The sequence below is a fragment of the Typopeltis vanoorti genome, chromosome 8 (assembly GCF_054136105.1).
Source record: "Typopeltis vanoorti isolate ZY-2024b chromosome 8, IOZ_Tvanoo_1.0, whole genome shotgun sequence".
NCBI classification, from domain to species: domain Eukaryota; kingdom Metazoa; phylum Arthropoda; class Arachnida; order Uropygi; family Thelyphonidae; genus Typopeltis; species Typopeltis vanoorti.
The window spans coordinates 91,367,741-92,468,104 of NC_143556.1; the positions used below are offsets into that span (position 1 = coordinate 91,367,741).

The following is a 1,100,364-nucleotide window of genomic DNA, read 5'->3' on the forward strand; positions in this document are numbered from 1 at the left end:
GTGAGAATGACCAAGTGTGGAATCTAGTGTCTCAAGCAAAAATATTAAATAGGATAGTCATTTCACGAAGTAAAGGTGAGTGGGAGACTAAACTGATGCTGCAGTTTCTATATATTAATACAGTATCAGGAAAAAGAGGGAGGAGTTTTGGGCATTAGTTAGTGCAACCTTGCCAAAAGTTATAGGCATTAGTGAGACTTAGCTAACAGCAGATGATGTACTTAGTGAATGTGAAGGTTTTAGTATTTTCAGGGAAGATTGATAAGATAGGATGGGGGAGGAGTACCGCTGATGATAGCAGATGAATTGTAGCCAAAAAGAATACGAGACAGGCTGGAGCCGTTCATCTGAAGCAATCTGGTGTGAGATTAAGGCCAGTAAGACAAAATATATAGTTGGCTGTTACTATAGGCCAGGGAATTCCACAAATGATCTGAAAGACATACAACCAAATTAGTATACTGGATTCTGAAATGAGTTGTTTTCACCTCAGTGCATATGAATAAACCAAATATAACATATATAACAAAACAAATGAAGTAAGATCATATGTTTTATGTATTCAATTTAGTATACTATTTTAGAAAGCTATGGTCATACCTCACCATACACTTTAAATGTACATGAATTTTTTTCTAAATCAATTCCAGTTATGCCATCAACTTTACGTGCTTGTTGGTCGAATGATTATTATGGGAGACTTCATCTATGGAGATGTAAAGTGGAAGGAAGAAAGATCACATGGCAAGAAGGAAATATAATTTATACACCTACTGAGAGATAGCAGGTTCCCCCCTCCGTCACATGTTGCTTAAGCAACATGTGACGGAGGGGGGGGGGGGAGAGTATTGGACATGTTCATAGTATCAGAAGAGATATCCATAACCAAGGAGGCCACATCGCTTCCAATTGGCGAAAGTGACGATGCAGTCTTAATTTGGGAGGTTGTAAAACATGAGGAATATTCTGTCAAGAAGGAGTATTTGTGGAACTACAAAGCTGGTGATTATAACATGCTTAGGCAGAAGCTGTACCGTGGCATAAAACACTGCAGGATAAAGATGTTAATGGTACATGGGATATAATTAAGGGTCATCTAGAGGAAGCAGTATTAAATTGTATTCCTAGTGGTAAGGAAGGTTAATCAGTTAAGAGTTAGATGGATGTGTAATATCATTAATATCCGGCTTGATCTCTAGTGTTGGAGAAGGGGAGCCAATTGGACTTGTGGACATTCAGGTCACCTAGGATTATGACTTCGCTGTTTTGGTAGTTGAATTGTAGGTGGTCGAGTTTCATAGAGAGGAGGATGAAGAGGTCCTTGTAGTTTTCTGAGTTAAGACTCTGGTAAATAATCAATGATGAATGTTAATAACTTGGGCAAGGAAACCTTCAACTACTGGAGGTCCAGAGCAGTCGGTTTTAAATTTGGCATTCTCTGGCAGGCAATCTTAGAAGCTACAAAGTAACAAGTGCCACCTATGTTGCTAAATGAGTCATGAAGAGTGTAATTTGGATATTGAAGTTGAACTGTGGTTGATGTAACCGTAAATTGAGTTTCTGTTATGAGAGGGGAGCTCTAGTTTAGATGTCTGTAAGTTGTGATGAACGTGGGTTATTGAAATTTATGTCATGGATGTGGAAATAATTTTTTTTTGGGGGGGGGGGATAGGAATATTGGAAAGTTTGGAATATCGTTTGTTTTGAATTGTTTGAATGAACTGGTTATTGAGGGAGATTTATTGTGTTTGCTGCATTGATGCTATTGCTTGATTGATCTTTCATTTTTCGTTTGTTATTACATGAAAGGAAAGAGTTGGTGCATGCAGTGAAGAGAGATAGACCCGCGAACATGATATTCATACAGAGAATGACTAATTCAGTTTCTTGACCTCGACATTGTCTCCAAAACACCAATACTTGCACTTCCTCACCAGGAACGACTTGCCAGATTATGCAGCAGTGGGACCATGGACCAGGCGACTGGGAAGTCTCTTGACTTGTTACTGACCGTTCGGGCCCATATACTATCTTGGGGGTGACGTGTGTAACCACACTTTTTAACTGTTTCCCCCTCGAAATGGAGGAAGTTCTGAATCTCTAAGTATGTTAGTAGATAGTACTTAGTACATGGAGAAGAGGAGGGTGACGGAGGCTAGAACCTCTATTCTAGAGGCCAAACATAACATTCGGGCCCCAATAAGTAGGGTGGTGATGTTTCACTATGTGATGAAGGTCATCTGCCACCAGTGATTTAGGCATGCATCTGCGAAAAAAAAATTCATGCAAATCACATTCCCAAGAATATTGCACACGTCTGGTCTCCTGGTTTCTGTGGTGATTCTGATAAAGTGGAGAAAGTGCAAAGGAGAGTGTCAAAAATATCAGGATTTTGGAATACAGATTATGAAGACATTGAGAATTTGTATACTGCAGACACTAGTAAACAGAAGAAAGAGGGGTGATGCGATTAAGACTTACAAACTTATGAGAGAGTTATACAGAATTTCAGTAGATAGAATTTTTCGTTTTATGGAAGGTGGGGAAAGGATGTACTTAATCAAAAATAGTCTTATAAGATGAAATATAGTAGAAAAAAAGATAATAGAATATGTAATCCAGTTTAGTTATTTGGGTTGCATGAAGCCTATGTAGCTCAGTGGAGGTGGCGTTTGCATGCCATGGCGCTTGGCCGCACGAAGGAAGACTTATTGGTTTCGAATCTATTTGACGACTAGAAGAAATTTTTCTAAGCTTTTTTCCGACTGGATCCCGAGTTAGTCGATCTCTGGCTTGGGCAAGCGGGATTTTTCTCTGCGAAACTCGGGTTTTTCGTCCCGTAAACTCAAGAAAATCGATCGTAGAACCCTCACTATTTCAGACATTAAATATATTGTGTTACGGTTAAGGACCATGAGATGTAGGCACTTGTAGAGCCTTCTCTCTTCACTGCGTGCTGCTTAATTTGTGATAGCCTTGGGATAGCTATCTCTGATTGGGTACCAGTGGAGACTGAACTGCCCACTCAGTCTCCAAAAATTAGATAGGGCTAAAAAGGGCCTCGCCTACTCCCTATACGGGAATAAAAGACGTTACTGATTTTTTTATTTATTTTTTGATATCTAAAAGACGAATATATAGATGAAAAAATAAATATAAAAATAAAAAATAAATCCACTAACTCCTTTTATTCCCTTATAGGGAGTAGGCAAGGCCTTTATACCCTATCAAGTTTTTGGAGACTGAGTGGGCAGTTCAATCTCCACCGGTAGCCAATCAGAGATAGCTGGCCCATGTCTGTCACTAATTTCAGCAGCCACTGATGAAGAGGCTGGCAAACAAGTGCTGACATCTCTTGGTATCTAACCCTAAGATAGGTTACTGTCAAAAATAATGTGGGTGCTATGGTCGATTTTCTTGAGTTTACAGGACGAAAAACCGAGTTTCCAGGAGGAAAAACCCGCTTGCCCATGCCAGAGATCGACTAACTCTGGAATCGGTCGAAGAAAGGCTTAGAAAAAGTTCCTCCAGTCGGAGACTAGACTCGAACTTAAGTCTGACTTCGAGCGACCAAGCGCAGAGGACGCAAGCGCAACTTCCACTGAGCTACACAGGCCTGAAAAATATAAATAAATTTAAGAAAATGTTTAGAACCATTAAAAGGACACTGAATAAAACTAAAAATTAAAAAAGACAATAAACCAACTTAAATTTTATAAATTAATGCCCATTGCAGAGTAAAATACAGACAGCAGTAATAAAAGATGCATAAAATTAGGCATAACAAATGAAGAGAATAGAAGTGAGTAATGTATTAACAACATGAATGGAGAGTTCATTTCTTGTAGTGTTCAGGATACCACGGTTAGCATTCGTACCTTAAGGTGAGGTATGAGTCAAATGCTATTTCGTAGCGTGGGAGGGGAAGGGACATGCAGCCAGTGGTGAGCTATGGAAATTTTAACAAATGGCTCGCATCGTCGACCAAAAAAAAAAAAAAGCCGTATTTCACACGAAAACTTTTATTAATACAGCTTGTGTACAAATTCCAATCAAAAAGTATGAGGGGAAAATCAACCTGTAAACGCTTTCATTTTTAAACAAATATTTCATGATCTAAACATGAAATATTTGCACACAATTAACTGTGTTAATTTATTATACATAAGAAAAACATTTTTTAACTATCAAAAAATAATAAGAATGAAATCTTTTATAATCTTTTATAAAACATTTGATTGGCTACTGGTTTTACCATACGATTGGCTACCAGAAGGGAGAAGGGTAAAGATAGCGCATGCGATTATTATTATTATTACGGGCAACTCCAGGGAGTCCTTAGACTCATCGAGGGAGACCCTAAACATCATGTCCACACAACTATTCAACATTCTCACAGTATCTGTCTTACCTTGCCTTGAACTCATTCACTGTCATAGCACCTACAATAGACTCTGTCACCTTATTCCTCATTTACCACTCTAAAAGTAAAGAACCCAGCTCTAACACACTCTTGCTAAGCATACGCTTGCCAGGGTTCCATATGTCCCCTAGTTCTCCCACCACCAGTCCTGATCTCAAAAATATCCCCTGAATTAAACCTATAGAAACCCTTCAGCAATGTGAATGTCTCAATCATATCTCCCCTTTTCTGCCTATCAACCAATTTCTGTAACCCACAAATCTTCAACCTGTTCTCATAAGGTTCATTCCATAGACCTGCTATCATCTTGGTCATTCGCCTCTGGATCCTCTCCACCTCCTCTCCATCAAGAAGAAACCTAGGTGACCAAATCTGGGCACAGTAGTCTGGATGAGGTCTTATCATGGCTCAGTACAGAGGAACAATAACTTGCTTGTCTCTGCTCGTCAAAGTATTTTTCAGCAACCAAGTGATTTGATGAGCTGATTTACCCACTTTTGCTATGTGTCCCCCTAAACTTCATCTTCCTATCCACCAACACTCCCAAGTCCCTGGCCTAATCAATCTCCTGGAATACAGTTCCACTAATGTGGTATACTGCTGCTAATCTTTTTACCCCAAAATACATAACTTTACATTTTGTCACATTAAATTGCCATCCATTCTCCTTAGCCCAGAACTCCAATCTATTCAAATCAGCCTGCAAGATTTTGACATCTTCTGTATTCACTATTGCCCTACCCAAATTTGCACCATCAGCGAACAAAGGAACCGTTCCTCTTAGATCCTTCCCTATATCGTTAATGAACAAATTAAACAGGAGTGGTCCAAGAACAGAACCCTGTTCTTGGACCACAAAAAAAAAAAAAATTTTTTTTGATAAAATAAAAAAGTAAACAAGATGAATAAAAGGCTCGCAAATTTGAGAAAAAATTAAACAAAGGGTTCGCGCAAGCCCCTTATCGCTCACCCCTGCACGATGCAGCTATCATCATTCCTCGAAATAGAAGCAATTTCTAACATGAAGAAGATACCTGTGCAGCCGCCCCAAACCTGGAAGACATTCGTTTATCTACGAATACTTCCCGAAAGTTTATCTGTGCTGAGGACATAACAATCGGCACCCAAGACAATACCTTCCAAGTAAATACTAAGTAAAGATATGAACTCGCTGTAGAAATACTTTGAAACCTGGGGGCTATTTTCTAACCCACAGCTAAACTGTTGTTTCAGATTACCATCTAAATAACCATGAGGTTCACTGAAATCTAAATATTAACAACACGACTTTAATCCATGAAAGTAATCCATGTTACTTTGGTGTCACATTTGATTGCAGTTTCACATATCACCAACATTTTGAAAACAATTATTGAAAGATATCTTCCAGAACAATATCTTAAGCCAGCCCATCAGCACAACTTGGGGTTGTAATGCTTCGACCTTTAGAATAGCAGCCTTGGCTGCAATCTTCGTTACAGAGTATTGCTCGCCAGTTTGCAGCCGATGTCGCTACATGACTTTCGTGAATTACAGGGTTCAACATAACAATGAGGATCATATCTGGTACCTTAAGGTTTACTCTTCTCCCATAGTTGCGTGTCGTTTCACATATACACTTCTCTGTTCTTCAAAAGAGAAACTACCATCAAAGAAATAAACAAAATTTCAGAATTAACATCAACCTTCCCATGCCTTAATATATATATATATTTTTTTTTTCATCCCTAGTTTGCTGCCTTGCCTCCAGATCTCCCCCCCCCAACTGGCTCAGGAAATACCAGATGATACTTCCCAAAAACTGATGGAGAAGCTGAAATGAACTACAAACCACAGACAGGTATCTGATCACTGATTGAAATGTCAAACCAAGAGGTTTGACATTTAAATTCCGAGGTAGATTGGGATGCAATCTTCCTCGACACACCAATGAATCCATATAGACAGATTTAGGATCGGACAAGGCTGATATCTCCACTTCTTGCACCTATGAGGAATTCCATCAGAGTACACCATTATGCACAACAGTGTACATATGCTCACATATAACTTGAATTACCAGAATACTGCACAATATCTATATTAATTGTCGCATGCTACTCTTTTACTGTAAGTGTGCCGCTTGGTATTTTTTTAAAACATGAAGAAGCCCCATGTAATTAGGGCTACAAAAATTGCATGAGTAAATATGGAACACAATAAAACAACAAATCCAATTACAAGATGAAGTATTTTTAGCAGAATGCTATTTGCAAATTATTAGTTAATATTGCAAGATAAGAAAGATGAATTAATGAGATTCGTTTAATCAATTTACTGATTAAATGAAATAAGTCAACATTAAAATATAAATATCTCAAAACAATGATCGCATTTTGAGGCAAAAATAAAAAAAATTTTTACATCAAAAATAATGGCAGAATATTAAGTTCAAGTCTAGTTGCCAACTGGAGAAACTTTAGCTAAGTCGTTCTTCGTCCGGTTCCAGAATTAGTCGATCTCTGGCACGGGCAAGCTATATTATATATCCCGGAAATTCGTCCTGTAAACTCAAGAAAATTAACCTTAGAACCCACATTATTTCAGACAATATCATATCCTGTTAGGGTTAGGTACAAGAAATAGCAGTACTTGTTTGCTTATAATTAGTGAGAGTCTTGAGCCAGCTTTCACTGATTGGCTATCAGTGGAGGCTGAACTGGCCACTCAGTCTCCAAAAGGTAGATAGGGTTAAACGGCCTCACTTACTCCCTATAATGGAATAAAAGTCGATAGCCGATTTTTTTAAAATAAAATAATAGAGAATTTGTAATTTTTCAGGTTGCACCATGCCATATCTATAATAATAAAGATATATATGGGGAAAATTGAATACATATTAGATTAAATGGACACCGAATAATAAAAAAAGTTAAATTGAGAAAAAAAACGAGGTTTAAATATTATAATTTAATAATGGTATGTTCAATATATTACATGGATTAGATATGTGGGCTGTTAAAAAGAAAACGTAAAAATTATATGCAGCAGAATTGGTATTTTTGAGAACAAAGATATACAAAATTGGATTACAGAATGAGATTTTTATAGTTTAAATGCATATACTCAGTAATATGCACATATCGCAATCATCTGGCAATAAAAAGGAAAGAGCAAAAAATTGCTCTTTATCTCTCCTGTCACACTCTTCCATCTACATAATAATACTCCCTCATAGTAAAGACCATTTGGCATGCTCATTTGTAGTGGCTCCAGTTTATTTATAATTATGGCTGAAACTAAAGTATACTTATTTCACTTTTATTTATTTAGATTCCAGTTCGAACAAAAGATCTTATTCTTAACCTTTCTTCTAACGGTTCTCGAGTTAGTCGATCTCTGGCACCACAAGTAGGGGTTTGCTCTGGGAAATTAGAGTTTTTTCATCTCATAAACTCAAGAAAATCGACCGTAGAACTCGCACTATTTCAGTCAATAATATATAGTGTTAGGATTGGGGACAATAACATGGCGGCAGTTCTCTGATACTCTGAACCGGATGCCAATTAAAATTATTGGTGCAGTTATTCTGTGGAAACTATGCTGCCCACTAATCTTCAAAATTTAGTTACGACTAAATAGCTAAACATCCCTCCCTATTCCCTTTAGAGAATAAAAAAGTTTGCAATATGTTTATTCTAATAATTAAGTCAGTATTGAAAACCGAATTTCTCTAAAATATTGAATATTTTCTTTTATAAAACTCTGAATAGACTAACTGATTAAAAGAATCTGAATATTCCATGTAGGAAAAAGCACAATTAAATATTAATAAGAAAAACTCGATTTTAATATTTTTGGGATAGGTGCAGTGATTTTATTCAGTAGACTACTTCTGCAGCTTTTGTCCCGTTTTATTTGACGGATTTTAATTCTATAGGACTTGTCGTTCAGTATGGTACTTAGTTTAACTGCCTGGGATTTTTCATGGAAACACGTTTATGACTTGCGTCAGAGCTAATGGGCTAACGTTTATTCTCAAATTCCTTTGTTTCTGTCCTTAAATGATGGAATCTATTGCAGCTATTCAGTGTCTGCGACATGAATTGTGACATATGAGTTTTGTCAAATATAATGGTAAGACAACATTGAATTTTCATGCAATCTGGATAAGGATAGGTGACTGATATATCCGCAATATTGTTCTTGATGTTATTTTTATTATTAGACAAGGAACCTCCATGGAATCTTAAGACTCATATGTTTCTTGAATAGAAAAACTATATCATTTAGTGCTTTTTTTATATTATCATTGGAAAGCAGAAGGAATGGCCTTATAACTTTACGATAAAGGAAGAAGAGTGACTTAGTTACCACTTTGCCATTTTAGACTACATACTGCACCTGCATGCAGATTTGCATAATTAGATAAAAATGGGTTGGTCTATTCTACCAATCGACCAACCTTTGCTGGCTATACGTGAAATACATCTATTCTTGTATATTCCTTTATCCAATTGTAACATAATGAAGTAATGAAAGAGAATGGCATATTTGAATTACTGAAAAGGTAAAAAATTTGGAAGAGGAGGACGAGGCTTACCTCCTTCGACGACAACGCTGTTTCCCATTGTAAATACTGACAAAAATTTATAAATTTATCGAAAATTATATATTAAAATGTTGTCTATATTATATATAAAAACTTGCCTACCATATCAATTCACACTTCACGCTTGCAAAACAGATGAAATTCAGAAAACAGCTACTCATGACAAATAACAATGTTCAATTGGATTGGTTGACACAATAACACCACTAAGTGCTATTGTCTCAGAGATCATCCTGCCTCGCCTCCTGAGCGGTTTAAAATCACAAGAACGCTAAGAATTTTTCCCGCTGCGCCATCTGTGCATCTATTAACGCGAATGCGATGCGATGTTTACGCGTCGAAAAGTGTCCTCTTCATGAAGTATTAGCATATCGTGTTTACTTTTAGGAATCACGCGAAGTCTGGGGATTTAACGGAAATAAATGCAAAAATATAATATCGGTGATATTGCTATTCGCTGGATGAGCACCACACACTTAGCACACCCTGAATATTCGCTCCTGGTTGTTATATATATATATATATATATATATATATATACTGTATATCACATTAGCTGCCCGAATATCCCATAATGTTTAGCAAAATCCCTTTTGGACGTTCATGTCGCTTTGCATTAGGGAGAGGGTCACAACCCGGACTGGTTTTTGATGCACATGTAAAGGAAATGGTCTCCAAAAACTAGATAATCTTTCAGATCACTCTAATCTAGTCAGGCCTGTTTTATACATTTTGTGGGGCCCTGTGCGAAATGGAAAAGTGGGGACCCTGAAAGTTAGTAACATTTATAGAAATTTTAAATGGAAGAATATCTTGTTAATTAATTAATTAAATCAATATGAAAAATATTGATGCATGTAAATAAACAAGTATGCTCTTTAGCATCAATTTAAGTAAAGGGAAAAAATTAGTTAAAAAATAAATGTGTTTGTATGTACATGATATATTATTTTATTATGTAAGTACACATCATATAAACAATCCAGAACAATGATTTATTTAATAATATAAATAATAATATAAAATATGAAAAAAATATCCATTTTTACTATAAAGAATGAAATATATGTATAACAACTTATAAGATTTAAAAGAAATCTTAATATATTAAATTTTATTTAACCTAATGCGCTTATCAATAAAATCATTTATAATGCTATCAAAATTCAATTTTTTTGCAATTTCATGCTCTATAGATATCATTGCCAGGGATGACAAACGTTCTTGAGACATAGAAGATCGCAAATAGGTTTTTATTAATTTTAATTTGGAAAATGACCTTTCTGCTGATGCGACCGTAACTGGATTGGTCAATAATATTTTAAATGTCGTAGTAATATTTGGATAAATATCCGACAAATTATTTGCAATTATGAATTTTAAAATATTAATGGGTGCATCTACTGGAACAATATTTCTAAAAATAATTAATTCATCGTAAAATTCAGATTTATCAATATCTGTATTTAATTTTTGATACAGCGAAATTTTAATTTATTCTCTGTTATTTTTCTTATTAATTTCATATCATAAAGAAATCCAAATGATTTTTGGTGAATTTCATACAATTCAAATATTTTTTTTTTGACAGATTGTAGAACAGTATCTAAAATTACAAAAAATAAATTTAACCTAAAATTATCTTTGTTATCATCTATGTGTGATTCCTCAGGCGTTTCATAGTCAAAAATACTTTTCTTCGACGTACTCGACTTTCTTTAAATTTAATTTCCATTTCTAATAGATTTGACAGTTCTCTAGAAATCAAAAAACAGCTATAAAATCCTGATATTCTCTGCTCTTCACAGTACTAACTCTTTATTATGCTTAGTTGCTACGTCTATGGGAAATTTTGCATTTTGTAATACTTCACTTACTAAATTAACTTTTGACAAAAGCTCATACCAAATTACAAGGCTTAGTATAAAACTCAAATGAATCTATTTGTTCATATATTGAAACTATTTCTACTTTGATAGTATTATCTGATGCACTTTTAAATAATTCTTTTAGTGCATTTAAAAATTCTGGAATATGAAAACGTACAGCTCTAACTGATTCTATTCTACATTCCCATCTCGTACCACATAACAGTTTTGGAGTTAATTGTTTAATAAATTTCTTTAATAAGTCCCAACGTGAAGTTGAGGCAGCAAATAATGTATATATTATTTGTATAGCATTGAAAAAATGTATTGCTATAATTGATGATTTTGCGACATCCTCTAAAATCAAATTTAAATTATGATAGGCGCAAGGAGTATAAAATCCCTTTTCGTTTTCATTTAAAATGTAAGCACGGACTGCCTTATATACTCCTTTCACATTCGCTCCATTATCATACCCTTGTCCTCTACAATCTGACAATTTAAGATTTAATTTATTCATAAGTGATTTCATATTTTCATATATACCTTTACAAGTAGTGTCATTAGTTGTTAAAAATGTCAAAAAGTGTTCACGAATTTCAATATCTGCTTCAAATATATATAAAATTCTAAAAATTACTGAAATTTGCTCCTGATGACTAACACCAGGAGTATAATCGAGAATTATTGAATAGTACTTTGCCTGTCGTATCATATTTACAATATTTTGTTGAATTTTGGTTCCCATATCAACAATTAATTCATTTTCATTGTGATAGACACGAATTTTGTTTCTTATCTATAAGTGGATCAAATTCTGCAATTAATTCTATGATTCCAAAAAAATACCATATGGGCTGTGTACAAAGTATCAAAATTACCTCTAAAAGCTAAATTATCAAACAAAAAAATCAGCTAACGCCTTTTATTCCCTTATAGGAAGAGGGCGAGGCCTTTATAGCCTATCTAGCTTTTGGAGACTGAGTGAGTAGTTCAATCTATCCCACCTGTAGCCAATCAGAGATAGCTGGCCCATGTCTATCACTAATTATAGGCAGCCACCGATGAAGAGGCTGGCAAACAAGTGCTGCCATCTCTTGGTACCTAACCCTACCAGGATGTGTTACTGTCTGAAATAATGTGGGTACTACATTCGATTTTCTTGAATTTCAGGGAGGAAAAACCCGCTTGCCCTTGCCAGAGATCGATTAACTCGGGAAGCGGTCGAAAATAGGCTTAGAAAAAGTTCCTCCAGTTGGCGACTAGACTTGAACCTAAGTCTCATTTCGAGGGACCAAGCGCACAGGACGCAAACGTCACTTCCACTGAGCTACAAATTATTATTATTATTATTATGGATTACTCTAAGGAGTCCTTAGACTCATCGAGGGAGGCCCTAAACATGGTTACAGGCAAATTCATCGAAAAACAGTTAATCGAAAGACAATTCACCGAATGCAATTCATCGAACAGCAATTCATCGAAAAAGCAATTCGCCGAATAAACAATTTGCCGAACGACAATTTAACGAATGGCAATTCGTCGAAAAGGCAATTCATCGAATGACCAATTCCTCGAATGACAATTCATCGAACGACAATTCGTCGAAAATGCAATTCATCGAGAAAACAATTCACCGAAAATTTTTCGATGAATTCTTTCATAATTCATCGAAAAGTCATTTTTCTTGCAAACTATTGTTTAGAAAATGTTCAGTAACAATGCGGAACGTTACTCATGATACAGACAACATATGGAAGCGGTCATTGAAACGTAATAATTATTTTCTTGCATTTTAGAGCATTTAATGTAAGTGTACACCCTGCTTCATTGTACAGTTAGCGATTTATCTGTAGGGAAGACAGGAGTACCACATGCACTTATATCCCGAATAACCTCGAAAACATGTAATTGCAGTTAATAAGGGGAGGAATAGGCTAAGAAATTCGTTCTACCAAATTTTGTCACAATAAGTCTAGTCGATTGAAATTAAAAATTTCATTAAATTTCATCCAGCCAGAGCGAAATTGCTAATATCATTTAGGAACTTCTTTACGGAAATGTCATGATAAAAGCGATCCATTACGACCTAAAACTGAACCGTGCATTCAGCTTCTTGTACTGAAAACTTCTGCTAAGTCTGCGAGTTATTGTAATACATAATTTCGACATTTTTCTGTCGCCCCGAATATAGCTGAACTGAAAACTGGAATGGTTTGACATTTTTTTGAAAAGTTTCAAATACGGAATCCAAATAAAATTTTTTCATTAATAAATGCAATAAATAAATAAATTTACTGAACGTAAGTTAGTAGGCCTAATACTGAAATGACTAGGCTTTTCCTCCTGGAAATAGGCAAATCGGACAAGAAAGACAATAAGAATCGACATTGTTCTGTAATTATTCCTTAGTAAAGCAGCATTGCTATACCAACAATCATTATATTGAGGAGGATGAGGGAAAATAGTATTAATCATTAATATTACTACTACTACTAATAATAATAATAAATTGATTCTTTGATGTAAATATTTTTCACAATATAATAATAAAATATACAGGAATTCAGAGTAAAAATATTGGAAAACTTGAAAAAATTCATTCCTGAAACTTTTTCAAGCATGTTTCACTTATTTACTCCTGTTTCTGTTATTCCTCAACGACAGGAGTGCCACATGCACTTATCTCCCGAATAACCTCGAAAGCAAGTAACTGCAGTTAATAAGGGAAGGAATAGGCTAAGAATACTAATGAGTATATGTGTGGGTATATTTCTGGGTTTTGAGGAGGTGATCGGTGAAGTTTATTAAAAAAAAAAAATAATAGGTTAAAATATTCTCTAGGAAAGGAAAATAATAAAATAGGGAATGATGAATAAAGAGTCTTAAAAAACAAACCTGTAAACCTTTTAGAAGCATACTCATCTAGTGTTATATTTAGATGAGCAGCGGTTGGAAGTCTTATTCGACTTTTGAAGGATGCCAGTGGTCGGCAGATCACAGTTAGAAAACATAGTGCTAAAGGAAATTGGAATTGGGTTGAGCTGTTTTGAATTAAGGAAGAAGCAACTGGCCTTAAATCACTGCGTGTTTTTCCTATTCGGTTCGCTTGTTTTTCGGCAAGAAAAAAAACAAAGAAAAAATTTCAGAGAGGAAAAACCTTCTATCCTCGTATGAGACAGGCTAACTCACCTTCAGGTTAAACGCCCTGATAAAGGCGCTTGACATCCTTGATAAACGTAGGATGCTGACGTCCTTTTCAGCAGTTTCATTAAATGAGCTGTAGAATTTTTCTCTTCTCGGTTTTTGCAGTTTTGTAGAAAATAAGTTTAGGATGGAGGACTTTTTTTTATACATTCAAGCCAGGTTTTTTTGTAGTCTTCCATTTTCCAGAGATGAGATGTTTCTTAAAGTTGATTTTTCTGTTTTGGAATTTTCGAGTTGGTTCGAAAAAATGGCTCAACAATGCGATCGTGCATGATCGCATTGTTGAGCCATTTTTTCCATGAGGAGAAGACTACGAGAGTGGCATACCTAAATATGCTAGAGAAATTTGTGTTTCCCAGATTGAGAATGTGTAGGGCCTCATTTTCCAGCATGATGGAGCAACTCCACATTATGGCGACTGCGCGTATCCCACTGCTTGTGGCCACCGCGCAGTTCCGATTTGATTCCGATGGATTTCTTCATTTGCGTATATTTATATTCGTGTATAAATAATTAAGTAAAAGAGTTATTTTCCCAAATGATTACTTTTTCCGATTTTTACATATGGCTATGTTCGTGTCCGAACAATTCATCGCGAGGAAAAATCAGAAAAATTCATCTCGCGAACTATTGATTGCAGAAAAAATTCGCTGAAAATGTTATTCGCTAGAAAATTGAAATGATATTGCATTGATAGTGATATGAAAAGTAAATGCAGGGAAGATAAATTTCGTAACGGCGTAAACTTTTACTAACGCATAAACTGAACAAACTTATTTGCCATCGCAATACATAAATGTCTTTTTACTGTATTCAGTGTTAAACAAAGCCACCTGTTTTCTGGCTTCTGCATTATAGCATCTGTTGAAGTGAAAGTTTCTTTAATGGTACATGGACATTTTCATTGCAGTCTTCGGACAAAACAGAAGTAGTAAAAATCTATCAATTCCTGAGTAAAAATGAATACTTCTGTGTGTTATAAGAAGTTGATTTACAACAAAATATTAGCATTTTTGAGATATCTTCTATTATTGATAAGACATAAGAGCTGCTGACAGTAAAAAATAAATAAATAAAATAAAAAAAACCTAATGTATTGAGATTAACAAATTGTTCAATGCTAGCAATGTTGAGTTCTTTCCTCATATCGTTGTTTTTAATATGATATTGCCATTGATGCCCTCTATTCACGCTCCTAATCTTTCTCTCTAATATCTGCGGTCTCTAGACTTTGATAGTTTTTTTTTCTTTCTAAACCAGCTTTCAGATCCATAATTTTTTAAAACTGGTTCGAACACTGTCATGTATACAGCTAGTTTTAGTGTTTTGAATAATTTCTCTAATTCCATGAAACTTTGTTCTTTTTCCTTCCTACCATACCAGCTTTGCTAATTCTGTTGTCTATTTCCATATTTAAAATTTTAAATTTGCCAACTTTACTAAAAATTGTGCCTAAATAGCTGAAATATGCTTCTTCTGTAAGTTCTCCATTCAGGATGCAGTTCACATTTCGTCTTTTTATTGTTGATTTTCATACTAAATTTAATACAGCATTTATTCAGTTTATTTAGGGAAGCAGACTTACTGGATTTATATGAGAGTATATTATTTATTTATATATATATATATATATATTTTTTTTTTTTCTTGTAGGATGTACATTACGATAATATCCAGTGCGTAACCACCGTAGATATGTTGAAAATATAATATCAAGGATATCATATAGAGAATGATTCAAAATTTATGCTTATTTAGAAGAATTTCTAATGCTTACGCCCCTCCCCTCCTTATTTTCTCCTGCAATTCAATTACATAACCACTCTTAATTTCTACAGGTTTGAAAAAGTTTCCAGAGAGTATTCATAATCTATTACTCCATTTTACCATTTTGACAAAAGAAATAAGAGAATAATATTGTTGTACCGTGAAGATTCTAATTCTGTAATCTTTCTTTGCCATCTTAAATCAGCTGTTCTACTGTCTGCTGAAATTATTTGAAATTTTAGAAACACTATGCTATATTTTCAATGTGTAAAACTGCTTATATGCATACCACACAAAAGAAAGTTCAGTAGAAATTTCAGAATTTTGTTTCTTTTTCTTAAAATAATCTAAATATTTTTACTTCTACTTCTGATGCTGGTTGCTATTTCTGAAGTAATCTACGTCTTAGAAATATTTGATAGTAATCCTCTTAGCTGGAGGAAAAGGGTAAAGGCTTAGATTACTCTGGGTGCTATTGAGAAAGAAAAGAGAGGACACTTAGCCAGAAGGTACACTAAAGTGCCTCAAGCTGTAGTGTGAATTAGATCAAGAATGTCGTGTTTTGTTTTCAATTGTTGATTAGTAGACATCCTAACATAGAAATAAATATAGACATTTCTTTCACAGGCTGATACAGTATTTATCCTAAAATAAGTTCTTAATTTGTAATGATCAGTTTCATTTTTATTATCGAAAAATTATAAATTATTTCTTTCAATTATCTTGAAAAAGAAGATTTGAATTGTTTTTGAAAGAAAAGGAACATATGCATAATCTTATTTTTTGTGGAGGCGGGGGGGGGGTTATAGACTTATTCAATCTGCAGATATTTCAGAGAATTTATTTTATAAATTTCGCAAGACAACTGTTATAAACGTAAATCACTTGGGGAAACATGTCCATTCATTTTAGTGTAAATAGTAGCAAATGTTTAGCTACTTCAACAATGCCATGTATCTAAACTGGAAGAAAAAAATATTTATACAAGAGTAATAACATTTATACAAGAATAATAACATCTGCTGATGTTCCAACATCAGCAGATATAAATCTGCTGATGTTAGAACTCTTATATAAATAATTTTTTTCTGACATATCTCTATTAGTTATAATGTAATCAATCTACAGATTTTTGTCCTCTTTTATTCTACCATCTTATGGGCAGCGATTTCTTCTTTGTACTATAAGAAAAAAAAAGCAGATGACACAAGAAAAATATGTAGTATTTTCTTTTTCATTGGGTGAATTTACAATGTCCTTTCTTTGTGTTTTGGAAGGAAAGTGTAAATGATTATTTTCTTACTATTTTTGCCATTATAACACATCTGATACAATTAGTATATCTGAACTAGCAGAAAATATATACATATCAATTTAAATCATAACCTTTAATTTCATTTTGTAATGACCAATTATATACAGGGGGAAACCAAGAGGATTACAATATAAAGAAAATAAAGAAAAAAATAGTGATATGATTAAAGAATTTCATTTTATTCTCTATATAAAACAGAGTCGCTCAAGCAGGTCCTTCAGGAAATCTGTGAAGTATTCTTCGAAACATGATTTTGAACAAAAATATAACATAATCTTGAACCTCCGCAGCCTGTTTTTTTTTTCAAAAATAATTCAAATATTTCAAATAATTATCGTGAATTAATTTTTTTCGAGAACAAAGAAAATGTTTTGTGGAGTAAGCAATTAGAAAAAATTAGCAAAAAAATAAAAATAAATTAAAATGAAATTAGTGTTCCAAGGTAAGGCGATATTTAAATGAAGAAACTATGCAAGAACCTTTATTTTGTCCAGGCATTAAAATTGCTTTGTACAATAAAAAGAGAAAATAAAAATAATTTCTATATTTTTAGTTTATCCAATATAACTAGGATTCAGTTACCCAGCATAGAACGAGGAACTGCATTCCTTGTTATAGACAACTGAGATGCAGCTATGAGCGTGAGATAATCCAATTAACTGTTCTCTTCGGCGGGAGGGTTTATCACACCTTCTAATAGGCATGCTGGCCGAATTGCACTTCTTATAACTTCAACAGGTAGCATTCATCGTATCCAGATTTATCTGGACGTCTATAGACGTCCTGCCCGGTTGAGGGGGGGGGGGGTAAACGAGGAGGAACTGGTACAATTAATAGATGACGTTGAACCAAATGGCGGGGAAAGTTCTGCCAAAGATTATGATTGTGATGAGTCCGTTAAAGAATTCAGTTAAAGAAATTAGCAATAGGATTAGACTTGACAAGAAAGCTATTTTATGGACTATATTGATCTCTCAATGGAGCTTTCCAGAAAATTTACGAGACAATTGGATATTTGTTTAGTTCCGTATTATGAACTTAATAAAAAATTGTAGCATAGTGGTAAGCAAGGTCTTATTACTGACAATACAACTTATATCTGAGACTTCTCAACAAAACTAACGGCTCCCAAGGGGGCCGCGCCCACAGTTTGGGAAGCGCTGGACTAAAATACTTCACATCTGTCTCAAATAATCAAAACAACCCATAACGGTCTTTCCAAAGGTCGAAGTTCTCGAGGTAGCCAGTCAGCTAAAATACCTAGGAGTAACAAGAGATGGAAAATTGAGATTGAGGGATTAGGCCGATGAGCTCTGAAAACAATATATACAGGAGCTATACTACCATTGATAATTGACGGTCAGCTTAACAGCACCATGCGACTTATAATCTGGAACCATTAAAACAACTCCTATTTATTGGCTTACAATGCTAAGCAACATAATACCACCAAATCTAAGAAGTGATGCTTGTTCACGAGAACATGACAAAGTACTCAGAAATACTGTATTGCCTATACATAATGACGTATCAGAACTATAGCTTAACAGATTGAAATCAAGAAAGCCCCCCCCCCTCTTCGTGAAGATAAACATCTGAGAATGATTAATTAAAATACTAAAAATTAATGGAAACGAGTGTGGAGCATAAATACTAATGCCCAACTCAAAATTTAGTTTGATAGTTGCTGCCTCAACATCCCTGCAGGGGCGAGCAGTAGTGTCTGGAGCCTGTGTGCAAAACTTTAGTTAGCGCCCCTATCCTCCCCTCCAATAAAAAAATCACTTTAAAAAAACGTTTTTTTTAAAAAAAAATATTTCCTCCTCTTTGGCGCCTGTGTGCATCGCACACATTGCACATATGGCCGACGTGCCCCTGTATCCAGGGTGTGGAATTGGAAAGACATGGATAACACTGAACAGGATTCGTACGCAATAGAAGATGTGCAAGCTTTCTGTACAAGTGGAGGAAAATTCCCTCACCGGAGTGTGACCGTGGACACCCGAACCAATCAATCCATCATATTTGCATTGAGTGCAGTCTTCGCGCATATTACGAGTCAAAGGAGCGACTTCCTAGAGGTGACACCGCCTTCTATAGACTGGATCAGAGAACATAATCTTAACTTATAAGTGCTTTCTCCGTCAAACGTGTAACTGCTTGTTTTACTGTAATTATTTATCATTTACACTTTTTTTTTATTTTACTTTTTACATATCTGTACCCATTTTTGTAAATGTACTTTTATAACTTTATGTAGATTGCCATACGATAAACAATAAATAACCTCCCGGTAGGGTTACTGGTGGGAAGAAAACGAAAACACCACACACACACTTAATAATCTACAGTTTATTCGACATCTGAAACAACTATCGTTCAAAGATTTGAACGGTAGGTCAGATGCCCACAGAAACTGCACTTTCTCGCGATAGTTTAGGGCTCCTGTGCAGTCAGTCGAAATTATCAATTTATTGTTTTTTCCCTTAACATTAGATATCACTCTTTCTAGACATGTAGAATGATGCTAAGCTGCAAACATAACTTTAACTAGGCAAAATAGCTGAAAATATCACAACATTTTCTGCAAAAATAGTATGGCGCCGTAAATGAATTCATTTTTCATATTTAGAAAGACATCCCAACTAATGTAATTCTGATTTTTATGTGTGGTCTCTTTGAGTTTACTTAGGTAGGGCGATATCGATGTTTATTCTTCTTTCCGTCAATTTACTATTTCATAGCGAACCCTCTCTCTCGTTTCGTTTTGGTTGCCTAAGAAATATCGATGTTTATTTTAATTTTTTAAATTTACTGAAAAAAAAAAAAAAAAAGATTGCAAGCATTTATACTTCCAGTCTATTTTTGACATCCGTGCATCATGGTACGTGAAGAAATTTCATAGTGAATGCTTTGCTTTCTCTATGTAAAAAAATGTGGCTAATATTCCTTTCTTAATTAAATTCATGCATTTCAGTAATGTAAACTTGCGTACTACAGAACTATATATATATATATATATATATATATATATATATATATATATATATATAACGTTTTTTAACTTGGGCATACTATGTATTCAAGATACCAAATAATTTTATATAAACTTGGTTTTAATCCTATTTCCAAAGTAAGCAAACGGACAAGAAAGTCAAGTTTGCGCCTGCAAGTAGTGCAAGTCCAAGACAACTATTGGTAGTGCCAGTCGAGGCAACTCTTGGTAAAGGTGGATAAAGTTCTGATCACTTTTCTTAGTGTGTGTGTGTGTGTGTGTGTGTGTGTGTAATATAATATATAACTAAATAATAACTAATAAAAAGTAATATACTAATAAAGTATACTAAGAAAAGTGACCACAGCTTTATCCACCTTTACCACGAGTTGCCTCGACTGGCACTATCAAGAGTTGCCTCGACTGGCACTATCAAGAGTTGCCTTGGACTTGCACTACTTACAGGCGCAAACTTGAATTTCTTGTCTGTTTGCTTACTTGGGAAATAGGATTAAAACCAAGTTAATATAAAATTACTTGGTATCTTGAATATATATATATATATATATATATATATATATATATATATATATATATCTTCTTTCTTAGCATAAACTTTCATTTCCTGATAACATGATCAGGAAATGACACTGTCTACCGGCAATTTATTCTTACAATTCATTTGTAAATATATAGGCTGTGTATTTTTTAATGCCTGGAAAAGAAACTTTTTTTTTTCCTGGAATCATTCATTCATTATTTGGTGCCACAAGTAAACATGTGGAGAGCAAGTAACTTTTCTTAACAATTAACTAGAATCTACACAACTCTAAATGACTGATCTTCAGGGCCGTTCCGTGGGTTTGCGCCGCCTGAGTGCAAAATTTTTGTGTCCCCCCCCTTTAAAAATTAAAAGATCCCGAAGTACAATAACACGTTTCGAATTATTTTATTATACTGCACATTAAGAGGAAATCTCTCTCTCTCTCTCTCTCTCTCTCTCTCTCTCTCTCTCTCTCTGTAAAAAATATAGTTTATGCATTAACGTGTGAATTTTTATTAGCTAATGCTGCTATTTAGAATTTATGATCAGAGATGTTGAAGCCTAGATTAATATCATGGCTTTTAAGACGTCATTAAAAGAGTTTTTTTTAAGGGGAAGGGGCGGAAAAATATGCTACTGCACGTGGCGACAAAATTTCTAGGGTTGGCCCTGTGGCCAGTCCTGGTGAATATGGTGTTTGAGGTAGATATTGAAATCCCAAGTCGTATATTGTCTGTTGGATTTCATAAGCAGGTGTATTGTCCTGCAAAAGCAACACGCCTCTGCTTAGTTTCTCGAACCGATTTTCCTTCAGTACCTCCTTCAATTCCTTCAGAGCTGCTGTAACAGTTTCACCTTTCTTGAGGTAAGGTAAGGATTACACCATCCATATCCTAAAAGACAATGGCAAGAACTTTCCCTGCTGACTGTTTGGTTCGAAACTTCTTTGGCTATGGAGAACCTTTGTGTCTCCACTCCATTGACTGTTGTTTGTTCTCTGGGTCATAGTGACGAAGCCATGTTTCATCAACGGTTAGAATATGAGCTAAAAAATTTCACGAGAATGAAATCCCTTTATGAAATGTTCTTTTAACATCTCAACTATACCCGCCTCAGTGGATATCATTCACTGCATCCAGTATGCCCCGCCAAAAAATCGCTTTCCGAACGAAGTAGGATAAATAATAGTTATAAATAGTAGGATAATAAAAAGATATATACCTCTCAAAATAATCCAAAACAAAAAAAAAAAAAAAAAAAAAAAAATTGCACACACATCTTCGCCTTCACACGCCTTATAATTCATTTTTCGGTGAACTGTATTTTCGATGAATTGTGATTTTTCGATGAATTGTTGTTTTTCGATCAATTGCGTTTCGATGAATTGTATTTTCGATTAACTGCTCATCGGTGAATTGCTTTTTCGGGGAATTGTCTTTCGATGAATTGCTTTTTCGATTAATTGTTGTTCGATAAACTGATTTTCGATGAATTGTTTATTCGGTGAATTGCTTTTTCGATGAATTGTCTTTCGGTAAACTGTTTTTCGATGAACTCTCCGGATACCCCTAAACATCATGTCCATCACAACTATTCGACATTCACACAATATCTATCATACTTTGCCTTGAACTCATTCACTGTCATAGCACCCACAACAGACTCTGGCAGCTCATTCACCACTCTAAAATAAATAAATAAAAAAACAGCTCTAACATCCTTACTAAACACACTCTTGCCCAGCGTCCATGGATGTCCCCCTAGTCCTCCCACCACCAGTCCTGTTCTCCAAAATATCTTCTGAATTAATCCTATAGAAACCCTTCAGCACCGAACCTCTACTACGAATCATCTCCATCAACGCCATCTACCGCCCACCACAACTAGTATTTTTTGTCTGTAAATTGCATGTGTTCTGAAGGGCCGATTTGTCTGTATGCAGGATGAAAAACCTGGCTACCTCTGTATGAGATCGGCTAGCTCACCTTCGATTGAAATCGTCCAGATAAAGATTCCTCCGGTCGCGACGAGAATCGAACTTAGGCCTAGTCCAATCGAAGGGCGCAATGTACTGTCGTTCTTCCAATTGCGCTACAGAGGCGCTATATACATATATTTATATACATATATTTTTCTATATAATAATATTTTTATATAATAATTACAATATTAATTTATATAATAATTAAAAAAAATTAATTATTTTTTCAATTTTTTGCGCTTTGCGGGGGCCCTGTGCCACCGCACAGTTTGCACACCCATGAATACGGCCTTGAATCTAGTGTGCTGGTGCGGATTGCAACGTGGTCCTCACATGGCATAATGGCTAAATGCAGCCACCGAGACATTTCTGTGCGACCACCAGACACATAAATTAATTATCAAATTTAATTTAATTATCAAATCAAAATTTTTTATTTATTAAATTTCGACATTTAAAAAAAAGAGAGAGAGAGAGAGATTCCACAGTATGAAACGTGATTGTTCATCCAGTTACGGGCATTTTAATAGACGCACTAGATTTATTTCAAATACCGACAAAAATTTGCCGATATTTGTCAGCTCTTCTTTTTCTAAGCTGCAGAGGTTTCCGCTTCATGGCCTTAAGCAATAAATGTGTATTTCTAAAACTGACTACATGAAAGCCGGAGTAAATATGAATGCTTTAGAAACTAATCGAACTAAGTCAGCAAAACTATAAAAAAATAAAGGATTTTACATTCATGGCCATAAGTCGCGAAAAACTAACGATAGCTACTGAGATAAATTGTTTACATAGTGAAACTATTTATTTAATTATTTTATTATATATTTATGTTACATATTAATAATTTCAGTATGGATATAAGAAAAAAATAGGAAATGAAATATTTAATTAAATAACGATTTAATTCATTTAATAAACAAAAAAGAAATGCTTATACAAAAAACAAAACATCGGAAACGCAGAGATTGAAAGAGAATATAGATCAATTAACAAGCTTATGAAGAACGAAATCAAAAAGACAAAGAAAATATGAACCTTACGACGATAGGTTGAATATTTATGGATTAGAAATTGGTTGAGAGACGGAAAATGGATGATATGATTGAAACATAGAGACTAGTTTTTTTGGCTTGGAGAGTGGTGAATTAGTGGAATATGTTGCCAGACTCTATTAGGAGTGCCATGACTGTGAATGAGTTCAAAGCAAAGTTTGATAATGTTGGATAGTGCTTGCCATGATGTTTAGGGCATCCCTTGATGAGTCTAAGGACTGCATGGAGTAGCCAATTATAATAATAATAATTTTTTTTTTAAATTATTTCTCAGAAATTACATACATTATATGAAGACAATTATGCATAACAAATACTTTCTTGTACATAGTTTTTTTTAAAATAATAACTGTTTACAACATATATTATTATAATATTCATAATGATGATTATTACAGATGTTTCTTTGCAATTTTACACTCTATATATACAATATCAATGGATATAATCACTCTATATTGCATACTTTTGTGAGTTATTACATACATTTGTTTACATATGATACTTACATTACATACATTTGTTTACATATAATACATACATTACATACTTTAGTTTACATATGATACGTACATTACATGCACTTGGTTACATATGATACATCTTGGATGAGAATTAATTTCTCTGCTTTCATCCTCGAAGCTTATATGTAAGCTTATCTGAGGATGAAACCAGTTGGTTATTATTTATTTATTATTATTTTTTTTTTGCTGTGTTGGGAAGCTACGAAATCTATGATTGAGAAATTCGAGCGCGCGCGCGCACGCACGCACACACACATATACAATAACTTGGAATGTATTGATGCGTCGCTGAACTGGAAGCCTGAACGAATATATTGTGTTTCATTAAGTTTGTATGGTATTTTGGGTGCGTGTTTCTTGTTCATATTATGTCCTTAGAGGCTCTTTTCAGGATATTGTAGTTTGTAAGGTTTCTGTATTCAAAAGGTAATTTGTTTATCATGTCTGGGATGTAGAGTTTTTGCGTGGCCTTTCCGTAGTGATTATTGTATTTATATGTGATATAATTAGTAGTCTGAGGTCTTGTTATACGGTATGTATTTCTGACTGTCCTGTAGTTAGCATCAAAATAATGTTTTAGCAAAGCTGCATAGTGACATAAATGTTTTTCTATCAGTATTTTGTGTTCTGACATTGCAATGTATATAAGGTCGTTATTTTCTCTTTGTTCCCAAAAGATTAGTTTTATCATTTTGTACTGTAACGATATTAATCTATTTAGTTTGTTGGGTGCACCAAAAGCATACGTTGTTATAGCGTATCTTAGTATATTTTGGCATAGTGCTTTGTATATTAGTGTTTTTAGGCATATGGGAACTATGTCTTTAAACCTGTAGAGTTTGCCACTTATCGTTCGGAGTTTGTTTGTGATGGTTTATGTAGCTATTCCAGTTCATATATGCATCGAAGTAAATTCCAAGGTACCGTATTGTTTCAACCTGAGTGACTGTAGTGGTTTTGCTGTTCTGTGTGTTTTTTATGTTGGAAAGTGGACGTTGGATGGTTATTATATTTGTTATCAGCTGGTCGAGTCAGTGGATTTCTGAATATCATTAATTTTGTCTTTTCTGAATTTAGGTGTATGGAGTTTTTCGTGAGCCAGTCTATGATCAGATTTATGTCATGTTGCATATTTGTTTGGGCTATGCTTGCATTATTATGGATGGATATTACTGCTGTATTGCCTGCGTATTGGAATATCTTACTTTTGAGTGGTAGCTGATTAATATTGTGTGTGTAAATGTTGAATAGAGTATAGCTCCCTGTGGTACGCCACAGGTTATTGGTAGCTCTCTACTTCGGTTTGACCCGATACGTGTGATATGTTTTCTATTTTGAAGGTAGTTTGTAAACCTCCTGTGAAGAGGCCCGTCTATTCCAACATGCCTCAGCTTTTCTAACAAGGTCTGATGTGTAAGTGTATCGAATGCTTTAGTTAGATCAATAAAGACTACCATGGTAATTTTGTTTTGGTCTAAGGAGGTATTAATTACGTCTGTAAAGTCTTTCAAGAGATTTTGTTCCCTTATTTTTCTGAAAACCATATTGTGTTTTGGGGATAATATGAAAGATTTCAGTGTATGCTGTGAGTTTCTTCAGTATGATCCGCTCCATAATTTGATTGATAACTGGTAATGTTGCTGTGGGTCTGTAATTGCTGATTAAATTCCTTTTTCCATGTTTGTATATGGGTGTGATTATGGCGGTCTTTAGCATACTTGGTATCTGTCCTGTTTTAAATATTTTATTTATTAATTTTAGTAGGATAGGACAAACTAGTTGCATGTTGCTTTATATCTTTAGGTCTGATACCATCAATTCCTGCGCCTTTGTTTGGTTTGATTTGATGCATTGCAGAGAGAAGTTCTGCTTATTTTATGGCTGGGAACCATAATGTCTGTTTTGATTGTGGTCCAAGTGGAGGGTCTCGTTTTGTGATTGGGGGAATATTTCTGTGCAGTTCTTGGATGGAGTCTGCAAAGTATTGGTTAAAGTCATTTGCTAGTTGTTGGATAGGTTTTGCGTCTTTCATGAAGCTGTTTTATGGTTTCGGAGGCGGTGGTGTTGGGAACAAAATCTAGCATCTCATTGATCAGATGCCAGGTTTGTTTCATGCTGTTTTGTGCAGAGGTTAGTTTGTCTCTGTAGTAGCTTCTTTTTGCATTTCTGATTTGTGTTGTAAGGCGATTCCTTGTTATCTTATATTCATTTTTTAAAGCTGTGTTATTTGGATATCGCTTTAATTCTTTCCATAGAGCGTCCTCTTTCTGTGGTGGTATAGATTGGAATGAAGAGATAGCATTTGGGAATAAGGAAAATTAATTTTTCGAGTTCTTGAGAGATAACTATCTCAGGCAGCACGCAAAGAAAGGCACGTGAGGATCAAGAGTTCTAGATCTCATCATTTCATTAGAGGATGTAATTGTTAGAGGTTTCACATTTTCCTCCAGTCAGTGAAAGTGATTATGAAGTAATCACCTGTGTTGGTCTAGTCATATACAGACTTTTGCGAGGAAAGGATATATGTGGAATTATAAGGCTGGTGATTATGACAAGCTTAGGAGCCAACTTCGAACTATAACATAGAACGAGGAGTTCAGCTGTAAGGAAATAAATGCTGCATGGGAACTTACAAAGAAACATATAACAGCATCAATGAACGAATGTATCCGAAAGGCCAAAAGGCTGAATAAGGTAGGTATAAAATGGAAGAATGTGAAGCTTAAGCATGAAATCAGGAAAAAGAAATTACTTTGGAGGAAGTGCAAGATGAATAATGGTAATCAGTCACATGAAGAATATAAAGAGCAAGCCAGGAGAGTGACTCGGTTAGTAAGGAAAACAAAAGTAGAGTATGGGCAGAATTGGCAAATCAAGCTAAGAAAAACCCTAGAGAATTTTTTAGATATGTGGCAAGTAGACAAGTAGAAGGAAGAATGATCATGGAAAGATGAAGTTAAGGGATGAAAGTGGTAGAATGGTAACTGCTGCAGAAGCATTGTTGAGGTATTCAGTGATCAATTTTTAAGGTTCTTTCATCCTGATCAGGGTGGAATCATGTGGAACTTAAGTTTAGAGGACATAGGAGAGGATAGTTTAATTGTGAGTGAGCAGGAGGTATTTGAGGAAATAAATAACTCTTGATGTTAATAAGGCGAGAGGATTTGATGACATATAACCACGAATTTTAAGGAATGTTCCAGGGAACTGGCAGTAGCATTGGCATGCTTTTAATAAGAGTTTTGTAACAGCACAGGTTCGAACGGAGTGGAAGGACGGTAAAATTGTTCCAATGCATAAAGACGGTTATAAGGCTGTAGCTTCAAATTATAGGCCAGTCTGCATATCTGGAGTTGTGGTGAAGGTCCTGGAGATATTGGTGAGAAGTAGGATTCAGAAATGGGTTGATAACGGTAGTATTCTCTGTGGTTATCAGCATAGGCTTGTTCAGAGATCATGTTTCACTAACTTACTTATGTACTAAACAAGGTGACAAATACCTTGGACCGGGGAGATGCATATACAGTGGTATACTTGGATTTTGCAAAAGCTTTTGATAAACTGACACATTACAAGCTCTTAAATAAATTTAAAGGGATGGGATTGGATAACAGACTTCTGTGTTGGATCAGTGACTGGCTGTCGGATAGGTATCAGAAAGTTGTATATGGGGGTGCAGTATCTCGAAAGTGAAAGGTCACCAGTGGTGTGCCGCAAGGTCAGTTTTGGGGCATTTATTGTTCAGTTTGTATGTTAATGTATTGGGTTGGGTTTAACTAGTGATATCCACCTGTTTGCGGATGATGCAAAACTGGTGAGAGCAATGCACGGTCATGCTGACGTTAATGCCTTACAAGAGGTCTTGAATAGATTATGTGAATGGGCAGGTAAGTGGAACTATCAGTTCAATGTTGCCAAGTGTAAGGTTTGAGATTTCGTAAGCAACGATGGGATGCAAAGTATACACTTGGCGGGGAAACTTTAACAGAAGTAGAAGGGATGAGAGATCTAGGCGTGATGGTGGACAAGGACCTGAAATTCAGGGGCCACATTGCATAAGTTGTGAAGACATCACATCGAATAATGGCAATGATGCAAAGAACTCTGACATGCAAAAATAGAGCGATTATGATTCCATTGTATAAGGCTTTGATCAGGCCTCATATGGATTATTGTGCACAAATGTGGTCGTCTGGTTTTATGGTGACGAAGATATGTTGGAAAGGGTACAGGGAAGATTCACAAAGGTAGTCAGTGGTGTTTGGAATATGGATTACAAGGACAGATTGAGAGAATGTAAGTTGCAGAGCCTCGTGAATAGGAGGAAGAGGGGGGGGGGATATGATTGAGACATATAAGTTGGTCAGGGTTGTTATCAGCTAGACACGGGAGAGATTTTTCCACAGAATGAAGAGAGGCGTAGAACAAGAGGCCATTTCTGGAAACTATATAAGGAGGGTGTGAGCAAAGGAGTGAGAAGCAGGTTTTTTCATGGAGGGTGGTTGGTGAGTGGAATGCATTGTCTGAGTGTGTTGTGGATATGGACACTTTGAATCAGTTTAAGACGTTGTTGGATGAGCATTGTATTCAATAGTGAGTACCTCCCACAATGAGTCTCTGACTCCATGGAGGTCAAATGTTAATAATAATAATAATAAAGTAATGGTACGGAGACTAAACACCAACGAGTCTGTAGGATATGATGAGGTAACTGTAAAAATGATATAGACTTTTACTAAATACTACCCAAGATTTCTCCTTCATATTACAAACAAATCGTTCTCAACATCATATATTCATAACAGACCAAAACAACGATATCAATATTTACCCAAACTATATTCTGCCAGTTATCTCAAAACTTCGCATTACAAAAAATATATCGATTTTTTAAAATTTCAGTAAACTTCTTCGGTAAAAAAATCAATACGGATTCCTCGAAAAACTACACTAGAGCATTCTCCTAACTCATATATATGGGAGGAGGGAGGGCTGAAAAGTTTTGCTAAACTCCTAAAAATGAAATATTAAAGAAGCTGATATAACCACAAGAAAGAACATATCTTAAAATCCTTGACCTCATGTTTAATGAAATTTTAATAATTTGTTCTTTTTTCTTTTAGGATATATAAGATGACGTCATGTACCTCAATTCCTTCATGGGAATTATCACAACTTTTCAGCACACCCTCGTAACAGCATTAACAACAGTAAAAACACAGCAGCTATTTTCATACACGTACAGAAGGCATTTGACTCTGTGGATCATGCTATACTATTAAGCGAATACCAACTCATCAAAATTAGAGTTCCTCAAGAATCAGTTGTAGGATCTACTTTTTATTTCAGATCTATGAAAACATCCTACCCTGCCTGAACATGCTTTACTTGTTAAGTTGTTTTACCTTAAACAGTGCGATGACATAGTGGTCCGTTGGGAGCAGTAGAGCATGTCGCACACTGGATGCAGTTTGTTGTACACATGAAAGGTCAGCACATTGAAAATCGTGTATGTGGTCCAGGGGACCCTGATTCTGATGAATAAAACATTATTTCCTGTGAGTTCAATCACTACATTAATTTCTATGTCTCTCGCAAGTTTTAGTTTAATTATTATTATTCTTATTAACCACTGTAATGTGCCACATATCCAGCTGGAACGAGTATTGGAAGATCTGTCGCTTACACCGTCGAAATGTTATTATTCCATTTTATCTGCCTTTAATATAATTATCCGCTTGTTTTCGGCTCCACTGAAATTTCTCCTATCAGCGACTTTTGGTACTAAATCTTTTTTTCGCAGAAATCATTCCCCCCCCCCCCATGCCTTCAAAAGTCTCAATATGAAATTTGGTCTCATTCCGTTTATTGGTTTTAGCTACAGATGCCTCCAAAGAGGGAAAGTTATTTTATGGCCACTCTGTGTATGTGTTTTTAGGCATGTGGGAACTATGTCTTTTAACCTGTAGAGTTTGCCAGTTATTGTTCGGAGTTTGTTGTGTAGTAGATAGATTATGTGGCTATTCCATTTCTTATCTGCATCAAAGTAAATTCCAAGGTATTGTATTGTTTCAACCTGAGTGATTGTAGTGGTTTTACTGTTCGGTGTGTTTTTTATGTTGGATGGTTATATATTTTTTATCAACTGGTCGAGTCAGTGGATTTTTGAATATCATTAATTTTGTCTTATCTGAGTTTAGATATATGGAGTTTTTCATGAGCTAGTCTATGAGCAGATTTATGTGATGTTGCATATTTGTTTGGGCTATGCTTGCGTTATTATGGATGGATATTATAGTTCTATCGTCTGCGTATTGGAAGATCTTTCCTTTGAGAGGCAGCTGATTAATATCGTGCGAGTAAATGTTGAATAGAATAGGGGAGAGTACAGCTCCCTGTGGCACTCCACAGGTTACTGGTAGCTCTCCACTTCGTTTTTGACCCGGTATGTGATATGCTTTCTATTTTGAAGGTAGTTTGTAAACCACCTGTGCAGAGGCCCATCTATTCCAACATGTCTCAGCTTTTCTAATAACGTTTGATGTGTGAGTGTGTATCAAATGCTTTAGTTAGATCAATAAAGACTACCATGACAATTTTGTTTTTGTCTAAGGCGGTATTAATTACTTCTGCAAAGTCTTCCAAGAGTGATGTTGTTCCTTTATTATTTTTTTTTGAAAGCCGCATGTTGTGTTTTGAGGATAATATGAAGTTCTCTGTATAGGCTGTGAGTTTCATCAGTATGATCCGCTCCATAATTTGATTGATAATTGTTAATATTGCTATGGGTCTGTAATTGCTGATTAAATTTCATTTTCCATGTTTGTATATGGGTGAGTTTATGAAAGTCTTTAGCATACTTGTTATCTGTTTTGTTTTAAATATTTTATTTATTAATTTTAGTAGGATAAAGCCTAAGTTAGTTACGTTTTGCTTGATATCCTTAGGTCTTATACCATAAATTCCTGGGCCTTTGTTTGGTTTGATTTGATGTTTTACAGAGAGAAGTTCTGTTTCTTTTATGGTTGGGAACAATAATGTCTGTTTTGATTGTGATTCTCCACTTGGACCAAGTGCCTGAAATATTGTTCATGTATTCTGGTGTAATTACATCGGGCTGATGGTTCACATTCATTTTCCGAGCTTTTTATTTGTATGGACTTTGAAGTTTGTGACTTTCTCAAGAATATCTTGCCGCCTCTGATACACAAAAATTGATAATTTTTTTCTGTTTTTCCTTTTCTTTCTCAGTACAATAGGTTCTGATTGAATGGTGTTAAATACTCAGATAGAAAGATTGGCGTATTGTCTTGCGATGCGTTTTAATCCCTTGTCAGGTTTTCTTAGTCTGCTGGCTTTTATTAGATTGTCTCTTATAGAGTTGCTTGTCAGATGAATTATGACTTGTGCGGGTCATCGCAAGCCTTGTGTTTTTGTTCTTCCTGGGAATCCGATTTGTGGTCTGAATTTCATTAAGCTGTAGGGGGGGGGGATGTCAATTGCATGGCCTAACTTTAAAACTACGTCTTTGAGATTTTCTGTGGATTTCTGGAAGACCGTTTATGCCAAGATCATCTTTATGTTAAAAGTTTGTATTGTAGTTTTAGGGAATTTAGTTCTTGACGGAGTTCGGATGTGTCTGTCATCAATTTGTTTGGTTGCCACAAGCAAATTGATGGCAGACATTGCGAATGCAGTTAGTACGTTAATGCCGATTTTAATGTATTTTAGCGTTTGTTCTTAGACTGTTGAATTATTATATTTAACAAACTGTTCATATTCGCTAATTTTTTTTATTTTTATTTGTTCGTTCTGTTTATCACAGAGTTCTTGGACAAGATCTACTAAGCTGGCTTTTATATTCTCTAAACCTTTTTTCTAGTAATAAATTTACGGAATTCAAATTATAAGACTCACTTGTATTTTTTTGTCTGTTCAGTTCATCGTCCGATTCTGCCTCCGGTGTAATCGGTTGCGCCGTGGCTGGCGGCGTTTCTTTGTTCTCTCTGCAGTATAGGCACTTCCATTCCTCTCGTTTGGCAGTGGATTTACATGTTGTTTCTGAAATTCCGGAATATGTAAAGTGCAGATTCCTGAGGCATTTCCTGCAGGTTATGATTTCCGTCGGACGATAAATCCTTCAGGCACTTGTTGCACTTCATGACTCACCTTTCTTCCTTTCAGCAACTATAAAGATGGAGACGTCCTTTGTTCGTTGGTGACCACGGTGAACTCTGTTCAATTTTCAGCACACTCAAAATTTAGATTCCACTTGGCCGATTTCGGTAAATTATATATCACTGTCTTCAGCGTGACAAGTAGAATTACTTTATGACACTTTTAAATTAAATACAGGAGTTAGAACCACTTTAAAACCATAAACAAAACGAGGGCAGCGATATCACTGTGCAGCCGTTTCTTATGCCTACATGCATGTACATGTGGGGGGGGGAAGCAGTGATTCACTATTATATATTATACTACGAAATTGGCTATACAGCGGTGGTCTGGGACCTAACGTGTCACATGCCTAGTATATGCCTCTATTTCAAGCTAGCAAGAAACGAAGGGGAGGAAAAAGAAATTTACGTTAGTAGGAGTGGGAAGAAATGTATTTATTTTATTAAATTAAAACAGATGATGTAAACAAAAAATATTATGTAGCCCATGCCATTTCTAAAGTTTGTAAAATGACTATTTATCAAATTAAATCTAACATGCATCATCATTACAACACTCACGAAGCAGAGGTTGAGAAAAAATGGCCAAATCGAAAATTTTAAAAGGATATGGCCTGTCAGTGAGACGAATGGCGATTTTTAGTCCTCTCGACAATGTAGTTCGGATATTTGAATGTGAGGTTTTTGATAGGAAAATATCCCAAACCTTTTATTGAAAGTGAAATTTTAAATCCGGTGTTTTGGCCGATTTTATAGTAGAGATCGGAAACGAAGTACTGTATTTCAAAGCAGTTCTCAGTAAGATTTAGTTGAATAACTGATTAAGGAATTGGATGTGTTTATAGACAAAATAGTGAATAGACAAATAGGAGTTCTTTTTATAGTTTATGCTTAGACGAAAGTAACGATATAGCCAGTGGCGCACTCAGGATTTAATCTTGGAGGGGCTCGGACGCTCAGGATTAACCTTGGGGGGGGGGGGGGAGTTGAGTGGAAGATTTGCGAATACACACTATGCATCGCATATGACCAAGCATCTGCAGTGATCGCTAATTCATAAGTAGTATAGAAATAGAAGACACGGCACAACATAAATAAGAAAAAATGAATTTTAATTAGGAAAAGATTTTTGGAAAATTTTCTAGTGTTTTTTCTTTTTCTTTGAGTAACGATATAGCCAGTGGCGCACTCAGGATTTAATCTTGGAGGGGCTCGGACGGTCAGGATTAACCTTGGGGGGGGGGGGGAGAGTTGAGTGGAAGATTTGCGAATACACACTATGCATCGCATATGACCTATGACTAAGCATCTGCAGTGATCGCTAATTCATAAGTAGTATAGAAATAGAAGACACGGCACAACATAAATAAAAAAAAATGAATTTTAATTAGGAAAAGATTTTTGGAAAATTTTCTAGTGTTTTTTCTTTTTCTTTGGGAGGTGCCCGGGCCCCTTGGCCCTCCCCCTCTGGGTGCGCCATTGGATATAGCAAATCCTGGTATGTGCGAGATACTTTAAAACTAAATTTGTTGATAAAGTTATTATGGCCCACTGGAATTCCATCATAAAATTTAGTGGGAAAATTTTAAAACAATATCACGTATGCTTGTTATTATTTTTAAAATACTTTTTGTGTAGCTCAGTGGAAGTGAAGTTTGCATCCTCTTTGCTGGACCGCTCGAAAATATACTTTAGTTCAAGTTTTTTTTCACCGGCTGGAGAAACTTCTAACCTTTCTTTGGCCTGTACCCCAATTAGTCAGCAGTATCTCTAGCAGTCACTTAAGTGCCCATAGCCTTCCAAGTATCAATGGGTATTCTAATTGTAATACGAGAATTAGTTGGTTATCCCTATGCCTCTAAACAGAACCGACGCTAGGGTCTTTGGCGCCCGCATGCAATTTCTATCTAAGCGCCCCTGTAACGATCCGGGCGTGTGTGGTTCTTTCACGATAATTAAATTTTAAATTATTTTAAATTTCTTAAATAAATTTTGACAGAACAGCCACACGTTGGTTCGCTAAATGCAACGAACCGGGGGGTGTTACTTGGCAGGATAATCGTTAAAAACCCGAATATTCAAAAAATTCTTAAAAGTTAATGCAAATTTTGACAAAGCCAATTCACTTTAATCATTGAATATAATGATACAGTGATTATATTCGGGCCTTCTCACCGACCCAAATCGCTAACAAAATTAAAATGAATTTTAATTAAAGTTAAAATTTATTTGAACTAAAGTTTAAAAAATTCTTTCATTTTACAAGTTAGTAAATTCTTAGTAACTTGTAAAATTTTTTAATAATTTTTATAAGTGGAACTATCTTTTAGGAAAATAAAAGAAACTCAAGATAGATGGGAAAATAAGAAAAGAATTCAGAAGTAATTAGAACATTTACTATAAGTATTCAAAAAATAACATCTTTACAGAATAACATAAATAATTAAATTACATAAATATACTTGAAATTTTTTAAATTAAAATTTCAGGGTTTTTGATTTCATATTCACAAAATTAGAAATAATGGTCTTAATATCTAATTCCGCACATATATCATTTTCAATAGCTATTAACTCCAAACTAACAAACCTTTTATGTGACATACTTGCTCTTGTAAAACTTACTCTTGTAAGAGTAGGTTTTAATTCAATTTCAACTTGGAAAAGGAACGTTCACCACTCGCTGATGCTCGAAGTCAAATTGTCCTGTCTTCTTCCGTCGTCGAACTTCCGTACCAGTTTTAAATTCTTGTTCTCCATCCACCTTTTCACTCCATCCACCTCTTTTAGAACTTCTTTAAAATGTGTATCTGATCGATACTCTTGTAAGAACATTTTCAAGTTTCCGACAGATTGTAAAGCAAGTGTAATGTTCATATTTTTGTCTTGAAGCATTTTACTCACAGGTTTATTCTGTTAAGTAAATCATGCCAAGTTATACGAGAGCAAATAAATTTGTAGTCCTTTATTTTAGCACATAATGTTTGTGCTTCATACTGAGCTTCTTTACTAAAATTTTCATTATTTAAAATTTCAAAAAGTGCATCGTAAATTTCTCCTAACTGATATCGTTGAGGGCGGATTGCATTAATTTTACTTTTCCATCGCGTTTTTGATGGCTGTTTCAATGTTAAATTTTTTACAAACTTTAAAAGGATTGCCCAATGTTTCTAAGAGAATGAAAAGAAATTGTATATTTCTTGAATAATTGCAAAGAAACTAATTGTATCTGCATTCACTTTGGCTGCATCGTTAATGATTAAATTTAGAGTATGAAGAGCATATGGCACGTAAAAAGCTCGAGGATTTTTGTTCAAAAGGAAATTTTAGAGCCTATATTTTTTCCCCGTTCATATTTGCCGCATTGTCATACCCTTGACCTCGCATGTCTTCAATGGGGATGTTCCATTTTTCCAGTTGTTCCATTATTGTTGCACATAAACCATGTCCTGTGGAATCTGATATATCTACAAAACCTAAAACGTTTTTCTTGATCTTGACAATTCCATTGTCACAGGAAACAAAGCGAATAATAATGGTCATTTGTTCTGTTTTACTTGCATCACGTGTGCAGTCTAAAATTATGGAATAATATTTAGATTTTCGAATTGATAATAAAATTGTATCCCTGATTGCGTTACTTAAAGTTTCCAATATTTCCTTTTGTCTGTCTTTACTCAAATAGTGTTCTCTATTGTTTCGATGTAGGGCCCTTTCAACATGATTTTTCCATAACGGGATCAACCTTCGCAAACAGTTCGACTAATTTTAAAAATTCGCCGTTATTCCTTTCATATAATTTATCAGATGATCCGCGAAAAGCTAAAATGTTTGGCTACCAAGGAATTTTATAATTTCAATCAAGCGTTCTAAAACACTCGTCCAATGTTTCTTTTCCATTTCATACATGCTTTGAGTCTGGCAATCAATAGTAGTTTTGATTATTAAATTTTTATCAAGTTCCTTCCATTTTAAGAAATTTTTCATGTGAGTTAAGTTTACTTAACAATTGAGTAAAGTTTTACTTAAATTTCTCCAATCTTTATAACCTTCTACAAGACTACTTGATTCAGTAGGTGCGAAACGTTTGCAACAAAAGCAAAAAAACAGAATTTAAAGTTTCGTAATAAATAAGCCATGTTCTTGGTACGAGCTCCCCGTTTTCCATTTTTCTATACGTGTCGCCAAATTTACGACCTATGTATCTCTGGGATATATTATATTTTTCTTTTGAACAGGCTCCATTTCAATTAAAACAACTCGTAATTTTTCATCAATATTTCCCCATTCACCTGGATCTTCTAAATTTACAGAGACTAACAATGTGTTAGTTTCGTGGTCAACTACAACTAAATTTCTCCTAACTGTTTTTCACTTAAATCATGCGTCTTGTTATCTTGTTCAGTTGCAATAGTACTTTCATGAAAGCTGGATGATATGCATGGTTCTTCAACTCTGATTTCTGATGTATCGAGTTGGTTACAATCTACATCAGAAAATTTTAATATTTTAACAAATTTATTAAGAGCCCCAGTTTGTTTCTTAATAACTGCTTTTATCGCAGCATGACGCTTACGATTTTGTGCACCGGATAACTTTATTTTTTTAATTTTTGATTCCATTTCTATTTTATACCCACAAGAAATTATTACACAACATGACACAGAGACGAAATAATAGTCCGCACTGCGCTGCTGTTAGTAGCATACTGAGATGCATACCATATGACTGGCTAACTAGCAACAAATGTTTTGTACGAAAATTCGTTTCTGCGCATAAAAACCGTTCACCGTTTCACTTTAGATAGACTGCAGTAGACACAACATTCTGCAGGCAAGTTTAGCCTGCTCTCGCTGCAAAATTGTAAACAGCCGGCTGATCAAAGAGGCGGCAATATACAATTTTTTTAAATTTTTATTCGGTGTATCCGGCCTTATTTATTTTAATATTCATCATTCTAAGAATTTTTTGTTTTTATGATAAAAATTTTGTTTCCTAAAAATGAACTTATTAACCATGCCCCGGCAGCGGCGCCCCCTTCGTGGCGACGGCCGCATGACCGAATGCTCTGCATGCCCGCTTCCGCCGTCCCTGCCTCTAAATGTTCTTGTCTGTAAATTGCGTGTGTGTGCTACTGGTCGGTTTACTTGTTCTGAAGAGCAAAAACTCGAGTTTCCGGGAGAAAAATCCGTCTACTTCCGTATGAGACCGGCTAACTCATCCCCAGTTGAAAAGTCACGATAAAGGTTCTTCGCGTCCTAGACGGAATTCAAATCCAGGTATTTCCAACCAAAGGGCTTTCTTTGCTGACTAAGCTACGGAGGCTCCTATTCATATTGCCGCTTATAATTAGTGGTAGTCTTGAGCCAGCTATCTCTGATTGTGCTCCAGTGGAAAGTGAACTGCGCACTGAGTCTATATAGGACTAAAGTTATATAGAATTAAAATGGTCCCGCCTACTTCCTACAAGAGCATAAAAGGCGATAGCTGTTTTTTTTTTTTTTTTTTACTCAGGTTGAGTTGCATAAAGAATCAACTACAAGTAGGCAATTTGACAATTATTGATGCAATGTTTATAATCGATAAACTTAAAAATATCTAAATAGTCTCATTCGTCAAGATGAGAGTGACCATTCTGCAATATTTCTTTCTTTAAAGAGTTTTATAAATGCGATATGTAAAAAGTTCGAAAATAAAATTACCAAATGTTTGAAATCTTTAAATACTGAACTGAATTTAACACTTCAAGAACTTCATCAAATTAAAGCATATTCTGTGCAGTCATTACTACTCTAATGAAGTCATTACTTCATTAGAGTAGTAAATGAAAATTTAAAATCTATTTCTTTCGTAACATCTCCTTTTCGGGAAATAGATATGAACAGTTTTGAATCATTACAGTACAGACTATCCACTTTTTTTTTTTTCCTTATTTGGATACTTAGCTGGGCGAATATAAAATTTTCCTGAATAGAAATTCGTAATGACAATAGTTTAAAATATTTCTCAAATATAACTACTTGACAAAATTATTTTGAACGGATTTGTAAAACAATTCAAGTGAATATAACTAATTAACTACAGTATTTCTACTTCTTTTATCAATATTCCTAACAATATTTTACAGTGAGCAAGGTTTCAATACATTGCAATTCATTAAAAATAAATATATGCAACTAACTAACAGACGAGAACTTAATGGCAGCAAGACTAGCATTGGAAGATATAACCAAAAAAATAATTTCCTTTTGAAATATTATTAAAGTAAATAAATATAGTTTATTATATTAAACTAAGAACAGGTTTGTGTTTCCTTGCAATATGCTTTGGAGTATTATGCTTAGTTGTTGTTTTGTTTACTATTTATTTAAAAAAAAAAACACACATTGGAGTATCTTTTGTTGTGTTTCCGTTTTTTTTTTTTCAAATAAATTATTGTTATTTAGATGTTTGCATATCTTTATTAGTATACATTCGTTTACCTGAAGCTTAAACTTTACTCCCACCCCACCAAAAAAATAAAATGAGAGAGAGAAAGAGAAAGCAAGAAAATTAGCTAACGCCATTTATTCCACTGTAGTAGGTGAAGATGCTGCTTTAGCCTTAACATTTGGAGTCTGAGAGAGAAGTTCAATCTCTACTGTAAGCCAATGAGAGATAGCTGGCCTAAAGCTAATTATAAACGACCTCCGATGAAGAGACGACTCACAAGTATCACCATCTCGTGTATCGTAACTATCCCACAATATGTCATTGTCAGAAATAGTGTGGGTTTTATTGTCAATTTTCTCGCGTTTCAGGGAGAGAAACCCTCTTCCCTTGCCAGAGAGGGGCTATCACGTGAACCGGTCGAAGAAGAGCTCAGAAATTTCTCTAGACGGCGACTAAAATTGAACTTTTCATACTTGGTCTAGTGCAGAGGATACAAACACCACTTCCACTGAGCTACACAGGTCTTTAAACCCCAAACCAAGTTTTTATATTATATAACCCATGTAATTAATAATAATGGTTATATAATTATTTCTTATTATTTCTTCGTATATTTCGATATACGAAAATAAAATAAATAAATAAATCATCTAACACCTTTCATCCCCCTATAGGGAAGTAAGAAAGTCAGTTTTAACCCTAAATTTTTGGAGACTACTGGCAGAGATCAATCTCTGTCAGTAGTCACTCAGAGATAGTGGACTCAGGAATAATCTTGATTATAAACGGCATCCAGTGAAGGGATGGCAAATAATGCCGCCACTTCGGGATTCCTAAGCCAACAGAATACAAAAATTTAGAAACTTAATAACACAAAATTCTACTGTGTTGGGTTAGTGACCACGAGATGGCGGCATTGGTACCACCCCATTCACTGATATAATTAACCCTCTCATGCATGAATTTTTATATTCATTTATAAAAAATTATAATGATGATACAGTACCATATAATCTTACAGTATTGCCATGATTTCATTAATTTCGCTAAATTTCTGCCCTGTATATGTTAAAAATGATGCCTTCATCTGAGAACATCATTTTTATGTACGTCATATGAGGCTCTTATGCATGAGAGGGTTAACAACGAGTAATTTATATCAACTGTGAAATTAATTGGGTGTGGCATGTAAACCATTTATTGATTGAAAGTAAATGTTACTTAGACATGTTTTGCTGATTTTATGGTTGACAGAGTCTTCAGAAAGCTATTTAAAACAATGAAAAACCCAAACGTTGCCAACAGCCGATATTTCCATAAATTTAGAAGTACTGGACTGATAGTTTAATCAGGTGTATCATTAGGCATATCCAACGCAGTCTGTCCATTGGTGTGCAAAACTGCTGGCATAAGATAAGTCGCGTAAGTTGCGTTGACTAATTAATGACTTTCAGATGTCCTTGGTTTTTATGTAGTGTGCCACGTGTGCGAATGACCTTGGAAGAATCCTAGAAGAATATGATGAACGTATATGGTGGAAGTTTGGCAATGTGCTTCCTTGGGATGTCCGGCGAATTAGCAGACACGTAACATACACTTTCTTTCGGCTCTCTTATTTTCACCATCGCGTACATGTTATTTTTTTACGGATTTTGAAACTTCTCCAAATTTTATTATTATTATTATTATCATCATCATCATCATCGAGGGAGGCCCTAATATCATGTCAAGAACAATTATTCGACATTCACACAGTATCTATTATACCTTGCCTTAAACTCATTCACGGTCGTAGCACCCACCACAGACTCTGGAAGCTTATTCCACTCATTCACCACTCTCAAAGTAAAAAACCTAGCTCTAGCACCCTTGTTAACCACATTCTTGCCCAGCTTCCATGCATGGCCCCTAGTCCTCCCACCACCAGTCATATTTTCAAAAATATCTTCTGGATCAATCTTATAGAAACCCTTCAGTAATTTGAATGTCTCAATCATATCACCCCTCCTTCGCCTATCGTCCAATATCTGCAACCCACGAATCTTCAACCTATTCTCATAAGGTTCATTCCACAGACCTATCATCTTGGTCCCTCGTCTCTGGATCCTCTCCACTTCCTCCCCATCACGAAGAAAACCTGGTGCCCATAACTGGGCACAGTAGTCCAGATGGGGTCTTATCAAGGCTCGATACAGAGGAACAACAACTTGTTTGTCTCTGCATGTTAAAGTATTTTTCAGAAGCCAAGTGATTTGATGAGCTGATTTAGTCACTTTTGCAATGTGCCCCCTAAACTTCAATTCCCTATCCACCAACACTCCCAAATCCCTGGCCTCATCAATCTCCTGGAGTATGGTTCCACCAATATGATATACTGCTGCTATTCCTTTCACCCCAAAATGCATAATCTTACACTTTGCCACATTAAATTGACATCCATTTTTCCTAGCCCAGTCCTCCAAACTATCCAAATCATCCTGTAAAATTTTAACATCCTGTGCACTCACAATTGCTCTACCGAACTTTGCATCATCACCAAACAAGTGAACACTTCCTCTCAAATCCTGTCCAATATCATTAATGAACAAATTAAACAGCAGTGGTCCAAGAACAGATCCTTGTGGCACACCACTAGTCACAGGCCATCTTGTGGACTCTACTCCTGAATAAACCACTCTCTGATATCTCTCCGTCAACCACTCTCCTATCCATCTCACAACCCTATATCCATACCCAGATGCTGCAATTTACTGATTAGAATTCCATGTGGTATCCTGTCAAAGGCCTTAGCAAGGTCGAGCAGAATCACTGTGAACCCATTACCCTTATTCAGTTCAGCTGTCACTGTGTTATAATACGTGAGCAAGTTACTGAGGATGACCTACCTTTCACAAAACCATGCTGTCCCCGATACAGTATCCCATTTTCTTCTATCCAATCTTGTATTTTCCTCTTGACTATTTTCTCCAAGACCTTGATAATGATTCCTGTTATGCTGATTGGCCAGTAATTTTCAACAGCAGCCTTGGAACCACCTTTATGCAGCAGAACTATTTTCCCCTCTTTCCACCCCCCTGGGGACTGACCCAGACCCGAGGCTCAAATTAAACAAAATGGTCAAGGGCACTGACAAATCTTTAGCCGCTTCTCGTACGACACGAGCTGGTATACCATCCAATTCCACAGATGTATTGACATTGAGGTTATGCAATAGATTACTCACCTCCACTTCATTCACCATAATTCCCGTATAATCGACTGGTTCATTCATATCTGCAATATCACCACCTGGATGATATATTCTTGCAAAGGGCTCACTCAGTAACTCAAGTATATCAACTGATTCAGTTACCTCCCTACCATCGGCATTCTTTAAAATTATTCTGCCATATACACTTTTCCTTTTACTTGCAACATATCGAAAAAACTGTTGAGGATTCTCTTTAGCCTGCATGACCAATGTTCTTTCGTAATCCTTTTTTGCTTTTCTTACCACACTCGTTACCCTTCTGGCCTGCGCTTTATACCGTTCATGTGCCTGCATGTCCCCTTTCTCCTTAAATTCCCTCCATAGTTGTTTCTTTTTTTGCAGCTCAAGCTTAATGGTGTTATTCATCCATTTAATCCCTACTTGATTTATTATTCGGACTCTACGTATACAGTCAGCAATTGCTTCATGCAAACATTTCTTAACCGCCTTCCATGCACTATCAACTTCTAGCCCTTGCAGTTGTACATCCCATGGCATTGAACCAATCAAACTCTCAAGTTTGTCATACTTTCTAGCCCGATAATTCCACATGTAACCTGTCTTAATTGTAAATTCCACACCTTTAGCCACCTCCCAAGTAAAGACCCTATGATCACTCTCACCGATTGGTGGCAATGTGGTCATATTTGTTACAGCCAAATCCTCAGATGTAATTACTAGCTCAAGCACTCTCTGACCTCTAGTATTTTCCATTATATGCTGTCGCAAATAGTTATCCCTTAATAACCGCATAAAATTCAATTCCTTCTTCCCGTGTGTCCTCTCCTCACTCCAATCAATACGACCATAGTTGAAATCTCCCATAATAATTACCCTTCTTCCACTCATTTCTTCTATTTGCTGGTGCATACTGTCTCCACCATCTTTTCCATCACCTGGTCGATAGCAGCACCCAATTGTATATTTGTTCTACTAGCCACAATCTGACACCAAATGGCCTCAAATGTGCTGTTTTCTCTATCCTGCAATTCAACTTCTATTCTCCTTGGCTGCAGCTCATCAACTATCATCAGCAATACTCCTCCCCCATATTATTCTCCCTGTCATTCCTGAACACACTATACCCATCACATTCAATCCCAGTAGCTAAGTAATCTACAGTTAGCCATGATTCACTAATGCCAATAACCTGTGGTCTGGAAGGGCCAACCATGGCCAAAAACTCTTCTTTCTTGTTCCTAATACTCCTAGCATTAGTGTATATGAATTTAATTTATATACAAGACCTCACGTAGCAAGATCGCCAAAAACACTGAATGATCTAAACATCACTCTAAATCTCACTAAGTAACCAGAAAATATCACTTAAAAACCCAGGACGAACAGCAGTGTCGCCATTCAGTGACAGGCAAACCTACCGCTGATCAGAAATTCTAAATCAGATATTCTACGGCAAGCAACTACGACAGCCCTCATGAACGCCACATCAAATGGAGCAATGCAATAGGCAATCACTTAATTTAATGCACTCATCAGAATCCCTACAATGTGAAATTATATCCTTGAAAAAACTACATTAGCAATAGTCAGATCCAAGAATAACGGATATCATTTCTGCCCAGATGGGTGAAGCAAAATTGCTTTTCATGTTCTCCTTTGTCTGTAATGAAAGAACTTTGAATGGAGTTTTTATAAGCTATATGTTCGCCCATTGAGGACAGTGAAATTAGATGTATTCGGCTGAACTTAAGATAGACTTAGGCCTTTTATACTTGTAGCTTTCCGCTTCATTATATTCCGAAGCTTCCTTGATCCATAGGTTTGGAAGGTTATTTGTCTCGGTAAAGAACTTCTCAGCTAGATCTAGGAGAAGGGAAGAGATATCAGGGATGTTGACTTTTCTATGCATCTGGAGGGTTTCTAATAAACCAAGGGGCATCTAGAATCATCATCAGGCACTTATTCTGTAATCTTTGAAGTTTCAGAATGTTTGTATTCGCGGTGTAGCTCCATGCAGGGGGATGCGTAAGTGATAACGGGTCGAATTACCATCTTGTAAATTGTTAATTTGGTTCGTGTGTCCAGTTTACTTTGTCTGTTGATCATAGGGTAGAGTTGTGATAAGACTTTGGATGTCTTCAAGGTAATGTATCTTATATATTTGCTGAATAGGAGTTTACTATCAAGAATCACTCCAAGATATTTGGAGTGATTCACAAGAATCACTCCAAAATTTAACTTCAGTCTGCCTTGGAATCTTTACTCCCAATAAATAAATGTACTCCATGCTATGGATTTTCTTTCTAGTAAACAGTATGGCTGAGCTTTTTTGGAGCTTAACTTGGATCCTCCAGTCTGCCATCCACTTTTCTAAAATGTGTATGCTGGTTTGAAGTCTTCTAGCTGCCAGTTATGGGCTCAGAGATCTTGCCATCAACGCAGTATCATCTGCATGTAATGCAGTGAAAGTTGTTCTCGGGTTCAGAGGGATATCCGCTATGTAGATTGAGAACAGGAGAGGGTCCAGGAGAGCAGGGCCGCTCCTAGGAATTTTGTCGCCCCGTGAAGTATCATATTTTGCCACCCCTTCTCCATTATTTTTCGTATGGTTTATGCCAACTTTGCAACCCCAAAAAAACTTGCCACCACGTGCAAATTCACGTGTTGCACCGTCGGTTGAGCCGGCCCTGCAGAAGAGATCCCTGAGGTATACCTGCCGAAACCCTGCGTCTGGTCGAAACCGTTTCGCCGAACCTGACCTGCATATATTTGTCTTTCAGGTAAGAGTGAATTATTTTTATTAACTTGATTGACAAGTTAAATTCTAACAGTTTGTAGAGAAGGCTTTGATGCCATATTTTGTCAAACGCATTCTCTGCACAAATGAAGAAGGCAGCTGTATTGAGTTTCCAGTTATAGCCTTTTGTAATGATTTCTACCAGCCGATGTACTTGTTGAGTTTTACTATGGGCCTTACGGAAACCAAACTGTTCGTTAGGCAAAATTCCTAACATCTGTTTCTGCTTTTAATTTTGAGAGGATCACTTTCTCTTTCACCTTTCCGAGGCAGGACAACAGGTTGATAGGTCAATAGCTTTCGGGAAGGTGAGGTTTTTTTCCCTGGATTCTTCAATGGCATGATGGTGGCTGTTTTCAATGCAGCAGGAAAATGCTGGAATCTAAACATGGCATTGGTAATGTTGAGGAGATGGACCATGGCCTTTCTTGGAAGTAGTTTTACTATTCAGATAGTTATGCCATCTGGTCCTGGAGCCTTTTTACTGTTTAGGTGAGTGATGATATTTATCATTTCTGTCGGATTTGTAGGAGTGATATGTTCAGAGTTAACAGTGTTCTATCGTAAGGTTGTAATAACATGACGGTGAATCTTGTATAAAAGGTTGATATTTAGATTTGCCTAAGTTGATATTTGGATTGCACTGAGATTCAAGGTTATCTACTAGTGCTTCAGCTTTCTCTTCATCTGTGTGAACTATCGCGTTCTTGGTTTGTATAGGGGGTGTGAGTTGCTTTTTGGTGCGGATAGCACTTAAGAATTTCCAGACGGAGTGAGATCTTAAGTATTGATGTTAGCCAATTTGGTTTCCCGTTGATGGTTTCTGTGTTTTTGAAGAGCTTCACGTACTTGTCTGTTTAGGTTGTTCAATACTGTTTTGTCCTTGTGAGAACTAGAACTAGAACTAGAACTAGAACTTTACTGTCTTTTAGGGTGAAGCATGATGCTTTTAATCCCTGCTATCTGATAAGGTTACTGTGTGTGGAGATATTTATGAGCTACCTGCTCAGCCCGAGTTGGGCAAGTTATAGGTCCTGAAAGGGAACTAAGACGGCCTTAGGTCGTCTATATTTGCATAATTCCAATTCATCATAATTTGCTGTTTGTTGAACTAATTTATTTGGATATGAGGACGATTTCGAGAATTACTTTACTGCTAGAGATTGCAGGAAAGAATAAATATAAGGAACGTTTGTCTCGATGAAGTTGAACATTTCTGATGTATAACATGGCGCATTTATTATCATCCGTAAGCATTTGTTTTGTAGTGTTTGCAATTTAAGGATATTTGAGCTTGAAATATGGCTCCAGTTGGGGGATGCATAAGTGATAATGGGGCGAATCATCAACTTGTAGAGGAGAAATTTGATTTTAATGTCCAGTGTGCTATTCGTATTGAAAAGTAGGTAGAGCTGAGCGATGACTTTTGATGCCTTTGCACGTGAGAATTTTGTATGCGGACTGAAAGGTAGTGTTCTATCAAGCACTACACCTAGATATTTGGCTTCTGTTTTTCAGGGAATTTTGATGTTAAATAAGAAGATGCCTTCTATGGGAGGCCTTCTATATTGAACTTTTTGTCAACAGCAGAGCTCTGCTTTTTTGAGTGTTTACTTATAATCTCCAAATGGTGTCTTGTGCGGATAACGAATAACATTTCTGCCAGATGGGTGAAGCAAAATTTCTTTTCATGTTCCCCTTTGTCTGTAATGAATGAACTTTGAATGCAGTGTTTGTGGGCTATATGCTCGTCCATTGAGGGCAGTGAAATTAGCTGTGTTCAGCTGAACTTAAGACAGACTTAGGCCTATGGTGCACCTTTTTGACAACTCGTATAGCAGAGAATATAAGTTCTTTTCGCTATACCCTTTGGTATTAATTTGATCTAGCTACTCACTGATGAACCCTCAATAAAGGCTGAAACCGGTCTGGGTAGTGACCTCCCACCATAATGTAATAACAGCATACATTTCCTAGGAGATGCGTTTTACATTATGGAAAATACCAAGAATAGCGATCAGAACTTCACCACCTTTGCTACGAGTTGCCCGAGTTTGTACTACGTACTTGGACTACTTGCATTAGCTCACGCTAGTAGTCGCCGATACTTTTATAGTTTATTATACAATATTCGGCATGAAACTCTGATTCCAATCTTTGAGTTTCTTATTCGGTTTTAAAAGAATGTGGGATTTAATACCCCCTTAATTTAAATAATGTTTATATCGGCGAAATGAAGCCTATTGTCTCTTTATATTTAAGCAGACTTAGGCCTTTTATATTTGTAGCTTTCCGCTTCATTATATTCAGAAGCTTCCTTGATTAACGGGTTTGGAAGGTTGCTTGTCTTGTTAAAGAACTTCTCAGCTAGATCTAGGAGAAGGGAACAGATATAAGGGATATTAACTTCTGTATGGATCTTGAAGTTTCTAATAAACCAAGGGACATCTAGAATCATTCTCAGGCACTTATTCTGTAATCTCTGAAGTTTCAGAATGTTTGTATTCGCGGTGTAGCTCCATGCGGAGGGATGCGTAAGTGATGACGGGTGGAATTACCATCTTGTAAATTGTTAATTTTGTTCGTGTGTCCAGTTGTCCAGTTTACTTTGTCTGTTGATCATAGGATAGAGCTGTGATAAGACTTTAGATGTCTTCAAGGTAATGTATCTTATATATTTGCTGAATAGGAGTTTACTATCAAGAATCACTCCAAGATCTTTAACTTCAGTCTGCCTCGGAATCTTTACTCCCAATAAATAAATGTACTCAATGCTATGGATTTTCTTTCTAGTAAACAGTATGGATGAGCTTTTCTGGTGGTTAACTTGGATCCTCCTGTCTGCCATCCACTTTTCTAAAATATGTATGCTGGTTTGAAGTCTTCTAGCTGCCAGTTTTGGGGTCAGAGTTCTTGCCATCAATGCAGTATCATCTGCATATAATGCAGTGAATGTTGTTCTCGGGTTCAGAGTCATATCCGCTGCGTAGATTGAGAACAGGAGAGGGGCCAGAAGAGATCCTTGAGGTACACCTGCCAAGACCCTGCGTCTGGTCGAAACCGTTTCGCCGAACCTGACCTGCATATATCTGTCTTTCAGGTAAGAGTGGATTATTTTTATTAACTTGATTGACAAGATAAAGTTTATTTGTTTGTAGAGAAGGCTCTGATGCCATACTTTGTCAAATGCATTCTCTGCACAAATGAAGACGGCAGCTGTATTGAGTTTCCAGTTATAGTCTTTTGTAATGATTTCTACCAGCCGATGTACTTGTGGAGTTTTACTAGGGGCCTTACGGAAGCCAAACTGTTTGTTAGGCAAAATTCCTAACTTATCTGTTTCTGCTTGGAATCTTGGGAGGATCACTTTCTCTGTCATCTTTCCGAGGCTGGAGAACAGGCTTATGGGTTTGTTGCTTTTGGGAAAGTGTGGAAACTGTGAAGAAGCAAGGAAAAGTTTTTTCCTTGTTTCTTCAGTGGCATGACGATGGCTGTTTTCCATGTAGTAGGAAATGCTGGAATTTCCTACTACATGCTGGAATCTAAAAATGGCATTTGTAATGTTGGCGAGATGGACTATGGGCTTTCTTGGAAGTAGTTTTACGAATCTCTTAGTTATGCCATCTGGTCCTAGAGCTTTTTTACTGTTTAGATGGGTTATGATATTTATCATTTCTGCAGGATTTGTAAGAGTGGTATGTTCAGAGTTAACAGTGTTCTATCGTAAGGTTGTAATAACATGATGGTGAATCTTGTATATAAGGTTGTTATTAAGATTTGTATAAGATGGATTGCACTGAGGTTCAAGGTTATCAACTAGTGCTTCAGCTTTCTCTTCATCTTTGTAAACTGTCCCTTTCTTGGTTTGTATAGAGGGTATGAGTTGCTTTTTGGTGCGGATCGGTCTTAAGACTTTCTAAACAGAATGATCTTCGGTATTGATGTTAGTCAATTTGGTTTGCCGTTGATAGTTTGTGTGTTTTTGATGAGCTTCACGTACTTGTCTGTTTAGGTTGTTCAATAGTGTTTTGTCCCGTGTGGCGCTCTGGTATTGTAGTATGTTTTTCTGGCTCTATTTTTTTGCTCTGATTAGCTCCATGATTTCCTCTGGGATACGGTTGGTTGGGTGGAAGACAGTGGATTGCCTTACTGATTCTATTGCTTTCTGAATTTGTAGGGTTAGGGTATTTACTGCTGAGTAAATCTCTTCCTTTTTACTGATGTTGGGCACTGGACCAATATGATTGAGAAGAACCTTGCATAACTTGTTCCATGGTATGAATGTGTGCGGAGGAGAGAATCGATCTGATCAACCTAGATTAAGCACTATGGGACTGTGGTCAGAAGATAATTTGCTAACTGATTGCAATTTGAATTTTTATCTTATATTTTTAAAGATGACGATGTCTAGTACATCCGAGCTACATGAAGAGCTGAAGCGGGTTGGTAGGTCCGGCCACAATAGCAGAGATGAGCATTGCAAAGTTGAGTAGTGTGTGGCCTTTGGTGTTAATTGAAGAGCTATAACAAGCTATGTATTTTGAGTTGAGATCTCCTGCTATTATTATGGGTTCATTTGGACTAAGTGTGGAGTCCAAATCTCTTGTTAGCAGAGGAATTCTCGGAGGATTATAAGCTGCATAGATCTTGAGACTGCCAGCAGGTTTACTGTTTGGGGCTTGGCCCAAAGAGGTGGAGGCACAGCCATATGTATTATGATTCAAGTAACTCTTAATATATATGGCTGTGCCTCCACCTCTTGTGCCAGTTTTGTCATTTCTGTACATAGTGTATCCACGGATGTTTGGGTTATTCGCTGGTCTTAGGTGTGTTTCACCAATGAAGATGATATCAGCACAGACGAGTCGCAAATTCTTGAAGTTACAAGACCTTTTTCATCAATCCATTTGCATTCCATGCCATTATCTTAAGAGGTTTTGTTTAAATTTTTTACTCATGGCAGATATGGCTGTTATAGTGGTTTGAATGCCTTGCAGGAATCTCTTTTTGGAAGATGGTGATGGACATGTCTTTCTTAATTCTTGTAGCATGGTGGCAAGCGAGGCTGTTAAAACTGATGTTAGGTTGGAGCTTTCTAGCTCGAGAGACGTAGGAGGCTTAGTTCTTGCAGCCTCAGCATATGTTTTGGTCATGGTTGTTTCTTCCTGTGTGGTTGAAGGTGAGGTGTTTCAGACTGTGGGACAACCTGCTTGGTTGCTTAAAACTTTGTTACGTGGAGGAGAAAGATTGACTTTTGCTGATCTTCGATTTTTGGATTGGAAAGGCATCCCTTGTAGTTGGTGGGGTGAGGTCCTCTGCAGTTTGCACAGCAGGCTGGAGTAGAGCGTGGCTTGGTGCATGTGATGGTCTGGTGTCCCTCGTCACACTTCAAGCACCTGAAGGCTGCCTTACATAATTTTTGGACATGCCTAAACCTTTGGCATCTATGACACTGCCTTGCAGATGCTATTTTCCTGAGCGGCTCAGTTGATATTTTGAGTCTGCATACTATTGTCAGTTCATAGATCTGCTTTTCTGTATTGCTGATTTCCACCAGCATCAAAGGCATTAGTCTTTTATCGGACCTGAGCATCCAGCTGACTTTAACTGGGGACAAGTCCTGTCTTGTGAGGTCAGTGATCACTTCTTCAGGAGTGATACCTTCGGCTACCCCACGAAGATCCACCTTCAGGTTATTTTTTCTGGGTTATTTGAAGGTGTGGTATGGACGATTGGTATTGTCCATAAATCAGGTCATTTTTCTGTAATCCATGACTGTAGCAGGTTGAATTTTAACTCCCCCATCAGAATTTTTGGCCCATGAGAATGTGATGTTTTGTTCCCTGAGGGCTGATGAGACAGGAATTCATTTATCCTTATCCCTTAAGGTAACTGGTGGTACCTTTTTCTTTACGTACATTGGGTGCTTCCATCCCTGTTGTTTCGTGTTCTTCGGTGTTGGTAGGGATTTTCCTCTTCTTCTTGACTGTTTGGAATACTGCATTCGTTTCGAAGGTCTTCGTTTCCATGGATGCTGTCTTGGGATGTAGCTTCTAAATTTGGGGAGTGTACAAAGTTTCATTGCGTCTGAGTAATGTGTTTGTCACTTAAATCATTCATTTTGTCTTCTGTGAGTAATGAGGGAGTGGGTGGGGGGGAATGTATCAAACTATCTAATTAACTTTCCCCAGCCAGTTGTCATTCAGCAGCTTTCCCAATCTGAGGAATTCCTTCTATACCCTCCTCAAATATGACCTCTTTCAGAGGTTTTGCCATGACAACAATAGGTGAAAAATGTATAAAGGCACAGATAGGGAAAGAATTGAGATTGCTCAGGTGTCCCGAGTAGATTACAGATAATCCTGTGGACTTTTGAGGGTCCACTAGCAAATCCCGTAGACACAAGTATCTACTAGCAACAAAATATTATAGGTAACTGCCCTAAAATAGGGAAAAGGAGTATCAAGAATCTACTTGGCTACAGATTGAGATCCTACCTCCCTATAATACCATAGATCCACCACTGGTCCTCATAGCGGGTGGGGCCTGCCAGCCATTAGATCTCTTGCATGTTTCATGCAGAGGGGAGACAGTAGGAATCAACCTGTATCAGTACCACTGCAATGTGAGATTCCTGAAAAACCTTATATGCAATCTAATCAGGATCAATCTAAAATTTGTCCGTTCTCGTCGAAGTGAAAAACCGTCTCTCTATCTTGTGAAGACCATTGACCATTGACGTTACTGACAGGATGGGTGAAGCACAAGTGCTTTTCATATTCCCTTTATCTGTAATGAGAGTTATTTGGGAATGGGAGATTTGTGAGCAATTAAGCTCGCCCTCTGAGGGCAGTAGTGTTAGCAATGATCGGTTGAGAGAAGAATAGCCTTTGGTCTTTTGTGTTTGTAGTAATCAGTCTCATTGTAATTGACAGCTTGCATGATTAGTGGGTTTGAATGTGAACTTGACTTCATGAAGAATTTTTCTGCAAGATCACGAAGAAGGGAGGAGATGTATGGAGTGCCGGTTTCTCGGTGAATTTGTGAATTTCTGATGAACCACGGTGCATCCAGGATCATCCTAAGGCATTTGTTTTGGATTCTCTGTAAGTTTGAAAAGTTTGATCTTGAAGTGTGACTCCATGCTGGTGAGGCGTAGGTGATAACCGGACGTATTACCATCCGGTAAAGAAGCAATTTATTATGTAGGTTCAATTTGCTCTGGCGGTTGATCAATGGGTAGAGCTGAGCTATGACTTTGGAAGATTTGGAGCAAATGAGATTGATGAGTTTGTTGAAAAGGAGTTTCTTATCCATCAATACCCCAAGATATTTGGTTTCTGAATGCCATGGGATCTTTTGACCAGAGAGCAGGATGTCTTCTTTGTTGCAGATCTTTCTTCTTGAAGACATCCTGGCTGAGCTTTTGAGGGGGGGTTTACTTGAATTCTCCAGTTGGTGGACCAGTTTGCTAGCTCATTGATACTTCCTTGGAGTCTTGTGATTGCTAGGTGAGGGCTGAGCGATCTAGCTAGAATAGCGGTGTCGTCGGCATGAAGAGCCGTAGTAGTTGTTTTTGGGTTGAGAAGAATATCTGCCATGTAAGTTGTGAAAAGTATTGGGGCCACAAGAGAACCTTGAGGTACTCCCGCCAGGATTTTGCGCTTTGAAGAAACAATTCCGTTGAGTTTTACTTGCATGTATCTTTCATTGATATATGAATATATGAGTTTCACTAGTTTAATTGGGATATTGTTTTCAATTAGTTTGAAGATAAGGCCTTGATGCCAGACCTTATCAAAGGCCTTGGCAACATCCAAAAATACAGCAGCAGTATGAAGGTGCCAGTTAAAGCCATGAGTGATATGTTCTGTTAGTCGGTGAATTTGTTGCACCGTGTTGTGAGCTTTGTGAAATCCAAATTGCTCATTTGGGATTATTTTCTGTTGGACCACTGCTGGTTGTAGTCTTGATAGGATGACCTTTTCTATTACTTTGCCAAGACAGGAAAGAAGACTGATGGGCCTGTAGCTTTGGGGAAGTTGTGGGTTATTACCAGGTTTTTTCAGAGGTATAATGTCCGCGATTTTCCAATCAGAGGGAAAGTATTGGAATCTTAAAATGGAATTGGTAATATTAACTAGATGAATTATGGCTTTCCGTGGGAGTAGCATTATTATTCTATTGGTAATGCCGTCCGGGCCGGGGGCCTTTTTATTCTTCAGATGGGAAATGATATTTATTATTTCTGTTGGAGATGTGGGAGTGATGGTTTCTGAATCATCCTTAGGCTGACTTAGTGCAAATCTAACTTTACGATGAACTTTGTAAATAAGATTGATATTTAAGTTTGCATAAGATGGGCTGCATTGATTTTCCAGATTGTCAATTAGGGCTTCTACTTTTTCTTCATCTGTGTGTGCAACTCCAGGATTGGTCTTTAAAAGGGGAAGTGGTTGTCTTTTGGTACGAAGAGATTTTACAAACTTCCACATGGAGTTATGTTCTGGGTTGATTTCCTTCAGTTTGGTTTCCCATTTGGAGTTCCTGTGGACCTGGAGGGCTTCTCGAACCTGTCTGTTCAAAGTGTTTAAGGTTGCTTTGTCCTGCGGAGCTCTGGTGTTGTGATATCGTTTTCTGGCGTTGTTTTTGGCTCTAATCAGGTCCATTATCTCTTCTGGGATCCAGTTAGGAGCATGAAAGACAGTGGTTTGAGTGACTGATGCTATTGCTCTATCTTGTGAGGGAAGCAAAGCAGACCATATATATTTTCCATATACAAGTAGTAAAATGGTGTATCATCATATTATTAAAACACTCTGGATCGGAGAGAGAGAGAGAGAGAGAGAGAGAGAGTTGTAAAAAGATTTTCACTTTTTTATGAAGCAAACAATACTTGATAAGATAATTTAGAAGTGAACCTGTAATTACCTCTGATCCAGAGCATTTTAGTAATATGCTAATATCAGAGAAGTTAAAGAAAAAACAAGCTGTGGCATAAATATTGTTTGAGAGAAAATGTTTTGCCTGAGATTTGCAGATGATATTTCATTCATAGCAAAAATCAGAAGAAGGCTAAAAAAGGTAATCAAAACAACAAATGAAATAATTAATAAATACCACACGAAAGAGATGAAACGAGTAAAGAATTACAAATACCTAGGGAGTACAATAAACGAGGAAGGAAGATAAAAAGAAGACATAAAGATAAGAATAAGCATAGCAAAAAAACCAATTCAATAAAATGGAAAAGGTATTAAAAGGAAACTTAAGTCTAGATCTAAGGGAAAAAAAACTTCTAAAAACTTATATATGGAGCATAGCACTTTATGGCAGCGAAACATGGACAGTGATAACAGGAGATATGAGAATATTGGAGGTATATGAAATGTTGTATTGGAAACGAATGCCAAAGATAAAATGGACAGACAAAAAATCTAATGAAGAACTGCTTAAAGAAGTCAATGAACCCAGAACACTGATAAAGACATTAATAACAAGAAGAGACAGATGGATTGGACATCTCTTAAGACCAGTAACGCACTCAGAATTTAATCTTGGTGGAGGCCCGAGTTGAGTAGACGATTTGAGAATACACACTACGCATCGCATGCGACCTATGACTGAGCAGCTGCAATAATCGCTAATTCATAAGTAGTATAGAAATCGAAGACATGACACAATATAAATAAAAAAATGAGTTTTAATTAGGAAAATTTTCTAGTGTTTTTTTTCTATTTCTTTTTTTTTGAGGGGGGGTAGGGCGCTTCCCCCTCTCCTCTGGGTGCGCTACTGCTTACGACATGAAAGTCCGAGGAGAAGAATAATAGAAGGCAAAATCAAAGGAAAAAGAGAATGAGGAAGACCAAAGAAAAGATACTTTGACCAAATAAAACAAAGCACTGGACTAAAAACATACTACGAAATAATGAGGAAAGCAAACAGAAGAAATGAATGAAAAGAAATGCTACTGAGCTACCAGTCATAAGACTTATGCAATACACGAGAGATACCATTTGACTACTTGTATATGAAAAATACATGACTTTTGCTTCAAGTTTGATAATTTCTTGTCAAATATAATTTATTTTTGAACCAAGTGAAAAAAAAAAAAACTTTCTACGATATTACTAAAAGTGTGATGTATGTTTTATCTCTTCATCTTTTATAATAATGATGGGCTTGCTGAGCTCTTTGAAGAATTATTTATTTTTATTATGAGTTGTATGAAGTGTGTATCACTGTTTGTCTTTGAAGAATTATTTATCTTTATTTAAAATAAAATAAAACTGGTGGGTAGCAAGCTTCACTATTAGCCAATCTCAGAGATCTGGACTATCAGTCATTTTAATTACCATCGGGGATGAAGAGTACATCAGACAACTGCTACCATTTCTTGGTCTCTATCCCCAGGACAATATCCACTCTCACTATCTGGACCAGACACTGATAGTGTATATAGTCTTTACGGTCTAGTTTCTTGAGTTGCGGGTACGAAACCTCAAGTTTCCCGGATATTAAAAATCTATTTGCCCCTATAAAAGATCTACTAACTCTGTAGTGGTTGAAGTAAGGCTTAGAAAAAGTTCTTGTATTCGGCAACTGGAATCAAACATAAAACTCTTTTTTTTTTCTTTTTTTCCCCTTTCTTGCCGAAGTCCTAAAGCTATGTTTTTCAAACGCTATTTCCACCGGACAGGACTACACAGGCTTTTTATTTTGATTATTAATTGGAATATTGTTGGAGTTCAAAGACAATCTACAAACACATAATAATAAAGTGAATACAGATATCATTTGTATGATTATTTTACCAATGCCCTGCATTGTTTATTTATTTTGGAAATCTTTTAAATTCATTGCTGGAGTATGAATCAAGTATCATAACTGGAGTTGAATTCCATATAACAGAGACCCGGCATGGGGATTTCACCTAGATGTGAGATGCTTATACTGACCTCTATTACACTGGCCTTGCCATTACGTAGAAAGTAAAGCGCCACATGGTTCTCCGACAAGGGTTGAGCATGCAGGAGTTTGTTATTTGTATGAAATCTGTGTATTGGTTAACTGCTTTTCAGTAATTTTGCGTACACAGTCGTACTTGTGTGTGTCCCGTCCATCGTGTAAAATATTATTTATTCTCTAGATATAAAAGAGGGAAGCTAAATTCCCATCTATCTTAGAAAACTTATGAAACTTAAGCCCGATGGAAAAAGACAAGAAATTAAGGAAGGGAAGACAAGAGGAAGACATGTAAGTATCTAAAATATGTTGACCGATCAAAAATTTGGTTTTTCTTTCCCTCTTCCCCCACAGTATGCCATAGGCAGGAGTGATTATTAAGACACTTCAGTGGAAGATTTACTTTTGAAATCATACTTGTTTGAACCTTTCTCGCTATCCCGCTACGTATTTAACAGCATGATAGGATATTCGAGTAACACTATTATTGCTCTTAACTGTTGTTCAGGAATGTATAAATATCTTTTACATATGGCAAGCGAACTGAACATCAACTCATCGATGTGTCTACAGTTGTTTGGCAGTACTGATTCCTCTTTAATAAGAGAAATCAATAATTGTATTTATTTTCGATCGAAATAATTTAGATCGAAAATTAATACCTCGTTATTAATGTTTTCATTAATAAGAAGTTCCAAAAGTGATTTATTATAAAAAAATATTATTCGATATGCAAACAATAGAAAACTTGAACATATTTCCGAATCATATGTTATTAATTAAGTTTTTAATACTTTTACTTTATGAGTTTACAACCTGACCTCGTAATTTTCCATTATAATCGCTGACACAGCGGAGCATGTTGTGTTTTTGTGTACACACAGATACGTTACATATATGTAACTTTTCACCTAATTTTGCTATTATTGCTAGGAACATAGTTGTGTGGTGTTGAAAGGTTACTTGAAGCCAGAATAGGCTGTGTAACATATGTGTGTGAAAATACTCTATAGTTGTGTCCCTCCAAAAATAAATAAATGAAAATAATAATCTGTAGCTAGTTTCAGATTTTTTTTTTTTTTTTTTTGTGCAGCTACCCTTAAGTGATACAAGGCAAATGACTGTAAACAAAAGTAGGTCTTAAACCTACTTTAACAAATTTGTTTCAGATCCATGGGTAAGGATATGTATTTTTAATCTTTACAGATATATGCAGTGTGATATTCACTTGCTCCAGTTTATTTCTTAGACTCGAGCAAAATGGTCTTCATACTAGGGAGAAGAAATATAGTTTCTTATATCTTATGTGTTGTGTATGTAAACGACTAGATGTGAATAAAGTGGTTTCATTTCTTTCTATCAATTCATTTGTTGTTAGTCTGTTATTATAACACCATGCAAGATACATGGTTGTTTGATATGTTGTGTATATACAGATCTTATGAATTCACAAGTTTATTATGATTGTTACTGCCGTTTGTTGTTTAATATTAATACTTGGACACATGAGGCCATAAGTTTGTTTTGTAAAAGTAAAATCCTTCTATCTCCGTATCAAATTGACTAACATTTTTCTCAAAAAGATCTTACACATAAGAACGTATAAGGGAGAGAACTTGGGTTTTTTTCAACTAGTTAAGGTTTCTGCTGATTGCATTCTTGATTCAAATTCCTTGAATGCTAGGGATGACTTTTTTTTTCTCTTCTCCATCCTCATCTCTGCTCTTTGATTTTCAGTATTTTTATTATATAATTTTTCTTCTGTTTACTACATTTTCAGTCTTACTTATTATTTGGATTCTACAGATCTAATATATTGAATATCAGCTTCTTACTATAACCAACTGTTTCCTAATTTCCCAGAAATATCTATTGTCTTCATAATGCATTCTCGAGGACTTCATTTGCCATTCAGTGGAAAGTGAGTCAGCTGATTTCGTTATGAAAATGGCAAGGTTTTTCAAAATTTTCTTCCCAGAAATTTTTATTTTCTGTCCCATAAAACTGAAATCTAGTTCTATTTCTAGTTCAATCCCATGAACTAGAAAATACAGACAATACTTATAGATTTAGTTGTTTAGGCGCCATAATTTCTACATACTACTAGTTCCCTGTAATCCTAGTGATCAGATCCGTGCACCTAGGATTCAGATGTTAAAGGGATTAGTAGCTTTCTCTTCTTGTCTGTTTATCATTTTATTTGTTTGGAGAATGGTGAATGGGTTATCATTAAATTAGATCAAGGAATAAAAAGAGTCATTATTCCACCTTAATCATTAACATGGGCCTCCCACATAGTTATACTAGGCATCCATGGAGATGTCTAGTTTATAATTATTTTTGGTATAATTCTTTGTGGGATATATTTTCTGATCCATTATGTTACTGCCATTTTTTAGGGTATCTTTATTAATTGGTTGTCAGAAGTTAATTAGAGAGCTAATTTGAGAGCCACCATAGCTCAGTCAGTATAGATGAAGCTCTAGGTTGGAAAGACCTGGGTTCGATTCCCATTTATGACATGAGGAACCTTTATCAGGCATTTTCAATCAAATGGTGAGTTAGCCGGTCTCATACTGGGGTAAAGGATTTTTTAATCAGCCAAGGTTGGTCGATTGGTAGAGCCTCTGCTACTAATGGCTCACATAACAAGTTAAGCAAGTTTGAGCACGGTTAATAGTTGGAAGGCGGTCAATCGTTCGATGCTGTTGGCACACTCTCCCTCTATGAGTCTTTGGACTCCCTGGAGGTGTTAAATAAATAATAATAAAAATAATAATAATAACAAAAAAATGACTGAATAGATGTGTGGGAGCATATTAGGTTATAGTAGATTAATAAATATATAAATTCTAAGTTTTGTCCAGGCCATTCTCTATGCAGGGGGAAAGAAGGTAGTCCTCATTCTTTCTTAACCACTTTGCACAATTTCTAGGGATGTCTTCCTTTTCTCATTCCTTGTATTTCTTTAGGATCTTAAGACCTATAGTAGATTGCATTGACTCCTAATTACCAGCTCACCAAGCATCTTGGCATATTATCCTTCATCAACAGATCATCTGATGTTAAAAATAAACTCTTCATTTCAAAGAGATCTTGGACTATTTGTCTTTGCTGAATGCTTTGACTCAGTCTCAACATTGTTTCCCTCTTCACAAACCTTCTCTTAGAAGAAACCTTGGTATTATTACTCTGGCAAGATTTTCCATCTGATGTAGTTCAGGTTTTTGAGTTAATTCCTTCAGGTTGCTTCACTTGCTAGAATAAGTTTAATGAGCAGGTAGAAGGTATGGCCTCTTTCTTTGTGTACTAGTTAATTATTCATCATCATCATCAAATTCCTGCCATGTACCCTCCAGGGGTTTACAGGATATGATAGTACTACATGAAAAATTTACATCATAACGAACTTCCTATCTACAATTTTCCTCCAAATCAGTCTGCTACTTGTCAAGACTCCAGTATTATCATTATCAGATCTTATATTTCTATCATCTAAGGCACATTGTACCGTATCAATCCACCTATATCTTGGTCTTCCTCTGGGTCGTTTTTCCTTCCAACCTGGCAGAGAACACTTGTTTTGCTAATCTTTCCTCACCCATTCTGTTTAAGTGACCATACCACCTGAGATTAGCTCTGCTAATGCATTCCTGGATGCCGACAATGTCAAGTTCTTTCCTAATATCTTCGTTCTTAATATGATTTTGCCATTGCTGCCATCTGTTCTCAGGACTCTCATATCTGTGGTCTCTAGTCTTTGGTCAAGTGTTTTACTTCTGACCCAGCTCTCAGATCTAGTTAATTATTTCATGGAACATTTTGAGCTTCTTTCTTCAAAACATTCAGTGCCTTCAGTTTGGTAAAGATGGGGGGGGAGGAGGAGGATAATAGTTTTTGCTGTTGATCATTTTTTGTATCTTAACTCCAACACTTTCATATCAAGATTAAAGTTCTTCATTTTAGGATGAGGGGACTGCAATTCTTGGTGTTTTCAAAATGAAACACATGCTGGTCATTATATTCCAGCTTTGTTGAAACAAAGCTTGAATATAATTCATCATCATCCCTTTCAGAAATGCACCATTATATTGTTTCTCCTTTTTCATTTTCTCAAAATGAGGTCAAGCCACTTCTGAAAACATATCTTAGGGTGCTTGATCTTAGGAAAAGTAGTCTTTTGCACTGCATGCAAAAATTTTTTGTTTCTGGTGTGTGAAAAAGACGGGCTATTTGGCTTTTCGGCATTGTTTATCAGATCCTGTGCACTTGTGGTTTAACTTACTGTGGCCATTAGGGAAGATCTACAGATTTTCATCGTGATGAGCATCAAAATTGTATTTAATGCCGTGAGTTGGAACAATCTGATATTTTGCTCTCATGCAGAACATGCTATTACTTCTAACACAACATTCTTTAATCTTTCTCCAGAGGCTTACATAAAAGCAGTTTCTTTATAGAGTGATTATACCAAGTGAGCTATGATGCATTGCTACACTATCCCATTGGATAGTGTGGCTGTTGAAGTTTATTTTTTTAACACATTGTTTAGACTTTAGTCTCCTCATCATTTCACCTTTATTTTCATTGTTTAATTTTTCTTATGTTTGCCTGTGCCCATACTTGTGTGACTAAGTGTGTATCACAAACAGTCGAAATTGTTTATTATAAACAGTTGAAAGTATTTAATGTAAATAGATATATACCACGTATTTTATTGTAAATTGCAAGTCTTGAAACCATGAAAAAAAACTAAGCATTTTTGTGTCCTTGGCAAAATGCTAATTGTGTATATATGTGTGTGTGTGTGTCCACACACACACACACATTCCCTTCCAACTAAAGGATGCTTTTTTTTAATTTTAATAATGTGAATCTCCCTCTTACAGTTGGAAATCTGTTCTATATTACTACACTGGGTGGACAGGCTAAGGGTCAGATAATCTAGAGAATCTGTTCCAGAGACCAAATATGGAACTGTAAGAGGGAGATTGTCTCATGTTTCTTCAACAGCTTAATCAGTCATTTAGGTCTGATTCTGCCATTTGGTTTCTCTGTGTGTGTCATAGGCTGCATTTGGGGAGAAGTGTTTATCCAGTTGTCTTAGGTCTTTCCTATCACATCTATCTATTGTACTTGGAGTTGTGCTGCAGGTATTTTAAGATTTATTTTTAATAGCCTGTTTGATCAACTGGTCATCTACCCGTGACCCTTAACTTCACCAAACCACTCGCTTCTCTTATCAATGACAATATTGAGTCTTTGAAACAGGTTTTGTAGTTTGTTATATCTTTGTTCATACAGTTCAGTCTTCGATTATCCCTCTGTTGTTGATCCTGTTTCACAACAGTAGGTTAATATCAAATATTAGTAACTTAAATAGTTTTTCTTTGGACAGGATGTGTTAGATGTGCAGTGCAGAATAGCAATATCACCAGTATTATATTTTTGCATTTATTTCCCATTAAAGATGCTCCTAATTGTTAATTAGGGGCATCTTTAATGTAATTGTTTCCAGACTTCGCATGATCCCTGAAAGTAAACATTATATTAATGCTTCATGAAGAGGACACTTTTTGACTGGTAAACAATGCATTACGTTAATAGCCCAGGTGGCACAGCAGGTCAAATTCTTAGTGTTCTAGGTAGTTTTAAAACTGTTTAGAAGGTGAGGCAGAGTGAGCTCTGAGACAGTAGGAAACCAATCTAATTGAACATTGTCATTTGTCATGAATTGCTGTTTTTGTTTTCTGAGTTTCATCTGTTTTGCATGTGTGAAGTGTGAACTGACTTGGTAAGCAAGTTTTTATATATAATATAGACAAGGTTTTAATATATAATTTTCAAAAAATTTACAACCTTTTTGCCCATATTTACAATGGGGAAACAGTATTGTAGTCAAAGGAGGCAAGCCTTGTCCTCCTCTTCCAAATTTTACACCTTTGAGTAATTCAAATATACCAACCAAATATAGCATTCCCCTTCATTATTGTTTTCTAATATACAGTATCTTAAAACAAACACATTGTCCCCCACTCTGCACAGATTTGTTTACAGTTAATTGATAGTATTCAAAAGTATCCTACAATTAATTGCATTAGACCAATTAAGATGAGCACTGATGTGCTATACACTCTTAAAACTTTCATACATCGACAAAAATACAATCATATGGTCAAACTGACACGAAATATGTAGCATGGGTTGCATAAGCCACAACTGCACACCCAACCAAAAACGGGCATGCGATGCCACTGATAAACATGCACACACTGCTCGGAAAGAAGTCATTAGACACCATAGTGTGAGGAATAAACAGCCATGGTGCCTACATTAATAAGATGTTGGACCTCCTTTCACTGTGATGTCTGCAACAATCTCGCAGGGCATACTTTCTGCACGTGTATGATAGTGATCAATGAGAGTTTTGGACCATTCTTTCTGGAGGCATGTAATGAGGTCTGGACTGTTGTGGGACAGACATCTCTTGATCTTACTTGACGCTCCAGTTCATCTCACAGATGGAAACCAATCAAATGGTGACAATCGTGTTGATAAATCACTCAGTTACATCATCAGACTTACGACATGGTGGATTTTCTTGCTGAAAGAGACAATGATCATTTCTGTAGAAATGCCACAAAATAGGAAACATTGCTTATCTAGAATGTTCAAATACCTTTTAGAGTTCAATGTTTATGGCACTACAGAGGTCTAAGGCTAAACTAGGAAAAAAAGTGAGACTAGCATATTGTAGTCATACCATGGAAACTCATGTTGCAAGCCTTGGTTCTGATATTTTTTTGCAGATTTGTATTCCAGTCAATACTTGGAACTCTGCATTCAATGTGTCATCTGACAAATGTTGGTTTTTACATATTATTCTTTGTAGCAGTGCTGAAAACTGATTCCTCAGTTTTCAGCAGTGCCATGGAATTTGAAAGGGAGAGCTGGTCAAGGGAGGGAGTTCTGAAGGAAGCAGTATCAACCCACATACTGACAATCAGAAGGATAAATCAGGTAGGAGTTTGAAGAATAGTGCCATTAAGCAGAAGTTACAAGCAGATGAGACCAAAAGAAATTTTTCTCTACATGCCATTTCTGGAAAGACATCTATTCCTTAGGGAATACAAACTAGTAAGCTAAAATGAAGGTTACAGACTATCAGTTATAACCTAGTCTACAGCTATTCCTTCTTTTATTTTAAGGAGGAATGATCATGGAAGGATGACTTTAAAAGTGCTGATGATAGCGAAGTAACAGAAGCAAATCAAATAATTGAATATTGAGTGATCATTTTGCAAGGGTATAATTATGGTAATACTGCACTATTAGATATGACATTGACGAGAGATCTGGCATGGTTGGCCAAGTGGTTAGCATATCTGCTCTCCATGCAACAGGTTGTGGGTTCGAATTCGAATTGTTCATAATTTATGGCTGATATGCCATCTAATCCATGGCCATGTTTACATTAAGGTTCTGCAATATACTAAGCATCTCCAATTCTTCAGTCTGTATTTTCCCATCAGTGATGATTTATGGCACAAGGAGAGCAAAGGTCATACTATGCCATATCAGAGATTATAACAGTGCACAAAGTAAGACAATCACAAACATCCATGCCCATAGTGGAATTCGAATCCCCAACCTGTTGGTTTGAGAGCAGGTACGTTAACCACCTGGCCAACCATGCCCGATCTCTTGTCAATGGCATATCTATCAGTGCAGTATCACCATAATAGCATACCCTTGCAAAATGCTCACTCAATATTCAACTATTTGGTTTGCTTCTGTTACTTCTCTATCATCAGCACTTTTAAAGTCATCCTTCCATGGTCATTCCTCCTTTTCTTTGCCACATAGCAAATAAAAGAAGGAATGGCTGTCTTTCCGGAAATGGCATATAGAGAAAGATTTCTTTTGGTCTCATTCATCTCTTTGTAACTTTTGCTTAATGGTGCTATTGTATTCATCAAACTCCTACCTGATTTATCCTTCTGACTGTGGGTATGTGGGTTGATACTGCTTCCTTCAGACACCCCCACCACCTTCCATACATTGCCATCTCTCCCTTTCAAATTTCATGGCACTGCTGAAAACGGATTCCTCTGTGTGTATAATCACTTGCTTTGTAATTCCACATGTATCCCTTTTTAATAGAAAATTCTGCATGTGTAGCATTTCTCTATAAGACTGCATGGTTGATTTCCCTAAGTGGATGCTATATAGGTAGATTGGTTACTGCTAAGTTTTCTGATGCATTAACTAGACCCAGCACTCTTGAACCTCATGTCTCCTTCATTAGATGTTGATACATTTCTTGTATAATTATTAACATCAGACCAATTAAAAAAGACTCATTGTGGGAGGTCCACACTCATGAAAAGAAATGATCTGACTATGCCTTTAACTGTCATGTACTGAAACTTTAACCTGTCATGTACATTAACAGTTTTTGAACTCATCACACTTTCAGGAAATGCATTCCACTTACCAACCACTCTCCATGCAAAGGTCTTTTTCCTCACTCCCTTGCTCACACCATACACAATTTCCAAGGATATTGTGAAAATGTTTTGATCAGTTCAGATTTGGTACAAAGAGCAGCAGTAACGATCAATATGCTTATGTATTCATATGATCAAGGCTATAAAAATCTATAAGATATTTGAAATAAATGTCATCTTGTTATGAGTAGGATAAAAATTGGCATAAAAAAGTATTACATGAAAAATAAGAATCTATGGGAAAGTTTTAAAAACGATTAATTGTGGTACTTTTAGATCAGTGTTTCTCAAACCTCAGATATCCACGTACTCCCTTATCAAAAAAAATAAATAATTAAATAAATATAGTATATTTCATTGTAAATGTCTATTTTATTTGATTTCATATGTTCACAAAAAATATGATTTATTTTTAATAGAACAAAATATGAATTGGTTCCTCTTCAATTCTCGTCTATGAAAATCCACATTTCAAGTAATCATACTTACGAAGATTTTTGATCATCTTCCTAGTTGGTTCTCTAGAGATGTCAGATGACACACCCTTATCAATTTCATTTGATCCAGATACAATATCAACATTTTCTTGTTGCTTACAGCTACTTGTATTTGCCATATTGCTCTCTTTTGTGCATTTTATAAATCCAGTCTTTAACCAATGATCCATACTTAAGAATTTGAAAGCTAAAAAAAAAATTACCTTATTTACTCGAATATAACTCACTTTTTTCCCTAAAAAATTGTGGTGCGAGATATAATCGGGAATTTTTGGAAACTAAAATTTTCAGAAAAAAACTGAAAATAGTGACTTACCAAGAAGCTACTATTCGCTATCGCTACTTTTGGCATCAAGAACAGTTTCCTTGTGTGCATCATCAAAGTCATCTACCCAAATAGCTTCATCTTCTTTCCCATTATTTCAAGCAAAAATTACCTGTAATTTACAAGACTTGAGATACTTAATGAACAATCCTTCACAAATGACTAATGAGAAATAAAAGCAGACCACTAAACAGATAGCAGTGGTAGGCCAGTAGAGATAGAGCAGCTGTGAACAAGTGCATATGATTGGTGCAATATTAACAAAAGATCACGCAAACCAAAGACAAAGGCAAGCCAATAGTTGAGTTGAAATGCTAATTCTCTTCAACTGAATTCCATAATATCTGAAACACATTCACTATATATTTCTTGATTTTAACACGTTCACGACGGGGTGGTGTCAAGCAAAACCATATGTCGCACCGGCATCCCTAGCCTATGGTTTTTCTTGAGTCTATACAGCAGTTCCTGTTGGAGGGGAGATGTGATTCATTAGTTAGTGCCATTTTTATCCCAGTTGTCTCTAATTCACTATTTGTTAAGAAATATATTACGCAGACTGCAAATGTCTCTCTACCTTATTCAGTGATACAATAAAACTACTTGTTTTTCTTGCATCTTCAGTATAGTGATGCTGTTGGGGAGGGTGTGTTGTTTACTGTAGGGAGCGAGTTACTATCGTCAGGACGTGCACGTTGTGGCAGTAGTAACTCGCAATTTCAGTAGGAGAATTCATGCATAATATATAATTTATTGAGAAATATATAAGTAAAATAATTATTTTTTTCTTAATGATTCTATGCGTTAATGATGCATAGCCAAAAATTGCCACATACCCCCTGAAGACCTTTCGCGTACCCTGGGGGGACGCGTACCACACTTGGGGAATCACTGCTTTAGATGTATCCTCCACATGCACTCGTGTTTCTTCTACTTCATTATCTCACTCGACACTGCTTACCACTAGCTTGATAGATCTGAAACTCTGCTAATCATACCATTTCTGATTCCAGTTGTTCTACTCATTTTATAAATTAAACATGAAAGGATCCAGACCAATCCTAGTATTTCCCTAGCCCTTGTTATTCTGATTAATGAAGTGCTCATAACATGCAGTAATTTCTCAGTTGTTTGTATGAATTAGTCCATCACTAAATTTTTATTCTTGTTCTTCTTCTTCTGCAGCTTATCTCACTTAAGTAGGTTTAAGTGAGAAGTTAAGAAGGAGACTCACTACAAAACAGTGAGTCTCCTTCACATCCTCCTGTCTTGGGTTGTAACCACATCCAAGTTCTTCATCCTCAAGTCCTCCTCCACCATCTCCCTCCATCTCTTTTTCGGCTGCCCGTGCTTCCTCCTCCCCTACACATCGAACTGCATGACCTTTCTTCCCACATACTCGTCCTCCCTCCTCATCACATGACCAAACCATCTCAACCTTGCCTCCTGTATCTTTGCTCCTAAGTTCATTACTTTTACCATTCCCCTTACATAGTCATTTCTCATACGATCCTTTCTAGTCACACCGCACATCCACCTAAGCATTCTCATCTCCGCTACCTCCATCCTGTTTCCATAGCATACATCATAGCTGATCTCACTACTGTCCTGTAGATTTTGCCTTTTAGATTTATTATTACTAAAGTATTACTATATTATTATTATTACTATACTAAATTTTTATTATTAACTTAATTAAATCCAACTTACTCGAATTTACATGTTTATCTAGTGGCGAGGAGGAGGTTGACATTGAATCTTTGTCCAGTGTGAAAAGTTCTAGCACTGAAGCTGCTGCTTTAGGAATGAAAGTTAGTAAGAAAGGCAAAAAGTCTAGAAAAAAAGATGACTGGTGAGTATTCTTGCAGTTCTTCATGTTATATTTTTAAATATAGCCTAAGGTGATTAAATTTTTAAAAAAACTATTTAGTTTAATGAAATTACTTTTAACAAATGAGGAAATGATTGCAATAAAATAAAAAAAAAATTCTAGCACATTTTTTGGCAGATGTGCTGACAAAATTATGTCAGCATGTTTTTTTGACATATGCTGACAATTTTGTTTTGCTTAATTTTGTGATGAAAATGGTTTATTTCACATAAAAAATTTTAAGTGATTTAAATAACTGATGTCATTAAATTTTTTCTGATTAGTGAAGCAATGATCATTTCAAATAGTTTTGCTAATAAAAATGAATTATAATGAGGAATAATTTTATCAACCTTGAATATGGGATTAGTTCAGTAGTAAATTGTATGCATGTGATCAAATAAACATAGGGTTTAACAGACTTATAATTGTATATAACACACTTTCAAATTGTTCAGATCTGAATCTTTGATTCTAAACATGGTGCAAAATCTAGCATGGTATCTATAACAAATTTTCATTTTTCAGAGTTTCTGAGCGTTGACTACTTGCCATAAAATTGATGTGTGTCAGTAGTTAGCTTATGAAATAATCAAACTTTTGCTTACATACTCTAGACCAGTCTAATTCAACCTTTCACCTTTTGGGATTGCATTTGCCACTGAAAAGACTTCACAGGCCTTCAAAATCTGACTTTTTTATATTGTGTATTAGTCAAATTATGCCCACAGCATTGGTGATGTACTTAGGACAAAACACTTGAAAATGTACTAATAAACATAAAATTCAAGCTCTGGTATTAAGACCACATATTTTTAGATATTACTATTGCATAAAATCTCCAGGTTCTTATATCTACCAAAACCTCCACATCCATGAAAAAGCCAGGTGTTAATGAGATTCATTACTTTTCTGCCAATTACATATATTTGGTTTAATCCTTTATCCGGGTGTAAGCAAACAAAGTTTGTGCCTGAAATATTTTCAAGACTGGGGCAACTCGTGGTAAAGGTGGTATAAGCTCTGATCACTTGCCTTAGTATCCCTTAATGCAGAGCACATATCCTTATGGGTATGTATAATGCTATGCATTATGGAAAGGATCACTACCCAGATCAGTTTCAACTTTTATTGAGGTCTCATCAGTGGGAGCTAGACCCAGAGGTGGTGATACTAAGGTGGAAGTAATGCAAAAGTCATATCACCATATACCAGTTGCCAAAAGGTGTCAACACCTTATTATTAAAATTCTCTGGATTAGAGATAGTTGATTGAAGTTTTTTTTCACTTGGCTATGCTACCAATACCATATTTGGTTTAATCCTTTATCCAAGTGTAAGCAAACAAAGTTTGCACCTGAAATATTTTCAGGACTGGGGCAACTCATGGTAAAGGTGGTATAAGTTCTGATCACAGTCTGGGTAGTGATCCTTTCCATAATGCATAGCATTATGCATGCCCATAAGGATATGTGCTTTGCATTATGGGATACTAAAGCAAGTGATCAGAACTTAACTACCTTTACCACGAGTTGCCCAGTCCTGAAAATATTTCGGGCGTAAACTTTGTTTGCTTACACTTGGATAAAGGATTAAGCCAAATATGTAATTGGTCGCATAGCCAAGTGAAAAAACTTCCATCGTTACTTTTCTGGTATTTGCTATGTACACTAGTGGCCAAAATTATAGAAACCTTTTGGAAAAAGTGTATTTTTGAGGTTTGATGGCTCATAGCACCACTTTTTTTTGGTATAACACCATAAAGTTATATATCACTGGAAAGATAATTTAATCAAAAATGTAATGCAACAAAGTTTGTTCAATTATCTGTATTCTAAGAAAAGTTATAGCCAAATAACCAGAAAAAAGAAGCACAACAATTGCTTAGGTTGATATGAAGTAGTTTCCTTCATTTGAATGTAGCCAATGAGCATGAGTGTTTAGAGAGCCAATCAGGTGTCTTCTTGTTTTGGCAATGAGAGAAATGGCACAAAGAGTTGTCTGGTCACCCAGCAAGCGATGTAAAATAGTACTATTAAGTGAACAAGGCTACAGTTATGAAGAAATTAGGAGAAAAATTGGTGGAAACTTAACCAAGGGTGGCATTTCTATATTTTTGAAGAGGTATAAGGAGACTCAGTCACTACAAAACCAGATTGGTAAAGGCAGGAAAAGGTGCACAACAGCAAATGATGAGAGATGAATTGAGAGACTGTGTCTACGTGACAGAAGAAAATCATCTGGGTGTATACAAGATGAAATGGCGCAATAGAATGTGAAGTTGAGAAGGACTGTTCAGCACAGACTGCAGGAATTTGGTCTAAATGCTAGAATTCCATGAAAAAAGCCATTTTTATCTCTCAAACAAAGGTTGAGAAGATTAAACTGGGCTAAAACTCATGTTAACTGGACAGCGGAACAATGGGGCAGTGTTATGTGGAGTGATGAGACCAAAATCTCCCTGTTTGGTAATGATGGCATAAAATACCCAAGGAGAAGAATCGGAGAAGATTTGCATCCTGATTGCATTACATCTACTGTGAAACACCCATTAGTGTTATGATCTGGGGTTGTATAAGATCAAAGGCGTGGGCAGAATTTGCATGATTAATGGGAATATAAATGCCCAAAAATACATAAATGAAATACTGAAGCCTTCGCACGTGATCTTTTCCAAGATAATGAAGCATTTATATTTCAACAGGATTCAGCTCCATGTCATGTTGCTGCTGTGTGCAAAAAGTGGTTTCAAGATAATCATATTTCACTGCTGGAATGTCTTGGGAATAGCCCATACCTTTAACCCAATCGAAAATCTATGGAGTTGACTAAAGAAATTTGTTAGTCAGAAGCAACCCACCAATAATACCCAATTAATAGAAGCAGTCATTCAATCTTGGTTTCACATTATAACAGCTGCAGAACTAAAAAACTTGGTTCACTCTATGGGAAGGCGTTGTAAGGCCGTAATTAACACTGAAGGTTTACCCAACTAAGTATTAACTCGCATTGTCAGAATTTTTGTATATCTCATTTTTTCTGTGTGTTTCACTTTTCTTCTTTATAACTACTGTTCTAATAAAAAATCCTTCATAAAAGTTATTGCATTACATTCTTGATTAAATTATCTTTCCATTGATATATAATTTTATGGTATTACACCAAAAAAAAAGTGGTGTTATGAGCTATCAAACCTCAAAAATACACTTTTTCCAAAAGGTTTCCACAATTTTGGCCACTAGTGTAGGCCAGATGGGAAGATTAGGGGAGATCCACAATTTAACAGTGTCCAAACACATAAGATGTTGAAAAAAGAAGATAGCATAAATCAGGTTTGGCATCCCATATTGATCATAATTGTTTTACAAGAAAGTTTAAGGAAGCCTCTGAAATTCTAAAGATCCCCAGACAATGTAACAAAAATCAAGACTTAATCCTACAGTTCTAACGCATATACAGTAATTAATGTAATGTTTTTTTATTCTGGTTACTTGTTTGTATGTGCCATTTGTGAAGTTCTGATGACATCTAATTAGGTCATAATCTTTTGTGGGTGACATTCACACAAAAAAAAAAAAAAAAAAAGAGAGAGAAATTGTTAAATAACAAATAATGATAAAAAATATATAATATTCTCATAGACAGGCTTATACGTTGGTTATGCATTTCTAAATAACTTAGGGAATTGAAACAACGTAGATCCGAATATAAATTAAATTATACTTTAATAGATATTTCCGATATTTCGGCAATATCACATTGCCATTTTCTAAAGGAACGTACAAAAAGGCAGGTGCACACAGGCAATAACAATACAGTAACTGAGAATGAAGATATGAAGCTATTGTTCTCCTAGAAGTCCTGATGGTGCCCTCTGGTGGGCTAAGTAGGCCTACTTAGCCCGCCATAGGGCACCATCAGGACTTCTAGGAGAACGATAGCTTCATATCTTCATTGCCTACTTAGCCCGCCAGAGGGCACCATCAGGACTTCTAGGAGAACGATAGCTTCATATCTTCATTGCCTACTTAGCCCGCCAGAGGGCACCATCAGGACTTCTAGGAGAACGATAGCTTCATATCTTCATTCTCAGTTACTGTATTGTTATTGCCTGTGTGCACCTGCCTTTTTGTAAGTTCCTTTAGAAAATGGCAATGTGATATTGCCGAAATATCAGAAATATCTATTAAAGTATAATTTAATTTATATTTGGATCTACGTTGTTTCAATTCCCTAAGTTATTTAGAAAAAAAAAAAAAAATATATAATAGAAATGAATTTAGACTTTTTATGTTTGATGTAGAAAATATCAAGATGTCAGAAAGCAGCTAGAGATTCATACTAATTTTAATATTATTACAATACCAAACAAAACTAATTTACAAAAGGATGTTTATTAACTGGCTAATATTTTGCTGGATTTCAAAGCAGCATCTTCAGAGCAAAACAACACATTACAGTTTTCATGTGACACCATGAGTAAGTAATGAAGATGAAACAACAGGAAATTTATTAGTCATTGCATTAAGTAAAAATACACCTACTAGTTTCACTAAATTTCACTAAATTTTCACTAAAATGGAACTGGTGGTTTCTTCTAGGTTAATACATCAAAAAGCCTTAAACACATGATCACAAAGTTGATTAAACTCTGCAAAACCATTACAATATAAATAGGTAAATTCATGCTAGACAGTAAATGTAAAATGCATTGCATGCATTAGCTCTCAGCAGTTTAGCAATAGAAGGTGATTATTGGTGAGGTTGGATTTCAAAGCAGCATCTTCAGAGCAAAACAACACATTACAGTTTTCATGTGACACCATGAGTAAGTAATGAAGATGAAACAACAGGAAATTTATTAGTCATTGCATTAAGTAAAAATACACCTACTAGTTTCACTAAAATGGAACTGGTGGTTTCTTCTGGGTTAATACATCAAAAAGCCATAAACACATGATCACAAAGTTGATTAAACTCTGCAAAACCATTACAATACAAATAGGTAAATTCATGCTAGACAGTAAATGTAAAATGCATTGCATGCATTAGCTCTCAGCAGTTTAGCAATAGAAGGTGATTATTGGTGCGGTTGAAATCTCTAATGTTAAAAAATTTAATAAGAAATTTTCATGTCACTTAATATCAATCCTTGGATTTCATTCAGTGATCCATGCAAATGGATAACTGTAGTGGATTCCTTCAGAAGTCTGGAATAAAAATTCTTCTGTATATATTCCATGGTATATATTCCATTTGACTGCATGGTTAGTCCAGATCTGTCTTTTCTTTTATGGTCAACATCTGTAGCATGTTCTTTCTTTCTAACCTCAAACCCACAGCTTGTCTGGGTTATGGATAAATCACATAAGCATGGAATTCTATATACTCTTGAGTATTTGTAGAATGGTGTGCTATCTTTAGTTTGAATTGGTTTAAAAGTAACTGTTGTTTGGATCTTTGTAAAGAGATGCTATTTTCATTGATAGACTTCCAATATATGTATTATCGTGGAAACTTTGTATTGGATATTCTGGTTATTGGGAGTGGGTAAGGTTTAAAAATAAAATTCTATCAACTGTCTTCTTGGAATAACCAAAAAATTAGAGAGAGAGAGAGAGAGAGAGAGGTGGGGGGGGGGATATGGAGTTTTTTGTCAGTTATTTTGCATAATAGAAACTGCTCTTTTCTTTTGGATGGAGATTATGTTTAATTTTTGAGAAGGATGGCAAAGGGATGAGGCATGAAGATAACTTCCCATATGTGTAGGCTTACTATGCACTTAGAGATTAACGCCACTTTCAAGCTTTTTTTTAGTGATGAGAATATCAAGGAAAAGGAGTATTTTATATTTTTCAAGCTCCAATGTAAATTTCATATTAGCTTTGTAGAAGTTCAGGTAATGATCGACTTAAGACAGTAGTGTATTTTTACTTAATGTAATGACTAATAATAAATTTCCTGTTTTATGTATGTTTTAGTCATAAAACCTTCACTATTAAAAAATGAGTAGGTGAAACATTTCAAATTATAATGAAAAAGAAAAGATCTGAAGTCCTAATTTGATGCCCTGTAATGTTGTCTAAAAGAAGTACTACAGTGAAGTAGGAGTTGATCTTAAGATAAGTCTCTCAAATTTTTGGCAGATTAATGCAGCCATACTTGTTAATATTAGGAGAATGCTTCACAGCCATTACTGATTCTAAAAAATAGTCTGACCTGTAATGACTTCTGTATAGCAAATGGATTTTTTTCCATCTAATCCTGTGTGAAGGAGTATCCAAAGCATGGTCTGTCAATCCTGATTTCCCATACTAACAGTAGATATGTGATTGCAAGGCAGATGTTAACCAAACTTCCTGTCTGTCTATAGTACATGAAGTCACAGGGAACTTCATACACTTTAGAATATGGCAGGGGATGGAGTTTGTCCTTAGGACAGCAGATCAAAGTTGTTAATTTGACATGTTTGAATGTGGTGTGATGGTTATATTTTTTCAGATGTACCCAAATATACAGGATTAGAATAGTGTGTTTGGGTGGGGGAAATAAGTTGGGATCACATACTAATATATTTTGTGGGAGCTATAGCAATTAGCCAAGAAAGTATGGCAAAAATAGTTGAGTTTTGTGGAAAGAGCTGCATCATTAGAACAAATAGCCCTGGCTCTGTGTGCAAGTGTTTTTAGAAGTCCATATTGGGCTGGATGATGTGATTGTTTATGGTTTCTGTGTATCTTTTCTGGTGTGTGTGTGTGTGTGTGAGGTGAAATTGTTTTAATGGAACTTGTACTAGGCACATTTAAATAACTCGCAGCTTACACATATAACTAAACTTCAGTATATTTCATCCAATGTTGTGTGGACACCAGCAAAGAGACAGGCAGTTGTAGATGTTTATTTTGTAGGCAGTTTAAAGGTAATTTTTATGTTGTACTTTTCTAGGTTTCTTCTTATTTTTTCTGTTAGACCTTTAATATAGGATTCATACGGCTTTGCTAATATTGTTTTTGTGTGTTATCAGGTATAAATATGTAATCAAAATTTAAAAAAAAAATATTTTACATACACACACCCAGTTAATTACAGTTACTTCTGAGAACTTAGTAGAGATAGGCATACAGCCTGTTCGGGCTAGTCTGGTTGGCCGAGTGGTTAGCATGTCTGCTCTCTAGCCAAGAGGCTGCAAGTTCGAATCCCACCATATGCAGAGATGTTTGTGATTGTCTTACTAACTGTTTACCATATGTACTGCTCTAACCTGTGTCCTGACTCAGTATGACCTTTGATGCTTTTGTCTCATAAAAACCAAAATAAAAAAATCAAACAGCCTTGTTCGATTAAGATTAGGGTGGTGTACAGTTTCACACAATTCAAGAAATAGATGATCAGATTTAAATTAATTGCAGTTTAACATCTTTGTCTGATTCCATTGAACTGTACATTTGGTATCTATGGCTGAAAAGGTCTGAACCTTCTGATGCCATAAATCTTATATAAATCTTGATGTTCTTGGATTCTGATACTCAGCAGAACAGCTAGTTTGTCCAAAGTAGCAAAGTTGACATGAACAGGATATTTGATAAACACCAAGCAAGGACATAGGTGATAATTTATCCTTAATAAGTGGTACAAAAGAAGATAAGTTTGAATATTGGAATACTGTGAGTTGGCATAATAATATAACTATAAAAACAGAGGAAAATGCACATTAAAACTTATTTATTGTAGAATTTTCGTCTAAGTGTCACAGGCATCTTTGGTACATTTTTATGATGGAAGATTTTTATTTGGTTGAGAAGTATGAGAAACATGGTTTATTCTTAGTATTATTTAATCATTAAGTAATAGATGTTTAATGAATTAAGAAAATCCTAAAATAATGCAAACCTGTTAATAATATATATATTTTAATATTTTAGGCAAGATGATGTGGCACGAGAGATAGAATCATTGTCTCTGGAAGATCAACTTGAATCTACAAAGAAATCGGTGAGTTGATAAAGTTCATTTTGTTGTAATTTTTTTAATTTACAAAAAACATCTGACTATTTAGACTTATTTCTCAGCTGCTTACTTTTGATAATGCTGAATTCAACAGTCAAGACCAAATCTCTCTTTTTAGACTGACTCTTACTCTAAATCTTTCCAAGTACAATCATATCACTTCTGTTGCATCAACAGTTTCTAAAAAAAAAACTTGGCATCCTTTTGCAGTCAAGATGGTAATTCACTGCTAAATAGTTGCTTACTTTGTATAAATCCCAAATCCAACCAACATTGGAATACTGCTTTCATGTATAGCGTGGTACACTTGAGACCTACCTAAAAATTCTTGATGCTGTTCAGAAAGGGGCATTCCAGTTGATAAATGACACTTCTCTTACACTCTCTTCAGCTACTTTTCCATAGAAGAACAGTTTATGCATCATCTTTTATATAGTTATTTCCATGGCCATTGCTCAGCATAACTAGCATCCATTATGCCTCTTATTTCTGCTAGATCTCCAGGAACAGCTGCTCAGGTATCCTTTTACAGTCGAACTGCATCTCAGTGAACCTGCTACTCTGAGTTTGCTGTCTGTTTGCTATAGGCTCTCCTTCCTTTTGTGTGTGTGGAATAAATATTTAAAAAAAAAATGCTGGCTTGAACTCAATGTTTAATTGAATAATATGGCACATAAAAATAATCGATCAATAAAAATCAATATATGTTAAATTGATTAAACACGTTTCATGAAGCTTATATTTCATCTGTTATTGATACAGCATCAGGAAAACAATATTAGAATTTTAAAAGTACATGCAAAATTACACCAAAGAAGTGGAAAAAAAATTTGATTATATGCATGAAGTCCTATGATGGATTCCCTCTCTGTTGCTCAGTGACTGCACTGCACTCTACCTATAAACCACTGGATTATGATCCCACTAATTCTCAAAAGAAACATCAGAAAAGCATCTTAAAAATATCATGTCTTGGTCCCCTGAAATAATTAAAAAAAATTCAAAACCAAAAATTTATTACCTTAGTAACCCTCTCTATCCCATAATAAATGCTACTGACTCCCTCCCCTCTTTTAATTTATTCAGACAGTTAAATCCTTAACTCCACTTACAGGTGTCCCCCCCCCCTCTCTTTTTACCAGTATCCCCTTGTACTGACACTTTAAATTTACTAAAAAAAAAAAAAAAATGCTTTCCCTTCTGATATCATTGATCTTCTTAATTTTACTTTTCATTCTGCTACTTTACTTGGAAAGATCTTCTTCTACAGCTTCTCCCACTTAAGTGGGGTCACTGTTTGTTATGAGTCTCCTCCACACCTTCCTGTCTTGGGCTGTCACCACATCCAAGTTCTTCATCTTCAAGTCCTCTTCTACCAGCTCCCTCCATCTCTTCTTTGGCCACCCACGCTTCCGCCTTCCTTGCACATCCATCTGCATGACCCTTCTTCCCACATATTCGTCCTCCCTCCTCATCACATGACCAAACCATCTCAGCTCCTCCATCTTCTTCCACTGTTGAACCTAAGTATCTAAAGTCTCTCACCTTCCTGATGACATTTCCTTCCAGCTCCAGATCTGTCTTCTGGCCACCGCCCACTGCGCAACACATATACTCTGTCTTATTTCTGCTCAGTCTCATACCTCTCTCTTCCAGTACTTTTCTCCATCTTTCCAGTTTAGTTTCTGCTTCTTCTCTTGAATCTACACACAGCAAGATGTCATCTGCATACAACATTGTCCAAGGTGCATCTTCTCTCACCTCCTCTGTTACCACCTCCATCACAATATTAAACAGAAACGGACTTAATGCTGACCCTTGATGCAAGCCAACTGTCACTTGAAAACTTTGTCTGTCCCAAACAAGTCCGAACACTTGTCTTCACATTTCTGTACATTTCCCGCACCAACCTGACATATTTCTCCGGCACCTTCTTCTCCCTCAGACACCTCCAGACTTCTTGCCTTGGCACTCTATCGTATGCTTTCTCCAGATCAATAAATACCAGATGTAGCTCCCTTTGTTTCTCTCGATATTTTTTCATCATCTGTCGTAACCCAAAGATAGCATCTGTTGTTGATCTACCAGGCATGAAGCCAAATTGTTCCTTTGCAATCTCACCTCCTCCCTCAATCTACCATCAAGAACCCTTTCTAGGATCTTCATTGTGTGGGACATCAACTTTATTCCTCTGTAATTTTTACAGTCTTGTGCATTAAGGGCTTTACTTTACTTTGTAAGATGCCGTTTATAAACAGATTGAAGGTATGGCCTCTTCCCTCTCTTTCCTTCTAACTAACTATTATGTGGAGTATTTTGAAAAACATGATTTGATGCTGCTATTCTCAAACCTTCTATCTGGCCAAGATACACTGATGATGATGTGTTCTTTATTTGGCCACATAGTTTAGACCAGTGATGGCGAACCTATGACATGCGTGTCAGCACTGACACACTTGAGGGTTTCAGGTGACACACCTTGGATATTGAAAAATATTGGTATTCTGATTAAAAAACTGCGATAAATCGTGTACGATCGCTCTCAGTTAAGGCGAAGGTAGGTTTCGGTTCATTGAAAAAATTATGTTTTATACTTAGCCTATTTCTATTTTATTTTGTAGTTAGCTTATTTCTATTTTATCTTGTCACTAGCTTATAAACAACAAGCATTTTAAGTTTACATTTTCTAATTTCTGCATAGTCATATGATATTATAAAAACTTATAAAAATTATCAATATTATATGATACAAACTTATAAAAATTATTATCAATATTATACAACCTTATAAATACGATCTTTATATATTATAAACTTAAAGTTTTCATTTGACTTCTGTGTGAAATTCGTTCATGCATGCATTCCAAGTCTCCTGACTGAGTAGTACAAGTTCTAAACATATTTAAAACCACCTTTAACAGAAAATATAATTCGCAGCATTAAATATTGAATTTATCTGAGTAAATAATGAAAAACATTTTTATAGTTGTAATAAATTCAGTAAAGTTTGTTAAATAATGCAAATAGTAACAACTTACGATGACGTCGCAACAAAACCTACTAAATAGCTGCTATTTAGTAGCATGATAGAGAGTAAAACGTAACAAGGTTGCTACAAACGTACCGGTAATAAATCTGGCAACTCTGCTGAAAGAAGTAGTGGTAGTCTTGCATGGTCTGCCACTTAAGTAATTTGAGTTGCCGGTGTATAATTCTTTTCTAGTAATTGTTAGTTCTTATTAATTATTACCGCTTAATTAGCACTGTATATAATTGTGCTCTTTTTTAATTTGTGAACCCTTTTACAATGGCAGCTAGCACTAATAAAAAAACTAAAATTATTAGAAAGGAAGTGGAAGAAATTTCCAAGATGCCTGGACTGAACAATATGGTGTTATTGATAGAGGCAATAAAGTTCTCTGTAAATTGTGTGGTGAGCTATCTGTGAGTAGAACTTGGAATGTAAGAAGACATTTCGAAACTAAGCACAAATGGCTCCTAGAAAAAACTTTTGAAGAACACAAAAAATACATATCGCAACATCTAAAACTGGCAGAATCACGATCAGGGACTTTAATTAAATTTGTTTCAGAACCTTCAAATTTAGTAGCCGCAAGTTACAGTATTTCACATACTATTGTTGAGCGTGGGGAACCACTTAGTGATGGTGATTATATTAAAGAAGCTTTCGTAAAGTGTGCACCATTTTTATTTGGGGACTTTCATAATAAGGAAGCTATTGTAAAGTGCATGAAAGAGTTACTATTAAGTAGGAATACTATTAAAGACAGAGTTATATCAATGAATGCTAGTATAGAAAATCAAATACAACAAGACTTGAGCTCATGCCATTGTTTTTCCATTTGTCTCGACAAAACTGCAGATATTTCAGCTTGATTGGCTATTATTGCAAGGTATGTTCACGGTGATTCTATGCACGTGGAATTGATTAAGTTAGAAAATTTACCTCAAAACATGACAGGTAAAGACATATGCAACTGTGTTGTTAAAGTGTCCTATGAGAAACAGATAGATTTATCGAAAATATTTTCGATTACAACTAATGGTGCGCCTAATATGGTTGGCCGTAATGTCGGTTTTATCAAACAATTTACATCCCTTGGTTTGTTTCCATTGTATTATATATCAGGAGACACTGTGCGAAATCTGGCTTAAAGGATTTGTATGATGTGATGAGAATTGTGACAAAGGTAACTAATTTTATTGTTGCCAGGGCTTTAAACAAACGAGAATTTAATTCACTTTGAAGTGAAGTTGAATCAGTGTACAATGGTCTATTAATGTACGATAATATTCAGTGGTTGAGTCGTGGCCAAGTACTTGAATGGTTTGTTGATTGTTTAAATGAAATTAAATTATATTTAAATACGAAGGGTATGGAGCACGAATTTTCTCAGTTGAACGATTCTGCTTGGCTCTGTAAGCTGATATTTTTCACAGATTTTTCATTGCACCTGAATGAACTTAATATACAATTGAGAGGTTTCGGAAAATCTGTCGATGTTATGTTTGGCACAATCAAGAGCTTTGAGAATAAACTCAAAATATTTCAACGTGATTTAGAAAGTAACAATTTTAAGTATTTCCCAAGAGTGAAAAATTTTTTTAACAAAACTTGCCCCAAAAATCGTGAACAACATATCAACCAATCTATCAAAGTTCTAAAGTCAGTAACTGAGCAGTTTTCTTCTAGATTTGAGCAATTTCGAATGTTGGAACAAACAATCCAATTCATAAAGTATCCTGATGAAAGAGAATTCATGGATCTTAAATTAGATGGCTTTGAGTGGTTGGATTTAAAAGATCTAGAAATGCAACTAGCCGACTTCCAGTGTAATCCTATCTGGAAAAGAAAGTTTATTGCTCTTAGAAGTGCATTAGAAGAACTTGAGCGGGAACGTCTGCATGATACCGTGTGTAAAAATTCAGACTGTGAAATTCTAAGCGTGTGGAATAGCCTTCCCCGAAAACTTTCATGCTCTTTCCTTAAGCTCTTCTAACAATTTTCTCTTCTACATACTCTTGTGAAACTATTTTCTGCCTTAAATAATATCAAATCGAAAGGGAGAAATAGATTGAGCAATGATTTGAGTGCTGCCTGTGTAGCATTAAAATGTACACACTATAGCCCTTCTATAAAGCAACTTTCTACCAGTACTCAGCAACAGAAAAATCATTAAATGTAATGTAAGTTTGTAATTTCACTTTATTAAATTAATTGTATAATATGAATTCATAGATTTTATATCAATGTCCTATTAAATAACTAGCCTAATATGATATGTATAAGTCACCATCTATGATTATGTAGTTAAATTTATAATGCATGTAAAGTGGCACATCAACAATGTCAATTTTTTAAAAAAAAAGATGTTTGACACACCTGGGTAAAAAGGTTTGCCATCACTGGTTTAGACACATTAGACACCTTCCTCTTCCTCCTCCGTCTCAATGGAAGCACCTCAGAATCCAATTCACTATAGAAAAAGAATTAATAACTTGCCTTTTCTAGATATGCTAATTACATGTCTTCCCAATGGCACCCTCTCTTTCCCATTTTACACTTACATAGATAACATACAGACTTTCCCATCACCTTCTTCTCAACAATATAGTGTTATCAGAAGCTTAGTTAATAGAGCCTAGAGTCTTTCTACTAAGGTTGAACTTACTACTGAATTACTCTCATTTATTCACCAGACCCTCTCATCTGATAGTTATAATGCCAAAAAATTAAAAAAATCAACAAATTAATTGTTCTTCACATCCCTCTCAACATTTTGATTATAATAATGTTATTGTTCCTTATATCTGGGGCACCTCTGAAAAAGTACAATCTCTGCACTGCATTCAAATCTCATCTGAAGCTGATTACCCTCATCTGTTCTCCCAAGGATTCTCTACCTCCTCTCTCTCTCTCTCTCTCTGTTCCATGTGTTTGCAATGTTCCTTGTTCCTGCAGTTTGTCATATTATTGTAACACTGGAAGATATGCAAACATCTAGCTAGAAGAATAGAAGAAATACATTTACTGCCATAAGCATGGTCAGCTGACCATGCTTTGGATACTTTGCACAGAATTAATTGGAAGAAAACTACTATGCTTCACCACAACAAATATAAATTTGAAAGAATTTTTAGAATCAGCAACAGATTTAAGAAAACCAACATAATCTTAATAAATATGGTTATATTAAACTTCCCATGATTTGTAAAGCTAATTATTATGCTTCCTGCTTAACAGCTAAGGCTAGCTAGCAGCACCTGCAGAGGGTGCCTACCCTCGTGGGACTTTAGGTTTAGTCTAATTTTTTCCACTTATTGATTTGTGCAATTTTGCGTTTTTTAATTTTAATATTGTATCCCTGACGATGTGTCAGTCACTGAGATGGAATATAGTATTGATTAAACATGTGTTTAATTATTTTTATGTGCTGTATTCATTTCATTAAACCTTATGGTGAGTGCACGGAAAACTTGATCTTAAATGTTCTAAATCAAGGCGTTACAGGAATGTCCTGTATTTGTTGTCCTGTTTAATATATCTTTAAATGAAATAAAACTGAATAGAAAAATCAAAGGTATTTAAACTAACTTCTAATGCAAAGTTTAGTATTCCTTTTTGTTGAAAACCAGGTGATATGGATTCTGAAAACAGTCTTCCATGAAAACAGTTCAGAATAACTTCAGAAAGTTATTCTGAACCTAAAAGAATGAGCCAGAGATTTTTGGAATGATGATTTCAACATAAACAGTGGCTTTTAAAGGTCAAGATCCATAGAATAGAAGTTAAACAATTTTGGAGCTAGTTAGTTTTTTTTTTAAATTTATTTAGAATACATGATTTGATATAAGATAAAAGAGGCATAAATATGAATGTTACAATATACCTAAAAATAACAAGTATAAATTTCTAACATGGTAGATCAAAATTTTATAATACAGATAGCCATACCAATACTACTATGTGGAAAGGAAATTTGGATACTAAAACAAAGATTAATGGCAAATATTAATAGCAGCTGAAATGGAATTTATGAGAAATACAGCAAAATAGTTATTGAAGTTACTGAACTGAGTTATTGGAAGAGGCTTTTTTTTTTTTTAAATAACTTGACAGGACTTAACTTAAATGGATTCAGAGTTAAGTTAGGCATCCAGAGAGAGAGAGAGAGAGATTTGATCACTGAGTGTGTGTCAGAACACAAAGTTAGGCACCCATGTGTGGAAGTGGTCAGGAAAATTAAAGCATGCTTTTTGCAAACAAATAGCAAAATCAAATAGAGAAGTTGGTATGAAGTTTAAAGGTGATTAAGGCCTAAGGAGATGCTCCATTTATACATAATAATGTTGGAAGTGTCAGAAATGAGAAGTTTTTGGCATTAGTGCAACCTAACCAAAAGCTATACATGTTTTAGTGAGGCTTGGTTGACAGCAGATGTACAGGAATAGAATGAAGAAATATAGTATTTTCAGGGAGGATAGAGAAGATAGCACCAGGAGGGGGGGGGGGTTCAGCTGATGATACCAGATGAATTGCAGCCAAAAAAAAGTGGGGGATAAGTGTGTAGATGGCAGTTTATTTTAGATTATCTATCTTGAGATAGACCAAAATATACAATTGGTTACTGCTGTAGGCTTGTAGGATGCAAGGAATTGTGTGGAAGATATGCTTCAGAAAATTAGTACAATGAGTGCAGGTCAAGTTATTATTATGGGGGGCTAATTACTAGAGATTACAAAAACATAGAATTTTTAGTTAAGAAGGGGGTATATGTAGACCAGGTAAAGATGACTTGCTAATAGAAGTTTTGAAAGCAGGTGGTGTACTAGTCATGACTATGGTAAGCAAAATTTATATACAACATCATGCCTAAAACAGAAGATGATATCAAAGATTTGGAACAATGCTATCCTTATTATAGTTTTTAAAAAGGGAGACAGAGAAGTTATTAACCACCCTATCACCTTCCTTTCAACAATATAGAAAATGTTTACAAAAATTATTAACAACAGAATACAAAGCAGATTAGATTTTTGCCAACCTCCAGAACAAGCAGGATTCAGAAAAAAATCACAGCACCATTGATCATATATATATGTGATAAGAGAAATGAATACCAAAAAACCCTTAGGTCTTGCATTCATAGGTTTTGACAATGAACACTAAATTGAATGCAGAAAGTAAAAAGAACGAATTAAATATAAACAAAGGGAACACCAGGAAATTGATACAGTATCCTCCTATGTTTACCTCCTGTGTTCACAGTAGAGGGTGACTGATATAGAATTCAACTTGGTTGGATAGCCCTTGGAAAACACTGAAGCACTCAAAAGAAACATCCAAATCTGCTTTAAAAGAAAAATATTCTACGGTTATATACTTCCGGTCATAATGCATGTGGAAGTGAAACATGGACTTAGACTAAACAATTGACCAACAAGTTGAGGATTACCCAAAAGAAAATGGAAAGATCATTACTTGGTATTACCATTCTAGATAGAAAGCACAATACTTGAATCAGAGCTCAGACTAGATTGAGAGACATAACAGCCTTTTAGAGATCTAAATAGTAATGGGTAGGTCATATATTGCAAGAAGTAACACTCCAATATAAATGGACATAGTTAATATCAGAATGGTATCTCAGAGATAAAGAGAGAGCTTCAAGAAGACCAAAGAGATGGTGGGAGGATGAAATTAAAGAGATGGCAGAAACTCAGTGGCATAGAAAGGTTCAAGATAGGAATGAATGGAGGACTTTGGGGGAGGCCTTTGTCCTCAGTGTACAGAAAATGACTGATGATTATGGTGATATGTGGACCTCCATAGCAAGTGATTATGACAAACTTAGTAGGTATTCACAATTTTTTCAAGTGGAAAAGAATTGGGGGAGTGAATTCGGAATTGGATTATTAAAAAAGATATTAAAGGGAATGTGTTACATTTTAGATTTGTGAATGAAAAATAATATGTGGCAAAAATCAAAACAAAATTATTTAATTTATGAAATATAAATGCTCATGTACCAACAGAAGAAAAGGATAATACAGGGAAAAAAGAATTTTTTTTTGTAAAATGGAGAGGCTGTATGATTTAGCATCGTTTAATGACAAAAAATGATTATTGGAGATTTCAATGCCAAGATTGGACTGGAAGATATGTATAAAGGAACAATTGGAAAACATAGCTTACATACATACTCTAATGATAAAGGAAAGGAACTAATGGATTTTGTTATATGTAACAATATGGTTATATTTTCTACATCTTTACCTTGTAAAGGCATCCATAAAAGGATATGGATATCCCCTGATAGTACAACAATTGATCAGTTGATCATGTGCTTATAGATAAAAGATTGGCATCAAGTATTATGGGTATAAGGTCATGTAGAAGAGCGTGCTGTAATTTAGATCAGTATCTGGTCAAAATTTAGTGTAGTGTAGAATCTCAGTGAAGAAATAAAATAAATTAAAGTGCACTAAAGTTTAACTTGCAGAAGCTTTAAGAAGATAAAGTTAAAACCAATTTCCAACACAAAATAAGAAGTAAAAAAAGAGGCTGAAAATATAAATGTAGAAAGAAGTTATAAGACATATTAAAAACATTTACTGAAAATAGATTCCAAATACTGCAGAAGAAATTCTGGGATAAAAAATAAAACAAAAGAAAAAAAAATATTGGTTTGATGAAGAATGTGTTCAAGCAATAATAAGAAATAAAGCATACATGAATTTACTACAAGATCAGTTATTATTAAAGAAGGAAAATATAAAGAACTGAGATGAGAGGCAGATAAAATGTTTCAAAGGAAAAAAAGATTAGCCTTTAATGAAATGATATGTTCAATAGAACAAGAAATGAAGAACAAGGGTGATTTTAAACAAGCTTATTATACTTGATAAGATAATCTCTAGGGCTACCATCACAGCAAGCACTCAGCAATATAGTACATTCATTCAGGAACAGCGATTTTCCAGAAATAGATAAAATTCCTGCAGAGTTGCTGAAAGCAGGAGGAAATAAGCCAGAAGATGAAATATATGAATTTATTTTAAGCATGTGGAACAAATGCCAAAAGAATGGAGTAAGAGTCTGATGTGCCAAATATATAAAAAGAACAACAAAAACAGTTTGTGGAAAGTACAGGTATTTGATATTTATCTGACAGATAAAGATCAAATATATGTACTTTCCACAAAGTACAGATAAATATCAAAAAGTGGTGTACAGTGGGTGTGAATCTGCCAGATTTAAGGTGAACAGTGGTGTACCACAGGGTTCAGTCCTTGGGCCAATCTATACATATTGTTCAATCTATACATCAGATGTGCAATTATTTGCTGATAAGATAGACAGGGCAATCAGGGATGCTACTGATGTTCAGCACAAAGTGATTTGAATAGGCTGGAAATTTGGGCAAACGAAAATGGCTATCAGTTTAATGTTAGTAAATATAAAGTTATGCACTTTGGCGGGATGAGATTTCCAGTAGCATATTATATAAGCAGGGTCATGCTACAAGAAATTGAGGAGACAAGGGATCTTGGTGTTGTTAGTGAAGAGAAATTTGAAGTTCAAGGTCACCTAACAAAATTTGCAAATACATTTCAGAGGATAATTGTGATGTTGAAGCAAACCTTGACATCTAAGGATAAGGAAGTCATTTTGCCTCTTTATAAAGCTTTGATAAGACCACACCTGGATTATTGTATACAAATTTGGTCTCCAGGATTCCAAGTGGGATAAAGAAGAGTTACAAAGGTTATATCCAGATTATGGGATTTAGATTATGAAGACATTGCAAGTATGTGGATTGCAGACTTTGGTTAACAGGAGAAAGAGGGATGATATGATAGAGGTCTATAAACTTTTGAATGGGTGTTATAGGATATTGGCTGATGAAATTTTTCATTATATGGAAGGTGGGGGGAAAACACTGGGGCATCCATGGAAGATGAGTTTATTCACAGTCAAGAAAAGGGTAAGAGCTAGGTTTTTCTCTCACAGAGCAGTGAGTGAGTGGAATAGTTTGCCTTTAGGGGTAGTGTGAGTACATCTAGTGTGAATGAATTTAAGGGAAGGTATGACAGCTGGTTTAGGTGATTTCTCTCAATGAATCATTGACTCCCTGGAGGTCACAGATAATAATAATCATAAATATAATATACAAAGTATTTACTTCTCTTTTGAAGAACAGATTAAACCCACTTAGGGACAAGGTGTGTATCATAATTGGTGTCTACCATGCAGGTTTCAAAGAAGAGAAACTACAATTGATCAGATGCATATAGTTTGACAATTATTAGAGAAATTTTGGGAATTTGATATAAATATTAATCAGATTTTTTTATTTCCAATGAGCATATAATGGCATTAGCAGACAAAAATTGAGATTATGATACTAGCTTATCTGGTATTCCAAATTAAGATAGTAGATTAACAATAGAAAACTCAAAGCACAGGTTAAAATGTTAAATCATTTAACAGATCCTTTTTTCAGTAAATCAAGATAAAAACAAGGTCTAGTTCTAATACTTGGCTCTGGGATATATTAACTGATTGTTTCCAATAGATATTAAAGACACTTGAATGAACAAATCATTGCAGATTGTAGCATATACACATGACATTAACATTAACATTATGTCAAGAATGAAACAGAAAGAAGAAGCGTATTTGGAATTGGAAAAATCAACTTGTGAGATAGGTCTAAAAATTAATCAACAGAAATAAGATCAAGTTCTGCAAATTGTTGCTAGATCATGTGTGATTAGAAAGCTTGCAACTGATAATCAGAAGTGAAGATATATATGAAGATTATGACAGAATCTTACTGAATAGGCCTGCATGCCAAACATGATCATTTGTCTTAAAGATATCAAAGACAACTGTTAGAGATTCCCAAAATTTTCCATAATATTGGTTAAAAGGTGCGTAACAATTAAGATAATGATTGAGAGTGGCAGAACCCACTTGTGATTATCAGATGACAGGCTTCAAGGTAACAAAGCAGTTAATAACAGTTTTCTCCATTAGTTTAGAAATAAATAAAGTAAGATTTTTAAGTTCAAGAATTGGAGGAAAAGTAAAAACCCAGGGAATTGTTTTGTTTTTCCATGGGTAACAGTGGAATAGATCCTCTGAATGTAAAATAAGAGGAAGCAGAGTTGGACAAAAAGATTTTGCCAATAAATTATACACTTGCTTTAATCCTTTACCCCTGTAAGTAAATAAAGTTTTTGTGCAAAATATTTTCTCAGCTAGTCTAATAGGATAATCTTATAAAGTAATCACATCTAATCTTATGTATAGAGACTATTATCATCACATCAGTTGCTTCTGTATCCCCATAAAGCAAAGCACACTTCCTTTCAGACATGTATATTGCTATATATTATGGTTGACATCAATTGCCTCTATATACAAATAGATCAGTTTTGAAGATACTTTACATGCAAAGGTTGTTTGCTTACACTTAGTAAAGGATTAAAACAAGAATATGATTTTGTCTATTATAATTTACTTTGTAACCCACCCACAGTGCAAATGTACTATAGGTTTACTGATAACCATTCGAGTGTGTGAACCACATAAACCAAGCAAAAAATCACTTATAATTATTGCCACTAATTTGGCATGAAAGCCATTTGCAGTATGCTTGGTTCTTGTACAGTTTTGGCACACACTGTAGCAAACCAAGATATAGGTAATAGATGAGAATTTGAATTGGAATGAGAATTAATATTTCCATACAATTAACAATTGTTTCACTGATGAATTCATTGTAAATATTTGGACCAGTGAATAAACTACAATAATCCAGTCAAGGAAATGAGCTATAGAAATCATGTACTTTCCATGTTGCTTTCTTATGACAGATAATGTAGATAAGTGACCGTGAATTGTTCCATGGGAACAAGAAATCAGCATGAGATTTTGGTTTGAATTGCCTAGAAGACAAAGAAGGTCCACAGTATACTTATAAGGATCACTAATGAGAATATGATCTAGTGTTTGGAGAGAGAGAGTTTAAAAGTTACCTAGTATCTTGTAGGCATATGAAAATTTTGTGAGATCATTGGTGATATCAAATGCCTCATGGCATCTCTGCTTGCTGGATCAGTGTAGTTTAAGTTTTTAACCTGAAAATCTCCATAAAAAATGACCAGTGCAATATAGATGACCTCGCCATTGCTTCTGCCTGAAGCAATGGCAAGGTCATCTGGGTCTGGCTCCCACTGAAGAGACCTCAAAGGCTGAAACTAGTCTGGGTAGTGGCCAATCCCTTAATGCATAACATTATACATATCCAGAAGGAGATGTGTTTTACATTATGGGAGATACTGGGATAGGAGTGTTGTTAGCTTGGTCCACCTTTGCTACGAGTTTCCCAGTGTTGTACTGCCTTACCCCAGTAAGGTAGTACAACACCATATTCAGTCCTGAAGATATTTTCAGGTGCAAACTTTGTTTGCTCACACTTGGATAAAGGATTAAACTAAATTTATTATAGTCTAACCAAGTGAAAAATAAACTTTCAACAGAAGAAGAAGATGTTTACCTTGAAAACAGGTGTTTGCTCTAAAGTGCAAGCATGGCTTTTTGACCCCTTCAAGCTTCCAGTAAACAAAATGGTCATGTCACACTACTCTATTTATGCCTATGTTATTTCCTCCAGTCTGATTTGAATGCTTCTAAGTTTGTGATATGGGGGATACATACATCCAGGACCATTAACTGACCCACCGGTATGATGGTATAGGCAAAGGATTTGGTTGCTGCAGATGGACTAGAAGTTTGGTATACTCCATATTGTGATTTCTAGAACTTGGTTCCATCAGCAATTAGGACATTCTGATATTCAGCTCTAGATACTGCAATCATGCAGTCTTGGCTATCTTTAAAAGGCTTTGGAATACTAGCATTAACCGATGCCTTTATATAGCTATCACAAGTTGTTTTTACTGATTGGCATGCTGGAACCTTGGGTACCTCTCAAGAAAACGAGCTTACTACTTGTAGAATATCTTGATGTTACAAATGTTGAATTTGAAATTTTTGAAGCTATTTTTGTTATAATTCCACTGTGCCTATCAGTTGCAGAGACCATCCTCAGGCTGTTTGCTTGCTTTGGAAGGGTAAAATTGGAGTTTGGAGATAGAAACCTGCCACCTTTGTATGAAATTGTAATATTTAGTCGAAAGGTTGCTGTAAAAATTCCTATAGAAGATTTGAACTGGTATCTTTTCACCTGAGGGTAATACTGGCCTGGCTGATTAATGTGCTTTCTGTCCAACAAGCTGCAGACATGGAAATTTGTTGAATGTCTTTAGATGTCAAATGAATTTCATTACCCAGTATGAGACCACTACATGGAACTTTTTCAAGAACTAGTGCAAGAATTTTGGATTTTGTAATATAAATAAAATAAAAAAATTTTAAATGTCTTAGCTAGCACACTCACATTAATATCATCATCATCATCATTTTCAAATTCCTGCCATGTACCCTTAAGGGATGTACAGGATATGACAGTACTACATGAAAAATTTATATCATTACTAACTTCCTATCTACAATTTTCCAAAAATCAGTCTGTTACTTGTCAAGACTCCAACATTATCAGATCTTATATTTCTATCGTCAAAGGCACTTTGTACCGTATCAATCCACCTATATCTTGGTCTTCCTCTGGGTCGTTTTCCTGCCAACCTGGCAGAGAACACTTGTTTTGCTAATCTTTCCTCTCCCATTCTATTTAAGTGACCACACCACCTGAGATTAGCTCTGCTAACACATTCCTGGATGATGACAATGTCAAGTTCTTTCCTAATATCATCATTTTTAATATGATATTGCCATTGCTGCCATCTGTTCACGCCTCTAATCTTTCTCAGGACTCTCATATCTGCGGTCTCTAGTCTTTGGTCAAGTGTTTTACTTCTGACACAGCTCTCAGGTCCATAAGTTAAAACTGGTTTGAACACTGTCTTGTATACAGCTAATTTAGTGTTCCGACTAATTTCTCTCTTATTCCATATGAATTTATTCAATTGACTTCCCACCATACCAGCTTTGCTGATTCTGTTGTCTATTTCTATATTTAATTTACCATCTTCAGTAAAAATCGTGCCTAAGTAGCTGAAATGTTTTACTTGTTCCACAGGTTCTCCATTCACAACACAGTTGACATTTTCAATGATTCTGCCTATTTTCATTGTCTTTGTCTTTTTATTGCTGACCTTCATACCATATCTATTACAACAGCTATTCAATTTAGTCAGAGAATCTTGCAGACTTGTAGCAGATTTATTTAGAAGTATAACATCATCCGCATAAAGCAAAGAGCTGACATTAACATCTCCAATTTTGATATCAGGTTTAATACCACTTTCCTTCATAATGTGATCCATATAGATAATGAATAACAGAGGGGATAATGTACATCCTTGTCTCACACCAGATTTAACATCAAACCATCTTCCTGTACTTCCTTCAATTCTAACTGCTGACTTACAACTCAAATAAAGACTACGTATTGCTTGATATAATGCCCCATTGACACCATATAACTGCAGCGTATTGAATAGCTTGTCTCATTTCTCTGTGAAAAGAGACAAGCTATTCAATGTCATATGCCTTTTTATATGCCTTTTCCAAATCGACAAAACTTAAATACAGATCTTTGTTATATTCCCATGCTTTCTCGACTATTTATCGTAAAGTGAAGATCTGATCCTGACAGCCTCTATTTGGCCTGAATCCAGCTTGTTCTTCACCAAGCTTTTCTTCCACAATTCTTCTCAACCTTTTCTCAAGTATACTTGCATAGATCTTGCCAGGAACACTCAATAGGAAAATACCTCTGTAATTCTCACATTCAGTTTTATTTCCCTTTTTATATATGGGTACTATGAGAGCCCTACTCCAATCATCGGGAATTCGTCCCTCTCTCCAGGCTTTCTGAACTATGCAGTGCAGCCACTGTAAGACTCTTATATCACCATACTTCAGCATTTCTGGTCGAATATCATCTACTCCTGCTGCCTTTCCACATTTCAAGCCTTTGATGGCTTTTTCTACTTCAAGTATGGACATGTATTCCTGACTGCATGCCTGGTCAGTGTTTTTTATCACTGTGCTGTCATCACTGCTTGTTTCATTTAGCAGTTTTTCAAAATAATTACTCCATACTTCAAGGATATCTTTTTCTCCTGTTTTCATTTCACCTTTATCATCTCTAATTCCTTTTACAGCACTCTTTCCTCCATTCCTAAGCTTCTTCAACAACCTCCAGAATATTTTGCTACCTTCTTGATATTTATTTTCTATATTCTTGCCAAAGTCCTCCCATGACTTTTGTTTAGCTAGTTTTACACACTGTTTAGCTTTCTTACATTTGTCTCTGTATTCTGTAAGAGTAAAAGCTGACTTATTTGCCAGGTACTTTTGATATGCTTTCTTCTTTTCCTTCACTGCTTCTTTAACTTCCTGTGTCCACCAGGGAGTTCTGATTTTTTTATCCTTGCACACAACCTCACCACATGCCTCTCTGGCAGAATCAATCAATGTTTTCTTCAGAGTTTGCCACTGAATCTCCAAGGTTTGATTCCTGTTCTCAAACTCTTTCATTTTCTTTTCAATAATCTTTCTGTATGTTAATCTACATTTCACATCTGAGAGCTGCTCAACTTTTATTTGCTTTAAAACTTTCTTACATGTCATTCTTTTCAATATGAAATTCAATTTTATCCTGCTCAAGACTAAATAGTGATCACTTCCAATTTCAAATCCTCTGTACACTCTGGTGTCCTGCACCAGGGAGAAAACATCACTATCAACAATAACGTAGTCAATGAGACTTTTCTTATTCCTAGCCTCTTCTCTCCATGTGAATTTGTGCACATTTTTATGTTGGAACATGGTGTTAGTAATAACCAGTCCATGTCCTGAGCAGAAGTCCAACAGATATTTGCCATTATTATTAGCTTTGCTCTTTTCTCCAAATTTTCCCAAAATATTTTTGTATGTCTCACAATCATTTCCTACTCTGCTATTTAGATCTCCCAACAAGGACCAACTTTTCCTTTTTCATTGTGTCAGTTGCTTTTTCTAAAGCCTCAAAAAATTCCTCCACTTCTACCTTAGTAGAACCTTCTGTAGGACCATAGGCACAAATAAGTCTCATTGTCCAGTTCCCCATTCTCATATTTGCCCACATTACTCTACTTGAGACTGACTGCCATTCAAGAAGATTAGCCTCATATTTTGTGTCGAATACTATGGCTACTCCTTCTTTTCCTTGATTTTCATTGCCTGAATATAACATTTTGTATTTATTGCTCAGAAAGCTCTCACCAGTTTTGGTCTTTTTTGTTTCAGTCACCCCTATTATGTCGATCTGGTACTTATCTAATTCCTCAGCTAGCTCCATTTCTTTGCCATTCAGGCTTCTTATGTTGATAGTACCGATCTTTACCTCTGGTGATGTTGAGTTGGGATTTGTTTTCAGATTTGTTCCAGTAGCATACTTTTCGCTTTTCGCCCTGGTTCCCTGGCGAAAACAACGGGGGCCTTGTTTAATCGGGCGACGCCCCAGCTGGCGTAAAATTTTGTCATGTTGTACCATCATTTTTTTATTTTGGTTTAACCAATAAGAATACAATTTGGTCGGCTAAATCCCAAATTGCCACCCCATCCTAGTTCGTTCAGTATCAAAGTAGATACCCAACAGGGTGCACCACGAGAAGGTGAGGATTGGACATTAGGTCAGAAGCCCTGGTCGGTTCTCCGCATTCCTTTAAAGGCTATGTGGAGGTCTCCTCTCAGTTATACAGCTTTGACCCTTAAGCACCCCTCACATTAATGTTGTACTCTATATTTCCAACCTTTCAAGTGGAAGTCATTATCATTTAAAAAACAAAAAATAATTTCGAATTGTGCTATGAAAGTGCTTTTGGGATATATTCACCATTATGCTACAGGGAGGATGTAGCTGAAATATTTTGATTTCCTGATATGTACCCTCAAGGGATGTTCAGGCCACTCTGACCGTACTAAATGTTCAAAAGCTTAGATTATCAATAATCTCCTATTAACAGCTTTCCTCCAAATTAGTTTATCACTTGTCAGCACTCCGATATTGTCATATCTAATCTTTTGTTCTTCTAAGTCACTTCTGACTGAATCATTCCACCTATACCTTGGTCTGGGCCATTTTTTTGCCATCTTTGCATCAAACACCTGTTTTGCTAATCTTTCCTCTTTCATTCTATTTAAGTGACATTATGAACTTAGATTAGCCCTGCTCACTGCAAACAATGTCTGGTTCTTTCATAATGTCTTCATTTTTAATATGATTCTGTTATTGATGCCATCTGTTCAGGCTCCAAATTTTTTTTCAGGAATTGCGTATCTGTGGTCTTTGATCAAGTTCTTTATTTCTAACTCAACTCTCGGATCCATAACTTAAAACTGGTTTGAACACTGTTCTTGTTTAGTGTTTTGGCTAATTTCTCTTTTATTGCATATAGATTTATTCAAATGGTTGTCCACCATGCCAGCTTTGCTTATTCTTTTTTTTTTCCAGATTGAACTTGCCATTTTCACTAAAAACTGTACCTATGTAAGATATGGGTAGGGAACATCCGTCATTAAATGCTTTGGTCCATTGTTGCACCTAGGAAGTTCTGTTTGTCTGTACAAGCCTTCCCAGACAACATGAGATCTCATTCCTGATAGGCTCTCTTAGGACCAGAGATATGCCTCTCAGACAAGCGGTGCAAGTTATTTTTCTACTGATTAAACACCCACGCCTTTTGAGAAACTAGTCAGCTCTGCTGTTTTCAAAATAAGCTGCCTGTTTGGCAGCTTATTGTAGCCGCCAAACAGGCAGCTACAATAAGCCCTTTATCGAACTCCAGCAGCATTCGTAAATAGTTGCCTAGATCACGTGGTGATGCATATGACCATCCCTTGTCATGTTCTCATGATTTCTCAACTACTTGTCATAAAGTAAAACTGATACCGACAACCTCTGTTTTGCCTGAGTCCAGCTGGTTGTTCTTCCACATTTTTCTGAGCTTCTCTTCATGGATGCTTGTGTAAATTTTACTGGGAACACTTAGTAGAGAAATTCTTCTCTGATACTCACATTCAGCTTTATTCTCTTTCTTATAGATGAGAACTTTGAGAGCCCTTCTTTAATCATCTGGAATTTAACCTTCTGATGAAACTCTCTGAATTCTGAGTGCAGCTATTGCAAAACTTTTATACCTCCATATTTGAGTTTCTGGTCAAATATCTACTCCAGATATCTTTTTTACATTTCAAGTTTATGACCATTTTTTTTTTTATCTCAAGTATTGATATGTACTTCTGTTTGCATTTCTCTTAAAAATTTTCTTTTACGGTTCTGTTAGTAATTGTTTCATTGATCACTCTTTCAAAGTAATTGCTCCAGACATCATATCATTGATTCCTTTTATCGTATTCTTTCCTCCATTTATAAGCTTTTTCAGTAACCTCCAGAACATTTTTCCTCCTTCCTGATATTTACCTTCTATATCCTTATTGAAGTTTTCCCATTACTTTTCCTTAACTACTTTCACACATAACCTGGCTATCTTACATTTCTGTTTTTTTTGTTCTTTTAGAGCATCTGCCAACTTATTTGCTAGGAACTTTCTGTACGCTTTTCTCTTTTCCAGAACTGCTTCTGTAACCCTTGTGTTCACCATAGCATTCTATCTACTGTACTTGCAGACATTTTCACCATATGCCTCCCTTGCTGAATCAATGTTTTCTTCAGGGTTTACCACTGAGAATCCAAGGTTTGGTTCTTATTTTCAAACATATTCTTTCTTCAATAATGTTTGTGTCGTGGAGTCTACAATTTACCTCTCAAAACCACTCAATTTCAATTCTTTTTAAAACTTTTTTATACACTGTTCTTTTCAATATATTAATTTTTATCCTACTTAAACTAAGTGATCATTTCCACTTTCAAATTCGCTTACACTCTTTTATCCTCAACCAGCATGAAGATATCATTATCAACAATAACATAGTCAAGGAGACTTTTCTTATTTCTTGTGTCTTCTCTCCACATGAACTTATGCATCTTTGTTGAAATGTGGTGTTTATGATGAGTAGTTCATATCCTCAGTAGAAATCCAGCAGATAGTTATCGTTATTATTAGCTTTGTCCTTTTCTCCAGATTTTTGCAAAACATCTCTCTCTCTCTCTCTCTCTCTCTATATATATATATATATATATATATATTAGGATAACCAAGTAATTTTATAAACTTGGTTATTTTAACTCCTAATCCCAAGTATGCAAACAATTAAGTTTGCACCTGAAACAAAGTTCAAGTCTAAAGATGGTACAAAACCAGGGCAACTCATTGTAAAGGTGGGTGAAGATCTGATCACTATTCTTAGTATTTTCCCATAATGTAAAGCACATCTCACTAGAAGGTGTATACTGCAATGCATTATGGGTAGGGTCGTTTCAACCTTTAATGGGTGGGACCTCATTAAAGGTTGAAACTGGTCTACCCAGACCAGTTTCAAACTTTTTTGAGGTCTCCTCAGTGAGTAGCTAGACCCTAAATACCAAGGTTTTAGTAATATGGAGCCTTATCACGTTTATCTATAGAAGTTGCAACAAGGTGTTTTTATTTTTAATAAAAATCTCTGGAGGAGATAGAGACGTAATAAATTTTTTAACTTGGGGATGTTGTATATTAGATAACCAAGTAATTTTATAAACTTGGTTATTTTAACTCCTAATCCCAAGTATGCAAACAATTTAAGTTTGCACCTGAAACAAAGTTCAAGTCTAAAGATGGTACAACACCAGGGCAACTCGTTGTAAAGGTGGTAAAGCTCTGATGTATACTGTTATACATTATAGGTGGGGGGGGGGGTCACTACCAGACCGGTTTCAACCTTTTTTGAGGTCTCCTCAGTGAGTAGTTAGACCCTGAAATACCAAGGTTTTCAGTAATACAGAGCCTTATCAACTTTACCTATACAAGTTGCTATAAGGTGCTTTTACTTTGAATAAGAAACTCTGGATGAGATAAAGATGTGAAAAGTTTTTTACCTTGGGGATATTATATATTAAGGATACCAAGTAATTTTATAAACTTGGTTTTTTTTATTCCTTCTCCCAAGTAAGCAAACCAGTTAAGTTTGCGCCTGAACGTAGTTCAAGTCTAAAGGAAGTGCAGCATCAGGGCAACTCATTGTAAAGGTGGGTAAAGCTCTGATCACCATTCTCAGTATTTCCCATAATGTAAAACATATCCCACTAAGAGATGTATACTGTTATACATTGTGGATGGGGGGCGAGATGTGTTTTACATTATGGGAAATACTAAAAATATTGATCAGAGTTTTACCCACCTTTACAACGAGTTGCCCTGGTGTTCTGAAGCCTGAAACAGATGCAGAAAACAATCATTGCTTCCAAAACAGAGTTCAAAAGAGCAAAAAGTATGAAACTAGCAGTCTTTCCAAATGGTAGCCAAGTCTTTTGATCGCTCGCCAAAGCAATTGGCCGTAACTTCTGTCCAACACTATTCCCACACCTATCATATCCAGATGGTTCTATTGCAGAAAAAGCCAATCTTCTGGCTTTACACTTTGCTTCCAATGTATATATAACTGACAATGTTAAATGACCCCAAACCATTCCAGATGCCCAACATACAATGTCCCCTATATCCTTTTGCCAGGAAGAGATTAGAAAAATACTCTCCAAATTAGACACAAAAAAGTCTCCTGTCCCTGATGGCATTTCTCCAATTGTCCTGAAAGTTTGTGCACCAGAACTGACTCCTATCCTATGTCACCTATATATATTCTCTTACTCCACTGGTATCTATCACACAACCTGGAAACTGGCCTATATTCAACCCATTCCCAAGAAGGGTGACAAGTCACTGCCATCCAACTACCGCCATATCTCGCTTACCTCAGTCCCGTCTAAAGTAATGAAAAAAATCATCAATTTCCTATTCTTACACTACCTTGAAGTCATCCACCCAATAAATGACTGCAAGTGTGGATTCTGTTGTTACCAATCAACAGGAGATCTGCTCATATATATGTCACCCATCTCTGGACAAATGCCATGGAGAGGTTTGGCGAATCTCAAGTGGTTGCACTTGATATCTCCAAAGCTTTTGACTAGGTCTGGCACAAAGGTACTGATGGTACTTTACTAAGCAAAGTACCATCATTTGGTATGTCTCAGGACTTCTGTTGTTGGATTGCTAGCTTTCTGTCTAGATGCACAGATGGTGGATGGCTCCATTCAACTAATGGTGGGGTTCCACAAGGTTCTGTCCTATCACCAGCCTTCTTCCTGCTATATATCAATGACCTATTTCAGTTGACCCTCAACCCAATACACAGTTTTGCAGATGAGAGCACATTGCACTCTTCCCTTTCAGTTGATAAACCTTACACTACACCACTGCCCTCAGTTCTGATCTCTGAGCCATCCTCCAATGGGGTTCAGATAACCTCATAAATTTCAGTGCTAATAAAACCCACTTCTGTCCTATTTCACATTAAAAAAAAAAAAAAAAAAAAAACATTTTTTCCCAGTATTCTTTTTGACTATACCCAAATTTCCAGACAATCTGAGATTTCTCTTCTTGGAATTACCCTGACATCAAACCTCTTGCATAAACACATCACAGTCATTGCATCCTCGGCTTCAAAAAACTAAGATTTCTCTTTCACTCAAAATGTTACTTCACTCCTGAACAGCTGTTAACATTATACAAATCACAAATCTGTCCAGCTATTGAATACTGCTCTCATATGGGGTGAGGCCCCTAAAAGCTCACTCAAAATGCTGACTCAATACAGAGGAGAGCAATTAGACTTATTAATGACTCATCTCTTACCAACTCCTCCCCACTTTCGCACAGACGCTTGGTTTCTGCCATATATATATATATATATATATATATATATATATATATTCTACAAATATTTCCATGGGAAATGCTCATCTGAAATAACATCAATAATTCCCCCACTTAGTACTAAGCTCTTTGGAACATGTGCAGCTGCTGGTCAACATCCCTTCACAGTGCACCTTGAAACAAACAGAACTTCTTTCCTTTTTCCTTCATCTTCGTAACTGCTGTATTGTGGAACAGTCTTTCCCCCTGTTGTGTTTCCCAAGGAATACAATATACAGTCTTTCAAAACAAATGTAAACAAGTTCCTCCTTTCCCAACCCCCCCTACTCACATCGCTACTAATGTACTATAGGTTGATCAACCAACCTCTCATATATGGGCATAACATAATAGGTAAGTTAATAAACACTGACTGTTAGTATTAGTAGTTGGGGGGGGGGGTTCAAGACAGTAATGTTGCTTTTTGCATTTAGTCATGTGTACATGATATTTTGAAACAGAATTTGGTGATGAATGAAGTTAATGAAATATTGTTATTTTTCATTGGCTATGATACACACACCACAAGTGTTAAATCTAGCACATTTGTCATTACTTAGGGCTTTAGTTCTCCGATCTTGTCTCATTTGCCCATAATGTATAATTCTCAGTTTCCTTGCCGATAAAGAAGCTGTTTATAATGTTATGCTTTAAATAGATTTTGATTCTCCTACATTTAAATTTATAGATTTGACTAGCATAATAAATGCTGATCTTGTATATTAGTCACTATGGCATTATCACAACAATTTAATAAATTTAGTTTAATCCTTTATCCAAGTGAAAATCTTTATCTTTATAAAAGTATTTTCAGGATTGGGGTAAAGTGGTACAACACTGGGCAGCCTCCTTGCAAAGGTGGAGCAAGCCACCAACACTACTATCTCAGTATCTCCCATGATACAAAACACATCTCCTTGCGGATATTCAAACTTTGTTTGCACACACTTGGATAAAGGATTAAACTAAATTTATTACAGTCTGACCAAGTGAAAAATAAACTTTCAACATCTTTCTCTGAATCCAGAGTAATTTAATAAAAAGGTGGCACACCGTTTGGCAGCTCCTATTGGAAGAGATGACCTTGCTAATGCTTCTGCCTGGTATCTCTGCTTGGGCCTGGCTCCCACTGAAGAGACCTCAATAAAGGTTGAAACCGGTGGGGGCTATTATGAGTTCGCTCTCTTAAGGTTTTTGCCTTAAGGGAGCAATTTGAGTCTCCGGGGAAAGTGTTTTTCTGGCATGGCCCGGCGAAAGGCTTTGTCGGTGAATGCTTTTCTTCGGAATATGAGCGGTTCTGCTTGGTGGTGGGCGGAAGGCTATCACTGAGTGGAGCCAATGCTGAGATGGATGGCCTTTCGCCCACAATTGAGTGGCCTAGGAATCGTCCGAATTTTTAGAGACGGCTTTACTTATTCATAAGGTCGAAACTAGACTGGGTAGTGGCCCTTCCCTTAATGCATAACATTATACATATCTGCAAGGAGATATGTTTTGCATTATGGGTGATACTGGGATAGGAGTGTTGGTAGCTTACTCCACCTTTGCAAGGAGTTGCCCGGTGTTGTACCACTTTACCCCAGTCCTGAAGTTAATTTCAGTTGCAAACTTTAGTTTGCACACACTTGGATAAAGGATTAAACTAAATTTATTATAGTCTGACCAAGTGAAAAATAAACTTTCAACATAACAATTTAGTATTGTTTTTTGTTTACAATATGAAAAATAGTCCTGACTTGAATGCCTGCTAAAAAAATATATATAACAAACAATTAAAGCATATCAGTGAAAGAAGAATGTAATGCCCAGTATGTTAGTTTTGAGATAGAATAAAAGCAAAACTGATATTGAGAGAGTAAACAACTGATAGAGTAAAAGAAAATCAAGTGATCCATAGTAAAACTGTGGATCACGTATCGGAAAGGTTAACGTATATGGAAAATGAGAAAATATGATTATTGTATGAAGATAATGGTAAAGTTTAGGTTCAATGGCTTATCAAAGCCAAGTAACTTGGCTTTGATAGGCCATTCAAACATTTGTTTGTAACTAATTAATCCTCTGATAAGGCAGTTAATCCTATCTGCATAGTTTACTATGGCTGTCAGTTACATGTGTGCAGTTCAACAAATTATGTAAAATCCTACTCACTGAAGACTGCCTTTCTGCACCCATTATTTTAAATATTATGTCCCAATAAATCATCATCAAATTCCTGCCATGTACCCTTAAGGGGGTGTACAGGATATGATATACTACATGGAAAAAATTACATCATTACTAACTTCCTATCTACAATTTTCCTCCAAATCAGTCTGTTACTTGTGAAGACTCCAACGTTATCAGATTTTATATTTCTATCGTCTAAGGCACTTTGTCCCGTATCAGTCCACCTATATCTTGTCTTCCTCTGGATCGTTTTGCTGCCAACCTGGCAGAGAATACTTGTTTTGCTAATCTTTCTTCACCCATTCTGTTTAAATGACCATATCACCTGAGATTAGCTCTGCTAACGCATTCCTGGATGCTGACAATGTCAAGTTCTTTCCTAATATCCTCATTTTCAATATGATATTGCCATTGATGCCATCTGTTCACGCCTATAATCTTTCTCAGGACTTTCATATCTGCGGTCTCTAGTCTTTGGTCAAGTGTTTTACTTCTTACCCAGCTCTCAGATCCATAAGTTAAAACTGGTTTGAACACTGTCTTGTATACTGCTAATTTAGTGTTCCGACTAATTTCTCTCTTATTCCATATGAATTTATTCATTTGACTTCCCACCATACCAGCTTTGCTGATTCTGTTGTCTATTTCTATATTTAATTTACCATCTTCAGTAAAAATCGTGCCTAAGTAGCTGAAATGTTTTACTTGTTCCACAGGTTCTCCATTCACAAGACAGTTGACATTGTCAATGATTCTGCCTATTTTCATTGTCTTTGTCTTTTTATTGCTGACCTTCATACCATATCTATTACAACAGTTATTCAATTTAGTCAAGGAATCTTCTTGCATACCTGTGTTATTTAGAAGTATAATATCATCTGCATAAAGCAAAGAGCTGCCATTAACATCTCCAATTTTGATATCATGTTTAATACCGCCTTCCTTCATAATGTGATCCATATAGATAATGAATAACAGAGGGGATAATGTACATTCTTGTCTCACACCAGATTTAACATTAAACGATCTTCCTGCACTTCCTTCAATTCTAACTGCTGACTTACAACTCAAATAAAGACTAAGTATTTCTTGATATAATGCCCCATTGACACCATATAACTGTAGCGTATTGAATAGTTTTTCTCTTGGCACCTTGTCATATGCCTTTTCCAAATCGACAAAACTTAAATACAGATCTTTGTTATATTCCCGTGCTTTCTCGACTATTTGTTGTAAAGTGAAGATCTGATCCTGACAGTCTCTATTTTGCCTGAATCCAGCTTGTTCTTCACCAAGCTTTTCTTCCATAATTCTTCTCAACCATTTCTCAAGTATACTTGCATTGATCTTGCCAGGAACACTCAGTAGAGAAATAACTCTGTAATTCTCACATTCAGTTTTATTTCCCTTTTTATATATGTACTATGAGAGCTCTACTCCAATCATCGGGAATTCGTCTCGCTGTCCAAGCTTTCTGAACTATGTAGTGCAGCCCCTGTAAGACTCTTATACCACCATACTTCAGCATTTCTGGTCGAATATCATCTACTCCTGCTGCCTTTCCACATTTCAAGGCTTTGGCTTTTTCTACTTCAAGTATGGATATGTATTCCTGACTGCATGCCTGGTCAGTGTTTTTCACCACTGCTTGTTTCATTTAGCAGATTTTCAAAGTAATTACTCCATACTTCAAGGATATCTTTTTCTCCCATTTTCATGTCACCTTTATCATCTCTAACTCCTTTTATAGCACTCTTTCCTCCATTCCTAAGCTTCTTCAACACCCTCCAGAATATTTTGCTACCTTCTTGATATTTATTTTCTATATTCTTGCCTAAGTCCTCCCATGACTTTTGTTTAGCTAGTTTTACATAGTGTTTAGCATTCTTGTTTGTCTCTGTATTCTCTAAGAGCACAAGCTGACTTATTTGCCAGGAACTTTTGATATGCTTTCTTCTTTTCCTTCACTGCCTGTTTAACTTCCTGTGTCCACCATGGAGTTTTAATTTTTCTATCTTTGCAGAGAACTTCACCACATGCCTCTCTAGCTGAATCAATCAGGGCTTTCTTTCAAGGCTTGCCACTGAATCTCCAAGGTTTGATTCCTGTACTCAAACTCTTTCATTTTTTCTTCATAATCTTTGTGTATTTTAGTCTACAGTTCACATCTGAGAGCTACTCAACTTTTATTTGCTTTAAAACTTTCTTACATATTATTCTTTTCAATATGAAATTCAATTTTATCCTGCTCAAGACTAAATAGTGATCGCTTCCAATTTCAAATCCTCTGTACACTCTGGTGTCCTGCACCAGGGAGAAAACATCATTATGAACAATAACATAGTCAATGAGACTTTTCTTATTCCTTGCTTCTTCTCTCCATGTGAATTTGTGCACATTTTTATGTTGGAACATGGTGTTAGTAATAACCAGTCCATGTCCTGATCAGAAATCCAACAGATATTTGCCATTATTAGCTTTGCTCTTTTCTCAAAGAAAAGAGCAAGGAAAAAACCTCCACAAATTTTTCCAAAATATGTGGAGGTTTTTTTTTATAATAAGAATAAAAAGAATAGTAAGAACTCTAAAAACGTTTTTTAGAGTTCTTAAAATTTCGTAAAATATGTTTTACATTAATTGTTGTTACTAGAATCGACTTGGGCTGTACATTCACTTTTCCATCAAACCTGGTTGAGACCCAAGGTGCTAGTGTGCTCTGGGGCCCTTAAATTGGCCCTAATTTTTTGGGGTCCCAGCTAGTGCCTTAAATGCCTGTGCATAAATATGGCCTTTGTCACAGCAGTAAAGCAGTAACCTCACTAGGATAATAGGATAATATAACCTTGCAAAGTAGTCACTCAATAACTCAACCATTATTTGCTTCTATCACCTTGTCACTTAGTTCTTATTAAAGTTATCCTTCCATAGTCATTCTTGCTCTTACTTGTCACATAATGAAAGTGCTATTTGGGATTTCCTTTGGCCTGCTCGGTTAATTTTTTCTCATAATCTGATTTTGCTTTTCTTGCCTAACACTTGTACTGTTCATGAGCTTGCTGGTCAGCTTTTTTTGCAGCTCATGCTTTATGATACTACTTATCCATCTAACTCCTACCTGATTAACCCTCCTTGCCTTAGCTATATAATTTAATATTGCTTCCTTCTATCTACCATGCACTATTAACATCCTTCCCGTGAAGTGTTTTATGTCATGGATATGGATTTAAGCTTGTCATAATCACCTGATATCCTCTCTTAACAGAATATTCCTCATGTTTTACAAAAGTCAAGATAGCATGGTCACGCTCCCCATCTTTAGCTGTTCATAGTTGGTCTCCTATAATAATTACTCAGCCTGCATTCATTGTACTGATTTGGTGATGCATGTCTTCTGATCATCCCTAGAATCCCTGGCATATATCAGTAATCAACTGTATATTTTGTCTTATTGGCCTCAATTTCACACCAGACTGCTTCAAAAGAACAGCTACCCTCTTGCCTGCCTCTATTATTTTCACTGCAATTTATCTGCTATCATTAGCAGTACCCATCCTCTCTGAAAATACTAAACCCTTCACATTCTCTTCCTGTAACTACACCACCTGCTGTTAGCCATGTCTCAATAATGCATATAGCTTTTGGTGAGGTGTTGCACTAACCAATACTGAAAGCTTCTTGTTCTTAATACTTTTGGCATTAGTATATAGAAACTATAGCCTTCCTTTAGGCCTTTAACTACCTTTACCTCCTAGATTTGACTACCTTATTCAGTATTGTTGCTTGAGAGACTAGATTTTGCATTTGTTGGTTATTCTCACACTCACTTGCATCATGAACACACACACATGAAAATCTTCATCTCCCCTAATTGCTTAAGTTTTCCTGACTTTGCACTTCAGCACTCTCGGTGAACAAAGCTCTCTAGACATCAAACACCAAAATCATTTAAGTGCAGTTCATTGGCATTATACAAATCCTTCTTTTTTTTTTGTCAAACTCAGACTATTGATCCACAAACCAAATATATCAAATAAAGGCATTAACATATTTTGACTGATACAACTATACTAGATATAACTAAAGAATACATTATCCTATATTGTGAGAGCCAAGTTTTGTTGTGCTTTAGCCATTTGATGTTGTTTCTGCTTAACATAAAGCATGGTTTCTTGAAAGCTTGTAATTCCCTAAGTGGAGCTTTTTGACTGTTTCCTAGAGAAACAGCTACTAAGCAAACTAAGCAGCATACAGGAATTTATCCTGAGGTCTTGCTGAAATGCATTGCATTTTTTTTTTTTTTTTTTTTTTGGTTTATCTTATGAACAGAATAAAAACAATTTTTACATCTTACCATCATGACCATTTAAGAATAATCATGTTTGTAGCCCAGAGAAGCAGATTTGACTTGTCTTCTCACATATAACAAAGCAAAAGTTTCCCTTTTGTATCAGATTAATGGGTTTTGGGTATTCATAAATTAACTAGTTACAGTAAGGTGTTTAATGCTGATTCATTATTAGAACATCAACTTCATTTAGTACCAGCATTCCGTCATTATAAGAATTTTGATTATAAATTTTTACTTCATTTTTTAATTTATTTTTTCCTCCTGAATAGATGAATACAATAAATCACTTTAAAAAAACGAGCTATCAGTTTCTTCATCCATTGATATACTGTATTTACTCGAATATAACTTGCCCTCACGTATATCTCTCATCCCTGATTTTACTTTATGAAAAAAGAAATTAAAAAGTTTTGTGTGTTTCGCACATGTTTTTCACACGAAAAAAAGCTTAAAACTTTACAAAATAGTGAATGTTGTTATGGCAATTTCGGATATTTTGGTATTCAGTTGAAGAGAATCAGCATTTCATCTCAACAATCATCAGCTTGCCTTTATTGTTGAGTCACATGATCTTTTGTTAATTCCGCACCAATCATATGTGAGGCCGGAAGTAGCGATAGCGAATAGTAGATTCTTGGTAAGTCATACCCATTTTCAGTCTTTAAAGCATGGTGATCTTATGATTCTGAAATGATAAAAGGACAAGCAATATGAAACTGTTTGTTTTAATTTAATTACAGAAGCATTGTTGCTGAAGATTCAAATATATTACGTGATGAAGGCGAGCAGCCAATCACATAAATAACATTGACATTTAAAATTTAAGTGCATTCATTTTATAAATAATGTGAGCAGTTATAAATTATAACGAATACTGAGAATTTAATTATAAACATCAATTTAATTTTTTCCTGAAAAACTTTAGTTTCCAAAAATCCCTGCATATATCTTGCACCACGATTTTTTAACTTTAATTTTTTGGGAAAAAAAGTGTGAGTTATACTCAAGTAAATACAGTATAGTACTTAGAAGCTGACTGTACTTATGTTTTTAAACTGCCTTTGAAAGGTCGAATGTTTTTTTTTAGATGAATGATGCAATAATTAATGTCAGAAGTGTGTGACAAATGTTAATTTTAAGTTTTTTTGTTTTTCATAAATATTCCTAATATAGTTTTTTAAACATCCTTTTGTTTTTATATAGAAAGATGATAATGATGAAACTGCAACATCAACTAAAGCTGCTTCAAAGAAAAAAGGAAAACAGCACACTTGTGATGATGCAGAAGAATTTAGTAAATCAAAACAAATAAAGAGAAGAGGGAAAAAAGGTAAATTAAGTGATGAAGATGATGATCCTGTTGAGGAAAATAGATCAAATAGAAAAGCATTTGAAAGTGATGAAGAGACTGAAGATTTTCCTAAAATATCTCGCCAAAAAAAACAGAAAGGCCGGAGGGCAAAATTCGATGTAGATGAAGATGATCAAATTGAGCCAAAGAAAATGCCCAAAGGAGTTAAAAAGAAGGGACGATATGATGAGGAAGAAGAGGAAGATCTGGAAGATGGGAAATCTTATCAGAAAAAAGGAAAGAAAGAACTAAGTGAATCCAAAGATCAAAAAAAAGAAAATGATACTGGAAAAGCTAAATACCAGTTAAATGAAGATGAAGAAATGCCAGAAAATACAAAATCAGTTAAGAAATTAAAAGGAAAACGAAGCAAAGGAGTTATTGATGAGGATAAAATAGCTGCAGTGAAAGACAAGGAAAATGATAGTAAAAGCAAAAAATCTAAGCCTATTTCTCAGTCTGGTTTTCATTTACTAGGTACTGGCAGTATGGATGTAGATATTGAAAGTGATGATGATGAGATACTGCCGGAAACTGATGAAATACCAGCAAAAAATGACAGAAAGAAACATCCTGTATTAGACTCCCTTGAAGGTACTCCAGACATTGATCATACAAAAAAGGAAGAAAAAGGAGGAAAAAAGTCAAAAAAGAAAGAAAGAAGGAAAAAGCAGGAAGAAGATGATGATGAAGTTGACAAAATGCTAGAAGAGCTAGCATTAGAAATTGAGGGAAAGAAGCCACCAGAAAAGCTGAAAGTGAAAGATGAATTAGCAGGTACACAAGAAGTAGAAGCCAGTACTGAAGAAATTTTGGAGAAAACATCAAAAAAGAAAAAAAAGAAAAAGGGTGAAGTTGAAAGTGATCAGAAAGTTGAAAATAAAGAACTGCATTTTGATGCTGCTGAAGCAGATAATGAAGAACACACAGTTAAAACAGCTGCTCAAAAGAAAAAGGAAAAAAAAGAAAGACAGAAGAAAGCTCATATTTCTGAGGTTAGATAATTGAATCTGATTCTACTTTTTTTTTTATTTAGAAAAAAAGCTAAATTATAAATTAGCTAAAAATTTAGTTGATTCAAATATGTTTTACAGCTACAAGAAAAGTAATTTATTTTTTGTATACCTCAAAAATTATATCACATGTGCACTTCTAAATGAAATGTTTTTATTCAGAAAAATGTGTCTTGTCACAGATTTTATGTAATAACTGATTTAGAGTGTAATGGATTTACTAATTTCTGATAGAAAATTGCTATTATGTTCTCTTTCTTTAACCTACCTATTTCTTCACATCCATATTTTGGTAGAGTTTTCACATCTACCAAAATATGGATGTGAAGCATAAGATAGTTGACAAACATGAATAAGAAGTGCAAGCCATGATTTGGTAGGATAATCCTTCAAACTTGACAACATCCAACTGAATTAAGTTGCATTTATAGGTATGTCTCAGAGCTGGCATACCAGAAACACATTTCTTACAGGATACAGGAGAGCTGTAATTTTGAATAGAGATACTAGTTGAAATTTATACAATATATTTTTATATTTTAGCCTGTTTTATCATATAATCACATGTTGTTAAATACAGGAAAAATGATTTTGTTCCTGATTTTATTCTTCCATACTGTAATTTTTTTACTCCGAAAAAATAGCAATCAATGGGTATGGGGAGTTGCTGTAATCATTTACTGCATGCAAATATTGTATCTGCCTAAGAAAGAAAATAACACAATAACTGCAGTTATAAATTTTAATGAAAAGCACAGATATTTAGTACTGAAATTAGCAGTACATTATCATTATGTGGAAACAAGCAATTCAAAGAATAGTAATACAAGGTAAATACAATTGGGTTATTAATTAAAAATGGTTGTCACATGCTAGAGAAATAATATATATATATGTATAATATTTTTAATATTTACATAGGATAAGAAACTTTCAAAAATATATGAAAAGGGTGAAGCCAGTGGCAGAGTTTACTTAAATGGTTGCATTAAATTTTTTAGTCATTGGCAGAAATCTTGTGATAATTTTAATCTGGTGTCCAATTCTCCAAAATCACATAAGGTGATGGATGGTTATAGAATTCCAGTCACATCTTATGGCTGCGATTTCTGAAATCTGTAACATGGATTCATTATTTTGAAGGTAGTTTTTTCAGTTTGAGGAATGTGGTTTTGTTCGAAAGCGTGGATAGTGGTTTCATTTTGCCAATATATATTTATTTTATATTCATGAAATGTTATATTCAGGCAATGACAATCAAGGAAAAGAAAGAATAGCCATAGTATTCAACACAAAACACGAGGCTCATCTTCTTGAATGGCAGGCAGTCTCAAGTAGAGTGATGTGGGCAAATATGAGAATGGGGAACTGGACAATGAGACTTATTTGTGCCTATGGTCCTATAGAAGGTTCTACTAAGGTAGAAGTGGAGGAATTTTTTGATGCTTTTTCTTTTTCATTGTGTCAGCAACTGACACAATGAAAAAGAAAAAGTTGGTCCTTGTTGGAGATCTAAATAGCAGATTAGGAAAAAGAGCAAAGCTAATAATAATGGCAAATACCTGTTGAATTTCTGCTCAGGACATGGACTGGTTATTACTAACACCATGTTCCAACATAAAATTGTGCACAAATTTTGCACATGTGAATCTTCTCTTCATGTGAATTTGTGCACAAAATTGTGCACAAATTCACATGAAGAGAAGAGGCAAGGAATAAGAAAAGTCTCATTGACTATGTTATTGTTGATAGTGATGTTTTCTCTATGGTGCAGGACACCAGAGTGTACAGAGGATTTGAAATTGGAAGCAATGACTATTTAGTCTTGAGCAGGATAAAATTGAATTTCATATTGAAAAGAATAACACGTAAGAAAGTTTTAAAGTGAATAAAAGTTGAGCAGCTCTCAGATGTGAACTGTAGACGAACATATACAAAGATTATTGAAGAAAAAATGAAAGAGTTTGAGAACAGGAACCAAACCTTGGGGATTCAGTGGCAAGCTTTGAAGAAAACCCAGATTGATTCAGCCAGAGAGGCATGTGGTGAGGTTGCCTGCAAGGATAGAAAAATCAGAACGCCATGGTGGACACAGGAAGTTAAAGAGGCAGTGGAGGAAAAGAAGAAATCATATCAAAAGTTCCTGTCAAATAAGTCAGCTTGTGCTCTTAGAGAATACAGAGACAAATGCAAGAATGCTAAACACTGTGTAAAACTAGCTAAACAGAAGTCTTGGGAGGACTTTGGCAAGAATATAGAAAATAAATATCAAGAAGGTGGCAAAATATTCTGGAGGATGTTGAAGAAGCTTAGGAATGGAGGAAAGAGTGTTGTAAAGGAGCTAGAGATGATAAAGGTGACATGAAAACGGGAGAAAAAGATATCCTTGAAGTATGGAGTAATTACTTCGAAAAATTGCTAAATGAAACAAGCAATGATAGCACAGTGGTAAAAAACACTCAACAGGCATACAGTCAGGAATATATATCCATACTTGAAGTAGAAAAAGCCATCAAAAGCTTGAAATATGGAAAGGCAGCAGGAGTAGATGATATTCGACCAGAAATGCTGAAGTATGGTGGTATAAAATCTTACAGTGGCTACACTGCATAGTTCAGAAAGCTTGGACAGAGGGACAAATTCCCAATGATTGGAGTAGCGCTCTAATTGTACCCATATATAAAAAGGGAAATAAAACTGAATGTGAGAATTACAGAGGTATTTTCCTACTGATTGTTCCTGGCAAGATTTATGCAAGTATGCTTGAGAAATGGTTGAGAAGAATTGTGTAAGAAAAGCTTGGTGAAGAACAAGCTGGATTCAGGCCAAATTGAGGCTTTCAGGATCAGATCTTTACTTTATGACAAATAGTTGAGAAAGCATGGGAATATAACAAATATCTGTAATTAAGTTTTGTCGATCTGAAAATGCATATGAAAGGTGCCAAGAGAGAGAAGCTATTCAATATGCTACAGTTATATGGTGTCAATGGGGCATTATATCAAGCAATACTTAGTATGTATTTGAGTTGTAAGTCGGCAGTTAGAATTGAAGGATGTACAGGAAGATGGTAATGTTAAATCTGGTGTGAGACATGGATGTACATTATCTATATGGATCACATTATGAAGGAAAGTGGTATTAAACATGGTATCAGAATTGGAGCTGTTAATGTCAGCTCTTTGCTTTATGCAGTCGATGTTATACTTCTGAATAAATCTGCTACAAGTTTGCAAGATTCTCTGATTAAATTGAATAACTGTTGTAATATATATGGTATTGAAGGTCAGCATTAAAAAGACAAAGAAAATGAAAATAGGTAGAAATGTTGAAAATGTCAACTGTGTTGTGAACGGGGAACCTGTGGAACAAGTAAAACATTTTAGCTACTTAGGCACGATTTTTAGTGAAGATGGTAAGTTAAATATGGAAATACAACAGAATCAACAAAGCTGGTATGGTAGGAAGTCATTTGAATAAATTTATATGGAATAAGAGAGAAATTAGTTGGAACACTAAATTAGCTGTATACAAGACAGTGTTCAAACCAGTTTTAACTTATGGATCTGAGAGCTGGTTTAGAAGTAAAACACTTGACCAAAGACTAGAGATTGCGGATATGAGAGTCCTGAGAAATATTAGAGGCGTGAACAGATGGTGTTACACCTGATATCTTGAGAATATAGAATTCTCAGCTATCATGGTGTAACATGAAGAATAAATAAAATAAATTAAAACCCCTGCATAAAAGATAATAGTTGAATTAATTAAAAGAAAGATTCTTGCATCCAATAAAATATATAAAATATAAAGGTTTTGTTAAAGTAACTAACAAAAGAAAGAATGCATTAATATTGTGATATGACTTAAATGAGAAAAGTTAAATAAATAAGACAGAAAAGGATTAGTCACAAGTGATGGTATGTGAGAGGCTAGAGATTAAGTTATTAAGTAAATTCATAGAAAACATTTGAAAGGTGATTAAGTTAGAGGCTAGCACAAAGAAAATCGCTCAGGGTCAATTCCCAGATTGAGACATCGTTACGGGCCCGCCGATCAAATGACATTTGGCAGAAAAACGCCACCCATTGGTCGGTGAAGTAAAAACAAGTAGGGGGAGGAGAAAAGAAGTTAGAAAAAGTGCTGTTAGGAGAACAGGTATAAAAGGGTTGGAAACCTCCCCCCCCCCCCACGAGGCTTTTTTGGTTTTGATTCTGTTCCAAAGGAGTCCTTCGCGAGCTCTTTCGTAGGGATTTCACGCTGATTTCCTGAATGGCGAAATTGGGGTTATATCTCCACGCCACAACACGGAAACGAAAGTGAGCGGAATTTCGGTTCCGTATTTCCAATGTGAGAAGCGAAGAATGCCATATAGTCGAGGAGAAGAAAGCACATTCTTTGTGTTTCGACTTCAGTGACAACTATGAGAAGGAGAAGTAAAGAAATTGATGTCCACGTGGCGAGTTGCACAGCCGATATATAGATGATTCAAAGTGTTCGGAGTTACGAAAAGTTAAGCCAGCGTAAGCCTAGTTCAATTCCAAAAAGAACGTAGGAGAAGCAGATTATCGTGAGGTTATATCAAGATAGTTCAATCAGAAGAAGGTAAAGGTCCATATGAAAATCCCAAGAAAGAAAGGTACTGTGAAATATATCTAATGTTAACTAAAATTTGTCTGTGATAAGTATCAGCATTCTAATATGGAACTGTTGAAGTGACCAAGGAAAATTTATACTAGGACTTCAGTATCTGACAGAATATATTTAAAGTAAGCTGGCTAGTGTTAATGTTATATGAATTATTAACTGTCCTGAGACTTTTGCATGTCTATTGTAATGTAGAGGAAAGTTAAAATGATATAGTTATGTATTTGTGCAGAAAGTGGTTTAGTTAACCTACTTAAGTTTGAATAGTTGAATAGTGAGAATTAAGTAATTGAGTGCCCTGAGAATTTTGCATGTCTATTGTAATTGTATTGGAAAGTTAAAATGTCATAGTTGTGTGTTAGTGCAGAAAAGGATTTAGTTAATCTACTTATGTTTGAATAGTGTGAATTAATCTTATTTGTCCATGTCAAGTGAATTTATGTGTTGAATTGTTATGGCGGCATGATCGTAATACTCATTATAGGATCATAGCCTAATTACTTGTAATAAGCTAATGTTAGTATGTAAGTGTTTAGTTTAGCATTAAATTGATTAATCATAAAAAATTGAATTGTACCATGTTAAGGAATTTAATAAACCTTTGTTCAATGATAAAAGAGTTGTCTGAAATTGCTGTCCAATGCACCACTTGAAAAATTACGAACCTAATCACGCGCGAAATTAATGTTAAGAAACGAGATAAAGTGTCACGACTGCAACATTGTTTCACTTTCAGAAATATTTGAGTTCTTTCTCCTTGTTTTTGTATATAATATCTTAAACTAAATATCCTAAAAGGCGCAGTATAAATACAAATATTAAGGGTACTAAGGGGAGAAATAACTTAGGTATTAGTAAATATTTTGGTGATATCTCGTGCGTAGATAATAGAAGAACATAGATAAGAGGAAATTATAAAATAGAATAAAAATCGTAAAATGAGATGCAACATAAATGGCGCAGCCGGTAGGATATAAAGTATAAGAAAGTTAATAGAATAGAATAAGAAAAATAGGTCACAACAATGGCATCAATGGCAATATCATATTAAAAATGAGGATATTAGGAAAGAACTTGACATTGTCAGCATCCAGGAATGCGTTAGCAGAGCTAATCTCAGGTTGTATGGTCACTTAAACAGAATGGACGAGGAAAGATTAGCAAAACAAGTGTTCTCTGCCAGGTTGGCAGGAAAACGACCCAGAGGAAGACCAACATTAGGTGGATTGATACGGTACAGTGTGCCTTAGACGATGGAAATATAAGATCTGATAATGATAATATTGGAGTCTTGACAAGTGATAGCCTGATTTGGAGGAAAATTGTAGATAGGAAGTTAGTAATTATGTAAATTTTTCATGTAGTACTATCATATCCTGTACACCCCTTGAGGGTACACAGGATATGATAGTAGTACATGTCAGGAATTTGATGATGATGATATTTTATTTTGATTTTTATTCTTTTTATTGCTTAAGTATTCAAGAATGGAAATGTTACAATCAAGAAAATGTTATCAATTTGATTGTTGAGCCTGAATAAGTAACATCGCGATCAGGTTGACAAGGAAATTTGTTTACCATGATTTATTTATATTGGCTTGATGTTAATGTTGCAATGTTTCTTATATAGTCTCGACAATCAGAACATTTTTGTGAATGTTGCATTCCCAAATACCTAAGCAATAAAATAAAAAAAAAATAAATAAACATATTGGTAAAACTGAAATCGCTATCCATGCTTCCGAAGAAAACCACATTCCTCAAATTGAGAAAGCTATCATACTTGACCTTTAAAATAATGAAACCATGTTATGGATTTCAGAGAATTAGAAGCTCCACCAGATTAAAATTGCTCCAAGGTTTTTGCCACTGGCTTCACCTTTTCATCTATTTTCACTTCCTTCAGTTGAGCACTCTTCATACCCCCAAAGACGATGCCAAAGTTGAAAAGGCTCATACACCATAATTAAACATTTTTATTTTATTCATTCATTCTTTCTTGGAGGTTTCATTGCCATCACATCATTTATTCTTTTCTGGTTTTAAATGCCATGTATTTTTATCTTCACTTTTAATTTTTATTTTACCGCTCAGTTTTAATTCCCTTATAATTTATTATTTTATGGGTGTTCGGTTTTATGACTCTATACTTATCAATGATGTATTATCTCAGTTATGTTTCAAATAAATTTTCCAGTTATCAGAACAAGAACATGCAGTACTACAGGTATACCCAAGATATGTGTCAGAATATGCATTATTTATGTCATATTCATAGTAGGTACGAACGATTTAACTGGCGATAAGTTCAGTATGAAAGAGGACATGAAAGGGTTGCTGGAAGAGATAAGAGTGATAAAGTGAAAATCATTAGTATTTTACCTCACTATGATAAAAATGAATTAAAAAAAAGGCTACGATGGCAAACGATTCGATGCATAGGCTATGTAGAAGGAATGGATGCGAGTTTTTGGATGTATGGAGCTGGTTTTAGGGAAGATTGGATTTGTATAAGAGGGCTGGCCTACACCTGAATGTGTTTGGTATCAGGAGTCTGGAAAAACTAATAACTGGTATGAGACCTAACACAGAGAATTCGGGGAAACTAAATCATAAAGAGAGGAATGGTATGAATGTGAGTGTAAGAGCGACAATGGTATGTAACTGTGTTAATGACGGGAATGGGCTTTGTCATGGAAATGTTAATGAGGTGAGAACGATTTCAGTTTGTGTTCGTCCGGTTCAGACCCCATCATATGTGTGCAAAGATGTCTACATGTATAAGGCATTAGAGAAGAATAGAGATCTTCAAGTAATCCAACTGTGTCAGGCAGACTACAAACAAGAGTATACAAAAGAACATGCAGGTAGATTATTATGTCTGTACACAAATGCCAGGAGTATCAGAAACAAAGGGTAGAGTATGTTGCCTTAGTCAATATTTTGCGACCTCAGATTGTAGGAATTAGTGAGACCTGGCTATCAGAATCAGACCTAACTGGTATCAAGTTAGTAGGTCTACATGGGTACAGTATTTTTAGGAAGGATAGAGTGGATAGGAGAGGAGGGGGCATGCTGCTAATGATATTGGATGACTTAAATCCAGTTAGAGTTGAGACCTATGAGTGTAGTAATACTACTAACAATATTTCATGTGGCAGTGAAGCCATCTGGTGTGAGGTGGAATCTAACAAGACAAATTACATAGTGGGATGTTGTTACAGATCTGGTGGATCGTTGCTGGTGATGAAGAAATGCATCGCCAAATAGAAAAGGTGAGCGCGAAAAGAGTAATCATAATGGGAGACTTTAATTATCCAAATATTGATTGGGTAGCAGTAGAATCTCATGAGAAGAATGAAAATGCATTTATTGAGCTCTTGTGGGACAATTTCCTCAAGCAGCATGTGACAGAAGAAACTCAAGGTGAAAGAGTGTTAGATTTGATTATAGTGTTAGAGGGCGTTTCAGTTAAAGACGTAACTATTCTGCCTCCAGTTGGTGACAGCGATCCTGCTGTACTCACTTGGGAGGTGACTAAGTTTATGAATGTTCCATTCAGAAAAGGTTACATGCTGAACTACAAAACAGGAAATTATGACCAACTGAGGAGTATACTTAGTTCACTGGAATGGGATCAGTTGCTGGACGAAAAGAATATCGACAGTGCAAGGGAAGCATTTAAACAATACTTACACGATGCGATATGAGAATGTATCCCAAGAGTTCGAAGAATAAATAGAGTAGGAGTCAAATGGATGTGTAATCTTATTAGCAAGAGATTCGGAAGAAAAGGACGGTGTGGAAAGAATACCGTTTGCATAAGGATGACGTCCGTTATGAATGTTATAAGCAGCAGGCTAGAATAATCACAACTGTTGTGTGAAAGCAAAGTCTGATTATGAAAAGAAACTGGCTCTGTGTGCTGAAGACAACCCACAAGAATTCTATCGATATGCTGCAAGTAAAAGAAAGAATGAATATGAAAGAATAACTCTTTTAAATCCAGATGGCGTGAGGGTTGCAGAAGCAGAAGAGGTTGTCAGTTAATGAGTGCCCATTTCGTTAAAAGCTATCAACCTGGTGAACGCAACATTGAGCTCACTGTTACCTCTTCACTAGATGAAGAAATGCAGGTTTGTGTGAGGCAGAGGTATTAGAGCTGTTGCACAAACTGAATAAGAATTCAGCAATAGGGACTGATGGAATATCAGCACGTGTGCTAAAAGAGTGTTCAGCTGAACTGGCCATTCCTTTGACCAGGATGTTTAATATGAGTCTCAGAACAGGGAGGATTCCTCAGAAATGGAAGGAATGTATGGTAATTTCATTGCACAAGGGTGGTGCAAAAACCAATGTACCCAACTATCGACCAGTTAGTATCTCAGGAGCAGTGGTGGTGGTGAAGATTTTGGAAAAATTGGTTAGGTCCCGCATTCAGAAATGGGTTGACATTGAATCTCTACTTTGCAATGAGCAACATGGGTTTATTAAGGGAATGTCATGTTTTAGCAACTTGCTCACATTCTATAACAATGTTACCATTGAACCAGACAAGGAGAATAGATACGCCATGATATTTTTGGATTTTGCTAAGGCTTTTGACAGAATACAGCATGGCAAACTGCTGCATAAATTGGAGAAAATGGGTTTGGGTTATACAATATTAGCATGGATAAGAGGATTGCTGACTGACAGATATCAAAAAGTGGTATACTGGGGATCTGAGTCTGCAAAGTTTAAGGTAACAAGTGATGTACCACAAGAATCAGTACTTGGTCCACTGTTATTCAATTTGTACATTAATGATATTGGCAAGGATTTGACAAGCAACATACAGTTATTTGCTGATGATGCAAAGATAGTAGGGTAATCATGAATGCTGCTGATATGCAGTCTTTGCAGAATGATTTGAATAGGCTGGAATTATGTGCATGAAAAATGGGTGTCAGTTCAATGTCAGTAAATGTGAAGTCATTCACTTCGGCATGATTAGATATCCAATGTCGTATTATATTGGTGGGATTAGGCTAGAAGAAACTGATGAGGCTAGGGATCTTGGAGTGTTAATAGATAAGAAGTTGAAGTTTAGGGGCCATGTGGCAAAGATTGCAAATACAACTCAAAAGATAATTGCAATGCTGAAACGAACATTCACATATAAAGATAAGGATGTTATTTTACCTCTTTACAAGGCCTTGATAAGACCTCACTTGGACTGTTGTGCACAGGTCTGGTTTCCATCATGATTCTGATATATTGGAGAGAGTACAAAGGAGAGTGTTAAAAATGATATCAGGATTGTGGAATACTGATTATGAAGACATTGAGAATTTGTAGACTGCAGACACTAGCAAACAGGAGAAAGAGGGGTGATATGATTGGGACTTACAAATTTCTGAAAGGGTCATACAGGATTTCAATTGATGGAATTTTTCAATTCATAGAGGGTGGGGAAAGGACGATAGGGTTCTTGGAGGCTGCCAAGAAGGGTGCGAGGGCTAGATTTTTCTCTCAGAGGGTGTTGCGTGATTGGAATGGATTGCACTTGGATGTTGTGAGTGCAAACGGTGTGAATGAATTGTAGAATAAGCATGATAGCTGGTGTGTGTAGTATGTGGCCTCCCTCGATGAGTCTCTGACTCCCTGGAGGTCTCTCTTAATAATAATAATATTTTTCTTCAATAAAATAATAGGAAAAAGTCAGTGCATTCAAAACACAGGGGTGCTCCTTAAAAAAAAATAAGCATAGCTATTTTTAATCATTTGAATTATGCTTGAGGAGCCACAAGAAAAATTTTAAGAAATATAGCATCTAATCAAAAAATAGTTTTTTAAAGTAGTATTTCTCTAGTATATGATAACCATTTTTAATTGCTAAGCCAATTATCGTATTTACCCTGTATGCTTTTTCTTTGAATTGCTTGTTTCGATATACTGACAATGTACTGTTAATTTCTACAAAATATTTGTTTTCATTCAAGTTTATTACTTCAGTTATGTTATGTTCATTGTTTGATCCTTATACCACAGATACAGTTAAAGATTATTGTATCTGCTTGGAAAAAGTAATGTCAGAATTAATTTGTTAATTTTGCCTAATTATGTATTTTTTTGCTGGCATCATTTCATTTTCGTTCTCTAACTTAGATTTTAAAAAGTTTACTGTTTGTTCTAAATTAAATTCTGTGAATCTTAGAAATCACAGTCACTTTACAGATTCCGTGATCATGAATGCTTAGTTTTCATACACATGCAATTTTTATCTATAGGGAAAAAAAAAAAATCTTTATGCATGGTAATATGTATAGGCTTGTTTGTTTCAGTTTGCTTATAAAATCTTTAAACGTGGAGCAATAACATTAGCAAAGTTGACTGCTCAGCCTCCCACAATGAGTCTTGTGACTCCATGGAGGCCTGAATCATAATAAAATTCATATAATGATCAGCATTGAAAGTAAGATGGCGGCAGCTTTGTCTTTGTACGAGTTAAATTTTGATTTTAGTTGTTTTGTGAAATGTTAGGTGTGCTACATGTATTTGCTGGATTGTGTTGATGAATTGTAGATTTTTAAGGTGGATGGCACAATTGATGGGCAGTGATATATATATATATCTGTTAATATATATTAACAGTTATATATATATATCACTTATGTTATATATATATACAGGGTGTTCGGGATAAATTTGACATATTTATAATTAATTATATTTTTCCGTAAGTTACATGTATTAACACACACTTCTCTTCATTTAAAAGTTTGGACCCTTCTTCATTCATATACAAGATGTCAGAAAGGATGGATAGCTGGAACCCACCTGAATCATGGAAGAGAATAACTTGTATCATGATGATTCGTGCCCGCCATCAAAATAAGGATATTACGACTGCTGCCCAATGCTCCCTGAATACAGTAAAAACAATCAGGCATGAACTAGAGACTTGCAATGGTGACTACGAGGATGTAGCAAGAAGAAAGATCCCTAGCAGACGATCTGATTGCGTTCGTACAGCAGAATTCCTCGCAAATCTGCAGGAACAGGTGTTGAAGAACCCTGGCATTGGAATTCGGGCTTTGTTCGTGGAGTTGCTAACTGTAGTCAAGCCCTGGATAACAAGGGTAGCCAATGGTAGGCCGTATGTATGGCAGCAGGATTCGGCCCCTTGCCACACCTCTGGGAAAAGTCAAAAATGGTTGTCTGAAAATTTCTACGACTTCACCAGTCCAAATGTTTGGCCTCCAAACTCCCCAGACCTTAACCCCATGGATTATTTTGTATGGGGCGCAGTTGAAAAAGACACCAATCGCACTTCCAGTAATACAAAAGCCCAGTTAATGGATAAAATTAAAACAGTTTTTGCGGCCCTTCCCAGGGAGACTGTAGCATCAGCTTGTTCGAGGTTCCGAAGCAGAATTGAAGCTGTGATCGATGCTAATGGTGGTTATTTTGAGTAAATCTTGTTGATAGTATTGTAATTAACTCTGCCTGTAATGTTTTTTTGTCAATTCATTAAATTTAATAGATACAAAGAAGATTTTCTTTTTCCTTACGAAACTGTCAAATTTATCCCGAACACCCTGTATATATATATATATCATAAATATATATATAACATTTATGATATATATATATAGAAATCAGTGAAATGAATGAGCAGCATATGAGTTGTAAGAAAATTATGATGGTGGTGGTGAAGATTTTGGAAAAATTGGTTAGGTCCTGCATTCAGGTGCAAGTGAGTTGCTGAAAGAATCAGTAGATAGTGACAAAAAATGATAAGCAATACAAGTAAAGTGAAAGTCAGGAATAGCACATCTAGAAATGTGAATGACAGCAGAATGTACTAAGACAGAGGAAGATGCAAAAGAAGGTGGAACACTAGAAGAATGAATGAAGGATGGTAAAGAAGCTAGCATTAAAGATATGAACACATCTGAGGATATTAGAAAAAAAATGATAAGGTTAAGGAAGGAATTGAGGCGTGTGCAGGGTGAGATGGGATATTTAGTGAAAAGATTTGATAGTTGAAGGTATAAAAAAGGTGCCAGTAGCAGGTGAGTCAAAGATGAAGGATTATAGTGGAATGGTGGAAAGTAGTGTAGTACTGTATGGGGACCGCTATGGTGAAAGCTGTGAAAATGGAGCAGATGTCAAAAGTATGAGAGGACCAACAATAGGAAGAGTGGGAGGGGGGGGGGAGATGAAATGCAGAGTAGTTGGAACAAATGATTTGTAAGGAAGTGCGGGAATTACAAATGTTGCTAGAGACAGTGAAGGTGAGAGTGTGAGAGGGAGAATTGTGTGTTGCCAAGGTATAATAGTAGAGCTATGATCATGAATGGCATGATAGATAGAATCAGTTTGTGGACGTATGGGATAAATTTGAAGATAGGGGAGGGGTGAAGAGCTGTTTGCTGCAGATAATCTACATTTCAGTGAGAGTGGTAGTTTAACGCTGGATAGATTGTTGTTGTTGTTGATCACCATATAGTTTACATTTCACTGATTAGCTAATCAGTGAAATGTAAACTATATGGCGAGACTCTGAGTGTAAGATAACTGACATTTTGTGAAATAATGGATAAAGGAAGACAAATAGGAATACAGAGATTGCCTCAGTGGGAGCAACAGAGTCAAAAGAATTGAATGATGGGGGAAGGAAAGGGAGGACAGAGGAAAGCTACTGTGCTTGTATACCAATGTAAGGAATATTCAGAATAAGGGTGCAGAATTTTTGGCCTTGATACACTTAATCAGCCTGAAAATCATTGGTGTCAGTGAGACATTAATAGAGGATAACATAATCTTGGGGATAGAATGTGATGGTTATAGCATTTTTCGAAAAGACAAAACATAAAAGATGAGGTGGGTTATTATTGAGGAGTTGTGTCATCTCAATGTGGAAGTTGAAGAAAGCAATAATGATTGTGGCTTTGGGCCATACAATTTAGTGTGAAGTTGAGATTTGCACAAATTTTAGGTATTTGGTGGGATTTGGATATAGGCCAGGGAATGCAGAGGGAGATGATTTTAAAATGTTCAGACAGATGAGACTGGTGAGTGACAGAAAGATGATAATAATGGGTGACTAACTATAGTAGCATTGACTGGAAGCAGGAAATATCAAGTGAATAAAGAGATCGAATTCTTTGAGCTACTTAGGGACAACATTTTATGCAGTATGTAGTTAAAACAACATGTGGACTCGTGTTAGTTTTAATATTTTATACAGTGATAAGAGAAGATATCAAGATGCCACCATTTGGGGGATAGCAGTCATGTTTTTGACGTAAAGCAGGTACAAGTTCGCAGATTAAGAGAGAGAGAGAGAGAGATGTGTGGAATTATAGAGTATGGGTTTTTGATAACTTAAGGAAACAGATTGTTGATGCACAGTGGCTTAATCAGTTTGAAGGGAAGAGAAATTAGCACTTCCTGGGACTTGGTCTGGAATCATTTACTTATGACAGTGTCAAATTGTATTCCTAAGGTTTGGAGGATAGTAAGTAGGAGTAAAAATGGATGAGTTATGTAGGAGCTTCTGAAAAAGAGGATGTTATGGAGGAGATACAAAGAACAGGATACCTCTCAGCAGCATGAGGAGTATAAGACTAGGAAGGTAACTAGTGTGTAATGAAAGAAAAATTGACATGAAAAGAGGTTAGCTAAAGCAAAATCCCAGAGAATTCTTCAATTATTCTAGTAGGAGAAATGGGTGAATGTGGAAGACCGATTTTAGTTGCTGGCAATAGCACACAAGTAGCATCTGTTTAAGGTATAGTGGAAATGTTACAGTATTTCATGTGGTGGTGGTGGAGGGGATTAAGGGTGATGTTGAATAGCAATAGGAAGGATGATAGATGACTGACAGTTCAAAAATGGGATATGTTTAGAATATTAAGTATCCTTGATGTTAAGAAGGCTGTTGGACCAGGTGGGGATATCACCATGTATATTATGGGAATGTTCAAAACAGATGGCAGTGCCCTTGACTTGGTTGTTCAAAAGTAGTGTCTGCAACAGCAACAGTGGCCAGAATAATGGAAAGATTTAAAAATAGTGCCACTGCATATGAAAGAATTTAAGTCAGTATATCAAACGATAGCAGTGAAGGTGTTATAGACATAATACAAACCTGGATTGATGAGAATGGAATCTTTCAAGACAGCAGTATGGGTTTGTTAAGGGGAGGTCATGCTTTAGCAACTTGATTACATTTTATAAATAATAGGACAACTGGTGTATTGAACAGAGGAAGATTCTTATATCGTGATTTATCTGGATTTTGCCAAAACATTTGAAGTACCATATGATAAACTACTATTGATATTAAGCAGAATGGGAATCAGTAGTCATTTGGTAGTTAGGTTACAGGGATGGTTGACTGGTAGGAACCAGCAAGTTGTGTATGGAAGTGCAGTGTCTCCAAAAAGGAAGGTGACAAGTGGGGTGCCCTAGGGTTCTGTTCTGGGACCACTGTTGTTTAACTTATATATTGATGATGTAGTTCACAGTGTGAAGGAAGATATTCGGTTGTTTGCTGATGATGCTAAATTAGGAAGAGCATTGTCAGAAAGTTCCAATGTGTTGTTGTTATTATAAAAGGATGTGAATAGGTTGGTGCTTTGGGCTGAAGATTGTAGCTGTCATTTCAATGTTGCTAAGTGTGTGAAGTTATGCAGTTTAGCCAGAGTGATGGAATGAGATTTACCATATTGGAGCAACTTTGCCTCAGGAGACTGGATTGGATCTGTGGATTGTGGTTCAGGGGACACACAGCAAAAGTTGTAATGGTTACCCAGAAAATTTCTACTATAATGCAAAGAATGCTGACATATAAGGAACCATAAGGAGATGATAGTTCCGCTGTATAAGGCTAATTAGGTCTTATTTGGATTTCTGTGTGTGGATCTGGTCACCTAATTATTGATGATAAGGAAATGTTGTAGAGTGTGCAGGAGCAAATAACCAAGACTGGAATATAACTAGGACCCTGGAATATTGAATATGAGGACAGATTAAAGGAATGTGGTCTTCAGGTTTGGCAGATAAGAGGAGGGGTAATATGATTGAAACGTATAAGTTTAAGAGAGGAGCCTATCAAATAGATATGGAGGAATTATTGAATAGGATAGTAGGTGATGTGAGAATAAGAGCTCATTCTTGGAAACTGCAAAAGTTGTGTAAGGAAGTAAAAAAGGATATTTTTTTGCTTGGTGGATGGATTTGTGTCGGGACGATTTTTGCTATCTTGCTGTGAACCTAACCATTTGGCAAAATGAGTGGAATTACTAGCAATTTCATTCCAGCATGTTGTTGGATGCACCACTTTTCGTGACAGTTTCTTTGATTTTAACTAATCCCTCATAGTGGATGTAGGTGAAAAGGAATGTTCTTTGTTTAGTATATTAAAAGTAATTAAAGAGAATAATATATTTTATTATTAGTTGCCATACTTGATTTACTAAAAGATGTAAAAAAACTGCAAATGTAAGGCTTGAATAAAAATACTTTCAGTATTGTAAAATAGATTATGAATAATTTACATCTGTGATATTATTTGTGTGCTCGTGTTATAAGTATCTGGAGTGGAGTGAAGAATATGTGATCCTACAAACTATAGACTTTCATATTTGTATTTATGACGGGCATAATTTAAAGGGAAAAAAAAACGTACGAATAGATGGAAATTGATTTGTTTACAAAATATAAATAGCTAACCAATAAGAAGCAGTGACTGTGTATGTTGCTAGCTCAGTAAATAACTATAGGGAGGGGTTTATCCTATGATCTTACAATGCTGATCAGGTGATTCTTGTGGGTGTAGCAGGAATACATGTGGGTTGATGCAGGAGCAAATCATCTTGTTCAGTTTATTGTGCTTATGTCTATTCTTTCTTTTTTTTTATATATTTTGCATTATTTTCTGATAATTGTTTTATTTTCTAATAAGTTTTTTTACATAATATATACTTAAATAATTTCCTTCTTAATAAGTTTAATTCTTGGAATTCACTTGTCTGCAATCTGGAGTTGTAGATAAGCACTGATCTGCATATTTGTTAGTTTATAAATTCTATTAGGTCATCAGTTAGAAAGGCAGAGTACACTGCAGACAGATTTTCTGCATCAAGTGGCAAAAGTAGCTCATCTTCTCTACTGTACTCAGGAACTGGTACTGCCACATTACTTACCAGATTCCATTCATTTGAAACTCAAAATTCAGAAACATTACTTTTTGAAAAATCTTCCTTGTCAGATGAGGAACTGCTCTGTAAATAGAATACCCGATTGAAATCATCATCTGAATTATTCACTACATCTTCGAAAATTTGAACTTCATCAGATGCAGTTTTTTTTCTTTTTGACACAGGAAACTCATCACTAGAACATTTGGTAAAAACCAACAAAGTTTGTTGGCTTTCATCAGATGCATTCTTCTTATAGAATGATTCATTTTCAGTTAGGAATAGATAGTTTTACTCCCTATGTGTATACTGTCCAAAGACTGGAAGCACCTGTCCCTATATAGTGAACATCATGCCCTCCCCAGCCACCATACCGCAGATGCAAGAAAAACCAGAAAAACATTTGGCTCTTGTATCACTGAATAAGGTACAGAGACATTTGAAGTCTGTGTAATATATTTGCCAACAAATAGTGCAGTTAGAGACAACCGGGATAAAACCATGCTGCATAGACTCAAGCAAAACCATTTGTTGTACTGCCAAACACTGTATCTAACTAAAAACAATTGTCCTAAACATTTGTCCAAATTTTCAATAACATGAAATAAGTGTTTGTTCAATTACATTTGAAATTTTGATATCATTAAGACAGGTTAGAAATGCTAACTTCAGATAAAATTCTGCTGAAAGAGTTGCAACTAACTTGCCATATAAACTTGTGCCAGTGAGCTTGCCTGCCCAATATGGAAGCGGCACACAAACAGTAATGAGAAATTCCATGGGTTTGATAAACATGTGAAACGCTTCTGGATGTGAATGTGTTAATAAGTGAAATGCATTGCCAGAGTACATAGTGAGTGCTTCAACATTGAATGTATTCAAGGGAAGGAATGATAGTTATTGTTCCTGAGTGTTCAGCCTCCCACGATGAATCATTGGACTCCATAGAGGCCTGGAAATAATATTATAATTTGTATGAATTTATAATGTTATTTGGAATGCTTTGCACTACAATCCCCCATTTCTCAGAATCACTGATTAAGAATATAAACAAACATATGAAATGAATTATATACATTGTCTAAGCTGTTTGCATAACACTAAGTAGTGCAGTGTTAATGTCATTCTTACAACTATTTTTGATGTTCACACAGAACAAAATAGCAAATAATCATTGTACTTCCATTTGTAAAGAGAAGAACATCGTGAATAAAATTTAGTACTGAAATTACCATGCTTCATGAAGAAAACACTGCAGATTTGAAAATCATACATTTACTGTTAATTAAAAATAGAAAAAAAAAATCCTTAGACCACCCATGGTACTAAATGTATTATTTGCAAATAATCTTCCATGGGTGGGAGCAACATAAAAAATATCTGACATTATGCAAATTTTTTGAAGTATCTTTATTGTAAAAGTAACTTTACTTTTTTATACAAGGGGGAATTATAGGGTACATGCTCCCAGAGTGCCAGTTTCTCTTGTGAACAGTTCAAAAATAAACTATAGTCAGAAATATCTAGTTTGAATAGTCAGCTAAATCACCCCCCAAAAAAAAAAGTTGAATGGTTGTAATTCAGCTGCAATTTTTAATTAAAAAAAATTATTTATTTCAGAAGCTATAAACATAATTGTATATGATAGTTTATAAATTTGAAATTATGTGGTCTTTGGGAAGGAGGGGTCTTGATTATGCAGAATTAAATTTAATTAAATTTTTAATTTAATTAAATTTAATTAAATTTAAAAAAAGGCAATTTTTTTAAAATTTTTATATCAGGATCAGTCATAGGGATGAAAACAAAATAATTTTTCAACATGCTGTGCTATTGCTTGATCTCTTTACTGTGCCTTCTGGGAAGGGTTCTTTTCTTTTGTTTCTCAATACTGGTGAGTAATCTTAGCTTTCCTCTTGGCAGCTACTAGGACATCAAGGTTTATTAGCTACTATTAAGATAAAGTTGATTTCAAGAATGAAAACCATTGCAATAACCTTTAGGACTTCTTTTTGAAGATGAAAAAAAAAAGTAACAACTAATATTATATCTTAAAAAATATACACGAGTTTTATATGGGGAAAATATAACAGGAAATCTATGTGTAAAAATTAGAATAACGCGAGTTTGCTGCCTTCTAAAATAACTGATGCCAGGCTGAGAAAGAAAGTAGTGGCTGGAATAATATTCCAATTTCATAAACACCCTCTTTTGCAGACACAGCAGTATTTTATTTCTTTTCTCAAAACAGTGATATGAAGTGATAGATTTCAGATATTGAAACTGTGAAAAATTTCAGACCAGAAGGAAATCAGGCAAAAGTAGTTATGATTCATTTCCTGGCGCAGAGAGTGGGGGATGTAATCGGCATAGCTCATAATAAACAAATTTTAAATTAACCTGCATGTGATGTTTTGAGATCTTTCCACTCTACATTTACCTTAGTTAGAATTGGATACTGTCATTGAACTGAGCATTCTTTAAAAAAATGTCATTTGCATTTTTAAGTTAAAAGGTGAAAGACTGATGTTTTTCTGAAATATTACTGTATATAAGTTTGTGATGTTAGTCTCAGAATCGAAAGACGTAATACAGTTCAACATTATTTGTTGTTTTCATAAAAGTGGAACAATGTATCTAAAACTAAGCATGAATGGCAATTACATAGGCATATTCAGAATTTTGCAAGGAAACAAAAATAATTCTTTTGATCACATTTATGTCAGTATATATTTGAAGAAATGTTTAGGAATATTTAGCAAACTTCTTTTCAATGCAGTATTTGAAAATGCATCAAAATATCCACAATATTTTCATTCAAATGAAAAAACTGAATAAAGAGTATTCAGTAACTACCTTAGTAAGGGTAGTAAAAGTGCAGTATAAGCTGTAGTTCTAAAAGAAATCCTAGGGGTTTTATGATATGTGGCCAGTAGAAGGAAGAATGATTATGGGAGGATGATGTTGGTCAGTTATAATGGGAGAATGATAAACACTGAGGAGGATATAGTAGAGGTGTTTAATGAGCAGTTTATTAACCTGTTCCACCCTTTTGATTGTAACATAATGCAGAATGTGAGAGCAGTGGGAATGGGTGAGAAACCAATGACAGGGAATGACATAGGAGGAATATGAGAAATTGAGTAAACTTTATGTCAACAAGGTCATTGAACTTGATGATATATCATCACATGTCTTCAGAAAATGTTCCAGCGAGTTGACAACTGCTTCAACTTACATTTTAACATAATTCTTAGATTAGGCTAGGTCCCAAAGGAATGGAAAGATGGCAAAATTGTTCTACTTTGAATTATAGACCAGTCTGTTTGTCTGGAGTTGTGGTCAAGGTGTTGGAGAAACTAGTGAGGACAAGGATTTAGAACTGGGTTGACAGCAGCAGAATTCTCTTTAATGGATGCATGGGTTTTCTGAAGGAAGATCATGGTTTAACAATCTGCTTGCTTATTATAACAAGGTGACAAATATGTTGGACAAGGGGAGTGCATCTACAATACTATGTTTAGATTTTGCAAAAACTTTCGATAGATTGCCACATGCCAAATTAGTAGTTAAATTGGAACAGATGGGGGTTGGAAGAGATTAGTGTGTCGGATTGGAGATTGCTTGTCTGATAGGTACCCGCAGATGGTGTATGGGGGTGGGAGAGTCAGTGATGTCCCCCAGGGGTATGTTATGGAGCCATTGTTGTTTAATTTGCATGTAAATGTCATTGGAAATGGCTTAAATGATCAGTTTCTTCCAGATGATGCAAAGTTAAAGAGACTTATGAGAAGTAGAGCAGATGCTAAAGCTTTGCAAGAGGACCTAAATACTGTCTATATGGACAAGTGTGTGGAGGATGTCAGTTTAATGTAGCAAAGTATAAGATCTTAATGTGGGAAACAAAGATGTGATGCAGAGTATAGGATTGGTGGGGATATTTTAGAGAAGATGAAAGATCTGGGAATGATGATGGATAGGGAATTGAAATTTCATGAAAATTGTAAGGACAACACAGTAGATTATGGGAATGATGTGGAGAACACTGACATGCATAAGTAAGGACTTTATACACATCTCCATAGACACATTCACTGCTACTTTCAACATCCACTCTCCTTATGCCATGTCTCTCTCTCTCTGTTTCACCTAAGCTCCCTCCTGTTTCCCTGTTCCTCTTTCATTGCCATTCTTTTTTTCTCTCACATTACCATTGTTTTCACTGCCAAGTGCTTCTGTCTCTTCAATACCACTCTCCTGATCTTTCACTTCATCTCTTACTTTTGATATCTTGCATGCAGCACACACTGTACTTCCATCTAATACATCTAGTACTTCCATCCCTCTAAAGCAAACCTTTAAAATATTGGAATTTCTGATACAGCAAATTCCACTTAAAAGTTTATTTGGAGTAAAATGGTCTCAAAGGTTGCACCCCCCCCCTCCTCTCATTACAGTTAATCTGTTTAATGTCTATAACAGTAAAGAATTTATGGCATAGTAGGGTAATTACAAGATGGAGAAAAACAAAACATGTTTCAATCATTGAAATTGAATGAGAGGTCATCCCTGGAAGTTGTGCGAGTGTGATCAAAGGGTTGAGGAGTAGATTTTTTTTGCATGGAGAGTGGTAAGTGAGTTGAATGCATTGCCTCTGAGTGTGGTGAGTGAGTGGAATGCATCGCCTATGAACGTGGTAAGTGCCGAGTCATTGAATACATTTAAGTTAAGGTATGATGAGCTGTGTGAGAGTGGGACTTCCTACAATAAATCTCCTAACTTCATGGAGGTCTGTTGATAATAATAAAATATTCTATTCCAATGCATTGCACTGACTTGAACAAAATATCATTAGGATTTCATGTCATATTTCCATATAGTTTTATTTTTGCACAGGCAAAATTCATTTTTATTACAAACTTGCATACAAATTTTTATTACATTCTTGCATACAAACAAACAAAATAAACTAAAGCAAACCGTTAAATATATTGGAATTTCTGATACAGCAAATTCCATGTAAAAGTATTTGGAGTAAAATGGCCTCAAAAGTTGCACCACCCACCCACCCTCATTATGATTAATCTGTTTAATGTCCATAACAATAAAGAATTTATGGCATAGGGTAATTACAAGATGGATAAAAAAAAATAACACATTATCATCATTGAAAATTCTGAAACTGGTTTTTGTATTTGATCCACTGCAGCTGTTAAGGGGAGTTTTTAATGCATTAGTAACCTGTTTTAATTCCAAATGTTAAGTTGACATGAATAATAAATGTGGATTAATAATAATAATATTATTTTTTTATGCTTTTACAATCAAGACAAGCCTTATAAACTCAAAGGGATATCATTTCTATTTGGGATATTCTGGACTCAAAAGAAACTTGAGGACTATCCATTAATATCTATGCTAGCTATATAATCTCCATAATGTTCTAAATGTGGTATTCCTTTGAGACCAGTAGCATACTGTATGGGCTAGCTGCTATTATAGGTAAATCACCATTGTTTATCAAAACTCTGTTGGATTTTAAAAATAAGATTTCTGAACTTCTGCTTCTATCTACAGATATTGTAGTAAATGTCCTATTGTGTCATTATTCACTGTCATGTCTTTGGACCAAGGACTGATCCTTGAGACACACCACTGGTTACTTTGAATTTTGCAGATTCACACCCTCCTATACACAACTTTTTGATATCTGTCAGTCAGTCCTCTAATCCATGCCCATAGTACATAATCCAATCCCATATTCTTCAATTTATGCAATAATCTTCCATGTTGTATTCGGTCAGAAGTCTTAGCAAAATCCAAAGTATCATGGTGTAAAACACAATAGCTTGGAAATGCCAAAGTGCTTTACATCGATTTTTACAGAAGTCAAGTCCCATGAGAATGTTACAAAAATAACCTTGTCTCTATATATTTTATGCTAAATATTATTGTAAATAACCCTATGGGAATTAACTGTACTTACTGCTTTAACAAAAATTTCTAGAATGTCAAAAGCAAAGGCAATGTTTTGCCACCGGAACTTTGTATAATAGCTCTATGTAAGAGCATAAGAAAGTTGTTTACGATTTAAGTGTGTGAGGAAGTTGCTTACGAGCTCTGCATACAAACACACCTTCAAAGTCAGTGTCTAAGAGATCGGCAAGTTTCAGACAAGTTTCCGCTGCCTGACAAGATAGAATTAAAGGAGTGTGCAGAGGAGAAGAAAGAACGGGTCGATCTTAGCAGAAGATCAAGGAGTCGGGCCGAATTCTTCGGAGGTTACAACCCTTCGTGCAAGGTCCCGGAGAATGTGAAATAAAAAGGGACTGAGCCGAATTCGTGGTCGGCAGTTAGAGGAAGTTATCGGAAGCGGTAATTAAAGTGATCTGGGTCGGCAGTTAGAGGCAGAAATATTGGGAGTAGGATCCAGAGGACCAGACATTACAGTGAGCCCACACCATAGGAGAAAAATGGGAATGACGAGAGAGAGAACAGCCAATTTAAATACCCTAGACAGTTCCGCTTGGATGTTTTCCTTTTGCCACCGGAGGTCAACCGAAGCCAATAGCCGCAGAGCAAACTTCAAGCGCCAGTGAATTTGTGCGTATGCTGAAACTTCTTGCCTGAGCTATTCGAGTACTGCAGATTGCAGTCAAAAAGCCCGCGAATTTCCCAACAAGATGCCGCTGAAGCAAGATATTCCAGAAGGAAGCCTAAGACCTGAGATGAAAGAAAAGGTATATGGACTATAGTGCAAGGCCTTTGATTGAACGTGCGACACAGAGCCTCTGTAAGTTTGTTCCATCCTTTGTTGTACATTTCCTTTTTAATCTAGGAGATACGTTATAGAATAACTGATAAGAATTAAGTTAATAGTAATAAGAAGTGTCCATATGAGAGTCATTTGGCATGTTAATAATTGGCATAAGATTTGTGAAATAACTTGGCCTAGTTAACTAACCTCTTTGTGAGTAAATTAGAGTTTCAATAATTTTGATTTAATAAGCAGAGAAGTAATTGAGTAATTATATTATATAGTTATTTAGTATTGACAGTGGAAGCTGTTTCTCTATGCTGAAAGTCTTAACAGATAGGTAGAGAGAGTAACCTCCCTATCGTTTAATTAATTTACTTTGATATTAATGTAAATAAATGTGTTTTATTTATATGTCTATAGAGTGCCGCCTGATCATTTAATTTACAATGCACTGTTCCTAAATAAACTCGGACTTGAGTGTGAAACAACTAAGGCATTAAAAGTGTAGTTTAAATACTTGAGAACCACGACTGTTTATGTAAACTTTAGTGAAGGAATTTATGCTAGTAAGAGAGAGATCTACTGGACGTATTAATGAGTCTTATGCCGATATAGAAATACTGATGGCTCTGTCGCAACAAATAAATTTTCCAGTGTTCATAGGCATACGACCAGTAAATATGAAAGGTGGATAAACATAGTACGCAATAGAATAAGAGAGGTTTACGAAAGCAAAAGTTCACTGCTAATTAGAATAAGGTTTTACAGTAATGCATTAAATGCATATCGTTACAATGGTATATCCATTCTTGTCTAACTCAGTGGTAACATTATTATATAATGCAAGCAAGTTGCTAAAATATGACCTTCCCCTTAGTAAACCCATGTTGTTTGTTGCAAAGTAGAGATTCTCTGTCAACCCATTTTTGAATGTGAACCTTAACCATCTTTTCCAAAATCTTCACCATGATTGGTCGATGGTTGGATACATCGGTCTTTGCTCCACCCTTGTGCGGTGGGATTACTTCTTTGGAATCTTCCTTGTTCTAAGACTCAAATTGTATAGAGAGGTCAAAGGAATGGCAGCTCATGTGAACCTTCCTTTAGCATCCATGCTGATATCCCATTAGTTCCTATTGCAGAATTTTTATTCGGTTTGTGCAACCCATCCAGCACTTCCTCCTCACACAGTGAAGAGGTGATGACAAGTTCAATTTTGCATATACCTGGTAGCTTTTAGCAAAAAATACCATCTACATTTAGTAGAGTTATTCTTTTTAATTCGTTCTTTCTTTTACTTGCAGCATAATGATAGAATTCTTTTAAGTTGTCTTTAACTTTCAGAGCCAGTTTTTGCAAATTAAAGACAACTTAGCTTTCCGTACATTCTGTTACTCTTCTGAGGTCCCAATGTATTAACCAAGGCGACAAACTTCTCCTTTGTTTCTGATACTCCTAGCATTCATGTACAGGCATAGGTTACTTGCATGCTACTTATAATTATCATAGCTGAAATCATCCTTGTGCACATGGTATTCCTTCCATATCATCCTTTTTCTTATGAATCTCTTGCTTGATAAGAGCACACATCCCTTTGACTCCTACCCTATTTATTCTTTGAACTCTTCAGACACATTCTGATATTGCATCATTTAAGTATTTTTTAAATGCTTCCTGTGCATTGTCAATATTCTTCTCATCCAGCTACTAATACCATGGTGCAGAACCTAGCATATTCCTCAGATGGTCATAATTTGCTGCTTTGTAGTTCAGCATGTAACCTTTTCTGAATGGAACATTCATGAACTTAGTCACTTCCCAAGTGAGTACATCATGATTACTGTCATCAAGCAGAGGCAGAATAGTCACGTCTTTAACTGAAACCCCCTCTGATCTTATAATCAGATCTAACACTCTTTGACCACGAGTTCCTTCTGTCACATGCTGCTTGAAGTTATCTTGCAACAGCTCGGTAAATTCAGTTTCATTCTTCTCATGCTATTTCACAGCTACCCAATTAATGTTCAGATAAGTTTCTCATTAAGATTACTATTTTCGTGCTCATCGTCTTTATTTGGTGATGTATTTCTTCATCACTAGAAACCAATGAACTATTTCTTTAACAACACCTTATTATGTATTTGAATTTGTTAGACTCCACCTCACACCAGATGGCTTCAAACTCACTGCCATGAAAAATTGTTACTAGTATTGCAGTCATAGGTCTAAACTCTAATGGATTCAAGTCATCTGATATCATTAGCAGCATGCTCCCTGCTCTCCTATCCTGTTTCCTGTTTATCCTTCCTAAAAATACTGTATCCTTTGCACTCGATACTAGTTAGTATGTCTGCTTCTGATAGCCAGGTCTCGCTAATGCTCACAATGAAGTCCCAATGTATTAACCAAGGCAACAAACTACTCCTTTGTTTCTGATACTCCTAGCATTCATGTACAGACATAAGTTACTTGCATGCTCTTTTATATATTCCCATCTGTGGTCAGCGTGACATAGTTTGACAACTTGCTGATCTATGTTCTTATCTAGTTCCTTATTTATGCAGGCATCTTTACACATGCTTGATAGGTCCAAACCGGATAAACACAGAATCATTCCTTCTTCATAATCATTTCCATAATAATAACTATTCCCATCATTAGCACAGTTAGCTAACATTGTTACTCTTGCACACAGATTCTCATGAATCCCCCCCCCATCAGAATTCAGTTTCTCAGACTCACTCCACACATTTATAAACTCACATCCATTCTGCCTACACATCAGATCATTTGCCATCATAGCCCTTCTTTGTAATTAATTTCCATCATATCTAGGTAATATACTAATAATCTTTACTTTCTCACTCTTCACTCTCGCTTCTTCCAACAACCTTTTCATATCCTCATACTGAATTTATTGCTAGTTAAGTCATTTGTACCTACCAAAATTATGATCTCTTTTGCTTTGCTTTTCTGTTTTTCAATTGCTTGTGTTATATTTTTAATTTTTGCTCTGGGAAAACTTGATGTTATAACCTTATCAATGGCATGTTTCACGGTAGTCACCATGAAAATGTTATTTAATACTAAATAAGAAGGATGTTATTTAATACTAAATAACATCCTTCTTTTTACAATCAACTTTACTTACTAGATTTTTCTTATTATGCACTAACTTATCTGATTCTATGCTTTGTTGTTTTCCATTTTACTGCTGAACTTTCTCTTGACTTTCTGTAATTCTCTCATTGTTTGTCTAATAATCTGCTTTTACCTAGCAATTCTGGAGGTTAAATTATTTTCAATATCCTCTTCAATAACATCTTTAGTGGAGTTGTTCACTATTCTTGTTAGCATCCTGTTTCTTCTGCATTTTTGGTGCCATTTTACAGTTGCATTTAATATTACAATATCACATAAAAATGTCTTAAAGACATTTTTACTTAAATACTATAAAAACACAAAAATCTACTCTAATAAATTATAAAATGCTAATTTTCTAAGGAAAAAACACAATAAAACAGATTAAAATCACCAATTTTACACAAGTGTTAAATTACATTGACCAACCCAAATATAACCTTGAATCCGTCTGCAATATAATTAACCAAACTGTCAGTCCTGTTGATTTTCTTATTTTCACAGTGAAATTCTATTGAGAGTAACTGTTCTTTAGACTGAGCTCATGTCTTTTCTCAAAATGCAATTTTTTTTTAAAACTGACACAAGGTTATGCAGTATTGCTTCATTCCACATATCTTTTCCCATACACATATTGAGCATGAATATTTTCTTACATCAAGTAATGTCGGATTGGAAAGTATAACCACAAGTTCTCTTTTACAAATGAAAACAATTTTTTTTATAATGCATTACAAATAATATGCATCAAGAAAATAGGGCATTTCTTCGTTTGTTGTACATTACAGTTTTTAGATTATCTGAGTTCTTCAGTTGTCATAATTGTTACTCCATGATGAGTATCACTATGGGATTTGAAGTGTCTCTTTTTTATGAATTCAGTTTTTTGAAGGTCTGTCCCAACTGAGTCACTAAACAATTGAAACCATTGGTGGCTGAAAGTACAAAAACAAAACTTTGAGTATGTAAAAAAAGCTTAGGTGTTGTTCATTATTCATAATTATACTAACAGTATAACCAACACCAAGAGGGAAAAAATACATTTATTAAACTCGCTAATATTTTGCTGGCTTTCTATCCAGCATCATCAGAGCACAATGATAACTGTGATAGGCACGCAGCATTAAACTAAGTAATTGGAGAAAGAATTTATATTGTAACTGATGCCTAATGTTCTTACTTGGCACCTTCTAATGGTCAGATAATTACAGAGTTAATTTAGAGAAGTCTGGTTATTAGGTCTTAAAATGATAGTCTCCCAGATCTTTGGTAAATTAATGCAAGCATCCTTGTTGAGGTTGGGAGAGCACTTCATAGCCAATGCTGATTCAAAGAATAGCCTCTCAGATCTGTAATGATTTCTACGTGATATAGATGAAGGAATATACATGCTCTGTATACTCCTTCTAATTCTATGTGAAGGAGTATAAAGAGTATGGTCTACCAATCCTGACTTGCCATACAGATAATCTTGGATGTAATTTTTGTGTTCTTCATGGTGGATGTTAACTGATCTGCCAGTCTGCCCAAAGTAGGCTAAACAGCAGGCAAAAGGAATTTTATACATTCCAGAATGTTCAAGAGGATATAGTCATTCTTTAGGAGAATGTATGAAATGTAACTGGCTGACTTAAAGGTTTGAAAGTAGTATGGTTATCATATTTGCAGAGAACTTTGGCGTTTTTTTTTCTTCTTCTAATGTGCCTTTAACATATGGGATGGGAATGGTTTTGCTGTGATCCTGCATGTAATATTTTATCTATCTATTTTGTATGGGCTGTAGCCATTGGCTAAAAAGGTATTGCAAACTGAGTTCAGGGACCTTTTTAGCCATTGGCTGAAAAGGTCCCTGAACGAGTATAAAGAGTATGATCTGCCATTTTTTTGGGAATTTTTCTGGGACTGAAAATCTGGGACCGAGCAATTTTTTCCCAAAAAGGAAAAAATTGCTCGGTCTCTGGAGCAGGGTTCCATCAATGTGTGATACTATGTTTGCCTTTGGTGCTATATGTGCAATAGATTTAAAACCTTTCAAAAGCATAATGCACATAAAAACTGTGTGGCTTGTTTCTTGAGAACAGATTACAGGTAGACATGATAAATGAAACAATTGAAAAAAAAAAAAAAAAAAAAAAAAAACATAATTGCCAAATATTTCTACTGAAAATTTCAGGGGGTCACATCAGGAAAACAGCTTACCACCCTTTTTAACAAAATGAAGTCTATTCTTCTTCTTCCTCTTCACTGGAAATTTCACTATGGAAATAGGAATATCTTACTCTCCTTTCTCCCCTTCATGTAAACTGTCCATCTACCATTAACCTACCTTCACTGGTCGTTACATACAGCAGCAGTCTGCTCACCATTTTTCTTAAAAACTTTACTGCATTAGGCTCATGGTGTATGTTCTAACCCACATGATGAAGCAAAAATTTCTTAACATCCACCATAATATGCAACTGAATGGCTTCTCACAATGGACTATACAGTATGTATATTCCAGGTAGAGAAAAAGTGCGGCTATACAATGGACTATATAATCTTAAAACAGTATGAATAGTTCAAATTCTATATATTTCAGGTATTTTCAAAATGATTTCTGGAATACTCAAGAAATACAACCTAGTGCTTTCATTTTTTTTTTTTTTTTTTTTTTTTTTTTTAATCAATTAACTCATCAGGGTATTCTTCTAAAGATAAATTATCTTTTTGCTACCTGACATCCAACTAGTTCCCTGTGATTGCTTTCTCTCCTATTTCAGACAAACTAGATGCTCTGTGGAGAAAAGATTACAACGCCAGTCTTACATCATTAATAAGAAATATGAGAAATCTGGCTTAGTACAACATCGAATTGACACTGACCACAAAGTTTTCTGGTCAAGAACATATCTGCTTCACCATTGTTGCTTCAACTTCAAATGTTTAAGGAGAGTGCTGAAGTCCTATTGCATCCTAATTTGAATCAGAATGACTGCCTCTCCATACCAAAAATCTGGAAAGTCTTTCTCATTAAACATATTTTTTAATCATTTGACTACATCATGCTCACTTCATATTGTTCTTTATACTATCACACAGCTCATTCTGTTTTTAAATAATCCATTGTTAATGTTCTACTTTGTACTTACTAGCCTGCCTGCCACTGATCACGGGTTAATTTGATCATAGGTTACAGTGCAAGTTTATTTGTATTTTAATTATTTCCTTTAATGTGTCTGTGTAATCTGTTCTCATCATTATGGCAAAACTATCTGAAACATTGCTTATCTTTTTCTTGATAACACCACTTGTTTTACAGGCAATTTTGCAATTTCTTGCCAGATTCATCTCTTTTCCATGATGATACCTCTATCCTGTGTTCTTGGGTTTGAGAGTAGTTCAACTAACATGTGATTGTTGTACTGTAAGTATGATAATACATACTATTGTATGATCATAAGATAATATGGAATATATTTTGGTCAGTAAGTCCCAGATTGCCAGCTCATTTTCATTCATTATCCATTCAGATTCTTGTTACCAGAGTAGAATTAGACACTGGATCAAAAGCCCCATATCAGTTGTCTGCATTCCTTAGAGACCGCAGAGTGGTTTCCTCCCAACTGCTTTCCTATTTACAGTCTAATATTTGATCTGTTTTGCTTCTAGCCAAACTCTTAGCTTTATTTAAATTTAAAGCTGATTTGAATGTTGTCCAGTATGTATACTAAATATAATAAATTTAGTTTAATCCTATATCCAAGTGTAAGCAAACAAAGTTTGCGCCTGAAGTATCTTCAGGACTGAGGCAACTCTTAGTAAAAGTGGACCAGGCTCTATGAGAGATACTAAGATAACTAGTGATGAGAGCTTGGTTCACTTTTACTATGAGTTGCCTCAGTCCTGAAGATATTTCAGGCACAAACTTTGTTTGCTTACATTTGGATAAAGGATTAAATTAAATTTATTATAGTCTAACCAAGTGAAAAAAAAATTTCCAACATATAATGAATATATTTAAATTTAAACCTGATTTATCTTGTTCTGCATAATTTTATATACTGACAACTTATTCTGTTCTGTTTTAATATTTAGTTTTCTGTCTTTAGTAAAAAATTAGCATTTTAATTGTTTTATATGTTCACCACTGAGAATACAGTATTCTCTATTTTTATAATTTGTCATTTTAAAGCAGATTTCATGCCATATTTATTAATGCAGCTAATTTAAGGCTAGAAGATTTAAGATTTATGAGGATAACATTCTCTGCATCAAATAAAGCAGTGCTTCCCAAATTTATGGATGTAAAGGCCCCTTAGGAAAAATTAAAATATTTCATGGCCCCCATCGGAAAAAAAATCATAATACAGACATATATTGTTATAATATTTATTATAACACTAGCAATGAAACATTAATTTAAAGCGCGAAATAAAAAGCTTGGGCGTTTTGAATGAGCGCAAGATTTTGTTTTTGTAAGCTTTTTTGTGCTTCTTATCAACACCTTTGAAATAAAACTTATATGAATAAGCATATATTTATTAATTAAGCACTGAAATACGCATGAAGCAAAATTCGTGAACCAACACCGATGTATGATTTTTTCCATTAAAATATAAAAAATAACATAAAAAATGATGATGAATAATAAAAATTAAATGCGTTTATTTTAAGATAAAAAATATCTACTTAGTCTTAATACATTTTAAAATTCTTTTCATTAATTCATGGTCCCCCTCAACAAAACTAATGGCCCCGAAGGGGGACGTGGCCCACAGTTTGGGAAGCACTAAAATAAAGAACTGAATACGTCAGATTTTGTTATCAGACTTAACACTGCTTCCTTTAACAGTGCGTGTTCCATACAGATTATAAAACAATAATGGCGGTAATGTTACTTTATTTCCTTACATTTGCTTTAATGACAAACTATCTTCCTGCACATCTTTCAGTTCAAACTGCTAGCCTACAATTTATGCCATATAATTTTGGCATTTGAAAAGTTTCTCCATTTATATCTTATAAACCTTCAAAATGTAAAGAGGGATCTTGCTAATGTTTCCATGATTTTTTCCCCCTTAAGGTAAAAATCACAATCAGTAATCTGTGTTCATGTGGTTTAATTTCAGAAATAGGCCATCTGAGAATAACTTACTAAATTATTAATTCAATATTTCATCTTTTCCACCAAGGCATGTTTATAAGAATATGCAAAAACACAGAATTCAGTTTCCCAAAATTTAGATTCAGTAGTTTTTCTTCGGTATCTATTAGTAATTTATATACAACTAGTCTGGAGCACCTAATAGGGAAATTCATTTGTAATTCGTACATTGTTTTTCTTTTATTTGATTATCTGACTAATCATTTTGAATTATTTGTAGCCAGTGTATAACTTGATACACCTCATATCTTCCACTTCCAAATGTCAGGCTTATAATGGCATTTTCTGCCTCTAATTAACAAAATTGTGTTCTTTGTTGTATTCCTCCTCGGATATCTTCTAACACTGATATCACTGGTTACTTTATTTAATAATTTTTCTGAGTAATTCCTCCAGACATATAGAATACTTTTAAGTCTATATCAACTTGGTCATCTTTTAAATCTTTGGTAGTACTTTACTATTCATTAAATTATATTCTTGTTTTATTTATCCATAAAACAAACCAAAAGTTTGTATGAGCAGTGTCTTCGCAACTAGACTGCTTACATATAGAGGCTGTTACTTCACATCAGTTTCCCCAGTATTCTTTAATGCATAGCACACTTAATCTGAATCTGTATATCACTGCATTATGGAAAGGTTCACTTTCATAATGTAATGGATTTATTTATGAGTAACAGCTACATAAAGTAAAGAACTGAGTTTAACATCATTCTTATATTATTCATGCATTTTTACTTATCTTACAGCTTTTGCATTTAATCCTCTTCTGTATATCCCATAATTCTAACTGATAACTTACAAATTAAGCAGCATAGGCTATGTAATCTTCCGTATAATGTCCCATTTTCATCACAAAATCATCATGTAGACCAACTAATGGTAATGGAGACCAAGAAGGGAATGGATAGAAAACATTGAATTAAGTGGTCTGAAATGAAATTTTAAAGAAAATTAAGATATGCATATTTTTAAGATATGTTTTAAGATATGCTTATTTAAGATATGCATTTCGGAAAACACACACCAACTCAATATCACCAGAGTTGAAGATCGGTACTATCAACATAAGAAACCCGAATGGCAAAGAAATGGAGCTAGCTAAGGAATTAGATAAGTACAAGATCGATATAATAGGGGTGACTGAAACAAAAAAACAAAAACTGGTGAGACCTTTCTGAGCAATAAATAAATAATGTTATATTCAGGCAATGATAATCAAGGAAAAGGAGTAGCAATAGTATTCAACACTAAATACGAGGATAATCTTCTTGAATGGCAAGCAGTCTCAAGTAGAGTGATTTGCGCAAATATCAGAATGGGGAATTGGACAATGAGACTTATTTGTGCCTATGGTCCCACAGAAGGCTCTACTAAGGTAGAAGTGGAAGAATTTTTTGAGGCTCTAGAGAAAGCTACGGATACAATGAAAAAGGAAAAGTTGGTCCTTGTTGGAGATCTAAATAGCAGAGTAGAAAGTGATTGTGAGACATACAAAAATATTTTGGGAAAATTCGGAGAAAAGAGCAAAGCTAATAATATTGAAAAATGCCTGATGGATTTCTGCTCAGGGCATGGACTGGTTATTACTAACACCATGTAACAACATAAATGTGCACAAATTCACATGGAGAGAAGAGGCAAGGAATAAGAAAAGTCTCGTTGACTATGTTATTGTTGATAGTGATGTTTTCTCCCTGGTGCAGGGCACCAGAGTGTAAAGAGGATTTGAAATTGGAAGCGATCACTATTTAGTCTTGCGCAGGATAAGAGAGAATTTTATATTGAAAAGAACACCGTGTAAGAAAGTTTTAAAGCGAATAAAATGTTGTTTATTATTTTAACGGTATAATAGAACACAGAAACTAAGTAAATAATTAATTTATTAACTTAATGCTGATATTTTGCTGGTGTTATAACCAGCATCTTCAGAGCACAAAAACACTGTTTGTCACAATACGCAAGACTATAACAACATGGTGTACTTAAACAAAATTGTAGCAGCAACACAAAGACTAGAGTCATGAGCCCTCTATCTGGGAGGGGGGGGGGGAGCTATCATATATTACTAGAGTCCTAGTAATATATGATAGCTAGTTTTAAAAGTGCTAGTTTTTTCTTAATATGACTGTCTCCCAGATCTTCAGTAAGCTTATACAGCCATATTTGTTGAGATTTGGAGTGTGTTTTAGGGCTTCGGTCGCCTCTAAGAACAATCTCTCTGATTTATACTGGTTTCTGTGTAGTACTTTTGTGTTTTTCCAGTTGATCCTGTGTGCAGGGGTATCCAGAGCATGGTCTGCTAGGCCTGACTTCTCATAATGATAATTCCGGACGTATCTTTTATGTTCGCTGATGCGGATGTCACAGTTCTTCCTGTTTGACAGTAGTAGGATTGATTACATGAGCAGGGTACTTGGTAGACTCCTGGATGTGATAAAGGAGGAATGCTGTCCTTGGGTGAGCGGATGAGGGTAGTTAATTTGCTACATGGTCTGAATGTAGTGCGTAGTTTATGTTTATTGAGAATTCTTGAGATCTTTTCGGATGTGCCTTTAATGTAAGGGATGGTGACTGTTTTGTTGTAATTTTCTGTGGTGGATGGTGGGAGGGATTTCTTAGGAGTGTTTAGTATTTTGTTTATTTTATGTGGATTGTAGCCGTTGGCCAAGAAGGTGTGGCGTAAGTGAGTCAGTTCAGCAGTAAGAGCCTTGTGGCTCTTACTGCTGAACTGAACTTTTTTTTTTTTTTTTCCAGATAGAGGGAACCAAAATCAGGACTCTAGTCTTTGTGTTGCTGCCACAATTTTGTTTAAGTACACCATGTTGTTATAGTCTTGCGTATTGTGACAGTGTTTTTATGCTCTGAAGATGCTGGTTATAACACCAGCGAAATATCAGCATTAAGTTAATAAATTAATTATTTACTTAGTTTCTGTGTTCTATTCTACCGTTAAAATGATAAACAACATGTTCGACGAACACATAATCCAAACGTTTAAGGATTCTTCAAAGCGAATAAAAGTTGAGCAGCGAGCTGTAGACTAACATACACAAAGATTATTGAAGACAAAATGAAAGAGTTCGAGAACAGGAACCAAACCTTGGAGATCCAGTGGCAAACCTTGAAGAAAACCGTGATTGATTCAGCCAGAAAGGCATGTGGTGAGGTTGTGTGCAAGGATAGAAATATCAGAACTCCATGGTGGACACAAGACGTAAAAGAGGCAGTGAATGAAAAGAAGAAATCATATCAAAAGTTCCTGGCAAATAAGTCAGCTTGTGCTCTTAGAGAATACAGAGACAAATGTAAGAACGCTTAACACTATAGCTAAACAAAAGTCATGGGAGGACTTTGGCAAGAACATAGAAAATAAATATCAAGAAGGTGGCAAAATATTCTGGAGGTTGTTGAAGAAGCTTAGGAATGGATGAAAGTGTGCTGTAAAAGGAGTTAGAGATGATAAAGGTGACATGAAAATGGGAGAAAAAGATATCCTTGAAGTATGAAGTAATTACTTCGAAAAATTGCTAAATGAAACAAGCGATGATAGCACAGTGGTAAAAAAAAAAACACTGAACAGGCATACAGTCAGGAATACATATCCATACTTGAAGTAGAAAACACCATCGAAGGCTTGAAATGTGGAAAGGCAGCAGGAGTAGATGATATTCGACCAGAAATGCATAACTATGGTGGTATAAAAGTCTTGCCGTGGCTGCACTGCATAGTTCAGCAGGCATGGACAGAGGGACGAATTCTTGATGACTGGAGTAGAGCTCTCATAGTATCCATATATAAAAAGAGAAATAAAACTGAATGTGAGAATTACAGAGGTATTTCCCTACTGAGTGTTCCTAGTAAGATTTATGCTGGTATACTTGAGAAACGGTTGAGAAGAATTGTGGAAGAAAAGCTTGGTGAAGAACAAGCTGGATGCAGGCCAAATTGAGGCTTTCAGGATCAGATCTTTACTTTATGACAAATAGTCGAGAAAGCATGGGAATATAACAAAGATCTGTATTTAAGTTTTGTCGATCTCAAAAAGGCATATGACAAGGTGCCAAGAAAGAAGGTATTCAATATGCTACAGTTATATGGTGCCAATGGGGCATTATATCAAGCAATACTTAGTCTGTATTTGAGTTGTAAGTCGGCAGTTAGGATTGAAGGAAGTACAGGAAGATGGTTTAATGTTATATCTGGTGTGAGACAAGAATGTACATTATCCCATCTGTTATTCATTATCTATATGGATCATATTAAGAAGGAAAGTGGTATTAAACATGATATCAAAATTGGAGATGTTAATGTCAGTTCTTTGCTTTATGCAGACGATGTTATACTTCTAAATAAATCTGCTACAAGTCTGCAAGATTCCCTGACTAAATTCTATAACTCTTGTAATAAACATGGTATGATGGTCAGCAATAAAAAGACAAAGACAATGAATAGGTAGAATCGTTGAAAATGTCAACTGTGTTGTGAATGGAGAACTTGTGGAATAAGTAAAACATTTCAGCTACTTACGCACGATTTTTAGTGAAGATGGTAAATTAAATATGGAAGTAGTCAACAGAATCAACAAAGCTGGTATGGTGGGAAGTCAATTGAATAAATTCATATGGAATAAGAGAGAAATTAGTCAGAACTCTAAATGAGCTGTATACAAGACGGTGTTCAAACCAGTTTTTTTTTGAATTTTTTAATTTCAATTTCATATGTTTTTTGCATTTTTAATTAATTTTTACAGTCTGGAAACCCACACTAGAGACCAGACATGAAACTATTCATTCCAATTCAGGCCTGCAATAAGCAAGTCCTCTGCTAACAAGCATGCACGCACGCACACGTGCACAAACACACACACACACACACTGCGTTATGAGATCTGTTTGAAAAGGCATGCAAGATTTCAACTAAAAGTGAGCCTAGAACTTAAGCACTGCAGCATAATGCTATCACAAAATAATTCTAAAATTTAAAAAAATAAATAAATATATATATATATATATCTGTGCGGTTAGCCTAGTGGTTATGCTCTTCACAACGATATGCCTGGGGAAGGAGTGTCCTAGGTTCAATTCCCGTTGGTGACATGAGGAGCTTAAGGATCTTCCTCAGCCATAGCCAAGTTAGCGGTCTTGGGCATAGACAGCAGGGTTTTTACAGGAGTAATCCTGTTTATCCTGGGGTTTTCCTCCCTCAAAGCAGGCACACCGGCCCCGTGAACACACGCTACGACAGACATGGGATCTACTGGGAATAAGGAACAACCAACCTATTCCTCGAGATTATTGGTTACGGAAGCTTACGCAGTAAAATGTGTAGGCCTGTGCGAAAGCATGACATACGATATATATATATATATATATATATATATATATATATCACTGGGGGGATCTTTCCCCCCTGGTGCCTGAGGTGCCTAACTCCCCCGAGTTCCGCATCGGTAGGCCGGTTCTCCTTGAATTCTGACGACTCAAATTTTGAAAACTCGAAAGGGGGATTCTTCCCCACCCGGTGGCTAAGGAGCTCAACCCAGTGAGTTCCGGACTCGTAGACCGGTTCTCCTTGAATTCCGATGACTCGAAACCCCCCCCCAAGTTCCGGACTGGTAGACCTGTTCTTGAATTCTGATGACTCGAATTTTGAAGACTTGACACTCAGGGTAGCCCTGAATTTCAAAACGTTTCAAATAACATGACAAAAAACATGACACAAAAACGTTACAATAAAAGTCCTATCATTTTATATTATAGAGTAGAGATATATATATATATATATATATATATATATAAAGGTGGTCTGAGAAGTTCTCGGTCTTGACCATAGATGGTTATATCACCACTTTCATAGCTTTGTTTTATTTTACGTTTTTCCTTATTTAGATCTAATATGCTTTTACCCTAATTACTCTCAAGTTCTAAACCTAAATTTTTGCCTCCAGTACACGATATAGAAAGACTATATCGTGTATTTATGTGACTATCTGTATATTTCGCCGATTTCTAGATTAATCACGTGTATCAATTATTCGGACAAAGGGTTTACCCTTTTGTTAGGGACAAAATCCTTTGTGATTACTGTCTAAGATTGTCTCCTGATCAGATACTTGCAAATTTATTTGTTACACTGCGCCAGCCAATTTAGGTTAGAAGGAATTCTTAACCAGGGAAACTCTCTTAGATAACATACAGAGGTGAAGAATCTAACACTTATTCTTAGTACCGAAATTCTCAATATCAGCTATGTTTAATATCATTTGCAATCGTGCTTTAAAACATTTATTCTACTCTGCTTAGGTTCAGATTTTATGAGTGGTAATTTGAATTCGTTCTCAGGCTAATGTCAGGTACAAAACATAAAGCACATTTATTGAGATCTTAAGGTTATACATTCATGTACTGAGTCAATAGTTATGTCATTCTAAAGTAAAGAACTAGTTGAACCAACTAAAACACATGTGGATACAATCATTAGCTCCTTCTATAAGATTAAGCATTAAACTGCACATTATACAAGTCTTAAATTTCATCCATTCAGTTCTCTTCTAAATGACGTTAGTTATTCAAATAAAATAACTGTCAGAAATCATCTATAAACTTTCTTTAACAAAATGCTCAGTGGAGTTAAGCCACTGCTATCATCGATAATCACCTAAGAGGTTTGTACTACGTTGTCCTTGCGCTCACTAACTATATAACATTTCTTCACTCTAAGTGGGAAAGGAATAACAAAATTCTGTATGTTACCAGCTCTTGGGAAGATTAACAGATCCGTCATTTAATTTGCATTTTCGTTTACATGGCCCAATCCTCCTTCCTTGAATTGGGGTCAGAACAACTCCACTTGACCTTTATCCACATGGTTAATCATAGAAGTCATCCTACTTGGCCTTACTGAATGTCTGGGGATGTGTCCATATCTGTCTGGTTCTGATGTTGCTAGTCCTCATCAGAGCTGCTGGTTCAGCTATTCCGTCCCAAAGAGATTGCTAGTAAGGCCTTGGAACTGCGGGTGCTGACATATAACATCTCAGGGTGATCCGGAATCCATCAGGAGGCGAGAGAGCGGCCCAACATCCAATCACGTAAAACATCCAGAAAAGATCAGGAGGAAAAAACCAAAAAGCCTTGAGAGAGGGAAGCAAACCCCTTTTATTCGGCACCATTGGCACCCTCTTTACTGCCACGTTCTTCCACACGGCACTCGTCTTCTTTGCCCGCGAGATGATCCGGTATACCGTGTCTCCTTGTGTAGCGTCTTCCGGGAAAACGAACTAGTGCCGCTTTCCATGTAAATGCTTATGCCTCAAGTTTTACGTTCACCTGAACAGTTTGCCCGCGAACTTTGGACTTTTGTTTACATCTTGATAAACATTTCACATAGAATACCCTTTTATAGTTAAATTTTACAAACTGGAAATCTTTACTTAGATGTGAATAAACAAGTTTTCTTTTATAATGCTACATTTAAAGGTATTTATAGCTCTATTTACAATCCTTTTGTTTGCTTAAGTACAAAGTTTCTCCTTGTTGATATGTTAGACTTGTTAAATCTTGAATGAATTAATTTTTCAATGAATTCTTCCATTCAAGATCTAACAATGGCAACACTGTTGGCAAGATTTTTTTTTTTTTTTTCTAACTTGATACATCTGTTATAAGCATATATGTGAAATTGCAAGTCATTCTATCAAGTAGTTTGTTTTATATACTTTTTGTCTGAAGCAAAAGTGTTGTTTGTATCCCTTGATATGGATAAAATTGAGTATGGTGCAGTTATAAAATTCTTTGTAAAAGAAAGTTTAACGCCGAAAGAAATTCTTTCAAAGTTCATAAGTTTATGGGCACTCTTCTCCTTCGTTTTCAACAATTAAGAAATGGGCTGCCGAGTTTAAATGCATACCAGTTTTGAAGATGATCCACGTGAAGGATGTCCAAAAAGTATAACAATACCAGAAATCATTGATGAAGTGCATGATATGGTTTGGATGACCGGTTAGACTATAGACATTTCAAAAGAACGTTTGGATGTATTTTGCATGAAGAGTTGCAAATGAAAAAGCTTTGCACAAGGTGGGTGCCACGCTTGATCACAGTAGATCAAAAACGCACTCACATGAAAAACTGAACAGTGCTTGGAACCTTTTAACAAGAATAAAACTGATTTTGTGCATCGACTTATTACTATGGATGAGCCTTGGATTCACCATTTTACCCCAGGATCCAAACAGCAGTCAAAACAGTGGACAGAAGTCGGTTGTTCAGCACCAACGAAGACAAAGTTCACGTTCTATAACACAGTGACGGCTGAACTGGATAGGGGTAATGGGTTTAAAGTGATACTATTGGATCTTGCCAAGGCCTTTGACAGGATACCACATGGAACCCTAATCAGTAAACTGGAGCTGATGGGGAGAGATAAGGGTTGTTGAGATGGATAGGAGGGTGGTTGAAGGAGAGAGTGGTTTATGCAGGAGTGGAGTCTAAAAGACGGCTTGTTACTAGTGGTGTGCCACAGGGCTCCGTTCTTGGACCACTGCTTTTAAATTTGTTCATCAATGATATAGGAAAGGATTTGAGAGGAAGTGTTCACTTGTTTGCTGATGATGCAAAGTTGGGTAGAGCAATTGTGAGTGCACAGGATGTCAAAATGTTACAGGATGATTTGGATAGTTTGGAGGACTGGGCTAGGAAAAATGGATGTCAATTTAATGTGGCAAAGTGTAAGGTTATGCACTTTGGGGTGAAAAGAATAGCAGCAGTATATTGCATTGGTGGAACCGTACTCCAGGAGATTGATGAGCCCAGGGATTTGGGAGTGTTGGTGGATAGGAAATTGAAGTTTAGGGGGGCACATTGCAAAAGTGACTAAATCAGCTCATCAAATCACTTGGCTTCTGAAAAATACTTTAACATGCAGAGACAAACAAGTTGTTGTTCCTCTGTATCGAGCCTTGATAAGACCCCATCTGGACTACTGTGCCCAGTTATGGGCACCAGGTTTTCTTCGTGATGGGGAGGAAGTGGAGAGGATCCAGAGACGAGGGACCAAGATGATAGGTCTGTGGAATGAACCTTATGAGAATAGGTTGAAGATTCGTGGGTTGCAGATATTGGACGATAGGCGAAGGAGGGGTGATATGATTGAGACATTCAAATTACTGAAGGGTTTCTACAAGATTGATCCAGAAGATATTTTTGAAAATATGACTGGTGGTGGGAGGACTAGGGGCCATGCATGGAAGCTGGGCAAGAGCGTGGTTGACAAGGGTGTTAGAGCTAGGTTTTTTACTTGGAGAGTGGTGAATGAGTGGAATAAGCTTCCAGAGTCTGTTGTGGGTGCTACGACCATGAATGAGTTCAAGGCAAGGTATGATAGATACTGTGTCAATGTCGAATAGTTGTTCTTGACATGATGTTAGAGCCTCCCTCGATGAGTCTGTCGACTGCTTGGAGTTGCCCGGAACAATAATAATAATAATAATAAAGTCAGTTCCATCAGCTGGAAAGGTTATGACATTGGTTTTTTGGGCATTTTGTTTATTAATTATCTTGAAAAAGGTAAAACAATAACCAGGTAATATTATTCCAATATTTTAACCAGGCTAGACAAAAATATTTGTGAGAAAAGACCTGGTTTGCAGAAGTAAAAAAATTATCTTTCATCAGGACAATGCACCTGCCCACAAAGGTGTTTTTTCAGTGGGAAAATTAAGGGATCTGCACTGTGAATTGTTGGAACATCCACCCTATTCCCCAGATTTGGCTCTTTCTGACTTCTATCTCTTCCCAAAACTAAAACACTTCTTCGCTGGTCAGCGTTTTTCTTCAAATAAGAGGTAATTAGAGAGGTATTTTGCAGATCTTACTGAGAACCACTACAGGGACAGGATAATAGTGCTGGAGAATAGCTGGAATAAATGTATTAGTCTTAAGGGAGATTATGTTGAAAAATAAAAATAATTTTTAAATTATAAATTCGTTTTTTCATTGTTAATACGAGAACTTTTCAGACCACTCTAGTGTGTGTGTGTGTGTGTGTGTGTGTGTGTGTGTGTACGTGGTTTGTAGTATGTTGTAGTTGCTGCTCTAGGAAAAGGACAACCAGGACTATAAATGAGTTTGTAACTGTTCCCAAATTTTATTGAAGCGGGGGAGCATATTTAGTGGAGTGCCCTCAGGACCAGTTAGTATCCTTTTTTGTATCCAGGTTATTCAAGATTCTTTTGATCTTTCTGGCATAAGACCAAGGAGGCATGCAGTGGCTGTGTGCCAGGTTTAGGACATAATTTGCCTTGATAATCTGTCTATGATTTTTATGAAAACAATGCCAAGAGGTTATCTTCATTGATTAGAGAGGAGCACAGATGGATAGAAACTATACCCAGCAACTTTTGTAAGGGAATATAAGGCAATGTTGCTGTTGGTACAAGAGGAAAGTTTTTCTTTCATCTTTGCACTGACATTTATCCCTTTCTAAGTCAGATAGCGCTGTTAATGACTGTTTTTGCAGAGTTGTGAGCTTCACTTAGGCTGCAAATGAAACTGGAATTTTTATCTTAAGGTTTTTTTGTTTTTTTTTCCCTTGACACACATCTTGAAAAACCATGGCTAGAATATTGGACAGGAATATTGAATCGAGCAGGGAATGAAGGCTCTCATTCCACTGCAATTATCCATGGATAATTTCTTGAACACAAATCTGGAGAATGGAAACAGTATTCCTCACTTGACAATTTTGTGCAAGAGGATATGAGGTTGCAATTTTGCTAAGGGGGAAGATGTTCCACTAGAGATGATATTTATGCGATTATGATCTGATTAATTAAGAAGAGAGGTCACTGCAGCAGTGTACCCTAGAAGGGGAACTGTTTAAGAAAAAATCTAGTGTTGGTGAGAAGAGAGAGAGAGATTGTTGAATATTCGGGTTGGGGAACAAACAGGTCATGCTATAAGCATGACCTGTTTGTTCATGAAGGAAGATAACTTCACTTTTAGGGTATCTGGACTGAAGGAAATCATGCTTCAATGATAAGAAGTCAGAGATGCGAATTGGCATTGGTAGAGACAGCAGATAAATTATACATAGTAAGGCAAAGAAATCCGCAGTAGTGAACAAATTAATCCAAACAAGCCGAATTTTTGTCAAGTTTTTGTTTTTTATTTTAGTTAATGGTTTTGGTTTCGGTTTATTATTTTCAGTTTTTGTTTTAGTTCACTGTTTTGGTTGAGTGCTGGGTGTTTTAACTGTCTCTATGATGTTTTTTAATAATGTGCATTTTTAAATAGTGTAAACAAGTTGACATTCATAGTGTTTTATTCATTTTCTGTAGCTATAAAATAGATACATCTCCAAGAAAGTGTTCAAAAAATATGTACTCTTTCTCAGCACACATCTATGACTCAAAGATAAATTGCCAGTGAGTGAGTGAGTGTAGTGTTGGTTTGGGCACTGTTAATGTGATTTTAAAGAGGTTTAGGTAGACAGGTACCTTTTCTCCTTTCAGAAAAGGAAAATGTGGACAAAAAAGGAAAACTACTTATTCAAGATGGTTTACTAGTTAGGAAAAGCAAACTGAATACAAGTTGTCTGCTGCAGACTTAAATAGAGACTTCGCAGCTAGTGGGATTAATGATTCTGACATGACAGTGTATCAAAGATTGTTGGAAGCAGGGAGGACTGTTCACAGACCTAAAAAAAGAAAACTGTTGATGGAGACCATTCAGGAAAAGAGGCTCCAGCGGGCAAAAATATACAAAGATTGGACTGTTGAGAAGTGGAAGAAGGTCATATTCTCAGATGAGAGCCATTTCTTTGTCCAAGGAGAGAGAGAGTACCCTATATTCACAAATCGGAGGCTGAGAAGACTTCTTCCACCCACCTTCAACAAGCAAATAAAAAAAAGAAAGATGTTCTGGGATTGTTTTATACATAACAGTTCAGGATCACTTGTGCTTGTTGATGATATGACGAAAAGTAACCAATACATAAAAAATTTGGAGAAAAGAGTGCTCCCACCAATTCAGAAAGACAAAACTCATCTTCCAACATCTATGCCACACTTCAAAAAAAAAAGTGAAAGAGTTCCTCAAAAATCACAACATCCAATTGCTTCAGCAGCCAGGTAACTCTCCTGGCATTAACCCAATAGAAAATTTGTGGGCCATAGTGAAAAAGAGATTTGGATAACTTAATACAATCCATTATAAAAGTATGGTTTCGAATTGCAGAAATAAGAAAAATGTGTTCTACTATAGTCCATGCCTTAGCGAATTAATGAACTTATTAGCAACAGAGGAGCAAATATAAATTATTAGCTAAAGTTGGAGTTCAATTTTTATACTTATTTTCTTGCAAAAGTAAAAAATTTTCTTTCAAATGTGAATGTTTGGATTAATTTGTTTGTTACTATAAAAGAGAAGTTTGAATACTTTTTCATCCACTTCTAAGGTATATCAGACTGCACATAAACACAGGCACCACTCTTATGGAGGGAATTGTATCTAGTTTAGTTTGAACAGTTAAGGCACACTGGGGGGGAAGTAATTGGGGGATTTGGTCAAAAATGAGAAATTGGGTTGGAATGCCTGTACGTGATAGTGCATATCATTTAAATTGAGTGCATGCATGAATGCTCAAGTGAATAAGGAAAGTTTTTGTAACTTTTGGAGTGTGCTTTTTTTTTGAGGGAAGTTTATCTTATATTTCATGTCTAGAGAAAATGCTGGGGAAGGAATGGAAGGAGATACTCTTAGAGAGGGTTGCTCATACAAAGAGAAGTCTGTCTCCGTGCCATAATATGTCCTCAACAACATCCCCCGCATACCACTACGCGGCTTTCCTCCATGCATAATCTGCAGAGTAGCTGGCAATAGAATTATATGCAAATTTATTGGGAATCCTGAACATTACTACAGTGTTTGGTCCCATACATTCTGGTGGGCAGACTGCTTAACTGCGGTAAAGTTTAAAAAAAAAAAATTATATGCCAGCCTGGCTGGCCGAGTGGTCAGCATATCGCTTTCCAGCCAAAAGGCTGTGGGTTCGAATCCCGCTGTGAGCATGGATGTTTGTGATTGTCTGTAGAAATACTAGTGGTCGGCGGTAGATGGTGTTGGGGTAGTTACGGTCAGTTGGTGGATTGTGAGTAGTGGAGAATTCAGTGGTAGTTGTAGAGTAGGTGCCCTCTCTTGATGAGTCTTTGGACTCCCTGGAGATGACTAATAATAATAACACACACACACACACACACACACACACACACACACACACACACAGTAAAACCTCGATTAATGGACTAATTTGGGCAATTGGGGGGGGGGGGGTGTCCATTAAATCTGAAAATCCGTTATATAATAAAGTAGATTTTCTGGCTAGTACGCGTTAAAACTGCCGCAGAAAGTCACGCCACGTGACAAAAGAACCAATAACAGTGCAATTAGTGTGATCACGTGCTAATCATTCACCGAACATGTTTTATGAGCAGTGACTCATTTATGTCAGCTAAATTACTACAGTGTTTTTCCAATATATGATGGCCTATTTGTCAAAATTTGTTAAAAATAACAGGAAATTAATAACAAAAAAGAATCTTAATTTAATTATAAGTAAATCTCGGTTAAAAGCATTTTAAAATTAACAGGGTGTTAATTTTCACATGTGACATGCAGACTGGAAATTTTGTTCTTAAATCCAAAGTCCGTAAAATCGAGGGTTTACTGTGTGTGTGTATATGTGTGTATATATATATATATATATATATATATATATATATAATAAAATAACATGTAGTCAGTTGTGTTGGACTTCCGTAGCATTCTGTACACCCTTTAAGATCATCTATCAGAAATTGATGATTTAATGCTCTGGTATTTAACCACTCCTTTATTCTACAAATAGCTGGTCAGTCTCTAGATCAGGGGTGGCCAACCTATGGTGCATGCACCAAAAGTGATGCATTGCATGATTAGTAGTGGCACACTGAACCCCAGAGAAAAATTTAAAAAAAAATTTTATACGATTTATATATATATATATATATATATATATAAACAAACACAATTAACCTACCACTGAATTCTAGAGTGCGCACTTATTATACTTGTTTGATCTTGACGCAACAGGCACCGGCAAATGCTGACATGCATCACCAGTTACTCAATCAGTTTACAGCTAACTCGTGTCATAACGTTCGATGAACTTCTGATTTGATGTGAGTGAACAACTGTGTTTTTGAACTTTATGTTTTTATTACAGTAATTTTAAATTTAAGAGACGATTTCTGTTTTCATAAAGGCTTAATATAGTTCTGTAAATTTAAAAATCAAATTTTTCAATTTGAATGCGTATGTGAAGTTCTTGTCCACTCCCCTAATTTGCTGATTACTGAAATCTGCAATTATTCTTTGTATTTTTATGTGTGTGTTTTTATGTTTTTTTAATACAATATCTTTCCTTTTTTATTTACGTATAGTAGGTTTATTTCTAAAATTTAACTGATTATCAGCAAAGCTTTCTTAATGAGGATGTTTGGGTTGTGTGTGAGATTGCCAGCTGATCGACTTTTTTATGGCAGGAAGCGATCTCGTATTTCATTGGACATAATATGTTACGAGAGAGAGAGAGAGAGAGAGAGAGAGACGAAACTCTCCATGAAAAAAAAATATATATGTGATTTTTAAACTTATAGAACTGTATTAGGCCTTCATGAAAACAGGAATCTTATTTTAAACTTGTAGAACTGTTTTTGAATGTTCATAATGTTTAAAACGATAAAATAATTTAAATAAATTATTTAATAATAAGTTTTACTTTTTGAAATATATATTTTTTACAGTCAGTTACCCATTACTTTGCAAAAGAAAATGAGCAGAAGAAAAGCAGAAGGTGATAGCAAACGCCAGTTTAATGAACTGTGGGAAAATGAGTTCTTATTTATTGAGGGGCCTTCAGGAAAACCTTGTGCATTGTTTGTGAAAGCACTCTCTCAGATAATAGAAGACATGATCTTAACAGACACTATAGAAAACATCAAACTGAATTAGAAGAAAAACTGAACAGACAAAATATATTTGTGAAACGAAGTTGTGAACGTGTGGCAATGCTGGAGGCATCTTATGAAATTGCCTTTGTGTTGGCTAAAAAACACAAGCCTTTCTCTGATGTAGAGAAAGTTGTTAAGCCCTGTCTCGAAAAATTTGCAAAATGTCTTGGTGATAAGAATGTTGAAAGAAAAGTAAACCAAATTGCTCTGTCCAAGCAAACAATTACAAGATGCATTGAAGAACTTTCCCATGTGTTACTGAGCAATTGAAAGACCATGTTCATGCTTGTTCTTTCTTTTCTTTAATATAATTGGACGAATCCGCTGACATATGTGATGTAGCCCAATTAAGCATTTTTATAAGAGGTTTTTTATAAGAGGTATTGATGGTAATTTTAACATCTTTGAAGAACCCATCGGTCTTGAGTCACTTCATGGAAAATCCAGAGGGTCAGACATATTTGACAAAGTAAAGTCATGTCTAGAAAATCAACAACTAGATTCTAGTAAGCTCATCAGTGTTTGCACTGATGGAGCACCGTCAGTGGTAGGTAGAGTTTTTGGGACTGTAACTTTACTTGAAAGGTTTTTAGGTCGTTCTCTACTAAAGTATCACTGTATTATACATGAAGAATCTCTGTGTGGAAAAACTCTAAATTTGAAACATGGTATGATACTAGTTGTGAAATGTGTGAATAAAATTAGAGCAAGAGGGTTAAACAGAAGAGAATTCAGAGAATATTGTGAACTGCTGGATATGGAATATGGTGATCTCATCCTTCATTGTGTGGTGCGCTGGCTTTCTTAAGGACAAGTTCTCAGTAAATTTTGGAAGCTGAAAGAAAGTGTTCGTAATTTTCTTGAAGAGAAGGATGAGCTGCATGAGGAAAAAGCCCTGTTGTGTGATGAGAAATGGCTATTTGATTTAGCATTTTTAGTTGATGTTACCAGCCACCTCAGTGATCTAAATTTGAAAATGCAGAGCAAGAACAAATTGTTTCCTAGATTAGTAAATGACATCAGTGCATTCAAAATGAAATTAAAACTGTTCCTCTCCAGTTAGAAAACGGGGGTTTAAGTCATTTTCCACATTTAAAAGAACATAGTGAATCTGTTGAAGATAATAGCAATTTTACAGAATATACTGAGAAACTCAGATTATTGCAAGAGTCCTTTAACAGTCGTTTTAGCAAATTTGCTGAAAAATACTGCATACTTGCATTTATAATTCCCTTTTAGTTTACTGAACAAAAAATCTTGACGATGCCTAGTAACATACAAATGGAATTTATTGATCTCAAAACCAATTCATTATTGAAAATGAAATATAATGAACTTCCATCACTCCCAGATGCTTCTGATATAATTAATTTCTGGCGATCGTTGCCCTGTGAACATTTTCCAGAACTGAGAAAAAAATTTGCTCAGAGTTATATCTGTCGTTTTGGAACTACGTACAGATGCGAACAAGCATTTTCATCAATGAAAATGATTAAGAACAAACTACGGTCGCGACTGACTGATTCAAATTTAAAAGACTGTTTGATGCTTCTGTAACTGATTTAACTCCAAAGATTACAAACTTAGCAAAAGTAAAGCAATTTCAAAATTCAGTAAAATAATTAATGTTTATCTTGTCTTTATATGAAATCCTTTTATTAAAACTGCTAAAAGTGTCTATATTACCATATATATAATAAATCATTTTATGCATAACTGTTAAATATATCCATATACAATATTTTAAAAGGCCTGAAAAGTAGTATAAGTTTGTATGGCGCATCTTAACTAAAGAATGAAAAAATTGATGCATGACCTATAAAAGGCTAGCCACCCCTGCTGTAGATAAATAAAATTTGTGTATATTAAATCAGAATTTTAGTACATGCAGCCCTCGGTCTATGCCTTTTCAATTTACGCTGATTCACAATAACGGTGGTTGCCTGCGTGTGCTTTCTTACTGTAGTGTGATTGGCTGAAAAACGATGCTAGCAGGCACTCTAGTGTTTGAGTGTTTACTGAAAAAAACATACATGTTTCTTTCAGTAAACACTCAAACATAACGTATATGTATACATATACATTATCGAATATGTATACATAACGTATTTGATACATATATGTTATGTTTAATACATAACGTATATGTATCAAACCTAGTTTTAATGTTGGATCTACCTAATTGTTCTATTTAATTTTTTTTACGTACATACGTATTTAATTGATAAAGTACGTAATTACATACCATGTCTGATAATAGAAGTGCAGAAAAATTAGCAGAACTTGGTGTTAAGAAGGCACGGAAATCAATCGCACTTGAAAAGAAGATGGAGGTGATTCGAAGAATGGAAGATGGGCAGACACATGCTGATGTCTGTAGAAGTATGAACTTACCTCCATCGACTGTTACCACAATTATGAAAAATGATACAATTATGAAAAGAATAAAACAGTCTGCTCAGCAATCTATGACAGCACTAAATGCAAAACATGTAAGTTATAACAGGGGTAAACTTCATGAAAAAATGGAAAAATTATTATCATTATTGGTGGATGACTTGAATCAGAAAAACATTGCTCTGACGCAGGCTGTTATAACTGAGAAAGCAAAAACAATTTTTGAGGATATTAAAAAGACAGATGGAGGCGAAGAAACATTTTTAGGAAGCAAAGGTTGGTTCATGATATTTAAGTCTTGAAGTAAGTGCCACAGTGTCAAATTGTGTGGTGAGGCGGCAAGTGCAGATATTGCAGCAGCGGCTGGTTTTCCTAAAGAATTTCAAGACCGTGTAGAACAAGGAAGTTATCCTCCTGATCTCATTTTTAATGTTGATGAGACTGGGCTATACTGGAAAAAATTGCCATCACTCACCTTCATTTCCTGTGAAGAACTTTCCGCTCCAGATTTTAAAGCTGCAAAAGATAGACTTATGCTTTTGTTGGGTGCAAATGTCTCCAGAACTTTGAAGCTTAAACCAGTGTTGGTGTACCATTTACAGACACCATGTGCCTCCAAGGGTCTAAAAGCCATGCTGCCAGTCTATTGGAAATGGAACAAGAAAGTTTGGGTTACACAAGACGTTTTTATAGATTGGTACACAAATTATTTTTGTCCTACCGTGCTTTGCTTCTCTTGGATAATGCCCCTGGACATCCTCAAAACCTTTCTGAAGTAAGAACACCATTGGATGTCAAGGTTGTTTACGTGTCCCCAGACACAAAATTGCTTTTGCAACCGATTGATCAGGGGATTATATCAATCTTCAAAGCCTATTACTTCCATATAACATTTATGGAAATGGTAAGAGTCTTGGACACTTCTGGAAAAACTATTAAAGACTATTGGTGGTCATTCAATATTTTGAAGGGCATTAACAACATCGAGGCAGCTTGGAACGACGTATCAGCAAAGTGTTTAAAAGGAGCATGGTGAAAACTTCTTTCAGCATTTATGCACGACTTCGAGGAATTAGTGCAAGAGGAGAATGTTATTGAAGGCTTGCACGAGAGGTGGGATTGTATGATATTACAGCTGAAGATGTGACAGAAGTCTTAGAGAGCCATGATAAACCGCTTTCCAATGAAGAATTAGCCAAACAACATCCAAAGGAGGAGAAAGAAAATGAAGAGTGTCCTCTGAGAGATATGAAAACAGCTGATTTACAGCATATCCTTGCAAGCATAGAGACATTGACTGATGAACTCTGCGAAATGGACCACGATTGGGAACGGAGCACGAATGTAAAAAGGAGCGTAATCGCATCTATTCGACCTTATACTGAATTCCTTAAAGAAAGAAAAAGAAACACTAGATACATTTTTTTTAAAAAAAAAATGCAGGTGATCTGCAGCCAGGAACTTCAACATAGAAATATGTAATATCTTTTCGAAGTTTCATATATTTTGTATATAATTTTGTTTTGTTTTGTTTATTAATAATTTTATTTTAACAAATATATGTGTGTGTATTATCAAAGCTTTAAATATAATAATGTTACACATACTTCATGTGCATATTTTTTGGCTGCTCGAAACATAATTACATACCTCCAATTAAAATTGGGTTCATTTTATGCCTATTCGGTTTACACCTGTTTTTTCAGGAACGGAACTGAGGCATAAACTGAGAGCTGCCTGTATTTGTAGCCATCTACATTGGAGACTTTGCATAATTAAAAATTAACAAAAACCAAAATGTTTTGGGATGCTGTATATACAAGCTAATTATTTATATATTTGCACCTCAAAGAAAATATTTAAAATATTTTATTTACTTTTGTGTATTTAAGGAAAGACAGAAAAGTGAACCTAAAGTAGAAGATTCTGTAGCTGAAAAAGTAGATGATAAGAAAGATGAAACCTATGAAGAAGGTAGGATATAATATACTTGATTTAATCTTTAGCAAATGTTTAGCAAAACTTAATTGATATCTTAGTTGACATCAGCATGTTCACCATTACTGCATCTTAACATGACTGATATGCATGCTTTTGCAGCAGTTTATGATAACACTTGATCCATGGCATTGCAATACTTAGTTATACATACATACATACATCTTCAAGGCCCACCTTTCCTAATTGGGTTGTTGGGGCAACAGCTGCAAGAGGAACTTCCAATGGGCACGATCCTCTGCCACCAAGCTCAGGTGTTCTGGTGGAATTCCCAAACGTGTCTACCCAAGGTTTTGGATATAATCTATCCAGTGAGTCCTTGGCCTTCCACATGGCCACCCACCCTCTGGCTTGGCAAAGAGGGCCTGTGAGGGACCCTCTTTTGTGGCATTCTGACCAGGTGCCCGTACCAACGTAACTGTGATATCTCAACACGGAGAAGCAGCGGTTGAGTATTGAGGGTTTCCTGAATTGCAGAGCTTTTGACTCTGTCCAGTCTTGTCAGCCCTTCAACCCCTCGAAGGAACCTCATTTCAGCCGCTTGGATTCGTGTCTGCATTCTTTCGGTCATTACCCAACTCTCATGACCATAGGTGAGGATGGGGACATAGACTGTATTGAAGACAGCCAGCTTTGCCTTCTGGCTTAACTCCCGCTTCAGTACTACCGAACGGCCAAGCTCCCGCAATATTGAGCTCGTTAAGCCAATTCGAGTATCTAGCTCTACGTCCCATTTTCCATCATTCGTGAATATGGACCCAAGGTATTTAAACTTCTCCACCTGCCTCATTGGGACTTCGCTTACATGTAGAGTGCACTGGGATGGTTGTCTTGAGACCACAAATGTTTCAGTTTTGGCCACACTGATCTTCATTCCAGCATCTGCACAAACAGCTACAAACCTATCCAGGGTCTGCTGGAGGTCATCTGTGGAAGAGCTAAGCAGAACTAGGTCATCTGCAAATAGCAGACATCAAATGCTACATCTTCCAATTCTGACACACACTCACCGCCTCAGCTGTGCCTGTCAATCCAGTCCATAAATATTATGAAAAGGAGGGGTGACAGAACACACCCTTGGCGGTGGCCAACGGAGACAGTGAAAGGTTCAGACTTTGTGCTGTTTACCCCGACACAAAACTCTGGGCATTCATACAGGGACTCGATGGCAGCTAATAGTTGGCCATCCACTCCATACTCCTGTACTACTCGCCAAAGCTTATCCCAAGGAACCCAGTCATATGCCTTCTCCAAGTCCACAAAACATGTGTAGACATTCTTGGCATATTCCCAAGATTTCTCAAAGACTTGTCTTAAAGTGAAGATTTGGTCAGTTGTGCTTATACCAGGACGAAAGCCACATTGTTCTTCCTGGAACTGACTCAACTATGCTCCTGCACCGTCTTTCCAAGCAGCGCATACACTTTCCCAGGCAGGCTGAGCAGAGAGATGCCACGATAATTACTGCAATCTTTCTGGTCTCCCTTCTTGAAGACTGGTATTATTATGCCTGTCTGCCATTGCTTTGGTGCTCGCCCAGATATCCAAGCAGCCTGACACACTCGAGTCAGCCAGAGAACACCGTCTCGATTTAAGGCTTTTAGCATTTTGGGCCAAATTTCATCATCACCAGCAGCCTTGCCCGATTTTATTGCTAAATGGACCTCTTCTGCTGTGAGACTAGTCATTGCCCCGATCTGCACCTCTTGGATGTCCACAACTGCTGGGCCACCCGGGTTAAGAAGGCTCTCAAAGTATTCCCTCCATCTGTGGAGGATATCCTTCTCGATTGTTAAAAGTGCACAGAGACCTTAATTGCCCTTGCTGTGCACGATTTCCTCCCTCAAAGGCGGCAGATGGTCTGCCAGAATACTTTGTTTGCATTTGCATAGGATGAGTCTAATCTTTCTCCAAAGGGTTCCCAAGCCTTCTGCTTTGCTGTCTTTACTGCCTCAGCAGCAGCTTTTCGTGCTCAGCATACCGCAAATGCATCTCAGGTGACCTGACCCTAAGCCATGTTAGGTAGGATTCCTTTTTTGCCCGGACAGTTTTTTGGACTTCTTGGTTCCACCAAGGTGTCCTTTTCTCACTGCCCGTTGCCATGCTGAGCCGCTTTCTGCCACACCATGAGAGTGCAGAGGCAGTGACAGCTGTTCTGAACAGTTTCCACTCCTCCTCAGCATCTGCAGTATGCTTGGGAATCTCTTTGAACCTGGAGGAAATGTCATCTGCAAAATTCTTCCTCTCTGCCTCATTTTCCAATGCCTCCCATTTCACGCGGTATAGCTGCTTAGGCCTACCAGTGTTGATGGTAGCATCTGGTTTCTGAAGCCGTAGAGTGTACACAACAAGGTGGTGGTCAGTTGACAGTTCTGCCCCTCTTCTCACGCGAATGTTCAACACTGAGGAAAATAGGTCTGCTAAGACTATAAAGAAGTCAATCAGAGACCTTTGTTCTAGTGTATCCCTGTACCAGGTATACTTATGGACTTTCTACTAAGGTATTCATTATGGACAAGCTGTTAGTACAGCAGAAGTCCAATAATTTCAACCCATTCACATTACGGTCAGGGGTGCCGTTCCTCCCAACCACTCCCCTCCATGTCTGGTCATCTGTTCCAACATGTGCATTGAAATCACCCATTAGCAGGACTGATTCCATGTCTGCCACCCTGTCAAAAGCAGCATCCACTTCCTCTAGGAAGGCAGAGTATTCTGACTCCAGATTAGGTGCATAGGCTTGCACCACAGCCAAATCATGGTTTTTCATCTGAAGCCTTAACACACATACCCATCCCCCAAATGGGATCCACTCAGCAACACGGTCTGACAGCTGGGGGCTTGTGGGTATCCCCACACCGGCTGAGCAGACATTGTCAGGCTCACACCAGAGTAGTAGAGCTTCCATCCCTTATTCAGGTCGACAGTTCCAGAGCCTCTCCTCTTGGTCGAAGAAAGCCCGACTAAGTCTAGCTGGTAGCGCTTGGCTTCCTCAATCAGTTCCAACTCCTTCCCTGTCAGAGAGAAGGTGTTCCAGTTGCCTGAAGCCATAGTCTGGTGCTGTTGTCGTTGCCATTTCCATCCTTTTGCAGAACCATTTCTTTGCGCTGCCCCTGAACACCTCCCCAAAGGTAGCAGGCCCATTAATGGAGTTTCCTCTAGCAGAGTGCTGAGGAGTGGTGTCTAAGGGAGACTGTAACATATTTTTTGAACGGGTCCCTCTGCCTAAAATCTGAATACTTCCCTTGGTAACCTGCACAACGGACAATGCAGTATGAACATTTTTTGATGGCCTGATCATGTTACAGTGTTTGATAATGTCCTGTTAGCACAAGACGAAATGACACTGCAAAATAGGAAAGATTCCCCTCAAATACTCTAATAGCATTCGGGGGAAGGAGCAAGAAGAGAAGAAAGAAAGAAGCAAGGGAGGAAGAGGAGGGACCAATCTATAGATAATATAACAGATGTATATTACATGAAGTAAGGCATGGTCCAGCATCAGGTACATCATGTTTGCCATGCCCGTACTCACTAAAGTGAGCCCCTGAGGAGGCATACTTATTGTAAATGAAAATTTTTGAATAATACAGAAATCTTGTCTGATAATGAAAAATATCATAAGGTTATCTACTTGCTTTCTAACCAGCAGGCTGCTGGTTCAAATCCTGCCGTGGGCATTAATGTTTGTGAATGGCTAGGTGGGAGCCAGATTTCATTTCCTGGTGTGAAACTACTACATCATTTCTTATACATAATCCAGAAACAGGGTTTCTGCATTAAATTAATCTATTCCTGACAGTGATTATATATATATTAAAAAAAAAAAAAAACGAATTACCGATGTGCTCTGCCTATTTACAAAAATATTTTGATCTGCATACTTTTGATGATTGTGTCTTATCAGTGACAGCATGGATTATGTTAGACCAGAGTATTATTGGTTTCATCTCTGTTGGCAAAAGATCCCAAACCTTGTTATTCATGTTGCCATCTTACAGGATAACATACTTGCATAAAATATACATGTCCTCTTGCTCTCTCTCACACACACATAAATGACATACAAATGTGCACAATTTTTTTATAGCTGCCATGATTGGCTAGAAAAGTTGAAAACTGTGTGTGTGTGTGTGTGTGTGTGTGTGTGTGTGAGAGAGAGAGAGAGAGAGAGATTCAAATAATACAGTGAGCTTATTTTCCCACTCAAAGATCCATCATTTTATTGAATGCATCAAAAGCATTAAATTAATCTATTCCTGACAGTGAGCAGATAGCATTTCTAACCTGTCTTTTTACAACTTCGTGGAAATCATTCAGTATCCAGTTACTGCCTTTATCATTAGAAGATTAATGTAATCTTTAGCTGGCATGTCTAGATTGAAATGACACAAGCGTATTGCTTACAATTACTGTCATCTTAGGTTTCCAATTCCGATTAGTATTACTGCAGGGGCCAGCCACCCCTCCTGTAAAAACCCTATTGGTTATGAAACAAGCACCACAGAGGCCTCGGAATTTCGGACGCCTTTGTGACTGATTATTAATCATTTTGGGACCTGGAATATACGTAGTTTGGTGAAAGAAGGAGCTCTTTTTAATGTGACGAATGTCTTACGACAGTATAAAATTGGACTTTGTGCTGTACAAGAAGCGCGTTGGCCGGGACATGGCTCGACCCACAATCAGGGGGTACACGCTATACTATAGTGGTGATGACAGAGGACGAAGAGTCCTCGGAACTGTGTTTTTACTTAGTGATAACTTTTTGTGTAATATTTTAAATTTTAAACCTGTGAACAATCGGCTGTGTACTATTAGAGTTAAGGGACGTTTTCAAAATGTGTCTATTGTGAACTGTTATGCGCCTACTGAAGAGAGCTCGGAGGAAGCTAAAGATCGTTTCTAGGAAGTGCTTGAGCGTACTTGTAATAATCTACCGTCCTATGACGTCAAGCTAGTGGTGGGAGATTTCAATGTGAAGCTGGGAGAGAGTGTGTGTGTTGTCCTTTCATGGGTAGTGAGAGCCTACATGAGGAGTGCAAGGATAACGGGGTCCGACTTGCGAGTTTTGCTGCCGCTACGGGATGCTTTGTAAAGAGCACTATGTTTGCGCATTAAGATGTCCACAAACAGACCTGGAGATCGCTGGATGGTAGAACAGCTAACCAAATAGACCATGTACTAATGTATCGACGTCACCACAGCTCCATCTTGGATGTGAGAAGTTTCCGAGGAGCAGATGGAGATAGCAACCACTATCTGGTAGTCTATGATTTCAGGCATAGAATTGAAGTTCAGAAGCCCGCGTGGCCTACCATACGATCGGCATGGGACCTGGACAAGTTGAAAGCAGCAGAAGGCAAGCGGGCTTTCCAGTTAGAGTTGCAGAATCGTTTTGGGGAGTTACAGGAGGAAGAGGATGATCCGGATGGGATGTGGGACACCATCAAAAATACGGTCGCGTTAGCTGCCTCGAGAACTGTGGGAAAGAGAAAGAGGAGGAGAAAAGCATGATTTAATAGACAGTGTGAAGAAGCTGTAGCGAAACAAAGGGAAGCATTATTGAACTACCTAGCAGATAGCAGGAGGAAAGCTGCATATCAGAGGGTGAGAAGAGTGGTGAATACTTGTCTACGCAGGGAAAAGCAGAAGTATCTTAATGAGAAAGTGGCTAGTATAGAGAGAAATAGGGTGATGAATAATGGACGGGAGATGTACCGGACGATCAAAGCCATGCGAAGTGCTCAGACACAAGCAACAACCATAAGATATGAGAGTGGAAATCTATTAACAAACTCAAGAGATGCTCTTGCTCTGAATACATGCATACGCAGGGAAAAACAGAAGTATCTTAATGAGAAAATGGCTAGTATAGAGAGAAATAGGGTGACGAATAATGGACAGGAGATGTACCAGACGATCAAAGCCATGCGAGATGCCCAGACACAAGCGACAACCATAAGAGATGAGAGTGGAAATCTAATAACAAACTCAAGACATGCTCTTGCTCGGTGGCATAGATATTTTGTGAACTTGCTGAATGCCAATGTTGGAATGTCAGTATCGGAGAATTATATTCCTTATCAAACTTCTCAGCCATTTATTGAAGAGCCGACATTTAGTGAGATTATTCGTGCTTTCCGCATGCTGAAAAATCATAAGGCTCCAGGAGTGGACCGCATACCGCCGGAGCTCCTGAAGAATGGTGGGGACATCCTGCTGGAGCAGCTGCACTGGCTCATCTTGATGATCTGGCGAGAAGAACGGCTGACTCAATGCGGCAACTATAGGGGCATCTCACTGCTGTCGACTGGCTACAAGGTGCTGTCTAACATCATGCTAATTATATTATTATTATTACTACGGACAACTCCAGGGAGTGCTTAGACTCATCACAGGAGGTCCCAAATCATATTCATCGCAACTATTCGACATTCATACAGTATCTATCATACCTTGCCTTAAACTCATTCATCCACCGCAGACTCTGGCAGCCCATTCCACTCATTTACCACTCTGAAAGTAAAGAACCCAGCTCTAACACCCTTACCACACTTTTGCCCAGTTTCCATGGATGTCCCCTAGTCCTCCCACAACCAGCCTTGTTCTCAAAAATATCTTCTGAATTAATTTTATAGAAACCCTTCAGTAATTTGAACTCCTCTGCCTATCAACCAATTTTTGCAACCCACAAATCCTCAACCTGTTCTCATAAGGTTCATTCCACAGATCTGCTATCATCTTGGTCACTCGCCTCTGGATCCTCTCAACCTCCTCCTCATCAAGAAGAAACCTAGGTGACCAAATCTGGGCACAGTAGTCGAGAATCCCAGACCCCTGTTTGGGATTCTCGACTGCTGTGCCCAGATGGGGTCTTATCAAGGCTCGATACAGAGGAACAATAACCTGCTTGTCTCTGCTTGTCAATGTATTCTTCAGCAACCAAGTGATATGATGAGCTGATTTGGCCACTTTTGCAATGTGCCCCCTAAACTTCAACTCCTTATCCACCAACACCCCTAAATCTCGTGCCTCATCAATTTCCTGGAGCACGGTTCCTCCAATGCAGTAAACTGCCTCCAATCTTTTCACCCCAAAATGCATAACCTTATAATTTGCCACATTAAATTGACATCCATTCTCCCTAGCCCAGACCTGCAATCTATCCAAATCATCCTGCAAAATTTTGACGTCATCTGCATTCACTATTGCCCTACCCAACTTCGCATCATCCGCAAACAAATGAACTGTTCCTCTCAGATCCTTTCCTATATCATTAATGAACAAATTAAACAGCAGTGGTCCAAGAACAGATCCTTGTGGCACACCACTAGTCACAGCCATCTTGTGGAATCTACTCTTGAATAAACCACTCTCTGATATCTCTCAGTCAACCACCCTCCTGTCCATCTCACAACCCTATATCCATCCCCATATGCTGCAATTTACTGATTAGAATTCCATGTGGTATCCTGTTAGAGGCCTTAGCAAGGTCCAGCAGAATCACTGTAAACCCATTACCCTTATCCAGTTCAGCCGTCACCGTGTTATAATACGTGAGCAAGTTACTGAGGCATGACCTACCTTTCACAAAACCATGCTGTCCCCGATACAGTATCCCATTTTCACCTATCCAATCTTGTATTTTCCTCTTGACTATTTTCTCCAAGACTTTGATAATGATTCCTGTTATGCTGATTGGCCAGTAATTTTCAACAGCAGCCTTGGAACCACCTTTATGCAGCAGAACTATTTTCCCCTCTTTCCACCCCCTTGGGACTGACCCAGCAACGAGGCTCAAATTAAACAAAATGGTCAAGGGCACTGACAATTCTTTATCTGCTTCACGTACGACACGAACTAGTATACCATCCAATCCCACAGATGTATTGACATTGAGGTTATGCAATAGACTAGTTACCTCTACTTCATTCATCACAATTCCAGTATAAGCTGTTGGTTCTTCCGTTCCTGCAATGTCACCACCTGGATGATATACTCTTGCAAAGTGCTCGCTCTGTAATTACACTATATCGACTGATTCGGTTACCTCCCTACCATTGGCATTCGTTAAAATCATTCTGCCATATACATTTTTTCTTTTACTTGCAACATATTGAAAAAACTGTTTGGGATTCTCGTTAGCCTGCATGGCCAATTTTCTTTCGTAATCCGCTGTTTTTTTTCTTACCACCCTTGTTACCATCTTGGCCTGAGCTTCATACTGTTCCTGCACCTGCTGGTCACCTTTCTCCTTAAATTCCTTCCACAATTGTTTCTTTTTTTGCAGCTCAAGCTTAATAGTGTTATTCATCCATTTAACCCCTACTTGATTTATTATTCGGACTCTTGGTATACAGTCAACCATTACCTCCTGTAAACACTTCTTAACCATCTCCCACACTATCAACATCCAGCCCTTGCAGTTTTACATGGCATTGCACTGAGCCAAGCACACTCCTAACCTTATCATACTTACCAGCCCAGTAATTGCACATGTACCCTGTCTTAATTGTAAATTCCACTCCTTTAGCCACCTCCCAAGTCATGACCTTATGGTCACTCTCACCAATTGGTGGCAACATGGTCATGTTCGTTACAGCCACATTCTCAGTTGCAGTTACTAGGTCAAGCACTCTCTGCCCCATGGTATTTTCCACTACATACTGTCACAGATAGTTGTCCCTTAATAACTGCATAAAATCCAATTCCTTCCTCCCATGTGCCCTGTCCTCTTTCCAGTCATTATTACCATAATTGAAATCACCCATAATAATTACCCTCCTTCCACTCATTTCTTCTATTTGCCTATGCATACTATCCCCACCATCTATTCCATCGCCTGGTCTATAGCAGCACCCAATTGTATATTTTGATCTGCTAGATTCTATCTCACACCAAACAGCCTCAAATGTGCTCTTTTCTCTATCCTGCAGTTCAACTTCTATACCCCTTGGCTGCAACTCATCAGCTATCATCAATAACACTCCTCCTCCTTTTTATTCTCCCTGTCACTCCTGAACATGCTATACCTGTCGCATTCAATCCCACTAGCTTTATCATCTTCTCTCAGCCATGTTTCACTAATACCAATAACCTGTGGCCTGGAAGTGCCAACCAAGGCCAAAAGCTCTTCCTTCTTGTTCCTAATACTCCTGGCATTAGTGTACATGAATTGCAGAAGCCCATTAGTCTCATCCCTACTTTGATGCCTTATACTAACTATCCCATTCTGATTTGTTGTCCTTCGTACTCGCTCGGGCAAATTATACTCATTCATGCACTCAACTGCCTCCCTAAAGTCTGCATATCTACTCCCCCCCCTTAATAAATCTAGTTTCCCTGATTCTGTACATCCACTTCCACATCATTCATCGACACTTTTTCAAGCCTCCCTACACCAACTCCATTCAAATGCAACCCATCCATCTTATATAAATCCTTTCGCCCATCGAACTCACTCCACACTAATGTGCCTCACACCATATGCAGAAGAGTGCCTTGGTGACTACCAGACGGGTTTCAGGAGGAATCGTTCTACAATAGACCAACTCTTCACGCTGCGCCAAGTTTTTGAAAAGTGCTGGGAATATAACCGGGAAGTTCATAATATTTTCGTAGATGTTTCTAAAGCCTATGACTCAATGATACGCCCAAAAATATGGCAGGTGTTAGAAGAGCTGGGAATTCCTCGAAAACTCTGAAAAATGGCACAGGTGTGCGTAGCTGGTTCGAGAGCAAGAGTGAAAGCAGAAAGTGAACTTTCGGACCCATTTCAAGTACAGACCAGTGTGAAACATGGTGATGGGCTTTCTTCGATTCTCTTCAATCTAGTGTTGGAAAAAGTAATTAGAAACACACAGCAAGTGGCAGGTGGAGTCAACATGGGGGATGCAAGTTAGGATTCTTGGCTACGCTGAAAACCTGAACGTTATGGCGCATCAACGGGACGACGCGGTGGCATTGGTTACTATTAAGAAGCTGCAGAAGAAGTTGGCCTGAAAATAAATGCCGAGAAGACAAAATACCTTTTTATGAGTCGCCATGCTGCTCAAGATCCAGAGGGAGCTGCACAGTTTGAGAGGGTGAAGGTATTTAGGTACTTTGGTTCTTTTGTGACTGAAGACAACAAAGTTGAGGCTGATGTCCATTGTCGGGTAAATGCTGTGAGTGTGGCCTATTATCAGGTGCGTCCCCTTTTCGCCTCGCGCTTGCTGTCTTGGACTACAAAGGTGGGGCTAAACAAAACTTTGATCAGGCTTATTCTCCTCTACAGTGCTGAAGCGTGGACTCTCACGACGAGACAAGCCGATCACCTGAGAGTATTTGAGAACAAGATGCTATGACGTATCTATGGAGTGGTCATGGCAGACGGAGTCTGGAGGAGGCGGTCCAATGCTGCCAATCACGCTTTATACAACTCGGCAGACGTCTTGATGGAGCTGCGACCCCGGCGTCTTCAGTGGCTGGTGCACCTGTACCGTATGGGCCCCAAAAGGACTGTGAGACAAGCCTGGGAAGCCTGACCCCCGATCAGGGAGTCCGCCAGGGAGACCGAGAAAGAGATGGGCAGATCAGGAGAAGGAAAACCTGCAGGCTGTTGGGTTGGAGACCAGAACGTGGCGGACAGTTGCAGAGGACTGTTCCCAGTGGCGACATGTGGTGCTTGAGGCCAAAAGTACCCCTGGGCTGATAGTGCCTGGCTAATTTAAAATGTAATGTATTACTGCATGAGTATTGTGAGGGATCTGTAGTAGAATTTTTTATCAGTTATTCGATTAACCTATGCAGTTCAGATCAATTCCAAGATTTGGTTTTCTACTTTACAGAAAAAAAAACGTTTTTAATGGTCAAAAGATTAACCTAGAAGCAATGAACTGAGAAAGCAGGATAAATTATATGTTGACAAGAATCAAACCTATTAGGTCTTTCTTCAGCTGATCTAATATTATGGCAACTATATAATTTTTCTGGCAAATTGTTATTTTATTTTTTTTCACCTGATGTTTTATAATCTAGTAATAGCACGTTTGTTTTCTTCATGTTGAAAGTTTGATGGAGTATGAAGAGTGCTGGGGATGGATGAAAAACAATTCTGCCAATATTTCATCTGTCACAGACATCTTCAGGGAGCACGCGTGCACACACACACACACAGGCAACACATTACTAAATGAAACATGTGGATATATAAAACTAGTCCTATTTAGGTGAGGTGCCCTCTGTGGGTATCTGCAGGAGGCCATGGTTGTAAATTGGGATCTTAATATTTCCCATATTTTAGGATAAATTTCTGCATCTGTATTTTTTTAAATTAGGCTGATTTCTGAAAGCAGTTGCAGATTCTAAAAACAGTCTCTTTTCTAAATTTGCTGTGATGGAGCATGATAGTTTTTTTCCGGTTGATCCTGTAGATAGCAGATGAATTTTTTTGGATGGCAGTTGATCTGTCTGTCCAAAGGGTAGATAGTTTTGGGTGGGATTTAAAAGCTGTGCAGAGGTATTTGTTTGAAGACCTTGCTATTTTTTTTAATTTGTACCCCGGATGTAGTAGATGGTAATGCCATTCCTAAAATCAAATTGTGGAGACAATTGTGGATTGTGGGGGGTTAGTTTTAAGGACCCATATTATTAAAATGGAGGATAATGGGAAAATTTGTGAATGTATCTGCCCGTGTGAGTAGGTTTCAGGTATACTGTGAAGGAGAGGTTACTATTAGGAAGGCACATTCCTGAAGTGTCTAAGGAGGATAGACTATTATTAGTTTATTACATAGGAAAAGTGGATATTAAAGATCCAACATTATTTCAAACCTGAATGTTTTTAGAAACTTATGAAAGTTTCGCAGGTCAAAGCTGTATAACTGAGAGGAGACCTCCACATAGCCTTTAAAGGAATGCAGAGAACCGACCAGGGCTTCTGACCTAATGTCCAATCCTCACCTTCTCGTGGTGCACCCTGTTGGGTATATACTTTGATACTGAACGAACGAGGATGGGCTGGCAATTTGGGACTTAGCCGACCAAATTGTATTCTTATTGGTTAAACCAAAATAAAAAATGATGGTACAACATGACAAAATTTCATGCCGGCTGGGGCGTCGCCCGGTTAAACAAGGCCCCCGTTGTTTTCGCCAGGGAACCAGGGCGAACAGCGAAAAGTCAGCTACTGGAACAAATCTGAAAACAAACCCCAACTCAACATCACCAGAGTTAAAGATCGGTACTATCAATGTAAGAAGCCTGAATGGCAAAGAAATGGAGCTAGCTGAGGAATTAGATAAGTACCAGATCGACATAATAGGGGTGACTGAAACAAAAAAGACAAAAACTGGTGAGATCTTTCTGAGCAATAAATACAAAATGTTATATTCAGGCAATGACAATCAAGGAAAAGAAGGAGTAGCCATAGTATTCAACACAAAATACGAGGCTAATCTTCTTGAATGGCAGTCAGTCTCAAGTAGAGTAATGTGGGCAAATATGAGAATGGAGAACTGGACAATGAGACTTATTTGTGCCTATGGTCCCACAGAAGGTTCTACTAAGGTAGAAGTGGAGGAATTTTTTGAGGCTTTAGAAAAAGCAACTGACACAATGAAAAAGGAAAAGTTGGTCCTTGTTGGGGATCTAAATAGTAGAGTAGGAAATGATTGTGAGACATACAAAAATATTTTGGGAAAATTTGGAGAAAAGAGCAAAGCTAATAATAATGGCAAATATCTGTTGGATTTCTGCTCAGGACATGGACTGGTTATTACTAACACCATGTTCCAACATAAAAATGTGCACAAATTCACATGGAGAGAAGAGGCTAGGAATAAGAAAAGTCTCATTGACTATGTTATTGTTGATAGTGATGTTTTCTCCTTGGTGCAGGACACCAGAGTGTACAGAGGATTTGAAATTGGAAGTGATCACTATTTAGTCTTGAGCAGGATAAAAATGAATTTCATATTGAAAAGAATAACATGTAAGAAAGTTTTAAAGCGAATAAAAGTTGAGCAGCTCTCAGATGTGAACTGTAGACTAAAATACAGAAATATTATTGAAAAGAAAATGAAAGAGTTTGAGAACAGGAATCAAACCTTGGAGATTCAGTGGCAAACTCTGAAGGAAACATTGATTGATTCTGCCAGAGAGGCATGTGGTGAGGTTGTGTGCAAGGATAAAAAAATCAGAACTCCCTGGTGGACACAGGAAGTTAAAGAGGCAGTGAAGGAAAAGAAGAAAGCATATCAAAAGTTCCTGGCACAGCTTTTACTCTTACAGAATACAGAGACAAATGTAAGAAAGCTAAACAGTGTGTAAAACTAGCTAAACAAAAGTCATGAGGACTTTGGCAAGAATATAGAAAATAAATATCAAGAAGGTGGCAAAATATTCTGGATGTTGTTGAAGAAGCTTAGGAATGAAGGAAAGAGTGCTGTAAAAGGAATTAGAGATGATAAAGGTGAAATGAAAACAGGAGAAAAAGATATCCTTGAAGTATGGAGTAATTACTTTGAAAAACTGCTAAATGAAACAAGCAGTGATGACAGCACAGTGATAAAAAACACTGACCAGGCATGCAGTCAGGAATACATATCCATACTTGAAGTAGAAAAAGCCATCAAAGGCTTGAAATGTGGAAAGGCAGCAGGAGTAGATGATATTCGACCATAAATGCTGAAGTATGGTGGTATAAGAGTCTTACAGTGGCTGCACTGCATAGTTCAGAAAGCCTGGACAGATGGACGAATTTCCGATGATTGGAGTAGAGCTCTCATAGTACCTCTATATAAAAAGGGAAATAAAACTGAATGTGAGAATTACAGAGGTATTTCCCTACTGAGTGTTCCTGGCAAGATCTATGCAAGTATACTTGAGAAACGGTTGAGAAGAATTGTGGAAGAAAAGCTTGGTGAAGAACAAGCTGGATACTGGCCAAATAGAGGCTGCCAGGATCAGATCTTCACTTAACGACAAACAGTCGAAAAAGCATGGGAATATAACAAAGATCTGTATTTAAGTTTTGTCGATTTGGAAAAGGCATATGACAAGGTGCCAAGAGAGAAGCTATTCAATACGCTGCAGTTATATGGTGTCAATGGGGCATTATATCAAGCAATACTTAGTCTTTATTTGAGTTGTGAGTCAGCAGTTAGAATTGAAGGAAGTACAGGAAGATGGTTTGATGTTAAATCTGGTGTGAGACAAGGATGTACATTATCCCCTCTGTTATTCATTATCTATATGGATCACGTTATGAAGGAATGTGGTATTAAACCTGATATCAAAATTGGAGATGTTAATGTCAGCTCTTTGCTTTATGTGGATGATGTTATACTTCTAAATAAATCCGCTACAAGTCTGCAAGATTCTCTGACTAAATTGAATAGCTGTTGTAATAGATATGGTATGAAGGTCAGCAATAAAAAGACAAAGACAATGAAAATAGGCAGAATCATTGAAAATGTCAACTGTGTTGTGAATGGAGAACCTGTGAAACAAGTAAAACATTTCAGCTACTTAGGCACAATTTTTACTGAAGATGGTAAACTAAATATAGAAATAGACAATAGAATCAGCAAAGCTGGTATCGTGGGAAGTCAATTGAATAAATTCATATGGAATAAGAAAGAAATTAGTCGGAACACTAAATTAGCTGTATACAAGACTGTGTTCAAACCAATTTTAACTTATGGATCTGAGAGCTGGGTCAGAAGTAAAACACTTGACCAAAGACTAGAGACCGCAGATACGAGAGTCCTGAGAAAGATTAGAGGCGTGAACAGATGGCATCAATGGCAATATCATATTAAAAATGAGGATATTAGGAAAGAACTTGACATTGTCAGCATCCAGGAATGCGTTAGCAGAGCTAATCTCAGATGGTATGGTCACTTAAATAGAATGGGAGAGGAAAGATTAGCAAAACAAGTGTTCTCTGCCAGGTTGGCAGGAAAACGACCCAGAGGAAGACCAAGATATAGGTGGATTGATACGGTACAAAGTGCCTTAAACGATAGAAATATAAGATCTGATAATGTTGGAGTCTTGACAAGTAACAGACTGATTTGGAGGAAAATTGTAGATAGGAAGTTAGTAATAATGTAGTTTTTTCATGTAATACTGTTATATCCTGTACACCCCTTGAGGGTACATTGCAGGAATTTGATGATGATGATGATGATGACGAAGAAAGTTTCGCAAAATTTCACCTGAGAGCTTATGAGAATACAATCCTTGGCATCGCCTTAACTTACACTACGTAAAAGAACACGACCACTGCCCGAGCGCCTGTATGTTGACTTTTTATTAGTGCATTTTTTTAAGGTTTCACTAGCCTAACTGCTGTTTCAAACTGGTTGGTTCTCTTCAAAGACCCGGAAAAACCTTAAGAGAGCAAAAAAAAAAAAAAAAAAATAGAAAGAAATCATATGCCACAGAAATGAATTTTTCATAAGTGAACTCTTGTTCATGCATAAAAGTAGGCGCTTGAACAGCAGTTGTGTTCTTTTAAGTAGTGCAAGCTAAGGCAACTCTGAGGCCCAGGATTGTCAGGTCAAGTTTTACAAAACTTTGATAAGTTTCTACAAATGTTCGGCTTAGAAATAGTTAGATCTTTAATATCAACTTTTTCTATGTAAGTTTATATTACTGAAATGAAGCTGTATGGCACTTTCTTTAGAATGTATTATTATTAGTTTCCTTCATCATCATAATCAAATTCCCGATATACACCTTCAAGGGATGTACAGGATATGAACTACATGAAAAATTTACATCATTACTAACTTCCTTTCTACAATTTTCCTCCAAATCAGTCTATTACTTGTCAAGACTCCAAATTATCAGGTTTTATATTTCTGTCTTCTAAGGCACTTTTTACTGTATTAATCTACCTATATCTTGGTCTTCCAGTGGGTCTTTTTCCTGCCAACCAGGCAGAGAACATTTTGTTTTGCTTTCTGCTTAAGTGACCATACCACCTGAGATTAGCTCTGCTAATGCATTCCTAGATGCTGACAATATCGAGTTCTTTCCTAATATCCTCGGTTTTTAATATGGTATTGCCACTGATGCCATCTGTTCATGCCTCTGATTTTTCTCAGGCCTCTCATATCTGCGGTCTCTAGTTCTTTGGTCAAGTGTTTTCTAACCTAGCTCTCAGATCCATAAGTTAAAATTGGTTTGAACATTGTCTTGTATATAGCTAATTTAGTATTTTGGCTAATTTCTCGCTTATTCCATATAAATTTATTCCGTTGACTTCCTACCATACCAGCTTTGTTGATTCTATTGTCTATTTCCATATTTAATTTACCATCTTCACTAAAAATCGTGCCTAGGCAGCTGAAATGTTTTACTTGTTCTATAAGTTCTCCATTCACAATGCAGTTGATATTTTCATTGTTTCTGCCAATTTTCATTGTCGTTGTCTTGTTATTGCTGATTTTCATACCTAATTTATTACAATAGTTATTCAATTTAGTCAAGCAATCTTGCAGACTTGTACTGGATTTATTTAAAAGTATAACATCTGCTTAAAGTAAAGAGCTGAGATTAGCATGTCTAATTTTGATATCAGATTTAATACCACTTTCCTGCATAATGTGATCCATATAGATAATGAATAACAGAAGGGATAATATACATTCTTGTCTGACACCAGATTTAACATTAAACCATCTTCCTGTACTTGAATTCTAACTGCTGAATTACTACTCAAATAAAGACTAAGTATTGCTTAATATAATGCCCCATTAACACCCTATAACTATAGCATTTTGAATCGCTTCTCTCTTGGTACCTTGTCATATGCCTTTTCCAGATCGACAAAACTTAAATACAGATCTTTGTTATATTCCCATGCTTTCTCTACTATTTGTCATAAAGTAAAGATCTGATCCTGACAGCCTCTATTTGGCCTGAATCCAGCTTGTTCTTCACCATGCTTTTCTTCTCAACCATTTCTCAAGTATACTTGCATAGATCTTGCCAGGAACAATCAGTAGAGAAATACTTCTGTAATTCTCACATTCAGTTTTATTTCCCTTTTTATATATGGGTACTATGAGAGCTCTACTCCAATCATCTGGAATTTATCCCTCTGTCCACTCCTTCTGAACTATGCATTGCATCCACTGTAAGACTTTTGTACCTTCATACTTGAGCATTTCTGGTTGAATATCATCTACTCCAGCTGCCTTTCCACATTCTTTTCCTACGCTGCCTCTTTAACTTCCTGTGTCCACCATGGAGTTCTAATTTTTCTATCCTTGCAGACAACTTCACCACATGCCTCTCTGGTTGAATCAATCAAGGCTTGCCACTGAATCTCCAACGTTTGATTCCTGTTCTCAAACTCTTTCATTTTTTTTTTTTTTCAATGAACTCTGTGTATTTTAGTCTACAGTTCACATCTGAGAGCTGCTCAACTTTTATTTGCTTTAAAACTTTCTTACATGTTATTCTTTTCAATATGAAATTCAATTTTATCCTGCTCAAGACTAAATAGTGATCGCTTCCAATTTCAAATCCTCTGTACGCTCCGGTGTCCTGCACCAGGGAGAAAACATCATTATCAACAATAACATAGTGAATGAGACTTTTCTTATTCCTTGCCTCATTCCTGGCCTTTCAATTCCACCCTCCATGTAACTGCCCCAAGTTGATATCTAAGACTTTTATAATCACCTGTGTTATAATTCCACATATGTTCCCTTTTCTTTGATACTCCTGCGTATCTATTCATTTTCCAAGTCAAAGCCACATGGTCACTCTCTCCAACTGGGAGGAGAGATGTCATCTCAGTTATTATCAGCTCTTCTGATGCTATGACCAAATCCAAAACTCTTGAACCTCTTGTTCCCTCTATTACATGTTACCTAAGACATTTGTCACTCAAGAATTCTAGAAATTCCATTCCCTTATTGCTACATGCATTTTCTTCTTCCCAGCTTATACTGCTTTAGTTAAAATCTCCCATAACAATCATTCTTCTTGCACTTCAGTAAGCAACCATCAACAATAATTGTCAACAGTAATCTAATCTAATCCTGTGGCCTCCTCTTTAAGAGGGTTGCAGCTGATGAACAGTCCGCTTCTCTGTATGATTGTTCCATGCCTCTCTTGCTTCTGTAAGATTCTTGCCCGTCCAGTCGTTGATGTTGTCTTTCCATTACAGTCGGGGTCTTTCTCTTCCTCTCCTTCCCTCCACCATCCTCTGCAATACTATTCTGGAAAGCTCTCCAGAAGAACTCCTCATCGAATGTCCTGCAAACGCTATTTTCTTCATTTGATACTAGCCATATAGTCTCTTTTTATTTTGAATCTTTTAAGAACCTCTTCATTGCTCACTCTTTCAGTCCAGCTGATACGATCCATTTTTTTCTCAAGGACCACATTCCAAATGCATTCAATTGGTCACTCATCTCCTTATTGATTGTCCAGGACTCGCATCCATACATCCCCACGCTCCAGATCATTGTCTTGAGGATTCTTACTTTTAACTGTTTGTTCAGATTTCTGTTTCCTAATATGTGATATATTTGGAAAAATGCTGCTTTTGCTTTTTTAATTCTGTTATTAATTTCATAATTAGATCTATTGTCTTCTGTTATCCAACTCTCAAAGTATTCAAAACTTCTTACATTTTCTATTCTTTGTCTGTTCAAAGTGGTTTCCATCCCATCATTTCCTTTCCTTGAAATCTTCATCACTTTTGTCTTCTGAATGTTTATTTTCATTTTATATCTCTCATTTCCAACCCTGTTCAGTCTGTTCAAAATTCTTTTCAAGCCTTCCTCAGTTTTGCTCATAAGTACCATGTCATCTACATATCTTTATTATTTATCAGAAGTCAATTTATCTTTATTCCATCCTTGAGATCTTCTAAGGCTTACCTTACCATCCATTCACTATAGACATTAAAAAAGGAGTGGGGACATTCCACACCCTTGCCTCACATCCTTTCTTATGAGGATTCATTCAGTATCCTCTCCTTCAAATCTGACCCTGGCTTCTTGAGTTTTGTATATTCTGAACAAAATTCTCATATTTTTATCTATTCCTATTTTATGCAAAATATCAAATAAAACAGAGCGATTAACGTTATCGAAAGCTATTTCATAGTCCACAAAGCATATATATAAATTTTTATTGCACTCAATCATTCTTTCCCTGAATATCCGTAGTGTTGTGATAGCTTCCTGGTTCCTCTGTTTCTCCTGAAACCAAACTGTGCTTCATTTAATTTCCTCTCTATCATTTGTTCCATTCTTTTATATATTATGTTGATTAGGACTTTTGCAACATGGCTCATCAAGCTGATATTTCTATGCTTGCTGCAATCCATCGTTCCTGTAGTCTTGGAAATAGGAATAAAAAATAGATCTTACGAAGTCGGATAGAAGTTTTATTCCTTCCTTTCCCAATGCCTTTAATAACTCTCCTTGAATGTCATCCACTCCTGGAACTTTCCTATCCTTTATTCTTTTAATGGCTGGTTCGGTTTCCCATTCCTTAATTACTGGAGCATCATCATTTTCTATCTGATCACATTCCAGATTATTTTCATCTCCATAAAGTTCTGTAACATACTTCCATCTTATCGTTTTTTTCCAACAAAATCTTTCATCTTTCAAAGCACTTCTTTTTATTAGTCTCTTCTTCCCTGAAATCAAGTTCAAGCCTTCATAGACCTTTCTCATATCCTTTGCTGTATCATTTTCCTCTATTTCCTTGCAGACCTGATTGAGCCAGTCTTCCTTTGCCTTTTTACCCAGAATTTTTACATGTTTATTGATCTCTTTATACCTGACTTGGGCTTCATTGCTGTTCTTATTCTTCCATTTTCTTCTTTTGTCCATTTTTTCTATCACCTCCTTAGTAATCTAGGGCTTTCTTCCTCTCCTCTCTTTCTCACCCAGAAGACCTTTAGCACATTCCTTGATTTTCTCTCTTAGATTAGTCCAGATTATTTCTAGGAGTCTATCAATATCAATACTGCTGATCTTATTTTCTAGTTCAGCTTGATATTTCTCTCTGATATATTTTCTTTTTAGTTCATCAATTCTTATTTTTCTAGTTGTATTTTCTTTATTTATTCGTTTTAATCTGATTTTTACTTTAATTGTGAGCAGGTTATGGTCACTATTGCAGTCTGCTCCAGGATAAGTTTTTGCATTTTTGTTATATTTCTATATCTTGAGTTAGTTAATATATAATCAATCTGATTTCTTCAACTCTCTGTCCAGGTGTTAGTCACTATCAATTTGAGTTGTCTGCAAAACTCCACGAATCTGTCTCTCCTTTCATTTCTTTCTCCCAAGGGCCCATTAGGCCATCCTCTCTTCCTTTCCCTATCTTTGCATTCATATCTCCCATTACTATCAGTATATCTGTTATTTTTCAAATGTAAACATTCCTCTATTTGTTGATAGATCTCTTTAACTTCTTCATCTGTATGATCTGTTGTTGGTAAGTATACTTGAATTATAAGGATATTTCTAGCCTTTATTTTTAAAGCAATCACTCTTTCAGATCTCTGCCAGTATCCCTCCACCATATCGGCTATCCTTTTATCCAGCATTATTCCAACACTCCTTCGATGTTCTTCTCCTCCTGAGTAAATAAATCTAAATCCATCATCTGTTCTTATATCTCCTTTCCCTTAACATCTAACCTCTGAGAGTCCAAGAACTGATATCTTCATTCTTTTCATTTCTCTGATCACATTAGTCATCTTCCCTGCTTGATACATTGAATTAACATCCCAGATGCCCATATTTGTATTTTATTTTCTTATCTTCATTTTCTTATGTTGTGTTCTTACATTAGCTCCAGAACTTCCAGGAGGCTTTGAATCCTGCAGCATCATTTAAGGTCTTATCCTCCTGGGACTCCAACATAGATCTACAAAACCCTTCTTTGGTAGCATACTGCACAAGATCAGACCCAGGGGGTCCCACCTGTTCTTGTACATAATTCATTCTTCCATTTTGACTTGTTCATCATTACTTAGAGAAAGAGAAAAAGTATGCATGGTGGTTCTCCGTTGCCTTCTATGCAGCTTGGTGAGTGGGTTGGACATTTCCTTCCAACCAGATGTAATGGTTATACCGCCATGACTCGGGTACCCCAGGGTTCACAAGTTCCCGTGTGCCCCTGGGGGAAAATGTGAATATTATTAAAAAATGTGAGCAATCAGCTCAAACATGGCTTTCTCTTAATAAATAAACTGTTCATTGCAAAGTAGATTCTTTGTTAACCCATTTTTGAATACGAGCCCTAACCAACTTTCCAAAATCTTGATCATCACTCCAGAGATATTGCTAGTTTTATACATCTGTCTTTGCATCACCCTTGTGCAATATGATTACCATGAAACATGGAAAAAGCTTATGAAATGCGTCATATTAAAAGACCTCTATAACCTAGGCCTCAGAGGACACTTTCCTGTATTTTATTAAACACTTTGTCTAGCGGAGTCTTCTAAGTCAGAGGGGGAAGTATGCTATCTTGGCAATGTCATGAAGAATGGGGTGTTCCTCAAGGTTCTGTCTTAAGTGTGACACTTTTTGTATCAAAGTTAACTCAATCATTGAACAGTTTCCTTCCATTGTAAGCAATGCTATATATGTTGATGGCTTCACAATATAACGTCACTCTCATAACATGAGGGGTAATCGAATTGAAAAATTGTCAACTGGTGCCTTTCACACTTCGTCCACTCAGTCTTTATGCTGAAGCAAATGAACCAGCTCTATCACTTACATGGAAACAGTTGTCTTAACTATGCTCTAAAAATAGTCTCTTCCAGAGCATCCTTTCTGGATTAATCTCTTTCCTCTATAGTCAGAGGCTCAATATCAAATTTGTCAGACTGCTATACATCCTTTTGTGGTGGGTGTGTCAAAGAAATTATGGAAGCTACTGACAAGAATGTTGATGATATTACCTACACCAAACATAACAGCATTCCTCCATGACAGGTTTGCACTCCATTCTGCAACCTATCACTTTGTCAACTGCAGAAATTTCATATTCCATCATCTGGCTACTTTTATCATTATTACAGGCAACTCCAAGGAATCCTTAGACTCATCGAGGGAGGCCCTAAACGGCATGTCAAGAATTATTCAGCATCCGCACAGTATCTGTCATACTTTGCTTTGAAATCATTCACAGTCATGGCACCCACAACAGACTCTGGCAGCTTATTCCACTCATTCACCACTCTCCAAGTAAAAAAAAAAAAAACCTAGTTCTAGCACCCTTGCTGACTACACTCTTGCTCAGTTTCCATGGCCCCTAGTTCTCCCACCACCACACCTGTTCTGAAAAATTTCCTCTGAATTAATCTTGTAAAAAAAAAAAAAAACCTCAGTAATTTGACTGTCTCAATTATATTACCCCTTTTCCACCTATCAACGTAACTCAAATCTTCAACCTGTTCTCGTAAGGTTCATTCCATAGACCAGCTACCATCTTGGTCATTCCCCTCTGGATCCTCTTTTCCTCCTCCCCATCACCAAGAAACCCTGGCACCCACATCTGAGTACAGTAGTCAAGATGAGGTCTTATCGAGGTTTGATAAAGAGGAACAATGACCTGCTTGTCTCTGTTCGTCAAAGTATTCTTCAGTAACCAAGTGATTTGATGAGCTGCTTTAGCCACTTTTGCTATGTGCCCCCCCCCCCCCCCCCCCAAACTTTAACTCCCTATCCACTAACACTCCCAAGTCTCTGGCTTTGTCAATTTCCTGGAGTAAGATTCCATCAATGTGGTATACTGCTGGTAATCTTTTCACCCTAAAATGCATAACCTTACACTTTTCCACATTAAATTGACATCCATTCTCCTTTGCCCAGTCTGCCAATCTATCCAAATAATCCTTCAAAATTTTGACATCATGTGTATTGAATATTGCTCTACCCAACTTTGCATCATCAGCAAATAACTGAACAATTCCTCTCAAATTCTTTGTTATATCATTAATGAACAAATTAAATAGCAGTGATCCAAGAACAGAACCCCTACAGCACACTATTAGTCACAGGCCTTCTTTTGGACTCTACTCCTGAATAAACTACTCTCTGATATCTCTCAATCAACTACCCTCCTATCCATCTCACCAACCCTATATCCATCCCCCATGTGCTGCAGTTTACTGATTAGAATTCCATGTTGTATTCTGTCAAAGGCCTTTGCAAAGTCCAGTAGTATCACTGTAAACCCAATTACCCTTATCCAATTCAGCTGTCACTTTATTATAAAACATGTGCAGGTTACTGAGGCATGATCTACCTTTCACAAAACTATGCTCCCCACCCCCATACAGTATCCCATTTCCATCTATCCATTCCTGCATTTTCCTCTTGAAGCAAATATACTTGCAAGTGTTTATTGCACACAGAAAAACTCACTCAATTTCTTGCTCATCTGTACTGATAGTTCAAGGTCTGAGACCTTGGCTGTGCTGCTGTCTGATATTACTCTCTCGAACCAGATCCCACATGATTGCAGTAATTATGTACAGCAGAGTTGCATGTCATTCAGCTTGCACTTGTGCATATAAAAGAAAACTATCAAAAGTGTGATTTATACATACGCTGAGTTCCTTACAGGGTATCTCCTCTCCTGTGTATAATCCACATCCAGTGCTTTGCATAGTTTTACGACTGCTGTACAAAATTAAGACCTTTAATTTTTATAGTGTTCAGTTGTGCTGGATTTCCAGCCACATTGGAATTAAGGGAATTGAGACTGAAGCAGCGATCATATCATACTTTTTCAACATACTGTTTGACAGTATCATATACGGAGAGAATACAGATGGTTTACAAGATTAAAATTAATTACCCAATGATAGTCAACATGGCAGGAAGCACACTGGCAGCATTGGCAGTCTAGTCAACATAGAAACAGAAGAGAGGAAGTTGTTCTTTCTAGGCTCTGTGTAAGTCAGTCATCTTACACATTCTTATATGTTGAGGGCTGATGACCCATCCACCTATGGGGGTGGGGAATCAGAAAAGTTCTGATAAACACCTAGAACAAAATGATATTAAAGCAATTGATATAACCACAAGAAAGAATATACTATTAGCAGAGTTATGAAGGTAACTTATGTTCTTTCTTGTTGTTATATCAGTTGCTTTAATATCATTTTGTTCTTGGTATTTATCAGAACTTTCCAAACTGCCCTTGTATGTGTGAAAGAATGCAACACACATCTTACCATTTTGTCATATTCTTGTGGAGTGCCATCATTTCACACAAGAGAGGAATGAAATTTTTACTTATCTGGCCAAGCCTTATACATTAAGGCAGATTTTATCAGTCAGAGAAATTAATTTTTTGTACATATTATCTATTAATTTATTCCCTTATGACTATTTATTAATACCTTATGTACTGCTATAACCTTCTGAGATTGTGCAGTGTGACCTTTGCTGTCATTGCACCAATGAACCAAAAATCAACCAACCAACCAAATAAAATTATCTGATATTGTCACTAATTTGATTGTTGTTTGTCAGCATTTTTTCTTTTAATTTGTTTTGTTGAAAGTAAGAAATTAGGAATTCTAAATTCTTTATCATCAAATTCCTGCCATGTACCCTCAAAGGGTGTTCAGGATATGATAGTACTACGTGGAAAATTTACATCAGCACTAACTTCCTATCTACAATTTTCCTCCAAATCAGGCTGTAACTTGTCAAGATTCCAATTTTGCTAATGTTTCCTAGCCCATTCTGTTTAAGTGTTCGTACCATCTTAGATTAGCTCTGCTAATGCATTCCTGGATGCTGCAATGTCAAGTTCTTTCCTAATAACCTCATTTTTAATATCATATTGCCATTGATGCCATCTGTTCATGCCTCTAATCTTTCTCAGGACTCTCATATCTGAGGTCCCTAGTCTTTGGTCAAGTGTTTTACTTCTGACCCCTCTCAGATCCATATGTTAAAACTGGTTTGAACATGGTCTTGTATGAAGCTAATTTAGTGTTCTGACTAATTTCTCTCTTATTCCATACGAATTTATTCAATTGACTTCCTACCATACCAGCTTTGTTCAACATACCTATTTGACAGTATAATATATGGAGAGAATACAGATGGTTTATTAGCTGAAATTTTTTACTTGTTCCACAAGTTCTCCATTCACAATCCAGTGTTGACATTTTCAACGATTCTGCCTATTTTCATTGTCATTGTCTTTTTATTGCTGACCTTCATACCATATTTATTACAACAGTTATCCAATTTAGTCAGGGAATCTTGTAGACTTGTAGCAGATTTATTTAGAATTATAACATCTGCATAAAGTAAAGAGCTGACATTAACATCTCCAATTTTGATATCAGGTTTAATACCACTTTCCTCCATAATATGATCCATATAGATAATGAATAAAAGAGGATAACGTACATTCTTGTCTCACACCAGGTTCATCTTCCTGTACTTCTTTCAATCCCAACTGCTGATTTACAACTCAAATAAAGACTAAGTATTGCTTGATATAACGCCCCATTGACACCATTATGACTGTAGCGGAATAACTTCTCTCTTGGCACTTTGTCATATACCTTTTATTCATTTGGTCAAATGTTTTACTTCTGACCCAGCTCTCAGATCCATACGTTAAAAGATCGACAAAACTTAAATAGAGATCTTTGTTACATTCCCATAATTTCTCGACTATCTGTCGTAAAGTGAAAATCTAATCCTGACAGCCTCTATTTGGCCTGAATCCAGCTTCTTCACCAAGCTTCTCTTCCACCATTCTTCTCAACAGTTTCAAAAGTATACTTGCATATATCTTTCCAGGAACACTCAGTAAGGAAATACCTCTGTAATTCTCACATTCAGTTTTATTTCCCTTTTTATATATGGGTACTATGAGAGCTCTACTTCAATCATCTGGAATTCATCCCTCGTCCACACCTTCTGAACTATGCAGTGCAGCCACTGTAAGACTTTTATACCACCATACTTCAGCATTTCTGGTCGAATATCATCTATTCCTACTGATTTTCCACAATTCAAGTATGATAGGTATTCATGACTGTTTGCCTGTTGAGTATTTTTTACCACTGTGCTATCACTGCTTGTTTCATTTAGCAATATTTCGATGTGATTACTCCATACTTCAAGGATATCTTTTTCTCCTGTTTTCATGTCACCTTTACCATCTCTAATTCCTTTTAGAGTACTCTTTCCTCCATTTCTGAGCTTCAACAACCTGCAGAATATTTTGCCACCTTCTTGATATTTATTTTCTATGTTCTTCCCAAAGTCCTCCCATGACTTTTGTTTAGCTGTCTTACATTTGAGGGCACAAGCTGACTTATTTGCCAGGAACGTTTGATATGCTTTCTTCTTTTCCTTCATTGCTTCTTTTACTTTTTGTGTCCACCATGGAATTCTGATTTTTCTATCCTTGCAGACAACCTCACCACATGCCTCTCTGGCTAAATCAATCAGGGTTTTCTTCAAGGTTTGCCACTGAATCTCCAAGGTTTCGTTCCTGTTTTCAAACGCTTTCATTTTTTCTTCAGTAATCTTGGTGTATTTTGTCTACAGTTCATATGAGAGCTGCTCAACTTTTATTTGTATAATAAATTTAGTTTAATCCTTTATCCAAGTGTGTGCAAACAAAGTTTGTGCCTGAAAGTATCTTCAGGACTGGGGCAAGGTGATACAACACCAGGGCAACTCATTGCAAAGGTGTAGCAAGCTACCAACTTTCACTTATTTTTTTTTTTTGTTTATTTATTTTTCACTTGGGTAGCAAGCTACCCAAGTGAAAAATAAACTTTCAACATCTTTCTCTAAATCCAGAGTAATTTATTAAAAAAGGGTGGCACACCATTTAGCAACTCCTATAGGTAGAGATGACCTACGAATGCTTCTGCCTGGTATCTCAGCTTGGGCCTGGCTCCCACTGAAGAGACCTCAATAAAGGTCGAAACTAGTCTGGGTAGTGGCCCTTCCCATAATGCATAACATTAGACATATCCTCAAGGAGATGTTTTGCATTATGGGAGATACTGTGACAGGAGTGTTGGTAGCTTGCTACACCTTTGCAACGAGTTGCCCTGGTGTTGTATCACCTTGCCCCAGTCCTGAAGATACTTTCAGGCGCAAACTTTGTTTGCACACACTTGGATAAAGGATTAAACTAAATTTATCATACTCTAACCAAGTGAAAAATAAACTTTCAACAACTTTTATTTGATTTAAAACTTACTTATATGTTGTTCTTTTGAATATAAAATTCACTTTTATCCTGCTCAAGACTAAATAGTGATCACTTCCAATTTCAAATCCTCTATATACTGTTGTTGATAGTGTTTTCTCCTTGCACCATGGAGAAAACATCACTATCAACAATAACACAGTGAATGAGACTTTTCTTATTCCTTGCATCTTCTCTCCATGTGAATTTGTGCACATTTTTATGTTGGAACATGGTGTTAGTAATAACCAGTCCATATCCTGAGCAGAAATCCAACTGGTATTTGCCATTATTATTAGTTTTGCTCTTTTCTCCAAATTTTCCCAAAATATTTTTGTATGTCTCACAATCACTTCCTAATCTGCTATTTAGATCCTCAACAAGGACCAACTTTTCCTTTTTCATTGTGTGACTACCTTTCTCTAGAGCCTCAAAAAATTCTTCAACTTCTACCTTAGTAGAACCTTCTGTGGGACCATAGGCACAAATAAGTCTCATTGTCCAGTTCCCAATTCTGATATTTGCCCACATCACTCTACTTGAGACTGCCTGCCATACAAGAAAATTAGCCTCGTATTTAGTGTTGGATACTATGGCTATTTCTTCTTTTCCTTGATTGTCATTGCCTGAATATAACTTGTATTTATTGCTCAGAAAGGTCTCGCCAGTTTTTGTCTTTTTTGTTTCAGTCACCTCTATTATATCACTCTGATCTGGTACTTATCTAATTCCTCAGCTAGCTCCATTTCTTTGCCATTCAGGCTTATGTTGATAGTACTGATCTTCAACTCTGGTGATATTGAGTTAGGGTGTGTTTTAGGGTTTGTTCCAGTAGCTGACATTTTGCTGTTCACCCTGGCTCCCTGGCGAAAACAACGGGAGCCTTGTTTAACTGGGCGACGCCCCAGCTGGCATGATATTTTGTCATGTTGTACCATCACTTTGTATTTTGGTTTAAGCCTATGAGAATACAATTTGGTAAGCTAAATCCCAAATTGCCAGCCCATCCTCGTTCGTTCAGTATCCAGGTAGATATCCAACAGGGTGCCACAAGAAGGTGAGGATTGGACATTAGATCAGAAGCCCTGGTCTGTTCTCTGCATTCCTTTAAAGGCTATGTGAAGGTTTGCTCTCAGTTATACATTTGTCCCTTAAGCACCCCCTCTAAATTCTTTACTATTGTTATCTGTTATATTGTTTTGATCATGATGACTCTCTTCATAGTTGTAGTTTTTTGTTTGTTTGTTGCTGTTTATTTTTTTAAAAACCATTGCTAGAAAACGTTAGCAGATTCATTTCAGTGATTTTACAAATATTTATTTTGTTCTTTTACACTTTTTTTTTTGTTAGATGACGATCCTGAAGGCAAGAAAAAGAAGAAAGACAAAAAGAAAAAAAAGGGAGATGATGACACAAAGAAAGAACATAAGAGACCAGGCAAGAAACAGGTAAGAAACTAGTTATGCAAACATAATAACTTGCTTTTGAACGCCTTCAGTAGACTTGGGAGTTTGGGAGTCATCCAGAGATGTAGGTTTAAATCCAAAAAGAATTCTTAAAGAGTTTGTTGAAGGGATGATTAACATTTTAAATTTAAATTGTAGTGATCACTCAGCTATCACTAGAGCAAAGTTGACTTCTAAATATTAGCACTCCTTATATTTGCTTTATTCCTTGATTTTATTTTTAAATATTGAACTTCCCCACACACATACATGAGATAGTCACACGACCTTATAACTCAACAGGGCTTGTGAGGGGGCTTGTGGTTAAGGAGGGAGAGAGAGAGAGAGAATGAAAACAGTTTTCATTTAAAGCTAGGCATCATATTTATTGGGGGGGGAAAATGTGACGACTGCTTCAAATAGCAGAGGTAGATGGGATGAAGGCAGAACAGATGTTGATTTGATATGTTTGATGTTGGATGTTGATGATAATGGTCTTTCTCTAGTTCTTACATGATCAGAGGGAAGTAGAAGATGACAGTGGCATGTTGACTGGAGGGAGTCTTTGGTCACCATAACCATTTTAATCATTAAACTAGAATCTCACCTTTTTGACCTCCTATGCTTAAGATTTCTTTGCCACATTTTGTTTCATCTACTGCGCCCCCTACCAGTCTCCTATATCTGAAAATCATAATTGACCTCTTTGATTTCTTATCTTTGAAACTTCATTTCATTTGATCCAAATTTTCAATCAGTGAAGACATCTTTCTTAGTGATTTTAATTATCCACAATTATAATTGGCTTCCTCTTGTAAATTTCACTGACCATGCTAGAAGAGAGAGAAATTTTTGCTGTAAGCAAAAATTTGGGAGTCATCCAGAGATGTAGCTGACTTAACAACAAATCATTTAACTCCCTACCAGAACACCTGACAGTCCTTTTCACTCACCTAACTCTAAATCTCTTAACTAATTCTCCTTCCAGGTACTCTCTCCAGGTGACTGCTCCTCTTGGTAATTTAGATCACAATCTCATCAAAATTTCCTCACTGGTGGAATGTCCTTCCTTCATCCATTTTCAACCTTATGTACTCTGGCTTTACAACAATGCCAAGTGGGAGGACCTACATGACTTTTACACCTCCTTTTCATGGTGAGACTACTGTTTAAATTCTTCAGATCCAGATACTTGCAATTGTGATACAGAAATGATCTACTCCTCACTGTTCAAATCCCCCCCCCCCTCCCATATCTAAACCATGCAAGAACTGTAACTATGCCAGAGTTGTCAAAGAAAAGCAAGCATCCTATCACAAGTGGCTTTAGACCAAAACACCAGCTTCCTACACAGTTGCCTACAACTTATAAAACCGTTGTTAAAAGGGAGAATTTTAACTTCAACAAGGATAAATGTAGAAAACTTGCCTCCTGTTCCCTTCCTTGCCAAAACTGTTGAGTGCAACTTTTGTCTGTCTATGCCACTTCCTCTTTCTTACCCTAATGATAGAATTATTTCATCATCTAAAGACAAGGCTGACATTTTGGTTTCATTCTTCTCTTCCAACCCCTCCATAGATGATCATGGCAAATTACCTTCTCCTTTGCCTAGAACATTGCACCTCATTCCTCCTGTTGTTTACTGGCAGAAAAACAGAAGAATCTTGAAAAACTTTAATACTACAAAGACAGCTGTACCTGATGGTATCCCATTTATTGTGCTCAAGAAATGTGCTTCTGAACATGTTTCTGGCATCCGCCTTACAGCATGGAAGCAAGCCCATATATACCCAGTTTTCAAAAAAGATGTCTACAATCAAGTTATCAGCCTATTGCTCTTGCCTCAATTTTGCCAAAGTAATGGAGAAGATTATCAAAAGTCATCTTCTTCAACACTTGAACTGTTATCTAATTAGTGACTACCAGTATGGAAACATCTGTGACTGTCTACACTTCCCAAAATAATTGCAGCAACTAATTTTTTAAAAAAAACTAAGTACATTTTTATTTTTGGTGTGAATTTTCTATGTATATATTTGCTTCAAAGTTTATTTAACTTTGGCTTTTGAAGCTGAAAGAAATGACTGGAAGTTGAGGCAATTTCCAGCAAATGAGGTGAGCTATACTTTCAGAAAATCCCTTCTGCTCACACCATGGAAAATACCAATTTTGCAATCAAAATGCTACCATAAAAAACAAGGTGGACTTGGAATCTGTGGCTTTGCTAAAAAATGACAGTCCTCCATGAAGCAATATCTCTAAGGAAGAAGAAAAAAAATCTTAAAGAACCTTAAATGAAAAATCCAAACAGTTAAAGTCATAGCTAAAGGGAATGCCACTGTTAACCTAAACATGGTATAATATATAATGAAATAAAGTATTATTATTATTAGTAATATTATTGTTCAGGGGGATATGCCAATAAATAGGAAATTCAGTTGTATAAAATTTTCATTATAAAATTCAGTTATACTAAAAATATATATCTAGCTTTTTTATATATAAAAAAAGTTAGATTACTAAAGTTATGGCTAAATTAAAGATGTTTTTATCCTCACACACCTCAAGGTGATATGAGTAGCATGAGGTCGGTCTAACAACCTAGATTAATGTACCCCATTTTGATTGCCACTAAACATCTTACTATAAGCTCGCTATATATGATAAATGAAGTGCTCAACATAACAAACATATCAGCACAACACTGTTACATAAGCTTCATTATCATTTTGAATTATTTTAAAAACCTTCAATTAGAGAGGAACAACTACTTCAGTTTGCAGTGAATATGTTATGGCATAACTTCAATCTGCTATCATATCACCTTGAGCCATGACACTTCTTAGGCAAAAATATTTGTGAGCTCTTTAAGCACTACCTGAAATATCCTGATTTAAATCAGGATATTTCAGATGAAGCAACCATCTCTTTAAGTGAAGGGTCCCATTACTGTTGCAATCCCTCTATTGATTATACATGCAAACTTGAAAAACATTTTGGAACTGATTCATTGCTGCCATTAGTAAAAAGTTTGGTTGTAGTCTGCAGATGACATACACTTTCTAAACAATATCTACCTTCAAATCAGTCTTGCTCTGAAATGGAACATGGGCTTTAGCTAATCTGGATAGTCTCATTATATAATCAGATGGTTACTTCATTCTTGTCTTTGGTCTCCCATAAACCTACATAGACAGTGCACCTAGATATGACCTTCATATCATCACTTTGGCTAGAAATTGGGAATTTTCAAAACTTTGTGGTCATTGCCCAAATGAACCTGGAATAACAGGCTCCTTAACATTGCTGAATAAAATGGATATATATATAAAAAAAAACTTACCAAATTCCTCAAAAAAGAACAAACTCCTATCCTCAGACAAGATTATGTACACACACACACACACACACACACACACACACACACACACACACACACCATATTATTAACATCATCAAATGTGATATACACACTCAAGGGGTGAACGGGATATGATAGTACTACATGAAAAAATTACATCATTACCAACCTCCTATCTACAATTTTCCTCCAAATCAGTCTATTACTTGTCAAGACTCCAACTTTATCAGATCTTATATTTCTATTGTCTAAGGCACTTTGTACCATATCAATCCACCTATACCTATATCTTGGTCTTCCTCTGAGTCATTTTCCAGCCAACCTGGCAGAGAACACTTGTTTTGCTAATCTATCCTCTCCCATTCTGTTTAAATGACCATACCACCTGAGATTAGCTCTGCTAACAAATTCCTGGATGCTGAGAGTGTCAAGTTCTTTCCTAATATTAAAATTAGAGATTAGAGGCATCAACAGATGGCATCAATGGCAATATGATATTAAAAATGAGGATATTAGGAAAGAACTTGACATTGTCAGCATCCAGGAATGCTTTAGCAGAGCTAATCTCAGGTGGTATGATCACTTAAACAGAATGGGTGAGGAAAGATTAGCAGAAGTGTTTTCCACCAGGTTGGCAGGAAAAAGACCCAGAGGAAGACAAAGAGATAGATGGATTGATACGGTAGAAAGTGCCTTAGATGATAGAAATATAAGATCTTTTAATATTGGAGTCTTGACAAGTAACAAACTGATTTGGAGGAAAATTGTAGATAAGAAGTTAGTAAGATGTAAATTTTTCATGTAGTACTATCATATCCTGTACACCCCTTGAGGGTACAAGCAGAAATTTGATGATGATGCTCTGCAAGTACAACATAAAAGTGGCTTTTCTTTCTTTACAAAAAATATTAAGATTCTACATCCACCAAAACCTCTGCATCATCCCATGAAAAAACTAGGTGTCTATCAGATTCACTGTTCTTGTGGCATCTGTTACGTAGGCCAGACGGGAAGGTCAGGTGAAATCCCTCATGGCTGAACATATAAAAGATGTCAAAAAGAAGGGAACACAAATCAGGCTTAGCATTTCACACAACTACTACTGGCCATCAAGTACTTTGGCAACAGACAAACATGTCATATGTTGACAAGAAATTTAAAGAAGCTGCAAAAATGATTAGAATCCCTACACAGTGCAATAAAACTCAGGGCCTGATTTTACATAAAGTGTGGTCTGCATTCATCAAAAAATGAACTGCCTCGGACCTCAGATATAACACACATGAGCCACAGAACATGGCAACAATTAGCATTGTTCCAACAAGCATACAGTAACGAATGTATCATTTTGTATTTGGGTTCTCAATTGATGAACAGTTGTGAAGTCAGAAAAACATCTAATGGAATATTAATTATCAATTAATCTTTGGTTGTTGTGTTAAATGTTTATACACCATTACCCCTGATTATGTAAGTCTTACAACAAATGAAACTTGTTGAGTTTTTTTTATTCTTTTATTGTTTAATGAAAATGTGGTCTCGATACCAAAAACTATCTCCAGAACTGCTTATCCACATAAACCTTCACTTACAGATTAAATACTGCTAGGCAGGTGAAACGGATGCACAGGCCCAGGACAAAGGAGCCTGAAATGGGATATCAAAACAAAAAAAAAAAAAAAACATATTTTCATTTTCAAATTTTAAATGTTGCTACCATGGTGGCTGATTTTGTAACATTTTTGGTTAAAGTGAAAGATTAAGCAATCTATTTCTATCACACACACATATATATATATATATATATATATATATATATATTTTTTTTTTTTTTTTTTTTTTTTTTTTTTCCCTTCAAAAAAAAAAAGGTGGTGGACAAGAAAAAAAATCTTACACAGGACCCATGAAAAGCTAGTTACAGCACTACTTCCAGGATCCTCTTTCCTTTCTGGGTTCTTACATTACCCCATGTCAATATAGTATTCAGGACAGACAGAATGGACTACCATGGTTAGGGAGAAAGAACATAAAACCACATTATTACTAAAGATAACTTTTAATTGCTACAAATTATTAGCTAGTTCTGTATATTACTATTGTAGTACTGCATACTTAAGGAGAGTTACAATAAAGAAGATGGGAAGGGAGGGTGGGATACATGATATCATATTCAAGAAGTTCATATGCTTGAGATTTTGGTGAAAGTTGGTCAGACTTCTTGAATATATCATGTATCCCCCCCCCCCCCCACACACACACACATTTTCTTTATTTTAACTCTCCTTAAGTATGCAATACTGCAATAATAGTAATCAGAACTAGTTAATAATTTGCAGCAAATAAAACAAATAATTCCTTTGGGTTTAATATTCCTATCCACCTGGCCTGGTTGGCTGAGTGGATAGCATATCCATTTTCCAGCCAAAAGGCTATGGGTTTGAATCCCGCTCTGAGCATGGATGTTTGTGATTGTCTGTGAAAATACCAGTGTGTGGTATTTTGGCAGTATGTGGCGTTGGTGTAGTTGCTGCCGGTTGGTGATTGAATGGTGGAGATGGAGTTGTAGAGCGGGCGCCCTCCCTCGATGAGTCCTTGGACTCCCTAGAGGTGTCAAATAATAATAATAAAATGAAAGAAGTGTTGTGATCAGTATAGGGCATTTCTGTCCACTGCCAAAGTACTTCATTTTTGTCTGTTGTATGGAAGGTTAGTCTGGAAATTTTTCTTTTCAACATCTTTGACAGATAATGACCTCTTTCATAAAATTAACATGACAGAAGCAAAATAATATTTAATCAAAGGCCATATATTGTATTCAACTGGCCTATTGCCAATGATAATGATCTCTAATTTTCAGGTCAAAATATATGACTTTTGAATAAATATTGTTCACTCCTTTCCTTGGGTTATTGTGTTAATTTTATGAAACCTTATGGAACCGGTACAGTGGTGCCTCATACTTCAAACGCTTCTAACTTCGAATGTTCCAGAGTTCAAATGCTTGAGAACGCAAGAAATTTGATTTGCAGTTTGAATTCTGTTTCTAAGTTCGAACTATAGTCCAGAGAGTCATATTGTATTAGACAGTTTTGGCATGTTCTCCCCCACTAATTTCCCTGACACTCACTTCCCCGTGCCTGCGCTCTGTGTGTGTGTGTGTGTGTCAATCCGCTGTGCGTTGTCCCTTACTTTACACAGCCTAGTTATTGCATGATACTTTTGTGTAGAGAATTTTTAACTGTTTTTGGCATTTTTTTATTGCCCATGGCATCCAAGAATGTAGATTGAACAAAACCTAAAAGATAGAAAAATTGTAAAAGAAAAAATTCTAAAAGAAAAGTTGTAGTGTTGACAATTGAGATGGAAAAAGAAATTATCAGAAACACGAAAGCAGTACACATTTGACGGATCTGGCGACGATGTTTAAAATGTCAAAGTCAATGATAAGTAGCACTCTTAAGAATAAAGAAGCAATAAAAGCAGCAAATGTGGCTATAGATGTGACAACATTGACCTTCAGGAGATCACATGTTATTGAAGAGATGGAAAAACTCCTTTTAGTGTGGATTAACGAGAAGCGATTACGTGATGACGTTATTACTGAGAGAATTATTTGTGAGAATGCCGAACATCTGCATAGTGAACTTAAGAAATGCACACCTGAGACCAGTACTGAAAATGGGGAGTTTGAAGGAAGTAGAGGCTGGTTCAGTAAATTCAAAAAACGAACTGGGATCCATAGTGTTGTCATGCACAGAGAGGCTGTGAGTGCCGATGTAGAAGAAGCTGACAAATTTGTAATAATCTTTAAGCAGTACATGGATAGTGAGGGATTTGTATCTCAACAGGTTTTTAATTGCGATGAAACGGGTCTTTTTTTGGAAAAAAATGCCGAAAAGGACCAATATCACAAAAGAAGTAAAGATGGCACTGGGATATAAACCTATTAAAGATAGAATTACTTTGTTGGCTTGTGGTAATGCTAGTGGAGACTGTAAGATAAAGTTTTTGCTCGTTTACGATTCTGAAAATCCACACGTTTTTAAAAAGAACAATGTCATAAAGAGCAAATTCGGTGTTATGTGGAGGACCAACACGAAAGCATGGGATACTAGAGAGTTTTTCACTGAGTGGATTTATTCAGAATTTGCTCCCACTGTAAAAGCTTATCTTACTGAAAAAAATCTACCATTAAAAGCTCTTCTAGTGATGGACAATGTTCTGCTCATCTCTCAAATTTAGAGGAGGATTTAGTTGGTGAATTAAGTTTCATCAAGATAAAGTTTTTGCCACCCAATACCAGCCCATGGACCAGCAAGTGATTTCAAACTTCAAAAAACTGTATATTAAGTCTATGTTTCAAAAGTGCTTTGAAATAACCAATGCCACAGAATTGACTCGTAATTGGAAAGAGCATTGCAACATTCTTCATTGCTTAAGGATCGTCGATAAGGCATGGAAAGAAGTTTCTATTAAAACAATGATTTCTGCTTGGAAAAAACTCTGGCCAGATTGTATTTCAGTCAGTGAAGTAGTAAGCTGTGAAGAAGAGTCTGTTGTAAATGAAATTGTGTCTTTGTTGAATGATGAGGATGTAGAGGAGTTAATAGATGATCATAAAACCAAACTCAGCACAGAAGAACTTCAACATCTTCACAATCAACAACAAAAAGAAGTGGAAAAAGAAATTTTTATGGAGGAGAAGGATGCTACAGGATGCATTTCCAATGCCGACCTTCAAGAATTGTTCTCTGTTTGGGTTAGAACACAAGCTATTGTGTTCTAATCCAAAATGGCACCCTAATAAGACAGTAGTGACCAGGAGTATCAACTTATTCGATGACAACGTGATGGGTTATTTTGAAAATAGTCAGCGGCAAACAACATTTGATAGATTCTTCTCTGCAGAAAAAAAAGAAAGAACGTGAATCACCATTCTCAACTCCAGCTAAGAAGCAGAAAGAAGACGCTTAACAACGGGAGCATTATTTTCGTCTTTGTGATTTTTATATTAAAAAAATATTCTTCACTGTTATTTTTATGTTGTAATAATTAAAAATAATAAAATAAATATGAGATTATTTTGTTGAAATTTTTCTTAGTTATTAACATTAAAAAACTTAAAATAGATAAAATAAAATAAAAAAATTATTGAAATTTTTTGGATATGGGAATGCTTTCCATTATTTCTTATGTAAAATCTTGATTTGGACTTCGAACGATTCATAGTTTGAACAGGTTTCTGGAACGAATTAAATACGAACTACGAGGCACTACTGTATCTCTAAAACAACAGTTAATAATAATCTCTGTTTCTCTTGAGATTGACTTGCATAGCATATGTCAGAAACAGTAATAGTTTAAGGAGGATAAGATGGTTTCAGAAAACATAAAAATCTTGAGTCGTTGCATAGAGAACATGAAGGCTACTTTTATGTCTTCTTGTCCACATTTCTTAGATATCATGCCCATCACCTGTAGGATATATGGACGGTTTACTGCTCCTTCAGTTTTCTTTATTGATAGGAAAGATTTTTTTTTTTTTTTACTTGTATGGTCTTACAGATATGCCTGTTTTGTGTATTTGAAGCCCCATAAATTCTTTGAACTCAAGGTTGTTTGGATAGAGTGATTTCTTTAAGCTGGCTGATGAGGTTTATGATCAAATTAACTTTGTGGGTGTGCTATGTTGGGTCAGCCCAACAGCTTCTCAAGAAAACTGCCAATAACCAGGAAAACAGACTACCAAACAACTCTTTCATACATCTAACATGTAACAGATGAAATATCTGTGAGCATGGTCTTTTTTTCTGGGAAATAACTCAGAATTGTGATTTGGTAGCATTAAAATTTACTACAATTGCACTAGAATTCTCACAGTACTCATCAGTACAAAGAGAAATTGAAATAAAACTGAATGCAACAATTCATGATTCTTCTACTGAATTTTCAGATTTAAGTTTTGTTATTATCATGAATGCTCCTCCAAGAAACCATCAGTTTCAATATGCATACTTGAAGACCTACTCACAACATCCAACAGTAGCATATTCCATTCACTCGTTGCATACCACAAGAAGAACTCGGACCTCTCATTCTTCCTAACAACCTTAGCCAGCTTCTGAGGATGATCCCAAGTTTTGCTTCTGCCATCCATAAGTGCAAAATCTCACTTATGTCTGCACTATAAGATCCCCAAAATAAGATCCTTGCTCTTGTGGGTTATCTTATTTTGGACAAACAGGTAGATCTGCTTTAATTTAACTAGAAGAACACAAATCTTATATTCAATACTTTGAGCCTGAACAGTCTGGAGCACTTGTGGAGCATGCTATCAACACTAGACATAGAGTTCATTGGAACAAGACGAGTCCTTCACAAAAGTCGGTTCCTCATGGAACAACTTTATAAAGAAACATGAAACTTTATTTCACTCTCCATACTTAAACAGATCTGATGGTTTACATCTTTCCTAACTTTATTTTATTTAATTGTGTGTGTATTTATTTATTTATTATCTTTTTTTTTAATAAGTTAGGAAATTTAATTACCTTTTTAGTTATCTTACATTAGCTACTTAGGTGGTGCCTTTTGGAATTGTCAGTTATTGTTCGATTAGCTTTTTACATTCACTAAAGATGCCTTTGATACTTTGGCGAAAATTATACTAATAAAATAATATTTTATGTGAGTTTATTCTGGTATTCATGATATAAATAACCACTGTTCTTCTGGCATATGCAGTGTAGGACAAACAGGATGATATGGAGATATGAGTATGTCAAATGATTTTGAAAAGAAACAATTGACCTTCCATATAAGTAAAATCAAGTACTTTGGCAGCTCACAGAAATGTCCTATATGAATCACAACATGTCAGAAAATTTAAAAATGCTCCTGAAATGTTACACACACATACACACCCTCCCACCCAGAATAATAAAAATGAAAGAATTATCATACACCCTCTGTCCAAAAAGAAACTTTTCAAAAATAGAAGAAACTAGTGGCATTACCTGTTGTATCTTTTTGTTGAAAGCGGCAGTCTTCATTAGTGTTGTGTCAACTGTTTGACATTTGTTTCATTAGAAGCCAAGTTATAGTGCCAAGAGTGACAGTGTGTTTTGACGAACAGTCGGAAAATGAGTTTCAAACAGAAAGCTGCGATTGACTTTTGTGTTAAACTTGGTAAAGGTTTTACCGGAACACATCAAATGCTTCAAAAAGCATATGGTGATGAATGCTTATCCCTTTCTCAAGTTTGTGAGTGGTTTAAGCGAGTTCAAAGTGGTCGTGAGATGCTTGAGGACGACGAAAAGCCAGGCTTTCCAAAACTGGACTGAGTAACGTAAACATCCAATCATCCATGAGATTGATTGAAGATGAATTGGGGATTCCAAAATCAACTGTGCACAACATTTTGACTGAGAGTTTGGTCCTTTGTAAATTGAATTTGCGATTTGTTCCACACAAGTTGACTGATGACCAAAAAATGTATCAAATTGAACACTGCAAGGACCTCATTAAGACCACTCGTAAGGACTCAAACTTCCTTGAAATGATCATTACTGGTGACGAAACATGGTGTTATGGATGCCCCTCTTCTGAGTGGAGACCACCAGAAGAGGGGCATCCAAAAAAAAGTTGCTTGGAGAAGTCAAAAGTAAAGACAATGGTGATTTATTTCTACAATTCCAAGGCCAAAAATAGTCTTTCCTCCTGGCCAAACATTCAATGGTAAGTTTTATCTCGAAGTTTTGAAACAATTGATAGCGAGAATTCGTCACGTATGGCATGAATATCATGACGACCGACCTTTCATCAAAGCACACTGTCACTCTTGGCACTATAACTCGACTTCTAATGAAACAAATATCATAAACAGTTGACACCACACTAATGAAGGTTGCCACTTTCGACAACAAAAAGATACAACAGGTTCCGTCACTAGTTTCTTCTATTTTCGAAAAGTTCGGTTTCTTTTTGGACAGATGGTGCATATATCAATTCTGGTCCTCATTTATAAATCTCAAGCACTTGGAGCTCCAATAGAACACATTTTGCATTTAGGCTTAAATCGCTTGAATATTATTATTATTACATATCACCTCCAGAGAGTCCAAAGACTCATCGAGGGAGGGCACCTACTCCACAACAATTGGTATATGATACCAATTGTCTATTGTTGAATTGTTTTTTTAACTGTCATTTTAATTCCAGTTAGCTTGATTGTAACATACTACTTTTTTTATAGACTTTGGTTTCTGTGCTTAAGCAGTTATGTAGATAGTTTTCGGTATTGACACCACACATTAATATAGAGTTTATTAAAAATAAATAATTAAAAAACCCGACAAGTTTCGTTTGTCATAAGACTTACTTCATCTGGGTAATGGTATATAAAAGTTTAACACAACAAAAGCTTATTGGTATTTAATTACACATATTAGATGTTTTTTTATAACTTCACAACTGTTACATATAATTGATAAACAAAATGCAAATGATAAATTCATTACCGTATGCATGTTGGAACATTGCTAGTTGATGCCACGTTCTGTGGCTCACACGTGCTATATTCGCGGTCCGAAACAGTTAAATTTTTGATGAAGGCATTCCACACTTGAGGTAAAATCAAGCCTTGAAATTTATTGCACTGTGTAGGGATCCTAAGCATTTGTGCAGCTTCTTTAAATCTTCTTGTGAAACAGTTATCAATATATGACATCTCTGTCTGTTGCGAGATGTCATATATTGATAACTGTTTCACATTCCACACAGCCACTACTTGATGGCCAGTAGTGGCTATGTGGAATGCCAAGCCTGATTTGTGCCCCCTTCTTTTTTTGACTTCTTTTTCATGTTCAGACATGCGGATCACTCCTGACCTTCCCGTCTGGCCTACGTAACAAATGCCACAAGAGCAATGAATCTCATAGATGCCTGGTTTTTTCCTGGGGTGATGTGGTAGATTTGGCAGATGTAGGAATCTTGATATTTTTTGTGAAGGTAGAAAAGCCAGTTTTATGTTGTCGTTGTGGAGCAACATAGCCAATTTCTCTGTGACATTTTTAATGTACAGCAGCGTGAATGCATTCTTGAAATCTTGTTTAAGTATTGGAGTTGCAGGAGCTGTATTAAGAATTTTTTTTGATCATCTTGGGTTCAAAACCATTAAGTGCGAGGTTCTGTGCCGGTTAGTGTAATTCTTCATTTTTCTTCATTGGTGTGCTAGATATTTTGTATGTTCTGTCTCTCAAAGTTTTAATTAAGCCTATGCCTTTGCAATGGATGGTGGTATGAAGCGACATTTAAAAAATCTTCCCATGCTGGGTTTTCTGTATACAGAGAAGGATAACCTTTTTTCCTCTTCGTTTACTTCAGTAAGGATATCAAGGAAAGGTAATTTTTTGTGCTGTTCTAGTTCAGTAGTGAATTTTGTATTTGGATGTAAATTGTTTAGATAATCTTTAAAAGCAATCAGCTCATCTACTGTTCCCGATCAAATGACGAAAATATCATCTACATAACATAGCCAAACTTTTGGTCTTTTTTGATAGGTTTTTAATGCATTCGTTTTGAAATTTTCCGTAAAAAGATTGGCTAGAGCTGGAGAAAGGGGGGGGGAATCCATGGCAAGTACTTCTTTTTGTTCCCAGTATTTGTCTTGAGAATGAAAAAAGTGTTTTCCATGCAGTGTTTGTATAGGCCTACAGTATCCTGTGGAAAAAGGTTTCCAAGTAGATCCACTGTGTCATTTCTGGGTATGTCTGTGAAGAGACTGATTATATCAAAACTTGCTGAGATGTCTAAAGGTTCTATATTTATATCCTTTACCTTTTTCATAAAATGCAAACTATTTATAAATGATTCCACTTTTCCTATGTGTGGTGTTATCATATTTGTCAGATATTTCGCTAAGTTTGAGGCCGGAGAATCTCTCCCATCTACAATCGGCCTCAACGGAATATCTCTTTTATGTATTTTTGGTGCTCCATAAATTCTTTGGACCAATGGATGTTTTGATGATAAAGATCTTTTTAATTCTTTTAGCCAATTAGGTAACTTTTTAATCAACTCATTAGTTTTATTATGTGTATGCTGCCATGTGGGATCCTTGTTTAGGGATGAATAGGTATTGAAATCCTCTAATAGGGTGTACATTTTTCTTGCATATTCTTCTGAATTCATAACTACTTTCTCTAGCTTTTGCCAACCTTTTTATGAAAAATTTTGAAGCAGATGCATTAAAAACCTATCAAAAAAAAACAAAAGTTTGGCTATGTTACGTAGATGATATTTTCGTCATTTGGTCGGAAATGGTAGATGAGCTGATTGCTTTTAAAGATAATCTAAACAATTTGCATCCAAATATGTAATTCACTATTGAACTAGAACAGCACAAAAAATTAAAAAAAAAGACCAAAAGTTTGGCTACGTTACATAGATGATATTTTCGTCATTTGGTCAATGGTAGATGAGTTGATTGCTTTTATAGATTATCTAAACAATTTACATCCAAATATGAAATTCACTATTGAACTAGAACAGCACAAAAAAAATTACCTTTCCTTGAGTCAAAAAAAATTATCTTTCTCCATATACAGAAAATCCACCACAACAGGAAGATTTTTAAATACCTCTTCATACTATCATTCATTGCAAAAAATAGGCATAATTAAAACTTTGAGGGACAGAGCATACAATATATCTAGCACACCAATGAAGAGAAATGAAGACTTACACTACTTTGCACATAACCCTGCACCGACAGATTGGCTATGTTACTCTGCTAGTACAACATAAAAGTGGCTTTTCTACCTTCACAAAAAATATCAAGATTCCTACATCTGCCAACCCCACCATATCACCCCATGAAAAAACCAGGCATCTATGAGATTCATTGCTCTTGTGGCATTTGTTATGTAGGTCAGACAGGAAGGTTGGGAGTGATCTGCATGTCTGAACATAAAAGAGAAGTCAAAAAAAAAGAAGGGAGCACAAATCAGGCTTCGCATTCCACACAGCCACTACTGGCCATCAAGTACTCTCGCAACAGACAGAGATGTCATATGTTGATAACTGTTTCACAAGAAGATTTAAAGAAGCTGCACAAATGCTTAGGATCCCTACACAATGCAATAAAAATCAAGGCTTGATTTTACATCAGGTGTGGTATGCTTTCATCAAAAATTTAATTGCCTCGGACCTCGGTATAGCACTCATGAGCCACAGAACGTGGCAACATCTAGCAATGTTCCAACACACATAGAGTAATGAATATATCATTTGTATTCTGGTTTATCAATTGTATATAACAGTTATGAAGTTATAAAAAAACATCTAATATGTGTAATTAATTATCAATAAGCTTTTGTTGTGTTAAATTTTTGTATACCATTACTCCTGATGATGTAAGTCTTATGATAAACAAAACTTTTCAGGTTTTTAATTGTTTATTTTTAATAAACTCTTTATATTAATATGTGGTCTCAATATCGAAAACTACCTACAGATACTTTTTTTTTGTCATTTAATGTAACCCTCCTGAAACAGTATACTACAACATATTCTTGTAGATAAACTTATTGGTATAAGTTTGGTATAAATATAAGTTTTGGTATAAACATTGGTATAAGTTTGAAATATAATATGGAAGATTGTTCTTGGAATTAGCCTCAGCTCTAAAAAAACTTCCCATATCTCAACAAATTTGGGTGCATGAGACTGTTCCATATTTGGGAAGCTTGCATCCTTAGAACATCAGCCCAACAGCCAAGACAACCCAATTTAGCCTGCTAGGGAGTCACCTTTAGGACTCTAGGACCAGCGTCAGTTGCCTTCTTCAGCCTCATTTGCTGGTTGTTAGTGCCTTCATGCACATATCATAGTTTTATGTTCCCAGAAGATGCCAATGTAACATTGCTGAAATATAGGAAGGTATTGATTAAAGTTTTTTAATTAATATTTTAGTATACGTTGTCATTTCCTGAAAAATTTAAAGTCAACTGCAACACTGGCCTGGTTGGCCGAGTGGTTAGCTTATCTGCTCTCCAGACAAAAGGCTGTAGGTTCGAATCCCGCTGTGGGCATGGGTGTTTGTGATTGTTTCTGAAAATCTAGTGGTGGTGGTGTACAGTAGATGCCGTTGGTGTATGATGGTAGTTATGGTTGGTGGAGACAGAGTCGAAGAGTGGGTGCCCCCCCCCCCCCTCAATGAGTCTTTGGATTCACTGTAGGTGTCGTAATAATAATGATAATATTATACAGAACTAGTATAATAGTTGAGAGTTGGCAACTAGCAAAACAATTTCCTGTTTAGTAGTTACATGGTTCTATATATTAGAATCCACATGAAAGAATCCCCTTAGATGGAAGAAGATGAAGTTAGCTCACTTTGAACCACAAAGCTTTTTCTTGGAAGCAGCTCGAGTTCTAACACTGGTAATTGCAACACAACTGATGGTGCAATTTTAAACACATTCCAGTGCATCGCCATACGTCAAACAAATATTACAGAACACAGTTTTGTCGACTAGACTACCATCTTCTGGAGAGCATCAAGCATTTTTAAGGTAGTTTTGATGCATCACCTCAAATATATAAGCAGCTGTACAGGCAGGGCCATCGCCAGATTAGATCATGTCCTGAGGCAAACAATTAAATATCACTCCTGATGGATTATAAGACAAAAATATAAGAAAATCTCCAATTGCTATTTTGTTATTACAAGAGAAGCATTAATGCAAAACGATTACATAATAATATTAATTAAATGTTTGCTCTACGGGGATATCACACAATAAAACTGTTTATAAGCGCTTCTAAATTAAAATTATAAACTATGTGCACCTCTATCGATATGCTAGACCAACCAATCTTTCTTGGGCCATTGCTGTTCACAAATAATTTTTAATCAGTTTATGCTTGGAAAAACATCTTTCTACACTTGCTACACTAACAGGAATTGTTAGTGTAGCAACGGCGCCTACTGTAATATGGCTGAACGAGTGCCCTTATTGAGTCGTGCCGTGAGGCAGGCTGCCTCTATGCTACACCCTGTCGATGGTATTGTGTACAGATATGTACTGCCTTGAACAGAAAAACTACAAGATGAGTCAGCCCAAAAAAGAGAATTTGATCATGTTCGGAGATCTGGATATTGTCAAAAGGTAAATGGAAATGAAATCTTTTGTCAGAAAAGAAAGAACTGTTTTGGTAGCAGTAAAGTTCAAGTTGCCACTAATCTCCAGTGGAAGGAGAAAGGAGATAATATAAATTTGAATTTGATTATGAAATATCTTTAGTTTGGAATGACTGTGCTAAAAGATTTATCAAATAAAGAGGAATAGCATGTTCTGTTTTTCACTAAAGACATGGAAAATGGCTGAAAGTACAGAGCCCTGGGGGTGCTCTGCCATTGGTGGGAAAATGTGAGGAGAGAAACCTGGTGATTCAATTAAAAGAACACAAGCCTATAATGCAGACCTAATCACCTCAAAATTGTCTAGAATTTTTGGCTGCAAGATCAACTCACTAATTACCTGATGGGCCTCCGAGTAGCGAAAACTGAATGTTTTTGACTCCCAATCATAATTTGTGGAATGGACCAAATATAGGCTTTTCATGACTTATTTTTCATGGTATTAACAACACGACACACTTTTTTCACAAAGATGTTTTATTAACTCACTGTTGCGTGTACAAGTGTGTTGTACTCTGATGATGCTGAGTTGAAAATCAGCGAAATATAAGCGTTAAAACATCTCTCTGAAAAATGTGTGTGGTGTTGTTAATACCATGAAAAATAAGTCATGAATAACCATCGACACCTAAGCTTATCTATTAGATTAAATATAGGCTTCTGTGCTGCAGGTGATGCTAGACAATCAGTAAAGATTAAAAAGATAACAAGATGGATGTTAATTCTAGAGCATAAGTTTTGACACTAGAATTAACATCAATCCTAAAGTGAACATTTGAATAAATCTCTGTGGTGTGCATGGAAATTTATACGGAGTTATACGTAAATTTAAAGTAAATTTTAGTAAAGTAAAAAATTAGTAGTTAAAACTAAGTGATATGCAGCAAGATACTTTGATATTAAAGCAAAAAGGTAGGATTGTACATCATTTCCATGATTATAATCTTTGTGAACTGCATTAAGAAAAATTACATGAAACCTGATGTCATAATGCTGAACATCATTTAGTTCTTTATTCTATATAAATGTTATCATATTTAAATTTCCTACTGCAAATTTCAAGAGGCTTTAGCCAAATTAAATAATTATGAGAAATAACATATGAAAATAAGGAAATTATGAAAGGGGGGGGGGGTAACATTAACCCATTCTCAGCAGTGCACACACCACCAGCACTATATTAATAATTTTGGTATAATGAGTGAATATGGTAAATCAATAAGAAGCAAAGTAATAAAACCATTAATTATACACCAGAATATGAAGGATAATATAGTAGGAAATCATGAATAAATTTATATGGAATAAGAAATTAGTCAATGTATACGTGTTAACACCAATTTAACATATGGATCTAAGAGTTGGGATAGGAAAACTGATAGACTGGAAACCAGACATGACATGAGTCGGCACATGGGTTGCAAGGGTAATGGTCAACAATTTATAGTTGTATGAAGAGATTTTGATGGATGAGAGCCCATACATAACTGATGGACTGCACTTCAAATGGATTTGGAATTAGGATTATGGAAAAAATGCACTTCAAGTTTCTTTTTCTTGTAGGACATTTTTTCCATAATCCTAAAATCAGGGAAAATAAGTTATTGAGTCGATGCTGCTGAGTAAGTATGCAAACATTCTTGAGACAAGTGAATATTAGTATAGGAATAATCTAAAAATGACAAACACAGTTTCTCAGATCTTGAATGGAGTTGTTACTAAAATGTTCAAGGATAATGGTTGGTGTACAGAGATATTGCCATTCACATATTCCTAAATGTTTCTTTCACAAGCATAAACTTCAGGAATTTCTGGCCAATTATAATCAGTATTTGCGAGACCTGGTTGATACATTATTATTTATTTAGCTTATGGCTCACACATGAAGAGTTACATTACATTAATCCTTAATTTATTGTACATATGTCTATTACTATGTCAATATATCATCATCAAATTCCTGCCATGTACCCTCAAGGGGTGTACAGGATATGATAGTACTACATGAAAAAAAAATTACATCATTACTAACTTCCTATCTACAATTTTCCTCCAAATCAGTCTGTTACTTGTCAAGACTCCAACATTATCAGATCTTATATTTCTATCGTCTAAGGCACTTTGTACCATATCAATCCACCTATATCTTGGTCTATACATATATCAATCCACCTATATCATTCTGTTTAAATGACCATACCACCTGAGATTATCTCTGCTAACACATTCCTGGATCCTGCCAATGTCATGTAATTTCCTAATATACTCATTTTTAATATGATATTGCCATTGATGCCATCTGTTCACATCTATAATCTTTCTCAGGACTGTCATATCTGCGGTCTCTAATCTTTGGTCAAGTGTTTTATTTCTGACCTAGCTCTCAGATCCATAAGTTAAAACTGGTTTGAACACTGTCTTGTATACAGCTAATTTAGTGTTCCGACTAATTTCTCTCTTATTCCATATGAATTTATTCATTTGACTTCCCACCATACCAGCTTTGCTGATTCTGTTGTCTATTTCTATATTTAATTTACCATCTTCAGTAAAAATCGTGCCTAAGTAGCTGAAATGTTTTACTTGTTCCACAGGTTCTCCATTCACAACACAGTTGACATTTTCAATGATTCTGCCTATTTTCATTGTCTTTGTCTTTTTATTGCTGGCCTTCATACCATATCTATTATAACAGCTATTCAGTTTAGTCAGAGAATCTTGCAGACTTGTAGCGGATTTATTTAGAAGTATAACATCATCAGCATAAGAGCTGACATTAACATCTCCAATTTTGATATCATGTTTAATACCACTTTCCTTCATAATGTGATCCATATAGATAATAACAGAGGGGATAATGTACATCCTTGTCTCACACCAGATTTAACATTAAACCATCTTCCTGTACTTCCTTCAATTCAAACTACTGACTTACAACTCAAATAAAGACTAAGTATTGCTTGATATAATGCCCCATTGACACCATATAACTTTTGCGTATTGAATAGCTTCTCTCTTGGCACCTTGTCATATGTCTTTTCCAAATCGACAAAACTTAAATACAGATCTTTGTTGAATTCTCATGATCTCTCGACTATTTGTCGTAAAGTGAAGATCTGATCCTGACAACTTCTATTTGGCCTGAATCCAGCTTGTTCATCAAGCTTTTCTTCCACAATTCTTCTCAACCGTTTCTCAAGTATACATGAGAAACGGTTGAGAAGGAACACTCACATTCAGTTTTATTTCCCATTTTATATATGGGTACTATGAGAGATCTACTCCAATCATCGGGAATTCGTCCCTCTGTCCAGGCTTGCTGAACTATGCAATGCATTTGTTTTCTATATTCTCTAAGAGCACAAGCTGACTTATTTGCCAGGAACTTTTGATATGCTTTCTTCTTTTCCTTCACTGCCTCTTTAACTTCCTATGTCCACCAGGGAGTTCTGATTTTTTTATCCTTGCAGACAACCTCACCACATGCCTCTCTGGCAGAATCAATGAATGTTTTCTTCAGAGTTTGCCACTGAATCTCCAAGGTTTGATTCCTGTTCTCAAACTCTTTCATTTTTTTTTTCCAATAATCGTTTTGTATTTTAGCAGTTCACATCTGAGAGCTGCTCAACTTTTATTGGCTTTAAAACTTTCTTACTTGTTATTCTTTTCAATATGAAATTCAATTTTGTCCTGCTCAAGAGTAAATAGTGATCACTTCCAATTTCAAATCCTCTGTACACTCTGGTGTCCTGCACCAGGGAGAAAACATCACTATCAACAATAACATAGTCAATGAGACCTTTCTTATTCCTAGCCTCTTCTCTCCATGTGAATTTGTGCACATTTATGTTGTTACATGGTGTTAATAATAACCAGTCCAAGTCCTGAGCAGAAATCCAGCAGGCATTTGCCATTATTATTAGCTTTGCTCTTTTCTCCAAATTTTCCCAAAATATTTTTGTATGTCTCACAATCATTTCCTATTCTGCTATTTAGATCCACAACAAGGACCAACTTTTCCTTTTTCATTGTGTCAGTTGCTTTTTCTAAAGCCTCAAAAAATTCCTCCACTTCTACCTTAGTAGAACCTTCTGTGGGACCATAGGCCCAAATAAGTCTCATTGTCCAGTTCCCCATTCTCATATTTGCCCACATTACTCTACTTGAGACTGACTGTCATTCAAGAAGATTAGCCTCGTATTTTTTGTTGAATACTATGGCTACTCCTTCTTTTTCTTGATTGTCATTGCCTGAATATAACATTTTGTATTTATTGCTCAGAAAGATCTTACCAGTTTTTGTCTTTTTTGTTTCAGTCACCCCTATTATGTCGATCTGGTACTTATCTAATTCCTCAGCTAGCTCCATTTCTTTGCCATTCAGGCTTCTTATAGTACCGATCTTTAACTCTGGTGATGTTGAGTTGGGTTTTGTTTTCAGATTTGTTCCAGTAGCTGACTTTTCACTGTTCACCCTGGTTCTCTGGCAAAAACAATGGGGGGGTGGTCTTGTTTAACCCAGCGACGTCCCAGCCGGCATGAAATTTTGTCATGTTGTACCATCATTTTTTATTTTGGTTTAACCAGTAAGAATAGAATTTGGTCGGCTAAATCCCAAATTGCCAGCCCATCCTCTTTCATTCAGTATCCAAGTAGATACCCAACAGGGTGCACCATGAGAAGGTGAGGATTGGACATTAGGTCAGAAGCTCTGGTCGGTTCTCCGCATTCCTTTAAAGACTATGTGGAGGTCTTCTCTCAGTTATACAGCTTTGACCCTTAAGCAGCCCATGTCCATATATATATTAAGGATTAATGTAATGTAACTCTTCATGTGTGAGCCATATGCTAATATGAAGGCATAATACAGTCATAAAATAGAGAATCAAGAATAGGCGACAACTGAATGTCTTGGTTGATTATCCAGTCAACTGCACTTGGTGTAGCATGGATGAAGTCTCACAGGTTTCCACTGTATGCACATAGGACACATTCTGCTGTAATATGATTAATTGTCTGGTGGGGTGATCCACAGTTGAACCTGGGTGAGGCAATCATGCCCCATTTGTAAAGGTGGTCTGCACACGTCATGTTTGGTGCGGATTTGGTTAAGGGCAGACCAATTTTCCAGGGTAGGTCAAAACCCAAAGGTATCTGTGTTGGGTCAACTAATTCATGGAAGATCCCTATTGAAGTGTTACACCAGGACTCTTTCCACTTCTCCTTCATATTGAAACTTGTCTCTGCAAGATTTTTTGCTGTTAAGATTGGAGGGTGCCTCGACTTTAGTAGCCTGTTTATTTCTAATGGTGGGATGTCTTCATGGATTGGAAGATTTTGGATTTCCATGATTTTGCTGTATTCATGTAGAAGAAAGTTGGATCTGCGAATGTGTGGAGGCAAGATGTTGCTTAGCACTGGGAGCCAGTAGGGTGGGGTTGTTTTTACAGTTCCAGAAATAAGGCGCATAGTGGTGTTAAGTTGGGCATCAACCAAATACACATGGGTGCTGTTCAGCCATATGGGTGAGCAGTATTCAGCTGTAGAGTAAATGAGGTCAAGAGCAGTTCAGCGAAACGTATATTGTTTCTTGTTTTTAGCTTGGATGCTGTGTTAATGAGATGTAGTTTAAAATATAGTATTCTATCTAGAGTGACGCCCAGATATTTCGGGAATCTGTTGTAGTGTAGCAGTTTGTGGTTGAAGTAGACCATAAGTTCTTTGTTAGCCTGGTTATTGTTCAGGTGGAAGCATGAAACTTGTTTTGCTAGGATTTGGGCATAATCTCCATTTGCTGAAGTATTCATCTAGGACTGCAAGGTCGTTTGTTAGTGTATCTTCCATTGTAGTAAAATTGGTGTGTCTGGTGGCTAGAGCAATGTCATCAGCATAGCAAAACTTCTTGGAGGCTGTATTAGGCAAATCTGCGATGTATAAGTTAAAAAGGAGGGGAGCCAGAACTGACCCTTGTGGTAGTCCATTATCCAATGTTCTTTCTTTACTTTTGTTCTCGTCCATACACACTTGGAACAGGCGGTTGCTTATCATGTTATCGATCAGTTTTGCTATTGTTTTGCATGGGACTGCACAGAGCAACTTGCAGACTGCGCAATGCCTCCAGACTGTGTCATAAGCTGCAGTAAGATCTACAAATGCTACAGCTGTTTTCCGCCATTGTTTGGTGGCCTGCCTCTATGTGTGGTGAGTGACATGACCTGATCACAGCAGCTTCGTTTATGTCTGAATCCGACCTGTTCCACTGGGACTTGTTCTGTTATCTTAGGGGCAATTCTATTAAGGATGAGCCTTTCTAGCAGTTTATAGCAGGTGCTAAGCAGGGCGATTGGTCGGTAGTTTTCTGGTTTGTTGTTGGTTTTTTCCTGGTTTTAAGATGGGGATAATTTTTGTCCTCTTAAACTCTTTTGGAAGTCTACCAGTCTAGAGGATGTCAGAGAAAAAGCAAGCCAACTACTGTTGAGCTTTTTGGCCTGTCTTCAACAGGAAATCAGGATGAATTCCATCGAAACCTGGAGCCTTGCCTGGTTTCATATCCATTACAGCAGTGTTAATATCTTCAAGAGTGAATGGGCATGAATATAGAGGGCTGATGGTCTATTATTTTTCAAATATGTAAGTTCTCTTTTTATTTGAAGAGTGTGTTGTTTGTCCTTGGTGGTATATCTTGATTTTTTGACAATATGTGATGCATATTGGTTAGGAGAAATAGCTGATTGTTCCTGGATAGTCAGTGTGCCACTACCTAGTTTTCTTAGAAGGCTCCATGCTTTTCTACTGTTTCAGTCCATTTCTTCTGTCGGTTGATGTCAAGGCTGTGAATGAGTTCATCTGCAATGTCAGGATTACCACACTCTAGATATTCTTGATACAGTTTATTACTATCATCATCCCATCCAGGGATATACTCCTTCCAGAAGCCTCTTGGTATGGTCTTCTTACCTACAGCTAAGACAGCTCCCACGATTCTCTTGTAATTACTGCTTGTTGGAGGGATCCAACGGACATATATGTCAAGACAGGCAGCAAATGTATCCCAGTTGGCTTTCTGGAAGTTCCAGTAATGACGTTGGATGGATCTGACAAGGGGTACCTGCAGACCTACCTCTAATATAATTGGTCTATGTTGGCTTTGGGGAAAGTTGGAGAGAACGCTTCTCGATGTAGGTAATGGTCGTCCATTGTTGTCTTGAGTGATGAAGCAAAGGTCGGGGTTGTACTCCCTGTTTCAAGCTGCTGACCTGAAGGATGTAAAAGATCTATCTTTCGATGCAAAAGATCTATCTTTTGCATCAAAAATTAGGTGCATGTTGTGAATTTCTGCCCATTCAGTCAAAGGCTCTCCACATTCATTGTTGGAAGCATATTTCCATAGCGTGTGGTTTCTGTTAAAGTCGCCTATATGCATCGCAGGATGGTTGTGGTCTGGTAGAACTTGTTGAGGCCATAAGAGGGCAGGGGGTTTATACACGTTGGTAATGGTTATGTTCCCTATCATAGTTGTTATCAGATGCATGGCACTGACAATGCTGGTTGTAATGAGGTGGGAATCTTCTACGGTACTACGTACATAGGTGGCAAGGCCATGTGTATGATGGTAAGTGGCTCCAACGATAATGTAACCAGGAATTCGGCCCCTGTGGTGGAGCTGATCTTCATCCTTACAGTGAGTCTCTTGAATAAGAACAACATCGACATTGTTGTTATATAAAATCTTTGAGAGGTACTCACATTTTGCTCTACATATACCCTCAATGTTAATTTGGCAAATTCGAACTACAGGTCCGATATTCCTAGTCATCTTGCCCTTAAGAGAGCTAATTCGTGTGTTTGAGTTCATGTATGCTGTAACCAGGAGATCGAGAAGATAGTCTGGTTGCCAAGTCGCTCTTGCTCTTTAGCGTTATCCAGGATGCACTCCGAGGAGGCGAGCTAGAATTGCACCCCTGGTTGATACAGAATGATATAGTCAAAGGGAAGATCATATGAGGCAGTTCATTTGAGACTATCTGGTTTGAGACAGAAGACAAGAAATCGATATACAGTTGGTTGGCCTGTGCTTTACTGGTGCAAGTATAATGTAGGTCATACTAACAGAATTTACAGCATACACAAGGTAATAAAATTCTATTGAAAATGCTACTGCTTGACACAGAAGCAGCATACATGTTAGAAGCTTTAAAGTTATAAAAAGAGTTTATAGGATTGACACTGCAGACTTTTTTCTGTACATGGCAAGAAGAAGGGGAACATGGGATTGCCAGTGGAAGCTGTGTAAGAGTTTGGTTATCAAGGGTGGTAGGACTAGAATTTTTTGCTTGTTGGGTGGTGAATGGATGGAATGGGTCGCCATAGGTGGTTGTGGGTGCTTTATCAGTGAATGAGTTTAAGAAGTATGATAGGTATTGTTACTGATGGCTAGTGTGTGAATAATGGATCTTCCACAATGGGTCTTTTGACTCCATGGAGATACCTGTATAATAATAATAATATATATATATATATAGTTTCTTTTTTGATTCTAGATTGCTGCTATTCAAGAAGCTTTATTGAAAATGAAAGAAGAAGAAGAAAAGCGAAGAATAGAAGAAGAGGAGAAACAACGAGCTGCAGAGGAAGCTGAAAAACAAAGATTAGAAAAGGTATGGTCTTAATGGAGTATAATGATTTTAGTTTTGAAAATGTCTTAATTTAGATTAGGAAGCTTGCCTTTATGTGTCTTACCACAAAGCTTGCTTGTGCTATGACATATTTCCCTGTGAGTTGGAATTGTTGGCATGGGGAGGAGGGGTTTCTTCTTTAGTTTTCAAGAGTAACTGTCCTCAGAGGTATGCATTCAGTGGGCCACAGCTCACAAGCCTTCCACAGTGGAGAATTTTACAGCATGCTAGTAATGTGACTTGGTATTTGTGCATGTAATTTCAGCTTTAACCATATAAAGGATAAAATAAAATCCTTTGTCATTTCGTATTTAGTATTATTTAAAAAAAAAAAAAAATCATGAATGTCTACTCAGCTTTATTATTATTAAGAAGAAAAGAAGGAATCCAACCCCAAAACCTAGTAATATGCTACTTTGGAATTAGTATGAGTTAGTCTAGACTGCATTTTGAGATGCCTTGAATGTAGAAAATATAGATTTCTTTCTGTGTAGAAGAATGAAATCTGCAACTATCTCCGAACCGTTTCTTATGGAACTGTTGCTTTGACCATTAGATGAAATGTAGTTATAATTCGGTTTCAAGTGAGAATTAAATTTAAGCCATTACACAGACTACATGTCTGTGTAATTGCTATAGCAGTTAGTTCATACAAACATCTATGAGAAATCCTCAAATCTTTGTATGCCTATGTTCAACACATGTTCGTGTGTTGTCAGGCTATTAATTTCTTAGTCTAGAGCAGCATTTCCCAACGTTTTTTGGATCATGCCCCACCTCAATGCCTCAAAGAGTTTGTCCCCCCCCCTCGCTGATAATGGTGAGTGTTTTGAGTATATCAGTGATGAAGTGACGAATGCAACATCACTTTCTAATTGCCTCCCTGTGGGGCATATGCCCCACGCTGAGAAACACTAGTCTAGAGGTAATAGTTTTGTCCTCTTCAGAGGTGTGCTTCCTTTCTTCCTCTAAATAGTTCTGGTTTCTTTATGCTGGTGTTTTGGGCAGTCAGATAGAAGATGACATTTCATTGGTCACAAATTCTTTCTGTTCATTACCCATGTTAGTAGTTAATCCCCAGAGTGTAATGTAGGAAAATAAAAATTAATCCAACATCCACAGGTCATAGTCAGTGATCTTCATTTATAAATATCACTTGTATTAGTACTTTATATGTAGGCTTTCTTTTTTCATCTCAACTTGTCTTTTACATGATGAATGTATAAATGATTTTATACATCAATTAAAAAATTATCTTAATTTTCTAAATTTATCTGTCATTGAGGAAAAAATAAATTTTTTATTGTGTGTGATTATTAGTTTTATGTTATATGATATACTGTGACCCTCATCTTGTTGAGGAATAATATGAAGTGTTTCACTTTTGTGTTCCTTTTTAAAAACAAATTAGCTAGTTCATTTTAAAGCATAAAAATTCATTATTATTTACATTAACCTTCCTACTGGCCAGGACATATACAGTACACACATCAGCAAAACCTGGATATGATCTGATCATTCTTCTAATTATTTCTGATGTTCATTTGGAAAAAATAGCAAGAAAATAATCATGTGCACTTCAGAAAAAACAAAAAAACATTGTAAATCACATTTCATTCAGAAATGATCACTGAATGAAAAAGAAAATACTATATATTTTTCTTATTATTATTATCTGGTATTTTCTTGTAATACAAAGAAGAAATCACTGCACATTTTAAAAATACATTTAGTGCTAATTTATATATGTGGCATCTTTGAAGTAGCTTTATTTTTATGACTATTTTACACTAAACTAGTAGTGGTCATAGCAGAAGCGTTCATGTCGCGACCCCTGGCGACTAGTTTACGTTGCGAATTCTGCTACCGTGATCTACAGTATAGCATAGTGCAATACAGTCTTCTATTGTTTTATAGTGCGACTAGTATCTTCTTTATCAGAGACACAATGACTAAAACTCAACAGCCCTTATGGGAACTAACCCTGACGATCATCTCACACAATACAGAGGGCCTCTCCTCTGTAAAAGAAGGTCTTATTGCAAAAATGTGTAAAGAACAAAAATATGATATTTTATGTCTAGGAGATGCACACAAAGGCCCTCAACAAGTCTGACCTAAAATTGCTGAAATAAAGCTCATTAAAGAAATACCACATGAAAAGTATGGAAGTGCTATCTTCACTCCAGGTTACAGGATGCCTAATCACAAACCAAAATAACATAGAAATCCTTGGAATAGATCTGGATAACATCAGTGTTTTCTCAATATATAAACCACCTAGTATAACCTTTGTTTTTGAAATGTCCCTTGAAAAGTACTTGACTCAAAGGAAATTTGCTATTATTATAGGCGACTTTAACAGTCATAGCACACACACAGTGGGGTTATAGTGAAACAAATAAGGATGGAGAGTTAGTTGAACAGTGGGCTGAAAGTAATCAAATGAATCCTATACACGATTCTAAACAGCCATCATCATTTAACAGTGGAAGATGAAAAAGAGATTATAACCCAGACCTTGGATTTGTTAGTAATAGAATAGCTAATCTGTGCACTAAACAGGTACTTGCACCAATCCCAAGTTCACAACATAGACCAATAATACTGCAAGTTTTCCCACCAGTCCGACTTAAGGAGATCCGACTTGGAAGAAGCTTTAATTTTAAAAAAGCTAACTGGAAACAGTTCTCAAGAGAATTAGACATAAACCTGATGAACATTTCACCCAGACCAGAAAATTGTGGAAAGTTCATCAAAGTTATTCGACGGTCTGCTACCAGGCACATCCCAAGAGATTGTAGAACATGTTACTTTGCAGGTTTTACAGAGCACAATGTGGAAATATATGAAAAATATTATGACCTATATGATAAAGATCCATTTACATCAGAAACAATTGATGCAGGAGAGGAACTTATAGCTGCACTATCTGAAAAAAAGAAGTCAACAATGGGCAGAGAAAATTAAAAGCTTAGATATGAAACACAGTAGCAGGAAAGCCTGACTCTTACTCAAAAAATTATCTGGTGACTCCACAACAGCAGCAACCGAAGTTAATATAAATGTAAACCAAATTGCAACTCAGCTATCTCTGAATGGTAAACCAAGTACCAAAGGAAAAATACCTAAACAATGGCATAGCTGGGTCCACCCCGGGCAGCACTGAACCTTTTTGAACTTTTGCAGTTAATTCTAAAAAAATACAATATCAAGAACTCAGTTCCAAATATTGTAATACTACTGCGTATTTTCCTCACAATTGCTGTAAATGTTGCTAGTTGTGAGAGGAGTTTTTCTAAATTAAATTTGATTAAAAATTACCTACATTACTATGAAATAGACTTGTCATCAACGATTTTGCTAACAGAAAAGCAAGAAAACTAGCATTTTAGAATGTTGAAATTAGTTTAACTTCAAAAATAAACATAGTTTTAATTTATTTTCCTCTATGTCATTTTGGCTTTTTGGTTAGTATTTTTGGTATGTATTGAGAGGGGTGGCAAAAGCTCTAGCTATGCCACTGTACCTAAAGATTATATTAAAAAAGTTAGGGATTCAGAAAATAATTTCTTCGAAGCACCATTTTCTAGTTCCTAAAGAGGAACTAGAAAATGCCCTAAAAGCCTTAAAACCAGGAAAAGCTACCAGTATAGATGATATCAGAAACGAGATACTAAGGACTCTGGGAGAAAAGGCAACAGAGTGGTTGTTAGAATTTTTCAACTTTTGTTGGAAATTTACTAAAATACCCAGCATATGGAGGCAAATGAAAGTAATACCTATCCCGAAGCCGGGTAAACCTGCTGAGGAACCAAAGAGCTACAGGCCGATAGCTCCTATGCACAACACTGAAGCTGTATGAGAAGTTAATCTTGAACAGACTAAGTCCAGAAACGCCGATTAATGGTGCTGATAAAAGAACAGGCAGAATTTAGACCAGGAAGATCATGCACTGGACAAGTATTGAGATAATAAACTTAACACAGTTTATTGAGGACGGCTTTGAAAGGGGGGTTAGCAACAGGAGTTGTATTTATAGATTTGACAGCAGCATATAACAGACTAAATCTTAGAAAGCTTATAGTCAAAATTTACAGCATGACAAACAGCTATCGGTTAGTGGAGATATTTAGGTCACTGCTGTTCAGCAGGAGATTCTTTGTTGATTTTCAAGGAAAAAAGAGCAGATGGTGTATCCAGAAAAATGGTCTACCTCAGGGAAGTGTGCTATCTCCCCTCCTCTTTAATATATATGCTAATGACCAACCTATAAAATCACGGTCAAGAATCTTCTTATAAGCAGATGACCGAGCAGTAGCTTATCAAGCAAAATCCTTTGATGACATTGAGAAGCAGCTCACACAAGAGCTAGAAACCCCTTACAGTTTATTTACTATAAGGAAAACCAACGGAAACCAAATCCCAGTAAAACCCAAATGTGTCTTTTCCATCTCAATAATAGGGAGGTGAGGAGAGAGTTGAATATAGAATGAAATGGTGTGAAATTGGTCAATTATCCAAACCCAACTTACCTAGGTGTTAAATTATAAATGACACATAGAGAAGACAGTAGCTAAAACTCAAACATGTAATAATATTCTGCGCCGATTAACATCATCTTGGTGGGGTGCAAATCCACATTTACTGCACACCTCTGCATTGCCACTCTGCTTTTCGACAGCCAAGTATGCTAGCCCTGTTTGGGGAAGATTGTCACATGTCAAAATTATTGATAAGGTTCTTAATGAAACATGTCGGTACATTACCGGCTGCCTTAGGCCTACAAAAATTGACCATCTATACTCGCTGTCTGGTATTACACCTCCTGACATCAGAAAGACTACACAGAGTAGATATGAGTGGAAACAACTAAATGATGAATGGCATCCTTTGCATGGACATCTTGCAGTACATAAGAGGCTAAGATCAGGGGAAAAGTTTTATTCACTCAGTGGAACCGTTGGTTGATTCCATGAAAGCTACAAGGTTAACAATGTGGCAAGAACAATCTCCAGAGGCTCTGAACTTAAACGAATCTCTTCCTTCCAGCTTACATTTTGACTGGCAAAGATGGAAGACATTGAATAAACTTTGTTCTGGAATGGGCAGATCAAAGCAGAATATGGCCAGATGGGGCTGACATAGACAATGACAGTTACTCATGTGGTGAACACAAACCATGGATCATCTGCAATGCTGCTTAATAGACAATAATATATGTACCCAAGAAGATTTAATTCAGTGTAATGAAACAGCTTTAAAGTATGTCGAAAGTTTATTTTTCACTTGGTTAGACTATAATAAATTTAGTTTAATCCTTTATCCAAGTGTGAGCGAACAAAGTTTGCCCCTGAAAATATCTTCAGGATTGGGGTAAGGTAGTACAACACCAGGCAACTCATAGCAAAGGTGGACCAAGCTAACATCACTCCTATCTCAGTATCTCCCATAATACAAAACACATCTCCTTGCAGATATGTATAATGTTATGCATTAAGCCACTACCAAGACTAGTTTCGACCTTTATTGAGGTCTCTTCAGTGGGAGCCAGACCCAGAAGTGGAGATACCAGGCAGAAGCAATGACGAGGTCATCTATACCTATAGGATTTGCCAAAAGGTGTGCCAGCTTTTTATTAAATTACTCTGGATTTAGAGAAAGATGTTGAAAGTTTATTTTTCACTTGGTTAGACTATAATAAATTTAGTTTATTATATGTTCCCCAAGCAATTTACATTCCTAATAATTTTCATGTATGAACAGTTTGAAAATAAATAATTTGTATTATCTGCTGGTTGAATAGGTGGGTAACTCCTCCTTCCCCCCCTCTTCAAAAAATGCTGAACACTTACATCATTTGTTTTTTATTAAAAATTCAAATCCTTCTTTCTTTCTGAAATCATTGTATTAAAAAACTTATAATTTTTTTAATAAAAAATGTGAAACTGTGATTATTATAAATTAAGAAATTTCAGTCTGTAAAAGAAATATTAGTATTTTTGTTTAGGATGTCAGCTAATCAATTGAAAATGAAACGAGACATTGCTGATGCATTTTGCTCTAATGCTTAAAACTGTTTAGTGTAACTTTTTTGGGAGGTGTTGCTTCTTTTTCAGTAGTAATGAGAATAATCTGTTTCTAGCCATTTCCTACAGCTGAGAGGATTATTATATAGTACTTCTAAGACAGCTTATTTCAGAAATGACAACCAGCAGTAGTAGAAATAGTAATAATTGGGATTTTTTTTAAAAACAAACAGAATTAATCAATATATGAAAAGGGAAATAAAACAGTTAATTACAGAGGAATTTTCTTACTCAGTGTTTCTGGTAAGAATTATACAAGTGTGCTTGAGAGAAAATGGTAAGAAAAATTGTTGCAGGGCAGCTTAGAGAACAAATTGGGTTTAGGCCAAATAAAGTTGCTAATTTCAGGTTTCTACTTTAAGACAGATAGTTGAAATCATGGAAATGCAACAGGAATCTTTATCTAAGTTTTGTAGATCTGGAAAAGCATTTGAGCAAGTGGCAAGAGAAAAGCTGTTCAAATAGGATGTTATATTGAAAGTCAGCAGTTAGAATTGAAGGAGGACATAAAGATAGTTTGATGTTAAATCAGGTGTAAGACAAGGGTGCATGTTATCTCCACTGCCATTCATCACTTGCATGGATCACATAATGAAGGAAAATGGTTTCAAACCTCTTATCAAAATTGGAGATATTAATCTTGGCTCTTTATAACTATTGTTTTTCAGGAAATTGCAATGTATACAGAATATTAATTATAATAACTTTAATATTTCTGATATTTTGAAAGTCAAATTGCTGTCATCTGGCATCACAGAACGGTGATATGTGCACATAGGCACTAACACTGGGTAAATGAAGCTGAAGAAAGACGACCAAAGTCGGGCCTAGAGTCCTAAATGGTTGCCTCTGGTGGGTTGAAATGTGGTCTTTGCTGTTGGGCTAAAGATCTAAGAGTGAGTGCTTCCCAAATTTGGTGCATTTTTTTTTTTTTTCCTGTGCACTCAAGCATTTCTCAAGGCTGAGGCAGATTCCAGTAATAGCTTCTCATGTTTGAATTTGCTGCAGTGGAGTAGAGTGCCCTTCTTTCACCATATTCTGTGGTGGGCATCCAAAACATGGTGAGCAAGACCACAGTGGTGGAACTGGATGTAGTCCATGTGTTCAGAAATTCAGATGTTGGCAGTCCTGCCTGTTTGGACATAGTAGGGACAGTTTGCAACTACAAGGGACTTGTTAAATGCTTGGCAGGTCTAGGAATGTGGCTGGTCTTTTGTAGAGTGGATAAGGGATGCCAATTTTTTATGCGGTCTGTAAGTGGTTGTTAGGTTGTATATCTTTAGGATTTGTTGTTTGTTTTTCCATTGTGCCCTGAATATATGGAATGGTGATATATTTTGTGTAATATCTGTTATGAAGTGGGGAGGGGAGTTGCAGTTAAGGGGCTTAATCTTTTTTGGATTTTGTGGCCATTGGTTAAGAAAGTGTTGAGAATGTGGTGTTAAGTCGGAGTGAAACAAAATATTAAAAATAATTACGTTTCACTCGGACTTAACATAGTTCTCACTCTCTTGGAGCAAGTAATGATTTTTTCAGAAATGAATAAGCACTTGTATAGCAATCTCAATTTAGTTTTATGTCTTTTATATTATATTGTATTGTGAAATTTGATTATGTATGGCTGCTTAGTCTCAAATACTCTGTAAGTACCTGACAATTGCTGGGAGAGAAATAATATTCAAAAATGCGAAATGGCCGACTTTAGAAACACGTAATACTGTGTACAGGCATATCCGTTAGTGAGCTCTTTGCCTCCACCACTTCACTCTGTAAGCAACGAGAGGATTTCGCGTGCAGCGCTAAGTGCCGTGTGACGTGAAGAAAGATGACGAAAGAGAAAGGAGTGGCGCGACACTTAAAAGTGCATGTAACATGGCTTTTTTAGACGTTTTCCTGCTGCTGTGTTCCTGTGCCCTTGTAGGTCCGGCTGGTGTGGAGCCTCCACGTTGTTTTCCTTTATTCAAGGAGATATCGGAAGAATGACCAGGAATCCTGCCAGTTGGAAACTAGCCCAGCAGACTATATTTGTGGAAGACTACAGAAACACCCAACTATGAAGTACAGAGGGAATCCATAGTGAACATCCTGAGAATGCGTGAAGTAAGGTAGTCGTAGAAGGCAGATATCTGACAAGATAAGGAAGTGGCCAAAGTAACATACCAGCATTTGGTAAGGTGCAAAGTTTTATATCTTCTATCTAGTGGAAATGATTAGGAAGATTTTATTTTATGTGCTACGAGAGGCTCTTAGGACAGTAAAATGATAGATTGAGAGTGAAACAAAATATTGTATGTAAAGTTTATGTGGCATATAGAATCTAGAAATTACTGCTAAAATTGAAAGAGATACAGAAAGTTGTTTCATGAATTAACCTTGAGAGAGAGATTTGCTAGAGTTCTTAATTGAGTCTATTATATATATATTGAATAGGATTGTCAGAGAAAATGAGAATAGAATTTGATTCATATTGAGAATGGAATTGATTAACTAGAGTAGCACAACGAGACTAAGTTGCTATTAAATATGTTTCTCAGATTGAGATTTATAGAAAGGATAAAGTAATTGTATATATGAGTGCTAATTCTCTACCTAGCTTTGATTGACTCAGTGTTATAACGTGTATTATATGTATCTTTCTTGAAATTAAAATGTTTTGTTTAAATATAAATGTTGTATTGCCTGAACTTAGAACCTATTGTACTTGCTCATAAAAATTTAGCGAACCTCAAAAGGCGGGAGAATAGATAATATTGGGTCATGACTGCAAGTTGGAAAAATATAGTTGATAAGAGTGAATGCTGACCGTATTCTCACTCCTTGGTCATACATGTTTAGTATAATCTAGGATTCAGGGTGGTGCAGCGAAAATAAAATAAATTTCTCTGAATTTGAATAAGGAGTTAGAGTTAAACTTAATTCAACTCAAATCTGAATTTGAGTTGAATTAAGTTTAAAGTAAAATGGTATTAAACAAGAAATAAGAAAAGAATAAATAGGAATTATTGAGAGAAAGATAGAATAGAGTGATATATACATATAAGAGTTAAGAGGGCCCAAAACATAGGAGAGTCGACACAACAGTTGTCAAGTTCAGTAGTTGTACTGATAAATTTTGTACAGTTATATAGGATTTTTATAATCCATATTGTTGGAAGGGGAATGGTGTGATTGTTAGTGAACACAAATCTATCAGTATGTGTGGGTTTACTGTAAACATAGAATGCCAGGGATCCATCATGCTGCCATGTAATCAGTGTCTAGGAAAGGAACTGTTTTCCTTTTCTAAGGTTTACTGGATCCTAGAATGTTGACTGTTTGGATATGTTAAGAAAATGTTGAGGGTATCCAGTCCATGCAGCCAAATTGAGAACATGTGGTCTACGTAACATAGCCAAACAGTGGGTTTATGTGGGACAGAGTTTAAGGCTTTCTCTTCGAAGATCTCCATGAGGTAGTTGGTCAGGGGTGAAGAACGATTACAGATTTATTTTGATAAAAAATTGTTGATAGGAAAGAATTGTTCATAGGAAGTTAATAATATAACTTTTCATGTAGAACTAGCATATCTTGTAAACATCCTCTGAGGGTACACATTAGGAATTTGATGGTATTGATGATGCTTTCAATGTTTGTTCATAATGACAAAGAAAAAATTGTTAGTTTTTTCCATAAAAGTGATACAAAAGGTAAGTGTTAGAAGCGAAAATGTAGTGAAAAATTTGTCATTAATAAAATAATAATATGCTGTCTTATCATTTATGAAATACATGATTTTTTCCTTTCATAGACTGATGCATAAAAGTAGTAGTCAACATTTATGCTTCAACACTGGTAATTATGCAAGGTAAAAATTAACCATATCATAAACAAAAGCATATTTGTTGACCAAATCTAAGATGAAACATGTGACTATGGTATATTAGGCAACCATGGTATAGTACACCCAGGCTAACATATGACTAGTGAGTCAGCACAAAATTTTCCAAGTTCTGGTAATTACTTCATTGTGGTTTATATGTAAAAATATTTTATACTTATTTATTGTGTAATAATATTTACATTCTTTATGAAGCATGATATAATGAACATGAATGATTAATCAACAGTGAAACTTGGACTCTAAATAAAGAAGCAGAGAAAAAATTAGAAGCTTTTGAAAGGGTACATGACAACTGGGTGATAGCCAGGTGGGCGACAGAAACTTGCAAATTTTTTCACGCTTAGCAAGCATACGATTTGGCAGATTTTTTTTATTTTTTTAAATATTGGTAAAATACATATAAATATGGTTAAGACTTATGAGGTATGAGTTATGTGTTATTTCCACATAATTGGAGGAAAAAAAAAAGGGGGGGGGTGCTTAAGGGTCAAAGCTGTATAACTGAACCCAACCAGGGCTTCTGACCTAATGTCCAATCCTCACCTTCTCGTGGTGCACCCTGTTGGGTATCTACTTTGATACTGAACGAACGAGCATGGGCTGGCAATTTGGGATTTAGCCGACCAAATTGTATTCTTATTGGTTAAACCAAAATAAAAAATGATGGTACAACATGACAAAATTTCATGCCGGCTGGGGCGTCGCCCGGTTAAACAAGGTCCCCGTTGTTTTCGCCAGGGAACCAGGGCGAACAGCGAAAAGTCAGCTACTGGAACAAATCTGAAAACAAACCCCAACTCAACATCACCAGAGTTAAAGATCGGTACTATCAACGTAAGAAGCCTGAATGGCAAAGAAATGGAGCTAGCTAAGGAATTAGATAAGTACCAGATCGACATAATAGGGGTGACTGAAACAAAAAAGACCAAAACTGGTGAGATCTTTCTGAGCAATAAATACAAAATGTTATATTCAGGCAATGACAATCAAGGAAAAGAAGGAGTAGCCATAGTGTTCAACACAAAATACGAGGCTAATCTTCTTGAATGGCAGTCAGTCTCAAGTAGAGTAATGTGGGCAAATATGAGAATGGGGAACTGGACAATGAGACTTATTTGTGCCTATGGTCCCACAGAAGGTTCTACTAAGGTAGAATTGGAGGAATTTTTTGATGCTTTAGAAAAAGCAACTGACACAATGAAAAAGGAAAAGTTGGTCCTTGTTGGGAGATCTAAATAGCAGAGTAGGAAATGATTGTGAGACATACAAAAATATTTTGGGAAAATTTGGAGAAAAGAGCAAAGCTAATAATAATGGCAAATGCCTGTTGGATTTCTGCTCAGGACATGGACTGGTTATTATTAACACCATGTAACAACATAAATGTGCACAAATTCACATGGAGAGAAGAGGCTAGGAATAAGAAAAGTCTCGTTGACTTTTCTTATTCGAGAAAGCATGGGAATATAACAAAGATCTGTATTTAAGTTTTGTCGATTTGGAAAAGGCATATGACGAGGTGCCAAGAGAGAAGCTATTCAATACGCTGCCGTTATGTGGTGTCAATGGGGCATTATATCAAGCAATACTTAGTCTTTATTTGAGTTGTAAGTCAGCAGTTAGAATTGAAGGAAGTACAGGAAGATGGTTTAATGTTAAATCTGGTGTGAGACAAGGATGTACATTATCCCCTCTGTTATTCATTATCTATATGGATCACATTATAAAGGAATGTGGTATTAAACCTGATATCAAAATTGGAGATGTTAATGTCAGTTCTTTGCTTTATGCGGATGATGTTATACTTCTAAATAAATCCGCTACAAGTCTGCAAGATTCCTCACTAAATTGAATAGCTGTTGTAATAGATATGATATGAAGGTCAGCAATAAAAAGACAAAGACAAAGAAAATAGGCAGAATCATTGAAAATGTCAACTGTGTTGTGAATGGAGAACCTGTGGAACAAGTAAAACATTTCAGCTACTTAGGCACGATTTTTACTGAAGATGGTAAATAAAATATAGAAATAGACAACAGAATCAGCAAATCTGGTATGGTGGGAAGTCAATTGAATAAATTCATATGGAATAAGAAAGAAATTAGTCGGAACACTAAATTAACTGTATACAAGACAGTGTTCAAACCAGTTTTAACTTATGGATCTGAGAGCTGGGTCAGAAGTAAAACACTTGACCAAAGATTAGAGACCGCAGATATGAGAGTCCTGAGAAAGATTAGAGGCGTGAACAGATGGCATCAATGGCAATATCATATTAAAAATGAGGATATTAGGAAAGAACTTGACATTGTCAGCATCCAGGAATGTGTTAGCAGAGCTAATCTCAGGTGGTATGGTCACTTAAATAGAACGGGAGAGGAAAGATTAGCAAAACAAGTGTTCTCCGCCAGGTTGGCCCCAAAACGACCCATAGGAAGACCAAGATATAGGTGGATTGATACGGTACAAAGTGCCTTAGACGATAGAAATATAAGATCTGATAACGTTGGAGTCTTGACAAGTAACAGACTGATTTGGAGGAAAATTGTTGATAGGAAGTTAGTAATGATGTAATTTTTTCATGTAGTACTGTCATATCCTGTACATCCCTTAAGGGTACATGGCAGGAATTTGATGATGAAAAAAAAAAAAAAAAAAGACTAAAAATAATATAGACCTGATGATCTAAGCTTACCTGTGTGAATTTGCCTCTGATATTCTAATTTTTGATAAATTAAAAAAATGTATTTTTTCGAAGAATTGATCATTCGAAAAGCTTACTTTCGAAGAGATGGTTAAAAATAATGGTCCAAAAATGATTTAGAAATGAAAAGGTATAATCGCACAATATTAAAATAAAGAAAAAATACAGTTTTTTAATTATTATTATTACTTGACACCTCCAGTGAATCCAAAGACTCATCGAGGAAGGGCACTTGCTTTACAACTGTCTACACCACTCAATTCACTAACTATGCCAATTGCCATCTATCGCCGACCACCACCACTAGTATATCCACATAGAATCACAAACATCCACGCCCATGATGGGATTTGAACCTGCAGCCTTTTGGCTGGAGAGCGGATGCGCTAACCACTCGGCCATCCAGTCTAGCTTGATTCATCTATCAATATTATTTTGTAATGAACTAACATATTTACTCATGTTACATGACAGCACAGTGGTAAAAAACACTGACCAGACATGCAGTCAGGAATACATATCCATGCTTCATGTAGAAAATGCCACCAAATGCCTGAAATGTGGAAAGGCAGCTGGGGTAGATGATATTCGACCAGAAATGCTCGAGAATTGAGGTATAAAAGTCTTACAGTGGCTGCGTAGTTCAGAAGGCCTGGACAGAGAGATGAATTCCAGATGATTATGAGTAGAGCTCGCATAATACCCCTATATAAAAATGGAAATAAAACTGAATGTGAGAATTGCAGAGGCATTTCATTACTGAGTGTTCTTGGTAGGATATATGCAAGTATACTTGAGAAACGGCTGAGAAAGATTGTGGAAGAGAAGCTTGGTGAAGAACAAGCTGGATTCAGATCAAATATAGGCTGTCAGGATCAAATTTTCACTTCACGACAGATAGTTGAGAAATCATGGGAATATAACAAGGATCTGTATTTGAGTTTTGTAGATCTGGAAAAGGCATACGACAAGGTGGCAAGAGAGAAGCTATTCAAAATGCTACAGTTGCATGGTGTCAATGGGGTATTATATCATGCAATACTTAGTGTTTATTTGAGTTGTAAGTCAGCAGTTAGAATTGAAGGAAGTACAGGAAGATGGTTTAATGTTAAATCTGGTATCGTACAAGGATGTTCATTATCTATATGGATCACATAATGAAGGAAAGTGTTATTAAACATGATATCGAAATTGGAGATGTTAATCTCAGTTCTTTGCTTTATGCAGATGGATGATGTTATACTTCTAAGTAAATCCACTACACGTCTGCAAGATTTTCTGATTAAATCGAATAACTGTTGTAATAGATATGGTACAGAGATCAGCATTAAAAAGACAAAGACAATGTAAATAGGCAGAAACATTGAAAAGTGAATGGAGAACCTATAGAACATGTAAAACATTTCAGCTACTTAGGCGTGAATTTTAGTGAAGATGGTAAATTTAATATGGAAATAGACAACAGAATCAACAAAGATGGTATGGTAAGAAGTCAACTGAATAAATTTATATGGAATAAGAGAGAAATTAGTCAAAACACTAAATTAGCTGTGTACAAATAGTGTTCAAACCAATTTTAACTTATGGATCTGAGAGATGGGTTAGAAATAAAGCACTTCACCAAAAACTAGAGACCACAGATATGAGAGTCCTGAGAAAGATTAGGGGCATGAACTAATGGCGTCAATGGCAATATCATATTAAAAACGAGGATATTAAGAAGGAACTTGACGTTATCAGCGTCCAGAAATGTGTTAGCAGAGCTGATCTCAGGTATGGTCACTTAAACAGAATGGGAGAGGAAAGATTAGCAAAACAAGTGTTCTTTGCCAGGTTGGCAAGAAAAAGACCCAGAGGAAGATCAAGATATAGGTGGATTGATACAGTAAAAAGTGCCTGAGAAGACAGAAATATAAGATCTGATAATATTGTAGTCTTGACAGGTAACAGACTAATTTGGAAGAAAATGGTAAATAGGAAGTTAGTAATGATGTAAATTTTTCATGTACTACTGTCATATCCTGTACACCCTTTGAGGGTATATACCAGGAATTTGATGATGATGTCATTGATGATTCTAGTTATATGCAATACCACGTAAATATTCTGTTATATTTTCCTTATCGTAATTTATAACTTTTTTCAAAATATATTTTTGATCGTAACATCTACGTTTGAGCTGATGTTCAAAACCTGTTACTGCTCTTTAACAATCAACATCATACGTTTTTGAATATTTTATAATCCATTTATAAAATTCCATAAATTTGGATGACTTGTGCTACTGCCAAAGTTCAATTGCAATTTTCGATGACAGGCTTCCGCAAAATTATGGAGCCCTGGTTCTATTATTCCTTTGACGAACTATATATGTGTTCGTAAACTATTCTAAAATTGGTTCAAATTCATTGGAAAAATGATTCTCATGTTCAGAAATAGCATAAGTTATATTGTGTTCTGGAACAAAAGCAAGTGAAGTGATCATTTTTGAATTTAAAGGGAATTGCTCATCAGAATTGTATCTGGTTAAAAGTTTTGACGAAGCTAAATGCTTACGAAGATTTTGTACGAGATGAAAAAAGTAACCATTTATGTTAACTTGCGTTAATACTATACATAAATCTTGATGAATGGCAATTTCATAATCAACATTTAAATTTTCGGGATCTAGTAATGGCCACATTTCATGTATCATATAAATAATTTTTTGCATGTTTCAAGAGTCTTATTTGGTAGTAAACAATATAAAACACTGAAAACAGCACCTACATCCTTTCTATCCAAAATAACAAAAATTTGAGCAAAAGAGGGGGGAGAAAGTAAAAATGTGCCATCCACAAATAATTCATTCTTTCTTTTGCTCCACATTTCATGACTTTTATGACCAAAATAATGTTGTCATTATGATATAAACAAAAATATTTATTAACTAGCTGGCTCATTTTTTGCATGACAAATTCAATATAACTTCTATACAATTTCGTAATTCTACACAATAAAAATAAGCTTAATTATATGCGAGTTTTTTTCATATTTTATGTTTATACCATTCTTTTAACTCGTTTTTCAAGAAACGTTATTTACCAGGTTGTAGATCAATAAAATAGCATTGCATATTTGATCTATTATGTTATCACCCAGATGTCTGGTGCCCAGTTGACCATTGCTTAGTCGCTGTCGCCCACTTGACATGCCCCTTTTGAAATGTGGACCATCAGAAGAATTGTGAAAATATCATTTTCACAATTCTTCTGATTTTCACAATGTGAAAATAGAGAAAATGAAATTGTTTTAAAGAAAGCAAAAATGAAAATCATTAAGAAAACTTAAATATTTTGGACATCTAACTATACAAAAAGCATTCAGAAATTAATTTTAGGAAGGAAACTGGACAGAAGAAAGGGAGAGATAAACACTGGAGAATGTGGTTTGGAGACATTAAGGACTGGACTGGCTTGAATTACCATAAATATTCCAGAGTGGCAAAAGAAAGGGAAAAAGTTCCACGACATGACTTTCCAACCTCCTTCTAGGGATGACACTTGAGGAAGAATGGTTAATTTGTGGAGATTAAAAATTTTGGAAGAGCGATTTGATGTAGAAAATTTTTCCACTTAGTTTCTAAGCAAATTATACTTTCCAAGAAATTATATTCTTGTTTAATCTGTTCACCCAAGTGTAAACAAACAAATTTTGCATGTGAGAAATTTTCATGACCAGGTTGTTTGTATATAGCGGTTGATGACTTCACACTATTTGCTTTAGTATCCCATAATACAAAGCACAATTCCTTTTGGACATGAAGGAATAGTCTCATGAGAGGCAGCGAGACCCAAGAAAGCACCAAGGTTGATTAATGTTACTTACTAGATGTATGAGAAATATCCTTTTATAATTTAGTTTGGTGTGATGTTGTGATACTGTTAAAATAAGTTATGAATGGTCTTCATATTTTTTGGGATAATTGCAAATTACTGTTCCAAAGCATCTTCATATATGAATGCTTATTCAGGAGAGTTCTAAAAATTTATCACATTGACTGAATCTGGAAATGCAGTGAAGAACGCAATTAATGGGAAATTATGATTTCTAATTACGTCAACTTTATTTTTTTCCTTCTTCAGTGTTTTTTCGATTTTCAACTATGGTTTTAATACATATACCGGCCACTGAATTAGAAACCTTCATGCAGATGTGCATAAACATCACTTACACATCACATATGCAAAATACTTGATCATGTGCATCACCATGTGTTCTAGGCAACTATTTAAAAATGCTGCTGGTCAGCAATTGTCAGTAGTGTCGATCACAATGGGGAAAAACAAAGGATTTTTAGGAGTTTGATAAAAAGGCTTTATTTTAGGTGCCCATCTGACTGGAGCCACAATTTTGAAAACTGTAGAGCTGACTGGTTTTTCAAAAGGTGAGATATCACGGTGTTTAATCAGTGCAAAAATAACCAAAATTTTTTCCTAAAAACTATAACTGTGGTCCTAAAACAGTCAAGAACGAGATTGTTGTCTGAGATGGCTTGTATGGACAAACAACTTTTGTGTGGCAAATGACAAGCATTTAATAAAGGCTATTTCTTACCACTATATCACTGAACTGTGTGTAGGGAAATTGAAGGGTATTGGTAGTAGCATCCCTATACGGAAACCACTGATTTCTGTGAAGAACTGGAAAGTTCATCTACTGTGGTGTCAGGAACACTGTGATTGAACACACTTGAAGACTGGAAAAAAGTCAGTCATCTGGTTTGAAGTGTCACGGTACACCTTCTGTACTGATGGTAGGCAGAGAGTCTGATGGGAGCACCATGAAGCAGTGAACCCAGCTTGCCTTGAAAAATCTTCAATCCTCTTCCATGAAATCTGAACCAGTTAAAGTATTGTCTGGTGAATGTCTGGTATGTTGTAGATGTAATCCAACACCTTGTGGAATCTATACCAAACTGCATATGTGCTGTGATTTGGGTTAAAGAAGATACAACGCAGTATTAAATAAAAGTTTCTAGTTTAGTGCTGGTATGTGTAGTATTGTAGTTTTAATATAGGATACATGTGCATGCATTCCCTTAAACAAAAGGCTTCACCTGTTGGTATTTAAAAATGTATTATGCATGACATATAAGGACAGAACAACAAAAGAGTCGATGACGAACAAATCTTTTTCTTCAAAGTGACTTACTGATTAAAAATAAACATTTGCTTTTACATAAACGTTCTTACTTGTGTAATTTTGTGGTAATGTTTGATTCTATAATGCTAGACCACCATAAGAAAGACTTATAAATTTGATTTGTCACTGACTAACTCTTTTTGAAGCCATTTTTCAACTACTTTTCAAGTTTGTTGATCCTTGATACAGGCAAATAGAGTTACCCTTAACTCGAGGCTTTAATTTTACACCTCAGGAAAATTGACTGTAGAACTTGCAGCATTTCAGACAACAGTTAGTGTCAGGATTGCTTTTTATATAAATGTTCTTGCTTCTTGTGTAGTTTTGTGGCAATATTTGATTCTAACTCCCATTGGGATGAAAACATTGCAGTTGTCTTTGATATTATCACTCCATTGTCCTCAGTCAATGGTGGCTATAAGCTCATTTGTGAAGGCGTGTATAGTAAGAACTACACATGCATACTGATTTCTGAAATTTAGAGCTCAACAAGCTGTGCATATTTCCTTTGTGGAGTAGGTACTGCAGGATTTATTCGTTTTAAAATATTTAATTATCTTTTTATTTCATTCATAATCTTTTTTATATTAACATTCTGAAAATTTTCTATTTTTATTGATTGCATATCTTTTTGTAGTTTTATTTACAGCCTGTTGCCAGGAGAGCAGATATACTTACGATTTGGCTAACCAGACCTGATTTTGACCTAATGACAAAATGGTGGCCATCATTTTGCCATTAGGTCAAAATAAATTTGAGAAGATAAAACACCTGTCATATATCTTCTGAGTTTGTGAAAAATTCAAATGTGACCCAGAAAAAAAAAGGTATAATATTTGAACAGCAGAGTAAACTCCATGCTTTAGTAAATTATTCAAATACAAACCCCATTCAATAACTGTGATTTGGTTAGGCTGTGTAATTGCACACTGTTGTGCTTTTATTTTTTATATTTGTTTTTATGCTGTTCTTTCTTAACTCAATTGGAGAACTCAGATTCTTGAGTTCCAGGCAGACTGATGACCTTGTTATTATTCTGTCTTGTACAATATTCTGCAGTTTTTTAATCTACTATTCACTTTTACCTCCTCCATGAGTTTGATAGCCCAGATTATCTAGTAGATTACCTTCTAGATGTTATTAACTCAGAAATAAAATATGTTGGGAAATATCACAAGAAACTAGAAAATGTTCAATGCTTGAAAATTTGTAAACAGAATAAGACTAAATATGACTAGCTGGTTTTGGTTATCTAGTTGAATAGTGTTTCCATTTTCTTCAGTCCATATATTGAAATTTCAGATAAAATTATGGGCATTGGTAGTTGCAAATGAATTCGTTTCCTGACACCTCTGTTTATTAATTATCCTGAACTAGCTTGAAAATGTTCCATGTTTTGTTTCTTGAGGTTTTTCTTGTTATCTGACTCTCCTGTCCATGGTATTCTCTTGTTATAGGTTTACAACTTTTGTGAGTGGGGCACATACATACACACAAAAGCTGAAACTGCTTTTCCATTTAATTACTTCATTACACAACTTAGTTTAATAACAGATAGTGCATAAGTTTACAGCCTATCATGTCTTGCAACCTTAACATAAGTACAGTTGATCCTTGATATAGCAGACTTGTAGCGTCCAGTGAAATAGTTTGCTATAGTGAATTTTCTTTAGCATTGGACCTACACTTCTTTGGTCAAGATGCTGATAGTTTCTTATAATGTAAAATGCTGTAGTGAAAGTAGGCTTTATTTTGCATTCCATCATTTGGTTTTTCTATCCATAAGTGAACCATCAATTAAGAAAAAATTTTAAATAAATAAAATAAAAGCAATGTAGTTGAACTAGTACTCATTAGTTTCAAAGATAAGCACAGGCATACAATGAATGATCAGATAAAACAACTAACAATTCCAAATATGCAGGTCATGAGTTTTTACCAAAATCCTTTACATAGCCAGTGCTTGATAATTAAGCCAAAACACTAAAAGCAGGTGTTTTTTAAGAATTAAATGAACAAAAAATTCTTGTGATTAATTATAGAAGGTGGGGGTGAGTTCTTAGTCTTTTTTTTCCCCTGAAATATCTGCTCAGCAATTCTGAAAATCCAGAAGGTAGAACTTGTATGAGATCACTCGTATGAGGAATAGGTTCTCATCTTAGAGATCACTCTTTTAGTTGCACTGTTCATATCTTTGGCAAAGAATGCTGAACTATCATAAGAAAGAGAGGAGGATTAAGAACATATCAATCATAAATTGTCTTGATCAATGTTTCCCAAAGTGTGGTATGCATACCCCAGTGGTCAGCTAGAGATATTTAGAGGATATGAGGCACTCTTTTTAAAAATTTCTCTCACTTTTTTTTTCTACTTTTATATTTTTGTTGCCATATTGTTTCAGATAAGTGCAAGGGTATTCTCTGATTAATTTTGCTTAAACTAAAAAAAGCTGAAGGAATTTTTAAACAAAATGTCTCTTGGTATGCATTGGCTGACCTTCATTAGAGCTATGTCTAGATGATGGCTATGTCTAGATGATTGTTCTAGCTGCATGGTTCAAACTATTTGCATTAGAAGTGTCAATTCAAGTAGTTTGAACCATGTGGTTGGAATGCTGAATTACCATAAGAAAGAGGAGGATTAAGAAATTATGGCATAAATTGTCTAGATCAGTGTTTTCCAAAGTGTGGGAAAAGCTTTAGGAACCATTGAAAAATATGTTTAATAGCATATTTTTCTTTCAACTCTAAGTATATTAGATTTTTATAACTAAAAATGTATTTAATAATTTTTTAAAAAAATTCCACGTTTGTAATTATAACGCAAATGTTAAAAATAAGTACTTTTATAATTATTCATGTTTGAATGAAATATAAGTTCTCCCATATTATCTTGTCTGAGAAGGAGTATGTCATTGTTAGTAAAATTTTAAAATCAGTACATGGGTACCAAAGGTTTGGGAAACACTGGTCTAGATAATCATACCTATGCTGTCAGAAATTTTCTTTTTGTCCTTAGGAAGTAACTTATCAATCTCCATACATCTTACCATAAGAATCACCCCCATAGTTCTCTTGGCATTCAGTACACAAAAATGAGTAAACTGTAACATGTCCATCTTTATTGATTGTGTGTTTCTTAAATGGTTTAACAAAATGTGTACTGATCAGGATCAGTTCAAAGCTTTAATTACATTTATATAGAGAGTTCATTTTTCAGCATCATTACCTTAATTTTTTTAAAAAAGAAAATATTGCAATCATGGAATTCAGAAACAACCAAAGAAAATGATTAACTTTTCAACATTCATCATACTATATAAAAAAAAACTTACACCAAAGGAGGGGAGGAGGAATAAAGAAAAATTAATGACAGGTTAAGAGGAGGGGGGTAGAGAAAGAGGAAAAAAAAAGGTAACTATAACACCTTGTCATCCATAATCATGACAGTGCTATGATTTAAGGCATGGATCATCTGTTGCTTAAAATTAGAAAAAAAAAAAAAAATTCTCTCTGATTAGCTACATTTATATGCATCTATTTACAATTTTTTTAAATATTTTTCTTGAAAAAACAGATTAGATTAGAACAAGAAAGAAAAGAACGCAGGAAACAAAAAGAAAAAGAGAAACGTGAACGCTTAAGAGCAGAAGGAAAGCTTTTAACAAGGACACAGAAACAAGCTAGAGCCCGTGCAGAAGCTACATTGCTTGCTTTAAGACAGCAAGGTAATAAATTAAAATTCAAGATGTCTTAGAGTAGATATATATATATATATATATATATATATGAATGAATGAATGAATGAATGAATGAATGATCATTAACTCGGTTAACATACATATTTTTTAAAAGAATTGAATGACTAGAATCAAGATTTAAGTAAAAAGGTTTTAATATTAAAACACTACTAGTTTCGGCTTGTAACAGCCTTCATCAGGTGACATTATAAAAGAAAGAAAAAACACTGAAGCTTAAATAAACTAAGAACATCATAGAGAGGCTCTATATATAATTAACATTTAAAATGTTGTGGTTGTATTTAAAGCTGTTCTTTCGTTTGTGGTATTGTTGGGAAAGTACGTGCTAGTAGCATCTCGTGAACGCCAGTACATGATTACAGCTGAATGACTATCTGGGAAGTTGTAGCTCAAGTTATTATTTAGATGAACAGGATTGAAGATGATTTCCCTAGATTCTATGATTTTTCTCTCTAGTTCATCATTGCAACGGAAAATGTTGCTAGATTTTTTCCAGCAGACTTTGGCTTTCATCATTAGGATTAGCCAAGAAAAGGATATGACTTGATAATGCACTGGCTCGTTGTCTCTTGTAAGTAATGTCCCTCATGTGTTCTTCCATATGCAATTTGACAGATTTGTCTGTCTGCCCAAAATAAGGAATATCACAATCACACAATATTTTATATACACCTGGGTATTTGAGTCGATGATGACAAGGTTTTGGGTGGCTTATTAAGAAACGGATTTTTGGAAGTGGAGTGAACAAGGTTCTGATATTGTATTTTCTTAGAACTTTTGCTAATTTGATTCTAACATGATTCCATTATGGTTTTCCTCGAACATATCAATAGCCAACATCAAAGTATTAAGTTTTCTGCCGAGCTTGAAACGGATAATTCCCTGCCTTTGCTTGATGTCAAACTGACATGCTCCTCTGTAAACTCAAAATATCGATGTATAGAAAGCCAACGCATACCAACAGATATCTGCATAGTCAGTCCCATCACTTCCCTCCTCATAAGCTTGGAATAATTTCCACCTTGGGACATAGAGTCCGTTCTCTTCTGGATGACCCAAATGAACTTCTTACAGAAATAAACCATCTCAAAATTTCTTTCAAAGTTAATGGATATTCCAAGAGAATCATAGAAAAATTCCTTCTTAATCTTCCTAGACATCACTCAGAAGAAATAAATAGATTCAAAGGCAATATTTCTATTCCTTACATAAGTACAGTTTCACATAAATTAGCAAAAGTTCTAAGAAAATACAATGTCAGAAACTTGTTCACTCCACTTCCAAAAATCCGTTTCTTAATAAGCTACCCAAAACCTTGTCATCATCAACTCAAATACCCTGGTGTATATAAAATATTGTGTGATTGTGATATTCCTTATTTTGGGCAGACAGACAAATCTGTCGAATTGCGTATGGAAGAACACATGAGGGACATTACTTACAAGAGACAGTGAGCCAGTGCATTATCAAGTCATATCCTTTTCTAGGCTAATCCTAATGATGAAAGCCAAAGTCACAAAGTCTGCTGGAAAAATCTACTAACATCTTCCGTTGCAATGATGAACCGTAGAATCTAGGGAAATCATCTTCAATCCTGTTCATCTAAATAATAACTTGAGCTACAACCTCCCAGATAGTCATTCAGCTGTAATCATGTACTGGCATTCACGAGATGCTACTAGCACGTACTTTCCAAACAATACCACAAACGAAAGAACAACTTTAAATACAACCACAATGTTTTAATGTTAATTATGTATAGAGACTCTCTATGATGTTCTTAGTTTATTTAAGCTTCAGTGTTTTAGTGGTTTTTCTTTTTTCTTTCTTTTATAATGTCATCTGATGAAGGCTGTTACAAGCCGAAACTAGTAGTGTCAATCTCTTTTAATATTAAAACCTTTTTACTTAAATCTCGGTTCTAGTCATTGATTTCTTTTAAAATATATATATATATAAAAATTTTTGCTGTAGCCATTCTTCATAACATACCACACTTAAGGTCTTTTGAAACTTTCCTAATCAAGTATAAGTTCTATAATAAATAGCCTATTTGCTTAATTAGGAAGAGTGACATGGAAGGAAAGTTTGGAGATGTTATGAATAAGAATGATTGATTACGCAAATTCATTAAGCTTTCTGCATACTTTCTTCTTTTACAGTTGAAATATTTGGGACCAATATAAATCCATGTTTTTTTAGCATCATTTATATTTAGAAAATGCTTTGCTTTTAGCTTAGCATGCTCATGATGAACTTTAGGTACTCTATATAACTCTTTCAGAGTTGTAATGTGGGCAATGATATCCTGAGATAAAAATATGAATTTGATGGGTTGAACTATGAGGTGGTGTTAGATGTCATTTATGGATATGTATCCCTTCATGTGGGGCACCTGTTTGTGGTGGTGACCTCCCATTAATACTACTAACTCTTTTTTTTGCTTTTCTTTCTATATCCTTTGCTCTACTTCTCCTGAATTTTTCACCGTCCTATTTTCCACATCACCGTCACTAGGATCCATTGTCCTGCCACTATGTTCATCATGCAGTGCAACCCATGAACATCTTGAAAGGAGTCAAGATGTTCATGGGTGCCTGACAGTCTTGTGCTACTTTCATCCTTGCTTTGGCAAGACATTTGGTGCTTGTATGGCTTGACCAAAATAATTTTCTAGTGGATCTACTACATGAGTAAGCCATGTTGAATAAAACTCAGCAATAGTTGAGGGACAGCCCATGGCTTGCTGTGGTGCTGATCTGTTGTCAGATAGCCCTAGCATTCCAGTTCTGAGTCTAATGTTTTTTGCATAAATAAAATGCAAAAAGCATACTATCTTTTCTGATTATCCATGCAGTAAGTGAACATGCAATTGTGAAAATGTCTCCCTTTTCTTTATCTAGAAGATTTTGCAGGATTTTCAAAATCACTGAAAAAAGTTTGGTTCAGTGGACATTTATGTTGAAACATCTTCCCAAAAACATTCAGAGCAACTCTTTTGTCCATCACTTGGTAGGCTGCCAATCACAGTACCCCCCCCCCCATTCAAATATTACTCGAGGAGTAAGATTTGAATGAGTTGTCCTCGATGTTCGTAATGAGATTTGCTGCATATTGCAAGTTCAAGGAGTGACAACCATAATAAGAATTCTCATATCATCATCATCAATAACCATGATGGGCTCACTGCCCGTTGGTCTCGCAGTTTCTGTACACCCATTCCACACCAGTCCTTTATGTTGTCTGTCCATTTTCTGTATGGTCTATCTCTTCTGTTTACACCATCCATAATACCAAACATGAATGTCTTTATCTTCTGGTCCTCTCTCATTCTGCAGATGTGTCCAGATAATTGCAGCTTCCTTTTATAATCTTCTACATTAGATTCTTCTTTGGTTGTATCTTCTGATAGAGCTCTTTATTTGTAATTTTCTGTACCCATCCTATTCTTAGAATCTTCCTGTAACAAGTTCTTTCAAATGGCAAAATTCTTTTTCTTGATTCCTTATTTATCACCCATGTTTCAGATCCATAATTCTCATATGTAAATAACAAATTGCACAATGACCACAGTAATTAACTTGAATGAAAGTACAGATATTTCATACTGAAAATAATAGTACATCAGTGTGTAGAAACAAGCAAGTCAAAGAACAGGAATACAAGGTACATAACAACAACTGTGCTTACATCGGCCTAACCTGAACTGGAAAAATTATCCCCCCACCCCCAAAAAGTTTGAGATTCTCATTTTATATAAACACAAAAATAGTTTTAATATTATTATTAATATATTAATTTCTAGCTTGCACGTTTTTAATTGCTGAACCAATTATTGTATGTACTTCGTATTCCAAGTTTTTGATTTGCTTGTTTCTACACTGATGACGTACTGTTATTTTCAGTATAAAATATCTGTACTTTTATTCAAGTTAATTACTGAGGTTATCATGTAATTTGTTGTTTATAGTTATACCACAGATACCTTTTAAAGTTTATTCTCATACATAGGGATGTATCCTAGCTGAATACTGACCAGGAATATCATTATATTTAACATTCCCAATATCACTGAAAGCAGAGTATCTCAATTTTTCTGCTAGAAGGATGAAAAGGAGATTCAAAAGATCATGACTGAGCAAAATATACTATATCAGAAAGGTGCTCCCTTTGATGCTTTCTTTACTAAGAATACAACAGTAAAATATGTCAAAGGGACATTGATTCATTATCAGTTTCATCATCACTGAGGGGTATAATTTACTTGCAGCTTCCATGGAGTTGACTAGCTGTTTTTATCAAGTCTTAGAAAAAGAGGTAAATGCAAGACTTTTCTGGTATTTAGAAAGCAATGAACTTCTTTCTAACACGCAGTGTGGCTTTCATAGACACCAGTCAACCTTGGACTCTTTGGTTCGTTTAGAAACATGTATAAGACACTTTCCTGAAATGAGAACATGTGGTTTCGGTGTTCTTTGACATGAAAAAATTTTGACTATTTAATCTTAATCTGAAAGGACACTTTCTGTTTATTAAAAACTTTCTCTCCAGCTTAGTCATTCAAGTTTAAGTGAGAAGCATGTTATCTTATCCATATCATCAAGAAGAGAGATTCCCCTCAAGGCTCTGTCTGAAGTGTGACACTCTCTTTACTATTAAAGTGAACTCACTTATTGAACAGCTTCCTCCTACAGTAGGCAGTTGCCTTTATGTTGACGACTTCACAATTTACTGTCACTATATATAAGGGTTATTGAAAGACATCAACAAGCAATCGATTGTGCCTCTTCCTAGAGGGAAGAGGCACAATTGATTTGGGTTCAGTTGTCAATTGTCATGGGTTCAGGCTATCTGCAGAAATAAACTGTGTACACTTCTGCTGGATGTGCACTCTTCACTCATATCCTGATTAAGAATGGGACAAACTGTTATCTCAGTTACACCCAAGGCCAAGTTCTTGGGACTCATCTTTGACAGAAAGCCAGCATTTTCTACACACATTCGTTGTCTTTGAGAAAAGTGCAAAAATAAATAAATAAATAAATAAGCATTGAATTTCCTCATACTCTGTCCTCTCCTGAATTGGGTGCTGATTAGTGTTCCTTGCTCTGCATTTATTGTGCACTTGTATGTTTGAAACTTGATTACAGATCCCAGGTTTATAGTTCTGCAAGGGAGGCATGCTCTGGTGTTCAGACCCAGTCCATCATCAAGGTATTGGATTAGCTACCAGTGCTTTTCACACATTACCTGATCAAAGCCTTTGTGTTGAATAAAATGAACATCCTCTATCACATAGATGAACATATGTCTCTTAATTGTGCCTTGAAGTAGGCTTGCATCCCATTCTGCAACTTCTCACTTTGTCATCCCATTCTGCAACTTCTCACTTTGTCATCCCATTCTGCAACTTCTCACTTTGTCAACTACTGAAGTCTCATACACCATCTGTTTACCTTCAATTGTTTAATGCGCACAGAGCAGTCCACTCTGATTTTTTGCCTATCTATACTGATGGTTCAAGATTAGATAACTGTTGGCTGCACTGCTGTGTTTCTTAGCATTACTATTTCTACTTCGATCCACTCGTTGCAGTAATTATACAGCAAAGTTGCTTGCCATCCATCTCACACTTGTGCATTAAAAAAAAAAATCTAGCAAAAGTGTGTAATTTATATAGGCTGAGTTCTTTACTGGTTATCTCCTCTCCAGAGGCTAGCTAACTCTTACACTCCTACAGAATCCATGCCAATGGATGGGATATCCAGCACAACTGCTGTATTTAAGCCAAGCTTTTGTAACACTTAATACTTGTAACCCATCTACTTCTGCTATTTCATCTATCTTCTTCCTGGCATCCAGGGAATTAATGGATCTGTCCAGAATACATGCCATAGTGAAGTAAACACTTTAACAACTGAGCTATTTCTCGTGCATCTGATACTTTCACCTTTTTTTTTGCATTCACTAAGCTTATTCTTTTATTTTATGGTAATTCTTCTTTTACTTGCCACTTAATACAGTTCTCTTGGCTTCCTTTGGTCTGTAGCCAACTGCTTTTCATAAGTCAACTTTGTCTTTTCACCATTGCCAACACTTTCCTGTCTTGTTTTTTACAGTGCTCAGGAGCCCTGTCACCACTCTTATAAGATGCACAATATTTGCTTCTTTTTTTTTTTTTTTTTGTGCTCTTGCTTTATAGTGTCAGTTAATCCATTGAACTCCCATTCCCATGCAACTAATTCTGTCAACTCTGGGGATGCAGTGAGATATAGCTTCTTTTAGGTAGTCTTTTGACTAATTCTCATACACTGTTTCGTTTACTATGCAGTTTCTCATGCAATGGCACTGTCTTAAGCTGCCCCTTTTCAGTTTATTGTAATTATAGTAATCCCCCCCCACCCCATTATCCTCAGGGGATATGTTCCAAGACACGCTGTAGATACCTGAAACTGCAGATAGTGGTGAACTAACCTATGATAAAGTTTAATTTATAAATTAGGCAGAGTAAGAGATTAACATCAATAACTAATAATAAAATAATTATAATAATATATTTGTAATAAGTTATATGAATGGAATATTAGCAATCTCAGCATATGTTTATTATTATTATTATTTATTTATTATTTTATGAAATCGAGATCGTTCACCTTTTTTCATTTAAAGGGAAGAACTTTATGGCTTCTCTTTGGCATATCCAAATTGACTACTTTCCTGCTTTGGGACTATTATTAAGTAAAATAAGGGTTACTTGAACACAAGTACTGTGATACTGCGACAGTTGATCTGATAACCAAGAACTACTCAGAATGGAGCACAATTCAAAACTTATGAATCTATTACTAAAAGAAAGAGCCATGCGGCTTAATTTCAGCGATGTAAAATTACATATGCAAAGTGGATACTAGATCCAACATTATTTCAGAGCTGAATGTTTTTATGAACTGAAAAGGTTCCGTGAGTTGACCTGAGGGCTTATGAGAATACAATCCTCATAAGCCCTGGGGTCAACTTACGGAACTTTCATAGTTTTTACAAACATTCAGCTTTGAAATAATGTTCGATGTAATATCCACTTTTCCGATGTAATTGTTTATTTATGGAATTTTCCATTTAATATTTTCGGACTGGGGTTGACCATAGAAACCACGGACAGTGAACCTGCAGATGGGGGGGGGGGACTACGGTACCTTCTTAGGCAAAGCTGTTGCATATGTTTCACCCTCCCATGGCAAAATGCATGATCTTTTTCACCAATTGTAGGCAGTGCCGTAACTAGGCAACTGCAATACACAGTTGCACTTGCTTAGATACACAGTTTCACTATCACTGAAATTTGGTATCAGAAATAATCAGCATTATACAGGGTGGCCATAAAATAACTTTTTCTCCTTGGAGGCATCTGTAGCTAAAAGCAATAAACAGAATGAGACCAAATTTTATGTTGAGACTTTTGAAAGCATGGGGAGATGATTTCCACAAAAAAAAAAAAAAAAAGATTTAGTACTAAAAGTTGCCGATTTTGGCACTGGCAGAGGCTGAAAATAAGCGGATAATTACATTAAATGCAGATAAAATGCAATAATAACATTTCGACGGTGTAAGCGACAGGCACGTTACAATGATAAGATTAATAATTAAGCTAAAACAACTTGCGAGAAAGACAGAAATTAATGTAGTTATCGAACTCACAGGAAACAATGTTTTATTCATCAGAATCGGGGTCCCCTGGACCACATACACGATTTTCAATGTGCTGACCTTTCTTGTGTACAACAAATTGCATTCAGTGTGCGACATGCTCTACAGCTGAGCACAAGAAGTCGGATTGGATGCTCATAACAGCCTTTTACGTTCTCTTTCAAGACATGCAAGTTGGGAACGCCACCAACATACACAACGGATTTCAAATACCCCACAGCCAAAAGTCACACGGAGTGATGTCTGGGGTTCAAGGCAGCAATGCCGTCGGAAAGAACTGACCGATAACCCTCTTATTACTGAAATGCTTGCGTAAAAGGCGCTGTACTGAAAGTTCAATATGTGGCCATGCTCCATCCTGCATAAAAATTATGGAGTCCAAACATTATCTTTGCTGCAATGCTGGAATAACAAAATTTTCCAGCATTCGTCGATAAATCTCTCCAGTAATGGAGCAGGTTACAGGACCTGTAGGGGTAATACACTCAAAAAAGTATGGTCCTATTATGAAATTGGCTGTGAAGCCACACCACACAATCACTTTTGGAGAATGTGGTGGCACTTGCTGGATCGTTTGGGGATGTTCAGATGCCCAAATTCTGCAATTGTGAGTGTTGACTGACCCATTCAGAGAAAAATGAGCCTCATCACCCCGCAATATTCTCCAAGGCCGGTCATTGTCGACCTCCATTTGGACAAGAAACATTAGCGCAAAGGTCATGTGCTTATCATAATCTGCAGTAGTTAGTGCTTGCACATGACTGAACTTATACGGATAGAAGTGAAGCATTTTCCATAAGATTTTCCAGACTGTTCCATAAACCATATCAAGTTTGCGAGCTATGGCATGAGCGCTTGGACTAGTACTGGTCCCTGTGTCGTTGAACACCACAGTAGCAACATCTGTTACTGTCTCTTCTTGCACTGCTTTCTGTCCTCTGCCAGGTCTACTCGTAGTGATCCAGTTTCTTCAAACTTCTTAATCATAGCTCTTAGTGCTACAGCTGACATAGGACCTGTACGCAGGTTATGAAGCTTTCTAACTTCCTGAAGGGCCGCTGCAACATTGCACTGTTTAAGGTAAAACAACTTAACAAATAAAGCATGCTGAAAAGTAGGATACATATTGAGCACAATTCGTCAGTCATTCGAATGGCTGCCTGAATGTTCGCAATCTCTTTTTAAGTGGAATTGTTGGCACTGCTGTCACGTACGCACAGTAAAATTTGCATAATCCTTTTTACCTGCGTTTACTGCAAATATTTGAATGTTTTCGGCTCTTCCAGCACCAAAATTTCCCCTGTCGGCGACTTTTGGTACTTTTTTTTTTTCAAGGAAATCATCTCCCCATTCCTTCAAAAGTCTCAATATAAAATTTGGTCTCATTCCGTTTATTGGTTTTAGCTACGATGCCTCCAAAGAGGGAAAGTTATTTTATGACTACCCTGTATTTTCATTTTCAAATTAAATTTTGCCACTGTGGGGAGTGATTCATAAATATTATAATATTCATGAACAAAATTTTTGTTTCTATCATATTTGTTTTTGTTGCAGCGCTGATTGTAGGTATGATCTTAACTCATTTATGGGCAAATCTCAGATACTATTAGATCCAACACTAGTAATATTGTGAATTAATTTCCCCTTATATTACATGCTTTCTTCCTCCTCCAGTCTGTACTCTCTCCTCCACTTGAAAATCGCCCATAATGATAGTCTTCCCTGTATTTAAAAGATGTTCCTTCAGCTTTTATTGCTCTTTAGATGATGCTGATGCATATCGGTAGGCAATCATGAATTTTTTTCTGGTAACCTTTTATCTTCCACCAAACAAGCTTATTGTACCTATTCATTCTGCTTTATTCTTCATTCTATCATCACCATTGGAAATTTCTATGTTTGGATTTGATTCCAGTTATTAGTAGTGCTTCCTATCCATTGTCAGCTCTCCTCCATGAATAAATTGAACTGATCACATTCTGTTCCTGTAACACTCTTCTTCTGTCTAATGAGACCTCCTTGCCTTTATTTTTATGCCTATGGCATTAGTATGTATATATACACATATATGACAGCTGACTACTGGACCAACAAGTTGGATCTTGAACTAAATTTCCGTCCCTAATATCGCAGTCAACACTTTTTTTTTCTTGAATAAACCCTGCCGGCATTTCCTGGAGTCACTGATAACAGATCTCTCTCTCTCTCTCTCTCTCACACACACACACACACACACACACACACACACACACACACACACACACACACACACACACAGTCATAGTTTCTACCAATTAATTTATGCATATGTCCTTGTTTATTCTAGCCACCCAGGCATCTAGAGCCTGACATTTCATATTCACTCTCTCACTAAACAGTTTCAAGCACTTGACACCAGAACCCTTCAAATACAATGCATGTTGCATGTACAGATCTTTTTCCTATCAAAATCATCCCATACATTTACATACTACAAACCATTATATCTTTCTTTTACTATTAGTATATTACATTATTATTATATCTACACAATCCTCTGACTCTTTTGCAGTTGCAACTCTCCTCATCTCAACTCACTGTTTTGCTCTTTATCACATCACTCAACTCTTTCATATCTTCTTTTTCCATACTTGATCCTTTCCAGTCATTCATTTATTCTAACCAACTTAATCTTATCATTCATTTGGTTAAGTTGCTTTTGTATTGCATCAGTCATGTCATGAATCTTTTGCACTTGGAAAATATAATCATTTGGCCAGTATACCCCAATCATGAAATCACTGTAGAGTTTTTTTTTCCCCTTCCAGCATTCATCAGGCTCAAAATTTCCAACATTGTGCTGGACTCTGCTTTCTTTCTATTTCTCATATCTCCTTTCTTATACTTTCGCCTCTTTCGCGCTGTTATTTCACCATCATCTTGTATTTGAAGATTTCCATTCTTGTTTTTTTTCTGATTAACACACGTCACTACCTACCACATCATCTGATTTGTGCTCATGTGAATTTCTACTTGCATTCAATATTCCACATTTCTCAGTGTACTAATTATAGCTTTTCTTGCAAATTCTAGCACCAATGAGACACTGGTGTTAGGAAAAAAAAAGCACACTGGTGCTTCCCCCCCCCTCCCCCCCAAATAAACTATTCACATAAATGAATAGAAGCACTTATGTGTTGGCAGTATATGACAATTCACTTAATGGCATTAATTCACAACACAGAATGTAAGAAAATAATTATTTATTTCACTTATTTGTTAATATTTCTTCTTCCTTTCTAGTAATAGGCCTAGAAACCTGTTATGGTCTCTTTCCATCTCTTCAAAGGCCCAACTTTATTCCTTCTCCCTGGTCGATATCTCGTAATCTTTCTGGGGAGTCTTCCTTCACTCATTCATTCTATAAAGACGAAGTAGTCTAAAGCAGATATTACCTTAAGTTCTTTTAAGATATCACTATCTCTTTTGAAGTCTAGTCTATTATATCCACTTTCTTTTAAGGTTACACGGTGATCAGCATTCATATTTATAGATTTAGGGACACAGAAGCACACATGTTGAAAATATTATTTTATTAATTACTAATAAAATAAAACTTGATGTTTCGACCCCTGTATCGAAGTCATCATCGTCAGAAGGATATATGCGTATAAGGAACCAAGCTACGTGCTCTAGCCCTGTATACCGGTAAACTAAATCTACATAGTTAATTAATCCTTTTTCCTAGCCTGACCTCTAGTGATTAAAAAATAAATAAAATAAAAAAGATAGAAAAAAAAAAAAAAAATTACAACTACAATAAACTGCTAAAGTCCTCATGTATTAATATTCTTCTGGATTTGTACAGTTCTGATTGTTATATGATTTCCTTCAGTTGCTGTTGAATGTTACAAACACTTCACCAGGTTGTCTTCTTGTAGTGGGATTTTTTTTGGCTAGATTAGGTTGTTATACAGGTTATAGACGGGTCCTCCACATTCTTGGAATGGTTAGGCCATCATTTTTGTTGAGATTTGGATTATGTTTGAGCATTTCACATAACTCTTTAAATTTCCTCCCAAACCGGGTTTTGGTGCGGTGTAGGGGACTTGGTATTTTTCCAATCAATTCTGTGGTATGTTTAGAGTGCGTGGTCAGAAAGGCAGGTTTTCCCAAAATGGAGGTATTTGATGTGTCGTTTGTGTTTGTCTTGTCTAATTGGGATAGTTCGCCCTATGTATGGTATGTTACATGTGCATTTTGTATACTCCTGGGTGGGCTAGGTGTGGAAGAGGATCTTGAGAAGAACTGAGTAGGTGTCTTAACTTATTCGACGGTTTAAAGGTGGTTTTAATGATGTATTTGTGTAGTTCTGTCTATTTTTCAGAAATGCCTCTAACATAAGGAATGGCAATAGCATTCCTGAAATCTTTTTTGTTCTTACTGGTATCTTTGTGGAGGACCTTGTGAATAGTTTTTTTTTTTACTGTATCCATTTTTCATAAATGTTTGGTTGATGAACTTGTATTCCTGGTTTAGAGCGTGTTCATTAGAACAAATACTTTGAGCTCTGTGTTTAAGGGTGCTTATGACACCTAGTTTATGTGTTGGGTGATGGTAAGAATTTTTGTGTATGTATTGGCCTGTGTGTATAAGTTTGCAGTAAACTGAGAAGGAGAGACAGCCAGAGGGAAGACGTGTGATAAGTGTGTCTGTGATAAATGGTGAATTGGATACATTTGTGTTGTTTGTTTAGGTGGCTAAGGAATGTATTTAGAGCTTAGCAGCCGTGAGGCCAAATGGCGAAAATATCGTCGACGTATCTGAGCCAAATTTTGGGCTTTAGAGCACGTTGCTCAAAGTCTTCCATATAAAAGTTAGCTATTTGGGGGTGGGGGGAAAAGCAATGAGCCCATGGCTGTACCTTCTTTTTGAAGGTAAAAATTGTTTTGCCACACGAAATATCCGGAGTAGAGTATGTGGGCGAAGAGGGCTGTGATGTTGTGTGGAAATATGTTCTGTAAGAGCACGATAAGTGTCATTGATTGGGACATTGGTGAAGAGGGAAGTTATGTCAAAGCTGACTAATAAATCTTGGTCGTTGAGTATAATGATTTTAATTTTATTTATGAAATGTTATGTATTTTTTATGTAGGAAGGACCTACATAAAAGATTGACTTACCAATTCCTTGAGTGTGGACACTAATTTTTTGGCTAAGTGATAATTTGGGCTGTCAGTTCCTTCAACAATCGGACGTAGTGGTGTGCCTGCTTTATGTATTTTTGGCAGGCCATAAATTCTGGGCACACGGGCATAATGAGATATTAATTTTTTTGTTGTTTCTTCGGGCCATGTGTGGATGGATTTAATTAATTCAGTTTTCATTTTTTTACGTTTTGTGGGGTTGTAGTTTACCATTTAGATAGGTGTTGTGGTCTGAATCAAATGGTTCATTTTTTCAATGTATGTTGTATGGTCTAAAAGGACAGTGGCATTACCTTTATCTGCTTTCATGATTATAATGTCTTGGTTATTTTTAAGGATTTAAGGGCCAGATTTTCGGTTTTGGTTAAGTTGCTGCTTAGTTTTTTGTTTGCAATTTAGTATACACGATGTTTCCATTTGTATTTTATCAGCTAGATTGGTGGGGAGGGATCTTAAACCCCTCTCGATATGATAAACAATATCAAGTTCAAAGGTAGTTCAAACCTTTCTTTAGCAGTGAGAGTTCACCTTGGGTAAGATTGTGGTTTGATTGGTTGATAACTAAGCTGTGGTCCGAAGGTGGTTGGTTGCTCCTAACTTCATTTGTGGGTGATTGGCTGCTCCTTGATGTCAGTTTGTGATTGGCTGGTCCTTTCGTTATGGCATCCTGATGGTCTTGTGCTTTTCTGTTGTTGTTGTAGGGCTTGAAATTTCATTATTAATTTTTCTTTGTTTTTCAGTAATAAGTGCTTGGCCGAGTCGTCTGTGATCCTGTCTAAAATCTCCCAAATTTCTGGAATAACGTAGTCGGATAGCTCTAACTTAAGTTGTAGAACTTTGGCTTAGGCGGATGCTTGGGTTTTATGTGCCTTGTGGATTTGTTCTCGTAACAAAGCTTTTTCTAACTGGGCAAAAATACAGAGCGCTTTGGCTGATTTAAACTTCTTCTTTAGTTTAATGCAGTTTGATATTACATTGCTGTCTCTACATCATTTTAAAAAGGCTAGTGGATTTGTTAACAAGGAAACACGTATCTTTAGCTTATCGTAGAGGCTGCATTACTTGTGCATCACATCTCCATGGACTATGATGATTCTTTCTTTTAAGCTTACACGGTGAACAGCATTCATATTTATAAATTTAGGGACACAAAAACACGTGTTGAAAAGATTATTTTATTAATTACTAATAAAATAAAACTTGACGTTTCGACCCCTTTATCAGGGTCATCATCATCAGAAGGACGATGATGACCTTGATACAGGGTTATCATCATCATCAGAAGGATACATACGTATAACGAACCAAGCTACATGCTCTAGCCCTGTATACCAGTAAACTAAATCTACGTAGTTAATTAATCCTTTTTCCTAGCCTGACCTCTAGTGATTAAAAAATAAATAAAATAAAAAAGATAGAAAAAATAAAATAAAAAATTACAATTCCGATAAACTGCTAAATTCCTCATGTATTAATATTCCTCTGGATTTGTACAGTTCTGATTGTTATATGATTTCCTTCAGTTGCTGTTGAATGTTACACTTCACCAGGTTGTCTTCTTGTAGTGGGATTTTTTTTTGGCTAGATTAGGTTGTTATATGGGTTGTAGATGGGTCCTCCACATTCTTGGAATGGTTAGGCCATCATTTTTGTTGAGATTTGGGTTATGTTTGAGCATTTCACATAACTCTTTAAATTTCCTCTCAAACCAGGTTTTGGTGCGGTGTAGGGACTTGGTATTTTTCCAATCAATTCTGTGGTATGTTTGGAGTGTGTGGTCAGAAACGCCGGTTTTTCCAAAATGGAGGTATTTGATATGTAAAATTCTTACCACCACCCAACACAAAAACTAGGTGTCATAAGCACCCTTAAACACAGAGCTCAAACTATTTGTTCTAATGAACAAGCACTAAACCAGCAATACAAGGTCATCAACTAAACATTTATAAAAAATGGATACAGTAAAAAAACTATTCACAAGATCCTCCACAAAGATACCATTAAGAACAAAAAAGAATTGAAATATAGTTTAGGATTGGATCTAACATTGAAATTTCGATATAAATTTTTATTATATATCATACTGCAATTATAATAGATGCAACTATATTCGTTGCATCTATATTGTAACTATAAATGTCGTATGAAAACGAAAAAATCGATACAATATTTACTCGAATATAACTCGCACTTTTTTTCCCAAAAATTAAAGCTAAAAAATCATGGTGCGAGATATATGTAGGGATTTTTAGAAACTAATGTTTTCAGAAAAAAAAACTGAAAATGTGAATGACTTACTAAGAATCTCCTCTTCATTATAGCTACTTCCAGCCTTGAGTGCAGTTTCCTTATGTGTATTGTCATCTTCTTTCCCATTATTCCAAGTAAATATTACAAGTAATTTTCAAGATTTCACCCTTCATAAATGTCTGAGAAGTGAAAGCAGAACGTAAAATAGACAACAATGGTAGGCCAATAGAGATAGAACAGCTACGAAGATGTGGATATCATTGGTGCAGTATTAACAAAAGATCCCGTTACCAAAACACAAAGTCAAGCCGACATATTTGAGCTGAAATGCTAATTCTCTTCAACCAAATTCCATATTATCTGAAACTGTCATACCAATTCACTCTATATGTCTTAGTTTTTACACGGTTACAAATTTTATTGCAGCTTTGTGTTTGAGTTAGTGGGGCACTCGCACACATCTAACTAAAAACAATACATTTTAGTTAGATACTTTGTTTGCCAGTGAAACATGTGGTTTTGCTTAAGTCTAAACAGTCTAAAGATTTTTTAGCTTTAATTTTTGGGAAAAAAAGTGCGAGTTATATTCGAGTAAATATTGTATCGATTTTTTCGTTTTCATACGACATTTATAGTTACAATATAGATGCAACGAATATAGTTGCATCTATTATAATTGCAGTATGATATATAATAAAAATTTATATCGAAATTTCAATGTTAGATCCAATCCTAAACTATATTTCAATTCTTTTTTGTTCTTAATGGTATCTTTGTGGAGGATCTTGTGAATAGTCTTAAGTCTAAACTCATTAGTTAGTGCTTTTTATACCAGTTGTCTCTAATCGCACTAAAGAAATATATTACACAGCCAGCAAATGTCTCTGTACTTTATTCAGTGGTACAATAAAATTAGTCGTTTTTCTTGCATCTGTAGTATAATGGCAGTTGGGGAATGCGTGTTGTTTATTACCGTGGGGAGCAAGTTATCGTCCCTAAGTGAAAGTGGTTAAACTTTATTTTCGCGTGCGATGTACAGTACATGCAAAACTTTTTAATTCTCTTTTCATAAAGTGAAGGACGAGTTATATTCGAGTAAATATGGTATTTCTGTTTTATTATAAAATGCAAACAGTAAGCTAAAGAAACAATGATTTGATCACGGGTTATTCTACTAGCATGACCTCTATTTATCTTTGTTTTTTATTGAGGTCTTGTAGAGAATTTTGTTAATAGTGTTTTGGCTATAACCATTTTTTAGAAAAGTATTGCTGATAACTTTAAATTCGTCATTCAGCGCATGTGCATTGAAGCAGGTCTTCAAAGCCCTGTTTTTAGAGTATTAATGACACCTAGTTTTTGTTTGGGTGGTGGTAAGAGTTTATGTGTATATATTGGTCAGTATGTGTCGGTTTCTGGTAAACAGTGAAGGAAAGGCTGCCAGAAGGAAGACGTGTGACAAATGTATCTAGAACCAGAAGTGTGTTCTGTTTTTCAATCTCAATTGTGAACCGTATGCGTGTGTGTTGTTTGTTTAGGTGGCTAAGGAAAGTGTCTAGTGTCTGGCAGCCATGGGACCAGATTGCAAAAACACCGTGAACATATCTAAGCCAGACTTTGGGTTTTAAAGGAGAGGAATTTAGAGCATGTTGCACAAAATGTTCCATATAAAAGTTAGCAATGGGGTAGGGGATAATGACGAGCCCCATGGCTGTGCCTTCTTTTTGTAGGTAGAAAGCATTTTGCCATACAAAATAACCAAAACGTAATACATGTGCAAAGAGTGGCGTGATATCTGGAGGGAATTTGTTCTGTAAAAGAAGGATTGTGTCATTGATTGGGACATTTGTAAAGAGGGCAGAGAAGTCAAAACTGACTAATAAATCATCTTTTTCTAAAATAATGTGTTTGATTATGTTTATGAAGTGTTGTATGTTTCTGATATAGGAGGGGGAAATGACCTACCAACTAATTTCTTGGCTAGGTGATAATTCGGGATATCTATACCTTCGACTATTAGCCAGAGTAGTGTGTTTTGTTTGTGTATTTTCGATAGACTGTAAATTCTCGGGGAATTCTTTGTTTTCTTATTTATTCTATTGGTTGGGTTGTAGTTAACAAGTTGGTATGTACTATTGTCCAAGACTAGCAGATTCATTTTTTCTAAATAAGTTGTTTGGTTTAGAATAACGGTGGCACTTCCTTTATCGGCTCTAGTTATTACGATGTTTGGATTTTATTTTAGTGAATTCACCACTGTTAATTCGTGTTTATTTAAGTTGCTTGTTATTGTTTTCTTATGATTTATATTTAAAATGTTGGCGGTTTCTAAATGTATTTTGTCTGCTATGTTATTTGGAATGAATCTTAAGCCTCTTTCAATATTACAAATAAAATCCAGTTTGTTCATCGATCTGGGTGCTATGGCAAAATTTAGACCTTTGCTGAGTAGCGAGAGTTCATCTTTGTTTAAGGCGTAGTTGAATAAGTTAACTACATTACTGCTACCTGCAGGCTATTGGTGATCCCTGTTGTTTCTTGCTTCTGGTTGGTTGTTAACGTTCACTGTGGAGAAATTCGAATATGTCCATTGGTTTTGTCAATCTTTTAGTCTGTGAAATTTGGATATGAGATTTTCTTTCTTAGTTTGAAGGATATGGTTGACCAAGTTATGTGTAATCTTTTCGAGGATAATCCAAATATCTGCATTCAAGTAACTTGAAAGTTCAGATTTTTCATTTTGTATCTGGTTTTGAGTAACTACCAAGTTTTTTTCTTGTAGCCTGGATCTGTTCTCTGAGTAACGCTTATTCCATGAGGTGGTATATATTCGTTACACCTTTTGTTGAGGTAAATTTTCTCTTTAATTTGATGCAATTCGGAATGATATTGCTGTCCCTAGAACGTTTTAAAAAAGCCAGTCGATTGATCAAACCAGAAACATGAATCTTCAACTTACTGTATTGATTGCATCGCTTGTGGATCGAATCTCCATGAATTATCAGAATTCTTTCTTTTAGTGTTGCATGATCCATAATTTCTAAAATTTCATTTTAGAAATTACCGACTTGAGAACTGCGTTATAAATAACTTTTAATTTTCTGACATTTCGACCTTCATATGAAGGTCATCATCTGGAGTATATAAAAGGACAAGCTGAGTTACATTTCACACAGCAAGCTAAAGAAACAATGATTTGATCACAGGTTATTCTACTGGCACAACAGGACTCACAATTCCTATCAGACAAAAGGAACATAAAGACACATTAAATATAATAACTATGGTGAAGTTGGCATTTCTGACCATTTCCTAAACACTTTACATAGAATTGACTAGAAAAGTACCAGTTGTTTACATCACACCAAAACATGGTATGAATGCAAATTTAAGGAAGCCTGTGAGATTCTTATCAACCACCCCAATCTGAACAATAATGATGATTTAATAATCCCAAGCATATGGAAGGCACATATTCTACTCATGGAACCTTTCTCTCTAAAAGTTAATTATAAATAGGACTATAGATAATCCAGAATCTTAAATCTAAAATGACAATTGTAATGTTAAAAATAGGACATCATTGTTACTGTAAGAAAACTATGTTATCTTAAATAGAATTTAGTTTTGATGCAGTTTCTAAATAATTAATCAATTTGTAATTTTATCTGTTTTTTTTTTCACTAGAGGTCATGCCAGTAGAATAACTGGTGATCAGATCATTTTTTCTTTACCTTACTGTGTGAAATGTAACACAGCTTCTCCTTGTATGTTTGTATATACTCCAGATGATGATGACCTTAATATGAAGGTCGACACGTCGGTAAATTAAGAGTTATCTATAACACGGTTGTAAAGTCCATAATTTCTAAAACGAATGCTTATCACTGTGCAACACTAAAAGAAAGGATTCTGATAATTCATGGAGATTTAACCCGCAAGTGAGGCAATCAATATGGAAAGCTGAAGATTCATGTTTCTGGTTTGATCAATCGACTGGCTTTTTTAAAACGTTGTACAGACAGCAATATCATTCGAATTGCATCAAACTAAAGAGAAAATTTACCTCAAACAAAGGCGCAATGAATATACCACCTCATGGAGAAAGCATTACTCAGAGAACAGATCCAGGCTACGAGAAAAAAACTTGGCAGTTACTCAAAACCAGGTACTAAATGAAAAATATGAACTTTCAAGTTACTTGAATGCAGATATTTGGATTATCCTCGAAAAGATTACGGACAACTTAGTCAACCATATCCTTCAAACTAAGAAAGAAAATCTCGTATCCAAATTTCATAGACTAAAAGATCGACAAAACCAATGGACATATTCGAATTTCTCCACAGTGAACGTTAAGAAGGTTATGTCAATCAACCAGAAGCAAGAAACAACAGGAGCCACCAATCGCCTGCAGATAACAGTAATGTAGTTAACTTATTCAACCACGCCTTGAACAAAGATGAACTCTCGCTACTCAGCAAAGGTCTAAATTTTGCCGTAGCACCCAGATCGATGAACAAATGGATTTTATTTGTAATATTGAAAGAGGCTTAAGATTCATTCCAAATAACATAGTAGACAAAATACGTTTAGAAACCGCCAACATTTTAAATATAAATCATAAGAAAATAATCACAGGCAACTTAACGAAACATGAATTAGCAACAGCGAAATCACTAAAATCAAATCCAAACATCGTAATAACTAGAGCCGATAAAGGAAGTGCCACTGTTATTCTGAACCGAACCGCTTATTTAGAAAAAATGAATCTGCTAGTCTCGGACAATAGTACATACCAACTTGTTAACTACAACCCAACCAATAGAATAAATAAGAAAACAGAGAAACTACTTAAATCAATTACTATATGGCCCAAAGATACAGTCAAAAAACTACTTCTGCACTACTACGCTCGTTCCCCATGATTTTATGGTCTACCAAAGATACACAAACAAAACGTACCACTTCGGCCAATAGTCGAAGGTATAGATAGCCCGAATTATCACCTAGTCAAGAAATTAGCGGCAACACTCAAGGAGCTGGTAGGTTATTCCCCCTCCTATATCAGAAACATACAACACTTCATAAACATAATCAAACACATTACATTAGAAAAAGATGATTTATTAGTCAGTTTTGATGTCTCTGCCCTCTTTACGAATGTCCCAATCAATGACACAATCCTTCTTTTACAGAACAAATTCCCTCCAGATATCACAGCACTCTTTGCACATGTATTACGTTCTGGTTATTTTGTATGGCAAAATGCTTTCTACCTACAAAAAGAAGGCACAGCCATGGGCTCTCCATTATTCCCCCCCCACCCCCCCCCCCCCCCAATTGCTAACTTTTATATGGACCATTTTGTGCAACATTCTCCAAATTCCTCTCCTTTAAAACCCAAAGTCTGGCTTAGATATGTTGACGATGTTTTTGCTATCTGCTCCCATGGCCACCAGACACTAGACACTTTCCTTAGCCACCTAAACAGACAACACAAACGCACACAGTTCATGATTGAGATTGAAAAACAGAACACACTTCCGTTTCTAGATACACTTGTCACACGTCTTCCTTCTGGCAGCCTTTCCTTCACTGTTTACCAGAAACCGACACATAATGGCCAATATATACACATAAACTCCTACCACCACCACCCAACACAAAAACTAGGTGTCATTAATACTCTAAAAACAGGGCTTTGAAGACCTGCTCCAATGCACATGTGCTGAATGAAGAATTTAAAGTTATTACCAATACTTTTCTAAAAAATGGTTACAGCCAAAACACTATTAACAAAATTCTCTACAAGACCTCAATAAAAAACAAAGATAAAATAAACAGAATACTACAAAAATGCAACCTCAAAGCCACCTTTAAGCCTCCTGTAAAATAAAAAAGCTTATTCAATACATCCAAAGACCCACTCCCTCCGCTGGCCCACCCTGGAGTATACTGTATTTATTGAACCTACAATATACCATATATTGGGGAAACAGAAACAAGGAACATAAACAACACATTAAATATGACTATGGTGAAGCTGGCCTTTCTGATCATGCCATGAACACTTTATATAGAATTGACTGGAAAAGCACCAGTTGTTTACATCACACCAAAATATGGTATGAATGCAAATTTAAGGAAGCCTGTGAGATTCTTATCAACCATCCCAATCTGAACAATAATGATGGTCTAATAACCCCAAACATATGGGAAACACACATTCTACCCAGAGAACCTTTTTCTCTCTGAGTTAACTATAAACAGGACTGTAGATAATCCAGAATCCTAAATATAAAGTAACAATTGTAATGTTAAAAATAGGACACAATTGTTACTGTGAGAAAACTGTCTATAAGAAATTTGTCAAAAGTTTATTTTTCACTTGGTTAGAGTATAATATCTTCAGGACTAGGGTAAGGTGGTACAACACTAGGGCAGCTCGTGGCAAAGGTGGAGCAAGCTACCAACACTCCTAACTCAGTATCTCCTATAATGCAAAACACATCTCCTTGCGGGTATGTCTAATGTTATGCATTAAGGGAAGGGCCACTACCCAGATTAGTTTCGACCTTTATTGAGGTCTCTTCAGTGGTAGCTTGCTCCACCTTTGCAATGAGTTGCCCTGGTGTTGTACCACCTTACCCTCGTCCTGAAGATACTTTCAGGCGCAAACTTTGTTTGCTCACACTTGGATAAAGGATTAAACTAATTTTATTATACTCTAAACAAGTGAAAAATAAACTTTCAACATCTTTCTCTAAATCCAGAGTAATTTATTAAAAAAGGGTGGCACACCATTTGGCAACTCCTATAGGTAGAGATGACCTGCTAATGCTTCTTCCTGGTATCTCCACTTGGGCCTGGCTCCCACTGAAGAGACCTCAATAAAGGTTGAAACTAGTCTCGGTAGTGGCCCTTCCCTTAATGCATAACATTAGACATATCTGCAAGGAGATGTGTTTTGCATTATAGGAGATACTGAGTTAGGAGTGTTGGTAGCTTGCTCCACCTTAGCAATGAGTTGCCCTAGTGTTGTACCACCTTACCCTAGTCCTGAAAATACTTTCAGGCGCAAACTTTGTTTGCTCACACTTGGATAAAGGATTAAACTAATTTTATTATATCTATAAGAAAGAATGTTTTTTTCATGTTATCTTAAATAGAAGTTAGCTTTGATGTAGTTTCTAAATAATTAATTTATAATTTTATGTTTTGTTTTTTTTTCACTAGAGGTCATGCCAGTAGAATAACCGGTGATCAAATCATTTTTTCTTAGCTTACTGTGTGAAAATGTAACTCAGCTTGTTCTTGTATTTTTGTGTATACTCCAGATCATGACCTTAATATGAAGCTCGAAACGTTGGGAAATTAGAAGAGTTATTTATAACACACGTTTGTAAAGTCCATAATTTCTGAAATGAATATCCTTGAAGTATGGAGTACTTCAAAAAAATTGCTAAATGAAACAAGCAGTTATGAGAGCACGGTGGTAAAAACACTGACCAGGCATTCAGTCAGGAATACATATCCATACTTGAAGTAGAAAAAAAAAAACATCAAAAGCCTGAAATCTGGAAAGGCAGTAGGAATGGATGATCTTCGACCAGAAATGCTCAAGTATGAAGGTATAAAAGTCTTAATGGCTGCCCTGCATAGTTCATAAGGCCTGGACAGAGGGATGAATTCCAGATGATTGCAGTAAAGCTGTCATAGTATTGTTCACCCACCGTTTGTAGATCTCTCCTTGGCATTTTGCCAAGAATAGTCAATTCATGCTGAAGGGGAGAAAGAAGTGAAGGATGTACAAATTGGTCGCCAACATGCGAAATCACGTGCTTTCTTGTCTGTCACTGTACTAGTACTAGCTTGATTTTTGTTGTCGCTTTTTTGCATTATTTTTTTATGATTAATTTGTATGATGAATCTATTACAGTCAACAAGTTCTGTTGCTAAACGTTTCAGTAGTGCTTGCAAAAGAATATTGAATAATGTGCTGGCATTCTGCGAAAAAGGAATAGTCACCTTGTTCCCCTTTCTCAAGTCAAAAACGTGCAAGTGCAATTGCGGGCATATTGGGGTCGACTGTTAAAAAAAATTTGTAGGGAATCAAAAGGTGAAGGTAAGCCAAAATTTAAATCTCCTGAAAAAAAGCACCAGAGTAAAGAAAACCATCGAAACTGTAGCTTTGAATGATTTTGATGTAGACATTATAAGAAGAACTATTCACGAATTTTCCATGGTCGAGAAATGAGTACCAACTGTTCCAAAATTGATTCTTATGCTTAAAGAAAAAATTAATTTTCCTTGGAAAAGAGAAACATTAAGGAAAATGTTTCATGAAATCGGATTTTGTTTTAAAAAGTCCCAGAATAAAAGGAAACTTATCATGGAGCGAAGTGACATTGTTTTATTAGAACGCATTATTTGAGAGCAATAAGTCGTTTCAGGGAGGAGAAATGACCGATTGTGTATCTAGATGAAACTTGGATTGATAGTAATTTAACTTATGGAAAATGTTGGCAGTCTAAAGAAGAATGTGGAGTGCTACAAACCAGAAATGTCTCGCAGTGCATAATAATTTTGTGTGCGGGTGGAGAAATGGGTTTTTTACCAAATTCAAACTTACTATACAAAGCCAATTACCATAGGCAAATGAATTCTACGATATTCGAAAAGTGGGCAGAAGAAACACTGATTCCAAACCATCCTAAAAATGCTGTTATAATTGATAACGCTTCATATCACTCTATTCGATTAAACAAAGTTCCAAATTGGTCTAATAAGAAGCAAGTTCTTATGGATTGGCTTTCTGCAAATAACATTTCTCATTCCCCAGATATGCGAAAAATTGAATTGCTTAATGTGGTCAAAAGAAGCTCGTCCACAACTAAACTATTTAAATTCGACACGATGCTCAAAGAGAATGGATTTCTAGCTTTGAGGCTACCACCATATCATTGTGATATTAATGCTATTGAGTATGTTTGGGCAGAAGTGAAAAGTTTCATTCGCCATTGCAATGTAACTGGAGATATTGACACGTTGAAACTTTTTAAGCTTTCAGAACAGGCGATTGAAAGTATTTCAGTTCAAAACTGGGGAAAATATTGCTTTCATGTCACCTCATTGGAAAATATGTATTGGGACAGAGATGGAATTATCGAAGAATTATGTAAACCTTTGGTGATCAGTTTAAGTGAAAGTGATGGGAATTCGAACACCAATTCAGATGACTATGAAGATTAAAAGGATTTGATAATAGTATTTTTTTTTCCAACTTTTTTTTGCATGGGTTTGTTAAAAGAGTCATAATAAGTCATAAATAATTAATCGGTTTAGGACATTAAAGTGTCTCAGTTCTCTCAACTGTAAGTTTAGAATATCTAAGTTCATTTGAAAAAATTTCTCTTTTTCTATATAATTATTTTTGTTTTATGCTATACCTTTTTTAATTTTGTTAATACTCTACGTGCATTTTTCCAACTGTTATACAAGCAAAATAGTTACACTTTAAAAACTACAATGTTCGTAAAAGAAAAGCTAAATTTTCCGACCTATAATAATAAACATACACATCCCAGAAGACAGATTGATTACCCTATTATCGGAATGGATTCTCCTTTTTCTGACATGCGCGAAGTGTCGAGGGACTTCTAATCGGTGGGCAAACTATACCCATATATAAAAAGGGAAATAAAACTGAATTTGAGAATTACAGAGGTGTTTCTGGTAAGATATATGCAAGTATACTTGAGAAACGTTTGAGAAGGATTGTGGAAGCGAAGCTTTGTGAAGAACAAGCTGGATTCAGGCCAAATAGAGGCTGTCAGGATCAGATTTTCACTTTATGACAGATAGTTGGGAAGTCACGGGAGTATAACAACGATCTGAATTTGAGTTTGTAGATCAGGAAAAGGCATATGCCAAGAGAGAAAAGCTGTTTGAAATGCTACAGTTATATGGTGTCAATGGGGCATTATATCAAGCAATACTTAGTCTTTATTTGAGTTGTAAGTCAGCAGCAGTTAGAATTGAAGTACAGGAAGGTGGTTTAATGTTATATCTGGTGTCAGACAAGGATGTACTTTATCTCCTCTGTTATTCATTATCTATATGGATCACATTATGAAGGAAAGTGGTATTAAACCTGATATCAATATTGGAGATGTTAATCTCAGCTCTTTGCTTTATGCAGATGATGTTATACTTCTAAATAAATCCACTACAAGTCTACAAGATTCCCTGACTAAAGTGAATAACTGTTGTGTTGTAATCGATATGGTATGAAGGTTAGCATTTAAAAGACAAAGACAATGAAAATATGTAAAAACATTGAAACTATCAACTGCATTGTGAATGGAGAACCTATAGAACAAGTAAAACATTTCAGCTACTTAGGCACGATTTTTAGCAAAGATGGTAAATTAAATATGAAAATAGACAACAGACTCAACAAATCTGGTATGGTAGGAAGTCAACTGAATAAATTTATATGGAATAAGAGAAAAATTAGCCAAAACACTAAATTAGCTATACAGCTGATTTAGTGTTTTGGCTAAGTATTCAAGTATTCAAGCCAATTTTAACTTATAGATCTGAGAGCTGGATCAGAAGTAAAACGCTTCACCAAAGATTAGAGACTGCAGATATGAGAAGCCTGAGAATTATTAAGGGAAAGAACAGATGGCATCAATGGCAATTTCATATTAAAAACGAGGATATTAGGAAAGAACTTGACATTGTGAGCATCCAGGAATGCATTAGTGGAGCTTATCTCAGGTGGTGTGGTCACTTAAACAGAATGGGAGAGGAAAGATTAGCAAAACAAGTGTTCTCTGCCAGGTTGGCAGGAAAAAGATCCAGAAGAAGACCAAGATATAGCTGGATTGATACAGTAAAAGTGCCTCAGAAGATAGAAATATAAGATCTGATAATGTTGGAGGCTTGACAGGTAACAGACTGATTTGAGGGGGGACATTGTAGATAGGAAGTTAGTAATGATGTAATTTTTCATTTAGTACTATCATATCCTGTACACCCCTTGAGGGTATATAGCAGGAATTTGATGATAATGCATGCCTCTATATTTTGACATTCATTAATATTTCCTTTTTTGAAGATGGGAATGATCATAGCATTTTGCCAGTTTTCTGGTGATAATTGAACTAATATTTGTCTGGTATTATATCCAGCATCTTCAGAGCACAAACACAGTTTGTCACAGTACATAAAACTGCAACAATTTGATATAACTGTGGGACTAGTTTAAAAAATTGTAAAAAAAAATTTTTTTTAAATGTCACAAACTGCTATTGTTTGTGAACAAGCAATCCTATTGTATTATATGCATTGCTCTCAATATCTAAATATAAAGTAAAAATATCTAAACTAAACCAAACAATTTATAAAATGTCACTTTCTATAACAAAATAAGCTTCTTTCATTTTTTGTTCCCCTAACTACAATCCTCCCCAATATGTCAGTCCAAATGCAAGCATACTTAAGAAAAACCTTAGAAAAATTATGAAACTGCAACTTGGGGTAGATCAAGCTGGGCCATATCAAAGTTGCCAGAAAATTTTTACTTAGCAGAAATAGTTAAGAGAGGGAAATTTAACAGTAATCTGTATTTAGATTTTTTAGATGCAGAAAAAGTGTAATGTTCCAACAGAAAAGTTATTAATAAATGTAACTATTTAGGTCTGAATGGGATGTTATACTCAGCAGTATATATCTTGTACATAAATGGCAAATCAACAAGTAAAATTGAAGAATGTACTGCTAGATGGTTTGATAAATTTAGGTGTATAACATTGGGGTACACACTATCTTAGCTGTTATTTGTCATCTGTGTGGATCATGTCCCAGGTTTAAGGTAGAAATAAATCAGATATCACAATTGGAGATATTAAACTTGTATTTTTACATTATGTAGATGATGTTATACTCAGAAATAAATCCAGTTCAAGTTTTCACGACTTCTTAACTACATTGAATAACTGCTATAACAAATTTGGTGTACAGATCAGCACTTAAATAATGCCAAATTATGAAGAGTGGCAAGAATTTGGAAATACACCAGCTGTCTTCTCATTATTGGAGAACCTTCAGAATTAGTAAAATTTCAGATATTTAGACAGTTTTTCGTGAAAATGCCAAATTAAATATGGAAATAGATAATAGAATAAGGAATGCTACTTTGGGAAGTCAGTTGAATAAATTTATTTGGAATAAGAAAATAATTAGTTAAAATAGTAAACCAGCAGTATATAAGTGTTCAAACCAATTTTAACTTGCAGATGTTGAGAGTTAGGTGAGGAATAAAACAGCTGATGAAAGACTAGACCACAAATGTGAGAGTTCTGAAAAAAATTAGAGGAGTGAATAGATGACATCAATGGTAGAATCATATTAAAAATGAAGTCATCAGAAGGGAAATTGACATTGATGGCTTTCAAAAATGTATAACCACAGCTAATCTAAGGTGGCATGGTCACTTAAAGAGAGTGAAAGAGAAAAAGGATAGCAAATCAGGTGTATTGATGCATTTAGTAATGCTTCAGAAGATTGTTATTTTAGAATATTGAATACTTGCCAAATTAATTCACTAGAAAATTGTTGATAGGAAGCTAGTAAAATGTGAACAATCATTAAGGAGAAAGAAAAAATCTAGTAACAACATTCTTGAAAAGTTGGTGGTTGTATTTAGTGGGAAAAGCAGTATGAGGAAGACTCTTCCAAACAATTAAGGTAGATAGAATGAAGGAAGAGGATGAGAAATGGGTTCAATATGCTTGATGTTGATTTGTATGCACTATCATAGTATTCTGTACATCTCTTGAGATTAGGAAGTCAAGAATTGGTGATGATGACTTGCAAATATTTGTTTAGAAATTTCGGAGAATTTGTGTTTACTGCTTTAAATCCTTTTCATGCTAGCATCAGATCTGCTGTAATTTATGACTTCCTTAAAATTTGTAGTTCCACAAGTATTTATTTAATTTTAGCCATGCACATAGCTTAGATTTGTTTCAAATTTTTGTTTTGCTGTTCTTTATTGAGTCATTAAATGATTTAATTTGCAGTCTAGAATGTTTTTGGATTAGTTATAATCTGTTTTATTATTTCAAATGATACAGAATACTTGGTCTCAGTTCTTATTACCATACTGATGGAGCAAATTTGCATACATACATACATACATACTGTGAGCGTAGCATAGTAGGCATTGTAATTCAACAATGATTCAGTAAGCATTTGTTGAGTAATTGTGTATTGCGTTATGTAAACATTTTTATATAAAAAAAAAAAAAGCTTTCACCATTGACTGTGGGTAAAAGGAAGAGTAAAATAATGAGTGCCAGTGATAAAAAAAAATAATAAATAAAATAAAAATGAAATAGAAACTTGAATTAGATATGAGCATGGTGATAAGAAAGCAAAAATTGCAGACATCAATGAAGGACATAACTTTTAAAAGAATCTAACTCGCTGTTTTGTTGAAACTTTAAAACAAACATCAATATTGATCCTAACCTTGAGCACAATATACAAGTCTGTCAGAATGTAGATTGCTACCACAAGATGTGCACAAACAGAAAAAGAAATGAGTTAGTTCAAACTAGTTTGTCGAGATATTTCTTAAGAAAATCATTATCTTTTAAATACACTTAGGTATAATTATTAATACATATTATCCAGTTTTTAATAAACTTTCAGTTGTTTCAAACATTTTATTATCCTTTATAATTGGCATTAAAATCTATAAAAACAAATGCATTTAAAAAAAAAAAGTAAATATTTTAAAAGCCAATGGATGAGTTAGTTTTTCATTGCTTATTATATTCGATTAACATGTTTTCGCGTAGCATTTTCACAGGATGCATTAACTGTGAAGCGAGAGATTTGAGAGATTCCTCTACTCAATATTCATTGATTGAAATCAAGTGAGGAACAGACTTCACTGTGAAAAAAAAATAGAAGAACAAGTTTAGATGTCCTAAACATGTTTAGGTTAATAGTACAGTACTAATAATATTGGCATAGTGTGGGCAGCCTAAGAGTTAATCCAAAGAGCTTCCTCTAGGAAAAACTTTTAAAGCCTCTTCAGACCTCTAGTAAGCAGAGTAATGGACTGCTGAAATTCATCTCCTACCATAGTCTCATGAGACTAGTGGGATTCAAACCAATGGATGTTGGTTGAAGAGTGGGCATCTTCTCTCCCATTTGGTATTGTCAAACATTTTCATAGCTAATGCATGTAGGAAAATATAGAATTTATTAAAAACTCCAATATGTTTCATCCAGTATAACATGGACATCGTCATCATTAGGAAGAGGAGAGATCAATAAACTACATTCAAAATATGAATCACAAGATGTCACATAGCATATGCTTACTAGCTTGTGTCTCGATCATAGCTGAGTTGACAGGAGAATGCACTCTAAGAGTTAAAGAGAATAAGTTGGATAGTTCTTGTAACTAAAAATGAAATAACCTAATCAATATTTAAAAATAATAAATTATGAACAGTTGAGGCGCTCTCTTCCCAGAGAAATTGGCATACAGTCAGAGCAGTTCAAATAATATTTGCATATTATGGTGTGTGTGTATTTTAATAGTAGTTGAATTTTGTCACCTGGTGTGAGACCTTAGGACAATCTGCCTTTTTTCAATGCATCTCAAATGTCTTGAAACTGTTTTGTGTTTGGCCCCCAAAAACTCTTAGCCCATCCACAATATTAATATATTATAGGCTTATACCATTCATGGACGAGATCCACATAAAAATATATAGAGGTAACAGTAATAGCTTGATTTCTGACATTTTAGGCAGCTGGTATATTTTCTGTGTTTAATCTAAATAATGTCCAGTATTTAGATTTTTCATATAACTGATATTTGACAACTTGTATGTAAAATTTTTATTTTAAGGTGTTGAGGTTCCTCAAATTGGAGAGAAGAGAGAACGTGCACCTCGTTTAGGTGATCGTAGAAGAACAAGTAAAAAGAAACTTGAAGAACCACAAGAACAAGATAAAGGTACCTCTATTGTTTCTTTATGTTATTAGGTAGTTTGTTGAAAGTATTAGGTTCTCAAGAAATGTAATGTTTTTGAATAGCTTTTGTATTTTTTTAGGATTCTTTCAAAATAACCAGTTTAAAAGCAATTGTGTAAATTGGAGAAACGTTTAGAATTAGATAGGAGGCATAAGATAAAGACAAAATGAAACAATTAATTTGCATATATTTATTTCATTTTGGTAATTATAGAAACTACAGCTTTGTTAGAAATAATTACTTTAATTTTTAATTAGTTTGCTTAAATTATTTAAGTAAAGGGATATTACATCCCATATTGTTTCATAGCCGAATAAGAAACTCAAAGAGTTTCATGCCGAATATAGAAACTATATAAAGTTCGGCAAGTCCAAGCATAAGCAAATACCTGGATAGTGCAACACATAACCCATTTGGTAGTGCAACACTAAGGCAGCTCATAACAAGGGTGGAGCAAGCTCCAATCACTGTTCTTGGTATTTACTCATAATGTGAAACCCAGCTCCTAGGAGCTGTATTACTGTTCTACATTATGAGAGAAGGTCACTACCCAGACCGGTTTCAACCTTTATTGAGGTCTTATCAGTGAGCAGGTAGACCTAGTTAATACCAAGTTTGCAGCCAACAGAACTTACATACCCTACTATAAGAATTGCCAAGAAGGTGTCTTAATAAATTACCAATTATATGAAGAGCCAAAGGCTTCGATTTGGAACGTGAAATTATTTGAGTAAAGGGATATTACATCCCATATTGTTTTCATATAACAGTAATACAGCTCCTAGGAGCTGGGTTTCACATTATGAGTAAATACCAAGAATAGTGATCGGAGCTTGCTCCACCCTTGTTATGAGTTGCCTCAATTTTGCACTACCAAATGGGTTATGTGTTGCACTATCCAGGTATTTGCTTATGCTTGGACTTGCCAAACTTTATATAGTTTCTATATTTGGCATGAAACTCTTTGAGTTTCTTATTCGGCTATGAAACAATATGGGATGTAATATCCCTTTACTTAAATAATTTCATGTCACCGAATTGAAGCCTTTGGCTCTTCATATAATTAGTAATTTATTAGCACACCTTCTTGGCAATTCTTATAGTAGGGTATGTAAGTTCTGTTTGCTGCAAACTTGGTATTAACTAGGTCTGCCTGCTCACTGATGAGACCTCAATAAAGGTTGAAACCGGTCTGGGTAGTGACCTTCTCTCATAATGTAGAACAGCAATACAGCTCCTAGGAGCTGGGTTTCACATTATGAGTAAATACCAAGAACAGTAATCGGAGCTTGCTCCGCCCTCAGTGTTGCACTACCAAATGGGTTATGTGTTGCACTGTCTTGGTATTTGCTTACGCTTGGACTCGTCGAACTTTATATAGGTTCTATATTCGGCTATGAAACAATATGGGATGTAATATCCCTTTACTTAAATAATTTCACATTGCCGAGTTGAAGCCTTTAGCTCTTCATATAATTAGTAGCTTGCTTAAATGTTTTTGAATGCAAAATTTTCAATCAGATTTCATGATTGTCAGTGCAAACCAGAACTCTTGTAGATACAGTGAAATAGAATTTGTTTTTAAGATAGTCACCTCTTACTTTGGTTTGATGAATTGAAACTTCACAACTTTCATTATGTATAATTTCACTAGTTGAAATGGTCATATTTAAGACCAGTTTTGTCCCAATGAATTCTCTTTGACACTGTGTCTCATGTAATTCTGTTCTAAGTGTATGCATGCTAATATGAAATTTCATGAGATGTATAGAATCATATAGGTTCCTAGATCTAACAGTGGATCAAATTGCTGTTTTGGAAAGTGCAGAAAAGTTGCTAGGCTGATAATCGGATGGGAAGAAAAGATAGAAGCCTGATTGAGGCGGGGGGGGATCGGAAAGTTCTGATAAACACCTAGACAAAATATTAAAGCAACTGATATAACCACAAGAAAGAACATACTAGTAGCAGAGTTATAAAGGTAACACTTATGTTCTTATATCCTCATGTGATCTTTCTGATGGTTATATCATTTATGTTCTAGTTGTTTATCAGAACTTTCCAGATCTTCTCTCTCTCTCTCTCTCACACACACACCATTCATATATGGAATGAAAACCCCAATACTTGATATATAGTTAATTCACTATCAGTTAAGGGTTCAGCAGCACATTTTGAGCACTACTCTCTCTCTCTCTCTCCATGTTTCTGCTTAGTATGTGACAATTTTGTAATTTGAAACTCTTCATTACCAAGTGTTCATATCTTCGTTCAAAAATTGACTTGGCATGATTAAAAATCTAGTTTACTCTAGAAATGGAAAACAGTAATTCTCTTCAAAAATAAAGACCACTGTCCACTTCAGCCATCTAAACTACACTTTGCATTGTTCTTTCAGGCATAAGGGCAGTATGTGCATGGCATCTGAAATTCCATGTCAGAGAATGCTCAACTTTGAATCCTTTTATGATTTACTTTATCTAAAAATATCCTTACCACACTTTATATTCATTTAGTGTCTTCATTATTCTCCATTTCTGATAATTGCTTTGAATTTTTTGATTGTATACATGGGGGTACCCAAAAATAACAGGAATTATTTAAAAAAAATTTTTTTATTGAAGTTTATAACACCATATTCTAGTCTCCTTTAACATGTTCATTGCTAAACACGCGATATCAGTCCTCACCAAACGACCGATCATGCGTTATCGCGTGGACGTCGTTCACTAAATAAAAAAAATATAAAAAGTTGGCCGCCAAACGAAATTCCAATTTTCAGCTTGGCAATGAACGATATCGCGTGATCACACAATGCGAGCTCTCACCAAACGGCCGATCACGCGTTATCATGTGGACGTCGCTAACTAAATAAAAAAATTTTTTTTTAAATTGGCCACCACATGAAATTCCAATTTTCAGCTTGGCAATGAAAGTGTTAAAGTACTCTGCATGTGAGTCAATACACTTCTCCCAATGTTTTTTCCACTGCTGGTAACAGTTGTGAAACTGTTCAACTAGAATACTGTCTGATCTCCAGTGACTTTTCTCACACTTCGTAAATCAATAAATCACTGCCATTTCATGGTTTTCTTTATCTGTGGAGGAAAAAAAAAAAAAAAAAAGTCATGCGGAGAGAGATCAGGTGAGTAGGGAGGATGGGGAACAACCACCATGTTGTTTTTTGTCAAAAACTGTTGGACAGACAAGGCCATGTGGGCTGGGGCATTGCCATGGGGCAACAACCATTCTCTGCTAAAAATGTTGATTCGCTGTCTGTCCAGGAAGAATAAATTCTTTATGTATGATTCCATTCACATGAAAAAAAAATCAACATTGTCTTGACATTTGATTATACTTGACGTCCTTGGATTTCTGTGAATTGGAGAAAGTTCTGGTCAATAAGAACTTGCCCCTTCAAATTATGGCAAACATTCACATGATTTTTAAAAAAAAATCCTCTCAGCAAACAAGGTGCAAATTTAGTTTCATTTACAAATCTTCTGTTAATATTTGCTGGCATGAACTCTATGACAAATTGTCTCTTCAGAACCTTGCTCAGTGGTCTTTTGATGATCTTCACTCATTGCCTGGCAAACCTTTTTGATGTTTTCATCATTTCTGCTTGTCGAAGGCCGTGGATCATGGTTGGTCTTCAACTGACATGTCCCCATTTTTTAAATGGAAAAACCACTTGTAGACCTGCGTTTTATCTGAAATGCCTTCCTTAAAGGCTTGCTGAAGCATAACAATAGTTTCAGCTGCAGTTTTACCCAAAAGAAAACAAAATTTCATCACAAAATCACCAAACTTGCTTGCAAGAAAACAGCCAGAACAACAAACTAGTTCACACAGGATGACACCACTTGGCAGACTGGTGCAGGAGACTGCACATTCATGTCTAGCAGCATCATCCATAACTAGAAAATACACATGCACCAAGTTCATGTTTCTTTTATTTTTGGGTACCCTCTCATATCTGTAGTTTGATTTGTTGCACTCTAAACATCCAAACATGGCCAAGTAACATGGCTTCTTAGAGAGCTAGTTGCTGCTTTTTATAGGGTGGTCAAATTTATCAGAATTTGTAAAGTGCATGCATTATAACTGGTTTGTACGTTTAGCAGGAATGAAAAACTTGATGAAAATCACTAGCCCTGCTATCTTTGTATGATACTGGTTAACTCACCATCATTTAAAAAGCCCTTTTAAAGGTTCTTCATCATAGGTGAAGCTGAAGAGAATCATCAATACTGACTGAGCTGTGGAGACTCTTTGGAATGTCATTGTTCACATTGAAAATCCATTTTCTAACACCACCTATCAAGCTGGAAGAAGTGCTGAAGTATTTGATATTAGGCTTTTTTTCTTTTTTTTTTTTTGTTGCTGGTCATTACTGTCTAGAATGACACAGATAATCATCACTATCTTCCCAGAATCTTAGATATTTTCTTATCACTAGCCCATCAATTATACAGTACATCTTTTCTCCTCTTTATCATAAGCTTGTCAACAATTTTTTTAAACCAAATATCCTTCCTTTCCACTATCACTCCAAACAACTGCTCCAACGAAATACAGTTTAATTTCAATATTGAACTCATAAGGACTAGTTTGTTAATGTGTGTAATTTACTATAATTAATTTTCTTTAAAATAGTATTGTCTGTGTTAAGTATCTGTGTTTAGTATTGCAAGCTAAATATCAGTGAACATTATGTGCTGTTAACTTTGTTTTTTTTTCTCTCCCACTCTTAATAAAGAGTCTGAACCACCAAAAGTAGAAGTTGAAATAATTGGTCCTACAGAGATTAAAGAGGGTTCACCAAGTGATGACTCCAAAGCAACAGAAGAAGAGGAGGAAGTAAAGGAATCATGGGAAGATGATGATGTTAAAGATGCTTGGGATGAAACATCAGAAGATGAGCATGTAGAAGACAAAGTAAAGTTTCCCAAGAAAGAAATTAAAGTTGTGAAACTCTCACAAGAAGTTTTAGAGAAAGAAGCAAGTGAAGATGAAGAAGAGGAGGAAGAGGAGGAATCAGAGTCAGAATCTGAGGAGGAAAGTTCTGAAGGGTCTGAATCAGAAGAGGATAGCACTGATGAAAGTGATGAGAACAAAAGTAAACAGGAGGAAAAACTTAGAGAAAAAGTAATTCAGAGAATTCAGGTAATTTTATTTATTTTCCTCTTGTTAATTTCTTTCTTGGAATTGAATAATGTTACATATCCTTTTATTACATTATTTAGTACACCACCATCATCAAATTCCTGCAATGTACCCTCAAGAGGTATATAGGATATGACAGTACTACATGAAAAATCTACATCATTACCAACCTCCTATCTACAACTTTCCTCCAAATCAGTCTGTTACTTGAGAGACTACAACATTATCAGATCTTATATTTCTATCGTCTAAGGCACTTTCTACCATATCAATCCATCTATATCTTGGTCTTCCTTTGGGTCATTTTCCTGCCGACCTGGCTGAGAACACTTGTTTTGCTAATCTTTCCTCACCCATTCTTTTCAGTGACCATACCACCTGAGATTAGTTCTGCTAACACATTCCTGGATGCTGACAATGTCAAGTTCCTTCCTAATATCCTCGTTTTTAATATGATATTGCCATTGATGCCATCTGTTCATGCCCCTGATTTTTCTCAGGACTCTAATATCTGCGGTATCTAGTCTTTGGTCAAGTGTTTTACTTCTGACCCAACTCTCAGATCCATAAGTTAAAACTGGTTTGAACACTGTCTTGTATACAGCTAATTTAGTGTTCTGACTAATTTCTCTCTTATTCCATATGAATTTATTCAATTGACTTCCTACCATACCAGCTTCATTGATTCTGATGTCTATTTCCATATTTAATTTACCATCTTCACTAAAAATTGTACCTAAGTAGCTGAAATGTTTTACTTGTTCCACAGGTTCTCTATTCACAACGTAGTTGACATTTTCAATGATTCTCCCTATTTTCATTGTCTTTGTCTTTTTAATGCTGACCTTCATACCATATCTATTACAACAGTTATTCAATTTAGTCAGGTAATCTTGCAGACTTGTAGCAGATTTATTTAGAAGTATGACATCGTCTACATAAAGCTGATATTAACATCTCCACTTTTGATATCAGGTTTAATACCACTTTCCTTCATAATATGATCCATATAGATAATGAATAACAGAGGGTATAATGTACATTCTTGTCTCACACCAGATTTAACATTAAACCGTCTTACTGTACTTCAATTTTACCTGCTGACTTACAATTCAAATAAAGACTAAGTATTGCTTAGTCATAAACTCAAGATCTGATCCTGACAGCCTCTATTTGGCCTGAATCCAGCTTGTTCTTCACCAAGCTTTTCTTCCACAATTCTTCTCAACTGTTTCTCAAGTATATTAGCATAAATCTTACCAAGAACACTCAGTAGGGAAATACCTCTGTAATTCTCAGATTCATCTACTCCTGCTGCCTTTCCACATTTCAAGCCTCTGATGGCTTTTTTCTACTTCAAGTATGGATATGTTTTCCTGACTGTATGCCTGTTGAGTGTTTTTTTTTTTATCACTGTGCCATCACTGCTTGTTTCATTTAGCAATTTTTCGAAGTAATTACTTCATACTTCAAGGATATCTTTTTCTCCCATTTTCATGTCACCTTTATCATCTCTAACTCCTTTTACAGCACTCTTTCCTCCATTTCTGAGCTTCTTCAACAACCTCCAGAATATTTTGTCACCTTCTTGATATTTATTTTCTATGTTCCTGCCAAAGTCCTCCTATGACTTTTGTTTAGTTAGATTTACACAGTGTTTAGCTTTCTTACATTTGTCTCCGTATTCTCTAAGAGCACAAGCTAACTTATTTGCCAGAAACATTTGATATGCTTTCTTCTTTTCCTTCGATGCCTCTTTTACTTCCTGTGTCCACCATGGAGTTCTGATTTTTCTATCCTTGCAGACAACCTCACCACATGCCTCTCTGGCTGAATCAATCAGGGTTTTTTTCAAGGTTTGCAATGAATCTCCAAGGTTTGGTTACTGTTTTCAAACTCTTTCATTTTCTCTTCAATAATCTTTCTGTATTTTAGTCTACAGTTCACATCTGAGAGCTGCTCAACTTTTATTCGCTTTAAAACTTTCTTACATGTTATTCTTTTCAATATGAAATTCAATTTTAGCCTGCTCAAGACTAAATAGTGATCACTTCCAATTTCAAATCCTCTGTACACTCTGGTGTCCTGCACCAGGGAGATAACATTACTATCAACAATAACATAGTCAATGAGACTTTTCTTATTCCTTCCCTCTTCTCTCCATGTGAATTTGTGCACAATTTTATGTTGGGACATGGTGTTAGTAATAACCAGTCCATGTCTTGAGCTTTGCTCTTTTCTCCAAATTTTCCCAAAATATTTTTGTATGTCTCACATACATTTTTAATACAACAACAAAAAATATTTACATTTTTCATCTATATACAGTAACTTCTTGTTATAGCATACCTGTTTACTATAACAATTAGAAGTAATTTTTTTTTTCCAGATATCTTTATATATGCTACTTCTGGAAATAGAAGTTGGCACATCTGCAAGCTAGTGTTATCATTCTAATGTTAATTAGAATGTCAGCACATAACCATTCACTTTAACAAATTGCCCAGAAGTTCCAATAAGAGCTTTACATGTATAATACTGTAATAAAAGAAAATTGCTGAACTATCCAATATAATAACTATTCTTGTAGGCCCCGAGAAATGCAACTGAAATCTACTAGCCATAAAAAACTTATCTGCCGAAAGTATCAGTCTACTTTATCATCATCATCATCAAATTCCTGCCATGTACCCTCAAGGGGTGTACAGGATATGACAGTACTACATGAAAAAATTACATCATTACCAACCTCCTATCTACAATTTTCCTCCAAATCAGTCTGTTACTTGTCAAGACTCCAACATTATCAGATCTTATATTTCTATCGTCTAAGGCACTTTGTACCGTATCAATCCACCTATATCTTGGTCTTCCTCTGGGTCGTTTTCCTGCCAACCTGGCAGAGAACACTTGTTTTGCTAATCTTTCCTCTCCCATTCTATTTAAGTGACCATACCATCTGAGATTAGCTCTGCTAACGCATTCCTGGATGCTGACAACGTCAAGGTCTTTCCTAATATCCTCATTTTTAATATAATATTGCCATTGATGCCATCTGTTCACGCCTCTAATCTTTCTCAGGACTCTCATATCTGCGGTCTCTATTCTTTGGTCAAGTGTTTTACTTCTGACCCAGCTCTCAGATCCATAAGTTAAAATTGGTTTGAACACAGTCTTGTATACAGCTAATTTAGTGTTCTGACTAATTTCTTTCTTATTCCATATGAATTTATTCAATTGACTTCCCACGATACCAGCTTTGCTGATTCTGTTGTCTATTTCTATATTTAGTTTACCATTTTCAGTAAAAATTGTGCCTAAGTACCTGAAATGTTTTACTTGTTCCACAGGTTCTCCATTCACAACACAGTTGACATTTTCAATGATTCTGCCTATTTTCATTGTCTTTGTCTTTTTATTGCTGACCTTCATACCATATCTATTACAACAGCTATTCAATTTAGTCAGAGAATCTTGCAGACTTGTAGCGGATTTATTTAGAAATATAACATCATCTGCATAAAGCAAAGAGCTGACATTAACATCTCCAATTTTGATATCAGGTTTAATACCACATTCCTTCATAATGTGATCCATATAGATAATGAATAACAGAGGGGATAAGGTACATCCTTGTCTCACACCAGATTTAACATTAAACCATCTTCCTGTACTTCCTTCAATTCTAACTGCTGACTTACAACTCAAATAATGACTAAGTATTGCTTGATATAATGCCCCATTGACACCATATAACTGTAGAGTATTGAATAGCTTCTCTCTCTCTCTTGGCACCTTGTCATATGCCTTTTCCAAATCAACAAAACTTAAATACTGATCTTTGTTTTATTCCCATGATTTCTCCACTATTTGTCATAAAGTGAAGATCTGATGCTGACAGCCTCTATTTGACCTGAATCCAGCTTGTTCTTCACCAAGCTTTTCTTCCACAATTCTTCTCAACTGTTTCTCAAGTATACTTGCATATATCTTACCAGGAATACTCAGTAGGGATATACCTCTGTAATTCTGACATTCAGTTTTGTTTCCCTTTTTATGTATGAGTACTATGAGAGCTCTACTCCAATCTTCTGGAATTTGTCCTTCTGAACTATGGTGCAGCCACTGTAAGACTTTTATACCACCATACTTCAGCATTTCTGGTCGAATATCATCTACTCCTGCTGCCTTTCCACATTTCAAGCCTTTGGTGGCTTTTTCTACTTTAAGTATGGATATGTATTCCTGATTGCATGCCTGGTCAGTGTTTTTTTTATCACTGTGCTGTCATCACTGCTTGTTTCATTTAGCAGTTTTTCAAAGTAATTACTCCATACTTCCAGGATATCTTTTTCTCCCATTTTCATGTCCCCTTTATCATCTCTAACTCTTTTTACAGCACTCTTTCCTCCATTCCTAAGCTTCTTCAACAACCTCCAGAATATTTTGCCACCCTCTTGATATTTATTTTCTATATTCTTGCCAAAGTCCTCTCATCACTTTTGTACTGTTTAACTCTCTTGCATTTGTCTCTGTATTCTCTAAGAGCACAAGCTGACTTATTTGCCAGGAACTTTTGATATGCTTTCTTCTTTTCCTTCACTGTCTCTTTAACTTCCTGTGTCCACCATGGAGTTCTAATTTTTCTATCCTTGCAGACAACTTCACCACATGCCTCTCTAGCTGAATTAATCAGGGTTTTCTCCGAGGCTTGCTACTGAATTTCCAAGGTTTGGTTCCTCTTCTGAAACTCTTTCATTTTTCCTTCAATAATCTTTGTGTATTTTAGTCTACAGTTCACATCTGAAAGCTGCTCAACTTTTATTTGCTTTAAAACTTTCTTACATGTCAATCTTTTTAATATGAAATTCAATTTTATCCTGCTCAAGACTAAATAGTGATCACTTCCAATTTCAAATCCTCTGGTGTCCTGCATCAGGGAGAAAACATCACCTGGTGCAAGAAAACTCTGATTGATTCAGCTAGAGAGGCATGTGGTGAAGTTGTCTGCAAGGATAGAAAAATTAGAACTCCATGGCGGACACAGGAAGTTAAAGAGGCAGTGAAGGAAAAGAAGAAAGCATATCAAAAGTTCCTGGCAAATAAGTCAGCTTGTGCTCTTAGAGAATACAGAGACAAGTGTAAGAGATTTAAACAGTACAAAAGTCATGGGAGGACTTTGGCAAGAATATGGAAAATAAATATCAAGAAGGTGGCAAAATATTCTGGAGGTTGTTGAAGAAGCTTAGAAATGGAGGAAAGAGTGCTGTAAAAGGAGTTAGAGATGATAAAGGTGACATGAAAATGGGAGAAAAAGATATCCTGGAAGTGTGGAGTAATTACTTTGAAAGACTGCTAAATGAAACAAGCAGTGATGACAGCACAGTGATAAAAAAAAAAAAACACTGACCACCATGTTCCAACATTTTTATGTTGGACCATGGTGTTAGTAATAACCAGTTCATGTCCTGAGCAGAAATCCAACAGGTATTTGCCATTATTATTAGCTTTGCTGTTTTCTCCAAATTTTCCCAAAACGTTTTTGTATGACTGACAATCACTTCCTACTCTGCTATTTAGATCCCCAACAAGGACCAACATTTCCTTTTTCATTGTGTCAGTAGCTTTCTCTAGTGCTCAAAAAATGACTTCTACCTTAGTAGAACCTTCTGTGGGACCATAGACACAGATATGGCTTGTGAAAAAGTTCTCCGTAGATAAGCCTTAAACACTACAAGAACTCCCTGATCCATCATTTGAATCAATGAAGTAGTGTTTGGAGGGAGAAACATAACCTTGAACTTGCTGAAGATCACTGATATAAGATGGATGACCTCAAACATTATCTAGAATGAATAAAATTTTAAATTTTACATTTTCTTTCACACAACAACTTTCCATTTCAGTCTCATAAGAGTTGATTAAGGCATCTGCAAACAATTTTAGAGTCATCCACGGCTTCTTATATCTTTGCTAATGAACCTTAGTTTTTGTATATCTTATGTTTTTGAAAGCTCATGGATTCTCCCTTTGCCTTATCACAAATGGTTTCTTTATATTCAGCCACATTACCCCATAACAGAATCGTAATACGGTCTGTGAGAGCTTTGAAACCAGGCATAGATTTTAGCTTTTTTGTGGATGAATGTCCGCTCTGGCATTTTTTTCCCAAAACAAAAAGGTCTCATCCATATTAAATATTTGCTGTGGCAAATAATTTTCCTCCCTAATAATTTTATCCAATTTCTCCACAAACTCCTTGGCAGCCTTATCATCAGAACTTATAGATTCACCATGCATTTTCATGTTATTCAGTGCAAAACGCTGCTTGAATTTCATGAACCAACCAGAAGAAGCATTGAATTCGTAGTCATAATCAGGTCCTGCTTTCTCCTTCAACATGTTGAAGTGACTAGTGCCTTAATGGTTGTGGTCGTAGTGGTAAGAGATATGCGCTTTTGGTTCAGGTCCTCGATGCATGATGGAAGTAGCTTTTCCAATCACAGATAGGACCTTGTCACTGCTTCGTCACTATCGTTAAACTTGCAACTTCGTTTCAAGATCAGTTGCTCACCTCTTTTTTGTGATTCTTCATTAGGTTTCTGAATTGGTCGTGTTGGGGCCATGTTGCACAAAATTTCACGAAATATTTAATGATAAATACACAACCTGTTTTTTAAACACAAAATCAACAGAGGGACTGTTGAAGCCACGTACCGACTGCTGAGGGAGGTTGCTGCTGAATGCGCTGATGCCACTGCATTGTTGCAAATTAAAGCCTTTTTACTTTACGCTCACTTACGTCTTGTTAGAAAGTATAGTCGAAAATATTATTTATTCCATTATGGGATCATGGACGTAACTCGAACAGACATAAGTCGAAGAAATGACTGTATTTAGAGATGATAGGCATTGTGATAATGTTTGTGTGGACCTCCTGCAATGATTCATATTCAATGGAGGCTCCATTGAATTAACATTATATGTATCCTTTTGCCATCTCTTAAAACCGCATCAAAAATTAAAAATAAAATTTTTATTAAATCTGAATTTTAATAATTAAGAGATCTATCCTTTTAATTTACTTATTTTTAATCTGATTAGTTTCTTTTAATACTAACAGTTGTAAAAACAATTAAAGGTCACTTTCAAGTTCACAAATTAGCTGCAGCATTACCAAGAATCAAGAATTCGTGAAGCAAGTTTATTGATAATCTGATTTGGGTAATCCTCAGTAAAAAAAAAAAAAATCTGTTGTAAAAGATATTTCTATCTCAACAAAAATGCTAAGTTAAAATTCAATAGTTATATTTAAAGCTAGTTATCATTATATGTATTAAGTCTTTTATAAGAGTCATTTTCTTTAAAAAGAAAAGATTATTCTGATTTGCAGAAACGTAGAGAGGAAGCAGAAAGAACAAGAACATCAGATAAATTGCGGTCACCTGTAGTGTGTGTACTTGGACATGTGGATACAGGAAAAACAAAAATTTTGGATAAGGTAAGACGTGGATATAAGGTTAAAATATTATTACAGAATTGATTAGTATATTCAGAGTTGTAAAAACTGTTGTTAAGTCTATTCCGATCAATTACTAAAATCTGAATAGTAATTTCATGTTTTTTCTAATGGAAAAGAGTTAGAATTTGCAAAATTACAAAACTATCAACATAATTGGTGTAACTAAGATAAGGAAAACTAAAATAGTAAGATATTTCTAAATAATGACTGATACACATTACGTGAATCCCACCTACAAAAAATTTTTAATCTATAGTATATCAGTGTGGGAGGACTGAGTTATTGATAATTCAGGAACCTCAGCATGAACCTATTTCAAACCATCTGACGCCTGTAGTTAAAAATTGTGATTTCACTACTTAATGAAATTCACTTCTCAACTAAAGACAAAGCATCCTTGCCTACAGTAGAATCCCAAACTGCTTCCTGTTGGTTTCATAATGGATATGCCCAACAAAGATTTAAACATAGATAATGTGTGGGAAAAAAATAAAAAAAATAAAAACCTCATCATCATCATCAAATTCCTGACATGTACCCTCGATGGGTGTGTACAGGATATGATAGTACTACATGAAAAATTTACATCATTACTAACTTCCTATCTACAATTTTCCTCCAAATCATTCTGTTACTTGTCAAGACTCCAACATTATCAGATCTTATATTTCTATCGTCTAAGACCCCTTTGTACTCGTATCAATCCACCTATATCTTGGTCTTCCTCTGGGTCGTTTTCCTGCCAACTTAGCAGAGAACACTTGTTTTTGCTAAACTTTCCTCGCCCATTCTGTTTAAGTGACCATACCACCTGAGATTATAATAAATTTAGTTTAATCTTTATCCAAAGGTGAGCAAACAAAGTTTGCGCCTGAAAATATCTGACCCAGTTCTCAGATCCATAAGTTAAAACTAGTTTGAACATGGTCTTGTATACATATAATTTAGTGTTCTGACTAATTTCTTTCTTATTCCATATAAATTTATTCAGTTCACTTCCTATCATACAAGCTTTGTTGATTCTGTTGTCTATTTCCATATTTAATTTACCATTTTCACTAAAAATTGTGCCTAAGTAGCTGAAATGTTTTACTTATTCTGTAGGTTCTCCATTCAGTTTTCAATGTTTCTGCCTATTTTCAATGTCTTTGTCTTTTTAGTGCTGACCTCTGTACCATATCTATTATGACAGTTATTCAATTTAGTCAGTGAATGTTGCAAACTTGTAGCAGATTTATTTAGAAGTATAACATCGTCCGCATAAAGCAAAGAGATGACTTTAACATCTCCAATTCTGATATCATGTATAATACCACTTTCCTTCATAATGTGATCCATATAGATAATGAATAACGGAGGGGATAATGTACATCCTCCTGACACCAGATTTAACATTAAACCATCTTCCTGTATTTCCTTCAGTCCTAACTGCCGACTTACAACTCAAATACTGACTAAGTATTGCTTGATATAATGCCCAATTGACACCATATAACTGTAGCTTATTGAATAGCTTCTATCTTGGCACCTTGTCATATGCCTTTTCCAGAGTGACAAAACATAAATACAGATCTTTGTTATATCCCATGCTTTCTCAACTATTTGTCATAAAGTGAAGATCTGATCTGGACAGCCTCTATTTGGCCTGAATCGAACTTGTTCTTCATCAAACTTTTCTTCCACAATTCTTCTCAACCGTTTCTCAAGTATACTTGAGAAACGGTGGAGGAACACTCAGTAGGGAAACACCTCTGTAATTCTCACATTCAGCTTTATTTCCCTTTTTATATATGGGTACTATGAGAGATCTACTCCAATCATCGGGAATTTGTCCCTCTGTCCAGGCTTTCTGAGCTATACAATGCAGCCACTGTAAGACTTTTATACCACCATACTTCACCATTTCTGGTTATCATCTACTCCTGCTGTGTTTCCACATTTCAAGCCTTTGATAGCTTTTTCTACTTCTTGCATGGATATGTATTCCTGACTGTGTATGGCTGTTGAGTGTTTTTTTACCTCTCCGCTATCACTGCTTGTTTCATTTAGCAATTTTTCGAAGTAATTATTCCATACTTCAAGGATATCTTTTTCTCCTGTTTTCATGTCACCTTTATCATCTCTAACTCATTTAACAGCACTCTTTTCTCCATTTTGCAGCTTCTTCAACAACCTCTAGATATTTTGTCACCTTCTTGATATATATATTCTATGTTCTTGCCAAAGTCCTCCCATGACTTTTGTTTAGCTAGATTTACACAGTGTTTAGCTTTCTTACATTTGTCTCTGTATTTTCTAAGAGCACAGGCTGACTTATTCGCCAAGAACTTTTGACATGATTTCTTCTTTTCCTTCACTGCCTCTTTAACTTCCTGTGTCCACCATGGAGTTCTAATTTTTTTATCCTTGCTGACAACTTCGCCACATGCCTCTCTAGCTGAATAAATCAGGTCATTCTTCAAGGCTTGCCACTGAATCTCCAAGGTTTGATTCCTGTTGTGAAATTCTTTCATTTTTTCTTCAATAATCTTTGTGTATTTTAGTCTACAGTTCACATCTGAGAGCTGCTCAACTTTTATTCGCTGTAAAACTTTCTTACATGTTATTCTTTTCAATATTAAATTCAATTTTATCCTGCTCAAGACTAAATAGTGATCACTTCCAATTTCATATCCTCTGTACACTCTGGTGTCCTGCACCCGGGAGAAAACATCACTATCAACAATAATATAGTCAATGAGACTTTTCTTATTCCTTGCCTCTTCTCTCCATGTGAATTTGTGCCCATTTTTATGTTGGAACAAGTCCATGTCCTGAGCAGAAATCCAACAGGTATTTGCCATTATTATTAGCTTTGCTCTTTTCTCTAAATTTTCCCAAAATATATTTGTATGTCTGACAATCATTTCCTACTCTGCTATTTAGATCTCCAACAATGACTAACTTTTCCTCTTTCATTGTGTCAGATGCTTTCTCTGAAGCATCAAAGAATTTCTCCACTTCTATCTTAGTAGAAACTGACTTGTGTGGGACCATAGGCACAAATAAGTCTCATTGTCCAATTCCCCATTCTGATATTTGGCCACATTACTCTACTTGAGACTACCTGCCATTCAAGAAGATTAATGTCGTATTTAGTGTTGAATACTATGGCTACTCCTTCATTTCCTTGATTGTCATTGCCTGAATATAACATTTTGTATTTATTGCTCAGAAAGATCTCACCAGTTTTTGTCTTTTTTGTTTCAGTCACCCCTATTATGTCGATCTGGTACTTATCTAATTCCTTAGCTAGCTCCATTTCTTTGCAATTCAGGTTTCTTATGTTGATAGTACCAATCTGTAACTCTGGTGATGTTGAGTTGGGGTGTGTTTTCAGATTTGTTCCAGTAGTTGACACTTTTCGCTGTTCGCCCTGGTTACATGGCGAAAACAAAACGGGCGCCTTGTTTAACTGGGCGACGCCCCAGCCTGCATGAAATTTTGTCATGTCGTACCATCATTTTCTATATTGGTTTAAGCCAATAAGAATACAATTTGGTCAGCTTAATCCCAAATTGCCAGCCCATCCTCATTCGTTCAGTATCCAGGTATATACCCAACAGTGTGCACCACGAGAAGGTGAGGATTGGTCAGAAGCCCTGGTCAGTTCTCTGCATTCCTTTAAAGACCATGTGGAGTTTTCCTCTCAGTTATACAGCTTTGACCCTTAGCAACTTTGTATATAAATTTTCTGGTATATCTTCAAGGATTCATTGAAGGTTTTGATCCTTTTCTGAAGTAAGCAAAACAAAGTTTTGCATATGAAATATATTCACATCTGAGCTACTTGTATATAAAGGTTAACATATTACTTGGGAAAAGGATTAAAACTAAGTATAAAATATTTTGGTATCTTTAACATATAATAAATCCAAGTTAAAAAAATTTTCCACATCTTTCTCTCCTCCAGAGATTTTTATAAATAAGGTCAAGCACCTTTTGTCTACTTGTATATGAGATATATATGACTTCTGCATTACTTCAAATTTGGTATCTCTCCCGGGTCTGGCTCCCACTGATGAGACCTCAATAACGGGAGAAACAGGTCTGGGTAGTGACCCTTCCCATTATGCATTGCATTATGAGATACTAAGTACATGATTGTATCTAAAGAACCAATAAATAAGAAACAAATATAACTGTTAACCAAAAGAAAATTAAACAGGTTCAGTCTTTTATATATTTGTAAGAAATGTTTACAGACGGAGGAAATTCCCTTAAAGAAATAAAAAGAATAGATATCAAGAGAAGCCTTTATTGATATGAAAACTGTTCTAACATCCAGAAACATTAACATAGACACAAGAAAAAGATTAATAAAGTGCTATATCTGGTCAAGCTTTCTCTACAACAGTGAAACTTGGACCCTAAATAAAGAAGCAGAGAAAAAATTAGAAGCTTTTGAAATGTGGACCATCAGAAGAATGTTAAAAATATCATGGACAGAGACAATCAAAAATGAAGATGTTTTAAAGAAAGCAAAAATCAAAAGAACATTGATGAAAAATCATTCAAGAACAAAAACTTAAATATTTTGGATATCTAGCTAGGTAAAAAGGCATTGAGAAATTAATATTAGAAGAGAAACTGATTGGAAAAAGAGGGAGAGGTAGACCCAGGAAAAAGTGGTTTTGAAGACATTAAGAACTGTACTGGCTTGAATTATTATAAATGTTCCAGAGCAGCAAAAGAAAGAAAAAAGTTCTGCGACATTGTTGCCAACCTCCTTCTAGGAGATGACACTTGGAGAAGAAGAATGTACTACACAACCTTGAAATTGAATCATGTTCTACCAGCTAAGCCAGTTGGACAACATTCAGACAGTGATCAGCAAAAGGGAGGAATAGTTATAGTACTGAACACTAAACAAAGGTAAATTTTTGGGATGACACAGTTTCAAGTAGAGTGATGTTTTTTTATATGTTGAATCCATACACAAGAGATTGGTTAATCAACCTATAGAACGTTACTACCATGTATGGGTAGTGGGTTTGGAAAGGAGAAACTTGGTTACATTTGATTTAAAAGCCTGTATATTGCATTCCTTGGGAAACACATCAGGGGGAAAACTGTTCGTCCTCCTTCATCCCAGCTACTGCTGGGATGAAGGAGGAGGAAAAGACACTTGTTCTGTTGCTTTCAAAGTGTACTCTGAAGGAATATTGGGTGGCAGTTGCACGTGTTCTATCAAACTTAGTACTGAGTGAGGAAATTATTGATGCTACTTCAGATGAACATTTGCCATCTAAATATTTGTAGAAAACACATATTGCAGAAACCAAATGCCTGTGTAAAAGTGAAAGGAGTGAGTTGGTAAGAGATGAGTTATTAATCGATCTAATTGTCCTCCTCTGTATTGATTCAAGTATTTTGAGGGAGCTCTTGGGGGGGGGGGGGTACTCCAAATGTGAGAGCAGTATTTACTGGCTGGGTGAATTTGATGTGAGAAAATTTCAAAAGAAATTTGAAAAGGAGACTTTCTTCCTTAAAGGCAAATCTGATTATTGTTGAAGTACTAAACATCATAGGAGGAGTTGAATCTGAGACATAAATTTGTATGAGGGAGAAAAAATAAAGCTAATAATGTTAGTACCTGCAATTTTGTTCAGATCATGGACTTATTTCTAACATAAAGATGTGCATAAATTCATATGGAGAGGAACATAAAAAGTAAGTTGATTGCTATTGTTGATAGTGATAGTCACACTTGTTCAGGATATACAAAAAATTTGAAATAGGAATGTGATAAAAATGAGTATCACAGTGGAAAGAAAAATGTATGGAAGTTTTAAAAGAATCAGATTATTCTTTTGGAGATGAACTGCAGGCTGAGATATACATTTTTACTGGAGAATAAGTGGAAGTTTGAAAACTAGAGCCAGTACTCGGACCCACCAGTAAAATCTAAAGAAAACATTGAGTTAGACAGAGATGTATGTGGGGAAGCTTGCAAGGATAGAAAAATTATTATTATTATCTGACACCTCCGGGGAGTCCAAGACTCATCGAGGGAGGGCACCTGCTCTACAACTCAGTCTCCATCAATCAATTCACCAGCTACAGTGACTCACATCTACACCAGTGCCATCTGCTGCCCATCACCACCACCACCACCACTAGTATTTTCACGGATAATCACAAAATTCCATGCCTAGGTGGGATTTGAACCCACAGGCTGAAGAGCCGATACTCTAACCACTCAGCGAACCAGTCCGGCAACAATAACTAGCTTTTTCTTTAAGGAAGTAAGTCTACTTTTCAATTTTCTTTTGAAATTTTCTCCTGGTAAGTGGGAAAATCATTAAAAATTCCTGGCAACTAAATCAAACACACACACAGGGAAAAAAAGTGAAAACTATTTTGTGTAAAAGTAACTGAGCAAAACTTGTGGAAAAAGTGTTTAGTTGTTTAGAAGATAACTATCTTAAACTTAGCAAAATATTCTGGCAGTTATTTGAAGTGGCTTAGAAAAGGAAGGAGTACTTTAAAAGAAATCAGATGATAAGAGTAGTCTTATACATTTATGAGGATACTCTAGATGTATGGAATCATTACTATGAAAAATTTCTAAATGAGATAAGCATTGATTTGAACAGCGATTGAAAATATTCAAGAGCAATGTAATTTTAATGTTTTAGGAAGAAGAGAAACTCTTTAGAACACTAAATAGGAAAGCTTTTTGGAAGAAATACTGACAGAATCAAACATAATTCAGGCATAATATTAAAAAAAAAAATCGTGGGACCATAACAGGAATTTGTGTTGAAGTTTTTTAGGTATGGGAAAGGTCAGTACCATCGACAGGGTGTAACATAGAGGCAGCCTGCCTCAACGCGCAGCCTAATAAGGGTGCTCGTTCAGCCATATTGTGGTAGAGCACTGTTGCTACGCTAATAGGAATGATCCAAGAAAGATTGGTTGGTTTAGTAACTATATCGATAGAGCCTGACATAGCTTATAATTTAAATTTAGAAGAGCTTATAAACAGTTTTATTGTGCGATATCCCCGTAGAGCAAACATTTAATTAATATTATGCAATCATTTTGCATTAATGTTTCTCTTGTAATAAAAACAGAATAGCAATTGGAAATTTTCCTATATTTTGTGTTATAATCCATCAGGGGCAATATTTAATTGTTTGCCTCAGCACGATATAATCTGGTGACAGCCCTGAGAGTATATGATAAAAGTGTGCCAGAAGTAAAATTATTCAAAACAGAGTTATACGTGAATGGCACGTATTATGATACCATATGCATTGTAGCTACTAGGAAAAAGAGGCTTTTGATATTTATGAATTTTTAAAAAATAATTAGCCTGAATATATTTTTAATTTGTGTGTAGTTGACTACTTATTTTGTAGTTCATTATGTGTATGGAGTCTGAGTCTTGTTTGAATTTAGTGAAAATGAAATAAACTTTTGCATGTATGTATGGAATGTATGCCTTGGGTGAATATAAGTAATTCATGGGGGGGAGGGTGGTAGAGTATGTCAGAAATGGCTGTTGATTAGGCAAATTGCATTACTAACTTTGAATGAATGAGAAATAATTGTATAAGAAAATTCATGATGTAACTGAGGCTATATAAACAAGTAGAACTAGTGAATGGTATAATTGTCTGTCACAATAAATGACTTGAATGTAGGTAAGTTTGTTATGTGAGAAACTGTGAGTGTAATTTCAAATGGCATGGAGTAATGATGCATACTAGGAAGAACACAAGCATGATTGGAGCTGTTGGCATAAAAGATGGGATATTGCTGTAAAATAGGTGTGTGTGTGTGTGTGTGAAAGGTGATATGAAAGTAGTAGAAAAGGAAGGTACAGTATCAGAAATTGTAAGGCTTTGAATGCTTCACGTCATGTTGGATTTAGGCAAGAAAAAAAGAACTTGGCAAAATAGTAGGAAAAATAAAGGAAATGAAACTTTTGAAGAGTATAAGAGTGTAGGCATGGCAATTTAAAATGAATATCCACAGGTAGGGATGTGCTGCATGAATGAGAAATAAGTGTATAGGAAAATTCATGATGTAACTGAGGCTATATAAACAAGTAGAACTAGTGGATGGTATAATTGTCTGTCACAATAAATGACTTGAATGTAGGTAAGTTTGTTATGTGAGAAACTGTGAGTGTAATTTCAAATGGCATGGAGTAATGATGCATACTAGGAAGAACACAAGCATGATTGGAGCTGTTGGCATAAAAGATGGGATATTGCTGTAAAATAGGTGTGTGTGTGTGAAAGGTGATATGAAAGTAGTAGAAAAGGAAGGTACAGTATCAGAAATTGTAAGGCTTTGAATGCTTCACGTCATGTTGGATTTAGGCAAGAAAAAAAGAACTTGGCAAAATAGTAGGAAAAATAAAGGAAATGAAACTTTTGAAGAGTATAAGAGTGTAGGCATGGCAATTTAAAATGAATATCCACAGGTAGGGATGTGCTGCATGAATGAGAAATAAGTGTATAGGAAAATTCATGATGTAACTGAGGCTATATAAACAAGTAGAACTAGTGGATGGTATAATTGTCTGTCACAATAAATGACTTGAATGGAGGTAAGTTTGTTATGTGAGAAACTGAGTGTTATTGAGTGAGGTGAAAAAGAAGAGCAAAAGAGTCAATATTGTAAACTTTTACCACAGTATGACAAGAGTAAGCTAAGGCAGATAACTCCAATTGTACAAGATTCAGGGATGATTTTGATAAATTGTAAAGATTTTTACTCGTAAAAATGGATTTCATTTGAATGTGTTTAGTGTTAGGCACATGGAGATATTCACATCTCTTGTCACGAACAGAAACTAATTGGTTTACATTCCATGTTTTGAATGTTGCCTATCATTGATGATGGGTATTTATTTTCTGTCTAAAGGATTTGAATTTCATACTTTCAGTAAACTTTGTTTCTGGATACTTTTGTATCTAAGTTTCCTTTGTTAGTAAGTACCTCTAAAGTTGTATCAAAATTCTCTGGGGTACCCTGTAGGGGGTGTGTAGGATATCTCATCTCATCTTCCTTATACCCTCTTTTACCTTGCGGTGTCGAGGGTCCATTGATCATCGGACCTCACTCCGTTTACAGGATAAGGTGGTCAGCCTTATGCCCCGGTGTATCCTATGGCCTGTAGTGTTGAGTTCTCAAGGCCAGTTTGCCTGTATTGCGGGATGAAAAACCCCAGAATAAACTGGGGAAAAAACCCTGCTGTCCACGCCCAAGACTGGCTAACTTGGCTATGGCTGAGGAAGATCCTTCAGCTCCTCACGTCACCGACGGGAATTGAACCTAGGACACTCCTTCCCCAGCCATATGGTTGCCGAGCGCATAGCCACTAGGCTAACCGCGCGGACTGTGTAGGATATTAAGATAGTAATCATGTAAACTTTTCATATAATACTGACTTCCTTTCAACAGTTTTTCTCCAAATCAGTCTCATTTGTGAGAAGCTCAATAGTGTCAGATCTGATATCTTGGTCTTCTCTTTCAAACCATCCTGACATCAAACATCTGTTTTGCTACATTTGTATTGCCCATATTCTCTCTCTCTCTCTCTCTCTCATACTGTTCAAGCTAAATAAATCTTAAATTACCTTTGCTCACATATTCCTAAATGCTAACATGTCAAGTTCTTTCCTAATATCTTCGTTTTTAATATGCTTCTGCTATTCATGCCACCTGTTCAATCCCCTAATCGTTCTCAGAACTCTCATACCGTCGGTTTCTAGTTTTTGATCAAGTGCATTATTTTTAACCCAGTACTCAGATGCATAAGTTAAAATTGGTTTGCACATCTTGTATATTACTAGTTTAGTGTTTTGATTTAATTTCTCTTATTTCATATACATTTATTCAGCTGGCTCTCCACCATATGAGCTTTGCTTATTCTGTTATCTATTTCCATATTTAATTTGCCATCATCACTAAAAAGCTACCTAAGTAGCTGAAATATTTTATTTGTTCTATATATATTCTCCATTCATGATGCAGTTAATATTTTAATGCTCCTGCCTCTTCTCATGGTTTTTGTATTTTTATTGCTGATTTTCACACCAGATTTGTTACAGCAGCTATTAGAGACTTGCATTAAATTTATTTATAAGTTTAACATCTCCATAGTAAATTGTTGAGTTGAATATCTCTGATTTTGTTATCAGGTTTGATGGCACATTATTTCATAATTAATTCGTATAGAATAAGAATAGAAATTGTCTTACACCTGATTTTACATCAAAGATTTTCTTGTACTTATAGACTTTGTATTGCCTGATATAATGTCCCATTTACATTTTGAACAACTTTTCTCTTGGCTCGTTGTGATATGATTTTCCATATCGACAAAAGTTAAATATAGATCCTGGTCATATTCTCATGAATTTTTAACTATATGTTTTAAATTGAATATCTGATCGTGATTACTCTATTTGGTTTGAACCTAGCCTGTTCTCCAAATTTCCTTTTAGCTTCTTAAGTGTGCTTATATAAATTTTACCTGGAGCACTCAACAGAGAAATACCTTTAATTCTCATATTCAGTTTTCTCTTTTTCTTTTTATAGATGTGTACGAGGAAATCTCTGCTTCATCTGGAATTCTACCTTCTGAATTATGCAGGACAGTCATTTTAAAACTTTTATACATCTATATTTGAATATTTCTGGTTGAATATAATCTTATCCAGCTACTTTTTAATATTTCACGTGTCTTGGTATTTCCTTCTTCTCAAGTACTGATACTCATTTGTATTCCTCTTGCATATGTTCAGCCACCGTTTCATCACTAGCTGTTTCATATGATGGTCTTTAAAATATCTGTCTTCAGTTCTTATATCCTCCATGGTTTTGAATCCTCTCACAAAGAATGTTTATCAAGGCTTTTCAACTGTAGGTGAGTCAGGTGGTCTTCTATGGAGGTAGTAGGGCTTTTATTCCCAAAAACTGATTTTTTATCCTGTCAAACAGGCAAACCAGCCAAAGTACATGTAAGTTATAGCAATAGTAGATAATGCAGATAAGATTCACCTATTATAAGCATTATCAGGTTTTTAAGAAGCCAAGTTACTAGACGGGGGTGCTTAAGGGTCAAAGCTGTATAACTGAGAGGAGACCTCCACATAGCCTTTAAAGGAATGCGGAGAACCGACCAGGGCTTCTGACCTAATGTCCAATCCTCACCTTCTCGTGGTGCACCCTGTTGGGTATCTACTTTGATACTGAACGAACGAGGATGGGCTGGCAATTTGGGATTTAGCCAACCAAATTGTATTCTTATTGGTTAAACCAAAATAAAAAATGATGGTACAACATGACAAAATTTCATGCCGGCTGGGGCGTCGCCCGGTTAAACAAGGCCCCAGTTGTTTTCGCCAGGGAACCAGGGCGAACAGCGAAAAGTCAGCTACTGGAACAAATCTGAAAACAAACCCCAACTCAACATCACCAGAGTTAAAGATTGGTACTATCAACGTAAGAAGCCTGAATGGCAAAGAAATGGAGCTAGCTGAGGAATTAGATAAGTACCAGATCGACATAATAGGGGTGACTGAAACAAAAAAGACCAAAACTGGTGAGATCTTTCTAAGCAATAAATACAAAATGTTATATTCAGGCAATGACAATCAAGGAAAAGGAGTAGCCATAGTATTCAACACAAAATTCGAGGCTAATCTTCTTGAATGGCAGTCAGTCTCAAGTAGAGTAATGTGGGCAAATATGAGAATGGGGAACTGGACAATGAGACTTATTTGTGCCTATGGTCCCACAGAAGGTTCTACTAAGGTAGAAGTGGAGGAATTTTTTGAGGCTTTAGAAAAGGCAACTGACACAATGAAAAAGGAAAAGTTTGTCCTTGTTGGGGATCTAAATAGTAGAGTAGGAAATGATTGTGAGATATACAAAAATATTTTGGGAAAATTTGGAGAAAAGAGCAAAGCTAATAATAATGGCAAATATCTGTTGGATTTCTGCTCAGGACATGGACTGGTTATTACTAACACCATGTTCCAACATAAAAATGTGCACAAATTCACATGGAGAGAAGAGGCTAGGAATAAGAAAAGTCTCATTGACTATGTTATTGTTGATAGTGATGTTTTCTCCCTGGTGCAGGACACCAGAGTGTACAGAGGATTTGAAATTGGAAGTGATCACTATTTAGTCTTGAGCAGGATAAAATTGAATTTAATATTGAAAAGAATAACATGTAAGAAAGTTTTACAGCGAATAAAAGTTGAGCAGCTCTCAGATGTGAACTGTAGACTAAAATACAGAAATATTATTGAAAAGAAAATGAAAGAGTTTGAGAACAGGAATCAAACCTTGGAGATTCAGTGGCAAACTCTGAAGGAAACATTGATTGATTCTGCCAGAGAGGCATGTGGTGAGGTTGTGTGCAAGGATAAAAAAATCAGAACTCCCTGGTGGACACAGGAAGTTAAAGAGGCAGTGAAGGAAAAGAAGAAAGCATATCAAAAGTTATTGGCAAATAAGTCAGCTTTTACTCTTACAGAATACAGAGACAAATGTAAGAAAGCTAAACAGTGTGTAAAACTAGCTAAACAAAAGTCATGGGAGGACTTTGGCAAGAATATAGAAAATAAATATCAAGAAGGTGGCAAAATATTCTGGAGGTTGTTGAAGATGCTTAGGAATGGAGGAAAGAGTGCTGTAAAAGGAATTAGAGATGATAAAGGTGAAATGAAAACAGGAGAAAAAGATATCCTTGAAGTATGGAGTAATTACTTTGAAAAACTGCTAAATGAAACAAGCAGTGATGACAGCACAGTGATAAAAAACACTGAACAGGCATGCAGTCAGGAATACATATCCATACTTGAAGTAGAAAAAGCCATCAAAGGCTTGAAATGTGGAAAGGCAGCAGGAGTAGATGATATTCGACCATAAATGCTGAAGTATGGTGGTATAAGAGTCTTACAGTGGCTGCACTGCATAGTTCAGAAAGCCTGGACAGGGGGACGAATTCCCGATGATTGGAGTAGAGCTCTCATAGTACCCATATATAAAAAGGGAAATAAAATTGAATGTGAGAATTACAGAGGTATTTCCCTACTGAGTGTTCCTGGCAAGATCTATGCAAGCGTATTTGAGAAACGGTTGAGAAGAATTGTGGAAGAAAAGCTTGGTGAAGAACAAGCTGGATTCAGGCCAAATAGAGGCTGTCAGGATCAGATCTTCACTTTACGACAAATAGTCGAGAAAGCATGGGAATATAACAAAGATCTGTATTTAAGTTTTGTCCATTTGGAAAAGGCATATGACAAGGTGCCAAGAGAGAAGCTATTCAATACGCTGCAGTTATATGGTGTCAATGGGGCATTATATCAAGCAATACTTAGTCTTTATTTGAGTTGTGAGTCAGCAGTTAGAATTGAAGGAAGTACAGGAAGATGGTTTAATGTTAAATCTGGTGTGAGACAAGGATGTACATTATCCCCTCTGTTAATCATTATCTATATGGATCACATTATGAAGGAATGTGGTATTAAACCTGATATCAAAATTGGAGATGTTAATGTCAGCTCTTTGCTTTATGCGGATGATGTTATACTTCTAAATAAATCCGCTACAAGTCTGCAAGATTCTCTGACTAAATTGAATAGCTGTTGTAATAGATATGGCATGAAGGTCAGCAATAAAAAGACAAAGACAATGAAAATAGGCAGAATCATTGAAAATGTCAGCTGTGTTGTGAATGGAGAACCTGTGGAACAAGTAAAACATTTCAGCTACTTAGGCACAATTTTTACTGAAGATGGTAAACTAAATATAGAAATAGACAACAGAATCAGCAAAGCTGGTATCGTGGGAAGTCAATTGAATAAATTCATATGGAATAAGAAAGAAATTAGTCGGAACACTAAATTAGCTGTATACAAGACTGTGTTCAAACCAATTTTAACTTATGGATCTGAGAGCTGGGTCAGAAGTAAAACACTTGACCAAAGACTAGAGACCGCAGATATGAGAGTCCTGAGAAAGATTAGAGGCGTGAACAGATGGCATCAATGGCAATATCATATTAAAAATGAGGATATTAGGAAAGAACTTGACATTGTCAGCATCCAGGAATGCGTTAGCAGAGCTAATCTCAGATGGTATGGTCACTTAAATAGAATGGGAGAGGAAAGATTAGTAAAACAAGTGTTCTCTGCCAGGTTGGCAGGAAAACGACCCAGAGGAAGACCAAGATATAGGTGGATTGATACGGTACAAAGTGCCTTAGACGATAGAAATATAAGATCTGATAATGTTGGAGTCTTGACAAGTAACAGACTGATTTGGAGGAAAATTGTAGATAGGAAGTTAGTAATGATGTAATTTTTTCATGTAGTACTGTCATATCCTGTACACCCCTTGAGGGTACATGGTAGGAATTTGATGATGATGATAACAAGTTACTAGACTCTTTCCCAAGTTTTCCCATGAATTTTTTAGCAACTTCTATGCATAGCTTTCTTACATTTTTCTCTGTATTATTTCATTACTTCTACTTGATAATAACTTTCAGTATGCTTCCCTTCCTAGGTCTGCCTCTATCTTTTTGAGCCACCATGAAGTTCAGATTTTTCTTTCCTTGCAAACAACCTGACCAACCTTGGCTGAATCAATTAAGATTTGCTTCTTGTTCTCAAACTCTTTCATTTTTTTATTCAGTATAATTCAGTATATAATTCTCCTTTGAAAGTTGCTTGACTTTAATTCTTTACAAAACTTTCTTACACATTTTTCTTTTCAATATGAAAATCACTTGTCCTGTTCTCAGTGCCAAAGATTGATCACCTCTTGATTTCAAATCCCCTGTATATACCTGAACCAGCATGAAGATATCCCTATCAACAATAACAAAGTCAGTATGACTTCTTATTTCTTCTATCTTCTCTCCATGTGAATTTGTGCACATCTTTATGTTGGACATTGTATTAGTAATGATTAGTCTGGGTCTCAAAAGAAACTTTTATTGTTAGCTTTGCCCTTCAGATTTTTCCAAAACATTGTATGTATAATATTCGTTTCTTATTCTGTTATTTAAATATCTGACAGGGACCAGCTTTTGATATTTTTTTGTCAGCTTCCACAGTCTTCTGTGAGACCAGAGACAAAAATGTTTGTTTCATTATTATTCAATTTCTCATTTTGAAGCATACTTATTATGTCACTCTACTTGAATCTGCCTGCCAATTAATGAGTTTATTTTAGTTTTATAGCTACTACTTACTTTCCCCGATCAGTATTGCCCGAATATAACATCTTTAATTTAGCAGAATGTTGCTTGTTTTTTTTTATAAATGAATAACACCAGCTATACTATGATAGTTCTTTAGAACTTCTGCCAGTTTGGCTTCTTTTCCATGCATACTTTTTTACATTGACTATCTTCAATTTTGCTGATGTCAAATTGGGGTTTGTTTCAGCTGAATTTTCACTGTTGACCCTTCTGTGACAAAACTGGCGGGTCCTTGTTTAATGGATTTCTTCAAGTTATACCATAATTTTGTTTTGGTTTAAAACAAGGCAACTAACTCGCATACTGCCAGCCTATTCTCTTTGGTTCAGTATTCAAGTGGATACCTACTAACATGGCCCACTACATGAAGATGAGGATTAAACTTTAAGTCAGAACCCTCCATTCAGTCCTCTGCATTCCTTTAAAAGAGCATTAGACAATTTATATGAAGTATGCTATGCATCATGGGATACAAAAAAAAAGTAACTCCATATGAAATTAAGTGATCTCTGTATATGTAAGTAGGCTGATTAGGAAGATATTTTATGCACAGAAATGTAAACAAAACTTGTTTTGTTTACACTTCAGCTACTATGAAAATGCTAATATTTCTCATCAGAGGAACACATTCCAGTCTGTTAATTTTCTGTAACATTGTTTGTTTTTTTATGCAGAAGAAAAATTATTAAGGGAATGAAACAAGAGGTACAGTTTTTCATATTCTGATGATTCCTTTGGTTGGTTCTTAAGCTAGTCCCATGTGAAAAGCCTAGTCTGCCATGCAAAGGTGTTTATTTTAGAAGCTGAGATATTTTCAGTTGTTTTTCATTTTGGATAGTTTTGAATAGTTTGCTCTCATACAGGGTTTCTGAAACTATGTATCTAGAGATTTTTTTTTTTTTTTTTTTTAAATTTAGTTGCTTGTAGCTCATCACACATAAATGCATGTTTTATGTAATTTGCTTCATTAAATAAGTAAATTGTCTCTTATTCCTTCTTTTTATCTTGCAGTGTCGAGGATTTTTCTACATTTAACAGCTACTGTATTGAAGATAGGCTGGTTAGCCCTATGCCTCCCAGTGTGTCCTTATGTCTGTAGACGCATGTGTTCATGGACTGGTTTCCATGTTCCCCATGAAGATAGGAGTATCTTCACCCAGAAATTTGGGTTTTTTTGTTCCCCAATCTCTATATGAGACCAGCTAACTCACCTTTAGTCAAAAGAGACCAGATAAAGTTTCCTCAAATCACTGACAGGAATCGAACCCATGTCTTTCTGACCAAAGGGCTTCATATATACTGACCGAGTTATGGAGGCTCATAAGTAAATTGTAATACCGGAAAATATATTTTTACTGTTATTGTTAAGCATCAGGCACGGGCTATTTTCCCTGTGTGTTTGTGCGAAACAAGAATATAGGAGGAGACAAGAATCACCACACTATTAATACAAGTAATTTCACTACAGGGTATATTCATGTACTGTGCCTGCATAGTGACTGCTGTGCACATGCATCCTAACTCGATTTGATTTTAATTGATTTATTCAGTGTTAAGTTTACAAAAAAAAAAAAAAAAGGCATTAAAAGATGTGAAATGTGTATAGTTGGTGTTTATATACAAAAAGTAAGCTCCATTACAGATTTTGGATAACATTTAGCCTGAATAATAACAGTCAGTTACTTTTTTATGGTAATCGCATACACATAACAGTATAACAATAAGCCTTGGCTAATCATGAGGCCAAATACTTTTTTATGGTAATTCTATATATGAAAGGTTCAACTTGTAGTGTATTACTGTGAGTAGACAAAAAGTTGAAGAAAATTGTTTATATTGGATTTGAATATCTGTAGATCACACTGTTTAGGAAAAATATATAATAGAGAAAACTGTTACAAAAGATGGCAGTAGAATAAATGAATTAAAAAAAAAAAAAAGATTCTGAGTTAGCAGTTGAGCTGCAGAAGTGATTAGCTGCTGCACATTTTTAAGATTTCAGGAATGGAGAATTATTGATAATTCTCTTGACAATGACTTCAGAAATATTGGTAGAAAAAAGACAGCCGAAACTAAACATCTGTCAAAGAACGTGGAACATATTAGAGAAATGGGTCATTAATCAACCTAATTGTTCCCTTCTATGCTTGGTCACATATTTGTATGATTCACCACCCAAATGTGGAACTGATATTCAGTTGTTGGATGAATGTGTTATTTGGATAAAGTTAATGGCTGTTCAGAGCCAGCTTTTACTACTAATACCTTGAGTAAAAGAGAATTAATTTTTGGATGTACAGGTGGTTTCATTTGTAATCTGTGCCAAGAGATATTTGACTTTTGGAAATCAAGAGTTGTGCATGTTTTTGATCATTTGCTTGCTGCTGTTTTAGCCTTTGGTGTAAGCTAAAAATGCAGACTTTGTCTGAATGGAAAAGAAGAAAAATTAGCACAGTGGAATTGGCTTTCACTGAAAGTCAGTTCCACTGTGCCCAGTTTTTTTCTAGTGCAGTGTGAAATATTTGTTTATGTAACACTTAGAATTTATTTTATTTTATTTTTTTTTACTTATTTTTCTAAAATTTATATCATGGGCCTCTTATTATAAAGTAAGATTTTCATTACATGGATACTAGCAATGTTAGGATTGCAGTGTCCTAAAATAAGACATAGTTTATTGTTCTTTATGAAAATTATTGATTAATAGATATCAGTGCAGTATAAAAATTTATGCTTATATGTAAATTATTAGATCTTGAATTTGGTCTGCACTTTTTTTTTTTTTTTTTTTTTTTTTTTTTTTTAAATTAAAACAAGACTCTTAATTGTTTGTCTTATGTCTTTTGGTCTGTTGACTAATAGGCAAGTTGACTAATACTCAAGCGCTTAATATGAACTAGATGTTTGATTGAAATGCTATGTAAAAATGCAAACTTAATAGTGCTAAGTTTGCATTTTGATTTTTCAGTTTGAGTTGTATTGTTATTAATGCATGCACAAAAATGAGAAGAGTAGTTCTAAGAAAAGAAGAAAAATACAGTATGAAAGAATATAATAACTTGGGACTCAAGAAGTTATGCCATATTAAGCTGTCTTGAGATCCTAAAAAGTGGTGTTTTCCATTATTTTCTGTTCATTAATGAATAGATGACTTGGCTGGTTCATTCATTAGAATAAGTGAGTCAGTTATTCCCAGTTTCTATAATACAGTAAATTTATTCTTAATTAATAATATGACAAATTAATCTCATGTTGCATAGTCTTAAACCTTTCACAGATTCGAAGGACTCATGTACAAGACAGTGAAGCAGGTGGTATTACTCAACAGATTGGAGCAACAATGGTACCTCAGGAAGCAATAAAAGAACAGTGCAGGATGGTTAAAAATGTAAGTTTCAAAAAAAGTTAAACCCAATTTTTCTTTAATGGAAATACCTGTAGATGCTAAACTTGGCACATGAGAATTTAAAATTTTTATGTGGGAATAATTCATTAGTTTTTCTTAGTCATTGTCCTTCAGTCACAAAAGAAATGAAGAAATTATGAAAGAACTAAACTAGGAATCAGTAATAGAAAAAAAATAAAGAAATAGAAACATACATGGATGGAACACATGGAAAGAATGAAAACAGAAAGATTACCAAAATGAGTATTAAATTACAAACCATTAGGAAAAAGAAAACCACGACATCCTCTAAAGAGATTCAACGATGACTTTTGAGGCTCGTAAAGGGCAATGCAGACCAAAATTCATGAAAAGTTTGATTATTTGTCTTTCATTTTATTCCTTTGTTTCTGATTAATAACAGAATTATGAATTCTTATAAAAAGTCTTTTAAACAAGAATTATTATAAATTTATTTTAAAATTATAATCCTTACAGGCCATATTTTGAACCATATTCTTTTTAAGTATGTCGAATTTAAAGTATTGAGCAGTACAGTCATATTATCTACACAAAGTTCATAGAGTGGAAGATAAGCAAAATGACGAAAGCATATTTGCTCTACATACACACTTTATGCTAATTAAATTTCAGATCATTATATCTGCTAATACACAGACTTCCAGCTGAAATATGATATTTTAAAAGATTGTGTAAACAACAAATATCAAATCATGAAATTTAGATTGAGTTCTGAAAAAAGATTTTTGATTTAATTGTTTCATGTGTTTAGATATTCTAAGAAATTTTTTATGGGTCAGACTTGAATTTGGAATGCATCAATCCCTTATTCCCCATTATCTCACATTTAAAGTCATCATAGTCATCAAATTCCAGCCATATACCCTCAAGGGGTGTACAGGATATGAGAGTACTACATGAAAAAATTACATCATTACTAACTTCCTATCTACAATTTTCTTCCAAATCAGTGTGTTACTTGTCAAGACTCCAACATTAAAAGATCTTATATTTCTATCATCTAAGGCACTTTCTACTGTATCAATCCATCTATCTCTTGATCTTTTTTCTGCCAACCTGGTGGAAAACACTTGTTTTGCTAATCTTTCCTCGACCATTCTGTTTAAGTAACCATACCACCTGAGATTAGCTCTGCTGATGCATTCCTGGATGCTGACAATGTCAAGTTCTTTCCTAATATCCTTGTTTTTAATATGATATTGCCATTGATGTCATCTGTTCACACCTATAATCTTTCTCAGGATATATCTGCGGTCTCTAGTCTTTGGTCAAGTGTTTTACTTCTGACCCAACTCTCAGATCCATAAGTTAAAACTGGTTTGAACACTGTCTTGTATACAGTAATTTAGTGTTCCGACTAATTTCTCTCATTCAATAGGAATTTATTCAATTGACTTCCCACCATACCAGCTTTGCTGATTCTGTTGTCTATTTTTATATTTAATTTACCATCTTCACTAAAAATCGTGCCTAAGTAGCTGAAATGTTTTATTTGTTCCACAGGTTCTTCATTCACAACACAGTTGACATTTTCAACGACTCTGCCTATTTTCATTTTCTTTGTCTTTTTATTACTGACCTTCATACCATATCTATTACAATAGTTATTCAATTTAGTCAGAGAATCTTGCAGACTCGTAGCAGATTTATTGATAAGTATAACATCGTCTGCATAAAGCAAAGAGCTGACATTAACATTTCCAATTTTGATATCATGTTTAATATCACTTTCCTTCATAATGTGATCCATATAGATAATGAATAACAGAGTGGATAATGTACTTCCTTCAATTCTAACTGCTGACTTACAACTCAAATAAAGACTAAGTATTGTTTGATATAATGTCCCATTGACACCATATAACTGTTGAATAGCTTCTGTCTTGGCACCTTGTCATATGCCTTTTCCAAATCAACAAAACTTAAATACAGATCTTTGTTATATTCCCATGCTTTCTCGACTATTTGTCGTAAAGTGAAGATCTGATCCTGACAGCCTCTATTTGGCTTGAATCCAGCTTGTTCTTCACCAAGCTTTTCTTCCACAATTCTTCTCAACCGTTTCTCAAGTATACTTGCATAGATCTTGCCAGGAACACTCAGTAGGGAAATACCTCTGTAATTCTCACATTCAGTTTTATTTCCCTTTTTATATATGGATACTATGAGAGCTCTACTCCAATCATCAGGAATTTGTCCCTCTGTGAAGGCTTTCTGAACTATGCAGTGCAGCCACTGTAAGACTTTTATACCACCATACTTCAGCATTTCTGGTCAAATATCATCCACTGCTGCTACCTTTCCATATTTTAAGCCTTTGATGGCTTTTTCTACTTCAAGTATGGATATGTATTCCTGACTGCATGCCTGCTCAGTGTTTTTTTTACCACTGTGCTGTCATCACTGCTTGTTTCATTTAGCAGTTTTTCAAAGTAATTACTCCATACTTCCAGGATATCTTTTTCTCCCATTTTCATATCACCTTTATCATCTCTAACTGCTTTTACAGCACTCTTTCCTGCATTCCTAAGCTTCTTCAACAACCTCCAGAATATTTTGCCACCTTCTTGATATTTATTTTCTATGTTCTTGCCAAAGTCCTCCCATGACTTTTGTTTAGCTAGTTTTACACAGTGTTTAGCATTCTTGCATTTGTCTCTGTATTGTCTAAGAGCACAAGCTGACTTATTTGCCAGGAACTTTTGATATGCTTTCTTCTTTTTCTTCACTGCCTCTTTAACTTCCTGTGTTCACCATGGAGTTGTAATTTTTCTATCCTTGCAGACAACTTCACTGCATGCCTCTCTAGCTGAATCAATCAGGGCATTCTTCAAGGCTTGCCACTGAATCTCCAAGGTTTGATTCTGTTCTCAAACTCTTGCATTTTTTCTTTGATAATCTTTGTGTATTTTAGTCTACAGTTCACATCTGAGAGCTGCTCAACTTTTATTCGCTGTAAAACTTTCTTACATGTTATTCTTTTCAGTATGAAATTTAATTTTATCCTGCTCAAGACTAAATAGTGATCACTTCCAATTTCAATTCCTCTTTACACTCTGGTGTCCTGCACCAGGGAGAAAATATCACTATCAACAATAACATAGTTAATGAGACTTTTCTTATTCCTTGCCTCTTCTCTCCATGTAAATTTGTGCACATTTATGTTGTTACATGGTGTTAGTAATAACCAGTCCATGTCCTGAGCAGAAATCCAACAAATATTTGCCATTATTATTAGCTTTGCTCTTTTCTCCAAATTTTCCCAAAATATTTTTGTATGTCTCACAATTATTTCCTAGTCTGCTATTTAGATCCCCAACAAGGAACAACTTTTCCTCTTTCATTGTGTCAGTTGCTTTTTCTAAAACCTCAAATTCCTCCAATTCTACCTTAGTAGAACCTTCTGTGGGACCATAGGCACAAATAAGTCTCATTGTCCAGTTCCCCATTCTCATATTTGCCCACATTACTCTACTTGAGACTGACTGCAATTCAAGAAGATTAGCCTCGTATTTTGTGTTGAATACTATGGCTACTCCTTCTTTTCCTTGATTGTCATTGCCTGAATATAACATTTTGTATTTATTGCTCAGAAAGATCCCACCAGTTTTGGTCTTTTTTGTTTCAGTCACCCCTATTATGTCGATCTGGTACTTATCTAATTCCTCAGCTAGCTTCATTTCTTTGCCATTCAGGCTTCTTACGTTGATAGTACCGATCTTTAACTCTGGTGATGTTGAGTTGGGGTTTGTTTTCAGATTTGTTCCAGTAGCTGACTTTTCGCTGTTCATCCTGGTTCCCTGGCGAAAACAATGGGGCCTTGTTTAACACATTTGAGGTAGTTTTTAAATAATTTCCACATAGGATGGATTATGCTTTAGTTTCTATACTTCATATGTCCAGTGGAGGTATTTTCTGTTGATTGGAAAGCTTTACTATCTAAAATCAGGCTCATTTTCTTTCAATGGAATGCTGCAAGCTGGCATAATAAAAATGGAGGAAAACTCTTGTTAAAACTTATTTATTTGTTGATTTTTTCCCCTAAGTTTCATAGGCATCTTCTGTACAGAATTGTGTACTGTATCGGAAATATCCCTTATTACTATTCTGAACTTTGCACCACTGGCAAATAATTGTACATAACAGTTTGTATTTGTTGTTCAGAAAAATCTCACCTCTTAAAGGAAGTGACACTCTTTACGGAGAGAAAAAAAGTCAAAGCTGGGTAAGAGAGAGCAGAGCTCCACATCCCCTTTTAAGGAATGCCGTAGAACCAACCAGAACTTTTGACCTAATGTTGGCTCCTTACCATGGTGCATCTCATTAGTAGGTATGTACCTGAATACTTAAAGAATGAGGATCGGATGGCAATTTGGGATATAACTGAATGAAATGAATTGTATTCTTATTGGCTTAAACCAAAATAACATGATAGAATTTCATGGCAGTTGAGTTACACAAGGCACCATTTTTTTGTCATGGAACCAGGGCAAACAGTGAAAAGTCAGCTCTGAAAAAAATTCCAACTCAACATCAGTGCAACATGAAACTAACAAGATAAAAATAAATTAGATTTTTCTGAGCAATAAATACAAGGTGTTATATTCAGGCAATGAGAATAAAGGAAAAGGAGGAGCTGTAATATTTGGCACTAAATATGAGGATAATCTTGAATGGCAGGCAGCATTAAGTAGTAACAGAATGGGAAACTGAACAGTTAGACTTATTTGTGCCTATAGTCCTACAGAAAGAAGATGTTGATGTTGTTAGGAAGTCACCTAAATAAGTTTATATAAAATATGAAAGAAATTAGTCAAAACACTAGCTGTATGCAAGTATTCAAACCTATTTTTAATGAATCTGAGACCTGTATTAGAAATAAAACACTGGATGTCACGTCTGTGAGAGTTCTGAGAAAGGTTTTTTTAAGTTACATGGATACAACAAGCAATTAAAGCTGACAACTTTAATAAGGTGAAAAGCTGAAATTGTTAATTTTTAAATACAGTAGAAAAAAAGAAGTATTGGAAGAATGGGTAGGAATTTTACTATATAGTATATATATATAATTAAAGTTTATTGTATAGTAAGAATCTTAATTTATATTGTTTATTTGTTTCTAGTTTTCTGAAATTGACCTAAAAGTTCCGGGGTTGTTGATCATTGATACACCAGGACATGAATCTTTTAGGTTTGTTTTATATTTGATATTATACAAGAAACAAATGTGCACATCTGAACTGACACTTTTTAAATTATTTTAACCAAAGTAATTTGTATTAAAATATTTTACAGTGTACAAACATTTTATTTCTGCCTCTGGCACTATTAGTTTTCAATTGTATAAAACATCAGATGTGTATCTACCATCATTAGATTGTATAAGAAAGAAGCATTTACAGTAGAATGTTTTTAAATTCAAAGATTTTTTTTTGTGCATTCTTGTTATTTATGCTTTGAACTAAATGGATTTCATTTAAAGAGACTCCCATCATAGGTTTAATTACTGCAGAGAAAACAAGACATGACTTAAAATCACCTTAGTATTTCTTGCCTGACATTTCTGATACACATAAACAGCTATTGGAATAAGAAAATTTCTAAGTGGGCACAAACTGTTACACACCAGAAACATGATCATACTGGTGTCTCATTTGTATTTTCATTTTCTTTGTCTAATGAAATGTAATGGATACTTCTTTTTTGTGCTTAAAGACCATAAGGCAGATTTAATTTGTTGCCAGGTATTTGAGGTTTAAAAAAAAAAAAGAAAGTGTATTGGTAAATGGTCATGCTCAAGTATGTTTGTGTAAATCTATTGCGAGTCTGCAGAATTTCTTCTTATTATTATTACGGGTATCTCCATGGAGTCAGTAGACTCATCGCGGGAGACCCAAACTAGCAAAACAATATCTGTCATATCTCTTCTTGAATTCATTTACAGATGAAGAGCTCACAACAAAGTCAGGCAATGAATTCCACTCATTCACCACCCTCCAGGCAAAAAACCTTGTTCTGACACCTTTGTTAACCACACTCTTCTTTAATTTCCAGAGATGACCTCTTGTTCTTCCATCACTATCACACAGCTGAAACATTTCCCCTGCATCAATCCTATAAAAACCTTTTAGTAATTTGAATGTTTCTATCATATCCCCTCTTCTTCGCCTATCAACCAACCTTTGCAATCCACAAGCTCTCAATCTATCAATGTAGGGAGCATTTTTTATATCACTCACCAACTTGGTCACTCTTCTCTGAACCCTCTCCACAGCCTCCTCATCTCCAAGGAATCCAGGTGACCAGACCTGAGCACAGTAATCCAAATGTGGAAGTATCAATACTTTATAAAGGGGAATAATAACCTCCTTATCTCTGGATGTCAGTGTGTTCCTCAACAACCAAGTAATCCTATGTGCAATCTTGGACACCTTAGCAATGTGTCCTCTGAACTTCATCTCCCTATCTACCAATACCCCTAAGTCCTTAGCCTCATCAATCTCTTGGAGTACCTTTCCATCGATGTAGTATACAGCTGGTAATCTTTTAATCCCAAAATGCATGACTTTACACTTTTCCACATTGAACTGACATCCATTTTCTTTTGCCCATTTTACCAGCTTATTTAAATCCTCCTGCAAACTTTCAACATCAGCTTGATTTTTTATTGCACTACACAACTTTGCATCATCAGCAAACAACTGAATATCTCCCTTTAAGCCGTTTCCTATATCATTTATATACAAATTAAACAACATTGGCCCAAGCACAGAGCCCTGAGGCACACCACTGGTCACCTGCCTCATTCTGGACTCGGCTCCTCCATACACCACCTTATGGTATCTCTCCCTGAGCCATTCTCCTATCCATATCACCAATTTAATATCCATTCCCATCTGCTCCAATTTGCGTAACAGTGTTCTATGGGGTATCCTGTCAAAAGCCTTAGCAAAATCCAGAAGTACCACTGTGTAGCCAGTTCCTTTGTCCAACTCTGATGTTATTCTATTATGAATAGTTAATAGATTGCTAAGGCAGGATCTACCTTTAACAAAACCATGTTGGCCTCTATAGAGTATCATATCCTGATCCACCCATTCTTGAATTTTGTCTTTAACCAACTTTTCCAATACTTTTACCACTACTCCTGAGATGGTGATTGGTCTGTAATTCAATACCGCAGTTTTAGAGCCACCCTTATGCAAAGGAACCACTTTGCCTAACTTCCACTCCCTAGGGACCATACCAGAGTTCAAACTTAAATTAAATATCCAGGTAAGAGGGGTTGACAATTCATTTGCACATTCACGCAACACCCGAGCTGATATTCCATCTAAGCCTACCGCAGTGTTTGCATTTAAGTTTTGCAATATATTTAATACTTCTGATTCTTTAGCTTCAATTCTCACATTAGGTATTGCTATAGGTATAGAGATATCCTCACTTGGGTGATAGACTTTTGAGAAGTGATCACTCAGTAACTCGACTATTACATCTGATTTTGTCACCTCAATACCATCAGCACCCACTAAGGTTATCCTTCCGAAGTCATTCTTCCTCTTACTTGCCACATAGCGGAAGAACTCTTTGGGATTACCCTTGATCGCTTTGGCTAAGGTCTTCTCATAATCTGATTTAGCTTTTCTTACTATGCTGGTAACCTTCCTAGCTTGAGCCTTGTACTGCTCATGGGTGTTCTGATCGCCCTTCTCCTTGTAAATTCTCCATAACATTTTCTTTTTTTGCAGTTCAAGCTTGATACTACTGCTCATCCATCTAATGCCTGCCTTGTTTGACCTCCTGACCATGGGGACACAATCTGATATTGCTTTCCTCAGATACCCGCTGATTTTATCCCAAGCACTGCTAACATCTTTCTCTTGCAATATGTTCTGCCATGGGATGGCTGCAAGCCCACTCCGAAGCTTGTTATAATTGCCTAACCTGTAGTTCCGTACATACCCCTTCTTAATAGAAAAATCCACAGATTTTGCAACCTCCCAAGTCAATACCACATGATCGCTTTCACCAACTGGAGGTAACGAGGACACCTTACTTATGCATATAACCTCTGAACCAATAACCAGGTCCAACACTCTCACACCACGTGTCCCTTCAGTTACGTGCTGTTTCAAGTAATTATCTCGTAGAAGATGTATGAACTCCATTTCCTTTTTGCTACGTGATATTTCCTCCTTCCAATTGATATCACCATAATTAAAATCCCCCATAATAATCACTAAGCCTTCACCCATTGCACTAAGTTGCTGATGCATGAATTCAATATCTCCCCCCGTACTCCCTGGCCTATAGCAGCATCCAACTGTATATTTGGTTGCGTTGGTCACTATTTCGCACCAGACTGCCTCAAATGAACTCTCATTTACATGTCTATCATCATGATATACTACTTTCTTTGGCTACTTTCTTAACCAGATAACTGCTTTAACAAATTTGGAATCAAAATCAGCAATACAATGACTATGAAAATAGGGAGGGAACACACTGAAAACATTGCTGCATCCTGAATAATGAACCTATAGAATGAATAAAACGTCATCTGTTTAGATATGATTTTTATGAAGATGGGAAGATAAATATGGAAATAGACAATAGAATATGCAAGCTGTTATGGTGAGTGTCAACTGAATAAATTCATGTGGAATAAGAGAGAAATAGTCAAATATTATGAAGTAGCTATATACAATACTGTTCACACCGATTTTAACTTATGGATCTGAGAACTGGGTTAGAAATGAAACACTTGATCATAGAAGAGTTGAGAGAAACATTGGAAGAACAGATTTTCAATGGCTGAATTATAATAAAAATAAAGATATTAGATTAACTTGACTGCTCACCCATTCAGGAATGGGTGAGCAGAGCTAATCTTAGGTGGTATATAATCACATAAACAGAATGGTAGGTGGATTGATGCAGTCAGAATTAGCTTAAGTAGTTATGGCATTATGGGAATCCTGACAGATAAATCTAAATTGGAGAAAAATTGTTCAGAGAAAGTTAGTAATATTTATAAGCCTTGCTTCTGCCATCAGGATGCTTAAGGGTCAAAGCTGTATAACTGAGAGGAGACCTCCAAATAGCCTTTAAAGGAATGTGGAGAACCGACCAGGGCTTCTGACCTAATGTCCAATCCTCACCTTCTCGTGGTGCACCCTGTGCACCCTGTTGGGTATCTACCTGGATACTGAACGAACGAGGGTGGGCTGGCAATTTGGGATTTAGTAGACCAAATTGTAATTCTTATTGACTTAAAGCAAATTACAAAATGATGGTACAACATGACAATATTTCATGCCGACTGGGGTGTCTCCCGGTTAAACAAGCCCCCCCCCCCGTTGTTTTCACCAGGGCAAACAGCAAAAAGTCAGCTACTGGAACAAATCTGAAAAAACACCCCAACTCAATATCACCAGAGTTAAAGATCGGTACTATCAACATAAGAAGCCTGAATTGCAAAGAAATGGAGCTAGCTGAGGAATTAGATAAGAACCAGATCGACATAATAGGGGTGACTGAAACAAAAAAGGGTGAGATCTTTGTGAGCAATAAATACAAAATGTTATATTCAGGCAAGAACAATCAAGGAAAAGGAGTAGCATTGTATTCAACACTAAATACGACGTTAATCTTCTTGAATGGCAGGCAGTCTCAAGTAGAGTGATGTGGGCAAATATGAGAATGGGGAACTGGACAATGAGACTTATTTGTGCCTATGGTCCCACAAATTCCTCCACTTCTACTAAAGTAGAAGTGGAGGAATTTTTTGAGGATTTAGAGAAAGCATCTGATACAATGAAAAAGGAAAAGTTGGTCCTTGGTGGGGATCTAAATAGCAAAGTAGGAAATGATTGCCAGACATACAAAAATATATACGGTCAAAGCTGTATAACTGAGAGGAGACCTCCACATAGCCTTTAAAGAAATGCAGAGAACCGACAGGGCATCTAACCTAATGTCCAATACTTGCCTTCTCGTGGTGCACCCTGTCAGGTATCTACCTGGATACTGAATGAATGAGGATGGGCTGACAATTTGGGATTTAGCCAACCAATTTGTATTCTTATTGGCTAAAACCAATATAGAAAATGATGGTACAGCATGACAAAATTTCATGCCGGCTGGGGCGTCGCCCGGTTAAACAAGGCACCCGTTGTTTTCGCAGGGAATCAGGGTGAACAGCGAAAAGTCAGCTACTGAAACAAATCAGAAAACAAACTCCAACTCAATATCACCACAGTTAAAGATCTGTACTATCAACATAAGAAGCCTAAATGGCAAAGAAACAGAGTTAGCTGAGGAATTAGATAAGTACCAAATCGACATAATAGGAGTGACGGAAACAAAAAAGACAAAAACTGGTGAGATCTTTCTGAGCAATAAATACAAAATGTAATACTCAGGAAATGACAATCATGGAAAAGGAGTTGCATTAGTATTCAACACAAAATGCGAGGCTAATCTTCTTGAATGGCAGGCAGTCTCAAGCAGAGTGATATTGGCAAATATCAGAATGGAGAAATGGACAATGAAACTTATTTGTGCTTATGGTCCCACAGAACGTTCTACTAAGATAGAAGTGGATGAATTTTTTGATGCTTTAGAAAAAGCAACTGACACAATGAAAAAAGAAAGCTGGTCCTTGTTGGGGATCTAAATAGCAGAGTAGGAAATGATTGTCGGACATACAAAAATTTTTTGAGAAAATTTGGAGAAAAGAGCAACGCTAATAATAATGGCAAATACCTGTTGGATTTCTGCCTGGGACTTGGACTGGTTATTACTAACACCATGTTCCAGCATAAAAATGTGCACAAATTCACATGGAGAGAAGAAGCAAAGAATAAGAAAAGTCTCATTGTCTATGTTATTGTTGATAGTGATGTTATCTCCCTGGTGCAGGACACCAGAGTGTACAGAGGATTTGAAATTGGAAGTGATAACTATTTAGTCTTGAGCAGGATAAAATTAAATTTCATACTGAAAAGAATAACATGTAAGAAAGTTTTACAGTGAATAAAAGTGGAGCAGCTCTCAGATGTGAACTGTAGACTAAAATACACAAAGGTTATTGAAGAAAAATGAAAGGGTTTGATAACAGGAACCAAACCTTGGAGATTCAGTGGGAAGCCTTGAAGAAAATCCTGATTGATTCAGCCAGAGAGGCATGTGGTGAGGTTTTCTGCAAGGATAGAAAAATCAAGCCTGATGTGGACCCAGGAAGTTAAAGAGGCAGTGAAGGAAAAGAAGAAATCATATCAAAAGTTCCTGACAAATAAGCCAGCTTTTGCTCTTAGAGAATACAGAGACAAATGTAAGAAAGCGAACCACTATGAAAAACTAGCTAAACAAAAGTCATGGGAGGACTTTGGCAAGAACATAGAAAATAAATATCAAGAAGGTTGTAAGATATTCTGGAGGTTGTTGAAGAAGCTTAGAAATGGAGGAAAGAGTGCTGTAAAAGGAGTTAGAGATGATAAAGGTGACATGAAAACAGGAGAAAAAGATACCCTTGAAGTATGGAGTAATTACTTCAAAAAATTGCTAAATGAAACAAGCAGTGATAGCACAGTGGTAAAAAGCACTCAACAGCCATACAGTCAGGAATACATATCCATACTTGAAGTAGAAAAAGCCATGAAAGGCTTGAAATGGGGAAACACAGCAGGAGTAGATGATAACCTGAAATGCTGAAATATGGTGGTATAAGAGTCTTACAGTGGCTGCACTGAATAGTTCAGAAAGCCTGGACAGAGGGACGAATTCCCAATGATTGGAGTAGAGCTCTTATAGTACCCATATATAAAAAGAGAAATAAAACTGAATGTGAGAATTACAGAGGTATTTCCCTACTGAGTGTTACTGGCAAGATCTATGCAAGTATACTTGATTAACGGTTCAGAAGAATGGTGGAAGAACAAGCTGGATTTAGGCCAAATAGAAGCTGTCATGATCAGATCTTCACTTTACGACAAATAGTCGAGAAAGCATGGGAATATAACAAAGATCTGTATTTAAGTTTTGTTGATCTAGAAAAGGCATATGACAAGGTGCCAAGAGAGAAGCCATTCAATACGCTACAGTTACGTGTTGTCAATGGGGCATTATATCAAGCAATACTTAGTCTTTATTTGAGTTGTAAGTTGGCAGTTAGAATTGAAGGAAGTACAGAAGATGGTTTAATGTTAAATCTGGTGTGAGACAAGGATGTACATTATCCCCTTTGTTATTCATTATCTATATGGATCACATTATGAAGGAAAGTGGTATTAAACATGATATCAAAATTGAAGATGTTAATGTCAGCTCTTTTCTTTATGCAGACGATGTTATACTTCTCAATAAATCTGCTACAAGTTTACAAGATTCCCTGAGTAAAGGGAATCTTGCAAACTTGTAGCTGACCATCATACTATGGATCTGAGAGCTGGGTCAGAAGTAAAACATTTGACCAGAGACTAGAGACAGCAGATATGAGAGTCCTGAGAAAGGTTAGAGGCGTGAACAGATGGCATCAATGGCAATATCATATTAAAAACGAGGATATTAGAAAGGGACTTGACATTGTCAACATCCAGGAATGTGTTAGCAGAGCTAATCTCAGGTGGTATGGTCACTTAAACAAATGGGTGAGGAAAGATTAGCAAAACAAGTGTTCTCTGCCAGGTTGGCAGGAAAACGACCCAGAGGAAGTCCAAGATATAGATGGATTGATACGGTACAATGTGCCTTAGACAATAGAAATATAAGATCTGATAATTATAATTTGGATATAGAAACATGTTGAGTGTAATTTATGTGACATATAATTTCAAAAAATGTTTAATCTCTGGTTCATGATTTCCATATCCTTATAGTACTGATGTGCTAGGTGTGCAATATTTTGTATGTGGAATACAGCATTCAGCTGTATATTATGAACATTTGGTTTTTTGAAAGTGTGCTACCAAAAATGCTGTAATAATTTTTTGCGAAGATTTCAAGACACAATTTTTCAGGGAGTCCAGAATGAAACTTCAAGGTTCCCATAATGGAAGCATTTTTGGGAGTATTGTTATTTTGTATTTGATCATTTCTATTTGCATATGTGCTAGAACCTCATCAGTGTCAGTAGCAAATATGTTTTTGAACTGAATTTAATTTGACTATCAGAATCAGTGAATTGTGAGGAAAATTTATTTTTGAGCTATTTACTGATATTATTACCCCAAGACCCCATGGAGTCAAAGACATCTAGGAGGTCCTTTTATCATACACAGCTTATCATACCATGCCTCAAACACACACTCAAGCAAGACATTTCAATCATTCACAATTCTGCATGCATAAAACCTGCTTCTCACTTCCCTATCCACACCCTCCTTATACATCTTCCAGAGATGACCTTGGATTCTCTCCTGATCTGCCACTGTTTTCTGTAGAACCTCTCCAAAATTGGTCCATTACTAACTTGTAGGAGGTAGGTCCTTTTATCAAACACACAGCTCATCATATCATATCTCCCCTCTTCCTCCTATCCACTAGACTTTGTAAATTGCATCTTCTCAACCTTTCCTCATATTTGACATTCTAGAGGTCAGAAACTACCTTAGTCAGTTGCCTCTGTACCCTTTCTAACATCTCTTCGTTCTTTCGAAAACCAGGTGACCAAATCCATGTACAGTAGTCCATGTGGCCTAATCAAAGCCTTATACAATGGAACCACAATCTCCCTACTTCTACAAGTCAGCTTCCTCTGCATCATTCCCAGAAGTCTTTGTGTTTTGAGGTTTAATTTGTCCTCACAATTTTGGTATAAGTAGTAGTAAGTGTTCCCTAAATTTCAGATCGTTATCCACTATCGCCCCAAGATCTCTTATTTCTTCCACCTCTGACAATATATCCTCGCTAAGCATAAATTCTACATTCCATATTTGTTTCCCAAATTTTAAAACCTTACATTTTCAACATTGAACTCGCATTCCCATTCCCTTGCCCAGTGACTCTTAATATTCATTCACATGCTTATGATTTTAATTTTCAGGTAGTTAAGAACTATTTCCTCACTGTCCTTTACAGGATGGAAATGTTTATATTAACAAAATGGATGTGTTAAATAAGGTTGGCACCTTATTCTTAATATTGAGGGGAGGATATCATACTCATTTTTAAAAATATATATGAAAGGGTTCAGAAGGGCAGGTATGAGAAATTTTCAACGATTTTATTTTTCTAGAAATGCTATCTAGATGGTTTATCAAGTCAGTTGGAAGAGAGGTGATAAATAGAACTCTCAGAAGATTTCATGAAACTTTTGATTTTCTACATCTTGTTTCTGATTTAGCTGGTCATCAAGGATTTGAGAGAACCTATAGAGTTAATGACAGATACATGCTGAAAAGACATTTCAAGAAAGCTATGAGAAATGAAATGGTTTTAATTCCAATGTAAAATACTATCACATATGCCAAATCCCTTTGGAGGTAAATGCCAATTAGATTACTTCAGACTATTTCAGTCTGTAGTTGTTGATTTATTTGTAGCTTATGATGATATAACGGCCGTGAGGCCCTCCCTTTTACAGGGAAGTATGGCACCATCTAACTCTCCCCCCCCCCCCCCCCATTTTATCTGCATTTGGGACCGGCATAGCTGATGAATCAGGCTTATGGCTGGGACTTAAGTATTCCTGACTGTAATCCGTGTGTGTTCACGGGGCCGGTTTGCCTGCTTGCAGGAGGAAAAAACCCTCCTGTCATGCCCAAGACCAGCTAACTGGGCTATGTCTGAGAAAGATCAACAGGGCACTTTACCAACACAATGACAACAGATAGGAAATATTAACATGTGTGTGTAACTAATGATATGTTGTTACTTTCCAGAAGTACTGACTGTGAAAGTTCAAACGGTTAAACTTGTCACTAATAAGTTTATAAAGTTAAGAATTGGAGTTATCTGCTCCAAACAATTTGTGGTGAAGGAGTAAAGAAACTTGAATGAAGAGTTAAATAAAAATAATTCCTTCCCATCCTCATGTAATGTGTGAAAAATTAAGTAAGACTTCAAAATAGACACTTTTCAAAGTAACCATTACTAAAGATGACTGATGGCAATATTTATTTATTGCACAAGTTTGGCAGAACAGCATTTCATTTTTGCTTTTATAGGAGATGCATCACACAGTATGTGTGATGTATGATTTTCATCCCAAATTAATTAATATTTGCCTAATTGCAAGATTTTTTTAGTAAGATATAACAATTTTTGTGCCTTTCTAGAAATACCTGTTCTTAATCTCTGCACCAGATTTCTTTCAAATTCCTAAATGACTATCTGAATCAGAATCATGAAAATATGGAGGATCTTCATTACATCCAGATTACACCCCCCCCCCCCCCCCAGTTTATATTAAAGTTGAACATAACCAAAATATACTGGAATGATATATTATCATTCCAATATATGCTGCTTGGAAAGAAGTCAATACACCATAGTGTGAGAAACAAACAGCCATGGCACCCACCTTAATAAGATGTAGAACTTCCTTTCACTGTGATGACTACAGCAATCCTATTGGGCATGCTTTCCACAAGTGTATAATAGCGATCAGTGGGAATTTTGGACCATTTTCCTGTAGGCATGTAATGAGTCCTGGACTAATGTGGGGGAAAGACATCCCTCGACCTCACCCGACACTCCAGTTCATTCCACAGATGCTCGGTAGGGTTGAGATAAGGACTCTGTGGAGGCTAGTCAAGTGTGGTTGACATTCATGTCCACAAACCATGCAGTTAGAACAGCAGCCTTATGACACAGTCTTGCTGAAAGAGACAATGGTCGGTTCCCTAGAAATGCTACAAGGTAGGAAGCACTGTATTGTCCAGAATGTTCAGATACTTCTTGGAATTCAGTGTTTGTGGCACCATGAACAACAGAGGTCACACTTTGGAAGAAAACTTTTCCAGGTTCCTATCCTCCTGATTTTTTTATTTTGAAAGATCAAGAGAAACAGCAACTGAGCTTTTGTACCAAGGGGATTGAGCTGTACAGCTGGCCATTTGTTAAGGAGGAACTCAAAAGAGCACTTCTCTCTTTCTCTCTCTCTCTCTCTCTCTCTCTAGTGCAGTTGGCCTCAATGACATCCATTATGAGATGATAAAACACCTCCCATCATCTTCTGTGGATCTCCTCTTACTATATAACAATATTTCTGGACTCTTGGCATAAGTTGATTGTCATTATTATCTCAAAGCCAGTCAGAGATCCAGATCAGGCCAACAACTATTGTCCCATTGCTCTGACTAGTTGTCTTTGTTAGATCTTTGAAAAAAATGGTAAACTCAAGGCTTCTCTGGTAATTAAAAACAGTAAACTTCTTTCCAACACACAATATAGTTTTCATAGACACCAATCAATCTTCGCCATTTATAATCATGTATAAGAGATGCTTTCCTGAAATGAGAACATATGGTTTCAGTGTTTGATATGGAAAAAAAATCCTCTGACACGGCCTGGAGAAGTGGCATATTAAAGGACCTATTTAATCTTAGTTGGAGGGTGTACCTTTCTGTTTTATTATAAACTCTCTTCAGCCTTGTGTTCCAAGTCTGGATGAGTGGCATGCTATCTGACCATATCAAGTAGAGGGGTTTCCTCAAGGCTCTGTCTTAAGTGTTGACCCTCTTCTCTATTAAATTGAACTCATTTACTGAACAGCTTCCTATTGCAGTAGGCGATTGTCTTTATGTCAGTGATTTCACGATTTACTGTCACTCTTGCAGTATGCAGGTCATTGAAAGACTATTTCAACAAAAGCAATCGATCTTGTCTCTTCATGGATTCAGGTTATCTGCTGAAAAAATTGTATGTGTATGCTTTTGCTGGAAACACCTTCCACCCCAATCCTGGTTTAAGAATTGGGCAGACTATTATCACTGTAGGTCCAGGTGATAATAGTCTGAACTGTAGGTTCAGACTATTATCACCAGTAGCTAATCAGGGTATCTGATTAGCTACTGGTGCTTTCAGCACATCACCCATTCAAAGTCTTTATGTTGAATCAAAATGAACCCCCCCCCCCCCCGTCACTTAGACGGAAATATTTGTCTCTTAATTATGCCCTAAAAATAAATAAAGTCACTTCCAGATCACCCTATATGGATGGGACGTCCTGTATCATGTCTCAGGCTACCAACCATCCTTTTGGTATTCGTCTAAAGAGCTATGGAAGCTATTGGCATGAGTTTCGACATTACCTACACCAAACAAAACGGCATTCCTTCATGGCAGGCTTGCACCACATCCTGCAATCTCTCACTTTGTTAACTACAGAAGTCTCACACACCTTAATCTGTCTACCCTCAATTGTTCAATGCACACAGAGCAGCCCACTCTGAATTCCTGCCCATCTAACTGATGGTTCAAGATCAGAGATCTTTGTTGGCTATGCTAGTGTCTCCTAACATTACAATCTCTAACCAGATCCCACTCAAGTGCAGTAATTGTACAGCAAAGTTGCATGCCATTCAGCTCGCACTTGCATATATCAAAGAAAACTCCTACCAGAAGTGTATAATTTATACAGACTTTTTTGAGTTCTTTATAGGCTACCTCATCCTTGGTGTATAATCCTGGCCCAGTTCTTGGTGAGGTGCTCCACCTCTTGTACAAAATAATTTTGATGTTCGATTGTGTTGGATTCCCAGCCACATTGGAATTAAGGGAAATGAAATCGCAGATGCAGCTGCTAGATCAGGTCATACTTTTTTGACATGCTGTTTGATAGTGCCTTATACTGACTACGTCCAGGTTAAAAAAAATCGAAGTTATTGCCCAATGGCAATACTGCTGGCAGGAAGCATTGAAGAACAAATTGCATGAGATTAAGCGTGAAATTATGCATTGGCAGTCTGGTCAGTGTAGGAATAGAAGAGAGGAAGTTGTTCTTGCTAGGCTTTTCATAGATCAGTTATCTAGCTGTGTGTGTGTTGGAAATGCAATACTCATCTCACCAATAGTTATGGTGGAGTTTTACTTTTTTACTGAGCCCTATACACTCAGTCAGATGTTGTCAGACTCCAATTACATGACGTTTTTAGATTTTTTACAAAACATTAATTTATTCAAAAACATTTGATTATGGATTTGTTTATATATAGATACTACATCGTTAAATCTAAACTTTGTATATATCATCAGCATCATCATCATATGTTACGCTTTCGCACAGGCCTACACATTTTACCTCATAAGCTTCCGTGACCAATAATCCCACGGAATAGGTTGGTTGGTCCTTATTCCTGGTGGTATCACATGTCTATTGAAGCATGTGTTCACAGGACCGAGAGGAAAAACCCCAGGATAAACTGGGGGGGGAAACTCTGCTGTCCACGCTCAAGACTGACTAACTTGGCTATGGCTGAGGAAGATCCTTCTCCTCACGTCACCGACAGGAATCGAATCTAGGACACTCTTTCCCCAGGCATATGGTTGCAAAGTGCGTAACCACTAGGCTAACCGTGCAGAGTTGTATATATATTTCATATTATTCGCTAATTTATCTCCTTTTAACTATTTGTTTATATATGAACATCCTGTTTACTACTGTAAACTGTGTCCTGGTGCAGTATGACTGTTGCTGTTCTTGTGCCAAAAATCAATCAGCCAGTCAAACCCTATATGTTTTAAAACTTCAATCATTTTACATTGGTCTATTGAGTATAATCTATGAAAGCCAAAGAAATTGGTATATTCTCTCTCTCTCTCTCTCTTTTTTTAACTTGATTTTAAGGCTTGTAAATGATCTAAGTCAAGAAAGATGTTTTGAAACCTGTCTGTTGTTTTGATTGATGAAAATTTAATATATAGTTTATTCTGCCCTCTATAATTTTTGTAAAAACCTTGTGAAGGACTGGGAGAAGGGTTATAGGTCTATAATTTTTCTTATATAGAAGAATGATTTTTCCAGTATTCCAACTCCAGTTTTTTTTTCTAAGCATATCTAAAGAGAGCAACCATTTGTTTATTACTATGAGTTTTCAGTTTTATTCAGTAGGTTATCAGCTTATTTCATTTCTGTTCATTTCTTCAGAGGAAGTATTCTGTTCTGTGGTACTAGCTGTTTCAGGTGAGCATCACAGAAGGTTTTTAGATAATGTCGTTATTTTCTAATGGATCAGCGTTGTTATCTATATTAAGATTTTTAAATCTGTTGTTTAATGTTGGAATATTTCATCTTTAATGTTGAGTTTGTGTATGTTTTGCTTTGATCTGCAAGATGCTTTTCTTTCTGTTTGGTAATTTATTTGATTATTATTGTATATCATATGGTAGTAACTTCCAGTGTTGAAGGTATTGATAACAGAATATTCCTGAAAGGTGTTTTTTTTTCTGTTGCTGAGGATTGTCAGTTTCATTTGTTCTTCCATTTGAACTTTTCCATGCCCACTTGTCCATTTTTTTAATCTTATTTTATTTTATTTTTGTTATTTTTTTTATTTTTCATAAAAATTCATTATGTATCTTTTCCCTGCAAATTCTGTTAGTCTCACTACTCTATCATCTCCCATGCCATATCCAAAATTTCTCATTGACCTTCTATCTAATCTTGTATACCATTTCTGGCATTAAAGTCTCCCATGTCAGTTTTGAAGTGATGTTTTCCTTTTGTAAAGTTGTGATACGTAATGACAGAAACCTTCAGTTTCTTTATCACTATGATGGTGTTCAATTTTTTCTTGATCATGAACCCAATTCCACTGATTATCTTCTTATCTTGGCCTCTGTAGTAGGGTATGTCTTCATTTTTTAATTGAAGAATTTCTTCACCATTTTGTCTAATTTCACAATAGAAGATCATGTACTTAAGATTATAAAAATGATTTACACCAAACAGAAAATGCAGCTGTTCAACTCTGAGGCTTCTGTAGTGCATTGCCACTACAGAAGACAAGGTTGTATCCTTTTAACAAATCTGTTTAATATCTATAGTGAGATAGCAATGAAAAAGATTGAAAAACAAAAAAATAGGAATTAGTATCAATGGTATAAAACAGGGCTTTCCAAAGCACAGGCTTCATGCGGCCCGCAGTGCGATTTTTTTCGGTCTGCCTGTGGGTTTTGATTTTCATGAGTGAAAAAATAAAATAACAAATTGAATCAAATCGTATTAGATATTTTAATTCTATCGCTAATCGATAATCTCGATATTGATAATTTTATTTGGTGTTTTATATCACTATATACACACGTGTTGGAGGAAAATTGTAGATAGGAAGTTAGTAATGATGTAATTTTTTCATGTAGTACTGTCATATCCTGTACACCCCTTGAGGGTACATGGCAGGAATTTGATGATGATGATGATATACACGTGTTTCTCAAATGTTAATGTACCAAAGAAGCGTTCTTACACTATTTTGTTCCAACGCACATACTCCGAGCGCTTAGTGCACAATATTACTGTTGTTCATTTGTTCAGCTTTTGAGGTTGTGATGCGGCCCTCAGATAATTTTTTTTTCCTAATGTGGCCATCAGATTACTTAAGGTTGGATAGCCCTGGTATAAAATACAACAATCTTAGATATGCTGAATATCTAATATTGTTGTAAACCGAAATAAATTAATCAAATTACTTCAGCTACTAATTGAAGAAGGTAAAGAATTTTAGATTAGATATAAATGCAAAAAAGACCGAATTTATGAAAATCGCAAAAGAAAACAGATCCGAGCCAGATATAAATTGAACACACAACAGAATACAAATATTTAGGCACCTACTTTACTGCAGATGGAAAACAAGATAAAGAAATAAAAATAAGAACAGCCATAGCTAAAGATGTCTTCTGGAAAAATAAAGATCTGCTCAGAAATTCTCTGGGTACCGAGACAAAGAAAAGAATGATAAGAACATTAGTGTGGCCAGTTTTCACATATGGAAGTAAGACCTGGATATTCAAGAAGAGAGTAAGACAACAGATAATGGCCTTTGAAATGTGGTTCTATAGGAGAGCTCTGAAATCTCACAGACAGATGTCTTACAGAGAATGAGAACACAGAGATCTTTTTTACAGGAAATGATCCCAAGAAAGATGAGATTGGTGGGACATGTACTGAGAAGTTCAGTAGGACAGATGATACTAACAGTTTTAGAAGGAAAAATTATTGGAAAAGTGTAATATCTCATCGTCAGTTATCTGTTATGTTGAACATAACATCATGGAAATGTCGAATGCATTTCTTCATTCCTCCTCCCTTTCCTTATGATTTTTAATTGACTTTCCCTTAATCGTACTTGAGTCCTTCTCACACTTAACTTTACAAGAGGAATCATTTGTCTTTTTTATTACATGAACTTGACTGTTGTTAGAAGCGGGATGAATGTCTCCAAGCTTCTCCTCTCTCTCTCTCTCCTTCATGGCGAGGTAGCATTCCTCCAGATTGGTGATCCTCTTTTTGTATGCAGTCTCCTTTAGCTCATCTTTGATTCCTAATCTGAACTGGTGGAATACCACCCAGTCAAGATGAGGTTTATCATCTTTGGAGATGCTTAGACCTTATTAGTAGTTTATTGTAAAAGTCCGTTATACTCTCCTTTTCTTGAGTGCACCTCTGCAATTTCCAAAGGTTTTGGCTTACGCTTCATACCTTTGGGAAACTGGGAAATCAAGGTGTCCTTAAACTTCGTGTATTCTGAAGTGTCCCTAAGTATCGGGGACGAATACAGGAAGTTCTTGGCCTTTCCGACCAATTTCCAACCTTTCTCAGCTCTTCTACGAAACTAAAAAATGCTAAGACATTGTCATTATCATCACCAGAAAATTGCGGGATGACAAGTTGAGAGTTTATGGTATGAAAAAATTCCTTGTCGCCCATCGTAGCATTATTTGATTGGTCACTATTCGTAACTTCAATATTCATGATTATTTAACAAGAAAAGTTTCTCAAAAGTTAACTTATAACTGCCTGACCTGTTACCAAAAACTCTCTCAAAATCCACTGTATTCTCAGAGTTATTTAAGCGGATTTACATCCTGCCGACTGCACCATTTGTAATATTTAGTGTTTTATTATGTTACTTTTTTTTCTCAATGTGTTCCCCTCTTACTTCGTTATTTTCGTGGTTGCTTGAGCTTGTACATAAATGTCCCCCTTCAAGGCCGTATATAGTCTCACGCGTGCTAGTATCGTAGACTTAGGAAAACCCTCTGGTTGGGACCAAATCCTTAATCTACATTGCTATTATTCAAATGTATTAATCCTTAAAAATTTATTTTTGTTAACTGCTGCGCCATTAATGATCGTGTAAAAGAATTTTCTATCTTTCCTTTACATACAAAAGAAATTTTTGATATGCACGTGGAATAACTATTATATCAATTCTATATCAAGCAACTTTGAATTACTCTGTTGTGGCTTTAACTTTACTTAGGTCACACAGGTTCGATTTGTTTTTATGAGACAGTGCATTGGCTAACAAAGATCAGGCAAGCTATTAACAAAATCAAACATGTTTATTCCATCTAAGACATTTATGTACAAAAGTAAATAGGACACATCACGTGTCTTCTTCTCCACACATTCATTGAAACAGTTCACTTAAAGCATTAGACAAAGAAATTATTTACAATGAACTTATTAAACACATGGATAGATGGATAGCATACATAACCTTATTCTCATTACAAACAGTAAAAGGCAAAATTACATGTTCTAAACATTATGTAACACAAGCATTATCAAGCCTACAGTATTCTATTATACACATTCAAACTGACGTTTGACTTTCTGACCTCTTCAAACACATTATACCATTAGTTAAACAGAATCAACATCTATCATCAGTACACACAATCTAAGCTATTAACATAAAGCAATCTACTTACAAGGTCCCTATATCATGTACAGCCCTGAATCCAAAAGGGTTAAGCGTGAATTCTGCTGGCTCCTTTCTTTTTCTTGCGCAATGGCTGTGATCGGGCACTATCCGGCAGTTGTCATCTTTCAAATTTCTTCCTTGTAACTTTAATGCATTTTTCATCGGTGTTAGGAACTTCTTCGGTTGCTACAAATCAACACTCATGTGGATCGGTACATTCTTCGATGAATTTCACGGAAGGATCTCTTGTAATACTGCCAGCGAACTCCTCATGATCTCCAGAAACTACTGCTAGCGGGATTGCAACTCTTCCCATCCTCAAAAAGCTTGCCACAGGAACAAAAAATAAGAGAGAGCTCGAGCCTCAATCTCTGCCTTTTATATCATATCCAAAAAAATTCCCGGATTTATTGGTAGCGCCCTTATCACCCACGCTTACGGACTATGAGTTTTGGCGGCAAAACTCATAGTCTGGTGACCTTTGAGGCTGTTGTTGATCTTCAGTTTTTTAGCCTAATCCTGTCTTGAGCTTTTTAGTTACAATTGCTTGTGGTTCTACACTCAGTTATTCTAACATTATATTACAAAATTATTATACATTAAACAGGTTACATGCATTTCTAATTATATGTATTTTAATGGCCTATGTAAAATCAATATAGGTGAAAAATATTTTTATTTTTCACCTCAAGAGATTTTACAAATAATGAAGAGGCAAAAAACGAAGGACATGGCTTGACGATATAAGATCATGGACAGGATCACATGGCTATGCAGAAACAAAAAGGAAAGCCACAAACAGAAAAAGCTGCACGAAAAAGTGTTTCACTGCTGAGAGTCTTATGGTTTAAAGTTCCAAGGTCTAGTTTTCAATAGCAGCATGTTCTTGTTACCTGGGGATTCTTTGCATTCCTTTTCCTTTATGGTTAATTGCCTGTTGCTGTAGGTAGTAATGATCTATAGCTATCCTCCAGGAATGAGGACCATTTTATTCCTATCTGGTTCATTTTGGAAGTTTGTGCCATAATTCATCATGCAAGCCCTCTGCAGATTGGTGAATGGCAGTAGTTTCACATGGGATCATCAATCCCATGCTTATATCCAGTCATGGTATTCCGATATCTTCTACTGGAGGATGCTCGAGTATAATATGATTCTATAAATCTTTTCTCGAATAATGTTTAGGAATATTCCTTTATAATTTTCATGTTTTATCTTTTTATAAATTCATATGATGAGAGCTGTAGTCCAGTTATCTCAGATTTTCTGCATTATGCAGTGTAGCCACAGCAAAACATTTATACCGCTTATTTCAGAATTTCAAGTCAAAAATCATGTACTCTAGCTCCTTTCTACCTTTTCAGTTTCCATTGGCTTGATATATTCTTTTGTACCTCTTGAATATATTGGACTATTCTGTCACTCTTACTCATTACCTCATTTAATAATTTTGCATATTGATTACTCTGGACATACAAAATATCTTATTATCTTTTGACTTTATATCACTGGTGATCTTTGATTTGTTCTGTGTTACTCTTTATTCTATTTCCAAGCTTTCTTACTAATTTCAAAACCCCCACCTCTTTACAATTTAGCATGTTTTCTGCAAATGATTCTGGCATAGTGGTGATTGATTTCACAAAAGCATACCTTCCCAAATTTGAGGCAATGCTAACTGGACCTCTTAGAGGAAGGTTTTTATTGCTTGGTGAAACATCTTGTTTATTTAAGGACTGAAGTTACTGTTGCTGTGTTTGGTCTTCAGTTTCTGTTCCACCTCTTCTTACATGCAGAGTTGGGTACACATCTGAAGGGCATACCAAACACACTGTAGGGACACAGAATTGAGCAACATCTTTCAAGTTTACCTCAGTAATGTGAGAGGAGTCTGTCTATAGTAACATACATGAAGGAGACTTGGTGCTTTCTGTATTAGAGAAATGTTTGTACCTATAATCTCTTTAACATCATTATCCATGGAAGACATCATAAATAAATATGGTAACAGTGTAAATCAGAAGCCTCTCACAAGAAACAGTATTGAAAATATTAAACAAAAATCCAACCAACAAATGACAATCCAAAAAGGGAGGGATCCCACAGTCCCTTCGTCAGTATTTGTAATATTCACAAAAATATTGACAATATGCACCACCACCACTTACATAAATCTAAATAAGATATTTTACTTCTCACGAAACATCAACTTCCTAAAACAAACTCTCCAGGAGCACTTATTTGTTCATCATATAATCTGACATTATGTAACTACTTTACACACTTTACTATGCTACTTTCTGAACTGACACGCAGCTTAAAATTTCCTTGCCACACTTGATTTCTTTCATTTTTTTGTCTTCATTACTCCCCAACATCTGGTAACTATTACCTGTTTATCTTTAAAGCTTGATATTTTTGAAATGTTCATGCAATGTTTATGGCTGGTCCTTTTCATTCCTTATCTTTTCATATGTTTTTCTTTCTGTATACTCCACTTCTCCTGGATATATATGTATGCATGTATATGTATCTTGAGAGTTTTTTACCTTGGTTCTACTATACATTAAAGATACCAACAAATTATATACTTGATTTCAATCCTTACCCGAGGAAGTAAAACAATGTTTTGCACATCAAATATATTCACATTTGAACTACTTGTATATAGAGGCTAATGACTCCACATCACTTGCTTTAGTATGTATCCCATAATGCAAAGCACAACCTTTCGGACATGTAAAATGCTATGCATAATGGGAAAGGTCACTACCTAGACTGATTTCGACCTTTATTGAGGTCTCATCAGTATACAAGTAGTTAAAAGGTGCTAGACCTCATTAATAAAAATCTCTGGATGAGAGAAAGATGTTGAAAATTTTTTTGACTGCTAGAAATGCAGTCATGCTCCTACTGCCTGTCATAGTTCTGCCATCTTTTTCCAGTATGGCAGTAAAGTGCATTAAACATACCTCTACATGCAAAAAACACTTGAATACATGAAGAATACATACAAGAGGGAGAACATCCAGCTTACTTTCAAGCTTGGTGTAGGTGGATAGATGACAAAATCCCAAACATCAAAAAAGTGGAATAACAAAGCTAAACAAAAGTCATGGAAAGACTTTGGTAAGAATATAAAAAAATAAATATCAGGAAGGTGACAAAATGTTCTGGAGGCTTATAAATAGAGGAAAGAGTACTGTAAAAGGGATCAAAAACGATAAGGGTAACATGAAAACTGAAGATAAGGATATCAGAGCTGTCGGGAGTAATGACTTTGAAAGAGTGTTAAACGAACAAAGCAGTGACAAAACCATACTAGAAAATTTTCAAGAGGAATGCAAAGTAGAGTACATATCAATACTTAAAATAAAAAAAGCTGTCCAAAACTTGGAAAGGCAGCTAGAGTAGATGATATTTGACCAGAAATGCTTGAGTATGGAGGTATAAATTTTGCAGTTGTTACACTGTATAATTCAGAGTGCCTGGTTGAAAGGTTGAGTTCCTAATTGTTGGAGTAGATCTCTCATGGTACCCATCAATAAAAAAGGTAATAAAGCTGAATGTAACAATTATTACAGGGGATATAAAATTAAATATAATTTTATTATATTTAATAAAAAAATTACAGGGGAACTTCTCTACTAAGTGTTCCAGGTAAGATTTATGCAAGCATACTTGAAAAGAGGTTGAGAAAGATTATCGAAGAGAAACTTGGAGAACAACCTGGGTTCAGGCAAAATAGAGGTTTCTCAAGACCAAATTTTCACTTTAAGACAAATAGTTGAGAAATCATGGGAAATACATGGATCTGTACTAAGTTTTGTAGATCTGGAAAAGGCATATGACAAGATGCCCAGAGAAAAGCTTGATGGCTTGAAAGTGGCATCAAGTTTGATGCTACTTTAACTACATTTTTTCCAGATTCAACCTGTGGTTAAATCTGGAAACAGACAACAGAATAAGCAGAGCTGGTATTGTCGGTAGCCAGCCGAATAAATGAATATGGAATAAGAGAGAAAATAATCAAAACAACAAACTATACAAAATAGTGTTTAAACCAGTTTTAAGTTATGGATCTGAAAGCTGGGTTAGAAATAAAGCACTTGATCAAAGACTAGATACCACAGATATGAATGTTCTGAGAAAAATTAGGGGAATGAACTGATGGCATTGGTGTCAGAATCATATTAAATATGAAGTTATTAGAAAGAAACTTGACATTATTAGCATTCAAGAATATGTCAGAGAGCTAATGTAAGGTCGTATGCCCATTTTCAATAGAATGGGTGAAGAAAAGTTAGCAAAACAGATGTTTGATGGCAAGAAAGAGACCCGGAGGAAGACCAAGGCAGAATGATTCAGTCAGAAGTGCCTTAGAAGCATGACATGTTAGATATAACAGTATTGGAATGCACAAGTGATTGATTAATTTGGAGGACAATTGTTGATAGGAGTAGATGATATTCGAACAGAAATGCTGAAGTAAGGAGGTATAAAAGTCTTACAGTAGCTGCACTGCATAGTTCAGAAAGCCTGGACAGAGGGACAAATTCTGGATGATTGGAGTAGAGCTCTCATAGTACCCATCTATGAAAATGAAAATAAAACTGAATGTGAGAATTAGAGGTATTTCTCTACTGAGTGTTCCTGGTAAGATTTATGCAAGTATACTTGAAAAACAGTTGAAGGATTGTTGAAGAAAAGTTGGTGATGAACAAGCTGGATTCATGCGAAATAGAGACTGTCAGGATCAGATTTTCACTTAACGACAGATAGTTGAGAAATCATGGGGATATAACAAAGATCTCTATTTAAGTTTTGTAGATCTGGAAAAGGCATGTGACAATGTGCCAAGAGAGAAACTATTCAAAACACTACAGTTATATGGTGTTAATGGGGCATTATATCAAGCAATACTACTTAGTCTTTATTGGAGTTGCAAGTCAGCAGATAGAATTGAAGGAAGTACAGGAAGATGGTTTAATGTAAATCTGGTGTCAGATAAGGATGTACATTTTATTCATTATCTATATGGATCCCATTATGGAAGAAAGTGGTATTAAACCTGATATCAAAATTGGAAATGTTAATCTTAGCTCTTTGCTTTATGTGGATGATGTTATACTTCTAAATAAATCTGCAAGAAGTCTGCAAGATTCCATGACTAACAAGGCAGACAATGAAAATAGGCAGAAGCATTGAAAATATCAACTGCATTATGAATGGGGAATTTATAGAACAAGTAAAACATTTCGGCTACTTAGGCATGATTTTTAGTGAAGGTAGTAAATTAAACATGGAAATAGACAACAGAATCAACAAAGCTGGTATGGTAGGAAGTCAATTGAATAAATTCATATGGAATAAGAGAGAAATTAGCCAAAACATTAATTTAGCTGTGTACAAAAATAGTGTTCAAACCAATTTTAACTTATGGATCTCAGAGATGGGTAAAAAGTAAAACACTTGACCAGAGACTAGAGATCACAGATATGAGTCCTGAGAAAGATTAGGGGAATGAACAGATGGCATCAATGGCAATTTCATATTAAAAACGAGGATATTAGGAAAGAACTTGGCATTGTCAGCATCCAGGAATATGTTAGCAGAGCTAATCTCATGTGGTATGGTTACTTAAACAAAATGGGAGAGGAAAGATTAGCAAACAAGTGTTCTATGCCAGGTTGGCAGGAAAACTACCCAGAGGAAGACCAAGATAGGTTGATTGATATGATAAAAAGTGTCTTAGAAGATAGAAATATAAGATCTGATAATGTCGGAGTCTTGACAGGTAACAGACTGATTTGGAGGAAAATTGTAGATACACCCCTTGGTTGTACATTTCAGGAAATTGATGATGATGTTCTGTTTTGATTAGATAGTGAGGAAGTTCAAATTTTAGTTGTTAAAAAATAAAAATAATGATATAAAGCAATATAGAATATAGGTAACCGTATAATGTGGATGTTAGGTTCCATAGAAATGCCACATTATGTAAATCACTTTATGTGCGACTCACATAGAAAAAGTAGGGTTATATTCCAAAATCTTTTTTTCCCAAATTGCTCGGTCACGCATCAGTGCGTCTACTGCGGTCACCCATAGACCCATGTTAAAGAAATGACCGTTGGAAGGGAAAGAGTTCGATTATCGGAATGGATTAATTTCAGTAATGAACAGAAGTTTTATTGAGATGTGCTGTTACCAATAAAAGGTAAGAAATTGCATGATATGCAAATTTTTTAATTTCCAGGGGAATGCAGAACCGCCATGTTTTGTCTTATAAATTGTACGTAGACTTCATTGCATATAATGCACAAATGTTTTAGGCAAAGTAAAATAAAAGCACATATTTTAATCGTCATCACTGTCTTCAAAAATAATATTTCTGAGATGTTCTTTATTTACGAGTGGCCAAACTTCTCATCACTTGAAATCTCTTGGACATCATTTGCATAATTCTCATCAGTGGCACACCCAAAGGTGGCCCTGCCTTCCAAAGAAAAAAAAAAGGGAAAAAACGCTAGGAAATTTTCCAAAATTTTTTTTTCTAATTAAAATTCATTTTTTTAAAAATTTATGTTGTGTCATGTCTTCTATTTCTGTACTACTTATCAATCGCCGATCATTGAAGACGCCCAGGCACAGGTCGTATGTGATGAGTAGTGTGTATTCTCAACTCATCTCCCCCCCCGAGCACTTTTCCTGAGCACTCCATTGAAAGATCATTATCCGTAAAATAACTTTCTTGCCGTAAAATAAGATTCTGATTGTGATGAATCCGTTAAAGAATTCAGGCTAATTTCTTTAAACTGAATTCTTTAACGGATTCATCACAATCAGAATCTTCGGCAGAACTTTCCCTGCCATTTGGTTCAACGTCATCTATTAACTGCATCAGTTCCTCATTTAAATCTATTTCCACATCAATTAATTCACTAGTTTCGTTTTCGACCATCGCAAAAGCCCTCTAAGTGGCCATTAATATAAAAATAAATTTTTTACTTAAAAAAGCATTACGTATTGTATGTAACTCACTAGAAAATAAAGTGCTCAGCTTGAGATTAACACGCTTATGATTTTTAATGTGCTTTCCTGGCAGAAAACGAAGATAATTTTCAACAATAAACACATTATACGGTAAATTGTCGTACATGTGTGTTAAAGGGTATTTCCCCTAATATAAATTCGTTACTTATAACTACATGCGCGAATACGGGCAGTTGCAAATTTAATGAAGATAACATTTGATTTTTAACTCGCGCTGTGAAAAATATATGAAAAGATAAAGGGTTACTACAATTTGTAAACCGCGTTGTATATTTACCGCGTTATATGTGAGTTACCTGTACTACAATTTATTCAGGTTCTGAATAGAATAAATCAAGGACTGTAACAAACATGGCCTCACTGCAGAAAACATGTTATTACAGGGGATATATATATATATATATATATATATATATATATATATATGGTTCAAGGTAGGAATGAATAGATGACTTTAGGGGAGGCTTTCATTCAGCAGTGGACAGTAAATGGCTGATGACATTATTTCTTTCACTATATACAAAGAAATAATGGCAAGAGCACCATCAGTAAAAGGAAAAAACCTTCACACATCTCAACATAAACGGATATCACTCTATTCATAGATTCCAAAACTGTGAAAAAACTTGTGTCCTTGATTTTAAGTCAGAGGAGACCATCAAATTCTTAAAGGAAAAATCCAAAACTGAAGAAGCACAATCTCATAGAATCAAATCTAAAAGCCAAGTGGATTGTCCAAGTATAAATACCCAAAACAATTTTCAAGAAATCTGGTACATCTTCATTCCATTATGCATTTTCTCATTGTGCAGTTCATGGAAACACGTAACCCTCACTCTGTCTATCAGCAGCTCTTTTAAGTTTACAGCAATTTTTTATGTCTATAAATGTGGTTCCTGGTCTTGACATGCTGAAGGGGCATACATACATATGATAAAGTGAGTCTTTGCAGTCAGCACAAAACATACTGAATAGTCCCCCCATCCTGAACATGTTAATGAAGAAATTTTGAGCAAATTAAAACTTCCAAGTCATTGGGTCTACTTTGCAGGACTTTATTCCAAGAGGAGGGAATCCCACAAGGTTCTGTGTTGTTAAAGTTAACAACAGTGTGACATTTGGTTAGCATCTTCATCTTACCATAAGCAATTTCCTCTACAGAGATGACTTTACCATCTTTTGTCATTCTTGTGATGTATGAGGGGGTAGGGATCATAGAAAGAGTATCAGCAAGGCATTGTCCAACTTCTGCTGCAAACAGTTTTCATCCTGACCTTATAAAACAATTAAGAACATTAATTGAGAATGAAGTATAATTATAGTTGTAGCAGAGGCAGACTGTAATATACTTCATGTAATATACATCTATTATATTATCTGTAGACTGGTCCCTCCTCTTCCTTCCATGCTTCTTTCTTCTCACTCCTTACCCCCAATGCTATTCGAGTAATTGAGGGCTAGGGGTGAATCTTTCCTATTTCGCTGTGTCATTTCATCTTATGCACTATTGTGAGGCACCAACCCGTCTGGCCAGCGTGGTGCTATAAGGCCAATTACCTCCCCATAAAGACAATGCAAATGATGAATAAAATAGGAAAATTTCATACTGGCTTGTTCATCACCCAGCATAAAAGGGGATGCATCCTGGACTTGGGCATAGGGTCTAGGTCAAAAAATATGCTACAGTCTCCACTAGCTACAATGAGTCCACCTACAGTGCACAATGATAGAAGGATATTAGTAGGAACATATAACTGTATATCTCTACAGGATGATTATAGATTGAAAGAACTGATGAATGAATTGGACCATATAAAATGGGATGTTGTGGGCCTTTCAGAGATAAGAAGGAAAGAAGAAACTCTAATGCTATTAAAAGATGAACATCTACTCTACCACTGTGAATGTGACAGAAACTCAACTGGTGGTGTAGGATTCCTAATAAATAAAACAATCAAGGACAATGTCCTGTTTGTTAATAAAATAACATCAAGAATAGCTGAACTAAGTCTCTTCATAAATAAAAGATACCAACTGAAAATTATATAGGTATATGTCCCAACTACAGACCATCCAGATGAAGAGATAGAAGATTTCTATGAAACATTAGAATCCACATTAAATAATTCTAAAGAATTCTACATAATTATAATGGGTGACTTTAATGCCAAGATTGGAAGCAGAGATGACCATCTGAACTCCATCGGTAAATTTGGATTTAGACAGAGGAATGAAAGAGGAGAAAGACTTATTGAATTCACAGAACAAAATAACCTCTTTATTATGAACAGCTTTTTCAAGAAGAAAATTAACCAAAAATGGACTTGAAGAAGCCCAAATGGACAAACTTACAATGAAATAGACTTCATCCTCTCCAACATAAGATATATAATAAATAATACCGAAGTGCTTAATAGATTTAATACAGGAAGTGACTACAGACTAGTACGGGCAAAAGTATGCATCAACAAAAAATGGGAACGGAATGAGCTCATTCCGTTCCCATTTTTATATATAAATAGTCCAATTTAGTGAATCTACAAAACCTCTACCACAATAAAAGCTGTTATAGAGAATCACTCAAAAATTAACTAAAAAAGCTAAACACAGCTACTACCATCAATGATGCTAATGAAATATTAACAAAATCTATCTTGAATTGTGCACTAGTTATAGGAGGTGTAAAAAGGCACCAAAGAGAGGAAAAACTAAGACAGACCTGATGAAGAAAAGAAGAGATATGAAAAGATATTTGAATGAGACCAATAAAATAGAATATTCGGAAATTTGTAAAACTAAATACAAAAGGATGAAAAATGAAATTAGATCGCATAATACTAGGAAAATTAAAGAAACAATAGAAAACAATAGTAATATGAAGGTCCTAAGATGAACATTTATCAGATGAAACAAAGAAAATAGCTGCTGTAAGAGGAAAAAATGGTGAACTTATAATAGAGATGCAATAATCAATAGAATTCTGGAATTTTATACTGAACTCTATAAATATAAGGACCAAGACATCCAAGAATCAACTATGGATAACTCGAATGAGGAAGTATACGATGTCCCAGAGATCTTACAAGGTGAAGTGGAAAATGGCACTGTGGGAAATGAAGAATGGAAAGGCTCCAGGAGAAGATGGAATTATGGTAGACTTCTTAAAACTGGAAGAAAGCCCTGTCATCAAACAGCTGACTAAATTCTTTAATAAATGCCTAAAACAGAGAAAAATTCCAAAAAATTAGAACAATTCACTTCTAATAATAATTTTTAAAAAGGGCAATAAGGAAGAAATTGAAAACTACAGATCTATAAGCCTACTCCCCACTATATATAAAGTTTTTACAAAAATTATAAATAATGGAATAAAATCTAAACTAGAGGGAATGCAATCCTATGAACAAGCTGGATTTAGAAAGAATTACAATACTTTGGAACATATTCACATATTAAAATAAATTTAGTTTAATCCTTTATCCAAGTGTGAGCAAACAAAGTTTGCACCTGAAAGTATCTTCAGGACTGGGGTAAGGTGGTACAACATCAGGCAACTCGTTGCAAAGGTGGAGCAAGCTAACATGACTCCTATCTCAGTATCTCCCATAATACAAAACACATCTCCTTGCAGATATGTATAATGTTATGCAATAAGCCACTACCAAGACTAGTTTCGACCTGTATTGAGGTCTCTTCACTGGGAGCCAGACCTAGAAGCGGAGATACCAGGCAGAAGCAATGACGAGGTCATCTATGCCTATAGGATTTGCCAAAAGGTGTGCCGCCTTTTTTATTAAATTACTTTGGGTTTAGAGAAAGATGTTGAAAGTTTATTTTTCACTTGGTTACACTATAATAAATTTAGTTTAATCCTTTATCCAAGTGTGAGCAAACAAACTTTGTGCCTGAAAATATCTTCAGGACTGGGGTAAGGTGGTACAACATCGGGCAACTCGTTGCAAAGGTGGAGCAAGCTAACATGACTCCTATCTCAGTATCTCCCATAATACAAAACACATCTCCTTGCAGATATATATAATGTTATGCATTAAGGGAAGGGCCACTACCCAGACTAGTTTCGACCTTTATTGAGGTCTCTTCAGTGGTGCCAGGCCCAAGTGGAGATACCAGGCAGAAGCATTAGTAAGGTCATCTCTACCTATAGGAGTTGCCAAACGGTGTGCCACCTTTTTATTAAATTACTCTGGATTTAGAGAAAGATGTTGAAAGTGTATTTTTCACTTGGTTAGACTATAATAAATTTAGTTTAATCCTTTATCCAAGTGTGAGTAAACAAAGCTGGCTCACACTTGGATAAAGATCGAAACTAGTTCTGGGTAGTGGCCCTTCCATTAATGCATAACATTATACATATCTACAAGGAGATGTGTTTTGCATTATGGGAGATACTGAGATAGGAGTGATGTTAGCTTGCTCCACCTTTGCAATGAGTTGCCCGATGTTGTACCACCTTACCCTAGTCCTGAAGATACTTTCAGGTGCAAACTGTTTGCTCACACTTGGATAAAGGATTAAACTAAATTTATTATAGTCTAACCAAGTGAAAAATAAACTTTCATTCACACGTTAAGACAGCTCATTGAAAAATCAATTGAATACAATAAACCCTTATGTCTGGCCTATATAGGCTACAAAAAAGCATTTGATTCAGTTAAAACATCTACAACACTAAAAGCGCTTGAAACCCAGGGAACTGAGAAACCATATATTGAAACACTAAAACATATTTACAATAATGCAACTTCTGTAATTAAATTATATAAACACAGTGAAAAGTTCCCAATACAAAAAGGCATCCGGCAAGGCGGCACCATATCTCCCAAATTATTTACAGCTGCACTAGAGGAAGTCTTTAGAAGCCTTGATTAGGAAACCAAATGAATAAACATAAATGAAGAAAGGCTGCATCATCTGAAATTTCCAGATGATATTGTCCTAATAGCAGATAATCTTGAAGATCTGGAAGAAAGGCTAAATCAGCTAAATGAAACCTCCAGAGTAATTGGATTAAAAATAAATAGAGAAAAAAAAAATGATGAATAAATATATTAACCATGAAACTGTCAAACTTCAAAAACATGAAATAGAACAAGTTACTTCATATGTATATTTGGGCCAATTGTTATCCTTTGAGGAGTGCCAAAGAAAAGAGATTGAATGAAGAATTCACCTTGGATGGCTGGCTTATGGGAAAATGAGAGACATATTCAGAAGTGACATCCCTATAAGTCTAAAAAGGAAAGCTTTCGACCAGTGCATACTTCCTGTCCTAACATATGGAGAAGAAACATGGACTTTAACAGAAGCCCTAAACAAAAAGCTGAGAACAACACAACATCGCATGGAAAGAAGTATGTTAAAAATAACATTAAGAGATAGGAAGACAAATACCTGGATAAGATCTCAAACAGGTGTCATGGATATTGTAAAATACATAAAACAGGCTAAGTGGAGATGGGCTGGCCACATTGCCAGATGCAGTGACGGAATTTTCGGATACTCAGTGACCTGTACTTCGTTCTGTCCACTGCTATCAAGCAGTGGACAGAACAAAGGTTGAAGAAGAAGAGGCAGAGTTCTTAAGACTCATTTTTAATAAAAAATACTATATATACTTCATATATCAAGGCATCAGGATAGGGATGGGACTAACAGGCTTCTGCATTTCATGTATACTAATCCCAGGAGTATTAGGAACAAGAAGGAAGAATATTTGGTCTTGGTTGGCTCTTCCAGGCCCCAGGTTGTTGGCATTAGTGAAACATCGCTGACAGAAGATGATATAGCTAGTGGAATAGAATGTAGGGGTATAGTGGGTTCAGGAGGGACAGAGAAAATAAAATGGGGGGAGGGGAGTGTTATTGATGATAGCTGATGAACTGCAGCCAAGGAGAATAGAAGTTGAACTGCAGGATAGAAAAAAGAGCACATTTGAGGCTATTTGGTGTGAGATTGAGACTAGCAGAACAAAATATACATTGGGTGCTGCTATAGACCAGATAATGGAATAGATGGTGGAGATAGTATGCATATGCAAATAGAAGTAATGAGTGGAAGGAGGGTAATTATTATGGGGGATTTCAACTATGGTAACATTGATTGGAAGGAAGAGAGGACACGTGGGAAGAAGGAATTGGATTTTATGCAGTTATTAAGGGATAACTATCTGCGACAGCATGTAATGGAAAATACTAGGGGTCAGAGAGTGCTTGACCTAGTAATTGCATCTGAGAATTTAGCTGTAAATATGACTACGTTGCCACCAATTGGTGAGAGTGATCATAGGGTCTTGACCTGGGAGGTGGCTAAATGTGTTGAATTTTCAGTTAAGACAGGATACATGTGGAATTACCGGGCTGGTAAGTATGACAAACTTAGGAGATTGCTTTGTTCAATGCCATGACATGTAAAACTGCAAGGACTAGATGTTGATAGTGCATGGAATATGGTTAAGGAGTGTTTGCAGGAGGCAATAGCTGACTGTATACCTAGAGTCCAAATAGTAAATCAAGTAGGGGTTAAATGGATGAATAACACCATTAAGCTTGAGCTGCAAAAAAAGAAACAACTATGGAAGAAATTTAAGGAGAAAGGTGACCTTGCAGGCACATGAACAATATAAAGTGCAGGCCAGAAGGGTAACGAGTGTGGAAAGAAAAGCAAAAGCGGATTATGAAAGAAAATTAGGCTAAAGAGAATCCCAAACAGTTTTTTCGATATGCTGCAAGTAAAAGAAAAAATGTATACAGTAGAATAATTTTAAAGAATGCCAATGGTAGTGAGATAACTGAATCAGTTGATATAGTGGAATTACTGAGCGAGCACTTTGCAATAGTATATCATCTAGGTGGTGATATTGCAGGAATGAAGGAACCAATAGCTTATATGGGAATTTTGGTGAATGAAGTGGAGGTAAATAGTCTATTACAAAACCGTCAATGTGAATTCATCTGTGGGATTGGATGGCATACCAATCCCACAGAATTGTCGGTGCCCTTGACCATTTTGTTTAATTTGAGTCTCGGGTCTGGGTTAGTCCCGAGGGGGTGGAAAGAGGGGAAAATAGTTCCACTGCATAAAGGAGGTTCCAAGACTGCTGTTGTAAATTACTGACTGATCAGCATATCAGGAGTCATAGTCAAGGTCTTGGAGAAAGTAGTCAAGAGGAAATACATGAATGTATAGATAAAATGGGATACTGTATGGGGGACAGCATGGTTTTGTGAAGGGTAGATCATGCCTCAGTAACTTGCTCACATTTTATAACACAGTGACAGCTGAACTGGATAAGGTTAATGAGTTTACAGTGATTTTGCTGGACCTTGCTAAGGCTTTTGACAGGATACCACACAGAATTCTAATCAGTAAACTGCAGCATATGGGGATGGATATAGGGTTGGTGAGATGGATAGGAGGGTGGTTGATGGAGAGATATCAGAGAGTAGTTTATTCAGGAGTAGAGTCCAAAAGATGGCCTGTGACTAGTGGTGTGCCGCAGGGTTCTGTTCTTGGACCATTACTGTTTAATTTGTTCATTAACGATATAGGAAAGGCTCTAATAGGAACTGTTCATTTGTTTGCTGATGATGCAAAGTTGGGTAGAGCAATAGTGAATGCACAGGATGTCAAAATTTTTCAGGGTGATTTGGATAGTTTGGTGGACTGAGCTAAGGAGAATGGATGTTAATTTAATGTGACAAAATGTAAGGTTATGCTTTTTGGGGTGAAAAGATTAGCAGCAGTATACCACATTGATGGAACCGTACTCCAGGAGATTGACGAGGCCAGGGATTTGGAAGTGTTGGTGGATAGGGAGTTGAAGTTTAGGCGACAAAAAAATCAGCTCATAAAATCACTTGGTTACTGAAGAATACTTTGATGAGCAGAGACAAGCAAGTTATTGTTCCTCTGTATCAAGCCTTGATAAGACACCATCTAGACTACTGTGCCCAGATTTGGGCGCCATTGTGTTTTCTTGATGGGTAGGAGGTGGAGAGGATCCGGAGATGAGTGACCAAGATGATAGCAGGTCTATGGAATGTCCCTTATGAGAACAAGTTGAAGATTTGTGTGTTGCAGAAAAGGGATGATATGATTGAGACATTCAATTTACTGAAGGGTTTCTATAAGATTAATTCAGAAGATATTTTTGAAATGAAATTCTGCATCATAGTCTCTTTTGAGAACAGGACTGGTTGTGGGAGGACCAGGGGCCATCCATGGAAACTGGGCAAGAGTGTGGTTAGCAAGGGTGTTAGAGCCAGGTTTTTTACTTGGAGAGTGGTGAATGAGTGGAATAAGCTGCCAGAGTCTGTTGTGGGTGCCATGACTGTGAATGAGTTCAAGGCGAAGTATGATAGATACTGTGTGAATGTTGAATAGTTGTTCTTGACATGATGTTAGGGCCTCCCTCGATGAGTCTAAGGACTCCTTGGAGTTGCCTGCAACAATAATAATATGCTATGAGGGGATGCTGAAAATCCTTGAACATCCCTGACATATCTTCCATTGCTTTTGATTTTTTTTATTTTTATTTTAATATTGCTATCCCTTTGTGTTAATAATAACTAAATTAAAATGTGTTAATGGAACAATTAAAGTTGAATGAAAAAAGGTCTTGCATTGCTTGCTGCTATAGAGATGAAGAGAGTGCAGCTAGGTTTTCAAATAAGGTCATTAAGGATTGTTGAGTTTTTAGCAGATGTCTTAGGGAAATCTAATTTTTTAGATTTGGTGGCATAAACTTTGGTACTTCCAAAGAGATAGTCACACGTGTCTAATTTCACTTTGTTTCGTATAAACTGAGTATTATAATGCATGTTTAATTATCCCAACTATTTGATTAGCTGAACTAAAAATGGTCCCAATTTGTTTCAATAATTGACATTTTCTCTATCTTATTTGTAATCTGAGGCTTCTTGTGGTTGTAAGTTTGTAAACCCTAATACTTTGCTTGCTGATTGTTTTTAGTTATTTCCTTCATAACTGTTCAGTCTTTCTGAGTGTTTAACTCAAGCAGCATGTATTCTGTTTTCTTTTTAAAATTTATTTTTTATGCATTAGGTCTTCAATAATTCATTTTTTAATCCTCACTATGTATTATATTTTATTTTATATTTAGCACTAATAAGTGAGTGATCATTCTCTATTTCAGCTCGTGGTTAGCTACAGCATGACTTGAATTGGTTTCTCTATCTCTTCTGGTATCATTCAACATATCCTGATTGTGATTTCCATATATAGTGTCTTTGTTTTGGTACTTTAAAAAAGTGTGTTACCTACTATAAGGTCAAGTTTACAGAAATCTAACAACTTTCTCCTCCTACATTCTTCCTGATTAGTCTAAATTGTCCAGTTTCTTTGTGTCCACTATCTTACCACTGCATTCTATTACAATTAAATTATCTTTAACTAATGTTAAAGATAACAGATCATCTTAGATCCAGCATGTTACATCAAATTACAAGGCTTTGCTTTGGATATTCACCTGTCTTGAATCAGGATCACAAAGCCATGTTGGTTTCAGTGACGACAAGGCTGTAGACACTGTAGCTAGGTTAACTCAGTCCTTGTGAGACCCATTGTACCTTATATGGTGATTACAGGCAGAACATTACAGGCTATTCTAGTGGCAGACTTTACGGAACAGAGATAAATAACAAACTGTACCAAGCTTAAACCTGAAATTAAATTCTGCATCATACTATCTCTCACACAGATTCATATTGAGGGGAGATTGTCATGCCTATGCATGTTTATTATGGATCTGTATTAACCATTTATCATCTTTTAGTAGAGTACTTCCATTTCTGTAATGACTATATTCCTATTTTAATGTTCTTAGTTATCCACCATATACTTAGGCAGATTTTTTTAAATCTGCTATTTTTAAATTTTTTCCTTGTGCATTTACAGATATATATATATTTTTTATATAGCAGGTATATATATATTTTATATATAGCAGGTATATTTTATTATTTTTACACACACACACACACACACACACACACACACACACACACACAGGTAGTTCCCAACTTTGAGTTCATTTGTTAATTTGTTCATAGCACAAGCTTGTAAAGCCCGAATTTATTTCACATATGCTAATGTTAAAAATGGTTTACATTCTCAACAATGAAATTTGACCATATGGCTGACAGCATCTTATGAGATATTTAAATGAAGATACTGTTAGCCATAATGACAGCAAAACTTGTTGGAGTTACATTTAGTTTTAATGAATAAAAAAAAAATCTACGAGTCAAACCTGGTTAATCATTCAATGTTGATCTCAACTACTCATAATTAATTACTTTAAAAATACTAATGTTAAATAAAGGTCAACAAAACAATAGCTTATGCTTAAACAATGATGAAAAACACTCATTCTTCATGATTTGATGATGAATTTGATAATGAGCTACAATACCTTGTATTTGAACCACTACAACTAAAATCTTGTGATAAACATAACCATCAGTTTCACTTGAGGTCTACATATATAGTCTGCTGCACATGAAAACATTTGTTATTTTGTAAAAACGGTAGATGCACTGCATCCATCAAATAAGTGTTTGATCTTTTTTAGATAGGTAGAAAGCAGTAGATAAGTTTTGTTTACATTCCTAAACAATTAATGCATAGTAGTTTATGCTTTTATTACTCTAAATCAGGGGTCGCCAAACTTCTTTGACCGTCGACCCCTTCAAGAGTTTCTTGACTTTTTATCGACCCCCTCTATTTTACTATTACATAATTATAACAGAACAAGCAAAAAAGACACTTATGTGAGTTTTTAGATTATTTATTTTATAGTTACAGTGTTTCTTGTATGTATAATATAGTATCTATTATTATATTGGCTTAACGTCAAAGGGATACGTTTTTGACGTTCTTATTAACATCACATATTTGATAGGAGGGATAAATAATATATAAAATATAAAATTTAATTTAGATAACAAAATAATAATAATACAATCTTCCTATAAGTATATATAGAATGTACCACAGGTGGGAACCACGGACATCTGTTTATTGGTAAATACGTCATTTTGACCTCCGTAACTATTTTCATGACCTTGCTCCATCTTATAGGTCCTATTCATGTCACTGCTTCCACGATTCACTCTCAATTGCATTGTCATTCAGGATGGAGGTAATCCAAGTTAACCGAATTAAATATTACCTGTACAATGATGTCTTATATTTTTCTATCAACCCCCAATCGACTCCTGAGCCCGAATCGACCCCTAACAATGTTATATTGACCCCTGGGGGTCGATATCGACCACTTTGGCGACCGCTGCTCTAAATCCTGCTATTTTTAATGATTTCACATTAAAGATGGTAGAGTATATGGCAAGCAAACTCTTAAATCTTTAAATTTGAAGGTGTGTGTGATTACTTACACATACGTTTGCAAAAGGGGAAAATTGTGCTTTCTTAGCCCTCATAAAAACTGCTGCTTTATTATGGAATAGCCAGTGAATGTTCTCACTGGCTAAACATGACCTAAACATGACCTTTAAACATGACCTGACATGCATAAACATCCTTTTCTGATATGATGCTTTGTTAGGTATAGTTGACTCTTACTATAGTCACCACAAAAATAGTTTTTTATGTTGGATAGTTTGCATAGTGAATTTCATTTAGAATAGGATTTAGTTGGGACTTTATCATAGTTTCTTATAATTGGCACTTGTTGCACTGGATTTGTTATGAGTCAACTGTATTATACACTGTCATAATTTCTAATTTTTGTGGTTAGGATGAGTTAAATCTGTCAGTCCCTTGATTTGTTCTGTCATAACTGCTTAAGAAAAATGAAGCTAGAACTTGAGACCTACTAAAGTCAGTTTTTAATGAAAAGTCGCTTAAAAAATCTAAGAAATAAGCACAGATGTAATCAGTGTATCTTTCAAGTACTTTCAGAAATTCTGATGAATGCTATGGACAAATACCATTCACAGACATTTAATTCACAGTCTGTAAATATTGTAGCTTCTACATGTAGGCAGTGTATGTGGATAACAATGAAGATGTTTGCACATGCCTGCTTGAAGTTCCTTATATTGAAGATGGCATTTTTATTGGCCCAGGAAGAGTTAAAAGTTGAATTCTTTTAAAATAAAAATACTCTAGAAGATATCCAAGAGTCTGGAGCTAATAATTTGGATAACATAATATCCAAATTACCAGCCTCCTTATAAGGAAATTCTGGTTTCAAATTTAGTATTCCCATACATCAAAATTTAAAATAAGCACAGTGGACTATCTGCTTTTCATGGCTCATTGCCATTAAAAAAGAAAACACCAGATGACATTAGAAAACAGACCTAGTGAAGATGGCAAAATATTGTACTTCTACATTTTAAAATGAGGCATTTTTTAATATATTTATTTTCATAAGTTCTTATAATACAAATTATAAAAATTAAACAAAAAAACAGTATGCATTTTACATGTTTATTTACATACGTGCAAAATATAGTAAAATTCAATCTAAAGATTTATCTACAATTTAAATTTATAAAGTGATACATAAATATAATAAGAATGCCTATTTGGTTCTGAGGTTGCCAGAGTCAACTAGCACACTTACTGTGTATTTTCAGATTATGATTTTTGTATGTTTCTTTTATTTTAGTAATTTACGTTCCCGGGGCTCCTCTCTTTGTGATATTGCCATTCTTGTAGTAGATATAATGCATGGACTGGAACCTCAAACTATAGAATCGATTACTCTTCTTAAACAGAAAAAAACACCCTTTGTTGTTGCTCTAAACAAGGTGAGATTTAAACATCTGTTGGTTAACAAAGTACTTTAACCACTGTACCAGCCATGATGTGTTTAGGCGTTATGAAATACATGGATACGGTGCCCATAGAATGTGATATCACATTTGCATAAGTTATTTCATATGTATGGCTGTTTGGGTGGTTAAAGGCTTTAAGATTTAATTAATTCTGGTATCTTTGTCAAAAATTTGTATTATCATGACCTAAATAAATGACTTGATTAAATTATTTGGTTACTATTAATTGAAAACATGATAGTTACTTCTCACTGTAATGAATATGTTAAAGACAAATGATTTGTATGGTGGAGAATTTTCTGTAGTGAATTTTTAGGGACACTGATTACATGGGAATGGAGCTGAAATTCATTTGTTGTATGTTATAGTGAGTAGTTATGTTGTGCTATAGTGAAAGTTTAGAGTAGATGGTAGAGGATATTGTGACATTGGTTCTTTAATAAATTTGAAACATCTATAGCAAAAATATATCACTCAGAGTGAGCGAGAGAGAGAGACTAAAATCAAAACTGAAATTAATAAATATGAAGCTCTTTAAACTAGAGAACAACTGTTTTAATGTTCAAAAATAACTACAGTGAATATAAATAACCGACTAGTTTCACCACTAAAAGCCTTGTGGCTTCTTCTGGATAAATACAAAAAAAAAAAAAAAAATTAAAATTGGCATCTGTAAACTAAATAGTGGAAACATGAGAGGTGAAGTAAGTCAGCTGTTGTTTAGAATTCTTTGTAAGTAGTTTGCTGAAAAATTTAGCTTCTAAAAGGATCCGATATGAAATTTTCATATGTCACATAGATCATTCCTTGGTTGTTATTATTAAGTATATGCTATATGAACAGATGACCATGGTTGATTCTTTTACCTTGTGAGAGATGTCTTCTAAGGCAGAGAGTTCATGTTTCAATCAGTCATGGTGTGTGTGTGGGGGGGGGGATGATAAGACTGAATGATGTTCTTTCTGTCTTATCTCAAAAGTTCTTGAAGTCTGGCCTGTATATGAAAAGGCACCACATGACCAGAAAATTCTGTTAATCCCAAGATGTTTGTAGAAGGGTTCATGGTCTTTAGGAGAGCAGATCAGACTCCATATCATGTGGTTTTACCATTCCATATATGGATCAACTTTCTATCAAGATTGCTAGTCTTTAAATCTCATAATATTATGGACTTATAAACCTATTCTTATTATACAGAGTGAATACAGTGAACCCTCCTTATACTAAAATAATAGGGACCAGAACAGGAGAAGTCTACTGTCAAACTACCAATTGCCATCACCACTGTAATTAGATTGCTAGCTTCCTCTCTTCAAGCTTCATCACCAATGCAGGAGTACTTTGGTGCTCCATCCCATTACTTATCCTCTTTCTCATGTACATAATCACCTGCTCTTAATCACCACAAACCCTATCCATAGTTTTGCAAAGAATAGGACTTGCTCTCCATTCATTCTACTCATTTGACAAACCATGTGGTGTGCAGACATCCCAAGCATCAAGATTATCTACAACTAGTACCTTAAACTCTGACCTACGTACTATCCTTCAATGAGGCAAGGACAGTCAGGTCACGTTCAGTGCCACTAAAACACAGTCTTGCCTCTTCTCTTGTAAAAGAAACCTCAAATCACATTCTCTTATCTTTAGACACTACCATAACTGGGTGGATGCACAGGCTCAGGACGAAAGGGCCTGAAATGGGGTATCAAAAAAATAATCGGTATTATATTTTCATTTTCAAATTTTAAATTTTGTCACTGTGGAGGCCAATTCTGTAACGTTTTTGGTTAAAGTTATAAATTCACCTATCCTTTCTATTGTGTTTCTTTTTCTTTCTTTCTTTTTTTTTTTTTGGGGGGGGGGGGGCAAAAATAAAATGTTGCACAAAGCCCATGAAAAAGCTAGTTATGGCACTGCTCTTAGTAATCTACAAATCACTAGACAAGATCAAATCTCTCTACTTGGACTAACATTCATCTCCTGTCACAAACACATCTCATCAAAAAAACTAGCCATTCTCTTTTGTCGTCATCATCAAATTCTTGTCATGTACTCTTAAGGGGTGTACAGGATATGATAGTACTACATAAAAAATTTACATCATAATAATTTGCTATCTATAATTTTCCTCCAAATCAGTCTGTTACTTGTCAAGACTCCGATATTATCATTATCAGATCTTATATTTCTATCATCTAAGGCACATTGTGCCGTATCAATCCACCTATATCTTGGTCTTCCTCTGGGTCGTTTTTCCTTCTAACCTGGCAGAGAACACTTGTTTTGCTAATCTTTACTCGCCCATTCTGTTTAAGTGACCATACCACCTGAGATTAGCTCTGCTAATGCATTCCTGGATTCCAACAATGTCATCAAGTTCTTTCCTAATATCTTCGTTTTTAATATCATATTGCCATTGATGCCATCTGTTCATGCCTCTAATCTTTCTCAGGACTCTCATATCTGCAGTCTCTAGTCTTTGGTCAAGTGTTTTACTTCTGACCCAGTTCTCAGATCCATAAGTTAAAACTGGTTTGAACACTGCCTTGTATACAGCTAATTTAGTGTTCCGACTAATTTCTCTCTTATTCCATATGAATTTATTCAGTTGATTCCCTACCATACCAGCTTTACTGATTCTGTTGTCTATTTCTATATTTAATTTACCATCTTCAGTAAAAATTGTGCCTAAGTAGCTGAAATGTTTAACTTGTTCCATAGGTTCCCTGTTCACAACACAATTGATATTTTTAACAATTTCTACCTATTTTCATTGTCTTTGTCTTTTTAATGCTGACCTTCATACCATATCTATTACAACAGTTATTCAATTTAGTCAGGGACTCTTGCAGACTTGTAGCGGATTTATTTAGAAGTATAACATCATCCACATAAAGCAAAGAGCTGACGTTAACATCTCCAATTCTGATATCATGTTTAATACCACTTTCCTTCATAATGTGATCCATATAGATAATGAATAACAGAGGGGATAATGTACATCCTTGTCTCATACCAGATTTAACATTAAACCATCTTCCTGTACATCCTTCAATTCTAACTGCCGACTTACAACTCAAATACAAACTAAGTATTGCTTGATATAATGTTCCATTGACACCATATAACTGTAGCGTACTGAATAGCTTCTCTCTTGGCACATTATCATATGCCTTTTCCAGATCTACAAAACTCAAATATAGATCTTTGTTATGTTCCCATGATTTCTCCACTATTTGTCGTAAAGTGAACATCTGATCCTGACAGCCTCTATTTGGCCAGAATACAGCTTGTTATTGACCAAGCTTTTTTTCTACAATTCGTCTCAACCGTTTCTCAAGTATACTTGAATATATCTTACCAGGAACACTCAGTAGGGAAATACCTCTGTAATTCTCATATTCAGTTTTATTTCCCTTTTTATATGTGGGTACTATTAGATTTTCTACTCCAATCATCGGGAAGTCGTCCCTCTGTCCAGGCTTTCCGAACTATGCAGTGCAGACACTGTAACACTTTCATACCACCATATTTCAACATTTCTGGTCGAATATCATCTACTCCTGCTGCCTTTTCACATTTCAAGCCTTTGATGGCTTTTTCTACTTCAAGTATGGATATGTATTTCAGACTGTATGCCTGTTGAATGTTTTTAACCACTGTGCTATCACTGCTTGTTTCATTTAGCAATTATTCGAAGTAATTACTCCATACTTCCAGGATATCTTTTTTTCCCGTTTTCATGTCACCTTTATCATCTCTAACGCCTTTTACAGCACTCTTTCCTCCATTCCTAAGCTTCTTCAACAACCTCCAGAATATCTTACCACCTTCTTGATATTTATTTTCTATGTTCTTGCCAAAGTCCTCCCATCACTTTTGTTTAGCTAGTTTTATACAGTGTTTAGCTTTCTTACATTTGTCTCTGTATTCTCTAAGAGCAAAAGCTGACTTATTTGCCAGGAACTTTTGATATGCTTTCTTCTTTTCCTTCACTGCCTCTTTAACTTTCTGTGTCCACCATGGAGTTCTGATTTTTCTATCCTTGCAGACAACCTCACCACCTGCCTCTTGGGCTGAATCACTCAGGGTTTTCTTCAAGGCTTGCCACTGAATCTCCAAGGTTTGGTTCCTGTTCTCAAACTCTTTCATTTTTCTTCAATAACCTTTGTATATTTTAGTCTACAGTTCACATCTGAGAGCTGCTCAACTTTTATTCGCTTTAAAACTTTCTTACATGTTATTCTTTTCAATATGAAATTCAATTTTATCCTGCTCAAGACTAAATAGTGATCGTTTCCAATTTCAAATCCTCTGTACACTCTGGTGTCCTGCACCAGGGAGAAAACATCACTATCAACAATAACATAGACAATGAGACTTTTCTTATTCTTTGCCTCTTCTCTCCATGTGAATTTGTGCACATTTATGTGGTTACATGGTGTTAGTAATAACCAGTCCATGTCCTGAGCAGAAATCCATCGGGCATTTTTCATTATTATTAGCTTTGCTCTTTTCTCCGAATTTTCCCAAAATATTTTTCTGTGTCTGACAATCATTTCCTACTCTGCTATTTAGATCCCCAACAAGGACCAACTTTTCCTTTTTCAATGTGTCAGTTGCTTTTTCTAAAGCCTCAAAAAATTTCTCCACTTCTACCTTTGTAGAACCTTCTGTGGGACCATAGGCACAAATAAGTCTCACTGTCCAGTTCCCCATTCTCATATTTGCCCACATCGCTCTACTTGAGACTCCCTGCCATTCAAGAAGATTAGCCTCGTATTTTGTGTTGAATACTATGGCTACTCCTTCTTTTCCTTGATTGTGATTGCCTGAATATAACATTTTGTATTTATTGCGCAGAAAGATCTCGCCAGTTTTTGTCTTTTTTGTTTCAGTCACCCCTCAAATGTCGATCTATATATCAAATATCCATATATTGATTTGGTACTTCTCGTGGTGTACCCAACATGGTGCACCACGAGAAGGTGAGGATTGGACATTAGGTCAGACGCCCTGGTCGGTTCTCCGCATTCCTTTCAAGGCTATGTGGAGGTCTTCTTTCAGTCTCTTTTGTTCAAGATGCTATTTTAGACCCAATCAGCTATTAATAATATTCAAATCTCAAATCTGCCCATGCTTAAAATACTACTCACATGTTTGGAGTGGAGCTCCTAAAACTTCTCTGAAAATTCTTGATGCTATACAGAGGAGAACAATTCGGCTCATAGACAATCTCTGTCTGACATATGCAGTGTTTCAGCTCTTTGTCTATTCCATGAGCTTTAACAATGGTCATTGTTCCACTGAACTGGCAACAATCATTTCTCCACTTTCTGTTGCATCTGCTAACACAAGAGCAGCAGCTGCTGCACAGTACCACTTTACTACTGTGCAACTGCAAATACATCAAATCTGCTTTTATTCTATCTACCTCTGGATTAGCCTACTGCAAGAAGTCAAAAGGTTTCCAAAGAACTACAACCTGTAACTCTTCAAACAACAACAAAAAAAAAGTCAATAAACTTCTAAGTCCTTACCTGCATGACACTGATGTGCTTATAAAATTAGGTCCTTTAACCACCTGTGTATGGGATCAATATTATAAAAAAAAAAAATTGATGCAGTATCATACTAATTTTCAACTTTCCCTGCTAGCAAAGAATGCGTACTGGCACTTATTGTTTGACAATAAAAAGCTCTATTTATATATATTAATAAAGTGTGTGTGTGTATGTTAGATATTAAAAATAGAGGGAAAATTTTTTGAGGTTTGACTTGAAAATTTTCATTCTATGTAAAGTATGTGAAATTTGTGTTGTTTAGAATAAAATAGGAGATAATGGTGCTTGAATTTTCCAGGAATGTGTGATAATTAAATAGATTGAGGAGTTTGTTGTTATTATGTGCCATCCAGTTGTTTTTGACTCTTGGTGATCTTGGCCTCTTGGTAAGTTCTTTTATGTTGTCTATCCAACTGTTTTGCAATCTTCCTTTTTATCTCATTCCTTCAATCATCCCCAACATAACTGCCTTTTCCATGATTCATTAGCTCACATAATATGTCTGAAGTACATCAACTTCTGTTTAGCAATCATCACCTACAAGGAGCATTCTGTCTTTATACTGTCTAAAACCTTTTTATTGGTCACTCTTGCAGTCCATGGATTCTTAATAGTCTCCTCAACGTCCGTAATTTAAAGAACAATTAACATTCTCTTGTTTCTTAATGATTGAGCTTACACAACCATATATCATGTTGGAGGCTTAATGTAATGTATACAGCACTCAGAAAGGATTAAAACTGATTTTGATACTTCCAATATTTTGTCTCAGTCACTGAGAAATCTTCAGGTATTACAAAAAAAATAATGTAACATACACACAATTACAACATAATACACAAGCTAAACATATGGGTGACTCTAAAGTCCTATCTAGGTGGGGTGACCTCTATGGGCAATTGTAAATGGCCTAGAATGTAAGGTGGGATCTCTGATGATTAATGTTTCCCAAATTTTTGAAGTTTAATGCATCTGTATTTATTTAGATTTGGTTGATTTCTGAGTGCTGCTGCAGATTCTAAAAATAGTCTTTCTTTTTTGAATTTACTGTGGTGGAGCATGGTGATTTTTTTCCAGGAGATCCTGTGAGGTGTATCCAAAACATGGTCTACCGGGCCAGACTGACCATAGTCATGGTTGCAGATGTATGATTTGTGTTCTTCTAGGCAGATGGTTGCTGATCTACCTCATCATCATCATCTAATTCTTGCCATGTACCCTCAAGGGGTGTACAGGATATCATAGTACTACATGTAAATTTACATCATTACTAACTTCCTATCTACAATTTTCCTCCAAATCAGTCTTTTACTTGTCAAGACTCCAACATTACCAGATCTTATATTTCTATCCTCTAAGGCACTTTGTACCGTATCAATACCTTGGTCTTCCTCTGGGTCGTTTTCCTGCCAACTTGGCAGAGAACACTTGTTTCGCCAATCTTTCCTCGCCCATTCTGTTTACGTAACCACACCACCTGAGATTAGCTCTGTTAACGCATTCCTGGATGCTGACAATGTCAAGTTCTTTCCTAATATCCTCGTTTTTAATATGATATTGCCATTGATCCCATCTGTTCACGCATCTAATCTTTCTTAGGACTCTCATATCTGCGGTCTCTAGCCTTTGGTCAAGTGTTTCACTTCTGACCTAGCTCTAAGATCCATAAGTTAAAACTGGTTTGAACACTGTCTTGTATATAGCTAATTTAGTGTTCTGCCTAATTTCTCTCTTATTCCATATGAATTTATTCAATTGACTTCCTACCATATCAGCTTTGTTGATTCTGTTGTCTATTTCCATATTTAATTTATTATCTTCACTAAAAATCAAGCCTAAGTAGTTGAAATGTTTTACTTGTTCCACGGGTTCTCCATTCACAATACAGTTGACATTTTCAATGATTCTGCCTATTTAAACGGTCTTTGTGTTTTTATTGCTGACCTTCATACCATATCTATTACAACAGTTACTCAATTTAGTCAGAGAATCTTGCACACATGTAGCGAATTTATTTAGAAGTATAACATCGTCTGCATAAAGCAAAGAGCTGACATTAACATCTCCAATTTTGATATCAGGTTTAATACCACTTTCCTTCATAATGTGATCCATATAGATAATGAATAACAGAGGGGATAATGTAAATCCTTGTCTCACACCAGATTTAACATTAAACCATCTTCTTGTACTTCCTTCAATTCTAACTGCTGACTTACAACTCAAATAAAGACTAAGTATTGCTTGATATAATGCCCCATTGACACCATATAACTGTAGCGTACTGAATAGCTTCTCTCTCTCTTGGTACCTTGTCATATGCCTTTTCCAAATCAACAAAACTTAAATACAGATCTTTGTTATATTCCCATGATTTCTCCGCTATTTATCGTAAAGTGAAGATGGGATCCTGAGAGCCTCTATTCGACCTGAATCCAGCTTGTTCTTCACCAAGCTTTTCTTCGACAATTTTTCTCAACCGTTTCTCAAGTATACTTGCATATATATATTACAAGAAACACTCAGTAAGGATTTACCTCTGTAATTCTCACATTCAGTTTTATTTCCCTTTTTATATATGGGTACTATGAGAGCTCTACTCCAATCATCAGAAATTCTTCCCTGTGTCCAGGCTTTCTGAACTATGCAGTGCAGTGCAGCCACTGTAAGACTTTTATACCACCATACTTCAGCATTTCTGGTCGAATATCATCTACACCTGCTGCCTTTCCACATTTCAAGCCTTTGATGGCTTTTTCTACTTCAAGTATGGATATGTATTCCTGACTGCATGCCTGGTCAGTGTTTTTTTTTATCACTGTGCTGTCATCACTGCTTGTTTCATTTAGCAAATTTTCAAAGTAATTACTTCATACTCCAAGGATATCTTTTTCTCCCATTTTCATGTCACCTTTATCATCTCTAACTCCTTTTACAGCACTCTTTCCTCCCTTCCTAAGCTTCTTCAACAACCTCCAGAATATTTTGCCACCTTCTTGATATTTATTTTCCATGTTCTTTCCAAAGTCCTCCCATGACTTTTGTTTAGCTTTCATACATTTGTCTCTATATTCTCTAAGAGCACAAGCTGCCTTATTTGCCAGGAACTTTTGATATGTTTTCTTCTTTTCCTTCACTGCCTCTTTAACTTCCTGTGTCCGCCATGGAGTTCTAATTTTTCTATCCTTGCAGACAACTTCACCACATGCCTCTTCACCACAAGCTTTGAAAAAACAATTAATCATGTTTTTTTTTTTTTTTTTTCAAGGTTTGCCACTGAATTTCCAAGGTATGGTTCCTGTTCTCGAACTCTTTCATTTTTTCTTCAATAATCTTTGTGTATTTTAGTCTACAGTTCACATCTGAGAGCTGCTCAACGTTTATTCGCTTTAAAACTTTCTTGCATGTTATTCTTTTCAATATGAAATTCAATTTTATCCTGCTCAAGACTATATAGTGATCACTTCCAATTTCAAATCCTCTGTACACTCTGGTGTCCTGCACCAGGGAGAAAACATCACTATCAACAATAACATAGTCAACGAGACTTTTCTTATTCTTTGCCTCTTCTCTCCATGTGAATTTGTGCACATTTTTATGTTGGAACATGGTGTTAGTAATAACCAGTCCATTTCCTGAGCAGAAATCCAACACGTATTTGCCACTATTATTAGCTTTGCTCTTTTCTCCAAATTTTCCCAAAACATTTTTTTGTATGCCTGACAGTCACTTCCTACTCTGCTATTTAGATCCACAAGAAGGACCAACTTTTCCTTTTTCATTGTGTCAGTAGCTTTCTCTAGAGCCTCAAAACATTCCTCCTCTTCTACCTTAGACCTTCTGTGGGACCATAGGCACAAATAAGTCTCATTGTCTCTTTCCCCATTCTGATATTTGCCCACATCACTCTACTTGAGACTGCCTGCCATTCAAGAAGATTAGCCTTGTATTTACTGTTGAATACTATGGCTACTCCTTCCTTTTCTTGATTGTCATTGCCTGAATATAACATTTTGTATTTATTGCTCAAAAAGATCTCGCCACGTTTTGTCTTTTTTGTTTCAGTTACCCCTATTATGTTGTTCTGATACTTATCTAATACCTGCCTGTCCAAAGTATGCCAGCTTGCAGGAACAAGGTACTTTATAAACTCCAGGCATTGAGAGAGGAGGGAGCTAATCTTTGGTAGAATGGAAAAGGGTAGCAAGTTTACAGTGGGGCTTAAATACCGTGTGGAAGTTGTACTTTTTTTAAGGTATTGGCTGTTTTTTCTGATGTGCCATGGATGCAGGGTATGGCGATGGCATTTCTGAACTCCTTCTGATGAGATGGCCAGGGAAAAGGAACTGATTGCTTTTTTTTAATATTGTAATTGCTTTTATCATTAGAGAGGAAGGTGTTTTGTAAGTGGTTGAGTTCGGTTGAAAGGAGCAGTTCCACTGGAACAAAGATTGTGGCTCTCTTAGTCAAGTTCTCCATTGAGAACACGTCGGATGTGTTCTCAATGGAGAACTTGAATTAGTAAGACATTGAAGCTAGAGGATAAGAGAAATGTCAAATATTAAACTAGCTTATTTGGTAGCTCAGTTTTTAACCATATTTTAAATGATAGCTGGGGTGCTTAAAGGTCAAAGCTGTATAACTGAGAGGAGACTTCCACATAGCCTTTAAAGGAATGCAGAGAACCGACCTGGGCTTCTGACCTAATCTCCAATCCTCATCTTCTCGTGGTGCACCCTGTTGGGTATCTACTTGGATACTGAACGAACGAGGATGGGTTGGCAATTTGGAATTTAGCCGACCTAATTGTATTCTTATTGGTTAAACCAATATGAAAAATGATGTTACGGCATGAAAAAATTTCAGGCCGGCTGGGGCGTCACTCAGTTAAACAAAGCCCCCGTTGTTTTCGCCAGGGAACCAGGATGAACAACAAAAAGTCAGCTACAGGAACAAATCTGAAAACACCCCAACTCAACATCACCAGAGTTAAAGATCAGTACTGTCAACATAAGCCTGAATGGCAAAAAATGGAGCTAGCTGAGGAATTAGATAAGTACCAGATCGACATAATAGGAGTGATTGAAACAAAAAAAAGACAAAAACCGGTGAGCCCTTTCCGAGCAATAAATACAAAATGTTATATTCAGGCAATGACAATCAAGGAAAAGAAGGAGTAGCCATAGTATTCAACACAAAATACGAGGCTAATCTTCTTGAATGGCAGTCAGTCTCAAGTAGAGTGATTTGGGCAAATATGAGAATGGGGAACTGGACAACGAGACTTATTTGTGCCTATGGTCCCACAGAAGGTTCTAATGAGGTAGAAGTGGAGGAATTTTTTGAGGCTTTAGAAAAAGCAACTGACAAATTGAAAAATGAAAGTTGGTCCTTCTTGGGGATCTAAATAGCAGAGTAGGAAATGAGTGTGAGACATACAAAAATATTTTGGGAAAATTTGGAGAAAAGAGCAAAGCTAATAATAATGGCAAACATCTGTTGGATTTCTGCTCAGGACATGAACTGGTTATTACTAACACCATGTTCCAACATAAAAATGTGCACAAATTCACATGGAGAGAAGAGGCAAGGAATAAGAAAAGTCTCGTTGACTATGTTATTGTTGATAGTGATGCTTTCTCTCTGGTGCAGGACACCAGAGTGTATGGAGGATTTGAAATTGGAAGTGATCACTATTTAGTCTTGAGCAGGATAAAATTGAATTTCACATTGAAAAGAATAACATGTAATAAAGTTGTAAAGCAAATAAAAATTGAGCAGCTCTCAGATGTGAAGTGTAGAATAAAATACACAAAGATTATTGAAGAAAAAATGAAAGAGTTTGAAAACAGGAATCAAACCTTGGAGATTCAGTGGCAGCCTTGAAGAAAGCCCTAATTGATTCAGCTAGAGAGGCATGTGGTGAAATTGTCTGCAAGAATAGAAAAATTAGAACTCCATGGTGGACACAGGAAGTTAAAGAGACTGTGAAGGAAAAGAAGAAAGCATATCAAAAGTTCCTGGCAAATAAGTCAGCTTGTGCTCTTAGAGAATACAGAGACAAATGCAAGAATGTTAAATACTGTGTAAAACTATCTAAACAAAAGTGATGGGAGGACTTTGGCAAGAATATAGAAAATAAATATCAAGAAGGTGTCAAAATATTCTGGAGGTTGTTGAAGCTTAGGAATGGAGGAAAGAGTGCTGTAAAAGGAGTTAGAGATGATAAAGGTGACATGAAAACGGGAGAAAAAGATATGCTGGAGTAATTACTTTGAAAATTTGCTAAATGAAACAAGCAGTGATGACAGCACTGTGTTAAAAAACACTGACCAGGCATGCAGTCAATAATACATATCCATACTTGAAGTAGGAAAAGTCATCAAAGGCTTGAAATGTGGAAAGGCAGCAAGAGTAGATGATTTTCGACCAGAAATGCTGAAGTATGTATCAGAAAGCCTGGACAGAGGGACGAATTCTCGTTGATTGGAGTAGAGTGCTCATAGTACCCATATAAAAAGGGAAATAAAACTGAACGTGAAAATTACAACGGTATTTCCCTACTGAATGTTCCTGGTAAGATCTATGCAAGTATACTTGAGAAACGGTTGAAAAGAATTGGGGAAGAAAAGCTTGCTGAAGAACAAGCTGGATTCACGCCAAATAGAGACTGTCAGGGTCAGATCTTCAGTTTATGACAAATAGTGGAGAAAGCATGGGAATATAACAAAAATCTGTATTTAAGTTTTGTCGATTTGGAAAATGCATATGACAAGGTGCCAAGAGAGAGAGAGAGAGAAGCTATTCAATACTCTACAGTTATATGGTGTCAATGGGGCATTATATCAAGCAATACTTAGTCTGTATTTGAGTTGTAAGTCAGCAGTTAGAATTGAAGGAAGTACAGGAAGATGGTTTAATGTTTAATCTGGTGTGAGACAAGGATGTACATTATCCCCTCTGTTATTCATTATCTATATGGATCACATTATGAAGGAAAGTGGTATTAAACATGATATCAGAATTGGAGATGTTAACATCAGCTCTTTGCTTTATGTGGATGATGTTATACTTCTAAATAAATCCGCTACAAGTCTGCAAGAGTCCCTGACTAAATTGAATAACTGTTGTAATAGATATGGTATGAAGGTCAATAAAAAGACAAAGACAGTGAAAATAGGCAGAATCGTTGAAAATATCAAATGCATTGTGAACGGAGAACCTGTGGAACAAGTAAAAAATTTCACCTACTTAGGCACAAATTTTAGTGAAGATGGTAAATTAAATAAGTACATAGACAACATAATCAATAAAGCTGGTATGGTAGGAAGTCAATTGAATAAATTCATATGGAATAAGAGAAAAATTAGTCAGAACACTAAATTAGCTGTCAAGACAGCGTTCAAACCAGTTTTCACTTATGGATCTGAGAGCTGGATCAAAAGTAAAATAGTTGGAATTGAATGAAGTACCGGAAGATGGTTTAATGTTAAATCTGGTGTGAGACAAGGATGTACATTATCCCCTCTGTTATTCATTATCTATATGTATCACATTATGAAGGAAAGTGGTATTAAACATGATATCAAAAATTATATATGTTAATGTCAGCTCTTTGGTTTATGTGGATGATATTATACTTCTAAATAAATCTGTTACAAGTCTGCAAGATTCTCTGACTAAATTGAATAACTGTTGTAATAGATATGGTATGAAGGTCAGCAATAAAAAGACAAAGACAATGAAAATAGGCAGAATCGTTGAAAATGTCAACTGCATTGTGAATGGAGAACCTGTGGAACAAGTAAAATATTTCACCTACTTTGGCACGATTTTTAAATATGGCAATAGACAACGTAATAAATAAAGCTGGTATGGTAGGAAGTCAATTGAATAAATTCAAATGGAATAAGAGAGAAATTAGTCAGAACACTAAATTAGCTGTATACAAGACGGCGTTCAAACCAGTTTTAACTTATGGATCTGAGAGCTGGGTCAAAAGTACAATAGTTAGAATTGAAGGAAGTACAGGAAGATGGTTTAATGTTAAATCTGGTGTGAGACAAGGATGTAAATTATCCCCTCTGTTATTCATTATCTATATGGATCATATTATGAAGGAAAGTTGTATTAAACATGATATCAAAAATTATATATGTTAATGTCAGCTCTTTACTTTATGTGGATGATGTTATACTTCTAAATAAATCCGCTACAAATCTGCAAGATTCTCTGACTAAATTGAATAGCTGTTGTAATAGATATGGTATGAAGGTAAGCAATAAAAAGACAAAGACAATGAAAATATGCAGAACCATTGAAAATGTCAACTGTGTTGTGAATGGAGAACCTGTGAAATAAGTAAAATATTTCACCTAATTTGGCACGATTTTTAGTGAAGATGGTAAATTAAATATGGAAATAGACAACATAATCAATAAAGCTGGTATTGTTGGAAGTCAATTGAATAAATTCATATGGAATAAGAGAGAAATTAGTCGGAATACTAAATTAGCTGTATACAAGACAGTTTTGAAACCAGTTTTAACTTATGGATCTGAGAGCTGGGTCAAAAGTAAAACACTTGACCAAAGACTAGAGACCACAGATGTGAGAATCCTGAGAAAGATTAGAGGTGTGAACAGATGCCATGAATGGCAATATCATATTAAACACGAGGATATTAGGAAAGAACTTGACATTGTCAGCATCCAGGAATGCATTAGCAGAGCTAATCTCAGGTGGTATGGTCATTTAAATGGAATGGGCAAGATTTGCAAAACAAGTGTTCTCTGCAAGGTTGGCAGGAAAACGACCCAGAGGAAGACCAAGATATAGGTGGAGTGATACGGTAAAAGTGCCTTAGACAATCTGATAATATTGGAGTCTTGACAAGTAACAGACTGATCTGGAGGAAAATTGTAGATAGGAAGTTAGTAATGACGTAAATTTTTCATGTAGTACTATCATATCCTGTACACCCCCTTGAGGATACATGGCAGGAATTTGATGATTATGATTAAATGATAGTTTTCAGCTTTCAGCTTTATCTGAATTTCTGCTGAATAACAACACATTAAAACTTAAGATATGTCTTAAGACAAGATATGCGATTTGAGACAAATAAGATAGTAATACAAGGGAAAAGTTTTTATCATTTTATTTCCTGATATCTGTGTGACCCATGTAATGTTCCAATAAGTGTATCAGAGTTAGTCAATTTTTGAAACAATTTGAAATTTGATGTATAAAGTATAAAATTTTATTTTATAGATAGATAGGTTGTATGACTGGAAGACAATTAAAAATAAAGATGTCCAAGATGTTATAAAAGCCCAAGCTAAAAATACAAAAATGGAATTTGAAGAAAGGACTCGAGAAGTTGTAGTGCAGTTTGCTGAACAGGTAAAATTTTAACTGTTAGTCTTTAAAAGAAATATAAATATGATTGAAATAGTTATAGAAATAATTAGTTAGTCAATCTTTGTAATATATATATTTTTTCATTCTTTATCTCAGTAATAGGAACTTCGTAAGAGTTATTATAGTAGTGTAAAAATAATCATAATTTAAAATTCTGAATATTTTTACGAATTGTTTATGTTAGAATGTTTATTAATTTTAGTATTAGATTAATTTATTAATCTTAAATAATATTAATTTACTAATATTAGAGCCTGTGTAGCTCAGTGGATGTGGCGTTTGCACACCACCGCGCTTGGCCGCACGAAGGAAGTCTTGGTTTCGAGTCTAGTCGGCGACTAGAGGAAATTTTTCTAAGCCTTTTTTCAACCGGTTCCCGAGTTAGTCGATCTCTGGCACGGGCAAGCAGGTTTTTCCTCCCGGAAACTCGGGTTTTTCGTCCTGTAAACTCAAGAAAATCGACCGTAGAACCCACATTATTTCAGACATTAAATATATTGTGTTAGGGTTAGAGACCACGAGATGGCGGCACATTTGAGCCGTCTCTCTTCACTGCGTGCCGCTTAATTAGTGATAGCCTTGGGCCATCTGTCTCTGATTGGGTACCAGTGGAGATTGAACTGCCCACTCAGTCTCCAAAAGTTAGATAGGGCTAAATGGCCTCGCCTACTCCCGTATATACGGGAATAAAAAGGCGTTAGCTGATTTTTTTTTTTTTTTTTTTTGTTTATTAATTTGCTTTCATAACACACATTGTCGGCACTTGCGATGTTCCCGTTGTTGATGTTATTTTGCCAAAGTGATATATAAAGCAGTTCGAAATTTATGTACTTGCCGGATTGGAATAGTTGTGTTACTTTAAACAATTTTATTGAAGTTTAAAATATTAAGTGTTTGTGTTTTATGAAGACATTCTCTTATCGCCAACGGAAACAGCATGTCAACCATTATACATAGCCTCTCACTTGCCATTTTCACGGAGTGCGCATGCTTGCCGAGAAGTTTGATGTGTGATTGACAGCTGACAAGAATTCAGTATTGAAGTAATGGGAGTAAACAAGAGAGCGTTCGGAATGTTTGTGGAAACACTGATTGGGAAGTTTCATCTGTCTTAAGGGTGCCGGGTCTAACTATTATTTCTACTGGAAAGGAGGCAGAATTCAGTCAGGAAGAATTAATGTGTGCTACATGAATGATGAAAAAGGATCCTGTGAAAATGAAGAATAAAGTCATATATCTTTGAAAAAGGGCCTTAACAGAGAAGAAACTGGATATGAATATTTTGTCATTGTGCAAACAAAGTGTTTAATCTAGTCTTAAGTGTAAGTTTATTTTTAAAAGGCCTTGGATCCAATTAAATTTGTAGTTAGTTATGTAATATCGCTTGAAGTGTATATATATTGTTTTTGTTTTATTAAATGTGTTTATTTTGGTCCTGAGTCAGTGATTTTTTTGAATTCTGAAAGAAATAGTAAAAAATAAGGTCATTGCCCCAATCGGAGTGAACCCTTGTGCATATATTGGGAAATGAAAATAAATATAATTGTTATAGATAAATCTCATAAAACTGAGGATAATATTAAATAAATATAAAATAATAATCTTTCTAGTAAAAATGTGCGCAGTTGACTTACAGGATTGGTTATGACTTAACTTTATTTTATAATCCAGAAAGTAAATCTTAACCCAGTAAAATGGCTACGGGAGATAGCAATTTTAGTAGTGAAGTTTCTTTAGTTAAAGATGAGGAATTTTTTAAGTTTGTTAATCCAACTTTAGCAATACCTTCTTTCTCCTGAGATAGTAGTGAAAGCGTAGAAACATATTTGAAATATGCAGAAAAAATTAGAGATTTAGGAAAATGGTCAGATTTTCATTTGTTGGTTATACTTCATAATAAATTATTGGGCAAGCCAAAACATTCTTAAACACATCTCCTTTACTGAGAGACACTAATAGTTATACAACATTTAAAAGTATGTTAATATCAAAATTTTCAAGTGTAAGAGAATTAGGGCCTAGCATTTGGAAAATTCATCAGTGCATTCAAGGTAATAGGGAGTCTGTTTCAGAATATTATCATAGACTTTGGAGCATTGTTCATAAATTTAATGTTTCATCTGAAGAGAAATCCTCTTTAGAATGGTTGCTGTTTAATCAATTTAGGCTTGGCCTTAAAGATAATTTGAAAGAAACAGCATACAAGAAAAAGGTTAAAAATCTTGAACAGTGTTTTGAACTTGTTAAGGAAAAGGAAGAGAGACTTAGAGATATATTTCATTCCTCAAATAATAAACAGGTAAACTCTTTTTGGTATAATGAAACTCATTCTCCTAGCACAGTGGCTACAGATAAAGTGAGAGAAGGGAAGTTTCAAACATTAAAAAGTGCTAAGAAAAAGAAACAGTCTAAGGAAACTTCTGTGAATTTTACTGAAAATAATCCAGAATCTGATTGCAAGGTACAGTCACATGATTTGGGAAAATTGGAGGAACTGAAAACATTTCTTAGTGAAGAAATAGAAAGACAACAGAAACAGATAGTAAAAGGACAGGAACTTCTGATTAAAATGATATCTGATTTAACAATATCCAATAATCCTACAGATAATCAATCTCTGTCTTGTAAATCTAATGGTATTGATGGGAATGAAAGATCTCAAAGGAGATATGTTCCAAAATGCTTTAGATGCAGTAAACCTGGTCATTTTGCTAAAGATGGTTGTGTTAGGGATAAATCTTGTTTTCAACATAAGAAACCAGTGAATAAAGAAAAATCTGGGAATAATTGCTATTCAAATATCATACTGGCAAGAACAGAAATGTCAAACTACTCATTAGACATGGGTAAAGCTAAAGACAGCTCCAACCCTAAAAGAGAGTTTGGTGTATCATTAGCTCCTTATGCTAATAGAGGTAATCCTTTGACAGTTCTACAAAGGATTTATTGAAGATGTGCCTTGTGAAATGTTACTTGACACCACAGGTGCACATATTTTGCTCATTTCTTATAGTTTGTTTAACAGAATTAAATCTCTAATTCCAAATGACATTTCAGTTTTAAGTTATCCAATTAAATTAAAGGGAATATTTGAATCAGAAATTTCAGCTGATAAGCAAATAAATGCTTTTATCTCAGTTCCATGTTTTCCATTGAAAGTTTGTCATCCATTAATAGTTCTTCTAGAATCCTCAAATCCAAATGTACAAGTAATATTCGGAATTGATTTTCTGAAACATCATGGTACAGTGTCCTTGTGTGGACTAGAATGCTGCTTAGACAGGACATCAGGTGATAAAGGAAAATTTGAGCGTCTCCTGAAGTTCTTAAACATGCTGATGATGATAATGATCAAGTATTTAATATAGAGACTAAAGAATAAGGAACCTAGTTCACATATTTTGGAAAAGGATAAGATTGTCCAAGCTGATAAAGATGATCCCATAGTTAAAACTATTTATGAAGCAGTATTGAATGGTGAAACTCAACTGGATACATTTTTAAGCCTGGAAAACTTATATTTAGATATAGATGGATTACTTTTATCTAGACAAATGGAAGAAGGAAGGTTGAAAGTGAAAATAGTGGCACCAAGTCAAATTATTCCTTGGATTATGTACACTTTCCATGATTCTGACTTGGCAGGACACCAAGGATTTTCTAGAACTTGGTAAAGAATAAAGGATCGTTACATCTGGAAAGGTATGAAGAGTGACATACTCGCATATGTCAAATCATGCTGTAAGTGCCTTTCAGGGGAAAAACTTCACTATAACCATTTTCAATCCCAACTAGACCTTTTCAGGCTGTTGCTATCGATGTAGTAGGCCCACTGCCGACTACTAAAAAAAAAGGCAATGAGTAGATTCTAATAGCCATAGATATGCTAACTAGATATCCTGAAGCAGTCTCAATGGAGGATCAAACTGCAAAAACTATTGCAAGAAAGTTCTTGAATATGATAATTTGTAGATATGAAACTCTCAGACCTTACTTTCAGATCAAGGAGCAAATTTTACATCTGAACTGTTGTTACAATTATGTAAGTTACTTAATGTTAGGGAGATTTTTACTACACCTTACCACCCACAGTGTAATGGTATGTGTGAAAGGCTGAATAAAAATATAAAGCAAATACTTTCCAATCTGGCAAACACTAAAATGAATGATTGGGACACATATCTTTCTCAAGCATTATTTGCATGCAGATCTGCTTTTCATTCTGCTATCAAAGAAAAACCATCTTTTACTTTATATGGCTTTGATCCAATCTTTCCTAATGAACTTGTTTCAGTCCTTTCTTTTAGGCTTACACAGTGATCCGAATGCATTTTTGAAAATTATGGAGACAACTACTGTGTTTGAATAAAAACTTTAGTTTAATATAACCAAAATCTACATTCGACGTTTAGACCTTTATGTCAAGGTCATCTTTTGGAGCATACAACTATACACAGGAAACAAGCTATACTACAATTAAACTGGTTTGTTAAAGACACTGAACAACCGCTACAACAATTGTTGGCCTGACCTCTGGTGAGGGTGTTTTTTTTTTTTTTTTTTTTTTCCTCACCAGAGGTCAGGCCAACAATTGTTGTAGCAGTTGGTCAGTGTCTTTAACAAACCAGTTTGATTGTAGTATAGCTTGTTTCCTGTGTATGGTTGTATGCTCCAGAAGATGACCTTGACATAAAGGTCGAAACGTCAACTGTAGATTTTAGTTATATTAAACTAAAGTTGGGGTGCTTAAGGGTCAAAGCTATATAACTGAGAGGAGACCTCCACATACCCTTTAAAGGAATGCAGAGAACCGACCAGGGCTTCTGACCTAATGTCCAATCCTCACCTTCTCGTGGTGCACCCTGTTGGGTATCTACTTGGATACTGAACGAACGAGGTTGGGCTGGCAATTTGGGATTTAGCCAACCAAATTGCATTCTTATTGGTTAAACCAAAATAAAAAATGATGTTACAACATGACAAAATTTCATGCCAGCTTGGGCGTCGCCCGGTTAAACAAGGCCCCTGTTGTTTTCGCCAGGGAACCAGGGCGAACAGCGAAAAGTCAGCTACTGGAACAAATCTGAAAACAAACCCCAACTCAACATCACCAGAGTTAAAGATCGGTACTATCAACGTAAGAAGCCTGAATGGCAAAGAAATGGAGCTAGCTGAGGAATTAGATAAGTACCAGATCGACATAATAGGGGTGACTGAAACAAAAAAGACAAAAACTGGTGAGATCTTTCTGAGCAATAAATACAAAATGTTATATTCAGGAAATGACAATCAAGGAAAAGGAGTAGCCATAGTATTCAACACAAAATACGAGGCTCATCTTCTTGAATGGCAGTCAGTCTCAAGTATAGCAATGTGGGCAAATATGAGAATGGGTAACTGGACAGTGAGACTTATTTGTGCCTATGGTCCCACAGAAGGTTCTACTAAGGTAGAATTGGAGGAATTTTTTGAGGCTTTAGAAAAAGCAACTGACACAATGAAAAAGGAAAAGTTGGTCCTTGTTGGGAGATCTAAATAGCAGAGTAGGAAATGATTGTCGGAAATACAAAAATATTTTGAGAAAAGTACAACGCTAATAATAACGGCAAATATCTGTTGGATTTCTGCTCAGGACATGGACTGGTTATTACTAACATCATGTTCCAACATAAAAATGTGCACAAATTCACATGGAGAGAAGAGGCTAGGAATAAGAAAAGTCTCATTGACTGTGTTATTGTTGATAGTGATGTTTTCTCCCTGGTGCAGGACACCAGAGTGTACAGAGGATTTGAAATTGGAAGTGATCACTATTTAGTCTTGAGCAGGATAAAATTGAATTTCATATTGAAAAGAATAACATTTAAGAAAGTTTTAAAGCGAATAAAAGTTGAGCAGCCCTCAGATGTGAAGTGTAGACTAAAATACACAAAGATTATTGAAGAAAAAATGAAAGAGTTTAAGAACAGGAATCAAACCTTGGAGATTCAGTGGCAAATTCTGAAGAAAACATTGATTGATTCTGCCAGAGAAGCATGTGGTGAGGTTGTCTGCAAGGATAAAAAAATTAGAACTCCCTGGTGGACACAGGAAGTTAAGAGGCAGTGAAGGAAAAGAAGAAAGCACATCAAAAGTTACTGTCAAATAACTCAGCTTGTGCTCTTAGAGAATACAGAGGCAAATGCAAGAATGCTAAATACTGTGTAAAACTATCTAAACAAAAGTGATGGGAGGACTTTGGCAAGAATATAGAAAATAAATATCAAGAAGGTGGCAAAATATTCTGGAGGTTGTTGAAGAAGCTTAGGAATGGAGGAAAGAGTGCTGTAAAAGGAGTTGGAGATGATAAAGGTGACATGAAAACGGGAGAAAAAGATATCCTGGAAGTATGGAGTAATTACTTCGAAAAATTGCTAAATGAAACAAGCAGTGATAGCACAGTGGTTAAAAATATTCAACAGGCATACAGTCTGGAATACATATCCATACTTGAAGTAGAAAAAGCCGTCAAAGGCTTGAAATGTGTGAAAGGCAGCATGAGTAGATGATATTAGACCAGAAATGCTGAAGTATGGTGGTATAAGAGTCTTACAATGGCTACACTGCATAGTTCAGAAAGCCTGGACAGAGGGACGAATTCCCAATGATTGGAGTAGAGCTCTAATAGTACCCATATATAAAAAGGGAAATAAAACTGAATGTGAGAATTACAGAGGTATTTCCCTACTGAGTGTTCCTGGCAAGATCTATGCAAGTATACTTGAGAAACGGTTGAGAAGAATTGTGGAAGGAAAGCTTGGTGAAGAACAAGCTGGATTCAGGCCAAATAGAGACTGTCAGGATCAGATCTTCACTTTACGACAAATAGTCGAGAAAGCACCGGAATATAACAAAGATCTGTATTTAAGTTTTGTCGATTTGGAAATTTGGAAAAGGCATATGACAAGGTGCCAAGAGAGAAGCTATTCAATACGATGCAATTATATGGTGTCAATGGGGCATTATATCAAGCAATACGTAGTCTTTATTTGAGTTGTAAGTCAGCAGTTAGAATTGAAGGAAGTACAGGAAGATGGTTTAATGTTAAATCTGGTGTGAGACAAGGATGTACATTATCCCGTCTGTTATTCATTATCTATATGGATCACATTATGAAGGAAAGTGGTATTAAACATGACATCAAAATTGGAGATGTTAATGTCAGCTCTTTGCTTATGCGGATGATGTTATACTTCTAAATAAATTCGCTACATGTGTGCAAGATTCTCTGACTAAATTGAGTAACTGTTGTAATAGATATGGTATGAAGGTCAGCAATAAAAAGACAAAGACAATGAAAATAGGCAGAATCATTGAAAATGTCAACTGTGTTGTGAATGGAGAACCTGTGGAACAAGTAAAACATTTCAGCTACTTAGGCACGATTTTTATTGAAGATGGTAAATTAAATGTAGAAATAGACAACAGAATCAGCAAAGCTGGTATGGTGGAAAGTCAATTGAATAAATTCATATGGAATAAAAGAGAAATTAGTCGGAACACTAAATTAACTTATAGAAGACAGTGTTCAAACCAGTTTTAACTTATGGATCTGAGAGCTGGGTCAGAAATAAAACACTTGACCAAAGACTAGAGACTGCAGATATGAGAGTCCTGAGAAAGATTATAGACGTGAACAGATGGCATCAATGGCAATATCATAATAAAAGCGAGGATATTAGGAAAGAACTTGACATTGTGAGCATCCAGGAATGCGTTAGCAGAGCTAAACTCAGGTGGTATGGTCACCTAAACAGAATTAGTGAAGAATGATTAGCAAAACAAGTGTTCTCTGCCAGATTGGCAGCAAAATGACCCAGAGGTAGACCAAGATATAGGTGAATGGATACGTTACAAAGTGCCTTAGACGATAGAAATATAAGATCTGATAATGTTGGAGTCTTGACAAGTAACAGACTGATTTGGAGGAAAATTGTAGATAGGAAGTTAGTAAGGATGTAATTTTTTTCATGTAGTACTATCATATCCTCTACACCCCCCTTGAGGGTACATGGCAGGAATTTGATGATGATGATGATAAACTAAAGTTTTTATTCAAACACGGTAGTTGTCTCCATAATTTTCAAAACTTGTTTCAGTCATTCCTAATACAGGATTCAATGACAATAATGAATATCTGGAAACAGTAGTAGATAAATTTTCCACTACTCACAGATTAAGATAAATTTAGTTTAATCCTTTATCCAAGTGTGAGCAAACAAAGTTTGCACCTGAAAATATCTGCAGGACTGGGGTAGGGTAGTACAACACCAGGCAACTCGTAGCAAATGTGGACTCAAGCTGACATCACTCCTATCTCAGTATCTCACATAATGCAAAACACATCTCCTTACAGATGTGTAATGCTATGCATTAAGGAAAGGGCCACTATCCAGACCGGTTTCAACCTTTATTGAGGTCTCGTCAGTGGGAGGCAGACCCAACTGTGGAGATACTACCTTAACCCAGTCCTGAAGATATTTTCAGGTGCAAAGTTTGTTTGCTGACACTTGGATAAAGGATTAAACTAAATTTATTATAGTCTAACCAAGTGAAAAATAAACTTTCAATGTCTTTCTCTAAATCCAGAGTAATTTAATAAAAAGGTGGCACACCTTTTGGCAACTCCTATAGGTAAAGATGACCTCGCAAATGCTTCTGCCTGGTATTCTCCACTTCTGGGCCTGGCTACTGAAGAGACCTCAATAAAGGTCGAAACTAGTCTGGGTAGTGGCCCTTCCCTTAATGCATAACATTATACATATCTGCATGGATATGTGTTTTGCATTATGTGAGATACTGAGATAGGAGTGATGTTAGCTTGGTCTACCTTTGCTTCGAGTTGCCTGATGTTGTACTACCTTACCCCAGTCCTGAAGATATTTTCAGGTGCAATCTTTGTTTGCTCACACTTATATAAAGGATTAAACTAAATTTATTATAGTCTAACCAAGTGAAAAATAAACTTTTAACTACTCACAGATTAGTAGGTGAAATAAGTAAATTAAGTTCTCAGAAAACTAGGCAGTATATAAATCGTTTTAGAAAGTATAAGTCATTTGCACCAGGAGATTTAATATTGTTAGATGATGAATCTAGTATAAAAAGGGTTGGAAAATTTGGAAGGAAAGCTTTAGGTCCATAGAGAATTCTAGATAAATTTTCTAGAATTTTTCAATAAAGATGACATTTTTCTAGAAAGATGTCAAAAATCGTAGTAAAATTATAAATATACACTCTGATAGGTTAAAAACGTACTTTTAGTGAGTAGAAATTTAGTTATATTAGGAGACAATATGAATAGAATATTGAAAGATGAGAGTTGTTTTTCTAGTACTAATTGTGCATCTATTTCACAATCAAATATTAGAAAAGGGAATAGTTTCAAAGCTCACAATTCAAATACACAGCAAAGGAGAAAATTAAATTTGGGTAAAACAAAATCTAATGCAGGAAATTTTAGAAATCCCAAGGTAAATAATTCAGATAATGTACAACATAAGAGTGAAGATAATCAAATAGACTCTAACATGGATGAAGTAGTAGCAGGATATCATATGTTAGTTAACTTAGAGTTAAATAAACCAGAAAAATGTGAAAATACCTATAATTTAGTTAATAGGTATAAAGAATCTCAGACACCTGTAGAATTTGATTCTGATAGTGATGATTCTGTAGATTTAGGGCATAATTCAATAGTTTAAATGAAATATTTGAGAACTATAGAAATGAGATTTGTAAGTATAGTAAATTGGAAGAAGAAAATTCTGAATTATCTCTAGCATCAGATGATTCTGAAACTAGTGATTCCGAGAGTGTAAATAATGATCAGCAAGAATCACGTCATTATTTAAGATCTTAAATAACAGAACTTTTAAGATTAAAAGTTTTGTTAGATATAGATTAAATATTTAAAATTTAAAAAAAAATATAAATGATTTTTAGAGAAAGATGAAACTGATGCAAAAATAATCGTAATTTAAAATTCTGAATATTTTTACAAATTGTTTATGTTAGAATGTTTATTAGTTTTGCTTTCATAACACGCATTGTCTGCACTTGCAATGTGGCCTTTATTAATGTTATTTTGTCAAAGTGATATGTAAAGCAGTTCAAAATTTATGTACTTACTGGATTTGAATAGTTGTGTTACTTTAAACAATTTTATTGAAGTTTAAAATATTAAGTGTTCGCGTTTTATGAAGACATTCTCTTGTCACCAATGGAAACAGCATGTCAGCCATTATACTTAGCCTCTCGCTTGCCATTTTCACGGAGTGCGCATGCCCACTGAGAAGTTTGATGTGTGATTGACAGCTGACAAGAAGAGTGTTCAGTATTGATGTAACGGGAGTAAACAAGAGAGCATTCAGAGAGAAATAAGAACACAGGTCGGCAGACATTTAGATTCAGAGGAAATTGAGTTTTTTATGTGACAGTCGGGCAAAAATTAATAGTATATTCTAAAAAAAGAATCGTGGAACTATGAAGTTTTAAAGTGGAATAATTATTGGTAAAAAAGTGGAATATTGCTATAGACGGTTTAAAAGGAATATTCGAGGAAACGCTAATTGGAAAGTTAATAGTAGATTCCAAAAAGGAAATCATAAAACTGCAAGTTTTTAAAGTTGAAGAGTTAAGACTGCCAATAAGCATTAGTGAATAAAAGAAGAAATTGCTATTTACGTTCTAAAGGAATGTTTGTGGAAATGCAGATTGGGAAGTTTCATCTGTCTTAAGGATGCCAGGTCTAATTATTATTTCTACTGGAAAGGAGACAGAATTGAGTCAGGAAGAATTAATGTGTGCTACATGAGTGATGGGAAAGGATCCTATGAAAATGAAGAATAAAGTCGTATATCTTCGGAAAATGCAGAGAAAGAAACTGGCTATGAACATTTTTGTCATTGTGCAAACAAAGTGTTTAGTCTAGTCCTTTTAAAAATAAACTTACACTTAGTGTAAGTTTATTTTTAAAAGGCCTTGGATCCAATTAAATTTGTAATTAATTATATAATATTGTTTGGAGTGTATATATATTGTTTTTGTTTTATTAAATGTGTTTATTTTGGTCTTGAGTGAGTGATTTTTTTGGATTCTGAAAGAAATAGTAAAAAATAAGGTCTTTGCACCAATCGGAACGAACCCTTGTGCATATATAGGTACACTCGAAAATAAAAATAATTGTTAGAAACAGAGATTAATACAAATAATCTCATAATTATAAACAGTAGCCTAACGCAGTTTTGCAAATTATTTTTCTTTAATGATATATCTTGTATCATGGAAGATATATGAAAACGTATGTCATATATTTACTGCATTTAAACTGCATTTTAAAAAAAAATAGTAATAATCATAAAATGTAAATATGAAGAATTTGAGAAATATTTTCTGCAAGGTAAAAGTTTTTAACTGTATTAATATTAACTTTGTGTACTGAATTCATAAAATGACATAACTAGCACGTTATATACATTTTAGGCTTTCAGTTTACTTATGGTCCATTGATTGCCTTTTAGTTTTATTAGTAATAAAAAACTGGAGACATTTTGTGGAAACAGTGAAATAATTATCACTTGAAGTCAGAAATAATTAAAGTTCTGCTTCATTTATTCAGTGACATTTCTTATTACACAAACTAATTAGTTCTAATCAATATTTAGTTAGCTATGCTGTGAGAAATATAAGCCATTGGAGGAGTTTTAATAGATGTTTGTTTGAATTTTTAGAAATTGCACTTTGGAGAATTTCTTTATCATTATTTATGCATGTAAGGTGCATTTTTATGTAGCATTTATGAACCTTGATGGACTGGAAATTATGAAATTATAAGATGTATTATGGCAAAAAAATGTTTAGTTGTAATATGGGTATTGGTATTGTACTTGCTGGTTAATTTCCTGACCATGTGTTTTGGAATCGAAGCTAAACTTGAATATATGTCATAATTAGTTTTAAAAGTTATCACAGCTAGCAATTATACTAATGTTGCTCATATTATAAATTATTAAATATTGAAACTGGATTAAAAATTTTGTTCAAGGCACTGTGATGCATGTGTCCATAGCAACTCAGTAAAGTATTAACATAAACCAAAACAAATGGTACAGACTACAATTAGAAATCAGTGTAGTGTCTATTGACACTTTACGGCTAGTAATGAAATTTGCTGGAGTGAACTGCTTTTAACTATGCTGAGGAGAACTGAAATAACCAATTTGAAATATAGGTATTATTTCTCAGAAAATTCCCATGTTACTCCTCTAAAATAAACTATTATTTTAATGGCTAATATAATCTACTTTCATTTAGGAGTGCCCCTTTTTTTACAGTGTCATTGAATCTTTACTCAAAATTCTAGGGCATTACTGAAGAAGTGTTATAAAACTAATATATGAAGAATAAAAATAGGAGAAATTTTGGACATACCTTTTTTTGGATGTTGTTTTCTGTTTCCTTATTCCGGCGATGTGCCTTCATATGCTGTTGAAGGGGTTTTTTGGGGGGAAGTGGGTGTAAAGTAATGTGGGGGAATTATTTGAAAAAAATCTTGTTTTTTTTATATATATAAATATACAATACATATGTAATATATTTATATATATATTATATTATATATATATATATATAATATACAGCAATGCTTCGATTAATATGTTCCCCATTAGTGCGTAATTTTTTTTCGATACCCAAATTCGATTAGTGAGCCTCTATACATATTAAAAATAAATGTTACAGATTTAAAAAATTTGCACTCTATACATTTTTTATGGCTAACTATTTTAAAAAATCACTTATTAGGATGAAATAATTTAGTTACCGATTTGAAACATTTTACAGAGTTATTTTTTAATGGCAACACTATTTCCATGTACACTGTGTTCCAAATTTACTGCCAAAATTTGTATTTGCTTTACATAGCATTTTGCTGATCATATCTCGTGCAATTATTTTCCGTACTTTTTCATTTTAAATTATTTTCCTAACCTTTAATCATGAGTAAAAGAATTAGTGAGCAAAAAACAGAAGTGTGAAAATGATTCGAAAAGTAATCTGATTGGAAGAAAAACTTGAAATAATAAAGAAAAATGAACAAGGCGAGTCCAGAACAAAGATAGGACAAGAACACAAAAATGGGTGAATCACCTGCTGAATACAAAGAGAAAGGTAAGGCTGCTTGAAGTTCATCATGCATGCACTGAAAATCAAAGTATTATAATGATTTAATTTAGAGAGACTTCTTTTTACATGGATCGAAGATTGTAACCAAAAACGGATCCCGCCTTATTAAATCAAAAGCATTAAGTCTCTTTGCAATCTTGAAAATACTATCAATGATGGAAAAGAAGAATTCCATTAGTGCTGGGTGATTTGAGCATTTCAAAAAGAGAAATAGCCTACATAATATTCTAATCACAGGCGAAGCTGCAAATGTAGATAAGGAGATATACAGAGATTTTGAAGAAAATTGTGTAAGAAGGGGACTGTTGTGATCAACAAATATTTAATGTCGATGAAACTGGCCTTTTTTTGGAAGCGAATGCCTTCCAGGACTTTTCTAGCCAAATCAGAGAAATCTCAGCCTGATTATAAAGTCGCAAAGTTGAGTGAAATTACTGCTTGCAATCTGCGAGCCGTTTGGAAGCACATTCTTCCACATTGTGCAAATGATTTTAGAGGCTTTTCAAATGAATCCAAGTTAATTAAATCTCATTCTGAGAAGTTGAGTGATTCTGACCTGCTTAATTTAGATGCACAGCAGGAAGATCCTGAAGAATATGAAGAAAATTTAATCACTGACAAGTCCCAAAGAGGTTTCACAGAAACAATTTGAAAATAGTTTTCTTACAATCGAAGTTTTTAAGCAGCAATGTTTAGAGACTGACCTGGTGAAGAGAGAACCAGTAAAATTTGTAGAAGAAGCAATAGGGCTGTTATTTTTTTTATGTTGTTGTCTGTTTTATATTTTAATATTATTTGTTTACATATATGTAAAACTTGATATTTCTATATTGACTACCTCTTAAAACTCTTTCAAAGATAAATCTTGTCTTGTTTAACCCTCAACTATATCCCTTGTCCTCTACGCCTTTTTTGTAATCCTTCATGGCCTCTCCTTCAATCTTAAATTATGTGCAAAGTTCTCATACAAGGAGAAATCTCCCTGATCTATAAATTCTGGTGTCAAGTCCTTTTCGGAATCAAGAAAATTTATTTGTTTAGTTGCACCATCTTGATTCCTATACAAGAGAGAACTTCTTGTCAGGAATTTGACCTACAGATTATCATGATTCCATATAGTTATCAAAGATAAAAAAGCCCTTACTAATAATTCTAAACAGCAGTCATGGCCGTTTCCCACGTTTTTACTTATACAGGTTCGATATTTTTAGCAGGTGGTGCATTGGCTTGGAAGATCATACACGTATTTTGGGGTTAAGAAACAATGAAATTTATTCATTCTAAAATACAATACATGCTAATCAAAACTATGCAAAATGAAGGTCCCTAAAATTAATTATGCAAAAATTTACAAACAAGATCTAGTTCACAATTGGTATCTCTCATTAGGTGATATTAACAAATCCAAATTGTCCTTAACCAGATTACTTAACACAGATATATGGATGAATGCTCTATTTCTTCCTCAATTAATGCACATACAACACATTGATGTCAAACTAACCTTAAACTAATGACATTTCCTGCAATTCTACACTTCTATAACTATAAAGATCCTTGTTAGAGGAATAGGTACTAAAGTTCTAAAATCTGTCTTAACAAGTCCGATCCAGAGGAAATTTTACACTGTAGCTCACCCTGGCCTAAGAATTACACAATACAATAAGAAATAAAGCTTTACGTTACCAACCAGATGAATTCATTAGGAGATACCTCTCATCGTGTCTTCTTGTAGGTTTCTTTCCGGTCATCACCATATTCATCGAGCTGGTGCTCCTTGCCTTGACTTCTTGGTGATTTCAATCATGGATCACTTCTTTACCTTATGTCCAAGAATCTGTCTGGTAGAAGGATACAGCTGGAACTATATGAAGTTTCGGCATACGCTGTTTGTCCCGTTGCATGAATGACTATGCTCGGACAAGCCTGCTATTTTGACCATATTACCGCCTCTGAACGACTTCTGCTCGACTCCGTCGCCTCGACACTACGACCCACAACACGGGAAAAACACGGGGGGGGGGGGGGGGAGAAAACACCAAAACCTGAACCAGGAATGAAAAAGGCAAAAAGACCTCGAACTCGCGTCATATTAGACTTTTATATGCTCTTGTGTCTGTTCTCCCTAATACTTCATAGATTTGCAGACGCCACCTAATTGTCCTTGCACACCACACCTTCTCCTCTCATTGTGTTTCCGTGTGGGAAGCTTGCACGTGCCTTGGGTTCATATAGCAACTGCTTGCGGTCATGTTTATAATGGATTACAATAGTTTACTCTAAACTCTGACCTTGTTGTTACAATTTCACCTCTACATTACCTTAATTCTTGTCAGTTATTTAAGGACCATTTACATGGAGAAATTACATGAATGGACTATTATTACTATATATATATATACAAGGATTTCTATTATTACCTATTTATAAGTAATTCTTTTTAGGAGATTTCTTTGCACTTCAGTTAAAATCCTGAATGAAATACTCAAAGATAATTTAAGTGTCCGTTCCAGGTTTAACAGGGCCATACCATCAGTTGTATGAAAAAAATAGAATGCCCGCCATCTTCATGGGAACTTAAGGTAAAGACACATGCATGCAGGCACTACAAGCAGCAAATGAGGAAGAAGCGAGGAAGCTACTGTTTTTCCTAAAGTCCTGATGGTGCCCCCTAGTGCTATATTAGGTATTCTTGGCTGTTTGGCTGAAGTTCTCCTGATGTACGTCTCCCAAATTTGGGGCAGTCTCACACATCGGAATTTGTTGAGGTTTGGCATGTATCTTAGGGCTCGGTCTGATTCCATAATAGTCTTTCAAATTTGACCTTGCTGCAGTGTATTATTGTGGCTTTCATCCACCGTATATTCTGTGGCATGTATCCAGAGCATGGTCTGCCAGCTCAGAGTGGCTGTACTGGTGAAACTGGATGTAGTCCTTGTGTTCTGAAATTCTGATATTTGCTGTCCTGCCTGTTTGACCAAAGTAGGACAGCTTACAGCTGCAAGGGACCTGGTATATACCAGGTAGATCTAGGGGAAGCAGTTGGTCTTTAGTGGAACGGATAAAGGATGCCAATTTTCTATATGGTCTGTAGAAAGAGGTCAAGTCATGTTCTATTAGGATTTTGGTAATTTTTTCTGAGGTGCCCTGGATGTAGGGAATGGCGATGGATTTAGAGTAATCTTTGTTGTGAAGGGGGGGGGGGGGAATTGTGATTTACTGGTTTTAGTATTTTTTTGGGGGTAGCCATTGGCTGAGAAAGTGTTAAGGATGTGATTTAGTTCGGTGGATAAAGGGGACAGCCATGGGTTCACCACTTTCCCCACCCTTGGCCAACTTCTTGGAGACTTTTGAAGAGAAAGCTGTAAACTCTGCCCAAACAAAAACCTACCATATGGCTTCGCTACGTTGATGTGTTCGCTATTTGGTCGCATGCTTCTGATACACTCCTCTCCTTCTTAACACACTTAAACAACCAACACCCCAGAATCAAGTTCACCCTGGAAAAAGAATTGAAAACAATAGCCTCCCTTTCCTAGGCACACTAGTCACCCGCCAGCCTGATGGAACCTTGGTTTTCTCAGTTTATAGAAAATCCACCGATACAGGCAGATACATTCACCAAGAATCCCCCCACCCCCCTCACAACAATATGGAGTTATTAAGACACTATACAACAGGGCTAAACTAATCTGTTCAAATGACAATACCCTAACCATTGAACTCAATCACATCCTTAACACTTTCTCAGCCAATGGCATCCCTTATCCACTCCACTAAAGACCAACCACTTCCCCTAGACCTACCTGGTGTATACCATACCAGGTCCCTTGCAGCTGTAAGCTGTCCTACTTTGGCCAACCAGGCAGGATAGCAAATATCAGAATTTCAGAACACAAGGACTACATCCAGTTTTGCCAGTACAGCCAATCATGGCAGGCAGACCATGCTCTGGATACGCGCCACAGAATACGGTGGAAGAAAGCCTCAATAATACACTGCAACGAGTTCAAATTTGAAAGACTATTCATGGAATCAGCCTCAGCCCTAAGAAACATGCAAAACCTCAACAAATTTGGATGCTGAGACTGCCCCAAATTTGGAAGACGTACATCAGGAGAACTTCAGCCCAACGGCCAAGAATACTTAATTTAGCCCGCTATGGGGGCACCACCAGGACTTTAAGAAAAACAGTAGCTTCCTCGCTTCTTCCTCATTTGCTGTTTGTAGTGCCTGCATGCACGTTTCTTTATCTTAAGTTCTGACTAATGACAAGTTCAGGGAATTGATGGATTTGTTTTGGACATGTTGTTTTAACAACAACATGCACATCCAAATTTTCGGACTCCCTGTGGGACAAAACATCAGCGGACATATAGCTGAATTATACCTAGCACACATAGAATCACTCCTACTAAACTCTCCCCCTCCACCCAGCATCACCTTTTATGGCCGATGTGTGGACGATATTCTGTGCATTGGAGAACCAATGCACATCATCACCTTATAGGCATTCCTTAACGATTACAGCAACAGACTAAAATTCACCATGGAAACCGAACAAGATAAATCCATCAGTTTCCTAAACTTGACATTAGTTAGAACAAAAAGCAAAATAGCCACGAAAATATTCCAAAAACCCACACATATCGGAAACTACCTCTATTTTAACTCATCCTTATTCGATTAAAAAATCAGTCATGCTAACACAATTCATAAATGCTGACAAGTTTTCAACAAACCGTAATTTTCTCAACACAGAAATAAAGGAGTTAACACAAATTTTTCAAAATCAGAATTACCCAACACAACTTAGAAATTATGCCAACAAAACAGCCAAAACCAGGTAAAACAATCCAACAACCAAAACAAACTTTCCAACACAAAAAATTATCAAACTGCCATAGATCCAGAACAGATACAAAGCCTACAAATACATTTTCAAACACAGACTATAAACTGGTGTTCACCACAAACCAAAAATTGGCAACATTTCTAAAACCTACAAAACCTCACATACACACACAAAGAAATATTAGAACACCACAACGTTGTTTACAAATTTCCTTGCTAAAAACACTGTGATGTCACCTACACAGGTTCTACCATCAGGTCTTTATGGACAAGACTACAAGAATACTTTTGTGACTAACATCCCTATTCCAGAACATTTAAACAATAAAAAACGCAACAACCAAAAGAAAAACGGAATGCAAAGTACAGGTAAAACTGAGATATCAGTCCAAGCCCTTGAACAAAACATACCCAGCAAATCGACAAGGCCATAACATTAGACATACTAGACAACGAAACAATGCTTAAAATATCGGAAACAATAGCCATAAAATGTGACGAACTCAATAAACATCCACCGACCCTACATAATCTCATAGTTGGAATTTCCACAACATAAAAATTAGGTCACAACTCCAACCAATAGGAGACAACAAAAATACACCAAAGACAAACACCTAACCAACATGACATAGCATCCACTTCCCCCACGAGTTCCAAAGACATTGGTTGTCGAAACGGCTCACAGGCCGTGACTCCCACCCCTGACTTTTCCCCTTAAATCCCTCCTCTCCTCTTCCCTCCAAATTATTTCTATCTTCAGATCCTTCTCTCACCTCCCCCTCCCAAAATGCTTTCTACCCACCCTTAATAATAATATTTATACATAATATTAAAAATCCTGGGTTTTTTCAAATAATTCCTCCACATTACTTTACCCCCCCCATAAAAACCTTCCTTTAATAGCTTAACAGCATATGAAGGCACACTGTTAGAATAAGGAGACAGAAAACAACATTCAAGAAAGATATGTTCAGAATTTCTCCTATTTTTATTCTTGATATATTAGTTTTATAACACTTAAGTAATGCCCTAGAATTTTGGGTAAAGAGCCAATGACATTGTAAAAAAAGTGCGCTCCTAAACGAAAATAGTCTATATTAGCCATTAAAGTAACAATTTGAAATATATGGGTCGGTTTATGTGTAATACAGCAATTTATTCAAGATTTACCAACCAAGCAACCAAATTTTCTGTATTGATATTCCTGTTACATATGATTGAACTATATGGATGTTCCAGTAAGCATAGGTTACATGCTGATCTACAAAGCTGGAAATCATAATAAGAATACCTGTCTTTAGTGTAATTATATCAGTTATTGAATGGGAAGAATCTCAGCAATGCATGAGATTTGAAAAGTGCTTAAATTAGGCAGTATCTGAATGTGTCCCTAGAGTTTGAAGAACAAATAGAATGGGAATGAAATGAAGTGCAACCTTATTAAGCAAAAGATCCATAAGATGCGAAAGGATTATCGTGAGAAGAGTTATAGAATGTGTGAAGCATAGGAGAGGAGTATTTGGATGGGTAGCCTAAGAATATGAAAAGAAATTAGTTGTCAATCTAAAGGCAACCCTAAAAAATTTTGTAACTGTGCTGTAAGTAAAAGAAAGAAAGAAAGAATGTGAAAAGAATAACTTCAGGTGTATGTAACATGTTGCGCAATGCTACTACCACACTAGATGAAAAGATAAAGGTGTGTAACAATGAGGTCAAGAGCTGTTGCATAACTTGAATTTATCAATTCAACAGTATAGCCAACTGGGATATACTAAAGGAATGTTCAGCCAAAATGGCTTGGCCCTTGACAGTTTGTATAACTTGTCCCATCTCAGGAAAGATTCCACAGGAATGGAAAGAATGTTTGATAATTCTATTGTGCAGAAGCATTTCAAAAACTGATGTGTAACTCCAGTATCTCGGGAGTGGTGGTGAAGATTAGAGGAAGTTAGTAAGAATTTGCATACAGAAATGGAATTACAGACAAGCCATACTTTACAAAGAATGGCATGGGTTTACTAAAGGGAGGTGTTTAGCAGTTTGCTCATATTTTATAATAATGTTATAGCTGAGTTGGATAAAGGGAATAGATATACTATGATACCATTCTTGAACAGCTTGGATGAATATTTAACAGTGGCGGCCTGTACATAAGCACTGCAGCACTCCCAAGGAAAATGAAAATTTTAAATTTTGTTTGTGTTTATAAATAATAGCAATGCTTACAACATTATACAGGGTGTTCGGGATAAATTTGACATATTTATAATTAATTATATTTTTCCTTAAGTTACATGTATTAACACACACTTCTCTTCATTTAAAAGTTTGGACCCTTCTTCATTCACATACAAGATGTCAGAAAGGATGGATAGCTGGAACCCACCTGAATCATGGAAGAGAATAACTTGTATCATGATGATTCGTGCCCGCCATCAAAATAAGGATATTACGACTGCTGCCCAATGCTCCCTGAATACAGTAAAAACAATCAGGCATGAACTAGAGACTTGCAATGGTGACTACGAGGATGTAGCAAGAAGAAAGATCCCTAGCAGACGATCTGATTGCGTTCGTACAGCAGAATTCCTCGCAAATCTGCAGGAACAGGTGTTGAAGAACCCTGGCATTGGAATTTGGGTTTTGTTCGTGGAGTTGCTAACTGTAGTCAAGCCCTGGATAACAAGGGTAGCCAATGGTAGGCCGTATGTATGGCAGCAGGATTCGGCCCCTTGCCACACCTCTGGGAAAAGTCAAAAATGGTTGTCTGAAAATTTCTACGACTTCACCAGTCCAAATGTTTGGCCTCCAAACTCCCCAGACCTTAACCCCATGGATTATTTTGTATGGGGCGCAGTTGAAAAAGACACCAATCGCACTTCCAGTAATACAAAAGCCCAGTTAATGGATAAAATTAAAACAGTTTTTGCGGCCCTTCCCAGGGAGACTGTAGCATCAGCTTGTTCGAGGTTCCGAAGCAGAATTGAAGCTGTGATCGATGCTAATGGTGGTTATTTTGAGTAAATCTTGTTGATAGTATTGTAATTAACTCTGCCTGTAATTTTTTTTGTCAATTCATTAAATTTAATAGATACAAAGAAGATTTTCTTTTTCCTTACGAAACTGTCAAATTTATCCCGAACACCCTGTATAAATGATACAACATGTTAAAGGTTACAGCTTATGTTTCGACAGTGACTGAATAGTTAATAATTGGAATTGTTCGATTAATGCTTTAGATTATGAAACAAATACACTGCGATCTAACGCAGTGTTGGAATTATCACGTTCGGCCAATCACAGCCAGACTTTCCGATATTCGTTTGTGCTTGTGATTGCATGTTCAGGAATGACAGAGAGAATAAAATGGGGGGAGAAGTATTGTTGATGATAGCTGATGAGCTCCAGCCAAGGAGAATAGAGGTTGAATTGCAGGATAGAGAAAAGAGCACATTTGAGGCCATTTGGTGTGAGATTGTTGCTAGCAGAACTAAATATACAATTGGGTGCTGCTATAGACCAGGTGATGGAAAAGATGGTGGTGACAGTATGCACAAGCAAATAGAAGAAATGGGTGGAAGGAGGGTGATTATTATGGGAGATTTCAACTATGGTCGCATTGATTGGCGTGAGGAGAGGACACACGGGAGGAAGGAACTGGATTTTATGCGGTTATTAAGGGATAACTATCTGCGACAGCATGTAATGGAAAATACTAGGGGTCAGAGAGTGCTTGACCTAGTAATTACATCTGAGGATTTGGCTGTAACAAATATGACCACATTGCCACCAATCGGCGAGAGTGATCATAGGGTCTTAACTTGGGAGGTGGCTAAAGGTGTAGAATTTTCAAGTAAGACAGGGTACATGTGGAATTATTGGGCTGGAAAGTATGACAAGCTTAGGAGTTTGATTGGTTCAGTGCCATGGCATGTACAACTGCAAGGACTAGAAGTTGATAGTGCATGGGAGGTAGTTAAGAAGTGCTTGCATGAAGCAATGGCTGACTGTATACCTAGAGTCCGAATAATAAATCAAGTAGGGGTTAAATGGATGAATAACACCATTAAGCTTGAGTTGCAAAAAAAGAAACTATGGAGGGAATTTAAGGAGAAGGGTGACCGGCAGGCACATGAACAATATAAAGCGCAGGCCAGAAGGGTGACGAGTGTGGTAAGAAAAGCAAAAAAGGATTACGAAAGAACATTGGCCATGCAGGCTAAAGAGAATCCTAAACAGTTTTTTAGATATGTAGCAAGTAAAAGGAAAAATGTACATGGCAGATTGATTTTAAAGAATGCCGATGGTAGGGATGTAACTGAATCAGTTGAGATAGTTGAGTTACTGAGTGAGCACTTTGCAAAAGTATATCATCCAGGTGGTGACATTGCAGAAACGAATAAACCAGTAGATTATACAGGAATTGTGGTTAATGAAGTGGAGGTGAGTAGTCTATTGCATGACCTCAATGTCAATACATCTGTGGGATTGGATGGTATACCAGCTCGTGTTGTACGAGAAGCAGCTAAAGAATTGTCAGTACCCTTGACCATTTTGTTTAATTTGAGTCTCGGGTCAGGGTTAGTCCCGAGCGGGTGGAAAGAGTGGAAAATAGTTCCACTGCATAAAGGTGGTTCCAAGACTGCTGTTGTAAATTACCGACCGATTAGCATATCAGGAATCATTGTCAAGGTCTTAGAGAAATTAGACAAGAAAAGAATACAGGATTGGATAGATGAAAATGGGATATTGTATGGGGGACAACATGGTTTTGTGAAGGGTAGATCATGCCTCAGTAACTTGCTCACGTTTTATAACACAGTGACGGCTGAACTGGATAGGGGTAATGGGTTTACAGTGATACTACTGGACCTTGCCAAGGCCTTTGATAGGATACCACATGGAACCCTAATCAGTAAACTGGAGCAGATGGGTATAGATATAGGGTTGGTGAGATGGATAAGAGGGTGGTTGAAGGAGAGATATCAAAGAGTGGTTTATTCAGGAGTGGAGTCTAAAAGACGTCTTGTGACTAGTGGAGTGCCACAGGGCTCTGTTCTTGGACCACTGCTTTTCAATTTGTTCGTCAATGATATTGGAAAGGATCTGAGAGGAAGTGTTCACTTGTTTGCTGATGATGCAAAGTTGGGTAGAGCAATTGTGAGTGCACAAGATGTCAAAATTTTACAGGATGATTTGGATAGTTTGGAGGACTGGGCTAGGAAAAATGGATGTCAATTTAATGTGGCAAAGTGTAAGGTTATGCACTTTGGGGTGAAAAGAATAGCAGCAGTATATCGCATTGGTGGAATCATACTCCAGGAGATTGATGAGGCCAGGGATTTGGGAGTGTTGGTGGATAGGGAGTTGAAGTTTAGGGGGCACATTGCAAAAGTAACTAAAAGAGCTCACCAAATCACTTGGCTTCTGAAAAATACTTTAACATGCAGAGACGAACAAGTTGTTGTTCCTCTGTATCGAGCCTTGATAAGAACCCATCTGGACTTCTGTGCCCAGCTATGGGCACCAGGGTTTCTTCGTGATGGGGAGGAAGTGTAGAGGGTCCAGAGACGAGTGACCAAGATGATAGCAGGTCTGTGGAATGAACCTTATGAGAATAGGTTGAAGATTTGTGGGTTGTAGAAATTGGACGATAGACGAAGGAGGGGTGATATGATTGAGACATTCAAATTACTGAAGGGTTTTTATAAGATTGATCCAGAAGATATTTTTGAAAATATGACTGGTGGTGGGAGGACTAGGGGCCATACATGGAAACTGGGCAAGAGCGTGGTTGACAAGGGTGTTAGAGCTAGGTTCTTTACTTGGAGAGTGGTAAATGAGTGGAACAAGCTTCCAGAGTCTGTTGTGGGTGCTACGACCGTGAATGAGTTCAAGGCAAGGTATGATAGATACTGTGTGAATGTTGAATAGTTCTTGACATGATGTTAGGGCCTCCCTCGATGAGTCTGTCGACTCCTTGGAGTTGCCCGGAACAATAATAATAATAATAATAATGTTACAAGTCATTCCGACACTGCTCGTTTGGGCAGTGTATTGTATGTTTGCACACGTTATTTCTGTGATGTACAAAACTTTTATTATTGGTGTTTGTTCGTGGTGAGGGTGAAATATTTTTAATAAAGCAATTTTTTAATATATAAATTTATTTATTAATAAATTGGTTACTGATCAGGAAAAAAGATTTTTTTATTTTGTATATTCAGCATCCCCACTTAAAATTTTCACTGGCCGCCACTAATATTTAGAGAAGTTATGTATGAAAACTTGTGCTATTTGCTACCGGACAGAGAGGATATCAGTTTCATGTATTTTTAGCACCCCATGTATTGTAAGAGTGCTGGAATTGCGATTTAAGTTATTGTTTTTAGATCTTTATGTATGTTAAGAAATATGTAAAAAAAAAAAAATTATAACTGCTGGATTATACTAAAAAATGAACATAATTCTAAATTATTTTTACTGCATCATTTATTACTAAATTTAAAGAAACATGATGTGCACAGAACATAAAATACCATGGATTTTTATTTAAGTTTAATAGATGTCTGTAAACTTCATTATTGATAATACTGTATATTGGCAGTATTATCTTTTTCACTATATAATTTAAGGAAATTACAACGTACTAGGATATACATTAAAATAAATTTTAATATATTTCAGAAACGTTACATTGCCATTTTCAACAACTTAAGTACAAGACACGTGCACACAGGCACAACGAAACAGTAAGTGAGGAAGAAGTAGGAAGCTATTATTTCTCCTAAAGTCCTGATGGTGCCCTCTAGCGACAATGTGTATTCTTGGGCGATTGGGCTGAAGGTCTTCTGATGTAGGTTTCCCAAATTTGAGGAAGTCTCATGCAGCCAAATTTGTTGAGGTTTGGATTGTTTCTTAGGGCTGAAGCTGATTCCATGAAAAGCCTTTCATATCTGTATTTGCTACGGTGTATTATCCTGGCTTTCTTCCACCGTATTCTATGGCAGGCATCCAGCGCATGGACAGCAAGACCAGAGTGGCTGTATTGGTGAATACAGCTTCAGCCCTAAGAAATGATCCAGGATATGGAAGGTTCTGTGAGGCATGGATTTGACCACAAGTGTCAAATCCATGCCTCACAGAACCTTCCATATCCACTTCACCAACATCCATGGCCACATTCTCGTGGAAGTAAAAAAAATCCATGGCCACAACTCCAACCTTAATAGTGTCCACTGCTATCTGCAGTCCACCAAACCCCATCTACTCTTTTTTAACAGAAACTCAAATCTCGCCTTCCAAACTATACACTATTTAATTCCTTTTGACTCAAGGGTGGAATCTGCACATATATATCCGCTCTGACACACCCTGCCAGAGAGCACCTAACCTAGTAGCCACCAAGGAGACCAGCATCACTTGATTTTTGTGCTAGTTTGGTTTGTTTGTAGTCTATGATCCAACTATGGTATGATAGCAATATAACAGTGCAAGCATATGTCCATTAACTACATTAATCTTGGAAAATTCTGTTCCTTACAAATGTTAATGTTTCCCCTTTGAATATGACAATGTGCACATGCAGTAGAAAATTATCTCAGAAATACCATCAGATACAAAACATGACAACTCTGATTAAAATTTTTGTATTACATTTGAATTTCTACCATTGAAAGAAGCCCTTTTCAAAAAAACTCAAGCCTGAATTGATTTGAAAAAGTTCCATGTTTGGTCTCTAGAGCAGGATTTCCTGATCAGTATTTTTCCTAAAAAAAGAAATAAAAATACAAAAAATAATTAATTAATAAAAATACAAAAAAAAATCTTAGCTTGCCTATGGTATGAATGTACTAGTTTAGTTAGTGGGAGACTGAGCAAAAATTCATGAATGCTGGAAGTTTTTTTTCCACTTGGTTAGACTATAATAAATTTAGTTGAATCCTCTATCCAAGTGTATGCAAACAAAGTTTGCACCTAAAGTATCTTCAGGACTGAGGCAACTTGTGGTAAAGGTGGACCAAGCTCTCATCACTCCTTGTGTTAGTATCTCCCATAATGCAAAGCACATCTCCTTGTAGACATGTATAATGCTATGCATTAAGGGAAGGCCACTACCAGACCGGTTTCGACCTTTATTGAGGTCTCGTCAGTGGGAGCCAGACCCAGAGGTGGTGATACTAAGGTGAAATTAAGGTGATACTCAGTCCTGAAGATACTTCAGGCACAAACTTTGTTTGCTTACACTTGGATAAAGGATTAAACTAAATTTATTAAAGTCCAACATCTTTCTCTAAATCTAGAGTAATTAAATAATAAGGTGAGACACCTTTTGGCAATTCATATAGGTAAATATGACTTCTCTGTTGCTTCCACCTTAGTATCGCCACCTCTGGGTCTGGCTCCCACTGACAAGACCTCAATAAAAGTCGAAACCGGTTGGAAGCTTGGGTGATGAATGGCAATGCTGTAGCCCATAAAGCTTTAACTGAGGCTCGGCTGTTCACCTAGGTTTTGGGTTGTGGTAGTGGTGTGTGTGTGTGTGTGGGGTAATGAATGGCTATGCTGTAGCTCATGAAGTTAACTGAGGCACGGCTGTTGCTGTTACCCCTCAGATGAGATATGAGCGGCTCTGCTCGGTGGTGGGGTGAGCCTGCCACTACCCAGACCGGTTTCGACCGGTCTGGGTAGTGGCTCTTCCCTTAATGCATAGCATTATACATCTCCGCAAGGAGATGTGCTTTGCATTATGGGAGATACTAAGAAGGAGTGATGAGAGCTGGGTCCACCTTTACCACGAGTTGCCTCAGTCCTAAAGATACTTCAGGTGCAAACTTTGTTTGCTTACACTTGGATAAAGGATTAAACTAAATTTATTAAAAATTCACGAAATTTATTAAGCTAATACATTTTTTGAGTTTTGTTCAGTCTCTTAAATTGCAAAATTAATCTTGTGCAGTTGATAATAGCATTTCGTATTTTGGTTATGTGTGTGTGCTAACTGTGCTGACTGACTTTTCATTTATTATATAAATTATTTTTATATAAATATCTGATTCAGTATTAGGTGTCCCTGTATATGTGCATGCATACATGTGCAAGCTTAGTCATGTTAATTTTTCACTCTTTATTAAAATTTTATGGTAGGCATTGTTTGTGTGCTATAAAATTTTAAGGTTTTTATGTTGCAAATAATTATATTAAGAAGATTCCTTCCTTCCTTGTTTTATAAGTAACAGTATTTTTTCTTTATCTGTAAAGGGATTGAATGCAACATTGTTTTACGACAATAAAGATCCTCGTGCTTACATATCCATGGTTCCAACATCGGCTTTTTCTGGAGATGGAATGGGTAACTTAATGGCTCTCATTGTAGAACTAACTCAGAGTATGATGGCTAAGCGATTAGCTTTCAGTGAAGAACTCCAAGCAACTGTTCTTGAGGTAAGAAATAAAACACTGAAACTGCTTTGAACCCTGTTTTTGTTTTGTTTTTTTTATTTCTTTCCTTCTTTATCTTTGTATAATTCTATTGAAATATTGTCAGATTTTGAGAGGATAGTTATCAACAGTTTTCCAGAGAAATTGTAGGTATCCATGTGGTCAGAATTGTTTGGAAATCTGGCAAACCAAAATTGAATTAAACTTTCATTAATCTCTTAAGCCATGTGCAAATCCACCTGCTCTACTCCCAACTTTATAACTTGTAGAAGGGAAGTAAGAACACTGAAGTCCATATTTATTTTAACTGCTTCACTGCTCCTACACTTAAAAGTTGATTATTCTTTAGGATTATGGATTTTGGAGTGAAGTGCTTCATAGTGAAGTGCTCATTCAACTGCAAGCACTACACATTGTGATCATATCAATTGATTCAGACTTACATAGTAGAAAGAAATGCTGTTCATAATTTAAAAATAAAATCCCAGAGTAGTTCTGTAAAGGCATATCTATCACTGTTTAATAATTTAAAGATTCGAGAAATAAAATATCATTGAAATTTGAAGAATTAATCAATCATTCTCTCTCTCTCGTGCTTGCATCTTTTACACTCCTGAAATAATTTTGCACAAAATCTTTAAAAGAAAGCAACTGAAAAAATGATGGCCTGGTTGACAAGTGGTTAGCTTGCCCAACTCCAACCCAAAGGCTATGTGTTATTAGCATGGATATATTTGTGAATGCCATTAGGTGGAATATTTCATTGCCATGTACATAACCACTTCTACACTTATCATAGGTTGAAAGTGGTTTGAAATAGTTCATGTTTTGGTCTCTAGATTAGAATTTCTGGATTATGTAAAAAATAAATAAAAACAAAAAAATTTAAACCTTAGCCCACTCACAAAAGGTTGTAATAAATAATAATTTCTAGATGACAGTATATCAAGAGTATTCTCATCATCCTAGTATATGCTAGAATATTTACCTTCATTTAACTCTAGACTTTCTTTTCTCTTTCAATTAAGGAAACTTCTCATTTGTCTGTAGGTTTTGTCACTATTATATTTGTATTTCTTGTCATCTGTTTCAATGTTACGGTTATCAGTTATGTGCCAAGGGAAGATACTAAAGTCAGTGTCAGACTAATGATTATTGTTATTATACAGGCACCTCCATGGAGTTTGAAGACTCATCACAGGAGATCCAATTTATCCACGCAATCTATCATACCTTTCCTAGAACCCATTAACAGACAAAGCACAACTGACTGGCAATCCATTCCTTTCATTCACTACTCTCCAATCAAAATATCTACTCCTCACACCCCTACTAACCACACCTTTATTAAACTTCCAGGGACGATCCCTTGTTCTAGTCCCTCTAGCCAAGTGCTCAAATATTTCCCCTGCATCTATCCTATAAACCTTTTAAGCAACTTAAATGATTCTATCATATCCCCTCTTTTTCTCCTATCAACAACTTCTGCAATCTACACACCTTCAATTTGTCCTCATAGAGAACTTGCACAGGCCACTCACCATCTTGGTCACACATTGACATGAAGGCTGTCTTGCAGAAGTATAAACTAATGTGCTTTTGTCTGTAGGAAACATGCCTTAAGTCCCCATGTAAAGTTGCCATTCGACTCAGTGGGTTCTATTATAACAGTATGCTGCCTCTACTTACCACCTGATGCAAACATCTTTTAGGATGATCTTGATGTCGTGTTGCAGTTACCATTCCCTTTACTTTTAATTGGGAATTTAAAGGGACATGACGGCATGTGAGATAGTGCCCGAACTAACATTGGAAGAAGAGCTGTAGCATATATCCTCGACAACAATAATATTACATCAGGGATATCACAATTGAAAATCAAGCACACTGACTGTCTCACCTCTTTCTTAGTAGACAATGATTGTTCAACAGTCATCTCTTCTCCCATCAGTGATGCAGTGAATCACAAGCAGCCTCAAATGAATTCTTAAAGCATCTAGTCTCTTTAATCTTTCCCTGAACCATGGTGGAACACTGATTACACAGCAGCCAAGGAAGCTTGGAACAAAACTCAGATTATCTTCTGTAAATAGTCTACAACAACAAACCTCTTTGCTTTCGTTGAAAGCAAAGAGGTTTGTTGTCAATGTTCACAAGTAAAGAGATCTGTCTTCAGAGCCAGAAAGAATTCTGGATCCAGTGTACATCTTCTATAATGAAAACACCCAAGAGCAAAGGAGTATGGGATAAAATCTGGAAAATGAAAGGCAGATACAGCAATCCCTCGATTAGTGCGTCATTTTTTTTCAATAGCCAAATTCAATTAGTGTGACTCTAAAATTTGATTAGTGCACCTATATACATCTTAAAAATAAATGTTACAGATTTTAAAAATTTCGATCTGTACATTTTTTATGGCTAACTATTTAAAAAATCACTCACCAAGATGAAATAATTTAGTTACCAATTTGAAACATTTTACAAAGTTATTTTTTAATGGCATACTACACTGTTTCCATGTACACTATGTTCCAAATTTACCACCAAAATTTATGTTGTCTGCTTTACATAGCATTTTGCTGATCATATCACGTGCAATTGTTTTCCTTACTTTTTTATTTTAAATTATTTTCCTAACCTTTAATCATGAGTAAAAGAATTTGTGTAAGAAGGAGACTATTGTGATCAACAAATATTTAATGTCGATAAAACCGGCCTTTTTTTGGAAGTGAATGCCTTTCAAGACTTTTCTAGCCAAATCAGAGAAATCTCAGCCTGGTTGCAAAGTTGAATGAAATTACTGCTAGCAATATGCAAACCATTTGGAAGCACATTCTTCCACATTGTGCAAATGATTTTAGAGGCTTTTGAAATTAATCTAAGTTAATTAAATCTCATTCTGAGAAGTTGAGTGATTCCGACCTGCTAAATTTAGATACACAGTAGGAAGATTCTGAAGAATATGACAAAAATTTAATCACTGACAAGCCCAAAGAGGTTTCACAGAAACAATTTGAAAATAGTTTTCGTACAATCTAAGTTTTTAAGCAGCAATGCTTAGAAACTGACCTGGTGAAGAGAGAACCAGTAAAATTTGCAGAAGAGGCAATAGGGTCATACCGTCAGTTGTATGAAAGAAAAAAAAAAACAGAATGCCTGCCAAACTACCATTAGCTCAATTCTTTGTTAAGAAGAAGAATAATAAATTTATATTCTGAATATGTTTTATTGTCTTTCAGCTTCATGGTTTTCCTTTAACTAGGCCTGATGGATATGTATTCCTGATTGTATTCTGCCGAGTGTTTTGTACCATCATGCCGTCACTCCTTGTTTCATTCAGCAGTCTTTTCAAAGTTACTTATGTAACTCCAGATATTTAGAAAATTTGTCTTCACTTTTCATGTCACCTTTATTGTCTCTGATTCTTCTTACAGTACTTTCTTCCATTTCTGAGATCAATAGCCTCCAGAATATTTTCGAGGTTATTGAACCTTCCTGGTATTTATTTTCTGTTTGCTTCTTCCCATAGCTAGTTTTGCACAGTACTTAACTTTCTTACATTTTTCTCTGTATACTAAAACCCCGATATTATTATTATTTGACACCTCCAGGGAGTCCAAAGACTCATCAAGGGAGAGTGTGCCAACAGCATCAGACGATTGAACCCCTCCCAACTACTAACTGCGCTCAGACTTACTTAACTGAGCCATTAAATGGACTAATTCAGTTGAGGGGGGGGGGATGTCCGTTAAATCCGAAAGTTCATTTAATAATAAAGTAGATTTTCCAAATGCATATGTTAAAAAATTGACAAATTAGCTAATTTACATGTTTTTACTTATATAGAAACTTATGTAATTAAAAATAAGTACTGTATCTATGAAAAGTTTAATTTCACAGACTCCCGAATCCAACTTTTGTATGACTTTTTTGATTTAACGTTAAATTAACTCTTTTCCGTTTGTCTATATTTTAATGTTAGGGTTACTAAGATGTGTTTTACCATTGATACATATCTAATTTTAAATTGATATTGAATAGGCCTATAAAATGCTTACGTACATAAACCATTCACCGCGAATAAACTCTGGAGATCAGAATTGAAAGTCACGCCACGCAACAAAAGAGCCAATTACAGCACGATTGGTATGATCACGTGCTAATCATTTGCCGAGCATGTTTTATGAGCGGTGACTCATTTATGTCGGCTAAATTACTACAGTGTTTTTCCAACATATGACCTATTCGCCAAAATTTGTTAAAAATAACAGGAAATTAATAACAAAAAATATCCTGTTAATTTAATTATAAACAAATCTTGGTTAAAAGCATTTCAAAATTAACAGGGTGTTAATTTTCACGTGACATATGGATCGGAAATTTTGTCCATTAAATCCAAACTCTGTTAAATCAAGGTCCATAAAATCGAGAGTTTACTATTGTCTAAGATCACATGCTGACTTTCTTGCAAGGAACTTTCGTTGTACTTTCTGCTTCTTTATTTTGCTTGCCTCTTTATTTATTTATAACCCATACATGAGAGGTTGGTTAATCAACCTATAGTACATTAGTACTGTATGTGGGTAGTGGGTTGGGAAAGGAGAAACTTTGTTACATTTGATTTAAAACCCTGCATATTGTATTCCTTGGGAAACATGTCGGGGGGAACCACAGTACAGCTGTTTCAGGGATGAAGGAAGAGGAAAAGAAACTTGTGGAGGGATGTTGAGCAGTAGCTGCACTTGTTCCAATAGACTTAATACTGAGTGGGGGAATTATTAATGCTATTTCAGATGAACATTTGCCATGGAAATATTTATGGAATATGCATATTGTAGAAACCAAATGCTTACATGAACGTGGGAGGAGTGAGTTGGTAAGAGATGGGTTATTAATCACTCTAATTGAGTCAAGCATTTTGTGGGAGCTCATAGGACCTCCACACTTCAAATGTGAGAGCAGTAATCAATAGCTGGGCAGTTTTGTGATTTAAAAAGTTAACAGCTGTTTTGAGGTGAAGTAATGTCTTGAACAAAAGAGAAATCCTTGTTTTTTTAGAAGCTGAGGATTCAATGGTTGTGATGTGTTTGTCAGGAAAGGCTTGATGTCAGGGTGATTCCAAGAGGAGAAATATCTGGAAATTTGAGTTTTGTCAAAAATAATACTGAGAGAAAATGTTTTTTCTTTTTGGTGAGAAATTAGACAGAACTGAGTTTTACTAGCATTGAAATTAACTTAGGTTATCTGAACCCCATTGAAGGATAGCTTGGAGATCATGAGGGCAGTGATGGTTTATGTTTTGTAGGTTGAAGTGAGTTGTGTAGAATAAGGTTTATCAAATGAAAGGGAAGAGTGTAATGTGCTGTCATATGCAAAACTTTGTATTTGGTTGGAGGTCAACTGAAATAGGTCATTGATGTATAGAAGGAATAGGATTGTTGAAAGAATAGAACCTTGTATAACCCTTGCATTGGTTGAATGGTGTGAAGATAAGGAACCATCCACTAACATACAGTGTGCATCCAGACAGAAAGCTGGCAATCTAACTGCAGAAATACTGTGACAGAGCAAATGATGGGAGTTTGTTTGGTAGACCTTAGTGCCAGACTTGGTCAAAAGCTTTGGAGATATCAAGTGCAACCACTTGAGATTCCCCAAACTTCTCCGTGGCATTTTCAGAGAGGGGGTGATATATGTAAGTAGATCTCTTGTTGATCAGCAGTAATGGAATCCTTACTAGTTGTCATTTATTAGCTGGGTGCCTTTCTGAGTCTACCATGGAGTTCTGATTTTTCTGTCTTTGCAGAGAATCTCACCATTCAGTCAGTGTTTTCTTCAGGGTTTGCCACCAAATCTCAAAGGTTTAGTTTTAGTTTTTGTTTTCAATCTCTTTCATTTTTTTTCTTGAATACTGTTTGTGCATTTGAGTCTACAGTTCACCTTTGAAAGCTGCTTAACTTTGATTTGTTTTAAAATTTTCTTGCACACACTTTCCTTTCCAATATTATTATTATTACGTCTCAGCTCAAAGATGCCCTCCCAGAATGAGTCTTCTCATTCTGGGAGGGCATGCTACTTTACTCCACTACACACCACTCACTGTCTCCTCTACTACCATTAACACCATCTACTGCCTATCACCACCAATATTTTTTTGTCTATAAATTGCATGGGTTCTCATGGCTGAATTGCCTGAACATGGTATGAAACACCTGAATGAACAGTTGAAGATGAGTTAGCTGATCTCATATGGAGTTAGAAGTTTTTATGAAATCAGCTAACTCACCTTCAACTGTAAAATCTCATATTAAGATTCCTTTTGTCAATAATGAAAGCAGGTAGGTCAAAACTGGTCTGGGTAGTGGCCCTTCCTTTAATGAATTGCATTATACATGTCTGCAAGGAGATGTGCTTTGCATTATGGGAGATACTAAGATAAGGAGTGATTAGAGCTTGGTCCACCTTTACCACAAGTTGCCTCAGTCCTGAATATACTTCAGACACAAACTTTGTTTTCACTTGGATAAAGTATTAAACTAAATTTATTAATGAAAGCAGGTCTTTTCCAATCAAAGGGTGCAATGTTCTGCTGTTCTACCAGTTGCTCTAAGGAGGCATTAATATATGATGTTCTATTTTATTCTGCTTAGCACTAAATGGTGATCACTTCCAATTTCAAATCCTCTGTATACTCTTGTGTCCTGAACCAGTGGGAAAACACCTATCGATGATAAGATTGTGGATGAGACTTTTCTTATTCCTTTCATCTTCTCTTAATGTGAATTTATGCACATTTTTATGTTGGAACGTGGTGTTAATAATAACCAGTCCATGTCTTGAACAGAAATCCAGCAGGTACTCCCTGTTGTTATTAGGTTTGCTGTTTTCTCCAAATTTACCCAGAATATTTCCATATGTCTGGTAATCATTTCCTATTCTGTTGTTTAGATCTCCAAGCAGGACCATCTTTTCTTTTTCATTGCTAACTGCTTTCTCTAATGCCTTGAAAAATTCCTTGACTTCTTTAGCAGAAACTTCTGTGGGACCATAGACAGATATAAATCTCATTGTCCAGTTCTCCATTCTGATATATTTGCCCATATCACTACTTAATATTGCCTGCCATTCAAGATCATTCCTTGTATTTAGTGTTGATTGCCACTCCTTTTTCCTGTTGTTATTGCCTGAATATAACATCTTGTCTTTATTGTTTAGAAAGATCTTACCTGCCTTTATCCTCTGTTTCGATATCACCCATTATGCTTCGATCTGGTACTTATCTTGCTAGTTCCATTTCTTTTCCATTTATGTTTCTTATGTTGATGGTGCCAATCTTGAACTCTGTTGTGTTGTAGTTATATTGTACTATTCTTTAACCCTTCTTTGGTTTTCAAGTTCCTTCTTCCTTTTCCTCATTCCTACTGTCCAAGTAAATCCTCTTGTGATTATTTAGAAAGATCTCATCTAGTTTTGCCCAAGTCTCATTTACTCCTGTCATGTCAGCATAGTATTTTGGTGCTCTATTTCTTTCTCATTGATGCATTTTACACTGATAGTGCTTATATTAATTTCTTTTTGTCCTGGGTTTGCCCTGATGAAATAGTAAATGCCTCATATAGGAGCATTTTTAAAGTAATGTCTCTGTTGTGATAGCTCCCTGTCAAAAGAAGTGTGTCAGTGAAATAAAAAAGGAATTCTCTCTTCTATTTTCATACATTATTCTCAACATTATAATGATTATTATTATCCAATGTCCAGGGAGTTGTACTCATCCAGGGACGCCATACATCATCCACACCAGCTACCATATTTTCTCTTGAACTCATTCACAGTATAAGCACTCACCCACCACCACCTTGGAAAGAAAAATCTAGCTCACTCCTTTCTTAGCCACATATAAACTTAATTTCTATGGTCACCCCCACCTCCTTGTTCTCTTCCCACCTTCCATATGATGAACAATGTCATTAACTGATATCCTATAACATCCTCTCAGAAGTTTTTTTCTTCCTCATATTTACCAGCATCTGCAGTCCACATACTCTCAGTCTGCCCTTGTAATCTAATCCATAATCCTGGTGTCATCTTTGTCATTTTTTCAAAATGACTTGCATGTCAATGTTCATTTCAACATGAACATTGACATTATGATTGTCCCTGTGTTGTATTTGCAGTTCTTACCAACCATAACTCCAAGATCCATAGACTTCAATTTCTTGAAGTCTATGGATCTTGGGTTTTCATGGGTTTTCTATAAACTGAGAAAACCAAGGTTCCATCAGGTTGGTGGGTGACTAGTTATAGAAAACCCACCCATACAGGCAGATACATTCACCAACAATCCCATCACCCCCCCCCCCCACACACACACACACACAACAATATGGAGTTATTAAGACACTATTCAACAGGGCAAAAATAATCTGTTCTAATGATCAAGCCCTAATTACTGAACTAAATCACATCCGTGACACTTTCTCAGCCAATGGCTACCCCCCCCCCCCCCCCCAAAAGAATCCAAAAAATACTTAACCCAGTTATCCACAACCCACCACCCCCTCCCCTTCACAAAAAAGATTACTCTAGATCCATCACCATTCCCTACATCCGAGGCACCTCGGAAAAAATCAACAAAATCTTAAAAAAACGTGACATGACCACCTGTTACAGACCACATAGAAAATTGGCATCTTATCCACTCCACTAAAGACCAACCACTTCCCCTAGACCTACCTGGTGTATACCAGGTCCCTTGCAGCTGTAAACTGTCCTACTTTGGCCAAACAAGCAGGACAGCAAATATCAGGATCTCAGAACACGAGTATTACATCCGATTTCACAAGTACAGGCACTCTGGGGTTGCAGACCACGCTCTGGATACTCACCACAGAATAAGATGGAAGAAAGCCACAGTAATACACCGCAGCAAGTTGAAATATGAAAGACTATTCATGGAATCAGCCTCAGCCCTTAGGAACATGCCAAACCTCAACAAATTTGGATGCATGAGACTGTCCCAAATTTGGGAAACATTTATCAGAAGAACTTCAGCCCAAAGGCCAAGAACTACCAATATAGCCCGCCAGGGGGCACCATCAGGACTTTAGGAAAACGTTAACTTCCTAGCTTCGGTTCTCATTTGCTGTTATGTTGCACTTGTCTTTGTAATAAGTTCCAAGAAGATGGCAATATGATGTTTGCCGAAATATCGGAAAGTATATATTAAAGTTTATTTAATTTATATTTCTAGTGTACACTGTCAATTCCTTAATTATTAGTTATCACTAACTTATGCAGTCTGCTTGTCTCAGTTGGGCAGCTTTCTTTTTTCTGTTCCTAGGCACACTCAAAATGCCCAAAAACCAAAGCAACGTCCATCCCTTCACCAGATTCATAATCATGCTCATTGGCATTCATATTACTCTTACATCTGTGCACCCTAACTGAACTTACACTCACATTGTCAGCATTCTTCCCAAGGTGATATAGTTTCCCTGAACTCGCCCTTAGGTCTCACTCCAGTAAATAATTTCTCTAGGCATCTGGTGCCAAATACATTCAAGTGCAAGCTGTCTCTCTTATGTGTTTTCTATCATCAAACTCACTTCACATATTTAATAACTAATTTGCATTTCTTCTACATAACCTGTGCATTGAATCATCATTTGCTATCATAGCTCTTCTTATTCATTACTGTCACATTAAGGTAATAAAATAACAATTTTCACTTTCTGGCTTTTCATTCTTGCTTTGTTCATCAAACCTTTCATATTCTCCCTGAAATGTATTTTCTCAACCATGTAATAAGTTTTTCAGAGTTATTTTACTAAAATTCTTTAGGTTTTTTAAGCTGTTTTCCATCTCATTTTTGAACTTCATTTTGAAACTGGCTTTTTTGCCTCTCATCCACAAAAAGGTTGTAAACCTATAGTATATCAGTACAGTGAGGGGGGGGGGGGTAAAAATTTTATTTATTTTTACAGTTTATTTTACGCGATTTTATTTTTTAAAAAAAATGCTTGGCTTTCAGCTGTTAGAAATAATCAGCTAAAAGGTAATTTTTTTGTTTCTTTATGCCCAACTATGTACAGTACTCACACATGCAGTTGCTACCATAAAAAGCTGGTAAATTGCTAGAAAATTTCAAGCAGTGCTCATTTTCATGCATCAAAAATTCAATTAGGTGTGTATGCGCACATTTTACACCCTACAAACTTGTAAAAGACTCATCCACTGTGTATACAATGATAGAAAAAATACAACTTCATTTATATGTCATTATACTAAACCGTATGAAGGGATAAATGGAATAAAATGTGGACATTACTCTCAGCATGTCCCTTATGTACTCAGGAAACAAATATCCCAGCAATTGTGAAATCCGATTATGTTGTGCCTGAATAATAATAATAATATATTATTTTACAGTGTATTTCTACACAAAGACATTAAACAGTAAATTGTAGGACTGGTTTCCACCAAAGTTCTGCATTAGAGAGGGAGAGATGGGAAGAGCTTTCTTTTTTCTCATAATGTAAAGTAGTGTAAAGGTTTGGTTGGACAGTCCAACAACTAGAAACACTAACCAAATATGTGCTAATTTTACTTAGTAACAGTTGGAACTAGGAAATTTTGAAATACAGCTTCTTCTTGAAAGCAGTGTCATAAGAATTTAGTTGAGCTGCTCCTACATCTGTGGGGCCCAGCCAAATTCCTTGTACATAATCATCATAATCAATTTCCTGATATGTACCCTCAAGGGAACTTCAGGCTACTATGACAGTACTACATGATTAAGTTTACATCATCATTAATCTCCTATCAACAATTTTCCTCCAAATTAGTCCATTACTTGTCAGCACACTGATATTGTCATATCTAACATTTCGTTCCTCTAAAGCACTTCTGACTGAATCAATGTACCGAGACCTTTATCTTCCTCTAGATCTTTTTCCTGCCATCTTGGCATCAAACACCTGTTTTTCTAACCTTTCCTCTCCTGTTCTATTTAAGTGACCACTATCACCTTAGATTAGCCTGACTCACACATTCTTCTATGCAAACAATATTAAGTTTCCAATGTCATCATTTTTAATATGATTCTAACATTAACGCCATCTGCTCAGGCCCCAAATTTTTCTAAAAACTCTGATATCTGTGGACACTGATCTTTGTTGCTTTATTTCTAACCCAACTCTCAGACCCATAACTTAAAACTGGTTTGAACATTGTCTTATATATGGCTAGTTTGCTCTCTTATACCATATATTCTTATTCAACTGGCTTCCCCACCATGCTAACTTTGCTGTTGTCTATTTCCAGATTTAACTTGCCATCTTCACTAAAAGCTGTGCCTAGTAAAATATTTCAGCTATTTAGCTGAAATATTTTACTTGTTCTATAGGCACTGCATTCAGAATGCAGCTGAAGTTTTCTATATTGCTGCTCTTCATGCCAAATTTGTTAATTCTTTAGCTAAATTATTCAATTTAGTTAAAGAATCCTGAAGACCTGCACTAGACATGTTTGGCAGTACCACATCATCTAAATAAAGCAGAGCTAAGTTTGACATCACCACTTCTAATATCAGACTTGATGCCATTGTTGTTGGGTTTTTTTTTTTTCATATGATTCATATAGTGATGAATAAGAGTGGAGATAATATGCATCCTTGTCATACCCCTGATTTTACATCAAACATCTTCCTGACTTTTGTAATTTTTTTCCCTCAGTTCATCAAGATTTGAAGCCAGATCATGGTGGAATACCTCAATATCATCTACTCCAGTTGCCTTTCCACTTTTCACATTTTGACAGCTTTTTCTATCTCAGTTACTGATGTGTACTGCTCTTTGCATTCCTCTTGAAAATTTTCTAGTGTGGTTCTGTCACTGCTTGGTTCATTTAAGTCTTTCAAGGTCATTACTCCAGACATCTATGATATCCTTATCTTCAGTTTTCATGTCACCTTTATCATCTTCGATTCCTTTTACAGTACTCTTTCCTCTATTTATAAGCCTCCAGAACATTTTGCCGCCTTCTTGATATTTATTTTTTATATTCTTACCCAAGTCTTCCAATGACTTTTGTTTAGATTTGTTATTCCACTGTTTTAATGTTTTGGATTTCCTCATCTATCCACCTACAGCAAGCTTGAGAATTTCTTCCTCTTAGTTGATGTATTCAAATGTTTTATGTGTGTAGAGGTATCTAATTTGACATTAAAATCCAAGAATAATTTAAAAGAATTTTTTTTTCCTTCCAGCTTAAAAATAAATAAACAAGTAAAATAAAAGAGTTGCTCCTCAAGTAGTCTTAAAAAGTTTTTGCTGGTAACTAAGGTATGCACAGTAGAATATTCATTTGATCATGCTGACATCAGGGTTAGGTTATGTTTATATAGTATGGTGCAAAAAACAGCACTGAATAACTACAGCGATATATGTTATGGAGTAAATGGGGTTTATTAACAAAGAAATATATGTTTACACACGATATGATGTACATCCAGAACTATTGGTGGGATCTTGCTCAAATAAAGCATTAACGACAGTAGATTACATGCTCAAAATGGGCATTGTCTTTCAAGACAGATTTCATAGCACATGTGAAGGTTCTCTGTCATCTTGGAGAACAAGGGGTTGGGACATCTGCTGGACATATCATGTAATTTTATCCCTCAGTTCATCGAGGTTTGAATGCAGATCATGGTGGAATATCCCCAAACAAAAGCATCAAGTGATGTAAGATTGGAAGAATGCGAAGGATATGGGAATTCTGTGAATCTCGAAATAAGCCTCCTGAGGAAGTCTTCTGACTAATAGGCTCTAGAACCACGTAATGCGTGACAGGTTGCTCCATCCTGTTGGAATAAATGTGCACGAAATGGAATGTTTTTTTGCATGACATATCCAATGCAAATCCTGGGTAAACAGAACCACCACGTTCTTGCTATAGCATTCACTGTTCAAAGTCATGGTTACACCAAGCTCTCAATGATGTAGGGCCCCAATTATGCCATGGACAAAAACTGCACACCATGTGGTGACCTTCTTGCTGCGAAGAGGTTTCTCTTGGACAAATTCAGGTCTTAAGAAATCAAGAAACATGTAGATTCGTCTGTTTACATGACTACTTAGGTGAAAATGTATTTTGTCCAAGAAACAGACATCATGGAGGAAGGATGTATCTTCATAGACATTGGTCAGCATGTGTGCACAGCATTCCCATAGTGCAACATAATCTATTCCTGTTAAACACTGACCGACCTGAATGACATACGAAAAGGCACCTGGCTCCTTAAGGATTCTCTGTGGTGACTGCCTTGGTATCCCAAGTTTTATTGCTTTTTGACACTGACTGCATTTTGGAGACTGTAACACTTTGCTCCAGCACATGCCTGCAATTCTCACTTATTTGACAGTTCATAGTCTCTTTGAATGCCCTTTGCATTGCAGCATAACACTCCTGATATGTCAGAACCTCTTAATTAAGTCGATGATGAGAATGTTGCTTGGGGCATGCAGATGGAAACGATTTGGCCATATTATAATAATCACAGCTGAATTTTCTGTTGTTCATAATTTAAATTGTGTTTACAAGAGCTATTAGAGGCAACAATAGCCTCTAATGTATCGTTTTGAACGTAGTTTTTTTACAGGTGCATTCTAGGAATTAAATTGTCACACCTTGTACAAGCTTTGCTTATTCTGTTTATTTCCATATTTGTCATTTTAATTCAAAGTTGTGCTGAAATCTTTTACTTGATCTTAGGTTAACCACTGAGAAGGTTGTTTAAGCTTCCTGCTTATTTTTATAGTTTATCTTTTCTGCTGATTTTCATACTAAATCTGTTATAGCAGTTATTCAATTTAGAACCTTGAACTCTTACACTGGATTTATTCAAGAGTATAACATCTACATAAAGTAAAGAGCCAAAATTAACATCTCCAACTTTAATATCAGTTTTAATGCCACTTTCATTCTCTGTGATCTATTTAGATGAATAACAGTGGAAAGAGTGGGCATCCCTCTCACACATCTGATTTTTACATACAACCATTTTTCTGTACCTCTTTCAAGTCTAACTCCTTATGACTTAAATAAGATTATGCGTTACTCTGTATAATGTCCAATTTTCACCATACAACTGTAGTGTTCTGAATAGCTTCCTTAGCACTTTGGTGCATTCCTTTTCAAAATGTACAAAACTTCAATATAGATCGATGTTATACCCTCATGTTTTCTCATCCATTTGTCTATCTGATCCTGTCAACTATCTTGCATGAACCCCTCCCTCCCATACAGAGTGTGTTCTTCTCCCAGATTCTTCCTCCACAACTTTTGTAGTCTCAAGTATGCTTGCAGAAATCTTACTTGGAACACTCAGTAAAACTGGAATATAAGAATTTTATTATACAGTGCAGCCATTGTAAACCTTTTATATATTTTAGCCTTTCTGGACAAATATGATCTACTCCAGCTGCCTTTTTTTCACCTTTCAGATCTGGTTGTGATTTAATCATGTAGAGCTATCATAGTAACCTGAACACCCCCCCCCCCCCTTGGTGGGGTAGTACATATGAGGAAATTGATGATGTTCTGTTTTGATCAGCTAGTGAGAAAGTTCAAATTTTAGTTATTAAAAAATAAATAAAAAAGAATCATATAAAGCAGTATAGAACACTACAATTTATTCTGTTTCTCAATAGAATAAATCAAGGAATGTAACAAATATGGCTTCACTGCAAAAAACCTGTTAAAAACGATACCATTGCAGGGGAAAACACACACACACACACACACACACACACACACACACACACACACACACACACACACACACTCTGTCCAAAAAGAAACCGAACTTTTGATAAAAAATAAAACACAGGCCAATTATAATTATTCAAATCATTTATTTCAATCAATGTACTCTTCCTCAGCTTCGATACAGCGTTTGGCACAGTCAATTAATTCGTTAAATGAGTTTTTTATATCAGTTTTTGGAATACTATTAAGGGTTACGATTACTGCCGCTTGAACATTTTCAGTGGTGTCGTATCGCTTTCCTTTCATCGGTAAATGAAGTCAGCGGAATAGAAAGAAATCACAGGGTGCTAAATCAGGTGAATTTGGCGAGTGATCCAACACACAAACTTGGTTTTTGCTCAAAACCGTCTCACAGTGTTCGAATGATGAGATGGTGCATTATCATGCAAAAGTGACCAGCTGCCTTCATCACGATATTCATGTTGTACGTGATGAATTCTCACTATCAATCACTTCAAAACTTCGAGATAAAACTCACCATTGACCGTTTGGCCAGGCAGAACAATTCTTTGTTGATAATGCCCTTGGAATCAGCATTGTCTTTACTTTTGACTTCTCCAAGCGACTTTTTTTCACATGAATTCTGGAACTCTTCTGGTGGTCTCCACTCAGCACTCTGGCACTTTGTTTCAGGCTCATACTCAAGACATTGCTTTTCGTCACCATTAACGATCATTTCAAGAAAGTTTGAATCTCCTTTCGAGCGGTTTTAATGAGGTCCTTGCATTGTTCAATTCGATACATTTTTTGATTGTCGGTCAACTTGTGGGGAATAAATTGCGAATTCAATTTAGAAAGGCCCAAACTCTTGGACAAAATGTTGTGCACAGTTGATTTTGGAATCCCCAATTCATCTTCAATCAATCTCATGGACGATTTCAGGTTTTCTTTGATGAAATCGCGCACTTTTGGGATGTTAACTTCGCTCAGTCCAGTTTTTGGACAGTCTGGCTTTTCATCGTCCTCAAGCATCTCACGACCACTTTGAAATCGCTTAAACCACTCGTAAACTTGAGTATGGGATAAGCATTCATCACCTTATGCTTTTTGAAGTATTTGATGCATTTCAGTAAAACTTTTACCAAGTTTAACACAAAAGTCAATCACAGCTCTCTTTGAAACTCATTTTCCGACACTGTCACTCTTGGCACTATAACTCAGCTTCTAATGAAACAAATGTCATAAACAGTTGACACATCACTAATGAAGGCTGCCGCTTTCGGCAACAAAAAGATACAACAGGTGGAGCCACTAGTTTCTTCTATTTTCAAAGAAAAGTTCGGTTTCTTTTTGGACAGAGGGTGTGTGTATATATTATATATATGTCAAGGTATTAATGAATGGATGAATTTAGGGGAGGCTTTCATCCAGCAGTGGACAGGAAATGGCTGATGATATATACATGGTGAAAGAAATAATGGCAAGCGCACCATCTATTCACAGATTCCAAATTAAGTCAGAGTAGACTATCAAATTCTTAAAGGAAAAATCCAAAACTGAAGAAGCACAACCTCATAGAATCAAATCTAAAAGCCAGGTGGATTGCCCAAGTATAAATACCCAAAACAATTTTCAAGGCATCTGGTACATCTACATTCCATTGTGCAGTTCATGGAAGCACGTAACCCTCCATCTGTCTATCAGCAGCTCTTTTAAGTTTTCAGCAGAATATTTTATGTCTGTAAATGTAGTTTCTTGTCTTTACATGCTGAAGAGGTATGTTGACCCTATGACCTGGAAGTTTTGATTTGCTCAAAATTTCTTCATTAACATGTTCATTATGGGGGACTATTGAGTACGTTTTGTGCTGACTGCAGAGGCTTAATTGACATAATATATGTATGCCACTTCCCTGGGGGGCTCATTTTGAGGTCCACAGAATTCCTGTACCTTTTGCATTCTCCTAATCTCATATCACTTGATACCTTCATTTGGGGATATTCCACCATGATCCGCATTCAAACCTTGATGAACTGAGGGATAAAATTACATGATATACCTAGCAGATGTCGCAACCCTTGTTCTCCAAGATGACAGAGAACCTTTGCATGCACTATGAAACATGTCTTGAAAGTCAATGCCCATTTTGAGCATGTAATCTACTGTCATTAATGCTTTATTTGAGCAAGATCCCACCAATAGTTGTGGATGTACATATCATGTGTAAACATATATTTCTTTGTTAATAAACCCCGTTTAATCCATAATATATATATTGTTGTAGTTATTCAGTTTTTTTTTTGTGCCATGCTGTATATAAACATAACCTTACCCTGATGTCAGCATGATCAAAAGGATATTCTACTGTGCATACCCTAGTTATTGGGGAAAAAACTTTTTATGGCCACTCGAGGAACAATTATTTTATTTTACTTGTTTATTTATTTTTAGTTGGAAGAGAAAAAAAATTCTTTTAAACTATTCTTGGATTTTAATGTCAAATTTGATAAAAGTTGGAGGTTTATTTTGCACTTGGTTAGACTATAATAAATTTAGTTTAATCCTTTATCCAAGTTTAGGCAAACAAAGTTTGCACCTGAGAATATCTTCAGGACTGAGGCAAGGTGATACATCTGTTGGCAACTGGTAGCAAAGGTGGATCAACCTCTCATCACTCACTCCTTGTCTTAGTATCTCCCATAATGCAAAGCACATCTCCTTGCGGACATGTATAATCCCATGCACTAAGGGAAGGGCCACTACCCAGACCGGTTCCGACCTTTATTAAGGTCTTGTCAGTGGGAGGCAGGCCCAGAAGTGGTGATACCAAGGCAGAAGCACTGGAGAGGTCATATTTACCTATATGGGTTGCCAAAGGGTGTACCACCTTATTATTTAATTACTCTGGATTTAGAGAAAGGTGTTGGAAGTTTTTTTTTTCCCTCACTTGGTTAGACTATAATAAATTTAGTTTAATCCTTTATCCAAGTGTAAACAAACAAAGTTTGTGCCTGAAGTATCTTTAGGACTGAGTATAACCTTAATTCTGCCTTAGTATCACCACCTCTGGGTCTGGCTTCAGTAACGGTCGAAACCGAATCTGGGTAGTGGCCCTTCCCTTAATGCATAGCATTATACATGTACGCAAGGAGATGTGCTTTGCATTATGGGAGATACTAAGACAAGGAGTGATGAGAGCTTGGTCCACCTTTGCTGCAAGGTGCCAACAAATGTACCACTTTGCCTCAGTCCTGAAGATATTTTCAGGCGCAAACTTTGTTTATCTACACTTGGATAAAGGATTAAACTAAATTTATTATAGATAAAACAGTGTTTTGCTGTATGTACAATATGTTTGCCAAAAACAGTTCTAGGTTCAGTTGTCATAATAATGAATGTTAGTATGCAAGAATGTAATTTAAAAAAAATACATTTGTATGATAATTTCCTTATTTATCTTAATAAGTTATATATAGTAAGCAGTTGAGTGGCAAATCACTTAATATATTTCAAGAATGTAAGAATATATATATCTATTAAAATACAATTACAAATTTATCTTTTAAAATTAATAAAATATTAATTAAAATGCTGTTTTTAAGGTGAAAGCCATTCCTGGTCTAGGAACTACTATTGATGTTATTCTTGTCAATGGAAGACTTAAAGAAGGAGATACTATTTTACTAGCTGGGCATGATGGTCCTGTAGTTACTCAGATTCGTTCCCTTCTTATGCCTCAGCCACTGAAAGAATTAAGAGTGAAGGTATGATTTCCTAAAATTAGATGAGTACAATATTTGAATCATTTAGTAATTATGTTCGATTGCCACATGCTTTTTATTATTTTGAAATTCATGCTTAGATTTTCTTGTTTTACCTATTTTAAAAAATTATTTCTTGAAATATTAAACTTTTATAACCATGTGTTGGGGGGGGGGGGGCTTATAGCAGTAGTTGACTGTAAATGTAATGATGATGTGCTTATATTACTATCCCTCACTGCACATTATCCCATATCATAATGAAATTTAATCAGTTTTAACTGAAAACTTAGAAGACAAATATTCATCACACATAGATTTTAATCAGATGCATTGCTAAAAGGAAGTTCTTGCAATTCTATGTATACATAAAATTGCGAGAACTTCCTTTCATCTATTTAACTGTTTTCATACATTGAAAACAGTTACACTTAAATATAATATTTGCAAATATCAAACTATATCCAGTTGACTAAAACACAGAGCCAAAAAGGCTTCACTTCGCCGATGCAAAATTATATAAATTAAGTGGATGTTAAATCCAGCATTATTTCAAAGACGAATACAGAAACTATAAAAGTTTCATGTGAAATTTGACCAGAGAGCTTAACTGCCATACTACAAGTTACCCTAGCTGAGCCTTATAGGTGACATGAACACTAGCGTCCATATATTCGTCTCCTATTGGTCCATTTTAATAAGGTTTTACTGACTGACAGCTGTTTCAAACTCGTTGGTTTTCATCAGAGACCAGGTAGAAACCTAAGAGAGCAAAACTTTCAGTACTAAGAAACTTGAAGCGTCGGAGAAGTGTGTTTTCTGTAAGCAAACTCTTGGGCAGTGCATGAAGTATTTACTAAAATAAAGAACCAAAAAGGCTTCACTTTGGCAATGCAAAATTATATAAATTAAGTGGATATTAAATCCGACATTATTTCAGAACCAAATACAGAATCTATAAAAGTTTTATGCAAAATGTGACCAGAGAGCTTAACGGGAATACACTCGCCGCCACACTAAAAGTTGCCCAAACTGAACCTTATAGGTGACATGAATGCTAGCATCCATATATTTGTCTTCTATTGGTCCATTTTAATAAGGTTTCACTGGCCTGACAGTTGTTTCAAACTTTTGAAACAGCTGCTCGGCCAAGAATTAGAGGAATGTGAAATTATTATCAACAGACCTCCATCATGGGAGGGCCCACTCTCACATGCACAGCTCATACCTTGACTTAAATGGGGGGGGGGGGGGGGGTACGTGGCAATTTTCTGCTATGTATAATTAAAGGAATCGTTATATATTTCAACAAACAGTGCAATTAGAGACAACCAGGATAAAACAGCACCAACTAATGAATCACATCCCCTCTCCAACAGAAACTGCTGTATAGACCAAGCAGAACCATATGTTGCCGGTGGAATATATGGTTTTGCTTGACACCACCCCTGTCATTATCATGTTAAAACTAAGAAATATATAGTGAATGTGTTTCAGATATTATGGAATTCGGTTGAAGGGAATTAGCATTTCAACTCAACTGTTGAAATGCTAATTTGTCTTTGGTTCGCGCGTTCTTTTGTTAATACTGCACCAATCATATGAAGTTCTTTACTGCTCTACGTATCTCAAGTCTTGTAAATTACTGATAATTTTTGCTTGAAATAATGGGAAAGAAGATGATGCTATTTGGGTAGATGACTTTGATGATGCACACAAAGAAACTTTTCTCGATGCCAAAAGTAGTGATAGCGAATAGGAGCCTCTTGGTAAGTTGCACCATTTTCAGTTTTCTTCTGAAAACTTTTCTTTCCGAAAATTCCTGCACGTATCTCGCAACAAGATTTTTTAGCTTTAAGTTTCGGAAAAAAGTTAGAGTTATATTCGAGTAAATACAGTATTTTTTTTAGCTTTCAAATTCTTACGTATGTATATGTCCAATCCTCACCTTCTCATGGTGCACCCTGTTGGATATCTACCTGGATACTGAACGAACGAGGATGGGCTGGCAATTTGGGATTTAGTCGACCAAATTGTATTCTTATTGGTTAAACCAAAATACAAAATGATGGTACAACATGACAAAATTTCATGCTGGCTGGGGCGTCGCCCAGTTAAACAAGGCCTCCGTTGTTTTCGCCAGGGAGCCAGGGCAAACAGCAAAAATTCAGCTACTGAAACAAATCTGAAAACACACCCCAACTCAACATCACCAGAGTTAAAGATTGGTACTACCAACATAAGAAGCCTGAATGGCAAAGAAACGGAGCTAGTTGAGGAATTAGATAAGTACCAGATCGACATAATAGGGTTGACTAAAACAAAAAAGACATAAAACTGGTGAGATCTTTCTGAACAATAAATACAAAATGTTATATTCAGACAATAACAATCAAGGAAAAGAAGGAGTAGCCATAGTATTCAACACAAAATACGAATCTAATCTTCTTGAATGGCAGTCAGTCTCATGTAGAATAATGTGGGGAAATATGAGAATGGAGAACTGGACAATGAGACTTATTTGTGCCTATGGTCTCACAGAAGGTTCTACTAAGGTAGAATTGGAGGAATTTTTTGAGGCTTTAGAAAAAGCAACTGACAAATTGAAAAATGAAAGTTGGTCCTTGTTGGGGATCTAAATAGCAGAGTAGGAAATGAGTGTGAGACATACAAAAATATTTTGGGAAAATTTGGAGAAAAGAGCAAAGCTAATAATAATGGCAAATGTCTGTTGGATTTCTGCTCAGGACATGGATTGCTTATTGTACACAAATTCACATGGAGAGAAGAGGCAAGGAATAAGAAAAGTCTCATTGACTATGTTATTGTTGATAGTGATTTTTTCTCCCTGGTGAAGGACACCAGAGTCTACAGAGGATTTGAAATTGGAAGTGATCACTATTTAGTCTTGAGCAGGATAAAATTAAATTTCATATTGAAAAGAATAACATGTAAGAAAGTTTTAAAGCGAATAAAAGTTGAGGAGGTGTGAACTGTAGACTAAAATACACAAAGATTATTGAAGAAAAAAATGAAAGAGTTTGAGAACAGGAACCAAACCTTGGAGATTTAGTGGCAAGCCTTGAAGAAAACCCTGATTGATTCATCTAGAGATGCATGTGGTGAAGTTGTCTGCAAGGATAGAAAAATTAGAACTCCATGGTGGACACAGGAAGTTATAGAGGCAGTAAAGGAAAAGAAGAAAGCATATCAATAGTTCCTGGCAAATAAATCAGCTTGTGCTCTTAGAGAATACAGAGACAAATGTAAGAAAGCTAAACACTGTGTAAAACTAGCTAAACAAAAGTCATGGGAGGACTTTGGCAAGAACATAGAAAATAAATATCAAGAAGGTGGCAAAATATTATGGAGTTTGTTGAAGAAGCTTAGGTATGGAGGAAAGAGTGCTGTAAGAGGTGTTAGAGATGATAAAGGTGACATGAAAATGGGAGAAAAAGATATGGAATATCTTTTTCTTATGTCTCTTGTCATATGGAATAAGAGAGAAATTAGTCGTAACACTAAGTTAGCTGTATACAAGACAGTGTTCAAACCGATTTTAACTTGTGGATCTGAGAGCTGTGGCAGAAGTAAAACACTTGACCAAAGACTAGAGACTGCAGATATGAGAGTCCTGAGAAAGATTAGAGGCATGAACAGATGGCATCGATGGCAATATCATATTAAAAACGAGGATATTAAGAAAGAACTTGATATTGTCAGCATCCAGGAATGCGTTAGCAGAGCTAATCTCAGGTGGTATGGTCACTTAAACAGAATCAGCGAGGAAAGATTAGCAAAACAAGCGTTCTCTGCCAAGTTGGCAGGAAAATGGCCCAGAGGAAGACCAAGATATAGGTGGATTGATATGGTACAAAGTGCCTTAGACGATAGAAATATAAGATATGATAATGTTGGAGTCTTGACAAGTAACAGACTGATTTGGAGGAAAATTGTAGATAGGAAATTAGTAATGATGTAAATTTTTCGTGTAGTACTATCATATCCTGTACACCCCTTGAGGGTACATGTCAGGAATTTGATGATGATGATTGTTTCAAATACTTCTAGCATTTGAAAACATATACACTAGCTGATTTCTGTTTCTATGTCCCACTAACCCAACTTCTCGGATATGAATCCTCTGCACTCCCTTGTCCATTGCTATATGTCAGTGATGACAGACAGCAATGGACAGGGGAGAGTGCAGAGGATTCATAATCCTTTCTTGCACACTCACACATCTACACCTTTTATACAGTGTCCCTCTGTCCATTTTGTGTTCTTTCTCTCTTATCTTCTTCACTTGTACCACTCATCTCTCCATTCACAAACTTACCTATCTTAGTCTTCCACAACACACCTTGCTTCCTCAGGTCTTACATTCACTTCAGTCATTCTTCCTTTCAGGAACAGTTTCTTCAGCTGACTCACACCACATCCGTTCAAATGTAGCCCATCTCTTTTATACAGCTGTGTTTGTCCCTCAAACTCATCCCACACATTCACAAAACGAACTCTTTTTTTTCCTCACACACAACTCTGCTAGCATACAATTCTCGTTCGTCTTTTCAGCACATTGTCGTACCTGGCAAAACATTGACTACCTTACTTACCATGCTGTTACGTTTCACTCTCTTTAACATCCTTACAACATCCCTCCTTACTTTCTTCTTGTCAAATCATTTGTGCCATCTACCACTACCAACTCTTTTGCTTGCATACTCCTCTCGTCCAATGTTTCAACAATTCTGCTCATTCTACCTCACGGAAAACAGACCTTGTGCACCATTTCACTCACCACATCTCTTATCAAATCCCTGTACCTTCTCATCTCCCTTTTTACCTCTTTTACATTCTGGTGTCAAGGGTTAATTAATCATCGGATCTTAAACCGTTCATGGGATAAAGTGGTCAGCCCTACACCCCGGTGTATCCTATGTCCGTAGTGTTGAGTTCTCAAGGCCGGTTTGCCTGCTTTGCGGGATGAAAAACCTCAGGATAAACTGGGAAAAAAAACCTGCTGTCCATGCCCAAGACCAACTAACTTGGCTATGCCTGAGGAAGATCCTTCAGCTCCTCGTGTCACTGACGGGAATCGAACCTAGGACACTCCTTCCCCAGGCATGTGGTTGCGAAGCACACAGCCACTAGGCTAACGGTGCAGACACTTTGTGTTCGATGTACCTTGCTACCGTGAAATCTTATCTCATCCTTCTCACATTCCCATGCAAGTCCGTGATTCTCCCCAGTTTATTTCTCATACTTTTAATCTCTTGTATCATATTTACCAACTCTGCTTTCATACCTTCAATTAGTTTTTTTGTGCCATTTACATAAATTGCATTTTCACTACCATCATTTTGTATATTGATATATTGACATAGCTAAACACTGTGTAAAACTAGCTAAACAAAAGGCATGGGAAGACTTTGGCAAGAATATGGAAAATAAATATTAAGAAGGTGGCAAAATATTCGGGTGGTTGGAGGTTGTTAAAGAAGCTTAGAAATGGAGGAAAGAGTGCTGTAAAAGGAGTTAGAGATGATAAAGGTGACATGAAAACGGTAGAAAAAAATATCCTTGAAGTATGGGGTAATTACTTTGAAAAACTGCTAAATGAAACAAGCAGTGATTACAGCACAGTGGTAAAAAACACTGACCAGGCATTCAGTCAGGAATACATAGCCATACTTGAAGTAGAAAAAGCCATCAAAGGCTTGAAATGTGGAAAGGCAGCAGGAGTAGATGATATTCGACCAGAAATGTTGAAATATGGTGGTATGAAAGTCTTACAGTGTCTGCACTGCATAGTTCAGAAAGCCTGGACAGAGGGACGACTTCCCGATGATTGGAGTAGAATATCTAATAGTACCCATATATAAAAAGGGAAATAAAACTGAATGTGAGAATTACAGAGGTATTTCCCTACTGAGTGTTCCTGGCAAGATTTATGCCAGTATACTTTAGAATCGGTTGAGAAGAATTGTGGAAGAAAAGCTTGAAGAACAAGCTGGATTCAGGCCAAATAGAGACTGTCAGGATCAGATCTTCACTTTACGACAAATAGTCGAGAAAGCATGGGAATATAACAAAGATCTGTATTTAAGTTTTGTCGAATTGAAAATTTGGAAGAGGCATATGACAAGGTGCCAAGAGAGAAGCTATTCAATACGTAGTCTTTATTTGAGTTGTAAGTCAGCAGTTAGAATTGAAGGAAGTACAGGAAGATGGTTTAATGTTAAATCTGGTGTCAAACAAGGATGTACATTATCCCCTCTGTTATTCATTATCTGTATGGGTCACATTATGAAGGAAAGTGGTATTAAACATGATATCAGAATTGGAGATGTTAATGTCAGCTCTTTGCTTTATGCGGTTGATGTTATAATTCTAAATAAATCCGCTATGAGTTTGCAAGATTCCCTGACTAAATTGAATAACCGTTTTAATAGATATGGTATGAAGATCAGCAATAAAAAGACAAGGACAATGAAAATAGGTAGAATCGTTGAAAATGCCAACTGCGTTGTGAACGGAGAGCCTATAGAACAAGTAAAACATTTCAGCTACTTAGGTACGATTTTTAGAATGCCAACTGCGTTGTGAACAGAGAATCTATAGAACAAGTAAAACATTTCAGCTACTTAGGTACGATTTTTAGTGAAGATGGAAATTAAATATGGAAATAGACAACAGAATCAGCAAAGCTGGTATGGTGGGAAGTCAATTGAATAAATTCATATGGAATAAGAGAGAAATTAGTCGGAACACTAAATTAGCTGTATACAAGACAGTGTTCAAACCAGTTTTAAGTTATGGATCTGAGAGCTGAATCAGAAGTAAAACAGTTGACCAAAGACTAGAGACTGCAGATATTAGATTTCTGAGAAAGATTAGAGGCTTGAACAGATGGCATCAATGGCAATATCATATTAAAAACGAGGATATCAGGAAAGAACTTGACATTGTCAGCATCCAGGAATGCGTTAGCAGAGCTAATCTCATAGAACGGGGGAGGAAAGATTAGCAAAACAAGTGTTCTCTGCCAGGTTAGCAGGAAAACAACCCAGAAGAAGACCAAGATATAGGTGGATTGATACGATAACGTGCCTTAGATGATAGAAAAATAAATTCTGATAATGTTGGAGTCTTGTCAAGTAATAGACTGATTTGGAGGAAAATTGTAGATAGGAAGTTAATAATGATGAAAATTTTTCATGTAGTACTATCATATCCTGTACATCCCTGAGAGTACGTCAGGAATTTGATGATGATGCATTTTCGTTACTTTGCACATTATCTTACCAATCACCATTGCTAATTCATCGCTAATTCATATAGTCATCTCTCGTATTTATTCTCCACGTACGATGGGGTGTTTAGAAAATTCTGATGAACACCTAGAACAAAAATTAATTTCATGTCTTCTGATATATTATATTTTTATTATATCCCAAGAGAAAAGATATTTTCTGAAAATGAGAGTCACCAGGCAGAAGCATTAGCAGGTCTTTCAACATCTCTCTCTAAATCCAGAGTAATTTATTAAAAAAGGGTGGCACACCATTTGGCAACTCCTATAGGTAGAGATGACCTGCTAATGCTTCTGTCTGGTATCTCCATCCTGCCTCGGAAAGATAACAGAGAAAGTGATCCTCTCAAGATTCCAAGCAGAAACAGATAAGTTAGGAATTTTGCCTAATGAACAGTTCGGCTTCCGTAGGGCCCCATAGTACATCCCAACAAGTGCACCGGCTGGTAGAAATCATTACTAAAGGTTTCAACTGGAAACTCAATACAGTTGCCATCTTCATCGACGCAGAGAAGGCGTTTGATAAAGTATGGCATCAAGGTCTTCTCTACAAACTGATAAAATTTAATTTTCCAGTCAGGCTAATAAAGGTAATACATTCTTACCTGAAAGACAGATACATGCAGGTCAGGGTAGGCGAAACGGTTTCGACCAGACGCAGGATCTTGGCAGGCGTACCTCAAGGATCTCTTCTGGCACCTCTACTGTTTTCAATATATGTAGCAGACATCCCTCTGAACCCAAGAACATTCACTGCATTATATGCAGATGATACTGCACTGATGGCAAGATCACTGAGCCCAAAACTGGCAACTAAAAGATTACAAAATAGCATACACACCTTAGAAAAGTGGATGGCAGACTGGAGGATCCAAGTTAACCCCCAGAAAAGTTCAGCCATACTGTTCACTAGAAAGAAAATTCACACCATGGAGGATATTTATTTATTGGGAGTAAAGATTCCAGGCAGACTGAAGTTAAATATCTTGGAGTGATTCTTGATAGTAAACTCCTATTCAGCAAATATATTAGTTACATTACCTCTAAGACATCCAACGTCTTAGCACAGCTCTTCCCTATGATCAACAGAAAAAGTAAACTGGATATGCAAACAAAATTAACAATCTACAAGATGGTAATTAGACCGGTTATCACTTACGCATCCCCAGCTTGGAGCCACACCGCAAATTCAAACATTCTAAAACTTCAGAGATTACAGAATAAGAGCCTGAGGATGATTCTGGATGCCCCCTGGTACATAAGAAACACCCATATCCATAGAGAAGTTAATATCCCTTATATCTCTTCCCTTCTCAAAAATCTAGCTGAGAAGTTCTTTACCAAGACAAGTAACCACCCAAACCCGTTAATCAAGGAAGCCTCGGAATATAATGAAGAAGAAATCAACAAATATAAAAGACCAACGTCTATCTTAAGTTCAGCTGAACACAACTAACTTCACTGTCCTCAATGGGCGAGCATAAAGCTCACAAACACTCCATTTAAAGTCCTACCATTACAAGACAAAGGGGAATATGAAAAGCAATTTTGCTTCACCCATCTAGCCAGAAATATTAATGTTAATGTTAATGTGGTATCTCCACTTGGGCCTGGCTCCCACTGAAGAGACCTCAATAAAGATTGAAACTAGTCTGGGTTGTGGCCCTTCCCTTAATGCATAACATTAGACATATCTGCAAGGAGATGTGTTTTGCATTATGGGAGATACTGAGATAGGAACGTTGGTAGCTTGCTCCACCTTAGCAAGGAGTGCCCTGGTGTTGTACCACCTTACTCCAGTCCTGAAGATACTTTCAGGCGCAAACTTTGTTTGCTCACACTTGGATAAAGGATTAAACTAAATTTATTATACTCTAACCAAGTGAAAAATAAACTTTCAGCATGTACAAATTGACATGAAGAGAAAACACAGGGCTTGTTGACTGTGTTATTGTTCATAGTGATATCTTCATGCTAGTTTAGGATGCACTAGTGTATACAGAAGGTTTGAATTAGGAAGTAATTATCACTTAGAAGCAGAATAAAAAATGAATAACATATTGAAAAGAAAAATATGCAAGACAGTTTTAAAAAGAAGTGAACCACAGACTGAACTATACAAATATTATTCAAAAATGAAAGTATTTTAAAACAAGAGCAGCAAACTCTGAAGAAAACATTAATTCAGTTAAGGCATGATGATGCATTTTGCAAGGATGGAAAAATCTTAACTTTAGTGTACAGATGCTAGAATGTTAGAAGCAATCTTGAAAAAGAAGAATACATATCGAAAGTTCCTATCAAGTTAGCAGATGCTGTGAGAGAATACAGAAGAAAAAAAAAAGTGAGATAATTAAGTAATGTGTAAAAGTAGCTAAGTGAATAAGAATAAGGAGATGAATAGCATGAAGGTGGCAGTGTTCTGAAGGCTATTGAAAAGCTTTGAAATGAAGGAAAGAGTACTGTAAAGGTAATCAGGTGATAAAGGTAAAAATTAAAATAATGATATTCTGTCAAATAATTACTTTCAAAGCTTATTAAATGAAATAAACAGTGAGAGAACTGTGGTGAAAATCATATTCAAGAGGAATGCAGTCAGGAGTACATATTAGTATTTGAGGTGGAAAAAGCCATCAAAAACCTGAAATATTTCTGGAAGGGACTGAAGTAGATGATATACCAGAAATGCCCAAATGTGGAGTTAGAAAAGTTTTACAGTGGTTTCAGAAGGTAGAATTCCAGATGGTTGGAGAAGATATCCCATAGTTCCTTTATTATATTAAAAAAGGAAATAAAATTAAATGTGAAAATTACAGCATAATTTTCATTATTGAGTGTTCCAGATTTGTGCAAACATACTTGAGAAAAGGCTAACAAAAATTGTCAAAGGGAAATTGGAATACCTTGTGTCACTCTAGATGCACTCGCCACTTCAACAGGCATACTGTTTTTCATTCTCTGTGAAAGCTAGAGAAAAATCTGGCTTTCACATTTTCCTTAACTGCATCCAACCTCTACTTCCATGCTCCTTGTCCTTTCTCCACCTTACATATAATAAATTCCAACTAGTACCTGTGTCTGGTATGCAGTCTACATATGCTCAATTCATCCTCATAATCTACATTCCATAATCTCAATGTCGTCTTTGTAACTCTTGTTTGCACTCTCTCTACCTCATCTTCATTCCCTCAGAAACCAAGAGACCAAATCTACTCAGTGGTCCAAGTGAGTTGTATCAAGGCCTTGTAAAGAGGCAGAATGGCTTCCTTATGTGTCAGTGTTTGTTTTAGCATTGCAATTATTCTTTGAATTGTATTTGTAATTTTTGCAGTGTGACCTTTGAATTTCAACTTCCTGTCTACCATACTCCAAGATATCTAGCCTCATTGGTTCCTCCAAACATAATCACACCCATATAATATGCCTTTTTAAAAATCCCATCATGCCAAATTAATTGTAACAGTAACACAGAATATTTGAATTAATCATGATGAGGGCATGTGATTCATGTGTATTTTAATGGCTAGCTGATGTTTAGTGCCAGATCTGTGTGCACCAGGTTTTTTTAAATGAGATGACCAAACCTTGTGCAGATTCATGCCTAGCTTTTTGTTGCATTGATTTGGGTTTTGTAACCTTTGCAGGCATTCTTTAAATGATCTGATGAAGAAACTGTAGTTATTAGACCATTTTTGTACACTATTATCAACATACCCTCTAATTTTTGCTGGCCCGTGTGCACATGAAAAACATTTTGTGCACAAGTTTCCAGTCTCGGACTCATTGTACACTAATGTAACATTTCTCATATTAATGTTGCTCTTTCTTCATCTAGCTATAACCTGTAAAATTGCTAGTACTAAATTAATTAACTTAAATACACATAACTACAAAAATTCATCACCGTTTGCATGAATTCAAGTGACTACTGTCTAGACCAGGGATGACCAACTTATTTTTCATAGTGGCCACAGCTATGGCAAATGAAAGCAACATTGACCACATTATGCAAAAATAAAATAAATGATAATTGAAGAATATTAGTTTAATCAAAATAGTTGTGCTTTTAGGTGCTAATTTCATTAAACTGATTTTGGCTATCAACTTGAAATTTTACTTCAAATTTGCTGTGAAAATTGTTAGTGTTGCTTTGTTGTTACACAAAAGATACACTGGCTTATTATTTACTCCCATCACTGCATATTTCAACTCCCAACTTTTGTTAAATTTTCATTTAATATTTTTCCAGTCATGCGCCATTCTCCTTTCGGCAGCAATGCTGGAATCATTTAAATTATCTTTACTTTTTTAGTTTTCACCATCATCTTCTGAATTCTTTTATTTTTGAATTATCCACTTATCCATGTTATGGATTTAAAATGAAATTGATTTAAACACTTCAAGTTACACAATATAAATATGTTTGCAAGAGCATGCAGAGGTGCACAATTACCTACTTACACTTGTTGAAAACAATTTGCTCGATGCAGTGCAGTTGCTTCATATTACCAAATTTGTGATAAACAATAAATGTTGAATAAAGTTGATTCCTAAACTTGCGAATTAGAAAAATAAGATTTTACCAGTGAAAATATACAAAAAATATTATTTTATAATACAAATAAAATAATCAATTTAATTTTAACTTTTTCCAGAAACACTATTGGCCACAATTGTGTTGTCCGCTGGCCACAGGGTTGCTCACCTTTAGTGTAGCCAGTGGACACTAAACAGATATGCCTTTACAATTTGCTGATGTCAGTGTCAGAATGTGACATAGGCTAAAAATAACTTATTAGAATATATTAAGTTGGAATGAGTTAAAGTAATATTGGAGTGGAGACATTTGGAGAAATTACTAAATGAAAGAAGTGAAAAGTGTGATTTATCATATACAGGTAACTCTCGCTATATGCCATTTAATTATCCATGGTTTTGCATATACTCAGTTTTATTATTGTGGTACATAAGAACTATCGCTGTTTCCTCTACAAGATAGGAAGCTTGCGTGCATGCACTTCGCCTACCCCATCTATTATGTTCAGTGGCTCAGTGTCCATTTTGTGTCCCTACTTTGTATTGGTCTATGTGGTATTTGCCTTTATCTGTAAATCACTTCTTGCTCAGAAATGATTTACAGATATTTATTTTCTTCCTTTGAGCAACATGTCTGGCAAGAAAGGAAACTAAAAATGAAAAGAAGAATGTGAACAAAAATGAAGTGAAAAAAGGCCTGAGAAATTGAATTCTTCAGAGATGAAATTGGAAGTTCTGAATCGGTTTAATAGAGGTGAACATAGCATTGACAATCAAAGGGCCATGGGACTGATTCTGTGGTGATAATGGCTTGATACAATGTGCTCAGTCATCCACGATTAGTAACAAAATCTCAATGTAATGCAAGAGAAAATTGAAAGCATGCGTACTGGCTATAAAGATTGAGCATCAGAACCAGGAGAACATGCCTTTGTCTGGGGTGGCCAGACAAGAGAAGGTGAAAAATTTGTATGAAGATCTCATGAAAGATGAAAAGCAACTGACTCCTGCTGCAAGTTGTGGGTGGTTCACGGAATGCAGAGCAACTCTTATAGCAGTTCTCAATCTCAACATGACTGGAGAGGCTGCAGCTCATGTTGCTACTGAAGAATTTCATAAATTTGTCTTTGAAGCATAGAGGAGGAGGATACATGCTAACAAGTTATAATCAGAAGTAGAAACTTCACGCGAGGCTTCCATTGAGAGATTCTTGAAGCAGCCTTCAGCCTCTTATGAGTGTTCGACTTCAATATGCCAGATAAAGATGTGGTTACAATGTATTAATCATGAAAATAAAGAACTACTTTAATAATTATTAGTTTTATACATATTGAATATTTTATTTACTACTTTTATGCCTTAATATGAATGCAAAAATAAGTGCATTTTCAATTAAGTTAATCTTGAAAGGTTATAATCTCCTTATTTATGAATGCAACCTCTATTATTCCATGTTTATAAGCCTCTCGTTTTCGATATACATGCCAATTCTCGAATGCAACCCTGTGTATAACGAGAATCACCTGAAATTCATTTTTCTAGTATATTCCAAAATTATTGACCATAAATTAAATATTCTGAAAACAAAAAATTTTGTGCACGCACAGCTTAGAGAGAACATTGACTACCATAGTACATGATGGTTTGTCTCTGTATGTGCAGGTAGCCCTGTTTTTCCCTTATATTCTTGGTGTGTTTTGATATGTATATCTCTCCTGAGTGGCCTTTTTGTCTCACAGCAAATTCCATGTGAATAAGTGATCTTTGTATACTTGTGGTTTTGTGTACATAATTGCATGCAATGGCCATGATTAGTCTTTTTCAGGTATTCTGTGTTACCGTTAATTTGCTTTTTGCTTAACTCAGGCATTATAATTTTCTTTACTCTCCTAATGTAGTGTATTTGTATATGACAAGTCTGGAGAACCATGTGACTCATGTTTGTGCTATTGCCTTAAGTAATATCAAAATGAACAAGCTAGTAGTTGACAAGCCATGATTGAATTGGCATGTGCATCTTTGTTGCTTTCAGTGGTAAAAAGGAGTGAATGGAATTTAGAAGAGTGCATTGACATCAAGTTTGTGCAAAGTTAGGCAAAAATGTAAGTGAAACTCTAGACATATTAAGAGTAGTTTATGATGTAATGAAAAAAGTCTAGTGTATTTGAGTGTAATGTAATGAAAAAAGTCTAGTGGCAAAAGAGGTTTAGAGGGGACAAAAGATCCGGGCAACCATAAACTCATCATTGTTCAGACCTCAAAGAAATACTTTTCTTTGCGGTCTGAACCTCAAACACCTTAGACATGAAGTTATGTCCCAGTGGCATCCCTCTACTGTGCTATTAACACCTACCCCATGTTGTCTTTACAAAAAAGGGAAAAGGGGGGGGGGTGATAAAAGCCAACTAACAAACTATTGTCCAATTATTTTCTTACATGTGAGATGCCAAAAATTACAGTACTACTTTCAACAGCAAATTTCTTCACTATCTGGAAAGCTCACAAGTTAATTTGTGATGAGTGATATGGATTTGCTACTCTCTAATATATATAGCCAACCTCTTAACAATGAACACCCACTTTTGGAAAGGTTCAGAGAAACTCAAATAATGGGCACTTCTGACATTGGCATTTCTAGAACATCTGATTTTGATCTGGCAAGATGCCTGCTTGGTAACTACTATCCAATGGTAAATTTTTTCTCTTCTCAGATTTCTCCAAAACTGTTCTCAGGGTACCTCAGGATGTTGTACTTTCATCACTTGCTTGCTCTACCTGCATCACATAAACTACTCCCCTGACCTAAAATCCTATCTAGAGCTATGCTAATCAGAGTACATGTCATTCTTCTTCATTTAACAAACCTCTAAGGCACAACTCTTAGCAACTTCAAGATTTTCCATAACCAATGGCTTAAACTGTGTACCTCCTTGCTATTTATCAGTTGAACAAAGATAACTGTATAAACTTCAATGTTACCAAAACACAATCTATCTAATTTCTCAAAAGAAATTCTCACTTCATTTTCCTTTACTCCTGATAATATCCAGATCTAAATATGATACAATTTCTCTTCTTAGGCTAACTTACATATCAAGACTTTTCTGATCCAAATACATCTCAGCCATACCTTGTTCACCCACCAAAAACCTAGGTGTAATTTTCTTCCGAGGCACTATTCCTTCTAACCTATACCATTGTTAACACTATTGTTGGCAGTTATACAGGTCAAATCCATTTAATCTTGGAATACTGCTCACACATTTGGGATATTTCACCTAAAACAACCCTAAGAATGATTGATGCTACCAAGAAGAGAGCAATCCAACTGATCGATGACCCCATCCATCTCGCTCAGAATCACTCTTCATAGATGCAAATCTCACAGATCACTCATCAATCCCTAGATGTTTTGTTTCTGCCTTATGTTTCATTTATAGGTATTTTTATGGACAGAGTTCTGTTAAACTGACTACCACACACCCAACGGTCAACAACCATTTACTGTCTGGCTCCAAACATACTGAATATGTGTGTTTTATGTAATGTGTCCCAAATAAAAGACAACTACTGGTGAACTATTGGACTTTGGCCAGTTATTTCAATGCAATAAATATGAACAGTGGTGCTTAAGGGTCAAAGCTGTATAACTGAGAGGAGACCTCCACATAGCCTTTAAAGGAATGCAGAGAACCGACCAGAGCTTCTGACCTAATGTCCAATCCTCACCTTCTCATGGTGCACCGTGTTGGGTATCTACTTGGATACTGAACGAACGAAGACGGGCTGGCAATTTGGGATTTAGCCGACCAAATTATATTCTTATTGGTTAAACCAAAATAAAAAATGATGGTACAACTTGACAAAATTTCATGCCGGCTGGAGCGTCACCCGGTTAAACAAGGCCTCCGTTGTTTTCGCCAGGGCGAACAGCGAAAAGTCAGCTACTGGAACAAATCTGAAAACACACCCCAACTCAACATCACCAGAGTTAAAGATTGGTACTACCAACATAAGAAGCCTGAATGACAAAGAAATGGAGCTAGCTGAGGAATTAGATAAGTAACAGATAGACATAATTGGGGTGACTGAAACAAAAAAAAGACAAAAACTGGTGAGATCTTTCTGAGCAATAAATACAAAATGATATATTCAGGCAATGACAATCAAGGAAAAGAAGGAAGTAGCCATAGTATTCAACACAAAATACGAGGCTAATCTTCTTGAACGGTGGTCAGTCTCAAGTAGAGTAATGTGGGCAAATATGAGAATGGGGAACTGGACAATGAAACTTATTTGTGCCTATGGTCCCACAAAAGGGTCTACTAAGGTAGAATTGTTGAAAGTTTATTTTTCACTTGGTTAGAGTATAATAAATTTAGTTTAATCCTTTATCCAAGTGTGAGCAAACAGGGTTTGCGCCTGAAGTGTCTTCAGGACTGGGGTGGGGTGGTGCAGCGCCATGGCAGCTCGTTGCAAAGGTGGAGAAACACCTTTGCTCCACCTTTGCAACGAGTTGTCCTGGTGCTGTGTCGCCTTGCCCCGGTCCTGAAGATGCTTCAGGCACAGTCTTTGTTTGCTCACACTTGGATAAAGGATTAAACTAAATTTATTATAAGGTAGAATTGGAGGAATTTTTTGAGGCTTTAGAAAAAGCAACTGACACAATGGAAAAAAAAAAAGTTGGTCCTTGTTGGGGATCTAAATAGCAGACTAGCAAATGATTGTGAGACATACAAAAATAATTTGGGAAAATTTGGAGAAAAGAGCAAAGCTAATAATAATGGCAAGTATCTCTTGGATTTCTGGTCAGGACATGGACTGGTTATTACTAACACCATGTTCCAACATAAAAATGTGCACAAATTCACATGGAGAGAAGAGGCAAGGAATAAGAAAAGTCTCTTTGACTATGTTATTGCTGATAGTGATGTTTTCTCCCTGGTGAAGGAGACCAGAGTGTACAGAGGATTTGAAATTGGAAGTGATCACTATTTAGTCTTGAGCAGGATAAAATTGAATTTCATATTGAAAAGAATAACATGTAAGAAAGTTTTAAAGCGAACAAAAGTTGAGCAGCTCTCAGATGTGAACTGTAGGCTAAAATACACAAAGATTATTGAAGAAAAAATGGAAGAGTTTGAGAACAGGAATCAAACCTTGGAGCTTCAGTGGCAAGCCTTGAAGAAAGCCCTTATTGATTCAGCTAGAGAGGCATGTGGTGAAGTTGTCTGCAAGGATAGAAAAATTAGAACTCCATGGTGGACACAGAAAGTTAAAGAGGCAGTGAAGGGAAAGAAGAAAGCATATCAAAAGCTCCTGGCAAATAAGTCAGCTTGTGCTCTTAGAGAATACAGAGACAAATGTAAGAATGCTAAACACTGTGTAAAACTAGCTAAACAAAAGTCATTGGAGGACTTTGGCAAGAATATAGAAAATAAATATCAAGAAGGTGGCAAAATATTCTGGAGGTTGTTGAAGAAGCTTAGGAATGGAGGAAAGAGTGCTGTAAAAGGAGTTAGAGATGATAAAGGTGGCATGAAAACGGGAGACAAAGATATCCTTGAAGTATGGAGTAATTACTTTGAAAAACTGCTAAATGAAGTAAGCAGTGATGACAACACAGTGGTAAAAAACACTGACAGGCATGCTGTAAAGAATACATATCCATACTTGAAGTAGAAAAAGCCATCAAAGGCTTGAAATGTGGAAAGGCCGCAGGAGTAGATGATATACGACCAGAAATGCTGAAGTATGGTGGTATAAGAGTCTTACAGTGGCTGCACTGCATAGTTCAGAAAGCCTGGACAGAGGGATGAAATCCTGATGATTGGAGTACAGCTCTCATAGTACCCATATATAAAAAGGGAAATAAAACTGAATGTGAGAATTACAGAGGTATTTCCCTACTGAGTGGTCCTGGCAAGATCTATGCAAGTATACTTGAGAAATGGTTGAGAAGAATTGTGGAAGAAAAGCTTGGTGAAGAACAAGCTGGATTCAGGTCAAATAGAGGCTGTCAGGATCATATATTCACTTTATGACAAATAGTTGAGAAATCATGGGAATATAACAAAGATCTGTATTTAAGTTTTGTCGATTTGGAAAAGGCATATGACAAGGTGTCAAGACAGAAGCTATTCAATACGCTACAGTTATATGGTGTCAATGGGGCATTATATCAAGCAGTACTTAGTCTTTATTTGAATTGTAAGTCGGCAGTTTGAATTGAAGGAAGTACAGGAAGATGGTTTAATGTTAAATCTGGTGTGAGACAAGGATGTACATTATCCCCTCTGTTATTCATTACCTATATGGATCACATTATGAAGGAATGTGGTATTAAACCTGATATCAAAATTGGAGATGTTAATGTCAGCTCTTTGCTTTATGCGGATGATGTTATACTTCTAAATAAATCCGCTACAAGTCTGCAAGATTCTCTGACTAAATTGAATAGCTGTTGTAATAGATATGGTATGAAGGTCAGCAATAAAAAGACAAAGACAATGAAAATAGGCAGAATCATTGAAAATGTCAACTGTGTTGTGAATGGAGAACCTGTGGAACAAGTAAAACATTTCAGCTACTTAGGCACAATTTTTACTGAAGATGGTAAATTAAATATAGAAATAGACAACAGAATCAGCAAAGCTGGTATGGTGGGAAGTCAATTGAATAAATTCATATGGAATAAGAGAGAAATTAGTTGGAACACTAAATTAGCTGTCTACAAGACATTGTTCAAACCAGTTTTAACTTATGGATCTGAGAGCTGGGTCAGAAGCAAAGCACTTGACCAAAGACTAGAGACCGCAGATATGAGAGTCCTGAGAAAGATTATGGGCGTGAACAGTAGGCATCAATAGCAATATCATATTAAAAACGAGTATATTAGGAAAGAACTTGACATTGTCAGCATCCAGGAATGCGTTAGCAGAGCTAATCTCAGGTGGTATGGTCACTTAAGCAGAATGGGCGAAGAAAGATTAGCAAAACAAGTGTTCTCTGCCAGGTTGGCAGGAAAATGACTCAGAGGAAGACCAAGATATAGGTGGATTGATACGGCACAAAGTGCCTTAGACGATAGAAATATAAGATCTGATAATGTTGGAGTCTTGACAAGTAACAGACTCATTTGGAGGAAAATTGTAGATAGGAAGTTAGTAATGATGTAATTTTTTTCATGTAGTACTATCATATCCTGTACACCCCTTGAGGGTACATGGCAGGAATTTGATGATGATGATGATGATGTAGTGTATTTTAATATATGTAAAATTAGTAGAGTTTTGAACTCACAGAAATAATTGTTCAACAAATAGTCTCCTCATTGCAGAATTTATACCAGAATTAAATGTTCAGCAAAGTGTTATTGATGGTTAATGTGTTCTGAACAGAAATCCAGCAAGTACTGACTATTGGTTTTAGTACTACTACATTTGCTCTAAATTTTTCCGAAACAGTTTATATGCCTGGACTTCATTTCCTACCCTGCTGTTTACCTCTCCAACAAGAGTCATCTTTTCTTGTTATGTCAGCTGCCTTTTCTAATGATTCAGAATTTCTTCACCTCTTCCTTCAACCTTGTGTGGGAACATAGACACAAATAAGTTTCATTGTCTAATTCTCCATTTTGAAATCATCTGCATGCATAATTCTGCTTGAAATTGCATGTCAGTTGAGAAGTTTATCTTTGTGTTTAGTGTTCAATGCTGTTGCTAGTCATTCCTTTTTCTGATTGCAGTTGCCTGAATATAACATCCTATATTTATTATTTAGCTGAATCTAGCCTGTTTTACTCTTCATTTCAGTAACATCACTTACATCCATGTGGTATTTCTCTAGTTCTTCTGCCAGTTTTAACTTTCTTTCTGCGGATACTTATGTCACTGGCACCTATCTTCAATTCTGCTGATGCTAAATTTGTTCCATTTTTATTGTTTGCTTTGTGTCCTAACAAAAACAGAGGAGACCCTGTTTAATATAGCGATGCTCCTGCTGACATTTCATTGGATTGTACCATCATGTTTTCCTTCTTGTTTAATTGCCAGTCCATTCTTGTTCTTTTCATATCCAGCTGATACCTTCTAACAGAACACATCGCTAGTTCACTCATTTCTGCAGAATGCTTATCCCTTCAGTAGTACAACCAGGGTTCTACAGCATTTCTTTCATATTTAAATTGCCCTACTATAGCAAGACAAGACAGTATCTTCTGCCACAGTAAGTTGGGATCTTTTTTATTTTTAGAAGAGAATACAATAGATTGGACAGATCAATAGATTGGAATCTTGAAACAGTGTATGTACATTCCACAGGATACAAACGTATTACATATAAAGAAAGAATATTCGTGGAAACAGCCATTAGTCTAAATTTGTGGTGACCAAACGAATTGGACACTTTCCCAACCTTTATTCTTATTCTGATACTTAGGAGTATAATTCCAATGAATAAGGAATTTAAAAAAGTATATTTAAAATAACTTAGCTCAATAAAATTGCAGTTACTAAAACATGAGAACCAGAAAAATGTTATATGCCAATGTACCAGATATTTCATTCTCCACACCCACCCATGCACATCAGATCCATTGATGATTTCAAATTCCCAGTGACTATAATTAATGAGTTTCAAGGTGATTTCATCAAATAGCAGTAGAACTTCTGGTTTATATTTAATGACGAGGTTCTTCTAATTATTTAATGTACTATACAAAAAATTGGGCTTAAGTATTTTACTTTTTAGGAAATACATAAGAGTGTAGTCTGAAAAATTCTTGGCCTTGACCATAGATGGCAACACTATCGGCAAGATTTTTTTTTTTTTCCCGTTACATCTGTCATAAGCATCCAAGTGAAATTGCAAGTCATTCTATCAAGTAGTTTGTTTTATACAGCTGTCTGAAGCAAAAGTGTTGTTTGTATCCCTTGAAATGGATAAAATTGAGTATCGTGTGGTTATAAAATTCTTTGTAAAAGAAGGTTTAACGTTGAAAGAAATTCATTCGAAGTTCATAAAAATTTATGGGCACTCTTCTTCATTTTCAACAATTAAGAAATGGGTTGCCGAGTTTAAATGTGGCCGTACCAACCTTGAAGATGATTCACATGAAGGATGTCCAAAAAGCGTAACAATACCAGAAATCATTGATCAAGTGCATGATATGGTATTGGGTGACCGGTGAGTCACAGTGCTTAAAATTGCTGAGACTATAGGCATTTCAAAAGAACATGTAAGATATATTTTGCATGAAGAATTGCAAATGAAAGAGCTTTGTACACGATAGGTGCCGTGCTTGCTCACAGCAGATCAAAAACGCACTCGCATGAAAATTTCTGAAGTGCTTTGAGCGTTTTAACAAGAACAAAACTGATTTAGTGGGTTGATTTATTACTATGGATGAGACTTAGATTCACCATTACACACCAGAATCCAAACGGCAGTCAAAACAGTGGACTGAAGCCAGTTGTTCAGTGCCAAAGAAGACAAGGTTGTGGTATCGGTGTTTTGGGATGCTAAAGGCATTTTGTTTAGTAATTATCTTGAAAAGGGTAGAACAATAACTGGGGAATATTATTCCGATCTTTTAACCAGTTTAGATAAAAAAAAATTTGTGAGAAAAGACCCTGTTTGCAGAAGGAAAAAATTATTTTTCATCAGGACAATGCACCTGTCCACTAAGGTTTGGAAATGGGAAAATTAAGGGATTTCCACTATGAATTATTGGAGCATCCACCTTATTCCCCAGATTTGGCTCCCTCTGACTTCCATCTCTTCCTAAAACTAAAACTCTTCCTCGGTGGTCAGCATTTTTCTTCGAATCTAGAGGTGATTGCAGCTATAGAGGGGTATTTTGCAGAACTTACTGAGAACCACTTCAGGGACGGGGTAATGGTGCTGGAGCATAGCTGGAATAAATGTATTAGTCTTAAGGAAGATTATGTTGAAAAATAAAAATAATTTTGAAATAATAAGTTTGTTTTTTTTCATTGCTATGCTGAGAACTTTCAGACCACCCTTGTAAGAAGGGAGGTTGCTTCAGAGGATAGCAGTAGAGGGAATGAAGAAAAATTGAGAAATGTGAAGTATGAGTTGGCATTGAAATTGATGGGGTTCTCTCTCTCTCTCTCTGTGTGTGTGTGTGCATGCGTGCACATGCATGCACTCATCTTAAAAGATTAACAAGAGCAGGAGATTAAAACTTTCGGTTCTGATTAATGCCATCCATCCAAAATACATGCAGCAGAAATTAAATACAGCTAACATTCGATGATACAGTACTTATACAACGCAGTTTGCAAATTGTAGTAACCTTTGTTCAACGCTCTACTTATACAACACGATTTCGATATAACACATCTACAAATTATAGTTACCCTTTATCTTCTCATATATTTTTCAATGCGTGACTTAAAAATCATATTTTATCTTTGTTAAATTTTCGTCAGCTCGTATTGCGCATGTAGTTATAAGTAGCGAATTTATATTAGTGAAATACCCTTTAGCATGCATGTACGTCAATTGTTTACCCTAGAAAGTGTTTATTGTTGAACATGGTCTTCATTTTCTGCCAGGAAAGTGCATTAAAAATCATAAGTGTGTTAATCTCAAACTAAACTCTTTATTTTCCGGTGAGTTACATACAATATGTGATGCTTTTTTTTTTATAAAAATTTTATTTTTATAGTAATGGCCATTTAGAGGTCTTTTGCGATATGGATGAAAACAAAATTAGTGAATTAATCGATGAGGAAATAGATTTAAATTAGGAGTAACTGGTACAGTTAATAGGTGACGTCGAACCAAATGGCAGGGAAAGTTCTGCAGAAGATTCTGATTGTGATGAATCCGTTAAAGAATTCAGTTTAAAGAAATTAGCAGAAGGATTGGACTTGGCAAGAAAGTTTGGAAGTTATTTTACGGATAATAATCCCTCAATGGAGTGATCCGGAAAATTCATGAGCCAATTGGGTATTTGTTTAGCTCCATATTATGAACTTAATAAAAAATTGCAGCATAGTAATAAGCAAGGTCTTATTACTGACTTCTTGATAACTAAACCGGCTGAAGTATGCAATGAGAATTATACAAATGATGTCCAAGAGATTTCAAGTGATGACGACGTCCAGCCACTCGTAAAGAAAGAACATCTATGAAATGTTATTTTTGAAGACAGTGATGATGATTAAAATATGCACTTTATTTTATTTTGCCTAAAACATTTATACATTAATTGCAATGAAGTTTGCATACATTTTGTAATTTTTATAATTTTATACTATGTATTTGTTTCATAGTTTATATGTTTTCTTAACTTACATGAATTACCTGAATTAAATAAAAATATATTTTCATTGGATGTCATTGTTTATATAATTAAAAAAAAAAAACTATTTCGGAACATAACCCTAACTTTTCTATGTGATCTAAGTCAAGTCTCGGATAATGCGATTTATATAACGTTGCATTTTTGTGGAACCTAACATTTGCGTTATACAAGGGTTACCTGTATTTGTATTAGAGAATGGAGTAAATTGATGAGCAGCTTATTGATAAGTTGTTCATCAATTTTACTTGCCATCTTTAATTTGCTAATGCTATCTTTCAGTGTAGAGATGTGTGCAAATTCACTGGAGAAACAACTCATGAAATTGGTTTCATTGGCTATGTTGATAATGATACTTGCACACTAATTCAGGACATTAATATACATGGGATTTTAAATAAGAATTGACACTCTTCAGTTCTGAGCATGATAAAAATGAATATCATACTGAAAAGAAAAATATATAAAAAAGAATGTCATTCTGCTTTCAGAGGTTGAAATGTAGACTCAAAATACAGTTGATCCCTATTTTTATGATCTTCTGCTTTTACAACTATGAACTTTTAAATTGCTTGACCACAGTAGTTGAGGTTGCTGACTGAAATCATAGCACTCTACCAAAAAATAAATAATTTTTTCACATTTCATTTAGTATGAATGATTTCTAAAAATTGAATGAGCATGGTTTATTTTTTATCCAAAGATTGAATTTGCATCAAGCAATATGGCGTTTGCTTTTGAAAAAAACTTGCTTCAAGTAGCTGTGCCCAGACTGTAACAGAAAGCATTAACATTAGAAGAAAAGCATGAAGGATTTAGCTTTCAGGAATCTGGAATTAAATTGATGGAGCTTGCACTAAGGTTTCCTTCTCATTCTGTGATAAGCACCATCTTAAAATGTACATAAAAAGTTTATAGTCATGTGGTGAAGTTGGCTGCAAAAATAGAAAAACCAGAACTCTGTGGTGGACTCAGGAAGTTAGAAGCAGTTGTGCTAATTTGGAAAAGAAGAAAGCATTTTGAAAGTTCCTAGCAAGTAAGTTTAGCATGTGTTCTGAGAGAACTGTGAGAAACAAAGAAGCATTTAAAAGCAGCTAAACAAAAGCCATCTGAAGACTGGTAATGGTAAAAATATAGAAGATAAACATAATGAAGGTAACAAGATGTTCCAGAGGATATTGGAAATGCTCTTAAAATGCAGAAAGAGTACTATAAAATGAATCGGACAATAAAAGGTGACATGAAAACTTGAAGATGTTCTAGCCCAAAGACTATCACTAATTATAAATGCCATCTGACACAGTATATTTATTGTCTGAAATAGTCTGCATTCTATTCAATTTTCTTCACTTTACAGGATGAAAACCAGAGTTTTCAGAGTGCTTGTTCATGCCAGAAGTTGACCGACTCAGGAATAAGTCAAAGAAAAGCTTAGTAAATTCTATCATAATCATCATCACCATGGGCTCACTGCTCGTTGGTGTCCGATGCCTCCTTCACTATCTTCTTCCACCTTTCTTTGTCCAGTGCACAGTGTCACAGTTTCTGTACACCCATTCCACACCAGCCCTTTATATCGTCCATCCATTCTCTGTATGGTCTACCTCTTCTGTTTAAACCATCCAAAATACCAAACATAAATGTCTTTATCTTCTGGTCCTCACTGATTCTACAGATGTGTCCAAATAATTGCAGCTTCCGTTTTTTAATCTTCTGCATTATTATTATTATTTGACACCTCCAGGGAGTCCAAAGACTCATCCAGGGAGAGTGTGCCAACAGCATCGAACGGTTTGTCACCTTCCAACTACTAACTGTGCTCAAACTTGCTTAACTTTTTGTGAGCCATTAGTAGCAGAGGCTCTACCAATCGACCAACCTTTGCGATTCTCTTTTGGTTGTATCTTCCGATAGAGCTCTTCATTTGCGATTTTCTGTACCCATCCTCTTTCCTAATATCCTCGTTTTTAATATGATATTGCCATTGATGCCATCTGTTCACCTCTCTAACTTAGAATCTTCCTTTAACAAATTCTTTCAAATGCCAAAATTCTTTTTCTTGATTCCTTATTTATTACCCATGTTTCAGATCCATACAGTACACTGCTAAAGATGCATGTTTCCAGTACTTTTAGTTTTGTTTGCAGGCTGATCGCTTTACTTTTCCAGATGTTATCCATGGTCTTCGGATTTGTTCTTTCCCTTGCAATCCTGATCTTTATTTTTTTTTTTTTTTTTACAGTCCAAATCATACTTCATTTTACTTCTCAAATATGTGAATTGTTCTACATTTTCTATATCAATTCCATCTACTTGTATCTTTTGTTTCATGTTCTTCTCACCAAATACCATTGTCTTTGTTTTTTCCAAGTTCATAACAAGTCCAAATCTCTTCCCTTTCTCATTTAACAGTTTCAGTGTTTTTTTGTAGTTCTCTTTCATCTTCTTCAATAATAACAATGTTATCTGCAAATCTCAAATTGTTAATTTTCATTCCGTGTACAGATATCCCTTTTGCATCTTCCTTCAGTTTGTCCATTGCTCTTTCTAAATGTGCGATGAAAATCCTTGGTGATGTTGGGTCCCCCTGTCTAGTACCTCTGCTTGTTCTAAACAATTTCCCCAAATCATCACCTATTCTAACTGCTGAAACTGTCTGATAAATGTGTTTTAATATAGCTATTAGTTTTTTTATCAATTCCATAGGATTCCAGAACTGCTAATGTCACTTTCTGGTCAATACTGTTAAATGCTTTCTGAAAATCAACAAAGCAAATATATATGTTTTTGTTTTTTCTCCTAGCTTTCTCTGCTATTAACCTCATTGTCAAAATCTGTTGAATTGTAGTTCTATCCTTCCTGAATCCTGCTTGCTCGTCTGCAAGGTATGCTTCCAATTGTGTTCTCAATCTTTCTGTCAATATGATCATCATCACTTTACCAAGGTGACTTATCAAGGCAATTGTTCTATAATTTTTACATTCTAGCTTATTTCCTTTCTTGTATAATGTCACTAATATTGATTTCACCCACTCCTCAGGCATTTTCCCTTCTTTCCATACCATATTACATAGTTGGTGCATTTCTGTAACCATACTTTCACCACCATATTCAATCATTTCTCCAGTGATGTTATCGTTACCAGGACTCTTGTTGTGTTTTAGTCCTATTGCTTTTTCTACCTCTCCTCTTAAAATGTCCATATTATGCTCATTACCTGGTGGTGATATCTGCTTCAATTCTTCAGTCAGTTTCCCAACGCTATCTAAATCTAGTTTTTCTTCATATAATTCACTACAGTATCTTGTCCACTGCTGTACACTTTTTTCTTTATTCATCAATACTTTTCATCTTTAATTGTGGTCTGTTTTGGTTGCCACTTTCTTTTAATGGTTCTGATCATTTTGTATACCTCCCTTGTTTTATGCTCTCCATAGTACTGTTCTATATTGCCGGTCTGGTTGGCTGAGTGGTTAACATATCCACTCTCTATCCAAAAGGCTGCGGGTTCGAATCCTGCAGTTGCCATGGATGTTTGTGATTGTCTGTGGAAATATTCCTGGTGGTGATAGATGGCGTTCATGTAGTTGTAGTTAGTGGAGAGTTGTGGAGTAGGTGCCCTCCCTCGATGAGTCTTTGGGCTCCCTGGAGGTGTTACGTAATAATAATTAAGTAAATAATAATATTGTTGCATTTGACTTCTAGCCATTTCATCGTATCCATTCTGACTGCTTTTTCATCATTACACTTTCTTCTATATTGCTCCTCTATTTGTTCTGATGTATCCCTTCTTATCTTCAACATTCTTTTCTCCTGTACTAACCAGTGTTTCTTGTCTAATCCATTTCTTCTTGACCTTCTCTTCTTCTGGTACTGTTTCTTCAACTGTCCATCATAATGCTAATTACAAATATGGACCATATTGGTCTGTTCCAGTCTCACCCATGTAATTATCCTCTTTTGAGGTCTACCTGGCCTTCTCTTTCCAATTGGTTTATATTTTATTAATTGTTTAAGATATTGGGCATTGGCCATTTGATTTACTGGTTTACACATTCTATCCAATGTTTTTGTAATTGTTTAGTTTTTTCTTCTATTGATTTTATTTTTAGTTCATATCTTCATTCCTTTTTTTTTTTTTTTGCAGTTCTCATGATTCTCATTTCATTTATTTTTATTCTTTGTTTGTGTTGTTTGTTTATTGCCCAAAGTTTGCTGCCATATAATAATGTAGGCAAGTATTGTATATTTTCAAGCATGTTTCTTTTTGTACAGTATTTGGATTGAGTGTTCTATTTATCAAGCTTATAATTTTTAAAAAATTTTGAAGTTTTTAATTTTGCGTTTTTCTCCTTCATATGATATTTCACATCTAAGATAATTGAAAGTATTTATCTATTCTATTCTTTTATTATTAACTATTTTACTTCTAACTGGAGTTTGTCCACAAAATCCACTGTTTTAGTGTTTATGGATATTAATGAAAATATCTATAGATATTTTCATTCCAAACTGTTCTACTATAATGTTTAAATTATATATATTGTTCTTTGCAAATTGTCTTCCTTATCTGATATCATTGCCTGATCATCTGCAAATAGCATATATTTGGTTATTCTGAGAAATTTCTATACCTGGATTCCCTCTTACTCCCATTGCTTTTATAGATTGTTTTTCAGGCATTTTTTCATTTATTTTTATTTTATTATCTTTGTATATATTCAATATTGCATGTAGTAAACTATTAGGTATATTTATTCTTTGTAATATATCAAACTGTGTGTGGCAGGGGAGGACACACTGTTTGATGTATTTTTACTTCGTCAAATGCTTTTTTATAATCTATAAACAAAAAATGAGTTTCTAAATTAAATTCTCTTATTTTCTCTGTAAGTAGTTTTAAATGAAAAGCTGTGTCCATTGAAGAGCACCCTTTTCTAAATCCATTTTGACATTCTAATATTTTTTTCACTATATCAGGGGTGTTCAACTGGTCGATCACGGAGCGATTTTTGGTCGATCTCTTGTGTATTCCTCCTTACTTACAAATTTAATTAAAACTGAAAACATAATATTTTATTTATCATTATTTTGTATTATTTTTAATTTGCTTTAAGTGTATTGCTATTGTTTATTTATTTTTCATTAAAATTGTCAAATCAGTAATTTTCTTATAAGTCCGGGTAAATGAATTAATTTGGATCAGTGGAAGTCAAACAGCGAGCTGAGTGAATACGATTATAAGCAAAGTGTAAAAACTCGATTGTAGCTTAAATATTAAATATTCCAAAGCACGTTACATCGATTTTTTACTTAGGTGAAGTCCCATGTGAATATTATAAAAAAATAAACTTTGTTTGTCTCGGTATAGTTTGTATTAGATGTTTTTGTAAATAACTCTTTTGAAGCTAACTGTATATACTGCTTTAATAAGATATGTTAGAGTGTTAAAAACAAAGGCAATGGTTTTGTTGCCGAAGCTGTACATGGCGGCATTAGAAAGATTGTTATTGAAACTTGTATGTATGAGAAAGACTTGCAGGCTCTAAGTGTAAACATCTCCAAAATCAGTCACAAAGAGTTCAAACAACTTTCCGATGGCTGACAACTTGCAATCAAAAGAAAGCGGAGGAGAACAAAAGGCATGCCGAACTTGAAACTTAAGATGAAAGACATACTGATTCTTTGGGGGTTGCTAAACTTCATGCAAGGTCTCAGAGGAGGCCTAATAAAAAGGGACTGAAGCAAGCAGAAGGGGTAAACGGTTCCAGAATTGCTGTCAGAGAGGAGGCTGCCCGGTCCAGAGTCGCAGTCAGAGAGACTGTCCGGATTCCCGTTGCTTGAGAGAGAGGAGTTTCCCGGTTCGAGACTCGCAAGAGAGACTACTTCTAGGATGCAGACAAGGTTTCCAATTGCCGGAGAAAAGTTTCCAGGCCAGGTTAATGTCAGACATTCACCAGTGTGTTGGGTTTTCATTACAATTTGATGAATCAAACGACTGATATTGCTCAGTTAATGGTATTTATTGGCATGGTATTTCAAGATTATTCAAGTAAAGAAGAACTTTTGAAAATTATACCATTATTGGGAAGGACTAGGGGAGAAGACATTTTTTCGGCATTTGATGAATTTGTGAAACAACACAAACTTCCGCTTTTTAAACTTGTGTCTATTACTACTGATGGTGCTCCTGCAATGATAGGTAATAAATCAGGCTTAATTTCATTATGTAAAAACGATGACAAATATCCAGATTTTTTAACGTACCACTGTATTATTCACCAACAAGTACTGTGTAGTAAAAGATTAAACACAAAAGATGTTTTGAATATTATATTTAAAATTATAAATTCTGTTCGAGGAAAAGCCCTGCAATGGCAGTCATTTAAATTACAGGCAGATGATGATAGGGAACTTCTGTTGTACAGTAATGTTCGCTGGCTCAGCAGAAGTCAATTTTTAGAAAGATTTCTTGTATTAATTAATGATATAAACATTTTTCTTGATGAAAAAGGAGATATTTATCCACAATTGAATGATAAAAGATGGTTGTTGGTGAATAATACGTACCACTGTATTATTCACCAACAAGTACTGTGTAGTAAAAGATTAAACACAAAAGATGTTTTGAATATTATATTTAAAATTATAAATTCTGTTCGAGGAAAAGCCTTGCAATGGCAGTCATTTAAATTACAGGCAGATGATGATAGGGAACTTCTGTTGTACAGTAATGTTCGCTGGCTCAGCAGAAGTCAATTTTTAGAAAGATTTCTTGTATTAATTAATGATATAAACATTTTTCTTGATGAAAAGGGAGATATTTATCCACAATTGAATGATAAAAGATGGTTGTTACACTTATCATTTTTAGTAGATTTCTGTACGAAATTAAGCAATTTAAATTCAGAGTTACAAGGTAGAGATAAAAATTTAATTGACATGTTAAGTTCAATAAAAACTTTCCAACAATACTTACTTTTATTAATGAAAAATATAAATGACCGCGAATTTAGACATCTCCCATATTTATTAAAATTTTTTGAACAAAATCAAGAAATGCTTCACTATGATTTAAAAGAATTTACTTGTGAAATAGAATTAGTTAAGGAAGAAATAAATTCAAGATTTAAAGATTTTAATAAAACTGAAATGATTGTATCTTTTATCAATAATCCATTTCAAAAAAAACTTGAACATCACAGAAATTTCAAATAAAATTAGTGGGCTGTTTGATATAAACCAAGCTTAAGTAGAACTTGAGATAATAAATATTCAGAATAGTTTATATTTAAAATCAATAAACAATGAAGTCATTTGGAAGTATGCACATGAAAAATTCCCAATATTAACTGATATTGTGCGAAAAATTCTGTCGTGTTTCAGATCGACATACTTGTCAGAATCCGCTTTTTCAAATATGACTGTCATAATTTGAAACCAAATTATGACAATCATATTTTAATGACTGTCATAATTTGACAGTCATTAAAACAATTAAGAAACCAAATTACAAATAATCATTTGGATGATTGTTTGCGATTGGCCACTTCATATCAACTTGACTATGAAAATAGTGCGAGGTCCAAACAATGCCAAATTTCACATTAACTTTTTTTTTTTAATCAACCAGCATTTCCTGTAACTTGTGAGTTTGTAATCAATCTGTTGTTTTTTCTAACTTTGGTTTTCCAAAATAGAGAAATAAATATTTTATTCCATTATTTTATTTTGTTGTTGTATTAAAATAATTAAAAGCAATAAATAAATTTTTAAATAGACAAAGTTTTTAGATATCTTTTTTTTTTAGTTGTTTATTTGTGTGTAATCAGATATCAGGTTGAGGGAACGTGATCTATATAAGAGAGTAGATCGCCGAATAACATTTTATAGAAAAGTAGCTCGCGTAGTAAAAAAGGTTGAACACCACTGCACTATATTTTCAACTTTTCATTTAAGTATTCTACTATATATCTTTTGGCATGCATTCAATAAATTAATACATCTGTAGTTACCAAGTTTTCTTTTTATCCCCTATTTTAAAAATAGGCATTAACATACTTGTATTTCATTCTGTTGGTATTTGTCCATTTGTATATATTTTATTTAAAAATTTTAATAATCTGGTGAAATTTTTTTCATCCCCCAAGGGGTGTTTAGGTTACTATGAGAGCACTACATGATTAAATTTATATTATTATTAATCTCCTATCAATAAGTTTCCTCCATATCAGTCTATTACTTGTGAGCGCTGCGCTCCAGTATTGTCATATCTAACATTTCATGCTTCTAAGGCAATTTTGACGAAATCAATCCACCAGAGGGAGACCTTGGTCTTCCTCTGGGTTTCTTTCCTGCGATATTGGCAAACATCTGTTTTGCTGTTTGCTGACCTTTCTTCACATTTTATTTAAGTGGCCATACTACCTTATATTAGCTCTGCTGACATTAGAAATGTCAGCAGAGCTAATATAAGGTAGTATGGCCACTTCTACCTCCTCTAACTGCTGACTGACAAATATGATTCTGCCGTTGGTATTTTGGGTTAATTTCTGTGTTATCCCATATACATTTATTCAGCTGGCTACCACTATACCAGTTCTGCTTATTCTGTTGTCTATTTCCAGATTTATCCTGCTATCTTCACTAAAAACTGTACCTGAATAACTGAAATATTTTACTTGTTCTGTAGGATCTCCATTCAGAATGCAGCTGAAGTTTTCTATGCTCCTGCTGATTTTTATGCCAAATTTGTTACAACTGTTATTCAATTTAGTTAGTGACCTGGAGACTTGCACTAAACGTGTTTAGGAGTACATCATCTGCATAAAGAAACGAACTAAGTTTGACATCTCCAATTCTAATATCATGCTTGTTGATACTTTCTTTCATAATGTAGATCTTTGTCTTACCCCTGATTTTACAGCAAACCATCTTCCTGTATTTCCTTCAATTCTAACTGCTGACTGACAATTTAAATATAGACTATGTACTGGTCTGTATAATGTTCCATTCACCCCATATAATTGTAGTGTTTTGAAAAGCTTTTCTCTGGGCACCTTGTCGTATGCCTTTTCCAGATCTACAAAACTTAAGTACAGATCCTTGTCATATTCCCAAAAGTAGTGTTTTGCAGGAATCCGTTTATATTTTAATGATTTGCAGATGAAATGTTGTGAAGTGCTGTTAAGAGAAACCAGCTGTGGTAAGAGACAGATCATGTCCCACCCCTGTTAATTGCAGAAGTGGAATGAAACTTGAGTTATATTTATATTTACACCCATGTTCAATGCATAATATTTCTATATCTGATAATTGTTCCTTTGTTTTTCTAAGGTACTTTTTTTTGCAGTTTAAGTTTAATGATGCTTTAGTTGTACATAGTTATAGTAACAGGCATAAGAAATATTCAACAACACTGATGATAGTACTTGATTTTTGAAGCTTCATTTCTTCAGATGCCATTGATCCATTGAAATGAATGGATATATATAAGTTGGATAGCAATTAATTAAGCAGTTGGTTATGCAACTGCTTACCATATTTACTCGTATAAAACTCGCACTTTTTCCCTCAAAATTAAAGTTAAATTCATGGTTCGAGATATATGCAGGGATTTTTGGAAACCAAAGTGCTTCAGAAAAAAAAACAACTAAATTGACGTTTATAATTAAATCTTCAATATTCATTATAATTTATAAATACGCACATTATTTATATAATGAATACATTTAAATTTTAATTATCAACATTATTTATGTGATCGGCAGCTCACCTTCATCATGTGAGATATAGTTGAATCTTTAGCAAAGATGCTTCTGTAATTAAATTAAAACAAACAGTTTTATTATTGCTTGTCCTTTTATCATTTCGGTATCATATGATCTGTGAGTTTAAAACAGCATTGTAACTTGAATGTTTCTCCATATTTCAAGCAAATATTACCAATAATTTACAACCTGAGATACATTATGAACAATCCTTCACGAATGACTAATGAGAGGTAAAAGCTGATCGAGAAAAGGACAGCAGTGGTAGGCCAATAGAGATACCACAGCTATGAAGACGTTCATATGATTGCTGTGGTATTAACAAAAGATCATGCAACCCAACAACAAAGGCAAGCCGACAGTTGCTGAGCTGAAATGCTCATTCTCTTCGACCAAATTTCCAAATATTTGAAATTGCCATAACAACATTCACTATCTATTTCTTAAAGTTTTAACTTTTTCATGTGTGAGGTATAATTGAAACTTTTAAATTCCTTTTTTCATCAAGTAAAATCAGGGGTGCAAGAGATATGCGAGGGCAAGTTAAATTTGAATAAATACAGTAATTTATTCTTTACTTTTTCAGTGTTATTTTTTTTTCTATTCAATATTTATTATTTCCATAAATTAGTTGAAAAAAAATCTTTATTGTATTTCTATATGTGTGCCTCTCTCATTTTGAGACAAGTTCCCTCTGTTGCCTCAACTTCAATCCAGCATTTTGCCAGGAGGATTTCACCAAACTATCTATGGACAGATGAGCGGAGACTGATAGTTCAAAGTATTCAGTAATGAAATATGAAAAGCTATTATGAGATTCTATGTATTCATTTGTGAGAAAATATTAAAAGGTGGAAGTGTTAAGAGATCTAGAGATAGAAAATGATATGAAACTTAAGAGATACACTGCAAAAATTGTGAGCACAAGAGAATTTTTTCCCTCATAAACCATATAAGTATATATAAACACAATAGTCTTAATAATGATGATAGAAATGAATAAGTTATAACTCCACTCTACAAGGCCTTGGATAAGGATGATTTGAACTGCTGTCTGCAGATTAGGCCATCTGGTTTTTGAGAGGCATATTGCTGCAAGGAGAGAAAAATCAGAACTCTGTGGTGGACTCAAGAAGATAGAGGCAGTGAAGGAAAAGAAGAAAGAATATATCAGAAGTTCCTGGCAAATAAGTCAGTTTATGCTCTTAGATAATACAGAGACAAATGTAAAAAAGTGAAGCAGTGTGTAAAACTAGTTAAATAAAAGTCATGAGAAGACTTTGGTATGAACCTAAAAATATATATATATATCAGAAAGGTGGCAAATCACTTTGGAGGCTATTGAAAAGAATCATATGTGATAAAGATGACATGAAAACTGAAGATAATGATATCATTGATGTATGGAGTAATTACTTCTAAAGGTTGCTAAATTAAACAAGTAGTGGCAACACATTGGCAGAAAACATTCACATGCATGTAATCAGGAATGCATATCAATAGTTGAAGTATAAAAAGCCATCAAAAACATGAAATGTGGAAAGGCACCTAGAGTAGATGATATTCAACCAGAAGTGCTCAAGTATGGAGGCATAAAAGTTTTACGGTTCTGTACTGCATAATTCAGAAGGCCTGGACAGATGATTGAAGCAGAGCTCTCATAATACCCATCAATAAAAAAGGGCAATAAAACAATGCAAGAATTACAAAGGTATTTCTCTACTGAATGTTCCAGGTAAGATTTATGCAAGTATATTTGAAAAAATGGCTAAGAAGGCTTGTGGAAGGAAAGCTTGATGAAAAACAAGCTGGATTCAGGCCAAATAGAGGTTGTCAGGATCACATTTTCACTTTAAGACAAATAGTTGAGAAATAGTGGGAATATAACATGGATCTGTATTTAAGTTTTGTAGATCTGGAAAAGGCGTATGACAAAAGGAAAACTATTCAAAACAATAGCTATATGGTATCAGTGGGGCATTATATCAAGCAGTATTTAGTCTTTATTTAATGTTAGAATTGAAAGAGGTCAAGGAAGATGATTTGATGTAAAATCAGGTGTGAGATAAGGATGTACATTATCCCATCTGTTATTCATCATCTATATGGATTGCATAATGAAGAAAAGTGATATTGAGCGTGATATCAAAATTGGAAATGAACTTTATTATGATCTTTATTTTATTACGATCTTTCCAAAATGGAACCCAATTGTTTTTCCCAAGTCCTCTGAGAATTGAATTTTTTTGCAACCCTCTGTATGTTGTTAGTTAATTCTAGCAGTTGCTGATCAAATTCTTTACTAGTGAGTGTGCCAGTGCAATATGTTTCTAACTCTGATCCACTCGCCTAAGGATAAACTTCACCCTTTACACACCCAGGTGTATATGTAGTTCCCTATGACCGTGACTTGGCCTACCATGGACAAACAGGAAGATCGGTTAACATCCCCCCCCCCCCTCAGAAGAACATAAAATAAACACATTCACTACTATTACTGGAAGACCATGCTTTGGACTCCTTCACACAGTATTAGACGGAAGAAAATGAATGTACTATTTAAGAGTTATTACGGATCTGAAAGATTATTTTTTGAGTCAGCGATAGCTTTGAAGAATTCTCTTAACCTAAACAAGTATGGTTGCATTGATTTGCCAAAAATTTAGGAGACTGTCATCTTAAGAGCAACTCCCACATAGCTGTAATGATTTTTTTTCCCAACATTAGACAGTGCCATGAATAGGACTTTAGATCTTTTGTACACTGCAATTTTATTGTTTGACTTACTCACTGTCGTGTGTACAAGTGTGTTGTGCTCTGATGATGCTGATTTGAAATTCGGGGAAATATAAGCAGTTAATAAAACATCTTTGATTAAATTGTTTGGTGTTGTTAATACCGTTAAAAACTTAAGTCATGAATATGAAGTCAACACCTAAGCTTATCTGTTAGATTGTTATCTGTCAAGATGCCTATTATCAAATCTTGTATTCCTGTCTTCTGAGGCACTTTTTAATGCATCAATCTACCCAGATCTAGGTCTTCCTCTGGGTCTTTTTCCTGCCAGCCTGGCAAAAAATATTTGTTTTGTTGATCTTTCCCCTCTCATTCTGTTTAAGTGATCGTGCCACCTAAGATTAGCTCTACTAACGCATTCTATGCTAACATTATCTTGCTAACAATGTCGAATTCATTACTAATATCCTAATTTTTAATATGATATTGCAATTGATGCCATCTGTTCATTCCCTTAAGTTTTCTCAAAACTCTCATATCTGTGGTCTCCAGTCTTTGGTCAAGTGTTTTATTCTAACCCAGCTTTGAGATCCATATGTTAAAATTGATTTGATCACTGTGTTGCAGTGTTTTGACTTATTCCATATAACTTTATTCATTTAACTTCTTACCATACTAGCTTTGCTAATTCTGTTGTCTACTTCCATATTTAATTTTCCATCTTCAATGAAAATTGTGCCTAAAGAGATGAAATGTTTTGTGTTCTATAGGTTCTCCATTCAGGAAAAAGTTTATTTCAATGTTTTTGCCTTTTTCATTGTCTTTGTATTGCTGATTTTCATACTAAGTTTATTACAACAGTTATTCAGTTTAGCCAGGGAAACTTGTAGTGGATTTATTTAGAAGTATAACATCATCTGAATAAAATAAAGAGCTGAGATTAACATCTCCAATTTAGATGTTGTTGTCAAGTCCATTGAAGAGCTTCTAGATATGACCGTGGATCTGTAGAACTGCTTTGGCAATCTGTTGAACTTTGATGGAGTTATTGTCAATTTTCAGGGGACCCTGTAACCCCTAGAGAGCATGTCTCCTAGGTGGCAGATAGGGTTGCCCACCATGTGTGTGTGTGTATATATATATGGTGGGGTGGTCCGAATATACTGAATAAGGACTCGTGGACCAACAGGGCCATAAGGGGCAATCATCTTGATTGTAAGGGAAGCAGCACTCCCATGGACCCCTAGCTGGATCTATCCTCTCCTTCTTCTACTTTGAGGAAGAACCACTTACTTTAATCTTTCCTATAAGGCCTTATCAGCCAACTCTTCTTACTTTATGACCCTTGTGCTATTAGAGTACTCGAGGGCCATGGGGTCTTTTCATTTCTGGCCTTACAACTATGTCCTCTCTATAAACCTTACTATATTTCTTCTATAATCTACCCTTTCCCCTTCAATATACCCTATTCCTCCTATGGGTTTAAATTCGGAAGAAGGCGAGTTCAGAAGCCTTAAGGTAGCAGCCCTACCACTGAACTATTCCATCGTCAGGCTAGTCTCCTGACATGGAGAACATAACCATACTTGTAAGCTGACAGAAAAAGATAATCGGATTGAATCTATGGGAAACGACCCTGGAATGGAAAAGGGAAAACGAAAATGGAAACGACAAAATATAATACACATAGCAAACTGGAATGTAAGAGGAATAGCATATAAAGAAATAGAATTAGACCAGTTATTAAATGAAAGAAATTTTAAAATAGCAGTAATCACTGAAACAAAAAAGAAATTAAAAGAAACTATGAAAACTGAAAATTTTAATGTGATATACAGTGGAGTCGACAGAGACCAAAGAGCACAAGCAGGAGTCATGATTTGGATTCATAACTCCCTTTCAAAACAGTTAAAACATTATAAATTATGGAATGAAAGAATAATAGAAGCTAGAATAAAAATAGATAGAGGCTATTTAACAATAATTGGTTTATATGCCCAGAAGAAGGAAGAGAACAGGATAATATTGATTTTTATAATCATCTACAAAACATATATAATAAAATAAATAAAAATGATTACATAATTTTAGCAGGAGACTTAAATGCAAGAATTGGAAACACGAAAATTAATAATAACATAGGAATACATGGAGAACACACTCTAAACAGAAATGGTAAAAAATTGATTGACTTTGTAGTTTATAATAACCTAAAAATAATGAATTCCTTCTATAAATATAAAGACATACATAAATATACTTGGGCAGCAAGAGGATGGAAATCAATATTAGATTACTTCGTATTAAATGAAAAGACATCAAAATTTTCACTAGAAGTTAGAGTTCACAGATGATATGAAATAAGCAGTGACCACTTCCTTGTTAAAATAAAATTAAGATTACCACCTAAATGGCTACAAGTAACAAGAACAGAAAGAAAAAATTGAAACATTTGTTTATAAAACTAGACTATTGAATGACACAAATGTACAATGGCTATATGAACAAAGAATTAACCAGTATCTAGATAAAATAAAACAAAATGAAGAAATAGAATGGCTTAATATAAAAACGATACTAAATGCAGCAGCAAATGCAAGCTTAGGAAAGACCCAAAAATTCAATAAAGAAAAAAACTGAAGATCTGGGATGATACAATCAAAGAAATAATCAAAAAGAAAAAAGAAGCCTATCACAAATGGTTAAGCAGTAAAAGATTAGAAGATGAAATAGAATATAAAAGAATAAGAGCCATAGCTAAAAGAGAAGTCAGAAAAAGACATAGAGAATCATGGAATAAATTTGTTTCTAATTTAGAACATGATTTATATAAAATAAGACCCAATGTATATAAGATTTAGAAACACCTAAATGCAGATACCAAAGAAAACATAAAATTAAACACTGAATTGAAATTAGAATTTCTAAATTACTACACAGAACTGTGGACAGACAAATATTTTAAAAAAGACAACTGGCAAACAATTAATGAAAATGAAAAGGAAATAACTGAAGAAGAATTAGAAATCAGCCTGAAAGAAAAAAAGAAACGGAAAATCACCTGGAGAAGATAAGCTAGGTTCAGAACTATATAATACGCAGGTACAAGATTCAAAGGAAGACTCTTATTATTTTTAAATAAAATTTACTCAACTGGTATCCCCCCAATAGAATGGAAAAAAGCAATTGTGATTCCTATCTTTAAGAAAGGTAATAGAGATGACCCTAAAAACTATAGAGGTATCAGTATACTAAATTCATGTTACAAAATATACAGCAGAATCTTAAATAACAAACTAATGAAATATTCCGAAAACTTTATTCTAGAGGTACAAAATGGATTTAGAAAAGGACGATCATGTATAGACCCAGCCTTCTGCCTAAAATTAATAATAGAGAAAAGAAGAGAATATAATTTAGAAACACATATTGCATTTATTGACTTTGAAAAAGCATTTGACAAAGTTAAAAGAAACATATTATTTAACATATTAAAAGAAAGACAAATACCAAATAATATCCTAAAAGCTGTCACAAGTATATATGAAAATAATCAAATACAAATAAGATTAAATCATGAGCTATCATATACAAGAGAGATAAACCAAGGGGTCCGACAGGGATGTCCCCCTCTCAGCAACTCTTTTTAATATCTATTTAAATGAAATAATAATAAAATGGAGTAAAAATTTGCATCAAGGAATTAAACTTTCACCTACAGTTAACTTAAACACTCTCCTCTTTGCAGACGACCAAATAATAATTACAAATTCTGAAGATAACTTACAGAAAGCTATTTTAAATCTAAATGAGATATCCGAAGATTATGGTATGATAATATCAATGGAAAAATCAAAAACTATGGCCTTTAAAGGACAATTAATGAAAATGAAAAGGAAATAACTGAAGAAGAATTAGAAATCAGCCTGAAAGAAAAAAGAAATGGAAAATCACCTGGAGAAGATAAGCTATGGCTTTTAAAGGACAATTAATGAAAATGAAAAGGAAATAAGATCTTAGAACAGGTGAATTCATTTAACTACCTAGGATGTATGATCACTTATGAAAATGAAAAAGATATAAACATAAAAATTGCAAAATATTTAAAAATAACAGGAGTAATTAACTCTATATTTAAACCAAACCTAGTTCAAAAACAAACCAGGCTAAAAGTATACAATACATTAGCCCTACCAGTCTTAATGTATGGAAGCGAAATCTGGACAATAAAAAAACAAAAAGACAAACAAAGATTAACAACAGCAGAAATGAAGTTTATGAGAAAAACTGCAAAGTATACCCTATTTGATCACAAAAGAAACGAAGATATTATGAAAGAATTAAACCAAGAACCAGTAATTGAAAAAATTAAAAAATATAAACATAGATGGATGGAACACGTTCAAAGAATGAAAACAGAAAGATTACCAAAACAAGCCATTAGGAAAAAGAAAACCAGTACGTCCTCTTAAACGATTCAACGATGACTTCTAAGGCCGGAACAGGCCATACTAGGCCTAAATCCTTGATACGTATGATGATGATGATTGTCAATTTTCTGTATAGCAGCAGAAATTGCTGGACAAGAATAAATATGGACATGTGTTAGTTCAACTCCTGGACAGTTCTTGCATGTTTCATCGCTCCTACTACTGTCTGGCTGAATTTTCATGCCTTTTGAAATGTTCCATCCTTAGTATGCTGATGATTGTGGTTATTTCTCTATTTTCATTAATTTCACTGATTTCATTCTTCTTCTTGATAGTTTGTTTTACCAATCTTATTTTGGCAACAGAGTTAACATCAGTTGGTGATAGTGGGTGTAATTTTTGAGGTAAGTATTTTGCTTCTTTGGCTAGACTGTCTACTCTTTCGTTGCCTTCAATATTTACATGGGCTGGTATCCATTGCAGTGTACAGTTCTTATTTTTCAAATTTAAAGTTGTTAGTAGTTCATGAATTTCCTGTGTGAGTTTTGTTTTTCCATTTTTTTTAATGTCTTAAGTGCAGATTTTGAGTCGCTGTAGATGGTTATTCCTTCTGTAATGTTTATTACTGGATTTGAGAGATAGAATTTGAGTGCTGTTTGTATGGCTGTTAATTCACAAGTGAAGTTTGAAGCTATTTTGCCAGCTGTGATTTTGATTTGCATTTCCTCGCCTCCAAGTAGAATTAGAAAAAACTCCTGAACCTCCTTGGTTGAGTGCTTTATCAGATGATCCATCAGTGTAGGCAATGACATGGTTTGGATTATTTAAGTGATGTATAGTGTCAAGTCCTTTTCTTTTATTTTCTTGCTGTGAATTCTTTTTTGAACAAGGTTGTAGGAGATTTAAGTTTATCGTTGTTTCTTGGTAGAATAGTGGAAAAGAATGGCTCTTTGCTTATTTTAATGGACAGCTGCTCTAAGTTAATCTGTTTTCTTGATCTTGTTGTAAAGTAGATGATCGCTTTAGTCTAATTTTCTTGTCCAGGCATCGAAAGTCCTGAGTGAGATATGATCCTGTTGTTGGCTCCTGATTCTTTTAGTGAATTTAACTGTGGAGAGTTTTCTTCTGTCTTTCAGTATGTGAAACCAATACTCTTGTTGAGCTTTTAAATTATTTCTGGATAAGACTGCACTTATAATAATCTTTGCTGCTCTTGATTGTACTCTGTCAAGTTTTTCTTTTGAGCTAGTAGAAGCTGGAGCCCAGATTGATGAGGCATATTCCATAGGGGGTTATATGAGTGCTGCATATGTAGTTTTGAGTGTCTTCAGTTTTGCATCCTACTTTGTTTCCCAAAATATTTTAATGATATTAAGCTTTTTAACAGCTTTATTAGATATATTTGTAATGAGTTGTAAATCTCAGTTCAGTATCTAGGATTAGGCCTAAGTATTTTGGAGACACTGTTTTTTCTATTTTGGTATTATATATTTTGATTTAGGAGTTTGTCTGTTTTTTCTATCAGAGGAGAAGATGCTCGGTTTCATTTTTTTCTGGGTTTATTGAAGTTCCTTTGCCCATCTTTCCTTGCCTTTTATTGAATTATTTAGGACTTTTTCAGATGTTGAGGATTACTGCTTGTGTGCCAGATTGCTTATATCATCTGATAGCATAGCATGCTATTTTTGTGTTATCTATATTGTTCATATTGATGAGAAATAGGAGTGGGCTTAAAACAGAACCTTGTGGGACTCCAGCCCAAGTTCGATGCATGTCGGAATAAATTCCATTAACTTTTACTTTCATTTTTCTTCCATTCATGAAATCTGAAATCCAAATTAATGCATTCCCCATTATTCCAGTATCGTATGCAATTTTTATTAACTTTTGTCTCCAGACGCGATCAAAGGCAGCTGTGAGATCCAAGAATATTACTTTTGTCTTCTTTGGTGGTTTTTTTTGAAAGCCATCATGACTGATTGGCAAAGATAAAATAATCGATCTTCGGTACTGTTTTGAGACTATATGCAGTTTGGTAGAAGTTGGTCTTGTTATTTTCTAAAAGCCAATTCATAAGTCTGGTATGTATTATTCTTTTGTTTAGTTTACAGAGAGTGCTAGTCAAAGCTTATTGGTCTATAGTTTTTACAGTCACTAGGGTTTTTGTTAGGTTTTTAGTAAAGGTATAATGACTGATGTTTTCCAGATTTTTGGTAGTTTACCTGCATTCCAGGAAGTGTTAAATATCTTTAGAAGGCAGTTTTTGTCTATTTTCCCCATGTTTTTAATCATATGTCAAAAGATAAGATCAATTCCAGGTGATTTGCCAGGGTCAATTTGACTAATTGCTGTTTTTAATTTTGTTATCGTGAGGTCCTGAGTGAAGATATCCTCAGAAGGGTAGGTTCTGGATCGTATTAGCAGATGTTTCACAATTTTCCTGCACTTTTTGTCTTCTTTGTTGTATTGCAGTTTGCTTGCATTTGTGTAATGTTTGGCTAGAATATTTGCCATCCATTTGTTTGTTGCTGCTGTATTATTTCCTGAGGAGACTGTGTTTGAAGAGTGATCAGTATCTGGAAGTGTTGCATTATTTAACAATCTGATGATATTTCAGTGTTGTGAATCTTTTCTTAGATCTAACCTATTGAAGAATTCTTCCCACTTTTTTTTTTTTGCAGTTGGAAAATTTATCTTCTATATTTTGAGTTAATTCTATTAACTTCTTTCTATTGTCGTCTGTATTATTTTGTTTTAACTGTTCATTGATAACATCTCTTTTGGTGATCATAGGAGTCTTGCAGAAGTCCAAACCAACGTCCGAGGTATTTGCCCATATCCAAGGAGGAAGTAGCAGATTGCTTTGTAATGTGAAGTGCCGATAGAGTAGCATGAAAAATTTTCTTTTGCGTAATGTTGCTTCCACCTTTTTTCTTTAAGAGTTGAATGGTTACATCAAACCTGAAAAACTTTCTAGTATCTTACCAAAGTTTTATTTTATCTAATCCTGATACCCCCCCCCACTTGGATTGTTACATCAAACCTTGCAGAAAACCCTGAAGATTGCTGGCTAACAGGGCTCCGGCACACTCAATTCCATGAAGAGTGTCTGTTCTGATTACAAACATACTACCACGTCACGGGTAGCCAATGCGTCGAGAACTGCAGTCTAGGATCTCGATGAGAAATATGCTACAAGAACTCTCAACGCGTACTTCAGCTTAACATCAATGGCACTCAAAAAAGATGGAAGATCTTAAGAATATTTTATACAAAAATAATATCCACATTACATGCTTACAAGAAACAAAACTAAATCAAAATCTGAAGCTTCAAATCAAAGGCTATTCAACATTAAGGAAAGACAGACTGGATCGTTCTAGCAGAGGTCTAGCAATACTCCTATGGACCAGACATATTAAATATAAAGAAATCTTATCAACTACAAACTGCAATATAAATAGTAATACAGAGGCTCGAGCAGTCAAGATATTTCTACCAAAATGCGTTATTACAATAGTCAGTGCATATCACCTGGATAACACAGATATAAATACAGAACTACTTAAGCAACCAAGTCAAACAATGTCAGATACAAAGATCCTTTTAGGAGATCTAAATGATAAAAGCTCAACTTGGGGCTCCCCACAACTAGATCAGAAAGGAACACAAATAGAAGACATAATTGATGATCTAAACCTTGAAATCATAAACAACAAGCAAAATACATATCTGTCAAAAATAACAGGCACAGAATCAGCATTAGACATCACAGCAGTAGATTATGAAACTGTGAGTCTTACCCAGTGGAAAATACTAAAGAATACCATCAGTGATCATAGACCTATTATCACAACCATTAATTTACAGTTGACCAAAAACCACAGACAAAGAGAGCTTGGAACTTCAGAAAAGCAAATTGGCTTAAATACACACAAAGATTCATCCAAATACACAAATAAATTCATCCAAGAGTGTCTTGTCTATGGGTTATTCCCCCCCCCCCCCCCTTAGCTAACTTTTACATGGAATACTTTGAAAACAAAGTACTTATCACAGCTACATACAAGCCACTAGTTCGGTTATGCTCTGTAGATGATGTTTTGTCATTTGGCCCCATAGACAAGACACTTTGGATGCATTTGTCATCCAAAGTGTCTTCTACCTAAACAGTCAACACCCCAAAATCCACTTCACAGTAGAAAAAGAATCTAATAACTGTTTACCGTTTCTTGACACATTAGTCACCTGCCTTTCAGATGGATCACTATCTTTTTCCATTTACAGAAAGCCAACACACACACACACACACACACACACACAGGAAGATACCTACATAAACAATCACATCATCATCCAGTCCAGCAGTATGGCATTTTAAAAGCACTCACACACAGAGCCATTTGTTCTAATGATACAGCTCTGACCTTAGAACTCAATTATTTGTGCCATATGCTCTTAGCCAATGCTACAATTTCTACAAAATAGGTAAAATACTACGCAGCCCCATTACTCCTCCCTCCCCTAATACACAGGAACACAACATGACCGTCTCTATTCCCCTATGTCAGAGGTACATCAGAAAAGATAGCCAAAGTACTGCTGAAACATTGCCTTCGCACCACTTTCAAACTAAGGATAAACTTCACCCTTTAGCACACCCAGGAGTGTATGAAGTTCCTGGGTGTGTCTGGAAGAACATAAAAAACACATTCGCTACTATTACTGTGGCAAGTCAAGACTGGCAGACCACGCTTTGGACACTCCTTCACACAGGATTAGATGAAAAAAAAAACGAATGTGCTATTTAGGAGTTGTTACAGATCTGAAAGATTATTTTTTGAGTCAGCAATGGCTTTGAAGATTTCTCCTAACCTGAACAAGTATGGTTGCATTACTTTGCCAAAAATTTGGGAGACTGTTATCCTAAAAGCAACTCCCACAACTCATTTGCTGTAAAAAAGTAAATGAATTTAAGACATGATGATGATGCTGATAATATTTACTTTCTATATAGGGAAGATAGCAAAAATGTTCTGGAAGCTATTGAAAAGCATAGAAAAGAGGAAACAGTAAAAGGAATCACAGATGATAAAGATGCCATGAAAACTGAAACCAAAGATATTCAGGACATCTGAAGTAATTACTTGGAAAGACAGCTAAATTAAACAAGCAATGATAGCATGTGGTAGGAAACATTTAATAGGAATATAGTCACATTCCTATTACACATTAGTACTTAAGGTAGAAGAAACTGTCAAAAGCCTGAGATGTAGAAAGTCAGCTGTAGTAGATATTTAACCAGAAATACTTTAATATGGAGTTATAAAAGTTTTGAATTGGCTATGCTATGTAATTCAGAAGGCTTGGTGAGATGGTCAAATTTCACATGACTGGATTAGAACTCTCAGTTTCATTTCTCATCCAGAACTGAATGTGAGAATTACAGAGCAATTTCTCTGTTTAGTGTTCAGGTAAGATTTATGTAAGCATATTTGAGAAGAAGCCAAGAAAAATTTTAGGAGGAAAACTTGAACTCACTGTATTCAGGTTAAGTAGAGGTTGTCAAGGTCAGGTTTTCACTTTACGACAAATAGCTGAGAAATTATGGGAATATAAGAGGGACTCATTTAAGTTTTGTAAATCTAGACAAGATGCCAAGAAAGAAAGAAAAAACTGTTTCAGATTGTTCGTTATATGAAATCAGTGGAACATTATAGAGAGAAATACATACTTTTTATTTAAGTTGTTAGTCAGAAGTTAGGATTGATGAAAGGGTGTGATGTAGAATGAGGTGCACTCATATTCTTATTCATTTATATGAATCACATTGTGAAAGAAAGTGATATTAAATCTGTTATCAGAATCAGAGTTATGATCTGAGAACCATAGGAAGACAAGATATGGGTGGATTGAATTGATGCATTTATATTGCCTCAGAAGAGAAATATAAGATCTCATAATGTTGCAGTGCTGACAAGTGATGAAATAATTTAGAGGAAACTTGCATGATTGAGTTTTCATTAGTAATAATGAAAACTTAATCATGAAGTACATCATAGAATCCTGTACACTCCTTGAGATTACATGTCAGGGATTACATTTCTTTCTCAAACAAAGAGATGGAAAAATTAAGATAGCAACAAACATGAATGCAGAATAGTAGCAGTGAACATCATAATCTTTTAACCTATCATCTCAATCACCTATTAACTTTATTTAGCCTTGATTAACTTATGCACTTGTCATGTCTTACCATCTGCTTAAGTTACTCAAGTAGATATTTTGTTGGGTGTTATTTTAAAAATGCTTTCGATTTTGATTTATTTAAATTGATAAAGTCAGTTTTTCAAAAAAAAAAAAAAAAAACTATTTGTTTCTAATTTTGTTTAGCAAATGCATAATTCTATAGCCATACTAATTGCATACTTATGTATTCTAGAATCCATATCAAGAATTCAAAGAAGTTGAAGGAGCCCAGGGTGTGAAAATTGCTGGCAAAGATCTAGAAAAATCTATTGCTGGTTTACAGTTAGTTGTTGCACATCATCCAGATGAAGTAGAAATTCTGAAGGTATGTTGGTGTTGTGTATGTTATTATTTTTAGAAATGCTGCTTTATATTGATTTGAAGGGAGTATGCCTTGTCTATGGGTTATTCCCCCCCCCCCCCCAGCTAACTTTGTGGTCCTTATTCCCTTATTTAGAATATTTGTGGACCTTATTTTTTATGTGAATAATCCCACTCACAAAAAGCTGTTAAGCATGTATTTCAATACTCCTCTTACCACAACCACCACCATTGGGTGAATGGTTATATAATCCAAAAATCCTCCTCTTGAGATAAAGTGCAGAAACTTTCTTCAGATGATTTCCTATATCTAATAAGGTGGGATCTCACACCAGATAATATTCATCTATCAACTAAAAACATTTTACAAAACAGTTGTAAAATTACAGTTGCAAAATGTTAGTTGACTTGCTAACCATTCAGCCAGTTGGGTCATTTAAATCTGTTATATTTAGGAGATTTGTGTAGTGAGAATCACTTTAATTATGATAAAATTAATTGTAAATTAAAAATACCTAGAAATTATATTCTTGGTTTCATCCTTTATCCAAGTGTAAGCAAACAAAGTTCATGCATGAAGTAACTTCACAACTTGGTTACTTGTATATAGATGCTAATGGCTTCACATCAATTGCCTTAGTATCCCATAATGCAAGGCTCATATCAAAAAAAAAAAAAAAGCTTTGCATTTTAACTCGTCTGCTTTTTCTAATCTGGTCAGTACTTCTTTGAGGCAATCCATATAATTTCAAAATGATTAACTTATTTTGGAAAAGGACATAACAACTTTCTTCATTCAAATCTAGTCTTTCACTAGTGAAAAGGAGGCTGCATAAGTTACTCCAGAAGGCTGCAGTTAGTAGTGGGTGAAGGCCATGATTATTAATTAGTTTGATACTGTATCTCCTTTAAAACATTTGTCCAAAATGTGGGCTTTTTTCTTGTAAAAACAAAAAAAAATCTTGCAGTTCTTTCTGATACCTCATTACATATTGAATGGAAATTTTAGAAATCTCTTCTAGAGGAGGATTTGGATGAAGGCCATAATTATTATTTTTGTTGATTATTTTGATATTGTATCCTTTGGATACTTAGTCATAAATATGTGTTAGCTTTCCTGTCAAAACAAACGTAAACACATTGAAGGAACTGCAATGGGGTCTCCTATTTCTCAAACTCTAGCTAATTATTGTATGGAGCATTTTAAGCAACATATTCTTAATTTTTTTTTCTCCCAAGCTTTCTATTTTGTATAGGTATGTCGATGTCTTGAGTTGAAAAAACCATCGCTGACATTGGTATCACTTCTAATGCCTCCATGCAGTCTGCTAACTCATCATGGGAGGTTGAACACTCATAGACCACAATAACTATCATACCTTTCCTTGAATACTTTCAGTGTTGGAACATTCACCACCTGCCAAGCAAAAAATCTCATTTTCCTTACTCACATGACCTTTATCATGTAAGGAAAGGGATGATCTCTCATTCTTGCATCACCCGTTATCCTAGGCAATAATTCCCTTATATCTATCTGATAGGCTCCTCTCATCAACTTGCACATCTCAATCATATCATCCCTCATCTTGAGACAGTCTTAGTTATTTGCCTCTGCACTCCAATGTTTCCCTATCACCAATATAGCCAGATGACCAGATCTGTGCATAGAAATCTGAATGAGGCCTAATTAATAGTACCTAGAAAACTGTTGCATTATAGCAACAGTTTTCTGGGTAACCTTAACAATTTTCTTGATGTGTCCCTTAAACTCCAGTTCCCTATCCATCAAGATCTCTGGATCCCTTGGTTCCTCCAGTATGATAAACCTCTTTTCATCTTCCATGGATGAAGTGCATAACTTTACGCTTTAGTAGCATCGAAACGATATTTCCATTCTTCAGCCTATTCAAATCCTCTTGTAACAACATCACAACTTCCTGACATTGCTCTTCTTAAGCATCATCAGCAACTTAATACCTCCTCTCGCACCTTGAACTCATCATCATCAAATTCCTGATATATACCTTCTAGGGGTGTACAGGATATGATAGTACTACATGAAAAATTACATCATTACTAACTTCCTATGTACAATTTTCCTCCAAATTAGTCTGTTACTTGTCAAGCCTCCAACATTATCAGATCTTATATTAATATCATCTATATCAGTACGTTTATAAGCCCATGAAACAGAGGAAAGGGCAAGAATCTCATACATTTTAAGTCATACATGAGCATTTATTAATGATCATGTTGAAATGTTTTCAGTTTCTAATCCTTATAGTACATCTTGAATCATTCTTCTTGTTAATTATCGTTGATTTTGTTATATAATATTATTTATATATATATATTAAATGTTATATCATCATCAAATTCCTGTCATGTATCCTCAAGGGGTGTACAGGATATGATAGTACTACATGAAAAATTTACATTATTACTAACTTCCTATCTACAATATTCCTCCAAATTAGTCTGTTACTTGTCAAGCCTCCAACATTATCAGATCTTATATTTCTATCATCTAAGGAACTTTGTACAGTATCAATCCACCTATATCTTGGTCTTCCTCTGGGTTGTTTTCCTGCCAACCTGACAGAGAACACTTGTTTTGCTAATCTTTCCTCTCCCATTCTGTTTAGGTGACCATACCACCTGAGATTAGCTCTGCTAACGCATTCCTGAATGCTGATAATGTCAAGTTCTTTTCTAATATCCTCATTTTTAATATGATATTGCCATTAATGCCATCTGTTCATGCCCCTAATCTTTCTCAGGTCCCTATCTAGTCTTTGGTCAAGTGTTTTACTTCTGACCCATCTTTCAGATCCTTAAGTTAAAACTAGCTTGAATACTGTCTTGTATACAGCTAATTTAGTGTTTTGGCTAATTTCTCTCTTATTCTATATAAATTAATTCAGTTGACTTCCTACCATACCAACTTTGTTGATTCTGTTGTCTATTTCCATATTTAATTTACCATCTTCACTAAAACTCATGCCTAAATAGCTGAAATGTTTTACTTGTTCTATAGGTTCTCCATTCACAATGCAGTTGATATTTTCAATGTTTCTGCCTATTTTAATGCTGACCTTCATACCATATCTATTACAACAGTTATTCATTTTAGTCAGGGAATCTCGCAGACTTGTTGCGGATTTATTTAGAAGTATAACATCATCTGCATAAAGCAAAGAGCTGAGATTAACATCTCCAATTTTGATATCAGGTTTAATACCACTTTCCTTCATAATGCGATCCATATAGCTAATGAATAACAGTAGGAATAATGCACATCCTTATCTGACACCAGATTTAACATTAAACCACCTTCCTGTACTTCCTTCAATTCTAACTGTTGACCTACAACTCAAATAAAGACTAAGTATTGTTTGATATAATGCCCCATTGACACCATATAACCATAACATTTGGAATAGCTTCTCTCTTGGCTCCTTGTCATATGCCTTTTCCAGATCTACAAAACTTAAATACAGATCCCATGATTTCTCAACTATCTGTCGTAAAGTGTAAATCTGATCCTAACAGCCTCTATTTGGTCAGAATCCAGAATCCTTGTTCTTCACCAAGCTTCTCTTCTACAATCTTTCTCAACCATTTCTCAAGTATGCTTACATATATCTTACCAGGAACACTCAGTAATGAAATGTCTCTGTAATATTCACATTCACACAATTTCCCTTTTTATATATGGGTATAATGAGAGCTCTACTCCAATCATCTGGAATTTGTCCCTCTGTCCATGCATTCTGAATTATGCAGTGCAACCACTGTAAGATTTTTATACCTTGAGCATTTCTGGTCGAATATCATCTACTCATGCTGCCTTTATATATTTCAGGCTTTCGAAGGCCTTTTCTACTTCAAGTATGGGTATGTATTCCTGACTGCATGCCTGGTCAGTGTTTTTTTACCACTGTGCTGTCATCACTGCTTAATTCATTTAGTAATTTTTCGAAGTAATTACTCCATACTTCAAGGATATCTTTTTCTCCTGTTTTCATGTCACCTTTATCATCTCTAATTCCTTTTACAGCACTCTTTCCTCCATTTCTGAGCTTCTTCAACAACCTCCGGAATATCTTGCCACCTTCTTGATATTTATTTTCTATGTTCTTGGCTAAGTCCTCCCATGACTTTTGTTTAGCTAGTTTTACACGGTGTTTAGCTTTCTTACATTTGTCTCTGTATTCTCTAAGAGCACAAGCTGATTTATTTGCCAGGAACGTTTGATATGCTTTCTTCTTTTCTTTCACTGCCTCTTTAACTCCTGTTCCCACCATGGAGTTCTGTTTTTTCTATCCTTACAGACAGCCTCACCACATGCCTTTCTGGCTGAATCAATCAGTGTTTTCTTCAAGGCGGCTTGCCACTGAATCTTCAAAGTTTGGTTGCTATTCTCAAACTCTTTAATTTTTTCTTCAATCATGTTTGTGTATTCTAGTCTACAGTTCACATCTGAGAGCTGCTCAACTTTTATTAGCTTCAAAACTTTCTTACATGTTCTTCTTTTCAACATGAAATTCAGTTTTATCCTGCTCAAGACTAAATGGTAATCACTTCCAATATCAAATTCTCTGTACCCTCTGGTGTCCTTCACCAGGGAGAAAACATCACTATCAACAATAAGATAGTCATTGTGACTTTTCTTATTCCTTGCCTTGTCTCTCCGTGTGAATTTGTGCACATTTTTATGTTGGAACATTGTGTTAGTCCATGTACTGAGTAGAAATCCAGCAGGTATTTGCCATTATTATTAGCTTTGCTCTTTTCCCCAAATTTTCCCAATATATTTTTGTATGTCTGATAATCATTTCCTACTCTGCTATTTAGATCCCAACAAGGACCAACTTTTCCTTTTTCGTTGTGTCAGTTGCTTTCTCTAAATCCTCAAAAAATTTCTCAACTTCTACCTTAGTAGAACCTTCTGTGGGACAATAGGCACAAATAAGTCTCATTTTCCAGACCTTGAACTATATTATTGATATATAAATTAAATAATGGTCCCAGAACAGAACCCTGTAGTATTCCACTCATAACAGGACACTGGAACCCCATACAGAACTTGCTGGTTCCTATCAGTCAACTATCCTTGTAACCAAGTATTAAGTGACTATCCATCTCCATCCTACTCTATTTCAAGTAGTTTATCATTTAGCACTGTCAAAATGTTTTTGTCAAAAAACATTTGGCAAAAATGCTTTGTCAAAATCCAGATAATCTACTGTATAAGAATCTCTTCTGGCAACATAATATTGTAAAATTAACCAAGTTACGAAAGCACGATCTCCCCTTAACCCTATACTGCTCTCAAAGGTTTTCCATCCTTGTCAATACAGGTTTTCATTCTGTCTCTAACCAGCCTCTCTAACACTTTCACCACTGCTTACTTGGATCTTGGATTCTTGCTTATGTGGTTGCACTAATTTCTTTCTTTTCACTCGTCTGGGACTGTTCCTTTTGCTAGACTTCTGCTGATCAATCATGTCAAAGGAACTTTCTGGTCTTACACATTCCCATAATAATACATGGTGACATTCCATTTAGTCATACAGTCTTATTAATATCAAGATTGCTTATTCTTGAACTGTCAGTCTTTTGTTCCCCTTCCGATTGGTATTCAACATTACTCCTACCTAGGGATCCCAGATGTCCCGTAAAATACGGGATCATCCCATTTTTGGTTAATGCGTCCTGTTGTCCCGAGAAAAATCTTCGGGACAGCTTTGTCCTATATTTTAGAGTTCAGGATTGAATAACAAAATCGATGAGTTACAATTTCTGTTCTATTACAAACATTGCTCTCCGTCATTGCAGGGAACTGTAGACACATTGTTATTTTCTCAAGGCGAGTAATGGCAACACTGCAACAATGATAAGTTCATTAGAACAGTGCACATGTGCATTGACATTATTTGTTTACTTATACTTAGTAAAGTGTGTGCATAGTAAACCTTACCACGCACACACTTGGAAAGTTAGAATCATTTTGTAAGACTAGCATATGTGATGGATGCATATACTAAACTTTCACCCTCAGTCATAAGTGTCCTGTATTTTTTTCCAATGTATCTGGGATCCCTACTCCTACCCCCCCCCATTACACATGCATGAAATGCTTATTGAATATTTTCTGAATATAGAGAATCCAAGTCACATCTGCTGATTCACATCAGCAGATGTGACTTGGATTCTCTCTTTAGCAATTAAAGTCAGTCTTTCATATTTACTCTTTTTTCTCAGCTGCACAACTGTCCCACCATCGGTTTTTGTTTCACTGACTGGCTATTCACTCTGCTCCTCTCATTAACAATCTACTCATCTGAGTGAGAGCAGTGGTGTGAAGCTGGGTAGACCACCTGCAGCAAACAGCTCTCATACTTTCATATTTATCCCATTCATCTACAAACTCAAGTCCTTTCTTCCTGCACATTCCAGCTATGATGCCATTCATAATCATTGCTCTTTTCCTCATATCTCTGCTATCATACCTTGGCAACATTCTTCTTCTTCAGTGTTTCTAGGTCACCAAAACACATTGAAATAACTAAAATGCTAAATCTTTGTGCATACACTGCTTGGGGAAAAAGTCAATGTATAGTGACTATATGTCACTTGAAATTAGATGTGCTTACACATTCCTGATTGCTATTTTTATTTTATTATATATATATTTTTTAAATACAATTCTGCCACCATGGGCAAGGTGCATCATGCCATGTAACAAGTCATGTTTATAGCTGGTTTAAATTGAAAATATGTTCACAAGTTGGTGCAACTGTGTCTGAGTGAAATGACTGTGAGAAGGAAACTGTCGGAGTTCGAAAGAGGCATTGTGATAGGATGCCATGTTGCAGGCCTGTCTATTCAGCAAATTGTAGACAAATTAGACCACCCAGGTCAACAATCAGTCAATACCATACTGAGATGGAAGTGCAGGGAGTCAACTGCAAGTGTTACCCACAGTGGATAATATGTGAAAACCGTCATTCATTGGCTGACACATTGAATGCAGAGTTCTGGGCATCGACTTGAACACAACTCTGTATAAACATATTCACAACCAAGGCTCACAACATTAGTTTCCATGGTGGACCACAATATTCACACCCCCCACATTACCTGAATCAACATGCAGTGTCCATCTCCAGTGGTGCAAAGAGCGTGTACAGTGGGATGTGGAAGCTTGGAAAGTGTTATGGAGTGACAAATCATGTTACACCTTCTGCCAAACAGATGGACAGTGTGGGTGTGGCAGATGTCCAATGAACATCTCTTACCAGAGTGCCTAACCCTAGCTTTGAAATTCGGAGGTGACAGCGGTTGGCCTCGGACCTCTGTTTGTGGTGTCACGAACATTGAACTCTGAGAGGTATCTGGACAATGCAATGCTTCCTACTTTCTACAAAACTGACCATCGTCTCTTTCAGCAAGAGAGTGCACCATGTCATAAGGTTGCTGCTGTAACTGCATGGTTTTGTGGACTTAAATGTCACCATCTTGACTGGCCTCCAGAGAGGAACCCCTGATCTCAACCTTATTGAACATCTGTAGAATGAATTGGAGCATTGGGTGAGGTCATGGGATGTCCACCCCCACAATAGTCCAGGACCTCATTACATGCATACAGGAAGAATGGTTCAGAATTCTCATTGATTGCTATCATATGCTTGTGAAAAGTATGCCCCAGGGATTGCTGTAGTCATTGCAGCAAAAGGAGGTCCTACATGTTAAGGTGGGTGTTATAGCTGTTGGTTCCTCACGCTATGGTAACTGTTGACTACTTTCTGCAGTATATATTATATCTCTTTGAATTTAGAAATAAATTCAGTCACTGTTCATTATAACTGGAGAAACACAAAATTATCCATTATTTTACATGCGAAGAAGGAATTTTTTTGATGAATGAGAAGAGGTTTTGATTAACATTCTTGGGATCATTTTGTCATTTGTAATAAGGTTTTCATTTATGTCCCTTGTCAGGAAAGAAAGTCATCAACACACCTCTTAGATAAGAACAGCATCAGCCTTCTTGTGATAGACAAATTAGTGTGTCCAGGATGCCAAGATTCTCAGATATATTTCAAGCATCTAAGGCATTTCTGACTGCATTAAACCATTTTGATCTTGGTCTTCCTATGGATCTTTTTCCTACCTTCCTAGCATCTTTAGAATGTGCTTTACTAATCTTTCCTCTTTCATTCTCTTCAATGACTATATGGTACTTGAAATTAAATGTGCTTACATATTCCTGATTGCTAGCAGTCTAGTTCCTTCTTAACACCATCTAATCACTCATATAATTTTTCTTGACTCATATGTGTGTGATATGTAGTCTTTAAACAACTGTTTTTCATCTAATCCAGCTCTCAGGTGACCCATAAGTTAAAATTGGCTGAAATTTTGCCTTCTGTACTGCCCAGTTAGTGTTTGGGCTAATTGCTCTCTTATTCCATATAAATTTATTCATATACAGTTGATCCCAAATAGTAACTTTGCTGTTGTCTATTTCTATATTTAATTTGCCATCTCTGCTAAAAATTGCCTAAAATAGCTAAAATGTTTTATTTGTACTTTTTTCCTTTCAGTATGCAGTTGATGCTTTCAGTTTTCCTCTCTTTTTATTGATTCTGATTTTCCAACCAAATTTGCTACAACATCAGTTAAAGATTCCTAATGTACTGAATTTATTTATCTACTTAATTCAATTTTTATTTGAATAAAGTTAAGTGCTGAAATCAGGTTTAATGTCACTTTCAAAACTTCATAATGTGATCCACATAGATGATGAATAACAGTGGAGATAGTGTGCACTCATCTTACACCTAATTTTATATCTTTGTATACCTCCCATAGTGTTTTGAATAGCTTTTCTCTTGATACATCATGCCTTTTCCAGATCTAAAAAACTTAAATACAAATTCTTGTTATATTTCCATGATATCTTAAGATTTTGTCTTAAAGTGAAAATTTGACTCTGACAATCACTATTGTTTTGAACCTCGGCTAGTTCTCAATTTCTCTTTTGTAGTTTTTTTTTAACCTCTTTTCAAGTATGCATGCCTAAATTTACGTGGAACTCTCAATAGGGAAATTCCTCCATAATGCTTACATTCTTTTATTTCCCTTTTTATAGGAATTTGCCCATGCCTTCTGAATTATACAGGGTAGTTACTGTAAACCTTTTTTTTAATCTCCATATTTGAGCATCCCTGGTCAAATATCTACTTCAGCTGCCTTTCTTCATTTCATGTTTTTTGGTGGCTTTTTCTGCCCCCAGTATTAATATATATATTCCTGATTACATTCTTCTTGAATATTTTCCGTTATCCTTCTGTCACTGCTTTTATCATTTACTAATATTTCAAAGTAATTACTCCAGATATCCAGAATGATATAGAAACATTTTTATATCATAGTTGATATAAAATTATTCTCTTATTCCTTTTATAGTACTCTTTTTTTTTTCTCCATTTCAAAGTGTTTTCAATCACTTTCAGATTAATTTGTCACCATCTTAATGTTTATCTTCTATATTATCAAAGTCTTTTTTTTTTTATTTTTTTTATTTTCTCTTTGTTCTCTCAGAGCACATGCCAACTTACTTGCTAGGAGCTTTTGATGCACTTTATAACTGCCTCTAACTTTCCAAGTGTTTTCAAACCTGTTCATTTTATCTCCAGTAATATTTGTATATTTGAATCTACAGTTCATCTCTGAAACAGCTGAACTTGATTATTTTTAAAACTTTCTTACAGCTTTTCTTTTCAGTATGATAGTCATTTTATCCTGTTCAAAGCTAAATGGTTATTCTGTTCATTTTATCTCCAATAATATTTGTATATTTGAATCTACAGTTCATCTCTGAAACTGCTAAACTTGATTCTTTTTAAAACTACTTTCTTACAGTTTTTCTTTTCACTATGATAGTCATTTTATCCTGCTCAAAGCTAAATGGTTATTGCTTTCTATTTCGAATCCCATGTCAAACCTACTTAAACCAGTATTAAGATATAACTGAAATCCATGCAGTCGTTGAGACTTTCTCATTTTTTGTATCTTCTTTCTCTATGTGAATTTGCGCGCACATCTACTGATGACTAGTTCAGGACATAGAAATCCAGCATGTACTTATTAGCTTTGCTCTTTTCCCCAAATTTTTTCAACACACTTCTGTCTGCTGTTTATTTACTACTTTACAAACTTTTTCTTTATTGGCTATCTTCTCTAATGACTAAAAATTCCTCCACTTCCTTAGAAGAACCTTTTCTTTGGGACCATTAGCACAAATAATTCTCATGGTCCAATTAGGTCGACCTGGTATTTCTTTAATTCTTGTCTGTTTCACTTTTCCATTGATACTACTTATGTTGTTGTTGTACCTGTCTTGCTGATATCATTTCTGCTGAGTGTTTCAGTAGCTGACTTCCTGTTTGTCCCAGTTCCCTGACAGAAACAGTGGGGGGGATCTTGTTTAATCAAGCAATACCCAATTGTCATAACATTTCATCTTGTACTAGCATTGAGTTTTGGTTTAGGCCAATACAGAATACGATTTGGTTGAGTAAACACAAATAATAAGGTTTTCCCAAGAGATAATGAGGATTAGCCATAATTAAAAGCCTCAGTTAGTTCTCCACATTCTTTTTAAGGTTGTGGAAGTCTTACATATATATTCTATTGGTCAGTCATGATTCATTGTTTTACTTTTCTGTTCTTTCTGGCCAGGCCTTGTTGGAATAATGTTGACTTTGGTATTTGGTTTATCATGTAATAATTTTACTTTTTTTTTTTTTTCTTTTTTTTATGTTAGGCCCATATACAAGAGGTTGGCTGGTCAACCTATAGTACTTTAGTATCGTATATGGGTAGTGGGAAAGGAAAGGAAAAACTTCTTGACATTCGATTTAAAAGCTTGTGTATTGTATTCCTTGGGAAATACATCAGGAGGAAGACTGTTCCACACTTCAGCAGTAGCAGGGATGGAGGAGGAGGAAAAGAAACTTGTTCTGTGGGTTTCAAGGTGTACTGTGAAGGGATGTTGGGCAGTGGCTGTACATGTTCCAATGGGTTTAGTGCAGAGTGGGGAAATTATTGATGCTGTTTCAGATGAGCATTTTCCATGAAAATATTTATAGAATATACAAATTGCAGAGACTAAATGTCTATGTGAAAGTGGGGGGACTGAGTTGGTAAGAGATGGACCATTTATCAGTCTAATTACTCTCCTCTGTATTGAGTCAAGCATTTTGAGGAGTCCCACTCCAAATGTGAAAACAGTATTCGATTGCTGGGTGGATTTCTGATTTGCATAAGGTTAACAGCTGTTTTGAAGTGAAGTAGCATCTTGAGCGAAAGAGAAAGTCTAGTTTTTTGGTTGTGATGTGTTTATTCCAGGAGAGGCCTGATGTTATGGTAATTCCTAGAAGAGAGATTTCATCTTGTCTGGGAATTTGAGTGTTATCAAAAATAATACTGGGAGAAAATGGTTCTTTTTTGTGGGGAAATAAGACAGAATTGGGTTTTACTAGCATTGAAGTTGACGAGGTTATCTGAGCCCCATCGGAGGATGTCTTGGAGGTCCGAATTAAGGGAAGTTGTGGTTGATGTTCTGTGGGTTGAAGTGAGTTGTGTAGGGTAAGGTTTATCAAATGAAAGGGAGGAGTGCGATGTGTTGTCATCTGCAAAACTGTGTATTGGATTGGAGGTCAACTGAAGTAGGTCATTGATGTACAGAAGGAAGAGGGTCTCTGAGAGAACTGAACCTTCTGGGACCCCAGCATTAGTTGGGTGGTGGGAGGATAGGGAACCGTCTACCATCACACATAGTGTGCATCCAGACAGAAAGCTGGCAATCCATCTGCAGAAGTCCTGAGACAGTCCAAATGATGGAAGTTTGCTTAATAATCCTTTGTGCCCGACCCAGTCAAAGGCTTTAGAGATATCAAATGCAACTACTTGGGATTCGCCAAATTTTTCCATGGCATATGTCCAGAGATGGGTGATATATGAGAGCAGATCACCTGTTGATTGGCATCGATGGAATCTGTATTGGTGGTCACTTAATAGCTGGGTACCTTCAAGGTAAAGTAGGAGTTGAGAATCGATGATAGGATTGAGGTGAATGAGAGGTAGTTAGATGGCAGTGATTTGTCACTCTTTTTGGGAATCGGTTGAATATAGGCCAATTTCCAGGCTTTGGGGTATATATATACCAGTGGAGTAAGAGAGTGTGTACAGACGGCATAGGATAGGGGTCAGTTCTGCTGCACAGACCTTCAGGACAATTGGAGGAATGTCATCAGTGCCAGGAGCTTTTTTTGTGTCTAATTTTGACAACAGGTTTGTGATCTTTTCTGTCAAAAGGATACAGGGGGCATTGTTTGTTGGGCAGTTGGAATGACTGGGGGGCATTTGCCATTGTCAGTTATGCGTGCATTGGAGGCAAAGTGTGAAGCCAGAAGATTAGCTTTTTCTGTGGGTGATGTTGCAATTGACCTATCTGGGTATGATAAGGGTGGAAGTAGTGTAGAGCAAAAGTTGCAACCAATTGCTTTTGCAAGATACCAAAAGGCATGGACAGCCGCTTGGACAGGCTGCAAATTTCCTGCTTTTTGCCCATTGAAATTCTGTTTTGGAATCATTGATAATTTTTTTTTTTTTTTGCATTTGTTTCAGGCTTCGGTATAGGAACTGAAGGAGGATGGAGTTCTTAATTTGAGCCAGATGTGGTATTCCTGATTTTTCATTTGTACAGCTTTAGCACATCTTTTGGAGAACCAGGGTTTGGATTGGGGACGGCAGTTCAGAGAAGTGTGGGGAATATATGTTTTCATGCCAGTGAGAATTACTTTGGTGATATGTTCGGTGTATATGTTTGGATTGGAAGACTGAAAACAATAGTCCAACCATGGGAATGAAGCATAGTAGTTTCGGAGGCTGTCCCATTTGGCACTGTTATAATGCCAAACTACTCTTGTGCAGGTGTGACTGTGTAAGTGTTGTTGCATGGGGCAGGAGATGAGCAGTAGGTTGTGGTCAGAATTACCCAGAGGGCTCACTACATTCACTGTATATTTGGAAGGGTCATTGGTAAGGAAGAGATCTAGGTTATTTGGGGTGATTTGGGTTATCTTATATTCTGGTCTGCTTGTGAACAATTTGTGTAAGGTCGTTGGTGATGGCAAATATTTCAGTGTCTCTGTCTGCAGGATCTGTACAACTGAAAGAGGAAATCTAGTTGGTGTTATGGACATTAAAATCACCTAGGAGAATGATTTCACTGTTAGGAGAGTGGGACTGGGGAAAGGAGAGGAAATTAAAGACCTTGGAGTGGTTGGTGGTATTAGGAGAGCGATAGAGACAGCAGATGAATTTAACTGAGTGGGGAGGGATATTTTTAACCAAAGCAGGTCAACGTTGGGCAATTCTAGGTTAGGTGCTCTCTGGCAGGGTATGTCAGAGCAGATATATGCACACACACTGCCCTTGAGTCGAAAGGAGTTAAATAGTGTATAGTTTGGATGGTTGAGATGGATGGTGCTGGGGGAAGGTGAAATTTGAGTTTCTGTTAAGAAGAGTAAGTGGAGTTTGGTTGACTGCAGATGATAGTGGACACTATTAGGGTTGGAGTTGAGACCACAGATGTTGGTATAGTGGGCATGCAAGGGTCTCTGTGGGTCATGGCTTTGACTGCAAGGGTCTTGCACGTTTCCTATGCAGTGCCTGCTTACTGGTCTCCTTGATGGCTATTAGTGGTGTCACTTGGTTTTTACACTAGTTTGGTTTGTTTGTAGTCTATGGTCCAGCTGTTGTCTCCATTTTGGCGTTTTTCTTCTAGCTGTCTTTAGAGTTGGCGTCTTTGTTCCCTTTGCAGGGTTAAGTCAGGGCAGGCACATACACGCAATTGGGGGCAACTGTCCTTTAGTTTGTTATTTATCGCCGTTATTAATTTGGATGTGTAACATAAAGGATCAATCTTTCAGCATTCCTTCAAGTTAAGTAAAATTACAATATAATTCTGACCAGAATATGAAGGATGTAAAAGATGTGACAGTATAATGAATTGCAATACAATACCTTTTTATATGATTATTAAAGATTTTTCTTATTGTATTTTATTTTCTTATTGACCTCTTTATCATCATTTTAGGAAGAAGTTAACAGTACCTTAAAAGAAGCTATGAGTTCGATTAAGCTTGCAGAGAGAGGTGTTTATGTGCAAGCTTCTACACTTGGTTCTCTTGAAGCACTGTTAGAGTTTCTGAAGACTTCAAAGATACCAGTAAGTTACTCTAAAAGCATTTGTTGTGAACTGATTTTAAGGCTTTTCATTTTACTCTTTTAATAGAGACATTTCATATTGTAATTTTGACTTTAAAATATTTCTGATGTTAAATTAAATAGTTTTTTTTTTCCATCACTGATCTTTAAAATAAAATTCCTTCAGTTTGAAGTGCCATATGTTCACAGATATTAATTTTGTTATTAATTTACATATAACAGAATTTCAGCTAAAGTTTTTCTATTAGTCTCTTATAATAGAAGAAAATTTATCTGAAATTTCGTTAAATGCAATTTAATGGTATATTAAAATTAATGAAAATTGATATTATTGACTGATAGTACTCATTCAAACCAAACTTCTTATTTTAGAGTACATTTATTTCCATATTAAATTATGAACATTTTAAGGAGTCTAATCTTCAAAGCTACCTGTGGCATAATGTAATCAAACAATGGGGGAAAAAAGGATAATCATATTAATAAACTTTAATGACAAGGAGATATTTCTTACTGAAATTAATGGTATATCGTCAGTGGGTGGAAACAGGCACTTCAAAGATCAGGAATAAAAGGTAAATACAACAATCAGTTTACCAATTAATATGGTTACCACATGCTAGAGAAATAATGTTATTTAAAAGGATCCTAAGTTGTCCCATAATGCAAAGCATTTATCTTTTCTTGAAAATTATATCAATTTTTGCATGTTTGGGAATAGAAAATTATGACTTATAATAATACCTTCAGAACATATCTACTTCAGTAGGTGAGAATAACCTCCACTAGATGTCATGATGAAGAAATGTATCAGAATCAGAAATAAACCCTTTGTACAATACTTATTGAAAACAGTAGTTTTAATCTAATTACCAATGTAAGGATCAGTGTAATTGTTTCACATATCAAAAAATTACCTGAATAAAATTCATAAAATGGTGTATTTTGTAACCAAGCTTGATTTTGTTAGGATGTTGTATCTAATCTTTCTTTCTGCTGATGAAGTCATTTTAAGGCATGTTGTATTAATCTGCTTTTGAATTCCCTCTACTGGCTGTAGTTCTATTTCATTATATTTTTTCATCTATGGTAGTCTATTTTGGCTGTTCATATTAGGCACCACAGGGACAGACACTGGAAAGGATGGATCATCCTGCCAATCTGATTTGCTGAGGAAGGTGAATACTTTAACAGGTTTGTGGATTATTTTAATTTTTCCATTTTAGGAGAGAGCCCAGTAGTTTCCGTGGGCCTTTGATAGCTATTTGATACATGTTATAGGCTCTGTGTGTGTGGGGGGAGTGCTATTATTTTTAAGGAGTTTGGCAAGAATTTTGATCTGTTTTGTTTAAATAATTGTTAACACAGCTTGTTTTTCCAAATGCACTGCTGTTCCTGATTATGAAATTTGCTCTGCCTTGGCAGCTAAAGTTGTGAATATAAGTTTCTGGACATAGTGATAATGTAAAATGGCATGTGGATATCTGCCCATATGTGCAGGCTTGCAGTAAATTGCCTTGTGACAAAAAATATCCAAGAAGGATATAGCTCCTTCATTTTTCTCTTCAGTGATAAGAACTAATTTGAAGATGGGTATAGAAAGTTTGAAAAGCCTGTGAAGCATGAGCCAAATAAAAATGGCTATATACCTCAACAAATACTTAGGACTTGACAGTGCTGAATTTAGTACTAGTTTCAAAAGATTCTATCTATAAGTTATGAGGGGGGAAAGTAGGGAGTCAATTGCTGCATTTTGAGTTTCCTTAAAAAGCTGGTTGGTAATTTTTTTTTGATGTGAATTCAATGTTTGACAGTGCTTAGATATTGTATTTACCACAAAATTATGCATCATTAGGCCAGAAACCCTTGCATTAAAAATGCAAGCCTGAGGTGAATGAACATATTGGAGAATAAACAGAGTCTCTAAAGGAGAAAAGCAGCTTTAAAAAATCAGAAATTAAACCAAGCATAGCAACAGTAAAACAGACAAAGGAAATGCTGCTGTGATCTTCAACAACAGATGGCTGTAATGATAAACAAATTATCAGATATGCCAATTCCCCTCTCCATTGATAATACTAGCCCTTTTTATTTTTTTTTATCTTTGTCTGTTCTTCCTGTATTCTTTTCTCTACTTCTGTGTTTTTTACTATCCTGTTTTATCAGAAATTAAACCAAACATAGCAACAATTAAAACAGACAAAGGAAATGCTGCTGTGATCTTCAACAACAGATGGCTGTAATAATAAACAAATTATCAGATATGCCAATCCCCCTCTCCATTGATAATACTAGCCCATTTTATTTTTTTATCTTTGTCTGTTCTTCCTGTATTCTTTTCTCTACTTCTGTGTTTTTTACTATCCTGTTTTCCAGACTATGTTCACTAAGATCCAACGTTCTGCTGCCATGTTTGCTGTGTGAAACCATGGGAACGTGGATGGCTCTGGCCAGGATTATGTGGCCAAAGGAAACTTGAGCGAATCGGGCAGTTCAATTTCTGAAACCAACCCATTTACCACTCAAAAACTGGATGTGTACTAGATCACTTGTTCTTGAGAATTGCTATCTGGGAAAAACAGCAACTGGTCATGTCAAACATGTGAATGAAAGAAGAAAAATAAATCAAGACGACTAGCAGCACACGCAACAAAGATGTACCATCAGGTATGCACCTGGAGAGTGTATAAATGACTACAATTTCTTCATAAAAGCATTCTAAGTGTCACCAGAAATATTAAAAAAAAAATCTGTATCAGTGTAATAAGAAACAAGGTATGGTTCTACATCAGGTTTAGTCATCTTTCATGAAAAACTTTGCACATACTTATCTGGCAGTCTTCTCACCACATCGTTAACCATCATAATAAAAAATAATTTGTTCAGGTACTCACTCATGATATCTTTGCAATCTGGTCTCATTCTGAAACAGAGCTGCAGAACTAGTTTCTGAACAAAATTAACTCCTTATACACTCACATTAAGTTCTACTGAACATGAATCTAAAACAGTCTTTCCTTTATTGGACACTCTAATACATTGTAACTGGTAATATTGAATTTTCAGTTTACAGGTAGATGTATCCATGCATCTTCATGTCATCATCCTTCACAAAAATTAGGTATTATCAAAAGCCTTGTGCACCAAGCACACAGTTCTTCTTTGTTCTTCTGAGTCTCCTCTATTAGAAGAATTAAATAAAACTCTATTACTAAATGAATAATACAGCTAAACCTTAATACAGAAAATACTTGATAATTATCATCCCTCTCCCAGATTGCAATCTGATGTTAAATGGATCCACATACCCTATCTTAAAGGAACTTCTGAATCAATAGCAAGGACTGTTTGCAGATATAATCTGTATACCACCTACGAAAATATATTTTTGCCTCTATCCTTGCCTGTTGTTTATCAAATCAAATACCCTGGTCGTATCTTTGCTGCTCTGGACAGACTGGATGTTCTGCTATGATTATAATCTAAGAACATCAATATTATATATGATTTCTGGAATCAGAAGATTCAGCCCTTGTTTTTCATGCCATTGACACTAGACAGAGTTCATTGGAATTGTGAACCAAGGTGCTACACTACAGTAAGTTCAAATTTAATTGCCTAATTCTTGAATCGTGTGAAGCCCTATGCCATCATCCTAACCTTAATCAAACAGATTGTATGCTCTAAGTTTTGGGACGTGATTGCTATCAATTATTTGTAATTACACACACACTCGTGCGCCGAGGAGGGGAGGGTCTGGAAAGTTTTGATAAACACCTAGAACAAAAATGATATTAAAGTAACTGATATAACCACAAGAAAGAACATATCTTAAAATCCTTTCACCCCGTTTCATCAAATTGTAATAATTTGTTCTTTTTCTTTTAGGGTATAGAAGAAGACATAAAATTAATTAATTTTTGTTTTAGCTGTTAATCGGAACTTTCCAGATCCCCATTCATATATAATCACTCTCTCTCTCTCTCTCTCACACACACACAGAGACTACACTTGCATCTCTACAACTCTAATAGTGTTTCTTCCTGATATGATAATGCTATTTTTGACCACTGAATATTATACAAGTAAACAAATAAAACTCGATTTAATTGGTTCAAGATATGTACAGAGATATAGCCTAGTAGTTTCGCTGACTTTACTGTTGGCACACAAAAGGCAACAAAAACAGCTTAAAAAGAAACGAGCTAAGTATCAGGTTAAAACATAACAGAATGCTAAATATTATCAAAATTCAAATAAAACATCACATCAGATGCATGGAGTGTGTATGTTAGCAGTCATTGTTATACAGGTGCGTTCTGTAATTGGCTGCAAAGTTAAATCCCGATGTGCTGAGTGATCTTATGAGTGTTTTCCAGATGTCACCAAGGACCATTCCTTAGTTTCTGTTAAGTCTGCCTCTTGAATGGATCACTATTGAAGCTTCTTTGATGTTATGGGTATGAAAGTCTTCTTCTAAGTGCGGCATAGTACTTTTATCCCATTCAATGTTGTGATTAGTATTAGAAAAATGAGAGCTAAACTGGAATTGTCTTCTCTGTTGTTGTTGACATCCCCGATGCGTTCTTTTTTTCTTATCTCTAAACTTCTAGATGTAATTTAAACTGCAAGAGCAGGGGATGTTTATAGAAGGCAATCCTGTCCTTAGGTGACATTAACAAGTTGTGAACTGTCTTTATTGATTTGAAGGCCACTCAGATCTCGTGAGGTCTTAACAGGTTTGCAATTTTCTGTGAAACTGTGCTAGCAAAAGGAATGGAAATGGAAGCCCTGTGGTTAGTTTCATGGGTTTGCTGTAGGGGGAGGGGGTTGGAGAAAAGAATCTTATTTATCAATTTTTTCAGATAACCATTGTTTGTCAAAGTTTTGAAGATGAGATCTAATTCGTCTGTTAAAACTTTGTCATCTCTTATGATACAAACTGTCATGTTTTTCAGCATATGAATAGTACTCAACTTTTGTGAAATATGGTGTGATGAAGAAAAATGTAGGTAACAGCCAGTGTGGGTCAGCTTGCAGTAAACCTTTAAATCAATATTGCCATCCATTTGTTATTAATGTGGCTAGAAACGTTAATTTTATTTCCCTTTCAGGTTCTAATGTAAACTTGATTTTTTGATGAAACGAGTTTATTGTAGTTAGGAAATCAAATAGATCTGTTTCACTATGTTTCCATATGATGAAAATGTCATTGACGTATCTCCACCATACTGATGGTTTTGGATCCATATGTGACAAGATGTCTTTTTCAAACCTTTCAATAAATAAGTCTGCACATGGAGGAGATAGAGGACTACCCATCACAAGACATGATATTTGTTTATAAATTTTTCCATTTCATTTGAAGTAATTTGAATTAAGGCAATGTCTATAAAGTTGACGATGTCTTGACGAAATAGATTGTCTATGGTGGTTATGACTTCATTTACTGGGACATTGGTAAACAAAGACTCTACATCTAGGCTAGCAAGAATGTCTATTTCTGATATTGCAATATTCCTTCGTTTTTCAATGAAATGTTGTTTATTTCTGATATGTGTCTGTATTACGAATATGCGTTTTCAGCAGACGAGCTAGATATTTTGAAAGTAATAGGGGAATTTATCCCATCCGCTATTGGACGAAGAGATATCCCGGTTTTATGAACTTTCGGTGAACCATGTAACCGTGGATTTAACAGATGTAATGACTTCAATTTCTTTTTAAGATCTGTCGGCCAATTCTCCATATTGCATAGAGGGTTGTTTGTTTGTTTCTATATGGTTCGTGCAAGTGGGGTCTGAGCCTAATTCACAATAAGTAGATGTGTCTGAGAGCAATACCAAGATCTTTGATGTATAATCTGTGGTATTTAAAATGACGGTAGAGTTCTTTTGTCCACCTTGAGAATAATTATTTCTTTAGATTGGTTAGTGCTCTTTTTTCTGAAGGGGTGGTGATGTTCTTGTTCGGTGGTTGTGAAGATGAGAGGATTATAGCAGTCTTCAACCTCAAATCATTAGCAACCAGTTCAGGTAAAAAATGAAGTATCTTCTCCATGCTGCACGTAATAGCTACTTTCGGAATAAACTCTGGAGTGACTGCAAAGTTAAAATCTTTCTTAAGGATACTGACTTCTATAGATGTTAAGATGTGGTCCAAGAAGTTGAAAACAACTTTATCTGGAGGTTTGGTCTTGAATTAGTTTTTTTCATATAAAGCATTGAATTTTTTGATCTGTCTATTCTTGCTAATTAAAATGTCCAATTAAAACTATCATTAATCATGCTGGCTAAATGGGACCATAGGTTTGCCTCTATGTTGTTAGAAATCACATCATGTAAATGAAAGCATGACGAATCCACTTGCCTCAAGGCAAATCTAGTGTGTTGTATCCTTTCACGTAATAACACTAAAGATGTTTTGAAATATATTTGTTTAGCTCTTCTAGAGTAATAAATTCCATTTCATTTTCTCTTTACGTATGTGAAGCAGTTATTTAAATATTATACTAATAAAAATCTTGCTCTTAATGAAAGATTTAAACCGGTGAGATCATTGATTTCTTGTTTTATATGTTTAATAAACAGAGAAACAGTAAAGTTTGAGGATACAAGTATTACCATGAATAGGCATAGAATCATAAATGAGGGTTTATTAATGAAGATATTGTATTGGAAGAAGGAAACAGTTGATAAATTAACTGCAGTGACTTTTGGAGTAATTTTGTGATAGTTATCTGAAATAACATGGAGGAGGCCACCAGATGGACTAGCAACTTTCATAGCATCTTCAGAGGAATTAATAATGATTCATATTGCTTATCTAAAGTTCTTTTCTATGTGATACTTATCATATGATCTTGACAAGGAAATGGATGGGTAAGGTGGGGGGGAGGTGATAATTAGGAAGAATCATGGCGGAATTTTCATGAAGGTCCACTTTAAGGCTATATATAATATATAAGATTATATATATACTATATATAAGAGAACTTACAAATGTTTTCAGGGAAACATTCTTTATTAGGAATGACATTAATGTAAAATGAGTAATGCATAAGAATGTCTTGCATAATTTAATCTGTTTATTTCAATAAATTTTATAATGAATCAGGAGCTGTTTGAAGTTTTCAAAAAATGCATTATAAGTAAACTATAGGTAATTGGATAAATAGGAGATATAAACGTCAACTGAATTTAATTGTTAAGATTTCATTTTAAAAAAAAAATTATAGATGTGTAAAAATTAGAAAGCAATTAAGAATAGCCAGGAATAATTTAGGATGATGTGGTTTGAGGTTTGTTGAATGATTGAGGTTGTACAGGAATTTAAGTGTGTTGCAAGTGTTAGCAAGAGAAATAGAGAGAAAACATGGGCCAGTTAAATAAGTAGTTAGAAATCTGAAGACTCATTACAGGAGGCCCATGCACTAACCATTATTTGCACAATATCTATCATACTTCTTAAATTTTACTTACAGAACACTTATTTCCACTCATTCACTACTCTTTTCACTCAAAAGTCTAAGTTTTAAAAGAGGTAAACCATGAGTAGACATATTGATACAAAATAAATAACAGAAAAAAACTCATGTAGAAAGATTATTTAATAGTACTTTAAACCTGAAAAGTCTGGACTTTCTGAACATGCCATCTTCACTAGACACAGAGTTCATTGGAGAAGGACAAGAGTTCTTCACAAAAGTCAGTTTCTCATGGAACGCCTTTATAAAGAAACATGTGAAACTCTACTTCATTCTCTTAACTTCAACAGATCCGACGGCTTACGTCTATCCCCTTTATGGGAGATAATACTTTACAAATCAGCTAATCTTTCCTAACTTTTTATTGTATTAATTTTTTTTATTTTATTTTATTTTTTTTTTTTTAGGAAAATTATCGACCTTTTTAGTTATCTTACACCAGCTACACGTGGTGCTTTTTGGAATTGTCAGTTAGTGTTTAATTTTGAGCTTAATGTGCTGAAGATGCCTGTGACACACAGGCGAAAATTATACTATTAAATAATCTTTCTACGTGAGTTTTTTTCCGTTATTTACTCAAAAGTGTAGTTTTCATGCTCTTGCTAATTGTCCTCTTACACAACTCCCTGGATGCTCTTTGTTGTCTCGTTTCCATTATGTAATTCAAAATTTCTTTAGCATTCATTTCATAACTCCTTAGCAACTTATGTTTTTATCATATCCCCTCTTCTCCATCTATTTGCCCTCAAGGAAGAACTCTACAAACTAATCAACAATCTAAATCCCCATCCCCAAGAAACCTGAGTAACCAGATCTGTGCATAATAATCCATATGTGCTCATATCAAATCCTTATAAAGAGGGATAATAACCTCCTAATCCCAGCCAGCAGTGTTTCACTAACATCCAACAAGTCACCTTTTGAGCTATTTTGTCCCCCTTTCATAATGCATTCCCTGAACTTCAACTCTGCATCCACTGTCCTCTCCAAATCCCTAGCCTCATCAATTTCTTGTAGTACTGTCCCATCATCATAATACATAGCTTGTAATCTCTTCAACCAAAGATTGCATAACTTTATGCCTCTACATTAATATGTAGAGGTGTAAAGTTATGCAATCTGGGTTGAATATCAGTTTAATAAGGTTGAATTATGGCTTTCAGTTTAATAAGCTAAACCTTGTCCAAACCAATAGTCTATTTAGATCGCCCTACAGGGGATCCACATTTTTATTAACTATTGCACCCCCAGTAATATCATCAACAAACAACTGGATTATTATAACAGGATTATTAACCTTTTCACTGCTGAAAAAATAGAAGCCAACCAGACTCTTATTTTGTTGACTTAGTTTCACAATTTTTTTATAATTTAATTTAAAAAAATAGCTTGCAAAGTTTTAGGTTATTTTCATATCATGGTTCACCAAAATTGTGACATTTATAAATTGTTTCATTGAAAATCTTGCTTAGTATTTTTATACAATACTCGAATGTTCTGTGCCACCTCCCTCCATCATCCTTTCAAAATTTACTCACTATATATTATTTGAAACAGTGGGATGCATATAGATAAAGCAACATTTTCCTCTCTCTCTCTTTCTCTCTCTCTCTCTCTCTCTCACACACACACACACACACACACACACACATGCCTTCTCTTCAGGTGAGGTGTTTGGCCACACATGGCAATATACCCAGTGAGATTTTTCTTTTTGGTGTGAGAAGTACTGGGGATGGGAATCATCTTCATTTCAATCTGAATAGTTGGTCACCAGCTGATCCCACTTTCCAGTTTCAGTTGCTTTTGGCATATAGAAGTTTTGAATAATTTCTCTTGTGAGAGTTGAAAATCTGCAAGTAATATATTTTTCCTTATTTTTACTTTGTACAGTATCTGAGAATTTTAGAACTTAAATACAGGAAGTGTGGGAAAAGGAGGGGGAGGAAGAACTTTCTTGTACCACTTCAGGGTATTATGCAAGCATTCAGCAGAACTTATATCTTACCTACCATCTGCTTCCATATTCTTATGTTCTGTAACACAGTAGGCTTCATTATTGACTGATTAGAGTACTTCTCTCTCTTTTTCCTGAATATTTCTTGGAATTTTCACAACTCGATCAGCTTGCACACTCTTTTTTAATCTCCCTTGAAACACCATTACCATGTGACACATCAGCCAGAAGATTTCTTCTGTTATGTGAACCAGTACAAAATTTTTTCTTCCAGGTAAAATATCTAGACAGAGAAGTGTACTTGGGCAGCTGCAGTTCAATTGTATATTAAGCTTTTCACTGCTAAGTTCAGGTTATTCTGAGCATTTTAAAAATAGCATCCTTGTGGAGCTCAAGCTTTCTTGAGTGTGTTTTGCATTTCACTTAAACTGAATTATATTCATAATAGGTGTTGAAGTGAAATGCAAAATACACTCAGGAATGCTTGAGCTCCTCAAAGATTGCATTTTTTAAATCAGAATAACCTGAGCTTAGCAGTGAAAAGCTTAATATACAATTGAACAGTAGCTGCCCAAGTGCAAATCCCTGAAATACCCTCTTAGAAATACACACTATAAATGACCTGTATAGTGTGTATTATATTTCTGTCCATCTATTCCTAAATTCTACTCTTAACAAACTTTTTCATTACCCTAATCACTATCTCTGAGATATCAGTCAGTCTACAATTTGCTTCCTCAGTCTTGGAGTCTCCTTTGTGTAATAGAACTGTTCAGCTCTCTTTCTGCTCCATTTGCAATCTACCAGTGCTAAGACTTAAACAGCCTAGTTAAGTGCACTGCCAATTCTTCTGTACTTTCCATAAGATAGGCTGATATTCATGCAAATTAATGGCTGTATTCATGTTGAGATTTCTTAATATCCTAAACACCCCCAGTTCATCTATGGCTTAAAAGTGAGATTTACCTAATGATGTAATACAGGAAGATAGATAAGTTTTTTTTTAAGGTTTGGGGTACAAATGATATATCTTTAATGGCAAGCAAGTATATATTAAGGGTAATCTGTCCACTTTTGATCTTCTTTAGTATATCACTGAGGTTGAGAGTAGTCCCTTCTGATGGAAAGTTTGCAAGGGTTAATCCATTTACAAGGGTGATTGCTTTATATAAAGTGGAACATTATAATCCAGTTAATCTTATTAGTATTATAAACAAGGTAATGGAAACGTGAATTAAGAATCATATCCAGGATAAGTAATTTGATGATTTACATCATTAAATTCCTGAGTGTACAGGATATGATAGTACTAAATGAAAAAGTTACAGCATTATTCACTTCCTATCAACAATTTTCCTCTAAATTAATCTGTTGTGTATGTCTGCACGGTTAGCCTAGTGGCTTTGCACTTCGCAAGCATATGCCTGGGGAAGGAGTGTCCTAGGTCCGATTCCCATCGACAACGTGAGGGGCTTAAGGATCTTCCTCAGCCATAGTCAAGTTAGCCAATCTTGGGCGTGGAAAGCAAGGTTTTCTCCGCCAGTTTATCTGGGGTTTTTCATCCCACAAGCAGGCAAACTGGCCTCGTGAACACACACGGATCACAGTCAGGAATACTGACCCCAGCCATAAGCCTGATTTATCAGCTATGCTGGTCCTGAGCCCAGATAAACATTTAGGGGAGGATTAAGATGGTGTCATACCTTCCCGTAAAAGGGACTCTCCCTTTTACGGGAAAATGAACTAACTAATCTGTTGTGTGTTAAGATTCAGTGTCATTAGATTTTATATTTCTTCTTTTCTAAGGAACTTTTTACTGTATCAATCCATCCAAATCTTGATCTTCCCCTGGTCTTTTTCCTACCATCCTGGCAAAGAACACTTGTTTTACTAACCTTTCCTCTCCCATTCTGTTTATACCACCTGAGATTAGCTCTGCTAACACATTCCTGAATGCTAACAATGCAGTTCATTTCTAATCCTCATAGGAGACCTCTGAAATTCTTATCAACCATCCTAATCTTAACAATAATGGTGGTCTAAAAATCCCAAGAATATGGATGGCACATATTCTAATCATTTGGTCAAAGAGTTAATTATAATAATTGCTGGCCTGATTGGCCGAGTGGTTAACATATCCGCTTTCCAGCCAAAAGGCTGCAGGTTTGAATCCTGCTGTGGGCATGGATGTTTGTGCTTGTCTGTGAAAATACTAGTGGTGGTGGTAGATGGCGTTGGTGTAGATGAAAGTAGTAGTAGTTGGTGGATTTGAGTGGGGGAGAGTTGTAGAGTAGGTGCCCTCCCTTGATGAGTCTTTGGACTCCCTGGAGGCATCATATAATAATAATAATTAGGACTGTAAGCAATCCAGGATCATAACTTTATAATGATCCTGGATTGGTTAAATTATGGATTAAGCTACCACCTTGCTGTATTAAAATTATATGAATTTGTTCTGTGATGATATTATAAATAGAATATACCATATTTACTCAAATCACTAAAATTTATTGCTTTCATATCAAATTTAATCACAGCCGTTATTCACTTTAGTAAGGGAATTCTGCAGACTTGTACTCGATTTATTTGGAAGTATAACATCATCTGCATAAAATAAAGAGCTGAGATTAACATCTCATATTTTGATACCAGGTTTTATACTACTTGAATTTATAATGTGAACCATATAGATGATGAATAACAGTGGAAATAATGTGCACACCCTTGTCTCGCACTTGATTTAACATCGAACCATCTTCTTGTACCTCCTTCACTTTTTGTTTAACTAGTTTTAAACAGTGCTTCATTGTCTTACATTCTTCTCTGTATTCTCTAAGATTAGATGCCAACTTACTTAGCAGGAACTTTCAGTAAGCTTTCTGCTTCTTTTCCTTGACTGGTTCTTTAATTTCTTGAGTCTACGATTTTTCTGTCTTTGCAGAGAACCTCACCAAATGCCCCTCTGGCTGTATCGGTCAATATTTTCTTCAGAATTTGCCACTGAATCTCAAGGTTTGATTCTTGTTTTCAATATCTATAATTTTTTCTTGAATAATGTTTGTGCAGTTGAGTACAGTTCATCTCCAAAAGCTGCTTAACTTTGATTTCTTTTAAAACTTTCTTATACGCTCTTATATCTGATATATATGATATTCAGTCTTATCTTTCTTAACACTAATTGGTGATCATTTCTAATTTCAGATAGTCATTGAGTTTCTTCTTTCATGCATCTTCTTTCCATGTGAATTTGTGCACATTTTTATGTTGTAACATGGGTAGTCATAACCAGTCCATGGCCTGAACAAAAATCCAGCACGTACTTTGCTTTGCTGTTTTCTCAGAATTTTCCAAGAACATTTCTATATATCTGGTAATCATTTCCTACTCTGCTGTTTAGATCACCAAGAAGGACCAACTTTTCCTTTTCCATTGTGCCAGTTGCCTTCCCTAATACCTCAAAATATTTCTTGACTTCTGTAGAAGACCCTTCTGTGGGGACCATAGGCAAAATAAGTCTTTTTGTCCAGTTCCCCATTCTGATATTTACCCACATCACTACTTGATATTGCCTGCCATTCAAGATTTTCCTCGTATTTGGTGTTGATTACTTTAGCTACTCCTTCCTTCTTTCCCTGATTGTTGTTGCCTGAATATAACATCTTGTTTTTGTTGCTTAGAAAGATCTCACCGGCTTTTGTGTTCTTTGTTTCAGCAACGCCTATTATGTCAAAACTGCTACTTCTTCAGTTCTTTTGTCAGTGCTATTTCTTTTCCATTGATGCTTCTTATGTTGATGGTGCCAGTCTTTAACTTTGCTGATGTTGAGTTGCAATTTGTTCCAGTCACTAACTTTTACTGTTTTCCCTGGTTCCCTGATGAAAATAACAGGACCTGGTTTAACCTGGCAATCTCCCCAACTGGTATGAAATTCTACCATACTATACCATCGTTTTGCATTATGGTTAAATATATGTAAAATCAAACATAAGAAAATTTTCTGAATTACATAACCCTCCCCAAAAAATTCATTATATTTTGCTAGATCTTTTGACACACTTCATGAGATTTGCACAAAAGTACCACCATTCAGTAGAGCTCCTTGAACACAATAAATGAATGTCATAAAAATCATGGTCACGTGAAAGTAATAAAAATAATGACAGTTGAAAACTTAGCTGAACAATTTCAAACTGTGAATCGAAGTTTCCGTGGTTTAAAATGTCCATTTTTGTTTATCAGGTAATTGAGAACCACACACAACACAATCAAAAATGGAAGTGTTTAATGACTAGTTTCATACATTCTAAGATTAAACTACAAAAATAAAAAAAACGTATTAACAGAGATTTCTAAATTAGTAACTCTTATGCATTGAATGAACTTAAAACGAGATGTTGAATATAGCGCTGAAATGGCAGATATGTGGCTCATATTGTTGTGATGTGCTGTGTAACTTCTATAATAGCCTGGTTCATTGATATGTAGGTCTTTGATATATGCCGTCCAAAGCTGGTTCAAAACGAGACCTTGGTTTTTGTTATATTGGGTTGGACACTATAGCATTTCACAGCTTCTTTAAATCTGCAAATATAGTTGTTGAATTCAGTGTATGGCATTCTTGTGAATTTTCAAAGTACTTGATATTTTTCTTTTGGTGATATGAAATGCTTATCCTGATTTTTGTGCTTGTTTTTTCTCTACATGTTTGTATTCATAGAGATGGATTTCTCTCAATTGACTCATTTTTCCAATATAAATGTCATACAAAGAGAAAATTTTATACTCCTAGTCACTTGAGAGGAGAGTGAGGCTATTTTGTCAATCTTAACATCGTGGACACTTTTTTTATAATGTCATGAAAGCAATTTTAAGTTGTATTGCTTGAGTAATTTTATTATCTGTTTTTAAATGTTTTTAAAGTAGGACGATGAAATGGTACCTTTGTAGTTAGTTGTCTTGCTACTGAATATTCACTGGTTTAAAATGTTGTAGTTCAATATGTAGTAGTCTATTTAAGATGTTATCACTAGTTTTAAGATTGTAGTCATTTTTGAGGAGTATCTCTCTCTCTAAGATATGTTATTTCTTGTCTTTGAGTGTTTTGATGATGCCCCACTTTCAGACAGGATGATAATGTGACAACATGTAGGTATCATCCAGTTGAAAGTGTGCCATGATTCTCCACTGAGATGAGAACATTTAGAAAACGAAATGATCATTGCTCTTTTCAACTTCCAGTGCAAACTGAATTTTATGATTTAATCTAGGAAGTCTGTGAAATTGTGAAGAGATTCTTCAGATCCTGGCCAGATGATAATGATGGTGGTCTACATACCTCAGCCAAAGTCTGGGTTTGATATGGTAATAGTTGAAGGATATTTGTTCAAATGACTCCATGTACAGACAGGATCCAGTGGAAAAATATCTTTGCATATACAAAACTCAAGACTTCTATTAACAAAATCAAAGAGTCATTAAACTGGATCCAACACATCATGACAAGTTTGGATGCCACTAGCTTGTTTACTGAATTTTGAGGAGAAGACACTATACTAATATTAGAAAATATTTTTTCCACCAGACACTGTCAAACTTTTCAGACATTGCTAGAAAACAGGAGCAAATGATTTGAAAGAGGACAAAATGGAAATGATAGAGGATGTGAGGGAATTATTTGAGGTAGCAAAAGAGAAGAGTGAGAGAGTTAGGATGGTGAGTATCTTACCGTGGTATGACAGCGAAGTGTTTAGAAGGAGGGCCATAATTGCCAATGACTTTATGCGTGGGTTATGCATGGAGAGTGGTGTGGAATGAGTTTGATGGGCGAAAGGACTTATATAAGATGGATGGGTTACATTTGAATGGAGTTGGTGTACGGAGACTTGAAAGAGTGTTGATGAATGATGTGGAAGTGGATGTACAGACTCAGGGAAACTAGATTTATTAAGAGGGGGGGTAGATATGCAGACTTTAGGGAGGCAGTTGAGTGTATGAATGAGTATATTATGCCCGAGCGAGTACAAAGGACAACAAATCAGAATGGGATAGTTAGTATAAGGCATCAAAGTAGGGATAGGACAAATGGTCTTCTGCAATTCATGTACACTAATGCCAGGAGTATTAGGAACAAGAAGGAAGAGTTTTTGGCCATGGTTGGCACTTCCAGGCCACAGGTTGTTGGTATTAGTGAAACATGGCTGACAGAAGATGATAACGCTAGTGGGATTGAATGTGACAGGTATAGCTTGTTCAGGAGTGACAGGGTGAATAAAAAGGGGGGAGGAGTGTTATTGATGATAGCTCATGAGCTTCAGCCAAGGAGTATAGAAGTTGAACTGCAGGATGGGTAAAAAAGCACATTTGAGGCTGTTTGGTGTGAGATAGAATCTAGCAGAACAAAATATACAATTGGGTGCTGCTATAGACCAGGTGATGGAATAGATGGTGGGGATAGTATGCATAGGCAAATAGAAGAAATGAGTGGAAGGAGGGTAATTATTATGGGTGATTTCAATTATGGTAACATTGACTGGAAAGAGGAGAGGCACATGGGAGGAAGGAATTGGATTTTATGCGGTTATTAAGGGATAACTATCTACGGCAACATGTAGTGAAAAATACCAGGGGGCAGAGAGTGCTGGACCTTGTAATTGCAACTGAGAATGTGGCTGTAACGAACATGACCATGTTGCCACCAATTGGTGAGAGTGACCATAAGGTCATGACTTGGGAGGTGGCTAAAGGAGTCGAATTTACAATTAAGACAGGGTACATGTGGAATTACCGTGCTGGTAAGTATGACAAGCTTAGGTGTATGCTTGGCTCAGTGCCATGGCATGTAAAACTGCAAGGGCTGGTTGTTGATAGTGCATGGGTGGTGGTTAAGAACTGTTTGCAGGAGGCAATGGTTGACTGTATACCAAGAGTCCGAATAATAAATCAAGTAGGGGTTAAATGGATGAATAACACTATTAAGCTTGAGCTGCAAAAAATGAAACAATTGTGGAGGGAAGTTAAGGAGAAAGGTGACCATCAGGTGCAGGAACAGTATAAAGCTCAGGCCAGGATGGTAACAAGGGTGGTAAGAAAAGCAAAAGCAGATTACAAAAGAAAATTGGCCATGCAGGCTAAAGAGAATCCCAAACAGTTTTTTCAATATGTTGCAAGTAAAAGGAAAAATGCTCATGGTAGAATGATCTTAAAAAATGCTGAGGGTAGGGAGGTAACCGAATCAGTCAATATTGTGGAATTACTGAGCGAGCACTTTGCAAGAGTATATCATCCAGGTGGTGACTTTGCAGGAATGGAAGAACCAACAGCTTATACAAGAATTGTGATGAATGAACTAGAGGTAACTAGTCTATTACAGAACCTCAATGTCAATACATCTGTGGGATTGGATGGTATACCAGCTCGTGTCGTACGTGAAGCGGCTAAAGAATTGTCAGTGCCCTTGACCATTTTGTTTAATTTGAGCCTCGTTGCTGGGTCAGTCCCAAGGGGGTGGAAAGAGGGGAAAATAGTTCTGCTGCACAAAGGTGGTTCCAAGGCTGCTGTTGAAAATTACCGGCCAATCAGCATAACAGGAATCATTATCAAGGTCTTATAGAAAATAGTCAAGAGGAAAATACAAGATTGGATAGAAGAAAATGGGATACTGTATCAGGAACAGCATGGCTTTGTGAAGGGTAGGTCATGCCTCAGTAACTTGCTCACGTATTATAACACAGTGACGGCTGAACTGGATAAGGTAATGGGTTTACAGTGATTCTACTGGCCCTTGCAGCATATGGGGATACACATAGGGTTGGTGAGATGGATAAGAGGGTGGTTGATGGAGAGATATCAGAGAGTGGTTTACTCAGGAGTAGAGTCCACAAGACGGCCTGTGACTAGTGGTGTGCCACAAGGATCTGTTCTTGGACTACTGCTGTTTAATTTGTTCATTAATGATATAGGAAAGGATCTGAGAGGAACAGTTCATTTGTTTGTGGATGATGTGAAGTTGGGTAGGGCAATAGTGAATGCAGATGACATCAAAATTTTGCAGGATGATTTGGATAGATTGGAGGTCTAGGCTAAGGAGAATGGATGTCACTTTAATGTGGCAAAATGTAAGGTTATGCATTTTGGGGGTGAAAAGATTGGCGGCAGTTTACTGCATTGGTGGAACTGTGCTCCAGGAAATTGATGAGGCACGAGATTTAGGAGTGTTGGTGGATAAGGAATTGAAATTTAGGGGACACATTGCAAAAGTGGCCAAATCAGCTCATCAAATCACTTGGTTGCTGAAGAATACGTTGACAAGCAGGTTATTGTTCCTCTGTATCGAGCCTTGATAAGACCCCATCTCGACTACTGTGCCCAGATTTGGTCACCTAGGTTTCTTCTTGATGGGGAGGAGGTGGAGAGGATCCAGAGGCGAGTGACCAAGATGATAGCAGGGCTGTGGACTGAACCTTATGAGAACAGGTTGAGGATTTGTGGGTTGCAAAAATTGGTTGATAGGTGGAGGAGGGGAGATATGATTGAGACATTCAAATTACTGAAGGGTTTCTATAAAAATTAATTCAGAAGATATTTTTGAGAACAGGGCTGGTTGTGGGAGGACCAAGGGACATCCATGGAAACTGGGCAAAAGTCATCATCATCATCATCAAATTCCTGCCATGTACCCTCAAGGGGTGTACAGGATATGACAGTACTACATGAAAAAATTACATCATTACTAACTTCCTATCTACAATTTTCCTCCAAATCAGTCTGTTACTTGTCAAGACTCCAACATTATCAGATCTTATATTTCTGTCGTCTAAGGCACTTTGTACCATATCAATCCACCTATATCTTGGTCTTCCTCTGGGTCGTTTTCCTGCCAACCTGGCAGAGAACACTTGTTTTGCTAATCTTTCCTCTCCCATTCTATTTAAGTGACCATACCATCTGAGATTAGCTCTGCTAACGCATTCCTGGATGCTGACAATGTCAAGTTCTTTCCTAATATCCTCATTTTTAATATGATAGTAATATATAATAGTAATATAATAGTAATAATAATAAAAACACTTTATTCAAGTTTCAAGACTTCACTGTTAACAAACAGAAGACTTAGCCATAGGAGCATCCATTTCCCCACATTTGCCAAATATTCTCTTTGAGTCATTTGAACAAACAGCCATGTGAGACTTTGTGACCTCCTAATGTGGGGGTTCCTGTTCATGGGAGCTTCTGTAGCTGTCAATATCAACAATGCCCTTTGGAAAAGCCTGGGTTTGTTGAATCCCATTTAGGATACAAATAATCTTTATAAGTTTTGGTTTTTTTTTTTTTTAATCTGAAGGTGGCTAACTCGTGAAAAGGGTTTGGCATTCTACAAATCAGGTAAGCCAGCCAGATGAAAACACAATTTACAGACAGTTACACTGGCCTTATATTCTCACTTGCTTTGGCCTTAGCTATTCGTGGTGGTGAAGACCTCTCAATGATGGTACTGAATCATTTAATTGTTCATCTTTGTCTATTCTTTTCTGTTTCTCCTGAGACTTTACTGTCCTGTTATTCTGATGACTATCACTGGGATTCAATGCCATGTGGTGCATCATGGACATCAAGAAAACAGGATCTTGGTAGTCTCATGCTACTTTGGACCCTGATTCATCAAGATAGAAGGTCCTGGATATTCTCATCCAGAGTCAGTAGGCTAGTCTGAAAGAGTCAGTGATACTACAGTAAGGCTTGGTATGGTTTCATCACATCATTTGGGATAGCCCTGACATCCCAATCAGTCATTGCTGCCAGATAGTGAGAATCCATGTGTAGCTATAGGACTACATTCTTCTTTCATGGAGAATGGGTTCACAAGTTTATCAGGATCCTTAATTAGCCTCAACCCAGTTCAGAAACCATTTTCTTATCAGCCAACTGCATAAATAAAATGCAAAAACATCAGAGATACCTAAAAATATGATTTTTTTTTTCCTGTGTAGAGTTATAGAGACAGACTTCCATGTTAGAACAGTTACTTAACTTGACACTAAGATAAAATAATGCTCGACCTTTACATGAAAAACATAATGTTATTTCTCTTATTTTAAGTGAAGTAATTTCTCTAGCATGGAAGTTTGTCTCCATAATTCTATGCAGTGAATGTTGACCACCATGCAATCATGAAAGAAAGAACATCATTTTTTTTTCTTATTAGACATGGAAGAGGTGAATGTTTGAGGATGTCTTGTCAAAACATCCTCCCAGAGACAGAGCAACCCTTCATACAGCATACTAGGAGAAATGGCAATCCCCAACAAAAAACTAAACTTTTCTTGAGTAATATCAGTGTTGGAGCTCTTTGTTCCTGACAAGGAGTTGATTTGCTCTGAATTAAAAGATCAAGCAGTGACAGTGATAACAATTCTGATATGCAAGGATAGTATTCTAATACTGACCAGAAATGTCATCCTTACATTTAAAAATACCCTTAACTCCTCCCTCCCCAAATGTGTAAGCAAGGCATCTCAATTGTGTCCTGTTATGATCCCAAACCCTTTATACTTCTTTCAGAAATACTGCTGTGCCCAGATTACCTGTTACAACTGCCATCTGCACCCAATGTGGCAGTAAAGAGCATGAGAATAAAGACTGCAAGTGGAAAACACCCAAATGCATTAACTACAAGAGAGAACATCCAGCCTGTTGAACATGCCAAAGGTAGAAGGCTGAAAAGGGGGATTCAAAACATCAAGACTGAGAAGAACATATCAAGAGGTGAAGAGGAAGTCTGATATTACATTTAGTGAAAAAGCCTTATGCTGAGAAGGCAACAGTGAAGAAAATATCATAGGTGCCATTAACACATATATTCCACTCCTGAAATTACACTTAAAATAGTTCCATTACATTTAAATCCACTAGTTGGAAAAATAATTGTGCCTCACAAAGAACAAAAGATATGCCTTGATCCATCAATAGATGGGATGGATACCTCTGCTTCCCCCCAGACAAAAAATAAAGCCATTAAAATATCTTGTGTCTTGGACTGAGTAGAATGTGAAGCCTTAGGAGGAAGCACTGGGTGCCAGTTGTCCACAATTCCTTAAAAAGAAAAAATCCACAACTAATAAAAAACAGATCTGCTTAAAACCAGAAACTATATACATATGCCAAACATATATAATAACTTCCAAAAATGAAATTGTGGATTCTGCTGAAACATGGAAGATACCAGGGTCCTCTTACAGAAACATAAGCTAGTGTGCTTCTGTCTGCAAGAAAGGTGCATTTGAAACCCAGTGAATTCTACAGTATACCTCTATCATCCTCAAGGAGGAGTTGCTGTCCTTGTGGGTTATCATACCCCTTTACAACAAGTCCCACTTGATACTGATACAGTGGTGGTTTCTATTCTCCTTTCAGTAAGATTTTTTATTATAGTATGCTGCATTCTACCACATAGTACAGATCTTTCACAGGATGAACCTAATGACCTCATGTTGCAGTTGCCATCTTCTGTAACCTTAATGGAGGATTTAAATGGCTATGGTACTCTGTAGGATAGTCCACAAATAAGAGAAAGAGTTCTTGAAGTGCATGATTGACAGCAATAACCTATCCTTCCTAAAACACAGGAAGTAACACGCTTGAACATTTGCTGCTATTGATCTAAACTTTAAATGAGAAGTAAAAGATTTCTATGGGAATGATCATTTCTCTGTGATATCAACACCCTCTTACTTGAATGACCATGTATATCATCACAGTAATTGCAGTAGTAAATAAATCATGCTAACTGGAATATATTCTCAACTCTCATAGAATTTGATTTTGCAACAGTCAGCTCCTTTGCCATTAATAAGAGAATAAGCTGTAAATCATTTTACAGAATATATAATACATGCAACAACTACAATACCCAAAACGTCAAGTTATTTCTCCACAGTAGAATGAATACAGCTAACAAAGTTTGGCGTATCATCTCCAAAAAGTCCACTGCAGGAAACTTAATTGTTTCAAACATGTTTGCATGTAAGAACAATACATTCGTTATGAGTCAAAAGGAGTTGTTGATCCAATTTGTCTATTACCAGATGGTACACTAAGAAGATCTGGGACAAAATTTAGAAAATGAAAGAAATATTCAATTTGCTTCTATCCAGTTCTGGGAAAGAATGAATGCACAATTGCAGATAAGCTTAGGAGAGAGTTTTTGCCAAAAGACTGGCAACATATTCTTACACCACAGAATTCCTAACCGTCAAAATTGAATTCTGTTCACTTCAAATGGTTTGAGATACTAATTAGTCATTCATGAAGAACTGAAAGCTGCTTTGCTTCATTGTGAGTTGGAACAGATGATATCCATTGAGATGGTTAAACATCTGTGAACATCCTCCATAGATCAACTGTTCTACTTGTCCAAAAAAATTTCTATGAAACTAAATTTACAGAATTCTGGCAAAAACCAATTATTGTTTGCCTATCCAGAGCCAGGCAAATATCCATAAAATAAGTTATTGTCCATTTGCTTTGGCCAGCTTCCTGTGAAAAATCTTAGAAAAAATAGTTAATGTTCATCTTTTATGATTTGAACAGTAGGTGAGATGAACATTATTTCCAAGACAGAGTCTAACTTTCAAAAACATTTTACGCAAGATCAGTCATTTAATCCAACTGGAAACATCCATTGGGGATACTTTTTAAAAAAATAAAACCATGAGCACTTAGTATCATTTTTCATTGACATGCTTTACATTTTGGCTTATTGAAAGATTTGGTTACAACTTTGGTCTTAGAGAGGATCTCCTTGTCATTATTAAAAACTTCCTCTCTAACCAAGTCTTCCAAATCTAAGTGGGATCAACCCATTATCCAAGAAGAGGGATAATTGCTCTCAAAGATGCACAGCCACTTTTGTCTAACTCAATATAGAACTCAGTGAAATTGTAATTCTGCCACTACCAATGTAGATATCATTGGGGGGGGGGGGGGTACTCATATATAATTCTGTATATAATTCTTCAAACAGTTACTGGAAATGGAATTAATTGAAATTCTAGACACAAACCAAGCAGTGTTAGTAGCAGTATCATTTAAAACAGCTGAACTACAAACTGAAACAGTAGAATTCTCAGTGACTTTGCTGCTGCCACCAGAAATGTCTCCTAGGACCTCCAGATTCCACACACAATTATGGCAGGACTTCCTGATGTCCTTAAAGTAGTGATACTTCAGTACACCAATACCAAATAAGTGTGATCATGGCTTCAACTGTGACCACAGTCCAGTGTTTTGCTCTAACTGGGCTCACAACACAGAAATATCCCAGATCACCTCCTGACTGTCAACTGGTCAAAACTAATAACTGCTCTACATGAATCTATTGGGCAATTCCAACAGTCAACTTAAATGTAATATCAATACCTTTTGAGGTAATTTTGAGCTTGGAAAAGCTGATAATTGCATTAACAGCTGCCACCACTAATATGCCATATGCAAACTCAAACTTTCAAACAAGATCACAAAATATCATCAAATAAAAGAAAAGAGCCAAGTGCCAATACTTCAGAATGCTGGCCCCCAAAATGCTGACAAGCACTCAACAAAGCTACGAAGGAGGTTCAATGTGCACTAGAAATTATTGAAATTAATAGTGGAAGACAAAACTTTAGTCCTTAAACGCAGAGGACCAGATGCTCTGAAAAATGACTGGACTGAAGTCTGGACCAAAGAATATAGTCTGATTTACCTACCATGATATAGACAAATTTGGAGCTTCTGTCAACAGCCTAGAAAAGTATTTTAGTCCAAACTACACCCACATGCAGATCTGGACTTCATCAGTAAAGTGCACATCTGGGTATGTTGTATGCTAAAATGCAAAGAGTATGTAAACTCCATTCATCCGAAATCGCCTGCTGAAGTATACGAAATCATCACCAAACTTACAAATATGAAAGCACCAGGCTCAGATCCATTGTTCCAGAACAGTTAACCTTGGTATTTTTCTGGGTAGTGATCCCTCCCATGACACATAGCAATCTAGACTTCTCAAAGGAAATGTGCCTTGTACTATGAGATACTAAAGCAATTGATGTGAAGATACTTCATGTACAAAATTTGTTTTTTTATATGTGGTTCCCACCACACAAAATGTTTAAACCTTATAGTACATTAATATCATGGATGGACTAAGTATTTTCATTTTTTCTATTTTTTTTATTAATTTCATGGTTTTGAATTTTTATTTATTTTTTACATAGGCCAGAAACCTTGCACTAGAAACCAAACATGAAATTTTTTCAAGCCACTTCAGGACTCCAATAAACAGGAAAGTGGTCTCACATTGGGTGATGAAATTCATCTCCCACCTAAAGGCATTAACAAACATCCATGACTGTTTGGCCAACCAAGCCTACACTTAAGTAAGGATTAAACAAGAGCATTTCTCGGCAAATATAATTTTCTTTGTAACCACTTAAACATTTTTACAACTGCACATGCTTGATTAAATGCACTATCACCATGTCACAGCTTCATTCCACCATGCAGTTTCTTATTATGCAAATTAGTGAACCATTCCACTTCTATCTCTCTTCAATCTTTCACATTCGCCTGTGCTGAACTTTTTTCCCTTCATGTCAGGAACCTGTTCATAGTAGAGCAGATCTCCCAGTAAGGGTATTGATTCTTTTCATTCTTCCTCTCTTTCTTTGCTTTTTTCATGTATATGTTTTACTCTACTCCTCCTTAGTCTTTTGCTATCCTGGCTTTTAAAACACCATCGCTGGGATCCAAGAATTTGCTGCCATGTTTGCATAGTTCAACCCATGGACGTAAGGAGATGGATGGTCCTGCATGGCGATGCCGAGGATCACTCAGCTAGAAAGCTTTCCCACAAGGACCAACGGCATTGCAGGAAGTGTCTTTCCCCATGATGGGGGAGCAAGACTTGCTGTGGTGCCAATATGGTATCTGGGGTAGCCCTGTCATTCTGCTCCCAAGCACAGTTATTGCTCACTTGTTGAGTAAGGAGCTCTGGTGTTGAATCAGACTCCTTCTAAGAATGAATAATTTTTGATCATCCTCTTATCAGAGCTTTCCGTTAGCCCCAACCATTTGCAGTAACAATAGAAACATCGATCATAAATGGAAAACATCAGAAGCTGAAGGTACAATAAATACACCACTTTTTTTTTTAATTCTGCATGCAACAGAGGAACATCCACTTTAAAAAAAAATGTCAGTCCTTCTTCATCCAGAATGAAGGGTTAGCAGGATCTCTGAAATCTGTAAAAGAAACTGTGGAGATATTGAAGCAGCAACAAGTAAAATCAGACAGATTACTTCTATCTGATTATACTATACTGATTATAGTTACCCCCCCCTCCCCCCACACACAAAAATAAACAAATTTCTAGAGGCATAATATCATAGTCGGTTCTCCTTAATGTTCCTGATGAACAGATCTGCACAGAAATCAAGGACCAAGGAGTTACAGCCATAAGAAGAATCCTCATACTTAGGGATGGGCAACCGCTTCTCACCAGGAACATCATCCTTACCTTAAACACACGAAAACCACCATCAGTCAAAGCGGGTTATCTCAGCTATGCAGTGAGTATATCCCAAACCCCTTGTACTGCTTTAAGTATCAGAAGTATGGTCATTCTTAAACTGCGTCATGCTCTGCCATCTGTGCCTGATGTAGCAGTAAAATATCACGAGAATAAAAACTGTAAGAGCAAACTGCTGAAATGCTCTGGCTATGAAAGAGACTCTCCTGCATAATTCTGAGCATGCTAAAGGTGGAAGAATAAAAAGGAAATCCAAAAAATAAAAGCAGAGAAATGTATCACCTATTAGGAGGCAAAGAGGCAGTATACCACAAAAGTAGTAGCAACCGTAAAGAAAGTGTCAGTACGGACGTTGTAGCATATGTATCAAGAAGTATATGCCAATATGCTTCTTCTTGTAGGAAACATATCTGAAGTCAAGTGGTGATCGTGAAGCAGTGATGATCCAGCATTAAGAAATGTAACTATCGTTTACCCATGGAGGAGTCACCATCGTATTGGGTAACCACTCAGCAAGTCCCACTTAATACAAATGTGGAGTTAGTTGCTATCTGACTGTCTGTCGGTTCTTATAACACATGTTGTGACCTATTCTTCTTATTCTTTTCTATTAACCTCCTTATTCTTTATATCCTACCGGCTGCCATTTATGTTGTGTCCCATTTTACGATTTTTATTCTATTTTATAATTTCCTCTTATCTATGTTCTTCTATTCAAACTTAAGTAGATTAACTAAACCATTTACTGCACTAACACATAGCTAGTATTACGATCATGCCGCCATACACATTCAACACGTAAATTCATTTGACATGGACAAATAAGATTAATTCACACTATTTAACTATTCAAACTTAAGTAGATTAACTAAACCTTTTTCTGCACTAACACACAACTATGACATTTTTAACTTTCCAATACATTACAATGGACATGCAAAATTCTCAGGACACTTAATTTTCACATAACATTAACACTAGCCAGCTTACTTTTAATATATTCTGTCAGATACTAAAGTCCTAGTATAAATTTTCCTTGGTCACTTCAACAGTTCCGTCTTAGAATAATGATACTTATCATAGACAAATTTTAGTTAACATTAGATATATTTTACAGTACCTTTCTTTCTTGGGTTTTTCATATGGGCCTTTACCTTCTTCTGATTGAACTAGCTTGGTGTAACTTCTCCGATAATCTGCTTCTCCTATGTTCCTTTTTTGAATTGAACTAAGCTTACGCTAGCTTAATTTTTCGTAACTCCGAACAATTTTTGAATCATCTATATATCGGCTGTGCAACTCGCCACGTGGACATCAATTTCTTTACTTCTTTCCCCTTCTCGTAGTTGTCACTGAAGTCGAAACACAAAGAATATGCCTTCTTTTCCTCGACTATATGGCATTCTTTGCTTCTCACATAGGAAATATGGAACTGAAATTCTGCTCACTTTCGTTTCCGTGTTGTGACTTGGAGATATAACTCCTATCTCGCCACTCAGGAAAACACCGTGAAATCCCTATGAAAGAGCTCGCGAAGGGCTCTCCTGGAACAGAATCCAAACCAAAACCAAAAAAGCCTCGTAGGGTTGATGATTTATTCCATTACTATGTTACTAGTTAAGTCAATGACAGTAATATTCGGGTAGATATGTGGAAGGTGTTGCTTCTAGTATTCAAGAGGGAGAGACTGTTGTTATAAAGCACTTGCTCAGTAACTCGTTCTGATGTTTCTTCAGGCAGTATTCTATAGAGTAGTGTGTGTTACACCCTGATATCTTAAGAATAAAAGGGTTCCAACCCTTTTATACCTGTTCTCCTAACGGCACTTTTTCTAACGTCCTTTCTCCTCCCCCTACTTGTTTTTACTTCACCGACCAATTACGGTGGCATTTTTCTGCCAAACGTCATTTGATCGGCAAGCCCGTAATGATGTCTCAATCTGGGAATCGGCCTTGAGCGCTAGTCTGTTGTTTTCCTTTGCTAGCCTCTAATTTAATCCCCTTTCCAAAATGTTTCTATGAACTTACTTAATAACTTAATCTCTAGCCTCTCACATACCATCTCTTATGACTAATCCTTTTCTGTCTTATTTAACTTTTCTCATTTAAATCATATCACAATATTAATATATTCTCTCTTTTGTTAGTTAGTTTAACAAAACCTTTATATTTTATATATTTTATTGGATGCAAGAATCTTTCTTTTTCTTTTAATTAATTCAACTATTATTTTTTTTATGCAGGGTTTTTAATTTATTTTATTTATTCTTCATGTTACACCATGATAGCTGAGAATTTTACATTCTTAAGATATCAGGGTGTAACACACACTACTCTATAGAATACTGCCTGAAGAAACATCAGAACGAGTTACTGAGCAAGTGCTTTATAACAACAGTCTCTCCCTCTTGAATACTAGAAGCAACACCTTCCACATATCTACCTGAATATTACTGTCATTGACTTAACTAGTAACATAGTAATGGAATAAATCATCAATTCCCAACTACTACACTACCTTGAAGGTACCCATCTAATTAAATGACTGCCAGTATGGATTCCACCATTGGTGATCAACAGGAGATTTGTTCACATATGTCACCCATCTCCAGACAAATGCCATGGAGAAGTTTGGCGAATCTCAAGCGGTTACACTTGATATCTCCAAGGCGTTTGACCAGATCTGACACAAACAGCTTACTAAGCAAGCTGCCATCGTTTGGTCTATCTCAAGACCTCTGTGGTTGGATTGCCAGCTTTGTGTCTGTATTCACACTGTGTGGTGGTGGATGGTTTCTTATCCTCTCACCATTCAACTAATGCCAGGGTTCCACAAGTGTCTATCCTCTCACCAACCCTCTTCCTACTATATATCAATGACCTACTTCAGTTGACCTCCAACCCAATACACAGTTTTGCAGATGACAGCACGTTGCACTCCTCCCTTTCTTTTGATAAACCTTATTCCACACAACTCACCTCAACTTACAGAACATCAACCACCACTGTCCTCAGTTCTGATCTCCAAGCCATCTTCCAGTGGGATTCAGATAAATTAGTCAATTTCAGTGCTAATAAAACCCAGTACTGTCTTATTTCTCATAAAAAAGAACCATTTTCTCCCAGTATTATTTTTTGACAACCAAATTTCCAGACAATTTGAGATTTCTCTTCCTGGAATTACCCTGATACCAAACCTCTCCTGGCATAAACACATCACAACCATTGTATCCTCAGCTTCTAAAAACCTAGGATTTCTCTTTTGCTCAAGACATTACTTCACTCCTGAACAGTTGTTAACCTTATACAAATCACAAATCCGCTCAACCATTGAATACTGCTCTCACATATGGAGTGGGGCCCCCAAAAGCTCCCTCAAAATACTTGACTCAATACAGAGGAGAGCAATTAGACTTATTAAAGACCCATCTCTTACCAAACCCCCCACACACACACACCACACACACACACACTTTTGCACAGACGATCGGTCTCTGCAGTATGTGTATTCTACAAATATTTCCATGGAAAATGTTTATCTGAAATAGCATCAATAATTCCCTGACTTAGTACTAAGCTCATTGGAGCATGTGCAGCTACTGCTCAACATCCCTTCACAGTGCACCTTGAAACCCACAGAACAAGTTTCTTCTCCTTCATCCCTGCAACTGCTGTCCTATGGAACAGTCTGCCCCTCTGATGCATTTCCCAAGGAATACAATATACAGACATTTTAATTCAAATGTGAACCAAGTACCTTCTTTCCCAACCCATCACCTATATATAGTACTAATGTACTATAAATTGATCAACCAACCTCTTGTGTATGGGCTCAACATAAAATAAATAAATAAATGAATAAAAAAAACTGTCTGCTTATCCTCCCCCTTCCCACTTGAACAGTGGGAAACTGAAGATATCAAAGGAAATGGAGTGACCATTTCCTTTGATATCAACTTTTTAGATGAGCATTCAATGTACTACATCACGGATATTGCTATGGAAATTGAGCATTCTAATTTGATTGAGTAACAGTTCATTCATTTCCTATCAGTGTCATGCTTGTGCAATACTGCATGACAGTATTGCACAAGCTGCAACAACTGCAATTCCTGAAACATTGGTCAGTTCCATATTTCTCTAACAAGTGGTGGAATGATGATTGTACAACAACCAAGAAAGCTCAGAAAAAAGCATAGAGTATCTTCTGTGGATACCCCACAACAAAAAACCTCACGCTTTCAAAAGTGCAAGAGTCTAATCAAGACATATCTATTATCAGAGCCAGAAGTAATCGTGGATCCTATATACATCTTCTATAACAAAATCAACCGAGAGCATAGAAGTATGGGACGAAATTCGGAAAATGAAAGTAAGGTACACCAAATCTATTTCCTTGAACTTCGTGGATGCACATTTGCTGACCAATATCACTCAGAGAGATTTTTTTCTTGATAAAAAGAGGATAAAAGTTCTTGATAAATAAGCAGTGTCATATGCTTTTTCCATATCAAAGAAAATCAATACTAAGTGCTTGCTAAGGAATGCTTCATACTGAACTAGGTAATCAGCTGTAGAACAATATTTGCAGAAGCCAGATTGTGTACCGGTAAAAAAAGAAAGAAGATTGTTGTTCTCGAGTAACGATAAAAGGTGAGAGCTAATAACCATTTTCCCCAGAATTCTGCAAAGGCAGTTTGTCAGGGCAATTGTGCAACAGTACAGTCATACTCCCCCCTCCCCCCGACTAACGCGAATCCGGAGTTACGCGGTTTCATATATGTACGTATTCCCGTCCCGCTTCATGCCTCACCACTAGTCGTATCTTTCTTGCGCCAGCCGCATTTGCCAGTGTGGCACATGCTGTGAACAAGCATTGAGGTGTTTCACGCGGTCTCCATTCATACATGATTTTTATAGTCTATAAACCTTGCGATTGTTTAATGTCATCTTCCTGATAAACATTTTATCACATAAAAAATAATAATGTCGTCCAAAGGAAGCAAGTCCGATGCTTCTACAGCTAGCAAGAAAAGAAAAATATTGACTTTGGAAACAAAACTCAACATTATTAAGGATTTTGAAGGCGGATTGAAAATTTGTGAGCTAGCAAAGAAGTTTGATCTACAGGAATCCACAGTAAGAATAATCATAAAAGAAAGGTTTACAGATTTTGGAGGACATAGATTCTAACGAGGAACAAATTGTAGCCACAAGGTAAGGGATAAAAAAATCATTAACTTGCTATGAAGAAATTTTGTGTGACAAGAAAAAGAAATTATGCATCAGACAAATCTATTATATTTTATGAAACCATCGACATCGAAATAACTTTCTTTTTTTATGTACGAAAAACTACAATTATGATTATATTTCTTGAAAAATATAGGTGTTTTTGTAAACCTTTGGTCCCAATTAACTAGTATTTTGTATGTTTGTATGCAAAATTATACCCGAGTTACGCGAATTCGACTTGCACGCCTTTTGTTGGTCCCACCTACCGCGTAACTTCGGGGTATGAGTGTATTATCTTCTTATCCCATTCCACAAGTTCCTTGCCCAAAAATGCAAAGCATAGCAGAAAAACAAATTCTTTTATCTCTTTGAATGGTACTGAAGAATATGGTTCATGAAAGAAGAAGAAGAAATGAAATCTGCTTTGTTAAATGTCATCCAACTGCTGTTGGTTCAGATAACATCCATTATGAGATGGTAAAATATCTGTTGCCATCAGCCATGGATCAACTTCCGCACCTTTTCAACAGAATTTTCTGTGAGAACAGGTTTCCGGATATCTGGCAAAAGGCTTTATTGCCTTATTCAAGCCAGAGAAGGATCCAAAGTCCCCAATAAACTATTGCCCAATTGCTCTGACAAACTGCCTTTGTAGAATTCTGGGGAAAATAGTTATTCGCTCTCGTCTTTTATGGTTACTCAAGAAAAACAACCTTCCTCTTTTTTTTTTCCAAAAACAATCTGGCTTCTGCAAATATTGTTCAACAACTGATTATCTAGTTCAGTTTGAAGCATTCCTTAGCAAGCACTTAGTATTGATTTTATTTGATATGGAAAAAGTATATGACACTGCTTAATCTCCCTCTTTTTATCAAGAACTTTTTATCCAGCTAAATCATCCAAGACCAATTGGGAACTGCTCACTCCCAATCATATACCAAAAGAGAGAGTCCTACAATGTTCTAAGTGCCACGCTTTTTGCAATCAAAGATAACTCAATAACTGAACAACTTCCTCCAGCTGTAAGTAATGCCCTCTATGTGGATGACTTTGTCTTCTGTCATTTGTGTAATATGAGGATCTTTCTGTTATCTGAAGGAAGTTGTTTGGTGCAAAAAGTCTGATACTTTTTGAACGTTGTGGGACTCCCTTCTCATGGGCACTTACAAATAGATTTGTTAGATTTTCACAGCAAAAAAACAGGTTATGTGCATTTTTGCCACAGACCTTGGTCTTCTTCCTGACCAATTATAGTGAAGAATTTATGGCAACACAACACATTTGTTAGAATAATTACTTTACTTAAGCAAGTGACAATCAATGTTTCAACCTTTTGTATTGAGGTCATCATCAGAAAAACATGTGTACAAGATATTATTATTATTATTACATCACACCTCCAGGGAGTCCAAAGACTCAACGAGGGAGGGCATCTACTCTACAAATCTTCGTCTCACTACTCCACCAACCTTCATCATCTAACACCGATGCCATCTACCGCCGACTACCACCACTAGTACTTTCACAGACAATCACAACATCCATGCCCACGGTGGGATTCGAACACGCAGCCTTTTGGCTGGAGAGTGGATATGCTAACCACTCGGCCAACCAGGCCGACAAGATACAAGCTACATGATGCTGCATTATAAAAAAAGTAAAATGAATCTAAATGTTTGTTAATCATTTATCCTAGCCTGACCTCTGCTGAAGGGGGAAAAAAACAGTACTACATTAAACAATTTCTAAAGTCCTTTTGTATTGAGATTTTCTTCTGTCTGTGGTTGTTCTGGTTGCTATATGGGTTGAAGATGGGTCTTTCACATTCTTGGAATAATTAATCCATTTTTGTTCAGATTTGAATGATTTCACAAGCTTCTTTGAATTTTCTTTCAAACCAGGTTTTGGTGCGTTGTAGGGACTTAGTGCCTTTCCAGTCAGTTCTGTGGCATGTTGGGAGTGCATGGTCTGATAGGTCTGTTTTACCATAGTGGAGGTATTTAATGTGGCATTTGTGTTCATATTTTTTGATTGCGATGGTCCATCCTATTTCACCTATGTAAAATAGGTTACTGGTATATTGAATTTTGTGAACCCCCAGGTGGGCAAGGTATGGAAGAGGATCCTTGGAGGAGCTAGGTAAATTTCTTAATTTTTGCTGAGGGTTTTGAAGGTTGTCTTAATGCTGTATTTAAGTAGTGTTCTGTATATTTTTTCTGAAATGCCCATAATGTAGGGTATGACTATGCCATAGCCATTTTTTACAAATGTTTGGTTAATAATTTCAAATTCTTGGTTCATAGCTTGTTCATTGGAGCAAATTGTTAGGGCTCTGTGTTATCCTAGTTTTTGTGTTGGATGGAGGTATGAATTTTTATGTATGTATTGGCCTCTATGTGTGGGTTTGTGTTAGACAGTGAAGGTGAGGCAGCCTGAGGGAAGGCAAGTGATGAGTGTCTAGAAAGGGAAGAGAGTTGTTGTTTTAGATGGTGAACTGGATATGTTTGTGTTGTTTGTTCAGGTGGCTTAGAAATGTATTTAATGATTCATGGCTGTGGGGCCACAAAAGAAAGAAATCTTCCCGACCAAGAATGAAGCCATGTTCTTGGGGCTCATATTGGACAAGAAACTAACTTTCCTCTCTCACATACTTCAATTGTTGAGAGAGGAAAGTTAGTAAAGGAGGAAAACCGATTTATTGCAGCAAAGCAATGACCCTCCCTTGCTCCTTTACACTCTGTCTTCTGCCTCTTGGGGTACAGGTGTTCTATTGCTTATATTGTATAGGCACTGTTTAGATTCAAACTTGATTATGGGTTGCAAGTTTGTGCTTTGGCCTGAGACAGTACCCTACAATGGCTGGAGCATTTTGAACTTCACCAATCCCTTCTCAGTAAGTCAAGACAAATGACCTAGTTTTATAGCTTTGACATCAACAGCTGTTTGTTATATGCTGTGAAAATAAAATCTCTACCAGACCATCACTATCCCATATGGCCAACTATTTTTTGCCTTTGGTGAAAGAATATATACAATACTTGTCAGATTGCCATATATAATCCTTTTGGTTTGTGAATAAAAGCTCTCTTATAAGCTCTAGATAGTGTAGTAGACAATATAGAGCATCCATGACCAAATACACTTCTGCTAGGCCATTCATACATACCTCTTTGCAGTTTCTTTCTGCTACTGGTAAACAAGAAGAGAGGTGGAAAATTTTCTATGCAAATTTTCCACCTCTCCTCTTGTTTACCAGTAGCTCTTTGAAACTCATAGAATTGAGTACTCTGATTTCATGGCAGTTTACACTCACAGTTCAAAATCAGAAGCTTTCGTGCGATCATACCAAACAACACAATATCTGCTTAGATCACACTAGAATGTAATTACTTTAGATTGCCTGACTACCAAATAGTCATAATATATACAGATTCAGAGTTTCCTACATCAAGACTTCTGTAGGTACATGTGCATTTATTAATTAATGCATATGTACCTATAGAAGAGTCAATAAGAGATGAAATTTATGAAAAACTGGCCTAGAAAAAATTCCCTGGTAGGATATGTTCAGTTTATTAGATGCTTTCAGTACAAAAACTGGTAAAGAAGAAATTTATAAAAAAAAATTATTGGAAACTAAAGCCTTCATGAAAAAGTAAATATTAATGGAGAAAGATTTAATTAATTTGACCACATTCAGAAATTTAATAATAAGCAGCACTCTGTTTGTGAAGAAAAATATACACAAGCATGGAAATCTCCTGATGCTTATACATTCAATCAAATAGACCTTATCATAATCTTACTATGTCAATTGACTCTTTACCCAAAAAACTAGGGCATTACTGAAGTGTTATAAAACTACCATATGAAGAATAAAAAAAGGAGAAAATTTGGACATACTTTTTTTTTTTTTTGATGTTGTTTTCTGTCTCCTTATTCTGGCGATGTGCCTTCATATACTATTAAAGGAAGTGGGGGGGGGGGGGGTTTGGATAAAGCAATGTGGGGAAATTTTCAAATTTTTTTCAAATAATTTCCCCACATTGCTTTATCCCCCCCCCCCCCCAAAAAAACTTCCTTTAACAGCATATGAAGGCACATTGCCAGAATAAGGAGACAGAAAACAACATCCAAAAAGGTATGCCCAAAATTTCTCCTATATTTTTTATTTTTCATATATTAGTTCTATAATACTTCAGTAATGCCCTAGTTTTTTGGGTAAAGAGCCAATGACATAGTAAAAAAAAGGGGCACTCCTAAACGAAAGTAGGCTATATTAGCCATTAAAATAATTAGAGAAGGACTTTGGGAAATATTAGAGGAACTAGGAATACCTCATAAAATAATACATCTAATCAAAGCATCACTGACAGCTAAAGCATGGTATTAATTAATGTAATTAGATCTGAACCTTTCTGATATTAAGACAAGACTGAAACAAGGAGGTGTCCATTTGCCCATCCTTTTTAATTTAGCATTAGAAAAATGCATTCAAGAAATTGTAATACATAACATAAGCAGAATAGCAATATTAGGATACACAGATGACATATGTCTTGTTGGAGAAAATTCTGAAGACATTAGAACAACATTTAGAAAACTCAAAATTGCTGCTGAAAAACTAGGATTACAAATCAACCAGAATAAAACTGATTATTTAAATGTGTGCAGAAATCACAATCAAGGGAGGGGGGGGGGGGTGATCATTTTACCATTGATAACCTGAAATTTAAAAGTGCCACCTCCTTCAAATATCATGGAAAATTATTAATTACTCAAGATAATAAAATTAGTACAGAAATGAAAGCTAAATACATGCCTCCAATAGTTTCATCATTCACTGCATCATTTATTATCTTCCAAACTTCTATCAGGCAGAGTTAAAACAGAAATATACAAGATAATCATTAGACCTATTGTTTCATATGTAGCAGAAACCTGGAGCATAACAGACCAAGATGCAAAAGTTGGTTTGAAAATAAAATCCTCAGAAAAGTCTATGGACCTGTAAGAGATAACACAACAGGTGAATGGAGAAAGAAGACATAACCAAGAACTATATAAACTATAGATCCCCACTTCTAGTTGATGAGATTCGAGCAAGCAGATGGCTTGGATATGTGGAAGGAATGGGTGAAGAGAGAATGGCTAAACAAGCAATAAAGATGAAGCCTGATGGAAAGTGGCCCAGAGGTAGACTGCAGATGCATTGAGGGAATAATATCCATAAAGATTTAGATGAGGTGGGAATTCAGAACTGGAATGAAAGGCTGAAGACCAAGGAATGGAAGAAGATGGTGCATGCAGCTAAGAACCTTAGATCTTCAACTAGCTAAAGGAAAAGAAAGAATTCTTTTAGGACATTTGCTGACTTATTTGCAAGGAACTTTTGGTATGTTTCTTCTTTTCTAGGATTGCTTCAATAGTCTGTGTCCACTGTGGTGTGTGTTCATATTTTTCTATCCTTGCAGACAACTTCACCACATAGCTCCCTAGCTGAATCAATGTTTTCTTAAGTGTTTGCCACTTATACTCAAGGTTTGGTTATTGTTTTCATTCTGTTTAATTTTTTCTTCAATAATGTTTGTATAGTCGATTCTGCGCTTTACCTGTAAAATTCGTTTTAAAACTTTTTTACATACTGTTCTTTTCAGTGTGATATTGTCCGCACGGTTAGCCTAGTGGCTTTGCGCTTCGCAACCATATGCCTGGGAAAAGAGTGTCCTGGGTTTGATTCCCGTCGGCGGCGTGAGGAGCTTAAGGATCTTCCTCAGCCATAGCCAAGTTAGCCGGTCTTGGGCGTGGACAGCAGGGTTTTTTCCCCAGTTTATCTGGGGGTTTTCATCCAGCAAGCAGGCAAACCGGCCCTATGAACACACAGATCTATCTATCTATCCCACTGGTTTTAACAGGTCTTTAAGGCCCACAACCTTCCAAGCATGCTTGGATTTCGTAACCGAAATACGAGGATAGAATGGTCACTCCTATGCCTCAAGGTATTCTTGGCTGTATCCCTGTGTGTTCAAGGGGCCGGTTTGCCTGCTTGCGGGATGAAAAACACCAGATAAACTGGTGGAAAAAACCCTACTGCCCGCGCCCAAGACCGGCTAACTTGGCTATGGCTGAGGAAGATCCTTCAGCTCCTCACGTCTCCGACGGGAATCGAACCTAGGACACTCCTTCCCCAGGCATATGGTTGCGAAGCGCAAAGCCACTAGGCTAACCGCGCGGACAACACACAGATCTACAGCCATAAATACTTAACCCCTCCCATGAGGGGGCTCAACTCGCCCCAATAGGGACGGGGGAGGAAACTCCATATGAATAAATAAAGTGTGATATTCACTTTCCTCCTACTTAGCACTAAGTAATGGTCACTTCCAATTTTAAATCCTCCTTACATTCTTGTATTCTGAACCAGAATGTTTGCCACACCACACGTTGGGAAATGTTAATTAAGAAAAATGCGAAGAAAGGGGAATTCAGTGCATTCATTAAATGTCCCAGTAAAATTAGTGAAACGCTAATAAAAACAAAAACTGGATGTCTGAACAGATATGCAACAGCAATTTACTTGAAAAGCTTTTGAATGTTAGCAAAATAAAATGAGAAAAGCAAGAAAATCTGATGGGACGTAGAAACGCTCTTACTTATATTGTTAATGAATGAGAAGATAGTGTGAATTTTTTTTTTTCTCCTCTGTTATGTTCTTCATAAAACTGTGCCATGCAAACTCGAATTAATATTAATGCGAATAGCTTTAATAGGAACATGTGCACTAGATATATTAAAATAATTTTCACGACTTACACATCTAACAAAAATTATATAGAATTTATTCAAAAACTCCAATACATTTTTTCCAACGTTACGTGAACATCTTCAGGGGAAACAGACCGTTAACTATATTCAAAAGATGAATCATAAGAATGAGTCATAAATCTTGCGTATATTAGCTCCTGTCTCGATCGCAGCTGAATTATGATATTACACTATTAGAGTTCAAAGGAACCAATGTATCCTTTGTTGATGGTTGGAAGGAAGCGTATATATTGAATTTACGAAGAGTCATTGCTATTTGTTCTTAGGCGTATTGGTAACCTTTATTAAAGCAAGCGAGATATTCCTTAAATCTCTCCCATATCTGTATATTACATTCAGTCACAAGAAATCCACGCTACTTTCCGATATCCCCCCAACAGTTAACCGTATAGTGCCTGGGCAAGGCAACTTCCGATGACGCGCAATTAAACTGTTAGTTGGGAATACGTCCACTGAGCTTTGAATTCATCCAGCGGAAATGGTCTATTGTTGCTTTCTTCGCGCACCGATTTGCGCTACACGCGCACTGTGTGTGTCATTGTTGGTTGCCTCGCCCAACGACTTTAAGCTTATCGTTGGTATCCTGTTTACTTTGGAATACAGACAGTTATAGATAGCATAGCTTGATAAGAAAGCTGGTTATCCGCGATTGTTCTGCATTTTTGTTTGCTTTTACTTGTGTGTGGGGGGGGGGGGTAAGGTTAAAAGGCGGAAGGACGCATTTACCAGTAATTTCCATTACATAAAAATTGAAATCGTTCGTTGAATGGTATAATTGATCAACCTTCGGAGGTAGCTGCCGTCAAAGAACGTTCCGAAATCAGAAATTTTTCAAATGCTTCGTAATCACTCTGGATTATATAAAACACTGCATAATGCCTAGCTGGCCGCTATTGAAAACTGGAATCTTTAAAAACTTCCAGTATTAGATATAAGAAGAAAATTGGTACAGCAAATCAGTTGAAACTGTACATCAAATAAGATGCAGCATTTTTCAGAATTTTAATTTTTAAAAATTAATAAATTTTTATTAAGGTTTTAATTAAAACCTTGAGCTGAAAGCAAAGCGTCAATCATGGACTGAGTTGAAGATTTCTGTGAGGAATAGTTCCTGATATCTTCTCAATGGTGCCTTAGGAAGAAGAGATATTGACATTGAAAATACATAAACTACTTAGTTTTTTGATCCAGCACATTGTTCATATTTAAAGTTGAATAAATCATTTGTTTCATTCTTATCCATTATGAAGCAACAGATATCAAAGATATTAGGTGTGAGATGAAATGCAGTCAGAACGAAAGTAAACTTGCTTTTGTGTTGACTGGAAAAAAAAGAAAAAAAATACGAGTGCAATATTGTTTCACTTAATACAAACATAGCACAGAAATTGTGTCTGTTCACTGAGATTCCGTTTTTGTATGGCAATCCCATCCACAATAGATTGCTAGCGTAGCCTATTTGTGTCCTTTTGGTTACAGGCTGGTTTAGAGGCAAGCAGTACCGTTGTAACTCACTAAGCAATTAATGCAGCCTAAGAGCTGTAAATTTAGAAAGCAACAAAAACCACCAAATTATATCAAAACCATAAAAAACTTTTATTATTATATATATATATATATTTTTTACATATTTTCTTGAATTTTGTAGCAGCATATCCCCTAACAACGGTCTTAGACAAGCATGATTCTTAAAGGTCTCACCGAACAATGAAAATCGTGTGCCGTGTAGAAATATTCATAAACATTCATGATGTCATTAGTTGATTAATCATATTTACCAGTGTATTTTTTAATCATTCTAGATCCCTATCCCCCTCTTTTTATTTGTTTAGTACTTAAATTAAACAATTATAATCGGAAACGGTGATCTTGTGAATCTGTTAGTTATTTACTGTTATAATTGGTTACTTATTATTATAATTTTATATTTGTGCATCTTATATCTAACTCCGTTGCATGAATTTAGCTTCCGCATTGCATATAGCTGGATATGTCATTAAGAAGATATGCCACTTCCAAGATAATTTTATGATTTAATGGACGATGGTGCGAAATTTAAGATTTTCTACTAATAACATTCAAAAATTATTATTATTGACACCTCCAGGGAGTCCAGATATTCATCGAGGGAGAGTGTGCTGCTAACAGCATCGAACGATTGGGCTCCTTTCAACTACTAACCGCGCTCAAACTTACTTAACTGAGCCATTAGTAGCAGAGGCTCTACCAATCGACCAACCCTAAGTCTCACTGCTTCAATTGTAAATTTCAGAAAATTTCCCTTTCCGGTTATCCACAGTGCTCGGTGACGCTCTAAGAAGAATTAAGTCATCGAAATTCTGGAACAGACTATCCCTGGCTTATTATCTTTGCAGTACACTCCCTTTGATTTTGGACCATTAAATTTATACTTTTTTCTTTTGTGCAGGAGTTTGACGTCTGCTTTGCATTCTCTAATATGTCCCTTCTATTTCGTTCTAAAATATGGGCTTAACCTAATATTTTATTTTACATGTCGCTTTTGGAAAATAAACACTGATCAATATCTGAGCTGTTTTCTATGTCGTCGCTTACTGCAAGGAATTTTTCACGAGTTGTTGGTAATTGTAGCTTCATCATGATGTGTCATGGATTTGTGTGTTGGTGTAAGATTTCCACAGTGGTCGTCTTGAACCGGAAACTACACAGGAAACAGGCTTGGGGAGATAGTCAGCCACGTGGTGTTTAGTCCTTAACTGCGGAATGTCACAGTCCACTGCCATTGTGCCCTTCTCTGATCGCCCGGGGCAAGGAGACATGCTCGGCCGAGCATATGGAAGGTCGCTTCGATAAAATAAATAATAATAAGTTATATATATATCTCCCTGCAGACATCACTCCTTATGACATGACAATCCTTACTGAAACTACAGATGTTCTTAGGATTTTTTTTTTCCCCGCTCGACGAATGGCCTTTTCTAATATTGATATTAGACCATTTAAAAAAAAAAAAAAAAAAAAAAAAAAAAAAAAAAAAACATTATACATCATTACGTTTTAATCTTTTTTTTTTTACTTATGTTCTCTCTCTCGTATCCTTTTAAATTTAGGCTCAGAGTTGATTATTGATAATTTTATACTCTTTTGTTGCTAAATATATCAAACCTAATGAAATAATTAATACATTGAGTAAAGGTCATCGAAAAAAATCAGTTTTATCACTGCAAATATCGGATTTTTCTACTGTAGTTTACTATAGTGCAATCTAGACAAATGCTAGGAACCAAAAAGAAGTGGGGAATAGGTTAGAAAATGATAAAGTTAACAGTCAATTAGAATGGATTCAGTTTTTCAGGATGAACAATAGTACTAATACGCGATAGGCGTAGTTGATGGATTGTATATCGTTGTGTGTAGATGGAAGATTAAGTAATGTAGGCGGTGGATGAAATGCCCTTCCGCGATGAGTCGTTGGAGGTGTCATAATGTGTACAATTCTTTCCGTGTAGTGAGATGTCTCATACATGTAGAAAGAATTATGCATCGATGTACTGTTTTTTGTTGTTGTGTGGTGGTGGTGGTGATATTGTTAAACCATCTCATTGTTGTGAATTCAATTGGAAATCAGGCATGAATGACTCTGACTACTGGTATCTAGCTTATATTCCGAATAGCACAATACTTTTTTTAAAAAAAAAGTTCCAATCACAGAAGTGATAAGAACTCGATTTGCACAATTTGGATTTTTTTGCGCTGCATAATTTTGCAAAATATTATAATGTTAATTTGTGCTAATTTTAATTAGAACTAAAAGTATTCTTACTGAGGCTTGAAATTGGCCCACTCCGGAACGTTATCAGATATTCTTTTTTGAGGTAGTAAAGTTACATTGCTATCGACGGTGTTAATCTTTGAACATAGAAGTCGAATGACATTCACCTAATAAGATGTATAGTTAATTCGGTAACTTGGGTTCATGTTTTCCGGATAGTTAGAGGATATGGAGTTTGTATATTATGTTTTAATTGCTTGCTTTCCCTGTTTTGCAGGATGACTTCATAGACATCAGTATCTTCAGGCTTGAAGTAAATTTTACTGACTGATGTGAAATTTTTTGAGTAGCATTCATACAGAAAATCCATAATGCACAAACAGCAGACGATTATGAAACAAGCGAGTTGGTGAAAAATTGGTCAGTTGACAAGTCTAATGGATTGAATCAACCCTTTTACCCTTCTCAAATGTAGGAACAGTATTAAAGAAAAGGGAAGGCTTGAGATTTTTACAGTGCGAGCAGCTGTCAAGAGACAACACCGAAACGATAGAAGTTCTTGAGTCTAAATGTGAGGTTGATATATTTGTTTTGGGAAAGATACTTGTTTTCTTTCAAAGATGCATCTTTAGAGCGTAAGTTGCCCCTTCCCTGTGGCATGAATTTTTGCGAATGTCTGTTTGGTAGACGAAGTTCATCTGGTTGTGAGCCCACTCCCTTATGGGAACTGAAGTGGCCTGAACAAAATGCATTTCCTTCAGAACATGGTTTCGGATTATCTAATCTAATTAGCTCACCACCCATGGTCAGTGCTAATATACGATAGGTATACAACCATTCGTGGGATGATTATCATTAAAATTTAGTTAACGTTTGGCTCATGCAGTACTAGTAAACGTCCTTAAGTTGTTTTACTTAATCGGTAGATTAGTTGAAAAAGCAGTTAGTGTTTTCCATTATGTTCATATTAAATTTGTAATTTCATTTGGTTCTAAGTTTCAATACTCGTAGCGGATTTATGTATGTTAATAAATAGCATAGGATTGAATTCGGAATTTTCAGACAATTTCTTGTGAAATGACACCAAGGATCTGATTCGGTGTTATTTCTTACCCCTATAAACTCACGAAGGGTGTGAAATTTTTCATTAGGTCAAAATTCAGAATCTCCAACGGTTCCTAATAATTGTGAACAGTGGCATTCACTATGAGCAATGTAAAAATGAAAAAGATGATTGCGTGTTTTTTTTTTTTTTTTAATATAATGATGCTGTTGTGCAGAAGCAAAGAAATATTCCGTTCTTTGATTTACTTACAAACGTAAGGGAAATACGGAAGAAATCATAGTTGGCATACATTGGTCAGTAACATATTTTCCGAGCTTTCTATATGGTAATCTTATTATAGTTCGACCACATAGGTGAGAGCTGTCGTTGGCAGACTGCGAATAAGAGTCAATTCTTGTTGAAGAGGAGAAAGAAATAAGGCGATGTACTAATTGGTCACCAATACACGAAATCACGTGCTTTATACGTAAAATTTTCCAACTGTTATACAAGCAAAACAGTTACCACTTTATAAACTACAGTGATCATAAAAGAAGTTAATTTTTCGACGTGTAATAATAAACACTCATCCCACAATACGTTTGATTACCCTATTATCGGAATGGATTCTCCTTTTGACATACGCAGAGGTGTCGAAGGTTCTCGTATCTGTGCGCGTACTACTCGGTTGTTAATCGTTATTACTATGTGACACCTCTAGGGTGTCCAAAGACTCATCGAGGGAAAGTTTGCCAACAGTATTGTTCGAACTACTACTGTTACTCTCGCATTTACTGATAACGTTAACTGCTTGGCGGCGAGTTTCATCCGTTATGGAACTACATTCGCATTTCGGTACAGTAATACCCCCCCAATGCTTCGCTTCACGACGCTTTTCAGATACGACCGATTCCCATTTATACAACGCTGCATTCGTTCATACTACTGTTTTAGCAACGTGACGCGCCCATAAATCAAGCGATGCGTTTCGTGAACTTTGTTTACATAGTCGTTGCTCGGCTACGTCTCTGTTTTGCTGTGAATTATACTGTCTGTAATTATTATTTTATTGTTGTTAGTAATGGCAGATAAAATTCGAAGTAAGAGTGCTGTTACTTTAAATGCGAGGTAAAAAGAAGACATGACGTTAACCTTTTGCATTACATATATGCCAAGTTAAAAATTATTCAATTTAGTGAAGATGGTGTATCAAACACTGAAATAAGCCGCAGACTAAACTTACCTTGCACTGCTGTTGTTACATCATGTTGTAGGTTTAATGGAATATTGACAGCACTAGGAAAGATTAAAAACTATTTTTAATGCTTCCAGTATTTTGTCTGAGTCACCGAAACATCTTCAGGGATTACAACTAACAATTGTGTAAAACACACAAACGCAACACAATTGAATAAAGCATATGGCTATGATTCTAGAATTCTATCTAGGTGATGCACCTTCAATGGGCGTTTTTAGGAGTTTAGTTGTAAATCTGGATCTCTGAGGTTCCCAAGTTTTGGGGAATTTCTTGCAGCCATATTTGATCAAATCTGGTTGAATTCTGAATACTGTGTAGATTCCAAAAACAGCCTTCCTTTCTTAAATTTACTTTGATGTAGCATGGTGGCTTTCTTCCAGGAGATCCTGTGAGTGGTTTCCAATATGTGGCCCACAAGAACAGATCAACCATATTCGTGATACCGTTGGAACTTTGTGTTTATCTAAATGGATGGAGGCTGATCTGCCAACTTGCAGGAACAGCGTACTTTATATACTCCAGCCGCTGAGAGAAGATGGAGCTGATCTTTGGTGGAACGGATAAGGGTAGCAAGTTTCCGGTTGAGCTTAAAAGTTGTGCAGAGGTTGTATTTTTATAATGGCCTAGCTATTTTTTTCTGAAGTACCCTTGATGTAAGGGATAGTGATGGCATTTTTGAAATCTTTCTGAAGGGATGGCCACAGATTGATTTTTTTGGGGGGGGGGGGGGGATATTGATTAATTTTTTAATTCTGTACGAACTGTAACTATTGGATAGAAAGGTGTTATGTGACTGGATTTTGTTGAAAAAGAGGTTCCACTGGAACAAAGATTGTAGGATTTATTGGTCAAAGTTTTAGTAATACCATATTGTTGAGAAGAGTGGTTGTGGAAGAGTTTGTCAAGGTATCTGCCTGTGAGAGTGGATTTTCACTATATAGTTAAGGAGAGGTTGCCATTCAGAAGGCGTGTCACTAAGGTGTTCACCAGGAAGGGTATATTGAGGTGACAGAGGAAGGAGTCTAATGTGTCTGGGATGTGAGGCCAAATAGAGGATACATCATCTCCATATTAGCCAGATAGAAGGTTTGATTTGGGGGGGGGGTGCTGAGTCTATGGCTTGTTTTCCATGTAAAAATTGTCTAATTTGGTGAGAGGGGGGAATCCATAGCAGTTTCCTCTATCTGTTTATAAATTTTGTTTCTCCAGGAAAAATATCCAGAATTGATAGCAATGGAAAAGAGATCTAAGATATTAGAAGGAAAAACGTTTTTTGAGCGCTATAATGTTATTCAGGAGATTATTGGTAATAATTTATAAAATATTATAAAAGTTAGATTTTCAATTGTGGTTTCAAAATGGGTAGAGTATTTTATAATGGATGTGGCATGAGCAGTGGGGGGGGGGGATAAGAGAGTTTGCTAGTTGTTTTGACAAGTAGTATGGAGCATCAATGGCATTTACTTATAGCCTTCAGAGGGGAATTAGATTGTTGATTTTTTAGGTAAAGCATATATCTGGGGGGGGGGGGGGGGCAAAAACCAAAGGGTTTGCATTTTTTGTGATGTCAATGGGCCAGGAAGATACTTTTTTTAAAGTAGGCTTTTTAATTTTTTTTTTAACCTGTTTGGTGTAGTCATAATCGAGTGGGTTGTAGGTAGTGCGATCTCGGAGAATAATATTCATTTTCTGATTATATTCAGTGGTGTTAAGGATGACAGTAACATTAACCTTACCCATCCTGGTAATGACAGTACTTCTTTCTTTTCATAACTTTCTGAGAGCAGCAAGTTGGCCAGAAGATGATTACTTTTCTGAGGCAAAGACTGAGAAAGAATATTGGGAAAGTCAAGCCTGATGGTGTCTATTTCTGGAGCTAAAGGACAGATTCTGTGTTACATAAGGCCTACAATCAGCACTTCTTTCCACACTAGCACTGGCACTTGTCAAAACAGTTAGCAAACTCTCTCTTATCCCCTCACTGGTCATACCACATCCTTAAAAAAAAACTCTACCCATTTTAAAACTGGGATTGAAAATCTAACTTTAAATAATACATATATACTTTCACATCACTTCGCTGTTTACCAATAATCCCACCTCTGTGACATTTTAATATTCTTAAAAATCGTGTATTGGAAACCACTCACAGGATCTCCTGGAAGAAAACCACCATGCTACATCACAGTAAATTTAAGAAAGAAAGACTGTTTTTGGAATCTGCACAGCATTTAGAATTTAAGCAAATTTAAACAAACATGACTGCAAGAAATTTCCCAAAATTTGGGAAACATTAATCCTTAGAGATCCCAATTTACAACCTACGAGTTGCAACTAAACTCCTACAAATGCCCATAGAGGGTGCGCCATCTAGATAAGACTCTAGAATCACTACATGTTTTATTCAGTATTGTGTTGCCTTTATGTGTGTTTTACAGTTGTTAGTTGTAATTCCTGAAGATGTCTCAGTGACTGAGACAATATTGGAAGCATTAAAAATAATTCTTAATCTTTCCTAGTGCTGCCAATATTCCATTAAACCCCCCAACATGATGTCCACCCAGCACTTAAGCCTTAACACACAGCTACTGTTGTTATATTTGTTTAAAGCAAAGATAAAGTTCTTAGTGAAGTAAAAAAGTGTTGCACTAGTTAAAACTACACGTATCTCTAAATGTAACAATCTTATTGCTGAATTGGAAAACTTTTAATGGTATAGAACAATGAGCAAACTTATTGGTAAGTTTCCTTAACCCATAGTATTTAGAATAACTTTTTCGTTTGCAAAAAGTGATTCTAAATTTTTTTCATTGTGCATATGATGTAAAGAAATGCTTTATTTACATCATTTATGCACATATGACTGCTATTATTGATATTAAACCATTGCATGCATCTACAAAGGGGGTGGGGGAGTGATTCACTATATGACAGAGTGCTGGAATGCAATGTGTCATATGACTCGGGTATGCCCATACTTAGATAACAGAAAGCTGTGCAAGAAAATCTAAACACAGCCAATATTATGGTCTACACCCTCTGTCCAAAAAGAAACCGAACTTTTCGAAAATAGAAGAAACTAGTGGCGCCACCTGTTGTATCTTTTTTGTTGTCGAAAGCAGCAACCTTCATTAGTGTTGTGTCAACTGTTTATGACATTTGTTTCATTAAAAGCCGAGTTATAGTGCCAAGAGTGACCGTGTGTTTTGACGAACAGTCGGTCATCACGATATTCATGCCGTACACAATGAATTCTCGCTATCAATCCCTTCAAAACTTCAAGATAAAACTCACCATTGACCATGTGGAACGAATTCTTTGTGTATAATGCCCTTGGAATCATAGAAACAAATCAGCATTGTCTTTACTTTTGACTTCTCCAAGCGACTTTTTTTTTTCAGATGAATTCTGGAACTCTTCTGGTGGTCTCCACTCAGCACTCTGTTTCGGGCTCATACTCAAGATATCACTTTTCGTCACCATTAATGATTGTTTCGAGGAAGTTTGAGTCCTTACAAGTGGTTTTAATGAGGTCCTTGCATTGTTCAATTCGATACATTTTTTGATCATCGGTCAACTTGTGGGCAACAAATTGCGAATTCAATTTACGAAGGCCCAAACTCTCGGTCAAAATGTTGTGCACAGTTGGTTTTGGAATCCCCAATTCATCTTCATTTTGCAGGTCTACAAAACTTAAATACAGATCTTTGTTACATCCCTACGATTTCAACTATTTGTCATAAAGTGAAAATCTGATCCCGACAACCTCCTCTATTTGGCCTGAATCCAGCTTGTTCTTTACTGAGTTTCCCTTCCACAATCCTTCTCAACCGTTTTTCAGTCACTTGCATAAATCTTACCAGCAAAACCAGTAGGGAAAACCTCTGCAATTCTCGCATTCCGTTTTATTTCCCTCTTTATATATGGCTCTACTCCAATCATCTGGAATTTGCCCCTCTGTCCAGGTTTTCTGAATTATGCAGTGAAGCAACTGCAAGACTTTTATACCTCCATACTTGAGCATTACTGGTAAAATATCATCTACTCCCACTGCCTTTCCACATTTCAGGCTTTTGATTGGTTTTTCTACTTCAAGTAAGGATATGTATTCCTAATTGCATACCTGTGGAGTATTTTACCACTGTGCTGTCACTGATTGTTTAATTCAGAACTTTTTCGAAGTAATTACTCCATACATCAAGGATATCTTTCTCGCCAGTTTTCATGTCACCTTTGTCATCTCTAAGTCCTTTTATGGCACTGTTTTCTCCAGTTCTGAGCTTTTTTTTAACATACTCCAGAATATTTTATCACCTTCCTGATATTTATTTTCAGTGTTCTTACCAAAGTCTTCCCATGACTTTTGTTTAGCTAGTTTTACAGTGTTTAGCTTTCTTATATTTATCTCTGTATTCTCTAAGAGCACAAGCTGACTTATTAACCAGGAACTTTTGATATGCTTTCTTCTTTTCCTTAACTTTCTGTGTCTACCACGGAGTTCTGATTTTTCTATCCTTGCAGACAACCTCACCACATGCCTCTGTGATTGAATCAATATTTTCTTCAGGACTTGCCACTGGATCCCCAAGGTTTGGTTCCTGTTTTGAAACTTTTTCATTTTTTCTTGAATAGTGTTTGTGTATTTTAGTCTACAGTTCGCATCTGAGAGCTGCTCAACTTTTATTCACTTTAAAACTTTCTTACATGTTCTTCTTTTCAGTATGAAATTCAATTTTATCCTCATCAAGAGACTAGATTGTGATCACTTCTAATTTCAAATCCTCTGCCCTGCAACAGTGAGAAAATATCACTCTCAACAATAACATGGTCAATGAGACTTTTTTATTCCTTGCCTCTTCTCTCCATATGAATTTGTGCACATTTTTATGTTGTTAGTAATAACCAGTCCATGTCCTGAGCAGAAATCCAACAGGTATTTGCCATTATTATTAGCTTTGTTCTTTTCTCCAAATTTTCCCAAAATATTCCTGTATGTCTGACAATCATTTCCTACTTTGCTATTTAGATCTCCAACAAGGACCAACTTTTCCTTTTTCATTGTGTCAGTTGCTTTCTCTAAAGCCTCAAAAAATTACTCTACTTCTACCTTAGTAGAACCTTCTGTGGGATCATAGGCATAAATAAGTCTCATTGTTCAGTAGTCCATTCTAATATCTGCCCACATCACTCTAATTGATATTGCCTGCCATTCAAGAAGATTAGCCTCGTATTTAGTGTTGAATACTATAGCTACTCCTTTTCCTTAATTGTTATTGCCTGAATATAACATTTTATATTTATTGCTTAAAAAGATTTCACCAATTTTTGTTGGAATGCATTTCGTGCAGACTGAGTGCCCTAGTAGGCATGAAATTCTGTCATGTTGTACCATCATCTTACATTGTGGTTTAAGCCAATAAGAATACACTTTGGTCTGCTAAACCCCAATTGCCAGTCCATCTTCATTTGTTCAGTATCCAGATAGATACCTAACAGGGTGGACCATGAGATGATGGGGATTGGACATCAGGTCAGAAGCTCTGGTCGGTTCTCTGCATTCCTTTAAAGGCTATGTGGAGATCTCCTCTCAATTATAAAGCTTTAGCCCTTAAGCACCCCTATCTTATCTTATTCTATGAGTAGCATGGCTCTGCAAAAGGTAGTTCCTGCCTTGGAAACTTACATTTTTATAACAGAGTGACTGTGCAATTGGATAAAGAAATGACACTGCTGAACTTTGCAAAGGCAACAGAATACCTCATGGAAATCTATTGCATAAGTTGGAGAATATCATATGAAGCTTGTGGCATGGTTAAAGGTGGCTGACTGATAGACATCAGTGGTGGTATATGGTGGAGTCTATGAGAATTCAAGTAACTAGTGGAGTGTCTCTGTAATGGGGTCAATTCAGTTTTTATATTAAATATAGGAAATGATTTAAGGAGAACATTCAGTTTGCTGATGATGCTAAGCTATGATTTAAGTAGATTGGTAGTGTGGGAGAAGAATAATGGGCATCAATTTAATGTAGCAAAATATAAGGTGATGCACTTAGGGATGAAAATATCACATGCATGTGTATTACATGGATGGTATTGGACTATAGAAAATTGATGAAGTTAGGAATCCGAGTGGCATGGTGGATAGAGAATTGAAGTTCAGAGGACATAATGCAAAAGTTGGCAGATTAGCTCATAGGATTACTTTGATAGTGAAGAATATGCTGACAAGCAAAAATATGGACATTATTATACCAGGCTGCATCTTGACTACTGTACTCAGATTTGGTCACATGGATTTCTTGGTGGTGGGGGGGATCAAGAGGTATGATTGATTAATTTATGATTTATTGTCACAAGGACAGCAAAGTTCATACTGAATCAAAGCAAACTTACAGCAGTATAGATCTAGAGATATGCAGTCAAGCTAATGAGAGGTCTGTGGACTGTGCCTTATGAGGATAGACCCAAAAATTGTGTGGGTTGCAAAGTCTGGTTGATAGGCAGAAAAATAAGCTGCATGATAGAATTTTTTTTATGTGCTGAAGGGATTCTATGAATTTTCCTAAACGCACTATCAGGTTGATAGCCAACTTGTAGAGGGAGCAAGAAGCCATGGTAGGCACAGGAGTTGGATTAACTGATTGGCTTCAGGTTGGAAAGGGAGTTAGGCAAGAATGTTTACTTGCTCATTTGTATAGTATATATATGCTGAGGACATCATGCATGAAGCATTGCATGAGCTCAAGACAGGAATTAGGATAGGTGGTAAATTGATCAGTAATCTGAGGTATGCTGATGATACCGTACTCCTCTATAATGACAAGGAAGAACTAGGACAAATTCTTGATGAAATTAACAACATTAGTAATAACAGAGGACTTCAACTCAATCCTAGCAAGACAAAGATTATGGTTCTCAATACAAACAGGGAAGCTCTTGAGAAACAAGTATACCTTAATAGAGAAAGAATTGAGGAAGTCAGGAAGTTTGAGTACCTGGGATCCATTATTAATGCAAAGAATTGCTGTTCAGATGACATCAGAAGAAAGTTGAGGATATCATATACTAGACAGCATACAAATGAATGGGTGTTAGAAAAGATCAGTAGTACTTTAAAGCTCCTTAAGGATACTGACAGAAGAAAGTTAAAATACTTTGGACACATTTAAAGGATGACCACTGAGAACAGTAATAGAATATAAAGTTCCTGGAAAATGTGGAAGGGACAGATCTTCAACTGGATGGATGAATGGTGTGTATGGAGTGACTGATTTTCAGAGAGTTTAAGTCGCCAGAAAAGCGTACAACAGGACTACATATTGAGGACTGGTATGGCACATCACTGAGCATTGGCGTGACCATAAAGCATCTGTGGATGTCCAATGAACAGATGATGATGAAGGCATTCTAAAGTTACTAAAGGAGTTCCATAAGACTGACACAAAAAGAGATTGTTCAATACATTATGCGTGGAGAGGGAGGGGGGGGGGGATAGAGAGAGAGAGAACTAAGCGGTGCCCTCTTGGAAATTGTGTGATAATGTAGTTAGTAAGCAGGCGTGTGTGGACTAGATATTTTACTTGAAGAATGATTGGAATGGATTTCCAGAGACAGTTGAATGCCCTGACAGTGAACGGATTTAAGGCAAGATATGATAGGTGTTGTGTGAATATTGGTTATTGCAGTTCTCCTGCAGTGATTTTTCTGACTCCATGGAGACATCAGTAATAACAATACAAAAACCTTCTTAACGTGGAGCCCCATATATAGCTAAATATAACAAATATAGAATTCAATTTCAGACTAATGTCTTCCAAACAATTTTATCTCTTTAAACTTTTATTACTGAAAATTTCATAATTTTTGTTTCTACTATATGTATAACTGGATTCATATAACAAAATGTGATGATAATGAAGGGATTCTAAAGTTACTAAAGGGGTTCTATAAGTGTGAAGTTCTGTGTCATGAAATACAGATATTGCTGTTTAATAGTATATGATTTAAGATTTATGAATAGTAACATGTTTATTTTGTTTTACACCCTCTGTCCAAAAAGAAACCGAACTTTTCGAAAATAGAAGAAACTAGTGGTGCCGCCTGTTGTATCTTTTTGTTGTTGAAAGTGGCACATTCATTAGTGTTGTGTCATTTGTTTGACACAACACTAATCAATCGCAGCTCTCTGTTTGAAACTCATTTTCCGAACAGTCGGAAAATGAGTTTCAAACAGAGAGCTGCGATTTACTTTTGTGTTAAACTTGGTAAAAGTTTTACCGAAACGCATCAAATGCTTCAAAAAGCATACGGTGATGAATGCTTATCCCGTACTCAAGTTTACGAGGTTTAAGTGATGATTTCAAAGTGGTCGTGAGACGCTTGAGGATGACAAAAACAAAAAGTTGGGCTGTCCAAAAACTGGACTGAGCGAAGTTAACATCCAAAAAGTGCTTGATTTCATCAAAGAAAACCCGAAATCATCAAGACAAGGTGCCAAGAAAAAAGCTCTTCAAAACATTACAGTTATATGGTGTCAATGGGGCATTATATCAGCAATACTTAGTCTTTATTTGAGTTGTAAGTCAGCAGTTAGAATTGAAGGAAGTACAGGAAGATGGTTTAATGTTAAATCTGGTATCAGACAAGGATGTATGTTATCCCCTCTGTTATTCATGGTAGGAAGTCAACTGAATAAATTTATATGGAATAAGAGATAAATTAGTCAACTAAATTAGCTATATACAAGAAAGTGTTCAAACCAATTTTAACTTATGGATCTGACAGCTGGGTTAGAAAGCTTAGAGACCACAGATATGAGAGTTCCCGAGAAAGATTAGGGGTGTGATTAGGAATGTGTTAGCAGAACTAATCTCAGGTGGTATGGTCACTTAAACAGAATGGAAGAAGAAAGATTAGCAAAACAAGTGTTTTCTGCCAGGCTGGCAGAAAAATGACACAGAGGAAGACCAAGATATAGGTGGATTGATACAGAAAAGTGCCTTAGAAGACAGAAATATAAGATCTGATAATGTTAGAGTTTTGAGAGATGAGATTGATTTGGAGGAAAATTGTTGATAAGAAGTTAGCAATGATGTAAGTTTTTCATGTAGTACTATCATAATATTCTATACATCCCTTGAGGTTACATGTCTGGAATTTGATGATGATAATGAAATTCAGTGTTTTAACTAAACCTTTAACTTGTACTCTAAATGGATCTACATTTATATTGAATTAAAGAAAAAAGAATTGAGTAATAACAAGGAATGAATCAGCAGAAGAAAAATTTTGGGATGTGAAAAAAAAAAAAAAATCGATGCTTTGAAAGAGCTATACTATATAACAATATTGCTCTAACTAAAGTAGACAGAGGTAATGCAAGTCTGCTTATGAATCTAGCTGAATTTGAAGCAAAATGCACACACTTCTACAGGATCAGTCTATATACCAAATCATAGATCCTGATCCTACTTACTCTCAAAAGAATAAAGGCCAAAAGAAATAGTTATCAAACCCAATCCTTTTCATGTGAAAACACCTAGAATATATAGAGCACCTAAAATTCACAAACAAGATACTTGCCTACACCCAATTGTGGACAGCATAAATAGTCCTACTAACAAACTTGCTAAACATTTAGTTAAATTTCTAACTTGCCCTCACAAGTAATTTTTCCTCCTTTGTTAAATATTCTGTTCACCTAAAAAGTATATTAAAAAAGTCTTAAAAAATTCAGTATATAATGATTAATTTTGATATTACTTCACTGTTTACCAATGCATCATTAATTGAAATCCTGGATTTGCTAAAGTCACATTTCTCCCCCAGATATGTTTGAATTATTCAGATTACAGTACATGCAAGTTATTTTTTATGGAAAGGGATGACATACAAACAAGTAGATGGGTCAGCAATGAGCTTCCCCTCACCCCACCAATTTCTACACAGAATACTTAGACAACCTAGGTATGAATACAGCTACTCTCAAACCCAGTGATTTGGCTGTTCTATGTTGATGATGCTTGCTAATTGGCCACATATTCCAGACAATTAGACACATTTTTAGTGTATTTAAATAGCCAACACCCTAAAATCCATATCATAACAGAACAGGAAACTAATAACTGTCTGCCCTTCCTAGATACACCAGTCCCATGCCTTTCTGATGGCTCATTATCCTTTTTTGTTTATAGAAAACCTATATATGGAGAGAGATATTTGCACAAAGAATCACACCATCGTCCAGTGCAAATGGTATCCTCAAAATACTAACTCACAGAGCAAGAACTGTCTGTTCCAATCACAATGCTTTTACTACTGAACTCTCACTTGCATCACACTTTTTTAGCCAATGGCTGTAATCTCCAAAAAATATAAAAAAATACTAAATACTCTCCTGAAATCTCCTCCATTACCTAATTCACAAGACTGCAATACTGTTACTATCTCATACATTCAGAGCACATCTGAAAAGAGTGCTTAACAAATTTCATTTCTGCAGTTATTAAAACCATATGTCAAATTTATAACTCTCATCAATTCACCTAAGGACAAACTCTCCTTTATCTCATCCAGGAGTATATGAAGTACCCTGTACCTGTGATTTGGCTTATTATGGACAGACAGGAAAAACTATTGACATTGCCTTGGAGAACATAAAAAAATACATTTGTTACTATCAAAATGGCATGTACTAGAAGACCATACCTTGAATACCTCTTCACACAGGATCAGTTGAAAGAAAACAAAGGTGATACACTAAATTTAAAGATACCAAGAAATTATATAGTTGGCTTAATCCTTATCCAAGTTTAAGCAAACAAGTTTGTGCCTGAACTATTTTCAGAACTGGGCCAACTCGTATAAATAAGCTGAGACTTCATATCACTTGCCTTAGTATCTCATAATGCAAAGCACATCTTCCTGTGGACATGTATAATGCTATGCATTATGGGAAGGGTCACTATTCCCAGACTGGTTTTGACTTTTATTCAGATATCATCAGTGGGAGCCAGACCCAGAGGTGATACTAGGGTTGAAGTAATGCAGAAGTCATATTTTCATATACGAGTGGCCAAAAGGTGTCACACCTTATTATTAAAATACTCTGGATTAGAGAAAAAGTTGTTGGAAAAACTTCCAACAACTACTTTTTTTTGCCATTGTATAACTTAGCCTTAAATCGTTGCCCAGGAGCCATGACAAGGACATGCATGTATCAGACTTGGTAGGAATAAATGAAATGTCATTTTAAAACTACCCCTTTAACTCCCACCTTCATTAATATTCAAATTCAGTCAGAACTTGTTTTATGTGATGGTCCTTTTGACACACACATCATATCCATAATCCTTAGCCTTCAAAAAAAAAAAAAAATTCCTTTCTGTTTAAGGTGCTGCTGCTTATTTGTCCAACTATTAAGCTGTATAAATCAGTCAAACTAGGAGCCTCATCACTGATGACCTCTTTCTCACAGATGTTGGTTTGCACTTTGTCTTTTCTCTTGGTACTTCCATGGACATTGTTGCACTGAATTGACATCTATATTATTTTGCATTACCCTAAACCCCTGATAACAAAAGCAATATCAGCAGCTGCTCATCTATTCACACTCCATCCACAAACTCATCAGATTATTTCTCTTTCATCCCAACTACCTCTGTTCAATGAAACATCCTTCTAAACAAAATATTTCCCAAGAACTATAACACTATCCTATTTACTCAAATATAACTCGTACATTTTTACAAAAATTAAAGCTAAAAAATCGTTGCTCGAGGTGTATGCAGGGGATTTTCGGAAACTGAATTTTCAGGAAATATTGAGTATGACTTACCAAGAATCTCCTGTTCGCTATCGCTACTTCTGCCCTCGAGAGCTGTTTCCCTGTGTAGGCCAGTAGAGATAGAGCAGGTATGATGTGCATATGATTGGTGCAGTATTAACAAAAGATCACGTGACCTAACTACAAAGGCAAAGCTGACAATTGTTGAGTTGAAATGCTAATTCTCTTCAACCAAATTCCATAATATCTGAAACTGCCATAACAACATTCAGTATATATTTCTTAGTTTTAACGCGTTCATGATGGGGTGGTCTTTTGCCCATTTATCGTTCCGAAGGAACTTCTCATTACTGTTTGTGTATCACTTCCACATTGCACTCGCGGGCTCAACTCATACAAAATTGCAACCTTTCGGTAGAATTTTATTTGAAGTTAGTCTTTGTGATCTGGCTTAATGACATCGAAAATTTCAAATACAATCAAACAAACACTTATTTCATGTAATTGAAAAATTTAGTTGGTTACTGTGCTTGCCGGTGCAACATATGGTTTTGCTTGAGTCTATACAGCATAGTTTCTGTGGGAGGGGCATGTGATTTTAGATATTGCCTTTTTTTATCCCAGTTGTGTGTCTAATTGCACTATTCTTTTGAGAAATATATTACATTGACTGCAAATGTCTCTGTACTTTATTTAGTGATACAATAAAACTACTTGTTTTTCCCGCTTCTGCAGTTTAGTGGTATATTGGAGGACGTGTTGTTTACCGAACGAGTTACTATCTCCCCGACGTGAACGTGTTTAAACTTTTTAATTTCATTTTTCGTAAAGTAAAATCAGGGATGCGAGTTATATTCGAGTAAATACGGTAACTATTTACAAAGAACACTGATAGGTTCTTTCTCTGTTAACGCCCCCCCCCCTTCCGAACACAGACTTAGTACTCTCCTGTATTTGTTTGTGTGGGATTTATTCTAAAAAATAGTTACGTAAACCATTCTTGAAAAATGTAAAATATACCTTTAAAATGAATTATGTGCATTTACACCTGAAGAAAACAAACTAGCCAAGTGTACTGTGTGATTGTTGTACAAAGCACAGCCGTATTTGCAAAGCGAAAACAATTTATTTTTCGCCAAATATTAGAGATTTCAGCTGTTTTCGTTTATCTTTAATGTATAATTTTGTTTTGCGAAAGAACTCTATTAGTGATGCATAAATAACTAATTTGTTAAACACGTTTTGTATTTAAATATAAAGAACCAATAGGCTTCATTTCGGCGATATAAACATTATTTAAAATAAGGGGATATTAAATCCCACATTGTTTTAAAACCGAATAAGAAACTCAAAGATTGGTATCAGATATTTGTATATATCAGATATATATTTACCCACCTTTGCTGCGAGTTGCCTGCGTTTGTACTACGTACTAGGACTACTGTACTTGCATTAGCTCACGCTAGTAATCGCCGATACTTTTATAGTTTATTATACTATATTCGGCATGAAACTCTCTGATACCAATCTTTGAGTTTCTTATTCGGTTTTAAAACAATGTGGGATTTAATATCCCCGTATTTTAAATAACGTTTTGTATAGTTTTTAATGTTTTATTTTGTAGTTCGTTGACTGCCTCTTACCTATAGTCCTAGATGATCATAACCGCGAGTTCATAGTTAGCTTCCTTTCGTGTTAGAATCACATTTTCTCCAACCTTGTTATCTGAATTATGTAATTATGGCTATTTTCGGCCACTTCCCCATCTATCTGAGAGAGAGTTTATTCATTATATACTGTTAAGAGGTCTTATTTGCAGACTGAACATTCTAGCTAAGTGTTTCACTTGTGTATCTTCTTATTTACCCATTCTATGTACACCATTGGGGCACTATAAAGGTGACAGGCCTAACATATTATCTCCAGGTGTTTCTGTCCTTAACTATGTGGAGAACGAAGAAGTAGTCCCTTTTCTAATAATATATATTCAGATGATTCTTGTTCGTCCCTGTGGGTTTTTATGAGAAGTCAAGCCCTCTAGTGCTCTGTTAGGTAAAGTGTCTGATCTATCACCTGAGCTGTTTCCGACGTATTTTTCTGATGGTGTTTTGACAATGGAGCGGATTTTCCTTCTAATATCTTTTATTACGTGTATGGTATCTTCAATTTTCTGTAGCACTTCATCTCGAAGGCCAATAGTTCTTTTCGCATCTTCCTTTAGCAATTAGGTATATCATTAATAATAATAATGTCCAACTCTCAAATTCGTATAGCAAGACAGAATATATCATAGATACCAGTTAACACTGGTATCGATGAGATATTCTTGTGTATAGTAAAATATTTAACTATATGATATACTGTATGCATTCATTTGTAGGTGTTATGTTTACTTGTTATAGAAACCAATTAATTCAAACAATGTATATTAATTCAAACAATGTATATTGTTTGAATTAATTGGTTTTTGCAGTTTTCTTGCGTGAAGACCAGGATAGTTTTCTCCTTTAACTCATTAGGAACATTTGTTAATTACCGTAGTGTTGTTCATATATTTCAAAAAGAGAACATGATACCTAAATTCTTTATATATTTAAATGCATATTCATGCATTCATGGAGGAGAGATTATATAGGGCCTCAAGTTGGAATTCTTTAAGTTTTTGTGAAAATGAACAGTTCCATAAAACTGTTTCAGTGGATCCGAAATGCTGCTTATTTTTATTTTTTATTATACACTGGTGACCAAAAGTTAAGGATGAACCACATTTTTATCTGTATATGAAAACATTTCATGACTATAGTCAAATGTGGACATAAACTTCGTACAAATTAAATTGCAATACGTTTTTTGCAAAATCTACAAATTTGTTAATGTACAGTACCTGCAGGAAACTATGCGGAGAAACATTTCAGTATGGAATATGCCCGCCCCGAACTGCGATGCATCTCTCACAACGTCGTATCTTAACACCAAGTGGTTTAGGAGTTCTTGAGGCAAACTGGTCCACTCCTGAGTAAGGATAAGGCATAGCTTGTTTTCTGGAGGGGAATTTCGAGCAGCAGTGCTTCTCCCTATTGCGTCCCAGACGTGTTCTGTGGGGTTGAGATTTGGGTAGCATGTTGGCCACTCGATACGATTAATATCCTCAGTCTCCAGAAGCATCTCCACTGCTCGTGTACGATGTAGTGTAACATTTTCATCCATAAAAGTGAATTCTTCGCCTACAGCAGTGCTTCCCAAACTTCTGGATGTCATGGGCCCCCTTTGGAAAAATTAAATATTATCAGAATATTTATTGTATTTATATTCGATACAAAACATACACAGCGAATATTGCAAAAATGAAATGCAAATATTAAATTTTTAACATCTTACATACACGTTAACGATACTAAACAATTTTATAAGCTAGGTTTTTAATCCTTTTTACCAAGTAAGTCAAGTTTGCGGCTGCACATAGTGCAGCCGCACACATTTGACATGGCACATTATCTCATATTTTTATATAGATAGATATATTGTTATTATACATTTGCAGTACAATGAAACGTAAAACGATTACTAATAAAGAAAGAATTAAATTTTCAGTAAAAGTTTTTAGTAAAAAATTTCAGTAAACAATTTTTTCAGTAAAAGAAGTTTAATAATTTAATATGATGAATGTGTTTCAATACTGCTATTGAAACACATATTTCGCCAATATCAGGTGAAATATTTGAAACTGCAATTCTTAGATTTCTGCTTTGAAATGAAGCATATACAGTTATTTACTGATATTCATTAAGCGCCGAAATACGCAGGAAGCAAAATTTGTGAACCCGCACCAATGTGTGATTTTTCCATTAAAATATAAAAATAAACAAAAAAGAAATAATAAAAATTAAATACGTTTCTTTTAAGATGAAAAAAAATCTACTTAGTCTTAAAAGATTTTAAATTTGTTTTCATTATTTCACTCCCACTCCTCAACAAAACCTACAGCACCACGGAACAATTGAACATGAAGTTGAAGAACTTCATTGCAATATCGTTTACCAGTCATAATCCAGCAATTGTAGATTGCTGGATTATGACTGGTAGACGATAAACTGGAAACTCTGTGCGTCAATTAAACATGTCTCACACCATGATCCCAAGAACCTTTCAAGAATATTCTTGCGATAAGGAGCAGGACTGCCACTCACATTTTTCGAAATTCCCCAGGTAGTAGGGCTCGGATTTTTTAGGTCGTAAAAAAGTGCAAAATATGCGTCCAAGTATACATTAAAAACATTTAAAACATCGGAAATATGCTCTTAAATATGCAAAAAAACTCAAACTATCACTTAAATATGCCTTTATTAATTTATAATTCTGCATGGTTTAATTAAAACATTACACATAAATTAAAAACATAATATAAAATACAAAAAATTGACATTTAAGAGTTACCAACTGACCAGAAAAATAACTTAAAAATTTGCTCTTTTTGTTTTTTTTTTAATTCCCTCTTTCTCTTTTCCTGTAACAAAGTATACTTTCATTTTTAAAAAAATGTATAAGTTTATATTATAGTTGTATAATTTAATAATTAGACTTACTTCATTTTACCTCTTTAAATTTTACAATTTCTTCTCTCTTTTTTTTTTTTATTAATTCTCTCTTTCTCTTTCCCTGTAACAAATTATACTTTCATTTAAAAAAAATATATATATATAAGTTTATATTATACGAAGAATACATGCTTAACTTACTTTAATTGACATTTGCTCCCTCTTCTTCTTCGCCAATATCTTCTGGTAATTGATCACATTCCCTTTGCTGCTTTGCGGTATTAAGTCGATTTTTATGTCTATTATGAACTGTGTGAGTTTCCAACGCCTTGATTAATGTTTTCGGTGGCTCCCAAGAAGTACACGTTGCATTTTGTCTCGCTAAGCACTACTTTGCTAGGATTCTGTCTCTCACAGTTTCTGTTTTTAATGAATTCGCTAATTTTGTTTTTATACAATTCACTTGTGAGAAAATTCGCTCCACGCATGCAGATGAATGCGGCAGAATAGTAAGATTTGTCATATAATATGACAGAAAAACCATACTTATTATTATTCATGTCATCTTTTATGTCAGTCAATGAATGCCAATATCTTTAGGAATTGGTAGATCTGATGCTACGAGACGATAACTTCTCCATTCATCATCTATTTGATTTAACCTAATATCATCAGCAAGTGAGGGGAATTGAGCAACAAGAGGAATAATGGTAGATGGTGACTGGCTAGGGTCACTAGCAACTTTTGGGTCCAAGATTCGTAATTTTGCAACAATGCTGTCTTCTTCGAAGACAAATCTTTTCTTTGTTTGCGATCTAAGTTCCACAAGAACCATTAAACAATCATTTTTAAATCTCAACAAAATAGAGTTATCTTCGAAAGGGTTTCTAATTAAGTGCGCCATTGCTCTACCACCGAAGTAAATATCATTGACATTTTTATAGTTGTTTTGGTTTCTTGGTTCAATTTCTGATAATTCTGTTCTTAAAATCTCATCTTTAATGAAGCAACTAAGTAAATTGAGATATTCTGTTGATACATTTAGGAATAGTTGGTGTAACCTGAAATGCTCTGATTGAAAATCCATATTAAGTGTATTTACTTTTTCAAGAATATACTGAATGAAAAAAAGCATTGGTCTGGTTCCAAGGTCAGTAAGTGTATCAAATTTTTTGGCATTGTTAATTTTATCTGTCCTTGATTCATTTTGAAAGTATAGAACTAATGCATCATACTGTTCTAAAATAGATGGTACCACTTTTCCCCCCGACAGCCACCTGGTTTGAGCAAGTTTGGGAATTTTATGTGTAGCTATATCAGCAGCTTCTTGAATGAGTATAAAATCTCTTTGCCGCTTAGCACTGCGGGAGAAGTAGGAGGTTAAATCCTTTAGAAAAGCTTCTAAGTATGAGGGTAAAACACTGACTGTATGACTAGCGCATAGAGCAAATGAATGACAAACGCAACCCATCACAAAAACAGATGGGACATCATCCTTCAACAGTTTCTGAAATCCACTGTTAACGCCCATCGTGGAGAACAGTTATCACTACCAAACCCAATGATATTGCTAAAGGGAATGCCATGATCCAGCAGAAGAGTTTTGACAGCACTGTAAAGACTTTTAGCACTTCTGTTCTCTACACATACTATGTCTAGTAATGCATCAGCTACATCTTTTTTATCTGTATCAAAATACCGTACAACAGCCAAGATTTGAGTGACGGAGATAGCTGTACTCTCATCTATTATAATTGAAAATTTTTGATTCTTGCATATTTCAGTAAGTTAAGACTTTCATGGAATGATATTCCATCCTGAATAACATAAGAAAGTTTAGTTTTCTTCATTGCCAACTTTCCAGCAATTTGGCTGTCCGGAAATGCACGTTTACACATCGTTACAAAATGATCAACATGAGAAAATGGGACGTTATGCTCAGAAAAGAAGCTAGCAATTATTAACTCTCCTAGCTAATTGTTTATCCTCTGTTAACGCTTTCTTATTAAGAAATTGAGTAATAACAGCTGTCGACTTAGCAGGCTGATAATTACTTTTGTTTGTCTGAATCTTTATGCTTTATTAGCGCAGATTTGTTTGTGTTTTTAAATGTAATATTACAACACTTACAGTAACTGGTATCTTTGTTGTTCACGTCTTGCTGCAGCCAATCTTTTAATTCAGGATATTTTAACCAATCTTCTTTAAATGCTTGAGAATACCACTTCTGTTTTTTCTTTGATGGCTCCATATGATTGGATTGGAAGTACCATAAATATGAAAATAAGTAAAAATATTGATAATTTAAACAATTTGTCAAACACTGTACAAGCACAAGGATCTCTACGATAAAACTGCAAGCGGTTGCGCTATATGTATGTAACGATGTAAAACCTGTGCGAAAAGAAAGGGAAAACGAGAACCGAGAACAGAGCAAAAACGATTTATCAGAATTATCAAAAAAAAAAAAAAAAATCGTGAATATAATAGTAAAATATGACAAAAATATTAAAATTCAAACTTTTGTTCAAATTTCCCAAGATCTTGGGAAAAATCCCAAGGAGTGGCAGCCCTGATAAGGAGTACCACTTTCACGCGAAATCAAGCAAGTGTTGTCTAGAATCGAAGGAAAGACTAAAACGACTCTCATCTGTAAAGAGGACATTAGACCATTGGTGTCTTGTCCAATTTTTATGGATACAGCACCACTGAAAACGTGCTCTACGATGCGTTGTGGATAAAGGGACGCAGACTACAGATCTTTGGACGTATTGGTCTACTTGTCATAGACGTCTTGTCAATTCGTTGAGATATCCGCGTACCTCTGCTTGAATGGAGCTCACCAGCTGTGGTGCGTCGATTACGTTGTTTTGTTGTTAGCAAACGTGTGGAACACATTTCGTTAGTTTGTCCCCAGAGCATGGATCAGTGGCGGCCCGTACATAAGCACTGCGACACTGCAGCACACCCAAGGAAAAAATTAAATTTTGTTTGTGTTTATAAATAATAACAATGCTTACAACATTATATAAATGCAGTACAACATGTTAAAGGTTACAGCTTATGTTTTGACATTGATTGAATGGGAATTGTTCGATTAACACTGTAGATTACGAAACAAATGCACTGCGATCTAACGCTGATATTCATTTGCCCTTATCATTGCACGTTACATCATTCCCAACTGTAACTGCTCACGCGGCAGTGTATTTTTAGTATGCTTACGCGCCTTATTTCTGTGAGATATTATTATTATTTGACACCTCCAGGGAGTCCAAAGACTCATCGAGGGAGAGTGTGCCAACAGCATCGAACGATTGGGCCCCTTTCAACTAGTAACCGCGCTCAAACTTACTTAACTGAGCCATTAGTAGCAGAGGCTCTACCAATCGGCCAACCTTTGCTGGCATGAAACGTTTATTATTGGTGGGTATTCGCGGCGAACTATTTTTTTGTAAATCTTATTTTATTTTGTTAATTAATTAATATATAATTATTTATTTATTATAGATACAAGGCTGAATTATGACGATTGTCACTGTTGAAAATATGAAAAGAATTATATTTTTTCAATTATCATTACACGAAACAAATGCACTGCGATCTAATGCCGATATTCGTTTGCACTTGTCATTGCTATTGATACGAAACTTTTATTATTGGTGTTTGTTCTTGGTGAGGATGAAATATTTTTAATAAAGCAATTTTTAATATGTAAATTTGTTTATTAATAAATTCGTTACTGATTAGGGAAAAAAAGTTTTTTTTTTTTTTGTATATGCAACACCCCAACATAAAATTTTCACCGGCCGCCACTGGCATGGATACAACTCTCTGAGATTCCAAACTCTGGCAATATCAGTAATTCTGCGGCCTTCTCTAAGCTTTCCAATAATTCTTCCCCGCATGAAATCTAATAATGTCTTTGAGACTATACGAGACATCGAAGTTTACAAATTTATTCCTTCGAGAAAAGAGCTTCCTTCAAACACAATTCGCTTAATGGCCTTTTATCTCTTTATCTGTACCCGTTTTCTATTTGAAATCCTCAGTTATACAAATTGCCACAAGTTTATTCGTCTGAATTTTCGGTTGTAATCTTCAGAAATAGTGTTCGTCCGTGGGTTTCGAATACCAGTGTATAATGGGCGCGCGTGAACACAAATCGTCAAACTGGAAATGCTTGTAAGCATTTTCAATGTAAAAGTTGTGAATTTAGTTATAAGTTTGGAATTCTGAACGGAGTTCATGTAGTACTGTTTTTTGCATACTAGGATAGAAAAAAAAATCATAAATCTTAAGGATTGTCATTTGTTAATATGCTCCTTATGAGAAATGACAGGCGTGAGAATACGATTTTATATACTTTTCTCCTATTGTGTGTGTGGTGGTAACCTATTCTGCTCATTCAGAACAGGTTTGCGACTGGGCTGTATATTATTACCGAGAGAGAGATTGCGGACGAACGATTGATTATCTTAAAGGGTACAAAATATTGTTGCAGGAACCAGTTTCGTCGACAGGGCGTAGCATAGAGGCAGCCTGCCTCACGGCGCGGCATAATAAGCGCGCTCGTTCAGCCATATTGCGGTAGGCGCCGTCGCTACGGTAACAATTCCTGTTAGCGTAGTAAGTGCGGAAAGAAGTTTTTCCAAGCTTAAACTGATTAAACAGCAATGACTCAAAGATTGGTTGGTCTTATAATTTAAAGCTTTTAATTTTCAGTCTAGTTTATAATTTAAATTTAGAAGAGCTTATAAACAGTTTTATTGTGCAATATCCTCGTAGAGCAAACATTTAATTAATATTAAGTAATCGTTTTGCATTAACGTTTCTCTTGTAATAAAAACGAAATAGCAATTAGAGATTTTCTTATAATCCACCAGGATGATATTTAATTGTTTGCCTCAGGGTCCAATCTAATCTGCCGACAGTCCTGGCAGGAACTCGATATGGAGAAATGATTTTCAAGGTTGGGGTAAGAATTGCCATTTATACAGCGCAACTTCAATATCTCCAACGTTTATAATTTAAAAAAAAAAATCATTACTTGTTTCTACCCTTTTTATGCTGATTCTTCTCTTTCAGCAATTGAAGATTAATCATAGTGTTTGTTTCGTGCTATATTTATTGCAAAGCTAACCGGTGTGATTCGCTGTATGGCTGAATCACTATTAGATTAATCTTTCGTTATTGTTCAGATCTTACATTTATTTTGCATGCTAAAAGCACTGAGTTAATACTTTTTCAAGCATCTTTTTTATAGAAACATTATTCTCAATTTTATGCCATTAAAACGGTTTCTGAGTCTGTTAATGTTGTGAAACTCATTATTATTAACAATCGTTTATTTCTGCCATATCCTACACAGCTACGTTTCTTTAGTAAACTGTAACAGGGAACAGAAGCGCGCGCATGTACACAAACGTTGTAATCAATTCACTCTTTTATATGAGCTGCTATTTTCTCTTTGGAGGTTGTTGACAGCGTGCCGGCGACCGCGATTATTATTAAAAACGTAATGGCTTCGAGGCTTACTTGTTTTCATTCAATTTTATTGCTGGCCGCCGTTGGTAAATATGCCATGCTAGAAATTGATAGCGGAAGAAGACTTTCCAATAACATACGGCAGTATAGCACTTCTAATTGGGAAATTTTACAAGTCCCTGCGGTTGTTCAGTTTCAAGGCTACATCCAGACAACACGCTGGCATCTGGTCGAGTCGTCGCGAATAGTCTGATTGATGGCCGAAATCAGGAAATCCTCTGCTGTGAGTAGTGGCCTCACGTTGCACAGGGACTGAGGGATAGCTGCTTTCGAGGAGCGGATGTAACGAGGAAGATGTTGTCTCATCCTCTCGTATCCTGCTTTAGACTAACCACATCCTTATTGCCTCCTCACCATAGTAGTTGTAAGCGAAGAATAATATTGTTACCGCTTGTATCCGGGATGTTATAGTTTTTTCTTTTCTTTCTTTTTTTTTTTACCCTTTTATAGTACTCTGGTGTACGGATAGGTCCTGTGGTGAAAAAGGACGTCATGAAAGCTTCCATCATGCTGGAACATGACAATCAGTAAGTGACATAATTTTAAATATTATTAAAGAGAAATTATTCTCATGTTTAATCTAATGAAATTACACATTTATATAACATTTCAAATAAAGAAAAGAGATAAAAGAATTCTTATTCTGCACAATGACTTATGCTCGCATTTCGTTAAACAGTAGCTGAAACCCTCTTACCTCAGTAAACTAACCGAATAACTATTTAACAGATCATTTTCTTTCATCACTACATCTGACCTCGAAATGTAAGTCATGAACGCAAAACCGAAAATTACACTTAACAGCTGAGATAGTGGTTTCAGATTATAACCTTTAAAGTGTAACCGAAATTATTAGGAAACATGCAATTTAATGAGAAACATAAAATTGCATAATAGAATACAATTTAAGTGTAATTACATTTGATGTTTTTATTAAAATAATCAATAGTATTCTGTTTTTGAAAATTTGTCAACATTCATTAATGTACATTAATTTGAAATATTTAATGCTGTTTCCTTATATCTTTCTCGTTTTTCAGCAAGTTTGCCTGTTTGCTGAGGCAAAGCAAATCCATATATTTTCATCTGGGACTGATTGTGTTAAATCCAAAAATTCTTCACTGGATTCAGACAAGTTTTTGCCAGATATGTTGCATGTGATGATGCACAATGGACCATTAGATTTATGTGTTTAAATATTGGCTAAATGGTGACAAAGCAAAATAGTTGAGAGATATTTTCATATAAGTGTATATAATTGAACAAAACTTCTTTAGTTTAAGAACTTTTCCTTTTGATTAACTTTTTTCTTTAGCTTTACTGAACCTGTGAGGTTCTTTACTGTGAGTAGAAATGTCTTTTACTCATTTCTGTCTTGAGCTCAGCTCTTCCAGTTCAGTGCATCATTCCCATCTCAGCTGAGTCGTTTTAGATGTTATCCTCCCAACATTGCTGCAGTCTTCCTTTAATTAATTTTCATCATACTTCATCTTGAACTCTTATTTAGCCATTCTCTTCTCACCCATTCTTTCCACATGTCTAAGCCATTTCAATCTGCAAGTTCTGATTTCATCAGTTAGAAGCAGGGATTTATAGCGTTCACATAGTTCTTGATTTTCTCTTCTCCATTCACCTGTTGTGTTATCTCCTAGAGATCTGAAGACTTTCTGAGGATTTTATTTTTTAGAATATCTATTAGATCTATTTTTTAAAATAATCGATGTTCCAAGATGTTTGATGTAAGTGTCATTTTTAGATTTCAAGTTATCAGTGGTAAACTGGTCATTTTCACCCTGGTTGTTCTTTCTACAAACTTTGAAATAATCAGTTTTATCCTGGTTGATTCGTATCATAATTTTTCAGCAAAAGTTACGTTTTCTGAATATTATTCTAGTGTCATCAACATTTTCTCTAACTAGGCATGGATCATCTATCTGCATATCCTAATATTACTGTTCTGCTTGTGTTCTCTTTTCTAGTTTCTTGAATACATTTTTCTAAAGCTAGTTAAATAAGATGAGTCTTCGGACTCCTTGGAGGTATCAGGAATAATAATAATATAGGCAGAAGTACATATCCTTGATATATAGGTATGATTAGTGATTCCCATCCTGAGTATATCTCTTCATTTTCCCATAATACATTTACCAGTTTATATATTTCTGTAGTTAATTTACTTTGGCTAGTGAAAGTTCAAGTATTTCTGGGTGACAATTGTGATAAATTTTCTGTTCAAAAGTCAGAGCAGGTTTCAATTCAGGAATTTATTAAAGTACTCTCTCTCCCCACCTGTTTGCCATTTTATCTCTAGTAGATAGTGTTTGTCCATTACTGTTGTTAGTTGTTGTTTTTATATGTGGAATTGTTTTTTGATTTATAATTTCATAGAAAATTTTCTTTGGTTATTTAAAATAAATTGTTTCTGTTCTTAAATCTGGTCGTGTAAAAATTTTCTTTCTGCTTGATTATATTATTGGCTCTTTCTCACTACTCTCTTTGTATATCTGAGCTATGTGAATATCAGATGAGTTATTAAGCCAATTATGTCTATCTTTTCCTTTACCAGTTCATTCTTCATTAAACCATTTTTTCACTGAATTTTGCTTTGAAATTGAGTTGAGTTTTATCCTTGATATTTTCAGTATTTTCATTCTCTTTCAGCTGCTAATTTTTCATTTTTTGTTTTAACTGAATCTTATATTTTCTTTTCTCCTCTTTATGTATCTCCAATGATTCATTCATGGTGAAATATATATACTCGGGGGTTCCGCCACCTGTATTTCATCCTAAGTATCTTAGGACAACATCAGTACAGTAGTTTTAAACAATAATAGGAATAACATACAGATTATATCCTAAATGGATATAATCCTAAAACAACTCAAAAAATCATCAGTAGTCACTTCTCCACGCATCAAACCAGACAGGAAGAAGTCCATAGGATTCCCATACCTTATGTTAAAGGCATCTCAGAACGTCTTTCTAAAATTATGAAGAAATACAATTTTGCCACTACTTACAAACCCATGAACCAAATTTACAACTTGTTACCTTCTCCTAAGGACAAACTCTCACCTTTGATGTTGCCTGGTGTTTATGAGATTCCATGCTCATGCAAATTATCTTACTTTGGACAGACAGGTAGGTCTGTTCAGAAACGCATCTCGGAACATCAAGCCCACATTTGTCTTTTTAAACCGCAGAAATCTGGCCTCTCTCAGCACGGAATTGAAAATCCAAACCATAGGATCCATTGGGAAAAGTCTAAACTTTTACATAGATCTTTATATAAACATGAACGTTTATACAAGGAGAGTTCTGAAACCCTACTACACAGATCAAACTTAAACCGCAACGACGTTCTTACTATTCCTAAAGTATGGGAAATTGTCATACAAAATTGTGTTAAATAATTTTTATTTATTTATTTTATTTATTTTTTTTTTTTGTACTACTGTAGCACGTTATGCACGTTTAATGAGATTTTATTGTAATCATGCGCCCTAACTGTATGTTATTCCTATTATTGTTTAAAACTACTGTACTGATGATGTCTTAAGATACATAGGATGAAATATTTACAATTAAATAATTTTCACTGTGGTTATTACGTGTTTCTTTTAATTATGATTGCACCACAGGTTTCGTTATTTAAAAAAATCATCCATTTAGGATCTAACATTTAAAAAAATTGCAAACATAGAGAAATACCTGCACATCATCTGTAATTAAAAGTGAAACTTCCTCACTTTATGTAAAAATTTGTATTCTTTATTTAAGCACCTTATATTTAAGCTATTGTGATTAATTTGAGATTTCATTTTGTATGTCTTAAAAAAAGAGGGATAATGTGAATTAAATATAAGCCTACTTAAGCTATGTAAAATCTATTGTGAGTCATCATAAAGCTGTTAAGTATTAATTCCTGGAAGGCCTAAAGCTACACGTGTGCAGCATAACGCTGGCAGGTATAGCTTATTCAGAAAATCACATAACCATGTATTCCATGAATCCGAGTATATATATCAGCATCGTAGAAATGAAGGATAAGCCAAAAGATGAAATTAGTAAGGATCGTGTGCAAAAAGGGGCTGAAAAAGAGGGCCCTCTATAGGAGTATAAAAGGGGGTTGAGCCTGGAACACAAGGATTTCTCTTGGTCTCTTGTCGTATCGTTTTCCTGTTTGGTGGTTTGGAAGTTGGCGGGCAGTTTCGCGTGGGGGGGGGGTGAAGTCTGTGATGTCAGGCAGTGAGCATTCATAAAGAAATGAAGCTGGATTCTATGCAAAGCTGAAGGTAAAAATTCCAGTCCTAGCAGAATCAAGCCGTCGCTGAAAAGTCCCATCGAGTTGTTCCTGAAACACAAAGATTTTGAGTCCGTTTCTGGCAGAAAGAATGAAGACAGTGTAACCCCTACATTGGCGTATAGATAGCCAAAATCGATGAGAAATATACAGACAAACACGTGGTGCAGAACAACGTGGAAAAAGTCGGTGAAGTGTAATTGCTCTAATTTTGTGCGAATGTTCATTAGAAGAAAGAAGATTGTTTACGATTGTGAAATTTAGAACTGTATTCTAAGGAACTCTGTGAACAGTCTCTAATCAGAAAGTTAACCTCATTTGTGAGTAAGAAGAATTGTTTAGAAGAGATTTTTTTGTAATTTTGTATATGATAGGATTAACTTGATGCGATAAGAAAAGTAGAATTTAGTATCTCAGTAACATTTGAATGGTTGTTAGTTTTGTTCTTACGAGTAATACTACTGAAAGGAATATGCTTAACTTAACATCGTTTACTTTATATCCCAATGTGTAATTACTGTGTTTAGCTTGCCTTATAAGTTTTAATTAGTTCGAATGTGTTAATCGCTTAGTTCGAGTTTTATTTAGTATTGAGCATAATTGAGTGTATGAATTTTGTATCGTGTTTTAGATAGTCTAATAAACACGTCATATTTACCTGAACCTGAGTCATGCCTGATTACGATTCCAAATTACCACTTATAAAATTAGAACCTATTTTGGCGGGAAGGATTTAGAGAGTGAATATAAAATATAGATTTAGGTCACTACTGCAATAATCTGAATCTATACGGCAGTTAAAATAAGATACTGTGTAGGCAATCTTCAGACTCTAGTGTTGTATCCCTGAGCAAGGATCTTTTCTGCTATAGGATATTGGCTGGCGCAGCAAAATATAAATTTGCCAGTATCCGAAGAGGAAACAATCCTAGATATAAAAATAAGATTAAAGTAAGAGAAGAAAGAATAAATAACGAAAGATAAATATATAACAATGGTGCAGCCGGTAGGATTTTGATTGAATAAGGTTTTAAGTAAGAAAGGATAGATTTAAGAAACAACACTAATTGAGTATAAAGATATAAAAGGTAGAAAAACATCGATTTAACAGTAGTAAAAGGTTGTCTTACTTCAAATTATATTCCCCTATCTTTTGTCTCTTGTATTGCTACTATATTCATTATGTATATATTTAATTCATGGGTAATTCCTGAAATGCTCCAGCTCTATACAAAAAGCAGCTTCTTACATCCCATGATCTCTGGATGTAAGATGTTCAAAGTATCTATAGCAGGCACGAGTCAGGAACTTGAACGTCTATGAGAGGGATTTAAGTGGGCCTGTGAGACATGGAGCATTAATTAGCTGGATTGCTCTCTTCTGGATAGAATCGAGCAATCTTAGAGAGGATTTTAGTGCACCACCCCCAAATATGGAGCCATATTCCATTGCTGGGCAGATTTGGGCTTTGTATAGAGTCAGCAGCTATGAAGGTGTGAAGTAGTCTTGTGCAAAAAAGTACACCAAGTTTTTTGGTGGTTTTTGAAGCTGTAGTTGAAATGTGATTGTGCCAGGAAAGATTGGAAGTACAGGTCAATCCAAGGTTGATCAGTCCAAGTAGAGAAATCTGATCGTGTTTGGATATCTCAATATTACTAAAGGTAAGGGGAGGGATGCAAGCTCTTTCTTGCTAGAGAGACAGGACTGAATTTTGGTGGCATTGAAGTTTACAAGATTGTCCTTGCCCCACTGGGATGTAGTTAGGAGATCTGAGCTCAGGTCTACGGTCGTGGTAGATCTTGAGGATTCTAATACTTAGGCACTAACAGGTTTGTCAAATGAAAAGGTGGAATGGAATGTACTGTCATCAGCAAAGCTATGAATAGGATTGGAAGTCTATGAGAGCACGTCATTTATATACAAGAGATACTCCTGCGTTGGTAGGGAAATCTTAGGAGAGTAAGTTCATTGCTGGGCAGATTTGGGCTTTGTATAGAGTCAGCAGCTATGAAGGTGTGAAGTAGTCTTGTGCAAAAAAGTACACCAAGTTTTTTGGTGGTTTTTGAAGCTGTAGTTGAAATGTGATTGTGCCAGGAAAGATTGGAAGTACAGGTCAATCCAAGGTTGATCAGTCCAAGTAGAGAAATCTGATCGTGTTTGGATATCTCAATATTACTAAAGGTAAGGGGAGGGATGCAAGCTCTTTCTTGCTAGAGAGACAGGACTGAATTTTGGTGGCATTGAAGTTTACAAGATTGTCCTTGCCCCACTGGGATGTAGTTAGGAGATCTGAGCTCAGGTCTACGGTCGTGGTAGATCTTGAGGATTCTAATACTTAGGCACTAACAGGTTTGTCAAATGAAAAGGTGGAATGGAATGTACTGTCATCAGCAAAGCTATGAATAGGATTGGAAGTCTATGAGAGCACGTCATTTATATACAAGAGATACTCCTGCGTTGGTAGGGAAATCTTAGGAGAGTAAGCTGTCCACCATGACACACAGTGAGCGACCAGTGAGAAAGTTGACAATCCATTGGCAGAGTAGGGAATAGCACAGGAATGGCAGTTTGATGAGTAGGCCCTCTGCCAAACCTGATCAAATGCCTTTGAACATCAAGGGCAACCATGTGAGATTCTCCAAATTCCTCATGGCTTGAGTTCATAGGTGGCTGGTGAAAGCAAGAAGATCAGTTGTAGAACTCGAGTTGCAGAATCCATACTGTTGTCACTGATTAGTTGGTATCTCTTTAGATGGTTCAACAGTTGGTTGTTGACCTTCTCCATAATTTTTTAGAGAACAGAAGTGAGAGCAGTTGGACAGTAGTTGTTGTTTGTTGGACAGTTTGTTGGTTGACTTTTATCACCTTTCTTTGGGATTGACTGGATGTGGACCTGTCCTGTTTCCATGTTGTCGGGTAGATGCCAGTTGAATAGGATAGATTGAAGAGGCGATACAAGATAGGTGTTAGTTATGGGGCACAATTTTTTAACACAATAGGTAGGATGCCTTGTGTTCAGGTTGTTAAGGATTCTTTGGATTTCTTTTTGTCATAATGGGAGGCATGAAGGGGGGGTTGTTCTTTGTGGAGTGGAGGGAACTTTGCCATCAATGCAGGAATTGGAAGAGAAGAGTGATGCAAGTAAGTTAGCCTTGTCTGTTGGAATAGCATCTGGATGCGAGCGTGGGGGAAACCTGTGTGGGCAGAAGTTGCATCCAATTGTCTTGAGTTGCTCCCAGAAGGAGCAATTGTCATTTGGGCAAGAGGTGAGTTTGCAGAATTTGGCCCTTTCAAAGTCTGACTTTGATTTGGTGATGACTCTTTTACTACTATTGTTTGCTGCAGTATAGACAGAGAAGGGAGTAGGAATTTTGGTCTTGGGCCAGTTGTGGTAAGCAGAGGTTTTTTTCTTTTACAGCAGCATTGGCACACTTTTTTTGAGAGCCAAGGCTTGGTTGGTGACTGAGAGTTTGGACTGGAATAGGGAATGAAAGCCTCCATTCCTGTGAGGATATTTCTGTTATTCGGTCTGAGCAGGTATTTGGATCAGAAGAACAGAAGTCACGGAGGTCCTCCCAGTTGGCATCCTTGTAGTTCCAAAGGACGAGACTATGAATTGGTGGATGTAGGTTTTTCTGCAGAAAAAGAGACGTATGAAGTTGTGGTCTGAGTTTCCAAGAGGAGAACCAACAGCCACAGTATTCCTACAAGGGGAGCTTGTTTGGATGAGGTCAAGCATGTTCGCTAATTGGAGGGGGTTGTCTGGTATTCTGGTAGGAAGATTGATGATCTGAGATAGGAAATTGCTGATGACGAACACCTCAACATCTCTGTCTGCTTGATCGGTGAAACGGGAGAAGGGGAGGGAGCCAATATGAGTTGTGGACATTGAAGTCCCCAAGAAGAATGACCTCACTATTGGGGTATTTAGACTGCAGAAAGTTGAGCTTGAGGGAGAGAGAGAAATTTCAGAATGGTTGATAAAGTTTGGAGAGTAATAGACAGAACATATGAAAACGGCAGGTTGATTTGGTAGAGAAATTACATTGTTGACGGTGCTTCTAAATCATTGTTTATCATTCTATATCACTGAGTTACTACAAACATCCTATAATTGGAAGTGGATAAAGACTATTATAATAATATTTTAGTGTTTTGACTGCCAGGTGGGCAGTTTTAACTACATCTCATCAACTATTAGGCTGAAATTCAGTCAGATATTCAAGCTGACTTAGTCTAGTCCATTCAACTTGTATAAAATGATATATATCCGTATACCTAACTATCTAGATAAGAGTAAGTTATTACAGAATTTTTTGTATAATCATGGAACAGGATGAAATTGTACTTCTCCGAACTTCTTCTTCCTCTACGCGTTTATCCCGTTTCCAATGCAGGGTCCACATGTTACATTTTTGATGCGACTTTTTGGTAGTAATCCCTGACCGGCCTGGGAGGGGGGGTATTTTTGACTGTAGCAGCATGTGTTCACTGGGCCAGTTTGCCTGCTTGCGGGATGAAAACCCCCAGATAAACTGGGGGGGGGGGGGGGCGACCCTGCTGTCCACACCCAAGACCGGCTAACTTGGCTATGGCTGAGAAAGATCCTAAAGCTCCTCACATCCTAGATGGGAATAGAACCTAGGACACTCCTTCCCTAGGCATATGGTTGTGAAGCGCATAGCCACTAGGCTAACCATGCGGACAAATTGTACTTCTCTGAGCAAGAGAAGTAAAATCTTACTCAAACATGTCTTGATTTTAGAGTATTATGCCCATAATTTAGTTATTTTTTATAATAGGCAAAATAGACTGCATGATTGCATTAAGCTTAGCTTCAGAAGTCTGAATAAATCCCACAACTACTTCTACATCAATGACTTTTCATATCTCCTCCTATGCCAGAAATATACATTATCTCCCTTCCATATTTTGCTAAACATTTTCTTCTGGAAGTAACCATTATCCTCTTTCATACTCATCCAACATCTATCCCACAGCATGAAAATAAACCTATATTCATTGAATTTTAGGTTTGTTTTCATGCTGTGGGATAGATGTATCCATCTATTCATTGGACATCAACAGATGCTTGGTGATGTGTCACACCTGTCCTTGCAGGTGGTCCTGTTGTATGCTTTTCTGGAGCCTTCAACTCTCTGAAGATAGCTGTTCCAGACATATCATCCACCCATCTCATTGACAGTCTACCCTTTCCTCTTTTTCCAGAAACTTTACCTTCTATTACTGTTCTGAGAAGTCCTCCTTCCATCCTTTCAATGCGTCCAAAGTGTAGGGTGTCCACATTGCACCTCCCTAGTTTCAAAGAACAGTAAAAAATCTGAATGTGGAAATATGTGAGGTTTGGGTTGTTCAAAAACGTTCCAGAGACTACAAGTTTTATCCAAATTTTTTTTTTTACAAAAACTCGGTGAGCGTTCCTTCTCGTTTGTACAATTTTGACACCACGGTCTATACATTTTAGTATAATACATTAAAACTAGTGAGGTCCATTGTGGACACCCTGTATTTCAACTTTCTTTTGTCAATATCCTTACGGGGCCTTAATGTTCTGCTGATCCTTTTTTTGTAGCACCTGTCTGTTTGTCCACCTTTCAGTATATGAAATCCTCAATAGTCATCTGTAACATCACATCTCAAAAGCAGCTATCCTCCTTTTCTTATCAGACTTCTTTAGATTTTAAATTCGCATCCATAAGTCCATGTTGGAAAAACAGATGCATCCACAATCATTAACTTTGTTCCTGTGGAGATAGATCCATCCTTTCAGATTTTAAACAATTCTCTGACTGTTGTTTTAGTCATTCCTAATATTCTCCCCATGTCTTCTGAACAGCAATTCTTCACATTAATAATGAATCCCAGGTACTCGAACTTGCTGACTTCCTCAATTCTTTCTCCATTGAGGTACACTTGCTTCTCATGAGCTTCCCTGTCTGTATTTCTGTGAGAACCATAATCTTTGTTTTGCTAGGAGTAAGCATCAATGACCTCTGTTCTTACTGATCTTGTTAACTTTATCAAGAATTTGTTCTAGTTCTTCCTTGTCATTACAAAAGAGTACTATATCATCAGCATACCTCAGATTATTGATCAATCTATCACCTATCCTGATTCCCATCTTAAACTCATCCAGTGCTACATGCACTGTACATGCATGATGTCCTCAGCATAGATACTAAACAGGTAAGGAGAATGTAGACATCTTAACTCCCTTTCCAACCTGAAGCCAATCAGTTAATCAAATACGTGTTGCTTACCAGAGCTTCTTGCTCACTGTTCAAGTTAGCTATCAACCTGATAGTGTGTTCAGGAAAATCCATTATTTTCATTACTCTCTACAATTTCACATTGTGAACAGTCAAAAGCTTTAGACTAAATTCTTTATAATATTTTATGATCTGTCTAAGGCAAAGGATCTGATCTCTGGCAAGCTTACCTTTTCCAAAACTTGCTTGTTCCTCAAGCATCTCTGCTTCAATTTCAACTTTGGCCTCAATCCTATTTAGAATGACCTGTAATAAAATCTTGCTTGCACGAAAGAGAGAGAGAGAGAGAGAGAGAGAGAGATTAAACTAATAGTTCTATATTCTTGCAATCCTTCATATCTCCCTTCTCGTGTGGTGATATAAAAACCAACAATTTTTCCAATCTCATCTCTAGGCCATGATCCTGTCTCCCATATTCTTGTAATCAGTTGCTAAAACACTTTTATCCCTCCATCCCCTTGCGGTGGGGGATTATTGCTTAAACTGCTTAACTGCTCTTTCAGCCTCATGCCTAAGTGAAAGAGGTTCCAAATTGAAATTTTCCTGGTGAGAGGCTCCTCCAAATCTTCGTTATCCTCTCTGCTGTACAGTTCTTTACAGTATCATTTCCAACTGTTTTTGATTTTCAGTTTTTCTGTTAGTACTGCTCAACTCCTGTCTTTGATGACATTTAATTTCAACTTAAACTTGTGTAGTATGTCACAAACAAATAGAAACATCCTATAGCACATTAATGCTGTGTGTGGGCAAGAGGAATCTGTTCATATATTGCTTGAACAGCTGAAAGTTATAATCTTTGGGAAAGACAGAGTGAGGGTCTGTTCCAAAGAACAGAAATTGATGGAAAGAAGAGGCAGTGAAGTATGTTCAATAAGTTTCAAGATGAACTGCAAAAGGGTGTTGGTTAACAGCCTAATGATTTTTTTAACCTCTAATGATTTTAGATGAGAGTGGAGGAATAATAGTGGCCAATTCAGCAAAACACTGTCCATGAATTTATCTGCAGAAGAGTCATAAGACAGAAACTGTACGTCTGTGTGAGAGGGATCATTAATTAGCCAGATTTACTCTCTTCTGGACAGAATTAAGCAATATTAGAGAGGATTTGGGTGCACCACTCCAAATATGGGAGCAATATTCCATGTTTCAGCAGATTTGGGATTTGTTTAGAGTTAGCAGCTGTGAAGGTGTGAATTAGTCCTGTGCAGAAAAGTACACAAAATTTTTTGGCAGCTGTTTTTAATATCTTTCATATATACAATATCCAAATTTGCATTTTAGAAAAATTCAGTTTGCTTCTTTTTAAAGTATAAATTAATAAATAAATAAATATAATGCATTTTTTTTTACTTGTTTTGTTGCTTCAGGTATGCAGTAATATTAGCATTTGATGTTAAAGTAGAGCGAGATGCCCAAGAACTGGCAGATAGTCAAGGTGTTAAAATATTTCAAGCTGATATAATTTATCATTTATTTGATAAGTTTATGGCCTATAGGAAAGAGCTAAAGCAGAAAAAACGTGATGAAGTGAAACATATGGCTGTATTTCCTTGCAAGTTAAAAGTTCTTCCTCAATATATCTTTAACAGCAGAGATCCTATTGTTATGGGAGTAACTATTGAAGCTGGAATTATAAAAGACGGTACTCCTCTCTGTGTTCCATCTCGAGAAGTAAGTATTTAATATTAAGTTCAGCATTGTGAAATAAATTAATATCGCAAATACCTTTTAAGATTATTTGTGAGAGCCAAGCAGTGTGGATCACAACACTTCATAAAATTCAGCATGAAATTTTATGTTGTGTTCTTTTATATCTAATTAAATTTATTTAATTTAATAAACTCATAATAACATAACTCTGTCCATGAAATCTACATAAAATTCAATGATTAGTAAAACAGGCTAGATTTTTGAAAGCATAATTGAGGGGGGGGGCTAAAAAAAGAACTGAAGACAAGATTGAAGAACATAAAGTTTTGGACCAAATAGAAATTTCTGAGATCAGATTTTTATTTAAAGACAAATTGTTCAGGAATAAAAATATAACAATAACCTATGTTTGGTTAACTTGATAAGGCAATGAAAACTGAACCTTATACATTGACTGCATTCTAAGTGATTAACCTGTAGAACAAGTAACATTTGATATACCCAGTCACACTTGGCTTTTTTTTTCTTTTTTTTTCTTTTTTTTAAAATAAAGAGAAGCAGACCACTTTTAACAAAGAATGGGAAAAATAAGTGTTTTTTTTTTAAAAAAAACAAGTGCTTGATACAAAAATGGAAGAAGAAAGGCCCAGAAGAATGGATATGGATGGATGAAAAATTTTGTACTTTGAAGTTGTAAACAAGGATGTGATTAATAGTATTGTTTTCAGAGCTTATTAAATTGATCATTGTAGGATTAATGATATCACATTTGAACAGAATCAAATTCATGAAGTCTTATTGGAATGAAACCTCAAATTTTCCTCTCAAATGCTATTTGAGGGGGAAAAAAAAAGAACATAATTTTATATGTTATAGTAGCCTTGACAGTTTGCATTGGCAAATTCTGGGGAATATCAGTGGCAGGACAGCATTAGTGTATTTATATTCTCCAGAATCTCTGATCCTTAAATTTAGAAACAATTTTCTAAATTTAAAAATTCTTCAGTGACAATGGAGCCCCCCTAATAAAAAGATCAAACGTCTTTTTATTTTAATGGACAGTTACTTGTCTTCCAAAGAATTCTTATGGTACTGCAGTTTTGTGACTCCCAGCAAAAAAGAAAAAAAAAAGTGTTTTTTGGAAGTCAAGAAAGAATCTAGAAATTTTTATGAATTATTGTTGTATTTATATGTGCAAGAAAATAGGTTTATTTGTTTTATTAAAAAGACATGCCTTAAGAAGCTATACAAGCTTGTCCTGAGCAAATTTTCACAGATGTCTGTGTTTTCTTGCACTGGATTTGAACCTATAGTTTTAGCCTTAAACAAATAATAACTTTTACCAGCTGAATTTGCCAGGGTTGGCTTAATTGCTAAAACTGATCTTTGATGGTTTCTGAAAATCAGTTGGTGTCCTTTTTTTTTCTTTTTTTCCAAGATTGAAAGTGACTTCCAAAGAAATCTGTCAACCTTAGACCATCTTATACAGCTGGAAATTCATTAGCAATATGTTCCTAAAACCAGAACATTCTGCAGCATATTACCATGAATAAAGCTCACATGACATTACTTGGCATGGAGTATGAGATTTTAAAATGTATAGATAATTTGGACAAGTTAAACCAGAAACATTGGATATGCTTTTCTAAAACTCCAGCACTTATCACTTTTCTCTGATATGGCTAAAAAATCATGAAATTGTTTAGAGTTAGTAATTTTAAAAGATTAAATAATTTTTGTCATAGTATCTGTCTTTTATTAAAGCTTCCTAGCTATTTGAACCTTGTAAATTTTGCCTTCTCTTTATTTATCATGTCAAGAAGAGGGACAGTCTATTTAGGATCCATATTAAGTGTGTGTGGGGGGGGTTCCCCTCTCAAGTTATCTGTATTATAAAACTTCCTCAAATCATAATCTAATTACATATCCAGTTATATTCACAATTTTAGCATTTTTCATTTATGTAGCATGAGGGCCAAACCAGTTACATCAGGACACTAATCATCTCACTTCATAGGCTGTGTGGTTAACACAGCCTAACAGTCTGTGCACTTTTGTTACAGACATAATCTCTATCCTAATACAGAAATGAACCCAAGAAGCAAAATTAATCTAAACTCATTATTCAGGATACAAATTTCTGTTTTTTTGTACTACCTATATGCATTTCTGTAGCTGTATATTATTAGAATAGATAAATGCATGCAATATATTCCCTCGAAGTGAGAGATGCAAATGCACAAAGTGATGTCTTTTGAGCAGCAAATGGATTTGGAAAGAAGGATGGGGGGGGGGGGGGAAGCAATGCTTTTTGAAAAAAATGCTTAATACTTTACATTTATATAAGCTCTCAGAATTATTAAAAAAATAATAAATAAAAAAAATTGAGAAGTTATATATTTTTATTCAACAGAAAATAAAATAATACTTAAAATATATGTGCATATTGTACTATACACTTTGATATCTTGGCAGGTTCAAACTTAAAACTTTCAAAATCACACACTACTGATTCGCTGAGTTAATACTGTGATAACAAAAAATTGCATTAGAAATTGTCTTTGACACTGAGTCTTGTGCAGGAGTGTGGAATGGCTGCTGCAAGGCAATGCAAATGTACAGCTTAGATAGAGGAAACAGTGAATTCATGCTAGAGCTACTACTTGAATATGAATTTCTGCCAGAGACTGTGCTCATCAGTGATTGCAGCTGCACACGCACGCAATCTCATCTCAGTTTTACCATGAATGAGCTGCTCTCTCTCATTTTAATGTCAGCATTTGCATACTACACTATGCAGTAAATATAGTCTTTGTGATACAAGATCGTGGACCAGATATTTCATCAATAATGATGATGAAAGCATACATATGTACAAGATTTTGCTATCTGTCTAGTACAGAGGTTCTTAATAGTTATTTTGTGCCACAATTGGCCTCTTTGGTAGTCTGATGAAGCCTGTGGATACCTTCTCAGAATAATGTTTTTTAAATGCATAAAATACATTAAATTACAAAGAAATGTTATATTGAAATGCAGTTATCAAAATATTAATAAATTAAATTTGCGATATAGTAATATGTGCCTTCCCTGTTAATGCATTAAATAACTAGAGCATGCTTACAATATAGCCAAGTTTTTTTTTTTTTATGACATATCAATGCAAAGGTTGTTTTTGCTTAGTTTGCATGAGAATGTGGGAGGAAATGCCAAATTTCAATTAGAAGTTAGTGAAAACCAACCTGTAATACCTCCCCCCATATTAGTTCAGAGGTTCTAACCCCCCCCCCCCCCCACACACACACACATGCATACATACAAAATCAAAATCTATCATTGGACTCCTTGGGAGTCTATGGACTTCTAGTCTAGTGGATAGTGTTCTTTGCAAAGATCATCTTACTTTCCACCCCAGCGTGCCCAGTCTAATTCTCCTTATGTGCTTAATGTGTCTTAGGGCACTCAAATGCTACCATCAGTTTATTAATGCATTGTGTGCTGAATACAGATTCAATTCTGCACATCTGGATTGTTTGAAATGATAAAAACCAATAGGAAAAACAGTCTTTGAGGCAACATCCAGTAAGTTCTGACTTGACATTAATTTTCCTACTGAATTGAACTTAGCTTGATGCTTCAGCACTTGCTATAAAATACATAAAAGCAAAATGAAATGTCTTCTAAAGGTTCATGACTCTCCATAAGCTGCTAATATGCTGTAGATTCTGCAAGCTTGTACAGAATTGATGTTAAAAAAAATTAGAAAAGAATTATTTTTGGAGTCCTTTTATTATACTCATCTTCATCTACAACTGCTTTTTCTTTGTGTATGTCTGTGCACATAAGGAGGTCCCACTAGACCAGTGGTGGCAAACCTTTTTATGTCCGCATGCCAAAAGTTTACAAATAGAGTTGCTGAGGTGTAGGCACGCGCCAAAAATTTACAAATCAAGTTGCTGACGTGCCCGGCACATCAGCAACTAATTAATACAACACTAAGTAATTAATACAAAATAAATTGCAGAATTTTATTGAGACAAGTTTAAAAATTAACATAGAATTTCATAAAAATCAACTCATTTGACATGCACATTGTCGTATACAAATCAATATCAATTTATTAATGAGATTTTTGCTGTTGCACATTAGATGTCAAATGCTTTATATCAGGTTCATATTTTGTCACTTTTAGTAATACACACGCGGAACTAGATTCATCAGTCATTCTATTTCTTAAACTGTCTTTTATAAAATTCATTTTGGAAAATAATGACTCAAGCATATGTAGAGGAGAAAATTAATTATGGCATAATCATAAAGAATAGTAATACACTTATGTATACGGTGTAGCATGTTGACAAATAAAAGTACGCATTTAAATTAGTTATCAATCGCAGGACTAATTCTGCAATATTGTAGTTTCCTCAGGCCAACATCATTAAATTAACTTGTGATAAGTTTCATTGACATATCCCATTCTGATCACCAAAAATTTATATTATTCAGTATAAAATTATTGATTATTGTATTATTAAATTGATTTTAATGATGTTGGCTTGGGGGAAAAAAAAAAACGGTAGTGAGAAAAATATTTATGCATTGTAACTCACCATAGAAGTCAGTGGAGCAGGGGAAGCAGCAGAAGGATGTTGGCCAACGCTTACCGTCTAATATAACTTGCCCTCGCATCTAACTGGCACCCCCTGATTTCACTTTACGAAAAAAGACATTAAAAGGTTTTACATATATACCTCCCACACAAAAAACAACAGGCCCCTCCCCAACAGCTGTAGATGCAAGAAAAAAAAATAGTTTTATTGTATCCCTGAATAAGGTACAGAGGCTTTTGCAGTCTGTGTAATATATTTCTCAACAAATAGTGCAATTAGAGACAGCTGGAAGAAAAACGGTGCTAACTAATGAATCACATGTACCCCTCTTACAGAAACTACCCTGTATAGGCAAGCAAAACCATATGTTGCACCAGAAACATGGTATCTAATTAAAACTATTGTCCAATTTTTCAATTACATGAAGTAAGTGTTTATTTGATTGCATTTGAAATTCTTGATGTCATTATGACAGATCACAAAGGCTAACTTCAAATAAAATTCTACCACGAATTGAAACATGTCATATAATGCTTGTGTGAGTTCCCCTTCCAGCTCAACGCAAACAAGCAGCAATAGAAATCAACCAAGGGTTGAAACTTTGTGTGAGTTGAGCCCGCCGGTAATGAGAAGTTCTGTTGGAACGATAAACGACACCCCGTCGTGAATGTCTTAAAACTAAGAAATATAATAGTGAATGTTGTTATGACAGTTGCAGATGTTATGGAATTCGGTTGAAGAGAATTAGCATTTCAACTCAAAAAATTGTCGGTTCCATTTGTCTTTGGGTCACATGATCTTTTATTAATAACTCAAATTCATGTCTTCATAGCTGCTCTCTCCTGTAAAACAAAATTTAACTTGTATGTATTGTAACAATTAAAAAAAAAGTGGAATAATTTATAAGTATATAAAAGGATATCATATTTACATCGTTGACGTGCCAGCAAAATTCTTGGGCATGCCACAATTTTGCCACCATTGCACTAGACGATTCTTTCCACATTAGAATGTAGGAAATGAGAATGCAATTATTACAATCCAGTCTGTTCATTTCACATTACTGTATATAAATACAAGTAGTCACTTTAGTAGAAATTAATATTTTAGTGCTAAAGGCAAAAAAGGCTGTTTCATGGTATCGAATTCAGCTGGCCTGGTTGGCTCAGCAATTAGTATATCCACTCTCTAGTCATTAGGTTGCAGTTTCAGTTTCCACCATGGGTATGGATATTTTTTTTATGGGATTTATTTTCAATTGTCCAATGTGTAAGACCACTGCCCCACCTACTAGAAGCCTAAAGTGGCTTGAAAAAGTTCCATGTTTGGTCTTTAGAGCAGGGTTTCTAGTTTATATGAAAAAAAGTAAATTAAAATGCAAAAAATATATAACATTCATTTTTAAAGAAATCCTTAGACTATCTTCGGCACTAACGTACTGTAGGTTTTCAGCCTTTTGTGGATGAGAGTAAAAAAAAAAAAAAAAAAATCAAATTTTGTAGGCTGGGCTTTGCATACGGCAATCATATTGTGTGTTTTTTGAGGAGGCTAAAGATTCATCTTATAAGTGAATACTGAGTTGCTATTTGATCTACCCATTCATATTTTCTGAGTGACTACCCTCATCACTCAGCTATTAAGAAGTTTTGATGTTGAACCTGTGTTTTACATATTTTGGCAGATTTGATCTACTACAAAGAATATGACAATGGTTTCACCAGAACTCTTCATGTTTACAAAAAATAATTTATATAACTTAGTATATTTAGAAACAAGTAGAGAGGCTTATGTGCTGTACATATTAGTTTATTTAATGGTAGTGACTCACAACACAGAATGATAAGAAAATAAAAGAAAAATAATAAACTAGTATCTGTATATGTAGACATTAAATCTTTTCTTTTTTTTTATTATTTTTTTTTTTAAAATCACATGGTAGCCTTACTATTTTCATTTGTGGTTGACTGGTACACTAGCTTCCAGCAGAGAGCTCGTTCAGTATTCTTCTTTGGTATTCTGTGTTCCACATGGAGCAGTAGTCAGCACATAGTGCTTTTGGTCATTTCCTCAATTCCATCTCTGATGAAACTGCATTACAAATGTTTTCTTGTATAGCAAGACCTGTGGAGTTTCCATAATGAAACATAACACGTGAGCAACAATAAAAAATTATATTCATTTATTTAATTATGCATTGCAAACAGGATGCATCTGTTGGACACTACATACATTGTATTGCATGACAGTGTACAAAACAATGTTATTGGGCAACTTCTGAGCCAATGAATTTGGAAAATTGGAACATCCATTCTGTTCTTTTAATGCGAGTCCATGTAACTGATCTTTTCACTGACAAGTGAAAGCACTTCTCTGAAGCAGATATTATAAACAGACTGTTTTGGATGCCATATACTAGTCCATAGCAAATAATCAGAAACATTGCTCCATAGATGGAGTTTCCTCATTATCATGCTTGCTGAAAAACATTAATAGCTGTTATGTTAGTATAGTATAGTTAGTGTAGTACGAAAAAATTTTAGTGATGCATGAAATAAAGTATTGTATTAACACTACATTTTCTTCATATATACCATTATTTCTTTTCGGGCATTTTTTTATCTAATATGATTTAAAAGGTAAACTTTGGGTTGCAGAAGTTCTGGTAGCATTTCTGCAAAAAAAGCATGTAAATTATCTTTTCAGTGCAGTCATCCCTCGACTTACGTCGGGGTTCCGTTCCATCAGGCAGGACGTAAGTCGATACATTAAATCAACAGAGTTATAGGGGTTAGGGACTTAACAGTAATAAGTATACTGTCATCTTAATTTTTAAACCTTATTATAAAACTGTACTGCGCATCACTGCCACTATAAAATAGGAGAATAATCACCAAAATCTTCATCAAAAATCACATCTTTATTACCTTCCCTATGTGAAGGACCAAGCTTCAGCTCTTCTGGTGTAACCTTTTTTATTTTTTTTATGAAAATGTCCGGTGTGCTTTGCTTATACCTCTTTTCATCGTAAATTTCTTTATAGCAAGCAAATGCATCATTTACTTTCCTTTTTACTAATAAGTAGCTTTCAACATTGGGTCCTTGTCTTCAACCATTTTGAGAAAGCACTTACTGCAGAGAACATTTCTGCAAGACCCTTCACTGTGAATTGTTTAACTGCCTCTCCTTGTTCTCTTTTTCCCCTTCATTTTCTCGTTGTTCCTCCAGTTCGACCAATTCTTCGTTGGTCACCTCTTCAGGGGCACTTCCTGTGAGTTGAACTATGTCGTCATCATTTACTTCGAGATTCAGGTTGTTTGCTAGGCCCGCTATTTCTTCACTCAATTTACAAATTTCTTCATATTTTTCAAAACTTTCAAAGTCGTACACAAACCGTTTTAATGTCTTTTTCCATATGCCACTCATATATTGAGAGCTCACTTTGTCCCAAACTACAGCAATATTTTTAATAGCATGATAATTATTGAATGCTTTCCAGAATTGCATGAGAGGGTCATTTCCTTCATTAGCAGAAATGGCTTGTGAAAAAGATTTCCATAGATAATAAACCTTAAATACTATTAGAACTCCCTGATTCATTGGTTGGATCAATGAAGTAGTGTTTGGAAGGAGAAACATGACTTTGAACTTGAAGATCACCGATATATAACGGATAACCAGGAGCATTATCTAGAATTAATAAAATTTTAAATTCTACATTTTCTTTCACATAATAGCTTTCCATTTCACTCGCATAACTGTTGATTAAGGCATCTGCAAACAATTTTTGAGTCGTCCACTTCTTATATCTCCACTAATGAAATGAAAGAGTATGCTTCCCAATGTTTTTGAAGGCTTGTGGATTCTCACTGTGCTATATCACAAATGGTTTCACTTTATATCCTGCTACATTACCCCATAACAGAATTGTAACATGGTCTTTGAAACCAGGCATAGATTTTAGCATTTTGTGGATGAATTGTCCATTCAGGCATTTTTTTCCAAAACAAAGATCTAATCCATATTAAATATTTGCTGTAGCAAATAATTTTCCTCCGTAATAATTTTATCCAATTTCTCCACAAACTCCTTGGTAACCTTCTCATCGGAATTTGCAGATTCACCATATATTTTAACATTATGTAGCATAAAACTTTGCTGGAATCTCATGAACAAACCGGAAGAACCATTGAATTTGTAGTCGTAATCTGGATCTGCTCTCTCTTTCAACATGTTGAAGAGACTTGGTGCCTTAGCGGTTTTGGTCATAGTGCTAAGCAGTATGCGCTTTTTTGTTCAGGTACTATATGTATGATAGAAGTAGCTTTTCCAATCACTGATAGGACCTTGTTGTTGCTTTGTCACTATCACCGAACTTGCAACTTCATTTCAAGATCAAGTGCTCTCCTCTTTTTCTGTGTTTCTTCACTAGGTTTTTTAATGGAGTGTGTAGGGCCATGTTGCACAAAATATTGTGAAATATTTAACGATGAATACACAAATAACATTTTTCAAACACAAATCAACAGAGGAACTGTTGAAGCCAAGTGTCAAGGGAGCTTGCCACTGAATGCGCTGTTGCCACTGCATTGTTGCTAAATAAAAACCTATTTACTTTACATTCACTTGCATCTTGTTTGAAAGTATAGTCAAAAATGTTATTTATTCCATTATGGGATCACGGACGTAAGTCGAGGGTTGACTGTATATTCAGAAGAACAGTATAGACCCTTATTCATGCTTGGATGTGTACATAGCTAAATGATTATTCATGAAGTTGGAAACTTCAAAAAATAAAAATAATAATCAGCTAATGCCATTTACTCTCTTATAGGGAGTAGGCAAAGACGTTTTAACCCTATCTAGCTTTTGGAGACTGAGTGGACAGTTCAGTCTCCACAGGTAGCAATCAGAGATAGCTGGTCCATGACTATTGCTGATTATAAGTGCCAACTGATGGAGAAATGGACAAACAAGTGCTGCCATCTCTTATCATACCTAACCCTAAAAGGATATTTTATTGTCTGAAATAATGTGGATTCTGTGGTTGCTTTTCTTGAGTTTATAGGACGAAAAACCCAAGTTTCCTGGTGAAAAAAACCCGCTTGCCCATGCCAGAGATTGACTAACAGGAACCGGTTGTAGAAAGGCTTTCTTCATTCAGCAACTTGACTTGAACTTAAGTCTATCTTTGAGCAGCCTAGTGTAGAGGATGTAAGCACCACATCCACCGAGCTACACAGGCTTCTATTGGAAGTCTTTTATCTCAGAAATGCTTAACTGTTCAATCAATGAATTATATATATATATATATGAACATTGTTGACTGTATCATCTCATTTCACTTATATTTCATTCTGAAGACATGTGGCACCCCCCCCCCCTTCCTCCCAAAAAAATAAAATAAATAATCAGGTCAGACCTTTGTACTAGATCAAATGATGTAGGACTGCAGATTAATATATGTCATTCACTCTCATTATAGCAAATTATTAAAAAAGAAAAAAAAAAACAGTTTTAGTGGATAGTTTGCTATATTGTATTCAAGATTGAAATAAACCCCGATGTACAAATTATGCTAAAGGGAATACAATATCCCTTTAGCATAATTTGTACATTGGGGTTTATTTCAATCTTGTTTATAGCAAGAGTCAACTATATAAGTAGGATTCCAGGATTGCCGTATTTTTTGCTACACAGAAGTTGGCTACATGATTGCATTAGTCCATCAACTAAGCTATATGGTGCATTTTTTGAATATGTATTTCTTTTGTTAAAATTATTATTATAATATTTTGTTGAAATGAGTAAATATTGAATGTTTTTAAAAATTTATTTTATTCGTTTGCAATAGATGTAAAGTAAATATGTAAGTTATGTATTCACTTTCCAGGTGCAGCATCTATTTTCTTAGAGTAGCAGTTATGTTTTAGTAATTTTTTTAGTACACAAAAGATGCATTTTTGTTTATGAAGTGTTACCAGATTTTCTAAACTTTTTATCCCGATGGTAAACTTAGAGACTGCACGTGTTCCTGAAGTAATTTTTGTACAGTTCATTGCACCCACCAAGTATACCATATCTGAGCAGTCCACTATCTTTGCAAGGCATGGAATATAGTTGTGATAATAGTGCTTAACAATGAATGTTCTGGAACATTCATTGTTATTTTAAAACTGATATGAAAAAAAAAAAAAAAAAAAAACTTGTGTTCATCCGTGATGAGTGAAAAATCTTGGTTGATGAGTTTAAAAAAACAGAAGTCTTTCAGTTTAATCATCAGTTTTGTGGAATATTGGCCATTGCGAACACCTGTTTTGTTAATTATCGTTGATTTTGTTATGACCAATAAGAGGATATGCATACATTTTATCTTTAGAGAGAGGGCATTCAGGCACACTGCTGCAAAATAACCAGCTAATTGTGATTCGGTAACCTAAAATAGATCACTGCAAAACAGTAGTAATTAGCTTATTTCAAACCCAGTGATGGAATATACAGACAGTTGAAAAACTGAGAAAGAATTATTAGTTTTTTTTTTTTTTTTTTCAAACTATATAATTTCTTTATATTGATTCTAAAAACATAACTTAAATGCCTTTTCAGTTTTCTTAGTTGCTTCCATGTCATGTGACATCACTGGTGCTGTCCCTTTGCTAATCTTTAGAAATCATTCTTAATTTAGAAAACTGATGTAAATAATTCACACGTAGTTCTGATGATTTTATTGAGAATTTTTTTTAATCCTCAACATTTGTTTATAATGGCAAAGAACAAATTTTTATTATGGACGAGGAAAGATTAGCAAAACAAGTGTTCTCTGTCAGGTTGGCAGGAAAACAACCCAGAGGAAGACCAAGATATAGGTGGATTGATACTGTACAAAGTTCCTTAGATGATAGAAATATAAGATCTGCTAATGTTGGAGGCTTGACAAGTAACAGACTAATTTTGAGGAATATTGTAGATAGGAAGTTAGTAATAATGTAAATTTTTCATGTAGTACTATCATATCCTGTACACCCCTTGAGGATACATGACAGGAATTTGATGATGATATAACATTTAATATATATGTATATAAATAATATTATATAACAAAATCAACGATAATTAACAAGAAGAATGATTCAAGATGTACTATAAGGATTAGAAACTGAAAACATTTCAACATGATCATTAATAAATGCTCATGTATGACTTAAAATGTATGAGTTTCTTGCCCTTTCCTCTGTTTCATGGGCTTATAAATGTACTGATATATAAGTACTTTTTTGTTTTACAACTGTAGTCTATTAATACAATGGGTAGGTCAAATTTTTATTATTTTTGTATATTTTTTTATTTTTTACATAATTTGGAAACCCTATTCTAGAGATCAAGCATAGAATTTTTTTTCGAGCTACTTCAAGCTTCCAATATTGAGTGGTATGTTGGTTTCATTGTGGGCAAGGAAATTCATCTTGTACCTTAAAGTTAACAACTTGCTTTAATGCTAGTACTTGCACAGGATAAAAATTAGCACTATTATCACAAAAGATTATAAATTGACCAGATCTGAAATTGAACACATGACTGTGATATAGTAGGTGACCATGGTACTTCATTCAGATTGACATCTGACTAGTGAGCCAGCACAAAATCTTGCACGTCCTGCTGATATGTTAATTTGATTAATTAACTTTTGTAACCTATTAAAAAGAAAATTTGAAGTGCATTATTATTGTGATTGTCATTATTTGATCATAGATTTTTTTTTTCTCATCTGCACTAAACTTTTATAGCGAGGAGTAAAAAAAAAATTCAAAAAGCGAGGAGTAAAAAAAAAATTATTATTATTATTTTTTTTTTATTTAGTTTTTGGATATTGGAGTAGTAACAACCATAGAGGTTAACCATAAGTCAATGGATAGTGCAAGAAAAGGACAAGAGGTTTGTATTAAGATAGAACCTCTTCCAGGCGAGGCACCTAAAATGTATGGCCGACATTTTGATCACAATGATATATTAGTTAGCAAGGTTAGTATATCTGTGTTTTCTGTCCATATAAACTGTTTTTCAAAATAACTTTAGAATTATAATTATCAAAAGCATGTAGAGAGAAATGTACATTGGCTGTAGAATGATTTTTTTTTTTTTTTTTTTTTTGTGTGAAACAGGAACATAGGTCAGAAGATCAAGTTTCTTGCTGTCTGAATTTTGGATCACTTGGAAAAATAATAATTTTCCAACTGATTACTTTTTCCAGTTAATGTGTGTGTTGTAGGCTGTATTTAAAAATCATACAAAATTCAAATATCCGTGTCTCACTGTAGTATTTGCCAATGATAATCGAATCTCACCACAAAGTGTAAACCCTTTTGTGCTTCTCACATAAATGGCATGCATGAAGCATAGTTATTGTTCATTTGACCTTTGTTTTCTATCTTTAAAATTATATTAATTGATAAATTAAAGTACTCAGTTATCCTACAATTAATTGCATTGGACCAATTAAGATGAATACTGATGCACTATCCACTCTTAAAAATTTCATGCATCAATAAAAATGCAATCATACGATCAAATTGATGTGAATTTACAGAAAACCTGAATGGGCACATGATGCCATAGTATTAGTTTTTTTTTTTCCCTAATTATGCCTAGGTGACTGCATTCCTTCTCCCAAAGAACTTTACTGAAGATAGTTACTTTCATGATGCAATTATTTTATAAATTACTTGCATGTGTGTGTAAGTTCACTGTGTGTTTTAAATTAAGTCTTATGTATTATTTATTCATAATTCTAGTTAGAAATCACACTTCACAAAATGTATGCTTTCTGCACTTTACTCGTACTGATTGACAGGACACATACATAAATCTTTTCACATACCATAACGGTAATAATGTATCTTATCTGCAGGACTATGAGTTTCAGTTCCCCCTTTCTCATTTTCAAGAATTGCCCATTATTGAAAATGGGCTATTCTTGAAAAAAATTCTTATGAAACAAATTATATATCAACTAAACTCTGACATATAACTGAAGCAATATCAATTTTAATAATATAATTCCTATAATTATTTTCAAATTGTCATTATTAAAAACAAAATGCACCAGAAAATCTTCACTTTTTTGGGGGGGTGGGAAGAAGCAAGACTGTCCTGAATAAAATTTCTTTCTGAAAAGATCATGTCCCATGAAAAAAATACTGCATATTATTATTGTCTATGGTGTTAAGATTTGCTGTATGAAACATTTTTTTACATCTGCATGAAAAAGAACTATAATAAGCAGAATTTGTAGCATGAATAGACAGCTCCCCCAGTATGTAACATAGCTATACTTTTTCGTCAAATAATTTTTTTCCTCTCCAAGATTATTTCTAATTTTTTGATAATTAAACTGAAGCTGTGATTATTAAAAATTAAGAACTTCTCATTTTAGAGGTGATTAGGCTGAACTGATTTTGACATACTGTGCCAGTCTACAAGAGAAATATCAGCATTTCTGTTTAGAATGTAATGTCTGATAATCAATTAAAAGGATCAGAACACATTTCTCATGTATTTCAGTAGTGTTGAGTAATCTCAGTTAACACTGTCTTGTTGCTGGGTCAGAGTGGATTAGTATCTAGTATTTCTAAGAGACCACTTATTTCAAAAGTAGTAGAAGCAGTAACATTCAGAACTTTTTTTTTTAATAAATATAAATTACTTTTATAAAATGAAAATATGACATTGAATATAAAATATAATTTGAGCTGTTCACTGAAATTATTCAAAGGATAGCTGAACGAAACTGATGCCAAGCCTGGAAGGAAATGAAGATTGAGGCTGATAATCAAATTGCAAAGAAATTATCTTGCATCTTGCTTTAGATGCATCTGCTTCACCTGACACAACAGTAATCTATTTCTCAAAGTGGTAAAATGAAGTAATTCTTGCAAAAATTTTCAGACAAGTAGAAAATTAGGATAATTATAATTTCATTTCTTGTAGCAGAGGCAGGGGAAATTGAAATTCCAGATTGGCATAAATTTTGAATCAAGCTGTATAGGATATGTATGTTTCAGACAGATATGGAAGTTAAGTATTGGATATTATTGAAATGGACATCTTAAAAAAAAGAAAAAATCTCACTCAAAATTGAATAATGCAGTTTCATATCATTTGTTCATAAAAGTAGAACACGTATTTACAGCAGTAACAATGATTGCAATCCATATAATGAAATTTTGGAAGTTAAAAAAATCAAATCATATTTCAATAAATGCTATTTGAAAACATCATGTATAAATGTTTAGTATAATGATTTTTAATACAAGCATTTGAAAATAGTGCAAAAATTATTTCTGTAATATTGTCAGAATAGTAAAAACTTAAATTACCTTGTTTCGTTGCACTGTTTTGAAAAATAGACTACTAATTTACCATTAGTAAATAAATGTATTGTTCTTGTTGCATTTCAAAATACTCTAAAAATACCTATGGCAATGACTATAAAAACAACAGAATTACATGATAACCACAGTAATAAATACATAAAATATAAAGTCAAATGGACTAAAAAGATTGTTCCATTAGTCTCTTAATGATTCTACAATTGCCATTAAGGGATTTACATTGGAGTAATGTAACTACATGATAAAAGACAAAGCTGCTCACATTTGATCCTTGAAAAATCAAAGTGGTTTGTTTATTTGATCCACTTCAATTAGTAGGGTGGTTAAAACTAAATTAGTTTTGTTTTGTGATGATTTTTACAATATCTGAAAGTAGAAATCAATATCCTTTATTAAATTTTTGTTTTAAAATGGTAAAAACAGCACAACTTATCAGAAATAGTATATTAGATCTAAACACTATTTTTGTTTAGTTTTTCCATTGATTCAAAGGAAAGAATCTCATCAAAAAGTGATCCCCTGGATGACTAATGTTTAAAATTGATGAAAAACTGTGGAAAGAGTGTGTAGTTTACTATAACATGGTCATTGAATAACTGTATACAAAATAGTAGCAGAGGTTAGAATTGCCATAAGCTTATGTACATTCTAGGTTAATCAAAAACTTGAACAAGAAGTGTACCTTAGCAAAGTTATGCTATGTTTGCTAAAAGAAGAGGAATGAGAAAATTGTTTTACATTTGATTTCATTTTGGTTGATTTGAGTATGCATCTGACAATGAAAATTGTGAACAGCACAATAGCTAATGAGACATGGGTTTGGTGGATACAAATGCGAAACCATTCAGAAAAACATGGCAGAAAAATTCATTGTTGGCATCTTTAACTTAATCCTTTTCTCTCCAGCTTCCATAAGAAAAAAATTCCCTGCTGATTTCCTTTGAACTCAGTATGCTCAGTACCTCAGTCAAATTTCTTTGTGTACTGGATATTTGCTATAAATTGCTAATATTAACCCTCTTTGTAACTACTTTATTAGACTAATTAACAGAGTGAATTTAGTCTTGAATAGCAATGACAGATTTAAAAATTGAGTATTAGAGTTTTTAGGAAAATTTGGGGAGTGAACAGATGTTCTTGAGGACAGAACCATACTACCTTACTAAAAACAGATAGTAACATAACTTCACATTGTTAATATTCAAAGATATGTAAGCAAAGCTGATATGAGATGATACCTCTTAAACAGAATGGATGATAAAAGTCATCCATTCTGTTTAACAATTATCTGTTTATTAATTATTGAGCAAAACGAGTGCTTTTAAGGGGTAAAAAAAAATCGCAAGACCAACATATAGGTGAATTAATGCAATTATAATAAGTGATTTAGCAGATTAAAATGTAAGAGCTGATCAAATTGTAGTCCTGACAAATAATGCTTTTCACTCAGCCAGACCTGATGATTTAGTTGGCTGAGTGGATAGCATTTCCACTTGCCAATAAAGACCCTTGAGAATTTGGATGTCATGCCTAGTTTCCCAGTTTGAGAAGACTACCACCTCGCTATTAAACTGAAATGACTTGAAAACCATGTTGAGCCGCCAGAGCAGGATTTTCATATTATCTGAGTTGGCTGACTTATGGCACTAATGTGATATCACTTTATTCTGTCCTGTTAGGTGTCTTCTCTCTCCAGGAGATTGGCTACCATGTGTCTCCACCATGTCCTATTCTGCACCTCTCTTCTGCATTCTTGCAGCTTGGGGGATTTTCAAAAAATATTTAGTGGATGCAATGTCTAAATGTATACCACGGGTGAGAAGGTTAAATAAGGTAGGTGTGAGATGGATGAATAAAGAGATTAAGCATGCAATACAGAGAAAAAGGGCATTGTGGAGGCAGCATAAGAGAAGTGGAAGTAACCAATTTCATGAGGTCTACAAAGACCAGGCAAGGAGGGTGACTTGGTTGGTGAGAGTAGCTAAAGAGAGGTATGAACAGCAGTTAGCTAATGAAGCTAAAAAGAATCCTATGGAGTTCTTTCGATATGTAGCCAGCAAAAGAAAGAATGATTATGGAAGGATGACATTGATTGGAGGAAATGGTATAAGGACAGCTGTTGCAGAATGTGTGGTGGAGATACTTAATGAGCAGTTCATAAAGATCTTTCAATCTTGTGAATGTGACTTCATGGAGAGATTAAGAGCAGTTGATGATGGGGAGGAGAGACTGACTGTAAGTGAGCAAGAGGTGTTTGGGGAGTTGAGTAAACTAGATGTAAATAAGGCTGTGATACTTGATAATATATCACCGTGTATTCTGAAGGAATGGGCCAGAGAGTTGACACCTGCCTTGACATATTTTTTTAATACGAGTCTTGCACTTGGTCAAGTCCCTAAAGAGTGGAAGGAGGGCAAGATTGTGCCACTTCATAAAGGAGGTGATCGAACTCAAGCATCAAACTATAGGCCTATCTGTGTGTCAGGTGTTGTGGTTAAGTTGTTGGAGAAGCTTGTGAGAACTAGGATCCAGAGTTGGGTTGACAACAATGGTATAATCTTTGATGGACAGCATGGATTTGCTAAAGGGAGGTCGTGTTTTAGTAATCTACTTACTTATTACAATAAAGTGACTGCTTCCTTGGACAGAGGAGAAGGATACACAGTAATATACTTGGATTTCGCAAAAGCTTTTGATAGAGTACCTCATGATAAGTTGACAGTCAAACTAGAGCAGATGGGGTTGGATATTAGATTAGTGCATTGGATTGGAGACTGGCTATCTGATAGGTATCAACAAGTTGTGTATGGGGGTGCAATATCCAGGAAAAGGAAAGTCACTAGTGGAGTGCCTGAGGGATCTGTTTTAGGGCCATTACTGTTTAACTTGTATATTAATGATATTGGCGAAGATTTGGATGGAGATATTCAGTTGTTTGCAGATGATGCAAAGTTGGGACGAACCATAAAGAGTAGTGAAGATGTTGTGGCCTTGCAAGAAGACTTGAATAAATTGAGTGATTGGGCAAGCAAATGGGGATGTGAGTTCAATGTTGCAAAATGTAAGGTTTTAAAATTTGGAAAACAAAGATGGGATGCAGAATTTATGCTTGGTGAGAATATATTGTTGGAAGTAGAGGTAATAAGAGATCTGGGAGTGATAGTGGATAAGGATCTAAAATTTAGGGGACAATCGCCAAAATTGTGAAGACAACACAAAGACTTCTGGGAATGATGAGGAGGACACTGACGTGTAGAAGTAGGGAGATTCTTGTTCCATTGTATAAGGCTTTTATTAGGCCACACATGGACTATTGTGCCCAGATTTGGTCACCTGGTTTTCAGAAGGATGAAGAGATGTTGGAAAGGGTCCAAAGGCGACTGACTAAGGTAGTTTCTGACCTCTGGAATGTCGAGTATGAGGAAAGATTGAAAAGATGTAATTTGCAGAGTCTAGTGGAGAGATATGATAGAGACCTACAAGTTGGTAAGGGGTTGTTATATGATCAATGGTGGAGAAGTTCTACAGAGAATAGTGGGAGATCAGGGGAGAACCAGAGGTCATCCCTGGAAACTGTATAAAGAGGGTGTGAGTAGGGGAGTGAGAGGCAGGTTTTTTCGTGCAGAGCTGTGAACGATTGGAATGCCTTGCCTGAGAGTGTGGTGTCTGCAAGGAGTTTGAATGTGTTTAAGACCCGGTATGATGAGATGTGTGTGAGATAAAAGGACCTCCTAGATGAGTCTTTGACTCCATGAGGTCTTGTTTAATAATAATAATAATAATTCCTCATATGAGAGATAAGTCCGGTCTTCTATGTTTTTCATCCACTCCAGTCTTTGTCTTCCTCTCTTTCCCTCAACAGTTCCTTCGAGAAGTGTCCTTTGTAGGCAGTTGTGTCTCAGAATATGTCCAAAATATCTGACTTATCTCTTTTTAATTTCTTTCATCATGCTACTGTTGATGCCTGCCATTTCTAGTACCTCTTAGTTTGTCTTTTTTTCTTTCCATGATATTATCATAATTCTTCGCAGCATCCACATTTCAAAGGCCTCCAGTTTTTTCACATTCAGATTGGAGAGTGTCCATGTCTCTACTCCATATAATAATGTAGAACCATATGTAGCATTTGGAGATTCTTAGTCTTGTTTTCAGATTTAATTCTCTATATGTTAGTAGATTTTTCATACTGTTGAAAGTTGACCTTGCGATTTCAATCCTTTCTCTAATTTCATCTTTTGTCCTGCCATTCTCTGTGATCAAGTGTCCGAGGTATATGTATTTTTACACCTGTTCTAATTTATTTCCTTTTATATCGATGCATATTTTTGGTATTTTCTTTTCTCTTGAAATTATCATGATTTTTGTCTTTTTAAAGTTGAAGCTGAGACCATACTGTTCGCTATACTTGAGGGTTTCATCTATAAGAGTTTTGAGGTCATATTTGTTTTCAGCTAGAAGAACCGTGTCATCTGCATATCTTAGAATATTAATCTTTCTGCCCCCTAAGGCAAAATATATGGACATTTCTAATTAGGGAGATTAGCTCCAAATTATAAGATAACACCCATAAGAAGAAGAATTAAGATCTTATTCAGGTATTACTCCTCAAGAAAAAGTTCATTTTGTGTGTGTGTGTGTGTGTGTGAGAGAGAGAGAGAGAGACAGGATAAGAAGACTAGTATTCTTAGATTTTACATGAAGGAGTTTCTCTGGATGATTCTGGATTTTTTTTCCCGCATATTTTGGAGATTCTGTCAGATCTTTTCCAAAGCCTTCTGGATAAAAAAGGGTAACAGTTTTCAGTTGGACATTTACTTGTTGAATGTACATTTTTTTTTTAATACAAAAAACTTACATTCAGAAAGTTTATCAGGGACTCTCAACAAGCCTCTTATAAATCTGAAGTTGAAAAATGTATTCTGAAATAAAGGGGGGAGCTCAGCACCACACTCCCCACCCACTATGGAGCCCTACAAAGTGTGTAACATTGCTGAGACTATAGGCATTTGAAAAGAATGCGTAGGATATATTTTGCTTGAGGAATTGCAAATGAAAAAGCTTTATTTACGCAAGATAGGTGCTGCGCTTGCTCACAGCAGATCAAAAACACGCTCACATGAAAATCTCTGAACAGTGCTTGGAACGTTTTAACAAGAATAAAACTGATTTTGTGCATCGATTTATTATTATGGATGAGACTTGGATTCACCATTACACACCAGAATTCAAACAGTAGACAGAAGCTGGTTGTTCAGCGCCAAAAAAGACAACGTCGGTTCCATCAGCAGGAAAGGTCATGGCTTCGGTGTTTTGGGATGCTAAAGGCATTTTGTTTATTAATTATCTTGAAAAGGGTAAAACAATAACTGGAGAATATTATTCCAATCTTTTAACCAGACTAGACGAAAAAATTCATGAGAAAAGACCCGGTTTGCCAAAGGGAAAAAATCATCTTTCATCAGGACAATGCACCTGCCCACAAAGTTGTTTTGGCAATGGGAAAATTAAGGGATCTACACTATGAATTGTTGGAAAATCCACCCTATTTTCCAGATTTGGTTCCCTCTGACTTTTGTCTCTTCCCCAAACTAAAATTCTTCCTCGCTGATCAGTGTTTTTCTTCGAATCAAGAGGTGATTGCAGCTGTAGAGGGGTATTTTACAGATCTTGCTGAGAACCGGTACAAGGACGGGATAATGATGCTGGAGCATCGCTGGAATAAATGTATTAGTCTATAATAGGGGGATTATGTTGAAAAGTAAAAATAACTTTGAAATTATAAATTTATTTTTTCATTCTTAGGCCGAGAACTTTTCAGACCACCCTGTTACAACAGTTTTCATGAACTGTTAGATTATTATGTTGTTTCTCTCTACATCTTTGTATTTTGTTGTTTTGCTGTGAATCATAAACTGTTTATAACTATTATTTTATTTTATTGTTGTTAACAATGGCAGATAAAATCAGTAAAGGTGCTATTGCTTCCAGTGAAAAGAAGATGCTTAAACCTTTTATATACTAAGATTAAATTAGTGATGATGGTGTATCGAATACAGATAGTCCACAGGATGAATTTACCTACTGCTTTTGCAGTTGTTTAAAACAAAGTGAAAAGTGCTACATTTGTTAATAACAGAATTATCCATAGATGTGACCGTCTTATTATCAAAATGGAAAAACTTTTATTGGTGTAGATTGATTATAAACTGGTTAGTTAGTTTCCTTAAGTAAGCTACTCAGAATAACTTTTTCGTTTTCAAAAAATTATTTAATTTTTTTGTTTGTGTATCTGACCTAAATAAATGCATATTTAGGTCATTTACGTACATGCATGGCTGATTAAAAAATTATTAACTACCCAGAAAGCCACACGGATAAAATATATAAAAAATATACACTTCATATCCTTATTTCTATGATATGCAAAGTTTATATTAACTTCGATAGATGCTTCACATCCATGTAATTATAGACATATATACATATCAAGGCTGGCTTGGTGGTTGAATGTTATATTTATTATTTTGTTATATGCATCTACAAGTATGTGTGTGTGTGTGTGTGTGTGTGTGTGTGTGTGTGTGTGTGTGTGTGTATAGTGGGGGGGGGGGGGCGATGATTAGCTATACTACAAAATTTGCTATATGTCAGTGGTCTGGAAATTAATGTATCGTATGACCAGGGTATGTCTGTACACTGTTTTTCTGTTTGTATATAGCAAATTGTCCTCTAAATTAATTTAACCCTGATATCTTTATTTGTCTTGCTTCCACTGATGAGACTTCAATAAAGGTTGAAACTAGTCTTGGATAATGACCCTTCCCATGTTACATAACAGTGTACACATCTGAAAAGAAATGTGCTTAGCATTATGGGATACTGAGGCAATTGGTATGAAGTCAACAGCCTCTATTTTCAAGTAGATGTGTCCTAAAGATATTGCACATGCAAACAAAGGTTGCACATTCTTAAGAAATAAAATAATACAGTTTGTCAGTTACAATATGTTTTATAACCAGCAGTAACACTTTCTGCATGAGATACAATTTATGAGCCTTGGTTTCTCAAGATGTTAGTGTTTTATTTTTACTAAATAGCTTAAGGAAATTACAACGTATACTAGGGTATACATTAAAATAAATTTTAATACACTTCCAATATTTCGGCAACATCACGTTGCCATTTTCACAGGAACTTAAAAACAAGACATGTGCACGCAAGCACAAGAAACAGTAAATGAGGATGAAGCAGGAAACTATTCTCTCTCCTAAAAGTCCTGATGGTGCCCCCTAGTGGGCAATGTTGGTATTCTTGGGCGATTAGGCTGAAGGTCTTCTGATGTAAGTTTCCAAAATTTGGGGCAGTCTCATGCAACCAAATTTGTTGAGGTTTGGATTGTTTCTTAGGGCTGAGGCTGATTCCATGAAAAGCCTTTCATATTTGAATTTACTACAGTGTTTTATCGTAGCTGTCTTCCACTGTATTCTATGGTGGGTATCCAGAGCATGGTCTGCAAGACCAGAGTGGCCATATTGGTGAAACTGGATGTAGTCCTTGTGTTCTGAAATTTTGATATTAGCTGTCCTGCCTGTTTGGCCAAAGTATGACAGCTTACAGCTGCAAGGGACCTGGTATACACCAGGTAGGTCTGGGGGGGGGGGGGGGGGTTGATCTTTAGTAGAGCGGATCAGGGATGCCAGTTTTTTATATGGTCTGTAACAAGAATTTAAGTCATGTTTTTTTAGGATTTTTGTAATTTTTTCTGAGGTGCCTCAGATATATAGGGTATGTGATGGATTTAGAGTAATCCTTGTTGTGGGAGGGGTTTATTGGTTTCAATATTTTTTTTGGGGGGGTAACCATTGACTGAGAAAGTGTTGAGAATGTGGTTTAGTTCTGTGGTTAGGGCATTGTCATTTGAACAGATAAGTTTAGCCCTGTTGTGTAGTGTCTTAATGACTCCATATTGTTGCGGGGGGGGGGGATTGTTGGTGAATGTATCTGCCTGTATGGGTGGGTTTTCTATACACTGAGAAAACCAAGGTTTCATCAGGCTGGCAGGTGACTAGTGTGTCTAAAAAAGGAAGGCAGTTGTTTTTTTCCTGTTCCAGGGTGAATTTGATTCTGGGGTGTGTTGATTGTTTGTGTGTGTTAGAAAGGAGAGGAGTGCATCGGAGCCATGTGGCCAAATAGTGAACACATCATCAACATAGCAAAGCCATATGGTTGGTTTTTGTGGGGCAGAGTTTAAGGCTTTCTCTTAAGGCTAAGTCTCCATATAAAAGTTGGCCAAGGGTGGGGAGAGTGGAGAACCCATGGCTGTCCCCTCTATTTGTTTGTAGAATTTTCCTTGCCAAACAAAATAGCCTGAGTTCATTGTGAACTGAAATAGGGCTGTTGATATCAGGAGGAAATTTAGCTTGGATTAGCTCTAAGGATTCTTTGAGTGGGACATTTGTAAATTGGGAGGAGACATCAAAACTGACCATTACGTCAGTGTGTTTGAGTGTAAGGTTTTCTATGCTAACTTTGAAGTGGGCTGAGTTTTTTATGTGTGAAGGTGTGTTGCCAGTATAGTGTGTGAAAGCTTTGGCCAAATGTTTAGCTAGTTTGTATGTGGAGGAATCAATGCTATCCACTATGGGACGTAATGGCACATTTTCCTTATGTATTTTTGGGGGTCCATAAATACAGGGGGGGTATGAAGTTAAATGGTTTTTTAATTTGTTAGTGACTTCTACGAGCCAAGAAGTGACCTTCTTAAGGAGCCTGTGGAGTTTTCTAATTTGTGAGTTGGTGGGATTGTACTCAGTAGGGAGGTAAGTAGCCCCATCTAACAATAGAGCATTCAGTTTACCTGTGTAATCCTTTTGGTTAAGCAATACTGTGGCATTCCCTTTATCCGCTTTGGTGATTATTATTTCCTTGTTTTTCTTTAATTCTAGTAGAGATTTAATTTCCTTACTAGCCTTAAAAAACATGACTTAACTTCTTGTTACAGACCATATAAAAAATTGACATCCCTTATCCGCTCCACTAAAGACCAACCTCTCCCCCCCCCCCCAGACCTACCTGGTGTATACCAGGTCCCTTGCAGCTGTAAGCTGTCCTACTTTGGCCAAACAGGCAGGACAGCTAATATCAGAATTTCAGAACACAAGGACTACAGCCACTCTGGTCTTGCAGACCATGCTCTGGATACCCGCCATAGAATACGGTGGAAGAAAAGCAATGATAATACACCGTAGTAAATTCAAATATGAAAGGCTTTTCATGGAATCAGCCTCAGCCCTAAGAAACAATCCAAACCTCAACAAATTTGGTTGCATGAGACTGCCCCAAATTTGTGAACCTACATCAGAAGACCTTCAGCCTAATCGCCCAAGAATACCAACATTGCCCGTTAGGGGGCACCATCAGGACTTTTAGGAGAGAGAATAGTTTCCCGCTTCGTTTCATTTACTGTTTCTTGTGCTTGCATGCACATGTCTTGTTTTTAAGTTCCTGTGAAAATGGCAACGTGATGTTGTCGAAATATTGGAAGTGTATTAAAATTTATTTTAATGTATATCCTAGTATACGTTGTAATTTCCTTAAGCTATTTAGTAAAAATGTATATAACCAACGTCTAAGCTTTTCCACGAGAGTTAGTGTTTTAATTGCCTATTTCCTTGACATTGTTTTAATATTAGCTCTTTCCATTTTATCAACAGGATTGGGCGAAGTCTTATCTTACTTGATGTCACATTAACTATAAAAACGTAATTAGATTTAGGAGTAAGGTTTAATTAATGCTTAGTAAGGGTTCTTTGCATTTATTTCATTAGTTAAAGATCAGTCATGATATTTAAATTGGTGGCTCAAAGCTTGCTATAGTTTTTCTGAACTTTTGCTTTGCAGTTTCATTTCTATTAAAAAAATATTAGTCCAGTTGTTAGTACAGTCACTCATTGTATCAAACATAGTGACCATGGAATAGTTTGTTGTAATGAATGGTTTGCTGTAGTGAATTTCTTTAGGCATAGCATTGTACCTGTGAGGCTTTGGTCAGGACATTTCAGTAGTTCATTAATAGAGTAGTTTTTTTATAGTGAGAGCTGACTGAGGCATTCCAGATATTCTAAAGAACAAGATTCAGCAATTCCAGTAATTATCTTGAGTTTAGTGTCATTAAGATAGTATGTTTAGTATTACTCATTCTCTACTAGAATCGATGGACACTTGTTCTTGGAAAAATTTTTTTTTTTTTTTTTTTTTTTTTTTTTTTTTTTTTTTTTTTTTTTTTTTGTCTGAGATAATTTTGCTGTCTCTGCATTTTTTTGGAAGAATTAATCAATTAGATTTAAGTTTCACTTTACTGAAATTTAAATCAAACTAAACTGATAATCCTGCAGCTGCAGCACAAAGGCTGAAATTTTAAGTGTGATTTTTAATACATTTTATTTTCTTTCTCTTAGATGGTAGTATAATCTACTAACTTTGCATTATCTAATGTTTCAGTTAACAACAAAATATGAAAATGTATTAACCAGCAGGTTGCGGATTTCAGATATCACTGTGTATGATATTTTTTTTTTTTTTTTTTTTTTTTTTTTTTTTTTTTTTTTTTTTTGCAATTGTTCAGTGATAAATGACATTTATCACCTAGTGTGATACCACTGTTTGTTGGCAGTTTGAAACTGGCTTGGAAAAATACCTTGCTCTAGAAAGTGAAGAATTTCCTGTAGCATGGACTCTTGATTATATGATTCTTGTCTCATGGAAAATACTGCAAGTGTAGGTAGCTCTAGCCAAACTGTTCGATAGACAAGGTTCTCACCAAAAATGCTGAACTGTTAAGAAAATGAGAATTACTGTTTTAGTAGGAATGATTCACCAAGAAATAAAATTGAATATTCTGAACTTCAACAAATTTGTAAAAAGAGAGATCAGAAAGGATATGCAGGATTGGAAAGAGATGGATCCTACCACCTAAAAATAAAAAAAAAAAATTCAAAATCCACAATCAACAAACAAAAGAGAATCTTAGAAATAGCGAGTAATTTCTTGAGGAAACTGTATTGCTAATGCTAGCTTCTTTGTGCAACCACAGGCCTTGATGGAAAAACTCCCAACCAAAATAAGATAAATGTTGAACTGTGAAATGGATGGAAGGATTATCTTTTATCTAAAATAAAAGGTAATCTTTCTATGCTAGAAAAATTGTAAATTAGATATTAACAACTATAGGCTGATTATCTTAGTTCCCATAACTACAAGCCATGCATTAGTTATTCAAAACAGAATCTTTGGCTAACTAGAAGCAAACCAACATCAACAAGTAAGATTTAGATAACTTTTATCTATTATAATAAAACATTTGACTCCATATACTCTATAATGTGACTCTCAAAACAGGGAAGATTCCACAGGAGTGGAAAGAATGTATGGTGATCCCATTACACAATGGTGGTGCGAAGCCTGGCTGGCCGAGTGGTTAGCATGTCTGCTCTCCAGTCAAGAGTCTATGGGTTCTAATCCTGCCATGGCATGGATGTTTGTGATTGTCTGCGAAATTACTAGTTGTGGTGTTTGGTAGTAGATGGCGTTGGTGTAGATGATGGTAGTTGTAGTTAGTGGAGACAGAGTGTTGTAGAGTAGGTGCCCTCCCTTGACGAGTCTTTGGACTCCCTGGGGGTATCATGTAATAATAGTAATAAAGACCAATGTATCCAACTTTCGACCCATCAGTATTCTCATGAGTGGTGGTGAAGATTTTGGAAAAATTAGTTAGGGCTTGCATTCAGATATGGATTGCAAGTCAATCCATATTCACATATGGGTGTGGATTGACAGAGAATCCCTACTTTGCAGTGAACAGCATGGATTTACTAAGGGAGGGTCATGTTTTAGTAACTTGCTCACATTCTATAATAATGTTACTACTGAGTTAGACAAGAGGAATGGATACACCATGATACTTTTAGATTTTGGTAAGCTTTTGACAGAATATGGCATGGAAGACTGTTGCATAAATTGGAGAATATGGCATTGGATTATAGAATATTGGCATGTTAAGAGGACTGACAGATATCAAAAAGTGGTATATGTAGGGAGGGTGAATCTGCAAGATTCAAAGTAACCGGTGGTGTACCTCAAAGATCAGTCCTTGGTCTATTGTTATTCATCTATACATTAATGACATTGGAAAGGATTTGACATGGGACATAGTTATTTGCTGATGATACAAAAATAGGTAATCAGGAGTGCTGCCATACATTAGTATATATAGTACTTGCAGAATGATTTGAATAGCCTGGAATTGTGGGTATGTGAAAATGGCTATCAGTTCAGTGTTAATAAATGTAAGGTCATGCATTCATTTTAGAAATTATTGTTTAATTTCTAAAATGAATCTTTACAACTGTTATAAATAACTATTTTAATTTTCCTGATGTTTCGACCTTTATATTAAGGTCATCATCTGGAGCATGTACAAGGACAAGCTGAGTTACATTTCACACAGTAAGCTAAAGAAACGATGAGTTGATCACCGGTTATTCTAGTGGCATGACCTCTAGTGAAAAAATAAAAATAAAAAATACAGATAAAATTAAAAAATAATTATTTAGAAACTACATCAAAGCTAAATTCTATTTAAAATAACATGAGAGAAACATTCTTTCATATAGAATGTTTTCTTACAGGAACAATGATGTCCTATTTTTAACATGACAATTGTTATATTAGATTTAGGATTCTGAATTATCTACAGTCCTGTTTATAGTTAACTCTTAGGGAGAAATGATCTGTGGGTAGAATATGTGCTTTCCATATGCTTGGGATTTTTAGACTACCATTATTGTTCAGATTGGGGTGGTTGATAAGAATCTCACAGATCTGCTGATCACCATGCAACACTAAAAGAAAGGAGTAAGGCAGTGGTGTAGCTAAAGCTGTTGCCACCTGGGGCAGTCCCTGAGTTTGCCGCCCCTCTCAATACACACCAAAATTACTACAAAATGTCAAAACAACGAATAGGGAAATAAATTAAAACACTGTTTATTTTTGAAGTAAAACTTTAATTTCAATATTCTAAAGTGTTATTTTTCTTGCTTTTCTGTTAGCAAAATCGTTGCTTACATTATCGAAGTCTCTGTCATAGTAATATAGGTAATTCTTAATCAAATTTTATTTAGAAAAACTCCTCTCACAACTAGCAACACTTACAGCAATTGTGAGGAAAATTCGCAGTAGTATTGCAATATTTGGAAATGAGTTCTCAAGACTGTATTTTAGAATTAACTGCAAAAGTTCAAAAAGGTTCGAAGTGCCGCTCAGAGCAGACCACTCCCTCTGCACCCCCCCCCCCCTTGCTACGCCACTGGAGTAAGGTCATCACTTTGTGATTTAGATATCCAATATCATATGTTATTGTTGGGATTATGCTAGAAGAAACTGATCAGGCTAGGGATCTTGGAGTTTTAGTAGACAGGAAGTTGACGTTCAAGGGTCATATAACAAAAATCGTAAATCCAACTCAGAGAATAATTGCAATGCTGAAACAACCTTGACATGCAAAGATAAGGATGTCATTTTTCCTCTTTACAAGGCCTTGATAAGACCTCAATTGGACTACTGTGTACAGGTCTGGTCTTCTGGTTTTCATTTTGATTCTGATACAGTAGAGAGAGTGCAAAGTGTTTAAAGTTATATCAGGATTGTGAAATACTGATTATGAAGACAGATGGAGAATTTGCAGATTGCAGTTACTAGCACAAGAGAAAGGAGGATGATATGATTGAGACTAACTTCTGAAAGGGTTATACAGAATTTTTCTTTTACTGGAGGGTGGGGGAAAGACCCGAGGTCATCCTTGGAAGTTAAGAATGAATGCTGCTAATAAGTTTTTTGCCAATAATTTTATGCGTGGGTTATGCATGGAGAGTGGTGTGGAATTTGTGGATGTGTGGAATGAGTTCGATGGGCGAAAGGACTTATATAAGATGGATGGATTACATTTGAATGGAGTTGGTGTACGGAGACTTGAAAGAGTGTTGATGAATGATGTGGAAGTGGATGTACAGACTCAGGGAAACTAGATTTATTAAGAGGGAGGGAGTAGATATTCAGACTTTAGGGGGGGGGGGGGCAGTTAAGTGTATGAATGAGTATATTATGCCCGGGCGAGTACGACGGACAACAAATCAGAATGGGATAGTTAGTATAAGGCATCAAAGTAGGGATGGGACAAATGGGCTTCTGCGATTCATGTACACTAATGCCAGGAGTATTAGGAACAAGAAGGAAGAGTTTTTGGCCGTGGTTGGCACTTCCAGGCCACAGGTTGTCGGTATTAGTGAAACATGGCTGACAGAAGATGATAAAGCTAGTGGGATTGAATGCGATAGGTATAGTGTGTTCAGGAGTGACAGGGTGAATAAAAAGGGGGGAGGAGTGTTATTGATGATAGCTGATGAGCTTCAGCCAAGGAGTATAGAAGTTGAACTGCAGGATGGGTAAAAAAGCACATTTGAGGCTGTTTGGTGTGAGATAGAATCTAGCAGAACAAAATATACAATTGGGTGCTGCTATAGACCGGGTGATGGAGTGGTGAAACATGGCTGACAGAAGATGATAAAGCTAGTGGGATTGAATGCGATAGGTATAGTGTGTTCAGGAGTGACAGGGTGAATAAAAAGGGGGGAGGAGTGTTATTGATGATAGCTGATGAGCTTCAGCCAAGGAGTATAGAAGTCGAACTACAGGATGGGTAAAAAAGCACATTTGAGGCTGTTTGGTGTGAGATAGAATCTAGCAGAACAAAATATACAATTGGGTGCTGCTATAGACCGGGTGATGGAGTGGATGGTGGGGATATTATGCATAAGCAAATAGAAGAAATGAGTGGAAGGAGGGTAATTATTATGGGTGATTTCAATTATGGTAACATTGACTGGAAAGAGGAGAGGGCACACGGGAGGAAGGAATTGGATTTTATGCAGTTATTAAGGGACAACTATCTACGCCAACATGTATTGGAAAATACCAGGGGGTAGAGAGTGCTGGACCTAGTAATTGCAACTGAGAATGTAGCTGTAACGAACATGACCATGTTGCCACCAATTGGTGAGAGTGACCATAAGGTCATGACTTGGGAGGTGGCTAAAGGAGTGGAATTTACAATTAAGACAGGGTACATATGGAATTACCGGGCTGGTAAGTATGACAAGCTTAGGTGTGTGCTTGGCTCAATGCCATGGCATGTAAAACTGCAAGGGCTGGATGTTGATAGTGCATGGGAGGTGGTTAAGAACTGTTTGCAGGAGGCAATGGTTGACAGTATACCAAGAGTCCGAATAATAAATCAAGTAGGGGTTAAATGGATGAATAACACTATTAAGCTTGAGCTGCAAAAAAAAGAAACAATTGTGGAGGGAATTTAAGGAGAAGGGTGACCATCAGGTGCAGGAACAGTATAAAGCTCAGGCCAGGATGGTAACAAGGGTGATAAGAAAAGCAAAAGCAGATTACGAAAGGAAATTGGCCATGCAGACTAAAGAGAATCCCAAACGGTTTTTTCAATATGTTGCAAGTAAAAGGAAAAATGCTCAAGGTAGAATGATCTTAAAAAATGCTGAGGGTAGGGAGGTAACCGAATCAGTCGATGTTGTGGAATTACTGAGCGAGCACTTTGCAAGAGTATATCATCCAGGTGGTGACTTTGCAGAAATGGAAGAACCAACAGCTTATACTGGAATTGTGATGAATGAAGTAGAGGTAACTAGTCTATTATAGAACCTCAATGTCAATACATCTGTGCGATTGGATGGTATACCAGCTCGTGTCGTACGTGAAGCGGCCAAAGAATTGTCAGTGCCCTTGACCATTTTGTTTAATTTGAGCCTCAGGACTGGGTCAGTCCCAAGTGGGTGGAAAGAGGGGAAAATAGTTCCACTGCACAAAGGTGGTTCCAAGGCTGCTGTTGAAAATTACCAGCCAATCAGCATAACAGGAATCATTATCAAGGTCTTATAGAAAATAGTCAAGAGGAAAATACAAGATTGGATAGAAGAAAATGGGATACTGTATCGGGGACAGCATGGTTTTGTGAAGGGTAGGTCATGCCTCAGTAACTTGCTCACGTATTATAACACAGTGACGGCTGAACTGGATAAGGGTAATGGGTTTACAGTGATTCTATTGGACCTTGCTAAGGTCTTTGACAGGATACCACATGGAATTCTAATCAGTAAATTGCAGCATATGGGGATGGACATAGGGTTGGTGAGATGGATAGGAGGGTGGTTGATGGAGAGATATCAGAGAGTGGTTTACTCAGGAGTAGAGTCCACAAGACGGCCTGTGACTAGTGGTGTGCCACAAGGATCTGTTCTTGGACCACTGCTGTTTAATTTGTTCATAAATGATATAGGAAAGGATCTGAGATGAACAGTTCATTTGTTTGCGGATGATGCGAAGTTGGGTAGGGCAATAGTGAATGCAGATGACGTCAAAATTTTGCAGGATGATTTGGATAGATTGCAGGTCTGGGCTAGGGAGAATGGATGTCAATTTAATGTGGCAAAATATAAGGTTATGCATTTTGGGGTGAAAAGATTGGAGGCAGTTTACTGCATTGGTGGAACCGTGCTCCAGGAAATTGATGAGGCACGAGATTTAGGAGTGTTGGTGGATAAGAAATTGAAATTTAGGGGACACATTGCAAAAGTGGCCAAATCAGGTCATCAAATCACTTGGTTGCTGAAGAATACGTTGACAGGCAGAGACAAGCAGGTTATTGTTCCTCTGTATCGAGCCTTGATAAGATCCCATCTCGACTACTGTGCTCAGATTTGGTCACCTAGGTTTCTTCTTGATGGGGAGGAGGTGGAGAGGATCCAGAGGCTAGTGACCAAGATGATAGCAGGTCTGTGGAATGAACCTTATGAGAACAGGTTGAGGATTTGTGGGTTGCAAAAATTGGTTGATAGGCAGAGGAGGGGAGATATGATTGAGACATTCAAATTACTGAAGGGTTTCTATAAAATTAATTCAGAAGATATTTTTGAGAACAGGGCTAGTTGTGGGAGGACTAGGGGACATCCATGGAAACTGGGCAAAAGTGTGGTTAGTAAAGGTGTTAGAGCTGGGTTCTTTACTTTTAGAGTAGTGAATGAGTGGAATGCGCTCCCTGAGTCTGTGGTGGATGCTGTGACAGTGAATGAGTTTAAGGCAAGGTATGATAGATACTGTATGAATGTCGAATAGTTGCGATGAATATGATTTAGGGCCTCCCTCGATGAGTCTATTGACTCCCTGGAGTTTGCCCGTAATAATAGTAATAATAAGAGATTGAGAGCTAGATTTTTCTCTCATAGAGTGGTGCCTGATTGGAATTGATTGTTATGTGTGGAAATAGCATGAATGAATCTGGTATCCAGATCTTCTGAGGCCCGTTGGTCTTTTTCCATCCATATTTGCATCTGATACCTGTTTTGCTAATCTTTCCTCCCACTCTTTTTAAGTGACCATATCCCCCCCCCCTCCGCGCAGGATTAGCTCGACTCGCACACTACTGAATGTTGATGCCAAGTTCCTTCCTAAGATCTTATTTTATTTTTGATATGATTTTGCTACTGATGCTATCTGTTCATTCTTCTGATTATTCTCAAAATTTTCATGTTTATAATCACTGATCTTTGATCAACTGTTTTATTTCTAACCTGCCTTTGAGATCACTAAGTTTAAATTGGTTTTAACACTGACTTATCTTGTAAATAGCTGTTTTGGTGTTTTGATTAATTTCTTTCATATTCCATATAAATTTCTTTGCTTGACTAATTTTGTTGTTTGTTTCTGTCTACAAACTTTTTCAATGAATAGCTTGGTCTTCTTATTCCTAATGGTTGATAATGCTTGTCTTGAATGGTCTTCCAATTTACATTCTTTTAACATGCTTCATCCATTTGTATTTATATTTCTTTATTTTCTCTTATTATTGGTTCCAAGTTTAATTCTTTCATTAATTCATTTGTTTTATAATCAAATAGAGTGTATTTTGCTGTTTTCTTCATAAATTTAATTTTTTTTATTGCCCAAATTTCACTTCCATATAGTAGCATTCCTAAAGTAGCATATCATTATAAACTTTTAGTAGAGTCTGTTTTTGTACCAAGTTAGGTTTAAGTAGAATTTGTTACTCCTGCTTTTTTTTAGATATTTTATAATTTTCATGCTAATATTTTTTCATCATATGAAATCGTGCATTAAAAGTCATTAATTTTGATTTTTTGATGATGATTATTTTCAGAATCCATGATTATTACCTGATAATCAGGCAAATTACCTGGCAAATATGGGTATCAGAATAAATGGGGAAAAATTGAATCAAGTAAAGGCATTTAAATATCTAGGAAGTGTTCTTAGCAGTGATAGAAGATGTAAAAGTGACATAAAAGCAAGAATAGCGATGGGAAGAGATGCCTTTAATAGAAAATGGAATTTATTCAGAAGTAAAATGGATAGAAACCTAAAGAAAAGACTAATAAAATGTATGTGTGGAGTGTTGCCCTCTATGCAGCTGAAACTTGGACATTGAAGAAAGAAGAAATTAAGATTTTGGAAAGCTTTGAAATGTGGATTTGGAGAAGGATGGAAAAAATCAAATGGACAGATAAAATAATTAATGAAGCGGTCTTAAAAAGAGTAGAAGAAGAAAGAAATCTGTTAAGGAGGATAAAAAGAAGCAAGGGAAACTGGACTGGACATATTCTGAGAGAGAATGGAATCATCAGAGATGCCATTGAAGGAAAAATAGATGAGAAAAGACCCAGAAACACAACCAACCTTGAAAGAGAAGGCTCAGAACAGAGAGAGTGAAAGGAAAGTTTCTGCTACTAAAAGAAGAACCTGCTGAATTGCAGAATACTCAAGAAGAAGAAGAAATCAGGAAGAAAAAAAAAATGTGTGAATAAATTCATATTAGACATTAATGTTGTGATGGTCTTCTGTTCCATTTTATTATTTTATTTAAATGTTAAATAGAGTTGCAAACAGGAGACATCCCTGATTACCTTCTTTCTTTATCTCTTTTACCAAGGTGATAGATAGTTCAGTCATATCTGTATTGCATTATCTTCGTATATGTATATAATAGCTCATAGAATGGTATTATTATTACTACGAGATACTTCCAGGGAATCCAAACACTCATCGAGGGAGGGCACCTACTTTACAACTCTCCATCATCATCATCATCTACACCAATGCCATCTAATCACAAACGTCCATGCCCACAGCAGGATTCGAACCTGCAGCCTTTTGGCTGGAGAGTGGATATGCTAACCACTTGGCCAACCAGGCCAGCATTAGAATGGTATTTGTCTTTCTTGCAACATATTAAATGTTGTTTTACCATATCAAATACTTTTCAAAATCAGTAAATATGATGTGGGTTTCCAGATTGTACTTTGCTCTTTTTTTTTTTTTTTTTTTTTTTTTTTTTTTTCCTGTTATTAGACACAAAGTTGAGATTTATGTATGAATGTCCTTTTCGAAAACTATTCTATGCTGCTTCCAGAATAAAGCCATTAGAAAATTTTTTATCATCATCATCAAGTACTACATGAAAAAATTACATCATTACTAACTTCCTATCTACAATTTTCCTCCAAATCAGTCTGTTACTTGTCAAGGCTCCAACATTATCAGATCTTATATTTCTATCATCTAAGGCACTTTGTACCATATCAATCTACCTACATCTTGGTCTTCCTCTGGGTTGTTTTCCTGCCAACCTGGCAGAGAACACTTGTTTTACTAATCTTTCTTCACCCATTCTGTTTAAGTGACCATACCACCTGAGATTAGCTCTGCTAACGCATTCCTGGATGCTGACAATGTCAAGTTCTTTCTTAATATCCTCGTTTTTAATATGATATTGCCATTGATGCCATCTGTTCATGCCTCTAATCTTTCTCAGGACTCTCATATCTGCAGTCTCTAGTCTTTGGTCAAGTGTTTTACTTCTGCCACAGCTCTCAGATCCACAAGTTAAAATCGGTTTGAACACAGTCTTGTATACAGCTAACTTAGTGTTACGACTAATTTCTCTCTTATTCCATATGACAAGAGACATAAGAAAAAGATATTCCATATCTTTTTCTCCCATTTTCATGTCACCTTTATCATCTCTAACACCTCTTACAGCACTCTTTCCTCCATTCCTAAGCTTCTTCAACAAACTCCATAATATTTTGCCACCTTCTTGATATTTATTTTCTATGTTCTTGCCAAAGTCCTCCCATGACTTTTGTTTAGCTAGTTTTACACAGTGTTTAGCTTTCTTACATTTGTCTCTGTATTCTCCAAGAGCACAAGCTGATTTATTTTCCAGGAACTATTGATATGCTTTCTTCTTTTCCTTCACTGCCTCTATAACTTCCTGTGTCCACCATGGAGTTCTAATTTTTCTATCCTTGCAGACAACTTCACCACATGCATCTCTAGATGAATCAATCAGGGTTTTCTTCAAGGCTTGCCACTAAATCTCCAAGGTTTGATTCCTGTTCTCAAACTCTTTCATTTTTTTCTTCAATAATCTTTGTGTATTTTAGTCTACAGTTCACACCTCCTCAACTTTTATTCGCTTTAAAACTTTCTTACATGTTATTCTTTTCAATATGAAATTTAATTTTATCTTGCTCAAGACTAAATAGTGATCACTTCCAATTTCAAATCCTCTGTAGACTCTGGTGTCCTTCACCAGGGAGAAAACATCACTATCAACAATAACGTAGTCAATGAGACTTTTCTTATTCCTTGCCTCTTCTCTCCATGTGAATTTGTGTACATTTTTATGTTGGAACATGGTGTTAGTAATAAGCAATCCATGTCCTCAGCAGAAATCCAACAGATATTTGCAATTATTATTAGCTTTGTTCTTTTCTCCAAATTTTCTCAAAATATTTTTGTATGTCTGACAATCATTTGCTACTCTGCTATTTAGATCCCCAACTACTTTGCCAACTTTTCCTTTTTCATTGTGTCAGTTGCTTTTTCTAAAGCCTCAAAAAATTCCTCCACTTCTACCTTAGTAGAACCTTCTGTGGGACCATAGACACAAATAAGTCTCATTGTCCAGTTCTCCATTCTCATATTTCCCCACATTATTCTACATGAGACTGACTGCCATTCAAGAAGATTAGATTCGTATTTTGTGTTGAATACTATGGCTACTCCTTCTTTTCCTTGATTGTTATTGTCTGAATATAACATTTTGTATTTATTGTTCAGAAAGATCTCACCAGTTTTTTTTGTTTCAGTCACTCCTATTATGTCGATCTGGTACTTATCTAATTCCTCAGCTAGCTCCATTTTCTTTGCCATTCAAGCTTCTTATGTTGATAGTACCGATCTTTAACTCTGGTGATGTTGAATTGGGGTGTGTTTTCAGATTTGTTCCTTTTCGCTGTTTGCCCTGGTTCCTTGGCGAAAACAATGCGGGCCTTGTTTAACCAGGCGACGCCCCAGCTGGCATGAAATTTTTCGTGTTGTACCATCATTTTGTAATTTGGTTTAAGCCAATAAAAATTACAATTTGGTCGGCTAAATCCCAAATTGCCAGCCCATCCTCGTTCGTTCAGTATCCAGGTAGATACCCAACAGGGTGCACCACGAGAAGGTGAGGATTGGACATTAGGTCAGAAGCCCTGGTTGGTTCTCCGCATTCCTTTAAGGCTATGTGGAGGTCTCCTCTCAGTTATACAGCTTTGACTCTTAAGCACCCCTTTGACCCTTAAGAAAATTTTTTAATATTCTGTTATGCTATTTATTTTGTAACAGGAATTCAGAATGCTTATACTTCTATAATCTCTTGGGTTTTCGTTTTTTTTTTTTTTTTTAACGAATATGAATTACTCTTGCTCTTTTTCATTCTTTTGGTGGATTTCCTATTGAATAAAACTTTATTTAAAAATAAGTCTCTCTCTCTCTCTAAATCTTATTCCTGCATATTTATATAATTTTGAGCTTAAGTTATCTTCTCTAGATGAATTTCTTTTTTTTTTTTTTTTTAACGAATTTCTGTCTTCTTTAGTTCCAGAACCATGCCAGATTAGCTGTTTTGCTGGAACAAAAAGAGGTCACGTAATAATAATTTATCACTACACTTTTAACCCATTAATTATACCCCCTTCTATGTCTCTCAAGTATCATGGATGACTAGAAACTTAAATGTTAAATGTGAATTAAGTGATTAAATGAAATATATTAGTATAAATGATACAGTGCAAGTGGATATAGACTTATGGTTGACACCACTACTGTGAACTGACCCATGAACACATACACGGCCATTTGTGGTGGCCCATTTAACTAGTTGGGTGGTTGTAGAAATTTTGAGTGCACTCCTCTAATTTTGTCTGTAGATGTTGGACAGTCTGTTGCCCTAAAAACTGGTGGTGTAACTGTATCTTTGTCACATCCATCATTATGAATAAAAATTTAGAAATTATATTTACTTTTTTTTTTCTAATATCCGAACTGAGATGCTTCAAAATTTTATTTGCATTGGGGTCTTTTATATATATCATATTCTAAGTTAGAAACAAATTTGTTCCACAATTGACTTTTTCTTTTGCATTCTGTTTCATCTTCTAATTGTTTACTGCTTGATCATTTGTGGTATGTTTTTTTTTCTTTCTAATTGTTACTTTAATTTCATCATCCCATTTTTTTATTTTTTTAAGAAAATTTTCGTTTTTTCTTAAGTTTCATTTGCTGCTGTTTAACGTACGCATATGGTGGGTATTCCATTGGATGCACTGTGGTAAAGCAGCATTGTTAAAATATCATTAAATTTATGTAAAATTTATTAAGGACTGTTCTGTTTATATATAATTTTGATTCTTCGTTTCTGAGATGTAAATTTGGAAGAGGCAGGCATTTTACCTCCTTTAATAATTTTTAACTTGACCTTCCATTCTCAGTTTAAAAAAAGTGCATACAACATATTTTCAATACTTGGGTGCTTTGTAGCAACACTTAGCTTATCTGATTTACAGTCACATTGTCAATGTCTTGATATTTGTAACAGCTCACGACTTTATTTCAAACAACTGATATAAAGAAGGATAAAAAATTTTATAATAAAAGTTTTAAAAAATACACTTCTCTTCTCAGCTACAGTTAATCTGAGTAAAATTAAGCTACTTTTGTTGTTGAAATCCTGCACAATTTTATTTCCCTTGCAAATTCATTCGATGTGAATGCGCTAACAAGCGTGCTACTTATTCTCTGCTCATCTTCAGCTAAAAATGCAAACAGATGCTCTGTCACAGACTCTGCATAGGGAATTGCATTAATCTTTCTTCATATATGACTAGTCAATGTGTGCTTTGAAGGCTACACTCGCCTTATCTGATTTACAGTCACACTGTGAATGTCTTGATGTGTGTAATAGTTCATGACTTTATTTCAAATGACTGATATAAATAATACATTTATTTCAAATAGCTGCTCAAAAATTATTTCTTCATGAATTTTCCAGTTTTGCAGTGCATACCTAGGACATGTGCACTGCAAAACATGTAGTACACTGCTTGGAAAGAAGTCAATCGATACCCCATGGGCAAGATGCATTGTCCCATGTAATGAGTCACGTGTTTGTAGCTGGTATAAATTGGGGGAATTTGGTGCTCCCAATTCAGTGGAACCATGTCCAGGAGAAGGGAATCAATGGAGTTTGAAAGAGGCATTTTGATAGGATGCCATGTTGCAAGCCTGTCTGTTCGGTAAATTGTTGACAAATTGGGCCATCCCAGGTCAACAATCAGTGATACCATACTGAGATGGAAGTGCGCGAAGTCAACTGCAAGTGCTTTGTGGCATTTCTACAGAACTGACCATTGTCTTTTAGCAAGGCAATGCACCATGTCATAAGGCTGCTGCTTTAATTGTGTGGTTTGTGGTCATGATTGTCAGCACATTTGACTGGCCTCCACAAAGCCTTGATTTCAACCCTATTGAGCATCTTTGGGATGAACCAGAATGTCGGGCGAGTTTAAGGGATGTCTGCCTCCACAACAGTCCAGGACGTCATTACATGCATATGGGGGAAAATGGTTCAAAATTCCCATTGATCGCTATTGTATGTTGTGGAAAGTATGCCACGTAGTCATTGCAGTTAAAGGAGGTCCTGCATATTTTTTTAGGTGGGCTCCGTAGCTGTTTGTTTCTCACACTATGGTGTCTATTGACTTCTTTCCAATCAGTTTATATACCTCTGGTGTTTAGTATTGTTTTTTATATTATAACATTCTGTTTTATTTAGGCATTAGTTAATTCTCTGCTCATATACCACTGTATATTTGTATCATTTACTATATCTGGTTTTATAATGGAATCCTCCCTCCCCTTAATTGCAACTATTTAGGTGTCTTAGTAAAGAAATAACCAGTGTTTATTTCATAGCCTTCTGTATACTTTGGCATATAAAGAAAATAAAATGTTTGTTTTTATTTCAGATAATCTTATAATTAATTTCTATCCTCTTGCTGTAGTACATATTATATACTACAAAGTTATTATTTTTTTACTATTTCTGTTTATAGTACAGGTATTTCTCGCTTTAAGAAATTTTTCGATCAGAATTTTTATTTTAAATTGTGCACAATGAAGACAATTGGAGCGTGTACAGGGAATTACTCAGCATGTAATGACATAATGATCAGTTAGAACGAGCCTTGGCAATGTGTGTTATTCGTAGTCTTCAATTACACCTGATTTTTTTTTTTTTTTTGTTTTGTTGTTGTTTTGTTTTGTTTTTAGCTATAACCCTTTCACTTTTCCAACAGTGCAAAATCAGAAAAATGAGCAAAAGAAACAAAGAAAAGCAATTACGCTAGAGAAAAAAAATAAGAAATTATTACCAGCCATCAAGCAGGTAGCACTGTTAAAGCTCTTTCTGAGAAATTTTATCTTGCTGCTTCTACAGTTTGCATCATTTTAAAGGATAAAGAAAAATATTTGAATCAAGTAAAAAATGCACAATCTATGCAGTCTACATGGTTGCATAATAAAGAAACAGGCAGTATAATTCCTCATATGGAAAAACTGTTAACTGCTTGGATAAGCGACCAAACTTAATGATTAAACATGCCTATTACCTATGCAACAATTTGTGAATTAGCCATTTTTAAAATGCTGTAAGACCAAAAAGGGGATGACTGCAAAGAGATTTTTGCTGCATGTAGTGGGTGGCTTGACTGTTTTAAAAAGCAAACTGGTTGGCATAGCATTAAAGTACAAGGTGAAGCAGCAAGCACTGATAGTGAGTCTTTAAAATCTTATCTAGAAAAATTAGAAAAAATAATTAAAGAAGGAAATTACTTGCCATCGCAAATTTTTCACATCAATGAGATGGGCCTTTTTCAGAAACGGATGCCTGCAAAAACTTGCATCACAAAAGAAGAATCCTCAATGCCAGGTTTTAAAGCATTAAAAGATTACGTTACCCTACTATTAGGAGGAAGTGCTTCTGGCGATTGCAAGTTAAAAATCCTTGTTTATGCATCGATCAGAAAATCCTCCTATCCTATCCGTCTAGGACAGGTTGAGTCCCCTCCTAATGAGAGGTTACTGGCGTATTAATATAGCCGGTTCGCCACTCCTCTGCTGCATTCCCTAAGGGCGATATTCATGACTATCCGTGTGTGTGTGTTCACCAGGCTGGTTTGTGCTTACGAGATGAAAAACTCTAGATAAACTACTGGGGGGGGGGGGGCTGTCCATGCCCAAGACCGGCTAACTTGGCTATGGCTGAGGAAGATCCTTAAGCTCCTCACGTCGTTGATGGGAATCGAGCCTAGGACACTCCTTACCTGGGCATGTGGTTGTGAAGCACATAGCCACTAGGCTAACTGCACGAACCAGAAAATCCAAGAAGCTTAAAAGGAATTCATTAAAGATACTCTCCCAGTAATATGGAAAGGAAATCAGAAGGCTTGGCTCATGGGTTCCCTATTCGCAGATTGGCTTATACATCACTTTGTTCCTGAAGTGAAACTATATTGTGAGAAAAAAACAAATTCCATTTAAAGTACATCTGATAATTGACAGTGCACCTAACCATCCCTCATCAGTAGCTTACGTTTGCCCTAATGTAAAAATAGTCTTTTTGCCTCGAAATACAACTTCTCTTTTACAACCAATGGATCATGGAGTGATTGCAACGTTTGAAACACATTATCTTGTTATATCCCCATTTTCTTTGTGGTTTTACTTTATATGTCTTTAATTGTCTTTACTTCTCTTAACTCTACAGGTTAACATTAAATTTTTGTATCTCTTTTTCTCAGACTTCTGGTTGCCGACAAATTTGTATAGATTAAAGACTGTGCCAGCTGGCAACTAAATTCTGATACACTATCTAAAATACTTAAAGAAAATTGTAGGGATCAAGATGTATGCAGTCGTGGTCCCTATTCTCATATCACTATTTGTTTACCCTTTAAATGCAAGGTACGAAATTTTCCAAACGGTAATTCAAATCCGCAGAAGATGTGACAAACTCAATTGATTATGTAAAAAGAAACACATTTATTATTTCACAAAGACAAGTATACATGTTATTTAAATTCTTAACCTTAAAAGAGTCTGGGTTCCCCTTACTTAATTAAACACATTTAAGCTTCTGTACTATGATCTCTTACTGGGCATAAATTCCTCACTTCTGTACATATATCTATCCTCAGACTCTCACAATTAAGTTACTTGGTAATATCATACATGAAACATTACATATAAGCACTAGACAATTCAATCAATCTGACATGTAATTCTCTAGGACAATAGAACTTATTTCTACTTAATTCTCTCCCCCAAAATATCTGTTAACACTTAAATCACTTTCTGATCATATGACATTACTTTTCTTAAATCACTTAAACAGTTCGGAGCTCGGCCTCCTGTTCGGCTGGAGCCTAATATGTTTTCTTCTTTGCAGTAGACAAAAGTGTCTAAAATGCAGACTGTTCCTATGGCACAACACGTAAGTAGCGTGTGTTCTTAACTTCTGTTTCTTTACTCCACGGATACTTTAATCCTACATTAATATAAGAAAATCTTCGCTTACTGTTCTTGCTTTGACTAGGTATTCTGATCTGTTCACTGTACCTTCTCTGATGGCGGGCTTTGTTCCTCTGTTCTACTCAAACCGAAAACACTCATGCACAGACCTGTACGCTGGCGTGGATTTCATCAGTGGCTCTTTCTCCTTATGTGTTTGAACACATTGTAGTTGCAGTTTTGACCGATGTAACATGCATAGCAAGGGGAGATCCTTGCTACACGAGGCGGCAAGCTCTACATAGCTCTCCTACGGGAAACTCGGAAATGAGACACAAGCGATTGGAGATAAGAGAGTGGTTCGAACTCCCGCCGAAACTTTTATACTCCGGAACAGCTCCCTCACTCGGCGGTGTCGTCACGCATACGGTGGCAGCCGCTTGGACGCCGTGGCTACGAACCGTCTTTACATGCCTTAAACTTGTACTTAGCTTATATATATTTATTTGTTAATACTACATGACTTCCTACTTTAATTCATTCACAATTACTATCTTAATAAACTTATGAGCTATTTTAACAATGTTTAGAATTTACACATCTGGTTATTTACATTTTCCTGGGACATTATACGGTACACTTCCCATCCGGAGGCATAAGCATGTCCTTATCCCCTCCTTTTGAGGTAACTTTAATGTTGGGTGGGAAAAAGGGATGACTCATCACTTTTTCCGACACAACAATCTCAAAGAGACTTTTGAAGTGTTAATAGAAGCAATTGATAAAGTTGGAAACTTTTCTATCAAAGAGTTTTAGAAGAGATTCAACATTTTGCACGCAATTCGGATAATGCAGAGCGTCTGGCATAAACTTTGTCCTCAGCTTAATGATAATTTTAAAGGCTTTGAAGACCCAACAAAAATTGTGAATTCTGAAACTCGAGCGATCTTCTTTATGGCTAACCAGTTGCGAATGGAAGTTTTGGAAGGTTGTTCATGAGCTGCTTTAATCACACACTATGGGACTCTCACCCAATGATCTCCTTGAATTAGAGGAACAAGAAAGAAATGAAGAAGAAAAAGACAAAGAAGATAACAAATATGAAGCTCCAACTTGGTTTTTCATTTTAAAAGGCCTGGAAGAAGCATTTAAACTTCTTGAAAAAGCTCAAGTAATCTTTGAATCGCAAGATTCAGACTGAATGATCTAGTAAATTTTCCTGCAAAATGAATAATGCTTTTGCTTGCTATCGATTGTTATGTCATCTGCTTCATTTACTTTCGCAAAAAGAAGCGAAAGTAAACAAAGTAGATGCCATTCGAGGCCTTCTTTGAAAAAAAAAAAATGCACAAAAGATTCCTAATATATCTCCTACTACCTCGATGGCTGCCGATTCACCCAGTGATATAGAAATGAGCTAAGTTTTTTTTTCGGAGAATCCTTTTTTAATTTAAAATTTTTCTTATGTTATTTTTTTAAATATGTAAATCTTTGGTCAGTAAAGTCTTTTCTTATCATTTAATATATATTTTATATATTCCTTCTTACAAATGTAACTTGCTTATAGCATTATTTCTAAGGCAAATAAACTCCCACTTTATGAATGATCACCAGGAACCAATTAATTTGTAAAGGCAGGAACTCCCTGTATTTCTCCATAGATTCCAATATTGTTTTTTGCAGTTAAATCTCTTGTTAATATCACATAATCATTTTTAGTTGTTCTTATGCATGTCTTGGTAACATTCGTAGAATTCAATGCTTTCATCTTCTTTTCCCTATTCTGGAGCATATTGTTGTCAAGCAGCATCTGTTTGTTTTTATTCTAACTACTGTTATCTTTTCATTTCAGTGGTTGTAGGAATTTATCTGTTTTGAAATAGAATTATGAAACCAAATCTTAATGCCTTCCTGTCTGTGCCCATTGGTAACTTTTGACTCTGTTACATATCAGTTCTCAGTCTTCATGGCTCCTTTAATTTTATCCTGCTTTCAGTAATTATTGCAATGTTAAATTATTCCTCTTGCATTCCAAGTTGCAATATGTTTTGTTGTTTCCATTCTAGGGTCAGTTTCTGAAGCACCTATCCCCATGTTCTTTGTGGCTTAGAGTAAGGTAAAAATTCACAATGTCATGATACTAGTCTAGCTTGAATAGTTCAGTGGTAGGACTGCTACCTTAAAGCCTCTGGACTTTCTCTCTTCCAAATTTAAATCCCTAGAAAAATAAGGTATGTAGTTGTCATTTCCTTCATCTTGAGATGTTATTCTTATACCACAATATTTGGTCAACCGAGCTCTTTTTGTGACAACAGGTCATACCACAGGAAAGTAAGGTTGATTAGGATAAGATCTCTCTTCTTGGACTGACATTTACCTCTGGCTTAAACACATCAGTAGCTACCTCAGCACCTAAAAAACTAGACATCCTTTTCTGCTTAAGATACCATTTTTTGCCCACCTGGGTACTAGATTTATAGAAATAAGAAATCTGTTCATTCTTAGACTGCTGTTTGTATATTTGGGGCAGTTCACCTAAAACTTCCCTGAAAATTATTGATTCTTCCGCAGAAGAGAAATTCAACTCATATATGATCCCTCCCTTATTGGCTTACTTCAGCTTTTATCACAGATACTATGTTGTCAGCTGTGCGTGTCTGATTTGCAGATACTTTTATGACCACTGCTCCACTGAACTAGCAAGCACAATTCCTCCACATTCTGTCATGTCTGTTAAATCAAGAGAAGCATCCCTTTTCAGTGCACCTGCAAGCACACGAAATCTCCTTCTCCTCTTCCTCTTTTATTCTGTCTGTCCTGTCCTCTGGAACAGACTTCCTTATAAAATGTTCTCAGACAACTGTAACCTGCAATGCTTCAAGAAAAATGTGAATGAAATCTTTCTCAATCCTCACTTGCACCACACATATTACACTAATCACACTACCACTCATGTTTCAGTCAATATATATTAAAAAATGTAATTTAATGGAAACTATTTTGACATTCTATACCATTGGTGGGCTGGTTTAGTTTGCCATCTTCACTAAAAATTGTGCCTAAATGGATGCAAGGTTTTTACTTCTTTCATGATTCAGCTAATGTTTTCAATGTTTCTGCCAGTTTTCATATTCTGTCATTTTATTTCTGGTTTTCATATATAATTTTTTACAGCAGCATTCTGTTTAATTAGAGGTATCTTGTACTGGATTGAAGAGTATAATATTGATATCAGGTCTAATGCCACTTTCCATCATAATGTTATCCATATATGATGAGAAATCCATATCCATAATGATGTCCATATGATGAGAAATAGTGGAGATGATGCATACCTGTTTCTCACACCTGATTTTATATCAAACCATCTTCCTGCACCTCCTTCAATTCTGACTGCTAACTTACAAACTCAGATACAGACTGTATTGAATGTTTACACCATATAATTCTCATGTTTTGAACAGCATCTCTGTCTTGGCACCTTGCCATATGCCTTTTCCAGATCTTCAAAACTGAATGTAAATCCCTGTCATATTCCTGCGATTTCTCAACAACTTGTACTAAACTGAAATTCTGATTCTGACTACCTCTGTTTATCCTGAATCCAGGTTTCCCTTCCACAGTGCTTTTAGCCTCTTCTTAAATATGCCTGAATAAATGCACAACACTTAGTAGGGCGATTCCTCTAATTCTTAATTTTTTTTATTTCTCTTTTTTTTAGATGGCTACAAGAGCTCTACTCCAGCCACCTGGAATTCAACTCTCTGACCAGGACTTTTGAATTATGCAGTACAGCAGCTGTTGAACTTCATATTTGATAATTTCTGTTCAAGAATCATGTATTCCTGATTGCAATTTCTCTTTGAATAGTTTTTTACCACTGTTCTGTCACTTAACAATCTTTCAGAGTAATTACTTTATACATCTAGAATATTTTTATATTCAGTTTTCATCTCACCTCTGTCATCTCTGATAGCTTCCACATTCCTCCATTTCTAAGCTTTTTTTCTTTAATAGCCTTAAGAACATTTTGCCACCCTTCTGATGTTTATCTTCTATATTTATGCCAGTGTTCCTGTAGCTTTTGTTGAGTTACTTTTACGTATTACTTTACTCACTTACGCTGTATTCTCTCAGAACACATGCTGACTTACCTGCTAGGAACTTTTGTTACACTTTCTCTTTCATGGCTGCTCCTTAACTTCTTCAGTTCACTATGGAGTTCTGATTTTTCTTGTCCTTGCAGGTAACTTTTCTACATACCTTGCCAGCTATCAATGTTTTTTCTTCAGCATCTGCTGATTCTCCAAGGATCATTTTTTGTTTTCAAACCCTTTCTTTTTTTCTTGAATTATATTTGTATATTGGAGTTTTTAATAAATATGTGAAAGCTGCTTGACTGATTCTTTTTAAAATTTTCTTGTACATTTTTTCTTTTCACTATCACATTCACTTTTATTCTGCTCAATGATTATCAATTCCTATTTTAAATCCCTGTTATAATCTTGTATCCTGAACCAGCACTGAAGATGTTGCTCTCAACAATAATGTAATTAATGACTTTCTTATTTCTTGTGTCTTCTTTTCATGTGAATTTATACACATCTTTATCTTAGAACATGGTGTTAATAATGACTTCTCCATGTTCTTAACAGAATTCTGCTTGTACTTACCATTATAAGCTTTGCTCTTTTTCTCCAAATTTCCCCAAAACATTTCTATATGTTAGGTATTATTTCCTTCTCTACTGGTTCATCTCTGACAAGACCTGCTTTTCTTTATCATCCACTTCCTCATTTTGAAGTTTGTCCACATCACTACTTTAAATTGCCTGCACTTCAAGATTATCTTGAACTTGTGTTTAGTGTAAAATAATATAGAAACTCCTTCCTTTCCCTGATCATTGTTTGAATCTTGTATTTATTATTTAGAAGAATCCCATCTGTTTTTGCCTTTGTTTCTGCAGTATCAATTATATTGACCTGGTCCTTCCCTAATTCTCCTTCCAGCTTCATTTCTTTTTTATTGTTACTTTATGCTACTAGTGCCTATCATTAATTCTGCTGATGTTGAATTTGATTTTGTTCCATTTCCCTGATGAAGACATTAGGGCCTTGTTTAGCCAAGTGATACTCCTGCCAGCATGAAATTCTTTCTTATTGTCCCATTGTTTTGTTTGTGGTTAAGCTAACGATACTAATGGAGTGCTCCATGAGAAAGTAAGAAATGAACATTAGGTCAGAAACCCAGATTCACTTCTCTACATTCCTTAAAAGGCTATGTGGAGGCCCTTTTCACTGTTTAGCTTTAACCTTTATGAGCTACTACACGGAAAATACCACCCTCTTTTATTCAAAAGGGTTTAGAAGGATTGGCTTGAATTCTCAAATAACTTAACTCCAGAAGTTAAACATGATGAAAGGAATGCAACGTCTGAGGGTTTCATTTTCAACATTTATGAAAGTAAAATAAACTATGACTAATTGGAATAGCACAAATTTTTAAACTAATAGAAAAATCTCTGAAGAGCAATTTCATCACAATTCAAATATATCATAACATATAACAGGATGATTGGGAAATCCAGAAGACATTGCTGTAATGCCTTTTAGTTAAAATGCCAGTTGAATGCTTAAAGAGATTGGAGAGTGCATGGCTAATACTTAAATAAATAAATAAATTGGAGCATTAGAATATATCCAGAAACTCTTGGCAGGGAAACAGCTGAATCAAATCTCAAAGAAGTAAACATAACAGAAGAAACGTGGTATAGAACAGTAGAGGATGGCTAGTGGCTGCATTAAATTAAAATATTGTATGAGGAATATGCAATGAAACAGGATCATTTCTAAGTTAGCTACACTTCTCCAGCTATAGTAAATTATAGAATATTCATATTACAAAGAAATTCAAATATTTTTAAATAAAATTCTGTTTATTTTTGAGTGCATTTGTGAAATGTTGTATAAATTTTTACATCTGAATTGTTTACTTTCTAGTTCATCATAATAATCACTATTGTTTAAATTTCGAAACAATTTTTTCTCCTCCCCCTTCTGAAAATTGTGTATCTTGTTTTTTATTTTACAGATAACTCGTCAATCTATTGATGTCTGTAAAGAATACTTCCGTGATGATTTAGAAAAGTCAGATTGGCAGGTGATGGTAGAATTGAAAAAATTATTACAGATAGTGTGATCAGAGAAGCATAAAAAAAAAGATGGTTATTTCTAGTTGTTGCCTTTTTCCACTTAAGCTACCCATGAACTTTGCAGTATGCAAAGCTAGTATGGGATAGAGACTGAAACAAATTGTGCAAAGGATGTACTCTGCTGATGAGCATGCCGAAGGAGTTTTGTGAACATCGTCCGGAAAATAAATTACTTTTTAAAAAAAGTAGAAATGATTTAAACATTGACTTTTTTTTATATGTGTATATATATATATATATACACACACACACTTCTGGTTGTATCAGACTCTGGTCTGTTATTTACACAAATGCATTGCCATTCAAGACATGCAGCTTTTGTGTCTTGAGGGTGGGGGGTATATTGTTAAAATGGGGGAAAAATTGGCTAATAATGATTCATGATATAATCAAAAATTCTTTTCCCTCTCTTCTCCTCACTGTTTAAATTAATGAGCTTCTACAGTGCATCATGGTGTTTCATAACACTTTTTGGAGGAGGTAGGGAACAATATATATTTTAATCCATTCTGAACTTTAATCAACGCATTATGTGTGTATTATATGCTTATGTGTGCATGAACACACATACTACCAGATCAGTGTGGAATATTTTCAAAATTCTCTATGTATACTAGTTCAAAAATAAATGAAATGTTTCTTCAAAACTTTGTCTTAATATTAAAACACTAATTTGAGCTTGAATTTACTACACTAACAATCTTAACTTGATGAGAAATTCAAGTATTGAGTGAAGTTTTTTATCATTATGAGATAAACAATCTCGTGCTAGTGGTTTTTTAGCCTCTAGGGTGTTTTGCCAAGCAGAGCATCTGCCAATTCTGTTAAGAACCAATAGTTTTGAAATAGCTTTCATCCGAGTGAAACCTCCATCAGAAGCAATAATAGAAGGTTAATGTATCATTACCAATGTACAACACCAATGCAACTCTGATACCAGAGGTTATATTCTCATGAGCCCTTTCAATTTTAACTTGAGCTTTAAAGACAAAACATTGGCATTTAACTATAAAACAATAATATATATTTATTATTCTTTCTTTAAACAATAATACTAGTTACATATTTCATGTATAATGTGCTATTCAACCCACTGGGGGGGGGGGATGTTGCAGTCTGGTTGGTCTGTAGTAAAACACATGTAGTTGGCAGATATGTTTATACATGCCTCTGTGGCATTATTACCTCATGTTTTTTGATAATGAGTCCTTACTTAAAAGAGGAATAGGAGAAGCAAGTTTGGTGTGCTTACAGTTTTACTAAGGAAGGGGAGTTGCACAGCTACTGCTCTTGTTTAAACAGGAAGTGGAGGAATGATGGTTGCCAGTTCAATTGAGCAATAGCCATGGAAGTACCTGAGGCAGTGCATCTCTAAGATGGAGGTTGAAGCAAGTCTCTGAGCGATCATCTGTGAGCCAAATTGCTCTCCTCTGATCCTATCTGGTTGATTGGTAAGGGAAGGTGAGCTGAGATCTTCTTTGCAAGAGAAAACTGCTTTTTGATGGCATGAAAGTAACCAGATAATCCTTACCACATTGAAGGAGGGTATTGAGATCAGTGATTAAGGCACTTGTTGCAGATTATCTTGAAGCTTGAGATCACTGTGCACGGCTTGTCAAATGAGTAGGATGAATAGAGTGTATAAGTGTACTATCATGCAGAGCTGCAGGTAGGATTAGTGGTGATTGAGAGTATATCATTTTTATATGGGAGAAAGACAGTAGGTGATAGAACAGAGCCCTGAGACAGTCCTACATTGATGACAAGGCTTGAAGAGAGGGAACCATCCACTACGACATGCAGTGAATAGCCAGAGAGAAAGCTGGCTACCCAATTACAGAAGACAGAAGTTTATTTAGTAGGCCTTGATGTCACATGATTAAAAGTCCTGGCAATATTAAGTGACAGCACATTTCTCCAAACTTTTCCATGGCATATGTCCAATGGCGGATGCATAGTGAACCATTGATCTTGATCAGAATAATCCATAATAATGATCTCTGATTAACTGGTGAGGCTTTTGATAATGGAGACATTAATGGTTTGATTAATGATTTTCTCCATTATTATTTTGGAGATGATTGTGATGGTAGTTGAGCAGCACTTTTTTTAATAGGTTGGATATATGCTTGCTTTCATGCATTAAGGTATGTGCCAGCTTAAGCAATTGTAGAGATGATAAAGGACAGGTGATAGTTCTGCAGGACAGTTTTTAAGTACAATTGAAAAGATGCCATTGCGACCAGAATATGCAAGTTTTCATAGAAATGAAAAGACTTTTTTCCAATGGATTACACGGTACATTAAAATTGCCAGGAAATTTAAGTTCTTGTTTAATTCTTTACCCATGTGTAAGCAGCAAAGTTTGCCCGTGAAGTATCTCCACATCTGCTGCCTCAGTATCCCATAATGCAAAATACACACTTCATATCAGATGTGTATGTTGTTATGCATTAAAGGAAGGATCACTACCCAGACTGGTTTTGACCTTTAGTTGTCATTAGTGGGAGCCAGACCTAGAAAGTTACCAAGATTAAATTAATGAAGCAAAATTTCCATATATAAGTAGTAAAAAAGGTGTATAATAGGTGACACAGAATACTGTGTGTCAGAGATAGTTCCAGAAAGTTTTTTTCATTTATTACAAAGTAAATTTAAAGAAAAGTTGCCAAGATATGCTTTTTACCCTAAGTGTAATTGACCAAACTTTGCATGTGATGCATCTTCATAACTAGGCTACCTTGTATATAGAAGCAGTTGCCTCATTATTCCATAATGCTAAGCACACTTCTTTCTGGATGTGTATATTGCTGTGCATTAAAGGAAAAGGTCACTACACATAGAATAGTGCTATTGATACAGTTGTTTCTATATATATATATATATATAAGTAGTTATTATTATACAGGCACCTCCATGGAGTTCGAAGACTCATCGCAGGAGACCCAATTTATCCAAACAATCTATCATACCTCTCCTTTGAACCCATTAACTGACAAAGCACTCACAACTGACTCTGGCAGCCCATTCCATTCATTCACAACTCTCCGAGCAAAAAATCTAGTCCTCGCACCCAGTGGTGAGCTATAAGGGGCTCGTGCAAGCCCTTTGTTAAATTTTTCTCAAATTTGCTAGCCCCTTGTTCTTCTTGTTTACTTTTTTATTTTATCAAAAGAAAAAAAAATTTTTTTAAACATGTTAAGCGACAAACTCATAAGGTAACCTAACAAAAATTAGTCTATTTGGCAGTGTATAGATTATTTGGAATTATTGTTTCAACTCCTCTATGACGAATGTGTCCAAGTTTGAAAATAAAATAAGCGCATGCGCTATCTTTACCCTTCTCCCTTCTGGTAGCCAATCGTATGGTAAAACCAGTAGTCAATCAAATGTTTTATAAAAGATTTCATTCTTATTATATTTTGATAGTTAAAAAATGTTTTTCTTATGTAAGATAAATTAACACAGTTGATTGTTGTCAAATACTTCATGTTTAGATCATGAAATGTTTGTTTACAAATGATAGCCTTTAGAGGTTGATTTTCTTCTCATACTTTTTGATTGAAATTTGTACACAAACGATATTAATAAAAGTTTTTGTGTGAAATACAGCTTTTTTTTTGCTTGACGATGCGAGCCCTTTATTAAAATTTCCATTGCTCACACCCCTACTGACACCTTTATTCAACTTCCAGGGATGACTCCTTGTTCTGGTTCCTCTAGCCAAATGCTGAAATATTTCCCCTGCATCCATCGTTCTGCAATTCAGTCTATCCTCATAGAGCACATTCCACAGGCCACTTGGTCACTTGTCTTTGAATCTTCTCCACTGCTGCTTCCACATCCCCAAGAAACCCAGGGGACCAGACTTGAGTGTAGTAATCAAGATGTAGGTGTATCAAGGCCTTATAAAGAGGAATTACAACTTCCTTATCTCTACTTTTTAATGTGTTCTTCACTAGCCAAGTAATCTTATGTTCTACATAAGCAACCTTAGCAATAGGTCCTCTAAACTTGAACTCTCTGTCTGCCACCACCCCTAAATCACTAGCTTCATCTATTTCATGGAGTACAGTGCTATCAATGTGATAAAATAAACAGCTTATAATTTATTTATCCCAAAGTGCATAACTTTACATTTCTCGACATTAAACTGATACCAATTAACATAGTTAATAAAGAGGATACTTCAAGTGCAAATTTTGTTTGCTTACACTTAGGTAAAGGTTAAACAAGAATATAATTTCTTAGCATCTTTAATTTCCTTAAGTGTCCAAGTTGATTAGTATTCTTCTGATGTTTTTTGCTGAAAAATGACAGATGTCATAAGCTGTTTTTTTTTTTTTTTGTTTTTTTTTGGTATGGTGCAAGGCAGTTTGCCTTGTCATCTGGGCAGGAGTTGGGTGTACACAGGAATTAAAGGAAGAGCAGTGTGGATATCAGTTGTAGCTTTAGGTGGTGCCATCTGGATGAGAGGTGTGGAAGTATAAGTGAGAAGAAGTTGCATCAAATGGGCTTTGCAGTTGATTAACATTTGGACAAGAGATGAGTTTTCTGCTGTTGTCCCTTATGAAAACTGATTTGGAAGTCATAGATTGCATTTATTGCAAGCCACCAGAGGGGAAGCTGAGTTTTCTCCAAGTGCTTTGGTTACATGTTTTGTTGCTTGGAAGTCAGATCAGAATTTTCAGTAGACTGGAGAAGGAAGGCCTTCATACCATTGAAGATCATTTCTGTGTCTTTCTTAGAGCAGGTGCTTTCTTATCAGAAGAGCAGAAACAATAGATAGGACATGAAAAGGAAGAGTTGAAGTTCTAGAGGTTGTCCTGTTATATTTGAAGTTTGAATCTCCAGTTATATTATTCCTCACATATATCCAACCTATATGCACTGGTGCCCAAAGGCAAAAGACAAATCAGCACTTTTACCTGTATCTAAAAACTTTTTTCATGACTACAGCCAAATGTGGACATAAATTTATTGCCAACATAATAAATTATATTACACAAGAAATGTGTTATAAATTTCACACAAATTAATTTGCAATATGTATTTGGCAAAAGATACAAATTTCCTAATGTAGTTAAGGAATTAATGTACAGTGCTTAGAAAACTATGTGGAGAGACATTTCAGTATGGAATATGTCTGCCGTGAACTGCAGTGCAGCTCTCATAACATCGTACCATGCATAGCACCAAGTGATTCAGAAGTTCTTGATACAAACTGGTCCGCTTCTTCAGATCAAGAAGGCCTTGTTTGTTTTCTGGAGTGGATTTCAACAGGCAATGAGTCCCCATATTGCATCCCAAACATGTTCTATGGGGTTCAGATCTGGGGCATGGGCCACTCGATTCGATTAATATCCTTGGTCTCCGTTGTTTGTGTACAATGTGGTGTGCCGTTGTCATCCATAAAAAATGAATTCTTTGCCTGCAGCACCACAGAACTATCAAACAATGTTGAAGAACTTCGTGTGGTATCGTTCACCAATCAGTCACTTTTTCCAGCATTTGTAGCTTGGTGCATCCATTAAGCATAATGCCTCCCACACCATGATCCTATTACTGGTGTATCTATCCCTTTCAAGAACATTCTTACGGTGGTAAACATTAAGTGTCATCTAGAATTGGAGGAAAGACTAAAATGACTCTCATCAGTAAAGAGTACATTATACCATTGGTGTCTTGTCCAATTTTTATGGATTCAGCACCACTGAAAACATGCTCTGTGATGTGCTGTGGATAAAGGGGTACAGGCCTTTGGGCGTATTGGCCTACTTGTCATAGATGTCTTGCCACAGTTTATTGAGATATCTGCATACCTGTGCTTGAATTTAGCTGGCCTGCTGTGATGCATCAATTATTTTTTGCTGCTTCATGCTCCATGTTAGAGCAAGGGTGACCTATTAGCAAATGTTCTGGAACACATCCCATTTATTTGTGGGAAATAAAATTTGTTGGAAAAAGGAAAAAATAAAATAAAACTGGCACATATGAAGAAGCATTAAGAATAATGATTCTGAAGCTATTTTTAAAAATGCACCTGCAGTACATACTGAATAACAGGGGAACATCTATGGAAAACTTCATGGCTATTATGCTGAGTTCTTCAGAACAGATACAAGATTTGAAAAACATTAAAATCTGCTGTTTAGAAATTGACTGGAAATCTGAATTTTAATAACATTAAAATTCAGATTTCTAATAGCTTTCTCTTCTTGAGCTAACTTCAATATCTTGGCATAAACTTATCACATCCTTGGCATCTTCAGCTGCCCCAAAATTTGGTGTTCTTCTTCTTTCAAACACTGTCTCTCCTGCCTTAGCTCCACTATATATATAACACTTTATAAATCCCTAATCTGGCTAACCTTAGAAGATTGCTCTCACATTTTGAGTGGTGCACCCAAAACCTCCTTAAGAATTCTTAAGGAGGTTTGTTAAGGATTGTTAATAGGTGAACTCTCCAGTCGCTCTCATAAATGCTTTGTTTCTGCATTATGCATTTATTTTCACAGACATTGCTTCATCAAATTATCCACTACCATTCCTCTAATCCTGTAAGATTAGAGGAATGGAGTAACCTGAGTTGCCACTGATCAGCATCTATACACTGTTCAACTTCAAACATGTTGAACCAACTTATCTTTCTTCATCCCATCTACTTCTGTTTTCTTTGGAGCTGTGTTCACCTGATTGTTTTTCCTAATGAATACAACTTATAGCTTTCCTAAAAACATGTTAATAGATATTTTCTTTCCTGCTCCCTCATGGGACTCTTGCGTTAGAGATCCGTCATGTGTTTCAATAAAAATGTACATCAGAGTTCTAAAAATATCATTTAAATATCTTTTTAAACTATCATTTATGAATAAATGATGGAAGCACTGCAAATTATGTGATTAAAGTTATATTTGGACATGACATCTGTCCCCATTTTACCTTCCAATGGATATGACCGACATTTTGTCAGTGATTTAATTCTTGAATTTTTCAGTAAATACTTGTAATGTTTTGTTAAAATATTGTATATCCCAATTTTTTAATGTGAATTTTATCCAGGGAAAGTTATGAACCTGTTGCAAACCTAAAGGGGATTGGAAAAAGTTCAATATTTCATATCTAGAGCAGGATTTCTGGATAACAAGCCCACTCATGGTATTAAGTGCAGTGGGCTTGTAATCTAGATATGAAATATAGAACTTTTTCTAAACCCCTTTAGGTCTGAAATAATCAAGATGGTGGTCTCACACTAGCCAGTGAAATTCATATATTCAATGCCATTCACAAACATTCAAGCCTGTATATAGAAAACAGAGGCACTGTCCATTCAGCCAACCAACATGGTAGAATGAATGTAAATTATTTTTAAAGATTAGACTACTCATCAAAAGTTTATCTGAAAATGCAGATTTTTCACAAAAGAATGACAATTTAAGGTGTTTACCATAAATAAAAAAAACTTTTACAATTTGCATGTACACTCCATATATAATTACATACATCTGACTTAGTTCTTTTGTGCTCCAGCATTCCTTGAGCTACAAATCATTAGCTACAAGTTTTTAATGAAGTTGCTTTTGATGTATACATTTTATTCTTTACATAACCTCTTAGAAACAAAATTAAGAGCATAACACCCAAAATGATGCTTCTCCCCTTCAGGAATGAAAGCATGTCACCAATGTGTTTATTCAACAAACTTTTTATTGTTAGCCACAAATGATTGTTCAGCATGTTATATTCCTTGTGTATAACATAATTTTCAATGGCACTATTGAACATTTCTGGGGTGGTGATGTGCTCAGGTATTCCAATAAACAGAATAGAATAGATCTGCTTAACAGAATAGATTCCATAGGAGTTATCTCTTTGAAAAAGAACATACTAGAAATGAAGGCAATATGCATTTCATATATTGATTTGTTTGCTGAAATGCAGTAATTATGGCTATTTAAACCCCCATCTGGTTGGAAGTGGATAGAGCCCATTATTATCGCTCTCTCTCTCTCTTTCATGCACACACTCAGAAAAAAAAATTCCATGGTTAATGGTTTTCTTCCAGTTGTAGATAAGGGAGGTTGAATATCGCTCTGGAGTGTGTGTTGCTGAACTGCAACTGCTGCATTGGATGGTTATAATATGGACAGTAATTCGAAACATTCCTCCACCAAATAGAGGATTGCAGCTTAAGTAAAGGATGCTATATATATGTATTTCAGGTGCTGTTGGTTATAAGACATACATCCTGTTTCTTCAAACTTTGTATTTTTATGGCTGGCATATATACCGTATTTACTCGAATATAGCTAACCTCATATCTCTCACCCCTAATTTTACTTTATGGAAAAAGAAATTAAAAGGTTTTGCATATAAAAAAAGATTCAACTTTAAGAAATAGATAATGAATGTTATTATGGCAGTTTCAGATATTTTGGAATTCGGTTGAAGAAAATCATCATTACAACTCGGCAGCGGCGCGGCTGTGTGCAAAACTTTAGCTGGCGCCCCTATCCCCCCCCCCCCCAATAAAAAAATCACTTTAAAAAACGGTTTTTTTTTTTTTTTTTTTAAGTATTTCCTCCTCTTTGGCACCTTTACTATCCTGGCACCTGTGTGTGTATGTGTCGCACATATGGCCGGCGCTCGGTCATCGGCTTGCCTTTGTCGTTGAGTCGCGTTAACTTTTGTTAATACCTCACCATTCATATGCATAGAGATGGAAGCAACCAGTAGAGGAAATGTGGGAGTGAGAACATTGACTTTTATTCAGGGGTGGAGCAGTGAATGAACTGAGGTTTATGTTCTATACGGAGTGAATGATTTTGCCAGAAATAACTGCCAAGAGTTTTAAAAACCTGCCATCTCTAATTCCCAGGATGGGAGCGAAGATGATGCTATTTCATAGACGACCGTTTGTTTGAATTTAATTACAGAAGCATTGTCACTAAAGATTCAAATATATCGTGTGATGAAGGTGAGCGACCAATCGCATAAATAACGTTGATAATTAAAATTTAAATGCATTCATTTCATAAACAGTGGGAGCAATTATACATTATAATGAATACTGAGGATTTAATTATAAACATTGATTTGGTTTTTTTCCTGAAAAACTAGTTTCGGAAAATCCCTGCACGTATCTCGCACCACAATTTTTTAATTTTAATTTTGGGGGAAAAAAGTGAGTTATATTCAAGTAAATACGGTAATACCAATGACTCATTGTATGTGCTTTTAATGATAATAGTAATTCAGTATTTTGGAATTTGAGTAATGCCAATTATTAATTTCATAATACATCTGCACAGTGTATGAAAAAACATTAACATAAGTATGCGAGAGTACTTAAGTCGTATGTAAAATGCCTTGTATGGTAAACATTTGTTTCATGTGATGAAATTCCAAACTTTAATCCATCTGCTCTGTATGTTCTTGAGCTCAAACACAAGTTTTACTATTTCTAATTATTAGCATTGTGATTGACCCTAAGTGGGAGATGAATTTTATTGCCCAGTGCGAGGCTCATCCTGCCTATTGGAGGTCTGAAGTGGCTTGAAAAAGTTCCATGTTTCATCTGTAGAGCTGGATTATCTTCTTCTCTTCCGTCTAAGACGGGTTGAGTCTTCTCTTGAGCAGGATCTTCCAGTCTTCTCAATTCCTTGCTGTTCGAAAACGTTCCTTATATGTTCTGCATCCTGAGATGTTCTTTATTAATTTCAGCCAGGTAATTCTTCCGAGTCTTCTTTTTTCAGTTAGAAAAGTATTGATTAGGAGTTGTCTACTTGTTCTATTTGTTCTCTGTTTAGGGTGGCTGAGATAGTAATTCAGTTCCTCCCTATTTTCATCACTTGATTGAGCTGGATTATGTAAAAATAACATTATATATAAAACATATATATAAAATCTTAGTATTATTAGAGTCAGATACATTTTACTTTACTTTTAGAGTAGTGAATGAGTGGAATGCGCTCCCTGAGTCTGTGGTGGATGCTGTGACAGTGAATGAGTTTAAGGCGAGGTATGATAGATACTGTATGAATGTCAAATAGTTGTGATGAATATGATTTGGGGCCTCCCTCGATGAGTCTAATGACTCCCTGGAGTTGCCCGTAATAATAGTAATACATACTTGGAAATTGAGAGTCTTCTTTTTTCAGTTGGAAAAGTATTGATTAGGAGTTAGGAAGTATGTCTATGTCCATGCGTACAGTGTGGCCAAATCATCTCAGTTGTTTTCTAATTTTTTCTATTATTGTCTTTTTATACAATAATTCTTGTCTGACTGATGTTTTTCTTTTCTATCCAACTTGTTCCATTTATTTTTCTTAAGCATTTCATTTCAAATGCAGCAGTTTTTTTCCTCCTCTCTTTTCTTAACTGTCCACGCTTCTGCTCCATAGACGACTGTTGGTATAATTATTGCTTCATATAATTTGATTTTGGCTTGCTTAGATATCTTGTTTGTTTTCCAGATTTTCGGTAATTTTCCCATGGTGGTCCATCCTATCGCTATTCTGTGTTTGATTGTTTTGAGTTCATCTATTGTTTCTGTTAGTTTTGATCCAAGATATATGAAGTTGTCTACTTGTTATATTTGTTCTCTGTTTAGGGTGGCTGAGATAGTAGTTCAGTTCCTCCCTATTTTCATCACTTGATTGAGCTGGATTATGTAAAAATAACATTATATATAAAACATATATATAAAATCTTAGTATTATTAGAGTCAGTTACATACTTGGAAATTGAGAGATATCCAACGAGGGAGATACATAACAAAACAAACAACCTCTTACAAAAAGCTACAGAACTTCCACGAAACATACGCCTTGTTGCTCGCTCTTTACATCCACTCGTCCCAAGATTATATGGTCTCCCAAAGATACACAAGGAAAACTACCCACTGAGACCAATTGTAGATAGTATTGATTCGCCTACCTACAGCTTATCTAAGTTTCTGGCTTCATCTTTAAAAGGTTTTACAGGAAATTCTTCATATATAAAAAACTCAACAGATTTCATCTCGAAAATCAAAAATTTCAAACTCCAGCCTTCAGATATCATGGTAAGCTTTGACGTGGTGGCTCTCTTTACAAACGTACCAACTCAAGAGGTTTTCGATATTTTAAAGAACAAGATTTCAAAAAAGATGTTTTCCATGCTATCACATTGCGTTCACTCCGGCTACTTTCAATATGAGAAGAAAATCTACAAACAAAATAAGGGATTGGCAATGGGGAACCCCCTGTCTCCTATATTAGCTAACATCTTTTTTGAAGATTTCGAACAGGCAATCTCCTCAGCTACTCTTAAACCAAAAATTTGGGTGAGATTTGTAGATACCATATTTCTTATCTGGGAACATGGCAACGATAACCTAGTCTTTTTTAAATCATTTAAACAACTTCCACCAAGATATCAAATTAACAATGGAGGTTGAAAAAAAAAATGGATCTCTTCCCTTCCTGGACGTTAGACTTACTAAGACATCTGATTCTATTAAAATCTCAATCTTTAGAAAATCTACACACACAGAGATAGATACCTGCATGCGTTTTCACATCACTATCCTGCACAGAAAGTGGGTATCATCTCAATCCTAGCACATCGTGCCAGATCTGTACTGTCAGGTGATGAAGATCTAAAAAATGAACTACAACATCTACAAAGAACCTTCACAAGTAATAGCTACTCGTCGAAAACTATTAATAAGCATCTATACCGCCGCCATCAAAACAACTCAGAAACACAAGACAATCCCAAAGGTTATATCTCCTTACCATATATCAGCTCGCTCTCCACGAAAGTTCAACATAAAAACCTGTTTCTCTACTCTTCCTAAACTAAGATCGATTTTAAGCAAATACAAACAAGTTCACAACCATCTACAATTCCCAGGAGTACAAAATCATATGTGACTGCGGGAAGCAATACTATGGCCAAACTGAAAAATCCATCCTATGTCTGGAAGAACACCAGAGGGACATTGCCTACAAAAGAACTAGAGCAAGTGCCCTGTCAAGCCATGTACTGTTTTCAGTAAACACAAATGATGAAGGCCATCAACATAAGATAAACTGGACAACAACCTCAAACCTTCATATATGCCGTGACGAGGTGGAGCGCCACATAGTCGAGTCTAAGGAAATTGTTATGGACCCACATCACATAAATAATAACCTTAGCTATAATCTACCGGACTCTTTCAGCTCTGCTATCCGATATTGGCACACTCGTGAAATCAGACGCACGCAGCTGCTTAACAATAGAACTTCAACACGGACTGTAGCTACAGTTCAAAACTAATTGACTTTTATAATAGTCGTTTTTATAGTGATACGATGTTTCTTATAGTGTTTATTTGCTTTTTATGTTCCCACGCCTGAAGTCAGACAATCCGATGAAACATGTTGCGTTTTGAATAAATTTAATTGTTATTCTAGTCTCGGTTATAGTCAGTATATATATAAATATGAATACATAGTGCCTTGGTTAACAACAGCCTCAGATAACGACGTACTTGGTTAACGACGAGTGACTGTAAGAAAAAAATCTCTTGGGTAACGACACAGGCTTTGGTTAACGACTCTCGATTATGTGAACTTCCATCCGATCTAAAAAACCGGAATTTTTCGATCGCCTCAGCCACGCGCGGGAAGACGTTGTCGAATAGAGAACAGCCACGCTGCATAGCTGTGAAGATCAGATATGTTTGACCCATCATAGCCAACTGTTTACGTTTTCCGTTTATTGTTTCTTTTCTTGTAGTGTACTGTACTTTATTTTAAAATTTGTGGTTATAAATGTTTTATGATGAAAATGAGTATTTAAGCATTTATTTTTTATGTGTTGGTTCATATAGACAATAAATCGGCGGGTGTGTGTCACTGTTCGTTCGCCATCAAAAGGCAAAATCAAATCTCATCTGTATAATAATCGTTGTATCTATAAGCTGCTAATCAATGTATATTACGGTAAGTGCTGTATTTAATGTCGTCACCTTACAAGCAAAATACACTAAGTCAAAAATTGCAGGTTTCGAATTTAACTGTTACTTTTATTTCAAAAAGTTTTTTTTTTTTTTTCCCTGCGACGATATGTTCTTTGTATCCCTTGTCTTAGTGTTGTATAATTTGTAATAATACCGTATTTTGCGTATCTTTTTTTTATGGAGTGAATTTTTTTACCGTGTGACAAAATGGGTCCCAAAAAGAAAGCTAGTGAGGGGAGGGGGAAACAAAAATTTTCTGTATTGAACAGAAGAAAGAAAGAAATAATAGCAAAACATCATGAAGGTGTGAAAGCTATGCAGCTAACTCGAATATATGAAACCAGTCATTCTACAATATCAACCATTTTGGCTAAGAAGAACTTATGGTAGCTAAGGTTGCTAAGGGAACTTCAGGGTTGAATGTCAGAGGGCTTCTTTTTGAGCAAATGGAAAATCTATTACTAATTTGGATCAAAGAAAGAGAAATGGCGGGCGATACTACATCTCAAAATTCAATCTATCAGAAAGCTAAAGAGATTTATCAAGATTTGAAAAAGAAGACTTCGGGATCAAGTTCTGAGGTAGATGATGATGATGATTTCAAAGGTAGCAGAGGTTGGTTTGACAACCAACCTTTGACACAGAGAGGCGGCTAGTGCTGACAAAGCAGCAGCAGATAAATTTGTCAATAGCTTTACAAGAATTATAGAAGAAGGAGAATACCTACCTGAACAAGTCTTCAATTGTGATGAGACTGGGTTATTTTTGGAAGAAAATGTCCAACAGAACATTTATCACAAAAGAAGAAAAAACACTTCCTGGGCATAAACCAATGAATGATAGGTTAACATTGCTTTTAGCAGCAAATGCAAGTGGAGACTGCAAGCTAAAACCAATGTTAATCTACCACTCAGAGAATCCCCGAGCATTCAAAAAGTTCAATGTCTCTAAATCCAATCTCGGTGTTTTGTGGAAATCTAACAGCAAAGCCTGGGTCACAAGATAGAATTTAGAGATTGAATTCGCCAAGTGTTTGGACCAACTGTCAAAGCCTATCTTGAACAAAACAATCTGCCTCTAAAAGCCATTTTAACCTTGGATAACGCACCTGGCCATCCAACGGGCATACAAGAAGAGCTACCAGAGGAATTAGATTTTATCAAGGTGATTTTTCTTTCTCCCAAGACTACATCTCTGATTACCTATGGATCAGCTGATAATTGCAAATTTTAAAAAACTTTACACAAGGGCACTTTTTACCAGGTGCTTTGAAATAGGAAGAATTCAACATTGCCATAGCAATTAGGCTAATTGTAAAGGCTTGGCAAGAAGTAACAATGAAATGTCTCAAAGCAGCATGGAGGAAACTGTGTCCTTCCTTTGGTAATGAAGAAACTTCAGATGAAGGACACAAATTGGTAAAGGATATTGTGGCAACTGCTTATGATCTTAACTTGGAAGTAGAGGAAGAAGATGTTGAAGAATTATTGGAGATGCATGACCGAGAACTGACTACTGACGCGCTAAAAGAACTTTTCAGCAGCAATGTGAAGAAAAGGAAATGGAAATTTCATCTGAAGATGAGGATGAAGAGAGAGAGAGAGAGAGAACAAATTACGACTGATGAAATCAAAATGTTTTGGCAAAGTGGGCGGAAGTTCAAAATGTTGCCATGAAATGGAATCCAAACAAATCTGAGGTTATCAGAACTGCCGATCTATTTAATGAAAAGTCCATGCAGTTTTTCGGAAACATTTTAAAAAAGAGGCAGAAGCAAACAACCCTAGACATGTTTTTTACAGGTCCATTTGTCAAAAAACTCCGAAGTGAGCCCAATTGTCCTTCTGGTGAAGATTGATAATTAAATACTGTTTTCATGAACAATTCATTTTATTAATGTTAATTTTTTGTAGCAAATATATATATATTGCATAATAAATACATGATAGTTATCATATTTTAAATGAGTTTTATCCGCATTTTTAATATGTACTATGGTTGTGGGGAGGAACCAGAACAAATTAATCGATTTTCAATTAAATCTCATGGTGAATCGCTTTGATAACGATGGTTTTGGTTAACGACGGTAATCCTCGTCGTAGGTAGAAAACATCAAAATCAACCATATTCACATAGGAAAGCATGACCGGAAGCCACCCGAAAGTAATAGGTGGCGCTGTTCACCAGTACTCAAGGTGAGCAATTGGGGCTTCCTCATTCAAGCTTTCAACGTCGTACAAAGAACATGCGTCGTTTTACGAATGCTGAGATGGCAGACATGCACCTCGTTTATCATATTATGTATCCAACTACTATTGAATGTTCAGTTACGCCTAATAAAGTTTTTTACACTACTTACTGCCTTGTGTTATTTCTGTATCTTTGTGTCCCTGGTAGTACCTTCTGGTGGATTTCCGGTCATGCTTTCCTACGTGAATATGTTGATTTTGGTGCTCTCTACCTCTCCTCAAAGTTTGTATGTGGAATTTTGAACCACCCTGTATACACACACATTATCAAAAACAGGAAAATGGAAAAGTCCTTAGCACACCTGCTATTAATGTACTATAGGTTTACAAAATGGTTCCTTATTCTTTTACATTACATAGTATTCATTACAGTTATCCTCTGAGGGGTATTCGCAATATTTTCTATGTGGCTGTGAACTTCAACTTCCTGTCTACTGAAACTTCAAGATTCCTAGCCTGGTCAATTTCTTCTAGCATCATGCTACCAAAAAAAAAAAAAAAAAATGTATAATGTTATATTTACTGATGTTGAACTGTTAGCTGTTTTTGCATACTCAGTTTATTCAAATCATTCTGCAAGTACTGCAATGTCCATTCCCTTCTTGATTATCCTGCCTACCAGGAGCGAATGCTGGTCTTGAAATTCATGCTTGCTCTTGTTATCATTCAGGGAATGAGAGGTGTGATTGAAGTCTGATTAGCGGAATAATGAATTACTGACCATTTAAAACTATATATTTAGAAAATCGTGTACATTTAATCATACAAATACAACATTTATTTTATAAATGATATTTTATCTTTTTCAATTTAGTTACTTGAATACAAATTCTACCGTACGGTTCTTCTTTATGAACTGGTCAATAACATCGTCATAAAAAGTTGGTTGGAACTTAATTTTCCCAAGCAACATGCACGCTTATAAAGGCTGGCTGAAGCTCACTGGCTAGAGCTACATTGACTGTGTATGGCCTGTGTTTAAGACGACGTGAAGGGAGTGGAAATGGCTATGCGCGCACATGAAATCACGGTGGTGCAGCGAGGACCTAGAAACTCCCACAACCGAGCAAGCCATGGTAGCTTCGACTATACGAGCAAGCCATGGTAGCTTCGACTATACGAGCAAGCATTGGCCTTCGATACACAACGCATAATATATAATAATAAATATATAATAATAAACTACAAAAATAAAAGCTTAAATGGAATGCTTATAAATGCATGCATTTATTAACAAATAGATATTACTTCTTTCTCGAGTAATGAGCTTGCGCAGCAAACATGGAGAATTCGCTCCTACTACTTTTTTGCATCATCAGCAAATTGCTGTATGTTTCCTGTTAAATCCTTTACAATATTATTAGCATTAAGAATGAAACCAAGAATTGATCTCTGAGGTACACCAGTGGTCATGTTAAACTTTGCAAACTCGCATCCCTCATACACTTTTTGATGACTGACGTTAAGTTTGATATGTCAACCATCTTCATATCCAGACTAGTAGTTTATAATCTGATCCCATATGTTCGGAATTAGCATACTTTTTACACTCCTGTGGAATCTTTCCGTTGCTGAGATACAAATTATACAAGAAAATCAAAGGAACAGCCAGTTCAGTTGAAAATTCTTATAACATTCATGCTGATGCAACAGCTCTACTACCTTCTCGCATCTGAGTTTCTCCTTTCAGTGTAGAGGTAACTTTGAGCTCTATGTTGTGTGTGTGTTATATATTTGCATCAGGTTGATGTTATTATTTATATGGTTACTCAATGGAGTCAAAAGACTCATTGCAAGGACCCACACTATCCATTAACACAATACCTATCATATATCTTAAACTTATTCACAGTTGGGGCACTTACAATCCATTCAGCTCCCAAGTTTGACCCCCCCCCTTTCACTCCCCATATACTGAAAAATTTCTTTTGTGTCAATCTTATAGAATCCCTTTAGTAACTTATGACTTTATCTCATATCCCCCCCCCCTCTCCTGTGACTCATGTCAGCTAAACTCTGCAACCCACACACCTTCAACCTATCCTCATATAAAACATTCCACATATTTGTCACAAGCTTAGTCACTCATCTCTGAATTCTCTCCACCACCTTCCGATCTCCTAGAAATGCAGGTAACCAAATCTGTGCACAGTTGTCGACATTGTGACTGAATCATAACCTTATAGAGAGATAGTAACCTTTCTATCACCTGTCTTTCTATCTACCACTGTCACCTTCAGATTCCTAGCCTCAACAATTTCCTGTGTAGTACCATCAATATGATATGAAGTACGTAACCCTTTCATCCCAATGTGCATTACCTTACATTTCACATTAAATTAACAACCTTTGTCCACACTTCCCATTTTATTTAAGAGACATTTAAGTCATCCTGCAAGATATCTATACCACCTTTATCAACTGTTTCACTTCCCAGTTTTGCATCATTGGCAAACAATATCCCACCTTAAATCTTCTGCTATATCATTAATGTACAAATTAAAGGGTAATGTTCCTAGTACAGAGACTTGGCACTCCACCATACACCGTTCTTTGATATCTGTCAGTCTCCCCCCCCCCCCCATCTATGCTGCAACCTCATATCTATTCCCATTTTCCCCAACTTATGTAATAGTTTTCTGGTATTCTGTCAAATGCCTTTGTTCCAAGTCCAGCAGTATTACAGTCCTTTTTTTTTTTAATCCAATTCTGGCATCATCTTATTATACCTGAATTTTACTTCGAACTCTAGAGACGCATTCCAATACTGCATCATTGATTTATATTTTCTTTTATTTCTTTACTGATGTATTTTATTATTTTATAGGTTTAATTTAGGCCTGGCATTTTCATCCATAGCACTATGCAGTCTGAAGAAAGACCAAAGTTCAGTTCTAGTAGCTGAGTAGTGAACTTTTTTTAAGCCTTTCTTTGACTGGTTCTGGAGTTGGTTGATCTCTGGCATGGACAAGGGGGCGAGGTTTGTAAAACAATAACATTACGTTGGGGCTCACGAAATGGCGACACTTCTCTGTCTGCTCTTCACCGAATACCGCTTAAAATTACTGATCATCAGGTCAGAAATCGGATTTTTTCTCATGACCATATAATGATCACAATTTAGTTCAAAACCTATATGTCCTTACTGGGCCCCATGTCACTAGTGCCTCAGGAAAAGTGTGAGTACAGTCCTCCATACTTCCCATTTTATTTAAGAGACATTTAAGTCATCCTGCAAGATATCTACACCACCTTTATCAACTGTTGCTCACACTATCCATTAACACAACACCCTATCATACATCTTAAACTTATTCACAGTTGGGGCATTTACAATCCATTCCACTCATTCACTCTCCAAAAGGACTTAGTCCATACACTAATCACACTCTTAGACAGCGTCCAAGTACGAGCATCTGCTAGTAGTACAGTCCTACTAGCAGAGGCTCATATTGTTTACTGATTCAAAGGAAATTGGAGGAATGAGAGTGATTTGAGCAGGAATGGAAAATGCCTCTGAGAAAATGAATTTAATTGTCAGAGAAGATGTGTTATCTTTTCCTCTTCTGAATCAAGCATTTTAAGGAAAAATTTTTGACACTCCTAAGCATAGCTGCATAGAAGATGGCATTATCATGCTGAATACAATAAGTCTGGCGCAATATCGAAACAGTCAACCAGCGAAGTTTTGACACTGTACGATACAACATTGAGTTTTCAGCACTATGATGGCTTTACATCCCTTAATGTCGTCAAAGTCGTCCAAAATCAAACAATGTCAGATCCCAAGTATTGTGTAGTATGGATCATTGCTCCATAAGATCTGTTTCTGTTTTGTCAGAAGGGAAAGGACAATTGGAAATGCATCATTTCAAAGGAAATTTTGCAGAGTATTTCGAATAAATCAAGAAGTCTTAAGCTTGACACTTTCTTTTAAGATAATTATTGCTTTAGAAGTAACATCCTTCTTTGTAATCCTTTTTACAAAGAAGCGTGTAAGTGCATCTGCTGTTTATAGAGAAGGATTTCACTGTCCCTTTATGAAATATGACAATTCTGATCCTATGTTTTGTATGGGACAGTAAAACTGCCCTTTTTCTGTGCTTACCAATTTTTAATTGTCTGGGTCTAACAGATATCTTAACTCATATCACCTATCTTTCATTTTCTTTGCAGCATCAAGTGCTGTTAACTTTTGAAAATTAAAGTTCAAACACTTCACTGTAAGCGCATTGACAAATTACTGATACGAAGTTTGACAATCGAGACTTTTAGAAATTCCATAATCTCTTTACTCTGATCTATATTAGTTACCTTTGGTGTGTTCTAATATTACGTCTATTTCTTCTCTGGGCATATCTAACAGGCACCTTTCATTGCTTATGGATGAGTCATCCACTTACTTTTATGATATATAATTTCTATATTGAAGCTTTGTTCAACTGAAGGTGAGTTTGTCGGTTTCGTATATTATTATTATTATTATTCCTGATACCTCCAAGGAGTCTGAAGACTCATCGCGGGAGGACACCTACAACTGTCTCTACACCTAACCTCTACTACGAATCATCTCCATCAACGCCATCTACCGCCCACCTCCAACACCACCACAATAGTAATTTTTGTCTGTAAATTGCGTGTGTTCTGAAGGGCCGATTTGTATGTATGCGGGATGAAAAACCCGAGTTTTCCGGGAGAAAAAACCCTGCTACCTCCGTATGAGATCGGCTAACTCACCTTCGATTGAAATCGACCAGATAAAGATTCCTCCCGTCGCGACGAGAATCGAACTTAGGCCTATTCCAATCGAAGGGCGCAATGTACTGTCGTTCTTCCAATTGCGCTACGGAGGCGCTTTTAAAAAAAAAAAAAAAAAAAAAAAAAAAAAAAAAAAATGGAGTTAAGAACTTAAGAGGGTGTTATTACCGCGAAACACTAGCTGTAGTGGGGGAAAAAACAATAACAAACACGATGTACTTGTCGTATTGCTTTTAAAAAAAGCAACCATATCAAGTATTTATTATTTTAACTATCTAAGCTGTTTCTTCCACTCTATCCTACCTGTTATGGTTTCATCTAAGAAATCTAATATTAAAAGTATACATTTTCAATGTTTTTTTTTTTTTTATTGAAACTTTATTTAGCTGAATTTTTAAACGTAACGTTTATCTAAGAGTAGTAATACTTCGTTGGATTATTTTCCCACTAGGATAAGAACTATTGATATATCAAGAATACGTAACAAATGACAATCAGCTGTATACTGGTGTTTGATAATGTAGAGTACGGGAAAGTATTCAGAATAACGGTGAACTGTGTGAGCTATGAAGTAACAGTGATAAGTTATGAACGAAACATGTCAGTGCAGAAATCTCTACGTTACACAGGAGTGAAAATCGCGAGGCTGAAAATTCTGTTGATTTCCTTAAACGTACATTGAATTACGACAGAAATTCTTAGGCTATACAGGAGGTAATATTAATGTTATTATTTACATAGTGTTTAAAAATAAATATTATTTTAATATTTATGTATATATATATATATATATATATATATATATATATATATATATATATATTTAATAAATATTTTTTTGTTTATATATATATATAATGGTTTTTCTTTCTCGGTATTACAACTATGACACACTAATTATACCTTATTTCTTTTCATTTGGGTTGTTTCAGTATCCTTCCAGGAATTTGGAATCCATTTTATTTTTATAACAAAAATTTCTTTGTCGTTTTAACAGATGCTCCGCATAGTAATGAGCACTGTTAAGGTATAAAAGTATGAATTTTGGTGATTTCCTGACTTCACCACGAATAAATTTAAGTCCCCTGGTGGATAATAACCGTTGTGTGCTTTACTGTTACACGTCTGCTTAACATTTTAAATATGTGTGTATTGGTTTAACGTCGATGCATATTTTATAACCAAATAACAGTAAGTATGTTATTCCTTTGTAATTAGTTTATTAATATATTAAGATTTCAAAACTAATGGCTACATTGATTTAATATTATTCAAATTTGAGATTCAGAAAGTCTTGCCACTGAGAAACTGTAGCAAACGATATGGTGTTACTGTTTTATTTATTTATTTTATTTTCTATTTTTCATAAATTATACGAAAAAACTTCATGTAAATGGGATGATTTTTTTTCTAAACAGTGCAGAAAGGGTCATCACTGGAGATTTTGTAAGAGTGGTTAACAAGGGTGTTAGGACTATATATATATTATATAGTCCTATATATATATATATATATATATATATTTTTTTTTTTTTTTTTTTTTTTTTTTCTTTGAGGGTGATGATGGGTGGAATGCGTTGCCAGAGGTGGTTGTGAATGCTTCGTCTGTGAATGAATTTAAGGAGAAGTATGATAGGTATTGTGTGAATAATGGTTAGTGTCAATGTAGGGCTCCCGCGATGAGTCTTCTGACTCAATGGGGGACACCGTTATAATAGTAATAATAATAAAATGTACTTAGTTTAAGTGATTGCTCTCGGTACGAATATTGTATTACGAATATTTCATTCCTATTAAGAATAATAATATTCGTAATAGGAAAAATGCCAGTGTTAATGTCCATCGTCTGTGATAAGTCCCTAATTTTACAAAGCTTTTTTTTTTTTTTCAAACTAATAATAAAGAGGGAAGTCGTTTATACATATTTTTCCCCACTTTAAATAATAATAATAATAAAAGAAAAGGTATTTTATTTAACAATCCACAGCTTTTCAAATTATTCCGACTCAAGTTCGTTTGCTTTGTTATTATTATCATAAAAATCCTCCATGGAGTCAAAGGCTCATCGTGGGAGATCTACTGTTATACACACACAGTTTATCATACCTCGCCTTAAATGTATTCACTGCCTCTGCGCTCACCACACTCCCGGGCAATGCATTCCAATTACTCTCCATGCAAAAAGCCTTCTCCTCACACTCTCCTTATAGAGCTTCCAGGGATGACCTCTTGTTCTCTTCCTGACTTAACCCATTCTGTGCAAAACCTCCCCGACATTAATCTGGTAATAACCTCTTAACAGCTTATATGTCTTGATCATATCCCCTCTCCTCCTCCTATCCACCAAATTGAATTTTGTCAATCTGTCTTCATACTCAACATCCCAGAAACCACCTTAGTTAATCTCTCTGAACCTTTCCCAATAAATCATCATTTTGAAAACCAGATGACCAAATCTGTGCACAGTAATCCACGTGGCTTGATCAAAGCCTTATATAAAGGTTCCATAGCATCCTTACTTCTACAAGTCTGTGCCCTCCGCATTATTCCGATTATCCATTGTGTTGTCCTCACAATTTTAGTAACATGTCCCCGAAACATTGTTTCTTAACATAACATATTTATCTGCATCAAAATTTTTAAGATAAATTAAGTTACTTTTTCACAATATTGAAACTGTACGTCTTTAAGCTCATAATTCCAAGAAATTCTAAAACATAAAACGAGTTTTCAAAGCAAATACTGTATCAGAAAAAAATAATAATGCATAGCGCAGGATTTAATGTATCATCAAGTAATAGTCATGGTAGAAGATTTATATTCCATCTTCACCAAGGGTTTGATGAATAGAGTAGATTAGAAATTAATGCTATTAATAGAATAACTGTAATACATATTGAATTGAAATCGCAGTTTTGTTTATTTGTCTAAAAAAGGATTAAAAAGATGCACAGAACCTTAAATGCATAAATGAAATTTGCTTTTAAAGTTTTATCATTTGTATAATTTATATTTTTTATAGAAACGATGTAATTTAATGATGTCACATTACGAATGATCATTCATTTTGAAATAAAGTTCATAAAACACCACTGACAAAAAAAATTACTTTTCTCATTTATTTTTAATTCTTTTTAATTAAGAATTAATTGTTTTAATTTTTTTGTGAATTGCTATTTTACAAACACCTCTTGGAGTCAAAGGCTCGTCGAGAGTTATCAGAGTAGGAAGCAATCTAAGAAGCTCAATACCTGTCATACCAACCATACCTTAAATTGAGCAAATGTTCGAGCATTCACTACTTCTGACAACCAGGGCCATCCATACCTATGCAGAGGCGTAGGAGGCTCTAGCTGGGGTCCCCGAATATATATATATATATATATATATATATATATATATATATATATATATATATATATATATATATATATATATATATATATATATATATTAGCCAGCAAAGGTTGGTCGATTGGTAGAGCCTCTGCTACTAATGGCTCATGCAAAAAGTTAAGCAAGTTTGAGCGTGGTTTAGTGGAAGGGGATCAATCGATCGATGCTGTTAGCACACTCTCCCTCGATGAGTCTTTGGACTCCCTGGTGGTGTCACATAGTAATAATATCTCAGAAAAAGGGTTGCTTCAAGTCAATATCTAAATAGATCATATTCCCTTTTTATTAAAACAAGAATGCAAATACTATTTTTTTTTGTGTCCATGACCTGTGTGCGGTCATCATTAATCTTGAAACCCTATTTTCACTTATCTGTTTGTCGATTTTTCACTAAAAATACCGCATCAAAAGCTCAATTTAATTTGATTTTTCATTTATGTATTTAAAGTAAATCTAGATCATTTGAAATTTATTTTTTGCTAAATCTTAAATTGTTGAGAAACATTGATATTTTTCTTTAAATGTTTAAGGAATTTAACTATATTGTCCTGTTTATGGTTTTAATTGATGTTATATATAATTTTTAGAATTGATATTACCCTCATGTAATATCAATAATGTTATTTAAATTTTATTTAAATTAAGGGGATATTAAATCCCACATTGTTTTAAAACCGAATAAGAAACTCAAAGATTGGAATCAGAGAGTTTCATGCCGATATAGAAAACTAATAAAGTATCGGTGACACTAGCGTTAGCCAATGCAAGTGACCCTAGTACGTAGTACAATACCGGACACTCGTAGCAAAGGTGGTGAAGTTCTGATCGCTATTCTTAGGTATTTTCCATAATGTAAAAACACATTTCCTAGGAAATGTATGCTGTTATTACATTATGGTTTCCAGACCAGTTTCAGCCTTTTTTGAGGCTTCATCAGTGAGTAGCTAGACCAAATTGATACCAAAGTGTATAGCGAAAAGAACTTATATACTCTGCTGTACGAGTTTCCAAACAGGTGCAACCATTAAGTTACTTAAATATAAAGAGCTAATAAGCTTCATTTCGGCGATATAAACATTATTTAAATTAAGGGGATATTAAATCCCACATTGTTTTAAAACCGAATAAGAAACTCAAAGATTGGAATCAGAAAGTTTCATGCCGATATAGAAAACTATAAAGTATCGGCGACACTAGCGTTAGCCAATGCAAGTGACCCTAGTACGTAGTACAATACCGGACACTCGTAGCAAAGGTGGTGAAGTTCTGATCGCTATTCTTATCTAAAGGGTCTGGAATTTGTAAACAGAAAATAATCCTCACATTTTTTTAGATGCTGGTTATCGAGATTTTAGAAAAATACCATAATCCTTCTTAGTGAGAAACTCTGGATATATTTAATTTCAGCGAGGTGTTTTGTTTTGTATTTGAAATAGTGGGGAATAAGGAGGGGACACAGGAGCACTCTATCGCCTCCGGTTCCGAAAAAGTGTAAGTACGGCCCTGCTGACAACGCATTTCACTCTTCATGCAAAAACGTTATGCCTTGCTCTCTCTTATCCGTAAAAATAATCTCACTAGGAACACTTTGTGAGCAATACTTAGTCACCTAGGATCAGAGATGACTGAAAGGGAAAACTACCGTCACCCTGTGTGTATATGTATTTATCCCACACGAAAGGCAGAAGGGCCTATAGCAAGCAGATGCCGTGTGAGGGCGTGGTCAGGAATGCAGTAATCTGCTGATATTCTTCTTGAACTTAAAAGATTGCAATCCTTTGGAAATGCTTCATGAGGGGAGACTTTCCCTCACATTTGAGGTGGAAGGAATGAAAGATGACTGCTGGGAGTAGCAGTTTCGGTGAGGACTTTCATCGAATTTCAGGACTCATCGTGGGAGATCACACTTCTCAATTTTATCTAGCACCGTTCCACCCATTCAATGTATTTTCTGCTGTTACTGCGCATCCAGCCTGTTTCCTGTTTGTGTTCAAAAAACTACATTTCTTGGAGGAAAAAGCCACGCGAACTTCGTTCAAGACTAAGTAAGTCATCTGTACCCTTCTGAATTGAAGGTGCGTTATTTGCCACGTGTTCACACACTCAACATCCTGAGCTAGCTGATATTTTATACTGATGTTTCAAATTCATTAAAAAAAGGCAGCTGCCTAATATCGTTCAGTGCTGCCTTAAACAGCGCTGATGTCATTAGATATCTGAAGAAGTCGATATGGATTTGTATCAAAATTGTCATATCTGCAAAACAGTTGCATCCTCTGAATGGAAAGAGTGCAGAGTCTGTTACGTCTTAGCACTTTCCACAACATCCAAGCGTTTAATCAATGTTGGTATTTGCTGAATCACCAGCCATTAAGATGCATGATGTCCTCCTTGTCGTCGTGTATTTTTCGAACCAATTCCTTACGGCGTGTGTTAAGTGATATGGCATATTATCTTGTAAAATTTCATCTCCATGTGGAGTAAGTCCAAAATAACAGTGCATGTTGGCTGCTACTAGGCTAGATTCATCATTTGAGGCTACTGATAGGTCATTTATATATGTGAGGAAAGGGGATGGTATAATAAAGCCCTGAAGAACACCTGCACTAGTAGAGAAATATGTTACAGCGAACAACCTGAGAGAAAATTGGGGACCAAAGCAGTTTGCTGAGACGCGTTCTTTGCCATACCTTATTAACTGCTGCCTTAGAAATGTTAACTGCAAAAGCTTAGTTTTTTTTTTTTTTTTTTTTTTTTTTTCAAAGCTTTCCCTGGCATATGTTCAGAAGTGGTGATGTAGGTGAGATTATCTTCATTGGCAGAATCTAGTGGCCACTAATTAGTTGGCATTTCTTCAGATGATGAAGGTTAATTATAGATAGCCTGCTGTATTACTTTAGAGAGAGAAAGCAGATGAGAGCTTTAATGTCAGATATCTATTCATTTGTTTGTTTTATTTTAATTATTTTATCTTTTAACACGATTATCTCGCATATTATAATTTGTGGACAATTATTTACATTGAGTGCTGCTGGTGAAGTACTCCTTAGCGCATCCACGACATTTGCCTTTCTGTTCGTAAAACTTATGTACGAATCCCGCCAGTGAGCTAGAAGCCTTTATAAGAAATTTTTAAACGAAGGATAGTTAGTCTCATAAAAAGGTGGCCGAATTGTTCCTCCAGGAAACACAAATTTTTCATCTTTCTTAACCGTAATACGAGGATAAGGTAGTTGCCCCTATGCCTCTAAGTATTCTTGTCTGTAAATTACGCGTGTTCTACAGGCTGATTTGTCTGTTTGGGGGACGGCTAATTCACCTTTAGTCGAAAGAGACCAGATAAAGGTTCCTCACATCATGGACCAGAATCGAACCCAGGTGTTTCCGACCCAAGGACCTCGTCTATACCGACTGAGCTACGGGGGCTCACTCATTACCACGTTATTTACACAAAACTTCAGTTTCCGTTCTAACAACTCTGATTTTCCTTACTCTTCGCACCTACTCTTTCAGCAGTTTTCGGTTACTTAATGCTAAAATCGTTCAAGATGAACATTTGCCATGGAAATATTTATAGAATACACATATTGCAGAAACCAAACGTCTGTGCGAAAGGAGGAGTGAGTTGGTAAGAGAGAGAGGTCATTAAGAAGTCTAACTGCTCTCCTCTGTATTGAGTCAAGCATTTTGAGGGAGCTCTTAGGGGGCCCCACTCCAAATGTGAGAGATCAGTATTTCATAAATGGGCAGGTTTGTGATTTGTATAATATTAACAGCTGTTCAGAGATGAAATAACTTCTTGAGCAAATGAGAAATCCTTATTTTTTAGAAGCTGAAGATGCAATGGTTGTGATGTGTTTATGCCAGGAGAAGCGTGATGTCAGGGTAATTTCAAGAAGAGAAATCTCATCTTGTCTGGAAATTTGGGTGTTGTCAAAATTAACACTGGGAGAAAATGGTTCTTTTTTTTGTGAGAAATGACACAGAACTAGCATAGAAATTGATGAGGTTATTTGAACCCAATTGGAAAATGGCTTGGAGATCAGAATTGACGGCAGTGGTGGTTGATGTTCTGTAGGTGTAGGTGAGTTATTATTATTCCTGACACCTCCAAGGAGTCCGAAGATTCATCGCGGGAGGACACCTACAACTGTCTCAACCACTACACCGAACCTCTACTACGAATCATTTCCATCAACGCCATCTACCGCCCACCTCCATCACAACTAGTATTCTATGTCTGTAAATTGCGTGTGTTCTGAATGGCCGAGATGTCTGTATGCAGGATGAAAAAGCCGAGTTTCCGGGAGAAAAAACCCTGCTACATCTGTTTGAGATCGGCTAACTCACCTTCGATTGAAAATCGTCCAGATAAAGATTTCTCCCGTCGCGACGAGAATCGAACTTAGGCCTATTCCAATCGAAGGGCGCGATGTACCGTCGTTCTTCCAATTGCGCTACGGAGTTATGTAGAGTAAGGTTTATCAAAGGAAAGGGAGAAGTGCAATGTGCTGCAGTATTGGGTTAGAGGTTAAATGAAATAGGTCATTGATATATACACCAAGAAAAGGGTTGCTGAGAGAACAGAACCTTGTGGAACCCTGAATGGTGAGAGCATAAGGAACCATTCACCATGCACAATGTGCGTCCAGGTAGAAAGCTGGCCATTTAACTATAGAAGTCCAGATACAGACCAAGAGATCGAAGTTTGCCTAGTAAGCCTTTGTGATAAACCCGGTCAAAAGTTTTAGAGATATCAAGTGCAACCACTTGGGATTTACCAGACATCTCCATGGCATTTGTCCAGAGATTGATTTGATACATTTCAAACAGTACTACTTACATAAGTTTAGTGGGCAGTACGCTCCTCTTCCTTCTTTCTCGTATAATAAGCCTATTGGTCCTTTAGGTTCGTATTAGGCATGGCCTATTACGATTTGAAACCGCGACCGCTCTTCGAGGATAAGGTAGTTAGCACTATGGCTCCCGGTTTGTCATTATGTCTGTAGAAGCGCATGTTCATGGGGACGTTCGCCTGTTCTGGGGTATGAAAAACTCCCAACCTCGTATGAGACCAGTAACTCACCTTTAGTTGAGTTTCTCAACTAAAGGTGAGTTACTGGTTCTCCACTAAAGGTTCCTCAGACACTGATGGGAATCAAACCCTCAGACACTGATGGGTTTGATTCCCATCAGTGTCTGAGGAACCTTTATCTGGGAATCAAACCCAGGTTTTTCTGCCCAAAGGGGCTTCGTCTATACCGACTGAGCTATGGAACCTCCAAGTTAATGCTAAATAGAAATTTCACTAAATGTCACAAAGCTAATCAGAATATGATTATCGTTTCATCAATAAAAATGAATTTTTAACAAAAAATCTTTTATTAAACTATTTGCTATGACTAGGTTAATAATGAAAAAAAAGAAGTCGGCTAATGCCTTTTATTCCGTTATAGAGAGTAGGCGAGACCTTTTAACCCTATCTAGATTTTGGAGAACTGAGTGGGCAGTTTTATATTCACCAGTAGCCAGTCAGAGATAACTGGCCCAACACACTCACTAATTATAAGATGCAACCGTTGAAAAGACTGGCAAGTATGTGCTACCATCTCTTGTTATTGTCTGATATATAGTGTGGGTTCTACGGTCGATTTATTTACTTGATTTGACTGGACGAAAGATCCATGTTTCCGGGAGGAAAAAACCCGCTTGTTCGTGCCAGAGGTCGCTAACTCGGAACCGGTCGGAGAAAGGCTTGGAAAAAGTTCCTCCAGCCGCCAGCTAGACTCGAGTTTAAGAGTCTATCATCAGGTGGCCTAGCGCAGAGGATGCAAACGTCATTCCTTTTGAGCTACACGGGCCTTATATAATGAAAATACGTTTGACAAAATAAACATCAGCTTAGCAATCTCTTATAATTGTTTATATGCAACATAATTTATAATTGTTCAGCGACGAATTTTCGATTGTCAGTATTTCCATTTTCACGAGAAATGTCATGATGATTAACAAAGTTACATTATTCAATTAGTGATATTTTTGTAAAAAAACAAATCACTGAGCATGCCATAAATTACAGTCACACAGTCGAATCAAAATATTTGACCACTAGCTGCCTTATTTTACAAGCAAGCGCCTCCATAGCTTAGTTGGTGTAGAAAAGTACTTTGGTCGGAAAGACCTGGGTTCGATTGCCGTCTGTGACGTGAGGAACCTTTATCTGGTCTCTTTCGACTAAAGGTGAGTTAGCCGGTTTCATACGGAGGTAGGGGTTTTTCTCCATCCGGAAACTCGGGTTTTTCGTCCCCAAGAACAGGCAAACTGTCCCCATGAACACACACATGGATTACAGTCAGGAATACTTAAGAAACAGTCCCTCCCGGCCATAGGCTCGGGATCGGCATAGCTGATTCGTCAGCTATACTGGTCCCGAGCCCAGATAAAATAGGGGAGATTGAAATGATGCCATACCTTCTCGTAAAAGGGACTCACGGCCTTTGTGTCATCATACGAAATAAATAAAATTTTACAATCGTCTATTGTCAATTCTACTCCTTGCCAAGTTGTTCACGTATCATGGTAAAAGCCAGCATACATGATTATGGAGGTGTTTGTGGCGCACTGTTTTCATTTGAAGTTGCTGATTGACATAGTCAGTACTACCAGTTGATGGACGACATCCAGATAAACTCCAGTATTGTAAGCTGTTTGCATAATTTTGTAGTTAAGGTGTTCTAAGAGTGGAAGGATTCTGCTGGGAAGAAGAATAGTCATTGGACCAGTGGCGAAAACCTCATCAATGCTCGTTGTGAACGCAAGTTATTTCGCTTTGTGCATGCTTTTAGGCGAAAAACTCTGAATGGCTGATAATTTAACCAGAGAACTAATAGTGATGTTTTCCAGAACACAATCGAAAGTATTTTCTTCTATATGGGCTTGGTACCGAAGTAGGTACCAAGTAAAGATAATCACGCTTAATCAACAACGACTACGTGTAACAATTTGCATTTGAGTTATGTCATTGAACTATTGAAGACTGGAAAAAAAGTTGCTTTTACGAAATAATCTCGTCTCCAGCTATGGACGGGGTGGTGAAGATTAGACAAAATCCCTGAGAGAGAGAGAGAAGGAATGAATCACCTCAATATCACGGTCCAGCAGAAACAAGCTGAAGGTAGCAACTTTATGGAATGGGGATGTTTTTCTGGGAATCTCTAGGAGTCCTGATACCCATAGATTGCATTATGAATGCTACAAAGTATTCACTGTGATTGAGCAAGTACACCCCTACATAGTTGTATGTTCCAGCAGGATAATGCGTGGTGTCACGTTGTCGGCATCTTTCGACAGTAGGTCGCCGAACACGATTTCCAGATGTTACCAAGGCAGCCTAATTCACTGGATTTGAATTCCATAGAACATCTCCGGGATTACGTAGAATGAAAGTTCCAGCGTTTGAACCTTTCACCCCAAACACTCATAAATCTGATAAAAGCAGTCATGATAATGCAGTATTGCATACCTCCTGAATTTTCAAGGGTCTTATAGAGTCCGTGCTATGCCGTATATAAACAGTTTGCAGGAACGGGGAGTGGCCACGGACCATATAAATCTATTCCTCGAATTTTAATAGAAATCGTGAATACCAGATTTCAATATTTTCCATCTATTCATTACGGAATTATTAATTACTTCTAATTGCTTTACCAATAAAAAAAATTATATGATTAAAAATAAAGTGAATCAATAATATGTTCTTACGTGCATCCTGAATCCAAAATTTTATAAATTCCATTCAGTCAAAATGTAATTCTTGTAACATGTAAGTTTTGGCACGTTTTCCCTGTACCTCCTGCAAATGGTGTGATTGATGTAAAAATTGGAATGGCTTGACCATTTTTTAAAACGATTCCAAACGACAAATTACACATTACTGTAGCTTGTTGGCTCGAAATTGCTCAGATTTGAAATGTGCATGTTTTTGTTAAAACCATCACGATGCCAGCGAGGGATTTACATTATTCAAAACAACTCTACCAGGTGGATGTACTTTCGAAAAATTCGGGTAGTGTCAAACGTTATATAGCATTTATGGAATGTGGATCTGTCTTTTGACTTATGTACGATAAACACAATTTTTTTGTAGTTTTACCACTCCATATCGTCTTATTATATGAAAAAATCTAGACAAATTGTAATTCTTATTCAGACAGTACAGTTAAAATCGGAGTGGATCGTTCTGCAAATAATTACACAGTCTAGTCAAAATATTACCAGCCTCACTCTTCTTGTTTCGTAACCTCAAACAATTCTTTTGCATCCTCAACATACTGCATTTATCAACTTTCAAATTATTTGTCCTTACTAATATTTCTCTATTTTATTCACTAATTTTGCATCCTCACATCCAAATCGCAACTCTCGGGTTTTAGAATAATCACTTAGATGAACAATAATTACGTAATTCTTTAATGAGGATAATTTTGGGAGGTTTGATCATCTTCAATACGCACTGATATTCAATTAGAATATCAGTTTAAAAAAAAACAATGCTCATGTTACGAGCATGAGGAGAGCTCGACTTGTGATATCCTCACACAGGATATCCCCCAAATAAATTTTAGTTAAATATGAATGTTAAAAAAATGCATTGGCGAGGAGTATTTAGAAAGAAAACTTCACTAAAACTGATAGTTTGAGGCAATATTTCTTACTTAGATCAGCTTTCTTTTATCTTCTTTTTCAACCCATCCGTTCCTTAGGACGGGCAGAATCCCCTAGTTAGGGGGTTGATGGATTAATGCAGTCTTAGCACGCTACTCCTCTGCGGCATCCCCTAAGGGCATGATTTCCTAAACTTTCAGTGCCCGTGTACTCTTAAAATTTTAGTAACATGGGCATACCCCTCTCAGACAAAAACAATTTCGGAGAAGTTACAATAATATTTCATTCAAATACGAATCATTATAAAGGTATTTATTTTTTAGCATTTGCATTATTATAAATTACAAGCGCGAAACATTTTTTTTTAAATTATTCAATACATTTTTAGTTATACGAATCCAATGTACATGCAGTAGAAACACAAATTCAGATTTCAATTTTCAGTAAGTAAAAAGTTTCATAAGACGAATAAAATTGTTTGTTTGGTGAAATTCGGTTTTATATTTATCTTTAGCCTAGATGAGGCTCTGCATCAAGAAGAAACTTCTGATGATATAATCGCTGAATCCGGTTACAATTTAAGATACGAATAATTCCGGAATTTAGCGGATAGTTTCGATCGAGCGGTTCGAATTATTTGAATTGAAATTTTTAATGCAAGCTGTTCAAACCTTACGGTTGGAACGTGATCACGCCGTCACCAAGATGCGGCTATAGGTTCACATCTTGTTTATGGCATAGAGACCAGTCGATACATGCCAAGGGAAACATTTTGTTTATTTATATCTTTCTTTAGATTTTTTAGTTGTGGAAAAATTGATTATACGTTTATCTGAGACAATAGGATGACAAAAATTTAAATATAAAAAAGTTTTATTTTTTATATTAAAATATGGCTTGTATCCCCTAATTGATCTTTTGCGTACCCCTGGGGGTACGCGTATCACATTTTGAAAAACACTGCCATATGGGAAAGTATTTAAGCCTGTAGATCTGTGTGTGTGGTGTGTGTGTGTGTGTGTTCACGGGGATCTGTTTGCTTGTTTTGAGGAACGAAAATCCCGAGTTTCCGGAAGAAAAGAAACCCTCTAAACGCCGTCTGAGATTGGCTAACTCAGAATTTAATCGAAAAGATCTGATAATGGTTTTCATATCATTGACGGGATTCAAACTTTGTTATTTCCAAACTAAAAGGCTCGTATATACCAACTGAGCTATAGAGGCTTAAACTTTCTTTATACGCCTCTTTCTAATAAAAAATGGCTTTTGTCTGGCCCATATTATTTATATAGAGTTTGATCTTTTTTCCGACAAATCATGTTTATCTGGTGGAAACTGCATGCTGCACAAGTATCCTGAACAGAACAAAGTAAAAATAGTCTTATGGCGCGTGCAAGAAATTTGCTAACTTGAGAATTTGATGGAACAGATCTAGGAGCTTGTAATATTTCGAAACTTAGACAGTTTATTCGAGAAACTTTTGACACACTGAATAGGTGTCTTTTTGTAGAAATCGAGGGTGAAGGCTATAGGAAAGTATTTATGGGAATATGTAACACTGTTTATTATCTTAGCAATGAAATCGGAGTTATTATATTATAGCATGTGGATTGCATTGTAGTTCTTGTAAAACAAGAACTACAATGAATATAATATGCCTATTTGATGAATCAAAGCTTTAAAAGTAATTTTAAAAACAGAAATATGGTTAACTTTTGATATCATTTTGACACACTGAATAGGTGTCTTTTTGTAGAAATCGAGGGTGAAGGCTATAGGAAAGTATTTATGGGAATATGTAACACTGTTTATTATCTTAGCAATGAAATCGGAGTTATTATATTATAGCATGTGGATTGCATTGTAGTTCTTGTAAAACAAGAACTACAATGAATATAATATGCCTATTTGATGAATCAAAGCTTTAAAAGTAATTTTAAAAACAGAAATATGGTTTCAGTTGTTTCTAAATGTGATTCTTGGGCTGAGTTAACTTTTTAACTTTTTTTGCCTTCACTAAAGAATTACGTAAGTTTTTGTTTCGTCTATGTAATTATTCTAACGTCTGTGACTTCTCGATCTTTCTTCTTATGCGAAATTTATTAACTCGAATGTTCTCGTACATCGTTACCCATAGATAGCTGATCTTCTGCTATTTATTTTTTTCTTCAGTTCATGCATTATTAATTTTAATAAATGCCCTTCTATTATTCCAGTCTTGCAATAGTGGATACCCAAAATGGATACCAAAACGTCTTCTGGTCCTCATATACCATGAGGACCAGAACGCTCTAATTGTTCTGCAGCTTTATGCTCTAGAGACGATTGATAATAATTTTGATATTTTGAGTTGCCTTTTTATACTATACTATTCCAACACTGTCGATAGTATCTTGCGTGTCAGGACAAAATTACACGGGATAAAATTGCACTGCAAAAATTACACGAGGATGAAATTACACAAAGAAAAAATTACACATAGATAAAAATACACTAAGAAAAAAATTAAAAGGAAAAATAGGAAAATATTTACACAAGTAATTTCGAAATTAAGAAAATTACACAGGGAAGAAAAAAACAAAGAAAAAATTACACATAGATAAAAATACACTAAGAAAAAAATTAAAAGGAAAAATAGGAAAATATTTACACAAGTAATTTCGAAATTAAGAAAATTACACAGGGAAGAAAAAAACAAAGAAAAAATTACACATAGATAAAAATACACTAAGAAAAAAATTAAAAGGAAAAAATACACAAGTAAGAAATTACACATAAAATAAAATTTACCAAAAATTGTACAAAATTTATAAACAGCAAGGGGTAAATCACTAGTGCAGATTTGAGCAAGGGGATTAGGGAGGTGGCTGAGTTGGAAACTCAAAATGATGTAGTGATTAGCTACCCTAATTAGTACTTACCTAAGATTTACAAGGAATAATTTCCTAAGGTAAAACCAATCGACAATTGTTAATCACCATGAACTGCTCAATAATTTCTAAGATTTGTTTGGGTGAAGGTATATAAGTAAATTTTTGTCTTCTATTCTTCAGTTCTAGTTTAGTGACTCGTAATACAACTAGTGTATAACGTGCGAGTTAATAAATTTCGTGATTAAATTTTTAAAATTAATTTTTAATTTATCCATGACTGATTTTTAGTACGGCGTTACTAATAAAGGTGGTCAAATTATAATTTACAAAGAATTCGAGTTTGTTTGTCACCGTGAAACTGCTATCGGAACTATTCATTGCCGTTGTGCAAAGTTTAGAACTTTACACTGTCGATCGCTGCTCCATACCAGACACAATAAGATTATCCGTGAGTCTTCAGAACTCTGTCATGTTAATAGGACTTTTGAATCTGAAGCGCATCAACTTGCAAATCAAATGAAAAGAAAAATGTCGAATCTAGGCGCAACGGCTCGTGCAATTATAGCTAACAGTTTAGTGACTGTATCAGACGGATTAAAAATGTGCCTACCGAAGAAGAGCTCCGTGATGAGGCGATTAAATAGATCCAAAGCTAAAACAATCTGAAACGTTCCTTCAAATCCAGATAACGAAAATTTTGAAATACTAAAGAAGTACTCTAAATGGATTATTCATGATTCCGGGGCAGAAGATTCAGAACGTATAATACTAATTGGTCACAAGCCTCTTCTAGATCAACTTGTAGTTAACGATTTTTGACTAGCAGATGGTACATTTAAAGTGTTTCCAGAAATATATTATCAGTTATACAGTATCCATGTCCAATATGATTCAGGCGTCGCTTTTCCTTGTCTACTGGTTCTTCTACCAGGGAAAAAGGAAGAAATATACGTGAAGATGCTGAACATGTTACTCGAGAAAATTCCTCAAGCTCGACCACGAAAAATTTTGACCGATTTTGAAACAGCGGCAATGAATGCTTTCCGTACCGTGTTTGAAAACATCGAAATTGGTGGCTGCTTTTTCCACTTATCACAATCTATTATACGGAAAGTAAATGAATGTGGATAAAATCTCTATATGACTCCAATCAGTCATTTGCAGTACACATTAAATTGTTACAATCACTTGCACGTTTGCCAGAAGAAGAAGTGTTAGAAATATTTTTAGAAGTTGCTGATCTGTTCTCTAATTTAGACGAATATAATGAACAAATCGAGCAAGTTCTCCTTTACTTCGAACGTACATATATTCGAGGTCTACAGCTCAGGAACGGCACTTATAGACAACCTCTATTCAATATTTCTACTGGGAACCATAGACACTGCAGCCAACTGTATAGCTAGAACTACAAATTGTATCGAAGGATGGTACTATGAACTTCGGTCTCTCTTTCAGTGTTCCCATCCAACTGTTTGGAAATTTTTGGATGACATTGTTAAAGAATTATCTTTACAACATACAGACTATTTGCAGCATTTAACTGGTCAACGAAACCCAGGACGTCGTAGGTACATTTCGTTAAAACAACGTATTTCAAATATTGTAAAAAATTACGACTCTAATGGACGATTGGATTTTTTTACGTTGTATAGCTTATATGACTTAGCGTTTGTTTTTTATTATTTTTTAAAATAAAAGTAATTTTTGCAATATTAAGAAAGTTTATGTGTTTAATTTGACAACAACCAATAACTCTTATCTGAAAATAAATATAAAATTCATCATAAAAATTTAAAAACTCTAAAGTAAAAAACTTCGGTGCGAATAATTTGTGTAATTTTTTCTTAGTGTATTTTTATCTATATGTAATTTCATCCTTGTGTAATTTCTTCCCTGTGTAATTTCTTCCTTGTGTAATTTTGGCAGTGTAATTTTATCCCGTGTAATTTTAACATGTAACCAGTATCTTGCAGTTCGGAAATTAGCCCACATTCGATGTTTTCCATTCACAATCAAATTATGATCCTCTTGCTGAGAATTTCATTAATAATAAATGGAATGCTACCTGGAAACCTCTCGAATAATAAAGTTGTCCATATGGATTCCACCACTGTCGATCATATAGACTCGCTCTTTAGCCTGTTATCTTCTTTCTAAGAGGAATGCACTGTACTAATTTCGGCACATTGCACTAATAAATCTTATATTACACAATTCAGCAAAACTTCCGCAACATCTGCAGTGAATTTTTATCTCTATACTATTCTTGTGAAGAAAAGAACCGATTTCTTCCAGTCTTACTTTTTACAGCACCCAAATCTCTGAGCAATACCTCTCATTCAGAGATTTGGGTGCTGTAAAAAGTGGGTGTTATATAACGCATCTTGTCGCTTCTAATTATCGAATCTTCATATAAATCTCTTATAAATATTAACCCCCTCCCTCCTGCATCCAAGAAATTAGGTTTTTCTCTAACTCCTGACGCGATTTACTTATGAAAATTAGCTAGGCTGACCATATTTCCTTGAGACAAAAACGGGACAGAGATTATGTAATATTTTGTATTCTTGAAAAAGTAAGACGATAAAAAAAGTTTTATTACTTAAACACGTTATTTTTGCCAAGTCTTTTGCAACCACCAAAATTGGTGTTCGTGTTATCTGCACACAAAACAATTTTGTTTTGTAAGGCAAATTCGTCACTTACTTCCTTCAACATAGAACACTGTATGTCGGATGTTTCACCAGGTAAGGAAATAAAGTCTATAATTTTGCCTTGAACACCACAATTTGGATAAAAGTACCGCACAACGATTGGAAAAAATTTGATGTTTTTTTGTTTGATGCATCTAAATTGACTGCAATGCTTTTTGTTTTATTCAAGTCCTTTATTACTTCGCCCGATATGTATGGTGATAAAACGTTGGTTTTCTTCTTACTTCTGATTTGGTACGTGCTGAAGAAAATTTTGGTCCATAAATTTTATTTGTCGATATTGATAAATTTTATTTATCAGTGGCGACAAGCAGTCATTTTCTTGAAAACTTTGACCTGGCAACCTGGCATTTTTTACTATCACCATCATGTCTCACCATAAACGAGCTGATGTTTTTAACTGAAGCCAGAGTCTTTTCAGCATCCTTATGTTTTTGGCTACGTAGATGTTGTTTTATGTCGCTTCTGCCTCCGTGAGCAACGAAAAAATGGATATTACAATATTGGCATACCACTTTTGTTCTATCACTACACAGCTTGTCAATTTTAATAAATTTGAATTCTTTCTGGAGATCGTCATTAAAACTGCAGTTTTGCCTCTTTGACATTGCAAGGATAGACTTAAAACTTGCACCGTCTGAGACGCACAAGTGTTGCCAACATGTATTTTTTATTTTTTCTGAATAAATCACTACAGATATTGATATTTAGTATCGAACAATGCGACTCCATGGTTATACGAATTACTGGTATCCATGATATTGATATACGATTATAGGTTATGAATAATAATTTATGATTGACTAATATTAAAGTATATTTATAATTTTTATTAAAAACGGGACAAAATTGGCATTTTTATTAAAACGACGGGACGGCCGGGAAATATGAAAAAAAAAACGGCACTGTCCAGTTCAAAACGGTACGTATGGTCAGCCTAACGTTAGCTAACGTCATACAAATCCCAAATCCGTCCAATTACTGAATACCTTTCTTACATTTCGGGTTGGTATCCCTTAAGAGTACCCTAGAAAAATACTTGACCCTGACAGAAGAGAGCAATTAGATTGATTAATGATCTTCTCTCGCAATTTCTCTCCTTTTTTTCATACAGATTTCTGCTTTTTCTGTGCTTGTATTTGCTACAAATATCTCCCGAGTGGCTGTTTATCAGAATTGGCGTTGGTAATTCCTCTACTCTTTTCTAAATCCTGTTAAAATACGTGCAGCGGCTATTCAACACATACTTTCACAGTTAAACTGTAAACTCGCAAAACACATTTTCTTCCTCTTTGTTCATTCCTTTGCAACTACGAGCATCTTTGGAATAGCCTCCCATTTTATGTATTTTTTAAAGAATATAATCTGCAAATATTCAAATAAATCCAACTTTAACAAGTTTTTTTTAACCCATAATATTTATCTGTATTGGTTGAACAACCTGTCGAGTCAGGGGTGCGCCAGTAGTGTCCGGCGCTTGTGTGCAAAACTTTATTTGGCGCCTCTATACCCAGTACCACGCCAGTAGTGTCCGGCGCCTATGTGCAAAACTTTAGTTGGCGCCCCCCCCTCCTCCAATAAAAAAATCACTTTAAAAAAACGTTTTTTTTTAAAGTATTTCCTCCTCTTTGGCGCCTTTACTATCCTGGCGCCTGTGTACGTCGCACACATTGCACATATGGCCGGCGCGCCCCTGTGTCGAGTATGGAATTATCATAAAAAAATCTTTATTAGCACCCTGAATATTTACACCCGGAAAAATGATTTCTGTCACTCTTTACCTATATATATATATATATATATATAAGTGTGTGTTAAAAAAAAAAGATTCAGATTATACTGCAAGAACTTCTGTTTTGTTGCGATTTGCGAACAGTTCCTCTGCTTTCGCTCGAAATTCTCAGGATTAGTTTCAAATTTTAAAATCTCATTTTTGAAGATATCCATCTTGCTGCCCTGCCTGAATGCGCAATCGCATGCCTAGTTTTCTAGATATGAAAGGTAAATAGCTAATGTGGTTTTCGGCATTCATACGTGAGATCGAAAAGAAAAGTTGTTTGAATGAGTTTTATTTCCTTTTCTTGGGTTTACGAAGTGAAAGGCATGTTTTTGAGAAAGAATGTGACAAAACGAGGTCGTGAAACTAGTACTAATTATTATATATTAGACGTGTATCCGGCAAGCTAAAAATTACACATCCGTCTCAGTTAATAAGGAAACAGTACGTGCTCGCTCCCCTCATTTCTGTCAACACGACCTAAGTTTATGTAGCAGAAAATTACACCACGTGCCAAAAGGGCAAACTGGAGTTCGCATTCTCTATACAACATAGCTAATTTGCGTGTTTCCTACCAACTAGTTGCATAATATTCCAAGCCGACAAGCAAAAATTAGATTAAAGGATAGTTCGTAAAATAACATTATCTTTATCTTATTTCACTGTATTTTATTCGATCTGAGCATTATATATTGAATTCAGTGCAAAAATAACAATTTCCAATAGACACTGTTCCTTTTCAGATGTTTAATTATTTTCCTTTTCTTCTCTATCAAGATTTTTTGGAATATTTTCTTGCCATGCCCATTCTGAAGTAGAGGCAGAGGATTTTTTTCCTCTCTAAACTTCTTTTTTATTTCCACAAAAAGATCAAACCAGTTTGTGGATACACTCAATTGACATATTGCATTAGTCTCACGGCCATAGCTTCCTGAATGTAAATTATAAACAATTCACTGGCTTATTAAATACCTTTCCTCTCTCAACAATAAAAAATTTCCCATAACGAAGAGAGTGGATTGTGTTTTCACCCTTTAACCAAATTCATTACAGACATGGAAGTTTGTGAAAGGGTGTACATGGTAAGTAAATGTCATCACCTGATGCTAGACCATCCAATCTGTTCATTGGTGGCCTGAAATGGCTCGAAAAAGATATATGTTTTGGAGCAAAAGTTTCGAATTACCTAATCCAGGTTTAAAGTACAATAGAGTTACAAGCTTTCATGAAAGAAATTCGTATTAAACAAACACACACACACACACACACACACACACACACAAAAAAAAGCTGAATGCTAGGAAGGCAGGTTTATAAAATTAGACGACTTAAATGTTTTTTCCAAAGTTCTGATTTCAGTTACCTAATAACATCGATGCAGAAATTAATCTTTATTTTTAAGATGCCATACTTTTATTTTTTTGAAATAACACTTCAAATTATATTTCGAACTCCATATTATGCTGAAAGATTTGATTAGGATATTGTTCAGTTTCCTTTAACATAACATAATTCACCACAAGAGGAGGTTATTCAAGTTTATTCTGTTTTCAAGGTCATCTCGCTCGCCAACTGGATATGCTATTATGCAGTAGTGAGCAGTCAGATTGGGCCATCAAATCAAATGCCTTTGATAGTTCTGTTTTCGAATAAAAGACTGTAGATTTGTCACTTCCTTTTTAGATGTGTTTCGTAAAATGCATAATCATCTATACCGTTTGTTCTAGGTAGGATTCTGGCTGAAAGAATGAATATTAAAACAAAAACAGAATACCAGATTTATTTAAATCTGGTATTCTGTTTTTGTTTTAATCCGACTGTTTACAGGGCCACAACGAGGTAAATGTATCGAAATGATACATTGCAATAACTCCATTCAAGAGGATGGGTTTGGGATATTTCGTTCTTCGATCAGAAAAGACCTAAGTTCGATTCTCGTCAGGAAGAGAGAAATTTTTATATGGACTTCTTCAACTGAAGTTGGGTTATCCGATCAATAAGGAAGTAACAATTCGTGTTTCCGGTATTTCTACCGGAAATTCGAATTTTTCATTTCGCATGCAAGCAAATTTGGGATTTATTATGTGCTCTAGTTTTCAATAGGTCCACGTGGTTTCAGTTTCTGTTTCAATCTTATGATTATACTTTGGCAATAAAGTAAATTTGACTAAACAATCCGAACTGTTATCTATAATTCTCACTAGTTGGAATTTAATAAAATTTGGTTTTTAGGATCTATATTATAAACTGTCGAATCGTTTCAGTTTTGGTTTCATTTGGAAGATTTATTGTGGCAAAATTAGGCAACGCAAAATTATATGTTTAAAATACTGTACGTGTATTTTAAGCCAGAAATGGGTCAGCATATCATAAACGAGTTATAACTTTTGATATACTCGTCAGGCTAAATTTATTTTCTGTAAAAATCACAGATCACCAGTCGATAGTTTTGTTTGAATAATGTCAGTTTGTCACGGACATGATGATAGTTCTCGTGAGAACAACGTAAATATCGACACAATCAAAAATCAACTTCGAACAGTTGCAAATAACATGTAAAGCTAATTAAATGCGACTGATGAAATGCGCCTTTAAATTCTGTTTTTTATGCGTCAAGACTCCTGGAAGAAACTTTTTTTTTGTTATTATTCCTTGTTTATTAATGAAACGATTTCAAAATTATATTTCCCCCTCTTTCGCTATTACTGGGACGTTTTCATCAAAAAAAAAAGTTTAAGTTCGAAAAAAGACACACACACACACACACACACACACACACACACACACACACACACACATATGGCAAAAAAGAGCTGTAAGTTCATTTGTGATAATGACTGTTCTCACTTTACAAAATGGTATTATATAATTTCCCTTCTTGTTTCTTCTGCGCAAGATGAGCACAAGTGGCTTACTTATTCAAGTAACGATGAACAAAATATCTGATCTAATCATATAACAATTGGTTCATACATCCTCACTACCAGAGATCTGCGACATCTCTGCTTCTATCATACTCTTAACTTCTCAGTGCAAGGAAATTAACATAGTATAAGCATTCAAAGAATCTTCAAGAGATGGTTTTCAGTTCTATTACTGTTATTACTATTTTAATGTGATACCTCCAAGGACTTATCATAGAGGACACACTACTCCACTACGCACAACTCGCAGTCTTTAATATTTCAACTACACACACACACACACACACACACACACACACACACACACACACACACACACACACACACACACACACACACACACACACACACACACACACACAGCGACTCTATCACCATCAACACACAACGCCGTCTACCGACCATTATCACCACAACCAATAGTATTTCTTACTATTGGTGGTGGTGATGATATCAGTATTAAATTGCGGTGTTCTCTTTACAGATTTGTCTGTATGCGGAATGAAAAACCCAACTTTCCGGGAGAAAAAATCCTGCTACCTCCATATGAGATCGGCTAACTCACCTTTAACTGAAAATTTTCAATTCAGTAAATATATCCACAACTTTAATAATTGTAGTTCAATATGCATTGCGATAATTTCTCTTAGTAGCAATGAAGTGTTTTTCATTTTTACATTATGTTTTCTGATTAGTTAGAATTAACAGTGTTGCTTCCTGACCTTTTCCAGCCTGTGGCATGCTTTTGAAAATCTACAACTGCTGCTGCATGTCAGGAAACAAAGAGGAAAAAATTCATTCCCTTCTTTCTTACAAGAAAACTGTTCACTATTGATAAATGCGAGTTAAAAATAGTTTTCTTTTAGAATAGTTATATGTTTTAATACATTAAACGCAATCGGCTGTTGCGTTGTGGAATCAATAATTTTTTTTAAATATATTTATATTCGTACATAATTGGAACGCATAACCTCAAAACCCGGCATTTCAGCGACTGTGCATTCACCCAATGCACAATATTGCATGGCGTTTTTGCACTTGGTATCGAGAAAATTCACCGAAAACAGTTCATCGAACGACAATAACTAATTGGTTAAGCAGTATCGAGGCCTAAAATCTTTAAAATCGCTTAACATGAATATTGCGGTATCACACAATACACAATACATTACAGCCAATTTAAGTAAAATTAAATTGGCTGTAAAATTATATTGCATGCTAAAAATATAATTTGTATTTATAAACACGAGTACTTCGAGGCTCAACTGAGGTTCCTTAAAACTACACCAGTATGCTGCAGCACGTGAGACTAGTTTCCATAAATTAAGGAACAAAGAGAAAAAATCACGATAACTCAAAAATTGTATGATGAAATTTTATAAAATTCGATGAATAGCAGTATGATAAAAAAAAAACACAAAAAAACTAAATAAATAGTTTACTTCGGTAAGAGTAAATACAATGATGAAAGACAATGAGAATCAATGTCTTTGATTCAATGAAAATCAATGAAAGACAAAATACACATAAAGACAATGATGAAAAAAACAAAAAGAGGTCGAAATGAGATTGTTAAAGTGCATGAATAATGAATATGGTCACCTTCGCAGCAATACAGCGTTCACAAAAGTATTGCATACTGTTTATATTGGTGTCCAGGAGCTCAATTGGTAATAACAACCATTGCTCTTTCAAAGCTCTCCTAAGTCACACACGGATTTGGGAAGTTGGGGGGGGGGGGGGGTGAGAGCAGCAACACGCCTATCTACGGCATCTCAGACATGGACAATAGGATTACGGTCAGGAGACCTGGCTGGCCAGTCCATACGTACGATAGTAAGTGATCGACAAACTTCGCTCGATGAGGACGAGCATTAACACCTTATAGAATAAATGTCTCCCCTATCGCATACACACGAATATAGGGTCCATGACTTTGTCTCTATATGTTGTAGCATGCATGGTTCCGCTAAGAATCACATACAGGTCGGTGGGTCCGCCCAACGAGATACCTTCCTAAACCATCACACTACAGACACCATAAGTGTCTCTTTCACGGATATCAGAGAAATGATAACGTGTCCCTGGATCTCTCTAGATCAGAGCAGCATGCCTGGTATGGCTTTGTAGAGCAAACCGGGATTCGTCTCTAAGCAATACCGACCTCCGTTGATCTTGGAGCCCAGTTGACAGGAGCCAATCCCATTTCAAACGTTCTCTCTTGTGATGTGGGGATAGGGACAAGCAGACTACCCTCGCTTAGCATATACAGACTACCTTCGTGAAGCCTTCTGCGCACAGTAGAAGCAGATACCTGTAGCCGACGCGAAGTCAGATCATAGCTGTTCAGTATAACACTCCTGTGTCGGCGAGCAGATAATCGGAGATATGGATCACCCACTGCAGTTATAGCCCTTGGCTTTCATTCAGTGTATCTCTGGTATGTACGTATGTGAGCGTTGGAATTGATTCCACAGTCTGTGAACCACAGAACGACTCACATGCAACCATAAAGCTACCTCAGCTTGACTTTGGCCTCTAATCTTACGTCGGCTTCCCACCTGAATTCATCTGTTAAATGAACAGATTTAACAGATGAATTTAACAGTTTTGCAGTCATATCCAAGAATTTTGCCATCACGAAATGTCTTGTTCTCATTCCAGCCGTGGTTCATTTGCATATACCACTACTTATCATGCCACTCATTTGTATACGATAACCAGACTCACCGTCACTTTTTACATAATGCATCTGAACTTTAAGGTTTTTCCCCTTTTCATGCCGAGTTATCATAGTTTTTCTCTTTGTTTCTTAATTTATGAAAACCAGTGTAAATTATGCATATCGGTCTAAAACTGTTGACGACAATAATCAGATGTCTTTGTCATTAATACACACACACTCGCGCGCGCACATGTGATTCTTCACATCTGAACTATTAATCGTGAGAAATTCTGTCACATTCATACTATTTAAGTTTTTACACCTGACACTTTTCGTTGCTTTAATAACATATAATTTTGGTGTTTTTACTACGGCTATGCTAAAAAGAAAATATATTAAAAAACCGCATATATATTTTTCACAAGTGCGTCTGTCCAAAACTGTTGACAAACAGTAGGAGAAGTACTTCATCTGATAGATGTACGAGAGCTACTGTGCAGGACAGTGTATGTTAGGAGAGCAAAATGGAGTAAGGAGCAGATTCTTTGTATGGAGGAAGAAGATAGTAGATAGAATACGTTTACTAGAACGAATAGTCAGGTACTGAGAAGAGTACCTGACTATTCGATAGGTATTATTGTGCAGAATGAGAATGAAAGGACCTTCGCGATGAGTGAATTCATAAAGATCCTGAGATAATAATGTACATTCTCACGTTAATAATATGATATATATTATAATATATATGTGTTTGTGTGTGTATATATATATATATTCTCACGCAGCCCCAACGAGAAAGGGAGAGGGGAGAGTCAGATTCCCTGGGCCCGCGATGTTTAAGGGTCCGGGCGTAAGTTTTTTCCTCTGTAAATGAAAGTAATAATAAATTACAAAATTCTGCTTTTTTTTCACCTTCAGAGGGTCGGGTAAGTTCTTTTCCCCAGGCACAGTGTCAGCTGTCGACACCACTCTTCTCACGTTTCACTCGCGCACATGATTGGAGGTAGATTTTACTGACCAAGAGCCTATACACGTCTTAATGACAGCACAAATTTATTCATTAAGTTGACATATTTATATTTCAGACAGTTCTTTTTCTGTTTCCTGTAATACGGTGGTGTCCAACCATTTTATATCATTTGCAATTGTTTCTAGTAAAAATGTATTCGTCAATGTATGAAATATCCAATTACTTATTTTTCGAAAGAGAGGTGTAATTTTTATATGAGCGAGTATTAAAGAAAGTAATTGTCGCAATAAAAATTAAATTATATCCATAATTTAATTTTAATAATAAAAAAACCTTAATAAAAATAATTCTGTTAAGGAATTTTTAAATTTTTTACATAACATTTTGATTTATGCATATATTTACAAACAAACATTTGCGACACTAGAACTACCAATTTACCATAAAGTCTTGCCTTTGGCTGTGGGGTGGACACCAGGGCTCTAACAACTTAAGCAGGGAAAAGCACCAATCCTGTTGCAAAACACATGTTCTTGACTTAAAGAAACGTTGCTGTTGTTTAATATTACGCCAAGTGACGATTCACTAGTCTATCATCTGTATGCAGTCTCCATCCGATTTATCAGTCTTTTTTGACTGGAGTGGAACCAAACTGCTGGATGAATCTTTTCACAATAGTGTGATATCAGGCACTTCGAATTAATCCATGTTTAAAATTCCTGAAATTAATTAATGAAATTAAATACTGGTATTTACTCAAGTTGTAACTTCACGTGTGATAAGACAACATACTGTGTGTGTGTGTGTGTGTGTGTGTGTGTGTGTGTGTGTGTGTGTGTGTGTGTGTGTGTGTGTGTGTGTGTGTGTGTGTGTGTGTGTGTGTGTGTTGCCTCATAGTTGTCGTTTTAGATGAATATCATCATTCTTATTATTCTGGGTATCTCCATAGTGTTTTATGCTGACCTGATTGGGGAAGGCCACACTAACCATTATTCATACAATCTCTCTAATTCTTAAACTTACTCAGTGATGCTCAGAACTCCCTATAGCAACTTATTTCATTCGTTCACTTTTCATGCAAAAATCTAATGCACACATTCTTACTAGCCATAATCATTCTCCAGAGTAACTCCCTTGTTCTTTCCTCTCCTGCCATGCCATGTATTTAAAAAAAAAAAAAAAAAGAAGAAGAAGAAGAAGACGAAGCGTTTACATCAGTTCTACTCATTCATAACCACTCTTATATTTTACCAAGCTAACAAATTTCTTTTTTTCGGAAACATTATTGGAACGTATATTTTATTTATTGGCTATAATTCATGTTTTAAATGCGAAGTTCGATAACGAGAGTTCATAACAAAATGTAATCACAAATCACAAATGCTATTGCTATATATATTTATTATTATTATTATTATTATTATTTATTTATTTTTTTTACGGACATTTTACTGATAATCTATTTCCAGTTGGCCAACCAGCAGCCTGCGGGTTTGAACCCCCCCCCTCCCCGAACCGTAGGATGTTTGTAATTGTCTTTAGGTGATAGATGAATTGCATCGCTTGGTGTGAGATCACTTCTCCGCTTATCGGAGGTCTGAAGTGCCTTGAAAAAGTTCTGTTTGTTCTCTTAAGCATGGTTTCCGGACTGTAAAAAATACAAAAAAAAAAAAGATTTAACAAAATCCTTAACCTAACCACAGTATTAACGTACTATCATGTACGTTAATCAGATTAATCAATAACGTCATTTCAACCTGTCGTGAGTGAGAGACACATTAAAAAATTAATATTTTTTATGAGTTTTAATATCTTTGTAGCATCTTGTATTTTTCCTGCCTGTTATACTTTACAATAGGAAATGTGACTCGTATGACTCCGAAATAAGAAGACTGTTATTTCTTCTGCTTATTTATTCTTCAGTTGGTTAAATATTCAACCAAAGATAATGAAAGACGCTAATTTTAGATGCTTCTAATCTACACTCGATTTCCTCGGAATGCTGTAATGCAGTTTCATTTCTTAAACTGTGATCTCCGAAAACTTGGAGAGTTGGGTTTCACAGAGCATATAGACATAACTTGTATTAAGTATAGTTCCTTAAAAAAAAGGGGGGGGAACCTTCCGGTGAATGGGGAAAATACTAATTTTTGTTAAATTAACTCATTTCTAGAATAGTTTTGCTACTTTAATTTCCAGCATTATGTATCATATTGTCTTGATTAAAATAATTTGCAGTAACGGCTCATCGTCATAAATTCCTTTCGGACTATTTTCATGAAATTCTTTTTGCAGAGGAGGGGGTGTTCCGCGAAAAACTTTTTTTTTTTTTTTGTAGGGTTCTGCACTTTTTGCACACAATATATAATGGATCTCACCCAACAGCAGTGATTTGAAATATTTTCCAATATAAGAAATCTGAATTTAAGCAGAGATCTTTGAGTTCGTTAACTTGATTTTAGAAAGCTTGATTTATTTGGTTCTTTCTTGTAGTCTTATTATAACGGAACGGAACGTGATAGCTGTCACTCACCTTTACGCAATAATTATACAAGGCTGCATTGTTTTGCCATCATTTCCTTGATGATGATCAACGGGCTTGGTTGTTCCACCCAACATTGCTCAGTGATGACCTCGGTCTGATAATTAGATGAAACTACGTAACACTCTGGCATGTGCTAGCTAGCCTCAGTAAATGAGCGTGAAGGAAAGAATCTCAGAAAGGAGTGGCCGGTAAGACAAACCACAGTTAGCAGCAGCCATATTTTGGTATTAGTAGCAAGCAAACTACGATTGACTTGCTTCCTGTTTAGTCAGTGGTTCTCGAGGTTCCTGCGTTGCACGTCATTTGCTTGAAAACACTTGCTAAAGTTTAAAATATAAACGAAATACTCCCATCTAAGCAAAGTAAAATTAGAAAGGATTTAAAAAAAAAAATTGTTGGAGGAAATAATCGTTGATTCATTTGAGTGTGCTATTAAATTGTTAAGAAATATTCTGTGAATGTCATCTCTCTCTCTGTCTCTTTTCTTGGGGCATGCAAAATTATCTCCAAGAAAGCGAAAAGGAAATGCGTCAGAAGAATTAATCATCCTATCATAAGCATTAAGAGGTTTCTAAGATGCCACTTTTACTTGGCTGTGACAGGCCATCGAGTCTAACATGAAGATTGGATGAGAAAATATTTACGGTTCTTTGAAGAAATGTTTGCAAAATGTAAAAGATTCTTTGTAGAGATGTTTACCAAACATTTATGCAAAGTAAATAAATAAAATGTCCAAACTTATCATGAAACGATTATTTCATAACTATTCGTTGTCAGTTCCTATCCCACGTGAGACATGGATTGCGAATAAGATACTACGGCAATGCACCTAAAATCACAGCACCGTGTCCTCTTGAACGAATCCCAGTTTTTCACCTGTCAGTAGTGTGAGCATCTCATTTGCTAACCCAAGTATAGTTAAATGATATCCTGTGAAAGAGTAAATGCGTAAGATCAGATCTTAAACTCTTAGGATTTAAAATTGGACACTGTAAGACTGAAATCCCTTCCAAAAGTTATCTCTTTTCGAAATAATCCACGAAATTTAGAATTATAATTTTATTTTTATTTTATTTCTTTGTGAGTAGTGACATTCTAGTTTGCAGTGATGTAAATGGATTTTATTTTATTTTATTTTTTTGTGAGGAGTGATATTCTGGTTTGCAGTGATGTAAATGGATTAATGTTAATGCTGAAGAGAAATCATGATTCCAATGAATAGTGATTGCTTATAAATGCATCAAAGCTTATTTTAAAATCTTTACTTCTAAACGCGGGAAATAAATATTCTTTGTTCACATAGCGGCCGCTGAATTAGAAACTTTTATTTAATACCGTGGTGGACCTCCTTTAGCCCGAATTACAGCACATGTGCGGTTTGGCATAGATTCCAATTCCATTAAGCCTCCGTAGCGCAATTGGAAGAACGACGATACATTCTTCGATTGGACGGGAGGAATCTTTATGCGGACTTTTTCAATTGAAGGTGAATTAGCCGATCTCATACGGAGGTAGCAGGGTTTTTTCTGCTGGAAACTCGGGTTTTTCATCCCGCATACAGACAAATCGGCCGTTCAGAACACACGCAATTTTCAGACAAAAAATACTAGTTGTGGTGGTGGGCGGTATATGGCGTTGATGGAGATGATTGGTAGTAGTGATGGAGACAGTTGTATAGTGGGTGTCCTCCCGCGATGAGTCTTCGGATTCCTTGGAGGTGTCACGAATAATAATAATAATAATAATTCCACAAGGTGTTAGATTACATCTACTTCTACAGCATACCAGGCGTTCACCCAGACGGTACTTGAACTGGCTCAGATTTGAAGTAAGAGGATCGGATTTGTTTTTCTAATGTCCCATACATTCTCAATGGGGTTCAGATCTGGGCTTTATGGTGGCCTGGGAAGATGGTGGAAGTTGCTATCATGTTCGCTGAACCACAGCTGAACAATTCTTGCACGAAAGACAGTAGCATTGTCGTCCATGAAACAACTGTCACTTTCTGGATAAAAAGTCATTGCAGGATGGATTTGATCTGTAACAATGTTCAATATTCCTTGGTGGACATCCGACCATCTAGCAATATCAGGAGACCCATTCCGTATCGTGGTGTTGGGCAACTATGCTGGTGCCCCACATCATGACACCACTTCTTGAACCTTGAGCTATGCTTGCAAGGCAAGCTGGGTTCATTGCTTCATGGAGTTCCCGTCAAACTCTCTGCCTATCGTCGGTACAGAACAAGATGTACCGTGATTCGTCGAACCACATGACTTTTCCCCAGTCTTCCAGTATCCAGTCACGGTGTTCCTGACACCAATGTAGACGAGCTTTCCGGTTCTTTATAGAAATCAATTGTTTCTGTAAACATTTATAAGCATTGACAATACTGATCCTCTTCAATTCCCTGTGCATAGTTTGGTGGGATATGGGTCGGGAACGGCCTCTATTAAATGCTTCGCTCAATTGCTTGCACAAGAAGTTCTGTTTATCTATGCAAACTTTCCCAGACGACGGCGATCTCGTTCCTGTCTTAGGACCACAATTACGCTTCTTAGACAAGCAATATGGGTTATTTTTCACTGATTAAACACCCGGGATATCTCACCTTTTGAGAAACCAGTCAGCTCTGCTGTTTTCAAAATCGTGGCTCGAGCCAGACGGGCACCCACAATGAGCCCTTTATTGAACTTCTAAATATTCTTTGTTTTTCCCATTCTGATCAACACTGTTGACGATCACTGACCAGTAGCATTCTTAAATAATTGCCTAGAACACGAGGTGACGTACGTGACAAAGTATTTTGCATCTACACTTCGTAAGTGACGTTTATAAATCTGCATAAAGGTTTCAGATTAAGTGGCCGATAATTACATATATTATTAAAATGACTAAATAATATGATGAGCATTAATGACTTTTTAGAAAATATGAAGAGTAGTTTTGTTTGTTCATTTTGTTTGTTCAAACAAAACAAAGTCGTTAGTATACAACCTTTAAATTCATTCTTCGTTGAACCTCACATAAGCTAAACTTATTCACTTTCTGAAAAAAACACGCGTGTGAAAACATTCTTTCTTCCCCAAGGGCCGAGGAGAATAGCAGCAATATATTTTAGCCCTGTATACACTGTTTTGAAAGAAGAAGTCAACGGACACCCTCATGGGCAAGGTGCATTGTGCCATGTAACGAGTCAATATGATGCTCTTGGGAGAATCATTTCGTAGAATATGATGCTCCCAAGTCAGTGCAATAATGTCCGGGAGAAATGGCCGAGAGAAGGGAACTGACAGAGTTCGAAAGAGTGTTTTTGTTCTTCTTTTCAATTTGCTTTCTTCTATCTCCTTAACGAAGCGGGAATTCTAAGCGATCCTGGGCTGCAAAGGCAAACGCGAAGTGGGAAACCCCGAAAGAAAGGATTCTCCCTTTTCGGGAGTCCTCCCAGGCGCCGAATTTTCCACGCTCTTTTTCTGTTTGTATTTCAACACATATACGAACACACAGACCACACTCTTCTCTGAGAAAGATGAAGTGAAATTATAAATAACTCATGATATAAAACCAGTTAGTGAGATCTAGAATACTGATGTATTTGTGATGTATTTGTACATGCTGTCTCAGGGAACTAACCGAGTTTGAAAGAGGCGTTGTGATAGGATGCCATGTTGCAGGCCTATCTGTTCGGCTATCCTAGGTCAACAATCAGTGATACCACACTAAGATTAAATCGCAGGGTGTCAACTGCAAGTGCTATCTGCAGTGGACGACCTACCACACTCACTGAACGTGTTCGTAGGGTACTGCGAAGGATAATATGTAAAAACCGCTGTTCGTCGTCCGAAACGTTGAATGCGAAGTTTTAGGCATCGACTGGAACATGAATTTGGACAAAAAACATTCAGAACCGAGGTTCACAACATGGGTTTCCAGGATAGGACCGCGATATGCAAGCCCCATATTACTCGAACCAATATGCAGCGTCATTTGCAATGGTGCAAAGAGCGTACAGTAGGAGGTGAAAGCTTGGAAAGCTGTGTTGTAGAGCGACGAATCACGCTACGAAGTCACAAAAAAGGTAAATTAATATTAACTCTCTTCAGTGAGTCTTATCAATAACTGTAATGTGTAAGAGTATTTTTATTTAATAAAAATGAATAGTAAAGCAATGATCCGCTCTACAAAAAGTCGTTAGTTCATGTTATATTCAAAGTTTTTTTCTCTCTATTTTTGCTACATTGAAAATATGCCCATCGATTACTTAAAAAAAAAAATCGTGATCAAACTTTAAGATAGCATGGAGAATTTTTTCTTGCTATTTAAATATATTAATAGTTTTCTAATACTGTAATTTATTATCAAATGAGCTTAGCACAACAGTTTACTTAGAAAACTCCCATTTTATGATCTATTTTCATCCTGCTTCACAAAACTTCTTAGTTAATTATAATTGGTTTTAAAGTTCATCTAGCGTCTAGAAATGAAGAAAATTAGAAATGATTTCTTACGCATTTATACAACTAGAGAACTTCAAATGCCACATGATTCACATGAACAAAACAACCTCACTGCTGACTTGACTAATGCTCGTTGTTGCATACTTTTCAAACAGTACTTACTTACATATTAATATAATTAACGGCTATTTTAGCCTGTTTTTGTTTAGGAGTGTCCCTTATATTTAATACATTGGCTAACATAACTCAAAAGGGGTATATATATATATATATATATTTTAGGGCATTATGGGCGAGTATAGAAGGCAATTATGGCAGAATAAAAAATGTGGAAAGATTATATACATACCTTGATTTTGGTTTAAAGATGCCTTCTAAATCCAAGCTCTTGTTGAAGGGGGGGGGGGGGAAGAGAGGGAAAGAACATGGGGATGTACTTGAGACACGGGAAATAAGTTTGGGAACCCGGGTTACTATTAATAATATATATATATAAATATATATATATATTATTTTGTTGTGGGGAGAGGGGAGGGTTGTGGTAATCCGTTTTATTGATGATGACAACGGTGTCACCTTTGTCAGCTTTTGTGATCATGATATCAGGGTTCTTTTTTAAAGATAAAAGTGATGAGTGATGATACTTAACTTAACTTACTTACATAGAAATTAGCAGCAGTACTCTCCTCCTCCTTATTTCACGTATATCGGCCTAGTGACCCTTTACGTTCGTATTAGGTATGGCCAATTACGATTTGAACCCACGACCGTTTCGAGGATAAGGTGGTTAGCTCTATGCCTTCCGGTTTGTCCTATGTCTGTAGATGCGTAGGGACGGTTTGCCTGTTCTAGAGGACGAAAAATCCGAGTTTCCGGGTGAAAAAAACTACTTCCGTATGAGACCGGCTAACTCACCTTTAGTCTCATACGGAAGTAATTTTTTTCATCCGGAAACTCGGGTTTTTCGTCCTCTAGAACAGGATAAGGTGGTTAGCCTTATCCTGTTCTAGAGGACGTTTATCCGAAAAGAGACCAGATAAAGGTTCCTCGCATCTTGGATGGGAATAGAACCCAAATCTTTAACCAAAAAGGGCTTCGTCTATACCGACTCAGCTACGGAGGCTCGGGCAGTAAGTACTCTAGGTCAAGATAATATTAACGCCCGAATAATGTTGAAACGTCGTAACTACGCCTTCGTATATGGTTTTCACTACCATTCTATCTAATTAACATGCAATATAACCACCATTTTTGTCACTCTAGTATTTAAGACGCATGTCTTAAATTTATTGGACACATTCAAAGGAGAGGAATTGTGATTTGGTTGAAAATTCTTATATGTAGTTCTCGAGTACGCGTGATTGTATCCTGCTATTTACTGATAGGTCATAGAGACAAAACGTTATTTTTAATTTGGAATTTCCAATATCTTTCCAATTTGTCTGTTTATTTATTGTTATTATCATTACATGGAGAAAAGCAGGTTATACACTGATGCAATGTAGCAACATCTTCTTAACATATGAATGGGTCCTTGGGTTGGAATGCTTCCAAGTTTGAATCCTATCCAGAAAAGGAGAAACATTTATAAAGTATTTTCAAACTCTTCGTAAGGTTTGAGTTTGCCGGTTCTAAAATAGTGGCGTTTTTTCTTCCTGAAGACGTGTGTTCGTTACGGAGAAACAGGCAAACCGAACTGATACATGCGATTGGCACTTACGCAATGCGTAACAGTCACAATCACCCATTGCATTCTTTGTGAAGTACAGTCGTAATTCATAGAGAACGCAGATATTCAGAATTCAGGTATTGTCAAAGTTGGCAACCTCAGACTTTTTTACTTGATTATTAAGTTTGGTTTCGTTACTTACGACCGAAGTAACTAAGGCTATGAGGCCAGTAGATCATTATGCTTGTCAAATGCGTGTGGTTTCTGGCCGGTCTGTCTGTTTTTCCGGATGCAAAACCGAGTTTCCGGGAGGGGAAAACCGTATTATCTCTATATGATTATATGGATGATAGATTCATAAGTGGGAAATATAAAAAACAAAATCTTGGAGAAGTTTATAATTGGAATTTCTGATGACAGATGATTTTGTTGCTCAGTGTGAAAACCACAGTTTTGTTTATCAAAGGGTCGAAGTGGCTTCAAAAGTTCCACGTTTGGTCTATGGAGCCGGATTTCCGGATTATTTGTCTTAGCCGCTCACGAAACTATGTACTATAAGCTTATTTATAACCTTTCGTCGACGGAATTTATATAAAAAAATTACATAAATTCCACATAAGGCGATATACTTCACAATGAAATTGGAAATGGATAACAGATCCCATTCTGAGATATTCTGATCAAGAAAACCTCACACAGTAGACAGGCTTTTGCATGTTCCTCAGAACCTATATATGTTGACAGATATTTACATGCTTCATCTTTTCATTATGGGTTTTCATTATTAGGCACTATATCCATATTAATCAAGAAGACTCGGCACCTAACACATCAAAAATTAAATTATCAAGAAATTACTGTCATCCAGAAAACACCTCCCCGTGAATAACTGCTGTAAGAAGGATCTCTCTCTCTCTCTCCCTCTCTCTCTCTCTCTCTCTCTCTCTGCCATATGTAAAATGACTACTACCATCAAAAATAAACAGCAAAATTCACAACAAAAACAACAACAAAAAACATAGTAATAAACTTTAACGAAAGTACAGACATTTCGTACTGAAATAACATTATATTTCGTATATTTCAGTACATTTCGTAATGAAAATACGAAAGGTACCTTTAAAGACCGCATACTAGCAAAAATATTACATGAGCACAAAAATTAAAACCATCAAAATTCGATATCGGCTTCAGTAATAAGCTAATAAGCTAAAACAGCGCTTTATGCAATGACTAGAATATACAAACAGCGGTGCTAGTATAATGTCTCATACCAAGGATAAAATCGCATGAAAGAGCTGTCGTATTCACATGGTAACAACCATGACATCGCTTTCATGCGATGTCATCACTGCTGAACATCTGATTACATAAAAACAAAACAAAGTAAAGCTGAAAAGATCAGAAACACTTTATTGTTAATTTCATATCACGAAACGTAAAATTTTACACAAATCCTCCACTTTGAGGAATGCTAAAACATAATTAGTTTTCTATCTACCATATATGAAGCTAAAAAGTTTAGCTTGCCTGTTCAGCCTTGTAGTTTGTCCTTATATGTTAACACAGTTCTAGTCACTAATTAAGGATCCTTTCTTAGCCGTTTTTTTTTTTCAGTCAGTTTTATTTGCACTGGTTAGTACAAATCTTTTCGAGAGGAAAAAACTTCGTCCTGGAAGAAAGACTGAGCTTCATATTAAAATAAAAAAAAATTGTAGAACACATACTTCATCAATATACAGTAATACAGTATACTACTTACGATTAGGAACACGAAATGGCGGCAGTTATTGTCGCTTTTGTCTATCAGCACTTGCTCTTGATCACATTAATCTTCTAGCGATGACCGAATCTTAGTGCTGAAGAGTTCCTCCTATTCGTTTTGGTGAATAAAAAAACATAGAGAATTTATTTTAGAGTTTTTTTATCATTGAAGCTGAATGGAAAATAAAGAAAAGGAGTCACTATAATAATATACAAATAAATTATTAGTATACGGACCTCTAAATCATGAACCTTGTGTGATTCTTTCTATACCCCCCAAAGATCTCGTCCTCTTCTTCCAAATATGCTATTATATTTACACCTTTGAGTAATTCAAATATACCAACCCAATTAACATTCTCCTTCATTATTGTTTTATAATATATCTTAAAACAAACACATTGTCCTCTACTCTAATTTGTTTAACAGGAGATGCGAAGTACATTTATTTCGTGAGATATTTTCCACTTAGTATAAATTTGAAGCATAGCCATGGCTTTCTTTTGAATTTCAACAAGTTACTTTATAATACTCATAAAGAAACCGGGAATAAGAAAAAGAGAATAATGAATCATTCCACTGTTTCTAACCAAGTAGACGTCTAAGGAGAACAGCTCAGACACCTGAAGTCATTCATTCCAGAATTTTGAAGTGAACAAACAGGACAAAGTAGCAGTATACATATTTACATTGAGATTCGATTAGAAGCATCATATACTCGTATATCCCATTCCATTATCCATTAGAGATGTAAAGTCAACAGACCTGTACAGCCATGTAACGTAACTTTTCATCCAGTAAACTTTGTATGAATTAGTTAATTTCATTAACTAATTCATACAAAGTTTACTGGATGTTCGCTGGCCAATTTTGTTTTGTTTTGTTTAGCCGGATGAAAAACCTTGCCACTCCCATATGAGATCGGCTAACTCGTCTTGATTTGAAAAGCCTCATAAATTGGTTTCTCTCAACCAAGACAGTATTCGAACCCGGTATTTCCTGGGCGTTGTCACTATTTACGTGCCTTTAAAAATATAATATTTCATTACATAAAGTTCCTTTATTATTATTTTTTTCTTGAGAAGTAGAACAGAAACTATATGACATCAAAAGCATATTATTGCATATGCTTTTGATGCATATGTGGGTGAGCTATCACATAGATGATGATGAAATCTGCCAGAGGGCAAAAATTACAGCAGCTCAAAAACATTAAGCGATGGGATGATCGACTGAGAGAGCAATACTAGATATTGCAAAATTTATTTAATTATAATGTAATTCTCTAAGAATGATGTAATGTATTTTTCTAAAAGCCATAAATGAAATACGGACAGCTAATTATATTCCCATTTTTTTCCTCTAAAATGTGTCTTGGTGTAAAAATGTTTGGTCAACTTGTATCCTTTTCTGCTTGATATTCACCTGTTTTCTTCAGCATGTAGTAAAATTCTTTTTTAGTATAATATTACATAAATTTTTGTAGCTGTAGACAGAAATAATTTTTACATTCCTTTTTGTTTCCTTTTTATATATTTCTCTGATTAGTGACCCTTTCCATTCTGAAGATATATCTTCGTTTTCCTATATTACGTATTTCTGTCTTAATTCACCACCATCATATTTGATGAGTTCAGCTAGTAAAGGTTTAAATATTTCTAGGGGATAAGTATGATAAGTTTTCTGTTCAAAAGTCTCAGCACGATCGTCCTCAGTTCAAGAGTTGGTTTAAAGTACTCTCTCTCTCCATCTGTTTGTTATTTCATTTCTATCTAATACTTGTCCATTACTATTGCTGTTTTCATATGTGGACCTGCTTTTTTATTGAAAGGGGGGGTTCTAATGTCATAGAAGAATTCTCTTTGATTGTTTAGAGTAAATTACAACAATAACAAAAGAAATTCCATGCTGCATCTCTAGTCTATAGTGAAATGGTTCACAGTAGTTAAAGATTTTGTAAAAGTTGAACCAAAGAAATGAGTCAATCTACTTTGACCATTTTGTTTTCTTTTTTGAGAGTAGAAACTGCTTACTCTACTTTTTGTTTGGGACATTGAAACGCGATGATTTATTGCTGTTCATTAATTGATACCGACACTAATAAAAATTATTTTTGTATTAATAATAATCAGATTTTAATATAAATTTTTGTCTGGTTTGTGATATATTATTCTATTTATATTTTATTCTATGAATATTTCTTCAGAATGACTTCGTTGTTTATAATAACATACAATAACTACGGTAAAATGCATTTTGTATATGAATTATTATTTCGGACTAAATGTTGCTAAAGGTCATAAGGAATGGAGGGGGAGAGGAGTAGCACTGATTAGTGTGTGGGAATTGTTGCCTCCACATTTGCAATCGACTGAGGACAGTCACTGTCTTGTACGTCTAAGTAGTAATACCCACAGGAAACTAATTAATAAGAAGCCGGTAATTTGGGAGGGAAGGAACGGAGAAAAGATTAAGTGGAAACTGAAAGAAAGAAGAAACAAAGAAACGGAAGAGTCATAGTGTGGAGACAAAGAGTATAATTTTACTGAATGTTTCGGATGTAAAAGGTGTTGTCGCCCACTTTTATCACAAGTAACGAGCGTCACTCGAACATTTGATTGTTACTTGGTCAAGCATCACTCCCTTTCTTACAACCTTCCAGCTTCTCGGACCGCCGCCTCTCCATTGTCCTTGACACTCCACCGGAAGGTGGCAGATGTTAGAGGAAAGAGTGATCACCGTGAAGGGAAAAATAAAAGACAAAGAAGTAGGAAAAAAAACGCCATCTGTAAGACAGCAACTTTCGCTAGTAGGGAGTAGTAGCAGTGGCGCGAGGATCTTGTGCGACCGACTTCCTAATTTACTTTGAGGTCATCTTCAATTGTGTCATTTACAGCTTCCGCTGAAGTTAAATAGGGGAGGCATCTGGGGAGAAAACCGTTCACGCTCAACATGGAGATCTACATGGAAATATTTACTTATTGTTAGGTATGGTATAAGCACAGCGCGTGCACTATGACAGTATGGAAACTTTACTATGAATTGTGATTAACTGTATTAATACTTTAACATTAGAAAAGAGGGCATCAAACAAGTTTAGATGGCGAGAAGAAATTAGCATAATAAGAATTCCCTAATGCATAATAAAAACGCACTTTCACTCATTTATCTGATAGATAGCAAACGCTTCTGTTTTGATAATCAGTTATACCTAAGTTAGACATTTTGCTTTATCTAATTCTAATTCTAGTTTCCAAATGCTAAATACGGCGTCGTGCAGAACAGTTTATTGTTACCATATTTTTGTTTGATGAAGTTCAAAACATTGTATTTTAGAAGTGGGTGGCCAGTGAAGAATCCCTCAAGATATGGTGGGGTAGGTCGGAGTATACTAAACTTCGGATCAGCATGGGCTATTTATTGAATAGCAAGGGAAGTGTTTCCCCCCCCCCCCCCCTCGGTGATCCTCATCTGGATCTGGTCTCTTCTTCCGCTTACTTTGTTCAGACGTCTTTCTTTTAGCTGTTCTAGACCAACTCGTCGTCTTCCCCAGTAGAAGGGGTGGCACTTTGAACCAGATCAAGATCAAGCTCAAGATAAGGAATCGTGACGTCATTGGTTGATAAGATGATGGCATCATTGTGTGTGACGTCATGTGTTTGGAATGTTTGGAATTTAGCTGCGGGCATATGTGTCAGTGACATGGGTTCTTGTGTTTTGGTTCGCATATAGAATTATGGGTGATGGTAGAGATAACGAGTCATGTCGTGATTGGTGGGGCGCTTTAAACCAGATCAAGATCAAGATAAGATAAGGAATCGTGTGTCGTGGGTGTGTGTTGTTTTCAGATGTAAATAAGTGACGTCATTTGTTATTTGTAAAAAAGTGACGTCTTTGTTAGTTGTAAATAAGTGACATTGTTGTTTTGAATGGAAAGGGAGATATATTAGTGTATAAGGAATCGTGTGGTGATTGGTAGTACACTTCTGACCAGATCAAGATCAAGATAAGATAAGGAATCGTGACCTGAATGTTTGTTGTTATAGAGTTTGAAATGTTTGGAATTTCGCTGGGGCCCTCGTCTGTCAGGTACATCACATGGTATGTTTGGTTCGTTTTTTGCTTTGTGGGTGATATTTAGAGATAAGAATCGTGACGTTATGTGTTTGGAAATTTCTGGGGAACATATGTCTCTCTGTGATATCACATGGTGTTTTGCTTTGGCTATGGAATAGTGGACGATGTTTTTGAGATAAGATACCTTGAATTTTCCCAGGGTGACACACATCCGTCATTGTCGTCATGTTTTGTGCTTGGTTGTCTATAGATGGCTGTACTAATTTTCCAATACATTTTGGGGTATTTCTTTCCTGTTAAAGGGTGGGAATTCTTAGAGTAGAGTAGAGAAGAGTCGATGGCAGCCATGTTTAGGATTTTTTGAATAATTTATTTATATGCTAATATCACTCAAACACACAGTTTTTTTTTCTTTTTTCTATAGATGGCTGTACTAATTTTTCAAAACATTTTGGTGTATTTCTTTCCTGTTAAAGGGTGGGAATTCTTAGGGAAAGTCGTGATGGCGGGAGTGTTTCGAGCTTTTTTGAATAATTTAATTATATACTCGTGTCCCTTAAACACACACTTTTTTTTTCCATAGCTCATCTGTATTTTCTTCTATATTCATATTTTAATTCAAATTCATATTTTATTCATAATTCATCCGAATATTTTGACTTGTCTAAAATTAAGATCTTCAAGTTTAATAAATAAATAAATAAACAAATCGTGTGTGAATTCACCATGATTTCAAACGTGATCTTACTTAATCATACATAAACACATCAACAACACTGTTTGTTCTTTTAAGTTTACACATTTTATTGCACAGATATTATTCACAATATAATATGCAAAAATAGGAATTTACAGACATCACCATTGTCTGTGAATGGAATTGTGGGCAATGTTTTTGAGATAAGATATCTTGGAATTTTTCCCAGGGTGACACACATCCCTCATTGTCGTCATGTTTTGTGTTTGGTTGTCTATAGATGAGTGTACTAATTTTCAAATACATTTTGGGGTATTTCTTTCCTGTTAAAGGGTGAGAATTCTAAGAGTAGAGTAGATTCTAGTGGTGGCTGTGTTTCGAGATTTTCTGAATAATTTAATTATATGCTGGTGTCTCTACGGAATTTAAAATAAATTAAAATAAACAGACAGTTTAATGAATTACAAAACCTTTTGTATGTATTCTAGAAATTCTAATGATAATTTAAATTACTTACTATCTTTCCAGAATGGCTCTTCTAAATGCGAATATTCCAAAATAGTTGAATTTGATATCCACACCACAAAACAAACACCACAAAGAACGAAATTTCTGTAAATACTGTAACCTGAAATACTTGAGTACGTCTTGCTTTAGATTTCAGCCCGTAGGATCATGCTATGTTATCGTCATGAGTAATATCCCCCAGCGAGCGGTTACTTCAAAGGGGTCTTTTCATGAAGATGATTGAGTCATATCTGTAAATTGCGGTATTGTTCAAAAGGTATAATTTTCCCAAGTTTGGATGTTTCTCAAATACTTACATATGACTAAGTGATTAGCATTCACATGATTGTGATAACACATATCCGAAAATTATTCATTCTTTGTTCCCGTGCGAAATTATTGCTGTAGTAAATTAATGCTTACATTTATTTTTTTTAAAACTAATATTGATTATTAATTTTACCTGTGATTCCTTGTGCTCTTAACCTATTTCAGTAACTGAAATTTATTTATTTTATTTATTTTTTTCTTTAGCATTAGTAATTTTAAGTAACGGATATGCAACAAACAAGGTTTTGAACCTTGCCGTAGCATTTTCTTTTAGAAATTTCTTTTGCTAGCACAACAAATAAGTAGTTATTTCTTATTATTTGAAATGAATATTAGCTCTATAATATATACTTTGTTAATTTCTATATTACCTTTTATTTGAATTTATGTAATATTATTAACAAATTGTATTTACTGAATCTAACATACAGAAATTAAATAAAGTGAAAAAGACAGGTATCTACATATATAATAAATAAAATGTCACTTTTCAGGTGAAATATTCTCCACTAAAATTCTGCCTATTAATTTAATACCCATTTTCTTTTGCTTCCAAGAACTGACACATTCACTGAGTGGATTAAAAAATCTCTGGTTAGTTTGTGGCATGAAATTTTACAAGGAGAAAAAAAATGTTATGGTCTTACTTAAATTTGTATAATACATCAACGACACCCAATTTGTTCATTTAAATTTACACATTTTATTTGAATGAAATATTATTTACAAATTGTATTTACTGAATTTAACATACAGAAATAAATAAAGTGAAAAATACAAGGTTCTTCCCATGCTTGTGGAATTGCCATCATGTGGTTTTTGACAATGTGACTCTCATCTGAAAGTTAATTTTCATCTGGTGATCATTGGGAATTTATTACTGTAGTAAACTTAAGGGTTGCATATTTTTTAAGCCAATACATATACTTCTGAGAATTATTAAAAGCACAGAATCTTTCGTTATGTTTCCAAAAACATTTAAAAGTCACATTATGTTTTCACATTTTGGGCATCCAATTTCATTTAAATCAAGAACAGGCCTCCCTATTAAACTCGTTAATGTTTTTAATTTTTCTCTTCCTTTGGCGAGTAATATTTGATATATGCATGTTGATTCTATCATCCAGTTTCTTAGTTTGTCCAGGGATATGAAACCAATTTCCCACTTCAGCTGATGGTTATATTTTATTAACCAAGAATTCTGTTTTTTAACTCTTTCAGGTAATTCTTTCCAACTACAAGGGGTAATTTTATCAATGGTTATCTTACAATAATTTCATCAGAAATACAAATTTCTTTAGGAAATAAATTTTAAGTCTTGTTCAAAAGAAACTGGCAATCAATTATCCCAATGATAACTGAAAATTCGTATTTTTCACCCACTGTCGATTTTTCGTAATCGTTTTTCTTCATTCTTCTTCTTAGATTACTTCATATGGCACCACAAATAAATAGTTATTTATTATTATGATTATTATTTCACTGATTATTAGCTCTGATCGTATATTTTATGTTAACTTTCTGTTACAAATTCTAAACAATTAGAACTTTTCACAAAGAAACTTTCAAAGAATTTTGTGGCTCTCACCCATTATTTTTACACTACCAAACACAAAACACCACAATATAAAACAGTAGTTGCAGTTGACGAAAGATTGCCTTAAGTCCAAAATTACTCGACTCTATGGTATTTTCTTAGTACACTTACCATGTCCTACCCTGACCGTTCCTTCAAAAATGAACCTTTTGCACAGATGACTCAATGACATGTTTTCACATGCTGCTGGATATACTGTTGGTGTGTTTTTATCTTACTTTGTGTGGGAAAAGGTAAAATTTGTATATGTGTTATCTGGAGAGTACAAGCATTATACTCTCCAGATATACCAAATATACCAAACTTTAAGAGTTTAAGTCACATTTTTGGGTTAATTATCTGCAATATTTCTGTAAAACAACCAAATTCTAACAGTTCGGATTTTCGATTATGTGAACGAATTGTTTTCAGATATCTCAAACAATGTCAATAGGTAGCTTTAGACAATTTCTAAAATAATCAATACATGGATATCCGTTTTCAGCAATTTTTTCCCATTCCTGGCATTAATTTCACAGTAGTGATTTTTTTAAAATAATTAAACAGAATTACATTAAGGTATAAAGTTGTGGATTTAAATATCAAGTTCTAATCAGAATAACTGGGTAAAAAATTCACTGTGGAAAAACACAACAACAAAAGCACACATCTTTGTTCATTTAAATTTACAAATGCATATTTTATTTTGCTGAATTACTATTTACAAGTATATTCACTGAGAAAAATTTGAAACATATAATTCCCTAAAATATTTCACAATATTTAGTTTAGACTCTTAACATTTTCCAAAGAGTTCAATGAATAAAATTTTTGTTACTCACTGTTTCTTGGTTACATTACATCAAAATAGCTGGTCATGCAAAAGAGTTCTTAAATCAGATACCATGGTAACCCCACTTCCATACATTTGATATTGTGCAGTCTAGAAATGACACCATGCCTCACTAAACATTCTGTGCATTCTTTTGTCAGCATATATACACAAACAGTTTTCGCAAAATGTTCGTAAATGTCCCAAAATAAAGAATCTTTATCGAATTGGATAAAATCTTGAAAGTCTAATTTTACCATTGATGAATTTAAATGATTAGCGATAATTTTTCCCATGATACAAATAGATGGAAATTCAGTTTCCAAAAACAGTAAATGATTATCAATGTCGTACATTTTTGGTGAAAATATCTCATCTTCTTCACAACTAATAGAAAACACTTTATTTCCATCAGCTCCTGTATCATCAAGTATTAGTTCCCATCTTGGCATTTCAGAATATAACACTCACCGAGGTCCATTTCGTAGTCAACTCTTCTTTGCAATAGCTGAGGATATAAGACCACTTCCTGTGTAACTTTTCCCAAGTGGTCCTGGATAAATACATCACAATGTACGTGTCTTCTAAAATAATAATTGGTTTCCATCCTTTTAGAGCTATGTGAAGAGTTTTTTCTCCAGCTATTTTCCTGAAGAAAGAAAATTTCAATGACTTTTGTGACTCACCCATTATTTTACTTTACTTTCCTGGATACAAAACACCCCAACACAATATGGTAGCTGCACAGGATGAACGAACTGCAAAGACACGTGACTTGTTTGTTTTTCCTTAACCCTGACCGTTCCTTCCAAAATGAAACCTTCATGCAGATGATTCATGGACATGTTTCTACATGCTGTTGGATATGATGTTGATGTGAGATTATCTTAATTTGAGACATCATAGGACAAATCTTATCTCTGTGGCTCGAATGGTATTCTATATTATTTGTCCTTATTATGTTAAGTATTTTATCCTCAAAAAGTGTTTTTGATGTTAGACCATGTGACTATATCTCTCACTCATATGTCCGAAATTGTTGGGATGGGAAAAAAAAAAACATTAGGTGGTGGAAGTAAAAAGGTCGTCAAGAGGGTGACAGAGGTCTTCCCTGCAATGCTCCCCCACCCCACCCCTTAACCCACCACCCCCTATTCTCTCCCCTCTCCTCCAGAAGATGTCTGCTCAGCCAAGTGGAGATGAGTGAGCTCATCTTTTGCAGATATCTTTTAGTGATGTCACCTCCAACTGATACTGATAACTTTGGAGGGGAAAAAATAGCATTAGGTGGCGGAAGTGAAAGGGTTGTCAAGAGGGTGACAGGGGTCTTCGCTGCAATACTCCCCATCACCCCATTTTCTCCCCCTCTCCTCGAGAAAATGTCTGCACAGGCTAGTGGAGATGAGTGAACTCATCATTTACGGATATCTTTTAGTGATGTAACCTCCAACTGATATTGATAACTTTTGGAGGAAAAAAAATAAAAAATCGCATTTTTTTATTTTTTTTTATCAATATCAGTTGGAGGTGACATCACTATAAGATATCTGTAAATGATGAGTTCGCTTCTGAGCAGACATCTTCTCGAGGAGAGGGAGAGAAAATGTTTTCACCAAAAATGTATGACATTGATAATCATTTACTGTTTTTGGAAACTGAATTTCCATCTATTTGTATCATGGGAAAAATTATCGCTAATCATTTAAATTCATCAATGGTAAAATTAGACTTTCAAGATTTTATCCAATTCGATAAAGATTCTTTATTTTGGGACATTTACGAACATTTTACGAAAACTGTTTGTGTATATTTGCTGACAAAAGAATGCACAGAATGTTTAGGGAGGCATGGTGTCATTTCCAGACTGACACAATATCAAATGTATGGAAGTGGGGTTACCATGGTATCTGATTTAAAAACTCTTTTGCATGACCAGCTATTTTGATGTAATGTAACCAAGAAACAGTGAGTAACAAAAATTTTATTCATTGAACTCTTTGGAAAATGTTAAGAGTCTAAACTAAATATTGTAAAATATTTTTAGGGAATTATATGTTTCAAATTTTTCTCAGTGACTATACTTCAAAAAATCAGCTAACCCCTATTTGTTCCTGTGTAGGGAGTAGGTGGGGCCATTTTAACTTTTGGAGACTGAGTGGGCAGTTCAATCTCCACTGGTAGCCAATCAGCAAAATAGCTGGCCCAAGGCTATCACTGATTCATCATTATGCAGTAGAGAAGGTGGCACGCTAGTGACGCCATCTTATGATTCCTAACCCGAACACAATATTTTTAATATCTGAAAATAGCGTGGGTTCGATGGTTGATTTTCTTGAGTTTACAGGACGAAAAACCCCAGTTTCTCGGAGAGAAAACCCACTAGCCCCTGCCAGAGATCAACTAACTCGGCAACCGGTCGAAAAAAGGTTTAGAAAAATTTCCTCTAGTCGGCAACTAGTTTTGAAACACCAAATCCTTTCTTCGTGTGGTCAAGCATCGTAGAATGCAAACGTCACATCTACTGACTACACAGGCTCTGTGAATATACTTTTAAATAGTAATTCAGCAAAATAAAATATGCATTTGTAAACATAAATGAACAAAGACGTGTGCTTTTGTTGTTGTGTTTTTTCACAGTGAATTTTTTATTCAGTTATTCTGATTAGAACTTGATATTTAAATTCACAACTCTATACCTTAATGCAATTCTGTTTTAATTATTTAAAAAATCGCCACTGTGAAATTAATGCCAGGAATGGGAAAATAAGAAGTGTTGAAAACTGATATCTATGTATTGATTATTTTAGAAATTGTCTAATGCTACCTAGTGACATTCTTTGAGTTATCTGAAAACAATTCGTTCACATAACTGAAAATCCGAACTGTTAGAATTTGGTTGTTTTACAAAAATATTGCAGATAATTAACCAAAAACGTGACTTAAACTCTTACAGTTTGGTATAGAAAAAATGCTTGTACTCTCCAGATAACATATATATAAATTTTACCTTTTCCCACACAAAGTAAGATAAAAACACACCAACAGTATATCCAGCAGCACGTGAAAACATGTCAAGTCATCTGTGCAAAAGGTTCATTTTTGAAGGAACGGTCAGGGTAGGACATGGTAAGTGTAAACAGTTCTATAAGAAAATACCATAGAGTCGAGTGACTTTTGACTTAAGGTAATCGTTCATCCACTGCAGCTGCTGTTTTGTATTGTGGTGTTTCGTGTTTGGTAATGTAAAAATAATGGGTGTGCCACAAAATTCTTTGAAAGTTTCTTTGTGAAAAGTTCTAATTGTTTAGAATTTTGTAACAGAAAGTTAACATAAAATATATGATCAGAGCTAATAATCAGTGAAATAATAATAATAATAATAAATAACTATTTATTTGTGGTGCCATATGAAGTAATCTAAGAAGAAGAATGAAGGAAAATGATAATGAAAAATCGACAATGGATGAAAAATACGAATTTTCAGTTATCATTGGGATAACTGATTGCCAATTTCCTTTGAATAAGACTTCAAATTTATTTCCTAAAGAAATTTGTATTTCTGTTGGAATTATTGTAAGATATGCGTTGACAAAATCACCTTGTAGTTGAAAAGAATTACCTGAAAGAGTTAAAAAACAGAATTCTTGATTAATAAAATATAACCACCAGCTGAAGTGGGAAATTGGTTCCCTATCTCTGGACAAACTAAGAAATTGGATGATAGAATCAAATATGATCAAATAGAATATAGAATCAAATATATAATATAGACCAAATATATAATATAGACCAAATATAGAATCAAATAGAATGAAATCAAAAAAGATTCAGATATCAAATATTACTCGCCAAAGGAAGAGAAAAATCAAAAATATTAACGAGTTTAATAGGGAGGCCTGTTCTTGATTTATATGAAATTGGATGCCCAAAACGTGAAAACATGATATGTAGTTTTAAATGCTTTTGGAAACATAATGAAAGATTCTGTGCTTTTAATAATTTTCAGAAGTATATGGATTGGCTTAAAAATATAAATATTCAACCCCTAATTTTTCTACAGTAATAAATTCCCAACGATCACCAGATGAAAATTAACTTTCAGATGAGAGTCAGATTGTCAAAAACCACATGATGGCAATTCCACAAGCATGGGAAGAACCTTGTATTTTTCACTTTATTTCTGTATGTTAGATTCAGTAAATACAATTTGTTAATAATATTACATAAATTCAAATAAAAGTAACATAGAGCTAATATTCATTTCAAATAATAAGAAATAACTATTTATTTGTTGTGCTGGCAAAAGAAATTTCTAAAAGAAAATGCTACAGCAAGTTCAAAACCTTGTTGTCACATATCTGTTACTTAAAATTACTAATGCTAAAGAAAAAAATAAATAAAATTAATAAATTTCAATTACAGAAATAGGTTAAGGGCACAAGGAATCAGGTAAAATTAATAGTCAATATTGGTTTAAAAAAAAAATAAATGTAAGCATTAATTTACTACAGCAATAATTTCCGACGGAAATGAATTTTAATTTTCTGATATGTGTTATCACAATCATATGAATGCTAATCACTTAGTCAAATGTAAGTATTTGAGAAACATCCAAACTTGGGAAAATTATACCTTTTGAACAATACCGCAATTTACAGATATGACTCAATCATCTTCATGAAAAGACCCCTTTGAAGTAACCGCTCGCTGGGGGATATTACTCATGACGATAACATAGCATGATCCTACGGGCTGAAATCTAAAGCAAGACGTACTCAAGTATTTCAGGTTACAGTATTTACAGAAATTTCGTTCTTTGTGGTGTTTGTTTTGTGGTGTGGATATCAAATTCAACTATTTTGGAATATTCGCATTTAGAAGAGCCATTCTGGAAAGATAGTAAGTAATTTAAATTATCATTAGAATTTCTAGAATACATACAAAAGGTTTTGTAATTCATTAAACTGTCTGTTTATTTTAATTTATTTTAAATTCCGTAGAGACACCAGCATATAATTAAATTATTCAGAAAATCTCGAAACACAGCCACCACTAGAATCTACTCTACTCTTAGAATTCTCACCCTTTAACAGGAAAGAAATACCCCAAAATGTATTTGAAAATTAGTACACCCATCTATAGACAACCAAACACAAAACATGACGACAATGAGGGATGTGTGTCACCCTGGGAAAAATTCCAAGATATCTTATCTCAAAAACATTGCCCACAATTCCATTCACAGACAATGGTGATGTCTGTAAATTCCTATTTTTGCATATTATATTGTGAATAATATCTGTGCAATAAAATGTGTAAACTTAAAAGAACAAACAGTGTTGTTGATGTGTTTATGTATGATTAAGTAAGATCACGTTTGAAATCATGGTGAATTCACACACGATTTGTTTATTTATTTATTTATTAAACTTTAAGGTCTTAATTTTAGACAAATCAAAATATTCGGATGAATTATGAATAAAATATGAATTTGAATTAAAATATGAATATAGAAGAAAATACAGATGAGCTATGGAAAAAAAAAAGTGTGTGTTTAAGGGACACGAGTATATAATTAAATTATTCAAAAAAGCTCGAAACACTCCCGCCATCACGACTTTCCCTAAGAATTCCCACCCTTTAACAGGAAAGAAATACACCAAAATGTTTTGAAAAATTAGTACAGCCATCTATAGAAAAAAGAAAAAAAAACTGTGTGTTTGAGTGATATTAGCATATAAATAAATTATTCAAAAAACCCTAAACATGGCTGCCATCGACTCTTCTCTACTCTACTCTAAGAATTCCCACCCTTTAACAGGAAAGAAATATCCCAAAATGTATTGGAAAATTAGTACAGCCATCTATAGACAACCAAGCACAAAACATGACGACAATGACGGATGTGTGTCACCCTGGGAAAATTCAAGGTATCTTATCTCAAAAACATCGTCCACTATTCCATAGCCAAAGCAAAACACCATGTGATATCACAGAGAGACATATGTTCCCCAGAAATTTCCAAACACATAACGTCACGATTCTTATCTCTAAATATCACCCACAAAGCAAAAAACGAACCAAACACACCATGTGATGTACCTGACAGACGAGGGCCCCAGCGAAATTCCAAACATTTCAAACTCTATAACAACAAACATTCAGGTCACGATTCCTTATCTTATCTTGATCTTGATCTGGTCAGAAGTGTACTACCAATCACCACACGATTCCTTATACACTAATATATCTCCCTTTCCATTCAAAACAACAATGTCACGTATTTACAACTAACAAAGACGTCACTTTTTTACAAATAACAAATGACGTCACTTATTTACATCTGAAAACAACACACACCCACGACACACGATTCCTTATCTTATCTTGATCTTGATCTGGTTTAAAGCGCCCCACCAATCACGACATGACTCGTTATCTCTACCATCACCCATAATTCTATATGCGAACCAAAACACAAGAACCCATGTCACTGACACATATGCCCGCAGCTAAATTCCAAACATTCCAAACACATGACGTCACACACAATGATGCCATCATCTTATCAACCAATGACGTCACGATTCCTTATCTTGAGCTTGATCTTGATCTGGTTCAAAGTGCCACCCCTTCTACTTTTCCCGATGCTATTAGCATATTCGATGGCTAGAGTATGCTTTCTCTTCTAGCTTAATTTCTGTGGAGGGTAAGTATTACTCTTTAGCCTTCTTGCCGATATACTTAAGAGAAGGTAACTGAAATCAAACATTGGTCCAACCAGTTGGGGTGACACAGCAGATCAGTTTCCTGTCTAGGCAAAAATAATATTGCTCTGAATCTCAGAAAAAAAAAGATACCGGGGAGGGGGGGGGGGAATACTGGTAGATCTTCTTTGCAATAACTTTGCAGATGTGGGACATGAAATATTCCATTCTGTTCTATGCTTACGCTAGACTCACACCGTACCAAGCAGGCTTTCGAAACCGGCTGAATAGTTGGGTGATTAATCCTTATTCCTGTAGTTTCCTATGTCTGTATATCGGGCCGGCTTGTGGATTGAAAAACCCGAGTTTCCAAGATGAAATCCTCCACCTAAGTGTGAGACTGGCTAACTTCTCTTCCAATAAAAAGCTCGGATAAAGGTTCTTCACCTCCTGTAATGGATTTCAAATCTATATCTTTCCAAATATCTTTCCAAATATTCAGTCATTTAAACAGAATAGGAGAGGAAAGATTAGCAAAACAAGTGTTCTCTGCCTAGTTGACAGGGAAAATACCCAGAGGAAGAACAAGATATAGCTGGACTGATACAGTAAAAAGTACCTTAGAAGATAGAAATATAAGATTTGATAATGTTGGAGTCTTGACAGGTAACAGACTGATTTGGAGAAAAATTGTAGATAGGAAGTTAGTAATGATGTAAATTTTTCATGTAGTACTATCATATCCTGTACACCTCTTCAGGATATATGTTAGGAATTTGATGATGGTGATGATGATGTCTTTCCAACCATAGAGCTTCTTCGAAACCGACAGAGCTACAGGGACTTACATGGAACGTACAAGGTCTAAATATTAAATGTAATGAGGCAATTTAAGAAATAAAAATACTAAAAGTAGCTAAATTAAGTGGATATTAAATCCAACATCACCCCAAAACCGAATACAGAAACTGTAAAAGTTTCGTGCGAAAATTGACCAGAGGGACAGCGGGAATACACCACCGCCATACTACGAGTTGCCCTAGCCCAGGGGTCTTCAACGCATGGGCACTAGGCCACCTGTGATCCGCCGGCCATTTTAAAAAAATAACTGCCGTACTTAACATTAAAACGCGATTAAATAAAAAATAATTTCAATGAATCCCGCCGGCCACTAAGCTATACTGCGGTATTTAGAATTGTAAGATGCTTTCGAGATTCATAAGGAACGCTGTGCATTTGATACTTGACATAAAATCCTATAAAAATAAATGTTAAATAGACATGCTTCTTCAGCCATCTACCAACGCCAAGCGGTACTTAAGTACTAGTACTAACGTCGCAGGTAGATGGCTGAAGCAGCAGTTCGTTCGAGTGCGCTGTCTAGTGCCTTCCAGATACATCTCGAAGGTTCTCGATACTTCGTTATTTTCATATAAATACAAGAGGATCTCATCCACAGTCAGTCAGTCTGTCGTGAACAGTGTGATATTCGTGTATAAGCGCACGCAGGTTCGTCGTGTCAGCCATAGCCTATTGTGGTTTTATATTGCCAGACTTTTTTCATTGGTGTGAGACATATTCAGTAGATAATAACCATACATGGCCATTTTGGATCATTTTTTGAGTTCGCCTTCCATCACGATGGCGTCTACGAGTTAAAAGCGTAAATCAAGTGATTCTTGTCGGGTTTTTAATGAAAAGCGGACCAATTTGCAATTTTTTTGTGCCGATCGACGATAAGCCAGTGTGTTTAATTTGTCGGGAGTCAGTGTCAGTATCAAAAGAATATAATATAAAACACCCCTATGATACAAAAGCATGCGTCCAATATCGATCAACTTCTAGGGCGGCTTCGTGTGGACAAAGTGAACCGTCTCCAAACTGATTTAAAATGCTAGTAATGTACGTTTAAAAGGCAGAGGGAAGAGAGCGAAGCATGCGTCAAAGTAATTATGCAATAGCTGAAAAATTGCTAAAAACGCTTGGACGGCGCGTTTGTGAAAGAGTGTCTCATCGCTGCTGGGGATATTATGTGCCCAAATAATAAGGAAGTGTTTAAAAATCCGAGTTTGTCTGGGGTAACTGTTACACGACGTGTCGAAGAACTTGCCAATGACATTGAAGGAACTTTAAAAAAAAACGGTCGTCTGAATTTACGTCATATTCACTTGCTTGAGATGAGAGCACAGATGTGAAGGATACGGTACAACTGGCTATCTTTGTCCGTGTCATTGATCAACAATTCATTGTGACAGAAGAACTGTACTGCTCGTACCTATGAAGGGAACGACGAAAGGCATTGATATTCTTGAAGCAGCCAAGAAAACGCTCCAGCTTTTCGACCTCAGCTTAACCAACCTCGAGGGTGTGATAACTGATAATGTCCCTGCTATGGTGGGAAAGAACGAAGGGTTTGTTGCGCTGCTACGGAAAGAACCGGAACTAGAAGGAAAAGATTTCGTCCATTACCACTGTTTAATCCACCAGAAGAATTTGTGCGCGAAAACTATTGGATTTGAGAATGTCATGAAAGTTATTGTGACTGTCGTCAACATTATTAGGGCAAGAGGATTGAATCATCGTCATTCCAAGAATTCTTGACCCAAGAGTGCGAAGCGGATCACGGTAATGTGGTTTATTATAGTGATGTGCGTTGGCTGATCAGAGGGAAGGTTCTTTAAAGAGTCTTTCACTTAAGGAGCGAAATACAGCAGTTCATGCAAACCAAGGGGGAATCCGATTGCGGAATTTAACACTCCGAAGTGAATGACAGACTTTGCCTTTGTGACCGACATCTTGTTGCATATGAATGACCTAAATACGCTGCGGTACAATCCAAAGATCAACTGGTGCGATCAAACAGAGTGTGATCACTTTGATGTGATCACACTCTGTTTGATCACATCAAAGCTTTTGTGGCCAAGCTCAAACTGTGGGAGACACAACTCGCAAAAAAAAAGACAACGGATTTTCAGCTTCTCGGTGAGTCCAACTGTTCGTCTTTTGATGAATACGCTATAAAATTAGCCGTGTTGCGAAGTGAGTTCGAAGAGAGATTTAGTGATTTTCGTGACCAACAGTCTTCTTTAGATTTATTTTCAATGCCATTCAATGTCAATGCTGCCGAAATGCCAAGCTCAGTACAAATAGAGCTGCTTGAATTCCAAAGCAACTCTTCTTTGAGAGAAAAATTATTCAATGTGCCTTTGCTTACATTTACAAAGACTACATTTCTGAGGACGCATTCCCTAATCTTCGCCGACACGCTTTGAAGATGTGCGCTTTGTTAAGAAACACATACTTATGTGAGCAGTTCTTCTCCAGAATGAAGCATGTGAAGTCCAAGACAAGAACTCAGATTACGGACCAACATCTCAAGAATACTCTGCACATAGCGACTTCCAACATTGATGCCAACATCAACAAGTTGGTCAAGGATAAACATTTCCAAGTTGCCCATTGACATTGTAAAAAATGAATGTTTTCTTCATTAAATTATCTTTTTTCAAGTATTGATTGTATTTACTTATCATGAACCCGACTCCTACCTGCGCTCTTAAAGCTGAATTTGTTTATTTTTATAGGATTTTATGTAAAGTATCAAATTCACAGCGTTCCTTGTGAATCTGGAAAGCATCCTACATTTTATATACCGCAGTATAGCTTACTGACCCGCGGGCTTCATTGAAATCTTTAATGCGGCCCACACTGTCTAAAAGGTTGAAGACCCTACCCTAGCCGAACCGTATTGGTGACGACGAACGCTGTGAGCGTCCGTATATTCGCTTCCTATTGGTTCATTATAAGGTTTTACTAGCCTGACAGCTGTTTCAAACTCATTGATTTTCGTTAGAGACTAGGAGAAACCTAGAGAGTAAAAACTCTCTTCACTAAGGAACTCGCGTAGGAGAGGTATACTCTCCGCAAGCGAACTCTCGGAATTTTAGTGAATACTAAAAGTATATTTTTATAACATGATGTATAGGAACGTAAGACATGACAATTATGAAAGTCTGTACAGGACCCATGTCAATCCGCAAAAACATCATCGCCATATCTGTACCGTAAGGATGGCTAAGGAAGAATCCATCTTAGCCTTCAACCTATTCACTATTACGTTGTTCGTATCTTTCCATTCATATTGGGAAGAGGACTACCCATTGCTGTGCCCTCAATTTGTTGGCAAAGTTATTTTGGCATGTGAAGTAGCCAGAATGAATGAGAAAGTCAAATAGACTGAAAATCTTGCTTGAGGAATTTAAGTGTTTCATTTTCATCTAAAGGAACATTTGTGAATAAGGATACAATATCTAAGCTGAAAAAGATATCACCTGAGCAAAGACGAAGCTCTGATATCTTTTCTTTAAAGTGAGAACTATTTTTGACAAATGAAGAGGACTTTCCTATGAACGCCGAAATCAGTTTGGAAAGGTATTTTGTACAGATCTTCAAGAGTTTGTCAATAAAATAAACAGCCTTCACCATCGAATTAGAAGATAACAATGGGATTGTCTTTTTAGATCTCCTATTACTTTGTAAGCCAGATGGTAGCCTTCACTTCTCGGTATTCAGAAATAAAACGCATACTGGACTTTACATTCATCCTCTTCCACATCGTCATAATCGTCAAAAATTTGGCACCATTAAGACTTTAGTACATCGAGCATACTCTATTTGTCCACTGAACATATCTTGAACAGAAATTGAATTTAACCAACATGGAAACCGTATCTGAGTTATCTGATCATTAAAAGAAATGTGTTCACGAGGCTGCTGAAGAGGCTCTTGGAAGAGAAGATAAGAGGAGAGTAGATATTATTATTATTGTGTGACACCTCCAGGGAGTCCAAGGACTCATTGAGGGAGAGTGTGCCAACAGCATCGAACGATTGTATCCCGTCCAACTACTAACCGCGCTCAAACTTGCTTAACTTTTTGCGTGAGCCATTAGTAGCAGAGGCTCTACCAATAACGACTGAGTCAACAAGTGAAGGAGGAAAACAGAAGAAAAAAAGGAGACATATAAGAGATGGTTAAGTAGTAAAACCTCTTGGAATAGAGAGGAGTACAACAATATTATGAAAAAGACTGGTGATTAAGACTAAAGAAGAAATGTAGGAGAGAAAGTACAGTGAAATTAAACACTGAATCGAATGTAATCATTCTACTGAGGCCTAGCGATTCGAGTAACAAGAATCCCTTGTAGATCTTAAGTAGGACATAATATTGTTTCTCTTCAAGATTTTAAGAGATATTACAAAAGCTTATTAAGCCAGGATGAGGTGTAATATCAAAGAGATGAGAGATTGTCACAAAGAAAAGATTAGGATATTTGAAGTTACAATAGAGGAAGTGATGCGAACTATTCAAGGATCAAAGAACGGAAAACCAGTTGGTCCTGACGTAATGGCGGTAGACATCTTCAAATATGGATGTAGTAAAATATTACAGGCTCTGACGGTGATATTCAACAAAGTGATGTAAGGACATCCCTTATGAATGAAATTTATCATATATATCATTCATCTTTAGAAGAAGGGCAATAAGGAAAACCTTAAGAATTATAAAGAAATAAGTGTCATTGTTTAGTTAGCAGGAATTATGAGTTCAGTTAGTCGAATTATGAGGAATAGAATTGATTCAAGACATCCCCTGATATATTACCCAAAGAAGACCTTTCCTACTGTATTGTCTGATTTTATAGCAGGAAAGTCTTGTATGAAACATAAGTTTTCCTTACAACAAATAGCTTTAAAATATTGCTAAGAATAAAGACCTCCATTTGGATTTTGTGGATCTGGAAGAAGCTTACGATACTGTTACAAGGAAGAGAATGTAGACGGTATTGAAGAGTGCAGGTACACATGAAGGAACGGTAGAGATGACGCAGAGGATCCTCAGAAGAAAAGTCCTTATTGGTTCGGTTCCATTCATGACTATAGGAATTCTCTCTGTCATTCTTCAATTCGTTCCCACGATCGTCGATGTTATTTTTTCTTTTCTTTTCTTTGCTGTTTTTTTTTCTTTCTCTGCAAAGAAACTTGGCTTTAACCTTCAACTCTAAATATCGCCAATAGAAATGACAATATTCATCTTCTAATGCATTGGGATTAGGAACGAGATGACAACAGTTGTCTCTGCCGTATTCTTCTTGCATTCGTCTATCCATATCGGAAAAGTACTAATTATCCAGTGGTGAGAGGGTGGGGCCTGGATGCCAACTGATTTCAGAGGTTAGGGCTAGGGTACCATCTACTCCCTCTGTGGAATAAAAATCTGTAGAGGATTTTTTTTCTTATTTTATAAACTTATTTATAATCAAAGATATCTCTGGAACATTTGAATTCCGCCTATTACTCATTAAAAAAAAAGACAGCAGATATTTTTTATTTCATAAAATTATCTGAGATCAAAATATTGATCTGTGATAATTTCAGAAGTGCATGTATCTTTTTTTTTTTTTGTAATAAATCGTTCCATGATCTTTGCTAAAATTAAAAAAATAAAATAAAATTTTAAAACAATTTTTATACTCTCATATTTATTTTATTATAATGACTGCACTACCTTCAGTTCCCTTTACTCACCAAATTCCTCTTCCCCTTCCCAAAATACAGAGAAAAAAAACTTCATTGTTTTCTTGTATATATATATTTTTTATAATAGCGTATTGTTAAGTGCGTTTAACAAAATGCTTAAAATGTAGATTAAAGTTTTTCATCCATATTTTACACATATATAAAACTCTGCTAGAGTTAGATGGGATTTAATATTTGGTATCCTTACAGAAATTTGTAATATTTCAATTTGCATTTAAATCGGCTCTTTTATTGACAAAATTAACATATAATTTTATAAAATGACATATAATAAAATAACATATTTTTAGAAACCATACCAATTTATGTTTTGTAGCAATACAGAATTCAAAAAATACATCCCTAGATTCAATGCCATGATAATGAATTGTGTCACTATATAAGAATGTCACTGTTAAGCACTATGTCACCGATTGCCCGAGATGATTTCTATACCTATATTTGATGCCGAAATGGATATATTTTTAATCATTCCTAATGAAATATTTATATTGTTTGGTATTCTATAAAATGTGAAAAATTTATAAAACTGTTTCCATGTGTTATAAATTGTTTAACTATTATATTAATGAAAAGAATATTACATTATTTTTTTAAAAGAATTATACGAGTATAGTATTGAAAATAAAGCAGATATTTTGCGACTTTCATAATTTGCCGCTATAAGTAATTCGCCACCTTATTGCATAAATTATGAAATAGGGTGGCGAATTTTAAGCAATATTTGTATTATAAAAATATTGCATAAAATTAAGTATATGCATCTTGATTCCTTTCAAATGTGAAAATAAGTCCTCCAATACCGTTTATTTCCCGATAGGGAATAGGCGGAATTCTTTTAGCTTTTGGAAATCATTTGGCAGCTCTCTCAACCATAGTCGTCACGGATAGTTGAGTTCACGAGTGAACTTTTGCAAGTGATGACAATATGGCAGCCTACTACTACAACCTATCTCATGTTGCCATCTTAATATTACTGCATGAAATTGTGATTCTACGGTCAAATTCTACGGCTATTGCAGGGTTAAAAATCCGAGGTTTCCAAAGAAGAAAAAACCTCGCCTGCACTATAAATAATCTACTTCGGAAACTGTCGGAAGAAATGGGCCTAGAAAACATTCTTCTAGTACTGTATAATGTTATTGAAACAATTATCCCAAGGGTTACACATAAACCTAATAAAAGTAGTCGAGTTAAAATCCACACTAACCGACCGGATGGTTGGTCAGATGGTTAGCGTTCCTGCTTTCTAACAGGCTCAGCTTCGAATCCCGCCGTGAGTAGGGATGTTTCTATAGATTTACAGCCTTTCGTGGGTTGGAGTTGCCATTGCATAGAAAACTAACCTTAGATGAATTTAATAAATGAAAACAAATATTTCACAATTTACTAAATAGGTGAGTAATGCCTTCTCTCAGCCGAGTTCAGTTATCGCCTGTAAGCAGTAAATGAATGGAAGGAATGAAAAATGAATGACACATCATGCAAAATCTAAATTCAATAGCCACATCATGCAAAATCTAAATTCAATAGCCACATCTTTCCTATCTCTCCAATGTGCTTTATTCCTACTGGTAATTTTTCTATCCAATCAGTACATTATTTTGTTTGCTAGGGAAAGAAGACGCATATAATAATAAGTAATTATTATATATTATTATTATATTTAATTATAATTAAAATTATAATAATTATTAATTTACAATTATCTTATTTTTATCGTTATTAATCTGTTCATTTATAGATAAACAAAGTACCTGTGACATCATGATGATCATTATTAAAATACTAAATATCAATAGTATTTAATTCATGTACTATGAGCAAATGATGGGATAAGATCTGTTTAGATATATGTAAGAATATCAGAATATACATTATCTACCAATAATTGTCCGGACACTTTAGCAATTCACGATTGATACTAGCAGGTGAACTCTGATATCAGGTTTGTCCACCTTTAGCTTTGATCACCTCCTGCATCCTTTGAGGAAGGCTTTCCACTAATGTGTATCAGAAATTAGGTGGAATTTGTCTACATTCCTCTATCAAAGCAACACTCAGTTCAGCCACAGGCGCTGCTCTGAACCTCAACCATCTCTCCAATTCGTTCCACAGGTGTTCGACGGGGTTAAGATAAGAACTCTGCGCAGGCCAGGGCAGTCGTTTAACACCCATTTCTATACACTATACCATGCCATAACAGCTGCAACTTTGTGGCATGGGGAATTGTCGTCTTGATAGTAACACGGGTCTCTTCCATAAAACCTTCACAGTGTAGCAGCACCTGACTATCCAGAATATCAAGGTACTGAGCTGCCCTCGTAGAACCAGGGAAAAGGACCAGTGGTCCCACTACAAACCAGCTGAATGCACCCTACACTATTACTCCTCCACCACCACCAAACGTTACTGCTTGGTTACAACACACTGTGGTAACAAGCGTTCACTAGGCTGCCTCCACACCCACACCTTGCCATCAGACTGGAAACAGATGAACCTTGCTTGTCGCTCCAGAGTACAGTTTTCCACTGGTCAATTATCCAGTTCACACACTCTTTGCACCAGACTATACGAGTTGACTTGTTTGCTGTTGTGATGTTCGGCTTTGTGTGCCGCTTCTCTTCCGTGGAAACTCGGTAAATGGAGCTCTTTTCGTATACAGTATTAGTGCTCACCAGTGTTACTGGCGCTCTGGAACTCATCACCGATGGTTTGTGCCACCTGTTTTAATACTCTCTTGTCCCTGTCAGTCATTGTTGACGGCCGCCCCTGGGTGTTTTCCTGCACTAGTGATGCCAAAACGTCTGCATTTATTGATGACATCGCCAGCCGTTGATTTTGGATGCTCCCGTAGAGCGGCAATGGCACATATGGACATGCCACCAATGTGACAGCCCACGACGATGACACTTCTCTCGAAGTCACTGAGTTCACGTCATGTTGCCATACCACCTGTATTCAATTGCTACGATGAATTACTGTTTCCTACTATCTGTATACCGGTTTTTATATTATTAGCAAACCCGGAAAGTTCCATAACTTCAAATAACGAGGGTATCCGGACAGTTATTCGCAGACAGATGTATCTCGACCATAAAAACACTGTTTTTTGTTTTTAATTTCACATATTTCCTTGAATTTGGAGGAGGCAAAATATTTTGGATAGGGGCTGCATATACCTTAACAATGATACTCGATGCTATTATGCTTATGGGACAGCAAGGAAAGAATAAAACATTGTCAAGAAATTATTGCTCTTGTATTTCACAGATTAGGACGTAATATCCCATGGCTGAAACTGCTGTAAAATAGGTAATGCATTCTCTCTATTTCCCTTTCCCCTGACTTATAGCTAAATTATCACTATTCCCCGTCTGATAAGTTCGCGAAAGTGCTAAATAAATTTTCACGCTGCCTTTAAACCACAAATCAGACAAGCAACTCTTATCTCTTCTCCTAGGGACAAATCATCAATTCCCAACTCCTACATTACCTTGAAGGCAACCATTTAATAAACAACCACTAGTATCGATTCCGTCGCTGCCGATCAACAGGAGATCTACTTACATATGTCACCCATTTCTGGACAAATGCCATGGAGCCGTTTGGTGAATCCCAATTGGTTACACTTGATATCTCTAAAGCTTATGACCAGGTCTATCAAAAAGGCTTACAAAGCAAACTTCCATCTTTTGGTCTGCATCAGGACCTCAATAGTTGGATTGCCAGCTTTCTGTCTAGACGCACACTATGTGTGTGATGGTGGATGGTTCCTTATGCTCTCACCATTCAGGGTTCCACAAGGAACCCTGAATATACACAGTTTTTCATATGACAACACATTGCACTCCTCCCTTTCGTTTGATAAACCTTACTCTACACAATTCACCTAAACCTGCAGAACATCAACCACCACTGCCTCAATTCTGATCTCTAAGCCATTCTCCAATTGGGTTCAAATAACTTCGTCAACTTCAATGCTCGTAAAACCCAGTTCTGTCTTATTTCTCACAAAAACGAACCATTTTCTCCTAATATTAATTTTGACAACACCTAAATTTCTAGACAAGATGAGATTTCTCTTCTTGAAATTACCCAGACATGATGCTTCTCCTGGGATAAACACATCAGAACCATTGCATCCTCAGCGTCTAAAAAACTAGGATTTCTCTTTTGCTCAAGACAAGATGCTAGTAAACAGCTGTTAACCTTATACAAATCACAAACCTGCTCGGTTATGAAATACTGCTCTCAAGTTTGGAGTGGAGGGTCCCTAAGAGCTCCGTCCAAATGCTTGACTCAGTACAGAGGAGAGCAGTTGGGCTTCTTAATGACCCATCTCTTGCCAACTCACTCCTCTTTTCGCACAGCCGTTTGGTTTCGGCAATATGTGTATTCTGTAAATATTTCCATGGCAAATGTTCATCTGCAATAGCATCAATAATTCCCCCACTTAGTACTAAGCCCATTGAAACACATGCAGTTGCTGCTCAACATCCCTTCACAGTACACCTTGGAACCCACAGAACAAGCTTCTTTCCCCTCCTCCTTTATCCCTTCTACTGCTGTATTGTGGAACAGTGTTTCCTCTGATGTGTTTCCAAAGGAATACAACATACAGTCCTTTAAATCAAATGTAAACAAGTTCCTCCGTTCCTAATCCATTACCCATTTACAGCACAATGTACAAGGTGGCCATAAATTAACTTTCCCTCTTTGGAAGTATCTGTAGCTAAAACTAATACACGGAATGAGACCACATTTTATATTGAGACTTTCATGGGGTGAAGAATTCCGCGAAAAATAGATTTAGTACCAAAAGTCGCCTATAGGTGAAATATTCGCGCTGGCGGAGCTGAAAGCAGTCAAATATTTGCAGTAAACGCAGGCAAAAAAGGATTATGCAAATTTTACTGTGCGTACGTGACAGCAGCGCCAACAATTCCACTTAAAAAGGGATTGGGAACATTCAGGCAGTTATTCGAATGACTGACGAATTGTGCTCAATGTGCGTCCTATCTTGCCTCAGTGTGTTTTACTTGTTAAGTTGTTTTACCTTAACCAATGCAATGTCATAGTGGCCCTTCGGAAATTTAGAAGGCTTCATGACCTGCGTACAGGTCCTATGTCAGCTGTAGCACTGAGAGCTATGATTAAGAAGTTTGAAGAAACTGGATCACTACGAGTTAGACCTGACAGAGGACGGAAAGCAGTGCAAGAAGAGACAGTAACAGACATTGCCACTGCGGTGTTCGAAGACACAGAGACCAGTACTGGTCCAAGCGCTCGTGCCATAGCTCGCAAACTTGATATGGCTTATGGTACAGTCAGGAAAATCTTACGGAAAATGCTTCACTTCTATCCGTATAAGTTCAGTCGTGTGCAAACACTAACTACCGCAGATTATGATAAGCGCATGACCTTCACGCTAACCTTTCTTGCCTGAATTGAGGTCAACAATGAGTGGCCTTGGAGAATATTGTGGGGTGATGAAGCTCATTTTTATCTGAATGGGTCGGTCAACACTCACAACTGCAGAATTTGGACATCTGAACATCCCCAGCGATTCAGCAAGTATCACTGCATTCTCCCAAAGTAACCGTGTGGTGTGGCTTCACAGCCGATTTCATAATAGGACCATACTTGTTTGAGCGTATTACCCCTACAGGTCCTGTAATCTGCTCCATTACTGAGAGATTTATCGACGAATGCTGGGAAATTTTGTCATTCCTGCATTGCAGCAAAGACAATGTTTGGGCTCCATAATTTTTATGCAGGATGGAGCACGGCCACACATTGAACTTCCGGTACAGCGCCTTTTACGCCAGCATTTCAGTAATGAGATGGTTATCAGTCAGTTCTTTCCAACGGCATGGCTGCCACGATCCGCGGACATCACTCCATGTGACTTTTGACTGTGGAGGTATTTGAAATCCGTTGTGTGTGTTGGTGGCGTTCCCAACTTGCATGTCTTGAAAGAGAACATAAAACGGGCTGTTATGAACATCCAATCCGACTCCTTACGCTCAGCTGTAGAGTATGTCACACACCGGATGCAATTTGTTGTACACAAAAAAGGGCAGCACATTGAAAATTGTGTATGTGGTCCAGGGGACCCTGATTCTGATGAATAAAACATTATTTCCTGTGAGTTCAATTACTACATTAATTTCTGTCTCTCTCGCAAGTTGTTGTTTTAGTTAAATTATTATTGTTATCATTGTAACGCGCCACATATCCAGCTGAAATGAGTGACGCGGCTGTTGCTTACACCGTCGAAATGTTATTGTTCCATTTTATCTGCCTTTAATATAATTATTCGCTTGTTTTCGGTTCCGTTAGCGCCAAAATTTCCCCTATCGGCGACTTTTATTACTAAATCTTCTTTTTTTTTCGCGGAAATCATCTCCCCATGCCTTCAATAGTCTCAATATAAAATTTGGTCTTATTCCGTTTATTGGTTTTAGCTACAGATGCTTCCAAAGAGGGAAAGTTATTTTATGTTTTATGGCTATCCTGTACTGTAGGTTGATCAAGCAACCTATATGGGCTCGTGTATCGGCCCTCGTGTATGGGCCCAACATTAATAATTAAAAAAAAAAAAAAAAAAACCTCCTGAAAGGTTGGTATCAAATCTCTTGGTCACTCATCTTGTTGTATAAGGGCATCTATACATGGTAACCAGATGCCGTCCTTTTTCCCATCCTGTTTTTTTGAGAGGGTGTGTGTGTGTGTCACTTAAGTAAATGAAAAAGTGTTGTATATTAAAAAGTATAAAGAATAGTTTTAATAAATGAGAAGGAAACTTTTGCTAAAATGCTTACTTTTTTAAGGCAATTTCTTGGAAAGCAATTTGCACTGCCAGGAGACCACAGTGCCAACTTTTAAAACTATAAATTACCAGACAGGTAGGGAACATATACGAGGGTGGCCTGAAAAGTTCTCGGCCTAACAATGAAAAAACGAATTTATAATTTCAAAATTATTTTTATTTTTCAACATAATCTCCCTTAACACTAATACATTTATTCCAGCGATGCTCCAGCGCAATTATCCCGTCTCAGTAAGATCTGCAATCACCACTTGATTCTAAGAAAAACACTGACCAGCGAGGAAGAGTTTTAGATTTGGGAAGAGACATAACTCAGAGGGAGCCAAATCTGGGAAATACGGTGGATGTTCCAACAATTCATAGTGCAGATCCCTTAATTTTCCCATTGCCAAAACAAATTTTTGGGCAGGTGCATTGTCCTGATGAAAGATGATTTTTTTCCTTCGGCAAACCGGATCGTTTCTCACGAATTTTTTCGTCTAGTCTGGTTAAAATATTGGAATCATATTCCCCGGTTATTGTTTTACCCTTTTCAAGATAATTAATAAACAAAATGCCTTTAGCATCCCAAAACACCGATGCCATGACCTTTCCTGTTGATGGAAACTTTGTCTTCTTCGGCGGTGAACAACCGGCTTCTGTCCACTCTTTTGACTGCTGTTTAATTCTGGTGTGTAATGAATCCAAATCTCATCCGTAGTCAAAATCGACGCACAAAATCAGTTTTATTCTTGTTAAAACACTCCAATCACTGTTCAGAGATTTTCATGCGAGTGCGTTTTTGATCTGCTGTGAACAAGCGCGGCACCCATCTTACCAAAGCTTTTTCATTTGCAATTCTTCATGCAAAATATATCCTACACATTCATTTGAAATGCCTATAGTCTCAGCAATTTCACGCACTTTGACTCGCCGGTCATCCAATACTATATCGTGCATTTGATCAATGATTTCTGGTGTTGTTACACTTTTTGGACGTCCTTCACGTGATCATCTTCAAGTCTGGTAAGGCCACGTTTAAACTCGGCAGCCATTTCTTAATTGTCGAAAACGAAGGAGAAGAGTGCCCATAAACTTTTGTGAACTTCGAATGAATTTCATTTGGCGTTAACCTTCTTTTATAAAGAATTTGATAACCGCACGATACTCAATTTTATCCATTTCAAGGGATACAGACAACACTTTTGCTTCAGACAGCTGTATAAAACAAACTATTTGATAGAATGACTTGCAATTTCACATGGATGCTTATGACAGATGTACCAACTTAGAAAAAGAAATCTTGCTGATAGTATTGCCATCTATGTTCGAGGCCGAGAACTTTTGTGATCACCCTTGTATTCAATTCCAGTTATAAGGCATAGGCTAACCACCTTATCCTCAATACAGTAGCGATTAAATGTAAAAAAATTCTCGACACCGCAAGGTAAAAGAGGAGGGAAAGAATAAGAAGAAGAAGAAGAAGGAGAAGAAAAAACTATATATATATATATATATATATACAGTCATACCCCGAAGTTTTACGCGGTAGGTGGGACCAACAAAAAGTGCGTAAGTCGAATTCGCGTAACTCGGGGTATAATTTTGCATGTAATTTATGTATACAAACGTACAAAATCTTAGTTAATTGGGACCAAAGGTTTACAAAAACACCTATATTTTTTAAGAAATATATTATTCATAATTGTAGTTTTTCATCCATAAAAAAAAAGAAAGTTATTTCGATGTCGATGGTTTCACAAAATCTAATAGATTCGTCTGACGGCATAATGTCTTTTTCTTGTCACGCAAAATTTCTTCATAGCACGCTAATGATTTTTTTATTCCTTGCCTTGTAGCTAGAATTCGTTCCTCGTTAGAATCTATGTCCTCCAAAATTTGTAAACCTTTATTTTATGATTGTTTTTACTATGGATTCCTGTAGATCGAACTTCTTTGCTAGCTCACAAATTTTCATTCCGCCTTCAAAATCCTTAATAATGTTGAGTTTTGTTTCCAAAGTCAATGTTTTTCTTTTCTTGCTAGCTGTAGAAGAATCGGACTTGCTTCTTTTGGACGACATTATTATTTTTTATGTGATAAAATTTTTATCAAGAACATAACATTAAACAATCGCAAGTTTTGTAGACTATAAAAATCGTGTATGAATGGAGACCGCGTGAAACACGTCAGTGCTTGTTCACAGCATGTGCGACACTGGCGAATGCGGCCGGCGCCTGAAAGATACGACTAGTGGTGAGGCGTGATGCTGGACGGGAATACGTACATATAAGAAACCGCGTAACTCCGGATTCGCGTAAATCGGGGTATGACTGTATATATATTTATATATATATATATGTATATATATAGGTAACAAGTGACTTCCGAAGCATGAAGCTAGAGTCATCATATTTTATCTCTAGAGCAGAATTTCCTGGTTATTTAACTTTCACCCACGCATGATACCAATGTATAATATATTTACATACTTTCATGCACTATATTTGCATAAAAATACAAAGGATTTTGACAAAGGATAATGGATCTCAGTTTAATGTAACAAAATGTAAGATTATGCATTTTTCAGTGAAAAAAACACCAGCAATACCGATGTAACTGTGTTCCAGGCAATTGATGAAGCAAGGAATTTGCAGAAATTGATGGATATGGAGTTGAAGTTTAGAAGGCATATTGTAAAAGTGACTAACGTAGCTCATCGGATTACTTGGCTGTTCAGACGAGCAGAGTTAAGCTGGTTATTATACCTATTCATAAGGCCTTGATAAGACTTCATATTGACTATTGTGCACTGATCTGGTCACCTAGGTGTTTCTTGGGGATGAAGAGGAGGAGGTGGAGAGGATCCAGAGGCGAGTAATCAGGATGGTCTCTGGAATATGTCTTATAAGGATAGGTTAAAGATATTTGGTTTACGGAATTGAGGCATACAAATTACTGAAGAATTCTTACAAGATTAATACAGAAGAATTTTTTTCAGAACAGGTCTGGTAGTCGGAGAACTAATGGTCATCCTTGAAAATTGAGCAAGATTAGTTAGCAGGGGGTGTGAGGACTAGAACTTTTGCTTGGAGAGTGGTAAATGAGTGGAATAGGTTACCGGAGTCGATTGTAGGTGCCATGATTGTGAATGAATTCAACGCGAAGGATGATAGATACTGCCCGAATATTAGATATTGTTAGACATTATGTTTAGAGCCTACTTACGAACTCTGGAGTTGCTCATGCAGTTCCTGTACACACCGAACATGTCTTTCATTCAGTTACAGAAGAAATTATGGTCATTGATGTTTAATCAGGAAAATAGAAAACTAGAGTGATAACACCAGCTAGCATAAACTTAATAGTCAACCTGATGATACTTTCCTTATTATTTCTTATTCATTTTTAAATGATTAAGAAATAATAAACTAAAGATATTAGAATAAATAATTATCATAAATTATTATGAGCATTAAAAATCAAGATATTAGCATAGCATGATTATTGTTTTGTGTAACTTCTTACAAATAGGATTATGCAATTTTTATTTTATTTTTTTTTTTTTATATATATATATATAAATTTAGCCTGGATGGGACAAATTGATTCCCGGTGACAGAGGAGGAGAAATATAAAAATCCGAAATATGAAATTAAGTAAATTATGGACGGGCACATATATGGAACATATATGAACATATTTCAAATGACAAATATTTATGCATTCAAAATAAATTATTCCTATTATTCTTCCCCAGATTTTCAGCTGATGCAAAGTTGGAGAAGAACTGAATAGGGAAAATTTGAATAGGTTGGAAAGGTCAGAAAATATTTGGGGATTCCACCAATTTTCATTTCGGGATGCACAGATGAAAGGCAGCGTATTCTGTTGGTGAGTCTACCGAACAGAGGTGGAGGTGACAAGGAATCTTGTAATAATAGTGGAGTGAGAAAGATTCAGAGGGCACCATCCAAAGATGAAAGAGGCAACTCAGAGGACAGCTAGGAAAGGGAAGACACTAACCAGAGATAAAGATGGTGATTCCGTTGCGAAGTCCTATATATATATATATATATATATATCTCCCACTCACGAAAGGTTGCACCTCCCCCCACTCCCCATAGTACATCCGTACCGTGTGCGGGATAAGCAACTTTTTTTATCTTTTTTAAATTATTTTATTTAATTTTCTTATATTTATATTTTTTTCTTGCATAATCCGAAAATACTACTCTGGAGGCCAAACATGGAACTTTTTCAAGCTACTTCAAACCTGCAGTAAGTGGAGCGGTGGTCTCACACGACGCGATGAAATTCATCCCTCTCCTAAAAATTTGATGACATCTGCTATTCATAATCTTGTCTCCTGGATTTCGAAGAGATGAATAAACTAAGGATGATTGAGAATGAACCCCCTCCCCCATACACAAGACAAGGCTGCGATGCAGAGTATACCACGCAACGACTTCTTGCAAAGAAAAACCCAAAACAGAGCCAGCAAAATGCGCCAATTGCGTGGACCACATCCTGCCAACTGCAGAAGTTATAGGCAATACTTGGCCACCCACAATCAACAAAAGAAAACCTGAGTCCCATCAACAACTGTAAGAGCACCCACAATAAATGCTGATATCACCTCCCCCCCTCCTAACGTCACAGCAAACTACCCAAGAACTTGCCTCGTACGCAGAGGTTGTGGCTTCGAAACCTACAGGTAAAACCGAACACCAACGCCCAACCAAAACCGGCAATGCTGCAGTCGTAGCATCCACTTTGGGCGAAATGTTAATGAGTTCAGCAAAGCAAACCCCAACCAAGATACCACAAACAAGTTTGTGAGACATACACAAATAATCCTTAACTTTTTATCCTTTAGGGTTCAGATTCTTAATTTTTTGGTCATTTAAGAACTATTTTATAAATGACACCTTAATTATGAATCTTTTCCGAAAAAGACACTAATAGGACACGAAATGATATTAAGCATGTTTCTATTTAGCTACTAGTTGATAATTGAAATAAAAATTGTTAAGGTTTCTTTTTTTGTGTGTTTTTTAAATGTTCATTCCTTTTAAAATAAGTGCAACTAGATCTTTCGCAATGCATTGCAACTTTCTATACATACTGATTTTTATTTCTCCTCCATCCACTGATACAACTAGAGTAGATACACTTAGCAGAGTACGACGACTCGACAGGAAAAGATATTTAAGGTCATTAGTGAACACTTACAACTACTTCACTTCATTTGATTGACAGGATACAATTGAAATGCTAATAAAAACTACATAATTTGTCTAGTAAGAGATTGCACTGTTAGAGTATAGTCAAACTGAACATTAATTTAAAAAAATAATAAAAAAAAAGGACGTATCAGAGTACTCTTTTGTTCCTAGTGAGTGCTGGAAATACCCCCTGGAGACTTTGCTTTCCTTAATGCACGCGCGTGCGGAAGGGGCAAGGCAGCGAACATCCTGCGCGCTGCCCGCGTTCTTAGCACTGCAGGTGCGCCACGCCAACCAGAACCGACTTCGAGCGCGCGCAGCTGAACGCCGGACAACGCGCGATCACTCATGTGCGAGGCAATTGTTAAGGGACCGGATGCAGGGCGGGTGAACGCGGCGGATGACACACTTGGATACTTTGCAAGTAGCCGTTCACGGGAGACGTCCGTCTTTAGAAAACCACGCCCTTCCGTAGTAGCCCAAGTAAAACCGTCAATGGGGAAAAGCGAGAGCAAACAGGAAGGAACCACACTTTGTCGCTTTGGCTAGCGGGTCGAAGTCTGGGCACCTGCAAACAATGGACCTCCTTGGGACAGAAAATGATAGCTGTAGATGCGAATCTAGAGACATCCAGATGGCTTCTGTCTGATCTCCCCTCATCATTACAAGCTGACGGAAGTGGGAAGTAAAACCAGCGGTGTTTAGAAATAATCAATGACGACACAAAAGTCAGAGAGGACACTGATTTCATTCGTACCCATTGCTAACTCATCAAGATCAACTATATGACACCTTAGGGATGACCAGTCTTAGCTGCTTTGACAAGGAATATTTTTTATTTCATGCGTACTGTTAAGTTTTCTTGCTTATAACGTGTTTGCTTTCTCTCTCTCTCTCTCTCTCTCTCTCTCTCTCTCTCTCTCTCTAGAACACCCTGTGGGATAATCATGTGATTAAGCATCCTAAGGACACAGCTTTTTTATGTGGTTCCCACCCATAATTTACAAACCTACATTACATTTGTACGTGGGTAGGCTAAGAAGTTTTTTTATATAAGCAGACTGTCCATCGCGATTTTTTTAATGTAAACCTTTTTAAAAAAAATAATAATAATATGGTACAGTGCACTACCACATAATTCCATATACGTTCATAGTACTTCAATCAGATTTTGTTCCTCAGTGAACCAGGAAGGAAATTATGCGCCAGTTAGTCACGTCCGACTGTTCTGCCCTACGTGTTTTTGAATTGTCGTCATTAAGAAACCGGCGAAGAGTTGTGTTGTGTTTGTATTGTTCATTTGTGTGTTCTTGTATTGACATATAGAATTCTACTCCCCCTTCCTCTCTGTTTCTTATTACAGTCGATTACTGAGAAACGTGGGAATTTATCGATACTGACTCATCTATACGTTTAGGAATACTCCCTCATTTTTACTGGCTGAACTGTACATATAATAAGCACAACTTCCTCTTCGAAAGTTGAACGGGCTATCGCCAGATTTACGATAAGCAGATTGTAATCTATTATGTAAACAGGGTTGCCCAAATTACTTCCCACTGGTCACATAAGACTCTGTTATAATTTTAACCAACTCCCGAATGCAAATATATCTATTCTGGACTAAAATTACTATTCAGTAATGATTTTTTTTTTATATTGAGAATAAATTAAAATAATTTAATAATTAAAAACATGAGTGCGCGTATTCATTGAAACACCCATAGCAACGAATTGTACGAATGTTTCAAACTCCAGTATTTAACAAGCGTATTGACCTGCTGTCGAATTGTTTGTTACTTTCATTTTCGTTCTATCTTCTGGTTGTCATATATTTGCAAGAAAACGTTGTCATGTGTGAAGCAGAAGGAATCTGACATTAAAAACTCGGAATGTTTATTTATTGCGTTTATCTTTGGAATCGCAATAAATGATAATCTTTCTTGTGTTGAAACCTTAGTTAAAAAAAAAAGTCTCTATATACAACCCCAGGTCAATGGGTTACCATCATATATCTCACTGAGTTGGAATATCAGTGTAACATAATGGTAATGAGTTTACTATATAGTTAAATTCTGAATCGTTTGATAATCGTTAATTGTTTCGCCCTCCCGAAACGTCTAGATATCTATGTACAAGAAGTGATAACCAAAAATTGAACGAGAGTTACATTCGTAAGAAAATCCTATTAATACAAAGCAAATTTGTTTTTAAGCATGGTACGTTTCGAGTGCTTTATTATCTTTTTCTTCTCTAGCGACCTTTAAAACCACGATAACATTAAATCTGTGGTCAAGAAATAAAAGTAGCAATTTTTTTTTACACTACTTCATTATTATGTAATGTATCGACCTATATAACATGTTTTTAGGTTTTAATGAGACTTTTGATCACTTATCAAAATACTCTTTTTTAAAAAAATTATTTTTCTTCTTTCACTAGTTAATTGAACTGCTTGTAGTGGTACACTTTTCAAGTCGATCTTCGCCTCAGTCTTCCTCTGTTTTCTTTGCTTTTTGCTTTCCACTTCTTTACTTTCTTAGCCCATCTGTTCACTTGCATTTATTCTCTATGATTTTTCCATTCTTATTTTCGTTTGTTGATCGAATTATTTATTGTCTGTATTTCATAATTTTCATTAATTTCTTAATTTTGTTTAATCTTGCTACATCTTCAGTCTTTCTTAATGTTTTCATCTCAACGATTTCATTCATTTTTAGTTTATGCCTGCAATACGTTAGTACTGCGCTTACAACACCTTTACAGATTTACAATAATTTGCATCTTATGGGTTCTCTAGCAACTGTCATGATTTTAGTTTCATATGTTAATATTTTCATATACGAGGACTGATCTGAAAAGTTCTCGACCAGTATAGGGACGGGATAATGGCGTGAATCATCGCTGGAATAAATGTAATTAAGTGAGATTATGTATAAAAATAATTTTGAAATTATAAACTGGTTTGTTCATTGTTAGGCCGAGAACTTTTCAGACCCTCGTATTTATGTGTATTTCATTATTCAATGTAAAATACGCTCCCTTCTTTTGTAACGAAGTAACTAATCAACAGTAGCACATATTTGAAGGCGTGTATTTTGCGTTTTCAAGGCTGAAAAATAAGAGATTTGAAATTGGAGTTTCATTCATTTGGTAATTTAAAAATCATAACAATTGTCTTAAAGCAATCATTCTGAAGTACTAGAACTAAAAAGTGCAGCTGCCTATTCTTCTTGGCTCTTGGAGAAGAAAAAGGCTTTAATGGATACACACACACACACGTGTTTTTTTTTTCCTTTTTCTTTCAGAAAGTGAATAAGTTTATCTAATGTGTGGTTCAGTGAAGAATGAATTTAAACGTTGTATACTAACGAACTTTTTTTTTATTTGTTTCTTGAATAACAAGAAACACCGAGGCTGTTGGATCAATGGGCAAACAAAAATGCTCTTCATATTTTCTCAAAAGATATTAATGAGAAGAAATTAATACGAATAAATTGTTTGCATGTAAGAACACATCGATGGTGTGTGTGTGTGTGTGTGTGTGTGTGTGTGTGTGTGTGTGTGTGTGTGTGTGTGTGTGTGTGTGTGTGTGTGTGTGTGTGTGTGTGTGTGTGTGTGTGTGTGTGTGTGTGTGTGTGTGTGTGTGTGTGTGTGAGGAAGTTATTCTTTATTAATGTATTGTAATGATAGGGAATTCCAGTTGAAAAATATAATGGAATTCCTAAGCTAAAACGTTTTCTAAACACGATTATAAAACATTTGGTTAGAAAAGGAATCTAATAGAAAAGTGATCTGAAATTATCTCTCCAAGGAAGACAAGTCATTCATTGAACTGCTATATTGTAAGTCAGACTTAGAATTCTTACATTTAGCATAACTTATATACAACAAACTATTTGGGTAGATATTAACTACAGGAAAACAGTATATATAAAAGAGGGTTTATTACCTCCGGCTCTCTACTTCAAAACTGCCACATAGTAATTAGTGGCATCTCAAGCGTTTCATTAATAGAAACAGAAAAAATGCTTCGAAGGTATTGTAAAAATAGATTGCTTCATAATTATTTTAACCATTACCATTTGTTGTTATGGTAAAATTAATAGTATGATCTTATTTTATGTTATCTGTTACAAAAAGTAATTAAATAAATCTGATGTTACGTAAATGCTGTGCATGTTCTAAGAGTTAGCCGTTCGTTTATTTATAAATTAGTTATTCATGATCTTGCGGTTTTGCATTGTAATTACTTAGCTGGCCCATGTTGAAAAATATGTCTCATGATATAACATAACATAATACATTAAATACCATAATAATGATTATCACCGATGTACGCTAAATATTCTCTCTTTCTCTCTCTCTCTCTCTCTCTCTGCTCTGCCTTACTTTCTCCAGTTTGGCAGTTTGTCAGTCATATTATATGTGACTGTTAGTGACAAATTTTATCTAATGTTTTTATAGTACCTTTACTTCAGGATCACAATCCGTTTTTCCTTCTTTTCGGCAACTAATATTTAAAAACTAACTAAAAAAAAAAATCTATACACGTTACTTTGAAGCTATACTCTGTCTCTTTTTTAGGAATATTTATTTCCACACTCTGTTATCTCCAAAGATTAACGTCTTATTGGTGACTAGTGATGTGGTTATTTTGTCTGCAGTCTAGAAGAGAGAGAAAGAGAACATACTTCGGAGCGAACTGTTCCCGATACTCCTAAAAATTATTTATTAAAGTTAAAGAAAGAAGAACATAATTGTTAAGATGAGAAAAACATATTCTTAATGTCCTATATTTTTAAGGGAGGGGAGGATCTGTTATTGTTATCATCACCAAGTATTGGTGACGAAATTTTATAAAATTTGTTCATATTTCTTCGTAATAATTTAGCTAATTATACAGTCGATATTTAAATTAGAACTGGAATTAAAAACTACATATTGAAAATCTCAAATCCAAATTTTAAAAGTACTAGTAATATTTGTAATTATTAATTGGAAAATGCAGAATGTTCTAAAGTGATTCTGAAATACAGAATGTGATTTATCACTTGTCCTACATTCAACATCCTTATAAAAGATCCATGCAAGTTGGAAGAGAAATTTAATTTAAAAGAGATAAAATGAAATTACTTTTTCTATCTTACAGTTGAACTGTACTTTGGTATAGATGCTGTTTTCGGGACACGAAGAATTTATATCAACTTCTTTGTGCGACTATCAAAAAAAAAAAAAAAATTATTTGCTTTAGAGATTAATGTACAAGGATCATACTGTCGAATGTATTAAGTAGATCATTAATTCCGCCATCCAACGGAATGTCAGAATTAATGACAATACTACTGTTATTAGTTTTGGTATTAACGCAGGCGCGCGCACGCACACACTATTCATCATTGAATTTTCCCATCCATTGTTATAAGTGTATAACAGTGGAAGGCATCTAGAAAATAATACAAACGATAGAGATTCCACAAATTAGAAGTAATTCCGGAGTTCGATTTTTTATTATTAAATATGTTTATTTATAAATCACTTAACGAATGTTTAAATATTCATAAATATTTATAGAGACTCTACTGTAGTGTATGTAAGAGGTATATGCTCTTTCCACTGATTGACTAAAACTGAACTGTGCGATTAGTTGTTGTCAGAAGCAATGTGCCAGCTGGTGAAACATGACTAGAGAGAATTTGTAGATTTCAATTCTCACTCCAGAACTGTAGTTCAGAAAGGCATCTTTGCACTCAGAGATATCCTTCTGTACCTATAAGAAGAGGCGATATAACATAAAGATAAATGGAGTAATTGTTGCCCTGGCGTGAAATTAAAAAGGTACTGATTTTCAAAATTTAATTACCTAAAAGTAGGATTATTTATTTATTTAACTTGAATCAAACATCGAAAAATTTAACGTCGGCGCTGAATATAAACAGTGTGACTCATTGGGACCGAAAAGCCACTAGATTTTCTTTAATATTCTACTTTAATGTAGGGTCTAATATAAACTGCCTTTTGCCCTTGCAGTTTTCTTAACTTTATTTTTGCAACCTTATGCTAAATTCAAATAATTCTGTCTGTCTTTACATGTTATAGCGCATAGAGCACATCCTGTTTACTATAATATAAAGCAGGATTCATAGGTTTGATGGCTGCTTTATATCCGTGCAGAGAGTAACCATACAGTCAACGTTTCGTGTGAAGGCAACTGGCCAAAAAAACTGCTACTTATTAATATCTGTATACATTTTATCCCCCCCCCCTTTGCGCACGCGCACACACACACATGCATGCATGCATACATAAGGAACTAGTGGTTTACAAATACAGTAGATACTCTGTTTTACAGTCTCAGGGTAAGAACCTATCTCCCTCCTACTTCCAAAGAAGACACGTGAATGACACTTGATTGCTGAAATCCGACAACCGGAAATAGCTGCTAACTTGGTCAAAGGCGGAAATGGCTCCCACTCTAGTGTAAGAACCAAAGTGCCAGCTGGTGAAACGTGACTAGAGAGAATTCGCAGATTACACTCCTAACATTAAACAGATATATAAATATTCTTTTTTTTCCCTTATAGTGTGACCAAATTCTTAATTATCTAGTTTACTTTTTTCGTTAAGGGTTTCAGTTTCAGTTAAGAAACAAAAACAAATAAATCCAATAAGGATTTTTTTTTTCTTTTTCTTCCTGGCAATGCGAAAGAAATACGTAATGCTCATTTAAAATCAAATAAAACTTTTGGTTGATATGCACTTCGTGCTACGATGAAATAAAAACTGATTGCTCGACAAATAAGGGGGATATGATAGCGCACACGAGTTGTTGGGGAGGAGGGTTATAGGATTAATGTGGACGAAATATTTCAGTACATGAATAATGTCAGGAAAACTAGGGGTCATTCATGGAAATTGAGTAAGTGTGGTTAGTAAGGTATTGAGGACTGGATTTTTTGCTTGGAAAGTGGAGAATGAGTGGAATAGATTGCCATAGTCAACTGTGTGTGCTTTGTCGGTGAATGATTGCAAGGCAAAATACGACATTGTACAAGTATTGATAATTGTTGTAATGTTTTAAATAGTAATGTTTTTAAAATGGATCTCCCACGATGAGTCTACGGACTGCATAATGGAGGTATCCATATAATAATAATAATAATAATAATAATAATAATAATAATAATAATAATAATAATAATAATAATAATAATAATAATTTTTATTGTTCTCTCAAATATTTACATATGTACAATGATCATCTATTCAGTATATTATTTTATAAGGTTCAGCACTTTGTGCTTCATATAATGAGATTTAAATAGTAATGATGATAACATAGTTTTTTTTTAAATAACAATCACAGTAATAATTTACACTTAAATTGTTCAGAGTTACATAAGTTATATAATATTACATGTTGTAGTTTACTATTTTTTATTTATTAATTTTTATTTTTTTTTTTTCAAGTTTGAAAAGGTGTGATTATACAACAGTATTTACATATATGCAATCAAAATATTATATTCCCTAATTCTCACAAACATACAGTGTAAATTCATGATTTACATTTTTTTTTTATTTATTATATTACATACATTTGTTACAGTTATTACATACATTTGATTACATATGATACATTACTTACATTTGTTTACATATGATACTTACATTACATACATTTGTTTACATATAATACATACATTATATACATTGGTTTACATGTGATAAGTACATTACATGCATTTCGTTACATATGATACATACTTTTTTTTTTTTTTTAAATCTTGGATGAGAAGTAATTTCTCTGCTTTCATCCTCGAAGCTTATATGTAAGCTTATCTGAGGATGACACCAGTTGGTTATTATTTATTGGTTTGTTTGCTGTGTTGGGAAGCTACGAAATCTTTGATTGAGAAATTCGCGCGCACACACGCACACACATACGATAACTTGGAATGTATTGCTGCGTTGCTGAACTGGAAGCCTGAACGAATATATTGTGTTTCATTAAGTTTATATGGTATTTTGGGTGCGTGTTTCTTTTTCATAGTATGTCCTTAGAGCTCTTTTCGGGCTATTGTAGTTTGTAAGGTTTCTGTATTCAAAAGGTAATTTGTTTATCATGTCTGGGATGTAGAAGTTTCGTGTGGCCTTTCCGTAGTGAATATTGTATTTATATGTGATATAATTAGTTGTCTGAGGTCTTGTTATACGGTATGCATTTCTGAATGTCCTGTAGTTGGCATCGAAATAATGCTTTAGCAAAGCTGCATAGTGACATAAATGTTTCGCTGTCAGTATTTTGTGTTCTGACATTGCAGTGTATATAAAGTAGTTATTGTCTCTTTGTTCCCAAAAGAGCAGTTTTATCATTTTGTACTATAACGACATTAATCTATTTAGCTTGTTGGGTGCACCAAAAGCATACGTTGTTATAGCGTATCTTAGTATATTTTGGCATAGTGCTTTGTATTTTAGGCATGTGGGAACTATGGCTTTTAACCTGTAGAGTTTGCCAGTTGTTGTTCGAAGTTTGTTGTATAGATGGTTTATGTGGCTATTCAAGTTCATATCTGCATCGAAGTAAATTCCAAGGTATCGTATTGTTTCAATGTGAGTGATTGTAGTGGTTTCGCTGTTCTGTCTGTTTTTTATGTTGGAAAGTGGATGTTGGATGGTTATATGTTTGTTATCAACTGGTTGAGTCAGTGGATTTCTGAATATCATTAATTTTGTCTTATCTGAGTTTAGGTGTATGGAGTTTTTCGTGAGCCAGTCTGTGATCAGATTTCTGTCATGTTGCATATTTGTTTGGGCTATGTTTGTGTTATTATGGATGGATATTATCGCTGTATCGTCTGCATATTGGAATATCTTACCTTTGAGAGGTAGCTGATTAATATCTTGCGTGCAAATGTTGAATAGAGTTGGGGAGAGTACAGCTTCCTGTGGCACTCCACAGGTTACTAGTAGCTCTCTACTTCGGTTTGACCCGATACGTGTGATATGTTTTCTATTATAGAGGTAGTTTGTAAACCACCTGTGCAGAGGCCCGTCTATTCCAACATGCCTCAGCTTTTCTAACAAGGTTTGATGTGTGAGTGTATCAAATGCTTTAGTTAGATCAATAAAGACTACCATGGCAATTTTGTTTTTATCAAAGGCGGTATTAATTACGTTTGTAAAGTCTTCCAAGAGAGATGTTGTTCCCTTATTTTTCTGAAAACCGTATTGTGTTTTGGGGATAATATGAAAGGTCTCTGTATATGCTGTGAGTTTCTTCAGTACCATCTGCTCCATAATTTGATAATTGAGTCTGTAATTGCTGATTAAATTTCTTTTTCCATGTTTGTATATGGGTGTGATTATGGCGGTCTTTAGCATACTTGGTATCTGTCCTGTTTTAAATATTTTGTTTATTAATTTTAGTAGGATAGGACCTAAGCTAGTTGCATGTTGCTTGATATCCTTAGGTCTTATACCATCAATTCCTGGGCCTTTTTTTGGTTTGATTTGATGTATTGCAGAGAGAGGTTTTGTTTTATGGTTGAGAACCATAATGTCTGTTTTGATTGTGGTCCAGGTGGAGGATCACGTTTTGAAATTGGGGAAATATTTCTGTGCAGGTCTTGGATGGAGTCTGCAAAGTATTGGTTAAAGTCATTTGCTAGTAGTTGGATAGGTTTTGCGTCTTTCATGAAGCTGTGTTTTATGGTTTCGGAGGCGGTGGTGTTGAGAGCATAATCTAGCATTTCCTTGATCAGGTGCCAGGTTTGTTTCATGTTGTTTTGTACAGAGGTTAATTTGTCTCTGTAGTAGTTTCTTTCTGCATTTCTTATTTGTGTTGTAAGGCGATTCGTTGTTATCCTATATTCAGTTTTTAACATGTTCATTACCAAGCTGAATGTCAGCTGCAAAAAATGTCAGAATTCGCCCCAAAACAACCCAAAATCCTTGGATTAAGTTTTGTGTTATCCAAGGATTTTGGGTTGTTTTATGGCGAATTCTGAGATTTTTTGCAGCTTTCTTATATATTTCCTCCAGTGTGAGTCTAATGTTGTTGTATAAGATATCTGCTGAATCTGATGCCATGTGTTCCCAGTTGGGTTTTCTTATTTCGTGGTTGACTACTTCTTCGTCTATTATTGTTTTGTGTTGATTTTCTTCTGTGGGGTGTTGCATGGATATTGTCTTAGTGTGCAGGTTTAGAGCCGTTAAGTAATGATCTGCTATTTTGCATTTTATGACTGATGCAGTGTAACTGTTTGGTGGTGCTCGGACGTTTATATGACCTAGGCAGGAAGCAGTGATAATATTTCCGAATATTTCTTCTCTAGTACATGATGCTATTGTTGGTATTAGATTATACATGGATAGCGTGTCTAGGTATTGTACAGTGTTGTTCTGGTTTTCGTTTGCAATATTTATGTTTATGTCGCCGATTATCATTAGTTATTCGGTTGAGCATATTTCTTGACGTGAAAGCCAGCCATTGAGTTCGTGCAAGAATTTTATCATGTTTAAGTTTGGTGGCCTGTAAATAGCATTTAGTGTTAAGGATGCTGTCTATTAGTTGTATTAGTGATTTCGAGGCAAAGGGTTTCAGCATGCTCAAATTGATAAGCAGTTTCTTTTGTTATGAATTTATGTTCGATAAATATTAATATTTATCGAACCCCCTCTTTTTGTTTATCGGCATGATCTATGTTGTTGGAAGCCTGGAATTTGGAAAGCAGTCGCTTCGTCATTAGTTATGGATACTTCTGTTAGGATACCAATATATCAATAACACCGGCGTAATTCCTCAGATGAGCCTGTAACAATAACCAATGTTTTCGGATGCTTCTGATGTTAATACAAGATTGAGAGTCCTCTCGCTTGTACTGTGTGTTGTGTCCATGCATCAAGCGAGTCGAAAGTACAATTGCTGTTGTATTCTGGTGCGATTACATCTATCTGATGGTTCACAATCACTTTTGTTGTGTTGAGGTCTTATTTTTGAACTAAAGTGGAGTCTTTTATTTCATTCTGGCAGCCTATCTATGTCTTCCGCGCTTTTTATTTGTATAGACTTTGAAGTTTGTGACTTTCTCAAGAATATCTTGTCGTCTTTGATCCACAAGAATTGATAATTTTTTTCTGTTTTTGCTTTTCTTGCTTGGTACATCAGATTCTGATTGAAAGGTGCTAAATACTCAGATAGAAAGAGTGGTGTATTGTCTTGCGTTGCTTTTAAGTCCTTGACAACTGTTTTTTTCAGTTTGCTGGCTTTTATGAGATTGTCTCTTGTAGCCTTGCTTGTCAGACGAACTATGACTGGTGCGGGTCGTGGCGAGCCTTGTTTTTTGTTCTTCCTGGGAATCCAATTTATGGTCTGAATATCATTATGCTGTAAGGGGATGTCAATTGCATGGCCTAACTTTATAACTACGTCTCTGAGATTTTCTGTGGATTCACTTTCTGGAAGACCGTTTATGACAAGGTCTTCTTTATGTTGTTGTTGATTTAAAAGTTCAACTGTTGATTTAAAAGTTTATTATTCAAATAACAATTTGAATAATAATAATAATAATAATAATAATAATAATAATAATAATAATAATAATAATAATAATAATAATAATAATAAATTGCATTTTTTCTTTGTAGACCAAATGTATAGAATGGCAGAGTTAATTCTGAACGTTCAATCATTTTCATAGCAGGTTGTCTTTAAAAAACAGAATATTTATTGAACTGTTTCAATCGATTTATGATACTTCGGAATGATCAAGCACCTGTTTCGCTCATTTTGTCATTCAATATCATGTTACTCCGAGTTACGATTGTTTCCTAAACATTAAATGTCATTAGTATGTCCAGTTAAAATGACATTAAATGTTATCTTAACTGGACTATTTTAATGAAAAATTAACTAAAACAGCTAAGTTCAATTCTTGCAATAAGGAATAGAGTCATATTATTATTATTATTATTATTATTATTATTATTATTATTGATATAGTTATTGATAATAACTGTTGATTGATAATACAATAATAACTATTGATAATAGTTATTGATATATTTGAATGTCATTTATGTATATGTTGAACAGTGTGGATGATAATATTGCTTCTTCAGGGATTACGTGTGTATTTGTATTCCCTAGCTGTGATATGTGCCTATTATTGTTACTTGCGTTCTATCTGTGAGATAATTCCTAATTCCTAAACCAGGTGTGCAATGTCCCTCTTGTTCCGAACTGAGAATAGTTTGGTTAGCGGTATTTCATAGTCACGTGTGTCAAACGCTTTGGTAAGATCAAGAAATATGAGGATAGCAAATTTGGTTTATCAAGAGTTTTATTTAGTTTTCGTTTGTATGTCTTCTAATAGCTCTAATAATAATAATAATAATAATAATAATAATAATAATAATAATAATAATAATAATAATAATAATAATAATAATATTTTTAACATTTTATTATTTCTCAGATAAATTACGTACATACATGCAATAATAATTTTTATATATATTGGGTTGTTGCAAATGAAATGGCCGTTGAATGACTGTCAGGTTTCTACTAAGAAAGCAAGCGCTGAGGTATATGCAAAGTTTTTATGTCATGTGACAGCGTCACACGTGGGTGATGCAATTGTAGTATTTGTTTCGTTCAACGAGTATTAAACATTGAATACTATCGACATCAAGTCAATCATGGAACCCAGTCAGTTAAGGTTGCTATACCTTTACGAGTTCAAATTGGGAAATTCTGCAGCGGTTACAGTAAAAAATACCAATAAAGCATTTGGTTGAGGAACAACTAATGAGAGATTCACTCGCCGTTGGTTTGCAAAATTTCGCTCAGGAGAGTTGAGGCTACAGAACGAATCCCGTGGCCATCGCCCTTCCTCCATTGATTCGTATGCATTAAAGGATTTAATCGAATCAGATCCACGACAAACTGTACGAGAGATCGCCCAGACACGAAATGTACACTTCCCAACTGTTTCACGGCACTTGGCAATAATAGGAAAAGTAAGGAAGCTCGACAAGTGGGTGCCTCACGAACTCACTGATGAAAACAAAGCACGACGTTTGCAAGTATGCTCTTCTCTCTTAAGAAGTACAGAAGAAAGGTTCCTGCAACGAATTGTGACTGTGGATGAGAAGTGGATATTCTACGACAATCGTACACGTTCTTCGCAGTGGTTGGAAGTGAAAGACGCTCCAGGAAGGACTCCAAAGGCACCTCTGCATCCAATAAAGATTGGATTATTGTATGGTGATCTTCTGCTGGTGTTATTCACTACTCATTCCTTCCACGAGATGAAACGATAAATGCAGCTCGATATTGTACAGATATGCGGCAAATGCATGACAAATTGTGCCTTAAGCAACCAGCACTTGTGAACAGACATGGAGTCCTATTGCTTCAGGATAACGCCCGACTACATACGGTAGTGTCAACCATACAGCAAATCAACAATTTGGGATACGAAATTGTGCTTCATCCTCCATACTCTCCTGACATTTTCCAACAGATTACCATTTTTTGTCCAAGAAATGCTTTGCCAACGACGCATCAATTTATCGGGCAGTGGAGGACTTCATCACTTCCAGAGACACTGATTTTTACAAATGTGATATAAATGACCTTGCCACACGTTGGCAACAATGCATTGAGGCTGCTGGAGATTACTTTGATTAAACAGGTATTCTTCTTCTTTTTATTCTCTTATTTTTCAATCGTCCTTAAAATCGGCCATTTCATTTGCAACAACCCAATATACTATGTATATATATAAAATGCAATGTATTATACATATAATACATTACATGAACACAATTGTGCATTACAGATACTTGCAGATACATATTTTTTAAATAATAACAATTTTTTAAATAATAATAAATTTTTTTAAAATATATTTTATTGATTAGTAAAATATTTATACATACAATAAACATCTTGTGTGACACTGCATCTTATAATTTTACAGAGTTCAGCACTAAGTGCTGCAATTCCTACATTCGATTTCAATTAAATTTTTTTAAGAATACTTTTTTGTCTTTATATTATGTATTTACAATATGTTCTTCTAATATTAACAATGAAGATTATACAGAATTTTTTGTATAATTTTTTTTTATTTTTTATTTTATTTTTATTTTATTATTTTTTTTTTTAAGTTTGAGAAAGAATGATTATACATACAAATTTCTGCATTTGCTTATAAGGATTACATGTAGATGAGTGAGGCAAGTTAATCCCACCTACTTCGAAGCTTGGGTTAGCTTTTATGAAGAGAGTGGGATTTAGCCTTCACTATTTGTGTTGTTGCTACTGTTTATGTATGGGATGTAGGCACTGGATACTAGTGATTTGTGATGTGTATATTAATGTTAATGGTTTCTTAACTTTGTTGGTATATTTTCCAGAGTTCGTTTTTTATGTTCTGTAGTTATCTATGTGTTTTAAATTTCTTGGTAGGTTGTTGAGTTGCGTGGGTATCTGATGTGATCTCACAAAAGAACCGTATGAGTTGTTGAAGGGTGTGGGGACGTAGAGGGTTGTTGTAGGTCGTGTTATACGATATGTGTCTCTGTTATTTCGATAGATAATGTTGAAGTAATTCCTTGTTAATGTCATGTAGTTTTTCAGGTTTTTAATGCTCAGAATTCTGTGTATCGCCATGTGCTTGTCGGATATTGGTTGTTGCGTGTAAGGTGTCCAGATCACACTGTTGACACGATTTTCCTGTGTAGTGTTTCTAATTTTGTTAGGTGGCTGTTTCATGTATTTGTATAGACTGTTATTCCATATCTGAGTATGGATTCGCAGATACCGTAATGTAGAAGTTTTTTTATGTTGGGTGGAATAATGTCTTTAACTTGGAAGAGTTTTGCTGCGATGATCCGGAGTTTGGTGTGTAGGTATTCTATATGTTTTGTCCATTTAAGGTGGGAATCTATATACAGACCGAGGTATTTTGCGTGTGTTACAGGTTTGATATCAGAACATTGGCAGGTATTTTTGTTGTTAATGCAGCGGTATGTGTGACAATGTATCGATAGTGATGCGGGGCGTATGATTCTTGGGTTGTGTATAATCAGCATCTGTTTTGGTGCCGTTGATTAGAATTGCGTTTTGGTGGAAGTATGTTGTGATTTCGTTTAGGTCTTGTTATGCTTTGTAGAGCTGCGTTACTGTCTGTGTGGATTGCTAGTAGTGCAGTGTCATCTGCGTATTGATATATTTGACTTCTTATGGATATGTTATGAACATCGTTAATGCATATGTTGAATACAGTGGGTGATAATATGGCACCTTGAGGTACACCGTGTTTTACTTGTATACTCCGACTGTGACATGTACCTATTTTTGTTACTTGTGTTGTGTTCTGTTTGAGAGGTAGTTCCTGAACCATGTATGCAGTGTTCCTCTTATACCTATTGAGTTTGGTGAGTAGTATGTCATGTTCAAGTGTGTCAAATGCTTTGGTTAGGTCCAGCAGTATAAGGACGGCGTACTTGTTTTTGTCGAGAGCTTTGTCTATTTGTGTCGGCGATGTCTTCTAATAAAGTAATGGTGCTTTTTGTTTTCTGAAAGCCGTATTGGTTTTGTGAGATGATGTTGTACTTCTCTAAATAGTTCTGTAGTCTGGTGTGTGTTATTTTTTCTAGAATTTTTGAAATGACTGGTAAGGTAGCTATTGGTCTGTAGTTCTGAGTATCGTTTCTTTTACAATGTTTGTAAATTGGCATAATTATTGCAGTTTTTAGTTGTTGTGGAATAATGCCAGTGTCGAATATTATGTTCACGAGTTTCAAAAGTGTTGGATTATTTGTTCAAAGTTTGTTATAAGGTCTGTGAGTCTTATTTTGTCTATTCCTGGAGTTGTCTTTGGTTTTAGTTTTAGGAGTGCTTCTTTCAGTTCCTGTTTTGTTACGGGTGGAAAATCATAGTTTGTTGTTGACTTTGTGTCGGTAGTTTTTTGTTGATCGTTGGTAATTTGTCTTTTTTGAGTTGTGTGATATTGTTTGTGAAGGCATGGTTGAATGAGTTTAGTAGTACCTCTTGGTTTGTGTTCCTGACCGAAGCTTTTTGCAATAAAATCTTGTGCTGAAGTTTTCTTTTTTCTAGTTACTAATTCGTTGAGTGTAGCCCATATTTGCTTCATGTTGTCGTTATATTCCATGAATGTTTGGAAGTAGTAGTGTCTTTTTGCCTTACGAATTGTTGTTGTTAGTTGATTTCTTGTGTTTTTGTATAAGGTTTGTAAATGTGTGTTACTGGGTGACGTTTTTAGTTTTTTTACATAGATTTTCTTTTACAGTAATGCCATTTAGTATGTCATCATTTATCCATGGATTGTTGTCTTTTTGTCGACTCGTTTGTGTATGCTTTGTTGCTTTTTTGTATATTTCTGTGAACTTTAGTTGAAAATTCTCGTATAATGTTACAGGATCGTTTATTTTAAGTAGGGAATTCCAGTCTGTATTTTTTACTTGGTTATCGACAGTGCTCTTTAATATGATCGAGTTTTTTCGACTTTTGTGGTGGCGGGGGGGGGGGGGTAGGTAACGTAATAAAACGAAGTTGAGACAAAGTAGTGATCGGCAATTTTGACGTTAATTACTGATGATGTATATGGATGGATGGGAGCCCGTATGTTGATATGATCAATGCATGATTGTGTTAGTGAGTTATTGAATATTTCTTCTCTTGTTGGGGAGTTAATGGTATGGTTTATGTTGTACTGACTTAGTATATCAAGATATGTGTTAGGTATAATAATAATAATAATAATAATAATAATAATAATAACAACAACTGTTTACACAACGGAAAATTGGTGGGCCCAGACAGGATTCCAGTGGAAGCATGGAAGGCACAGGGGAAAGAGGGAATTGACCTGCTGTGAGACCTGTTTATGAAAGTTTGCCAAAAGGAAAATATTCCTGAGGAATGGAGGGAAAGTACTCTTGTCCCTATCTACAAGGGTAAAGGGGATGCACAAGACTGTAATAATTACAGAGGAATAAAGTTGATGTCCCACACAGTGAAAATCCTAGAACGGATTCTTGAAGGAAGATTGAGGAAGGAGGTGGAGATTTCAAAGGAACAATTTGGCTTCATGCCTGGTAGATCAACGACAGATGCTATCTTTGGGTTACGACAGATGATGGAAAAATATCGAGAGAAACAAAGGGAGCTACATCTGGTATTTATTGATCTGGAGAAAGCATACGATAGAGTGCCAAGGCAAGAAGTCTGGAGGTGTCTGAGGGAGAAGAAGGTACCGGAGAAATATGTCAGGTTGGTGCAGGAGATGTACAGAAATGTGAAGACAAGAGTTCGGACCTGTCTGTGACAGACAGAAAGTTTTCACGTAACAGTTGCTTGCATCAAGGGTCAGCATTGAGTCCATTTCTGTTTAATATTGTGATGGAGGTGGTGACGGAGGTGGTGAGAGAAGACGTGCCTTGGACAATGTTGTATGCAGATGACATCTTGCTGTGTGCAGATTCAAGAGGTAGCAGCTAAACTGGAAAGGTGGAAGAAAGTACTGGAAGAGAGCGGTATGAGACTGTGCAGAAGTAAGACAGAGTATATCTGTTGCAAAGTGGACGGCGGCCAGGAGACAGATCTGGAGCTGGAAGGAAATGTCACCAGGAAGATGAGGGACTTTAGATACTTAGGTTCAACAGTGCAAGCAGATGGAGGGGCTGAGAAGGAAGTGGGATGCGGGATACAAGCGGGTTGGAGGAACTGGAGAGAGAGATGGCTGGAGTACTATGCGATAAGAGGGTGCCGGTCAATCTGAAAGGCAAAATCTATAGGACAGTAGTGAGGCCAGCTATGACGTATGCTATGGAAACTGTGGCCGTGAGGAAAAATAACATCAGCAGGCTGGAGGTAGCAGAGATGAGAATGCTTAGGTGGATGTGCGGTGTGACTAGAAAGGATCGTCTGAGAAATGACTATGTGAGGCGGAACAGTGAAAGTTACGAACTTAGGAGCGAAGATACAGGAGGAAAGGTTGAGATGGTTTGGTCATGTGATGAGGAGGGAGGACGAATATGTGGGAAGAAAGATCATGCAGATGGATGTGCAAGAAAGGAGGAAGCGCGGGCGGCCAAAGAAGAGATGGAGGGAGCTGGTAGAAGAGGACTTGAGGATGAAGAACTTGGATGTGGTGACAGCCCAAGACAGGAGGATGGGCAAGAGACTTATCATCAACAGCGACCCCATTTAAGTGAGATAAGCTGCAGAAGAAGACGTTTTCACAACGTATATTATTATAATATTAACAATGATGATTATTAGATTTTTTTTTTTTTGCATTTTTTACACTCTATATACGAAGGTGGTCTGAAAAGTTCTCGGCCTAACAATGAAAAAACGAATTTATAATTTCAAAATTATTTTTATTTTTCAACATGATCTCCCTTAAGACTAATACATTTATTCCAGCGATTCTCCAGCGCCATTATCCCTTCCCTGTAATGGTTCCCAGTAAGATCTGCAAAATACACATCTACAGCTGCTATCACCTCTTGATTCGAAGAAAAACGCTGACAGGGGAGGAAGAGTTTTGGGAAGAGATAGAAGTCAGAGGTAGCCAAATCGGAGAATAGGGCGGATATTCCAACAATTGATAGCGCAGATCCCTTAATTTTCCCACTGCCAAAACAACTTTGTGGGCAGGTGCATTGTTCTGATGAAAGATGATTTTTTTCTTCTGCAAACCGGGTCTTTTCTCACGAATTTTTTCATCTAGTCTGGTTAAAAGATCGGAATAATATTGCCCGGTTATTGTTTTACCCTTTTCAAGAAAATAAATAAACAAAATGCCTTTAGCATCCCACAACACCGATGCCATGACCTTATCTTCTTTGGCGCTGAACAACCGGCTTCTGTCCATTGTTTTGACTGATGTTTGGATTATGGTATGTAATGGTGAATCCAAGTCTCATCCATAGTAATAAATCAACGCACAAAATCAGTTTTATTCTTGTTAAAACACTCCAAGCACTGTTCAGAGATTTTCGTGCGAGTGCGTTTATGATCTGCTGTGAGAACCCATCTTGCGCAAAGCTTTTTCATTTGCAATTCTTCATACAAAATATATCCTACACATTCATTTGAAATGCCTATAGTCTCAGCAATTTCACGCACTTTGACTCGCCGGTCATCCAATACTATATCGTGTATTTGATCAATGATTTCTGGTGTTGTTACTCTTTTTGGACGTCCTTCACGTGGATCACCTTCAAGGCTGGTACGACCGCGTTTAAACTCGGCAGCCCATTTCTTAATTGTCGAAAACGAAGGAGAAGAGTGTCCATAAACTTTTGTGAACTTCGAATGAATTTCTTTTGGCGTTAAACCTTCTTTTACAAAGAATTTTATAACCACACGATACTCAATTTTATCCATTTAAAAGATACAGACAACACTTTTGCTTCAGATAGCTGTACAAAACAAACTACTTTATAGAATGACTTGCAATTTCACATGGATGGTTATGACAGATATACCAACTTAAAAAAAAAATCTTGCCGATAGTGTTGCCATCTATGGTCGAGGCCGAGAATTTGTCAGACTACCCTCGTATACAATAACAATAGATATTATTTCTCTATTTAATATTTTTTTAATATTTTTTTTCTGTTATAATCATGCAGAGTATCAACATATGTGCAATTAAGACATATTGCCATTTTCCGCTCTGTACAAAATTCTGTATGCAGTTTAAAGTACCTTATTTCTTTTTAATATTTTTTCCCTTTAAATATAAATACATATTTTTTTTTATATCAGTGTCATCATTTATTATTATTCACGGTATTGACATACACATTACAATAATTTGCAGTCTATGATTATGAGGATTAGTTGAGTGAGGCGGACTAATTCCCCCTACTTCGAAGCTAGGGTTAGCTTTTATGAAGAGAGTAGGATTAGCCTTCACTATTTATGTTGTTTGATACTGGATGCTGATGATTTGTCATGTGTATATAAGTGTTAATGCTATGTTGACTGTGTTGGTATAGTTTCCAGAGTTCGTGTTTTAATGTTCTGTAGTTGTCTATGTTTTTTGTCCGCGCGGTTAGCTTACTGGCTTTGCCCTTCGCAACCATATCCCTGGGGAAGGAGTGTCCCAGGTTCGATTCCCGTCGAAGAAGTGAGGAACTTGAGGATCTTCCTCAGGCATAGCCAAGTTAGCCGGTCTTGGGCGCGGACAGTAGGGGTTTTTTCGTCAGTTTATCTGGCGTTTTTCATCCCGCAAACAGGCAAACCGGCCCCGTGAACATACGCTTCTAAGCCAAAAATATATCCCCCTCCCCAGCAGCAGACTAGACAACAGGTCGGTTGGGAGTGGTACTAACAAGAAGTCGCATCTAAGTAACACGCGGACCCTGCATAGGAAGCGGGAATAACGCGTAGTGAAAGAAGAAGTTGTCTATGTGTTTTAAATTTCTTGGTAGGTTGTTGAGTAGCTTGGCTATCATATGCGCTCTCACAAAAGAACCGTATGAGTTGTTGAAGGATCTTGGGATGTAAAGAGTTTCCTATGTAATATTTTTAATTTTGTTAGGTGGCTGTTTGATGTGTTTGCGTAGACCATTATACGTACCTGAGTAGAGATTCACAGATACCGTGATATAGGAGTTTTTTTTTTTTTATATGTTAGATGGAATCATGTCTCTTTCTTGGAAGAGTTTTGCTGCCATTTGAAGAGTTTTGCTATAATAATAGTAATAATAATAATAATAATAATAATAATAATAATAATAATAATAATAATAATAATAATATTTTTTTAACATTTTATTATGTCTTAGATAAATTACATACATGCATATAATAATAATAATCTGTAATAACATTTTTTTTATATTTTTCATCATACAGAGTATTTACATATATACAACTATTACATTTTTTCAGTACAAATGTAGAGTACAGTGATTTTTTTAAATATAAATGTAATTTTTTTTAAATATCATATCATAACTTATTATTATTCAGCATATTAACATATGCACATTTTTTTAAATATCAGTATCGTCATTATTGTTATACACTTCACTGACTGTTTTGTTACATAATCTGCATTCTTTGATTATAAGGATTACCTGTATATGAGTGAGGCGTATTAAGTGAAGAGAGTGCGATTAGCCTTCACTATTTATGTTGTTCTTACTGTTTATGTATGGAATGTAGGCATTGGCTGTTGGTGATTTGTGATGTGTACATTAGTGTTAATGGTATTTAACTTTGTTGGTATATTTCCCAGAGTTCGTGTTTTAATGTTCTGTAGTTATCTATGTGTTTTAAATTTCTTGGTAGGTTGTTGAGTTGCCTGGGTATCTGATGTGATCTCATAAAAGAGACGTATGAGTTGTTGAAGGGTGTAGGGATGTAGAGAGTTGTTGTAGGACGTGTTATACGATATATGTCTCTGTTGTTTCGATGGTGATGTTAAAGTAATTCCTTGTTAATGTGATGTAGCGTTTCAGGTTTTTTATGCTCAAGAATTCTGTGTATCGCCATTTGCTGGTCGGATGTTGGTTGTTGCGCGTAAGGTGTTAGAATTTTAACAGAATTTTAACAAAATTAGAAACATTACAATTTTCCTATGTAATGTTTTTAATTTTGTTAGGTGACTGTTTGATGTGTTTGCATAGACTGCTATACCGTATCTGAGTAGGGATTCGCAGATACCGTATTATAATGTTTTTTTTATGTTGGATGGAATAATGTCTTTTACTTGGAAGAGTTTTGTTGCGATGATCCGTAGTTTGGTATGTAAGTATTCTCTATGTTTTATCCATTTAAGGTGGCAATCTATGTAGAGACCAAGGTATTTTGCATGTGTTACAAGTTTGATTTCGGGACTAACAGGTATTTTTGTTGTTGTGACAGTGTATCAGTAATGGTGCAGGGCGCATGATTCTTGGGTTGTGTATTAACATCTGTGTTTTGTTGCCGTTGATCAAATTTGCGTTTTGGTAGAAGTATGTTGTGATTTCATTTAGATCTCGTTGTGCTTTGGAGAGAGCCGTGTTGATGTCTGTGTGGATTGCTAGTAGTGCGGTGTCATCTGCGTACTGATATATTTGACTTCTTGTGGCCATGTTATGAACATCGTTAATGTATATGTTGAATAGAGTGGGTGATAATATGACGCCTTGAGGAACATCGTGTTTTATTTGTATACCCCGGCTGTGACATGTACCTATTTTTGTTACTTGTGTTGTGTTCTGTTTGAGAGGTAGTTCCTGAACCATGTATGCAGTGTTCCTCTTATAACTATTGAGTATAGTTTGGTGAGTAGTATGTCATGTTCAAGTGTATCAAATGCTTTGGTTAAGTCAAGCAGTATAAGAACGCAGTACTTGTTTTTGTCGAGAGCTTTGTTTATTGTGTCGGCGATGTCTTTGAATAAAGTGATGATGCTTTTTGTTTTCTGAAAGCCATATTGGTTTTGTGAGATGATGTTGTACTTCTGTAAATAGTTCTGTAGTCTGGTGTGTGTTATTTTTTCTAGAATTTTTGAAATGACTGGTAAGGTAGCTATTGGTCTGTAGTTCTGAGTATCGTTTCTTTTACAATGTTTGTAAATTGGCATAATTATTGCAGTTTTTAGTTGTTGTGGAATAATGCCAGTGTCGAATATTATGTTCACGAGTTTCAAAAGTGTTGGATTATTTGTTCAAAGTTTGTTATAAGGTCTGTGAGTCTTATTTTGTCTATTCCTGGAGTTGTCTTTGGTTTTAGTTTTAGGAGTGCTTCTTTCAGTTCCTGTTTTGTTACGGGTGGAAAATCATAGTTTGTTGTTGACTTTGTGTCGGTAGTTTTTTGTTGATCGTTGGTAATTTGTCTTTTTTGAGTTGTGTGATATTGTTTGTGAAGGCATGGTTGAATGAGTTTAGTAGTACCTCTTGGTTTGTGTCCTGACCGAAGCTTTTTGCAATAAAATCTTGTGCTGAAGTTTTCTTTTTTCTAGTTACTAATTCGTTGAGTGTAGCCCATATTTGCTTCATGTTGTCGTTATATTCCATGAATGTTTGGAAGTAGTAGTGTCTTTTTGCCTTACGAATTGTTGTTGTTAGTTGATTTCTTGTGTTTTTGTATAAGGTTTGTAAATGTGTGTTACTGGGTGACTTTTTTAGTTTTTTACATAGATTTTCTTTTACAGTAATGCCATTTAGTATGTCATCATTTATCCATGGATTGTTGTCTGTTTGTCGCCTCGTTTGTGTATGCTTTGTTGCTTTTTTGTATATTTCTGTGAACTTTTGAAAAATTCTGGTATAATGTTACAGGATCATTTATTTTAAGTAGGCAATTCCAGTTTGTATTTTTTTTTTACGTGGTTATCGACAGTGCTCTTTAATATGATCGAGTTTTTTCGACTTTTGTGGTGGCGGGGGGGGGGGGGTAGGTAACGTAATAAAACGAAGTTGAGACAAAGTAGTGATCGGCAATTTTGACGTTAATTACTGATGATGTATATGGATGGATGGGAGCCCGTATGTTGATATGATCAATTCATGATTGTGTTTGTGTATTGTTGACTTTTTCTTCTCTTGTTGGGGAGTTAATGGTAGGGTTTATGTTGTACTGACTTAGTATATCAAGGTATGTGTTAGTGGTTGAAGAAGCGTGGTCAAGAGAATGTATATTAATGTCTCCTATTAGGATGAGCCTATGTGTTGTATGGGATTCGATGCCGCTTAGCCATGCTTTTAATTCATGAAGAAAACTGAGTGGATTATTATCTGGGGGTCTGTATATTGTGTTTATTGTATTTGATACTATGTTTGTGGCTATTTGTGATTTCCAAAATTAGTGTTTCCGCATGTTCGAAATGAGTTTGTTTTTCAGTCACATTGTATTTTTCTTTGATAAATGCCACGATGCCACCTTTTTTTTTGTTTGGTCTACATAAGTTGTAGGTTTGATAATTATCAAACCTAATTTTCAAACCATACAACATTAATAATTATAATTATTAATGTTGTATGGTTTGTTATGTATGTACTTATATGTTATGTAGTTTGTTGACTGTGGTCTTGTTATTTGATATGTTGTTCTGGTTACTCTATATGTTGAGCTGTAGTAGTGTTTTAACATGACTGTGTAGTGGCGTAAGTGTTTCACCTTAAATATTTTGTGTTTTGTTCGTGCTTCCTGCAGTTGTGTGGGTTGTTCCCAGAATATCAATTTAACCATTTTATCTTGCAACCATTGTAGCCTGTTAAGTCTGTAGTCTGCACAGAATGCGTATGATGTGATTGCATATCTTAAAATGTTTTCACATAATGCTTTATAGATTAGTATTTTTATGTGGGTTGGGGCAATGTCTTTTAATCTGTATAGTTTGCTTGCTATTATCCTAAGCTTGGTATGTAGGTAGTTTGTATGGCTATTCCAACTTTGATCTGCATCGAAGTGAAGTCCAAGGTAGCGTGTTGTTTTCACCTGTGTGATGGTTGTGATTTTAGGTTCTGCGCTTTGTGTATAGGAGGATGAATATCGGATAGTGAGATATTTAGTTTCTATGGGCAGGGTTTGGGGGTTTTTGAATATCATTAGCTTTGTTTTTCCAGGGTTTATATATATGCCGTTTTCGGTTAACCAGTTAGTGATTTGATTGATGTCGTGTTGCATATTTTTGTAAGCGATTTTTGCAGTGTTGTGAATGGATACTATGGCAGTGTCGTCTGCATACTGGAAGATTTTACTTTTTAGGGGGAGTTGGCTTATGTCGTGTGTGTATATGTTAAATAGAATGGGAGATAGGACAGCTCCTTGCGGTACTCCACAGATTACATGTACCTCTTTGCTGTGTGCTGATCCTATACGTGTGATGTGCTTTTTTTTTTCGTGTATGCTTTAAACCACTGGAGTAGACGACCTCCAATTCCGATATGGGTAAGTTTCGTTAACAAGGTTTTGTGTGTTAGTGTGTCAAATGCTTTTGTTAGGTCAATAAATACCACTAATGTTATTCTGTTTTTATCCAATGCAGCGTTTATTAGATCTGTGAAGTCTTCCAGGAGTGTTGCTGTTCCTTTATTTTTTTGAAAGCCATATTGTGTTTTGGGTATGATTTGAAATTTTTCAACGTATGTGGAGAGTTTCTGATGTACAATGCGCTCCATGATTTGGTTGATTACAGGCAGCGTGGCGATAGGTCTGTAATTACTTATTATGTTTCTTTTTCCCTGTTTGTGTATGGGTGTGATTAGTGCAGTCTTCAGTGTTTCAGGTATGTGTCCCGTTTCGAAGATTTTATTTAACAGTTTTTGTATAACTGGAAGTAGGTCGGTTGAGTGTTTCTTGATGTCTTTTGGTCTGATTCCGTCTATCCCCTGTCATTTGATAGAGTTAATTTGTTCAATTGCCAGTGATAATTCTTCTTTTGTTACTGTGGGGAACCACATCGACTGGGTTGCTCGTGGACCTAGTGGAGAATGTTCGTATGTGTGAGGAAAGGTTGTTTCTTGTAGCTTTTGGACAGAATTCACGAAGTACTGATTAAAGTTGTTTGCCAACTGTTTAAGGGATTTGGGGTCGCAGGCAAAGCTGTGTTTTATTGTTTCTGTGGCAGTGGTTCTGTGTATATTGTCCATCATTTCATTAATCAGGAGCCAGGTTTCCTTTATGTCATTCTGTGCTGTTGTTAATTTGTTGCTGTAATAGTTTCTTTTTGCCGTTCGAATCTGGGTTGTTAGGAGATTCCGTTTTCTTTTGTATTCAGCTTTTAAAGCGATATTGTTCGGTGACTTCTTAAGTTGTTTCCATAGGGCATCTTTTCTTTGTATGTCTGTTAGTATGTTGTCTGTTATCCATGGATTTTGTTTCGTTTGGGGGCGTATTTTTATTTTTGTTAATGCTTTGTTGTATATTTTGTTAAATGCAAGTTTAAGATTATTATATACAGCTTCAGCAGAGTCTAAAGATGCTATCTGCATCCAGTCTGTTTTTCTGATTTCATCGTTCACTATTGCTTCGTTTACAATGCTATGATACTGTTTTGTAGTCTCGGTGATTTTTATGGGTTCTGGTTCAGTGTGTAACTGCAATGCTGTGAAATAATGGTCTGCTAGTTTGCATGTTATGACGGCTGCTGTGTGGCTGTTTGGAGGGGCCCTTATATTTATATGATCAGTGCAGGTTGAGGTTGTTGTGTTTCCGATTATCTCTTCTCGTGTATACGACTGTATGGATAGGGTTATGTTATATGCCGATAATAGGTCTAGGTATTGTTCTGTGTTGATATTTATGTTCCTAATATTTATATTAACGTCTCCTATTATTATCAAGTATTCTGAGGCGCCTACTTCCGTAGCTGAAAGCCATCTGTTTAGTTCTTCTAGGAATTTTGTGGTGCTTAAGTTGGGTGATCTGTATATTGCGTTTAATATTAAGGAGTTTTCTTGTTTGATGTTTTTAATTTCGATGCATATGTTTTTTCTGCGTATTTTAATTTATAGTTTATTTCTGTTACTTCTAGTTTATGTTTGGTAAATATTATTATACCACCGCCTCGTTTTGTTTGTCTGCAGTGTTTGTGTTGTTGGAAGTGTGGCATTTGGTAGGAGGATGCCTCTTCGTTTGTCGTAGATACTTCAGTCAGTATTAAAATGTCTATTTCGTCTATATCTTCCTTCAGATAAGCTTGTAGGGTCAGCCAGTATTTTTGAATGCTTCTGATGTTGATGTGGAGAATAGATAGTCCTTTTTTGGGGATTGTCAGTTGTTTCCATTCTGATATTGATTTCAGAATGTGGCAGTTATCATGTTCCGGGGTGATTACGTCTGCTTGATGGTTGTTTGGTGATCTGTATATTGCTTAAGTTGGGTGATCTGTATATTGCGTTTAATATTAAGGAGTTTTCTTGTTTGATGTTTTTAATTTCGATGCATATGTTTTTTCTGCGTATTCTAATTTATAGTTTATTTCTGTTACTTCCAGTTTATGTTTGGTAAATATTATTATACCACCGCCTCGTTTTGTTTGTCTGCAGTGTTTGTGTTGTTGGAAGTGTGGCATTTGGTAGGAGGATGCCTCTTCGTTTGTCGTAGATACTTCAGTCAGTATTAAAATGTCTATTTCGTCTATATCTTCCTTCAGATAAGCTTGTAGGGTCAGCCAGTATTTTTGAATGCTTCTGATGTTGATGTGGAGAATAGATAGTCCTTTTTTGGGGATTGTCAGTTGTTTCCATTCTGATATTGATTTCAGAATGTGGCAGTTATCATGTTCCGGGGTGATTACGTCTGCTTGATGGTGTGCATTCGTGTTGGTTGGGGTTCTGGTCCTTCTTTACGAGTTGTCAATATTCCTTTCAATGTGACAGCCTGTTGAGGTCTTCTACAGATTTTATTTCGATTGGTTTTGCGTCTTGTGTATTTCTAAGGAATATTTTGCTGTCTCTTATCCATATAAACTGGTAATTTTTTTTCTGTTTTTACTTTCCTTGCTTGGTAGAATATTTTCTGATAGTGTGGAGTAAGGTATTCAGACAAGTATATTGGGGTGTTGTCGTGGTCTCCTTTCAGATCCTTTACTACTGGATTTTTAATCCTGCTAGCTTTTATAAGTGTAGTTTTTGTTAGGCTGTTGGTGAGTCGCACTACGACTGGAGAAGGACGGGTATTATTTTCTCTTTTCCTTTTTTGTGGTAACCGATGCACTGACTGGATGTCTCTTGGTTCAATGGGGGATTTTTTGGCTTAGTTGTATTACAGTGTCTCTTAGAGGTTCCGTAACTATTTCTGGGAGACCATTTATGAGGAGGTCAGTTTTGTGCAGCTGTTGGTTTGAGAGCTCGTGCTGTTGGTTTGAGAGCTCGTACTGTTGCTTTAGAGAGTTTAGTTCTTGCCGTAGGTCCGTTGTCTCTTTAATTAAATTATGCTGTCTTTCAGTTAGCTCTTTGACGCAGTTTTTAATTTCTCTAACGGTCTGTAACATATCTTCTATCGAGTTATTATTAAATTTAATAAATGCCTCGTATTGGTTAAATTTTTCTGTAATTTGTGCGGTATGTTTTTTAAATAGTTCTCCAACAAAATCGATTAAACAGTCTTTTAGGTTTTGTAATCTATTTTCAAGTAATGCATTTAAAGATGGCTCACCTGGGTTTCCGTTATTGTTTTCTTTGTTTTTAATTCCCTCTGTTGTTGATAGCTGTTTACTGCCTGCGGTTTTCTGCGTTGGCTGTTTTCCGCCTGCGGTCGAAGGCGACGTTCCTTTGTTATCTCTGCAATGGGGACACTTCCACTCGTCACGATTCTTGTTTGATTTTCGCTGCCAGGTAGTCTCGGACAATCCTGAACATAAAAAATGCATGTTTCTTTGGCAGTTCCTACATGTTACGTGGTTTTCTTCCCCCGTTAGGTCGTCTTGGCATTTGTAGCACTTCATACTTCTTGTTTGACGATCTTGCTGTATTTTCTAATATGGCGTCCTCCTTTGTTCTCTTCTCGCGTAGTTGACCAACGTATACTTCGAACTTTGAATACTTATATTTTACTTATTACTTAACAGATACTTACAGTTTTTACATCTATATGTTCGTCTTGAAGAACGGAGTTCACTGATGTACTTTAAATTTTAATTCACAAGAAAATATCTACTTTGCAACTTATATAATAATAATAATAATAATAATAATAATAATAATAATAATAATAATAATAATAATAATAATAATAATAATAATAATAATAATAATCACTTCTGTAGCATCTTCAGCTTCCAGAAAACGTCTTACTTTTTCGCTCAAGACGTTACTTCTCTCCTTCCCAGTTGTTTACTCTGTACAAATCTCGAATCCGCTGCTTCTTGGAATACTGCTCTTACATTTGAGGTGATGCATATAGGACTTCTAAAAATTCTTGATGCAGCCGAGAAGAGAGCAGTTCTGTTAATTGATGACCCTTCTCTTATAGGTTCTCATCAACCTTTGTGTCATAGATTGTCAGTTTTTGCATTATGTCTCTTCTACAGATATTTCCATGGGCGCTGTTCAGCAAAACTATATCCATTATGTCTCCCCACCCCTCACTGTATATATGTATATATATATATATATGTATATGTATACATATATATGTATATATATATATATATACATATATACATATATATATATATATACATACATACAGTATATGAATATATAAAGGAAACTCCAGCAGGGAGTCATATTCTAATCGAGAAAGGGCCATGGAAGGTGTAATTCCATAATACATAGGGCATCTCTCCTTAAAAAAAAAAAAAAAAAAAAAAAAAAAAAAAAAAAAAAAAAATTCACCGACTACGCACTAGTAGCTTATTCCATTCACTCATTCACTACATCCAAGAAAAGAACTTGAAGTTAACATTCCTCCTGACCACATCCTTAGCTTCCAGGAATGATCCTGTCCCCGATTTTTCCCTACACCTGCTTGAGCTGCAAAATTTCCCCCTGTATCTATACGGTAAGAATCCCTTTTAACTTGTATGTTTCTATCATATCTCCACTCCTCTTCCCAACTCTCAGACTTTGAAGACTACACTCCTTCAGTTTGACTTCGTATGAAAAGTTCCCCTATACAATAATAATAAAAATGATTCCATAATAACAATAATTTTATTATGAAATGCACCTTTTAATCATTTACGATATATATATATATATATATATATATATATAGTTTTATGAAAAAAATTGAATGACTAGAACCGAGATTTAATTAAAAAGGTTTTAATATAAACACACTACTAGTTTCGGCCTGTAACAGCCTTCTTCAGGTGACATTATAAAAGAAAAAACACTAAACATTGAGGGTTAAAAGACTATGAACATCATAGACAGTCTTTATACATAATTAGCATTAAAACGTTGTAGTTGTATTTGAAGCTGTTCTTTCATTTGTTGCATTGTTGGGAGAGTGCGTGCTTGCTGCATCACGTGAACGCCAGTACATGATTACAGCTGAATGACTATCCGGGAGGTTGTAGCTTAAGTTGTTATTTAGATGAACAGGATTGAAGACGATTTCTCTCGATTCCACAATTTTTCTCTCTATTTCTTCACTGCAACGGAAGATGTTTGTAGATTTTTCCCAGCAGACTTTGTGACTTTGATTATCATCATTAAGATTAGCCGAGAAGAGGATATGACTTGATAATGCACTTGCTCGCTGTCTCTTGTAAGTAATGTCTCTCATGTGTTCTTCCATACGCATTTCGACAGATTTGTCTGTCTGCCCGAAGTAAGGAATATCGCAGTCACATAATATTTTATATACGCCAGGGTATTTGAGTTGATGATGACAAGGTTTTGGGTGGCTAATTAAGGAACGGATCTTTGGAAGTGGAGTGAACAAGGTTCTGATATTGTATTTTTTTAGAACTTTTGCTAATTTATGTGAAACAGTACTTATGTAAGGAATAGATATATTGCTTTTGAATCTATTTGTTTCTTCTGAGTGATGTCTGGGAGGATTAAGAAGGAATTTGTTAATGATTTTCTTGGAATATCCATTAACTTCGAAAGAAGTTTTCAGATGGTTTATTTCTGTAAGCAGTTCATTTGGATCATCAAGAAGAGAACGGGCTCTATGTCCCAAGGTGGAAATTATTCCAAGCTTATGAGGAGGGAAATGATGGGATTGACTGTGCAGATATCTGTTGGTATGTGTGGGTTTTCTATATATCGATATTTTTAGTTTACCAGCAGAAGACCGAGTCAGTTTGACATCAAGAAAAGGCAAGGAATTATCCGTTTCAAGCTCAGCAGTAAACTCAATACTTTGATGTCGGCTATTGAGATGTTCGAGGAAAACCATAAGGGATTCATGTCCATGGCTCCAAACAATGAAGACATCATCCACATAACGTTACCAAACTTTAGGTGTTAAAATAAAGGAAGAGATTGCCTTGGTTTCAAAATCTTCTAAGTAAATATTTGCAAGAACAGGAGATAAAGGATTACCCATAGCCAGTCCATGATTTTGTTTGTAAATATTATCTTGAAATTTGAAGTAAGCGGACCTGATGATTAAGTTTACTGCTGAGCTTAGTAAAGGTCTAAACTTCATTCCTTCCCCAAAATTAATACCAAAGGAGAAACTACTTACAAAAATAGAAAAAGCTGCTTCTTTTCTCCCTCAACAAGATGCAAACCTTCTACGTATTGAATCAATCTTTATTACCAATAACGCAAAACCACCTGCAGACAACATTACTTCAACTGAACGCAAAGCTATTTAAAGTTTAAAAAACAACAGAGATATAATCATCCTCCCTGCAGATAAAGGAAATGCAACAGTCATCCTGAACTCCGAAGATTACAAGAATAAAATGATTGAATTACTACATAATGATACCTACTCAATACTTGAGAGAGATCCAACTCGTGAACTTCAAAATCGTACAAACAATTTATTAAAAACAACAACTGAATTATCCCGAAACGTCCGTTTATCTCTACGCTCTCTCCATCGGTTAATTCCTCGCATATATGGTGTTCCTAAAATCCATAAAGAGAACACCCCATTACGCCCAATTGTAGAAGGTATCGATTCTCCTACATACAATCTTTCAAAATACCTTGCCAAATACCTCAAAAGTTTTTCAGGGAAATCACCTTCCTTTATCAAGAACACTACAGAATTTGTTACATACATCAAGGATATTACAGTTGATGAAAATGACATCATGGCTAGCTTGGACATAACTTCTTTGTTCACTAATGTTCCAACAGATGAAGTCCTAACATTACTCAAGGACAAGTTATCCAAAAAAATGTTAGCCTTGCTTACACATTGCATCAGGTCCGGTTACTTCAAATTTCAAGATAATATATACAAACAAAATCATGGACTGGCTATGGGTAATCCTTTATCTCCGGTTCTTGCAAATATTTAATTAGAAGATTTTGAAACCAAGGCTATCTCTTCCTTTATTTTAACACCTAAGTTTGGAAACGTTATGTGGATGATGTCTTCATTGTTTGGAGCCATGGACATGAATCCCTTATGGTTTTCCTCGAACATCTCAATAGCCGACATCAAAGTATTAAGTTTACTGCTGAGCTTGACACGGATAATTCCTTGCCTTTTCTTGATGTCAAACTGACTCGCTCTTCTGGTAAACTAAAAATATCGATATATAGAAAACCCACACATACCAACAGATATCTGCACAGTCAGTCCCTTCATTTCCTTCCTCATAAGCTTGGAATAATTTCCACCTTGGGACATAGAGCCCGTTCTCTTCTTGATGATCCAAATGAACTGCTTACAGAAATAAACCATCTGAAAACTTCTTTCGAAGTTAATGGATATTCCAAGAAAATCATTAACAAATTCCTTCTTAATCCTCCCAGACATCACTCAGAAGAAACAAATAGATTCAAAAGCAATATATCTATTCCTTACATAAGTACTGTGTCACATAAATTAGCAAAAGTTCTAAAAAAATACAATATCAGAACCTTGTTCACTCCACTTCCAAAGATCCGTTCCTTAATTAGCCACCCAAAACCTTGTCATCATCAACTCAAATACCCTGGCGTATATAAAATATTATGTGACTGCGATATTCCTTATTTCGGGCAGACAGACAAATCTGTCGAAATGCGTATGGAAGAACACATGAGAGACATTACTTACAAGAGACAACGAGCAAGTGCATTATCAAGTCATATCCTCTTCTCGGCTAATCCTAATGATGATAACCAAAGTCACAAAGTCTGCTGGGAAAAATCTACAAACATCTTCCGTTGCAGTGAAGAAATAGAGAGAAAAATTGTGGAATCGAGAGAAATCGTCTTCAATCCTGTTCATCTAAATAACAACTTAAGCTACAACCTCCCAGATTATTTTAGCTACAGATACCTCTTTGGAGGTATCCTTACGCTCAGCTGTAGAGTATGTCACACACCGGATGCAATTTGTTGTACGCAAGAAAGGGCAGCACATTGAAAATCGTGTATATGGTCCAGGGGACCCTGATTCTGATGAATAAAACATTATTTCCTGTGAGTTCAATCTCTAGATTAATTTCTGTCTCTCTCGCAAATCGTTGTTTTAATTTAATTATTATTATTGTTATTATCATTGTAACGTTCCACATATCCAGCTAGAACGAGTGACGAGGCTGTCGCTTACAGTCGAAATACTATTGTTCCATTTTACCTGCCTTTAATGTAATTATCCGCTTGTTTTCGGCTCCGTCAGCGCCAAAATTTCCGCTATCGGCGAGTTTTGGTACTAAATCTTTTTTTCGCGGAAATCATCTCCCCATGCCTTTAAAAGCCTCAATATAAAATTTGGTCTCATTCCGTTTATTGGTTTTAGTTACGGATGCGTCAAAAGAGGGAAAGTTATTTTCCCTCTTTTGATGCATTGGCCACTCTGTATATATATATATATATATATATATATATATATATATATATATATAATAATAATAATAATAATAATAAAGAAATAACTAACAGTAGATGATATAGTTAAAGGGATAGAATGTGGTGGATTTAATATTTTCAGGAAGAATAGAATAGACAGGACAGACAGTCAGGCAATTCATCTGCTATTATCAGCAGATGAATCCAACAAGATTTGGAATCAGTCGGGCAGATGGCAGCTCTTTTGAGTCAATCTGGTGTGAGATTGCGGCCAATAGGACAAAAAAATAAAAGTGATTGCTGCTTAGGCCGTGTGGGGGGGGGGCAGGGATAATGTGGAAGACATGCATCAGCAGATTAGTACAGTGAATGGAAATCGAGTAATTATTATGGTAGACTTTGGAGACACAGATTGGAAGGAAGAAAGGTCATATATAAGGAAATGGGATTTATGCACTTGATTAGAGATATTACTTGAAGCAAATGCGGCAGAGGGGACTCTGGATATGAGTGTTGGATCTTGTTACAGAGTCAGAGTCAGAAGACTCCATAACTATGGTGGCTACATTTTCTCCAGTTGGGAAGAGTGATCATGTGGTCTTGACTTGGGAGGTATCAAAACATGTGGAAATTCCAGTTAAGAAAGACTTTATGTGGAACTATAAGGCACTTTATTATGATACACTTAGGAGGCAACTTGAACCAGTACCATGGCATAAAGTTCTGCAAGGGAAGGATGTTTACAGTGCATGGGGGACAGTCCAGGGATATCTCTAGGAAGCAAATCACACTGTATATATACCCAAATTCAGGAGGATTAATTGGGTAGGAGTTAAGATGGATAAGTAATATCATTAAGCATGAACTGCAAAAAAGATGTTGTGGAGGGTATATAAGGAGAAAGGTGACCAACTAACTCATGAAGTACAGGGATCAGACAAGAAAGGTGACCAACATGGTAAGAAAGGCAAAATAAGATTATGAGAAGAAATTAGCCGAACAGGCGAAAGGAAATCCCAAAGAATTTTTTCTTTATGTGGCAAGTAGGAGGAAGAATGACTATGCAAGGATATCTTTAATGAGCACAGATGGTAGAGAGGTAACAGAAGCAGACGAAATACTTGAGGTGCTGAGTGATTTTGCAACAGTATGTTATCCAAGTGAAGATACTGTTGTGCCAGAGGTAACAGAGACTGATGTGAGAGGTTGATGGATTGGAGGTATTTATGATATTGCAGAATCTGGATGCAAATACAAATGTGGGATTGGATGGGATATCGGGTCGCATTTTAAGAATATGTGGAAACTGGAGACACTTTTGGCTTGGCTGTTTAATTTAAGTCTCAGCTATGGAAAAACCCGAAGAGAGTGGAAGGAGGGTAAAATATGGATAAAAAGGTGGCTGATGATAGATGCCAAAAAAGTAGCATATGGAGGAGCAGAATCCAAGAGAAAGCAGCTGACTAGTCTAGTGCCCCACGGTTCTGTGCTTGGACCACTGCTATTTAATTTATACGTAAATGATATTGGAAATAATTTGAAGGGAGATATTCAGTTGTTTGCAGATGATGATGGAAAGTTGGGTAATAATAGTTAATAGCTAGATAATAGTTAATCAAAGTGATATAGAGAGCTTGCATGATAATTTAAATAAGCTGACACTGTGGGAAAAACATAATGGGTGTCAATTTAATATGGAAAAGTACAAAGTTATGCATTTTGGGATATAAAGATTACAAGCTATGTACCACATTGAGGGAACTATACTCCAGGAAATTGATGAAGCCAGAGATTTGGGGGTAGTAGTAGATAGAGAGTTGATGTTTAGAGGGCATATTGCTAAAGTAGCCAGGGTAGCTCACAGGATTACTTGGTTATTGAAGAACGAACTAACAGAGATTAAGGAGCTATCCTTCCTCCTTATAAAGCCTTAATACGATCACATCTGGATTACTGTGCTCAGGTCTGGTCACCTGAGTTTCTTGGGAATGAGAAAGTGGAGGAGAAGTTCCAGAGGTGAGTGACCAAGATAGTGAATGGTCTGTGGAATGCTCCCCGTCAGTATAGATTGAGGGTTTGTGCATTGCAAAAGTTGGTTGATATGTGAAAAAGGGAGATATGATAGAAACATTTAAGTTACTTATAGAATTTTATATGATTGATGCAGGGTAAACGTTTCAGCACTTGGCTAGATGGAGCATATCAAGAGGTCATCCCTGGAATTTGAGTAGGAGTGTGGTTAACAAGGGCGTGAGGACTAGATTTTTCGTTCGGAGAGTAGTGAATGAATGGAATGGGTTGCCTAAGTCAGTTGTAAGTGTTTTGTCTGTTAGTCGTTTCAAGGACTAACAGGTATGATAGATATTGTGTTGATAGTTTGGGTCTCCCACGATGATGAGTCTTAGGACTCCATGAAGGCGCTCGTGCAATCATGATGATGATGATGATATAGGCCTGTTCCATGGCCTGTTCCAGCCTTAGAAGTCATTGTTGATTCGTTTAAGAGGACGTCCTGGTTTTCCTTTTCCTAATGGCTTGCACTTTAAGGCTTGTTTTGGTAATCTTTCTGTTTTCATTCTTTGAACGTGTTCCATCCATTTATGTTTATAATTTTTAATTTTTTCTATTACTGATTCTTGGTTTAATTCTTTCATAATTTCTTCGTTTCTTTTGTGTTCAAATAGGGTATACTTTGCAGTTTTTCTCATAAACTTCATTTTTGCTGTTGTTAATCTTTGTTTGTCTTTTTGTTTTATTGTCTAGATTTCGCTTCCATACATTAAGACTGGTAGGGCTAATGTATTGTATACTTTTAGTCTGGTTTGTTTTTGAACTAGGTTTGGTTTAAATATAGAGTTAATTACACCTGTTATTTTTAAATATTTTATTTAAAATATATTATTGCGCCCGTGCAATAACGATAATAATAATAATAGTAATAATAATAATAATAATAATAATAATAATAATAATTAATAATTAATTAATAAATAAATGAATAAAAATCAATAATTAGTACATTAGTTCATAACATGAATAAAAGCGTAGACTTCAACCGCATTATCATCTGTATTATATGCCTTTCGCAAAACCCTTAATCTAGAAGAACAAATTTAGAATTACACTGCCTAGTATGAGAGTACCATCCTACTTTTTGGACTGAAGTGGCATGAAAAAAAAAAAGAAAAAAATTCCATGTTTCGTCCCTAGAACAATGTTTCCGGATTATCTAACCCTTATATCATCAACAGTGCTGTCGCAATAGGATTAGATCAACTCATAAGTGGGATTCGCATAAAAATAAATAAAAACAAAAGTTATGCTTGGAGTCTAGCTGGACGAACTTTATTGAATTTATTATTTGGAATCTCTACTAAAAGTTATACAGATCTCCTTTTTTTTTTCTTTTTTTTTTCCCCAGTGGGGACCATTTGCTGGAGCAAAAAAGGTAAAAAACAGTCTGAGTTTTAAATTTTAATAATTTCGCTGTTCCTTTATATAATGTAGTACATATTAATTAAGAATACCCATGTGTTTTAAATTTGGTTTCCATCGAAGTAGTTTATAGTCAAAATTAGCAAAACAATTAGAACTGATATTAATAATTCTCCTTGCGTAATACAAAAATGAATGCGTTAGACGGGTTTTTTTAATTAATAATTCCGAAACTGTTCAGGTTCAGGTATGGATTTCAGGTAGAGATCCATAATAGTTAACCTCTTGGATGGAGATGACACATGACAGGACAGGGTTGGATGTTATATGTAAATACTCATAAGAAGATGTTGCTAAGCTGATGTTTATTTGGTCATGCGGATATTTTGGTGTTTGATTTTCGTTTTTCAACTAATCTTAGGTTCAAGAATTAATGAACGATTCGAAGCGATAATAATAATTTTTCTTGCCTTGATGAAATTTAATGAAATTTGGTGATTAAGATCGTTATTAAAATTTGATGAGATATTTCAGTTGCTATTTTAGTAACAAAGTTAGGCAAAAGAAATTATGTCTATAGTATACATATCAAAACGGTTCTAAATTCGTTATTTTAAAAAAGTTTCACTATACAAGAATGCTATTTTAAAACATGACTGTAGTTAACATAAAAATAATAAATATTTCTTATTTTATATGCATTAATGTTGTGCATTTCATTCCGCCATAATAGTGTTCTCGCTATCAAATTCTGACCAGCTTCGTTTGCAATTATTTTCAGGAGTTAACCGATCCGCAGACAGCTTAAGACTTCCAGTGGGTTTTGTATTGCCTGTTATGTGTTTGACTTTTCCAAATGTAATAATTCCTTGATATATACCACGTGTATTGATGGAAATTTTACCTGAAAATTTTTCATTATGACCACTTTCATAGTACCTCCTGAACAGCCTTATTTTATATAAGCAGTAATCAAAGTAGATGGGTGTCCGGTGTCAGTCTACTTCACTGTGTTTGACTGTGGGAACCCGGAATTATCATGTCATGTATAAGTGACCAAACTATTAACCATTCATGATTAACATGTTTCATCTTATTGAAATTTATATTATATCTTCTTCTTTAATTGAATCTTTATGTGATGACAACTTGTCATTCTACCAGAGAGAAAAATTAGCAGACTGATCCTTTACATAAGATCAGCCGCAGTATGTGTAATTTTTACTTTCATTTCTTCTTTCTGTTACCCTGGAGCGTGACGGACAGAGTTCAGTGTTCTTCATTCGCGAATTCACCTCCCCCCAACACACACCACCAATAATTTTATGCTAGTTTACGCACCACGACACTGGAGATTTCTTGGAGATCACCATTGAATCTTAACATGTGCAAGCCTTTTTATTTATATTTATGTTTGTTTGAGATGTTTGGTTAATGCAACAAGCAAGCAAGAATTTCAAACAAATATTTACATAAGTAATGCTTTAAATTCTGTAGCTCATGATGTTCCTATATTTGATATTAAAACAAGCAGAAAATAATACATTTGCTATCAACTTTTCTATTTGTGATGCTGTTTTATATGTTTCTTTAAAAATGAATTGCTAATGGGTTAAAAAAAATAATTTAAACAACCAACCGCTTGTGTAGAAAAAAATAAATAGAACTGCAAAAAAACTATTGCTGCAAAGTAGTATTTTTTTTAATCTTTAAGTTACTTTTAAATTTAAAAAAAAATTCTGTGAAACTAAAAGCTCTATCATAAAGTGAGTTTTTATTTAATTATCTATTAAATTATGTTTGTTATTCAATACTAAGGCATGCGAAATGAAAGTGTTAAAAAGGAGGGACAGTCATGTCTAGAAATTCTAAAGAATTGCTTTTATAAATTAAGTTTTATTTATTTTTTATATTAGTCCCTAATATGAGAAGTTGTAGAAGATATAGTACAATAGTGAATAGTGTTGTGTATAGTGGGGGGGGGTATGTAGCACAACTATGCTATGGGTTCTTAATTTAAGTGGTGTCATGAACTGAATAAAATATGAATTTATTGAGACACTTGACAGTGTTAACAATAACAAACAAAAACGAGTATTTTCACACTCAGTATTATTACTATTTAAATATCCTCACTGATGGTATGTTGTGCTTTACTACAAAATATATTATGTGTGATGTTTTTGCTATAAGAAGGAAGAATATAAATCCATATTAACGGATATTTAATACGAAAATATGAAAATCCAAATTTTATATATGGTATGCCAGGAAAGGTTAGTTATCGGTTGTTATATAGAGTTTTTTTCTTTATGCAAAACTGGTAGGCTGTCAAGTTAGGTTATTCGGCTTGTTCGGCTGATTTGCCTTTTTTTTTTTTTTTTTTTTTTTTTTCGGGATGAAAAAACCCGACTTTTAGGAGGAAAACTCTGCCATCCCGCAGAAGACCGATAATTTCATCTTTATTTGAAAAGATTTATAAAAGCTTACTCGCATCCCAGACAGGTTTCGAATCCAGATCTTTCCAACAGCTGTAAAATGCTGGCATATCTTTGTCACTGTGCCGAAGTCAGGTGCACAAATTAGCAGAGGAACACACGCATCTGACAGGCATCATATGCTGGCTTTATATAGTATTAGTGTTTCTTCTGTTGTTAATTCAACTAATCTAACCCTGGTTTCACTAAATATACTTTCTGTGTAACTTCAGAGTCACAGTTTTATTGCCTGACTGCTAGTATAAAGTTCTGTCCTAAAATGACAAATATGTCCCCACCCCCTTCACATCCTGCTGTTTTTGAAGACGTTTTGGAGATTTCATGCTTATTAATCTAAAAGTATTTTGCCTTCTATTTCATACTTCCATGTTTCAATGGATATTCTATTTTTAGTTTATAAGAAAAATCCCAGCACTCCGTTTGGGAACCGCATCAAATAAAGATTTACTTATTGATTTGAAGGTAGTTGCGTATTCGAGAGTATAGAGAATTTATAATGATAATCACACACTTGAAATCCTGTAAGAGCTCAAGAGTCATTCAGATTGAAAATTTATGTTATTGAAAAATCGCTGTACACTTATGGTCACTACTTTTCTCATCTCTTATTGTTGGAGCAGCTTGGAAAATATTGCTCTGCTTAGTGGATAATATCTTTGACGTTGCATACGATGTATTAAGTGTTTAACAACTTTATTCGATAATGATAAATGTTTATATCATTTTTCCTGATCTTCTCCAGAACAGTGAAATACACATAGTACTGTTTCATTGTTCTCTCTCTCTCTCTCTCACTTTTCACTTACACACACACACACACACACACACACACACACACACACACACACACACACACACACACACACACACATACATACACACACACGCGCGCGCGCGCACACGATCATATGCTGCCATATAATCGTAATATTATCCTCATCGCTTCTCTGTGGATTTAAATATATATGTTCCAATGGCAAGATGATACAGTTTTCATTTTTTGTAGAATATTTTACTGCACCATTGTAATTTTGCTTTTTTTTCTTATTTCATCAACCACATGTTAACCTAGAAAATTTCAACTACACAGAATTAAATTTCTACTGCCACAAGATGGCTCTTCTGCAGCCAATAGTCGTAGATGTTTTGTTATTCATTTTCATTGACAACGTACGTCACGGCACAGCGCACGGTTCATGTGCACTGCCATTTTCATTCATAAAGACTCACTCATTCACGGAAGAAATAATTCATGACACTCATCATGTGCTAAGGCCGGCTTCAAAGGAGGAAAACGACGAAAGGAAGGAAAATCCGGTTTTCATAGTTCATTGCTGTTAATGTCCGATCTGTTACGCGTTCCTCTGCAAATAAAGAGAAGTCACTTTTTTTTTTTTGAGTGTCGTGAAATTACAAGACAGTTTACTATCAAGGCTTTAATTTCTATTAATTATGATAATTTCATTATTCATGGACACTGCATATTTAAGGACTAGTATGAAAGAAGCATTTTAACAACAACAACGACAAAAAAAAAGAAAAAAAAAAGAAGCTATACGTAGCTTCAGCAAGGTACAAGCAAACTGCACTTCATATCAGCATTTAAAGTTGAAAAAAAAATAGCAAATATTTGAATATTTGAAATGGGCCATTATACAAAAATAATAAGCCGTAGTACATATAAAGCAGTAGACAGATAAAAAATCTTAATGTTTTTTATATAATTTTATGACAGCATTTCAGATATGCTAAAATGCTTGCACTAACAAGTAATATGTAACGAAATTTTTATTATAGATTAACGTATTCACAGTTCCCTAAATAAATAACAGTAGCTTTATTATATTCGAATAATCAGATTAATCTGACTTATTCAGCACACGGAAATAGGAAGTTTAATTTCTTCTGAAATAATTTCCATCTCTTTTGCATTCAGACGCTGCAAAATTATCTAAAGGCGATGTTGCTGACCTATCAGCAGCCTGCCATACCAAACACAAGTCATTCAACTTTAGACTGCTTAAAGACTTACTGAATACGCTTCCACTTTATTATCTATCTTTTGACTTTGCAAGTACTGGTGAATTAATGTGATGGCTCTTTATCCTTCGGCATTTCTACTCTTGTTGATATCCCTCAAAATTTTATTACCTGCCTACTTTTTCCCTACCTCAGTTTACTCTTTTAGTGACGGTAATTTATCTGTATTTTACATTATTATTAAAATAGGCTATACGACATTTTATTTAAAAAATTCATTTGCCAATAACTATGGAAAACCTTATTGACTCCGATGTTTGTACAACTCAGTATATTGTTTTTCCCAAAAACAGATTTTTGTTTCATGCTAGGTATCTGGAATTGTGCGTGATGGATGTGGGCAACATTATTAAAATAACTATTCAGTAGTAGCAAAGATCATTCAGATGACGTTATTTTTATAATGTCCTAAATATAAAGAATGCTAAATTTCTCTTTCCTTTTCGACTCAGTTTATTCAGAGATATTGTAAGAGTCTTATTTAGGCAAGTCTGTATATAAAGCATCGTTAACAAAAGATTGTATGTTATTTATTTTACATTTCGCTAACTCTGTAATTAACTATCCTAAATTTATGAGAACTGTCAGAATATAAAAATGGAACACTAATCCTAAAATAATTACTTATTGTCATATAATGTGTTTACTTTCCTTCTTACTACAGCAGCAATCTGAAAAAAATAAAAGTATAAATTTACGTCAGTTGGTAAGTATAGACGAACCCTTTGGTAGGAGAGATTTGTGGCTTCGATACCTGTCCACAACTACCTTTTTATCTGATCTCTTTCGACTAAAAGTGAGTAAGCCGGTCTCATACGGAGGTAGAGGGTTTTTTCACCCGGAAATTCGAGTTTTTTTCGTCCCTCAGAACAGTCACACCAGACCCGTGAACACACACACACACACACACACACACACACACACACACACACACACACACACGGATTTACAGCCATGAATACTTATGACAATATGTGGAAGAGATAGGGTCCTCACCACATGTCGTTACGCCTGTAGTTAACTGAGTCACATCGTGGTAGTCAACCTCCTGGGTAAGAGACGGCACATGAATGGGATGGGCATATAACATTATAGGCAATGTTTATTTAGGTATAAAAAGTTGTTCTCTGATTACTACATTTTTATTTATTTGTTTGTTGCCTCTTCTGCAGTATGAGATTCCTACGTGCAATATTTATAATTATCCAAACACTATAAATCTATTAACACAGAAGCAACAAAGTCATGGTGAACTTATTAAAAAATATATTATTTTAAACCAGTCAGCCGCTTTGACTTTTTTTTTAGTCTTATAATATCACCAGATTTAAGTTCCTTGTTCAACTGGAAAATGAACAAAACTAGCCCATTCTGATTATAATAAAGTAGCTAATTTTGATTACTCGGAAGTGAAATGACAGTAGATGCACCACTTGACTGTCTCTTTCTTAGTTATTACTAAGAAATAACAATACTTAATTCTGATATAGCGCAATTTTTTATGTATATAAAAATTCATAATCCAAAGACAGAAATCATCAGTCACTATACAAATCTACTTGTATTTATTTGTTAATAATTATCAGTTAATAAAAAATACGTGTGTAGAAATCCAAAATACCATCAGAGAGGGAGAGAGAGAGAGAGAGAGAGAGATTGAGATAAAAGATATTGACCCCTGAACTTGACTACAGCAGCGTTAGAAAAGAAAAGGCAGCGGAATCATGAAGATTCAATGACGTAGAAATCTTCTTTGCAAATATAATTTTCTCATCTCTGCAGCTCAGTGTGTTAGAATTAAGTCTTTTTATAATAGTCTTATATCACATTTGGTTATGAAAGAGAAGAGAAAGAGAGAGAGAGAGAGAGAGAGAGAGAGAGAGAGAGAGAGAGAGAGAGAGAGAGAGAGAGAGAGAGAGAGAGAGAGAGAGAGAGAGAGAGAGTGACTTGAGACCACAGGTGGCTGAAAAAAAAAAGCCATCATTCAGTGTCTGTTACGATAATAAATTTATGATTATCATTTTAGAGAAGTGAGTTATTTATATTCATAAATATCAACAAAAACTTATATCGATTTGTATTGCCACGAGATTATTAGGGATGCCAAGTAGTACCAGCAAAGTTTAAACTGGTTTTTCGAAATATACAAAATATTTGTATTTTATTTTAGTTATTTATTTAGCTTCAATAATTAAGTTTCTAAACCTTATAATTTTAGAAAGTTAAATGTTTATTTTACGGTATTTCATTAAATTATGATGCAAAACTTAAAGAATTTACGTTTTACATCATGGTTAGTTACTGCTGTTTCATTTGATTTATAATTTAAAGCTGATTTATACTCTATTTTTCAAATTATGGATTACTTAACAGCTTGAAGATATTTTAATTTTTTCATCCCATTCAAGAATGCTAATTCGTTGCGAAATTCCCAATATAAGAACATAAATTAAGTCATCACAAGGTAAGAAAGATTTTTGTAGATTCATGTTTAGTTATAAAAAATACGAAGAATGCGTATAAAGTACAAACATTTTATATATAGCATGGTGTAATTAGTATTATTTATATTTATTTATTTATTATTTGAGGACCTCAGAAGCTAGCAACGCATTACGGATTTCATAAGGTTGAACAACTTATTTATTATTTTTTTTAGAATATGGATATTCTTGAATTTACTGCTGTTGATCTTGCTGAATACTCTAATAGCACTCAGTACTCAGCAAGATCAACAGCAGTAACTTCTAAGGCTGTAACAGGCCACTCTAGGCCTAAATCTTTGATATGCATGATGATGATCTTGTTGAACTTATAATTTTGGAGAAGGTAAGAATAATGTATCCACTCAAGCACTGAGAGAATATTTTACCTGTTTCTTTTTCTATAACAAAATTAATATAATTTATTAAACTGAATTTCAAACCCAGAACATCGCGCAGGCTACAAAAAACAAAACAAAAAAAAAAAAAAACTTGAGAATTTAAAATCATAATTGGCAGAACGAATGTCCTATAATGCCATATCATGACTCTTTAGAGGTTCATTCAAAACCATTTTTTGACAAATTAATGCAGTGATGTTTTTCAGGTTTGGGGAGTGCTTCCTTATTGATTCTAACCTCAAAAATATCCTCTCAGCCTTGTAACAGCACAGTTTCGATTCAGTACGTCAGACCTCAGTTTTCTCCCATTTAATTGTGTATGGAGGGGGTGTCTAAGCGTGGTCTATCACTTTTGTTTTGCCATAGTAATGATTACAAATATATATGTGTAATGTTCTTCAGTGCATTGTTAACATTCTGCTTGTTCATCTAGAGTAAGTTGCAGGCACAAGGCACTTGATACATTTCAAAATACATGGAATGTATTTTGATAATTCGTGTCAAAAAGCGTGAGTTTGTTTTTAGGAGAAGGATAAGATTGCTTGTCTGATTTGTGGTTTAAAGGCAGTGTGAAAATTTATTTATCACTTTAGCGAACTTTACAGACGGGAAATAGTAATAATTTAGCTATAAGTCAGGGGAAAGGGAGATAGAGAGAGAATGCATTACCTATTTTACAGCAGTTTCAGCCATGGGATATTACGGCCTAATCTGTAAAATCTTTTCGAGAAGAGAAATAATTTCTTGACGTAATGTTTTATCCTTTCCCTGCGCCTCATAAACATAATAGCATCGAGGACCATTGTTAAAGTATATGCAACCCATCCAAAATATTTTGCTTCCTCCAAATTCAATGAAAATATGTAAAATTAAAAACAAAAAATGTGTTTTTATGGTCGAGATACACCGTCTACCAATAATTGTCCGGACACCCCCGTTATTTGAAGTTATAGAACATTCCAGGTTTGTTAATAACATAAAAGCAGGTGAACAGATAGTAGGAAACAGTATTTCATCGTAGCAGTTGAACAGGTGGTATGGCAACATGACGTGAACTCACCGACTTCGTGAGAGGTGTCATCGTGGGCTGTCGCATGGGTGGCATGTCCATAAGTGCATTGCCGCTCAACTGGAGTCCAAAATCAACGGTTGGGGATGTGATCAACAAATGGAGACGTTCTGGCATCACTAATGCAGGAAAACACCCAGGGCGGCTGCCAAAATGACTGACAGGGACAGGAGAGTGTTAAAACGGGTGGCACGCAAAAACCGGCTACAATCAGCACAGACCATCCGTGGTTACTCCAGAGCGCCAGTAACACCATGGTGAGCACTATTGCTACGGTATCCTTCCTCTGACATGTGACCTGTAGTGAGGTCACATGTCCGACCGATTTCGACAAAATTGGGATATAGCTATTTTTTAAGAAAATTTGTCTAATTGGACTAAAATGAAGAGGGATGGATAATATTAACGGATTTCTTGTTTCTGATATTGCTCTTATAAAATTAATCCCGGTCGAAATGAAATGAAAACGGTGGGAAAGGAGAGTGTAAGTGATCGAAAAGAGCTCTATAAGTCGTATCGTTTAACCGATTTCTGCCAAAATTGTACTACTTGTTTCTTGCATTATTTCAGATCTCTGAAAATGTCGACACAGTTGAACCAAAGATAAGGGTACGGCTGTAATAGAGCGAAAAGAAATACAGTGCTGCAGATAACCCTACAGGTCGCAATGTTCTGTTTTAGCTACATCTAGCTAAAACATGTTCTGTTTTAGCCATAAAAGCAGAAGATTAGCTGCAGTTGAGTTTTAGATGCAAATTGAGATTATTGTTTTTATTGTTCATAATAGAAAATTACCTCCGAAATTCAATCAGTACCACTAAAAATATCAGTAAAGTCCAAACTCTACTAAACCTTCTGCTTTCTACTTGGCTCACTTTTATACATATAAATGTTTTCTTACAGATCGTTCGTAGCGAAATGCCGATATGTGATTTACGTTTTTATATATCATCGTATCACATAGCTAACCTAATATTAATTAATGGACAATAGGATTTAATCCCAGTTCGTCACAAATACGATCAAAATAAGTTGGATCTATTACCTTTTATTGTGCATCCAGGATTGTCTCTAAGAATCTGAATTTTGGTATACGTTACTTTATTTTTCGAAACGTATCTATTAATTGAGATGAATAAAATAGTATTATTGAGACTTGGTTGACAGAGGATGATATATTTACAGGAATATAGTGTATATGAGTATACTACAGAGAGAGAGAGAGAGAGAACAGGAAGAACAGAGTGGGGCGGAAGGGTATTATTAATGATAGCTGAAAAATTATACCCCACCCAAAAATTATGCACTTTGGACTGAAAAAATTGGAGGCTATGTATTGTATTGATAGATATTTTCATAAAACCAGATATTTAGAAATAGTTGCCAGCGAATTGAAATTCAAAGTGCATGTTGCAGAAATAATCAAAACACCACCACAAGGTATCGCTTGGATACTGAAAAACACATTGACATGTACCGACAGGAAAGTTATAATTTCTCTTTATATATCCACATCTGGACTACTGTGCTCAGAATTGGTCATCTGTGATTTCTTGTAGAGAATTAGTGGAGCAGATGCAAAGGCAGGTTACCACGATGGTGTCCACTTATGGAAAGATCCAGCCGACGATAGACTGAAGGTTGTGGATTACAAAAATTCGTTGATAAAGGAAAAGAGGTGACATAAGAGAAACGTAGAAGTTGCTAAAAGGTTCTATAGAAATGTGGTTAAAAGTGATATGAGGAGAGGACTATATGTTGCTTGGAGCGTGGTAAATCAATCCATGAGTTTGAGAAGCGGCATGTTATGTATTATGAGAATAATGGTTTTGTAGGCCTCCCGAAATTAGCCTTTGGACTCCATGAGGATGCACGATTAATATATATATAATACAAAAATACAATATACCACAATCAGTTCTTTCAATGCAATTTCTTTAACCACTCAAGACGTATATATACGTCCAGGTTACCATGAATGCGAAGTGCATATTAAAGTTGTAAGACCATTGATATTACATTTTAAAAATGACCACACAAGGTCATTTTTAATCCTTTGTGATCCTTCTATACGCACACTGTTCTTCACCACACAGCATACCAGATACATATAGAAGCAAATCAAAGTCAGTTAGGCCTCTCCTACTCCAGTGTGCTGAAAAATTTCCTTGTTGTCTTGTGGTATCACCTGTAGAAACTTTATCGACATCCGTTAGCTGAGGTAATCGCGTGCACTTGTCTTGGCATTGACTTCACTAGACCATCGAAGATATCCTGGAGTATTCTGGCCCTACAGATAATATCGTCGTTGACCAGAGGATACTGCGTTCCACATGATTCCATTAAATGTTCGATGGGATTCAAATCAGAAGAAGTAGGCTGCCAGGGCAACATGCCAAATATATATGCTCTTTGAACCATACTTGAACAATGCGAGCCTTGGGACATGGGGCTTTGTCTTGCTGCAGGAGTTCGGATCAGTCGTGCCATATTGTTAGCATGTAGAGCAATATCTGTTCCGAAACAAACCCAAGTAAGAATTAGTGGTCAAGGTGTGTTCAATGAAGATCAGAGGACCCAGCGATGTAAATAAGAACAATCCCCATACCAGAATACTGCCACCACCACCGGCCTATTTCCGGCCAGCCATGCAGTTTGGTTGGCCTGAAACAGGCTGGGCGGTTATAATGTTTTGTGTAGCCAGGAAAAAAAGCTTCGGATAGCTTTTCATAATGATTGTTGTATTCATATTCGATATACTTAGTTTGAGGTCTTGTCATACGACACGTCATTCTGGCTATTCTCTTGCTAACATCCAATATTGTTTTATAACTGTGTGACGAAATAGTGTTTGGTCGTTAGTATTTTATATTCTGTTGTTGCAGTGCGGATAGGATAGGCATCACTTCTTTTGCTCCCAAGAAACTAGCTTTGTCATCTTATACTCTACTGATATTAATCTATTTAGTTTATAATCTGCATTGAGTGCATGCTTTGTTATATCGTATCTTGTATGTTTCATATAATCCCTTGTATATTAGGGCTTTCATGTGTGTGTGTGTGTGTGTAAGAGCAAAGTCTTTTAGTCTATATGGCTTCTTGCTGTTATCCGGAATTTGCTTCGTAGATGAATTATGTGGCTATTCCATTTCATATATACACACCATGGTAAATTCCAAGGTATCGTATTTTTCCACCCGATAGATGATAGTGGTTTTGTGATATAGTGAATATCGGATTGTTATGTTTTTTTTGTTGTTGTTGTTGTTTTTCCTGTTCCTCCCAACCACAAACGGTTATTTGTAGGCCTATAGTGCATTTGATACCATAGGTGGGCTAAAGATTTTTTTTATACTTTATTATCAATTTTATACATTTTTACATATTCCGGAAGTCCTATTCTAGAGACCAAACATGGAATTTTTTTCAAGCCACTTCAAGCCTCCAATAAGCTGGCCGGGCGATGAAATTCATCTCTCACATAAAGACAATCACAAACATCCATACCCAGGGCGGGATTCGAACCCGCAACCTGTTGTTGGAGAACGGGTACGCTAACCACTCGACCAAACAGGCCGGCTTGTTATCAACTTATCAACTTGTTAGCTCATTTGGTTTCTACATATTATTGATTTTGTCTTATCAGAGTTCAGGAAGATGGTGCTTATGGTAAGCTAGCTGGTGACTCGATTGATGTCGCATTGCATATTCGTTTGGGCAAATATGAATGGATCCTAGTTGCGTCAGCATACGTTATCTCTCTTTTGATCAGCATTCAAAGATTTGGGGATCCATTTCGCTGAGAGCTTCTGCATGTCCAGATGTGTTGGTGGATAATGACCCCAACTCGTTTCATGGATATACCCAGAGTCTTTGCAATGCTTTTGGCTGGTATTCATCTATCATCAAGGATCATGGCATGCACTGCATCGATGTTTTCAAGTGTGATTGCTGTGGAAAGTATTCCTGACCTGGGGACATCTGTTGTCTCAAGATGCCTAATTTTAAACTTAGCCACCCATCTGGCAAACTGTTGGATATTCTGGAGCACAGTCCCCCCTCTCTCACAAAGTTTGGTGAATATCAGTTGCAGATTCTTCTTCACGACCTGCACCTCTGTGTCTTCGAATTTCTACAAAACCTCTGCCATGTCTATGTTTTATTATACATATCCTAAATGAAAAATAACAACTTATTACAATTTGATGAAAATTGGGAGTTAAAGGGTTTTATGATTGTTCTTTTTTGTGGTTATATCAGTTGCTTTAATATCATATTTATTTTAGGTGTTTATCAGAACTTTTCAGCCCTTCTCCATCGTAGATTATGTCTGATTCCCCAGAGAACAAACTACACCCACACTATAATTGTGAGGGTCGCTAGTGAGTACTATTCAAATTCAGTTACATTTCTCTTAGAAAAAGTATGTGTGATTTTGCAGACTGAAAGTGGAAATGAACATCATTGAAATTAAAGCCGCTAGGACCACATATATTTGTTAAGTGACTCTGGAAGGCTTTGGAAGGTTTGCCTTTTTCTGCATGTAATCTATTTGTTTTTACTTCACTCTTCGTGGCTGTTATTAGTTAAGTTGAATTTGATAGGAACGTGTAATGTTATTATTATTATTATTATTATCAATATTGCTATCAGAGACCTCCAGGGAGTGAAAAATTCATCGAGATATGCTTTATATCATCCACACCAGCTACCATATCTTCTCTTAAACTTTCACACTAGATGTATTCATCACTTCAACCAAGAAACTGTTTCACTCACTCACTCACTCACTGCTGGGACAAAATTTAGATCTTATCCCATTCTTAACAGAACACAAACTCAAATTCTACAGATGCCCCTTGTCCTATCCCTGCGTTTCATATAACGAAAAATTCCATCAACTGGTGTCCTGTAACACCCTTTCAGAAGTTTATAGGCCTCTACCACCAAAATCATCATCATCATCATCATCACCACACACACACACACAGACGCCGCCCTGAGAACCCAGGCGCAGTATAGTCCAGGTATGGTCGTATCAAGGCCTTGTATAGGGGCAAAAGGACTTCTTCCTTCTCCTTACACATCAGTTGTCATTTCAACATCTCAATTATTCTCTGAGTTGTATTTGTAAGTTTTGTTAATGTGACCTATTAATTTCAACTTCCTATCCCCTATCACTCCAAGATCTCTAGCGTCTTCAATTTCTGGAAGCATAAATCATTTATATATTATGCTGTTGGAAATCGCATCGCACCAAAATGCATTACTTTATACGTATTTGTATTTATCTATATATCCGTATTTACTTACGCCGAATTGACAACCATTATCATTCGTCGACATTTTCAGGGTATCGAAGCCATTCTGTAAGTGCTGTATATCAGTAGTATCCATATCTGCTCTACCTATCTTTGCGTCATCATTATCAGCAAACAGTTGATCATCTCCTCTGGATCCCTCCCAATATTATTAATGTAGAGAGTGAACACGAATGGTCCAAAGAATGATCCCCTGGGGTACACCACTGGTCACCTTAAATCTGGGGGATTCCCACCCTTCATATACCACTTTCTGATACCTGTCCATCAGCCACCCGTATCTAAGTTGGTAGTTTATATTCTAATCTGATATCTCTAGTTTATGCAATAGCCTTTCATGTCGTATCTAGACAAATGCCTTAGCCAAGTCTAGCAGTAAATCCATTCCCTTTATCCATCTCAACCGTAATATTATAAACTGTGAGCAAATTATTCACACATGACTTTTCTTTTGTAAATCTATGCTCTTCTTTACAAAGCATAGCTTGTCTGTCAATCCATTTCTGTATGTGAGTTTTTACCAGCTGCTTTTACCAGCTGTCTAACTACCTACTTATCATTATCCAGAGATAATGATAAGTAGGTAGTTAGACACAAGTTTTTGCATAACCATTGCATAACAGGATTATCACACATTCTTTCCATTCCTATGGGATCATTCCTCAGCTGTAACCCATGTTATGCAACCAGTTCAGCTGAACATACATTTAGCATATGTGCTATATCCCCCATCTAGCCCTATCGCCGTATTCATCAACTAAAGCAGATTATGTACAATTACCTCGTCTGTATTGTATTGTCAGTTTTCTTCCGCTATCCCCATTTCATTTAGTATTGGATATGCATAATCATTCATCACTTCTCACCTGAAATTTAGTCCCTAATGTCCAAAAAAGTTTCACATCATCACTGCAGGTTTCATATATTAATTATTTAAAATATTAATGCAATGCATGTTTCAAAATATTCTTTCTCTATTTAGCGAAGAAATCCTGTTTAAAAATCAAAAACAGTTTCTAAAATTATATGCATATAGTCGTAGCTAAATTTGTTCCTCGATGTGTTTCTGCTATTTTTAACTACTATTTTAAAATAAAAATTATTTAAATGCTTAAACAAAAATAAAAAATCTAATTTAAATAATAATATTTTTATTCTTGAAAAAAAAAATCATTTGCGAATAATAATTATGCATGCCTCTAGTTTAATTACCACCATATAATCGACATTGATATGAATAACTTCAGTTTATTAACTCAAAAGCTGGAATTCCGTGAACCGTGAAGATTATACTTTTGGTGAAAAAGTTACAAGAGCTGTCACACATAAGTAAAACAAGGAATATATTCTACAGACCAATTTTAGGTTGACTTTCTTGGTGTAAGATATACCCTATTTGCAAAATTTTTGCAACCACCTGAATGTTTCACACACCTCAGTACGCTGTTGCCCTCCATCCAGGAATTTATAAATTTCACATTCTTGTGTAGACTCTTTATTTAGTGATAAACTGATACAGGTGTTTTCTTGATCATTCTTTCACTTAAATGGCATTTACTTCCTATAGCGAAGTATCAGGTATTCGTCTCGACCTTCAAAATTTCATCATGTTTCATCATGTTTTCTCGATCATTTAACTCAAGTTTCAGCTAAATGGCAATTAGCTCCTATAGTGAAGTATGATGTGTTCGTCTCGTTCTTCAACATTTCATCGAACTCTTCCTGATGATGCGATATAGGATTCAAATCAGGAATACTGTGCTGGACAGCCTAACCTTTGTAGTTCAGGGGTCTCACTCATTCCGTATCGCTATAGCTATTGTAGTATATTGTAGTATAACAAGTTGTATTAGCATGTTGATATTCTATTGAGTCGTTTCCTCTTAATAATTTATGTCTCAATCATGTCATCCCTCCTCTGCCAATTTACATTCCTCAAAACCTATTATCTTAGTATCAGTATTTCACAAGCCAGATACTGTCCTTATTACCGCTTCTGAACCTTTTCCAAAGCTTGCTGGTATTCGAAAATTCCAATTCCAGTCAATGTGTTTAAACTAAAATTTCAATTTTTTTCAGCTACCTATACACCTATATATATATATATATATATATATATATATATATGTAGAAAGTATTTTTACCTTGGGTATAAATATGTTAAAGATACCAAGTAATTTTAAACCTGGTTTTACTCCATTTTCACAAGTAACAAACAGACTAAAAGTCAAGTTTGCGCCTGCAATTGATAAAACCAGGTTTAAAATTACTTGGTATCTTTAACATATTTATACCCAAGGTAAAAATACTTTCTACATTTATATCTCCTCCAGAGATTTTTATTTAATAAGGTTAAAACACCTTATGGTAACTTGTTTTGGCAAAATACTTACAAGCTCTGTATTGCTAAATCTTGGTATTTCTAGCCTAGCTCCCACTGACGAGACCTCAATAAAGGTCGGGGCCACTACCGGTCTGGGTAGTGGCCCCTTGCCTTTAATACAAAACATCATACATCCCCTTCTTGGAGATGTGTTTTGGCATTAAGGGTAAATATTAAGATTAGTGATCGGAGCTTGTTCCACCTTTGCCACGAGTTGCCCTGGTCCTGCACCACCTGTGGGATCAGTTAGACTTGCATCAATTGCAGGCGCAAACTTGACTTTTAGTCTGTTTGTTACTTGGGAAATGGAGTAAAACCAGGTTTAAAATTACTTGGTATCTTTAACATATATATATATATATATATATATATATATATATATATGGGAAACCACTTTGCTCATAGTCACCTCCCTAGATGGTGGCGTATATTTCGGTTACAGCCGAAAGGCTATAACCACATAGATGGATAGATATCGCTCGATATAATGTCCCATTTACATCAAAAATTTGTAACGTTTTGAACATTTTTTCTTTTGACGCCTTGTCATAACACTGTAATATACCTTCTCCATTAAAGACAGGTAGCTCTCGGTTTACGCCTCACTTCCGTTCCTGAAAAAACGAGCGTAAACTGAATCGGGGTAAAACGAACCGAATTTTAATAGGAGGTACAAAGTTATGTTCCGCGCAGTCAAAAAATATGCACATGAAGAATGTGTAACATTATTATATTTAAAGCGTTGATAATACATACATATATATTTGTTAAAATAAAATTATTAATAACGAAAACAAACAAAATTATATACAAAAAATATGAAACTTCGAAAAGATATTACATATTCTATGTTGAAGTTCCTGGTTTCAGATCACCTGCATTTTTTTTTGAAAAAAGTATCCGGTGTTAACTGCCTAGATTTTCTTCTTTCTTTAAGGAGTTTAGTGTAAGGTCGAATAAATGCGATTACACTCCTTTTTACGTTCGCACTCCTTTCCCAATCGTGGTTCATTTCGTAGAGTTCATCAGTCAATGTCTCTGTGCTTGCTGTAAATCGGCCGTTTTTATATCTCTCAGAGGACCTTCTTCGTTTTCTTTCTCCGCCTTTGGATGTTGACTTAATTGTTCGGCTAATTCTTTTAAATCTTCATTGAAAAGCGGTTTATCATGGCTCTCTAAGACTTCTGTCACATCTTCCGCTGTAATATCGTCCAATCCTACCTCTCGCGCAAGTTTGGTAATGTCTTCAATAACATTCTCCTCTTGCTCTAATTCCTCGAAGTCGTGCATAAATGCTGGAAGAAGTTTTCGCCATGCTCCTTTTAAACACTTTGCTGACACTTCGTTCCAAGCTGCCTTGATGTTGTTAATGCCCTTCAAAATATCGAATGACCGCCAATAATCCTTGATAGTTTTTTCTGAAGTGTCCAAGACTCTTACCATTTCCATAAATATTATACGGAGGTAATAGGCTTTCAAGATTGATATAATCCCCTGATCCATCCGGATGCAAAAGCGATGTTGTGTTTGGGGGCATGTAAACAACCTTGACATCCAATGGTGTTCTTACTTCAACAAGGGTTTTGAGGATGTCCCGGGGCATTATCCAAGAGATGCAATGCCTTGGCTTGCGAATCATATTCTTTACAGAAGCGAAGCATGGTAGGACAAAAATTATTTGTGTACCAATCTATAAAAACGTCTTGTGTAACCCAAGTTTTCTTGTTCCATTTCCAATAGACTGGCAACATGGCTTTTAGACCCTTGAAGGCGCATGGTGCCTGTGAGTGGTGCACCAACATTGTTTTAAGCGTCAAAGTTCCAGAGATATTTGCACCCAACAAAAGCTTAAGTCTACCTTTTGCAGCGTTAAAACCCGGAGCTGAACGTTCTTCACGGGAAATGAAGGTGCGTGATGGCAATTTTTTCCAGTAGAGCCCAGTCTCATCAACATTTAAAAATGAGATCAGGAGGATGACTTCCTTGTTCTACACAGTCTTGAAATTCTTTAGGAAAAGCAGCCGCTGCCGCAACATCTGCACTTGCCGCCTCACCACATAATTTGACACTATTGCACTTTCTTCGAGACTAAAATCTCATGAACCAACCTTTGCTTCCTAAAAACGTTTCTTCGCCTCCATCTGTCCTTTTAAGATCCGCAAAAATTGTTTTGGCTTTCTCAGTTATAACAGCCTGCGTCAGAGGAATGTTTTTTGATTCAAGTCATTCGCCCATAATGATAATAAGTTTTCCATTTTTTCATGAAGTTTACCCCTGCTATAACTTATGCAAATACATGTTTTGCATTTAGTACCACCGTAGATTGTTGCGCAGACTGTTTTATTACATCTGCATTTTTCATAATTGTAGTAACAGTCGATGGAGGTAAGTTCATATTTCTACAGATATTAGCACGTGTCTGCCCATCTTCCATTCTTCAAATCCTCCATCTTCTTTTCAAGTGTGATTGATTTCCGCGCCTTCTTAACACCAACTTCTGCTAACTTTTCTGCACTTCTTTTATCAGACATGGTATGTAATTACGTACTTCAATTTAAATACGTATGTATGTAAAAAAAAATTGAATAGAACAATTAGGTAGATTCAACAGTAAAACTAGGTTTGATACATATATATATACGTCGTAGTAGCTCGGTAAACACTCATACATTAGAGTGACTGCTAGCATCGTTTCTCAGTCAGACCACACTACAGTAAGAAAGCACGCGCAGGCATCCGGCGTTATTGTAAATCGGCGTAAATTCAACGGTCGTAAACCGAGGGCTGCCTGTACTGATCCTTGTTATATTCCCATGATTTCTCAGTTATATATCTCAAAGTGAAAATCTAATTCTGACACTTCTATTTGGCCTGAAACCTAGTTTTTTCTTCTCTAAGTTTCCCTTCACAAATTTTCTTAGCCTTTTCTCAAGTATGATAATACAAATCTTACATGGAACGCAGTAGGAAAATTTCTTTGTAATTCACTCATTCAGTTTTATTTCCGTTTCTATAGATGGATAGACTATGAAAATCTATTCTCTGCTCCAGTCATGCGGAATTTGATTCTCTGACAAGGCCTTCTGTATTATGCAGTGTGTCCACTGTAAAACTTTTAAACCTTTCTAGCTACCTTTCCACATTTCAGGTTTTTGATGGCTTTATATATATATATATATATATATGTAGAAAGTATTTTTATATATATATATATATATATATATATTCGTGATCGCGATTAATAGTTTCTAAAGTAATGTCGGCATACGCAGATCAACTGGGCAAAAATTAAAAGGAAAGGATTGTTTCGAAAATTCACAGAACTACTGCAGCACAAGTAACAGCAGAAACTGCTTCCATAAAATCTGTTCGACGTAATTTTCATAAATCAAATATTTACAGCAGAGCTGCAATTGCTAAACCTCTGATTACCGAAAAGAATGTGCAGGTGCGTAAACGGTAGTGTCACGATCGTGAAACCAACATTAGAAAACTGGAAACGAGTGATACGATCAGATGAGTCTACCTTCACACTGTTTCTTACATCAGGACGAGTTTACATTTGGAGAATACCCAAGAAAGTCTGCAATCCGGAATTCGTGGTTCCGATAGTAAAGTATGGAGGCGGTTCTGTGATGGTCTAGGCAGCAATCTCGCGATATTCTTTTGGTCTCGTTATGTTCTTCATGGCAGAATTACTGCAAGTCATTATTTGGACATTTTGGGTATCAAGTGCACCCCATGATCCCAGCGTTATTTCCAAACAGCAATGTAGTATTCTAAAAACATTACTACTCTCCCTAGATTCCCTTCTCCAACTTCTTTAAAACATCTTGAAGATGTTCTTCAAGAAGAATGTTACAAAATTCCACCAGAAACTATTCAAAAGTTATTTGAGTCCAGGCAAAAGGTGGTCCAACACCATATAAATAAAGAAATATATATATATATATAACAAGTGTTTCCATTATTTTGCCCAACTCCTGTATATCGTCGAGTTTTACATGGAGTGTCGGATCCCAGTAAAAATTAAGACTTTCTTAATTAAAAAAAAAAAAACTAAAAAGAAAAAAAAGGTTATTATTGGAGAACTTACTAACAGAAAAAACCAAATGAATCACTCTCCTAAGGAAATGCTTTGAAAAAAAATTGGTGAAAGGAGTACAGCTAATCATAATTGTAAATCCCCGATAGATTTCTGGTCGAGACAGGAAATTAAGACTTGCCGTCTTAATTTTTACTTAGCCAGGGACCATGTGGACATAATTGGTTGCCGAGAGAACGATGACTAAAATAGACACAAACTTTTCTGTAAATAGTAAAATGGCAGCAGCCAGACAGTGGAGGATCAGGGAAAGGACGGAATAGTAGCTGTAGTATTCCCCCCCCCCCAAAGTTAAATTTACTGAATGGGAAGCAATTTCAATCATATTGATATTGACAGATTTCAAATAGGAAATTGAAAATACCGAGAATTTGAGAAATTTAATTATGTCTATCCTAAATCAGATGCATGTAGCGAAAAATAAGAGCAATTCTTCAAGTCATTAGTAAAGGGACGAGTAGAAAAAAAAAGTTCTTATTAGAGAACTGACTAACAGAAGAAACCAAATGAATCACTCTCCTAAGGAAATGCTTTGAAAAAAAATTGGTGAAAGGAGTACAGCTAATCATAATTGTAAATCCCCGATAGATTTCTGGTCAGGACAGGAATAATTACTAATACAGTACCGTGATTCAACAGACAGATGTGTGACATGCGAATTATTACGTTAGTGTTGATACTGATACCTTCAGACTAGTTTCGGATATAAAAAAGTATATAGAAGATTTAAAACAGAAAGTGATTACATCTAATTTTGATGAAAATGAGTGTCACATTAAAACAATAAAACGTATGCAAAAGTTTCAGAAATAATCACATTCGAACTGCTTTAGAGTGTGAACTGTAGACTTCTTCTTCTTCTTCTTCTTCTTCTACAGCTTCTCCCACTTAAGTGGGGTAACTGTTTGTTATGAGTCTCCTCCACACCTTCCTGTCTTGGGCTGTCGCCACATCCAAGTTCTTCATCTTCAAGTCCTCTTCTACCAGCTCCCTCCATCTCTTCTTTGGCCGCCCACGCTTCCGCCTTCCTTGCACATCCATCTGCATGACCCTTCTTCCCACATATTCGTCCTCCCTCCTCATCACATGACCAAACCATCTCAACCTTGCCTCCTGTATTTTCGCTCCTAAGTTCGTAACTTTCACTGTTCCCCTGACATAGTCATTTCTCAGATGATCCTTTCTGGTCACACCGCACATCCACCTAAGCATTCTCATCTCTGCTACTTCCATCCTGCTGATGTTATTTTTCCTCAGGGCCACAGTTTCTATAGCATATGTCATAGCTGGCCTCACTACTGTCCTATAAATTTTGCCTTTCAGATTGATCGGCACCCTCTTATCGCGTAACACTCCAGCCATCTCCCTCCAGTTCCTCCAACCCGCTTGTATCCTGCATCCCACTTCCTTCTCAGCCCCTCCATCTGCTTGCACTGTTGAACCTAAGTATCTAAAGTCCCTCATTTTCCTGGTGACATTTCCTTCCAGCTCCAGATCTGTCTCCTGGCCGCCGTCCACTTTGCAACAGATATACTCTGTCTTACTTCTGCACAGTCTCATACCGCTCTCTTCCAGTACTTTCTTCCACCTTTCCAGTTTAGCTGCTACCTCTTGAATCTGCACACAGCAAGATGTCATCTGCATACAACATTGTCCAAGGCACGTCTTCTCTCACCACCTCCGTCACCACCTCCATCACAATATTAAACAGAAACGGACTTAATGCTGACCCTTGATGCAAGCCAACTGTTACTTGAAAACTTTCTGTCTGTCCCAAACAGGTCCGAACACTTGTCTTCACATTTCTGTACATTTCCCGCACCAACCTGACATATTTCTCCGGTACCTTCTTCTCCCTCAGATACCTCCAGACTTCTTGCCTTGGCACTCTATCGTATGCTTTCTCCAGATCAATAAATACCAGATGTAGCTCCCTTTGTTTCTCTCGATATTTTTCCATCATCTGTCGTAACCCAAAGATAGCATCTGTTGTTGATCTACCAGGCATGAAGCCAAATTGTTCCTTTGCAATCTCCACCTCCTCCCTCAATCTACCATCAAGAAACCTTTCTAGGATCTTCATTGTGTGGGACATCAACTTTATTCCTCTGTAATTTTTACAGGCTTGTGCATCCCCTTTACCCTTGTAGATAGGGACAAGAGTACTTTCCCTCCATTCCTCAGGTATATTTTCCTTTTGGCAAACTTTCATAAACAGGTCTCACAGCAGGTCAATTCCCTCTTCCCTCAGTGCCTTCCATGCCTCCACTGGAATTCTGTCGGGGCCCACCGCTTTTCCATTCCTCATCCTCTTCATGGCCTCCGTCACTTCCATTCTACTGATGTTCTGCACCATCCCCTCAGAAGGCTGCCCATCTCCTCTGTGAGTCCTTGCATTTTCCTCATTCAAAAGTCCCTCAAAGTATATTTTCCATCTGTTTCTTATGTCCACATCCCTCCATAATACTCTTCCTTCAGCATCTTTGATCTGCCTCACATGTAAGATGTCCTTAGCAGCTTTATTTCTACATTTCGCTAGTTGGTAAATTTTTCTCTGTCCTTCCTTTGTTTCTAATTGATCATACAGATCTTGATATGCCATGGCCTTCGCCTGTGCCACAACTCTCTTGGCTTCTTGCTTTCTCTCTTTGTACACCTCTCTGTCCTCTTCCACTCTTGACTCATCCCACTTCTGCTTTGCCTTCCTCTTAGCTGGCACTGCCACTTGTACATCATTATTCCACCATCAACCCTCCTTCTGCTCTCTAATCTTTCCAGATGTCTCACCAAGCACCTCAATTGCACAGCTCAAGATTACTTTTGAATTATGTGTCCACCAATCTTGTACACTTTCCAGTCCATCCGAAATCCTCTCTAACACTCTCTCCCTAAAACGATTCCTCACACTCTCCTCTTTTAAGCGAAACCACTTAATTGTCTTCATCCCATGGCAACCAGAAGTTCTTATCTTCGATCTTATTTTAAAGTCTGCGCACAGCAGTCGGTGTTGTTGTGCTACTTGATCTGTTGGAATTACTTTACAATTTGTCACAATCTTAAGATGTTTTCTTCTAGTCAAAATGTAGTCAATTTGTGAGCTGTTGTTACCACTTCTAAATGTTATCAAATGTTCTTCCCTCTTGAAGAAAAACGAGGTCACAATTGCCAGATCAAACGCTATTGCAAAGTCCACAACCCTCTCTCCTTCCTCGTTCATCATTCCCACTCCGTGGCCACCATGCACCCTTTCACAGTCTCTATTCTGTCTTCCTATGTGCCCGTTCAAGTCTCCTCCGACAATCACCATCTCATTTTCTTCCAATTCCCTCATTTCTTCATCTAACACGTTCCAGAACTCATCTTTTTCTTCTGCTGTACAACCAACTTGCGGGGCATATACACATAATACGACCACCCGCTCTTCTCCAAGACCCAATTTCATTCGCATGATCCTGTCGTTCCTTCTACCCACGTCCAGTACTTAACCCTTCATTCTGCCACACACCACAATTCCTACACCATTTCTTCCCTCGTTATTCGCTCCAGAGTAGAACAATTTATATCCATCTCCCAGTTCCTTTGCCTTTCCCCCTTTCCACCTTGTCTCCTGCACACATAAAATGTCCAACTTCCTCTTCCTCATCATGTCTGCCACCTCTCTTCCCCTTCCAGTCATGCTTCCAACATTCAGTGTTCCCACTCGCAACATCCTCTCCACCTGCTGGGCTCGCTTCTTTAACCGCACCCGCCCTTGATGCGGTAGCCCTCGTCCACTTCTCACAGCTGTAGGGCGATGTGGCTGCGTGTCGCTTAAGGGGTACGCCCTAGCCCTTATATCATTTTCTCTTCGACTCATAATCATAGTTTGAGTTGGCACTGAAGTTTTCCGACCGGATGCTCTTCCTGACATCAACCCTCGCATTTATCCGGGCTTGGGACCGGCACCTATTGAGGCTAGCTTGCCTCCTTCGGTGGCTGCATAAGACGAAATGACTTAGCAAAATAGGAAAGCCTCACCCCTAGCCCTCGAATACTCTAATAGCATCAGGGGGAAGGAGCAAGGAGAGAAGAAAGAAGCAAGGAAAGAAGAGGAGGAACCAGTGTACAGAATAATATAAACAGATATATATTACATGAAGTAAGGCATGGTCCAGCATCGTTTGCCATGCCCGTACTCACTAAAGTGAGCCCTTGCGGATTGTGAACTGTAGACTCAAGTATACAAATATTATTTAGGTTTATTTCGTTTAATTTATGTTTGGTTAGAATTACAGCCGATGCATTGAAGACTATGAAGGTGGTATATCATGCTAGTTTGTTCCGTGTATATTTTCGGACGGTTTACGCAGTTTGGGTGGTATGAAAAAAAAAACTCTCCGTTTTGGGAAGAAAATTTTTTGCTGCCAAATATAAATAGGCTAATTCACCTTCACCGAAAAAAAAATATAAAGCTTCCTAGGAGATTTTAATGCAAAAGTGGAGAGCTAAGCCTCAGTGGGACGTGTTTAGTCTGGTTGAATGTAACACTTGGTTGGAATTTGCTGATGCTAGCAGATTAGTTACTGCCAGTACCTGCTTCTAGAAACATCCATAACGGACCTATACTTTGACATCCAGCATTGATAGGTCAAGGCACAAGATTGATTACATCCTGGCTCTCCATCGGTGGAAGACAATCATCTCTGATGTGCATACTTTCCTGGAGCAGACTGTGGTACAGACCATCAGCTAGTAAGAGCCAAAGAAAGAGTAACACTCCAAAACTTTCCAAGTCAGGTACGTCCCACTAAACTGGGGATGTTAGAATAATTTCTAGGGGGTTCGCAGAAGAAAGAGCAACTCAGTTGGATGGTGTTTTTTTATTTTTTTAATTTTTTAATTTTTTATTTTTATTTTATTATTGAGACTAGTCAAGAGAACTCGCCATAAATGCTTTGGGAAGGAGTCACGGTTATGATACAATTCTTCTCTATGTAATCTCTTATATTTTAGAACAGCCTTCAGGCAGGACAAGGAAAAGTTTTATACTAATAAATGTGAAGAGATAGAGTTCCAGATGAGGAGGCACAATTATAAAAGGATGTTTCGTTCAGTTCGTGACCTAAAGCCCAAATTGAATGTCATCAAAGATAGGAATGGAGCAGTACTAATGGAAAAATTGGAAATCAAAAACAGATGGGAAGAATACTGTGAGGAACTCTACAACAGGGAGGATGAAGGAGCCCTCTCACCAGGAAAATTTCGATTTGGAACCTCCTCCACTTAGGCATGAGGTTGAAAGAGCAGTTAAACAGTTTAATTGCAATAAGGCTCCGGGTGCAGATGAAATCCCAGCAGAGTTAATTGAGGCTACAGGGAATGGAGGAATAAGAGTGTTTCATAGATCGTTTAGATATGGGAGACAGGATCATGGCCTAGAGCAGTGTTTCTCAAAGTGTGTTACACGTACCCCCCCCCCCCAGGGGTACGGGAAAGTCTTCAGGGGGGTTACATGGCAATTTTCGGCTATGCATCATTAACGCATGGAATCATTATTAAGAAAACAGAATTATTTTAAAAGTATATATTTCTCAATAAATTACATATTATGTATGAATTCTCCTACTCAAATTGCGAGTAGGAGAATTGTTGTTTACCATAGGGAGCAAGTGACTATCGCCACGACGTTCACGTCGTGGCGATAGTCACTTGCTCCCTATGGTAAACAACACGCCCTCCCCAGCAGCGTAATTATACTGAAGACGCAAGATAAACAAGTAGTTTTATTGTATCACTGAATAAGGTACAGAGACATTTGCAGTCTGTATAATATGTATTTCTCAACAAATAGTGCAATTAGAGACAACTGAGAAAAAAACGGCACTAACTAATGAATCACATCTTCCCTCCAACAGAAACTGCTGTATAGACTCAAGCAAAACCCTATGTTGCCGGTGCAATATATGGTTTTGCTTGACAGCACCCCGTCGTCAACGTGTTACAACTAAGTAATATATAGTGAATGTGTTTCAGATATTATGGAATTATATATTTTGGCTACAAATACAAAGGAACCGCATTATAGATGTCGAACCGCATCTGAGATTGAAATTAACAACTACAGAGTGAAAGTTTGCTGAAATTTTATCCCACCATAAACAATTTCACTTCTCTCATTGATGATAAATTATTTAAAATAAGTAAATATTTATAGTACCTTTATAAATTTTATTCTGTTAAAAATAAATCATATTTTTTGTTTACATGACCATATAAATTCAAATAAAATACACATTTACAATGATATATACTTCATTTATTTATTTATCATTTTGATAAGGGGGTACTTGGTAATAATGAAAACTTAAGAAGGGGATACGCGGATATCTGAAGTTTGAGAAACACCGGCCTAGAGACTGGAAGAAGTTGGTTTTTATACCACTACATAAGAAGGGGGGATATGAAGGATTGCAAGACCTATAGAACTATTAGTTTAATATCTCATGCAAGCAAGATTTTATTAATGATCATTCTAAATAGGATTGAGGCCAAAGTTGAAGCAGAGATACCTGAAGAACAAGCAGGTTTTAGAAAAGGTAAGAGTATACCAGAGATCAGATCCTTCACCTTAGACAAATCATAGAAAAGTATAAAGAATTTAGATTCCCTATTGGATGTGTTTTATAGACTACTCTAAATATATACAACATAGATCATGAAACTGCGGGAAGTAATAAAAAAAAAGGTGTTCCTCAACACACTATCAGGCTGATAGCTAATCTGTACAGAGAGCAAGAAGCCACAGTAAGAACGTGATGGATTAACTGATTGGCTTCAGGTTGAAAAGGGAGTTAGACAAAGATGTCTACTTTCTCCTCACTTGATTAGTATCTATGCTGAGGATATCATGTGTGTGTGTGTGTAGCATTGGATGAACGCAAGACATGAATTAAGATAGGTGGCAGATTGATCAGTAATCTGAGGTGTGCTGATTATACACTACTCCTCTGTAATGACAAAGAAGAACTAGCAGAAATTCTTGACAAAGTTAACGAGATTAGTGAAAACAGAGGACTTCAACTCAATCCTAGCAAGACAAAATTATGGTTCTCAAAGGAAATACAGACAGGTGAAGCTCCCGAGAAACAAATGTACCTTAATGGAGAAAAAATTGAGGAAGTCAACAAGTTCGAGTACTTAGGATCCATTATTAATGTGAAGAATTGCTATTCAGAAGGCGTCAGAAGAAGATTAGGAATGGCTAAAACAACAGTCAGAGAGGTCTGAAATCTGGAAGGATGAATCTGTCTCCAAGGGAACAAAATTGAGGATTGTGGATGCAGCTGTTTTTCCAACAGAGATTTACGGGTGTGGGACTTGAAGGAACCTAGTAAACGTATAGCTGCTTTTGAGATGTGGTGTTACAGAAGGCTGTTGAGGATGTCATATACTGAAAGGCGGACAAATGGATGGGTGCTAGAAGGATCAGTAGACTTTTAAGGCTCCTTAAGAATATTGACAGAAGGAAGTTGAAATACTTTGGACACATTGAAAGGATGGAAGGAGGATTTCTCAAAACAGTAGAAGGTAAAGTTCCTGGGAAAAGAAGAAGGGGTAGCCCGTCAATATGATGGATGGATGATTTGTGTGGAGTAATTGGTCTTCAGAGAGTTGAAGCCTCCAGAAAAGCATACAAAGGGGCCATATGGCGATGACTGGTGTGGCACATCACCCAGCATCTGAGTGACCATACGGCATCTGTTGATGTTCAATGAACAGATGGATGGATGAATGGATAAAGTTTCCTCATTACTACGTAACGGACTCATAAGGAGTTTCCTGTTATTTATGGGAAAAGCGAAACAGTTAGAAACAAAAACAACCCTTGGAAATAAAATTTAAATATCTACAGAAAACATTGATTCACTCAGCCAGAGAAACATATGGCGATCATACGCAAGGATAATAAAATAAGGACTACATGGTAAATTCGAAAGTTTTTAAAGAGGCAGTCCAGAAAAAAAGAAGAAATCGTCTAGAGTTACTAGTTAATAAAGCTAGACAGTAGCCAGATGGTGTACAGAGCAATATAAAACTGTAACATATTTGAACTCTAAGTCAGCAGTTAAGAGATGTATTGGAAAAATTAATTGATGCCAAATAAGGCAAGGTTACTTTCTATCACATATTTGGATAATATTATCAAGAAAAGCTATTTCAAATGGGATTAAATGGGATTTTTTATTTGCACATAATCTCAGAGCTTTCTGTAATTTTCTTCTAGTTTTTGAGACAGACTTTTTAACTAAATTGATTCTACAGCATATTTCGAATTTCTTTGTCAATTCTATCCACAAAAGATCTTTTGTGCATTATTATTCTGTGGATGACCTAAGGGCTAAGTAGGAAAATTAGAAGAATAAAAATTATAAAATTATGCAGGAATTCAGAGCATCAGCTGCATTTTAAATGGTGAACCAATATAATAAGTAAAATATTTCACTGAAATAAGAGAGCCAAAAGGCTTCACTTCGGCGATGCACAATTATTTGAATTAAGGGGATATTGAATCCAATATTATTTCAAAGCAGAATAGAGAAACTACAAGAGTTTTGTGCCGAATATAGAAACTATAAACGTTTCGGCGGATCCAAGCGTAAGCAAACCTTTCATGACAGGGGCAACTCGTAGTAAAGGTGGAGCAAGCTCAGATCATTAGCCTTAGTATTTCCCATAATGTAAAACACATCTCCTAGCTGACATGTATGATGCTATACATTATGGGGGTTCACTACCCAGACCGGTTTCTACCTTTTTTTGAGGTCTCGTCAGTGGGAGCCAGACCCAGATGTATGTAAATACTCAGGTTGTAGTGATGCGGAGCTTTTACTTTAACATACGAGTTGTCCCTGTTTCGGCGGAACGCTTGGATCCGCCGAAACGTTTATAGTTTCTATATTCGGCACGAAACTCTTGTAGTTTCTCTGTTCGGCTTTGAAATATTGTTGGATTCAATATCCACTTAATTTGAATAATTGTGCATCGCTGAAGTGAAGCTTTTGGCCCTCTTATTTCAGTAATTCTTGTTGGCTTTTGTGATGTGACACCTTTTTTTTGGCAACTCGTATCTAAAGTATAAGCTAAAGTATAAAGTATAAGAGCCAGACCCAGATGTATTTACATACATCTGGGTCTGGCTCCCACTGAAGACCTCAAAAAAGGTCGATAATGAATGGCAATGGTGTAGCCTGTGAAGTTAACTAAGTCACTGCTGTTGCTGTTACCCCTCGGATGAGAGATGAGATATGAGCGGCTCTGCTCGGTGGTGGGGTGAGCCTGCCACGCTGTAGAGCCAATCGGTTCTGAGAATTCTTCTCAGTGCTAGGGTGAGCCTGTTACTGAGGGGAACAACGCTGAGTTTTTGGAGTTTGACCTGTACTTGAACATTCAAAAAAGGTCGAAACCGGTCTGGATGGTGACCCCCCATAATGTATAACATCATACATGTCCGCTAGGAGATGTGTTTTACATTATGGGAAATACTAAGAATAGCGATCGGAGCTTGTTCCAGTTTTACTATGAGTTGCCCCTGTCATGAAAGGTTTGCTTACGCTTGGATCCGCCGAAACTTTTATAGTTTCTATAGACTGTATTCGGCATGAAACTATTGTAGTTTCTCTATTCGACTTTGAAATAATGTTGGATTCAATATCCGCTTAATTTGAATAAAATATTTCATATCTTTAAGAACAATTTTTAATTAAGATGATAGTTTAAATATGGAAATGGATAATAAAATAAGCAAATCCGGTAGGGTAGGGCAGGGCTTGCTTATTTTATTTTACTAGCCAGAGGAGCTACTATAAATGTATATAGAAAACAGAGAGAAAAGATGGCGAAACATGTCACACTAGTATAAATGCGGCGCTAATACTGAAATCTCTAGACAAGATCAAGTTTTCTTTGGATGACTTACTCCACTAGTCATTCTTGGCACAAACACACCATCTCTGTAATATTAGTGTCTTGTTCCACTCCAGGTACTACTTATTGGTACAACTGCTAACCGACCTTTAGAATACTGTTCTCGCATTTGGAATGGTGAAAACGAGTAAACAGTTCCCTAAAAATTCTTTATTTTTATGCAGAGGAGGGCAGTACAACTAAAAAAAATGCTGCTATATGACTCGTTTTGCCGTGTGTCTTTTTAACGATACTTTTCAATGATGTTCCACTGAACTGGTTGCCATCATCATCATCATCATCATCATCATCTCTCTACTTGCCTCCAAACCTATACACGAGCAGCTGCTATTTAAAATCCATATACAGTCCAGCTTCTTATTCTCCTCTTTTATTTCATCCATTGTCTTCTGAAACATTGTTTCTTTTTGAACAGCTGGAGGAGTACCACCTTCACCTGTTAAAAAAAAATCTATTTTTTCTTTTGATCAACTTATACACGGCACTGTTGTGTTATATACATTTTGCGACCTCACTCGCGCGCGTGTGTGTGTGTGTGTGTGTGCGCGTGCGCGCGCGCGTTTTCCTCCCAATAATAACTCTACTAGGAAGTAATTTAATCCTACATGTTCCATTGCATACAATGCATATATCACATGTAGCTTCCAAGTACTGATTAACATTTATATTTTCAATTTTGTATCAATATTCATATATACATTTATATTTTTACATTTATATGTACATATTCCGATCATCTTTTACATATATTACATACATAGCCGGCCTGGCTGGCCGAGTGGTCAGCGTATCCGCTCTCCAGCCGAAAGGTTGCGGGCTCGAATCCCGCCGTGGGCATGAATGTTTGTGATTGTCTGTGGAAAAACCAGTGGTGATGGTGGTGGTGGTGGTGATCGGCGGTAGGTGGCATTGGTATAGCTGCGGTCAGTTGGTGGATTGAGTGGTGGAGACAGAGCTGTAGAGCAGGTGCCCTCCCTCGATGAGTCGTTGGACTCCCTGGAAGTGCCAAATAATAATAATAATAATAATAATAATAATAATAATAATAATATTTACACTGTATAAGTCATAAAATATCCGTAATTTGTGTTGATCTTATTGGCAAATTTAATTAATTCTGAGTAATATTTTTCGATAAGTCTCTGTTTTGACACTGACCACTTGTCTCCGGAAGTGATGACGTGTTGCATTAGGGACATTTATATGAAGCCCAGTAGCTGACAGTCGTAAAGTATGTGGTCAACAGTCTGTTGAAGGCGTGGACTACAAATGCATTATGGTGATTCCAGGATATGGAATCTGTGTAAGTAGTGTCTTAGTTTTCCATGGTGGTTAAACCTGGAGAAATGGCGTATTTTTTCAGCCGGGGTCTGCTTCTGATTCTTGGCAAGAATTCTTTTGTTGTTGAGTTGTTGATCCGTTTTTTGATGTTTTCCATTCTTCTTCCCACAAGTCTAGACTTCTTTCTTCTGCAAGCGTTTTAATGGTAGATTTCAAGTACTTTTGGCAACTTGTTTCTAGCTGCTTCTTTAGCCAGCTGATCCGCTCTCTCTCTCTCTCTCTCTCTCTCTCTCTCTCTCTCTCTCGTTTCCTGCAACCCCAGTATGCGCATTCACCCAACAGAACTTGATTTCCCATTCCGATAGAAAGAGATTCCAAACCAGATTTCTTGTCTGTTCTATTAACACTATATGGTTGTTCTGGTTTTTTATGTCGTCTATAATATAGTGTTCCTACTATCACTGTTAATTGTTCTGTCTTTTGATGAGAGGTGTTGAGTTCTAATTCCCAGATATATGTAAATGAATGAATATAGCAAGTTGTTCTGCTTGGTGGTTGGAACACAGCAGCGTGCTTGTATAATGGACTGCCTGTTGTATATAATGAAAGAACAACGACGTTCCCTTCGGTTTTGCTTCCGTCAGTGTATAATGGAATTCGTCACTTTCAGAGCTTTCCTTCTCCTTAATATATGTTCTCTTTGCTGGGCGAGGCCACCTACTGTAGTGATGCGGACGTTCGTAGCAATTTGGTGTTGTAATTTTCGTTATATCTTCCGGAAGTGACTTCATACATGAGAGAAAATTCTTGTATTTCGTGTTCGTATTTTTGATCGGTATTAGAGCCGCAACAACTCAAGCTGTCTCAAAAGATATTGTCCTGTATCCTTTAATTATACGTATGACTATTAAGAGTTGAAATGTGTTTAGCTTTTGTCGGTTTTTCTTTGATTTTAATGGTTGTTTCCAGGCAGGTGCAGCATAAGATATCAATGGCAGTATAGCTCCGGTATATATTGTTTTCAGCGCTCATTAGCCTAATCCCCACTTAATCCTTGCCGACTTTGCTAGAAAGTTTACTGTTTGTAAGCTTTTTTCCGGCAACATATGAGATGTGCTTGTTGAAGGCAAATTTTTCATCTATTGTTACTCCTAGGTATTTTAGCTCACTGGCTACCTCGAGAATTTCCCCGTTTAGGAAGACCGCTACAGGTTGTTTTGATTTCTTACTCAAGATGTGGAGCATTTTAGCCTTTGTGGTATTGAAGGTAACTTGCGTGCCCACTCTGCGATTTTAAAGAGTTCTTCTTTAGCCGTTACTTCTAATTGTAAGCTGTCGCGTTCCCGTATCACTATCATCACATCATTGGCGAAAGCTATGATTTTTGTTTCAGGAGTAAAAGGAAGTCTTAATAGCGAGTCGTACTGGATGTTCCAGAAGCCTGATCCACAGCAGGAGCCTTGCGGGCAGCCTCGTTTGACTTCTTTCGTTACAGTCTTGGCTTTTAATGTCATGGTTGCTTTTCTATCTGTAAAATAATTTTTTTGTAAAACTGAGTAAGTTTTTTGGACATTTTAAATCTCTTAATTAATTGATTATATATGACTGGCCACGACGCAGCATCGAAGGCTCCTTGTACATCGAGTGAGATCAGTAGCACGTCTGTTTTTTTTTTTGCTGTAGACTGTCTTCTGTGAACTTTTAACCTCCATAATTGCATCTACTGTGCTTGATTGGGTCTAAATGCATATTGATTGGTGCTTAATAGGTTTCTTGAGTAGATATAGTACATTATTCGGTTTATCAGAAATTTTTCTAGCACCTTACCAGCAACGTTTATGAGACTGATTGGTGCTAATTAACGAAATTAGCACCAATCGGGAATTTGATTCTTCCAAAATTTTACCTCTATTGTTTACGATCTCGTTAAATCACAAAACCGAATGGGCGTTGCTATCTATTCCAAGAATTAGGCTGTGGTTGATGGTAAAATCCACAATGTTGCCCATTTTTTCTAAGTCGTATTTTATGTCAGCGCAATAGTTTAAATACATACTTGTAGCAAAAGTTTTAATTCCTCTGTACATAATTTGTTTTGATTATGGGCAGAAGCGTAGCTGGGGGGGGGGGGCGCCCCGGGCGACACTTTGAACCTTTTTGAACTTTTGCAGTTAATTCTAAAATACAGTCTTGCAGTTAATTCTAAAATACAGTCTCGAGAACTCAGTTCCAAATATTGAAATACTACTGCGAATTTTTCTCACAATTGCTGTAAATGTTGCTAGTTGTGAGAGGAGTTTTTCTAAATAAAATTGATTAAGAATTACTTACATTACTATGAAATAGACTTCGCCAATGTCATCGACGATTTAGCTAACAGAAAAGCAAAAAAAATAACATTTTAGAATGTTGAAATTAAAGTTTTACTTCGAAAATAAACATGGTGTTTTAATTTATTTTCCTATACGTCGTTTTGACTTTTTGTAGTGTTTTTGGTGTGTATTGAGAGGGGCGGCAAACTCAGGGACTACCCCGGGCAGCAAAAGCTCTAGCTACACCACTGATTATGGGTATCATTTTAGAGCGTTTCCATCATCATCATCATCATCATCATCAAATTCCTGCCATGTACCCTCAAGGGGTGTACAGGATATGATAGTACTACATGAAAAAATTACATCATTACTAACTTCCTATCTACAATTTTCCTCCAAATCAGTCTGTTACTTGTCAAGACTCCAACATTATCAGATCTTATATTTCTATCGTCTAAGGCACTTTGTACCGTATCAATCCACCTATATCTTGGTCTTCCTCTGAGTCGTTTTCCTGCCAACCTGGCAGAGAACACTTGTTTTGCTAATCTTTCCTCTCCCATTCTATTTAAGTGACCATACCATCTGAGATTAGCTCTGCTAACGCATTCCTGGATGCTGACAATGTCAAGTTCTTTCCTAATATCCTCATTTTTAATATGATATTGCCATTGATGCCATCTGTTCACGCCTCTAATCTTTCTCAGGACTCTCATATCTGCGGTTTCTAGTCTTTGGTCAAGTGTTTTACTTCTGACCCAGCTCTCAGATCCATAAGTTAAAATTGGTTTGAACACAGTCTTGTATACAGCTAATTTAGTGTTCCGACTAATTTCTTTCTTATTCCATATGAATTTATTCAATTGACTTCCCACGATACCAGCTTTGCTGATTCTGTTGTCTATTTCTATATTTAGTTTACCATCTTCAGTAAAAATTGTGCCTAAGTAGCAGAAATGTTTTACTTGTTCCACAGGTTCTCCATTCACAACACAGTTGACATTTTCAATGATTCTGCCTATTTTCATTGTCTTTGTCTTTTTATTGCTGACCTTCATACCATATCTATTACAACAGCTATTCAATTTAGTCAGAGAATCTTGCAGACTTGTAGCGGATTTATTTAGAAGTATAACATCATCCGCATAAAGCAAAGAGCTGACATTAACATCTCCAATTTTGATATCAGGTTTAATACCACTTTCCTTCATAATGTGATCCATATAGATAATGAATAACAGAGGGGATAATGTACATCCTTGTCTCACACTAGATTTAACATTAAACCATCTTCCTGTACTTCCTTCAATTCTAACTGCTGACTCACAACTCAAATAAAGACTAAGTATTGCTTGATATAATGCCCCATTGACACCATATAACTGCAGCGTATTGAATAGCTTCTCTCTTGGCACCTTGTCATATGCCTTTTCCAAATCGACAAAACTTAAATACAGATCTTTGTTATATTCCCATGCTTTCTCGACTATTTGTCGTAAAGTGAAGATCTGATCCTGACAGCCTCTATTTGGCCTGAATCCAGCTTGTTTTTCACTAAGCTTTTCTTCCACAATTCTTCTCAACCGTTTCTCAAGTATACTTGCATAGATCTTGCCAGGAACACTCAGTAGGGAAATACCTCTGTAATTCTCACATTCAGTTTTATTTCCCTTTTTATATATGGGTACTATGAGAGCTCTACTCCAATCATCGGGAATTCGTCCCTCTGTCCAGGCTTTCTGAACTATGCAGTGCAGCCACTGTAAGACTCTTATACCACCATACTTCAGCATTTCTGGTCGAATATCATCTACTCCTGCTGCCTTTCCACATTTCAAGCCTTTGATGGCTTTTTCTACTTCAAGTATGGATATGTATTCCTGACTGCATTCCTGGTTAGTGTGTTTTACCACTGTGCTGTCATCACTGCTTGTTTCATTTAGCAGTTTTTCAAAGTAATTACTCCATACTTCAAGGATATCTTTTTCTCCTGTTTTCATTTCACCTTTATCATCTCTAATTCCTTTTACAGCACTCTTTCCTCCATTCTTAAGCTTCTTCAACAACCTCCAGAATATTTTGCCACCTTCTTGATATTTATTTTCTATATTCTTGCCAAAGTCCTCCCATGACTTTTGTTTAGCTAGTTTTACACACTGTTTAGCTTTCTTACATTTGTCTCTGTATTCTGTAAGAGTAAAAGCTGACTTATTTGCCAGGAACTTTTGATATGCTTTCTTCTTTTCCTTCACTGCCTCTTTAACTTCCTGTGTCCACCAGGGAGTTCTGATTTTTTTATCCTTGCACACAACCTCACCACATGCCTCTCTGGCAGAATCAATCAATGTTTCCTTCAGAGTTTGCCACTGAATCTCCAAGGCTTGATTCCTGTTCTCAAATTCTTTCATTTTCTTTTCAATAATATTTCTGTATTTTAGTCTACAGTTCACATCTGAGAGCTGCTCAACTTTTATTCGCTTTAAAACTTTCTTACATGTTATTCTTTTCAATATGAAATTCAATTTTATCCTGCTCAAGACTAAATAGTGATCACTTCCAATTTCAAATCCTCTGTACACTCTGGTGTCCTGCACCAGGGAGAAAACATCACTATCAACAATAACATAGTCAATGAGACTTTTCTTATTCCTAGCCTCTTCTCTCCATGTGAATTTGTGCACATTTTTATGTTGGAACATGGTGTTAGTAATAACCAGTCCATGTCCTGAGCAGAAATCCAACAGATATTTGCCATTATTATTAGCTTTGCTCTTTTCTCCAAATTTTCCCAAAATATTTTTGTATGTCTCACAATCATTTCCTACTCTACTATTTAGATCCCCAACAAGGACCAACTTTTCCTTTTTCATTGTGTCAGTTGCTTTTTCTAAAGCCTCAAAAAATTCCTCCACTTCTACCTTAGTAGAACCTTCTGTGGGACCATAGGCACAAATAAGTCTCATTGTCCAGTTCCCCATTCTCATATTTGCCCACATTACTCTACTTGAGACTGACTGCCATTCAAGAAGATTAGCCTCGTATTTTGTGTTGAATACTATGGCTACTCCTTCTTTTCCTTGATTGTTATTGCCTGAATATAACATTTTGTATTTATTGCTCAGAAAGATCTCACCAGTTTTGGTCTTTTTTGTTTCAGTCACCCCTATTATGTCGATCTGGTACTTATCTAATTCCTCAGCTAGCTCCATTTCTTTGCCATTCAGGCTTCTTACATTGATAGTACCGATCTTTAACTCTGGTGATGTTGAGTTGGGGTTTGTTTTCAGATTTGTTCCAGTAGCTGACTTTTCGCTGTTCGCCCTGGTTCCCTGGCGAAAACAACGGGGGCCTTGTTTAACCGGGCGACGCCCCAGCCGGCATGAAATTTTGTCATGTTGTACCATCATTTTTTATTTTGGTTTAACCAATAAGAATACAATTTGGTCGGCTAAATCCCAAATTGCCAGCCCATCCTCGTTCGTTCAGTATCAAAGTAGATACCCAACAGGGTGCACCACGAGAAGGTGAGGATTGAACATTAGGTCAGAAGCCCTGGTCGGTTCTCCGCATTCCTTTAAAGGCTATGTGGAGGTCTCCTCTCAGGGATTCGGGGAATTCGGGGAATGAATTCGGGGAATTCGACAAACGCTGTTAGGAGTATATCGCTGGTTATTCCGTCCTCTCCGGGAGTTTTTCTTGGATCCATTGATCTTAATACTGACTCGATTTCGTTAGTTGTGAATAAGTCGTCATTAGGAGTATGTATGTCTGTTTTTTATCATTCTTTGTCTCTAAGTTTTGTGGATTTCTTCATCTGTTGATTCATCGTCATCGGGAATGAACATGTTTATCATAATGTCTGCAGTTTCTGCTTAGTTTTTAGTGTAGGTGTCGTCTGTTTTCTTAACAGTTGATAATATAGGTGTTGTCTTATTCTTGCTTGCTGCTAATTTGTATATGTAATTCCAAGGATGAGTTACGGTTGAAACAGTACAGAATTTTTTCCATGATTCTGTTTTCGGGTTTTTAATTTTGGATTGATAGCTGTATTTCGCTTTATAGTAGTTCTGTCTTCTACTCTCTCTTAAATCGTGGTTATTTTATGTTCTTTCATATAGTCGTCTGAGTGCGTTAACACGTTTTCTTATGACTGTTAGTTCTTCCTTCCACCAAGGTACTGATTTTCTTCCATCGATGTTTAGCTTCTTGGTTGTTTTGCGTGTTTGGTCGCTGGATTTTTTCAAACCTGATGAAAGCGCAGAAGCAAGAAAGTCTATATCGGCTTGTACTGATGCCCAGATTGGTAGATTCTCGTCTAAGCAGAGCTGTTGTTCGCTGATCCCATTTAAGTGAAGTTCTAAGATTAGGCATGAAAATTCTCTTTTCAATGTGCTTTTACAAATATCTCTAGATTGGTTTTATTGGTGAAATAGTTGATGTTAATGCGATGGTTTGTGTTGTGTATTCCGTTTAAATTTTTGGTACTGATAATGAAACTTAATATGCGATGATTAGAACCGCTTTTCTCTTCTTCGCATCTCCATTCAGAAACCCGGGGTGAAATAGCGTTGTTTGCTATTGTCAAGGATCAATGAAGCTGCTTCCTCTCGTATTTTCAAATGATGGAGTGTTACAGTCATCGTTTTATATGTATAGGGAATTTGATGCTAAGAACTCTTCCAAATTTTTACCTCTGTTGTTTGTGCTCTCGTTAAACCATAAAACCGAATGGGCGTTGCTATCTATTCCCAGAATTAGGCCGTGGTTGATGGTATAATCCACGATGTTGCATTTTTTCTAAGTCGTATTTTATGTCAGCCCGATAGTTTAAATACATACTCGCAGCAAAAAAAGTTGTTTTAATTCCTCTGTAAGTAATTTCGATAAGTACTGAGTCCTCGTTGCTGTGCTGAGAAATTAATATTGCCTCGACTTCAGGGTTGACCACGAGTATTGCAACTCTCTTTCTTTCTGATCCTTTGAAAAATATTTTATAATTAGTTGGAAAACCGCATATTTTGTTGTCGATGTTGTAGGGTTCTTGTATTAATGATAGTCCTATTTTTTTTTCTATTTATGAGTTCTGTTAAGTTATATACAGCCTTGATAGAGCGTTGAAGATTTATTTGAAGGCATGCCAGGGAAGTAGCGCTGTTTCTGCTAGCTTTATTATTCCTTTCCATAATCTATGCTTTGAATTTTGAGCTGTTTATAGTGGTTGTATGTCGGGCAGTTTTTGCTTAGTGCCATATGTTTGCAGTCGTTTTTGATTTTGGCATGCTTGTTGTGATTTGGGCAATTTAAGCAGTTTATCTCGGACTTATTTCGTGGGCACTCGCTGAACTTATGTTCTTTAGAGCAGAATGGACAGGTGGTTTTTCACCTGTGGTCTCGTGTATGATGGTGGAATTTATTACAGTTAAAGCACCTCAGAAGGCATGCCAGGGAAGTAGACTGCACAATAGCAAATTTTTCACAGCATTTTAACACAAGTTTTCAGCAATTTGGTCCTCACCCGAAGAGTGACAATGTAAACACTAGAACAAGTACACGAGTAATATTGACAACCATTGATCCTTCTATAGTCAATCTACACAGGCTTATACACTCATGATTTCTGTTCTACCTCCCTCCACACGTATCGATACATAAATAAATACATAAAAGGATTTTAAAAGCAGTCATTTCGAGCACTAGATATTTAACTGTTGAGAGTGTTAAGAGTTGGCGAAATATAGCAGTTAACCTCTTAATATCACGAAGGTTGAATGTGCTCAACCTTGGAGATAGATGACTTAGAGTTGCTATAGTTAAGAGACGATGTTTCTGACTCCTAAATATTTTAGTTTATTTAATCGTGCTTGTTCTGTATTATATTTTGCCGAGTTGCGAGATTAAAGGCTGGAATTTCTTCCGATAGGAAGAAAAAAACAAACAAAAAGACTACTCTCCTGTCAAGGATCGACTAACTTTAGACTGGGCTAGCTTCATTATTCAGTGCAAAGAATCTGTAATACTCCTTTACTTCTGTAGATTTAGCTTCATGGAGTTACCTTACGCCTAATCATTTTAAAATAAATAATGAAATAAATAAAATAAATTTTAATGAATAACGCCATAAGTATAATATATAATTATATTTTACATGTTTGGATATATGCTTTATATTTCCCAATAAGCACTGTGTTTATTGAGATTTTATCATCATCATCATCATCACAGCAACTTCCATGGAGTCAGCAGACTCATCGTGGGGGACTCACTCAGCCCACTGAATATTTATCATACCAAACTTTACAATCTTCAACACTCCCTCCATTCACAGAGCATTTTGTGTAATGTATTCCACTCACTTACTACAGTTCTGCATATAAAAAATCTACTCTGATACCCTTCTTCACTTCGCCCTTACACAGCATCCAGGGATGGCATCTTTTTATTTTACTCTTACCTTTCGAGCAGTCTTTTTATAATCTCCTCTGTTAATCCGATAAAATCCACTCACTGTCTTAAACGCCTGTTTTCCTCCTATCCAACAAACTCTGTAGTTTACATTTCTTTAACCTCTCTCCTTAACCAACATTCTAGAGTCCCGATATTGCCTTGGTCACTCGTCTCTGGACCTTCTCCAATATTTCCACATTGCAATGAAAACTAGGTGACCAAATCTTAGAACAGTAATCTAAGTATGGTCTGACCAGTGCTTTATAAACTGGCACAATCATATCTTTATCCCTACATGTCAGTGAACTATTTAACATAGCAGTAATGCGATGTGCAATTGTTGCAACACTTGCAATGTGGCCTGTAAACTTCAGTCCACTATCAATCATAATAACCCCAGATCTCAACTCTCTTCCACTTCCTGAAGCACGGTTCCTTCAATACAGTACACAGCCTTATAACTGTGCACTCCAAAATTAATATTAAAATTATAACCCCCACTCATTTGTCCAAGCTGAAATCTACTCAAATCTTCCTGAAAGGGAGTTAACATCAGCAGTGTCTTATAATTCTCCCTAACTTTGCATCATCAGCAAACAACTGTAGCTTTCCAGTCATTGCACATGAAATATTCTTAATAAGTTAAACAGCAGAGATCCAATAATCCAGGGACACACCACTTCCATCATACACAACTTGCTGGTATCGTTTAGAGAGCCAATTTCTAGCCCATATAACTAATATATTATCCATATTCATTCTGTGCAAATCGCACACTAATATACATGATAGATTACCTCAAATGTCATTTGAGGTAATCTATCAAATGCGTTTGCAAAGTCCAAGAATATACTGTATATGAGTCTCCCTTATCCAACACATTTTGCACCTTACCATAAAATGCAAGAAGATTGACTCTTACGAGCCTTCCCCACCTCAAGACTTTCATTAAATAACCAGGCCAAGGGCATAGCTAACTGATTTGCTTGTTTCTTAATAATACATGGTGATATATCATCCATTCCAGCAGCCTTGTTAACATCTAACCCAATTACCATCTATGATGATTGTTTCACCTTTAATTCTCATAATAGTTGTCTCCCTGCTACATGTTGAACAGCATCATTTATACACTGATACAATGTATATTAAATAACTCTACTATATCCTTTGCGATGTTCATTCTACTACCATAACTAATCTACCAATGTCACTCTGCCATAATTATTCTTCCTCTTGCTTGCCATATAGTGGAAGAATTCCCTTGGATTACTCTTGGCCTGACTGGAAAGTCTCCTTTCATGCTGCACTTTTTCTTTCTTTACTATACTTGTCACCTTTCTAGTCTTCCCTTTATACTCCTCATGCATCTGATCGCTACCGATTGTCTTGTACCTTCTCCATAACTCTTCTTTGCCAACATCATTTGCTTAATGTTACTATTCATCATCACTCCTAATCTATTTATTCGCTTAACTCTTGTATTAAGTTATGCATTGCATGTGTCAGATACTACCTTGTCAATCCCCACCCACTGTCAACATCTTTTCTGCACAGCTCATCGACCCAACGTACTGATTCTAGTCTACTACGGAGTCTCTCATAATCGCCTACCTTATAAATTCACATATATTGATTTCAACAGTAACCTTTTTCTGTTTCATCATTTCCCAAATTAGTACCGCATGATCACTCTTACCAACCGGTGGCAGTGTTGAAGCCTCATTAACGGTCACATTCTGTGAAGATATTACCAAATTCAACGCTAAAACTTCGTGTTGCTTCCATCACATGCTGTGTAATATAATTATCTCTCATAAATTCAACAAATTGACTCTCTTTGTTTCCATTGGAAGTAGGAGACAGTATGTTCCCATACTATCTCCTTCCAGTCCACTTCCTGTAATTAAAATCTCCAATTAGGATCACCTTCTTTTTATATGCTCAACAAATTTGCCTAAACATTTCACAGTCACTAATCTACGTGGGTGGTCTGAAAGATTCTCGGCCTAACAATGAAAAAACGAATTTATAATTTCAAAATTATTTTTATTTTTCAATATAATCTCCCTTAATACATTTATTCCAGTGATGCTCCAGCGCCATTATCCCGTCCCTGTAGTGGTTCTCAGTAAGAATTATTATAACATTTTTATCTGTAGATCGGTATTTGCAAAATACCCCTCTACAGCTGCAAGCGGTATCCTGAGAGTTCATCATCATCTTCTTCTTCTTCTGTAGCTTTTCCCACTTAAGTAGGGTCACTGTTTGTGGTGAGTCTCCTCCACAACTTCCTGTCTTGGGCTGTAGCCACATCCAAGTTAAATTTTCATCCTCAAGTCCTCCTCCACCATCTCCCTCCATCTCTTCTTTGGCCGTCCGCGCTTCCTCTTCCCCTGCACATTCATCTGCATGACCTTTCTTCCCACATACTCTTCCTCCCTTCTCATCACATGACCAAACCATCTCAACCTTGCCTCCTGTATCTTTGCTCCTAAGTTCGTAACTTTCACCGTTCCCCTTACATAGTCATTTCTCATACGATCCTTTCTGGTCACACCGCACATCCACCTAAGCATTCTCATCTCCGCTACCTCCATCCTGCTGATGTTATTTTTCCTCAGGGCCACAGTTTTCAAAGCATACGTCCTAGCTGGTCTCACTACTGTCCTGTAGATTTTGCCTTTTAGATTGATCGGTACCCTCTTATCGCATAGCACTCCAGCCATCTCTCTCTCTCTCAAGTTCCTCCAACCCGCTTGTATCCTGCATCCCACTTCCTTCTCAGCCCCTCCATCTTCTTCCACTGTTGAACCTAAGTATCTAAAGTCCCTAACCTTCCTAATGACATTTCCTTCCAGCTCCAGATCTGTCTCCTGGCTGCCATCCACTTTGCAACACATATACTCGGTCTTACTTCTGCAGTCTCATACCTCTCTCTTCTAGTACTTTCTTTCAACTTTCCAGTTTGGCTGCCACTTCTTCTCTTGATTCTGCACACAGCACGATGTCATCTGCATACAACATAGTCCGTCTTCTCTCACTTCCTCCGTCACCATCTCCATCACAATATTAAACAGGAACGGACTTAATGCAGACCCTTGATGCAAGCCAACTGTCACTGGAAAACTTTCTGTCACTCTCAGGCAGGTTCGAACACTTGTCTTCACATTTCTATACATCTCCAGCACCAACCTGACATATTTCTTCCGGAGAGTTCATCGAAAAGGCAATTAATCGAAAGACAATTCATCAAAAAGGCAATTAATCGAATGAACAATTTCTATGCAATTCATAGAAAAAATAATTCACCGAAAATTTTAACTTTTCGAAAATGTTATGATAAAAGTGATCCATTTAGAACAATACTGTACTGTGCAGAATGAGAAAGCAATGCTGCTTTAATAGGGAATAATTATAGAACAATATGGTTTTTTATTGTCTTTCTTGTCCGATAACTGTTTCATGTCTGTTCATAGGACTGATTTGCATGTTTCCGGGAGGAAAAGCCCAGCCTACTCAGGCTCCATTATTATTACTGTTACTAGTAGTAATATGTGACTTCAATACAGCAATTATTATGGGATGAATAAACATTTTAAATAGCGAATCTGATTTTCAGTTCAGCTATATTCAAGACAACAAAGAAATAACGTGTCCAAATTATGTATTACACTAACTCTCTGACTTAGCTGTCTGCAGGGTTCAGTTTTTGTTCTAAATGGATCACTTTTATTATAACATTTTCGAAAAGATGTTTCGAAACGATATTAGCAATTCCGCTTTGGCTGGATCAATTCAATGAAATTTTAGTTAAAATTTTAGTTAAAATATCATAACATTTTCGAAAAGTTAAAATTTTCGATGAATTGTCTTTCGATTAAATGTTTTTTCGATGAATTTTCATGGAACCGCTGCAATCAACTCTTGATTCGAAGAAAAACGCTGACAAGCGAGGAAGAGTTTTAGTTTTGGGATGAAATAGAAGTCAGAGGGAGCCAAATCTGGGAAATAGGGTGACTGTTTCAACAATTCATAGTAAACATCCCTTAATTTTCTCATTGCCAAAATACCTTTGTGGGCAGGTGCATTGTCCTGATGAAAAATGATTTTTTTCTTCTGCAAACCGGGTCTTTTCTCACGAATTTTTTCGTCTAGTTTGGTTAAAAGATCGGAATAATATTCCCCGGTTTTTTTTTTACACTTTTCAAGATAATTAATAAACAAAATGCTTTAGCATCCCAATACACCGATCTTATCTTCTTTGGCGCTGAACAACCGGCTTCTGTCCACTGTTGTGACTATTTTTTTATGTTTGGATTCTGATGTGTACTGGTGAATCCAAGTCTCATGCATAGTAATAAATCGACGCACAAAATCAGTTTTATTCTTGTTAAAACGCTCCATACACTGTTCAGAGATTTTCATGTAAGTGCGTTTTTGATCTGCGCAACACCCTTCTTGCGCAAAGCTTTCTCATTTGCAATTCTTCATGCAAAATGTATCCTACACATTCTTTTGAAATGCCTATAGTCTCAGTTTTTTCACGCACTTTAACTCGCCGGTCATCCAATACCATATCGTGCACTGATTAATGATTTCTGGTGTTGTTACACACTTTTTGGACGTCCTTCACGTGGATCATCTTCAAGGCTGTACGGCCTCGTTTAATCTCGGCAGCCCATTTCTTAATTTTCGAAAACGAAGGAGAAGAATGCCATAAAAAATTTTTATGAACTTCGAATGAATTTCATTTGGCGTTAACCTTCTTTTATAAAGAATTTGATAACCGCACGATACTCAATTTTATTCATTTCATGGGATACTGACAACACTTTGGCTTCCGACAGCTGTATAAAAATAAACTACTTGATAGAGTGTCTTGCAATTTCACATGGATGCTTATAACAGATGTACCAACTTAGAAAAAAAAATCTTGCCGATAGTGTTGCCATTTATGATCGAGGCCGAGAACTTTTCAGACTACCCACGTATATTTTATGGCTTATAGCAACATCCTATTAGATGTGCTATTCTGTTAATTTCAATTTCACATCAAACAGATTCATAATCTTCAGATGTACTACCATTTTCAACTTCCACTCGAAGTGGACACAGTTCTTCTGTTATCATTACCAGTACTCCTTCCTTCTCTTTTCACCTTCCAATTCTCCCGAAAATTCCGTATCCTTCTATTTCTATTCTTGGCAGTGCATTATCTTCAGACAACTAAGTTTCGCTTACTTATTTATCTTTGGGGGATATTGACTCAATCGATGCAACAAACTCAGCTCATAAATATAGAAATATAACAATCCTACTCTTTCTGAGGTCATCTTACCAAGACCATAACTTCCTTCTACCTGCTGCACTACATCTGTCTCTTCGGCCTCTGACCACTCCCGTTTCCCTGATCCTGACTCTGATATCCATTCATATCCTTCTTATCTCCACCTTTATGCATTCCACCACTTTATCCTGTCATAATTACAATCTACAACCTTCTTCACAATCTCACTCTCATCCTCAACTACACTACATCTTGCATCTGTGCTCTCTCAACAAACAATAATTTCGCTTAATGTCCAACATCAAACCGATTCAAATGCAACATCAATCTTAAACCATTCCAGATTCCCTTCAAATTCTCTCACATTCACAAACTGAACACCCTTTACCTCACACAGCTCAGATATTTTGCCATTTATTATCTCTGCTGTCCCTCTCAAATCACTATTATCGAATCTGGGTAAAAAAAAACTAATCACTTTTCCAACAACTATTTTCCTTTACCCTTCCAATAACCTCTTCAAATCCCTATCCACGTTACTTTTTTCACAATCCAAGTCATTAGTGTCCATAACTACCACTAATTCTAATTCATTCCTGCCTTCCATCCAAAGCATCAGTAATCCCCCCCCCCTCCAAATGGAAAACAAGTTTTATGCATCTTGTTATTCACACACCTTAATGATTTAGTCTCCATATATGAAACATATATGTCCATATTTATGAAATGTGTATATACGCCCAAAGCAAGAAACAACAACAATATATTATTATTATTATTATTATTATACAAAGAAAAGATTCAGGATTAAAAAACCAGTAGTCAAGGGTCTGAAAGGAGACCACAACAATACCCCAATATACTTGTCCGAATACCTGACGTCATATTATCAGAAACTATTCTACCAAGCAAGGAAAGTAAAAACAGAAAAAAAATTACCAGTTTATATGGATAAGAGACAGCAAAATATTCCTTAGAAAGACACAAGACGCAAAACCAATCGAAATAAAATCCGTAGAAGACCTCAACAGGCTGCCACATTGAAAGGAGTATTGGCAACTTAAAGAAGGAACAGCACACCAACCAACATGAATGCAGACCATCAAGCAGACGTAATCACCCCGGAACATGATAATTGCCACATTCTGAAATCAATAACAGAATGGAAACAAGTGACAATCGCCAAAAAAGGACTATCTATTCTCCATATCAACATCAGAAGCATTCAAAAATACTGGCTGACCCTGCAAGCTTATCTGAAGGAAGATATAGACGACATGGACATTTTAATACTGACTGAAGTATCTACGACAAACGAAGAGGCATCCACCTACCAAATGCCACACTTCCAACAACACAAACACTGCAGACAAACAAAACGAGGCGGTGGTATAATAATATTTACCAAACATAAACTAGAAGTAACAGAAATAAACTATAAATTAGAATACGCAGAAAAAGCATATGCATTGAAATTAAAAACATCAAACAAGAAAACTCCTTAATATTAAACGCAATATACAGATCACCCAACTTAAGCACCACAAAATTCCTAGAAGAACTAAACAGATGGCTTTCAGCTACGGAAGTAGGCGCCTCAGAATACTTGATAATAATAGGAGACGTTAATATAAACATTAGGAACATAAATAACAACACAGAACAATACCTAGACCTATTATCGGCATATAACATAACCCTATCCATACAGTCGTATACACGAGAAGAGATAGTCGGAAACACAACAACCTCATTCTGCATTGATCATATAAATATAAGAGCCCCCTCCAAACAGCCACACAGCAGCCGTCATAACATGCGAACTGGCAGACCATTATTTCACAGCATTACAGTTACACACTGAACCAGAATCCATAAAACTCACTGAGACTACAAAACAGTATTATAGCATTCTAAACGAAACAATAGTAAACGATGAAATCAGAAAAACAGATGGATGCGCATAGCATCTTTAGACTCTGCTGAAGCTGTATATAATAATCTTAAAAACTTGCATTTAACAAAATATATAACAAAGCAGTAACAAAAATAAAAATACGCCCCCAAACGAAACAAAATCCATGGATAACAGACAACAATATTAACAGACATACAAAGAAAAGATGCCCTATGGAAACAACTTAAGAAGTCGCCAAACAATATCGCTTTAAAAGCTGAATACAAAAGAAAACGGAATCTCCTAAGAACACAGATTAGAACAGAAAAAAAAAAACTATTACAGCAACAAATGAACAACAGCTCATAATGACATAAAGGAAACCTGGCACCATTAATGAAATGCTGGACAATATACACAGAATCACTGCCTCAGAAACAATAAAACACAGCTTTGCCTGCGACCCCAAATTCCTCAAACAGTTGGCAACAACTTTAATCAGCACTTCGCGAACTCTGTCCAAAAACTACAAGAAACAACCTTTCCTCACACAAACGAACATTCTCCACTAGGTCCACGAGCAACCCAGTCGATGTGGTTTCCCACAGTAACAAAAGAAGAACTATCACTGGCAATTCAACAAATTAACCCTATCAAATGACCGGGATAGACGGAATCAGACCAAAAGACATTAATAAACACTTAACCAACCTACTTCCAGTTATACAAAAACTGTTAAATAAAATCTTCGAAACGGGACACATACTTGAAACACTAAAGACTGCATTAATCACACCCATACACAAACATGGAAAAAGAAACATTATAAGTAATTATAGACCCATCGCCACGTTGTCTGTAATCAACTAAATCATGGAGCGCATCGTGCATCACAAACTCTCCACATACGTTGAAAAATTTCAAATCACACCCAAAACACAATATGGCTTTCAAAAAAATAAAGGAACAGCAACACTTCTGGAAGATTTCACAGACCTAATAAACGCTGCATTGGATAAAAACAGAATAACATTAGTGGCATTCATTGACCTAACAAAAGCATTTGACACATTAACACACAAAACCTTGTTAACGAAATTAACGCATATCGGAATTGGAGGTCGTCTACTCCAGTGGTTTAAAGCATACATGAAAAACAGAAAGCACACCACATGTATAGGATCAGCATACAGCAAAGAGGTACATGTAACTTGTGGAGTACCACAAGGAGCTATCCAATCTCCCATTCTATTTAACATACACACACACGACATAAGCCACCTTCCCCTAAAAAGTAAAATCTTCCAGTAGGCAGACGAAACGGCCATAGTATCCATTCACAACAACGCAAATATCGCTTACACAAATATGCAACACGACATCAATCAAATCACTAACTGGCTAACCGAAAACGGCATATATATAAACCCTGGAAAAACAAAGCTAATGATATTCAAAAACCCCAAAAGCCTGCCCATAGAAACTAAATATCTCACTATCCGATATTCATCCTCCTATACACAAAGCGCAGAACCTAAAATCACAACCATCACACAGGTGAAAACAACACGTTATATCGGACTTCACTTCAATGCTGATCAAAGTTGGAATAGCCATACAAACTACCTACATACCAAGCTTAGGATAATAGCAAGCAAACTATACAGATTAAAAGACATTGCCTCAACCCACATAAAAATACTAATCTATAAAGCATTATGTGAAAACATTTTAAGATATGCAATTACATCATACGCATTCTGCGCAGACTACAGACTTAACATGTTATAATGGTTGCAAGATAAAATGGTTAAATTGATATTCTGGGAACAACCCACACAACTGCAGGAAGCACGAACAAAACACAAAATATTTAAGGTGAAACACTTATGCCACTACATAGTCATGTTAAAACATTACTAACAGCCCAACCTATAGAGTAACCAGAACAACATATCAAATAACAAGACCACAGTCAACAAACTACATAACATATAAGTACAACAATCACTACGGCAAAGCCACCCGAAATTTCAACGTACCTGACATGATAAATAAACTGCCGCTCAACAACAGAAACCTAGGAACATACAGAGAGCTGAAACAGGCGCTATATAAATATTATAGTGAGAATGAAAATTAGAGCAATTCCTGTTTCTCTCTCCCACACACACACACACACGCGCGCGCGCGCGCACACGCACATGCACGCACGCACACACACACGCACACACACACACACACACACACACACACACACACACACACACACACACACACACACACACACACTTATGACAAACCCCCCTCTCAAAAACACCATCACTACAAGAACACAAAGAAACAAACACACCATGTCTAAATCCAACCTTATTTGCAAAAAAAAAATAAAAATAAACTGTAATAGCAGTTGAAGTCTTCCAAACACGTACCAACAAACAGTAAAATCAATACCTGGCTTGCGACCAGTATAGAAACATAACCATGAAACCACCACTATCTATCATCTATTATCTTCCTCAGATAAGCTCTGCTAAGCTTCGAGGAAGAAAATTATTAACTTGCAAGTATCTGTTATATAATTCCGAGACATAATAAATAATAATAATAATAATAATAATAATAATAATAAAATTATTATTATTATTATTATTATTATTACATTAAACTGGACATACTCAACATATTAAAGGACTACACTGATCACATCTATATAACATGGGTAAAGATATTTAATCAATTATCAATCAAATTATGACGCTGATCATTCTTAATAAACTCGCAACGTATGCAGAAAATTTTCATTTTCATATCATTCCATAAACCCAGTAGTTTCTAGAATAATAATGGAACATTTCTCCTGGAGGATGTTCTTACTAACACCAACTTAGATAAAAACTAAATTCTTCTTTATCAACTTATCTAAAGCATTTCTTGCACTCATACGTGAAACTATTAGAAAAGCTACATGTTGGAATTGGTAAGCCTCTTCACATGTAGTTTAGAAATTACCTTTAAAATATGAAACCGATCATGTGTATTGGATCAAACCTCAATAGAGAGTCACCAGTAATAACTTGTAGAATCCTAGGGTAATTCTTTCCAACATCTATATGATCGATATTAACCGGTTGTCTCTCAGAGGCAACATTTTCCAATATACAGATGATACAACTATAGGTGATACAATAAGTATATAATAATATGATTGCACCCCCCCCTTTACATACAACACATATCAGTAAAGTCGCCACCACCACCACCACCAGCACTCAGGTTAAAACACTACGATGAATTTACCATGATGCAATATGAACTGGAATAGCCACTCAAATCATCTATAAATAAAACTTTAATAGCAAGCAAACTCTATAGACTAAATAATTTAGTTCCTATGTACATGAAAATGCTAAAAAAATGAGAAATATTTTGTAGCAACATATTAAAATACACTATAACAATGTATGCATTCTATGCAAACTACCATCAAAATAAATTAATATAACTACAATATACTCGTAAAATGATAAATCTGATGTTTTGGAAACAAAACGATAATATCTGATTTTATCTGCAATGCAATGACAGAATAAAATAATAATAAGGAAAATATGTTAAATGTTACTTTGGTGCCACCTACCGAATAGCCTGAACGATATATTGCATAACAAGAGCTCAGCAACTGACTATTTCACATGTAAACACAATAATTATTGTGGAAACACTACCCAGAGCTTCTCCGTTTCAAACATGATAATCAAACTACTATTTATAATATATATATATATATATATATGTTATGGCCCAAGTGACTAATAGGTCATTATTCATAATGCCCGCCTTTATAAATAATGAGTAAAACGGCCACGCAGCCTGATAAATATTAATTCATTTATTAAATTGACCAGACATTATGAATAAAGCAACATTCTCTTTGGGCAATTTGATTTAAAAAAATAAAAAAACTACACTTTCTTCATTAAGAATTTGACCAGATATTATGAATAAAGCTACATTTCCTTTGGGTAATTTGATTTTCAAAAAAAAAAAAAAAAAAAAAAACTCCTCACTTAACCTAAATTACGATCATTTCCCTTGTAATATTTTTATATTTCGTACTTAATTCTTTTTCCATGCGGTTTCTGCCGCCATGGCCAATAGCGATATGGGCATCATGTAATATTTGAAATATTTCTGCAGTGTGAACGTAATATTTAATTACGTAAATTTAATCAAATTGCCATATGCATATTACAATACCCGTATATGATGTTTATATGTTATGGGTCAAGTCACTTTGGTTTTTGACTCTTCCACTTGTCAAATCATTGTCAAATACGCTGATTTTATAAAAATTTGAGTGACCTGGACAAAGTTCTCTTCGCGTCTCCCGACAAAAAGAAATCCGAAGAATCTCTCAGCGCTTCTAATACTGCCAAAAAAAGTATCATTATTGTTTTGTATTTGGTCACTTAACATTAAAACTTGAGTTTTTTCTTGGTTTTATTCGTTGACCATGTATTAATAAATGATATACACAAATTGTCAACAAGTTTCACCAGCTCCATGCTTATGATGTTACTGGTCAGTTTTAATTTTAATTTATTTGACTGTGTTACTCCATTCTTCTTTTTTACTAGTAAACGTTATTGTAAACGCCATACTTGTCCTGAAGAAGCCAGACAGAATAGCTGGTGAAACTTGTTGACAATTTGTGTATATCATTTATTAATATATGGTCAACGAATAAAACCAAGAAAAAACTCAAGTTTTAAAAGGTATCATTATTATCACTTTGCCCGATCAGATGATAGCAGTATTCATATTGACCAGTCAGTGTGATAAATTATGATAAACAACGCGAAATTTATTACAGTGCCCGATTTTGTTTGTCATTATTGATAATGGCCGGGCATTATAAATGCCCGTATTAATCATATATATATATATATATATATATATATATAATTTGCGATATATATATATCGCAAATTATTAGGTCTATAGAGTGCGTTCTCTATTTGGTTTAAAGGCTTTTTAGGATTCTGTATTTTCTGAAGCGGCCCTGGTTGGCAGAGTGGTTAGCGTATCCGCTCTCCATCCAAGATACTATGGGTTCGTATCCCGCGATGGATGTTTGTGATTGTCTTACTCTGTGTGGAAAGGAGATCTGTAACCACTTCTTCTAGCAGGCCATCACTCCCAAAACCCGGTGAGGTACAGGAGTGACCATAAAGCGTCTAGGGACGTCAAATATGAATAAATAATAAATAACTATTTGCATGTTTTTTTAAACGATAGTTTGTTTATCATATTTCAAACGTAGAAGCTCCGGGTAGTTTCTCCACAATAATTGTTGTATTGTAGTCAAATATTGTATATATATATATACAATATTTTTTTTTTCTCTCTCTCTATATATATATGCAATATTTACAATACTGTAGCTACAATACATTAATATATTAATTATTAATTATTATTATTATTATTTAATCCACTTTATTTATTTATTTATCCATTTGAAAGATTTCACTTGAATGAAGAGCGTTTTTTAACCTTCATATTAAATTGCAATACAGTACACTATGTATGGGGAAAAAAAGCGAAATTAATCAGTTTTCACTCTTTCATCATAATTAGTCTGTTTTATGAATTATATATATTTGAAGCTGTGGAGTGTATTTTTAAATACCATTTGATAATAATATATACTCTTTCTAATGTAGAAATATAATAATAATAATAATAATAATAATAATAATAATAATAATAATAATAATAATTACACTACTAGACACACGCATACGCATACTATTTTATTTAATATACTAAATGAATTCCAAACACTTTAGAGTTTTCTTTTATTTTTATTGGATAGGTTGAGTTCAGGAAATTGCATTCCTCATTACGATAGTTTTATATATCCTTGCAGTGGCTTCCATTCTTCTAATTATCTTCTTTTCATAAACGTACCTACCTTACAACTTGAAATGAACTCTTCCGGAAGTCGAAATGGGAAGGTTGGCTTTTAGTGTCAAATTACAACACGCTGCCATTTTTGGCAAACCATTGATCGCAGTCAGTGGTGGTTATTTACATTTTAGAAGTTTGTTTTATATATATGGCAATAATACTCTGGTGTTTCTTTTTACAATGACATCAAAAAATCACAAAATATGCCAAGCCATGTGTATAGATCCTGCCTAACGTTGTACGGGTAAGTACTGTACTGTAGGGATTTACTAACGTGAGTGACGATTTCATTCACTAAACATGTCATCCATTCATAAAAACGTCAGCAGCAACGCGCGATTTTCGTTGGTCCATTCCTTGCGCACGTTCGTAAGGACTCTGGGCGCTGCAGCCATTCGAGCCAGTCTACTGGCGCGCTTGGTAGCGTTGTGATTGGAGTGTAGTTACGTTGTGTGCTGTGTGTTAAAATTTCCCTTCTTCACCGTAATATGGATAGATTACGCATTATTATATGTATTCGACATTCTGTGATGTATGTATCCGATTATGCTGATTGATTTTTATTTACAAGCTTTGTTGTGAATATTTGAAAGTGTGCTGTGGCTTCTTGTGACCGTTGGAAGTTCTGGAATAAGCCGTTGGAAGTACTGCTGATAAGATCGTACATTCTGAAATATATTTGCTGTTTTTATTCTTTTTAAGTCATTAACAGTAGAAGAGGACAGATGGAGTATATTCTGGATAACTATATTGCGATGTAGAAAGACGATGTAAAAGTGTTCGTTAGCAGCAGCAAGAACTCCCAGTTGCCTTGATGGCTCAAGATGGCGGAGGACTATCAGTGCGTGTTGTGGCTACCCAACCAGCGAGGCCGGCGGCACGAACAGAGACTTCACCGCCGACTTCTATTCATCGTGGTGACTTCATAACGCTGGCACAGCCGAGGCCAGGAGGTGCTCGTAAACAGAATGAATATATCGAAACACCACTAAGGCCACAATTGCCTGCGTGTAAAGGTGGTGGTAAGCCGAGATTAAAAGATGTAACCCATTCAATATCTACTAACAGCGGCGATGTGCCCAATTCAACGCCAGGCTTAACTCTACCCGGCATTCACCGACCGTATGGTCGTAGTGGAACTGCTCGAAGCAACGTAAGTCGATTTAATACTCAGTTGCCTATCACTGCACAACCTACCGTCGCAACATTCAAAAAGGAAAAATCTTCGGACACAAACAGTGATGGGTCAGACATCATAGAGGATTCTCACAGTGATTCTATTATATGCCAACAGTGTGGCCGGTGTAAGTGTGAGGCTTGTCGGAATCCACGGTCTCTGCCATCAAAGTGGATTTGCAATGATAAATGCCTATGCTCTGCACAGTCGGTTGTGGATTATTGCTCGTGTCTGTGTTGCGTGAAAGGCCTGTTTTATCACTGGGCTAAAGACTACGAAATGGACAGTGATGTTTCTTGTGCAGATCAACCTTGTTCTTGTGTCCCTCATAAGCGCTGTTTGAGGTGGGGATGCTTAGGACTGCTGTCTCTAGTTTTACCTTGTTTGTGTGGCTACTGGCCTATGCGAGGCTGTGTAAAACTTTGTGAAGTGTGCTACTCGGAATGTTCTGGGCATGGTTGTCGGTGTTCTCAAAGGAGGACTGCAATACCAACTGAACAAGCACCCGACAAAAGACTTCTAGACTCAAATTCTGATTGCTGAACAGTCAGGATTGGAATTATCGTAGAACAGTCAGAATTGGAGCCACATCATGGATGACACTTCTGGTGGAGCAGCTTCGTACCAAAGACGACACTTTCAATATTTGCCTCGCAACCGGTGTTACCTTTTACCTTAAGAAGGCGATCTGGATGTTAACCGTCTCGTGTTGTGTTTGTGTATGAAAGGTAGGAGAAACGTCGGTTTGACCAGCAGTGTCGATAAAGCGAGGTGAAAGTCTTGGAAATGGAAAAAAGAGAGAGAGAGGGAGGGAGGTGTATGGTGTGTGTGTGCGTGTGTGTGTGAAGCCTAAACCGCTGGCTCCTCCGCCCAATGCTATCTATGGCTTGAACAGTGGGGCCAAACGACGAAGAACGGTGCAAGAATCAGTGTTTTTGTTTTTTTTTAATTATTTTTTTTTTCCCTTTCGGCAGTAGGCTAAACAAGCGTAACCGCAAGCATGTTACCTTTCTGACCCATTTTACCTTCGCTCATAGCTCTAAAGAGTAAGTTTTCTGTATTACATTTGCAGTCATACATATCATGGTTGATAATAGGACAAAACTTTGTTATACGTACCATAGTTACTTAGCATTAGGCCTACGAACCTTATATTCACTCTCACTCATAGTAAAATACTCTCAACAGTGTGCAATTTTACCAGTTGCAGTTTTAAGTCAATATTTTTATTAATATCCATTGGGATATTTATCGTAATTGATGTAATACATTCTTACAACGTTAGTTTAAGCTGTAATTATCCTTGTTCGTAGGCCTATGTTGAAATGAAAAATATAAGCACTCTTTCTGCCTATTATGTTTACGGTTGATATTTAACATATTGTAAATGAGGTATTTAAAGCAGTGATGTACCAATGTGTAGTTCATGAGAAATCAAACATTTATTTAAAGGATTAAGAATAAATTAATTTCAGTTGATATTGTTAGTTTTTTTTCCTCTTATTATTTTTCCGCTTATGCATATTATAGGCAGATGATTGCTAATTGTACATTTTAGCTACTGAAAGCTATCAGCCAGTAGAAGTTATTTTACTTAATTTATTTTTTTTAATACAGCTATTTGAAGAAACCACATTATTCGACCCGTTTCCCATTTTGCTGTACTTGATTTATCCTTACCAACCATTATTTTTAGCTGTATATATATTTCAAAGCAGTTTGCTCAGGAAGAATATAAATTTGTTCAGTTCAAAATATTCGATATTTTAGCAGTAATACAACACATTTATTTATTTTTTTAATTGTAAATGTTTAAAAACTAATGGCGTTAAAATTTAAAGCTTCAACTACTCTTCAGAAATAATTTATACCATTTGTATAATGGTTCATTTACTCTAGAAAAGGTCCATGCATGGCTGCCCGTTGGAAGAACGATAATTTTTAATTATTAATATTAATATCAAATGTATTAATGATGTTTGCATATGTATTTTTTATCTTCATTCCGGAAAATCCTGAGCAAATTGTTATTGAACTTTATGATCATCTTCATCAGAATAATTTCACTAATTACTGTTAATAATAATAATAATAATAATAATAATAATAATAATAGCACTTTATGTCAGATTTAGTATTTACCCATCCTCATAAAAGGAAAAAAAAAAAGAAAAAAAAAACGACACTAAACAGCTTGACACTCTAAAATACATGACATTTCATTGGTTAATTGATAAACGAACATGGAGTAAGTGGAAAATCGTACAAATCATTATATTCTCTTTCCAAACTAGAGTTTGTTTTTCGTTACTGAAATTTCTATATAGTTATAAAATAATTCATGCTGATGACGTTCCATTTTTTGTGAGTGTGACCGTAATTTCCATCTTTACTGTAACAATGTCAGATTCAATTATAACCTTCCTCATTCTTTATTCTGTATTTTCGTTGATAATAATAGTACTGACGAAGAATTGTAATTCAATTGTAAAAATCGGTACGTAGTTAAAATGTGTATACTGAGTACTTGTATAGTGGCTAAACATCTGCTATTCTGTAAAATCTTGCATTTTGCTGAACAGCAACAGACGAACTAATTGTGCCGTTGGGGTCATGTCATAGTCAGGTAGAAAATTGGCTTCAGGTTAAGTTTGTATATAATAATATGTAGCTTGACATGACCTAGCCAATTACTGACCTGTGTATTTGTGGAAAGGTATTTATTGTTTGATATCTCACCTATATTGCAGACTATTTTATATAAAAAAGTATGTTATTTATTTCCAAAGGTACAAAATGTTGCTGGTAAAAAATAACCGAATTGTCAATAAAGTCTACTGTAGTCTCGAATCATGCCTGTGTGCTGTGATTTCTTTCGCGTAGCACACAAGGTAGCTATGCAATCCTTAAAAACTAAATATAAAAGAACACAATTTAACACTCACCTATATCCTAGATGTAGAGTAAATCTATTCTTACATGATCATGTTTTTGTTACTTTTTCAACTTTTCCCAAGAATCACAGAGTACGTATTTCTGATAACGAAGGAAAAGAGTGATAAAATATAGAACGTTTCTTCGTTTTATAATGGCGTACTTAGATATATTATATACAGTCAGTACTGCATAGTAAACATATAACATAAAAATTCGTGTCCTTCTCATTTAGTATGTTTAAACTACAACATTGCAGCCACAGTATTACATTCCTAACCTAAACAATTTCTTACTTTAATTAGTTCTTTTAAGGAACTAGTATCAGAACGAAGAAATTCAGATAGTGGAGTATGTATATGTTTTCTTTTTAATTTTAGATTTTTCTGAACTCTTCATAAACAGTTAATTTGAAAAGAAAAAAAATGAAAACTGTTTAAATAGCGTGTCTCCCATCATCTTCCATAAATGACATTTAATATTCGGAAAGAGAAATTTTATGAATTTTGATGCTTTTAAAAATATGAGTACTCTACAAAATGATATGTATATGCTCTACATGTGGAACCACAGAATAATGCTATATTTTTTATTCATTGTTTTCGCGAAATATAACCAAATATCACGAATAAGATATTTTAGTTTTCTATTATTTGTTAACATATATTTGGTAGTCAGATTGATGATTTAATTCTAAGCAGTTTAACTTAAGTAATTAATCAGTTTTAAACTACAAATACACTTCACTGGTATATATACAGAATTTCTGACTCATTCTCATTTATATGCAAATTTACTTTTTTGGAAAAATCAAAGTGACAAAAATACTGTTTTGTCACTTTGAAGTCATTAATAATTTTGATTATTATTATTATTTTTTTTAAGCAAGAATCTTCAAAGAAATCAAAAGCCATACCATTTAACTTGATACTGGAATTAAGTAATAGAGTTGTTAACCCTTCAGTAACATAAACCTCCATCTAAACTACAAGAAAATATTCTATAACCCAGTTTACACACACACACAAACTTATGGAAAAAGACAGTAATGTAATTTTTATTTCTTCATTTTGTATTAATAGTTAAACATTGATACAGTAAAAATTAGAATCCATTCATTCTGTTTTACATTTATTTTTTTTTTAAATATAAACTTACTTGAGATCGATCTGGATTCTCCCAATGTCCATTAGGGATTCATTAACAATTTCAATACCTATTAGATGGGAACAGTTGATCTTACATGCAAAAATTACTCACTTAAGTGTTTTCATTGTTTTTTTTTAAGTATATTTATTTATTTATTAGCGTCATCGTTGGATATTAAAAACTGCTTCACTTGGTTTCCGAAAATGGAATATGTATTTAAAAGCATCGGAAAATTTGAATTCCAGAACATATTTTTCGAGTTACCACTGCAGTAATAAATTGTCCTATTTAAAACCTACGCGATATATACGTAGACATTTCAATAATAATAATAAAACAACAACAAAAATTTCATTCATTCGTTCACGTTTTCTTATTGTGTGTAGGCAAGGATTGACAGAAGATATTTTGTTGAAAGACAGAAGGCAGAAAGAAAGAAAGAAAGAAGGGGTGGGGAGAAACCCATTCTTGTAGGTGGGGTCCCGCTTATAGAACTATTCTTGCGACTCTCGCTGTATGCCCCGGAGGCTGAACAACAGCTTCAAACTCGGCACAAGCCAGCGGAACCAATTGTCCGACTTGAATCGTCATGGCCTGGTATGCTTCGTTGCATAGCTCTATTGTGCAGGTTTGGACGCCCCATCTGCGGCTGATTCGAACGTCGTGCGTGGGAAGAAAGTAGGGCCCTATCATTATTGACGTGCGATTGCTAAACTCACTCGAAAGAAATAAATTAGCATTTTATATACTGAAAAGAAAGAGAGAGTGAAGTATTTTTTTAAGATACTGAATTCGGTAACTAATTATTGTATTAAGTGACTTATTTCAAATGGTAATTCGAGCAGAATGGAGAATTAGAAGTTATTCAGGACATATATGATATTAATTTTCATACTTTGATAATGTAACTTTCTTTGAAGATCTGAAAATAATAAACGGTATTCTTTTTCATATAAAACACATCAAACAAAATATTATTTCGGCTGTAAAATCCATAGAAAATTCATTCATTGAATGGAATATTAAACAGTCATTCATTAACACTTTCGTGTTTGCTTTTTTTTTTTTTTTTTTTTTTTGTCAGCAGAAAGCTAGCATTACCAGCTTAAGAGAAACGTAATAATAAAAGTGATGACTTATGTTACTTTCAGTTGTAAATAAATGATTGGAGTATAAGGTTTCTTTACTAGGTAGTTTTAATTCAGTTTATTCAAATCTTTAATTTCTGTTTAGGTTATTTGTTTTGGTTGGAAGGCAGACTTAAGAAAATAAATTTTGAGAAAGTGGCTCCAAACAGCCGCTGGCCTGAGGGACAGGAAGTGGTGATGATGGCCAAGAATTTGTAAGCCTGGGCCAATTAGGCTACTCCATTCAGTGAGTGGGGGCTGGAAGGACCTTGGCGAGTCCACGCGGAGCCAATGACTTGTACGCAAGGAGTGGAAATGGCGTCTGGATAGCTGCTGGCTATTTCATGTAGACTGATGGCGTGGTTGGCAGGTGAGGCAAGCCTGTCCTGTTAACTGGAAGCTTATGTTGATCGCTCACTTGAATCATACCTGGAATTTACATTACTTGTTCAGTAAATTTTATCTCTTAAGTGTCTGATATTTTCCCACTACAAGTTTAGTCCAATACGAAATTTTTAAATTCATATTATATATGAAATATTAAATACATTCAACACAACGCAGAATTATCGGGCTAATCATAAGTAGCATACGATTAAACGTTACTTAGCATTGTCGATTCCAATAATTAATGATGATCGTTGTGTGCAAGTTTAGTAGGATTATATACTATCTAAAATTATTCTGATTTCTTGGGAGATACATCCACATAGATATCTGCTCTGTATTTTCGGGCATTTCTCAAGTTTAAATCGAAGTATAAGGTTTAATTAAAAACCCCAAATAAGATTGTGCTTTATTTATAAATAAGATTTAAAATTATTACATCTGTTACAATATTAGTTACCGATTTCATGACCATATGAAAATGATCAATTGTTCATATGCCTCCAATGTTTCAAATATAGCAGTGACATGCTTTGAAACGGCACACCTACCTCATTACATCCATACAAAAAATGGAAATGTTAAATCATTTTCTAGTAGCTTCCTGTTTTAGTATCCATATTAAGGAAGGAAAGATATTATATGTAAAGAAAAGCATCTTGGGTTTCTTCCTCAATGTTTTGCAAAAATCGATTTGCCCAGTTATATGTCCTATTCTTTTTTTTTATGTGGGTTCCACCAAGGCTTTTTTGCAAGCCCATAGTACATTTGTACCATCAGTGAGCTAAGGATTTTTCTATTTTTTAATTTTTTTTTTTTTTTTGTATTTTTATTTATTTGTTACATCTAGAAATCCTGCTCTAGAGACCAAAATGGATCTTTTTCATCTTTTTCAAGCCACATCAAGCCTTCAATAAGCAGGGCAGTGATCTCACACCAGGTCATGAAATTCATCTCCCATAAAAATACTTACAGACATCCATGCCTACAGTGGGATGCAAACCCAAAACTTGGTGGGAGAACTAAGTAAAAATCATATTTTTTTCTTCGTGTTTATTTCTTCAATTAAATGTTTATCTCTGAACATTGTTTCCCTTTTTAACAATACAAACTGTATTTCTGTTTTTATCCTGAAAATTTCCACTTGTTAAATATATGATTCTATAGGTAAATATTAATTAATGACAGTTTATGTTGCTAAGTGAAGGGTTATGCATTTTGGGCCTGAAGACATTGCAGATAAAATATTAAATTGATGGAAATCTACTACAAGTGGATGATGCAGCTAGAGACATGGGATAATGATGGAAAACGAGTTAAAGTTCAGAGGCCACAATACCAGGATGGTTAAGACATCACATCAGATAACTGCAATGTTGAATAGAACACTAATTTGTAAGAATAAATACAGTATTCTTCCATTTTACCAGTCCTTGATAAGACCACATCTACTGTGGTTTGGTCTTCTGCGTTTCATGGAGATGAGGAAACATTCAAAAAGGTGCAGTGCTAAGCTAACCAAAATCACATCTGGTTTATGGAGCTTTGCATAGGAAGCCACACAAACAATGTGGCCTTCATAGTTCAAGAAATTGGAGGAAAGGAAAAAAGATAGAAACATGATTGATAGTGAGAGCAAGTTTTAAAGCTTGGGGAAGGTGAAGGGGAGGGAGAACTCAAGAGTCTTGTCTAAAAGCTGAGTAAGGGTGTGGTCAGGAAGAATTGAGATCCAGGTTTGTTTCATGTTTGTAGTGAGTGAATAGAATAAGCTGCTAGTAGACTGCAAGTGCATCTTCAACGAATGTTTTCAAGATTTATGACAGTTAGCGAGGAATTGCATCTTCTAGGATTTCCTTTGATGAGTCCCTGAAGGGTTGTATAATAATAATAATAATAATAAACATTCAAGATTTACCACGTAGGACTTCATACAGAATCAACAGTTGCATGCATTAATTTGCCTCATATCTTTTTAAGTGTATTTTGCAATAGTGCATAAATACCAATTGGATATTAATTTATTGTTAATTACTGTTGTCACTTTGTTTGTTTTATTTATTTATTTTTGCAGCATATGATCAAATGAAAAATATTCAGGAGCTTATTAGGATTTGATTTGATACATGGTGTATATATAAATCGTGGCCATGACATCAAATTGTTATGCCTGCCAATTTTATTTTCTAGTTGGGAAACACTAGAAACAGGATATAAGTCAGACACGAAACATATTATTGTGAACCTCTGATCATTTCCATACTTGTTTTATATATACACTCTACATTTCAGAAAGTATACCATACACTGAGGCAGATAGAAGATTGCAAAGGGATAATACCATGCTATAGACCTAATGGGTGATGAGGAAAGTTAAACAGGAGGGGGGGGGGTCATAAAGTCAAGAGCAGCAGTAGGTAGTACTCTTCAGAAACAACTCCTATGAACCATGCATTTTGTACCTGTTAATAAATTCACTAAATCATCTTCTTTCTACTTATTGATGCTTTCTAGATGTTCTGCCCATATTTCATATGGCTAATGAACATCTGAAAATGTTAAGGAGTTTTTTTGTTAGCTTAATTTAGAGTTTTACGGAAAGGAACTTTAGGACCATTATTATTAAAATTGAAACAGTGTTAATAATAATGGCTATCAGTATCAAAATTATTTAAAGCTTAAATTCCTAGAAATGATTTACAGCACTTTATATATTCTGCATATGAAAAATGGATCCGTAAGATCCAGTAGGAATTTCTAATTATATTATACACAAAACAAAATATAGTCGTATTATTAACAAGTGACATCTTGCAAGGTATTTCTTTCAGACAAGAATATGATTAAAAAAATTGGATTCTCTTCTTGAGATTTTATATATATATATATATATATATATATATATATTAGGGTTACCGAGTAATTTTATAAGCTTGGTTATTTAACTCCTAATCCCAAGTAAGCAAACAGTTAAGTTTGCACCTGAAACATAGTTCAAGTCTAAAGATGGTACAACACCAGGGCAACTCATTGTAAAGGTGGTAAAGCTCTGATCACTATTCTTAGTATTTCCCATAATGTAAAGCACATCTCACTAGAAGATGTATATTGCAATACATTATGGGTGGATGTGGAAAAATATGACAGTTTTTCTGTTCTGCATTTACAATATTTGTAAATATGGATAGCTTAAAATTATTGGTCACGTGATCAAAAATTTTAAACCAGTCTTCATGATTATTATTGTGGTATGCCTTATGTAAAACATTTAATATCAAGAATCAGAGCAAAATAATCAGATTATTTTAATGAAAGCACAATTGCAGTGAACAAAAGTGAATAGGCTGCAGATTGCAGGGAGAAACAAAACAGGTAATTAATTTCTAGCATCACATAACAAGCATGAAATAAAATGATTCAATGTGTGTATGGCAGCTTTTTTTCTCCCTAGAGTCAAATAGTATATGGAAAAGTAAGGAAAAAGAAAATTAATTATTGGATGAGCTGCAGATATTCAATCAGGTTGCTTGCAGTTAGTCATGAAATATTTTTTTTTTGTTTTGTTTTGTTTGGATTTAGCTAATTTTAGCAACTTTGCTGAATTTACAACTTATGTTTAGAATGCTCTTATATTATATATATATTCATTAGTATGGTTTAAATTTATAAATTTAAGATGGAAAAATTAATAAATTTTTCCATCTGCTATCCTAAAGATAAATTTGGAAAAATCTTGTACATTATTTTATTTTGTTATTATTATTAAAAATAAAAATAATCTGACTACCAGCTCAAGTGCAAACTTCTGTATATTAAAGACAAAAAAAAAAAAAAGAAAAGGTGATCAGATGGTTTATTAAAAGAGTGACTCATCTCGGATACATAACCAGGCATATCTTCTTACAGAGTCATACTCATCTCATTCAGTAATCAGAATGGATGTAAATATAATAAGCAGCATTCCATTTACTTATAGAATATTATTTGGTGATAGGAAGGTATAAAATTTTTCAAGTGCTGAGTAAAACACAGATGTATAATTAGAAAGCACTTCAGAGAATGTTTATTTTTCAAATTTTAGGAGTGAAATCGAATATGTTTATAAAAACATATTTTGAATGAATAACATGTAGACTTCATGATAAAGTAAGTTTTGTTAAATGCAGCAATTCATTTGGGAATTACATTGGGAAAAAAAACCCTCAAAACGTGTTTAGGCTATTATGAGCACAACATGATTAAGTTTACATTATTATTAATCTCTTATTAATAATTTTCCTCCAAATTAATATATTACTTTTCAGCACTTGAATATTGTCATATCTAACATTTTGATCTTCTAAGGCAGTTCTGACTGAATCAATGCACCTAGACCTTGGTCTTCCTTTGGTCTCTTTCCTGCCATCTTGACACTTCAGCCAATATGCAAATTACATAAACTATTTTTAAATGAAAATTTCTCTATTTCATTACACTAATGTAGAAATAAGATAATGAGATCTGCATGTGTACATTTGTTGGTATATACTTGAAAGTTATATTGTGTATATCAGGTTTTCCTAAACATAGAAATGTGATCCATTAGCCAGCTTTCTCAGATTGTTTACAGAGTTGCTGCCCACTGTTTAAAGTTTAATATATAATCTAGTGAAAATTCTTCCCCCCCTTTTTTCTCCTTTTCTGCAAAAGTTCTTTAAACTAGATGTACCTTTCCTTGTAAACACTGATTGAACCTTTCTTTCAATTCCTTATTTACTATTTATTTTCAAACAATTCTAATGCTTTTTTTTCTCCTTATCCTATGTATTCCACAATTTTTAAAAATTTATTTGTGGCTATATCTTGCTTTCCATTGCATCAGGCATACATGTAACTATTGCTGCTACTATTGTGTATTAGCCTACAAATCTTTCTTTAAAGCAAAGCTACTTCAGGTCTCCCATAATCAAGATGAGCTCAGATAGGGCAAAAAAATCATCTAAAAACATAAGAACTTCTACAGACATCTGTACCATAGTGGAAGCCAAACCCAGAACTAGGTGGTAGGAAAGTGCATATGCTATTCATTTGGCAAACCAGACTGACAGCTTATCTTAACTTTATATTTAGAGGAATGAGAAAATTTACACATTTCGGACTTCATTGCCAGATATAATTTTTTAATATTCCTGTTAAACTTGCAGAGCCATAACGATTGCAGTGATTCTCTCAAAATCTAATTTTGTGATGCCCAGTAAAAGATTTTACTATCATTATCATCATCATCAATTTCCTGATGTGTACCCTCAAAGAGTGTTCAGGCTACTATGACAGCACTACATGATTAAGTTTACGTTATTATTAATCTCCTATCAACAATTTTCCTCCAAATTAATATATTACTTTTCAGACTCGAATATTATTATATCTAACATTTCGTTCTTCTAAGGCAGTTCTGACTGAATCAATGCACCTAGACCTTGGTCTTCCTTTGGGTCTCTTTCCCCATCTTGGCATCAAACACCTGTTTTACTAACCTTTCCTCAGCCATTCTATTTTAAGTGGCCATACCACCTTAGGTTAGCTCTGCTTATGCATTCTTGAATGCTAGCAATGTCAAGTTCATTTCTAATATCCTTATTTTTAATTTGATTCTGCAGTTGATATGATCTGTTTACTCCCCTCGGTTTTCTCAGAACCCTCATATCTGTGGTCTCTAATCTTTGATCAAATGCTTTATTATTATTATTATATTACACCTCCAAGGAATCTAAAGACTCATGGCATGAGGATACTCTACTCCACACAACCCATCATCTCCACTGCTTTATCTACACACACTCACACATCAGCATTATTCACTATCTACACATGTCGCCATATATACTGTCCACATTTTTTGCTGTAAATTGTATGTTCTCTGGCTGATTTGTCTGCATGCCAGATGAAAAATCCAAATTTCTAACAGAAAAAAAAAAAATATTAGCTAACTAACCTTCAATTGAAAAAGCCTATATAAAGATTTCTTTCATCACGACAAAATTGGATGATATTTCAGATAAAGATTATTCGACCTGATAAATGAATATCTTCTTTGAAATTCCATTAATAATTCCTCATATTTCTTTTTTTTTTCATACTTTACAGCATCTATAACTCAATAATGATATTCTGTTTCACAGAAAATCAATAAATTACATCTTTTGAGATTTGAAGATTATTAGTTTTTCTATTTTTTGTGAGTTATACTGATTCTTTATAAGATAATAAATATAAAATTAATTCATTGAAACAAACAGATTCTTAGATTTGATTTAAGTTTTACATTTGTTACCTATACTGGATTTAAAAAGAATGATGCCATTGGGAAATGAAGAGTGTTGACTCTACATGCACACTGAGTTTATTCATTGCTGGGATTAGCAATTATTCAAGAAGAAAATGATGCATTTTGTTGTTAATAATATAGATTCTATGATTAATGTGATCTATTCTAATGTAGCAATCGCATATATACTGCTGAAGGAGGGAGAATATTTGAGCTCAGCAGCCAACCCCTTGAGTACACATTTTGATGTTGGATTATTTTATGTGATAACAGTATGGAGAATAAACACTGTTACTGCAGTCATAATTCAAGTTTTGTTATTCCTTTTGGATATGTTCCTTTTGCATGGCAAGAAAAGATATTTCTCTGAAAATGCAGTAGTTGCAGATATTATTATCAGCATAATTTACTATTAAAATAGTATATTTCTCTCCCTTATGAGTAATTGATTATCAATAGAATTGTCATACCAGAACTACTAAGATTCAAGGTCAACAATACAATATTATGCCTTTTGAAACCATTTGAAAAGAAAAATGTCCATAATAACTAATTGAAACCAATACGCAAACCACTTTTCTTAATAATGATATTTCATACACATAAGAAAGGTGGTCATCATTGGTGTCAAATGTATGAATACTATAAAATTCTATGGAAAAGTCTGAAATATTTCCAAAATTAATAATTAATGTTGCATGACCTAACAAGACAGATTAATTTCACATTTTTAGTCTAACAATAATAATTTTTTTTTTAAATGTTCTTTTTTGTGGGGAGGAACTTTATTCAGAGTATGAGCATTATAGGTCTGTGTAAAATATTCCATAATAAAATAAAACTTCCAGGGATAAATATATTACACAAAAATCCAAGTGAAGAATTTGAATAAGGGTGTCAAGTGCATTGCAGGGAGTTAGCAGATTCCTATAGGGATCTTGTTAATAATAATACAAACTAATCAAACAAAGGCTTCTTTACTTAAAATTTCATTTTGAATCTAATTAAAATTAAATTAGCTTTAAATAATTTCCTGTAAGTTTATTTATTCTGAGCTTTCCAACAATGTCTTATTTATGATGCCCAAGCAATTACCTTCCAAATGGCTACAGCATTAAGAATTGCTAGTTTATTATATTGAAATTTCAGAATGGTATTTACTGGCTGTGTGTGTATATATATATATATATATATATATATATATATATATATATATATATATATATATATATATATATATATATAGATAGATAGATAGATCAAAACATATATATATATATTCTGTTTTGATGAATTGCAAAAATAAATTAGTAATACAAATATCAGTTGGACATTGCACATTTCATTCATTTTGTGACTTATTTCTACAGAAAAAAAAAATTATGTTCAATCAAATTTTTAAATGTACCATTAGAAACGGCATTACTTGATTGAAATAACTTTAATTTATTTTTTCTTTCTAAGTAAAACTGGATAAAATTATTAGACTTGGCACCTCTAGTAAGATGGATTTAAAGTTGTGTTTTCTTTTTTTAACTCCGTGATATTAATTTTATTATATTGATTGTTCTTTCTAGTGTTATTTATACTCTAAAGAACTATTAGGAATTCTTTCTTTTACTGTAATCCGCCTTCATATGCAATAAGTTATAGCTATGTTTTTTTCATGTTTCTGTAATTCCTTTGTAAGAATTAGTCAAAGTTAAGTTTTCTGATGCATGTAGGAAGCAGTGAATTTTGCACAATTGCGTCACAGTTTTTATTATTATTACTTAAATCACTAACTATCTTATCACAAATTATATACTGATAGAGGATAGTATATTAGAGGAACTTGTGGTGGTAATATGGAATGCCATTTTGCGTGTAAAATGGTATTCGAATTACCCAAAGTTCTTCGATATAAGGATTATGGAGTCTCAAAAATTATCAGGAAAAGGGTAATGAAAATGTGTTTTCTGAGCAGTGTATTTACACAGACATGATACTTCGTTTAGGTGGTAGATGAATTTCATTGTCTCCAGCCTGAGACCATTACCCTGTTTTTTGCGGGCATAAAATGCTTTCAAAGAGTTCCGCTTTTGCTCTCTAAAGCAGGAGTCTAGACTTAATTATTACCCTTAGCATATCCATGACAGTAATGTGCTATAGGTTTACAACCCTTACATAGGTGGGATTCGCATTTAATGCATATATGCAGATGTGCGCATCCCAAATAAACTAGGCTTTATTGTAGTGGATTCAGTGAATAAATATTTTCATGTGTATGTTTTGTATGAATATTTTTAAGCAGCACTTGTGCCTCATTAATTCGTTGTGTTTTTAATATTTTCAGCTTTCATATCCATCGGTTTATTATGATAACTTTTTTAACAATATATACAGTTTAATTTTTACTAATGCCTTATCTGCCATTTGGTAGTACTTACAGTGCATAACAAAATCTCTTCTGCACACACACACACACATGTATAACAATAACGTGGTTTGAAGTCTGCTTAACGAACGGAATATTTGAAGAGAGAATTATGGTGAATGATATCGCAAGGGTGACAATTTTTTTTCATAAAATTATTTTATAAAAACGACTGATATTTCGATTAATTCTAATTGTTTTTCAATATCTGAAACTAACATATACGTGAAAAGTGTGCTATTACCGATTTATTTATATTAATATTCTTAAATGTTTCTTGTAAGATATCAAAAAAACCTTGAAAACAAGGCATATAGCAAAATTTAGTATTAATAATGTAACGTAAGATGAGAAATATGTGCATGAAATACTCAGTGATTTCTGTCTTTTAAAATGTATAATATTATAAAATATTTGAGCGTGTGTGTTATATTTTTTCTCAACTTCTAGGAAGGTAACGGTTTATATTCCCTGCAAAGATTCATGTTTCTTCGTTTTGGAAATGATTTAGGCCTGAATTCTGAGAGCATTTAGACCCAGTCTTATTTCTCAATTGACACGAGAAGTTGAGAATATGCAACAGTTGTGGAGGTAGGCAAGGTACCGAAAGGGGCTAAGAGACAGACGTAATATCGTTGCCAGGAGACCGCATGCCAACTGCTGGCACCGACCTCCTTGCTAATTTTATCTCTCATCGTCGTGTTTGCTCTCCTTCCTCAACTCCGGATGTATGGCGGAACCCCCCCTCCCTCCATTCCCTTTCGACTCAAAGACTAACAGATGGCATCAAATCGCCTCGTCTCTTTCTCTTACCTCTCCCTTCCCCTATCTTCTCTCTTCCGCTCAACGACAAATGTTTCAAAAAGTTATTGACATATGTAATTTCCAAGTTTAAAATGTTCATAAACATATTTTATGAGCATTTTAAATTGCTTAAGTTGTTCACTTAAGTATAGTTACGGTCTAAAAAAAAAAAAAAGCAGCCTCAATATTGAATATAGTGTGTGAGAGAGAGAGAGAAAGAGAGACGTTCTTTTCTGTTATATATATTCTTCTTCGCGCCTTTCAAAAATAATAATATGTACGATATTATTATATAATGACTACCAGTCTGTTGTTCCTCTTTTTGCATGATTTACAAACCCTAATTTGATTAATTTAATTTATTATTAATTTTATGTATGCAAATAATGCAAAATTTTACGTTCATTTTATGTTAACAACATAAACAAAATTTGTTTGTGTTAAAATAATGTTAGAAAAACCTTGCTCATATGTTCCATTAAAAAACAATGCGACAAGACTTTTATTAAACATACGATTAGCATAAGAAGTCACTTTTTTTTTTTCATTTTTAAAGTAGTATCCAATTTTGTTATTTGTCTTTCATAATTCGATTTTCTAAGCCTTCTAAAAACTAAAATAATTCCTTTTCTCTGCTCATATTGAAATAGTACGGTGATCTTTGACCTTATTCAAGAATATTTTGGAATTTTAATATGTACTGTATTGTTATTGTATGATTACTCGATATACTTAAGAAATTAAAAAAAAAATCTAAATATTACAAAATGCTTTAAGAACAGAGTAAGACATGTTGATGTCAATAAATTATTTTAAGGTTTACATTAAGAAGAAAATATAATTATGAGAGATATCAAGAAACAAAAATAAGTATTTTTAAAATATATGTATATATTGAACTAGATGGAATTTTATTACAAAATTAAATTGGATATGTATTTTAAAAATGTTAAGAATAATATATACTTGTCTAATTTTTTTTCATGAAAATAAGTTTGCTATTTCATGTATTTTTTTATTAGAATTAAATATAACTTGAAACAGCACGGTTCTCCCTCCTGAAAAAGCGAACAAACAAATAAACTTTCCCGAAAATACACGCATTTACCAGACAAACATAAATTTAATGGTGACCGTATTTTTTCAATAAGTCCTGAGACTTAGTGGAGGAGCAAATAGCGAAAAAAAAAAAAAAAAAATCTGTTAAATGATAGGATTGAAAGTGAATAATAACATTGAGTGATTGGCTAATTGAGTAGCAATATGGGTTATATAATCGCATTTTCCCATCTCACTTTTTGAAACCTCGGTTGCTGTGTTCGACCACCTTAATACTATTTCATGATATCTTGTATGTTGTGAAAAGTCTGTTTATTGAATTATTTACTACCACTATACACTCAAAAAACCAAGAGGGAGACCACCTAAAAGGTAGAAACTAGATAAAACAAGATTTAGAAAACAATTACTTTACATAGGTAAAATGGATATTAGATCAAGCATTATTGTAATATTGTTTATTTATTTTTAATAAATAATGTTGGATCTAATATCCACTTTGCCCAAGAAAACAAGCTTCAACTGGAGTAAGTGTTCATGAAAAAAGAAATATGTGAGGACAGAAAGAGATAGAGAACTTTGATCCCGTCTGACCTGACAGATTTTCTGTGGGAGCAGTTTACGATTATTCTCTTTTTGGTTCGTGAAAGATATAACACTGCAAATATTTCTGAATAAAAAGTGGTTTTATGAGAAAGCTCAGTCGTTATCGCTACAAACAGCAACAGTTGTTTTTATAATTTTCATTCACAAATAAGGCTGAATAATATATGAGTTTATAATATAAAAATATGAGTTTTACTAACAATATATGGATAATTTTAAGCTAGTATCCAATATGATAACCTGTCGAAGTCCAGTAATATTTTGATAAATTTCCACTAACATAAACAATATTCAAAGTCATTTTCTTTTCGATATTTACTAATTTTATACAATTATATATTGATAGATTTCATAATATGGATATCTGATATCAGCATTTTCACATATGATTTTTCAAGCCTTATTTTTGACTTTATGATACTGAAACCACTTCACACCTGCTTAATATTAACTTAGGGACGTGTCATCACTGATTAAACGAAAGTAGCCATAATACTAGTCATGTGTTGCTAACATGGGCATTTATAAAAGAAGCTTATAAATCATTCCTTTGTGACAAAATTTTTAAATTATTATCCTAGTATATCTCAAGAAATCGATCCTCAAAAGAGAGTATTTGCTTTATTCTGCATGTTGGCTTAAAATTAAAAAAACATTGTTTAAAATTTAAGCATTTCAAAATATGCATAAATTCTGTCTGGTGTTTATATTTTATAAACGCCTTCCAACAATAAACGTTTTTCATAAAATTAACAACATGACATTTTGTTCATGTGATATTCTGCGTAAAACACTGCAGTATATAATGATATATATTCTTCGATTGCGTTTCATTGCCTGTACAATGAAGGGGGAAAAGTGTGCATTACGCGACCTTCCTTTGGGTGGAGAAGGTGTGAGCGCTTAGGCGTTTTCATCATCAACTTCCTGTCGCTAAGGGCGGTTCTTATTCATGGCAGTTCTGTTCTCATCTTAATGCCAATGTCCGCCTATGATGATTCAAGAAGTTTTGGCATATAATCAAAAATTATGACCTCTCGTAAAGCTAATCGAACAGTGTAGTAATGACTTAGGAAATAGAAATTACAATTACTGAAATCCTGACTTTACAATAAATAAATAAAATAAAAATTTAATATGATGGATGCTCATTTCATCTGACGGACAGTATCCCCATGAAGAAGTTCTGATATTGCATTCTTATTTAATGTTCTTTAGAATTTATAACAATCTAGCACTCGTTTTATTCTGCGCCATTTTTTTTTTTTTTTTTTTTTAGATGTTTAGGATCTTTTAAATTAGAATCTTGGGAGTAATTAAGGGAATCTGGTAAGTTTGGAAATTAGTAATTTTTGTCAGTTGCAACTTATTACCGTAATTAATTTTGATTGTGCTGATGTTTTGAGTATATTAGTGATTAAATAAATTAGCTACCGATTCGAATATTACGCTGGCGAAATCGAAGATTTTGATGTTAACATTGTTTCTGAGAACGAATGTATACGTCAAGAAAGAGATTATCAAAAATATGGGGGGGGGTCTTGAAAATTAACCCTGTGATTACGTAAAATGGGAGGGGGAAAAAGAAGAAATATTTCAAATCCCTCTTCCCCCGAAGTGAAATAGGTTACAAAGATTCTAGCTAGAAATTTGTAGTTTTCTTACTACAGCCTGAGGTCTGTTAGGTAGATGAATGACCATCTCTCAGGTTAGTGGCCCCGCTACCGACCCTTTGGCGATAAGCTGCCTTCACTGTTTATTGTGGCCTTGTTACTGAACATGGCAAATCCTAACGACCTGATATTTCCAGTGGTCGGCACAGATAGAATTTCACTGTGACGGCAAGCCACGTGGTAATCAAGTAGACTCGGGCTGCGAGTTGCCATGTGCGACGGACTAAATGACGGACTAAGGGTGTTGTAGAATTGAGCCAGTTGGCGTACGAGGAGGGGATTGAAACAGGGAGGGGGATTTGCAGACGCACGTGTCAATGTACGGTAGCTGCTGCTGCTGCTGCTGTGGGCCAGTGGGGGATGGGGAGAGTACACGCGCGACCACATCCCAGTTCGTCCTTGAAAGGTGGGTTAGGGGTTGTGGCTTGCCTGGCGAGACTAACCGATCGCCTGCTCAGTGGTACATTTGAAAAGAGCGGTGGCTTGGTGCACCTTAACCCTTACAGCAGTGGCTGTAATGTGAGGCGTCATGTGGCTTGCAACGAGTTGTTCTGATTTAATATAAGTATTTGTGTTATACTTCTGAAGAATATGATAATAATACGAATGGCACAGCTCGGCAAACAAACAAAAACTGTAATACTGGCTGTAAAATAATAAGGGATTTTTATCCCCTTAATTTAATTAACTTCGCCAGAAAAAATAGCCGTTTGGCTTTTTATCTTAAACAAAAACTGTATTAAAATACACTCTCTGTGGTGATTACAGCAATGTTAAATTTACTGAGACCGTTTAAACAGAGTTTGATCATTATCAAACTCTGCTATAATAGATATCTCAGTTTCGTTAGAAATGAATGCACTTTGTTCAAGCCATGTTTATGTTTGACTCGTTTACATTAAATAATCATAAAGAAAGAGAAATGTCAAAATTCCTTAATTTTTTTAATAAAATGGGCTCATAAATCATTGAAATAGTGAACTATTTGTTTTACAATTATTGATCGGCGTTGAGTTTGAATTTTAAATCATAAACTTCTATCAACTTTTAAATGTGCAGAGGTGTGTGTGCTTCATGAGTCACTTAAGTAATGTTCAAAAGTAAACATTTCTTGTTTGTTATATGCGGGATTTGATGTAGTACGTTTGTATTTATTCATGCTTTTTTATCTCTTTATTATTATTATTACCTGACATCTCCAGGGAGTCCAAAGACTCATCTAGTTTATCGTTTTCTTTATTATTATTATTTATTTTATTTTATTTTATTTTATTTTTTTTGCATAAAATGGATCGTTATGTGTTAAAATTTATTGTCAGTGTATACTATATGCTAGATTAAAACATAAATAAATTTAAAATTCTGATTCGTCGAAATGTTAAACCCACTTGATAACTTAAAATATGTGAAATCGCAATATAATCTATAAGAACGATAAAATTTTGTTGTCTTAATTGCATAATCAAAATTCTGCTTTTGATCGCTGTCCTCGAGGATTTGATGGCTGTTTTTTTTTTTTTTTTTAATTGCATTTATACTTCGGAAGAGGAACGAAAAGCAACGAAAAGGATAATTTTTTTTTTTTTTTTTGTCTTCAACAGAATTTGCATGGGATGGTAAAAATTAATCCCGCTACGGTTATTTTGTTTAATTATATGTGATAATTGATAAAATTTCAAAGAAACATTTGCGCAAATAGTGTTAAATTCAATATGTAAATTGCCCCTATGGTCTGAATTTAATTTAATGATGTTAATAACTTTTTAATGGTTATTAAAGAAGAAATGCCTGCTTATTATAGTGGTTGAGACAATTGTAGGTGTCCTCCCGCGATGAGTCTTCGGACTCCTTGGAGGTGTCACGAATAATAATAATAATATTATTATTATTATTATTAGTAGTAGTAGTAGTAATAGTAGTATTATGTATTATCATATAAGGAAAAGATTATTTGTAGAATTCAATTCACGTTCTTCTAGATATACGACGTTATTTAACTTTAGTTTGTCATCAGGCCTCACTTATGCACAGGCGCACGTGACTTTAGCTAGGGGGACCCCGAAAAAGCAGGGCTAATTTAAGGGCCTCAAACAATGAGGGGTCACAGAGCGCACTAGCGTCTCTGGCCCTCCCCCCGCAGCCTCAGGAAAAGTGTACGTACTGCCCTGTCTGTCATAGTAACGTAATTCTTAAATAAGGTGAAATTCTTATATAAAAATAATTAATACGAATTGTTCGTTTTGAATAGTTATATGATTGATGGTTTTAGACTGAGCAATTTGGATTGGACATAAACCTTTAAAAATCCTTGACACTGGTTCATTCCTAATTTATGAAAAGAGACACAAAATTTCTGCTACGTATCTTTATATATATGTGTGTGTGTGTGGCGTGGGCGCATTTATAGGCATTGCTCTTCTGAATCGCTATGTATAATTCTTCAATTCTCTTAGAATGCGTCATAAATAACCAGTAAGCATCCAGTTACTTTAAACTCAGACTCTCTAACCTAACTTTTCATCATTCTCTTTAATTTCTTCTACCCTTTAAAATAATTTTCCTTCACATATGTCTCTCAAAATTACAAATTCTTCCTAATGAAATCCTCGTGGTACCTCTTCAAGATGCTGGGGAGTTTGTATCATTCATCCCAGTGGAGATAAAATGATGAGCTGTGTACTTAAATTAATACAGAAATTCCAATTGGAAATTAAGAGGTTTCTTCTTTTTCTGGATCATGAACCCTGTTTTGGATTTCCATGAAAAAAAAAGTATGAAAGGTTAGTCGAGATAAAACTTTTGCCTTCCTGTCTTTAAATGGGGATTAAAGTTTAAGTTCTAGACAATTTCATTGCCATACTAGGCAATGAAATTGTCTAGAAACCACTAACATTACTCTGCTTATTAGAGGCCCGAAGGTACTTGAAAAAGTTCTTTATTTCAGAGCAGGTTTCTGGATTGTATAACCCTTAGTTCACCCATACTATCTTTTGTATGCATGAATATGTTTGAATGTAAAAAAGTTGTACATATTTAAAGGGGAAGGAATTCTTTGGACAAATTATCGAGTTTCATTTTCATTGAAAAGAGTGAACTGCAAACTATTGTCATTGAAGATTATTCAGTAATCTTTACAAATTGCTTTTAAAATTTTTAGATAGTAAACTATAATTTCAATTCTGGATATTCATTCCTTTATGATGAAGAAAACATCTACTTCATTGTTGTTAGAGGGTGGGGGACATACATTCAAATGCAAAATTGAACATGAATTGAATATTATTGAATATTATTAATATTAACTCCATTGATTAATTATTTTTAAATTGTGTATGAGAAAGTTATTTTAAAAAAGAAAATTATTTTTAAATTGTGCATGAAGAAGTTCTGATATTGCATTCTTATTTAATGTTCTTTAGAATTTATAACAATCTAGTACTCGTTTTATTCTGCGCCTTTTTTTTTTTTTTTTTTTTTTAGATGTTTAGGATCTTTTAAATCCTTTAGATTCTTTAGATCCTTTAGATTAAATAATTCTTATTTAATCTAAAGGATCTGTAAACTACTACTTTACAGATCCTTTAGAATTTAAAAATCATTTAACACTGCCACTGTACAAATAGTTATATATATTAACCTAGAGATTATATATTGAAACTATAGGAAGATCACTTTTCTAATACGAAAATAAACTGATTACATTTTCAAATATAAATGCTGTTATTGCAACATAAACATACATGGATCGCTTTTATTTGCTAAAACAAGTAATGAAAATATAACTTTTTTCCCAAGGTAGTTACAATGCTTGTAATATTTTTGGAAATTATAATATGATTTCATACAGGGTTTATAAGTTAGTTGTCATGTACAGTTATGTTGGTCATGACGTTTTCGATTAAAGAATAACAATTTCGATATGATCCTCCTACATAGTCAGTATCAATTACTTTAATCACTATATACAGTGGTAATTAATGTCAATAGCAAGCATAATATACAGTTCAATCTTGTGATTGAATATATATGGTTTATACAAATTATATGTCCTACATTATATTTATATACGCGTGAAACAAATAATTGATTAACGCCATATAGACACGATGGATATACAGGTAATCTAAAAATATAAGCGCCGCTGTTTAAAACGTTCCCGGGATACCAAATACGTGTCCTTGAATAACATCAGTCTCGTCACTGTATTTCTATACCTTAGCACAGTGCTTCCCAAACTTGTGGATGTCAGGACCCCCTTTGGAAAAATTAAAATATTTCGCGGCCCCGTAAAAAAAAAATCGTAATATAGACATATATTATTATAATATTTATTGTATTTATATTCAATACAAAACATACACAGCGAATATTGCAAAAATCAAATAAAAATATTACATTTTCAGCATCTTACATACACATTTGACATGGCACATTATCTCATATTTTTATATAGATAGATATCTTGTTATTGTACATTTGGAGTACAAGCACATGAAACGTAAAACGATTAGTAATAAACAAGGTAATAATTAAAAACATAAAAGAAGTTTAATAACGATTTAATGTGATGGATATGTTTCAATACTGCTACACAAAAAGTCAATATCAGGTGAAATATTTGAGACCAATTCTTAGATTTCTGCTTTGAAATGAAACTTATATGAATAAGCATATATATATATATATATATATATATATATATATATATATATATATATATATATACTAATATTCATTAAGCGTCGAAATACGCAGGAAGCGAAATTTGTGAACCAACACCAATGTGGGATTTTTTCCATTAAAATATAAAAAAATAACAAAAAAAGAAATAATAATAAAAATTAAATACGTTTATTTTAAGATAAAAAAAAATCTACTCAGTCTTAAAATCTAAGTAGATTTTAAGACTAAGTATTCATTATTTCGCGGCCCCCAAGGGGGCTGCGGCCCACAGTTTGGGAAGTGCTGCCTTAGCATCTTGATTATTTTAGATAGGTCTGTAATATGATGTAGGCAATAGAAAGAGAGAGAGAGAGAATGACGAAAGGTTTTGTTAATTTTTGCTAAGTAATTTACGTGTAGATAGGTGTGCATATTATTGATAACCACATTAGATAAATGTATCTTGTTTTATGTTTGTTTATGGGCTTTAATCCAATATTGCTGCAAGTTACGTGGGTGGAAAGAAAACTTGGCCATCTCGGGGTTAATGACTGGATCTAGCAACCCTAGTGAAGAACGCGAGGTCATTGGTGCACAGGAAGCTATTAGCTGGGCCAACTTTTTCTAGGTGTCACAGCTGACGGCCACCAGCTAAATGCGTTCTTGAACTGACTGTTGTCTGCGTTGGACGGCAGTTATTATCTTAATGTAGCATACAAATTTTTCTCAAGTTGAAAGCGTGTTAAGTAAGATAATTATCTCAGAAGTGGGGGAGAATTCATTGGAATTTCCTGCCCGATAGTATGTGTATTTCTACTCTGGTGCTACGTGCCGTCACATGTAGGCATAGATTCAATAGTTATCCTCACGTGGGTAACGTTTATTTATTTAATGTGTTTGTCATATCTCTGTTCTTTATGCAGTCTGTTTTACGTGTTTCTTTGCTAAGCTTTTTTTTTTTTAATCAGCGAGTGATTCGCTTTGAAGTTTAATATTTTAGATACAAACGAGTTTTATTTATTATTACTATTTATCAATAGTTAAATATTTAATTTATATAGTTAAATTTTAATGTACTATAAAATAGTTAATAATAAAAAGATATAAAAGTAATAAAAATATAAAGTATAAAAATTAAAATAAAACTATGATAATAAAGTAGAATATTAATTGTTATATATATCATCATACGTAGCATTTTTATATTGAAGGTTTGCAATTATGGATCTATCCATAATACAATTCTGGGTTCCCAAGAACAGGGGGAAAAGTTCCCTATATATTTTTGACTGTAGTTCATGGGGCCGATTTGTGTCCTGTAGGACAAAATACCCGAGTTTAGTCGAAAGATACCAGATAAAGGTTCTTACGTAATGGACGGGAATCGAACCTAGATCTTTCCGACCAAAGGCCTTCGTCCGACTGAACTACGGAGTCTATTTCTTTCTCTTTCTATATAGTCGAATAATTACTGTATATCAACAGTTATCCTCACGTGGGTAATGTTTATTTATTTAATATGTGTTTTATATCTTTGTTCTTTATGCAGCCTGCTTTACGTGTTTCTTTGCTGGCCTTTTTTATTTTTTTTTTTCTATCAACGAGTGTTTCGCTTTGAAGTTTAATATTTTTAGATACAAACGAATGTGATTTATTATTTTATACTGTTTATGGTGACTATTAGCTTTCTTCTTCTTATCATATACTCATTTCATTATTTTAATCAGGAATGCTTCTGCAAACAATATGTTGAATAATGCGATCTGAAATTTAGTTGCAAAAGTATTTTAGTCAAAGATGCCCTTCATAAAATGTTAATTATCTCTTACATTATTTTTATTCATTGCTGGATTTATTCATTCAGCTGGGGTGTATTTTACTGAAATTCAGCCATTTCAGTTTTAGTTTCTATCCATCTTTTTCTTTTTTTTTTTCAGCAACATATATTCAACTTCGCCCTGCTCTGATTTTCTATCCTCAGCAAACTCGTTAATTTTTACGTTCTTTTCTTGTTACCACTCCGTTTTAAAAAAACATTTTATTTTCCAGATTAATAACTTCCGTTTTACGAAATAAAATAAAAAAAAAGTTTAGTTTTAAAATTGCTGATGACGTTAACGTTATTGTTAGGTTTCATTTCTGCTCAAATTGTCACTTGATTCAGGTGGCACATCTAAAAAGTTTTCCAAGCGAAGTCGTACTCTTCCAATTGCTTTTGTATCCCCCCCCCCCCCCACGCCCTGCACAAACATTAAATTCATTGCCGTTTTTATGCAGTTCATGCTCTCTTCTCTCTTCTCTTGATTCTTTTGCATACGAGACAAAAGATGATTTGGAAGATGTCATCCTAATCCTTGTATAATTTATACTAAATTTTTTTGTCTTCCTATTCTAGCCTTTTCATCGACATTGATTGAATGGTTTTAACTCTTAATATTACATCAGCACAGAACATGGGACCAGACTCAGAGTACACAGCTATTCTATCTATTCCCTCAGCCATACTGCTGGTGGGGCTATATGCTACCATACTAGGGAAATGATTATGAGCAAGGTGGTTTCTCGTTGCCTTCCTTGCCATACTATATCCTATGACTGTAGTCCGTGTGTTCACGGGGCCGGTTTGCGGGATGAAACATCCCAGATAACCTGGTTGGAAAAAACCCTGCTGTCCATGCCTAAGACCGGCTAACTTGGCTATAGCTGAGAAAGATCCTTAAGCTCCTCACATCATCGACGGGAATCGAGCCTAGAACACTCCTTAGCCTATAGCAAACATATGCCGTGTGTGGATAGGGTCAGAATAGAGTAATCTGTTAATATTCTTCTTCTTTTTTGAACCGTTAAGGATTGCAGTCCTTTGGAAATGTTTCATGAGGAAGCTGTTCCACAAAATTGAGGAACAGAAATGAAAGATGACTGGAAGTAGCGGGTTCGGCGAGTATACTGCTCGACTCGAGTATACTGTAAAAGGATGCTGAGCAGCTGTAGCACGGAGGCATAATGGATGCTAAGTCTGCCGAACAATGGCCATGATATCTGTAGAAAAGACAGTGCAGAAACGGATCTTGTTCTTCAGGAAAGTAGCTGAAGAGAGTGTAAGAGAAATGTCATTCATCAACCGGACTCCCTTTTTTGAACAGCAGCAAGAATTTTTAGGGAGGTCTTAGATGCACCACCCCATACTTGAGAGCAGTATTCCAATGTTGGTCGGATTGGGGATTTATACAGAAGTAACTGTGTTCGGCAGAGAAGAATCGTCTTTAGCGGAAAAGGATTCCAAGTTTTTTGGAAGCTGATGATACTATAGAAGTGATATGATTGTGCTAGGAAAGATTTGGGTTAAGAGTCAGTCTGAGAGGAGATATTTGGTCTTGAATGTTGAACTGAGCACTAAGTAAGTGGAGAAGAGCCAGGATTTTTTTTTTTTTTTTTTTTTTTTTTTTTTTTTTTTAAATACAGGAAAACAAGCTAAATTGCGTTTTGGAAGCATTGAAGTTGACCCGGTTGCTTTAACGCCAATCAATACTGTGGAGATCGATGTTCAGGGCACTTATTACAGATGATCTTGAAGCTTGAAATGTTTGAGCAAGGCTTCTCATACGAGTAGGACAAAATTGATGTGAGAGCAATAGGTCGATAGCTTGATGGTAAACATTTATCTCCTTTTTAGGGGGGAAGGACTGGTTATATACGAGCGTTCTTCCATGCTGAAGGGTGGATGCCAGCTGAGTACAGTTTAGTAAATAGATGATACGACCTACGTAGTAAATTGAACTTTGTTTTCTAAAGACTTTTAGTATCATAAAAAATAGATTTCATTAAAATTCATTAAAGGACTTGTGAGTTTACGGACAGACTTGAAGAAGATAGACATAACTTGTGTCTTGAAACCATTTTGTTAATGATTCTTAGTTTAATTCCTCATATCAGAGTGTATAGAAAAATGTATACATGGAGAAATAAAATTTTATTTTCAAAATTTCTTTCCAGTTCTTACAGAAAGTACGATGCTTGTAAGAAAAAAAAAAAGTAAAATGTAGCTGTTAACAGAAATCGTAGAATTTTAGTGTCCGTTAAGTATTTATTATTATTATTATCAACCCCCCCACACACACACCCAGGAAGTTAATTATACCAGCAGCTGTTTGGGAGTAATACTATAAACAGTGTCCATCGACACGGCTCCGCCGAACTTACATCGATCATTCCATCGCTTCCGTTAAAATATGCGCACCAACTGCCTAAAATTCTTTACAATCCAACTACAAACTCACCGAACCTTATTCCTCTTTTATTCTATTTGCCCCTGCTTTCAGACACAGTCTTCACGAAGTGGTATTCCTCAAGAATTTCAACCTCCAGCTTTTTAAGAAAGATTTATTTTTCTGTTTAAAAACAACTTAAATACACTGTTTGGAAATAAGTCAACGGACACCCCTATAGGCAAGGTGTATAGTGCCATGTAACGAGTCACGTGTTTGTAACTGGTATAAATTGGAGGAATATGATGCTCCCAAGTCAGTGCAAGTGTATCCGGATAAAATGGCTGTGGGAAGGGTACTGACGGAATTTGAAAGAGGCATTGTGATAGGATGCCATGTTGCAGGCCTGTCTGTTCTGCAAATCGTTGACAACTTGGGCCATCCTAGCTCAACACTCAGTGATCGCAAACTGTGATGGAAGCGCAGGGAGTCAACTGCGAATGCTATCCGCGACACACCGCACTCATTGAACGTGACCATAAGATGCTACGAAGGATAATATATAAAAACCACCATTCGTCGAGCGCACGTTGAATGCGGATTTCCAGGCATCGACTGGAACACGAATCTGCACAAAAACATTCACAACTGAGGCTTGCAACAGGGGTTTCTATAGTAGGACCACAATATACAAGTCCCACATTATTCGAACCAATATGTAGCATCGTCTTCAATGGTGCAAAGAGCGTGTACAGTGGGACGTGGAAGCCTGGAAAGCTGTGTTATGGAGCGACGAATCACGCTGCACCCTCTACCGAGGTGGACGGGTGTGGCGGATGCCGGTGAACGCCTCTTACTAGAGTGTGTAACCCAGCTATGAAATTCGGAGGTGATGGTGTGATGGTATTGTCCTGTTTTTCCTGGTTTGGCTTTGGATCTTGGTTTGTGTTGCCACGAACATTGAACTTCCATAGTTATCTGAACATTCTGGACAATGTAGTGCTTCCTACTTTTGTGGAGTTTCTACGGAACTAATCATTGTCTCTTTCAGTAAGACAATGCATCGTGTCATAAGGTTGCTGCTGTAACTGCGTGGTTTGTGGAGATGAACATCACCACACTTGAAAACTGGCTTCCACCTCCACCAAGCCCTTGAACATCAGTGGGATGGACTAGAGTGTCGGGTGAGGTCAAGGAATGCCTCCCCACAATAGTCCAGGATCTCATTACATGTCTGCAGGAAGAATGGTTCAAAAATTCCCATTGATCGCTATCGTACGCTTGTAGAAAGCATGCCCCATATGATTGTTGCTGCAGTCACTGCAGCGAAAGGAGGTCTTACATCTTATTAAGGTCGGCGCATGGTTGTTTGTTTCTCACATTATGGTGTCCGTTGGCTTCTTTCGGAACAGTGTATATATCTGTTATATCAATTCGAGCGAATCATATTTGTTTAGAAGATACACATAAATCGAAATTAAAAGATATTGATAAATTGCAAATGTGAAAGTTCGCGTTATTATGTATACTCAAACAATCTTGTCTCCATTAACTAAAAGGCAAGATGAATCAGCCATCAGTACTTAAAAGCACAATTTCAATAGTGCTGCACAGCATGTGAAAGCACTTGTTGAGTATAGGCAGTGGAATTTTAAGAAATCACTAGACTATGTAAATGAATTTTATGTTAATACATATTATCTACTGAATATTTTTACTAAAGTAACCCACTGGATTTTGTTAAACATCTCTTCATTTGTTATGCTTATTCCCATTTACTTGACTCAGATTGGGAAAAGAAATTTCACTTTTTTTTTCCCTGTTATATAAAATGCGTAATATATATGTGTATTTTATGCGATGAATCCCACCCACGGAATCTATAGTACATTGATTCCGTCAGTGGGTTAAGTTTTTTTTTATTTATTTTATTAATTAATTTGTTGTTTACATAATCGCAAACCCTACTTTAGAGAGACCAAATACGAAATAAACTTTTTAAGCCATTTCAGGCCTCCAGTAAACGAGACGGTGGTCTCACACCGGGCCTCTCCACGGCCAAATTCGGACGCAGGACTTGTTTGGAGAGTGAGTACTCTAGCACTCGGCCATACCATGCCAGCAAATCATATATAAACATCAGGTAAAGATCAATAAATTGTTTTCTAATAATCGCTATCATATGCCAGATAATTTGAAGATCTGATGAATTAAACAACAGAAGCTATTCCTAGAAATAAGCACCATTTTTTGAAGGATATTCAGAATTACTAGTTAAGAAAATTAAAAGAGACAGTTCAATATCCGGTCAGTTGGTTCACACGTTCACTCTTTCATTGCTTTGAAAATGAGATTAACATAGGACTGCTAGAGCACCGAGCTTCCATAGCTCAGTCAGTATAGACGAAGCCTTTTGGTTGGAAAGACCTGGATTCGATTCCCGTCCATTACGTGAGGAACTTTTATCTGGTCTCTTTCGATTAAAGGTGAGTTAGCCGGTCTCATACGGAGGTAGGGAGTTTTTTCACCAGGAAATTCGGATTTTTCGTTTCCCAATCCGGCTCCGTGAATACACACCGATTTACAACTATGAATACTTACGACAATATGTGGAAGAGATGAGGTCCTCACCACATGTCATAACGCCCGTAGTTAACCATGAGTCAAATCATGGTAGTCAACCTCCTTGATAGGAGATGGCACTTGAATGGGTAGAGCACCATAATTCCTTTCCCTACACTATGCCCCCGTTATTGGTTTTTGAGGGGCTGATAAAAGCGTTCAGAAACTTATAGCTGGTTCGAACTCTTAGTTCTCATCAGAAATCTGTGATTCCGCTGTAGAAGAGTATCACAGTGATTCTCTAGAAATACAGTACGTTATCAGGATTCTGTCTTACCTCTGATAAGAATCAACAATTAGAAACAGCTGCCAACACACTGAAATCAAAAATAGATAAAAGAGCGATATATGCATTCCTGATAGAATTCATATCTATTAAGTAGCACATTACTGGCCATTCATGAAGGGTTGCATTTTTCATAAATTCCCCATCACTTTCAGAAGCATTTTTTTTTTCTTCTTAGTATAACATAATGATGAATATTTATCATTCTTTATTATATTAGATAATCATCTATTTTGAAGTATATCACTTTAAAAAGATATTTTTTCCCACTAATTTCGTTTCTGACTGTTTGATGCAATATATCGACTTCCTGGCATGATATTTTCCTTGATAACAATTTTCTGTTGTACAGTTATCTTGCTGGAACATTTTCACGCATTCATCACTCATATCTCCAATGTTGGCTGGGCAAAATCAAGAAAATGCACTTTCATTAACACGCTGTGGGAAAGATTTTTTATCAAACTATAGTAAATTTGCAATCGGAATTTGGTTTCCTGAAGTTTTCTGAAAGTGAAAAATCCCAGTCTCTACCTCCAAAGTTCTAAGTACTTTCAAAACACTCAGCTTTTATCAGTTCTCTTATTTGTGAACCAATAAAAATATCCTCTTTGCTTTTTATATCACTGATATGAGGAATTAAGATGAGGTATTCAAAGGTCTCTGTTATTTATTATCAATTACTTCAACAAAAGATTTTCATTTTTGTCATGAAATCCAGATCTAACATGAAAGAAAACAAATAATATCCTTTGATCAACTACTAGTTTGAGGCGTAATTTTGTCTTCACTTGGTGCAAGATTTCAACGAGGATTTAGTAAGAATTAATTAGCTCTTCTCTCATTTGCAGAGGAAGGACAACAAGAGTTGTGAGTAGCCCAATGACTAAAATCTTAACTTAGTATCTGCCACATATTTCTAGTATTTTTAAATGGAATTTCCAATTTTCATTCACAGAGGAAAATAAATGCAACCTTGAAGAATTTAGAAATAGGCTCCATCCTAGCTTGATTTGGTTTTTGTCCGATGACCTCCATCAGTATCGTTAAAATAAAAATTATTTTTATTTTTATTTTATTAATTTTTATAAATTCTGGTCAATCTAGGGCAAAACTCAAGTTTCCGGGGAAAATGACAGGAAAAATCCTGTCATCTCCGGATGAGACTGGATAACTCGCCTTCAGCTGGCAAGTCCTTATAAAGGTTATACTTGTCCTAGATAGGATTCGAACTCAAACCTTCCCAACCAAAGAATAAATGTTGTGTTGTCTCATGACTGCGCTACGCAGACGAAGTGATGTTTGTGTGTATGTGCATGTGTGTGTGTGTGTGCGCGTGCATGTTCACTGCGAATGGGCGAACAGCCCCAACCTGAGTGACTTAGAACGATATGATAGCCGATGTCAGATGTGTTGCTCACATATAAATCACAGAAGCTTTCCCCTCTGGACTCTTAACATATAACAGTAGCTACGGTGTACTGAGAATCTGACAACCAGAAAACCTCCAGCCAGTTGCAGTTTTGTAGCTGGATGTGAGAAGCAGTCAGAGGATTCGAGAAACGTACATTTTAATATACAGACCATAATCCGTTCATATGGAAGTTTAATGCAACCGTTCAATGAGTTAGATCCTGTCACAGATGAGATGTGGCAACAGATGAGTTCACTGTTCTCTTCTTTGAACTGAAATGAAACAGTTTCGGATAAAGTGGACTCAGAACATTGATGCAACACACACACACTCGAGGAGCGGAAAAAACTACTTGATCCGATGAATCCTAGTTCCAGCTGTTCTGCCTTGGCAGAATGAGGATGTGCTGAGACACATAAAGACATGATCCCATCATGCCGATAGCAATAATGATGGTGTAGAATGTGCTTTATTCTCACACACACACACACACACACACACACACACACACACACACACACACACACACACACACACACACACACACCAGGTCCCTGATACCGGGGGGGGGAGAGCATATGGGGACACAATGGCATGGGAACTCCGGATGCTACAGCGTCGTACTTGAGCATTGTTGCTACTGAGGCGCATCTCTTCATACTCACACGTCTAGTTTATCCATCTAGTAAGCTATTTCCACCAGAATATTGCATTTCACTTCTTATCACGACGCACATATCTAGAATACTTCCAGGACCTGATATTGATTTTGCTATGCTTCGTTGATCTACTAAATTCATCTGATCTGAACCAAATTGGGCATCTGTGAGACGAAACAGGATGAAGAGTTTTCAGAAGGACTCTGCTGTAGTCCAATTTGAGGGAGTTATAGATGTGATTAAAACTGCAACAGCCAACACCCCCATGAAACTATTTCCTGCAGAGTCCATGCCCTCACGAGTAAATGCTCGTCTGGAGAACAAAGTCAATTTATTTGCCTGTTAGTGTTCGTAATAAACTGTGGTGGCTTATTGTATATTTCCGTGCATCAAGTTGTAGAAAGTAAAATGAAGAGCGTTGCCATTCGGTGACAATAACACATGGAATTTTGTGTGTGTGTGTGTGTGTGTGTGTGTGTGTGTGTGTGTGTGTGTGTGTGTGTGTGTGTGTGTGTGTGTGTGTGTGTGTGTGTGTGTGTGTGTATGTGTGTGTGTGTGTGTGTGTGTGTGTGTGTGTGTGTGTGTGAGAGAGAGAGAGAGAGAGAGAGAGCTGTTTGAATCCTTCAGATGCCTAAGGCAGACGAAAATGTCTTAGTATATTTCTTAAGAATTCAAGGAAATTTCAATGACAATAGATGTGGCAAAATGTCCATAATAAACATACATGAGAATATTTGAAATCATCAGGTCACATGAACCCCTTTTTTTTGTTGTTGTTGTTTTGTTTTTTTGTACTATGACTGTGTATACATTCTTGTCTAGAAATGTGAATTTAGTCTTATTCTGAAGACATCATAAGGTGTGCTTTTAAGTCTGTATTTGTATACTTTCTAGCCATATTGGTCGAGGGGATGATCTCTGCTTTTCCTCCTTCCCCTCCTCAACAGGCTGTGGATTCTTATCCCAATGTGCATCTTAGATGCTGTGAAGGCGTTTAGATGTACATAAATTCGTCTTCTAGTGCGAAACCTACCTGCTTATTATAGGTCTGAAGTGACGTGAAAAAGTTTCCATGATTGCTCCCTAGAGCAGGGTTTCCGAATATATATATGTATATATATATGTGTGTGTGTGTGTGTGTGTGTGTGTGTGTGTGTGTGTGTGTGTGTGTGTGTGTAAAATGTGAAACGTATACTATTTTTGTACTTGACAACAGTTTTCAGTTGAAGGTGAATTTGCTAGACACACAGAAGTAAACGAGTTCCCCCCCCCCCCCACCTTTCACCGAAAACCCGGTTATTTCATCTGCAAAACAGCCAAACATGAGAACACAAGTAATCAACAAACATAAGATAGTAGCCATTGTAGCCTTCGTTGTTTCTCCCGTAATTTCAAAAGAACAACGGCAACAATGAATATCTAAAAAGAAATTATGCTGATACGCAGTTGTTATTTAATAATTTGATAAGTTAATGCGTTACTTTCTTCAGTGAGTGACAACACAGCAAATGAATGCTATTAATAACTAAGCTTTCTTTCATTATGTAAAGGTTATGTTTAAATCCCGACGTTGAAGTGAGGCATGAGAGGAGGTGGCTTTATGCTCGTTTCAAGTTATAGGCTTTGGTAAGAAGGTGTTTTTTTTTTTTTTTTTTTGCACGACATTTGAAGCGGATGCTAATTTATTGTATAATCAAATATCAAAAAACTTCACACATATGTATATAACTCATCTAATAGTTTCGATAAGTTTACATGTTTCCCTGATATAGATATTTCAGCCTCTCTCTCTCTCTCTCTCTCTCTCTCTCTCTCTGACGCTCACGCGCGCGCACACATGCACTCAGCTTTTCAATTCCACTAATGAAGATGCGTGTTTGCTTATTTTAAAGATTAGTAATTTCGCAAATGAGAACTTATATTGCGTCAATCTGTGCTGAATGATTGAAAATGTTCTTGTTATTCGAATCATGTAAACGTTCTCTCACTATTACTAGTTCTACCATTAGTTGTAGTAATCTTGCAGTACGATATAGAATAAAAATTATAATTGGTTGTGCTTGAATGATTCATAGTTCATGTCCTGAAGATGCTGCCATTTGACTGTGCCTGCAGAAACGCTCTAGTGACGTTCTGACGCCGAATGTCGGCTGCCTTGTCAGGCGACGGTGGGTGCGAGCGCACATGTTTTTGCTGCAGAGCGATATTATTTCGAGCAGCCAGTGCTAGTTTCCGGTCTCCAGCGAGGCCTAATGGCAGATAATTCTAGCAGGAAGCTGCGGATTACCGCGGTAGCCAAGGGCTCAAATTGCCCCTCCCCCTCTTCATGATGAATGGCAATGCTGCTGACCAAGTGAGACTTTTCAAGGCTTCTGTCGTCAGTTGTCGTTAGGCTTCGTGACATCCCGTCTTTCCCCGACCGGAAATGCTACAGATGGGAGTATCGTTTTCTTAACACGTGACACGAAGATCATTTACATAAAATATTAAATGGCGAGACTTCTTGGTAATTATTAGACTATTGAGATATCGTCTGCTTATTTTCAATGGTGATTTTGTTTTCATATTGCATACCTAAATACATGAGGTACCCACTTTTTTTTTTCTATCTTATAATAGAAGTCTTCTTTCAAGGAAGGTACTCAGACAATTTGCCATTGTTTATTCTGTGTGCATTATAGTTTTGCAGCTACAGGCGGTTTTTAAACCAATCAGACTAAAATTGGTAGTGTTGTTGGTTTCAGATGTCAAGTTAAATGAGCATATTTAATGTAAAGGTATTCATTTAGGATACGTATTGCATTAAGTATTTGGGTAACTTTCCTTAACAAAAAAAAAAATAAATAAATAAATAAAAATAAACACTAAATTCTGCGCTTGCTGTTTTCACTGCTACGGTAAACTTCGGAACATAAAGCTGGACTTTAGCTAACATGATTTGTTAAGTTAATAATGTACTCAGTTTGATAATCTCATTAAAAAAAAAAAAAAAGCCGTATGGAGGATGCAGGAGATTGACTGCAATTAAGAATCTGCTACTTTACTGACCTTATATTTTAATAGTTTTAATAATTGGTAGTATCGTAGTCGCTGCATTTATGATATTGCTCGAATTTCAGAGGGAATTTATATCATCAACAATTAAAACAATAATATCAAGTTGCCACTTCTAAATTGTAACCAGTATCCTTTCTTGCCTCACTGTTTTATACATACGAGATACTTTTTACTTGAGCTATTACTTTTTTTTAGATAAAATATGTAAAACATCAAACAGTAATTTGTCGATAACAGCATTTGCGAAGAAAACTATCCTTATATCCCCCTTCCTTTATTTTTGTATATTGTGCCGAAGTTTCCAGAGGATCTTGAACAATGTTAGATTTGGTCGAAATCAGTTGAACGATGCAATCTGTAGAGATGTTTATGCATGAATTGTTCCCCCCACCTTCAATCCACTCATTTAAATTCGATTATATTTCTAGGGGAGCCTCGTCAACGTAAGAAATAACTGTTTTTTAAATTTGATCGAAATCGGTTGAACGATTCAGCTTGTTCAGTTGACTGTAGATGAAATTCATACACAGGAGGAAAACAACCGTTTTCTTAACGTGTCTTTTTCTATTTTCAAGGTGCTATAATTTTCGCATTAATTAATTTAAGTTTCATATTTTAATTTGTGTCCTATTGAATACCTCTGTCTAATAAACGTGACAGATCGATAATATGTTGGTCTTATTGGCTGAGTAGCTATCGTACTCGCTCGCTCTCTAGTACAGGCTGTGGGTTCGAATCCTTTCCTATGAGCATAAATATTTATATTGTCTTTAGGACAATACAAATTTCGGAGATCAGTTTCATTGCCCGGTATGTGTGACCACTTCACCGTTTATCGGGGAGCTGCATTGGCTTCAAAAAAGTCCATGTTGTTCTCTAGAGCAGTTTCCGGACTATGTAAAAAAAAAAATAATAAAATAAATAAATAAAAACAGAAACATGCAAAAAATCCGTAACCCACTAATGATACTAATGTATTATAGTTTACAACCTTTTGTTAGTGGGAGTCACATAAAAATAAATTTAAAAAAATCAGCTTAGAACCAGAAATTACAGAAAGGTCGAATTTGGCCTTATGATTCTTGTAACAAGAGTATCCACTGATTCGCTACAATAGTTGGCATACCAATTATAGCTCGTTTATATAAAAATAATTTCTTTTTTCGTCCCGCAGTCTACTTTAATACTGATACTTTTTACTTATTAGACTGACTATCCACATCAAATATTTTGAGGGATTCCTAATGTTATGTGATTATAATTTTCATTTTGAGTTCATTTACCTGGATGGCCCAGTAGATAACACCATTGCAAAGCAACGACTGTCCACTCGTCAGTTATGGATTGGAATCTTGCTATGACATGAACATATACAAAAGTCTTTAGATTGTACATCAACCATCTAAAGACTCACCTCACAGTGTGTGATCTCCACTTTGCTTATTAGAGTCCTGATGTTTCTTGAAAAAGACTATATTTCCTGGGCTAAGATTTCAAATCTTTTATAATCCATTATAGTTTTCAATACTTTCTCCAGATGATCTGGAGGTGCTTACAATGTTGCAAAATCCTGATGCAGATATAGCCATGGGATTAAATAGCCCGGTGTATCACAAGAAAGAGCAAAACTTTCTTTATACAAAGAAATTGTCTTGTCCTCAATCCACCCCAAGGGAGTGGAATGAAAAATGTAATTTTCTTTTTTTTAGGCATCCCGTTACATATAAAATTCAGTCTATGCTAGATAAATATTGTCCATTCTGGTCCAAAATATAACAAATTCGTCGAAATTCATCGAGTGGTATAATAGTCAGATGATGTCATAACCAATTAATGTTCTGTTTCTGTTATCTTCACTGGGTATAGATCGTATAGATCATTTAAAAAAGCGAGAGAAAAAAAACACTTAACGAAGATAAATTCTTATACAAGAGTTCGGGTTGTTCATGAAAACGTGACATTAAAGCTGTAATATGTTTTGTGTAGTACGTCTATCAAGTGCATATGTTCCATAGCCAAACCAAGTTGTCTTAAGGAAAGCTAGAATTTCCTCAAAAGGAATTTCTCTCACTTAACTGGCTTGATGATGTACTTTATTATATTTTATTTCATTTAATTTTCGATGAGATTTGTACTATCGATCTCTTTGGTTAGTTGGTGTATGTCATTATCAACTTAAACCACGAAGATCTGCGCAGAAATGTTTAGAATTGCTCATTTGCTGCGAAATCGGAACCGACATATTGAAAAAGATGTATAAATTATTTCATTATATGCCAAGTAGAGTATAATCACTAGTCCACTTAATTCCATCCATTCATCCATTTCTCATCCGTCCAAGACAGGTTGAACCTGCCTTGGACGGAACCTGTTGATGATGCTTGAATTGAAAAAAAGTGTACGGGTATAATTTAGGACAGTACACAGCTAGATTTCTTCCACTCCTCCTTTAAAGCAAAGATAGTTGTAGTTGAAGAAGAGCCTGTTGGCTATGTCTTAATCTGGCCTTCAAGTCCATCCCATGTATATTCCACAGGATTTAAGTCGTGACATTGCGTTTTTCACTGTAGTCCATAATTGTTTACAAACTTTATGTAACATTCACAAAACATTATTCTGCTGGTGGTTACAAACACCACTTCCACAGGATTACCACAATGGAATTGACAAAAATGGATGTAGACCATGTTGACAAAAGTAGTTGGAAGTCTTATGTGCCATACAATTTCGGATCCTGCCATATGTAAATATTCAGGGAGTGTCTGCGTAAGTCTGGTAATAAAAGGTGGAATGTGCTGCACGTACTCGATGCCAAGATGCCACGTTCAGCTGAGCCAACAGACTTGTAACGTGGAATGGTAGTTGGGTTGGATGTCGCATCAGTAATCTTTCTGTCCGTGACATTGCAACCCGTTTCAATATACCGAAATCCACCGTTGCTTATGTCATTCATAGATGGAAAGTTCACAGTGCTGCTACAGCAGGAATACTCCCTGGGAGGCCACCAACACTCACTACATTGAAGCTTTGTCTCGGAATGTTCGAGCATCCCGCACGTCATCAGCGGCGGAGCTTGCAGCCAACCTGGAAAATGCCACAGGGAAATCTGTCAGCACTAGAACTCCACAGAGTTTCATAGGTTATCACAGCAGAGCTGCTGCGAACAAGCCACATCATTCCCCCCCCCTCCTAATCGCCAAACGACGTTTGGACTGGTGTTTTTCATACCGTTCCTGGAGACCATAGATGATTGGGAAAGGTTTCTGTGGAGCAACCAATCGCGCTTCTAATGATTGACTTTGATGGTGGTGTTTGGATCTAGAGATTACCCGAGGAACGGTTCCAGCAAGACAACATCATTCCAACTGTCCAGTTTGATGGAAGCTCGCTAATAGTATGTATCAGTTGGCTGGGGCTTGGTCTATTGGTGGACGTGCCCAAAACCATGGATATCCTGAACAACTTAATGCTTCCGACGCTGTGGAGGTACTTCGGCAGTGACCCTTGCATGTTTCAGCACAAGAGTGCTCTATGCCATACTGCACTGCTTGTCCGAGACTGGTTTCCACAAAACAACGTTGAAGTGTTCGACTGGCCGGCCCAGAGTCTAAACCCCAACCCTCATCGAACATCATTGGGATGAATAGCGGCCCTCATCAACATCAGCAATGGGGGAGTTTCCGCAAGGAATGGAAGAATATTCCTGTTGCTATGTAACAGAAATTGGTTGAAAGCATGCCAAAGGTTAGTCACTCATTCAGGCCAAAAGGTGGTCTCACTCGGTACTAAAAATGTAATTTAAACGCAATTTTTTGACCACAACTAGGTGTTCAAATACTTTTGTCAACGTAATATATATTCAGATAAGTAAAGTTCCCCTGCTATTCTCCTGACCTACGATCCCTCAAGTAGTATGACAGTTAATTACCGAAATAGTGTGTAACCGATATATTTTCTAGGATACTCCTTCACCATTCCACACCTCAAATAATCAAGATGGATCATGAACTAATTTCAGTCTTTTAGCGTTGTCATTATATGAGACTTGTAAAGCTATAAAATGACAGCACTAAAAGTCTGTGGAATTAGTTCATGATCCACGGTTAGTTAGCGGAAGTGTGGAATGGTGAAAAGGTATCGTAGAAAGATATGTCGGTTACATTCGATTTCGGAAACTGTCACACTTGTAAATACTTAAAAAATAAAACTCCGTTTCACTGTAAAACTTGCAGATTTATAGTAAAACGTGGGTATGTAACCTTTAAAATGGATTCTGATTCTGTGGATGCCTGGATCTCACTGGTAGAAACTAATGATATTGCGTTTAACACTTTCATTGCCAAGCTGAAAATTGGAATTTCGTGTGGTGGCCAACTTTTTATATTTTGTTATTTAGTTAGCGACGTCCACGCGATAACGCGTGATCGGCCGTTTGGTGAGCACTCGCATCGCGTGATCGCGCGATATCGTTCATTGCCAAGCTGAAAATTGGAATTTCGTGTGGTGGCCAACTTTTTATATTTTGTTATTTAGTTAGCGACGTCCACGCGATAACGCGTGATCGGCCGTTTAGTGAGAGCTCGCATCGCGCGATATCGCGTGTTTGGCTATGAACATGTTCAAGGGTTTAAGTTAACTACTGTTTCACTATCGATTATCTGAGGCTGCAAAGATACTTTTGCAGTTTCATCTTTTACGAAACTTTGCCAATAAACAGAGGTTGGCGTTTCAAGGTTTCGATATCGCTGCTGCTACCGCTGTGTATGATACCAATGAGTGTTTTAAGCTTCAGGAGAAAATCTTACATTCTATAAAGGTTTTAAACAATATTTGTTTCACATATCAATTTTTGCTTACGTTAAAACAGGGTTTTTCAACCTTTTCAAACCAGCACTTAACATCAAATGATCAAAGTTGTTGTGACGAGCACAAAATAACAACCTCTCATGCTGTGGTGAATACAGATAAGTTTGTATGACGAAAGATCAAGATGAAAACATTACAATAAGTAATAACAATGGAAAATCATTTACGTAATTTAAAAAAATAAATAATACAGAATTTTTTTAATGAAAAAAAAATGTTATTCTGTTCTTGTTTTAACCACATTGTGTCAGCAACATTGAAAATGCTCATAAAACCTGACATGCCCGAAAATTCTGTATTTCTAAAAAACTCAAGCAAAATTCAAACAAAATTCAGCAAAATTCAGAAATAATATTTAACATTACTTTGTCTTTTTTAGATTCTTAGTTGTGTTGCTTTAGGGAAATAACATTTTATTTCTGATATTGACAGATAATAACAAGTACAATGCCGTGTTGAAAGAAATTTGCTGAAAAGAGTGCGGTAATTATTACACATACTTTAATATTATTTAATACCTTTCAATTACTTCAGAACGTTTTTTTTTTTTTTTCTTGTTTCAGAAGGAAAGGGATTTAAAAATAAATATGTAGAGATAAGTATAGCATAACCAGTTTCAGGGTCAAGGATCTTGACATTTTTGAATTATATATATATATATATATATATATAATTTATTGAGGGTGTTCCTGAGCACAGTTTCAGATACTGTACAAAAAGCATCATTAGCGGTGCTTGTGAGCAATTTGTTGGAAACTCTTGCTTTAAAGCTGAAAGAGCTAAATTTCTTGTGCATCTGAAAACCTATATGGCTTTTAGCCTTCTTTGCCCCTGCACAAAAAAAAAAAAAAAAAAGTACGATGATTCCGTCTTCTCAGCAGGAGGCGATTACTTCTCCTAAGGCCCTTTTTGTCGATATTCTTATAAATGTGGAGTAATCTTATTTCAGTTGTGTAATAAGGATGAAGTGGGTTTCATATAGATAGTTAATGCAACAGCCTTGTAGTGTAGGTGGGATTCCTGCAGGTTGTTACCAGGTGACGGCCCTGTTGTGCCAGTTTTCTGCAAGATATCCCTCGACACTACCCACTACTTGCTTAGTAACTGTGCCAAGCCCTATTGACATCGTTGGCAGACTGACTCAAACTCCCTATCATCTTTGCCACCTGCCATTGTAACACTTTATTATGGAGTATTACTACTATAACTACTGGATAGTAGTTTCTGTTTTCATTTCAGTTTAGTGTTTTTGTTCCTTTTTTATTGTAGAAAGTTAACTAACACGAAAATTGCATATTCATTACTTTGGAAAGCTTGGCTACTTTTGATGGAGACTAAATGTTCTGCACTTATTTGTATGTCAGTGAGTAACTGGCATACAAATTCTATGCCGAAATGAACACAAGGAAAAAAAAAAAAAAGATTCCAAACTCCCTATCCTCTTTTAAGGAGACTAAATGTTTTGCACTTATTTACATGCCAGTAAGTACACTGGCATACGAATTCTCTGTGAATTTCTTGCCGTAATGCACACGCACACAAACAAACAGTATCTCCTTATAATTAACTGAAACGTTGATTTTTTTAAAAAAAATAAACGTTTCAATGAATGATGCGAATGATGTCATTCACAAGAAAAATTCCAGACTTTTCTAAGAAAACTTAGAAACACTGCATCTATTGTTAATACCTTCGACATCTTAAGATTTATCATTAAAATTTTTTTAAAAGATTTGTCTGTTTAATTAGCACTCATTGGACGACTGCTACTTACAAACTAGATCCTGTTATTGATTTATGTTATGATAAAATATGAAAGTGTGGGTATTACATGCAATTAATAAGTTTAAAAAATCGAGGTAAATTTATCTGGAAATTTTAAAGCCAAAACTATGTTTTTCCATATATTAGGATGGATGATATGGTGAATTAAATTCTACGAAATGTTGTAACACAGGAAAGGGGGGGGGGGGGGGGGAGTAACAAAAGTCTTAAAAAGGGATATCATCGAAGAATGAATCTGTGCGCGCGCGCGCGCGTGTGTGTGTGTGTGTGTGTGTAAAGCAGTTTCTAGGAAAGAAAGGAGGTGGGTAGGAAGAAGATGAGATTTCTGCCTACAAAATATGTAGTTGCCTAAATTCATTTGAGCACAACTTTCTTTATTTCGATACTTTTTGAAATTCCATTCATTACAGGGAAAAAAATTAAACCACTGAATGCACTCATTCCAAATAAATAATTCCTTATTTTATTAGTAATAACGCATTATTAAATTAATAAAAACGAGTTAGTAATGTGCTATTGATATGCAGTGGCTTTGTAAACTCCGCCCATAAAGATCAAATCATAATGTAAATATTTATCAGCAAATAATACAGTTCATCGGCTGCTAATTTACACTTGATTAAAGTGGATAAGGATCGACATCTTACGAGAGCCGTTCGTTTAACTCTGAATATAAAATTCAAGCGTGTAAACTTGCCTTATTTTTCTATGATTCTCATCTGTGTAATAAAAAGTTATCTATAGCCATAATCTGATAATAAAAATCTATCTGAATCCCACTTTGGAGGTTAGAGTTGCCAATTTAGTCCACTCAGAATCACATAGAAAACTTTTTTTTTAACCCATAGTAATGCTTCATTCTCCAATAAATCAGAAACATTTATCTGAAGATCACGATTTTCGGCATCGTCATCAGCTAATGTATAAAATACTTCGGTCTGGCAAAAGGTAGGTAAAAGTTATAGATAGGTAGGTATAAGTTAAAAATTTAAAGGTAGGTAGGTAGAAGTAGGTAAAACGTATCATAGAAGTTATTTATAAAGCGGTGTAGAAGTTTGTTGACTGAAACTGTCATTCAACATTTGATCGAATTGTTTTAAGTTTTTAACAACTTTTCGATTGTAAAATTAATAAAAATATAAGATTGACTTTCATATGTCATAGATCATTACAGTCGATAAAGATTAAATTAAAATTCAAAACTGCATCAAATTTTTATCATTACTGATGACTGTGGGAACAAATTTCAGTGATCGCGTGCGCATGCACACACACACACACACACACACACACACACACACACACACACACACACACACACACACACACACACACACACACACACACACACGCACTTCAAAAAATTAAGATAGCATCCCATTGCCCAAATCAAATCTGCCCAGATGATCAACAACCAAGATTCAGAGTTGTCATTTTGATGATTTTTCGTCATTGAATTGAGTTTTGTTATTTTTGTTAACATATAATAGAGTAGAAAGAGTTAATTTAAAAACAGACACCCTGTTAGAAAACTTGGCTGATATGCCACAATATCGGTTGCTTCCGGTTACCATTAGAAAAGATATTAAGTGCCCTTAAATGATAATAAATATTACTACAGAGGTCTTTAGGTTCCATCGACTTCGTGAGTTTCTGCTTAATTGAATGTGAACTACAAAAATTATAATACATATATATATATATATATAGCTTGGTATCTTTAACATTTATTATGCCCAAGGTTTTTATTTTTTATATCCTGAGTTTTTATTTAATAAGGTCTGGTAAAATACTTATAAGCTCTGTATTACTAAAATCTTGGTATTTCTAGCCTGGCTCCTGATACCTCAATAAAGGTCGAAACCGGTTGGGGCTATTATGAGTTTGCTTTCTTAAGGTTTTTGCCTTAAGGGAGCAATTTGAGTCTCCGGGGAAAGTGTTTACCAGCACGGCCCGGCGAGGGGCTTTTTCGGTGAATGCTTTTCTTCTGAATATGAGCGGTTCTGCTCGGTGGTGGTAGTGGGTGGAAGGCCATCACTGAGTGGAGCCAACACTGAGATAGACGGTCTTTCGTCCACAATTGAGTGACCTAGGGATCATCCGAATTTTTAGAGATGGCTTTACTTATTCATAAGGTCGAAACCGGTCTGGATAGTGGCCCTCTTGTCTTTAATACATAACATCATACATCTCCTCAATATATATATATATATATATATATTAAAATAATTATTGCCATAGTTACTCGAGCGAGATGGAGCTAGCCGTTTTCCGACGACGCTGACAGTTTTTTGTTAGTTTGTTTGTTAAGAAAAGAAAAAAAATTGGAAATGGAAACTCAAAATTTTCAAAATAAATAAATAAATAAATATATTATATATATTATATCTATAATAACAATCCGGTAATGCCTTTTATTCCCTTATTGGTAATAGGCGAGGTCATTTTAACCCTGTAAGCCTATCTAACATTTGGAAACTGAGTGTATATATCTTCTTCATCCCATAGTTCACAAAGGACTGTAGAGTACATATTAGGAAATATTCCGTACAGAAACTTCCACTCAGTCATCGATTGATACTTTGCTTTCTGCGCTGTAAACACCTGTCCAATTTTTTATATTGTCTATCCAGTTTATTCTAGGTCTGCCTCGTTTTTGAATAATGGAATAATTCCTGGAATAATCCTGGAATAATTCCTTCATGAATTTGTATTGGTAGGCCATTTGTTTTGCTGATATGACTAAGCCAAATAAGTTGTTTCCTTCGAATCTTAGTATGATGTTATATTTTGAATAAAAAAAATGGACTGGCGAAAGAACTGATTCTTTGTCTTATTTCAAAATTTATCAATGTAATTGTATGGTATTTTTAGGAGTCGTCTATAGCACCTCATTTCAATTCCAACAACCTCTTTTTATCTTCTTTGGGGGGGGGGTCCAAGTTTCACTTCCTTATGGAAATACTGAATTAACTAATGTGTCAATAAGGCGTTATCTGTTTGCTTGTTTCTCCATAGTAGTTATAGATTTTGAAGAGCTGCCCTTGTTGCTTTTGGAAGTTTTTGTTCTAATATTCTGTCTTGATCTGCCATCTCTGTTAAACATATTGCCAAGATATTTAAACTGATCAACTTCTTCAATGGGTGCATCCTCAAGTTTTTTCAGTTTCTGCTACAGCACTTCCTTTTTAGTCAGAAGCACAGATATTTGTCATTGTTTTTGATTTATGGGTACTTATGGTTAAGCCATATTTTTTAAGAGCATAAGCTTAGTTCCAATATCAGTTCTCCAGGGCTTCATTACAATATATTCGAGGAAGCAGTTAAATAACATCGATAATAATTTACATCCCGCCTCACTTCGCGGTCCATTGGAAAGGGAGTGCTATAATTTCTCTTTATTTCAACCATCATTTCAGAAGATGAATACAGGGATTCAGTGTCGTATCATTTTGTTGTCTATTTCGTAATGTTGCAGAATTTCCAAAGGGCATCATGCTAAAAAGTATCAAAAGCTTTCTGTAGGTCAATAAAATTATGGCACATTAATTTATTTTAGTAATATGGAACGTAAATATATGGTCCTATTCCTGTTCTTTCTAAATCCAGCCGAAATTTGGAAAATTTAATTCCATTTTTGCTTCTATACGTGAGAGGAAGGTGTCCAAAAATATTTTGGTTGGGTGGCTGATGAGGCTAACTGTCGTAAAATTATTGCACTTTTTTTGCTGTTTCCTTCTTTTGGAATGGGAAAAAGATAACTGTGTGTCAATCTTTCGACTAGATCTCAGTGTTCCACACCTGCTGGCAAATTTGGTAGAATGCACTAACAATAGGTTCTCTCCTTTCTTTAAGTAATTCTGTTGGAATATTGTCAATTCCCGCTGTTTTTCCTCACTTTTATCTTAAGATGGCTCTTTCTACTTCTTCTCTAAGTATAGGATAATCATTGGGCCAATGCCCTCTAAATTTTGTAGTTCAAACTATCATCACACTTGAATAGTTTACTTGAATAATCATACTATCTTTTCAATATTTTTTCGTGATCAGTAATATTGGTGTGTACATACACACACACACACACGGTGTGTATATTCGTCAGTTCTTTCTGTGTACGTTTCCAATGTAACGACGGTGTAGTACTCATGGTCATTTCGTGCAATACTTTCTGCCTAAGCTCTTAAGGATAAGCACAGATCAGAAACAGACTGAGACAATAGATTCAACGTGTGGCTGAATTTTACCCCATTTTGAATTGAGTGAACTAGATTTCAAAAGTAGATTTGAACTCTCGTAAGTGCCTCTGTACCTTTCGTATAATACCTAAGACACTGGCTTCGAATTCAAAAGTATCGGAATCTTGAGTTGCAGTTAATGTCAATAGCAGTTAAAACTATATTATAATGTATTAATTACTTATTCTGTACTCTTTTGTAACTGTAGATTAACGCATTAGAACATAACTATGAACATCTGTTCACAAATTCTTCCATGAAATAACTTCTAGGGAATTTACCAACTGGTTTGCACTTGTCGATTAATCCTTGATCCATTCATAAATGTCGCAGCAGCTTAAACACATATTCGCTTTCACTGTGGAACTAGTTAGGGGACTTTTTTTTGTTGAACTTCCTCCAGAATAATTCTTTTTTTTTTTTTTTTTCACATATCTGATAGTAGCCCTTTTGATTTGCAATCATTCCTGCCTACACGTTTTTGCTACTGGGTCACTGACATGAGGCCTGAACTGTAATCCAGAATGTCCTATAACTAGCTTTGTGTTTCCGAATAGCTGCTTCCCGTAGTTCCTTATATAGAATCATTGATAAAATTATGTGCTACTTCCTGATCGTTCTGATTGGCTCAAGTAATCGTAGTAAGAAAATAAGACACTGTAGGCTTGTTGCTTGAGCGCCATGCTGGACGTGAGACAACTATAAGGAAAGGGGAAGGACATGGGGGGGGGGTGCTACAGCCGTTGGCACAGTTATGAACGTTTCGTGAATCTTAAGCATCACAACCAGTCTTGGAATAGATGTTTCACTAAGCTATAGTTAATTAAGTCTGGAATGTGGGGATGCAAAGTTGTGATGGGGAGGTCATGCATGAAAGTTTATGCAACGGTTTTCAGTAATCTCTGAGTAAAATACTTAATTAAGTCATTTTACCAAAAGAGTTCTTTTTTTATTATTATTTGTTATTTTTTTTATCACTCTTACATTCTAGGTAAAAGAAAATTGATAATGAAGTTCGTTTAAAAACTGGACGCTATTTAGCACGAAAAATTTACCTGCTGACTTTCTCGTTTTTTTAACTTTTTTTTTTTTATCATAGGCGCTTATGTTTTTATGTTGGCATTTTTAACATGCCACTCTGTAAGCACGGTGATCATACATATCCGTTTGATTGGGAGATAGATTCTCACATTTTGTAAATCCATCAAGGAATGATATTGTAAAAAATAAAAATTTCCTAGAAAAATTCAGACACAATACACGACTGACATCCTCATAAGGATAGATACACTATTTACATTTACTTAGCTTAATTTACTCTTAGAGAAGAACACCTATCCATTATATTTTGGAAATGAAATAGTGAAGCTGAAAATTTACTTTTCTAGACTTTTCAAATTATAAGTAAAAATGGCTTTTAATAAGGAAAGTCATCGGAGAAGTATTATGAGCATACAGTGCTAAAGTATGATAAAATGTAGATAAATTAGATTTTTTTTTCCATTATGAATTAAGTTTAATAAACGTTTCGTCTAAAAAAATTCAGCTGTTCGTATTGAAGTTGGTCGGACAAATAGTGTGATATAAGTGTGACACTTGCTAATGAAAATTTTCCTTCTGTTTTTTATTCTTATTTTTTTTAATATTATTCGTTTACGGGGGTTTTAAAGTTATATACGCACTCTGGGTATTTCATTGGGTCGGCTACCTAACGCTTTTTCTTTCTTTCTTTTTTTTTTAACTAGCATTATACATTTTTTATCAGTAATAACAAAGAAAAAAAGTATTTCGTTACATTAGCCTTAACTGTTGACAGACTTCAAATGAACGTCTCTTTAAAACGGCAATTATTTCCTATTCGGTACTTATTATTTCCTCTGTACGATATAAATGCTAATACAGATTGTTCCATTAGCTAAGACAAAAGACATACACTGAATGCCGCATCCAAAACAATAAAACTAGTTCAATTTTTATCAGATCTTGAATTATCAAGTTTTCTTTGAGGGTCATTTAAAAAGACTTTGCCGGCTGCCAAATTCCAGCTAACATCATCAGGACAATAATTTCTTACGTCATGTTTATGCAAGACATCAATCGTTTCCAATAGCGGGTCGAGAATTTTGGGTGGACCTACTCATTTACTAAATAGTATGGCATTTTGGTTGTACTCGGCTTTCTTAATACAAGTTACCAATTCGAACATGCATCCATTTCTAATTGTTACAAGCACCCCAACCTCAGCACTAGATGGTTTACTTCGATACAGTTTAGTTGCCCGTGTAAGGTATGGTAACTAGACGAACACTTTCAATGTCACTGTTTTGGTATAAAGTTTGGCATTTCCTTTTCTCTTCTTTTTCTTCTTCTTATTGTTGTTGTCGGGTATTAAGATGCGCGGAGGGAAACCACTTTTATGGAGTGGGAATATGGAGTTCCATTCAAGTGGAACTATTAATATAAATAAATAAGTGAACCTAACTTCTGAGAAAACTGAAAGTGCCACTTGTCATGAAGAAGTCTAGTCAGATTGTCTAGAACTGAACAAAACGTACTACGCCGATTAAAATGGTATGCTGTGGTACATCACAAAAGCTAACAACGTTCAGTTAAGACATATTTGTAATCAGATCTAAGTGCGATCTTCTGGAGTGCATATAAATATGTAGTATACAAGTTGCTGATATTGTATACCGCTCTTCAGATGTTACAAATAATTACAGATAATTGGCAGGAAATATAACGGTAGGATTCTTATAAAAAATAATAAATAAAATTTCCTTACTTTTTTTTTCCAAGTTGATAACAAGCAAAAATTTTCATGTCGAAAAGTTTCAAATCTGTGCAGATTGATCGTGTCTTAAGGGATGTATTATAACCGCTTTCTTCATAAAAAATATCAACTAAAGAAATGATCACAAGCAATCGTAAAATGGAGTATTTCATAATTTCATTCTTATACTCCTATAACGTTATCACAATGAATATAAGTAAGTTTTCATATGAATTCCGGTATTTAGATCACATAATGATCTAAATACTGGATATAGATCACACCAGAACAAAACGAACAAAAAAAAAAAAAACGAGATAGAAGAAAATGCTTTGTTAGCTTCAAAATCTCTTCTTTTAGTATACTACTTCCGTGGAATTTACAATCAGTGAATATTATGTTGATGCAAAATGAAGACCCGTTTACTATGTAATGGAATCAGTAGTTAAAAATGGTTTAGCAACATAGGAGTTGCTACATCGTATTTGAGCTCTACTTATTAAACCTAACTGCAAAATGTAGAATAATTTTTCGATTATGCTACCCAGTGAGTTCACGCAAGATAATTTCTCTGTTTTTAATGCACTGGATTGTTGAACGTAACACTTAGAAGCTTTTTAAATTTCCTGAGGTACTTCTATTTTTTGCCACGGAACTTAGTGATTCTCACTGATTACAGATGGCCAGATTTTGTTCCCTTATCGCATCTCTGATATGTTCCAGCATACAGATCGCATTCCATGTTTATCCCTCAGCATATGCCTCAAGAACAGTGAGTTTTATTCTTGCTGTCTAAGTATCTCTGAAATTTTGCCTACTACACGGGAGATGCGCGGAAGGGTTATTCGCTCCTATGTAGTTTCAGCTTTCCCGTTATTAGCTGTTTCCTCTGGGAGGCCTTTGTAGGATATTCATTATTTTCTTATGGATATATCTGTTTCTCTTCTTCTTGTTCTTTCTCTTCTCTTCTCTTCTGAACTTTTAGAAAGGTATTTTAGAAAAGGCAGTGATCTGTTGGTTTTTATTTCCAGAGTGAAGTGTATAAGGAAATGTAGTCTGTTCAGGTAGTTTGTTAAGTTGTTTAGTGCAGCGGTCGGCAACCTTTTCAGATTCGTGGGCCACATTCAACTTTTATTTTTAATAATCGAGCCGCAAGCGTTTAATTAAGCGAAAATAGTGCGTGAAAAAAAAACATTTAAGTTATCAATTTTTATTATATCAATCTTAAAAAACACAGAAATATTTAAAGTACGAGATATGAAACAAGAATGAAAATGAAACTCAATGAAAAATTATTATCACGTAAAAACAACGTAATATAGTTTATGCATCACAATAAGTGAATAAGTGAGTCTTCCTGCTTTTTTTGGTAAGAATCGATAAATTTTTTGGATAGTTTCTAAATTTTGTAAAGAACGAAAATGCGTTCTTTAATGTGTGCCAAAATATTTGTTGTCGCGGGTGATCGCCTTTGTTATTCCCACTCATGATGACTCACAAGGTTGACTCGCGCCAAGTTGCACGCGATATCAAGAAATATAGGGTGAATAATAAATTAAAATTATAATTTATTATTCATATTATAAAATGTATTATTTAAATAATTCAACATACGGCCCCCATGCCACGTAAGTACGGGTAACCTTTTATGGGTCGCCAAAAATGCACGTTTGGGCCGCCGGTTGCCGACCCCTTGTTTAGTGGATCCTCACCAGATGATGAAGATATCTTTCACGTAGCGAAGCCATATTTTCGGTTTTAAATGAGTTGATCAGAGCTCGCTTTTCAAATGATTTCATAAATAAGTTTGCTACAAGTGGAGAAAGTAGTGAATCCATAGCTAGACCATCTTTTTTTGTTCATAATATTTTCACTGAAAATGTTAGAACGCGTTGTATTAAATTCGACCCGCTTTTGACTTACATACTCTAAACACATATATTTTTTTTTTTTCGTATGTTACTACACTAGTCCGATTGTAACCAAATAAATGAGTTTTGAATTTTAATAGATATCATAAATAGCAAATGTTATTAATTCTACTCACCAGTACAGAGTTATTAATGTCAGTTTCATCTGGTTTACCATTTTCAATAAAATTTGCTATTTAGGATATCTATTAAAATTCAGAACTATACGGATATTTGAATACGTCCGCAATCTCAAATTTTTAAATGATATTACATTCCATCCAGCCAGAGCACAGTTATTGCAGTGTAGAATTTCGACGCTTGGCCCTTTGTGCCATCGAATGATCCTGTTGATAGTTCAGTCCGTATAGACGAAGCCCTTTGGTCGGAAAGACTTGGGTTATTCCCGTCTGTGACGCGAGGAACCTTTATCAGGTCTTTCCCACTAAAGATGACTAAACTGGTCTCATACGGAAGTGGGAGGTTTTCTCTCGGAAACTCTGGCTTTTCATCCTCAAAACAGGCAAACCAGTCCGTGACCATACATATCTACAGATACTGAACACTTCGGGGAAATGGATGTAGCCTGCACTGACCCCTGACTAGCAAGTTGTAACTTCTGACCAATACCTCTTCTCGGATCAAAATCGAAAACCCTAGAATAACTTGCGTATGAAACGGACGGATGAATACATTTTACCAAATGCACCTAAACTCACTCTGAACTGGCTGAACAGAAGGATGGGGAGAAAGAAGAAATTTGTTAACATTCAATCTAAAAATCTGTAAATTGTACTCTTTAGGAAATACATCACAGGAAAGCGTTTCGCAAAAGAGAGAAAGAATATATGAAGATAAAGAAAAATTTGTTCTGTGAGTCTGAAGTTGAACTGTGAAGGGGGGGGGGGATATTGAATAACTGCTGAACGTGTTTGAACAGATTCAAAAGATTATCGATGTCTATTCTGATGAATAGTGGCCATGGAAATATTTATAGAATATGCAAACAGCAGAAACTGAACTTCTTTAGAGAGCAGACCGACAATAATTAGCTCCTTGATCAATGTTGAATGATCAGACCTCCTTAATCGTTAGTTATCAGTGGGGGGGGGGGAAATGCTTTGGGAAGGCATTGCTTACTATTTCCTCCTCATAGAATTCGACACTACTTCGGATATGTGAGTAGCAATTACTGCAACGATAATTAATCGTTGAAAACTATTAAGGAATGAGTCGCCACCAGACATTTGGCTGGTGTCTGCTAATGACAGGAGCTCACTCATAACAAGTGCACATAATTTTTCTGAAAGAAGTAATAAAAAAAATTAATAAATGAAATAAAATAAAATAATAAGGTATTATGCATAATGAAATGAACTGCGACAAAATTGCTGTTTATTCTCAATCTTTTTTTTAAATACCGAATATACAGCAGTGTATATTTTATTTAAAGAGGAATGACAGGCCAAAAAATGGGAATGAACATAATTTTTATATACTTATTTATTTATTTTTTAACAAATATTATTTGCAGAAAATCAAGTTGTAATTTCTATAGATAAAGGTCATATATATTATATCATAAAGAAGATAAAGGAAATATATATGAAAGGTTAAAATTACTTTTTTTTTTTTTTGAAAACTAAATACCTTGAGATAAGAGGCTTAGCTATAGATGGAAACATAACTGATTGTGACTTTTGAAGTTAATTGTAGTGATTGGTAATGAGGATTATTTGATTAAGCCATGCTTAATCGGTCAGTATAATTGGAATATTATTAATGAAAAATAAATAAATAATAATAATAATAATAATAATAATAATAATAATAATACAGCCCTAGAATGTTACAACTATAACAGAAATGATCGCTTGGGGAGAAGTTGAACATCATCTCATCTCGTTTATAAGACATAATGAATAACAAATTAATAAGAAGAATGATTATAGAAGAAACGATGTAGCGACATATTCTGCCATATTCGTGTAGCAAGCGTCGGGAACGTCTGGAGCCAGATAGACTATTTGCATTCGAAAACAGTTCATTGACTGTCGCCATTCTGAAAGAATAATAATCTAGGGAGAGAGAGAGAGAGAGAGAGAGAGAGAGATGTGCAAATTTATGTTTATCTGAAATATAGTGCTGAACTAATGCTTATTTATTTTTAATAGTTTTTATAGGCGTTAGACAATTTTCGTCGCCCCGCGGTACACCCTGCTCATTAGAGGTGTGAAGTGGCTTGAGAAGGTTCCATATTTGGTCACTCGAGTAAGATTTCTGTATTATCTAACCCTTAGCCTACCCATGGTTAAATGTGTGGTAGGTTTACAACGCTTCTGAGTAGGATTCTGATTAAAAAAATAAATACCACCAACATGTGTATCTATAAAAATGGTACTGAGCATTTTTTTTTCTTATGAAATCTCTAGACAGATTTTACGATATGATTGCCTTATGAGATAGCAATTCACTTATATATAAATGAACTGCCTCAATAAGGGTGATTCAATAACTAGGTGTGGATATATATTTCTACGTGAATATTGCTATTAGTGTGATGAATGTTACTGCAGCAGTTTTATGTTTGAATTATAACTCAAATATATAACTGGTGCATACAGTTATATATAGTTCTGCTTACAAAAAGAAAACCATAGAAAACAAACAACCATGAAAATGGATGTTTGTTAATGGTTGGGTGGATGGGGATTGTCTAGTATTCTGATTAGTATTGAACAATTTGTTTTAGGTTTAAGCTTATAGCATACGTCACACTCTCTTCCAGTTTGGTCAGAATAATTGGGAAAAGGGATCCAGTTGGAATTGTTTACATTAAGATCAAAATAAATCACTTTACCGTTTGGTAGTTGGAGTACAGGGAATCAAGCTTTAGGCATAAAGTCAACGAGATGAAAATGTTTTTCGGAATTGAGGGAGCGGTAAAGACATCAGATGAATGATAAATAATGTAGCAAAGAAATCAGAAAGGACCAAAAAAAGGCAATATTCAAGATTTGGAATTCTCTTACAAGAGGAATATTAGAGCGAACAAAAGTACATATGCTCTTTTTTGGTGGAAGGAATCATATACAGAGTGTAAACCGAAAAGTTTGACAGTTGTATTATGTATGTGTTAATTACGCTTGTTCTTCTAGCTGCTTTGCTTGCCTGTTTTGGAGGGAAAACCCTGACACCTTCGTATTGAGATCGGCTAACTCACCTTTAGCCAAAGAAAGTAGAAAGAAGAAAAAAATTTCTAAAGGTTCCTTACTTCCTAGGATACAAAGATAGTTTTTCCAACTGAACCACAAATGTCAATGTCCTCGCGACTGCCCTACTAAGGCTGTTATTTGAATGCTAACTGTAAACTCTATTTAATTGAAATGAAAATGAAGAAGAGAAAAAAAAAGCTTTTCTGTGTGCAACTGGTCACCTTGGTGTTTTGACTCTTTTGACAATAATAGGTTTCTTTGGCAGGACAGGCATTTCTGAATATAAATAAAGATCGCTATTTTTACTATTAAAATGAAAATGGCATTTCAACGTGTATATCTGAAAAAAATCTTAAATGTTTTTTTTTTAATTAAGCAGATATTATACACTGCTTGGAAAGAAATCAATCGACACCCTCATGGACAAGGTGCATCGCCCAATGTAACAAGTCACCTGTTTGTAGCGGGTATAAATTCGAGGAATGTGATGCTCCCAAGTCAGTGCAACTGTGTCCGAGTGAAATGGCGGCTAGAAGGGAACTGACTGAGTTTGAAAGAGGCGTTGTGATAGGATGCCATGTTGCAGGCCTATTTGTTCAACAAATTGTTGACAGATTGGACTATCCCGGGTCAACAATCTGTGATACCATACTGAAATGGAAGCGCAGGGAGTCAACTGCAAGTGCTACTGCACTTGACGACCTACCACACTCAACAAGCGTGACCTTAAGGTTCTATGAAGGATAATATGTAAAAATTGCCATTCGTCAGCCGACACATTGATTGCGGTGTTCCAGACATCAACTGGAACACCAATCTGCACAAAAACATTCAGAACCGGAGATCACAACATCGGTTTCCATGGTAGGACCGCAATATGCAACCACATTACTCAAACCAACATGCAGAGTCGTCTTCAGTGGTACGAAAAACATGTATAGTGGGCCCTGGAAGCTTGGAAAGCTGTGTTATGGAGCGACGAATCATACTATATAATCATACCCTCTACCGAGTAGATAGACTGGTGTGGTTGTGGCTAATACCAGGTGAGCATCTCTTACCGGAGTTGCTAACCGCAACTATGAAATTTGGAGATAGCGATGTGATGGTATCATCATATTTTTTCCTTTTTTGGTCTCGGATCTCTGTTTGTGGTGTCACGAACATTGAACTCCGAGAAGTATCTGAACATTCTGGACAATGCAATGTTTCCTACTTTGTGTCGTTTCTATAGAACTGACCATTGTGGCTTTCAGCAAGACAGTACAATGTGTCATGAGGCTGCTGCTGTAACTGCGTGGTTTGTGGACATGAACGACACCACACTTGACTGGTCTCCACAGAGCTATGATCTCAACCTTATTGAACATGTGAGGAATGAACTTGTGTGTCTGGTTAGGTCAAAAGAAAATAAAAAAAATAATACCGCAAAGAAAATGCTGAAAGATTTATGTACATGGCCATTAGTTGTTGTCATACATATATAAACATCTTTGACACATTTTTTCAATCAATAATGCTTTCATGATGGAGAGAAATTTATTGGAGATCCTCTTGTATTTACACTATCCATGTATATATGTTCAGAGAAAATATAGATGCAGTATGGGTAGAAATGCATAATTTGCTTATATTTTTCAGAGAAATGTGATGAAGTAAAATGATAAAAAATTAAATAAAATAAAATAAAAAAGGAAACGAAAGAGTTGTTTTAAAGTTTACAAAGGTTTTTGTCATAAACTATGTAAAACTAAAGTATTGGCAAGTTTTAATAATTTTTACTAATTTGCAATATTTTTTTTGAGCCTGCTTTGCTCGGTAGTTAGCATATCCGCTCTCTAACCAACATGCTGTGAATTCGAATCTCTTCTTGGGCGTGGATGTTTGTGATTGCGTGCGTTCTTCTGGCCAGTTTACTTGATTTACAAAAAAAAAAAAAAAAAAAAACAGGTTTATGAGAGGAAAAAACTTTCAAGCGCTGTATGAGATAAACTAACTCACTTTAGTTTATCCTCAGAAATGTTCTTCGCGTCCAAGGCGGGATTCGAACCATGGTAGGTCATTCCAATCAAAGAACTTCGTCTATTCCGACTGGCCTGCGGAAGCGCTTTAAAAAAATTAATAAAATTATATAAAATTCATAAAAATACAAAACAAAATCGTTAGCCCACCAACGGTACATACTAATATACCATAGGTTGATAACATTTCGTGGGTAGAAACTCGTGAAAAAAATTCTCCTATGCTTTGAATGTTTATTAAAAGCAGATCAAGAGTGAATTATTTTGTATCTCGCTTCATGACAGGAAAGAAAAGGCATTAGAAAGCCTAAAATTAGCCGTATGTAATTTATGTACAAACCTCATAAAGCAGCCATCATCCTAAAAGGTGCACGTTTTACTGTGTACACAGCAACAACAACAGAAAAAAAAAACTATATTACAATTTCTGCTCCCTCCCCTTCCCTTTTCCTTCCTTCCTTACCTGCTAGAATTAAAAGAGAAGGCTGCACGTAGTTATTATCGCTAGAGGCTAAAGGTTTATATATTTATTCGTTAGCGATAAGTTTTAGCAGTAAGAGATTTCTTCGCTTGCGTACTGTATTTATTACATGCAGTAGACTAGCGTCGCTTTAGATACTCGGTGTGTATGTAATTTCTTCCTTCCTTTTCTGAACTTGAGGAGGGGGGGGGGGTCTTGAAGTCTTTAAATGAGTGATTGTGTTACCGAAATTTTGAATGAGTGCGTTGGATTGAAACACGTGCACCACCTAGAAGGGTAGCACAAACTTCAACGTCGTAGCAAGCTGAGGCTACTCCACTCAAAGTCACCTGAAGGTCATTCTGAAAGACAAGCCAGTAAGCAGTAGCGTTGCTTGGTTTCCACTTTAGTTTCTCGCGCGAGATTCGTGGCAAGCATGATTTCAAGCGCGTGTAGGACTTTGTGTCTACTTTTCTTTTCATTCCAACCCTCCCCGTCTTTCTTTCTTTATTTTTTACTTTTTTGCATACTTCATTTTCATTCTGATACGGTTTCCACTCTATAATTACTACAACTCGTTTAATGCAATTATAGTTTAAAAATAACTTTTGGCACAGAATGGTTCATTCAAGACTGAGAGAGAGATCTTGACTTGCGGGACTATAGTAGAAAGTTGGTTAAATTATCCTGAATTATTATTTTTTTTTTCCTTTCAGCTCTTTACTTATCAAGGAAGGATGGACGCTAGAGACCTAAATTTAAAAAAAAAAAAAAATTAAGAAAACATTGAATAGTTTATCAAACTTCATACTTTATCCATATACATCCAAACTTATATGGTTAATTGCAAATGTAAATTTGCCATTATAATGGGATTTGCAGTTATCCATTATAAGTGCAAAATGTAATCTTTCTCTCTCTCTCTCTCTCTCTCTTTCTTCTTATTATTATTTTGGTATTCCTTTACGAAAAGAGCATAAAGCTCACAAAGTTGCATACTAGTAGGTTTTTTTTTTTTTGTATATGCCTATTAAGGGAAGAAAAAAACTGGAATCCCTAATTTTTAGGAGGTATCTTAATTGTCTGGGGGTAATACCATCACTCTGCCTTTCCAGGATTTGAAATTTTGAAATACTTCAAATTCCATTTAAGAATGCGAGGAATATTTGCAAGGGTTTTTTTGAAAATGAATTAGCAAGTCTCGTGTCCACAGTGTTTTTCATCTCGGAAACTCAGGTTTACCGAAGAATGCACTCGAATATCAAATAGGTATGTTGTCCGTTTAGTCTAAGTTCCTTTCCAGTGATTCTAAGCAATAAACAATATATTTTATGGATATGACAGATGTCCTATTACCTCCATTCCGGAATAACAGTAAAAGGGTTCAAAGAATAGGCTACTAGCGTGAACAAACTTGATGGTGAACAAACTCTTCAGAAATCCTTGGCCAATTAACAACTATCACTGCTATCTACTCTGCCAGAATATGTCTAAAAGGAGAAGCTTAATGAAATATGAGAAACCAGTGTACTTGTACAGATGACAGGCTAAAACTATTCAATCAACTTTATGGCCTCCAATAAACAGAGCGTGTTCTTACAGTGGGTGATGAAATTCGTTTATTATCCAAATGCATTTCCAGACATCCATATTACAATGAGACGCGAATCTATAGCTTGCTAGTTGGAGATGGAGATGCCGTCTATTAAATCAGCCATGAATTCTTGCTCTAGTCTCCCTTAAATTCATTTGTTGTCGCTAGATTCTTAAATTCCAAGCTTTCATTCCTTTAAACTCTGTTTTTCTTCATCGTCCCACAAAGTGGGGTGGGGGAAGATGCTGAAGTATTTGCAACTCGGAACTGTTTTTTTTTTTTTTTTTCAGAGTATCCCGAGTGAGTTCCTGTTCATCATTCCCCTCCCCCATCCCCTAATCTAACGCAATTAATCTTTTCTCACCAACTTACTTCTAAATATGTGAGACATGATTAAAACATTTGCAGATTGTATTTCCTCCCCTGAGATAACGACTTTTGTTCCTGTTCCATGCGCAGAGTCCTTCGAAGTTGTTCCTTTATGACTTGACAGCAACTAGCGTTCAACGAGCCATTCTCGAAAACATTTATAGAAGTTTTGTGCTTTGAACATATCAAGCGTAGCCTGCAGTGTTTTGTTGTTGTTTTTTAATCGAGTGAAATCTTCAAAAAGATTTTCTTCAAATATCATGAAATCTTTTTTTTATTATTATTATTTTACTCAGTGCCATTTGATTTTCGAAAGTGAAAAAAAAAAAAAATAGCTCTGCAGGGTAACAAATGAAGAGTAAGAAGAAGTCTAAACAAGTCTTACTTTTGTTTGTCATAAATTCCTATACGAACAAAACTGAATGAATTGAGAATTACCATACGTTCATAACGTGGGTCAAAACGCCGACATGATTCCAATAGGAATGATCAGCTAACCTGCGGTAGTGAGTCGTGTGTTTTCGTAGGAAGGTTCCTTAATCCACTCTCACCATATTTTCTACGAGTTTGTTAATCTCGACAGATTCTCAAATATTTAGCATAATCAGTTGACGTTACTTCACTTTAGAACTTAAAAAAAAAAATCAAATGTTTGAGTTCTGCTCCCAAAGCATATTTTAATATCTGGAAGGTTTCTGTAACAGGATTTCACAGTTTGAAATAGAACTTGGTGTGCCGTTCTTTGAAACCTGCCATGCTTTTGACTGAGCATAAACCATAAACGGAAGCAATCAAACAAGGAATTACTTCTCAACAATGAAAACTGCAACTTTAAATATAGGGCGAAAGAATCAGCATATTCTACTCTGCTTAAACTTAGTGAAGGAGCTTTGTGCGAACTGCAGTAGCATTACATGAGTCGATCAAGAAATTGTTTGATTATAAATTGTCAGTACAGCTGAAGTCATCAGCCGCTTACTCCTTTTCGGGAATGAAAAGAATTTGAAGGGTTTATTTATTTTATCTACCTCGTACATAATATTTGTTCTCCTCTCTCTAAGCGTAATCAATGTCAGATCTCCTCTTGGTTCCAAATGTAACTTTTCACCTTTCCTTTTTAACAGGCCGACATTTAACCCTTGTTCTCTGTCCATACAATGGTGCCAAATGGGAGGATGATTTCTATTCTTCTTTTCCATAGTTAAATTATTTCTGCTTTCCTAACATCTGCTCCTACCAAATAACTAAAATAATCCTTCCTATAAGGGAATATATATTCCCTCATTCCAATATATATATATATATATATATATTGGAATGAGGGAATATATATATATATAATCTTTAAAAGGACCAAATGCAGAAAACTTACCTCCTGCTGAAATGACAGTCCATCTACTGGTCCCTCACTAAGGCTGTGAGTGCAAATGCTGCCCTTCTATGCATCCTCCTCGACACCATAGTTAGTAACATGAACCAAACATGACTGACCCCTTGGCACCAGTGTTCTAGCTTTTGTATAGGAAACCAAGAAAAATCACTTCCCACTGTAATGAACAGCATATTATATGCCTCCTTTGATCTTTAAGTAGAAAGACATCAGAAACTCCTCGTTAGTTTGTATAACAATGAGTCTCCTGGTCGAGATGGTATCTCTCTAATTGTGTTCAAGCTTTCACTCTAGAACTCTTTGTTTGATATCTGTATCGACGCATCACTTTGAAAGTAAGCCAATATCAAGGTCATTATTAAAAAAAAAAAAAAAAATCAGCCATCAAACTATCTCTCCATTGCCCTCATTTCAGTTTTCTCAAAAACAATGGAAAAAGTTATCAACAGCCAATTTCTTGACTACCTGGAGAGTCATCAATTAATTAAGGATGACTTATATTGATTCTGCCATTATCTTTCTACAGTTAGCCTTATCCACCTTCATGGACCAAATCCATGAAGAAATCTATATGGCTACTCCAGACATTTCCAGGGAATTCCATCGGGTGTGGCATAGAGGCCTCCTTGTAAAACTACTACGACCTTATAGTTTGTCTTCAGTACTTTGCGAATAAGTTATCAATATCGTTTTTTTTTTTTGTTTTTGTTTTTGTTATTCACTGCTTGTTATGGTGGATGGTTCCTTCTCTTCAGATTTTTATATCAGTGCTTGGATGCACCTGTGCTCTGTACTTTCGATCACATTTCCATTAACAATTTTCACTTACCGACCACGATCTTATCCATAGTTTTGCTGTTGACAGCGTACTATATTCTTTATTTCATTCTTCATTCTAGAAAGCACGCAACACTCAAGTGATTTCAAACTTCAATATTTTCCATATCTAGTGTCTTAAACAGGATGCTTCCTACCATTATTCAAAGGAAAGAATAATTTGATGAACTTTAACTCTACCAAAACACAGTCCTTAGTTCTTGTAAGATCGCATTTCACTATCTCTCTTACTTTTGATAATATTCAGACATTCAGTCAGAGTTAGATTTCTCCTTTTTTTTTGGCTGACTTTCAAAATATCGCTTAAATGTACAGAGAAACCCAAACTGTTGCTTTGGATATTTTTTTGTATCTGTTTCTATGATCTGGCACAAGAATCTATTAAGCATAAGCATAGTTCCATTTTATGACTTCTCTTCATTTTTTTCTTTTGAGTTGTCGATTTCTTCTTTAGCTACTTGCTGTACTTCGTCATGGCGGCTTTTTATCTTTATGCTTTCCGATGGAAGAGTACTCTTGGAGTTATCTCTTTTGGGCTAATCGTAATTCCTATGTATTATATTAAATATCTTTTCCTCGTCGATGCAAATCCCATTCATAGTTTTTCTCTGATGATGGCACACTACATTCTTCTTTTTTCAGCTGGAAGCCTTACATTGCACAAACAGTATACGATTCACCTACAGGGGTGGCATCTCCATTCCATCGTTCAGTGCGATAATCTAACTTCAGTTCATTTCAAATGTATTATGTTTCATAATAACAACAATAAAACCCCTTGTCATTTCTTATGTATAGAACAATCCTGATACTCAGAAAGGACGAAATATCTCTTCTCGGATTAACATTTACTTCCATACATTACTGGCATAAACATATCTATTTGGGGTGCTTAAGGGTCAAAGCTGTATAACTGAGAGGAGACCTCCACATAGCCTTTAAAGGAACGGAGAACCGACCAGGGCTTCTGACCTAATGTCCAATCCTCACCTTCTCGTGGTGCACCCTGTTGGGTATCTACCTGGATACGGAACGAATGAGGATGGGCTGACAATTTGGGATTTAGCCGACCAAATTGTATTCTGATTGGCTTAAACCAATATACAAAATATGATGGTACGACATGACAAAATTTCATACAGGCTGGGGCGTCGACCGGTTACACAAGCCCGCCCCCCCCCCGTTGTTTTCGCCAGGGCGAACAGCGAAAAGTCAGCTACTGGAACAAACCCTAAAGCACACCCCAATTCAATATTACCAGAGTTGAAGATCGGTACTATCAACATAAGAAGCCTGAATGGCAAAAAAATGGAGCTAGCTGAGGAATTAGATAAGTACCAGATCGATATAATAGGGGTGACTGAAACAAAAAAGACAGAAACTGGTGAGATCTTTCTGAGTAATAAATACAAAATGTTATATTCAGGAAATGACAATCAAGGAAAAGAAGGGGTAGCCATAGTATTCAACACAAAATACGAGGCTAATCTTCTTGAATGGCAGTCTCAAGTAGAGTGATGTGGGCAAATATCAGAATAGGGAATTGGACAATGAGACTTATTTGTGCCTATGGTCCCACAGAAGGTTCTACTAAGGTAGAAGTGGAGGAATTTTTTGAGGCTTTAGAAAAAGCAACTGACACAATGAAAAAGGAAAAGTTGGTCCTTGTTGGGGATCTAAATAGCAGAGTAGGAAATGATTGTCTGACATACAAAAATATTTTGGGAAAATTTGGAGAAAAGAACAAAGCTAATAATAATGGCAAATATCTGTTGGATTTCTGCTCAGGACATGGACTGGTTATTACTAACACCATGTTCCAACATAAAAATGTACACAAATTCACATGGAGAGAAGAGGCAAGGAATAAGAAAAGTCTCATTGACTATGTTATTGTTGATAGTGATGCTTTCTCCCTGGTAGAGGACACCAGAGTGCACAGACGATTTGAAATTGGAAGTGATCACTATTTAGTCTTGACCAGGATAAAATTGAATTTCATATTGAAAAGAGTAACATGTAAGAAAGTTTTAAAGCGAATAAAAGTTGAGCAGTTCTCAGATGTGAACTGCAGACTAAAATACACAAACATGACTGAAGAAAAAATGAAAGAGTTTGAGAAAAGGAACCAAACCTTGGAGATTCAGTGGCAAGCCTTGAAGAAAACTCTGATTGATTCAGCCAGAGAGGCATGTGGTGAGGTTGTCTGCAAGGATAGAAAAATGAGAACTCCATGGTGGACGCAGGAAGTTAAAGAGGCAGTGAAGGAAAAGAAGACAGCATATCAAAAGTTCCTGGCAAATAAGTCAGCTTGTGCTTTTAGAGAACACAGAGACAAATGTAAGAAAGCGAAACACTGTAAAACTAGCTAAACAAAAGTCATGGGAGGACTTTGGCAAGAATATAGAAAATAAATATGAAGAAGGTGGCAAAATATTCTGGAGGTTGTTGAAGAAGCTTAGAAATGAAGGAAAGAGTGCTGTAAAAGGAGTTAGAGATGATAAAGTGAAAATGGGAGAAAAAGATATCCTTGAAGTATGGAGTAATTACTTCGAAAAATTGCTAAATGAAACAAGCAGTGATAGCACAGTGGTAAAAAACACTCAACAGGCATACAATCAAATCAAGAATTCATATCCATACTTGAAGTAGAAAAAGCCATCTAAGCCCTGAAATGTGGAAAGGTAGAGGAGTAGATGATATTCGACAAGAAATGCCGAAGTATGGTGGTATAAAAGTCTTACAGTGGCTGCACTGCATAGTTTAGAAGGCCTGGACAGAGGGGCGAATTCCCGATGATTGGAGTAGAGCTCTCATAGTACCCATATATAAAAAGGGAAATAAAATTGAATGTGAGAAGTACAGAGGTATTTCCCTACTGAGTGTTCCTGGCAAGATTTATGCAAGTATACTTGAGAAACGGTTGAGAAGAATTGTGGAAGAAAAGCTTGGTGAAGAACAAGCTGGATTCAGGCCAAATAGAGGCTGTCATGATCATATCTTCACTTTACGACAAATAGTCGAGAAAGCATGGGAATATAAAAAGATCTGTATTTAAGTTTTGTCGATCTGGAAAAGGCATATGAGAAGGTGCCAAGAGAGAAGCTATTCAATACACTACAGTTGTATGGTGTAAATGGAAAATTATATCAAGCAATACATAGTCTTTATTGTAAGTCAGCAGTTAGAATTAAAGGAAGTACAGGAAGATGGTTTAATGTTAAATCTGGTGTCAGACAAGGATGTATATTATCCCCTCTGTTATTCATTATCTATATGGATCACATTATGAAGGAAAGTGGTATTAAACATGACATCAGAATTGGAAATGTTAATGTCAGCTCTTTGCTTTATGCGGATAATGTTTTACTACTAAATAAATCCGCTACAAGTTTGCAAGATTCCCTGACTAAATTGAATAACTGTTGTAATAGATATGGTATGAAGGTCAGCAATAAAAAGACAAAGACAATAAAAATAGGTAGAATCGTTGAAAATGTCACCTGCGTCGTGAACGGAGAACCTGTGGAACAAGTAAAACATTTCAGCTACTTAGGCACAATTTTTTGTGAAAATGGTAAATTAAATATGGAAATAGACAACAGAATCAACAAAGCTGGTATGGTAGGAAGTCAATTTAATAAATTCATATGGAATAAGAGAGAAATTAGTCGGAACACTAAATTAGATGTATACAAGACAGTGTTCAAACCAGTTTGAGCTGGGTCAGAAGTAAAACACTTGACCAAAAACTAGAGACTGCAGATATGAGAGTCCTGAGAAAGAATAGAATCTTAAACAGATGGCATCAATGGCAATATCATATTAAAAACGAGGATATTAGGAAAGAACTTGACATTATCAGCATCCAGGAATGCGTTAGCAGAGCTATTCTCAGGTGGTATGGTCACTTAAACAGAATGGGCGAGGAAAGATAAGCAAAACAAGTGTTCTCTGCCAGGTTGACCCAGCGGAAGACCAAGATATTGGTGGATTGATACGGTACAAAGTGCCGTAGATGATAGAAATATAAAATCTGATAATGTTTGAGCCTTGACAAGTAACAGGCTGATTTGAAGGAAAATTGTAGATAGGAAGTTAGTAATGATGTAAATTTTTCGTGTAGTACTATCATATCCTGTACACCCCTTGAAGGTACATGTCATGAATTTGATGATGATGATGATGATGATGACATATCTATAGCTCCCTTGCTTTCTAGCAGGCTTTCTCTTCCACTCCAGGCATTACTTATTGAATCTTTTCCCTTTCCCATTAGGCGGTGATTTCGTCAATGGATCTTCAAATGGGCCTATAATTAGTGGCTTTTGCAGATAAATTCTGCATTAAAGAAATTAAAGAAAGTTGGTGTTTAGTGAAACATAATGTTTGTGTGTGTTGTAGAGTTAAATAGCTACTACAAAAGCAAATCATTTTGACACAACAGTTTAGCCAAAGAGGATGTGCTTACAGTTTAGATCCTTATAGAATATTAGGACAAATATGAACAATGATACCTTTAATACTGAAAATGCTATACAGCAACATCTCCTAAGGTGCTTCCATAGCAGCAGAATCATATATTTCGATGCAGATATTTAGTTGTTGTTATCCGCTTAAAAGCCGTACGTTCAAAATGGAAGAAAGATTGTAGATATTAAGACGCTTCGTGACGCCTTCATAATCTCAGAAGCTATCAACTGATAAAAAGAACTGATGGCGAAGAGCGCCGAAAGTGTGCTGTTGTGTCCAACCATGGTTTTAGTTATTTCAGGCCTCATTGATGCTATCACCTGGTAGTGTTATTACGACATTGATGAAATTTCTTAATGATCCTCTTCAGTATACTAGGCATTGGTGGTTTATTTACTGCATCATTTAGAGCAGCGTTCTTCAACCTTTTTACACCTGCGGACCGGGGAAAATAGGAGAAATATTTGGTGGACCGGCTGACGGCTAAGACAAAAACATAAACCAATGTAGATAGTATTTTATTTATTAAATCCAATGTTATGAAATTACAATTTTTAGCTAGTGCTATCTCTGCTGCTGCTTAGAGATTAGAAATTTTGATATACGTAGCTGGAGCGTTGTTTCTGAGAGACGAAGAAATTTTTGGCAGACCGCCAGGAAATTTCCGTGGACCGGTGTCGGTCTGTGGACCACAGATTGAACAAGGATTTAGAGAATAAAAAGCGTAGTCGAAGGATTCGGTTGCCTTAGACCAGTATTTCTTAAACTTTTAGTACTCGCATACCCTTTTAAAATTTTATTAACTCCGGTGTACAAACAAGGTAATTTGGGAGAAGTTATAATATTTTACTCAAACGAATAATTATAAAGGAACTTATTTTTTAACATTTGTGTTATAATAAATTAACATCTCCCACTCATTATTTCCATTACAAATATGTGATCCTAATGTATTAACGTTTTCTTTCTCACAGTTCCACAATCATTTTTATTATCTTCACTATTTCTATTGTGCGTTTCAGGCATCACGCTTTTAATCAGTAATCCATATTAAAGGGTTTAAGAAATACAAACGAGGGCTATTAATATTAATTAAACATTTTTGATATAAATTATTATTAGACTGCGCTTCAAGATTTGTTAATAATCAACGATACAACTGAACGATGCAGTTGAAATGCGATCGTGCTGTAAAATAGATTTTTTAGTTATTGAAAAATCAATTAGAGAATAGACTTGCACATATCTAATAAAATAAAAAATTAAAATTTATACAAAGTGTCTCGTATCCCGAGAGGTACACTTATCACACTCTGAAAAACACTGCCGACTTATCACTTGGCACACACACACATACACATATATACAGCTGAACGTGACCACAGTGTCTTGAATAGCTGAAATATTAATATCTTAGAATTTTAATTGTAAACTTAGGCTGGAAAAAGTTAGAAAAATATGCATGATTTCATTCAGACTTATGTTAAAAATATTCTATTTGAAAGAAGAAAAAAACCCTCTAAAATAAAGTACAGTATTAAGTGCTGTTTTGCAATTATCGTACTTCTCAATGTTAAGCCGTAAAAGACTAAAAGGTATTATTTCCAAAAGTACTTCAAGTGCTGTGTGTGTGTGTGTGTGTGTGTGTGTGTGTGTGTGTGTGTGTGTGTGTGTGTGTGTGTGTGTGTGTGTGTGTGTGTGTGTGTGTGTGTGTGTGTGTGTGTGTGTGTGTGTGTGTGTGTGTGTGTGATGTAATGTACATATATATATATATATATATATATATATATACTCTGTTAATTTACCTTAATATTTCATTATTCATTTATTTAAATATTTCTTGCCAAGGAGAGAACTAGCTAAAATAAAAATAAAAAAAGTAAAAGAAAGAAAGTCAACAACGCTAGACGTTTTGCCATAGGCAACACTGTAGACTTGTATATCCAGTGTTCTTCAGCTTTTCGTTACAGAATTTTCTAGTGAAGATTAAACAATACACCCAGGTGGTCTCTGTCCCCCACGCAGCTGACTTTTCAGTTCGTGATAGCTCTTTGTAGGGGATTGCTAAGGAATGTGTTAATCAGTGCATGATAAAAAAAAAAAAATGGTGAAATAAAAGAATCAGCATTTGTACATTAGAACATCATACAAACGTGTCGTTAATATCATACTAATACCAGAACTGCGTAAAAGGATGGATTTTTTTTTCTTCACTTTATAATTGTTTTGAATAATACGACATTTAATAACTTGTTTGAAGGCTATACCATTTTATTTCATGGAGATGTTTATGAATAAAGACAAAATGCTATTAGGATCGAAATATTTCAGGATTTTCCACATCTATCGACAAGTTGATGTTTTTTTTTTATTATTATTATTTTCTTCTTTTTTTTTTTAATTAACAAACGCATATGCATTAATAAGTTTTCTTTCGCTGTTATAGCATTAACCTGATTTACACTCAGTTTAAACAATATACATACATGCAAAATTATATAGTGCATATCATTCCCTGTAAGATTGCGTAGTCGAACTAAGGCCACGTAGCAGTTCTCACGTTCCTTCCCGCCAAAGCCGAGCCCGCATTTCCGGTCGTCACACACCCTAGGAGGTATGCACGAAAGACGGTACTTATTAGTGAACAGGAAATATGCTTGGCTACATCTGGCGCACAGGATTCCTGTGTATAGATGAAGCTTTGAGATTGGCGCATACAGATTGCTTCCTGGAGCGTGCACGTGCATTTTTGCGAACAAACTGGTATGTCTGTATATGTGTGTATAAAATGCAAGGCAGAAACAATAGAGTTATTCTCTCATTCATAGACCAACCTGTAGTTTCATTCATGCTAACGTATGTGTATTGTTAGATGTGAACTTGCGCCATTAATAGCCCAGCTGCAACAAACTGGCCGACAACCACATACAGACGAGTCACTCCTCTCGCTACTTGTTTTTGGCAATCTAATGCTACACTTAGAGAATACAACTTTTTTTTTTCACCTTCCTTTTTCTCTTTCTTTCTTATTATCTGTTCTTTTTGTTTTTGTACGACTGGTTGCTTTTGTTGCTGGTGGACTTTTCTATCTTAGTGGAGTACTACATATGGCGTCTTTACACTTTCACTTCCGGAGTTTTTATGTTCGTATGGCCTCGACAGCCAAGGCTGCGATTCATTAAGTATATTTTTATTTTCGGCTACAGCAGTATTCGGCGAAAACCATCGGAGTAACGTCCTTGTCGATGACAATATCGATATGTGCTTGAGGTCGTATTTATTTTTGTAATTTTAATAGGCTGATGGCATCGAAAATTAATTTTCAAATTGCAACGTTTTTTTCAAGCACTATTTAGTTACAAATCATTTTTTTATATTTTATTTTGTTACAACCGAGATATTACTATTGTTATTATTAGTACTCTACTATAATTACTGCTGCTGCTACAAATAATAATAATAATAATAATAATAATAATAATAATAATAATAATAATAATAATATCACTCTTAGAATTTGTAGGAGGGTTTGAATAACTTTTAATCTATATTCAACACAGTAATTCTTTATTTATTAATAATCTATTAATAATTTTCCAATCGGCACGACCAATAACAACTGTAATTGCAAAGTTAGCTGAGTCTACATTCCATGCAATTAGCAAGCACTAAAGGAAATATTACTCGGGAAAACTAACAAGTCATCTTTTTTCTTTTTTTTTTAGCTCTATTAATATGCAAAAACTAATATCTTGGCTTTTTTTCAATGTACGGAATTCCATATACAGAACGCTACTTTCTGCACATCGTCTTATTCTATCCTTCATGAATGATTGGAATCAATATGCACCTTAAAAAGAGGAGTAAATGAGATCCTTAATTCAAAGAAATCTCGGTATTTAAACAGTCAACAACATATTAGAGGTTTTATTGACTTTCTGGTGGAAATGTCTCCCAAAAACTGACAGCTGTATTTTTTGAGACCTATAACATCCAGTCCCGTTTATTTATTAGGAAACTTAATAAATAAATGGGATGGGATGTACTAGTTTGTTCCATTCGAACTTAGGAGTGTACAAAATATGGTACGCTTTCGGTAGAGCGTACCCAACAGAGAGAGAGACCTGGATTTCGCTAAAAATTATGGCATGGCATTCCTGAGCGATGTAGAACATCAGCGGGAGGGGGGATGGGGGGTATAGGCCTTTGCAAATAGGCTACAGGCTATCATTACCAAATGCAACATTAATTGGCATTCGTCGGCGATGTTTTCGGTGACAAATAATAATGATGATGATGATAATGAAAGCTGGGAGGAACGTTTTAGGAAGTCAGTGAAACGATTATTATCCATTTATGTTTAAGAATGATGGAATGGTTTTGAATAGTGTTTTCAATTATTCAACTATTTACCAGTCAAAAATGAAAAGTGAAATAATCCATATTTGGATTATTTTACATTTTATTATTACTACGGCGGATATTTCATTATTAATTTTAATTTTAATATAGCTTTCTTCCATTATATTTGCTATTGCTTTGGAGCTTTCAATTCACATAGTATATTAATTAATTTTGACCTGTTAATTTGATCGCGTGCTTTCTCATAATCCAGGAAGGCCATCGTATGTTGGCAGATTAAATTCAATTATTTTTTTCTATAATGTGTTTGAGTGTAAATGTGGGATCTGTGATCTTCCTTTTCTAAAGCCACATTGTTCTTCTCCAATAATTTCCTCGGCCCATGGTGTTAATTTTCTTTTAATAATGTCTAGGTATATTTTATAGTAAGTATTTAATAGGGATATTCCTCTGTAGTTTCCGCAGTCCTTTCTGTTTCATTTTTTGAATATGTTTATGACTATTGCTATCTTCCATTCTTGTGGGATGTTTCCTTCTTCCCATATTCTGTTTAGGAATTCAATTAATCGTAATTGAAAAGGTTTAGAGCTGTTTTTTATAATTCTGAATTTATTCCATTTTCTCCTGCAGCTTTTCTATTTTTTAGTTTTTCCAATATTTTATTTAGATCATTATACTGTATTTGTTTCTTGACTTATCACTTGTTTTATTTCAATTTGATTATTATTGCTGAAGCTGGGTGTAATGATTGGTCTATTCTTTGGGAGGGACCTTCTAACTGTAGATTAATCTTTGTTTCTTGAGTCAATTTTTTATGATTTTAGGAGCTAATTTTAGGTCCATTTATGTCATGCTCTAATCTTGATACACATTTTTTCTAGTCTTGTCTTCTGATTTTCCTGGTTTCTCTTCTTGTTATTGCTCTGATTATTTTATATTCTATTTCATTTCCTATGGTTCTGTCTTTTAACCACTTAAGGTACGTTTCTTTTTTCTTTCTTATTAAGGATTCTATTTCTGGGTTCCAAGTTCTGAGTCCTTTCCTTTTTCTTCGCAGTTTTGTTCCTATGGCTTCATATGCTGCTTGTTTTACTATTTGTTTGATGTTTTGCCATTCCTTTTCTGTACCTTCATTTATTTTCTTTGTATGGTTTGTAAGTCTTCTTTGATATAGTTCTCTGATACTATTTTGCTGTAACAGTTCTATCTTGAAATGCTCCTGCTTTTGTTTTTGTGTTCTTGTATTGTTTCTATTAATCAGTAGTATTAAGATAGTACTGATTAATAAATAATGATCTGAGTTAATATTTCATCCTCTGTATACTCTTCAATTTCTTACCATCTTCTTTAGTTTTTCACTCACTATTACATAGTCAGTGATGCTTTTATGCCCTCTAGCTTTCCACGTAGAAATAAATGCTTTAACAAAATGCTGAAGAGAAGTTTTCAGACGGTAGGAAAAACAAAATGCTAGATTTAATCCAGTTTATTATAAAGTTTGTGACAATGCTGGATATGTAATTATTGTAAACAAGAATATAAATTATTGTAAATAATATGACAGAACCTCATAAGAACGAGCCTTTGCGCACTGATAACTAGATGTAGGGAATGTAAAGAGCCTCTAAGACAGACTAGTGGTGCATGGTCAAACGTGCGGTAGTGAAGCGTACTAGATTGAATGGGCCACTGTCAGCAAGAATTTTGTTACTAGAATCAAATCATGTAAGCTCTATGTATTTTAGAGCATATAATTTAAAAACGGGCCTTAAAATGGTCGCAGAGGTTCGTTTCTCCCGCTTGACGGTGTTGCGTGCAACGCGCAAGTATCTTAGGTCACATCCTGTTATCACATCTCATTTTCACAATAGATTTTACGTAGAACAAAATGCTTAGTAGAAATGGTGATTCACTTATTTGCATTGCAGGTTATGACTACTGATTCACCAGAAATCCATCTTTGGAAAACATTCTGTACATAAACTTAAGGTGATCAATACATTGTCTTTTAGGGTCTTGTGGACATTTCAAAGAGAACTTTATTATAGAAGTAGAGCCAGCTAAGCTTGAATTAGTTTAAATGGCTCAATGCTCAAGTTCACCATTAACGTTATGAATCCTTCATTTTTACCTAATATATATGTATATATATATATATATATATATCCTTAACGCACAGTTGCTAAGGATTATCTTACCCTTAAAGGGAACTGTGCTATTCATTAATAATGAGTAAATACTGCTGGCTTATGTATATACTCGTATACATAAGCCAGTTTTGTTACTTAACCTCACTCAAAACTAACATACGTTAGTTTTGAGTGAGGTTAAAGAAATATTCAGCAAATCTCAAACAGCTAAATAATTTTAGATAATTATATGAAGACAAAAGTTGTACTGCCAGATATGATATTCATTGCGTAGTTCTTCCGGCAAAGAACAGTGTATAGTCTAAATTAGTTTCAGAAGCAGAATATACGAACAAAATTTGTATAAAGAAACTATAATTTTTATTCACCATTTACATATTGAAAGGCGGAGTAGAAATAACGGAACTGGCCCAAATATATAGTACAATGAGCATTATACAAAACAAACCAGTAGAGAATTACTCCTAAAACGAAGGAGAAAATTATAAGTACTGAGGACTTCCTACATTATAATAATATTTTCCACACAGATCAACATGTTTTTTGTCAAAGAGAAGTTCTTCTTGACCATGTCGATATTTTGTGGCTCTCTGCAACGAAGTTTCAAAGGAAGCAAACACAAAATAAATTACCTCGGATTTATTATCCTTGAATTTCGAATCGTTCACCACACCTAAAATAACGAAAAAACATAGACAATATTCCAAGCCACTTTATATATATATATTGATTGATTGATTGTTTAAGTGGGTCGCTTTAAAATTTATGCTAGGCACGTATAAATATGCCAAAGTTATATAAGTGGTATATACCATTGAAGTAGTATAAAATTAACAGGTCTGCTTAAATGCGAATTTTCAAAACAAAGGAAGCACTGCAGCTCTGAAGGAACACCAAATATTATGCAACATGACTTTACAAGTTCAGCATGACCTTATTCTCTTCACTGAGTTTAATCTATTCGTAGTACATTTCTTCTCCTCCTTCTCTTCTTCTTCTTCTTATTTTTATTCTGTGGTTAGAATTTTTGGTATGAATGCATGCACGTACACAAATTATCGTTGAGCATGGCCTGGCAAATAGCGGCGATAGTTCGGGAGTACTTAACACTGACACCAGCTACACAACTTTTGTTGCTGTGAATTTTTGTAAAAAAGCTGTGGATAGCCTATCTTGATGTCATCGTCAAGTCTTTCTTTCCATTATTATTTTAAAACGTTAAAACATTGAAAACAGTTGCACGGATTTCACATCCTTGGATACAAGTTTTGATCATCTTGATGTTAGTGATTTGCACGTTTAACGCGGAATTTTACATTCTCGAGTGATGATTAAGTACTTGTTTATTTCATTGTGATTTTTTCCCTTAAGTGTTCCGTATTTTTCAGCTGACTACAAAAAAAAAAAAAACTCTCTCTTTGTATGTATGCCTTTTGGCTATATTTCATGGAGATGAGTCTTAATCTGAAGGCGTTCGTGTATCTTCTGATTAGCTTCAATATTCAGTTTTACATTTTTATCCGTTTTCATTCGCTATTTCACCATTCACAAATGGTGAAATAAATTGTGAAACCAATTATTGATTATGGAGAGAATGTTCAAATACTTGGTCTGTTAAGCAAGTTAACATTAAAGATAAATGCGCTTTTGCGTGTGTATGTACGCAAGCTCACGCGTGGGAATAACACTTAGAAGCGTGTCCCCCCCCCCCTTCATCCCACCACACAGGTGATATTCCCGTTCATTTCTGGCGCACCCATTACTCTTAATGGATAATATATTTACCACAATGACTATTAGGAGTTCCTTTCTTCTCTGTTTCGACTAACTTTTGAATGCGAAGGTGGAATTTTATCTAAAATTCAATTGATTAACCAACTGGCAATGGAAACACTAGTATCGAAATTCCTCAGACAGCAGCTCAGTGGTGGGTTTAAAGGCGGAACAGTTCCTCTTTGGTTTTTCCTGTGAGAGAAACACCCTTACGATGGTACCTTTACCTTACTTGTCTCTTGAGGCACAACGATGACTGAAGGAGTTTAAGGAAGTGGTTTAATCAATTCCTCCATTCCCAGTCTCCTACATACTGTTGTGGTCAAGTGAGAAATTCTGATACTAAACGAACATTTTTCATTTGGCAGAAATAATGTTAATCTGAAGGTTACGAACCAGTAGGAAGGGTGGAGCGACATTTGCCAGCCTAGCGGGTGTAGCACAGCAGTAGTAGTGTGGGATGTATGAGCACGTGCGTTGTATGTATCCGCCAGCTTTAAGATGTCATAAGAAGCTTCCCAGTTTCCTCAAGACTGTTACGGTATTCGTCATTCACAAGCCCACCCAAAGCAAGGTGTAATACCCTCTATATTCAAAATATGGAGAGGTATTGTAAAGACTTATTATTATTATTATTAATGATGATGATTTGAATGGTCTTCGTCCAACTACAGTAATCATCTAGAAGTTGTCTCGAGATATAAAAAGAGTTTTGCAAATTTAAATACAGAAAAACTTATTTCATATTAACTTAATGTTAGACACTAATGTGAACTTCATGTTCATTAGAAAGGTCCTTGATATTTAATAAGCACCAAAATCAGTTCCTCTCTATTACTTTCTGTTACTTTGAGTTCATCCACTTAACGAACTTTTAATGCACTTCATTAGTTCGTTGGTAAGTTTAAAATGATGTTAACTAACTCCTCATGTTCTTATTTGATTTCATCATAAGATTTTTTTTTTCTTTTCTTTCTTTTTTTTTTTTTTTTTTTTGCTACTGTAGATAAATATCATCATTGTCATTTACATTATGTGCATCATGTAACTTGAAGGAATCTGTTTCACATAAATCTTGAACGAGTCCTCTAGCGCAATGCTAAAAGGATAAATTTCATTTTATAACTTTAGGAATGTACGAGCGAAACAGGAGTGGCATTATCACATATAGAATTAAATTTTGAAGTAATATGAAATTCTTCTTCATTTAAAGTATATTTTTATTTGGGTATGGTAATAATTAACAAAAAAAACATTACGTTGCGACGTTGTGCAATGATTTATCATTCTAAGTATGCAGTCATTCCTATTCCAGAAGAAAGTCATTTATTATTCGTAATGCTCTTTTAGAGGAAAATGTGCAATGCATTGTTTTTTTTTTTTTTTTTCATTGTCAGTTTAAGATAAGTGGTTTCTGCCGTACTTCACTTATCAAGGAAAACTGCCTTTTTCAGGCAGGGATAACTTGCTCATGAGATAACTTGCTCCTTAGCCATTCTTAAAGATTTTTCCTTCAAGAGAGAGCAAACAAACCAGTCCACGAACTCACACATTCTACAAAACTAGCAGCATTTTTAAGAGACGTAAGAGAAGACATTATGACCATTTGATGAGGAGCCCCGAATTTTAAGAATCTCAAATTTAGTATCTATTAAGTACCAACCAACTGGCAAAAGTTTGTTATTTATTATTTTTTTTTATAGTTACTTAATTCAGAAATCCTTTTCTTAAGATCAAACACGGTACATTTTCAAGTCAATTCAGTCATCCAATAATCACGGGAGTGGTCCCGTAGTAAAAGACTTTTGCAAATATCCATTCCTCAGTGGAATGCGAACTTACGGCTTTTTTGGTTTGACAGTGAAGATGCTATCTTCTCGGCCAACTAGGTGAATGAAGCACCAACTTTATTAAACGCGTTTTATGTAAAACCTATTTTTGTCTTATAATGCACTGAACATGCCCTCCCCTGCTTCAATCCCTAACACCTGATTCATGTTTATTTACTCAACGACAAACGGTTAGTGCTCACTGTTCTGCACAAAATACATGTTTCAAATATTCAAAGAATTAGTTTCATGAGCCTCTATAACTCAGTCGGTATAGACAAAGGTCTTTCCGACTAAAGGGCTTTGTCTATACCGACTGAGCTATAATAAATAGCTCAATAAATAGCTATAATAAACTTCGACTAAAGGTGAGTTAGCTGGTCTCATACGGAGGGAGAGGGTTTTTTCACCCGAAAACTCGGGTGTTTCGCCCCTCAGAACGGCAAACATTAGGAGGGCTCAACCCGATCGCCCAAAGGGACGGGATAAAAAAAAACCATACGAATATTATTATCAGTTTCATTTTTTATTCGAATCCATGCTCTTTTCGAAGATTTAACCATTTTCTGATGTCCACTGGACATCAGAAAAGATGACTAAAGATATTTGTGTTTAAAGATGTCCTGGACTTTAAAGCAATCCGGATATCAACTCACGATTTCTGTGCTTATATATATATATCCAAGTGTAAAATTCAATTCCAAGTAAACGACTAAAATGTGCAGCTCCTTGCACACTTTTCAGAAGTGTAGTATTTTTCTTTTATTACTTATAATAACTATTATTATTTATTTTTTGTAGCCGCTCGCTGTTATTACTTCATTGTATTTGTTACGCCCTTTTTTTTTTCTTTAAAAAAAACTGAGAGAGGAAAGAGCATATATCCACTTTTCATTCAGATAAGTTTCAACTAAAGATACTCGATATCAGTTGTTTAACATCATTGACATCGTCATAAACAGCCATTGTCAGGACTTTGGAGATTACGATGAAGTGGAAGGCACTAAAATGAGCTACTTCAACCCTTTCAAAGGAAAAAGAAACGTAGATTAATAGACGAATCTTTTCTACATTTGAAGAACAGTGCTCTTACATAACAATACACATAAAATACTTGTACAGACAAATAAATATACTCACAGTTTTCGAAATTTTTTGTCATAGAGATTCTTCACACACACACACACACACACACACACACACACACACACACACACACACACACACACACACACACACACACACACACACACAATCATCGCCCATATTATGTAAATATAATGCTATTTGTTTCTGAATTAATTTCCAATTTTGAATAATACTGCATTTATACTTGTAAAACAGTGACCTTAGGATTATAACTTAATACGATTTTTATGGAACTTGGAACTCATATTTTACTTTTATCAGATTTGCTCTCTTAGTAGATGTTATAATACTGTACCATATAATTTTCTATCAGTTTTGGATATTTAGGTACTAAATGTTTTCAGTTTAATCCAAAATTGAAATGGCAAGTTTCTTTTAAGTTCCCAAATTAGGAATTTCAGTAAAATCTCTCTCTCTCTCTCTCTCTCTCTAGGCAGAACCTGATACAAACATACATCCTTATAAAGCAATTCTAATATCAATAATCACAAAATACACTTAAAAGACTACAAGAAGTATCGAGGAACTTGAGTACACAATATAGCCAATACTTTCCAAGGATTTATGGAATATTGAAATATAGAAATTGATATAAGGAAATTATCAATCTTAGCTCTTTGCATAGCAAGATCATTTGTTATTTTTTGAGCTAATTTCATTTGTTCTTTTGTAAACTTATAATGCATTAGTACCCTCCGTGAACTAAAGGAATTTTTTGTATTATTTCTTTCTTTCTTTATTTTATTGATACGTTTTAAATTTATTTTTTACTTTATCCGAAAATTTTACTCTAAAAACTAAACATGGAGCTTTTCAAGCCACTTTAAACCTCCAGTAAGTGACGCATTTGTCACACACTGAGCGATGAATTTAACTCAATGAAGTTTGCCGATTAATATATATGTATATATATAATTATATATATATATATATATATATATATATATATATATATATATATATATATATATATATCAATCCCCTTTGTGTTTTGAACCTCTCTCATCATCTTATCTCTTTGACCTGCAGCTCTAAATATCTTGAACGGAAAAGTGGATTTGCTTCTGAGTCGTTACAAAATTCAACTGATAAATGAATAACTAGGATAGGTATAAATCTATTTGTTAAATACTTCAGATCTCTTCTTTTGTTTCATCCATCCGTACAATTGTAATTGGTCGACATTTCGAAAAATATATAAATCATTCTTCATTCTTTTCTATTATGATTGTCCTTCAGGCAATGAAATGAAGTGCAATGGTATAGGTACCCCTGAACGTTGTTACAGAAGCCAAGTTTCATGATAACTGAAAGAGTGTAGAGAGGCCGAGACATAGTCAACATTCAGACATACACTCATGAAAAAAATAAATAAAAAAATACATATATATCTAGAGATGAGATTGGAGTTTAGAGTTCCATCGTCATGCTTTCTGCTGACGTTATCTGTCTTGGGAGAGCACTTATCAAGAGGGCGGCTTGAGCAAACAGAGCCACCACAGCCCGCGTGCCGTGGTAACATCCGGCGGTACTTGAGAGGCAAACGTGATCTCGACAAGGCTGTTGTCCGTATTTTTTAATTTTATTTTTTAAGCGTCCTTGACTATTCCAGTAGTGCTTATGGAAGTCAATCCAAAACAGCTGTGTGTGTGTGTGTGTGTGTGTGTGTGTGTGTGTGTGTGTGTGTGTGTGTGTGTGTGTGTGTGTGTGTGTGTGTGTGTGTGTGTGTGTGTGTGTGTGTGTCTGCAAGTTTAGAACCAAATATAAATCTACTTAAAATTATGAATTATTATTATTAAATTAGTGGAGGACTGATAAATCCATAATAAATCTGTTTAGATTCGATCATAAATACACATTAGTGAAATAAATATATTATTTCAATAATAATATTATATTATTGAAATTTATATTTCAGTAATATTCAAAAAATATTATTGAATTGATCCTAAAATTAAAGACTACTACGCAGTCCATCCTAGTAATAGATATTGGTATTAAAATCCTCAATTTATTTCATTGGAATATAATGTTCGAATCAGTTTGTCTGGATCCATAAATGCTGTGTATTTACTTAGGATAACGATGCATTTCTTTATTTTGGTTTATTTTTTTTTTAAGGACGGCCCTGCCCATGAAGGGTTTTAAGCCTATAGTACATTATTTCGTGGTAGATTAGTTATTTGACAATTCTACTTGAGAGATTTTTATCGTCCTGCGAAGCAGCTATACTGGTGTCAGAGAACATCTGCAAAGCATAATAACACAATATGCTGGCCTAATAGCCTTATTTGCTGTAATTCTAAATACCAAGGGATTCCTTCAGGCCTCCAATCAGCAGATCATTGATCTTACTTCGTGCAATGAAAATCATTTATCATCTAAAGAATATTTACTAATATTCATGTAGGAGATGGAATACTGAAGGTCGGAAAGCGGAAACGTCATCCAGTCAGGCTAGGTTTCAGATGGAACATCTGAGTTTTACGAGGAGCAAATAATACATGCACATCTGTGAATGATGGAAAATGGCCAAACATAGAGAAAGAGTTCTGGATATCTAAACTATCCATAATGAAGTAATAAAATCCTTTTTTCTTTTCCATTGGATAAGATAAACTTGAACTTGCTAAGTCATAAGGATAGCACTAGTATCTCAAAGCAGAAGTGGTATTATTTTATTGAAAAAGTGAATATTTGTATTATCTGAACATGGAGTAGTATTTCTTCAGTGGAGTAAAAGTTACTCTTGTACGTTAGGATGAGCTGCTCATGCAAGTAGTCTACATATTATTTATTTATTCATTAATGATTATACACACATATACACACGTGCGTGCAAATTTCCTTCAGTGATATTCTCTAAACTAAAACACAGACTCAATTACCAAATTGCGAGATACAAAGTATCTCGCAATTTGGTAATTGAGTCTGATCTCCAAGTTACAAAATATTCTGTACTCGAAAAATCCACATGACGAGGAATAATTTAAAGGATAAAATCCGATAGTAATTTTTGTCGGGGAAAGGGAATAGATGAAAGTTGCTCTAGTAATCTTCCTTTATTATCCTTCTCTGATCTCTCACTTGAGATCAGTGGTGGTGGGGGGTCCTTCCCCTGCTCCAAGATATCAGAGCAAAATAATACTGGGAATTTGGTTTTAAATATATATTATTAGTGAAATGAAGTAAATTAGATTATAATTGACTTAATATTTTCATTTATAATCCAATAATAATTTACTTTTTTTTTTTTCAAACTCAAACTATATTCATATTATTTTCAATATATACTCTTTACACACATACACACACACATATATATATATGTAGAAAGTATTTTACCTTGGGTATAATAAATGTTAAAGATACCAAGCTATTTTAAACCTGGTTTTACTCCATTTTCCAAGTAAGCAAACAGACAAAAGTCAAGTTTGCGCCTGCACGTATTGGAAGTCTAGCTGATCCTCAAAGATCTAGCTGATCCTTAATATATATATATATATATATATATATATATATATTAAGAAAACCTCTCTGTGAAGGAATTTTTAGCAGAGTGTATATTTGAGATAGTTACTACAATTTCTTATCTTAATTTTAGTTTTAAATGGACCGTTTATAATGAAAACTCATTTACTTGTTTTTAATCAGAAACCATACTTTCTAAAGTTATAGTTTTTATTTTTTCAAAGTTGTTTTTTTTTAATTAATTAGGATACGTTTGGGATTCCACAATATTCCCATGCAAGAGTCCCCCATGGCTTCTAATCACAACCAAATTTTTATGAAAGCAATAAATAAAAAAAAAAAAAGAAAGAAATTAAGTAATAAAAACTATAAAAGGAAATTTTAAAAAATAGGTATTTCTCTCTAAATATAATTATTTACAATTATCCTTCTAAACGTATTTTTAGACATTTCTGCTTGAAATTTGGATATCTCAGAACCCCAAAAAAAAAAAAAAAAAGATAAGTTAATGTTTTAAGTGTTTTAGTAAATGTACTTTAAAACAACTAAAAAAGTGTTTATAACAACACTTCCTATACATTATACGACTTTTTTTAATCACCTTCAATATGAGTTAAAATTGTAAACTGAACAAAAACAACTTGAATTTGAATTTTGTAATAAACGGCTTTTTATTTTATTTAATTTAATTAATTAATTAATTAATTAATTTATTATTATTATTATATTTATTCACATAATTGATACACAGTCAAAACAAGATTTAGACAACATTATTTAAACAACAAATATTATTTAAACATCAATTTGACTGGTGATACAGAACAATTCAGATTCTACCCAAGAATCTAAGAATAGTCTGTCAGGTAGCGTCGTAAAATATGGTCTGTTCCAAGTAATGCTGTTTTTTTCTTTTTTTTTTGTTGGTGATATGGGGTCACTTCGTTGATGTTTAATTGCTGTAAATGGTTGGATAGCTTCTTTGAAGTTGCGCCAAGTGCACCGATAACTGTTGGGATAACTTTGATGTGTTTAAGTTACAGCCGGCCAACTTAGATTGCCAGATCTCGATAATAATAATAATAATAATAATTATTATTATTTATTAATATTTTCTGATATCATTTATTTATTTTTTATTTATTTATTTTTTTGAGATAAGGAGTAGGTTTAGTATATTTCCACATAAGAAGTAGTTTTATTATACAATATTTCCACATACTCTATAGGAAACTAAATCATACCAAACGATATGTATTCATAATTTTGTACTCGACTGAAGTCAAGGTCTCACGTGCTGCCTGCTACTTGCTTTTATCAAAGTGTATTGAATACACTTTGATAAAAGAATAAATGAAGAATATGTATGAAAATCCTCTAATGCTTGTTATTCATATCTGGAGTAAGCGAAACTTTTTTTTTAGCCCTAATGTTTTTTTTAGAAGATTGATTGGCAACTTGTGTCTACCATAGTCGTCGTCACTAACAGCTCAGGCTAGGCTACCAGAGATTTCATTCACATCAGGGGAGAGAAGAAGGAGAGAGAGAGGGAGAGGGAGAGTGGGGGGGGGGGTAGACAACTATTTCCATATCGTCGCTCTAAACACGACATGTATATATTATTGTCTGAAATAGTGTTTTTTGTGGTTACATTTTTCATAATGAGGTTACAAACTCGAATTTCCAGGAGGAAAAAAACCCGCTTATCTCTACCAAAGATCTACTAACTTGTGACTCAGTAGAAAAAAAGATCTAGATAAATAAACGCAGTAATAGGGAAATTAATAAAGTTATTAATTATAGATTAATTTATAAATAAAAACATAACATTCTTAATGATGTTTTTCAAATGTTTGTTTAAGTATCAACAGGGTCTAAAAATGGTATACGCAGGATACGAATTCCGAAAAATATTAATTCAAAATGGGAAGAAGGAAATTTAGTTATATGCAAAAATGTTTGAATTCCAATTCAAGATGCAGGTCTTCATTTGTATGAGTTCTTTTGATTCTCTTTTGAATATACGCTGTATTATTAGCTGATTTTAGATAGTGAAGCTATTTATAATGTCAAATTACACTGTATGATGTTTTAGTCTGTATAATGTACTTTCCTTTCCTGTTCTGTCTCGTTTCACACTATCCGCTTATTAGATTAGGCGTAACACGCAATGCCTCGACAATGATGGCGCCAAGGGGCGATGCTTCACTCAGTCCCTCAAACAAGGGTCCTCCTGGTGTGTGTGTGGGGGGGGGATTTAAATTTCAATGTGCGTCCTTCTTCTAAGTCACGGTGCGTAAACATTTCTGTGCCTATTACGGCATACATATAATTAAAAAAGAAAAAGAAAGTAATAAAGAAATTAAGAGAAATTTAGTCAGAGCGAAGAATAAGATAATAATGAAAGAAAAGGAAGATGAAATACTGGAATACGATTAGGCACATACTGATAAAGAATGATATAACTTGCCTTCTATATTGAATTCCCCCCCCCCCTCTCTCTCTTTGTGATAACTGTGTATAATGATAATTTTTAAAGTGAATCCCACCACGAAAGGCTATGTTTAAAGTAGGGGGACGGAGCGTATAGCAATTAGTAATTAGTACCGAGAATAAGTTAAGGGTTACATGCTTCTGAAACTGTTCTAGAAAACAAACATGGAACTTTTCCAAGCCGTTTAAGTCCACCATCAAAACAAAGGTGGTTTTTCCACACCAGGCGATGACATTCACATGCGGCCTAAACATCACGTCTCATAAGTCAGCAACAAAAGTACACATTTAAAAACAAGATTACTTACCCAAATCTGATAGAATTATACATCATTTGTTTTCGCCTTAAAATATAACATATAAATGTAAAATAAAATAAAAATGTAACGAAAAAGTGCATTTTATTTGTCTAGTCCGAGGAAAATATTCGATATTAAGGTGTAGAAAATAAAGTTCGATTTGTGTAAAACTTACTTGCAATAACTTATCAAAGCTGGCAGTTGATAGCCTTCGTTGTACCAATGCTGTTTATGCATTGGTAGAGTGAGCGCCTCCAACCATTCCAACCATTGAGAGAAAGATTCCATGTTTGCTCTTAGGGGCGGGGGGAATGAGTTAGTATCCCTAACAATCTTTATAAACGCGTTTCAACGAATGATGAATTAATCTCGGAAATTCATTTTTTTTAACTCGCAATATTAAAAACGTTTGTCGTCAAGAAGTCAACTCTTTCTTATAAATAAAATTTCTTATCTAAAGTAGATTGATATTTCGAAAAGAAATTCCGCTTTCTTACACTGCAAACTTTTCGGCAGACAAGGATGTTTAGATTTGATTTTAGCCGCTTTGGCTCTCTGAATATGTCTATAAACTGTATGTTTTCATCCGGATTATCTGATAAGCTGCGAGAAAACCTCCTTCAGCGGAAATCCTCTTATATATATATATATATTACTCGCGTCCAAGTTAACATTCGAACCCCCTTTTCAATCAAAGGGTATACAGATCCGAGATCAAAGGGTATACAGATGTCAATCAATTTCATCCTAGCGCATTCGCAAGGATGAAATTGATTGACATCTGTTCTTTAGTTGGAAAGATCTAGGTTGGAATCTCGTTTCAACGCGAGAAAACTTGGTAAGGTTTTGAAAATATTACCTGGTCTCGGTTGATCAGTTTTACCTATTACAAAAAAAAAAAAAAAAAGTTGAAGGATACACGTAGACAGACAAAATATACTGGTCTTATCTACACTTCTATTTATTATTATCTATTATGTGGTTATCTCCTTTCTTGAAAATAAGCAATATAATAGATTTCTTTGAATTTCTACAAGCTATTCTCGCTTTCTGAATTTTATTTAGCGATTTAATAATCTCTCATGTAATCGCAAGTCGGAATATTTACATAATTTAATATTTATATGATTTCTTCCGGCTGTTTTTCTTTCTGCTTTTTTCCCCCCCTTAAAATGTCATTTAATTCAACTAGTGTTATAACTTTGCTTTCTTTACCAATGCATATGAAGCATTTAATTGTCTTATATTGTGATTCTAATGCAGCACAGCATAGTTTACCATCAATGCAAAAATATTATAAATGAGACATGAACTATAAATATGGCGCCACAAAATAGCTAAGGTGGCCTTTAATTCCTAAGACTAGTCATCCTGTTATGCTAAAAAGAATACAGATATTTAGTTAATTGCCTTAAGATACGTGATTTCAAAGTATATTTTAATTTATCTTTTCCCTTTTTAAAGGTGCACATTTTTAGTTTCTGGTATGAATACATTTGTGTTTTTTTTTTTTCCTTCGGTCTATAAACAGTCGTATGCACCTGTGGAACACATTAAAGGAGAATCCATATACACGCTATTTACTCCCACTATGCATTGTTTTTTTATTTGCCAATATGCTAATAGTTTTGTTATATTTTTTATTAAAAAATCTAAAAGGTAATGTTTCAGTTAAAATATAGTTACATTTATTAATTACTGATTTTCTCCACCATAGTTCAGCTATTTCATATTGTTAATATTATAAACAAGTTTTTCCTTATCCTTTATCATCGCACAACAGAAATGATGACAAAAAAGTGCTTGCTTTCACTTTTTTATTACACACACACAATATTCATAAAAATATAATGTTTATTTATATATGAATATATTTATAGTATTATGTAAGTTAGTATATATTAATATATAAATACATTTATAAATGTATCTATTAAAAAAAGAATAATATTTATTATTATTTTATAGACAAGTAGACAATAAATAATATTTGCCTTTCGAAACTAAACATTTCAAACATGACCAAGAGCTTGCAAAATGTTTTGCTACCATACTACTCAAAAAAAATATCCGAACTCTTTCCAGAAGCTTGTATATTCGCTTTTGATTAACTGGCTTGAATTTTTTTTTTCCCCACCGAAATATTGGTTCTCACCAGTTTCCATTATACTTTTATGAAGTAATTAAAGCTTTAAATCGCAAAAAAGCGATGTAAAGGCTTAGATTAATATAAGAACCATTAAGAGTTTCTGAGTTATGGATATTACCAGCAATTGAGAAATAATTCCAAGAAATAAACATAAACACAAATTAATAATATCAGTTTGAATACTTTTGTCGGCAGGAGTACGCCAAATAAAATTAAAATTGAGTCATAAGAATGTGTGTATCTTAGATCCCGAACTTCATTAAGTTCTATCCAGCCAGAGAAATTGCGTACGTGATTTGGATACGTTTTCTACCTTTGTGTCGCTGCAAATGGTCCTGTTGAAATAAAAACTGGAATGGTTCGACACATTTTTGTAATGATTCCAAATATTAAATTTCAATAAAATCTGTATAGCGAAAGTCCTGAAATAACTATCGTAGGAATGTCAACTTCTGTTTCAGAACTTTGACTATAAAAACACTTAAAAACGACATTTACGAAACAAAGTTATGAAAATATTTAGCCGGTTGTTCCTTATAGATAACTGTGTTTGAAAAGTGATTTTCAAAAACAATCAACGCGTTTAAATTTATTATTATTATTATTACATTGCGGGTAACTGTATAATCCTACGAATGATCATTTAGAAATTAAAGGCTCATGTAAACATTTTTGGAAATGTATATTTATTGCACTTCATAATTTATTTTGTGAAGGAATTTTTTACAATAAAAGCATATCAGATGAAATTAAATGAAATAGAGCTTATTGTTCTATAATTTGTGAGTAATTATTTATTTATTTTGTTGAGGATGTCAATTATGAAATACTAAAGTCAACAAAAATTTTTTTTTTTAAATTTCGTTTTATCAACATAATTTGCTTTTTAGCATCTCAAAATTTAATGTTATTTATAATATAAAAGTAATGAGAAACGTATTTTGTTTTATCTATTAATTTATATTATATAATAAATATCGATGTTTCTCTTTCTTTGGGACAGAAAGGGATTACTTTAACTTCTGTTTCTGGGGTTCTTGCATATTTTCTGTAGGGAGACTTAACAAACGTAGTTACTAGTGGCAGACATCGTGTATAAAGCGTTCATTTTTAATAGGAGTTATATAAACAACCATCCCGTAAACATTTGCTGTCTACATTAGTGTCGTCAAAGGTCATAATACTCAATAATGCACTGGTGTCCAAAAGCTAAGGACAACTATATTTTTACCTTGTATATGAAAAAAAAATCATATCCAGCCAAATGTGCACATAAATTTATTGCCAGCATACTAATAAATTATATTACACACAAATGTGTTATCAATTTCGTACAAATTAAACTGGAATACATTTTTGGCAAAGGTTACAAATTTCTTATGGACGTAGTTAAGGAATTCATATAGAGTGCTTACAGAAAACTATGCGGAGAGACATTTCAGTATAGAATATATCCACCCCGGAGTGGACATATTCTATACAGGATATGGAGTTCATGAGAAGTTCAGGAGTTCTTCAGGCAAACCGGCCCACTCCTCCTTCAGAGCAAGGATAAGGTCTTGTTTGTTTTTGGAGGAGAATTTCGAGCAGCAATGCGTCTCCCTACTGCATCCCAAACGTGATCTATGGGAAGGAGACCTGGGGAACGTGCTGGCTACTCGATTCGATTAATATCCTCGGTCTTCAGAAATATCTCCACTTATCATGTACGATGAGGTGTGGCACTGTCATCCATAAAAATTAATTCTTCGCCTACAGCACCACGAAACAATCGAACATGGCGTCGAAGAACTTCGTTGCAATATCATTCCCTAGTCATAGTCCTTTTTTTCAGTACTTGTAGCTCGGTGCGTCAATTAAGCATAATGCCTCCCCACACCATGACCCCAGCACCGCCGTATCTATCCCTTTCAAGAACATTCTCGCGATGGCAAGCAGTACCACTTTCACTCCAGATCAAGTGTCGTCTAGAATCGGAGGAAAGACTAAAACGACTCCCATCTGTAAAGAGTACATTAGCCTATTGGTCTCTTGCCCAATTTTTATGGATACAACGCCACTGAAAACGTGCTCTACGATGCGCTGTGAATAAAGGGACGTAGACTACAGGTCTTTGGGCGTATAGCCCTCCTTGTCGCAGACGTCTTGCCACAGTTTATCAAAATATCCGCGTACCTGTGCTTGAATGGAGCTGATATATTCTGATGCGTTAATTACGTTTTGCTCTTATAACCAAAAATCTGTCTTCATGCTCAATGGTAGAGCGAGGGTGACCTTCTTAACAAACGCCTGGAACACATTCCATTTGTTTGAAATGCTGACCAGAGCCTGGATATAATGGTGTGTGAGATTCCAAACTCTGGCAATATCAGTAATTCTGCGGCCTTCTTCAAGCTTTCCACTAATTCTCTCCCGCATGATGTCTTGAGACATTACAAGACATCCAAGTTTGCAACTCTTTATTCCTTCACGAAATGAACTTCCTTCAAACATGATTCGCCTAGTACAGCCTTTTGCCTTTTATCCTGTTGAGTGCTATCACGTGATCTCTTTGCGCGTGATTCGACATTATAAAAGCAAACTTATTTGTGTAAGAGATTGGTAAGATTTTATATATAACATTCACTGATCAGGTATAGTTATAAAAAATTATTGCTTGCAAAATAAATCCGCATATTCCATGATAGTGTTTACTTTACTTTGTGCATTTTTTGTTAATTTCCTAAGGTTAAAGAAGTTTTGACGAATCGAATTTGATGCCCGTGTACCGCATTGTACCTTGAAGACATATAAATGACACAGTGATAGATTAGTACAATCAGTTCCAATACCCACTCTTCATCTAGGGCCTTTTCCCTGAAAACTAAACAGGAAACAAAAACTCGGTAAGCGTTTAGTGATTTTAATATCTGTTACTGAGCCTAAGACGAAATTATTATTCATAAAAGTAAGCATGCTCTTCTTACTTTCATGAATATTGTGAGTTATTATTGAACTCTTTAGTTTAAATGTGTTTTCCGTTTAGTCACATTTTAGAGACTACCACGCAGGTCTAAAATTGTTTGTCTCATCTCGCTATTAACCGCTAGAGAATATGTTCATGAAGATGCAGCAAGTGATCCCAAAAGCGTTTAGGACACATAACTGCATACTATGAAATTTCCTGGAACAACGGCAATATATATATATATATATATATATATAAACAATAACAAAAATATACTATATATTGTTCCGTTTATTTATTTTTTTTTTCATATTTTTAACGTCCATATAAGTGTAATTCAAGTATATATGATCGGAATGTAGAAATTATGATAATGGTTGAATTGGGGAGGGGGGGGAGAGAGCAGAAAGAATGAACTGTCCAAAAATGAGAATCGCTAAAATCGTAAGGGTGATCTGCCAGTTGTAGACTACGAGTATATCGCGTTTTTAGTAACAGACAGTGTGGCGCTTTAATGCACGATAATCAATTGCTCTGTCTGGACAGTTTCTAGCTGCGACCTTAGCTAATCAGCATTGCGAATGTAAAGTACACTCACAACACTGTTCAAAACTTTAGGATATTTCTTTGTGCAATTGTCACTCGTTTCTGTACTCCTATCTCACCTGACGTAAATGATTATTATGTTAACTTAGTGGTGTCTAACTGTAATTCGCATGAAGTGTATCCTACCTGAGGCATTATTGATATGAAACTTTGCTGCAGAATGGTAGTGTCCTGGTCTCCACCCATTGACCTTGTAGTGCAGTATAGCACCATTTTCCATTATGTGTTTGAAAATATTTGTGTAATGCATTCGAATACATTTAATACCCAATTGAGGATTGCTAAAGTCGAAAATTTAGAATGGGGAATGAGGGAAGCAAGGAAACAAATTCGATAACAATTCAACTGATTCGATGCATATGGTCACAAGTTTTTTTTTTATTATTAGTATTTAAAAGAAATAATTTATTAAAAAGAGAGAATTATGAACTTATTCGTAATATTTGGTTTGAATAGAATTAAATCGCTATGTATAATATTTACATAGAATGTTTAAGCAAAATATAAAGCATTTTCAATGAATTATTTTGCATTTAATTTGCTTTGGTTACTATAACGATATCTATCATATTATAGATTACTGAAAAAACAATTAAACAAATAGTTAAATCGAATAAAAAACTTCAATTTTAAAAATTATATTACACACACACACACACACACACACACACACACATTTCCAAGAGCATTCATAGATATTGTAAACTCTCTCAAATAAATAGACGCAACTTAATATCCTGGTCGTCATTTTTCCCTTACATATTATTATTATTATTATTATTATTATTATAACGCTGTCTTCATGGATTCAGAAGACTCAAGGCGGGAGACTCTACATTGATACACTAGCAATTATTCATACAATACCTATCATACTTCTTAAACTCATTCACAGACGAGCACTCAAAACAACCTCTGGCAACGCATTCCACACATTCACCACCCTCCAAGCAAAATATCTAGTCCTAGCACTCTTGTTACACAAATTTCATGGATAACCCCTCGTTTTCTCCTATCCTGCACTCTACAGAAAAAAGTCATTAGTGTCAATCTTATAAAACCCATCTAATAACTTATATGCGTCTATCATATCTCCCTCTTATGCATGTCATAGTTTTTGGAGCCCACAGACCTCAGTATATTCTCACAGGAAACATTCCACAGTGAACGATCTTTATCACCTGCCTCTGGACATTTCGTCACCAAGCAATCCAGGTGACCAGATTGTTAAATCGAACCAAAAAAAATAATAAAATAAAATAATTTTTTTAAGGACTGGGTTGAACAGAAATTGCGCTCAGATTTGTGCGTAATAGACCAGATGTGTCCTCATTAATGCCTTATAAAGTGGAACAATAACTCCCTCCCGGCTTGTTAGTGTGTTCTTCAATAACCATGTAATACGATATGCTGTTTTGGCCACTTTGCAATATTCCCTCTAAACTTCAGTTCTCTGTCCGCAATAACTCCAAGTCCCTTGCTTTGTCAACTTCTTGCAGCTCAGTTCCATTAATATAGTACACAGCATGTGATCTCATTATCACAAAGTTCATCCCTTACACTCAGCCATGTTAAACTGACTGCCATTTACCTTTGCCCATACGGCCAGCATATTTAAGTATCTTACAAGATATCTACATCACCTTTATTGACTATCGCTCTTCCTAAATTTGCATCATCAGCAAACAAGTGGATATTTCCTGTCAAATTGTTTCCAATATCATTAATGTACAAATTAAACAACATGGGACCAAAGTACTGAGTCCTGAGGTGCACCACTAGTCACCTACCTTCTGGATTTAGCTTCTCCACAAACAACTCTTTCATATCGGTGCTTGAGCGCGGTTAGTAGTTCGAAGAGAATCAATCGTTCGCTGCTGTTGGCACACTCTCCCTCGATAAGTCTTTGGACTCCCTGGAGTTGTCACATAATAATAATAATAATAATAATAATAATAATAATATATCGGTCCATCAGTCACCCTCTAATCTAAATCACCAGCTTCGGATCCATTCCCATTTGCTCCAATTTATGCAACATAGTTCCATGTGGAATCCTGTCAAATGCCTTTACAAAGTCCAACAGTATCACCGACCTACCCTTATAAAGAATCATAATTCTGTCCACCCAGTCCTGAATTCTAATTTTTACCAATTTCTCCAAATCCATAACCACCACTCCTGATTGAATGGCCTATAATTTGTACTTATGTCTTGGAGCTTCCTTTATGCAGTGGAATTATTTTCCCCTCTTCCCACTCTAATGGAACTTTTACCAGAGCTGAGGGTTAAATTAAACAACTTGGTGGGAGGAGGTGCTAAATCTCTTTGTATTTATATTCAATACAAAACATAGACAGCAAAAATTTTGCAAAACATATTTGCAAAAATCAAATGCAAATATTAGATTTTCAGCATCTTACATACACATTTGACATGGCACATTATCTCATATTTTTATATAGATAGATATCTTGTTATTGTACATTTGCAGTTTAGGCACATGAAACGTAAAACGATTAGTAATAAAGAAAGAATTAAAAACATAAAAGAAGTTTAATAACAATTTAATATGATGGATGTGTTTCAATACTGCTACACGAATATCAGGTGAAATATTTGAGACTGCAATTCTTAGATTTCTGCTTTGAAATGAAACTTATATCAATAAGCATATGTTTACTAATATTCATTAAGCGCCGAAATACGCAGGAAGCAAAATTTGTGAACCCGCACCAATGTGTGATTTTTCCCCCATTAAAATATAAAAAATAACAAAAAAGAAATAATAAATGATAAAAGTTAAATACGTTTCTTTGAAGATAAAAAAATCGACTTAGTCTTAAAACATTTTCAATTTGTTTTCATTATTTCACCGCCCCTTCAACAAAACCTACGGCCCACAGTTTGGGAAGCGCTGCTCTAGAGCAGGGGTCCCGACCAAGTAAAAAAATTGATAAAAAATATAAAAGTTAATAAAAAAAATCCTAGCTTCCCACGGTATTAATGTACTTTTAATAATTGTGACAGTATTAAGAGCATTATATTTTGCTTGCATACAAACTGTTGTATAGTACTGTATTGTATTTTAAGCCTGGCAGAGCCTATCCACATGAGTCTCACCGTCATGAATCGAACCCACTATAAAAGAATGCCTTAAAGGACAGCGAGAATAATAGTACATTTTACATTAGTCACTCATCGATACTTGTATAGCGATTATGACATTGTGGTACTAGTGAATTGTTTGATTGTAATTTAACCAAAGAGAATTACGTTGATACTAGTTATTTTTTAACTATAATTATAATAATTAAAAAATAATTAATTAAATAATTTTGCTTATAACCAGGACAGAAAGACTCATATTAGATAATTACAGGGAATAATTAAGTTATTTTTTTTAAAAAATAAGCTGATTTGATTTATGCTTTACATTTTAAAGAAAACATTGTAACGTTCATTTTTAAATTTTATGTTAATTTTCATGTTTTTTTCTCATTCTTTAATTTTAACGACTTTTTACTGTTCTGTTGTTTTAAGTGATTTTAAATTTATCGCTCGTTCATCCACGAGGACTATTTAAAATAAAGGAGACCTTGTGTGTTCTCCTTTATTTGAAAAGGACACCCGGTGGCGCGCAGGACTTTGGTTAGTCATGTTAAGGGTTAGTTATGATTCGTTGCTATCGATTGAACTACGAAGACGCTCAGTGAAAAGCAATTTCTCTTAGCTTGGAAAATGGAATCGAAAATGAACCTCTAGGTATAGTTCGCCCACCGATTTGAGGTCCCCCGACACTTCTGCGCATGTCAGAAAAAGGAGAATCCATGCCGATAATAGGGTAATCAGTCTGTCTTCTGGGATGTAATAATAAACAAACTGAGTTTGTTTATCATTACAGGTCGGAAAATTTAGCTTTTCTTTTACGAACATTGCTGTTTTTAAAGTGTAACTATTTTGCTTGTATAACAGTTGGAAAAATGTACGTAGAGTGTTAATACGTGCAAATACTGCGTTCAACATAAAACAATGTCACTTCGCTCCATGATAAGTTTCCTTTTATTCTGGGACTTTTTAAAACAAAATCCGATTTTGAAGTATTTTCTTCAAAGTTTCTCTTTTCCAAGGAAAATTAATTTTTTCTTTAAGCACAGGAATCAATTTCGGAACAGTTGGCACTCTTTTCTGGACCACGTAAAATTCGTGAATAGCTCTTCTAACGTCTACATCAAAATCATTCAAAGCTACGGTTTCGATAGTTTTCTTTCTCTGGCGCTTTTTTTTAGGAGATTTAAATTTTGGCTTACCTTCATCTTTTGATTCCCTACGAATTCTTTTAGCAGTCGACCCCGATACGCCCGCAATTGCACTTGCACGTTTTATGACTTGAGAAAGGGGAACAAGAAGACGGCCTTCTGACGATTCTTTTTCGCAGAATGTCAGCACATTATTCAATATTCTTTTGCAAGAGCTACTGAAACTTTTAACAACAGAACTTGCTGACTGTACTGGATCCATCATACAAATTAATAATAAAAAAAATAATGCAAAAAGAGAACAACAGAAATCAAGCTAGTACTAGTACAGCGACAAGAAAGCACGTGATTTCGCATGTTGGCGACCAATTCGTACATCCTTCATTTCTTTCTCCCCTTCAGCATGAATCGACTATTCTTGGCACCAAGCCAAGAAGGGATCTAGAAATGGTGGGCGAACTATACCCCTTGTTTCTCTTCTAGGAAGTGGGAAACATTTACAATTGAAGTTTAGTTACCAATTCTCATACGGACGTAACAAGCTTTCCCTTCAGAAAACTTGTATATATATATATAATTTATATGTATATGTATATATATATATATATACTTGAAAAGACCTTGATGAGCTCGTGAAATTGTAATATAAGTTCTGAACATTTACTGAGCTAGGCTGTGGCTTTTTTTTTTTTTTTAATTCAGACTACTGGATGCATGTGTTATAAGTTTATTATTATTGAGGGTGACTGTTTCACCACTGATTTTAAAATTCTAATTAACGTTATTTTTGCTCCGTACGTTAGTTGCTCCACAAAATATCTTATTCTGAATGTTGCACATCTAAAATAGGACAAGTATTGACAATAATGGCAGACTATGGAGATCAGAAATAAATGCCCGCTTATTTCCAAACGTTAAGTTTATAAGAAGCCAAGTTACCATGACTCTAACAGACTACTGGGCCTAAAAAATAAAGTGGAAGATTGGGTTTTTCGTATTAATAGATAAGCTGTTGTTTCTCGCTTGCCTCTCTTTCTTTCCTCTTCTCCAATTATCTGTGCGTTAACACTGTTATCAATTTACATCGATTCTCTTATAAACAAACACCAATCAACCATTGAAGTTATGTAGACAAACAAACAAGTTATGTCTTTGTAACTAATAACATATTACACTATTTGTACCAAATAGATAAATAAAGTTCAAAAACTGGTTACCGATAAGATGCGCTCTTGGAAGAACTATTGTCCCCAAGTGCTGCATCTCTGTTTTGTATCAGAGTACCGTGTCTCGTCGAAAGGTAAGTGTTAAGGTTATTTAACTATAAGGCCCAAATCGAAGTCCATTTGATCGCGTGATATATAATCATTATTATTGCAGAGACTTTGCGTGCTGCCTTAAGTCTGCGTGTCAAAATATATTTGATAGCTACTGCGTAATCGGGTTTTAAGAATTTCATCCCCTCCATACTAAAAAAAAAGTGCAGTCAGCATTCACACACACACACACACACACACACACACACACACACACACACACACACACACACACACACACACACACACACACACACACACACACACACAGAGAGAGAGAGAGAGAAAGAAAGAAAGAAAGAGAGAGAAATATACAATTAAGATTTTGTTTATTAGGAAAGTCTGTATTTCCAAAAAAATTTACATTTGAATAGAATAGTTAGATAATGACATAACTTTGTCTAACAATAATAATTCATAGGAGCAAACGTAGTATACTAGTGAGTGAACCATTCACCATCTTTTCTGTTTTGTTAGGTTTATTAAAATACTGGCGTATAGAAATACTCAAAGGAAATTTCATTTTACAGAAAATTCCCTCCACCGCCGAGACTGACTGATTCACCTTCATTTGTCAACTCTTCTAAAATTTCCTCACTTCGAAAGACATCGGTTAGAATCCTCTCTTGGAGTATTCATCCTTTTAATTATCTTGTTTCGCATTTTAGAAGACTTCTTAATAATATTACACATCCTGCTGATTTCCTTAATAGTTCTGAGTCATGAGTGCAAGGGATGAGTATTGTAATCCAGTAGTTAGATCTTCGAAAGCCTATCAAAAATGTTCTTAGATATTTTCCTGCAAACACAATTCTCATCCAGAGTGAGACTTGGCTAACAGCTAACTTGGCTAACAGCATTAGTGAGTAAGTCTAATAGCAGATGATGTGGTTACAGGATTGAATGAAGTGTTTAGTATTTCCAGGGAATATAGAGAAGATAGGATGGAGTGAGGAGTACTGTCGATGATAGCGGACGAATTGCAGCCAAAAAGAATATGAGACAGGCGGAGGTGTCTGTATATTTGAAGCAGTCTGGTGTGAGATCAATAAAACAAAATATACATTTAGTTGTTACTATGGGCCAAAGGGGTTCCAAGAATGATCTGGAAGACGTGCATCGGCAAATTAGTACAATGCATGCAGGTCGAGTGATTATGGGAGTCTTCAGCTATGGAGATATAGACTGGAAGGAAAAAATATCACATGGCAGGCAGGAAGAAAATGAAATTTATACAGCTACTGAGAGGTAATTATTCGAGGCAGCATGTGAAAGAGGGGACTAGGGTTGTGAGAATATTGGACCTGGTCATAGTATCAGAAGAGCTGTCCATAACCAAGGTGACCACATTGCCTCCGATTGGCGAAAGTGATCATGTCTTGCCTTGAGAGATTGTAAAACATGAGAATATACTGTAATAAAGGCTGTATGTACAACTATATGTATGTAGAACTATAAGGCAGGTGATTATAGCACGCTTAGGAGGGAGCTTAAATCTGTGTCATGGTATAAAAAACTGCAAGGGAAGGAAGTTAGTAGTTCATGAGAGATAGTTAAGGAGCGTCTAAAGGAAGCAATATTAAATTGAATACCTAAGATAAAGAGAGTTAATTAAGCACGTTAGTTAGTTAAATGATGAGTAATATCATTGAGCATGAGCTTCAGAAGAAGAAGAAAATGCTGTGGAGGGTAAATAAGGAGAAAGGTGACCAGCAAATTCATGGACTGTACAAGTCTCAGGCAAGAAGGATGACCTGCATTGTAAGGGAGGCAAAAGAAAATTACGAGAAGAATCTAGCCGAGCAGGCCAAAGGAAATCCCAAAGAGTTCTTTTGTTACGTGGCAAGTTAGAGGAAGATTAACCTTAATGAGCGCTGATGGTGACGAGGTGATAGAAGCATATAAAACAGTTGAGTTACTGAGTGGCCACTTTACAAGTATATGTCATCCAAGTGAGGTTACTGCTGTAACATATGTGACAGACTGATGTGGGAACAAAGGTGAATGAACTGGAGGTTCTTAGGATATTGCAGAATCTCAATGTAAATACAGCTGTGGGAATATATGGGACATCAGCTTGTGTTTTGCGAGAATGTGCAAAGGAACAGGCAATGCCTCTGATCAGGCGCTTTAATTTATGTCTCAGCTCTGGTAGAATTCCAATGGAGTGGAAAGAGAGCGAAATAATTCCCTTGCATAAGGAAGGTTCTAAAACTGCAGTAGCAAATCATAGACCAATCGGTATCTCAGGCGTGGTCGTAAAAGTACTGGAAGAATTGTTGAAAACGAGAATTCAAGAATGGGTGAATAAGAATCTGATACTGTGTGAGGGGCAACGTGGCTTCGTGAAGGTTGGCCATGCCTTAGTAATTTACTCACTTTTTATAATAGAATAACAGTTGAGTTGGATAAAGGAAATGGCTACACAAAGATTCTGCTGGATTTTGCAAAGGCATTTGACAGAATGCCACATGGAACTCTGTTACGCAAATTAGAATAAACAGGGATAGATATGAAACATGTTATGTGGATAAGAGGGTGGCTGGACAGATATCAAAACGTGGTATAAGAGGGGAAGAATCAAGGCGAAAACATGTGATTAGTGGTGTGCCGCAGGGTTCAGTGCTAGGACCACTACTGTTTAATTTGTACATAAGTGATATAGTAAATAACTTGAAAGGAAATATTCAGTTTTTTGCTGATGAAGCGAAATTAGGTAGAGTAATAGTTAATCAAGACGATGTGGAGAGCTTGCAGGACGATTAAATAGGCTGTCGTTATAGACAAAAGATAATGAGTGGCAGTTTAATGTGGAGAAATGTAAAGTCATGCATTTTGGGATAAATAGATTACAATCTGTGTACCACATTGATGGAACTATACTCCAGGAAACAGATGAAGCTAGAGATTTATGGGTGGTGGTGGTGGTGGTGGTAGACAGAGAGTTATAGTTTAGAGGACATGTTGTTAAGGTTGCCAAAGTAGCTTATAAGATTACTCGGCTATTGAAGAGCACACAAACAAGTAGAGATAAGGAAGTAATTTCACTTTATAAGGTTCTGACACGTCCACATCTGGATTACTATGATCAGGTCTGGTCTCATGTGGGGATGAGGAAGAAGTGGAGAAGATTCAGAGTCGAGCCACCAAAATGGTGAGTGATTTGTGGAATATTTCCTGTGAGGATAGATTGAAGGTGTGTGGATTGCAGAAGTTGGTTGACAGGAGAAAAAAGAGGGGACGTGATAGAAACATTTAAGTTGCTTATAGGGTTTTATAGGATTGATGCAGAGGAAATTTTTCAGCACTTGCCTAAAGGGGCCAGACTTTATTCAACTTCCATCCTTGGAAGTTGAATAAAGGTGTGGTTAGTAGATTTTAGGATGTTAGTGGGAGAACTACATTTTTTATTTGGTGAGTTGTAAATGAGTGAAATGGGTTGCCAGAATCAATTGTAAGTGTTTTGTCTGTTAATGGGTTCAGGGAGAGGTATGATATATTGGAGTCCGAAGACTCACACCAAGGAGAGGTGTGAGTCTTCGGACTCCATGGAGGTGCTCATACAACGGCAACAACAACAACAACAGTAATAATAAAATATTTTAATAGCAAACTTGAGCTATACAAATTATGTATACATTACCTATGCTATAAACAGCATGATTGCTATGATAATGATAATACAATTATGAGACGGACCATTTCATTGTTCTTTACAATAATTTCCTTACTTGCTGCTATGTGGCTAACAAACATACCACATTTATAGCTTGGTATACTAATCCTGAATAATATACAGTAATTCCTTCTAAAACTGAAAATGATCAAGTTAGACTCGAAACGTACTTTAACATTTATAATAACAACTTTCTTATTTTTATATGCAATTTGAAACGTACGCTCCTCCTCTTCCTCAGTTCTTCGGAAGAATAAATTCTTAGCAAGAAAAAAAAAATCTTAACTTTGCCTAAGACAGAATCGTGACAATTATCATTGGAACAGAGAAAGGCGATGCTATGACTATCATCAACTACTGATTATAAGAACAGTAGAAGCATTGTTGTTACACACTGCAACACGCGCATAGACAAGAATTTTCCACAAAGGTCTTAATGAAACCAATACCTGAATTGAACTCTGATATAATAAAAGCACTGAAATGTAATCCTTTAAGTACTTAGTTAGTATTGCCTTTTCAATATTTATAAGACGGGGATATCTATTAAATCGGTTGTTTTAACTTTGTTGTTCTGTTACTTTCAAATCATTATGTTGTGTTCACCTGCTGTAAACCCGTTTTCGTTCATTATTAAAATTTCATAATTTAAGATCATCAGTTGAAAACTTGGAGCTGGAAAAAAAAAAAAAAACCTCGATTGGTAAGTGTCAGAAGGAATGAACATTTTGGAAATAATACGATAAAAATTAAAAAAAGAAGGTCACAAGAAATGAATGTTTAGTGAGTGCATATGAAGATAAATATATTTTACTATACTGCTGGGATGTAAGCGAACAATTCGAGTGGGCTGACTATATTTTAGCTCTACAAAGTCAGTGTTAAATTTGTAAAAATTATATTAGTATTAGTATAGTAGTACTCCTGGTACAAACCATTGTTAAACAATAAAAAAAAAAAAGAACAGTTATTTCCTTCATTTTCGTTAAGAGAAGGAAGGGGGGAAAAAAAAGTATGGATTTTCCGGAGAGAAAAATCTTTATATCACAGTATTTAGACCGTGTAACTCATGTTTAGTAATAAGAAGAAAACAAAAAAGAAAAACGTACCGATTCCAAGAGAAACTATCGGAATCCGTGTTATTATTTATAATTAATATTATTGTCCATTTATAATTAATATTATTAATCCATTTCTCAGTCAGCGAACACACGCAATTAACAAAACAACAACAACAAAATGGATTAGTGTAATGTGGACTCCCGGAGACTTCATGGAGGTGCTATAACAATAATAAAATAAATTTTCTAATAATGTTAATGGGTCATGTGCTAACATTAGTTATATTTAATTTTGATGCAATCAAAGCTAGGTCGTCAACTGATACTATACTTTAAATTCACACACACACACACACACACACACACACACACACACACACACACACACACACACACACACACACACACACACACACACACAGAGAGAGAGAACAAGAACTTTTCATTGTAGTTTTAACTTAATTTAGCTGATTCTCACCATTAGAACAATAACAAGTTCCAGTTTGACATAAACCAAAACAATTTCAATACAATCAGTTGTAATTTAGGTACAATTTATCAGTTTCGTGAAGCGTAGCTTTACAAGAAATATGAATATAATTCTTAGCCATTCTAATCTATTAACTGACCAGTTCATTCATACAATTCATGCATCATTTTACCTTGATTTTCATCCTGTCTTGTGCTTTCGTTTTCTGGAATAGTTATTATTATTATTATTATTATTTATTTTTTTATTTTTTTTGTATTGGAAATTTAATACCTGAATGTTATTCTGCCCATTAGTGTCTTTATCCATTATTTTCTTATTGAAATCCTATATTTGTTGCGCTTTCGATCAAGTCCTTGTAGGTAGTAGTTCTTGAGGTTAAGTATACATATAACGTAAAGAGTCATAGCTGGTTGGTTGAGTTTGACTTTGGTCATAGATATAGGCCTTTGGTTGATACATAGATACTTTGGTTGAATAGTCTATTTATTTATTTTGGAAATCCAAGCTATAAGGCGAGTATCTGCAGTATGAGTTATCTACTATCGGTTTATCTTTCTTTTTTTTTTTTCTTTAATGAGGGGAAGAAATGCATGGGATTTCCGGAGAGAAAAATCTATTTACATATTTCATAGCACAATTGCCAAAGTAATTAACAATTGCCCATAGGCTATTGTTAATTACTTATGTCATTAGCTATGTGATTAGTTAATTATGTGGTTAGCCTATTGTTTAATACGTTCTTGCGTATTAAAGATAACTCATTATATAATTAGGGTATGATAAACCTTTTGAATCTATATATAGTTGCAGAATAGCTTTATCCAGCAATAATTCGCATAGTGCTCAACTGAGTCACTGCACATCATTTGCTGTTTTATTGATAAATGGGTCGTACGGTTTCTTTTATTAGACATGTGATTATGAAAATTTCCATTTCCAGAAGTCTCATTGGTGGAATGAAAGAAGGCTTTCGTGTACTAATATTTCAATGATATATTTTTAAGTTAGTGAAAAATCGCGCCAATCGCGAGGAGTTATCTGTGGCACTGCAGGTGCCATGACGATAGACCATTTGAGTATCACTGCTTTAAAGAATGAATGGATTCATTCAACATATTCATTCAGCCGAACAGTTGTAATACAATAACGTCTCCCAGTGACCTTGCTTGAAATCTCTCTCTCTACGAAAATTGGTGTAACCTAACTTTCCTTGATATTATGATCGGTAGCTTCTTCACCAACAGAGCTGCAAGTGCACGCTTCCAGCTGTCACGTTGTTTCAGAACATCCACTGTAATTTATTACACGCTTCACGGGGAAATCGTCGCAGGTTGCCTGGCAACAGAGAACGGATGTTCGCGAACTTGGGCGACAATTCTTGGAAAGGCCCAGCCAGTTCTCAATGTGGGCACGGCTTGCACTACAGGGTTAGGCCTAACCCACTACGTCCGCCCGCCCGCGCGTCTCGTGCCCGCTTCAGCCTTGGCGTTTCTGTTGCCCCGGGCAAGGCAAATTCTGGTAATTATCATAAAGTTGCTAGACCATGTTATAGCTAGGACCTGTCTCTCGCACGCGTACCTACCTGTTTTTTAAACTGGCTGTTATTTGGGATAGGCCTAACGGTTGGGAAGGCCAGACAACTCAGGGGTGAGGTTAGTGTCGCGTTCCAAGCTCGTGCCTGCCCGTGATTAACGTGTTATGTGTTTTACGCCCCCACACCCCTCACTTAAAGTTGTATCAAGAAAAGAAACAAAACAAAAACAAAAAAGTTAAGTTTTATGAAGGAGCTTTCTCCTTCCTTACTTAAATTTAAAAATAAAAACGACTGTCGAAATACAGTTTGCCTTTTAAATCACACGCACAACTTAAATAATAATGTAGGCGTAATATGACGTAAGTAAATACAATCGGCTGCTATCTTGTATATGGCGATTATATACATTATCGCAGAGTTTGAGAAAGGCAACAGAAACGGGAGGGAAAGTATCCCAAAAAAGTGTTGGAATGATGAGATGCAGGATTTACTCTAAATTTTAAACGATACCTTTAGCAGTATTAACAAATGCATTGAAAACACTTTGCACTAGTAGTTGTAATGACAAATATTGACTCCGGCTTTCGATTTACCCCAAATTTATAAATTTACTTGAAATATACAACGAAATTAAGAGCGCTTACCTTATAAACCGGAGATGTTCGTTTCAAAGTCTCAGTTCAAATTCACGTAGGTTGTTCTCAGATATAAAACAAACCTCACCATATTATAGATCAAACTTTTTTAATTGCAAGGATACAACTAGAGACAGAAGAAAAGTAATTTCTTGATGATTTATAAAAAAAAAAAAAATATTTCTCACCCCACAAACTGTCTAATATTCTTTGCATTTATTAGATAAACAATAACTTGAGTATGCATGCTTGGTGTGCACTTTTCTTCCTGAAAATAAATAAAAGTTGAAGTTCACGAAAAAAAAAAAACAAACAAGGTTGATGCGAATAACTGTTTCTTTTCTAGAACCCGCGTTCCCTTTTCTTCAAAATACTTGCTTTTCACCGTCAAGCTATATGAATTTTTAAACATTGCAGTAAATTATGACCGCCCTTAGGGAAACAGTTTCTTTGAGTGAAGTGAAGTGCGAAGTCCCGTGCTTTCCGAGACTCAATGCTTCACTTGATTTAAACTATTACATTTATCAGAGTCTGCTACTACCTTGAGCCCGCAAACTAAAGCCCTACACATTGAATATATGTGATCTTTATAGCACGTTTAATTAATTTTTTCTTATAAAGAGTTCCAAAATATTTTTTATTTAAGAAATATAAAGGCTAAACACTGGAGTAAATATTCAAAAATCAAGTAAAGGTCTCATTGAACATAGAATCTACTACTATTATTCTAGTACTACATAACTTTTTTTTTCTATCCAACTTTGCTGTTCGAACCACATTATCCATGATAGTAAGGGGGTTCTCCTTAAATGAAATCGCACTCTCTTTTTTTGGGGTGGGGACGGGGGAAACGGTTCGAGAAATTTTATTTAGAAATATATCTAGAATTATGTCATGCTATGAAGTCAAAGCATTTTCTTTCTTTTTTTTTTTTTTTTTTAAAAAAAAAAACATTACATTTTTCTAGATTTGAAACACAATCTTATAATATATATTTAAAAATAGTTAAAGGCTCCGTGATAGGTTGAATAGATTCAAACAAGATTCAAAAATTGCTGAACACAAACAGAATGCAAGTAGTGATTTATTATATGATTTCAAAATATAGCGATATGGGTATTATTATATATATTTATTGAAGTTGCAAAAATGGAAATAAATTTGGATATTTTGAAGGAAGAGCATTATGTAATTTATCTCTTTTTCTGCGTTTGCAAAATGTGTAACATTTGTTCAGTCTGCTGTTTGTCTGTGTGTATAGTAACTCTGTTCTTGTTGAACGGATTCATATTCAAATTCCATATTTGGGATCTCTGCTAAAATTTGCCTTCTCAAGGTTGATTTCAATTGTGGAACTTTTGCAGTGCTGAAGTTTCGCAAAACGATTCGAAATGATAATAATAAATACGATAAATATTTATCGAGTTATCTCCAATTTGGTTTTTTTTTCCATTAGGAATTCAGATTAATAGTATTGATAAAACATTTCAAATTATGTATGGAGTATGAATAAATCACAATAAATTGCGTTCAAAAGAATACTTAAACAAAAAATGTTTGTTTGTTGATTCTTGATGTGAGGCTTAGATATATTATTATTATTATTATTTTATAGATACCATATACGAGAGGTTAAACGACCCATGGTACATTAATACTCTGGCTGGGGATTTGGAATGCTTATATGCCTTTCTCTTGTAAACACGTTTTCATTTCACATGTTATCACCTCTTCTCTGAACTGTTCAGGTGGTGCTTTGATATATCTAATGTTATGGACTGCACTCCAGTGTGTAAATTATTTAATTACACAATTACTTAATTAATTATGTATTTTTATCTATTTCATTTTTGCCTGTCTCTGTGGTTCTTGAGCCATTTTTGCTTGCCAAGCACATACCTCGCCGTCTGATGAAGCAATTCTCCAAAAGTAAAAATATATGGAACTTGCATTTCGTTTCGAAGGGCAGGGACCTCTTCAACGCTATACAAAAACACGCCATGTTTAAAGCGATTCTGTATTGTAGTTAGTTTTTATTTCTTCCTAATTTATGCATATTTTCTGCATCGGTTAAAAATTTCCATCTTGGGTATGCCATATCAGAAGGGAATATTTCTTAATAAATCCTGGACACTCTATTTCCCTTATAAAGTTCCTCTATACTAAAAATAACCTATTCGTTGACTGAACTTACAAACTTATACCTAGAATTTCTGCAACACTGAAATGCTTTCATATTTCTTGGATGCAAATCCTAATATTATGTGTAGGATATTCAATCTAGAATCGAATCCATAACGGTCTTTCTTCGTGCAGCCTTGCTCTATGGAAGCAAAAGCCATTTCCACAGAATACAGGTACCAAGGGAGGAAATCCATTATGCAAAAAATAATATAAAATGTTTTTTTTTACGAAACCAACTCGTACCTGTGTGATTTAAACTATATTAATTTGGTATTCATTATACTTTCTCTCGCTCTGTTGTTAAGTTTTGCAATTCTGCAACTAGATGTCTTCGTGGTAGATTGATGAAAATGATGTCAGTGCAGTGATGATGAGTGATTTTCTGACTGCAGAAAAAAAAAAGTTCCAATGATTGAATATCATGGGCAAAAGAACGTTATTACGTTATATAATCGGACAACTTTACAAACAGCACTTTTCGTTGTTGTTTATGGGGACGAATAAACCACTAAGCCATTCAAATCCCAGAAAGCATTGAGAGTTTTTGTGAGCACTTGACAATGAAAAAAAAAGGGGGGGGGGGACATGGAGTCACGGATTCGAAAAGTTCGTCCTTCTTTCTCTCAACATAACAATGGCTTCACACACAATCGCACAACGATTTACAGAGATTTACCACTTTGGTTTACTGTTTTGAAACACACCATGTAACTCAGACTTCATCTGAATTCTATCACTTCCCGAAACTGAAGAAATATTTAAAAGTGCGTCGCTTCGCATCGGATAAGAGGCAAGACTAGTGAAATGTGAGTCCGTCAACGAGACGATTAGTTCATCTTGGTAGACTTATGAAATAACAGAAATTGGTGTTTCCAATTAACATCGAGAACACTGATCCCTACTAATGAAGATCAGTTTCTCAAATCTGAAAATGTACAAAACTGAAAGTTGCAGAAGTATATCATAGTGATTAAAAAAAAAAAAAATCGCTCATTCCTCTTCTACTAATAGTTTAACTCGAAAACCTATTCATATATCATTCTAGAGCGTAGTTGGCACAGACAATATATCGAAAATAGATTGTCTCATTCAAAATAGGAGTAAGATCTACCATAAAAACATTTAGCCTGAAAACGTCTGGAATAGAATAATAAACAGGAGAATGGGCCATTACACATCCATACAAGCTAAAATCTAGGTGAAGTGAACATGCCTGAAGTTGGTTATATGAATTTCATTATTAAAAAGCTTATGTATAAAAAGTTAATGTATTAGACTGACGAAATACTTAGAAAAAGGGGATTTTTCGTTATAAATCTTTGCGTAGAGATATAAACTTTTCATTAAATATTTTCCATCGAAATTTATGTTAAAATAATTTATAAAAGACTGAAATTATGAACATGTATTTCAAATATACCAGTTGGACATCATTTTTTTGTTATTCAGAAATCGTATTAGCTCTAAGGGCTTTCAATGGTCCTTACCATCAAAATAAAATAAAAAAGTATTCTGGAAACTTTAATAGCTGCAAATTATTCCATCTACCATTGGGAACACTTGAACATGTCATGTTCATCGAGTAATAGTAGAGCTTCTATTAATATAGTGAGAAATCGGGGGATCATCGAAGGAAAGCGAAAATATTACAGATGAATTCCGCTCACGTTTCATCATATATCAAGCATGCTGGATATAATTTTATTTAATTATTTTGTTATACCGTATGGCAAAAGCAAAAAAAAAAAAAAAAAATTGTACTGAACTTCGACACCCATTTACTACATAGCAGATATCGTTGTAGTTATTCAGTACTGTTTATTTTGCGCCATTCTGTATATCCAATATTACTCTTTGTAGTTTATTGAAGATGAAAAACGGAATGGAAATATTCATAGCTTAGTCTTCAGCATGTCGTGACGTTTGCTATTTGACGTTTACTTCACTGAAAAGTGAGGTAAAATAAATTATTGATGTGCAAATAAAAATCTACAAATTTATATCTATATAATTGCCGCTATTCGCCTTAGCATTAATTTTACAAGATGAGAGTTCCCTTTTTGCGTCATCCTATAAACATTCAGTGGAATTCGTATCAGGCGATTGAGCAGCCCAGCGAAGAAGTAAAAAGTCACTTTCATGTTCTTCGAATTACTCCTGGGCAATGCTATCACAATGATATCGTTGTGCGTTATCTTGCTTGAAGTAGGCATTACTAGGCAAGCAAACAGTCGGCTTAGAAGGGATGCACCTGGTTTGCGAAACTGCTGAAGTAGAATATTGCAGGCGGTTGTTAATCGGCTGGGTTTCAGAAAACCGAGTGTTTTCCAAAGCACATGATCCGCTATCTTCCCCTATAGCAAGAGAATATGGTTGGAATTTGGATTCATTGGATCACATAATGTTTTTTTCTTCTTTGTTTTTTGTTTGAGATCTTCGAGTGATCATTTTGGTGTTCCTTTGTGAATGTAGAAGCAGTTTTCATTTACGTGATCGCTTTGTGGTATGCAGCACTATCTTTTGCTAGTGTAGTCCAAATTTAAGTAGGACGTTGCATAATACAGGCAAATATGTTGTGTTGTTGCTGTTGATCGCATTTGTCCTAAAGCTTTATTTAGGTCATTATGGCTTCTATGTTCGACGGCACTAAATGGTGTCAAGGGTTATGGTAAACCCTTGACGCCAGTGACCTCCTCCGCTATTTGCATAACAGTGGTGTCCTCTTATGGTTTCAATAATCATATTACATTGAAAGCGAACCCGAAAAATGATTTTACCCATTCTTGCTCCAAAAATACTTCCCTAAAAGTTCTGATAATCATAGCAGTGTAATGCCATGATGCATTTGATAAAGTTCAGTTTTGGGGTATTTCTAATCATTTGTATAGTGTGTGTGTGTGTGTGTGTGTGTGTTTGTGTGTGTTTGTGTGTGTGTGTGTGTGTGTGTGTGTGTGTGTGTGTGTGTGTGTGTGTGTGTGTGTGTGTGTGTGTGTGTGTGTGTGTGTGTGTGTGTGTGTGTGTGTGTGTGTGTGTGTGTGTGTGTGTGTGTGTAAAAGACAATTTTGATTTAGCGTGATTTAAAATTTCCGTTTATCGCGTTTAAAAGTTCCATGTTTGCTTCTGCTCTACTGTAGGTTTACAACATTTCGTTGGTGGGTGACACTTAAAAAAATAATAATCTAACATGAATGTAGCTGAAAAAGCGAAAACTGTGCGTCTTTCAACTGGGAACGTTAACATGCATTCTAGCTAAAAGTCATATCGATAAACACTATTCAGTGATTAGTCTAGACTTCAGTAACTCGCACAAATCCCAGACTTCATGTTTGAAAGTTTTGTTCTATACTGAATTATATCATCTTGAAGTTAAATACCGTGAAATTTATGTCTTTCACTTATATATCTTGCAGCTGTGGCGCATATATGAGAAGCATTAAAATAGCCTCTGTGTTAATTGCAGCGACATTGACATTTATGGTAATTAATTCAATAAAACGCTTATGCAAAGCAAGTAATATAATACATAATAATGGTACAAACAACATACACGTAACCAACGATATTATTTCCTCATATGACCAGTTTTATCTAAACCAGCGTGTTCAGAAACAGTGTAAATTGTTTGTCGCAAGGACAACTCTCTGTGACCCTTAACTGTACATAAGGAAAGTCAGTGCCGTCTGCAGGACGCCATTGACTATTATGCATTCCACTGTAAGAGAGCCACATGTTCAAGAAAACGGGATGCATGCCATCCATCTCACATAAAGCCAGTTGCTAAATTTCCCTGCCGGGAACAGGACATTGACTTGTTACGCAGGCGCAACGTCTCATTTTGGCGGGAGTGGAGGTCTCCGACTGACTGTTGGAACTATGAATTGCAGTAAGAGCAATGGCAAGTGAGCTGCAGTATTTTCTATTAATAACTTGAGCCGCTATTTTAGGCATTTCATTTTACTACAGATATTTCACATGTTAATACAGAAGACGACATATTTGACATTCAGATGAAGCATGGAGAATACAGAATATTCGTGACTCAGACACATTCATGGAAGAATGAAGGGAGTACTATCTTCTTCTCTTCCCTTCTGTTCTGAACTTTAGTATTTAGTAAAAGATCTTTTGCTGCTTATGCCATTTTGATATGCTAAGCTAGAAACTATTTCTCCTGTGTGAAGTAACTCGGATAGTTTTTATATTGAATTCGACTAATATCATTTTTAAGCTTTCACCTTCTGTCTATTTTTTTTTATTCATCTTATCATTATTCTTATACCCTTCTGAGCATTTGCAACCATAAAATTACCACGTGTTATATATCTATTTGCCGATAATTCTAAATGCCAGTTTTTCTCTATTCACGAATTCGCCTTTCTGGTTATATATTTGATGGCGACACAACTTCGAATTCTGAATAGCATCTGAAGGTGAACTCTGAATAGCATCGTTCAGACCTTTCCTATGTTAGAAAGGGGGGGGGGGAAAGAGTTTTTGCGCTGAAGGATAACCTATGAATTTGAGTGACATTATTTTGAACTAGCAAAATAATGTTAAGAAAGACTACTAGGCTAATGCTTTATGTATGCTAACTGAGTCTCGGATGGATTTGTCTGTTTTATGGGAGGTGCAGTATTAATTTCATAGAGAAAAACTGCTCCACGCCGTCTGAGATCTGCTAACTCAGTTGTAATTTTCCTCTCTTCATGCACGGATTCGAACGCACGTCTGTCCGTTCACAGATAGAATGCCATTCTCTTGATTACATCATTGTCGTTCTCAAAGTAACGTGACTGCACATCGGTTAGTCAGATAATAGGTCCGATATATTTGTGAAGATTAGTTTAAGTTTGATAGACACACGGGATAGATGTGTCTGCTATTAATTTGTCCGTCAGTAATCTGTTGCACAGAAGGGAGAGAACATAATGTTCGAATCGGTCAGCCAAAAGATCGCTAAAGTAGTCCTGCTTCATCCTTCCTTTCCAAGTGTTATTATTATTGACCTTATAATAATTTTGATTTATTATCTTTCTTATTTACGTTATTCAGATCTTTCAGACAATTTATTACCTTTTTAACATGAAAAAGATAAGAGGACAATCTTAATTTAGTATTGTATAATCGTCACTATTTTAGACCTTAGAATACGATACATCAAGCCGATGTTCTCCCAGACTTCACTTTTAGGATTTTCTGCACTCCGACATAACGTCAAAAAGAATTGTTTTCCCCTTACCGGACTGTACTTCTATGTATATGTGCTTGGGGAATTAGAATTACTAAACACAGCTTCCTAAATGGCTACCGGCTACGATTTTAGAAGGAAAACAATTACAAAACACAAATTCAAGGTCGCCTTTCATATTAAGAAGCGGCATAAGTTCTGAAACATTTGAATGATAAAAAGGCACAGTTCGATCGCTGTTGTTGGAATTTTTTGGAATCCTATAAGAAATACATTTTCTTATAGGGATTCTCCACATATGAAATGCATTTCATATGCGACCGCCTGCAGGCCAGTTATCACAATCGCAAATGACTTCACTTTTGTAATAGTTGGACTCGGTGACTTTTAATTAAATTGCACATTTTGTAATTACTCAGTTTCTCTGCTACAAAAACCATATAGATTTGGCTATAACGGAAGCATTTGCTACAGATTAACAATTAATTTGACCGTATATAAATTGTAGGACAGTATATGTAGTATCAGAAACTATCCACAGCGTTTTATTTTATTTAGTTATTTTTTCGATTGATCCCATTTGCCGAATGCACTCCGAACTCTAAAAATGAAAAAGCATTATTATTTCTGCGAGGAAATTGACCTTGATTAATCAGTTCTTCTTTAGCAACAACTATTCCGATCGAAACTGTCAGGTCGGGCTGATGAAATCTCCCCATTTCTTTCTATTCTCCCAAATTCTTCCTTCGTGAACACTGTGCAGTTCGGATTTCTCTTTTCTAGATTTTCTCTTATCTGGTTTCTTCAGCTTTTTTCCGTGGTCTTCCTTTTTGGTCTCTTCTCTTCAAATTATATTTCAGACATTCTCCTTGGTATTCTTTCTAGGTTCATTCTCATTAAATGCCCAAACCACTTCAAGCGAGAGTTCATGCGCATTTCTTCAACACTTTTTTAGCCCTAAATTGTTCCTAGTGTCCACATTTCTAGTTCTGTCTTTCCTTGTTTTTTGCCAGCATTGTCCTTAAAAACTTTAATTTCCGTTGCACGTATTCTATTCAAATTAATTTCGTTAGCCTCTATGTCTCTGCTGCATAAGTCAAAATGGGCACAAAGTAACTTTTATTAATCAAAAGCTTGCATTTAAGTTGGACATCACTGTCCCAAAGCAGACCTACTTATTCTATTAAAAAAGCTTGACTTAGTGCAATCCTCCTCATTATCTCCTGGTCTAAACTTTCATCACTGGAAAGTATACTTCCCAGATATTTGAAGTTTTCACTACTCTTCAAATTTTGAAAAGTAGGTCTAGAGAGCTAGGTAGGCAAATAAGTAAGTGGAAAAAATAACTAAAAAAATCAATTAACCAATATCTTGATTGGCACGTATCAACTGGAAGAAACAAAATGCTCGAAAAGAAGTGTTAAAATTGAGTACTGTTGACTAAACTTTGTGAGTTTAAAGTTGACTTTACGTTTACGGTTAGCGACATACTAGAAAAGAAGTAACCAAGTGCACTTGTCACTTGTACAACTTTCACTCGATATTGAGAACAGTGTCTCATGTCATGCCACCAGACGCTAAAGCAACTAGACGTAGCTTTCTATAATTTGTGTTTTATTAATATTAATGAGTAATGTTTAACAATCTGTTAGCTGATACTAATATTTTAATAACTTGTAAAAGAGTAAGGGGTGACGCTTGGAAATGAGTAAATGTGTGCTAGCAGTGAGGTGAAAACTAGATGTTTTTCTTGGAGGGTGGCTATATGAGTGTTTAAATTGCCGGAGGGTTGTGAGTGGATTGTCAGGGAACTGACAGGCATTGTGTGAATAATGATTAGTGGGCCGTCTGCGATGAGGCTTAGGACTTAATGGAAATTCAGATTACCACCACCACTACTACTACTAATAATAATAATCTGTATCTGTACCTCTGAAAGATTGCAAAAATGATTATCATTATTTCTTTTTACAATCATGACCGAAAATGAAACAAAGATTAGTCTTCGGTTCTTAATCAATGCACAATTATTTGAATAGAGAACTGTTATATATACATACATTTCTCTTGTTATTAGAGGAATAAAGCAATTGGATTTTTTTAAAGAGAAACTTATAGAATGACCTCAGGTTAATTCATTGTGACTAATTAAGTCTGTTCTGCTGCACCACACTACACTGCATTCCATTTCTTATAGAAATTCTTACTTTTGCAAAACAAACCATGTGAGCTAGCATTTCGCATTGCTTTTATGAAATTTATTTAAAGACATCAATTCCTAAGAGAAAGCATGTTCCACTTCGTTTAGTTAGTTTGATTTCCGGTAAACGTGAAAGCTCCCTCTTCAAAAGATAGCTGTGAAAATATCGGAAATCCAGTAGCAGCTAATGTTAACTAATTTGCATTGTACCCTAGTATATAATATGCCAATATTCTATTAAAATATTGGCAGAAATACTGCAGTATCTAGAGCACAGTAACAGTAGTGAACGTGACATCATAAGTCAACAGACAGAATGTCACACTTATAACCAGGATATTTGTGTAAATATTTGTGTAAATATCCTGGTTATGATTTATTTCTAAAATACATCACATACATTAGTAATAGTTTTCCATAGACAATGTTTCTCAAATCGTGGAATGCGCAATTCATTACATATTTTCAAAACTGGGTTGGAAATAATTTTCTACCTTAGTTTGCCGAATGATTAGCGTATTTGCTCTCTGACCATTAGGTAACTGGTTCGAATCGCGCTATGGACACGACGAATTTTTAGCGTAGCTCATAAATGAAAATTATTAGTTTAATAGTTACCATGCTTTATTATTAAAATTAGTAAGTGAATTAAAACCATTAATGTTCGGTAAGGTATTAAATCGAAATGATGTTTATGTATAATTTTCTCAAGGAGTATCCATTGTATTACATCATTGGCTGTTTTATTCCAATTAAGTTAAAACATTGATTATATGTATTTTAAAAACATGAATTTTAAAAAAAAGTTATATAAAAGGAATAATTTTGGCATGCCTTTATAGAATCCACAAGATTAACTTTTTATGGAACGGCGTCCGAAATATGTTGATAAAAAGTATATATATATATATATTATATTTGTATACTACTTTGCATTTTATTTCTAAATAAATATATATTTTGCCTATATATATATATATAGGCAAAATAGCCATAAGCATCGTTTTCGTTGGTAGATGTAAACATTGCGATGTGAAATGAGTCAGAATGAATTAATTTTGAAAAGAGGTCAACAACAGTGCGAACTAAGTTCTTAAGAAAAAAAAAAAAAAAAAAGACTTGTTTATCGTTTGTGCATTGCATATCTTCTGCGTTAAATGCTTCTGGTTACGTAATGCCTTTACTTCTAATGACATCAGTGTAAGGTAGAAACTGAAATAGAAGCGATCCATTTGTAGATAGTGTATGATGAGCAAAACTTCTAATTTCACAGAAGCGTTCATTTTCACAGAAAAGGACGCTTCTATGAAAGCACAACTGCATAAATACGAACAGCAATCCTATTACTGTAAAGTAACCAATTGAAACAGAGTATGAACTCCAGACACGTGGTCTCATGCTATAGGTAAGCGCAAAGTAATAATTTCCCAGAATCGCTGCGCTCTACGCGACTGAAATTCTTAGCAATTTATTATAGATTTATTAGTGGTGCTCTAACTTTGATAAGATAAATTATTGTTGTTGGTTGTTCTGTTATTTTTTTAAGTTAGATTCTTTACGATAGTTGTACTATTCACGCATTAAACGGAATTTTCTTATTTCAGAGAAAATACGCCCGAGGAAAATTGTGATTAAAGATCCCCCTTCTAATCCATAGCACAATATCCATAGCACAATATTTGGAATAATTAACGTTTTTTTTTTCTTTCTAAAGTTTTAACTACATATAGCATTCAGCAGTGCCTTATTTTAAGCTACCTTAAGTAGGCTTTAGTATAATTTACACTAAGACGTAAAATAACGATCTTATTTATATTATTAGATTCGCTATGGTCAATCTGATAAATGTCTTTTGCCGAAAAAGATAGGATGTTGCAAAAATGTCATTATCTATTAACTATTTCGTGCTTGACGATGTAATTTATTTATAAATTTTATGTTTATTGTGTATGTTATGGAAGCACGATTTCCATTGTAAATTTCGTGAAAAGTAACAGTCTTAGTCAACACCAGACAAACAACATTATTTTAATATATACAGAGGTAATGTATAATTATTATATTTGTAAATGAGTTAAAAATACGAAAAATAGTGAGTATGGGTGTTAAAACACCCATATCCATAAGAAGTAACTGAGTCCATAAGAACTGTTTTTAGTGCATTTTCCCCCTCACAGACAAATATAATAATTATTTTAAATATAATATGCAATTAATTTTTGGATTAAAATTTTATGCCGAGATAAATAAAAATAATTTAATGCATTAATATGATATCCAACTTTGAATGCAAAAAGTCTAAATTAAAATAATATTCGTAGTAATGGTGCAACATGGTGTCTGTGAAACGCGTACAACCAGCTTGATTTATTATTTGCTACTGCACTGCTTAAAAGACATAATCTCCATGGAGATTGTATGTTATTCTTTTAATACTTTAAATAAAGGTGCTGCTGATTTCATATTTTTCACACTGTAATAATCTCTTCAGAGATCCAATAATCCTGAACCTGTACTGCTACATGTGAAAAGATTAACGTTGTGAACTAGCGACTGCGAAAATGTACTGTTGAAATACAATGAATGTCTGTTCAGACTTAAGCCTCTCTAGGGGAGAATTGTAGTTTAAAAAAGGTATCAGGTCGGAGGAACCCTTAATTAAGACTACCATAAAAGGCAAATATAGGGAGCTCTTCGAAAACTTTTTAGTAGTACAATACCGAGGTGACTCATGCCAGAATGTGAACGTTATCGTGTTGCTATTACCATTATTTTAGCTTTTGCGTTTAAGGTAAAAGCAGAATATATTCGTAGAAGATAGTGGGAACTTCAATCAAAATATAATATTCAGCAGAAATGGCGAATATATTAACATATTCTAATAGTTAAATAACAATTTTATTTATAAAAATCACAGAAGGCATTTAGTCGCAAATAACTTAAATAAATACATAAATAAATAAAAGTTGATTGTTGCGTTCAGCATATATTATAATAGATTATAAACTTACAAACTGCAACTAACTTTTCTTCCAGATTTTCTTTTCCTCTGCATTTCGGAACATTGAATTGCTTATATCTTATTTAGTATCAATTCGAAATAACTCTAACAAAAAATTATATATTTCCTTCCTTTCCCTGGTCTGTCATCAACCAGCGCTTCCATTCGAAAGATCCGGCAGAAATCCTATTCAAGGAAGGGAAGAACTTTTATACGTTTTTATTTTATTTTATTTTTCCACCTGTTGGCTGGTGAGTTTGTCCATCTCATACGGAGGTGGCAGGGTTTTACTCCCAGAAACTTGGCTTTTCCATCCCACAAAGCTGGCATATCTGCCAGAACACAAGCAATTTATTGACATAATACATTGATCTCATTTCCTTAGTTGCTTTTGCCGTAATTCCAAAACAGCAACAACCACTAAGTTACTTGGTTTCGCATAGATTAAATTAATGCTCTGATAAAGTCGTTAATCCTATCTTAATGGTCTGTTATGAGTGTCTTTGTTTTGTAGGATCAAATCCCTGCGTTTCTGGCCTTTGGTTGAAAATAACTTATGAAGGTTCTTCACCTCTTAGATGGGATTGGAACCTAGGTCTTTCCAACCAAATGGCATTATTACCGCCTGAGCGACGGAGGTCTCTGAAATTTCATTGATATCAGTTTGAAATTTAAAATAAGTTAACAATACATTATTATATATTTTTTTGATTTAGTGAAATAATATCAACAAGAAATATACGGTAGTAAAATGTTATCCTATTATAACGGTTCCATATATTGTATTTCAGATATAATACGGGCATCGAAATATCTCCTTCTACTCCCTCGCTTAGCGACGATTATGATTTTTCAAAGGATTTTTAATTTTAAAAAATAGTTTTGCAACTATTTTTTAAACAACCTTGAAACAAAATATATGCCGCAATTTATGTTTGTCTTAGCAAAAAAAAAAAAATCTTATAAGGTTAAACTAATTTAAAAATATTTCGTATAACATTTGACTCATGACTTACTGTAATGTTCTGCGCCCGTATTCAGTAAAATTTTATAACATATATATTACAATATTGTACTATTTCAAATCCTTCTTCACATGCGAGACCCCTCGACACTTCTGCGCAGAAGAAAGCGAATCCATTTCGATAATAGGGTAATCAATGCGTTTCGTGGGATGAGTGTTTATCATTAAACGTCGGAAAATTAGCTTTTCTTTTATGAAAATTCTAGTTTTTAAAGTGGTAACTATTTTGCTTTTGTGCAACGATTGGAAAATTTTACGTATAAAGCACGTGATTTTGCATGTTGGTAACGAATTCATGCATCGCCTTATTCCTTTCTCCCCTTCAACATGAATTGACTCTTCTTGGCAAATTGCCACCCGAGGGTCTCGCATCTGTGGTCGGAGGGTGTATATACTGTATATATAGGTTGTAATAATATATAGGTATATATATATATATATAGGTTGTAATAATATATACCTATATATATATATAGGTATACGTATATACCTATATATATAGGTATATACCTATATATATATATACCTATATATATATATAGGTATCTGTTGCTCCAATATTTCTACAGTTGCCGGTAAACTTGAGATGAAAAAATTACAGCAACCTGTATGATATATTAAACAGCATTAGATATTTTGCCACAAAGCAGCATGACACCGCTCTTTTATGATACTCATGTCTACATTTTCACTTCACATTCACACCATAAACGGGACCTCATATAAAGTTCTAAAAGTTCAATACATTGTTCTTTCTCTCTCTCTTCGTTCTGATGCAATTTAGAATTGGAACATACCATGCTTATATATCTGCCCACTTGGCGATTTCGATATATATATATATAATTACCAAACGAAATGGCATGCTATCGAATACGATTTGATATGATTTAAAATTGTCTATCACTCCATTTAAATATTTGGCTCTTTTCATAATCTGGCACCCTAGGCAGTTGCCTCTATGTAAAATATGAATGTATATGAGTTTTCATTGTCATTCATTCAATTACTACGAGCTTTCATGTATGGATGAACACCTGTTAGTGATTGCGCAATGTGATGCAATGCTGTCGGTTGTAGTATAAGTGCTGTAGCTAGCTGAGGACATTCAATTTCCACGTAGCGGGAAGAATGTTTGTATAAAAGTGACAGCTCGTTCCAGGAATTTTGCCTTCTAAAGATGAGCACTATATTTTAGAATATATTATAACTTTAGTATGATGAAAAAAATATAACATTGTGAAACTGATTGTTGGAGATAATCTTAAAATTATTCTGTATTCCTGGACATATTTTTTCTTATTGAACAATTGGCAGCATTTTTAAATTTTTCTTTTCATAATTTTACATCTTTTGGACAAAAACGGAATATTCAAGTAAAATTATGCATAAAACCATCATAAATACTAGTTTAAAGAAACCTCTATGAAATAATTCTGTAATGGATAGGGGCAGGAATGTCTTTTTATGTGTCTGTGTATGGGAAGATCCTTATCTATTGAAGGATTTTTTTTCTTTTTCTTTTCTGGAGTACTGAGTTCAAAATCTGTTCAAAATGAGTTAGCAAAAATCACCTTTTTTCATGGTGAATTCATTATCGATAATGTTTTCCATTCCTCTTGGTCCCTGTCTCTGCAGTGCAGTTGCCTACATGTTGTGATATTTACCTTACCCTTCCGATAAAGAGACCTCGGTTTGGATCTCATTTAGGAAGCGAGGAACATTTATAAGAGCTTTGTGACTGAAGGTGAGTTAGCCCTCCTTCGAAAATAGAAAGAGTTTCTCCCTCTGAGAAACTTAGATTTTAATCCTGCAAAAGAGTAAACTGGTAGAACAGACATAAATACTGGCGTTCTACTTCAGTTATTTCGGTCATAATTGTAACCAACCGACTAACCCACCTTCTGTGAAGTGTTGCAGTAATTAGACAAAGAATATTTCGTGTATGAGTGGGTCTCTTGTACACCAAGAAAGCTGAGGCAATATTAGATTTTTTTTTAAATTTTCATTATATCTGAAAAAAGTAGCTTATTGTTTTCTGTTTTTTTTTTTTCATTTGTTATGTGAACTGTATTTTTTTATGTTTCTACTAATTTTATTGAAAGATGTGTTAGAAGTTCTGTATATGTCGTCGATGTAGCACAGCTTATATTTTGATTTTTCCATTGCATTGAACAATAACAGTCGTAACTAAGGATTTTCTTCTAGAATGTTATGCACAACGCAGTATTCAATGGATTAACTGGACTTGCTGAGAATATCTCTCCCTCCCTCCCACTCTCTCTCTCTCTCTCTCTCTCTCTCTCTCTCTCTCTCTCTTCCCTATAGTATTCTACCATGATTCTTTTGTACATTGAGAAGTAAGAAAACTGCTTCCAAATATTAGCAAGGATGAAATGCTGAAGTTCCATTTAATATTTTGCATATTGAAATCATTTCGTGCAGTTTTTTTTAAAACAATAGTAATAATAATTGGCAGATATTTCAAGTTGTATTGTGAAGTAATCAGGTCCATTTATGTTTAAACATGATTAAACAAGATGCACAACTTTGAAGATTATTTGTATATTTCTCAGCAGTTATTTCGTAAATCGTTTCAGTTTCCGAAAAAATATTTTGGTTATTCAATTATTCAACCCTTGATAAGCAATCACTGATTGCTTATGAGAAACAGCGAGTAGTAAGAATCAATATTCCTTCTAATTTTTGCTGGTGCATGTGCACATGAAAAACATTTTGTGCCCAAGTTTTCAGACTCAGTGTGTGCGGTACCCTCTGCACGTTGTTTGACGATTACGTTGCCGTTTCAAAATATTTGAACACATTCTGAGGGTTTAACGCACTAAAATCGATAATGAAATATAATCTAGCTGTACCCTGCAAAATTGCGAACACTAAATTAATCCACTTAAATCAGCGTAGTGACAAAAATCCATCATTGTTGCACCAGTTCAAGTGACTGTATGTCTAGACCATGGGTCTTCAACCTTTCAGACAGTGCGGGCCGCATTAAAAATTTCGATGAAGCCCGCGGGCCACTAATTTATACTGCGGTATTTAGAAATGTAAGATACTTTCCAGATTCACAAGGAACGCTGTGCATTTGATACTTTACATAAAATCCTATAAAAAATAAACAAACTCAGCTTTAAGAGCGTAGGTAGGAGTCGGGTTCATGATAAGTAAATACTCAATACTTGAAAAAAGATAATTTAATGAAGAAAACATTAATTTTTTACAATGTCAATGGGCAACATGGCAATGTTTTTCCTTGACTAGCTTGTTGATGTTAGCATCAGTGCTGGAAGTTGCTATGCGCAGAGTATTCTTGAGATGTTGGTCCGTAATCTGAGTTCTTGTCTTGGACTTCACATGCTTCATTCTTGGAGAAGAACTGCTCACATAAATATGTGCTTCCTAACAAATCGCACATTTTCAAAGCATGCCGGGAAAGATTAGGGAATGCGTCCTCAGATATGTAGTCGTTGTAAAATGTAAGCAAAGGCACATTGAATAATTTTTCTCTCAAAGAAGAGTTGTTTTGGAGTTCAAGCAGCTCCATTTGTACTGCGCCTGGCATTTCGGCAGAATTGATACTGAATGGCATTAAAAATAAATCTAAAGAAGACTATTGGTTACGAAAATAACTAAATCTTTCTTCGAACTCACTTCGCAACACGGCTAATTTTGTAGCGTATTCATCAAGAGACGAACAGTTGGGCTTAGCGAGCTTCCCAAAGTTTGAGCTTGGCCACAAAAATTTGATGTGATCAAACAGAGTGTGCACCAATTGATCTTTGGATTGTAGCCTCGTATTTAGGTCATTCATATGCAACAAGATGTCGGTCACAAAGACAAAGTCTGTCATTCACTTCGGATTGTTAAATTCCGCAATCGGATTCCCCCTTGGTTTGCATGAACTGCTGTATTTCGCTCCTTAAGTCAAAGACTCTTTAAAGAACTTTCCCTCTGCTCAACCAACGCACATCACTATAATAAACCACATTACCGTGATCCGCTTCGCACTCTCGGGTCAAAAACTCTTGGAATGACGATGATTCAATCCTCTTTCCCTAATAATGTTGACAACAGTCACAATAACTTTCATAACATTCTCAAATCCAATAGTTTTCGCGCACAAATTCTCCTGGTGGATTAAACAGTGGGAAAGGACGAAATCTTTTCCTTCTAGTTCCCGTTCTTTCCGTAGCAGCGCAACAAACCCTGCGTTCTTTCCCACCATTGCAGGGGCACCATCAGTTACCACACCCTCGACGTTGGGTAAGCTGAGGTCGAAACGCTGGAGCATTTTCTTGGCGGCTTCAAGAATATCAGTACCTTTCATCGTTTCCTTCATAGGTACGCTAGCAGTTCCTCTGCCACATTGAACTTTTGATCAATGTCACGGACAAAGATAGCCAGTTGTGTTGTATCCTTCACATCTGTGCTCTCATCTAAAGCAAGTGAATATGACGTCAATTCGGACGACCGTTTTTTTAAAGTTCCTTCAATGTCATTGGCAGGTTTTGCGAAACGTCGTGCTACAGTTACCCCAGACAAACTCTGTTTTTTAAACACTTCCCTATTATTTGGGCACAGAATATCTCCAGCAGCGATGAGACACTCTTTCACAAACTCGCTGTCCAAGAAGGCTTTTGATTTTTTAGTAATTTTTTCAGCTATTACATAACTTACTTTGACGCATGCTTTGCTCTTTTCCCTCTGCCTTTTAAACGTACCCTGCTTGCAATATTAATCAATTTGGAGACGGTTCACTTTGTCCGCACGAAGCCGCCCTTGAAGATGATCGAAATTGGACGCATGCTTTGTCTCATAGTGTCATTTTGTATTGTATTCTTTTGATACTGACACTGACTCACGACAAATTAAACACACTGGATTATCGTCGATTGGCACCAAAAAGTACAAATTGATCCACTATTCATTAAAAACCCGACAAGAATCACTTGATTTACGCTTTTTACTCTTAGATGCCATAGTGATGGAAGGTGGACCAAAAAATGATCCAAAATGGCTATGTAACGGTTATTATCCACTGAATATGTCTCACACTAATGAAAAAAGTCTGGTAATATAAACCACAATAGGCTTTGGCTGACACGACTAACCTGTTTACGCTTATACACCAATATCACACTGTTCACAACTGACTTACTGACTGTGGATGAGATCCCTCTTGTATTTATATGAAAATAACGAAGTATCGAGAACCTTCGAGATGTACCTGGAAGGGACTAGACAGCACACACTCGAACGAACTACTGTTTCAGCCATCTACCTGCCACATTAGTACTAGTACTTAGTACCGCTTGGCGCTGGTAGATGGCTGAAGATGCATGTCTGTTTAATATTTATTTGTGTAGGATTTTATGTAAAGTATCAAATGCAGTGTTCCTTATGAATCTGGAAAGCATCTTACAATTCTGAATACCGCAGCATAGCTTAGTGGCCCGCGGGCTTCATTGAAATTATTTTTTATTTAATCGCGTTTTAATGTTAAGTAGTTATTTTTTTCAAAATGACCGGCGGGCCACGGCAAACAGCTCCGTGGGCCACAGGTGGCCCGCAAGCCATGCGTTGAAGACCCCTGGGTTAGAGTAATATTAGAGTAGAGACATTGTACAAATTACTAAATAAAATAAATAACAAGGATGATTTGTTATATCATTCGCGTTTTTGTATGATCAAAAAGTCTTGACGGCAAATTAGAAATGTTGAAAACAATTTTTTTTTTTTCTCACAGTTACTAGGAGCGTGCGCGCTTTCTTTGACTGTGTGCTCGCGCGTGCACACAGCTTAGGGTGAACATTGGACAGCCATGTTACAGATTCTTCAGTTAAATTTTAGTCACATGGATCTATTGCGCCATTACACGCAGAAAAGCCAATCGCCTATATTCTTACGTTTCCTCAAAATCTTTGAACTGATGAGCTCAGACAATTGTCCTCAATCATTCCAAACCCACAACATTCGATGCATCATTTATTACTCCAGAAAGCGATTAGAAGAATTGTGTCTAAACTGAGCTCCAAAAAAATACCCTGGTGCTAATGATATTTCTCTTGTTGTTCTGAAGGTTTGTGGCCCGGAGTTGACTACCTTTTTTGTGTCACTTTTATATTTCTCATATTCCATTGGTATTTATCCTTTGTTTGTAAATTGGTTCATATTTCATCCATTCCTAAGAGCAACAAATCGTAATCATAAAATCACCGTCTCCGGTTGCTCTAGCTTCAGTTATTATTATTATTATTATTATTATTATTATTAAGTAATAGAAAATCCATTAATAGTTGAACATCGAGCTAGGTTATTCGGAAAATGGTCTGATTTACCGATGAGTCTCACAGGATGGGACGATAGTTTGATGGCTGACTTCTATTTTACTTTGTTGCAGTTGGTTGATTATAAGCTCTCTTCCAGGCTATACGATAAATTATGGATGAGTATTAAAACTTGTCAAGAGGATTTAGATCCAGGCAATGAAAGTCATCTAGTTTGCATTTCCTTCAACTAGGGCAGTTTTTAATGGCAGATAGGTAGGTTGGTTGTAACGGCAGCAATTCTCGCTACGTTTTCCAGATCCCCATCTGCGGAAATAAAACACCACAGGAAGACGAGACTCGCAATATGATGAATATCGCAAGTCAATTAGTGGCCTAAAATATGATGTCATAATAGAAAGAATTTGAAAATTGTATTGTCTTAAGGTTACAGTAACTTCCTGTAATATGTAAAGTGATATAGTACTGAAGATGACTGATTCCGATTGTATAAGATAGCACACGTATAAACTGTTTTTTATCGGAAGTTAGACGGCATACAATTATTACTTCAACCCTAATGTAGTATTCAGTAGTATACTGTGTGGAAAGAAATGAAAAATGCATTATTTCACTTACAAATACTTGTAAGTGAAATAATTATACAAGTATTATCTCTTACGAGATACTACTTGTATAATGCATTATACAAGTAGTATCTCGTTTTATCAAGAAGGCAACGTGAAATAATCTCCAAGACCTTTACAATATTATTACATACGAACTTATAAACTGTAATTTTGCTTTAAAAGAGTTTATTTTGGATAATAAACTTAAGAGAAGTAGGCGCTTATTTGAAATTTCCTTATGAAAATTATTTTTAATTCCTCTTCTTATTCCCTACTGAATTAAATCGTCACCTGCTTTCGAGTTAAGTTCATAAGAATGTGAGGATATGCTTACACTAACTTGATAATCGTGTAAAATTCATTCCACGCCTTGGTGCAAAAAAAAAGTAAGGCTGAACATTGGATGCATTTTGCCAATTATGGTAGTGCCAGCAATCCCTCTGACACCCAAGTTTGTAACAATAACGTAATCAACTAGGTGAGGTTGCAAGTTGCTACCATCTGTTTTCTCTTTCTTTATGCAAATAGAAATCACATGCTTGAAGACTATATATTTCCAATACTTTCAACGAAATTAATTCAAAAGGCAATTCATGCCAGTTTTTAAACCACGGAATATACTCGAATAAACGATACCAAAGAAATAATTTACAGTATGGTAATTACACCAGTTTCTTATTTTCGTGGAACTTTATACCATTATATCTGATTTCCGCATAATTTCATTAGAGCGTCGATACCCATCCACTTACCAAATAGAGACGACTCTAACCGTTGTTTCTAGATTCATTCGGAAACAAATGGAAAAAGTGACTTATCGAGTAGCATTAGTTATTTTAAAGAACAAATGATATTTTATCAGCCTGATTTTTGAGATCATGCAACGCGGAATATGAGTATGCGCGCTATTTTAAGTCACTATTATATTCAATTGGTGCGAAAATAAACAGTTTTCTTTTAATTATCGTCATCTAGCTGTGGAGAGATACAGCAGGATTTTCAGCATTTCTAGTGCCAGGGAAGCCCAGTTTATACTTCCTAAACATTCTTTTATAATAAATAGTCTAAATTTTTAGAAAGTGGGGACGAGACAATCTCGAAACTTTTGAGTAGCGTGATCCCTTCTCATCACTCTGAAGTGTCTTAATCTGCTTCTGGCTCTGTCATATCATACATTGTTAGTCAATAAATTGAATGAGCAAATGTGCAGATACAGATTTGTATAATGGTTAGAAACTGAGTGTGCAATAAGCATTTTAATTATGTAGCAAATGCATTTTTTTTGTCTTTACATAATCAAACGGAAATCTCTACTCTAGAATTTCCTCTAGTTATCTATCACCAAATGGCTATTTATCTGCTAATATCGCAGACATGACCAATTAAAATCTCAGTAACCTTCCTTCCCCAGTCGATGCCACCGGAAGTGGAGTTCTCCCTCCACCTCCAATCACTCTGGCAAACATGGTGGTCATCAGTTAGGAGGCCTAACACCGTCGTGCAGCACACCGTGCCAAGTCATTTAACTCTCCTCGAGACAGATGAGAGTGAGGCCTGCCCCATCAGTCAGCCATCACCCTGTACGGGGAAGGCTGTATCCATACAAGCGGGAGACTACCAAATAAGGTTCTTCGCTGCCAGGCCCTTTCTCCCTAGTTGTTCCCGGAGATCGCCCCTAGCTACAGCCAGGTTACGGCTGCTTGACACACCTTGCTGTGCTGCTCGGCTGTTATCTGCAATACGCCCTCCTCTCTCTCTCTCTCATTCTGACGCGCGCGTGTGCGTGCATGCGTGTGTGTGTGTGTGTGTGTGTGTGTGTGTGTGTGTGTGTGTGTGTGTGTGTGTGTGTGTGTGTCCCTGCTCTATATCGTGGCCTTTAGGTGATGCATCTTAGTAAACAGTAACTTTTTGGCCTTCATCCAAGACAAACTTTTTTGGTACTCCGACGTTGAGTTCTTAGTGACAGATGACTTCTTACTGTTGTTTCTGGTCCTCAGTCCTGCACAGGTGTCAGAACAGAATAAGGAGAAATGCCCTTTAGGAATTTCTAGTTGACACAGCACTGCATTGGAGGACCTCTTTGTCCGTCTTTCACTTGGAATATGTACCAAACTAACCACTAGAATAATCAGCTGTGCTAAAGTTCCATAAATTTATTCTTTTAGTTGGACCTTTATCTGCTCTCTCTCTCATCAATTTTGCAACAACTAGAGATAAGATAAACCCATTTCCATCAAAGTGCATAAATGCTTAATGTTTCTCCCCCCCCCCCCCGTTTTGTAATACTCTGACTAACGGCTTTATTTATATAAATTTTCAAAATTTTTCCTATAAATTTAATTCAGTAAGTATAGGTGTCTGAGTTATCAAACAAGCTTACTTAAAGGTAATCTGCTAAAATTAATATATGGAATCAAGTATACATTTTATCATCTTTTGTATCAGTTAATAAGTTCTCTGGGCTGAAATGTTATGTCTACAAAGGACTATGTGATAATCTTGCTATCTCTATAATATTGGTTCTGTATTCCCCAATTAAATTATATAAAATAAATATGAATAGCTTCTTCAGAATAATTCATATTTCTAAAACAGAATTATAAAGGTTTGTGTATGTGTAATTCGATTATTTCTTCTTCTTCTTGCTTCGGTGCTTGAAGCGAAGCTGAATGCTATGCCACTTCTTAAATATCCCGCTAACGTTTGGCTTACAGAGAAAGAAATAAGCCGTAAACCCTCCCACTTGAGCCTTCCATAAACCATCCCACTTCCTTTTCTACCCACAAACCATCCCACTTCCTCTCCTTTTCATAACCATCCCACTTCCTTCCCTCCCTCTACCCCCCCCCCCCTTTAAGTATAGCTGACTTGTGAATATGTGTCAAGAGAAAATCTTCGCTACAGAAACGAAGCACAATTACAGCAGTGAATAACCTATGCAAATGAAGCATACACGTGTGTAAATTGTTTATGATAAACATATATAGAAAAAAATTAATCAACAGCAACCAGACACATAATGTATAATTCATTTACAGCTTTCATTTATGTAACAGATCTTCCTTTTGCTATTTTCTTAGGAAAAGCCTTTAATTTTTATGCAGAAGTACCATTTGGTCGTTAAACTTGTTCCTTATGGCACATGTGCGCAAGCACACACATTTCTTTCCCTCTCTGTCTCGCTGTCGCCTCCTCGTCTTTATATATATATATATATATTTTGTATCGTAATATTACGATTATATATTACGATCTGTTTGTGATTTGATTGAGAAAGTAAATACCAGTTAGCTCAGCGCAGCAGAAGATATACTGTATGAGCAGCAGGAGATATTATTTCTTTCTTTGTATTTTATTATCCATTTTTAGTATGAATAAGTTCAAATGAGAATCATACACCCCACACATCCACAAGAGAAGAACGAATATTTACTGCGTGGTTTAAATTCTTAAGAACGGCTAATGGAACCGATCAGAGCAAATTAGATCTAGTTTAGCATTGCTGTCTTAAACTGCAACTGTATAATTAAAAACACTTTGTTGTTGGTTTCAAGTATTACAGTATGTGTCATACTGTAATACTTACTTGAAAGCAGTAATGAGGAGTACTACTTAATATTCCAATATGCCGAAATTAAAGGACTTCACTTACTATTTATTTTATCTAAATGAATATCAGAAAAATATTTCGAACTTCAAATATTCAAATTCAAATATTACCGGAAGAAAATACACTTTTGACATAAATATCCTATTATATCTTAAGATATATAGGATATTGATGTCAGTTGTATTTTAATAAATCCATTGAACATATAAAATATCACAATATCTTTGGGGGAGTAGGGATAATAACAACGAACACATAGATATCCTTGAACTGAAGCACCTTATTGAATAGATGACTTGCTACTGAGCTGTTCTTGTACACGAATTAAAATTAAAAAGAATTAAATTAAAAAGATTAAAAACACAGTTTCCGGGAGGGGGGAAAACCCGATCTCCTTATGTTGAATAGTTACTCATTTTATTATTAATGTGTTTTTACAAAAATTTAATTAATTTGTAGCATAATAATGAAACATATTGCAAATATGGAGAATGTCATGCATTTGTCTGATTAATTCTCAATATATTGTGAGATGTATACATTTAATAGCAGAATTTTTATTACAAAAGGCCAAAATAAGTATTTATTTTTTTATATTATACTTTTTATGTTTAACTTAATAATAGTTAAAACAAGTGAGAGTTTTTCTTGCAACGTTTTAAATACAAACACTCGACACTGAATTTATTAAAATACGTAGCAGGTCAATACTGAAATAGATTGAATGATACAAAAGCTTTACAAGATTACGAAGTACAGCTTGTGGATATTATACGTAACCTTGAATCTGTGGCGCAAGACCAGATAATCATTTTCCGATTCAGCTATTAGAACTTAGAACTTATGATCCATAAGTTCTAATAGCTGAATCTGTATTTATCAGTGTTAGAATGGACTCTAAGATGACAGCATAACTCTCTCTAAATCACTCCTCCGCCTCCTTCAGCAGTGGTTATAATCTTCACCAGAGGCCTCGAATAGACAGCTGCGGTCTTTAACCTTATGCATCGATGGAATCTACTTCAAGAATGAGGAGGGATTCTTAGGTTGCGTAACATCGGCTAGCTCACTCTTCCACCCGCACCCTCTATAGTCTAGCCACGCTCCCATCCGAAGAATACAATGCATGATGTTCGCAGTAGGCTTAAATTGACCCCCTTGGTGGCTCTATCTTTTTTTTTTCTTTTTCTTTTTCTTTTTTTTTTTGTCATATGCCTTTGCAAGCAACGCCAAGCGACAAGCCCGCGTGCCAGAGCGTTTCTCCCCTCCCCTCTCAGTGATTTCCCCATCCTGTGTTTCTTCCCTTCTGCAGCTGCCATAGCCTTCATATTAGCTTCCTCCACGCACTTTTTTTTTTCATTTTTTTTTTTTTTATATGAAGTCCGTCTCCGCTGGTCCGAGTAAGAGGTGGTTGCCTACCGGTAAACAGGTTTGCCTTACATAAAACATCGTTATTGTCGGAGGACCCTCGATTCCCGGGCACATTTCACGTGGCGCACGTGCGTGCGCACAAGTCCAGATACGCAGACCTCATGTTAGGTGCCGTGCCCTTCCCATTGCTACCTTCATCCCTATGGTGACGGCAGGAGGAAAAGAGAAGTACAGGGGGGGAAAGACGGGGAAGAAAGGAAAAGGACGCGCGTGAGCCGTTCATCAGAGGCATTGTTTGCAGTAGTAAGTAGAGAGCGGCCTTGGAAGGTCATTTGACTGTCTTGTCAGGCGGTACTGGAAAGATGAGAGAAAGAGTGAGAATAAAATAGTGTCATGTTACGGTAATTTGATGACGTGCACTTTGAGACCATATCAGACTTTTATTTGCACAAGTCTGCATACCTAGATAGATAACAGTGGCCAAGAAACGGTGGGTGAGGTTCATGCCTGTTGCCTCAATAATCCACATTAACTTGAAACGAATTCACATCTTCTTAACATTTATGTGGATGGACAATTAAATGTTATGGAGGTACTGAAAACAAACTCCGAATTAATAAAATAACTGGAAGTCAATGTAATGAACATAAAGGTATTTGCAATTCAATTTACCTACGGCCACTCCTGGCTTCTATTTTGTTGCATTTCGAGATTTACAGTGTCAAGTATATGACTACGTTAATTCGACAAATGTTTTTATATTCTAACCATCACAATAGTTGTTTTGGTTTTTTTTTAAATTATATCCTGTTTCATCATACGTCATTTACATAAAGCTCTATAATATATTTAAATGAGAACGTTGAAATTTCTGAATTACTTTGCCTTAAAAAAGAAAAAAGAATACTGCTATCTTTTCTCATTCGTGACTAAGACTAGTCGAAGAAACTATATACAAATATTGTAGGTAAATTCATATCAGATCGGGCCGCCTCCTACTGTGATGACCAACTGATGTCATGGAGGCTCAAACCGACGTGTGCACAGCCATCATTTGTTTAGCAGTATCGTCAGACTGTAGCGTAGTCTCAGGACGAAGTGACATTTTCCCCTTGGTTGGACAGATATGCGTTTCATTATCCCTTCTAGGATCCAGAAGCTTTTAGAAGGGCATCTTCAGCTTGAGGTGAGTTAACCAGTTTCATATAGGGTTACGCGTTTTTTTCTTCTGGCAATTCGAGCTTCTTATTCGACAAAACAGCGAAACCATTCGAGAAAACACACGCAATTAACAGATAATATGCTGATCTCATAGCCTCAGGTGTATCGGCCATAACCATCCAATGCTAAGTCGTTTAGATCTACGAGATTCCTAAGCTAGATATTTTTGTTTGTTTGTTTTTTTAACTTCTCAGCCTGAATACTTTCCAGGTGCTATTAATGTACTCACAAAGCACCTGAGAGGAAAGTGAAATGTTTCTCGGGCACTAGAAACATTAAAGTTATCGTTCCTAAAATAGCCCGTTACCTTTAGGGTAAAAGGCAACTGTAAGTGTTACATGTTCAGATGGAGTGGAAGATTTATCTATCGTGAGAGATGTGGAGAGGAACACCCCTCTCCGATCTGAACTGTGTCTATGAGAAATGAGCTATCGATGTCTTCATGCGGAAGAAGTAGTCATAAACTTACTTAACATCTTAATAGAATAGGCCACATTCGTCAAAGCATGTGATACATTTTAACTAAGCGCTATTCTGTTTTGAGCCGAGAGTTGATGCATTGCTGTATCAAAGCTCTTTTGTCCCGTAATGAAGACAATAGCTAGATTTTCTGGGATTGTCTCCCGGTTTCTGAAACCAAGGTACATAATCTCCTTCATCATTTTTTTGTCTTTCTGATCAAAGTTCTTCTAGTTACATGACTGTCTCAATATCATACTTTTTCGATAAGATGAGAGAGAGAAGGTGGAAAGAAGGCATTTGCACTGCTCTCCAACCCAACTCAAACACATTCATGTTTTTCATGGTCGTGCTTACGTCAGCGATGCATTTCATTGCCGGTGTGAGACCTCCATTTCGCTTCTTCGAGGCCTGAAGTGACTTGAAAAAAAAAAAAAAAAATTCCACGTTTGACTCTAAAGCAGAGTTTCCGGATTAGGTTTCTGGAAAATACAAAAAAACAATAAGTAAATAATATGGTTGTTAAAGTACTTGAATATAACTTTGGAATGCAATAAAGCAGATAAAAAGAAACTTAAATTTAACATGTTTATTTTGTCATAAATAATAACTTCGTTTTCATTTCTTGTTCTTTTCAAAAGACCATCAATAATTTGCAGGAATAAAAAAACCCTAAATTGATTCAGAATTTAATCATTTAACCTATATGCACTGCATTCTATATAATGCATAAAACAGCCAGATCTAAAACTCAAAATTCAGCTTTTGCTATACTTTATTTGAAACCACTAACCAAAAGGATTTCAGCCAATCATTAGTAGCTTTTGTCTTCCAAGCCAATTATCCTAATGCGTCCACTATCTGAGAGCGGGGAACCACACGTGTATTTATGGCGCCATGCTGGCTTGAAGCCGCGACATATAAAACTCCGCCTGCAGATTGACACCATCGTGGCGCAACTGGAATCGCAACACGTGGCCAATGGTCGGAAAGATCGATTGGAATCTCGTCAAGGTCGAAGAAGCACTTTCTAGGTCTTTTCAATCAAACTTGAGTCCCCAGTCTCATATGGAGCTACTTTTTTTCTTTTTTTTTTTTCAGAAGCTTAAAAAAGAAGTAAAACTTTTGAGTAAGGATATCCTAGAAGTAAGGTTATTTAGTCTTCTGAGGTCAACCCCAGAAATGTTATTAATAATTCGGTCTCGTAAGCACACGTTGTATTGCATTATTATGTGCATTATTTACAGAGAATGTTATCTGTAAATATATGTCATTTATAAATATGCAATACACCCTCTGTACAAAAAGAAACAGAACTTTTCAAAAATAGAAGAAACTAGTGGCGCCACTTGTTGCATCTTTTTGTTGTCGAAAGCGGCAACCTTCATTGGTGTTGTGTCAACTGTTTGTGACATTTGTTTCATTAGAAGCCGAGTTATAGTGCCAAGAGTGACAGTGTGTTTTGAAGAACGGTCGGAAAATGAGTTTCAGAGAGCTGCGATTGACTTTTGTGTTAAACTTGGTATAGTACGCCCACAGATTCGAGACCCTTCGACACTTCTACGCATGTCACAAAAAGGAGAATCCATTCCGATAATAGGGTAATCAATCCATCTTCTGGGATGAGTTGTTTATTATTATATATCGGAAGATTAACTTCTTTTATGATCATTGTAGTTTTTAAAGTGGTAACTAGTTTGTTTGTATAACAGTTGAAAAATTTTACCTATAAAGCAAGTGATTTCGCGTGTTGGCGACCAATTCGTACGTCCTTCATTTCTTTCTCCTCTTCAGCATGAATCGACTATTCTTGGCACCAAGCCAAGCAAAGCTCTATAAAGTGTGGGCGTACTCTAAAAGTTTTACAGAAACGCATCAAATGCTTCAAAATGCATACGGTGATGAATGCTTATCCCGTACTCAAGTTTACGTGTGGTTTAACTTTAAGCGATTTCAAAGTGGTCGTGAGACGTTTGAGGAGGACGAAAATCCGGGCCTGAGCGCAGTTAACATCCAAAAAGAAACTAGACTGAGCGAAGTTAACATCCAAAAAGTGCGTGAATCAAAGAAAACCCGAAATCGTCCATGAGATTGATTGAAGATGAATTGCGGATTTCAAAATCAACTGTGCACAACATTTTGACCGAGAGTTTGGGCCTTCGTAAATTGAATTCGCGATTTGTTCCCCACAAGTTGACCGACGACCAAAAAATGTATCGAATTGAACATTGCAAGGACCCCATTAAAACCGCTCGTAAGGACTCAAACTTGATTGAAAGGATCGTAACTGGTGACGAAACTGAGTGGAGACCACCAGAAGAGGGGCATCCGAAAAAAAGTCGCTTGGAGAAATCAAAAGTAAAAACAATGTTGATTTGTTTCTACGATTCCAAGGGCATTATCCACAAAGAATTCGTTCCGCTTGGCCAAATGGTCAATGGTGAGTTTTATCTTTACGTTTTGAAGCGATTGATAGCGAGAATTCGTCGCGCACGGCATGAATATCGTGACGACCGACCGTTCGTCAAAACACACTGTCACTCTTGGCACTAATTCAGCTTCTAATGAAACAAATGTCATAAACAGTTGACACAACACTAATGAAGTTGCCACTTTCGGCAACAAAAGATACAACAGGTAACTCCACTAGTTTCTTCTATTTTCGAAAAGTTCGGGTTTTTTATGGACAGAGGGTGTACATAAATATGTATACACGACGTTTCTTTCTTTAAACTTTTCCATCCATTCCTTAGTACTGGTATAGTCGCCTGGTTGGGGTCACCGCATTTTAATGGCGCCAGTATGCCACTCCTCTACTTGATCTCTTAAGAACGATACCGTATTTTATGCCTGTAGATATCTGTATTCATGAAGCCGGTTTGTTTGTCTTGAGGAATGAAATAGCCGAGTTTCTGAGACAACAAAACCTCGATTGCCGTATGAGACCGACTAATTCACCTTTAATTGAAAAGCTCTTATAGAGGTTCTTCGTGTCATAGATGGGATTCGAACGCTATTCTTTCCAGCCAAAGAATTTCGTTGAAACAGATTTAGATTCGCATGGTTACACAACTTTGGTACCATATATGAAACATGATTTCTGCTGTCAAGATTTTTTTCCAGTATCTTCAACGAGATTAGCTCACCCTATTGACAAAACTTAAATAAAGGTCGAACCCAATATGGAACATGACTTTTTCCTTAATATAGAGTAATATATACATTGTAGGATGTGTACTTTCCATTATGAATACCAAGGATGACTCGTAGTAGAGTCAATTGCTTTTATTATGCAACTAACTAGTTGCGGAAGCTTGCAAACTTTTATTTTCTTATAATATATAAAATATATCAGAAGAAGAAGAAGAATACAATATAAATTCCTGTCTAGTATATAATAGAGGACAGGTAATCTAACGGGAGGAAAAAAAAAGAAGGAAAAAAAAGTCATTCATCTCCTCCTCGGAATACGATTTTTTTTTATGTTTATTCTCGAAGGATGAGGTTAGGCAGTTTTTCCTGCGGATCATCTCCATAAATTACCTCAATCAGATTTCCATTGCAATACAATGGATTTGAGCTGAACACTGTTATTTTCCCATTAATTGTTATTTACTTTTTGCTAGCCCATTTATTTCTTCATGAATTTCCGTGTCTCTGTAGTCTAGTAAAGAGTGGCTATCTACGACAGAAGAACACGTATATCTGTATTTCTTTCTTTCTTTATAGATTAAAGTTCCATTTTCTCCTGTTACGAACAACAGCCTTTAACGCACTTTCTTCTTCACGTAATGAATAATATTTACTATCTTTTCCAACACTGATTACCAAAATGACTACGAAATGTATTCATTTTTGTAACCATCCTCAGTTTTCTCCAAAATATCACAAAATATTTGAGAAATTTGAGGTTGGTTTATTCACAAAAACTGCTCAGTATATTATATATAAATAAATAAATCATATATATATATATATAAAATGTACTCACACATGTTCAGACTTTCTTAATATGTCCCTGTCAGTTAATTTTATCTCTCCCTGAACACTACCTTAATCGCAATTTAGTTTGGCCTGTGCGCCAGTAAGTCGTGTTATCATTTATGAGTCAGAGTGCAACGAAGTGCTTTTATTTGCTTCACAAGTTAGCGTTTTAGCCCAATTTTAGTAACTATTATGAATAGTTCTGTGAACTTTCCTATGATCATGAGAAATGCATGTTATTATACGAACAATTCCAATTGTTACTATTACGTATGTGGTGAATGCATGTTATAACAGCACAAAAGAAAAGGTATCCTTATAATTATGAAACCTTAACGATTTCACACATTGCTATTCATTTAATTAAGGTCACTTTCTTCTGAAGATAACTGAATGCTCAATCTTTCATACGCTAAATCGCTCACTTGTGAAATAAAACCCTTTCAATCTGAAAGCCGTCACAATTTTGGAACACTGATGAAGCTAAGATAACTGCTGAATATGCCTTCACTTTATCGTCTTATGAACCTACAAAATTTTCGTCATAAATTACTGAACGCTTTATTTCGGATCCTTCGTCTTATCGCAATATGTTAAATACAATATAATGTAATATAACATAATAGAACTGATTTCTTTCTCCTTTCATTTACCCCATCTAAAACATTGCGTAACATATGGACGGTTGATTTATCAAATTAGGCTCCGAAGGACTTGATAATTTAACCTGAACCAAATGGCCTGGTTCTAGATTTGAATTTGTCAAAGAGTCAGAAAGCACTTGCTCAGAATAGATACACGTTTATCCATTCATTTCTTCATGTAGTAAAACATTTTAAGTTATCATAAACTATATTTGTGGAGCTATATTGTAAAGAAGCAGATGGTAACATCCAGAGGTCAGAAGCAGCAAGACCGTTATAGTTTCGATCTTAGTTACCGACTAGAGAAGCATTTTTTAGGCCTTTTTATTATTTTTTTTAATACAGCCTATTCCCGAGTTAGTCAATCTCTAACACAAACAAGTAGTGCCTTTTCTCCCAGAATTTAAGGGTTTTAATTCCTTAACTTAAAAAAAAAAATTAAATAAAAAAAAAACTATTTTGAGACAATAACATACGAGATGCGGTACTATCAGGACAAAACGATTTATATAAAACCAGTATTTATTATTTTTTTAAAGTATTTTTGTTATTTTATGTATTAATGTTTTCAATGCATCGTTTTTTGAAGCGACGATCTTTAAATAAAAATTAAAAACTGTAAGTTATTTTTTAATTATATGTGTATATAATTAAAAAATAAGTGTGTGTGTGTTTTTCTCCTCTGAAACTAAGTTTTTAGAGGAGATGTATAATTAGGAGCAAAATTTTTAGTTACCACAGTAATGTCATACGACCAAGAATGAGTAATCCGTAAAATTCGATTAAACGATTAATCAACACTAAAAGAAATCATTACGTTTCTGTAGTATGAAAGTTGAGATTCAAAATCCATGGATGAACCAAAATTGTTTAAGTCATTTCATTTTTGTCTGCTATTAAAGAGGAATAACGTCTATCTTCTGCCGTGGGACTGACCAATAACATCAGTGCTGTTATTGTAAATCACAGGTTGTCCATCATGTCATTAACTGTCTTATTGAAATCGATCTCCCCCCTTTTTTCCCCCTTTCTTTCTTTCTGCATTACTGGTGTTCGAACAGTTTAGAGGAAGTGAGACGAATTATTATGATGATAGTTTCTCGCACACGTACTACAATATTCCGCCTTCTAAGAAAGGTCCCTCTGACTCAGAACTGGGAGCGGCAGCACTCCCTTAGCAAGGTTATTGCCATGTCCCTGGTTTAGTAATTAAATACAGACATTGTTGTTCGTTCAGAATTGTTGATTATTTCGTGCTGTGAAATAATGTCAAAAACAGTGAATACTTTTCCACTCAATGTGACCATATTTCAAGTTCACGAAATGCAGTTTTTTCCTGTTGAAATTATATAATTTCACCTTTTTTAATTACAATCTGTTTTAAACTGTATATATTATTCTCACAATACATATTGCACTTGGTAGTGGGGAGGGAATGTTTTAAATCATACTCTACCTAAACCCAATGTAGTCATCGTCACTCTTATTTATGTGAATTCCCACCTGCAAAAGTTCTTACCGATAATGTATTGATATTAGCGATGCGGATGGGCTAAGAATTAGGCAATTCGGAACATTTGTTCTAGAGACCAAACATGGAATCCTTTTCAAGCCACTTCATTCCTTCAATAAACGGCCCAGTGTCTTTACACCAGGCGATTAAAAATCATCTCCCATCTAAAGGACGTTCACAAAAATCCATGTATGTTCACGGTAGAAATTCGAAGCCACAGCCTCTTGTGAGAGGCTGATTAGTTGAACGGATCCTCTAACCAGTCGGCCAACTAAATATTGAAGGTATTAAAAAATACTTGAAAATACTTTGACAAAAATTAAAAATTACTTCAAATATGTATTTTTGTCTTTAATTTAACAAGGGCATAGTTATTATATTTTCAGTTATATGTAGCTTCACTCACTCTTACTGAGTAATCCGAATCCTGTATATTTCGATTCCTAAAAAGGCAAGTAATTTAAGTAACTTTCCTAGTTATATAACTCTAGAATAACAGTTTTCAGGTTATTACTGAATAAAGTTCACAAATCCGCTTCTACATATCTATCTATCTACACAGCCACTGTCATGAAGCTTTTGAAACACAACTCCAATGTAGTTTGATTATGACATTTCTATGGTGGTTGCATTCTCGTTTCAAATTATATCTTAACTCTTTTATATATAACAGTGTTTTATACATGCATGATTTCAAACAATATTTTAATTACGTTAAAAAAAAACATTCGCCATTAAAAATTGAATCTCCAGAGTCAACGAACTTATCTCTCTATATCACAGTACTATTTCCCCTGTGAAATATCATTAATTCTGCAAAAGATTTAGCGGATAAGCATTCGATTTCCAATGTAAACTTGTGTTTACTTCTATAGGAAGAATCATCTTTAAGTTTAAATGTAAAATACGACTTTTAAATTATGCCGCTTACGTCACCATATATTTATATAAGTGAAGTATAAAACCGATTACATCTAGATAGTTCATTTTCCCCTTTACTATGTTGCTACGCGCACTTGAGAATCAAGTCTCGCTTTTCGTCACTATTGCTATAGAAACCACAGCCCCAGCAAGTCAACACACACACACACACACACACACACACACACACACACACACACACACACACACACACACACACACACACACACACACCATTTCCTGTCTTGATTTCATCTTGTTAATTGCAACAACATCCACCTAACTGAAAAACATTTCGTTACCAAGTCCAATCCACAAACACCATTCATAAGTGTCTGGCCAAGCATGAGCATGCGCAGAACTACATTTACGGATATAAATTTAGAGCGATGACACAATAACTAGCCCTCAATGACAGACGCTCTCATTCACAAAGTGGCGCCTTCCGCGGCTGCGTATTTTGTGCTGACCTTATTCTACCTGATCAACAGCCTTCGGAAAGGTAACATGCGCAGGTAACAGGAGGACAAGGAGACTGGTCTAATAGAGGTAATGGAGAATGTCGGCAGGTGGCGCTAATTATCGTACGAGTTTTACAAGCAGCAAACTGCAAATGCGAACAGCTGAAGTCTGGTGTTGTTGCTGGCCATCAATGCATCGGTATAAATCGGAAACGACTAAACACGTATCGATGATGGTTACTCAACGAACAATGTTTGCATTTGTGAATTTATTAGCTCAGCTAGTTTATATTTTACAATACAAAAGTACTTAAAATATCCAAACGCCTAAAAATTTAAAATAGAAATAATTACACTGTAGGGAATGAAAGTTCTCCAATGAGAAGATAGCGTGCCACTTTAATATTGCTCACTGTAGTTTCTATGTGGTGCTGACAATGGATGACATGCTTATCTGACTTCTGACCTTTCGCCGACTCTGAAACTATTAACATGGAATGTCGGGATTTCCAAATGTATTTGTTCCGAATAAAACGCTACCAGACGACGATTCTGAACGTTTGAGGGTAAATTTCACGGACTCATGTCAAAATAGATATGGCAAAGTTGGTCAGTATTAGCCTGAACACTTGCTAGTGATGAAACCATTATTCGTAGATTATATTAAACTAAAATTAAACCAACATACTTTCACATATAATTAATCATTTTTTCTCTTTTATAAATGCCTAATAATAATAATAATAATAATAATAATAATAATAATAATAATAATAACAATGTCAGAAAATTATTAGAGATAATCATAACAAGATGCATTCCGTAATATCGTTTTTTTTTTTTTAAATGAGATTTTCGCACAATTCCCAAATACTTATCAATTTTTTTTTCTGGAGTACGGACAAGAGTCCCTACTCCAGAAAAAATGTGAATAATTCATGAGTATGGACATCTTTAATACAGAGATTAAAACATTAATGGCATAAGGACAACAGAGTCTTGTCGAACACGTGTCGTTATTCTCCTGCTCTGAAACACCGCTTATATACACTCAATTCTTTGATATCTGTCAGAGTCTCTCTCTCCTCTTTAGTCCATTAATTGCTGCAATTTTAAACACTAACTAGAATGATCTCCTTGATAAAATCAATAAGAATATAAAGGAGGAAATTGAATTAAAGCATGATTAGTTGTAAATTTCGTTTTCAGCTAATTTTCAACAAACAACAACCACGTATTATCATTTCATATATCTTTCTTTTCGCTTTCTTCCCCCCTGTTCGTCAAGTGCCAGCACTCTTCACTACGATTAAGATCCGGTTTGTCAAGCCATGATATGACACCCGATGACATGGTACAGAGTTATCATGAAGTACAGTTTCCAAATGCATCAAGCTGTTTGCACCTTTGCACCTTTTTTCAGAATGTCGGTGTTCTCAACCTTTGAATATTGATTGTAGAAAATAAGTCGATCGCTTTACTTGAAATGAATGCCAATATCATACGGGAAGCAGGAAATTTGACTATGTGTCCTTTAAACAGTTACGAAAAGGCTTACCAGATGTACGTTTGACGTACTGAATTTCATCTGAGTTGTAAAGTAGGTTTACTTCGACCTTCTTAGAAAAAGAGGAAAAAATTGTTCCATCGATCTGAATTTCACTTGACATGTTTCTTTCCATTTTAAATGTACAGCACTCATATTTTAAGCCAAAATAAGTTATTTCTGGGGACGATATGATTTTGAATTGCTATCCACTAACCGACTTCTAACACTTGCTACTTGCTATGACTTCTGCAGCAATATTTCACTCACGTTTCCGTCATTTTTCATTGCCTTTCGATTTTGTAGTGATAATCGCCACAAATAGATCTTATTTCCCCGTAAATAACTTCCTTCCTCTTTCAGATTATCTAGTTTATGTCTTTTTTCCTTGAAGAGATGAGATGTATTGTTGACATCGCTAATCATATAATAATCATTAAGCATGTAGAAGTATTTGCGGATGATGGATCGGTCCTCAAAATTCCATTCAGTGTTTAGTCTGATTGAAATTCACAGGAAATTCAGCACCGTAAGAAGCGACTATCTTCCAGAACGCCTTATGCCACATTATATGAACGTTTATGTGCAATCTGCAGAATGTCTTACGTGCCATTCCACAAAAGTCATAACACTGTTAGTATCGCTTTGTCTATTTACCTCTAATACTGATTCTTCTAGACAGAACTATTTAGTGTGAGCAAATTCTGATGAAATTTGGTACTTCGGATCTTTATAGAAATTTATCGATACATTTAAATTGTACGACTGCCACCAGGGTTATCACAAATACATCTTTTATAAGTAAGTTTATCAATAATACTAATTTACAATATCGCGGGTAAGCCAATCGACGAATAAGTTGGACAATTCGACACCTGTGGATGTGTCTGTAGAATTTCATCTCACCTGTTTAGGTTCGATTGTGCTTCAATTCTTAGGGGAATTTTACTACGAGACAAACATTGTAGAAGAATTAGCAGAGGAACTCTCTCGCATTCGATTATCCTGAAATTCATATTGAATCTTAAGCAATCTAACTAGTGACCGTATTCCACATTTGTTTGAAATCAGTTAACCTATGAAAAGAAAGTACCCACTTTACAACTCTTCCTCCGATTTGGTCCAGTTGCACCGAAATCCACTAGAGATGTAATCAACATAAGAAACCACCATATTGTATATTTAATCGAAATCATTAAATGATGAAACCTGTCTAGGTATCCTGTGTGTAAGGAGGAGGAGAGAATCCCCTTCTCTTCTACCCACCGTTTTGATCTAATTGTACTGAAATTCAACGACGATCTTAAGCAGAGCAAGAAGAGCAATGTTCCCTGAATATTCTTGTAATGAGACTAAGGTCAAGTGCAGGATGGCTTCTATACCTGTGTGCTTTATTGCAGTAAAATTGAGGATTGTAAAATATTTGGCTAAGATTCTCTGTTGCGCCTCTTAAACAGAGACGGATGGAGTTGGATAAAATGTAGCCTTTTCATTCCTTATGAAATATGTTCTTCAGTTTTTCTTTTTAAAAAAAAAAAAAACTCTGATTTCAGAGGAAGATTTTTCATTGCTAAGTGATACGGCTAACTCAGTTGCCATATTTAAAACATCTGGGAAAAAGAAAAGAAATTTTCAACTACTTGAGTTGGACATCCCAGGAGGGTTAAATAATGAAAATTATAACAAGTCAAGCATGCAAAATCCATGTCGCACTAACGTTTACAATCGTTTACATCTGATACAATTCGAAATAGTTTCGAGATGAATTTTCAGTTGTCGATATTTCCATCGTTTTCGCGACAACCTTAATGTATACATGTGACAGATTTATGTTATTCAAAGACTTTTATTGAGTATGGGCCTTTGCCGAAACCATTCAAAATGTCTCAGAAGTTATAGCGCGTTTATGAAATCTCAACGCGTTTTTAGCTGATGTGCCCTACATATAAGTTAATTTTTTTCATCACAAATGATCGGAGCGAAAGCAAAATTGAAAGGATTCTATAAATTTTATTTAGAAAATTTAAATACCAACTTTTATTCATTTCCATCTACTCAGTGGAATTATTAATATCAGTTCGAATAATTTTGTTAAATTTATTTTTCCAATAAAATAATCAAATTGAAACTTTAAGTGTACATACCAAATCCCAGATTTTATTAAGTGCCATGCAGGTAGCACAGCGTTATTAAATATGTACTTTTGATAAGTTTTGTCCCTTTGTGATCCTGCAGATGATCCAATTCAAATGAAAATTAAGATCGACTAACAAATTATTGTAAATATTTAAAATTACCAATTTTATTAATATCTGACCAGCCAGAGTTCGCGGAGTATTTTTCATACGTATGCACTTTTGGACCTTGCGAAATGCATCTAATAACCATTATTCTCGTAAAATACAAAATTACTTTTTCTTCTTCTTTTTTTTTTTTTGCTTTTTTTTAATGTACAAATCGCGAAGCGTATTTCATTACTAAGTAAATTAAAGCAATTAATAAAACTAAAGATATACTGATTTCGCAATGTCAGGGTTGAATTTTGCATTTATAATAACAGGAAACGTGACATAATGATTAAACTAGTAATGCAATTAAAATAACACTAATCGTTAATTCTGTCTTGATTTCCTTCAGTATTAATCGGCAAATAAACAAAAATCGTCTACTGCCGAGAAAGCTTGTTTCATATATATATATAAACAGGATATAAGCACTTGAATACTCTCTCTCTCTCTCTCTCTCTCTCAGTATTAAAACAAAACTCACGTGTCGCAGATTACACTAAGTACGTATACACTTGTCCGAAAGACGTTAAATCTAATCAGGGAATAATATGATCTAAAATTTCATACTCGCCTGATATACCATAACTTCTAGAGTCGTTATGGTTGTTTTAACTCTCTAATTAAGTTTTACTCGTAATACTTTCTACTTCCTATGGTTTTCTTCGCGGCTTAGTGTGTTATTTCTTCAACTTAGTGACAGACTTGTTGACATTGATTTAAAATAAATAAGTAAAATCTAATGTCTCGTGGAAACGATAACAAAACCCAATGAGGTGGCAAAATAATTCTGTCCATAAAACTTAAAAGTATTACATTTTACTTTATTAATTAATTATTTTTTTCATCTGTAATCTGTTTTGTAACAATAAAATATACAAGATCAACACCATAATAACTACAAGTATCCAGGCATGATTACTGGGATTGTAGGCCTGTCCAATCACCAACAAAAGTAATGGACGTGATGTCTTGTTAATTTTATGCTGCTTGTCGTAGACCTACTGGATTCACACGGTACTTCTAATGACATTAAAATGTTATTGCTGTTACTTGGAATGTTCAACGTACAACATCCGGTTCATCAACCAGTTCCGGTTCGGCAGCATTAATTAACATACCTCTCGAATAGGGATGTTTAAATTAATATTGCAGAACTCGCATATGCTTATGTGAATACTGCATTCTTAACGAGCGTTTTTGGTTTCTTCTGTATGGGCCCATTAAAAAAAATCGTTTAATCTTCATCTGCGCATTCTTTTCTTACGTGATTATTTAATATATTTAGTTGGAACATATTTTACATAATGTTTTCATTGGAAGAGATCGCTGATGTAATCGATCTAAGACTGAAATTTTCAACAAAAAAAAAAATATTGAGGTCGTAGAAAGAAAAATGCATTTGTCCCTGCTGTAATAAAAAAAAAGGACCCTATAAATTGTAATTTTTATCCCAAATTGCAATTCTACTAACTTTTATAGTTCATGCAGATACTTTCATTGTTATCAGAGAATATCTAATTTTTATAAAAGTATTTTATGCCAATATAAAGTTAATTGCTTTTACGTGAAAGCTGGTAATTTTCAATGGGCCATTTCTTCCTGAATGAGGAAATATCTGAATGAAGAAGAAGATACTTGCTAGGTGCATCTTGCAAAATATGTAACCACTTATGGGTGTCATTAAGCCTCTACTTTAACCTTATACTGTATAAGAACCACATTCCGACAGCGGATTTTAATAATATTTGGTATATGGAATCTTTTAATTTCTTTTTAAATCATTTTGACTGGGTTTAAATCGAAAACAATTCAGAGTGTGGCAGCAATATATCTTTTTCTAATCTTCAGATTCAAATTTGTTTAGTGTGCTTAAGATTTGTTTAGTGTTTGTATTAAACTGGTATTGCTTCTGTCATAAAATTCATTTTATACAAATAATCTATAACACTATAAATGCTATGACCGAAAACATACCTCCGTTCTTTAACTGTGTGCTTGAATTGCAATTTTCAACAGAAAATATTCTTTTCAATATTGCCGAATGATTTTTGGTATGGTCCCAATCTATTCCTTTCACAATAACGAAAATCTCTTAACTGCTTTTTGGCTTCTAATTCCTCCAATGATTTCTTCTCTCCTCTTTTCTTTTCTCTTTCTTTTTTCTCCTTTTTACTTTTCTTTCTTTCTTTATATTAAAGAATACTAAATCGTTACTAATGTGCGATCGATATCCAATCTTTCATGGATTGCAGGATCATAAAAAAGAAAAAAAAGAAAAAAATCTAAAGCTATCAGATAGCTCAGAAAGAATCACTATTTTTGACCACAACATTGATAACCGGAAACTAACAGACTAGAAAACTTATCCATGCAATATAGCAGCGTAACTAACACATTGTGAAATCTTGCAATATAGGAGGTGGGAGGGGGGTGAGTGCTGAACTTGTCAAACGAAAATTCTCAGGGATCCACGAAAGTTTCTATCTCAAGAGGGAGATGAAAGAAGTTATTGTTATTTTATTTTCATTTCAGTAGTCTGCAAGGTTACTGCAAAGGCTTGCGGCAAATGTTGCCAGGAGAATAACATTGCTCATTTTGAGTAAAATATTTACAATATGTGAATTGTCGGAAATGATAAAACTGACCTTCATCAGAGCTGCATGGTAAATATTTGGCATCGAGGCTCGACTGTTAATTAAAGGTGAAATCAATAGATACTACATTTCGAGTCATGTAAATAAAATCTCCAAGATAAATAGCAATCTCAAGGATTACTATTTTGAGTAACTTTAGAAAATTATTGTAAGCAGTCCAAAAAAAGCTAATTGGTTACAGTAATATGCACTGCTAACGATGCTTCTTGATTTATTGAGCCTAGCGGATGTTCAAATCAGTACATAATTATATTTATATTTACTCTTAGGCGCTTTTGGACAGTGCGAAGTTATATGACCAGTGGCTGATGATACCGAAAACATAACCAAAATGTGCCACATGGTGAATAAATTTTGAAAAGAGTTATACTTAACGATTTACTGCATTCTTCAGTATAATATTCTCTGTGTAGTTATGCAACACCATGATTGGTTATTTCTACATTGTAGACAAAGTTTAAAGGCTGCACCCATATAAGCTTCTTTATATATATATATTGGATTATATATATACTAGTAAGCTATAGTTAAATTAAATTTAAACTTGTATGTAGTAAACATATATTTTCTACATAAATGATTATAGAGCATCACTTATTAGTGCTCATAAAGCAATAAACAGTTTTAGAAACAATTTTATAAAGCAACGAAACTTTATCGCTTTTATATATGTTTATGTGTGTGTGTGTGTGTTCAACGATCGTAAAATGGTTACGGCCGTGGAACAAAAATGCATACGGAAAGGTATATTTTCAACAAAAAGATACACAAAACAAATAGACAATTGTAGCACTTGTAACGTTTTGTTACCTTCGAATTGTAGAGTCATTATAGCAGAACTCTCAAGAATATCAACATAACTAGAAATCTCAGAGGAAAGTTAATTCTTTGTTTGGATATAGTTCCACAGCATTTTATTTATGACGTAGCCAATTTAAAATTCGTCTTAATTGCTTGTATTTAAAACTTCCAATTTCTTCGACATTTTTGACCCATTCAAATTGCTGGTGTATTTCAAGCCTAAATTTTCAGCTTGCATTTTGTAACCCGTTTGAATTCATATTAGCAAATGCATAACCTGATAAAAATTAAGAATCTTTCAAAATGTCATTTAGATTTCTCATGAATTAACTTTAAAAAGTCTTTTTTTTTTTTTTTTCGTTTATATATTAGCATCCCAGTCAGCCATCGTCTGAGGCAAGTACCTTATTTGCCACATTAGAGCTATACAATTTTTCTATACCCTGTATGGTAAACTTAATATAGAAGACCTTTATTTGACACCTGCAGAGTAATAATACCCATTTTGCTCTTTTTGGTTTATTTACTTAGTGTGGTAGATTTAAGAAGTAACTTACATCTTTAGGTCAACACATATTTATTCTGTAAAGATGTTTTGGTTTTGCAACACAAACACCTTCCTTTATATGTTTCGTTAACACTGCAACGCGAAGCTATTTTGGACTAGCCTTCTTTGATGCAGTTATATTATTTACGAAGAATTAATAGAAAAAAGTGCCGTACTGTGCACAACCGGAATAAGATTTGAAGAAATTTTCATTAAATATACTTCAACCCATACACTCCATTACTATCCTAACCAGAACTGATCTCTCAATAATAGTTTTTCTATTTTTCACGTGATTGAGTTACGAAAAAATGGCCAAGCTCAAAAAAAAAAAAAAATCTCGGTTGTCTTTTTTGTGGATATCCTATCTTTTCTTTACATGAATATAAAGAACAAATCTCTGTGATAAACCAAATATAAGCTACTGCTTTTCGCTGCATACATTCTGGTGAGGATACTTAAGACTTCGATATCTTTATGACGATATGCTGCTGTTATAAAAGTGGAGAGAGAGAGATTAGTTTCATTTTTGAAGGCATTTATTTTCAGATCATATCTGAAATTACTACGGTGTTATAGATGATGAAGTCCTCTACTATAACTACTACAGAGTGATTAACTGACAAGCCCGTTTCTCGTAACGTACATGGACATAATCCAGATGCCACGTTATGCCCGGGTGCCTTCTCTTTGAAAATTTCAATTCATCATCCAAGACCAGATAGGTTGGCCAGACTCCGTAGATCAGCTTTCACTGCAGGAATGGAGGAAGTGTTAATAAATAAATAAACACTTGTATCGGCATCGAAATATATGACTGAGTTGCAGGATCTCTCTCTGACACCCTTCTGACCTGACATTCGAGCATCGTTTAGAGGTGCGAGCCTAAAATAGCGGGGTAGCCGACCTCCAGACCTGACCTTCTATGTAGAACGGAAGTCTGAATGGCTGGCATATCCGGTCTAATGACGTCAAAGAGCTATCTGGCGCCCAACACTGGCTACTGTATGACAAAAATTTATTTCCCCAAACATTTTTTCTTTACTGGAGCCCTGCTTTATCTCATTATGAAAGGCATCTTTAACTTATTCTCAGACATGTCAATATGTATAGTATTTTAAATACGAAATGACGGTATTTCTTTCTTTTTTTTTTTTTTTTTTTTGTATTAGAGATGTTGGAAAAAAAATGCAATCTTGTTGTTCCCATAGTAATTACGTTTTATACTAGTTAGTTATTCACATGTGACGTCGTTTACATGCTGCATGGTCACTCCCGTAGTTAATGGGGTTTTGTGAGTGAAGCCGTCCGCTAGAAGTGACAGGGTCGCAGATGACCTTTCCGCAAAAGATTAGTAGGACAATCCCAAACATCCATGCCCCTGGCGAGATTCGAACCAGCAGCCTCTTAGCTGGAGAGCGCATATACTAACCACTCGACCAACCAGGCCGGAAGAATTCATATATGCATATCGCAAAGGTTCTCCACCAGTTCCGTAACTAGGTATTTCTGTGTCTGGTGTGAAATGCTAATTATGCGCTTCATATAAATTATGAATTATAAAGAGGTAGAATGAAATGACTACCAGTAAATTCTTCCTAATAATGATTAGACTATTACTAGCAGCAAACTGTCAAGTTTTCGAGTGTAACCTCGATTAGGTATTAGAAGAGTAAATTAGATAACGTAATATTTATTAGCCGTGTTTCCTAATATAAATGCGAATGCATTGAAACCGAATAAAATGTTCTTAACTTATTCACTTTCCAAAAAAAAAAAAAAAGTTTGCAAAGAAAAAAAAAATCTGGAAAAGCAAAATATAGACAATTGCATAAAAGACAAATGAGACAGACAGAGAGAGAGAGAGAGAGAGAGAGAGGGAGAGAGAGAGAGAGAGAAAGCAGTATCCAAATATTGATTCCGTATCAGTGGCGTCTCAAGATAATGTCTTCGGGAGTAAGGAGAAGTGTTTGATATGTTCTTGACCTGTGTAGTAGATCTTGCACGTGGACATAAGTTTTCCCAGGTTAGTTACTAGAGAAGCTGCAGTCTAAAGTTCCTGTATTGTCTGAGGCATTAACCTGAAGAGAGGTTTTCCGTCAAGGTCAAATATTGGCTAAAAGTTATGTATGGTGTTCGTCTATGTGAAAAATTGTATCCAACAGTAATCCTTTGGTTAGGAATTGGCTGAATTCAATTATGGAATGCTTGTTTTTTTGCTACTTTGAACCAATTTTTCTCTGCGACCACTTAGAGAAATATTTTTTCCGCACTTTGTAACAGTTCGGTTGATAAGATATGATCGATATAAATATCTTGGGAAAACAAAACTAAAATAATTAGGCGTCGGCTATTTTTGTCGACTAAATGATTAGTCCTTCATTAATTGTAATGAACAGCAAAATCAAAGCTTTTAATTTTTAATCATCCTAACGAAAGTATAAGAATTATTAATATTATTAGATAATAAATTAATATAATCAAATAAAGATTTAGCATCCTTCAACGAGTCACATACTAGTACGCTGGATGATAGAAATAAAGGGGAAAAAAGGATAAAAACAAAACAAAACGGTAGTATGAATGTTTCAAACTGTGATTCACGAAATGTTTCTTCAGCAAAATTCCACTCTGTCCTAATTTAATCATCAGTGGAACAGCACGATGATATTCCAAATTGTTTAGATTTTTTGTAGATCTTGCACATGGACAATTTACTACACAAAAAGCGGATTTTAAACACAGGTTAGTGTTTAAAATGCGCATTGTATAACACACACACACACACACACACACACACACACACACACACACACACACACACACACACACACACACACACACACACACACACACACACACACATTGTCCGTGTCCATATGCACACGTATATTATAGACCAGCTTTGGTGAAGATAGATTTTGAGGAAGTTATTATATGAGATAGTAACTCAAATATCAGCACTATTTAATTCCGTTTATAATTTGAGTACATTAGTTTTTAGGAGTGTTCAAGAATGTCAATGTCAGAGTAACGCTGTTGTACTACACTGCTATAGAGCAGGGTTTCTCAAACTGTGTACCGCGGAACACTAGCGTTCCGTGGAAGGTGAATAGGTGTTCCGCGAGAAGTTCTGGAATTTGTCATTTTAGTTTTCTAAGTATTTTTCATGAATAAATATTTTATAATAGAAATATTCTGAGGAGAATAATACTCGTGAATATGCCGAAAAGCTCAGACCCAGAACCCATAATAACATCTGTTTATCGTTAATTTTCACACATCGAAACATTTCAACATTTGGGAAAGGGAATAACGCTGTTTATGACGGGTCATAAAAATTGCCTGCAAGCGGATTATAACAATGGTGGCATATCCTCTGTTCTCAAAAATGTAGGAAAATGACATCTGTGTAGCAAATGTCAGTGACCAAGCAGCATATTTTTAAACATGAAAATATTCATGAATTATCGTTGATTTTCATACATCGAAATCTTTCAACAATCGGGAAAGAGAATGCCGCCGTTTATGACCGATAATAAAATATTGCCTGCAAGCCGATTACAACAATGGGCGGCGTGTTCTCAAAACTGAACGAAATAACACCTGTGTTGCAAATGTCAGTGATCAATCATCAAGGAAGTATAAAGAAACTATTTCCACTGAAATTGAAGATCAACGTTCTCAGATCTGTATTTGGTTCCCAGATCTAGTAATACTGAATACTTTCTTCGCAAGTTCGTATTGCAGTGTGTAAGTGCTTGTTCTGAAACCGGAGTGCCGCCGTGATTTTTTTAAAAGTAATAGGAATACAGATTTAAATTCTAATATGAATAAGAGACAACGCACTTTGTTTAATTTTGGTATTAAGAAATCTCTTATTGAAGGTGTTTGTGACGGAACAGATAGTGAGTCATCCACCTCAAGTCTACAAAGATATCCAGGATGTACAAAAGGAGGAGAAAACTACTAGCACACAGGAGAAAAAGTCTGCATTCACTCGAAAGTACTTATAATAATATTATAAATATATTTGGTGATCAGAATAGGATGTGTCAATGAAAATCAGCACAAATTAATTTAATGATGGTTTATTGACGCTTTAATTAAGTCAATTAAATTAAACTTTAATCGATGTTTAATTAATTGATTAATTAATAATTAATTGATAATTATTAATAAAAATTAATTAATTAGACGAAAATTTCAGGATTTGTGAAGTGTTCCGTCGTAGAAAAAGTTTGCGAAACCCTGCTATAGAGTAAGGTCTCCGGTTTATATCGCCTCCTATCGCACATGCTTTATTAAGCAGATTTGTCCCTCTTTCACAAACTTCTTCATATCAGTGGTCAAACACGCTCTGTTTTTGTATGCTGTCGTTTTATAGGTAATTACAACGCTCTACTCCACAGAACTGGCCATCACCATTCCTCTACTTTCTGTTAAACTAGTCAAAACATGAATCAACATCCTCACACAGTTCAGCTTCAAACTCAACGAACCAAATTCTAATCTTTCTCTTTCGTTTTATCATTCACTTAATTTAGTTTCTTCTTCGGAATAGCCTTTCCCGTATTGTTTTTTTTTCCTTTTTTTCTTTCACAATGACCGTTGGGAAAAACTATATGGCATCATTGTTGTATTATAGGTTTTGCGATTTGTACTGTATGAGGCTGATATTAAAAAAAAATGCACGTTTATTTCTGGATTTCACAATGACCGCAGCAAACAAAGCTCATGGCAATTTACAAATCACTTTCTATTTTCGTTTATGTGTTCATAATTAAGTTCCCACCAAAAAATAACTGGCCTCATATGGAGAAGCAAAGATTTTTTCCTAAAAACTTCAGTTTTTTTGATTCTCGCCGACCATAAATAGTATAATTAATGCATGATTGACTGAAGAAAAACTGTTGTTTTTTCGTCTTAGCTGTTTCGGATTAATACTAAACCACAATAGTTCTCTCGCCATCATGCTTCCTCCATAATGGAGCTGAACATCCCTCTCCTATCTCCTGTTCTGAAAGTCCAGTTCCATCACTGGTGACATTCTGAAAACTTCCCTCCTCTTAGTATTTTAATTACCAACGATGAAATGTATCCCATGTATTTTTTTTTATTTCACTATATTATATTCCGTTACATTAGCAATGGACTGGAACAGTCATATGGCAGAAACCAAGTAAAAGAGAGTCGTAATACAATACTTTGCTAATCCACTATGTGATAACATTACTTCAAATCAGCAACATTCCGCTTTATATTATTTCAGAATGTACAATAAAATGTGATTAGATATGTAAGAAGATGGAGGAATGATCTACAAAGGTTTGTCATGAGATAGGGGATATTGACTAAAGATAGACAGCACTGGAAAGTTAGGGGGGGGGAGCTATATCCAGTAGTGGATGAAAAGAGGATAATGAAGAAGACACATAACAGTATTGTTCTTTTATTAATTTCAAGCAAATGAATGTCTACGATTGCAAACTTCTAAAAGAATAGTTCCTGAAGTAAAACGTGTGGTTATTATTTTCAGACGACTTTCATGGAAAATTATTACTCCAGACAGATTATTTCGATGGGCCATTTATTTTGGAAGTCAGTGGATTTCTTGTTGGTACTGTTACTTATGTCAGTTTTAATGTTTTTTATCATTACTGTTACCTTTAACGGTAAATATTTTATCTCTCTCTCACACACACACACACACACACACACACACACACACACACACACACACACACACACACACACACACACACACACACACACACACACACACACACACACACACACACACACACACACACGATTGTTAAATGATACTGAGATTGGTTGCAATGAATTTGGTGGTTTCATTTTGCGAATCTAATAAATATACATTTATACTTCACAGTTGTTGAAACACTTAAAATCATGTGTCTCTATTTGCAATTTCCAAAATTAGTTAATATGAGAAATGAGAAATAGATGATTCAGAAACAATTTCGCAGAATTTGGATTATCTGGAGGATCGAAAATGTTTGCATTTGTTATGATTTAATAAAGGACTTTTTTTTTTTTTTTGAAAAATAACAGACATTTTTCCCCCAAAAGGAACATTGGGTCCCAAAATAGTGGGAAACCGCAGCTTAATATAAAACACATCTGAAGATACAGTTGGTAAGGTAATATGAAATATTTAGAATTTTGGCAGGCAAAATTCCATGCTGGATTACATTTATGGTGAATATAATAAGAATCTATATGGCCTTCGAAGAGAGGTATTAAGGTGGTGATAAATTATCCGTAAATATCACGTGCCTAGACATACTATTTGTATTAAGATAAGAGTTAGCATCGTAAATTGCACGATGAGCTGACCTTTGTCTACTTGCAGTCTTCTTCAGTGACTGCCTAAATATAATGGAACGATTAAGTTGCTTGCAGAAAATTTATAGTTTTGTTTCTTATTTTAGTTAGGTTAAGATTTATCATTTAATAAGAATTCAGAATAGATTCCGCTTTTTTTTGTTATAGTTTTAGTAAAAAAAAAAAATGATTTGATTTTGTGGGATATTTCTTTTGCTTAGCTTCTGTATTACACAATATGTATGAAGAAAGGGATGGGGAAAACAGCTCAAAGTACCCATGAAATCTTCAGAGGATGGGAAGGGAGAAAGGAAGCACTGAAATGAAGATGGAGAGGGTGGGGGAGGATGAAACTTTTTGAGAAGGACCCAAAAATCATCTTTGACGATTTTTGGGCCTCTTCGCAGAAAATTCCCATATATGTATATAATATATAATGACTTGAAAAACTTCAAGAACTAAGAATTAAGTACATACTCTCATGAGCCAAAACATTATGACCACCCAGCCTGTTTCCAGCCCCCAGATTGCACGGTTGCCGGAAACAGGAGATGGCGGCGGTATCTTGGTACGGGTATTATTCTCCTGGACATCACTAGGTCTTCTCAATCACAGTCATGAGATTTCCATGGGTGTCACTTCTCCTGATTTGAATTCTATCGAGCATTTGAATGGGATCTTATGAACCGCAACATCCTCCAGTCGACGTCCGTGCGCCAGTCACTGATCTCCGGGATATTATTCTGTCTGCTTGATCCAAAATACCTCAGAACACCTTCCATAATCTACTAGAGTCAATGTCAAGATAGGCGTAAGCAGTTATCTCTGCCAAAGGAAATCCAATATGCTACTAGGTTTGTAGTCAGTGCTTTTCCTCATGCGAGTATATTCCACCGAAGAAAGCTAATATATTTCATTTTATTTTTATTTTCTAACTTCGCACTGAAAACATTGCTGCATACTATGGTCCCATATATAGGACCAGAAGAGGCGTAATCTCCTAACAATATCCTGTGCTATCCAACTCCAGACTTCGGGATTTAAGAAGTTATTCTACTCCATGCTGCCAGTGTGTCCTGCAAGGCACGTATCTTCTCTCACTGACTTCCCCTCTCTCTCTCTCTCTCATGATAGAGGGGTAGTGAGCGATCACACAACTTGTTTGTCAATAATAACCAACTCATTTCCTCTCTTTACTGCAAGGTTAGGCTTCCTCAATCCAATGTTAGCCATATAGTTGCATTATACTGCTGTTATCCAACGTTTGTTCTTCAACCTGTTCTCTAAAACTCACACTATTGCATTGTCTTCTGACATGTATTCTATATGTACGATAACAACACCGAGCAACATGAGCCAAAGTTTTTATACTCTGACAGCCTACTCTTCAATTCTTGTCGTCTCTTCTTCCCCTGCGAGTTCTTGTTGGCAGATCATTAATTCTTGTCCTCATTAAATCTATATATTTAAATCCAGCTAGGAAGCTAGTCTCGTCCTTGATCCATTGATATTGATATGGAACGTATTTAGATTTTGAAATGCAGCTCTGTAAACTGAATGATACAACAATCGAGCCCATTTCCTTTCTTCAGCTAAAATATTTTTAAGCGGTGTCCTTTAATCAACACTTATTCAGAAGTATGTCGAGAATCATCCGTAATACGTGACTTCCTAGAGGTAGCAAGGCATCTTGAACTTGAACGAAGTGACTTGGTTGAGGCGTTCCTGCAAGTCTTCTATAGGCTATGAGCATAAGATCATCAGCGAATGTCATAGTATTAATAGTGGTTGTGTCAAGAGAGTAGCTAATATGGCTTGGAAGAGAGCGAAGAAACTCATCAATGACACAGTTGAAGAAAACTGGAGAGGAAGAGTTTCTTAATTAGCGTAAACCCTCAAGTGTTGGAATGACGTCTATAGATCCCAGATTGATAGTAAAGGACTTTGCAGAGTAAACCGCTGATACGCAGGTAAGGAAAGCTTTTGGACATCCATCCTGCAATAGACAGTGCTCGAAGTATAGCTTGAAGGGAGACACTATCAAAGGTCTTCTGGAGGTCCATGGACGCCATAAAGAGAAGCCGAAGTTGGCATCACATCGGGATTCAGAGAGAAGAGAGGAAAGAATGAGGATATTCTTGGCACAGCCACCTGCATTGATGAGGGTTCTTTGCTTGAAATCATGTTGAATGTAGCTAACATTTTATGTACCAGGAGCAACTGTAATTGGACATTACTCAGAGGGTACAGATGCATCTTTCTTCTTTGGAATAACCCTGTTCTTGACTGGCAGGTATACATTTGATAAATAGAATTAGATCAATTAAATCCTGCAAGCAGAAGGACCGCTGAAGTTCTGCAGCTGTAAAGCATCTGGTCCCGCAGTTGATGAAATGGCTAGGATTGAAGACTTTATTTCATGGACGGAAAAGTTATGCTTCTCATCAGTATCAGTATTTCCTAAGCCTACTGTTGGCAGGCTTTGGAAACTTTTCTCTAGACCTTAAACATGTAACTTTTCCAAACTACTTCAGTCATCTAATAAACAGGGGAGTGGTCTCACACTGGATGATGAAATTCATCTACCACTAAAAGATACTCACATATCCATAATAAGATTCGAACCAACAGTCTGCTGATTGGAGAGTGGATTTGCTATCCACGACGGCATGGATAACAACGATGGCAGTTTATTCCAGTGATTAACGTCTTAATAAATAATCCTTCCACTCGAAGCTCTCTATATTCTATGTTCAGTATTGTGATAATCACATATTGTTATTGATGTCAACGTAAAAATTTTCAGAAGTAATTCTTACTCGGAATGTACAGCTCAAACGTTAGTACAGATATCGTTAATGTTCTTCTTTCATGATTAAGTGATGTTTTATAAGCAAACATATACTGCACTATTTGGTGGGATTCTCACAATTTATGTTTTTCGAGTAAAACTACCCCAACATTCCGTTTAATTTGATATCATAGATCAGGGCTGCCCAAAGCACTGCCCTTGGTGCGATTTTGCGCTGCCCGCCTGTGGTTTTGATTTTTGTGAGCGAATAAATAAAAGAACAATTTGAATCGAATGCGTATTAGATATTTTAATTCTATCACCAATCGATAATCTCGATGTTGGTAATTTTATTTGGTGTTTTTACATCACTGTATGGTTTTTCAAATATTAGATGTGTCAAAGAAGCGTTCTTACACTGTTTTGTTCCAACACGCCATTACTGAGCAATTAGTGGTGCTGTTTGTTCAGCTATCGAGGTTGTGTCGCTGCTGCTCACCAAATTACTGCATACATATTGTGATGCAGCCCTCAGATTACTTAAGTTTGGACAGCCTTGTCATAGATGATTTGCGTGGACGGTCCGTATTAATCACCCACCACGTGTTCTTCGCTATAGTAACAATACCAGATTGCTTACTATGTTATAATGTCCAATACCTCTACAAGACTTTAATGTGTGGTAGAAATAATGGCTTCCACGAATTTAACCTAAAAATGTCATTGAGGTAGGGCATGAAGATTTGTATTGGTAGTGACGTTTTTTTTTTTTTTTTTCTGACAAAAAAAAGCACGCGGAAGTGAAATTGGAGACAAAACATTGAATTGTGCAATTCGGTGTGGGAGTCATGCAAGATCTCCATGCAGAGCGCTAGTGTGTGGCGAAGCCTGCGAATTATGCAGTTGCGGCTGATTTAAGACCAGCCACCCTCAACTTCTATATCCCGTCACATAGGGAAAGTTCCCGTCACATCAGAAACTTTCCCACATCACAAGCTTAGCGAAAAATTCTTCACACTCTTATGTTATCGTAATCTCTATATAAGTACTTTTTTTTATCTGAATTTTTCTACCAGTGGATAGGAATTTTCTATGATGAAACTCCAGTAGGTGGGTCAAAACTGATACCACTTCCCCAAGCAGAAAGGCTTTAGCGTAAAAAAGAAATTGAGTTAAAATGCATTAAGTGACTGATTCATTGAGATAAATTTCTTTAAAATACAACAATATGAATTCATCTCCCGCCCGTTATCTATAAGAACGTACCATTCCAGGCGTTCCAGAAGTAATGATAATAATCACGAATAGCATCTCATTTTTGGCTGCATGGAAGATTAAAAACAATAGCAACAACTTAGAACATAAATTTTTACTATTAACTATTAAGCGTCACTTTTAATAATTGTAGCAATATTTCTTAAAATATGATACACTGGTAATTCATTCTCATACTTTGGCGGTGGTGGTTAAATTGTGGTCTGTCTATGGTTTACAAGCCAATCTTTTCTCTTCTTGAGTCTTGACTGCAGTAAAAACATGTTACATTATTAGAATCGAATATTATCTGCTTAACTTAAACTCTTTGAAAACAAGGTGTGATAAGAATTAAACATTTTGACATGATTTCTCATTGACAGCAATTATAGAAATTATTTGAACACAGAATGCATCTCTCTAAATGGTTGCCGAAACTCTGGCGGATGATCAGAAAAAAAATTTTTTTCTGGAATTTACAACACAATCGCGGATTATTTATTTATTTATTTTTTAAATCGTAGTTAGCAGTTTAACTTCGTTTATTAAAATATCCACAAACTGAACATCAAGCATCACAATGGAAAACTTGACATCACTGTACATGAAGAAAGCCAGATAAATGAGACATACTGTGAAGACTGTAATGACTACATTCTTTGATTACTTATTTTGATTAGAAGCCAAAGCTTCAAACACGAATAGTGCTTAGCTGTAAAAATGAGAACTAATTTTAAAGAATGAGATCCTGTCAGAAAACAACAGTACGCTTGGACTTCCCTTAGGCTTAAAGTGATCGAAGAGGATTTTATTGAATTATTAGGCACCTGCAAAGGTGAAAGACATCAATGTTGAATCAAGATTTAATTATTGGTAAATAAATGGTGAACTCACAGTGTCAGTTTTCAGAAAAGCTCTTCAGAATTTCTCTATCATAACTCAACAATGTTCTGTTAATCTTCACCATCCAGCCTTTGTACGAAACTGATCTGCAGATACTTATTTTGTTGGGCAGGGGTGATATCCTTAATGGTCGTCTACTACCCATTCAGAGTATTATTCTACCTGTTGTACATTCAGATCCATTAATTCTCACTTCTTGCTTACAGTCATTTGACCAAATGTCTATTGGTATTTATAATCCTATTGATTAATCCTCCATCTGCCTCTCGCATCTATTTGCTGTTCACTTCTGTTCAAATCTCAAGCGAACAAGTTCACTTGAGGTTTTCTGTTTATCACAGCATTCTCAGTATAACTGAAACACTGTTGCATATCTTTCAAGGCAAATACTTTTTATTGTCAGTGTCTAATGATACACTTCATTAGTCGTGTGTTACTAAAGTCTTTCATTTAGCGGGGATCTCTCAAATATTTTGACCATTGGATGTATTAAGTTGCTGTAAGGAATATTAAGGACAAAAGTAGACTGAGCACTATGACAAAGAAGATAATCACTACCTCGGCGGAAGAAGAAGAAGAAATATGAGATGCTAATGATGATTTCCATGAAAGAGTGAAGAAAGAGAAAACGATTCACTTTCATCCTACCATTAATTCTTTTCGTGGCATTTGTGTTCACATCATTATCTTAGGTACCAATCTCCGGGTAATTAATGCTTATATTGCTGTGCTATGTTATAGTATCTTATGAATATATATATTTTTATTTTTTATTTTGCATTATTAGTATCCATAAAAGGGTATTCATGTAATTCGATTACTTATTGGAATGAATTTTTTATTGTGGAAATAAACTTTATGCTTAAAGTTTAGCCTCGACTGTATTCCTAAATGCTATATTGCTCTTTGTATTCTATAAGCATGATTCTTTTCATTCCACTGTTGATATTTCAGCTCATTGGTGAGTATGCAAAATTATTAACTGCATCTGTCTGAAACACTTCGAATTTAATGACATCTCTATGGTGTTTATTATTATTATTATTATTATTATTCGTGACACATCCAAGGAGTCTGAAGACTCATCGCGGGAGGACACCTATTGTACAACTCTCCATCTCCACCACTAAACCTCTACTACCAATCATCTACATCAGTGCCATCTACCGCCCACCACCACCACAACTAGTATTTTTTGTCTGTAAATTGCGTGTGTTCTGAAGGGCCGATTTGTCTATATGCGGGATGAAAAAACCGAGTTTCCGGGAGGAAAAACCCTGCTACCTCCGTATGAGATCGGCTAACTCACCTTCGATTGAAAAAGTCCATAGAGACTCGAACTTAGGCCTTTTCCAATTGAAGGGCGCAACGTACCATCGTTCTTCCAATTGCGCTACGGAGGCGCTTATACTTCAATCTTTAAGGTTTAATTACTCTAGTCTTTGCAGTTTAAGATGCCAACCTTTCAATGATCAGAATACACTGTTTTGTTTGGAAAATATCCAGATACGTAGAAAAATAGAAAGAGAAACATTGACCCTGACCTAATTTCGGATATTTTCTCTGTTATGAAATCTTTGCACGTAATAGGTTGAAAGTCACGGCTGGATTTCACGAACGAATGAAGTTTTTTCCCCCGCTAAATTGAAAAAGATGGTTTGCAAAAGAGTATTATTTAATTGGTTGAATGCCCAACTGAAGGACAAATAATGCTGAAAATCAACTACGAAACAAGTGAGGAAATGAACTAAACTGGTATTTCTAGTAGAACTCGAAGTCTATTACTTACTTGATCAAGTTGAAGTATATTACTTCAACTAGTGATCGAATTTTGCTTGAGTAGACTAAGTTCTATTAGTCTACTCAAGCAAAGTTGTGCTGCAGCTGAGTCTTGCTCTTCGGAAAGTATAGTTACGACAGTATGCTTTCTGGTTACCGGAAATACAAAAATAATTCGGCATCTAATATTATTATTTTTTCCCTGAGTCTTATGATAATCAATCAAAACTTCTTAATAGGGAGGATATGTAACTGTTATGATTCTAAGTGAAGAGTGTTCTTTAAAAAGTGAGGAAAACTTTCCACCAGCGTGTGAGAACTGGCTAACATACCACCAGCAGAAAAACCTTTAGGAGCATTTATAGGTTACTAACGTTCCCAGCCGAGATGTGTACCCAGGTCTTTCAAAGCGTAGGGCACTATAGAAGCTCCAGATTTTAATTCGAATATTATAATTATGGCTGCATTTCTTTATATCCACAGTTACCTATCTCATAAATAGCCTAATAACATAGGTACTGAGATGCAGAAATGTGACAAATAAAGACAATGGTCAAGACAATAAAGTTAGGATCCATGATTTACAAATGTTAACTTCAATAATTACTCCTATTTGTACATATAACAAATATGCCGACGATCTGGTTGGCCGAGTGGATAACGTACCGCTCTCCAACTAATACGTTGTGGCTTTAAATCACAGCGTGGGCATAGGTGTTCGTAGTTAAGTTATAGGTGAGTTTAATCCCCTGGTCAACCTGCTTATAGGAGGCTTGAAGTGACCTGAACCGCTTTCCATAACCCGTAGTCCACACACAGTACATTATATACTACTGGTTTACAACTTATCTTTGATGGAATTCACTTAAAAAGCGTATGTATTTAAACATTTTTTATTTGAATAAAAAAGTTTCGTAATAATATTCTTGTAGCTATTCATTATCACAGCTGAATCTAGAGCCATTTTGGGCTTATATGCTCTCAATATATAATTTTGTTTTTGCCAAAATTTGCATTAAAATGGTCATACTAAAACCAAAAAAATAAAAAAATAAAATTATTCGTTAAATATTAACAGAGATCCTTAAACACCAGTTTATTTAAATTCCATTCTTATCATTAGGAATCGTTTTGTCATAAAATGTTTCAGTTATAGCGAAAGAAAAAAAAAGTTCGTCAACCAGTTTTGAACCTGAGTTCGAATTACTACAACGTATGCGTATGATCACATATACATCCTCATAACTTTTTTGGCGTTTTTCACAAAATGCAAAAGCCCTTCAGAATCATTGCATTCATTTGTCTGTACGTAAAATATTCAGTGACTCAGAGGGAACAGAAATTTTGTATACTTGGAAGAAATCCTTTCAAACATGTGTCGAGGTATTCCAATTTGCGTTTCACTCGGATATTTGCAGGAGCGTAACAGGTAAAACGTGTCGAAATTATATAATGCAATAACTCCGCTCTGAATGGATAAAATCTGATAATTTTTTTTTGGGGGGGGAGGGTTAGGATTCGCACAAAATGATTTTTATAGAATTTAATTTTGGTTGCAATCAAATCAGTTTTATTTGCAAAATATGACAGAATGATTCAAACAGATATTAATAAACCCAGACTAGCCTGATGTCATTTAATGAAATTTAGTATTAGAATCTCTATATAAATTTATCGTCATTTAAATTTTGAGTTCAATCAGATTATTTGTAGCAAAATTAGATAAAAGAAAATCATTGACAGCTCGTCCGTGGCTATCAGTGATTTTAATAGTTATCCAAAGTGGAGAGCATAGTCCCATTTCCTTGACCTTAATACTTTGCATTGTTTGAAATAGTGTGAATTCCACAGTCGATTTTACTAAGTTGGATGGCTAAAAATCCGAGTTTGGAGACAAAACGTACTTGTCTGTGCCAAAGATTGACTAATTTGGGAACTGGATACAAAAAAGTTCCTCTGTTTGGCGATTAGAATCGAAGGTAGAAATTTTATTCTTCTGACGATGCAGTGTTATGGAATCAAACCTATTTCTACAGGGCTGGGTCCCCTTGTTATATCATTTTTTACTTGTTATGATTGACTTCAACCATTTACTTATTTGTTTACATGCAATACATTCCAAAATTGTTCAGAGGTGAATTTTAGAATGTCGATTTTGTTGCTTTTTTTCACTAAGATATAACGTCTGCAGCATTTTATGGTAATATCCAGAGAGGTCTATCAAATGCTTGCACTGTTGTAAAAATTCGACGAGTTTGTCAAAAGTCACAGCACTGTTTATTAAAACTTGATATTTTAGCAGGCAAATTTTCCCTTCTTAAACATACAGAATCGACATAGACCCACAGATGGCTACAGAACACGAAAAGCAACACGCATAACTATGAACAAAAACAGGAGATAAAGCGCAGCAGACTGGAGAGCAGGGAGGGGATTTATACTAGTAATATATTAACAATACTCAGACTGCCTCTCAATACTCAATACTCAAAATTATAAGATAAATGCATCTATACATCTGGATTCTGTTTGTATTCAGCAGTTTTTTTAATTAAGATAATTATTTTTAAGATTTTTAAATATAAAAAGGTTTATCTGTTTATAATCGAAAAAATTAAAATTTCCATTAAAAAATGTTTCGAGCTTGTGATGTGGTCCCATTCTAAATATATCCCCCCCATGTCACAAAGTATCGTATTTGAATGTACCCCCCCCTACTTTTTTTTATTCTATTTTACTTCAGTGCGTTCGGTTAACTACATGTAATAGAACTTTTTTTTTTTAATTCTTATTCCATAGAACAGAAAAGATATAAAAAAAATAATAAACTACATAATTCAAAGAGTCGATGCATAGAAAGGATAGCAAAATACGTTTTTTGTACTGTATAAAATATTTGTTTATTTGTTACTCGATTTTAAGTGATAAAAAATAAAGAGGTTTGTAAATAATTATCTTAGTAAATAACTTTACTGAAAGCAGTTTTAGCAAGTGTACTCTGAGGTTTCAGTAGATAATATTTTGAGTAAAAATGGCGTGAAACAAGTATGATAATTCGACTGCTAAATTATGACTGTTGATACTTGCACTAAGCTCGTTTGTGTATTTAAGGGAGAACTTCATTCAGCTCAGGGGTAGTGGCGTGCATACCACGCGACTTCGTTTCCGGTGTACGTGTATGAAACCAGTTGGCTTCAAAAGTGCTCTAGGCAAGGTCGTTTGCTGTCAAAACTAAAAACTGATGTATGAATTTCGTAGCGTATTACGTGTTTTAATTGTACTAAATCGAAATACTTTTTAAGCAGACAACTTTCAAGTTGATAATAACTACAGAAACCTTTTTTTTTTTAATTATTAATCTGTGACAGATAGTGGTTTTAGTGGGACGTATAATCACATTATGATTTCCTGTCAATAAAAACTAGCTGGGTACTCATGCCTGTAAATAAAACGCTGAGATTTATTGATTAAATAAGAGGAAACCAAATACCCATGTGCTGTCATTGACACCATTAAAACACACGTCGATGCACGTCCATACAACCGAAATGTTTCATTACATGGGAATAAGGAGACCGCATTTATTTAACAGGTGGGGTCAGGGGCGTGTCTGCAGTGGGACTACGAGTCGCCGCCACGCACGTGCCTTGAGTCGGGAGATTCTTCTGACATTACCCAATATTGTAATATGCGTGAAAAGATCCCTTAATTTTAGTCTGCTCCCTAACGAAGCATTGGAAGACTCCTGAGACATTTTTTAATGTGATATATTAATGCATCTTTTCAGATGCTGAAAACAGCAGCTGTAAGTAGATAACAATTACAGTATTTCTTCCAGTGTCAATTAAATTCATTCTGAAAATTCAGTATACATTTCTATGACGAGTAGGTTTTTTTTTGAGGGTGGGGGAATATTTGATTTCTGTTTATATATATATAAATATCGTTTATCTTCTTAGGTAATGCAGTTAAACATATCGCAATGTTAGAATCTGTATTTTGTGTGCTGGTACTAGCCAAAAATGTTTCAGAGCATAAATAGTAATATAAAGTGATGAAGTGTCAATGTTGATTAATTTTCGTACATTTATTTATGCGATCAGTGGAAAGTTGTAGGTAATAGTAATATTGAATCCTCAAAATCATAAAATGGATGAAGATGTATGATATCCGAAACCAATAATAATAATAATAATAACTAAATTCGTGAGAAATTGGTGAAGAAAATCTAAAGTCTGCAAAAAAAAAAAAAAAAAAAAAAAAGAAAAGAAAAGAAAACCTTTTCTGATTCGAGGCCAACACTGGAGAAAATAGATGGGATGTTATAATTTTTTCTACTATGTTTTCATCCCGGTATATGAACACCATCCAGCTCTTATTGAAGACCTAAAGTAGTTTGAAAACATATATTTGAGAAGGAATTCAGGATTATGTATGGGCTTCAGTAGCTGAGTCGGTATCGAAGTTGCCCTTCCGTTAGAAAGACCTAAGTTTGAATTGCATCTAGGACGCGAAGAACCTTTATCATGACTTTTCAACTGAAGGTGACTTAGCCGGTCTCACATGGAAGATAGAAAGACTCTTTCTCCCGAAACTCGAGTTTTTCATCTCTCAAAACAGGCAAACCGACGACCATTTACAGCAATATTACACTGGACTCATAGTCTTAGTTGCTTCGGCCTTAAACGAAAGCAACTACAAACACCATCAGCTATTTTCCATTGTATCCTGTGAATGCATTTAATCAAGTTAGTTCTTTGGTCGCCATTCTGAGGGAAAGATTAGGATTTTAATAGCATATTTTCATTAAGTGTGCCTAAAATATAGAATAACGCAGAGTCTATTACATTAATTTTACATGCATGCACACTATTAAGGATTAGTAGCAGGAGTTCCAGAAGAAAACAGAACCTGGAAGAAGTTTTTTTAAAATTTTTTAACTCATCTGTGTTTATTAAGAAATCCCCAACCAAAAATCCTTGTGCCGGTGTTGATGTGATGGCGTTGGCTGGTGATCTGTATAAAAAGATTGCTAATGTTGAAGGCAAGAATCTTCTTCCCTTTCAACCACGCCATTACCTTATCAAACTAGTTAACTCATCTTCAGTCGAAAAATCCCTTATAATGGTACTTCGCGTCCTCGAGGGGATTTGAACCCCAGGTCTTTCCGGCGAAACGGTATTGCCATTGACTCAGCTACGGAAGCTGGCACTATATGCAGAGATGCTGCTAAATGATAACGTCGCGATACTGCGTGGGAGGAATAATCTTCAACATAAAATATTTTTCGTCTCTGTTTTACTATAAAACGTTTGAGATATAACCATTACATGCTTACTTTTATTTCATTTTATTTATTTGTTTATTTTTACTTGTTATTATGCCCATTTTCTAAAATTAAAAGAAGAAATGAACGCCATCACGAACGAAAACGTGAATATGTAAGAAGATACAAAGGATGAAATATACATGCCGATTTATTTTATTTTATTTTTTTTTTTGGTGGGGGGGAGTTGAAAATATGGCTGCTAGGGAAGTAAACATTGAAGAAACTGAATACTTTCAGAATATTCCTGTTCTGTAGTCATATGTCTGCAGAAAAAAAAAATGCTCAGGCAAAGTTAAAAGTTCGCCATTCCCCCCCCCCCATCTTTTTGTAATAAAAGTGGGCAATCTGCTCGGAATTGTATTTATATTAGAGTGTCATTTACTGCAGGGTTGGCAGAACGGTAGTTTTGTGTGCTGTGTGACTCCCACCAACCACGAAAGGTTGAAAACCTGTCAAATACTAGTAGATTAGTACCATGGGTTTCGAAATAATTTTTTTGGGAAGAAAACCATACGACTTCCATATGAGATCAGCTGATGTACATTCACTTGGAAATCCCTATTAATAGTTAGATCTTGAGGAGATTCGCGCCGTGGTCATTCCAGTCCAAAATTAAAATCACGTACATCATCCAGTGTGCTGCGTAGTCACTGGCATACACATGCAATGGTGTAAGCGATCAGAATATATTTCTCTTAAATAGTGTGCATGCTTTCCAGTGGTATAACTAAATTATTCATATATTTATCTCCCCGTAACACCATTTCAATAGATGGCTTGAGAGTTGTCGTAATTATGAGACCTCTCACCTGATAAGTTTCCTGTTTTTAGACCCTTCGTGTTAGACTAAAAAGGGCTATCATAGCCAAGCAACTTAGCCCTGCAGAAACTCAACAATACTCACATTTATCCCATCTCCAAAATCTGTATAATTTAACTGCTGTGTCCTTCTGTCTTGTGGGATGAAAAAACCAAAGTTTTCAGGATAAAAAATATGTTTCCCCAACTTAGAAACTGGCGCTTCATTTGAAAAGCTCTTCAAAAAATTATTCGCATCGTAGAGAGAGAGAATTCGAATTCATCTCTTTCCAAACAAAGGACATCCTTGTTAACTAACGAACTGAGGATCAATATAGGCAGAGATATTATAAAGAAAAAAAAAAAAAACAGCAGTAGCACAGAATAAAGAATTAAGATTTACATTTTGATCTCAATAGAACAATGAAACTTAATAACAGCAAAAGTACTTTTTTTTTTTGCTGTTATGTTATTTCTTTACTGCATTAATGATATTGGCATATTCTTGATTGCTGATGGTGCTAAAGGATCCCTTAAATCCGTGAAGCTTCTTCTGTTTATTTATCCCCCCCCCCCTGAAGTATATGATTTTTGCGTATGTATATTTCGAAAGTTGCAGCATCCCCCACGATTTCAAGCTACGAGCCGCCACTGATCATAATTGGCTTTCTTTGAATTCTACATTAGAAATAGTCACTTATTAAGGTCTGTAATCCTCAGTAGTAGGAAATAATAATAAAAAAAGTTAATCAATTTTATATTTCAAAACATATTTCCATTTCCTTTTATTAACAGGTTTAATGTCGAAACCACTTTTTTTTTTTTTTTCTGGAAATAATTCCCACCTAAAGCCGTAGCCACTTTTATACTAGATATTTGTGCATTCCACCACTGCCGTCGTATGCAAATATATGACCGACCCTTCAAAGTATCATGTATCAAATGGGAGTGGTAGGGTTTTGTCTCCCGGAAACTTGAGTTTTTCGTTCTGTAAAACAGATAATAACTATACATTCAAATAAGAGAACATACAAAAAATAATAAAATAAATAAATAAATAAATTTTATGTACAAGTGTTATTGAGTAAGGTTTAAATCATTCGCAGTTCATAAAAAATTCGTTGGCGAATAACGATCTGCCATTTGGTGTGACCTCTGCAGCAGGACTTGTAAACAGGAAGCGCGACTTATAGTGTCTTAAATTGTGAAATCAGACAATTGCGAAAGGATTAAAACTTTTAACTAGTGAAGAAGGATAAAAACATGATTACAATGTTACTTTTTTTGAAATGAAAAAAAAAAAAAACAAACAAACAAATAAATAAAAATAAAGATTTTAATAGAATAAATTAAAATAAAATTTCTAGCAAGTAAATATAAACTCGCTTTTTTTCCCCCCTTCTTCTTCTTTCTTTCTTTCCACCTTCCACTGTTTTTCCTTATCAACAAACAAGAAGCGAGATTAAAAGAAAGTTCGGCGTCTTACCAGCTAACAACAAAAGCTTTTGAAAGGATGATCTAATCTTCCAGATTTTATTCAATTTTTGTTTTGATAATTATTTTTTTTTTTCAGATCTTTCTAGTTTCTGTCACATTTCATTTTTCAATAGAAAAGTTAGCACTTTTATTTTGCTTAATGCTAGAGACTTTTAAATTATTTTCACACTTCAAAGCATTATAACCATAGTCATAGCTATAATGCTATGGCTATTCCTTGTTGATAAGTTCTAGTTATATTTTAACCGACTTGGAGTTTGTTGAAAAGAAATGCCCCTACTGGTGAGTTCGTTATAATAATTACTCATTTTGTATAATCCATAAGTTTCTTTTAAAATTTTAGTTGTATTCGTTTTGCCTTTTAAATTCTAAGTTACGGATGCTGGTTGCTCGTATAATACACTATTAATGTACGGGGGGGGCTGGAAAGTTCTGATAAAACTCTAATTCCATGTTTCATCAAATTGTAATAGTTTGTTCTTTTTCTTTTAGGATTTATAAGAAGACATAAAATTAATTAAGTTTTGTTCTAGGTATTTATCAGAACTTTCCAGTTTCCCTCGTAAGTGTTAGTATACACTCTATTTTAGAATGATGTTATGTGTATTGTTATTATATTTTTCATTTTTCACACCAGAAAATGCAAGGAGTAAAAGATGAAGGATAAAAAAATTTCGTACGTATTCCTTCCTCTTGGCGCTTTTCTCTGCGTGATTCGCCTTCTCGTGAAAATCAATAACGAATATGATTTTCTCCACATCTTATCATTTCTTTTTGTTATTTTTAATCCTTTTCAGAAAATTCTTTCCTGTATACAACCATACTTCATATTATATTCTAACCACTACTCAGGCATTCCCAACAAATTATTCATTACCCAATATCACGTAATTTTTTTTTTTTATTAGTATAACATAGCCAATGTTACCCTGGAGAATTAATGTTCTTTAAAAGCATAGATTTTTGCTAAGGAATGTCTGATCCCAATGATACATATATTCTTCCTACAAATTCACTTCAATACTCAAACAAACAAACAGTAATCATAAATCCACACCTTTGTTTCGTCGACATTTTTTGTTGTTATTGCTGTTGTGATTCATTTGGGTAATGACATTTTCCTTTGAATATTCTGATATTCAAAGGAAATAGAACGCACTGCATATGAGGGTGGTCTGAAAAGTTCTCGGCCTAAAAATGAAAACACGAATTTATTTTTTCAAAATTATTTTTATTTTTCAACATAATCTCCCTTAAGACTAATATATTTATTCCAGCGATTCTCCAGTGCCATTATCCCGTCCCTGTAGTGGTTCACATTAAAATCTGCAAAATACCCCTCTACAGCTGCAATCACTTCTTGATGCGAAGAAAAACTCTGACCCGCGAGGAAGATTTTTAGTTTTGGAATGAGACAGAAGTCAGAGGGAGCCAAATCTGGAAAATAGGGTGGATGTCCCAACAATTCATAGTGCAGATCCCTTAATTTTCCCATTGCCAAAACATCTTTGTGGGCAGGTGCATTGTCCTGATGAAAGATGATTTTTTTTCTTCTGGAAAACCGGGTCATTTCTCACGAATTTTTTTGTCTAGTCTGGTTTAAAGATCGGAATAATATTCCTCGGGGTCATTTCTCACGAATTTTTTTGTCTAGTCTGGTTTAAAGATCGGAATAATATTCCTCGGTTATTGTTTTACCATTTTCAAGATAATTAATAAACAAAATGCTTTTAGCATCCAAAAACACCGCTGCCATGACCTTTCCTGTTGATGGAACCGACTTTGTCTTCTTTGGCGCTGAACAACTGGCTTCTGTCCACTGTTTTGAATGCTGTTTAGATTCTGGTGTGTAATGGTGAATCCAAGTCCCATCCATAGTAATAAATCGACGCATAAAATCAGTTTTATTCTTGTTAAAACGCTCCGAGCACTGTTCAGAGATTTTCATGCGAGTGCGTTTTTATCTGCTGTGAGCAAGCGCGACACCCATCTTGCGCAAAGCTTTTTCATTTGCTATTCTTCATGCAAAATATATCCTACACGTTCTTTTGAAATACCTATAATCTCAGCAATTTCACGCACTTTAACTCGCCGGTCATCCAATACCATATCGTGCAATTGATCAATGATTTCTGGTGTTGTTACACTTTTTGGACGTCCTTCACATGGATCATCTTCAAGGCTGGTGCTGCACGTTTAAACTCAGCAGTCCATTTCTCAATTGTCGAAAACGAAGGAGAAGAGCCCATAAACTTTTGTGAACTTCGAATGAGTTTCTTTTGGCATTAGACCTTCATTTACAAAGAATTTTATAACCTCACGATACTCAATTTTATCCATTTCGAGGGATACAGACAACACTTTTGCTTTAACAGCTGTATAAACAAACTACTTGATAGAATGACTTGCAATTGCACATGGATGCTTATGACAGATGTACCAACTTAGAAAAAAATTTCCCATAGTGTTGCCATCTATGGTCTAGGTCGAGAACTTTTCAGACCACCCTCGTAGAGTATGCATTCTGTAATAAATTACCTTATTTCATAGTACAAGTATTATACTATCTTGTAGGACGAGAGACGGAAATAATATACGCCACAGACAGTTGTTGCTTTTTGATTGATCCCGTTTAGGACGAGGTCTATTGGGATTTTTCAACTAAAGGAAAGTTATGAATCTCATATGGTGGCGAAAGGATTTTTACTCCTGCAAAACAGATAAATCAGTCTGAGAAAAAATGAAATTAACTGACATAATATATTGCCTTATAGTCTTAACAGCTTCTACTCTATAATTCCAAACAGTCCTCTCGATGTTTTTTTTTTTTTTTTCAAATATATTAATAGGAAGGAAATGGTGGCGAAATTTGTGTGCAACACCTCTCCCACAAAACACCATTCACTTCCTATTCATATTTAGCTGAAACTGACTTAATTTTTTGATAAAAATAATCGTAAATGCTGCTATATAGTTTTATCAGCTCAAAAAGCTCCATCAAAAAGCCAAGACATTCTGGTTTGGAAACCTGTAAATTAGAATTATATTAAACCTGTGACTTTGCGTTAAACTCAAATTCGAATTTTCTGTCTTGTAGTGAAGAGGTAAGCTTCCTAAATTCTCCTATATCCTTTTGCACATCTTCACTGTGCAGTCGGTATGACGACGTGATTTATCCTTTGGTTGGAAAGACTTGGGTATGTTTAGAACGCGCGATGAACATTTAAAGAGCCTTTCATATGATGGTGAGTTAGCCTGTCTCATATGGTGGTGGAAATGTTCTCCCAGAAACTCAGGTTTTTTTTTCACTCCTCAAAAACGAACGAAAACATGCAATTAACAGACTAACCTCAAATCTTTATTATTTTTGTCTGTAATTCATCTGGTGTGAGAACAGCACTCAGCGTAGTGAAGACACGAAACAACTTGAAAGGAATTTCATGTTTGAGAAGGTCTCGTGTGTAGAACTGGATTTCCGTATCTAATCCTTATCCCACGCTAGGTTTACAACCTTTTCTTGGGTCGAATTCATATTAAAAATGCATCCATTTTCTTGTAAGCAGTTTAAAAACTAACGATTTTACCTAATATGAATATTCCCTTTGATGTTTTCAAGGTGAACTTTAAGTCTTCGCTCTCTGTTTACTATTTCCAACTTGCCGATTCTGAATATTTCTGCCGTGCTTACTAGAACAACGCAATTTTGTTAATCTGAGCATAGTCTTAATGTTTCAAAAAAAGATAAACAATCGTCTTTTTTTTTTTTTGAAGAAAATGTATTTTGTTGCCTCTTACTTCAGTAATGCTGCCATTTCATTAATGTTATCCATTTGAAGCATAATACTCTCATCTTTATAATACCTAATGGTTTCGGAATACTGTGCTGTGTTATACACTAAAGTTTGGTTTCAAACATGCAAAAAATTCCATTTTCACTTTCATTTCTCCCTAAGTGACTTGTTAACTATATTCCCTTCTAACAAGAACCTAAACAAATTTTCAAATTAGCAAATCAGTTAATTCACAAGTCTGCTGAACTATTTTTCTCCCATAAGGGAAAGGTCACCGAAATATGAAAACTTGAGCATCATTCAAGCTATATCTTCTTCTTCTTCTTCCATGATCCTGAACAGGCCCTTAAGCATACAGCATCGTCCAAGTCGACCTTGGATTTCCTAACCGACCTTGATTAGCCCTATGCCTGTAGTATATTTTGTATAAAGCTGTGTATGTGTTCTCTTGGCTGGTTTGCCTGTTGTGGAATGAAAAACGAGCTTCTGGCAGAAAAATCCTGCCACCTGTATGCATTATGTATGGAGTCTGACTGTCTGTCCCAGACAGAATTCGAATCTAGGTCTTTCAAAATGGTGTGTGTGGAGGGGGAATCTAAACTTTTACTCTTTTTATTGTGAAAAGCATTTTGTATATTATGGGATTGTAGAAAATTATAGGTTTATAATCCTAGAAGATATTTCCCGTACTGAAGGACTCTGCCACACTAATTAATACTAAATGCTTGATGGAAAACTGAAAATGGCCTTTTATTTTAGATAAAATATAGGAACCACTGTATAGACTTATGTAGTCATTTCTATCACATATTAAAAGACATTACTGTTGCTAACAATACATGATACTGCACGAAAAATTATGCGATTGAAGTTATTTTTACATTACTTCACTCGCGTTCTCCTTGACAGAGATACTCCCCCCCCCCCCTCTTTTTGGAACAAGCGCAGTTTAGAAAACACCTCTCCAATATATTATGCTTCTTTACACATAATAGTCTTCTTGATTATTATTGCACAACCTTTGCATTTATCCGGTCTATCATTTAAACTTTAGTAATTCTTAATTAAAATGTTACTAATTATTAATATCGTTTGAAAAAACAGAAGAATCTCCAAATTTGGATATCGAAACAACTTAAGAGGAACCAATACAAATATTTTTCGTTCTGTAAGTCTTATCGGAATGACGGACATGATTTATTAAAGAATGTTCTCCCAAGGAGTCTTACAGAAAGGTGTTTTGTGTTCACTTGTCGCTGGGACTGTAATATATGGGGATGGAGAAAGAAGAAATATATCGCGATGAGTGCATATTTCAGTTTGAAGACACGCTAACATATAAATATCCATTTTAGTCCTCCAGGTATCCTCGACTCTAATAAATTACTGCAAACGCTTTAAAATTGTTCATGATAGAAACTTCCTGTCTTTGATGAAAAAGAAAAAAGAAAGAAAGAGAATTCTCTTAACAAAAGATATGTCTCTTTGCTAGAACTGTTGAAGGAGGAGATGGGGACGCTGGAAAGACAGGTGAGAAGTAGAAGGATGTTTGCTACCACAGGAAGCGCTAGCTATAAATTCTATCAGCGGTCGTTTGTGACGTTACTTCCTAGATGAGAATAAATCATTTAGGGGTCAAGGCAAGGCAGCCTGCTTGTGTCACAGGTCACTACAGACACACTTCCGTTCACAGTGGGTATCTGTCATATGTTCATGACCTTACTGGGTTAGTTCGTGATGAACGATTTTTAAACTTATTAATGTATTGAGAGAAAGATGAATAGAATTTTAATAATAAGTGGCTTTTCGTAGAATTATTTCCCGACTCAGATTTCAAGGAATACGGGATCAGTTGATATCAACGAAATAGTAAATAAAGATAAAATGAACTACAAATTGGTTTTAAGTTGCATCCGGAAACTTTGTACTCTTTGTTGGAGGGGGGGGGGTATATGTATCTATTATTGTTTTTGAGGGAGAGGGTAAGAATAATATACTTTTTCATGTATGTATTTTGCATAAACCTACAATATTTTGTCGTTTTATGAAACTTTAGTTTCTTGCATTCGTTATCTTACTGTTAAATAATCTGTTTCAGTATCATTAGTGTTATTCTCTGTCCTATTGAGGCTATTGTGTCACCTGCTGAAAGGGAATACAATAGCCATATTACAAGTCAGCTTTTTAATTACGAACGCAAATTTGGCATTTAAATTCATTTCATAACCTTAATTGATTTGGTAAATTCTAACCAACTAAAGAACTCAGTACCGTACCGTCGACAGGATGTAGCATAGAGGCAGCCTGCCTCACGGCGCCGTTTAATTAAGGGCGCTCGTTCAGCCATATTGTAGTAGGCGCCGCATTAGGGCAACAAGATATTTTACATCTGATGTAGATGCAATCGATTTATTTGAAGAATTAAAAATTCTCTCAAAAATAATACAAGAGAAAAGTGGGTCTTCACCAAATTTTATCATACATAGCCAAAATCTTGTAGAAATTTATCCCAACGCAACCACCGCCCTAAGGATATTGTTAATAATTCCTGTTAGCGCAGCAAGTGCGGAAAGCAATTTTTCCAAGCTTAAACTGATTAAAAATTATTTGTGAATGGCAATGACCCAAGAAAGATTGGTTGGTCATAGCTTATAATTTAAATTTAGAAGAGCTTATAAACAGTTTTATTGTGCGATATCTCCGTAGAGCAAACATTTAATTAATATTATTATGTAATTATTTTGCATTAATGTTTCTCTTGTAATAAAAACAAAATAGCAATTGGAGATTTTCTTATATTTTTGACTTCTAATCCATCAGAGGCAATATTTAATTGTTTGCCTCAGGGCGCGATGTAATCTGGCGACGGCCCTGAAAGAACTCTGTCATCATACATGAACCTAGTAAGATGGACAAGGATTTTGTTTGATAATAAAAATCTAGTTTTATTAAAAATTATTTGTTCTTTTGTTTTTTTCTTAATGCGATCTCATCGACGAAAGGTTGTAAGTCTCTCTTACATTTTGGGTGGATTAAGTATTATATAATCCCGAAACCCTTAAATGCACATCTGCTTGTACCTTTGTCTTTCACTTACAGCAATGATGCATGAACTGATATAATTTATAAATACAATATACATGCATTCTTTTACATAACTAATAACATTTATTTCTTTATTACTTTGTGAAAAGACATTCCCTACATACCAATTGATTGATTCAGTTGGCATCATGCCATGTGCCCTCTGGTCGAAAAGACATTTTCTAATTTCTTTGAAGCTAAGTTTATCCGGTCTCAGACCGTAGCGGTTGGTTTCGTCTTGCTCAGAACAAATTATTAATGGTTGAAGTTGATCTGTTCTGCCAGAGAAAGGATCGTTCCTCGTGGCCTGAGTCGAATTGGCGTCATTTCTATATAATCAAGCCCTTCAGTATTAAATACGAGTATATATATATATATATATTTTAATATTAACCAACAAAACGAGTGGTTAAAAAAGCTATAACCTCTAACTTATCGACAGTTCTACGTGTAGGCAAAAAGACACGAAGAAAGAAAGAATCTGTTAACAAGTTTCTTGAAAAGCTAGGTTTTATTCATTGGGAAAAACGGTATGGGAAAGGCTATTTCAAAGAACAGAAGTAGATTAATTGAAGGAAGAAGATGAAAAGCTGGTTCGATATGTTTGGAGTTGAACGGACTGTGTATGAATGATCAACGGTTATTCGTGTTCGTATGTGATTACAGGAAAGCGAGGGAACGATAGGTAGTGACTAGGTCGGCGGAGCAGCGCCCATGAAAGGGCCTATAAAAATAAAAATAAATCAAAAAAGCATGATGAAGAATTAATGAGAGTGGACGGAGTTTGTGTGTGAGAGAGAGAGAGAGAGAACACCTACTGGATAGAGTTTGTGTGTGAGAGAGTGAGAGAACAACACCTAGTATGCAGACTTTCATCTTTTTTATACAGTCAAGAATTCTTAAGGAGGATTTGGATGCAACCCTCCACATATAACAACAATAATGTAAGGTCTTTCGGATTTAGAATTTATCAAGTGTTAGGGAACTGAACTGGGGAAAAATAGTGTTTTGAACGAAAAAGAACACCAAATTTTTTGGAGGAGGGTATAGATATGTGATACGTTTATGCCTGGATAAGTAAGGTGTGAAAAGTCATATTATTATTATTATTTTATGTGACTCTGCCCACGAAAGGTTGTAAATCTATAGTACATTAGCAGTGGATGAGCTAAGTATTTAATACATTATTTAGTATTGTATATATCATTACTAATTTTTCCAGAAATGCCAAAAGCACAATGAAATACCAATCGGTGGAAATATCTATGAATATTTCTTGAAGGGAAATGAGACCAGATGTGCATCTTAATATCAAGTTAAGGCTAACCTAAGGAGATTATGTTGAGCACTTTTAGTAAAACTTAAAGATGTATGTTGCCACCATTTTACTCGAAAAAACTTTCGTATATTCCATGACAGTTTATTGTAACTATAATAATATAGAATGAGTCTGTTTAGAGCTACACGGCAGTGCAGGATTTCCTTCTTTTTTTTTTTTTACTTGTTCTTTGATGTTTAAACGCGTTCTTTGATGATAAAATAGAAAGATATACTTTACGATTCATGATAGAATTAAAGTTTCGATTCACACGCCCACATGTGCAAAAAAAAAGAAAAAAAAAGACTTTAATAAATGTCTGTATATAGCCATAATTGGATTAAACTTTCGTTTTATCATTTTAATAAGATATGAATTAGCCTAGGGTGAAAAAACAACAGAAAAGATCGAACACTATAGTGGCTGAATATTTCTTGAAGAGGCACAAAAGTGTCACGTTTTCAGAACAAAAGCTCATCCGCTGATGGGGCCACCTGGTTCTTAGCACGTGAGCCATCAGCCCACCTGACAGGAAGTTGCTTCACGAAAGAGAGAGAGAGAGAGAGACGTAAATTACGTACTAAGTCTCGAACGTTTGCGATACTAATAGTGGAGCCGTTCCTTTCGATTTTTAGTGATGTGCAATATCAAAGAAGGGCAGGAGTAAGCTGATGAACAAGAGCACAACTGAAGCCCTTTGGGGGGTCCTGTTAAACTTGTACGTATAGAGGGAGGTTTGTCATGACCCGGTAAGCATACGGTGGCTTATACACACGGGAGTGTGCGGGTTTCTCTCTTCTCTCTCTCTCTCGTTCATACACATTCAGTTCCAAATGTGCATCGCTTGGACTTCCGGCCGGTTCGCTTGAGCAGGAAGATTGGTAACAGATGGCAATGTACACGCGCAGCTTGGAGTCTCCCTCGGTAAACCACAAGCTTCTTCCTCGCCTTAGGCCAACTTCCGGTCCATCACTCAGACAGCCGCAGTGAAGCGAGATATAGTTGGCGTTTCCTCTTTTGCCTGTGGGAGCCTCTTCTGGTACTATTGCTGCCTGTTTTTAGAGGATAGAAAGCAAATGTTTTCCGGTTGTCTATAATGCACGAATCAAAGCTTAAGATGAAGTGAAAGGACAGAAATATTATTTGCGGAAGTAGGTAACGTGTTACAGGATAATCAGAAAGCAAATGACACGTCATTAAAAAAAAAAAAAGAGGGAAAAATTCTGTTTCCTGATTACAGAGATGGGCTAATTATATAGATATAGAACTCCTCTGTTCACTTCTGACAGATGCGTTCTTCTTTCTTTTTTCCCCTATCCCCCCACCCTCTCTCTCTCTCTCTCTTTTTCTTGTCATGAATTTCCGGATTTCCTCCTTCCTCTTCTCTTACAATACTATTATGATTTTAACAGCATTAAACCACTGTAATTTGCTTTGTCTAGTTGCACTTTCGTGTAGGATTCATTTTTAGTAGGAGCGCCTCAAATACATCCAAAACGTGAATACTCACACTGTAATTAAGATTTTCCCCATATTACATGGAAACAAATTTGTTTAGTTAATTGTTTAAAACATCTACAACACAAGTTTTACTTTAATGTAATGTTTTCGTTCAACAATATTTAAATAAATCGCCACTGTTTCCTATCCGCATACATTTTGGTAAGAACGGATTCGACCATAGAAGAATGTGGCACTGTTTACGGAACTATCTTCTCTGCTTATTAGCAAAGTTTGGTGCTAGAACAGCATCTCGCCTTCGGCTGGAAGTTCGAATCCTGGTAGTTGTTTTTCGCCATTTGTTTATTGAAGATCTAAAATAGCTTTAAAAAGTACTATGTTCACTCTCTACAGGGTTCCAGATTATGTAACATTTATACCACTCACAATATTAACCTGTTATAGGTCTACAAATCTTTTGTAGGTGATATTCTCATAAAATATTAATGTGTCTCTTCTAATCGTGAAAGACTTGATCAGGCTTATATAAACTAGAAAACAGATGTAAAGTCGCGGACCATAACCTCTCCTTTTTTTTTTTTTTTTTGTTTTGAAAATTCGATCAGTGTTTAAAAGCGATAGATAGCAGTTTTGCAACTCCTCTTCTTCCTTATATGTATATTAGGCCCTAGTGTCCTGTCACATTCGTATTAGGCATGGCCTATTACGATTCGAAACCTCGACCTCCTCGAGGATAAGGTGGTTAGTCTTATGCCTCCCGGTGTGTCCTATGTCTGTAGATGCGTGTTCACGAGGTCGGTTTGCCTGTTCTGGGGGAAGAAAACCAGAGTTTCCGGGTGGGAAAAAAAACCCTACCTCTGTATGAGACTGGCTAACTCACCTTTAGTCAAAAGAGGTTCCTCACGTCTTGAACGGAATCGAATCCAGGTCTTTCCGACCATAGAGCTTCGTCTATACTGACTGAGCTGCGGAGGCTCTAGTTTTGCAACTAAGAGTAACAAAAGTTGTTTTCGACCTTGTATTACGAAAAACGTGCTTTTCTGTTACGAAAAAAATAAAAAAAAGTTGAAGTCTGTTGCAGCAACTCTTGACATGTTTCAAAATCGATTAATCTCTTCCGCTTGACACTGCTACAGTTACATGCATCTGCTCATTCAGTTTAGTTTTCGCTTTCAACATTAAGCAATAACGTTCTTCTCCATTTTGGCTCATTCTTATTGCTTCATAATTAAGAAGGTTGCGGATTGCATAAACGTTAATAAGAGTAACCATCATTCAGAATTCTGTTATGTTTAATCAGGACAAAAAAAAAAAAAAAAAAAAAAAAAAGCTTAAAATTTGTATTCTGGTATTGTCAACATACGCAGATCTAACCCCCCCCCCCGCCACACGCACGCACGCACGCACGCACACACACACAACAGCATTAGCTGTGACAATTTTCAGCTCTATTTCCTTCGTTACTACTACTTCATCTTTACTGTGAGGAAAGTGTTATAAACTGAAAGAATGCTTTTAATAAATTTTAACTGCTCTTAGAGAAATAAAATAAAATTATTTTGATGTTGACACAGACAATAGTTCAGTTATGTCTGTTGAAGTCGGTGTCAATCTTTTTTTTTTTTTCGAAAGCTAATTTAATACATATTGATACGTGAAATTTTATTATATTTAGTCATGTAAACTTGATGTGTCCGCGCGGTTACCCTAGTGGCTATGCACTTCGCAACCATATGCATAAGGAGTGTCCTGGGTTCGATTTCCATCGCCGACATGAGAAGCTGAAGGATCTTCCTCAGCCATAGCTAAGTTAGCCGGTCTTGGGCGTGGACAGCAGGGTTTTTTCTACCAGTTTAGCTGCGGTTTTTCATCCCGCAAGCAGGCAAACCGGCCCCGTGAATACACACGGATACAGTCACGAATATCGCCCTTAGGGGATGCAGCAGAGGAGTGGCGAATCTAATGTATAATCGAACCGGCTGCATTAATACGCCAGTAAGCCCATTAGGAGGGGACACAACCCGTCCTAGGACGGACGAGAAGGATAGGATGGGAAACTTAATGTAAATTTATCTTAAAGTAAAATTCGATAATATAAACTTTTCAATGTACAATCATAGTATCCTATATTCATTGCTCTTCAACCTATCCGTCCCTTAGGATGAGTCGAGTCCCTTGATAAGGGGTCACGGAGAATTAATGCAGCCGGTACGCCACTCCTCTGCTCCATCATCTGAGGGCAAGTATTTATGCCTGTAGATTTGTATATTCACGAGCTTGTGTGCCTGTTTAGAGAGACGAAAAACCCCAAGTTTCCTGGAGGAGTAAAATCCTCTGACTAAGTATTAGATTAAGTCACCATTTTGATTGAAAACACCTGATAAAGGTTCCTCACACCATAGACGGGAGTCAAACTCGGATCCTTCCAATCAGTGGGCTCGTCTATACCAACTGAGCTATGGAAGCTCTATATACCTCCATTGCTTGATGATAATTTTAATCGAAATTTATTAAATAACATTTCAAATGATCTATTTGTGAAATGCAATAAATTCACTGTTTACAAATTAGTACAATGATTATGTGTTCATTTGGGTATGATGGGTTAAATACCTGTGAGAATAGTGACTTAATATACCTTTACAGCCTTTCAAAAAAACGTATTTTTATGAAAAATCCGTCCACTAGAGGTTGCATACTTGTCATTATTGGTACCGAGGGTAGGCTAAAGTTAGATGCATCGGAAACCCTTCTTCAGAAATAGACATAAAACTTTTTTTCAAGCCAATTCAGGCCTCCAGTAAGCATTGTGGTGGTCTTACACCAAAAGATGATATTCATCTACCACCTAAGATTGCTACGGATTTAATGAGTAACCTGGCGATTTTATATATTTTCATAAGAAATGTGCCAATTTTCATTACATTCAAATATAATTCATTATTTGCTTGTTATTTTTAATAGTAATTCTATACACAAGAGGTTGTTCAATTCATATTAAATTGGTGCCATGGATGAATAGAAAGTTGTTAATACTGCAATTGAAGATTTGCAGAATGTACCATTTAGGAAATATACATGAGGGAGGCAGTTTCAAAAGACAGCAGTAGAGGGACTGAAACAAAGAGGAAGAAAAATTTGTTCTCTGTGGTTCGCATTGAACTATGAAAATGTGTTGATCTGCGCGTATTTTAATATTTAGGGAAGAAAGTGTGTACGTTTGTGTGTGTGTGTGGGGGGGAGGATTACTATGCCAATTCTGATGAAGAGTGACTATTAAAATAAGCAGGATGGTGGTCTAACACCGAACAATGAAACTCTTCTCGCACCTAGATATTTACACACACACACACACACACATCCATGCTCGCAGTGGAATTCGAACCCATGATTTGTTGCTTCGAGAGCGGTGATGCTATCCGCTCGCAAATGTATTAATATTTGTTAATGATCGAGTCATGTTTGCCATAGGAAAAAAAAAAAACTATGGAGTAAGCAGTTCATAAACGCGATGTTTTGCTTTTGTGCAAAGTTGACCATTGTTGGACAGAACCTTTTTAACCATTCAGGATATTTTGCAGAAGACTCGTTTGTAATACATTCCTAAGACTACTACACTGATGAAGCGGGGGTAGGGAAGATAAGTGGGATGTTCACTTCCGTATTCGTGGCGTGGTTTCTTTCTCTAAGCAGGCAATTTTACTGTAGAAAAATCAGAGATGTTTACACTTCCCCAACCTTGTTTGTCGTTTTCAGCGTCTACTGCCCGCATTGATTGTCGTCGTGGCAACCAGAAGCCATCAGTAGGGGGCTTTACAGGAGGCGATAACAGAATGATAAGCACATCAGGTTGTTTCCGTGCGCACTCAAGTCTTACTGTTGTACGTTAGATATTACTTGTACGGTCACTAAATCTCATCGTGTGTGTGTGTGTGTGTGCGCGCGCGCGCGCATGCGCGATGACATGACTGCAGAAACTATTGATTTGTTTTGATTCTGTAAATGATTCTATGACTGTCATAACTCAAGGACATTCCTTTTTCACTTTATGTTATGTGAGCTATGGAGGAAAATGTTTCCTCCTTAGCTATCAAGACCTGTCGTCAATACTATAATAATAACACATGGCAACAATGGACATTTCCGTTTCTATATACCGGTAATATGTATATCGCTTAAAGATGTTCCCTATGAAACTTCATTTGATGATGATTTTGTAGAATACTTTTTTAAATAATTTTGAATAGTTGATTCCAAGCACACCGCCATCTGCTGGAATTTTGCGAAACAATTCCAGAGTGGGAAACAAATGTATCATAGGCTCTAACGAAAATGCTGTGGCGTCTCTATTCAGGTTTTATTTATTTATTTATTAATTTTTAGGGGAGGTAGGAGTGATATTGATCGATATTAGTGTTGCACAGATATGTAACATAAATATGAAAGCAAACACACACACAATATTCTATAGAAATTAATTAATAATATTCTTGTTATTAACAGCCATGTGCATGCATTTTTGCAATGAGTATAAATAAGTCAGAATAAACATTACATGATTGTATTTATCCATGAAAAACATGCCTGCAATTTAGTAAACATTTATTTGGTGAACATTTTTATGCATACCTCAAGTTATACTCAGTGCTGTACTTATGTACAGGCGCACGAGGATCTAACTGGGGTCCGGAAAAATTAGGACCAATTTAAGGGACCCAAAACAATGAGATGAGGCCACGGAGCGCTCTAGTGGCTCGGGAAAAGACGAATGGCCCTGGTACACTCTGTCTGTTATAATTAAAAGCGTATCTTCTGCACCATCGCTTTTTTTAATTAATAGTTTCAAACACTATGGACGATTATGTTTAAAATTTCATGGGTTGGCGTGCAGAAAATCGAAGAGATATAAATCAATAAACCTGAGTTAGTCGATTTTTTTTTGGCACTCTCAAGCAGCATTTTCTCCTCGTGTAGACTGCAGAATTGACATTATTTGAGACATATATCTGTTAAAATGGTCACGAGATGGCGCCAGTTGGCTGTCATTCTCTCTCTCCTCGAAAAAGCCTTGATTCATTGATAGGCTAGAGTTCGGTTATCGCTGAAGATTGACATCTATCTTCTAAAGGTTATAGCTAAAAGTGTTCCTCTTACTTTCTTGAAGAATAAACGGAATTACAAGATTTATTTCTTTATTGTAAGTTTATTATTTTTATTTTAAGGAAAGCTTTCTGGATCATCTAACTCCTTAGCCCACCCAAGGTATTTAGTTTAAGTCGCTTCAGATTCCCGTAAGCAGACTGATGGTCTCACACTGGCGATGAAAATGATCAACTATTTAAATACTTTCATAGACACCCATACCACAGTAGGATACAAACTCACGGTCTGTTAGTTAAAGAGTCGAGTTGCTATTCACCCGGCCAGAACTCAGGATTTGTTATTAGATTCAAATTAGATAATAATCAAAATTTTTTCAAAAATTTTGATTGTTATTTATAATTAAAACAGATAGGAGTTCTTTTTTGTTTATCTATCCATTCCGAACTTTATTTTAATTTATTGCAAGCATGGGTGAAACAATCTTATTGCTTATTAAACTAGAGTGTTGCACATTCAACTCAGTGAAAATACTGCCGTGAATATAATTTCGTCTGAAAAAATCTTTCCTGTTAATTAGTTGTCTTGCAGCTACAAGGGAACAAAAAAAGAGGGCCTGACCGAGATATCAGTATATGAAGGACAAACCGCACTGTACATACAAAAGTACCATTTACGAGGTGTATAAGATAGGAAGAAATGGAAAGTCATGACGGTCAACCAATCGGAAATGCCATCTGAATAAATGAGACTTGCATGCTTGGCATGAACAAACACAATAACGTGACTCCCGTCTATTCTATTCATTATACCAAGCAGAAATAACTTGGTAAAAATAATAGCATTCACAAAACGAAGGCGTATATTTCAAAACAACATTTTTTTTAATAACAAATCGGAAATCTTGACTCATGGTGTTTTAAGTGTTATATCTACCCTATAGATATAAAATGATAAGCATTTTTATGAAACGTTTTTGTGTCACTTTTTTTGTCAAGTTATTTGAAACGTTTTGAAACTCAGGGGCTACCCTGAGTTTTGAGTCCTCAAAATTCGAGTCATCAGAATTCAAGGAGAACCGGCGTACCAGTCCAGAACTCGGGGTGGGGGGGCGCCGTAGGCGCAAGGGAGAGTGGAGCCCCCCTTTGAAGACTCGACACTCAGCGGCTACCCTGAGTGGCGAGTCATCAGAATTCAAGGAGGAACCGGCCTACCAGTCCGGAACACGGGGGGGGGGGCTGGGCGTAGCCCCCCCAGTATATATATATATAGTACAATGTATAGCAAAATATGATGCAAAAGACCACAAGCGATTGGTAAATCGGACTTTTTCCGAGTTATGCGTAACAAAAGCATATGGTAATAAGTGGTTTGAAATCCACTGTTGTATTTATTCTATCTGGCAGTAAGCCTTTTAGTTTTATTTAATTTTGTTTTCCAAAAGCATTTTAGCTGATATAGTCAGTATATTTTATATCAATTCCCGATCGTTTTATTTTCCAAGTCTTGCACTAGTAACCCAGTAAGTTTTCTTTTCTTTCTGTATAACTTTGTGGATAGTACTTGCTTGGAGCGACTCGCATCAGACAGACATCGTGTAATGTCATTCGTTGAAACAGTCGTTCTTCGGTTCAGTTATGTTGTGCGCATATATTTATCACTGTTTACCCCGAGGGGGGGGGAGAACGCCATGGTTTATTTTATTTTGGAGAGGGAGAGAGAGAGAGAGAGAGAGAAAAGGGTAGTACTGGACATAAGGTTTTTGTTGAATATCAAATGTTGCCCAAAATTCTTTTTTTTTTTTTTTTTTTTGGTTTATGTCACTTCTCGACAGTTGAATATAATTTTCACACACCACACACACACACACACACACACACACACGTGTTTTATAGGCGAGAAGTCGTGGTATTCCTTATTACCCAAAGTTTTTATACCTAAATTAAGTATTTATTATTTTCTTCTAATTTGTAAATAAGGTTTCAATCCCTCTAAATAATAAAATAAAATGTTACTATTAAGAACTTTATCACAATCTTTTAAAAGAGAAACGCACTATTAAAGCAATGCAACAACGATCATTCTAATCTCAAGTGACTGAAGTTCCACAGGTTGGTATATATTCCCCAATGACAATTATTCCATCATCTTTAATTTTGAGATAATAAACAGTTCTATAAAATACTGCACGCAGTGCGACACAAATTTAACTGAAATATTTGCATAGATCTGCCCCGTACCAAGGCTTTCGAAACCCAGATCCGACGAATACGGATCTGGGTTTCGTTAATCCTTATTCTCGTAAACTATATATTGCATGTGTTCTTATGGTTGGTTTGCCTGTTTTTGCTGGATGAAAATTTCTACTTTCCGGAGCAGGAACCCTTCTCCTGAGGACGGCTAAATTACATTCTAATGAAAAATCCTGATGAAGGTTCTTTGCTCCTTAGACGGGATTCGAACCCAGTTATTCCAACCGAAGAGCATCATCAAAATCGACTGAGCTAAGGAGAAGACTCAAATTATTAAGGGCAAAAATACTTATTTATGTGATTCTCATGATCGCATTAAAACCAAACAGTGACATTAATGTGCTTTGCATGTGAGAAAAGTTTAGGACATTATTCATCTCAGTCTACTTCAGGAATCTCTTGCGAAAGTGGACGCCAGAAGATACATTCGACACTTGTCAACTAGAAAATTCAGGCGTCTCTCATAAAGCTCCAAGAAAGACAAAGAGTTTTTGGTGGTGAAGCAGTAAGCAATCGTCCAGTAAGCAAACTCTGTTACTGAAAGACATGAAGCATATTTCGACACCATCTTTTGTGTGAATAAACAAGACTGGGGAGAATAGTTCTTGATGTCGTTGAAAACCACGGTTTATAATACTACGTATTATAAACCGTGCATTCTAACTCGTACATTCATTTTGTTTGGGTTTAAGAGATGACTTAACAGCTATTTGTCCTTGACGTGCATTATTTATTGATGTCCGCAAACCATTTATTTTCCTAGTCTCTGATTGATCTCCATCAATACAGATAAATACAAGATCCTGCAAAATCCAGTACTGCCTAACTTGTTTTCTCGGTGTGTTTGTTCAACTTTCACGCACTAAATAGCTTATTTAAAAGAATATGAAGGAAATGATACATGCAAAAAATCAAGTGAAAATACAAAGTTTCTTCACGAGGCTAACGTAAAGAAGATTAAATTTCCAGCAGTGTTTTTCCCCCTTTCATATTGATCAAGAAATGAGCATTGAAATTCTTCAATGCTGACGGAGCTTGAAAAGCAAATGTTCAAATGCACAACCACATGTTGGAAAGAGGTTTTTTTTTTCTTCTTTCGTTTATTGAATGATCCTAATTCACTTGTGGAGCTGTCAAAGAACCAGTCTCTCCGAATCACCAAGAAACTCCCTACTCCCAAATAGTTTAGTTTCATGATTTGATTCAAGTTTCTTGCTCAATACAGGAAATCTAGTACTCTACACTATTAACGTTGGTTTCATGCACTGAGCTCACTTCGAATGAAGCCCTCGGGACTGCTGAGTTACCGACAAGTTTTTGTTCAAGTGCAATGCTCCTTGTGATGAGTTTTCAAATACCGTTTTAGTTTATTAGGTTTCGTGAGCACTCCGAACAACAATAATACACACACACACACACACACACACACACACACACACACACACACACACACACACACACACACACACACACACACACACACACACACACAAACTACGGCCTTTCTTCTTTTTCACTTCCAACACTTGCAAATCAGGAAGCACGTACTGCCTAACTTGTTTTCTCGGTGTGTTTGTTCAACTTTCACGCACTAAATAGCTTATTTAAAAGAATATGAAGGAAATGATACATGCAAAATATCAAGTGAAAATATAAAAATTCTTAATCCCCAGTTAACAGGAATTGAACTTAAACGCTTAAAATCTAAAAATAGTTACACAAGAACAACTCATCATTTATAAATTAAAAAAAAAAAATCAGTGACTCATTAAACTGTTTGGCGGGTCAATGTAACGTGACCGCCTGTTGCTGGACTGACGGGTATTTTTTATTTATTTTATTTTATTATTATTGTTTTCTGTATTGACAGTTGGCGGTCATTTACCAACACTTCGTACAAGGGTGTGATACTTGTTAATTGACAACCAGCTCTCTACATGTTAACAATAGGATCGCAAGTCGCTAATAACAATAGATCCGGTAAGCAAGTCAAGATTTAACGAGCTCAACTGAGGGTACGGCAGGATATCCCTGTCTCTCTGAACTATTTTATTCACAAATGATTAGGGATACCATGTCGGGAAGAGCTGCAAGGAAAATGTAAGAAAAAATACAGACGAGTTCGGACCTCAGATATCCTCGTGATCCTCTATTGAAAAGTTATTATTCGAATTTTGGCTGTAATTGGTTTTAGCCTCCCCCCCCCCCCCCCAATATAATTCTTTGGAATGAACTTCCTTGGTAATAGGTGCAATGTGTTTTATACAAATATTTGCAAGGTTCAAATATTTGTATAAAATTCTCATGCGTAAGCGTATCTTTTGTAAGTTATTTCAGTGCTCCAGAGCTATAGCCCAGGATTCTGTTGGCAATTTAAAAGTCCCAGTCCATATTTATTAATATCCTCTTACAATATCTCATCAATAGTGATATATTTGATATATTGCAAACGATATATTTCTTTTAGTGGCAAGGTTATTGTTCTTGGCAGAGACTTCAGACATATAGTGTCGATGGTACATCATGGTTCCCGTAATTTAATTTAACATACGTACTCAAATGAACAAGTGTTCCCTAATTCTCTTCTTTCTTTTGGAAATGAAGAATCCAAACAGCTAAATGCTTGATATGGCTTATTTCAAAATAATTTAATTGAAGCCAGTTATCTTGTCAATGTCATGTCTTAAGATGTTACATCGCTGTAATTAAACATTTATTGATTCCGAGAGAGAGAGGGAGAAACACCGCAAAGTTATGAACAGTTTCGTAGGATGCTATATCTATATCACAGTAGTGGACTGTGTTAAAATCACCCTATCCAGTTGGTACCACCGTAACATTATTTCGCAATTTGAACATTGTAGCTGTCCAATGTACAGTACTATGTCTTAGTTACTTCTTTTGCAAGAAGTAACTATCGAAGAGAATGAGTTGGAATCCATGTCTTTCTATACCGTTTTTCACGCATGAACAAATGTATGTCTCTATATTACGAGTTTCTATTTAAAAAATAAAAATGACAGCGAGCAATAATTTTTATTGCTAATGTTTTCAATGGAAGATTGTAATATAATGCTTCTTACAGCTTCTTAAAATTTATTCATATTACGACTTTTCAGATTACAAATTAATTGTAAACTCGAACTTAACTTTTGCTCATTTATAATGAACTTTATATCGAATTGTAAACGAAAATAGATATTTAAAAAAATTTTTTTTTCAGGAGGGAATACAAAATTTTGTGCAGTAAAATATGCACACATGAGTGCTACGGTTAAAATGATTTTGTTTTTGATTTTGTTTCCTTACTGTTAAAATAAATTTATGATGGGATTATTATTATTATTATTATTATTATTATTATTATTATTACATGACACCTTTAGGGAGTCCAAAGACTCATCACTCACAACTTACTGTCTCCGCCAACCGCAACTACTATCGTTATCTACACCAAGATGAGGAAGATAAAAAATAATGCATAGAAGTAATAATTAATATATTACTGTCTGCTACAAAACCAAATGTCTAAACGGTTCTAACGATCGAATCAGATATTTCATTTCAATGAGTTGTGTAGTATGTAATATCGCTGTCATCCGCGCAGGAGTCATTACATCTTTGGATTGCCAGAACAATGCTAGCTCATTAATATTCATTAGCATTACATCTTTTGGAACATGTTTTTCGTAGGTGCTATTCGTAGACTCCATCAACCACGAAAGCGTTAATGGCATTTAGTGTTCTTACACAAAATATAAGAAAATAAAAAATGATTAAATTTATATGCGAAAAGGGATATTTATAGGAGCCGCTGTCAGCGGGTAAATTTGTGTAAATCTTCGTTATGCAAACGTGGCGTTTTTGTTTCTAGAAAGGAGAAATTTTGTAAGACGACCCTGCTATCATCAGCTAGACCTATCGTATCCTGTACCGTAGTGTTTCTCTTCTAAAATCTCGTACAATCTGTGGGGTGCCATGAAACAGAGAGGGAGGGATGGAAGGGGAGGGAAAAGTGAAGCTTTTCTGGAGCGAGGCAGCTGCATAAGGATCGACAGCCTATTCGGGCGACCGTCCCATGTTTACCCAGGTGTCCGGTCGGGGAGTGGCGTGACACGGGCCTGCTGTCGCTCTTGTTCCCTTTCACCTCGGTTATTGTCTCGTCAATAAATGTTCGGGGAGGGCAAGAGTGAGGTTCTTCTGTCACCACCATCCACGTGACTGGCTTATCACGTTCCTCCCTCCTGACACTTCCTTCATATGCATGTATAGACTGCCGTTGCAGCTGCGATCTCCTTCCCCCTAAAAATTGATCATTTATGGAGAGAGCCAGTCAGAACGGACGCAAAAGCCTCGATTGGGAATCTGAAGTCGAAACAATTTCGTTCCGAGGCCTTTTATGGAAGGAAGTAATTTATTAATATGCGTAGTTCATGGCCAACAGTTTGTTAGTTCCATTCTTGTTATCATTTGCAGTTCATTTCCGCTTGGAAAAAAAAAAAAAAAAAAAAGAGCACGTCACATATTTCTCTTCACTGTTAATTGGGAGCCTTATTATTAGCATACTCTTTTTCTGATAAGAAATCTGTTCATTTCCATTCAGAGTTCCATTTCTTCATTATTAGGTTTCGCTGACATCTCTTGTATTTTTTTTGCCTTGTTTTATTTTACATGATTCTTCAGCACTAATTGACTTTTCTTCCCTAAATCAAAAATTAACCATAGCATCTTTTAACATACCTGGAATATTAAGAGTTTAGGAGATGCTAAAATTTATTATCTATACTATCTCTTAGAGAAAAATTCTTCTTGGAATACCTTCTACTTCTTTTGTCGGTTCCGATTTGACCAGACGACTCGCCGATTTCACTTAGGATTCCACGTGTCACGAATACGTTGATTATAAATGGGGAGAAGATAATATCCTGGAATTTGTCATCTAACATGATATTTTCTTTCTCTGTTTGAATCCCGCAAAACAGGCAAGAGAACACATTCAATTGACATGCATTTACGCTGGCCACGATTACTGTAAAAAAAAAAAGAAGTGAAGAACCTTTATCTAATAGAACTAGATGCTTTCTAGGAAGATATACTGTATATCCAGTAGCATAAGAAGTCAAGTCAACTAATCAGAACTTTTAATTCATATAATTAAAAAAAAGTAATAAAATACTAGTGGCTGGTAGTAAAAATCCTAGTACACCTGTATGTTAAGAATGTTTTGTTTTATTATTATTATTATTATTATTATTATTATTATTATTATTTGTATACAATTCTTTACGGTTTTCAAATTGACCTGACTAGTTGGCAACAATTTAACTTCCACAACTTTAGCAGAAGCAATTTAAGCCCCGACAATTACAATAATTGCAGTACTTTATAAATTGTCTGCTTGATCAGAATTTCTTTCATAGTGTGAGTAAGTCGAAAGTGTTCTGACTTTATCATCATATATATATTTTTTCACAAACAGAAATATATATAAATAGTGATCCTTCCTTTTATATCACTGGGAATGATTTGTGCATAACATTTAATTACCAATGTGCACTACATCAATAATTACAGATAAAGCGAAGATAAAAAAAAAACATAAGAAAAGTAGTACAATCGTATTATCACAAAAAAGTAATAATCACAACAGCCAAGAATATTTGGAAGGTAAGTGTTGAAGTTGATCTCGACAACTCGCACAATGTCATTTCCAAATGTCTTTTGAAAATGGCTGGTTGTGTTGTCGTCTCTTTTATGATTTGCATTGCAAAATAGGAAAAGTTTAGAGAAAATTTAATTTTTCTTAACATCATCAGCGTGTATAAAGTTTACTATATTATAAATAAATGGTTGTCCGCGCGGTTAGCCAAGTGGCTATATGCTTCGCAACCATGTGCCTGGGGAAGGAGTGTCCTAGGTTCGATTCCCGTCGTCGACGTGAGGAGTTTAAGGATCTTCCTCAGCCATAGCCAAGTTAGCCGGTCTTGGGCGTGGACAGTAGGGTTTTTCTTCCCAGTTTACCTGGGGTTTTTCTTCTCGCAAGCAGGCAAACCGGCCCCGTGAACACACGGATTACAGTCATGAATATCGCCCTTAGGGGATGCAGCAGAGGCGTGGCGAACCGGCTGCATTAATACGCCAGTAATTCCCTCATTAGGAGGGGACTCAACCCATTCTAGGACGGACGAGAAAGATAGGAGAATAAATGGTCGTGCACATCTTCACCAGCCAATGACTTTGCTGAAAGCAGCACATAAGTTGTCTGTGGATGAATACACACGACGGCCTTGTTGAATATGTAGATGGCATCTCTTTGCTTTCGAACTTACAGGGCGGTTCAAACCCCATTGAGGCTTGGAGGTTTGCTAATACCCTTAGAAGCAGCCAATGTCCGCCTCCTGCCTTGAGACTTATTATCAGCACCTGCTTAGTGGAGGGCTGAAGTGGCTTGAAAGGTTCCATGCTCGAGCTTGAGTTCCGGAGTGGGTCTCAAGCTTTTTCCAGGTTTATCTATCATGAAAAAAAAAATGTCCTTTTGGTGAAAGTTTAGTCTTGAGACTTATTAATATTTATGGAGAAAGTCATTTCAGATCTCCCTATCTAATATATCCTTCCTCCACTCCGAAAATGATACCCCCCCCCACATACATGTACATCTTATAAACGATTTGTACAATTAACGAATAATACTAGAAGCTTCGTTAATTATAAATTCATCACTAGGTGGGCATTGCCACCAAGTATTGCCAGTAATTTTCATGTCGAAATATTGTCTTTTTTATGTCCTTTATCAAAAACTATAGAAAACATTTCTGAGCAAAACTTTATTTTTCCTACAATTATGAAAGCATAAACCTTAAAAGTGAGTGATCAAACACCCTTCTTTCATTCGACCACAGTTTCGGTTATCCGTAAACAGCTTACAGAATTCCATGTATAGATTTTTATGAGCTACCCAAAAGATTGTAAAGTTGAAATTAAGACTGAAGCAATTACGGTTATGAGATCAGTATATTATGACTGTTAATGGCGTATATTCCTGACTGATATGCCTGTTTTGTATCAAAACCTTAATATTCTGAATGCAAAGTCGTTTATACGATTTCTGCTTCTATTGGATGACTAGAAAAATTTCAGAGATGTCCTAGTTATTAAAACACATGTAGGAAATCCGCTCTTATGAACAGGTAATCACTACCTTCACAACTGCAGTCAGCTCATTTTTGTCACAGTCGCTGCCTTCATTCCCATGACGAAGATGTTGAAGTTCAAAAAATATTTTGAACTTCATTTTAATTTAATTTAATTTAATTTAATTCTTTGGGAAAATGTCTTTTGAGCTAAACGGAATTAAAAAAAAAAAACGCTTTGGTTGGAAAAACCTGAGTTCGAATCCTGATTATTACGCAAAGAACCGTTATAATAACCTTTTTAACCAGAGGTGAGATATCCGGTCTCGTGTAGAGATACAGCGTTTTTCCTCCCATATTTGGAGTTTTCATCTTTCAAGATATACAAACCACCAGAAGAACGTACGCTATTAACAAACAGATTATACATAGAATTAACTGCTCTATCTTAGTATTTATTAGGTTTCTGGGAAGCAATTTAGCCTAACACATTAAGAAGGATATGAGCTGAATATTTAACAATAAAGTATTTTACTATTTGCTGATAGAAAATAAAATCTCCCAATTCGAAAATACTAAAAAAAAGCAAAGATTCTATCTCTTTACACCAGTAGTACTCGAAGTGATACCTTTTAAATAAATAGGATTTAGCCAAATTGTTTTTACTACAACTGTTTATACTATATCTAGTCTAAATATTTGACTGTGAATTGCTTGATTTATAGTTCTTTATATCACTCAACTAGAGCACTCATGCCATCTGCTTTATATTTTTGCTCTCTCTCTGTTAGGGTGTTAGGGTACCATATTTCATATTTTTGAACAAATTTCAAAGGACAGACGATTAAATAAATGTATTCTCTAACGTCTTTTAATCCCCAAAGGGAATAGGCGGAACTCGTTCGTACTAATTATCTTTTGAAAATTGGTAAGCAGCTGTCACTGCTATATGAATTTAAGGATACGACCGTTTTCAAGGTAAATAGCTACCTCATTTTTGCTCCCAAACCTTAACTAGTATTATTGTTAAAAACTGAGTTCTACGGTCGATTTTATGAAATATCAGGTTAAACTGCAAAGTTTCCTAAAACTGGCTAATCTTAATTTATTGGTGATTCTTGAAAATCCGATATAAAAATCTCTAAAAAAAACATATCGGTAATGTTTCCAATTCCATCCTATTTTTCAAATATTTTAGTTGTAGAGATCCTATTATTATTATTATTACGGGCAGCTCCAAGGAGTTCTTGACGTGATGTTGGGCCTCCCTCGATGAGTCTAAGGACTCCTTGGAGCTGCCCGTAATAATAATAATAGGATCTCTAACTATTCATCATTCACACAGTATCTATCATACTTCACCTTGAACTCATTTACAGTCATGGCACCCACAACAGACTCTGGCAGCTTATTCCACTCATTTACCACTCTCCAAGTAAAAAACCTAGCTCTAACACCCTTGCTAACCACATTCTTACCAAGCTTCAATGGATAGGCCCCATAGTCCTCCCACTGCCAGCCCTATTCTCAAAAGTATCTTCTGAATTAATCTTATAGAAACCCTTCAGTAATTTGAATGTCTCAATCATATCACCCCTTTTCCGCCTATCAACCAATTTCTGCAGCCCACAAATCTTCAACCTGCTCTCATAAGGTTCATTCCATAGTCCTGCTATTATCTTGGTCACTCGTCTCTGGATCCTCTCCACCTCCTCGAGAAGAAACCCTGGCGCCCATATCTGGGCACAGTAGTCTAGATGGGGTCTTATCAAGGCTCGATACAGAGGAGCAATAACATGTTTGTCTCTGCTCGTTAAAGTGTTTTTCAGCGACAAAGTGATTTGATTTGATGAGCTGATTTTGCCACTTTTTTTTTATGTTTAAGTAAGTTGACCATTTGGTAATAACAGTAGAGTTAATCCATCTCCATTGTTAGATTTTTACACCTATGTTTGTTGTTTAATTATTTTTTCCGTTTTGCAGGAGAGAGGCATTTGTTTCCACAGAAAGAAAACACTATTATTTTCATATCAGACAAACTATTTTATAAGAACTTTTACCTTTTGAAAGCCTTTATAAAGTTTCCTCGCGTTCTCCGGGATTCGTGCCTTTCCCATGAACGTGTATATTTGCGCTCTTCTATTATTTTATTTTATTTTTTAATATTAAAAACTTTTGAATCTAAATAGGCCGATATGAATGGCACCGAAGTGTTAAGTCGGTTTGTCTTCAATCCTTGGATTGAAATGAGGTGTGGATCTAACAATATTTCTTAACCAGAAGATAAAATCTTTCTTTGGGTATTTTTATTTCCATTGTCAATGTTATGCGGTAGAAACGAAGTAGACCTAAATGTGGGCGAGCCTTTATCCACAGTGGCACATTATCCGAGTTGCTTTTATGGCCTTGAGAAAAAGCCGACCAGACAATAAGAACTCAATAATGGAAACTGTCAGCTTCTGAAAACAATTTTTTTAGTGTGTGTGTGTGTGTGTGTAAGCGTGCTTGCGTGACAGGAGAGTGTTATACGTTTTGTTGTTGCAATTGTTTAAGTAGGAAGACTTTTATGAAAGGAGTATGTGGCTCGAGGGTTATACGTGAAATACCTCAGACAGAAAGAAAGATGGGTTACATGCAGAACAGGAACAGTAAAGTGATGCAAGCACTCACACTGCGACAAAATGTGGATATAGATATAACTGGTTGTTTTTAAGACAACTAAAATATATTCAGTGATTTCTCTTCTCAACTCACTTTTCCAGTTACGAGTAGCAGTTACATCCATTCTTGTGCTTACCACTGAGGTACTGTATTTCCCATCTTCCAATGTACAACTCATTGGACTGATTTGTCCATTGTTAGATTAGTGTCCCTTTTTTCAATCGCTCTCATGGCTTTCAAGTGATCTTTTAGAATAGAAAAACGGTTTCCATTATTTTTATTCTTCTCATTTTGCATTCTTTAACGTTTTTCTCCATTTTTTCTGCATGCTGTCCAATTGCATATTATATTTTCTAACTGTAAGGCGCATTTTTTTTTTGCATCCTTTAGTTTCTAATGGTATCAAATTTTACTTTTCCGACTATGTTTCTGAATGTTTTTATTTCTGTCGTAATGTTTAATTGCTTCAGCTGTTTTTCAATCTTAAACTAAAGTGGGGTATACATATCTTGGTCAGAACATGTAAATTGTTATTATTATTTTAATTTCTGGCTTATTTCTAGCTTATATATTGGTTGGCTATCGTAGCCAACCAATACACACACACACACACACACACACACACACACACACACACACACACACACACACACACACACACACACACACACACACACACACACCATCTGTCCAAAAAGAAACCGAACTTTTGATAGAAAAAAAAACGCAGGCAAATTATAATTATTCAAATCATTTATTTCAATCAATATAATCTCCCTCAGCTTCGTACAGCGTTTGGCACGGTCAATTAATTCGTTAAATAAGTTTTTTTTATCGGTTTCTGGGATACTGTTGAGGGACTTAGTTACTACCGTTTGAACGTTTTCAATGGTGTCGTATCGCTTTCCTTTCATTGGCAAATGAAGTCGGGGGGGGGGGGGGGAGAGAAAGAAGTCATAGGATGCTAAATCAGGTGAATACGCCGAGTGATTCAACACACAAACTTGGTTTTTTCTCACAAACTGTCTCACAATGTTCGAACGATGAGATGGGGCATTATCGTGCAAATATGACCAGCTGCCTGCATCACGATATTCATACCGTACGCGACGAATTCTCGCTATCAATAGCTTCAAAACTTCGAGATAAAACTCGCCATTGACCGTTTGGCCAGGCTGAACGAATTCTTTGTGGATAATGACCTTGGAATCGTAGAAACAAATCAGCATTGTCTTTACTTTTGACTTCTCCAAGCGATTTTTTTTCGGATGCCCCTCCTCTGGTGGTCTCCACTCAGCACTCTGGTGCTTTGTTTCTGGCTTATACTCAAAATACCACGTTTCGTCACCAGTAGCGATCGTTTTAAGGAGGTTTGAGTCCTTATGAGCGGTTTTAATGAGGTCCTCGCAGTGTTCAATTCGATACATTTTTTGGTCGTCGGTCAACTTGTGGGGAACAAATGACGAATTCAATTTACGAAGGCCCAAACTGTCGGTCAAAATATTGTGCACAGTTGATTTTGGAATCCCCAATTCATCTTCAATCAATCTCACGGACGATTTCAGGTTTTCTTTGATGAAATCACGCACTTTTTGGGTGTTAACTTCGCTCAGTCCAGTTTTTGAACGGCCCAGCTTTTCGTTTTTGTCATCTTCAAGCGTCTCACGACCACTTTGAAATCGCTTATACCATCGTAAACTTGAGTATACGGGATAAGCATTCATCACCGTATGTTTTTTGAAGCATTTGATGCGTTTCGGTAAAACTTTTACCAAGTTTAATCGCAGCTCTCTGTTTGAAACTCTGAAGACGAAGATGATTTCCGACCGTTCGTCAAAACACAATGTCGCTCTTGGCACTATAACTCGGCTTCTAATGAAACAAATATCATAAACAGTTGACACAATACTAATGCAGGTTGCCGCTTTCAATAACAAAAAGATACAACAGGTGGAGCCACTAGTTTCTTCTATTTTCGAAAAGTTCGGTTTCTTTTTGGATATAATTATTATTTTTATTTATTTATTTTTGCTGTAGTTGGTGGTGGTGATGTTGAAATTTCAATATTTTAATCTTCTTTTGCTTCAGTTTCATTCCCATTCAAGTGAGATCAACTTCCTCAATGCTCTTCCAGTTCAGGGTCTTAGAGGTCTCCTCTGAAGTTGTCCAGCCATCGTTGTTTAGGTCCTCCCTTACTTATTTTGCCTAATGACTTCATCTCCAGCCTCGCCTTTCCACATAGCTTTTGTATCGCTGCGTAACATAGTCAAACTACCCTAGCCGTGATTCCTTAATTTTCCCATATACTTGGGGTTACCTTCATGGTCCCCCCCCCCCCGAATCAGTAAAATTTTGATGTTATCAATTTTGTTATACCGTTTGCAAGTATCAGCATTCTCATTTCAGCTACTCTTCTATTCTATTCTCTTCTCTCGTCTCGTGATCATCTGCTATACATCAGCCAGTTTTTCTACCATGTTATATATCTTTCCTTTTAACTTGCTGTATCACAGAAGATAAGATACTGGAAACCTTTTTACAGTTCATCTACCCCTGACTGGATTCTCCAATTCTTAATACAGGTATCCATCGCTTTGGACACATTGTAAATTATTCTCTGTGTCTGCTAGCATTAAAGCCGTGTATAAAAGAGCACATTAAAAATTTACATTCCTTTAGTTTCTTCTTTTTTAATTATATTATTCGGAGACTCCGTAGCTCATTCAGTATAGACGAAGCCCTTTGGTCGGAAAGACCCGGGTTCGATTCCCGTTACTGACGTGAGGAACCTTCATCTGGTCTCTTTCGACTCAAGGTGAGTTAACCAGTCTCATACGAAAGTGGAGGATTTTTACTTCCAGTAATTAGGATTTTTCACCTCCTCAAACCAGGCAAACCGGTTCCATAAATACACCCGGCTACAGTAAAAAATGCTTATGCCAAGGAAGGCAACGGAAAACCACCTTGCGTCATATCTCTCTAGTACTCAGTTGCAACCTTCTCAAAAGAGAGAAGGCCACAGGATTAGGATTATTATTTTATCTAGTAAAATATTGCACAGTAGCGGACGACATCACTCTGTATTCCTTTCTTTATTTCCGTTTTGGGATTCATTATCGGAATATACCTTATTAAGAACACATTTATCATTTGTGTAAATATTTTTGATAAAGTAGTTCATCTGTGATTTTATTTTATTTTTATTTATTTATTTTTGTTCACTGTTATATTTAAAATATCTCGGAATTTTATATTATCAAATGCTTGACGTGATTTTGTAAAGTATGCGAATCTTCGTGTGCAGTAAATTCAATGGAAAATATTTGAGCTATCTTACATCAGTAAAAGTTCTTGAGCTAATAATACTTAGAGAATCATGTGTTTAAAAGCTTACTGTGACTATATATTTAATGGTCCCGAAGGAAAAAAAAGGGTAATACTTTAGAACAGGAAAAGTGGTACGCATTATTTTATGTTAAGAAGGGGGAAAAAAATCATAAAATAAAAGGCGACCTTGAAACATAGCTGTGAGAGTGGTGGCATCATTAGATTAGAGATGGATAGTCGTTCATGCCAGTTCATTCAACACAAATATATTGTATTTAATGAGTTTAAATACTACGCATCGTTATATTTTATTAAATGAATTTAACATTATCAAATGCATTTCTTTTGGAAACTGTCAAGCAGAGTGCTGTATTTTCTCTCCCCTCCATTTTTGACAGGGTTAAATTAATCATTACGCACGACAGATTGTATGTGTGTGTGTAACCGTACAATTTTTGCTGAAACATTTTTAATCAAGAAACAAAACATATTATATTTTTTAATTAATTTAAAAGTATACAGAAAATGGTTTTATTATGATCTTGAAATAACATAACAAAAAGGATATATATATATAAAACTCGCTTATTTACATTACCCCCAAAAAAATGTTTTAATAGTTCACTGATTATGGAAAATTGTCAAGAAAAAAAAAGATATAGTGCAGGATTCTATTCGTATGGGCTTAAGGAACCTCACTAATTCACTCAATAGTGACTTTCTTTAAAAATAAAGAAAGTTTCTTTCTTTCTCCTAGTGACTCTAGTTTCTTCTCCTACAATCAGGCAAATGGACACCCCCATGAATATAAACACGTCTATAAATATGATTTATTAGTTACTGTCAGCCGGGCCAGTTAGTGAAAATGATTAACACATTAAGTAAAATGCTGACCAGAGATTGGGAAAAGTCAAAAGAATAAGATTTCGTACAAAGATGTACTGCTTGACGTTGAGAAATTGTAGGGTTAATGATCATGCACCGTAGTTTTCTGCCGTACTCTCTTCCCTAGATGTTAATTAAAGACAGTGATAGTCTTGGGCCAACTATCTGTGATTGAAAGATGGAGATTGGGTTTTCTTCCCAGTTTCCAAAAATTTGTAAGGGCTAAACGGCCTCGCTTACTAAAACTGTCAAGAGACATTTAGCAATGAAAGAAGCAAATATTGCAAATTAGGTGAGAAATCATCTGAACGATTTCACTGGTAGAAGTGTTTGCGGAGGAGGTGACCCTCTCATACAACCTCTCCTTCATTTTATTCTGATTGGGTCGAATTTTTCAGAAGGCCCTTATGGCTCTCAGAAGCAATGATAGACTGAACTTGGTCAAAATCCTTTGAAGGATTTGACTAGTAAAGACAAAGACTTCTTCACAGGATGCGAATCCCCCCCCCCCCTCTTTCAGCGTGTCGCTTCACTTTAGTGATTGGGCTGAAATTCTCAAGAGCAAACAACTAATGTCAGAAATAACTTAAAGTCGAAACTGGTTAACGAAGTGACCTGCAGAAGTGAAGAACACCGTTTCTCCACACATTAAACCCCTTTCGTTTTATTTTGATTAGACTGAATTTCTTGGGGGTTCTTAAATAGCATAAGAAACAACTTTATTCCAAATTTTGTCGATGAGACCTACGATAGATTTCATTGTCCGTTAGGCGACGAGACCTATCGTGGGTCTCAGAATCAAAAGAAGAGGAACATAATTTGGGGCCTTTTTCATTTATTTTTTCCAATTTAAAAAAAAAAAAATTTTTTTCTTTAATTGGATGTAACTTTTCCCACTAGACAAGCTGTGCAATACATCTGTCGCATAAAAGTGAATAATGAATAATATTTAACTTAGAATCGAAATTATAGAAGATCTAAATTTGGTCCTAAATGATTTTTGTAATAATAATTTGTAATAATTTTTGTGACTCGCTGCAGAGTTTAGCTTCGCGTCACTGCATACACAACCGAATTGTATGGATTCGAATCCCCGCGAATGTTTCTAAACAGGATTTATTTGTGATGTTTTGTTGGTTTTGCGGTACTCAAACTGTGGTTCGGGCGCAGGACGTCATCTGCTTTTATTCGTCGCAAAAGCAACATAACATCATTGTTAATGTTGCTTTTGCCAACTGAATAAAAGGATATTATGTATATCACATATGAGTAACATAATCGAATAGAAGATGCATGGTTTGTTTTTGTAATCGAGAAATGATTTTATTTTTTAGTGATTGAGAACGTTTGAATTAACTGATCCAATCTGGATGTGGAATCTTTCTTCTCCGTTTCAAAAAGAAGGCTTGAACGCGAAATGAAAAAGCAAATGAAAATTATTTGCGATATAAACTTGGTCGGAACTTTTTGTTTGTTTGTTTTGCTGTTTAGATATCAACATAATTTGCTTTGAATCAGAATATAATCTGTGAATAGACTGTGAATATAATCAATTATGTTAAAAATATAAAAAGTGTTAATAAAAACTAAAAAGTGATATGTAATTATCAACTGCTTCATAAGCTCACAATTGCCCCACCGTCCCACCATCTTTCCTTTTCGTGCTGGGCTCAATGGTTTGTCACCGCCAAGTAATTTGGTTTCTTAGAAACTTCTTACTGCTTATGATAGTGCAGTTAATCCTAGCTGCATTGTCTACCATGTCTGTGAAGTGCGTGTGTTCCTCTATCTTTTTCCCCTGTTTGGTGGGATGAAAAACGCGAGTTGTGTGGAAGAAACAAAAACTACAACTAATCGTGTGGGACCGACTAACTCACCTTCACTTGAAAAGACTCCTGATAAATGTTTTTCGCGTCGTAGGCGGGACTGGAATTCATGTCTTTCCAAACCGAAGTCATCGTCGATACCGACTAAACTACGGAAACTCTATAACTGTCCTCAATATACGCCAATCGTCCTAATCCCCTTAGTCCGAGACATGAATCTACTTCCAAAATTGAAATAATTAGCTGTGTTTCGTATACACAAATGGATAGATCCAGAATGACTGGAGATTGTTTCTTCACCGTTATAATTTTCACTGACTCAGAAATAAATCATATTATAGAATCTGTAACGTTGCAGTTATAATAATTTTTTCGTTGTCACCCGTTTACCCAAATCTGCGTCCTTTTCTTGATTATACCGTATAGTCTTCATAAGGATACACACTCAAATTCAGGAGGAAGCAGTTTTCAATTTTTATCACTTCCCTTTTGCTCAAGGAATTTCAGGGGTGCTTATTAATAATGTTTTATTTTATGGAAACATGTCGCCAACTTACTTCCCTCCCCACATACAATTGCAATTTAGTTTTGCCGATCCGTTATTTTACTTGTTTGTATTTTCTTAGTTATATCATGGAAATAAAAGTTTTACATTCAGAATCATAACTTGTTGCTGATTAAAGACTTCAGGGAAAAAAAATCATATGAAAACAAAGAAAGTTCTCAGAAAATGTTAATAAAAAGAAACAAATTTTAATGCATGCTGCAAAAGTTACTATTTTTCCTCTTAAAAATGAATATTTTTCATTGGCTAATATTCAAACTGAATTTTTTTAAAAAAATATTCTATTGGGAAAGGTTGTTTTTATACACTTTCCTCCTCAATTTAATGAAGCTGTATGTCTAATTAACTAGATTTTACTTCAGTTTCTTAGTTGACTTTTTTTTCGCTCTTCCATCTCTATTGCTGTTAGGGTCAAAAATCATTTTAGTATGCTAACGCTGAAACGACGCACGCGACTAGCTGGCTGATATAACTGAAGTTACCTCATATTAAATGAGATGGCCCAAAAAATGAAAGGCCTAATAGTACTTCCTGTCCTAAAAAATTGACAGAGGTTAACCATATGTCACGAAAGTACTTCGTCTGCAAATGTGTGAAGGTCAAAGTTGATCGCAGTGAAAGTCTTTGACGGAGACAAATAAACGTAAGGAAACCGGTTATCTGGGTGTATAAATTTCTGACGAGTTCGTGAAATGTTCGTCATGTAAAAGGATGTGGAAGTTGCTAGCTTTACAGCCAACACTTATGGAAGTGAATGCTTTAATTTACGCTAAAAGTGACCTGGTTCTAGAGAGAGAGAGAGAGAGACGAGCCAACATTTATTGATGGATGTGATCTAGGTAAAGACACTGTCACGTGTTTCCTGTTTGTCCAACTGTAGTGGAGGCTAAAATAACTCTTGGCGTGCTTCTGGAGAGCCTAGATATAAAGAGGTCACACTGGCGCCGCCTATAGAGCCACTTTCGCACATAACTGTAGTTCAAGCGCAGGATACTAATACCTAATCTGCCACTTCAAGTTAGTCGGTCAGTGTGTGCATGTGCGCGCGCGTTAACCAGATTGAATATTCATATTTCTTGTTTTGTCAAGGCTGAAAAAAAAAAAAAGAAAACCAACTTACCCTGAAATCCTAAATCGGTCGCGATTGATACGACTAATGTAAACATTGTTTATTTTTACGGATAGTTACAAATAATTCAGTTGACCCTTGATGAACGCAGGTTTGAACAGCGCGGATCCACTTATACACGGTTTTTATTAATAAATATATTGGAAAAATTTTTGGAGATTTGCGACAATTTGAAAGAACTTGCACACGAACCGCGTAGCTTAGAAATATCGAAAAAATTAAGAAAAGTTAGTATGTTATGAATGCATAAAATATATGTAGATACTAGTCTATTTTTATCATTTACTACCATAAAGTATACACAAATCTATTTATAAAAAAGTTAAAATTTTTCAAATCTTATGCACACAAACACTTACAGACAGTACATGGCCATTTGCAGTCGAGAGAAATGTAAACAAAAGGAAAAAGATGCAGTATTAAACCATAACTGCATAAAATTAAATGTTATTAATTAGCTAAATTAATTAATTATCATAAAATAAAATTTTATAACGGTTCATAGGCTAGGCTACCGCGAAGCAATCGTATCGATCGCCCTGGGCTACCATGAAGCAATCATGTTGCTGCTGCTTCGTTATCAATGCATGAATCGTTATACCTGTAAATAAATATGAATTTCATTTTCACATTATCTCTTCATTTTTGATGTCTAGTATTAGTAATACGTATAACATCTAAAGTGTTTTGTATAATATAAGACGATTGATGCAGGTAGACGAGATGACAGATAGACGATTCATCTTATAAACAGACTACGTAAACTTACGATATTGATAAATACAGTACAGAACTGTAAACGTATTTTCATTTCCTTATGATTTTCTTTAATAACATTTCTTTTCTTTAGCTTACTTTATTGTAAGAATATGTATGTATAGTATATATACATACATACCATATAAAATATGTGTTAATCGACTGTTTATGTTCTCGGTAAGGCTTCCGGTCACCATTAGTAGTTCAATTTTTGGGGAGTCAAAAGTTGTACGCGGATTTTCGAACAACGCGGGAGGTCGGCTCCCCTAACCTCCGCATTGTTCAAGGGTTAACTGTACTCTGCCAACATCAGTAAAACCAAACTACGAATGTAATGAAATTAATGACCTTTTTTTTTTTTCAGTAGTTAATATTTTTCCAACTGATGGACTTCTAAATTTTGATCAGGTCCAAATATCATGTAGTGAACTCAGCAAAGAAGCGAGTCATTGTAAAATGTCATGATGTACAGAATATCCCATAAGAACATGACCTTTAAAACTGTTATTTGGAAAAATAACAAAAAAAAAAAAAAAAAAAGAAGTAGTAGTAAGAGATCGCTCTTGATTTAGGACCTACATAATTTACAATAATTTTCGCTCTTACATTTCTCCATATTTTTGCCAAATAACAGTTTTTTTTATTGTTCAGTGGGAGCTGGTCATGTGAACAGCGTCTTTGCTTCGCGAACAGTGAGCCATGGATTCGAATCTCCCACTGCGGAAAGAATGTTCTGTAAAAATATTACATATTAGGCAAATTTCATCGCACGATAAAAATAAACTGTCCACCACCATCCTGTTTATGGAGGCTTGGAAAAGAGCAAGGGACCCAGATTATTTAACGTTTGTGTGTGTGTGATTATCATAAATTATTGTGGATCACCATATGTACAATAAAATAAGGAGTTCGTCTCTGTCTCCCATAAGAGCTATATTAATTACGAAAAGGTGCATTGAATGCTCATCAGGCGTTTTACAGACTTATTACTTAAAACAACATAAAAGTTTGAAACTATTATATTTAATATATACATTTCTTGAATATTCTCTCTCTCTCTCTCTCTCTCTCTCTCTCTCTCTCTCTCTCTCTATATATATATATATATATATATTTTATATATATATATATATATATATTATATATATATATATATATATATATAGAATCTCTATAGAGAATTGTATCAAATGCTTTTATTTTCTCATAACCAAATCCGCTTCCTGTTTATTGCAATGTTAAGCAATGAGATAACCAAAGTTATATCGATTATTACAATGTTGAACTATTCTTAGGAAGCATAAATTTCATAGCGGCTTTGATTAATTGACATCTCATTAGGAACTTACCAATTTGCCATCGCAATACAATTTGAAGCGTATATTATATTTTAAGTTCATTATAATAAACATTGATAAAGAAATCAAGATAAGGAGTTAGTTATAATTTTGCACGAAGCTTGGCTTAAAAATATGATTATTGTTTTTGCTAAATACACACGACTCTGCCGGAAGTGCGAGGTACTGTAGACGAGGGGGGGTAGAAAACGAAACCCATAGAAGGTAACCCCTGCTCACTTCCGCTCGTTACCCCCCCCCCCCTCTGAGTCAGTAAACTCCTGTGTTTCGTCTCGCTTCGCTGAAGTTTCATAGTTTTCTGCGTCGTTGATCGTGGTCCGTGGCATTACCCCTCGATACCCTACGATTTTATAATTTTCTTAAGGAGGAATTAAACTTTCTTTAAAAATATCTTTATAATATTTTTTTCCTTTACTGAAATAATGGTGGATCTAATATCCACTTTATTTATATAATTTTTTCCCTTACTATTTTCCTACTGATATGGCTGGTCATAAGCATTCAGTGCCAAAATGATAGTAATAAATATCATTTTGGTGTATTACTTTTGAGTAGACATCCCTCTTGTAAGGGAACCCGTCCCCTTAAGGTTTTTTTTTTAAATTTTTTATAATCAATTACTTAATAAAATATCCTTTAATTTTATCTTGTTATCAAGGCTAGGTAAACCTAGCAAATTACTACTGTGGTTGGTCAAAGGTTGTTTTTTTTTTTTCTATTTTTTTTTTATCGATTTTTATACATTTATTTATTTATTTTCGACGCATTGTTTTGGCAATGCCTTATTTATATCGTATTGTTGGAGTGTCAGTCATCAAAAATCCAAGTTACAAGTGAAGTGAAATCTCTTATATATATATATATATATGAGGAAAGATCGTGTTATATTTTAAAAACAAAATTCGAAACAGCAAGTTTCGATTTATTGGCATTTTATCAAGTTTTGCTTAGCTCTGTTACTCTTGAAAATAAACCAATTTTCGCATTCTTCGCATTACTGGATTAAATCTTGAAAGGTTTCATAGTTTCCTGCACTATGATGGTTGTTCCGTTTAAGTAAAATGTTTTTGATTCAATCGTTTCCCGTTTGCTGATGATTTTCTGGCACTAACTTTGGGGGAAAATGATACAAATGCACTTTGGTGCTGTGTTTTGGTTCCCAATTAAGTTAACTTTCATGCCTACAGAGATTGCCGATCATGTTATAATCATGTTACTATCTACACGAATCCCAATAACCACCGTACTATTACTAACAGAGGCATACTCTAGAAAGTTAACCTAATTGGGGGGGGGGGGGCTAAAATACAACGCCGAAGTGCCATTTATATAATTTTCCTCAGAGTCAGCGCCTGAGAAATCTGCAAATAAGAGTCAAGTTGTTAAAAATACAAATTAAATCAAGAATATCACACTTAAATGGAACTATGTTTTCATAAATTGATTTCATAGCTGATTTGGAGGAAAAAAAAACGCGTTTTTTTTTCCTCCAAAGTTATCAGTATCAGTTGTAGGTGACATCACTAAAAGATATCCACAAATAAGGAGCTCACTCATCTCCACTAGGCTGAGCGGACATCTTCTGGAGGAGAGAGGGATGAGGGGATTAGAGTATGGGGTGGGGAGCATTGCAGAGAAGCGTTTTTTCTTTTTTTTCCGCTCTGCAGTTATCAGTATCAGTTGGAGGTGACATCACTACAAGATATCCACAAATGAGGAGCTCGCTCATCTCCACTAGGCTGAGCGGACATCTTCTGCAGGAGAGAGGGATGAGGGGGGGTTAGAGCATGGGGTGGGAGCATTGCAGGGAAGACTATTGTCACCCTCTCACTACCCTTTCACCTCTACCACCTAATGCTATTTATTTTTTTGCATCCCAACAATTTCTGACATATGAGTGAGAGAACTAGCCACATGGTCTTACATCCTGAGCAGACATATTCTGGAGGAGAGTAGGGTGAGGAATTAGGGAATGGGTGAGGGGGAGCATTGCAGGGAAGACCACTGTCACCCTCTCGCCTACCCTTTCACCTCCACCACCTAATGCTATTTTTCCCCCCCATCCCAACAATTTCGGACATATGAGTGAGAGAACTAGTCACATGCTCTAACATCGAAAACGCTGTTTGAGGATAAAATAGTTAACATAATAAGGACAAATAATATAGAATACCCTTCGACAACTCCCTGGAGGTGTTATGTAATAATAATAATAAAAACCGCCGGCCGACACATTGAATGCAGATTTCTGGGCATTAACTAAAAAAAGAATCTACACAAAAACATTCAGAACCGATCCTTACGACATTGGTTTCCATGGTAGGACCGCAATATTCAAGCCCCACATTGCAGGACTTGAATCGTCTTCGTCTTCAGTGGTGCAGAGAGTGTGTACAGTGGGACGCGGAAGCTTGGAAAGTTGTGTTATGGAGCAACGAATCACGCTATACACCCTCTACCAAGCAGACAGGCGTGTGTGTGTGTGTGTGTGTGTGTGTGTGTGTGTGTGTGTGTGTGTGTGTGTGTGTGTGTGTGTGTGTGGTGGTGGTGGTGGTGGTGGTGAACGCCTCTTACCACAGTGCGTAACCCCAACTCTGAAATTCGGAAGTGGCGGTCTGATTGTATGGTCCTGTTTTCCCTGGTTTGACCTAGGACCCCTGTTTCTAGTGCTACGAACATTGAACTCCGAGAGGTATCTGAACTTTCTGGACAATGCAATGCTTCCGCGGAACTAACGTTTTTACGGTAGTTTCATTGTCTCTTTCACCAAAACCTCACTCGATGAATCTTTACACTCATCGAGGGAGGGTACCTACTCTACAACTCTCCGTCTCCACCAACCCGCAACTACCTTCATCATCTACATCAACGCCATCTACCGCCGACCACCACCACCATTAGTATTCTCACAGACAATCACAACATCCATTCCCACGGCGGGATTCGAACCCGCAGCCTTTTGGCTGGAGAGCGGATACTCTAACCACTTAGCCAAATAAGCCGACGTATTATTCTTCGTAGCATTTTATGGTCACGTTCGGCAAGTATGGTGGATCATCCACTGCTGGTGGCACTTGTAGTTGACTCCATGCGCTTCCATCTCTGTATAATATCACTGATTTTTGACCTGGGATGGCCCAATTTGTCAAAAATTTGCCGAACCGATAGACCTACAACATGACATCCTACCAATAACGCCTTTTTCAAAACCGTCAATTCGCTTCTTGCGGTCATTTCACTGGGACGTAGTTGCATCGATTTGGGAACATCATATTCCTCCAGTTTATACCAGCTACAAATGCGTGATGCGTTACATAGCACGATGCACCTTATCCATAGGGAAAGGGTGTCCATTGACTTCTTTCCAAGCAGTGTATTTGCATTTACAGAAAAGGATTTGACAGTTTCGCAAGCTGCTATGAGTTATTCCAGAAAGTAACACATAAGGATTAACTCCAGGTATTTCGGCCCGCCGAAACTGTGTCGGTGCGCAGTTTCCCTTACTACTCCTCTCCCTTTGCCTTTGTCAGAGGAGGAGTAATGGAAGCTCCTAGAAGTCTTGTTTTTTTTTAAAGATATTTTACTCAAAATAAGTAATAATAATAATAATTATCGTATGATGATACAACGGCCGTGAGTCCCCCTTTACGGGGAGGTACGGCACCATCTCAGTTCCCTCAAATTTTATCCGGGCTCGGAACTGGCATAGCTGACGAATCAGGCCTATGGCTGGGCCAGTATTCCTGACTGTAATCCCTGTGTGTGTTCACGGGACCGGTTTGCCTGCTGGTGGGATGAAAAACCCCACATAAACTGGCGGGAAAAAACCTTGCTGTCCACTCCCAAGACCGGCTAACTTCGCTGTGGCTGAAGAAGATCCTTAAGTTCTTCGCGTCGTCGACGGGAATCGAACTCAGATCTTTCCGACTAAAAGGCTTCGTCTATCTATACTGACTGAGCTACTGAGGCTCAATGCTATAGCCACTCCTACAAATGGTATCCGCTTTAAAGTGGCAAGGATAACCCATCCGCGGAAAGAAACATTCCACCCAAAATGAACATGAGATATAAGCAGTCCATTCTATGAATTTATTCAAGAACCTTTAAAAAAAAAAAAAAAACACTAATCCCACCAACCACGAAAAACTGAATCGTACATTTAGTACTGTCGGTGGAATGAGGTTAGATAAGCTAGATAATACGTCTTCTCTCAAGACCAAATATAATTTTTTTTTCAGGCTACTGAAAATGTGGTAGTCTCACACTGGGCGACGAAATTCATCTAATGTACCGCATAAAGACATTCACAAACCTCCATGCCAACAGTGTTGGGTGGAAGGTGGATACAGTACCTACTTGGCCTGCCAGAATAAACAAGGATTGAAGAATTGACAGCTAGTTAATGAAGGAGGGATTAAGAGCTGTCGTAAATCCCTCGTTGATTAAAACGTTTTCATGGAATTTGAAAATAGCTTGAAAAATTCGGTTTTTCAAAATCAATTTGGAACCAAGAAAATCAATGACGTTTTTTCATTGCTTTTAAAATATATTTATACCACATGTAAATAAATAAATAAATCCAGAATACCGATAATAGACTGTATTTATCTTTTTGATGGCGTGCGAACAACTGTGTTGCTCACTGGGAAGAACTGGATTTTCATATGGTGGTCCGCTTTCGATCTTGTCGAATTTAAACACTTCAGAACAAAGTATGTGTGTCTACAAAACGGTTATTTTTCGATACTATCATTCATAGAGCTTTGTGAAATCAAACGGCGTGCCTACACACACACACACACAGAGAGAGAGAGAGAGAGAGAGAGAGAGAGAGAGAGAGAGAGAGAGAGAGATTAAAAATAATTATATAGTCAAAGAAAATAGGAACTATCTGTTTCTTTCCGATCTTCAAATATTGAATAATGCTCATTCTAATAGGGTTCTGCCGATATTCAAATTCTTGGACATTCTCCATAGTTCTCTACTCTTCGTTCGCCATAAATAAAACAGCTACAGATTTTGAATAATGCTCATTCTAATCTCGTTAAATTAGAGCATGAATAAGGTGCAAATCTGGTAGGACGATGACTTTGTTTCCAACTAAAGAAATGTTCAGCTGTGAAATTATCTCTCTCTCTCTCCTAATCCTTATATGAATGTGACCATTAGTCTGACAGCGGCATTCCCTAATAAACGTTGACATAAACGTTTACAGACCGGTATCTAACGAAAATAAATAAAGCATGATAAATAAATGGCTGGCACATAAGTGAGTCATTAATCATGCAATTCTCCCAAACTAAAACAAAAACATTGTTGTGAAGTTTTTAGTATACAGCTGACGTGATCATTCTAGACGCCACCCACTCCATGTGATCGTTGATTCGAGTAGCTTTCTTTCTGAAATAACATCAAATAAATATAATACACATATGCACATTAATGCATATCCTAAAGGGTAAAGCAAATTCTCAAATATGATCAGAACATAGCTTATATGATAACCCCCAAACGGTCCCCTGACTGCTAAGACATCCGATGTTTCTTTAAATTATATTGGGATAAGCATTCTCGTTTGAAATGTTTTTTTTTTCTTTTAATTTTTTGTAAGTTATTCTCGCGCTGATATCTTCATGAAGAAAAAACTGCATATCCCTCATCATTTCCTGGAATGCATTCTTAATGGTTTAATACAAATATGATTTTTTTTTTAATCAACAGTTTTCTTTCTAAGCTTCCTAACTGAAATGAATTATTTTGATTTAGCTTAAATAGCAGTTGCTAAATCGATATTTTTCTTGCAAATAGTTGGGAAATTATGGGAATATAACGAAGATCTGTATTTAAGTTTTATAGATCTTGATAGAGCCTCTTTAGCTCTGATATAGACGAACCCTTTGGTTGAAAATATCCGGGTTCGAATCCCGTCTACAACGTGAGGAACCTTTTTCAGGGCTTTGCAATAAGATTGCAGCCGGTCTCATACGCAGGTGGAGAATTTTTCTCGCGGAAAATCAGATTTTTGTCCCCCAGAACAGTCAAATCGGCCCCGTGAACACCCAGTTCTACAGACATAAAACCCTATATAACAGCGGAATGGCAAGCCGCTTCTATTAAACTGACAAAAGCTCCTAATCAGGAGACTCAACGTGTCTTGAACTGATGAGGTGTGGAACTGATGGATGCGGGGGAGATCTTGATAAGACATATGGGCATCAAATATTACATATGTTTTTCCATAAATGGAAAACTATCTAAACAACTAGAAGATAGCAGAAGGATTTTCTCCGGGAAACTCTTTTTTCGATCCAGTAAATCAGCAATATGGTGGCGGAAGTATGGTTACAGAAATGCACCAACTATGTAATATGGTATAGAAAGAAGGGAAAATGCCAGAGGAGTGGGTGAAATCGATATTAGTGACATTATACAAGAACAGAAATAAGCTAAGTAATGTAAAAATTATAGAACAATTGATTTGACAAGTCAACTTGGTAAGGCGATGATGATACTGACAGAAAGATTGAGAACACAATTGGAAGCATACCTTGCAGACGAGCAAGCAGGATTTAGGAAAGATAGAAGTACAATTCAACAGATTTTGACAATACAGTTAATAGCAGAGAAAGCTAGGAGAAAAAAACAAAAACATATATACTTGCTTTGTTGATTTGCAGAAGGCATTTGAAGTATCGACCAGAAAGTGACATTAGCAGTGCTAGAATCCTATGGAATTGATAGCAAACTAATAGCTATATTAAAAGATGTATAAGAATGCAGTTGCAGCAGTTAGAATAGGGTGATGATTTGGGGGCTGTGGTTTAGAACAAGCAGAGGTACTAGACAGGGGGATCCAATATCACCAAGCATTTTCATCGCACATTTAGAAAGAGCAATGGATAAAATGAAAGAAGGTGCAAAAGGAAAATCAGCATGGGGATAAGAATTAACAATCTGAGATTTGAGATGACATTGTTACTATTGAGGAAGATGAAAGAGAACTGCAAAAAACACTGAAACTGTTAAATGAGGAAAGAAAGAGATTTGAACTTGTTATGAACATGGAAAAAACAAAGACAATGGTATTTGGCGAGAAGAACATGAAACAAAAGATACAAGTAGATGGAATTGATATAGAAAATGTAGAACAGTTCACATATTTGGGAAGTAAAATGACATATGATTTGGACTATAAAAAAGAAATAAAGATCAGGATTGCAAAGGGAAGAACAAATCTGAAGGCCATGGATAACATCTGGAAAAGTAAAGTGATCAGCCTGCAAACAAAACTAAAGAGTGTTGGAAACATGCATCTTTAGCGGTATACTATATGGATCTGAAACGTGGGTGATAAATAAAGAATCAAGAAAAAGAATTTTGGCATTTAAAAGAACTTGTTACAGGAAGATTCTAAGAATAGGATGGGTACAGAAAATTACAAATGAAGAGCGCTATCGGAAGATACAACCAAAGAAGAAGAATCTAATGCAGAAGATTATAAAACGGAAGCTGCAATTATTTGGACACATCTGCAGAATGAGTAAGGACTGGAAGATAAAGACATTCATGTTTGGTATTTTGGATGGTGTAAACAGAAGAGGTAGACCATACAGAGAATGGATAGACGACATAAAGGACTAGTGTGGAATGGGTGTACAAAAACTGCGACACTGTGCACTGGACAAAGAAAGGTGGAAGAAGATAGTGAAGAAGGCATCGGACACCAAAGGACTTCGTCTATACTGACTGAGCTATGGAGGCTCCATTTCCTTATATTTCAAGAAATAAGAAATTGAAAAAGAGGCCCGTGCATCTGCCACACTCCCCCCCCCCAAACACATGCACCCAATCTGCAGGCAAAAATCCATTTAATGTGTGGAATAGAGTTGAATGGATTGTGGAGTAGCCTTCAGGAATGAGGCCTAAGATTACAAGGAGGTGCTTAAGTAATAGTTTTTAAGTCAGCAGTTCGAAGTGACAGATTTAGAGACTGAAGAAAAAGTGGCTTGATCTCAAATCTCGTACGTGTAAAGCAACGCGGTCCACTAGTGTTATTTATATTTCGTGCGGAACATAATCGGGGGGGGGGGGGTAGGGATGTCAAACGAGGAGTCTTAAACTTGATATATTATTCTGTACAGAGACATATTTTCTTTAATAGACTCACTACAAATGTTCAAAATTCATTCATTAACCGATTTAATAATTTCCGTAAAAAATTGGTAAAAAGACTAAAGCTATGACAATATGCAGGAAAGCGAACATTAATTACATTATCTCAATAGTCAATCTATGGAGCAGCTAACATATTTTAGATAAAATTTTTGACAAGAAGATAAATCAGATATAGACATCGATAACAAAAAAAAAAAAAAAAAAAACAGCAAAACCAATAAAGTGGGAGAGTTGCTTGAACCGAATAAGTTGACTCTCTCTAAATAATAAATAAGTTGTATTTATTTAAAATGGATGCTTCCATGTTTTTATGGCAAAGTAGTCTGACTGCGTATACTAGGTGGCTGAGTGGTCGAGTGTGTTTCTGCATTCAGAGGCATAAGTCGTCAGTAGATGTTGCATAACTGTTGCACAGAACGGAAGTCCAGTGACAGCATATCCTGGAACACTAGCTACATGACAAAAATACGGGCCTCTTTTTCAATTTCTTATTTCTTGAAATATAAGGAAATGGAGCCTCCATAGCTCAGTCAGTATAGACGAAGTCCTTTGGTCGAAAAGACCTGCTTTCGATTCCCCTTCAGTGAGGAACCTTTATCTAGTCTCTTTCGACAAAAGGTGAGTTAGCCGATCTCATACGGAGGTTGAGTTTTTTTTTCACCCGGAAACTCGGGTTTTTCGTCCCCAAAACCCGCCAAACTGGCCCCGTAAACACACATGGATTACAGTCATGAATATGTCCCAACCATATGCCAGTCCCGCGCCCGGTAAAATTGGGTGGGGGGAAGCATGGTGAACTACCCTGTAAAAAAAAGTTCACCAAGAACACTTTGTGGGCAAGCCTACAAAGGCACCTAGGGTCGGAAAACAAGTGAAGGGATAAACCACAACATATAAGGCTATATATATATAGAGAGAGAGAGAGAGAGAGAGAGAGAGGAAGTTTTTTACCTTGGGTATAATATATGTTAAAGATGCCAAGATATTTTAAACCTTGTTTTACTCCATTTCCCAAGTAAGCAAACAGACAAATAAGTCAGTTTGCGCCTGTACGTAGTGCAAGTCTAAGTGACCCGTAAAGTAGTACAAGTCTAAGTGATCCGTAAAGTAGTACAAGTCTAAGTGATCCGTAAAGTAGTACAAGTCTAAGTGATCCGTAAAGTAGTGCAAGTCTAAGTGACCCGTAAGGTAGTACAAGTCTAAGTGACCCGTAAGGTAGTACAAGTCTAAGTGACCCGTAAGGTAGTACAAGTCTAGGCAACTCGTGGTAAAGGTGGAATAAACTCTGATCACTATTCTTAATATTTACCCTTAATGCAAAGCCCATGTCCTTTAGGAGATGTATGATGCTATGCATTAAAGGCAAGAGGGCCACTACCCTTAGTATTTCTAAGCCTGGCTCCCACTGATGAGACCTCATCATACATCTCCTAAAGGAGATGGGCTTTGCATTAACGGTAAATATTAAGAATAGTGATCAGAGCTTATCCACCTTTACCACGAGTTGCCTAGACTTGTACTACTTTACGGGTCACTTAGACTTGCACGACGTGCAGGCGCAAACTTGACTTATTTGTCTGTTTGCTTACTTGGGAAATGGAGTAAAACCAGGTTTAAAATAGCTTGGCATCTTTAACATATATATATTATATATGTAGAAAGTTTTTTTACCTTGGGTATACTATGCGTTAAAGATACCAAGAAATTTTATAAACTTGGTTTTTATCCTTTTTTTTTTTCCCCCAAGTAAGCAAGTAAGCCAAGTTTGCGCCTGAAGTATTTTCAGGTCTGAGGCACCTCGTGGTAAAGGTGGAATAAGATCCGATCACTTTTGTTTGCGCCTGAAAATATCTTCAGGCCTGAGGAAAGGTAGTGCAACACCAGGCAACTCGGAGCAAAGGTGGACCAAGCTATAATCACTCCTATCTCAGTATCTCCCATAATGCAAAGCACATCTCCTTGCGGACATGTATAATGCTATGCATTAAGGGAAGGGTCACTACCCAGAATTGAGGTCTGATCAGTGGGAGCCAAACCCTGAGGTGGTGATACCAAGGTTGAAGTAATGCAGAGCATATAATCTTTAACTATACGATTTGACACAAGGTGCTTTGACTTTATTAAATGAAAATCTCAGGATGAGAGAAAGATGTAGAAAGTTTTTTACCTTGGGTAAAAACTTTTTACATCTTTAACATATATATATATATATATATATATATATATATATTACCTTTAATTCTCATTAATTATTACTTAAAATATTTTAATTCATGCCTTATTTAATAAAAAAAAGTAGTTCAATGCAAATTTAAAAAAGGGCGATTTATACATGATAGGCATTTCCCCCTCCTTTTCCTTCTTTTGTTAACCCAGAATTTTTCGGACGAAATTCCGTTGGGAATTTCCTTCTATAGTCAATATAAAGAAGATGAATCATTTTGCACAATAAACTGTAAATTTGATTTTACCATAAACTGGTTGCCAAATCTTTCTTTGTTCGACAAACACAATGCATAATTAACACCGTTTCCTCTTTCTAAATATAGAACTCTATTGTGTGCATAGAATTTATTTTCTTTGCTCATTTCGGTAGTGTGTCAACAAATATTTTATTACGTGCCATTTTTGGAGGTATACTTAGCCTTTCTGCTGTAGTCTCCCTCCCCCTCTCTCTCTCTCTAAAAGTTTCATTTAGAATTGTTTTATTATATAGAGGACCATCCCATGAAATATGCTTCCATGATGGTAATATGTTCTGTTTGTGTCTACCAGATGACAGAATAATCATCATATGCTTTTGCTGTAATCACGACTATGCTGTCATAAATGTTCTTTTATTATTATTATTATTATTATTATCATCATCATCATCATCATTATTTACTTGTTTTATCATTAGTGCGTCGATTATCTGATTATTTAAAATAGTGCGCAAAGTAATTTTAACGCATGGAGGATTGCATTAGAAATAATATAGTTGATTACAGACTGGAGGCCACCAATATGGAATTTTGAAATGAAAGTTTGATATTGAAATATGAAATGAAAGTTTTGAGAAAAGTTAAGAGAGTAACAGGACGACATTGACAGCAGAATGATATTAAAAAGAAAACGAAGACAGCAGAAACGACACTATTGATATTTCAAAAGGTGTGCGCTATAATTTAAGGTGAGGTCACTTAAACAGAATAAAAAATAAATTGGCAAACCAGATATTTGATGGAAATTTGATAGAAAAGGAACCTACATCGAGAGATGAACTGCTAAATGCAATAAGAACTGCTTTAGACGACAAAAAAGTAAAAGCTGTCGAATAAGAGATCTAACACTAATAGAATCAGTTGGAAGAAAATTGTTGCTAGGAAAGCAGTGATAAAACCTTGTTTGGAACTGTTACAGTATCCTTCAGATACATTTTAGCAAAGGATATGAGAATACATTATTTTTTAAAAATGTTTAAATGATTCCCATTTCCTGCATATGTGCTATAAAATGGAGAGAAAGTCACATGAAGATTGAAAAGGTCGATTGTTTTAAATTTAGATGTCATTTTACTACAGTTGAATACGAAAAACATATCGGACATGTATCACTACATCACTAGAAAAGAAAAATTCCTTTAATATTTTATTCAGCTTATTCTTATTCCCTTCCCTTACCACAATGTGGGCAGTACTTACAATATTCCGAAAGCTGGTGGATTCCGAGGCTCTAGAGTGCTCCGTGGCCCCTCCCTCATTGTTTGGGCCCTTAAATTGATCCTAATTTTTCGGGGTCCTCCACTAGAGCCTCGTGCGCCTGTACATAACTACAGCCCTGTGACCACAGCACAGTATTTTTGAAACTCTACCTTTTTGGCTGTGTAGTCATCATCATAATCATCATCATCAAATTCCTGATATATACCCTCGGGGGGATGTACAGGATATGATAGTACTACATGAAAAATTACATCATTACTAACTTTCTATCTACAATTTTCCTGTTACCTTTCAAGACTCCAACATTATCAGATCTTATATTTCTATCTTCTAAGGCACTTTTTACTTTATCAGTCCACCTATATCTTTTGGTCTCTTCCTCTGGGTCTTTTTCCTGCCAACCTGGCAAAGAACACTTGTTTTGCTATCTTTCCTCTCCCATTCCTTTTAACCCATTCCTATGACCATACCACTTGAGATTAGCTCTGCTAACGCATTCCTGGATGCTGAAAATGTCAGCATCCAGGAATGCGTTAAATATTAAATACATTCTCGAATGTCTTCCGTTGTTTATTAGTATAATCATTTCAATATTTTGATACGATAGTTTATTTTATAAGACTTATATTTAATAGAGTGGCGTCCAATAGGATCAACTAATCAATCTGAAGATCAGCTTGAGTTAATCTGGTGGGGGGAAATAGAAGAAAGAAAAACTGGAAAATGGGAATGAAAGCCCAAAAGTATTACAGATAAAAAGCTTTAAAAATTAAAAAAAAAATTAGTCGGTTTCAGTAACTTCCGAAGCTGTGGGAAATGTGATATCCAACCGTTAAGTATTTATGGCTGATAGTACATTAGAATGTTGAATGTTTAGGCAAAATTTCATTTTTTTCCCCTTTCTACTTTTGTGATAAAGAAAGTATTAGGATATGTCTAATACTAGAAAATTTCATATTGCTTTATTCAAACAGTTATGTTAAATGTTAAGTTAATTTAAAAAATAAACATTATTTTTTCTTCATCCTTAATCTTTAATGATTTCCAACCTACAATACTTTGAGGGAAAATATTCCCTACAGCTTGGTTTCGTGGCTGAAAACGTTAGGATCGATAAGATCTTTGTATATGGAAAAACAGAATAATCGGAATTAATTTTGAAAATCCAATAACAATATATTCTTATAAATTCACCAAGTAAAAAAAAAAAAAAAAAAAAGAGCTCACCTTTTCAAACCTGTGTTGCGTGTGCATGAGAGAGAATTAATTTTGCAATTTCCTTCAGCACAAGTTCTTACTGCTGTAAATATTTACGTTAAGGTCACTGTCACGGCAACATTTGTTATGAGAGTTTTAAGTTACGCCTTATTTTCGTATTTTGGCAAGGAGCTGCTTCAACTTCTTTTGAATGAGTGCCAGTGAAGTACGTTAGTAGCAAGCCGCAATTCAAAACAACTGTTCAGCTTTGAGAGAGAAAGAGAGCGAAAGAGGAGAGTGCGTTCATGATATTAAGTTAGTTAAAAGTTTGAGCCGATAATGTTAATTATTATGATTGTTCATCATTAGCAGTGATGGAATAAAAATTAGTTTTGCTGTCTCCTATTTTTTTCTTTTTTATTTTTTAATCATTCTCCCCACCTCCCTCCACGATGGTTGTAAATTCTATAGTATGAGTTTGTTAGGTTTGGGAAACGACAAGGAAATTGATGAATAGCTCTATAAATTTTACAGATATATGTGTATTCTATATGTAGCTAGAGACAGGTTTCTGTAAACACAGAAGAATTATTAGTCGAGATCATCCAAAGAAACATGTTTGAAACTGATCAGAGGAGCATAAAAAGAAAGTTAATTTTGCCCAACAAGTCTGAATTGTTCCTGTGAAACCACGGGAGCAATTTAAATCGAAATAGCCTACAAAAGTTGATTAAATATACTAAATTTAATTGCTATCATTCAATATTCATCCATCAACGTGAAAACTGTTCCAATATGTGGGTGCAGAAAAGATATATATGTTTATATAATCAGATACACACACACTACGATTCCAATACTTTATGAAACATCAGTGCCTTTTGTGAATACGGATGGACTCAGCAATTCTATAGATGCTTACGCATTTTGCGAAATATACGCGTAAAAATTGTGGAATCCAGGTTCGTGTTTATTCTGATAACTTCACTTCGGCAATATTAACTTTATCGTATTTTATCATCCTTCAGCCACACATGTTTTATTTATTTATTTTTACGTCTCTTTATCTTGAAATCATTTATATTTCATTTTCATTTGTAATGAATCCTAAATTAGATAACAAGTTTAGGTATTTATTTTAATAATAAAGTTTGACTGTGGTATTCAACCTATATCAAGAGAATATAAGTGAAGAGAAACCAGTTCTCGAAACGGTGCGGAGTGCGTCAAAACCAAGTAAAAAACTTTGCTTATTAGTATAGTAACCCAGTAGGGGAGCAGTATCCCCCCCCCCCCCAATTTTGGAGTGGTATTTTTCCTTTTGCTCCTGGCGAAAACATTCCTTACTACTCCACGGATTACATTAATTACACTCTTCCATAACAGACCATAATTGCTTATTGAACTTTATTACCATTGAATGTGTAGGATAATGGATGACCGGGAGTTCCGTTTTTTTTTTTTATCCTGCTCCCGCAGTCTGGCATATTCTTCTCCCCACGTTCTAGATATTTCACCGGGAGGCTTATTGCACTGCATTTTCTTTCACTAAAGTATTTACAAAATTACAAATAACAGCGTTTCAGTCAACAGCAGTGTTGAAGACATCCTCAGAATTAATCCGTTAGAAATGCATTGTTATAAAAATGTAATGTTAATAATCATAATTAGTAATGTTAACTTATTCAAATGTATTTCTGATTGCATTTCGGTTTGAAGTTATTTATAACAGCAATTCCCTTTCCACGGTTTACCCTCATAATATCCTCTGATCATTGTTATTGTTCTCCGCGTTCATGTGATGACTTTTTTTTTTGATCCCTATAAAAAATGTCTGTTATATAATTATATAATAAATTATAATTCTAATATAACTCTATATAAAATAATATAGTCGTTTCTGAATAGAATGTGAATTGTCGTACTTCATCAGCGCGAGAATAATTTATCAATACTGGGAAATAAAAACACTTGTTTAATGACTTGCTGGAAGAAAATCGCATTTAAAAAAAAACAATAAATCGCGCATGCAGACAAAATGCGCGTAGGTATATTCTGGTAAAATGGTATATTCTGGGCAGAGGGAGAGCAATTAAAACCCAGACCAATCAGCAATTCAACCAGTTTGGCATGAGATTTGCTCAAAGCCTAGTTTCTGCCTAAAATTTATAGTAACTTCCCCGTGTCACTTCCCCTCCCCCCGGATACTATTTATATAGTTTCATATCTCAGTTTCAATGCGAGGTGAATAGAATAGATGCACATACAATAGTTCAGGTTGTTAGTTTTTCAAATGTTGTTAACTATCAAACAGAAAAATACTATTGCAGTTTTTTCCTACTCACTAACGTTGGAAAAAAAAAAAATACAATTTGTTGTGTTGTACCCAGTGGCGGCCGGTGAAAATTTTAAGTGGGGCTGCTGCATATACAAAAAAAAAAAAAAATAAATAAATAAATAAAATAATAATAATAAATAAAATAAAGAAATAAAAAATAAATAAATATTTTTTTCCTAATCAGTAAATTTATTAATAAATAAATTTACATATCAAAAAATGCTTTATTAAAAATGTTTCACCCTCGCCACGAACAAACACCAATAATAAATGTTTCATATCTCACAGAAATAACGCGCGCAAGCATACGATACACTGGCCAACCGAGCAGTGTCGGAATGACTTGTAAAGTGCAATCACAAGCGCAAACGAATATCGGCGAGTCTGGCTACGATTGGTCGAACGTGATAATTCCGACACCACGTTAGATCGCAGTGTATGCTTCGTAATCTAAAGCGTTAATCGAACAATTCCAATTATTAACTATTCAATCAATGTTGAAACCTTTAACATGTTGTATTGCATTTATATAAATGTTGTAAGCATTGTTATTATTTATAAACACGAACAAAATTTAAATTTTCATTTTTTTCTTGGGGTGCTGCATTGTCGCAGTGCTTATGTACGGGCCACCACTGGTTGTACCTCCTTTCAGTCCTCATTTCCAAAAGTGCTTGATAAAGAATAGGCATGTAAACCGCTTCCTTTGTCATTTTTCGAGATTTCTGAAATACGGCATTGAGATGACTTAAAGTGACATGGTATTCATGCAAACTTTTATGAAGAGTTTTTCTCGAATTCAAACGTTATCTGAAGGAGACTAAAACCACTCTGCACTTAATTTCACAAGCTTGTTTGCATCGCAGAAAGTAGGCTAAAGTAATAAGTAACCTTGTTTTGTGTTCTTAAGCTGGGAAACTTTGGGGAGTTATATCGTAGAGCAGGGGAACTTGCTTATTACTGTTTTTACTTTATGATGCCCTGTGTTTTAACAAGAAAGATTTCTCAAATTTTTGCTTTCAATATCGTTATCTGAGTGCTGGATATATATATAAAAGATTCTTGCTTTTTACTGAATTTAGAACTTAGATATATTATAAGAAAATTAAAGCTATCTTTAAAAAAAAGTCTATACCACACTCATTTGTTTTGGGATATTCGTTCATGACTTCTCTTTCTAATGATAATGGACTAGAAAGACATTCCATATACTAAAAGTACTGTTACCTTAACCATGTTAATATTCACAGTCGTTCTTCTTTAAACTAACCAACTTAGATTAAACTAATCATTTTCCGTCCACTGAGACTTCAGAGTTCAATTGAATTAGCAACAGGATTATTTCTTTTAGTGTAACAGCACGTAAATTATTATTAATTAAAATAGCTGATATAAATAACAGTTATAGCTGGTATTGATTATGATAATTCTTCAGTGGAGCAATTTGCATGAATACCTTAGTAGTAGTGTATACACACACACACACACACACACACACACACACACACACACACACACACACACACATCCGCTACATAGCCTGACGCCGCATGTATGATACAGAAGATGTGAACATTACTCCTCAAATACTGGTCGAGGAGGAGGCGGAGAGGAGGAAAGAGGGAGGTAGACCTCAGACAGCTGCAACAGTTGCCCACTAAAGGTAATTTTGGCACCTGGTTTCCTTGTCCTACATCCTGTTTACCACACTTCCGGTCCGGGTTATGGCATCTGTACTTTACGTGCGTCTGGAAGGAAGTGGTGGGAGGATTGTAGGCACACCTCTCATGTTTTCTAGGAAATCTACACCTTATGAACGACGCCACTGATATATTTTCGTGTCATTCCTCCATATGGCGATCAAGTGCTTATTTGCATAATTAAAAAAAAAGTACCTATAAAATGCAGAGAGTTGTTTTTTAAGTTTCTAATAAAGTTTAAGCTTTCGGTAAATATGTTGAAAGCATAAAATTTAGAAAATTTTTATGAGAAAATTCATTCTGTATCAGTAATATCAAATTTAATTTCATTTTTCTAGTTATTACTATCAAACTGCAGTAATAGAATCTGCATTACTATTATTAATTACTATCGCTTTGATTATTAATCGATACCCAACAATGGTTCTTTGATTTCTAACCGAACTGAATTTGTATAAAATGAAAAAATTCTTGACTTTATTCATGATTCATGCGCTCACAATTCATGATTCATAACAATTCATGATTCAAAAAAAAAAAAAAATATATATATATATATATATATATACACACACACATACACACACCCGCTACATAGCCTGACCGCATGTATGATACAGAAGATGTGAACATTACTCCTCAAATACTGGTCGAGGAGGAGGCGGAGATGATTCTGTGAGGTCTGTACAGACCTCACAGAATCATCGGATTGAAATCTCTCGTCATTTAAATCGAATGGCAGTTGTCTGTGCAAATTTCAAGTAATCTATACTACAAGAGAATTTTAAAAGTATGTTAAATTCAGGACATTAAGCTTACCATAGTTTATGACATCCGACAGTAAAAAGACAGCGAAAATTAAATAGCATTCTTGGTATTCAGGATTGATTTGGTCTGAGTATTAGAAATTGATAAATAACATTTATTATATTCCTATTCAAGTTGTATTCACTTAACTATGAATATGATAAAAGTCATTTGTCAATTCTTCCATGAAATGGAATGAATTTTAAGAATTTTAGAACGGAAAATATGAACTCCCTGAAAAATGAAAAATTATATACAGCTTGGAAACGCTTTTGCCACAGTCCTGATACATCCAGAGCCTCCATAGCACAGCCGGGTTCGATGAAGCATTTTGGTTGGAAAGGCCCTGGGTTCGAATCCTATCTTCGTGATGCGAAGAACCTTTATCAGGACTTTTCATTTAAAAGTGAGTTAGCTAGTCTTATACGGCGGCGGGAGTTTTTTTCTCCGTGAAACCGTGGTTTTTCATCCCTCAGAACAGAGACAAATAACCCTCTTAACACACATATTTACAAACATAAAACACTCACCCTTAGAGGGATGCATCATAGGAATAGCAAGCTGGCTGCATTAAATTGCTTAAAACCCAAATTTGGGAACTCAACCCGTATAAGGACAGATGAAAATTGGATGGGTGTATGTTATCCAAATTATTACAAAGTTATAAATAGGAATTAGGAGATTTACTACCCTTAGAAGTAGAATAATTGACTTGTTTCCATAAAATACGTTTTCTACAAATAACATTATTTGTTCCTACAAAATCCAGTGGCCTTAATTATTAACGGAATCCAAGTAGTACTCACACTGGGCTCCTTGTTTGAGCATTTGGAAACGGCATGTGCCCATTTGTTGGAAAGAACAGGATTGCAATCAGTCTGAGTCGCGAGAATATTTTTATTAAGGCTTTTTGACGTGGTGTGTTAGCTAATGTCATACGAAAGCAACCGCCTTTTGTCTCCCAATACGCGTGTTCCTATTTCCTTCCCACATACACCAGAAAACAGACAGTGAAACCAAAGAGCACATCCATAAACAAACATAGCAGACTCTAGAAATTTAACCATTCTGCCCTAGTAATTATTATGTTCGGAAAATACCATAATAGTCCATTCAGGCCTAATATAAATGAGGATGAGAAGGTGAGGTATTACTTTGAACTCTTCGGAGACAAAAAAAAAGTAAGACAACGAATGCTTTTAATCAATAAAGATATCAGGTCCTTTAAATGATTTTATATGGAAAAATGAAAGTGTATTTACTCTCTAAAGACTGTTCATGACATTTGCTGCTATGACAGACATATATATGATGGACACCCATCATAGCGAATAGTTAGTAAAATTAGACTAGTAGAATAAAGAAGTTAACACTTCTGGAAGAATGCAATAATATTCCAAGAATTTTTTATACAACTCCGTCCACTAAAGGCAGCAAACCTAGTACATTACTACTGTAAGGGCTAAGATTTTTAGTTATTATTTGAAATTTTATAATCCGGAAATCCTGCTCTGAAAATCAAAAACGGAACTTTTTCAAGCCACTCTAGTTCTCCAATAAGTAAAGCGATAGTCTCACACCAGGCGATGAAACTCATCTTCTTTCTAAAGATAATCATAAACATCTATAGGTCCATTGCGAGAATCGAACCCCCAGACTGTTGACTAGAGAGCAGATACACTAGGCACCCGTCCAACAGGCCGACAACGCACTTTAACCATCAAATATTAATGCAGCAGTTAATTAAATGATTCAGCAGATACCAACTCACCCAGGAAACATTCGTTGAAAAATAATTTAAGGAATTGCTGTAATCTGCGTTTATCTCAGTTGGCAAATTATAATCGTTGTTTTTTCGGTGGTCAACTATAAATATTGCATGTTGAAGTTAATAAAATCTGCATAGAAAATATACCAATCTAGCTTTTGTTGCACTGTTTGTTGTGGAGTCATTATTGCACCACAATTCGTTTTTTTTTTTTTTGTTTTTTTGTGTCAATCAAGGACAAATTGTGTTTAGAGTGCACCCAACAGGTCAGTGAGATGATAACATTTTACACCAAATCAGGTGATCAATCTATGGACCAGTTTTGAGCCGGAGGGGGGGGGGGAGAACCTTGTCAATATATTCTGACAACCTTCCCTTGTCGGCAGCCACAAAATTACACTCTCGAAGTTTCATGAGTTAATTTAGTTATCATATGCTAAATTAAGAGAGTACAAGACATGTTTGCCTATTTTTTCATATTCTTTGTATACAGACTCCCTTTACCAAAGAGATAAGTGACCGTATAATATCTAAAAGCAACTTAATTACAACTCTGACATCCGATAAGATTGGTGAAAGTCAGAAAGTAGGTTACTTCTACTACTTGATGGTAACTGGAGCTGCTCCTTCCGCTAGCAGATCGGATTAATTAACATCGACTAACGTAGGGCAAAAGGAAGTGACAAGGAGAGGAAACATTATACAGCATATCATCCGGCAGTGGGTAGGTTGGGTACAAGTTTTGTTTGCTTTTCTTGTGTCTGTGTGTGTGTGTAAACACACAAAATCGATTAGCGATTTTTGGAAGCGGATGCGGTGTAATGTAAAACTCTGTCATGCAATGTATCACTTACCTGAGTATTAATGAAATTTATATATTTATTTAATAACTATATAAATCTCAATCCCATGTTCATTTTAATAAGTATTTATCTACAGTATAGTAGGATTGTGTACGGGCACTCATTTCAGATTATAGCCGAATATGAAAAATATTTATATTATAATAGAAATATTTGATTTCATTTCCGATAACAGTTCTTTATCAAGTGTTTTGAAAGAACTATTTTCATAAACGCACAGAGAGAGAGAGATAGACAGAGAGCTCAGTTGAAAATTAATCATTGTTTGGAAACGTATTATTCTACTCATTATTATTATTATTATTATTATTATCGAGTAGTCAAACTTAGATAAGCTAACAGAAGCATCGGGGGGTTTGCTGATACCAGCCTCCCGCAACAGGAGCCCGAGCATTGCAATAGTATGCCTTCAAATAGGTGTTTAGTTCTGTTATTATAACTATTTCCTACGTACAGATGTTGAATTCACTTCGCAAAATATATTACTTGCTACTTTTTAATTATTATTATTATTACTGATAGTCTTTATTACATTTTAGATATCTTCATTAACTTTCTTAAATAATTTAATTGTACAAATAATAAATCGCAAATAAAATTAATAAAAATGGGCGAATTAAAAAAAAATCCAACTGGAAAATCGAATCTTTTTTGGAGCGATTCGATGCTGAACTTTGCAAAAGAATAAATTACAATGTCTACTCGAGATGCTTATTGTCTCTGTGATATTTGAGAGCTCAATAAAAAAAATATATTCGAGCAACTTTTATAAGAGTTTTTGAATTGAAGGTGAGTTAGCTAATTTAATTCGGTGGTGGTGGCCGGATTTTCCTTCCAAGAAATTCGGGTTTTTATTCCATCAAAATAAGCAAACATAGATAATATAATAATATGTTTATTTGTGTTTTACGAAAATATTTAAATATTACAAGCAGATATACGTATATAAAACGAACTCCGCATAAAACACGCACATAGAAATATGATTTAAATTATAAATTATGATTAAGGAAGCGCGTCCTGAACACAGATCACAGAGACAGATGCAGATTTAATTGTATAAATACAAGGTGTTCTGTGGAATATTTACGTACTTCTACGAGCTTTAGTGTGATAAGTGAAAGTCCATAATATGCATGAGCATACTTAAAGTAGTCCAGGTTATCGAATGGGGGGAGGGGGGTCGAAGAAGTTTTTGCAGGAGGACTGAAACAGAAGATTTAAGGGCAGAAAAATCTTGAATAATTTTAAACCACGATCAGTAACTGACTGTATAAATTGGTGGACAATGCAATTAAGCAAACCTATGGATAGAGTATGTCTGTTATATATCATACTTAAACCTACAGCCTCCTTTTGTATACCCACTCTTTCCTGCGTCCGCAGACAAGAGCGTAATTGACCTTATTGCAAACCTTTATCTACAGTAAAAGACCAGCAAATTTCGCTAGTGTTTGCTTTCAGAGAATTTTTTTTTTTTTTTACATTTAACAGACACTAATGATAAAGATTATACTCTCTTCTGATGATATCTAAAATCTCTTTTGTTCCTAATACAGAATGAAGATCTTTTACACTTGCTCTTTCTTATTAAAAAGATTCAAATTTCTTATTCAAAGGAAAATGAATAAAAAAATCAACATTGTTTGGAATAAATGTTGTAATATGAGTATAAAAAATAAGCACATTATGTTTTTAAATAAATTAACTGCAGAGCATCTTTAAAAGTTTATCTGAATCTTTAATGAATCTAGTTCTCAATGAAACGTATGTTTTATTTTTGGTTAATATTAATTTTTGCTAATTATAAATAACTGTTTACGTGTATTCGTACTTCAACCACAATCTGAATCGTTCTAGCTATCACTTTCAAGACATCCCCCTACTCAGTAACGTCTGTACCGTGAGAACATTACAGCTTCGATACTGACTGTCTCATCAAGCAGATGACGTGATCTGCTTCCTCGCTTGAGGATATTCTCTCCCTCCCTCCAGTCTCCTCCTATCTACTTACCTCCGCTTCTCGAATACTGACACGATAAGGCACTGACCCCCCCAGTATTCGCAATTCTATTTAACCTTGCATTCATCGTACTCGTTTCACATACCATCTTCATCCATAATTTCGGCACAGCTACCCTAGGCAAATTCCTGCAATATTATCGATACCACTTTCCAGTGAATATGCAGTCTATGCCTAGAGATCAGTGGTTTATGCCCCTGGAAAAATTTATCCACATAGCCAACAGTTGTTCTCACCATAATTCACATATCCCGTTGAAACCATTAACAAAGTTATTCCAACTTTGAATCCAACTTTCGAAAGTTTAGGGCTCAATACGCAACAATTTCAACTTTATCATTTATGAATTAAAAAAGTTAGAAGGAAATTTTTGGCATGGTTCAGATATTAAATTTTTTTGAAATTTTTATGTTATTATTATTATATAATTTTGTGGAGGTACAATATTTCACCTATTTCCGTACTACATCAAGTCATAGTATAGAGTTTTTCAATCTTAAAAAATAAATGAGCGAAATAAAATGTGTGTATGTGTGCTGCAAGGTATACAATAGCGTATGTTACACGAAAGCTGTATGAACGCTTTGCATATTCGATGAACAATAGCAACTAATTTTGACATATCGCAATCATGAAATTAATCATGTGATGATATTTTTTAGTATTTGCAACAACAGCAACAGAACTTTATTATTATTATGTCGGAATAATTAAATGCATTTGCTCTCAGAAAACATTTTTCCATCCCTCTAACTTAAATGAACTTGTCCAGATTGGGAACCGGGCATGCGCAAAGCAGAAACAGACAAACTGCAAAAAAATGTCATTTTTTTTTTTTCAAAAAAATCTCGGCTGAAGGACTTTTGTGAAGTTCATCCACATTGATGAACTTCACAGAGGTTGGAAAATCTTGAGACTAGAATAGTAGAACTAAACAATTCCACAGAATAGCCTTGCATGAGTATAGATGCAACACAGATGTTAATGTTAAGCCTGTTTTTCCCCATCGCTGGGTGAAGGCCTCTCTCCCTTGCAGGAGGATTGGGTCTACTTCTCCCATAGCGACTCACTCCATATTGGAAGGGTGCATCTATATTTGTATGAATGATGTGTGAAGATGAAAGACAATCGCAAACATCTATGCCCTAGGCTGGATTCGAACCCACAGTCTTTTAGTTGGAGAGCGGATACGCTAACCACTCGGCCCAATCAGGCCTCCTTCAATACACAAGTCCAATATAATTATAAGTAAATTTGGCTTTACTCCTTGCGATTTTGAAGAAGTGGAAGGTTTGCAGATCAACGATATGACGTCAAGGAAATATTAAGAACTTATAGCTAGAGGAAACTAATGAATCGTAAATCGTTTGTAGAAGAGAATGATGCCCTTCCTCATTCGCTTCTACAAAAGCTTGAGGCTGGAATAATAGAACTGAGTAATTCAACAGAAGCCACAGAATGTCTCTGCATGGGTATAGATTCAACACAGAAGCCCACATAATTCTAAGTAGGTATATGTACACGTGTACAACAAATGTCTACTGGAGTGATGCAGTTGAAATGTATATATAAATACAACTTCACTCTATTCCTTCTCAAACTAATCACAATTTGTTTTCCAGGTAACAGGAAACTTCGATATCTTTAACAGCAACATTGATAATATCTCTTCTTCTGTTCATCTTATTTCATTCACGAATCAGATTACCTGATGTTCTCCAATAGTCTCTTTAGTGAACGTTTAGATCTTTATTTACCAAAGAGGTGTTGATTAAGAAGTCTCGAGTATCTGATATATTGTATTCTGCTGGTGTGAACAAATCAGTTTTGTTTATATTGCATTATTTATTTTCACTCAACACCTATTAAATTTTTCAATGATGATGCTGAATAAAATTTCCATTACGAAAGGATGCTTTTATGTGAGCTTTACACTTCATTTCAATATGAAATATGAAAATAGACGTGATAAATGAAATTCCTTATTTTGTATTATTTTACAAAACAGGAATCATAAGAGAGCCACTTAATAAATCTTATTCCACCATTACAAAAGTCGTCAATGAAAAGGATTAATCAATTAATCGTTTTCATGGTTCATATTGGAAGAAAACGTATGCAGTTAGGATCCATTAGTAACCAAAAAGTGATAAATATCAGATAAATATGCTATTTTAGTACACTTTTTACAAGTTGTAATGTATTTATTAATTTATAGTTATTCAGAATATGAAAACTGACGCATACTTGATATTCACAGGAAAAATGAAAAATATTTTTCAGTTACGGATCAGAACTTGATTTTTGAGAAGTTGATTTTTAAATGTTGACACATAGATGTTCACCCGAGTAATTATTATTTTATTAATATTATTAAAGAGGAAAACTGCTCAACTGCTTACATGTATTCATAGAGTGAAAGTGCAACCAATTCTTAAGGCAGTCTCATGATTGGGAATTGGTTTTATTTTCACTGACGTGAAGAAAAGACAATTTTTAATGTGACTCGTAAAAATGTAAAACTTATTATTGAAGCCAAGTCATCTTTGATCTGCAAAAAATTCTTCATCAGTTCGGACGTGCACCTCAGTCAAAACATTTAACGATCCCGTACTATTATTATACATATATTACGAAATAATGAACTCAATCAAATCTTGTGACCAGTTAAACATAAAAAGAATCCTCAAACATCTCTAAATTCAACGTCTCCCTTGCGAAAATTGCACCGAAAAGACAGGTGCATAAACTAAGATGACGATGTCTCTGATATTAACATGGAGTACAGATGATGCTTGTAACAGAACAGTTACAGGACTGTGAGTAAAAAGATAAAAGGCGGGTCGTTACGGCAAAAGAGTTTTCTTCTCATAATACAGCGTGAGGCCGACACAACATGCGCAATTTACTGTTGGTGGCGGTGGTGGTGGTGTGACACATGTGTCTGGCGGCAGACCCGACACTCTATAGCTGTGACTCACTGCACCACTTCAAAGAGGTGCCGCTTCTAGTGATGCAAAAGAGACGGATCCGGAAGCTGAACATGCTCTCTGCCAACATCTCCCAGTTTAAATTTCTCCTGTTAGTTCAACCTTCGTTGATATACTGGCAACAAGCCGAATGAAGTTTTATAATAACCTTCCTTTCCCAGAAAAGCTCTCTCTCTCTCTCTCTCTCTCTCTCTCTTGCCTCCCACCCCAAGAGTTTGAGGTTATGAAAGTAGGTGGTGAAACATCTCTAACTAGCACCTTGAAAATAATCTTTTTTTTTTTTTTGCTTATTGTTGTTATAAGAATTAAGCGAGTATTTTTATACATTATACGTTGTACTTAAATGGATAACCGTTTATGCTTCATATTATGATGAATAAATAATATGGAATAAATAAATTTATACATATATATATTAATTTCTGTCAATGCAGTTACAACTGAATGCTTCTAAAATAAATAAATAAATAAAAAACTCATATATAAAATTCTCAAGCACCTCTAAACTCAGCTTTTCCATGTATTCAGAAGATCGGCTCAACTGACTGCGTGCGAACGAGATTCAGCACACTCCAACAGTATCCTCGAATAAATATTTTTACTGCTGATACTTTAATTTTTTTTTATATAATTCAGAAGTGAATTAGTTTACTCTGTACTGAATATTATTGACTGTGTAATAATTTTAAATTGCGCTGGTAGCCTATATTCCACTTTTCTCTTCCTTGACATGACTGTGGTGTTAATTATTTTATTAATTTCTGTCAATGCAGTTACAACTGAATACGTCTAAAATCAAAATAAACAAACAAACAAAAAAAAACTCACATGACTTGATAACAAATATCCATTACCGAGCAGTTTCAAGATTTGCCTAAAATTATGAAGCTGAACGGACTGACCAATGAGTGGAAAGATATACCAGTAAGTATTTCTTTTCTATTTCTTTTCCTTTATCTTGTTTAAATAATAAAGTAATCTTGATAGTGATATGAATTATTTGCCGAGATGTCGTACAACATCTTACAGCCAGTTTTTAATCAAAGGGGAAATGAAGTATAAAATTTGTATATTCAGACTCCAGTCTTTTATGAAGTTCACTAATTGTATTGTTCTTACTAAGTTCCTGCTAATAGTAAGGGCCTTTTTCAAGTTTTTCCCTTTGATTCCCAAGTGGCCTTAATCTGGAATTGAACTTACTTAATATTATGACTTTTTTTTTTTTTGGATCAGCATCAGTTTTCTTTGTACTTATACCAACCAGTTAGCTGATTCGCAATGAACTGTTTTTTTTTTTCAGTTTCTCAACTTGCAAAAAATATTTCCTGCAACACGAACTCTGATTAGCTAACTTTTCATAATTAGATATTGTGAGAAATAAAATGGTCTGTTTTCTCTGATGCCGACATGAAAAGTTTGAGAATTTTTAGAGTTTTCCCAAAATCTATGCGAATTCACTTTTCATTTCAAGCCCTAGAACAAGATCAAAGTTCCGAAATTAGTATATTGTATTAAACCATGCAAATATCGGCTTCTGTTTATAACGCTTTGGGACTTTCAGAATTGTGTACAATCTACACCACTTAAGTTCTCATTCTAAACAAAAATTTTAAAAAAAAATCGGCTCTGATTTCTAGGAATAATGTATAAAATTTCGAAAGCCCATGTTAAATATTATAGATTTTTTAAGCCTGATTCTATCCAAGAACAGTTCAAATCTCTTATGAAATGCTTCTTTTCATTTATTTGTACGAGACTCAAGTTTTTAAGCCTTAAAATTTTTTTAGTGTTACTCGAAGCATGTTCTGTTACTGCACAGGCTAAGAGAATAAATTATATATAGACTGTAACATAAGGTATATATACGCTGTTTATTTCTCCATCGTGCTTAAATCAAAAGCACATGATCAATTTCTTTGTGCAAAAATGGATCATATTCTCTGTGCTTTTTTTTTATTGGCCTTCCAACTAAAAGTTCCCAGAAAATGACGTCTTTGATTTCGAACTATATTTTTAATCATTGACCATATATATATATATATGTATATGGCTACCATCTCTCTCTCTCAAATTAATACAGTATAATTATCGGGAAAATATTAAATAAACGAAAAAAATATTCAGCAATTCATCAAAATTGTACAATCATTGTTCTTTTGAAATGTCAGATTTCACAATTCTATGTGATTGCACATAGAATTGTGAAATGTGACAAATGCAATACTGCGAAGAACTAAGACAAGCAAACAAAATAAGATAATATTTTATTTTTTATGTCCCAAGCTTAATCTGACTCATTATCATGTATGATAAAGAATCAAACATGATCAAGACTCAGATTATAGTACCATATCCTAGTATTATAAATAACAAAAAAAAAAAAAAAAGCTTACTTAGCTCAAAGACTTTATTTTTTTAACCAATTACAAATTAATAATAGCCTTAATTTGTGTGAAATTTCTCTCCTTTCTTCTGATTACTTAGATCTTTATTTTCATGTTTAAACTTCAAAAATTTATCATCTCCGTCCAAGCTTTGGGATCTGTTTTGAAATTCCCTCCTCCTCTATTCTCACTAACTTTTTCTTTCTATCAGATTTTATTCTTCATAAATTCTTCTGCCATCTAAAGGTGACGCTTATTTCACTTCGTATATCCACATTTTAAATTTGTGTATCTTTCTCAGAATTTAACTGCCCGATTTATATCGTACTTTCTTGTCTGAATTGGTTTATGATTTATTTGGATTTGGGGCCGAAGCAACTCAAGCTATGTGACAGTACTATTATGTCTGTAAATTGCGTGTGTTCTAATGGCCGGTTTGCCTGCTTTTGCGGATTGAAAAAAAAAAAAAACCCGATTTTCTGGGCAGAAAAATCATGCCACCCCCGTATGAGACTAGCTAACTCACCTTCAGTTGAAAAGGTTTTTCCCGTCCCAGACGGGACGCCAGTCGAAACTGACTTATCTACAAAGGCCCCCCCCCCCCTTGTCTAGAATGCTCTTACTTTATTAAAATTATCTGAGTTTTTCTGTCTTTTTTGCTTTAATATTCTTTGTAATGTTTACGCATTCTTTGAATTTTATCTAATTTATTATCTATATCTTTATCGTAGTTGTATTTAGAAGCACGTCAGAAATGTAGCAATAATTGCTGTAGAATTTGATTATCGATATTATCAATAATTATTGTTGTCTTCAGAGGATAATTATCGTTGACTGTAATAGTTTTTGATAGCAATAAAGATAAATATAAATTTTTCTTTGTTTCTAGTAGTAATATCTTTCAGTTTCATTTTAACATAAAAAATAATGTAACATTGTTCATTGTTAGAGGAAATTGCATCTTCGTCTTATACACCGTGGTTGTTTCTGATCTTGTCAGGAATTGTTTAATTAGTTCTACCAGAATTTGTGTATTTTTATAGAAGCTTTCATTGTGCCTATTACATGCTTCGATTAAAATGAAATAAAAAAAAAAGAAAAAAATTATGATTCATAGCATGCCAGCGTGGGACAGCAGTCCTTTCTAAATTTAATGAAAACACTTTATAGAGATGGTAGAAGCTACTTCTTTTATTATTTAATTGTAGATTTTGTAATTTGCATGTAAAGGAATACAGTGATCTGCATAAACATAGCCCTCCTCTAAAAAGAGGAGGGTTATGTTATGATCATGAAAGTCGATGAAAGATATCTTCCAGTTTTCAGGTATTTGCTAGTTCATCTCCAATGCATCTATAATTATGTGTAGCAATCGTATTTAATGTTCAATAATTAATGAATTCAATATTTTCCTATTTAATACTTCTGTTTTTTGTTGTTTAAATAATACCCTTTTTTTTCCCTTCTTGCTTTTGATTAATTTTACTGTTCTGCCTTCTTCAACTGTTAATCCTTCCTCTTCGAATTCCGATGCTGGGATTTGATGAGATGTTGAGAGCATGCTGGATTTTGGCAGTATTGGAAGAAGTAGGAACAATTTAGATATTTTTAAAAGTGATGGAAGAAAGGATTAAGAGCTGTTGAAATTGTGAATTGAAATCGCAATCGTTTTAGCAAATGTCTATAACATATCTCTGATATTTGGGCAACAATAATCACCTAAACCAGGTTTTTCAATTTTTGGCTTTCCGAGAAGAATACGCATATTTTGTCAATTGCATGTGATTTTTGAGTTGATTTGAGCGATGGGATTTGCTGCTAACTTTGAGGTGTATTGTATTGTATCTGTTATTTTATTAGGTTCAGCATGAGGTTCGGATTCAGTATAAACAGAGTAAGCGGCTGAAATTTATTTTCGTTTATATCTGGCAATTTTAATTTTTTCTCGTGGATATTGTTTTGGCACATTGTTGAACAAATAAGGCTTCGGTGGATGAAGAGAATTCAAAGTGAAATGATTAAAGCAGTGTCATTAAGATTTTGAAAGAATAGTACCTAATCCCATTCCGATCCAATGCACAAACGCCAATATTCGTTATAATAATACATTATAAGTAATGTTTTCAATTTTTGGAACTTTAAATTATGGAACCCGAAATTCAGCCATGCGAAAAGATAGCTCTGGTGCAGTAAAAATATTACGTTGAAAGGAATGACTTTGGCAGTAAGCTCAGAGCTCACTTTGATTGGGATCATCAGCACGAAACAATAATTCAACGAGCGACTGGAAGAGTTGAATTAAAGTCCTACTGATAGAGAAATGATAAGGAGCATTACATTTAGCATAGTTAATGACTACAACTACATAAAACTGAGAAACATTAGGGATGATATATTCCATGAAAAAAGAAATCTTCGCAGGAGATCTCTGCCAAGTTGGGATCTGAATTGCCTTTGGATCAGGGTTATTTAAAATTCGTAGTGTATTTGTCTGTCAAGCGTATGTTTGACAGACAAATACATCGGGAGGGAGGGGGGGGGGTTCGTAGAGAATAAAATTATCCTGCCTTCACTGAAATATTTCATATGGAGTGGTAACATCAGTAGTACAAAATTGACTGTTTTGAGGAGGTTTAATTTGGTTGAAATCACTGTCGAAGCAAGTAAATCGGCCTCTGGCTTGTTTGGTTGTTTCGTGAGATGAAAAGTCCCGAGTTTCAGAGAGGGGGACCCCCCTTTCCTTACATCTACTATCACTGACTGAGACGTAATAACTTTCACTTAAATTTTTTCCATTATAGGAGTCAAACTCAGGTCTTTCCTACAGTATAGCAAATGTCTCGACTACAATATGGAGACACTGTGTTGCTGAGAAAAAAAAAAGCGAGAGGGTGTTCACAGAGTGGGTAGGATTATCTGGAATGTTCATTCATGCATTCATTATTTGCGTAAACAGTTTCTGATAACAAATGCTTCAACATTTTTTCTAGTTGAATAAATGGAAATGGAAGAATAATGAGTAATGAGTAATCGAAGTATTTTCTGAGAGAAAGGATGATATTTCTTTCCGGAATCTGATATGCCTATACAGTAATATCCTGTCTTATAACGCTTTGCTTTACGACGATCCGATCCACAAATATGCTCTTCAATTATGACCCATGCCCATTTATACGACGCTGCATTCGTGCATGCGATGGTTTTAGCAACACGATGCTTCCGTGACTTAACTGATGCGCAGTATTCGTGAACTCAGTTTATTTACGACATATTGCTCGCCACACCTTTCTGTGTTTTGATGGTTCGCTGTGAATTATAAACGGTTTATAGGTATTATTTTATTTTATTGTTGTTAATAATGACAGATAAAATTCAAAGTAAGAGTGCTGTTTCTCCAGCCAAGAGAAGATGTTTATTATTTAACGAGGGCCACAGTCAACTCCGTGGAAGCAGTGCCGTCGTTTTCTTACTCTTTGCTAGTGGGTAGGTAGATTCTTCGAGGTGCACAACTTTGTTTCAACCAATCTTTACTACTAAATCCCGAGATTTCAATCCTTTGAGATTTGCCGAAACTCAGTATCATAAAACGAGAATTTTCCATCCGGTAGCAAAATTACAATTATTATTAGTGGTCTCTATTTTGGGACCCGGAAACAATTTTTTGTTAAGTTCAATGAATGTTTTCATTTGATCCCTTGAAAAATTTCACTAGCTTCCTCCTAAATTATGGGCTTCCGAAATGTTTCATGGTAGTTGCTTTGTAACTTCCCATTTCATTCAACTACCAGAACATGCTGTAGAAATGAAAATGCCTCTCTGAAGATTCTCCACTGGAACATACGCTAAAGAGTGCATGTGTAATGAAAGTATGCATCTTTATAAAATAATAATGTCTGAATATTTAAATGAAGTTTTTTTTTTTATACAGTTAGGTATAGGTGCCAGACAGAAAAATGTTTACTTCTTTCTACTCTGTCTCTTCGATAATAGCGTTTCCCTTCTTCCTAAACTGATATTAATAGCAGTTTTCGTCGTGACACACAGAAGTAATCTACGGGATGATAAATTCACACCGTCTCTTAAACACTAGCTTAGTACGCAGTCAGGGATTAAGTAATTCCTATCAGATCTTCGATTCAAAAGGTTTTTTTTTTTTACTTTATGTAACGCACGTTGCAAAAATAATATACACACTTCCATTTTACATGAATCCTAAGTATCAGTGACACACCACACTATACAGCAAGATGCGTGGATGTATGAATGATTCCAAGTTGCGTAGGATACTAGAAATGACGTGCAGTTTAGACTTAACACATCCCTAGTGAGGTTGCTATATTATTATTATTATTATTATTATTATTAGACCTCCAGAAAGTCAAGGACTCATCGAGGGAGACCATACATCATCCACACCAGCTGTCATATCTTCTCTTAAATTCATTCACACTAGATGCACTCACTACTTTAACAGGCAAGCTGTTTCACTCACTCACTCACTCATGGTTCTATGAGAGAAAAATCTAGCTCTTACCCATTTCTTAACTGCATACAAACTTAACTTCCAGATGCATTTATCCTCTCCTCACCTTCCATATAATGCAATATTTAATCAACCGATATCCTCTATAATGTCCTCTCCAAAGTTTATGGACTTCTATCATATCACTCCACTTTCTTCTGTCTACCAGTGTAGGCGGTCCACATACTCTCAATTTTTTATCGTAATCTACAGTCCATAATCGCGATATCATCTTTGTAGCTCTTCTTTTCAATCTCTCTGCAGCTTCTTTATCCCTTTGGAATCCAGGAGACTAAATCTGCGTATAGTAGTCCGGGTACGTCCAGGGCATATCAATGCCTTGTAAAGAGGCAATATTTCTTTCATATCCTTACATGTCAACGTTCGTTTCAACATTGCAAATTATCTTCGGAGTTGTATTTACAATTTTTGTTATGTGACCTTTGAACTTCAACTTTCTATCCGCCATAACTCCGAGATCTCTGGCCTCGTCAGTTACTCCTAGAGTAACTTACGTTACTCTTAGTCACAAATGATATTATAAGTTCGTTCTTGCAGAATCATCGAAATCTACTCTCGCTGACATCATTAACACACATGGAAATGTGATGATAAAAAGAAACCCTAGCAACAATTACGAAGACCGAGTAATCTGATAAAATGGAACTGAAAAGTACTGAAATGGGTCGCGAGATTCTCTCAACTAGAAGATTGGGGTATTCACATTTGTTCAGATTAATGCCAAATATTGCGCATCGAACTTCAGCCTTGGCTTCTGTAGAAGAAATGCTAAGTGCATAGAAAATATCTCATTTACCAACGCTGCTATTCGATTTACGTGGTATGCGGGTTACCCTGTGATTTTATGGACCGTTACCATACTGTGGGGTGGAGTGAAGAATCGCGATGTACACTGTTCAGATAAAATGGATCCCCTGGATATAGCAACTGCTAGGAGAACATTGTATTATATGTTAAAGTGTGGTTGCATTATGGTATGGGACTGCTTCGCTTGGCATGAACTATTAGTCATTGTCATCGTGAGCAGAAAAATGACTATTGAATGGTATACTGAATTTGAAAAATTCTGTATTTGCATGTTTTGTGGCAAACTCTTTTATGAAAACGATCCAATTGACTGTCAAGATCTGTGGGCATAAGGTTTGAGAAAATGAGGTGCAAAGGTTAGACTGCTTGTTGATTCCTGATCCAAGTCCTACAGAATACCTTTAGTAGAAGTTAAAAAGTTGTGTGAAGAAAACACTGATATACTCAAGTGGCACAGAAACTCACTGCCATTTTACCCATGAGCCAACATAGCCGTTGTCTGTTTATCAACATTTGGTGGAAAGTTTTATCTATAAGAGTAGCATCTGTCGTCGTAGCCAAAGGTGGGCCATCGATCTTTAAGGTTTGTAAAACACAAAATAAATATGCTTACAGCCATATGTGGTTTGACATCCAGGGTATGGCCATGTCTGCTCTATACGCACTTCTGAACGTTTCGTATAACACTTCCAATAACTCACTTCTCTTTTTATCAAATCCAGAAACAAGCACACTTTACTCCGTATAAAGATAATGTTTATTTTTAATGTTTCCGCTATCTGAAGAAAGATGCTGCAGAAATTCTCAGTTAATTCTTTGAACTATAGTTACATTTGACTCAGTGAAAATAAATTAATGTACTGCTCCTAGTATTTAGAGGAAGAACTCCACTTCTCCTATTTCTTTAATTAACCTTCATTACACAACACTTAGTGGTGTGCATATACGACTACAGAGAACAGCTTGTCGTAAGTCTTCTCAGAAACTTGTCATACTTATGATTTAAGGGCAGGATGCGTGAAGTAACAAATATAGCAAGAAAGAACAACAAGCTGAATGTCTCAGAAGGAAATGACTCTGCATTTTGGAAGAAAATAAACAATCAATTTATGCGCATATAAGTGAAACAATTTCCTATTCTTAGGATAAATTTAACTCGAGTTATACCACTGTTAAAAAATGATACAAATACTGGTGATATTTTCACCAGTATTCGTTATCGTAACGACATTTTCTCTGATAAAAAAAAAAGAAAAAAAAAAGAATGAATGAAAAGCAAATATATCAGCTATCATACAAGGCCATTCCATTAAAAAAAAGAAAGAGTCCAAGTTCCGGTCAATGCAATGTGCATATTGACAACAATCTAATTCTTCATAGCAAAACATTGACCTAGTTTGTTTTTATATAAAGATAAATATCGTGCAGATGAAATATTCATTTATTTCAATTATATGAATATTTTGTAGATATTAATTGCTCGTGTTTAAAGTAACTTACAATTCTGTCCACGAAATACGCTTGTGGATTTTTTCCTTCATAGTTTTATCACCTTTTTTATTTGATCATTACCACTTTTCTTAGGTTAACAGATAGAATTTAGTCCCAAAGTTCGATTGCAGATCCTTTTAAAAAGAGATATTTATTGTAATTTCTAGACAGTTATTTAGGCTATATCGTTAATATTAATACTTCCTCAAAAGATTACTTAAAAATCATTATTTCAGGCGGTAATCGTTAAAGTTTTTATCATTGCAAAGTAATTATGATGTTAACTAGAATTTGTGAATAAAATAATCTAGTGGGTATTCAATTTTTTTATTTATTTATTTATCTTTTTTAAGTACATGAGAATACCGACTCGGTAAACGATATTAAATATATTTTTCTAATACACTTGTCATTTTTTTTAATTATTAAATTATAATTTAGTCAGCAGATGCATAAAAATAAATAAAAATAAACCAATAATTTACTCTGTTTTTACCACATCTATTAAGTGTGGATTTAAGACTTGACTGCCATGCTTTAGTGCAGTAGCTTAAGTCATAAATTTCTTATCTTAGAGGCTGACAGTGAAGTGTCACCTAAAGTCATTCAGTCTATTCTGGGGAAAGGATAGTCCCTTTTTTCCCACACTAAGATGCTGAAGACGTTCGAAAACGGATGCGGAAGGAAATGAAGAACGTGTACCATGTCACCTCCGTGATGGTCTGCATAGTGTACAATTTGGGATGCTCTAGCTATCCCACCCCCGCATTGTTAGCCCCATTTATCAGAGCGGCAGGAGGCAGTGAACGAGCATCCCAGGAAGTTCTCACGCCGAGTCGCTTAACTCGGAGACACGTGTCTTGCTACTACTACTATACTACTACAACTAGTAGTACTACAGGATGGGCGGAGTAAACAGCGAACAGTCTTGGTGAAAACAAAACAAAAAACCATCACCTCACCCTTCCTTTCTTCTTTCTGGGACTACTCACATTGCTAACCATCAGTAAACAACACAACTAAAGCAGTTCACTAAAGCAGTTTGCTTTGCCATATTTGTAGTTGGCGTCCATATCTTCTGTCACCTCTCTAGGTTAGCTAGCCTCTTAACCTTTATATTTTTTTCTTTCCATCTCTCTCTCTCTCATTCTTTCTTTCTTTCCAATCTGTCACTAGAATCTGCAGCTGTCTGATATTTTCGTCCCAGCTCAGCATGAGGTCAAGTGTTGTATCTTACCAAAGCATTTCTAAACATCCCCCCCCCATCCCCTAATTCTGTGACACCCACTCGGATGTCTGTTGAAAATATTGGCATCCTTCGCATGCTGTTCACATTTTAATCATCTAGATTTTTATTTCCTAATTGGAACGCATTTTATTTTTATAAATAAAACACAGCGTTATTTATAATGAAGCATTGTTGATACTTGCCAAAAATATCCAGATACATCCACAGATATAAAAATTATTTAATGCTATTACAATATTTTATAAAAATAAAATCTTTTAACACCTTTTCATTATCTAAAGGTAATAAAACGATATTTAGCCTTAACTCTTTTTGTCAGTCAGTTTTCATTTCTGACCATAACGGAGATTTAATGCATGTCCATCCACGGTGTGAAAGATATTTCTAACTAGTGTTTATTTGATGTGCATTCCGTGTTTGTGTGTTCTGCGATCGATTTTACTTAATTAGAGCATTTTTTTAAAAAATCACATTTTTTAGGGAAAACCCTAATCTACTACAAAGATCAATTATTTCCGAAATCTGCTCAAAAAGGCTCAGTAAACAGTCTTTTTTTTATTATTATTATTTTATACAGATCTATATCATAAGGGAAGTTACCAAGAGGTATTTGCTAGTGGAAATATTCTACGATTTAGAAGCAAAACTTCGGAAATTTCTTGAATGACAAGTCTGTCACTTCTTGCAGATTCAATTTTTTTTTTTTTTGCTTTATTTTTTCTTTGTAGAAAGTGTCATCCACTTAGCCATGCCAAATTCATTCTCCTAGAGCACTATACTATTAATAAAAGATGAATAAATTTCGAGCATCGTTTCTCAATGCCTTCTAGCCAGGAGAAAGCAGAGTTTTTCCTTACTCGAAGCGCTATAAAATAGTGTATTATATGTCACAACATTTATGGGAAGGATTCAGTTTTGCATCCTTCCCATCCTTAGAAGGCATTTATTTTATAATGGGTATCTTTTAATTAAAATCAATTCTTCTTCTCATTCATGTAGCTTCCTCAGTGAGAGGGTGCAGCACCATGTCCTTCCAGTTCTCTCTGTTGGTGGCTTTCCTTTTATTTCTGCATAGCCATGTGATCCTGTCCATGATCTTATATCTTCAAGCCATGTCCTTCGTTTTTTGCCTCTTAATCCTTTTCCCATAATTTTTCCTTCTGTCACATGTTCTGTCCATGGGATTTTCAGAGCTCTCCTATAGCACCACATTTCAAAGGCCATTATCTGTTGCCTTACTCTCTTCTTGAATATCTAAGTCTCACTTCCATATGTGAAAATTGGCCACACTAATGTTCTTATCATTCTTTTCTTTGTCGCGATACTCACAGAACTTCTGAGCAGATCTTTATTTTTCCACAATGCATCTTTAGCTATGGCTGTTCTTATTTTTATTTCTTTATCTTGCTTTCCATCTGCAGTAAATTAGGTGCCTAAATATTTGTATTCTGTTGTATGTTCAATTTTCATATTGTTTATGAATATTTCTGGCTCGGATCTGCTTTCTTTGGAGATTTTTCATAATTTTTTTTTGCATTAATGCTAATCCAAATTCTTTACCTTCTTCAATTAGTAGCTGTAGCCATTTGATTAATTTGTTTCTGTTTTATGCTGTTAGAATGGTATCATCAGCAGATCCAAGATTGTTGTATTTTATATCATTGATACTGATTCCTGTTTTTTTGTTTTTCAATCTTTTTCATCAGTCTCACTATAGTATTAAATAGATTTGGTGAAAGGATACAACCTTGTCTAACTACTCTTTTTATTTTCACTTCAGACGTCTCGGAGTTAATATATGCATTTTTTGTCTGGTGTAAATCATTTTTATAATCTTAAGTACATGATCTTCTATGTCTAATTTATCTAATATATTGAACATTTTATTATGTTTTACCCGGTCAAAAGCCTCCTGAAAGCCTATGAAGCATATGTAAATGTTCCTATTTCTTTCAAGCGATCTTTTTATTAGTGTTTTTAGTTCCAGGATAGCATTAATGGTTCCCATTCCTCTTCTGAAGCCTTTATGTTGTTCACTCAATTCATCGTTTATGGTTTTTTCAATTTGTTTGCTAACGATGGTTAAAATATTAGGAATATCAGAACTGGGATATTAGGCTCACAGTTCTGTAATCCTCACAATTTTATGCATTATGTTTCTTTGGAATTAGTATGCAGATAGATGTTGTAAAAACTTCAGGTAACTGTATTGTTTTATAGATGTCCTGAATAGATTCCACTAAAATCATTTAGTGTTTATTTATAATTTCAGGTATTTTTAATTTTTGTGTTATTGATATTTTAATATAATACGATACAATGCTAAGTTGTACCTTGACAAAATAAGATGAATCCTTTACCAATGCAAGCATTGGTTTGCACTTTTGCTTTTGGGGAGTGTATATTTCAGCTGTTGATGTGCAAAAATTCCTTACATTGAATTTCCTATTGCCAGCTGAAGTTGTATTTTTCTTGTAGAAGAAATGCATAAATTCAAACCCTACTTCTTCATGCATTTTCATTTCTTTCTCTCTTTTTTTTAATAGTATTCTGTGTAGCCTTATTTGTAATAGGTAAATTACAGTTTTCGAAAGGCGTGTTACAGAAGTCAATGGATGTAGCACTCGCATCGAAATATTCTGATAAAATGACTACGACCTGGGTGTGCTGAAAAGTTGTGATAATCACCATGAAGGAACTGAAGTTGAACCATGTAGCTTACACATTATTAGACATATTCCCAAAGAAGTATTATACACTTGTTACAACGCTGCTGCATCATTTGCAATCCTCTGAGAAATCCCCCCCCCCCGTACCTGGAAGAGAAATGAAAATAAATAATTTAATAACTAAACTGTCTGAATTCCAACATTTTACTTGCTCAAGCTAGCATTATCCAGTGTTTGAACACATTCTACAAATAGAAAATGAAATGACCTCGAGAACAAGAATAGTCACGTTCGAAGCTGAGGCGAGAGTTTTGCACATCGTTGTAGAAACTGAGATTCTACCAAGAACACTGTAAAATTTGTGAAATGAAAATTTTAAATAAACAATGCGAAATAACATTTGTGCAATAACTTGTCTTTCTTCCATCTGATGAAATGATCTATGTTCAAAGCATGTGTTCTATTGCTAATCCTACTTGGGTTGATACTGTGGACATATGGACACCCGGAAAAGAAAGGGTATTCTGGAACTGTTAATCTGCCTCAGAAGGGTAGAAACTTTGTTCAACAGTTTGTAGACTGTTCAGATCTGTGTCGGTTTAGAAGTTTGCTGTTCTTTGTTATGGAGTTCGGCAAGAGTTTTTACCTGTTGTTGTTGTCATTTCAGATGTAGGGCTGGTCCTAGGACGAAATTCGCTCTCTCCTGTAGGTAAAGTTTTGAATATCCCTAATTTCTAGATAGCGTAGAGTAGGGTATTTTAGTTGAAACAACCAGTTCTTTAAACATTGAAATGAAGGTATAATGGTGGGTCCCAGTGGGACCCACCATTATACCCCGAGGGTGAAAAGTGTGGAAGGGTTCCACACTTTTTACCCTCTGTAGCTAATTCATACGTAAGATCGTTTGAAACTTTGACAGTGATTTTGTCCATCTCTTATAGTTCATATGCTCTTTCCGACTTTCTATGATTTCTTAACATCCATCCCAGAGTATCACCTGTGATATGAAAAATAAAGATTTTAGTTTTCTTGGACATTCTCTTTGAAAGGTAGTTAAACGTTCTCAGAGTATCTGTGACCTACTGAACAAAGTTTCTGTCCTTCTGAGGTAGATTATAGAGCTTCATGAGCCTCTGTTTTCGTGTACAGTATTCCTATCAGTGTACTCAATATTTTAGACAGACAGGACGTAACTGCTATCCAAAATATTATTTTATTTCGTCACACAGAAGAAATACAATTTATTGCACAAAGCTCGCTGCAAATCACAAAGAATGTTCTTGGAAGTGATTGAAGTTCTACATGCCGCAAAAGAGCTGACGGTGTTATTTTAAACAACTTTTGGAGCCTCCTTATTTGTTGGTCAGCAGTAATTGCAGACAATCGCCAACTGGAGCGCAACTGTCGTTTCCAGCTTCGAGCATTCGACTGCTCTTTTTCTCGAGGTCATTTTCTGCTTTTTTTGCTTATGCACGTTTCAAACCAGGGTCATACTAGCCCAAGCTAGTGAAACGTCAAGGAGAAAATATTTAATTTAGTTAATAATTATTTATCTTCATTATTTTTCCCTTTGCATTCGACATAAGTGAATGCAATAACATTGGAAATACAATACCTGATTATTGTGGCATTTACAATAATGGAATTTAGACAAAATATCAAACATAAATTTTTTTTTCTGCTTTTGCTTTTGTTATCGATCTGCAATTCAATTAATTAGGACTAGCTAAACTAGTAACCAAGTCTAAAGATTATATTCCAGTGTGACTTGGAAGTTATGAGCTCAGCTAACCATAAACACTTTAGCAAAATTATTTTCTGTGTTTTTTTTCTTATGATTATCTATAATTTTATTGGCAGGCAAACATCTATCAAATGAAATGTTTTAGGCTGTGCAGGTCTTCATAGCAAGACAGATCTAAAGTAAAGATTGTAACCCCCTTCCCATATTACCACCTGTTTTCTTCTTAATTGACGTTTTCTTTTTTCCTGCTAAGTTGTTGCTGTGCTACGAAGAACTTCAGCAAAACTTCTACTCTTGTAGTTTGGTTCATATTTCCTATTGCTGCTTTACTCTACTGTGCTCTATTAGGTGTGGACTGTGTCATAAAACGGACCACCTAGTTTCCCCGAAGAGAAGGGATTACTTTGTAATTAATCTTCCCGTTCCTCAGCCATATGTCATATTCAAAGTAACAGCTGTTGGTCATATTTCATAACAGGCCAACAGGACTTTGCTGATAATTTGCCACCAAAGGAAGAAAACGAAATCATTTAACTCTTCTATTAAATAAATCCACCTTTCATGTGGATATGCTTAGGTGTCAAAAATAAAAATACCGGAAACAGGTGTTCGAAATCAGTTCTGTTATACCAGATGCCTGGAAATGAATGGAAAGGATAACAGAAAAGCAAAATTTTATTCAGAAAATATATCAAAGCTTGTATTCTTTTTTTCCAATTTCTCTGTGAGCAATCCGTTGATTTCTCTGTTTGTCCATAATATGGGGAATTACAGCCACACCAAAGGCGCTACAAACCTGGATATTTCTAACAGTTATGTTTAGGTTTTACTAGTCGAAGCCTGGATCGAAGCTTTGTTAACGGAATGAATAAAGCACGATGCTTATATTTCTTGAGAAGTATAAGATTCGTGCCAATTTGTTAGAAATAGACTGATGTACGGAATGGTGATATAACCTTTCACATCATTACTCTCTTGTACGGTGTGTAGGATTAAACTAGAGTTTAGAAATAGACTGTTTGATAATTATTCTTCTGAAAAATTGATGTTGATAAAAGCAGTTTTAATTCTTTGGCGATCTCTTTTTCATCTCTGATGAAAGTACGCGCATGGGTTTCTAAAGTAGAAATAATACCAAACTTTTGAAGGAGACAATGATGGGACACAGTGTGAAGATATTTGTTAGTATGTGTAGGCTTTTTGTAAATGGAGATTTTTAGTTTTTCAAATGAACGAGTAAGTTTTACATCAAGAAAAGGAAGCAAACTGTTAACTTCTAGTTCTGCTGTAAAATTTTATCTTATATATATATATATATATATATGCACACGAAATTCTAATCATACAGTATATAATGGGGATTAAAATAATTACGTTTAATCTCTCATTCAGTAAAAGAGCATCTTAACGTATTTTGTATTATATTCTTGTTTGTTGCTTTTTTTCTTTTTTCTTTCTTTCCTATTTTTTAGCACGTGACGAAGAATGTTTTAATGTAACGGGGGGGGGGAACACGTTTGGCTCTCGGCTTTCTTTCGAATCTTTTTACGTGCCACGTGCCTTTGCGTTCTCGATAAAGGTCGGCGTTCGGACATCACGAGCACATCCGCTCATTGTTTCCTGGAGTTGCATGTCGTCACGAGAGGTCCTGTGGTTCGTATTACGTGGAACATTGCCAAAAGCCCGACACAGGAGTGTCAGCGTACAGTGGTTTGGTCGAAGAGAGAGAGAGAGAGAGAGAGAGGGAGGGAGGGGAAGCAATAAAACATCGTGCCTGTCTAATGGCTGCAGGAAGTCGTATACTTGCTCTTTGGTAGAAGACACTTTGACAAGGAAATACTCAGAAAGGAATGTGTCAAGAAAAACATAGAAAAAAGCGTCAAATGCTTTTTTTGACACATTTTGATAATTCCAATTGTGGACAGTGTGGACTGGTTTAGGTCATAAACCGAACCGAGGAGTTACTGTTATCAAGCATGTCTCCATAGAATGTGCAAGTATTTTAAGTATGTTCAGATGTTCATCTTTCTTGCAATCCCCTGTTTCAAATTCCTCTCCAAAACTGTGCTGAAATTGTTTTGGCCTGAGTTTTTTACTTCGCTCTATTATTTAATTTTAACTATCTCAACTCATTTCTATTATATTCCTTAGCCTCGTTGCACACTAGAAGGCATAGTAGAAAACATCGCATATGAAAAAATAATCAGTTATGAAAGACATCCGTTTATCTATAATACTTATTTATTTATGTAAGTGCTTTCTTACCCGTGTGCATTAACTTTTGAAATATGTAGTTTATAAATTTACAGCAACAATAACAGGATGCAGCGACCAACATTGGTGGACATGGATGTAGGTTAACATTGTCAATAAATCAGGTAATAAGCAGCATATTATAGCAAGAATCATAACACAAATAATGACACTTTTCACGTATTAAAAATGAAAAAGTGTGCTAATTATACTGGCATGTGCTAATGTCACTATTTAGGTTTTCTACAAGGAAGTGTAAGAAAGTGCTGCTTTACTGCACTTCATAGCTATTATATTATTGTGGTAGCTGTGGATTCTGTATCAACAGGTGCCTGGAGTTTAGAAAGGATTAAATAAACATGGCTTTCTTATATCTGGTAAAAGTTATCACTGTTTTCAGAACAGCAGGAAAATATTCATTATTTTTGAAAGTTTTTTCAAAGTAAAATCGGATATAAAAGAAAAAGATAACCGAAGTTATTATCAAAGTAGTCAAGTATGGCGCGAAAATCTGTGAAATCTAAGACAAAAGATTTTGTAATTCCATATCATACTTTTTCCAAATAATTTTAATAAATAAATCTTAAAAAATGTTTGATAATTTTTGAAAAATCAAAAATTGAAATTATTTTAGCTATCCCAGGTTCATTTAAAGATTTGTGTACAAATTATTCTCTTATTTTTGAGGTGAATTGATATAGCATTATTTTATCCACTACAACTACGGCAACAACTCTACTATATGACAGGCTATCCAAAACACTGCCTGACTGGCCGCAAGATATAACGCATAGGGTTAGCACTGTATCTTACTACCAATAGGTATCGTCGTATTGATGCATTTTGAATCATTCTGTCTGAATATCGTATTATATTTTACATGTAATGTTTTAAATGCAATTTAATTACTAGGTTGTTTATTCTGTTCTGTAATTTTAAAATAAATGCAGTACAACAGGAAAGTCTGCACCAAGTTTTGTTTTAAATTCGTCAAAACTGCTTCTGAGAACTTTGTATTTGTGATAGACGACTATCAGCAAGTGTCTATCAGCATGATGATGAAGAAATGTTCTTCATCATCATGATGTCCAAGGGGCGCCCTCCTTGCTTAGTTAGTAACAACGATGCCTTTTGGATGGAAATGCCTGGGTTCAAATCTAAAAGCGAAGAACATTTCTTTATATGTGGAAGAGATTTTTCCACCGGAATCCTTTTCATTCTACAAAACAGGCAAACCGACCAGGTGACACTTAATTAACCAAGATAATACAGTGACCTTATAGTATTAGTTGCTTCAACCGTAATTGGGAAAGAGATGAAGAAAAAAAAAAGGACTCAAAAGAAGAAGAAAGAAGTACAAGAGAGACTTTTCCTAGATCTTCGGGACGGAATAAAAGTCATTTTAAAAACTTTATAACGGTTATATAACTTCTTTCTTCTTGTAAGTGAAGGTTCTTTTAATTAAATCAACATTTTTCTGAGCTTTACTAGTTGTCTTCTCAATTCTCAATATAAATTTACTATCAATCTAAATCAAATGAAATAGCAAGGAGAAAAAGAGCTGCTTGGATAGCCTTCAACAAAATAAAATCAACAATGACCAACCAAAACATAGATATAGAAATAAGAGCCCATCTTTTCAATAGTCACATCTTACAGCATTAACTTATGGCAGTGAAACATGGAACACAACTTTAAAAGAAGAACAAAGCTTAATAACAACTCAACGTGCAATAGAAAGAAGAATATGCAATATAAACAAAATTGACCACGTAAGACACACAGAAATCAGGAAGAAGTCTGGACTCACGGACATAATAAAAGCAATCTACAAAAGAGAAGAAAGGCAAAAGAAGATGGGCAGGACATCTCGCCAGAATGAGAGACAACAGATGGATAGTCAGAGTTACAAACTGATATCCGAGAGATACCAAAAGAAAACCTGGAAGCCCAGCCTTAAGGTGGGAAGACCCAGTGATTAAGAAAGTCGGAAGAAAATGGAGAAGAAAGGCCCAAGACAGGAATAGCTGGACTTTTTACGACCTGCAGTCATTGAGAAATCCTGACTGAAATCACAGGTCCATCAAGGTAATCAATCTAAATATCCAAATCTTTATGTTCGTCATTTCTACCTAAAACCTGTCCATTCCAATTCCATCCATCCAACGAATACTATCGTTTTAATAAATCGCATATACTTACATTTCTATATATTAAAATTTGATTTATTCCTTTCTATTCACTCTTCCAACATTTTAAGAACATCCTGTAACAAACTGAACCCACACGACCAACTGATTACTGCACATAATCAAGTCATCAACAAAGAGAGAGTTATAAATCATTAAAGAATATATTAAACAATAATGTCTCTAATGTTGAACCCTGTTAATAACTAAATTAAAATGTATACTGAGAATTGTTTCATAATAGAAATTCTAAATGCGTGTTTTAGTATAAGTAATAACAGTATGGTTTAGCAGCGAGCGTCTAGTGCTTAGTCATTCAGTTCTTTAGCGTTTTATTTGTAAAATGAATGCATTCTCTTATCAAGGTGATTATTTCAGTAGACAGCAGATTTCAACTAGATACTAATATAGTTTTTAAAGACCATTTTATAAGAATGTTCACAATTTATATCATCTACAAGAGGAGACGAATAAATCCTGTGAAATGTTTAGTAATCAATACATGTAATGACAGTAACTGTTAAGAGCAAAAGTTGGTAACGATGTAGGTACAGACAGACCCAAAACGACTGCTTGTTGTGTTCAAAATGCACATTGCTGTGAAGAGCGAAGATGAGTGATATGGTACAATGCACGCCACATCCGCTTAATGTCTGCACGTTAAGCGGAAGTCGTGTATAACACACACTGTCCATACATCCGCCAGATTCATCGCACCTTCACTGCCCCTATTGACTGCACAGACACGGGAAATGTATCCGAAAGATGTTTACTTTGCTAATTATCCTCCTCTTCTTCCTCTGCAGTGCTGTAACTCTGCCAAGGCCGTTGGATGCTGACGTCTGTCTGCAGCATCTGTCTTAACACTGAGCAACACTTTCCGTGTGGGATTACTATGGCAACAGAAAACCGAACCGCGTCACAAGAAGGTCACTGACGCAAGTGTAGTTTAATTCCTGTGTTGCAAGACGATAAAAATTCAGGTCTCTCAAATGAAGTGAGTGATCTCAAACAGGTCTTCGAAAACCTCTCTTTAAAAATTAACAACAGAGATAACAAATGAATCTCAAGTTTCAGACGCTTTCAGTTAGTTTTAGAAAATTATGCGAAATGAATGGTTCTCCTGGCTTTTTAAACATGAATATTTTAAAATCAAAACATATTCCTTTTAGCTGTTATTATAATTATTAGGTTTCGCTTATTATTCCAATCATAATAATTTATTCAAAATAATTTCGCTTTTTGAAATGAGCAACCTCTCAATCTTTTTAACTCTCTCGCAAATCATTTTTTTTTAAATTTTATAGTAGCGCCATCTATTATAAGAATATGACATCACTCTCTGGATAACGCAGCTTCGCTATAGATGGCATTTAATCATAGCATTAAATTTCATATTAAGTTGCAAAGAGAAAACTACTTAAGATCATCATATTCGGCTATTAAACGTAATTATTTTAGTAGAAAGAAATCTTTCGTTTGAACTTTAAAAAAAAAATTAATTGGATATAAATGAAATTCTAGAAATTCCATTTATATCCAGTGAAGTCCATTGTATACCCAATTTATATCCATAGCCAGGAAAGAGTAAATAATCACAAAATAAAAGAAAGTTTAGAAAAATTATAACCTAGTTGGAAAGTAAAAAAAGAACAATCCGAGTAGCAATTTCTAAAAGTGAACCAACCGCGAAGAAAGGAAATGCAGATCATCATAATCCCAAATCATTAACATTTTTATGCACTTTATTTATATAATTTACGGATTCTTGGAAGTAATTAATTTATTTTTAAGAATCGATGAAATTCAAAAAAATGCATTTCCGATTTTTGAATGAATATATATGCAAAAATTGCTCATAATTACACTCTGCAATAATAAAGACATAACAAGCACCCTGAATACTGGTTTCAGCATCCTTTTTTTAAAAAATAATAACAAAAAAGACTAGAATGTTCTTGTTGTGGTTTTTATGATTAATAAACACCAATTAAGTGATCTTTCTAAAGAGCAATTAATCTACTACGACTTTCACGTTTAACATGCTTTAACCAATTATTTATAATTAGTAGGTGACTGTTAGCATAGATTTGCCAAACGTTGGCTGCAAACAACTTCGTCGCTGATAAACAATGATCAATTTCTATGTCAGTTACTATGACATCGCCAAAATTAAAAAGTATCTTTTAATGATATGCAAGAAAAAAAGTATGTTTAATTGGACTGAGAATAATCTGATTGCATCTTTTATTGAGATTATATGCATTAAATAGATAAGTAATCATTATCATTAAAATTAAACAAAAATTAACATGGAATTCAAAATGCAAAATTAATTATAAGATTACCTTTTCTAGAAGCAATTATATGAGAATATCTTACAGTATGATCGATGCGTGAGTTCGATGTCTGTGGTGCATCTAGAATTTATCGATATTTCCGGTGTAATCAGTTCAAGTTGTAACTTCTGGATATCGTCTGTCTGTGAATCTCTAAAACAGTTCATTGCCAAACGGCGACAGAATGCACAAAAGCATAAATATGGCTCTCACGTGAAAAACTCATCACTCTAATCTAATTATTTAACTTTTTCAAGTTAGACCGTATAGAAAACGATAAACAAAACGGTATGCGACGTATAAAGTACTACCAAAAACCACTTGTTATTTTTTAAATCCTATTAATTTATATTTCTTTTTATAGATTATTTAATTGATGTTATATTATAGTGTCGACTAATGTAATTGATGGTACTTTCCATTTGTTTGTTTGTTTCTCTTTCATGTTATTTTGAAAACTATGTGAATAAAAATGTTCTTCCTCTTCTACGTTCGACTGAATTTGGATTTATTGCTTTCAATTTTAATATAAGAGACATAAAGCACATCGCCGTCCCAGAAGCGTCACATTAATTGCAATCTCCTTAATAAAAAGTTGAATTTCCTTTTCAAGTTATCGACTTCACTTTATAGTCATTTAAACGACACCCACCAAATTTAAAGTGCACTATCTACTCTCTTTTCGTTAGTTCCGCCCATCTCTCTCTCTCTCTCTCTCTCTCTCTCTCTCTCTCTTCGGATAAACCCTGTCCTTGACATGTTGAAAGCTTGACAGTTATTCGGCGCATATATTGAAGCTTGTATGAACCTCAGTGTAACACAGGAAGTTGCCTACTATTTCGACCCCCTCCTCTTCGTTTAATTTCGTAACGTTTCCTGGTTTCACTTTATGAACTCCTTCCTCAAAAATGTAAGGTGGACAACTGACTGACTGACGATCTGTTTCATGGAACAATTGCAAACGTGAGAGCTGATAATGAAATATCTGGCAGCGATTCAACTTTAAACTTTGGATATTATCATTGGGCTGATCAACGCGATCAGATATGACGTCATATGACATGTGTATGAGTACGAGGTTGTAGAGAAAGATATATGAATGGCTACGAAACTTAGTTATTTTTTTACTATAATTTATAGTAATAATTTTTTTATCATTTATCTTCCAGTTTCTTTTTTTCTTCCAAGGAAACTGCTTTCTTTCAGTTACATTTTACTGAGTAGAATTTCAGGTAAATGAATTAATCATTTTTGTTTAATAAATAATATAAAAATCAATTACGTAGCATACGTTGAAGAGAAGAATATTTATATGAGCTTTTTCAATTGAAAGTGAGTTAGCCGATCTCATACATAGGTTGCATGTTTTTTTTTTTCTCCTGGAAACTCGGGTTTTTCATCCTGCATATAGGCAAATCGGCCATGAGAACACAAGCAATTTACAGAAAAGTCACAAAAATTACTATTGAGGATGATTGTAGATGATGTTGTGCGCTGATAACAGTAGAGTCATTGTGTGTAGTGAGGAGTAAGTAATGGACTGCTTGGAGGTAATAAACTCACTTTTTATTGCACGGTATTGCTTCGTAAAAAAAAGAGAGACCATGTTTAGTCTCTACAGCAGAGCTTTCGGAATATTTCACTCATGGCTCATCTGAGTTACTAAAATGTACACTTATTGTACATTTTAGTACCGCGGATGAGCCATGAATGAATATATAAATTCCTTATTCATATTTCCCATACGATTTTATGGTAACTTTTCAGTTTTCTCAATCAAAATTAATAGTAGCAGTTAATCAAGTGAATATTACAAAATTTTCTATTGATAAAATGTGGTTATTTCTGAATGATTTTAAAGAAATATGATGTTAAATATCATATACTGCTTACTGAGAAAGGAGAAGTTCTTACATAATTCCATCCTGTTCTCTCAATATCTGAAACTAACATGATGTTTAAGATATAAAAACATTCAAAAGAATATTTCAATTCAGTTCCCTTTTAACAACGGACTGTCCTTTTAAAGTGGATTTTTTTTTTTTTTTTAAATGTGACTTCTGCCTCCTACCCACGAAAAGGTTGTAAACATATAGTACATTAGTATCGTGGCTCGGACAAGTTTTTATTGATTGATTGCGGTAGCAGCCTTATTTACTGGATTTAAATTCTTGATCCGCTGTTGTCTGAGTTAAATCTAAAGCGTTATTACTATAGGAAAATATATTATGGGGGAGGGGAACAGAACTGTCTTGTATAGCTTCTTTTTTTGTTTAATAGCGTAAGGTTGTTTCATTTTTCGCTCCTTAGCAAAAATGTTAATGATAAGCCGACTCAGTGGAATAATCCTGCTTAGGTTTTTAATTTTTAATAGGAGCGAAAAATGAAACGACCCTACACTATTTACGAAATGCATTAATACATAATACAGTATAATAAAAATACTTTTTATAATTATTTTTAACGCCTTCAAAATACAGTACCGTCATAACTTTGCTTTTGCTGTTGTTTTGGATTTACTGCCGACCGAAGCAACCAGGCTATAAGAACAGTCTATTATTGTATTTTAATTGCGTGTGTTCTTCTGGTCAGTTTGTCTGTTTTGCCAGATATAAAGATACGAGTTTCCGGGAAGAACAACCGTTCAACCTCCATATGAGTCTGGCTAACTCACCTTCACTTGAAATCCCTTATAATGATTCTTCGAGTCCCACACGGGATTCGAATTGTCTTTCCAACGAAAGAACATTGTCTATACACTGAGCTACGGAGGCTCGATGACTTTGCATCTGAGCGAGTGACTAGCTCCAAGAGCAGTACTCACTCATAAAGTCCACTGCTTCTTCTAAAGGCCTGCAATAATCATCCGTAAACAGAACAGACTTTATTAATAATTTTTATGAAGTGTTTAGCTTATAGACATCATAATTTTTGTGCTTTCCTGTCTGCAAGTAAGAATGAACGAATACTTTTCGTTCATTCTTACTTGCAGTTAGCTACATTTCAAATTATTCTACGAAAAAGATTAAAAATAAGAAATATCCGTAATATACATCGGCTACAATCCCCAGATTACTGTCCAAATTAATATACACGTACTGATAAGTATAGTACTTAAACATGTCAGAAATCTATTTTGATGGTATCATCCTGCCATCTTTTGTCAAAATCTAGAACTATAAAAAGGAATGTCGTAATGCTGTTAAAAGCTACTTATTCTTATTTCACAATGACTGAAGTATTTCAAGATGACTAGTAGTAATAATTCTTGAGGAAAGTATTCCACTGTGTATCTAGAAATTTCTCTTCTAGTTCGTTTTATGATAATTGCATATGTCGTACATGAATATTTACATGTGCGACATATGCAATTATTTCCATTTCTGGACAAGGAAGGCAAGGGGATACCACCTTGTTCTATTTTTCCCTAGTACGATAGCTGTATGGATGGATATTCTAAAAGATAGTAAAGCGCACAATGGCTCAATACTTGTGCACGGCAGGGGAAGAAGCAAGGCTTCCCAGGTCGTAAACCAGCGAAATCCCTGTACATTCATTGGGACGTGGAATGTGAGAACCCTCCTACAAATTGGAAAATTTGAAGAGAGAAATGGATAGATTAAAAATAGCCATATTGGGAATTAGTGAAATGAGATGGACGGGAACTGGAGACTTTTGGAGTGGTGATTACAGAATCATTTATTCGGGTGATGAGACAGCAAAAAATGGAGTCGCGGTGGTTCTCAATAAGGAATGGGGAAGAAGAGTAATCAACTCAGTAAAATGTAGTAGCAGATTGATAATGGTAAAACAGAAGCAAAACCAACAAATATTATAATAATACAAGCTTACATGCCTACTAGCGACCATAGTGATGATGAAGCTGAGAGAGTATATGTAGATATCGAGAATCTAATCAAACTGACCAAGAAGGAAGATAATCTTATTGTCATGGGGATTGGAATGCAGTCATTGGTGAAGGCAAAGATGGTAGTGAGGTGGGAAAGTATGGACTTGGATGCCGAAATGAAAGAGGAGATAGACTTTTGGAGTTCTGCCACCAATTCAATCTGATCATTAATAATACCTGGTATGAGGTGCCAAAAAGAAGGATGTATACTTGGAAAATGCCAGGGGATATTGGAAGGTACCAAATAGATTATATTATGACAAGAAATAGATTTAAAAATCAAGTAAAATCATGCAAAAGTTACCCGGGAGTTGATGTTGATAGTGACCACAATTTGGTTTTATTGAAATGTAATCTGAAATTTAAAAAGTTGTCACAACCAAGGAAAAGGCCCAAATGGAACATAAGTAACCTGAAAACAAAGGCAAACCTTAGAAACTATAAACAGCAAACTGATGAAAACATTAAAACTGGAGAGAGGGAAAAGAAAAACATAGAGGAAAAATGGACTCATTTGAAGGATACAATCATCAAGGCCGCCAATGACTGCATAGGATTAAGGAAAAAGCAAATAAAAAAACCCTGGATCACCCAGGACATTCTAGATCTAATAGATGAAAAAAGAAAATACCAAACCTCCCTAAAGGAAGAAAGCAAAGACAAATATAAACATATAAAAAATATGATAAATTAGAAAGTGTAAAGAAGCAAAAGAACAATGCTTTACAGAGAAATGTAAAGAAACAGAAGATCTAACAAAGACTGAAAGAATCGATAAAGCTTATAACATTATAAAAGGAATAAGCCAGCAAAACAAGACACGAAGTACAATTATCAAAAATAAACAGGGGAACATACTTATAGATAAGGAAGAAATTTCGGAAAGATGGAAGGAGTATTTAGAAGGTCTATATAGTGGAAAAAATCTAGATGCCAAGGCTATAGAAGATGAAACAAGACTTGATATGGAAGAAATTGGTCCAACTATATTAAAAGATGAATTTGAATGGGCACTGAATGAATTGTCAGCCAACAAGGCACCAGGCACTGATAACATCCCCTCAGAATTAATAAAATACTCAGGAAACATAACTAAGTCATACCTTTTCAAGATCATAAAGGATATTTATGAAACAGGGATCATCCCCAAAGATTTTACACAATGCTCTATCATACCCATTCCTAAAGTAAATAATGCAAACAAGTGGGAAAATCATCGAACAATAAGCTTAATATCACATGCTTCGAATATACTACTCGAAATTATACAAAAAAAGACTAACAAAGAAGGTTGAAGAATATGTTGGCAATGACCAGTTTGGATTCAGGAAACAGCAGGGGACAAGAGAAGCAATCCTGGCTCTAAGAACAGTTATTGAAAGAAGACTGGAGAAGAATCAAAATACTCTGATAGTCTTTCTTGACTTGGAGAAAGCCTTCGATAGTATTGACTGGAATCAAATGTTTCACTTCCTATAAACAATAAAGGTAGATTGGAGAGATAGAAGGCTCATATTTAATCTTTACAAGCATCAAGAAGCCCTAATAGAAGCAGCCAGCAATACAACAAAAACCGCAATAGCAAAAATACGTAGAGGTGTAAGACAGGGGTGCTCTCTTTCACCCATATTGTTTAATCTGTACATTGAAGATGCAATAAATAAACTGAAAGAACTAATAGAAACCGGAACTAAGATAAATGGAATTGATAGTAACTGGCTACGGTTTGCGGATGATATAGCAGTTTTAGCTGATAACGAAAACAAACTGAAAGCCACCCTAACAACGATGGAAGAAATCTTCACACAATACAGCCTAAAATTAATTATAAGAAAACAAAATTACTAATTACAAGTAAAGCAAATCCAATAAAAATAAACCTGGAAATAAATAATAACCTACTATAACAGGTATTTTCTTTTAAATAACTTGGAAGTCTTATCATAGAAGATGGAAGAAACCAATCAGATATTAAAGCACGAATAATCCTAGCCAGAAAAGCATTCTATAACAGAAGAAACATTTTTACCAGTAAAGGACTTAGCATCCAGCTCAAAAAAAAGGCTAGTGAAAACATACCATATGGAGCATTGCATTATATGGTTGTGAGGCCTGGGCTCTAACAAAACAAGACATGAAAAAGTTGGAGGCATTTGACATTTGGTGCTGGAGAAAGATGATGAAAATTAGTTGGACAGAAAAGAAAAGTAATGAAGAAGTTATGAATATAGTTCATGAAGAGTGGTCATTAATGAAACTCATCAATAAGAGAAGAAAAAGCCTAATTGGACACCATTTGAGGCATGGGGGACTGATTACAGAAATAATGGGGGGGACTGTAGAAGGAAAGAGGCCACGAGGCTGACCAAGAATTCATATATAAATAACATAATGATGCTAACTGGCGCTGAGAGTTATGAAGAGATAAAAAGGAAGTCACAAGACAGGATGTTGTGATGTGCTGTTATATTTACCAATTTTCGAATTGATGCACCAAAGAAGAAGAGAAGAGAGTTGTTAAGGGTGTTTCCAAACTTTAGAAGTTCTGCTGTAATTCTGTTTTCCCCGTCTGCTTCACTATTTTTTAGTACTTTAATAATATTCTCAACTTCAATCACAGATGACTCCTCCATTGTGGGTTCTTCAATATTTCCTCCTAAACATTGTACCTCTGATGTCAGGTTTTCATTTGTTAGTGGTGATGACTTGTTTAGTAGTCTCTCAAAATATTGTCTAAATTCCCCACCTTTTTCTTCTTCTTGTGTAATTAACTCCTTGATCGCTAGTCAATATTCAAATTTGGCTTATATCTTCTTTTAAGTATCCCACTGCACCTGAGAACTCTTTGAGTTATTTATATTATTTTCAATTTCTTCAATTAATTTTTTTTCCTCTATCAGCCTTTTCTCTCGACGTAATGTTTTACTAGTTAAATTTCTGCAGGTTCTATAATTTTCGATATTTTCTGGTGATGCGTCCTGTAGCAATTTTAAACTCGAGTTATTACGTTTCTTTATGGCTTCTTTACATACATTATTCAACCATTTTGTTTTTATTTCTGTTGTTTGTGAATTGAAGAATTTCTTCTGTACAATGAATAATAATATTTTTGATTTAAGTAGATTTATTTTCTATATATCTCTCAAGTATAAGATGGTTTGAATACTGTATTTCATGCTTTATCTTTTCTGCATATTGTCTTTGTATGTTTGCATCCTCGCATTTTTCAATATGATATCGATTAGTTGTTTCGGTTAACATCTGAGAGCGAGCTTTAGCCCGAAATGTACTATTACCAGGTAATAGATCGCTATCTGCATTAACTCCTCTGTAGGTACAAACATGTTTTATGGATGTCTTATGCCTATTATTTATCACTACATGATCTATTTGGTTGTTTAATATTCCATCTGGGGAGACCCAAATTTCTTTATGAATATTTCTTCTTGGAAAAAAATTAACTAATACTAACTGAAAGTCCTCTGGAGGATGCAGAATTAATATCTCTAATACCATTGTTATTATTAATATCATGCAGAGACTATCTGGACCAACTGTTGGTCTGTATCTTGTTTCTTTTTCTATTTTACTGTTAAAATCACCCTTGACTGATTTTATACAGTGGTCAGGTAAAGAATCATGTATCCTCTCTAGCTCCTCATAAAATTTACCTTTGGCATCATCATCCTTATCTTCTGTTGGTACATAAATGTTGATAACTGCAACATCAACCAGATGATCAGAAACACTGATATAACAGAGTCGATCATCTACTGGTGTGAAAGTTTTTACACATGGCAAGATATTATTGTGAACCATAAAACTTTCACCATTTTCAATGTCTATCATTAGATGGTTCACTGTAGAATATTGTTCTATTATTTGACTGTAAGTTTCCACCCTCTGGCCCCCATTTTTTTTTTTTTTTTTTTTTTTTTATAGTATAGCATAAACCTTCCTAATATGTCCTAAAATCTTGAAGGGAAATTGTATTAAGTCCTGCTCCAGATGTATAACGGGTTCGTACTTGTCTCACAAGTCGCCATACCTAGGAAGAGCGACTCTACCCCACTAGGTGTTCACTTTCTTCCCTACACTTCTTCTTTATTTTTTTTTCTATTTATTTATTTATTTACTTATTTATTCTACATTTCCCTATACTCTTGTTTGTCTGTTTTGAAGGGTTTTACTATTTAACCATCTCTTATATGCTCCGTTTTTTTCTATATTCTTCTTCATTTGTTGACTCATCCATTCTTCATTTCTTCGACTCTTCCCTCCCAACGGCCTCTTTGTTGAAAAGTCATTATAAATATTCAAACTATCTCCTGGATGAGTATCAAAGGTCGTTTTAATCTTTATTCGTATCTTTGCTTGTGGCCTTTGTGTGCATTTATCTTTACATATGTTTCTGTTATGCGTGTCAGCTACTATTGCTCTTTTAATGTGTTTGTCCGGTACTCACTTTGTTGCTATGCGTAGGACAGATTTTTGTTTTTGTAGATTCGCCGTAAGTTAATTCTTTCTTTAAGTTCCTGTTCCATTTCTCTTTAGTGTCCGCTCGGTTAGCCTAGTGGCTATGCGCTTCGCAACCATATGTCCTAGGTTCGATTCCCATCGACGACGTGAGTAGCTTAATGATCTTTCTCAGCCATAGCCAAGTTAGACGGTCTTGGGCGTTGACAGCAGAGTTTTTTTCCCCAGTTTATCTGGGGTTTTTCATCCGGCAAGCAGGCAAACCGGCTCCGTGAACACATACAGGCTACAGTCATAGGATATAATACTCAATCCCTCATTAGGATGGCTCAACCAGTCCTAAGGGGGGGGGGAGGTCGAGGAACGGGGGAATAAATAAATTTCTCTTTAGTTATTAGATATATGAAGAGCCAAAGGCTTCAATTCGGCGACATATGAATTGTTTAAGTTAAGGGATATTACATCCCATATCGTTTCTTAGCCGAATAAGAAACTCAAAGAGTTTCATGCTGAATATAGTAGAAACTATATAAAGCTCGGCGATTCCAAGCGTAAGCAAATACCTGGATACTGCAGCAACTGACCCTAAAGGTAGTGCAAGCTAAGGCAACTCATGTCTAGGGTGGAGCAAGCTCCGATCACTATTCTTGATATTTACCCATAATGTGAACTTAGCTCCTAGGAGCTGTATTTCTGTTCAACATTATGAGAGAAGGTCACTACCCAGACCCGTTTCAACCTTTATTGTGGTCTCATCAGTGAGTAGGTAGACCTAGTTAATATCAAGTTTGTAGCGAACAGAACTTACAACCCTTCTATGAGTTTCTCTTTAGTGGTCGCAAATATGAATTCTGCCATTCTTATTCTACACGCAGACATTGTGGTTATGTCTTTTTTTTTCCCTCATGCATCATTTTTTATGGGTGCATTATTTGGCCTCCTTGTTCATGTGTATTATTACTGTGTGTATGTCTGTGCGCTTTCCTCTTCTCTTCTCTCGTTGCCAATATAGTGTTTATTAATTCGTGTGTATTATCTTTTTTTTTTTTTTTTTTTGCTATAGTCAAGTTGAATTCAATCTATAAGATCTTTATATATTAGTTAACTATAAGTCTGTAAGATTGAATCTATAAGTTACCAATAAGTCTATAGAATTGAATCTATAAGTTACTATTATTTACTCGGGACTTTGTCATTTATATTATATGTTTAAAAATTCACTATAGTTTGCGCTTTGATTATTTGAAGGCGGAAGGAGCAATCATTGGCGTATCCATCTATTATCACTCCATTTTTCTTTTAAAAACATTTTCTGATCATATTTAAGTCCAATTTTTTGCGCTTCTCCATTCGCAGTTTTAAAGAATGTAGACACCTGTAACATTTTCATCTGAGATAGTTTTATGATATAGTGCAACTTTCCAGTAGATCTTTCTGCAATGCAATAAATTGCAGTAGATTTATTGTTATATAGTTATTGCTAAGTGAAGCTATGAAGTGTAACTTAGCAATTGCTAAGTTACAATTTATAGGCTGTTAAGAATAAGAAGCAACGTATATATGCCCCAGGATATATGCAGACGATGACTTGGTTAAATAATTAAAAAAAAAAAAAAACAATCCCAGATGTCAATTCAATTTTCAAATATAGTCGTTCGTATTGGTGGATTTGGAAGTACTGTATGTCTTCCTCACTAGCACATTATGGCAGATATCTTAATGATTTCCGAGTTTCCTTGAGGGGGAAATCCTTCTACTAAACCAGCTAAGCCATCTTCAGTTGAAAAAGTCCTATAAAGATTTATTTTCTCAATAAGAACCTTCCCCCACTCCCCAAAGGACGAATGCCCCTTCTTTCAACTGCGTAACGTTTGTACTTTCTCACTGATACTGTTTTCTCTTTTTCTTTTTCTTTTTTTTTCAGTATTTTTAAGGAGTATGCTGTTCTACAGAATTGTCTTTTATAATTTCTCCACTTTCCTCCAATCCTCTAAAAATTAGTATTAATATCCATTTAGGACCTAGCTTCAAGGCTACTGAATTAATTCTCGTTCTCCCTCGTTTTTCATTCCAAATTTGAATGTGAATTCACAATTCACACACAGAATATTTTATAATCTACAATATATTAACATAGCAGACGCGACGGTATTTTTTCACTTTAGGCATCCGGTAAGCTGCTGTTGTTGCTATTTGAAAAACTGCCAAAGCAACTAAGGCCAGTGTATTATGTCTATTAATTGTACGTGTTTTATAAAATCTGGCTAGCATCATACTCACCTTCAGATGAAAAACTGTTGCAAATATTTGGTCCTGGACGGGATTCGAAACCAAAGGGTATTGTCAATACCGACTGCATACCTTCAATAAGCCGGATAGCGGTCTCACGTTGCAATGAAATTCGTCTCCCCTCCAAAGACATTCACTAAACATCTACATCCAAGATGTGGTTCATATCCACAGCCTGTTGGTGGGTGAGTGGATTATTGCAGAATATTACTGATCTAATTTTACGATTTTTTCCCTCTACTAGTAGAGTTGATTGAACTCTAATCTGTTTATTATTTCTTTGCCATCGCTCTCTTCCCCACGCCGAAAACCACCACCACCAATTTATGACATACACGGATTTGTGTTGTAGTTGTATCTTGTAATTACTGCTGAATAGTGATGTGATTTTTTTTTGTGAAACAGTAGATGGCTGGTCCTTTACTCATTCTTTGCTAGCAGAAAAAAATTGGCAATTGAGAAAAATTTTTAAACAAATTTACTCATATTTTTTTACTTTCAGTGGGATAACGTTTTTGGAATTTAATTTGGAAAAACTAAATTTCTTACAACAAAATAAGTATCATAACTCAATATACGGTGTATTAAGAATAAATTTATTGAACAAATATATAAAAAATGAGTAAAATCTCTGCGATAATTTTTAATAAAAATTTTTATATAGCAAATAAAAGTGTTTTATATAACAAATACTTAATAATAGACATAATGAAAAATGCAGATCTCATTAAAGAACAAAGCTTATTTGCTTACCAGGTAAACCTCCGTAGCGCAATTGGAAGAACGACGGTACATTGCGCCCTTCGATTGGAATAGGCCTAAGTTCGATTCTCGTCGCGACGGGAGGAATCTTTATCTGGTCGATTTCAATCGATGGTGAGTTAGCCGATCTCATACGGAGGTAGCAGGTTTTTTTCTCCCGGAAACTCGGGTTTTTCATCCCGCATACATACAAATCGGCCCTTCAGAACACACGCAATTTACAGACAAAAATTACTAGTTGTGTTGGAGGTGGGCGTTGATTCGTAGTAGAGGTAAGGCGTAGAGACAGTTGAAGATGTCCTCCCGCGATGAGTCTTCGGACTCCTTGGAGGTATCAGGAATAATAACTATAAAAAAATTACTGAATGTTATAAATTTCTAAATGTATCGCATTCGTGTATCACACGTCACAACTGGCCAGGACGTATATATACGTCCACATTTCCATGGATGCGAAGCATATTAAAATTGTAATATCATTGATATTACATTGAAATTTATGATGGATACGAAGCTTTTGAGGGTGCGTATTTGATCTTTAATGGCCGGTAAGGTGGTTAAACGTGCTGATATGTCTTATGCGTACCATCACAAAAAATAAAAATAAGGGGGGGGAAATCACTGTTGCTGAAGCAACTAAAGCAATGAAACCAGTGTATTACTAGCATGTATAATTATGAATGGTTTGCCTGTTTTGTGGGATAAAACATCCTAGTTTCCTGGAAGATAAAACTTATTTACAATCATATGAGATGGGATAACTCACCTTAAGCCAAAAAGCCCTTATAACGGTTCTTCAGGTGCTCGAGGATTCGAACTAACCTAGGTCATTTCAACTAAAAGGCATCTTCGATACCAACTGAACAATATAGGCTCTTAAAATTTGTGTGTGTGTGTGTGTGTGTGTGTGTGTGTGTGTGTGTGTGTGTGTGTGTGTGTGTGTGTGTGTGTGTGTGTGTGTGTGTGTGTGTGTGTGTGTGTGTGTGTTAACATACACACACTAGCTGAACAGAATAGCATCCTCATCAATATATATCATATTTACATTTTAATTTTTTAATGTGGTAAGGAGATCCAGTCTTCTTGCCCATGTGTGCTGATGACTGGTATACAGATCTCGTTCTCAAGGATCCACAATGTTAGATTTACTTTTGTGTTTAATAAATCATCGACTTTTTTTTTAGAATGCAATCAAATAATAGCTGTAACTATATATTGAAGAGAATTATCAAATACGTTATGTAAAGCGCTTTTTTTTTATTGTTACAAAAGATAGTGGTACACACTTTTATACAATTTTATACAACAAAATTGTATAAAATTGTATAAAATAAAAGTTTACAATCAATAATCCATCACTTTTATAAAAGTGATGGATTATTGATTGTAAACTAAATTCACTTCTGGCTCTTCAAGAAAAAGAAAAGAAAAATTAATAAGGAAAATAACAATATGATTATTTTACCTTATAATAATGAAATCGTTTTTATCACAAGGTTTTAATCACACACACACACACACACACACACACACACACACACACACACACACACACACACACACACACACACACAACTCTCGAAGAAACTTGGGTGTTTATTCCTGAACTCGGAAAATTCGATAATAGGAACAGACGCGATTAGGATGGAACATGAGATGACAACAGATATCCATTATCTTTTTTTGCTGACTTTAGCACGTAGCTTGTAATGCTTTGAACTATCAAGATAGCGAAAGGTGAAGAAATAGCAGCGTACCGATTTCCAAAACTTATTGGCGAAAGTTTTTAAGTCACTATATTAATTTCTCAATAATAATGATTGCAATTAACATGAAGTCATTCTTTATAAATTATCCTAATCCTGTGGCCTCCTCTCTTTGAGAGGGTTGCAGCTAACTACTAGGGAGATATGACGCAAGGTGGTTTCCCCGTTGCCATCCTTGCCCTAAGTATTTATGACTGTAGCCGTATGTGTGTTTGCGGGACCGGTTTGCCTGTTCTTGGGGACGAAAAACCCCAGTTTCCTGCTGAAAAAACCCTTTACCTCCGTAGGAGACCGGCTAACTCACTTTTCGTCGAAAAAGACCAGTAAAGGTTCCTCACGTCACTTGCGGGAATCGAACCCAGGTCTTTCCGACCAAAGAGCTTCGTCTATACTGACTGAGGCCCTTACAAATTATATAGAGATGAAATTATTAAACATAAAATAATAGAAAAATTCGAATTTTTAATTACAATAATTAGAAATTCAGTCAAAAAAAAAGCGCTTTACAGTCATGGATAGTTTGTTATAAAATAGTTACACGTCTTGTTTTCATGAAAACGAAATTCTTTATCATATTTTCAATGCTTACTTGCAATAATATCTTGTTTTCTATAGAAATGGTTGCTAAATTTCACAATCTAGTGAAATCTTTGTTTTTGTGACATTGTAGATCTTAAGTAGTTTTTAATCCGCTATCCTCTAATGCCTTTTATTCTCCAAAGGGATAGGTAAAGACGTTTAGCTCTATTAACTTCCGAAGACTAGGGCATTCGATCTCCACCTTTAGCCATTTACAGACAGCTCGTTCATCATCAATGAGTTTAAGTATCCGGGAGGAGAATATGGCAGATAAATGTCGTCAATATGTATTTACTGATCTTAACACTTTATATTATTTTCTGAAACTGTGTGGGTATGGTCGAATTTCTTGTGCTGTGAGAGGCAGTTTGATGAGTTTCCGAGAGAAGAAGAAGAGAAACAAAAAGAAAAAAGAAAGAAAAAAAATATACTTGCCCAAGCCAGAGATCGACTCGGGAATCAGACGAAGAAAGGCTTAAAATATTCTTTAGTCAACAACTAGAATCAATCTTATAAGATTCTCTGAAGAAAAAGCTTAGCGCTAAGGAAGCAATAATATTTCAACGGGAAGCATACTAGATTTTCAAAAACAACTTAAGACTTTTACTCCCTTATACATTAAAATCCCATCAATGAAACATTTCTTACTACATTCATCACTCAATTTGAATTGTAAATTTTTACATAGTCGCAGTAGTTTACGATCATAATAAGAGTTTAAAGTACATATGTCATCGGTAACACTAAAAAGGCCATATTGTATTCTTTCAGAACCATAATGATTTCTTCTCGAAATTGAAGAGGATACTGTTGTATCCAATACAGAAAAAATAAATTAATTTCGAAATTTAGTTTTAGATCATGAATGGGACGATCATGGAATGAGCAGTCAAGATGAGTCTTCTTTCTCCTATTTCTAGTGTTTTTGCATATAGCTATTGAAAAAAACATCCGAAGCCAAAAGGAAAATTAAGAATAAATGAGAGAAAGAACGTAAGAAGACAATTTTTGACGGCAATTCTATGATAAGGGGAGTACTTCACGAAAGCGAGACATAAATCTTTTTTACCTGATGAGAAAATAATATTAGTAATGTTGTCAGAATGCAGAAAGAGAAGGGGAATGAATTGATTTGTTTGGCTGGAATAAATGCCCTCAGAGGTAAGAAGTATTGTATGAGGGTGGATGTGAATGAGTTATTGGAAAAAACGAAAAAGCAGAATGAGAGAATGAAGTTGGTAATCCTGCTACCACGCTATGATGAAGACGAACTGAGAAGGAATGCAATGATAGTTAATGAATCAATACGTAATTTGTACAGAAGGAATAATGTAGCCTTTGATGGATGGAAAGATTTGTACAATAATGATGGACTGCACTTAAATGGATTCGGAGTTGTGTTTAGAGAAAGAGCTTTGTTCACTGAAAGTGCAAAAGTGCAAAATCAGGAAAACTAAAGAAATTCGGGCGGTTGCAGACGGATTGTGTGTGTGTGTGTGTGTGTGTGTGTGTGTGTGTGTGTGTGTGTGTGTGTGTGTGTGTGTGTGTGTGTGTGTGTGTGTGTGTGTGTGTGTACGTGTGTGCGTGCGTGCGCGCGCGCGCCCATGAAGCAAATGAGTGTATGAATGAACAAAAAATGCAGCATGTAGTCTCTCAGGCAACAATATCAAATAGGATAGTCAGTTCAGGATGTAAAGGTGGTTGGAGCCTAAGAGGATGCTACGGTTTCTACATACTAACGCTAGAAACATCAGGAATTAAGAGGGACGAGTTTGGCATTGGTAGTGCAATCTTGCCAAAAGCTATAGGCTTAATGAAACTTGACTAAAAGTGATGGATTTATTATTTTCAGAGAGGATAGAGTAACAGGAGAGGAGTGGGGTATTGGCAGTGCCGGATTAAACCCTGTGGAGGCCCCTAGGCAGTCGAAATGTCGGGGGACCTCCTCACAAATTACTGACTGCTGACAGAAAATGAACTTTTAAGAGACAAACTCTAATGTGAACCTGATGTCTATGGCTTGTGTACTTTAAGTTGTTAATCGGTACATTACATTAATATAGTATTCTCTCTATAGTCTTTAATATAAAGTTTCGCTTCTTTGAATTGATTCATATTTTCTATCTTTTGGAAACAATTTAAGAAAACTCGATTGTAATTTTCTTTCAAGATCAAATCAATATTATTTTGATCCGCTGTCGCGGGTCCCATAGGCCGGTGCCTACTCTGCCTATTTGGTAATCCGGCACTGGGTATTGGTAATGATAACATATGAATTGCAGCCAACAAAGAGTAGGAGTCAGTCAGTCAGGCAGATGGCAGTTCTTTTGAATTAATCTGATGTGAGATTGAAGCCAAATAGGACAAATAAAAAAAATTGCTGACTGCTATTAGGCCTGGGTGTGCCAGAAAAATGATGTGGAAGATGTGCATCAGCAGATTAGAAAGTGCAAGTAGAGTAATTATTATGGGGAACTTCAATTTCGAGGAGAGATTGAAGGAGAAAATATCACATTGGAGGATGGAAATAGAATTTATACACTTATTGAGAGATAATTACTTGAAGTAGAATGTGACAGAGGGAACTCAGGCTACGAGAGTTCTGGATCTGGTTATAGGATCAGAAGAAATGCCCATAACATTACATTAGTTACATTACTTCCAGTTAGGGAAAGTGATCATGTAGGCTTGGCTTGAAAGGTAGCAGAACTTGGAAATTCCAGTTAAGGAGTATATTTGAAACTAGACACATAATCACCTAGAGACAGGTGATTATGATACACTTAGGAAAGGGAAGGATGTTCATAGTGTATGGGAGATAGTCAAGGGGTTTCTTGAGTAATCAACGTCACATAAGTATATCCACGGTCAGAAGGGTAAATCGAATAGGAGTTAGATGGATAAATACAGTAGTATCATTAAACATGAGCTACAAAAAGAATAAAAAATGTTGCGAAGGTTATATAAGGAGAAAGATGACCAGCATGGTAAGGAAGACAAAATCAGATTATAAAAAATTAGATGAGCAGGCGAAAGGAAATCACAAAGAATTTTTCATTATATGGCAAGTAGGCAGAAGATGACTTTGAAAGGATAATCTTAACGAGTGCATATGGCAGAGAGATGGCGAAAGGCAGACGAAATTATTGAGCTACTGAGTGACCATTTTGCAAGGGTATATCATCCAGGTGAAGATATTGTTATAGCATAGGTGACAAGAACAAAAGTTGATGAATAGTTAGGATATTGCTGAATCTGAATACAAATACAGCTGTGGGATTGGATTGAACATCGGCTCGCATTTTAAGAGAACGTTCTGTAAAACCGACGGTGACTTTGACTAGGCTGTTTAATTTAAGACATTATATATATATATACATATATATATATATATATATATATATATATATATATATATATATATATATATATAATGATAGGAATAAGTAGCATATTTAAAAATTACTGTCTTCCATAAAGGGGAGGATTGTAATTGTCCTAACTTAAAAGCAGATGTGGACCATCGAATCTGCTTAAGTTAGGACAATGAAGTAAAGTGAGTTTCCACCGTTTTTATATTTCTTTTCACCAATTAGTATCTCAGGAGTGATGGCAAAAGTACTGAAAAAGATGGTCAAAAAGAGAATTAATGAATGGGTGGATAAGAATCACAACATGGTTTTTTGAAGGGTAGGTCACGACTGTTAACTTTTTATAACATGGTGACAGTTGGGTTGGATAAAGACAATGGCTACAGGATAATACTGCTGGATTTTGCAAAGACGTTTGACAGGATACAACATGGAATTCTATTATGCAAAATGCAACAAGTAGGGAGCGATATGAAACTGGCGATATGGATAAAAGGGTGGCTGATGGACAGATACCAAAAAGTAGTATATGGAGCAGCAGAATCCAAGAGAAGGCAGGTGACTAGTAGAGTGCCGCAGGGTCTTGTGCTCAGACAACTGCTATTTAATTTGCACATAAATGATGTAGGAAATGATTTCATGAGAGCATTCAGGTGTTTACTGATGATGCAAAGTTATCTAAGGTGATAGTTAATCAGGGTGAGGTAGAGCACTTGCAGGATGATTTAAATAGGCTGGTAGCATGGGCAAAACAATGTATGCCAATGTGGAAAAGCGTAAAGTTATGCATTTTGTATCCCAAAAGATTACAAGCCATGTACCACATTAAGGGAGTGCACTCCAAGATATTAATGAAGCCAGGGATTTTGAGGTGGTAGTAGATAGAGAGTTGAAGTTTAAAGATAACATTACTAAAGATGCCAGGGTTGCTCACTAGATTACTTCGTTATTTAAGAACACAGTAACAAACTAATGAAGGCGTTATCATTCAATTTTATAAGCCTGGATTATTTTGCTCAGATCTGATCACCCGAATTTTCTTGGGGACGAGAAAGTTGTGAAGCGGATCCAGAGGTGAGTGACGAAGATGGTGAGTGATTTGTGGAATTCTCCCTATGAGGACAGATTTTGGTTTTGTAGATTGCATAAGTTGGTTGATAGGCGAAAAAAAAGGGTGGTATAATAACATGTAATGAATGAAGATAATACGAGGGTGGTCTGAAAAGTTCTCGCCCTAACAATGAAAAAACGAATTTATAATTTCAAAATTATTTTTATTTTTCAACATTATTTTTCTCCCTTAAGACTAATACATTTATTCCAGCGATGACTCAGCGCCATTATCCCGTCCCTGTAGTGGGACGGGATAACTCAGTAAGATCTGAAAATTACTCTCTCTACACTTGCAATCACTCTTGATTCGAAGAAAAACGCAGACCATCTATGAAGAGTTTTAGTTTTGGGAAGAGAGAGAAATCAGAGGGAGCTAAATCTGGGGAATAGGGTGGATGTTCTAACAATTCCTAGTATAGATCCCTTAATTTTCCCATTGCCAAACACCTTTGTGAGCAAGTACATTGACCTAATGAAAGGTGATTTTTTCTTCTGCAAGCTTTTCTCACGAATTTTTTTCGTGTAGTCTGGTTAAAAGTTCGCATAATCTTCCCCAGTCATTGTTTTATCCTTTTCAAGACAATTAATAAACAAAATGCCTTTAGCATTCCAAAACACTGATGCCATGACCTTTCTTGCTGATGGAACTGACTTTGTCTTCTTTGGCGCTGAACAACCGGCTTCTATCCACTGTTTTGACTGCTGTTTGGATTCTGTGTGTAATGGTAAATCCAAGTCTCATCCATAGTAATAATCGACGCGCAAAATCAGTTTTATTCTTGTTAAAACGCTCCAAGCACTGTTCAGAGATTTTCATGTGAGTGCGTTTTTGATCTGCTGTGAGCAAGCACGGCCCATTTTGCGCAAAGCTTTTTCATTTGCAATTCTTCATGCAAAATATATCCTACACGTTCTTTTGAAATGCCTATAGTCTCAGCAATTTCACGCACTTTGACTCGCCAGTCATCCAATACCACATCGTGTACTTGATCAATGATTTCTGGTGTTGTTACACTTTTTGGACGTCCTTCCCGTGGATCTGGACGGCCATTTAAACTCGGCAGTCCATTTCTTAATTGTCGAAAACGAAAGAGAAAAGTGATCATAAACGTTTGTGAACTTCGAATGAGTTTCTTTTGGCTTTAAACCTTCAACAAAGAATTTTATAACCACACGATACTCAATTTTATCCATTTCAAGGGATACAGACAACACATTTGCTTCAGACAGCTGTAGAAAACAAACTACTTGATAGAATGACTTGCAATTTCACATGGATACTTACGACATATCTACCAACTTAGAAAAAAAAAATCGTGGTGATAGTGTTAGTTGTATATATATATATATATATATATATACAAGGGTGGTGTATATATATATATATATATATACACGTATGTGTGTGTGTGCGTGTCTGTGCGTGGGTGCGGGAGGGTTGGGGGCACGCGTTTGGTCTGCACCACTAGTTACCAGACATCTAGCAAAAGGAAATATGTATTTTCATCTTTTTACTTGTGTGTCCCAGCTGATCTTTATACTTGGATGATTTTTCCTGTCTTTTTATTTCTCGATATAATGAATTAATATTAAAAGAGGACATGCAGTGGAAAGTTATACTTGAGTGATGAATTTCGGAAAATTCATGAATTGGAGTAATTCCGATTATTCGGTTTGATTGGTCATATTAGGATAGTATATTCGTTCTCAATCCAACAAGTTAACTGATATGAATCGCCTCTTAGGCATGGATAATGCCTTTATGTAGATGAATTTCATATTCGGGTTTCAAGTCACAGTGCTATACTTCTTTGTGGCTTGAAATGACTTAAAAACATTTATTATGTTTAGTCTCCAGCGTAGAGTTTACTGATTATCTAACCGTTTGTCCATCAATGGCACTAAATTATATACTTTCGTTGGTAGAATGCATATAAAAATTAAAATAAATGTAATGACTTTAACACTTTATAATATATTAAGTAAGATCATGTTTTGTTTATATATATCGTATATAAAATCCTGTTACTGTCCTGTTCTCCTTTAATCGTCTGGCTACTAATGACCTTCTTAAACGGTTCTTATCGAAAACTTCTTAATTCTTATCGGAATTAAGTTTGCAGTTTTCTATCAGTAGATGTCGTTGGGATTGCCGCGGTGAGGCAAGTGTAGTCATATGAGAAAGATTGTGTTGTTGATGGTAAATATATCTGTATAGATATTTTTGGTTAATTTTTTTTTTGCATATCTGAAATAAATTTTACATATGTGAATATATATAAAATTTTCTATCCTGTTATGAGATAATTTCTCTTGAGAAGTATTTTTTAAACATGCATGTTAGTTTCATTTATGTATAACAGTTTTATCGAATTTCAATGAAATATTAGCATGCCAATCTTGGGCGTTGTACTATGTGTATTATATGCTTACAACATGGGGATTAGTGTATTATTATTATTTTATTACGAGTAAGGAATAGCTTTTTTTTTTTTTTTTTTTTTATAAAAAGCTATCTTTACCAAGAAATGTGACCGCATAATAATTTTGTGTTGAAGCCACAGTTTACAACTAAAGTGTAGTCAACTTGGGTCATTATAGAATAGCAGGGACTGTTTGGTATCAGGGTAGTTGGAAAGACACAAGTGGCAGGGTGTTTATTAATTATCGAAATTTTTACATAATAAAAATTTTTACGTTTTACATTATATTTTTACATTACATTTCGTAGGGCGCTAAAAGTGTGGCAATGATGCTTGGTCATTATACAAACCAGACAACTGAAGAATGTTAACAATAAATATGTGAAATAAATGTGAACAGTAAATATTTATATATATAAATATCACAGGAAACTTCTTTTCCAGATGTCATAAATTCACCAATGCATTAAAAATTTGACATACACTGGCTTTTTCTTCAATATTTTACCCATATCAATATTTTGAATGTGAAGCACAAGTGTTGTTTATTTCATTAATGGTAGGTGAGTTCTAAGAAATGTATTTTTTCCTTCATTTTTTTAAAAATTTTAAATTTCTTTCTTCTCTCCAAATGGGGTAGAAGCAATATGTGAATTGTTACCATTGGTGACATTTTTGTAATATTTGGGAAGGCAGTGGTCTCTTACATTGCTAAACCCTTTAGTGCAAAAAATTTCAAGATTGTTTATTTGAAGCTTGAGGATCTACAAGGCCTGCGGAATTTGATTTATGACTCAATAATTGGATATAACACAATCATGTAGGAAAAAAACACGGAAAATAGACACATATTCGTTTTTGAATATGTCGGAAAACAGACATATACAGTACAAGTATATTCAGATATCTTGATGATCTTTCCTAAGTGTATGTCCAATCCATCTAAATTTTCATTTTCTGATTTCCAGGTTGACTTTTTTGCTGATTTATTATATTCCAGAGGTCTTCATTAGTAATAAGTTGTGGGCACCAAATTTAAATATACTCCACAGACATCAGTTTATGCATGTGTGTAGTTTTTTATATTTAATTTGAAACCTATCACATTTCGCATCCATATAAAATAACAAATAACTGATTTAATACATGCATTAAATATTTTTATTTTTGTGTCTGTGATATTTTTCATTTTCCATACTTTACTAAGTTTAGCATATGCACTTCTTGTCTTTTAAATCCTTATATCAACATACCTAGATGCTCCTCCATCTTCAGATAAAACATAGCTGAGATAGGTAAAATTTGAAATAGTTTTCTTCATTTTTTTTTTTTTTTTCCATTTTCAGTTGTACTTGATGTTGTTGCTTGATTCACATTTGTTTCATTTTGTTTGGATTAGTTTTCAAACCAAATTTCAGTGATTCCTCTAGTTAGTTTCTTCGGATATCTGCACGTCTATAAGAAATTAAAGATACATCATCTGAAGAGTGTAGATCACCCAAAGTTTTATTTTCCATGATATTTTTCTGGTATGTGTCACTGCTGTCTGTCCTGGAACATGATCTAGCAGCAGTATAAATAATTATGGAGATAGCAGACATTATTATTTTATTATTATTATTACGTGCGACTCCAGGGAGTCCTTAGACTCATCGAGACAGCTTATTTCACTTTACCACTCTAAAAGTAAAGAACCCAGCTCTAACACACTTGCTAACCACACTCTTGCCCAGCTTCCATAGGTGTCCCCTAGGTCTCCGACCACCAGTCCTGATCTCAAAAATATCCTCTGAATTAATCCTATAGAAACCCTTTAGCAATTTGAATGTCTCAATCATATCTTCCCTTTTCCACCTATCAACTAATTTCTGCATCCCACAAATCTTCAACCTGTTCTCATAAGGTTCATTCCATAGACCTGCTATCATCTTGGTCACTCGCCTTTAGATCCTCTCCACCTCCTCTCCATCAAGAAGAAGCCTAGGTGACCAAATCTGGGCACAGTAGTCGAGATGAGGTCTTATCAAGGCTCGGTACAGAGGTACAATAACTTGCTTGTCTCTGCTCATCAAAGTATTTTTCTACAACCAGGTGAGTTGATGAGCTGATTTAGCCACTTTTGCAATGTGCCCCCTAAACTTCATCTCCCTATCCACCAACACTCCCAAGTCCCTGGTCTCATCAATCCCTTGGAGTACAGTTCCACCAATGTGGTATACTGCTGCTAATCTTTTCACCTCAGAATGCATAATCTTACATTTTGTCACATTAAATTGACATCCATTCTCCTTAGCCCAGAACTCCAATCTATCCAAGTCGTCCTGCAAGATTTTGACATCTTCTGCATTCACTATTGCCCTACCCAACTTTGCATCATCAGCAAACAAATGAACTGTTCCTCTTAGATCCTTCCCTATATCGTTAATGAACAAATTAAACAGCAGTGGCCCAAGAACACTAGTTCTAGAACACCTGTGATTATTGGTGTGCTCTGAGGCACACCACTAGTCACAGGCCATCTTTTGGACTCTACTCCTGAATAAACTACTCTCTGATGTCTCTCCATCAACCACCCACCTATCCATCTCACCAACCCTATATTCATTCCCACATGTTGCAGTTTATGGAATCTGGATACTGCTGGGCCTTAGCCAGGTCCAGCAGTATCACTGTAAACCCATTACCCTTATCCAGTTCAGCCGTCACTGTGTTATAAAACTTGAGCAAGTTACTTAAGCATGATCTACCCTTCACAAAGCCATGCTGTCTCCCATACAGTATCCCATTTTCATCAATCCGTTCCTGTATTTTTCCCTTGACTACTTTCTCCAAGAACTTGACAACGACTCCTGATATGCTGATCGATTGGTAATTTGCAACAGTAGTCTTTGATCCTCCTTTATGCAGTGGAACTATTTTCCCCTCTTTCCACACCTTCGGGACTAAACCAGACCCGAGACTTTAAACAACATGGTCAAGGGCACTGATAATTCTTTAGCCACTTCACGTGAGATCCGTGCCGGAATACCACCCAATCCCACAGATGTATTCACATTAAGATTCTGTAATAGACTATTCACCTCCACTTCATTCATCACAATTCCCATATAAACTAATGGTTCCTTCATTTTTTCAATGTCACCACTTGGATGATATACTCTTGCAAAGTGCTCGCTCAGTAATTCCACTATATCGACTGATTCAGTGACCTCTTACCATCGTCATTCCTTACAGTTTTTTTTTTTTGCTTGCAGCATATTGAAAGAACTGTTTGGGATTCTCTTTAGCTTGCATAGCTAGTTTCCTTTCATAATCCGCTTTTGCTCTTTTTCCACACTCGTTACCCTTCTGGCCTGCACTTTATACCATTCATGTTTGCCTGCAGGTCACCTTTCTCTTTTATTCCCTCCACAGTTGTTTCTTTTTTTGCAGCTCAAGCTTATTGGTGTCATCCATTTAACCCCTACTTGTTTTACTATTTGGACCCAAAGTATACAATCAGCCAGAACCTCCTGTAAATGCTCTTTGACCACTTCCCATGCTCTATCGACATCCAGCCGTTGCAGTTTTACATGCCATGTCACTGATCCAAGCAATCTCCTAAGCTTGTCATAGTTGCCAGCACGGTAATTCCACATATACCCTGTCTTAATCGAAAATTCCACACCTTTAGCCACCTCCCAGGTCAACCTTATGATCAATCTCATCAATAGGTGACAACATGGTCATATTCATTACAGTCAAATTCCGAGATGCTATTACCAGGCCAAGCACTCTCACACCCCTAGTATTTTCAATTACCTTCTGTCTCAGATAGTTATCCCTTAATAATTGAATAAAATCCATTTCCTTCCTCTCTTCCTTCCAATCAATGTTACCATAGTTGAAATTCCCATAATAATTACCCTCCTTCCACTCATTTCATCAATTTGTTTATGAATACTATCTCCATCATCTAATCCATCACCTGGTCTATAGCAGGACCCAACTATATATTTTGTTCTGCCAGTCTCAATCACCAAATAGTCTCAAATGAGCTCCTTTCACTTTCCTGTGATACAACTTCAATTCTTTTTGGCTGCAGTTTATCAGCTATCATCAATAACACCCCCCCCTTTGATTTTATTCTCTCTGTCCCTCTTAAACACACTATAATCTACACATTCTATCCCACTAACTCTATCATCTTCCGTCAGCCATGTTTCACTAATGCCAATAACCTGTTGCCAGGAAGAGCCAATCAAGGCCAAAAATTCTTCCTTCTTGTTCCTAATACTCCACATTCTGCATTTCATGTATAATAGTATACATGAAATGCAGAGGTCCCTTTGTCCCACCCCTATTTTGATGCGTTATTCTAACTATCCCATTCCGATTTCTTGTCCTTAGTATTGACTCGGGTAGATTATATACTCAACTGTCTCACTGATGTCTGCATATCCACTTCCCCCCCCTCCTCCTTGGTAGTTCTAGTTTTCCTGGTTCTGCACATCCATTTTCACTTCATTCAGCAACACCTTTTTAGTCTCTGCACACCAAATCCATTCAAATGCAGGCCATCCATCTTGTATAAATACTTTCGCCCATCAAACTCATTCCACACGTCCACAAATTCCACACCACACCGTCTGCATAACTTGTGCATAAAGTCATTTGCGATTATGGCCCTCCTTCTAAACTCCTCTCTGTTGTACCATGGCAACAGACTCACCATCCTAACTCTGTCACTCTTTTCTTTCTCTACCTTTAACAATACTTTGAAGTCCTCTCTCATGAAAACTTTATCTCCTTTCAATTCATTTGTAACCGCCACAACTATCAATTCTTTCACCCTCTGTTTTTGCTCTCTAATACTCTCACTTACATCCATAAATTTCGCACCCGGTAAGTATGATTTAGTTAAACTCCCATCTATCACTCATCTTAATAACGAGTCACCACACAACACTCTTTCCTCATTTAAATACAGATCTTTGTTATATTCCCATGCTTTCTCAACTATTTGTCGTAAAGTGAAGATCTGATCCTGACAGCCTCGATTTGGCCTGAATCCAGCTTGTTCTTCACCAAGGTTTTCTTCCACAATTCTTCTCGACCGTTTCTCAAGTATACTTGCATAGATCTTGCCAGGAACACTCAGTAGAGAAATACCTCTGTAATTCTCACATTCAATTTTATTTCTATTTTTATATATGGGTACTATGAGAGCTCTACTGCAATCATCAGGAATTCATCTCTCTGTCCAGACTTTCTGAACTATACAGTGCAGCCACTGTAAGACTTTTATACCACCATACTTCAGCATTTCTGGTCGAATATCATCTACTCCTGCTGCCTTTCCACATTTCAGGCCTTTGATGGCTTTTTCTACTTCAAGTATGGATATGTATTCCTGTGGAGTGTTTTTTACCACTGTGCTATCACTGCTTATTTCATTTAGCAATTTTTCGAAGTAATTGCTCCATAATTCAAGGATTTTTTTTTTCTCCTGTTTTCATGTCACCTTTATCATTTCTAACTCCTTTTACAGCACTCTTTCCTCCATTTTGACTCCATTTTTTCTCCATTTGACTCCATGGAGGCCCGAATAATAATTATAATAATAAAAATAATAATAATAATTTCTAAGCTTCTTCAACAACCTCCAGAATATCTTACACCTTCTTGATATTTATTTTCTATGCTCTTGCCAAAGTCCTCCCATGACTTTTGTTTAGCTCGTTTTACACAGTGTTTCGCTTTCTTACATTTGTCTCTGTATTCTCTAAGAGCAAAAGCTGACTTATTTGCCAGGAACTTTTGATATGCTTTCTTCTTTTCCTTCACTGCCTCTTTAACTTTGTGTCCACCATGGAGTTCTAATTTTTCTATCCTTGCAGACAATCTCACCACATGCCTCTCTGGCTGAATCAGTCAGGGTTTTCTTCAAGGCTTGCCACTGAATCTCCAAGGTTTGGTTCCTGTTCTCAAACTCTTTCATTTTTTTCTTCAATCATGTTTGTGTATTTTAGTCTACAGTTCACATCTGAGAGCTGCTCAACTTTTATTCACTTTAAAACTTTCTTACATGTTATTCTTTATAATATGAAATTCAATTTTATCCTGCTCAAGATTAAATAGTGATCGCTTCCAATTTCAAATCCTCTGTACACTCTGGTGTCCTGCACCAGGGAGAAAACATCACTATCAACAATAACATAGTCATTGAGACTTTTCTTATTCCTTCTCTCCATGTGAATTTGTGCACATTTTTATGTTGGAACATGGTGTTAGTAATAACCAGTCCATGTCCTGAGCAGAAATCCAACTGGTATTTGCCATTATTATTAGCTTTGCTCTTTTCTCAAATTTTCCCAAAATATTTTTGTATGTCTGACAATCATTCCCTACTCTGCTATTTAGATCTCCAACAAGGACCAACTTTTCCTTTTTCATTGTGTCAGTTGCTTTTTCTAAAGCATCAAAAAATTCCTCCACTTCTACCTTAGTAGAACCTTCTGTGGGACCATAGGCACAAATAAGTCTCATTGTCCAATTCCCCATTCTGATATTTTCCCATATCACTCTACTTGAGACTGCCATTCAAGAAGATTAGCCTCGTATTTTGTGTTGAATACTATAGCTACTCCTTCTTTCTCTTGATTGTCATTTCCTGAATATAACATTTTGTATTTATTGCTCAGAAAGATCTCACCAGTTTTTGTCTTTTTTATTTCAGTCACCCCTATTATGTCAATCTGGTACTTATCTAATTCCTCAGCTAGCTCCATTTCTTTGCCATTCAGGCTTATGTTGATAGTACTGATCTTTAACTCTGTTGATGTTGAGTTGGGGTGTGCTTTCAGATTTGTTCCATAGCTGACTTTTTGCTTTTCGCCCTGATTCCTTGGCGAAAACAACGGGGGCCTTGTTTAACTGGGCAACGCCCCAGCCGGCATGAAATTTTGTCATGTTGTACCATCATTTTGTATATTGGCTTAAGCCAATAAGAATACAATTTGGTGGGCTAAATCCCAAATTGCCAGCCCATCCTCGTTCGTTCAGTATCCAGGTAGATAACCAACAGGGTGTACCACGAGAAGGTGAGGATTTGACATTAGGTGAGAAGTCCTGGTTGGTTCTCTGCATTCCTTTAAAGGCTATGTGGAGGTCTCCTCTCAGTTATACAGCTTTGACCCTTAAGCACCCCAAATATAATACATGATGGTTTATTTATTTTCAGTTACAATCTAGAAATTATTGAACAAAGAAAAAAACAGCTAAACCAGTACTATACTGACATCGGAGTTCACTGTATATCTCAGATACAATTTACTATCAATTATCACTTTCACTTTTGCATTCGAATCTATCATTCTCATCATTGGACTCGAGTAACAAAATCACTGAATCTCTTCAACATTGATGGATTATTCAATCGATATATTTTTCCAACTATTTTCTGTGGTAAATAAAAAAAAAAAAACTAAACCAATACTATACTGACATTGGAGGTCGCAGTATCTTTCAGATACAATTTACTATGAAATATCACACACCTTTACATAACACATGTTAAACCAAAACTGACTGCATAAACAGTGTGGAATATCACTCGTTATTTATGCATGTGCAGCTACTCATGACCTCCATGTTATACACTGGATATGTGTAAGAATATTTATATTAAACAATTTGTTTGTATCTGTCAGATCAGCTGCGACCTCCAGGGTTAATAGCCTTTTTTTTTTTTTTTTTAATCTCCAATTTAGATGGACTGGTATGAATTTTTAATTCGTCTACTACCATTTTTTTAAAATTTCTGTCTGTATTCTATTACTGCTGTTATATTTAAATGAAATGTCTCTATCTTTCTAGTTGTTCAGCTCGCACTATAAATTTCCCATTGAGATCCTTCACTAGGCATTTTTTTGCTTGATTTCTCTAGAAAATCTTTAATACTGTATAACTACTATTATACTTGTCTGCAGCTAATTGTGTCCCTTTGATGCCAGTTCTTCATATCAATGCCATTTATCTTTTCTAGCACTTAATATTTTTTTTTTTTTTTAAATTTAAAATATCTTTAAGTTCATTTGCCTTTTGGAGAGTATCTCTTGCACATAATTTCAGCTTTATTTTTTTTTTTCCTTTCATCCACTAGTCTTCAAGTCTTCCTTTCATCCACTAGTTTGCATTAATAACTATTCTTCTTTCTTTCTTTTAACATATCCTAAAACATGTTCTGCTATATCATTAAGGAATTTTTTTTTAATTTTTTCCATTTAGCCTATATATATCATCATTCCTCATATTCCCTTCTCCATCAAAATTACGATCCCTGTTTTCCCTTAACTTTATTTTAAACTTGTTACAGACTTTAGTATTTTGTAATTTATTATTATCATCAACAGATCTCTATGGAGTCAAGAGACTCATCATGGGAGGTCCCACTCTCACATGCACAGCTCATCGTATCTTGACTTAAATGCATTCACTGCCCCTGCACTCACCACGCTCTTAGGCAGTACAATCTCACGTCACTCTCCATGCAAAAAATCTTCTCACCCCTTGCTCACACCCACCTTATATAGCTTCAGGGATGGCCTCTTGTTCTCCCTGTCTCCAGATATTTTATGAAAAATATCATTCACACTAACCTAGTAATTATCTTTTAGCAACTTATACATCTCAATCATCTCTCCTCTTTCTTCTCTCCACTAGGTTCTATAATTTGCATTTTCTCAACCTGTCCTCATATTCTACATTCCAGAAACCAACTTAGTCGATCATCTCTGGACCCTCTCCAACATCTCATCATCCTTTTGAAAACTTTGTGACCAAATCTGTGCACAGTAATCCATAATGTGGTGTGATCAAAGTCTTGTACAATGGAATCAAAACATTCTTACTCTACATGTCAGTGTTCTCTGCATCATTTCAATAATCCACTGTCCTCACAATTTTAACAAAATGTCCAAGAGATTTCAAGTCCCTATCCACCACAACCCCTAAATCCTTCATCTCCTCCACCTCCTCCAAAATATCCTCACCAGTCCTATATTCTGCATCCCATATTTGTTACCCAAATTTTAAAACTTTACACTTTGCATCATTAAATTGACATTCCCACACATTCGCCCATTCAGACAGTCTATTTAGGTCCCTTTTACCAAGCTGCAACATATGCTCTACTTCTCATAACTCTTTCCAACTTTGCGTCATCTGCAGACAATTATATATCACCATTTAAGCTTTAAGCCCTTTCCAATATCGTTTATGTACAAATTAAATAACAATGGCCACAAAACAGACCCCTGGGACAATATCAAATTTGCGTGTATTAAATATTTTCCCCTGATGATTTTTTTGAATATATTACTGAATAGATTCAATTATCAGTGGTGATCTGAGCTAATGTCTTTTATTTTGGACATCTGATAACATTTTTCTCTGCTTATAAATATATGATTCTGTGTTTTGTCATATGATTATGTATTCTCTGGAAGATTGTGCCAACTATTACTAAGTTATATTTACCACATATTTCTACCAATAATTCACTATTTACATTTAGATCCAATTATCAGTGGTGATCTGAGCTAATGTCTTTTATTTTGGACATCTGATAACATTTTTCTCTGCTTATAAATATATGATTCTGTGTTTTGTCATATGATTATGTATTCTCTGGAAGATTGTGCCAACTATTACTAAGTTATATTTACCACATATTTCTACCAATAATTCACTATTTACATTTCTCTCTCCTAAACCATGTTTACCCATTGCATTCTCAAGCCCCTTGTTATTTGTACCAACTTTAGTATTGAATTCACTGTTGAGAAGTATGCTCTCATTACCATGTGTCATCATAAGTTTTATCGAGAAGACTAAGACTTTCTTCAGAGGGTGCATTCTCAGTTGGGTCATAGCACTGAACAACTCTTAGCCTATAAATTAAAGATATCAAGAAATTATATACTTGGTTTAATCCTATATCCAAGTGTAAGCAAACAAAGTTTGCACCTGAAATATTATCAGGACTAAGGCAACTTGTATATGGAAGCTAATGACCTCACATCACTTGCCTTAGTATCCCATAATGCAAAGCACACATTCTTATGGGTATGTAAGGATATGGTATGTAAAAACTTCCAACAACTCTTAGCCTTTTGTTTTAAAATTTACTGTTATTCATTCTAAAATTGTTTCCCATCCAGCTTGACTAAATCTTTTGCTTATGATGATTCCAGTTTCATATTGATGTGCATCAGTTATCTTAGGCATCCCTGAATAAAGAAATACATTCCCACTGGGACAATTTATTCTACTAGTATCATTCCATCTTGCTTCACTAACCCCCAATAATTCAGTCTACATTTTTCCATCTCCTTTCTTAGCTATGCTAGTTTTCCTGTTTGATAGTATTTTAACACTGCACTGGCAGTTGTGCCCTTATTTTCCAAGCTTTAGATATTACCAAGGGGTTCTTCCAGTTTCTGCATTTATCTGACTTGAAAACAAAGTATAAATTCTCTGAGACTTGTAGGTTGTTACTCCACAGAATTCCTATTCTAGTGATAGGACTGCTACTTCAGCATCCTGACACGCATTTTATACACAAGAATTTACTCTTGTGTAGATGGTGTTTTGATTATACTGTTGATACCCAGTCACCAGAGCCTCATTTGTGAATGTGTGTTTTACCACGAGGGTGGTATTTGAGCGGGAGAGGCTATTTGTTATATACCATGAAGTCAAAGACTTCATAATATTATGCAACCACTACCCCTTGGAACCCAGTGATTCCTGAATTGTTGGAAAGGAACAACATATTTCATACATATAGTCAGTCCGTGACCTACAACTGGATTTTGTTAAAACAATCCTATCATGACTTATTTTTCACGGCATTAACAACATCACATAATTTTATCAAAGAGATGTTTTATTAACTGCTTATATTTCACTGATTTTCAACTCGGCATCATCAGAGCACAACACAATTGTACACGCACCAGTGAGTAAGTAAAACTATACAATTGCAATGGACAAAAGTCCTATTTTTGGCACCCTCTAACAAAAAAAAACCCAGCTATGCAGGAGGTTCTCTTAGGATAACAGGCTCCCAAATTTTTGGCTGTTATCCTAAGAGAAACTCCTGCATAGCTGTTTTTTTTTTGGTCCCCCCTGTTAGAGGGCACCAAAAATAGGACTTTAGATCTTTTGTCCATTGCAATTGTATAGTTTCACTCACTGTTGCATGTGCAAGTGTGTTGTGCTCTGATGATGCTGAGTTGAAAATCAGCGAAATATAAGCAGTTAATAAAACATCCCTTTGATAAAATTGTGTGGTGTTGTTAATACTGTGTAAAATAAGTCATGAATAACCGTCAACACCTAAGCTTATCTGTTAGAATCCTATCATGAGTCTGAAATCACCATACTAATCATGGGAATATGTTAACACTGAACACTTGAATTAAAATGCGGGTTTTTTTAAAGAATATAGTAAAGAATATTTATAGAATATAGAAAGAAGAAATTATATTCTTGGTTTCATCCTTTGTTTATAGTGAAATAATGCAATGTACAAATTATAACAATGTTACTGTATACAGTACTGCAATAAATAATGAAATTAGTGCGTACAGTGCTTTTGTGCATTTCACACAAGTGAAATAATCATCTTGAAACACATGGGACGAGAGAGTATTTCTTTAAAACTGCCACTTTATTAATTGAATAATTTATTGGAGGAAGCAGGGAAGGCTGGGTCACCAACAAAGCATTCTGAGTCCACCAGAAGCTTAACTTGTGGAAGGCCTTTGCTCATCTCCAGGAGTTGAAGGTTTTTCCACTTGGTTATATTATAAATTAAAGATGCCACAAAATTATTCTTGGTTTCATCCTTTATCCAAGTATAAGCAAACAAAGTTTGAAGAGGACACAATTTGGAGTAAAGTGGATGACAAACAATATTAAACAGGAATTGCATGCGAAAAAGAGGCTGTGGAAGAGATATAAGGAGACAGGAGAAGAGAAGATGCATGAAGAGTATAAGACACAGGCCAGAAGAGTGACTAGTACGGTAAGGAAGACAAAACTGGAATATGAGAGGAGATTAGCCCTAAGATCCAAAGAAAATCCTAGAGAATTTTTTTAGATATATGGCCAGTAGGAGGAGAAAAGACTGTGGAAGAATGATATTGTGGGATAAAAATGGGAATAGAGTGACTGATACAGTGGACATAATAGAATTGTTCAATGAACACTTTATTGGAGTATTTCATCCTGGAGGAGTCAGTTTTAATGCTAGAGGGATAGGGCACAATCAATGTTTAGAAGTACAGGAGGAGAGTGTGTTTCAAATACTGAGTATTCTGGATGTCAGTAAAGCTGTTGGGAGTTTTGAGAGAATGTGCTAGGGAACTTACAGTGCCTTTGACCTGGCTTTTCAATGAAAGTCTGGCTGCTGGAAAGGTGCCCATGGATTGGAAGGAAGGTAAAATAGCACCATTGCATAAGGGTGGTAGCAGACTGGAAGTGTCTAATTATAGACCAGTTTGTGTGTCATCAGTAGTTAGTAAGATCTTGGAGAAAGTAGTGAAGGACCATATACAGCATTGGGCAGATGAGGGTAATGTTATCTGTGAGAATCAACATGGATTTGTGAAGGGGCGCTCTTGTTTTAGCAATATGCTAGCCTTTTATGATAAAGTTACAAGAGCATTAGATGAGGGAAAGGCATATACTGCCATTTTCTTAGACTTAGCGAAGGCATTTGACAGGGCGCCACATGATAAGCTGATATTTAAGTTGCAGCACATGGGTCTGGATGTCAGATTGGTCAACTGGATTCAGGATTGGCTGTCCAACAGGTATCAGAGAGTTGTGTATGGTGGGGCAGTTTCAAGGAAGCTGAGGGTTACAAGTGGGGTCCCACAGGGCTCAGTACTGGGACCTACATTGTTTAACCTTTATATCAATGACATTGTCAGTGGATTACAAGGGGATATTCAGTTGTTTGCAGATGATGCGAAGCTGGGAAGGATTATTAGTAATAGTACAGATGCGGCAGTCCTGCAAGAGGATTTGAATAAGCTAGATAGATGGGCAAATGAATGGGGGGTGTCAGTTTAATGCAGCAAAATGTAAGGTCTTGAGGTTTGGGAAACATTGATGAGACTGCATACTCTATGGGAGGAGTTATACTGGAGGAAGTAGGGGAGACAAGAGATCTGGGGTTGATGATTGATAGAAACCTGAAATTTAGGGGACATATTGCAAAGGTGGCGAAGGTAACACAGAGGATTGCTGCAATAATGAGAAGGACACTGACCTGCAGAGATAAAACAGTTATCATTCTGTTGTATAAGACCCTGATCAGACTACACTTGGACTATTGTTCTCAGGTTTGGTCCCCAGGATTTGAATTAACTGTGGAAAGGGTACAAAGGCGGATAACAAAAATGGTTTCAGGACTGTACAATGATAGTTATGAGGATTGGCTGAGGGAATGTGGACTGCAGAGTTTGGTGGATAGAAGAAGGAGAGGTGATATGATTGAGACTTTTAAACTGTTGGAAGGTGGTTACAGGGTTGACACTGGGGAGTTCTTTCTCTTGGTTGAATAGCGGGAAGGAGTGATGACAAGAGGCCATCCCTGGAAGTTACGAAAGGAAACTGTGAGCAAGAGGGTGAGTAGTGGTTTCTTTGCATGGAGGGTGGTTGAATGCATTGCCTGATGGAGTGGTGAGAAAGTAGAACGGTCAATGAGTTCAAGGAGTGGTATGATAGACTTTGTGTTTCTTAGGTGGGGGGGACCTCCCCTTGATGCGTCTTGATAGACTTTGTGTTTCTTAGGAAGGACCTCCCACGATGAGTCTTTTGACTCCATGGAGGCCTGAATAATAATAATAATAATGGAGTAACTTTATGACAGTTCTACTCGTATATAGAGGCTAATGGCTCACATCAATTACCTTAGTATCCCATAATGCAATGCACATATCCTTACAGACATGTATAAGGTGGAAAAATCCAACATCTATCTAAAATCCAGAGTATTTTAATAATGAAGGTGTGACACTTTTTTGCCACTTGTATATGAAAATGTCACTTCTGCATTACTTCAATCTTGGTATCATTTCTGGGTCTGGCTCCCACAGATAAGATCTCAACAAAGGTCAAAACCAGTCTGGGTGGTGGCCCTTCCCATAATGCATAGCATTATACAATTGTATATCACCATTTAAGGATATGTGCATTGCATTATGGGATACTAAGGCAATTGATGTGAAGTCATTATCCTCTATATATGAATTACACCTGTCATGAGGTTACTTAATGCGCAAACTTTGCTTACACTTAGATAAAGGATGAAATCAAGAATATAATTTCTTGGAATCTTTAATTTATCATCTTCAGGAGGCTAGATTACAGAATTTGCTTCTATAAAAATTTATACAGTATGTCCAGTTTAGTAAGCACAGTTTTATTACCTTTTCTGTAGAGGGAGCAAGTAGTACCAGTTTGCATCATTCTGCTTTGCTAATGAGTATTTCCTCAAACAACCAAATTGTTCTATGAAATGAGGAAAGTGACTTATTTTTTTAATGTAAATTTCACTTGGGCTCAGCTTCTAAGGTTGTCATTTAACAGCTTTTCTTCCACCAGCTGCTCTACCTCATTGTCACCATCGAATTCCTCTTTAGCTAGCTACTATCTTGTCTCCCAATTTCTTGTAAGGCCTTCCAAACACCATTCAAATACTCTGCTGGCACCTCACGTGGGTTACAGATGTGAGTTAGTATTTGATGAGTGTGTTAATGGAATGGCTTTCATAAGCACAAGTGACTGTAAGTTGCATGTGTCATAAGTCGAGGGGTGTGTGTGCATGTGCTCGTGTGTAAACCTTACACATGAGAGATCTCAAGACCTATAAAATGACAGTGTCATGTTGGAATAGATGACCAGAGGGGAGGGGAGTAATCTGTTAATGCATTTATTGAAGAAATGGAGGTTGTATGCATTGGGCAAAATGATACGGGAAGACTGTCCCAAACATAGAAGTATACAGAATGTAGAAAGAGGGTGAGAAATTGGTGTGGTGATTCTGGAGCTGAATGATATATGGATGTTGACCAGCAGTTGCCATTGTTTCTGCATGATTAGAAGGAAATGAATGAATAATGGCAGCCAATGAACAGTGTGTATGGAAATACTTGTAGAAATGACAAATGACATTATCTGTGGGAAAGCGACTGGAGGGAATCAGTGAGAGAAGGGTCATCTGTTAAGTGAACAGCTCTTATGAATACAATCAAGCATTCTGAGGGAAATTTTTGGTTTGCCATCTCAGATGTAAGAACAATATTCTAAGGTTGGGTGGATTTTGGATTTATAAAGTGTAAGGTGGGGAGACCCAGGGCAGAGCTGACTACTACCAGGTGCATCCTCAGGTGACGGATCGGGGAACAGCCTTCAGATACGGATGCTAGCTGCGACATAAGCAGAGCAATCTGGTGAATAAGCAACCATGGACCAACAGCGGCTGAGCTATCAGGGCATGGGGGAGCAGAAGTGGCAACTCTGTCTCACTTAAAACTTCAAAAGCCCAGTGACAACTCAGTGACATGGAGAGTAGTGCCGCCATTAAATAAGCACCTGCTGGGGCCACTTCCCCTGACAGTGGGAAGCAGCATTATCAGTACTGACAAATGGTTGAAGCCAAAAGATGACGGAAAAGCTTGTGATCAGAGATTTGCAGATAGCAATATGACTATGTTGTATAAGTCTGTAATATTGTAGAGCAGAAAGCAAATGGAGAAACTACTGCTCTACTTTATCTCCAGAACAACCACCATGGCGAGCAAACTCTTACAATTGGCCCCGAGTTACGGCGTCCCTTAAACGGGACAGGGGTGCAAAGAATCTCTGGGCTCAAAATGGTGACCACTTTTAAAATCGACATCATCAAGGTGTGGACAGGAAAGAGCAGCACACAACTGCTCCGATTAACGCAAGAACACAGTTTGTTCGCCAAAATGGTCACTGACCTTTGATAGAAGATAGCACCATAGAAAGAAGATGTGGAGAACAGTAGAGAAGTAATATTTGCAATAAAAAAAGAGTACTAAGTTATAAATTTAGTTTAATCCTTTATTCAAGTGTGAGCAAACAAAGTTTGCACCTGAAAATATCTTTAGGACTGAGGAAAGGTAGTGCAACACCAGACAACTTGGAGCAAAGGTGGACCAAGCTATCATCACTCCTATCTCAGTATCTCCCATAATGCAAAACACATCTCCTTGCAAACTTTGTTTGCTCACACTTGGATAAAGGATTAAACTAAATTTATTATAGTCTAACCAAGTGAAAAATAAACTGTCAAGAGTACTAAGTATTTTGGAGACTACTAAGGCTCCGAACATGAAATGAGAAAAAACTGATCTTAATTAGTGAGAGGAGGTATTATTTTAACCTGAAAGTGAGTTAGCCAATCTCATATGAGGTGATAGGGTTTTTCTTCCTGGTTACTTGCATTTTTCATCCTGCAAAGTAGACATACTGGCCATTAGGCCATGCAATTAACAGACACGATACACTGGCCTCGTAGCCTGGGTTGCTTTCGCCATAAATTTAAACCAACCAACTGCTGTATCCCTTTAATGAGGTGCTGGTTGCTTAATTCAATAATTAGTGTGGAGATATTTGTCTTGTAAAATTTTGTGCTCCCTATTAACAGTAACTGAGTGATAGACCAGTGGGCGCACCAATAGTAATTCATGGAAAGCAGATTTCATGTGTTGGAATCTTTAAAGTGTCACATAATACATACATGGCGTCATTATAAAGCCATTTATAGAATTGTAATATTTAAAAATATTTTGCCATACATGCAAGTAAATTTCTTCAAAATAAAATTGGCTTTCCAATTTCCATAACTTCATTTGGAAAGATTTGTATTCTTTAACCTTTAGCATGAATGTGGTGTACACAGATATTTAGCTATTATGACTAAACATACACATGTAGCCACAGTAATAAGATTTTTTACAAAGTAAATATTTCATCCTAAGTATTATAGAACATCTTAAGTACAGTTAATTCAAACAATACTAGGAATTAACAGTTAGGACACATGCTTACAATGGTGTTGTGTCCCATTTTATGATTTTTATTCTATCTAATAATTTCCGCTTATCTATGTTCTGCTATTATCTATGCTCGAGATATCACCAAAAATTTTACTAATATCTAAGTTATTTCTCCCCTTAGTATTCCTAATATTTGTATTATGCTGCACCTTTTGGGACATTTAGTTTAAGATATTATATGCAAAAACAAGGAGAAAGAACTAAAATATGTCAGAAAGTGTAACTAAGTTGCAGTCGTGACACTTTATCTCGTTTCTTAACACATTAATTTCCCGCGTGATTAGGTTCGTAATTTTTCAAGTGGTGCATTGGATAGCAATTTCAGACAACTGTTTTATCATTGGACAAAAGGTTTATTAAATTCCTTAACATGGTACAATTCAAATATTAGTTATTACTCAATTCAATGCTATACTAAATATTTACAAACTGACATTAGCTTATCATACATAATTAAGCTGTGATCCTATAATGGGTATTACGATCATGCCGCCATGCACATTCAACACATAAATTCATTTGACACGGACATATAAGATTAATTCACACTATTTAACTATCCAAACTTAAGTAGATTAACTAAACCATTTACTGCACTGACACATAACTATGACATTTAAACTTTCTTATACAATATATTAGACATGCAAAATTCTCAGGACACTTAATTACTCATATAATATTAACATTGGTAAGCTTACTTTCATTATATTCTGTCATATACTAAAGTCCTAGTATTGTTTTCTTGGTCACTTCAACAGTTCAGTATTAGAATAATGATAACTAATACAGACGAATCTTAGTTAACACGAGATATATTTTACAGTACCTTTCTTTCTTGAATTTTCCATATGGGCCTCTACCTTTTTCTGATCGAACTATCTTGGTATAACCTCTCCGATAATATGTTTCTCCTACGTTCCTTTTGGAATTGAACTATGCTTATGCGGTCTTAACCTCTCGTAACTTAGGACACACTTTGAATCATCTATATAATGGCTGTACAACTCGCGACGTGGACATAGATTTCTTTACTTCTTTCCCTTTCTCGAAGTTGACACTGGAGTTGAAACACAAAGAATATGCTTTCTTTTCTTTGACTATATGGCATTCCTCACTTCTTACATAGGAAGTACGGAATCGAAATCCCGCTCACTTTCGTTTCCGTGTTGTGACGACGGAGATATAACCCCCTATCTCGCCACTCAGGAAAACACCGTGAAATTCATACAAAAGAGCTCGCAAAGAACTCTCCTGGAACAGAACCAAAACCAAAAGCCCGAAAGAGTCTCTCCCTCTGGGGGAGGGGTTTCTAACCCTTTTATATCCCCTCTCCTAACGGCACCTTCTCTAACTTCTTTTCTCCGCCCCCCCCCCCTTTTTTTTTTTTCACTTGACTTTACCGACCAATTAGGGTGGCGTTTTTCTGCCAAACGTCATTTGATCGGCGAGCCCGTAACGAAGTCTCAATCCGGGAATTGACCCTAAGCGATTGTCGGTTGTTTTTTTTGTGCTAGCCTCTAATTTAATCCCCTTTCCAAAATTTTTCTATGAATTTAATCTCTAGCCTCTCACATACCATTTCTTATGACTAATCCTTTTCTGTCTTACTTAGATAAATTTTCTCTTTTATATCATATTACAACATTAATATATTCTTTCTTTCTTTCTATTTGTTAGTTAGTTCAACAAACACCTTTATATTTTATATATTTTATTGGATGCAAGAATATTTCCTTTTCTCTTAAATAATTTATCTATTAACCTTCATGCAGGGTTTTTAATTTATTTGCTCTTCATGTTACACCATGATAGCTGAGAATTCTACATTCCTAAGATATCAGATGCAACAATGGAATCCCTCTATGCGTGCAGTAGTGTGTTATAGAAATAAATTAAAATATATCTGGAAAAAAAAAAACATGATTACATTAAAATGAGATAACATATAGAATTATGTTACACAATTTAGGATGACAATTTCCCAGACTTTAGGGATAATAAGAACGTCATTACTGTTCAAATTAGGTCTGTGACGTAGGGCTTCAGCACTTTCTTCATATAAACATTCATGTTTATATGAAGATCTATGTAGAAGTTTGGTTTTTTCTCCGATGGATCCCATGACATGGGTTTTCAATTCTGTGTTATGCGAGGCCAGATTTCTGCAGTGTGATGAGACGGATATGGTCTTGATGTTCAGAAATGCATTTGTTGATGGATCTGCTTGTAAATTTTCTCTTTTCAGGTAAAGTATCCAGATGTAATAACAAATTTGAATAATTAAGTAGGGCAATTTATAGGAGCATGGGACCTCGTACACCCCAGGTAGCATAAGAGGTAAAAGTTTGTCTTTAGGAGAAGGTAACCAATTATGGATTTGGTTGAACGGTTTGTAGGTAGCAGCCAGTTTATATTTCTTCAAGATTTTTGAAAGACGTCCAGAGATGCCTTTGACATACAATATGGGAATCCTACGGATTTGTTCTTGTCTAGGTTGATGTGCGGGGGGAGTGACTGATGATTTTTGCATTGTTTTTGGATTGTATTCATTTTGTATGGCAGTATATTTGATTATTTCCAATTCTTAGTTTAAAGAATCTTTGGAGGAGCAGAATCTGAGATGGATGGTGAGCAGAAGAATTGTGAATATAGCATCGTAAAAATGTCGGCTTTCGATAGACAGAAGTGGAGATGGAACCATGTTTTTTCCTTTGGATTTGTACATCCAGTAAGGAGATACCCTGTGGAGATCCTTTTTTGAGCGTGAATTTGATGCGCAGATGAGGAAGGTTGATTTTATCTAGGAACAGGTGTAGTTCTTGTTCAGAATGAACAGCAAAGGCGTCATCAACGTATCGGAGTCAGATTTTTGGTTTAGGATTAAACGTGAAAATTTTTTCTTACAGGTGTTCTAGAAAGAGGTTGGCTAGATTTGGTGATAAGGGAGACCCCATTGCTGTTCCTTCCTCTTACTTGTAAATTTTCTCTTTTCAGGTGAAGTATCTAGATGTAATAACAAATTTGAATAATTCTGGATGGGAATTTCTGAGTTAGCACATCTATCGTTTCCTTACGGGGCGTTTTAGTGAAGAGGGAGACAATGTCGAAGCTAATTAGCATGTCAGTTTCCAACAGTTGAATATTTTTTATTTTGCATGAAACTGTGCAATTTTTAATTAATGATCCTGACTGGCCTATGAAAGGACAGAGATGGTTAATAAATATCTCGATAATTTGTAAGTCGGGCTGCCAATAGAATCCAAGTGGAATGTTATTCTTGTGAAGTTTAGGTAGACCGTATATTCTAGGAGGCCTGGCATGGTATGTCTTGAGGTTTTTTATTGTTTATCAAGACACAATAAAAAACCTGAAGACATACCATGCCAGGCCTCCTAGAATATACAGTCTACCTAAACTCCACTAGAATAACATTCCACTTGGATTCTATTGGCAAATGGTTTTATCTAGTAGCTTGTTCAGTTTCTTCAGCTGTCTTTTTGTAGGATCATAATCAAGTTGGGCGCATGTATTATGATCTCGGAGTAGTACATTCATTTTTTGATTATAAGTATTAGTATCTAGGACAACAGTGGTATTTCCCTTGTCGGCTCTGGTGATAATTATGTTTTTATTACGTTTTAAGGAGGTAAGAACTTTCAATTCTGATGGAGGGATATTCAAGTCAGAAGGCTTGGCATCATATATTATTTTTGCAATTTTGAAACGCAGTCTATTGGCTTCAATATTGGACAGTTGGCCGATGTTTCTTTCAATGTTGTGTGCAAAATCTAAATATGGAATGTGTGAAAGTCTTATTCTTTCACTAATTAATTAATTTTTATTATTTATTTATTTTTATTTAAAATTTTTTTTTCTATATATATATATATATTATTTTCACTAGAGGTCATGCCAGTAGAATAGCTGTTGATCAAATCGTCTCTTTAGCATACTGCGTGAAATGTAACTCAGCTTGTCTTTGTATATTTGTATATACTCTAGATCAGGATTTCTCAAACTGTGTTCCGCAGAAGGTGAATAGGTGTTCCACGAGAAGTTCTGAAATTTGTCATTTTAGTTTTCTAAGCATTTTTCATGAATAAATATTTTATAGTAAAAATATTCTGAGGAGAATAATATTCGTGATTATGTCAAAAAGCTCAGACCCAGAACACCTAATCACATCTGTGTATTGTTAATTTTCACCCATCGAAACCTTTCAACATTTGGGAGAGGGAATTCTGCTGTTTATGACGGGTCATAAAAATTGCCTGCAAGCCCATTACAACAATTGGTGTCATATCTTCTGTTCTCAAAACTGAAGGAAATGACATCTGTGTAGCAAATGTCAGTGACCAAGCAGCATATTTTTAAACATGGAAGTATTCATGAATTATCGTTGATTTTCACACATTGAAATCTTTCAACATTCGGGAAAGAGAATGCCGCCGTTTATGACTGATCATAAAAATTGCCTGCAAGGCCGTTATTACAACAATGGGCGGCGTGTTCTTAAAACTGAACGAAATATCTGTGTTGCAAATATCAGGGATCAATCAGCAAATTTTTCCACTGAAATTGAAGATCAAAGTAGTCTGTATCTGGTTCTCAAATCTATTACTACTGAATAATTTCTTCGCAAGTTCGTATTGTATAAGTGCTTGTTCTGAAACCAGAGTGCCATGATTTTTTTAAAAGTAATAGGAATACAGATTTAAATTGTAATATGAATAAGAGACAAGGCACTTTGTTTAATTTTGGTATTAAGTAATCTCTTATTGAAGGTGTTTGTGATGGAACAGATAGTGAGTCATCCATCTGAAGCCTACAAAGATCTCCAGGATGTACAAAAGGAGGGGAAAACTACCAGCACACAGGAGAAAAAGTCTGCATTCACTCGTAAGTACTTATAATAATATTATAAATATATTTCGTGATCAGAATGGGATATGTAAATGAAAATCAGAAATTAATTTAATGATGTTTGCCTGAATAAACTACGACATGCTACAACATTTCATTAGTCCAGTGATTGATAATGAATTTAAATGTAATTTATATTTGTCAACATGCCACACCGAATACATGTGTCCTAATAATCTTTATGATTATGCCATAATTAATTATTAATACTTATGTTAATGTATGAACTTTAAAAAAATTTGGAAAGTATTTACTAGTAAATTTGTTGGGACTGGGCCCTCGGAAAAAAAAAATCAGCTAACGTCTTTTTATTCCCGTATATAGGGAGTAGGCGAGGCGACTTTTAAAAAAAGAATTCTTCTTACTCTTTTAAGTAATTTTATAATTAATATCTGATTTATTTCGAACTGTTTAATTTTTGTTACTGAACATTTTATCAAATCATTCTTATTACAATTGCTTTTACATTATTTGATACGGTTTAGCACTTTTCTTACAAGTATTGTTACCATTCATATTTACTTTTGCGTGTTGCAGTCTTTTTTTACTATTTTGCATTATTCATTTACTTTTGTATTATTCAACATTTCTTATTTATAATCTTATTGTTAAAACAAATAGAATTTTGTTTTAAAGGTAACCTACTAAAGTTACCTTTAAAACAAAATTCTATTTGTTTTTATTATAGCTCTGACAAATATTGGAATTTGAATATTATTGAAAAAATACCCATGGATTCTTGTTTAAAGACAGGAACTTTAACACAAGGAGGAGCAAGTACTTCTGCTGACACATCTACTCGTATGATTGAAGAAGATATGGAATTGCAAACTGTGGTTTCTTCAAAAGCTAATATTAAAGAACAAAAGTCATCTAAGAACAGACCAAAACGGAAGTACCATGAAAGTTATTTAAATTAAGGATTTACGTGTATTGGCAATACACATGCTCCTGATGTTTTATGTAATAAAATACTAGTAAACCGTTCTTTTGGCTCCAGCTAAATTTTGTAGGCACTTAGAAACGAACCACGCTGATTACAAAGGAAAAGATATACATTTTTTCAAGAGACAACTTGACTCACTAGAAAAATCTAAACTTCAAATGGCTACAATTTCTACAACTGAAAGTGCAACAGAAGCATCTTTTTCGCGTGAGTTACCGCATTGCACTTTATGGTGAAGCTCATACAATTGGTGAGACGCTCATTAAGCCTTGTGTGAAAGACATTGTATCATGCATGTTAAATGAGCTGGTTGCTAAAAAAATAGATGCAGTACAATTATCAAATGATACTGTTTCACGCTGCATCAAAGATCTTTATGCTGACATAGAAAAAGAGCTAATTCATCGACTTAGACTGCAGTGAATATTCATTGCAAATGGACGAATCTACAGATGTCGCAGGACTCGCTGTATTACTAGTGTTTGTTCGTTACATATTTGATAAAAGTATTGAAGAAGATTTATTCATGTGTGAATATCTACAAGAAAAAACTACCGGAGACTGTATTTGAATTTTATTGACAAAATTTTATTGAATTATTAAGAAATTCTTCATGGTTGATGAGTCTTGCGTATCTGGCAGATATTTTTACAAAGTGCAATGAAATTAACTTATCATTACAAGGAAAGAATATTACAATTTTTAATACAAGAGATAAAATTGCATCTTTTGATAGGAAGTTGCAATTCTGGATTTCTACAGTTGAACAGAATAATTTTGATTGTTTTCCCACCTTGCATGAATTTTTGACTGAAATAAATTCTAAAGTAAATGAAGAAGCATCTAACGTAATTTTAGAACACTTGCATGACTTCAATCAACTCTTTTGTAATATTTTCCAAAATCCAATGAGGAAAATTCCTGGGTTCTGAATCCATTTACAGTGACAGCTAAGCCAGCAGGCTTCAGCGCAAGTGACTATGAAAATCTAATTGACTTAATTAGTGACTGATCTAAAACAAAAATACAAGGAACTGGCAATAAATGATTTCTGGACAATCGTGTCGAAACTAGCTATTTTTGTTTTACTTCCTTTTACAATGACATATTTATGCGAGGCAGGATTTTCATAATTATGCTGCAACCAAATCAAAGTCCAGGAACAGATTCGACGCTACACCAAATATGAGAATTCAACTTTCTAATATTGTGTCTGATATCAAAAGAATTTGTAATTCAAAGACACAAAAACACTGAAGTCATTAAGAACTTAATTTGCAATATACAGGGTGTTCGGGGTGCTTAAGGGTCAAAGCTGTATAACTGAGAGGAGACCTCCACATAGCCTTTAAAGGAATGCGGAGAACCGACCAGGGCTTCTGACCTAATGTCCAATCCTCACCTTCTCGTGGTGCACCCTGTTGGGTATCTACTTTGATACTGAACGAACGAGGATGGGCTGGCAATTTGGGATTTAGCCGACCAAATTGTATTCTTATTGGTTAAACCAAAATAAAAAATGATGGTACAACATGACAAAATTTCATGCCGGCTGGGGCGTCGCCCGGTTAAACAAGGCCCCCGTTGTTTTCGCCAGGGAACCAGGGCGAACAGCGAAAAGTCAGCTACTGGAACAAATCTGAAAACAAACCCCAACTCAACATCACCAGAGTTAAAGATCGGTACTATCAACGTAAGAAGCCTGAATGGCAAAGAAATGGAGCTAGCTGAGGAATTAGATAAGTACCAGATCGACATAATAGGGGTGACTGAAACAAAAAAGACCAAAACTGGTGAGATCTTTCTGAGCAATAAATACAAAATGTTATATTCAGGCAATAACAATCAAGGAAAAGAAGGAGTAGCCATAGTATTCAACACAAAATACGAGGCTAATCTTCTTGAATGGCAGTCAGTCTCAAGTAGAGTAATGTGGGCAAATATGAGAATGGGGAACTGGACAATGAGACTTATTTGTGCCTATGGTCCCACAGAAGGTTCTACTAAGGTAGAAGTGGAGGAATTTTTTGAGGCTTTAGAAAAAGCAACTGACACAATGAAAAAGGAAAAGTTGGTCCTTGTTGGGGATCTAAATAGTAGAGTATAGAATGGGAGAGGAAAGATTAGCAAAACAAGTGTTCTCTGCCAGGTTGGCAGGAAAACGACCCAGAGGAAGACCAAGATATAGATGGATTGATACGGTACAAAGTGCCTTAGACGATAGACATATAAGATCTGATAATGTTGGAGTCTTGACAAGTAACAGACTGATTTGGAGGAAAATTGTAGATAGGAAGTTAGTAATGATGTAATTTTTTCATGTAGTACTGTCATATCCTGTACACCCCTTGAGGGTACATGGCAGGAATTTGATGATGATGATGATGATGAGGGTGTTCGGGATAAATTTGACAGTTTCGTAAGGAAAAAGAAAATCTTCTTTGTATCTATTAAATTTAATGAATTGACAAAAAACATTACAGGCAGAGTTAATTACAATACTATCAACAAGATTTACTCAAAATAACCACCATTAGCATCGATCACAGCTTCAATCCTGCTTCGGAACCTCGAACAAGCTGATGCTACAGTCTCCCTGGGAAGGGCCGCAAAAACTGTTTTAATTTTATCCATTAACTGGGCTTTTGTATTACTGGAAGTGCGATTGGTGTCTTTTTCAACTGCGCCCCATACAAAATAATCCATGGGGTTAAGGTCTGGGGAGTTTGGAGGCCAAACATTTGGACTGGTGAAGTCGTAGAAATTTTCAGACAACCATTTTTGACTTTTCACAGAGGTGTGGCAAGGGGCCGAATCCTGCTGCCATACATACGGCCTACCATTGGCTACCCTTGTTATCCAGGGCTTGACTACAGTGTTTAGCAACTCCACGTAGCCATCTGAAGTCAACCTGAGGCCCTCTTGGAAAAAATGCGGAGGCATCACATTGCCTTCAGAGAATACACATCCGAAAACCATCACAGTTTGGGGAAATTTAGTCTGCATTACATGAGGAATGTCCTTTGTACTGTATGCAAGCCATCTGTTATTCTGCGTGTTGTGTTTTTGATCCTGGCAAAAGTTTTTCTCATCGGAAAAGAACCAGATTGTTTGTGGTTCCGCAGGATGTTTCACTCTGCTTAGAAGTTTCTTCGCGTTTATCAAACGTTTTTCACGGGCCTTTTCTGTAAGCAGCTGACCTTTGCGGCGCTTGTATGAGTAGTAGCGGAGGTCTTCATTGAGTGCAAGCTTCATAGTAGAGGCTGCAACATTCATTTCACGTGACAAAGCCCGAATTCCAATGCCAGGGTTCTTCAACACCTGTTCCTGCAGATTTGCGAGGAATTCTGCTGTACGAACGCAATCAGATCGTTTGCTAGGGATCTTTCTTCTTGCTACATCCTCGTAGTCACCATTGCAAGTCTCTAGTTCATGCCTGATTGTTTTTACTGTATTCAGGGAGCATTGGGCAGCAGTCGAAATATCCTTATTTTGATGGCCGGCACGAATCATCATGATACAAGTTATTCTCTTCCATGATTCAGGTGGGTTCCAGCTATCCATCCTTTCTGACATCTTGTATATGAATGAAGAAGGGTCCAACCTTTTAAATGAAGAGAAGTGTGTGTTAATACATGTAACTTACGGAAAAATATAATTAATTATAAATATGTCAAATTTATCCCGAACACCCTGTATATTTTACTATTTTTAAGTGTTTTGTTTTTACTAATTAACATTTGACAATAAATGATTGTTTTTTCTTAATGCTTAGATTTACTAATTTATTTTATTTATATTTACCTAACCTACAAACCAGCACACAGGAGAAAAAGTCTGCATTCACTCGTAAGTACTTATAATATTATAAATTTTTGGTGATCAGAATGGGATATGTCAATGAAAATCAGCACAAATTAATTTAATGATGATTAATTGATGTTTAATTAATTATTAATTAATAATTACCAATCATTAATAATTAATTAACGATTGTTAATTAACAATAAAATTAGCTAAATTACCAATTAATTATTAATTAATACATTACAAAATAACCAAGGTGTTCCATGAACATTTCAGGATTTGTGAAGTGTTCCGTCGTAGAAAAAGTTTGAGAAACCCTGCTCTAGATGATGACCTTCATATGAAGGTCTAAACGTCAGGAAATTAAAATAGTTATTTATAATACGGTTGTAAAGTCCATAATTTCTAAAATGAATGTTGATCACCGTGTAACACTAAAAGAAAGGATATGAATTGAAAGGAACTAATTCAAACCATTTGAGGCATGTTGGACTATTCCTAGAGTTAAAGGAATAGCAGAGTATGGGGACATATCATGGCATAAGGAACTAGATAGGAAGGAGATTAGCATTCTCTCTGGGAGTTAAATCCAAGCCATATGAAATAGTTCTGTTAGACTCTATTCCCAGAGTAAAAGGAACAACAGAGCAGAAAACTGGATGAAGAGTGAGATTAGCCAGGAATTTTGTAGAGGTAGGTGATGGGAGGACTTATCAACAGAGCAATAGTCAACAGTTGCACAAGAAATATTAATTTTAGACAAGATAAGTGAGATATATAGTAGGGAAGAAAGTGGAATATGAATGGGAGCTTGCATAACAGTGCAAGGCTGAGCATGGAAGAATGATTCTAATTGCTGGAGATGGTGCTAGGTTGACAGCATCAGATATAATGGAAAAATTTAATGAGTATTTTGTGTTTCTGCAAGCTGTGCATGTAGGTGTGTGTGTGTGTGTAGTCTCAAAGGAGGGAGTTGACAAGAAATGTTATACAAAGTTTTCTTCTAGGACCACATATTGTTTCCTTTATATGTTGATATAGTCCAAAGTTTGAAGGCATATATTGTTTCCTTTATATGTTGATGTAGTTTAAAGTTTGAAGGCATATATTATGTTTGTGGTTGAATACTTATGAAGAATAATAGCAGAGAATTATAATATGCCATTTCAAGATTGATTTGAATTAGCAGATTCAATGGATATCATTTTTTAATGTTGCCAAGAGTAAAGTCATTATTATTATGGGATCTAAGGATACAAGTAAATGATCCACTATCTACACTACACAGGTCATCAATAGTGCACGATCCACCAGCTTCATCATACCATCTATCACCCATTTTTGTTTGATTGTGTGTTCTTGCTGCATTACTTGAGCTTCCTCAAGAGAAACCCTACTACATCTGTATAAGTTTGGCTAATGTGCCTTCAACCTCTTCATGGCAGAAATCTAGTTTCTTCCATTTGCCAGCTTGGTAGGCATGGTTAGTATATCTGTTCTGCAACCAACAGGCTGTAGATTTGAATTCCATCATGGTCACATATGTGATTGTCTTTAGAGTGAGAGATGAATTTCCTAGTGTGAGACCACTGTCCTGTATATGTGGATGTCTGAAGTTATTTGAAAAAGTTGCATGTTTTGTCTCTAGAGCAGGGTATCTGGATTGTGTAAAAAGAAAAAAAATACAAAAATATATATTATAAAATTAATAAAATAATAAAAATATCCTTATCCCACTCATAGTACTAATGTACTATAGATTTACACTGCTTTTGAGTAGGGGAGAAAAAAAGAAAGAGGGAGAGGAGAAGAGAGTACAGTACATATCCTGTTCGTTCTTTCAACCTGTACTATAGAGGTGCTTATTCTTTTGGCCAGAAGAAATAAAATGCAGTTTGGCTATATTGCAGGGAGGAGGAGGGTGTCTGCTTTATCATTTGGAAGATAGTACCATCACTAGATATCAATTTTTAATTTTTTTTTTTCCCAGCTGTACAACAAAGTGCAGTAAGGAAATTTTGAATCGCAATAGATCAAATAGAGTCTAGAGCAGGGTATGTCTTTTGGCATTCCCATGTCAGAGAATACCTAAAGTATTCTCTGACATGGGATTTCAGATTTAATGCACATGTACCATCTTTGTGATTGAAGGAAGTGTTATAGAGAGTTTTTTTTTTTTTTTTTCCTTCTCTGTAACTCACTCAGTATAGATGAAGCCTTTTGGTTGGAAAGACCTGGGTTCAATTCCCGTCAGGGATGTGAGGAACCTCTATCTGGTCTCTTTAGACTAAAGGTGAGTTAGCTGATCTCATACAGAGGTAGGGGTTTTTTTTCACCTGGAAACTCTGGTTTTTTGTCCCCCCAGAACAGGCAAACTGGCTCGTGAACATGCACATCTACAGACATAGGTCACATCTGGAGGCATAGGGCCAACCACCTCATCCTTGATACATTAGCCATTAAGTGTAGAAAAATCCTCGATACCGCAAGGTAAAAGAAGAGGGAAGAAATAAGAAGAATATTCTTTTTCAGTTTTATTATGATATGCAGTAAACTGTATTTGATCAATCTTCCATTGTTATAATAAGTTTAGTTTAATCCTTTATCCAAGTGTGAGCAAACAAAGTTTGCACCTGAAAGTATCTTCAGGACTAGGGTAAGGTAGTGCAACACCAGGCAACTCGTGGGTAGTAGCCCTTGCTGTAATGCATAGCATTACACATATCCGCAAGGAGATGTGCTTTGCATTATGGGAGATACTGAGATAGGAGTGATGAGAGCTTTCTCCACCTTTGCAACGAGTTGCCAGGTGTTGCACTACCTTACCCCAGTCCTAAAGATACTTTCAGGCGCAAACTTTGTTTGCTCACACTTGGATAAAGGATTAAACTAAACTTATTATAGTCTAACCAAGTGAAAAATAAACTCTCAACATCTTCCATTGTTAATAGGGAAGGTAGAATTAGAGTGGGAATGAGCACAACCTACATGGAGGGAATCCAGTCTCCTCTCAGTATGTGGTCTTGACAATACTCCATACATCTAACTAGATTCGAACTCCCTTCAGGCAAATTCTGGCAGCATATGTAACTCCAGAATCATTAGTTACTATTTGGTCAGGAAGTCTCTTTGATTCATTATTATTTTCATTCTCTTATGCTTTGTAGTAACTAGCCTGCTAAGCTGCTTTATTGCTATACCCTTCTTATAGCAGTAAAGCAGCTTAGCAGGCTAGTCACTAGAAAGCTTATGCTTTCTAGTGACTAGCCTGCTAAGCTGCTTTACTTAGCAGGCTATCGACTATCTATCGATAGCCTGCTAAGTGATTTACTTAGCAGGCTATCGATTACTCGACTATCTTCTAGCCAATCATTGGGTTCACCAGAACCCAATGATTGGCTAGAAGAGGCTATATATTGCACATCACCAGACCTTTAGCAGCCCAGCATATAATCCTTTATATATGAATTCTGTACATTCATGTGAACATCTATAATATCACCTAATTTCTGCATATTCACTAAACTCTGCAATTTACATTGCAGCAACCTCTCCATTATAGTTCCTGATATTGCCTTAGTCACTCAATTCTGGTTTCTATTCAGAGCTCTCTCATCAGTGGAAACCAGGTGACCAGATTTGTGCACAAGTCACGTGTGCTTTGAGCAATCCATCATAGTCATCTCCTTTTGTCTTGTTGTCAGCATTATCATAACCATGGTGCAGTATGGCCTTAGTTTTCCTTATACAGGCATACATCAGTCATAAGACATGTTAGGTTCCAGACTATTCTTGTATAGTGAATCACTTTTTTTTCACTTATAGATGCATGCTATGATTTAATAATGTTTTTAAGCAGTGATATATATGCATAAATGATATAAATAAAGCATTTATTTACGTAAAATATGCAAATGAAAAATTTAGAATAAGTTGCACAGAAAAAATTTGGATATTTCGGTTAATAACTTACACAAAATATCCAAAAAAAGAAGAAAAATTTTATTTTTTAATTTAAAAATTTTATTTTTTTTATTTATTTAAAAAAAAAAATTGTAAAAATTACCAAAAAAAATCTTATCACGACAATTTCTACGTGCGAACTGATACTTTTTTTTTTTAAATAAAAAAAGAAGCCAAATTCATTTTTTTCTGTTCGGGAAATAATTTGTTTAAATTTTTGCTAGTCGTTAGTTTTTCAACCATACACCGACAATTTACATGTAACTTTTTTCTAATTTTTTATAACTTCGAGTTTTTTGTCAATGAATACAGATCAGTAAATTTTGTTTTTTGCTCGTTAGTTCATTTTAACCGTTTTTTTACCGACTTTTTTAAGTATTCTTATTTCGTGCGACATAAATTTTTTTTGTTGATAAAGTTTATTCGGATGTAACTTATTTCGATTTGAATTGTTTTAAATTTTTTTTCTTTGTTAGTCCATTTTAACCAACCTTTTACAGTGAGAAAGATCGTAACTTGGATTACGGTTACTTTTTGCTATTCAGGAATATATTTTGAACAAAATTTTAATTAATGCATTTGAAATCTATCAATACCCCGTGTTTTTTTTTGTTTTTTTTTTGATGGATTCTTATTGAAAAATTAGTCCAATTGGCAGGCCGGATAAAATCATATCGCAGGCAGCATCTGACCTGCAGGTTGTAGTTTGGAGACCCTTGGTCTAAACCATTAAAATTTTTTTCCGTTTAAGCAATAAGATTGTCACATTCACAGATAGCTGTGGTATTAACTAGTGTAACACTTTTCACTTCACTTAGAACTTCATCTTTATTTTTAACAACAGAAACACGAGTGAGGTTAGCTTGCAACCTCCCTCAGTGTTCGATACACCATTGTCACTAAATTTAATAATTTTAATAATAGATTGTAATTTTATAGGTTTACATGTCTTCTTTCCACTGGAGCAACAGCTTATGAAACCAGTACTTTTACTTTGATTTTTATCTGTCGTTAACAACAACAATAAAATAGCAGTTTATTATTCACAGCGAAACACTAAAACTGAGAGAGATGTAGTGAGCAGCAGTTATAATTGAAAATCATCACGTGAATAGATTGTGTAAAACGAAGCATCATAAAGTGGAGTATCACTATACCAGTGATACTCCACAAGTTGTTGGGAAACACATTGGTGGCAGAGCTTGAAGAGAGGATGCTGTCCAGTTACAGGAGAATGGCAAGTAGACTGAAAGAAAGCAGCTTGCAAAGCAGGTCTTGATGGCAAATATTATCATAAACCGTGGAAATGTCAAGGGTGACAGCACATTTCTCTGAACCTTTCTGTGACACGTCTAGTGCTGGGTGAAGTAAGCTAAGAGATCAGCCGTGGATCTCGATCAGTGGAATTCATACGGTGATGACTGATAGGTTTTGAAGAAATTAATTATTGATAACTTTCTCCATTATTTTGTAGAGGATTGAGGTGATGGCTGTTGGTCAGTAGTTGGAGAGTGGGATTTTGTCTCCCTTTTTTGGAATGGATTGGATATATATACTTGTTTCTACGAGATGGATAGGAGCCAGCTGAGTATAGAAGATTGAAGAGACAATAGAGGACAAGTGTTAGGAATATCAGGCCTTTGTCAATCGCCTGTTTGAGTATAAGAGGAGAGATGCCACCTGGACTGCATGATTTTGTAGTTTTCAAGTTGTCTAATATTCTTGTCGAAAGTTTATTTTTCACTTGGTCAGACTATAATAAATTTAGTTTAATCCTTTATCTAAGTGTGTGCAAACAAAGTTTGTGCCTGAAAGTATCTTCAGGACTGGGGTAAAGTGGTACAACACCAGGCGACTCCTTGCAAAGGTGGAGCAAGCTACCAACACTCCTATCTCAGTATCTCCCATAATTCAAAACACATCTCCTTGCAGATATGTATAATGTTATGCATTAAGGGAAGGGCCTGGCTCCCACTGAGGAGACCTCAATAAAGGTCGAAACTAGTCTGAGTAGTGGCCTTTCCCTTAATGCATAACATTATACATATCCGCAAGGAGATGTGTTTTGCATTATGGGAGATACTGAGATAGGAGTGTTGGTAGCTTGCTCCACCTTTGCAAGGAGTCGCCCGGTGTTGAACCACTTTAACCCAGTCCTGAAGATACTTTCAGGCACAAACTTTGTTTGCACACACTTGGATAAAGGATTAAACTAAATTTATTATAATATTCTTGTATTTTTTCCAAAAGACCACAGGAGGTATATGGTGCTCAATTGCTGGCATGGAAGGAGATGATTTGCCTTCATCTAGGCAGGAGTTAGAGGTAAAGCGTGCTGTAAAAGTGGTGCCATCTGGATGGGAGAGGTTGGAAGTGCAGGTGAGTAAAAGTTACGTCCAGTGGTTTTTTGTGTGGGACCAGAAGGCACAGCCTCTGTTTGGACAAGTTTGCTATTGGTCTTTAAAGTTGTATGTAGTTAGTGTATGGAAAGAATATCCTTTTCAAGTTGTACCAAAACCGTCAATTTTTTGTAGTTAGTGTATGTTACACAACTTTAAAGACCAATATAAAACAATTCCAATAATCTATCCAAGGTAAAAATATTTAATCACACACTGGGATTTCATATTAGCAAACAACGAAACACCTTGTAACTTCACACAAACCCTATGGCACACCAGTAATTACTTTTCTTTTCTGGAACATACAGAAATTGATAATGTCATTATCAATTTCTGTCCATGTGATTAATCTGTCATCTTGCTTATCTTATAAGTCAACTTGCCATTCAGTAAGATGCCATTGCATAGTCCAAAAATGTTACTATACAAGTTTCTACACCCCCCCCCCCCATAAAGTAACCATTTGTTACTTTATCAAAAAAAAAAAAACATGCAGATTGTTAAAATGAGAATTGTCCATTACAATTAATTAGTGTATGATGATACAGTAGCTGTCAGTCCATACGGATAGTATGGAACCATCTTATGAAATCAGCATAAAGCTATTGGTAATAATGTATGTTTTTTGTCTATCAATTGCATGTGTTCTTCTGGCTAGTTTGCCTGTTCTGAGGGATGAAAAACCCGAGTTTCCAGGAGGGGAAACCCTCTACCTCCATATGAGACTGGCTAACTCACATTTAGTCAAGAGAGACCTTTATCTCAGAGACCATGTTCATGGATGGGAATACAACCCAAGTTTCTGACCAAAGGGCTTTGTCTATATTGACTGAGCTCTATGGTGAAAATTCATAGAGAATGCTTTCCATTAATCCAGTTCCATTTCTATTCCTAACTAACTTCTCCAATACTTTAATCTCCCACAACTGCAGACTTATCTATAATTGGAAGCATCTGTCTTTGTGCTATAGTAGCACTCTTTTCCCTTCTGGACAAAATATTCATTAAATATTCTCCTTAGTGGTCACTTTGCTATCACCCTTCTAATTATTCCTCCTCTAGCCTATCACATAGCAGAACTTATCTTGGATTTCCTATGGCCCAGCTAGCCAACATCATTGTACAATTTGTTTCCCCCATCCTTGTCACCTTGTAACCAAGTTTTGCTTATGCGAGTTATATTAGTGTCATAAACTAATTATTCTTATTTCTGATATGCCTTGCATTCTGGTTGAAAGGCTTATACATGACTATTCGTGACTTATTTTTCAGGAAATTACAACAAAAAATAAATAAAAACATAAGCTAACACCTTTTTATTCCTGTATAGGGAGTAAGTAGGCAAGGCCTTTAAATCCTATCTAGCTTTTGGAGACTGAGTGGGCAGTTCAGTCTCCACGGTAGCCCATCAGAGATAGCTAGCCCATGTCTATCACTAATTATACGCAGCCACCGACAAAGAGACCGGCAAACAAGCGCTGCCATCTCTTGGTAGCACTCTTGATCGACTAACTCACGAACCGGTCAAAGAAAGGCTTAGAAAAAGTTCCTCCATTCAGCTACTAGACTCAAACTATAAGTCTAACTTCATGTGCCCAAGTGCAAAGGATGCAAGCAACACTTCCACTGAGCTATACAGGCCTCGAAAATTTCAAAATATACTAAATATTAATAAAGTAACTTTAATTAATACTTCCTATATTTTGGTTTTGTTTTCCTTTTCTAAGATAAATTGGATCTTGGGATGTTGATTGTTTAGATGTGTTAAGAAAATGTTGACAGTATACAGGCCATGTGGTCAAATGGAGAACACATTGGGAGAAAATATAGATTTAGACTCAGATAAGATTTAGGGTGTCTTTGAATGAGACATTCAGGAATAGAGACACATCAAAACTGATCATTATATCATTGTGTTAGAGTGTGAGGGTTTTCTATATTGGCTTTAAAGTAGGCTGAGCTTTTTATGTGTTGCTAGTTTATTGTGAGAGCACTTTGGCTAAATCTTTGGCTAATTTGTATGTGAGAGAATTGACATCATTCACAGTGGGATGTAATGGCACATTTTGTTTATGGATTTTTGGTAGGCCATATATCTGGAGGAGGATCTAGAGTTAAATGGTTTTAGTTTATTGGTGACTTCCACAGGCCAAGAGATCTTTTCAAGAAGCCTGTGAAGTGTTCTGATCTGTGTATTGATGGGATCATGTTGTAATCTGCGACTTATTGTACCATTATATAATCTGTCTATTTGTATACTTATTATTTAATTTCTTTATCTTTACTTTACTTCTATATTTAACTTTCTATTTTCTTCTATACCTTGATTTACTTCTATATCGCTATTCTTCATTAACCTTATTTAATCCCTCTTTTAACTTGATCGAATCCTTTCATGTACTGTATTAACTTTATTGTGTTCCTTTTATACACTTATTAATCTTTACTCTCTTTACCCTACTTGCTGTATTCTTTACTTGTACCGGAGATCACTAGAAATTTATTTTTGATATTACAAATGTGCCACCAGTGGTCTCTTTGTGGTATAAGAAATATCAATACTTCCAGTAAAGTTTGCTTTCTATCTTAAGGCTCTTTTTATAATATTTTACAGTCGTGGCTAACACTTAACTCAATTCATAGCTATTTGTAAACTCCCCACTCATAGGATTGCGTTTAGTTGGAAACAGTGCATTGCATAAAAGATCAGGCGGCACTCTTTGTAAATAAAACAAACATGTTTATTTGTACTGAAACATTCATACAATTTACACATTAATGAATTACTGCTTCTTATTCCACTCTAAGTTTAACACTTTAAAGAAATACTTCCTTTAGAACATTTACATAAGCAACATAATGCAAATCATAAAGCAATTTAAAGAGAAAACTATTAGCCCATTTACAATATAGGAATTATCATGCCTTGTTAACTATAATATCTAAATTCCAGCCTTCACTTTATATAAACTTTTTAGGCAAACTATTTTCATTATACTATATATTGATACTCTATAAACTTATCAGTCCTTCTAAAACAGTCTTTCATAACATAGACAAAATTTCACTGAAAATAAACTCACGTGACTTCCCTTTCTGTCTAGTGCACATGCTCACATTTCCTTTACTGAATTCTCTGACTTCTCTTCCGTATCTGGTCTTGGGCTTTTACTTGGAGATTTCAAGAACACCAACATTTCATCGACGAATGGCTGCCGGAAACTGGAGTGCAATTTCCCGGTGTTATAGACTCGGGTGAGGGTCTGACAGTCGAAGCCTCATGCAGGTTGTCCCACTGGCAATGCATTAGGTCGAGCGCTGCTGTTCCCACAGTAATCGATCGGCTCCTGGGGCTTTCCGTCGCATCACTCAAACGGGACGAAAGTCGTGGATCGACTATCTTCTCTCCTCTTTTCCTCCTTTTTCTTCTCCTGGTGTCGATAACGATCCTTTTTCTATGATCCTTATATTTGGCTTTTCGTGGGACGAAAAACTGGACAAAGGTTAGAGAATCCATTCCCTATTATCGGAATGGATTCTCTTTCTTTTGCCATGCGCAGGTGTCGAAGGATCTTACATGTGTGGTCGAACTATATTGATGTAACAGAATGTGGCTCCCTCTGTGTGTGTTTGTAAGTGTTTAGGAGCATATGACTGGCAATGGAGAAATATGACAGTATTATGAAAAACAAAGGAATTATAAATTTTATTACAATATACTTTAACTTTTTTAAAAAAAAATCCTGCACACACCTATGGGACATCAGTGCCACGTGTGGGGTCCAAGTAAGGATCGAGAAAGAAGAAATCTATTGACATTTTTCTTGGAGATAGCAGTTGTAGGTGTTGAGAAACACATAAGGAAGGCTGTTCCAGAGAGGTAGATGGAATAAATGACCAGGAGAAAGCAGGTCTCACGGGTTTTCAGTTGTAATGAAAAGAGATGCCGGGCAGCTGCTGCTCTTGTTTTAATAGGCCCAATAAAAAGTGGAGGTGGAATGATGTTTGCTTATTGCTTATTCACTGGAGTTAGTCCAGAGAGAGAGAGATCTGATCTTGGCTGGTGATTTGTGTATTACTGAGGATAAGGAAGGTAATAATACACAAATATGGGATCAATGTTTAAAGCATTTGTTGCAGTTGATTTTGAAGTTTGGGATGTTGTTAAAAGAGTTGGATGATTGGAGTCTGAATTGTCTGTAAATCTAGGATTAAGATTAGTGGTGATTGCAAATAGGTCATTTATGTATAGGAGAAAGAGGGCAGGTGATAGATTGGAGCCACGAGGCACTTCTGCATTGGTGACAAATCTTGAAGATTTGTCACCAGTGCAGAAGTTCCGTATGCCATATAATGTGATGAACAATCAGAAAATTGGCTATCCTATTGCAGAGTGTGGCAGGTAGACCGTTTGCTAAGCTAGCTTCGATGTCAAATATGATCAAAAGCCTGAGATGTCAAGGGCGACAACACGTTCCTCCAAACCTGTCAATGGGACATATGTTCTGTGCTGGATGATACTCTTTTTCTCTCTCTTTTTAATAGAGTGAATGGATGCTTGCTTCCATGTGTTCCCTGGCTCTTATCCATGCTTGGGATAAGAGCCAGGCTGAGTATAGAAGATTGAAGAGACAACAAATAGAGGATAAGTGTTGTTACTTCTGAAGCACATTTCAACACCGTTGGAGAGATGCCATCAGAATCAGAACTTTTTTTAATGTCCAAGTTATTTAATATGTCTTTTTGCTAAAAAAAAGAAAAACAGGAGACATTACTGCCTTCTGTTCCCTTGCAAATGGACTTGGCCTCCATTTGAACAGAATTTGAATTTGCTGATGGTGGTTTTACATTTGTTGCATGCCTCCAAATAGGTTGAGTGTAAAGCTTTGGATTCTTGTTGCAGACCATCTGTGGTAAGCTGAGTTTTTTCAACTGCTTTCATAGATCTTCTGTTGAACTGGAGCTTGGAAAGTAAACAAGAATTGGGAACGAATGCCTTCATACCACTGAGGATAATTTCTGTGACTTGTTCAGTGTATATGTCTAGGTCAGAAGCATGGAAAGGAAAAGTAGTAGTTTTGGAAATCATCTTCAATGATCTCATATTTGTAAATTTAGGGACACAAAAACACATGTTGAACAGATTCAACACGTGTTTTTGTGTCCCTAAATTTACAAATATGAGTGCTGATCACTGTGTAACCTTAAAAGAAAGAATCTTCAGTGATCCATGATCTGACATTGCCACCTAGGAAGATGATTTCACTATTTGGATAGTTGATTGCAGGAGGTCAAGAGATCTGGGTGGTTTTTGGAATTTGGGGAGCACTAAATACAGCAGATGAATGTTACTGAATGGAGCAATGCAACCTTGAGCCGAAGAAGGTGAAAAGTAGGAGATTTTAAATTTGGCATTCTCTGGCAGGAATTGTTGGATTGCATGAAAGCATAGGTATTACTCCTGTGACAAAATGAATCTTAAAGCATGTAGTTTGAGCATTGAAATTGAACTATGGTTGGCGTAGCTACAATTTGGGTTTCTGTCAGGATCAGGAGGTCTGGATGCTGTAAATGGTGATGTACATTTCCAGGCAGACCTGGTAGCAGGATTATGGACTAGTTGACAAGGAAGCCTTATGACTCCTATCTTACATTTGATTGAATTGCTCTTATTATTTTGATTTCCAAGGGCTTATGAGAGGACACCCCCACACCATGCTATAGACTGCCACTATCCACCCTCTACCACCCACTCATAATATTTGTCTCTTAATTGCATTTGTTCTCTGCCCAGTAGTGTTAACAGTTGACCAAATTAGTATGACTTGAGCTTTCTCTGTGTATTTTACTAATATTATTATTGGGATGTATTTTTATTTTATTATTAGCTTGTCTCTTTGTATGTATATGTATACTCCAGATGATAACTTTGATATAAAGATCGAAACATTGGGTGATTATTTTGATTTATATTAGAATTAAAGTTATTACTCTTTCACGATGGTTGTCTTCATAATTTATTATAATGAATGCCTGCATACAGAATGACAAACCTACATTTCCAGGAAAAAAGCCTCCTCCATGTAAAAATTTCTCTCACTATCATAAGAATCACTCGGGTCTTTTCCAACTGAAGGGTGCAGTATCGTTATCCCATTGTTCTTCATTTAAAAAAAAAAATTGTGGATAGTATATTTGTGATGATACATCAGTGAGGATATTGTACATCACATGATAACTGCGATGCCTGCCACCTCTACTGGAACTGTTACTGATTCATTAAATAAATAAATAAATTCCGTGTGATGATACTGCGTTCCCCTTTTTACGGGAGTTCACGGTACCATCTAGTCCCCCCCCCCAAATTTTATCCGGGTTCTGGAACCGGCATAAGCTGACGAATCAGACCTATGGCTGGGTCAGTATTCCTGACTGCAATCCGTGTGTATCCTCAGACTGGTTTGCCTGCTTGCGGGATGAAAGACACCAGATAAACTGGCGGAAAAACCCTGCTGTCCACGCCCAAGACCAGCTAACTTGGCTATGGCTGAGTAAGATCCTTAAGCTCCTCACGTCATTGACGTGAATCGAACCTAGGACACTCCTTCCCCAGGCATATGGTTGCGAAGCGCAGAGCCACTAGACTAACCACACGGACACTGATTCATTGATACTGTGTGATGTCGTAGTGGAATGAGATTACTCTTGTAGAGATGGAAACAGTATTAGCATTGGAAAGGAGAGAGAGAGAGAGGTTTGGTATAGAGAATACAAGGAAGAAACAGAATTTTGGGGAGTTTTAATTGTTAATTAATATTTTGACAACAAATGACTGGCTGCACCTGAACTATGCAGAGAAATCACAAGACGGAAATATATGGAGATTCATAATAGCCAACCTCCAGGATCGAGATGGCAATTGATAGGATATATTTACAAGGATTAAGGAAAAAATTCTCTTTTATAATGTGTTCTGTTTATAATTTTTCAAAGTTGAAAGATGGTCATCCAATGTTGAGATTTAAATAACGAATAAAGACATTGGCCTGATAGTCTGCTATATTGAAAGGACATCAGCCACTAGAAATCTTTATTTCAGAGAATTTAGCAAATTTGATGTTATTTATGAGAATAGTGTCATCACTATTCTCATAAATAAATAGTGTCATCCCATGTGTCTGAAGAATATATAATGATTGATAGTGTAATGAAGGTTAAGGAAGTCCTAGACCATTATTCAAATCATTCTTATGTGTATTATCAGATTTTTATATGAAACAGCTCTCAGTTGTTCAAGTAAAGAATATTTAGAGGTAGGATTTATTTTATTAACTGTGTTGATGTTATCTGTTTGGCTGGGGATAAACTTTCCTCTCACTACACTGACAGAGAAAATGTTTATTATTCTTATAGAATCAGTGATGAGAAGAATTTTGTTATTATTATTATTATTCGTGACACCTCCAAGGAGTCTGAAGACTCATTGTGGGAGGAGACCTACTATACAATTCTCTGTCTCCACTACTACCAATCACCTACATCAATGCCATCTACTGCCCACAACCACCGCTGCCACCACCACCACAGCTAGTATTTTTTGTCTGTAAATTGCATGAGTTTTGATGGGCAAATTTGTCTTTATGCAGGATGAAAAACCCAAGTTTCTGGAAGAAAAAACTCCTGCTACCTGCGTATGAGATCGGCTAACTCACCTTCGATTGAAAAAGTCCATATAAAGACTCCTCCCATCATGATTAGAATTGAACTTAGGCCTTTGCTAATTGAAGAGCGCAACCACCGTTGTTCTTCCAATTGCACTATGGAGGCTGTTGTTCAGAAGTGTCAAGTATTCAAATATGTTAAAGCATAATGTATTCAAAATTAAGTGGATATTGAATACCACATTATTTTTTAGCCGAATAAGAAACTCAAAGATAGAAAATCTAATCTAAGAGTTTCATGTCAAATACAGAAAACTATATAAAGTTCGGCGAGACCAAGCGTAAGCCAACACCTGGTAGTGCAATGCTGGGAAACTCGTAGTAAAGGTGGAGTAAGCTCCAATCACTGTCTTTAGTATTTTCCCATAATGCAAAACACAGTTCCTAGGAGATGTATTATTGTTCTACATTATGAGAGAAGGTCAATACCCAGACTGGTTTTGACCTTTTTTGAGGTCTCATCAGTGAGTAGGTAGACCTAGATGTAATACTAAAGTTTCAGTAGTCAGAGCTTATTTCTTTACTGTACGATTCGCCAAAAGGTGCACAAATACAATTACTGAAATAAGAGCCAACAGGCTTCACTTCAGCGAAGTAAAATATTCGAAATTAAGTGGATATTGAATACCACATTATTTCTTAGCCGAATAAGAAACTCAAAGATAGGAAATCTAATCTAAGAGTTTCATACCGAATATAGAAAACTATTATTATTATTGTTCCGGGCAACTCCAAGGAGTCGACAGGCTCATCGAGGGAGGCCCTAACATCATGTCAAGAACAACTATTCGACATTCACACAGTATGTATCATACCTTGCCTTGAACTCATTCACGGTCGTAGCACCCACAACAGACTGGAAGCTTATTCCACTCTTTCACCACTCTCCAAGTAAAAAACCTAGCTCTAACTTATCAACCACGATCTTACCCAGCTTCCATGCATGGCCCCTAGTCCTCCCACCACCACTCATATTTTCAAAAATATCTTCTGGATCAATCTTATAGAAACCCTTCAGTAATTTGAATGTCTCAATCATATCACCCCTCCTTCGCCTATCGTCCAATCTCTTCAACCCACAAATCTTCAACCTATTCTCATAAGGTTCATTCCACAGACCTTCTATCATCTTGGTCACTCATCTCTGGATCCTCTCCGCTTCCTCCCCATCACAAAGAAACCCTGGTGCCCATAACTGGGCACAGTAGTCCAGATGGGGTCTTATCAAGGCTCGATACAGAGGAACAACAACTTGTTTGTCTCTGCATGTTAAAGTATTTTTCAGTAGCCAAGTGATTTGATGAGCTGATTTAGTCACTTTTGCAATGTGCCCCCTAAACTTCAATTCCCTATCCACCAACACTCCCAAATCCCTGGCCTCATCAATCTCCTGGAGTACGGTTCCACCAATGCGGTATACTGCTGCTATTCTTTTCACCCCAAAGTGCATAACCTTACACTTTGCCACATTAAATTGACATCCATTTTTCCTAGCCCAGTCCTCCAAACTATCCAAATCATCCTGCAAAATTTTGACATCCTGTGCACTCACAATTGCTCTACCCAACTTTGCATCATCAGCAAACAAGTGAACACTTCCTCTCAAATCCTTTCCTATATCATTGATGAACAAATTGAAAAGCAGTGGTCCAAGAACAGAGCCTTGTGGCACACCACTAGTCACAAGCCGTCTTTTAGACTCCACTCCTGCATAACCACTCTCTGGTATCTCTCCTTCAACCACCCTCCTATCCATCTCACCAACTCTATATCTATCCCCATCTGCTCCAGTTTACTGATTAGGGTTCCATGTGGTATCCTGTCAAAGGCCTTGGCAAGGTCCAGTAGTATCACTGTAAACCCATTACCCCTATCCAGTTCAGCCGTCACTTTGTTATGAAACGTGAGCAAGTTACTGAGGCATGATCTACCTTTCACAAAACCATATTGTCCCCCATACAATATCCCATTTTCATCTATCCAATCCTGTATTCTTTTCTTGACTAATTTCTCTAAGACCTTGACAATGATTCCTGATATGCTAATCGGTCGGTAATTTACAACGGCAGTCTTGGAACCACCTTTATGCAGTGGAACTATTTTCCCTTCTTTCCACCCCCTCGGGACTAACCGAGACTCAAATTAAACAAAATGGTCAAGGGTACTGACAATTCTTTAACTGCTTCTCGTACGACACGAGCTGGTATACCATCCAATCCCACGGATGTATTGACATTGAGGTTATGCAATAGACTACTCACCTCCATTTCATTAACCACAATTCCCGTATAATCTACTGGTTTATTCGTTTCTGCAATGTCACCACCTGGATGATATATACTTGCAAAGTGCTCACTCAGTAACTCAACTACGTCAACTGATTCAGTTACCTCCCTACCATTGGCATTCTTTAAAATCATTCTGCCATGTACATTTTTCCTTTTACTTGCTACATATCTAAAAAACTGTTTAGGATTCTCTTTAGCCTGCATGGCCAATGTTCTTTCGTAATCCTTTTTTGCTTTTCTTACCACACTCGTTACCCTTCTGGCCAGCGCTTTATACCGTTCATGTGCCTGCCAGTCACCTTTCTCCTTAAATTCCCTCCATAGTTGTTTCTTTTTTTGCAGCTCAAGCTTAATGGTGTTATTTATCCATTTAACGCCTACTTGGTTTATTATTCGGACTCTAGGTTTACAGTCAGCCATTGCTTCATGCAAACACTTCTTAACTGCCTCCCATGCACTATCAACTTCTAGTCCTTGCAGCTGTACATGCCATGGCACCGAACCAATCAAACTCCTAAGCTTGTCATACTTTCCAGCCCAATAATTCCACATGTACCCTGTCTTAATTGAAAATTCCACACCTTTAGCCACCTCCCAAGTCAAGACCCTATGATCACTCTCACCAATTGGTGGCAATGTGGTCATATTTGTTACAGCCAAATCCTCAGATGTAATTACTAGGTCAAGCACTCTCTGACCCCTAGTATTTTCCATTACATGCTGTCGCAGATAGTTATCCCTTAATAACCGCATAAAATCCAATTCCTTCCTCCCATGTGTCCTCTCCTCACTCCAATCAATGCGACCATAGTTGAAATCCCCCATAATAATTACACTTCCACTCATTTCTTCTATTTGCTTGTGCATACTGTCACCACCATCTTTTCCATCACCTGGTCTATAGCAGCACCCAATTGTATATTTAGTTCTGCTAGCCACAATCTCACACCAAATGGCCTCAAATGTGCTCTTTTCTCTATCCTGCATTTCAACTTCTATTCTCCTTGGCTGTAGCTCATCAGCTATCATCAACAATACTTCTCCCCCCATTTTATTTTCCCTGTCATTCCTGAAAACACTACCCATCACATTCAATCCCACTAGCTATATCATCTACAGTCAGCCATGATTCACTAATACCAATAACCTGTGGTCTGGAAGTGCCAACCATGGCCAAAAACTCTTCCTTCTTGTTCCTAATACTCCTAGCATTAGTGTACATGAATTTAAGACCCCCCCCCCCCCATTAGCCCCAACCCTACCTTGATGCCTTATATTAACTATCCCACTCTGATTTGTTGTCCTTATTTGCTCGGGCATATTATATTCATTCTTACATTCAGCAACACTTTCTCAAGTCTCCTTACACCATAACCATTCAAATGCAAGCCATCCATCTTATATAGATCCTTTCGCCCATCGAACTCACTCCACACATCCACAAATTCCACACCACTCGTCATACATAACCCACGCATAAAGTCATTTGCAATTATGGCCCTCATTTTAAACATTTCACTGTCATACCGTGGCAAAAGACTAATCATTCTAACTCTCTCACTCTTTTCTTTTGCTACCTCAAACAATTCATTCAGGTCTTCTATCATTTCCATTTTATCTCCTTTCAAATCATTCGTACCTGCCACAACAATCATTTCTTTCACCCTTTCCTTTTGCTCTCTAATAGACTCAGTTACATCCTTTATGGTCGCACCAGGTTGGTACGATTTTGTCAAATCCTCTACTAACGAGTCTCCATACAGCACTCTATCCTTCATTTTGTTCATGTTCACACTCATACGCCTATTTTTCCTGTCATACTTTTTATTATTGGTTGGTTCATTCAGTCGACTTATGCTCATATGCTCTAGCTGCTGTTTTGCCCTTTGTATCGCACCATTCAACAACGCGATCTCACTCATTGCATCTATCTCATCTTTTTTATTCTCTGTAAAACTATTAATACTATCATTCACACTCTCACAATTCTCTGGTACAACCTCGCCGTTTCTTGTCATATCCCTATTATCTTCATTCTGAAGTTTGACAAAAATATCACACTCACGATCCGAAATACACTTCAATTCCTCATTCTCCCTACATTTTCTACACACACTCACTCCTTTATTATCATCTAACCACACTCTGACCACACTCCGCAAAGCGCATTTCGCAGATAGTACACTGAATCATCTCCTTTACATTACCGTTCTTGAAAGAAGATGGCGAACCATCATTACTGGCCGCCATTTTCCTTCGTACTGGAGCCATACTTACTAGTAACGTATTTTATCAAATTATAAATTATAAACACCAAAAACATACAAACAGATGCACTAAGATACGCAAGGCAAACAAAACTATGCAATATTAAAGTAAATTTATCAACGATAACTGAAAATAACGCTTATGTTATCTGGAGCTTTCACGAACACTACACACTACGAATCCCTCTAGCAGCGACTTCCCGACATAGATTATGTTATAAAACACTTTAGTACACTAACCGCACTAATAAAACTACAATAATATACTAAAATTACACAATTAAATCTAACAAAATATTAATAAATCAACAAAAATCACAAATCTTTCATGAGCTCTCCGACAGTACGTCCTTTCACCAGCTAACCTCGACACTAGACCTCAAACTATTTTCATGAATTTCATGCCGAAACTATATAAAGTATATAGTTTCAGCATGAAATTCTTAATTAGATTTCCTATCTTTGAGTTTCTTATATGGCTAAGAAATAATGTGGTATTCAATATCCACTTAATTTTGAATATTTTACTTTGCCGAAGTGAAGCCTGTTGGCTCTTATTTCAGTAATTGTATTTGTGCACCTTTTGCGAATAGTACAGTAAAGAAATAAGCTCTGACTACTGAAACTTTAGTATTGCATCTAGGTCTACCTACTCACTGACAAGACCTCAAAAAAGGTCGAAACCAGTCTGGGTAGTGACCATCTCTCACAATGTAGAACAATAATACATCTCCTAGGAGCTGTGTTTTGCATTATGGGAAAATACTAAAGACTGAATGGAGCTTACACCACCTTTACTACGAGTTGCCCAGCATTGCACTATCAGGTGTTAGCTTACGCTTGGTCTCGCCGAACTTTATATAGTTTTCTATATTTGATATGAAACTCTTAGATTAGATTTCCTATCTTTGAGTTTTTTATTCGGCTAAGAAATAATGTGGTATTCAATATCCACTTAATTTTGAATATTTTACTTCGCCGAAGTGAAGCCTGTTGGTTCTTATTTCAGTAAAAATAACAATGTGTGTTATTAGACTGCTAATTAGGATTATATTATTATTATTATTATGGGAGTCCTTAGACTCATCGAGGGAGGCCCTAAACATCTTGTCCACACAACTATACGACATTCTCACAGTATCTATCATACCTTGCCTTGAACTCACTCACTGTCATAGCACCCACAACAGACTCTGGCAGCTTATTCCACTCATTTACCACTCTAAAAGTAAAGAACCCAGCTCTAACACCCTTGCTAACCACACTCTTGCCCAGCTTCCATAGTGTCCCCTAGTTCTCCCACAACCACCAGTCCTGATCTCAAAAATATCCTCTGAATTAATCCTATAGAAACCCTTTAGCAATTTGAATGTCTCACTCATATCTCCCCTTTTCTGCAACCCACAAATCTTCAACCTGTTCTCATAAGGTTCATTCCATAGACCTGCTATCATCTTGGCCACTCGCTTCTGGATCCTCTCCACCTTCTCGCCATTAAGAAGTAACCTAGGTGATCAACAAATCTGGGCACAGTAGTCGAGATGAGGTCTTATCAAGGCTCGGTACAGAGGTATAATAACTTGCTTGTCTCTGATCGCTAAAGTATTTTTCAATAACCAAGTGAGTTGATGAGCTGATTTAGCCACTTCTGCAATGTGCTCCCACCCCTCCTAAACTTCATCTCCCTATCCACCAACACTCCCAAGTCCCTGGCCTCATCAATCTCCTAGAGTACAGTTCCACCAATGTGGTATACTGCTGCTAATCTTTTCACCACCGAATGCATAACCTTACATTTTGTCACATTAAATTGACATCCATTTTCCTTACCCCAGAACTCCAATCTATCCAAGTCATCCTGCAAGATTTTGACATCTTCTGCATTCACTATTGTGCTACAAAACTTTGTATCATCAGCGAACAAATGAACTGTTCCTCTTAGATCCTTCCCTATATCGTTAATGAACAAATTAAACAGCAGTGGTCCAAGAACAGAACCCTGTGGCACACCACTAGTCACAGGCCATCTTTTGGACTCTACTCCTGAATAAACTACTCTCTGATATCTCTCCATCAACCTCCCACCTATCCATCTCACCAACACTATATCCATTCCCATATTATTATTATTATTATTTGACACCTCCAGGGAGTCCAAAGACTCATCGAGGGAGAGTGTGCCAACAGCATCGAACGATTGGACCCCTTCGAACTACTAGCCGCGCTCAAACTTACTTAACTGAGCCATTAGTAGCAGAGGCTCTACCAATCACCCAACCTTTGGTTATAATTCCATGCGGTATCCTGTCAAATGCCTTAGCCAGGTCCAGCAGTATCACTGTAAACCCATTTCCCTTATCCAGTTCAGCCGTCACTGTGTTATAAAACTTGAGCAAGTTACTGAGGCATGATCTACCCTTCACAAAGCGATGCTGGCGCCCCCCCCCCCCCCATACAGTATCTCATTTTCATCAATCCATTCCTGTATTTTTCCCTTGACTACTTTCTCCAAGACCTTGACAACGACTCCTGATATGCTGATTGGTCGGTAATTTGCAACAGTATTCTCGGATCCTCTTTTATGCAGTGGAACTATTTCCCCCTCTTTTCACACCTTTGGGACTAAACCAGACCCGAGACTTAGATTAAACAACGTGGTCAAGGGCACTGATAATTCTTTAGCCACTTCACATAAGACCCATGCCAGAATACCATCCAATCCCACAGATGTATTCACATTAAGGTTCTGTAATAGACTATTCACCTCTACTTCATTCATCACAGTTCCCATATAAACTAATGGTTCCTTCATTTTTTTCAATGTCACCACCTGGATGATATACTCTTGCAAAGTGCTCGCTCAGTAATTCCACTATATCGACGGATTCAGTGACCTCCTTACCATTATCATTCCTTAAAATCATTCTGCCATGTACAGTTTTTTTTTTGCTCGCAGCATATTGAAAGAACTGTTTGGGATTCTCTTTAGCTTGCATAGCTAGTTTCCTTTCATAATCCGCTTTTGCTTTTTTTACCACACTCGTCACCCTTCTGGCCTGCGCTTTATACCGTTCGTGTGCCTGCAGGTCACCTTTCTCTTTAAATTCCCTTCACAGTTGTTTCTTTTTTTGCAGCTCAAGCTTAATGGTGTTATTCATCCATTTAACCCCTACTTGTTTTATTATTCAGACCCTAGGTATATAATCAGACATAACCTCCTTTAAATGTTCCTTGACCACTTCCCATGCTCTATCGACATCCAACCCTTGCAGTTTTACATTCCATGGCACTGATCCAAGCAATCTCCTAAGCTTGTCATAGTTGCCAGCACGGTAATTCCACATATACCCCCGTATTAATCAAATTCCACACCTTTAGCCACCTCCCAGGTCAAGACCTTATGATCACTCTCACCAATAGTAGGACAATGTACAGGAGCATGGGACCTTGTACATGCCGGTTAGCATCAGAGGTGAGAGTTTATCTTTAGGAAAAGGTAATCAATTGTAGATTTGGTTGATTGGTTTGTAGGTAGCAGTCAATTTATATTTCTTCATAATTTTTGAAATACATTTGGACATGCCTTTGACATAAGGTACATGAATCCTACAGGTTTGTTCTTGTCTAGGTTGATGTGTGGGGGACGTGACTGATGAAATTTTTTGAGTTGTTTTTGGATTGTATCCATTTTGTATGGCTGTATTTTTGATTATTTCCAATTCTTGGTTTAAAGATTCTTGGAGTAGCAGAATCTGTGTGCTCTGGTTATTAATGACGCCAAATTTTTGAGATGAATGATGAGCCGAAGAATCATGAATGTAGCGTCCTGAAAAAATGGGAATGGATATACCATGATACTTTGGACTCTGCAAAAACTTTTAACAGGATACAGTACGAAAGACTGTTGCATAAGTTGGAGGATATGGGATTGGATTATAAGCAATTAGTTTGGATAAGAGGATGGCTGAATGACAGGTATCAAAAGTGGTGTGTGTTGGGGGGGGGGGGTTTGCAAATATAACTCAGAACAATAGCAGTGCTGAAATGTATATCGACATGTAAGGGTAAGGAAGCCATTCTTGCATGTTATAAGGCCTTGATATGAGCTCACCTGGATTATCTTGTGCAGATTTGGTCTCCTGGTTTTTGAGGTGATGCAGATATATTAAAGAGAGTCTAAAGAATGATGTTACAGGTGATATTGGGATTGGGAAATGCAGATTACAAGGATAGATTCCTTAGTGTAGACTGTAGACACTGGCAAACAGGGGAGAGAGAGAGAGAGGAAGAGGATAATATGATAGACCTACAAACTTCTGAAAGGGTCAGAATGCAGCAAAGCGGGTGGGAGGTTTTTCTTTTGTAGAGCATCATGTTGGACTGGAGGTGGTGAGTGCAAGGTGTGTGAATAAATTCGAAGAAAAAAGAAAGCTGGTGTGAGTGTGTAGTCATCCTCAATCTACTCCCTGTAGGTTTCTAATAAAGATAATATTTGATAATTGAATGCCATAGAGAATTAATTCAAAGATAAAACAAAGTTTTAGTTCTTGATATTGTAATATATTTAATGTATTATTTCTCTCTAGTGCATCTGAACTTGCTCTATTGTATTTGTAACATGTTCATTTTGAGTGTGATGTCTATTGATACAGCAGATGAAATGCAATTTAATTAAAACTTTTTTAAACATATATATTTAATATTACTATATGATTATTATTTGCATCCTCTGATTTTTAAACGTTTGAGGTGAATGGACTTGAATATCACAATGTCATTATCCTTGTTAATGTATGATCAGTATCCAATATAAACTTAATCTAATTTGTTAAAGCTACCAAGCAATTTTATAAGATAGGTTTTAATCCTTTTTTCCCAAGTGAATCAAACAGACAAATAAGCCAAGTTTGCGCCTGAACGTAGTTGAAGTCTGAGGCAACTCATAGTAAAGGTAGAGTAAGCCCCGATCACTTTCCATAGTATTTCCCCCTAATGCAAAGCACGTCCCCGCGGAGATGTATGATGCTATGCATTAAAGGCAAGGGACACTACCCAGACCGGTTTCGACCTTTATTGAGGTCTCGTCAGTGGGAGCCAGACCCATAAATGCCGACGAGAACTCAATAAAGGTCGAAATTGGTCTGGGTAGTGTCCCTTGCCTAGCATCATACATCTCCGCAAGGGGATGTGCTTTGCATTAGGGGAAAATACTAAGGAAAGGGATTGGAGCTTATTCCACCTTTACTACGAGTTGCCTAATACTTGAACTCGTAGTAAAGGTGGAATAAGTTCCAATCATGGCTTGTTTGTCTGTTTGCTTCACTTGGAAAAAAGGATTAAAACCTATCTTATAAAATTGCTTGGTATCTTTAACATAGTATACCCAAGTTAAAAAAAAACTTTCTTAATCTAATTTGTGCTCATTTCAAATGTTGAAAGATTTTAAACTGAATTTATGTCTCAGTCATTTAATCTTATGGTGGATTTTTATATATTTTCAGACCTTTTTGAAGAACTGTTATTGTAAATCTTCACTGATCATTTTAGCTGAAACCAGAATGGACATATTCTGAGAGCAATGGCCACTGTGAAGGATACCAAACACAATAATCGTGGTATACATAAATCTCCACTTCTGAAAGTTGTTCTTCTTGGAGATGGAGGAGTTGGTAAAAGCTGCCTCATGAATCGCTTTGTGAATGGCCAATTTACAGATTCCTATCACACTATCGGTGTTGAATTTTTGAATAAGGATATTTCTGTGAAAGGTGAAGTGTATACATTACAGATCTGGGATACTGCAGGACAGGAACGGTATCGCTGTTTGCGAACTCCATTCTATAGAGGTTCTGACATCTGTATGTTGACTTATAGTATTGATGATAGGAAAAGTTTTCAAAATTTGGTAATGTGGAGAAAGGAATTTTTACTTTATGCTGATATAAGAGACCCATCATCATTTCCTTTTGTTATTGTTGGCAATAAGGTTGATGTACAGCCTGATCTCAGGGATGTAAGCATGCAGGATGCACAAGAATGGTGTAGACAAAATGGTAATCTGCCTTTTGTTGAGACAAGTGCTAAGGATGCAACAAATGTAGAACAAGCCTTTTATATGGCAGTAGAGAACTGGCAACAAATGGAAGAAAGAATGGAAAAGCCATGTGTTCAAGAAACTGTTAACTTAAAAAAGCATAGTCAAAAAACATCATGCTGTGGGTATTAGTTGCACATGTTCTAATGAAATGATTATCAGTTTTAAGAGCATATTGTTAGTGGTTCTAAATTACTTTCTGTAACTAATTGTGCATTCCATAAGTTTCCCCTTTAGAAACAATAACAGCAACAAAAATTGGATTGGACATTTAAAATTTGAACATGTACTATACACAGTTGAGTTGGTTACCAGGAGTATTATACTATAAAATGGGAAACAAAATTTGCTTCTATGTGTTAGTGCATGAATTATTTGTACATTGTATACTTTTGAAGACAAGTAGTATATTTTACAAATGTTTCATATAGTTCATTGTTCATGAATAAATTATAGACAGTTTCTTTTTAATTTCATATCTCATAGTGATAGTTATTGTAATTCATTCCTTATGGGTATTGCAATCATTTTAATTCAAATCCAAAACACTCTTATATACATAAGGTTTCCACTTTGACTCTCTGAATAAAAGAAGAAAAACTCCATTATTCTTTGGGACACTTCATCTCTGTGCACCTTCCAGAAATGGCTGATTTGCTCACCAGAGGTGAAGAGCCAAGATGATTTCTGAAATGTTTCAATACTTTTTACTTAGCTCACTTGGTCTGCTGAATTATCCCTTTTATTCCTGAAATTCATCTCTAGTCATGAGTGTTTTTGTCACTGGCTTTTTCATGAAAGCACATATCAAAACAAGCTTCAGTTTAACTTTCAAACTAAGTTTTCATATAGATAAATCATGAAGAGAGCTTATGAACATAATATATAATGCTAATATTTTTTTTTATTGCAAGTTAATTAGTATATATAATATACACTAATTTTTAGTTTATATAATCTAATCATATCCTCTGGTATAATCAAAGACAGTCATTTTGTTGTTGTTGTTGTTGATTTAGTCAGAGGATGACAGGATACATTGCCATTATAAATTCTTATAATGGACAGTTATGCTGATAAAGTGAACATCACCAAAATTATATAATAGTTAATAAATACCAAAAAGTGGACTAGCAAGCCATGTGCTGCTTAATGCCCTTCACACAATAAGTTGAAGAACCATTAGCATAAAAAGACTGCTATTCTGGGAATCAGTTATGCTCTACAGAATACTCCTAATTTAAATAAATCTGGATGGGAAAAAAAGAATATTGCTTGATATTTAGGAGACTGTCATTCTCCAACTAAATTAATAAAAAAAAATCTGGCATAGTCAGAATATCTGAATACTTGATTTCTTGTTCTTATTGTTATAATTTATATATCTGTTATCATTGACCTAAAAAATGTCTTATTTACTAAAAGATTTAATTTTTTTTTACTTGTATTGGGTTAAGTCATTAAGTTTTTATTAGATCAGTTTAACAGATTTAAATTTTTCCCCCATTATTTTTTAATAAATAGTGCATGTATATTCAAATCATATGTATATGTAGTCCTATTCAAACTGGTCTTCAAAAAAGATTCTATTGCAAAAATAAAATTGCACTTTGTCGTTATGTTCTTATAGTAAAATATACTGGAAATAAGTTTGGAAGCAAAGTAACAGTTTGCAGATATTTCAATAATGGATGATACTTAGGCTACATTTTTTTGCTGATGCAAAAATTTTGAAATGGACTTGTACTACATGTAATTTATTTAATAAAGTAATTAATGAAATGTAATTTTCACATTTCTTCAAAGATCCTTACAGTAAGAAAGGCAATGAACCATGTTGTTTCACTGGACCTGATCTTACGCTTACTGTTTTTAAATATGTATGCTGTTGATAAAATGAGGTTATATCTCCATTCTTGTAAAAGTGTTCTTCACTGCAAGTTGTTACTGGGATAATTCATCAGATGAATAGATAATGTTATGAGAGAGAGAGAGTCATTGCTGTAATGCACTGATATACAGTTTCACCAATGATGAACCTTTGGTATAACTCCAATCATAAATTATCAACTGCTGTTAGACCAAGCAAAGTGGAGAGGGGACACAATGTGGATCAGTGTCTCATGGTTTGTACAAGACCCATCCTTAATGTTTTCAGGTAGCATGAACTGCTAAGATATTTTGATCTGCTCTTGCATAGATATAAGGATAACAATCTATGAGCACAATTAGATTCTCTTCTTTAAAAAAATAAATAAATGACTGATTAAACATTAATGCTGCTCAGAATCAGATGGCAAGAAACCTAGAATCATCTGATGCAGCCCTCCAAATACCAGAAATCTGAAAACAGAAATTAGTCATTGTTCAGACTTTTTATAGATTAAAACATCTATTCAAGCAGGCATCCCTTAACATTTAAGACTCCCAAAGAATTTATATTTAGCAGTTATTAGCTTCAACACTCACTAACAGATTAGTTTTTCACTATCCTATCATTTATTTTATTTGAAATATTTTGTTTTGTAAATGCTGTAATTTTCTTAAAAATTACAACAAGTTCTTTTCATGTAAAAAAAAAAAAAAAAAATGCAGTGATCATTAACCTGCATGTTTCTTTCAGATATCTATATTTTTGTGATGAATTAAAAGCCACTGTATCACTTCCCTCACACACACACCAAAAATGCTAGTCATTAGATCTTAGATTATATATGTTACCAGCAAAGTGTGAAATGCAGGCATTCTATAGAATGCCTAGGCGTTTTTTGGCAAAGTATGAAATGTCTGTTTTTTTTAATATTTTACATACTTTCCCTGGGCATTATATAGAATGACAAATACTATTTTGGATATATTTTCATTTTGAAGTTTTAAATTTTGCCACTATGGGAAGGTTAGGTGCTCACGGTTGTTATGAGTGTGACAGACGATGGTTTTTACCGACTTGGAACTGCTGAAGGAATTTTAAACCAACTCTATGCCAGATCACAATTCACTTCATGTCTCAAGGACTTACTGAGAGTTGGAGATGTTCCTGATCATGAAATAGCTCTCCAGTCAGCTGCTTTCACAGGTAGCGGCCAACGGTTTGTGAGGTGTACTTGCAAGACCAAGTGCCGAAATTTGAAGTGCTTTTGTATGAAAAAGGCAGTTAAGTGCAATTCAAAATGCCATTCCAGAACGTCTCCAATTCTCAGTAAGTCCTTGAGACATAAAGTGAATTGTGATCTGGCATAGATTTGGTTTAAAATTCCTTCAGCAGTTCCAAGTCGGTAAAAATCATCGTTTGTCACACTCATAACAACCCCAGCACCTAACCTATCCTCCCCATGGCAGCAAAATTTAAAACTTCAAAACCTAACCTAATCAGTTTGAGGTCAGTAAAAACCATCGTCTGTCACACTCATAACAACCGCTAGCACTTAACCTAACCTTCCCATGGCGGCAAAATTTAAAACTTCAAAATTAAAATATATCTTAAATAGTATTTGTCATTCTATATAATGCCTAGGGAAAGTATGTAAAATATTAAAAAAAAACAGACGTTTCATACTTTGCCAAAAAAAAAAAAAACGCCTAGGCATTCTATAGAATGCCTGCATTTCACACTTTGCTGGTAACATATACAGTATATAGGGATTAAGTATCTGTGGTTGGGTAAATGCTTAATATTTGGAGAGTCAAAATCAGCATTTTTGATTTCATAATGTATACATATATGTATACATATATATATATAATATATGATAGAATATTACTATTGCCAGCTGCAGAAATGTTGTTGATAAAGATTACCAACAGTAATTTGAGAATTATAAAAATCAAACATTATCTTTGACATTTCATATCACCAAACTAATGACTTCCAAATTACTTAGAGGCCATTTATGCATCTTTTGATATTGAACAAAAAAAAATTTTTTTTTTTTAAATGTCTTGTTTGTTTAGTAACTGGATAAGTATGATGTGGCAGATGCCATAGATGCTTGAAATTGGTCTGATGACTAGGGTTTATATATTTTTGAAAAAAAAAAAAAAAAAATACGGGACATTTACGGTTTGAATAAACCAAACAAATTTTTTTTGCTTTTCTTACCTACGAACATCAGCAAAGGGAAAAGAATTTAATTAATTATAGCAATCTTAAAATTGAAGTTTAAACAATACTAAATCATTGATCTTTGCCTGTGATATATTTCTCAAGTAAAGAATGATTATAATGTTGGAGGTTTAATGGATTTTTTACAACACTCAGAAAGGATTAAAAAGAATTTAATACTTCCTATATTTCGTCCTAGTCACTAGGACATCTACGGGGATTACAAAAATAACTAATGTAACATACCACAAATATCATACAATACTAAGTCCAACCACGTGGGCGACACTGAAGTCCTATCTAGGTGGAGCGCCCTCTAAGGGCGGTTGTAGGTGGCCTGGAATATAAAGTAGGATTTCTGGTGATGAGTGTTTCCCAAATTTTTGGAGGCTTAATGCAACCATATTTATTAAGATTTGGTTGATTTCTAAGAGCTGCTGCTGCTTCCAAGAATAGTCTCTCTTTCTTGAATTTGCTGTGATAGAGCATGGTGGTTTTCTTCCATGATACTCTGTGGGTGGTGTCCAAGACATGGTCAGCCAAGCCTGAATGACCATAGTTGTGTTGCCCTATTACCCATACATATTCTGTAAGTTGGTCTGCAGTTTCACACGGTAAATCTAAAAACTCTAGAACCATAGTTTTGATGGCCTCTTCTGGTATGAAGTATCGAACTAGAACTGGAACTATTTTCAAAGCACCGTGGTTAGAACTGCTATCATTATTGACACATAATTAGCTTTCTTAAGTTCGTTTCTGAAAACAGCCATTGCATAAGGTGCTAATACACTCACAATTATAGCTTGAGTCTTCTTTAGACCGCAAGTGAACTTTTTGTCATATAGTTTCTGGATTATTTTCGACGTGCAGTCCATCGAACTGAAACTCTGGTTGTACATGCATACATGATATACAAATGTAGCTTCATCAGCTGCAAGATTTCTTTACATTTCACCCACTGTTTTTTTAGAAAAATAATCTGACACTTTACTACTTACACTTGCATTTTCTGCTAATTTGTGTCTTTTCATAGCGATGTGCTGCGTGATATCTGACCGACTGCCATGTTGTATGCTGAATATTGCATTACATTATGTACATTTCACTTTCTCATCGACTTTGCCATCAGAATTACATGGTATAATAAAAGGGTATTCAGTCCTTAGCTTTTCTGTGAGAACACACTTTCTCTTTGGCATTTTAAAGGCATATAAAATAATAAAACTAATTACATTTCATAACAGAACTGTGTCATATCAAATAAGCCGTGCTTAGTTATTACAGCGTCCGCTAGTTGCATTATTCTCGCAACATGTCGGTATTGTTAATTGATAAGACAATTTTATGATCAATAACTAATATCAATTTCTTGGCAATTACATGTTTTATGTTTAAGAATGGGAATGTTAAACACAAATTACAGGACAATTCTGCGTCCCGAAGAGTTTTTATCGGGACGCCAGGACACAAACTCGTAATAAGGGACAATCCCGTAAAATATGGGACGTATACGAACCCTACTGATGACTCTTATTTTAATCAGCAGGATCATTAAAGATTTCTAATGTATATGAAAAGTTAAATTATATGCATTTGTTACAAACATTTATTTTAGACTATTTCACATGAAGTATTGTTGGTAATGAGGAGACAACTTTGTTATTTAAAAAAATTTGTGGAAAACAGCATGAAACTCGTGGACTGTTTATGTAAATTTTATCGAGAGATCTTTTTAGACCAATAGTTTATTAGGCATCAAGTTGGGATGAAACAATAATAAATTCAGTTGAGCATAACATTGAGAATGGAATGAGGTATTGTGGATGCCTGAAATATTGCTAACTTATTAGAGAAATTGGCTTAATCTATTTTTTCTTACATATGGTATTCTAATTGAGGATGGAATAGTCATTTATTTCACAGGAATAGTGATATAATTTTCCTAAGAGAAAGTTTGCGGAACAGTTATGAAATTAATTCTTTGTTGCAGTAAAGTTTTGATAGTGTTTTCTTCTGATTAGCCATGTCTCTGTGAATTTAAGAGCTACATGCCAGGTGGCAAATTTTTATTTTCCATCTTTTGCCCGACTTTTGCTTTGCAACATAATTTTAATCACACCAAGTTACTTCTGTTTCCTTTTGCTGGAAATATAAAACTTGATCAAAGATTTGCATGTTTCTTTCACATGTCTTTACATCCATTCCTTTATATTGCATGTATATGCATTCTTTCTAAATAAAAAGTTTTACTTTCTCTCATTTTATCAGACTTAGACTATAATAGAATTTAGCTTTAGTTTTTCTAAGGAATGACAAATTTAGATGAATATTCTAAAGTCATTTATTTTACATGTACATAGTAGTTATGAAATGAAGTTTACGAGAAGTTCACTTGTAGAACAGATAAGTTAATTTCATTTGGGTGTCTGATGTTTTGTTAATTTTGACAACTTCCCTGATGCTGCTTATTTGTATCAGTTATCCTAGCATTATTTAAACTGAGATTTAAAAAAAATATATGTATATATAAATTATCAACATCAGTTCCTAAGTAATATTGTTTTATATGTGAAACACTTAATGTTAATCATTGTGATTGTCAAATGTAATTGAGTGTTTTCTCACAAATTGTGAAAAATATCACAAGTGTTTTTGAGTGCTTTCAGAACAGCAGATTGCATGAGGTGAGTTGTTGTTGCAGATAATTTTGTATATATAAGTCAGCATATTTCATGAATATAGTTTTATAATGGTAATTTTTTAATATTTAATCTTGATCATTGCATGCTAGATTACTGTATTTAATATTTCTAAAGAATCTACATCTATTTCTCTCTCTACGGTGTGTGTGTGTACAGGGAGAGGGAGAGATATATCACATTGATAAGAAAATTCCTGCTGTGATAAAAAAAGCATATCAAAATTTATGCTTACTGATTTGGCAAAAAAAATTGTTTTATTTAGAATTCCTCTAAAGTTATTAAAAATGAACTTTTTTTTACTATTGAAATAATTGTTTTATATCTTGATCTAAATGGAGAGAAGGACATAGGCTAGTGATTACAATAACAACCCACTTAGAATGACACCTTTTTTTTCAGTGCATAATCCTCTTAGCTTAAGTGGAATTAGGAGGATTGAGTCATAAAGCTTATCCAATTGGTTTTCTTACAGATGTATTTTCCAAAATCTCAGGTTGAGATGAACCTTTGCTAAGGACTGCAAGTTAATATACACTATAAATCCAAAAATGTGGCTGCAAAATCACTTGTCTCTAAATAGTAGTAACATATCATAAATTTGAAATTTTACATGAAATCAAAGGAGAACAATCAGGCTCAGTTGCAGACGAAAACAGTACATAATACTGACTGACCTGAATTTTAAAGACTAGTTTTAGGGTTGCTCATTCTAATTTTTTTTTTTTTTTTTTTTGGAAAATAAATTCTTCATAGTGGATTACAGAATAAATTTCCTTTAGAGCAGCATTATTGCATTTGGACTTCAGTTATTTTTAATCAATGTTTATTGTGTTATATGTTAATATGTACTGAGTAACAAGTAGTGTTAAGTCAGATTTTTGTCCCCCTCTCCCATTGCAAAAAGATTATGCTCCACAATTTGGAAAATGCTGTATTAGTAATCTTGTCATATGAGATATACAGACACTAACTTAACAGATGTGAACTTGTACATATGTAGTTTTCCATAAGGCAAGCTAGTGTTCAAGTTTTGAGTTGCAATAACTTATGGTGTGCTGCTAATGCATCACTGCTGTAACCAGATTTGGTCTTACTGTACAGAAATTGATAAAGCCCTCTTATCTTTTTAATAGTATTTTCAAAATGTTTCCATGTTTTAATTATGACAAGAAAGAGGTCAAAGAATAAAAGTAGTGGGTGTCTTGATTTAGAAAAGTTTGAAGGTAAGCAAAGCTTTGTGAACGTGACCACAAGTTTGAAAGGATATGAATACTTAAGTCAGTAATTATAACAAAACAACAGCGTATATATATGCTATATATGAAATGGGAAAAACTTCATTATGTTGATGGAAGACCAGATACAAAGGCATAATCCTTTAAGTGAGAGGGCCTATATGTTTTTATGCTGATATTAAAGCCAAGTATCCCAGATCTGAAAATGTTATACCAATTACAGTTAGTATAATCAGTCTAGAAATTGTGTTGGTTTCATAATATGAAATCAAGCAGTAGAGATGCTGAAATGTATCTGAATAAATCGAAAGAAATTATCAATAAATGTGGAGATTGACAAAATGGAGGGGGGGGGGGCAAAATGCATGTAAGAGGAATAAACAATGCCTCCTTTCAAAGCTGCCAAACATATTTGCTCTTTTTAAAGGTATAAAACTATGAAAGTTTCATAAAATTTTACAAAACTTTCATATTTGGCTTTGAAATAATGTTTGATCATTAATATCCACTATTTCTGTGTAATTTTTGTCACTGAAATTAAGCATATATAGCTTTTTTTATTAAGTACTTTTACTCGCCGACCAAGAGTTCATTTATGAAGCATACATTTCTCTGACATTTGATTTCTTTGGTATTGAATAGGAGTTTTTGCTCTCTTACAGATTGTCTAGTCTTTGAAGAGAACCAACCAGTTAAAAACAGCTGTCAGGCCAATGAAACCTTATCATATTGCATTAATAAAAGGCAAATATATGGATGGTCATATTCTTTTAATTTGTGCAAACTAAGGTAACTGTGATGCCGAGGACTGTATTCTCATAAGCTCTGGCCAATTTTCCAAAACTTTCATAGTTTCTACAAATGTTCAGCTTTGAAATAATGTTGGATCTTTAATACCTACTATTTCTATGTAATGAATTATGAACAGTTAACTATTCCAATACCTAGAGGCCCATCACTTAACCAATGATTTACCAGTATGGATTCTGCCACTCTAGATCCAAAACTTACATTGCCTACAATTGAACATTGCCATGGAGAGCATGAATAGCACAAGTTTATCCAAGCACTGCTGTTACACTTGACATTTGCAGAGAATTTAAACATGTCTGGCATTGAGTAAATTGCTAATCCTCTAATTAGTTTCCTCTCTTTGAACTTCTAAACCAATGCAGGAATGCTTAGAACTCTGTCACCTGTCTTCTTTCTCCTCTACACAAATGAACCTTCTCCTATGACCAATAATCATATCCATAGTTTTGCTGACAATAGTACACTCCATTCCTACTCATTTGACAGATCCTGCAATACATAAGCATCCTAAGCCTTGAAGGCCTTCTACAAAAAGTGCCTAAAAACACTGATCTCATTACCAAACAATATTCTTTGATAGAGCAAGATAACCTAGTAACCTATAATGCTGTTAAACACAGCATTTTACCTTCTTTTATCACAAAAAGGATTTCAAGGTGAATCTCCTCACTAATACACAAATACAGCCCCCTCTGGTCTTTCCTGGCATAAATATATCAGGTCAATAACTTCCTATGCTTCTAAAAAAAACTACATATCCTTTTCTGCAAATTTCTAGTCAGTCAAACATTTGTACGTTTGAGGTACAACAAAATCTTACATACATTTGAAGTAGATTAAATGACTGGAAGCTGAGAGATAAAATATATATATCTAGAAGCACTATTTTATTTAAATAAACCACACAACTAGTTTTGTCTTTCATAGAAGACTTCATCCGGTGCACTATATGAATAAGAGAGAAATACAACCATTGCAAGAGAATATAAATTATATAAATTATATTGCCAATGTATTAACATTTGAAGGCGTTCCATGTATTACTTTATTGGTGAGCACATACACACATTAAATGTGAATGCCAAAGTTGGACAGGAGCACAGTGACAATCAGAGAGATTATAGCTGAGGTTAGTGTTGAGCTGTATTTATTTTGTTATGTATCTCCCATGAAGGAGATACATAACAAAACAAACACTCTCTTACAAAAAGCCACGAAACATACGCCTTGCCGCTCGCTCTTTACATTCACTTATCCCAAGATTATATGGTCTCCCAAAGATACACAAGGAAAACCGCCCACTGAGACCAATTGTAGATAGTACTGACTTGCCTACCTACAGCTTATCTAAGTTTCTGGCTTCATCTTTAAAAGGTTTTACAGGAAATTCTTCGTCATATATAAAAAACTCAACAGATTTCGTCTCGAAAATCAAAAATTTAAAACTCCAGCCTTCAGATATCATGGTGAGTTTTGACGTGGTGGCTCTCTTTACAAACTTACCAACTCAAGAGGTTCTCGATATTTTAAAGAACAAGATTTCAAAAAAGATGTTTTCCATGCTATCATATTGCGTTCACTCCGGCTACTTTCAATATGAGAAGAAAATCTACAAACAAAATAAGGGATTGGCAATGGGAAGCCCCCTGTCTCCTATATTAGCTAACATCTTTTTTGAAGATTTTCAAACAAAAGGCAATCTCCTCAGCTATTCTTAAACCAAAATTTGGCTGAGATTTGTAGATGCCATATTTCTTATCTGAGAACATGGCACCGATAACCTTTAGTCTTTTTTTTAAATCATTTAAACAACTTCCACCAAAATATCAAATTAACAATGGAGGTTGAAAAAAAAATGGACTCTTCCCTTCCTGGACGTAAGACTTACTAGGACATCTGATTCTATTAAAATCTCAATCTTTAGAAAATCTACACACAGAGATAGATACCTGCATGCGTCCTCACATCACTAACCTGCACAGAAAGTGGGTATCATCTCAACCCTAGCACATCGTGCCAGATCTGTACTGTCAGATGATGAAGATCTAAAAAATGAACTACAACATCTACAAAGAACCTTCACAAGTAATGGCTACTCGTCAAAAACTATTAATAAGCATCTATACCGCCGCTATCAAAACAACTCAGAAACACAAGACAATCCCAAAGGTTATATCTCCTTACCATATATCAGCTCGCTCTCCACGAAACTAAGAAGAATTTTACGAAAGTTAAACATAAAAAAACCTATTTCTCTACTTTTCATAAACTAAGATCGATTTTAAGCAAATATAAACGAGCTCACAACCATCTACAATTCCCAGGAGTGGACAAAATCACATGTGACTGCAGGAAGCAATTGCATGGCCAAACTGAAAAATCCATCCTCCTACATCTGGAAGAACACCAGAGGGACATTGCCTACAAAAGAACTAGAGCAAGTGCCCTGTCAAGCCATGTACTGTTTTCAGTAAACACAAATGATGAAGGCCGTCAACATAAGATAAACTGGACAACAACCTCAAACCTTCATTTATGCCGTGACGAGGTGGAGCGCCGCATAGTCGAGTCTAAGGAAATTGTTATGGACCCTCATCACATAAATAATAACCTTAGCTATAATCTCCTGACTCTTTCAGCTCTGCTATCCGATATTGGCACACTCGTGAAATCAGATGCATGCAGCTGCTTAACAATAGAACTTCAACACGAACTGTAGCTACAGTTCAAAACTAATTGAATTTTATAATAATCGTTTGTATAGTGATACGATGTTTCTTATAGTGTTTATTTGCTTTCTATGTTCCCACGCCTGAAGAAGTCGGACAATCTGATGAAACATGTTACGTTTTGAATAAATTTAATTGTTATTCTAGTCTCGGTTATAGTCAGTATATATAAATATGAATAATATTTATATATAACAGCTTATATATATATATATATATATATATATATATATATATATATAAGCTGTTATGTTTTTTTGTTTAGCTGTAAAGAATGGAGTTTGGGCAGAGGAATGAAAGAAGTCTAGATTTTTAATTTTTTGATAATATATAATATTCTTGGGGGGTGCTTAAGGGTCAAAGCTGTATAACTGAGAGGAGACCTCCACATAGCCTTTAAAGGAATGCGGAGAACCGACCAGGGCTTCTGACCTAATGTCCAATCCTCACCTTCTCGTGGTGCACCCTGTTGGGTATCTACTTTGATACTGAACGAACGAGGATGGGCTGGCAATTTGGGATTTAGCCGACCAAATTGTATTCTTATTGGTTAAACCAAAATAAAAAATGATGGTACAACATGACAAAATTTCATGCCGGCTGGGGCGTCGCCCGGTTAAACAAGGCCCCCGTTGTTTTGGCCAGGGAACCAGGGCGAACAGCGAAAAGTCAGCTACTGGAACAAATCTGAAAACAAACCCCAACTCAACATCACCAGAGTTAAAGATCGGTACTATCAACGTAAGAAGCCTGAATGGCAAAGAAATGGAGCTAGCTGAGGAATTAGATAAGTACCAGATCGACATAATAGGGGTGACTGAAACAAAAAAGACCAAAACTGGTGAGGTCTTTCTGAGCAATAAATACAAAATGTTATATTCAGGCAATA

General features: G+C 35.6%; 4 protein-coding genes across 8 annotated transcripts; 3 read left to right on the forward strand and 1 right to left on the reverse strand.

Annotated features, from left to right (window-relative positions):
- Window positions 1–55,894: 55,894 nt before the first annotated feature.
- On the forward strand, window positions 55,895–586,405 carry eIF5B (eukaryotic translation initiation factor 5B). Its single transcript, XM_090397300.1, has 23 exons — window positions 55,895–56,148; window positions 66,922–67,041; window positions 74,981–75,050; window positions 105,802–106,944; window positions 158,197–158,278; window positions 186,890–186,987; window positions 212,089–212,205; window positions 233,657–233,807; window positions 263,925–264,032; window positions 268,813–269,219; window positions 276,613–276,720; window positions 295,305–295,415; window positions 300,578–300,645; window positions 338,064–338,205; window positions 353,073–353,204; window positions 380,565–380,747; window positions 399,116–399,277; window positions 445,836–445,967; window positions 460,140–460,271; window positions 525,712–525,788; window positions 537,222–537,525; window positions 549,969–550,130; window positions 585,638–586,405. The coding sequence occupies exons 1-23, from the start codon at window positions 56,102–56,104 to the stop codon at window positions 585,743–585,745; spliced, it is 4,164 nt and encodes a 1,387-aa protein (XP_090253426.1). The 5' UTR covers window positions 55,895–56,101; the 3' UTR covers window positions 585,746–586,405.
- Window positions 586,406–766,284: 179,879 nt separating this feature from the next.
- On the forward strand, window positions 766,285–769,889 carry sty (sprouty signaling antagonist). Its single transcript, XM_090396822.1, has one exon. The coding sequence runs from the start codon at window positions 766,677–766,679 to the stop codon at window positions 767,580–767,582; it is 906 nt and encodes a 301-aa protein (XP_090252948.1). The 5' UTR covers window positions 766,285–766,676; the 3' UTR covers window positions 767,583–769,889.
- Window positions 769,890–854,798: 84,909 nt separating this feature from the next.
- LOC150104193 (ras-related protein Rab-9A-like) lies at window positions 854,799–1,095,009 on the forward strand. Of its 5 annotated transcripts, none has more exons than XM_090397306.1 (2): window positions 854,799–854,891; window positions 1,087,302–1,095,009. In XM_090397306.1, exon 2 carries the CDS (start codon window positions 1,087,379–1,087,381, stop codon window positions 1,088,024–1,088,026), a length of 648 nt encoding a protein of 215 aa, XP_090253432.1. In that variant the 5' UTR covers window positions 854,799–854,891; window positions 1,087,302–1,087,378; the 3' UTR covers window positions 1,088,027–1,095,009. The 5 variants fall into 5 exon arrangements, with proteins under 5 accessions (XP_090253432.1, XP_090253427.1, XP_090253430.1 ...); XM_090397301.1 differs by lacking the exon at window positions 854,799–854,891 and adding an exon at window positions 1,036,065–1,036,113; XM_090397304.1 differs by lacking the exon at window positions 854,799–854,891 and adding an exon at window positions 1,036,198–1,036,252.
- On the reverse strand, window positions 1,022,672–1,023,406 carry LOC150104194 (protein CFDP2-like). Its single transcript, XM_090396424.1, has one exon. It carries the CDS (start codon window positions 1,023,404–1,023,406, stop codon window positions 1,022,672–1,022,674), a length of 735 nt encoding a protein of 244 aa, XP_090252550.1.
- Window positions 1,095,010–1,100,364: the final 5,355 nt, after the last annotated feature.

Coding starts and splice junctions, on each gene's coding strand:
- LOC150104194 (XM_090396424.1), bottom strand. CDS start 1,023,406: ATGATAGACATTGAAAATGGTGAAAGTTTTATGGTTCACAATAATATC.
- sty (XM_090396822.1), top strand. CDS start 766,677: ATGGCTCAAGATGGCGGAGGACTATCAGTGCGTGTTGTGGCTACCCAA.
- LOC150104193 (XM_090397306.1), top strand. CDS start 1,087,379: ATGGCCACTGTGAAGGATACCAAACACAATAATCGTGGTATACATAAA.
- eIF5B (XM_090397300.1), top strand. CDS start 56,102: ATGGAAAAAGACAAGAAATTAAGGAAGGGAAGACAAGAGGAAGACAT. Junction 353,205..380,564: donor TAGTGCAGTTTGCTGAACAG/GTAAAATTTTAA, acceptor TTATCTGTAAAG/GGATTGAATGCAACATTGTT. Junction 380,748..399,115: donor TCCAAGCAACTGTTCTTGAG/GTAAGAAATAAA, acceptor GCTGTTTTTAAG/GTGAAAGCCATTCCTGGTCT.